We start from the raw sequence: 1,116,160 nt of genomic DNA, 5'->3' as shown, positions 1-1,116,160 counted from the left end.
AGGAGAGAAGCCGTGTGATGACAGAGTCAGAGATTGACATGCTGCAGCATCAAGCCAAGGAAGCCTGAGGATGGCCAGCAACCCCCAGAAGCTGGAAGAAGCCAGGAAGGCTTCTCCCCTACGGGTTTCAGAGGATGCATGGCCCTGAGGAGCCTTGATTTCAGACCTCCAGGCTCCAGAACTGTGAGACAGTACCTTTCACTGCTTAAGCCATCTGGTTTGTGGCACTTTGTTACAGCAGCCCTAGGAAACAATCCTGCCGTCCTTCTTCCATCCTTCCCTCCTCAACCAGGCGAGTCAGGGAGCCCGATGACACAAAGTCCCCCTCCCGTTTGACTGGTCACACACAGCCCTGCTACCCTCAGGAGGGGCAGCCATATGCGGAGGCAGCTATACCTGATTTGCAAAGCCCGGCACAAAAGGAACATGCAGTCTCTCTGGTCAAAAGTCTTTTCTTCTACGGTCTCTCTCTTGACCTATCATGTTAGCTCTGTTGGCTGTTTATGGCCCTCTGGCTCGGGCACAGGGATATTTGCGGGGTGACTGCAGACCTTCACAAGTGTCCTGTCCCACAGCTCAGCACACCTACCCTGGCTCCCCACCCCCGTGCCCTCCCGCACCCTGAGCAGGGGTGGGGGTGGGGAGAGGGTCAGGGAGGCAGCAGGGGGCGCACCCTCCATTGTCCAATCAGACCCCCATAAGAAACACAGATCTGAAGATAAAACAATGAAGGATTTCAAGATGGCGACTGCGGAGCATTTCACCCCAAGGGCAGGGCCCTCCGAGCTCAGGCCCTGTGACTGGCTGGTCACACATGCAGGAGACAAGCCCTGATCAGACCAAACCCGGGTCACTCAGAAGAGCAACATCTATGGAGTCTATGATGTGCTCAGGTTGCGCAATTGAAAACCCTTTATGTCCACCAGGCCCGGGAAAGCCACGTGGTGGGATTGTTCCTTTTCCCCAGATGAGAAAACTAAGGCTCCCAGGGCAGAGTAAGGTTTACTCCAGAAGGTTCTTTCTGGAGTCTGGCGTCATCATTCCCTAAGCATTCAGCCCCTCTGACAGTCGAGTCTCAGCCACCAGCTGGCCCACACCGCGGGTGGAGAAAGTGGCCTATTTCCAGACAACGTTTGGGGCAATTTACACTAAAAAAAGATGCAATAAATCCAAAAACCACTGAAAGAAGAATAAAAAGACCAGAAGAAAGGAATAAGGTGGGGGAGGCAAATGTTTTCCCCAGAAAACCTAAGCTGGGATAAACGACCTCCACTGCAGCACAAACTGCCACCAAGGGAGGACGTGGGACCCGCACGGCCCTGCTGCAGAAACGGTGTGCTGCCTGGGACCCGTGGGACAGACACAGAAGAGCGTGACGAATTCAAGAACTGGGGGGTGGCAGTTTTACAAAAAACATGCAGGTGCTCCAAATCTGGCCTGTTCATATAATTATGCTTCTTATGAAAACTGAGGGCATCATGTCAAGGTGACTGTGGGGTCAGGGAAGAGGCAACAAGTACAGAGGGTGGAGATCGCTTTCCTGCAGACCCAGCGTGGACACACTAATCCCTAAGGACCTGGTGGCCTCTGGGAGGACTAGTGGGGAGTCACCACTTTCCCGCTGGCCCCGGATGCTCCATGCTGTCGGCGGGGAGGAGATGCAGACGCACACGAGCAGCTGGTGTGTGCGTGTTGGATGGCAGGATCTGTGCCGAGAGCCCACAGCCTCGAGGATGCCCTGCTCCCTGCTCCTCCAAAACAGACACCTGTGCACACTACCCACACACACAAAATACCTATTTTTTTTAAATAAATTTATTTATTTATTTTTGGTTGCACTGGGTCTTTGTTGCTGTGCGCAGGCTTTCTCTAGTTGCGGCGAGCGGGGGCTACTCTTCGTTGCGGGGCGCGGGCGCCTCATTGCAGAGGCTTCTCTTGTTTCGGAGCACAGGCTTCAGTAGTTGTGGCTCACGGGCTCTAGAGCGCAGTCTCAGTCGTTGTGGCCCACGGGCTCCAGAGCGCAGGCTCAGTAGTTGTGGCACACGGGCTTAGTTGCTCCGCGGCATGTGGGGTCTTCCCGGACCAGGGCTCGAACCCGTGTCCCCTGCATTGGCAGGTGGATTCTTAACCACTGCGCCACCAGGGAAGTCCAAAAATGCCTATTTTAAGTAAAATAAGCAGTTAAAATAGTCAAAAGAACATTCTCTTCTTTAAAAGGATGGTGTTTTTGTCATAGTTGAGATAAAAGTCTGTTACTAACAGAATTGCTTTGGGGCCACATAAAACGTGCTCTTGGCGGGAAGATGCTCATTTGATGGCCTTGGCAAACACCGACCTTGGAGAGACTCCTAGAGAAGAAGCAAACCCAGCAGCTCATGCAATAGACCCAGCTCACCCAGTCAAGCATGGAGGAGAGGCCACCCAGCGTGTCTAGGGGCCCCGGCCGGAGCGCAGAGCTCAGGGCTGAACGACCGGCTCTAGCAGGCAGGGCCAAGGCAGCACCTGCGGGAGACCATCGTGCTCGCTCCCAGCCCAGCATGGACCAGGGGCGCGCCCACCTCCGGCAAGCCCAGTGCCCCCAACTGTAGACGGGAGGATGATGGTGAGAAGGGCTCAATGAACAAACACCAGCGGGTACCCAGCCCAGGGCTGGAAACACGTCCTCCGAGATATCACTTGCCTCCCACACCCCTGTGGGCCCCCCCGCACGGTGCACACGCAGTTCTGGTCCCTTGGGAGAAGGCAACGTGGCGATAAAAAGCCGTTCCAGGGAACAGCTCAGCCTGGAGTGCCCTGCTCTTTCACAGGAACCTGTGGTCCCTGGAGGGAGGAGCTGCTGCCCTCCTGCGTCTTTGTAGTCTGAACTCGAGCAAAGAATAATGAGGGGCCTTGACTGATTGGCAAACATGACAATGGGTCCTGCTGGTTTTCCTTAAGTCCCACTGTTCTGTGGGTGCTGGCAAAGGTGGCCCAGAGAGAACTCACACGCTGGAGCAGGAAAATGGGCACCAGTGAGCCAGGGTTGCTGGGTCTACTTCCCAACCAGGTGAGGAGGCCCAGTGCTCGGCCAGTGTGGACGAGCAGCCCTGGATCCAGCGTCCTGTGGCCTCCCCCTGCGGACTGCCACGCCAGGAAGCACGTGCCCTTCGGAGACACAGAACAGAGGGTCATCGGGCTAAACGGACAGCTTCCAGCTCTGCAACACGGCAGGAGGGAGAGCCTGGAATTGGGCCCAGCAGTTCCGTATCTCGTGGAGCAGCCCGAGTGATGAGGCCCTTGCCTTCCAACCCGGGTGCCGGGAGCGGAGAGCAGGGAGAAGGGCAAGGATCGGCCAGCAGCCTTCTTACATCACGCTGAATGGGGCCTGCCTGCGGGTCACGTAGGAGCCCCAGGGTAAGGACACAGGGCACAGGACTCAGGCCTCCCTAGAACTCCTGTGGGAACCCAGAATGTGGGCCCAACACTAACCCTCCCTTAGTGGGAAGTGGAGACACAGAGACCCAGCAACTAGGACTTTTTTCAAACTGTGTAACTGATCCGAGAGCCTGGGAGCCTCTGGGGAAGTCCCGGAAGTTTCCAGGACTCACGCAAAGCTGAACTCACCCCTTACAGGGAGGCAACTGCAGTGAGGTGGCAGGTGAGCAGTGCCCAAGCTTCCGTGGGTGAGACCCTTCATAGCAGAAACCCACAATTACCCCCAAACTATCTTTCTTAGGGATGTAAAAGAAGACTTGAGCTTGAGTCAATCATGTGTCACTTTCCACAGAGTAAACTGCTCGCCTCGTCTCTTCTGGGCGCCTCTTCTAGGTCCCTCAACACTCACGTCTTGAGACACAGCCGATGGAGAGGTGAGCGAGGTGTGACCTCTGCCCCTGGGATGTTGAGCTCTAGGACAGAAGGAGGACCATGAGGTCATCATGGTCAGACACACGGTTAAGGAGCAATGAGCTCCCACCCCATGGCTTCCAAGGCCAGACTCTACCATGCTCAACAGGCAACGGCCACGCTGTCACGTCCCCAGCTCCCACCCCACGTTTGACCCAATGGGAGAACCCCCCGCCAACCTCAGGCTTCCTTAGTGCTGGTCCCCTAACACCAAGGGGACCAATGAGCTGCCCCTTCGGGGTCAAGCCCAGCTGGTTGACAATGGCTCCTGCGATCACTGCACTGAAAGCATTTTGAGCCAGGCCCGTTGGCGGGGGCTGGCAGGGAAGAGAACCAGGATGGATAAGCCGTGCCCACCACTGACCTCAGGGCGCTCGCGCTGGCACACGTTCACTCCTGACCTGCAGGTATTTCTGTGCAACAGGTCGGTTTCCCCAGCTTGACCCAAGTGAGTGATCCAACTCCATCAGTGCTCCTGTGACTCGGTATCACATTGACTGTCACAGCTTCCCAGTGCTTCCCAGTGCATCCCAGTGCACCCCAGTGCTTCCCAGTGCATCCCAGTGCACCCCAGTGCTTCCCAGTGCATCCCAGTGCATCCCAGTGCTTCCCAGTGCATCCCAGTGCATCCCAGTGCTTCCCAGTGCTTCCCAGGCTCCATCCCTCCCAGCTCACTGCTGGCTCTGAGCCAGCAGCAGGACACCTGCCTGGCCCTGGGCACAGCTCGTGGGAGATTGTTAGCAAAATAAATTTGGACCTAATTTGTTCCCTCAAACCATCCACCGCCAAGGAGCAGGCTAGAAGTTTTGGGCTGATTAATCATTGTTACTGAAGCTGAAGGGAATTAGCTATATAATTCTGAGCAGTTGAACTGTAATTCCACTGAGCTTTCATCACGAGACTGAAGCGTTAGCAAGGATGCCTTTCACGGGGCTCAGAGGTGTGATTACGCTCTCACGTTCTCTCCACTTGCCTCTGAACCAAGTCCAGTGCCAAAGGCTCACTATCAACTTACACTGTTTTTGTTGTTGTTCTTGTTTTGTTTTGTTTGCGGTATGCGGGCCTCTCACTGTTGTGGCCTCTCCCGTTGGGGAGCACAGGCTCCGGACGCGCAGGCTCAGCGGCCATGGCTCACGGGCCCAGCCGCTCCAGGGCATGTGGGATCCTCCCGGACCAGGGCACGAACCCGCGTCCCCTGCATCGGCAGGCGGACTCTCAACCACTGCGCCACCAGGGAAGCCCAACTTACATTGTTTTAATAAAGCGTTTGTGGAGCCACAACACACGAGGATTTCTTTATTGAAAAGCCCGATGCCCAGCCCAGGACTGAGGCGCCTGCTCCTGGCTGGTACATTTTGCACTGGCTGCTTTCCCCGGCCCTCTTCCCAGTGAGGCGCTCTCGTGGCAGCTGTCCCTGTCACTCTCTGCCCAAAGCATGGCTTTCCTTGTTGTCTCCTTTCTGTCAAGACGCTCATACAAGGGGCTTTGCTCCATTCACTGCTGCATCGGCCTGTGGCCTTGGTCGTGGTGACCTGAAGAAAGCCCCTTGACCTCGTCTTCCTAAATCTGCCCCTTTGAGACCACAGGTTGTCGGCAGATTCTACTTGTGTACCCTTTTGGGTATGTTTTGTTTGCAAGGACGTGAAATCTGCCTCCTGACACTAATTTCTAATTTAAGTGTCTACAGCAGACAGATAACGCTCAAATTCCTGAACAGCCCTGGACCCCTGTCACTCTCTCCTTTTCTGAATTAAGCCACATGGGTGCTTGGGGTGCCATCGTGGTGTAGGAGCTGGCTTCCCATTCTTTTGTGATGTTGCACGTATTCGTATATAAAACACGTAGAAGGGTGCCTGACTCTGAACACGTGTTCTGTACATCTTGACCTCCATCAGCCAGTCACAAACCTTCACTTTCTAATTCACCCCAGCTCACATCAAAAAGAAAACCCAGCCCGCGTTCCCGTCGACAGGAGAAGGCCTTAGAGTGAAGCAGACCCAGGCACCAAGCGTAGCAACAGCACTCCAGGCCGATGGCTGAGCGATCACAAGGATGCAGTCTTGCAAGGTGGCCTTGAAAGTAAGAGAGACGCTGGCTGAGAAGCCCTGGTCACACCACGGGAACCCAAAGAGTTAGGGCTGTTGTCTTGGGGGACCCGCTGGCACAAAGGAGCAGTACCTTCTCCTGTTTATTAAAATTCTAGCTCCGTGGCCCGGGAACACTGGTCTCTCCCATCCGTATTCAGGGTTTGTCCCTTGTTAAGTGTTATCTCATTAAGGAGCTGTCATCTAAAAACTTGGTTTATTTTGAAAATCTAGCCCTACATAAACAAATGGGGAATAATGCTGATTGAGTTACTCATCGTTTAGTTATTCATAATCATTCAGCATTTAGTTACTCATTTATTTCCCCATTTTTTTCTACAACAAATCCCAAGGAGATTATAATATACATAATAACTCCATTTCTTTAAAAATACCAAGCAAAAGTATCTAATAAGTAAGATGAGCTAAGAAAGTGTCTGGGATGAGCTCCGAGTCTTGCATTTAAGGACAGCAGTTTGGGTTCATGGACTCCACTCCCCCTCACCTTAAACATTCTCACTGAATTCACCTTCAGAATAAGAGAGGAATCCTGTGACTGAGCTGGAAAATGATGCTGGTGTCACCATAGGTAATAAATAACCAGAACTTTCCGTAGGGACGTGGCTGCTGGGACCCCATCTGTATTGGAGGAGTGACAAAGTCACGCTGTGAAAGAACATGGGTCAGAATACGTTGCTGAAAATACCTTTGAAAAATACAAAATGCCATGGCACCATTGACTATTTCTCCATAGCCTGTGTTATTGTTTCAGTTAATGAACTAGTTCAACTAACTGATATGGAGATGTCATCATTTATCTTTCATCAAAATAAAATTAATAAGGAGTCATTGGGTGATTTTTCATGATGAAACATAAGCAGAAGGTAGCCTTCTTTTTTAAAATTTATTTATTTTTATTTTTGGCCGTGTTGGGTCTTCGTTTCTGCGCGAGGGCTTTCTGTAGTTGCAGAGAGCGGGGGCCACTCTTCATCGCGGTGCGTGGGCCTCTCACTGTCGCGGCCTCTCTTGTTGCGGAGCACAAGCTCCAGACACGCAGGCTCAGTAGTTGTGGTTCACGGGCCTCGTTGCTCCGCGGCACGTGGGACCTTCCCAGACCGGGGCTCAAACCCGTGTCCCCTGCATTAGCAGGCAGATTCTCAACCACTGCGCCACCAGGGAAGCCCCAGAAGGTAGCCTTCTTGATCAGCGAACATTAAAAAGCATAAGCGTAGTTGCTGACAGCTCTGGGTCTTAGACACAAGTGGAATCAATGACTTTTGCACCGTGTTCCATAGCAGGGCCGGATTCTCTCGTAGAGGGGAGGAGGAGGGAAGCCTCGACTTCCTGATTTCCCCCTTAACCAGAGCAGCTTGGATTTTTCTGTATTTGTTTGTGTTTTATTTTACCTGAAAAAGTTACACATCTGAAAACTGTTACAGCATCCTTGAGCTAATGCGATCGCCTTGTTTACAGATGAGGAAACCGAGCCTGGCCCAGGACCCAGACTCTCACCCTTACCTGGGACCTTTGCTAAATCAACAGGCAGCAGCCACAAGTCTGAACTTGCCTGCGTTTCTGTATCACTATCAGTCGGAGCCTCCTGGGTTCATCCTGATCATACCTCTGGGTGATTGGGTGGTTTTATTATAACCACATATAAAATTATGTATAACAGGGCAGAATCACACAGTGCAGGCAGACCTGACATTTTTCTCATAGGACTTGATGAAAAATGGAGTTATGACATGGTTTGAGATTATTCCAGAATGCAAAATGCAAAACAAACTAGCCTGAGGATACAGCATAGCCCTCGGGGTATGTTAGATCCTCAGAGGCCTTTTGTTCTGCTAGAAGGTTTGCTAAATAATGTCAAGAACTGAAAATGTCAGTGACATCTATTACTGAAGACTACAGGTTTTTTTAAATGGTTAAACCCTGGGTTTTTGCCTCCTGTTCAGCTTGGAGAAATGTCAGGACACATACCACGTGAGGCTAGCAAGCCCGAGGACCGTCTGGGACAGGCTCACAGACCCAGTATTTCAGATCTCTCATCTGGAATTCATTAGGTGGTAATATTATTAAGCTTCTAGTCAAATAGAAAAAAAACAACAACACCGTATTCAGTGGAAATGGAAGGCATTTGAATGTCAGCAACCAGGCCCTACAGCCAGGGACAAGGATTTCTTGAAGGAAATGGAGCAGCAACCAGTCTGTTTTCCGGGCGATTCCACCCTGTTTGCACATGGTTGGAATATGCAGCAATTCTTCGCTGGGCAGCGCACTTGACCTCCCCATAAGCCCCGTCTCCTTTGTCAGTACCTCAGCCCTTTGGGGGTAAATAGGACTCCTTTTGGCTGGTCGGAGGAGTTGTGAACTTGGCTGAGGTCACCCAGCCAAGAAGTGGCAAAGGCGCATCCGGAATGCCACCCAGGGGCTCCTGGCCCAGTGCCCCATCCTGGGAACCCCCTCCACATCCCTGAGCCACCGAAAGTCTCTGCGGTGGACTGAATTGTGCACCCCCAAATTTATATGTTGAAGCCCTAACCCCCCACGGGACCATATTTGGAGAAAAGGTCTCTAGGGAGGTAATTAAAGTTAAATGAGGTCATAAGGGTGGCGCCCTAATTGAGACTGTGGCCTTACCAGAAGAGGAAGAGACCCCAGAGATGCTCTCTTTCTCTCTCCCTTCTCCCCCCCCCCCCCCCACACAAAAGAAAGGCCAAGTGAGGACACTGAGGGAAGCGGTCTACAGGCCAGGAAGCGGGCCCTTGCCAGAAACCAAGTTCACCAGCACCTTGACCTTGGACGTCTGGACTTGGACTGTGAGAGAATAGACATGTGTTGTTTAACCCCCTCATGTGCGGACTTTGTCGTGGCAGCCTGAGCAGGCTAAAACAGCCGCTCTCACCCAAAGCTATGGGCTGTGAGTAGAAGATCTTAGAGAGGCCAAGGGAAAAGATCCCGGAAGTCAGAGCATGGGAGCCCCTTTCTAAGAGAAAGAGCAAACGAGGGGTCCAGGCTGAGGGCCCAGCAGGGCCGGTCTGTGTGCTCAGGACTCAGGGGGGGTAACTGCTATGGGGCCTCCGATCTGGGGCTGAATCCACTGAACGGAGGCCCAGCCATGGCGGGAAGCCATGGGCCCCACGCCTGCAGGCTTGGGGTTACACGGGGACTCCGGACTTACCCTGGCCAGCCTGCCAGGTCAGAGGCAATCCCAGAAGGGACCCAGAGTCAACGGCAGAGGTGGGGCCCTGAAGGCCTCCCTGGACTGGAAGGTCAGGCCCAGAAAGGCTGCCCTCCTCTCTCCCTTCCAGCCAGTGCCAGGAGGGAGCCAGGAGGGGTATCCCCAGGGGTCACGAGGAAGCTGAGGACCAGAGGACATGGATGAGCCTGGGTGGTCCTGTCTGTCCTGGCAAAGCAGGTTCATGTATTCATGAAACGTCTGCTGAGCCCTGACTACAGGCAAGGACTACAGCGCCCACTGGAGACCCGACGGGGATGGGCTCAAGCACGGGGTGGCGTCTCCTAGGGAACCAGGGCTTCCGGGGAGCTGCCGGCCAACCGTGTAACCGAGACGTGATTCGCAACTGCTGAGGCAGTTGCTAAATGAGGAGTTTGAACTTGTTAAGCGAAGAGGCATCCCTGGGGATTTTTCAGGCGGGTGTGACATGCCTAAACCTGCATTTCAGAAAGGTCACTCAGGTGACATTTTGGAGAAGGGAAAGGCTGGAGGGGATGAGGCTGGTGGGAAGGTGGTACAATAGTCCAGACAGGGAGCTCCTGGACCAAGGTGGAGATGGCAGAGACAGAGAAGGAGCTGGTGGTGGACCAGACGTGCACATCAGGGGATGGGGGTGTGCTTCCAGGCCCCCCGGTTTCTGGTTTGAACAACTGGCATGATCGGCCATTAATAAGGTGGGAGCACAGGAGGCCAAGTGGGGACGGTGGAGGCAAGGAGACTAGCTTGCTTGAGTTCCTGAGACATCACCACAAAGGTGTCCAGGGGTGGATGGGACACAGATCTGGGTCTCAGAGGAGAGGTCTAGACTGGATGCATGGAGCCAAGAATCCCTTGACCCATAGATGGCATTTCGGTAAGATCACCTGTTATAGGTGAATGGTGCCCTCATCCAAATTCATGTGTCAAAGGCCTAAGCCCTAGTTCCTCAGAACGTAACCACATTTGGAGAGAGGGCATTTAAAGAGGTGCATAAGTTAAGATGAGGCCGTTAGAGCGGGCCCTCCTCTAATCTGACTGGTGTCCTTATAAGCAGAACTGTGGACACACGGGGGACCCCAGGGATGCACACGCACAGGTGAAAGACGGTGTGTGGATGCAGCGAAAAGAGGGCCTTCTTCAAGTCGAAGAGAAAAGTCTCTGCGGAAACCAGCCCTGCCGACACCTTGATCTTGGACTTCCAGCCTCCAGACTGCGAGGAAACACATTTCTGTTGTTCAAGCCCAGCCTGTGGCACTTGGCTGTGGCAGCCCAAGCAGAGGACAACCAAGGAATCCTGCAGGAAATCAGGATACTAGCGAGTTGGAGAGGAAAGGAAGTGCAAGTCAAGATGATGGGGGATGGGGCTTCCCTGGCGGCGCAGTGGTTGAGAGTCCGCCTGCCGATGCAGGGGACACGGGTTCGTGCCCTGGTCCGGGGGGTTCCCACGTGCCCCGGAGCGGCTGGGCCCGTGAGCCACGGCCGCTGAGCCTGCGCGTCCGGAGCCTGTGCTCCGCAACGGGAGAGGCCACAACAGTGAGACGCCTGCGTACTGCAAAAAAAAAAAAAAAAAAAAAAAAAAAAAAGATGGCGGATGGAACAGTGAGAAGCAGAGGAGCATCACGCCAAGTGGACACTTCCTGGTGAGGCCACACACCAGGGAAAAGCAAGAGCTGTTTCTGTGGAGCAGTGGGGACCAGGCCAGACTGGACGGCTGGACGGAGCCAGCGGGAGGGCAGACCATGGACGTAGCAGGAATAAACAGCCCTTCAAGAGGCTTCGGGTAAAGGGCAGAAACGGTGGGGACAGCGGCCTGATGGGGACCAAGTGCCCAGGGAAGATTTTAAAATTCCGTTTTCTTTTGTTCTTGGTGAAGAGCACGTGTATTACGCGAGAAACTCAAGACTGCTTTTGTGGACGAGGGGGAGTAGCATGTGGCTGGCATAGGATGCATTCTGCAAGATCCAACCCAAGGCGTACGGAACGCTCAGCTGGGACCGTGCGGAGAACGTATCGAGGGAACTGTGGGCAGCATTATAGAAAGGAAAGGGCATGCTAAGACACCCAAGGGGAGTCATTAAACAGCCAGCACTGAACAGAAGAGAGAAAGAAACAGTGGTGCCCGCACCGGGCTTGTCTAGCAGGACCGCGGAGGGGCAGGCGTCCAACACAGTCATGCATCAGAACACCTGGCACTTTCGGAACAGCAGCATCGTCCCAGGAGGGCCAGAAAGCAGGGCTGGACGCCTCTTTCCCCTCGCATCTGCTCCCGGAGGCTCCTAGAGACGAACCCAACCAAGGACCTAGGCGAGAATGCCAAGCGAAGAGGCCAGAGCGGCCATGCCCCCCAGGTACAGGGCCGAGCTGATCATGGATGAGGAGTTGTTCTGGGTGACTTTTGTCTGCCCAGAAAAAGATACACTGAGGCCCTAACCCCGAGGACCTCAAAATGTGACCTGATTTAGAAGCAAGGCCGATGCAGATATAATGAGTTAAGATGAGCTCACGCTGGGGTAGGGTGGGCCCGACTCCAGCATGACGGGTGCTCATATAAAAAGACAGCTGGGTGAAGCCGGACACACAGGGAGAGCACCGCGTAAAGAGGGGGGATTAGATTGAGGGTCGAAAGGCCCAGAAACGCCAAGGATGGCAGCCAAGGACTGGAGTGAAGAGAAAGGAAGGGGATAGATCCTCCCCTAGGGCCTCTGGGGGAACAAGGCCCTGCTGGTACTTTGGTTTCAACTTCCAGCCTCCAGAACGTTGAAACAATACTTTCCTATGGTTTTAAAGTACCAGTCTGTGGTACTTTGTGAGGGCAGCCCTGGGAAACTAACACACGGGGATAAAGAGGCTAACAAGCAGATTTAGAGAACAATGACGAACAAAGTTCCTGGCTGGGCTGGAGGGTCAGGAACAAAAGGCGAGAAGTAAGGCTTCCTGGGAAGAACGAGGAGGGGGCGGTGTGGGTGCAGAGAAGGAAATGGAGGGCATGCCCTTCCTTCCCCTGCTTTCTCCAGGGTGTAACAGGCAAGGTCCTCAGCCATGAGTTAGGTGTAGTGGCTGCGGTAGGAGCGGGGGAGCCAGGCAACAGCCAGGCCCACGTGGCAGGGAAGGGACAGGAAGGTTTCTGAAGAAGGACGTAGTGGCCAAGTGCCCGGGTGACCCGCCTAGATTCAACTCCATCCCCTTGTCTGGCACCTGTCTTCACAGTCTTGTGGTTTTTCTTCTGCGGCTACTAGCCTGGTATGGGGCGAGGTCAGTCTGTTGGTCTCAGTCCATCGTGGGGACTTGCGGTGTGGACACTGCCAAGTGGTGCTGCCTGATAGGACCTTCTGCCGTGAAGGAAATATTGTCTAAATCTTCACTGTCCAGAGAGAAGGCCACGAGCCATGCCCGGCTACTGAACACATTGCGTTGCTGGTGCAGCTGACAAATGGAATTTCTTTTACTTTCATTAATTCAAATTTAAACCACGGGTGGCACTTGGCTGCCATACTGGGTCTGGCATGGGTGAGCCATGGTGGGTGAAGAAAAGGCCAGTTTCAGCCAAGGAGCTGGACCCACAAAGCCCGAGGCCAGGTTGGAGACTCATCCAGACATAGGAACAGCCCGAAATCATTAGATTCTCTCTTTACTAAATTAACTCCTCACGGGGAAATTGGCCACTGGCCTAGAAGTTGGTGGGTAAATTTTAGGAGTGAGAGTTGTGTTGAGGTGTGAACCCTGGAAAGTAAAGTCTCTAACATCTCTAAAGTTCTCTAACATCTTTTCTTAGTTGGCCAAGGTCACCGTGCCCTGCAAGTGCCTTGTGCTTGTATTATGTGTGAGCAGCTTTCTGAAATGTTTTAAAACTTCCCAGATGTGCTGAAGAGCTTTGTCCTGGAGAAGTTACAGATCTGGTATTTTCATGGTGCTTTTTCGTATCCTTGGATCCTTCTCCCAACATTTTAAAGAAAGCTCTTGAGGAGGATAAGACGCCTGTTGATTAATTAAACTAAGTACAAGCCATTTGCCCTCTCCTGGGGCTTATTAAGCCACAAAGATTCCATAAAGGAGCCCCCGAAGGAACTGCAGTGTCTGGAGAAAAATATTTAATCACCTTTCCATTATCCACTAAATTCCTCACTGGTTTTCTTGATGACAAAATGCATTTTTTGAAACTTGGCAGTTTCCTCCCATGACCTTGTTCATCCCACAATAAACTCTTGAGATCCTTCCATGGAGGACAGTGCTCCCCTGTGTATTACAGGAAAGCAAGCTGGAATGCGGTCTTCAGGCAGAGAGGGGTGCAACCCAGACCTCCAAACTCTTGAGACTGTCCTCTTCCACACGTAATGTCACCTCCTGAGCACCACTGACCCAGACCAAAGCAAAAATAGTTTAAATTCACCCCTCTTCTCAAAGTTCCGTCAAATTTCCACCAGGGTGTATGCTCAGATGCAAGAAAAATAAAAGAATTGTAAACAGTCACACAAAAGAATTCTAAGGATACAAGAAAAATAAATGTTGGGAAGTCTGTGCCGTGCCAGCAATGGAAAAATACACACACTGATACCTGCTAGAATCACTGATAAGTGGTCCTCTTATGAGAGTCGGAAACACAGCCACAGGGCCTGGGCACCATGGCTCATAAACGCATGCAGGACACTCAGCTTCCCAGATGCTGACGATTGGGCTTCATAAATCTCCGAGTGTAAAGAGGCCAGGGGTCTGCCATGTGTTTCCAAACGATGAAATTCAAAGGATTAATGACAACTGCACTTCCTAGATTGATTTTAAAATTTTTAAAAAAGCATGCTAACCCTTTGTTTAAGCTGGATGTGGTCTCTGCCCTGCCCGCCCCGGGACCACGTGGTCCTGTGCCCTCTCCACCCCAGCCCAGGCAGCTGTGGCATGGGGCAAAGTGTCCCTTTGTGGTCTGTGAATTTTTCATACATAGACTCTTAGTGCTCTGGGTTTTTTCCCCCCATTTCTTCAAACCTAATTGGCAAAAAAGTCATTCCCAGAACCCTTATTAAATACTGTCATTTCAGAAGTGAGAGTGTAATGATTAAGATGTCTTTGGGGGATTTGGAAAAACAACATTTTTTTCAAAATCTATGAAGTTAGCCTGCCCCCTTGAAGTTTGGGTGTTATCTCAGTAAAATGAGCACCCCCGGGCAATATTTTTGGAAGGGAAAGGGCTGGTCAACCCGCACACAGGTGACTAAAACAGCAATATTTCTCTCTCACCAAATAGTCCACGAGGTTTCTCTTACTAAAGCAACATCCAAAGCTCGCCTTTGGCTCCTGCTGGTAAAAATCAATTCCAGCAACAGACCGGGCAGCAGGGTTTCGTGATGAATGTACTCATTCTATGTAGAGTGTTTGGTAGCAGAGCTAAAGTCTCTCAGAAGCTGCGGAGCCAAAGGTAAGTAACTCTGGCTTGTGAGTTTTGCTCTCAGTAGGAAAAAGAAACCATTTAAAATACTATTTCATGGTTAGCTCTTCTGAACGTTACATGCCAGGTGCTGGGGTGGAGGTGGAATTGGGGAGACCAGCCCGAGGTTGCTTTGGAGGCTGCCGCCTCGTCCGTCTGGAGCAATGTCTCCATCACAGGATGCTCATGGAGAAGGCAGGGCATTGACAACTGGGGTTTTGTTACGATGACTGCTATTGTTTACGTATCTGTCCAATAGTCAGCCCTCACTGCCAGCCGCCGCTCCCCGCAGAAGTAATGCAGGTAATTAGAGACAAGCCTGCCTTCCCGGGGCCGTAGCTGGTAAGTCCTGGCGCGATTTATGTTGTTTTGTTTTCACTCAGGAACCCGCAGATAGCTGCTTTCAAAAACCCAGCCTGCCCTGAGAATAGATGTGGTAAGTCTTGGCCAAATTTATGAGAGTTTCATGAAAGCACATAAATCAATCAGCTGGATCTGCATAACTGAAGTCCCTTTGTTCCCTCAAAGGGCACGAGTCTCATTCATTCATTCTTTAATTCAGCAAGTATGGATGGGTCCTCCTGTGTTCCAGACACTGGAAGGACCCAAAGACACCAAGATGAGCGGACAGCCTCCTGTTGAACCATCCCACTGCCCTCCTCCCAACTCCTTTTAGGTGAAAAAATACAGTAGAAGTTGGAGAACACACAAGTGAAACAAACCCAGACCTATTCTCTTATATGCCGTGGTGCCCACAGGTGGGCATGGCTCTCAATGTTCACATCCCTTCTCTGTCACCCCTGAGATTGAAGAACAAGCAATGGAGCATCAGGAGGGCCAGGTGCTCAGGGACAGATACGGGGGATGGCTGCCCTGATGGGGCGTGTGGAGTCGATTCTAATTAAGGCCCCTCGGGGAATTCCACCTCCTCCAGGCAGCCCTCAGGAGTCTGTAAGGCAAGCTGGAGCCCTGTCCCTTGGCCCCAGCGTTGTTCCAACAAACTGAGTTAGTTGACTTTGGAGAATGGCACCCGATCATGACTTACTCAGGCGCTGGCTAAGACAGAAGGTTACATGAATTGAGTCATCATAGCTGGGGCCAAGAATGTATTTTTATTTTCCCACTGTTACCAATTTTCAAATATATGGATTCCTCAAATATTATGCTCATAACCACAGGGCACGGTTCTAGAAACTAATAGCAGAGGGCTGTTAAAATGGAAAATAACTTTGCATTTGAAATGTAAGAACAAACAACTTCCGGTAAAACTGTTTAAAAAGAAGGATGTGAGAGAGTAGCAGGGACATGTACACACTACCAAATGTAAATTAGATAGCTAGTGGGAAGCAGCCGCATAGCACAGGGAGATCACCTCTGTGCTTTGTGACCACCTAGAGGGGTGGGATAGGGAGGGTGGGAGGGAGGGTGACACAAGAGGGAAGAGCTATGGGAACATATGTATATGTACAACTGATTCACTTTGTTGTAAAGGAGAAAGTAACACACTATTGTAAAACAGTTATACTCAAATAGAGATGTTAAAAAAAATAAAAATTTAAAATTTTTTAAAAATAAATTAAAAAAAATAAAAAGAAAGATGATGTGGAAAGAATTCTTCTTGAGAGGACCAAGAAGGCTACAATGCTATCAGCTGCTTCTGGATCAAGTTAGAATCTGCCAAGTTTGCCGGCAGTGAAATTGAACTAATGGATTGATGCATGTGGTAACAGTCCTCTGAGATGAGTAAGGGGCACTCCCGGCACTGTCCAAGCCCATGTATCACAAGTGCGCTCACCCATCCTCAGCTGTCCTTTCACGATAATGGCAAGCGTTGGAGGAAAGTAGCAAGAGAAGGCTGTCAGGCAAGGGGAAAGGGGAGCCATCCCTGAAGGGACAAGTGTGCTAGGCTGTGTGTTACCAAATGCAAGTTCGTGTGCCTGACACACGGTCAGGTGAAACAAACCAAAACGGCAGAGTTTGGAGCAGAAAAAGATTGATTGCGGGGCCCTGCACGGAGACGGGTGAGTCGCAGGGAAAAAGCCGAAACGCCCTGAAAGGTTTCAGCAAAGCACTTTTTTTTTTTTACTATGAACTTTTAAAGGCAAGGTGAGGAAGGGGCATGGTTTGCTGTTTCAAACTTCTTGGTGTCGGCATCCTTTGTTCTTGCAGCAGGTCCAGGAGGTCAGCTCAGGATGTTCCTGTAAACTTCCAACAAGACAACTGTTATTCTCTGTTCTGCAACTTTGTATATCTATATGAATGTAAAAGCGTTATACCCTTAAAGGTCAGATCCTTGAGAATCGCCTATCCTGTATATTTCAGGCTCCAGGCAACATTCTTTTACAAAAGGTACAGAGCCAGCCTGACTCAGCACAGGCAACAGAGCACAAGGGTTAAAGTAAAAGAAATAGATCCAACGTGAGTCAGATTTGTTCTTCCCCGTTATTGTGTAGTAAGGGTCATTATAGAACTGTCTTCGTTGACTCTCACCACACACTTCGAGATGGATGTTAGGATGGAATCCATATTCTAGAGGAGAGAATGAAGGCTCGGAAAGGCTAAGTCACTTGTCCAGAGCAAGAGTTTGAATTTAGGTACGTCTCATGTTGTCATCTTTGAACTAGAAAGAAAGCAGCAGATGTTTGGCTGGAGGAAGCCAGCCTTGTGGCATGGGCAGTACTTGCTTCCAGAGCTGGGCTGGGAGCTTGGTGGTCCTTCCCAGGGAAATCCGGAATAAAAGTCTGGCTGGCTGAGATCCTGGCTCCCAGATCTGAGTTGGCGGGACCCCGGAAGACTAGTCTGTTGGCGGCATTTGGCCTATCCTGAAGTCAGGGATATTCAGAGAAACACAGCCCAAGGTGGGGTGAAGCACACTTCATCTGGCCCAAAGCCAAGCCTGAGCCCATCTCCTCAGCCTCGGCCAGCTTCTTGGAGCTGGATTAAAACCCAAATGGGTCTCTGCTCTGACCGCATGTTCCCTCATTGAGGCGAGTGTTGCCAAAAGAGCAGTCATCTCCTGTATTCACGCAATCACTTATTAAGTCAATGAGCATCTCTAAGGCCTGCTGTGTTGCCAGCCTTGGCATGAGACCCTGGAGGTGCAAAGGAGCAGGAGGGGCCTCCCCAGCCGCCCTTCCCTTGGAATATGATTGAGTGAGAAGCACAGCAAACACACACTCCGATGAGCCTTCAAATCTATGGGCGTTTTGTAGATCAAGCAACCGAAAGTAGGCCCTGCACAGAAGCCAATAACTCCCCATGGAAACGCCATCTGTTGAAGGAAGTTCTGATTCGTGATTGGAAAGCAGGAGATAGTTGGCTGCCTCTCGATACAAAACCTTCACAAAGTCTCAGGGCCTCTGATTGGCCTCCTCTAAGACAGCCTCCCACTTCAGACATTTCAGGACTTTTCACCCAAAACAAGCCATGTGATTAGGGGGTCCAGCCTTCAGAGCCCACCCTCCCTACATGGCAGGGGTCTGGCTTCTAAGTTTGAGCTTTCTAGCCACATGAGGTCGATATTATTTTTATGAACTTCCAGGAAAAAGAATGGTCAGTTTAATAACCTTCCAGTGATCTTAGAAGACCCGAGCCAGCTCTCAGAAAGGAAAGACAGAGAAAACAAAGCACAAAGTAAAAATCAGTGAACTTTCCTTTGCTTAGTTTTAAACCCACCTCTTTTTTTTTTTTTTTTTTTTTTCTTTTGCGGTACGCGGGCCTCTCACTGCTGTGGTCTCTCCAGTCGCTAAGCACAGGCTCCGGACGCGCAGGCTCAGCGGCCGTGGCTCACAGGCCCAGCCGCTCCTCGGCATGTGGGATCCTCCCGGACCGGGGCACGAACCCGCGTCCCCTGCATCGGCAGGCGGACTCTCAACCACTGCGCCACCAGGGAAGCCCTAAACCCACCTCTTCATCCTTCCTTCCCTTTGAGTGGAACCCCAAAGTCCCGATTTTCTATTTTCAGGTAGTCCTCCTGGGCTGCAAGTCTGTTTGGCCTGCAGATAACTTCTGACTTTGGGAAATTCTGTAAAATAAATCTATAGATCATCAGGTATATCTGCTCTTGAAACCAAAGACTCAAGGACTTATGCCTAACCCCATAGCTCAGCAAAGAGGAAAGAGGAAACAGAATTCTTTTGCAAATTGGGTTTGGCTTTCTGGCAGCGCTGGGCTTTGCTCTAAGCAGCTGGGCTGGCCATCTCAGAAAGCCCCCCCGGGGTCACTGTACTAGTCTGCCTGGACTGATTCCTTTTCCTGGCAGCAGCTGGAGGCAGTGGCCTCAAAACCAGCCAGTCCTAAGTTCCAAGTCAGGCTTCCTCCCCTTATACGCCTTGTGTGGGTTCCTTTATCCATGAAGCAGCGATGATAATCACACTCGATCAGGATTCCATGAGACGCTGACACCTGGGATGGGCTCAGCCCAGAGTTTAGCATCTAGATGGGAGCTTCCTCCCTCTCGTTCCCCCTCAAACCTCAGACTGCACAGGGCTCTCCTTGGGACCCGGTCACCACCTGATCCACCGTCTTCAGTGAGCTGCTCCCGTGGCACCATTGCTGGAGCTGCCAAAGCACCCAAAGCTTGAACGAAACTGCCAGGAGCTCCTGGTTTTGTGCGCCAAGAACACAGGAGGTTTTTCTATTTTTTCTTTTTTTTTTTTTAAATTAAAGTATAGTTGATTTACAATGTTGGGTTAGTTTCTGCTGTACAGTAAAGTGATTCAGTTATACATCTATATACATTCTTTTTTATACTCTTTCCCATTATAAACCATGTTTCTGTTAATCGTGTGGGCCTTTGTAAGTTGAAGCACATGGAGGTATTTCACCAGGGGCTTCCTTGGTGGCACAGTGGTTGGGAATCTGCCTGCCGATGCAGCAGACATGGGTTTGGGCCCTAGTCCGGGAGGATCCCACATGCCACGGAGCAGCTGAGCCCATGCGCCACAACTGCTGAGCCTGCGTGCCACAGCTACTGAGGCCCACATGCCTAGAGCCTGTGCTCCGCAACGGGAGAGGCCACCGCAGTGAGAAACCCACGCATCACGATGAAGAGTAGCCCCCGCTCACCGCAACTGGGGAAAGCCCGCACGCAGCAGCCAAGACCCAACACAGCCAAAACTAAATAAATAAAAAATTTAACACACACAAAAAAAAAAAAGGAAAGAAAGCAGCCAAGACCCAACACAGCCAAAACTAAATAAATAAAAAATTTAACACACACACACAAAAAAAAGAAAAGAAAATCCATAGACTGTTTAGAATCTTAGTTTTCAGGTCTCTGAGTGGGAAACCACTGGATACTGTAGAAACAGGGGTCCCCAACCCCCGGGCCTCGGACTGATACTGGTCTGAGGCCTGTTAGGAGCCAGGCCGCACAGCAGGAGGTGAGCGTCGGGTGAGCGAGCAAAGCTTCACCTGCCGCGCCCCATCGCTCGCATTACCCCCTCGACCATCCCCCGCCCCGTCCATGGAAAAACTGTCTTCCATGAAACTGGTCCGTCCCTGGTGCCGAAAAGGTTGAGGACCGCTGCTGTAGAAGACCACTTCCAGGGATGCCTGCTAAGGCGGGGCGTCGTAGCCTCCAGGCCCCCTTGATTATCATTTCTGAATGTATCTAGAGGCCATGGCACAGGACACCATTGTTTAATGGGTTTAAACCAATCATGTTCCTGCTTTCACTGTTTGCTGTCATGGCATCTCTCTAAAGGCAGCAGACTGTAGCGTGAAGAGCTTAGCGCTTAGCGGTAAAAGCTCGGACTCTCCTTCTTCTGTTCATTCGCCTGTTCATTCAACAGCTCTGCATTGAGCAACTAGCAAAGAGCCAAGCTCGGTGCTGGGCGGCGGGTGTGCAGAGACCATCTGGTTCCTGGTTCAGGGCTCTCACGTCTAGCTGGGGACACGGGACACCAAGGAAGGCAGGTCTAAGTGATGCAGGAGCCCAGAGGGACCATTACTTCTGTGACCACACCAACCCTGTCTTGAGTGTATACATTTATCAGACATTATACCGTACAGTGAATACACTTTCTCTGAATTAATCCTCAGAACAAGCCCGTGAAAAAGATACCACCTGCATCCCCATGTTACAATCACCAGAACCAAAGCTCTGAGATGTGTAACTTTCCCAGAGTCACACAGAGACTAATGGAGAGTAAAACCCAGACCTGCTAGACCCCAAAGCTCCAGCATCTGGCAATCCCTTCCCACGTTGTTTGTTTCCCCTTGTACCTGAGTTGCCGCCCACACCCCTTTCTGGGTCGTCTGCCATTTAAAACCCCCAAAGCACCTTGATGGTAGGGGCAGGGAGGTAAAATAATTCATGATGCAAATTATCATTAATAAATTCCCGAGTTTTCTACACAGGGAAGTACTTGGTGAGCTAAGCAAGATTTTGATGCATTTTAAACAGCCCTGAACTTAATTTGAGGCTGAGATATGGTCACTTATTAAACATGATTGTTCAACTGATTTTCAGATTCTTCTGTGCAGCCAGGCTTAACCACGTGAGGTTCATAAGAGCCGTAGAGGCCCGTCTGGCCCGGCTCTCACTCACCGCAGGGCCACCCAGCCCAGGGTGCTGTTACTTCTGGATCTATTGTATCACAACTCAGCGGGACCCGATTCCACGAGAGTCGGACAGCCCCGTTTTTTGCGGGTCCCTCTGTCCTACACGATGGTTTCAGCACAAGATTCGAGGCAGCCAGGCCCACCTGCCCCACGCACAGCCCCTGGCCACCCACGCTCACCTTAGGGGATGTGGAAACAGGTCTAATTGCCTCCCCATTTACTAGAAGTGCACGAGGATCAGTTTTGATCCACAAGTTCAGGCTCTTCCTCAAGTGATGGGTCCATGCACTTCTCAGATGTCTCTTCAGACTTGATTTTTCCAGCGGATGTGTAACACACTTCCCAGGATGGGTGGAAATGCATTAGAAGACTTGCCTGGATATTGTGCAAACCAGGGGTGAATAAACTTGCCTGGATATTGTGCAAACCAAGGGTGAATAAACATTCACAGAGGAGGCCATCTCCTCGCCTGGCTTCCCAAAAGGAAAGCTACTAATTTAGCAGTTTGGCCTCAGCACAATCTCACAATTTTAGTGCAATCTTAGTGCAATCTCACAATTTCACTGCAAGCCACTAACGTAAAGTTACTTTTCCATCTGTAAAGTTACAGCCATCTTTTCCAGCCCTTGAAAGGCATGATTGCTCTATTGGGGTCTCTCCTGAGACAGTGTTTTCCAAGATACTCAACTCAAAGCCATGGGCTCCTTGTTCCTGGCCGGACTCTGAATCAATGAATCCTGTCCTTGAACTTGACAAAGTCTCCTGCCCTTGGCAGGGAGAAAGTGGGGACATTCTTGATTCCCACCCATCACGTCCACTCCCTTGCAGTTGCTATTTTTCTTTTCTGTTTTCTTTTCAGTACATTCTTTTTAGCATCTTTCCAAGATGTTCCTTTCTCAAGAAGAACCGGGACTCCGGTTGGGCTGGGCACCTCTGGAGAAACGCTGCCAGGACACAGAGTGCTGGGCGTCCATCCATCCCTCACCTCCACAGCTGTATCTCTGCCCTCCAGCCAGGCAGTGCTGCCTGGAGCATAACTCACCTGAAACCCACTGTCCCAGGGACAGTCCCCCAACCTCAGCCAAGACATGGCCCTCATTGTGTCTGTTTCTTCTCTATAAAGCAAGTGCTGGCCTGAACCCCAGAGTCTGGCATCCGAGAAGCAGAGTTTGTAACTTGTGATCAAAGAGCCTGGGGCTTTGGGGTTTGGTCACAAATGAGGGTGATGACAAGGCTGGTCTCCTCATGATTTGTTTCACCCAACGGGGACTCAACCCAGGAAGATAAATGTGCAAGGCCCCCCCGCAGTAAGCTGAGCCTGGGCGGTCCAGAAATGATGAGTTGATTAAGTCAGCCTCCAGGCAGGCTACCAGTGACCACACCTAATGACTCCCTGACCACTCGTGGCCTGACCGTTGGAATTCCACACCTGTGACTCACTCACCCTCCTCAGCTGCTGGGCTGTGTATCCTTCTCCAGCCCACTTGTTATGGCCACCCTGCAGAGCTGGTCCTTCCACCAGCACCAGGGCCTTTGGTCACCATCAGGCAGGAGGTTAAGCCCTGAGTGCTAGAGAGGAGATATTCTGGGTTTCAGGATTCTACATGGGCAGTAGTAGAAATAAGGTGGAGTTTTACCCATGCTAGTGTTGAGTACTGGAATTTACTAAAAAGAAAACAGAAGAGAAAAATATCAACTGCAAGGGAGTGGTGTGATGGGTGGGAGTCAAGAATGTCCCCACCTTCTCCCTGCCAAGGGCAGGAGACTTTGTCAAGTTCAAGGACAGGATTCGTTGATTCAGAGTCCGGCCAGGAACAAGGAGCCCATGGCTTTGAGTCGAGTAGAGAGAAGGTAGCATAGAGACCTTGGTAAACGGTGTGTGACCGTGTTGACCGTGCTGAAGAGCCATTCAAAGACCATGTGGCCACCTGGAGATCAGCTTCGGGCAGGGAACGGAGCGGAGGTGGTACCCGAGCAGAGGCCAAGGCCACCCAGCAGGAGAGGCTCTGTGGCCAGGCACCACAGGTGGGAATTAGGATCACAGAGACGATGTAACCACTGCCAGAGACACTGACCAAAGCAGAGACAGGGAGGAAGGGACAGCCTGGCTCCTCCCATGTGTCCACCCTCCTGCTGGGCCCATCCCGTGGCTCAGGGTGGCCAAAAGCCGGGGACCAGGAGTCCCCCGAAGTGTAGTTTGTAGGAGTCACCCCTTCCGTGTAGACCATTTGCAAGGATGACTACGTCATTTGTGTGAAGGGTGAGTTGGAGGGACAGAGATAAACCAACAAATGAAACTCGAAAGGGCTTAAACTGAGGTGACAGCCCTGGTGGGAGAATGACAGGGTGGCTGCAGACCGTGAGGGAAGACAAACCCCTGAGATAGCTAGCTTGCTTGAACTTGAACTTCCCGTGTGACACAGCAGGTCGACGGCACTGACTCAGCCGGCACCACCCCATCTCAGTCAGTGCCCAAGCAGGAGAAGAAATTTGAACAGGGAAGGTTTAATGTAAAGAATTATAAACTGTCACAAGGAATAACTGGCACACCTTCCCAAAACCTCACTACAAGGGCAACAGAGAAAATAAAAAGAAATATAAATACACATATACACGTGTGTGTATATGGATATACACATATATATCAATATATAAACGTATTCACCTTGACTACTCCCTCACCTTTTACTTTCCGTCTTCTAAAACGGCAACAAAATCAGAAGGCTTGCAGAGGGAGAAACCAGTAAGAAACAAACCTATTTATGCCACAAATTCCAAAACGCCTTCGAAATCTGAGCTACCAGGTGCCAGCGAGAGGGTGATGTGGCCCAGTGGTGTGGGGTGCAACATACAGTTTGCAAGAACCAATTGCTACATTTCCAAGAGGTCTGTGAGTCAGCTTTTAAACACGGCCATTATCAAAACTTAAATTATATAAACTTAGAATTTAAAGTATTTTATTAAAAACAAAGATCAAACTCTCAGGATGCATCACTTCCTAATTCTTCTATCACGTTTTGCTACCGTCTGCTCTTGAGGGGACCCCGGTCACTCATGTGTTTGTGAAGAACGTGCTACAAGCCTCTCTTCCCAAATCTGCCTTCGGTGATGTCACATGGTATAGCTTGATATGCACCATGATGGGAATATTTACGCCACAGGAATCAAGAGACAATAGAAATCAGGGCCGTTTTTTCCTTCCAGAAGGTAATTGTTGAACAGTTACCAAGACGCCACTGGATGAAACTGAAGACATATGATCTTAGACCCTCCCGTATCCCGTCCCTACTTCACACTCAGGAGACCACCCGTACCAATCCAGACGGAAGAGTGTGTCCTGCGGGGAAACGGAATCGGAGTCTGGCCTTTGGGAACTCAGGCACAGCAGACGGCGGGTGCAAGAGGAAGGACTAAAAATAGGGCAGTTTAAGCAAAACTGTCCCCCACAGATGGTGAGACTCGCTAACCCCCTTCCCTTGTTTCCTTTCCAGGATGCCACGAATCAGGGTTACACTTCCCACACTGAAGGAGAAAGATCTGGAAAAAGAGACCAGCCTGAGAAGAAAGCCCCACAGCCACTCACCCTCAGGGCGCCGAGGTGAAGCATCTCGGCCCCATCAGCTAGTTCTTCCCCAGGGTTCGCTGGCCGCGAGGGCCCCTCAACACACAGTCAGACTTTCAGCGTCTCATTGTGAACGGTGACTAGATCACCAAAGATCAGTAACCTTTTGAGAAAAATCCTAATGTGAAAGACAGAAACCAAAAGCAGCAGGCCGGCAAACGGGGGGAGAAGGGCTTGGCTGGAGCCCAGTCCGTGCCAGGTCCCATGTGTGCAGGGCTGGGCTGGGAACCAGGACACGGGCTGATGATGTCCCCATCCCATTCACATGCAGGGGCATCCCCGCAGTGGGTTGGCTGGTGTCCCCGCAAAAGACATTGCCGACAGGGGCCTGGGAATGGGGCCTTATTGGGAAAGGGTCTTTGCCTAGGAGTGTAACTTGCACCTGGAGTCCTCCGTGCCTGAAGCCCCTATACTCCCACACGCCCAGGCAGTGGCCACGTGCCCTCCGGGGCAGCCCCAGCCATCTTACAGACCAGGAACCCCAGAGACCAAGGGAAACAGCATGAGGTTCCACTTAGCTTACAGATCCTGTGTACGGTGGGGAGAGAATGTGACGGAAACCCTGGGAAAGGCTGTCTAGGTGAGACCCTGAGAGCCCAGCTTTAAAAGTGGCCTCCGTGCCCTCCTCCATGAACCAGCAGAGACCCTCCAGCTGCAGTCAGCCTGCAGCAGGGCCGCCGAGCAGGACGGGAGTCCAGGCTCTCTGACTACCTACCGCCCATTCCTTCTAGAAACACGGGTCTAGTGGTCCATCCTGCAGCCGTAAGAGCTGAACACCCATTCCCCGAAGCCTCTGTCCGCTGCCCACGTCCTTGTCCTGAAGCCTCATCTTCTGTTCTCTGGGTGTGGGTGGCGCTGAGGACCTTGGCTTCTCACCTAGAAATAGGCTCCTATCACACAGCGATTAATGACATCAGTGTTGACTGACTTCTGGACACCTCAGATGCCTTCACTTTTCCTGAAAGCATTTACTTTTAACAGTGACGGCATTCCAGAAACCGTCCTGGGGACTGGCGGCCCACGTCCGTCCCCTGGGCCTGCCCCCTGGGGTCCTGGCCACCGTCAGGCTGGGAAGGGAGGACCCCTCTTTGTAAATGTTCCCTGATTCTTCCTGGGAAGGATCACTTCCCCCTCTGGGCTCTGAGCATCTCCAGAAGAGGCCACTGGGAATCTTCTCAGCATCCTGCCCAGAACAGTTCTCTGCATCTCATTGTCCATGACCCCTTCCAGGCTGGGAGCATAGAAAAAAAAAAAAAAAACTGGGACTTCCGTGGCGGTCCAGCGGTTAAGACTCCACGCTTTCAATGCAGGGGCCGTGAGTTTGATCCCTGGTCAGGGAACTAAGATCCCACATGCCACGTGGCACGGCCAAAAAAAATTTTTTTGAATTTAAAAAAATTAAAAACAAAAAAAGAAAAAGCAAAGCCACAGCTGTCTCTGACATGTTAAACACAAGCACGGTGCCTGGCACACAGTGGGCGCTCAATAAGGCTCATCAGATCCATGACTGAATGAACACACGCACGGATGAATGAATAAATTAATGGGAGCCAGGGTGGAATAAATCACAGGGAAAGATATTCACGGGCTGCACAGCTGGGCGACGGGCGATTTTTCATTGACACTCCAGCCCCGCACGAAATTCGAATTCTCATTAGCACACAGCCTAAAACACAATCCTCACTTTTAACCACGACCCTGAGAAAGGCGACGGTGGGGGAACATTTAATGCGTTCTTCCTATTGACCACAGCCTCGCGAAAAGGAATGAAAAGCTTAGCTTCAAACACTTTGCCGTGAAAGGCTAAAAGGAAGCAAATTCAGCGTGGTATCGTGAGGCCCGGGTCCCTTTCAGACACACGGCGGCCACCGACTCGCAGAGTTTGTGACTCGCCCCGTGACATGCCGCCGCGCCAACACACATTCCGAGTCACCCAAGCAGATGTAATGCCCTCGCCACAATGACTCTCTCGGCCTTTTCTTCTAAACACGGTTAAAGGGAAGATTCCGACCTACCTAGGAAAGGATTTTAATCAGTTTAGTTCCGGAAATAACTATGGAAATTCAGATTTTTTCCATTCTGCTGCTCCTGCACATTATATTCTAACAAACGGCTGACGAAGCCACCCCCAGCCCCGTTTTCTTTTTCCCCAGCCCATCGGGAGAAATGACTTGATTGGCAGCCCTTCTGAATCCCACATGGAAAGGTCTGAGTGAATAAGCATATGAAAAGGCAACAGAAATGAAGCTTTGGAAAATAAGAAAAACACCAAAATCACCCATCACTCTTCACACACCCTGCAGATAACCAGGCCCTCCCATGAAGCGCCTCCCTTGGGAGGTACGACCCTGAGACATCTAGACAAGGGCGTGTGTACAGTGACCAACTGTACAATGTACGGGTGAGACCGTAAACTCATCTGTAGACTTAAAACAAGCCCGGAAGGTACAGGGTGCCCCCGAGGTATGATATTGAGGACACACCAGGCTGCATCGTAGTTAAGCACTGGGGCAGCATGAAATGAATCATGCAAAAAGCTTGGGAAATGTTTGGGGATTCTTTGGGTGGCTTCTCAGCATTTTGCAGCATTCACCCCTTTATCCCGTCACTCAACAGTATTTATTTACTGGCATACCTGCTCCTTTGACCTTTGCAAGAACCCTTTAATGGAGGTGGAGAAGTCTTTTTTTTTTTTTTTTTGGCCTCGCCACGCAGCTTGCAGGATCTTAGTTCCCCGACCAGGGATCGAACCCTCTCCCCCTGTACTGGAGCACAGAGTGTTAACCACTGGACTGCCAGGGAAGTCCTGGAGAAGTCATTTAAGGGTGAGATAACTGAAGTTCGTGGAAGAACTGTTGCCAGCAACACAGAGCTATCGAGAGGCAGAATTGAATCTGTCACCCATGTCTCCTCAAGCAGCCCTGTCACTAACCGTGTTCTTTCTGGGGCCTTTAAAACTAAATAGTTGATATGGGAACATATGTATATGTATAACGGATTCACTTTGTTGTAAAGCAGAAACTAACACACCATTGTAAAACAGTTATACTCCAATAAAGATGTTAAAAAATAAAAAATAAAATTTTTTAAATAAAAAAAAAAAACTAAATGGTGTAAATATTAAATTGAAAGGTAAAACCTCCCAAGGGCACTTCAAATGTTGACTAAAGTTTAATTTGTGTGTGCCTTTTTCACAAGCATGTCTTTAGCTCTTAACCAGATTTTGTGGAAGTAAAATCTCTTCAGGCGCCGTGAGACTCTTGGTCTGAACCCTGCACAAGGATTGAAGGTATGTCTTGCCCTTGCCTGTCAGCTCGCCACCTTCTGCAGAGTTGAGGGGCAAGGAAAGGGAAGCTGAGGGCTCTGAGGGCCCCCTAGGATATACCCCCAGCCCCGGGATTGTCAAAGGGCCCTGCTCCGAGCGGATCGTAGGAAGTCAGCGCATAGCAGCCAGAATTCCTGTGTCTAGCGCTTGGCTAACCCGAGACCAGGGTCCCTCAGTCTCAGCTCTACCGACGTCTGGGGCCAGGAATTCTCTGCTGGGGGCCGTCAGTCCATTGTAGGATGCTCTGCAGCTTCCCTGGCCTCCACCCACCAATGCCGGCAGCATCCGCACCCCCAGGGGACACAACCAAAACCGTCTCCAGACACTGCCCCGTGTCCCCCAGGGATGTAATGGCCCGGGTGTGGCCGATGTTCCTCACTCCTTCAGTCACTGCCCACAGGTGGATATTCTCTCCCAGCATTTCTCTGGAGTGCATTGTGTCTTGCAAAGAACATGCAGACTGTGCCCCGAGGCTGTGGGCAGAGCAGCTCTGGAGCTGAGCAGTGCTCTGCGTGCCCCGGGCTGCTGGCGAGCACCTTGCAGAGGCTGGGGAACCGGATCATCACGGGAACCTTGTGAAGCAGCTACTATTATCATCCGACTTTATGAATGAGGAAGCTGAGGATTCCCAAAGATTCCCCAGGACGTTAGTATTGAGGGCTCTTTGGACCTCAGGCTCAGCTGTCCCCACTCTAGCAGAGGTCCTCACTTCCAGAAGGCAGCCCTCAGTGCTGTGGCCCAGACACCGGCTAGACCACCCTAGACGTGACCTTTGAAGCCGTGTCCGTGACGCGTGTGTTAGTGACCCCGTATGGTAACGAACCCACGTGTGTGCGAGTGCACGAGAGGCGACTCTAGGGAAGAAAACTCTTAGTATTTTACAGAAATGTCAGGCCGCCATCAGTCACTCAGAAAGCAAAAAAAAAAAAAAAAATTGCTGCAAATGCAAACTGCCTACAGTAAGTAATTTAATTTCCTATGAGCTCTTACCTAAACTAGCATCATTCCATATTAAATGTCTCTGGATATGTTAGGATCCTGGCAGGCACTGTGTGTACGTGCACCATCAAGGGTATAAAGGAGCTTTCCTTGGAGGGTCCAAGACCACAAGCAAAGAGGAGTGAAGTGTTTTTTAATGCTGAGTGGACCTTTTCAAACATTAGCTCACCGAAAACCATTGCTCCGGAGAGATGAAATCTCAGGGGCGTGTATCCACACAGAGGAACCCTGGAGCTTGAGACTGAAGCCTGGTCCTTCCAGAAAGGAGCTCTGGGGACGTTACTGCACTAATCAGCCATCCCACTCGCTACATTCAGGGCAGATTCACGTGTGTCCCCAAATTCTGCCATACTGGGCTTACCTTGGACGGAATGTCTCCTGGACCCCTGGTTGGGGGGTCAGCGCCCTCACAGGAGGAGCCCAGCAAAGGCAGAATTTCCACATTCCTAAAAAGTTGGGTCACATCCCTGAGCTGTTGTCTCCTGGGGAGACCCTGAGAAAAGGCCAGCTGCGAGTGACTTAAAATTCCTCGCTGCGCCGTCGGAGATCTGAACACAAACATGCATGAGGTCTCATCCCAGTTTGCTGCCAGGCTCCTGCGAGGACTAAAGTCCGTCGGCCAGCAAAGAGTTTTATGCCCAAAGGATTTTTCCATCTGGTGTTTTCAGTGGCATTATTTTTCTTCTTCACATTCTGGGAACCCAGTAAATTGCTCATACGTTGAACCAAATGGAAAGCATTTATTCCTGACTGACAACAGACTGCCATCAGGGTGGCCTGCGGTGGTCCCGCTGGCCGCTGCCGTTTGGAGCAGAGTGCCAGGCGGGGGGGAGGGGAGCGGAAAAGCTTCCCCATCTCGGGCTCCAGGCAGGGCCCTCGTGGAGCTGACGGCTGCTTTCCTCCCCAGACCAGACCCCACCCTACGCTGGAGCTCCCGACATCCACATGGGGTCCAAATGCCATCCCTTGATAAATGACTAACAGTGTTATTACTATCTCACGAGGCTGGCATTTTCAAAGATCTTTCCATCACAAAGGATGCCAAAAGAATGGGCCTCAGATGGCAGAATTCAGACTCTGGCCTCTGTGTTTGAGGAGGGCCAAGGTCTTCTGCCCAGCCCTTCTACCCCACCAACTCCCACCTCGTACCCCAAGCCTGGCACATGACCTCTGCCCACTCCACGTCCACATCCGCGAGGTGGACAGAAATTGTTTAAAATATTAACTGATGATACCCCCATGGATATTCCGTACCCTTGACCTGGGCCTCTATCATCACATCTGCAGTGACGTCATCCAGTACCGCTGCTCCCCAGAAGGACGTTATAGCCAGAGATCAAAGGGAAGGCTTTTGAGTCTGGATAAGCACATCTTCAAGCCCCAGGCAGGGCAAAGAAGGGGATTTCTGGAAGGACCAGAGAGACCTTAGTCACTGGAGCATCCCACAGATGGAGCCTACATCCTGGAGACCCGTAGGGGTCTGCGACACTGTGTGCTGACCCCGGCGGGGAGACGAAAAATCTGCATGATGCATCTAGATTCAGTTCAGCCTCTGCACCTCAGTGCAGGAGGAAGCAGCTGGTGATTCTCCTGGGCTTCAGAGAAGGCAGAAATGCAGAAAAGAGCCAGGGGCAGCCCCCCGCGTACCCGAGTACGCCATGGTCCAGAGAGGTATGGAACGGCAGGAAGAGACCCTTGAACAGGGCTGACAGAAGAGCCCTGCATGGGGACCAGGCAGGCAAGAGGACATCTCAGCAGATGCCGGCAGGGGTGGGCGAGGTGGGCATCTCTGAACTGACCCAAGATGGCGCCTCAGAACAGAAATTCAGTTGAATGACTTCTGAGACGCCTATTGTAGAGCTGAGCTTGGGGTGCAATCAGTGCCCCACTTCACACTGACCACGTGCTAAGTATGGTTCTGTCTGAATTTAGGCCACTAGAAAGCACAGAGCAAACTTGCAATCCTTTTCTATTCTCAGGAACCTGTATTTGGGTCATAATTTTCTCTGATTTCACTTTGCCATTCTGCTCTTAGTTCTCCTTGATCTTGGTGTCTCGCCTATGGTTATGCCGTTATCCCACTATCCACATTATTATTATCTGACCTGAATCCTATTTGGAACAAGGCAAGGCACATGTGGACCTGAGAACATATGTGTGTATCAAGTAGATATTTAAAGTAATTTATAACCCAGGTTTCAAAACTCTCAGGCATAAAGCCCTCTGAGAAGGGGGACCCTTCCTGCAGGAGGTTGGATCTAAGGCCTGGGGACTGCAGGGGGCTATCTGCTGCGGGCCAGCAGGGGAGCCAAAATGCACGAGGTGCTTTCCTATAGGATAGCAGCCCCCAAACTCACAGGTGAGATTTGGATCCTGGTCCGGGTCGACCTTTATATTGGCAAATAGCTCTCTATGCTCATCGGTCCCATCAGAGGTGGAGCTGGTCAGGGCAGCGCTGGGGCACCACCAGGTCCTTCTCTGAGCTCCTTCCCAGGCCCAGCTGCTGAAGCCCCCACCGCTCTTGTGGCCCAGGTAGAGCTGGTGAGGGCACAGCAGAAGCGGCCCTTCTGAGGGCGCTCTTTCAAACTACTAGTGAAGTGGGTTTACTTGGTGATACACAGGCCAGGCATTTACTCACTGCAAGGCTGGAAGAAGAGGGTCACGGATGGGTTAACTGTTAAATGAAGAGTCTGTCTTGAGCAGAGAAAGAGAAAGAACTTAAACCACAGAACCTCGGTAGGGAAGGTTCAAGGCCCATGTCGTGTGGCCTGGGGGAACACAGGGCATATATGGGGATCGGTTCTGGGACCCAAACCCTTTGGGCAGACAGCAGGTGGGGACATTTCTGCACCAACTCTGTGTTGACAGGGGCACCTACCAACCATCTCCCCTCCCTCAAACACAGGGCATGAATTTAAAAAACAAAACAAACCAAAACACTCACACTCAAATTTTTCTCCTTTTATATCATTTCATCCAAGTTAATCTCTTGGGCTTTGCCTTTATGGCAGTACTCTTTTCTTTAAACACATTTATTAGGTTGATCATCTATGCTGTAAATATTTGCTTTATTGTCAAACATGCCACCTAATGCCAAACATGCTTTTAAAACTTAGACCCGAACGCCTCTTTAGGAAAAAACAAAATCTTTATTAAAAAATAATAACTTACAAATGGAAAGAACTCTCTGAAATACAAGGTTTGTTTTGTGTGTCGTGTTACAGACCGGAATAGTGTTGCTTTTCTTTATTTTCAATGTAACTCTACAATAATATTAATGTCGCAAACTGCATTACAGAGCAGTTTTCGTTCCATATCCCAGCCCGGGCCAAAATACCACACAGATATAAAACTATCGTAAATAAAACCTTTCAGCCAAAACTGGCATATATTTATATATATATATATTTATATGTATGTGTGTGTATATATATATATACACTTTCAAAACAGCTAACAATTAATGTCATCCTTAGTCAAAACGGAAGTCAAACTAATCTCGAAACTACAGCACTGAATATATGTCAGCATTATACCTCCCATACAATATTTAAAATATATTTAAACTTTCAAATACATTTAGAAGGTACATCAAGAGTGAGAAAAATAAAGTCTTAAGATTTAAATACAAACCACCGTATAAAACCTTCAGGGAGCACAGAACAGTCCTATTTTACAGAAGTGCAGGCAAGCCTGTGCCGCAGCTGGTGTGACAGCGGTGGGGACCGCTCGGCACAGCCCCGCACGGTGGGTGCTACTCCGTCGGGACGCACGGCCACGCGACAGACAGCCACGCTGGCACGAGAGAGAGAGAGAAGAAAGGAGCCACAGGGACACACGCTCCCCTTTTCACACAACTGCGGCATCAAGCGTGAAGCCACTTCGCTTTACCGTGGAAAGTGACGCAGCCCGGTGCCCTGCTGGGAGCAAAGCACACACGTCCCGGAGGCCACGCAGGGCGCGTCACTTGGTGCTCTGCTCCAAAGCCGAGTACTCGGTCTCCGACACTCGGGAGGCATCGATGAGCTTGGTGAGACCCGTTTTGGCCGAGTACTTGAAGATGAAGGCTTTCATCAGCTCGTACCTGTAGTTGCGGTTGATGAAGCTGTAGAGCACGGGGTTGACGCAGCAATGCACCAGGGACAGGCACTGCGTGACGTGCAGAGCCGTGAAGAGGAAGTTCTCCAGCTGGCAGGTGAAGGGGATGTAGTGGAGGATGGAGAAGATGTCCAGGAGCACCACGACGTGGTAGGGGAGCCAGCACACGAGGAAGACCACCACGTAGGAGAAGATGATCTTCCGGCTGCTGTGCTTTTCCTGGTCGCTGGAGGAGGAGATGGCTCGGGCGAGCAGGAAGTAGAAGACGGCGATGATGGAGAAAGGCAGGGCAAAGCCCAGGACCACGGAGATCAGCTCCATGCTGATGAGCCACTCCTTGACGCTGTGCTCGGGGTAAAAGGACCGGCAGTAGGTCTCATTGTTCGAAGCGGACGTGACCGTCTTCAGGTAGTAGGTGTCGGGCAGGGACACACAGAAGGCCAGGAGCCACGCCAGGACACACACGGCGCGGCGCACGGTCTTCTTCTTGCAGCTGGAGGTGTTGGTGAAGTAGGCGACAGAGAGGTAGCGGTCCACGCTCATGCACGTAAGGAAGAAGATGCTGCCGAAGAGGTTGATGGAGAAGATGAGGTGAGTGACCTTGCACGTGAGCTCGCCCATGGGCCACTGGTTATGCTGCACGAGGCTGACCACCCACACCGGGATGGTGAGCACCACCCACAGGTCGGCGATGGCCAGGTTCAAGATGTAGCAGTGCGTGTCGTAGCCCGTGGTCTTGGCCTGGATGTTCACCCAGACCACCACGGAGTTGGCGATCATGCCGATCACGAAGATGAAGATGTAAATGAAGGAGAGCGTGTAGAGCAGGACGTTCTTGCTGGACATGTTGGCGCACTGCACGGTGTCCACGACGATGCAGTCGCTGCTGTTGCACGGCCAGCTGATGTCGGAGAAGTTCCCCGGTTCCGAGTAGTCGAAGACGTGCAGATCCATGGCGTCACGGACAGCGATCAAACGGCCTACGTGCGAAAGCAAAAGAAAGGATGGAAGACCAGAGCGGCTCCATTAGCAAACGCTCCAGATCTCTGAAACGCTTTCCCAGTGACCCTGTGTGCTCGGCGCTTTCCCCGTAGCTCCCTAGTATCGTTGCAAAGAAAGGAGAAAAGGAACCAAACATAACAGAATCTGCAAAAGAAAACACACCCAGAGTCTAAATCCCTGTGAATCTAAATCCATCTCTCTCAAGGAGAGAAACAATGTTTGCTTTCTCCGTCTTTGCAGGGCTGTGTTCTCAAGACATCGCCAGCCTGGCTGTGCCCGGCGTGTGAAACCAGCACAGTCCAGAGGCCAGAGGAACATCAGGCACTGAGCCTCGGGCCCAGTAGTGCTGAGAGCCGGCTCACTCTCTGCTGGGGACGGCAGAGCCATCTCACCTATGTCCCCAAGAGCGGCAGGGTGGATCTGTTCCTGGCACTGTTGTATTACAAGTGTCCTGCTCGCCTGTCTCAGGTCCACTGCGGTTTGCAGTCAGGAGGCCCCTGGAGATGCGGGCAGCGTGTGGCACGTCCTGCACCCCAAACCTGCAGCCTCGGACTTTGCCTTGTGGTTCACGACTCAGGGCAACCAGCCAGCTGTCTCAAAGTGTGGGCCACTGCCTAGGTTTCCATCTTCTATTTGTCCAACCGCTTCAAGAGTAACTGGTGCCAAGACCCAAAGCACAAAAACCAGCACCTGCTGCATCTCTGGAGGGGCTGACTTTTCTCATCTTCCCTGCTGACCCGGCCTGAGGTCAACACTCTCAACTGTCACCATTTTAACACCCATGGAGAACCCAGGCCCGAGGCTCCACTATGCCTGGAAATGATTCCCCCACAAACACCAGCTTCGAGAGCTGCCCAGGGCTGTTTTCTGCTGACTGGTCCACCCAAGGGGCCCTGAAATCCCTCCACCACCCGCCGTGGGACGGCAGCCTCACTGCATGACTAGGGGAAGGAAGATGTAAAATGAAACTATTCAACCTGAGGCTGCCCTGATGGGAGTTACCACCTAGAGTAAGGAGTTGGCTCTTCCTTTTCACCTGTTGCGGGTAATGACTGACCACGAGTCAAGCTTATTTGCCAAGTTCATTTAGAGTGGACTCCAGGGCTTCCCTGGTGGCGCAGTGGTGAAGAATCCACCTGCCGATGCAGGGGACACGGGTTCGAGCCCTGGTCCGGGAAGATCCCACACGCCGCGGAGCAACTAAGCCCGTGCGCCACAACTACTGAAGCCCACGAGCCTAGAGCCCGTGCTCCGCAACAAGAGAAGCCGCCACAATGAGAAGCCCGCGCACCACAACGAAGAGTAGACCCCGCTCGCCGCAACTAGAGAAAGCCCGTGCGCAGCAACGAAGACCCAACAGAGCCACAAATAAATAAATTAATTAATTTTAAAAAATAATAAAATAAAGTGGACTCCAGGCCACATGTAAGAGCTCCCAGAGGATGAGGGCTATGGTCCCTGGGCCAGTGCCCAGGTGACCGGGCTAAGGGTATGCAGAGACCCAGCTGGGAAAGCACCCATCTGGCGATCAGACCTTCCAGGATTGGGATTCAGCTTCCTCACTCATTAGTGTTTAATTTGAGGCTAGCTAACCTGTCGTTTGCCGCTGCTTTCTCAGGACGCCAGCACCCATCTCACGGAGCTACCTGAGAATTCACGGGCCTAAGACAGAACCTTACACAAGCAGAAGCTCAAAACTTCATCCCCGCCCCTCCCCCCCCTTTACCTACTAGAAAGCACAGGCTCACTTCGCTTTTGCTCCACGTTCAAAACTGACTCTTCCCAGCTGATGGGAGACGTCGTGCCCTGGAGGGAGACGCGGGAGCCACGCAGAGCGCGCGGTTTGATGCTCTCACCTCCAGGCTTCATGAACAGAATCCCAAGAAGTGAGACCATCTGCTGCGTCCAAACTCACGGCACAGGACCTGCTCTTGCATCCCACTTAGGGAGACAGCCCTCAGGCTCCTGTTCCTTCTCCTCTGTGGGTTGTAAGTGGCCTCTGGTTCCCCTCCAGGTGACCTGACCACGCCTCCGTGTCCCCTGCCGCTGACGGAGACGGCCGGACCTCCCAGGAGGCGGTTGGAACTGCAGGCTCTGCAACCGGGAAGCCTGGTGGTCTTCAGAGTCACCCCACCAGGAGGACCCTCGGGCCTTCGGAGCACCAACCTGTCACAAGACCTGACCCGTAGCGCGCCCACGCACAGTCAGCCAGGTCAAGTTAGGACAAATAAACTCCCCGCGTTAAGAGACTTTGGAATGCCCTGTCCTAAGATGCAGCTCCAGGACCCCCAGAGGACGCACACAGAGGACGCCTCTGAGAAGCCAGGCCCCCGACCCGCTGGACGGGCCTCAGGGTGGGCGGTCGCCCCCAGACCAAGCCTTCAAGGTACTACCGCCCCTCCCGCTGCCTGGGCTGCTCACCTGCCTGGAGCTGACCGTGCCCGCTGCACCCTTGACCCCAGAAGAGGGCAACAGAGGATCTGCGCTTTCCTCTCCTGCCTGGCTCTAGCGTGGTGACACTTTCCCCCCATTTCCTTAACATGAAACACATGTGCAGCATGGCTTAGTTTTATAAAGCGCTTTCACCCCGTGACCTCATCTGACCCGAGTCCCTGCAGGGCAGAGAAGCTCAGCTGGAGGACGGGCCACAGCCCCGCAAAGGTGGGCAAAGGTGGGCCGGCCCCTAGCCGGGGCTCCTTCGCCCGCCCGCACGGGCACAGCCCTAGCAGGCCTCGGCGGACACAGCCAGAAACCCTGGAGTCTGGGTCATTCACAGGCGCTGGAGGAAAAGGAAGGGCCCCCAGCCTTGGTTGGCCCGACTTGGATGCCGTGTCCTCACCTCTGTCTTCAACCCGAGGAGCCATTCCGCTCGCCGGGCCACTCTTGTGCCCTGCAGTGTCCAGGGGGCGGGGCACTGCTCGCTGTGGATAGAGGGACGCGTGCACGCAGGGGACCTTGGGGAAATGCCAGGCGTCTGTGTCCCTCTAGGACCCCACTTCTCCCACACAACAGACCGTCCGCAGTCACACCACCGGGGCTGGGTCAGCCCTCGGTGCTCCCTGAGCCAGAGCCGAGGTGGGAAAGGGCTCAGGGGCCCTGAATCGGTCCTTTGGTTTCTGCCCTCTGGGTGATGAAACCCTGATTTAGTGATCACTGGTCCTCTGAGCCCAAAATGTTACTTGAGAACCGGGCACATCACTCCCTGTAGCCGTCCTTTCCCCTCGCTCCTGGACAGCATGAGGGAATCTTCCAGAAAGGGCTGAGGGGAGAGCAGAGGCTGGGGGGCTCCCCGCTGGAGCTTGGAAGCCAATTGGCCCCACTGATCAATCATCAATCACCGATCATCCATCACTGATCACCCACCAGCCCAGGAGATGAAGCCAGAGGCCCACGCCTTGACCACCAGCCTCCTGCTGGGGAACCCACCCCGCCGCCCCGACCCCAGGGCAGAGGTTCCGGTGGTCCAGAGAAGGAAGAGAAGCACCAAGAGAGGAGGTTATACAAGCAGTGCAGTAATCCAATCCTTCCCAGATTTAAATGGGAAGCTACAGAGGAAAAATGAAAGAAAGAACGCCAGACAATAGCGAAGCTTCGGTCATTTGTTATTTTACCCGCATTCTGTGTTGGAAACAAACAAGGGCTCTCTCCAGAAAAGAGGATATTACGATAGAAAGACAATCTGCCATGTTACGTCAAATGTGGTCCGTGGCCGTCTGAGCGCGTGTCCCGGAGATCTGGGGCTAACGGTGTGCGCCCCTCACGGCCCCACTGAAGACAAAAGTCTTGCTAAGTCACCGGCTTAGGTTTTAACAAGTGATGCTCTCAGAGCTCCTGACCCGAACAAAGACGTGACACAGCAACTACGAAATATCGACCCAGGCCTCTGGTTCCCCAAGGCCTGGCCAAACCTGAGGGAGGAGGGGGTGAGGGAGGCTTCCCACTGACCCCCTGGGGCCACTCAAACCCCCTGAGATCCTGCCCAAGAGTCTCCTCTCCAGGAAAAGCAGGAGTGGGGATCACCCCATCCACTACGGAGGGCCCACTGCCTGTGCCAACCGGGAAGGACCTGCGGGCCAGACACGCCTCGCACGCACAGTGACACCTCCCAGCCGTGTTGCGGGGCTGCGGACCCCAGGGCCTGGAGCAGATGCCCTTATCCACTGGGACCTGAATCCCTCTGCTGGAATAAACCAGCAGCTCCGTTCCCGTCAGCTTGGGCCAGAGCTGAGGAAGGACTTCTGGGCATTAGTCCCACCTGCCCACTGCCTGCCTCCCTGTGGGCCAGGCCCCCCACCGGGGTGGACAGGACAATGAGAGACCACTTCTGACACAGGTCATAACATCTGCATAAAGATTCCTGATGGGAGGAAAAAAACGGGGCTCGGAATAAAAGATTCTTACCGTTCTTTAATTTTACAAGTTCACACGCTCTCCCCTCAAAATATATATTCCCAGGTCCCCAAATGTACATGCAAAAATGTTTACTGAAGCACTATTGATAAGCCAGCAAAAAACTAGGCGCAACATAAATGTCCACCCATGGAGGACAGCAAACCACTGTCTGGAATATAATACAGCTGTACAAACAGGAAACCTACTTTTACGAACGTAGAAAGTTACATTTATACGTATACCGTAATCTCATGTATGTTAAAAAAAACACCCCAAATTATGTGTATTTTTATAGATAAATATATGGGTATAAAGGAATGGGAAAAAGATCTGTAGTAAGTATAACTTTGGGCTGGGAGTGTGGGATGAGGGGACAAAGAGGGAACTGTAGTTTCTACTCTCTACACTTCTGTATGATTTGAAACTTGCCATCAAGAATTCTGAAATGTGAATAGAGGGAGGAAGTTTCCTCAGAACAATAAAGATTCATTGTCCATTTTTCTCTAGAAAAATGGATCTCAGGGAGATCCCACTGAGAACAAAGCAGTAATCATCACTTTTCATTCCCCTTTCCCCAACATGTACTGCTCTATCTCACCGAACCCCCTCCAGGGATCACTTCCCATAGATTCCATGCCCAACACCTGCTCCTGGAGAGCACCGCACTTCCACCAGGACAGGAAGTGGACTCTCCTACAGCCAGAGGATGGAGGACCAGCGTCCGTCCATCCCGCCTCCCCCGCCGGCCTGGGGTCTGTAAGGGAACTCATCTGCCACTGGCATATCCCAAAGTGGTGGAAGGGAGATGCACCACTCATTTCTCAGGCTTATTATTCATCAATCAAGTATCCTTGGCAACCACTTCAAGTGGCCTGACACATTCAGCTGCCTCCAAATGGTTGCCCTGTGCTCACCGGGCCAGCTGGGGGCAAAGCCAGAATGAGAATCTCCAAGTTCAGGGTCCCCATGGGGTGGCAGTTTGGCCTGCAAGGAATGTGTCCTTTCACTGGCCAAAAGTCACTCCCTCCAGGACACAGACTGCCACGTGTTCAGGTGTCTGGCCGGTGTTTCCCAAAACTGCCTTCAGTATGGTTGCAATTTCCGATCACAATCCCGGAAGACCCTTCCCGACCAACCCGAGCCCCTCCCGCCCCAAATAGATTCCATCCCAAATATCCCCTCTGTTTCTCCCGCCTTCTCCCAGCCCGGCCGCACACCTCCATTCTGTGTCACTGGGCTATTGGCGTGTCTCCCCTCCTCCTCAAGCTCCCACCCCATGACGTCTTACTCTCTGTGTACAGAGCAGCCAGCAATGGCACCTGGACAAAGTAGGTGTTCAATGAATTCATAGTCAATGAATCGACAGTGAGTGAAGCTCCCCCAAGACCAGAAATCTGAGGTTATCAATGGAAATGGAGGCCCAGAAGAGACTTTTCTGAAATCCTCACAGAGCTAAGCTAAACATCACTGGTTTCTATGTCCCCAGATGTTTGTGGAGCCCCTTCTGTGAGGGGCACTGGCTTGGGGCATAACAAACTGGAATCAACACACCCGCCTGCCCCCAGGGACTCGCCAAGTAACCCAGAGGGTCAGGAAGGCAGGAGGGAGGTGCTGGACAGCCCTTGAGCACAATGGTGAGGGATGTCCACCCCAGTGGCTGATGGGGACCCCCAAGGAGAAAGGGGGGGGGGTGGGCGGCTCGGTGATTCGCCACGAGGAGGGTCACCGAATCGGGCTGAAACAGTCAGGCGGGGCCTGTCCACGCAGGAGCCACCAAGGCCTTGAGCAAGGGACTGGCTTTGGAGCAGAGAAGGAGGAAAGAGGTGACACAAACCACGGAGAAGGCGTGCGCTGGAGGCTGGGTGCAGGTCGGACTGGAGGCAACGCCAGGATGCCGCGCAGAGAGGCAAAAACAGGCCAGGCCGCCCGGGGCACCAGCTCGGACGCCAAGGGGCCCTCTGGGCCCTCCAGGACCTCTGCCTGCAGGTGGCCTTCTTTACTGATCTTCTGCAATTGGGACTTGTGTCCTCCCGGGGTGGCATTTCACGGAGCAACTCGGTGTTGTCCCAACCAGATCACCCAACTCGGCTAATCTCGCTGCTGGGCACCTGGAAACTGAGGTCACACGGGCAGCAGGACAGCAATCTCAGGGGTGTAGCTCTTACCAGCTCTCTTCACTCTCCGCAAGGCCCAGGAACTCTCCAGTAGCGCTCAGCCTCTGGTCTCCTGCGGAAGCCCTGCCCTTTCTACTACTCAGCCGAGGGCAATTTGCATCAAGAGGGCCCACATCATCTCTAAAGGCCATTAGGAAACCGCACCGTCATTGGGGTTCGTTTCACTTCTTACCAATCCCGCATTAAATCTATGGGAATGTCCAGGAAAGCTTCAGCCCCAGCTTGGGAGGCCACCTGCTGGGGCTGAGAGCAGAACGGAGGCGGTCTGTCCCCACCCCGTGTCGCGCAGACAGAACAATGCTGTCCTGACTGCTTATTTTACACAAGTAAAGAATTGCTCTGAATCACTTGAGAACGTATAAAAATAATAGAGAGAGAGAGAGAGAGAGAGAGAAAGAACACGCCAAACCCTAACTCAGATACGGGCCACCTATTTCCAGAGTCCTCAGACACACTACACATTGACACACAGGGCAGCCTTGTCCACTGTAAGTATTGGGGGAGATAAAACGAACCCCACATACAGAAACCTGATCCGTTCTATTGTGCTTAGCAGCCCAACAGGGAAGCAGTGCTGGACCCAGAAGGGCAGATCCAGAGATTCCCACGGCACAAAGGCTGCCATCTGGGTTGATGGGTGTAACCCGAGCCCTAATTCCCACTCAGCTTAGGATCAGGATGAGGCAATGGGAGGTCAGCCAGCCCAGGACAGCCACTCACCTCCGGCTACACACAATGGGGTTCCCAGGAGAACAGGACGCAATCTTAGACAAAATTAAGGGAAGACCCGACAAAGGTTTCTGTTACAATAAGAGAACTGGGAGATGCTATAGCCACCTGGCTGGCAGAGTCCTCACCATGCAGTCCCCATGCGGCCCCCCTGCACCTTTCTCTGCCCCTTGACCAAGAGCGGTCCAAGGCCACCTGACATGGTCTCAGCCCCTCCACCTTTAAATGCTTGGAACAAAAAAAAGGGGGGTCAGCTTCCAAACCTACTTGGGACTCAGCAAAATTTTCACTATAAAAATGTGTAATTCTGGGCTTCCCTGGTGGCGCAGTGGTTGAGAGTCCGCCTGCTGATGCAGGGGACACGGGTTCGTGCCCCGGTCCGGGAGGATCCCACATGCCGCGGAGTGGCTGGGCCCGTGAGCCATGGCCGCTGAGCCTGTGCGTCCGGGGCCTGTGCCCCGCAACGGGAGAGGCCACGGCAGTGAGAGGCCCGCGTACCGCAAAAAAAAAAAAAAAGTGTAATTCTCTCATCACTTTAAGAACCAAGCAACGTTTGTGTTTTTCCAATTCTAAGCTAGTAGATTCTTATGTAACCAAAGTATCAAAGACTCCCTGCAGAAAACCATTAAGTATTCAAAATCAGAGGACTCCCCCTTTTTTCCTTTCTTTCTTTTTTTTTCTGCTTGCTTGCTTTCACTTTAATAAAACATATGTGTCCCAGAGCTACAATTTCCTGGACTTTAAAAACACTTGACATGACACACACATTTCCACCTCCACACATGCAATTCGATTGGAAGCCCTTCTAATACTGTTTTTGCTCCTGAGTAAAACCAAGCTCCTTGGTTGCCTGTATGAAAAGTACAAATACTTTCTAGCCCCAAATTCCATTCGTGTTCTGCAAAATCACTGAGAACCATCTCAAGTCCTGAGTTACTCTTGGGGCTCACAGAATGATTCTCTTTCAGTCTCAGGTTTGAGTGACCAACTTCCCTCGTGTCTCCTGGAAAACGGGAGCCTCTCTGCCTGGGGTGAGCACACAAAAAGCCACTGTTCCTGATTAAGTAGGTTTTTTTGTTTGGGTTTTTTTTTTTTTTTTTTTCATCCAGAAAGCCTATACTTTGCCTGTTCTGGACCTGATTAGAAACCATAATACCTTCTCCAGTCTCTCAAGACTTGCTGTTAATATGGGATAACCTCACCTCCGAAGTCCTGACTCAGTTAAGCACTGTCATGCTGCCTGGGCTGTACTTTCTGGGACTTTTTTAAAACTACGATTGCAATGCACACCCCTTTAAAAAAATCAGATAGGCGGCAAAATACAGGCATTTCTCAATTTTCTTTTGCTTTTCCACTCTAATCCCGTGCAGCCCTCCTCCCCCACCCCGGTTTCCAGGAGGTTGTGGCATCAGGCTCCACAGTTGTATGCACACTGGAGTGTTTATGGCAGAGACTGGGGAAAAAAGAGCAAATTGTTTCCAAGCTAAAGCTCCCATGCACAACTCCGCTTCAGAAAAAGGCTCTACATCTGGGGAAGCTCAAGGGCTGATGAAAGAAGGGCAAGCAGTTTATCCATTTAAAATCTATGGGAAGTTAAGCACAGACACCAGCAGCCTCCACTTTCCTTTCTAGGCAAGCTTATTTGATCTCTGCATTTTCCTGGAATAAATAAAGGGACACAAAGGCAGCATCTGGACATTTAAAAAGAAAAGAAAAAGTTACCACGTTGAGATTTTGCAGAATGAAGTTTCAGGGGATGTCAGGGCATCAAATACCTTCAAAGGGCTGTAAACCATTTCAGGGAGACCTCTTCTACATCTGGAAAACGTAATTATCTTGGTGTGAGCAAATGAATTGAGAGAAAAGAAGGAAGGAAAGAAGAAAGAAGGACAGACGGAAGGAAGGAAGGAAGAGAGAGAAAGAAAGGAAGGAAGGAAAGAAGGAAGGAAGAAAGGAAAGGAAGGAAGGAAAGAAATGAAAGAAGAAAGAAGAAAGAAAGAAAGGAAGAAAAGGAAGAAAGAAAGAAAGAAAAAGAAAGAAAGGAAGGAAGGAAGGAAGAAAGGAAGAAAGAAAAAAGGAGACAGCCAGTCTGACTTTTACAACTTCTCATTCTCCCTGGAACTTACAAGTCTTGGCTAACCACCCAACCCTGACCTCACTGCAAAGTTTTTACTTTCCATCACCCCTCAAACCTTTATGCAGGCTAACAAAATCGAACAAAATTCATGTTTTACTTCAAGAGTATAATTAAATTGTAAAATCCCAGACTTGTGTGTGTGCCTTTTTTTTCCAACTGAAGTTGGATTTAACACCTTCTGAGTGAACAATAGATACTCAAATTAGATCAGGAGGGATGCAGTCAAGAGACAAGACCACCGAGCTGTTTTTAACATTCACCCTTATAGCTTCCGGACTTACAGGCTCTGGTAATCCTCCAAAGCAGTGAATTCAAACCCACTCTGGACCCAAAGAGATTCTCAGCCCAGTTTTCTTCTTCACTCAAGGATGCCTCTTCATAAATGGTACATCTTTCTGGAATTACACATTCACTGCCAATTCTATTTCCCAGTGGATATACCAGAAGCAAAACAGGTAGGCAGCGGTGCCAAGCTGATCCTAATGCCAACTTCGAGCAAGCTGAATGGACAGTCTGCCTTCTTGTGAAGTTCTCTGCTTGCAAATAAACCCCAGATTCTTCAATCCAACCAACACACACACACACACACACACAGAGTGCCTTCCACTTCAGAAAACTGCCCTTTTTTACTTTCTGCAGCCAAGGTGAAGCCCCAAGTTAACAACCGCACTCTGCAATGCAGCCCTGCAACACGCGCAGCCTGTGCTTTCAGAAACCAGACCTGCAGACTCTCAAACACCCATCACAGCTTATAAAAAAGAAGACCTCTGAAAAAGACCATTAGCTTAAGAGCAGAGCCCCTGCCCGCCATCCTCCCTTCCTTTCTAAGCAAGGCTGCTGACCCAGCACAGTTTCCTTACCTCCCGGCTGGGCTCCGCTCCGGCTTAGGGCTCAGGGCTCGCCTTCCCAGCTCCTGCGCTCAGTGCCTTAGGGCTGAGCACTTTGCAGGAAGTGTGAGCTCTAGGGCTGCAGACTCGCGTTATATACACTGCAGGGAGGCGACCTCTAGATGGCAGCTTTGTAACCCGCATCTATCTCCTCCCTCCCTGCCTCCCCCAGCCACCCCCCCTTCTCTGCGCGCGAGCGCGCACGCACACGCACACGCACACACACACACACACACATGCTTGCATGCACGCACACACTTGCACCCGCGCACACACACCCCTCTTGTAAACCCCGATCTGTCATTTCCGGCCAAGCTCTCCCACACAAGCACACTCTTGGGAAACCCCAGCCTGCCTTCATTTGCAAAATTTAATGAAGCTACAAGGTCCAGACCCCGGGGGGGAGATGTGTCAGCAGAAGAAAAAAGAAAAAAAAAAAAAAAAAAAAACGGCAAAGAAACCCTAGTGCTTTGCAAAATCATCAAATATTTATCTGGTCTCAGGTATATCTTTAATAATCCCATTAACACCAAGAATTCCTTTGAATGCCTCTTAGCTCTAGGGAAGGCTTTGTTCCCAAGACAAATTGCTCTGAACTTCTGAACTTTGGTGTTGGTTTATTAAGCCTGGGTTGTCTTTGTTAATTCCTCCAAAACAGAAGTAACAATTTTGGTACGGGAGCAATGACTCCGTACCACAGCATATGAACCCAGAGTGAGGGAAAGAGCCTTGTCATAGATTTTATTTAAATACCTTTATTTGTAAAGGACTTTAGGTCCCCAAACCTTGAAAATCTAATGAAAATGATGTTCTGAAGCACACCCAGTGCCAGGCACATACTAGAGGCAGCATACATGTCTTTTGATAATGTCCTTTACAGAGGTGACTTTAGCAAATATCTCTTTGTTTTTATTATTGAAATCTACGTTCTTATCTAGAAGTGGGTAGCTGGAGATCCGTCCATGGGGAAATTGGACCTAAAAATGTGTTCCATATAATAATCACCTCTACTGCCCTATTTACATAAATCAGGCATAAGACAATGACTTAAACTTTCACTTTTAAAACCGTGCTGAGCTTTTCCCCCCAGTAACACGCAGGGTTGTGGCTTTTGTTTTGCTTTTCTGCTTCTCATGGCGTTAGTTCTGCGGCTCAGCCCCCTGTGTGCTGGCACCCGGCACTCCCATTCTCACCCCAGCTGAAACTTTTTGAGGTTCTTTTTATACTTCTACTAAAAATACCAGCAGACAGCCAAATGCTCAGTCTGGAGGATTGGGAGGTCAAACTCTCACGCAGCCAGAAGGCCTGGGTATGCAGAAAGCCCTTAACAAAAGAAATATTTTGTTTAGATGAAACTTCACAGAGCAGAGTGGAAGTCACTCCAAAATGGAAACTAAGAGCACACCTGCTCCGAGGGCTCTCACAGGGGTCTGCCCACCCTGTCCCTGCCCATCTGGTCGCTGTCCTTAAGAAGGGGCACGGATCTTCTTCCTGTCCTGTTGCCTGGGCGCCCAAAGCCCCGTCTCCGAGCTCCCACAGTGAAAGCTGCTGTAAAGCAAAACCGCGGGCAGCTGGGGCTGCATGCACGCGGGACTTGGGGAGACTGTAGGAAAACCCTCGTGACTTTCTCGGTCCTGTTTTCTACCAGCAGGTGACCCTGTGTCTGAGCCTGATGGAAATGTACCTGTGGCGGCCAGAGCAGAGATCTCCTCCGTGACACTGACAGCCAGGCTGACTTTCTAGTTCTATGAACGTGATCGGTCCCTTAACGCGAGTCTCCTTGGGCAGGTTTCGGGGCAAGACGGAGACGCAGGATGGGTTTGAATCTCCTCCCAATTAAGTGTGTCACGTTGAAAAGAAAGCAAGCCTTGCCGAGAAAACCCGCGACAGGATGCAGTTGCTCAAGTGGAGGAAGGAAAACGCAAAGTAGGTGTAAGAAAAAGGACACGCTTCAGTTCAGACGCTGTACGGCCCGCGCTCCCCGGTGGCTGAGCTGGGACGCCCATCGCAGCGGCAGGAGGACGGCGAGGGCACCGGCTGGGTGCAGAGCTGTGCGCACGGGTGCCCCCTGGGACGAGGCCCGCAGCCCTCCCGCGTCTGAGTTCTGCCTGGGTCTCCCCACCCCTGACGGAGAACCCAGTCCTGGGGGAATTGAGAGGGTAAGTAGGCCAATGTTCTGTAAGGGAGCAAGGTTCCATCACCCCAGGACCTAAAATGTCTCTTGGAACGTTTGGAAGTCTGCCCCAGCTGGTGGAAGGATTGCATTTGGAAGGGAGGGTTAGTCTCAGAGGAATGAGTTTGGTTCCCCCCCCCGCAAAATGGGAAACTGAGAAGGCAGGAATGGGTCGCTGTCCCTAGAGCTGTCCCAGATGACCCAGAATTCATAACTCCTGGACCTGTTTTGCTTGCCCTGACTATGTAGTGCAGCGGGGGCGGTGAAGGGGTTTTCAGCCAAGCCCCCCACCCCCATCCTTCCCTGTCTATAATCTGCACCTGGGACTTTAGACTCCGCAGAGCAGGCTGTCGCCTCTGGGCTCCGATTTGCCTGCAGATGTAGCACCATCATCCTCCTGCCTTGGAACCCCACCTCACTTTCAGAGGGATCCTAGAGGGCCAGAGTTGCGGCTGGCGGGGTGAGGGCTCCAGGGCAGCACAGTCAGGCTGGAGAGAGCGTGGCCTCTGACAACTGCAAATGTGGTCCCAGCTCACCTGCATCATCGGCCCAAGGGCTGAATGCTGACTCTGCCCAAGGATGGGTGTTCTGTGCATTCTCAGAGCATCACACACGGTGTTACGGATTCCTAGAGCCAGCCAGTAGACGTCTTGGCCTGGCAGGAGTCATCTCAGCCAGGACTGGACATCGCCTCCGAGTAACAGATACCGACGCCTTCTGTGGGGGAAGGACCTGGAAGGAAAGACAGAGCCCTGCCCACAAGGCTATGGGGGTCCCAGCCTGGGCTCCATCCAAACACGCCTGATTTGGAACCTGACTTATTCATCGTATCTCCTTAGGCAACCAACCTCTTTGGAATCTTAGGTTCAGGTCTTTAAAATAATTATGATAGAACGTTCTGTTCTCGGCAGGTGCCTCTCAGGATTAAATGAAAAGGTTAGAGGCACCTCGCGGGTGCCAGAAAGTCTAGTTCTCTCCCTCCTCCTCCTCCCCTGGCCCCGGCCAAATTCGGGTGACACAGAGCATTTCTGAAGATATACAACTCAAGTCTTGCCACATTTTATGAGCTCTTTCATAACGTTTGGAAAGTTTGCACAATAATAGCTCTGAGTGTGGAACTTATGCCGGGCTCTGTGCTAAGTGCTGCGTTCTTTCAGTTAATCTTCACAGCAGCCGTTAACCTAAAATGTCTCTAGTTTTGTCCCGCTTTTCTAACTGAGGACACTGAGGCCCAGCGAGAGTGGGCAAACTGCTCTGGATTACTGTCCGTGAGTAGAAGTGAGATTCAAACGTGGGTTTGCCCAGCTTCATAGCACATGCTATTACCTGGTACTGCAGAAAGACATACTCTTAAAACAGAAAAACCATTGTGAAACATATATCAGGGTGTGTTAAGTTGGTTCCCTAAAAACAGACTCTCGGATAAGAATTCAGGGCAACTGTTGTATTAAAGATGTGCTCCCAGAAGAACCTGGCAAGGATGGGGGAAAAGGCAACCAGAGGTACAATTTCTAGCTAAGTCTCAGCTGCAGCCTGACCCCTCATGTCTCTCTGAAGCCTAAATTACACCCTAATTTTTCCCAACTCCAGGCAAGGGAGCTGGCTTTTGTGCTCCTGTATCCTTCAACCAGTGGATTAGGGCTGCTGGGTGATGGGTGGGGTAACGTAACCCCCAGATACTCCCCGTTCTCAACCCGTGTGGGCAAAGCTACTCCAGTAACCCAAGGTCAGTCTCTCAGAGACTCAGCCAGTCTCAAGCCTGGGCAGTAAACCCACATCGAGGGTCGGGGAGGAGTGCACAGAACTAGAAAGGCGTCAAGGGGAACTGAGAGCAGCGCCACCAGTGTCCACCGCACTGGGCATCTGTGGCGTCTATTGTATCAAGTTTGACCCAAATAAGAGAGTACTCTCTAGTCAAGACGCGGACCAACTTGTTTCCACGCCAGGCCCTTCGCACCTGACATTTTCTTCTTGGAATGCTCTTTCCAATAATGGTTACATGGCTGCCTGCTTCTCACTGTCCTGTTTCAGGCTTGAATAAAATTGCTATAGAGGGCTTCCCTGGTGGCGCAGTGGTTGAGAGTCCGCCTGCCGATACAGGAGACACAGGTTCGTGCCCCGGTCCGGGAAGATCCCACGTGCCGCGGAGCGGCTGGGCCCGTGAGCCATGGCCGCTGAGCCTGCGCGCCCGGAGCCTGTGCTCCGCAACGGGAGAGGCCACAACAGTGAGAGGCCCGCATACCGCAAAAAAAAAAAAAAATTGCTATAGAGAAACTTTCACCACTCTAGCCAAAGAATCCTCCCATCCCAGTTACTCTGTCATTATCGTGTTTTCTTCATAACAGTTAATGACCATCCAAAGTCATCAGTTTCTTGTTTGTCTTCTCCCCACTAGAGTGTAAACTGCCACAGGGCAAGAATGTGGCTGTTTTGTTTCAATGCAGTATTCCTGTGGTCACACTCAGTGCTTGGCCCATGGTAGGTGCTCATAAATATTACCTGAATAAACTCGGAAAAATCTCACTTTTAAATCGGGTTTTCACCCGTCCCATATTTTGCTCACCTTCTGCCTCGTAGAAATGGGGGGGCGGGGTTGGGGGGTGGGGGCGAGGGTGGTATTTAGGAAAGAGCCCAGGTTAAGAGCTTTGGGGAAACTTAAAACGTAAACCTTGAATTAGGAGGTCGAGATTAACATATACACACTACTATATATAAAATGATAAGCAGCATGGACCACTGTATAGGCCAGGGAACTCTACTCAAGATCTTCTCATAACCTATAAGGGAAGAGAATCTGAAAAAGAGTATATATGTGTGTATCTATCTATCTATAGACACATATACTTACGAATTGCTGTGCTGTACACCTGAAACTAACTCGATATTGTAAATCAACTATACGTCAATTTAAAAAAACCATAAACCTTGAAAGTGGGCAGAAGACTTGAGTAGGCACTTCACACAAAAGGATCTACAGATGACCAATACACATATGAAAAGTGTACGACCTCCTTAGTCATTGGAAAAATACAAATTAAAATCACAGGGCCAGACAACTGGACACCCACGGGAAAGAATAAAATGAAAATGACTGAATGTTAGCAAAGGTGTGGAAGCACCAGAAGTCTCACACACCAATGCTACTTAAACTGTATGTGGAGAAGGACCAGCATTCTTTCTTCTTTTTCAATTTCCAGTGCATTTCAGACCAAAAATATTGTGCCACTGAGAAGGACTAGTATGGAGCTCCTGCTACCTGGGCCTCATCATGCAACTGTGACATCTGCAGTGTCGGTCTTCACTGTCACACAAGGCTGCTGCCTGTGGATTTGTATGCCACAGCAATGGCACATTTCTATAAAAGTGTCTAAATGCTCACTCTCGATTTCTGGACCTACCTCTTTGCAGACTAGTAGCAAATAGCTCACAGCCCACACTTCCAGTGACACACTGTGCCCTGATGGTGGAGGTGCAAATTGCCACAACCAGTTAGGCAGGATTTACTAAAATTAAACATACACATACCCTCTGACTCAGTGAGTACATTGTAAGGTATACACCCAACTTAAAGGTGCAATATTGCAGCAAAAAGTATGCCAGAATGCTTATAACAGGACTATTTTTAAGAACCCCAAATTAGAAATAACCTGACATTAGCAGAAAAGGATATTACAGACCAATATCCCTCATGAACATAGACATGAAATCCTTTAAAAAGCAAATCAAATACAGCAATAAAGTTATCATGACTAAGTGGGGTTTATCCTTGAAATGCAAGGCTGGTTTAACATTTGAAAATCAATATAATTTCATTTACTAAATTAATAAAATAAAGCATTTGAAAACATTCAAAATCAATTTGTGATAACAACTTTCAGCAATCGGAAAACAAAATGATTTTGATTTGATTTAATTCTTCAGTTTGATATAGGACATGTATAAACTTGATATAGGGCATGTGTGAATACTTAAGAGTTAACATCACACTTAATGGTGAAAAATTGAACACTTTACATCTAAAATTGAGAACAAGGCAAAGGTATCTACTTTTACCATCTCCTTTCAGCATCGTACTGATGGTCCCAGCTAGTGCCAATAAGGAAAAAAAAAAAGAAATAAAGGCAATGGATTGGAAAACAAGATGTAAAACTTCTTTTATTGGCAGTTGACGTGATTATTTACATAGAAAATGCTGATTAAGCTACAAAACAAATTCAAGAACTAATCAGTGAATTTACAAAGGCCACAGAATACAAAGTATAGAAAAGTCAATCGTATTTCTATACATCAGCAGCAAACAATTAGAAAATAAAATTGAAAATTTTCTTTACAGTAGCATCAAAAAACATTTACTACATAGGAACACATTTAACAAAAGATTTGTGAGACCTCTACACTGAAAACAACAAAAGCAGCAGTGAGAGAAATTAAATGAGAGGTATACCATGCTCATGGATTGGGAGACTCAATACGGTTAATACATGAATTCTTCCGAAATTGGTGTGTAGATTCAATGTAGTCCTAACCAAAATCCCAGATGATTCTTTGGTAGAAATTGGCAGGTTGATTATTACATTTTAATGGAAATTGAAAAGACCTAACCGTATCTAAAACTATCTTGAAATGAAAGAATGTTGGAGAACTCATATTTTGTGATTTCAGGACTTAATATAAAGCTATGGTGATCAGTCTACTGTGGTATTGGCATGATAGACAAATAGACCAAGGAAACTAAGCAGTCCAAAAATAGACACACATGTACAATCAACTGATATTCAGCAAAGTTCCCATAGCAATTAGCAAAGTTTAAGAACAATGATATTTACTATATCATGGTAGAAATCAAATAGTTGTTGTCTGTTGGGGTGGGGATTGACTGGAAGGGAATTTTCAGGGGTGAATGGCCATGTTCTATATCTTGATTGGGCTAGTGGTTACATGAGTGTATATATTTATCAAATCTCATCAAACTGTATGCTTAAGATCTGTGATTTTCATTAAATTTTACCTCAATAAAAAATGAAAACTGTGGAATGTATATAAAGTGATATTATGTATATAAAATTTTAAAGCACTCAAAGAAAACTATATCTTGTTTGGGGAACTATAGTAAAAGCCTGCTTAGATGGAAGAAAGGATATACACCAACCTGAAGACAATGGTTATCTCTGAGGAGAGAAAGAGAAATAGGACAGAGTGGGAAGCAGGAGCACATACACTGTCTCTATAATGTTTTTATTTCTTTAGGCAAAATACTCTCATTTGTTAGATCTTATTATTGGTGGGCACATTGGAATACTTTATATTACTTGTTGTTCTCCATATTTGAAATTTTTCATTCTTAGCTTTTAAAGTTTAAGAAAAGAAAAAAATAATAACTTGAATAGAAAATTCTGGGTGAAGCCTTGCTTTCTCTACTTTTACTTCACTGTAAAGTTTGACACAGAAAAGAATGTTTTCTTATCTGTGAGTGAGACCAGGAAGCTTCTGCCAGGAGAGTATATCAAAGCATGAAAGGCCTAATGAGATACCAAGCACATCAGGTCAAACCTGCGTGTCGTTTTTCTGAAACTTTGGCAACATTCTAAAGTATTGTGATTTCACATTCCACAAACTTCAATATAAAGATGTTAGCTTCAAAGCCTAAAAATGATTTCAGCTCAAAAATATCTAAACCTGAAGACAATCGAAGAAGAAATATCTGAGTATATCTAATAAAATTATTTCAGCTGATATGAATTTTAAGATTACAAATTTTATATATGCTAATAGGGTTATATATTTTCATTTCCACGTATGTTTGAAAATGCCTCTACAGATCTTAAAACACCATATGAGGTCAAATTAGAATGGGAGACCCTTCCTTCCTTTCTCCCTCCTTCTTTCCTTCTTCCCTTCCTCTTTCCTTTTTATTTTTAAATAATTATAAACTTACAGAAAAATTTCAAGTAGAGAACAAAGACTCTTCTTTCTCTGAACGATTTGAGACTGAGCTGCTGACATGATGCCCTATCACCTCCTAAATACCTAATGTGCATTTCTCACAAACAGGGATACTCTCCTTCTTTAACCCAGGGCAGCCACCAAATTCAGAAAAGTAACATCAAGACAGTCCTGCCTCTAAGTCTCCAGAGCCCATTCGAGTTTTGCCAATTTTCCCAATAGCGTCTTGGGTAGAGAAAGGAGCCTCTGAATCGTGTGTTATGCTAAGTCATTATATCTCTTTCCTTGTCAGCCTTGTAGACTGTCCTTACATTTGAGTTTGTCTGATGGTTCCTTGTGATTACATTCAGGTTATGTATTTTTGGCAGGACTCGTACAGAAATGAGGGTGTGTTCTCACTGCAGCCCATCAGGTGGTGAGCAATGTTCATTGGTTCCATTACAGTACTGAGTGTTCACTTTGATCCCTTGATTCAGGAAATGTCTGTCAGACATGTCCACTATCTTACTCTTTTCTCCTACATAATTTTGAGGGGACAGACTTTGAATCTATGCAGATATCTCATTCTTCCTCAAACTTGTGGTTTATTCATTGTTATTTATATCTATAGGAATTTGTGGTTTCCTCTCTGTGGGTTATAGTCCATTGCTTTCAGTATTTATTTTGCAGCTAATTGTCCCTGATTTAACCAGTGGGAGCTGGCTTCTGTGTTCTTTTTATATATCCCTATCACTCTTTGAACACTTCTTGTTTTCAGGCACAAAAAGATGGTCCAGGCTCATCTTGGACTTTCTCTAACCCAGCCTGGAATTGGCTTTCCAAGAAGCCTTAGTGGAAAATGGTCTTTAGAAACCAAAATCTAGGTGCAAAATGTGCTTATCATGGTATTGCAACTCCCCGGCTCAATCAGTTGTCAGTCAAGACATACTTATGTATGCACACACACACACACACACACACACACACACACACACACACACACACACACACACACACCCCTATACAGACATACATACACATCAAAATATTTATATATATATATATATAAATATATAAAATAATTGGTTCTAACACCAACATTTCTAATTCCAATCCAATAGACAGGTTTTATTCAAGTACTCTCCCTTTCCATATTCAGAACTCCTATCTCCATAGCAGCGATATTATCCTTCTTATAGTTATTTAGTTATCATTCCCTTTATACTAGTCTTTTATTGCTGCTGTAACCATTTACTTAGTGCTTAAAAAACTTAGTGCTTAAAAAAACCAAACATTATTTTTTTTACAATTCTGGACATTGTAAGTCTACAATCAACGTGCCCTGGGGGCTTCTTCCCTTCTGGGAGCTTCAGGAGTGACATGCTCCAGAGGGTTCCTGCACGCCTTGGCTCAGGCCCCTTCCTCACATCACTCCAACCTCTGCTTCCATCCCCCCATCTCCTACTCCTGACTCCAACCTCCTGCCTCCTTCTTACAAGGATCTTGTGGTGACACTGGGCCCACTGGGGAATCCAGGATCACCTCCCCGTCACAAGATCCTTAATTAATCACATCTACACAGTCCCTGGTGCACAGGTAACATTCACAGGTGTGGGGGATGTGGACATCTTTGGGGGCCTTGTCGCGCCTTCTTCCTCTGGGGTTGGATGTCCTCTTCACCATGTCTGGGCCCCGAGACCTCCTGCAGGGCTGCCCTGTGAGAATATCTTCCTCCCCATAGTCTGAGCCTCCATGGCTTCCGTGTGGGCCCCACCTAATCAATTTAGGACTGTATTGTTCAAGAAGGAAAAGGAAGAAAAGGGGCAGAGCCAGAGCCTACTTTCTAATACACTTTCCTTACAGAGCATTAACAACTAACTTCTAGAGTTTCTATTTAAAGTTATGTTCACTTCTACGGAAACCTTATCAAAGAAGTGAACCAATGGTCCTCCTACCTCTTTTTTTCTTTAAAAGTCAGGAGGACTGCAGTTGTTATTCTTTGTTGGTAATTGCCAGGAACCCAACTTGAACTAGTCTAAGTAAAAAAGAGAAATTTATTGGCTCATGTAACCAAACCAAGGCAAAGAGGGTCCAGAACTGGGCTCAGAGATGGCAGGAACCAGAGGCTCCAATGGCATCAGTACACTTTCCGTTTCCCATCTCTGCTTCTCTCTCATCTTGGATGCTTTCTCCCAGGCTGGAATCAGGGTGGAAGGCTGCTTTTCCAGTTTAATAACTTCTTAGCTCCATCATCAGTTGTGAAGAGAGACTTCTCCTTTCTAACACCAGCTTGAAAATTCCCACAATTCTGAAGTAGATCAGGAATTACCCCTTAGGTCAAACACTTTGGCCAAGGAGACAGGGTCATTTATGAATGAAATGGTCCTGCTCCTTCTTGCACGAGCTGAACACATTTGGAACAGACATTTGTGTGGAGAAATTACCCAGTCTCATACCTGGTAGACTGAAAAGATTGTGAATGGCAGGGAGGTCATAGGATGTGTCGTTTACAAGAGGCAGGAGACTTGGAGAAGGAGCAAAGCAGAAAGATCAGGTTCATGTATTTGAAGAGCTGTCAGGTGGAAGACGGAAGATAATTATCTCCAGAACCAGAACCAGCGACGGATGCTGGCTCAGTATGTGGAGGGACTGTCTGACCATCTCAGATGTAGGTAAGCTGCCTTGCCATGGATGACTCATAAGCTTGGCCACGCCACGCTGGGGATGTGAGCATTTGGATTCAATAGGGCTTTTAAAGTCCCTTCCAAACATGACACTCAGTGAGACCCTATTGTAACGCTCATTTATTTATTGCCTCCCAGCTATCGATTCAGCCTTTTTGCTTGTCCTGTAAAAATGGATATGACCCGTTTTAATATTTTTTCTTTGCCAGTTAGCCTGATGTTCAGCGTTGTGGGCAGAAGGGGCATGAGGGAGCCCGAAGGAGGCAGGAGGAAGTGTTTTGCTTCCTAGTTTGGGTGCAGCCAGCAGCTTCCCCCAGCACCCCAGGGTGGTTTTTAGCAGAAACCTGGTAGTTTTTTGGTACAAAACCTGGGTAACCTCTGATGAGACATTTCCTCATGAACAGCTTTCTCTGGAACACTAGCGCACAGGATTCTGGTAAGTCCTGATAGGGCATCTCCATAGCAACATCTCTGCCACCACGGAGCCCCGGCTGTGCCCTCTTCAGTGAGTTCTGGGTGCCAGCCTTGGGGGTCATGGCTGCTCTTTATATCTGCCAATCGTATCTTCTTTAGAGTTCTCTTTACTTCTTACTATTCATCTCTCCTTACTCGATTCTCTGTTATAGTTAATAATTCTTTACCTTAGACCTCCCCTGTTCAAGTTGCCTGTGGCTTCTCTCTCCCATCTGGACCCTGATCAATACACCCACCTTGTTCCCCATGATGACTTCCCTGATCCCTCCCTTAAGAATTCATCATTCCCTCAAGGATCCAGAGACCTTTTACCTCGATCTGGGGGCACAGGCCTCAACCATACTTCACTTTATATAGATAAAATGCACAAAAGGTTAATAACCCCTCGAGGGTAAAGGAATATGTCTTAATCACCTATTTTCCCAGAATGGAGGAAGGGAAAGGGAGCAGGTCTCACAACCACCTGGGAGCTTTTTCAAACCACACTTTCCTCCTTGAGATTAAGTCCCAGTGAAGCTTAAATCCACCATGGACTCCCAGCCATGACTCAGCACTGCTCCTCCGGACACTGTGTCCTGCCCCCAGAAACAAACGCACTCCGTGAGTCTCTGTCCTGGGCCCTATCTAACAATGGTACAGAGACTAGATGTGAAATAATTTTCTAAGCAAAGGCCCACACTAATGGAATAACAATGCAGGAAAAACTCCCCAAAATGGCTAGAACAAATTGAGATGAAATAACTAAGATATCACCAAAGAAAACACTTTTTTCTTCTGAAGTCTGTATTTTTTGAGACACTTCCTCCTCCCTTCACTGTATCAGATGACCACAAACCAAACTGCCTCTCTCCACAAGCCTAGCATCTGAACACAAGCCAGGGCGGGGGGGGGGAGGCATGGGGGGGCTCCCATTCCCCACCTGCAGAGCCAGTGCTGCAGGTCTCTGACCAGCCATATTTCATGGACTGGGCCATCTAAATACTCTCAAACACGACCAAGAATGAGGGGTTTCCTCTCCACCTCAGATTTTAACCAGGTGCTTTACTATCTGTGCCTTAATTTATTAAACTTGGGGTTCTTCTCTGAGCAGCAGCGTCATTTTCCAGCTTCTCCTTGACTGAGACCCTCAGGAATCTGTTTTTTCACTGTTCTGACTCTTTGTCATTGGCTTCTCCATGTCTTGGTCTTTCTACCTCAGGCAGAGCTCTCTTTATTTATTTATTTATTTATTTGTGGGGGGGGGGTACACGGGCCTCTCACTGTTGTGGCACAGGCTCCGGACATGCAGGCTCAGCGGCCATGAATCACGGGCCCAGCCGCTCCGCAGCATGTGAGATCCTCCCAGACCAGGGCACGAACCCGTGTCCCCTGCATCAGCTGGCGGACCCCCAAGCACTGCGCCACCAGGGAAGCCTAGAGCTCTCTTTAAAAGAGAATTATGATAAACACACCTGTGCCACTCCAGACCCCCAAGCACCAGGAAAGTGCCAAAGGGACACTTGAAATCAGAATGGGAAGAGACATGCATTACCTGCTGGTGGTTAAAATGTGTTCCTTCTACAAATGTCCCAAACACTTTGATACCATGAGCCTCCCCAGGGGCCCGGGAAGGGAGGATCCTGTGCAAGTGGCCAGCATGAAGTCCTGTGGACATTGCCATGGCCCCTCTGCTTCCAGCTCCGGGACCCTTAGTGCTGCGGCCCTGTTACCCCACCCCTTCCGGTCACCGCACCCACATCTCGGTACATAGACCCTTTCTAGACAAACACACCTCATGGTGTCATCACAGTTTATCTTTTCTAATTTTTCAACAGTAGCAGACATTTACATTTTTTCCAAATAATAATCCTCTCCAAAGGAGAGGTTGTTCTGGGGTCCCCACAGCCCATGGCGGTCAGCACGACGCACAGAATAAAAGAGGGGAGGAAAATACTGGAAGGCAATACCCCAAAACTCTACAGGGGCTTTTCTTTGGGTGCTGGGGCCCATGTTGATATGTCCCCTTAGTTCTGATTTTACTAATTTTCTCAGTTGTTCACCACGTAAAGTAGAAATTAGTTAAATGAACTGTAGATCAAGGACAGGCAGGTGGAAACGGTCCTTTCTCTCTCCCAGGCCTTTGTCCCCTCCTGCTGCCCTCCCACACGCCCACGTGGACACGAGTCTTCAGCCAGAGGCTCCTCTGCTTCACATCGCACTCAGGGTTTCAGGAAGCCCGTTTAAAGCAGAAACTAACACATCATTGTAAAGCAATTATACTCCAATAAAGATGTTAAAAAAAAATTGCACAGAATAGAGAGGACAAAAAAAAAAAAAAAGAAGCAGCGTCATACAGACTACTTTTGAATAACTCATTGATCAAAAGAGAAATAATAGAGATTGTTTTTAAAAATATTCAGAACTAACAAATAATAAAATGCTGTATATTAAAAAAAATGAAAAAAAAATAATGATCATCCGCAGTTTGCTTGGAGAAACCTTGAGTCTTCCCCACAAAAATGTAAATACTCTGAATCCAGGTACTGGACGGGAAACCCTGCAGAAAGTTCCACAGGGGGAGGAGGCCATGTTTCAGTTACTAAAGTGGGGAAGAAGGGAAGTCTGAGGATAAGGAGCAAAGCCAGAGTCCAAACACGGGGACCTGAGTCCCACTGCAGGATGAGACCAGCCTCCAGACCAGACGCTGGGCCTCTGAGCCACGGCCGTGGTCTCCCTGATCCCCTGGACAGGGCCGGCCGGCTCAGAGGCGAGATGGGGCCCAGCCTCCCTCAAGGTTCCAGCTGCAGAAATCAGAGAACCAGGGCCCCAGGCATCCAAGCAGACGGAGGTCTTGAGGTCTGGGCTAAAATATAAATCTATGCTGGCTGAGACTAAAACTGAGGAGTACTGTACATTACTTCAAACGGCCTAAAATATATTTCGTTGTTTGGAAATATTCCATTCTGCCTTTCAGAAGCCATCATTCTGTGGATTAAGGTGGCAGGGGCAGGGAACAGGAGGATCGTCCCCATACAACCCGTTTTGACTTTGGGGTCTGTTAGTGTATGAAAGGGGGTGCCTGATCCCATCCTTCTCCCAGAGACGGTGCACCTGGGGAGGGAGCTGGCAGCACGGCCCCCTCCTGTCAGGGCACGACAGCACATCCGGGTCTGAGGCCTCAGAATTCCATGGGCAAAAGCTTCCTGAGTTCCCCGTGGAAAGCCAGAAGCACATTTTCCTTCCTGCAGCCACACGGCTGGCCTTGCGGGCAGCCACCTGCAGCTCAAAGTCACGGTGGGGTTCCTAGACACCTGGTCAAGGGGCTTCCCCTGGCCGGGGGCAGGGGCACGAGGGCTCTGGGGCATGAAAAGTCAGCCTCCTGCCGGGGCCCGGGTGAGGAGCCCTGATGCTCTGAGGATGAAGGAGAAGTGGGGTGCCAGTCAGGCAGTCCCTCATCATGTTACCCAGGCCTCTGTGAGATCAGCCCTCAGGTGGGATGTGAGATGCAGAGGCAGACGATGCCTTGTGAAAGAAGGCACCGAGGGCAGGTGCATCTCCAGTGCTGAGGGACCAGGGAAACCAAGGTGGGAACCCCTATGGGGAAGAAGGCTCTGCCTCCAAAATGGGTAGAGGCTTAGTAATAAGAGGCCAGGAGCACCAGATATGGATGGACATGACGTGGAATGGCTTTATTTTAACAATAGATGTGTGATGGCAAGAATAAGTAAATCTTTAATGAGCATCAACTCTCTGACACAGACTTTTTATTTACCTCTGAACCCCGGTAACAGCCCCACAAAAATATTAATATACCCATTTTACAGATGGGTATATTAATACTCACAGAGGTACTGTGAGTATTTGCCAAAGCCTTGCCCAGCTATTCAGTCTCTGGCCTGGGTTAGGGAGACTGACCCTCTTGCTCTCAGAGAACCCTGCCTTGCCTGGAGCTGGCGTAGGGCTGCGTCTCGCCCTTCGAGTGTGGCACCGGCCTGAAACAAAACTAAGTAGTCCGCCAGGCATGGATTTCCTCCAAAGGTAATGCCATCCGTCAATGTGTATTTTACGGCCAGATGACACGAAGAATGTTGACTCACCAGTTGCAGCTGCACCACTGGAAACTGAGACGTCGTCTCTCACCAGGCTCAGCAGGTCAGCGCACTGGGCTGGCAGACGTGTGCGCCCCAGGATGCCCAGCCACCCCCAAATCTCCCACTGGGACCTCGTCTGGCAAAGCAGTGCTCCTGCTCCAGCGCTCCGGCCCATTGCACCCCAGCTATGGACAGGAGGAAGGATGTTATCGCTGAACAGCCTACCTGAGGAAAGCCAGGCCCTCTGGTGACCATGGGGAAAGGACAGGGTACGAAGCAAGAATCCCCACTGCCGTGGCTCGGCTGCCTGCCGCAGAGCTGGAGCCCGTGATTATCCGCTTTCAGGGTGCGCTTGTCAAAGCCTAAGGAGCATCCCCGGTAGACAGTGCTCTGTCTGTCCTCGCCGTCTCAGTCACAGCACCCAAGATTAAATCAGGGACGCGAGTCAGGTGGAAACGTCCTCAGTCACATTAGAGAAACGGATGATTTTCAAACACTATTTACCCATCGGTCCTCTGGACCTCTGGAAATAAGTGGATTGATTCATGGTTCACATCCAATTGCCTTCTACTGAACACAAGACATAATGTCCACATTCAAAATGCACTCTCCGGGGATGCACTGGGCACGCATCACGATAACATGTGCCTGCCACAGCTCTTCAGGCACTCAGGTGTTGGCTCGCTGCCCCGCAGCTGCGGCATAGGCTGGGCGCGCACCGTGCACCAATCTCCCGGCACCAGCCGTGACCTTGCTCCTGTTGAACTGCAGCCAAGGGAGGAGCATGCTGCCTTGATGAGTTTCTTCACTCCACTGTGATTTAGTTAAAAACTAAATCACTTGGAAACCTACTGGCAACATGCCTCTCATGGGATCCAGACCCCATAGTTGGTAGAGACACCTCACGGAGAAGAGCCCTTGGGCGGGACAGACGCTCCAGTGTGCCGTGCGTGGGGACCCTGAGGATGGGAGCCTTCTGCCTAAGGAGGGACACAGGGTACCTGAAGTCACCCTCCAGGCAAGAGCGAGGGACGGATGGCACGCCGAGAAGGGGTGAGTGACAGGGACCCAAAACGGATGATGGACAGGTTTATAGACACCAGCCAGGGATTGTGAAGCATATGGGGGCCAGCAAAGGTGGGAGCACCCCCTTTCTGCAGCCCTTCAGGCCTGAAGGGTGGGGTCAGGGGCAAGCACGAAGCCTGGAGCAGGCAGAGCTAGAACAGGAGGAGAGAGTTGCTCCACGGAAGTCATGGGCTCAGACCAACCTCCCGCAGACAGAGAGAGCCGGGGCAGAAACACCTCAGCCTTTCAAGAGCATCTCAACTCAGTCTTATTGCAAAAGAGAAGAACTTATCATTTCAGATAAACAGAGTTTATCAAAATTTGTCGGGTTCTTAGTAACTCACTAAAGCTGTCTCATATTTCCTTCCAAAGTTGAACTAATATAATTAAGGTTCTCTATTGAATTAAATGACTCTAATTGATGACCAAAAGCTGGTCAAGTTAGAGTTTTAAGAATAGCCTATGTGTGCCCTTGCTGTCTGCCTTGAGGCCGTATACTCCAAAACGGTAATATGGCCTCTTTAGATACCTGTAAATGTGCTAATTGACAAGAAACTCATCCAGTGAATATAAATCACAATTAAATAAATACTGAACTGTGCCGATGTGAACTTTTATTGGCTGTTATGGCGGAAAAAAGCCAACATCTGCAAGTTTCCTCACATAATACTCTCCAGCCTCTCCGTGCATGTGTCACATGGAGCTCCTTTCCCAAGTGGAACGATGGCTCCATCCAGAGGTATGCTGTGTCCTCTCTGCTTCCTCTAGCTGGATTTGTTTGCTCAAAAACATGGGACAGTAGCCAAGGGGTCAGGTCAGGGACCTCCACACACAGCACCACACCCTCCGTGGGGAGGTCAGTTAGGGAGATGATGAAGAATCTTATCCTCTTGGTCTTGGTCCTGCTTGGAGGGAGAGAAAATACTCCCTGGGATTCATAATAACAGGCCAGACTTATGTGAGTTTGGGGGCTGACTTCATCCCACTTTTGTGGTCCAAAAACACCTTGGCTGAGAAGTTAGGTTGAAGTAGAACTTCACGCAGGAGCCATACTGAAGTAAACACAAATCTCTCTGGAAGACAGTGCTCTCAAGCTGGGCCTCAAAGAGTTCCCTGAGATGAAGACCACTGATCATGAGCTCACAACCAAAAGAAACTCAGAAAAATCACAGAATACATGAGCAGACAAGGGACCAGGAATGCTGAATGAGCAGAAAAAACAAACAGCAAATCCAAACCTGCAGACACAGGTATTAAAATTTAGGGGGAGAGACAAGAAAATAAGAATGTAGAAAAATGAAGACGTGGAAATGGGAATGAGAAATGAAAAGATATGAAGGGCTAACAGGAATGTCTAAGATGTCTTACGGAAATTCCAGAAGGAGAGACAGAAGAGAATGAGGATGACACAATAATCAGGAAAAATAGTTCCGAATTTTCCAGAAATTATGAAAGACAGAAATCTTCAGATTCAGGAAACACAACAATTCTCAAGCAGAATATGCAGAAAGAGCTCAACACCCAGACATATTATTTTAAAATTTCAGAGCACTAAACACGAAAGAGCTCTCAGAAGCAACCCTCAAAGAAAGACAGAGTACCACAAAAGAAGGGCAATGAGACTGAAATCTGACTTCTCAGCGATAATAATGGAAGTTAGAAGTCAGTGGGATAATTTCTTTCCCATGATCAATCTAGAACTCTCGATTTAGAATTGTCAGCCCAGGATAATTATCTGTTAAGAATGAGTGCAAAATAAAAAAAACCTTTTGTAGCCACACACTATAAAGTTCAACTGTTTAAGTGCTTTCTAGTATATTTATAGTTGTACAACCACCACCAAACTCCAACTTCAGAACATTTTCATCACCCCAAGAGATACACTTAATTTTAAATTTAGTCTCTACTCAGCCATAAAAAGAATGAAATTTTGCCATTTACAGCAACATGGATGGACTTGGAGGGCATTATGCTAAGTGAAACAAGTCAGACAGAGAAAGACAAATACTGTATGGTATCACTTATAGGTGGCATCTAAAAAATACAACAAACTAGTGAATATAACAAAAAAGAAGCAGACTCGCAGATACAGAGGACAAACTAGCTGTTACCAGTGGGGTGATAAAAGGAGGGAGGGGCAATATAGGGCTAAGGGATTAAAAAAGGATTACTATGGGATTATATGAAATCATATGTGGGAAAGTTTTGAAAATTGTAAACCACTATAGATTTAAAATTTTTTATTTTAAAAAATAGAGGGCTTCCCTGGTGGCGCAGTGGTTGAGAATCCGCCTGCCGATGCAGGGGACACGGGTTCGTGCCCCGGTCCGGGAGGATCCCACATGCCACAGAGCGGCTGGGCCCGTGAGCCATGGCCGCTGAGCCTGCGCATCCGGAGCCTGTGCTCCGCAACGGGAGAGGCCACAACAGTGAGAGGCCCGCGTACCACACACACACACACACAAAATAATAATAATAAAAAATAAAAAATAGAAATTAGTTTCAAGTATTCATTTCCCAAAAAGCATTTGACAATAAAATATCAACCATATATATATATATATATATATATATATATATATATATATATACTGTCAAAAATTAACCTTTTGTACTTGAGTTTTTCACTAACAAACCTTCTTTAAAGGTTCTACTTCTTGAATATATAAAATGATCTCAGGCAAAAAAAGATCTGATACTCAAGAAGAAAGGATGAGCAAAAATAATATAAATAAACTTATTTAAAAAATAGAAACAGACTTAGAGAACGAACTTATGGTTACCAGAGGGGAAGGGTTGGGAGGAGGGATAGTTAGAGGCTTTGGGACTGACACATACACAGGGCTATATTTAAAATGGATAACCAATAAGAAGGACCTACTGTATAGCACAGGGAACTCTGCTCAGTATTCTGTAATGATGTAATTGGGAAAAGAATTTGAAAAAGAATAGATACATGTATATGTATAACTGAATCACTTTGCTGTACACCTGACACTAACATAGCATTGTTAAGCAACTAGACTCCAATATAAAATAAAAAGTTTTTTTAAAAAAGAAAAAAAGAGCAAAGAAAATAATAAACTTGTGGGTAAATCTAAAAAAATTCTGATGGTATATTTTTGGAGCTTATTCTTTCTAGACCAGGAAGATGTATGCTTTTGCAGATAAGCCTAGGGACAAATTGCTTCAGAGCATCTCTTAATTGGGACCTGAACTTCAGTGATTGTGCTTAGACCTTTATGGTATATGATTTGAAATAAGTTGAAAACAAAAAACAAAAAAGAAGGATAATATTTGTGAATACTCATTATCTGTGCTGGGAGGCTCTGGGTGATTTTTATTTCCTTCTTTATACTCTAATGTGTTTTTCCACATTTTCTAAAATCATCCTTGCAGAGATGGCAGGGGCGTGGCCAAGCTGGCGGCCGGAGTGCCCGCTCCAGTGTGAATGGACATCCACCCATCTTTATATTTTATAAAAATACATAAACCTCGCAGGACACTTTTACCACCTTAAATCTAATTTCTCACCACAACCACCAAGAACTGAGCACACGCTGTATTAAATTTGTAGTGGAAAAGTAGCTGTGTATTAAAATAACCAGATGGAGTAGGCCCTGCCATGGTGCAGGGGGAAACTGATGGAGAGAGACAGCGCAGAGTCTCCACTGGCCCCTGAAGCCAAGAGTCCTCTGTGGGTCAGTGCTGAGAAGACATCCTTCCAGAACGAGCCCTGAAGGAGGCTGGGCCCCCTCAAGAGCATATGCCAGTCCTGCGACTGAGAAACAATCTTCATATCACAAATTCAACACATTTAGCCAGTTATCTAGTTTCTCACAGGACCATGGAGAGTCAGAAAGAAAATTCCGTCGTTTGCTGCTTTGCAATTCACAAAGCACTGCTGTGTATTTTCTGCAGTCACACATGTGATGAATCTCTGAAAAGGAAGCAAAACCCTTGTGGTCGTAAGATGGCTCCCGCCTCTGCAGTCAGGCTGAAAAATGAGGCAGAGAACAGCTGCTCCATAACTTCACTTCCTCTCCCACACGCTGTAGACTTGGGGCTTTTCAGTTCTCACCATACTGTGTGCTTGAGGCATGTGAACTGCAACCACAACAGGCTAAATCACGCAAATAATTTCACAAATAATCATGACTTCTCTTTCTAGTAATGCAAAAGTATTTATTGAAAACACAATACACTCTCCCCATAACGGCTATAAAATAAACTCCCAGAGGTTTTATTTTACATCCCCAGAGAGAAGCGATCCCATCTTACATACCATGAAATCTTCCTGTTTTATAACCAAGATGCAAAGAGCATTAAACAGTTGCTGTACTGAGACTAAATCCATATGGTACCCCTCATTCCCTGCTCACTGTTGAAGACAAAAGTGTCTGTGAAGGAAGGAGAAGTAGAATATCAGGCCCAGCTGAACGTCCTGACCTTTTACTGGTTTGAACTACACTCAAGAAAGAAATCGATTGTGTCCACTTGCTTGCCTGCCCTAAGTCCTCTCTGGAATCCTAATATTGTGCGTGTCTTTACTACCATGTCTTGAACATCGTCATGGAAATATGCCTGTGGCTCCCTGGGTCTGTTATCATGGGGGGTAAAACATTTTCATTAGCCTCCTCTCTTTTTAAATACAGCACTTACAGAGGGTTCCAAGGGCCTACAGACGTGTGCACAAACGCGAAAGAAATACCCAAGTAGAAGCACTGAGAATTGCTATGGCTTTGAGATAGTGAATAAAGAGGGAAGCATGAACGTTGTATTCTTAGGCAGGGTGACGAAAGGAGGGGCTTTGGACACTCAGCAGAGGGGCACTTCAGAGCTGGGAATGATGCCATGGGCACAAATTCCCAAATGTGTTTGAGTGACAGAGCCCCTGAAGGTCAAGGTGTCTGTCTCACATCCTTCAGTTGCTAGAAACAGAAGCCCTCTCAACCTCACTCAAGCTTCCATCAAGGAAGGATGTATAGAATGGGTGCAGGACGATCCAGAGAACCCAGAGGAAGCAAGAGGGGCATCCTGAGGGATTTCAGTAAACAGGAAACACCAGCCCCCTGAGATGCAAGGCTGCTGGGGTCACATGTCTCTTCCACCTCTGCTCTGGTTGCCCGCCACCATCTGCAGACCAGATTTCTCTCCTTTGGAGTGAAAAAGATGTAAAGATGTCCAAGTGTCTTCAGTTAAAAATAAAATAAAACCCATATTGTGTCTTCTAGATTTCTGCCATGCTTTCTAGGTTTCTTAAAATAATAATAAAATAAAGCTACACTTTGTACCTCTACTTTCTTCCAAATCTAGCCCAGATCTCTTTTCCAAGCATCAAATCAGTATCGACTGCTTCCTTGATGCACCTCAAATTCCTGGATTGAGCCAATCATCGTGCCCCTAAAAACCGTTCCTCCTTGTATTCCCCTGGCTCAGTCATAAGACCAGGACCCGTCAAGCTGGTCAACCCGGAACTCTGGCGGGGGGGGGGGGTCATCCTTCCTCCTCTGTACAGCCTCTATCACCACTGATCCAGTCTCTGGATCGCTCTGGAATCTGCTGGCAGCTCTATGGTCCCAGATACAAGCCCTGTGCTCCTGCAGTGGCCCCCTCACTCGCCTCCCTGCCTCCAGACTCGGGGCCATCCCATCCGACGGGCCACCCTGCCAACAAAGGCAGCCATGGAGATGACAAAGCTGCTCCTGTCATGACCCACCACACAACGGCCTCCCACTGTCTGCAGCAGCAGTTAGAACCTCTCTGAATCCTAGGCCTCTTGGAGTCCCTATAAAGCTATGACCCTTTTCAGGGAAAAAAAAAAATTAGAGAGGTCTGTAATCACTATGTTGAAGAGGCGTCATTCATGGATACAATAATCTGTTCATGTTACTTGGAGTTCCACTGTGCCTTCAAATTACTCTGGTAGGCTGATTCTTCCCCTGCCCTGAGATGGAATTTGGGTCATCTCCCATCACTGTTCTGGTCACTTTCAACCAGTAAAAGTGCCCATATACCAGTCAGGAATGACATTGTCCCGTGTAGTGACGTAATCAAAATATGTGATTTCATTTAAGAGTTCTTCTCCTGGCCAGCACGTGCCTACTACAGGTCAGGCAGCTGCTTGGGAGGGTGGGGCCTTCATCTCTCCTTCCCCCAAAATGCATATTTGCCCGTCACCCCTTGGGGATGGGATTGGGACACACAACACATCAACAACCCCCCAAAATCTTCCCTTCGCCTCTAGGCTGGCTTTTCTGTAATCTCGGTGTGTACGAAGAATTAAAAGTAATAAAACAGCTTTTGTCTTTATTGTGTGTGTGATTTCAAATCATTTATTTTCAACAAAATTGAGGGAGGACTTGATTTAGCTGTCAGATGATAGAAAATTAAAAATAATACTTGATAATGGAAACATAGACAAGAAATTATTTAGGTGCATAGCTATTATAACCATTCTCTCCCTTCTCATCTACTTGTTATAGGAACCAAGTGGTTTCAGCACTTACATCTGTATTAGTCCTCAAAACGTGGTCCAGAAACAGCTGGGTCCCCGAGGCTCTTTCAGGTGGCCATCAAATCCTTCCTCCAGGTACACGTTTGTCTGCAGCCAGATTTTTCCTCATATGTTTCGATCAAAACAACATATTACAAAAGATTAAATGTATAAGCAAGTATGAGAATCCAGTTGCCTTTTAAGGAAGGCATTAAAGAGATTTGCGAAAATGGAAAATAATGCCAATATTCTCAGTATTTTTTTGAAAATATAGTCTTCATTAAAAATATGTCCTCGGGCTTCCCCAGTGGCGCAGTGGTTGAGAGTCCGCCTGCCGAGGCAGGGGACGCGGGTTCGTGCCCCGGTCCGGGAAGATTCCACGTGCCGCGGGGCAGCTGGGCCCGTGAGCCGTGGCCGCTGAGCCTGCGCGTCAGGAGCCTGTGCTCCGCAACGGGAGGGGCCACACAGTGAGAGGCCCGCGTACCGAAAGAAAATAAATAAATAAATAAATAAATTAATTAAAAATAAAAATATGTCCTTTATGGTTATATGTAATGGATTTGTTACTTTTATTTTTCATTTTTTTAATTGAAGTATAGTTGATTAAAAATGTGTTAGTTTCAGATATACAGCAAAGTGATTCCGTTTTACATATATATGTATATTCTTTTCAGATTCTTTTCCATTATAGGTTATAGGTTATTACAAGGTATTGAATATAGTTCAATATACAGTAGGACCTTGTTGTTTATCTAAAAACAGCTTTTGTCTTCACCGCCTCCGGCACGGGGCCTCAGACACCGCTTCAGAACATGGCGTCCATTTCTTGGAGCCTCAGCTGAAACAGAAACAAAGTGGTTCCATTTCAACACCCTGCTGCACACAATTTCTGAGGCTGACAACACATGAACCCCATCCTTGGTGCCCGCCACTGCACCATGCTCTGGGCCCCAAAGCTCGAGGCTCCTCCTGTGTACTTTCTCTTCCATCTGCCGGAAGCAACCTCCCTCTCCTATTCTCTAGGATGGGTCCTGCTCCTCATTTTATACCCCGAATAGCACCTCGTCCAAAAGGACTCCCCGATCTCCCTTTAGGTTCAGGAAAGCATCTGTCACACTACCCTGTAATCATTTTACTTCTTGGTCTCCCATGATAGATTTGTACTCTTGGAAGGCAGGAACCATACTCTTTGCAACCATACTCTTTGCAAACTGTTTAGCACAGGACCTGTGTGTAGTAGGTCTTAGACAAATAGTTTTCCATAGATAACTTAACTGAAAGACCCACCAGAGAGAACACAAACTATGACAAAGTACTAAAGCATCATGGTGCGCTCTGAGTTTTTTACAAGACACTCTCAAAACGCAGGGGAAGAAATTCCAGGTTGGATTCTCCTACGTGAGCGGCGTCCCAGATCACTACTGCTTTCCCTGAAGGTTTACACTGTGTGTAAGAAGTGTCATATACTTTTTCACTTGTATGTAAACTTAATTCAAACTGAAATGCAACTTCTCTTGAAATACCACAATGCTGCTCAGAACGAAATCTGTACCACTGCTTCCTAACCCAAAACACATGTAAGGAGGATTATAAGCTTCTTGCTGCCAATTTACTCTGATGGCATGAAAGACCCAAGAGATAGTCCAAACGCTGTAGGATAATGAGAGAACTACAGCTGGGTGGGAAAGATTCCAATGCTTTTTGAGGACGTGCACCTCTGAGTAAGTAGGTGTGGCACTTTTCAAAATGGAACCCTTATCTTTTGCAATTGCTGGAGTGAATGAGAGGCTGGAAGGCAGGCGTGGACGGGGATGCGTGGCCCCGGAGCATCTCCCACTGGTCTCACCCACCAGTTAGATGCCATCTGCGGAGGAGCCCTTTCTGGAGATTAGCTCTAAGGTTGTTCTGGGGCCAGATTCCATCACAATGCTTGGCATGATCCTTTACATTAACCGTGTACTTGAATAAATCTGGCCAAAGCAGTGAGATGTCTGTCCTCAGTGTCCTGACATCATGAGCTCTTCCTCACTGCACATAACAGCACACGTGAAATCTCCACTGCTGCCCTATCTCCCCGCCAGCAGCAAAGTTGCCCCGTGATGTACTGGTAAACGTTTAACAACCTGTTCCTTGGGGGAAAAAGTCCTAATTTGTAGCTCTTGCCAATTTCCATAGTGTAAATGCTCCCGTCGTGGCTGATGGCAAGCTGCCAACACGGCATCCGTCACTGAATGTGGAGTTGGGAAGAGAAGCACAAGCTGATTGGACCCTACATTTTCACCCCTGGGAGGGACCCAGGATTAGCCAACTGCTTATTTGTGCATCTACCCTACAAGCATTAAGCCCTCGCAGGGCCACGGCGCTGTGCTGAGCTGCGCAAAAGGCAAAGCAGCGGGATCTGCACTGGGTGCTGGGACACAAGCAGACTTTCTCACAAGAAAGTACTGGCTTTACAAGTATTGACCATTGAATAATAAATAGAGATTTTCCCCTATGCTAAGGTGACTCAATCATCTTCCTTTAGTTGCACATTTCTGAGCAGGAGACAACGGGGTGGAATCGCAGCGACGGCACAGTTGTTACCGATCAGGCTTCTTGGCCTTCCTTAATCAATAGAAATTGATAAGAGGCCAGACGAGAAATTCAGGCAAGCCTTTCATGGGACTTATGCTCCAGCACAAGGGAGCGATAACAGGTCACAGGTGCCCTTGGTGGCTTTCTGAGGGGGCAGGGAGCTGGTCCCTTAAATGGGGTGAGAGTAGCAGGGAGGGGGGTTCTGGCTGGAGGGGTGACTTGGATGATCTGCCCACCCCCTTGGTGGTGCTGGGTGCAGGAATCATGTTCAGGACCCTGCTTTTGCTCTCGACACCTCAGAAATGACAGTTGGGTTTTTTTTATCTTTTTGCATCTTCTTGTCCATAATTTACTCCAACTGCGCATACATGCAGTTATTTTTAGTCCCTCATAATCTCTTTGTATTTTGTGCTTGAGGAGAGGAGACGTTTGTCCAGGCGCAAGCACTGCAGCAAAGGGTCCCAGGTCCCAGCCGGTCTCAGTATTGCTATAAAGACAGATGTAATGGTCAAAGAAGCAGAATGCGCCCGGAAATAGGTGCACATAGGCGTACTCAATTAATTGTCAACAAAGACACCAACGTAATTCCACGGGAAAGCAGAGTCTTTTCAGTTAACGGTACTGGAAAAACTGGACAATTATGTGGGCGGGAAACGAAGCTCCACCCTTACTTTCTACCATGCTTCCCAGCCTCCAGAACGGCAAGTAATGAATTTCTGTTGTGTATCAGCTACCCAGCCTGTGATAGCTTGTTATAGCCCCTTGAAGGGCCTAAGGCAGCTAGTAAGAGTGTACAACGGGACAACCATTTTGGAAGACTGTTTGGCAGGTTCCGGTAAAGCTAAACTTTACCATTAGCAACTTAACTCTTAGGGTTTCACCCAAGAGAAATGAAAATGTATGTCCACAAAATAAGTTGTGCATTGAAACACAAAGCAGCTTTATTCATAGCAGTTGAGAACTGAAGATAACCCGAAGGTCCATCAAGCAGTAAATAGATAAACAAACTGTGGTACTTTCATTCGATAGAAAACGACTCGGTAATAACAAAAAACCAGCCAACTACTGACAGAGGCAGCAACGGGGAAGAATCTCAAAATCATACCGAGTGAGAGAAGTTCAGACACAAACAAGAACACTGCATGCTTTGATCTCTGTGAAGCTCTAGAAGCTGAGAGCCCGATAAGATTCCTACAGACCTGTTAAGAAAGGCTCACCAGCACAGCCTGTTGGGACCTCCTTTGCCCTGAGCTGGGGTTGCCAGGTATTTCAGGACACTCAGTTAAGTTTCAGCTTCAGATAAGCCACAAAGAATTTTTTTTAGTGTAAGTATGTCCCATGCAATTATTTGGGACATGGGTGGCATGTACATACATGGGACATACTTTACTAAAAAATGATTCATTTTTTCATCTGAAATTCAAATGTAACTAGGCATCCTGTGTTTTATCTGGCATCTCTGCACTCTGGTTTCCTGTGGCCTCTCTAAAGGCAAGCCATCTACTGACCGAGAGGCGCCCCCAGGCTGGGTCCTCTCCCTCAGGCCCTCCTCAGAGAAGAGAGAAACAAGCCTGCCCTGGCCCTCCCAGCTCGCAGGCCCCAACCACGCTCAGTGCCAGTTCTGCATTTGTTTCCTCAAAGGGTGGAGGGGTGCACGGCTTGTCCTCCCTCCAAGGGTCGGGGGGTTGCGGGGGGAACCCCACCCACCCAGGGAAGGCACGTGGCTTCCCCTGTGATCACAAACGGAGCCCAGCCTCTGGCTTGAGTGGTTCCTTCTGAGCACATTTTCATGATTTCACGTTGTGAAAAGGCACTGTTACCATGTTTCTGTTTCATTTTGCTCAGTCTTGCCTACCCTGTCTTTCTTTTCAGGGGACATCTAAAGCTCCTGCAACTTTGCAGGACACCCTCAATCACAGTTCATCAAGTTGGCGATTACAGTGCACGAGATTTTTAGCCTGTTTCCGAGAACTCAGACACCAGGTGTGATGTGACCGGATATTAACTGCACCACACAAGGAAAGGGGGAGGGGTCTGATCTATTCATGTTGCTTTTCATCGTAGGGACAAAAGAGGCCTTTGAGTCAAAATCTGTTAAGAGTGGTTCAGGGAATTATATTTAAAAGAACCATTTTTTAAAAGACTACCTACTTGGAACATAAACACTTTCTTAACAGGTTATTTTTGTTTTCCTAGCCTGGCAACTAAAAGAGGTATAATTTGCAAGAGTTGACTCCCTAAAAGAACCACATTCACTTGCTTGAAAGAGCATGAATACGTGTCAGTGAAAGAAAGAAACTAAATTTGTTGAGGAAATTATACGTTTTGGGGAAAGTGCAAAAAATAACAATAAAGTTGTAGACAGGAACACTTTGATCATAAAATTATTATGCATTTTTCCCTCTGTAGAATATCACTAACCTTGGCTCATAAATAATAGCAGTAAAAAGATGAAAATGTGAAATTAAAAGCAGGCCACTTCAAAAAAGTGAAGCTCAGGGAATCTAAAGCCATTCCAAAGGACGGGTTGTAATGCCCTCATCGTGTCCAGAGGTGTTCCAGGGGGCCTGCAACTTTTGTATTTATGTCAGGGAGACCCGACTAAAGTGGCTTTCAAACTTGGGGTCATGGATCATTAAGACTCTAATAAAAATTATGAACCCGCTTCCTGGAAAAGTGCACATACACCCACGTGCACACAGCTTTACAGACCATTTCAAGAGGTTCAGACGCTGCCCCTGAATTTATTCACGGAGCCCTGACCAAGAGTCCCTGTGCTGAGCAAAACCCACGTGTTTACCGTTCCCTGCTTCCTCGTGGCTGATGCCCACGCGGCCTCTCGCGCTCAGAGCCGAGGCAGGCTGCCCGCGGGGCTGGGCGCTGCCCCCTCCGCCTCCCTTTCAGCAGCTGGCAGTTTCAGTTTCCCAGCACCAGCGTTCCTAGAATGCGATCACAAGTCCCAGGATGCTGGCCTCGGTGTTACACGGCCAGGGGACGCCCACCGTGCTTTTTCCAAGACACAGAGAGAACAGAGGCGGTGGAAGAAGTCCCCCTGTGCCGCGGGGCCCGGGGCCGGTCCCGTGTCTCTTCGAGTTTCCGTTTCCCTATCTATAGATGGGGGCGATGACGGTGACCACCTGAGGGCCTGCAGTGAGGATGACATGACATTACGCATATAAAAGTCCCTGACATGCAGCAGGCGCTCCACAAAGGTCAAGAGGCCATCTGTTCCAGCGGTCACATAGTTTAGATATTGATGTCTGCCTTTAACTGTCAGCGTTGCTTCACCCTTCGACAGAGATTTACAAATGGCAAAGCATCTCCATTGGAAATTCATTACTGATAATACTCACGACCCCCACGGGATAGGAAAACTCGAGATTAATGCTCCCATTTTACAGGTGAGAAAGTTAAGTCTCAGGTGAAGTGAGTTGGTTCCTCCAGAACCAGACCACCGGGTGGAAACCCGACGTTCCCTCCTCCAGATAAAAAGACACAGGTTACCCACAAGCTACCAGTGAAGTTCGTGACAACCCAGGGGCTACTCCGTCCTGACGCCCGGACCCACCAAAGGTCCCTGGGGCTGCATTCCAGTCCCTCCTTGAGCCTCACCCCACATCCTCTCCTCCCACTTTCCCCTGCAGCCGAGTTCCTGCCAGTGCTACCTGTCGGCACCTCCATCTGCGGCCCCGGGGCTGCCCTGTGTCCGTGACGCCTGCCTGGTACACACATAGCCTAGAAGTACCAGGGAGGGACGCCCTGTAGCGAGGTTCCCGACGCGGGGCGCGGGAGCCCCGGGGAACTCCTCCCTCTCCCTCCTCAGGTAGGGCATTCTGGGAGGCGGACTCCACGTGGCTCTCAGAGGGTCCTAGGGGATGGCACCCGACAGCCCTCCGTGGTGGCCAGTGTCAGGAAGCACCTAGTAGGGCCCTGCCCTCCCAAGCTTCCCTCTCTCCAGGGCCCACAGCTGCCCCCTGAGATGACCTCCCCAAATAAACTCCATCCAGCTCTGCTTTCTGGAGGGGAATCCAGGCGGAGACAGGAGCCCACTCTCGGTCTCCATCTCCCCACAACGCCCCCCCTCCTTCCGTGCCCACCTCCCTCAGCTGTCCCTGCTGATGGAGCCCACAGGCCAGTAGGAAAACCTACCTTCGAAAAAGCCACTGCAACTCAGGACTTAGAAGATCGCCATCCAAAAGTACTGGGTTCCAATGTCAAGATTCCACCCCTGACCGCCTGAGATGGCGCTGTCAGCTCTCCCCTTGCCTAAGGAGGCCCCAGCTGAGGCCTGGGCTTTCCTTGGTCATGGCCAACCAACTCTGGGGGGGCAAAAGCACTGTTCCTAAGCCCCCAACCCAGGGCTTTGGGTCTTTCCACCACAGAGGAGATGCCGGCGAAGGCAGTGGCCTGTGTGAGCTTCCGCCAAGCCCGCCTTTCCCTGCTTTGACCACCGGTGGGCTGCCTGATGCGTTAGCCAGGACCCTGGTCCCCACCTGGACTGGAATCAGGTCGGGATGGCTGAGTCCTCGGAGACAGAGCCTTCTTCTGGGAGACCCTCGGCCCTCGGTGGGTTCCACACACAGCCCCACATAATCTCCCACACCGAGGCCTGCTCATCCTGGCTGGCTGCTCCAGTGCCGGGCCCATATCTGCCCTGTATACTTCACACACACCGCCCAGCTCTGCACATGAAATGTTAGCAGCGTGATGAAGCAAAACCATGGTTTTCCCTGGCACAGCTTCAAAAATCCTGCATCACTCCCAATCCCCCTGTTCTAGACACCAACCCGACTCCCTGCTGAGGTTTTGGACTCTCTTTCCATCGCCTTCAAAAAGACCTCTAATCGTGGGGGAGGACATGCCAGGAAGCACAGCAGCCAGGGCAAAGGTGGGCCCTGCCTTCAGGCTGGTATGTTCCTTGTCTCTGCTCCGCCCACGGTTGGGATGGGTCTCAGCTCAACCCTCCAAGTGCTGTGGGTGAGTTCGCTACTGTTTATGCGAACTGGTGTTCAATTCATTCTGAAACGCAACAAGCTGCCCACTAAGCTCTGTCTTCTCTCACAGAGAATTCCATACCCTTCACACTTCTCCGTGGATTTTCTTACAGTTGTGCCTCTGTTCAAAATCAACTTCCCTCTAGCCTTTCTCACCTGATATGCCCACATCAATGTTGAATTCAGAACCTGCGCCGAGGACTGAAGGAAGACTGGCCATATTTCATGTGGGCTGTCCTCACCTTTACGTGGAAAGTTTGAGGGTGATATGATATCTAAGAACCTGTTCAGCTCTGAGCTCCTGATTGCTTTTTGTACTTCGCTTGAAATTCTGATTTAAGTCTTTTCATTTTGTCAATAATCTTCAACAGTAATTGTATAATTGTTATATTGGGGCTGAATCTCAGATTTTTGTCTGTTTTCTTTTTTTTAATTTTTATTGGAATATAGTTGATTTACAATGTTGTGTTAGTTTCAGGTGCACAGCAAAGTGAATCAGTTATACATATACATATATCCACTCTTTTTTTAGATTCTTTTCCCATATAGGTCATTACAGAGTATTGAGTAGAGTTCCCTGTGCTACACAGTAGGTCCTTATTAGTTATCTATTTTATAGACAGTAGTTGATACTGCAATTTATTTGGCCGTTTTCCTAATATTGAATGTTGCTTTTTTACTGAAAATAAACTTGTACTGAGGGTTCCTCCTCTCTTAGGAGAGATTCCCAGGAGTGAGTAAACAGATTATAATATTCAAAATCACTTCCCTTGGGGGCTGGGGGATGTAATTTTGTCCTTTGGTTACTCATGAGAGGGAACATGTTTCCATCATCTTATTTACTAATTGTATTTATTCTTGTGAATAATACTCATAATCCTGTGCATTTGTTCACCAACCACTTGAAGCAACTCCTATCAATTTGTGTGGATGTCAATGTAATATGGATATTTACTGTTATTTTTCATGCAATCCTTTCCCTCGTGTAAGTTATGATTGTAGACCCGCCTTGACTTTCCAGTTGGGGAGCTCTTTCTGGATCCATCTCTGTGGTGAGCGTTGCATAAGAGCATCCCGTGAAGGCCTGAAGCAAGTCAAGTTCATCATTTCCTGACTGAGTTCAGATGTTCTTATCCATACAACGGAGAAAGCTGGGGGACGGAGTCCCCTGGTACTCATGCCTGTTCCACCATCTTCTCAGATGCCCATCGTGAAACTTTCTAAACAACACCATTACTGTTTTATAGCCTCCTTTTCATTTACTAATTATGTTTTCTCTTATATAAAAAAAACCCCGTGATCTACCCATTTTTAATGTGTGGGTTAAATTTCATATTCAGTGTTGAGGGTCAGTAATAATTCTCTGTACTAAAAACCCCATATTGGGGCTTTCCTGGTGGCACAGTGGTTGAGAGTCTGCCTGCCGATGCAGGGGACGCGGGTTCGTGCCCCGGTCCGGGAGGATCCCACATGCCGCGGAGCGGCTGGGCCCGTGAGCCGTGGCCGCTGAGCCTGCGCGTCTGGAGCCTGTGCTCCGCAACGGGAGAGGCCACGACAGTGAGAGGCCCGCGTACCACAAAAAAAATAAAAAATAAAAATAAAAACCCCATATTGAGAAGATTCTATTAGAAAAATGAACGAGCCCAAAATGTTTAATACAGATGGCAACGTATATATGAAATTAATCTGACGCACTTTGTGAAGAACAATTTCACCTTGTTTAAAATGATTTGCCATTTAAACTTAATATATAATATTGGCCTTTCTGATAGCCTTTCTTGTTCTCGAGTAAAGAATCTATTAGAATGTCTACCATGTTTTATCAAACCTGTGCTTCCTACTTGTGAAAAGCGATGGACTGGGAGGCTCAGAGTTTACAATCTGAAATCTGACAAAAGAGAAGAGAGGGAAGCACAGAACAAGTGAGCAGAGAGAAGCAGCTCCACGGGGAAGGAGCAGGTGGGGAGGGCAGCCGAACTTACTCTGGCAGGTTTTCTGGAACTCTGGCCCTCGTCAGGTCCAACTAATCTTGGATTCTGGTTACGTCCTTGAATCTTTTTTTTTTTTTCCAGGAGAAATTGTTTATTCTTGTCTCTCCCTAACTCCCAGCACTCATAGTCCTTAAAACTGTGATCATATTCAGCAAACTATCAAATACAAATCCAAACCAACATGAAGGGCCCAGTCTCTGCCAGACACGGTGTCACACAAATAGAAAAATGTTTAAGGGAAAAAAAGCCAAGTCTCTTATTTTAAATCCTCGATGGACAGTCCGAAATAACTTGTGGTGGCATGTACATAGGTAACTTTTTAAAAATTAATTCATTTATTTATTTCTGGCTGTGTTGGGTCTTCGCTTCTGTGCGAGGGCTTTCTCCAGTTGCGGCGAGCGGGGGCCGCTCTTCATCGCCGTGCGCGGGCCTCTCGCTATCGCGGCCTCTCTTGTTGCGGAGCACGGGCTCCAGACGCGCAGGCTCAGTAGTTGTGGCTCACGGGCCTAGTTGCTCCGCTGCATGTGGGATGTTCCCAGACCAGGGCTTGAACCCGTGTCCCCTGCATTGGAAGGCAGATTCTCAACCACTGCGCCACCAGAGAAGCACCATAGGTAACTTTAGGCTGTAATTTTTATTGCACTGTTAGTTCATGATCAGTCTTCTTCAAATGGGCCACCGTTGAACCTTTTTAACAAACCTCTCTTTTTGCGTAAGTTAGTTTGTGCGGGATTCTTTTCCTTTTACCATGTGGTTCCAATAGGGATGTACTTTCCAAGGCTTTGTCAAATGCCATTTCTTATCGTGGGAGGCTCTGGAGTATGAAAGTCTTAGGGTAACTCCACTCCTCGCTAGCTGTGTGACCTTGAGAAAGTCATATGACCTTCATTTCCATATTTATACAATAATAATAATAAGCTTGCCTCACTGGTATGAAGACTGAGATATATATGAAGAGTGCTCATAAGCTATAAAATGCTACATAACCCTTTGATGTTATTTTGTCCTCCAAACAATCCTGAGTGTTTTGTAAGGAAAACACCACCACAGCTGTTTTCTGGATGATGTGAAGCAGGACACCCAGCTTGGTCCACAAAAGCTTGGGCACAGAATCAGGGCCGAACCCCAGGCTGGGCCCTGGTCCAGGCTATTTCTACAGGTCCACAGTGGTGAGGACCCGGGGAGGTAAGGCAGAAAGTGAGTATGTCTGAAGTGATTTGGAGCTTTTCTTTCTGGAGAAAATACAAATATAAACAATAGGTTTTAGACATGGCAACAGACTCCCTCATCAGACCCTTCTAGGCAGAGAGCCAAGGCATTTCCAGGAATCCCTCGCTGAGTCCCCAGCCAGGGTATTTAGACTATTGGCATTCAGTGCAATTATTGACATCGTTGGGTTGAGTCTGCCATCTTGCTCTTTATTTACTTTTTCTTCCTTTTTCCTCTCATCTTGGAGAGGTCCAAAGGCCAAAAGCAGAACGGGCTCCATGATGGATTTGCCCCAGGAAAGAGGCCCCGTCTCAAGAACGGCGGATGGGAAGGGCTGACACACCCTCAGATTTTTTAGGCTCCAAGAACACACAGAACACCCACCATCCTGTCCTTTGCCACTCAAACCAAGTTTATTTGATAAAGTTAAAGACATATTTTTGACTTGAGTAAAAAATGATGGTTTTAGTTATTCGAATTGCAGCTATCAGTTCTATTTTTCTCGTGGCACGAAAAAACATTATTTTGGCAAATGCTTTGAATTCATTTCTTCAAACAATATTTATAAACATTTAGCAAAACGGATTATTTCCTTCTTGTAACCTGGAAAAAGACAGGCAATCCTCACCACAGATCAGAGGCTGCACTGCGAATAGTATATGAAAATATCGCACGTCTTAGGTTTTGAATGACACTGACACGAAAGACTTTAAAATTCAAGCGCAGATTTTGTGTCTTTTAGACGTTGCAGTCTTTCTCCAGTCTGTTGCTGTGCAGTCATCGTGCTAATGTTTGTGAAGAACACCAGGCACGTGTGAATAGGTGACGCTGCTTCAGGGCTGCTTCAGGATGATTCCGAGGTAAGAAGCAGGAAACATATTCTTGTGCTAATAAGTCAATTCAGTAAAGATTAGCCCCTCCTCAAAGAAATGCAACAACAACTTTAAAGTAAAACATTTTCAGTTGCCATAAGTCGTAAAAGAAACAAGTTCTCATTGTCTATCAATTAATATTACTTTCTATCATTAACAACATAAATCATTACTGCACTTCCCAGGGCCCAGAAAAACAGAAAAGATACTCCAATAGTCAGACCTTCTAATCACACGTGGGGGGAGATCTGTTCATTCATATACAAACAAAAAGAAAGAAATGAAGAAGTGATCCAGAGGGAAATATTACGGGCCCCATAACTCTTTAAATTAATGGATGGGGGTAGAACATGGCTGACTTGGGATCAGCTAGAGAAGTGATCCATCCCAGGCCACCAGGCAGGGACTAAGAATTCAGTGGGAGATGATGAGATGCTAGTGTTTGCAAAAAGGAAAGCAAACCCCAATTTCAGCTTCGTGTGAAGGCTGCGTTAACCCCAAGGCTTTTCAGGTTTGCAGCCAATAAACAGTGCTTGTAGCTAAGCCCACTGGAGTTGGTTTCTCTGCCATTTACAACCTAAAAAAATAAACAACAGCCTCGCCAGAGTGTAGATGAAGGAGAGCTTGCTGTGGCCGGGCTGGTAGAAAAGGCTTGTGGCAAGTGCTGGTGGGATTCCTCTGGTCTTTGAAGGTCACGGAAGAACGAGGTTAAGTGAAGAAAGGGGAGGGTGAGATCATTTGTGACGGGGGCCAGGAAGGCAGCGTCATTCAGTAAAAGGTCTCAACTTGGTGGAGAAGAAAGAGAATTAAAATTTTGTTCTTCAGAAGGCTTCAATATTAAGAAAACAAACAGGGATGTTCTGGTGGACGGTTTGGTGAATCTTCCCCCGAGGAGATGAGAAGCAGCCCTCGTCTGATAAACAGCTTGAGATTCCAAATACTTAACATTGTGAGAATTCATGAGATAAGCTTAGTCTGAAGCACAGCATAAAAAACCCACCCATTGCAGCTACTCTGTATAGCGACTGAGCATTCTCTCTTAAGTCGAAGAGAGATATATCCTTCAATTCCACTCCGCTCCACTAGGATATATTCATTCAATCAGAAAAAAAATTCTTGTACACGTACACAAAGGATCATGGGCCACAATGTTGGTAGCAGCATTGCCTGTATTAGAAAAACTTGGAAACGATCCAAATGTCCCACAAAGAAAGAATGGGCAGATATATTTTTACAGTAACTATATAGCAATAAACATGAATGAACCAGAGCTATGAATATTGGATGAAGCTCACAATATAATGCTGAGTGATAAAGGGATGTCACAGAAGAATACTTACATTATGATATCATATCAAAAAAATCCAAAATCATGAGAAACGAAAGTTTGTCGATACGGTAAAGAAAAGGAAAAGAATAGAAAGAATAGGTTCATAGTTACCTTGGGGGAAAGAAAGGAAAAGATGATGATTGGGGAGGATACATTGGGGTCTTCAACCGAATTAGCAAAGATAGTTTAAACCTCTGGAGTGGGAATCTATGTGCTCAGTATGTAATTCTTTACACCTTTTTAGTTGTATAAGATATGTTATAATAAAATATCCAAAAAAAGCCCCAAACCCTACCCAAGTGGGAAATTCTCGTCTAAGCTGAGATGTGGTCGATGATTGTTATGGAAAGCACGCCTTGTGTGCCTATATTTAAGAGAAAGGTAACTCTCTCTGAGCCTGGAAAGGGAGAAAGCCTTTCAATAACGCCTCCTAACTTGCTACAAGCTCAAACCAGGTCAACATGTCACTCGTAATTCCTTCACTCCGCAGATTCCGTGGCTCCACCACCGGTATTCATTTTATGCCACGAGCAATAGCCTGGTTGCCAACCCTTAGCGAGCTGATTTCAGCAGCCGTGAGGATGCTGATGGTACTGTGCCTTACAGCACGTGACTGTCAAAAGCCCACCACGCCGCCAGATTTCCCTGTAAACCAGAGTTACCTCCACCTGGGAGGTTGGCAGCTCCAGGCTGGTGCAGTTCACCCTACAGGCCACTGGTTACTACTGTGAACTTTTAGAGTATGTCTGTGCTCAGTTTCTGTTTTTTCTTACAGTAAGGCAAAAGTAGTTCACAATGGTATTTCGTGCCCTGATGAGAGCCTCACTTTCCTCCTGCTCAGGGTATATTGTTTTGTTTTGTTTTAACGCGGAAGCGTCTCTAAGAAGGCAGAGACCCTGAAGAGTCCCTGCCTTTGGTGACATTTTTCCTGCTGGCTGCGGGCGCTCAGTAAATGCTCCGTAAAGGAAGCCAGTGAAGTCGGCTGAGGAGGACGACGCCTGCACTCAGCCTCACAAGGTGCTGCTTTCACAGTGGACTATTGTCCCTTTATTTTTTGGTGGCACTAAAGTGGATGCAAAAATGACTAAGGTGCAAACTCTACGGTGGGAAAGGTTTCAAATTGGTAAGGAACAGATATAAAGTACAAAAGAAATGACAAGAGAAGGTGGCACGTGTTAACTTCCGATACGAAGCTGAAAAGGTGATGGGTGGACTTCTGCATGGGGACAAGGAGGCAGGTGACGTAGACGGTCTCACTGCAGGCGCATGCGCGAAGGCACACACGAGTCCCAAGTCTCTTCTGCTTGTGGAAGCTTTGCACGTGCAGGAGTCCAGTCAGTCTTGCAACAGCCGCACGTAGGACCAAGGTTTGGAGTAGCATCTGCATTTTACAGAGGCTGCAATTAAAAGATCTAACTCCTAATAATGTCTACTAATTCTTTTGTTTATTAGCCAAAGTGGTGGGTTGTTTTTTTGTAATTGAAGTAGAGTTGATTTACAATGTTGTATTAGTTTCAGGTGTACAGCAAGTGATTCAGATATATATACATACATATATATATATGTATGTACACATATATGTGCATATCTGTCTATCCCTTTTCAGATTCTTTTCCATTATAGGTTATTATAAGATATTGAATATAGTTCCCCGTGCTATATAGTAGGTCCTTGTTGTCAGAATGGTTGTTTTTTTTTTTTTTTTTTTTTTTTTTTTGCGGTATGCGGGCCTCTCACTGTTGTGGCCTCTCCCGTTGCGGAGCACAGGCTCCGGACGCGCAGGCCTAGCGGCCATGGCTCACGGACCCAGCCGCTCCGCGGCATGTGGGATCCTCCCGGACCAGGGCACGAACCCGTGTCTCCTGCATTGGCAGGCGGATTCTCAACCACTGCGCCACCAGGGAAGCCCCACAATGGTTTTTTAAAAATCACCTGATTTCATAGCCTGTGGCAGGTAGAATTCTAAGGACTTCAATAGTCACGCCCCCTTATAAGCCCCTCCCTGAGAGGGGGCAGGCCGGTGCCTGGGACGGGAGAGCCGCCCCCTTGATCAGGTTAGAAGCTGTAAGACTCCTTGCGGCTCCCACAAGAGAGAACGTCTCTGGCTGGCTTTGCAGAAGTGAGCTGTCTGTGCCGTAAGAGGGCCCTGGGGCTGGGACCTGAAGGTGCCTTCCACGAGCTGAGTCCTGGGGCCTCAGTCCACACGGCAGGGAAGTGAATTTTGTAACAAGGTGAATGAGCTTTTGCAGGGGGACCCAGAGCTCCGGCAGGGAACGCAGCCCAGCCAGCACTCACCTTCAGCCTTGCATGACCCTGAGCACAGACCCCAGCTAAGCCGTGCGGGGCCTCTGACCGATAGAAACGGTGAGATACAAAAGGGATGCTGCCCAAAGCCACCCAGTGTGTGCTCATCATTACACAACAATAGAAAGTGCATGGAGAGCACGTCCTCTGTGGTTTGTATCCACTTCTTCTTTTTCTTTTTGCCTTTTCTTCCCATCTGGTCATTTCTTTTCTCCATTGGCTTCTCCCTGAATTCTACACCCATTGTATTGTTTAAGAGTAATACAGTCTCCACATCACACACAAAAAGGAAAGGTGACCCTAGTCCAGCTCCTTTTCTAATTCATCCAGGCCTTGAAACAAGCAGAAGTTAAGACAATCCCTCGATGACTTCTGGTTGTGTAGAAAACAGAATTTTATGCTCACCAGAGATCTCTGCATCTCTCTGCAGATGAACTTAAGCGATTGTCGAGACGCAGGCACTGTCCGGTGCAGGAGGACGGGGGCAAGGCCTCTGTGCTCAGCCCTGACTCTGAGAAAACCAGAAACTCTTTCAGAGTCTGGAGACCTTCAACGTCCCACCACCAGCCAGGGAGATACGGGTCTGTCGAAACACGAAAATAATAACAACAGACCTGGCCTCACCCAGGCCACCTCACCCTTTTATCCTTTGAGCCATAAATTCAGGCCTTTGGGGCACTTTGATTTTTTTCTTGTTCAGCCTAATGCCTTTTTAGAGGAATATGGATGATGGCTCCAAACTCAAGAGGCTTGGGAAAGGAAGCCCTTTCTGGAAGGAGCCAAAGGTTGAAAGTCTGGCTGTTCTAAGGCCAAACCCTTCTGCACAAGGAAACGAGAGATGGACCCACATTTCAAATAACTTCTGCATTTGAAACGCAAGATTGGAAGGAGTATTTGTGAACAGTGGCAACAATACGTGGATGAAACATTTTTAAAGTTCAAGGACATAACTGAAAATAATTTTGACTGCATATCATTCATTTGAATTCCAGATTATGATGATTTCAGAGTGTAATACCATGTGATCCACCACTTTTCTGAAATGATTTTAATTTCAACCAATTACTGTCCTAGGAAGGTTACCAGCACTGCAAACGGAGGTGCTGCCGTTTCTTACCAACTTCCTGTTATAGTTGCTGTCTGTGCCATTAAATCTAGATGTAGCTAAAGCATAAAAAGAACAGATGTTAAGAAAACAGTTCTGAAGCAGAAACTCTAAAGGAAAAATATTTGGCAAAGCAGTCTCTCAGTTCGCTGGAACAGGAAGCTAAACACAATTACTTGTTAAAATAAACATAACAATTCTGTCCACAGCCCTGTTGAATTCATTGGTACTGGACCAGCCTTCGTGCCATAAACAACCATACAACTGGATAAAAGTTGGGGGTGAACTGTTCTTCAGACACTATAGGTAGTGAAGAATCTGAGAGAAGAGAAAAGCAGGAGTGGTGAGAATCACCTCCAAGATTAGGTTAAAGAAAGTCTTACCCTCTCTGGCTCACTCGTTCCGATGGAGTCCAGTCCCCTTCTGTGAGCCGCCCTATGGAGAGGCCCGTATGGAAAACCCAAGAGCCAACACGCAACTGAATCCCTCCGTCCAAAAGCCCGAGAGGAACTTGATCCTTCCTTCTGGCAACCATGCGACTAAGCTAAGCCAACTCTGCCCCAGCCAAGCCCTCGGATTTGTATTTCGATTAATTTTCAATAAACATATCCAATAAATACATTATTTATTTTCAATAAATATATTCAACATAGACTTGTCAGAATACATCAACATCATTTACAAATTAATAAGAAAAAGACAGAAAATTCAATAAAAATCGGTCAAAGGGCTTCCCTGGTGGCGCAGTGGTTGAGAGTCCGCCTGCCGATGCGGGAGACACGGGTTCGTACCCTGGTCCGGGAAGATCCCACACGCCGCGGAGCAACTAAGCCCGTGAGCCATGGCCGCTGGGCCTGTGCGTCCGGAGCCTGTGCTCCGCAGCGGGAGAGGCCACAGCGGTGAGAGGCCCGCATACCGCAAAAAAAAAAAAAAAAAAAAAAAAAAAAAAGAGAAAAAAAAAAAAAAAAAAATCGGTCAAAGATTTCCAAAGGCAAATGCCCAAATGGCCAAAGAGGCTTATGAAAGCGTTCTCGGGACCTTTATTTATCAGGGAAATGCAAATTAAAAGCACAATAAAATAATACTACCACAATGTCAAAGAAAAAGAAAAAGAAAATACCAAGTATTGGTAAACGTGTAAAGTGATCAAAATTCTTATTGGTAAAATTGAAGAAAATGCTACAACGACTTTGGAAAACCTTTTGGCAGTATCTGCTGAGGTTAGACCTACGTATACTCTATGATCCAGCACAGGATGTGCACCAAGAGATACGTAGGAAATTGATCACAGCAGCATTGTTCATAATAACCTCAGCCTGGGAGCATCCCAACTGTCCCTGACGGTAGAATGGATAAGCAAACTGCAGTCTGTTCGCACGAGGGAAGACTGCACAGCAGTGGAAACAAATTGCATCTCCGTGCAACAGTGTGGATGCACCTCACACTCATAAGTCGGTCAAAGCTACGTTCAAAATCATGCACGTCGTCGTATCATTCCGTCTTATAAAATGTAAAATCTTCCTTTTTAAGGGAAAAATTAATCTTCAGTGTTTGGCAGTGTTTGCCTTTGGGAAGCAGAACCAGGATGAGATTAGGAAGGGCTCAGGGAAGCTCTGGAATTTGGCTTTTCTTCTGTGTCTCGATCTATACAAGTGTTTGCAAGCTGAGAAGATTCATCGAGCTGGATGCTTAAGAGTATCTCAGTTTTCAGCACTTATTATACTTTAAAGTATTTTTAGATTGTAACGATTATTTTTTATCTGCATTTCACCTGTCAAGACAAAACAAAGGTATGAAATATTTTTCTTAGCATTAAGAAGCATACAGAAACAACTCCCTGGGAATATCTCAGGCAGGCACATGCCCAAGATGACATTAATATTTAAGCCTTAAGCTCATCTAAGGCTGCACTGGTTATCTGGACCAGCAAGATGCCTCAAGGAAGAGGACGCCATCCTGAATGCTGTAGGGCCTCGCGTGTCCCAGCCCTGGTACAGGGCAAGCCCACATCTCAGGAGGACAGCACTTCTAGGGAGAAAGGATAAACAGAGAACGGCAAGCAGAGAGACAACTGGAAAACAGATGAAGAAATGCATATAAAAATTCTTACTAGCCTTCTGCCTCATTTTTTAATTGAAGTACAGCTACTATTCAATATTATATAAGTTACAGGTGTACAATATAGAGAGTCACAATTTTTAAAAGCTATACTCCATTTATAGTTGTTATAAAATATTGGTCTATGTTCCCTGTGTTGTACAATATATCCTTGTAGCTTATTTGATACATAATAGTTTGCACCTCTTACTCCCCTCCCTGCTTCCCTCTCCCCACTGGTAACCACTAGTTTGTTCTCTACATCTGTGAGTCTGGAAGACGGATGGTGGAAGAAATGTGCGTATAAAAATTCTTACTAGCCTCCTGCTTCATTATTTAAAAACAAGATTATATTTCTATTAAGCCTGGCAGTGTAAATTAATTGATTAAGTAGGTGTTTTCTCTGCTGTTAAACTTCATCTTACTGCTGTAGTCAGGGCCATTGGCAATGCAAGTCCCTAAATAAGCCTCATTAATGTACCACTTTTGTTTTATGAACAATGCAGCTGCTATTTGTAATTGGCTCTCTACCCTGGGTGCCCAAGAACTATTGTTTCATTATAAGCATTGTGAGAATAAAATAGCAAAAGAGGAGGGAACACGTATGAGAGTCAAATGGAAACAAAACAAAACAAAACAAAACAAAACAGAAATTGGACAGACACATGCTGGTTATTCAGAAGTAGTATCAAAATATAGGAGACTGTCGTTTTTGAGGAAGGTTTAAGGCTGAATTTATCAATGGCCTGTGGAAATTGTATTCATTTTAAAAGACAGCAGGTGTTAAAACAATGAGAAGTGACCTCCTTTGCACCTGGGTTACAAAAGCTGCCCCAACGTGTGTGAAAAAACAGGATAATAATAATTTGAAAAACATCCTGCCTCTGGCTAGTTCCTTTTTATTTTTTTCTCACACTGGACAGTTTTATTTATAGATAATAAAGGCAGCTTATAAGAATCACACACACACACACACACACACACACACACACACACACACACACACACTCTTACACTCATTTCCCAGTGGAAGTGATGTTTATGTGACGTAAAACAGCTTTGGTGTTTGTAGACTCTGTTATCTTTAGAATCCCATCCAGAATGTAATGTGCAGATTGCTCATATCCCTTTTAAATCAGTTTACTAGCATATTCTCAACAAACTCTACCAAATAAGACTTATTTCCAGTCCAAAACATCCTTTGATACGTGATTATAATGGACGAGAGAAAAGCCAAGATTCACAATCAAAACTTCTTGCTGTTTGGGAATGTCGATTTCATCTGCTGGAGGAGTTTTGCAACTATCGGTGGTGAAGGTGTGGTGAACCTCACCTATGCAGCAGGTCTTTGACACCCAAGATTTCTGTGAACCCCCAGATTAGGAATACTGCTAGCTGAGTTGGGGATTTTGAGCAGACACCTAGGCTCTCCCAGGAGCTTAAGGAACAAGCTGCCACACAACAGCTTGTGGTTCTAATTTGTGCCACGTGCTTTACCTACATCATTCACCTAGTCCTCTTCATAATCCTTGGAGGTAAGCGGAACTGTCCCTCTTACAAATTATAACATTCATGGACATTGGGGGCTGGTCAGGAAGAGTCAAGACAGGAAATATTTCAACACCAGAAGTCTACCAACGCTTACTTTAATAATTATGAATTAATGAAATACATTCTTGATTCATTTCCAGTTGCATACGCAAACCTAACAAGTTAGCATTTTACCGATTTGCTTTGGTACAGACATAACATCAGACACAAAAGCTGGCGTGTTACAGCAGAGAGTTTAATATCTGACATTTTAAGATACGCCTCTTCTGTAGAATGACATTTTATACTTAGAAGCATAGAAAATGCTTCTCACAGCTAAGCTGAGAGGAGAAGTCCTTCAAATTCGATTTGAACTTGAGACTTTTTCACGTTTACCCATCCTGCTTCCTCCGCCTGCAGCCCTGCAGGCCCACCTGAGGAACACATTGGAACTGAACCAAGGTCCACTCTGCTTCCTTCTCAAGGTGCCTTCAAGGCTCATCAGGCGAGGGAGGGACCACAGCCATCACTCCCCAAACTCTGTGGACACCTGCATGCCAGCCTCCTCCCAGGCTAAGGGAACTCGCCTCTGGACGACGATTCCTGCCCCCGGCGTTCAGGGAGGGACGTGGGGAAAACTGCCAACAGCGCCCAAGCGTCGAGTTTTCAGAAAAACACTGTGAACTGAACCTCCAGCATCCTAAGTACACAGAGTCGTAACATCCAGTATTCCAGCCCAGGGCAATTCAAAGACCACTGGAGGAGGCTCACCACGGGCTTCGAGTGACGCGGGCTTTGTTCTCACTGAGGCTCAGAAATGGTGCGCAAGCTGCTTCAAGTCACCCTGTTAGAAAATGGAAGGATTGGGACGAGGTGTCTGACCGTTCTGATTGTCTGCTATTCCATTCACAGTAATAAAGCCCCCAGTTTGGATTTTCAAATGAACTATGGGCTTGCACTTGGCCTGATTTTACCCTGTAACCTAGTTTTGAGCATCAGGGGAGCAATTAAAGAATTAAAGGAGAATAAGCGACATCCTGTGCCCTACAGACTCGTAAGCATGATCCTCTGAAACACTGGTGGTGACTCAGGAAATCTGTAACTGGGCAAAGGATGGAAGAGACGCCGCGTGACCCCGGGCAGGTCCCCGCTGAGAGGAACACGCGTGTGCTGGTCCCTAGAGATGGAGGTGCTGTTTTCTGGGCACATCTGGGGTGCTGGGGGTTACGGAAAAGCCGCAGAGACTTACCCAAACTGCACCGTGCTGCTGACTCCACTCACCCTTCAAAGGCCAAATTCCATTGGATATACGGCACAAAATTTGCCGTGTAACCAATTTTAAGTATACAATTCGGTGGCGTTAACACACTGACAGTGTTTCCACAAACACCAGCACTATTTCCAAAGCTGTTTCTCACCCCAGACAGAAATTCTGTAACCGTTAAGCAGTAGCTCTCCACTCCCTCCTCCCCTGCCCCAGCCCCTGGGAACCGCTCATCTATTTTCTGTCTCTATACTTAGCCTATTCGAGATATTTCATATTAAACGAAATCATACGATGTCTGTCCTTTTGTATCTGGCTTATGTCAAGGCTCATCCATAGTGGGCACGTATCGGAACGTTATTCTTTTTATGGCTGAATGCTCTCCCACTGGATTTACGCCCCATTGCGTTTATCCACTCATCTGTACTTCTTGACTTTTAATTGGTCTCCCTGCCCCACGATCATGTGAACCCTCTGCTCAAGTGGACCTCCACGGTCTATAGAGTTCAGTCCAACTCCTCTGGCCCTCCTTGAGCACACGCACACCATCTGGCCGAGGGCTGGGATGCCAGACCTATTCCCAGATCAGATCGAAACGTCCACCATCAGATGACTAGCCCCCCACACTTCTGCTTTGAAGCCTGTGCCCGTGTTGTTACCCCTGCCTGGAATGTTCTCTTTCTGTTTCCTCAGGTCAACGCCAGTTCAAACCCCACCTGCTGCATAACCCCTTCTACTTTCCTCAGGGCACGGTGACCCCTCTCGCTCTTCTAAACTCGCAGGGGGCTTGGCACCGTGGCGTTTAATCCCCTTGGACCTATCTCTCTTCTCCTCTCCTCTTTGAAGGCAGAATTCACCCGGGTCATCTTTTTTTTACTGCTCAGTGTTGAGTTCTGGGCTCTGTAGAGAAGGGGCATATCCATCAACATCTGCCCAGCTGCGATCAGACACATCAAGAGGACGACGAGTTTTCCCGGAGAGCTGGCAGTTGGGTTATGAGGCTGTGTAAAAGGATATGAACAGTGACGAGGTGAGAGGGTGGCAGGGACACACACGCACTACCAAACGTAAAACAGATCGCTAGTGGGAAGCAGCCGCATAGCACAGGGAGTTCACCTCTGTGCTTTGTGACCACCTAGAGGGGTGGGATAGGGAGGGTGGGAGGGAGGGTGACGCAAGAGGGAGGAGATATGGGAACATGTGTATATGTATAACTGATTCACTTTGTTGTAAAGGAAAAACTAACACACTATTGTAAAACAGTTATACTCAAATAAAGATGTTAAAAAAAATTTCAGAAAGTTCCAAAAAAGCAAAAAATATATATAAATAAATAAATTATGTAATATTTAAAATTAAAATTGTTACACATATCTGTTAAAAATGCTTAAATAGAAGAATAGCCAATTTTTTTTTAAAAAAAGATATGAACATTTTCAATGAAACAAAACACCAATTATTAGGACAAAGCATAGTCACTGTGGAAACGATACTGCTCAGTTTAGAGGAAATTACAGAAAGGTGAGTCAGAATAATGATTTGGGCCTCAGATGTCCGGGGAAGCATAGAGTATGGCCACTAAACAAAATGAACCTGGCATTTTCCTGCCAGAAGAGAGAGAATCCAACACACCTGGGCATGGCAGGAAGGGACTCTGGGATAGACTTGGCAGGACAGAGAGGGGTCAGGGATGGTGGAGCAGAGCACGGGTCTCCCAGGAAGCCCAGGACTGCCCTGGGTCCTTCAGGGCACTAACCCCCAGGGCCACGTGGCTGCGCCTGGTCAGTCCCCCAGCAGCACTGCCCGGCTGAGAGTTGGAGCCTTTCCTGGACAGGGTGCTTGGTCCAGCTGTAGGGTCTGATCATAGGGTAGATAGAGTGCCTTCCTGCCTTATGTCCTCGTCTTGCTGTTAGTGGGAAGAGCAGAAGGGGGTTTGCTGGCAAAGGAGGAGGGCAAGGGGGCTGGGTCCTTGAGGGAGAAGGCGGCCCTTGGAAGCCGGAAGCAGCGCCCCATTCTGATTGGTTAGTGGCTTGCGCCCCACCTGGTGGTATGAGAAGGCCCTGCTCCTGGTGGCAGCTGGACTTGTCCTGGACTGAGGTTTGGACAGATGAGCTGCTCTGGGGTGTTTTCACTCTGGTGCAGGCCTTTCCGGAGACTCAGGTGTGAGTGAGGACCCAGGTCCCTGGGGCTGGCTGAATTACCATGCTTCACGGGAAAGCAGGGTCCGGGGGAGAGGTTCTCAGTGACTGGTGACTCGGGGAAGAAAAGAAGGTCAGGTTCTGGTCTAGTGAACTTCATGCGGATGCAGAACGGATCATTAAAACGATGTGTGGGTTCTTAGAAAAGGAAGCAGAGACAAGTGGGTTCTCTAAAACGAGGCACACCAGATGACCCTAAGCTTCAATTTCCATAGTGACTGGCCTAGTAGAAAAGGACAACGCTGCAGATGTAAGAGGGCTGTATATCAGCGACAAACTCGACAGTATCCTTACCTCGTGGACTTGTTGAGGACAAAGAGGAGACGGTGTCTGGGGAGGTTGATAACCTGTCCACCGATGCTAACTTGGACGCATCTCTAGTGCTGTTCTGGCAGCCTACTCAGCTTCCTCACAGACAATGTTTTCGTCGATGGCCTGGACCAGATTTGAGGGGTGACGTGGAATTGCATGGAAAGGTGAGCACACGGAATGACAGAGGGCTCAGCAGGTTGACTGTGGTTGACTGTGGCCGCCCAGCAGCAGATGGAAGGGGTGGGAAGCAAGGTATGGCCCCTGATGGAGTGCCTACCAGCCCCCACCTGGAAGGTTCTGCTTCATCGGTCTGTGTTGAAAGGACACTGACAGTGAGCAGAGATACAGAGGGAGTGATGGCAGGGGAACTTGAAATCTGGTATTGAAGAACGTGGTCGTGCTCACTCTGTAATTAAGGAGACCGGCAGGGAGAGGATACACGGGTTGAAAGGTTTAAAAGTCTGCTCCCGTAGAAGAGCGTTGTTCTGTTTCGCCCTGGAGCTTTGATGGAAAAGCCAACACTAATAGTGAGAGATGTCCAAAACCAGACGGACTCCGTAAAGGGGCCAGGTGGTCCCCCGCACTGCCGGAGAGTGGGCAAGAAGAGATGCTCAGGAAACGGGAATGTCCTGGGGGCTTGAAGCACCTGAGACAGAAGTAAATCAGACAACCTCTGATGGCTCTCCCAGGCCTGCCATTCCTCCAGGAACGGGGTAATGAAGCCTGAGGTCATCCTTCTCCTGGATGCTTACCTCCTCTACTCCTGGAAGGCAAGATCCGTTCATGCCAGACTCATCTTTTCCTCTTGCCCAGTGGGAACCATTGCGCTTTGCATATAACAGGCATCATTTACTATTTGCCCAAATGACTTCACATATATCCAGAGGACCGAGAAGATGAATTTGCCCAGAGACCTGGTAGCCTGATTAGTAAGCTGCATAAATTATTAAATACTGAGGACAAAGTCACCTTTTCTACTGTATCTACCTAATTAAGTAGCAATGTTTTTTTCGTAAAGGAAAAGTAGTTTGGGGAATACTCTTCTTAGTAACATTTGTCTCACAGGAAACCAAATGTTTAAACAAATATCGGTTAAGGTGGGTGTTGCTACCAACACAAAGATAATGATTAGGGGCATGGTCTTTAAAGGGAGACTAGCAGGTGGTCCGAATACCAACTCTACCATCAACTGGAGGGTGGCCTTGGATACACAGTTACTTAACCTCTCTGAGTCTCAGTTTCCACGTGTGTAAAATGAGCATGAAAATATTACTCAACTCAGAAAGTTAGTGGGACGATTTAATGAATGAGTATATATCAGGTCCTAAACTGTCCCTGGCATAGAAAAAGTGGTCCATAAGTGTAGCAACTGGCAGAGCTCATGGGATATAATCAGAGAACAACTACATTTGTTCTCCTCGTATGCAGAGTTGGGAGACCTTGTTTCACTGTCTTATACTGAGTACCTGCTCCTCCTTTTCACATGACTTGTATCTTTCGATCACTGGATTTCATCATCAGGTGTCTTATTTTCCAGAAGAGCTCATGGGATTTGGCTCATATGGAATGTGGCCTACCCAACAGTCCATACTACCTGATGTGGTTCTTTTATCTACCTCTCTCTCTCTCTTAAGGCAGGTAAATGCTGATTACGACAATAATGGCGGTCACATTTCTCAGCTGGTCCTTTTTCTATCTTGAGATGTTACAGAGTGAGGCTGTAACATCTAGAGCCACTGTAGAGGGAAGCCATCTGATATCCCAGGGATGACAGCTCCAAAAGATAGAAAGACCATCAAAGATTGATTATGTCACTGAGCCACTGAAATAATTGGCTCCAAAATAGCCTCACCTCTTTTCTTGTTAAGGGAGATTATAAATCCTCTTCTTGTTTAAGCCATGGGATACTGGGTTTTCTATTACTTGCACTTGAAAACATGCCAATTTACATGAGTGCTGTATTTCCTGAGAGCGTTCATATTTTGGAATACTAACTGCAATGAGTAGAAATATCCTGGTTCACATTTTCCCCCAAGAACTTTGTAAATACCTCTAGCTTTTCATCTGACGTTGAAAGCTACTGTGGAGAAATTCGAGGCCAGCCAGATTCTCTGTACCAGTTCTCCTTGAAGTTCAATAACATATCCAGGATATCTTAGGTGTTGGTTGCCCTATGTCAGTTTTTCCTGGAACTCGATGAGAACTTTTGATCTGTAAGTTTCATTCTTTTATTTCAGAACTGTTTCTTTAGATCTTTGAAAGAATTAATTGGAGGGCTTCCCTGGTGGCGCAGTGGTTGAGAATCTGCCTGCTAAGGCAGGGGACACAGGTTCGAGCCCTGGTCTGGGAAGATCCCACATGCCGTGGAGCAACTAGGTCCGTGAGCCACAACTATTGAGCCTGCGCGTCTGGGGCCTGTGCTCCGCAACAAGAGAGGCTGCGACAGTGAGAGGCCCGCGCACGGCGATGAAGAGTAGCCCCCGTTTGCCACAACTAGAGAAAGCCCTCGCACAGAAACGAAGACCCAACACAGCAAAAATAAATAAATAAAATTAACGTTCCCTGGCAACAGCTCTAAAAAAAAAAAAAAAAAAAAAAAAAGAATTAATTGGAGGTTTCTTTTTCAGGAATATCAAGTAAACCTTTCTAATTGCTTAAACATCTGTCTTTTCCTTTTACCTTCACTGCAGTTGATTTAAGCTTTTCCCCTAAGTCAGTAATGCAGATGAATTGTGCCCTGTCCATTCCTTGGTTTTTCTAATTTAGTTCCTATATTGGACTATTTCTGATTTTCATTTGTTGCGTTAGCTATACAACCTTCTTTTCCTTCTAATTATGTTGTTTTATATTCTCTCCCAGCACTTATTCTATTAAACTTCTATTCTTATGAACTTATTCTATAGTATAAAACACATGTAAAGAATTTTCTTCTGTTTGGTTACCTTTTTTCCGGACTAGGTTCTTCACCTGTTCTCACCCATGCTGTAATCCTTTTTTTCCTTCCCCTTTTATTGAAGTCTTGGATTTGGATAGTGGATATGCTGCTTCTTATTCATATTTAATATGGATTGCTCTTTGTATATCTTGCAGTTCCTCAAATATAATGTGAGCAAATTCTCCTTGACTGCTTTCTCACTGTATCTGACTGAGTTTGAGAGCTGGAAAATTGTATTTTTATCCACCTTTCTATAGCCTGGATACACAGTAAGGATAAGGACTGATCCACTAAATCTTTGCAAGGTCTGGGCTCTGCTTTCTCTTCTGAGATTTTGGTAAACTCTTTTACCACCATCCCTCACACTTCTTGGGAGTATATCCTATTCCTGTGACAAAATGTCCTCTGACTTTGAATCTTTGCCTCAATTCAGTGTAAAGTTCTAAAAAGTGGCAAGCCCTAGTGATTTTTTTCTAGTTCCAGAAGGGCCCTGTGGGTGGTAGTGATTGTTTCGACTAGTGATAGTTTTATCTCACCTGGATTTCCCCAGGTGGCTCACTTACCCTACTCACCTTTCATCTCAATTCTCAGATTCCTGTCTTCCTTGTATTGAAAAGTATTAGTGAGAATTCTTGGTACTTTGCCTACTTGGTACTTTCTCTCCCTAGTAGGGATTTTGGGGGGGAGTGGGGATGGGATTAGACGCCATTCTCCACTGCAGGTTTCTATTTCATTGAGGAGCTTTTGAAGTTTATGGCATGAAGTTGTACTCAATTTTTTGTTTGGCTCTCCTTTTCTTTTCCTTTTTTTTTTTTTTTACACTATTCTTTTGTTCATTTCATTAGTAATTATGGGAGAAGGGTTGTGTGATCCAGATTTATTCTGTCCTTTTTACGTGTTTGCCCTCTATATACTCTTTCAAGAGCATTTGTTCTGAAAATGTTCCTCTAGAAATTGCAGATTATAAAATTTGCAAATAAACCTCAACAGTTACCAAAGATGATGCAAGAAGAACAATGCACACAAACACAGTGACTTGCTAATAACTAACAACCACACGGCATCTTACATTGACAACGCACTGTCGCCGTATTTCATTTTCATTTAGCCCCAGAAGGGCAGCATCTGCATCTGCCCTGCAACCCCAGAACCTAAGTCTGCGCTAGCCCAGAGTAGATACCCAGTAAGGTTTCGAAGGAACGAATGACTGTTACCCCACTTTACAGATGGCAAGACTGGGGCTACCATCATTCAGGACCTCGCCCAAGGCTACATATCTGAAGGTGGATGAAAATGGTCAAACGGGAAAGCGGAACAACGGCGTGTAGGACGACGAGCGGGCGGACAGGACCTGGGGCCGATCCGGGGAACGGTGGGCGGGCCCTCCGGAAGGCGGGTACTACGCATGGTTCCTGCGAGGAGCCTTGGCCTTCAGCATTCGGCGCGGTTGCCAGGGAAACAGCAGGAGGCGGCGCAGGCGCCTGGCGCGAAAGGGGCGGGAGCGCGCCGGCGGCGCGGTGCCGCACCGCTCAGGCGTAGCGTCCGTAGCTAGGTTCCGCCTCGCGCCTTCTCACTGCCCGGCCGCAGTAAGGTTACGGAGCCTGGGGGTCTAGACGAGAAGGCTCAAATGCCCCTCTCGGCGGCTGCGCGCATCCCTGCCTATCGCCTTTCCCTTCCTGAAGTGAAAAGATAGCCCCAATCCCAGTCCCTCCCTCCAGAAGGAACTTACCCCAAAGCCCTCTGGCGGTGTCCCGACCCCTGCAGCCCTCCGCCCTTCAGAGGACGACAGAAGAGCTTCCCAGCGGGCGAGGGAAAGAGGGAAAGTAGCCAGCATGTCCAACGCGTAAGTGATGGGCTGCCCGGCCATAGCCATGGGGTGGGCTTCTCCAGACAAAAAGATAGCCTGCTGTGCTTCTTTTCCGTTGCTTTTCTCCCCCACCTCTTCTTTTTGCAGTTTTAGCAAGTAAAGATACACCTCAGCAGAGAGCATCAGCTTCTGTGGACAGGGAATGCCATACGCTTAAACCTGCCAACTGCCCTGGTGCTATCCCTGCCCCACATAGGGATGAGCTCCTCCAGGCCCAGGGCTTATGCCCTCTAAGCCCTTGTGGATGTATTTTTGAGGAAGCAGTGTCTATGCTCAGTTCATTGCCTGCTTTTTTTGTTAATCTAACCCAGTAATATACAGTGCTTTGTGAAAACACCCAGGCCCTGATATTTAAGTTAAGAAAGATCTTGAGGAAGCTTTATTGTACCACTTTGCTTTTCACCAAGAAACGCCAGTCAGGTGGCAGTGGTACCAAAGAGTATTCACCCAGCGCTGTGCCATTCACACAGCACCAGCCTAGCAGTTATTTCATAATGGTCACCTCAAACATCTATTACAGTGCTGACTCTGCAGGCACTGTTCTGAGTGCTTGAATATAATAACTCAGGACTCCCCTGTAATGTAAGAGCTGTTAATATTATTTCCATTTTACAGATGAGGACTTAGGCACAAAGAAGCTAAATAGTTCATATACAGCAAGGACACGGTGTCAACCAGGCACTGCAGCTCCAACCTGCATTCCAGCTCTCAGTAACCCTGTTCTCCAGGCCAGGAAATAAGAGCAGAGAGGCTAAGGGCTTGCCAGGTTTTGCGGGTGGGGGAGATCAGGAGTTCAGTTTTGGACGGGTTGAGTTTGAAGTGCCCATTGGACGTCAAGTGGACATAAGTAGACAACTGACTTGAATTCAGATGAGAGGGCTGTGTGTGAAATATAAATTTGACAGCTGTTGGCATAGACGGTCTTTATGAGACATGGGATGAGTGTAGACAGAGGAGAGAAGAGGTCCAAGGACTAAGACTTGGTCATCCAATGGCAAGAGATGGAGGAGGAGAGACCAGCAAAGGAATCAAAGGTGTGATCATTGAGAAGGAAACAAGATTATGGTGCCTTGGAAGCCAGGAGGAAAAGTAGAGTTTCTTGGAGGAGGGAGTAACAGACTCTTGTCAAATGCTATAAGACAAGCCAGAGGAGAGCTGAGAATTGACCATGGATTTAGCAGTATGGAGTCCAGCGGAGACCTTGACCTTCAGGGGGATGATGGAAAGATGGACTAGAATGAATGTAGGAGAGAGGAAGAGGAGAGAAATCATAGACAGCGCAGCACTGGCTTTTTTTTTTTTTTTTTTTTTTTTTTCGCGGTACACGGGCCTCTCACCGTTGTGGCCTCTCCCTTTGCGGAGCACAGGCTCCGGACGCGCAGGCTCAGCGGCCACGGCTCACGGGCCCAGCCGCTCCGCGGCATGTGGGATCTTCCCGGACCGGGGCACGAACCCGCGTCCCCTGCATCAGCAGGCGGACTCTCAACAACTGCGCCACCAGGGAAGCCCAGCACTGGCTTTTAAAAGGCATTTCGCTGTAGCTGGTGGCAAGGGAAATGGGGTCCAGAGACATATTTTTTTAAGATAGGAAACAGTAGCCTATTTGTTTGCTGAAGGGAATGGCCATTCTAAAGGAAGCGGGGTGACATGGGAGGAGGAAGGAGAAGTGGGGTGACATCCTTGCTAGCGGGGGCATGGGCCCCAGCAGACAGAGAGGGGGGCTCAGGTGGTTTATGGCGGGAAGATGAGGCAGGGTAGAGGCTGTTTGATAAAGATGCTGTTCGGTGGGTAGATGTACTGGTGGGGCCTGGAAAGATGGTGTAGATAGTAGATGGTGGTGACACTGAGGGGCCGAGGGCGATACCCTCTGATGAAATGAGGTTCCAAACTAGGGGGTGTCGGGGTGGGAGGGAGAATGGTCTGGAGGTGGAGTAAGGAGCCAGGATCTGGCCTCACTCCGTGCTGTGGTCAGAGGGCTCTGGGACGGAGGGAGGGCTGCAGGAGAGGCTGCAGGGGAGAGCCAGGCCTCCCTTAGAGCAAGAATGCCAAGGAATATTCCAGAAACAGTACAAACACCTAGATAGTAATGGAAGAATTTGAAGGTTTATCGTATATAAAATAACTTGAGGACAATTCCCATTTTGCAAGATTTTGTATCGAAGTTCCTGTTTACGTCTGAATATTTAAGTCTTTTTTTCCCCCTCCGCCCACCTATGCCTCATGCCTCCATCCCCCAGTTACAGGAAAACTGCCAAGCTGTAGAAATAACAATCTGGTCTTTTTCAGCTGTCATATTCAGTCTTCTGCACCCACAATCCTCCTAACTTCAGTATCTGTAACATTTCTAGGTCATATGTTGAAGCCTGAAACCAATCATGTACTTAAAAAAAATTCTAAGTGGTCTCATGGATAAAATACTACCTTCTCTTTACAAGGCACACTTAAAATTTCAAGAACACTTCCACATCTGTTATCCCATTCCTCAGTAATCCTGTGGGGTGTCCAGGGTAGGTGTCATTATCCAGATTTGCCACTTGAGGAAGTGAAGGCACAAGGTTAAGTGACCCTCCTGAGACCGACTACCTCAAGAGACGGGTTCTGATTTTAAGCTTGGAGCACTTACAGCTTTGCAAACCACCTCGCCGTACCCCAGAGAAATAAAAACATAGGTCCACGCAAAAACGTGTATTGGAATGCTCATAGCAGCATCATTTACAAGAGCCAAAAGGCAGAAACACCCCATGTGTCCATTCACTGATGAGCAGATAAACGAAATGTGGTATATACATGCAATGGAACATTGTTAGGCAACAGCAAGAAATGAGATGGTGATACACAGCACAACACAGTGGGCTTTGGAAAAGTTATACTGAGTGAAAGGATCCAGTCACAAAGGGCCACCTGTTATATGATTCCACTTATGTGAAATGTCCAGAATAGGCAAATAAATAGAGACAAATGAGATGAGTGGTTGCCAGGGGCTGGGAGGAAGGCGGATAAGGGCAAATAGGGAGTGACTGCTAGCGGGTGTAGGGTTTCTCTTTAGAGTGATGAAAACGTACTGAAATCAGAGAAAGGTGACGGTTGCACAACTCGGTGAATACGCTAAAAGAAATACCCCCACTGAACTGTGCACCTTAAGAGGGTGAGTTTATGGTATGTGAGTTACATCTCCATAATGGTCCTATCAAAACACCATCTTGCCACCTTCCGTGTCTCAGATCATCTTCGTGGGCACTGGCTCAGGGGAAGGATGCTGCGACCTTGGCTTTGAGGCAGGGTGGGGCTCAGGAAGGATGCTGAGACCCTGGCTTAGAGGCAGGGTGGGGCTCAGGCTGGACTGAGGTTTCGGGGGACGTGGAGGCTGCACTGGCTGGGGGTCCAGGGAGTGATAGGGTTGTAACCAGTAGACACACGTGGAGGGGCAGCAAGGCAGCGGGGAAACTGGAAAGCTGAAGCCAGTCTCCCGGGGAAAGGGTAGCAAATGCAGGGTTGCATGCTCACACAGCTACTCAGTATCTCCCCATCAGCCAACAGCCTTGCCTGGTCACCCTGAAAGACAGCAGGTGAGGAAGAAAAGAGGCTGCAGCCCAAATGTCAGGACTTGGAAGGACCAAGCCACCAGGAAGGTCTTTGGCCAAAAGTTCCAGTTAGGAGTCAGCTCTGCCCTGGCTCTGGAGGGATTCCTGCCTCTTTGACCCTGGGTAGAAGCCCGGGAGTGCACTGAACTAGGGCAACAAGGCTTCCCCAGGCTGGATCTGCCCCAAAGCAAAGTCTTAAATCCTAGGTGTGTCCCATCCATTAATTTGGCTTTTGTTTCCCCTGGTGGAAGCCTCCTTTACCCAAGATCCCTTGCTGATGATTGGTGTGGGTCTTTATGGGATTCAAGTCACCCCCCTGCAGCCTATGGAAGCAGCCTCCATGGGTGGCATATCCCACCTTAATGCTTGCTGGTGCGTTAAATGCTTTGAAGTCTGATAAATACCCTTTATCTTGTATGATCAACTCCACCCCTACATGTAGAAATTATGACTAGATTTATTTACAGAGTCTCCTGGATATTATTACCAAATTCTTGGTAATATTAAATCAGCCTGTCAGTCTCAAGAATCTGCTTTCTTTTTAACTGGTCTCTCCAGGCAGGAACAGAGACTGCCTTCTGCCTGTTCCAGCCCTCTGCAGCTAGCATTCCAGAAGTTTCTTCAGCTACGTCTTGGTCTTGTGTGGCTCTAGCCATATTTATTCTTGAATGTTTCATGTTCTTGATCAGCACTGTGAGTGGGGGTTTTGTTTTTCATATTTTTTGTCTGCATTTAGTTTTTGGGGCTTTTATCTATGTCTTGCAACTTTGCTGTATTAATTGACTTCTTACATTTTGTTACTGATTTCCTTGGATTTTGCAGTGGTGTCATTTACAAGCAGGTTTTGTAATCTTTTGTATTGATCCCTTTTCCATCTGTTTCATCCTTTTTGTACTTGTATTTTTTAGCTTTCTGGCGTGTCTCTACTGAAAATATTTATGGTCTCTGGTTTTCAGCATTTTGAAGAGGTTGTCATCATCAGCCTCTTTGGGGTGTGTGGACAGTATTCTTAACCAGGCATATGCCATAAATTAAATTTATTGAGCATCTTGGCATCTGTGAAAATAATCCACAGTTTTTACTGTCCTGTGCGGTATTTCGTTCAGCTTTCCTTAATGTTGAACTCTTGTGAATTTCCGGGGTGACCACCCCCCTATCCCCCACCCCCCATCCCCCACCCCCCACCCCCCCATCCCCCACCCCCCACCCCCCCACACTCCCCGCCCTTGGTCAGAGGGAACAATGCTTTTGATCTGGCGCTGTGTTTTGTTTGCTGAGTGGAATTTCAGATCCGAGTTCCAAACAAAATTAGCCTGTAATTTTCTTCTGTAACGTTGTCCTGCCAGGTCTAGGCCCTGAGCCCTATTTATTCTACAAAAGGAGTGGATTTTCTGTTTTATGGGAACATGTGTTGAGCCTGGTGGCACGTGGGGCCTGCGTCACCTGTCAGGTCAGTGAACACCTTGGGTCCCTGACCCCCTCTCAGATGCTGGAAGTCCGGACTTTGGTAAACTAAGAACCTGCTCGGCTTCTTTGTACCCATTTATCATGCAACGAGTGAGCTGTCCTGGGCTAAGTGGAGTTCTAACTTTTGATGGTAACTTTTCTCTGTTATAATGAAGTTGTCTATCAGAGTGCTCTTTCACTAGCAGTATTTTTAAAATATTGCCAAGTTTGGAGAAATCTGGTACTTGAACCCAAGGGATGGAGTGCCGGGGGCAATATTTAGCATCCAGCCTCAGTGCCATGCTGGGAGGGAGGAAGAGTTTCTTTTTCTTTTTTTTTTTTTTTTTTTTTTTTAATTTTATTTATTTATGGCTGTGTTGGGTCTTCGTTTCTGTGCGAGGGCTCTCCCTAGTTGTGGCAAGCGGGGGCCACTCTTCATCGCAGTGTGCGGGCCTCTCACTATTGCGGCCTCTCTTGTTACGGAGCACAGACTCCAGACGCGCAGGCTCAGTAATTGTGGCTCACGGGCCCAGCCGCTCCGCGGCATGTGGGATCTTCCCAGACCGGGGCTCGAACCCGTATCCCTTGCATTAGCAGGCAGATTCTCAACCACTGCGCCACCAGGGAAGCCTGGAAGAGTTTCATTTTTAGCTATAAATCTTTGTTTCCTTGTGGTGTCCAGCACTCCTCTGCCCGGGGGTTTGTCCTGACAAACTGGAGGCAATAAAGTTTCAGAGCCTGTACTCTGGAGCCTGGCTGCCTGGGTGCAAATCCTGTGCTCAAATCACACAACTTCGGGCAGTAACTTCTCTGTGCCTTGGTTTCCTCATCTGTAAACTGGAGTAATAATAATACCCACCTCATAGGGTTTTGAGAATTACATGAGTTAATATATGTAAAGTACTTAGAACAGAGACTGATATGATGTAAATATGAGCTGTTACCCGTCAGCATCACCAAAACCGTGAAGACTTCACATCAAGAGAAGCTTTTCACTTTTGGCCGGGAAGATAAAAATCTCCCCTCTCTGCTCTAAGCACATAAAAATGATGGAAACAGCAGAAATGAATACAACGTTGTATACCAACTATACTTGAATAAAATAATTTTTTAAGTATAGAAATTAGTATAGAAACAGTAACAGATTTAAGTTCTTTTCCTGTTTTATGAGCACTAACATGTCAGTAGGTTTAGAAATTAAACTGAAGTCCAGCGAACTGAGGTTTTGTTCATATTATGATTTCCATATTTATCTTTCTCTAAAATTAAGGATGTTGCTTTGTTCTTAAATTATTCCAAGTACTCAGAATTAACAAAGGAAATGTTTCTTTTGAATTCAAGGTGATTTATTTAGAGATCAGAGGTAGCTCAGTAGAGTCTAGCGCAAAAAATGAAGTGACAACACAGTACTTGATTTTGAAAAATGTTCAGAGTATAGCTAGGTGGCTTTCCATATTTAAATAACCTAGTGTATGACATCTACTTAGTAAATGTTAATTATTTTATTTTTAATTTGGAATCTCGATCAATAAAACAACAATCAAATTATAAAAAAAGATCGAAAAATATTTTAAGTATTTTTTTATCGAAAAATTTTTTTATCGAAAACTTTTATTTTTTAATACTTTTATTTATATTTTAAATTTATATTTATAATATACTAATATTAGTATATTAGTTTATATTTTATTTATATATTTTTATTATATATATTTAATATATTTTTTTATATATTTATATATATGAGTATATATTTAATAGTATAATATTAAATTATAAAATAAAACGAAAATATTTAAAATTGAAAATAAAACACTTTATTTATTTTTAATCCAAGTTGAAAATCTCTGCACCAAGAGCAGAGTGGAAATCCAGGGCAGTGAGCAGGCCAAACCAGGAGGCCTAGTCGGTCCTGGCACAGGGGCGGACAGTGCACCCTGGGATCGCAGCTCCTGAAAGGCCTGGGATCAGACCCTCCAAGAGGGCTGGAGCTGGACTCCCAGGGAATCCGGGGCAGGACCGCCCTTCCCAGCTGGGTCAGAGGCAGAGAGGGAAGGGCCACAGCCCATTCTGGGTCATAGTGGGAACCAGCTTTTCAGCCAGAAGGCAAGCTGTGGAACACATAAACTCAGAATACATAAAGAAGCCCCACAATTTAGTAGAAAAACAATCCCCCGTAAAAACAGGTAAAACAAATGGCTGAACAATCGAAGGAAGAGAAATTGCGGAGGACCAGTTGCACGTGGAAAGACACTGTCTCGGTAGCAACCGGGAAAATGGACACAGAAGTCCTGTTTCTTACCGGTCATCGCGGCACACGTTCTGGTTGTGTGTCTCAGGGCGGTGGCAGGGGCTCTTTTATCCTGGGGAGAGGTGGAGCTGGCAGTGTGGTTTGAATCGTGGTTTCAGCCCAGAATCGCGTAGACGCGCCTCTGAGGGGTATCTTCTCCCTCCCACCCCAGTGGAGCGGTGAGAGCCTTCCCCGGGGACGCTTCGAGGATGACACGCAGCATGGAGCGTGGCAGGCGGTCAGTTTCAGCGCGAGATGGTCACACCCACGGGAAGGTGGGGAGCATGCTTGAGGAAGGGCAGATCGTGGAGCAGAGGGCCAGAGGGGACGCCTGGGAATGACCTCGGGCAGGAGGGGAGGGATCCCCAGTGAAACGAGGTGGATTGACCGGCATATTTATCTCCCAATGGCCTCCGAAATGGCAGTAAGGGATTTAAAAGGCTGTAAACACACGAGGGCCAAGAGAACGTTTGAGCATTTGACAAGAGACATCAGGAAAATGTAGGAGGAGGGAAAGCAGACTTGGACGAGAGGGGAGAGGTGGGGTAGAGAGCGTGGCCGGCAGGCCAGCAGAACGCTGGGAAGGTCTTTCAGAGGCTGGGGGGACGGGTCAGAGATCAGTAGAGGGGGCAACCCTGGAGAGCAGGTGCCAAGCTGCTCCCATCCTGGTGGAAGAGGCCGGCGCAGCAGCCTGGACCCGGGATGCAGGACACAGGTGGGCTTGGGAACGGGGGGCCCGGCTGACAGCAGAAAGACAGTGAGAGCTCGCAGCCCCCGGGACCCGCTTGCTTCTCAGGCTGGAGGTTGGAGCCTCCCTCGCCAGTGCATCCTGGGAAGACCCTACAGACAGAGACGGGCATTGGCGGGTTTCGCCCTCATCCCAGGGAGATGGCCAGGATCCTACCCACCCCATCACCCCCGGTTAAGCCCACTGGTTAAGAAGCCCCTTCCCAGACACAATGAACTTCCGGTTAGCTTTTCAGAACTGGGTCTTGGATATAAAATAGGAGCCAAAAATCAGCCACATTTTGAAAGGAAATAAAAGTCTCTGCCATGAGTGCATCGGTCAGAGTCCCAGCAGGAAAAAGAGGGCACACTCAGCAGGGTGGCTAATAGAGGGACCGGTGACAAAGGTGTGAGCTGAATCTCGGGAAACCAGCAAGGGATGGGGTGGTGTCCTGGGCGTGGCCAGGCTGTCACCACCCCAAGGCTTTGCTAGAAGGAGGATGTCTGTTGACTCCCTGGGGGGCCGCGAGAGAGGACACAGCCGCATCTCACTCTCCCAGTCCCCGGGCTCCGGCTACACCCTCCACTGAGCGGCTCAAACAAGCGCGGGGAGCAGCCTCCCCAGCCAGTCTGCACCTCACTTCCTACGCGCACTGTTAACGGTTCCGAGGTTCGTAGGTGCTGCTTAGAGCTGTAAGTCGTTCATTTCTCACTGCTGTGTATTAGTCTGTTGGTGACTATGCTACAGTTTATTTATCCATTCTCTTGTGGATGCACATTTGGGATATCTCCAGGTCTTTGCTTTTATCAAGAAATGCTACTGTGATCGTCCTTAATGCAGATTTACAAGAGTCTCCCCAGGGTATAACTGTTCATTTGTAATTATGCCCATGTTCAAGTTTACAAGGTATTTTCCAAAGTATTTGTTCCAATTCGTACTCCACCAGCTGTGCGTATGGACAAATCAGGTAACTATTCTGGTTATCAACTTCCTCATCTTTTAAATGGGTATAATAACACTGGCTTTACCGGTATAGTGAGGAATCACTTCATACCATTTAGGCAAGAGGCTTTTCAAACTATTTATTTGATGATAATAGCTGTGGTCATATCCAAAAATCACATGCATAACAAAACAGGACGTAAGTGGTCTAAAGAGCCTTGCAACTATACGCAGTGTTCTTAACTCACATTTATGGTGTGTTACATTTTGTTATACCAGATGCCCAATATGTATGCCTTGCAAAGTAATTTTTTCTTCTTGTATTGTTGACCCTGTCGTCCCTCAGAATGTATAATAAGATGTGGCATCAGACCCAAGAAGCCCTCAATTCTTTGCTTGATAAAGAATCTCAGAAGATGATGAAACCACAAAGAAATCAAGTTTTCATCTTCCAGATGTTAGCCACCTTCTACATAAAATATGTGCAGATCTTTAGAAACCTGGAGAACGTCTATGACCAGATAGTCCATCCACAGAAACGCCTACTGATCCGAAAAATCCTGGATGGGGTGATGGGTCGCATGCTGGAGCTGAAGAATGAGATGGTCGAATTGGAATTAACGGAGTTTCATTATTTTGATGATCTCTTACAGGATCTAAAGTTGGTTCCTGTAAGTACTCAGGGTTTTTTTCATATTAGTTTCTTCTTCTTATAAATAAGATATATAGGCCTGTAACCAACACTCTGCAGACTTTCTAGTCGTATTTATTAGCTGCATGTTGTATTGAAAGTCGAAGCATGGCCCTTCGATGAAACTATGCTGCCGTGAACAAGGATTGGGTTTGCTCAGTTTGGGGTGCAGACAGATCTTTGCACGGTCCTGGGGTCTGCTGGACACGGTTGCTGTGGTCTTACCTGTCACCGTGGTGTCTGCCCAGGTAGGTTGGAATGGGGTAGGATGAGCCTTTCACAACTATCCTCCCAATTTCCAATAGCCACGCCCCTACTTCTGTTTCCAAAGGGAATCTCTCTCTGGCCTTCGTTTCCCATCATCTTCTCCATGAGCAGCCTCTTGGTTGCCGGGTCCTAATTCCCAGGAGGGTGCATCTCCTCCTTCGCTTTGGGTCAATGGTGACTCAGGAGATGTATGGCAATGGGCCTTCGAGCCTCCGACACCAAAGAAGGGCTCCCTCCCCTTCTCTCTGATGCCCTGAGCGGTCCCTGCCGGCACCTGTCACCACAGTGCCTTCCTGTGAGCAATTCTGTCTCGCAGCTGCCCTTGGGACCACTGCCCGATGCCCGAGATCTCTTCTGCCTGGGTCTGCAGGGGCTGGTGGACACCCCGCTTCAGTGTCAGGAGTCGTATGAGTTCAGTCTTCATTTTGAAAAGATCGTTTCCCTAAAATAAAATGAGGAAGAGAAAGTGTTGACTTTTCTACACGGGGTTTAATATTTCTTCCTTTTGAAAATATTCAGGCTTCTATATATAAAAGGATGTCCCTCTCTGGGATAAACTTTCCTAGCACTATTACTGCATTTAATCAGAATGGACTAAAGAGCATACCTGGAGTGAGTGAAGATGCTGAAGATCGTCTCAAAATGTTCACGTTTCTTGCATTCACGTATAAGAGCGTGGGTTAAAACACTAGATTTTTTAGGTCAGGAGTACTTTACCCACCCCCAGCGTGAAAATATCAAGAACAACTCAGGGCAAACATGAAATAAATAGTCATTAAGTCATAATAATAAATTTAATTAATAAGGTAATATTCAATTTATTAATTTAATTCCAAGAATATTACGTAATACTCCTAAATTTAAGGAATAAGCAGTTTGTGAAATTTATATGGTGGGATCCTTCAGTTTTTTTCCCTGCTTTTCATCCTGCCTCAGCACCTCTGCACTGGCTGGTTCACCTTCTTGAAGGCCATGACCTTTGAGAAGGATGACGACTAAGTGACATAAGCCAGGCAGCCTGCCTGATAGGAGACTATGAACTACGTGTTCTGCCAGCCCTGGAAGGTGTTGATGGAGCCGTACAAGGACACTGAGCTCCAGGTGGTTGGGGGTGCTTCACGCAGCCTCAGCACGGGCTCCGGGAACAGTGCCCTTGCCAGGGAGACACACACGGACCAGCCTCTGGGGATACCTGTGTGGCCCAATTCTGCATTTCAGGGTGAAAGCTTGACCAACCAGCATCCTCTGTGGCTGGGCCTCTGTGGCTATCACCCACAGCTCCTCTGTGTTTTGTTGGGCCAGCACGCAGAGATTCGTACAACATGACCACCCCTGACCATAGCTTATTGGCTCAGGAATGGAGACCTTGGTGGCTGCACCAGCCAGTCCTTCCTTGAGAGGTTCTGAAACTGGGACAGAGAGAGACTACTTTCTGTCTCCAGTTCTGAGCTGTAGTCTCCCAAACTTGTAAGTAGTTGGAGCCTTTGTTCACCAGATGCTCCAAAGAGAGAAGCTTCACAGAGAAAGAGCGAGAGAAATAGAGAGAGAGGAGAACAAAGCAGGATCACCAAGAGGAGTGGAAGGAAATGCCAGATTCCCGAAGGCATCGTTTCCCCTGGACACATCCCTGTTGCTGACAGACACCCAGCTGTGTTCCTGCCCTTGTTCCAAGAGGTCCCAGATCCTTCCATCAATGTCCCCTTTGGCCAAACTAGCCAGAAGACTGTTTCTGTAGGTCCCCATAACATAGAGAAACACGTAGAGGAGAGAGAGAGATTCTCTGTTCCAACAAATTTACTTTGATTCCAGCCCATGGAGAATGGAGACCCCAAGGTATCTGTGATGGGCATAAAATATATCACAGATGGGACGCAGCAGCAAGCCTGAAGCAAGGGAGATCGACATTTCCCTCTCTTGCATTCTCAAGTGCTCTGTTCCCTCACCTTCAAAATCCTAACTGTAACTTATTGGTCCTACGTGGACCAGACAGAGCCGCGTCAATAAAGTTTCGTCTTAAAATTTAGAAAAGCACAACACTTGAACATGCTTATTAATAAACCAAAATCACAACATTAGATAAAAGTGTCATCATCCTCCACTGACTGTCCACACTCACCCACTGGACCCTAGAAGCTCAGTCTTAGTTCACCCCAAACACTCCATTAGCCTAGGAAAGTTTTGGTTTTCAAAAACTGCTGCCACTTCCTGGAAGTCCTGGGTATGCTCTTCCACCAAGTCCTAAAGAGACATTCCTGTATGCTAAAATGCTTTTTCAAGGGAAGGCCTATTCAGAATTCTCTGGATTGGGGAGATGTGGGGAGTCACACCAGAATGGGAACAGGCAGAGCTGATCCTGAGGACCAGAACTTAGCTTCTTCCAGTCAACTGGTCTACCAGAAAGGCAGCCATGCGTGTTCTCATAGAGTATCTAGGACAGTGTTTCTAGATACTAGGGCCAAAGGCCCACCCATATTCTTGAATAACACTTCTACAATCTTGATTATTGACCTTGGAATGGTAAACATTCATTTGACCTCCACTAATTTGAAATATCTGTACACAAATGAAGAACAGAAGTTTATATCAGTGTATAAAAACAAGTTTCCTAATAAAGCAAATTAATTTTGTAAATGATTTTTGTAATGGGGTAATTTAGGTCAAACTAAAACCAAATTATTTTTTTAAATTGTGACTGTTCACGTACATATGGTCAGTGGTGCTAGTGATAAATTATTAGGTTTAATTCAAAGATCTCTATAGCTCAATTCTGTGCTATCCTAATTTGCATTATTATTTTAGGCAAGCTCAGATAATATTATATTTCTTTAAAGAAAATTTGTTAAGCTATCACTGGTTAATTGAGGCCTAATCGATATGAATTACTGGAATTTTACAGTAATGATCAAAATGGGATATGGTTACACTTTCTCCTTTTGACTTCACTTATGTCTCCTTAGCGGGAAGGAACTGTCTTCACACCACTGGCTTCATCACCTCTTAAGTGAGGATGGGAAGTAAAGCGAGTCTCTGATGCCTTTGTCCTAACTGTATATTTCAAATGGATTTGAGTCCTGGAATCATGACCAAAATGCTCTTTTGCTTCTTCTTTCTCTTCTCTAGCAACAGTTAGATATCCCCATACCAAAGTATTTTCTGAAGGAGAAGTTGGAAGTAATAAAAGGAAGAGAGAAAATCCTTGCTCAACTATTAGCCGACAGTGGATTAGGCATAACTGAAAAGGTTTGTATATCTTTTTTTTTTTTTTTTGGCGGTACGCGGGCCTCTCTGACTGTTGTGGCCTCTCCCGTTGTAGAGCACAGGCTCCGGACGCGCAGGCTCAGCGGCCACGGCTCACGGGCCCAGCCGCTCCGCGGCACGTGGGATCTTCCCGGACCGGGGCACGAACCCGCGTCCCCTGCATCGGCAGGCAGACTCTCAACCACTGCGCCACCAGGGAAGCCCTGTATATCGTTTTAACAAACATTATTCTATAATCTGTAAAACCTCCTTTTCTGGGGCTCCTAATTGTGCGAGAAACAAGAAGGCTGTTTTCAGTGCGAGGAGCATGGCACCCTTTCTCCCGTGTTATTCAGTCACTAAGAAGTTGCATAACCTTTGGGTGTGTTTTTGACCAGTTGTAACCATTCTTTTCTAAGATCAAAACATAGTACTTCGTTGGCTAAATCAGCATCTCTAAGATTGAGTAGATTATTGACTCAGTTTACTGGTTCATGTCAAAGTCACCCAGCCTACAGTCAGAAGCAGAATGTTGTTGATGTAATTAAGTGCTGAGATAACCAGGAGCTAAAAGCTTACGACACTCTCTGAAAATGCCGATTGACCTCTTGTAACTTCAAGCCAAGTGGCGCTCAGATCACCTCGAATGGAGTCTCTCTGGGGAAAGCGGGGGAAACCTTTGGAGACTCCCCTGGAAAGTCAAGGGCAGAACCCAGTGGGTGCTCTGGCCCCATCCCTCCTTTATCCCCAGTATGTGCGCGGCTGCACCCTTCCCTGTTTCCGCAGCTGTCTTCGCTCTGACCCTTTCACTGCCTTCTCGTGGGTTCTGGGGTCCTCTCCGTTCAGCCTTCTGGTGGGTAGCCCTGTCCGCAGGGCACTGCCAGATCAACCTGATGAACCCCTCGCTGCCTGCGAAACAGTGCCTCCCGCCTCTGGCTGGTCTTCGTGGCCCAAGCATTAAGGTGGCAGAGGAGCATCCACACAGGGACAGTTCAGAGTGACAGGGGCACTGCTAGCAGCTATGCTGAGACGGTGCATGCAGCCTGGGTGCACAGGGCAAACCTGTGGTCTTCGGGCAGGTAGGCCCCGTGGGGTGCTGCCAGCCTGGGCCATGGTGTGAAGGCAGATTCCAGGTGCACCCAGGATGGCAGGGGGGAGGGAGAAGCGTGTGCCCTGGCTGCCTGCCGAGGGACACACCTGAAGCGCATATGCACCGGATCAGCACACACACACCCCGCCCCGTGCTGTCGGTCCTTTTGCACAGGCAGCGTCTGGCTGCAGAGAGGGTTTCGTCTCCTTGCTGTATCCCTGTCAATGTGGTGCTAATTCTGCAGAGCCCAGTGTGGCACAGCATCCCTGGAGGAACCTTTCTTGACCCGCCTCACTCACGACCGCCCCTCCTTCCCGTGCCCCTTCTCCAAACGACCGGCCTCCCTTCTACATTCTACATTCCCTGAAGTGGATTCCTGGGAATCTGGCCTGGGGGTTGTCCAGCCGTTCCTTCACCACAGGCTCCTGGGTCTGTGCCTTCTGTCACCGCATCATCACCAGAACAGAGCCCTCCCTCCCCAGGAATCCACCCCAAAGAGGCCCTGGCCCAAAGCGTTGACAAGCAGTGCAGAATCCGCGGAAGGTCTCCTAGGGAAGACAGAGAATGCAGGTACCGTGGCACAAGCTGCAGTCAAACCCAAAGACGTCCTCTCTGCCGGTTCTCCTCCCCACCGCCCGTCTCGGTTTGTGCGGGGGTCAGCAGCAGGGAGGTTTCTCTCCTCCCTCGCTCCGCATCCAGCCCTGGTGCCTCCTTTCTCCTTGTTAGGTCGAGCCGTTCATGTCCGCTCCAGGCCCTGTTTCAGGGGTGCCTGATGCCCCACAGAACACGGGGCTTCTGAGCAACACCCAGGCATCTGTGTGACTTTCCCATGCCCTCCAGTGTCTCCCTGGACCACCGCTCTCACCTTCAGCTGCTTATTTCTTGCAGATATATGCAACGTGTATACCCCAAGAAGAATTTTTTTTTTTTTTTTTTTTTTTGCGGTATGCGGGCCTCTCACTGTTGTGGCCTCTCCCGTTGCGGAGCACAGGCTCCGGACGCGCAGGCTCAGCGGCCATGGCTCACGGGCCCAGCCGCTCCGCGGCACGTGGGATCTTCCCGGACCGGGGCACGAACCCGTGTCCCCTGCATCGGCAGGCGGATTCTCAACCACTGTGCCACCAGGGAAGCCCCCCAAGAAGAATTTTGATGAGGGAACATTACTGCGCACTCCTATAGTGGTCATGCTGAATATTTCACTGATGTTCAAAAAAATCTTTGTCGGACGGAGTAGGTGACACAAAATCCCTCACAAAGATCCCATAAAAGCTGAAATTATTTTTAGAATGACAGTATGGAACCTAAAGGAAATAGACAATAATAACTAATGTTTGCCGGGCATCTGCCCTGGGCTTAAGGGTTTTTACATGCATCAGCTGCTTTAATGCCAGCATAATATTCATTTTACCCTCACGTGCAAAACGCATTATTGAAAAGCAGTGCTCACTGCAAACTCGAAGCAGCAAGATCCCCGTGAAAACCAAACCCTGAGCAATTGTCGTGTGAAAGAGCTTTTCCTCCCGTAAGACTCCAGGTGTCCGCATGTGGAGGGGCACTGGGTATTTTCGTGGAAAGAGCGTGGTGCGTCTCGGTTCCAGTGGGCTCCACCCCTGACTAACCGTGGGAACTTGGGTAAATTATTTGACTCTTTGCCCCCTCGGTCTTCTTAAGTGGTCACGGTAATACCTGTCTTGGCAGTTGCTCTGTGAACTGGATGAGAACGCATGTGAAAAGCATCTGGCATCTGTAGGTCCTCAGTAGATGTCCCATTTCTCGCCTACTTGCCCCTTTCTCTGCACCGCCCCCTGTTGCACAGAGAAATGTCTGTCCCGGGAAACTTTGGTCCAGGGGATGAATTGGAGCACCCCTACCTGGTGACTTCATCTATATTTCACGTTTCAGATTCTCATAGTAGAATGTTGTGAATTTGTGCATTTCTACTATTAAGTTAATGAAACAGTGACAGCAATTTCAAGTTTATTTCAATCCATTTTATTGGCATCCCTCGTATAATTTGCTGCCAGCCTAAAACCTTGTGGAGCTAGTTAGTATTTTGTTCAAAACGGTAGAGGAGAGCTTAAGGGGTCCTTAAGTACGGGCCCATGGCGTGAATGTGGCATAGTATCAAAATATACGTATTCACGGGAAAAAATTATTCATATCTAATGGCTATCGTACTCTCTATCAGCAGTTTGGAGACTCTCAGCAGGGTGGTGTTAGAAGTTAGCATGTGATGCTTCTGGAATCAGCTGACGTCATGAACATGTTTAAACGTTGATTTATCTTAAATGTTTTTGCAGAAATACCCTGTAATGCCTATCCCCCTAGAAGAGGCTGTTAAACTAATCCAGGTCGCCGAGAGGGCACGGCAAGGGCGCCTAAGAGCCATGTTCATGAAGCAAATCTATCTTCAAGGATACAGAGCAAAGCAAGCCAGGTTACCGGACGAGAGAGTAGCAGACGTGGGGACTGCTGCACTGTGTATCCAGAAGGTGTGAATGGGGCGCTTTTGGACTTGGGGGCAAGGTGTCTTGACACAGCTGGAGATGCAGACCAGGGATGGGGGTGAGCTCTGAAACTCAAAATTCCCACGTCCTACCTTTAGTAGGACTGGCCTAAATTCCAGAAGGACTGATTATCTTACCCTGGGGAAACTGTTAAGCAAGCTTTGTTAAATTTTTTAAAATTTTGTTATAAATAGGTATGAAACTCAGTCATTTTATTGAAATATTTTTAAAGATCACCAATAACTGTTGGAAAGAATGTTGCTATATAAGTCCTCAGTGAATTTTTAAAAATACATTTACACGCAGACAATGTAATTATAGAAAGGGAGCAGGTCAACACCTGGGAGCTTGCAGAAGCGTGTGCCGTTTGCAGAAGCTCCAGTGACCACCAGTAAGAACCAGAACACAGATGGTCCTTTCAGAAGGGGCCCTTGAAGTTTCCTTCCCTTTGTCAGATGACCACCCTCGAGTTATACCCCATCTTTTTTCAAATTGTGACAAAGGTTGCTCGTGGGAAAATGCAGAAGATGGCAACGTGACACAAGTTAGAATTAGGTTAGGGAGAAAGTAAGTATAAGGACATAAAACAGAGCCAGAAGATCAGGAATCTTGTCCCTAATTGTGTTTGAATGGGAGTGGTGGGGAAGCTAGGGAGAGACGGACAGATTATTTTCTTTCAAGTTTCTGTGGGGATATAAGGTTTGTTAATATTTATTTTATTGAAGTATAGTTGATTTACAATGTGTGAATTTCTGCTGTACAGCAAAGTGATTCAGTTATACATATATATATTCTTTTTCATATTCTTTTCCATTATGGTTTATCTCAGGATATTGAATATAGTTTCCTGTGCTCTACAGTAGGACCTTGCTGTGTATCCATCCTATACATAATAGTTTGCATCTGCTAATCCCCAAACCATCCCTCCCCACCCCAACCCTTGGCAACCACAAGTCTGTTCTCTGTGGGATATAAAGTTTTAAATGAGCATCTGACTTCAAAGCTTTAGTTGTACAATTCTTGGGTGTTACTGTGTTATATTTCTCCATGTTACCGTGGAAATTTTTCTGTTAAAACTCTGAAGTGCCACCCTTAGATTTAGCCCCACACTCTTGCAATCTAGAAGTTTCTCTTGAAGAAATACAGGTAGAGGAACCTCACTACCAAAAACTATAGGCTATTTCTTTTTGCTCCCCGGCTTATTGAGATATATTTGACATATAACGTTGTGTAACTTTTAAGAGCACGACATCGTGATTTGATAGATGTGTGTATTTCAAAATGATTGCCACAGTAAGGTTACTTAACACATCCATCACCTCACATAATTGCCATTTCTTCTTGTAGTGAGAGCATTTGAGGTCAGCTCCCTTAGCAATTTGCAAGTATAAAATACAGTATTGTTAACTACAGTCACCATGCTGTACATTGTACCCCCAGAATTTATTCATTTTATAACTGGACGTTTGTATCCTTTGACCACCTTCACCCATTTCCCTCATCCACCCAGCCCCTGGCAGCCACCGAAGCTACTCTCTATTTCTATACATTTGGTATTTTTAGATTCCATATGTACGTGAAAGCATAAAGTATTTGTCTTTCTCTCTGTGACTTATTTCTCTTAGCATAATGCCCACAAAATTCATACACATTGTCGCAAATGGCAGGATTTCCTTCTTTTCGTAGCTGAATAATACTTCACTGTATGTGTGCATCACATTTTCTTTATACATTCATCCATCAACAGACACTTAAGTTGTTTCCATATCTTGGCTATTGTGAATAATACTGCAGTGAACGTGAGAGTACACATATCTTTTCAAATTAGTGTTCTCCTTTTCTTCAGATAAACACCCAGGAGTGGAATTTATGGATCATATGGTAGTTCTATTTTTAATTTTTTGAGGAACCTGCATACTGTTTTCCATAGTGGATGCACCCAGTTACATTCCCACCAACAGTACGGGAAGGTTCCCTTTTCTTCACATCCTTGCTGACACTTGTTATCTCTTGCCTTTTTGATAACAGCCATCCTAACAGGTGTGAGGCTGTTTCTGGGTCAGCAGTGGACCCTCCAGTTACTCCCAGGGACAAGGGTGGGTCCTGTCTTGTTCCTGGGTGAACAAAACTGCCTCTAGTACCCCTTGTTCAATAGGGAGGCCCTGGACAAAGGTCCTCATCAGGGTCCACAGTTGCGTCCTGGGAGAGTGGACAATGGTATAGGCCACTTCAGTGATTCATACTTTCTTTAAAAATTTTGCCTGTGATCACAAAAGAAAAAAATACTCCATCACACACAGGTGCACAGCCTTGACCTTGTAATGCATAAGCATTACATCATTTGGGATGTGCAGGTTACATGGGAGAGACAATATGACCATGTTTTCTTTATTTTTTATGTATTAAACAAGTAACCATTTATTTATTTTTAGGTTTGGCGAGGTTTCCATCAGTGCAAGAGAACTGAGAGAGAGAGAGAAGAGGAGATGATATTCCTGGGTATGGTAAGTTTTCTTATAGACAAATAAGCCTCTGGTTTTCTTAAAGACAGTAGAATCTGTAAGACTTGTGTCTTCCTTAGAGAGTTTTTGAGAGAAGAAAGGAAAGCAAAATACAAGACCGGTGACTTAAGAGAATGGAATCACCTGTATTATCTAGAAGCCTGCCCCAGGTGATCCAGAGACAGCAGGGTCTTGTCTGTTTACACATCTGCTGGAATACATGGGCTGCTCCAAAGGTGGGACAAGCTGTGAGCTGCCCACCAATATCAGCCGTGCCCTACACTTTCTTAATATATGTTAGTATTTGTGGTCCTGAGAATGGGTTTTCCCTGGTACAGCTGCCTTCTTTTGGGAGATCTCCATGGTGATTACTGAATCCGAGTTGAAAGAGTATATTACTTAGTTACTGCCACAAACTTAGCAGCTGCAACAACACAGATTTGTTACCTCGGTTTCTGTGGGTCAGGAGTCTGGGCTTGACTGAGTCTTCTGCCCAGAGCCTCACAGGCTGCAGTCAAGGTGTCAGCTGAGGATGGGGTCTCATCCTGAGGCTCAACTGGGGAAGGATCTGCTTCCACAGTTGTGTGGTTGTGGGCCGGATTCAGTTCCTGATGGGCTGCTAGACTGAACGCCTCAGTTTTTTTGCCAGTTGTTTGCTGGAGGTAGCCCCCAGCCCCTTGCCAAGTGGGCTTTCCACGTGGCAACTTGCTTCATCAGAGCTGGGGGGCGGGGAGCTGCTTACAATCCCACACAAATGATTATGGAAGTGGTATGCATCACCTTTGTCCTATTCTGATGGTTATTAGCAAGTCATAGGGTCCACCCCATGTTTTTTAAGACAAAAGTGATGAAAGTTATAGAGCAATACCCTGAATGTGAGGCCAAATGCTATTTTTTCTATTTACAGTAATATCACTGATAAGATCTTCTAATTTACTTTAATTCCTAAGACCTCAGAAAAGAAAATTTAAATAGTCATGTTTTTGGTTGATCCCAGAACTCACTCTTTGCTCTTGCATCACTTTTATAATGGCCTGGCCTAACTGACAGACGACGTGGTTTTAGAATAGCATATATTCTCCTCCACCCCCGCATCCTGACTGTTCCATGTGCACTTCGGCCTCTGTGCATCACCTCTGTTATCAGCACAGAGTGGAAAACAGGAATTCTTTTGTTTGAGGAAGGGATTCACCTCCGTGCTACAGACACCTGGAAGAGCATCTTTCCCTGGTGAAGGGGCGTACGCTCACTGCACCTGTGTGTGCAACCTCAAATGTGACGTCCAGGCTTTATTATCTTAAAAAACATGGTGACTCATATCAGAGTGGCATATATGATTCAAGAAATACCCTGATTTCACCACCTACATTCTTGATTTCTTTTTGATCTTTGAGTTTCAAAAATAAGTCAACCTTAATTTTTGGAATTGAAAACCCCTAGGATCCCAGCCCATCTTTTATTTCTTGGTTGTTGAGGTACCATGAGAATCAAATGGGTGAGTCCCTGTCAGTTGTTATGGATCTTTATGATTTCAAAACTGTGCTGGGTGCAATATTATTCAGCCATAAAAAGAGGGAAATCTTGACACGTGCTACAGCATGGATGAACTTTGAGGACATTATGCTAAGTGAGACAGGCCAGTCACAAAAAGACACATGCTGTATGACTCCATCTTTATGAGGCATCTAAAGTTGTCAAACTCATAGAGACAGGAAGTAGAAGGTTGCCAGGAGCTCGGGGAGGGGCAATGAAGAGTAGTTCAATGGGTATAAAGTTTCAGTTTGGAAAAAAAAAAAAAAGTTCTCCAGATCTGTTGTACAACAATGTGAATATACTCAACATTACTGAATGGTATACTTACAAATGGCTAAGATGATAAATTTTATGTTATGTGGTTTTCACCACAATTTAAAAATTGTTTTTAGTTCACTGAACATGGAAATGTATATTGAGATGGTTCTATAGGAATCATCACTATTCACTAATGGACAAAAAATACAAGTTAAAAATTAAATGAGGTACTGTATTTCATTGAATCTAAGATGTTATTCATTATAAGATACATCACGATTGAAAAATGAAAGAAAATGTTTGGGCCAATAAACCAAAACACATCCCTGATTGTAATATACAGCCATCTCTGTATATTTAACAATTCAGATATGTTAAATCGTGAAAAATATGTATGTTAGAACTGACGATAGAAGGCAAGTTGTACCTGCCTATCTTATTGGGGGGAAAAGTTTTTTCAAGTTATATTGGAAAAATCAATATCGTTAACATAACCACACTACCCAAGGCAATCTATAGATTCAGTGCAATCCCTATCAAATTACCAATGGCATTTTTCACAGAACTAGAACAAAAATTTTTTGAATTTATATGGAAATGGAAAAGACCTCGAAGAGCCAAAGCAGTCTTGAGAAAGAAAAACCGAGCTGGAGGAATCAGACCCCCTGACTTCGGACTATACTACAAAGCTTCAGCAATCAAAACAATATGGTCCTCACACAAAAACAGACACATAGATCAATGGAACAGTATAGAAAGCCCAGAAATAAACCCATGCACCTTGGTTCAATTAATCTATGACAAAGGAGGCAAGAATATACAATGGAGAAAAGACAGTCTCTTCAATAAGTGGTGCTGGGAAAACTGGACAGCTAAATGAAAAAGCATGAAATTAGAACACTCCCTAACACCATACACAAACATAAACTCAAAATGGATTAAAGACCTAAATGTAAGATCAAGTTATAATTATTGACAAGAGTGTGATGAGATGCTTATTCTCATACACGGTGAGTTAAATAAATTGATTCAGCTTTTCTGAAAGAGGCAACACAATCATTAAAATATATCACCAAGGAGCCCATATGCCACAACTGAGGAGCCCGCGAGCCGCAACTAAGACCCGGCAGGACCAAATAAATAAATAAACATTTGGGCTTCCCTGGTGGCGCAGTGGTTGAGAGTCCACCTGCCAATGCAGTGGATGCAGGTTCGTGCCCCGGTCTGGGAAGATCCCACATGCCACGGAGCGGCTAGGCCTATGAGCCACGGCCACTGAGCCTGCGCATCCAGAGCCTGTGCTTTGCAACAGGAGAGGCCACAACAGTGAGAGGCCCGCGTACCACATAAAAAAAAACAACATATATATATATATCCTTCCTCCCAAGTTCTAGTTCTAGCTTAAAGAAATAATCAGAAATAAAGGTTTATGTGCATAGACGTTTTCTACAGTGTTGTTTTTAATAATGAAAATTGGAAATACACAATCCTAGTGTTATAGAGTAGAGATGGAGTTAAGTGATTAGTAGTGATACCTAAATCATTTAGGTATCACTACTACCTTAAAGTAGTGATAGACCACCATTGAAAAAATATGTTTATGACTCATTTTTGATGTGAAAATGCTCAGAGTGAAAATACAGGATTTAGAATTGTACATATAATAGGATTTCAACTAAATATATACACACATACATGCACATACAAAGGAAAGAAAGTTTATATCGTGTTCCTTTTTTCATGTCGGAACTTTGGAACTTTTTTGTTTTAATTGTATTCTACAAAATGTTTAAAGTTTACTGCATTAACTGGAAAAAAAGGCACACATTTAAAAATAAAACAAACAGCCACAGGATATTATCAGTTTTTTCTGTTCATATCTCCAAATTGTTTGGTGTATGTACATAGGTGGATGGGTTATGATACAAAATTGTTTCTCTGTTCTACCCATTAGAGACACAGAAATATGAGATGTAATGATAAAAACAATGGTTATCTCCAATTTTCTACTTTAAAAATTAACCTAGCGGTCAGAAGATTCAATCTAAGATAATCTAAGTTTAACATGAAATTTTATGTAAGCAGCGGGTTGACTCAAGCACTTCCATTTAATTTAATTCAGCCGACATTTACTGAATATGATGCGTAACAGACCAGAAACTTAGGGAATGGCCAAATGCTATTTTTTTAACCTAAAGTTTTAATGGCTTACATTGATACCACATAAAGATAGAGTAACATGTTTTTTACTGTAATTTTTCTGTTTTACTTTGTCGTTTGTATATGCTCAGCTCAAATAAAGGAAGTCTGTTTTAATTTTTCAGCAGTACAGAGTTTGGATAGTAAAAAGAGGACAGCTTGTCTGTTTTGTGTTAAATGCGACTTTCTCCAGTTTGCTTTTTTCCCAAGCATGTCTTCTCTTAGTATTACGTGTTCTATGAAATTTTACCCCATTGAGAAATATATGGATTCAGGTTTCTTGGTTTTTTTTTTTTTTTTTTTTTTTTGCGGTACGCAGGCCCCCCACTGCCGTGGCCTCTCCCATTGCGGAGCACAGGCTCCAGATGCGCAGGCCCAGCGACCACAGCCCACGGGCCCAGCCGTCCCGCGGCACGTGGGATCCTCCCAGACCGGGGCACGAACCCGTGCCCCCTGCATCGGCAGGCAGACCCCCAACCACTGCGCCACCAGGGAAGCCTTGGATTCAGTTTTTAAAAGAATGGTATCTTCTGTTTGCTGGCTGATAACCAGAAAAATCCATTACCCCAAATCCTGGGAATGTTTTCAATTAAATACATTTTCCACTATATCACTAATTAAGATAGTGTCTACTCATTTTAAAATTTCATTTTTCCATTATTTTACTTTGTTACATCATATCAGTGTATAAACCATTGACTTCTCTGATCAAAACAGTATTTGTATCTTTGTGGGAAGCTTGGCCTATTTCCAGGGGTGACTATTTAGTAACTGAAACGAGAATTAGAGCAAATGACATCATTATGTCCTCAGTTCCTGACTAAATGTTGCCTTTACCATTGTCATATAGATTATTTTTTGATATTGCCATTTTAAATATTTATATTCTAAAATCTACAAAGGAAAATAAATAGCACTCTAAAAATTCATGTGCAGTTATTTTAATTGGCAGAGCCAATGGAGTGGATGAAGGAGGACACTTAATGAATGTCATACATTTCGTTCTGTGGGTCCCTTTGAAGTAATGTGTCCTACAGCCATGACCATGGTGCATTTTATGTTACCCTGAAGCTATCAATGTTTGCATTATAATAAAGAACACTAGGGGACACTTATTAAACATGAAGAACTGTCACTTTGAAATGCATCAGCTAAATCCTCAAAACACCATAACACCCTGCTCACTTTCAAATTCTAACATGAAACAAGCTACATTATAGATTATTTTTCGGTCAATAAATTAAACTCATTTCTTATTAACAAATAACTCCAGGTAGGAGCTTGGGCACCTAATGAATGCTTCCGAAAGGCGGCTCCCTCCTGAGTCTCCCCTTGGTCCGGGGCCCCCAGGGGCTCGTCTTTGGGAACTGCTGTCAAAGCCAAAATGAGCGAAGGATCGAAATGAAACGGTCTTTACGATCACACTTTGATTTCAACCCCAAACCATGGCGTCCAGCTTGATCCTGTACATTACTCATTATATTTGGCTCCAAATGACCTTTGGTTGTTTCTAGAAATAAATGTATTAAAAAACAGATTTGCCATGATTTATGGGGTTTTGTTTTGCTTTGTTTTCGTTTTCTTTTACTTTTTAAATGCAAAAAAAAAAAAAAAAAGCTGTTTCCCTAAGTGTCTGGGGACAGCAGCATCTTAGAAACGAGTGCGCGTCTCCCCTTGGCCTTTGAAGGGTTGACCTGCCAGGTGGATGGAGAGGCAGGTGCCTGGGGCGGCCCCTCTACCACGTGGGTCGGCGGGAGGCACTTTGAGCCACTCGCTCACCCTTCCTCTGAGCCTCAGTTTTCTCCTTCTGTAAGAGCAGGATAGTGCTACGTATTTCACAGAGCTGTTAGAAGGGCTTCCGGACGCAGCCTAGAGCTTAGACGGGTTGCCTTCAAGGAATGGTGGCTGATGTTCATCGTCTTGGAAAATTACATTACGTTGTCCCGATAACGGAATGATTTTGTACAAAGGAAAACGATCACGATACATCATAACCTTTCTATGTAACAAAACAAAATATTTCAAAATAAGTTGTTGCCTCACACATGCATGCCTCGGATTTCAAACTATAAACGAACTTGGCCCTTGTTATTTGCTGCTCGTGTCACCGGCCAGGATTCTTAGCCTCCTTAATCAATAGAAATTGATAAGAGGCCCAAAGAAATTCAGGCTAGGCGTTACTGGGGCGCCTGCTGCAGCTGGAGGGGGCGAAAACAAGTAACGGTGCCCTTCCTCACTTCCTGAGTGCAGGCGAGCTGGTTCCTTGTAGGAGGTGAGGGTGGGGGTGTGTCCAGGGGTCGGGCTGGAGGCGTGGCTTAGGTGTTTTGCCCGCCCCTTTGGTGGTGGTGTGCTGGGGGCATGCACAGTACACTGCTTTTGCTCCCGACTCCTTAGAAGTGGCGGTTGGGTTTTTGGTCTTTATGTACCTGGTTGTTCATTATTCGCCCCAACTGTGCATATGCACGCAGTTATTTTTAGTCCCTTATAGTTTCTTGGCTTTCTGTTGCTGGAGGAGACGTTTGTCCAGGTGCAAGCACTGCAGCAAAGGGTCCCAGGCCCCAGCCTGTCTCACTCAGATTTATGAACTTGAAATTAGTCTATTTAAAGTACGATCTGGAAAAGCAGTGCCATTGGAACAGCCCAGCAGAGTCTGAGTCTCACCCAGCTGCGGAGGGAGAATTTGGAGATCCCTAGGGCCGCGGGTACTGCCCGCCACGTACACTGTGTGTGTTGCACCAGGAAAATGTTTGCAAACCAGGAAAAGCAGTGATCCTGATACAGGCATGCATGAAAGGCTCTTAGGTTGAGCAGAGGAATCAGAGCCCGAGGAGAACACCCTGAATAATTGTTGTGATTCAAAAGTCCACCTCAAGATGCTTTGGGAAAAAAAGAAAACTCACCATTTTCTTTTCTGTTAAATGAGATCTTACAGTCTAGTTAACTGGGAACCTTTAGTTTGATTTTAAGTATTTTTTATTGACGTATAATTGTCATGCAGGATCATATTAGTTTCAGGTATACATCATAGTGATTTGACGTTTATGTACATTTTGAAATGGTCACCCCACAAAGTTATTACAACATTATTGACTATATTCCCTATGCTGTGTGTTTCACTCCTGTGACTTATTTATTTTATAACTGGAAGTTTGTTTCTCTTAATCCCTTTTACCTACTTCTCCTGGCATCACCCCTGCCCCCCCACCCAGTCCCCCTCTGGCCTCTGGCAACCACTTTGTTCTCTGTAACAAGGAGTCTGTTTCGGTTTTGGTTTGATGTCCATGTGTATTGATTTTTAGAATCCACGTATAAGTGAAATCATATGGTATTTGTGTTTCTCTGTCTGACTTATTTCACTTAGCATAATACCCTCCAGGTTCATCCATGTTGCCACAAATGGCAAGATTTCATTCTTTTTTATGGCTGAATAATATTCCATTGTGTGTGTGTATTATATATATATTCATTTATTCATCTTCTTTATTCATTCATCTATGGATGGACACTTAGGTTGCTTCCATATGTCAGCTATCATAAATAATGCTTCAGTGAACATGTATCTTCTTGAGTGTTTTTGTTTTCTTCAGATAAATACCCAGAAGTGGGGTTGCTGGATTATATGGTAGTTCTATTTTTAATTTTTTGAGGAATCTACACACTGTTTTCCATAGTGGCTGCACCAATTTACATTCCAACAGTGTAAAAGGGTTCCCTTTTCTCCATATCCTCACCAACACTTGTTATTTTTTTTTTGGCTTTTTGATAATCGCCAATCTGACAAGTGTGAGGTGATATCTCATTGTGGTTTTGATTTTCATTTCCCTGACGATTAGTGATGTTGAGCATCTTTTCATGTGTCTCTGTTGGCTGTCTGTATGTCTTCTTTGGAAAAAGGCCTGTTTATGTCATCTGCTCATTTTTTAATTGGGCTGTTTGTTTATGGACATTAAATTGTGTAAGTTCTTTATATATTTTGAATATTAACCCTTTATCAGATACATAATTTGCAAGTATTTTCTCCCATTGAGTAGGTGGCCTTTTAGTTCTGTTGATAGTTTGCTTTGCTGTGCAAAAGCATGTAGTCCCATTTGTTTATTTTTGCTTTTGTTGCCCTTGCCTGCAGAGAGAAGTCCAAAATAATATTCAGATTGATGTCAAAGAGTTTACTGCCTTATGTTTTCTTCTAGGAGTTTTATGGTTTCAGGCCTAACATTAAAGTCTTTAATACATTTTTAATTTGTTCTTTTTTTTAAGCTGTTTATTTTTTTAAATTTTTTTTATCTTTTTGGCTGTGTTGGTTCTTTGTTGCTGCACGTGGGCGTTCTGTAGTTGCGGCCAATGGGGGCTACTCTTCATTGCAGCGCACGGGCTTCTCACTGTGGTGGCTTCTCACTGTGGTGGCTTCTCTTGTTGCAGAGCACAGGCTCTAGGTGCGCAGGCTTCAGTAGTTGCGGCGCACGGGCTTAGTTGCTCTGTGGCATGTGGGATCTTCCTGGGCCAGGGATGGAACCCATGTCCCCTGCATTGGCAGGCAGGTTCTTAACCACTGTGCCACCAGGGAAGTCCCTAATTTATTCTTGTATATGGTGTGAGATAGGGGTCCAGTTTCACTTTTTTGCACGTAGCTGTCCCGTTTTCCCACCACCATTTGTTGAAGAGACTGTCTTTTCTCCATTGTATGTTTGTGCCTCCTTTGTCGTAGATTAACTGACCATGTTTGCGTGAGTTTATTTCTGGGAAGTATTTATTGTTATTCTTATTCTGCTTTATTCTTGCCCTGGGTCCCCAGGTCGTCAGAAACTCAATGAGCAAAACAATTCTCTTCCTTTAGTCACCTGATCCCAGGATTCTTTTATCCCTACTCTAGGGCAGGACATTTGCCCTTATTTATCTCAGATTAGGGCCCATTACAAAGTCCTTTACTGCAGCATAGTCGAATGGTTAAGGCTGGGAACTCTGGAGCCAGCCTGCCTGGGTTCAGATTCTGGTTCCACCATTTACTCGCTGGGTGAACTGGGGTGGTGTCTTGGCTTCTTGGTGCCTCGATTTCCACATATGCAAAATGGAGATAGTGCTAACACCCAGGCAAAGATGTGTGTTAAGTATTAAAGAAATTGGTATCTGTAAAGCATTTTAAATAGTGTCTGACACACTGCACCCTGTGAGCACTAGGTAAGTGTTCACTGTTATTTTTTGAAATGGCTTATAATCGTGGGTTTAAATGCTCACGTCACTCATGATTTTAAAATGCTTATTAAATTGTCATTTTTTATCTATTTAAGTTGGCCAAGATCAAAATGGTTAAGGTCACAATGTTGGCAAGGTGTGGGAAAAAAGGCTCTGTCGTACACTGTTGGGGGGAAGAGGGGGAAGATTGCTTTAGCAATCCTGCAATCTCTTTGCAAGGCAGCTCAGCAATATCCATTAAAATTACAAATGTATATTTTTGAAAAGTGATCTATAGTACCCATAAAAAGCCATTTTCAGACAAACTATTTTAAGCCAGAAGAAACCTATCAGTGAAGAGATACAAGAAAGCATACAGGGTAAGAGCAGAGATTCTGGAGGTACATATGCTTCGGGTCAAAGCCCCAGTCTGCTGCTTCCTGGCTTTGTGACCCTGGACAGGTTCTTTGACCTCTCTGTGCCTCAGTTTCTGCATATATAAAATGAAGATAGTAATGGCACTCATACATAAGGCTACTTATTATGAGGAATAAATTAGTTAATATTTGTAAACCAGTTAAAATAGTGTCTCGCAAACTTTAAGTGCCGTGGAAGTGTTTATTTTAAAACATTTTTAGGGGCTTCCCTGGTGGCGCAGTGGTTTGGAGTCCGCCTGCCGATGCAGGGGACACGGGTTCGTGCCCCGGTCTGGGAAGATCCCACGTGCCGCGGAGCAGCTGGGCCCGTAAGCCATGGCCGCTGAGCCTGCGCGTCCGGAGCCTGTGCTCCACGACAGCAGAGACCACAACAGTGAGAGGCCCACGTACCACAAAAAAAAAAGAAAAAAAAAACATTTTAAAGGAATATAGGACACAAAATTAGCAAATTTAACTCCCACCACTAATCAATTACAGGCTCAACTATACAGTTCTATTCCAGCTCTTAATTAAGCAAATCTTAAAACTACTACAAGTTTCCAGAAAGTAGATTTAACGGACTAGAAATTGCTCTATTTTTAATTGTTTTGCACCCACTTGAAGTTGTGGCATCCTAAAATAAAGATTTACCGTAACTGTAGTATGAGCAGAGGGCAAAAGAAAACCATCAGCGGGCTTCCCTGGTGGTACAGTGGTTAAGAATCCTCTTGCCAATGCAGGGGACACGGGTTTGATCCCTGGTCCAGGAAGATCCCACATGCCATGGAGCAACTAAGCCCATGCACCACAACTACTGAGCCTGCACTCTAGAGCCAGCAAGCCACAACTGCTGAGCCCACATGCTGCAACTGCTGAAGCCCACGTGCCTAGAGCCTGTGCTCCACAACAAGAGAAGCCATCGCAATGAGAAGCCCACACACCGCAACAAAGAATAGCCGCCATTTGCCGCAATTAGAGGAAGCCCGCCTGCAGCAATGAAGACCCAATGCAGCCAAAAATAAAATAAATAAATAAATAAATAAATTTTAAAAAATTTAAAAAGAAAACCATCAGCTCTGACTCTCCCCACAACTTTTTCCCCACCACTTCTTGCTGGGTTCTTTTTTCTGAGTAGATGTGTTTCTATAAACACATATACAAGTAGAGATATATTACTGTGAAATGAAATGGTGAAACAAAAGAGCTTATTTTTATAAACTTGGGAACGTCCACGCACACGCACACGCACGCACACGATCTTAAAACGGACCAACCGAAGAGCAGTTTACTCCACAGCGTGAGGCATTCCACGTGTAAAATTAGCGCAGGAAGCGCGCGGCGCGAGCCCATGGACTGATGGGGCGGCTCTGAGTGCCCACTAATGATGACCGACCGGGGGCCGCGTGGAGCTGATTAATCTCTGCACTGACCACGGCGGTCATTTGCTGGAATAGACCCTCTCCCTTCCCCTCACTGCTCCATCCTCGCCTTAAGTGACTGCAATACCCCCAAGGCCATGAGCTCCTCCAGGAAGTTGACAGCATTAAATCACTTATTTGCAAGGGGATTTGTGACTGATAAATTGAACAGATTGTCATTTGGACAAATGTCCATTTTATCTTACTAATCTGACCAAGGATTTTTAAAGGCAAAGCCCATCAAACATTAGCTAAGCATTTTAAGTTAATGGACCATAGAGTCCTATTTCTCCACAAACCCAGGACTCATCATCTTATGTCCTATTTTTACAGCAACATCAATTATTAATATGTATATTTTTGCTGACGGAGGACCTTGCTATAAACTTAGGTTTCGTTAACCAGTTCTGGGTCATTAACTGTGGAAAGCTTGTAAATATAATGGTTTATTCACATGGGGAGCCTTCATTAAGATGCATTATTCTACAGCTGATGTATTTCCATATATAGTATATTATTGTGTTCTCTATTTCCCTTTAATATTCGTAATTTATTTTTCAATGAGTCGCTGTTTATGCGGTGAGTTAACAAATTTGAATGCCATATGACCAAAGTTGCTAAACAGGAAAAAGATGTTTTAGCCCAAAGGAAAAACTACTCATTAACATAGGAATCTAAATATATTATAACCTTTAAATTCAAAAGCAACTAGCGAAAGAAGCTACAAATGACCCCAAATGTATTTTTGTCAGAGAAAGTCTATCTCAAGCATCATGCATGAATACACACATATTAACAGCCCAGTGTGGTGTAATAGGAGAGAAACAGACCTGGAGGAATCCAGAAACCTTATTGCCAACTTCTTCATTCACATAGGATGGCTTGGGAGAGTCATTAGGTGATGGACCTCAGTCCCCATCTCCTCAATGGAATAATCAGGTTCTTACTCTGTCTCAAAAGATGGATGTAACATCAGTAAAGAAATGTAGAGAAAGAAGGTGTGGGACAGAGCGCCATGCCAATTACAGAAAATCAGATGAGCACTGGGAGACTTCTGTTTCACTTGTAGATCATAGATGTCTTCTGAAGTTGGCTGAACACTTTGTGTAGAGCTTTGCCAGGACACCAGTCAGAGTTGCCTACTCATTAATTCACTTTTAGGGATTCAAAGGGGAAAAGGCCCAGCTAAAATATAGTTTATATGTGTGAATCTATGAAAAAAATATGCTGTGATTTACCATAAGAACAATGTAGTGGGGGGGATTTCATATGATTCACTGATTAAAAAATCATAACATTAAAGCAAGACTTCAAGACAATTTTACACGTTCATCAGAGACAAAGAAATTTGGGTCATTTGTAGCAGAGATGCATTTGAACATCTTCATGAAAACAATGGGCTTTAGGGTAGTCGTTGGAGAGATCAGATAAAAATCTCTGTGTGAATTATAAACTTCTATTTCATAACGCTAGGAGTGTAAGACATCACCTGAAAAATATGAGAATTGGATACTTCTTTAAATGATTAAATAAAGGGAATTCTTATCTCTTTATTTTGACACAAAGTAGATAATATAAAGTCATGGCTTTGAGCACTTACATCTTGAGTCAATTTAGATCACTGGCTTTTAACATTGTTCTTTAAAATGATTCTGTAGGGCTTCCCTGGTGGCGCAGTGGTTGAGAGTCCGCCTGCCGATGCAGGGGACACGGGTTCATGCCCCAGTCCAGGAAGATCCCACATGCCATGGAGCAGCTAGACCCGTGAGCCATGGCCGCTGAGCCTGCGCGTCAGGAGCCTGTGCTCCGCAACGGGAGAGGCCACAACAGTGAGAGGCCTGCATACTGCAAAAAAAAAAAAAAAAAAAAAAGAAAAGATTCTGTCATTCTCATTCTAGATCCACTTTCAAAGTCATTTTAGGGGTTTTTCCCTGTCAAGAGTTGTACATTCTCACATCTCACATTCTCATTATACTAAACTTAGACAATTTGCTTAGTTACACATTCTAATACATATTTTTATCAAGTATTATATGTGTGATTTTCTTTTCATTATTTTTTCACCTGGCTTTATGTCATTAAGTGGATGCTATATTCTGACAGCATCTCAATCGTGGATTCAAGTAGAGAAGTTACAAACCAAAACAATGGTCACATTCCCACCAGCAGTGCAAGAGGGTTCCCTTTTCTCCACACCCTCTCCAGCATTTGTTGTTTTTAGATTTTCTGATGGTGCCCATTCTAACCGGTGTGAGGTGTTACCTCATTGCAGTTTTGATTTGCATTTATCTAATAATTAGTGATGTTGAGCAGCTTTTCATGTGCCTGTGGGCCATCTGTATGTCTTTTTTGGAGAAATGTCTATTTAGGTCTTCTGCCCATTTTTTGATTGGGTGGATTGTTTGGTTTTTTAATATTGAGCTGCTTGAGCTGTTTATATATTTTGGAGATTAATCCTTTGTCCACTGATTCATTTGCAAATATTTTCTCCCATTCTGAGAGTTGTCTTTTAGTCTTGTTTATAGTTTCCTTTGCTGTACAAAAGCTTTTAAGTTTCATTAGGTCCCATTTGTATATTTTTGGTTTTAATTCCATTACTTTAGGAGGTGGGTCAAAAAAGATCTTGCTGTGATTCATGTCAAAGAGTGATCTTCCTATGTTTTCCTCTAAGAGTTTTATAGTGTCTCATCTTACATTTAAGTCTTTAATCCATTTTGAGTTTATTTTTGTGTATGGTGTTAGGGAGTGTTGTAATTTCATTCTTTTACATGCAGCTGTCCAGTTTTCCCAGCACCACTTATTGAAGAGACTGTTTTCTCCATTGTATATCCTTGCCTTCTTTGTCATAGATTAGTTGACCATAGGTCATAAATCAAGCCGTAGGAAATTGAAATCTTATCTAGCATCTTTTCCAACACAACACTATGAGATTAGAAATAAATTACAGGGGAAAAAATGCAAAAAACAGAAACACATGGAGGCTAAACAATACGTTACTAAATAACCAAGAGATCACTGAAGAAATCAAAGAGGAAATCAAAACTACCTAGAGACAAATGACAACAAAAACACGACAATACAAAACCTATGGGATGCAGCAAAAGCAGTTCTAAGAGGGAAGTTTATAGCAATACAATCCTACTTCAAGAAACAAGAAAAAACTCGAATAAACAATCTAACCTTACACCTAAAGGAACTAGAGAAAGAAGAACAAACAAAACCCAAAGTTAGTAGAAGAAAAGAAATCATAAAGATCAGAGCAGAAATAAATAGAAACAAAGAAAACAATAGCAAAGATCAATAAAACTAAAAGCTGGTTCTTTGAGAAGATAAACAAAATTGATAAACCATTAGCCAGATTCATCAAGACAAAAAGGGAGAAGACTCAAATCAGTAGAATTAGAAATGAAAAAGGAGAACACCTGACACTGCAGAAATACAAAGGATCATGAGAGATTACTACAGGCAACTATATGCCAATAAAATGGACAACCTGGAAGAAATGGACAAATTCTTAGAAAAGCATAACCTTCCGAGACTGAACCAGGAAGAAACAGAAAATACAAACAGACCAATCACAAGCACTGAACTTGAAACTGTGATTAAAAATCTTCCAACAAACAAAAGTCCAGGACCAGATGGCTTCATAGGTGAATTCTATCAAAGATTTAGAGAAGAGCTAACACCCATCCTTCTCAAAGTCTTCCAAAAAATTACAGAGGAAGGAACAGTGCCAAACTCATTCTACAAGGCCACCATCACCCTGATACCAAAACCAGACAAAGGTACTACAAAAAAAGAAAATTACAGACCAGTATCACTGATGCATATAGATGCAAAAATCCTCAACAAAATACTAGCAAACAGAATCCAACAACACATTAAAAGGATCATACACCATGATCCAGTGGGATTTATCCCAGAGATGCAAGGATTCTTCAATATACGCAAATCAGTCAATGTGATACACCATATTAACAAATTGAAGAATAAAAGCCATATGATCATCTCAACAGATGCAGGAAAAGCTTTTGACAAAATTCAACACCCGTTTATGATAAAAACTCTCCAGAAAGCAGGCATAGAGGGAACCTACGTCAACATAATAAAGGCCATATATGACAAACTCACAGCAAACATCATTCTGAATGGTGAAAAACTGAAAGCATTTCCTCTAAGGTCAGGAAGAAGACAAGGATGTCCACTCTCACCACTATTATTTAACATAGTTTTGGAAGTCCTAGCCACAGCAATCAGAGAAGAAGAAGAAATAAAAGGAATAAAAGGAATACTTGGAAAAGAAGAAGTAAAACTGTCACTGGTTGTAGATGACATGATACTACACATAGATAATCCTAAAGATGCCACCAGGAAACTACTAGAGCTGATCAATGAATCTGGTAAAGTTGCAGGATACAAAATTAATGCATAGAAATCTCTTGCATTCCTATACACTAACAATGAAAGATCAGAAAGCGAAATTAAGGAAACAGTCCCTCTTCTTTTTCTTTATCATCATCATTTTAGGCTTTGCAGGCCATATGGTCCCTGTCCCAACTATTCAGTGTGGCCGTTGTAGTGTGAAAGCCACCATAGACAGCATGTAAATGAATGGGCATGGCTGCATTCCAATAAAACTTTATTTACAAAACTAAGCAGTGGGCCAGGTTTGACTCGTGTGCTGCAGACTTCCAAACCTTTTTCTAGAGCAGTTAGTTTTTCCTCAAACCTGGATATTATCAGAATCACTTGAAGACTTTCCCAAACTACTAGTTTCTTGCATCTTCCTCACCTCCAGGATGGAACTGGGAATCCATAATTTTTTTTACTGCTTTTCAGAATTTTGAGGAAAAACGTGAACTTGGAAAAAATAACTCACTGGTATATTTGAAGATGTGTTGCATCTAAAATAATTTCCCTGAGCAAAGTGACTACTAAAAACAAGTAAGGAGCAAATATAAAATAAGAAGGAATTTGGGGAATATAAGAGCATGCTCAAAAAAGCAAAACAATAATAACCCCTCTAAAATTCTAAATAAATCCAAATAATAAATGGACATAACTGAAAGCCAAATTAATTGTGAAAGGTAAAGATAGAGAAATCTTCTGTAACATAGTGCAAGCAAGTAAAGGAGAGATGGAAAATACAAGAGAAAAGGTCAGATCAATCTGGTGCTCTGCCATTTATGTAATATTTGTTGCAGGGAGAAAAATGGAGAAAAAGAAATAATAGAAGGAAAATTTACAGAGGAGAAGACATAATTCTTTATATTGAAAGGACCCACCAAATGGAGAATGTGATGAATGAAGAAATGCTCACACCTAGATTCATTTTGATAAACTTTGAAAAGACTAAGTATAAAGCATCATAAGAGCAGAATAGCTTATCTACAAAGGAACAATCATCAAATTTCCAACAAGCTAGTCGCTGACAGCTCTGCCCATTAGAAGAAGTATCCTCCAGGGTAGCTACTAAACTGCCATTCAAGTGGGAAGGGCCAAATGAGGACATTTTAGAAATGCAAGTACTTAGAATATTTATGGCTGACCATATCCAGTCTGAAAGTTACACTCAAGGACACGCTTCACAACCTAAATGCCCATTGACAGATGAATGGTTAAAGAAGATGTGCCACATATATACAATGGAATATTACTCAGCCAGAAAAAGGAACGAAATTGTGTCATTTGCAGAGATGTGGATGGACCTAGAAACTGTCATACAGATTGAAGTAAGTCAGAAAGATGAAAAACAAATACCATATGCTAACACATATATATGGAATCTAAAAAAAAAAATGGTTCTGAAGAACCTAGAGGCAGGACAGGAATAAAGACGCAGATGTAGAGAATGGACTGAGGACATGGGGAGGGGGAAGGGGAAGCTGGAACGAAGTGAGAGAGTGGCGTGGACATATATATGCTACCAAATGTAAAATAGACAGCTAGTGGGAAACAGCCGCATAGCACAGGGAGATCAGCTCGGTGCTTTGTGACCACCTAGAGGGGTGGGATAGGGAGCGTGGGAGGGAGGGAGACGCAAGAGGGAAGAGATATGGGGACATATGTATACATATAGCTGATTCACTTTGTTGTACAGCAGCAACTAACACAACTATGTAAAGCAATTATACCCCAATAAAGAGGTAAAAAAAAAAAAAAAAAAAGGACATGCTTCAGCAAAATGAAAACTGACTAGGAGAAAGAAGACTAAAAAGTGAAACCAAAACAATGGTTAAATTTAAATAGTTACTGGTTTAAAAATTAATCACAATCTGTTATTACACAATAAAAGTTTGGGGGAAAATACTAATGAATTCTAGACGTAAATAGAAATATAGGTGGTAATTATGTTAAAAATTTCAGAATAACTGGCAGAAGATTATAAATAAGATGTATGGTTTCTTAACCACTGCATAGCAAGAATGAACAAAGTTAACTGCATAGACCCAGCAAAAAGTAGGAAAGGAAAAACAAGAAATTGTGTTAGAAAACATAAGATGGCAGAATTAGCTCTGAATATTTTATTTATAGAAATGAATAAAATTCCTCTTTTCTATAATTTTCAGGTTGAGGTGGGTTTTTTTGTTTGTTTTTTTTTTTGAGGTACGTGGGCCCCTCACTGCTGTGGCCTCTCCTGTTGCGGAGCACAGGCTCCGGACGCACAGGCTCAGCGGCCAGGGCTCACGGGCCCAGCCGCTCCGCAGCATGTGGGATCCTCCTGGACCGAAGCACGAACCCACGTCCCCTGCATCGGCAGGCGGATTCTCAACCAGTGCGCCACCAGGGAAGCCGCCAGGTTGAGGTTTTAATGTACAGTTAGTTATATGCTGTTGAAAGGGAGAAACTTGTTGAAAAGTTCAAAGCAAAGGGACATAAGAGCTGTGTCAGTGAGTTTGGTTTAACTCGGTAGAATAAGCGCTTGTGTTTATCTTGTTCTTTTCTGCCAGTGGCAAGCGAGGTAAGATCCTGTTCTGAAAGGAAGGATTAAGAGAACAATAAGACCAATAGCTCCCTCCCTCTGCTTGGCTCTTGCAGCCACACTTACAGAGCAGATGGGAGGAATTCTGTCTGCAGAAACTCACCAGCTCAAAAGAAAGACATTTGGATACTGATACTCAGATACCTCCAATAAAGCAGCTCTGACCTCACCAGTCAGCAACTCCCCTACACAGGTTCCAAACAGCTGTGGGAGCCTCCCTCCTAAATAAGCGTGAACCACAAAGGGTTACCAGTCACTTAGGAAAGACAGAGACCCAACAGAAAAGAAATCGGAAGAAAAAAAGAGGGGAAAAATAAAACATAAAGAACAAAATTCTAAAAGTAATAACCTTATGGAAATAAAAGAGGATTATCAAATCCAGAAATTAGAACAAAATGCCCCCCAAAAGGAGAATCAAAGAACAGTTGAAGTGCTGTTGAAGAGTTAAAATATAATAATAGGGCTTCCCTGGTGGCGCAGTGGTTGAGAGTCCGCCTGCCGATGCAGGGGACACAGGTTCGTGCCCCGGTCCGGGAAGATCCCACGTGCCGCGGAGCGGCTGGGCCCGTGAGCCATGGCCGCTGCGCCTGCACGTCCGGAGCCTGTGCTCCGCAACGGGAGAGACCGCAACAGTGAGATAGATGCCCGCGTACCGCAAAAAAAAAAAAAAAAAAAAAAAAAAAATATATATATATATATATATATATATATATTTATATATAATAACAGTAACTTCAAAAAATAAAGTTGAAAGAAAATTTTTAGAAAATAGCAAAGTGACAAAGGGATGGATGAGGGATACGTGTAAAGAAAATTGCAGGAGTTCTGAGAAGAAAAGAACTGAGAAAACAGAGGAAGGAAATTGTAAAGGAACAGTAACCCCCCAAAATCCTTGTAACAAAAGGATATGGATTTTCAAATTTAAAATGGTCCCTGGCTTTAGTTAGGTTGTATCCATACCTTGGCTATTGTGAACAATGCTGCGGTGAACAGGGGGGTGCAGATATCTTTTTAAGATCTTGATTTCATTTCCTCTGGATATCTACCCAGAAGTGGGATTGCTGGATCATAGGGTAGTTCTATTTTTAATTTTCTGAGGAGCCTCCATAGTGTTTTCTGTAGTGCCTGCACCAGTTTACATTCCCACCGACAGTGTACAAGGGTTTCCATTTCTCCACATCCGTGCCCAAACACTTGTCATCTTCTCTCTACTTGACACTAGCCATCCTTTGCTGAATCAGATTATAGTTTTTGGATTCTCGAAGAACATTTCCTCAGTTTTGTGTGCTATTCACTATGTAAGTGACACAACACACTTTTATGTTTATCTGCATATTATTATTTTCTCTACCACTTTCTTAAGTCTGTACCATCACATCACAATAGTAAATCAAGCCATGGTTTGTAGCATTTGCTAATTTCGATGGTGTAAGTATTCCTATAGCCAACTGCAAGCTGCTAACCTGAATGAACACAGGAAGACACGCACAGAAGTGACAGCATTATTACAGTATTTTCACCTTAGAGATACAACAGACATAATGACATCAAGAGCATAGATGACAATAAAATCCAGTAAAAATAATTATGAAGCGATGAGTTTTTGGTATCGGTAACTTGTGTTGTTAACATAATTTAATCCTACATTTATATAATTTAGCATTTAAAAATAACTGTGCCTATCAGCAAGCTTGCAAAATTTCTGAAAACCTATCAACTGGATCTCATGAGTCATTACAAGCTGGCTCCAGCACACCACTGAATTTGTCCTTAATTTGCTAACTTGCCTGGGCTGAATCTCTGAACTCCTTAGAGCTCAGGATCTTTAGCTCATACCTATGATTCCCATGTGTGTTCTTCTCCAAGTCGCTTCTAGTTCTTTCCATCCAAGCCCACAAGGTAGCACTTTTATAGATTATTTGGCATGGTTCCCTACTGTGACGGACATTACTCTTATCCCTCCAACCTCATTTCTTTAGCGGTTCTAAAGAACAGGAATTATGTCTCAAAGTGACTTTGTATTTTCGGTTACCGCCACCCTCCACACGTTGCTGGACCAGTGCTGAGCATTCGGTTGGCGTCCTATAGCCAGACGTTGTTGCCTTTCTGATCAGCAGATGTGGAGAGAGAACATTCTCACAATAAGATGTAATAGCGTGAATGTCTGGAATCAGCTGAGGATTTCCTGCTCTGGAGGTCTTTAACAATAGAGGGGATGTTTTCAGAGTTGATTTTTGGTGTCATTTTTTCTTGAAATCAGAACACCCAAACTCTTTTCATCAATTCTTGCTTCATTTACTTTCTAATGCTATATTCTTTTCTCTCCCACTAACCAAGAAGATTTGGAAAACTTTACCTTCTGTAACTTGAATGATTTTTTGAATGATTTACCGAATAAGCATTTTTTAAGCTAATTACCAGTTTCTGGGAAATAGTACAGAGTGATCCCATACTTCCTCCCCCTGGTTGTGAATTACTCCTTCAAGTTCTCCTGCAAGATCTGATTCTTTTGTCCTGTTTGTGTTTCTTATGGGTCTTTGGTAGGACACCACTGAAGATACTGACATATTTCATTAGTGTCTAATATTTTTCACCGCTCTGTAAACTTTACGATCTCAAACCTTTTGGCTTATATTTTCAGAACCCACCTCCTTTGTTTAATGAAGTCAGTGATGCATTAATCCAGGCTGACAGGGTGACCCACCTGCGGGATAAGGTGCAGGTAAAGCATGAGGAGGAATACAGAGATGCCTTGGTTACAATCAAGGATGACTTGAAACTCATAGAAGGTCCCAACATCAAGGAGAACCTCCAAGATCAGATCCGGCGTTGGTTCATCGAATGCAGGTGAGTGTAAGACATCTATCCTGACAGTCTCTTCTGTGGTGGTTGATATTCTTGTGTGTTTTTAAGCACAGAAACATGTTGATATAGATTCATGTGGTTTTCTGGCTTCGTTTTAGAAAAGTAGAATGTGAGGGCTAAGAATTTAGGAACTAATTCTTTCTTTAATGAAATCGCTGTTGTTCCTGTTTTTTTTTTTTTTTTTAATACAGTCTATATAATACCTCTATAGCCACATGAAATTGAACGTCATGGGTGGATGACACAGCCCCAAGATGGTAGGCTGTCACAGGCCAGGTCTGTCTGAAACCTGAGGGCTCCGGCCACAGGCAATTCATGCTGCCCTTCCTTCTGGCATTTGACCCTAATCGTATGAGGCTCCACAGTCTCAGTCATACTCCTTCTCTGTCATAATCCCTTGAAGCAGCTGCTGACTCAGGGACCTGATGCCTGGCCCCCAGGCCGCCCGTGAAATGATGGGAAGGTAGCAGTTCTGGGGACAAGGCATTATGTATATTAAGGCCTTTCTGTATTAAGGGTCTGCCTATATTAAGGGTCTTCTTTAATGCTCTTAAGTGAAATGTTAAGCAATTTAAAGCTTGTTTTCAAAAGCTGGTTTTTGTTTACAAAAGATGTGCTCCTTTATTAGAGAAGTACAGGAGAACAAACACTTACAGAACACAGTACAAGTTTCCACACAGTGGAACAAACGCTTTGTAGGCAAGCCGGTTGGAGCAGCTTTAAAATCTATTTCAAGAGGGGAAGGAAAGAGAGCAGATTGCTGTGATCATCCCAGGGCCATGGAAGCAGGCTCGCTACCTGTTTTCTTTGATGGGTATTGTGCTGTACCACATTAGGTTCAGAGACACTCAGATTCCAACTTTGATGAGCTCGTCAGGACCAGGGAATTTAACTTGTTGGCAATAGAAAGCCAAACTCCTTCTCAAAACATTACATTGAAAGATGTTTATATCTGTGGTAGGCAGCCTCCCAGATTGCCTCTGCTGACCCCACCTCTTCCTCTGGTAATGTCCTCCCTTTGAGTGTGATGTAGACCTGGAACTTCACTTCTAAAGAAAAATATATGGGGAACTTCCCTGGTGGACCCGTGGTTAAGACTCCATGCTTCCGCTGCAGGGGGCACGGGTTCAATCCCTGGTTGGGGAACTAAGATCCCACATGCTGCGCAGCGCAACCCAAAAGAAAAGAATAAAAAGAAGATGGCAGGGGACTTCCCTGGTAGTCCAGTGGTAAAGAATCCACCTTACAATGCAGGGGACGCGAGTTCAATCCCTGGGCGGGGAACTAAGATCCCACATGCCACGGGGCAACTAAGCCCATGTGCCGCAACTAATGAGCTCACATGCCTCAACTACAGAGCCCACGCACCCTGGAGCCCTCACGCCACAACCAGAGAAGAGGAAACCCGCACACCACAACTAGAGAGAAGCCCAAGCACTGCGATGAAAGATCCCTCGAGCTTCAATGAAGATGTTGCGTGCCGCAACTAAGACCCGACAGAGCCAAAAATAAATTAAATAAACAATTAATTAATTAAAAATAAATAAATCTTAAGAAAACAAATACGGCAAAAGCGATGGGGTGGCACTGCCATCTTGCTTGCCTCTCGCCCCCTCACTTGCTTTCACCCCTGGCTCTGAGAGGGGTCAGCTGCTGCCCAGCAGAGGGGCCCAGTGGAGGGAATGGAGGGAGGTTCCTGGTGACAGCCAACAAGGAACTTGGGCTTCCTTCCAGCCTGAGAAGGGCTGAATCTTGTCCACAGCCACATGCGTGAACTGGAAGGGCATTCTCCCCCAGGTGAGCCTTCAGATGAGGCTGCAGCCCCAGCCGACACTGTTTGCAGCCTCATGGGAGACCCCAAGGCAGAGATACCCACCTGAAGCCACATCTCGTTCCCTACCCACATAAACAGTGACACAATAAACGTGTTGTTTTGGTCACTAAGTGTTGGGGTGATTTAGCATGCAGCAACAGATGTCTAACATACATCAGTTATTGTACAGTGATTCAGAAGAACTTGAACAATCGTAAGCTTCTCTTGTGTTAATTCTGTGTGGGATCCTAACGTGCTATCTCCTCGATAATACTTAAATTTTATAACAAAGTTTCTTCAGGAATGTTTGATATAACGGTTACATGATTTTGATTGGGGAGTTCTGTCCTTTATTATATAAATAGGGCTTTTAAATGCTTATGATTTTTTAAAATTCAAAATGGATTAATTTTGTGAGCTTTTCTCTTTGTGTCATATTTATCAGGGATATTTTATTGCCAGATGGGATATTTTAAATGAAAGGAATATTTTAATGACATTGTATTAATTCTATACAGATAACTGATAATAATAAAGAGACAGAGAAAAGATGCTAAAAGGGAGGGAGATATTTATATATGCATATATCCCCTCTTCCCTTTATCAGCTTCCTCTTTACTTTTAATTCTGGTGATGGCTTCATGGAGACATAAGATATACATATACATGTGTATATGTACATATTATATATATATATATATATATATAGAGAGAGAGAGAGAGAGAGAGGCAGATAGATAGATATCTCAAACTTATCAAATTGTGCGCTTGAATATGAACAGTTTATTATATATTACACATCCATAAAGCTGTTAGAAATAGATCAAAGATATTATATCAGCAAAGATGTTAGTGTTTGAGTTTTTTAAAATAGCATGTTTTTTTGTCATTCAAACACCAAAACCCAGTATTCCAATCACTAGCCTTGCACTCAGACTACCCCGCTACCCCCCTGCCAAAGTCCCACTCACAGTGTAAGAAAAACTTAATCGGTAACAAGCTCTTCCGGCTTAAATAGTCTCTTTAAGGTTGACTGTCTATTTTGAGTGAATTTGCAGTCACTTCAGATGCCTCCCTATCGTGAATGTCCCTGTTTTTCTTCCCTTTGTGGCATCTGACTGCAAAGGGAAGTTACCAACCTTCACAGCATCGGCTGGGGGCCGGCAGAGAGAACAGCATCTGGGCTCGGGCTGTGTCAGTGCGCTGGCTGGTTTCCGCAGGCAGGTGGTGGAGCCATCTGGTCCACGAGGAGAGGCCAGGCCACCTGGTCTTTGGGGACCTCCTCCTGTGGCCTGTGGTCTCTGCCACGTGCCCTCACTCACTGGGCAGCTGCAGTTCAGGCCTCTCACTTCCTGAACAGGCCTCATCCCGCTGGGGTGCTGGTTCCTTCGGGACCCACACTCCCCAGGAGTGTGTACAGCGTGCCCTTCTCAGGCCTTGGGGGACGGGCGGGATCTCTCAGACCCTCCACCGTCAGGTACCCTCCTCCTGGCTCCGTCCCGTCCCACCCCATCACATGCTGCACACCCAGGAACACAGGCAGCGCTGCCCAGATGGTCCCTGATGCTCTTCAGCCACTCCACGGTCTCTGCTGGGATCTCAACACTCATCCCCTCCTTGGCTGAGACCCCTGGAGGATGGGGCCCAAGACGCAGAGGGTATCCCCACTTGCCCACCTTCTCCTCCCTTCCCCCACCACTCTGCCTCACCAACTTCTTGTTCAAATCCATCCTCCTTATGAAACCCTCCCTGAGTGCTTCCCTGCAGTTCCTCTCCATCTCCTCCTTGAGCTCTGCCCGCATCTTCTCCTTCCCCTTCCCCCTCCAGGCGATCTGCATAATCACAGAAACTGGAGCCCTGCTTCCTGAGAAATAGCTGTGCAGCCTTGGGCAAGTCGCTTAACCTCTCTGTGCTATCAGTCTCCTCATCTGTGATACGAGAACAAGACTCAAACCTATTTTGCGGGGTTGTTAAGATATGGGAGACCTCGACCCCAGTATGCAGACCATTATTATTCCTACCGTATTGGACACATCTGCTCATTCATATGCCCCTCCCCCAGATAAATGGCAGTCCCCGCGAGGACAGTGCCTGGTGCTGAGGAGAGAGTGCTGGCTACGTTCCCCATCCAAGCAGTGGGTAGTGCAAGCCAGCAGTATCGCCGTTTTCCTTTCTTATCTAATTACATGATTGTGTCTGGAGGAAATATACTCAGGACGATTTTGTGCAGTCATGGAAATTTAAGTAGAAAGGCATTGTTTCAGAAGAACTGTCTTCTGATTAAACCACCTTGGTTTATAATTGAAACCTTCATTTTCATAGTTAATGAAGATGATATGCCCTGTGTTCATGAACTGTCCTTATCAGCAACTTTCCTCCCTTTTCTCAGGACATCAGAGAACAGGTGTCCACAACCATGTTTTCTACAAATGAAATAATTCTTTACTTTTAGATAGACTTTTATAATCCAATTTATTGTTAGGTGATATAACCAAGTTGAAAACGCTATGTACAATTATAACTCCAGATAAGCTAAAATATATAAAATATACGTATACACACATATACATATATACAAAGATATATTCACCCATGTGTTTAATTTATTAAATATATGTTTGCATATGGATGGAAAATTTCTGGAAGGATACACTAGAAACTTTGTTAGCATGGCCACCTCTGGGGACAAGAGTAGTGATGTTAACTTTTATCTCCTATTCTCCTGTACGCCTAGAAGTCTTTCTTTCGATAAGTATTATTTTTATAATGAAAAAGCCTGGTTTAAAATGTATTAGAAGAAAAAGAAAGGCAAGAAGTTAATTTGGGATAATCCAAAATAAACATTTGAAATGTTAAAACACCCTAATTTTTTTAAAAAGTATATTGATGCAATACCTGCAGAACACTCCTGGAAATTCTCGTGATGAAAGAATAGGGCGCCTTGAGGCTGGCGGAAACTGTGAGTTGCTCCCCCCGCCCCCTTCGTCTGAGGTGCTGGGAGGGTCATGGGAGACTCCTGATGGCCTCCTGGGAGCAGCCCCTCCCATTGTCTCTGGGCTTTCTTTGAAGACCCAGCCCTCCCGGCCAGCCCCCTTGAGAACATTCCATCCTGCTGTTACTGACCTGACAGTTTGGAGGCTGAGTTAGAGCAGCTCCCATGGGTATGCTGTGTGTAATTCACAGAGACGTAAAGATCCCTCCTTTTGAAGTAATGTGAGGTTGAGGGCGGATTTATTTTCATAATTGGATCACATTTATCTGATTGACTTTGATAAAATCCCTTTCCTTGCTTTTTTAAATCAAAGACAAATAAAAAGCAAATATTGTCTTTTGAAACATGAAACACGATCAGTCTTCAGGATAAATTCCAACACGACATACAGTGACAACTAAAAAATGACTAGAAGTTACAAATATAAACTCCCACAATTTTGAATACTAATTCTTAGCTGATTTAATCAATACTTGTAGTTGCCAAGAGTTGCCCAGTATTTTATCAAATACTAGGATTTGTGGTTCAAGTTGATTTTTAAATTATTTTAAAGGAAGTCTTTTTTTTCCAATGTTAAAACTAATACATGCTCATTGTAGAAAATTTACAAGACAGAGTTTAAAGAAGAAAATTTAAATTGTCTATAATTTTAGTAGACAGAGATAACTACTATAAAAATTTTTGGTAAATTGCTTTCCGGTAGTTTTCTCTCGTGTATATATTTTAATTACAGTTTCATGACTCCTTTATCTAATTTTAAAAAATTTAACACTGGGTTTCCCTATGTCCTTAAAATATTTTGCAAAAAGATGTCTTTCACGATTGCTTAACGTTCTGTCGGATGGATGGACTAGCTAATGAATCAATGATTATCTTTTTAATATTTTGTCAAATTGATAAGAGAACAGTGCTGTCCCTTAATTTGCATTGATTTTATTATTTGGAGGTGTTCAAAAATCTTTTGGACTTTTTGTCAATAGCATTTCTTCTGTGAACTGCGCTGTCATTTATATGCTTCCCTTTGTGATGTCTTTTTTCTTAAGTGACCTCTAAAATGTAGTATATATATATATATATATATATATATATATATATATATAAAGTAGTTTAACCCTTGCATTAATTTGTGATTACTGCTGTCATGCGTGACCACAACCTTGGTGACTTAAGCCGAAAGAAATGCATTTTCTTCCAGTTCTGGAAGAGTCAGGAGTCTGAAATCACGGGCTCAGCAGGGCCGCGCTCCCTCTGAAAGCTCTCGGGGAGAGTCGGTTCTCCGCATCTTCCGCTTCTGGAGGCTGCCGACCCTCCATGGCTCGTGGCTGCGTCACTCCAATCTCTGCCTGTGGCCACGTGCCTCCTTCTCTTCTGTGTGTCTAGTCTCTCTCTGTTCTTCTCTTATAAGACGCTTAGCATTTCATTTGGGACCCACCAGGATCATCTTATCCCAAGATTCCTAATCACACGTCAAATGTAGATATCTTTTTTTTCTTATAAATAACATTCAGAGACTCCAGGGATTAGGACCCAGTATCTCTGGTGGCTGTTATTCAGCCTACCGCAACCTTCAACGGCCCCATGAGATAAGTACCCTTCTTTCTTTCGTTCGTTGGCAGCGTTCCTAATGAAGGACAAAACGAGAAGTTTGTAGTACTCTCCATCAGCACTGTCCAGTGGGACTTTCTGCAGTGGTGGAAGCCGTCTGATGTGTGTACTGTCCCCTCCAGTAGCCACCAGCCACATACAGCTGTTGAGCCCTTGAAAGACGGTAGGGTGACTGAGGAGCTGAATTTTTAATTTAATTTAATTTTAATTCATTCAAACTTAAGTTTAGATAACCATGGGTCATCAGGGGCTACCATATTGGACGGCACAGTCGCGGGGGTACTTGTTACCGGAAAATCTCTTGCTATAATGAGTATTTCTTTTGGCTTGGGACCTGTCATAAACCGTCATCTCAGTGTTACGATGCACGGATGAGCTTCATTTTAAAGTATCCTAAAGTAACCTCATCCAACCCCTTAGGGTGATAAAGGAGAACCTTGGAGTCCGTGGGGCTGTGGGCTCTTGACCCTGAAGGTGCAACTGCCTCTTCCCCCATTTCCCTCATGAGCATCAGAGCCACCTGAGTAGCTGTCAGCTCTGAAAACCCGGCCAAATCCAGGCCTTTGTTGTCTTTGCAATTGGTCCTGTGTGGACCATTTCTCCCCACCTGCATTTTTTAACTTAGTTTGTTGAAACTATGCCCGGCATCCAGCTCACCTTCAATCTAGAGAGAAGTAAGACCCGCAAATGGGGTGACAGCTCTAAGATTGGCCCTGTGGTAGTTCTCCTGGGATTTTAGCAGATTCCTTTGAATCCATGTAATCTTGAGGAATCTGGAAGTGACAGTAAATTACATAGCCTTGTTCCATTTTTTAAGCCAACACAGTCAGTCAGAAGCGATGGCTGAGGGGAAGAGCTCTGGGGGCTTGGGGTGATCTTCGTTCTCAGCAGGGTGAGCCTGCCCGCGAAATAAAACGCCAGTGCCTTTTAATCTTATGATGTGATGGCATCTATCATGCTCTCTATAGTAAACAAATACATTACAAATCACACACACAGGGCTTCCCTGGTGGCGCAGTGGTTGGGAGTCCGCCTGCCGATGCAGGGGACGCGGGCTCGTGCCCCGGTCCGGGAAGATCCCACATGCCACGGAGCGGCTGGGCCCGCGAGCCGTGGCCGCTGAGCCTGCGCGTCCGGAGCCTGTGCTCCGCAACGGGAGAGGCCACAACGGTGAGAGGCCCACGTACCGCAAAAAAATAAAAATAAAAAAAAATTTTTTTAAAAATCACACACACACACAGGAGGAGTGGTCTGAGAGCCAGGCTGCCTGGGTTCAAGTCCCAGCTCTAGCACTTACAGACTGTGTGTCCTTGAACCAGTTGCTTAACCTCTCTGTGCCTCCATTTCCTCAACTTAAAATGAGGATATTAACAGTATCGACCTTATAGATAGGATAAACAGAATAATACATATAAAGCCCTAGAGCAATGTGTGGCATAGGATACAGCCTCAATAATTATTTTAAACATCTAGGAAGGCCGGCACATTCTCAGACACACAGTTTGCGGTTTGGAAGAGTTGCCATAGCCATAGTGCCCTGTGTTTTCACTCCTGGGTCTGGAGCCTTTATATTCACAGCCGTAAAGCATCTTTTCAAGTGCTGCATCCTGATCTGCAGGAGAGACTGGCTGGGGATGGAGGCGGGGGAGGAAGGGCTGCCAGGGCTGGGGGTGGGGATAAAACTGACGGATAATAACAGGGTAGGCAGGCAAAAATTAGGGTGGAATGTGCTTTTAGTCCCCAGGGCGGGGGAGCCAGGACGTGACATGTCTATAGATCACCAGCAGACGTACATCCTCCCTGGAAGAGGCCTTGGAATGCTTTGTTAATTTTTTTGATTAAAAAAATTAAGATATAATTTAAATGCGGTAAAGTTCACCCTTTTGCGTACAGTTCTTCAGGTTAAGCTTGTCATTTTAAGGTATGTGGACCTGGAGAGACCTGCAGGTTTGTCTCTCACCCGCACAGTTTATGCCAATTTAGGGCTCCAGGAGTTTACACTGGAGGGGGCTCAAGGATTATCTCCAAGTGGAGAGAATGGTGCACTCACCACCCAGGAGAGCGCCCAGACACATGCAGAAATTTGCTGAGGATGGGGATGTGTTTGGAGCGAGGTGGGACGACAGAGTTTCCTATCAGCCTGGAAAAGTGTACGTCTCTTTTGGAAAAGACTTCCGGATCTCTGCAATGCAGCCTCCAGTGCTGTCCCCCTGCCAGGACCTCCCGGGCCTGCACCAGCTTCCATCACTGTCCACTCCTTCTGAACTTGCGTACCTGTCTAGTGCCCCTTCAAGAGGGACCTCGCCAGGTGTTCCCCATGGATGCTCTCCTGGGATCCCGAGGCTTAGAAAGACCGAGTGCCTTACTTGGGGTTCAGGGCTCATGAGCGGCCATTCATACGCGAGTCTCTTGATTACCAAAGCCGTGATGCTCCCACAACAGCAAATGTGTCTCCTCGTCTGAGCATTCCAGCAACAGAAGGCTTGTCCCGTGTGTCTTGGACTCCGTGGTCATTTCATAGGAAAAGAGGGCAGTTGCCCAAGGCCGAGTTGCTCACTAGGTACCACCTGGAAACCAGGAGCTTTCCTTGTTCCTGACTCCTTCTCTGTCCCTGCTTCAAAGCCTCTTCCCGAAAAGTGAGATGATGGTCTGTGTAGGTAGAAGGGAGGAAGATGAAGAGGAATCGTGGGATTTGAGGAAACTGGCTATGACCCCAGTTATTTTATAGGTGACCAAAGGGACTCATAGGACTCAGGTAACTTGGCTAAAGACTTGGGTCGCTACGGGCAGAACTAAAACCAGGGTGAGCAGAGGCTTTCTGAAGCCTGATCACTGTGTAAAATGAGATTGGTTCTCAGGGAAAGGTTCAGAATTGTTCGTAGGACTTTTAAGGACATCGGGAAGAAACCACTAGAATGTTCACGATAGATATTGTCCCGGGACTGGGACCACAGCTCTGTTTGTTCTTTTCCTTCGTATTCCAAATTTTCTACATTGAGCATGAGTTACTTCCAGAAAGAAAAAAGAAATTTCAGGAGGACAGTGGGATAGGGATGGTGGCCAGGGGAGGTGATGAGGGGTCGTTATTTTGAATTCCTTGCGTAATTATATTTTCAGTGAATTCTCAAAAGCAGCTGTGGTCTGTGGAGGAGATGTGAACACATGTGGATTACTCCTATGAGAAGGTGAATAGCTTTTTTTTTTTTTTCTGCCATTCGCTTTGGTGGAAAATATATTAGGTTGAATGGAGGACATAAGAAGAGGTGGGTGAGAAATCAAGGTTATTCACAGAGGCCTTGGGGACAGGTGCACACCTGCGTGAAATCACATACTTTGCTGTCAGTGGTCACAGTAAATCAAACTAAGAACACCCAGCAGCTACAGGCTCTCTGGGCTTATCCAGGCACCAAGTCATGACGAAAGACAGGCCCTGAGGCTCTTCTGCAAATGCAGTGGCCAGACTCTCTCTCTATGGTCCATGGTCATATCCCTGGCTTCCAAGGTCCCCCCCCCCGCCCCCACTGAGCCTCTGTCTTTCCCTCTAGATTGCAAGCCTTTGCGGGGGCAGGGCAGCGATGTCTTCTTTGGTTTTCTTCAAACCCAGCAGAGTGCCTGAGATTCAGCAGACGTAATGCGTGTGCTGAGCTGAGCTGAGGTCACAGGCAGAGAAGAGCTGGAGGTCCAGCAAGGGCCAGATTGCAGTGCCTCTCACGCTGGTGCATGCTTCAAATGCAGCTGGAAAGCCTGTCAAAACGGCTCTGACCCCCCACCGACCCCCGAAGTTCTGATTTAGTAGGCCTTGGGTGGGAACTAAGAGTCTGCATTTCTCTTTTTGTATAATTACTTCCCATTCTTTTTTTTTTTTTTTTTTTTTTGCGGTACGCGGGCCTCTCACCGTTGTGGCTTCTCCCGTTGCGGAGCGCAGGCTCCGGACGCGCAGGCTCAGCGGCCACGGCTCACGGGCCCAGCCGCTCCGCGGCACGTGGGATCCTCCCAGACCGGGGCACGAATCCGCATCCCCTGCATCGGCAGGCGGACTCTCAACCACTGCGCCACCAGGGAAGCCCTGCTTCCCATTCTTTTACTGATTTATTATTGTGCGTGTGATAAGAACACTTAACAAAAGATCTACCCTCTTAGCAAACGTTTAAGTGTGCAGTGCAGTATTGTTAACTATAGGCTCAACGCTATACAGTAGATCTCTACGACTTACCCATCTTGTATAACAGAAAGGTTGCACCATTTGACTAATACCTTCCTGGTTCCCCCTCCCCCCTGCCCGTGGCAGCCACTGTTCTACTCTCTGATTCTCTGAATTGGACTATTGTAGATTTCTCATATAAGCGACGTCATGTAGTCTTTGTCCTTCTGTGTGTGACCCACTTCACTTAGCACAGTGTCCTCAAGAGTCATCCATGTTGCCACCTATGGCAGGATCTCCTTCTTTTTATGGCTGGATAATACTCCATCGCGTGTATGTACCCCATTTTCCTTATCCGTATATGTGCCGATGGACTTTTGGGTTGTCTCCATATCTTGGCTCTCGTGAATAATGCTGCAGTGGACAAGGATGTGTGTAAAGAGAAAAACGTTTCCTCCTGTGTGTGTCTCCTTCACTCACCCGCTACACCCACACTGTCTTCTCACACCACGTGTGTGGGGCTTGTCCACACATCAAGCAACTCTCTGCAACACCAGCTGGGTGTCCTACAGTTCCGTGGAGTTCTGACGCTCCCTGGAGAGAGCCTCAGACCCCTCAAGTTAAGGGCTCAGTCCCACAAAACTGCTTCCCCCAACATCAGATGTCAATGTCAAATCCCAGGTTGTCACCTGTGCTGCTGACCAATTGGCTATAAATCGGGGTTCCCATGACTCCCCACCTTGGGTTCCATAATTTGCTAAAATAGCTTATAAAACTCAGGGAAACACTTACCTACATTTACTTACTGATTATAAAAGGAAATGGTAAAGGATACAGATGCACAGGGCAAGGTGTTGGGGGAAGGGGCACGGAGCTTCCATGCTCCAGGCACCACCCTCCCAGCTCCGCCACGTGTTCACCAACCCAGAAGGTCTCTGAACCCCATACTTCGGGAAATTTTATGGAGGCTTCCTCACGTAGGCGTGATCGATCATAAACTCAATTTTCATTCCTCCTCCTTTCCTGGACAGTAGAGGGTGGGGCTAAATGTCTCAGCTTCTAATCGTGGCCTGTCCCCGCCCCAGGAGCCCACCCAGCATCACCTCATTAGAACAGAACCCTCTCCTGTCACGGAAATCCCAAGGGATTTAGGAGCTCTGTGCCAGCAGCCAGAGGCAGAGACCAGTGGATTCCTCTTCTGCTATTTCACAGCGGACGTGTAACTCTTTGAGATCCCAATTTCATTTCCTTTGGATATATACCCAGAAGTGGGATTGCTGGATCACATGGTAACTCTATTTTTAATTTTTTAAGGAACCTCTCATACTGTTTTCCATAATGACTGAACCAATTTACATTCTCACCAACAGTGTTCAAGGGCTCCCTTTTCTCCACATTCTCCTCAACACTTCTCTTTCCCCTTATGATAACAGCCATCCTAACAGATGTGAGGTGACATTTCATTGTTATTTCAATGTACATTTCCCTGAGGATTAGCGATGTTGAACATCTTTTCATGTACCTGTTGGCCATTTGTTTGTCTTCTTTGAGAAATATTTACTCACTTCCTTTGCCCTTTTTTTTTTTTTTTTTGTGGTACGCGGGCCTCTCACTGTTGTGGCCTCTCCCTTTGCGGAGCACAGGCTCCGGACGCGCAGGCTCAGTGGCCACGGCTCACGGGCCCAGTGGGATCTTCCCAGACCGGGGCACAAACGCGCATCCCCTGCATCGGCAGGCGGATTCTCAACCCTGTGTCACCAGGGAAGCCCCCTTTGCCCATTTTTAAGCCAGGTTATTTGGGGATCTTCTGCTGTCGAGTTGTAGGAGATCTTTATATATTTTGGATGTTAGTCCCTTATCACATGTATGCTTTGTGAATCCTTTCTCCCATTCTGTAGGCTGCCTTTTCATTTTGCTGATGGTTTCCTTTGCTGTACCCAAGTTTTTAGTTTGCTGTGCTTCCACCTGTCTATTTTTGCTTTGGTTGCCGGTGTTTTTGGTGTCGAATTTCTAACACTCTCCCGGGAGATGCTAAGAGTCCTGGTCCTGGGATTATACTTTGAGTAGCCTTGGGCTAGAGGCACTGCCACCCCCTGCACACCTTCCAGGGAGGTGAGAAAGTGTAGGAAATCGCCTTAAGGAGTGTCAGAAAACCACTGAAAACATTAAAACCAGTATTATCCTGGGACTGTGAAAGCCCCCAAATCTACTGACTCTCTGCTGAAGTCACTGGAAGTCGCCTCCGTCATAGGTACTTAATACATTGCAAGGCAGGACAAACTGTTCTTTGGATATGGAGCCTTTGGGTTTGTTTCAGCAGGCTCTTAATTTTTGTGTCGTATGGTGACATGTGTCAACACACGTGTTGCTTCAGACAGAAATTATCATGCCTTTATGTTTCATAAATAGGTGCTTGTCACTTGATAGAATTAAGGGTAGAGGATCTTCAGAATTAACCCTTATACTCTAAAGCTTCTCTTTTCTGTAATTCACTCTGTTGCTGTTTATGAAAGATTAATTTTGAAAGTAATGCATAGGAAATGAGTTTAAAATGTAAACATCTGTGAAGTTTCATTTCCTAAGCTTTCTGGACTCTTGAGTTAGGAAGGGCAGTGACTCACTCCTTCAAATGAGGAAGAGTCTATGGATGAATGATGTCTGGGGTTTAGAACTATAGGCGCATGAACAGAAATGGACGGCCGTCTGTTTAAACGGAAAATTCTCTCCATTCCTTCCTAAAGTGATTTGTTCTTGCTCGGGTATGAATTTTTCTATACAGATAAATATTTCAGACAAAAGGTGAAAATAAACCATATGTATCATTTTCTCAACAAAAGAGTAACCAAAGTCTAAATAATCAATTACGTCGGGCTTCCCTGTGGCGCAGTGGTTGAGAGTCCGCCCGCCGATGCAGGGGACACGGGTTCGTGCCCCGGTCCGGGAGGATCCCACGTGCCGCGGAGCGGCTGGGCCCGTGAGCCGTGGCCGCTGAGCCTGCGCGTCCGGAGCCTGCGCTCCGCAACGGGAGAGGCCACAACGGTGAGAGTCCCGCGTGCCGCGAAAAGAGATTAAAAAATCAATTACGTCATCTGTAGTATATTGTTCCTTTTAATTTAAAAAAAGTGAGCGCAGGGCAGGGAGGTTCCTGTAGGATTCAAGCATGAGCAATGATAATACTTTGGAATCAAGAAGGAAGCTTCCTTCTGGAGTAGTAACTGCTAATCATAGCACACTAATAAGTAGAACCACCAATGAATAAATCAGATTTTGTAATGTGCCACTGAGAAATCGCCTTGCTTTGCACACGACTTTTTCCACCTCTCCTTTGAGAGATGGCAGAGACCCCTCAGTTTCCCAACGAGGGCCAAGGTAGTTAAGTCCATGTGTAGCCAATTGCCTTTATTGAGTGTAAGTGAATTTATAGGCAGCAAGTGACACTTTTGGAGGCTTCTGTGCGGTGGCACAAGCTGCTTTCTTTAGAACGCAGGAGAAATTTATGAGCCTGCTGACATTAAGGGAGGTAGTTGGATGACTTGGGGGACACCGGCCGGAAACCCCTCCATCCATATATTTTTCATACTTGGTGAAACACAGATAAATCTCTGCCCTGGGCGTCTGAAACGGTGGGACCATTGAAGCTCAGTGTCAGAGCTCAGGGGAAAAATTTATCATCTTAGTAGTTCTGCTTTCTAAATCACTGCAGACTCTAGAGCTGGTCCTTTTCACGTCTGTGAAAGAATTTTTGACAATATGCATAAATTTTTAATCAGCCCTACCTTTACCAAATGTTCTGTGCCTCACGTTTGCTAACTGAAACATAGAAGGTATGGGTGTTTTTCTCTTCAGGCTCCCTTAAATAAAAGAATATAAAAGCAGGTAGGTCTGTTGAAGGTGATTTTTATAAGAAAGTAACATTAATCATTGAATATTCTGTAAGAAATTTAACATTGCCCTTCCCCCATTAACATTGTCTTATATGAATTATAGCTTCTAGAGCTGAAAGGAGCTTTAGAAATTGTCTGATAGACACACATTTCTTACTTTTTAATAACAAATGAATAAACCTAGTTCAACAACATCATTTGGAGGAGAGGGAAACCTACCAGCCTCCCACAGCGATGGAGCGATTTGCTCAAATCACACCTCTGATTAGTGGGAGCAGCCCGCTTTACTTTTATTTTTTTCATGCGGACCATTTTTTAAGGCTTTATTGAATTTGTTACAATATTGCTTCTGTTTCATGTTTTTGGGGGTTTTTTTGTGGTTTTTTTTTTTGGCCGCGAGGCATGTGGGATCCTAGCTCCCGAGCAGGGATCAAAGCCACACCCCCTGCACTGGAAGGCAAAGACTTAACCACTGGACCACCAGGAAAGTTCCTACAGCTTTATTATTGGAACCTAAACCGCCCGTGTGCTTTCCTTGGCCGTCAGCTCAGCTCTGCCTGTGTAAAGTGCCAGGCAGGGGAGCGGAGCCTGAAGGTTCTCGAGTCGCTCCAAGCTTGGTTCTGCTGGGACAGCCGGTGAAACTTGCTACGCTTCAGTTTTCTCATCTGAAAAATGTTGACGGCAAAAATAGCACCCACCTCACAGGGCTCTTGGGGGGATTAAAGGAGACCATGATGTCAAGTTCTGAGCACATGGCGCTTAAAAAGGAATATATTACCGTGGAAGATTCTTTGCAAATCATTTCCATGCGGTCACGAGATCAGGTTATCCAGAAATAACATTGCATTTTAACTAAAGATCCAAGGTCATCTCATTTAAGCCATTCAGTTTATAGGAGAGAACCAGCAGCCAATATAGAACGGGATCCGCCCGCTGGGGTCCTAGGACCTCGCCCTTTCTAGCTGGACAGGCCATTTGACTTGAAGGGGCCGCTGCTGCTTGTGAAATCCTCGGCTTTGCCCAACAGATCCCCTGTCTTGAGGCTGATTTTGGTTACGTGATATAAATGACAGTCCAGTCATCTGAAAAGAGAGGAGAAAAATCCTCGGACACAAAATATACCCCGATGCGTTCCCGGTCCCTCCTCTTAACGGCCAGAGGCCCAGGGCCTCGACCTTGCCTCCCTCTGCTCTCTGCCCTTCCTGGTGTCCATGGTAAACCTCATCCAGGCTCACGGTGTTCCATTCCGTCCCTGTCTGGTTGACTCCCAAATGCGGGTGCCCAGCCCGGAGCGCTTGCTGCCCCAAACTCCAGACGGGAGGATCCGTCCTACTGCCTGCTCAGTATCCCCACAGAGATGCACGTGGGGGGCGGCGGCGCAGGCTCCACGCATCCAGGAGGGCGCTGGCACCTTGTCCTCCCAAACCTGCCCCACACCGCCTCCCGCCCCAGCAGCTGTGAAACCACCCATCCAGTCTCTTACCGTCACCCCGACTCTTCATCTTCTCTCAGCCCAGCCCGCAGTCGGCCAGAAAAATCCCACTGGCTCTACCTTCCAAATATGCCCCAGGCCCACCGACCTCTCAGGCCTCGGACTTCGCCGCCACCTGAGGTCTGAGCTGCATCAGCCCCGGCCCGATGAACCCACCTCCCCGCAACCACCCGGGCTCCCCAAAATCTGTTTTCAGGATGAGGACAGTGTATTCACCACCTATTGCTGCGTACGTAACAGTTATCACTCAGACTTACAAACTTAGTGACTTAAAAACCACACCCGCTGCAGCTCCCACGGTGTCTGTGGGTCAGGAGTCTGGGCTGAGCTGCATCCTCTGCTCAGGGTCTCACAAGGCTGCGGTCAAGGTCTCATCTGCTTCCACACTCTTCTGGCTGTGGGCATGGTTCGGCCCCTGAGGGCCTCTGTTCTTTGCTGTTGGAGGGAGGCCGCCCCGGCTCCTTGCCAGGTGGGCCTCTTACCATGGCAGCTTGCTTCACCGAAGCCAGCAAGAGAGAGAGTCTGGGAGAGAGGTGGGAATTAAGGCCGTGGAGAGCCATCGGGGAAGTGACATCCTGTCCTCATGCTTCCTGTGTTCTATTGGCTACAAGCCAGTCCTGGGTCCCAGCCCTACTCAAAAGGAAGGAGAGACACAAAGATGTGGACACCAAGACACAGAGAACTCGGGCTGCCTCAGAGTCCGTGGACACGGAGAGGAAGAATCATCCTTCAACAACCTAAGGCAGCTCTTGACCCTGCCTTAAAAAGTGACTCCCTTTCCTCTCCAGAAAGGCAAGTTCGGGCTCGGTGTCCTGCGACCACTGACAGTCCTGGCTTTTCTTGGGGCAGCCCAGGGGCACCTCCTTCCTGGAGCATTGCCGTGACCAGGCCCCAGGAGCCTCCTCCACAGGGATTCTAGTGCCTGGGAGATACGCTTCCGTAGTTTCTGCTCCGAAAACTGTCCCCAGTGCATGTTTTGTTGTTTCTTCTAATGAAATCTGGGAGAAGGGAAATTAGAGGCTTCCACTTATGTTACTGAACCCTCATCTGCAGGATAGAAAATTACGTGTCATGATTATTTTTCTTGATTCATTTCCAACTTGTTTGTGTTTTGATTTTTCTGACTCACTTGTTCTTTCAGATAGGACTTCTAGGTTTCCAAGTCATTCAAAATTAGACACAAGTGTTTACTCCCAGGAATATAAATAGTTCAGTGGTAGGAGAATGCAATATTATATACATCAGGAAAAACAATATCATCATTTCAGGTCATGCAAAAAATTTATTTTGATGAAATGGAACGCCCACTTCTTATTGTAAAAATTTAAAAACAAAGACAAGTGTTGGGCTTCCCTGGTGGCGCAGTGGTGGAGAGTCCGCCTGCCGATGCAGGGGACGTGGGTTCGTGCCCCGGTCCGGGAAGATCCCACGTGCCGCGGAGCGGCTGGGCCCGTGAGCCGTGGCCGCTGAGCCTGCGCGTCCGGAGCCTGTGCTCCTCAATGGGAGAGGCCACAACAGTGAGAGGCCTGTGTATCACAAAAAAAAAAAAAAAAAAAAAAAGACAAGGGTTAATTCTTAGCATAATAAAATCTAAACTGAATAAAAACAAGGATTTTTTGAATCTTCTGTTTACTGCTTTTTCCCTGTGCCTAGTACGGTGTCTGGCACATAGTTCTAAATGAGTGAATGAATGAATGAAACATCAAGTATTCTTTAAAACAAAAGAGAGCTATACACTTAATGAGGAAACACTATAGGTCGTCCCACAAAAGGAAAGGAAAATATAGATGACTTTATCCCCTAATAATTAGTGCCATAATATAAATTATTATCAATATAATGACATCAAAAGGAAACAATATTTTTTAAATGTAGCAAAAGGTATTTTTAAAAAATCAACCACAGACTAAGTATGAAAGAGAAGTATATGAAAGTTTAAGAAGTCTATAAATGTTAAAATGAAGAAATTTTAAAAGACTTGAATAAAGGGTGAGACGTGCCATGTTTCTGGTTAAACAGAAAAATGACATGATTGCTCTGGGTAATTTATAGAGAGGACACAATTTCAATTAAAGTCCCCACAGGGTTATTTATTGAACTTGAAAACATAATTATTAAAGTCATTAGGATTACAATAAGGAAATAAGAACCATAAGGAAGAACAAATGACACTTTATTTTCAAGAATATTATAAAGAAAAATAAGGTATTGATATAAATCCATTACACTAATATAAAAGCACGAGCATAAATCAGTGAAACAAAGTAGAGAGCCCAGGCACTGACAAAGATAAATGAAAATAAATAGCATTTGATAAATTAAGTTTAAAAAGTAATAAGAATGGAAAAAATACACTTGCAATAACTAGATTGGCTGAATTGCTAAAGCCAACAAGCAGTTAAAAGCTGACTGGAGAACTTAACTTCCCTAGAGAAAGGTCACAATTTTCTAACTATGGAAACAAAAATGTTTTCTGCTGGCTGTAAAAACTACAAGGTCTTTATAATAATCAAACCCTAAAATAAGACAAAAAAGGGAGTCAGCCAAAAATAAAATTTATTTTTTATCGTACATTATTTTACCTTACCATTTTATTTAATTACAACCATGATTTCTATTTGTCATAGCGAGGAAAGCAATACTGAAATATGTACAGAAAAAAATGAATGGTCTCCTCCCTCCAGGCCTTCTCTCTGAGCTAAATCCAGGTGGACAGTGCGTGCGTTCCTCCTGCACCTGCAAACGTAAACACAGGCGTACAAGGCTCTCCTGTCCCCTTTACTTTTGATAACCCAGGTCGCTGCCCAGCCCAGTCTTTCCCCTTAATATTCTATCTTTAACATCCCCTCTGTCCACATAGAGCAGACTAGTCTTTATGAGAATTGAATTTATTCATCCACCTAAGTATTTATTAAGTGCTGGTGGTAAAAAGGGAAAGAGGAACAGGTAAAGTCTAGTCTCAATGCTGGATTTCCACAGTGGTGCTTTACCGTAATTACATAAGCATTCCCCATTGGGTGATTATTTGCTGTTTCTTATTACAGTTTTTATTTTTGACAGCTTTTGCTAGTACAAATTGTGCGTCACAAAATATCTCTGCTTTTACTTCAGTAAGGATTCCCAATAGTGGAATTGTTGGGTTAAAAGTTGTGTACATGTGAAAGGTATATAACACAAACTTGACAGCTAAAGAGTTAAGGAATCCATTGTCTAAGGGTTCATGCAAAGCCAGTAAGTGACTGTGATTAGTAGAGACATCCGGGGCTTCTAGGCAGAATCCCAAGGTTAGAATTGAGGCACTTCTGTAAGGAACCATTTGCCTTTGGAAAAGTCACTTAAACTCTCCGATTTTCCAACTTCCTCCTTTGCAAAATGGACAAAAGTGCTTATCTCACAGAATTTCTGTAAGGATGAAATGAGAAACAATTTGTGAAAGGCGTGTGTGAAAAGACTTTGTAAAGCTGCATGCAACAAACACACAGTCGATGATCATTTCTGCTAAATAAGTGGGTCCAAGAGGTAAGGAGACAGTCACACAAAGGCACATAGCACGTAGCAAAGTGCCAACCTCAGTAGCAGCTAAAGAAAGGCAAATTCAAATCGGGCTTCCATTTTACACCCAAAACCCATAAAGGCATCCGAGGAAGAGGAAAGCTAATGCCTTGCTGTGATCGGTGAAACGGACTGCAGGGGGCACTCAGAACTGCCTGGCGGGTTTGTGTTTGAATTCTGTCCTTTCCAGGAAGCGACCAGGGCTTTTCTCTGTGTACTTCCATCCTGGGCACCCCCTCCGCACCCCCAGCCCCAGAATAGTTGGCTGGGACAGGGGGTTGTAGTTATACCGAATTTTAATTCTTCCCATTTAAAACAATGAGCCATCCGCATCCTGCCCGCAGCATCCTGACTTTCAAGAACAGGCTGCTGCGCTCTATTTACGATAGCCAGGACATGGAAGCAACCTAAGTGTCCATCAACAGATGAATGGATAAGGAAGATGTGGCACATATATACAATGGAATATTACTCAGCCATAAAAAGAAACGAAACTGAGTTATTTGTAATGAGGTGGATAGACCTGGAATCTGTCATACAGAGTGAAGTAAGTCAGAAGGACAAAAACAAATACCGTATGCTAACACATATATATGGAATCTAAAAAAAAAAAAAAATGTCATGAAGAGATTAGTGGTAGGATGGGAATAAAACACAGGCCTACTAGAGCATGGACTTGAGGATATGGGGAGGGGGAAGGGTAAGCTGTGACGATGTGAGAGAGTGGCAGGGACATATACACACTACCAAATGTAAATTAGATAGCTCGTGGGAAGCTACAGCATAGCACAGGGAGTTCACCTCTGTACTTAGTGACCACCTAGAGGGGTGGGATAGGGAGGGTGGGAGGGAGGGTGACGCAAGAGGGAAGAGTTATGGGAACATATGTATATGTATAACTGATTCACTTTGTTGTAAAAGAGAAACTAACACACTATTGTAAAACAGTTATACTCCAATAAAGATGTTAAAAAAAAAAAAAGAACAGGCTGCTGCTGTCAGGAGATGCCCGTGGGGTGTGAACTAAGGTCACCTGAAGTGATGTGAGTTTTGATGCCTGGACGGGCCAGGCTGGCACCTCCGTGTGTGAGTGCTTTGCCGCGGAGCCCAGGCGCCTGCCTCCAGACCGTGGAGCCATTTTTCAGGCACAGAAAGGAAATGGCAACAGCATTGCCTGAGTCACGCAGGTGCCGGACAAACACTCCTCGTACAAGACAAAACGTGGGCTACTTCCCACCGCCCTGTGTGAGATTAGGGAGGGGGCAGGTCCGTTTGCCCCTGGCCTCAGACGGAGTGGAGACAGGCTTCCACAGCGCCTCAGGCAGGAGTTCTTCACTTAGGCTGCAAGATGTGCAGGACGCCTATCACATCTGCAGGGCCAAAGACAGAGTGAAAGCCCAGTCATGGACCAAGGGTTTGGCTGGAGGTTTGGACCAAGGGTTTGGATGGGGGGTTGGGGAGGAAATTAAGTGGGGACAGTTTGGGATCAGACGATGGGATGGCTCGGGATTCAGAGTCCTTGCTTTACACACATGAACCCTGCCTGGAAGCTCCTTTAGGGGAGAGATGGTGCAGGTCCCACTTAGGAGCCGAGGACTCGGAGGCCGTGATCCTCGATAACTTTGATCATAAAATGCGGATGGGATGCCTTCTGAGTCAGTAACTAAATTGGTATCAAGAGAAGAAGCTGGAAGAAATGTCAGATTACTAGAGCTTTCCAACCCTGGAGCAACTGCCACATGCCAGCACTTAGAGGGCTAATGCTCTTGTGGGGAGGGGGGCTTGGTGGCTTCTCAGCTCCTTTCTTTTGTAAGTTTCCAGGGGAGATCCAAATTTAGTGGTAGGGAGGTGTCACTTGTTTTTGAAAAACATTCAACAGTCTCTAGTTAGTTGATAAATCTAAAGTTTGATAAATAGTAGATTTCATATTCACCATTACTATTCAAATTTTCCTAAATACTTTTTCTTTTACTTTTTTATTTTACTGTGTTTTATTTTATTTTTTAACTGACAAAGCAAAAGACTTTGATGGGAAGGGGTGCCCGGGTGGAGAGCAGTCGGGTAAGGGAACCCAGGAGGACTGCTCCTTCCCAAATACTTTTTAGGGAATGGATTTAATGAATACCTGGAAGTTTATCTTTTGGAAATTATACTTAATACTAATTAAATATTGTTCCAAAAGTTGAATTCTTGCTTTTAGAAAAAAATGTAATGCCCATGAGACGTGCCAGCATTTGCTTGGTGGTGACTGAATGGGGACTAGGAGTGCAGAAATATCTGGTAAATCCTGTCTTGTCAAGTTCCAGGACCCCTTTCTCAAACTTTGTGTTCTCGGGTGGTTTTCACCTTTCTCGTTTCTCCTGTCCTGTAGATGCGGGTGAAATGCGTATAGTTGAGGTGATGTTTCATGCAGCCATGTGATGAGATCCATTTTCCGCATCACTTGGTCCATCCGATGGTTTGGATGCCCATTTGAAGAACCTGCTTTGGCCTTGCCTAGTGCAGCAATTTGAGGGCAAATGGAAATTATTGGTGGGGGGAGCGGAGGGAGGGAGTGGTACAGAGCGGAGGATACTAGCCCATGCCTGCACGTGAACTTTGAAAATCAGCTGGACCATGAAAGTTCAAAGGTAATCAAATGTCTGTGGAATTAAGATTCCAGCTGTAATTGAGGGAAAGCTGTGACTTAAATAATCACTATGTACCACGTCAGGATCTTTACCGTGTAATGATTTTGCAGAGGATTTTGTGTTAGCATTTCCTTTAAGTAGTAAAGAATTCCCGCGTCTATGAAAGTACTTTCCAAACTACGGAGAGAAACTGGGGTGATCATCCAGAAACAACTTAACATTCCCTCTCTTCTCCATCCCAGATGCAAGTCCCTCGACAAGACCTTTGGTTGTGAGATAAGAGGGAACCTATTTTATTTGGTCAAACATGTACTTTATGCCAGGTACTCAGGGAAGGCCTCTGTGATACGATGACATCTGAACCAAACCTTAAAGCGAGTGGGTGTGTGTTTTTTCTCTCTGAACGTGAACATCTCTCTGAGGAGGGAGCATCGGGGTAGATTCAGGAGCAGCTGGGGTGATGAGAAGGCGGAGGAGGGCAGGCAGGCAGCGGGGCGGTACCAGGGAAGCCTTAGTAAGTGGAGGAACCAGGTAAATCGCCATGCAAACCAGGAGGCTTGTAAGAACGGAAGGGGGTGCTGTCGTTAATTACACATAACTGGGCCTGTCCCCAGGAAAGCGGGGCCATAGGTTAACCTAATTATGTGGGCGTTGGTTTCATCTGGAGGGAGAGTTTTGGCAAACTTGGAGCAGAGAAACAGCGCGACGTGACTTGTGTTTTAAAAGCATCACTCTGGCTGCTATGTGGAGGGGAGCAGGGGTGCGGAGGGCAGCAGGGAGACTGGTTAGTCCCAGTAACACAAGTACAGGATAAGGATGGCTAGGATCAGTGCAGGTAAGAAAAGTGGTTGGATTCTAGGCATAGCACTGGAAGGTAGAACCAGCAGGGTTTGCTGATGGACTGAACTTAGGTGTGAACGAGGGAGACGAGCCCAGGGTTCTAGGGTTTTGCCCTTGCGGCACCTGGGAGATGAGTTTCCACGTTCTGAAATGGGGGAAATACAAGAGGAGGAGGAGGTTTGGGAGAGGAGGTGAGCACAAGGGTGGGGGTGGGGGCATTTAAGTCTGAGCGACTCACTGCACTTCTGAAGGGAGACACTGGGCAGGCAGGTGAGTGTATGAGCGTGTGGTCCAGGGGAGGGACGAAGGCAGGAGACATGGCGATGGGTCAGTGAAGCCTGCAGGGGGTGTTCAAAGCCAAGGAGCTACATGAGATCCTAAGGGGTGAGCATGGAAGAGAAGAACCCAAGGGCCGAGCCCGAGGTCCGCCAGCATTTACAGGTGGGAAGGCAAGGTTCTGGCAGAGAAGGCCGAGCAGGTGGTCTGTGTGGGGGGGAGGACTCAGAGGGAAGCCGGTCACGAATCATTTCAGGAGGAAGGGAGGGCCCAGGACTCACGCTGCTTCCAGGCCAAGTCCCGTGAGCCCCTTCTCCGTAAGGCAGAGAAGGGGGTGCCAAATAGACAGAAGAGGGGGAGGTGAGAGATGGAAGGAAGCCAGGAGGATCCCAAGCTGGAAGCCGAGAACCTTCCAGAAAAAAGGACTTTGTCATCTGATGGATCAAGAGAGAGTGACGTGGTAAAACACCCTGGGAAGCCAGCACATCAGACTCACTGGTAAACTTGTTGACTTAGTTTGTGGGGGAGATGGAAGCCCAAGATCACGGGGTCAGCAGGGTCGGTTCCTTCCGAGGATGAAGGGAGAAGCTGCAGGTGCCCCCTTCTCCCTGAGTCCCTTCACATCATCTGACCTCTTGGTGTGTGTCTGTGCCCTAATCGCCCTTGTTTATTAGGACACCAGTCCTATTGGATTAGGGAATCACCTCATCTTAAATAATTCCATCTGCAAGGACCCTGTTTCCACAGGCGGTCACATTCTGAGGTCCCGGGGGCTGGGACTTGAACCTGTGGATTTGGAGAGGGACACGGTTTGGTCCGTAACACCTTGTGGGAACTATTTTAATGGAGCCAGTGAATGTGAAGGACTTGAAAAGCTGGGGTGTGGAGGTGAGCAGGGAGATGCATGAGAAGCTGGGGGATGAGTGTTCACAGACGCAGACCACAAACTGGTGGTTACCAGTAGGCGGGGATAGAGGGGCAGGGAGTGGGAGGTACAAGCTACTGGGTGTAAGATGGGCTCAAGGGCGTATTTTACAACACGGGGTATAGAGCCAGTATTTTGTAATAACTATAAATGGAGTGTAACGTTTAAAAGTTGATTTGAAAAGTTTTAATAAAACAAAAAGGAGGATGATAGTTTTCTAAATGAGAGAGGCCTGAGCTTGTTTCAGATTCACAGGGAAGCATCCAGTCAAGAGAGAGAAAGGGCCCGGGGGGAATGGGGGGAGTGAGACGGTAGGGGGCCTTGAGACGCACCTCCAGGCTGGCCTGGGTCGTGGGAGCAGCGCCCCTTCCGCTAAGGGGGGTGGGAGAGCCGGAGGCTCTGGGCTGGACCATCGTTCCTGTCTGATGGCAGCTTCCCTCTCCTCCACCCCGCTGCATCTGGGCAGAGCCCTGGTTGGGGGGCGCGGCGGGAAGGGGAAGGATCCCCTCTGGGCCGAGACCCCATCACTCTGCAATTCCAGTTGTTTGAATAACCTCCATGTTCGCACAGTGTGTCTGCCCTGAGCTCCGTGGTGGGTTTGATGGGCCTGAACAGACACCCCGGGTGTCCCAGCAAATATAAACCAGACACTGTTTCCACTCTGAGTCTTTCCTGACACCATGTCATTAGGGGTCTTCGGCTGCTCCCCTAGATGTCCCCACACGGGCTGTCACCTGCGGTCGATGTGGTCAGCCGCCCGGCTGTTTGCTCCTGAAACACCGTGGGAGCCAAAATAGTATTTCTGGTCACTCGTCTCCAAGTGTAAGTCATCTGTGCCCCGGAGCTCTCCACCTTCACGCTGTGCTGAGCTCCAAGTGCTGACACGCCCGTCACCTTGCAGCTTCCACTGAGCAAGAGAGGGGTTGACTGTGTCTGGGTTCCGAGCATCGTTTTTCGGGAGAGGGAAGGCCGTGTCCCGTCTCTGCCCCAGAACACAACTGAGAACGTGGTGGTGAAAAGCCTGCAGCCAAGGAAACGTGAAACAGAATTCGAAAACTGTTTTCTCGCAGCGTGCTCTAAGTGACGGAGTCTCAGTGCAAAAACCCCGGGCAGCCTTGGACATTGCAAAGCAGGGGGGCAGCGGCTGTGGGAACAGAGGTCCCCTTGCCACAGAGGGAGGGCGTGGGGTGTCGTGGGAACAGAGAAAGAGTGTGTGTGAGATAAAAGAGCTATCACGTTAGGCTGTCATTTTCTACATACAAATTTTAAAAGATATCTTTTAAATGTGTGCCCGACAACAGTTCTTACATTCTTTAAGGATAAGACATTCAATTTTAAATTATGATTAAATATTTAAACTGTCACTAAAAAACTAAACATGTTCATTTATCTATTAGAAATCAATATATTTGATAGTATATTTACAAAAAGTACTATGAAGAATATAAGGGGCTTCCCTGGTGGCGCAGTGGTTGAGAATCCGCCTGCCGATGCAGGGGACACGGGTTCGTGCCCCGGTCCGGGAAGATCCCACATGCCACGGAGCGGCTGGGCCCGTGAGCCATGGCCGCTGAGCCTGCGTGTCCGGAGCCTGTGCTCCGCAACGGGAGAGGCCACAACAGTGAGAGACCCGCGTACCACAAAAAAAAAAAAAAAAAAAAAAAAAAAAAAAAGAATATAAAATTATCAAATCTTACTCTGACGATTGATGCGTAACATAACTAAGAGTTCCATTTTAGTAATGGCACATGTAAATCCTTTTTGGTTTTAATTTATATAAGTTTCTAGGTTTGTTTTGAGTCCTCAAAAACACTCAAGCTTTACAATGAAACAATAACACTTTACAATGGAATTGCTTGTGAAGTTGTTCGTCAAAGGAATAAGGTGAGTGGGTGTGAAGAAGGGAAAGTGCTCTAACTTTTAATTTACTTGTATTCCTGGTTTTTATCCAAGATCGTGTAGGCTGAATGATGCACAGATAAGACAGAACGCGGTCAGGCAAGTTAACAAGGTTTGAGATATGAGTCTCCTAGACAAGCAGGATCTGGGGCCAAATCTGTGCCTCAGCCCTGTGGTTGTGGAGTGTGAGCTGCATGAGGACGAGGTCTGACATCTTTTAACCTTCAGATCACTGTCTTCCATTGCAACATCCAGAATCTAGTTGGCACTAAATAGATGTTTGTTGATTGACTATGTGCATGAATGGATGGATGCCTAGAAGGATCGATGGATGGGTGGGTGGGTGGATGGATGGGTGGGTGGATGAATGGATGGATGGATGGATGGATGGATGGATGGATGGATGGATGGATGGGTGGGTGGGTGGATGGATGGGTGGACGGATGGGTGGATGGATGGATGGATGGGTGGATGGGTAGGTGGATGGATGGATGGGTGGATGGATGGGTAGGTGGATGGATGGATGAATGGATGTATGGATGGATGGATAGATGGATGGATGGGTAGGTGGATGGATGGATGGATGGGTGGATGGATGGATAGATGGATAGATGGATGGATGGACGGATGGCTGGCTGGATGGATGGATGAGTGCATGAGGCTGCTAAAGTAGCTGCAGTCATGGTAGCTCCATTGACAGAATGGCACACATAGTGCGTGACCACCCGACGTCCCCACTGCTGGTGCATATGTCCAAAGAACCCACCCCCCCCCACCCCAGGCAGTGCACTGTGTTCAGTTCCTTTCAAAGCAATGCTGAGGAGCTGAGTCACGTGCCTGCTGAATGAGCCCATAGGAAAGTCTCAAGAGACCTGAGAGATTTTTGTCCAGACCGTGATGTAACTGTCTAAGATGTTTGAGAAGCAAGCTATGAAAGGGATGGGGCCAAAACCCTGCGGTGAGGATGGTTAGGGAGGTGCTGGCTGCCGACCTCTACCCAAGGCAGTGGCCCCAATTCAGACCCATCGCAGTCCTCATGTCATGCACCTGCCTTTTTAAAAAGTTCCTTTGACACTATCCTTGAGGACACCGTAAACAATAATTGTAAGACTCAACCCTTAAATACATAGCTTTTCGAAATTGTACGTGAGGAACCTGGAGGTGAGGTGGCTGCCTTCTGCTACACCCCAAAGTATGAGGGCCGCTCAAGATGGGCACCTGCCACCTGTTCAGCTTCAGACTGAACCAGACACTTTTTCTGGAGCCTCATTTTTCCTTGAGAGAACGACTGATGTTCTGGCTATTCAGACTCAGGTTTGGGGCAACATTTTCTCAAAAATGAGCCAAGTGAGCCTGAAGGAAAACAACCGAGGGCATTTGTTACTCATAATAAAATGCAAGCTTTCTAGCGAAAATTACAGTTTTGGAAATCTTGTAGTCACCTCTGTGAGTCTGAGAGCTTCTCGTTACTTGGCTTTGGGGTATGAGATTGGTGGTGTTATTAATGAACGTGATTTTTGGTACGGTGAAATGTGTAAGCATTGGGAAGATCCACATAAGTCAATGAATCATTAGTTTTGAAATGACCAAGATGTTACAAAGTCATGTTACAAAGTCATGCTGGGGTGAAAGGTCAACGCACAAGGCGCATGGATTTTGATGTGACAGGGAAGGGAAAGTTCTTGATATGCTTTCAGATTCCACATCACCACCAGCCTTTGGGAAACTACCACTTGTCGAGTTGTGGTGTAGAATCAAAGCAGAATATTCACAGCTATCTAAAAGGCTATTAAAACTCTCCTCTCTTTTCCAATTACACACATCCGTGTGAGGCCAGATTTTCTTTCTATACTTCAACCAAAACAACATATTGTAACAGGTTGAATACAGAAGCAGATATAAGCATCCTGCTAACTTCCATTAAGCCAGAACAGTGACACTGTTCTCACTAATTTTTTTTTGTTCTGGGAAATACATTCTCCATTAAAAATGTTGTTTATGTGAACACATAACGGGCTTATTATTGTTATTTTTTAATGAAAAATGCGTATTTTAGAAATGTGTCAGGTTTAATGTCTAATACAGTAAATATCAATAGCTAGAACTCACATAAACACAAGCTTTTGGGGATCATCAAAAATTATCAAGGGTGTCAAGAGCAACTAAGGCCAGAAGTTTGAGAACCGCTGTTATAGAGTCATCTGGAGCATGGGCATCTCCTCTAACCCTCAGATTCTGTTCTTCCGTGGATTAATGGAACTAACTTGGTCGTTTTTTCTTTCTATATATGGAATAAATGTAACACTCGTATCCAAGTCAGTTTCTCTTGGAAAAATTAACTTCATTTCCCTTCTGAAATTCCTCAACATTAAATTTCAAAGTCCGCATTTTAAAACATAGACACTATATGGTTGCAGAAAAAAAAAGTTACTCTTCGGAACTCTTAACATACGGAGCCTTAGACTCGCTAAAATCTAAAGCATGCGTGCGTATTTCATGCAATAGTCCTAAATCTGTCATTCGAACAATGCCATGCTTCTGTTTTATTTCAAAATCCTGTGTGTATACTAAATTTCAAACAGGAAGAAGTAATTTGTGCTTCTGTCTTCATTTTTAATGCAAGCACAGAGTATCTCAGTAATTAAAAAAAAAAAAAAAAAAAAGGCAGAAAATTACCATCTCCTTCCAAGAGAGGCGTGTCTGCCTCACAGTCACAAGTGCCTTGAGGAAGGAGGCCTGCTCCTGAGTGTCACCAGGTCGTTCTGCTTCTTAGAGACGGATGTCCACTAGCAACTGGCAGGGAACCCCTTTCCTAACAGCTACCGCTCATTTCAGTGAGCTTGACCAGAGCCAGCTAGTGGGGAATGCAGCAGAGAGGGCTGTGCTCATGGATGTTTATTCTGCCTTTTTTCCTCCCCAGGAACTTAACGGGCACATTTCCCGACTACCCTAAAGAAGAAGAAGGAGGTTCAGCTATTATTTTTTCCCAGAAGACGCGACAACAGGTACAAGTATGCGTGAGAAATAAAATGTAAATATATCATCATCGCATTTCTTTAAACTTTAGAGATAATGACTTTTGCAGTGTTATTAGGTCTTGGTGATTTCCCTACAGATGTTTACCTGGAAATACTTTTGTTGTTTATCAGTTAATGCACTTCCAAAATTTTTTAGATGAATTCATGCTTTCTCCTGTCTTTGAAAGCTATGTGACAACACTTGAGTCTCATCTTCTTAGTCAGTGATGAGCAGCTCGATTTCAGGACCCCTTTATGTTCTGGTCCCTGCTTGGCTCCCAGTATCATTTCCTGTCCTCCTCACCCCATCTTCACACCATCAACTCCTGCGGTCCACTTGCCCGTCCTCCTCACCGCTCATGCTGCTGCACCTTTAGTGCCTTCGGGCATCTCGTGCTCTCCCCTCAGTCCAGGAGGCCTTCTGCCCTTCTTCCTCTGCTTAGCTCCTGCTTGCCTGTCAAGACTCAGCTCTTTGCCATATTAATGTTCTTCAAGAGAAACACCCTTGGACCATCTCTGTAGATGCTCTAGTGGCATTTGAGGATTGACATCCAAAGCTGCTTTTAGAAATGCCTTAATAAACTAGAAATAGGAAAACTCTTCTTAACCTCAGAGTATTTATCATAGAAACCAAGAGAAGATTTGCATTACTCAACAGTGAAACGTTTAGAAGCATGACCATTAAAAGTGAAACTCAAGAAAAGAATAATTGCTATCAGCGCTATTAGTTAATACTCTCTGGAAATTCTAACAAATGCAATAACATAAGAAAAAGAAAATAAGTTACAGATATTTTAAAAGTGATGATTTTATTATTGTTTTCAGATTATGTGATTATATTCCTAGAAAACACAAACTTATCACAAAATTATATTGACATATTATGCAGAATTGTACAGAATCATACAGACAAAATTCACTGAAGAAAATGAAAGAAGACATGAATAAATAGACTGATGGTTTGTTTCTCTGGATAGAAAGATTCAATAAAATACAAATACACATTATCTTTCCATTGTTTATTCAGTTAGTGTAACTCCAATAAAATCAAAATGATTTTTTATTGACAAAATTATTCTCAAGTTTATAGAGAAGAATGAATGCATGACAATATCCAAAAAGTTTATGAAAAAGAACTGTAATCTAGGGAACTTGCCCTACTTGGTATGAATCAAATTATAAAGTAATTGAGCCATCATGGTACTGGAAAGGAATAGACATATAATGACAATAACAAAAATAGTATGTCATGTGCAGCATTTATTGGACAAATATTCTGTGCCGGGTCCTATGCAAAGAACATTATGTAAATTAACTCATTCAATCCTCCCAACCCACGAAGATCAAGCCATTTGGCCAGATTCACAGTTAATAAGTTGGGGAGCTGAGATTCAAACCCAAATAATCTGACTTCAGGATAGTGTGCTCAGAAATTGATTCAGGTACTAGTTGGAATTCAGAAATATAATCATGACCTAAATGGAGAAGGATGAACTATGCAATAAATAATATTGGGACAACTGGCTCTCCATTTGAGAAAATTAGTTGATCTTTACCTCCCTTAATATACAAAATAAATTTCAGATGCATTAAGTATTTACATGTAAAATATTAAACCACAAATTACCAGTAGAAATTGTTTGATATTTAATAATAATGGGGAGTAATTTTATAAGTATATCACCATAGGCAGAAATCATAAAGAGAATAAGCTGATATCTCTGACTAAATGAAACTTAAATAGCAAAAAATATCATAAATGAAATTAAAATCATATGATAAAATGGAGAAAATATTAGCAACGTAGCTGACGTTAGGTATCTTTCATATGTAGAGTTCTTAGAAAGTAATAAGAAAAATCTGAACACCTCAGTAGAAAAGGCAAAAAATATTAAAGTAATTAAAAAAATTTTAAGTCACTAGGAAAGAAATTTAAATATAATGTTACTGTATCTCTTTTCATCTATAGGATTGCTAAAATTTTTAACTTGTGATAATAATTGGAGTTGGTGAGTGTGTGGAAAAAAGTCACTCTCGCACATGTGGCTGCATACATAAATTAGCATGACATTTTTTGAGGGCTGTGGGCCAAGTAAATATCAAAATATTTACTGTGTATACCCTTTAACCCATAAATGCTCTTCAAGGAATTTATACTAAGGAAAAAGTTAAAACAAGTTGCCATAGATGGGCAACAACAAACTTTTTCCATTAACAGCAAAATAGTAAATATTTGTGGAACATACAGTCTCTGCTGCAACTACTCAACTCTGCTATTATAAGATGAAAGCACAGATGATATATAAATGAATGGGCATGGCTGTGTTCCAATAAAGCTTTATTTACAAACATGGGCGGCAGGCCAGATTTGGCCCATGTGATGTGGTTTGCTGATACTTGCCATAGGTGACTGAAACAGCTGTTCTTGTCTGCACTGTTCACAGCATTGACAGAGAAGAAACAGGCTAACGTTCATTACTAGGGAATTAGTTAAGTAACGTGAAACACTAACTAAGCAGCAGTAAAAACCATGCTGTAGATGGGGTTTTGTCAGCACTACTGACCCCACAGTCAGCATCCCTGGCTTCCTCTGCTTCCCCGCCTGAACCCTCAGGATCAAGGGCAAGAGCTCTTCTCCCAGCTCCCTGTCAAAAGCCAACTTCAGCTCCCAAAGCCTTCTCTCCACCCTCCTGTCCTTCTCCCCTGAACTGTGTGACCACTTAATAACCACCCTCTTGTTGGCAGTTTGAGCCCTCCCTTGAGTGACTGTCATTTTGATGTGATGTTATTTCACTTTTTTACATGTTTAGGTCTTGTCCCTCCAGCTAAATCATCCGGCACAAGTTGTGTCTTGAAAGCCCATGACAAGCAGCCAGACATGTTTCATGTTAGTTTTTAAAGGTAACAATTATAGAATTAAGAATGTTGGTGGAATGTCTAAATTGTCCATCAGAAGCTCTCAAAAGTAGAGGTGATGTCCAGTCAAACTAAAAGCAAAAGAAAACTGAAGACGTCTGGTTAATACGTACACTAAAATCAAACAAAGGGAGCCACAAAGCAGCATGACTTTAAAAGGCAGATGACTGAAGAGTCAGGACAGCATTGTGGTGAAGAATCTGAGTTCCACTAGGTCTGCAGCCTTAGGCAAGCGACTTCCCCTCTGCGTCTCGGTTTTCATGTCTGCAGATGGAGTTGCTAAAAACACCTGCCTCCCTGGGCCGATGCAATAATTAGATGAGATGATACCTGTAATGTACTCAGAACAGAGCTTGGCACCCTGAAATCATTCAGAAAGTCTTAGCAATTGTTACTAATGGGAGGAGAGGGAGGAGGAGAGAGAGGAAGAAAGGAAGAGGAGAAGGAGGAAGGAGAGGGGGAGGAGGCAGAAGAGATAGACCAAACATAATCATTATAACATACACATATACAGTCAAATTTATATTTGTAAAAATAAAACAGTGCAAATACTTTTTCTGAAGTGAACATAATCACATTGATGCCAAGCCCCCCAAAAGGTGGAATACAAATAGAACCTCAGATCAGTCTTCCTTATGAGTATAATTACAAAAATTCAAAGTGAAATATTAGCGAAACACTACAATCAAGTGGTGTTTATTCCTGAACACAAGCATTGTTGTGTTTTGGATGTTCTGTGAATACATTGCATCATATAAAGAGATCCAAAAGGGAAAACCATAAGCTCATCACTGTGGATGCTGAAAGGGCATTTTACAAATTCAACTCCGTTTCTTGATATTAAAAAATAAAACAAAAAAATGGAATATATGGATACTTCTTCAACATGACAAAATATTTCTTAGTTCAAAAGTTAATATCATGCTTAATGAAATTCACAAGAAACATTTCCACTGATGTCATGAAAAACACAGGGATGGCCATTATCACCATTGACCCACAGGATCTATTGAACGCTATTATGCAAGAGAAAGAATGTAGAGATAGAGAATTGGAATGGAAGAGGGGAAATAGTCACTTTTTGCAGATATGTTGTGTACTTAGAAAAGCAAAGAGAATAAACTGAAAAACACCTTAAACAATATGAGAAGTAAGATGGGGAGTTACAAAATTAATATGCAGAAAGAGAAAGCTTTTCTATGTTCAAACAGCAGCTACATAGAAAATATAATAAAAGAATCCATTTACAATGGCAACAATGACACGAAGGTAAAATATCCAGGAATAAATTTAATAATAAATGTGTGTTCTATGGGAAGAAAAGCTTAAAACATTCTGAAGAGTGAAAATGAGCAGGTGGAAAAGCATATTGTGTTCTTAGGTAGGAATACTCAAGGTTATAAATACTTCACACTCCCAAACATCATCTATACATGTAGTACGATCCAGATAAAAATACCAATAGCGTTTTGTTGGAGTAGGGAGTCAGGGCATGCAGAGGGTGACTAATTTGATTCTAAACTTTAGGTAGAAAGTAAATAACCAGCAATAACTAGTAAAATTCTGAGAACGAAGGGTAATGAGGAGGAACCAGCCCTGCCGGGTATTAAAACATGTTTTAAAGAGCCCATTGATACAGGCAAATGACTAAATGAAAAAGAATAGAAAATCAAGAAATATATCCAAATACACATGGAAATTTAGTGTATAATAAAGAAGCAGCTCATCTTTCTTGTAGAAGGAAAAGAAAAGACCATTTAATGAATGGTATTATAATAACCAGGTTGTCAACTGGAAGAGAAGAAAATTAATCTCTATCTCTTGATACTTTACCCCAGAATGATTCCAAATGGATCAGAGATTTAAATGTCAAACAAAACAAAAACACAAAAGAACTAGAAGCAGCCAACAAAGAAATACGTCATAACCTCAGAGTGGGAAAGACCTTTTTACCTCTGTAGCACAACCCAGGAGTCATAGAAGAAAAAAAAACATAAACTACATTAAAAAAATTTTTAACCTGCATGGCAAAACCAACCCCAAGTAAAGTCAAATGACACATGACACACTGCAAGAATTTTTGTAATGAGTATCACAGATAAGAGATCATCTTTCTAATATATAAAGAGCTCCTACAGCTCTATAAGAAAAAACTCAATAACCCAATATTTTTAAAACCAAAGGATATGAACAGTTCTCAGAAATGAAAATCTAAATGGATTTGAAACATAATAAAAGATGTTCAACATATGAAAAGACAATCAAACTCCCACGTTTAAGAGAAATGCAAATTAAAGCTACACTGACACACAAAATTGATAGATTAAACCTCATCAAAATTCAGAACTTTGGGGCTTCAAAAGATGCCATTAAGAAAATGCAAATACAAGAACAGACTGGAAGAAGATATTTGAAAACTTATAGTTGATAAAGGATTTGTATCCAGAATATACAAAGAACTCTTACATCCCAATAATAAGACAATCCAATCAAAAAATGAGCAAAAGACTCGAATAGACAATTCACAAAGGAATATATATGAATAGCTAATAGGCATATGGAAGGATGTTCAACACCGTTAGTCATTAGGAAGATGAAAATTAAAACTATAATAAGGTACCATTTCACAACCACTAGGATGGCTGTAATTTAAAAAAAAAAAAAAAAGACAGTAACAAAAGTTGAGGCTATAGAGAAGAGGCAATCCCCTACATTGCTGGTGGGGATGTAAAATGATGCAGCCACTTTGGAAAACCAGTTTGTCTATTTTTTAAAAGTTAAATATAAATTTACCAAATGATTCAGCATTTCCACTCTTAGGACTTTATCCAAGAGAAATGAAAATATATGTCCATGCCAAAAAAAATTGTAGGAGCAGTACTCATAATAGCCAAAATTTTGAAACAACCTAAATATCCGTCAGTTGGTGAATGGGTAGGTGAAATGTGGTATATCCATGCAATGGAATATTATTCAGCAATAAAAAAGGAACAAACACTTTATACATGGTATAACTTGGGTGAACCTCAAAAGCATGGTGCACAGTGAAAGAAGCCAGACATGAGAGACCACATAGTATACAATTCTGTTCATACGAAATGTCCAAAAAGAGTAAATCTATGGAAGCAGAAAGTTGATTAGAGCCTGGGGAGAAGGGCAGGAGAGGGAAGACAGATTAACAGTTAATGGACATGAGGGGATCTTAGTGGTTTATGGTGATGGTTGCACAACTTGATACATTTACTAAAAAATGATTGAGTTGTACACTTGAAATGGGTAAATGTAAAAAATGTAAAATATGCCTCAATAAAGTTATACATGTATTTTCCAAAAGAAAAATAAAACAGGTTAGCAGGCCAGATTTGACCTTCAGTCCCCTTAGTTTACCAAAAACGTGATGGCTGACTTAATAAGCACAAAAGTGCACCTCTAATTTGGGGAGGTTTTGCTATAGTTGAAGAGCACAAGCAAAATAAATTTCATATTGACACCTAAAAAAAGAACCCCGGGGCTTCCCTGGTGGCGCAGTGGTTGAGAATCCGCCTGCCAATGCAGGGGACACGGGTTCGTGCCCTGGTCCGGGAGGCTCCCACGTGCCGCGGAGCGGCTGGGCCCGTGAGCCGTGGCCGCTGAGCCTGCGCGTCCGGAGCCTGTGCTCCGCAACGGGAGAGGCCACGACAGTGAAGGCCCGCATACCACAAAAAAAAAAAAAAAAAAACTGAAACAAAGACAGCAACATGCCATTTTTCACCCATTCAGCTGGCAAACAAACATAAGCGCCGTGTTGGTGAGCACGTGGGGAAACGCGTAGTTGCCCACATCGCTGGCAGAAGCGCAAATCGGCAGAACCCGGCGGAGGCCGTTTGATGGTGTTATACACGTTTGTGCACGTGGTCCAGCGCTGCTCCTGTGGGAATTATCCTGCAGGTGTGCTCGCACACTTGCAAAATGACATCTGCATGCGTTGATGGCAGCTTTGTGGGTAATAGCCAAATATTGGAAATAACCTTCATTTCCACTGGTAGGAGAATGGTCAAATAAGGAAACATTTCACTACGTGCTCTTTTGTAACTTCTGAAGTGTGGGTGGTGTAAATGTTTTATCTATTCAAAATAGTAAATAAACTGGGTAAAGATCTAGAGGAAATAAACAATGCTGTTGATGCAATCGATACACTGAATTTTATGCTTCACAAATAAGGATTTTATCCTCTTTTCAGATGCATATGTGTGTGTATATATATATATATATATTCAAGTTTCTGAAAGTTTCCAAACTTCCGAGAACCAAAACATGTCCATTTTCCATAAGTGCACCAGAGCATGAAAGTCCTGACAGCCACACACAGTTTGCTTCTATGAGGGGAGGTGAGCCTGATCCCCAAGGAAAACATTGCTATTCTGATAACAAGGGATTTTAATCCTATCTAAAGACACCCTTTTTATTACCAAATAATGTACACAACATATACGTCACCTCACCTCCCCAGTGCCCCCTCGCTCCGCGCCCCCCACCCCTGCAAAATCTTCATTAGAGCCTAGGGGATGGCTGAGCCTCAGGCTGCTGTGGAGTTAGACACATGAGTATAGTTTATTTTTTTTTAAGTCCAGATGGTGCCTAAATAGTCTGCTTTGTTCATGATAAAGCTGTTTTGAACACTTTTAAAGGTATGAAGTAAGCTCCTAAAAACAACATAGCTATAAATTCAAAAATACAATACTAGAAAATAAGCTTCAGCATTTTAGTAAATCACAGTAAGGCATAATCAAAGTAGACTTGATCCCAGGAGGATGGTTTAGTACAACACACTAGGGGTGAAATGATATTAGCCCTTTTTTTAAGCGCATACCTTGCTCTCCAGAAATAACCACTGTACTGAATCTGGTGTTTATCATTCCCTTACATTTCTTACACTCTGACTATGTATGAATGTATCCTGAAACTGTAACCGTCAAGTATCATCTTTTCTTGTTTCACTAGATGCATTTCACACTGAAGGATAAATTTAGAGATATCATTCGGCATCTTGCCTCTTTACTTTCTACGTTATGCAGGTCATCCTGGTTAGCACCTGTTTGAATCCCAGCTTAAGCCCCTTACTAGCTGTGTGTGTTGACCCTGTGACTGAACGCTTGGTGCCCCATTTCCCTCATCGATAAAACGGGTCGATAGCAGCTTCCACCCGTGGGCTGTGCTCGGCAGTAAATGAGCTCGTCTTTGTGAAGCTCTTAGAGCCATGCCTGGCGATCGTTAGCGCCGTGGATGGACGTGTTGACGTCATTCTAAAGCGGAGGAAACTGAGGCTCAGAGAGGTTACGCTGCTCGTCTCAGTCACGTGACCCCTGATGAGCAGAGCCCAAGGGTCAGACAGGGGTATGTGTCCCATCACGGTCGCCATCCGACCTCCCAGAATTCACAGTGGGAGAGAGCTCAGTAAATACCTGCTGTATTGAAGGGAATTATATAGCTTTTTACAAACTTCCACCAATTCTCCAGTGACGCTAATCCTACGTGAACCAGGTATTTTTTAACCAATATTTTAAATTTTAGGAGAACAAATGGATTTTCATAGGAAATACAAGTTAAATCACAGGTGAAAGACACCAACTCTGAGGAGAGCTGCATGATCATATATGGAGTCCAAGCAGGACACGGCAACAGTTCTTGGCTGGGATTTGGGGAAGAGGTGTACTTGGGCTGCAGCTGAGATGCTGACGGAGCTGAGACCTCTCCTGGTGTTCGTGGAACCCCTGGGAGCCAGAGCAGCTCTGAACCCGCGGGGAATGGTTCAGAGATGTCCCCCCTCTCTCTCTATCTGCCCCCCAACGTCCCACTGCTGCCTGCACTGATGAATGCAGCCAAAGGCAGGTGGCAGCAGGGAGCCCAGTGACGCTAGGAGGGCTCCGTCTGTGGGCCCAGAGCAGGGCGGAGGAGGGGCACTGGCGCAAATACTCCCTTCCAGACAGGAAAGATAGTCCTCATCTCGATCCAACTCTACGAAAATGCCACAATGATTTGTTTTTTACCAGGTTATTGAGGATATTATTGCAAGCCAAGAAGAGGAGGAAAAAAACAAAAAGAAGAAAAAGGAAGAGAAACCCAAAAAAGGCAAAAAAGCAAAGGAAAAGAAAGAAACAAAGGAAAAAAATAAGGTAAGGTATTTGGAATTTTAGAAATTGGGGATTTTTTTGCTTTTTTGCTTTGAATCTGTGGAATAATCTCAAATTTGTTGAGACTATAGTCACTCGTTTCCTTGGGAACCATGCTATCTACCAGCTGTTTTTTTTTTCTTCTTTTTTTTTTAATGAAAGCTGACACCTTTTTTTCTTATTTGTTATTTATTTTATACATATTCGTGTATATGTCAATCCCAGTCTCCCGATTCATCCCACACCACCCCCCCCGCCACTTTCCCCCCTTGATGTCCATACGTTTGTTCTCTGCATCTGTGTCTCTATTTCTGTCAGGCAAACCAGTTCATCAGTACCATTTTTCTAGTACCATATTTCCATATATGTGCGTTAATATACGATACTTGTTTTTCTCTTTCTGACTTATTCACTCTGTATGACAGCCTCTAGGTCCATCCACGTCTCTAAAAATGACCCAATTTCGTTCCTTTTTATGGCTGAGTAATATGCCATTGTATATATGTGCCACATCTTCATTTTTTTTTCATGTTGGTCAACAGTTGCCATCTTTTCTATGACTCATACATACCTATTAGGATAAGGAGTGGTTTCAACAACTCAGATACTTTACATTATTCACAAATGTGATAGCTTTGAATTTTCATTCTTCAAGATAAATGATTCCACTCATCTTTTCTCAAGGGTAGAGATAAGGAACAGTTCTTGGCAAACTAAGTGACCACTACAAAGTCAAAATAATTGTGTCTGCTTTCACCAAAGTGTGTTTGTTTCAATTTATCACTTTACGTCGACATCTTGGACCTGTTTTAACAGGACTTGATTCCTACTACCCAAAGGAAAGCAGAGTTCAGAGTTACTGCGGGCTAGACATGTCCTGTGCAATGGGGTTGCTGGGTGGTGGGCGGGCAGGGGGTTTGCTGCTGTCCTGGGTGCGATCGGAGGGGTTTTCACCCTCAAACATCTGGAGACACCACTGCCAGGGTGGTGGTTCTCTCCGCATAAACTCCTTCTTTGGGAAATGGAATTCAGGCTGAAAGCTAGCGTCATCCAAAAACCTGAATATGTTCACTGTAGCGGCTGGCCCAGACAGATATTGCTTCCCAGGTGGCCGAAACCCTGATCTGAATCAGAGTGGGTCCTGAAAGGCTGTGTCGCTCCGTGACTGTCCCAGAGCCGAGGCCCAGCTCCAGCTCGGGTAGCCGTGGCCATGCTCCTCGTGTTCTGAGGGTTCCCACGGACGCTCAGACTCGCGAATTTCTCTGTGGGAGAAGCAACTCGCTGGGGTCTGGTAGATGCATCTGGGACTTTTGGATGCATCGCAGTGAGAGAGAAATTGGACGGGCTACGGAGTCCAGGAGTGATTGGACCAAGGAGGCAGAAGTTGTGAACAAGGGAGAGGGGGTGATGGTGAATATAAAATGTCAGTACCCGAAGTCCACGAAAATGCAAGTGATAAAAGCCAGCCTCTTGTTTAAAATCCTTTGGCCTGACTGAGGCCGACACTGCAGGCGGGGGTCCCTTTCCAGTGGTCACACCTGCACGGCGACGTGTGGAAATCAAGCACCTGCCCCCGCTGTCCTGCCCATTCTAACTGTGTTCCATTGTTCTGCTGTGCGGACACAAGAAGAGAGACCCCTCCCCGCTCATTCTGAGCACAGCCCACTCCACTGTAGTGGATGCTGAATGGGGCCCCTCTGATGTCCCCTCGGGGCCAAGGGGCTCAGTCCCCAGCTACCCAGGATGCGGTGCTGACCCCTCACACTTAGTCCCTCCCCAGGAACTGTTCAGGGTCCAGGGGGTTCTTCAAGTGAAGTGAGCCGCCGCCACGGGGCACGGGCCTTCAAGGACAGTCATGTTAGGGAGCTCCCTGGCGGTCCAGTGGTTAAGAGTATGCGCTTCTACTGCATGGGGCACGGGTTCAATCCCTGGTCGGGGAACTGAGATCCCACAGGCCTGCACGTTGCAGCCAAAAATAAAAGAACAAACAAATAAATAAATAAATGAAATGAAATGAAGAAATAGCATGATCTTAGACAAAAGAAAACGATAGTCACGTCAGGGTACAAAGACCCAGACCCTCACCTCCCAGGACAACTCTGAAGGGTTCTCCTAGCTCCTGGGCTCCCTGTGGGATCGGCTACCACTCTCTTGCAATTGCATCCCAGTTCAGCTCCCCCTCTGTCCAGTTCAGCTCCCACTCTGCCCAGTTCAGCTCCCCCTCTGTCCAGTTCAGCTCCCCCTCCACCCAGTTCAGCTCCCCTTCTGTCCAGTTCAGCTCCCCCTCCACCCAGTTCAGCTCCCCCTCCACCCAGTACAGCTCCCCTTCTGTCCAATTCAGCTCCCGCTCTGTCCAGTTCAGCTCCCCCTCTGTCCAGTTCAGCTCCCCTTCTGTCCAGTTCAGCTCCCGCTCTGCCCAGTTCAGCTGCCGCTCTGTCCAGTTCAGCTCCCGCTCTGTCCAGTTCAGCTCCCCTTCTGTCCAGTTCAGCTCCCCTTCTGCCCAGTTCAGCTCCCGCTCTGTCCAGTTCAGCTCCCACTCTACCCAGTTCAGCTCCCCTTCTGTCCAGTTCAGCTCCCGCTCTGTCCAGTTCAGCTCCCGCTCTGTCCAGTTCAGCTCCCCTTCTACCCAGTTCAGCTCCCCTTCTACCCAGTTCAGCTCCCGCTCTGTCCAGTTCAGCTCCCGCTCTGCCCAGTTCAGCTCCCCCTCTGCCCAGTTCAGCTCCCGCTCTGTCCAGTTCAGCTCCCGCTCTGTCCAGTTCAGCTCCCCTTCTGTCCAGTTCAGCTCCCCTTCTACCCAGTTCAGCTCCCGCTCTGTCCAGTTCAGCTCCCCCTCTACCCAGTTCAGCTCCCCTTCTGCCCAGTTCAGCTCCCGCTCTGTCCAGTTCAGCTCCCACTCTACCCAGTTCAGCTCCCCTTCTGTCCAGTTCAGCTCCCCTTCTGTCCAGTTCAGCTCCCCCTCTGCCCAGTTCAGCTCCCGCTCTGTCCAGTTCAGCTCCCGCTCTGCCCAGTTCAGCTCCCCCTCTGTCCAGTTCAGCTCCCCCTCTGTCCAGTTCAGCTCCCCCTCTGTCCAGTGCCGCTTCTCTCCCTCCCTCCCTTACGGGTGATGTTCCCAAGCACATGCACGTTCTCCATCTCACTGTTTCCAGGGAACCCCTCCCAAGGGACCAGCTATTGCTCTGTCTCATGGACTTACAAAGCTTTCGACCTTGTTACCTTTGTGATATTTTTAAAAGGGTCTATTTTCCCTTTATGGAGATTAGTTGAAATATTCAGATGTTTTTATATGAGGTCTTTCCCAAGTTTTCTGACTATATATATGGGGCTGGCAATTGAGAGATGACCAAGTGTTATAAAAATACTCAAAGAATAACCATAAAGCTCTGCTGTCGTGGTTAGGGGTTAGAGTTAGGGGTGAGTCAGTATCTGCAAGTTAAACAAAACTCGTTTCCTCTGTTTCCTGCCTTACCCTCTAACCAAGATGAATAATAGATGTCTTTTTCTACAGGTCAAAATACTAATTTCCACACAAGGATTTGAATAGCTAGTCTCAGGAATGCTTCCTGATTCTTTAGGAATGATTTTAGAATAAGACTTTAAAAGTCAATGGAAAAGGTAATCTGATCTATAAGAAACATACCAACATCATTTAATTGTATCAAGTTTTCGTAGAGATTAACATTTCACATTTTAATAATCACATTTTCACTGTATAGACCTGTACTTTCCTTATAAATTCATTTCTAAGTAACTCTGAAGGATTTTCCCCATCATTCACAACTACTTCATAAATGCTGATGTACTCAAACTTTGCTTTTTTGTCCAAAACCATTCATCATTAAGTGACTATTTAATAGCTAGTTAATAAAACACTATCACTCAACAAAGACCAGATTGTGTAGCAGATAGTTTCAGATTTTTATGGAACAAGCTTCACTAACAGTGAATTTTAATTTGCAAGTGTCAAACTCACTCATGCATATTTAGAGGAAGAGATGCTTAGAATAAAATTGAAATTCTTCCAGTTGTCCCTTTTCTTAGGCACTGCTTCAAAATTATCTTGCCAGGTGGAGGAGGATTTTAAAATCAAGTATCGAGTGAGCTGTCGTTCTGGTTTTGGTTTTATTTTCTGGAACAGGTTCGAATTTTAGGGGTGCAGATAGATCAGTAGGGCAATAGGTGGTCTATGGGTTCCCTGGAAACACTGAGATGGAGAACATGCAGGTGGTTTTGGGGGAACATCACCTGCAAGGGAGGGAGGGAGAGAAACAGCACTGGGCAGAGGGGGAGCTGAACTGGGCAGAGCGGGAGCTGAACTGAGTAGAAGGGGAGCTGAACTGGGCAGGGGTGGAGCTGAACTGGGACGCGTTTGCAAAGGAGCATAAGTATCCAGGGAGTAGCTGTTGGCAGGGGCCTGGAGGTTGAGTGGATTAGAAGGCTGGGCAGAGGCAGTGTTCCAGGCAATCTCCAAGCCACAGAAGCAGAGGACAACTTCAGAGCATGGATGACAGGAGGCCAGGATAGGGTATGCAGTGTGTCGAACCCGGAAAGGCTGCAGCAGGCAATGAGTGATCCCTTGGGGGGCCTGGCAGAGACTTCTGCAGAGAGAAGATGGACAGAGAAGACCCTGTGAAGAGGCTGAAAAGACAAGCTATAGACTAGGAGAAAATATTTTCAAATTATATATCTGACAAATAATTTGTATCTAGAATATATAAAGAATTCTTAAAATTCAACAGTAAGAAAAAAAATGTCTTTCTTTTAAATCTTTGGTTTTAAATCCATCTCTAAAAGTACGGAGGATTGCAGAGAAGGAGACCCCCTTAAACGAGGGCTTTGATAGAGGAGATGCTGGTGCCAGAAGGACATTTTCTGCAGACCAACAGCAATCTCTGCAAATATGCTTTCAACAGCAACGTAATTTTATTTGCCTCACTCTGGACCTCATGTTGGCTTTAGAAACAAAAATACAGAAAAAGAGCACTCTGTAATCCATCCCTACAATTCTTTTCTCTTTCTTGTTTTTCAATGTTCCGTATGTTCCACCATTTGGAACTACTTTCAGTGGTTGTGTCCTGCCCATAACACATGACCTCGCGAATACTAAGGAGACTTCTGTAAGTTTCCTCCAGCCATAAAATGACTTGACTTGGTGCTCAGTTCTTCTGGAAAGATCCTTGGACCTACCCATATGCAGCACGATTAGCTTGAAAAGCTCTTGTTTGTCTGCAGTGCCACCCAGCCGCTCTGACCCCAGTGCCCCTTGACCCAAGGACGCGCTCCACGTTGAACCGTGGAGCCAACCACGCTTTTATATAATTTTAGAGTATTTCAAACCCAATTTTGCACTACTTCACACAGATGGAAAAGTGAGTGTCATGGGTTTCCAGAGGCTGCTATCAGGAATAAGGATTTCATTATGGAAATACACATACTGAGCATCTTCTGTGTCCACTGAAGTGCAGTAAGAGAGGGGATATAAGGAAGTGAGAGGCTTCTGGGCTGTAGAGGCAGGGGCTCTTAACCCAGGGAACACGGACCCTATGGATACACACCCTGAAATTGTACGGAATTATGCGAGATGCATTTCTCCTGGGAAGAAGGTGTATGGGTTCTCTTTGTGTTTTCAAAGGATTCTTCCCTCTAAAAAGCTCAAAAACCACTGCATACAGAAAGGACCAATTGGGTTGTATAAGGGAAGGGCCAAGAGAAGCACTGCAGACTCAGAAGAGAGTGAGGCTCCATAAGCATTGGAAAAGGTGGAGGCTTCCCAGAGGGGGTGGCATCTCAGGAGAGCCACAGGAGTCTACGCACATCTCCTCATCTCAGGGGAACAAAATCTCCTGGCCGATGCCCCACCTCCCGTCCTGCACGTGCAACCTCTTCTTCCCGCAGCAGCCAGAGTGACAGGACTCCAGTGCAATTCTGATCAGCACTCCTAACAGTGCTTGAAACTCAGGAGCTGGGCAGTATTTATTTCTGAAGGAATGAGGAAGTACTCAGGTGAGGACCCTAGGGTGGAAGTGGTGGATGGAAAAACATGGAAAAGATGCAGGAGATACGGCACAGGATGACCAGCCCGGTGGACTGGGTGTTCGAGGAGGAGGAGGAGACCAGGAGTTGAGGTGGCTTCCAAGCGTCTTGAGCAACAGAAACTGGCTTCAGAACCTTGATGGTGGGACATCCAGGTAGATGTCTGACAATCAGCTGGAGGTTCAGCACGAACTCAGGTGGGGTGAAGACATGGTACAGATGCGGGAGTTGCCCCTGTGCAGGAAACCCTAGTGAAGGCGGGAGGATGGGTGGGTTTTAGGAAAATCAGTGTGGGTATACGTTGGAGTATCTGGATTACATCCATCTATCTGGGCAGGGGGAGGAGGTGAAACCACCCAGGGAGATGGAAACAGCCTGGCGGCAGGGAGAAATTCAACACAATGACGATCCTATTTAATTTTCCACCTGGGTAAATTTCTAGGAGGAAGGGAACGTTTTCCTTCTGTTCTCCTCAGTCCATTCACCATGAGAAGTGAAAACTAAGAATACGATGGAGGCAGAGTCAGGAAATTCTTTAAAGAGAAGGGACCACTGGTGTCAAATGCCGCAGAAAAGTCAAGGAGGAAGCTTGAGAAAGAAAGCGTGGTGATGAGACATCCCTGGGACTCTTTCAGGAAAGCGGAGCCAGGGTTGCAGAAGGCGGATGACAGGCAGGCAGGAGGCGCTGCTGAGACATGTGGGCAGCTGGTGGACATATACCTCCTTCAAGAAGCTGCAAAACGATGACTTAAGTCGAGAGAGGACTTTAAGGTGGGGAAGAACTGTAAACGTACCGGGACAAAGGGAAAAGTGCCCGCGGCCTGGGAGAGCTTAAAATTGTCCGGAGGTGATGCCAAATAGAGTAAGACAAGGTTTGTCTGCAGCAAAGAGCGGCAGAGGAGAAGCCAGGAGAAGCACAGGCATTTGAAGAAATGAGAAGAGTGTGGAGAAGGGGAGACCATCGTATTCAAATGGCCTCTGTTTTCTCAGTATAACAGGAAGCAAGTTTGAAATTGGTGTGACACTGCTCAGCTAAGAAGCACACGGCGAGGTACATGCAAAGGCAACAGGCGGGTGGGGAGCCCACTTCCACTGGGACCGTCTCGGGCTTCAGTTGCTACAACCGTCCCACCCCCGCCAGCTGGGTGTAGCCTGGACCAGAACCAGACTGATCCAGGTGGACTGTGTTCTCTGGACCCTGATTTCCCAAACTGCGACTTTCTGGAAAGGTCATAGAGATTTCCTTCCAGGAGAAGTAGGCACTAAAGACGGGAGGATCCCAGGATTCCTTTGCTGGCCTGGCCCTACCCTGCAGAGGCTCATCTAATGAGCATATCAAGCAATACATAACGTCACTCAAGCAGTACGTGTTCAATGGAGCGGGGAGAAAAAAATCACTGATTAGCAGAAAGAGAAAAATAAATAAAAGTTGCCCTTGCACCCATGACCCAAAGTTAATGGTCGTTAACATGTCGGTGTATATATCCTTCCAGAAATTTCTTTATGTGTGAGTGGGCTGGGGAAAGAGATGAGCTGGCGGTCTGGATGGCCCGAGGGAGAAAGTAGTATATTCCACAATAATAGCCAGGAAGCTCCTTCTGACAAAAATTAAACCTAGATATCCGCAGAGAAAATTGGGACAGATGTATTGAGGACATGGCTATACGTTTTTAGATTTCAAATTGTAGGTTTTGTCAGATCTGCCATACGTCTTTCATGTGGGAAGGCCAAAAAGGTTGAGTAACTGATTCTCCAGTCTCAATGGAATGTGAGAGCAGAAAAGGCAAATGACATTCTAAATGCAAGCTTGAAAACAGCTATGAGATGATGAAGTATTTTTACAAGTCAAATTTCATGAGATATCACATTACTTTCATGCACTTTTATTTTAAAAGGCAGTTTTTAATGATGATAGCTTCTGGGCTGATTTTTCCACTTCTGGATCTAAAAGCGGATTATAATTTCACTCTCAGCTCAGTGGGAAGTAATCAGCTTCTTCACAGTCACAGCAACCTCACTCCTACCCCCAGGACAGAGAGCCTAAGGGAACCATCAGATCATCTGAAAGCCACAAATGATCAGCCTGACATTTGGACTTGTATGCTAATAGGTATATGCTGAAACACATACCCCCATTTAAAGAACAGAACAGGGACTTTCCAAGAGGTCCAGTGTTTAAGACAGCGCTTCCACTGCAGGGAGCACGGGTTCGAGCCCTGGTCGGGGAACTAAGATCCCACATGCCACATGGTGTAGCCGAAAAAATTAAAAAAAAAAAAAAAAAAAAAAGGAACAGATGTGACCCTACTTGAAATTTGACACTTACCCACTAATGTGAAGTGCCGTCCGTCCCTCCACCCACAGACCACTTCAGATGCACACGTTGGCTAATAGAAAATTTCAACGGGGCTTCTGTTCATCTGAGTCCCTCTTTAAGCCAGGCTAGAAATGATCCTAATGGTTAACATTTGGGGAGGGGCGTGGGCAGGCACACCGTTTACCTCTGTCCGCTCTCCTAACTTCACCAAGACAAATACCTAGGATACGACATTTGACAGTGAAAAATCTTTTGGAATCCTTTGCATTTTTCTCTGTATCGCTATCTCATTGATGATGATTAAGGAAAATATTTGTGTTGTATAAGGACCAGTGTCACACAACAGATGGTAACTTACTAAAAATTGTCAGTTTCAGTACACTGACGTTATAAATATGTTCTAAAAATCAAATCGAGGGATGTCCACCAGTTTATTCTTACTAAGAAACTGCTTTGTCCTTAATGATTTATGATGGATTGGATCATGACAAAGTGGGGAGCTGATCTGAGAATAGCCAGCTGCCCGAAAAGAATCTGCGTGTGGCTGAGCTTCCTAGTGGGACCGAGAGCCCAGGCAGGCACATCTCACTGCTGCTAGATGTGCTGTTTGAGGCATCCTGGAGAAAGAGCGGCCCAGAGGCCGGAGCTGTGGCAATGGCTTAATTTGCAAAAAGAGAAGAAAGCCAGATGCCACAGACCACAGATCATGGCACCAGGTGCGACCATGCAGAGGACAGATAGCCCGTGACTCCACGCTCTGAGTGAGGCTGGGAGGTGAGAACACGACTCTCTTGTCTATTTGGTGGATCAGCAAGTGTGGAAGGCAATGGAGACATAAAATGAATGAGACGGGGCTTCCCTGGTGGCTCAGTGGTTGAGGGTCCGCCTGCCGATGCAGGGGACGCGGGTTCGTGCCCCGGTCCGGGAGGATCCCACATGCCGCGGAGCGGCTGGGCCCGTGAGCCGTGGCCGCTGGGGCTGCGCGTCCGGAGCCTGTGCTCCGCAACGGGAGAGACCACAGCAGTGAGAGGCCCGCGTACCACAAAAAAAAAAAAAAAAAGAAGGAGACTAATAGACACTGCCCTCCGGGAACATAACGTCAGTTAAGAGACCAAAGGTAAGAAATTGACATTTATTAGCAATAAAAATACAAAACCATCAGTACAATCTCAAGGTAGGAGAAACCCATCTACATGGGACATACATGGAAAAGTCAGGAGGACTTGTCAGCTGTCTGACTCGTGGTGTGATGGAAACGTCCAGAAGGCCGGCCACCTTCACGTTCAGGCCAAGAAGGAAGCTGACCATGGCTCTGCCTATAACCATTAGACCAGCACCAATCCTTAACTGGGAGCCTGGCTGACTAGAACATATCCGTCCATAGGAGAGAACCGGGAGGTGGAACTATCTGGAAGCCTCTTTCTGAGATGTAGGTAAAGGAGCCAAGAAGATTTCACCGTGAGCTGACTTTGGGCTTGACGAGGGTTTGGATTCTCTGACACCCCCGGAGGACTAACCGGGCCTCAGCTGATGGAAAGAGGGCTTCTGTTAACCAGTGATCCTTGCTCTAGCGGTTGATTAGAATCGCACAGGATGGGCTGGTTCTAAGAAAATGTCCATGCCCCATTCGAGGAGATTCTCTTTTCCTTGGTCTGGGGTAGAACTGGGGTACTGGAGGTCTTTTCTTTTATGCTCTCCTCTGGGTTAAGTAGAAAGAAAGTGTTTTCTAACAGTGGAGTTGGGCTGCCTCTGGAAGAAGTGAGTGTCGGAATGTGGGCCAGGGCTATCCAAGGTCTTGCTTGCCTGAGCAGACAGGCCAGAGGGCAAGGGGCTGGGCTGCACTGGAGGAGGGGGATGGGAAGGCGACCCCCAGTTTCCATGGGGGAAAATATGTATCTGACATGCACAGTCACGGGGAAGCTCAGGACCCAGGAGTCACCCGGTAAGAGGTGACACCGGCAGATATCAGGAAGAGAGATGGTGGTGTGACATCAAGGGGTGTCCCAAGGCACCGTCAGTGAGAGTCTGCGAATCCCAGTGCAGGAGATCCCAGAGGCAGGCCCCAAAGGTAGAGCCTGAAGGATGCACCCTTGTAACCCCAGCACCCAGAAATTTCCACATGCGGTAAGTGCTCAGGAAATATTTACAAGTAAACAAGATAAGGTCATAAAGCTGGTAAACTAGCCCCCCCCCCACGCACACACACAAAAAAACCTCAAGACAAAATAAAGTTCAGTGGCACCAAAAGAAGGCATATGAATTAAAAGTTAATACTATGTTTCAGCTACTCAGCTGGCAAAACTTTTTTATCATTATAGTTATGCTGTAACCGACAGACATCACCTATGCATATAAATAAAGAAAAAGAAAAACGAAAGGTTCATTGGACAAACGTGACGGTGATGCAGCGGATTACTTCCTCGGATTTTTAAAATCTTTATCGCATTGTTGCAATGGTGTCTTTTCTACAGTTAATAAGCATTTTTGCAAAATGTGCAACATGGCTGTGGCATTAGCTCGCAGGAGGAGCTGGGGGGAGCCAGCCCCCCTCTCTGGACATCCCTGGCCGGCAGCTGCACAGAGCAGCTCCTCAGTGATATTTATAACATTTCTGAACGATCGGAAAGGCTGGACGTATCTAAGACCTGTCTCTTATTGGGACTCACTGGGCCTACTGGGTGGCAACACCAGCTCACTCAGGTCAGCAGACAGTGAGGAGACGGAGCCAGGGCGCGTGGAGGGCTCAGGACCTGGCAGGCGTGGGCTGGAGCTGGGAGTTGCAGGACCCAGGTCCACCGGGACCAGCTCCTCTGTCCACCCCCTTCTCTAAAGAAGGCCGTATGGTGGCTGGGACCCACGTTCTCACCTTGCTGCCAGCTGGCCGGTCCCCCCGTGTGTCCCCACGCCAGTGCAGAGACAGCCAATGTGGCTGGCCAGTCCAGCTCCTTGGGGTCAGGCTGCTCCAGGAGAGGCACGTCTCTCTGGTTAGAACGCCCTCCAGCCACTTGGCTGAGCTGGAGGTTGTGCCCAAGAAGCTTCCATCAGAAAGGGATGTTGGTCAAGGCGGGCACCATTGACAGGTGCAACTGTACTTGTATGACCGCTTCACAGTGAAAGACTCAGAAAAAAAAAAAAGTGACTTTGGAATTGAGAGGGTAAAACCTCCTGGTGGAATTTCTCTCTCCCAATAATTGTCAAAATGAGCAAGATATGAAGTGTTTAAAACAGCAACCAAAGGAAAGGATATGTCCAATAAACTACTGACCAAAGGAAGAAGTATCTCTAAAAAGGAAAGCAGACGTGTTCCATCGTGCTTTCTCTCTGGTTAAAAGGTGTCTCCTGTGACGGCCAGTTATGTCATTATCACGTGGAAAGTCGTGGGAACTGCTAACGTCTGCTGTCATTCTGTGAAATCGGGATCAGATGTTTCCAAAACTGGTCTTACAGTGTTTTACTCCACTTGAGAACTTGATATTTATTATAGACATAAAGCTGTACAAATAGACCTATAAATCTTATTTTTACTTACATGCGTTAAACGCCTAGAGAACAGGCCTGATGCTGGTTCCATAGAGGGTACAAAACATCAGCAAGATGGAATCCTCCTCCATGGGGGCCCACAGCCCAAGAGAGCAGCTAAGACAGGCACACAAATAGCCAATAATATGCACAGAGAAACAGGCTCCAGGAAGGATAAGCAGATCCTGCTGAGCAAGGGGAGAGTCTTTTGAACCTGGGAGAATCCAGGAAGGCTTCACAGAGGAGGGGATATTTGCCTCCGACCTAAGAAGAAGAAGATGGGAAAATGAATTGTGGTCAGAGATGGGTGGGCGCGCTGACACACACCCCCCAGTCTGTGCCCGTACTCCAGCCAGAGTCATGACCTGACAAGCAGATCCATTCATGCCAGGCTCTGCGGGGACCCCCAGGTGGCTGCCCTGCTCTCAGACCAAGTTCACACTCTCTGAGGAACTCGGCTCCTGGGCCTTCCAAAGTCCGTCCCCTCTCTGTGTCTCTGTCTCTGTCTCTCTGTCTGTCTGCTCAGCCCGGTTCCATACGCCCCTGCCCTGCTAACTTCCAGTTACCAAAAGCAACACAGCCTTCCAGCTCAGACTCACATGGACTCACATGGACTGGTCCCTCTGCTGAAAGCGCTTCTACGGTGCTCCCTCCCCGGGGCAACACTCCTCCCCCTCCCTTTCCCCTCCCCCTCCTCCTCCACCTCTACCCATATGCAGGCGCACACTCACCACCTACAGGGGCTCCCAGAGGCCAAGTACAGGAAGATCTGAGTATCCAAAACCAAAAGAGCCACCAGCACGTCCGTCAGCAACGCACTGAGTACAAAATACAAAAGATCTGTGAATGCTTAGTGATACCTGGAGAGAGAGAGGCGGGTAGAGAGATGAGGAATATCTCTGAGAGTATTAATGAGCTATTTTAGGTGCCCCTTGCTGTCCGCGAATCATCTGTGTCATCCAAGGACACGCCTTTTTCCGCCACTGGCCTTCTCCGAGCTTCCCGGGCTGATTCTTCTCGAATGACTGGGTGTCCTGGGCTTTGTGAGTGAGTGGCGCTCCTTCCCCCGTGAGCTCTGATTTCCTGTGGGTCCTGGAAGGTGGGTCAGTTGCTCCATAGGCGTGGAGCCCCCAGGATTTCTGGGTCCAGGTTCTCCCCCCGGCTCTGCAAGGCGGGGGGCCCCGCGAGGAGGCTGTGTTGGCCCCCCGCGTGTTTCGTGAGCTGTGGTCCCCGCAGGTCTCCCATGTCACCCCACCCCCGCGGGAGTCAGAGTCCTTCCGCCACCCTGACTTCCTCCTGGGAGCTCCCATGGCTCTCGTGAGCTCATTTCACGTGTCTTCCCGACTGCCACGTGGAGCAGGGGGTGAGAGGTAGGCGGGGATCTGGTACACGGGCGCTGCCGAAGCACGGCGCGTGGCGCGTGGGGTCTCAGAAACGAGGGCACGTCCTGTGCCCAGCGTCACCAGAGGCGCGCACCGCCTTATTGCCGCCGCTCCTTCAAGCCATGCAGAGAGCACTGTGATTGCTTTGGGAAACTCCTCACGGACATCGTGCAGACCAGCATCCTTCCTTTTGCCCTTTGTGGGGTGACAATATAACCAGGGTTTTGGTCATCAGGCACCTGACTCTTAATACAGTACAAACATTATTGCCCAGAAACCTCAGATGGGGCTTTGCGAGAGGTAAGGCTCTTCACGACGCGGAGCAGCCCTAGTGGGGTAGGGCAAAGGGGACTTCTGCTGGGGGTCGGGGCAGGCCCTCCGGCTGCAGTGGCCGGTGTCCCTGCGGCTCCGATCTGGCTGCACAGAGGCAGCTGGGACCAAGGGAGACATGGCCAGGCTCTCTGTGCAGCGGGGGCCCAGGGCAGGGAGGCTGGCAGGACCTCCAGCTCAGGCTGGGGCTCAGGACTGGCTTCCTGGCCCAGGGAGGGGACAGGCAAGCCAAGAAAGGAGCAGCCCGGCTGCTCCTACAAACCACCAGCTGACAAGTGGTGGAGCAGAACACAGACGGAGAGTAGCAGCACATCTGGGTCACGGGAACGTGGCGAAGGAGGCGGCAGGACTTGGGTGGGCATCAGCTTTCAGAGCAAGGAAGGAGCAGAGCATCAGAGGACAGGACCCCTCGGGGTGGGGTACCCCAGGGAGCCTGAAGGCAGAGCTAAGTCTCCAGACCTCCCCGCCCTGGTCGGTGGACACAGCACCCCCTGCTCAGACTGGTCAGCAGAGAAACTGCCCAGGTGGGCAGACGAGGGGCCGGACCTTCGCCCCACAAACCAGAAAAGAGTCTACGTGCTTTTCTATAGTCACAGCAACCACGAGGTACGTGCCTTTTACTGTCCGATCGCGACAGATAAACTCTGCCTGTAATTAACAAGTGTATAATGCTGCTTTCACAGGAAGAAGGTGAGGGCTGGAAAATGTCACCGAGTGTTTTCCTTCATATGATGGAAGAAGGAAATAACGTATACAAAGGTCAGTTTAGCAGAATAGGTGTGCTGACCGAGGTGTCCCTGTCCACCCAGTGTGGCCTCAGCCTCTGTTGGGCAGAATTCGGTGCCCAATCATGAGAGGCTGCAAACATGCAATTCACAGCCAAGACCTTCTGTCCGTCTCTCTTTTAAAATTCCCTTGGGTGGCTTCAAGGCATATAACTGGTAAAAGAGCAAGATGGGAACATAATCTAAACTCTGTTCTGTTTTGAGCCCTTAAGACTTCGGCTGAATACTCTCTTGCTAGGAATGAAAGGGAAGAGGATTTTCCCTGGATTGTTTAAATTCAGAAAATCAATGCCGTATGTACAGTAAGATGTTTTAATCCTATTAGACTAAGACTCGTGCCTGAACGCTGACACCTAAATCTTTTCTCCCATGTTCAGCACTTAGCAGAGTATAATCTGGCTCATCCGGCAAGTGTATGAATTGGTCTTTGAGACACTCTCATTATACTTTACTGGAACGATTATCCGATTCCTGTGGTTCCGCTCCACCCTCACAAATCCCAACACAGAAGGACCTGCCAAGGTGACCCTGGCCATCAGTGTTGTTTGGAAATTCCTGAAAAATGCAGTGAGGGCGTGAAGTAGAATATTTCCAAACTCCAGTCACATGCGTTACTCCTTCCTAATTCTGGTCTTAGGTGGACAGCACCGCTACTATTAATTACTTAATATCTATTTTTAATTGATGCACAGTTTTTACCCCAACTAATTGAGCCTCATCCTCAGCAACTATATCAAAAGTCGTTGCAGGTTTGATATGCTGGTTCTATAAAATAAGAATGTCCATGGACTTCCCCCCCACCTCCCGCAGTCCAATGGTTAAGACTCCACACTTCCACTGCAAGGGGCAAGGGGAGCGGGCTCAGTCCCTTTCATTTACCACCAGTGGCAAGGGTCCCACTCTACCTGAGATGCTGAACGAAGGCAGAAGCACAGGGACAGGATGACCCCAGCAGGATTCAGTGACTGCTTTCATTGGGGAGGAAGGAGGTCACAGGGTAAATTAACATTGATTAGGTGCCCAAGACGCACAAGGCTTTGTGTTTTCGTTCCCACCTTACTTACGTTTATAACAAGCAGGAGCGGTAAACTTCACTTACCCACCATCAGCAGGTCTGATCTTCTATCAGGTCTACTGATAGAAGACCTGCCATCATTCACGTTGGAGAACATCAACTCTTTTTCTTTTCCATTATGGTTTATTACAGGATGTTGAATATAGTTCCCTGTGCTATACACACAGTAGGACCTTGTTGTGTATCCATTCTATATAGTTTGCATCTGCTAACCCCAAACTCCCACTCCAACCCTCCCCCATCCCCGCCACCTCCTTGGCAGCCACAAGTCTGTTCTGTATGTCTGTGAGTCTGTTTCTCTTTGGAAGATTAGTTCATTTGTGTCATATTTTAGATTCCATAAGTGATATCATATGGTATTTGTCTTTCTCTTTCTGACTTACTTCACTCAGTATGGTAATCTCTAGGTTCATCCATGTAGCTGCAAACGGCATCATTGCATCCCTTTTTTATGGCTGAGTAGTATTCCATTGTATAAATGTACCACATCTTCTTTATCCGTTGCTCTGTCGATGGATATTTAATTTGTTTCCATGTCTTGGCTATTGTAAATAGTGCTGCAATGAACACTGGGGTGCAAGTATCTTTTCAAATTACAGTTTTGTGCAGCTATATGTCCAGGAGTGGGATTGCAGGATCATATGGCAACTCTGTTTTTTAGTTTTTTGTTTTTGTTTTTGTTTTTTTTTTTGCGGTACACGGGCCTCTCACCGTTGTGGCCTCTCCCATTGCAGAGCACGGGCTCCGGATGTGCAAGCTCAGTGGCCATGGCTCACGGGCCCAGCTGCTCTGCGGCATGTGGGATCTTCCTGGACCGGGGCATGAACCTGCATCCCCTGCATCGGCAGGCGGACTCCCAACCACTGCGCCACCAAGGAAGCCCTGTTTTCAGTTTTTTGAGGAACCTCCATACTGTTCTTCATAGTGGCTGCACCAACTTACATTCCCACCAAGATAATACCAACTCTTTAACAAACAACGGTGCCAAGCAATCACTATCGAAGCATCCATTCACTTACATATTCACTCAACAAGCATTGATTGACTCCAATGTGCAGGTGCAATGCTAGCCTGGAGCTACAGAGCTGGCACATGCCATCAGCAGGCTCACAACACACTAGGTGCTGTGGCAGTAGGTGGGTGGGGACAGTGGCACAAGTTGGATGGCTTGTTAGGCTGGCCTCAACCTTCTCCGATGGAGCCAGCTAGGAATCGCAGTAAGTCACAGGCCTGGTTGTGGTGCCCCCGGAACTCAGGGCTGGGTCCCAGACAATAGCTGCCATTTGTTAAGACACCACTTCACGTGACTTCATGTATTGGTTTGTACACACTGTCTTTTGTTTCGTATTCTGCATGTCTATCACCAACCTTCGAGATAATTTTCCAGGCCTTCGAACGCATTAGGTAATTGACCAGCTCCTCTCCTTCTGAATACCTCCCTTCTGGAGCCCTGCCAGCTGTCCTCCTGGGGCTTCCTTTGCCTTCCCTGACTGTCACCCCTTCATTGTCCTGTTACTCCGTCATTTTGGTGGAGCCTGTCCTACTGGGCGTCCCGAGAGGGGCTGCCGGTGGGGAGTTTTAGGTGCCAGGTACATCTCAATACACTCACACGCGGGATTTGGAAGGCCTGGCTCCCTTGGCCTCTGATGTAACTACATGGAGAAAGACAGAAAAGTGGAGAAGAGCAAAATTCTCACCTACCTTAACAAGGAGTCAGGAGCCCATGTCTAAAGTTGATGAATCAAGAAGCAGTAGTGGGCTTCCCTGGTGGCGCAGTGGTTGAGAGTCCGCCTGCCGATGCAAGGGACACGGGTTCGTGCCCCAGTCCGGGAAGATCCCACATGCCGCGGAGCGGCTGGGCCCGTGAGCCATGGCCACTGCGCCTGCGCGTCCGGAGCCTGTGCTCCGCAATGGGAGAGGCCACAACAGTGAGAGGCCCGCGTACCACCAAAAAAAAAAAAAAAAAAAGAAGCAGTAGTATAAGCGTATTATCTAGACATTGGGAGAGGAACAGAGAAACAACCAAAAGAGCCCACGTGAAGCTAGATCACTTCATACCCTCCTCCTGTGGGTCCTGTGCTCTTCCTCCCACAGGCTGCTCACACTCCCACCTCAGGGCTGTCGTACTTTCTGTTCCCCTTGCCTGGAATGCTTTTCCCTTCAGGCCTTCTCCTGCCTCACCTGTGCCCGCCCCTGACCCCACTTTACTCACCTCCCTCTGACTTCCGTGTGTGCGTTTGCTGTCTTCCCGCAGGGGGCTGGGAGGGCGGGGTGCCAGATCCACGAGGGCAGGGCATGAATTTCATAATTTACAAAGAGATCAGATTTATGAATAAATCTGAATCTAGTCAATGCCTTTTTGAATGAATGAATGTGGGAATTAATGCCACTGGACAGTGTAACTAGAAGGCAGAGGTTTTTTATTATAATCTTTTCAATACTCTGACTTTAAAATAAGGTGCATGCATTATTTTGATAAAAACAGTAATTAATTTGGGGGACATCTAATGTTCCCATGGGAAGCCTGCAGACCCACCCAGCAAAGCTCTTGAAACAACCCACACCTAGTGTGTAATATGTTTCCATCAAGACTTCTGAAAACGCAAAGCCACTCGGGAGCAGAAAACATGAAGCGTGATTTTCCTAGTTGGCTGTTGGGGCATTTGATGAGTTATCTGTCAGGTCTTCGGTAACGTACAGAAATTAAATGTTTTCATCTGAGAATTCTTTTCATAAGAATAAAAGGTTTTCCTTCTCAGACGAAACATTAGCATTTTAATCACTGAGATTAAGCCCCCTTCTCGGTCACCCCTCGACGCGCAAAAACTGCAGCAGCTCCCGCTTTCCCAATTCTGGGATAAAAGCTCATTCTCTGCTGTAGGAAAGAGCCGGCAGTTGTTTTCCTTTGAGAGCCGTGAACAGCTTCCTGCATTTCGAAATGTCCATGAAATTCTTGAAGGGATTGAGAAGTGCCCTGTGCAAAAGTGTCATGAGAAGAACAAAGCTGCAGTGGAAAACTAGGTCCATTTACATGAACTAGAGGTGAAGCCGGGAAAGGCTGCTACGAACTGCTTTATCTGTAAAATATAGTTACAGCTCCAGAAGTGGGGAATGTCACAAGGTGCCACTGCTTTTACATAAATAATCATATCTTGCTTTCTTTTCTGTTGAGTATTCTGTGTTCCTTTCATTATGAAACGCATTGCTTCCCAGTCTTAGTAAATCTATCCCGTGAAAAAGCAGTGTCGCTTCCTTTAAATAACAAAGCAGTTTTGCTCTAAAAGATCTTAATGAAACAGGTGGGTTTTGCTGTGGGAGATTTAGTCATCATACAAGGGGGAAATCTGCTAGAAAAGAGTTGTTATTAGTGAATAGCACGCTTTAACACAGTTATGGTATTTTCAAAGGGGAAAGCTTACAATTTTAAACCCATAAAAAAGAAGCATTATATTATTCCTGCATTTCAAAGTTTTCCACAGTCTAAGCTTATGTAAATTTCAGAAAAATGTACAGAGACAGAGCAGTTGCCTTCAAGCCGTGAGAGCCAGCCTCGCCTTTGTGTACTCACACCTTACAAGCTCACTGCAAAATCCCCCTTCTCGGGGCGGGGACAGGCCTTCAGGCCAGAGCAGAAACTGAGGCCACCCTCAGACAGGCATACAGGAAGCACAGCCCCAAACCTCTCCTGCCGTATCATCCCGTCCCATCGTCTGAGCCCTAGCGGCTGGGCCATCTCTCACGTGGCCACCCCGCTTGGGAAGGACATGTGGGTGAATTAATTCTATTGAAATGTTACCCCCTCTGTGATGTGTTTCTTGTCTATTTCTTATAAATCCACACTGGCCACCCTAGAAAAGGTTTGGGAACTTTCATCATCCTCATTTTCAAAAATCTGCCCCTGAAACTTTGCATCACCCGTAGGTTTCTCCTTGCTATCTTCCTGGCACAGACTCTGACCAGCCAAGGATTGGCCCCACCTAGGCCGCACTGCCCTTGGTTTGCTGGTGGGAGGCCGGTGAGCCTAAGAGCCCTCGCCGGGCCTGGAATCCAGACAGGCCGACCCTTCTGCCCAGCTAACTGTCCAGGAAGTGAGCCAGGCCTGACCTGTGTGTGGCCATCACCCTGTGATACCCCTTCTCGCTTCCAGAAATCTCCATGCCAGCCTCTGGGAGCAGCGTCAGGGTCTCCAGCCTGTGGCCCGTGGACCCGACCCACACTTCCGGAAACCTGGAGCTGCACACCCACATCCCGTCTTGCTCCCCTTGCGTCCTGTGTGGTCCCGACTCGGACCCCTCTAAGAGGACACGCCCAGTGGTCCTCAGCGCCCTCACTTCCGCCTGCTGTCTGGGCACAAGTGCTTTTAGAGTAGCCGCTGTCCTGCCTGGTTCCTCGCCCCTCGAGAGGTGGAGATGGTTGACAAGGAAAGGGGAGACTGTGAGACCAGCAGCTGGAAAGTGGCCGCCTGGGGGATCCACCTGACGGGGCTTCCACCTGCCGGAGCCCTCCGGACGATGCCCTTGCCCGGTCGCCCTTTCTTGTGTCTCTGCGTCTCGGCGCCCTTTTGCTCCATCTCCCCAGGACCTGCAGCCATTCCTGGCTCACGCCGCGCCCCATCCCTTCTCCTTCCCTTTCTCGTTGTTTCTGCTCCTCCCCGGCCTCCATGACTTCACATGGAGATGCCACCCTCCTCTCTCATCTGTTTGCCCACTTGACTCTCCGAGAATCTTCTCTTCTCTGCTGTCCGCCTTCACAGCTGACACCTCTTGCTCCCGGTGCGCCCAGACGTATGTTTCTGCCTGTGACCTTGACTGTCCTCTAATGCCACCCTTCTTGGTCAGCTGTGTTGCAGGACACGGTCCTGGCTAGTCTCAGGATCCCGTGCGGTGCTTGTAGGAGAGGCCGTGCTTGAGAAACTTCCATGCCGTTGTTCACCGCCTGCCATCGAGGCCCCCGCACGACCCCCTTTCTTCCCAAGCCATAGCTGTTGTCAGACAGAGGTGGGGAAACCCCTGCCTGGGGCCCCGAGGCCCTGGGTTGCCTTCCAGACTTGAAAGGCATCAGTGCTCCAGTTATGCGTACCCGGCAAAGTGGCCCAGCTCAGTGGTGGTTGCAGGTTTGGTTCCAGAAATTCTCCATCACATTCTGAACACAAATTCAAGGAAGAGATCTCATTTCCCAAACCGGCAAGTCTTTTTCCCCTGGGAGATCCCCCAAGCCCACAGCCAGGATCCGGTAATCTGCACCTCTGTGCAATTTGGAACTCCCCTTCTGAGAAAACAGGTTTATTTGCATTTATTCCAGTGATACAGAATTACCCTTATTTCCTCTAGGATCACATTTCTCTAACCATCCTCCTAACTGCCAGGCAAAAGAGAAATGTAAAATGTGTATGATTTCAAAAACATCCAAAAAGTGATACAAAAATAGAACCGTTGAATTAGGGGCAAATAGTGGGTACTTGTGCGTTCAGTGTTGGCTTTTACTAGGAGCCAGGGTAAATTACTGGTGGGCTGAACTAGCAACAAAATCTCTCCTATTTCAGCGAATCATCTGAATAATAAAAATAATGTAAAACATATCACAGAAACAGTCACCTATAACTGTATAATCGCACAGTTAACATATTATTTTTTACATGTTTTTAATCGTATGGAAGAATACTGTTTGTTTCATACTTTTTTATTGGATCTTTTCACATCAGCAGTTTCCTTCTTTATTTTTTAGATATTATACAGGCACAATCCTTCTGTCTGGGAAGTGGAGAAGGGTGTAGGGCAGAAAACTGAGTTTGTGTTATTTATCACAAAACTGCATTCCTTACTATCAACCACAAAGGAATGGGCACTTGCCATCTACCTTGACAAGGATTAAATCATGAGCCACTGCGGCTGCTGACCTTCGACACCCCCTGAAAGGAGTTCAAGGTGGAGAGCAGAGACGAGGCCCTCTGTGCTCTGGGAAAAACTGGCCGAGCAGGTCTTCAGAATAGTTAGATATTTTCAGGAGCCAATTTTGCGAGCCCAATTCTTGCATCTCCTTGTGTCTAGAAAAATCACTAAAATCCTTCATGGTGACGATTGCTCCTCGTGACTAGCGGAAAACCTGCTGCAAAAAAATATGTGCTCAATTGCATGTACTCCCCCTTCACCAAAATCACATATAGGCTAACCTTACCCCCTGCCTCTTTAGAGCAGTTTCTCAGAGCTCTCTGAGACGCTGTCTCCCAGGCTATAGTTCTCATTTTGCCCCAAATAAAACGTGACTCACAATTCTCATGTTGTACCTTTTTTTTTTAAGTCGACATTAGTCTTCACGCTGAAAAAATTTCATTTTCTTTTTCTTTATCCTTCTGGAGTACAGACCTGTGGAAGAATAAAGATGAATCGTGGAATGTCCCCCAGGGCTACGATCCCGAACTGATCAAAGAGGACAAACGGAAAGAATTGGAGTCGGAGATCAGGCTGCAGGTAAGACTGCTTTTATGCTGTAGTCCCAGTAAGTCATTCACTGCAGTGCTTTGTTACAATTTCCTGTTAATAACCTACCCAGAATTTAAGCTATTTTTAACTTCACAAAGAAAACACAAGTCATGCGAAGTCACCTAAACCTAGGGTCTTTTGTATTCACCTAGGTTGACGAGCTGATGAGACAGGAACTAAAAAACTTAAAACTAGCTGTGAACAGAGAGAAGGAATTATCGGGCAAAACAGGAAGGAAGAAAGGAAGTCAAAAGGTGAGTGGTTCTTATGCACGGGAAGCAGAGGGCAGATGCAAACCGTGACCAGGAGCCCGGCCCCTGTGGGCGGTGACCCGTCCAGGCGTGCTGCCCGCGGACCCTGGCTGTCCCAGGCTGATTCTCCGGGAAACGTGCCTACCTTTGGTGAATTTACCTTGGTCCACCGGGTAGCCCTCGGGGTTGTGGGCTCATAAATGAGATAAATCCAACAGACTGGGAGTAACTTTCCCAGTCCCCCATCACTGCAGATCCGTGGTACCCAAGCCCCACAAGTGGGATGAGACCTATCGGGGGAGCTGGGGCATGTGTCTCAAATGCCCACTCTCTCTCCCTGTAGAAGCTCTGTAGGGGAAGCCAGTGGCCATGAGCTGGTTCTTTGTGAGTCGGGGAATCCGATGAATTGAATTTTCAGTTGCTACCCATCCGTCTCATAGTGGTTTAGAGTAGCCAGTTGGATTCCAATATTCCATGTTCACATACTAGGGTCCTGAGAGATAATAGAAAATATACATATTGGTGTCTGCCCCTGGTTCTTGGCAGGGAGCTCCTGGAACCCTTGTAAATTCCTAAGTGAGAAGCACACTGGAAGCGTCTTTTGTTACCGCGAGGCAATGCTGGGTGGGTTCCTAGATGGCTCCCAGGTGGGGGATGGTTACAGGGAAGACCAAGCCATGATTAGAAGCCTGGAGTTCTCAGCTCCACCCACCGCCATTCTCTAGAGAGGGGACAGGAGATGGAAATGGGGTTAATAATTGATCAAGCCCACATGAGGAAGCTTCCATGAACCCCCAATAATAATGGGATTTGGAGAGTTTCCAGGTGGGTTAACACATCCACATACTGGGAGGGTAACACACTGCAGTTTCACAGGGGCAGAAGCTCCTGCACTCAGGACCCTCCCAGACCTTACCCTACATACCTCGTCATCTGGTTGTTCTTCTGTATCCTTTATCTTATCCTTTAATGAACTGGTAGATGGAAGTAAGTGTTTCCCTGAGTTCTGTGAGCCACTCTCACAAATTAATGAAGCCTGAGGAGGGGTTTATAGCCGGTTGGTCAGAAACATAGGTGACAACATGGACTTGGCAGTTGGCATCTGAGATGGGGTGGGGAGCAGTTTGGTGGGACATCACCCTTAACCTGTGGGATCTGACTCTATCTCCAGGTAGTCAGTGTCAGAATTGAGTCAGATTGCAGGACCCCCAGCTGGTGTTGCAGAAAACTGCTTGGCGGGGGAGAACGCCGCACATCTGGCATCAGAAGTGTTGTGAACATGGTCCACGTTGATCCAGAGCCAGCCCCACCTCTGGGGCCAGGATACTCCAGGCAGAGGAGCTGGCAGGATTGTGGGCAGCCTTTGCCCTTTGAAGGCTTTCTCAAGTTCAATGGTCCGTCAGCTCTTCCTGGGACTCACACACTCCCTCAGAGTTTATCACACTCCCAGCTACATTAGTGACTAGTTTCACCAGCCCAGGGGCTGTATGGTGTCTTTACAGTGGCTCTATCCTAATGCTTTTTGTGTTGACTTTACAGTTTACAGTTTAGCTCTGACTCTGAATGTCCTTCATGGGCCTCTACTGAGGCTCCATCTCTGTAGCCCACTGAGGGCTCTCTATAGGCTATTCCCTCATCAACAGGAAATCAATATGCCTCCCATTGACCCTATGAATGAATTTCACGTCTTCAGAAAGTGATACTTTCATGAATGAACATGGACATCAAGCCAAACAAAACAGGAAATGAAGCCAGGAGGTGACTGTACGCCTCCAGCTGAGAATAGGCTTCCTCCTCTTACCCAACAACTGAGGGCACCCTCTGTACTGCTGCCCCCTCTCACTCCTTGCAGCCTGGTGTCTGCCCTCACCACGTCCTAACTCATGACATGTCACAGGGTGAGAAATTGCTATGAATTTCTCTCTTGGAATTAAACTGGTTGAACACACAATAAATAGATGCACTCAGGGTACCCCAATAGATTGATGGTAATTGTGTAACTGTAGAGTTTTCAGTTCTCAAAATTCCAATCCAAATGACCTTGGGAGACATAAATATGATTTCATTTCATAAGCTGAAACTTAATTAATTGTACTAAATCCCCTCCTTAAGAAGACCATTAGCAGAAGGGGAATGGGCAACCTTGAACATAGAAAAGGAGAAAGAGGACTCAGAGGGATAGAATTTGGCAGTATTATTTCAGCATTATCCAGAAACAGTGACTGGATCAGAGATTATACAGCAACCTGAGTGCTCCTTTCGAAATATAAATATGACCTTAGCACTCCATGCTGAAACCCTTCAGTGACACCCCAGTTCCCCCAAGGATAAAGACGACAGGCTTACAAGGCCATGACCAACGTTGCCAGTGTCCTCTTCTTCAGGCTCATCACCCAGTTCTCCTCCCTGGCTGCACTCCAGCACCCTGACCTTCCTCTTTGGGCCTCAAACACCCTGTGCTCCCTCCCACCACAGGGCCTTTGCACATGCTGTTCCCTCTCAAGAACTGTCTTTACCCCCACACCCTCAGTCCCTAGTGTAGTTAACCCCTACTCATCTCTGGGGTCTCAGTCCAAGCCCTTCTTCCTCAGGAAAGCCTTTTGGGACCTCCAAAGTAAGTCTGGTTGCTACACATACACTTGACGCTGAGTACCATGTCTTCCTGGTGCTTTATCACAGTTTTAATGTTACATTTACTGGTGAGATCATTTTGTTTCTTTCTGCCTTCCCAAATCTACTGAAGGGCCATGAGTCCACCGACTATGTGACTGTCTTTTCTGCTCACCTTTGTAACCTTTTCTGGCACATAGCAAGTCCTCAGCACATAATATTGAATGAATGAATTAATCAAATCTAGATCCTATGCAGATTGACCCCTATAGGCTAAATAAGTGCCTCAAGATGTCACAGTATGGCATAGGTAGCAATTCAGAGCATCCAGCGACCTCCTTTGCTTATTCCATACTCAACAAGCAACCTTCTGATGAGTTATTGTAGTTTCATGTTCATTTTCTTACAAGAAGGAAGGCTACAGAGTCTGTTTCCCTTGGCAATTATATTTCACATTATAATTTAATCTACTTACATTGCAGTCTATTCCCCCTTCTCTTGTGATTTAGAGATCCAAAATCAGATCTTGGGGGACGTATCATCTTTACTGATGGTTTCATTTAATAGTATTTATTGAGCACTACATGCCAGGTACAGTTCAAGGCACTTGAGATACAGAAGATAATAAGATAGACAAAGAGTCTGTACTTGCAAAAGAAGTTTGCAGATATGCAGGACTGTGAATCAACCCTGGATTTGCTGTCACCCCCATTATGACATCACTGAGTGAGGTCCTGACTCTCAGAGGCCATCTCTCTCTCTCTCTCGAGCTCCTCTCTTGTTCTAATCACAAAAACTTTAAGCACATAGGAGTTCCTGAAGTGGCCATGAAGCTCCTTGAGGATAGGATTCTTGACTGGCTCTATTTTTTGCATTCCTGAGTGCTAGCATATATAAATGGAAAAAAATGCCATATTTAAATAGAAATTTAGAATCTAAGTTTAAAAGAAACAAATAAACATTCTATAGTTGAAAAATATGGTATCCAAAAATAAGAAGTCTTCTAACTGGTTTAACAACAGCATAGACATAGCAAAAGGCAGGTTGACCTCAAAAACAAGTCAACAGGAAATCCAAACTGAAGTACAGAAAAAACAAATACTATAAAAAACGGAACAGAGAAGAAGAGAGATTTGAGACATGGTCAAAAGTTGTAACATGTGTAATTAGAATTTGCCCCAAAAGAGGAGAATGGAACAGAAGCAATACATGAAAATGTAATGTTTGTGAATTTTCCAAATCAGATGAAATACACACAGCCACAAATTCAAGAACCTTACTGAGGTCCAAGAAGGATGATTACAAAGAAAACCACATCTAGACACATCACAGTCAAAATACTGAAAGTCAAAGATAAAAGGCAAACTCTTACTAGATTTTTTTAAAGGCACATTTCCTTCAGGATAACAAAAAATAAGAAAGACTACTAAATCTCTCAACAGAAACCATGGAAGCCAGAAGGAAGTGTGAATAGCATCTTTAGAGACTGGAAAGAAATAACTGCTAACCTAGAATTCTATACCCAGTGAAAATATCCTTCAAAAATGAAAATAAAATAGAGACAAACAAAATCAGATTTGACTTAGCAGCAGCAGACCCATACTATGAAATTACTAAAACGATATTCTTCAGGCTGAAGGAAAATAATCCCAGATGAGAAAACAGAAGTGTAGGAAGGAATAATCAGCTCTTCAAAATGTAAAATTTGGGCAAGTATAAAAAGCTAACTATTCTTAAAATATTCTGGTTTTTAAAGCAAGAATAAGGGTCTGTACCATACATACAAAGAAAATATATAACAGCAGCAACAGAAAAGTTGGGTAGGAGTAAATGGACTTGTGAGATTGCTGCATTGTTCAGGGAGCCAAAAAGAGCTAATTTAAGGTAAATTGTAATAAATTAATTATGTATCTTACAATTTTTTAAATCATACTAAAATGTATAGCAAAAAAGTAATAGTGAAGATAAGCAGAAAAATTTTAAATAATTAATCAAAAAGAATACAGGAAAGGAAAAGTAGTAAAAAAAAGAAACGAAAATTAATAAATAATAAAAAGAAAGCAAATATGAATTTGATAGAATTAAATCCAATTAATTTAATCCATAATTACCTAAAATATAAGTGGACTAAATGTTCCATTTTAAAAGACAATGATTGCCAGACTGGAAAAAAACAAAACTCAACTATATGCTATTTATAAGAAACACACTTTAAACATAACAAATAGATATGTTGAAAATAAACTATAAACTATAGATGGTAAACTATAAACCATCAAAGTACTAGCCAAAAGTTAGCTAGTGTAACTCAGTATCAGACAAAACAGGCTTTAGCTAATAACCACCCTGCACCATCCAAACACCACAGAAAAAATGTGGCCCCACTCCAGTGCACACCAGCAAAGGCTGCATGGGGAGCCTAGACTTCTTCCCTCATGAAGACATAGGAGACAACCCAACACCCTCACTGGAGTGGTGTCAGACAAGATCAAATAAGGAACAAAGACTTTCATTCCTGCCCATTGGCTGTGAAGCCTTCCCATCCACTATGTCAGTGGAGATCACATGGGGAATCTTATCTGGACTCCACCCCCAACCAGTGATAACAAGGCACCCCTCCTTCCCTGCTGCGATGGATCAGAGGAGACCTAGTGGAGAGTCAGGACTTCACCACTTCCCAATGGTAAGTAACAAGGCCACCTTCACCTCAGTGTGAGTGGAGACCACATGGAGAGCCAGAACTCCCACCCCCACCCAGAAATATAAGGAGCCCCTCCCACAATGGATTGGGTAACCTAGACTTCTGCCTTCCTGGCAGTAACAGCACACCACACACACACGCACACACACACACACTGTTCCCCTGCCAGAGCAGTGTCAGAGAGAGTTAAAACAAGAGATTTAAATTAAGTTCAGAGTCTCATAACATAATACAAAAATGTTTAGGTTTTATTGAAAGTCACTCATCATAGAAGAACCTGGAAGATCTCAGACTGAAGGAAAACAGACAACAGATGCCAAGTCTGAAGTGTCAGAGATGTTAGAATTACCTGACAAACATGTTAAGGTAGCCATGATTTAAATGCTTCAATGAGTAATTATAAAGCTGCTAGATACAAATGAAAAAAAAAACAAAACAAAACAGAAAGCCCCAGCAGAAAAGTAGAAGATATAAAGAAGAAACAAATGGAAATTTTAGAACTTAAAAGTACAATATGCAAAATGCTGGATGAGCTCAGCAGCAGAACAGAGGAGACAGAGGAAAGAATCAGTGAATTGGAAGATAGAACAATAGAAATTATCCAATCTGAACAACAGAGAAAATAAACTGGAAAAAAAAAAAGCTAAACAGAGAATTAGGAACTGTGGGACTATTAAAAAAAATCTTATATTCATGGCATCAGAATCTCAGAAGGAGAAGAGAAAGAAGATGAGGCTGAAAGAGCACTTCAAGAAAGAATGGTTGAAATCTTCCCAAATTTGACAGGAGATATAAACCTGCAGATTCAAGAAGCTAAATGAATACCCAAGAGGGTAAATCTAAATACATCTGATCTGAGACACATCATAACTAATCTTCTAACTACAGAAGACAAAGAAAAAATCTGGAAAGCAGCCAGAGAAAAAAATGACCCTTTACCTATAGGAGAAAAACACCTTAAATGACTGTGGGTTGCACACCAGAAACTGAGACGGAAAGAAAGAGCACAATACTTTTTCAAGTGCTGAAATATAATAACTGCCAACCAGAATCTATACCCAGCAAAAATATTCCTCAACTGTGAAAAAGAAATCAAGATATTTTCAGATGAAGGAGAACTAAGAGAATTTTTCACCAGCAGATTCACCCTGAGAGAATTTCTAACGGAACTTCTTTAAATGGAAAGAAAATGGTTCAAAAAAAAAAAAAAAAAAAACCCTGGAGCATCAGAAAGGAAGAAATAACTTGTTGACCAAAAATATAGGTAATCTGGGTATCAGTGAAATCACAAAACACTCCATGTCATGGACCTCCTGGGTACTTCAGAAATACTAGAGGTAGCAGGTGCTCAGTGATGTAACCAAGGATCATCTACCTCGGGAGTCTCAAACTCAAATGCCTTCAGTGTCAGTCAAGTTCCATAAATGAGAGATGCAGGCAGAGGACTGTGATGAACTAAACAGCACACATGGCTCAGCTCTGGCCAGCGATTGCCAGGCGGGATGGCATACCCTGTCCTGCCAGATCTTCCAACTTCTCAAGAAAAGCCAGAAATCCTAACACAACATTGTAAGTCAACTATACTCCAATAAAAATTTATATATATATATATATTTATATATATATATGTAAATAGAATAGGCTTTTCTTCCCTTTCTAAATTATGTTATTTGATTGAAGCAAAAATTATGAAACTGTTGGACTTGGTTCTCAGTGATGCAGAGGAAATATTTAAGACAATATTACAAATGACAGGGGATGGGTAAAGGCATGTAAAGGGAATTAAGATTTTTCTACTTCACTCAAAATGTGACATGAGTAGACTCTGATTCACTATGCATATATAATGTAACACCCAGAGCAACCACTGGAAAAGTATACAAAGAGATACACTCAAAGAACACTATCAAATGAAATTCTAAAAATGGTCAAGTCACCTACAGGATGACAGGAAAAAGCAAATAAAGAGATAAAAAGTATAACAAAAAAATAATAAAATGGTAGACAAGTTCTAATATATCAACAATTACATTAAATGTAAATAGTGTAAACACACCAATTAAAAGACAGAGAGTACCAAAGTAGATTTAAAAACATGACCCAACTATATGCTGTCTGCAGGAACCTCATTTGATATATAATGATATAAGCAGGTTGTAAGTAAAAGGATGGAAAAAAAATATCATGCAAACAATCAAAAGAAAGCAGGAATGGCTATTCTAGTATCACATAAAGTAGATTTCAGAGCCAAGAAAATTATCAAAGTCAGGGAAGAACTTACATATGATAAAAGAGCCAATCCATCGAAGACATATTAATCCTAAATGTGCATACACCAAACAACAGAACTATAAAATATAGGAAGCAAAAACCAATAGAACTGAAAAGAAAAACAGACAAATCCACATTCATTCTCAAGAACTTATAGAATACTAGACAGAAAATCATCAGCAAGGATACTGAAGAACTCAACAACACCATCAACAGAGTCTAATTGAAATTTATACAACACTCCACCCAACAAACAGAATGCATATTCTTTGCAAGTGCCCACAGAATGCATTCCAAGACGGACCTTATCTGGTGCCATTAAACAAATCTCGACATATTGAAAAGAAATGAAATCATGGAGAGTGCATTCCCCTACCACAATGGAATCAAACTAGAAATCAATAACAGAAAGATAATATGAAAATCTCCAAACACATGGAAACTAAACAGCACACTTCTAATTCATAGGACAAAGAAGAAACAAGAGAACTCAAAACACATAATGAAAATACAAGATATCAAAAATATTTGGGACACAAATAAAGTAGTCCTGAGAGGGAACTTTATACCACTAAACACATACACTAGAAAAAGAGGAAAAAGTTCAAATCCATCATCTAAGCTCCCACCTTCAGAACTTCAGAACCTAGAAAAAGAAGAGCAAAAGAAAAAAAAATCCATAAAATGAGCAAAAAGAAGAAAAAGATAAGAGCAGAAATTAGTGAAATTGAAAACAGAAAAACAATAGGGAAGTCAGTGAAACAGAGCTGCCTCTATGAAAATTATCAACAAAATTGACAAACCTCTAGTAAGACTGACAAAAAAAAAGAAGTCACATATTACCAACATTAGGAATGAAACAAGAGGTATCACTACGACTGCAGATATCAAAAGAATAATAAAGGGATACTACAAACAACTACACACAAAATTTGACAACTTACACGAAATGAACACACTATTCCTAAAAATACAAACTACTACAACTCATTTAATATGAAATAGATAAATTGACTAGCCCTACATCTATTAAGGAAGTTACATTGTAATTAAAACAATTCCCCAGGTAATATCTCCAGGGCCAGATGGTTTCACTGGAGAATTCTACCAAATATTCAAAGGTAAATTACCACCAATTCTACACAGTCATTTCCAGACTAGAAGAAACACTTCCCAACACATTTTATAACAAGCTAGTGTTACCCTTAAGTGAAAACCAGACAAAAGCAGTACAAAAAAAAAAGAAACATACAGGCCAATATCCCTCATGAATATAGATACAAAAATTCTTAAAATATTTTCAAATAGAATGCAAAAATAAAGAGAACTATAAACCATGACCAAGTGGGGTTTATTCTAGGAATGCAAGCCTAGTTCAATATTTGAAAATCAACAATGGAATCAACTATGTTAACAGACTAAAGGAGAAAAAAATCACATGATCATATCAATTGATGCAGAAAAAGCATTTGACACAATTTAATGCTCACCCATGATAAATCTCTCAGAAAAATTAGAGAACTTCCATGACTTGATAAAGAGAATCTACAAAAACACCTACAGCTAACCTTCTACTTAACAGTGAAAGACTAAATGCTTTTCTCCTAAGACTGGGAGTAAGGCGAGTGTGTCCACTCACTGCACTTTTATTGAACATAGTGCTAGATGTTTTAGCCAGTGTGGTAGGACAAGCAAAGGAAATTTTAAAAATAAACAGTCCCTATTTGCAGACGACATGATTGTCTATTTAGAAAATCTCAAGGAATCTACAAAGAAACTCCTAGAAATAAAAAAGTGCATTCAGCAAGGTTGTAGGGTACAAGAGGAACATATAAAAATCATATTTCTGTTCACTAGCAATGAACAGATGGACAACAAGGTTAAAAATATAATATCTCTTAAAATCACTCAAAAATGAAATACTTAGGTGTAAAGCTAACGAAACGTGTGTAGGACTTGTATGCTAAAACTACACCATGCTGATGAAAGAAATCAAAGAAGATCTAAATAGATAAACATACTATGCACATGGATTGGAAAACAAAATGTAAAAATGTCAATTCTTTCCACATCAATATACAAGATTAATCCAATTCTTATCAAAATCCCAGAAAGATAGTTTATAAACATAGACAAGATTATCCTAAAATTTATATGGAAAGACAATGAATCTAGAATTGCTAAATCGATTTTTTAAAAGAGGAATAAAGTAAAAATCCATCTACCTAATTTCAAGGTTTATTATACAGCTACAGTAATCAAGACTGTTTGCTATTGGTAGAGGGTTAAACTGTAGATCAGTGAAACAAAACAGACAACTGAGACATAGGCTCACACAAATAGGCCTGACTGATTTTTGACAAAGATGCAAATGCAGTTCAAGAGAGGAAGGATAACCTTTTCAATAAATGGTGCTGGAGCAACTGGACATCCACAGACCAAAAAAAGAACCTTGAGCTAAGTCTCACATATTGTACAAAAAATAACTCAAAACAGATCATGTACTTAGATGTAAAATGTAAAACTGTAAGTTGTAGAAAAAATATATAGGAGAAAATCTTTGGGATGTAAGGCTAACAAAGAGTTCTTAAAATTAACACTGCAAGCACAAATCCATTAGAGGAAAATTTGAACTTCATCAGAATTAAAACTGTTTGCTCTGTGAAAGACCCTGTTAAGAGGGTGAAAAGACAAGCTACAGACTGGGACAAAACATTTGTAAAGCACATATCTGACAAAGACCTAGTATGTAGAACATACAAGGAACTCTCAAAACTCGACAGTCAGAAAATAAAACAATCCGATTATAAAATGGACAAGAGACATGGAGACATGAGACATTTCACCCAAGTGGATGTACAGAGGGAAAAAGAGCACAGAAAAGGTGTCCAACATCGTTAGCCATTAGAGAAATGCAAATTAAAACCACAGAGAAATCACTTCATACCCATGGGAATGGCTAAAATAAAAGCAATGGCAACACCAATTGCCTAAGATAATGGGGAACAAACTAGAGCACTTTTACATGATTTGTAGGAGTGTAAAAAATGGTATGACCACTCTGCACAAAATTTGGCGTTTCTTTAAAAAAACAAACATACAACTACCATAGAACCCAGCAATTGCACCCATGAGCATTTATCCCAGAGAAATGAAAACTTCCACACACACACAGACATTTGTTGCACCTTAATCAACTCATGATAGCCCAAAACTAGAAACAGCAATAAAAAAAAAAATAACAACCTATTCATGCATACAATGACCTGGACAAATTTCCTGAGAATTATGATGAATAAAAAGCAACAAAGTTGGGCTTCCCTGGTGGCGCACTGGTTGAGAGTCCGCCTGCCGATGCGGGGGATGCAGGTTCGTGCCCTGGTCCGGGAAGATCCCACATGCTGCAGAGCAGCTGGGCCTGTGAGCCGTGGCCACTGAGCCCGCGCGTCCAGAGCCTGTGCTCCGCAACAGGAGAGGCCACAGTAGTGAGAGTCCCGCGTACTGTAAAAAAAAAAAAAAAAAAAAAAAGCAAGAAAGTAACATACTCTATGATTCTGCTGACAGAACATTCCTGAAAGGACAAAACTGTAGCAACAGAACAGATTAGAGGTTTCTAGTAAAGCTGGATTGGCTGTGGGAGGGAAGCAAGGGTTACTCTGAAAGAGCAACTGGAAGGACCCTTGGGGTGATCAGAACATCCTGGATCTCAGCTGTATCAGTATCAAGTCAAGATCATGGTTGTGACCTTGTGAGAAGGTTCTGCCAGACGTTACCCTTAGGAGAAGCCCACTAAAGGTTACATCTCTCCGTAGCAATTCTTACAGCTGCATGTGAATCCACCATTATCTCAAAATAAGAACTTTAAATTTTAAAATACTGAAAAACATGAAGTATAGCTATGTGCAACCGCATATGTGAATCTTGGAATTGTAATGCTGATTGGAGGAAGCCAGGCCTAAAAGAGTTTGTGGGGTGTGGAGTCAAGATGGCAGACTAGGAGGACACGGACTTCACATCTCCTCACAACTAGGGCACCTACCAGGCACTGGTGGGGGACCACGGACACCTAAGGGGACGGGAGGAATCTCCAGCGACTGGGTAGGACATGGGGCAGGTGGAGTGAAGGGAGAGGAGAAGTGAAGGCTGGATGGGACTGGCGCCCCTGAAGGGCGGCTGGGGGAGGGGAGGGGATCCCACGCCCGAAGGGGGAAATTGGGGGACCATTAGGAGGGCAGAGGATCAAAAGGGAGCATGGCCAGTTTTCCCATGCCCACTTGGGACCCCAGTGGGGCCTGCTGAGATCCCGGGCCTGAACCTCTGCCCACCGAGGACCCCTCCAGCCACGCAGGTCCTGAGGGAGTGGGAGGGAGGGAAGGGAGAACAAAAGTAAAGGCCGGACCTCTGGGACCAACACCCCTGAGGCGTGGCTAGGGGAGGGGAGGAGTTCCTACACCCAGCGGGACACACCCACAGTTAGGGGAGGAGGGGCATGAAGGAACGGAAGGGGACGGGGCCAGTGATTTCCCTGTCCACTCAGGTAGCAGGGAGCCTGTTGGGCTCCTGGGCCTGATCCTCTGCCCTCCGAGCCTCCCTCCTTCCACACAGAGCCCAAGCCCCGCCCCTACTCCCCCACCCAAGGCCCCACCTCTACACTCGGAAACCCACCCTAACAAGCTGGGCCTAAACCCCCCACACACACCCTCACTCAGGGCCCTACCTCCAAACTCTGGAACTCCACATTCCAGAGACCCTCCTTCTGATATGCTGCCTCCCCCCTTCTGCACAGGTCCTAAGCAGAGGCCCCGCCCCATGCTTGAACGTCACCCCCCACCTGCCTAGGCCCTGCCCCACCCAAAACCCCACACCTGCCTAAGTTCCACCCCCTACCTAAACTCCACCCCCATAGCCAAGGATTTTGGTTTTTTCCTCTTTTCGATTGGAGTTCTGTTTAACCTTGTTGATTCATTGTTGTTGATTCTTTTATATTTTTATTTTTCCTAAGAAATCTTTTATTTTTCTAATTTTGTTTCATTCTTTATACTTTGTTATTGTTCTCTCCTTTTGGCTTGTTTCCCACCCACACTTTTTTTTTCTCTAGTGGTTTTGTTTTATCTTGTTGCAGTTGTTTCAACTGTAGTTTTATTTTTCCTAATATATTTTTTATCTTTCTAATTTCATTTTGTTTTTTATTCTTTGATATTGTACTGCTCCTTTTTTTCTTTTCTTTCTTCCTTTCTTTTTTTTTTTTTTAACCACGCCACAAAGGTTGCAGGCTCAAGGTCAGGCTCGAGCTCCTGTGATGGGAGCTCCAAGTTCAAATCACTGGACTAACAGAGAACTTCAGACCCCAAGGAACATCAGTCAGAGTGAGGCCTCCCGGAGGTCCTCATCCCAGCACCAAGACCCAGCTCTATCCAACTGCCTGCAAACTCCAGAGATGGACGTCTCAGGCCGAACAACCAGTAAGACAGGAATACAGCACCACCCATCAAAAATAAAATGAACCAACAGAAAAATATGTTACAGACGAAGGAGCAAGGTAAAAACCTACAAGACGAAATAAATGAAGACGAAATAGGCAACCTGCCTGAAAAAGAATTCAGAGTAATGATAGTAAAGATTATCCAAAATATCGGAAACAGAATTGAGAAAATATAAGAAACATGCAACAAGGATCTAGAAGAACTAAAGAGAAAACAAACAGTGATGAACAATACAATTACTGAAATTAAAAATACTCTAGAAGGAATCAATAACAGAATAACTGAGGAAGAAGAACAGATAAGTGAGCTGGAAGATAAAATGGTGGAAATAACTGCCAGGGCACAGAATAAAGAAAAAACAATGAAAAGAATTGAGGACAATCTCAGAGACCTCTGGGACATTAAATGCACCACCTTTCGGATTATAGGGGTCCCAGAAGAAGAGAAAAAGAAAGGGTCTGAGAAAATATTTGAAGAGACTATAGTCTAAAACTTCCCTAACCTGGGAAAGGAAATAGTCAATCAAGTCCAGGAAGCACAGAGAGTACCATACAGGATAAACCCAAAGAGAAGCATGCTGAGACACATATTAATCAAACTATCAAAAAATAAATACAAAGAAAAAATATTAAAAGAGGCAAGGGAAAAGCAACAAATAATATATAAGGGAATCCTCATAAGGTTAACAGCTGATCTTTCAGCAGAAACTCTGCAAGCCAGAAGGGAGTGGCAGGACATATTTAAAGTGATGAAAGGGAAAAACCTGCAACCAAGATTACTCTACCCAGCGAGGATCTCATTCAGATTTGATGGAGAAATTAAAACCTTTACAGATAAGCAAAAGTTAAGAGAATTTAGCACCACCAAACCAGCTCTACAACAAATGCTAAAGGAACTTCTCTAGGTAGGAAACACAAGAGAAGGGAAAGACCTACAATAACAAACCCAAAACAATTAAGAAAATGGTAATAGGAACATACATATTGATAATTACCTTAAATGTAAATGGATTAAAAGCTCCAACCAAAAGACATCGACTGGCTGAATGGATACAAAAACAAGACCCATACATATGCTGTCTACAAGAGACTCACTTCAGACCTAGGAACACATACAGATTGAAAGTGAGGGGATGGAAAAAGATATTCCATGCAAATGGAAATCCAAAGAAAGCTGGAGTAGCAATTCTCATATCAGACAAAATAGACTTTAAAATAAAGACTGTTACGAGAGACAAAGAAGGGCACTACATAATGATCAAGGGATCAATCCAAGAAGAAGATATAACAATTGTAAGTCCTTATGCATCCAACATAGGAGCACCTCAATACATAAGGCACATGCTAACAGCCATAAAAGGGGAAATTGACAGTAACACAATCATAGTAGGGGACTTTAACACCCCACTTTCATCAATGGACAGATAACCCAAGATGAAAATAATTAAGGAAACACAAGCTTTAAATGACACATTAAACAAGAAGTATTTAATTGATATTTATAGGACATTCCATCCCAAAACAACAGAATACACTTTCTTCTCAAGTGCTCACAGAATATTCTCCAGGACAGACCATAGCTTGGGTCACAAATCAAGCCTTGGTAAATTTAAGAAAATTGAAAGTGTATCAAGTATCTTTTCTGATCACAATGCTATGAAACTAGATATTAATTACAGGAAAAAAAACTGTAAAAAAATACAAACACATGGAGGCTAGACAATACACTGCTAAATAACCAAGAGATCACTGAAGAAATCAAACCACCTAGAGGGGTGGGATAAGGAAGGTGGGAGGGAGATGCAAGAAGGAGGGGATGTAGGGATGTACATATGCATATAGCTGCTTCACTTTGTTATACAGCAGAAACTAACACAACACTTTAAAGCAGTTATACGCCAATAAAGATGTTAAATTTTTTTAAAAAAGAGTTTATATTGTAAGATTCCATGTTCAAGAACAGGCATTGCAAATCCCCAGAGAAGTCAGAGTGGTGGTTACCTACAGACCGGAAAGCAGTGTAAGAGAGAATTCAGGAATGGTGAAAATATGTTCTGTATTTTTAACTGGGTGGTAGTTATATGGTTATATGTAAAAATTAAATGTAAAATGTTAATCAACCTGATGCGGGTATACTTTACTCTATGTACATTATGCTGCAATAAAAACAATAAATGAAAGCATGAATGAAATGACAGGGAGCAAGAGTCACCTGAGAAGGCCTGAGGTAGAAGATGAGACAACAAAGAAAGATAGGGGCCAGGCTGTGGAATTTTAACTTTATCCTGTGGGCCATGGGGAGCTACTGGTGGGTATTTTAGACAGAATAGTGCAGCGGTAAGCACTGCTTTAACGGACCACATTCCGAGCACTGCCCTCCAGGCGGCACAAGGATCTGAGTGCAAAGCCCTTTGGGAACCAAAGCTCTATGGTTGCCTCACTCTGGGCTCCAGGTTTGGGTCCTGATGCTAACAGAGAGGTAATCAGATACCAAAGAAAGGCACACTTTGGGGCTTCCCTGGTGGCGCAGTGGTTGAGAATCCGCCTGCCGATGCAGGAGACACGGGTTCGTGCCCTGGTCCGGGAGGATCCCACATGCCGCGGAGCGACTGAGCCCGTGAGCCACGGCCGCTAGGCCTGCGCGTCCGGAGCCTGTGCTCCGCAACGGGAGAGGCCACAGCAGTGAGAGGCCCGCATACCGAAAAAAAAAAAAAAAAAAAAAAAAAAGAAAGGCACACTTGACTGCCTGTGCACTCGGCACTCTCATCCTTTGTAGCAGGCGTCCCAGGGCCCAGAAGAAGAACCAGAATGCTCGGGGCCTGTTGGGCCTCCCAGTCCTTGGAGGTTTCCGGGTGGCCACCTCACTTGACAGTCCCTATGTTCATGAAGTAAGTGTTGCAGCTCCATGTACTGCGATTGACTTCCCACCTCCCATTCCCCTACGCCACCACCCCAAATCAGCTTCCTTAGCTAATTTCTAGAGTTCATTTTTCTTGTTTGCACAAAGCTTGTTTTTACTAAATGGGTTTTTTTTTTCCATTTTCTTCCAGAAAAATAAAAAGGAGAAAGACAAAAAACGGAAAGTGGGGAAGAAGGATAAAGACCCAACGGCTGACAGGTGAGGGGTGCATACTGGGGTGGGAGGCACCCCAGAAAAGAGCATAGGACATGGCCTGAGTCCTCGGCCTGGTCTGGGAAAGGCAACCCCTCCACTGCTCTGTACACCACACCCCTTCATCCTGGAAGAGTATGGTGGGGGAAAGCACGGAGACCTCTCTGCAGTCCTGCATGCAGGCCGGCATCCTCGACTGGGGAGGCGCAGTGGAGAGGGGGGGCCTGGAACGCAGACTCAGGCCCCATCACTTCTAAGGCCGTGTGACTTTTTTTAAGTTTTAAAATTCATGGGGTTCTCAAGAAATTTTTTTGAGAAATAGCATCCTGCTACAGCTTTTGAGGGAACACTGAGACTGCAGTCCTTGAGGGCAAAGACAGTTCATATTATATGCCTGACCCTGGGCCCGGCCCACTGAGGCCCTTCATAAATGCTCCTTGAAGAAAAGGATGAGGATTTGTCTCCTTGTAAAAGGATACTTCCATTTCCTTGAGCTTCATCAGCTGAACTTTGATATTAACAAATAATTATAAATGCTCATTTTTAAGCTGAAATGGCCTTCAGTGCTTTAATATTGGAAATAAATAGGGCCCAGGTTTTCAAACATTTTCAAGGAATTTAATTAAAATCCCTAGGAAGTGAATGTCGGAAATCATTTTGAACGTATACCTTTTTTCCCATGGGTTTGTTAATGGGTAACAGGTGTTGCTCCCTGTTTGGGGTGTTCCCTTGTTCCCCTTTTGGTGCACTGATACAGTCCCAAACTCTGCTTGAAAGAAGACCCACGAGGGCTCCCCTGGTGGCGCAGTCGTTGAGAATCCGCCTGCCGATGCAGGGGACACGGGTTCGGGCCCCGGTCTGGGAAGATCCCACATGCCGCGGAGCAACCGGGCCCGTGAGCCACAACTACTGAGAACTGCGTGTCTGGAGCCTGTGCCCCGCAACAAGAGAGGCCGCGACAGTGAGAGGCCCGCGCACCGCGATGAAGAGTGGCCCCCGCTTGCCACAACTAGAGAAAGCACGCGCGTAGCAACGAAGACCCAACACGGCCAAAAATTAATTAATTAATTAATTTTTTAAAAAAATTTAAAACAAAGGTGAAATGAAGAGTTTAAAAAAAAAAAAAAAAAAAAAGACCCACGAGAGAGGAAGCCAGCTTGGAACCATCCACAGGAGTAGTGGGGACCAGAGCACCCCAGAGCTGGTGCACCCGCCCAGGGCCCTGGCAGGCAGCCTCTGGAGAGACACCCAGCCTTGGTGTGGGGTTTGGCTCTGGGGAGAAAAGGCTCCCACAGGATATCGCTAGCCGGAGGAGCTGCAGGCTTCCTCACATGCCGTTCCATCGTTTCGGGAAAAGTTCAGCTGAACGCGGCCTGGTCAGCATTCTGAGGCTCAGGCGCCCAGTTCCCAGCGAGGAACCCATCTACTGACGCCTCCTCGGGGGCTGTTGTAGTCCCTTCCCTGGAGGAAGGTCCAGCCCCTGCCTCCCCACAGGGCCACTGCTGTCTTTCAGTGACTTTCACATGCCACTTTTCTCCTTTGTCCTTACCTCGGTCTTTCGGGAGAAGAAGATCCTGCTGAGTGTCTTATTGAATATGACCACCCAGAGCTAAACTCAAATCTGCCAAGATGAGCTGACCACTAAGTTAAAATTATCTGTTCACCTTCTCTGCATTTAAAGAGTCGCTTAACTGAATACACTTCTGCTTTAACGACACAGAGCACACACGTGTGGCTCACGGACCGTGTCTGTTAGCCAATGAACGTGTTCTTTGCATGCGTTTCTTTACAGTTGAACTATTATTAATAAGCTACAGCAATTCTCTAGTGAAATGAAAAAACACCAGTAGTGTTTTATTCACTTTTATACCCAAAAGTACAGAAATACCTGATCATCCTATTCCTGGAAGACTTTTCATTTTAATTTTAAAGACCCTGTGTTATTCATTAAGTGGGATTCAGTAAATGGGCTAGTTCTCTGCCAAGACACTGTAAGACAACTTTTGTTTCTCTCCTCCAGTTAGGATAAACCTTAAATCAGTATTTTTATCATAGTTCCTAAGGTGGTTTTATTTTTTTATTTTTTTTCCCATCACATAACTACTCGACGGTGTGCTGACAGTCAAGGTATCCAAGGGACAGTTCATGCTCCCTGCCATTCACAGGGATTGTTATTGTTGAGTACGGTACTGGCCTCCTGAAAAGTCAATTTAAACAGATTTATCGCTCTTAGCTCCCTCATCTCTTCCTGGTCCCTGTACGTGGCCGTGCTCAGAACGGGACCATCTCTTCTCAGCCACTTCCTGGTTAATGATTAGGATGATCTATTATTAGTTTACAGTTAGGATTCCTCCCTGACCATTCCTGGGCGTGATGCTTTTCTGTCCACTCAAGGCAGCCCCAGGCTGGTAGGTTGGCTGCCCAGACAAAAGGGGGCCTGGGGCTTTCAAACTGGCTCAGCCATATAAGGTCGTTTTAGAGTTGAAATTTTTTATTCTGTCGCAAGAGTTTTTTTCACTGGAAAGATCCAGATATAGATTTGTGTCCCCGGAGTCTGAAGATATTTGGTTTGGATTATTTTAGAGACTCTTATTCAATTTTATGTTAATATTTTACACATATGTTTATGTGAAATGAATATACAAGTCAAAACACTACAGTTGGGCTTCCCTGGTGGCGCAGTGGTGGAGAGTCCGCCTGCCGATGCAGGGGACGCGGGTTCGTGCCCCGGTCCGGGGGGATCCCACATGCCCCGGAGCGCCTGGGCCCGTGAGCCGTGGCCGCTGAGCCTGCGCGTCCGGAGCCTGTGCTCTGCAACGGGAGAGGCCACAACAGTGAGAGGCCCGCGTATCGCAGGAAAAAAAAAAAAAAAAAAAAACACTACAGTTGATACTGCCTTGGTATAGGTCAGATACTGTCATCCCAAATTCCATTACAATTAAAACTTTCTTAATTCTCAGCTGAAGGCACACTATTTTAAATATATTTGATAGAATAAAATTTCAGTCAACCAAAGACTGGAGTCATTGAATTAACATCGATCCCAATGGTATTTGGCTTGAATCTCACTGATGTTCTTGAGTCTCTTTTAATCACACTAACTTGGATCATTGAACAATCAACGAACAGTTTAAAAATAGTTATATTTACAATTATTCAGCCTAAAGAAAGACTGGGTTGAACTAAAGCATCAGGCCCCTAAAAATGAAAAGGGAAAGGACAAAACATCTCGAAGGACTCTGCTGAACCGTATTTGAGCATATGATCTATCTGAATTCCAGCAAGCCAAGCCCCAGTTAATTTCATTGGGAGTTTCATTCATTAAGTGGGATACTATCTCCACTATCTCCATTTTTTCCTCAAATAGTATAAATTACGACTATGCTGGCTACATGCCCAGGGCCCCCTTAGAGAAGAGGTTTTGTCATCTGTAAACACTATGGAAGAGTATAACATCTTCCTAAAAAATTATAATATTTTGTCTTTCACATTAAAATGATTTCCATTATAAGCCTATGTTTTTTATAGATATTTCTTTTAAACTATTATGCTATGGAGTTAAAAGGAAACGTCAGTTTCGCGAAGGACTGATGATTTACCACAGCTTGCAGATGCTAACTGAATATATAATTATGGCCCCATTACATTACTATTATTGGGTCATTTCTAATTCATATTTGTGCCATCATGAAGGCTGATGAAAGGGCAGACTGCAGGAGTTATAGCTGGTCTCAGATGCCCAAAGATATAATTCTTAGTAATGGGAAACATCAGGTATACCCATGGACGAGTGCAAGTATTATTTTTAAAAAGCCTAATTTATCCCCAAATTGTAGTAACGCTTCAAAAATCAATTTATTTGCATACATACAAATGTACTTTGAATGAGATCTGGTTAAAGTTCTCTTGAGTATGTGATGATTAACATCAGTACTGTTGATTTGATGTGTTTGCTCACAGAATAGATGGTCTGCTTTATCCCCAGGACCATCGAATCTCTGTATAAGGAACTAGTGGAAGAAGGCTTACTGATCCAGGCTCTGAAAGTCAACCTCTCTGATTACATTGGTAAAGTACACAAAGCATAATGCATGTGTGTGTCACAGACGTATGTCACCCCTTGGGTTTTGAGGACCCAACAGCCAGAAGTATGTTTCATCTGTGCTTTTGTCCAACCTAAAATCTGGCCCTTAGTGGCTTGCAGTAAATGTTTGTTGGATTGAATTGATTTGAGTTCATTCTGTGCTGTGATCTAATGGGTCCAGCTCTCTCCCCTAATGTGGTAGAAGCAGGTTTCCAAGCCTACTAGCCAGGTTCCTGGAGGCATTCTTTGTGGCGTAAGCTGAATTGAGGAAATGAGGAATTGTTCCTGCTCTCTGGTTATCAAGATGCCCTAGGGGGCAGCCCCTGGTACTTCCAACACAGAGTCCTCACGGGAGAAATTCCTTCCAGAATTCCATCTAGGGGCCACCACACAAGTAGTCGGGAGGAAAAAGAGGGGACATTTGCTATCACCGTCTTCAGCTAATGTTTTTCTCTTCATTTTTAAAAAATACCATGAGGATCTGAAAACATATTTAAAGCTTAAAATTCTTCATACTCCTACCACCCTAATGCAGATATCATTTTCACTTTCATACATCTACAATCAACTGAGGACATTCGCCTACATAACCACGAAAAGATAATCACACTCAGAAAATTTAACATTAATGTCGTACTGTTACCACTGGGTAATATCTAGTTAATAATCGATTTTCCCGATAGTCCTAATAAATAAAGTCCTTTGTAACTGTTTGTCTTTCTCAATCCCAAATGCAGTCAGGGATCATGGATGTGATGGTCATATCTTCTTCGTCCCCTTTCATTCCTTTAATCAGCACCAATTTACAGGCTCTTCCAGTCCTTCACAACATTGACATTTTTAAAGAGTCTGAGCTGTTTTACAGACTCTCCTTCAACTGAATTGGTTTGATGGTTTGATGGTTTCCTCCTGACTTGATTCACGTTGAACATTTTTTACAGGAAAACTACAAGTAATATTGTGTCCTTCTCAGCCTTTCACATTGAGGGCACAACAATGACCAGCTTTGTCCCATCGCTGGTGATGTTAAGTTTAATCACTGGTGAAGGTGCTGTTCCACAGATTTCTCCATTGTAAAGCTCCATTTTCCACTTTGTAATCAGTGAATAATCTGTGGGGGATAGTTTGAGGCTCTGGAGATTCTGTTCCCAACCATCTTAAAGGTTTAGGCATCCGCCGATGACTTCTGCCTGCATCAGTTTTTGCTATGGTGGTTGTAAAGTGGGAATATTCTATTTCTGTCTCCTCTTCTGGCAGGTACCATTCTTCTGGAGAGATTTCCCTCCCACCCTCCTTTTAAAATCGTTTTGGTGTTAGAGTAGACAGATGGATTCTCTCTTTTTAAAATTGTATTATAACCCATTTCCGAGTTATTCATTGCAGTGTTTACACTGACCCACTTTTGGCCTGCAGGAGCCAAAAGGCTGACATTTCCCTTGGATGAAAAAAAAGATCACTTTAATCCCTTTGAAATAAAGCCACATTTCCTTCTCAGGGGCTTGGAGGAGGCTTCGTATTTCCTAATGGTGTAAGATTTTACCGGAATGTGTAATGGAATATCTGTTGGGTTTCTATTTATTTTATGTGTTTCTTATTCAAGTACTGCAGGGTTTTTCTCCTGGATTGCCTTGATTATGTTCTGTTAATTCTGTTCATATGAAAAAATAACACTTTCAGCAGAACCCTACCTCTTTACTTACGATTGGGATCTCTGAGCGCTCTCTCTCTCCTTGTCTGGTTTCTTTCTTCATATCATGTCTTTTTTGCTTATCACTGAGTTCCTAGTTTTTAGTACAGTGCCTAGCACATGGTAGAGTCTCAGAGAATTAATGGACATATTTCTCATCTTCTTACTAATTTCTTCTCCATCTTGGACTTCCTCACTGATCTCTTTGTCAGTTTCCAGGCAGCATCTTGAAGATGCTTAAGGTCAAAGCACATGAAATCAACCTCTTAAGAGTGACCTCAAATGTAAATGACCCAGTCTAGCAAAATCCGTCAAATCGCCACAGGGATTGGCTCGCTTTGGTCTTTTCCACGTTTGTCTTCTTTTTCCCGGTTAAGATCCTTAGCTTGAAAAGATGGCAGTGGATCTTCCCAGATCCCCACGTAAAAATAGACAAAGCAACTCGATGGCAAAAGCAAAAGCCTGTAGACAACATTAACACAAAAACGAAATAACCAAGTTGCCCCTCAAAGCCCGAAGTGCAAGCCACTGGGGACAAAAAAACAAAAGAACCCCAGAGTAGCCAGCAAGCACTCACTGGAAAGCGCAGCAGACCAGGATAGTAACTGCAGCTGGAGCTGGGAGGGGTTTGCCCACTTCAACAGCTGATGCGTGAAAATGGATAGAATCAGAAAGTACGAACGGGCGAGAACCGTCCAACCTCTGGATGCTCCTGAAATTGACCCTTCCAAGACACAACCCTATACTGAGAAGAAACTCTTGGGAGTAGAATCACAATTGAATAGGAACAACAGAGATGAGGGAGAGAAAAGGTCCAGAATAAATTGGGGGAGGGGAACAGAACAAGGACATCTCAAAAAGCAACCCACCATGCTAATAACAGATATGAAAACCACAGAAGAGGGGACTCTATGAAATTTTAAAAGCTACCCTGACCCAAACTGTCTTCTAAACATATAGGAATATTAACTCATATAAATTGAAGCAATGGAAAATTTCAAGGTCAAAGCCCACGCCAGATGTCTATTAAAAAAGAAAGAATAAGGAGCAAAGTATCATCACAAAAAGACATGCCCACAAAGCAGACATAACTGGAACCTACTCTTTCAAACCAAGCTAATATACATTAAGAAAATTATAGAAGATATGTAAGAATACATAAAATGGAATTAGAAAAGTGCAGAAATGAGTTACACATAATTCCAGGAATATTTTAAATAAAGGAGAAAAATTGTTGTAGGACAAAACTAAATTACAGTGAATACAAGAATTAATAAGGTCCACAAACCATGCTTTAAGAGAAATGAAATGTGAAAGACATAAATTTTTTTAAAATAAAACTGGAAATGAAGAACAAGAGGTTTCAAAAGAAAGTAACAAGTACTAAAGGTAGGCAAAGAAAATTCACATAGACAGGCAAAGATCATACACATCCCTGAAGAAGAAAACCAAAGCCAAGGAACAGAACAAATACTAAGAATTTTTATTCATGAAAAATTTCCTAAAACAGAAATGCAAACCGCATAATGAATGATCACACTTTGTATGTGAGAATATCGACTCCAATTGACCAACACCAAGATGTATTCTAATAAAAGTACCAGAATTTAAAGTGAAGGGGAAAAAGAAACCTTGGGGCCTTACCCCTTCTCCTTTTGCAGCCGGCCCAAAGCTGGACAAGCAGGGCAGGGTGGGTGCTGGCTGTGCCCCAGCAACTCCCCGTGCAGGCGCGGACGGAGCACAAACCGTCAGACTCGGAACGTGGCCGCAAGGTTTGGACGTTCTCCACGGCCCAGGAACCCTGGGTTCACAGCCAGCCCGGCTCAGCACAGCCGGGACATGAGTTGTTTGCGGGGCTTCCACTCTTTTCTAAACACCACTCAAATCCAAATACGCACTAGAATCACAGCGGTTAGGGCTGAAAGAGACTCGGAAGGCAGGAAACTCAAGTTCGTAATGTCTGGTTCCCCCAAGGCCCAGCCCCCAACTCCCCCCACCCCCAGTTCCTTGCTCTGTCCCCGCGCACCTGCCCAGCTCGGAGCGCTGCCCCTGTGCCCAGGAACCAGCTCCCACCACAAGCTTTTGGGTGTGCAAGAAATAGCACATTTCCTTATTCTTTAAGTCACCGTAACTTAGCAGCACGAGGGCTAACCTGCCAAGGTTATTCAAATTCAATCCTTCTTACAAGCCTCCACCCCTGCCCCCAGGTACCATCAAGGTCCCCGATTCCCAAATGGGGCCTGGATGCTGGGGAGAGATTCTGGGCACTGGCGTCCTCCAAGACCCCTTGGTGCCTGCAGGGGCCACTCATGCCTGCCTGAGGCCCTCTCTCAGCGAGGGGCTTTCTCCCCTGCTCTCCCATCCTCCGTGCCACCAGGGCTGATGCCCACTGACCAGAGACCCACGGACCAGCTGTCCCGCCCAGGCTGGGAATGTCTTCTCCCTCCTGCCTCTGAAGCTCCCACCCTCTGGGCTGCTGGTCCTTTCTGTAATCTTTCTGTGCCTCCGTTTCTACAAGTCTGAGGATAATACCGCCAACTGCCTCACTAAATTGCTGTGACAGTTTAATGAGTGAGGAAACGGAGCACTCGAGGGCGTGCGGGCACAGAGCTAGCTCGCTGTCTCCCTGTGTTGCTGCGGCGGTGACCTCACCCATCCTTCCGCAGGCTCAGGGTTTGCCCGCAAGAGGGCTTGTGACTTCCTGTGCCTCCACGCCCCTCCCTCCCTGTGCACATCGCAGAAGCACGAGGCACCTAGGTCAGCCACTGCTCCAGAGGAAAACACAGAGGGAACAAACACAGCCAATACTCCCCTAAGTTACCTGGCTCCGCCTGTGATTCTGGAGCTGCCGCGTTCGGTGGGAACACTGACACCCAGGCCAGGGCTGGGTGCTTGTCACTTTCCCCTTGGCATCCAGGGCCTGTCCTAAGAACAAGAAGATGCAACGGGTTCCCCAAAATCCCACCTTAGAAGACTTGACGTAGACCTTACATGTGAAAAACATCTGAAGCTTCGGAATACCTGGGCCCCAGGGTGCATAATCTTGGCAGAGCTATTGCAGCAAAAAGGTAACCTGAGAAGTCTCTCTGTCGACCTCATTCTGGAAGCTGGTAGCCTGCATCCAACATGAATTTTCATTGTATAAACAATTCGGGAACCTGGATGGTAATCACGTAGCATGTGTCACCGTGCTTATCCACGTCAGGAGATGCTCTGTGCAGCCCTGGCAGTGGCCAGGGCAGAGCTGGCATGTCCTGGTGCAGGTGGGAGGCCCCAAGTCCTACGAGCATTGTCTGCTGACTTGAGGCCTCCTGTGTTCTCTCACTTCTTTTCTTTGAGTAACTTTTTTAAGAGGCTATTATTTTTTATCAATTGTCTGTTCTTTATTTTCTTTTCAGTGCTCTGTGGGGTAGAATGGAAACGTTAGAAACTGATTTCACCTTGATTTCTCAGATATTGTTTATTTCTCCTTATTTTTTAAGTGTGCTCGTATGTTCCTATTCTCTACAATTAGTTCCTCCTTCTGTGTTCATTTGCTAGGGCTGCTCTAACAAGTACCACAGTAGGGCAGCTTAAACGGCAGAAAATTACTCTCTCCCAGTTCTGGAGGCCAGAAGTCCAACACCACGGTGTCAGCAGTGCTGGTTCCTTCTGGAGGCTCTGAGAAGAAATCTGTTGGCTGTAGCCTAAGAGCCCCTTCAAGCCCCCACCTCTGTCCTGCTCCCTGGACTCGTCAGTCCTCCCCTGCCAGGATGCTGAGCCGCCCTGGGGCTCACTTGGCCTAAACTGACCTCTTCCTCTCATCCCTCGTCTTGTCCGCTGGTGGTTTGCTGGCAGTCGTTGGTGATCCTTGGCTTCTGCTGTATCACCCCATCTCTGCCTTCATCCCTCACATGACCTCCTCCCTGTGTGTGTGTGTCTGTGTCCAAACTTCCCCTTTTTATAAAGGACACCAGTCATATTGGATTAGGACCCACCCGAATAACCTTAGCTTAATTAACTACATCTGCCACGATCCTATATCCAAATAAGGTCACATTCTGAGATATTGGAAGTTAGACTTTGACATACGGATTTTTAAGGGGACGCAATCCTACCCATAACACAGTCCTGTTTCTTTTCCCGCTGTTGTCCTAGGTTTCCTTGCGCTTTTTCATGCTTTCTCTCTCCAACACCTCTTCGTCTGCTGTTTCCTTCCTCCCTTGCTCGTGGAAGACCTGGTGTCTGTGCAGGGAATCCTGAAGAGTCTCTAAATTCTGATTGAGTCCGTGGGAAGTGCGTATGGCTTCCATGCTGGGCAATAGCAAAACGTAGTAACCCACTTTCAAAATGAGTCTCCTCACTTGGCAAAGGGTCGTTCCTTCTGTCAGAACCAACACCCCCCCAGTTCAACTTCCTTTGTCTAAGTAGGGTCTAGAAAATATGGCGCATCTGGGTATTAACTTGGATTTACTTAAGCAGAAAAATGGGGTCACTTTTATGCCCCCCCTAATGTCATGTTTACAGCAATAAGTGCTGGATTTAACGATGGCTGCAGGATCCCTTCCTTCTCTAGTGAAGGCGAAATGAACCGCTCTTCTATTTATTACCTGCTCATTAAAAAGCGTGCAGATCGGAAGCCATAATAGACGCTTTCATTATCACTCATTTCCCTCACCAAGACCATTGCCCTTGCCAAGGACTTTTTTTCATGCGGAGGCTTTGAAAGGCTCTGGCCCACAACAAAACAGCAATCATTATCTGGATTTTAACTCTCATTTTCTTAGCATTTGAAAATGCTTAAAGCCCTTGATATTTTCAGGATTTCATAGACACCTACATGTATTTCTTCAGTGTTTTCATACACACATAAAGGCATTTGTTGTACATATATAACATTGAAAGCTCTGCAAGATCCATACATGTTATGAAAAGAAAAAGTCAGGAAAAACAACATGAAGAGATTGTGATTCGTTTATCGAATATATTTCCTTCAGATTCAGGTACAAATCAAGAGAGAATCATATGAGCATGTAAACGTCCATCCTCGTGACAAATGAAGGCAGCACAACTAATTTTCGTGGTGACCTTATCTAAATTAGTTAGAAAATAACACTTCAGATTTATGACTAGTTACAATTAAGCTCTTTGATGCCTTCTAATTAAACCTGTAAAGATTTATTTCGATATTATTCCTTTGGTAATCCTTTAAAAACGATAAAAATGTTAATGAATATCACCCTCAAAAGGAGATGTTTCTATTTATCCTAAATTAGACTCAGATCCTACCTTTCAAATGATTGCATTTCAGGTTCAGATTTACACGGCTTCAATACAAATTTCACATCCACCTTAAGTAAGTTATTTTTAAAGTTTGTGCAAATGTTAGACATAATCTCTCGGAATAGAAATTAAACCAAACCTTCCGTATTTTAGTTTACTTTGTATGTTCTTCATTTTAGAACTGTGCTCTTCACATAATTCAACATTCAAAGGTTATTTTTGAAAATACTGGCAGGTTAGTATCATACTCAACATAATTCCCAGTTATTGTCGTGAGTATAGAAATGTTTTTGCGGCTGGACAGTTTTTCTTCAAGCCTTTATCTGAGAAGTTCTTTATGACGACTCTCCATAATATGATTAGATTTGCTCAGAAATGTTAAATTTGTGTCCTGTGTTAATTTTGCAAGAGTCCGAATTATGCAGCTCAGAGGAGCGTAGTTTCCCATTCATGTGTCCTCTATGTTTTTTCTCCCCAGGTGACTACAGCTACCTGGGTACTACTCTTCGCCAGCTGTCCATAGAACCCATGCCTTCCCTCCTGGATGTCCGACAGCTCATCACCCTGTACGGGATCCTGCCACTAGGTAAGGACTCCACTTGCCGTGTTGTGCCCTCGCTAGAAGCAGGCGTGTCTGCTCGTGTGTTCCTGGTCGTCATCAGTGTGCACTGCAGCTCACCTCTTCTACTGAGAATTGTGAGTGAGGGCCGTTCTGCTGGGCTGGAGCATCCTGGAGCAGAAGGGTACCGCCGCCCGGGAAGCGTATCTGTAGCACCTTTGAATGTCTGGTTAGCATTCTGAAGGCCCCGGAAGCTGTCATCTGAAGAGATGGTAACCGAGGCAAGCACCCGCGATTCAAAGTGACCAAATTAGACAAAGGCTGAGGTTAGGCTTACCTGTTACACGCAGGCTCTCTCACTGGGTCCTTAACAGAGCCGGCCCTTCGGGAGTCAGCGGAAGTGTATTTCTTGGATCTAAAGAATCAAGGCTCTGCCACTTTCCACGGAGATTCAATCATGGTTGTTCAGACAGATGGACCAGAGTCTGCAGGAAAGTCGGGGCTCTCCGTAACAGATACCTGCTCCTCTCGTTCACTTTTATTTATGTTTTCATGACTGCGTCACCTGGGGCAGGGGCAGGAACTCCAGCCAGGCCGTGCTCTGATGACCATTCTGAACTAGAAATCGCATTTTGTTTGTTTAATTTGCTTTAAAGTGAGATGGGAATCGTTTGGACACTTCTCATCTTACTCCACTTTGACTTAAATAAGAACTTAAACCTATTGGCAAGAAATAGTTCATTCTTCTTTCAACTTCATGTCAGAAGCAGTCAATAGAATAGGGGTCAACATAAATAAAATACATATATAACACAAATATATAATACTTGGGGATCAACATAATTTGGGGTCAACAAAATCAATATACAATATTTAATGGGGTCCGTGTAAATAAAATAAACAGATTAGGGCTTCCCTGGTGGCGCAGTGGTTGAGAATCCACCTGCCGATGCAGGGGACGCGGGTTTGTGCCCCGGTCCGGGAAGATCCCACGTGCCACGGAGCGGCTGGGCCCGTGAGCCGTGGCCGCTGAGCCTGCGCGTCCGGAGCCTGTGCTCCGCAACGGGAGAGGCCACAACAGTGAGAGGTCCGCGTACCACAAAAAAAAAAAAAAAAAAAAAAATTGTTTCTAATGATTAGATAAATTCCCTAAGTCTTGTCAATCACACAAGAAAAAAGAAAGAGAAGCACAATAATAATTAGAATGTTGATATGTTTACAGCTGATCCAGAAGAGCCCAACTGTTGACCACAAGCAAACTAGTGTGATGGCCGATGTTCTAATCACAGCCTTCACCGGATTTCATTCTGTCCACTCTCTCATTACTTAGTGCTGACATCTGCTCTGCTCGTGTTCAGGATGATGGGAGAAATCAAGCCCGAGTTCCACTCTGGGCTCGAAGGAGATGGGCCATGAGGTTGAGAGCACGGGGCAGGGACCTCTGCGTGACCTAATGGTTCACGTCCTTTATTATCAAGGGTCAGGTTGACTCTGCCCCTACCGACAGTCTAGAAGCCAGGACAGACGAAACCAACAGGGACCTACTGCATAGCACAGGGAACTCTGCTCAGTATTCTATCATAACATGTACGAGAAAAGAACTTGGAAAAGAATAGGTGCATGTATGTGTGTAACTGAATCGCTTTGTTGTATACCTGAAACCAACACAACATATGGTGAATCAACTCGACTCCAGTATAAAATAAAAATTTTTTTAAAAGCCAGGCTGCTGCTGCCTGGATCTTGTTTCTTCCCCCTCTTCCCCTGCATCTCCCGTCCATCATACATTCGTCCTCCCGAGCCTTCAAAGGGTGTAGTGCCGCTGAGAAGCAGAGAGACTGCCGGCCCTTTTTCCCCAAAATGCCAGAGGTTAGTTACTGCAGGAATGTTCTCTAAAATTATGAGTGTGGGGGGATGCTGGCCTGAGGGGTGGGAGAGAAGCAATGTACGGAACACCCAAGGAGCCCTGACAGCCCCACCTTGACATACAAATCCAAGGTGTCACGGAGCTGGCTGAGACAGGAGGCGTGCCCCGGTGAGAAAAGCCTTCCACACATCCATCACTGTTGCCGAGACTATTGTCATGCCATGGAGTCATGGCCTTGAGCAGCCCCCATCTAAGAACCACTTATTTTCTTGGCGGGATCTTAGAGCCTCTGCCTCTGCATTTTTTAGGTTCTGAAGCAGTGCATGAGAAAGCTCCTTTGGTGAAATCCCTGCTCTTGGCTGGTCCATCTGGGGTGGGGAAGAAGTTGCTGGTCCACGCCATCTGTACCGAAACGGGAGCCAACCTCTTCAACTTGTCCGCAGCTAACATTGCCGGGAAATACCCGGGCAAAAATGGCCTCCAGATGATGCTGCATGTCGTCCTCAAGGTATTTATCACATTTCTTGACCTCCAGTTCTCCTCCTCCTTTCAAATTGCATTTTCAAATGCTGCAGTTAATGTCCTTAAGCCAACTAGCACAGACCCTCACAGATCGTTTCCTTAGGCAGACATGCACCTCCCTCTTAAACTTCCCCATTGCATCCTCCTGTAAATTACTTTATTATTGCATCTGGCTGAGCGTCCAACAACCAGACACAGCTTCTTTGCGTAAACACCCTCCTGTGCCGTTCAGGTCAGCCTCCTTCTGCTACGGGAACCTTTCCTGCAGTGCTCACAGGTCTTGTTAAAAATTAAATCCTTCTTCAGCCCACCTCCCTCCAATAATGGCATCAGATAGTTGCATTTGGGGGTATTTTTTCTCACGTGGCATAAATTGAAGTCAGCTTCTCACACCGGAAATAAAGGAGGAACCCATAGGAAGCTAAGCCGACCGCAGCAGAGTAGATATTCAATTACAGCCCAGTGCCAGAGGATGCCATGTCCTCGAAGGTGCATACACAACCCAGCACTGTGATCTTAGATAAGCTCTTCACCTCCCTGGGTCTCCGTTTTATCATCACTGAAATGAAGGCGTCAAACCAAATGATACTGTCAGCCCTAAAAGCAATGATTCTCTGAAATAGTTTAGATATAGATGATGATGGTGATGGATGATGATGAAGATACATTGATGGATGGATGGATGGATGATAGATAACAGGTAGATGGATAGATAGAGACACAATATACATATGTACACTTGAGGATTACCCAGTTTTACAGCATTCTGATACTCGATATTTATATTTGATATTAAAACTTCACAGGATTTCATTTTCATTTGTTTGAGTCCCTCAAGGTCGTCCTGAGGCTGTTCAGTTCACTTTTAGTTGCTAGCGTGCCCGATAAGCCAGCTTTTACTAGATCAAAATGTACACAGAGCAAGGACTGTCCGGTACTTGGGGCTAGATGTTAGCTCTGCATCTGCTTTCAGGGGAGATGGTTACACACGAACAGCTGCTCATTCCGTCGCCTCCTAACAGCCCCAGCGAGGAAGTGATGGCAGCCGCACGGACCTCTCCCAGCCACGTGGACCCCACGCTGCGCAAGCTAGGACATCCCCCGCTACTTTCCCTTGCTTGTCCTGAAGGAATTCATGGAGAGAGAAGTTTGAGGAGCTGGGAGGCAAGAGGAAGGAGGAGGGTGGGGAGAAAAGAGCCAGCATTAAGCTATTTACTAGAGCGCCTCCTACACGCTAAGTGCTCCATGCCTTGTGTCATTGTGTTTAATCTTCACAGCAGCCCAGTGAAGAGTTCTTTCTCATCCCCATTTTACAGATAAAGCAACTGGGGCTCTGAGAGGTTAAGTAACTTGCCCAAGGCCACCGAGATCAAGTGGCTGAGCAGGGTTCAAACCGAGACCCTTCTCTTCCTGACCCTCCTGCACTATTTTTATTGAGGTAACATTTATATACAGTGACGTGCACAGGTCTGAAATATGCATTTTAAGTGTGAGCTTTGAAGAAATGGATACAACTGTGTCACCACCATTTTCATGTGCTTTTTTGGTCCTTGAATAACTTCTTTTTTGAAATGTCTGTTCAAGTCATTTGCCTGCTTTTCACTGGACTGCTGGTCTTGAGATTTGGAAGAGTTCTTTATGTATTCTGGATACAAGTTCTTTGTGGGACACATATATTGCAAATGTTTCCTCTTATTCTCTGACTTGCTTTTTCGTTTTCTAATTTTTTTGTTGTTTACTTTGTCCTATCAATTACTGAGAGGGGGTATTAAAACCTCCAACTATGATTGTGGAATTCTTTATTTCTCCTTTTAGTTCTGTTGGGTTTTGCCCACATATGCTGAAGCTCTGGTATGCATGAGATGTATCCACACTTAGGATGTTATGTCTTCCCGATGGGTTATTTTATCATTATGAAATGTCCCTTTTTGTCTCTAATAATACTCCTTATCTTGAAGTCTACCCAGTCTGATATTAATGGTGCCACACCAGCTTTCTTTATACTCTTTTATTTTCAATGTCTTTATAGTTAAAATGCCTTTTTGGGGATAGCACATACTTGAGTCTTGCCTTCTTATCCAATCTGACAATATCTACCATTGAATTGGAGCGTTTGCTCCCTTTACAATTATTCACATGGTTGAGTTAGGTCTCCCATTTTGCTGTGTGTTCTCCATTTGTCCCATTTCTTTTTTATTCTTCCGTTTCTCCTTCTTTTGGGTAAACTCAGTACTTTTTATTATTGTATTTGAATTCCTCTATTGTCTTTTTAGCAATGACTCTTATTTTTCAGTGATTGCTCTACAAATTACAATAGTCATTTTTAACTTAACACAGTCTACATAGCATTAATATTGTACTACTTTCCTTAAAATGTGAGAAGTGTGAGAATCTTACAACATAATCCATTTATTATCCCTTGTCCTTTATGATTTTCTCATACATTTTACATCTAGAAATGTTGTCAACAATACAATAGAGTGTTATTATTTTTGCATTGAATAGTCATTTGTCTTTTAAAGAAATTCAGCAGAAAAATTTAGTATTTTATACTTACCCACACATTGACCATTTTCAGTGCTCTCGGCCAATCCAGGTTTCCATTTGGTGTCATTTCCCTTTCAGCTGCAGAACTTCCTTTACGTTTCTTTTAGTGCAGGTCTGCTGGCAACAAATTTTCTCAGCTTTCATTTTATTTTTCAATGTTTTTACACTGCCTCCAATTTTGAAGGATATTTTTGATGGATATAGAATTCTGGGTTGACACATTTTTCTTTCAGCACTTTAAAAATGTTATTACATTGTCTCTGTAACTCCATTGTTTCTGATGAAAAGTTGTCAAAATTTTGAATTATTGATCTCTTGTGTGTAATGTGTCAATATTCTCTGAATGGTTATAAGATTTTTCTCTCTATCTTTGTTTCCATTCATTTGGCTATAATGTGTCTAGATATTTTTGTTTGTTCTTTGTACTTTAACTGCTTGTGGCTCACTGTGCTCATTGAAACTGTAAATATATGTTTTAAGCCAAATTTGGGAAATTTGAGCCATTATTTCCTCAAATATTTTTTCTGCCCCACTTTCTCTCCTCTCCTTCTGAGACATCTATATATATATATTTCACTACTTCATATTGTTCCACAAGTCACTGAGGTTCTGTCTCTCTAGTTTCCCCATTGGATAACTTCTATTAATCTACATTCAAGTTTACCTACCCTTTCTTCTACTATCTCTAATCTGCTATTAAACCTGTCTTGTGGATTCTTTTTTTGTGTTTCTGATATTTTGCTTTGCAGTTCTAGGATTTAAATTTGCTTATTCTTATAGGTCTCTATTTCTCTCTTGTAATTCTCCATCTGTTCATTCAATGTAGCTATCTTTTACGTCCTTGAACTCAGTCAGTAATTGCCTTATAGTCCTTATCTGCTAATTCCAACACCGTGTCATCTTGCGGTTTGTTTCTATTTGTTTTTTCTTGACTATGTGTCACGTGTTTCTGTTTCTTCATATGATTAATAATTTTTTATTGTACATTAGACATTGTGGATGATACATTGTTGACGCTCTGAAGCATGCTAGGCTTGGTTCTATCAGGCAGTTAAGTTGCTGGCTGATCAGCTTGAACTTGCAGAGGTTTTGTTTTCTGTTTTGTTAGTGCGGGTCTGTTTTGAGTTCGCCCTTAGTCCTGGAACCTTGGCTTTACTTTGAGGTCTAAAAGGACAGCTTGAGGTGTTTACCAAGCTCTTTTAACTTGGCAGAAGCTAAGGTATGTGCTCAATTATTTTAGTTTTCCAGCTGTTGCTTTTCCACTGAGCTTCTTGGAATCTTCCCCCATGCATATGCACACTTGCAAGATTACCCAAGAATTTGAAGATGAGCTGGAATTTGAAGCCCAGCAACCTGACTTGTGGCCTCTGTGTACTTAACCACCAAGCTCAAAGCACTAAGTTCTTCAGAGGAAAAGTAAGAGAAACCCATCCTCTTGCCCAAAAGAACACCTAAATGCACTCATTATAAATGCTGAATTTGGTTGACACTGTCAGGTAACAAACAGAAGCACATGAGTCTAAAAATATTGGCATTTTGTGAGCATCTATACATCACAGATCTTACACTTCTCTCTGTTTTAACTCATTCACTCCTCACAACAACCTTTTGAGGTGGGCAATACTGTTATTCCCATTTTGCTGATAAGAAAACTGAGGTACAGAGCACTTAAGTGATTTTCCTGGGTTGCAACGCTGTGATGTGAGCCCGGTCAGTCTAGACGCAGAGGCTCCAGGTCTAACAGCTGCATTATTCAGCCTCTGAATTAAGCCGCTCTTCTCCAGCCACCAAATGGCTCAATTGCTCAGACTCCAGGACAGAGCCAAGGACATGATCATGATGTTCTCACTCTCAAGAAGTTATTTGCTCCTGCCACTGAGAGGTTTGTCCTGATATCAGACAAGCTATCTTTGCATTAATTAGAATCATTGCAGACTGACATCACGTGGACCATAAAATGCTGGATGTCAGATTATCAAAGTGTGGAACAGTACATGCATCCACCTAGGCCACTCCACGTCGGAGGGCCTGACACACACCTCATTAAGCTTCACCTTTACTGTGTATATAGCTGATTAATGAAAGACCAAGAGGTCTCTGGAGTGAAAGTCATTCAATTAAAGATCACGTACAGTGAGCCTCTGTGTCCTGGCAGGACTGACGGAGCAGCTATCTGCATTGCAAAGAGGTATTTGCCTTTAATTAACCAAAGGAAAGTGGGATTTTATGGCTGTGCCGGTGATCAGTGGCAGGGAGCTGCAGTGCGGTCCTGTTATGTGGGCCGGGGCTGCAGCAGCTTGAGGGCAGCAAAATATGGATCTGAGCCATTTGCTGGAGAAGGTGAAATAACAGAAGGGCCCGATCACTCATCACGTCTTCTTATAAAGAATTCCTCTGACTGAATTAATCTCGGCAGAGCAAAGAATGCAACGCCTGGGAAGCGTCATAATTTCACTTCTGGCTGGAGGCGTCTGCTTCGCCCACAACACCCTGTGCCCGTGAAAACACGCTGGCGAAACGAGTTTCTGATCTGTTTCCCAAGCACAAGTTCAAATCTGTTTTGTTCTCATTATTTTGGGAGGGTTCCTTTATTTTACACACGATAACTCTAATGCATTCCTTTAAGAAATGCCTTTAGCGTACCAGTTAACAAATGTTATTTAAAATTCTCTCTTCTAGTAAAGCTATATGTGGAAAGGAATATACATCTGTTTAGCTAGGAAAGATTAGAAATCTAGCAATTAAGAAATACGGGATAAATGATTAATATGTAATAGGTGTTTTGCAGACAAAAGAAGTTATCAAGGCAGGGTACCCGCCTCCTCGGGTGTTTATGATGGTCAAGCAGTGGATGGAGAAGCAGGGAAGACTCGTTGTCTGGCCAGAAGTTTTATACACACTTTCCCTTTTAATTGCCCCAAACCCTGATGAGGCAGGAATTAATGTCTCCATTTTACAGACCAGAAAACTGAGGCTCAGGGTGCTTAATTCAACCAAAAATACAAGAGAACTAAGGGGCTGGCATCTGGATTTAAGCCTAGATCTGACTCCAGAGCCATCACCTGGCCCCCAGCTGGCCTCTGGGAGAGTGAAGGCTGTGTCGTGGCTGGCCCTGTGAAAGCTGTGCCCTCGTGGTGGCCCGAGCGCAAGGCCATTCCTGGGCCAGAGTGTCAGCTTACCCTTTTCAGCGTGAGACATTTCAGTGTGAGAAGGTGAAGAAACTGGAGGCTGTAGCATCCCGTTGCCAGCTCCTGCGGCACCCCATGCCCTCCTGATTTCCCCCTTCCCTGGCCCTCCAGACCGCCCCTGAGAAGGCGGTGGGGAGGCCAGCAGCACCCCGGAGAGCAGGACAGAGCAGAGCATCCGAATCCTGAGCTCTGAGTCCTGGGGGAGATGGTCCCTCCCTCCTTGGGGTCCTGGCTTCCTCCCTTTCCTCCTTTGTCAGAGGTCTGGCCGCTGAGGGCTGGACTCAGAGGGAGACCTAAGAGAGCAGGGCTAACGAGGCCGCCCAGCCGGCGTCTGGGCCACGTGGCCCGTAGTGGCCTGCGAATCCGGACAAAAGGGGGCCGAGATGCTGCTCGTGCCTCAGCACCACCCAGCAGGGCTCCGTGCTGGGCTCACAGCCAACGGCCTATGGCAGCTGGCCAAGGGATTTTGCCCAGATGTGCTGGTGTAAACAGCTGGCCCAGGAATCAGCAGATGGGGAGCCCAGCCAGTTACATCTCTGTCGCTCGTGGAGACTTATACTCCTGGTTAATAACCCAGACAAAGACATCGTGGCTATTCGTGGAGGATCTTTAAAAAAGAACACACACACAGATGTACAATAAATGTAGTAAATATGTTAGTCCCGCCTTTTCAAGGTGAAATTCAGTAAGGGTGAAGCAAAGACCTACACCTGGCCCCCCAAAACAGAGCTGCTCAAATGAGAGAAGGGGGTAAGAGAGGAGGGGGAGAGGAGAGGGAAACAGAGACACAGAACGTAGCCGCTTTCGTGCAGAATCAGGTGTGGCGATAAAGGAACTGGGACCTGCTGCCCAGGAGCCCTGAGGGGGCTGCTCTCAGAAAGCTGCGTCCCCTCCCGCTGGGGCGTGGAGACAGTTTCAGGTTGAAGAAGGGAACGCACGTAGGCAGCAACACCTTTATTTTTACGACAGACTTTCCATTTTAGAGCGGGTTGACGTTCACAGCAAAACTGAGAGCATCCACACGCCCCCACAGAGCGCGGGCGGCTGGGCTGGGGGGAAGGGCGGGTCCCAGCCCCGGATGCCCCGGGCGCCATCTGCAGTGAGGTGTGTGGAAACGCGCTGTGGGCTGTAAGGCACATCAGCGTGGCCGCATCTGCTCTTGTTCCGTGGTGGGTAATGGGGACGGGGTCAACGTCACAGGCATTAAAGAATTTTTAACCAGTTTGGGAACGCTTAGAGCGGGGAGTGCCCTAAACGTGGCTACAAGGTGCATGGGGAAGGTGAGCATGGCCTTGCACCCAGGCGTTAACCCCTGTGCTTCCCAGAGCTGGCACAGAGTCAGGGCAGGTGGGCGTGAACCCACTAGTTCTAATGGATTGGCTGGGAAGACGGGGTCCCAGGGGATAGTCTGGATGATCTGTAAGCCCGACACCTGTCGCCATCCAGACACCAGCCCCTCGAATTCCACCCGATAATCAGCAATGGTATCAGTGGGTTCCTGGCGCCAGTGCTGACCTGGTTCCCCCATGTCGCCTGTCCCAGTCGGTCAGCTGTGCCTCCCTCCTGGTCCTCTCCTCTGCCTCAGTTTACCTTCCTTTCCATACAGGGTCAGCCCAGCCGGGCTCCTGACTCTTTAATCCACCTCTGCTCTTCCTGTGACTGTCATTCACGGTTTATCCCAACTCACACCCAGCCAGGACTTGAAGTAACTCCTGCAATCACATAAAAGATAATGCAAGGAAATATTGAAAATATCGTTGGTAAATAATGGAAATAGAGAACAAAATGTCTTCACATATTAAATGGAAACAGAATCTGAGTGACCATAGTTCAGAAAGCTAAGCCCCCCACCCCCGCCAATAACCACCCCCCAGCTCCTCCCCAGCATGGCAGCACCTCGCTGACTGCCCGGCAGCTCCCATTCAGACACAGGAGGCCACACACTCTGCAGGCAGGGACCATGTCTCCCAGACATCCCTGCCTGTCACCACAGATGCTCAGCAAAATCTGTGTGGGTTGGGTGGATGGAAGGGCGGACGGATGGATGGATAGGCGGATGGATGGTCCTTTTCAGTTTGGTAAACTAAGACACAACCACTGAGAAACGGAGCTGGGTTTTCCTGGGGTTCTCTATGGCAAACAAAATAGGACCCTTTCAGAAAGAATTTCCAAAGCTTCCATGGGTCATTTGGGCAGATCTAATTAGTAATTCAAGCGTGCCAAACGCAAACTGGTTTTCATTGTTGAGCCATTATATCCCAACCAAGAGAATCTAATTCCGATGGCGGATGTTTGACAGCATTTCTTTGGAGAACACAAAAGATCAAATCCATAAAACTCACATGGTTGGAGAAGTAACTGTTGGCTAGACCTTTTCCCAGAATTTGAAAAAGCACATTTTGGGTGAAACGCATCTTTATTCCGGAACTGATATTCAACAGGACTGCAGAGCCCTCTACTGGCAGCTGCAGTAAACTAGCCCCTGTAACTTCTGGAAAGTTCCATTACGAATTAATTACATTTAATTGCCCATGACCTCAAACTATCTGTGGGTAATTTAAATAAAGCCTTTTCATTGCTAAGTGAAAATTAAAATAGCAAAGGATACCATTTTTCATTAACAAATTGGCAAAGAGTTTTTTATGGTTAATACTTGTTGAGGAGGAGAGTAGAAAAACAGATCCACCTATTTGTGGCTGGAGAGAGTGTGAACAGGTGGACCACACGGGTGAGAAAGTGAGGACCTGGCAGGCCCTCCGACCGACTAGGTTCATGGACCCAAAAGCGCCCATCTAAGCGCTGTTTGGTTTAGCAAGAAGGTGGAAAGCCATCCAAATGTTAAAAGAACAGGGTTTAGATCAATAAATGATGAGACCCCTTGCTAAAATGACGTTGGAGAAGTAAATTTCGTACGAAGTGAACAAGAATATAAAGCAGGGGCTTCCCTGGTGGCGCAGTGGTTGAGAATCCGCCTGCCGATGCAGGAAACACGGGTTCGTGCCCTGGTCCGGGAAGATCCCACATGCCGCGGAGCAACTAAGCCCGTGAGCCATGGCCGCTAGGCCTGCGCGTCCGGAGCCTGTGCTCCGCAACGGGAGAGGCCACAACAGTGAGAGGCCCGCATACCGCAAAAAAAAAAAAAAAAAAAAAAAAAAGAATATAAAGCAGTGTGTGAAGAACAGTCTCGTGCTTGCAAGTTTAGATTATTGAGAAAGGTCTGCAAAGACAGGAAAGGTCTGATGAGCCGTCCGCAGTGGAGCGGCCAGAGGGTGTTTATGCCTGTCTGAATATGTATTCTGAAATTTTTACTAAGCAATGCTGCTTCTGTATGACAATAAGGAAGGACTGAATTTCCGGGGCACATGTTTTTAAAGCTCAGCCTTGCCTGCCGGATACCTCTGTGGACGTGCCTTGACTCTCCAGCACCTGCCTGGCCCACAGGCATCCTTGCCCTCCCCGTGGCTGTGAGGCAGAGAAGGCGTCTCCCCTGAAGGTCATTCCCTCCCGCCTTTCCTCCCCACCCGATGCCATCTCTAAACTCTGCCAGTGTTTCCTGTCTCTGTCCCATGCACTCCTCAGCTCCCTGTCACCTGGCTTCTGTCCCCTCCACACCCTGCCAAGGCCACCAGGTTGCCAGATCCTTGGGCCAGCACTGGCCGCCGTCACCCACCCCGCACTGCCCTCCACCTTCCCTGGGCTGCAGGACGGCTCCCTCTCCTGTGCCCCCTTGTCCTCTCTGGGGCTCTTCTTCCTTCTCTCCTCCATCAACATCTTCACCCTTGGTCCCCACTCCGCAGCCCTGGTCTGGCTTCCTCTCCTCTCCCCCTTTCCTTGGGGATCCCCTCCATCCATTCCCATGGCTCTGCTGCCATCCTCAGAGCCCTTTCCAGCCCCCCACCTCCCTCCTGCCCCCCAGACCCATCGGTCCTCCCACCTGGATGTCCAGCTGCCCTCGGGCTCCCCTGGCCTCACCTGACCTCATCCTTTCATCCCTCATCTAGTCCCCTTTTTGGATTCCTGGGCCATCGTCCTCCTATTCTCCAGGCCTCCCAGCGTTGGAGACCCCCTACTTCCTCATCCCCCAACCAACCATCACCAGGTCTGGCAGATCCTACATGCCTCTCACATCCATTTCCTGCCCTCCCGCCACTCCTCTCCTCCAGATCTCTCCTCCTCTTCCTCCAAAAGCCTCCAAACCCTCTCCCTGCCTCCAGCCTCACCTCTCACCATGCCATCTGCACACACCCCCCCATCTCCTTCCCAGTCTCCGGGGAACAGTCATGCTTCACACCCCACTAGAGGGCTTCTTCTCTAACACAACCAGCATCGAAGGTGGCGAGTCAAGACCCTTACAGACTCTCCACAGCTTCCAGGGTAGAAGCAAACTCTGTAGCACGGCCAAGGCCTTTGTGACACCTTCCAGAATGACCCCGAGCAGCCCCATTCGGGCACACCTAGCCCTGCACCTTGGCTCCTGTCCTGAGCATGGCAGATGCGTCCCCTTCTCCAGGCTCTGGGACCTTCTGGAAACCGTTGGAAGGTCTGTCTCCTTTAACCCTCGTCTGCAGTCTCCGTTTCTACTTACCCTTCTCATCTACTTCTGCCTCTTTCTGTCATCGGTGGTCCTTGCTGACACCCCATTTTCCTTGTGACCCCTCCCAGCTACACATCTGCCCTCCCCTTCTATCGGTGGGCTCCTTGAACTCAGGGAACCCAGCGCCTACCCCAGTGCCCGGCACATCAAAGCTCCTCTATCAGTGTTGTGAATGAAAAACGAGAGAATGGCTTTCATTCTACACGCTGGACCCAAAATAATAAAACCAGACTTTCTTCCACATGACAGCCTTGCAACTATTTGAAATCAGCTCACTTGCCCGCAACCTTGAGTCTTCTTTTCCCCAAGGAAAAGAGCCTCAGCTCCTTCCATTCTTCCTGGTGGGAGAGGTGTTCGGCCTGGGAGGGCCCAGCTTTCTGTACCCCTTTTCTCTGCCCAGAACTGACCAAGGTCACCAGACGTCCCCTGACCAGGCACGCCACCGAGGAAGGTCAGGGAAATAGAGATTCATGCTCTGGAGGACAAGACAGTGATGGTCTTAGAGCCCTTCTTCCTATTAGAGTGAAAGGTGGTAGAGGAGGACACGGGCCAAGGGTAAGGAGATGCTTTGGACTAGGCATCTCCCCTCCATGGCAACGTGGGAGCCTGCCGCCGGGAAGATAGTGCTGGCCTGGGGGTGTCGAGCCGACCCAGGGCTTACTCTGGGCTCCACATTTCTCTGTGCCGGGGGAGGAGGGGATTTTACTGGCTTCTTTCTCCGCCTCGGCACCTTATGTGTAAAGGGGAGTCAGGTGGGGCCCGGTTGCCTCCGCATGGGGTTCGTGGAAAGGGAGTAGCAGTGGTGTCCTAGATCTCAAGGCAATTTGCAAATGACCATTCTTTGTATTGTTATCGTCAAAGAACTCCCTTGGGAAATGTTTTCTGCTCATTGGATAATCACTGAGCCCTTCCAACCCATGTGGCCACCCAGGCCCTCTGCACAGCCCCGGGAACCCCAGAGCAGGTGACCGTCCTGAGAAAGGAATTCCTTCACAGGTGCATGTCAGAAACACAGGAAGTGCGGAATTCCCCCACCGCTCAGAGAGAGCGCTCAAGTTCGGGGAACAGTCCATAGCGTTCCCATACAATGGAATGGTGTGGCCAGGTTTTCAGAACAACTTTAAATAAGGTGGGAGAAATAAGACTGCTGCTTTCAAAGTTATCCCAGACTAATAAGATGCCTGTGTTTCTAGTCCATCTATGTAGCTTACCTCGTTAAAAGCGGAAAGAGAAAAGGAATGCTGGAATACTTGGTACTCACATCTGCAATTTCCATTAAGAGCAGCTGGATCTAGAGAAAAGAGGCACACAAATAAGAGACATGGAAGATCCGGTGTTTGCCAGGTGGACACAGGAGAGGCCGCTCCGCTGCCTCGGTGAGCGCAGGAGTTAGCCTGAGACAGGAGACAGCTGTTTCTGTGAAAACTGTGTTTCCATTGGTTTCTGTTCTAAAGCTAAGATTTTCAAGAGGGATTGAAAAGAATAAGACTTTTGCCTTTGTTATAACGTATCTTTGTTCAGAGAAGCTGAAAACCTTTTATGTAAAGTATCTCATTTTCTTATTTTCTTTGGGGGCTGGAAGTAGGGAAGCTTTTGACTTAAACCCAGAACAGCTTTTAGTGGCACAATGGTTCCTTGGAGCCTGCCCCTCTGACCCTTGAGTGGGTCCCTCTGACTGCAGTGGGCAAGACGGCTGGAAAGAAGTTGGGGGTTAAAGTCAGGAGCTGAGAGAATGGATGCACTGATGTGGTTGAAAGAGATCAGGAGGGGGCATGGATAGACTTGAGGGTGGTTAGACGTGGGAGGTGGGGCAAGGGAGGCTGCTCAGGCATCTGGCTGAAGGACGTGAGAGGACCCGAGGACATGGCCATGCCTCCAGCACAGACCCGGCAGCCATCAATCAGCCTGGCCTCGCATCCAGCTCCTGCCACTTTCTAGCCGTGTGACCTTGGACAGGTCATGTAGTGTCTTTGAGCCTCGGTTTCTCCATCTGTAAACGGGGATGATAATAATGCTACCTGCTACATAGGGCTGTAGGGAGCTCAAATGAGTTATCACAGGTGACATCCTCCAAGCAGAGGAAGTGCTGGTCTGTGCTGGCCGTAAGCTTGCGTCTGATGCCCGGTACAACGCGTGTGGCCTGGGCCTGTCTCGCTCACTATTTTGATCGCTCCGCGCCAAGCTGCCTCAGGTACTGGGATCGAAACTTGTGATTCTGAATTCTAAACTCTGTGGCCCAGGGCCTAAGGAATAACACTGACCAAAGAGTGGTTGTCTGGTACCGTTTCCTCTCTGAACGTCCTGGCGTCCTGGCGTGTGTGGAACTGGAATACAGCCAGCCCGGGGGTCGGACTGGCGCGAGGTTCAAGCTGAATCCACTTTTGTGTTTGAACGTGCGTGATCCGCTTCCCTTGGTACGTAGTGCTGCGGAAACAGACTCAGCCAGGGTTCCCGGTGACTTTTCCATCATTTATTAAATGTCTGCCTTGGTTTAAGAATCATACCTGCTGCCTTAATGATGTTTAAAGAAATATAAAAATAGGAGTACGTAACACTGTATTCGCTGTGGCTGCAGACGGCTTTTATCTGTCACCCTTTTGCACAGAGCACAAGTTGTTGCAAAAGTACCCGAACTCTGCTCTCATGGGGGCGCTTTGAAGAGATTGTTCGGTGTGTGGCAATAACTCATGGGCCCACGGTAAGTCCCGGCGCTGCCACGAAGCCCCGCTCGCCCTGGAGGGGCTCAGAGCCACCTTCCAGACGAAACCACGGCCGCAAAGGCGCAGCCACACGGAGACGAACAAATGGCATCGCGGGGGCCCTGGTGCGAAAGCAGCTTTTCTCGAAATGAGCAAACTTGAATCACCCTGGGAGCGGGGTGCAGGCTGTAATGAAAACTCCTGGCCCAATTCCCTTCGTTTGCAGCAGAAAACTATTGGCTTATTTCAAGGCAAACTGAGTCGAGGCTCGGGCCCCTGGAGCAGAACGCACAGACCCCCAGCGCATCCTGACCACAGGTGGGAGAGGGCCGGGCAGCGCCCCCATCCCGCGGGGAAGGAGGCTACAGGCCGCATGCGCAGTGCAGCCAGCACAGCGGGCCTCCGAGTCCTGCTGTTGCGGGGGTCAAGTGTGCACTCCAGAAGGAAATGCATTTACAACCCACCATTTCTCCTTGCAGGTGGCCCGCCAGCTCCCGCCCTCCGTGGTGTGGATTGGAGACGCCGAGAAAACCTTCTACAGAAAAGTCCCCAACGCCGAAAGGAAGGTGAGGGCTTCTCATTTCTCAAGGTGGCCCTTTCCCTCCTCCAAAGGGGCCCCCGTACCAGGGACTACCTCGATTTTTCAAGACGGTCTTGCTTTTTCAAGGGAGGAAGGAAACGGAGGGGCGGCCGTCTCCCTGCCCTAAGCACTTGTCTGCATTTGAAAGGATCCAGTGTCTGATTTTACGAGGCATAATTTAGATGAAATGAAAAAAAGTATGGAAAGGGGGGAGGGGAGCGTTAAACCCAAACCTACCGATTCAGGGGTAAGAAACAATTGAGAGAACTCTGCTCAGTTATGGCAAATGGCACACATAGGAGTTATTATTAGGATTTCCTATTGTTCATCATAATAAATAGCCAAAGGCCTGCAATTTATGAACAAAGACCGTCCATAGAACTGCCAAGCGCCCCACGTTGGGTGCCCCCGGGGAGTCTTCTGTCAATTGCTTCCTTCCTCCTTTTCTCTCCTTTCAATGGCTCCCCTCCCCCGCACTTCCCCCCCCGCAAATCACCAGCAAATTTCCCACAAGTTAAAAAAAATTTGCAGATACACATAATTGTTATTCCACATCAATTTGCACCAAAGCAAATAGTGGTTAACTGTGAATTTCTGATTAAATTCATAAGGATTTTAATCACTTTTGCTCCTATGTATTATACATCATTTTTAGCAGGTAGAGATGATTTGGATAAAGAATGAAAGCTGAATCTTTTCTTCCCCAAATGAGCCTTGATTGCCCTGTCATTTTAGCAGCTCTTAAGAGGACTCATTTATTATTTAACCTGGGAATCTGGTAGGTAGCCCCCTCTGCTGGCGAAGTTGCGATGTTACAAAACGGTCCACACACAGTAAAGCCACTATACTCCAATGAAAAGTAATTTTAAAAAAATAAAATAAATCTTTTAAAAGGCCACATGCATGCGAACTTGAAGGCCGCAGTTACTACGATAAATCCAAAGAGAGATGCAAGGCAGTGTTTAATCCAAGGTGTCACACACTTTGCGCCACCAGAAGCTTTGTCTCGTTAACGGGCGAGGGCTCTCTCCCACTGGACATCAGCCTGGAGAACGAGAACTCAGGAGATGTATGTTCCAGGCCTGCGTTGCCCTTCACCTTAGTTGGCTGTGTGTCCCTGAGCAAGTAATTTAACCTCTCTGAGCTGCCACTTCCTTAAGTATCTGATTAAAAGGCTCCAGAGAGAACAGCCTCTGAGTTCGTGAAGCCCCTCTCGAATTCTCTCCCGTGACCCCCTCCAGCTGTCGGTTTGTCGCCAACAATTACGTCTGCTCATCTGGACCCCTCAGTGGGTCCAGAGTGAGAGGGATGGACACACGCATTTGAGAGAGCCGGAGGGGCCCTGGGGGAAGGGCTGGCGGGCTTTGAGGGAGCGTCAGGGAGGGAACGAAATGTGAGTTCAGTAGACTCCCCGCCTGAGGGGAGTCGCTGTGAAAGAGCAGGGAGCCGGCAAAGGAGAGTCTCCAGAACCCTCCCCTGGATAAGCCCTTCCTTGCTGGCCCCGAGGTGTTCTCTCCAGCACAATCTCTGATTCCCACAAATATAGTCACTGACTAGTCTTATTCCTGCAGAAAAGGAAGGCCTTTGGTGGCACAGTCTTTGTTGTGGACAAATCGGACATTTATTCTGTCCACCTCTGCGTTAGAACAGTCTGTCGTCCGTCCGGGGAATTAACTGCACTGGGGACTGAGTCACAGCCTGGGGAAATCCCAGGGTGCCCGACGAATACAAGCAGGAGGGTCCCTGGGCTCCCAGATGGCCAGAGGCCGGCTGGGGGCCCGAGCCAGCCCAGGCACAGACAGAGCTGCGAGGGCACGCAACCCCTGCAGCAGTGCGGGTGCCCCAGCTCCAGTGCCCCGGCCGCAGGGGAGAGCACGGTGGGCGGAGAACCACTGCCTGTGCATCCTCCAGCCCGACGTCCTGGGCCTGCCCCTCGGAGAGCAGGGCTGCAGGGTTCCTGCTGCCTTCCTGCCTCTGGGGCCAGCGCTGGGCCAGCTCTCCTCTCCTTCCCACCCCACCTCCAGCCTCTGACTCCTGTCCTTACCCAAGTCCCTCAGCCTCCGGGGCCTGGGGCAGTCATGAGCATCGGACGTCCATGCTCTGGAGGTGACCACCAAATCCCAAGGGCAGCAGCTGCATCCGCCAACAGGAGGCACCAGGAGGTAGCACGACCCGCTCCACATCGCATCACCTGGCCGGCCAGGAACCCGGCGTCCTTACTGACACCCAGCCCAGCCTCCGTCCCAAAGGCGCCCCCGATTCCCAAGGTGCTGGAACCTAGAGAAGATTGTCCACCTGCAGAGAAGCCACCACCTGCAGCCACAACGCAGAGCACTCCCGGTGTCCGCCCAGGGCATTGGAGGGATTCCGGGAACGCTCTTCATAAACAACTCTCACCCACGATGACTAGCTCCACCCTCAAGGCCTCCACCTCTGGGCTCAGGCCCTGTAGGAGGTACAGTGCGGAGGCTCGTGCAGTCATAAGGAGGGAGGCAACGGAGAAGGCCAGGTGGCAGCGATGGCTCCTGGGTGCAGAGCCGGGCGCAGGGACGCCTAGGGCTGCTGCAACAGGCAGAGGACGCCCAGGGGGCACAACGCGTAGGTCAGGAAGCTCCTAGCACCCTGGGAGGGAGGCGGCCTTCTCCTGTTTTGCAGGAGAGGACAAAGGCCCGAGAGGGCGCACAGCGGGTCAAGTGCAGTGCTGGGGCTCAGAGGCAGGACCCCTCTCCCTGCCTGGATGCAGCTCCAGCGTCAGCACTGGCTTCCCGGCTGACCCTCCACGCTTCTACTACACCTGCATCCTCCGTCTTCTCCTCTTCAACCCCCAGGCTACTTTAAACCACATCCTGAAGACTGCCCGTGGGGCCCTCAGGTCTTGGAGGCAAATGTGTCAGGCTCCGGAGTCCCCTGGCCCCTCACCCCCCTGCCCCCCACGTTGTCCTCAACACCCGGCCCCCAGGGACCTGGCAGGTGCCTGGACAGCGCCCTCTCCCTCCCCTTCCCGGAGGAGGGCCCTCCTCTCCACCCCGTCTGAGGCTGGAGCCTTGGTCAGCTGTTGGTGTATGAGGCGAGCGCAGTAAGGAATGAAGCAAGATGGGCTGCTGCTGCATTTTCTCCTCCGTTACCCTCATGACTCCATCTAGCAGTAGCCCTACCCACATGACAGTAGGGCCTCCACGAGGGAAGCGCTGGCTGGCTTGGAGCTGGCTGCTGCCGTGGTTGAGTGCAGCTGGCTGCAGACAGGCAAATGGACACCGCTGCATGGGTGTTAGACACTAATTTGAAATTGCCCACAATAATAAGGTGGTGAGGGGCTGGCAGGTCCAGCGGTCGGGGAGGCTGAGAAGGTTGCCAGGTGATGGCGGGGATGCTGGCTGACGTGATGGATGAGCACGCCAGTCTCATGCATAATGGACGCAGCTCTGAACCGGAACAGGGGTGGCCCAGGTGCAGAAGAGTGTTGGCTGAATGTACTCACCTTTCATTTCCATCCGCTCATGAGGGGACTGGCCGTCAGTGAAGATGTCACTCTGGACGGAGCCCAGGATCAACATTTGTTACCCAAACAGGCTAATTAAATTCGGTCATCCCTGCCATTGTCAGGAGACACAGACAGCAATGTCATCTCCTGCCTCAGAACAGGCAAGACTGCACCACTGTCACCATGGCAACCAGGCTGCCGGGGATGGGCTCAGACCTTGCAAGCATGTGTCTGCCCCCACAGAGCAGTAGTCTCCAGTCTCACTGGGTTAACTGGGTGAGGTAGGGGTCGGTCCTTCTTCCACTGGTCTTTGGGCAGCTCCATGTGCACCCCACACACGCCCCAGTCGCCCCTACCACCTTGCATGATTCTCCATCAAGCTTCTTCAAAGACTCTTCTCGCCATCCCCACTCACTCTTCAACCCACCACCGTCCACTCGATGCTCTGCGGCTCCATGGAAAATGCTCTCACAAATTTCTTTGAAATCCATTTCTCCAGTGGGCCCCAGCTTGTAAAACTCTGCCCTCCCTTAGCCCCCATAGCCTTCTCCTGGTCTCCTCACGCCCCGCCAACACTTTCTTCTGTGTCTCCTCCACGCACTTCTACCCACACCCCTTAAATACACTGATGCCCACTGACATTCCATCCCAGGCCCACAGACCTTTTTGCTCTCCTCCCTCTCCTTGGACCAGCTTAACAAATCACCCCTAAGCCTACAAGTGCCCCCACTCCATCCCCAGCCTGCGGCTCTCCCCTGAGGCCCGGGTGTAATCACCCGGCATTGCCCAGAATCACCCATGGGGTACCTCCCCCACGATGCTGCCAACTCAGGCTGGGCCTGTCCAAACTCCTTCTCCGTCACCGCCTACCACATGACCCTGCCCCTCCTCCTGCCTTTTCAAAGGGTTACGTTTTTAGTATAACAACTTTTCATAAGAGAGCTTTGGATCCACCCTGGTAAAATGAATTCTGAATATCTCCAAACTCTCCAAGCCTTGTCTAAATGCAGTGGATTTTTTCCTGGCACAGGTGTAGATATTCCTTTAAGGAGTATTCTTCCAGAATCTCAGCAGAGGTCTTTCCTCGGTGGCATGAGGGCCTAGGAGGCAGCTCCTCAGAGATGAGCAATTGACCTCTTATCATCCAGTGCAGTGGAAACTGTGGGAGATTTTTACACTGTCATTCAGCTCCGTTGACAATATTGCTAGTTTCCTTCAAATCATAAAGCCCCCAGTTTTTCTGACTCTCCCCTCTAGAAACCTTTCTCTTGAATAGAGAAGACCTAGCATTGATTTCCTACCAGCACTTATATTTCAAGCACTTGTCAGACGGACACATTACGCCATATACTCCTCATGGCATCCCTCCAGGTTAGGACCTATGATTATTCCCATTTCTCAGATGCAGGGACTAAAGCTCAGAGAAGTTGAGTAACCTGCCCAAGGTCACACATCTGTTAAGAGCAGAGCCAAGACTGGGATCAGGTCTGTCTGACCCAAAGCCTGTGCACTGAACCATTTGCTATGTCATCTGCCTGTTATTATGGAGTTGTTTTCCTTGAGCTTTTCATTTTTGCACAGAGCCCGACCCCTGAGGGAAGTTCAGTAGCAAAGCCAAGGCCCACCAAACATGCCTCCCTATGCTAGGCAGCCCAGAGGCATGGGTCTGAGCAAAGGCAGGTTTCTGCAAAGACCTGGGGTAGGAGTTGGGGAGCTGCCCCTTCGAGAGCAGGTTTCCATCCTTATGCCCATTTCCGGGATTTCAGGGAGTCTCATTCTGGGTCATCCCTCTCCTGTGCTTTGCCCTCTTTTAAGCTCCTCTGTTGTCCCCAACCCCCATTCACGCTTCCTGGGTGGAGTCCTGCAGGGCCATTGTTCCCTCCTGATGGAGCCAAGCAGCCTCTGGACTTCTGTGAGGGCAGAAGGAAATGGTCGGAAGCTGCCTGGTGATCTGGCTTCAGGCCTAGCCTGTGAGATTTATTTTACTGTAAAAATCCCATCTCTTTCTCTGCTGTGAGTTACATTACAAAACGTCCCTTTAAACTGAATCCAACAACACAGAAAAAGGATTATACACCATGACCAAGTGGGATTTATCCCAGGCTTAGCATCCAAAAGTCAATTAATGTAATAAACTATATCATTAAAGATAAAGGACAGAAACCACACCATCCTCTCAACAGATGCAGAAAAAGCATTTGACAAAATACAACACCCCTTCATGATTAAAAAAATAGAAAGAAAAGGAAACTTCCTCAGCCTAATAAAGAGCAACTACAAAAAACTCCACAACTGACATCATCCTAATGGTAAAACACTGGATGTTTTCCCCTTAAGAGCCCCTCTTCTATCCAACATTATATTGGAGGTTCTCACCAGGGCAATCAGGGAAGAAAATTAAGTAAGGCATCCATATTGAAAAAGAAGAAATAAAACTATATTTGCAGATGACATGATCTTGTATACAGAAAATCCTAAGGAATTCACTAAAGCAGTATTAGAACTAATAAACTAGTTCAGCAAGGTTGCAGGATAGGATACAAGATCGATATACAAAAAGCAACATTTCTATACACTGGCAATGAAAAAATTAGAATTAAGAAAACACTTCCATTTATAATAACATCCAAAAAAATCGGAACAAACTTAACAAAAGAAGTGCAAGACTTCTACTCTGAAGACTACAAAAACATTGTTGAAAAAAGTTAATGAAGACCTCAATAAATAGAAAGATACATCATATTCATGGATTGAAAAACTTATTGTTAAGATGGCAAGAATCCCAAATTGATCTACAGATTCAACACAATCCCCATCAAAATTCCAGCGACCTTAGTTGCAGAAATTGACAAGCTGATCCTAAAATCCATATGGAAATTCAAAGGACCCAGAATAGCCAAAACGATCTTGAAAAAGAACGGAGTTGGAGAACTCACACTTCCCAGTTTCAAAACTTACCATAAAGCTGCAGCAGTCAGGACAGTGTGGTACTGGCCTAAGGAGAGACATATGGGCCAATGGAATAGAACTGGCCCAGAAATAAACCCTCACATTTACAAAAAATTGACTTTTTTGACAGAAGTGCCACGACAATTCAATGGAGAAAGAATAGTCTTTTCAACAAATGCTTCTAGGACAATTGGATTGCCACCTGCCAAAGAATGAAGTTGGACCCCTACCTCACACAGTTAACCAACAGTGCACCACAGACCTAAAAGCAAGAGCTAAAACTATAAAATCCTGAGAAGAAAATAGAGATGTAAATCTCTGTGACCTTGGATTAAGCAGTGGTGTCTTGGATACAATATCAGGAACATAAGCAACGGAAGGAAACTTGAACTGAACTCATCAAAACTGAAAACTTTTTGCTGTAAAAGACATCAACAAGAAAGTGAAAAGACAACTCAGAATGGGAGAAAAATATTTGCAAGTCATTAATCTGACAAGGGACCTGTATCTAGAACATATAAATGACTCTTACAACTCAATATTAAAAAGACAAGTAACCCAATTTAAAAAAACGGGCAAAGGATCTGAATACACGTCTTTCCAAAGAAGGTATACAAATGGCCATTAAGCACGTGAAAAGATGCTAACATCTTTAGCCTCCAGGGAAGTAAAAGTCAAAACCACAATCCGATACCACTTCACACCCACTAGGTTGGCTAAATAAAAGGAAAAAAATAAGAAAAACAGACAATAACAAGTGTTGGTAAGGATCCAGAGAAACTTAAATCTTCTGCTGTCTGCTAGAATTGTAAAATGGTGCAGACACTTGAGAAAGCAGTCTGGCATTTCTTTAAAAGGTTTAACATAGAGTAACCGTAAGACCTAACAATTCATTTCCTCTGTGCATACCCAAGAGATATGAAAACATTAGTCCATACAAATCTTATACACAAATGTTCATAGCAGCGTTATTCACAACAGCCAAAAAGCGTAAGAAAAACAAATGTCCATCGACTGATGAGTAGATAAATAAAATGTGGCATATCCATACAAAGGATACCATTCAGCAATTAAAATGAAGTGCTAGAACACGCCACAACATGGGTGAACCTCGAAAATGTTACCCTAAATGAAAGAAGCCACACACACACACAGACACATATTGAATGATTCTATTTATGAACTATCCAGAAGATACAAATCTGTAGAGATAGAAAGTAGATTAGTGAATGCCTTGGATTGCAGAAGGAGGTTGGGGGAAAATGGGCAGTGACTGCTAATGGGTGGGGTCTTTTGGGGGCAACGGACATGAAAACGTTCTAAAATTAATTGTGATGGTTGCACAACTCTGTGAATATACTAAAAACCACTGAATCATACATTTTACTTTTTTAATATTTTAATTTTATTGGTGAATCCTACGTTTTAAATAGGTGAATTATATGGTATGTGAATTATATCTCAATAAAGCTGATCTATACCATAATAATGATATAAACATAATATAATAATAATAGATATTTTAAGTCTCCTTTGCAGCCCTCAATCGCTATAGGCCCCTAAACAGGAAGGGAATTGGGGGTGGGGCAAGCAAGGCCCCCCGCACATCCCCTCTGAAAGGCAGGGTCCCCAGAACAGAGGGAGGAGTAAGGTCCTGGAGTCACCAGCTCCATGCTGGCAGCTGGGGACTGGCTCATGCACTCTGGGTCTCGGACGTCACTTGGCCTCCTTGTGCCTCAGGCCAGCATCTCCGGAGTGAGGGTGAGAACGGGTCCCTCTCCTGGGGTGGCTGCGAGGATATGGTGAGAAGGTTCGTGTCAGGCACCGAGCGAGACCCCTGGAACACAGGAAACATGCAGCAGATGGTACCAGTACTATGGAAGCAGCCTGGGCGTAAGAGGTAATGAGCAAGGCAGACGGGCCGGGAAGTTAACAAGCTGCCCTGTCCTGGAAGGTCAAGGCAAGCCCCCAACCTCTTGCCTCATCGGAGCCAAAAGTTTCCGCAACTTCCCACCGGGCTTTCGGCCCGGCGCCTTGCTCTTCCTCATCCAGTATTTTCCCCGTGCCCCGTCAATCCAGACACGGAACTGGGCCTTTCTGTTGGTCAAACAGAAGGAAGGAGGAAGGGGCGCAACACTGGTCCGCCCCCCCTTGCATGGCCGCAGCCCGTTCCCTCCCCCTCCCTCCCCGGCATCAGCATCACCCACCCGGCTCACACCCGCCCTGCGGACCACACTCCTAACACCACCCTCCCTCCTCCTGCCCAGCAGGCTCTGCCGTCCCAGGTCTGACTCCCAGTCCCATGGGGCGGCCACAGGGCCTCCCAGGGAACAGATTCCCCGGCACACGAGTGTCCTTGTCCCAGAGGCCCTGCGGCCGCGCACAGCTCTGGCACCCCCGTGCCTCCAGTTTCCTGCCATTCGCTTTTATTCCCGAGCGTGGAGTTTATCCCACTCCCACTCCCTTCCCGATAGATGCTACCAGCCCCTTCCTGCAGGCAGGCGTGCGGGGCTGTCTTCCGGCCAGGTGTGCAGGACACACAGGGCCAAGCAACAGGCGGCCTCATCTCTATAGAGTAGCTCACATGTGCTGGGGTGGTTCCAGGAAAGCCCCAGGATAGCTGGGATCTTTTAACTCTCTGGCTCAATTGCCCCTGAGCCAAATGGGAGCAAAAAAGGCCCAGATTGTTGTTGGGTGTCTCTGTGGAGGCCCCCCCCCATCACCCCTAGCCGCTTCCTCTTGCTGCACTAGTTGCGGTTGATTTAAAGCCCATGCGTTGCCATGGCAACGCGGCCAAATCTGCCATGGCCCCCCCCCCACCCCGCCCAGAGGCCAGAAGTTATCCTCCCTCAGGTACCTCAAGTCTTGCCCCCGTCCCTCATTAGTGCTGAGATTATCCTGAAATAATACAGGTTCAAACTACATCCAAACTGCTTCAGAGAGAAGCTTCACACTCTTATGTAACCAGCTGTTTTCAGATCTGAGATCCAAGACCCTGGTCCTCATTGTCACAGACGCCAGCAAAGGAAATCCTGAGCTCACCTTCAAAACAGCTCAGAGGAGCACACCGGAAACCAATTCTCAATCCCAGCCAGCTTCCTTCCTCTTGGAAATCCGCCCTGTTTCCCATTCTTAGCGTTAAGATGCTAGAACGTTCGGTCAGGTGCTTCCTTCCTTCCCCCTTTCCAAATCTGAACACCAGACTTAAGGAAAGGAAGGGCCAGCAATTCAGACCGTGCAAACCAGGAACCACATCCCGAGACCCGACCCAGAACAACCTCTAAGAAAGTGTGTCGGGGCGCCACTTTTTAACAAACGTACGCCACAGTGCGTCCAAGGCTATATTTTCTTTTGTTCTTAATTCTTCTTTTCTAGGTGCGGGCTCATTTTTTTCCCTCTCTCTTCCTCCCAGATGGAACCTAAGCGCCTGAAAAAACAGCTTCCCAAAATCCTGAAGCTCCTGAAACCAGGTGACAGGATTCTGATCGTGGGGACAACACAGCGACCTTTTGACGCTGAACTTCAACCTTTTTGCAAAGTTTATCAAAAAATTATTTTGGTTCCCAGACCAGACTATGCTTCCAGATACGGCAAGTACCCCTCACCCCTTCCAGTGTGCGGTAACCGAGGCTGGGCCGTCCGGGGTGGGCTCGCAGGCATGTGCGCTTGAGCCAGGGGCCTGGCCTCCGCCACCCAGTGACCGTCAGAAGGTGACGTAAGTCCCGGTGCCTCAGGACGGACGTCAGCCGAACTCCAAGCCATAAACATCAACACCGGGTCCCAAGAGCAACAGATCTCTGTTCTGTTGTTAACATAATTCTTTTTACCCAAGACAAAAGGAAACTGCACAGGGATTATTATTGTGAGCCCTGAAGGAGACAAAAGCCCCTGTGGGTGAGAATTTTTCTTTTGACAGGTAGATTAGGGTCGCTCAGCTGGTCCCCGTGGCGGTGACGCCTTTCCCATGCAACGGCATTTCTTTTCACCTGGTCGATTTTTTTTTTCCAGGCTCAAAATACTAGTCCAAGAGAATGTTGATTTACTTAAGCACTAAATACAACAAGAGCTTACTTTTTTCCCCATTTTTTCCCTTGGATAGACAGATTCAAAATCACTTCTTTTGAAACCTATTTTTAAATGGGAACAATACAAAAAAGTGACCCTGGGAGGCAGCGCAATGAAATTGGGAAGAGCCGTGGCACGTGGGCTCTGACGAGACCTGGTTTTGATCCTGGCTCTCCCGCCGAATAGCTGATGACCTTGAGAGGCAGGCTGACATTCTGAGCCTCCATTTTCTCCACTCTGAAGTAGGAGAGCTGTTCAGTTCACAGGGCTGTGGTGACCCTCATATGAGATGGCTAGAATGCCCGGCGCCATCTCAGCTCCCGAGAGCACGGGTGGAGGGGGAGGAGGCGGTGATGGTGGGCGGGGAGGAGGAATGTTTAAATGGCAGGTTGGTAAATGGCCCAGGGAGCCGGCAGTGGTGCTGGTGGTGGTTTCCATTATCTATTGCTGTGTGACAGACCTCCCCAGTGGCTTGAAACCACAAAGTACGCCTCTCGTGATTCTGAGGGGCCACTGGGCTCAGCGGGGGGGTTCTCCCCGAGGTGTTTCATGATGGTGCAGTCAATGGCGGCTGGGACTCCAGTCATCTGAAGACTGGACAGGGCTGGACATCCAGGACCGTTCCCTCCATGACTGTTGTTGCAGGCTGTCAGCTGGGAGCTCAGTGGGGGCTGGTGATCAGACCTCCTATACCTGTCCCCTCCCCGTGGCCTTCCACAGCCCGGCAGCTAGGTCCCCAGGGGGAACATCCTAAGGGGAAACGTTTCAAGAGGTTCAGGCAAAAGCTGGAAGGATCCTTGTGACCCAGCTGCAGAAGTCACACAGAGTCACCTTCACCACACTCTACTACTGGTCAAGAGAAAGTCACAGGGCCAGCCTAAGTTCAAGGACAGTGGACTACACAGCGTGTGAATACCAAAGGTGCGACACATTGAGGGGTCGTCTTGGCCGCCCATGGTAGTGGTGGTGGTGGTAGATTTGGTTTAGAGATGATGATGGTGCTGCTGGAAATGGCGGTGATGGTGACCGCAGCCTGGAAGTGATGGAGATGATGGTGGTCGTGACCGCAGCCTGGGGGTGATGGAGATGATGGTGGTCATGGTAGAGGAGATGGCAGTAGCGATGATGTGGTAGCCATGGTGCATTGCTGATAATAATAAAAACTATTAGGTCAGACTTGGTTTCTATTAATCCTTCATTAGTCACAATAGCACCACCAAAACAGGGAGGATATATGGTCCTTTCTGGTTGACCTTAAGTTCCTGGTCAGTGTGATTTGCTAGAAGAACAACCCTTTACTCCCCATACATTATAAACTCTTAGCTTATTAGCTACTCCGTTTGCAATATGCATTAGCTTCTGTCTTGATAAAGTGTGATCATAATCACAATGTTATGTGCAAAGCACAGGAGGACTTGGAGCCCAGTTATTTCTCCAGCCATCTAGGGACTTCTCCATCTTCTGGGGCCTACAGGCCCTCCACTGGATCCTTTGCAGCCAGCCAGCATCAAAGGAAAAGAAAGAAAGATAGTATCAATGATCTCTCGGGAGATTTAGGGACCAGACTGAGGAGTGCCCAACGGGTCCTCTAGCCACATTGGCCAGAATGACGTACGAGGCCCCACCAAGTTTCAAGGGGGCAGGGATGTGTAGTTTAGCCAAGGAAGGAGTCAACACAGAGATGGGTGAGCGCCAGCGTTCTCTGCCCGCTACAGAGGATTCCACGCTCCTGGCTCCATCAGAGCTCTCCCGCTCTCGTACCCCTTGCTTAGATTCTCTGTGTCTCTCTGTCCCTCTCTCTCTCTGTATTGTATATATATTTTAAGTTATCTTAATGGAATAAGGTAGAGTATTGTTAATTTTCAGGGGCTAGAACGTTATTCTTTACTTTGAACAGTTTCGACTGTTTGACAAAACCATAGGCCCTTTTCAAAATGAAGCTATTGATGTATAACAAGGACAGTTGTGTTCTTTTGATAAAGTGCCAGGCCTCTCTAGGGACTCAGATCACAAGACAGATTCCAACTTGAATCGCCTCACGGCAGCATCGTGGGAGAGGAAGGAGGAAGGATCCCTTCACCTGTGGGCAGATGATAAACCTGCAGCAGTGGTCATCTTGGGCCCAGGGCTCTGTCCACTCAACCACACGGGTCTCACATATTTCTTTCTCGGTGGGTGATTTGTTCAGGCTGCCATTCTCGCCAACATCATAAATGCTGCCCAGCGTTTCCTCCAGTGACCTTGAAGTTACCATAGCCACAGTGGCTGGGACATCTATCTTAAAGAAAGACTATTCCTGTCTTTGCAATGATCACAAACGGTCTCTTGCAGCCTGTAAAAGCCTGGGCTGCAAATCCGTAAGTTGGGCTCTTGCTTGTCCATCTATCTGCTGGCAGCAGAGGGCCAAAGGTGCACGGAACACACTCACAGTCCACCTTCTCGGATTCTCCAGGCGGTGCGAGGGAGTGACAGGGCCGAGGAGAGAAGGGTGGATCAGCCAGAGGAAACACGGTCCTTAAGGTTTACCAGATATAATTCAATATCTACCTCCTTTCCCCAAATCAGGCGGTTTCCTTCAAAATGTCTCTGCAAAGAAAATCCACCCCCGGGTTGATTAATGCCATGTCTAGTCCCCAGAAATCCCTTTGGGCTTCCTTCTCTCCACGTTCCTGATGCCTCCTCCTGACTCTCTTCCCCGGGGTCTGTTCTGCTAATAACCCGATTCATCACAGGCCCCCCACCTTAGACCCTGTGTCTGCTTGGAGGGGTCCAGCCCATGTCTTTGTTTGTTTGGGGTTTTTTAAACATCTTTATTGGGGTATAACTGCTTTACAATGCCGTGGTAGCTTCTGCTTTATAACAAAGTAAATCAGCTATACATATACATACATTCCCATATCTCCTCCCTCTTGCATCTCCCTCCCACCCTCCCTGTCCCACCCCTCTAGGTGGTCACAAAGCACCGAGCTGATCTCCCTGTGCTGTGCGGCTGCTTCCCACTAGCTATCTGTTTTACATTTGGTCGTGTATAAATGTCCATGCCACTCTCTCACTTCATCCCAGCTTACCCTTCCCCCTCCCCGTGTCCTCAAGTCCATTCTCTACGTCTGCGTCTTTATTCCTGTCCTGCCCCTAGGTTCTTCAGAACCATTTTTTTTTTTTAGATTCCATATATATGTGTTACCATACAGTATTTGTTTTTCTCTTTCTGACTTACTTCACTCCGTATGACAGTCTCCAGGTCTATCCACCTCACTACAAATAACTCAATTTCGTTTCTTGTTATCAACCCACGTCTTTTGATTTTTCTGGAATTCTAGACTGCGGAGGCCAGAAGCTCATCCAAATCACATTATTCACCCTCTTGTGCTTTTGCAAAATTCCAAATAAAAATGACTTTTAAGAGACTGTGTCATCTCAAGCACTAGCCAGGATAGAATCAATTGGGAATGCCAAACGCAGAGAAGGGGTCCCAAAGACCCCAAAGTTTCCTTTCAGCCTAAAGCAGGGCTTCGAAGGGGATGTAGATTAGTCTGAAGAACTGAGGGGCCCTCTATCTACATCCGAGAAAGGAAGGTAAAACACGGCAGGAGGTCCAGAGAGCCCCTCAGCCGCCTTGAACCGTTTTGTAGCCCTGGCCTGTGGTCGTCACGGCCACGCCCATTGCCAGTGCCCAAGCCTGCTGTGCTTTTGTGCCCACCACCACCCCTCCCCCGCTGGACCAAAGGCTTGGCAGCGGGCTTCCCTGGTGGCGCAGTGGTCGAGAGTCCGCCTGCCGATGCAGGGGACGCGGGTTCGTGCCCCCGTCCGGGAGGATCCCACGTGCCGCGGAGCGGCTGGGCCCGTGAGCCATGGCCGCTGGGCCTGCGCGTCCGGAGCCTGTGCTCCGCAACGGGAGGGGCCGCAACAGTGAGAGGCCCGCGTACCGCAAAAAAAAAAAAAAAAAAAAAACAGCTTGGTAGCCTGCTCGTGGCTGCAGTACTGGCTATGGGCCTCCCACTGCAATGAGCCACCAGGCTTGCGCTCCCTCCACGCCTGAATCCCCTCTTTTGCCCCAGAGCGGCTATTTAGGGGCCAAGAACCCATGATCCGGTGGCTTTGTAAAAGCAGTAGAAGTGGTTCTTTTTTTATTATTATTTTATTTGTAAACAGTGCAGCTTTCTTTTTTGTTTGTTTTGGGGGTTTTTTTGTTATTTTAAAGAAGATGTTGGGGGTAGGCGTTTATTAATTTATTTATTTTTATTTTTGGCTGTGTTGGGTCTTCGTTGCTGCGCGAGGGCTTTCTCTAGTTCTGGCAAGCACGGGCCACTCTTCATCGCGGTGCGCGGGCCTCTCACTGTCGCGGCCTCTCTTGCTGCGGAGCACAGGCTCCAGACGCGCAGGCTCAGTAGTTGTGTCTCACGGGCTTAGTTGCTCCGCGGCACGTGGGATCTTCCCAGACCAGGGCTCGAACCCGTGTCCCCTGCATCGGCGGGCAGATTCTCAACCACTGCGCCACCTGGGAAGCCAGAAGCTGTTTTTTTAAAAAGGCTAGTAAGTCTAGTTCATCAAACGTGAGAAGGACGTCAAGCCTGATTCTCACTGCCCTCCTCTGGACCTGGAGATGGCTGGGGGCAAGTGGGCAGGTCCCACCGCAGCTGTAACTGCACCACCATTAACAAGTGATGAGCTTCGGGAAGTCATCAACGTTTTAGGTATTTTGACGAAGCTTGACCAAGACTTTACACGAATATATCATGTTCAGTGTCAACAGGGTGTTTACGTGTCCACACTAGACCAGAGTAATTGTCGTTTTTTGCATCACTGTTTTTTACTGGAGTATAGTTGATCTACGATATCATGTTAGTTTCAGGTATACAGCACAGTGATTCAGTTGTATGTATATACGTATATTCTTTACCAGATTCTTTTCCCTTATATATTATTATAAAATATTGAGTAGAGGTCCCTGTGCTGTACAGTAAGTCCTTGTTGGTTGTCTGCTTTATATATAGTTGTGTGTGTCTGTTGATCCTGACGTCTGCATCACTGTTACTGAACCTTTCCTTGCAGGGATTTTTGTGTTAAAATACAGGGAGGCTGTGACTTTCATAGCTTAACAGGGAGGCACGGGAGAGCTGATATCTGTCGCCGGGAAGCCCTCGGCCCTCACTGTTTGTCCCATCCGCGCTGCGGGTAGGAATTTCACCCACGGGTGTCCGAGTCTGCAGCTGCTCTGGGTTCCCAGCCTGGGGTATCTACCAGGTCCTCGGGTTTCGGGGTTCTCACCAGTGACTGTCCCATAAAACGTGTTCCCTTCTCAGCTCCCAGAGTCACCACTCAGACCTATTTGCACGGCTTCCAGATGTTATGAATGAGGACAGGAGACAGACGAGATCCCAAGGGATGGTGTCATCTGGTTGTTGTTGTGGCTGTGTGTTTTTACCACGGGTTGTGTCTCCTGATGTCTAACTCTACAACAGTTGTATTTAGATAAGGGTAATCCTCCCCTGCTCCAATCTGTCTCTTACACGGACATGCTTAGAAATACTCTGTAGTTTATTTTGTGTTAGCTTTTAAAATTGATGTTTTACTGAGCATTAGGAAATTTTGGTACAAAGTGGAATGACTTGATAGTAATAAAATTACAGAAATAAGAGTAATAAAGCTACAGAAGAGAAAGTGTCCACCATATGCCAGAATAGTTTCTTCCAAGTGATTTGTACACGTTCGTGTCCTTATTTCTCATAGCGGTTTGAGAAGTAAATCTTTATACTCCCACTTTTACCTTAGATGGGTTCAGGTTCAGATAAACCCACCAAGGAAGTAGCAGTGTAGACTCAGGAGGAAGATGCTGCTTTAGGCAAATTTGGGGGCCCCTGTGGCTCTTTTGCTGGTCTCACTGCAGCTTTCATCCCTTGATGGCTAACCTTCCACCGTTGGAAGACACCACAGGCCCCATGATAACATGCACCCCTTCCCAGCAACTCAGCTCACCTTGGGGCCAAGGATCCCCCGCCAAGGAGGACAGTGGAGACGCATTGTTGGAATAACTCTTGGCCCCAAAAGCCAGACTCTGACATGGGTCCTAGTTACGTTCCAAGTCATTCTATCCCTTGAGAGTCATTGGACCTTTTCATTTCAGCAGGTATTTTTGGATCAATGTATTTGGATGATGCGGTCATGTCACACACCTGACAGTGCTCAGATCATGCAGTAATCTTCAATTTTTTCAAAACTATTTCAAATATTCCTCAAAGAAGGTCAAAATGCTCTAGAGACATCTGGCCAAATCTTCTCAGTACTGCAGCTGGTTCTGATACGGAAGGCCTTACCCCTGCCTGCATCCTTCCTCACTGTCTGGATAGAACTAAACACACCACAGCAAGTCTCATTTATCTCCCTGGTAGTCCTCAAAGTGTAATCTCGTCTCAGATGTTGTATGGGAGACCATCCTATCTCTAAGTTTAAGTACACATCAGGGATAATTTCATAATTCATCTTCACAGCATCCCTGTGTTCTAAGTGAAACCTCCCAGTTACCCCAGGTCCCACACAACAACAGGACACCCATCTGGTAGATCTGTTAATCTGTGCATGTTTTCCCATTGTTGGGGGCAGAGAATAAAGGGTCCAGTTGCTCTGTCTAATAGGACGTGTGGGACAGTGTCTTACACCCAACGGGAACTGAGCCCTGCCTTGGCTGATAGAAATTGGACTCTGCATTCCAATTCCACACATAAAAATCATGTAAGAAATGAACTTTATAGCTCAAACAAGTCAGACTCCTGCTTAGCCAAATGCCATAGACACCCACGTAAATTTCCAATTTTGGAAGATTTTGCACATCTTTGAAGGTACCACCCTAAAACCATATTGACCCTAGTTTAATTTTTCCTTGTCAATTCAAGGGTTTCATAGTCTGTAGACCTCAGGGCCATCGGTGTGCATCCTTTATGGTTGAAAATCACTCGGGGCAGAGCATTTGGTTATGTGGCTTCCCGCTCATTTGAATTACAAATTGGAGCAGACGTCCTGTGCTCCCCTTTCTTGGTGAGCCACAGCTTTGTCCTGGGAACTGGGTTAATGCTGCTTTCTCTGTGGTGACTCCTGTTCTCTGTCTTTTCCATCATTTTGGATACAACAGTTTTGTGGAAAGAGATCATTCAGCGCAACGGCGGAGTCATCACTGGTGCCTTGAGTGTCAGTTGCCTGGCAAACATCACCGACGGCTTCACCCAGGGACACATCGTCCAAGTGGTGAAGGAGGTGCTGACGGAGCGGAGAATCCGGCAGCAATCTCACAAGCCGCTCACCGCCCTCGAGTTCATCGCGTCTCTCACCAGCATGAGTCCCGTCTACCAAGAGGAAGAAGAGAGCTTTAAGGTAAACACAACGCCTGTCTGGCCAGGTCCTAGCAGCAAACACTTGTCACGTCACCTCCTCCCTCCGATCTCCTGGGTGTCATGCATTTGGACTCTACCATACCCAGTAAAATTTAGAAACTCAAAATTTGGGGGCCACAATATTTTTCTGGCCTTAGCAGTAAAGCACATGTCTTCCAAATTTTAGAAACATTGTGATCCATGGCCTTATAAATGAACAGCCAAATTGCAGAATTGAGTAGCAGCTTCAAAACCATTGGATTTGCGCGCGCGCGCGCGCACACACACACACACACACACACACACACACACACACCCCTCTCTTGGTTCTCACTTGTTTTTACTTCGTAATTCACATAATGGCACAAGTTTGCATAGAGAAAACATTCCCTAAACAGTGGAATTCCAGCCAGTGCTTCTTTTGCTCCATATTTGCCCTGGTACACTTCATCTTCCAGTACACTTGAGATAGGAAATCACAAGAAAATTCGCCAACATTTAGTTTTCCTATTTTTGAACACGCTCTGATATGTTCACAGAACTTTTTAGATCTGGAGGAAACTTTGAGAATTAACTCTTCCATATCCCTCGATATGGGAGGAAAAGAACTAGCCAAGAGTGATGTGCCTTTTCCAGGCACAATCAGTTTTAGAGCCTTCGTCCCCAAGGCCCAGGCCAGCAGGCAACCCCTCCAAATCCTTTTAATAAGAATGAGTACAGTTGTGTTCTCTTTCTGAACCTAAAGGTAGTTTTCTTGGCCAACTGGAAAGAAAAGGGAGGAAAACCGTATCCACGCAATTATATCCACCACCATCTTGGCCATGCAGTCACTGGAAAGAGAGCTGGAATTCCTGTTGAAGCCTCTTGTCTCTGAAAGCCTGCTTGGGATTAGGAAAATTCCCTCTACAACGTGTCACTTTTCCACCAACTCTAGAAACTGTTTCCCCTCTGCTTTGCTGCTGATGCTTCAATGAAGGTTGAAAATAGTCTCAATACTGATCCCCAAAATAATGATCTGCATAAGGGTTAACAAACTTTTTCCAAAAAGGTCCAGATCACAAATATTTTAGGCTTTGAGAGCTACACAGTCTCTGTCACAACTATTAAACTCTGCCTCATGGTGCAAAAGCATCCAGAGAACATAAATGACTCAGTATTACTGAGTTCCAATAAAACTTTATTTGCAAAAACAAGCAGCAGACCAGATTTGTCCCATCAGCCATAGTTTCCTGACCCCTGCTCTAGAAAAACTCAAAAGAAATATTTCCAACTCCAAGCTGGAGCTATTGCCAAGTGTCTGAATCAGTATGCTTGTTAACTATTTAAACTTTGTTAGTATTAATTGCAAATATTCATCCTCTTCAAGCGATATATCCTTTTCAGAACTCCCTAGGTTATTTCTCCTTTCTAAAATAATGTTTCTCCTTATTTTGAGGAAGTAAGCTTAGGTGTTCAAATCTATGCTTTCTCTTAGCTGGGTTTTTAACTTTCCGAAATGATTTCTAGAAGTTTTTCTATCTGTTACAGGTGCTTGAGGTCCAATAACTGGAACCAATCATACTAATCAAAAGAAGGAAATGCTACCATTTTATAACCTGGGATGAGAAAGCATATGCTTCTCACATCCATTCTTGGCACATTTGATCACATTTTTCATTTTTCAGGGAAACGAAATCATTTTACCACCATCACCACTAACCCCATCCCCCACATCCAGATCTTTTTATTTAACATCTTTATTCGAGCATAACTGCTTTATAATGGTATGTTAGTTTCTGCTTTATAGCAAAGTGAATCAGCTATACATATAAATATATCCCCATATCTCCTCCCTCTTGCATCTCCCTCCCACCCTCCCTGTCCCACCCCTCTATGTGGTCACAAAGCACTGAGCTGACCTCCCTGTGCTATGTGGCTATTTCCCACTAGCTATCTATTTTACATTTGTTAGTGTATATATGTCCATGCCACTCTCTCACTTCGTCCCAGCTTACCCTCCCCCCTCCCCGTGTCCTCAAGTCCATTCTCTACGTCTGCATCTTTATTCCTGTCCTGCCCCTAGGTTCTTCAGAACCTATTTTGTTTTGTAGATCCCATATACATGTGTTAACTTACAGTATTTGTTTTTCTCTTTCTGACTTACTTCACTCTGTATGACAGACTCCAGGTCCATCCACCTCACTACAAATAACTCAAATTTGTTTCTTTTTATGGCTGAGTAATATTCTATTGTATATATGTGCTGCATCTTCTTTATCCATTCATCTGTTGATGGACACTTAGGTTGCTTCCACGTCCTGGCTATTGTAAATAGAGCTGCAATGAACATTGTGGTACATGACTCTTTTTGAATTATGGTTTTCTCAGGGTATATGCCCAGTAGTCGGATTGCTGGGTCCTTTAGTACTTCTATTTTTAGTTTTTTAAGGGACCTCCATACAGTTCTCCATAGTGGCTGTATCAATTTACAATCCCACCAACGGTGCAAGAGGGTTCCCTTTTCTCCATACCCTCTCCAGCATTTACTGTTTGTAGATTTTTTGATGATGGCCATTCTGACTGGTGTGAGGTGATACCTCATTGTAGTTTTGATTTACATTTCTCCAGTAATTAGTGATGCTGAGCATCCTTTCATGTGTTTGTTGGCAATCTGTATATCTTCTTTGGAGAAATGTCTATTCAGGTCTTCTGCCCATTTTTGGATTGGGTTGTTTGTTTTTTTGATATTGGGATGCATGAGCTGCTTGTAAATTTTGGAGATTAATCCTTTGTCAGTTGCTTCATTTGCAAATATTTTCTCCCATTCTGAGGGTTGTCTTTTCGTCTTGCTTTTGGTTTCCTTTGCTATGCAACAGCTTTTAAGTTTCATTAGGTCCCATTTGTTTATTTTTGTTTTTATTTCCATTTCTCTAGGAGGTGGGTCAAAAAGGATCTTGCTGTGATTTATGTCATAGTGTGTTCTATGTTTTCCTCTAAGGGTTTTATAGTGTCTGGCCTTACATTTAGGTCTTTAATCCACTTTGAGTTTACTTTTGTGTATGGTGTTATTAGGGAGTGTTCTAATTTCATTCTTTTACATGTAGCTGTCCATTTTTCCCAGAACCACTTATTGAGGAGGGTGTCTTTTCTCCATTGTATATTCTTGCCTCCTTTATCAAAAATAAGGTGACCATACATGCATGGGTTTATCTCTGGGCTTTCTATCCTGTTCCATTGATCTATATTTCTGTTTTTGTGCCAGTACCATACTGTCGTGATTACTGTAGCTTTGTAGTATAGTCTGAAGTCAGGGAGCCTGATTCCTCCAGCTCCGTTTTTCTTTCTCAAGGTTGCTTTGGCTATTCGGGGTCTTTTGTGTTTCCATACAAATTGAGAAAATTTTTGTTCTAGTTCTGTGAAAAATGCCATTGGTACTTTGGTAGGGATTGCATTGAATCTGTAGATTCCTTTGGGTAGTATAGTCATTTTCACAATGTTGATTCTTTCAATCCAAGAACAAGTTATATCTCTCCATGTGTTTGTATCATCTTTAATTTCTTTCATCAGTGTCTTATAGTTTTCTGCATTCAGGTCTTTTGTCTCCTTAGGTAGATTTATTCCTAGGTATTTTATTCTTTATCTTGCAGTGGTAAATGGGAGTGTTTCCTTAATTTCCCTTTCAGAGTTTTCATCATTAGTGTAGAGGAATGCATATATCCTGCTACTCTAACAAATTCATTGATTAGCTCTAGCAGTTTTCTGGTAGCATCTTTAGGATTCTCTATGTATAGTATCATGTCATCTGCAAACTGTGACAGCTTTACTTCTTCCTTTCTGATTTGGATTCCTTTTATTTACTTTTCTTCTCTGATTGCTGTGTCTGAAAACTTCCAAAACTATGTTGAATAAGAGTGGTGAGAGTGGACAACCTTGTCTTGTTCCTGATCTTCGAGGAAATGGTTTCAATTTTTCACCATTGAGAACGATGTTGGCTGTGGGTTTGTCATATATGGACTTTATTATGTTGAGGTAAGTTCCCTCTATGCCTACTTTCTGGAGGGTTTTTATTATAAATGGGTGTTGAATTTTGTCGAAAGTTTTTTGTGCATCTATTGAGATGATCATATGGTTTTTATCTTTCAGCTTGTTAATGTGGTTTATCACAGTGATTTGCATATATTGAAGAATCCTTGTATTCCTGGGATAAACCCCACTTGATCATGGTGTATGATCCTTTTAATGTGCTGTTGGATTCAGTTTGCTAATATTTTGTTGAGGATTTTTGCATCTATGTTCATCAGTGATATTGGCCTGTAGTTTTCTTTCTTTGTGACATCTTTGTCTGGTTTTGGTATCACGGTGATGGTGGCCTCATAGAATGAGTTTGGGAGTGTTCCTCCTTCTGCTGTTTTTTGGATGAGTTTGAGACGAATAGGTGTTAGCTCTTCTCTAAATGTTTGATAGAATTCGCCTGTGAAACCATCTGGTCCTGGGCTTTTGTTTGTTGGAAGATTTTAAATCACAGTTTCAATTTCAGTGCTTGTGATTGGTCTGTTTATATTTTCTATTTCTTTCTGGTTCAGTCTCAGAAGGTTGTGCTTTTCTAAGAATTTGTCCATTTCTTCCAGGTTGTCCATTTTATTGGCATATAGTTGCTTGCAGTAATCTCTCATGATCCTTTGTATTTCTGCAGTGTCAGTTGTTACCTGTCCTTTTTCATTTCTAATTCTATTGATTTGAGTATTCTTCCTTTTTTTCTTGATGAGTCTTGACTAATGGTTTATCAATTTTGTTTATCTTCTCAAAGAACCAGCTTTTAGTTTTATTGATCTTTGCTGTTGTTTCCTTAATTTCTTTTTCATTTATTTCTGATCTGGTCTTTATGATTTCTTTCCTTCTGCTAACTTCACAGGGTTTTAGTTCTTCTTTCTCTAATTGCTTTAGGTGTAAGGTTGGGTTGTTTATTTGAGATGTTTCTTGTTTCTTGAGGTAGGATTGTATTGCTATAAACTTCCCTCTTAGAACTGCTATTGCTGCATCCCATAGGTTTTGGGTCATCGTGTTTTCATTGTCATTTGTCTCAGGTATTTTTTTATTTCCTCTCTGATTTCTTCAGTGATCTCTTGCTTATTTAGTAGCGTATTGTTTAGCCTCCATGTGTTTGTATTTTTTACAGATTTTTTTCCTGTAATTGATGTCTAGCCTCATAGCTTTGTGGTCGGAAAAGATACTTGATACGATTTCAATTTTCTTAAATTTACCAAGGCTTGATTTGTGACCTGTCCTGGAGAATGTTCCATGAGCACTTGCGAAGAAAGTGTATCCTGTTGTTTTCAGATGGAATGTCCTATAAATATCAATTAAGTCCATCTTGTTTAATGAATCATTTAAAGCTTGTGTTTCCTTATTTATTTTCATTTTGGATGATCTGTCAATTGGTGAAAGTGGGGTGTTAAAGTCCCCTACTATGATTGTGTTACTGTTGATTTCCCCTTTTATGTTTGTTAGCATTTGCCTTACGTATTAAGGTGCTCCTATGTTGGGTGCATAAATATTTACAATTGTTATATCTTCTTCTTGATAGATCCCTTGATCATTACGTAGTGTCCTTCTTTGTCTCTTGTAATAGTCTTTATTTTAAAGTCTATTTTGTCTTATATGAGAATTGCCACTCCAGCTTTCTTTTGATTTCCATTTGCATGGAGTATCATTTTCCATCCCCTCACTTTCAGTCTGTATGTGTCCCTAGGTCTGAAGTGGGTCTCTTGTTGACAGCATATGTATGGGTCTTGTTTTTGTATCCATTCAGCCAGTCTTTGTCTTTTGGTGGGAGCATTTAATCCATTTATATTTAAGGTAGTTATCAATATGTATATTCTTATTACTATTTTATTAATTGTTTTGCATTTGTTATTGTAGGTCTTCTTCTCCTGTGTTTCCTGCCAAGAGAAGTTCCTTTAGCATTTGTTGTACAGCTGAATTTGGTGGTGCTGAATTCTCTTAGCTTTTGCTTGTCTGTAAAGGTTTTAATTTCTCCATTGAATCTGAGACTCAATGAGATCCTTGCTGGGTAGAGTAATCTTGGTTGTAGGATTTTCCCTTTCATCACTTTAAATATGTCCTGCCACTCCCTTCTGGCTTGCAGAGTTTCTGCTGACCCCACATCCATTTCTGCTTCCTGTCATATCTCCAGGACTTGGCACAGAGCCTGTCCCACTTAGATGTTCAGTTAACTTGTTTAGCAGCAAATGGATTGAGCAGATGGATAGAAGGAATGAAACTGTCACTCTGCCGAATAATGTGATTCCATGGCTGTAGTTGCTGGTAATCAGGTCTATCATTTTCACCCTGAGAAATTTCATCCAGCTGTGCTTCTGACAATGTGTCAGACTAGGGTCTTTCAGATTCTCCAAACACATGTACCTGCACAATGCACATGATGGAGAAACTATTGAATGATAATGATGTAATAGTTATAATAGTGTTAGCTAATACTTATAACTACTTATGTGCCAGGCACCCTATTAACTCAGTTAGACCACACCATTTACCCTATTTTGCAGATGGGGAAACTGAGTTATAGTGAAGTGTAGTAGGCAGAATATTGGCTCCCCAAAGAGATCTACATCTGGGTCCCTGGAACCTGGGCCTATATTAGGTTAGATGGCAAAGGGGAATTAAGGTTTCAGATGGAATAAGTTTGCTAATCAGCTGACCTTAAGACAGATTACCCTGAATTATCCGTTTGAGTCCAGTGTAATCATAAAAGTTAGAAGAGGGCACAAGAAGAGAAACCAGAGAGATGGTAGTGTGAGGAATCATTGAGGCTCCAGGTAGCACAACACTGCTAGCTCGAAGCTAGAGATGGGGCCACAAGCCAGGATAGCCGGTGGCCTCTGGAAACTCCAAAAGACAAGAGGACAGATTCTCCCCTGGAGCTCCAGAAAGGAGCACAGCCTGCAGACACCTTGATTTTAGTCCCATGAGACCATTTTGGACTTCTGATCTACAGAACTATAAGATAATAAGTGTTTTTTTAAGCCATGTGGTAATTTGCTGCAGCAGCCAAAACAAAACAGACAAACAAAAACCACAAGAGGCAAAATGACTTTTTCCAGGTCACACAGCTTAAAAGGAGTAGAGCTAAAATTCAAATCTCACTCCAAAGCCAATTTTATTGACCATATTCCATACTGTGCCTCAGTAAATTAGGAGTCCAGCACCTTAAGTACTTGGCCACCTCACCTTACGCTGAGAGGTGAGTCAATGCGAAAAGAAGAGTGAGAAAATCCCCAAGTGCCAGAAACAAAGATAAATCTCAAACACAGGGACAACCAGATGCCTGGCATGTAGCATAGAGAGAAATAAATGATAGAAAACAAAGATTAGGAGTTGTAGCAGATAAAATGACAAATCTGCTGCTTCTATGGCTGGATCTTTGATATCCCAATATCACCAAGGAGCATTAGTTTCTAAACACCCTATAAGTCCTGGTTCTGGATGTGGGTTTAGAGAACCACGTGGAAGCAAGTGCAGTACTGCTAGGGAGGTAGGTATAATGAGAGACAGAGACCAAAACAAATCTGAAAATCAAAATTCCAAAACATTTTAGGAAATCTAGTATTATATACACTCTTCAAACAAAAATGATTAAAAGGCAATAGTTTAAACAAAAACATTTAGATTAATATGATTAAGATGTTCAAGAAAATAAATGAAGGCATAACTTCCATTAGAGATGCACACAAAGTTTTGAAACAAAGGCAGGCAGAAATGGAATAAAAACAGATAATTATGAAAAAAATCACAAAAAGAAAGCTTTGAAATGAAAAATAAGGTAACTAACATAAAAAGCCAAAAATTAAAAGAGGTGTGAACTCTTTTCACAACTCTTTCACAGCTCCCCCCAGAAGGTAGCATAGAAAAATAAAAACATAAAACCTATAAACTGCAAGTAAGAACCTTTGAAGACACTGACACCCAACTAATAGCAGTTCTAGAAGAAGAGAAGAAATGTCAGAGCAACAATTATTTGAAGAAATACATGCTGAGAATTTTCCTTAATTAAAGACGTGACTTCTTAGGTTAACAACAAACTCCACATGACCAGCAGAACACATGAAACAGATCTACACCTACATGCATTATTGTGAACCTAAGAAAAAGGCAACAAGCCAGTCTTAAGATACCAGATTACTGCAAAGAAGCAATTGGGAGATCAGACGTCTCCTTGGCAAAAATAGACACCAGAAGAAAGTGAGAGTATATCTGCAAAGTGCTGAGGAAAAATAACTGTCTATCTAAAATTTGTATCCAGCTAAACTAACATCCAAGAGATCGGAAAAAATAAAGATACTTTAAGACACACAAAGACTGAGGTGGTGTCCTACTCACACACTTCAGAGTGCAGTTTGGAAATATCAGATAAAATTGAAGATGCTTATGACCTACAACCAGGAATTCTATTTCTGTGTATATGCCCCAGAGAAGTTTTCTCATTTGTGTATAAGGAGATATAAAAATTGTGAATTTCAACACGGTTCATAATAACAAAATATTGGAAATGACCTATATGTCCGTTAATGGGAGAATTGATAAATAAGTTGGTAGCATAGTCATTTAATGAAATAATATAACCACAGAGCTTGTAAACCAAAGTGTTTCTCAGATTTCAAATAAATGTGAAAGTTGAGAAAAATGTCATCATAGGGCCAGTTGCAATCATTAAGTGTTTTGAGGTATTTTGGCTCCAGTATTTCTGCCATGTTTTTAACAGTATCCCTCAGTCCAGCTGCTGGTAGCCTTGTCTGAGCCATGGGGAGCCATTCACATTACCAAGAAAACCCACACCTTCGGGATAGAGCAAGCTTCCCAGGAAGTCAGGTGACTTAGCTGGGAAGGGTCGTTGGTTAGATCAGGCCAGTGATCCTCCTTAACTGTCAACTCCTTGAGATAGAAGTTTCAAATTGTATAGAAACACAGGTTGGTAAACCCACGTAGAAAGAATTCGTATTGAACATACATTAAATGCCCAACGTTTAATGGCTGCTTGCCCCCTCTGTTCAGTGAGCTTTTCTTTATTTTTAAGGGCATACTAGTGAATTCACATCATTTTGATATTTTCCTGAATGTCTGTTCGATTTCAGGACTGGTATGCCAAGACCCCTATGGGTAAAAAGCGAGCCTTGGCATTAACAGGAGATAACAAAGAAAATGAAAAGGACAAAGGAAAAGAGAAGGAGAAGAAAGGGATAAAGGATAAAAAGAAAAAGTAATGCCTCTCTGAAGAGCCAGGGATGGAGGTGGGCCCGACTCTCTAGGGAGGAGATTGACCATTGCCTGTCTGAAGACCCACACTGATGCCCTACGTTCACCAGCCCTGCCCTCGCTCAGTTAGATTTTTGTAGGCTGACCACCAAGTTAATTGTGCATAACAAGTGTTTCTAGAGCTTGTAATTATTTCTTAACCTATATAAAGTTTGTATATAAGCAAAACTCACTCTTCACACACTCCACAATCTATCCCAGTTGGACACTTCATCTCATCCATACCAGTTGCTAAATTTAAATTTTGATAGTTAGAAAATACTCTAATCTGACAACTAGTAAATTCAGTCAGTCATCGGTACTACTAGCTTTTATCAATAATCTGTATATTATCTTGCACATATTTCAATAAATTAATTCTTCACTCTATTCATATATTCTATACAATGGAATAAAAACTTTTTCTTGGACTGACTCAGTAATTTGGTTGCTGGAGCTAAAAAAGATCTTTTAAATTAACACTTTCAATCTTCTGACTTCGAAGATGGGGAAACTAAGGCCCAGGGTCACACAGCTAATATTTGGAACATTGGGACTAAGTCATTGCCTCTTAATTCCTGGGTTGCTGCTCTTGAGAAGCCCTGGAGCACCGGCAGGCCAATGGCTAGATGAAAACTACGACCCAAAAATGGGGTAAAAATAGGAGAAGAGAAACTCTGAATAAAGAAGTAAGAAATTCTGAGAAAGAAAAAGATTAAAGAATAGAAAGGTGAGGGTCAAAAGATAAATTTCAATTTTGTAGGAATATGAAAGGTTATTTGGTGGCGTATTGTAAGTAACCCGCTTCTAAATTGTGGTGAGAACACATCAAAGGAAGGAGACAAATTGAGGTGAGATAAATTTACTGGAATTTAATTCAAATTAACTATTGAACAGTGTTTGGTTACACCACAGAAAGTTCTACAATCTCCTACTCCATAGATGAAGCTAGATCTCCAGGCTTTCCTGGGATTTTCAGTGGGTTAGCTCCTTAATGCCCAAAACTACTAGTGGTTCCCAGCTGTCTTCTGGCCACCAGGACCTACCCCTCAGCGTGTGTCTCTACAGGACATGAACACAAATTAGGACAGAAGGAGACAGCCCCAGACCCCCATGCTCTGCATGTGCTCTGTACAAACTGGAGAGCCATCCCTCAGAGTCTGTCCTCTTGAACAAACTCCACCTTCCTGGTGCCCCACCGTAGATTTGCCTTCTCATACCAAAGGAACCCCAATTTCTGCAGACTGTCTACCTGCCCTCCCCTTACCCAGCCCAGACTGTGTCTGGCCAAGGCTCAAAGTGGCCTGAGAGGTGGGCGGACTCCCCATCCTAAGCTCAGAGAGCAGTGAAATGTTCGTCTCTCCAGGGTGGTCCGCGGAGACCCTTTCTTTCACATATCACGGGAGCAGACTCTTGGTTTTGACCCAAGATGAGAGCTCCAAGGCTCTAGGGTTTGGTGTTCATTGCAAAATAATAGGATCTGGATTGTAAAGCGATGAAAATCATGATTGTAAAGGAATTAGCGTTATGAAAATGTTAATGGTGGACAACGCCTTTTAACTTGGTCTGACTGTGATATCAAGCACACTTTTCAGAACTCATACAAACCTGTGTAGGTAAAGCTGACTAAACAATTACTAATTAATTTATAAAAAATGAAACAGACCCACAAACATAGGAAACAAACTTATGGTTACCAAAGGGGGAGGTGAGAGGATGTTAGGAGTTTGGGATTAACAGATATATGCTACTATATAAAAAACAGATAATCAGCAAGGACCTATTGTGTAGCACTGTATTCAATATCTTGTAATAACCCATAATGGAAAAGAATATGAAAAAGAATATATATATATATATATACATATGAATCACCTCACTGTTCACCTGAAACTAACACAACATTGTAAATCAAGTATACTTCAATAGAAAATAAAACAATAAAAAAATTTAAATGGCCACATGTGGCTAGAGTGCCTGGCATATAGAACAGTGCAGTTTGGAGTAACTTTGAGTCTTAGAAATTGGTAAAGATCGTCTAAATATCGTCCCTATGGGCTCACCCTCTCATGGCACATTCACACGTGAATGTGATCTCCACTGACCCCTCTGTTTTCTCCCAAACTGTGACTCCCTGCCCTTCCCAGTGCTAGATTTTCACTCTGTTCCGCGTGGCTCCCATCAGCCGGCCCCACCTGGTTACCAAGAACCACTATGTCCTCCCAACCCAGCCAGCTTTGCCCAGCTCACAGGTGCCCTCAGCTCTGCACAGAGTGGGCCCCCTTGTAGGTCGCTGCACACTGCACAAGAGCCTGACAAGCTATGGCCCAGCACTTTACGGTATTTGTACCACGGCCTCCTGCTCTGTGTGTGTGCCAGGGGATAGGGATATTCCTGCACATATAGTCACAAAAATATATTTCACTTTTTTTATACAAATGGTAACATAGCATATATATTGTTCCACCCCCTTGCTCTTTTCACTTAATAATATACCTTGGGTATTGTTTCATATCAGCACACACAGATTGACCTCGTTTTATATTAGCTACGTAACACCCACTTGGTGGATATAGCATAATTCATCTGACCAGTCCACTCTTGGTCAGACATTAAGATTGTGTCCACCCTTTGCTATTCCGTCAGTGCTACAATGAATACCTTTATACAGTCTTCTGTGTGGACATGTACAGGAGAAAGATCTGTAGGATAAATCCCTAAAAAAGAAGCTATGGCAACGGAATGCTATGCATGCAGCCATTAAAAAGGATGAAATAGGGCTTCCCTGGTGGTGCAGTGGTTGGGAGTCCGCCTGCCGATGCAGGGGACACGGGTTCGTGCCCCGGTCTGGGGGGATCCCGCGTGCCGCGGAGCGGCTGGGCCCGTGAGCCGTGGCCGCTGAGCCTGCGCGTCCGGAGCCTGTGCTCCGCAACGGGAGAGGCCACAACAGTGAGAAGCCCGCGTACCGCAAAAAAAAAAAAAAAAAAAAAAAAAAAAAAAGGATGAAATAATGCCATTTACAGCACCATGGATTATTAACTACAGATTATCATACTAAGTGAAGTAAGTCAGAAAGACAAATGTCATAGGATATCACTTATATGTGGAATCTAAAATATGACACAAATGAACTTATCTATGAAACAGAAACAGACTCACAGACATAGAGAAGATGTCCCCACAGGTGCTACTGGGCTCAGAGCTGTGTGTTTAGTGTCTACCCTGAGCGAGTGTTTCGTGAAAACATCCGCTGCCTGATCCTCGAGGGAGGGAGTCGCGGAGACCCCAGGCGCGCAGGAAAGGCTGACACGGACCCCCACGGCTCCCAGCTGCACGCCGAGCAGGAAGGGCAGGAGGGCAGCCCAGGAGAGGCTGCAAGTGCATCCGCGGCAAACCGAGACCAGACTCCCTGCTTTCCAGGTGGGGCCAGAAAGGTTAACAGCCTTCCCAGGGTCACAGAGAGCTGCTCCCCGGCACCAGCCGACCACACACTCGATCGGAGGGGTGGCAGGGAAGCTGAACGCAGGGTGATGTGGGGCCCGTCCTGGGGGCCCCCAGGGAGCCATGTTTGTTTCCTCGTCTGTAAAAGACCTGGGGTGAACCCCATAAGGATCTTTCCAGCTCTGAGTTCCTACTGCCCGTAGGACAGAAGCGTTCCAGAGACGAGGGATCTGTAAGCCTGAATCCGCGACAGTCATCGGGGTCATTTGCGACGAGGACCATGACCAGGTTCGCCCCGCCTCCTAAACAGGTGGGATCCAGCCACATTCTTGAGAAAGCACCCAAAACATCACCGGGCAAAATCCTCTACCTGCAGCTGAATGTTCACCATCACACAGCAAGTGGAGCAAAGCGCCGAGGGTTTTATCCCGAGAGAAGCAGACCCCATGCTGATGAAGAAAGTAAACAGCTGGGGGTCAGAGCTGGCGTGCAGTCACTCCGCACGTGATTCTCTGAGCATCCTGGCTTATTTTATGTCCCAGAGCTACAGCTTTAGGGCTGGAGCCCTATCTGGTCAGAGGTGGCCCTCATCCTGGAGAGCAGGGGCAACTTTCATCTTTGACCATTGGCGTCTGACGACGTCTTACTCAGGCTGCATCAGCACCGCTCAGGTGGCCCCGTGGGGAGTTCAGCTGCTTCTGCATCCTCCAGGCGCCGGCCGGCTCTTGGCACCAGCCGAGCACCTTGCTGGCCCCGCTTCGGGGTCAACTCCATCTCCAACAGCAGCGCCCACCCTGCCCCTCTGTCCTCCTGTCTTGCTTTATGTTGTATTAACCACGCTTTATTTACCACCACCTGACATGGTGGACATCCGTCTGTTTTCCATCCTCCCCCAAGCTGCACTAGAACATACAGTCCACCAGAGGAGCAAAGTGAGAGCCTGGGTGAATCCAGCGAGAAGTCCTCCCTCACCTTTAAGTGGACTCCGAACGCCCAAGAAGCTTCTATTGTGCGAAGCCCCTGAGAGCTTATCGGGGTGGAGGAGAGCAGAGAGGACCAGTGGAAAGGTTTCAGGGGCCAGGCCTGCAACAGTGTACACATCAGGTCTATTACCTTGGTCACTATGCAATCACACGGCCACACTCAAGAGCAGGAGAGGGGGAGAAATATAGGAAAGCTGTATGCCCAGCCTCTACCACAAATGGAAACATGAAAAATTACCTCCAGTTTTTAAATTGTGGACTCAGGTGTATGCATTCAAGAACGTTTGCTACTTCCAAGCAAAAACGCTAAAGATAAATGAATATTCCCTTCTGGACAATCCCATTAATATTTGCTCTCTGACTACCTGAAATTGCCTTTAGAGAGTCGTTCTTCTGAAAGAAAACTTTCCAATAACCTTTGATCAAAATGTGAATATCCATAAGAGAGGATGTGCATTTGTGTTTTTATTGAGTTATGACACAAGTAGAACAAAGGCACAGTCCAGGATACGAAGGGGAGGTGTTGTCAGCCCCTTAGAAACCCACTTGCATAGATGTACATTGACAGATGAATGGATAAAGATGTGGTATTATATACAGTGGAATATTACTGTTATAAAAAGAAGGAAATAATGCCATTTGCAGCAACATGGATGGACCTAGAGATTGTCATACTAATTGAAGTAAGCCAGACAGAGAAAGACAAATATCATATGATACCGCTTACATGTGGAATCTTAAAAAAAAAAAAAAAGACACAAATGAACTTATTTACAAAACAGAAAGAGACTCAGACATAGAAAATAAACTGATGGTTACCAAAGGGGAAAGGGGTGGAGAGGGATAAATTAAGAGTTTGGGATTAACATATACACACAACTATATATAAAAGAGATAAACAACAAGGACCTGCTGTATAGCACAGGGAATTCTACTCGATATTTTGTAATAACCTATAAGGGAAAAGAATCTGAAACAGAATATATATAAAAATAACTGAACTATATATATATGTATATAAATAACTGAATCACTGTACTGTACAGCTGAAACTAACATGATACTGCAGATCAACTATACTTCAATAAAAAATAAATAAAGAAATATTTTTTTAAAAAGAAGCCCACTTGCAGCGCTTCTGCACTGGGTGTGGTGCACACGGGCCACTTCCAATGCCATCCACCCTGTGAGATGTGGTGCTTTTCCCACCAGCCAGACTCCCGTGTTTATGGGGCTCAGCAGTGGGGAGGTCTCATTGGGTGGTACCCTAGCGGGGCTGGGCCTGAACAGAAGCTGAGGCCACCCAGAAACCTCAGTCTCCCCCGGGCACACGCGGGGCTGCCGTGCTCGGAGCCCAGACTTACACCCAGTCCTGGGGGCACCCACAGCTCACTGAACACAGCGTGTCACACCCAGGTGACCATCGTGCTTGACTCAAACAGCCAGAGCAAGGATGACATCCTCCCTCCTGAAAGACGATTTTACTCCAAGTGGAAACATTGATTCTGCCTCAGCAACTTTCCCAATTTGCGAGAATTCTACAACTGACAGATGAGCTGATGGGGAACGTTACCTTTATATAAAAGAGTGAGCCAGAGACTTCAGAGCGTTCTCAAAGGTAAATTTAATTACATCTTCCCCAACAAGACATCCAAAATACCCTCGCTTAGCTTTTGTGTGTGTACTTACACCAAGCACAATGCCCACGTCCTGTGACATTAGTATTTCTCTTTACATCATTGAAAATAGGAGTCCTTTGGAACTGGTTGGAGCAAATTATAATGCCCCTAGCCAGGGCCTTTTGTTACTCAGCTTTTCAAAGGGGGTGCCTGCCTGGCCCTCTGAAAGCTGTCGGACCACTGGAGTTCATTTGAGAACCCTCTACCCCAAGTTGGTCTTGCAAATTATTTCTGCCCTATGCAGAGAGTCTTTTTACTTTCCTCATGGCACCAAGTGACTTTGAATCTTGCATAATACATACTCACACATACACAGGGAAGAGATTATTGTGTTGCCAGGATTAAATAATGCTTATGATAATGAGCTGACACGATCTGGAATGACAGAGGTTTTGTGTTTGTCCCTGGAGCACGGTGGTGCTGTGTCCAGTGAGGGAAGAGCTACAGGGCTGGCTGCACCTACAGACCGGCCTGTGCCAACCTTCAAATGCTCCAAATATGGATTGGGGCTACCTTTGACCTTGGTGAAACCCATTCCTGCCTTCTCTCCTGGTCCTGGGAAGGGGAAGAATGATAGGTCAGCTAACACTAAGATGACAACCAGACCACACCAGATTCTACTGTTACCTCGTGAGCTTGGTTTCCAAGGCTGGGCAGCAAGGGGCACTCCACCCAAGATCCTCGGCTCTGTGAGGAAGGTGAACCCAGCTTCCCTCCAATATGGAATCAAACTGGGACAGTCACCCATGCATGGATGGCAGCAGGGAACTCACTGCCCCTGCAGAGACTGGCATCGCTTCTCCAGTGGCCAAGGACACCCAGTGCTCTCTGTGCAAATCCAGCACAGACTAAGCAGTCACTTGGCTCAAGGCCTTTGTCCTTGACGAGAATGGAAACTTCTCCTGTTCCTCAAGGAGCACATTGAGAGTTTGATGAAGAGCTGGACCAGCCAGGCACTTGCCCAGGGTTCCAGCTGAAAGGGACACCAGAACAACACTGGGACCACAGTGCCCTCAAGTGGAGATGTGTAAGCACCGCTCTTGGTCGGTTCCAGGTTGGGAACAAGCTCTGTTACAACCAGGGCACATCGGGAATCTTATTCTAAATGTAAAGTTGGCGGCAAGTCATTTTATGAATAAGTATCTTTGTTTACTAATAGAATATAAGCTATTCTACCATCTCCAGTAAGTAAATGTACAGCTATTTAAAGAATGCCCATTTTTTGTCTGCTTGGGGGGGTCTCCACACCTCTGCTTGTCCCTGACATCTCATCCATTCTGCATACGCTCGCAGGGAATGTCCATCACAGGGCTGTCCCTTCCTTGGGACCATGCAACAGTTGGGGGATGGACAAGTACATGTCGAAAGGGAGGAAAGAGTGACCATGAGTGAGAAGAGACACTTAGTGAAACGGCAATTCCTTTAGTCCTATTTTGTGCAAGGCACAGGCATCTACCAACCTCGCGATGAAGGTGGTTCTCAAGTGTGAGCTGACTGAGCGCTGCATGGACTTGGACTTGAGGTGGATCCTGGCCGCCGGGGGAAACTTGGAGCACAGAGTTGCTGTGGCCTCAGCTGACTGTGCCTGGTCCTGTGGTCCCAGCCAAGCCCTCGCCTGTCTGATAGGAAACAGTACAGGTAAGATTCTGGAGTCCTCCTTGTGTGTTTCACCTGGTCATCAGTCACTAGCTTCTTCTATTGGATCATTCTCACTGACCAGGGTCTGCCGGGGAAGACCATGCCTTTGCCTTAAAAGATGGATCCTGAAGACTGCTGCCTGCCGCCCACCCTGCAGCTGAAGGACATGTTCTTTATCTCAGCAGTATTAGCATCAGCTGACCACAGCTGACCATCTGGGCCATAACAGTCATGCCACAACAAATGTCATCTCACACAGAACTTTGTTCAGTGCCTCATCTATTTCTGCTTGATAGATTCTCAAAAGTGGCCCAGCTGGGTCAAAGTTTCATCTACACAAAAAGCAGAAAGTAGAGGGGGGTGAAAATCCTAGACTACAGGGCCGTGGCCTCCTGCCAGCCCTCCAGGGGTGAGGTCCCAGCCTGGGCCATGGACACCCCCAGCAGAGGACCCCTGTCAACCATTTCTGTCACCATAGAAACTGGCCAAAGGCGGATGTGAGCACGGTTGGGAGAGCCAGCCCTCGTTGGAGACATCCCCTGAATCATTCGCGTCTGTAGATGCCTTCAGAGGGGACCCAGCGCCGCCATGGTTCCATCCTCTCTGGGCTCACTTGCCAACGGGAAAGCAGGCGGGCCGTGACACCTGTGCTGCCGTGTGTTGAAAAGATCCAGCGCCTCCTGCCACACCAGACACAAAGGGAAAGAGAAAGGGGCAAGGAAGCCATTGTCAGGAAAGGGTTGAAATAAACTCCAAATACCTTGAGAGCAAGAGCAGGGAAAGTGCTTCCATCAGATTCCCATTCTCTGCACTCACTGGCGGATGGACATCTCCGGAAAGCGGCTCCCTAGAAGATTGCCGCCAGGAGCTGGGCGTGTGTGCACACCTTAACCCTGCTTGTGATGGTCGCAGAGGATAGCGCTGCTGCCCGTGCTAAGGGGGAGTGCTGGCAAACATCTGAACTTGCATCAGAATGAGGCAATGGGTGGGGGTGGGGGGAAATGGGGAGCTGCTAATCAATGGATGTAAATGTCAGTGAAGCAACATGGATAAGCTCTAGAGATGTGGTGCACAGCCTTGTAACTATGGTCAACAAGACTATATTGTGTGCTTTAAAAAGGCAGGTCTCATATTAAGTGTTCTTTCAAAAATGAAACAAACTGTTTTCAAAAATGAAGTGATGGGGAGAGGAGCTTCAGACTACAAGGGAGAGGAAGTCACCATCTTGACACTGCACTTAAAAATATGCTCTAAAAGAGCATTTTAGCAGGAGTCCCTCAAAAAGAAATGGAGCATGCGGTACAGGGCAGCTGGCTCAAGGGGCAGAGACGTGCATTAACCAGCATCTACCTGCACCCCCTCCTACCTCCTGGGAGGTGCTTTACCCTGCCACGTGCTCTTATGACTGGTGACCTCAGGATGCAGAGGAGATGCTTGAGACGAGTGCTCTACAGGGGCTATGCCCACACTAGACACAGAAGAAACAAATCTTTAGCATAGAGAATCCAGAAATGGATGAATCCATCTAAATGTCTCCCCTTGAGTCCAAACACACTAAGGGACTGTCCTGCTTCAAGTGGGCAGCCCTGCATGCACAAGGTGGGGAGAGGACAAGACCCACCTTTGAGGACAAACAGCTCTGATGGTCAAGTGCAGACTCCACTGCAAGCTCACTCCCCCATCCCCCTTAAAGATGCCCCCACTTTGTCACAGGGGTATGAGTTGTAATGGTGGAGAAAATGGAGTGCAGGATGGGAAGGGTTATGCAGTGAGGAAGGGGATGTAACTTGTTTTCACTTCTCTGATAATTTACACACAGAGTAATAGTAGTGAGTTAAAGCTGCGAAGAAGTGTGATATTAACCAGACAGGCTTAATAGTCAAATGGATTTGGACGAAATGCAAGAGTAGAAAACTTGGCATCTGCTCTTTCTTCTCTCCTTATCAGAATTGCGGATTCGACAAGCCGTGCCCAAAACTAAATAAATCTGTTTGCCCAGTATTTTCTGTTTGCCTTGGCCAATTACATTAGAATACGACTACAAAACACCATCGCTGCCATATCCAGATGCACATACACACACACACACACACACACACACACACACACACACATCTCAGCTGACGTATATAATTGGGAAATGTTAGCTCCTAATGACTTCCATTGACGGTGGAGGGAAGAGCTAAGGTCCTTTGAACAGAATGCATTTTTCAAAGCCTTCCTCCCTGTTGCCTTGGTGAATCCCAGTGGAATGGAGATTGTTTTGGTGATAAGAGGAAGCCAAACCAGGAGAATGGAGGAGATGGTGTATTGGGGCCAATAAAACTTCCTTGAAAGTTGGTTTCTTGGAGACAAGTTGGGGACACCACGGTGGTTTCACCCAGCTGTCCCACTGGCATTATTAGGTCAATAAACTCTCCTAAGTTTCTATGAGCCAAATGGCCTCTCTCTCTGCACATTACCCCCTAGCCCAGGCCCCGACTTCCATGAAGGGGAGGGAAGCTGCTGTCACGTGGCCACCTCTAGGATGCCTTAGGGCATCTGCAGGTCAATAAAATGTCCTCAGACCCTGCCTGCCAGACCCCATCTGTGCCTGAGTCCCTGGGATTGTAGTGAGAATACAGCTTGTAAGATGGGGAGAAGGTCCACTGTACAAAACAGATGCCTTTTAACTAGGAAGACCCCCCGGGGTGGAAGGTAAGAAGGAGGGGACCAGTGGTGGGTCATCAAGTGGGCCTGAAAGGAAAATGCATGAAAGATCCAGGGTGATCTCCAAGAACCTGCCTGGGTACCAGGCAGGCTCCTGGCAGAATCTCAGGGCAGGTGCTGTCTGTGGATTTTCACCAGCAGCTCAGGGTTCCTTCCGTGGCTGCACTGCTGCATCCCTGAGCAGCCCCTCTTCATGTTGGATGTACACTTGAATCTCCCAAGGAGCTTGTTAACATGCAGCAAGCTCCTTATCCGTGGGTCAGGATTGGGGTCCAAGAGTCTGCATTTCTGACAAGCTCTCGGATGACACCGATGCAGCTGGTGCCTGAAAACTTCATTAGGAATAGAGCATCTTGGGCTCCACCCCAGACCTAGGGAATCAGAATCTGCAGTTTGTCACATCCCCAGGTGACTCAAATGCACATGAATTTTCAGCAGTTTTGTTCTAGATGCTACTTACACACTGGAAGTCAGGACGAAGGCAAGTCAGAGAAAACTGTGCGTGAGCACTCATGTTTGGTACACTTGAAATGAGCCAACCAAGGGACCGTATGCAGCCACCACCCTTGAGTCTCTGCCGTCAGGGAGCAAATCCATCACACGTGCAGATGCCACCAGACTGAACACTCCAGACAAGCATGGGCAGTTCATTAGGCGGGACTCGTGTTGTACACTTTGTCCCCAGGGGCCCCTAAAGTCACCCATTCGTGTGGCCATTTGGCCATTTGTCTCATGTCAATAATGCCCACAATTCTCTCTGATTTTCAAAAGGTAAGAAACCAATGGTTTTTGTTAAAATGCAGATGTGCCAAAACGTGTTAACACAAAGTTCCAGGAATTATAGTCCTTACAGGTCCAAGTCATGTGTGCTTATGTGAAAATTCAATGAAGTCACTAAAACACAAGTGGAAAATACTTTGGGAGCCTTTGACTTTAGGCCTGGCAGGAAGCAAAGCATTGTTTGCATAAAGGAATAGACATAGAAAAGCATTTCAAAAGTCTTCCCTCTGATAGAAAAACCCTAAGTATTATCAGCAAAAGGAACTTCCTTAAATTAGTAAGAAATGAAAGTCCATCTATGCTTTATCCAAAGGAACCAAAAAAAAAAAAAGTGAGAATAAAGAACACAGAACAGGGAAGAAGACGCCGGTACAAGCTCAGTTTTGTCATCAATGGGTGTGTACAGACCTTTGGCAAAACTCGATCTGCCCAAACCTCAGTTTCTTTGTCCCTAAAACTGGTCATCTGACTAGTCCACAGCTTATTCTCAGGTCTAAGAATCTAAATTTTCAGAAGTTATGACTTTACATTTTGCTGCTTTTCTGTGGCTCTCAACGTAGACATACAAATGCATTTAAAATATCTTTCTAAAAATAGGGAACTGAAAAGACAGCCCACAGAATGTAAGAAAATATTTGTATTTGGGTTTTTTCAGTTGGGGTTTATTATCCAAAAAAGCTGCTATGAATATTTGTGTACAGGTTTTTGTGTGAACACAAGTTTTCATTTCTCTGGAATAAATTCCCAGGAGTGAAATTTCTGGGTCTCTGAAAATCACGCGTTTGGTTTTATAAGAAATTGTCCAACTGTTTTCCAGAGTGGCAGCACCATGTTACATTCTCAGCAGCAATGGATGAGGGATCCAGTTTCTCTGCATCCTGGTCAGCATTTGGTGTTGTCACTCTTTTTTATTTCAGCCATTCTGATAGGTGTGTAGAGATATCTGACTGTCTTTTTTTTTTTTTAACTTGCATTTCCCTGACGGCTACTCAGGCCGAACATTTTTTGTGTGTGCTTATTTGCCATCTGGATCTCCTCTTCAATATCTCTTCATGTCTTTTGCCCACTTTCCCTCCTTTTAACTAAATTTGATTAACTACAAAACTCAGTGCTGCTCTTAGAGGAATAGGAAGCATACATCCCTGACCAAAAAATGTGGGGAGATGAGCATCCTCAAATATTCACGGGAAGACCTGCAGAACAGCCATAAAAATCAGGTGAATTTATTAAACAATCATTGTTGGGAAGAGCATCCAAGGGCAAGTTCTTCTTTTGTGGGAGGTTGACTGATTCACTTTCCCTGTTTATGTGTGAATCCCCAGGTGGAAACGTGATTACCCGGTACCATCTTTTGCAACTCATTCTAGGGGTGATTTAGCAGCCTTGGTGGGTGGGTGTGCTCATTGGCCAGGTAGCAAAGGACCCCAAAGGTTGCAATGAACTGGATCGAGGACGACCCCTCAGCCCGGGGCTCGCGGCTCTCCACTCCCAGGCAGCATCTCCTCCCCGCACAATTCCCCGAGGCAGCTTTCCTGTCGGTCAAACACGTCTCCCTGCTTCCCTCCTTGTCTTCTTATCCCAGATGCCCAGTCCTTGACTTCTCTTTCCTGCCATCATTCGCTCCCTGGATAATATCCCAGCGAAAGGTCCCAAGTATCCTCCAAATGCCGATGACTCCCAAGTTCCTATCTCTTGCCTGGCTCTGTTTCTCAGACCAAAGATGGCGGATGTATCTCCAACTGCCCACTCAACGCCCTCCTTGGGTATATAATGGACAACTGAAACTTAGGTCCAAAATCGAACTCTGGCTTCCCCCCAAAACCTGTTTCTCCCCAAGTCTCCCCCAGCTCAATGCCTGGACACGCCATTCTCTAATTGCTCAGCCTGCAAAACTCTCTATTCATCCTCGACTCCGGTTCCTCCCACTGGCCCATCTGTTCCATCAGGAAATCCTGACTCTTCCATCTTCAAAATGTACCCAGAGTCCAACTTCCCCTCATCTCGTCCATGGCTACCGCCCTGGTCCAAGCCATCCGTGCTCACCTGAATTGTTGTGATAACCTTCTAGGTGTCTCCCCGGCCCTACCCTTGTCCCCTGCAGCCCTCCCTGAGCACAGCAACTAAGGAAGGTGAGTCATCCTCGGCTTCAATAACTTTCCATTTCCCCGAGCAGAGATTCAGCATCCTTACAATGACCGTTAAGTCCTTCCGTGACTTAGCCCCCCATCGCGCTCGGTCTCACTCCAGCCCGGTGACAACCTGGCTGTTCCCAGACACACCTTGCCTGTTCCTTGCTCGGGGACTTTGCACCTGCTGTTCTGTTGGCCTGGAAAGCTCTCTGCTCCGATATCTGCATGACTCTCTCCCTCCCTTCCCGCAGTGTTCTCTCACCCTTGCCTTTGACACAGTGCACTAAAAATATTTCTAGATTTGTAACTAGTTGTGTAGTTGTCTTGTCAACCATCGTATGAAGCCTAGAGAGGAGGGATTATGTGGTTTTCCTGTCTCGACTTTCCAACGTCTTACAGTGTCAGGGAACAGAGAAGGCGTTGAGCGCAGACTTGTTAAATGTGATGACTCTCGTCTTCCCAGGCACACATTCCTTGCCCCCAGTGATAGTGTCGGCTGGCTGCTAGGACAGGCGAGGTGATGCGATTATCAGTGCATGATGGATTAGCCCCATGGCCCATCGGTCTGAGGGGACATGACATCTCTGCAGAACCACACCTTCTCAAACACCCAGGCTGCTCTTACATGTCTGTTTGTAAACAGCATCCCCTCCTTTCTGTGTTCCTTCTTTTGATTCCTCCCAGCTTTCCCCCTGGGACAGTGTGAACCACCCACAGAGGTTCCATGGTGGTACTCATTTCCCTGCACAGCTGGAAGTGGACACCCACCTCCTTGAGTGTCCTAGATGACCTTGGGTGGTGCCTGGAAATTCTTCTTGGTGACATTGGACTTCTCATTTACGCTATACATGGAGACCCCTGAACCCTTCCAGACTCTGCTCCAGCGGGACCCTGCAGGCTAAAGACCTGGGGAGGGCTGAGGCAGCCAGACTAAGAACCAATCACTGCCTGAGAACGCAGTCCACATCCAGGAACGGCAAGCTCCCAGAGAAGGCCCAAATCGGCCAGGATGGCAAATGGCGAGCACCCTTTGAAGATAGGATATGGGGGAATGGCCGCAGGCCCTCGGAACTGTTGAGTAGAAACTACAGATCGTTCTGATTGTTGACTTGTGGTTACTTCCCCTCCCCTCTCCTCCCCTCTCACCACCAACGGAGAGGGAGCTTCAAGCCAGAATACATTTGAATGGCAAAATAATTTATGCTTAATTAGGGTGCTGGATTTAAAATTAGAAGTTTCGATGCAGAATCACATGGATTGTTTAATCGCATTGGTTTGTCACTCATTAGCCACTCTTCTTAGATGTCTGTGACCCTGGAGCCTTCTCCCTATTCCTAGGCACCCCCTTTCTTCTCTATAAACTATAGCGAATTAATCTTCCTAAAATGCCACCCTGGTCATTTCATAAGCTGCCTCCAAAAAAGTCAAAGAGTTGGGCATCCATGGCATTTGAGACCTTGCATGCGGACCGTGTCCCCTCCCCATGGCATCACCTCCACTCCTGCTGGCCGGGTCTACACAGCTGGCGGTCCCTCCGTGTACCTTTGCTCACTTTCTTCTCTACATCTGGGAGGGAACCTTTTTACCTAACAAAATTCTGCCCATTCCTTAAGACTCAATTCAAAAACCACCTGCCCATGGCTTCTCTGGTGACTACAGCAAGAAGCCTTCCCCCCACCACCGCCGCGGTGGCGGGATAAGGAACTTGATCTCCCCCTGCAAAAAGCTTTGTGGGCTTATTCCGTTGCTTTGTGCCACCTTGTTATATAAAGAAAACTGCCATCAATTAGGTAATGTGGCTTTCCTACAGTAAACATATGAGAGCTGTTCCTCTATCCTTGAAATACCAAAATGTCATCAGAATATGTTCAGGTATGTTTCTATCTTTGCAAAGAATCTCTTGAAGGATACTTTAAAGACAATTTTTAAGGGTGCTTAAAGGGAGTTTTGATTTGGAGAGAAGACATTCTTCAGCTCAGGAAACTTATCATAGCCCATTTTTGTCATGGGCTACCATAATAAAATAGCATAGACAAGGTGGCTTTAAAAAATTTTATTTCTCACAGTTTTGGAGGCTGGGAAGTCCAAGATCAAGGTGCTGACAAAGTAGGTTTCATTCTGAGGCTTCTGCTCTTGGCTTATGGGAGGCCACCACCTCACCATGGGCTCACATGGCCTTCCCTCTGTGTGCCCAGAGAGAGGGGTGTCTGGTGGTTCTTCTATAAGGACACCAGCTTCATCAGATCAGCCTCCCTCCCCACTTATGACCTCATTTAACCTAAGCCACCTGCTTAAAGGCTCCATGCCCACCAGAGTCACATAGAGGGTGAGGGCTTCAACATATAAATTTAGTGGGGGACACAATTCATTCCACAGAAGAACTTACCTTTATTATTTCCTTGTTTACATGTTATATTCTCTCTGCTCCTATTTCTCCTAAGATATAAAGAATTTCCTGAATCTGTCCTCAGTGTTACTTTTCTTTATGCGCATCTTTTTGTCCCTTTTAAACTCTGAGTATGAGAAATTTTCTCTGTCTGGTCTTGAATCTCTGATTTGATTTTCTGCAATCTCCAATCACCGTGTCAATTGTATTTTAAAACTTGAAGTAATGGTTTTCATCTCAGAGCAATCTTCCTTGATCTCCTGTCGTTTCTTCTCCGTGGACATAATGTTCACCTAGATTCTCAGTGGCAACATAAATCAGAGATTTTCTCAAATTTTCTCTTGTTTCTTGCAGCAACTCTGGTTCATAAAGAGACATTTGCTCTGATGACTCAAAATAAGCCATCCTTCTGTGGTTCTGAATCAGAGTTCATATCGGTTTATCCTCGAGTGAGGAAGGAGAGAACGAGAAAGGAAAGAATGAGGTCCATGGCTTTCTTAAAAAGGTAGTTCAGGTGGTGGATTAATTATGTATTACTTCATAACAAATTACCCCCAAAACCTAATGGCTTAAAGCAACAAGCACTTACAATTGTTCAGTTTCTGTGGATCAGGAAAGCAGGCATGGCTCAGGCGGGTGGTGTTAACTCAAAGCCTCTCATGAGGTTGCAGTCAGGTCACAGTAATCAAGACAGTATGGTACTGGCACAAAAACAGAAATATAGATCAATGGAACAGGATAGAAAGCCCAGAGATAATCCCACACACATATGGTCACCTTATCTTTGATAAAGGAGGGAAGGATATACAGTGGAGAAAAGACAGCCTCTTCAATAAGTGGTGCTGGGAAAACTGGACAGCTGCCTGTAAAAGTATGAAATTACAACACTCCCTAACACCACACACAAAAATAAACTCAAAATGGGTTAAAGACCTAAATGTAAGGCCAGACACTATCAAACTCTTAGAGGAAAACATAGACAGAACACTCTATGACATAAATCACAGCAAGATCCTTTTTGACCTATCTCCTAGAGAAATGGAAATAAAAACAAAAATAAACAAATGGGATCTAACGAAACTTAAAAGCTTTTGCACAGCAAAGGATACCATAAACAAGATGAAAAGACAACCCTCAGAATGGGAGAAAATATTTGCAAATGAAGCAACTGACAAAGGATTAATATCCAAAATTTATAAGCAACTCAGGCAGCTCAATAACAAAAAAACAAACAACCCAATCCAAAAATGGGCAGAATAATTAAATAGACATTTCTCCAAAGAAGACATACAGATTGCCAACAAACACATGAAAGAATGCTCAACATCATTAATCATTAGAGAAATGCAAATCAAAACTACAATGAGATATCATCTCACACCGGTCAGATTGGCCATCATCAAAAACTCTAGAAATAATAAATGCTGGGGAGGGTGTGGAGAAAAGGGAACACTCTTGCACTGCTGGTGGGAATGTAAAATGATACAGCCACTATGGAGAACAGTATGGAGGTTCCTTAAAAAACTACAAATAGAACTACCATACGACCCAGCAATCCCACTACTGGGCATATACCCTGAGAAAACCATAATTCAAAAAGAGTCATGTACCAAAATGTTCATTGCAGCTCTATTTACGATAGCCAGGACATGGAAGCAACCTAAGTGTCCATCAACAGATGAATGGATAAAGAAGATGTGGCACATATATACAATGGAATATTATTCAGCCATAAAAAGAAATGAAACTGAGTTATTTGTAATGCGGTGGATAGACCTGGAGTCTGTCATACAGAGTGAAGTAAGTCAGAAGGAGAAAAACAAATACCGTATGCTAACACATATATATGGACTCTAAGAGAAAAAAATATCATGAAGAGATTAGTGGTAGGACGGGAATAAAACACAGACCTACTAGAGCATGGACTTGAGGATATGGGGAGGGAGAAGGGTAAGCTGTGAGGAAGTGAGAGAGTGGCAGGGACATATACACACTACCAAATGTAAAATAGATAGCTAGTGGGAAGCAGCCGCATAGCACAGGGAGATCAGCTCGGTGCTTTGTGACCACCTAGAGGGGTGGCATAGGAAGGGTGGGAGGGAGGGTGACACAAGAGGGAAGAGATATGGGAACGTATGTATATGTATAACTGATTCACTTTGTTGTAAAGGAGAAACTAACACACTATTGTAAAACAGTTATACTCCAATAAAGATATTAAAAATAAATAAATTTTTTTTAAAAAAAAGACTCAGCTAGGCTGGCAGTCCCACGGCCAGGCCCCTTCACTGACTGATGGCAGCCTCAGAATATCCACGTTCAAGTTCACTCACCTGGGGCGCCCCACGGTGCCTCCTCCTTGCATGGAAGCCGGCTTCCCCCAGGATGGGCAATTCAAAAGGGAGAGAAAGAGCGCATTCAGAACAGAAGCTGCAGTCTTTGTACAACCTAATCTCCAAAGTGACATTGCATCCCTTTTGCTGTATCATATCCACTAGAAGCAAGTCACCAGGTCCACACTCAAGGCGAGGGGATGACACAGGCTGTGAAGATCAGGGCCAGGTCAGCAGGCCCATCTCTGCGGCTGCCCACCACAGTTGGGTAAATCATAGATTGTGTGTGTCTGAGGTCAAGCATTTTCAGACCCGGACTAAGAGAAGAGACACAGTTTAACCTTACAGACATGGTACTTTTCTATAACAGGTTCGTGTAGATTTGGAGAGAATTAGCCACAGACACGTCCAAGAGCTTCACCGCTGGGCAGAGTGTTTCTTTCCAGGTTTTTGTTTGTCTTGTCGTCTTTTAATATGTAAGCCTCTGGAATGGCTGGCGGGACGCTCCTTTCTGAAACATGCATGACTGAAACTAGAGGCCATTGGGAGCAGGGTGTGACCTGAGATGCTAATGTTCTGGGAGAACCGCGGGGCTCAGGGCTCTTCCCCAAACCGCTGAAGAGGCAAGATCCACTCCACCCCCACCGCAGGGCTCCTCTCCTACTTACACCCATGGTGAACCCGAGGTGCGCTGCTCAGCCCTTCCTCAGTGTTGCCTGCCCTACTTCTCCCAGGAATTCCCCAACACGTCTGTCATGGTGCACTCTGTCCTTAAGTTCAACCAGACACACAGCTCTTCATTTTTCTCCCTTTCCTATATTTCCCAGGTTATCTAAGATGGGAGGAGTTAAAACTTGAAAGCAGATTACAGACTGTGCTTCTGCATCCTTGACGTTGCCAAGGTCAGACAAGGGGAATACAGTCTGCTTGGCTCTATCAGGTTGATTTTAACTTTTAACTCTCAGAAGGCAAACTTTCCACCTTACAATATTTTGCCTGATGGGGGCTGTACTGTCTCCCCCAGTCAATGGCAGTGACATCCATAATTAGCTGGATTACTCTTAAAAAGCCATGACCATGGTGGTCTGGGCTCAGCACGGTGTCTTGATTACGGGAACACCCTCCAGCAACCCCAGATGATTTCAAAGCAGATGTCTTTCTTTTTTATCCAATCCCCCCATACGTCATAGCTGCTCTCAGACCTTTTCTCCCAAAGTCCTCCAAATATTCCTGGTCCCTGCCTTAGCCCTTGTACCTCTTTTCTTCTTTCCCGTGCCTTCCCCATCTTTTTTCACAAGACTGCATCTGGAAAAGAGAGCAAAATAGAAAAGAAGGAAGAGGAAGAAACGGATGAAGAGAGTGAAGAATTGGACCCAGTGGGGGTTTGAACGAGAAGCATGGCCACACAGTTCTAATGAGCACAGTTAAACTGCTCGCATTTGCATCTGAGCAGCTGTGTGAGTGCCGGGAGATTTTGCTTCACTAGCCCGTTTCCCCATCTGCCAAAGAGTAATAACGATATAGCCCCTGCCTCACAGCATTGTTGAGAGAAAGAGAGTTTGCATGTACAATATCTTTAAAAGAGGACCTATGTAATAAGTACCCAATGTATAGTATATAGTATATATAGTATACAGTATGTAGTATACTATATTCTCAGTACATCCAGAGTACCTGGCATATCTGAGGGCTCAAAAAGTGTTTATTGGGGGGGAGGAATAAATTAAGAATTTGGGATCAGCAGATACATTCCACTATATATAAAACAAACAACAGGGACCTACTGTACAGCACAGGGAACTATATTCAGTATCTTGTAATAACCTATAATGGAGAAGAATCTGAAAAAGAATAGATATGGATACAGGTGCAGATATAGATATGTATAACTGAATCACTTTGCTGTATACCTGAAACATTGTAAATCAACTATACTTCAATAAAAAAGTAATAAAAATTAATAATTAAATTAAATTCTGCTTCAAAAATGTGTTTGTTGAGTGAAACTCATTTGTTTATTTTGTCTTTGATGGTTATACTAATGGACAATGTCCACATCTCCAGCTGTATAACTTCATCCCTGTGTCATCATAAATCATGCCCCTAACAGGAAGAAAGAAAAAACAGTCAAGAGTTGTAAAGGGTTTTTATCACATCCAGCTAGTGCCCACATGCCATCAGGTTGTTTCAAGCCTTCAAGGACACAAAGGAAATGAAAGTGGCCCCTGTTTTCTGGGTGCATGAATTGCTGCCCATAAAGACCATGTAACAACGCCCTTCACAAGGCAGCTCCCCACAGCCCAGCGGGTTGATGGGTGAGCCCTTCCCGCCACACGTATGTCTTGGTTGAAATTGTCAAGCCTGAAAAGCTATGAGGAACCCCTTAAAAAGGAATTTAGAAAAATCTTCCACCGAGTTGAAGAGCTTCTGACCCCAGGGAGACACATCTGTGTTGCTGAAGCTGGGAACGGGAGAGAGGAGAGAACAGCCAGAGGTGGATGAAAACACCACGGCCAGGAAGGGAGCCCCGGGCCAGCCCCGAGCTGATAGGGTCCACAGCTGGATTGGACGGTGAGGTTTGAGCCAAGAGCACTTGGGGGCTGACCTACAGGGAACCCGTGTGTTGAAGGAGCAGCTCTCCAGGACCTCAGGATCTAACAGGGGCCTTTCAGGCTCAAAGAAGCAGCCAGTCTCAGAAGTGGACCCACTTCACAGCGGAATTATGCCACAGTCACTTTGAGTTAACCTGGATACGCCCGGTGTTTGTCCCTGACCTGAGGTCACAATGGGGTCTGCGTATCTGGGACTGACCATTTCTCCCAGACCATGACCCTCCATTGGCAACGGACTCACCGATTTTCATCCTAACACGAGGCTGAGACCAAATTAGACCCACACTGTGTTCATTTATTCATCGGGCATTGTTATCTTGTTGCAAAATAGTTCGAGACCAAGAGTATTGACAGAGAAAAGGTTCCAAGGCTGGTGGTCTCTGAAGGCGTGCTACTGGGCTCTGCACAGCTATACCAAGCTCACTGCATGCAAACTGCATGATGCAAAAGAATTCTAGCTAATGTTTATGCTTTTCTATGAGGATCTGTTACCAGTCCTCATCTAAACACATTTGTAAACATAACTTGATGTAAATCACATACAATATATCGCTGAAAATCTGTGAATTATGGTACCCTCTGATGAGCATTTAAACATCCAAGCAGAACAATGAAGCGACCTTTATCTGATTCAGAGAAAGCCAGGATCCGTCCGCTATTGATTGCTTAAATATATTCTGCACCTTCAAGGACAGTCAGTGAAGGAGAAAGTCAAATACACGATTTCCAAGAAGTTAAGGGGGAAATATTGATACTGCGTCCCTTCCTCTTCAAATGATTGTTCAGCCAGTGGGGGACTGAGGCAGGGTGGACAGTAGGGGCTCCCATGAACTAATCAAAATAGGAAAGACAAAGAAATAGAGATCAGAAGATTTCACATTGAAATAAAGAAATTCATGTTGCCTTAAATATAATTTGTGTTAGTTACATTTCAATTCCTAATTTATACATAGCAGGGTTGATAAAGAATTACATTATAACAAAATTAGCCAGAATAATTAGCATAGTGTATGTGCTACTGATTAAACACCCAGCAGATAGCTTGGTAATTAAGATCAGTGAGTGCCATGTTTTGAGGCTTTGTCATCTTATTATCTGCCTAACAAGTGCTTCATCTTTAGCTCCCTTCTGATTTGAAGTTTGATAGCAATCTCCAGTAATTCTCAGTTTATTTCTTTAAATTACCTTACCCAAATTCTGATCATTTTCCTGTGGTCACTACCCTCCCTCTCTTTGTATTGACACAAACGTGCTGGTGTCACATTTCTTTCTAAATGTAAGGAATCTGCTGCTACAAAGCATTTGTGCTTTTGGAAATTCAGGTTCAAAATCTCTTGCAAAACCCATCATTCTTCGGCTGAAAGAAAGAACCAGAGGCCAACCACAGGCTCTGCAAGTCAGTCAAACGTCTGAATACAGATCTACAGAGTTCATACCTCCTTTCTAGGCAGAGCCCCATTGCCAGCAATTCCAAGAATGTCTCCATCAGGGTCCAGATGACCCTAGGCCGTCATGCCACCGCTCCATATTCGGGGAGGCTGGGGTCAGCTGCTGTCCTTGCAACACACAGTGAGATTTTTGTCATGGAAGGCAAGAGTTCAACTACCAAAGCACAGAAAGCTTGGGGGCTGACTCACATTCTTTTCACAGGCTGAGCTGTGTCTGCTGCATCTCTTTAGGCTGAAACCAGAATGTGTCCATGATTTTAAAGGCAGAGTGAACACACCTACATCAACCAGGAATACTTTTAGCTGCAAGTCACAGAAAACGCGTGAATAGTACTTAAGGAATAAAGACAAGAAATCTGGCAGCTGGCGGCCTGGAGCTGGGGCAAAGGTTCAGAAATGTCATCAAGGAACCATGCGTCTCGTCCCCTCTTTCTGTCCCACTCGCCTGAGTATGTTGAGCCTTCATTTCATGTCCGTCACCTCATGGCTCTAAGCTGGCTGCTACAGCTGCACACATTATGTCCCTGTTCAAGGAAAGAAGAAAGCGAAAGGAAAAAAGTGCCAGCCACTACTTCCCCTTTCAATCAGGAGAGCAAAGAACTTTCCAGATGAGCCAGAGCAGACCACGCCTGCCCTCACTGGCCAGAACTGGGTTGCAAGGGAGGCTAATTCGTAGAGTGGCTAGCAAGGAGACTAGGGCGGAAGTTAACTGACTTAGATAAACATGATTCATCACCAGGGGCCAGGCACATTGTCACAACAAAGAAAACCCAGGGTCTCTTAGGTAGGAGGAAGGAGAACAAATATTAGGTAGTAACTTCAGGGCTGGCTCCTCAAATGCAGATGCAGACATGTGGGGAAAAGCATCCGTGTATGGAACAGAAGCTGCAAAATCATGCAGAGGAGCTGAGAGGACAGGGGTGTATTATTCAGGGTTCTCCAGAGAAACAGAACCAAGAGGATGTGTGTGCATATATATATATATTCTTAAAATAAAGGTGTATATGATTTATTTTAAGAAATCAACTCACGCGGTGGTCGCAACCTGCAAGTCCAAAACCTGCAGTGTAGGCCAGCAGGCTGGAGACACAGGAAGAATTGCAGTTCTAGTTCAAAGGCCATCTGCTGGCAGTATTCCATCTTGCTTGGGGGACATCAGTCTTTGTTCTATGAAGGCCTTCAACTGATTGGATGAGGCCCACCCACATTATGGAGGGTCATTGGCTTTCCTCAAAGTCCCCCAAATTAAACATCATCATCTCATTGAAAAAAAAACCAAACTTCACAGGAGCATCCTGAATATGTTTGACCAGGTATCTGGGCAGAGTGTGGCCCAGCCAGATTCACACATAAAATTAACCATCACACAGGGAGACAAGACAAAGTAAGAAAGGGAAGAGGTAGCAAGACTGGGACACAAGGTGAAGAGGGCTCTACAAAAGCTATGTGATCTATATACATATATATGTATAACTGAATCACTTTGCTGTACACCAGAATATAACACAACACTATAAATCAACTATACTTCCATTTAAAATTTATTTTTGATTTTTCAAATTTTAAACTGAAAAATAATAAAGCTATGTGAGGAAAGAAGAGAGATGTCATTGAAGGGCACAAACTTGCAACCAGCAGGTAAATAAGTCCTGGAGATCTAATGCATAGTATGGTGTCTATAGACAACAATATTGTATTATGAACATCAAACTTTCTAAGACACGAAGAAAACTTAATTATCCCCACCACGAAAAAAGAAGTCACAATTCTGCAACATGATAGAGGTGTTAGCTAACAGTACAATGGCAAAATCATGTTACAATATATAAATGCCTCAAATCAACATGACGTACACCTCGAACTTACACCGTGTTATATGTTGAATGTATTTCAATTTTAATATATCCCAAAATTAATTTTTAAGCTAAATGGCATAGCCTGGGCCCCTCAGGTCATTACAGCACACAGGCGCAGCTGGAGCAGCTGTGTTTCGTGCCCAGGTTCAGGTGGGGAGATACAGGACCACTAGAGACAGAGGTTATGGAAGAAAAGTCCACTAGCCCGCAGGACTGCACGGGAACCAACATCAGTGCTTTGCACTTCCGCGGGGCATGGAATTGGGTGCTTTAAGCCGAAGTTAGCAGCCTTAAGAAGTACAGAGGCTGCTGCTAATACTTGGGTTACTTTTTGGGCTCACTTATGTGATGCTTTTGTCTTCTCGAGACCAGCCAGTCCCTCCTGAATTTGGAATCCAAAGATTTCCCTGCATTCTCAATTTCAAGGCATGTCAATTTATAGTCAACCAGACTCTCTTGTTAGATGAAGTGAAGGCATACGTGGTGTAGAACGTTACACTGTGCTCCTTTCAACAGAACAGAGGTTGAGAGCCCAGGCTCGGGAAAAGGATTTTAAAGTTTCAGGACAGAGTCTCACTTTGATAAAAGAAGAAGTTGATCAGCAGTACCGACAAGAGCTGTTTTTAAAAAACCCTCCCCTCTGCTTCTCCCACTCACAAACAGGTCTACTGCCCCCCCATCTCTAGAATGAACCTTAAGGGAGGCCTTGGGGAGATTAATTCCCATCTCCCTGTGAGGTAGGGGGTGGGGAGGACGGCTGGCGGGTGGCCGTTCCCAGGGCTGTAACTGGAGCCACGTTTCTTCTATTTATAGCCACGCCCGCAGCCCTCTCCGCCCAGCTGCTGACTTTGGACTCCGTTGGGAAGCGCAGTTTGGTCAACACACAGACGACATCACAATGTCCATCTCCGATTGCCTTCCCGATTACCCGGTCACCTCGGATTTCGTAAATAGATTGCAGCCAGCCCTGGAAGCCAGGGATGAGGCGAGAGTGAGGGACCTGATCTGCACTGAAGCTCGGCACGTGACCGGCCAACGACGACGGGATGAAGGACCCCTCGGCCCAGCTGCGCACCGGGGTGCTCCTAGGTAACTGCGATGAATCCGCTGCCTCCCCGTCGCGTGCACGGGGTCGGGGTGGGGAACATGCGGGGGTGGAAGGGCAAATGGTGGAAAAAAGGCGAATGATACGTGCCCAGCTGTATGATTCTTATTTATATACATACGCACATGCTGCATATACTGTATATATACATGTACCTAGTATATATCTGTATATATATATACATAGTATATGTCATAGTATATATATAGCATAGCATATACATATACACATATTTACTGTATTTACTATACAGTACATAGTAAATATATATATACTATGTAAATATATACACAGTAAATATGTATACTATGATATATAGATCTATACTATGAAATATACTATGTGTCTATATATATACACACATATATATACACACAGTATGTCACATAGGCAACAATTAAAGTACAATACAAAAAATTTAGAAAAGAGAAAAATTAAACCGTGGCACCACCATCCCAACGCAGCAGCTCTTTTCATTTCTCCACTTTTCTCCAAGCTAGTCTCTTTGCATGTGTAAATTTCCTCTACTTATAACCGTGTGGTAGATAATAAGTTTGTGTTCTGTTCTGTTGAGTTAATACACCTAAAGTACTTTCCATATTGCTACATGTCTTCTTAATTTCAATCACCTATTGAGGTGATTAATCACAAAATACTTAAACCAAATGCCTACAAGAGGGGGCTATGTGTTTACATTTTTACTACTATCAATAATGCCACACTTAGTGTCTTTATTAGCATTCATATGCTTTTTTCTTATTCAGCGTTCTGTCCTTAGGATACATTCTCGGGAGCTGTGTTACTGGGACAAGGATAACAAATTTTCCAAATTGTTTTCTGAAAGGATTTCTGTTCCTCTTGACAGTGAGTGCGTCTCACATCACACCCTGAACACTATGGGTGGTTAATATTCATATTGAAATCTCCAATTTAGTAAGTGCACCCTGGTCGTTCTCCACTGCCTGCTGGCCCATCCTTTTACGTTTGTTTTTTACATCTTTATTGGAGTATAATTGCTTTACAATGGTGTGTTAGTTTCTGCTGTATAACAAAGTGAATCAGCTCTACATATACATGTGTTCCCATATCCCCTCCCTCTTGCGTCTCCCTCCCACCCTCCCTATCCCACCCCTCTAGGTGGTCACAAAGCACCGAGCTGATCTCCCTGTGCTGTGCGGCTGCTTCCCACTAGCTATCTGTTTTATATTTGGTAGTGTACGTATGTCCATGCCACTCTCTCACTTCATCTCAGCTTACCTTTCCCCCATCCTTTCTTTACTGCTCAGAACCAAGCCTTATCTGTAGCATTTGGGTTTTCTTTGTAGACCTTTTTTTTTTTTTTTTTTTTTTTTCGTGGTACGCAGGCCCTCTCACTGCTGTGGCCTCTCTCGTTGCGGAGCACAGGCTCCGGACGCGCAGGCTCAGCGGCCACGGCTCACGCATGTGGGATCTTCCCGGACCGGGGCACGAACCCGCATCCCCTGCATCGGCAGGCGGACTCTCAACCACTGCGCCACCAGGGAAGCCCTCTTTGTAGACCGTTTTACATGTGGGTCCTTGTCTAGTCAGGTATTTGGGCAATATCTCCTCATTTCTTTATACCTTTTTGGTCATTTTGTAGGTCTCCTTCACATAACATGTATATAATCCCGTTGCCATAGTTGCTGAAAATGATTTCCCTGACCAGAGCTTAGCTTTTCATTGCATCGTGCTAATTCTAGCCTGTCAGATGTGCCCTCCGCGATGTTAGTCTTGACTCCTAAGGAATGTTCACGGCTCCCCTCCCCCCACTAGACAGACCCCTTCCCAACACACGTGAGTGCGTGCACGCACGCGTACCATTGCACACACAAGGCACAGACACACACGTGCACAAACACACGCTCACACATCCAGGAAGGACACCAAAAGGGAACTGCCTGGGGCGTTGGTGCTGGCGAGTGTGGAGCTTTAATGTGATGAAGGGACAGATCAGAGACGGGAGCTTCTGGGGGTGAGCATCCCTCTATTCCCCTGTGATTTGGGTGCAATCTCGGTGCTGCTTCTCACCGGCGGTGTAAACAAGCTGCAGAGGCTTTAGGGAGAAACCGGGCCCTGCTTCTTCTTTTCCAGGGCTTTCCTAATATCTGGGGCCCCGATCAGGGTGAGGGCCCAGGAGGCGTGAGCCCAGAGAACACACCACCTCTGTTCAGACCTTAGCTCTGCCTGGATGGGCAGGGGTCCTCACCCAGACAGCACCTGGTACACGCAACGATCCAGGAGCCTGCCCTGGGGTGCGGAGGGGACTTCGAAATCCTGAACTGCGCTTTGGCCGGGAGTGTTGAGCTCTACATTTTGCATGTGCGCTCCAGACGCCCCCTGCCCCTTGCCCCCTGCCCAGTGCCTGCCAATGAGGTGCAGGGTGCTGTGAGGAGCGGGGAGGGGAGGGTATGTGCTCTGGGGACGCCTCTCTGCCAGATCATCGCTGTGATTTGGCTTCACCATTGGGCTGAAGGCTCAGCTCCTGGGTGGCACCTCCTACCTCCCTCCTTGCCCCTTCAGACACAGGGAGGGGGGCTCCCACGGTGGCCCTGGGGACCCCAGCTGGATTCCCTAGCCCTGCCCGCCTTGGTTAAGCCCTGGCGTTCCGCCGTCTGCTTTCTGCTGGGATTCTGACTGGAGCCAGTGCCCGCTCAGCACAGCCCCTTTTACAAACCCATCCCAGCAGGTAGGGGGTTTGTGTATTTGGAGTCCCTGAGTTACAATATCATTTCTGGTCCTTCAACAACAGCCCTAATCTGTTCTTTAGATTCACTTATTAAATAGCGTTAAGTGTTTTCACAGTAGAGCACGTCATCAGTGCTACACATTAATATAAATCACAGGTAACATCTTACTATTTTAAATGAACTACGTGAAAAGCTAATGATGGGATAATATTGTTCTTTCAGTATTCATGACATATTTTTTATTAATCCAAGATAAAAATCTAGTCTTTCCAACAGAAACTAAAATAAAATATCGTTTCTTCTCACATTACTAACGCCCTGCACCATCTTGACTGTCCCCACCACTTTACTAAACACTTGAAACCCATGAAATCTGTGTGAAGAGTGTCCCGTCCCCTCCTACGAAGAACCTGTATGTGCTAAATCATACCCGTATCTACTTCTCCCCGCCCAACGGTGCAATTCAGAAGGGCAAGAGCAGGTCAATGCTGCTGACATCTTGTAAGGACTCGGGCTTGTTCTGGGTTGTTTTTGTTTCAGGATGATGGTAACTGAATGATTAAGCCCGTGACCTTAGGGCACATATTGTTACCAGTGATTGTGTTGTGGGGGGAAGCAGGCTGGGCTTGAAAAGGGGGTAGAGGTGCGGCGCGCTCACTCCTGCACCGGTGGGCCGCCTCTCTGGCTAACGTGTGAGAGTAGGATTTGAAGGAAACAAGAAAGGTTAGGAAGCAAGATCTAGTTAGGAGGTGATGGAAGGCAGTCACCCAGGTGAGCGATGACAGGGTCTAAACCAAGAGGGTGGGGTAGACACAGAGATAAAGGCGAGAAGTGACAGAGCTGAGAAATGCTGGGCAGGGGTTGGGGGTGAGCAGAGGATCGCGCCGCCAATCCAGACAGAAATCAGGGGGGGCTCTGTGATTGTGACAATGTTTGAGCCTTTGCTGTGAGCCTGGCAGTAATGAGGGGAGAATAGAAACAGGGATAACGCACAGGACGGCCTCCCAGGAGTTCACAGAGTCCAGCCTGTGTCATCACAGGTAGGCTATCAGGTGCCTCAAGTAGGCTTGGAGTGAGACGTTCCAGAGGGAAGCTTGGACTCTGCCACCAATGAGCTGTGTGACCTCAGGGAAGTCACTTTCCCCTCTCTGAGCCAGTGCCTTTACTTATTAAGTAGTTCATGAGATTCGATTAGCGATTCGCAAGCAGAGGTCCCTGAGCAAAGCTCACCGGGGGAGGTCCCTGGAGAACCATGCTGTCAGAGAATACGCAAGGTCAGCTTAAAGGCTCTCTGTGGCTTCGCCACCACCACGGGGACTGGTGGTCTGCAGACGCGCCGTGGGCAACGCTGGCTCAGATCACTGTGGAGGCGCCTTCTATCTTCAGGCTCCTCTGAGGCCGTGATCCCAAAGTCTCACTGTCTCAGCCTAAAATGGAGCGAGGCCTCCTTTTCCCTGAGTGTGGGAGTAAATGGGCTCTTTCTCGGGGGATACTTGTGAGTCATGGGGGAACAGGCCCGAGAGAAGCAAGAGCTGTTTGCATTCAGACATACACTTGGGGGCTTTAGAATGTGTGAAGCGGGGTCAGAACTTGTAGCAGCACCTTGAAGCGCAGCCCACACTGGGAATGGATACTGGAATTGCAGTCCTCCTGCGGAGGAAGGTGGAGGTGATGAGCAAGAAGATCCGGCCGGGCCCGGCGAGGGGCAGGGGCTGCAGGCGCCCACCCCGGCCAGGAGACGCAGGGCCGAAGGTCAGGCTGAAAAGGCTTTGCGGGGAAAGGGCAGGAAAAGTTGTCCATCCCAAGGACAACCCTTGTGCAAAGAACTCTGAGTATTGTTCACAAGATGACAATTTGCAAAAAAAAAAAAAATAGAAAAAGAAAAGTAACAATTCTTTCCGTTTGTCAACATAAATATACAAGGACCTTGCTTCTCTCAGTGAGATCCCCACGCCTGTGTGCGACCTGATTCCTCCCACGGAATAGAGCAGAAGAAATGATTATTATTTATTTCTGTGCAGCCATATGCCACATCACAATAAAAGCATAGGGAAAGGAGGTACCGGCCAAGAAAACGGCAGGAATGACTTGTTCAGGAGAACCCCTCAGGTATACATGGGTCCCCTTAAGGAGGGCAGAGGACAAAGGAACTTAAAACTTCAGCCCCAGCAGATAATGGGTCCAAGTGCAGAATGTACCCTCCCTGCCTGGCCACGAGGCAGAAGAGCGGTCCCCAATCAGGATTCCCCTAAAGACGCAGCTCACTTGTGCCCTTGGGAAGCCACCTGCTCTCCTGCAGAGATGTACTTCGGATGGCCCGTGGGATGCTGGGAAGGGCATGGAGGTCTCTCACAGACGCTCAGCCCGCTCCCCGCCACTCAGACTGAGACTGGCCCGCTGTGAGGAACCAGGGAAGGAGGCCTGGGACAGGGACACAGCAATCTCTCTCATTCTCTCCGTGTGGGGGGGGAGGGGTGCGTGCAATGAGGCGAACAGAGCTGAGGCCCCAGCTCACCCACCACCTGCTCCCCCATCTTTTGCACCGACCCCCTCCCAAGAAGAACCTTCCTGCCAGGACGACATCCAAATCCCAGGGCTAGTCAGGACCTCACCTGCCTCCTCGGTTCACCTAGGCCATGCCCTCCTTCCAGACCCCACACAAGAGGGCCCCCCTGCACACCCGACCCACAGCCCCACCACTTCCCTCCACAAGAGCACAAAGCCCTCAGTCTCCATCAGTTTCCGAAACACACAGCCTCGCTGGGCTAATTTTTATACCCGCTGAAGGTTTCATTCTCAAATATGGCCTCGTCGAGGTCAAGACCCTTGCCTGGTGTCCGCAGCCCGGCTCAGGGTCTTAGCCCTGATAAGGGCTCAAATTCTGGGTGCCCTGGCTGCACGGGTTGGCCAAACTCTTTTGCTAACATTCACCCGGGTGGACACAGACTGCGTTTCCACAGACATGACTGGGATATGAGTCTTTCTGCAAAGAAAGATTCGATTCTACTTTCTGCTAAAGGCAAGTCTCCACCGTTGAATATTAGCAACAACGGAACTTTCGTCCTCGCCTCTTTGCAAAGCCTACCAGCTCACTAACCAGCGAGCACACAGCAAGGGAGAAAGGATGCGGGGGAGGGGTGGCGAGACCCCGCTTGCCCCCCAAATGCATCAACTGTACAATTTGGTAACTAGCGTAATCACACTACTTAAGAAACAACTGATTACTAATTGCTATTATTAAGGATGTCAGCATTCCATGATTTTGCTGCTGATATCTTATATACAAGTCAAGATGCTACTTGAATTCTTGATTGAAATAGACAACTAGAGGCATTATGGTGTGTTTGGGGTAATGGTATTTAAGCATCTGGAGGCAAGTTAAAGAAATACTAATTGGGTTTTTATTAAGAGAGCTCACCCAGCAGCAAGTATAGGTGGGGAACGAGTGCGGGTGAACGTGGGATGGACATAGACCCAGTGGGTCCGTTGGCAGAATTTAACTGTTCATTCAACCAGCTTGACGCTGAGCGCGCAGTGCCATCCAGGTTACATCTACTCCCTTTGTCCCTGTGTGTGGAGGGGAACGTCGCCCACAGAAAACCCAACGGCTGAATGTCAGTTAAGTAAGCACAAGCCCTGCCTCGGAGGACTCACATTTGAACCAACGACAAGTGTGTGTACATTGCTGGTGTAATGGATACAGCAAGAGATTAACGGTGAGGTGACCCTGGCTCTCCCACGGACTGAGTGGTCTTGAACCTTGAACCTGTGTGGTCAGTCCATCTCTCTGAACCCCAATTTCCTCATTTAAAAATATGGGATCAGGCTTCCCTGGTGGCGCAGCGGTTGAGAGTCCGCCTGCCGATGCAGGGGACGCGGGTTCGTGCCCGGGTCTGGGAGGATCCCACGTGCTGCGGAGCGGCCGGGCCCGTGAGCCATGGCCGCTGAGCCTGTGTGTCTGGAGCCTGTGCTCCGCAATGGGAGAGGCCACGGCAGTGAGAGGCCCGCGTACCGCAAAAAAAAAAAAAAAATATATATATATATATATATATATATATATAGGATCAGTGTGGTCATCTCTCAGGGTGTTTCCAAAAGGGACGAACTAGGGTTCTAAGAACAACGACTTATTTTTATGGAGATTAACAAAACCCTGTTGCCTTCACAACACCTTCAGGTGTCGTGCACCCTGGCAGAGTCCTGTGTAGACTGGACCCCAGCTTCAAAGGAACGGCTGGCTCCAGGCCAGATGCGCCGAGAAGGTGTTGCCGGGCGGTAGGTTGGTTTACGAGCTCGAATCACCAAAGACCAGCCCCCTCGCACAGGGCCAGCCTTGTTCTGATCGTTAGGGGAGTCAGTCCACAGACCAGAGCTTGTTAGCACGGGAGCCGACCGCAAGTGGGGGCAAAGATGGAGGAATCACATGCAGTGAGCACTTCTCTTAGCTATGCGTTTCCCAAGGGCTATTGTCTTTCCCACTTTTCCCGCTGAGGAAAATTAGGCTCAGAGAGGGTGAGTTCCACATCTCAGATGCCACCGCCGGAGGAGGTGGAAATCCAGAGCTCTTCCTGGCACTCCTTAATGCCTATAATTGTCCTATGGCTGCATTTTACAGATGGGAACGCCAAGGCTCACATGTGTGTTCCCTTACTGGGCAACAGCCAGTTAGGAGCAGCACACAAACTGGGTATGTTTTCTGACTTGTAGTCAAGGGTTCTTGACACATACCCACCCAGAGACGTGTGGCAGGAAGATCCATGAAAATGTCCCCATTGAGGCTGTGACAACCGTTCAACTTTACATCAGACACACACACACACACACACACACACACACACACACACACACGCACACACATCAATAGCAAGGAGTCCATCGCTTCAAATCATTCAAATAAGAGTATTAAGGAAAAACATGGATGAATGAACAGGGCACTCAGCTGCAGAATAAAAACAAAAATGGAGAGCAGGAGGTCAGTGATGACAGGGAAGGATGGAGAGGCAAGAGCTCTGCCGTCTCGGCTGCAGCCCTGATCAGAGCATGTGGGGGGCAGGGAGACCCTGCTCGAAGCAAAATGAAATTAAACCTTTCTAAGTACTTATAAATCAGCACCTAATGACACCATCCCACCACCAGCCGGAGCATTGCTCTTATTACTTTGATTCACAAGCCAGGAAAAGATCCGGAATTATGCACAAATTATTGTCCCATCTTCTTAATTAACGCTGATTGCAAAATTCTTGCTAAAGTCCTTGCTAACAGACTCAATTATGCGCTGCCTGAATTGATTCACCCAGATCAAGTGGAGTTTATTAGAAATACACTTTCCTACAATAACATCAGATTATCTTTGAATATAGTTAAATTATTTAGGAATAAAATGGCTCCAGCAGCAGCCCTTGTTTTAGCTTCAGAAAAATATCTCCCACCACCTAGAATGAAGATATTTCTTTGCTTTCTGCCAGACACACACGCTAGGCTCTTTTTTTCCCAGGAGCAGGTTGAATTGCTGTGGTGAGATGAGATATATGCCTTCGAGCTAATGGTCCAGCTTCAAAGCATATGGGCAGGAAGAAAAATCCGACAGGGTCAAGTCTCAGCTCCCCCCAGTATGAACCGTCACTGCCTGTGGAACACAGTGAAATTGCAATTAGGCTAAATCAGGATATTTTCAGAATCAAAATTGAGAAACAGGCTAATAAAGACATAATGTATGCTGATGACATACTTCTATTAGCATCACTCCCCAGCACACTGGAGAGTTTTGAAAGAACAAAAAGAAACGAGGATAAGAGGGAAGAGGCTTTTCTACCTTTCCAGGATGATGGTGGTTCCTGCAATGGTGCACTCTGCTGAGGATAAACATTCCAAAGAAACGAATTGGAAATGGCAAATGCACTACCTATAGCCTGGTACCAAGTACCAAATTCAACAGCCAGATATTGAACAGGGTCTGGGCTTGTCCTAATCACCACATCCTGGCACATAGTAAGTGTGTAATAAATATTAACAGACCAAATAACATATGGAGGACACAAAATCTCCTGGGTTGGCCCTTGAAAGACGAACATGTTCTTGACAGCCTGGGATGGAAAGGAAGTTATTCCAAACTGAGGGAGCAAAGGAATCAGATGTGGAGCACACAGTCTGCACGCAGGGAAGTAGGAGCTGGCTGGAAATAGGGTGTGTTAGTCAGAGGAGAGGGAGGAATATCTGGCCAAGCACTTCGGGACTGCATTGTATTGTGTGAGACCACAAATCCTAGACATAGGCATTTACATTTATATGCAAAGGCAGTGAGGAGCCACTCAACAATGGAATGAGATTATCTAATTTAGAAAAAAAATGAAAAACTCCTACATATGTAGGAAGGATAGAGGTGGAGACACTGGTGCCGGGAGTCATGGCTAGCTGCACACACCCACTCCCCCTCCTCCTTTACCAATAAAGTCCCTATGACAACACCATGTGCCCAGCTGGAGAAAAAACAACATTTCCCCACCTCCCCTGAAGCCAGGGCTGGCCTTGTTCAAGTCAATAATGGACTGAATAGCAGATCAAAGATGACGGGAGAAAGAGTCAGTGAATTTGAAAACAGATCAATAGAGAGTATCCAGTCTGAAGAACAGAAAGTAAAACGATTGAAAATAAAATGAACAGGGACTGTGGGACAATATAGAAGGTCTGACACATTCAACCAAAGTCCAAGAAAGAGGATGGAGCAGAAAAAATATTTAAAGAAATAATTACCAAACATTTCCCAAATTGGATGAAAGATATAAACTTACAGATTCAAGAAGTTTAGCAAACCCAAAGCAGGATAGGCATCACAGGAGACAAATGTGTGCCTGGTATCTGGATGCTCAGTTGGCCGCTGTTCAGTCAAACTTGCCTTGAAAATAAAGAGCACGTTTCATTGCAGTGAAGGGAGGGAAAAAGGTACGCAGAGAAAAAGACGCAATAACAGTTTCTTATTTGTGGGTGCGTGTAACTCTCCTTTCCACAAGCCTGCAATTGTTCCCTACTGCCTACAGCAAAGGTCGGCAAACTATGACCCTAGGGCCGGCTACCTGTTTTTATAAACAAAGTTTTACTGGAACACGGCCCTGCTCATTCATTTACACAGCGTCCATAGCTGCTGTCATGCTACAATGGCAGAGCTGAGTAGTTGCCACAAAGACCATATAAAGTACAAAACCTAAAATATCTATCTGGCACTTTACAAAAAGGCTTGGCAACCCCTGTCCAACAATGTCTAGTTCCAATTTTATAGCAGGTGTCCAAGAGTCCAAAAGATGTGCTGTGAACTAACCCACCCCACCATCTCTCCCACATCCTTCACCCACCCTGTACTCCTGGGACTCTGATCAATAAAGACACTACTCATAGCTCAGTGGGGAGTAGGGGTTGCTCTGCAAAGTGTTTGCCATGAAAATTGACAGTAAACATTTAGAAACGTTGACAGGGGCTTCCCTGGTGGCGCAGTGGTTGAGAATCCGCCTGCCGATGCAGGAGACACGGGTTCGTGCCCTGGTCCGGGAAGATCCCACGTGCCGCGGAGCCCGTGAGCCATGGCCGCTAGGCCTGCGCGTCCGGAGCCTGTGCTCCGCAACGGGAGAGGCCACAACAGTGAGAGGCCCGCATACCGCAAAAAAAATAAATAAATAAAAAAAAATAAAAAAAAATAGAAACGTTGACAGCAATTTGACAATTAATATAACACCCATGTGTGTGATTACTGGACTTGTAATTATGCCTTTTTTCCATTTTATTCTTTCTTGTAATTAATTTTAATTGTATTTTGAAAGAGAATCACTCTGTGACAAATTGGGACCAAAAAAAATCCTTGGTCCTTCACCTGATGTGGTTGAGAAACCCTGGTCCGAACCAGGCCTCAGTGACACTCCCAGGCCCTCTCTGCCCTCTTGGCCTTGGGGCACGCCATATCTGATCTCCTGTCTTCACGTGCTCTGACAACATGCCCACCCGTCCTTCCAGGTGGCCCAGGAGCCTCGGGGTTCACAGTTGGGTGCCGTTTGCCTTGCAGGGTATTTGCTGGGGATCCACACCTTTGAGGGGGAGGAGAGAAAGAGGGATTGGCCGGTGACCCAGGCCCCGCCATGCCTCAGCCAGCCCCAAGGGGAGCTTTGGAGCTGATCCACGTATCACGGTTTTCCCACATGGGGTCACGGTGGCAGGACCTGTCTACCGGTACCCATCAGTCACTGGATCTGCCACTTGGAGAAGCATATTCTGGAGTGAGATGCCTCTCTACCCAGAAGGAGCTGACAGCCGGGGTAACAAGTGCTCCCTAACAGTGGGGTCTGGGCAGCACACCTCTGTGTCCACCAAAGGTCTCGGCCCTGCCGTGCACCTCGGCTCTGATCCCTCAGACCTGCTCTCTGCGGCTTGCATCCTCCCCAGATCCCCAGCTCTGCCTGCCTGATCGCTGCCTGGTCTCCCGAGCACCCACCTTCCAGACTGCACCCTGGGCCCCACCAACACAGCCCTGAAGCCAGGGACACCTGCCTGCCTCTTGCTCAGCCCAGAGTAATGGGACACTCATCACTCACCACAGGCCAAGAGGAGGAGACAGACACCCTCAGGGGTCATGAGCCATCTTTTCCTTCAGTTCCCTCTGTACTTAGCTCAGATGCCACCTTCGGAGAAAGCCTGTCCTACCTCTACTTCCTGTCCCTCTGATACCTTACCTGATGCGTTCTCATCTTCACACTTGTACCCCTATCGATCAGTGATCTCATTCCACTTGCCAGCTAACAGCTGCCTTGTCTGTCTCTCCCACAAAGTGTAACCCTCCTTAAAGGTGAGGATTTCTACTCTGAATCTCCATAGGCCTCCAGTGCCTGAAAAATGCCCCTTATGTGTACACTCAATACAGAAGAATTCCAAATGGTATAGAAATTTACCCTTCCACCTGCAAACTCTGAAAATATCAGTTTCACTAAACACTTCCAAAACTTGATTTTTTAAAAACCTTTCACAATTGGATAGGCAAAAAAGATGTCTTCTTTTAACTTGCATTTCTAATTAGTAAAAATGGACATTGTGTATATGTTTAGTGGTCATTTCTATTTCTTATCATGCCCTTTTCCTATTTTTCTGTTGGAAATTCAAAGTTCTCATTCTTTGCAAACCGAAACATAAGGACAATGAAATTTAAATCCATCAGACATCACCGGGCTCTCTTTGCTCTGTGCAGACTTGCAAAGTAACCAAAGGACTCCACCAGAAGCAACCCCCCTCCTCAACTACAGGACCAGTAAACTTCTCATGTCTAGAAGGGAAGTAAAGGATGATAGGGCATAGCCATCGGACGAAACCAACTTCAGGAGAGAAGTATTTTTCTCCCTGTGTGAGATTCATAAAAGACAATCAGTCTGAACAGGCAATTTGTCTCAAGAGGCAGGAGCTGCAATTTTATCATGTAATTAAATCCCCATGACAGTTGTAAAGAAACTTCGTCACCTTTATTAGGGAGAACTTCAATGAGATGCTTTCCAGCTCCATCACCAGAGTCTGTAAGTGTCCTTCCAGGGCTGTTTACTCGTGGCTGTGCCTGCCGAGGTCCGGGCTGCCCCATCTCCCGCTCAGCCACAGAGGATGGCAGTGCTCAAGGACACCTTTGCTTCTGAGCTTCCGGAAAAGCTCGCCTGGGCCCTGATGAAAGCAGCACTTGACCTTTGGATGAGATGGCATTCGTAATGAGAAGTGACCATGTTGCTTTGCAGGATCTGCACCAGGCTGGGTAGCACCGTCAGGAAAATAAGTTAGCGAGGTGTTTTCCCCCAGTATTGTACCCGCCTTCTACATGACGGGAATGAAATTTCTCAATAATGTGAAATGAGTACAGACAATTTAATTCATTATTAATAGATACACTTGATCTGAGGAAGTAAAATGTTTTAATGTTTTGTTAAATGAGGTGTGCTGTGCTAACATTGTTATTTGGAGAGAAGGTTAGGATATGTTAATATTTTGGGATGCTAATGTCTGTGTGACTAACTCTGGTGAATGGGTGGGTGGGTGTGTCCTGGGCTCTTAAAAGCAGAGCCTCACATGCCGACTCAGCTTATTATTTTTTTAAAATGTTTTAATATTTTTGTGTGAATTGCTTCTTTCACTTACATAGTATTTTCTTTTTTTTATTGAAGTATAGTTGATTTACAATGTAGTGTTAGTTTCAGGTGTATAGCACAGTGATTCAGTTATACATGTATATATATATATATTCTTTTTCCGATTCTTTTCCCATATAGGTTATTACAAAATATTGAGTATACATAGTTCCCTGTGCTATACAGTAGGTCCTTATTGTTTATCAATTTTATATATAGTAGTGTGTATATGTTAAGGTTAAATTCCTAATTTATACCTCACCCCACCTTTCCCCTTTGGTAACTGTAAGTTTGAAAAAATGTTGTAATTTTAAAAAGCTATAGGGAATAGGGATGAAGGAGGAGTGGGATTTAGAAATTAAATAAGGAAAGTGAGGATCAAAAAAGGTGTGAAAGTAAATCCACAGTAAGACCTGGGGCTAGTGCCAGGCGGTAGGAACTTTGAATTTAGTCCATCGGATTTAGTCCATGGCCATTTACAGAAATAATTCGGGTAGGAAGCAGAATATTGATCGGGATAACAGGATGCATTAGTTTGTTTGAGAAAGTAATCAGGATCTCATTATGTCCCCAAGGGGAATGACTTCCTGCCCTAGTGTGCCCATTTACTTGGACGCTTGACCCCAGAAGGAAGCTAGACATTTGCCCAATGGCCTAGGAAAGAAGCCACACAGTTGCCCTTTCCCAAGAGCACAAGGAGACTGTACCTCGTGGCCCGAACACGTGGGCAGTCATGGCCCTGCATAACCAGCCTGACCCTGTAACAAACACACCAGCCCCACATTTCAGGCTCCGCTGGGTTGTTCCACAGAACATCACCAGAACTCATCCTCAGACTCTTCTGAGGAAAAAGAAATCATTCATCAATTCAATGGCAAGATGCAAAAATCCTGATATCGCGTGAAAATAGTAATTACCATTTGAACACTACCATTTGTATATCTCATTATCATTTTAAGGTGGATTTTTTTTTTTTTGTCTCATTTGATAGAGAAGCAAAAATTCCCTCTTGTTAGCTACCAACGCTACAAGACTTGGTATGGAGAACCAGTTTTTGTGTCTCTCGTGGGCAAAACATGACGCTTATAAGTCCCCAAAATATTCTTTACAAAAGTATATTCAGGACTTGAGGACACGGGAAGGGGGAAGGGTAAGCTGGGACGAAGTGAGAGAGTGGCGTGGACATATATGCACTACCAAATGTAAAATAGATAGCTAGTGGGAAGCAGCCGCGTAGCACAGGGCGATCAGCTCGGTGCTGTGTGACCACCTAGAGGGGTGAGATAGGGAGGGTGGGAGGGAGATGCAAGAGGGAGGGGATATGGGGATATATGTATACATATAGCTGATTCATTTTGTTATACAGCAGAAACTAACACACCATTGCAAAGCAATTATACTCCAATAAAGATGTTAAAAAAAAAAAAAAGTATATTCACATCCAGTGGACTACCTGGCAAGCTAGGTAGAGAGATTTAGTCTGTTCACTGAATCATTCAGCTAAAAGTTGGGTATCCTCTTCTGCTTGCATTTTTGTCTTCTCCTAAGTTCACTCCACACTCTGCAATAAAAGGCCTCAGCAATTAAATTTCTTTACAAATGAGGTTCCTCCATCAAATAGGTACCATCTGAAACTTCATCTGAAACACTAAAAGTATTAAACATATTGATGTGGAGAAAATTGTATTCATCAGAACCCCTGTCTTTCAAGAAGGGCACTGTATTTGTTCAGAAGAATTTCCTTGACCAGCTCCCTGAAGCTGAAACTGAAACTAGCAAGGCCTGAGATGTGTGGAACCACGTTGAAAGGGAGAACAGGGAGGAAGATTTCAGGGTTTGCACCAGAGGGAGATGGAGGAGATTCGTGGGACGGACCTGTACGAACTGTGATAGACCCTTCACATCTTCAGTATAGTTACCAAACTCGCTAAGTAATATTGTTGGTTGGCTAACTTGAAAGCAAACAAACCAACCAGAAAAAAAATTAAATGAGCGAACTTTGTGCCACAGGCGGGACAGAACACACACATTCGAGCAGACAGAAGTGGGGAAGCAGGAGGCGGCAAAGCACAGGGGTGTTCAGGGTTCCAGGGAGGACTCTGGCTTACACAAAACCAAGCATCCCAGTGAGTAAGGGAACTCAAACTGACACAAGTTACTCTATACTGGCATGCTTTGAGGGTTTTAAAATAAAGTCAAATAATTTGCTGCACTGAGGCCACCTAAAGCTAGGTATAAACATCACCACATCCATAGCACGGCTACCTCTGAGCTTAAAAACAAGAAAGAGAAAACTCGGGGCTTCCCTGGTGGCGCAGTGGTTGGGAGTCCGCCTGCCGATGCAGGGGACATAGATTCTATCCCTGGTCCGGGAAGATGCCACGTGCCTCAGAGCAACGATGCCCGTGCACCACAACTACTGAGCCTGCGCTCTAGAGCTCTCGAGCCACAACTACTGAGCCCACGCGCCTAGAGCCCGTGCTCCACAACAAGAGAAGCCACCACAATGAGAAGCCCACACACCACAACGAAAAGTAGACCCCTCTCGCCGCAACTAAAGAAAGGCCCGCACGCAGCAACGAAGACTCAGCGCTGCCACAAATAAATAAATAAATAAATAAAAATAAATAAAATTTTTTTAAAAAGAAAGAGAAACTTCTAGTGCCAGAAACGAGGGGACCCCCAGCAGTTAGTGGCAATTTCAAACAAGTGATTCACGAGGACAACAGGATCCTATGGACCTGGGACATTGGTTTCACCCACCAATTTGATACCCACTCATCCACATGTTCACTCAAATCATCAGTAAGCATATTATACAGTATCAGGCTGGAAACAGATTCTGGTCTTCCCTTGTGAGCAATGTTTCTCAACCTTGGCTGCGTGTTAGAAGCATCTGGAAAGTTTCTAACCATCCTGATGCCCACGCTGCACCCTCCAGCCCATTACATCAGAATCTCTCAGGCTGGGATCCAGACATCAATGTTTTTAAAGCTCCTCAGCGATTCCACTCTACAACCACTGCTTTATAGGCACCATGTATATTATTTCTCCAGTTCAAGTTTTTTAGCAATGTTTTCCTAAACAAAGACCCATATTTTCCCATCTTCTCTAAAAGGTTTTCAACCTTAGATCACAGGTTGAAATATTCATACCTATGCCTACATCTCCTTGCATATTAATGAGATAACCATGACACAAAAGAAAATTCTTTGAGTCCACCCTCACTTCTTCCTAGTGACCCACAGAGCTCCAGGTGCCCCCACTTCTTTTTCTAAATACTCCCAACCAATCCTTTTCATGATCCATTTAGGGATCTTGCCCAGAACTGACGTCAATTCAGACTTGAAGAATCAAGTTCTTTTCCTGTTTGAAAACTAAAACTCTAGTCTTCTGGTCCTTCTTCTGTTTTATCTGAGTTTCTCAAAGATTCTGACAATTGCAGAGCAACTTTGTACACAAATTCACCTTTGGAAGAAACTGAGTTTTCATATGGACTGAAGTAGGCAGAGAAGATAAGACTTGAGTTACATCTTGAAGGCTATGCATTGCCTTTTAAACAAGACGAGGATGATAAAAATGAGATTCAAATGGCTTGATCCAAGCAAGGTTTTGATGGGGAGAATTGGTGTGCAGCAGGAAAGGAGGAGCCCAACCAAGAGAGCTGGGTGAGGAAACAGTGTTACTCACGTAACTAAAGGACATCGTTCAGCTGGTGGGAAGGAAGATAAAGAACTCCTGTATGTTGGGATCCTATGGTCACTGCTTTTTTCCATGTGATCTTTTTTAATTGAGTTATGATTAACACAAAATATTACATTAATTTCAGGTGTATAACATAGTGATTCAGTATCTTTATACATTATGAAATGTTCACCACAATAAGACCAGTTACCATGTGTCACCATAAAAAGTTGTTACAATATTCTTGACTATATCCCCTGTGTATATTATTACATTCCCTTGACTTATTTATCTTATAGCTGGAAGTTTGTGCCTCTTAGTCTCCCTTAGCTATTTTACCTGTCCCCTCAATCCCTCCCCCCTTTGGCAACTACCAGCTTATTCTCTGTATCTATGAGTCTGTTTCTGTTTTGTTTTGTTTTGTTTTTGGATTCCACATGTAAGTGAGATATTACAATATGTGTCTTTCTCTGTCTGACTTATTTCACTTAGCATAATAGCCTCCAGGCCATCCAAGTTGCCACAAATAGCAAGATATCATTCTTTTTATGGCTGACTAATATTCCATTTTATATACATACCACATCTTCTTTATCCATTCATCTCTGGATGAACACTTAAGTTCCTTCCACATCTTGACTGTTGTAAATAGTGCAGCAATGAACATAGAGGTACATATATCTTTTCTAATTAATGTGGGTTTTTTTCCCTTCAGATAAATACCTAGAAGTGGAATTGCTAGGTCATATGGTAGTTCTATTTTTAGCTCCGTACAGTTTTCCATAGTGGCTGCACCAGTTTACATTCCCACCAACAGCGCACGAGGGTTCCCTTTCCCCCATGTGCTCATTAACATTTGTTATTTGTGATCTTTTTTGGTGATAGCCATTCTGACAAGTGTGAGGTGGTATCTCATGGTGGTTTTGATTTGAATTTCCCTGATGACTAATGATGTTGAGCACCCTTTCTTGTGTCTGTTGGCCATCAGTATGTCTTCTTTGGGAAAATGCCTGTTCAGGTCCCCTGCCCATATTTTAATTGGATTGTTTGTTTTCTTGATATTGAGTTGTATGCATTTTTAATATATTTTGGATGTTAACTTCTTGCCAGACATATCATTGGCAAATATCTTCTTCCATGTAGTAGGTTGCCTTTTTGTTTTGTTGATGGTTTTTTTGCACTGTGCAAAAGTTTTGTAGTTTGAATTGGTCACATTTGTTTGTTTTTGCTTTTGTTACCCTTGCCTTAGGAGACATATCCAAGAAAAATATTGCTAAGATTGATGTCATAGAGGTTACTGCCTATGTTTTCTTGTAGAAGTTTTATGGCTTCAAGTCATATTTAATTCTTTAATCAATTTTGAGTTTATTTTTGTGTATGGTGTAAGAGAGTGGTCCAGTTTCATTCTTCTCCATGTAGCTGTCCAGTTTTCCCAACATCACTTATTGAAGAGACGTTTCTCCATCATATATTCTTGCATCCCTTGTTGTAGATTCATTGACCATATGTGTTTATTTCTGGAGTCTCTATTCTGTTCCACTGATCTAGGTGTCTATTTTTGTGCCAGTACCATACTGTTTTAATTACTATAGTTTTGTAGTATAGTTTCAAGTCTGAGAGTGTGATATCTCCAGCTTTGCTCTTCTCCCTCAAGATTGCTTTGGCTGTTTGAGGTCTTTTGTGGTTCCATACAAATTTTAAGATTATTTTTTCTAGTTCTGTGGAAAATGCCATTGGTATTTTCATGTGGTTTGCATTGGATCTATAGATTGCTTTGGGTAGTAGAACATTTCAATGATATTGATTCTTCTAATCCATGAACACCAAATGTCTCTCCATTTGTTTGTGTAACCTTCAATTTCTTTCTTCAATGCCTTACAGTTTTCTGAGTACAGGTCTTTTACCTCCTGAGGTAAGTTTATTCTTTCTGATGCAAATGTGAATGGGATTGTTTTCTTCATTTCTCTTTCTGATAGTTCATTATTAGTGAATAGAGATGCAACAGATTTCTATATATTAATTTTGTATCCTGCAACTTTAGTGAATTCTTTTATTAGTTCTAGTATTTTTTTGGAAGAGTCTTTGGGCTTTCCTGTATATAGTATGTCATTTGCAAATAGTGACAGTTTTACTTCTTCCTTTCCAATTTGAATGCCTTTTATTTCTTTTTCCTGCCTAACTGCTGTGGCCAGGACTCTATGTATTCCCTGAAAGTAAATGTGTTATATTTTTTGTCTCTGAATCCCCCAAACCTAATAGCACACCCTAGAACATAATATTACACAAATGATTATGGAATAAATAGGTGAATGAATGGGTTGATTTTCAGCCATCTGTGGGGGTTTTTTTGGTTTTATTTTTATTTTGCTTGGCTGTTTTTTAATGTAAGAGTCACACATACAGCTCTTCTTGTTCTTTAAAACAACAACTCTGCCATGCTGCCATGTAGGACTAATCTCCACGTCCTACTTGTGAAGCCAATTCTGTCTACCATAAGCTATTTTTAAAGCTCTCACAAAGAACCAAGTCTGTTTCTGGACTACTACCCCCTACCCACTGAAATCAAGCTTGAGTATTCAGGGTGCTGTTGATAAATATAACACTTGGAAAGCTAAATTTAGCATAGAACATGGTGGAATGGCTCTTATCCCTGGACTCACCTCCAGGGTCCCACCCCTTTTAAAATTAGCCCATGACAACATGTATCAGGTACAAAAGAATGCTCCAGTTTAAAGTACAGGCTCCAGTTGGATCCTGGATTATAGTTGCATATGAAAAGTCTTTCAGAAATGTATCTAATTACAAGCTATCAGTCTGAGAAAATAACAGGGCAGAAAGGCTATATTTAAAGAAATGAAATACCCAAAGAATTAATATTGCTACTGAAATGAAAAGAGCAATGACATAATATGGAAATGAAGAGGGAAGAGTAGATGACTTTATTTTAGTGGACATTCCAGAAAGGAAATGGTCTCCGTAGTGTTGCTGTTTGTCATTCTCCGTATGCTCTTGTCTCTTGTGTCTGATAAAGGCTGCATGCTCCTTGCACACATGGTCTGCATAATCTTTACCACTGCATTTTCCATAGCACTCAGCAGTGTTCTGGGACACCCCCAGCCCCTACACTGTCTTCACCAACGTGAGCCCTTCAGCCTCTGAGGCACTGTCAACACCACTTATCCTCCTGCACAAAGCATCACAGATGAGCAGAGGCTACACCTCTCCCATCCCAGCACCCTGCGGTCCCCTTCTGTAGAGAAGATGTGGGTTTTACCATTTGGGGGAAGCTCCAGGCCTTGGGTCAGCCCGTGAAATACAGTTATGCCTGCAAATCAGGTCTATGATGAGGGTAAAACATCTTTATTAAATCATAAGTGCATCCAATCTCCCCTCCACTCTTTACTGCAAGCCTTGCTAAGAAAGGTCGAGGGTATTCTGCTGGGTCCCCCTTTTGTGGAAAATCTCAATGAAAGGGGCACCCCAGGAGCCAGGTTACTCTGAGATGCTGCTCAGGCTTTAGAGGGACTTAGAGAGAGGCAGGGGGTGGTCAGGGGGCAGCTTTGGGGAGTGAATGAGAGTGAGAGAGAGGGACACGGGAAAAGAGGGTGCTTACGAAGTCCAGCTCTGACTAAAGAGGTGCTGCCTCGTGAGCCCTAACCCTTGACATCAGGTCTTTTCTCCTGTTGTCTCTAGGCTGTTTGACTGCAACATCACATAGCATCGGATCCCACGATCTCTGGGCTACCGCTGGCACTGAGAGGATGGTGGCTACTGATATTCACACCTCCCTCTCCCGGAGCCTCTGTGCCTAACTCTCCTGGACACACGCTCCACCCCCTATGCTGGTCCAGGCAGTGCCCTCCCGACGCTCCTTCCTCCCTCTAGCCTCTGGTCACATTTTTTACTATAAGTCACATAGACGTGGCACAGGATCCTGTCGGCCAACTGCATTGGCCCATCCCAGCTTCCTAGCAGGGGAAAAACAAGAATTGGAAAAAATATATGAGAATTGTGTTTTATCTATGTTTTAAGAAAAAAGTGACCTTATTAATTTTTTTAAAAACTTTCCATTGAAGTATAGTTGATTTACAATGATTCAGGTGTACAGCAAATTGACCCGGTTTTATATATATATATATGAATATATATATTATTTTTCAGATTCTTTTCCATTATAGGCTATTATAAGATATTGAACATAGTTCCCTGTACTATAGTAGGTCCTTGTTGTTTATCTATTTTATATATAGTAGTGTGTATCTATTAATCCCAAATTCGCAATTTATCCCTCCCTCCCCAGCTTTCCCTTTTGGTAACCACAAGTTTATCTTCTATGTGTGTGAGTTTATTTCTGTTTTGTAAGTAAGTTCATCTTTATCATTTTTTTAGATTCTACATATAAGTGATATCATATTTGTCTTTCTCTGTCTGACTTACTTCACTTAGTATGATAATCTCTAGGTCCATCTTTGTTGCTGCAAATGGCATTATTTCATTCTTTTTTATGGCTGAGTGATAGTCCATGATAGATAGGTAGTTAGATAGGTAGATAGATAGAGAGATAGATAGATAGATCACATCTTCTTTATCCATTCATCTGTCGATGGACGTTTGGGTTGTTTCCATGTCTTGGCTATCGTAAATAGTGCTGCTATGAACATAGGGGTGCATGTATCTTTTCGAATTAGAGTTTTCATCTTTTCTGGAATATATGCCCAGGAGTGGGATTGCTGGATCATATGGTAACTCTATTTTTAGACTTTATTAATTTTTAGACAATAAAATAAAGCCCTGAACCACAGTGTAGCAAGTAACTAGTAAGTTACTAATAAAGAACTGTTACCATCCATTAAAAAAAAAAAATTTGTGATCTCTCATCTTCAGCAAGGGATGTGCATTTTGGGGTCAGTTCTCAACAACTGGAAGAAACTCACAGGCCACCTGGGGCCCCAGATGATGCCTTTGGGAATCCCTGGTGTGACCTATTACGGAGCCTCCCACCCGGGGACACCTGTGCAGAGCCTGGTCGTTTGCAGTGTCCAGCTGGGCCTCCCTCACACAGCCTCAGGGCTGACACAGCCCTCAGAACACACATCCATTCACCACTGGCCACAGCAGCTAAGGAAGAGGATGGGATAAAAGCAAGAAGACACACTACAGAGCAAGAAAGAGAAGAACTGCCTATTTTAGGCTGCCTGCCCTTGTCGTGCGGAAAGCTGTTTGGAAGATATACAGATGTGCCTGTCTCTAGAGTTTACATCTATATAATCACAAGGGGGTGGCTGAGCTCTTTGGCATATTAGTGGTCACATGAGGCTGGCCATATCAAGTAACCATTATCACATCAGGGCCCACAGGAGTTAAAAATACACCACCACCCGAGCCCCAACTGGATGACAATTGAGTAATAACAATAGAAATAGCTCACACTCCGTAAGACCATCTTTCCCCTTCCTGGAGAACTCTTCTGAGATCATCGGCATTGCAATGAAGAGACAGCCAGAGCCAGTTAGAGGGAAACTTCAGATCTTTCAGAAGATGGGGAAAGAGTCTCAAGCAAGAGCTGGGTGGCCGGTGCTCGAGTACCATGCTGCCTTGGTCACAGGAGACCTGGACCGTCTTAAGCTCCTCATGGACCAGTTCTTCCAGGATGCCAACGTGGTGTTTGAGATCAAGACGGATGAGATGGAGTGGCAAGTGAAATCCCCGGCCACGTTTGGAACGTCAGGTAACTTTGCTCCTTTAAAGCCCGGTTATTTATTGTTTTTAAGGAGCTACTAACACACCTCTGAACATATAGCTCCAGTGTGTAGACTGCTCACACGGGTGCTGCACTTAACATACTCGAGCCAAAGACATCTAGAAGCCAAACTTTGCGTGCATGATTTTCTTTTAACATCTTTATTGGAGTATAACTGTTTTACAGTGGTGTGTTAGTTTCTGCTTTATAACAAAGTGAGTCAGTTATACATATACACGCTCCCATATCTCTTCCCTCTTGCGTCTCCCTCCCTCCCACCCTCCGTAGCCCACCCCTCTAGGTGGTCACAGAGCACCGAGCTGATCTCCCTGTGCCATGAGGCTGCTTCCCACTAGCTATCTATTTTACGTTTGGTAGTGTATATATGTCCCTGCCACTCTCTCCCTTCGTCCCAGCTTACCCTTCCCCCTCCCCATATCCTCAAGTCCATTGCGTGCATGATTTTTAAGATGTAGTTTTTAGGTGAGAGATGAGAGAGATCAAATTGGAAAGGCCAAGCTGTTGGTGAGAAGTGCCCTTCTCGTGCTGGAGGTGCCTCTTGTCTTTAAAAAGAGCTTTGGTTTGAATGCTGATCTGCCAGAGCCTGGATCTGGCAGCCAGGGAGGCAGGAGATAAAGTACGCCTCTCCTTTGAGCGCGCCCGGAGCGGGCCCCTGGCGAGCAGCGCTGGGCAAGCTTCCTCTGTGAATCCACGAACACCATGGCTGCAGCGGGGAAGCTGGGACACAGCCAGCATCGCGGAGGGAGAGCTCTCGGGAGACCCTCCTCCTGGAACGCAGGGGAGCCTGGGAAGGGGGAGGAGGGGGAGAAACCAGAGGTCCTTAAGTTGTATATGTCTGCATGCTTGTCGCCTGGACACTGTCGCTCTGTGCCGGGCAGGCAAACATGCCCGCAGGTAGAGAGAAGCCCCCTCACCCCATCTGGGATGAACAGACTTTCTGACCATCGGGCTGCAGTGTGGCCCCCTTGGCTGGCACGCTGCATTGGGCACCCTTCCTCCCGTGCATCCCGATGTCACACGTTTACCAAGAGGGTTCACGTGTTGGGATCTGTGAGGAGTTCAGACTCTGTGGACAGTGTGGGCCAATGGCCAGTGCCCCGAGCCCCTGACCCATGATCTCTGGCAAGCCAAGAATGAGGAAGGGCGGTTGCCAAAGCACTGACACAGTCTGCGTACCCCTCACACAGGGAGAAGGGAATCAACCCAAACCCTGCCAAAGGGCTAAGCAGCTCAGAGCCACCAGCGAGGCGGCAGAGGCTGCAGGAAAGGCACACGCAGCTCCAGCCTGGACCAAAACCCCTCCCAGCCAAAGGCATCTCAGAGCCTTTTGGGGTCTCCTCTCCCTCACGTGTCCCAGATGGGGCCCACATCTTCCTCCAGAGGCCCGTGTGACCATTCAACCAAGAATGCCAACTGCCTGAATGTTCGATTAATGTTTTTTTTAATCACTTACCTCGCAGCCCTGGACACACACACACTCAAATGTTGCATTGATAGATATTAATGTCAGTTCATGGTCTGAACCAAAGCCTCCTTCCTGTTTTCCCCCTCAATCTTTCCAGCCCTAAGTTTGCTGTTTTTCTATGGCACATCTGTACGACAGGAGATGAGAGCAGTGTGGCAGTGAAGGCACCTGAGATATTACCGAGCAAAAGGGCAGCCCTGGGAGTTGGTGCTGGCCTGAGGCCTCGGTGCAGGCTGGGAAGAGAGGATGGACACTTCTGGACTCCGTGCGCTTTCAGCTCAGCCACCTGAACTCTCCCAGCTGGTCCAGTAGCAGAAATGACCAAACCCGGGCTGAGAACAGTGGGCCCCGACACTGCCCTCGCTCATACGAGGACTGCCTGGTGGCCAATTCAGCTCCTCCTGAAGGGAGCCATGGGGAAGGGGATACGCAGGTTCACAGTGGCTGGCTCCTGGGCACCACATCCACGATGGAATGCTGGCCCCACCAAGCCTGCAGTGCCAGGAAAGCATTAGCATGGAGGAGTGGATGTTTCGAGGGAGATATCACGTGGGGAGAAGCCTGCTTCTGCGTTCCTCCTGGTGGCGGAACCTGGACCAGGGTGGGATTTATAGGAAGCTGATGATGATTCAGGTTTACTGAACGAGAGAGCTGCCTTCAAACGGGATTCTCTGGAAGGCCTGAGAGAAGCTCATCACCATCTCCAGGGACCTGGAGAAGGGGGCTGGCCCTCAGCTATGGCTGAGCTAAATGCCCAGCCAAGGCCCCTTCCCATCAGTCCAGGGGAAGACTTGGGAATCTTGGGTGGGTGAACAGAGCTGCTGATGGTGGGAAGTTAGCATGCCCTAGAAGATGGAGTACCCCCTTCCTTGACCCTCAGTAAGTAAACTTCCTATCTCAGGAAAATGAGGAGAATCAACAAACAGGAGCTGGCCCCTATAAGAATGTAGGTCACTGCTACGGTCAAGGACCATATCCATCTTCTCCCTCAAATCAGACCCCGTCTTCACTGGGCAAGGCAGCTCAAACCCACGCAGGTCCACGTCCGCAGGGCCTCCAGCCGCCATCACCCACCACTGGGACGACAGGCCCCCTCTTCCCCCACCGAGCGTGTGCACAGCCTCCAGGCTGGGCCTTGGGGACGCGGGGCGGGCTGGAACCGTGCACTGCATGCAGGTACGTAATTATGAGTGGTCTTTCAAACTGCTCAGCATGGGTCCCGGGAAGGAGGTGCCCTGTGAAAAGGTCTCCTCCACAGCTCATTACAGCCGCAGTATCGATTCTTCCATCATTATCAGAAGGCATCCCTGCCATGTGAAATCCTGTCCCTTGAAGTGTATTCACCAGGGACAGCTTCCCCCATTTCCAGGAGTGTGCTCATGGCTGCTAACAACCTTCCACAGGCCTTTTGAAAGGCCAAAGTTTTCAGAGAAGTGACATGTATAGCTCCTGCTCCATTCTTCCCTCAAGAAAGAGCAACCCTACACACACACGCACGCACACACACACACGCGCGCGCGCGCACACACACACACACACACACACACAAAACCCTAAAGAGCGCAAAGGAACAAACCAGAATTGTGCTCAATACAGACCACCACATCAAAGGGTGCTTCTGAAACCCGGCCACTTCCAAGACAACTAAACTTTCCGAGTCCTTTTCTCGAGCAACCTTGGTGATGTGGGTCGGTTTGTTTTGTCTGTTGTCTTCTCCTCTTAATGATAAAGGGGTAAATGTGGGGCTCGAAAAGAGAGGGCTTGGATTCCAGAACAATCCACAGCTCACTTTCCTCCCTCAAGCTGCCCCTAATTCAGAGTCTGGAAAAGGTGAATTCCTCACGTAAATTCTCCCACTGTTCACTCTGCTTGTTCAGCTTTCAACTCTGCAAATCTTGCCCAAGTTACCCTCAGATTTGGCAAAAGCCCCTTGCTTCTCAATAACCACCCACCCCAATCTCTCCTTTGTATTTCTTCTCTCCCTGTTTCTCTATCTCTCCAGTGTGTCTTTGCTCTATGTGCTGTTACTGTCTTTCTCCCCTCTTCCTACACTTTTTCCCCTTGCTGTCTCTCTGTCCCTCTCTGTCAGGGTCCTTTCACCTCTATCCCCAGCCCGCCCTACATCCCTCATCCGTGATCCAGCTGGACCTCACTGGGTTCCTCTGTCCCGAACCCTGAGCATCTATGTGGATCTCCCTACGTGCCAACCTGGTACCTACTTCTAAGAGATGGCTTGCCTCTATTTCAGTCTTAATGGACACCGCTCCCCACCAGAGTCCCCCGACTCACCTGACCTCTCCCCACCTCCCCTCCACCCCCAGGCCTCTGGACCTTGGAGTACAAGCGCGAGCTCACCACGCCCCTGTGCATCGCCGCGGCCCGGGGCCACACGGCCTGCGTGCGCCACCTGCTCGGCCGCGGCGCGGACCCCGACGCCAGCCCCGGCGGCCGCGGCGCCCTGCACGAGGCCTGCCTGGGGGACCACACGGCCTGCGCCCAGCTGCTGCTGCAGCACCGCGCCGACCCCGACCTGCTCAGCGCCGACGGCCTGGCACCCCTGCACCTCTGCCGCACGGCCGCCTCGCTGGGGTAAGGACCCGGGGACCCGGCCGCCCGCCCGACCCTCGACCCCCGACCCGTGACCCTGCCCCCGGACTCCCTCAGCGCCCCGACCCCACTCGGACCCCGGACCAGGCCTGCGTCACCGCTCCGGGCCCCGCCCCCAAGCCCCCCCGCAGGCCCCGCCCCCAGACCCTCGGCCTCGGCCCCGCCCGCCGCCTGGCCCCGCCCGGACCCGGACGCAGACCCGGGAGCTCTCGGGCACGGCCGCCAGAGCCCCTCGGAGGCCACCGGGCCCCCCGCCTCGGCCTCGGCCCCAGCCCGGGCCCCGCGCCGGTTTAATTAGCGCTTGATTGCGAGCGCGGGGGGGGCAGGCGCCACACGGAGGTAATGAGCCGGTGATCACCGGCCCGCAGACGCCGGCGGTGGAGAATGCTAAAAGGCCACTGGCGGGGTTGGAGGCTGAAAAATTAGGGTTTTTAATGATAATTTTATGCAGAATAATTGTCACAGTGTGACATAAATGGTTAGCTCCTCGGGCGGGGCTTCGGCGTCCCACAAGCCAGTCGAGCTGCGCCCGCATTTTCGGGGCCCACCCCCTCCCAGGTGCCGGGGTTCTGGAAGTTCTGCCGGTGCCGGGTCCAGCCTCGCGGCTGTCCTTGCGGAGGGTCTGTCCCCTCGGGGTCCAGTAGGTCCTGGGAGAGACGGCGGGGGCCCGCCGCGTCATTGCATAGGATTTCTGTTCCGGGGGCCCAGCTTGCCTTGTGTCATCTTGACATTTCTTTTAGTCCCTGTTCTTGGGATTAAAATTTCTTGGCCTTCTGTCTCTATGATGACGATTAAATAAAATCACCATGTCACGCTCAGGCAGGCAGGGCTACTGGGTTCTCAGGGACCAAGGCGGAGGGGCACCGCCTACCAATGTCACGTGGACCAGGGACTCAGAAAGGCACGTGTACCACCAGGAGTCTTGAAGGAAAGTGACTGAAAACCATGTATTTTTCAAAAGCAGCTTTACTGCGTTGTAATTGCATATAGTAAACTGTGCATGCTTAAAGTATACAATCTGATAAATTTGGACACAGGCATGCACTCATGAAACCATCCCTATAATCAAGATAATGAACCCAGCCATCACCAGCAAAAGGTTCCCTTGCCCCATTGTAATCTCTCCCTCCCCCTCCTCCAATGTCCCACTGATCTGCTTTTGGTCACTATAGTTTAGTCTGAATTTACTAGAATTTTATGTGAATGGAATGCAGTCTCTTTTGTCTGGCTTCTTTCATGCAGCACTATTACTTTAAGATTTGGTTTGAAGCATATATTTTTTATTTTCATTTTATATTGGAGCATAGTCGATTAACTGTGTTGTGTTAGTTTCAGGTGTACAGCAAAGTGATTCAGTTCAACATACACATGTATCTATTCCTTTTTCAAATTATTTTCCCATTTAGGTCATTACAGAATATTGAGCAGAGTTCCCTGTGCTCTACAGTAGGTCCTGGCTAGTTATCTATTTTAAATATAACAGTGTGTACATGTCAATCCCAATATTTTGAGAATTGTCATACTGTTGTGTGTATCCATAATTCACTCCTCTTCATTGCTGAGTGGTATTCCACGGTAGAGGATAACACAATGTATCTATCCACTCATATGTTGAAAGACGCTTGATTGTTTCAGGCTTGGGGCTGTTACAGATAAAGTTGCTATGAACATTTGTGTACCAGCTTTTTCTGGGTATATGCTTTCATTTCTCCTGGATAAATAGCTAGGCAGAGCTGTGTCACATGATATGATTAAAAGATAATCTTTTAGGAAATGACCTTCCAAATTGGATCTACCATTTTACATTCCCACCAGCAATATATGAATGTTCTAGATGCTTCCCATCCTCACCAATACTTGGTATGGTCACTCTTTAGCTGTAGCCATTCTTTAGGTACTTAGGAATACTCCACTGTAGTTTTGATGTGCGTCTCCCTGATGACAAGTGATGTTGGACATCTTCTCATGTACTTATCTGCCATCCATTTATCTTCTTAGGTGATGTGCCTGTGCAAATCTTGTGCCCTTTTAAAATATTGGGTTGTTTGTTTTCTTCTTAAATTTTGAGATTTCTTTATATATTCTGGATACAAGTTCCTTGTCAGGCATGCAATTTATAAATATTATCTCCCAGTTTCTGGGTTATATTTTCTTTCCTTAAAAGTATCTTCTGGAGAACAGAAGTTCTTACTTTTGGTGGCATCCAGCTGATCATTTTTTTCTTTTAGGGATTGTGTTGGGTTATTTTATCTTAAAAAAAAAAAAATCTTTGCACAACCATGGCCACAACCATTTCCTCCTATGTTTTCCTCTAAAATTTTTAAAATAATTTTATATGTTACATTTAAGTCTGTGACCCATTTTGAGTTAATATCTGAATATGGTGTGAGGTATGGATTGAAGCTATTTTTTTCTCTGCATGTGGATATCCAGTTGTTCCAGCACCATTTGTCAAAAAGCCTTTCCTTTCTCCATGGATTTGCCTTTGCACTTTTGTTGAAAGTCAACTGACTACATATGTATGGGTTTATTTCTGGCTCTCTTGTCAAGTACACACAAGACAGGGCAAGGCCTGACCGATTCAACTGGTAAAGATCCACGGAGCCACTCCTAGATTCAGACTTCTAACGCTTACATAAACAGTGAAAAGAAGAATAGCCAGAAGTACCAGTTCTGCACGGTCCTTGTCCCACACATCACAAAGGACAACACCCAAACAAAAGAGGCCAGATGATGGCAATGTGAGTTGCAGGATACCCTGTTACAGAACACCTGAATCTAGACTTCAGGTGAGCGGTTTTACAGTCTGCAGCTCTATTCTGAGGGGGGCAAGGCAGGAAGTCCCAAAGCTCATCAGAACCCAGGAGGTGATGAGAAACGTCTCAGAACGGCCTCCCAGGGGCCATAGGGAGGTGAGTGGACAATGGTCTTTAGCAACTCCTTACAAGACTTTTATTCCTGGAGGATCACAAGGTGCTCTGCCAAGACTTAGGTCAGCAGTGGTTCAAACTTTTGTTTGCATGTCCTGTGTGGATACATGCAAGTCGCTGGGGCTCCATGGCAGAGCCGTGGTTCTGTGTCTCTACTCCATTACATTGCTCTATTGGTCTTTTTTGACACCGGTACCACATTGTATTGAATATTGTAAATCTGTAAGAAATCTTCAAGTCAGGTAGTATAAGTTCTCCAGCATCATTCTTCATTTTCAAAGTTGATTTGGCTGTTCTAGCCTCTTTGCATTTCCACTTAAATTTTAAAATCAGTTTGTCAATTTCTACAAAAAGAGCTGCTGGCTTTTGACTGAGGTTAATGTGAATCTATAGATCAGTTTGGGGAGACTTGACTTAAAAATATTGAATCTTGGGCTTCCCTGGTGGCACAGTGCTTGAGAATCCGCCTGCCGATGCAGGGGACACGGGTTCGTGCCCCGGTCCGGGAAGATCCCACATGCCACGGAGCGGCTGGGCCCGTGAGCCATGGCCGCTGAGGCTGCGTGTCCAGAGCCTGTGCTCCGCAACCGGAGAGGCCACAACAGTGAGAGGTCCGCATACCACAAAAAAAAAAAAAAAAAAAAAAAAATTTGAATCTTTCAACCCATGAACCCGATAAATCTCTCCATTTATTTAGATCTTTAGTTTCTTTCAGCTTTGTTTTATAGCTTTTAGTGTGTGGGGCTTGCACATATTTTGTCAGATATATCCCTAAGTATTTCATATTTTTGATGCTTTTGAAAGTGATATTTTTATTTAAATCTGTTGTGGTAGTTACTCTATAAATTGATAAGAATTTATTTTTGTATATTAATTTGAAACCTGCAACCTTGCTAAGCTTACTAACTGTTCTAGTAGCGTATCATAAATTCCATAAGATTTCTATGTAGACAATCATGTCATCTGCAAATAAACAGAGTTTTACTTCTTTTCCAATCTGGATGCCTTGTAGTACTTTTTTTTGCTTTATTGCACTAGATAGAACCTCCAGTGCAATGTTGAACAGAAGTAATGAGAGCAGACAACCTTCCTTATTTGTAATCTTAGAGGAATTAAATCTTTAACCATTAAGTATGATATTAGATGTAGATGACATTTTTCAGATTGAAAGAGTGCCTTTATATCCCTACTCTGATGAGAGTTTCTACTATGAATGGATATTGAATTTTCTAAATGCTTTTTCTGCATATACTGAGTTGATCATATGGTGTATTTTGTAGTCTGTTAATACAATTATTTACACTGATTTTCAAATGTTAAACCAACCTTGCATTCTTCAGACCACAGTTTATAAATTGCTAGGTTTGATTTGCTGAAATTTTTTCAATCTGCATCTATGTTCAGGAAAGGTATTGATCTGTAGTTTTTTCTTGTAGTGTTTTTGTCTGGTTTTGATATGTGAGTAATGCTTGCCTCAAAAATGAGTTGAGAAGTGTCCCCTTCTTTTCTATTTTCTGGAAGAGCTTGTGTAAAATTATTATTTCTTCCTCAAATGTTTGGTAGAATTCATCCGTGAAGATATCTTGGCCTGGAGTTTTCTTTATGAGAAGGTTTTTGGCCATGAATTCAATTTATTTAATGGCTATAGTGCTATTCAGGATATTTCTCTCTTTTTGAGTGAACTTTGATAGCTTGTATCTTTTAAGAAATTTATCTCTTTCATTTAAGTTGTTAAATTTATTGTCATAAAGTTGTTCCCTATTATCCATTTATTAGCTGCAGAATCTGTAGAATCACCACTCCCATTCATGATACTGGAATTTGTGACTTTTATTCTTTTTTGCCTGTTCAGTCTTGTTTTGAGTTTTATTGATTTTCTTTTTTGTTTTACTGTTTTATTTTTCATTGATTCCTGATAGGATCTTTATTGTTCTCCTTTCTTTACTTACATTGAGTTGTATTTGTTCCTGTTCTATTTCTTAAGATGGAAGCTGATGTCTTTGATGATTTTTATTTTCTAATATAGGCTTTCAGTGTTATACACGTACCCTCTATGTACTACTTTAGCTGAATCCCACAAGTTTTAATATGTTAAAATTTCACTTTCAATCAGTTTTAAATATTTTCTAATTTCCCTTTAAATTTTTTTCCTTTTGATTTATTTTCTTTGAAACATAGGTTGTATAAAAACATGTTATTTCGTTTCCAAATATTTGGGTATTTTCCAGATATCTTTCTATTATTTATTTCTAATTTAATTTCATTATAGTGAGAGAACTTACTTTGTATCACTTTACGCCTTTGAAATTTATTGAGTCTAGTTTTATGATCCAAAATATATTCTATCTTGGTAAAATTTCCACATGCACCAGAAAAGAATGCACCTTCTGCAGTTGTTGGGTGGTGTGTTCTATAAATGTCAATTAAGTCAAGCTGCTTAATAATGTTGTGTAAAACTCCTATATCCTCACTGATTTTCTGCCTCCTTGTTTTACAGGTTATTGAAAGAGGAGTGTTGAAATCTTTGACTATAATCATGGATTTGTCTATTTCTCTTTGCAGTTCTATCAGTTTTGTTTCAAGTATTTTGAAGCTCTATTATTAGATACATAGATGTTTAGCATTGTTATTGCCTCTTGAAGAACTGACATCATTATTAAAAGATATTCTTTATCTCTGGTAATATTCTTTGCTCTAAAGTCTCCTTTGTCTGATATTAAAATATCCAGTCCGACATTAATATAGATTTCCTTTGATTAGTGTTAGCATAGTGTACCCTTTTCCATCTGCATTAGTTATCTGTTGCTGTGTAACAAATTACCACAAACTTAGAGACTTACTACAACACCCATTTACTGTCTCATGGTTTCTGTGGGTAGAGTTTGGGTGTGGCTTCACTGGGTCTTCTATTGCAGAGTCTCTCATATGACTGCAATCAAGGTGTCAACAAGGGCTAGGGTCTCAACTGAAGGGTCAACTGGGGAAGAATCTGCTATAAAATTCATATAGTTATAGGCAGAATTCAGTTATCTGGGACTGTTGGACTGAAGGTCTCAGTTCCTTGCTGACTATTGATTGAAGGCCATGCTCCATTTGTGTCTTTATTTTTAAAGTGGATTTCTTGCAGGCAGGTTATAATGGAGTCTTTTTTAATCCAATCTGGTAGTCTTTGCCTTTTAGATGGGTTTTTAGATCATTTACATTTAATGAGATTTTGATATGATTATGTTCAAATCCAAAATCCTGTTATTTTTTTTCTATTCATCTCATCCATTCTTTGTTCCCTCTTCTTCTTTTTCTACCTTCTTCTATACTGAGTATTTTTCATAATTCCACTTTATCTCCTTTTTTGACTTATTATATATAACTTTTGTTTCTGTTATTTTAGTAGTTGCTTTAGGGTTTATAGTATACATCTTTACCACAGTCTGCCCTCAAGTTGTATTATACTACTTCATGTATAATATAAAAACCATATGACACTATACTTCCATTTCTCTCCTCCTGACTTTTGCACTATCGGTATCATAGATTTTACTCCTGTATATAAGTCCCACAGTGCATTATTATTTTTGTTCAAAGTCAATTATCTTTTAAATATATTGAAATAATAAGAAAAAAAAGTTTTTATGTTTACCCATGTAGTTCCTATTTCCAGTTCCCTGCATCCCTTTGTATAGACTGAAGATTCCATCTGGGATCATCTTCCTTCTGCTTGGAGGACTTTCTTTAATATTTCTTATAGTGAAGGTCTGCAGGGAATGAATCCTTTTGGAGTTTGTATATTTGAAAAAGTCTTTATTTCATCTGAGTGTTTGAAAGGTACTTTTGTTGGGTAGAGAATTCTTGGTTGACAGGTTACTTTTTTCTTTCAGTGTTTTACATTCATGGCTCCACTGTCATCTAACTTGAATTTTTTTTTGGGGGGGGGTAGGAGTTTTATTAATTTTATTTATTTATTTTTGCTGTGTTGGGTCTTTGTTTCTGTGCAAGGACTTTCTCTAGTTGTGGCAAGCGGGAACCACTCTTCATTGCGGTGCGCAGGCCTCTCACTATCGCGGCCTCTCTTGTTGCGGAGCACAGGCTCCAGACACGCAGGCTCAGTAGTTATGGCTCACGGGCCTAATTGCTCCGTGGCATGTGGGATCTTCCCAGACCAGGGCTCAAACCCATGTCCCCTGCATTAGCAGGCAGATTCTCAACCACTGTGCCACCAGGGAAGCCCTAACTTGAATTTTTAATCTTTAAATCTTCTGTCTATCTGATCTTTGTTCTTTTGTATACAGTGTCCTTTTTTTCTGGCTTTAATATTTTCTCTGTATCACTGGTTTTAAGCAATTTGATCATGATGTGCTTTGATGTAGTTTTCTTCATGTTTCTTGTCCTTGAGACTTACTGATTTCTTGGATCTGTGGGTTTACACTTTTCATAAAATTTGGAAAATTGTTGGCAATTATCCCTTCACATATTTTCTATATGATCCCCTCCTCTGCCTCAGGGACTCCAATTGCATATATATTACACCACTTGAAGTTGTTCCACAGTTCATTAATGCTCTGTTATTTTTTTTTGCAGTTTTTTCTTATGTAATTGATTTAGCTTTTGTTCTGAAATCCCTGATCTGCCGTTAATCCCACCCAGTGTATTTTTCATCTCAGACATTATAATTTTCAACTTTAGAAGCCCAATCTTAGGTCTTTTTAAAATATCTTTCATGTCTTTACTTAACATGTTCAATCTTTCCTCTAGCTTCTCAGATATATGGAATACAGTTCTAATAACTATTTTAATGTTTCTATCAATTCTATAATCTGGGTATGAATGACATTTTCTTTATTTTAACTTTGTTCATTTTGTAAATTTCAGATTCACATAAGGCATAGTTGTGAGAGATAGGTAGATATAAGATTCAAAGTAGAAATGCTTATGAATACATTTTGCAATGATTTTTTTAAAGCTGTAAGTAGATAGCTATTCTGCATGGATACTAAATAAAGATTAATTTCTGGGGCTTCCCTGGTGGCGCAGGGGTTGAGAGTCCACCTGCCAATGCAGGGGACATGGGTTCGCGTGCCGGTCCAGGAAGATCCCACATGCCACAAAGCGGCTGGGCCTGTGAGCCATGGCCGCTAAGCCTGCGCATCTGGAGCCTGCGCTCCGCAGTGGGAGAGGCCACAACAGTGAGAGGCCCGTGTACCGCAGAAAAAAAAAAAAAAAAAAAAAAAGATTAACTTCTACCTCATTTTAACTTACAATTTCTATCCTTAAGTCATTTGGTAGATGATTTGCTGGTGTACAAAGTGCCATCTGGTGACAAAATTATAGAAACCCCATCTATTTTTGAAAAGCACAGCTCTAAGCTCATCCAATAATGATTCCTTCCCCACAAGCATTCAATCGCAAGTTGTTGAACTTTACAAGGTGTTGGGGCTGTGCTGTGTTATACACAGTCTATTCCCACAAGATGTTTTTGGTTTCAAAGGAGAGGAAGGTAATTTACAGCAGTGTGCTAGACACTGAGCCAAGAATATGTAGAATCCACTATGTGCAGGGAAGTTGAGAGTGTGCGCTGGTAAATTTCTACTGGAAATTTTCTAGGAGAGAAAGAGGCACCAGCTCTATTAAAGGACATAAGCCAATCAAATCAAAGCAAATGTCTTTCTATATACTAAGAAAATGGGCAAAATTATTAGGCAGTTTTACATTGATTGCACTCAGTTTTCATCATATTTTTATACCCTACAATTTTATATGTTACAAGTACATACTTTGCTACATCTGAGGTCTGGGTTGAACCCCAATTCCAACACTTACTAGCTGTGCAAGCTTGGGTAAGTTATTTCATTTTTCTGTGTCTCACTGTAATATTTGAGCCTACTATGTAGGGTGGTTATTATGAGAATTAAATTAGCTACTGTAGGAAAAATGTTTAGAAGAGCACCTTGCATATAGTTAAGAATTATGTAGGTGCTGACTGCAATTCCTGAGGCCTCTTGTATAATCATTGTGTCTATCTTACGAGAAATGAAAAAACATTTCACTATTTTTAATTAATATGGGGTTTGTGGTTTCTTTATCTCCGTATTTGTTGGTCATCTATCATTTATTCCCAGTAATATCTCTAGTCAAGAACATACTCCCAATTATAACATATTCCTATGGAAAATAAAACCCATTTGATGATATTGCATGTCTAGGAACACACTATGCTTCCCACCCCACCCCCCAAGAAGGCATGTCTATATTTACTTTTCTCTTGCTCAAAATTAAGTTCTCTAAATGCAACATGGTATCCTGGATTGGATCCTGGAACAGAACGTGAACATTAGTGGGAAAAGTGGTGAAAGTCAAACAAAGTCATTTAATAGTTTTGGACTGATGTTAATTTCTTAATGTGGGCAAAGGTACCATAATCATATAAGATGTGAACTTTAGAGGGAGCTGGATGAAGAGCATTTGGGAACTCTCTGCACTATCTTTGCAACTCTTCTGTAAATCTAAAATAATTTTAAAATAGAAGGAGTTTTAAAAACCAAGTTTTCTTCCTACCTTGGGCTCCAATCTTCCACCTTACAGTATTAGAAAAATATTGTTCTTTACTAAGAAATGAGAACGTATCACTTACCAAGAACACAAAATATTGTGAATCCTGACAACAGCCCTTAAGACAAACCAACAAGCTTACATTTGGAGCTGAGGCATATGCAGACCATTCAAGCTACTCGGCTTATACACTGTGTGATAGAAACTAATTTCCTGGTTTCAGTTGGTTTTTCAGAAATCATTCAGATCTAGCACATTGTTTAATAAAGACTTTTAAAATGCCTTTGTATTAAGATGGGGCTTTTAAAATCTCTTTTCTTTTGTCTTTCTCTTTCTCTTTGTTCTTTTTCTTCTCATTTTCTCTTGTGTCTCCTTATGTCTCTCTACATGACTCTTTCTCCCTGGTGATTTCATTTGACAGTCTTGACTTATTAAATCCAGGTTATTGGGGAAAAGTTTAAGATAAGTGATGAACACACCAGAAGTTCAGGCAGAACTATGCAACAGCTGACTTAGAATATCAATGATTTGATGGAAGATGCTGGCGGGTCCCCTTGAACACCTCTACAATAACGTAGCCAACTACCTTGAAGGATAAAAGTTAACAGATGTCAGAGAGGGCCTGAGGTTTAGACTACGGCTTTTCAGCTCTGAAGAGTCCCCCTAAAGTTAGACTCCGAGGAGGTCTGGCTTCAAGTAGTATAAACATTATCACTTTGACAGGAAAGAGCTACTTTCTCCAGAATCTTTTTATACATAGTAGATTTTAGGTCATCCTTAATTTTTTTACCTTACAGTAGAGAGGGGGTCGTTGACCTACATACAGAGCCACTTCATTTTCTTACTCTTGATGACAATGGTCTCCACACCTAAGGACCCAGTTCTGCTCCATCCCCTTTTAGTCAGCAATTCTCCATGGGTGCAGGACTTTAAAACCTTTGAGTCTCTGAGTTCCTGGGATTTAAAAAAAAAAATTATCTGTGCTTCCTTCCAACCAGCAAGCTTCAGAATTCAGAATTCAACACACAAAAAGGGATATCGGAGCTTTAATCTAGGAGCCTTTTGAAGAGATTTTCCCAAAAAGAAAAGTTCCAGTAAAGTTACTCTCTTCACGTTAGTAGCCTGCATGCCAGCCTCGCCCTATTTATTATCAGATTCCTCTCCTTGACCTTTTTAAAATTCTGAGATAATTAAAATGAGAAAAGAATTAATAGAGTCCTGATTCTTTTTCTCATCTAAAGCTGTCTTGATTTAAAAGTGAGGAGGATTTGCTTCCTTCACAAACATATTAGTTTAAAAGGATGCAAGTTTACTTCTTGGTCCCAGTTGTCTCAATTCAACTAAATAAAAATTCATTCGTAAGCCAGAATTGGACTTGTGGAAGCAGCTAATTATCTTGGGAGGAAAAAATTATTGAAGAATATCATTGGACAATTCTTTTCTAACTCAGACCTGGTAGGTTGAAATCTGGGCAGAGAGAAATGAAGTATGACTCTTCCTGAGGAAAGAAAGGCACTCTCTGGTCAGGATTTGAACAAGGACAACTATTCTGAGTCCTCGCCCCAACCCCAAAAGCCTTTGCCTAATAACAGGAGGTTTGCTTGCATGAGGTTCCAGCTCATGAGCATCGATGTATATTCCAGTAAACGGTCCACTCTCCACATCCCAGATGAGTGACTGATCGTTGTTCAAGTGGAGGGGAGAAAACATGGTCTGGTTCAACAGGACTTTGAGGCATCTCAAGGAATATTAAAGAACAAGGTGTCAGTTAGGGGCTACTCCCATTGGATGATTTGATATTTGTAGAAGAAATGCACTTTTTTATTTTTCCTTTTCTGCCATGCGGCACGTGGGATCTTAGTTCCCTGACCAGGGATCGAACTCGCATCCCTGCAGCGGAAGCACGGAGTCTTAACCACTGGACCACCGGGGAAGTCCAGAACTTCACATTCTGAGCACTTGCAAGTGTCTTACATGCTATGATCCTCCCCGCCGGCCTGCAAGGCATGCTTATCCCCAGTTTACAGGTTAGAAACCTGAGGCTCACCAAGAGCCCATGTTTTGCTGTTAAAGTGGCACACAGTGTAAACTGTCAGAGCCAGCTTTGAAAGCCAAGTGCCGTAAGAGAGACGGATGTTGAAAGATAGCTTCTCCCTTGTTAACCTAATTTTTTCAAAACCTGCCAATAGACAGTAGCTCTGCACATCTCTAATGACGACCTTTCAGACATGTTCCAACGTAGCTTTATCCTCCTTCCTTGCCACTTCTGGCATCTCAGGCAGATTCCTCAGTTTTCTGGTCACTTGCCAAGTTCTGTTTGAATACAGACAACTCGCTGTCAGGAGTTAAAAGAGGTAATCCAGGCCAAATCAAACCTTCACCCTCTGGGCAAAATCCTTGATCAGACACCTCAGGAAAGATATACAAATGGCCAATAAGCAAATGGAAAGGCGCTCAACATCATTAGTCATCAGGGAAATGCAAATTAAAACCATGAGGAAATACGCTTTACGTTACACCCGTTAGGGTGGCTCAAGTCAAAAAGACTGACAACACCAAACACTGGCAGGAATGTGGGGCAACTGAAACGTCACACACTGTTGTTAGGGGCGCATAATGATGTAATCACCTTGGAAAACTGCTTGGCAGTTTCTTTTAAAGTTGAATATACACCTACCAGCAATTCCACTTCTAGATATTTATCCAAAAGAAATGAGAACATATGTCCACAAGAAGACTTACATTAAAATGTTCATAGCAGCTTTATTCATAATAGCCAAAAAATGGAAATACCCAAACGCCCATCAGTATCAAAAGGAGAATGAATTTGTTCATTGTGGCAAGTCCATACAATTAAATATGACTCAGAAATAAAACAGAATGAGTTACCCATGCATATGCAACAATGTGGATGAGCGTCAAAGACATTCTGTTGAGCTAAAGAAGCCAGACACAAAAAAGTAGAAAATTCTAGAAAAGACCAAACAGGGTGAGAGAACTCAGAACCATGGTTGCCTGTGTGGGGGTGATGACGGGCCAGCAGCAAACACAAAGGAAATTCTTGGAGAGGTGAAAATATGCTACGTCTTGCCTGGGATGTTGGTTACAAACATGTATTCCTTTGCCGATTTCTGCAGCTATACCTCTCAGACATGTGCATTTCTCTGTATGCAAATTTACCTGACTTAAAAAATACATAAATACATGCATATAAAACTGTTCTCTCATGCAAGTCCCAGCTCCGCCCTCCACACCCTCATCCCTGCCTAAAAAGAGAGAGTAGAGCCTTTTATTTCACTTTTCCTCCCCCTTCTCTTCCCCCCACTGTGATGCCTCTGGGTCTCCCTCTTCATCCAGGGCGCGGGGGCCAGGGGAGGAGAGAAAGGTTGCCCGTTTCTTGTTGAGGAAGGGACGCTAGTGAAGCTTCCAGAAAGTCAGATACTCCTTCAAGGGCAAGTGAAGCAAACAGTGGAGCTAACTTCTCTAAGTTTGCTCCCAAATCAGTCCTCAGTCCACCAAAAGGCAGGATTTCGCTTGCTGTCCGGGGAGAATTTGCCGAAAATAGCAGCAGCAGCCACAACCATTCAACACTTCCGAAGCAAATTAAATGGCAGCTGTTGCTCCAAGGGAAAGCGTAAGGATGGAAATGGCCAGCGAGTTTCTCTCTCTCCATCTCCCCACGACCCTTAAGGATTTGTCCATTCACATCAGCCGTTTCAACTGTAAACATTTATGCTTGATCGTCTCACAGCTTAGCATCCCGGGAGAAAGGGAAGGAGAAGGAAATACAGAGCAGAAAGGGGCGGGTGGCAGGTCCCCAAAGGAGAGGTTCAGCAGAAGGTCCAGGGAAACCAAGTGGAGCTGCTCCTCCGTCCAAGTCAGGGCAGCGGCTGCCCCACCTTCGTTTGGAGCCGGCTGGCGAGTCAGTCCACAGAGGGAGCCTCCTTCCATGAGAAAGCACGGCTGTGTTTTCCTCCCAGGTCTCTCCCCTCCGTCCCCTGCCTCCCCCCATTCCTGCCTGCCCCCACCGGCGGACCCAGGCTTCGGGCTCCAGCCCCCCTGCCCCGGGGACACGTCTCCAGCCCACGTGCCTCTGCGTCAACTTCGAGGAGGCAGAGCGGCATATAATGATGACTCAACGAGACTGGCCGGTGACACCCATTCCTCTCGCCGAGCACACTGCCCAGCGTGAAGCCCCCCCCCGTCTGGCAGAAGGGGTTCGGGCAGCAACCGTGGGAAGAGCAAAAGCTGAAGGACAGCCGGGATTGTCCGAGGACCCTGGCGACTTCCAGCCACTGAAACCGTTGCTCCCGAGACAGATGCTCAACACACCTGACAAGGGGCTTGGAAGCAATGTCTGTTTGCCCTCGAAAAAATTTAGGAAATCTTTGTGAATTTCGCCTTGTGTTGAACGGTTCTTTGTCATCGCTGTCTTTCGGTGCCATCGTTAGGTCACTGACTCGTTCTCTTAGCCAGCGGTAGCTGGGGTTCGCATCCCCAACAGCACCTTCTGGCTGTGGCGTCACCGTCACGTCCCAGGTCCCCACCCTTGAGATCGCTGCCGAACCCTCAAACGCCACACCTTCGCTGAAAACCAGGGACAACGAACTCTCTGGAGCCGAGCTGCCCACAGGACTGGACGAGCAGCAGGTTCCTGTTGTTTGTTGACGTATAGCCCGAGGTCCACGGGCCAGGCGACCTCCTTGGCCTTCTGCTGCCTTCAGAGTTCTATCGGTGAGTCTGTCCAGGAAGCCTGTGGAGTGCTCAGAGAAGAGACCCTCCCCCTCGCCTGGACAAGCTGCTGGTGTACAGAGCATGGAGGAAATTCTCTACTTATTGAATGAGCCGATCAGTGAAAAGCTTAGAGAGAACTTACGGGAAATGCCTAGTACCATGCCTGGCTCACAGAAGGCGCTTAACAAATAGCACCAACGGCAAGAGCAGCCGGGCGGGTAGGGCGACTGAGAGCTAAGCCGGACACAGCAGCCAGGGTCTCTGCTCTGCCGCCTCTGGGCTGGATGGCCCTATGCAAATCACCGGTCTTCTTCTAAGCCTCAATTTCCCCACCTGCAAACTCCACCTACAACACAGATTCGTTGCAAGGACTAATGATAACATTCTTCTAAAAATAAACTAAAAGACCATGTGCTGGGGAATGCACTGACCTCCCAGCTCAGAACCAGAGGCTGTGAGATCCCACTTTGGAGGGCTTTGTGCAACTCCAGGGATGGTGAGCGGGGAAGCCGGAGAAGGAGAGCCTGGAGCTGGCTCTGTCTCGTGGGGTGCAGGGCGGCTTGGCAGGTGGTATGAAAGGGTAAGGAAGAGATGAGCAGCGAGGAAGCCCGGGCTGAGGCACTCGGCACCTTTCCCCACCTGCGAGGTGAGTGGGCAAGCCAGCGCTTCGGGAAGATGCTGGAGGTGGCTGGAGAGGGGGGTGCGGGACGTAGGCGCCAAGTCCGACTTCCCTCTTTAGAAATAAGTTAAAATGACATTCATTCAACAGCCCTTGATGGGTTCATCTCTATTAACTCCTGCCTTTTGGCTCAAGCCACTTTTTCTGTGTGCTGTCAACCTTGGGCCCCATAACAGCTTGTCACCTCGATGATTATCAAAGACAGAGATGAGGCACGGTGGTAAGGTGAGGAGTGTTTTTGCCCAAGTTGCTTCACATCTGAGGTCGTTCAGACAACACAGCGTCTCCTTAATCTCGCAAGACAGAGCCAAGTCATTTTGACAGCGTCAGATGGGAACTTACCCTTAGTTCCCGACAACGAATGTCCTACACACACTGGCGCCAGGCCTTTCTTCTTGTGTCTATCAGGATAGCAGGAAACCTGCTCGCACCATCTCCCCTGGGAGGAAAGGGCTTGGCCAAAGCGGGGTTTCCCACACAGTCCTGCAAAGGCTTGGGTGGTACTTTCCCCGCTGGGCCATCTCTTCCTTGACTGGAGACACTGACCCATACAAGGTCAGGTCTTGCAGGTCCCCAAGACTGTTAGCACTGCTCTGCTTAGCACTGGGGACCTTCCACCCACCCCCGCCCGCTCCTCCCGACTCACCTTCTCGGAGGCACTGCCATACCGTGCTTTCCCAGATCGTTGCTTACGCCTGGACAGATCATTGGAAAATCTGAGAGCATTCTGGAAACCTGGAAGGCTGAGCTGACATTCTTAGAATCCAAGAGCTGCTGCTGTGGCAGTGGGGGATGGTTTGGTTATTAAGAAGTAACCTCTGTTGTTGTCCCTCCGTCAAACTGCAACTCTGATTCATTTTGGAAAATGAATTTGAAAATACAGGCAGGCAAAAAGGAAATAAAAGCACCATCACCCCATCATCCAGAGGTAAACACGCTGGCTTGTGTATTTCTCGGCTTTCTTCCTATGCATATACATACCTGCTCTTTTTTTTTTTTTTTTTTTTTTTAAATTTCTCAATTTTTTTATTGATTCTATACTGAAATTACAACATTTTGGATATATGGGTGTTACGGAAACTACATAGTTAAAAATAATTTCATCCATTTCTTTTTACTTTTTGTGTGGCTACCAGAAAACTTAAAACGACGTACGTGGCTTACATCTGTTTCTGTTGGACAGCCCTGGTCTAGAATATTTTCCTGCTCTTTTTTTTTAAACGGGAGTGTCCGGTGCTGTTTTGTAACCCGATCTTTTCACATGACCACTGCAAATAGCTTTCCCTGTCATTAAACAGGTTCCCACAACTTCATTTTTAATGACTGCCCAGTGTGTGCCAGCAGCCATGTGCCCCGGTCAATTTGTTGTGTTGTTTTTTTCTCATGCCTGTGGCCTGCAACTTATATCATTATCTGCTCTAAGGAAGTACCAAGGTTTAGCCAATTAGAAGCTCTCCATTAAAAATGAAAAGGGCATCTGCAGCCCTCCAGAGGGGGAGCCAGTGTCCTCATTCTTCTGAAAGGTATCTTTGTTGCAAAGAGCAACCTGGCCATCAGCCTGTTAGGCTGCCGACGTGGAAAAGAGACCCACTTGTATTTCCCGGTGGGCTTCTTCAGAGAGGTTGGGCTGCTTTAAAAAAAAAAGAGCAGAAGAAAATGTTTTGCAATTGTTTGTGAGTGCACACAGGCTCAGTGGCAAAATGAGACGGAACCCTTGATTTCTCACCTCCTGCTGCACTGTTCAAACTTCCTCCCAGAGAGGCAAGGAGGAAGCAGATCTGCCTATTGTCCCAAAGGACATTTCACGTCAAATTGTCCTTGTTTGTAAAGATCTTTCACCCAAGACAGACCACTTCCCAAGACACTGCTGATATGGAGGCTAGAGAAATACAGAGAGAGGATTTAAAATATTGAGAGTCCCTGGGTAGAAATGTAAACAGAGTTCAGGGCAGCAGCTTCCGGCCTGGAAACCCCCAAAGGATCCCGTTCAGAGCCCCAGTCAGGTAAAGAACAGGACAAACCGCGGCCACACGAAGGAAAACTGGAGGATGTTCATTAACGAAAGGCATTTGTTCAGCATATGCTCTTAGGGAACACCAACCGCGGGCTGGCCCTGCCCTCGGCGCCGAGAAGCAGAGATGAATAAACCCCCATCTCTACACCAAAGGAGCCAACCGTCTAAGAGAGGAATCGGACGTGCCCGCGAACATCTGAAACGCAGTGTGATAAAGGCAGAGCCCAGACACTTAGGCGCGAGGAACGTGACAACACAGAGGTGTGACCCAGAGGAAGAGGAAGGAAAGCTAGGACGCGTCCTAGGAACCACAGCTGGTCAGGTAGGATCGAAGCACGGGATGGAGCATCAGGCAATGAAACTGGTGAGGCCCACAGAAGCTGGATCACGCGGTGTCCTGGGTCCCGGGGAAAGGAGCCTGGGCTTTCTTCAGCCGCCAGGAGGAGCCTTTGGGTTTTCAGCGGGCACAGGTCTTACGATTCCCGCTCGAAAGGCTCTTTCTGGGTAGTGTATGGAGCTTGTCAGACCGGCACAGGTAACAAATTAAGAGACTGTCATTAGCTTCAGGCAGAAACATGATTTGGGGCCTCAACAAAGGACAGTGACAACGGGGATGGATGGAGGAAGCAGTTCAAGTGATGATTCAAGAGACGGAATCGACAGGGCTGAGTGGCCCACTGAGGCGGGGGTGGGGGACAGGGTGAAAGCGAAGAGCAAGGAATGCACAGAGCAGGACCCCCAAGGAAGCAGAAGAGGACTACACCTGGGACAAGAGGATCAAGAGGGATTCCTTTCCTCAGACCTATGGAAGTAGGAGGGGAAAATCACGTAGATGCAGATTCTAATAGGTACGGGGGCCGACTCAGTGGCACAAGGCGGGAAGGATGGCAGTTCCTGGGAGAACGTGCACTGAGTGAAGTAGGGGTAGACTGCTGAGAAGGAGGAGAGTAGAAATAGGATGTCTTGGGGACAGCGGTCAACATTTGGAACAGCCAGGAAAGGGCAAGGAAGGAGGAGCCGGCGCTCAGCCCTGGGAAGTATGAGCCAAAGGGCCCTGAGGACCAGCTGAGCCCAGAGGCCCATCTCCATGCACGGCGTTCCCTCCAGCAGCACTCTGCAGCCAAGGGGGGAAGAGCGGGGGCGTGATGATTGGGTTCCCGGCTGGAAATGTGGCCAGCTGACGCAGGGGATGGCCACGCCCCCTCAACGCAAGGAAACTGAGGGTGTCGAGAAGAGAGAGTGGAGGGCTGCCCAGGGAAGGAAGTGAAGCCAGGAAGGGCTGAGAAAGCCAGGGCCCGATGGCCCAAGTCTCAACAGAGCAGAGATGAGGAGAATACCAACCGGAGGGCTAGCTAGACGGACCAGAGCCTTACGCTGTGAAGTGAGCATGCTGGCGCGTCAGACTCCAAAAGCGGAGTAAGCACACCGATGGCAACGTCCAGGACGTGACCCGGGGGTGGGGGGTTGAAGTGGGGCTGGTGTTCTGCCAGTGCCCGTGAAGGACGAGGGCCAGCAGAATGGAGGAGGGCGGTGGGAGGGTCTACGAGACTCTCCTACTTTCAGGCTGGTCCAGGCTGAGTTCCCCACCAGTGTCTGAGGCCCCACGTCCAGCATGGGCCTGCCCAGTCGGCAACCGCCACCTGGGCTTGGATTGAGGGACCTGGAGTTCTCCCAGGTGGGGAAGAGGCTCTGAGGAAGCTGCTCTCCTGGGAGAGGACAGTCTTGGGGTCCACCTGATGGACCTGGAAGCAGCAGGAGACACCCACCTCTGGGGGAGACCAGTGTCCCACGGGAGCCTACAAACCCCAGGGCACCGCTGTGGGATTTAGCAACAGCCAAAATCCACAGCCTGTTCAAGGAGAGCTTGGATGAAACCAAGATAGTCCCACAGTTAGGCATGGTTGCGGGGTTTCGCCCATGCATCCAGTCCTGTCTGAGGACACCCCAGTGCCATTTGGTGTCCGTGTCTTGAGGGATGGATAGATTCCCTCTCAGGGAGTAAGGCAAGCCTTGCCTCACACCGTTGCCAAAGCGCAGGTACCTGCTGGCTGATAAAGAGCCCGACGGCCTAAGGGCCCCTCCTTAGAACCCTGACTCCCAGACCCTTCAACTGCCGCCTGTGACAACGAGCCCAGGTAAGTCGTGTTTCCAGCACCGTCACCTGAACCACATTACCTTCCAGGGTAGCACCAAGTAGTTATAAATTACAAGGTCAATGTTAACACTGCGCAGGGGTTCTTAGGAAAAGTTCCTAGCTGTTGCCACTATTTAGTAACCTGTACCCCCAGGTTGGCCTTAACTTTTTTTTTTTTTTTTTTTTTTTTTTTTCCAGCTCAGTTTGACCTCCTATAGCCTGGGCACGGGAGACCTGGATTCCTGTCCTGGCTGTTTTAGGAGCCAACACCCCCGGTGGGGAGGGAGGGCGTCCAAAGCCCCGGAACCCGCAGGCAGGGCGTGCCGGACTGGGGGAGACAGGGCGCCGGTGCCGGGACGTCCGCCGGGCCCAGTCCAGGTGACTGACCTTGGCCTCCCCGCAGGTGCGCGCAGGCGCTGCTGGAGCACGGCGCCTCGGTGCAGCTTGCGGGCGGCGCGGGCCTGGACACGCCCCTGCACGTGGCGGCTCAGCGCGGCCTGGACGAGCACGCGCGCCTCTACCTGGGCCGCGGGGCGCGAGTGGACGCGAGGAACGCCCGCGGCGAGACGGCCCTGAGCGCGGCGTGCGGCGCGACTCGGCGGCCCGACGAGCACGCGCCCTGCCTGCGCCTGTGCGCGCTGCTGCTGCGGTGCGGCGCGGCGGCGGACGCGCGCGACGAGGACGAGCGCAGCCCGCTGCACAAGGCCTGCGGCCACGCGCGCCACGGCCTGGCGCGCCTCCTGCTGCAGCACGGCGCCGACGCGGGCGCGCTCGACTACGGGGGGGCGTCGCCGCTGGCCCGAGTGCTGCACACGGCCGCCTGCGTCCCCGAGGCCGCGCCGCAGCGCACGCTGCAGGCGCTGCTCAACCACGGCTCCCCCACCGTGTGGCCCGACGCCTTCCCCAAGGTAAGAGGGGGTCGGGGACAGGCCACGAGGGCTTTGCAGCGCAGGGACCCGGCCTGCCGCCGGGGGGCATGCAGCGCTTCTCAGGCTCTCAGGGGCCCGGAATCCCCCTGGAGACTGGTCCAGATGCAGATTCTGATCCCGCAGGAGGGGGTGGCCGAGTCTGCATTTCTAGCAAGACTGGAGATGAGGGTGAGGTCCTGGGACCACACTTTGAGGAGCCAGGGCTGGGCAGCCCTTTCTAGAGTCACTAGAAAATGAAAAGGTTGCGGGGTCAACAAGCATACTCGAGTGAGACCTTGCGGAGTTGTCACCTGGGGACACCAGGCACTTGTTTCTATGATGCCGTCATGGCTCAGAGTATCTTGGCAGGTAATCTTTTGGTGTGATTGGTGAACAATGAAATCAGTCTCTTGTAGCACCTGGTATTTGGCTTGAAATGAAACACCCGATGTAATCATCCACCTTATTAATAGGATTAATGATAGCACTTCACAGACGTCTCTCATTCAGTCCTCACCGCACGCCTGTGAAATACACCAGGCTCCTGACATTCCCTTGCGTGGATTTCAATCAGGTGAAGTGCCCTGTTCAGGGTCAAGGTTGCGTTGGGACCTCTGCAGACTTGACTCTGAGCAGCTTGTCGCCTTTCCGCGTGTTAGATCTACACTGAAACGATAAAGATGAAGCATAAATATTTCTTATCAGAGCAAATAAAGACAGAAAATGTTTCCAAAAGGAAAGTTCCCAAAATAGTGGTTAAAATAAGCGATTGTCCTCCCCCAAAAGACTTCACTGAAGGGAGGACATTCCGTTCGATGTACAATTGGCTGTGCTTAATTTAAAAATTATCCCAGGGCCTCCCTGGTGGCGCAGTGGTTGAGAGTCCGCCTGCCAATGCAGGGGACCCGGGTTCGTGCCCCGGTCCGGGAGGATCCCGCGTGCCACGGAGCGGCTTGGGCCCGTGGGCCGTGGCCGCCGGGCCTGCGCGTCCGGAATCTGTGCTTCGCGACGGGAGGGGCCAGAACAGTGAGAGGCCCGCGTACCGCCAAAAAAAAAAAAAAAAAACCAAAAAAATAAAATAAAATAAAATAAAAATTATCCCAGACTCACCAGTCATATGCCAGAGACGTGTTTGGCCTTATAAGCTTTACACAAATCGCCTAAAAGCTGTTACCCTAAAAGGACAACAGCTAGATGGTCTGAAATAGTGAGATTCACACATTTCTTTCAAATGCTAACTTTGCATCCCATCCCGGATGCATACAGAGTAAAACTCTTGTCTCTCAAAACACAGGTGAGAAGGAAAATTCACCCAGACAATTCCCTGGGGGTTTCCTTACTTGACAAACTTTATGACAAGTTTCTTATGCCAAGTCTTGCACCATCTTCGAGTCATCCTCTCGAGGCATTCTACTAAGGCAGCGATTTCCTCTTGAAAGGGAAGAAACGCCAGCCTTTTTGTATTCTATAACACTTCCCTTTTATATTCACGATTCACATTTAGACGGTTCCCAATACTAGCAGGCTTAGTTCATCTACCGATGAAATGGAAACCTACCACCCGTCCAGTTCACACTGTGTGTGCCTTAAACCAAGATGCACCCTTCAACCCTTATGGTGTGAAACTGCATAAAGAATGAACAAGAAACAACAAAGAAAGAAACAAGACTTTACATGATGGCCAACAGTGAAAAACACCTGTTGGGACAAATTCTTTTAAAGAAAAAAAAAACAGTCAGTATATTTCAGTGGTGACGGTAATAATCCTCTGTGAGCCTCAAAGGCATTCGATTTTTAGAGACCTCTGTCTAGGTTTCAATGTCCGAGGTGCAGCCCCACAGGCATCATGTGGGGGGCAGGACTTCTAGCACCTGAACTCTGTCTCCAAGGCTGTGGGAGTCACCCCACCTTGACCTAGAGATGCAGGGCAAAACCCAGTGCCTCCCCTTTGGGCCTCCAGGGGCCCCGTCCTGGGATCCCCTCACGACATCCTTTGTCAGCCACACAGGAATGGAGCAGGTCGGTGGGGTGTGGGGTGACTGTGGGTTTGGGTCTGGGGACAGTTGGTTACAACGGGGACCCAGAGGCCACGAGAGGTGCTTGGCTCCTGGACATGATGAATCTCCCAGCAGTTCCACACCGTTGCGGAAAGAACCGGAGTTTCTTTGAGAAATCTTAATACTTTGAGGCTTTCACAGAGCACAGTGCAGGGGACCTTCAGTCAAAGTTTGTTGAATGAGAGAAGGTGATTCCGGGCCTCCTACGTCTTTGCGCTGAGGCCCGCCCACACCTGGGGGGGGGGGCGGTGCTGAGGAGATCCGCAGCCCCCAGCACCCACCCACCCCCCCCGACGCCCCCGGCTAGGAACAGGTTGCAGGCAAGAGCGCGTTTACTACCAACCTGGACATCCTCCAAGCCAACGTACAAGTGCCTGTGAGGCTCTGGCCTCTCCCCAGGACAACCGGGGCGAACGCTCTGGAAATGTGGCGTCAGCATCCAGGCCCCCTGCATGTGCTCCACCGGGAAAGGGGTCTAATCAGCACGCGGGACATCAAAAGGCAGACCCGACTCGCTCAGCAGCCCCGTGGAGCGCGCAGCAAACACGCTGAAACGAGCCGCAAAGATTCTCTGCAGGCAAGACTCAGCGCCATGGCGAGGCGTACACAGAGGCGCCGGGGAATGTCACAGAGCACGCCGGCCGTGGGCAGCAGCCGTGCTTTAAATAGATGTGAAGAGACACCCACGGAGCTCCGAATTACTGAGGCAAAAGGTTTCGCAGCGAGCTTATGACATAAATCACAGCTCCCCCGTGCCCAGACAAAGGCACCAGCGCCGCAGCAGGCGGACTCGAAGCATCAGTCGGAGCCGCGCGCACTGTGGTGCCGCGAACATCAAAGCGGTGTCACGGCTGGGAAAGCGAGCATGTGGACAATGCCAGGCCTTTCTGCCCGGCTGACCGCCACTTAACACCAGCGTCAGGTGGGGACGCGAGGGCAGGTGCAGGTGCCGTGTCAGGATGCAGCTGGGTTTGAATTCTGGAAGTTGCCGGGACGCAGGGGGCCCGGCCTGGAGGAGAGCGGGCCGGAGGGCAGAGACACGCACACGAGGGTGGATCCAGACTAGCTGCGCGTTGGATGCTTGGTCTGGGATAAAGGCCTTTGCTCATGTTCCTCTCTTCCTCTGCCCCTCACCTGGCCAGTCATAAATAATCCACGCTTAGATTTGCCCAGGAGCTGGGGAAGTGCCAGGCCGACACTGGTGATGGAAGCTCTCCCCTACAGGCATCCCTTAGGCACTTATTCATGCAACAGACATTTCTAGGGAGCGGCTGTGCTCCCGTGCTGGTGGTACAGCGTTGAACTGGAGCATTATGGGTATTTCCTGCCCTCATGGAGCGGCCCGTCAGGTGGGCGAGACGGCCTTGACTCAGACAACCACACACACCACTGTGAAATTGCTGTGATGTGAAACACTGCAAAGCCAAGGCCCTCCAGACCTTGACGGTACCAAACGAGGGGCCGGACCTGGCTGAGCAGGGAGTCCGAGGCTCCCTCGAGGGCTTATAGAGTGATTCCGGATCTGAAGGCTGGAGACTTATCTGTGTGAAGAGGCGGGGGGGTGGGGGGGATCATTCCAGGCAGAAGGAACAGCAGGTACAAAGGTCTTGGGCCAGAAGGAACTCTGCAGTATGTGCGGGGGTGACCCAGTAGCTGGAGGGGAAACAGCAAGTGCCGGGACCCTAGGCAGGGCCCTCGTTAAGGGTTTGCGCCTTTGTCTTAAGAACAATAGGAATCTATTACGTCATCTTAAGCAGGAGAGGTGACATAGTCCAGTGAGAATTGGAGGGTGATTTCTCTGCTCAGGGATAGAGAACATGGTCTCTTGGGGGCGGTCCAGGTGAGGGATGCAGGTAGCTGGAGCAAGGGGAAATGGGAGGTGGAGGGTGAGAATGACAGATTCTAGAAACATCTGCGAACCTCTGGTCTTGCCTCTCCTTCTGGGCATTGACCACGCTGCACATATGGACCTGAAGTTTTTGTTTTCTTTTTACCGAATTACGGAATTAGGTAACGTGACTTCACACGCCAATTTCCTGGGGTTTTCCGTGGGGGGAGCCTGGGGTAGTGGTAGTCAAAACCCGGGGCTCCCTTCCCTGCCTTTACACAGCAGTGCCTGCACGCTGCCCCCATGGGAGGGGGGAGGCGGGCTATCAGCAGTAGCGCGCCTCTGTTTTCCTTGCTCTGGTTTTATCTCTCCATCTACACAGAAGGCAGTGTGCCTGTGTGATTTTTCCCCTTAATTTTCTTTCTGCCGCGTCATTAGCTGAAGAGAGTGTGCGCGGACCCTAACGCCATCAGCGTGTCAGAGTAACGTGGCAGCCGCTTCTCCACAGACAGCAAGGAGGCAGCGGAGATTTTTAAACTGTGTTGGCGTAAAAATAATGAAGGCAGCCAGCTGCCTGGCAAACATGAGGGGGGCACAGCACGGAGGGCTTGGGAAGGGCCCGGGAGCCCCAGAGAGGTGGAACAGAGGAGAGACAGGAAATGAATTCCCAGAGACAGGCAATAAGACTTTGTCACAGTCCGTGACCCAGGGAGGAGGGGCCTGGAGGAGGGGGAACTCTTACTGAGGGAGGGCTGCTGTTCCTGGGGGATGGGGCTTGAGGGTAGGAATGGGGATGTCCAGGTAGCATGCAGTCTCTGGGAACCACTGAATATTTTGCAGAGAAGTGAGAGGGCCAATGGGAGGATAGCTGGAGGGTCCGGATTGGCCTGAGGAAAGTCTGAAGATGCAGGGATTGCCTAGGATGCCATGTAAAGACAGACAGACTAGATCTGGAGGGATCCAGTGTGAACTGCTCTTTTCAATGGCACGGTTTCCCCCCAACACAGAAAAGGGGCCGATGGAATTCACTGTGCTCCCGGAAATGGCATGTTCGTAGTGGCTCGTGTAAGCCAGAAATACCAACATGTCAAGAGCACACGGTGGGGCGCGAGGCTGGGCTGGGAAGATGCTCGCCTGCCTGGCTCTCCCCCTGCAGCTCAGCCTACCGTGTTCATTCTCTCCTTCTCTAAAGCCCACTTAAGCCAGAGCTTGTGACAGTAATGGATTAGGGAAAAAACAAAATTGGGGTAGGGAGGGGACCAGAGATGATAACAGTAATGTGATTACCAATTTAAATGGGCAGCTGCTCCTGTCTTCATGTTAAAATATCTGTGAAGATGTAGACAGGAGGAAGGAAGGGTGGAAGGAAGAGGGGGAGAGGGAGAAAGCAAATCCACAGCACCAACGGGAAGAGCTCACGTCTGAGTCAGGAAGGGCTGACGCGGCTCTGCTCCACGGCCCTAAGTTTTCAGGCAATCAGGCAGACATTACAGACAAATAGTTTATGTCCACCAGGCAGTAGGGGATGCTTGTGGAGGTGCAGTGCATCGTGGGAGATGCAGTAAAGTGCAGAGGTGGAAACTGAGGAACCTGAGTTCCATAGCAACCTGCTACTTTGCTGGGGGGAGGGGGGGAGGAAGAGGCCTCCTGGTGGAGCACAGGTCACCAGGCTGGGCATTGCCCTCGCCAGCCTTCCTCCACTTTGCCCCTCCACCATCTCACAGGTGAACAGAGAACGTGACCGTGGACTTCCCCTGCATGTTGACAGACCTCATGTCTGGATCTCACCTTAATCAGAGATGAATACAGAAAAAAATTAATGGATTCATTGTGGGGAAGGGCAGAAGAAGAAAAATGAGATAGCATCCTGAGAGTCGAGACAAAATCTGTACCTCTCATCAAAAGATCCAGAAGAAAATCTGAAAAATTGTGTGCCCTGTGGGCCATCCTTTCTGGAATGCAAGAAAATCTAGTCTTTAAATCCATAAAACCAGACAGGTTAAGATGAGGAGTCAATAGAATGGCATGAAAAGGAAGATGGAGATAAATTTATACCAAGAAAGCAAGAGCACAGTGGTAGGTCAGATTACACATTAAAGGAAGTAAAAGGCAGAACTGATTCATTTAAAAAAAAATCAAATCAATGAGGTAAGTAAGGGTGCTGTGCTGTTTGCATGTGTGCCCCCAGATCCAGTCCCTGCTGTCTCTGTGTTCCGCTCTGCATCCTGATAGGGTACAGAGCTCCTTCAAGCTAACACAGAGCCCCATATCAGCTGGCTGCTGACTGGGTTCAGCCAGGGGAGGCACCATGGGAGATTGGAAGCGGAGGAGGGAAAAGCCAAGGTATTTCTCCCCCTCTTCCTCCACCTCAGGTAGCTTCTACAGCAGCACGTGCATCTCCATGGCTCCAATACCCCCAGGGGGCTCCTTCTCATAGTCACAGCCCCACCAGGCAGCCCCTGCCTGACTTGGTTCCAGCCTCCCTTATATCTCTCATAACAAGAAGCACAGGCTTCAGGATTGGTGGTTTCTGAGTCTCAGTGACATCATCAAAGAACCAGATGCCTTTCAAGCTCAGTAAGTCAGCCTTGCCCTCAAAATGGTCCTTCTCTTGGTCCCTAAATGGCTTCCAGCAACTGGGCCAACCAGCCTCCTATTCAGATCCAGCTGTTTTCTCTAGAAGCCCTGAGGAAGTCTTTCTTTGTGTTTTATTGGCCCCAGTTGGCTTAAACCTGCCCTTCCCCAAACCGTTAAATGATGAGTGGAATAGAATTGTCATGATTGAATTAATCTAATCATTTGGAGTGTTGGGAAGTCAACCACAATGTTCACTACAAAGGACTAATATTAAAGGATCTTCTGGGGCTTCCCTGGTGGCACAGTGGTTAAGAATACGCCTGGCCAGTGCAGGAGACACAGGTTCAAGCCCTGGTCCGGGAAGATCCCACATGCCACAGAGCAAATAAGCCCTTGTGCCACAACTACTGAGCCTGTGCTCTAGAGCCCCCGAGCCACAACTGCTGAGCCTGTGTGCCACAGCTACTGAAGCCCGTGTGCCTAGAGCCCATGCTCCCAACAAGAGAAGCCACCACAATGAGAAGCCTGCACACTGCAATGAAGAGTAGCCCCCACTTGCGGCAACTAGAGAAAGCCCACGCACAGTAATGAATACCCAACACAGCCAAAAATAAAATAAAATAAATTTATTTTTTTTAAAAAAAAGAACTTCTGGGCTTCCCTGGTCGCGCAGTGGTTGAGAGTCCGCCTGCCGATGCAGGGGACACGGGTTCGTGCCCCGGTCCGGGAAGATCCCACATGCCGCGGAGTGGCTAGGCCCGTGAGCCATGGCCGCTGAGCCTGTGCGTCCGGAGCCTGTGCTCCACAATGGGAGAGGCCACAACAGTGAGAGGCCCGAGTACAGCAAAAAAATAAAAAATAAATAAAATAAATAAAAATAAAAAAAGAACTTCTTAGGGCCTTCCCTGGTGGTACAGTGGTTGAGAGTCCGCCTGCTGATGCAGGGGACGCGGGTTCGTGCCGCGGTCTGGGAAGATCCCACAAAAAAATAAAATAAAATAAAGAACTTCTTAAGTGCAAAAGAAAAAACAAAACTAAGAAACTAAAAAACAAAGTGATGGTCGTAAAGGACAAAGAGCAGAGAGCCAATTCACAGATAAGTGATATTATTGAAGAACATACAACAATGGATCAGAAATAATAATCAAAGACATAATAGAAGAAAACTTAGCTGCACTAAAAAATCTTAACATAGAGAAGTTGAATGGATATTCTCTGCAAATCAGTGATGGGAGACACATACCTATATACATTCTAAAAAAAATGTTCTAAAAAGGCATGGAAAAAGGCTTGCAAAGTATCCAAGCAGAAAACAGGTTATTCATAAGGGAATAAAAATCAGGCTGGACTCAGATTTCTCTGCTGCAGTGTTATTGTAAGACAATGAAATATCATCTACAGGTTTTTAAAGAAAAGGTTTCGATGCTAGAATTCTAGTTTCAGCCAAGATAGCTTTCATTTTGATGGCAAAAGAAAGACACTTTTAGATATCAAGGGCTCATAAGACATGCCTTCCTAATGCATTTTTTTAAAAGAAAAAACATATTTCTATTTACTCCATTATTTATTCAACAAATATTTATTGAGCACCAGCCACTTATCAACAACATACTAGATGCTTAGGATACCTAATGAGTGAATAACTCGGGAAAAAAGTATTGCTACCCTCATGGAGCTTACATTCCAATGGGGAAGACAGACATTAAACAATGAGCATAATAAATGGGCGAATAAAATGATAAGGGCTAGGGGAGAAGAAACAAGACGGGAGACAGTGCGTTTTAAAGAGGGTAGTTAGGATGGGTGTTTTTTTGAGTAGACTGGAGAGAGGCGAGGGAATCCGCTAAGCAGATGTCTAGGCAAAGAGCAGCCCAGCAGACAAGCCAAGAGTCTGTGGCCCCAAGGCTGGAGTGAGCCTGATCCACATGGGGTACAACAAAGGAAGCAGTGTGGCTGAAGGTGGAGAGAACCAGTGGGACAGTAGCAAGACATGAGATGGGAGAGGTGGGGGAGGGGCACAGACTGTGTGGGGTCTCGTAGGACATTGCAATGACTTTGGCCATTGGAGTGGTTTGAGCAGAGGAGGGGTGTGGCCTGACTAACATTTTATGAGGCTCCTTGTCTCCATGTTGAGAACATACTTTAAGAGGAGCAGAATAGAAGTGGGGAGATGACTTAGGAGGTTGTGACCATAGTCCACCTGAGGGATAACGGTGGCATGGACAAGGGAGGTGGTCTGATTCTGGATATGTTTTGAAGGTAGAGCGAACAGGATTTCTTGTCAGATTGGCTGTGGGATATGAGAGAAGAGGAGTCAAAGATGACTCCAAGGCTTTTAGCCTGAGAGACTGAAAGGTGAGATGTGCCATCGACTGATATGGGGAAGCTTATGGGGAAAGTGAGTCCAGGGCTGGGGGGAGATTTGGGGTTTATGTTTCCAATACGTTAAGTGTGAGATAGAGCCAGCCACAAGGAGCTATCAAGTAAGCAGTTGGATATTCAAGCCTGGAGTTTGGGAGGGAGGTTTGATTGACCTGGAGATACACTTTTGAGGGTCGGTGGCATATAGATGGTATTTAAAGCCAGGAAGCTGAATGACATCACCAGGGAGGGAGAGTAAATAGAGAAGAGGACTAAATCCCAGGCCATTCCAGCGGGGAGAAGATGCAGAGATGAGAAAGTAGCAGAGGAAACTGAGAAGGAACAGCAGTGAGGGAGGTGAAGGAATAGAAGTGTGGCCTCCTGGAAGCCAAGAGAAGAACGTATCAAGTGGAGGACGTGGTCAGCTGTGTCAGATGTGTTGATACACGGCACGAGGCGAGGCAGAGCCGTGAGCACCAGATGCAGCCTGCTCACGGGCACTCTTGGCAAGGGCGGATTGGGTGCAGTAGTGGAGGCAAAAGGCCAGATGGGATGGGAGTACCCAGCTGACCAAGAGGTGATGGGAAAGACTGTCTCAGGAATGGGAAACTCAATCTGCAGATCGTCTCAGGTCGACCTCTTAAATATCTCTCAAAATCTTTCTTCTCTTTCCATCCTGGCTGCCACCAGCTGAGTTGAGGCCACCACCACCTCTCCGCTAGATGGCAAAAATATCCTCGTAACTGGGCTGTCTGCCTCCAGTATGGCCCCATGAAACTCTTCTCAACACTGTAGCCATGGTGACATTTCTAAAATTAAAACCTGACCCCGTCACTCCTCCACTCATCGTCCTTCAAGGGCTCTTGGGTGCCCTCAAGATAAGTCTATCCTCCCTATCATGGCAGACAATGCTCTTCTAGATCTGACCCTGCTTTCCCCTCCAGTCCCAGTTCTCACGACTCCCCGTGTCAAACTCCATGCCACAGCCAATATTTTTTGCTCCTTTTCACCTCCCAAGTTTGGTAAATGTTTTCTCCACCTAGAACATTTTGGTCCTCAGAACTCTCCACACCTTTTGTAACTCCTACTCCATGTCTTAGCTTGAATGTCACTTCCTCCAGAAATCTTTCCTTGACCAACTCACCACCCCATTGCATATCTAGGTCTGAGTTAGGTGTCATTTCTAGCATCCGGTGATGCTCTCACCATAGTACTATGGCACCTATACATTTATTTTTATTACTACTACTACTACTACTTCTACTATTATTTGAGACTGTATCATTTGGAACCGTAAAATTCTGTGAAGCCAAGGCTTGCCTTTGTTATCACACAAACATAACACAATCTTTAACTTCTAGTAGGAAATTGATTAAATATCTGTGGAATGAATGACTTAAGCAATCTAGTCAAAATAGAGACAACTTAGGGCTTCCCTGGTGGCGCAGTGGTTGAGAGTCCACCTGCCGAGGCAGGGGACGTGGGTTCATGCCCCGGTCCAGGAGGATCCCACGTGCCACAGAGCGACTGGGCCCATGGGCCATGGCCGCTGAGTCTGCGTGTCCGGAGCCTGTGCCCCGCAGCGGGAGAGGCCACAGCAGTGAGAGGCCCGTGTACCGCAAAAAAAAAAGAGAGACAACTTAAATAATTGTAAGGCAGGTGGTAAAACTAAATGCAACTACCAAAAATTATTTCCAAAGGAGATATATAGCATAAAATAAGATCTTGTACTAATTATAATCTGGAACACAAACTTCAGATGTTACTGGGGAAGGAGAAGAATTGGTTAAGAGAGGTGAGAGAAGGGATAATGGTACATCTAGAGCACAAAAGATACTATTTTGATGTTTAGAGAAATATAGGTTAATATTTTTTTATTCTGAAGGTAACCACTAGTAAAATTTTAAATAAGATATAGACTTCCAAAATATAAAAGATAGGGACTTTCCTGGTGGCACAGTGGTTCAGAATCCGCCTGCCAGTGCAGGGGACATGGGTTCGATCCCTGGTCTGGGAAGATCCCACATGCTGTGGAACAACTAAGTCCGTGCACCACAACTACTGAGCCTGTGCTCTAGAGCTCACGAGCCACAACTACTGAAGCCCGAGCGCCTAGAGCCTGTGCTCTGCAACAAGAGAAGCCAGCACAATGAGAAGCCCACGCAAGGCAACAAAGACCCGATGCAGCCAAAAAAAAAATTGTTTTTAATATATAAAAGATAAATACAAAGAAAATACAGACCTGTGTAACAGAAATCAGACAACAAAGGGAACAAGAAGCATAAAAAATCATAAAGAATAAAATGATAGAAGTAAAACCAGATAGATTATCTATAACAATAAATACAAATTTCTTAAGTTACCCTATTACCAGTAGAGAATCTCAAACACTTTAAAACAACGTGAAACAAAAGGTTAGAATTAAAGAGTGGGCAGAGGTAATTCTAGCAAAAACAAACTGAAAATAAAATGATGTATTGATATCAATATGCAATGGAGAAGAATCCCAGGGAAATACACAAAATGAGAAGAAAAGATTCACTCGACATTGATAAAGGATACAGTCCATAGTGAAGAGATAACCGTTAAGAACCTTACATGCCCAAAAAAGATTATGTTAAAATGGAGAAAGTACTGAAAAATAATAATTCTAGATGATTTTTAATTCATATCTCAGTCTGTCCCATAGATAAAGTAGGGAAAAAAATTTTAGAAGCTTCAAATCATAAATGTGACATATACCTGTTGAACTTTGAACCATCAAACAGAATACAACTTCTAGTACTTCAAAATCAGACATTATTGGGCTTCCCTGGTGGCGCAGTGGTTGAGAGTCCGCCTGCCGATGCAGGAGACACGGGTTCGTGCCCTGGTCCGGGAAGATCCCACATGCCGCGGAGCAACTAAGCCCGTGAGCCATGGCCGCTAGGCCTGCGCGTCCGGAGCCTGTGCTCCGCAATGGGAGAGGCCACAACAGTGAGAGGCCCGCATACCGCAAAAAAAAAAAAAAAAAATCAGACATTATTTAAAGCCGGAATACAATACCCCAGAAAATTAATAGCAAAAGTTAATTTTTAAAAATAATTTAGGGGGGCTTCCCTGGTGGCACAGTGGTTGGGAATCTGCCTGCCAATGCAGGGGACACGGGTTCAAGCCCTGGTCTGGGAAGATCCCACATGCCATGCAGCACCTAAGCCCGTGTGCCACAACTACTGAGCCTGTGCTCTAGAGCTCACGAGCCACAACTACTGAGCCCATGCACCTAGAGCCCATGTCTGCAACAAGAGAAGCCACCACAATGAGAAGCCCTTGCACCGCAATGAAGAGTAGCCCTCGCTTGCCACAGAGAAAAGCCTGTGCGCAGCAACGAAGACCCAATGCAACCAAAATAAATAAATAAATAAATAAATAAATAAAAATAAATTAATTAATATAATAATTAGGGAGTTCCTTGGTGGCCTAGTGGTTAGGATTCTGGGCTTTCACTGCCATGACCCGAGTTCAATCCTTGGTTGGGAAACTGAGATCCCGCAAGCTGCAAGGTACAGTATGGACAAAAAATTTTTTAAATTAACTTTTTGAAAATTTCATCGCACACTCCCAAATGAATACTGTGTCAATAGTTATTTGATCACAGACTGAATAAGAAAGAAAGACAGTGACAACATTGTGCCTCAAAACTTATGGCTCTGACCACACCTCTGTTCAAAGGAAGATCCATAGCACTTTAAAAATTGCTTGATTGTGATTCAAGGGAAAACATATTGTCAAGTTAACTGAGCAGTCAGTCCAAGGAGCTGGAAAGAGAAATGGAGAAAGGGATTAATAATGATAAAGGCAAAAAGTAATGGATTGGAATATTTTTAAAGAGAACTGATCAATGTAATCCGACAACTGGTTTCCTGAGAAAAATAAATAAAATAGACAAAATTCCAGCAAGACTAAACATGAAAAAAAATTGCAAATACAATCATAGTGAATCTCAAATGAGACAGGGTGCTTATTTCTATATACAGTGGAGATACGCCCCCGTCCAAATTTGTTCTCCACCTGCATGGACACATCTGCAAGGCTCCTGGCCCTTGCTTCCTGGGTTTCACCAGTGCAGTGTCCCAGAAGTGGGAGAGGAAGGAGAGTGAGGTCAGAGGATGTATCCACTTGGAACCCTCTCAGCTTCAGGCTGGTTGTGTGTCCCCAGCCAAGGATCACCCACCCCACTCTCACCCTGCAGACCCAGGAGTGGAAATAGCTCTGCTGCCAGCTCTATGTCAGTGCACTGTTCCCTGTGGTTCCCCTGGCTAAATAAGCCCTGTATCAATAAACCCTCCTGGAATAATCCTATATCGCGTATGCCATCTATTTTCTGTTAGAACCCTGACGGATACATATGCAATGCTAAATTTCTTTTCTTTTTCCAGGAAAATATAGGTGAACAAAATTAAGCCAAGAAGAAATCAAAACAAAATATGCCAGTAACCATGAAAGAAATTGAAATATTAAATTATCACCTACAACTAAAGGCTAGACTTAAAAGCTTCAGATGAAAGGTCTGTCATGCTTTCTTATTTCCAATAATTATCTACTTTTCAGAATCTCCCAGAGTATTAAAAAGATAGTTTTCTCAGATGGTTTTACTAAGTTAACATAAAGTGATATTAAAACCTGACAATAATAGCTCAAAAAGCTAAAAATGTAAACCAGATTTAGTTATCAAGAGAGCTGCAAAAATCTTAGCAAATTGAATCTGCCATTCTATTTGGAAGAATAGCCAAATAGAGTCTGTTTTATGAAGGCAAAAATGCATTAATATTGGAAAACCTTTTTGTATCAGCTTAGTTAGAAAAAGGCAAAAAATAAATTAATTAAATCCTAAAATTTGTAGTAACCTAGGAATAGAAAGATATTTCCTTAACTTAGAGTATTTATGTGAAACTGATACCCAAGATTATGGTGAAATGTTAGAGACAATCCTATTAAAATTAGGACTAAGATGATGATGCCTGCTATCAATGTTGCTATTTAACATTGAATTTTAACACTCTGGCCAACATAATAGGACAAGAAAAATAAGAAATATTAATACTGAGGAGGAGAAAATACCATTATTTGCAAAAATGATTCTCTACCTGAAAAATAACCTTAATAAATAAAGTGTGCTTATAAATCAATGGAAAAAGTGAACACACTGTAGAAAAAGCAAAAGACATAATTTAGCAATTCACAAAAGAAGAAAGACAAATGGTCAGCCAAAAGTAAACATTCCATATTGTACCTATCAGATTTAAATAATTAATGAGATGGTCTGGGTAGGAAGAAAGAGGCACTCTCATACTCAGTTCTTTAAAAAGTGTAACAACTTACTTATAATTTGACAGTATGTTTTAAAAGCCTTAAAACATACATACCCTTCGACCTCGAAGTTCTCCTTCCAGCAATACAGTAGAAGCAATCTAAATAACAATGGCTGGGGGCAGAAGGAGATAGAATTGTGTTCACAGATGTTCATTCTTTATAATATCAAAAAATGCCGAGGCAACTTACAGTAGTTAATTCATTGAATTCATTATGATATGTTCATACAATATTTTATGGCCACTAAAAATGATGTTTAAATGCTCATTTATAATTTTTGAATTGTTCACAATCTATTTTGATAAATCAATTTTCAAAATAATGTGCAAAGCACTAGCTCATTTTTGTTATATATATTAATTTCTTGTCTAAATGCATATAACCTTAGTATATACAAAATGTTGACAGTGGTTATCTCTGAACAAAGAAATGTGAAATTTTTAAATTTTGCTTTCCTGTGTCTTAAAGGGGTGTTAGATCTGAAAGAAGCTAGGTAAGCTGTAAAGGGAGCAACCATATTGGGTGTGTTCAGGGAGCACTGGTGAGCATGATGGAGGCCAGGCTTTCCATCGGCTCTGACTGTTGTCTACTGTAGATATTTGGTGCCTGACCTTAGAAAAATTGCTTAACCTCAGTTTTCTCAACCAAAAAATAAAAAGAACAATTCTACAACACTTGGTAAATCCTAAACCTCACAAACAGAGAATAATGAAGTTGCCCTGCCCCTCCCCAAAATCAAATCTGAATTTGATCAAGCTTCTGAAACCAACTGCTAATTTACAGAAAGCAGAGAAAGAGCAGCATCCCACAGGGATACAATCAGCAAAATCCCAACAGTGAGAAACTCTACAGAACAAATACCCTAGTTTCTTCAACAAATATATCAACATGAAACAAAAAAGAGAGACCTGAAAATACATCATATCAACCAATGTAAAGGTGTTGGTCTTATTTGAATTCTTATTCAGACAAACAAATGACTGTTTTTGATATAATGGCATTGAAGGGAAATTTGTGAATTTAAACATTGACTATATATTAGATGATACTAAGAAGCTATTGTTAATTTCTCAGCTGTTACAGTGATGCTGTGTTTGCATTTCTTCTAAACTTCCTTTAAGAGACACACAAATATTTACGGATGAAATGATGATACACTGAATTTGCTTTAAAATAACATTAGGGAGGGGGACTGGAGGTATGAATAGGGCAGGATTGGCCACGAACTGATATGGGTACCTGAGGGCTTACCCTGCTATTCAGTCTACTTTGTGTACTTTCAACCTTCTTCATAACAACAACAACAAAGTTTATTTTTTAAAAAGCAAGTACCGTTTCCATCTTTATGTTGAAGCTGATGGACTTGAACTGTAGACTTTGCAAATTAGAAAATAAACATTCTTTGCCAGTGGGGACTCTGAAAATAAAACAGAAAGGCCAAGTGGAGAAGAAATGCAACAGCAAAGCAATTCTTCTCCCCCGATTTCCCAGCACATTAGAAAATCGAAGTAAGAAACTGGGAACACCGTCCTTGGGTCAAATTCCCTCCCGGCAGAGCTTATTTCCTTTTCTCTGAGCAGCTCTCCAGAGCCAAAGGAGCCTGCCCGGCCATCAGCGTATTCCTCCTGGGAACTTGAATGCACGTCGCTTGGCCCAGACTTTTCGTGATGATAAAACAGCCGCTTACAGAGCTCTGCCCTGTGCTTACCTGTGCACTGACTCCTGGGGCCCTACAACGACCCTATTGTACTGTTTGTTGTTCTCTGGGAGGACAGTGAGGTCACACAGCCAGGAAGTGGCAGGAGTGGGAACCAAGCACACCCTCCTGTCTCCCCACCCTTTCCCACCTGGACCCCAAACCCAGCCCACCCAAACTCTGCCTCCCACCGTTTCCAACCAGGTGCTGAAGACCTGCGCGCCAGCCCCCGCTGTCCTCGAGGTTCTTTTCAACTCCTACCCTCAGCTCCGCGTGTCAGAGTCCTGGAAGGAGGTGATCCCTGAAGAAGTGTTTCGGGTGAGGAAGCTGCCCCTTCTTCCCCCGTTAGTACAAGACTGTTGTCTGTTTCTGTTCACCCACGTGTGGAGTTTTGTGCTAATACCCAGGTACGTAGAAAACGTCTGGAGAAGGGAAGAGAAAGGCAAATTAGGGGCATATCTGAGTGTGTCTCTGTTTCTTCTGGAGGCTCAGTGATCACACAGCCTGTGGTTCTGATTGGGGTCCTGTGGGCTGCAAGGAGCAGAAAGCCGACCCACACTGGCTTAAGAAGCTCAGGGCTCCAGTAACCACTGTCCAGAGGAGGGTGCGCCGTGGAGGTCCTGGCTCCTGTGTGTCAGTTTCTTTCTCTGACAGCTTAAGATATGACCGAGGCAGCTGCTGGCACTGCATCCACACACAACAAAGTCCACAGGTGGCTGTCAATGAAGAAAGAGAGAGCTTTTTTTTCTAGAAGCCTCTAGAAAATGTCCCCTCATGTTTCATTGACTCGAGTCCTGTGCAGATTACTGACCCACAAAGTGTGCTGTACAAAGGGGTAGGCAGAGGGGAATTCTAGGAGGTTACCCATAGTATCTGAAATCACCCAAAGCAGACTTCCCTCTGACTGGGCAGGAGCTGCACTTTAGAAAAGTATCCGGACCCTCTCGAGGAGGGCTGTCCAGCGTCAGTAGCCATGAAAGGATCACCTGTGCCGTCAGGGCCCTTCTGTCTGGGAGAGAGACGTGAGTCGGTTCCATGTGCTCAGACTGACATTCCCCTGCCTTCCTTTCAGATGCACCAGCCTTTCTACGAGTCCCTCTTTGCCTTGGCCTACACCCCACGCCGTCTGCAGCATCTCTGCCGCTGTGCCATTCGGAAACTCTTTGGCAGAAAGTGCTTTTGCCTCGTGCCCCGGTTGCCCTTGCCAAAGTCCCTGCAAAATTACCTTCTTCTGGAGCCGGAGGGGGTTTTGCACTGAAACCCAGAGATTTGGACCAAGACACCCGTGCTCTTCTGTGGAGGCTCCAGGGTTAGGAGGGGCCCTGGATGGGACTTGGCACCCACCCTGTGCACAGACCCCACCCAGCTTCAGGTTCACCTGGACATGGACTTGGCAATAAAGGCCCTTCTGCCTCTCAGCATTGCTTGTGAGGACTGAAACTGTGGCTATCATGGTACTTGTATCAGAAAGTACCTTTCAACAGAGGTTGGGCTAAAAGGCATACATATTTTTCCAAGGTCTGTCTCCTGCCCACAGTGCGTTAGCAGCATTGGAGCTGCCCCCGCCCCCCCAGCCTTCAGACCCTCTGCCTCAAGGGCAACAGCCCGCCCCTCCCGGTGCTCAGCCCCTTGGAAAGACTCTGTCCCGCAAACATGACCGACGTACACACTGAGAGAGGACACTTGCCTCCGTGACGAGAGCCCCTGCCCGGGAGCCACTGCTGCTCCCCCCCGCGTCACAGCCCAGAGCCCCGAGGAGGACGTCAGAGGGGTGGTGAGCCAGACACTCTGATCCGAGGTGAGTCTCCCGTGCGACAGCCGTACCAAACGCCAGCGCACCCAGCTGCGGGAAAACAGTCCAGGAAGCCAGATGCCAGGGACAGGCACAGGTTCACGGAGGTTGCCGTCAGCTCAGCCCGAGCATCCGGAATAGGAGAGCGTTCTTAAAGGTCTAGGGCTGTATTAACTGTGTCTTTTATTTTCTGTATTCTGGTGCTTCAACATCTGGGGCCTTTCGGACCCTGGAGGGACTGCCCCTCCCAGGGTTATAGCCAAGTCCTAGAGATTGTAAACAATGTGCCCCCAGGCATCCTTTTCAAATACAACTCGACCCACCCAGCGTTCACTCCCTACCACCTCCCTGGAGCTCCAGCCGCTACCCCTCCAGAGCCAGTGCCAGACAACCAAGGCCAGCCCCTCTGCCCTGGAGCCCACTGCAGTCGTTCAGACTAGCCGGTCCTACGCCTGTGTATCCTGCCTCGCCTATCCTTTCCATGGAAACCACAATAAAGGCTCTTGCCCATGTCCCCTCCCCCCACTTCCTGATCAACCCTGGTGCTTCCCTGCCTGGTGGGACCCTTCTCTTGGGAATGGTGGCTAATACACTATCTCTTCATTGATAACTGTCTCCCAATCTGCTGGCCTTACTAGACCTCACATTTTCTATCAAAAACCAACTTTTTAAACAAGGACTCGGGGCTTCCCTGGTGGCGCAGTGGTCGAGAGTCCGCCTGCCGATGCAGGGGACGCGGGTTCGTGCCCCGGTCCGGGAAGATCCCACATGCCGCGGAGCAACCAAGCCCGTGAGCCACAACTACTGAGCCTGCGCATCTGGAGCCTGTGCTCCGCAACAAGAGAGGCCTCGATAGTGAGAGGCCCGCGCACCGCGATGAAGACTGGCCCCCGCTTGCCGCAACTACAGAAAGCCCTCGCACAGAAACGAAGACCCAACACAGCCACAAATAAATAAATTAATAAATTAATTTTTAAAAAAAATAAAACAAGGACTCTTGGGCTTCCCTGGTGGCGCAGTGGTTGAGAGTCCGCCTGCCGATGCAGGGGACACGGGTTCGTGCCCCGGTCCGGGAGGATCCCACGTGCCGCGGAGCGGCTGGGCCCGTGAGCCGTGGCCGCTGAGCCTACGCGTCCGGAGCCTGTGCTCCGCAACGGGAGAGGCCACAACAGTGAGAAGCCCGCGTACCGCTTAAAAAAAAAAAAAAAAAAAAAAACAAAAAAAAAAAAACAAGGACTCTTTATTTTCATCCTCTGGAGATAAGCAGTGGCTCCACTTTCTCCAGTTTGAGCCAGTGCAAGGTGCAGCTGGGACGAACCTCAGGAGGGCGCATGCCATCCCACTGTTTGCATTGTGGAAGAGGGGTTCCACACCCCAGTAGATAACTGCAGTCTAAGGTGGGATATTGTGTCTGTGAGTGAAGGTGTGGAGGTGAGAAGAACGAGAGTGAGTGTCACGAAAGGAGTCGACTGGCTGAGCCTTGGTGGATGGTCAGATTTCAACACAGCGGTCAGGCCAAGGGAGGAATAGAACAGCACCCCCCTTCAGCTGACCCACCCCCATCCTGCCCTTTGCAACCGACATCTCACCCAAGCTATGTAAACAAGGTTCAAGATCCTACACACCCTCTCGCCCCAGGCAGATGGCTCTCCACTAGGCATTCAGGAGCTGCCCCTGGATCCAAAGGAAAACTTGAACAAAGGCAGGGGTGCAGGAAAGTGCACGCACCACGGAGGAACAGTGATTCGTCCGCCTGGAGGGGAGGGTCCCTATGCTTTGGCCACTGGAAGGAGGCCAGTCGGGAGGGTCTTGGCTTCCAGATCAAGGATTCTGAGCTTCATGGCACGGGCTATGAGGAGCCACAGAGCAGGTGAGCAGATGCGATCCCAGTGAGACTCTAGGAAGTTAACCTCGTCCTGGAAAGGGATGCAGCGCGCCAGAGGGCGGGTAGGAGCCCATGGTGACACCCCAGAGGTGGGGCTGCAGATCCAGGCTGCTCCACTGAGCAAGGAGAACAGTTAACAGTTATCTAACCTGTCGGCTGCAGTTTGCTCAGCTGGGAAGTGAAAGCGCGCGTACCTCTCTCGCTGGGCTGGGACTCAGATGATTCGTGAGGGCAGCAGGCTTCTCCAGTCTGAGGGGGTCTTGTTGAAATGCAGATTCTGACACTGGCGTCTGGGGGTGGGTCGGCCAACTTTAACGTTGCTGAGGAGCTTGGGTGACACCCCCGCCCCTGGTTGGTCCTCCTGAGAGCAGAGTGCAAAGCCCTAGGCCCAGAGGCGGCCCAGAGAAGGAAAGCAATAAATGGTTCCTTCTCTTATTATGATTGTTTGATTATTAGGGGAAGAAAATAGCCTAATATGGGGATAAAGACTGCAAAAATGGAAAAGCAAAGCAACGTTATTTATGAGAAAAATGAGAAAGGCGGAAACGGTAAGAAATACAGCCCCAGCAGCTACTAAGGAGCCCTGTCCTCACGGGATTTGGCAAATGAGAATCTGAGTGAGCCTGCTGCCCGACACAGCCTGTTCTTCAGCCTCCCCTCTCCAACCCCCTCCTCCTTAGAAAACAGGTTGCATTTCTGAATGCACTGAATTTTAAATATGTTTTGGAGTCCCAGAACAAAGTAGAACTCTTTTAAAACACATTGACTTTAAATTTCTAAAAATCTGATGAATAATGACCAATTATTACATTTTCAAAAACATGTTTTTCCCCGAATTACAGCTTAAAAACAACCACATGATTCCCAGAGTGAGCCCCAGACATCTCCCCATAGCTGCCGAAATTCCACCGCTGTGGAATTCTTATTCATTATTTCACACACACACACCCCCAAGAATTTTCTTTTAAAAATCAGATGCTCCCAGGGAGAGCTAATCCGTGAAGTTCCTTGGGGATAAACCATTCACTCATCCTTTCAGTCATTTGTTCATCCCTTTAACCAACCCTGCCTGAGCCTGCTGGACGTGGAGCCCAGCGCTTAGGGCTCAGGACCCACCACCAACAAGACAGGCGCCTAGCGGAGCTCACAGCCAAGCCAAGAAGGCCAACTTGTTAGCAAGGCTGTTGGAGAGACTTGGGCACATCAGGGGAGGTGTAGAGAGAAAGGGCCACTTTCTCCACTTGCTCTCTGGATTCACCTCTGCATCGAATGAGGGCCCCTGTTCCCAAGGCAAGTGGCATTGTGGGCACTTTGCAGCTTCTCTCACCAACACACTCATCAGGCAGTCACGTGACATCCCCCGAAGAGCACCCACTCCGCCCTCCCCCGCCGGCCAATACCATACGCGGTGGGTCCAGTACCTCCAGTCTAGTAGCGCTCTTGGTCATCACTGACCCATGGCAACAGAAACAGAGCAAAGAACAAGGCCTCTAAAGATGTCAGGAAGTCCTTTCCCCTGCCCCCAATTCAGGTACGTGACTGCTGCACAGAAAAATAGGAAATAAACTGGCTCTAGAAATTAGTTCTGAATCACCCGGGTTCTAGTGGCTCCAGATGTGCTGAAAACGATTCCTGATGTATGGTCATGAGTGCATGGGACAAAAATGGCAAGTGTGGTGGTTTGGGGGTTATCTTAACCATCACATGGGATGGAATTCATTCCTAGTTTTTCAGAATTTAATTACTGCTAGCAATTTGCTTTGTTAAGCAAAAAATAAAATAACTGAAAAAATTTGTAGTACTGATGACTGTCTAGCTCTGCCCTATGGGCCATGTGGTAGGAAGTTCTAAAATGAAGGGGACTTGCATAATTCCACATAGACAAGAAAGAGGAGGAGGAGAGGAAGGAGGGAGAAAAGGTAGGAAGGAGGGAGAGAAGTAAGTTAGCTGACAAAAACATCCAAAACCACATTCTGGGGCTTCCCTGGTGGCGCAGTGGTTGAGAATCCGCCTGCCGATGCAGGGGACACGGGTTCGTGCCCCGGTCTGGGAAGATCCCACATGTTGTGGAGCGGCTGGGCCCGTGAGCCATGGCCACTGAGCCTGTGCATCCGGAGCCTGCGCTCCGCAAAGGGAGAGGCCACAACAGTGAGAGGCCCGTGTACCACAAAAAAAACACAAAAAAACAAAAAAACAAACAAAACCACATTCTGCTTTGCAGCTAGAATTATCTTGTCTGTCTTCTTTTCCAGTGAACAAAACATACCCTGGTGTTTCTTTTATTAAAGGGTAAAAGTGTTTTCCATTCTTAAACCGTTCATATTAAACATCATTATTTTTCTCTCTGAGTATATTACATAAACTCAATTCCATAAGAGCTAAACTTTTTAAATTTTAAATTTAGTGTTTAATGATGCATTCACATGGTTCAAAATTCAGAAGGTAATAGTGGGCTTCCCTGGTGGCGCAGCGGTTGAGAGTCCGCCTGCCGATGCAGGGGATACGGGTTCGTGCCCCGGTCCGGGAAGATCCCACGTGCCGCGGAGCGGCTGGGCCCGTGAGCCATGGCCGCTGAGCCTGCGCGTCCGGAGCCTGTGCTCCGCAACGGGAGAGGCCACGGCCGTGAGAGGCCCGCGTACCGCAAAAAAAAAAAAAAAAAGAAGGTAATAGAGTAGATGATGTTTCTACTAAAAAGCAAAAAGATAGCAGAGGAATATTTGCCCTCAAACTTTGAGTGTCTTTGACTATACAACTGTCATCTGACCAAGAATACACACAGGAGGCTCTCTGCCAACACTGGTCCTGAGAAGTTTCACCCCTTTCCATCCCGACCATACCCTGGACAGGATGAGATGTCCACAGCACAGCTAGATGGCCAGACACAACCCACAGCCCACAGGCAGGCAGGACATGGACGTGGCTCGGTGTGATGTGTCATGTTTAAAATTCCGAAGGCGGCATTGGGCTTCTCTTATTAGTGTACTTAAAATCCATTTAATTTTAAGTTACATGACAATCATCCACTCCGCATGTTTCAAAGAAAATCAAAACCACTGACTCTTTAGGAAGCATTTGCTAATCCCAGTTAACTGTATATAATCACCACAGTTTCAGTCTCCGAAATAACCCTTACGTTTTCATGTTGATGGGGCAGGCGGTTGAACTTTTGCAAAGAACACTTAACCCTCTACAAAAACGGTATAAAATACAGGCTTGGAGAATGAGCGGGTCTGCTCCAGTGACGGGTCCTGACGCGGACATCTGAGAGAGAGCTTAATCACTGCAATTGCGGATATTATTAGCTTGCCAAGTGCTTTTCATCTTTTAAGGGCTGCCCAAGGACCAAGTGATAAGCCAGGGATATTGCATCTTTTATTCCATTGTTTCAAGAATAAATTATTCCTTAGTCAAATTCTCTATGTGCACTTGGGATATTCAGGAGTCCCAAAGTTTCAACTAAGATCAAGGTCGCGTCTTTTTTTTTGGCTTTCAGTCGGCTTTTCAAACTCCAGGGTTTGTCTTGAAATGGTCAGTATCGTTCTGATTTAAAACAAAAATTGATCTCATTAAATTGCTAAAAAATAATCCTGAGTGAGGTCAATTCCTAGAGCCCAGCGGGAGGATTCCAGCGTTGAAACTTATTTTCCTGGAGTCCTGCAGGTGGCGCCATAAGCAAACGGTCTTACCCGGCCCACCGACCGGCTCTCCCCAGAATCAGAAGACAAGATTTTAGCTCACATGCTAAAGAGGAGGAGAGTATAGGAAAACTATAGAATCGTGACATATCATATAGAATTATGTTGCGATAATTTTAAAAATCCGTAATTAAAATATTGATTATGGGTTTGCCTACTTCCTTTGTATTAAGTATGCGCGTTTTATAGGCAATGTGTTTATAAATAAATATATTTTAAGTTGACTTTTTTACGATGCCACAGTGACAGCCCAATCCTCATTTATGTGTTCAGCGTGTTCTGTAACAAAATGATACCTTCACCACTGCAATGTAACTAGCTGGGTTTTCAGCCCTCATCTAATCTTCCGGATGGTATTTCTGCAGTCCTAACACTCTGCTTAATCACTCCAATAAAAAGAGTAGATTTCTTTGTAATGCAATTTGTAAGCAATAAACATGATTGAGAATGCAGTGTTTGCTGTCGACTATGTTTAATGCAGGGTTTTAATTCGGTGTGTAATTATTCATTTGGTAGGCACTTTTCCCATTCACATATCTTTTCCCTGCTCTGAAAAAAGTTGGTAAGTTGGGAAAACATTGGGGAAACAGGATTTTCTAGTACTTTGTGCAAGCCGGAGTTTGATGCAGATGTTATGGGGAAAGAACATTTTTTTAATCTGCTAAAAACAGGAGGTCACATTAACTCCTGGTACAGACACATAAAAATGTGATCATGGGTTCTAAACAGAACGCAGTGGGCTCCTAGTTAACACAATGAGATTTCTAGGAAGTGATGCATAAATTCTTCAAAAATGACACATTTCTCACGTTTCATTCCAATTAAATGACTGAGGCAGCTAACAGCGAGGAGCGCAAAGTACGGGGGTAAAATGAGGGTTTTCTTCTCGTAACTGTATCTCTGTGAAAGTATATTTTTATGAGAAGCAGTTAATATTACGCTATGATTTTTCAACTGCGCTGGAAGGGATATCTTGAGCCTTTCTTGGCGAGAGCTCTCCCCGGAAGAGTCTGTTCCTTTGTCTCCTGGGTTTACTAATAAGAAGGGAGAATTGCTCCGCAGGCTACTAGCGGCCCCCAACCCGGGTCTCTGGAGTGAAAGGGCCCAGCCTGAGAGGGGTTCCGGGTGTGAGTCCTCAGGCTCCCAGGGTCTGGCCCAGTAGCTGCCCACAGGCCTACGGCCGCGTGACTCAAATACGCCCGGAGCTCCACTTACCACCTGCGGCGCGGGGCCGTGGGTAAGGGATTGGGGTCCACACCCACCCGCGATCCGCTAACACGCGGGGCGGGTCCTCCAGCGCCCGGCCCAGGTCTCCGGATCCTGAGTGCCCCGCGACCGCACGGGGGGAGGTTCTCCGGGTGGGCCGGGAGGGGGATCTAATGTGGGGGGGAGACCTGCTAGGCCAGCCCGCCGTACCCCCCCCCTCCGGGCGAGCCTGGGGGCGTGAGGGTCCAGCCCCGCTCCCAGGGCGGCGGGGCTCAGGGCTGCTCCCCCGCAAAGGAGGCCAGAGGAGCGCAAGGCCGCCCGGGGGGAGGCGGGAGGGGGCGTCGGAAGACAAAAGGATGTGAAGCTTTAAATTCAAAAAGATGTTTCTGAAAGCCTCGTCCTGGGGTTTGAAAGGCGCACCGAGGACAGCGGCAGAGCGATCCCAATCAGAAATGCGATTTGAAGTCCTAATGAACTTGATTGCGTGAACATTTATAATCCCCCATGGCCCTAAATGAAATCAGATATAATCAGAAGATACAGGGAAGGGAGTGTTTACAGCCGACGCCGGGCGGCTGCGGGACGGGGAGATGCGGCCCCGGTATTGATGTCGAAAATGATGGATAACGCGGGAATGGCAAATATACTATTTGTCTAATGGCTCGGCAATTAAATTCCCCTGTAAATGACCCACGCCTCATTTCATCCTAATCTATGGAATTTTGATTGAATTCGTCAGCTCTAATTGAAAAATACTGCACTTTAATGTCTGCATTGCAGTTTCGGGACGAGAGTGGTTTTAATGAGACAGTGCCCCTCTGACCCGGGAATATTTGAGACTTTTACTCGGAATTTAAAGCCAGAAGATTGCTCAACCGAGCGCCGCGATATCCGCCCCTGCATCCACGTTCATCTATCTCCAGACGCGGTTGAATAAACGCACTTGGGGATAAACGCGCCCCCGACCCCCGCGCCCACGTGACAACCAAGGGGCGCCCCCTCCCGGAGGTGAGAGCGGAGGGGGCTCGGGGCGGGGCGGCGGCGGACCAGGGGCGGGGGCCTGTCCCCTTCCCCGCCCCGCCGGCTCCAGGCCCTGTCGCTGACCGCTGCCTGCGACTTCCCGGGCCAAACTCAGGCATCCCCCGCCCCCGAGGAGGCGGCCCAGCGGCCCGCGACCCGTGCACGGGGAGATGGGGCCGACTTCCGACGCGCGTTATATGCAAACGACGAGGCGAAGGCATCCCTAAGAAATTAGCTACCTGCCGAAGCATATTTACTAGACTGAAGTGAATTAAAGAGAGACATTTTAAGTCGTGCCAACGAGATAATTGGGCCACATTAAAACTGGACATGTTTGCCCCCTTCCATAAAAAAAGCAAGCCGGGGGTGCGGTAGAAATGGCCCCCCCACACCTGAAACGAGATCAGGCCCGGCTGCTCAGAGAACGGAAGTCTGGGAGTGCGAGAGAATAGGCCCGACTGGGACCTTGACGCGGCGGCGACCCTCCCTCCCGGCTCCGCGGCTCCCCGGCTCCGCGGGGCCGATCCCGACAGAGGCCCGCAGGGGGCGCCGTCGAGCCAGGGTCCTGCAGCGATAGCCGAGTGCTGCCGAGCGGAGAGGCCGGGTCCGCCCTTGGTCCTTGGCTGGCAGCTCGCGTCCCGCCTGCAAGCTTCGTCCACCCGCAGCGTCCCCACGGGGTTTGAGACTCCAGCGGCGCGATCGGGACGGGGGCCCCGGGGAGAGGGAGTCTGGGGGGAAGCAAGACGCCGAAGTGTTCAGGTTGCCCACCCCCTCCCCAAAGAGGAATGTATTTGAGCTTTGTTCGTTTAGCACAGGAACACAGTTTACAGATATTTTATTTAAAGGGAAATAATCTGAAATGACAGAGAAGTCATCTCCCTGGGCTGGCAGTGCCTAGCGCCCTTCTAATGCTAAACTTGGCGCTGAGGGCCGACTGCAGAGGGCCGCTCCGGGGCCTGGGCCTCCGTTTGTGCAAAGAGGACGAAGCTGTGCCGACGCAGGGGTGGCGCTTCGGGGCCTCTCTCCTCCCGGGGGAGGCCTCGTGTGTCGTTAAATACTGTACCGCATCCTGATCCGTTGGTGGCCTGTGCTTTGTTTCCAGTGCTCAAGAGTCTTGAGATCAGAGGCTGCCTTAGATTAATCCCCTCGCTCTTGAGCGCACAGGCTCGCCGCCCTGGCTGCCCCGCGACCACCCAGCACCTGCAGCGCTCCAGGGCTGGCGGGCTTGCTTGCAATTTAGAGACCCTCCCGAGCCTTCGCTCCTGGCCAGGCGCCCTGCCACCGCGTGCTACGCGATCTAGTTCAGACCACCCGTGACATAAGCAGTCTGTTAATTATCTGCGTTTTAGGGATGCAGTCAGGCCGCTGGTGAGACAGAGCCGGCATTCCCGCCCATTGCGCGGATGGAAAAACTGAGGCTGGGGTGAACTCAGCGGTGCACCCAGGCCCCTCAGGCCCAGGTGTCAGAGGGTTTCTTATCCTTTTCCGCTTCTAGGCCCTGCTCAGGAGGAATCAAAGAACTAGGAGAACTTTACATGGATTTTAAAGAGAGACAATGTGGGTTTCCTATGATCGCGTCCAAAATCCGATCGTATATCCTAAGGCCTTGCGCAATCATGCAAGTCTGATTTTTACCCCCTCATTGTGACAAAGCCTTCTTCTCTTGTAGCCTAGACGTTTAAAATGAAAAGAAATTGGGGCTTTTTCTTGTGCAGTTGTAGACCTGAAAAAGGTAGACTCCCCGGCCCTTCTAATTCCGCAGAAGGGGAGCCCGTTTCCGTCCCCTTGGAACGGCAGAGCCGAAACAGGCCCTACAGCCCATGCCATTATCCACGTGACACATAGGCGGCACTCTAGATCGCCGAGCGCTCCACATACCCAAGGAGCTTTCCACACAAATATTTTGGAAATTTCAAAGTCTTAAATAAAACTGTTTCCTGCCATTCTCTCCTTAATGTATTAATATATAACACTTTTTGACTTCTGTTTACAGATATTAAATAACCGTGTTAGATTATTAAAATGCCGATGTGAAATTTGCTTCCACAATAAATTATCCATTTCTTTACATTTTTAAAGTATAAGTTTCCAAATAACTTACGATATACTGAACGAACTGAATTTGAAGGGTTTCGGGGTAAGAATGAAGTTGGACTTTAAGAAGTCTCTCATCTCTTAAGTCTTCTGGGGTTTTCTTGTTTCGTTTTGTCTGCAGTTTAAGTGGGTCTGGGAGAAACTTGAGGACAGAGGGAAAATTATAACAACCAAGAGATGAGGTAGCCTCACATGCTCAGGAGGAGAGCTGAGGGGCAGCCGGCTTGAAGGAGTCCACTCACTGAGCCTTCGCCTCTGCCCTGCTACGGGGTCTGTGACTGTCCTCAATGGCTGCTCTGCTGTGGCCTGGTCAGAGCAGGCAAGGGACACCCAAGGGAGCCTTCAGAAGCAGCCTTGGAGCCCCTCTGCTGGTGTCAGTGGCAATGTCCCCTGCAGGTGGAAATCACCTCAGTACGGTTCACCTCAGTACATGGGTGTGAAGGAGCTACGAGAATAACCTCCCCTCCCAGGGGTGTCATCGTGCAGAATAAATACTACATAGCGAGATATGAGCAGCCTTTCTTTAATGCTCTGCTCATCGTTCAGAAACAAAACACTCTTTCAATAAACACAAGAGGCAACACGGCCCGTGCAAAATATTTTCATTTCCTACAAAACCCAGAAATGTCCCCTAGGGAGGTGTGTGGACAGCATTCTAAAGTTTTCTGGGTTTTTCCCACTGTGTCTCAAAGAACTGCACTCCCCATTCCCTCATTTTCCTGCCTGGTTGCATACGCTCAAGCAGGTTGGTCCCTAAATGAAAGCACATGGGGAGGGGTGGTATTAAGGTCTGCTCTCTATCCTGATTCTTGGGTCCTTCTTTCTCTAAAGTTTGGGGACTTCAGGCTGCACCCACAAGGGAGATACAATTGTTGGCAGCAAACTTATGCAAATTGAGCCTTCTGTATATTTTCAGATGATAAATGGAGGCAATTCAAAGAAATTCTTTTGCTTGGGAGGCCTAGGAGATCAGCATTTCCAATTATTTCTGCAGTCACCACCAAGGAGGGGTTGTATATTGGGGGACATGAGGCGGCAGGTTTTAGAGGTTTGTTTAGAGACCTGAAAACCAGGATTCCCTCCTCCTGGCACGATTCCAACCTTCTCAGGCAGTGACGGGGGGCAATGAGGACAGTGGGTGTGTATGATCAAACCAGGGAACGGTGTGGATCGTCCCAGCTTGGCACACACAGATGCCCAGAAAGCTGGCTCACCCGCCTGTGGCCCGTGACTTACACCCACCCCTCAGGTCAGTGAGCAAAGGAGCCTGGGCAGGGGAGGGCTCAAAGAGTCTGAGTGTCGAGGAACGGGGAGTTGAGTCCTGTGGCCACAGCCTCTACCGACTGTCCTTTTCATGGGCTCTGGTTCTTGGTGGCTTTCAAGCCCCTCAAACAAGAGGCAAAGATCTACACTGGAATTTTCCTCCAGTGTGGAATGGGTCCAGCCCAGTGGTTTGGGGGTAAGCACTCTTCTCTTCCACGCTCTAAGTGATGTGTTCCTCGTTGCCTTTTCAAGTGGCTTCCACATCTACCGTGAGTTCCATGTAATGGTTGATTATAATAGAATGGCTCTCTCCCCACCTCCATCAGCCCGCACCGTCTCCTGTCCTCCCGTGGGAAACATCTGTCATTTAAGTCAATCCTCCCCTGAGAGTCAGAGCTTGTCCTCTGGGACAGCTGGGTTGGTCAGTTACAGACATACCTACCCTTGAGGGTCCCAGATGAGCTTATTGATAAGCGAACTTTTCACAATGACCTTCCCCCCAGAAATCCACGGGAGGGATTCGTTAGGAGGAACAAGAGGCCATCCCAATTCCCCCTCCACATTTAGCCAACATCTCTCCCCTCTGTTTACACCCAGTGCCCTGCCCTGTCCGGTGACATCCTTTCTGGGTCACAGTTTCTTCACCGGAGGGGGCAGTAACCGGAGGAAATCCAGGCTCTGCTTTGCAAGCCTCTCTGGAGAAAGGAGGAACGCGGTTCCGCCTGGGAGCATCTCTGCTTTTTCTTCGGTCCCCGTAGAAGTGGAAGTCGGAGCAGCGCCCTTGATTGTGGTGGCAGTTGATCCACCCTCTTGCTCCCTCCAGTGTGGTTTCCAAAGGGTTAAATGGATGAGCTCTAGGTCAACCTCGTCCTCTTTAACAGACAGCACCCCTGCAGGGGCTCGAGGCCATCGAGGGCTGGCTGCCCGGCCGTGGTTTTCGAGGGCCCAGGAGTCCCCAGAGGCTCCAGTCCGAGTCCCTTGGCGGGCTCTCCCGGGCCACGCGGTCTCCTCCCGCGAGCTGGAGGCTGGGAGGGAGGGCGCGCTGCTGAGCCCCGGCCATCGCTCGCTTCCTCCTTCCGCACCCACTGGACGCCGCCGGCTGTGTCCGGCCCAGGACCGTCAGTCACCGTGTGTCCGGCGGCCTCCGGATCAGGCGGGCGGGATGGGACGGGAGGGGGACGGTAGCTGAGCCGGGCGTGCCGGGAGGGTCGCCAGTACGGCGCTTCCCAAGGCCCCCGGCTCGGGCCGGCGCACCCCTCACCCCTCGATGCCCTCTGCCTGCCTCCCGGGCCGCCGTTTACGCGGCCCCGGGATTAGCATCTCTGTGAAGCCCCGCAAACAATGCCCTCTGTGCGGGGACATGAAAGTCGGGCGCCGGGTGGCGGGGCGCGTTTGAAGTCCCCGAAAGGTGGGGCCGCGGGAATCCGAGGGGGGCAGATGCGTAGAGATAAAGGCGGGTGAGAAGGGCCGCGCGGCCTGCGCCTCGCTCGCCGGCGCTCCCGGGCCCGAGGCAGCCCCGCGGGAAGCGTGCGGGCGCTGCTCCCACGGCGGCCAGGCCCTCGGCCCAGGCCTCGGCCCCGCAACCGCAGCCCTCGGGCCGGCGCCCGGCCGGGCCTCCGTCCGACGCTTCTTGCTCCCCGCTTGGGAGCTCCGGGGGTGGACGGGCTCGGTCCCCGCCGAGGATCCGCTTTGCCGGGGCGGGGTGCTCCCGGGGACATGCGTGGCGAGCGCGGGCGCGCGGGCGCGGGGCTTCCGGGACGAAGGTGTCAGGCGATCCAATACCCCCCGTGGTCCAAGCTCCGGGGCTATTCGGAAAAGGAACTAGGACCCCTGCCTGCGCCCTTGGACGCCTGGACCCCGGCTCTGGAGCCGAGGCCCGCGTGGGGTGCGGGGGACCCTCGAGCTCCACGCGCTCGCAGCTGGCGTCTGGGTGCGCCGTCGGCGCGGTAGTCTCGCGGCTCCCGGGAGGTGCAGGACGTCCCCGCCCTGGTCCCCAGATCCCACCGGGGCTCGGCTCGCGGGCCACGCGGCCGTGGCTCCGCCCGTTCCTCCGCGCTGGGGTGGGGAGGGCAGCGCAGGTGTGAGGGTCACGTTTCCCCGACTGCAGTCCTGCGGGGAACAATTTCCAACTCCTCCAAGGAAATGCAGACAAGAGAAATCTCTTCACGTTTCTGGTTTGCCGTTTTGTTTCTGCTATTTTGAGGGTGGGGGACAAAAAGCAAAACTTTCTACAGAAGAATGTCGCAGCATACACGGTGCTGCAAAGTGTTTCTTCTTCAGGGCGCTTTAGAAACACCCCCCCCCCGGTCCTGCTTTCTGCACGGCTAAGGAGGAGAATAATGAAACCAAAGACTTTTATTTTATAAACCACTTGATCTTTGCTTGGGAAACTCTATTAATTGAATGGGTTTGCCTTTTTTGCCAATCCCCTTTATCATTATTTATGGGCTTTAAATTGTTTAAAGTTCCCTTGACGTTCAATTTACAAGTTTGGGGACTTTTTTTGTTCTGCCTTTTGTCCTGGAGAAAGACATCGTGTTGGAAGTGCTTTGAAAAGCCAAACATGAGAGGTTGGCAATGAAAGGGAAGCGGGCGAGATCCCTTTTAATTCCGTTCTGTTGGTGAATGGCTCTTTTACATAATTGCAGGAGCTATTTCAAAGCCAGCCAAGGGCTGACTTCACTTAGAACCACATGGAGTCTATTTTGGGCTTTCAGATTTAAAAAAAAAAAAAAAATGGCTGAATAAAATAGTTTAAAAAGATGAGGCTTCAATGCTTTCTGCTACTTGCAAATTGGTGTGTCTGATGGGGAATTTTACACAAGCACCCCTTTGTGAGTGCGTCTTGGGCTGGGGAGGGACTGTTCTGGGTTAGCTGGGTGTGAATCCCAATTGCCCTTCCATAAATAAAACCCATCCCAAGCTATTTCCCAACTATTGCCAGAAGCAAAAGCTGCGGCAATGACCTAATGATCAGGCCACTCAGAGTCCCTATAAATAAAAACAACATGGTTGCCCGAGAAACCGGCCTGTAGCCTGGGACTGGGGGGCGGGCCGGAACACCCGGCCCGCTAAGCCCGCGGGCGTCTCCGCACCCACGGAGACCTGGGGCTCCCACGCTGCCTTCTCTCCACGACCACCCGGGACCTCGACCCTGGCGGCATCGTGGAAGCGCGCGGTTCGCGGTGCTTCCTTCTCCGGGCTGGACTCGACGGGCCAACACAAGTTTGCTGCATGAATATTCATTTACTTGTGCATTGAACGTTTTACACTCAGCCTCCATACACCTGCGTGCAAAGGCTGACTGGCACGGCCCCGAAGCGAGGCGACAACTTAATTACCATCACATTTACTGACGTCTGATGTTGTAAGTGGCCTAATACGGTCTTGACACCAGCTTGGCACCGGCCGAGGAAAGTGTCCAGAGGCTGGGCCAACTTCATCCCGGCTGGAGGTTCCCCGGAAAAAAAAAAAAAAAGTTCGCAGAAGTTAACTGGAGTTGGAGGACGCAAGATCTCCCTTCGGGTGCATCCTTCGCTCTTCCTCCTCAGAGGGAGGGGACAGGGGACACCTAAGGCAAATTCGCAAAGGTCTGTGCCGGCTGGTTTTCCCGCGCAGCTGGGCCGAGCTGAATCACCGAGAGCTCTACAGTTGGAGGGAGTTCCGAGCTAGGCAGGTCGGAATCCAAAGGACGGATAAGCGGTGTACCTGTCCCTCGCTGCCCAGAAATCTCTCCTAGGAGCAGTGGGAAAACTCTAAAGGCTTTTATTATCCACTGTCCCCTCGCTCTGAACCCTTTGTAGGTAGCTCAGGTGCCCCGAATGAATCTTGTTAACCACGGCGAAACACAAGGATCCTTTTATGACGCGAACAGTCGTTTTCTAAGCAGTTAAGCATTAGATGAGAAAATATGACTGCACTGCCTGCATTCGAGGAAAAGCACACTAGTAAATAAAATTCATATTGATGAAAATTCTCTCAACTCACTAATAAAAGGAGATTAGTACTCTAACCCCTGTAGTCAATACTTTCCACGGCAGTTTGTGGGTGCAAATAATACGCCATCAAATTATTCCAAGTGTACCTAGAATTCAGTGGACCTCAATCTCCTTGCTGAACTTTAAATGTGGAATTATCACCGAAATAATCAAAGGAACCTCTGTCCCTTGGAGGGTAATCAGGGGACGGAAGTCCCTAGAACAACATTTTTACGCCCAAATAGCAAAGTGGATGGTAAATCTGCTTAGGTAAAATGAGTAACAGCTTTTACACAGACATGCCAGTGTAAGGCAGCGAAGGGACCCGGCTGTATCAACGTAAATCAAGCAGTCGAGCGTTTTTTTTTTTTCTTTAGTATTCAAAAAAACAAGGTAACCCTGCCCGAGACGGTGTGACTGTAACTCTCTCATAATGAGAGGGAGTATTTATTATGTTCATAAAGAAACCAGACTTTTGCCCTGGGCTTCGATTTTTTTTTTCTTTCCCTTTTTTTCTTGTGCTTCTTTTGCAGGAGTGGAGAAAGAGGGATAGCGCTTACAGAGCCTACAGACGTCTCCTTCCCCGTGGATCCCAACGGGAATTCATTTCCCCTCACGCCGCCTAAGCCACCTCGGGGTCTGGGCGTGAAGGGAGTCGAGGCAATACAGACAGCGTCCTAATGAATTCCTTTCAAACCGCCTGCGGCCGGAGCCATCTATTACTGCGGCCTGGAGTGGGGAAACGCGCTGCAGACGTCTTTGTCCTGGTGGGGGGGCGGGGGGAGGAGGCGAGGAGAGGGAGGGCGGCTGGCGGCGGGGACAGCGAGTTTTCTCAGCCCTCCGGGGCGCCGAGGATGAACCCTCCCCTCGTTCCTCCAGGGCCCGTTGGGTGGGCAGTGGGTCCCCGGCCAGACTCCCGGCTGAGGAGGTGGTCCAGGATTAAGACGTCCCCCAGGGGGCCTTCGGGTTAAAGCCAGAGAAAGAAGAAGAGCGAGAAAGAAGAGCTTCAAAGAATCAGGTCGATAAATTCATAAAGATCGATTTATCTTTATCTCCCAATTAAATGCGCTTGTAAGTGATACATAGCACACGTCCAACACAGGCCAACTCCCCAACCACTAGCTCCTTGGCGTGAGCTGATTTTTAATGACCAGCCTAACAGTGCTCTTTTCTCCTCTCCTCCCGAGTCCGGTGCTTGTCGGCCGTTCCGGGCGAACGCCTAGACCCGGGAAGTTGGAGCCGAGGCCCTGGAGGCGCGTGGAAGCCCCGCGCGCGCTGGCGCGCTTTGCACGGTCTGCCCTTGCCACGAAAGGATTCCATTTTAAAAGGGAATACAAGAGCTGAAAGTTTTGTTTTTATCACGGTGAAGGGGATAAGAACATTCCTAACACTCACCCCATCCCCGCCAATTCCCTTACTCCCAAATTCTGGGTTTTTACCATTGTCGAGACAGGGGAAACATCTTGAGGGAATCGGCTCCATCCTGCAGGAGGCAAAGGGGAACCGCGCACCCTCGAGTCCTCGCGCTGGAAACCTGGCGGCGGCGCCGGGGTGCGCGCTCCCTCCGTTCTCAACGTGCTTAATTAGCGCCTATTTACAAAACGCAGCTTTTATTTGCGCAAACATCATAAAGCTTTCATCAGGATAATCTCACGTTATACAAACTGGAGGCACAGCAACTCCCCCCTTCCTCCCCGAGGATGGAGCAGATAAAGAACTCGCTTTATTATCATAATTATCGTGGCTGTTATTTTGGTGCGCGCAGGCAAAGTGTGTAAATAGGTGCGATGATTAAGAATGTCATGAAAAATGAGAAGGGATCGCTCACTGGAGGGCCCAGCTCGGGATGGGGGCATCAGCAGCCTCCCCGCGGCGCCGGGAACGCGGGGGCGCCTCCAGCAACCCGGCGGGTTCCCTGCGGCGGGCAGGGGCTGCTAGCTCCCTGCCGGCGCCCTAGGGGCGGGCCTGGAGGGGCGGGACCTTGCCCCCAACTCCGGGAACCTCCCCCGGAGCCCGGTAGCAGCAGCAGCACCCAGCTGGTTTGTTCCAAAGCTTATACCAAAGAAACAAAACGCCCGCCGTTTAGAAGCGGCCGTCGCTAGCCCCGAAAGCGGCCCTTGGAGGCGGCCTCGTTGAGGCTGCCGAGCCCCGAGTTTCGAGCCTAGGAGGTGCCAATGGCCCCTTTCAAGTTTGTGCGGCGCGGGCCAGGCGCACAAGCTCCGGCTCTCCGGCCCGCGCGCTGCGCTCGTGGCGTCCACAGCCTGCTCTCGGCCAGCCCTGGTGGAAGGGGCGGAGCCCCACTTTCGCCCCCGCCCACTCCTGGCGCAGCCAATAGGCGGCGGCTCCCGGCCCCACGTGAGGGGAGACCGGCCCGGCAGCAGGCAAAATGTGAATGAGAAAGAGGAGCGCGATTTAAAGGTGCTGGCGGCGCCCGCCGAAGACAAGTGCGCCAGCTTCGCGCGCTCCCCTGCGGCCCGCAGGAGGCGATCGACAGACAGACGGACGCGCAGACGGCTGCGAGCCCGGGCCGAGGGCCGCGGAAGCGACGCGCGCGGACTCCGACGGGCAAACGGCGGGCGGCAGCTCCAGAGAGCCCGCGGGGCCCGGGCGCCCGCCCCACTCCGGGGCGCACGGCCTCACCCGCGCACCGCCCGCACCCGCTCCCGCCAGGCATGCAGCGGGCCCAGGACTGAGGAGTATCTGCTCTCCGGGTCCCCCTCGGCCCCTGCCCGGTGCACCAAGCTGTGCTCCCGGCGCCTGGCGGGCTTCCCGGTGGCGGCGCGGCGCGGGGACTTTTCGCCTCTCGCGGGCCTCTCCCGAGCGCGTCTATGAGCGCAGCGTTCCCGCCGTCGCTGATGATGATGCAGCGCCCGCTGGGGAGTAGTACCGCCTTCAGCATAGACTCGCTGATCGGCAGCCCGCCGCAGCCCAGCCCCGGCCATTTCGTCTACACTGGCTACCCTATGTTCATGCCTTACCGGCCGGTGGTGCTCCCGCCGCCGCCGCCGCCGCCGCCCGCGCTGCCCCAGGCCGCGCTGCAGCCGGCGCTGCCGCCCGCGCACCCTCACCACCAGATCCCCAGCCTGCCCACCGGCTTCTGCTCCAGCTTGGCGCAGGGCATGGCGCTCACCTCCACGCTCATGGCCACGCTGCCCGGCGGCTTCTCCGCGTCTCCCCAGCACCAGGAGGCGGCGGCTGCCCGGAAGTTCGCGCCGCAGCCGCTGCCTGGCGGTGGCAACTTCGACAAGGCGGAGGCGCTGCAAGCCGACGCGGAGGATGGCAAAGGCTTCTTGGCCAAGGAGGGCTCCCTGCTTGCCTTCTCCGCGGCCGAGGCTGTGCAGGCGTCGCTCGGTGAGTCGGCGGCGCGCGCGACCCGGGCGGGAGGGCGCGGGGGCGCGCCAGCTCCGTGTTCCCGCGGGGACCGAGGGGATGAGGCCGAGCCCCCGCCCGCCCCCCGGCCCCGGATCCCCCGGCCTGAGGAGCCGGAGGATGCGGCGGAGCTGCGCGGCGGGGCCTCCGGAGGGCATTGAGAGCCACGCAACAAGCGCGGGGGCGGGGTGCGCATTCAGAGCCCCGGGCCAGCTGCGGCTCTGAGCGGCAAATTTATCTGCTGGAGAGTTTGGCCGAGTCTTGCACTCCCCCATCTCCAGCGCTGTGACCTGGGATCCCGGGTAGGTTTCAGCCTTTAGGGGAGGGGGGTTGGGCTGCGCGTCTTTGCAAGGAGGGTGCCGAAGGGCGTCCAGACCTATTAAGCCCCTTTACCGGGCTTGCTGCTTGCCTGGGAGAATCGGATTCCTAGGAGGCTTTGCGTCCGCATGTGTGTGCTGGGGTGTCCGGTGGGAACTTCTTCTAAGGCTACAAAACTTCCCTTTGACCAACATCATCTGTCTCAAAAACCGACATGGTCTGGGATCTGCACCTCTCTGTGCACTCACTCTGGCTGCGATGAAATTGAAGTTCACAGAATTTTGGCGGCGGCGGCGGCGGCGGCGGCGGCGGTGGCGGCGGCGGGGAGGGAGGTGGGCCGGGCAGGATGAATCGTGAACTCCCCCTCAGTCCTCACCCAGCCCCCACCTCGGGGACAAAGAGGACGCTCTCTTGGGCCTCACGCCTCCTGTTACTTCTGCCTTAAGCTGCGGGAGGCTGGGAGGGTGCAGAGGAGGCCTGGTGGCCCCTTGAGTGATGGTTCTGGGCAAAGGGCCGTCGCCTGTACTGTCTCCTTCTCTCCCTTGAGCTTTCTCACGCCCCCCCCCTTCTCTACCCCTCAAAGGCCAGGAAATCACAATGTGTTAATGTCCCAGAAAGACAATCCGCTAAGGGGGGGGGGGGGGGGAATGCCCGAGTGACGGTGGGAAAGGGAAAGGAAGGCCAGTGTGCGAAATGTAATAAAACGCCGTTTGGTTTTGCTTTCAGTCGGGGCTGTCAGAGGGCAAGGGAAAGACGAGGCAAAGGCGGAAGAGGACCCGAAGGGCAAGGAGGAGAGTCTCTCGCTGGAGAGCGATCTGGACTACAGCTCGGATGACAATCTGAGCGGCCAGGCGGCTCACAAGGAGGAAGACCCCGGCCGCGCGCTGGAGGGGACCCCGCCGAGCGGCGGCGGCGCGGGCGGCACCGCGTCTACGGGCAAGAACCGGCGGCGGCGGACGGCCTTCACCAGCGAGCAGCTCCTCGAGCTAGAGAAGGAGTTCCACTGCAAAAAGTACCTCTCGCTGACAGAGCGCTCACAGATCGCTCACGCCCTCAAACTCAGCGAGGTGCAGGTGAAAATCTGGTTCCAGAACCGCCGGGCCAAGTGGAAACGAGTGAAAGCCGGCAATGCCAATTCCAAGACCGGGGAGCCCTCCAGGAACCCCAAGATCGTTGTCCCCATCCCCGTCCACGTCAGCAGGTTCGCCATTAGAAGTCAGCATCAGCAGCTGGAGCAGGCCCGACCCTGAGGGCCCAGGGAGGGCCTGGACCACCGCGGAGGAGCACACAGTGCCCGAGGGAGCCCATGGTGGACTCCACCGTGTTGGAAGCAAAACTCAAAGTCACCCCCCAACTTTGGACATCCCAAGCAAATTGAGAGTATATTCGTTAAACCGGCTTGAAAGGCTGCTTCTGAAGGGGCTACAGCTACACCTGAAGACACACTAAATATTTATTATACTACCCTACTTTGTACATTAGATGTCTATACAGACTGGATCTCCGCTGCTGTATTTTGCAAGTCATAGGAGCCAACTACCCAGTAATGTCCTCCAGCCACATTCCAGAAGAGAACAAAACCTCTGCTGTAACCTGCCACGCATAGCAGCCACTTTTCCATACTTTTCCAAAGGTAAACATCACAAGCAGCAACAGACACTGGGGTCTCCATTTATTTTTGTTTCTATTCTGGCTTTTTTAGTTGACTGAAAAGCAGACGTTTTGGGGCAGCCTGGAAATTCGCTTTGCTTTGGTTTTGCCTGGCTTTCTTTCCTGGGGTTGCATATTCTATGAGCCATGTCTGAAGCACGTCTCCGTTGTGTTTAATTTATTTCAATGTAGCTTATTTTCGTATAAGTTATGACATTAAAACAATCTCAGTCTTGTGAACAATAAAAAGGAGAGAGAGAGGGAAAAGACCAATTCTTGGGTCTCATAAGTTTGTCCAGATTTGACTGTTTAGAGGGAACCGCCTGCCGGCGTGTGGCCAGGCAGCTGGTCTGAGACCAGTACTGGATGAACACCCCGTGTCCAGGGCCTCCTCAAGCCGGCCGGACATGAGCCGCACAGCACCTCACCAGGTTTGAAATAGGCCAGCAAGAGCTCCAACTGGGTTATCAATTTGAGCAAACCTAATTTTCACCTTAGAAATCTAACATCTTCCCCTCTGCTCAGCCTAACCAGTACCTAGGAGGCTGGCCAACTTTGGCCAGAGGAGGTGGGCGCCGGAGGAGGGAAAGTGAGTGAGGGTATGGGTGGCTTTGCACAGACTCCTGATTCTTTAAATCGACGCCAGCAGGGGAGGGAACGCGGTTCCTTACAAACATCCCGGACCCGAAGAGAAGCGGTGGCTCGCTCGCGGGTCTGGGCCGAGCACTCATACATCAGCCTTCGGGCGTGATCCTCCGACGCGAGCAGAAACCCAGCGAGCCAAGCGGCGCTCAGCTCGTTGGCGGAGGCGGGCTGCGAACGCCCGCGGGCCGGGCACCTCCCTCTCCGGGCGGGGTCGGAGCGGGGCGGGACCCGACCACCGCCCCACCCCGAGGAACGCCGGCCAGGTGGGGGGCCGGTCCGCGGGGCTGGGGGTGAGAGCCGGGCACCTCCCCCTCCTCGGGGTGGGGGGCGCGGCCAGCAGGGCGCGGGAGGGGCGTGTCCGGATTCCCAATCCCGCTCCCCGACCGCCGCGCACCGCGCCCCCCCGAGCCCGGCCAGTGCCGCGCGCTGCTCCTTCCCCGACCCGAAGCGCCCGGCCGGACGCGAGCGGCCGGGCCTTCCGGAGATCGCCGCGCACAGGCCGCGGTGACCCAGGGGCGCGGTGCCGGAGCCCTCGCGGCCACCCAACCAGCAGCCCGAAGAGCGAAGAGGAGCCGGCGCTTCGCCAGCCTCAGCCTTCAGAACGGAGGCCGGGGAACGGATTGCGGAGCAGCCGCGCGCCTCACTCACCGCGGTTCTCGGTGCAGGAAGGCGAGATCCATCGCCGTAGGTCAATACTAATATTGACTTGATTTATACGGCTTACGACCCGTCACGTCTGCGCGGAGGAGGGGCATTGGGGGCCGAGGTTTGAGCCCGAACTTCAGGCGCGAAGTGAGGGCCGGGCGCGACCGAGACACCGATTGCCGCCGCGTTCCCAGGATTTCCAGGGACAGAAGATGTCCCGGGCTTGGGTTTTGAGCACAGCGATACTGAGTGGCCGTTCCTCCGAGGGCCTCAGTCCGCTCTGCGGGGAGCGGAGAGCTGTGGAGGCCCCTTGCTGCCCCCCGCCCGGCGCCCTGGGCCTGAGGTGGGAGGTGCGCCCGGGCCGCTCCCTGCCCCACGCACGGTCCCCAAGGCCCCGCCGATCCCGCCGGTGGCCCGCCAGTGATCGCGCCCGGGTCGCCTGTGGGCGTCATCTGCTCGCGGCAGGTCCGCACTGGCCACTTGCCGCCGCCGCAGCAATGGAGGCCCGTGGAGACGCCGTCCCCGCCCCCCACACCCGGGCCCGTCCATCCCCAGGCCGGATACGTGCCCCTGGCAGAACCGCGGCTGGTGGCGCAGAGTCCGGGCCTGAGGATCTGGGGGGCTGCGGCCTCCGCGGCGGGGACGCCCCCACCTGGCGCTCCGGGTCCGGGGAAGGAACCCTGGGTGTTGAGAGCAGGGCGCTCCCCGCAGATCCTGGCGTGCCCCGCATCCCATGTACCCTTGCAACCATAACAGGTGTAACCCCTACCCACACCTTCTCCAAAAGCCCATGGTAGGGATGGGAGGCACAGAGAGGAGGGGCCCAAAGCCTTGGCTTCAGAAACCTTGGGGGGAAAGTGAAGGTCCCTAGCAAGGAGGGGGGTGCCTTCAGGGAGCCTCGTGGTGGGGCTCAAGCTCCCAGGCCCACCCCAGCTGCGCTGGTCCTTGGCCTTTGGAAGCAGGAGGAGCAGAGGGCCTGGGGCTACCCTAGCCTGGTGGACACCGCGGCACCGGCCACCGCTGGGCCCCCCCTGCCGTCTCTGGGCTCCGTCTCCCTCCTCCCCAACCCCTGAACACCGGGCGCCCCGGAGAGCCCAGCGCGGAGGCCCAGGCCCGGGAGACAGGCCGAGGGGAGGAAGATAAACAAGCGGCGCTTGATGGCCGCTGTCATCATGGCCGCTGTCATCATGGCTTTCATTTGGCTGCTTAATGAGTCACATCACAGGCAGAGAGAAAAATTGTCAATCGCCCGGGCCCTAATGAATTTTTTTGCAAATTGTAATCAAGCCAGGCCGTCTCAGCTGGCTGATTAATGAGACCCACGAGGCTCGGCCAGCACCTCAGCTTTTTATTCCATCCCGTCCTCTCTGCACTAAATTAACAGCAACTTGTCTGAGCTTCAAATTAACTCCCAATGATTAATTCTGATGGGGGGGCCTGAAGAATAGCTTCTTCTAATAGGCTCTGGCCTGAGCTGCTGCTGGAAATTAATACACTTCCCCTTTGGCTGCCGGCTTTAATCCAAGGTTGGGTTTTGACATCACTATATTTGTTGTTACAATAAATCCCACTTACATCTGCAGATCAAATAATTACGCTTGGGAGCGCTGCGGACCTGCACCCACCCCCCTCCCTGCGCTAGGGCTCTTAGAGCCTGTCTGCACCCTGCATCCACCAACCAGGGTGGGATCCTGGGGGCGGGGGGTGGGGGGCGTGGAGGAATATTCGCCCAGCCCCAGCCCTAGGCCCTAGCCTCGGGGAGCTGGGTGCCCCTGGCCTCTGCAGAACTGAGGGTACTTTGAAAACCTGCAGCCACGGCTCCACGTTCTGGGGGCAGGGCCCTCGTAGATGGGCCTTGGGCCTTAAACAACCTCCTGCCCCTGCTCCCCGCTGGGGCTGGGGGAACCCCTCGGAGAACCAGGGCTTGGACTTGCCCACCCCAGCCCCGTGCTGGGATTTTTGAGACTCAGCACATGCTTCTACGCCGGGTTTTTGCCGCCCAGTCCTCAGCCCCAGGGTGGTATTTCGCTGGGACTTTTCAGCTAAAGGGGGTGGGATGAGGGGGAGGTGGGGAGGTGGGGTGGCCTTCTAGGCCTCTCAAGACCAGGTTTGCCTGGCGGAACCATCCCGATTCTACGGCTGTCTGCGTGCCGGCCACTCCGCACTGGGCGTGTAGCTGGCCGGAGCACCTGCATTCCACCCTTTCTCTCAGGGTCAGTGCCCGCTCAGTCTTGCGTCTGTTTGTTCGAGCTTAATTGGCTTAATCATTTCAGCTGTGTCTGGCAAGCCTCGAACGAGGCCTCCAGGCCGCTCCCTCCGGCCCCGGGCCTGTCCCAAGCAGAGCCGTGCTCTGTCCCCCTCGGCAGGGGGTTCTGCTGGGTGCACAGGAAGCTGGGAGGGGCACTCTGGCGGCCTCAGGATCTGACCACCGCCTGATCCTCGCCTCGGGGCCTTCTCAGCTCCCTGTGGCCGTCCGGAGCCGGGGTCTCTCTAGTGGTTGGAGCGCCTCGCGTTCCGCGGCCTTGGCCGCACAGTCCGTTGCCTTCTCTTGTCACCTGCAGGAGGCCTGGGCGACCACACGGCCGAGTGGCGTGCCCGCGCTCAGCCTCCCTGGCGAGGATGCTTCTGTGTACGTGCCCCTATTTCTGTCCCGGGAGACCTCAGGCCTCTGCCCAGGCACGCACAGCAGGAACAGGTGGTCCGCTTGGCCCCTCGGATGTGCCAGGGCTGCCCACACAGCCAGGGCACAGCGGGGCCTCTTTCTGCCAAAGCTGGATGCCGGGCTCTGAGGTCTAGAGGGGAGCCGAGGTCTGGGGTCTACCGGAAAGGAGTTGCCGTGCAAAGGGAGGTGGCATTCATCTTCATTTCGGCCCCTTACGGTGTAAACAGGAGAAATATGATCCTGGTAACCGAACACGAATGCACATCACACCGGCAGAGTCATAAAGCACCTGAAACCCCGCCACGCAAAAGCAACACCGTATGTATGAAGACAGCCTGCATAAATTATAAATTACATCATCAAAATTGATTTCCGATTTGAACAGTTCAGAAGTGAGGGGCCTAAGCTGACTTGCACCCTCTCTGGCTTTGGGGAAAAGGTCTGGGAGCGCATTCCCTTCGACGGGCATCGGACCAGGGTAACTGGGCCCAGGGTCTCCTGCCAGCACTCTGGACCGATCTGCTTGCATCGGAGGTGGGGCGCGCGCCGCCGGCCCTGCCCGGGGAGGAGAGGAGAGGCCCGAAATCTCTGGAAGCCCTACGAAGTTCCGTGAAGGTGGGGAGAGAGGCTCCACGGGCACGGGGGCTGCTGCGCATTAAGGCCGGGTCTGGATTCCAAACACCGCCCCACCAGACCAGGGAATGCCGCCCCTCGACCCCGACCCTTCCAGCCGGCGCTCCGAGGTCTAGCTCTGGGCCCAAGTCCCCTGCGAGGGCGGCCCTCCGCGCGGGGTCGGCTGTGTGACGAGCAAGGGTGTGAGTGTGGGTGGGTGTGTGAGCGCGCGGAGAGTGCCAGCACGTGTGTAGGCGTGCGAGTCCCCTCTCGCGTCTAACCCCGCTTGGCCGAGTTTCCCGGAACTCCGGGATCGCGGAGAGCCAAGAGTCCGACCCCGCTGGAGGAGCCGTTCGGGGGCGCGCCCCGCACCTTCCCCCGCGGGAAGTCGGGCCTGCGCCTCGGAGCTTTACCTCCACTCCCGTCCCACCGCGTGGAGGCCCCCGGGTCTGGTCTCTGGCCTCCGCCTCCCACCCTCTAGCGCACTCCGTCCCCTTTGACCTCTGAGCTCTCGGCACACACCCCTGACCTTTCTGATCTCCGGGATGACGTCCCCACCCCACCCCCACCCCACCCCACCCCACCCCACCCCGGCCTTGGAGCTCTCGCGGCTCTGGACTCCGGGCTGCTCCCCTCCCCGCCCCCGAGCCCCACCCCGCCTCCTCCTCTAGCAGCTCCCCCAACACACACAGCTGGGGGGCCGGGTCTACCGCCTCCCGCCCAGCAGACCCGGCCCAGAGCCGGGCCACGCACCGGACCGGGGAGAGGAAATTGAGGCCGGCGCAGCTCCGGCCAAAGCGCGGGGAGACGCTAGTTCTGCCCGAACCGTCGGCGTCCCGTAGGCCTCGAGGGGGAGAGGAAGGAGGTCGCGATCGGACCCCGCGGTTCCGAGGAGGCCGGGAGGCCGTCGGCCCGCGTGCAGCCCCCGGCCCCGCGCGACCTTGCCGGGGACAGGCTCCCGGGCCCCTAATCCCCAGCTGGGGGCCCATCAAAGGCGCGCCCGCGGCCCGAGAGCTGCCTAGGGCCCGGGAAGAAGCCGGGGGCAGAGCCCGGCCTGGGGGGCGGACGTCACGCTGGGCGCCCCACCCCCAGCCTTCATCTCTTTATTTCCCGCCACTGCATCGCGCGCCTTTGTCATGCCCGCTCTGCTGTGGCCGCGCGTCCTCTTAAAGGGCTCGGCCCCCCAGCTCGGGCTCCTCGGCCGCCCGAATGACAAAAGCTGAAATGAGATTACACCGACCAGATCCCATTAAGGCGGCCCCCCGGCCCGCGCTCGGGCCGACTCGGGTCCTTCAGCTCTCCCGTGCCCCCTCTCCGCGCCCCCAGCCCGACTTCCGCAGACGCACCTGGCTCGGCGGCGGGGACCCTGCGGCAAGCTGAGCGCCTCGGGGGTTTGCAAGTGGCCGCCTGACCCCAGGGAGGGAGCGCGGCCCGGGCTCTGAATGACAAAAGCCCAGCCCGGCCACAGCGCGGAAGGAAACCGAGAGGGGCTGCCCCCGGCCCAGCCTGGACTGGGCCTCCCTGCAGGCAGAGGCGGGGTGCAGCCCAGGATGTCAGAACCCAGGCCAGGTTGTTCTGTATGGAAGTTCCTAGGGCACCTCGCCCATAGGGCCAGCCAGGTAGCTGGGGCCTCAGGTGCACGTAGGAACAGGAAAGACACCACCACCCTGTACCCAGTGCTTTACCTGCCCACTCATCTCACAGTTACTGGGAACACAGGGAGAGGCTCCCTGTCTGCAGATGTAGCAGCCAGGCTGAGGGAAGTGGCTCCGGTCAGGGTGTCGCTTGCAGTGGGTCCTGGATCACTCCAAAATCGGATCGCTCCATCCAAAAGCTTTGGGTGCTGAGGTCAAGGCCATTGGCACACACAGCAGCCCCCTGAGTCGGGGGCCAGGGCTCAGGTATTGGCCTTGTGGGGCAAGGCTGGTGGTGGGGAAGGGCTGGTGAGTCAGGCTTTGAGCACCCTTGTTGCTGCATATGGGATGGTAGGATGGGGCTGGAGATGCCTGGCCCTGTTTCAAGATTCCCTTTTTCTTCACATCAAGGGTCCGTCATCTTGAGGTGAAATTGGGTAGATCTTCCAGAGACAGGGCACAGAGCAGTGCAAAGAACACTGGAGCAAAGTCACATCCTAATCGGAGCTCCCCAAGGTCTGGTGCCCTGACCTTGAGCAAACCACTTCCCCCATCTAAAACGTTGTTCCTTCACACGATGACCTGGCACAAGGTTCCAAACTCCAAGACGTCTTGGTTTCTGGGGAGGTTTATGATGAAACACAGATGAAGTGCACGGTACCGTCAGGGCCACGGCAGCAGCCCGTTTAGGGCCTCGGTGCACAGTTTTGAATGCAGACCACCTGGGTTCCCACGCTTGGGGGTTTAACTCTCCAACCAAAGCTGATGTGGGCCAAAGGCACTGGGCAGAGCTGGGGCACACAGTGAGCCAATATTAGCCACTGTTTCCATTTGTATCCGAACAGAGGCCGGTGCCCCAGCTGAAGGCTGGACAGAACCAAGGGCTGCATGGACACTTCTGCCTCTGCAGCCCCACCTCTGGCTTGGGGTCTGCTGTGTGACCTCAAGCTCCTTGGTGACAGCCCTTCCACCTGCCCAACCCAGGTCTGTCCTGCTGCAGCTGAGGCCCTTGTTCAACCCTGTCCTTTGTGGAGATGGCCTGGAGTCCGCAGCACCCTCTTCGCTCACTTGGTAAACGGGCTTCAAGTCCTGCACCGGCACCTTCTGTCCTCAAGGGGCCCGAAGTCTGTGGGGAGGAGACAGCTGAACGGGCTGGGGACCGCTGCAGCAGGAGACACCTCTTCAACCCGTGAAGACTATCGCAACTCGATTTTTCTCCATGACACCAAATGACTTCAGTGATCCACATGTGCTATCTGACCGGATCTGCTGTGACATCTTAGCCCTGGAGGCGGGGGTCCCTGAGGCTGGCCTGGGGTGGAGGCAGGACTCCAGCTCTAACTCGTTCTTCTGCACAAAACACGACAGAGGAGGTCTCAACGAATGTGTAAAGCAAGAGGGAGGAGATATGGGAACATATGTATACGTATAACTGATTCACTTTGTTGTAAAGGAGAAACTAACACACCGTTGTAAAACAGTTATACTCCAATAAAGATGTTTAAAAAAAATGAATGTGTAAATTACGGATAACGACGTGAGGTCTCTTTTCAGAAGGGCCTGAATCATTCCTCATATCTGCACAGCTCCTCCTTGGTACCGACACCCACCTCCCTCCAGAGGAGCCTGCTGGGATTATTTAGAAAGCTGGCAAGAGGCCGGGCACTGTGAAAACTAAGATAAGCATCGTAAACGCATTGCTCTCGCCGTCCTTAGGCAAAGAATCTTGAGTTGGGTGAAATCTCGCCAGACTCGTCATTTGGTTTTCCAGTAGGTTGGGGCACGGTGCCACCCACACGCAGAATGACCACAGACCTTCATGCGATCATTCAGAACATTTGTGTTACCAAAGCAATGGTTTAACGTCCACGGATGTGATGATTACTTTGGGGCTTTAAACTACTGATCATTGAAAAACGTCTATCAATGGTTTTGAAGTGCATTTCCATTTTCCATGACTACGGCTGGAATTTTTCCCCACGATAATTTTCCTATTTCAGGATTTTGAAAGCTATAAATTGCCAGAAAAGAATGATAATTGCCCATCTTTAAATGAGAAATTGTTGGTTTGGGATTTACAAAGGACTCTCCTTCATGAATAATAAGTGAAGACCAATTTGTCTTCCTGACTCATCTCTGGAGGCTGCCGTCTCCTTACAGCGCCACCTATAGGCAGGGCGTCTCTACTTGGTGTTTTTGGCATCGCTGGTAGGACAGTTCTTTGGTGCAGGACTGTCCCGTGAATGTCAGACACATGACCCAGTTAAACGACAGCCAAAAGTGCCCTCAAGGAGAATGCAGCTGTCCCCAGCTGAGAACATTTCTGCGAGGCATGGGGACCCGATGGGCACCTGGGTGCGATGCACACCTCTGGGCTCTCAGTGCCAAAGGGGAAGACAGCTCGTTCCGGTGTGGGGAGACCAGTGCGCCCTGAAGCTCATGGCAAGACCCTCGTCCCCAGCCAGTTTGGGCAAGAAAGGCGCACAGGGTAGAGGCTCCTGCGGGGAGGTTACCGGATGAACAGGCATTTACCAGGGCCTCTCCCCGCACCCCAGTGACCACAGTGGGGCTGCTCCGGGCGCCCAGGGCCACCAGTCAACGCAGCAGTGTTTGCATGACCAACTGCCTACAGCTCAGCGCCCGAGGGCTCACCTGGCTCCTCCGTTCAGACGCTCCCCGGGCTCTAGGGTTCCTGCTCCGCGCTAAGCCTCGTTCTGCTTCTGAAGCTGTGGGAGCAGTCCTGCCCATTCGAGCTCAGTAGTCACAGACAACCACAGCTGGCGCAGCTGCACGGGATCGCAGCACTCCGGGCACCCTGGCTGAGAGCTGACCATGACCATGGGCAGTTCCACCCAGTGGGAGTTCTCCCTTCCCAGGGCACTTCCCTTCTGCAGAGGTTGCCCGGCACTTACGTGGTTCAGCATCGCATCCCTTGGTCTCAGGACCGAAATGGCCTCCAGTGTGTCTCAGGGGCACGAAGGCCTTCACGGGGGTCCACACTGGCAGCCTGGAGCTCTTGACGGGGCTCTGCTGACCTCACTCTCCACCTGGGCCTTTCGAATGCTTTCTCAAAATGAATGAATGATAACAATAGATAATAATAATAATAATAATAGTTCTTCCCCCCCTTACTACCCAGCCCCAGCCACTGGACTGCCAAAGAAATCGAGGGGTTTATAGACGAATTTGGAGATATTTAGCCAAGTCCCTGATGAGACCGGAGACCACAACTTTCAGGTAATTCAGTCCATTAAGCCTATAGCCTGCCAACATTCCAGAGCTTCCGTTGCTGCAGCTGGAGGAATTCGATGGTACTTTCAGGAAATGTTCTCAGTGACAGTACTTCTTGGCAAGTCCACCTTGGTCTTGAAATAATGGTTTAGCAATATGAGCTCATGTCCCCTCCAGCCCTTGGGTCAGTCCCTCCAGCCCAGACAAGGAGAGCTCCTGCCCCTCCCTTTCTCTCCTCTTCTCCCTTTAACTCTGCTCAGACATGTCAGAGGGGACTGGAGTCCATGGGAGACCAGCGCGTGGCAGGGCGGGAGGACCAGGATAGAGAGGATGTCCATGCTCTCCCCGGATTAACTGCTAACATCGAGGCAATCTCAACCGGAATCCCAGAAGAATCGTCTGAAATTTGACCAGATGATTCTAGAGTACATCTGGAAGATGGAGGGACAGATGAATGTGGAATTTTCTCTTGGTAATTTTATTCATTTATTTATTGAAGTATAACGGATTTACAATATTGTGTTCATTTCAGATGTACAGCAAAGTGATTTAGTTATATATCCATATATCTTTTTTCAGATCCTATTCCTTTCTAGGTTATTACCAGATATTGAATATAGTTCCCTGTCCTCTACTGTAGGTCCTTGTTGTTTATTTGTTTTTATATAGAGGAAAGTGTATCTGTTAATCCCATACTCCTAATTTATACCCCCTTTCCTCTTTGGTAACCATAAGTTTGTTTTCTATGCCTGTGAGTCTGTTTCTGTTTTGTAAATAAATTCATTTGTGTTATTTTTTAGGTTCCACATCTAAATGATATCATATGGTATTTGTCTTTCTCTGTCTGACTTACTTCACTCAGTATGATAATCTCTAGGTCCATCCATGTTACTGCAAATGGCATAATTTCATTCCTTTTCTATGGCTGAGTAATATTCCATTACACACACACACACACACACACACACACACACACACACACACACCACATCTTCTTTATCCATTTATCTGTCGATGGACATTTAGGTTGCTTTCATGTCTTAGCTATTGTAAATAGTGCTGAATTGAACACTGGGGTGCATGTATCTTTTCAAATTAGAGTTTTCATCTTTTCCAGATATATGCCCAGGAGTGGGATTGCTGGATCACATGGTAACTCTACTTTTAGTTTTATAAGGAACATCCATACTGGTAGCCATTCTGACCAGAGTGAGGTGATACCTCATTGTAGTCTTTTTTTTTTTTTTTTTTTTTTTTAAGAGTTTCCACTTTATTTATTTATTTTCGGCTGCACTGGGTCTTCATTGCTGCATGCGGGCTTTCTCTAGTTGCGGCGAGAGGGGTCTACTCTTGTTGCCATGCGTGGGCTTCTCATTGTGGTGGCTTCTCTTGCTGCGGAGCACAGGCTCTAGGTGTGCGGGATTCAGTAGTTGTGGCACACGGGCTTAGTTGCTCCGCGGCATGTGGGATCTTCCCGGACCAGGGCTCGAACCTGTGTCCCCTGCATTGGCAGGTGGATTCTCAACCACTGCGCCCCCAGGGAAATCCCCTCATGTAGACTTCATTTGCATTTCTCTCATAACTGGCGATGTTGAGCATCTTTTCCTGTGCCTCTTGGCACACGTGTGTCATCTTTGGAGAAATGTCTATTTAGGTCTTCTGTAGCTGGGGAATTTTTAAAGAGAATCATAATGATGAGGGGGCACTTCTTTGATAAGAACGCACATCTAATGTCCGTGGGTGACGGGCCCTCTTCTGAGCCCTATAGTCATTAATTAGTTGAATCGTCACAGCAACCCTAAGAGCTAAGTATTGCATTTTACCATACGAAACTGTTGGTACTTGCTAGCATTTTTTTACCTACAAAGTGGCAATTTTGTATTATTGCCATCCACATTTTGCAGATGAGAAAACCAGGGCACAGAGAGGTTAAGTACTGTCCCAAGGTCACACAGCTAGCAACTGGTAGATCCAGGATTTATACTCAGACAGGCTGGCTGCAGGGATAGTGCTCCTAAAATGATATGATGTGACTGACAGATTACTCAGAATTAGACTCTGGAATATATGAAAATATAATCTATGATAATGAAAGCTCCACAAATTTGTGGAAAAGGAAGAAGAGTTGCATACATGGTATTTGGACAAACTGGCTAATTAGGGGAAGAGACAACAGATCTTCACCTCCCACCTTTACCGCAGATCAATTACAGATGGATTAAAGAGTTCAATGCATAAAAGGAAACCTCCAAAACCTAGAAAAGAGGATTAGCTGAATAATTATCTGCCGAGTGGAGAGGACACAAGGAAAGAATAGAAAAGCTGTCTACATAAAAAAACTGGAGCTCTTGTTCATTAAAAAGATCATAAAACGATTAAAAATACAAGGAACAACTGGGAAAAACACTTGTCAGAAACATGACAAGATGGATTAATACATTTCCATATAAAGAACTAGAATAAAAGGGAAAGGAAACTGAGAAAGAGCATAGATGGACAATTCATGGAAAGTGAAAAGCAAACTCATTGATTCCACAAACATTTATGGGGCACTTATTACTTGCCAGACACTCTTCTGGTCTTGAGCTTGCCTTCTATGGGGTGAGACTGGCATGAAACAAACCAATAATGCCAGGTGTTATGAAGACAGGTAAGTGATAGGAAGGAGAAAAAGCAGAGTAAGGAGATGGGGAGTGGGGGGTGCTGTTTTAGATGGAGGGTTGGGGACAACCTTGCCAATAAGGTGAGAGCTGGGTAGCTCCCTGAAAGAAGTAAGGGGGGGAGAAATGCACAGGTCTGGGGGCAGAGCATCCCAGGCAGAGGGACAGCAGTGAGACTGATGTTACTGGAGCAAACTGGCAAGAGGGAGAGTGATGGGATGATGGGGCCACAGCGGTAGCCAGGCACTTGACCATGGAAAGCTCTGGAGGCTCTGGGAAGAACTTGGATTTTATTTCAACTGATACAGGAAGCCATTGAAGGTGTCAGAGTACAGGAGTGCATACTTTTTTCTTTAATTGCTAATAAACATATAAAACTGTTCAAAGAGATACAAATGAAAACCAAAATGAAGTACCAAGGTAATTCTTCAAATTAGCAAAGTTTATAATATAAGAATTTATAATATTAAAAAATTTGTAAAACCGGACAGTAATATGGTTCAGGGAGGTGGACACTCATCCATGGCTTGAGGAAGAACATCCATTCAATAAATAGTGATTGGAAAGGCACCATGATTCCAAAATGAAAAGACAACCTACAGAATGGGAGAAAATATTTGCAAACAATGTAACCAACAAGGGGTTAATTTCCAAAAACAGCTCATATAGCTGAATATTTAAAAAAAAAAACCCAACAACTGAATCCCAAAAAAAATGCAGATCTAAACAGACACGTCTGCAAAGAAGACGTACAGACAGCCAACAGGCACATGAAAAGCTGCTCAACGTCACTAATTATTGGAGAAATGCAAATGAAAACTACAATGAGGTATCACCTCACTCCGGTCAGAATGGCCATCATCAAAAAGTCTACAAATAATAAATGCTAGAGAGGGTGTGGAGAAAATGGTACCCTCCTACACTTTTGGTAGGAATGTTAATTGGTGGAGCCACTATGGAAAACAGTATGGAAGTTTCTTAAAAAACTAAAAATAGAGTTGCCATATGATCCAGGCATCCCACTCCTTGGCATATATCTGGAGAAAACTAATTCAAAAAGATACATACGGGGACTTCCCTGGTGGTCCAGTGGGTAAGCCTCCGCACTCCCAATGCAGGGGCCCTGGGTTTGATTCCTGATCGGGGAACTAGATGCCACATGCATGCCTCAACTAAGAGTTTGAATGCCGCAACTAAGAGCCAGCGCAGGCAAAATAAATAAATAATAAATAAATAAGTAAATATTTTTTTAAAAAAAGATACATGCACCCCAGTGTTCATAGCAGCACTATTTACAATAGCTAAGACATGGAAACAACCTAAATGTCCATCAACAGATGAATGGTAAAGAAGATGTTTTATGTATACACACACACACACACACACACACACACACACACACACACACACACACACTGGAATACTACTCAGCCATTAAAAAGAATGAAATAATGCCATTTGCAGCAACATGGATGGACCTAGAGGTTATCATATTAAGTGAAGTAAGCCAGACAAAGACAAATATCATATGATATCACTTACATGTGGAATCTAAAATATGATACAAATGAACTTATCTATGAATCAGAAATAGACCCACAGACATAGAAAACAAACTTATGGTTACCAAAGGGGGAAGCAGGGGGAGGGATAAATTAGGAGTTTGGGATTAGCAGATACACACGACTATATATAAAATAGATAAACATCAAGGACCTACTGTATGGCACAGGGAACTATACTCAATATTTTGTAATAACCTATAATGGAAAAGAGTGGGGAAAAGAATAGATATATATGTATATGTATAACTGAATCACTTTGCTGTACACCTGAAACTAATACAACATTGTAAAACAACTGTACTTCAATTAATAACAAAGGAAAAGAAAACCATGAGCCAGATAGTTTTTAAGGGACTGCAGAGGCAAAGCCAGATAGTCTTTGAGGGGCTGCAGAGGGGTAGCAAACAAGAGAAACAAGGGATCCATGCTCAGGAAGTAGGGCATAAAAAACAAATAGGAAAACCATTATCACTACTTTTATTCAGCATTGTAACTAGTGGTCCTAACCAAAGCAGTGAAATGAGAAAAACAAATAAAAGCCATAAGGATGAGAGGGGGAAACTAAAATCAAATTTATGAGAGACACGTTTTTTTTTTTTTTTTTTTTTTTTTTTTTTGCGGTATGCGGGCCTCCCACTGTTGTGGCCTCTCCCATTGCGGAGCACAGGCTCCGGACGCGCAGGCCTAGCGGCCATGGCTCACGGGCTTAGTTGCTCCACGGCATGTGGGATCTTCCCGGACCAGGGCACGAACCCGTGTCTCCTGCATCGGCAGGCGGATTCTCAACCGCTGCGCCACCAGGGAAGCCCCAGAGAGACACGTTTTAAAAAAACAAAATATAAGGTACTCAGGAAAAATTATAACATTTTCTTGAGAGACATTAAAGAACATCAGAATAAACAGAGAGAGAAACCACGGCTATGGATGAAAAGATTCAATGTCATAAATATGTCAGTTATTCCCAAATTGGGTTAGAAGATTCAGTGTATATAGAAAACAAACTTATGGTTATCAAAGGGGAAAGGGAGTAGGGGAGGGATAGATTAGGAGTTTGGAATTAGCAGATACAAGCTACTATATATAAAGTAGATAACCAACAAGGTCCTACAGTATAGCACAAGGGATTATATTCAATATCTTGTTGTAAACCATAATGGAAAAGAATATGAAAAATAGATACACATAAAGAATATATATATATATTTGAATCACTTTGCTGTAAACCATAAACTAACATAACATTGTAAATCAACTGTACTTCAATTAAAAAAAAAAGAAGTTTCAATGTCATTCTATTAAAAAACCAGGAGGGCTTTTGAAGAGCTTGAGTTAAGAATAATGATGACATACATGAAGAAGGAGATATGGTGAGAAGACATATCCTGCAAGATATCAAGCCTTTTAAGGTTCTGGTTATTAGGGAAGTATAGTGTTGCCATGGGAATAGATAAATTGAACAGTGAAACAGAATTGAAAGCCTAGTACATATACCCCATGCATATATGGAAACTTGATTTATCACAGAGCTTTCAGTAAATAGTGCTGAAGCAATTAATGATCTCCAGAAAAAAAAGAAACTGGATGCTTCTCTCACATTACACATACACACACACAAGTTAATTATAAATAGATTAAAGATGTTGATGTAAAAGACAAAATTTTTAAATTCTTAGAAGCAAATATTCGAGTATTCTTTCTAAGGGAAAGGATTTCTTCAACAAGTTGCAAAATGCACTGTTCATCAAATGAGAGCATTTTTAAAAAGCCACAAACTAGAAGAAAATCTTTGCAAGGAATTTGTATAAAGAACAATTTAAAAAAACCTGTTATGAGTGACAAAGAAACAGATTAATCAGTAAAAAAATAATGGGAAAAAATATGAACAGGCATTTTGTAAATGAGCAACATGATTAACAAGTAAATTTAGGAGTAGATGCTCAGTCTCACTGGTCATCAGAGAAATTTAATTAAGGCCTAAATGAAATACTATTCTACATCCATCAAATTGGCAAAAACTTAAAAATCTGACAATACCAAGTGGTAGCAAAGTTGTAGAGTACCTAGAACTCTCATACATAGTTGGGGGGAATGTAAATTTGTACAACTACGTTGGAAAACAATTTGCCTGTTACACTGTGAAGTCAAACACATGCATAGCCACATGGCAATGTTACTTCTAGGTATTGAAAAAGTGAACGACTAATGATCATCTAATAAACCTTTTGCAAGTCAGGTAGTTTCCAATTCATTGTTTCCGATGACATGGAACAGAAACCAATCCAGTTACCAGCTGGTACATTGTTAAAATTTATGTTTAACAATTAAAGAAATAAGGTCATGGGAAGTTAAAATAAATTTTGAAAATTCATGTTATATACATATTTGCATTGCAGAGAAGTATAACAGGGTGATCAATAAATGACCTTTAAGGATACAAGTCAGGATAAAGTTTTCAGGAAGGAAAAGAATGAAAGCACAATTTCAAGAAAAAAAAAGGAAAAATGTAAGATTTCTGAGTGTTGAACAGCTTGTTCATGTAGCTTTAAATAGGATGATGATGGATAATAAATTGCCGTGGTGTTTGGATTCCAGTGGACACATTTTTTAAAAGAGTGCTGAAGAGCTAGCAATAACAGCTAGCTAGCTATAAGAGCAAACTGTGAAGTGAGGCAAATAGTAATCTATTTATTGGCCATTAACTGTCAGAGTAGGCTTCTTCCTGCTTTATATCTTTGACAAAATTCCTTATTTCTTCCATGTTTCTTATATAATAGGAATGATGTTAAGTATAGTGCATTTGGAATACAATGAAGTAAAATTGTGTTTAAAAAAATTAAAAGATACTTTATTTTTAAGTGTTAATATTTATAATGTGCCCAAATTATACCATTTTCAAAAACTTATGAAATTGAGTTTTCGGGCTTCCCTGGTGGCGCAGTGGTTGAGAGTCCGCCTGCCGATGCAGGGAACGAGGGTTCGTGCCCCGGTCCAGGAAGATCCCACATGCCACGGAGCGGCTGGGCCCGTGAGCCATGGCCGCTGAGCCTGCGTGTCCGGAGCCTGTGCTCTGCAACAGGAGAGGCCGCAACAGTGAGAGGCCCGTGTACCGAAAAAAAAAAAAAAAAAAAAAAAATTGAGTTTTCAACTTTAAAAGATGCAAGAGGATGCACAGTTTTTCAAATTCTGTTAGAGAGTGCATGAGGGGAAAGTTGGAAGTTCAGAGAAACTCTTGAACACATGTTCTGGAAAACTGTACAAAACTATTCTTGGCAGCCTGGTTGGTGATGGTGAAAACTGGAAACTCAAATCAAGAGGTGAATGAATAAATACATTGTGGCCTATTCACATTCTGGAGCAGTACAAATGCAAGAACTTTGGTGACATACAACCTGGAAAAATCTCCAGTTTTATAAAGCTCAGAAACAAAACTAATGTGGTATGTAACTAAACTATTTTTTGAAAAGCAAGGGGAAAATTGGCACAAAATTCAACATAATGGTTACCTCTGGGGGTAGAAACATCCAGGGGGAAGAATTACACAGGGGGCATTGGTGACTTTCTAGTTCTTAAAATGGGATAGTGAGTTGCTTTATTATTCACTTTTATAGCTTACATATATGCCATTCTACTGTCACATCTTAACCAATTAACCAATTAAAAATTTTCAACTTTTATTTTGAAAAATTTCAAACATATGGAAAACAGCATCCAATATCCAGTTCATATTTGGATTTCTCAACTGTTCATATTTGGTAGCTTTTTAAAAGACCAGCATCCAGTCAAGATTCATAAATTGCATTTGATTATTACTAATTTTAGTCTCTCTTATTCTAGAATAATTCACTCTCTTTTTATGACTTTGACTTTTTGAAGGCTTCAGGTGAACACTCTTATAGACTGTCCTCCTGTCTAGTTTTGTCAGAGGATTTTTTCCTATCCTTTTAATTCCTCTTGGTGATTAACCTGCTGGGGGTTGGGGAGTACTTCTAAGAAAAGAAAAACAATGCATTTTATTATATAATGGTGTTACATTTTTATGTAGTCAAATCTGTCCATTTTTTTAAACTTTGGGTTTTTTATCTTAATGAGGCAACATTTTTCTAGCCCAAGATTATAAAACTATTCCATATTTTTCTAGTAGTTTTGCTTTTACATTTTGCTTAATTTAATTTAATTTAATTTGGCTGTGTTGTGTCTTAGTTGCGGCATGCAGGCTCTTGGTTGAAGCATGGGCTTCTCTCTACTTGTGGCTGCACGTGGGCTTCTCTCTAGTTGTGGCATGAGTGTTTTTCTCTCTCTCATTGTGGTGCGTGGGCTCAGTAGTTGTGGCACAGAGGCTTAGTTGCCCTGCGGCATGTGGGATCTTAGTTCCCCAACCAGGGATTGAACCGTGTCCCCTGCATTGGAAGGTGGATTCTTTACAACTGGACCACCAAGGAAGTCCCTACATTTTGATTTAATCTATTTGGAATTTATTTTTGCATATGATGGGGTAAGAGTCAAAATATACTTGCCCTCAAATATATGGCCTGTTGTCTCCCCTGTTTTTTTTTTTTTTTTTTTTTTTTTTTTTTTTTTTTGCGGTATATGGGCCTCTCACTCTTGTGGCCTCTCCCATTGCGGAGCACAGGCTCCAGACGCGCAGGCTCAGCGGCCATGGCTCATGGGCCCAGCCACTCCACAGCATGTGGGATCTTCCTGGACTGGGGCATGAACCCGTATCCCCTGCATCAGCAGGTGGACTCTCAACCACTGCACCACCAGGGAAGCCCTCCCTTGTTTATTAACAAGGACGACTTTTTCCATTGATGTGAAGTGCCACTTTTATCATATTCTAAATTCCCATATATCTATGATCCATTTTCTAGAACTTAGCTATAACTCTGATCTATTTGTTACTTTCTGCTCCAACACTGTATCACTTTAATTTCTGTAGCTATTTTGATATCTTTTATGGTAAGTTCTTCCTCATTGTGCTTCATTTTCAATTTTTTCTTAGCCAATGTGTCACATTTTCTTTGCCAAAAGAATTTCAGAATCATCTCTCCAAGTTATTTTGAAAAATTCATTTGGAATTTAGATGGCAAATGCACTAAATTTATAGGATAAAGGGGTAACATCTTTACAATATTGAGTCTTATCATGTAGGATCATGACCTGCTTCTCTTGTTATTCAGATCTCTGCCGTCCTTTCATAAAGATTTAGAATTTTCTTCATATAGGCTTCATGTATACCTTACATAGGTTTATTCTTAGCTATTTAAAAATATTAGTTGCTGTGATAAATGGGAACCTCTTTATCTTTTTACATGAAAAATTGCTAGTTTGTTAATGGTGATGGTATTAGAATGCAATTGACTTTTTATGTGGGCTTTGCCTCTCCTTTTCAATACTTATACACCCTTTTTTTCATGTCTTATTGCACTGGCTCCACCCTCCACTCCAATATAATAATGAATAGTAATGGCGATGATGTGCATATTCCATTTCTCCCTGATTTTAATGGAAATGCTTCCCTTTGTTTTTTTCTCTATCTCTGTGTCAGTTTCCAATTTAGCATGTGTGCCTGTGCACACCCCCAAAAGCAGAGCTTAGATTACTCACTTTGGGCTGCAGTCGATCACATTTCAAGGGTGCTCAGGCCTTGGGTCAAACTCCAGCTTTGCCTTTCCACGCAGTTGTATGGCCTCTGGCAGGTTCCCGACCTCTCTGGGACGCATTCTGCTCTTCTGTAAGAGGGAGACACTGATGCCTCTCTCTAGGAGGACAATTACAAAGCTCCCAGCGAAGGGAACGCTTATCCCATGCCAGCACCCACTCTCCTTCATGGTTGCGCTCGCCTTGGGCAAGCACTGCCCTTGAGATCATGGCCTTAGAAGGGGCAGCGAGCTCCTTGGGCCCTGTGGAGGGAGGCCTACTTGGAAAAGAAACACTTACAAAAAATAATCATAATGGGGGTTTCAATGCTGTCAGACAGGCCAGGTTTTTCTGGCTCCACTTTTCCTTGATGACCAGCTCCTCTTTCTCGCCTCTCAGATTCAGAAGTGTCCTGGGCAAACACATTGGCAGCTGAATCCACCATCATTGTTCATGATAAAAAATGTGACTAAATATATCATTAAAGTTGGTAACTCAAGGAGGTATGTTTCCCCTGGTGTGTCCCTGAGAATAGCAGTAACAAAGGGTGCATCACATGAAACTTAATTTGTTAAATTCAGTCTCCTTACTCAACCTCTTCTGGAAGCCTTCACTCTGTCCATGGGAGGCCTAGGCTCCAGAGTGGTGCAGGGTCCCTTATTCAGCATTTTCCACGCGTATGTGACCACAGAGCAGGTGCTTTCTTTCGGGTGTGCGGTAAATGCTTAACAGTCAGGGGAAACAAACCTCTGCTGTATAGTGTTTGCCAATTTCCTTGGTGTAAACACTCCAACCACAGCCAGTTTCAAGTTACCTATGGGAAGTCACTGAGCACGGAGCTGGGAAGGGAGGTTCACAGTCTGCTCTCCGGAGCTGGGAAAAGCTGCTTCCAGCTCGTCACTGCTCAGGGAGTGGAAATCCAACGGGCTCTCTGATCCTTAAGGGGGGGAATATGGTGATGCACTTCCCTATGCCCAGCAGGCGTCCCAGTTTTTTGTGTTCCCTTCCAGAAATTGTTTATATGTGTGCATCCGTATATATAAACGGATAAACAGTATGGAATCATATGTAGAATCACATTATTCTGAACCTTGTATTTTTTCACTGAATGTATTGTGGCCAGTTTTCCACAATCAGAACATATGGAAGGGTCTGGATATTGTGGTCAGCTGCTCCACAGTCTCTTTAACCAGCTCCCCACTGCTGGACATTCCAGGGGTTTGCAGGCCTCTCCTGGAACAATGTTGTTCTCTGCAAGCACACATTTCCTAAGCCTCCCTCAAAGGACCTTGGGCAGCCTGGTCCAGCCCTGCCTGCTCTTCCACTGCAGACACCTGATGAGTGGTTAAGAACTAACCCTCTTTTGGTATTAATGCCTCATAATAAACCAATCAGTGCCCTTCCCTGAGCACTGGGTACCTTCCCTCTTGCCCAGAGCTACAGACTTGCAAACGCATTCAGCAAAGACACCCACCTGGTGCAATTGAGATGGAGGAAGACGTGGATGCTCTTGGCATCTTGGAGCAGGAGGGATCTCAGGGGCTGCCAACAGCTTTGTGGAAAGATCCCCCATCTCTGGATTCCGTGTCCTTGGTGGAGCAGCCCGTCCTGACTCAGAGTGAACGGCACGACTATTTGCCAGACTCGTGAGTCCATCAGAACCGGTTCCAGACTGGCCTCTACTGAGGCCTTTGACCAGGAGACCAGGCACAGGAGGGCGGGCATCCCCAGTGCCCCCTCTGTAGGGGCAGACAGTGCCTCTCGGTGCTTTTGGTTTGGACTGAGCTGAAAGGGTGTCTGGAGTGGGGGGAGAGGCCCCAACCTCAGGGCTGAACTGGTATGCCTCTGTCACCGGGGTTCCCAGGCCTGACATCTGCATTTCTGCATGGCTGTCCCTGTCAACTCTGGAAGACCAGGGCAGACATGTGGTCTAGACAGGCCCAGGTCTTCTGAGGGTGCCAAGGCCAAGGCCACACGCCAGGGGCCAGCTCCACGGTGCTCAGCGGGGAATAAATCTGAAAGCCACGGAGATCCCCCCCCAGTCCCCCTAGGATGCCAAGGACCGATGCCCGGGGCTGCTGGGCAGAGTGGGAGATTAGGGGAGAGGGCACGGTGGCTGCTTTCAGCAGCGCTGGGGGTTCAATGAGGAGGACTTCACGTGCATGCATAGCTGTGATGCAGGGGAGGAAAGTCGGGGGGACGGGTGATGGGGTGGGGTAGGTGGGAGCAAGGAAAGGTCTAGCGTTTTCCTTCTTGGCATGCCATGACGCCTCTGTGTTTCACTGAATGAATGAGGGACAGATGGGCCATGTTCTGCTCCAGACCTGGGCTCTGGGATGTGGCTCGCTCAGAGCCCGGTGGTGCCAGATAAGCCGCCCGAGTCCGGGGGCAGGACATCTCTGTGAAGGAGACTGGAACTGCCCCCTAGTGTCTGCCCTTCAAGAACATGTGTTCTGCCGGGACAACGCCCTCCAGAGTGGAGACTACACACCCGGCCTCCCTTGCGGTTGGACGCGGACACGTGATGGGCTTCTGGCTGGAGAATGAAATGGAAACCTTCCGGGCCAGTGGCCTTTATTCCCTCTGCCTCTCTTCTCCAGTCTGCAGGCAGATGCCGCCTGGGGCCATAAGAAGGAGGGTCTCACCGAGGGGCGGTCAAGTGCTGGGCTCAGAGGAGCTTGGCTCCCCAAAGCCTCGACCCTCCACAGCAGGACTCCCACATTTTATATGATCCATAACGGAACTTGAGTCTAAACTTCTGTCTCGTGGGAACCACCACTGCCATTTTGTGGTTTCCCTTTCTGGCACCGTCTGAAATCTACCCAACACGGTACGCCCACGAGGGCTACCGGACCCCAGCCTGGCTCTCGCTGACACACTGTATTAGCTGTGAACCGTGGGTGGTGCCTGGGACCCACTGCCAGCCATGAAATTGGAAACTTTGGGGACGAGGTCCGCATTGCAGTCTTTGCAAAGCTCCCAGTGAATCCAGGGGGAGCTGTAGGTGGGAACGAGTGACTGACATAAATAAAGGAAAATGGAATGCATTTGTCTCTCCCCCAGCCGTGCTGAAGTCAGGCACTGGGGTCTATCTAGCTGTTCATCCGGGCAACTCAGTGTCGTGAGCTCCAGGCTGGGTGGGGTAGACTAGTTAACAGTTCATGAATTTCCTGAGCAATGCGGAGAGGTCCAATGCATTTATTCGATACATTTATAAGCACTTACTGTATGCGAGGCATTGTTTTGGGTGCTGGGAACAGTGGTCGATAGGACATGCATAGGGCCTGCCCCCCCCCGGGGACTCGTGTTCTCGTGGGCGGTGCACACTTTGGCAGGTAACCATGAAGATGGGGTGTGATTTCAATCGGGGTACGTGCCATGGAAACCAGTAAAGTAGGATAAGTGGGGAGAGAGTGGTGGGGCTGTGTCAGGTGGGGTGGTCAGAGGACCTGAGCTTCGAGCAGAGAGCTCAGGAAGGAGCGAGAGGGGGCACGTGAAAGGCAGGGTGAGGAACAGAGTGTGGGTGAGGGAACGGCGAGTGCAAACACGGGAACGGACCTGTCAGCAAGCTCAGGAACGAGCAACGCCAGTGTACTTGTGCGACGGGGAGCTCGTGGAGGAGCCGTCAGGGGAGGGGTGGGCAAGATCTCATGGGACCTTTGCCAGACAAGGTGAAGCATCTTGAATTTATTCTAGGGATGCTGGGAAGCCATCAGTGTGGAGAGCACAGGTGTTTCAGGAGCTGGCTTACATTTTAAAAGGGTCACTCTGGCTTCCAGGTGGACGTTAAATGAATGGGGCAGCAGAAGAAGCAAGGAAACAGCCTGTTACTGGAGGCATCCGGCGCCTGGAGCTGGGTGGCTGTGCTGGAGGGAGGGACACGTGGTCAGCTCCGGCAGGTATCTTTGGAGATGATGGGTGATCGGAAGGGAGAGAAGTCCTGGATGACTCCTGCGCATCTGGGCAAGCACTTGACAAGGGTGAGCTGATATTTACGAAGACGGGGCTTCTTTGGGAGGGTTGTATTGGGAGGGAAACATTAATTTGTTTTGGAAACGATGCACTTGAGATGACTGTTAGCTATCAGAGGAACTATTGATTGGCTACCCCAACACCTATTCCCAGCCTCCTTTTTTTTCTTTTCCACCCACAGGACAGAGGCTGGAAAGGATAGATACTTGCTTCATATGATCAAGCTCTGGCCAATGAGTTAGTCACAAAGGGAAAAATTGCTGGAAAATTGTGGAAAATCTGGGAATACCTTTGCTTTCTTGATAAAAAAGATAGATGTGGTCAGTGCCATCCCTTTATCCCATGGACATGAATGCCATGTCTGGGGCTATGGCAGCCATCTTTTGACTGTGAGGTGGCTTGCTAACGAAGTGGAGCAGCATGAAAGAACCTGAGTTACAAAAATTAACACTGCTGAGCCACAGTACCAGACCTGGACTGTCTGCCTCTAAATAGTTTGTTATGTGATACAATTAAGCATCTTTAATGCTTAAGCCTCTGTTACCTGAGTATTCCATTCTCTATAACCAAAATAATTTGTAGCTATACAACATCCAAATACCTACTCAGCAGTGGATATAGGAGTCTAGAACTCAGGGCAGAGACAAGGCTAGAGATCTAAATTTGGAAGTCAAGGGCAAATATTGAAAGCTCTGGGTCTTGATGGGATCGTTTAGGAAGGTCTTGTGATAAAGAATAGTCTAAAGACTAAGTCCTGGGACATCTAGCATTTGGGAGTCAAAAAAGGAGGAGCAGCCAGCAGAGGAGACCAAGAGGGACAACAGAGTATCCTGTGTGTGTGTGTGTGTGTGTGTGTGTGTGTGTGTATGTGTGTGTACATACACACACATACACACATGGGACCTTTGGTCTGGGGGTCACATGCTATGTGTCTATGCACTGATCTGTAACTTGATTTTTTATTAACAGTATATCATGGACACCTTCTCCCATCAGTACATACAGGTCTACTCTAATCTTTTTAATGGCTACTATTATTCTATTATATGGATATTCCATAATTTATGCGTCATATGTTAAAAAGGACTTCCATCCTATTGTTTAATACATGGAATTGGTATGACTAGCTAGCCATTTGGAAGAAATAAAATGTTCACAAATGGAAGATGGATGAAAGGTTTAAATAAAGTACCGTAAAATAATAGAAGTGTACTAGAAGAGAAATTGAGTTTTGTGTAATTTGGGTGAGGAAGGACTTTCTAAGCATCACACAATGGGCAAGAATCATAAAAGTAAAGACTGTTTGAGGACATAAATCTTAAAGTTCTGTACATTAAAATAATCATAAAATTGGAAAGGAAATGAAACAATGAGAAAAAATTTTATAAATGTGCTATATAAAGGGTTAATACCCTCTAAGTTTACACATCATTAAGAAAAACGTAAATGCTCAGAAAGAAAAGTGAGCAAAGTATATGCAAGGGTAACAGCAACAAAATACAAATTGTTATTAAGCAAAAAATTTCAACCCCAATAGTGTTAAAATGCAGATAGACTGAAGAGATCCTATTTTTTTGCCTTTGGCATCGGAAAAGAAAATGTTAGCACCATATCGGTAAAGTGCAGGGGACCACACACATTCCTGAGTGAGTGTTTCAATCATATGAGCTATTTTTTTGTGTTTTTTTTTGACATGAAAAGTTGTTCACGCTCATTTAAGTTTAAAGAAGTAAGTTATCATGACAATTAAGGGCGCCGAGTGATTATTGATTGGATCTTGAATGAGAGGAGAATCAGCTATAGACATTATTGGGACAATTGAGGAGATTTGAATATGGGCTGCATATTATATCATATCAATGGTAACTATCTTGGGAGTGATAATGGTCTTGTAGTTACGACGGAGGAAGTCCTTGTGCTTATTTATTTAAGGGTGAAAAATCACGATGTTGGTAATTTACTTTCAAATGTTTCAGCATCGTGTGTGTGTACATTATCATCTTTCTATCACCTGTCTATTTATTTATCATCTATCATGTATCATCTTTCTAATCTCTATATCTATCTTATATCTATTATCTACCTATCTATCTAATCTATCATCTATCTATCATCTATATAGAAATCACCAATGTGTTAAAATGTTAACAATTGGTGAATACAAATGAGGTATCTCTGATGTTCAATGAAATATTTCTTCAACTTTTCTGTAGGCTTGAAAAATTTCAAAACAAACATCTGCAGGGAAGAGCGGCTGCAAAACAGTTTGAAGAGTGTTATTTTAGTTTTTAAAAGAAAAGCACATCTGTATTTTTTAGAAGAGTGCAAGGACACGCATTCAGAAGCTAAGAGTGCCCATCTCTGAGGTGTTGTTTATTTCACTTTCTTTCCTTATTTTAAAAACAGTTATAGTAGTAATAAATGTTCAGATGAATCAGAAAATTCAAATAAGCAGAGGACAAGTGAAAATCATGAATAATCTGAGAGAGAACTGTTAAAATCTGCTGCATCACCTTTTGGAGCGTTTCTATACATATATATATATATATATATATATATATATATATATATATATATATATGTAATTCTACGTATTTTTTCCCAGCCAAAATAGAACTCATGGTATACACACTGATAACTTGCTTTTGGCAAACGCTCACTCTGCATTATAAACATCTTCTCATCTCCTGCAAACTGTTTATTGCTTGCATATGGATTAGAGGGGATTTTAATATGTGTATGGTGTTGCTTAATTTGATGTTCCAAATTTTCTTTTATATTAATGATGGTGATGATTTTTAATACTTATTGTGCACTCATTAAGCACTGTTCTAAGAAATGTATTAACTTATTTAGCCTTCACAACCCTCCAATGTATTACCATTACACCCATTATACAGATGAGCAGTCAGACTGTAATAGGGAAGAAGTTTTGTATTCTTTTACAAGGTTGTTTTTTTTTTTTTTTTTTCGGCCACGCCGCACAGCTAGCAGGATCTTAGCTCCCCAATCAGAGATCGAACCTGGGCCCCGGCAGTGAAAGTCCCAAGTCCTAACCACTGGACCACCAGGGAATTCCCGCTATTACAAGTTCATCACTACCGCGATGTTGCCTAGAAGCTTGAATGATACATAATGGCCCATCTCTGGGAACCCTGCCTCCCAGGTAATGAGCATTAAGCTAAAATGCCTTTGTTTAGCTCACAGGAAACATCCTGACCAGGCCCACCTGTGAATGACTGCCGGGAGGATGAAACGAACACATCCCCTCCGGAGGCTGATGGGAACCAGTAAGCGTTTGACTTTACTCCCTCCCCTTCTAGTATAAAAGGAGCCTGAATGCTAACTCAGGCAAGACGGTTCTTTGGGACACGAGTCCACCGCCTTCTCGGTCCGCCGGCTTTCTGAATAAAGTCGCTCTTCCTCGCCCCAGCAACTCATCTCTCGATTTATTGGCCTGTCATGTGGCGAGCAGTAAGAGCTTGGACTTGGTAACAAGAGGATCTAGGAAGCCCAGGCTGTCTGGGTGTACAGCCCACGTCTTAATCCAATACACCCCTTTGGCGATGAGCATGACAGTTTGTTGCTAAAAGGCAGTATTTCATTTTCATACCCAACAGCTCAGGCACTGGGAGAAGCTGCAGCCAAGCTCTCTGAGAACTCGGCATCCAGGCCAACACCTTCTGTTCGAGGAAGTCATTTCCCTGAGTGTGGTTTGGCGAAGCCACGATGAATGGGATGGAGCGACAGTGACCGAACTGCCGTGTGTTTCGAAAGTCCACACGACCAGGGCGCAGGTCCCGGGCTACTCTGTCCTCCCAGCCCCTCCGCAGCCTGCCTGGTGCAGAGTCACCTGGACAGACGGCACAGGAGTGGGCAGCCGCGGGGGTGCCTGGTCGGTTGAGCATTTAATTTAGCAAGAGAGGACCCTGCACACAAATGATCACTGGCTCCTCAGCCAGGAGCAGTGCAGCGCCAAGTTCTCATCATTCCTGCTCACGTGGTGCGTGTGTGCGTGCGTGCGTGCGCTGTGTGTGCTGCATGTGTCGTATGTGTGTTGATTGTGTGTTGCGTGTCATGTATATGTGTGGTGTATAGTGTGTGGTGTGTGTGTGTGTGTGCACTGTGTGTGGTGCATGTGTATGTGTATTGTGATTGTGTGTGTCATGTATACGTGTGATCGTATGTTGTGTGTCATGTGTGATGTGTGTGCATGTGTGGTATGTGTGGTGTGTTATGTATATGTGTGTGTTGTGTGTCATGCATATGTGTGTGGTGTGTGTATGTGTGGGTCGTGTACCCTCCACAGTGCAGTAAACCAGGTTCTTTCTCTCCAGCCTGGGGAACAGACAGACCTTGAGGCCGGAGCAGAGCTTGGTCAATACCACATGCAAATAAATAAGTGCTAATTGCCTGCAGTGTCTCTGGGTGTCAGGTGCGGTTATCGGACTGCGTTTATGGGCCAATTAGGCTCCTTACGGGACTCGATGGTGATAAATCGTGGCTTAGCGGCTCCGGGAATGTGCTAGGGCCGGCGGGGCGGTGACACTCCATGCGGGCTTCTGGCTGTCCCTGCACGAGCGTGCTGGGACCCGCGGGGGGGCCCACAAAGCCCCGCACATCAATGACCGACCCTGGCCCGGGGCCACGGGCCAGGCTGAGGCTCCACCGAAGTGCCTGGGGACCTGTGGGGGGACCCGACCGCCTGGCGGAAGGGGCGAGGTGCTGAGCGCCCCGCTGCGCGCCTCCCTCCGGACCCTTCCCCCTTCAGCCCGCTCACAGTGACAACGAGGCCTGGTTTCCCGAAACGCAGAACCCCCCAAAGAAAATGGTGCAGGGGAGAGGGCTGAACTGGGAGTGTGGGATTAACAGAACGCACACTACCATGTATAAAATAGACAAGCAACACGGTCCCACGGTACAGCACGGGGTACAGTATTCATATCTTGTAATAAACTATAATGGAGAAGAATTATCAAAAAGAATATACGTATACTTGGCTGCTCACCTAAAACTAACACAATATTGTAAATCAACTATACTTCAATAAAAATTAAATAAATAGGGCTTCCCTGGTGGCGCAGTGGTTGAGAGTCCGCCTGCCGATGCAGGGGACACGGGTTCGTGCCCCGGTCTGGGAGGATCTCACATGCCGAGGAGCGGCTGGGCCCGTGAGCCGTGGCCACTGGGCCTGCGCGTCTGGAGCCTGTGCTCCGCAACGGGAGAGGCCACGACAGTGAGAGGCCCGCGTACCGCAAAAAATAAAAAAACAAACAAAAATACCCCAACCACTTTCTTCCAAGTCAATGGCAAACTGTGAGCTTTAAAATGTACCTCAAAATAACTTAAAAGAAACACACGTACTTATGCAGAAGAGGTGGACAGTAAAGTATAAAGAAGGAAAAAGAAACCACCCAGAACTCCTCATAGAGAGATGCCATTGCTAACATTTTGGATGTTTTTTCTGGATATAAAAATATCTTTATTTAATAGAGATCAGTCTTAAACACACTCTGTATCCTAATTTTAAAATTTATATTTATTCTCACATGATAAACACAATTTGAAATGACTCATCTTCTCTTATATATATATATATATATATAAAACTGAATCGCCTTGTTGTGTGCCTGAAACTAACACAATATTATAAATCAACTATACTTCAATAAAAACCCTTAGACTTTGTGTTTGTTCCCCATATTTTGTTATTATAAAAACTGTAGCCATGAACATCTTTTACACAAATGTCGAAGTGCTTACATTACTCCTTGGCCAGATTGCTAGACATTGAATTTATTCACGTAATTAACACATTTATGGAGCCCCCCACTGTGATGAAGGCTTGTCTAGACCCTGGATTCCCGGGCCAGAGGGAAGATTTTCAGTGTCTTTGAACACATTTCCGTAACGCCGTGCAGAAATGCTGTTTTACTTCGTTTCCACCAACAGCGTGTTAGGGACAGTCCCACTGTAGCCGGGCCAGCACTGCATACGATCACTTACTTAAAAGGTCTTGGCTGTAAAATCGAGGCACTCAGTCTCACTTTAGTTACCTCACTGAGGCCGCAGAACTTTCCTTGGCCTGGAAAGGTGAGTGACTCGGTTCCCCACCCTGGAGGCGGAGAAGCTGTGATCTCCCCAGGAGGGAGATGGATGTTCTGAGGCTGACTCAGGAGCACTGGAGGGAAGGTGGGAGCCGTCAGGAGGGGGTAGACCAGGACTGGCCAGGAGCCGCTGAGTAGCAGTGAGGCCGGGCCAGCCCGCCTACCGGGCAGCTCTCTGGGGAGTCTGGGTGTTGACAGAAGGGTGTGTTTGGATGTTGGGGAAACTTAAGGGTGGAGGGGCAGAGATCGAGGGCTGCCCACTCAACACCTGCTCCGCGCTCTTCCTTACCACCAGACCCCGCCCCACTGAGCCCCCGTTGCAGCCCTGAAGGGCGCCGCCTGGTCTGGCCAGCTATGTGGCAGTGTCACGAGCGGGGCTTCGAGGACGCCAAATAAAAGGGCCGTCTCGGCTGCGCCTTCCCTTCTCCCCACCTGGAAGGCAGATGCCGGATGTGGAACAGCCCTGTGTGGGGGCCGGGAGGTGATGGTTGACCAGGTGGCCGGGAGGGGGCTGGGCCCAGATGGCCTTCTGGAACTGTCCATGCAGCCCTGGCCTGCCTACCTCTAGGTGTCATCCCTTACTTAAAAGAACTGTTTTGTAAATCTCTTACCAAATAGATAACCAGTATGCGTGTGAATGCAACCGATTCCTCCAAAAAGCAATTTTCTTGGTCCTTTTTTGGCTTATTTACCAGAAGACAGGTCACCTTTGTCATGGTTTGAATTTGGCCTGCTGGGGGTCATGTGACCGCACGGCTGGGTGGCACGCTCCCTTCTGTGTCGCGCAATTCAGCAGACACTGTGGCGCTGTAGGCTCCCCACGCCACGGGGAAATCGCATCAGAAACTGTAAATACTAGCGTGTCCTGTGATCACGCGGCTCTATCTTTACTGACATGGAAGACTGGGGGGTTGGAAAGCCATCCATCTGTCTGTAGAGAGAAGAGTCTGGAAGGTGCTCCAATCAAAAACTGTGGTGACGTCCAGGTGGTGGCATTTTGGGTGAGTCTTACCTTCTTTATACTTTTCTGAATTGGGGGATAAAGATAGAATGTTATTTCGCATGAGAACAGTTTAATATTAGTAATCACATCGTCCTGGAATGGGTTTATTTTCTAGCCACCGCTGAGTCCTTATCACATATCTAGGGCACTGTGGGTCCAGTGCAAAGATACATCCGAAGCATCTGATGTATCAGAACTTCCGGGCCCAGGTGATCCCTGCCTGGAGGAACCAGGGCCTCTTGGAATTTCTTGTAAATAAGTCCGAAGAGCTGCTCCTTGTTTTTTCCCTCTTGCCATGACTGTAGCACCTCAGGCCAGTGTGCTCATGCGTGAGGCTGCTTGGGCCTAGCAGAGTCCCTTCCGTAAGCACTGACCTGGGAATAGAAACCCAATTAATCATGACAAAAGATGCCCCCCCACTCCCCCCCCCAAAAAAAAAAACCCCAAGAAAAACCTCCACGGAAGCGGTGTAGACATATTTCCATTTCTTTATTAGAAAGAGGCCTCTACACTATAGCCACCTCTCTCCATTACTTTACACATTTTTCTTTTTCTTTTTTTTTTTTGTCCCCTTAGAATACTGTACAGCTGACACAAAAAAAAATCCCAAGGCAGGAAAATACAAACTGGCATATTTAATCAAAACAAGATCATATGAAATAACAAGCCAAGTGAAATGTCTGTCAGTGGTTTTAATTACAGTACAAACAATATAAATAAAGCATCATTGAGTCATTGTGAAACAAACTTGCTGAATGAGGTAATATAAAAACAACCAAAAAGAAAAAAACCACAAACCCCATCTCTGGATAAACACCAGGCCACTCTTCCATCTTCTATACATGGCTATTTACAGAACAGAGAAATGTGCTAAAATGTGCGGAGGCGCAGCCTTCCCTCCGCCCTCCTAAAACCGCCTCTCAGCCATCATCACCTTTGACCTGCCCAGGCTTCCCTTTCAGAAACACACCCAACGGCGAAGGTGAGAACCCAGTTCCAAGTCAGGGACAGGAGAGTGGGGCTCATCCGGGGCAGGAAGCCACACCCTCGGACCCACGTGGCAATGCTTGTGGCTGATGCGGCCAAACTCCAGCCCTTCCCTGGGCCGCCAGCCCGGTCCTTCCGGGGCTCTGCAGAGCACCTCCGATCAAGTGCGCACGGCATCCCTGGCACACGGGCACTCAAGCCAGGGCAGGGGCAGCAGCCCCATGAATTTGATATATTTTAGACACAAAAACTTAGTCGGAGGAGAGAAGCCGTGCTGCTTTTGAAGGTTTGGAGAAGGCGTTACTTCTAAGACCAAGATGCGCGAACAGCCACAGAGCAGTTTCTAAGGGTGCCTCTACCCACTTGCCCACCCACCACAGAACGGCTTGGACCCTCACTCAAGTCCACCAGTGCGCTCGTAAGAGTCCTGGTGAGAAAGCTGCCGGGACCCAGTGGGTGGGACTGGGGGGCCTGAGAGGGGCGTGACGGGCTCCCATGAGCAGTAACAGCTAACTCCCTGGCTTGTCCCCAGCTCACGGCACCCTGGGTCCAGACTCTGTCCACTCCCAAGCGGGATGTACCTTCTCCCCAGGGCGACTCAGTGGACCGTCAGGTGCAGAGCTGAGTGCAGTGTCCCCAGCTGGGCTGCTCGCCAAGGTCTTTGCACGAAGCCAGGCACCTGGGTTTCTAACGCGGGCGTCGTTACAGGGGTGGGGAGAGCCGGGACGTCCCCCACCCAGCCCGACACGCCTTTAATTCCCAGGAGCCAGTTCTGAGTACGAGCTTCTCGGGGATGGCCAGAGTCTCCTTAGTACAAGAGTATTTGAACCAGCTCAGACATCAGCTTCCGGGCCGCCGTGGATGCCGTCCGGCACGAGCGAGACGGGGGTATAATCTGATTTAGGGGCGACTGTTGCCGAAAGCGGGTGTGTTAAGGGGGTCTGCTCCATTCCAAAACCTCTCCAGCCCTCTCACATCTTGTTCAGTTCCTTTCTTTCATCTGCCTCTCAAAAGCTGAAGGTCATGGAACGCTCACCGACACTGAAATCTGGATGAGTCTTAATTGCACTCAGACAGGCGAGGATCTCCCTTACGCATTGATCACGACCCCCGGGGGTCCTTCTCTACAGATGCCACAGCCAGGCCCAACACAAGACAAGCCTCCAGCCCACCTCTCACTCACGCAGCCACCTTGCCTCTCCTTGCGCACAGCCGGCGCCTGCTGGGAGCCGGATGTCCCGCAGTGGCTGGAAGCCAGCGATCCTGCCCTTTTAGTGGGGCAGGCTCACGCTCGTACACCTGCAGCCTTTAGAGCCACCTTGGGTCCCTGTCGGGCACGTCTGCCCCAACCCTGCCCTCTCCCCGGCACCGCAGGCCTTTTTCTGGATGGCTTGAGGGCCTCAGATAAGGACACTTTTACCGAAAAGGCGCAAACCCCCAAACCAAATGCTGTCAACGAAAACAACACCTCGTAAGTGAAATGCCTTAAGGAGAGGTTTTCAAGTTCACGGTCACTGCACCCTTGCTTTGGGGAGGGTGCTTGCTACACTGGTGAAACAGAATTACTTCTAAAATCTGGGCTTAAAAAAAAAAAAAATCACAGATTAAAAACAGACTTTTTCGTTTTACAGAATCCGCTGCTGATGAAATGTCCTCTAATTTCCACTCAGACCCAAACTGAAAAAGCCAACTGGAAAAAAGTGTCAATCTATGTTTCAAAAGCAGCAGACCTCCAAAATGAGACAGGGAATTTATTCATATTTTTTAAAAAAAATCTATTTTAGGACAGCATTTCTTTTCTAAGGGGGAGAAAATCTGTGCTTTGGGGATGATCACGTCTTAGGTGGTTGAACGTCCAACGTGGAGGTGCTGACTTGTGTGGCAACATCTGTCTCTCAGACGTCACGGCACCTGGGGTTCCGGTGACTACTTCCTGGCAGCGATGCAACTTCAAGTCTGAGCAGTGCTTCATCTACCCCAAGTGAGTAGCCCGCCAGGCTTCTCTCGTCTGCATATAACTAGAAGGAATCTGGTATCTTGACTGAAAGGCAAGCTGATTTAGAGACTCGAATGAAAAAGGACCTGTCAGCACAGGGCACACAGCAGAGCAGGAGACCCTGCCTCAGTGGGCCAGCTGTGTATCCGGGCCCCCTGCCCACACCTGGGGGCCCTGGCCCGGCCAGGGTGGAGCCCACACCAAAGACCCACTGACCACAGGGCTTCCTGAGCACAGCCGCTTGGGGAATCCAAAAAAGAAACATGTCTAAACCACGGCTAAAAGAGAAAAACGCAAGTGTCGATGCCAAAGGCCCTTCTTCAGCTTTTTGGTGAAGGATGGGGGTGAAAATCACTCCGAGACACGACTTCACAGCGTGTGAAACCCACGTGTAAAGAGGCAGTTAGAAAGAAGCTATATTTCCCGGGAAAGAAAGATGTGTATCTTCAGCACGTTTCTCTCTGAGTTCCTTCCTGACGGCTCTTCAGTTTGTTTGCTTGAAGGACGTAAATACAGTCCAGGGGAGCTCCGGAAAAGTCGCGATGACCTCGCGGGGCCCCTGACAGAGAGGGTGTGATGGAGCCGAAGCAGCCCGTCCAGAGGTGACGGATTTACCTTCCAGTCATCTGTGCCTTTTGAGCACTTTCTGAGGCCTGATCCTACTTTACTCACTGAGGACCTACATTGTGGCAAGGCTTCCGAGCCCCCCCAGGTGGGAGTGCGGATTGCCCACCCCCTTGCTTCCAGAACATTCTAAGTGCAAAGAGAAAGGACCGGTGGGGTTGGAGCCACCGGGGCCCACGTCACCCGTGAGCACAGCTCAGGCCGGGGTTTGGGCACGAGCCAACGGCCGCTCCCAGGGGGAAAGGTGGTACCGCCAAGGGCAGGCCCAGGACGAGGCCGCTGACCAGCCACAGCAGCCCAATGAGGGACAGAGAGAGAGAGAGAGAGAGAGAGAGAGAGAGAGAGAGAGAGAGAGAGAGAGAGAGAGAGAGAGGAGGCCCTGGAGCCTCAAGCCACACCCTGCCAGCCCAGGGTGCCTGCAAGACTCAGCTCCGGTTTTAAAGAGGAAGCAGGATAAGGACACTGAACGGGCCCCAACCACGAGTGTGCCCAGCGGCCTCTCAGCGGCAGAGGAGGCGTCTGAAGCACAGAGGCCCTGAGATGGCAACACAGCAGGGGGTGTGGGAGAGAGAAGGGTGGTCTCGGCCAGAAGCAGCGGGAGTGAAGGGCCTGAGGGGGACGCTCACCCTTCCGTCCTCTAGAAAATCAAACTCAGACTCAGGCTGCAAGGCGCATGGCGGTGAGTGACGGGGAGGGGCCAGTGCGGCCCACCCCCGGGGGAGGGGCTGCCCGGGAGCAGGGGTCCTCGAAGAGCCTCGCTCCCACCGATGACGTCGGGCTCAGCAGAGACAGAGGAGGGTCAGAGCCTCGACGGGAGGGGCGGGCAACCCGGCCGCAGGTCTCCTGGCTGGTGCTCTTGGCCCTGTCCTATCCACGTTCTGCTCTCCTGAGCATCCCGCCCCTGGCTGGGCATCGGGCTGGCATTTTTCCCACTGGTCCAAACGTCACCACACCCTGCAAGGCCACGGGGTTTCACAGCCGAGGAAGGACCCTGGGCAGCCGGATGGGACGGCAAGGCCGGGTGAACCCAGGTCTGCTCGGCCGCAGCGCTGCCTCTCCTGTTGGACTGTTGTTCCCTGATGAAGTAGTGACAGCTCCTTTGCAAATGTGGGGAATGAGCCTGCATGTGTTCAGGTGGCACCAAACTGGGAGGCCCGGGGCTGATGCTGGAGGCCGAGGCTGGATCCAAGCGGACCGCGTCAGGCGGCACCAAACCTCAGAGGAGGGGGCAGAAGTGCACGGCCCTGCACCGGTGCTACAAGGGCCACAGCCCGGGCTCGTGGCCCTGCGGGAAAGGTGCTGCTTTAAGGATTCCAGGCCAGAGTAATTCAGCAAGAGCTGCTCTCTCCTGCACCCGACAGCCCAGCAGTCGGCAAGCACCTGCTGCCCTCACCTGCCTTCTGGGATGATTCCACATAGGGTGGGCTTCCTGGGGGACAGGAAACTGTACCTGCTTCTGGGACCAAAGACTCATGGAAGTAACGTCACTCGCTCATCCTCGACTGCTCATCTCCTGGGAAGACCGGAGACGGAAGGAACCTGGGACCCTGGCTCGGTAAAAGCCATCTGTCTGTCCGCACCAGTACTCGAGGTCCACCCATGCACCGTCAGAATCAAGGCTCCTTTCTCCGCAGGGTTCTCTTGGCCACAAGAGAAGTCCAGAGGGGTCTGCGATGCACCCAGCTCACCTGTGCAGGTGCCCTCACGAGTGGCCGCCTTATCACATGCCTTCCCCAGCCAGTGGGTTTCTCGTCAAGGAAAAATTTGAATTCCGAATAGAAAAGGTTACGTGGATTCTGCAGTGGTGGCTTCCTGTGTCACTGTCACGTCCCTGAACTTAACACGGAAATAAACTATGAAAAGCGGACCCCCTTCCTCAACTGGTTATTTCCAACACTGGCCCTGGGTCCTTGCTTCTCTGGCCTTGGTGTTAGTAAGGCTTTAAGTTGGGAATGAGAGCGTTGTCAGCAAAGAAAGGACTTCTAGTTTGACACTGACATACAAACAGACGAGCCGCCGGTCACCTTTATTTTAGAAGAAAACCCTTGAAACCCACTACCGCCTTTTCTCTGTTGCCAAAACTCGGGCTCGAGAAAGCAGGCTGCCCCCTGCAGCAGATCAATATCGCTAAAAATAGCAGGAGAGGGGTCGAGTTTTCTAAGGAGGAATCAATGAAGTCCCAGCGCTGGAGGGAGGGAAGGGAAGAAACCAGTCTAGCATTTAGGTCGTGAAAGGCTAAGTGAAAAAAGAAGTCATCTGGGAAAATATTATATTATAAACACGTATAATAATCTGTACACACTCATATACATCCCAAAGAGAAGCCTTACAAGGAATTCTGTTTCTTTCCAAAAGTAGGCTTCACTGTGATAAAGCATTCCTACAGTGGGAATTAACTACAATGAAATAATTTAAGAATTTCGTTTATACTCTATCTGCGTTCACTACATAACGTCTATGCTAACAGGGAGGCCAATGCGCGTGGCTGGATTAGAACAGTAATGCGTTCTTCAAAACCAGGAAGGACTTCCTTTTTTCCTCTATTCACATTTAAAATAACCACACAGCGATGAAACAGAATTAAAAATCGGGTGGAGGGATTATGGACCTGTTGTCAAGGTTCCCAGGCTGGAGGCTTCCGCACCTGTTACCCCGGGAAACCGCCGAGTTCCACTGAGCTGCATCAAGGTTAGAAATGCCCATGAAACACGGACCCAGGTAGAAACTGTGTAAAGCTTTATTTTTTCCCCACCGACTTCAATTTTTTTTTTTAAAAAGTGAAAGAAGAGGAAAAACTCTTACAAAATAGAAGGCTTACTATATGAGAGCAAGGAACTTCCCCGGAGGCGGCAGGGTGAACGCGGCCCCGTGTTTCTGTGCTACATCTGTCCCATGCCGTCCTTCAAGGTGACGCCCTCTCCCCCGTCATGCTGCCAAAGGGCTCAAGGCACGGTTGCTCCCTTTTCTTTTTCACCTAAGGTGTCACGATCTGGTTTACTATGTTTGGCCACCGAGTTGAAGGTGGCCGAAGTCTGAAGCGGCCAGAAACCATGACGACGGCAAATCGGGTGATGTGTTAAAATGACGGGCCTGGCCACCAGGCGCAAAAAAAAAAAAAAAAAAAAAAGTCTCAGGGCGTTTCACGAGTCAGTCTGTGCGCTCCCAAATGGGCAGCGGCGGTCAGGACGGACTTCTGCAAAGCGCCCGGGTCTGGGATTTGGAAAGTCACCCCCCTGAGCTGCCATAGCCTGTTCCTCTGTGGGTGGGCAAAAGGAGGGTCGGATCTAAATGGTGCTTTCCAGTAACAAGGAATCACATGCCTCTTTCCCCCTCTAATATGCTTTTATCCCCCCCTTTCTTGATTTTAATAAGCAAATTGTACCACCATCTTATTCTGATATGCTCCTTTTTAGGAGCTGTATATCACATTAATGGAAGTGTTTACTGCTGGGAATATTTCCCGTGTACAATGATCTGTAACCCTCTTATCTCAACTAGTTGCATATTATTAGTTCACATCCAGTTCAATTTATAAATTAACAGAGGTGCCATTTGTCTGTACAGAAATCAATGCATATTTATGAACTTCTTTTATTCAAATAGATTTTCAACACATCTCATCTAAAGACAGAATACAGAAAAGCCTGTGTGACTTGGGCAATGTGGCCCCAGAGTGACTGAGACCCAAGACACCCACCTCGGCAAAAGGACACAGACTATCTCTCGGGTTTGGGCCAAAAGAGCCTTTTACACATTTACGTAGTTCACTAAGTGTGCTCAAAATGCTGCTGTTAGCTGAGTTCGTGATTTCCTTTTGAACTTGCAAGTCACTCTTATTTATTTTTTCCATTTTGTTTTTGCGCCAAGGAGACTGCAGTCAAGTAATACTCGGCAACTGATTTCCTCTCTTTGGACTGAAAGATTAAACAGATACTAAATTATGACAGTGAATTTAGAAAGGAGGGCTCCAAGGGCTTGAAAGAACATGTCTGGGATAATATGATGCTTCTAAGAGTACTGCAATCACATCGTGGCAATCATCAGAGCGTGCTGTGTAACTACCTCCTTGGCTAATGTGCTTTCTTCTCGGTGATGACTCATCATGTTCTATTAAACAGCGGTAACGCTGGAAGAACTCAACTATACGAGTGTAATGAAGCCAGTATTCTCCCTGGACAGATTAGCTACAACTGATTTGACACATACCATCATAGGGGCTTCAAACCTGACAAACTCTGCTTGCTTCCGATTTATGCCGTCAAGCTCCTCGGAGAAGAGATGAAACCCAAGTGTTCCGTCCGGTAGAGGTGAAATGTACTGATGTGCTGAACCGCCAGCTGAGGAGAGTTGCCCCTTCTCCTGGCTGCGCGCCTCCCCTCCCCCACGTCCCGTCCCTTGTGCCACGCTCTGTCTCCCGGCCGCCGGAGGGACCAGGGTCCGGCGCCGTGTGCTACCATCAACGAACCCAGGCCCGCCGCCGGCCGCTCCTGTGCGTTGATCAGGGGAGTTTATGCAAAGGAATCGACGCTGCAGCCTCCGGGCCTCCTCTTCGCCCCTTGAGGACCATCCGGGCTTTGTGATTTCGCTTGGCGTGGGGTGGGGGGGTGGGGGCGGGGGGGTTGGCCGGGGACCACCAGGTGGAGTGAGGGGACGCGACGGGACTCACGTGGCGTGATCCCTGAGGGCGCGCGGGAGGCTGCGGGCACCGCTGGTCCTCAGATGATGGTGGGCACCCTCCCGCCGCTGTTGTTCCGGTTATCGTTCTTCCTGGACAGGTTGGGGGTGGCCATGAGCACGAAGCGCTCGTCGGGGCAGCCGTACTGCAGCAGCACGTCGGTGCACTCCTGGCTGGAGGCCTGCCGCGCGTAGGCCAGCGCCGTGTTCCCGTGCGCGTCGCGGGCCATCACGTCCACCCCGTACTGCGGAGGCAACAGAACCGCGTTAGGGTCACGGGAGGGAGGGGACAGGGCGCCTTGTTCAACCCCGCAGGCAGCTGGGGCAGATGCGGACCCCAGGGCGCGCTACCAGGAACCCGCGGGGGAGGCCGGCGTCCGGTGTCCCTGCCCCCGTCCCCCCCACCCCCCGCCGGGTGTGTTCTTGTCTGAAAAGAATGTGGTTTGTGCATCGAAAAGCCCCTCCCCTCTGCAACAGAAACGGACCAAGGATAACTCTAGTTTTGCTATTTCTACTTTGACTTTCCAATTATAAACACACAAAACGATCACTCTTTTGATCTCAGAGGCGATTCATTTTCATTGTAGGAAATACATAACAGCACGAGAAGATAAAAATCACGTATAATCTCACTATTCAGAGATAATCTTGGTTAATCTTTCAGCGGATTTCCTTCTAATGGTTTTTCTTTGAATCTAAACGCATATATGAATAACTGAGATAAAACTTGCACAAATAATTTGTATCTTTTTTTTTTTTTAACTGAACTTGGTACTCTGATCATTTTTCTCAGATCATTAAAATTTATTCAGGGCTTCCCTGGTGGCGCAGTGGCTGAGAATCCGCCTGCCGCTGCGGGGGACGCGGGTTCGTGCCCCGGTCCGGGAAGATCCCACGTGCCGCGGAGCGGCTGGACCCGTGAGCCGTGGCCGCTGAGCCTGCGCGTCCGGAGCCTGTGCTCCGCAACGGGAGAGGCCGTAACAGCGAGAGGCCCGCGTACCGCAAAAAAAAAATTTATTCAAAAGCATGACATATAACAGCCATATAATATTCCTCCGTATGAACATAACTCAGTTACTCTGTCCTCGGTAGCTACACGTTGTGTTTTATGTTATTATTTTTTTAAATGTATTTGTTTATCTATTGGGGCTGTGCTGGGTCTTCGTTGTGGCAGGATCTGTTTTTCGGCTGTGGCATGAACGTGGGGATCTAGTTCCCCGACCCGGGATTGAACCCAGGGCCCCTGCATCGGGAGTGCGGAGTCTCACCCACTGGACCACCAGGAAGTCCCTACACATAGTGCTTTAAAGTTGTCATTGGTCTAAACAGTGCTGTGATGTACATCCTCCTATTGAATCTTTCTCAGGATCTCTGATTGTCAGAGCGATGACGAGAAGGGGTCATACGAGGTTAAGTTGCACAAATATCTTTAAGCTTCTGGATCTTGAGAAAGGGTGGACTGATGGCCACTTCGTCCACCACCATGGACGGGAGTCTCATCTCTCATCTTCAGGAAGCATTAGCATTAAAGGAACTCTTGGCCAGTTCGAGGGGGAAAGATGGCATGCAATTTGTTAATGGAACTAGCTGTGTTCCCCCAAACTTCATATGTTGAAGTCTCAACATAGGAACTGTATTTGGAGATAGGGCCTTTAAAGAGGTAATTAAGGTTAACTGAGGTCATATGGGTGGGGCCCTAATCGAATATGACCTGTGTCCTTATAAGAAGAGAAAAAGACAGCAGGGATGCATGTGCACACAGAGGAAAGGCCCTGTGAGGACACAGAGAGAAGTCTGCAAGCCAAGGAGAGAGGCCTCAGGGAAAAAAGACCCTGCCCTCACCTTGACCTTGGACTTGGACTTCTGGCCTCCAGAACTGTGAGAAAATAAAAGTTCTATTGTTTAACCCCCCCAAGTCTGTAGTGTTTTGTCAGGGCAGCCCCAGCGGACTCATATGCAACTGCTAACAGGAAGCTGGACACTGAGTGATTCTGACATCTGTGTATCTAATTCGCCTATCACACCCATCCCAAGAGTCAGGTAAAAATATGTAGAAACTGGCATCGTTCTCAGCCGTGCTGGACAGACCAATCGCCTGCCCCTGGGGTTGGGAACAGAAGAGCCCCCAGCAGGTGACCCACCTCTGGACAGTGTTCCACTACTGGTGAGCACCCCTCCCTACCCAGGACCCTCTCAACGGGCAGCTTTCTGCCATCCTTTGAATGGGGACCTGCTGTGGCCGAGGACCCCAAAGGCATGCAGGCAGCGGCCAGGCAGGGGGTGTGGGCTTCTCAGAAGCAGCTCCGGGCTGGCACAGTCATTTTCTCCCTTTCTTCTCCCCATTCAAGCTGCATGGCAAATGCTTCAGTAGAGATTAAAAAGATAACTTTGCCCAGTGGAAATTAATCGGAAGAGTCCAGAAGAAGCCCTTTCACAAATTCCGGCCATATCAAAGCTCAGAGTCAAGGGTCCAGCATTTTTGTCTTATGTGAACGAAAAATCCAAAGGTGTGGCAACGGGAAAACCACATAAACCGTTCAGTTTCTATCCTCTCTCTCCACCCCTTCCCCACAAAACGACGATGGGAGTCTTTTGTAAAAGCAACAAGAGGGACGTCACCAACTATGCCTGACCGAAGGCGGGGGTCATCCCAAAGACGAACTCGGCAGGAACGCTAGCAAATGTTGTGCAAGGTGGACCGCTGTGCCCGCGTAAGGAGACTTCATTCCTCCCTTCTAAACTGGTGCCGTGTGTGTGCCCTCACACAGGTGGGCTGAAAGGGAGTCCCCCAGCCGCAACCCTAAATTCCCTATTACTAACGCTTCCCACCTCCAGGCGGCCAACGATAGCCTTCTCCCAGAATGATGTCCGCGGAGCAGCGCCAAGTGCCCGCCGCGGCTCGGCTCCCGGCCGAGGGCACGCGGGCGACCTACCCAGATGAGGAGCTGGGCCAGAACCACGTTGCCCTTCCGGCAGGCCAGGTGCAGTGCCGTGCGGCCGTCCCCCTCCCCGCAGGTCTCGTTCACTTCGTCCCGGGAGCCATGCGCCAGCAGTAAGATGACCATCCGCAGGTCCTCGTCGGCGGTGGCCCGCAGCAGGTGCTGGCCCAGGGACAGCTCCGTGCACGTCAGCGGGGCCAGGAAGAGCTTCTGCTCGTATTTGGCCCGGATCCACCTCTCCTTCTCTTCCCTGCAAGAGTCACCAGACAGGCGAGGTCACGATCGCGAGGGAGAACCGAGGCTGCACCCCTGTGTCCAGCCACCGCCGTGTGGTGTGTGGTCCGGAGGCGTCCAGGGGAGGGTGACAAATGTCTTCGCCCGGCACCAGGAAGCCCCCCTCCGGGGAGAGGCTTCCCTACAGTGTACAAAGTGGGTCCCCACCAGGAGCACCACCTGGGCACCTGTTAGAGATGCAGTTTCTCAGGCCCCGTCCCAGCCCCCAGAATCAGAACCCCTGGGATGTGTCTGAACCAGCCCTGCAGGGGATTCTGACGCCCTAAGGTGTGAGAACCAGGGATCGGCCTTGAGCTCTCATGTGATATCTTTTGCTTTTTGTGGCCCCAGAAGAATCACCCTGCTGCCTGGGGTCCCGCCCAACGCAGGATGGATGCCACAGGCCCGGAGGCCCAATCCACTTTAAGCAGCCACGGTCAGAGCCGGGATTACAGAGCACTTGGCTGAAGCCCAGGGCGCAGGGTGGCCGGCGGGCTATCCCACCTGGTGTGACCCCGAGGGCTTAGCTCTCAACCTCATCGGCTGGGGAGGGGGTGTGTGTGAGCTCAGGGGTCTTATACACACTCGCGCAGGAGAAGATGTTGCTACAGACCACATATGAAAAGGCAGCGAATCCACTGGGGAAAAGAGATGGCCCTGCTCCACTTCGTTAGCTCTCGGGATACCCGGGGGAGCCTCGGTGAGGGCGCCAACAGCTCCTTCAAGACGAAGAGCAGCCGGGTGGGTTTCCGAGGGAACGTGGGCTGGGGCCCAGCCCAGGAGGCCAGGCAGGTGGCCCCCTGAGGCCAGAGCTGAGTTAGGGTGCAGAGGGCAGCAGGACATGGGGAGGGAAGGAGTGAGGCGCGATGAGCATGGCAGCTGGCGCCCCTCCCCCAAGAGCATGAGCCCAGCGGGGTGCGAGTGATAACAGGGCCCCAAGAGGACGGGATGTTGCTTGCCTGAGACGTTTGGAAGGAGGGCTGGGGAAGGGAGGAGGGGGCAGGATGGGAAGAGGAGCTGAAGAAAGAGAGAAGAAACCAACAGCAAGGGGTGTTTATATTGACCGGAAGGAGGAGACCCCGGGCCGTCTGTTCGTGCACTTGGGCCGCTGATGGTGGATTTGGGTGTTGCCTCTTCTAATAAAGGTGAAAACCACTGAAAACAGCTCAGTAATCCTCAAGACTGCAGCAGTGCTAGGGGGAAGAAAAGTGGGGGGGAAATGCAAAAGACAGAAGTGAGATTTCACAAGGAGCTCTTGAAATGAGAGAGTCTGGGAAGAGAATGAGGCCGGGGCAGGGAGGGGGTGGGGGAGTGGGGTGGGGGACCTTAGGCTGGGCAGATGCTTTTTTTTTGATGTGGACAATTTTTTTAAAGTCTTTACTGAATTCCTTACAATATTGCTTCTGTTTTATGGCCACGAGGCATGTGAGATCCTAGCTCCTTGACCAGGGATTGAACCTGCACCCCCTGCAGTGGAAGGCAAAGTCTTAACCACTGGACCGCCAGGGAAGTCCCCGGACGGATGCTCTTTGATGAGGCTGATGAAAGAAGAAACAGAAGCCCTAGAGATAAGAAGTGACCGTCATTACCCACAGAGACATACGTATACACTGATCCACAACTGCCCTCTCCTAAAACTCAGCATTTTCTCCGGGGGAGTCAGGAGGGTACATAGCTACAAACCACACAGAGGAATCACCTGGGGCCTCCGCTAGACCGGAGAAAGAAAACTCGTTACCCGTGACATTTTTCCTTTCCAAGTACAGAATAAAGGCCCTGTTGACACCTTTTACCCGTGTTTACATTGCTCCTAGTGATCTAGTGTCGGGTGAGCCCTAATCTGTTTCTAAATACTTAGGCAAACATTTTCTTCCAGGAGTAAATCTGGATTAGTTTTGCTTCACTTCCTGGTCCATACGAGGGACCCCCCGAGCGACCCCCCCGACCCTTTTCATTAGGCGATTTCCAGGACGAGCACGTGGCTGCAGCTGAGAACTCACGCCACCACCCGCAGCTCGGAGGCCGGCTGCACACCGTCTCCCTCACTTGGGCCAAAATACAAGCACAAAAGCGCCCGCAACACCTTGGAAATATACCGGAAGAGGTGAAAGACAAAAAAAAAAAAAAACACCCCAGGCCGGGCCGTGCTTTTCATGTTATTTAAAAACCTTATTTAAAATGTATTAAACATATGTTGATGCCTTTCATAAATCGCCGAAGAGCAAAACGTGAATTAAATGAAAAGGGACAGTAGTGGGGGAGATACAGCCAGATTTTCAAGTTCCAATCTGCTAATTCTCATTTTTTGGTAGGCATTAAAATCAGACCTGTTTTACTCTGCTCCAGTTGATTTTAATACTCATTGCCAAGTCGTTCAGGGATAAACCAGAGGATGGAACATGGTAGCTATAGTCCTAACTGCAATCATTCCATTTTCTTTTTAATATTCGAAGACCCCAGCCAAAGAACAAGGTCAGACCCCCCCACCCCCCCAGCTTCTAGCTCCTCTGCCGTGGTCAATGTGGTCTCTTGGGGAACGCCCCACCCCAAGCTCACCTGAAGTCACTGAACTCGACACGTGTCTGCAATGATGAGTGCATTTAAGCTGTTCTTTGCTTTTAAAAATCAGTGCCGTTCGCAATACGTAATAAAGGCGGCGGGTGCAGGTTTCGTGGGGCTGAAAACACATCCCATTTGGGGAGCCTTCTTTAAGAGGAAGACTCTGAGGTTATGTATGTGAAATGAGGAACGGGGAGGAGGGCCTGGGGCTTGGGCTTCCTCAGCCTGGAGCGGGGGTGATGATTATTTGTAAGGGTTTCAGAACCTCCAACAACTCAAACACAGAAAACAGGCTTGGTACTGGGACCCGTCCCCAGGCGATGCTGCAAGGAGACAAAAGCAGTGAAAGCCTCTAGGCAGCCTTCTCGCTGGGGCCCACCTTTCCCAGTCCCACGTCCACATGGCCCCTCACCTCCACCAAGGGCGCCCCCAGAGCTGTTCAATGCATGGTTTTTATTATCGGACAGGACCACGGCTCTTCACCAAAACTTCTTGTGTCATTTAAAAATAAGCATTCGATGCCGGCTTCTGGGTCCTGCAGGACGGTGATGTTTCAGTGTTTTTTTCTTCAGACACCAGGAGGCCGGAGAGCACAGGAAGGGCAGACCACTGGGCCCTGAGTCTGTGTCAGGCGTGCTGCTTCTCCACAGCTGAAATCCAACCGGAAGGAACAGGGGATTCAGGAACGCTTCCGTTTTGTGGGAGCGAATGCAGCAACCCCCCGTGCGTGCATCAGCGCTTAATATTAGTTACAGCCTATGTCCTGTGGTCACCGTCCACGCTAACAAACTAGGAGGAGAGCTTAATTCTGCATGCTTCCTGCAGCGGCCAGAGGGAGGGAAAAGAGAATCCACGCTGAGCTGAAAGGCTGCGGTTTTCGGCCTTGGGAGAGGCTGGCGTTTACGTGCTTGCTTTGTTCTTCTTTGTGGTGCAGACTTTTGCAACTTCAGTCACTTCCTGGGCCCTCATTTCCTCACCTGTAAAACGGGCAGTGACGTCTACAGCAGGCAAGGTGGTTCTGGAATTTGAAGTCACGTGTTCGGATGCTGTGCCGGCCGTACACAGTGGCCACCAGACAAATGGCAGCCGTGGGGTCGTGACGCTTGAAGAGAATAACATCTCTCAAGATTCGCGCTGCTGTTGTGCACCCTCCCCGTGAGGGTGTCGCGGGTGATGAGGTGGTGCCGGGGGCAGGGGGGGTGGGGTCTGACACTCCCGCTGGGTGGGACAGGGGAGCCTGGCCAGAGGCCTTGACAAACCCATGGGTGTCCTGTGGGGCTCCCCGTCCAGGTGCAGAAGGACCTGGGACACCGGGGTGAAGAGCGCTCAGCAAATTCCAACGACCCCATAGCTGTCAGGGCCTCTGGGGCCGGGTCTGGTTGGCCTCTGCCCGTGGCCTTGAGGCATCTAAAGCCTCCCTGGATGTTATGGACTGAACTGTGTCCCCCCCCAGATTCATGTGCTGAAGCCCTACCCCACCCAATGTGACTGTATTTGAAGACAGAGCGTTCAGGAAATAATCGGGGTTGACTGAGGTCACGGTCCTGGTCCGTATAAGAAGGGGAAGAGACAGCTGGGAGCTCCTTCTCCCCGTGCACAGAGGAGAGGACACAGCCGGTGGGTAGGTCTGCAGGCCAGGAAGAGGCCTCAACAGAAACCAACCCTGCCGACACCCTGACCTTGGACTTTCAGCCTCCGGAGCTGTGAGAAAATAAACTTCTATTATTTAACCCCTCCACCTCCTCTACCCCTCTGCCCCCGTCTGCAGTACTTTGTTATGGCAGCTGCTCTGACTAATACACTGGACAGCCATACGGTCCATTGTTTCCACTTGGCTTCTGTGCCAACAGTTACCATGGGAAAGATGTATGCTCTGACAACGAGAACACTCTGTCTAAAACCACTCGCCCCAAGAAACCATGAAGCCAAAGCACAGGTACCCTAATGGCGACTCTGACGTCCCAATCTTGCTTCGGGGATCCCCGGCTTGTCTCGGCCCAGCCTTTCTTTTTCCCCAAGGAAGGCCAGTTCAAGAGCAGGGTAGCTGGCGGTAGATCACCTCACCTCATTTCAGTCCCCTGGAGGCCCGCTGCTACAGCCTCCGTTAGCTAATGAGCTAAAAAATGAATTATTGGCACGGCCGGCCATCAGCAGAAAGGAGGAGGCCCCGCTCCTCATTTGAGCCCTGTGCTGACACACCTTTAAATAAATCAGCTGCACGGGACCAGGGAAAATGAGAGAACGGGCCACTAATCAGAAGAAAGACACCAACCCAATTCCCCCCCGAAGAGAAAGACAAGATACAATCGAAGGCACAACAGTAAATATTTTGTCTCCTCCTTGATTAAGATGAAACCCTTTCTAGGTAGCCTTCCATGCCCTCTGGGCCCAGGAAACCGCACGATGGGTGAGCCTGGGGCCCAGGTCTCGGAAGTCGTGAGTCCAGGGTCCTGTGGCGTCTGCCGGGCTCAGCTGGTCTGCTAGGCCTGCAGCCTGACAGACGAGGCTTTGACACACTTGACCTTGAGGGGTGTTGACTCGGCCAAGGCTCCACCAAAGGCGATCCCTGGGGCACAGCTCACCTGCAGCCCACAGGTTTAGTGCCTGCCAAATGGAATCAACTGCCAGCACCGGTAAATACTGCGAGGCCCCAGTGAGGAGGTGCCGTCTCCAAGCCGCAGGGGCGCTTACTGTGATGGTGCTGCTGGTGACGGTGCTGATTCCTGACCCCGCAACACCCGCCACGTTCTTACGAGTGACCTACATGTCGAACGCTGAACATCATGCATGTGTGACAGCAGAACTGTGGCCATATTTTGGGAAATCAGGACATAAAGGAAAGGCTTCAGGAAAAGAGATGGGTCATTTTTGTGACAAGCTCCAGAAGATGGGGCAAAGGGTGGAGTCCGGAATTGACGGACCCGGCTTTTCCTTTTTTGAATTAGGACGGCCGGAGGCCAAGACCTGAGGAATCCCACACCATCCAGGCTGACAGGGCTGTGGACGGACGCAGCCCCAGCTGGGGACCTGGGATCAGGCTCCCAGACGGCGGTGGGCTTCAAGATGGGCCTGTGGACTGGCTACAGCTCCTCTCTGGAGAAGGATGGATGTTGAGCTCTCCCAGCCCGTGGGGACCGGACAGAGAGGGCAGGAGGGCTTTCCAGTCCACACGTGCCTGAATGTGAGTGAGGCTGACTCTGGTCCCCTCCCGTCCACTGGGGTGCCAGCAACTGCCGGGGCCTGTTAATATAAACCAGGTGATGCTCAGACGTCAAGGACGTCTAACTCAGACCATGACAGAGCAAGGTTAGTGTCGAGAAGAGAAGATGAGGGGTCAGAAATGAGCATTTACGGAGGCTTCCCTGGTGGCGCAGTGGTTAAGAATCCGCCTGCCGATGCAGGGGACGCGGGTTCGAGCCCTGGTCTGGGAAGATCCCACGCGCCGCAGAGCAACTAAGCCCGTGTGCCACAACTACTGAGCCTGTGCTCTAGAGCCCGTGCTCCGCAACAAGAGAAGCCACCGCAATGAGAAGCCCGCGCACCGCAACGAAGAGTAGCCCCCGCTCGCCACAACTAGAGAGAGCCCGCGCGCAGCATCGAAGACCCAATGCAGCCAAAAATAATAAATAAATAAATTAAAAAAAAAAAAAAAAAAAGAAACGAGCATTTACGTTTGCAGAAGAAAACGTGTGAGTTCAGGATTGTGGGGAAGTAGAGCTTTATTCTAATCTCTGTGGCCACAGCCCACATGTGGGCTGGACTGGGTTCCATCGTGAGTCCCAGGGGCCCGTCCTGGGGAGAGGGCCGCCGTGCCAGGCGCTGGAAGACCGCTGTGGCGCTCAGCTCTGGGGAAACACGTGGGTCACTGGCGAGCCAGGTGAGGTCTGCAGGCATCCAGGAGCCAAGGATGCCACTGGGACAAGACCAGCCACGTGACAGCACTGTGCCGGATTATAGTGGGGACAAAGACAGCAACCCACTGTGAGGGTTCATCTGCCCTCAAGTGACTGGAGGGTGTCACGGGAGGGGTTGGGTGTCCCTAGCACTTCAGCCTGCCTGATTACGGGGACCAGTGCCTTTCAGCCGGGTGAGCAGAAAAGCCGCAGCGGGATGCCTTGGCCGTGTGAATTGACTAGGGTGCTGTCCTCAACGATGTTTGCTGTTTTTCTGCGGGGTGTTCTTAGGTTTTTCTTTTTTTTTTTTTAATTTTTATTGGAGTATAGTTGATTTACAATGTTGTGTTAGTTTCAGGTGTACAGCACAGTGACTCCATTATGCATATACCCATATCCACTCTTTATTCGATTCTTATCCCATTTAGGTCATTATGGAGCACTGAGTAGAGCTCCCTGTGCTACACAGTAGGTCCTTATTAGTTATCTGTGTTATATATAGTAGTGTGTATATGTCAGTCTTTGTTTGCAGTTTTATAGTAAACTTTAAGCCTTTCTCATCCTTCCTGGACCTTTATTTACCATTCAGCATGAGCCGAGCAATGGGCATATGCAGTGATCAACCATGGACAGGTCACTGTTAAAATAGCTGGACTCTGTTACACACACCAGGAAAATCCCCAGCAGCGCCGGAGCTAACGTTTATTAAGTACTTCTGACGTGTCAGCCGCTGGGCTGAGTGATTATCTGGTTTCATTCTGACAGCACCTGGCGGGGTAGGTCCTGCCACCATTCCCCCACATTTTATTTTTTGTTTTGTTTGTTTTCTGTACGCGGGCCTCTCACTGTCGTGGCCTCTCCCGTTGCGGAGCACAGGCTCCGGACGCGCAGGCTCAGCGGCCATGGCTCACGGGCCCAGCCGCTCCGCGGCACGTGGGATCCTCCCGGACCGGGGCTCGAACCCGCGTCCCCTGCATCGGCAGGTGGACTCTCAACCACTGCGCCACCAGGGAAGCCCTCCCCCACATTTTAGAAGGCGAAGACGGCCTTGCTGGGTCCCCGACCTGTGACGGCCAAGCGGCTGTCCCCGGTGGTCACTGCCTGAGCTCCTCCTCCGGGCCCTGCCACCTCCCACATGAGGCAACTCGATCCCACCTGGAAGGGCATCGCCTGGGTTCTGGGATTCCAGCCGAGGCCCCAGCTTTCCGCCCGTCCGTCCTCTTCAGTCACCTCACCTCGTGGTGATGGGTCAAGCGTGAGCCGCTTTGGAGAATCTAGCACCACCCCGGGGGCAGCACGAGCCAAGCACAGGTGTTCACATTAAGCCACAGATAAAACAAGTCCCGCTCCTCCAGACGTGTCACCCAGCTAGAGCTGTCAGCGGCGCCGGGGCTGGCGGCTGCTGCCTCGGGCAGAGCGCGGGTGATCTAGAGCGTCTCTGTGACGGGATCCAGAACTCCTCCATCCCTGCAGAGGACAGTGCTGGTCTAGACAACCTGTGTCTAGACCAGCCCTAGGGAGGGTTTTTCTCTCCCATCGTTTTTCTTACCAGAATTATTGGGGAATAACCATAAATGCCGAGCAAAGAGAAAGGAAATCACCAATGTGTCTGGGGGAGACTGAGGGGAACGGAAGCTGATGCAGACGCCAGCACTCAGGACGGCAGCCTCTCGAGGCCGCTGGGTCCCGGGGGGCACCTGTCAGCGTTGGTGGCCACGGCGTCACTGGGGCACCGCAAACGCGTGCCGTCAGTGACGAGCGAAGGGCAGGGCGGGTCTCAAAGACCCTTCGGGAAAGCTGAGGCCGAGTTAGAGCCGCACGAGACCCGGGCCACCACCCCTAGAGAAACGGCGTCCTGATGTGGTCGGTGGCCCCTCCTCTGTCCACCGCGGGGCTACAAGGACGCAGCCGCACTCAGCTGTCCCCAGCTGTGTTTGGGGTCTGGCAGGGAGGGCCCAGCAGGCGGCCAAGGGTAACAAGGTTAACGCGCTGGATTCCCAGCAAAGACCGTTTTAGCAAATAACCACGAAGCTTCTGATTGGCTTTCAGAACTGTTTTGGGGTCTCCAGGAGCAGACACGGGAGCCGTGACCAGACGTTCCCGGGGTCCTCAAGGCGCCCACCGTGGAGGCGGGCTGGACGCTATTTTGGGGGGATGTGAGGAGTGACCACCGTTCCCACCGCCACAAACGAGGCTTTTCTCTGGCTAAGACCCTGGGCAGGAATGGCCTTTCCCAAAAGCCCCCTCAGTGTCAAGTCGAATGTGTTCTTTTTTCATTGTTTTGCGGTACGCGGGCCTCTCACGGCTGTGGCCTCTCCCGTTGCGGAGCACAGGCTCCGGACGCGCAGGCTCAGCGGCCACGGCTCACGGGCCCAGCCGCTCCGCGGCACGTGGGATCCTCCCGGACCGGGGCACGAACCCGCGTCCCCTGCATCGGCAGGCGGACTCTCCACCACTGCGCCACCAGGGAAGCTCGAATGTGTTCGTTTTGATGGGAGACCCTCCTCCCAAATGTTAGAGGCCAAGAACTTTGTGGGTGCTTATCACACGGCTCCTTCCAGAAACATCTTTTTTCTTTCCCCCTCACGGGGTGGGAAAGGATTTTTCAATAGTGACTTTATTTATTTATTTGGCCACCCCGTGCGGCATGTGGGATCTTAGTTCCCTGACCAGGGATCGAACCCGCGCCCCCTGCATTGGAAGCGTGGAGCCTTAACCACTGGACCTCTAGGGAAGTCTCTCAACAGTGATTTCAAAGGAGATTTTGTAGCAGAGTATACCGGAGCGGAGGAATGTCCTTAGGGGTGAGGAGGAGAAACTGGAGGAGACCTGCGTGGCTTTCAGTGGTGACCCAAGAGGCCAGAAAGAGGAAAGAAAGCGCTAGCTAGCAGCAAGGAATTTCCCAAGTGTCTTTCGGCCTCAAGCAAAACAGGAACTGGGAGGGGAGGCATGGTAGAGGGGGCTGGAACAATATGTTAGGAAAACAGAGGGGCTTCCTCTCTCTGCAGGGGAAGACCCCGGCCCACTGCGAGCCCCGGCACGCATGCTTTCTCCCCCGGCCGCGTTGCCAAGGGGGCCGGCCTCGGGATGGGGGAGGGCGGCCAACAAAGACTGATGGCTATTTATTCCTTAATTACCAAAAGCTTTTAAGAAACTGGCCACTGTAAATCCCACATGCAGAAGGCAATGGACAAGGATTTATGCTCGCGGGGCAAAGACAAAATAAATATCCTGCCTGACTTCGGATCAATATTATGAGTGCTTTTGCCAACCTGCAGGGTGCTTTATGAGCTCGGAGGAACAGAACAGGATCATTATTAATTAAATAAAGTCAACTGCATTAGGCTTATTACTTCGGCGAGTCACAGTTAAGTGTGCCAGACAGCAGGGGTTGGGGGCGGGTGGGCAGATTCCGGCCCCGGCAGCCCAGCAGTGAGAGTCTGTGCCCAGGTGTAGGCCCCGTGCGAGCAGGCTCAGCCCTGCGCCGTCCCAGAAGGTGAGGGTAAGGGCACTAGTCTCCCCTGACACCTTAGTCCGAGGTCCAGGTGGAGGCCTGGGGCCCTCGTGGCTTTGTTGTCATGAGCACCGGGCATCTCCCGGCGCCTGCCTGTTTGGAACCTGACCGGGCTGAGCGGGAATATATCCCAGGATACAAGCAGTGACGCAAACGCAACGTCATCCCTCTAAAGATTTGAGGCAACCTAGGAGGATTTTGCTTCGGAACCTCAAAGCAGGAATAAAGGAGATGTCAGGCTGGGTCACCGGCTCGCGCTGGCCTGGAAGCGAGGAAGCATTAGATGAATGAATGCACAAAACCCGGCTCAGTTCCACAACCTGTTACGTGTCTGCGATGTGCTGGTGCTTGCAGGGAAAAAGAGACCCGGGCCTTTCGGGGAGCATGGCTGCACTCATCCTCTCCGCGACCTCGGTTTCCCCTCTGGAGAGGCTGGTTCTGAAGTTCAAGGTCCCCAGGAGTATCCTCTTGGGAGGTAAATGATGGCTGGAAGGTGCTCGCTGCCCCCCTGGGACTGGCTGAGCCCCGCACGGTCCGGCCAGACATCCCCCCGCTTACCGGGTCTGTGCAACGGAATGCCTCCGCTGAGCTTTCCGCTTGGACAAATAAATCCGTACGTCGCGCAGCACCCAGGGCAGCCACCCACTCATAGCTCTCAGCCACCTTGTCTGGGACCAGCTCAACCTCGGGCCACTCCCACACGAGGCAGAGACGCAGCCGAGGGGCCTCTCCAGTGGATGCTGTCCTGCTGCCACCGGCACCGTGACCCACAGAGGTGGAATCACTGCCCCGGCAAGCGGCCCAGAGAGTCTCCCTCACCCACTGGCCTCCTGCGAGCGGCCTGCACTGCTTTCTCAGGCTCCGCTCGTGGGAAATTCATTCCAGAATGAAAGAACGTGCTGCATTTATTTGCTGGCCCCTGCAGTCACAGCCCCCAGAGCCCACCCGTGTCTACCCTGTAACTGTCCGCTCAGGAGGCCACCAGGTTAGGAGAGGTGGGTATGGGTCAAGGAAAGGCAGGGCACGGGTGGAGGGCTGTCTTCCAGGTGCAATGGACAGAGCTGGGGGCAGTGGACAGGGAGCCCAGAGGCCGGTGAGGGCGGCAGGTGGAGTGGGGAGGAAGCAGAGTGGGGGCGCTGAGAGCAATTTAGAGAAAGTCTAACTCTTAAGGGACTCATTTTCAGAAGCAGGTTATGCCAGGAGAAAAAGGCAGAACGTCAGATTGTTCCAGAAGCAGCTGAAATATTTTCAACATTTTTTTTCAAAATTGTCAATGTTTTTTATTTTCAATATTTTTTTATTTTTAAGTTTTCACTATTTCCCCCTCTTTTCTAATCTATCGTAAAATACGACAACAAGACATAGGAAGTTAAGGGGAAACATGGCCATAGCAAGGCTCCTTCCACTCAGACTCTCTTCTTGTCTCTGTGCTTTTCCTCCCTGTCATTTCCACTCACAGACACAGCTCATCTCGTTGGAATTTTAGCAGACGCCTTTACTGCTATGTGCAAAGCTAGTCTGATAAATTAAGTTTGTGAATTAGTTTGCGGATTGAGTGTGTGTTTTTACAGAGTAACCCTAGCTAAGCTGCAGAAGCCACACACACACTGGATGTTTCTGTAGTTCAACATTAGAAAAAAGGCGGACAACTGTTTTAAAGCATCAATCCCGATAAATCTGTGCCAAGTGAGAGGGTGCCTGAGCCAGTCGAGTGAGGCGGTCCTAGATTCTGCGTAATGTGGCATGAAACGGACGCACCTCGGCGGCACTCGCGACAGCCCTGTGGTAGGACCCCCATCACAGCGAATTAAGTCCACCATAACAGGGGCTGATGGGATCGGCTTTGGAACATATCACATCATAAACAGATAAGGGAAGAGAAATGGCCCTTTTCCTCCACTCAGAACACTGTAAAATGGATATAAGCCTTTGCTGGGTGTGCACCAGTGCCCTTTAAACACCAGGGAGCAAAAACTCCACAGCTCTGCTTAAAAGAAAAATCGAGCGGCAGGATGGAGTGGGGCAGAGGGCCAAGCATGACCCGGTGGCTGCTGGCTAAGTGGTCATTAAACACAGAGAGATAGAGAGAGAGAGAGAGAGACAGACAGACAGACAGAGACAGAGACAGAGACAGAGAGAGACGCTGTAGGTTATGGAGTGGTGACACATTTGGAAAGCAGTGGAGACTTTTGAGTAGGTTTCTAGTAAAAACTGCCAAGTGGCTTTAAGAACTACAGTCTTTGGTAATGTGCTTTAAGACACAAGATGATTGATTTTAAACAATAAAGAATCATCTTTATTTTTTAATTTTTTTTTTGCGGTACGCGGGCCTCTCACCATTGTGGCCTCTCCTGTAGCGGAGCACAGGCTCCGGACGCGCAGGCGCAGCGGCCACGGCTCACGGGCCCAGCCGCCCCGCGGCACGTGGGATCCTCCCGGACCGGGGCACGAACCCGCGTCCCCTGCATCGGCAGGCGGACTCTCCACCACTGCGCCACCAGGGAAGCCCCAACAAAACAGATTTTAAAAGAGGAAAAGCATTGCAGAAGGTCTGCAAATGGATAAGGGCATTTAAAACAAATTTGCATGTTATCTTGTTTCAAAATATGAAAACACAGAAACACGCTGAAAGACGCGAATGTGCTTAGGGCTCAGCTGGACTGACACATTGCTTACAGTGGGGATGACTTGCCAGCAGCCAGTCCCACAGGCCAAGAGGAATCCCGTTCCAATGTAATGACAACTGAAATTTTATTAGAGACCCTCTTAGAGAAAACCCAACAAATGAAGAATGTTAGTTTTTCATTCCCGACTAATCTGAAACGTTAAAAATATTAGACCCAAATCTACACATCCAGTGGGTAGTATTTTTTTCTAAATTTGGTTGTGAAGGGGTGGGGCTGATCACAAGAATGCTTCATCAGGAGTGTATACGTGAATTCTCTGGAGTAAGGAAAGCATTTACTATGAAAGAAGCTAAAGCTAAATTTTTTCCTTAAAAATCACCAAACTTCTATCTAATGGGATCAGAAGGCAGAAACTGGTCAGATGTTTTTTTTCCACAGTTGACACAGAGTTTAACTTGCCCAATGGCATTGACTTTGATATCAAGACATTAAGGGCTTCCCTGGTGGCGCAGCGGTTGAGAGTCCGCCTGCCGATGCAGGGGATGAGGGTTCGTGCCCCGGTCCGGGAGGATCCCACGTGCCGCGGAGCCGGCTGGGCCCGTGAGCCGTGGCCGCTGCGCCTGCGCGTCCGGAGCCTGTGCTCCGCAACGGGAGAGGCTACGGCAGTGAGAGGCCCTCGGAATGCAAAAAAAAAAAGACATTAAAACATTAATGGCGACACTTGAGTGTATCTGCTCAGCTTTTCCTGGAGAGGGAATCTTAGCACAGTGGTATGAAGAAGACCTCCGGGGTTCACCAGCCCGATGCCGGCTTCATCTGGGTGCAAGCTCTGCAGCTGGACCCGGAGCTCAGAAGGGGCCTGTGCTTGGTGTAATGGCCTAAGGGTGCTGTCTTGAAATTCCGGATAATTACTGGACAAGGGCTGCACAGTGTCATTCTCTACTGAGCCCCATAAATTCTCTAGCTGGCCCACGACAGGCCAGTTGCTTTCAAGTATCAGTTGGTGGCAAAGCTGTCGCCAATCCACTGTAGTGAGGTTTCCATAAAGCTAGATTTTTAAATTTTTAAGGCAGGCCTTTTTCTGATGCTGCATTCTTTCTTCCTTCTGGTTGCTAACATGTCCTTTCACGAAATCATGGTGATAGTAAACGATTTATTTAATTTCCTAACTTGGCAAAGTTAAGAACCAGCTACTACCGCATCTACCCCCTAAATATATTTTACAACCTGACATAGTTTGGGAAGTCCCATCAGCCCAGTCCCTTTCTGTGGATGGTTTTGTCCAAGGCAGGACCGCTTGCTGGGGCAGCCAGGAGACCAGGGCAAGTCTCTGCTCTCAGGCCCATGCTCTGGGGCTTTCCAATCTGTCCTTGTACATGAGGATGTTCGAGAGATTTTAAAAAGGCTTTTAGAAAAGAAGCATTTCATCGAGACAGCCAACACTCCATTTTAAATGCGTCAAAAATCCAGACCCTGGGAAAATAGTTATGGTGGTGCCTCAAAAAACTAAACAGAATTACTGCAGGATCCAGCAATTCCAATTCTGGGTTTATAGCCAGAAGAACTGAAAGGGCTATTTGTACACCTGTGTTCATGGCATTACTCACAATAGCCAAGAGATGCAACTCCAAGGTCCATCGACAGATGAACAAAATGTAGTCTATCTATGCAGTGGAATATTATTCAGCCTTAAAAATGAAGGGAACTCTGATATTGGAAGCAACATTTATGAACCTTGAGGACATGATGCTTCGTGAAATAAGTCAGCTGCACGCAAAAAATATTGTAGGATTCCTCTTACATGAGGTCCCAAGAGTCGTCAAATTCATAGCGGCAGAAGGTTAGAAGGGTGGCTTTCAAGGACTCGGGGAGAGGGGATGGGAGTTACTGTTTAATTGGGACAGAGTTTCAGTTTGGGAAGATGAAAAAGTTCTGGAGAGAAGAAGGGTGGTGATGGCTGCATGACAACGTGAATGTACTTACTGCCACTGGACTGTACACTTAACATTGCCTAAAACGGTAAATTTGACGTTACATGTATTTTACCACAATTAAAGATAAAATCCAGAATCTGAATGCTCTCTTGTTCCCTCACACAGATACCACTGTGTGAGTCTCCGACATTTCATGCCTGCCTTTTGATGGCTCATACTATTATGCTCCAGGACCTCAAAAATAATATAACATTATTAGTGCTAATATGTGGTCTATGTTCGGTTTTCCCCAAATGATCCCAAAATGTCCTCTAGAGTTGAAGTTTTCTTCCAATTCAGAAGTCAGTCAGTGAGGATGTGATGCACTTGGTCACCCCGTTTCTTTCAGCTCCTCTAATCTAACAAACAGTTCCCTCCCCTTTTTGGTCTTTCATGATATTGATTGTTTCAAGGACTCCAAGCTATTTCTAGGGTAGAAGGTCCCCCACCCTGTTTTGTCTGATTTGATTCAGGTCCCATGTTTCTGTTGCGAATACTACGCAGGTGGCACGTTCTCCTCTGTCACATCAGGAGGTACAGACTGGGGGGTGGTCCCAAGGCCAAGTCTGAGCACAGGGTTAAAGCAGGGGCCCTGGCCCTGTCCTCTCTCTGGAACCTTCTTCCTCTTAAAACTAACAAGTGATCTGGGGGCGGAAACCTCGAGCTGGTGAATCCCGTGTTCCTCTAAGACCTTTCCCCCACCAAGTGCTGTGGCATCACTCGATGATCGCTGATCAACTATTACATTCCCAGTTACAAGACAGAGCTTTTCCGATTCTCTCATTCTTTGTTTACTAAGTTGGCATCTTCTATAAAGAAGAGGTTCCCCCCTGCCCCTTTCTGGAGTATCACTGTAGATTCTTAGACTTTAAAAAACTAAGTGTGGCATATAAACGGTTATCAACATTATGCTTTTGATTCTTAAAGTGTTCCAGTTTGGCTAGTGAGAGCCCTTGTGCGCTGCCTGCTGTTCTATCTGACATGTCACCCTTACTCCCTGTCGGTCTCTTGCTTCCTGGCACAGCAGGATGTCCTAGGTCCATCCTACTTTCTCAGACCTGGAATAAGCTGTTTCCCTAAGGAGTCCTGATTCTCTTTTACGGAAGCCACCATTGATTTTTGCTTTGTTTTCATAACTTAAAATTTGAGATAACTGTAGATTCACATGCAGTTAAAAGAAATACCGAGAGATCCCATGCACCCCTTACCTAGCGTTCCCCAATGGTAGCACATTGAAAAACGACAGCACAATGTAACAGTCAAGATATCTTGCAATCGATACAATCCAGCCATCGTGTGTAGATTTCCCGTGTTACTTGCAGTTTGTATTCGTGCGTATGGATTTAGTGCTATGCAATCTCATTAAAGATAAGTTTCCATATCTACCTCCACAATCAAGGTAAGGAGCATCTCCCTTACAAGGGTCCCTCTGGTTGCCCTTTTAGAACCATACCCACCTCCCTCCTGCCCATTCTCTGCATCCTTAAGCCCCCCGCAACCACTCGTCTGTTCCGTTTCTATAATTTTGCCATCTCGAGAATGTTTTGTAAATGGAATCACGTGGCCTGTAGTCTTTGGGGATGGGCTTTATTCACTCAGTGTAATTCTCTGATGACCCATCCGAGCTGCTGTGTGTATCACCGCTCACTCCTTTGCACCGCTGAGTAGTACTATTCCACGGCACGGATGTGTCCCAGCTTCTGCTTAACCGGATCACCCACTGAAGGACATCTCCTATTCTGGGCTGTTACAAATAAAACCACGTGAACCTTCCTTAAAAGGTCTTTGTGTGAACGTAAGCCTTCTTTCTCTGGGATGAATGCCACGGGGTACAGCTGCTGCCGGGTCAGGTGGGACTTGTGCGTTTCGTTCTAGAAGAAATTGCCCACCTGTTTTCCAGAGTAGAAGAAATCAATGTTTCAAAACAAGAATTGATAAAGAGCAATTCCATTATGAAAAAGGCACCGAGAGGGTCCTTATGATTTAGAGGGATGTGATATCCCTGCGTCAGAACACGGTACCCGGGGGGCCCGGGGCCACTGCAGCCTTTGTCTCCGTCCCCTCCGACACTCCTGGCCGACTGAGGGGCACAGATTAGCTTCAGGAAGTTGAAGGGACAGAAGAATGAGCAGAGACACGCCAGTGTGTGTGTGAGGGGGTGTGTGGGTAGAAAGCACGGCTGAAGCGGTGGCACGCGGGGATCAAAAAGGGGGTTCACACGTACCTCGACAAGCGCGGGCTGAGTTTACACGGCGGTCAGTGAGAAGATGTGCAGCCCCGTGTCTGCTAGTTTCCAGTAGAAAAAAAGGGATGAAAATAACACAAGTCTGAACCACCGAGAGCACGCTGCAGGCGCGCCTCCTGCACACCGCCGTCCCCAGTTCTTGGCTCCAACGGGGGCCTCTGGCTCGCCTGGAAAAGCCGTGCCTACCTTTCCACACCTCTCTCCCGCCCCTTCCCAGTCTCTCCGGGCCACATTTGGAAATTATTTTAAAAGATAAAATGCCTCTAATCTGTTACCCGTTAGAAGAAACACGTGAATATTATTTTCTAATTTGTGACTCTTGAGTGTGTGTCTCAAACACCAGAGAGAAGTAATTGAAATAATTATGTCTGATCCTTGCATATTTCTATCATGCTCCCGAAATGAGAGGGTGGATGCGTCCTCTCTGCGTGCTATGCCCGGGGGTTGAAAGTATCCCTGAGAACATCAAAGTGCTGGACAAGAACGGCCACAAAACTGTAATTTCTACCCAGCCCGGCGGTGGCCTGAGCGGCTGGGGGCCTGGGGCGGGCAACGGCTGAGTGGAGAAGTGGGGGGCACTGGGGCTTCCTGGTAAATACGGGCTCTTCCCTGCAACCCACTTGCCCCAAACTCCCCTACCCAAGTGACTAATTTGCTGCTGAAGACCTGCAGTATGAGGCATAAGCCTGATTTATCACATGAGCGGTGTGGATTTTTTTTTTTTTTTTTTTAAACCCAGTTATAGTGCGACTTGAGTGACTAACTCCTGAAAATTGGTAATTTCTTGGCGGTTAACAGTAGAAGGTCCACCAATGAGAGGCGAGGCCTGCTAATAAATTTATAGGGCGTTCTATGCCAATTAGACCTCGTCAGCCATTCAAAAGGCAGGGACGCCAATCGGGTTATCATTCTACAAATGGACCCTTTATCACCGACACTCTTGCAATTCAATCCCCCTTTATGTGTTTGAAAAGCAGCATATTAATGCTGACTGTACAGGAATCTGTAATTTTCAGACGGCTTTTCTGGCTAAACCACCTCCCTTGTCTTCCATGCAAACTCCTCTTTGTTCTCCAGTGGGAAACAAGGACTTGACATGAGTATGAAATCCACATGGAACAAGATTCATTCCAGACTATGGGTTTCCCCACCAGACAGGGGCTCTCAGGGGAACCTCGGGGTTTACTGGTATCACTATGTTATTCCTGAGTCAGGCACCACCTAGTCACAGGCTAGCACCCAAGGCCTAGTGGGCATTCATCTCCACCTCGTGGTCACTGGACAGCACATCTGCTGGAACGCAGTCCTGGCAACTGGGGAAGCAGGAGGCACAGAGGTAAATACGCTCTGTTCGGAACAGTTGAGGAAACATGTAGACCTGCCCAGGGAAACGGCATGGAAGTCTGCTCTCTGCGTTAAAGCAGTTGACTGGACTGACTTTAATTCTGTATGTTTTCTTGGAAGGAAAAAAAAAACTCACAGAAGTGCACGCTCTCTGAGAAAAAGGCAGCTGTGTAGTAATGTACAAAGTGGACCTGTGGCTGCTGCTGTGCCCACATCAGTGGTCTGGCTTTGCCCCCTCTCCTCCTGGACATTTCCCGCTCCGCACAGCACCCGAAGTACGGTCTCCACCCCTTCTTTTCGCATTCCCGCAGGTGATGAATGTCAGCTCCCTTCCACCTCTGTACTACTTTGAAACATAGAATCCTTCCTCCCCTTGCTTGAAGTGAGTTCTTTGAATCTGATTTGATTACCACCAACATCTAAGGTCCTATTAAGCATTCATTCTTTCAAGCAATGTCAATCGAGCACTCACGAGTGAGGTACCACACTGTGTCGGGTTCCGGGCTCCAGGTGAATAGAGGCAGACAGATAAATAAATCCATCACAGTGGGAAAAGAACTACCTTTGTGGTACGGGCTGTGGTAACGTGATTCACAGGAGCCAACACACTGCATAAGAGGGAGAGAGAGAGAATCACTGTGCTCTTCGTTCTCAACTACATGGACAGCCCTGGATTTAAGTTTCCTAAATTTAAAGCGTAGCTAAACCCAGGTGAAAAAGGAACCCTATTTCCTGCAGCTTAAGGACACAAAATGCATCAGTAAATATTAGAGCATCTACAACTGGTGGGCAGCCCGTGAATCACTCAAACAAATACTTAAGTTCACAGAGGCACCAACCTCACGATACACCTACCATCCACCAACCCAAGAGTACAGCCAGCCTCTTGGGGCACGCCGGCCCACTAACATGTGTACCAGAAGCGGCTGATGTTTCAAGCTGGTGTCACAGACAGTGGCAACACCGGGCTCGGACTCCACACGTGCCCTTGCTTAACGGGCCTTTTGGTTTTCCAGCAGAGCTGCAGTCAGAGACTCCTGCACAGCACTGTCCAAACAGACCTAATTCCCTGCATAGGAGATCAAAGTATGCCACTCAGGCAGAAGGATTATTTTGAACTGAAGATATTTGAGCGTCAACATATGCAGGAAAAGGCTTTCTCTGAGCTACCTGTATCTGCCTACAAACAGATCCTCCATAAAAAAGAGCTCAATGGCTGTAAATCCCCTCCCTGGGAGTTTCATCGAGCGATGAGAAGTTGGCACCACACCCATACAAACTTTGTCGCAAGCTATCATGGCTCTCATCTAGTCTCCTAAGGGCCCAGTGATCTTTCCTAAAAGTTGTTTGTTTTCCCATAAACGGCCTTTCTCCCCTTCCCTTTCTGTTATGAAGACGGTGAGTATATAAGCCCTCAAATCTCACCATCCTTTTGGTATTCACTTCTTTCTTGGATGCCCCCATGCATGTAAAATTAAAAATTAATAAACTTGTATGCCTTTTCTCTTGTCATTCTGTTTGTTGTCGATTTAATTCACAGGCCCCCAGGGACTGAACCTAAGAGGGTAGAGGAAATGTGTTATCTCCCCGGACAACACCCCCCGCACCCCCGCACCGCCCCCAACTGCTTGTGGAGGGGATAACTCTCTGAGACCTGGCGAGGCTGGGACCCAGGAGAGGGTGACCAGCATGGGGGAAGTCCAAAATGAAAGGGCACTGGAGTAGCTCCCCACCTTTCTGGAAATGACAGTTATGGAGGCTGAGGGTCTCTCTTGCTCCAGCAGGGAATCCTGACCAATCAGCACATCAACAAACTGGACAACCAGGCCTTTCTGACCCGTCCCAGGCCAGGGGACATGGAGCGTGTCTCACATGCCTTCCCTAACCCTGGCCGGGGCCGGGTGCTGATGTTTTATCTGACTCGCCATGTACAGTCACTTGCCCTCCGTGAAGGCTGAGCAGCCCTCAAGATCTCTGCACACCTTCAAGCTTCTAGAAGGGGGATCTCAACCACACAAATACCCCCTCCCCACAGAGATGGCTGACCTCCCACCTCCAGCCAGAGCCATTCCGGAGTCCTGGATAATGATTAATCAGTCTGGGTCCACTGAAGCCCACCTCCTCCCCTGATTTGGTCCTTCCTGGACAAAGAGGACGGCTATGCCTCTGTTGTCACCTAACAGAAGATGCCTCATCACTGCCTAACGGACTCCCCGCTGCACCACAGGTTCACAGAAGAAAGCCTTTACAGATGCCAGGTGAGCATGCTATCACGCCTGGGAGGATCCCCGTCCAGAACCTCAAACTGGTCCTGTCCCTACTTCCCACCCCCGACCCCCATTTCAGCAGGAACCGTGGGGGGCCAGGGCAGGCTCTGGGGAAGAAGTGGGGTGGATTCCCGAGCGACGCCAAGGAGGATGTGTCATCAGGTGAAAAGGCAATGCTCCTGAAGGGTGCCCTTTGCTCTCCGGGTGGTCTTCCTCGGAGGGGGTGTCGGGGTGCAGGCTGACACTCCCACCTGGGCTCCCTCACACTCCCACTTCGCCCCCAAACAGCAACTAACGCCCCGTCCCCTGATGGGCTCCATAATGAGAAGCGCTGTCAATCACAGCTCCATTAGCCGGGACAGACTTTCACTTCCTGAAACAATTTATTGGATTCCCAGAAGCAAACGGGCCTTCTTCCTTTTCAGCTCTGTTTTTAGGGAGCTATTCAGAGGGAGTGTGTGTCCCTTCGGTTCCCGCTGAGCCGCCTTTGTTTCCTTCATTTACTCATGAAGACAGTTTCCTGAGTTTACCTACCTCCTCTGTCCTGGGTTTCCCGAGTATTTGCCAAAACTTTTCCCCCCACTGGTTCAGTGGCTACACAAAACCCACCAGCTGTTTCCAGCTACTGAACCAGGGAGGGAGCCATGAATTTTATTTGCAGATTTTTGGAGGGGGCAGGGCAGGGGGTGGGGGAGGGGAGAGGGGAGGCACATACTTGAAGAAATTAAACTCGGGCAAAGAAATAAAGAAACGAGGCTAAAGAATGGAAGGCGGATGGTGGGGTCTCGGCCCTCCCTCACTCCCTCGTTTCCGACGAAGAATTCTATAAAGAATAAAGATGCCTGAGCTGAAATTGTACCTTAAGAAGATTTACAATTTTTGGACCATGTTCACCCTTACGAGATCTATGTTATGAGTGACAAAGTCTTACTGTGATAGAATTTCCAACTGTTTAAAAAACCTACATGTCCTACAAGAAAAGTGCTGCCCAAAGGGTTTCAAAGGTCAGCGTCTCTCCCAGTTATGAGCAGAAAGAGAGGATTCAAAATTACATAAAATAATATTTTTCTTCTACTGCTCTTCTTAAAGAATAATATACACCTTGCAACTGCACTTGAGCCAGGAGGCCCTATCCTGGAGGCATAAGTCAGTTTAACTTTTAACCTGGGAAAATGGGCTGGAGGAAGCCGTTATGTTTTGCCTCTGAAAACTGCACGTCAATAGTAAACCGGGGGGCACGTGAGTACCACTGAGACCCGATCAGGGTAGAATTATGCAGCCACGTGAGAAATAATATCTATTAGGCTAATGCAATCACTGAATATTTTACAGATGGATTAGAATTTAGAATCCAATTATTTCCAACATTTGGACTGTCAAGAGTCTGTTTCTAAGCAGGAGGAAGAAAAAAAGGGGGCGGGTAGGGGGGAGATGAGGGCAGGTTGTAAAGAGGCAGTGACTGGGATGGACCCTCGCCTGCTCCAAGGCTGCCAGAGAACAGAGACAGGACGACTGTGATCAGGGTTTTGGCCATCACCCCGCCCCACCGGGCCCAGTGAACCCAGGGCCAGGATTCTGGATTTGTTACCCCTGACAGACAGCCATTGTCCCCGCCGGGAGCCCTCTTCCCAGGCTGGCACGCTTTCACAAAGGAAGCTGGCCGGGCCACATCCTGGGGTGGCCCAGGGAGCAGGACCGCTCTCCAGGCCCGGAAAACCACAGGGTGCCCCGGGGGCCACTGCAGGGGCCTGGCCACGCCCAGGCCTGCCTACCCCTCTTCCAGCAGCATCCCCGCCCCACCCCCGGCTCTCTTTAGAGCTGGGTTTCTTTTTATAGATGGTCAGGGAATGAGGCAGAGAGAAATGAGGAAAAGGAAGCAGCTCCAGGGAGCTCTGGGATCCACGTGAGCTGGTGCCACCACCTGGGACAGGGTCTGTGGTTCCAGGTGTGGGGAAACGGGGGATGGGTGGAAACGGAGGCTCGGCTGTGAGGTCAGCACTAGAGCAGCAGCAATGGAAATGAGTGAACAAAATTCTTACAATTGATAGTGGAGTGATGAATAGATCTGTCTCAGAGTTCAGAGTTTTGTTTTTTTTTTTTTGAATTCAGAGTTTTTAATTACTTAGATCCAAACAGAGGTTTCTCTAGAGGAAAATGACTGAAAAATAAATCTTTTTTTTTTTGCCTGCTACTTTTTTTTTTTTTTTTTGTTTGTTTGTTATATGCGGGCCTCTCACTGTTGTGGCCTCTCCCGTTGCAGAGCACAGGCTCCCGACGCGCAGGCTCAGCGGCCATGGCTCACGGGCCCAGCCGCTCCGCGGCACGTGGGATCCTCCCGGACCGGGGCACGAACCCGCGTCCCCCGCATCGGCAGGCGGACTCTCAACCACTGCGCCACCAGGGAAGCCCTGCCTGCTACTTTTTTTGTTTAGGACAGAAATATGAAGGAGCCCTTTGCATCATGGTTGTTTTGCAATGCTCAAGAATCTCCCATAGTCTCATAACAGAGTGGGAATGTTAGGGAAAAAACCCTCCACTTAGAATTCATTCCAGAATGATCCTTACAGTGTGAAATGAACGAACGGGCCGTGCATTTAAATTTTAATATGCCAGCGGGTCACGGGGCTGGCCGTCCAGACTGAATACGCTTGTTTAGGTTTATGGCAGCTGGGCAGACACCTCCTCTTCAGGAAGACACAGCTAAAGCGAGTTACAGCCATTACCTGCTGGGACCTCCCAGTCCCACACCCCCGACGGGAGGGAAGTTTGGTGTTTACAGTCCACGGGCTTTTATGACGGGGGTGCTTCCTGCCTGGCTCAACAGACAGACGGGTCCAACCTACAGACTTTGTGAGTCTTGCACGCTTTCTTCCACCTGGCATACGATGTGTCCTTATTATCCCTTGAATTACTGAGCTGGACTGTCCTGCTCCCTCTCAACCAGAACCTTTGTGTGTGTGCGTGTGTGCGTGCGCGCACACGCACACACACACGTACCCACATTTATCTCTTTGATTCATTTAATTGAGGGCAGGGCATTGCATAGGAGCTCAGGCCTCAGAAGAGGCCTTCCTTGTTCTAGGATGATTTATTACAGCTCTTGAAGACACCTGTTCATCAGTTTATCCTTTTGTACAAGATCAGACTTAATATCCAGTTTCTTTAAAGTACTTATAAAAATCTTCCCATGTAATACATTAAGTTAAAAAAAAACCCCACAAAATGATAAGAAAAGAAACTCTATTTCTCTGTTTAAGAGTAATCGTAAGAAAGCCTCCCAAATTGGGGTGATTATATCTCTACGTATGTATGCACACACACATACACACAATTATATGGAATTCTGGTGATTTCTTAGTAATGGGTATTCTCTGCTCAGCAAAGGTAAGCTGGTAATTGCTGAAAACAGTTTCTTCAAGGCAAAGCGTGTGTGTCTTCTTCTCTTCCAAGGAGAATCACTCGAAGCACTCATGCATCCTTTGATGGGTGCAGACCAAAAAAGTCACTTCCTTATGACCAAACGAAAACAATCCTTCAACCTTTCCCTTAGGACACAAGTCAGCCTGCAACGTCACATTATCAATGTGATAGGCCTGCACGGGAAACAACACTTACACGTGACAAACTCAGCTCCGCACACGTTATGGGGAACACACAGGCTGACTGAAAACCCAAAAGACGGAAGGCTCCCTGTCAATCACCGCTTCCCATAAATTCACCGAGTTGGCCAGTCTAGAAGCTCACGTGAGGCCTCTTTGCTCCTTTATTTACTTATTTAAAAATTTTTTATTTTATATGGGAGTATGGTTGATTAACAATGCTGTGTTAGTGTCAGGTGTACAGCAAAGTGATGCAGTTATACGTATACGTGTGTCTATTCTTTTTCAAGTTCTTTTCCCGTTTAGGTTACTACAGAATATTGAGCAGAGTTCCCTGTGCTATACAGTAGGTCCTTGTTCGTTATCTATTTTAAATACAGCCGTGTGTACATGTCAATCCCAAACTCTCAATCTATCCCTCCCCCCACCACCTGAACTTTACCATAAGTTCGTTCTCTGTGAGGCTGTTTCTGTTTTGTAAATAAGTTCGTTGGTATCACTTATTTTAGATTCCCCAAGCGATGTCATAGGATATTTGTCTTTCTCTGTCTGACTTACTTCACTTAGTACGATAACTTCTGGGTCCACCCAGTCTTGCTTCTTTCAACTTGGTAAGTCTCCTAATCCAATCACCACTGCAGGTAAGTTGTTTGCCTCTGGTGGACCTGGTGGGAATCATCTTCCTTTCTGGAGGGGATGGAGCAATGCTCCCCCAGCCCTCATCCGCCTGGGTGCTTGGGAAAAGCTCTCCCTCCCTGAGAGATCACACGGGCAGCAGCCTGGAAGCAGGACCTGGTCTGTGAGCTACTGCAGCCGCATGCCTAATTAATGACCCTGCTGGTCGCAGCTGGAAGAGCTGAGCTGGGGGTGATTAATTAAATTAGCTGGCAGAGGAAATTACAGTGGAAAAGCCAAAGTTTGATTGCTCCATAATTAACCGCAGTGCAAATAATATCTGCATCTATAACTTCCAGCGATGAGATCAGAAGCCAATTGAATTTGGCACTGATTGAGGCTGGAAATATCCTGTGGTGAAAAATGATAGGTTTGTTCTAGAGGGAAAACTTACAGAAATGGACATCTAGCAAATGTGATCGGGGAAAAGGGCACCAGGGGAAACTGCAGGAAGGAAGCCTTACCTTTCAAGCTGCCTTTTTCCAACATTAAAACAACTCTTCTTTTTTCATATTTCTTTTGGATTAGTGACTAGGCGTGATAGCCTATATACCCTGTCTCTACATTTCAGATTTGACTTCCCATGCCTGGAACCTACGTTAGGGTTCCATCTCCCTTCCTCGTTCCAGGGATTAAAACGCAATTCTCAAATAATTTCATAGGATGATAGGAGGGGATCACTTTCATCTCCCCTAGAGAAGGAATACTCTATTTAGACCATCAAATGTGTGAGCTATTGCTGCTTTTCTGGATAATGACATTTTTTTCTTCTTTGTAGCAATTTCATGTTCAAAATATGGTTTCATTAGCGATAGGATTCTACTTAAAAGAAAAAAAAAGTATTTTATACAGATAATTGCCCTGCAAAAAACTGCAGAACTTTAAGCAGACGGAAACATTACATCTTCCACCATCCACATATTTTCACCAGCAAGTCGTTTCAAAGCAGAAGTCATGCATTTCTACAGGAAAAGCTCTCGCTAATGACTTGGTGGCTTTGGACTAGGAGGTGTGGCATCTGCCTGGCAAGTGGTCAATGTTTTACCCCAATCTTGACACACAGAGAAGCTCTCAGTCAAATGGAGGGGACACTAGAGCTATAAAAATGTGACATACAGCGAGTTTGGGATTAGCGGATGCCAACTATTATATATAGGATGGATAAGTAACAAGGTTGCTACTGTATAGCACAGGGAAATATATTCAATATCCTGTAATAAACCATAATGGAAAGAGTATGGAAAAGAATATATATGTGTGTATATCTATATCTACATATATATCTGAATCATTTTGCTGTACACCTGAAACTAACACAACATTGTAAATCAACTGGACTCCGATACAATAAATTTCTCAAATGTGGCAGAGTGGCAAACCCCTTAAACGTTGTATATGGTTCAGAAACGTCATCTCTAGGAATTTCTCATTTGAGCTGCACAACAATCTAGTGGGTAGACAGGGCAGGTACTGTTATCCTCAGTTTTTTAGTTAAGCGACAAAGCTGAGGCTCTGGTGGTCAACGTTATGGCAGAGGTTGACCCAGTCTTCCTGCACACAGCCCTCATTCCAGCCTAGGACCCCCGACTCCGCCTCCTGACTAGACGTGGTCTTCCCGCCAAGAGATGGCTCCATCCTCACCCCAGGTCGGATGTGCCCACAAGCATCACACCTGGATGGAGAAAAACATGTAGGCAGGGCCACGATTCGGGCGGGGGTGGTCGATGACGGGGCCACAATCTCTAAGGAGAAAAGGATAAGGAGGAAGACAGATAAAAGCCCCCCAAACTGTCCATGTTCTAATACCTGGAACTGGTGACTCTGGGACCCCACCGTGGCCGTATCACTGGGGGGCCGGAGCCAGAGAAGATGTGAGGGCAGATGCAGAGGTCAGAGTGATGCAGAGCCACGAGCCAGGGTAAGAGGGCAGCTTCCGGAAGCTGGAAAAGGCAAAAGCAGATGGGCTCCCGTGGAGCCTCTAGAAGGAATGCAGGCGTCTCCACCCCGTTTGGACTTCTGACCCCCAGAACTGTAAGATAAGGAATTTGTATGACTTTAAGTCACTGAATTTGTGGTCGTTTGTTACAGAAGTGGTAGAAATCTACCATCCACACTGTCAGGAAGAGGACTGGGTGAAAGATGCACGGGGGGCTGCCCGTTGGGGTCCCGGCTGAGCTGGCGGGGGGCCTGGCAGACAGAGGGCCCATCACGCTGGACGCCGGGCAACCCCAGCCCCTCGTGGCCACAGGGTGTCCAGGAAATCTTCTCTGCCTTCACACGCTGCTCTCCTATTTCCTCCCCAGCTGCCCCTCTGAGCCTGAGTCAGGAAGGTTCTGGCCTCTCCAGGATCGAAGCTGGAGACTTGAGGGAAGGGGCCGTCTGTCCTGTCTTCCTTCCTCTTGCTGGGAAACGATTCTTCACTGGTCTCTTGCACCTGCACGGCTTTCCGGCAGAGGCCCGACTGCCTTTGCGTTCGATGACCTTTCCAGGAGTGCCTGCAGGGCGAGCAGCCTTGGACCAGAGAGGCGGCCGAGACGACAAAGTGTTTTCTGGCCACCCCTGAAGTTTCGGGTTCCCCGAGCGCGGGGCTCCTCTACTGTCACGTAGCGGCGTGTGCGGATGTCACCCGGCCCCAACTGCGTCACCCTGGAAACTGAGGGCACTGCGACGGCTGCAGGTGAGAGCTTTTCTTTGTTTCTGACCCAGGAATCACATCACGAAACAGCTCCGGGGGACGGTGGCGGGCTAAGTTGCCCATTAGGGAACATTTCAGAGCCGTCAGTTTCTCACTCCCTGCTAATTCCAGCCTCGAATGCTGGTCTTCAGCAGCAGTGAAACACACGGCAGCATGTCGTGGTGGGTCCCTCTTCTGTAGCTCTGCACAGGCTGCCCCTGTCTCCACGGCATCCGTCTCCCTGGCCCAGCAACTCCTCTCCTTGACGAAGCCTCCCTTGGTTTGCTCTGTTCCCCTCTTCTCGCTGCCGATCGGCATGGCACGTATGCCATTATCCAGCAGTGAGACTCCGGAGGGCAGGCATGGTGTCCACAGGCCAGGGTATGGGTTGGTGCTCTGTCTGGTGTCATCCCTCATGAGGACAGGACTGGAACCTCCCCGCTCAAGCCCTGGGGTCACCGTATCTGGCCAGACCTTCTGCTGGGACGGAGGCACGGCGGGGGGCAAGGAAAGCACATGGGATGAGGGCCGCTCCGGGCGGAGAGAAAGGCATAAGCGAGGTCAATGACATGGTACAGGGCAGGAGCCTTTGTGGAGTGATCCGTCTGTGGCTCAAGTATAGGATTCCTATAGGGAGAAAGGGGTTGGAGGGCGGACTGGGTCGGGGTGTGAAAGTACCAAGTCACAGGAGGCAGGCAGGGGACGGAAAACGTGAGGCCCACGCGATGTCAGGAAATACTGAAGTCGTCCAGCATGTCATTGGGTAGTAATGCTTATCCAGGGAGCCTATCCCTTCAAAGGCAAAGGGACCCAATAAAATGCAGCCTCCTCCCCACCCCCCGCCCCCACCTGCAAGGACAGACGGCTGGTGGCTTCCGCTGGGATGAATTCTCCTGGCAATCGGAGCCAAGGCAGGTATGATGGCCAATATCACGTGTCCACTTGTCCAGGCTGTGAAGCCCAGTGGTTTAATCAAGCACGTGTCTAGGTGCTGCTGTGAACGGTTAACATCATCTACCATCCGTTGCTTTTAAGTGACGACTGCACTCAACAATGGGGGTGGACCCCACACCCAATCAGCTGAATGTCTTAGGAGGAGAAACCCGAGGTTTCCTGGAGGCATTCTGCCTCCAGACTGCGGTGCTGGCTTCCATCTGAGTCTCCGGCCTCCGGCCTGCCCTACAGATTTGAGTTTCCAGCCCTCACTATCACATGAGCCAGTTCCTTACAATAAATCTTTCTCCCTGTACGTGTGTCTGTGCGCGCGCGCGCACACACACACACACACACACACACACACACACGAGGTGGTTCTGTTTCTCAGGAGAAACCTGGTTGATAGAGCAGGTTTCTGAGGAGAAAAGTGACCTGATCAAAGCGGTGCCATAGAATCATGAGGCTGGACTCAAGGACTGGCTTTAGGCGAGTGAGGAGGACGCGGTGAAGGATGGAGAGAAAGGCAGGATGCTTGGGGGGGAGGGGCGGGCAGAAAGCACCACTCTTCCGGAGAGCATTGAATTGACACGAATTAAATTCCTCACAAAGTCTATAACGTTTGATCTAGTTAGGCTCCTTCTGGGGACCCAGCCTTAGAAAAGCATGAGTCATAAGTCCCTCAAAGATGTACACACAAAGATGCTCACTCCAGCCTTCTTTCACTATTTCATTACGGATGTTCCCAAAGTCCAAAGGTGAAGGACCAAATGATGGCTCAACTGTCGGATGAATTACTGTGACTCTGTTAAGAATAATGCTCCAAAAGAAATATGTAACGATGGATAGAGGATCATGATATACCGCTAGTACGGCGGTTCCTTAAAAAACTAAAAATAAAACTACTGTATGAACTAGCAAATCCCACTCCTGGGTGTATATCCGGAGAAGACCATAATTTGAAAAGATACATGCACCCCTGTGTTCACTGCAACACTATTTACAATAGCCAGGACATGGAAGCAACCTAAATTTCCATCAACAGAGGAATGGATAAAGAAATGATATATATTTGGATATATACCAAGGTACATACGGTACACATATACAATGGAATATTACTCAGCCATAAAAAGGATGCAATAATGCCATTTGCAGCCACGTGGATGGACCTTGAGATTATCATACTAAGTGAAGTAAGTCAGACACAGAAAGACAATTATCATATGATATTGTTTATATGCGGAATCTAAAAAGATGATACAAATGAACTTATTTACAAAACAGAAACGGACTCACAGACTTGGAAAAGAAACTGATGGCTACCAAAGGGGAAAAGTGGGGGGTAGGGATACATTAGGAGTTTGGGATTAACATATACACACCACTATATATAAAATAGATAACCAATAAGGAACTACTGTATAGCACAGGGAAGTCTACTCAATATTCCATAATAACCTATATGGGAAAAGAATCTGAAAAAGAATGGATATATGTGTATGTATAACTGAACCATTTTGCTGTACACCTGAAACTAACACAACATTGTAAATCAGCTATACCCCAATATAAAATAAAAATTAAAATAAATAAATAAATAAGCTAAAAAGAGAATAAAATATGTAACAACAGAAAGGGGAGCATGATATGCTAGTGCTAGCCTAAAAAAGCCTTTAAAATTGTTTTTTAAAGCATTGTTTCTTTTCAAAAATTTTGTATGGGAACACTATATGTAATACATCAAACACTAACTGGGGGTGAAATCAGAGATGTGTACACGTAGATGCATGTATAGTGTATGTATACATATATGCATATGTATATATTTTCAGTTCTCCGTGGGAGGGCTTCCCAAAATGTGGCCCTTGACCTTCAGAAGGTATTTCTTTGGGAAGGTTCTGTTAAGTAAGCCTGGGAAGCACTGCCCTTGCTCGGATGCCCACGGCACAGAGTCTGCACCCCTTACTGGAAGAAGCCACTGTTTGTTTACTTTGGTTCTCAAACACACCTGTTTCCAGAAACACCTGTCACCACTTGCTGGAATTAAAATTCACAGGAGTACGCTCTGGCTTTGACACAGCATCCTGGTTCCTACGCTGAGAAGGTCTGGCTGGCTTATAGCCCATGTTTAAGACATTCAGGAAAGAGATGTTCTCAAGACTTAAAAAAAAACCACGTAACAGTCTCCGGTTGCTGAAAACAACCTTCTGTTCATCTCCAGACCTTATTGAGAAGTACGTGTGAAGGAGCCCGTGACGGGGTGGGAGGGTCCCAGGGGAGATCCGAGTCGCCCCACAGCTCCCGGAGGTCCGTGTGCGATGTCCCGGCACCGCCTGGGACCAAACCGCTCCTACTAGGTCTCCTTGGCCCCATGGCGGCTGCCGACCTGTTCTCACTGAGGCTTCCTCTCAATGGGTTTCTTCTCCAAATACATTCCGGATTCTGAGCCGCTTGCCCGGACACAGGGTATCAAATCTAAAACCACTGGCGGCATCTTCACGACACGCCGGGCCGTTGGCACGGCTGTCCTCACTGTCAGAGGCCCCTCTCGGAACCTGGGACATGTTGGACCGTCCTGGAGTCTCGGGAGGAGTGATGAGGTTCCTCCGGGGCCCACAGGGGGACCTCAGGCCACTTCTGGTACCTGGAAGCCCCAGCACGTTCCCTATTTGCCGGAAAGCCTTTGGAAACCAAGGACTAGAGACGGCCCAGATTCCCCGGCCCTCATCCCAGGCTGGAATACCGTTTCCTCTGACAACTGGGTCAGGAGACCCTTGGTGGCTTTGTGGGCCCCACTGAGGTCGCCACTTTTTGTCCTATGTTTTCTTTAGCTTTCTTAATAAACTGGGAGCCCCCTGGGGTGCGGGAGGGCAGTACTAAGTCTTTTTTATCCCCTGACAGCTTTACTGCCGTATAATTTACATACCATACAATTCACCTATTTAAGCATACCTTTCAACAGTTTTTTAGTAAATCTACAGAGCTTTGCAGCCATCACCACAATTCGGTTTTAGAACATTTTTATCACCCACCAAAGCTCCCTCAAATCCATTTACAATGAATCCCCAATTCCACATCCAGGCCACCACGAATCTCCTTTCTTTCTCTACAGATCTGCCTTTTCTGTCTGGCTCTTTTCACTGAGGACTCCAGTCCTTATGTCCATTCCAGAGACGACTGTTAAGTACACGAAAACAGGTATTGCAAATAAAAGACACATCTGAGAGAGGGCTTTGTGTTGAAGAAGTGTCTGGTCACGGTTCAACTAATTCAATGCACGCTTCATACCGTTTCTACACGTCTGTTTTGGTTTGGAAAAACCTACTGTATTTAGGTGCTGGGTTTTATGTAGACTATTAGTAAGTACAAACAGACTCTTCCGATGTTTAAGATGAAATTACTGAGTTTAAACCCTGAAAAGGGAGAACAGCCTACGCCATGCCAGATAAAAACTGATCATGAACTTCCCAGAGCCCACGATGTGAATTCGCCCTCAGTGTCTTTATACATTAACCCAATGATGAAGTTGCCCGTTCTGAAGAGACCGTTAGGGTGATTAAATGGAGGATGGGAGAAGTCTCTTCATGAGACGTCTTTATCTACACTCAGTCTAACTCATACCAAAGAAATGTCGAAACCTTGTGTGTGGATCATAAATGCGGAGGGAGAGGAGAGTCGCAGGAGGGGCTCCTTGGCGGACCTCCGCTCAACACCTCTTTGCAGAGGACGCTGATGTCAGGATAAGTGACCTGCCCTGACGTGTGGCTCGAATGGGTCAAGAACCTGCAGTTTCTACTACGCTGAGCTGCTCACCCTCCCAGTTGGCTGGTGCGCAAACACCAGTTTGGAAAGGACTAACGTGTTACCAAGGATGTCGGGACAGACGTCTAATGAAAACTGTCATTGGACCTTTAATGAGAAAGAGGGTCGGCTACTCTGAAGGACTGTCTGAGGTCAAAAGTCAGGGGCTGGGGCTTCCCTGGTGGCGCAGTGGTCGAGAGTCCGCCTGCCGATGCGGGGGACGCGGGTTCGTGCCCCGGTCCGGGAGGATCCCACGTGCCGCGGAGCGGCTGGGCCCGTGAGCCACGGCCGCCGAGCCTACGCGTCCGGAGCCTGTGCTCCGCGACGGGAGAGGCCGCAACAGTGAGAGGCCCGCGTACCGCAAAAAAAAAAAAAGGTCAGGGGCTGTCTGCTCCTGGAGAAGGTACAGCCTTCCTCACAGCCTCCTGCCCTCACTGAGTACAGCCCCGAGTTAGTTCTGGAAGCTGGCAGCTCGGATTCATCTGGAAATGAGTCTGTGGATACGTGCACCCCCTGGCCAGTCCTGGGGCTGCAGGTCAGCGTCTGAGGACAGGACTGGGGCGTGAAGCTGATGGTGGTTGGGGGCAACCCAGCCGAGGGAGGAAAGCTCTGCCGGGCAGGAGAGCTGAAGCCACACAACTTCAAGTCCAGGCAGGTGGCCTTGACGTACAAGGTCTCATTTTAGCCTGAGACACAGACTACACTCACAAGGCTTGGGGATGGGCAGTTCCCTTCTGAAGATCCCGCTGGAGGGTCCAGGGAACCAGTCCAGGTCCAGGGGGTGAGAGAGGACCCTAGGCCTTGGGCAGACGCTCAAGGTGTAAGGCATTTTGCCAAAACAAGGATGAGGGAGAAATCCAGGGGGATTTGGGCACAGCAAGACGAGATGATGCTGCATACCATTTACCGGCCGGGCTGGGGAGGCTGTCACTGGAGGGGCTTCACACACTCCTGGAGCTCAGGTCAGACACACGAAGCACACATTCTCGCCTCCAGGGTACGGGCAAGGACACCAAGGTTCCGAGAGGCTGAAGCACTTGCCCAAAGTTGCACAGCTGGCGAGTGGGGGGTAGCCGGGCAGATTTCTTAGTAACACGGCACTGGACCGCTGCGACCGACAAAGGCAAGAGGCACAGCCCGGGAGGACCCGACGGGCACAAGCAGAGAAACCAGAGCCAGAGTCTCTAAGCTCTGCTCTCTCGTCTCTACCCGCTTGGCCTGCTCGCCAAGGCGGCCCCGAGAGGCCCATCTCCACGGGGTTCCAGGCACTTGCTCGCGGTTTCTTGGCCAGGTGTGGCCTCGCGGGTCACCTGCACAGCTTCCTTCCGGACGCGGACTCTTCGCTGCCCCTCCTCACACCCTGAACCGGTGGGTGTCAGCCAGAGCTTCTGCACCTCGCGCCGTGTTCCCGTCACCCGGGGCGCTTCTGAAATGCCTCTAAGCTCAACCGCACCTGCATCCAGGAGTGAGCCCCGGGGGCAGGCTGGCGCCGGCGGCTTTAGGTGGCTCTCAGGAGCGGCGGATGCCGAGACGGTCCCAGAGCAGCAGCGCCGGCCTCACCTGGGAGCTTTGCAGGAATTCCCCTGCCCTATCGCAGGTCCCTCGAGTCAGGAACCCGGGGGCTGGGGCCCAGCCACCTGGGCTCTCACAAGCGCTGCAGGTGACTCTGACGCCTGCCCAGACTGAGAACCACCGCTTTCGGGAGAGTTTCTTCACTTTGGCACAAGGCCGTCTCGGCCTGGACACTTCTGTGCCGGGAGGGCTGTCCCTGCATCATAGGCTGCGAAGCGGCGCCCCTGGCCTCTACCCGCTGGGTGCCAGGAACAACCCCCACCCCAGGTTAAGACAACCTCAAATGTCTCCAGACGTTCCTAAATGTCCCCCGAGACTGGAGGACACGGGGAGGGGGAAGGGTGAACTGGGACCAAGTGAGAGAGTGGCATGGACATATATCCACTACCAAACGTAAAACAGGTAGCTAGTGGGAAGCAGCCGCACAGCACAGGGAGATCAGCTCGGTGCTCTGTGACCACCTAGAGGGGTGGGATAGGGAGGGTGGGAGGGAGACGCAAGAGGGAAGAGATATGGGGACATGTGTATATGTATAGCTGATTCACTTTGTTATAAAGCAGAAACGGACACACCATTGTAAAGCAATTATACTCCAATTAAAGATGTTAATAGCCTCGCTCTAGGTAAGGCCCCAGCACACAGAGCAGGGGTTCCTGACCTGCGACACACCGTGTAACGCCTGGGAGGAGGGGGTGGGGCTTTATAAAATGCCAGTGTCCAGGCTCGATTGGCAGAGTCTGGTTCCAGGGGCCTGGAGAGGGGCCGCAGACCCCCAGCGGATCTCACGTGTAGTCGGGGCCATGAAAAGGCCCACAGGTGATTGTGAGGGAAAAGCCACATTTGTGGCCCAGATAAAAAAGCATGATCTGGGCTTCCCTGGTGGCGCAGTGGTTGAGAGTCCGCCTGCCGATGCAGGAGACACGGGTTCGTGCCCTGGTCCAGGAAGATCCCACGTGCCGCGGAGCAACTAAGCCCGTGAGCCATGGCCGCTAGGCCTGCGCGTCCGGAGCCTGTGCTCCGCAACGGGAGAGGCCACAACAGTGAGAGGCCCGCATACCGCAAAAAAAAAAAAAAAAAAAAAAAAAAAAGCATGATCTGCTCCACCTACTGATGAAGAAAGACAAGTTCCAAAAGACTGAGTGCCTTCCTTGCTGTGACGGACCCTGAAATTGAGACTGGGTTACTTAATAACCATTCCCAGGTTATTTTGTACGTAAGACATTTATATGTGAGTATCCCTGTAAGGTCTTTGCAGGAGGCTAACTTATAAAACCAAGAGCGCCATAATCTGACATCCTACCCCATCGCTGTTTTACAAGTCGGGAGGGCAAACACCACCTCTGTTCTGATGAGCCGTCTAGACCCACAAGTTTGAAAATGGTGGCCACTGGCCACATAGGACCACAGGACGCCTGAATTGGGCAAGTCTGAATGAAGGTGGGCTGTGTGAAACGAGAGACCTGGTTTCAAAGTCTTAGTATCAAAGAAGAATGTATCTATCTCATTAATACTTTTAGAAATTGATTACTACGTTGAAATAACAATTTAGAGATAATGGGTGAATTTATCATATCTTTAAAATTACTTCCCAGGTTCTTTTGACTCTTTAAGATGCGGCTAATAGAACGTGGTTTTTTTTTTTTTTTTTTTTTTTTTTTTGCGGTACGCGGGCCTCTCACTGTTGTGTGGCTCACGGGCCCAGCCACTCCAGGGCATGTGGGATCTTCCCGGACAGGGGCACGAACCCGCGTCCCCTGCATCGGCAGGCGGACTCTCAACCACTGCGCCACCAGGGAAGCCCGAACGTGGTGTTTTTTGAAACACCTTGGGAACTTTTAAATTATTTTGGTTTTTTTTTTTGGCTGCGGTGCACAGCTTGTGCGATCTCAGTTCCCCCACCAGGGATGGAACCCGTGCCCTTGGCAGTGAAAGCATGGAATCCTAACCACTGGATCGCCAGGGAATTCCCTAGAAAGTTTAAAATGATATACGTGGACCACATTATACTTCGGGACGGTGCTGGTGTAGACAGCGGTGAGGATGGGTGGGAAATTTGAGGAGAAAATGTAAGACTGTTCTCAAAGAGAAGAAACTGTTTGCTGAGCAATGCAAAAGAAAAGGCCAGGTTAGCTGAGGTTCCTCTCTCCTGCGGGTCTGTGTTCAATTCTGTCCTGGAGGTGGGCAGGGACAGCCGTCTGAAGGAGAATCACCGTGACCACGCACACTGGCACTGGTGGACAATTCTCAACCACTGGATGATTCCAAAAGCCGGCGTGGCTTTTAAAGCTGCGAGAAACTCCCCCTCGGTGTGGCAGCCGTACACAGCTGGAGCGTCCCAGCCTGCTCGGCCGAGGAGGCCGCCGAGGGTTTTGAGAGGGCTCTGGAAAAGGAGGGGCCGCATAGAGACTCCAAGGCAAAGTTAGGCAGCGACCCCCCCTCCTGCATTCCTTGTCACCTTTTTCTTCTTTTATTAAAACCCTCACCTTTAATTAATCTCTTCCAGAGAAATAAGCCCAATCGGCCTCACTAAGCTGTTAAAAGTCAATGAGCTTAGCATGGCACAGGGAGATCAGCTCGGTGCTCTGCGACCACCCAGAGGGGTGGGATAGGGAGGGTGGGAGGGAGACGCAAGAGGGAGGGGATATGGGGATATACGTATGCATACAGTTGATTCACTTTGTTATACAGCAGAAACTAGCACAACACCTAAAGCAATTATACTCCAATATAGGATATGCGGGTCCTAACTACCAGCCCCACGCCCTCCCCTGGAGATCCAGCCTCAGGGAAGAAAAAGAGAACCACCGGGTCCTCTTACAAAAGAGGAAACTGAGGCCTGGGGAGGGCTTGTTTTAAGGCTGTGCGGCTCAAGTCCGAGTACCATGCCTCCTGCAACTTCAGTGCTTTTAGCACAGGGCCACAGCCAGCGGGTACCAGGGCGCAGACAAGGGTGCCCTTTGGGTGGCACCATCCGCCAGTCTCACTCTGTGTGAAAAGCACGGTCACATGCATATGCCATTCACACCAAGAACACACCCTGCTCCTTCAAAGGTTTCAATCTCATAGACATTGTATAAAAAAATCTAACCACAATTTTAAAATGGTAGAAAATTGGAAAGTAAAGATAAACAATAAATAAGTCAAAACCCTACCCCCTAGAAAATAAAAAATAACAATTTGGGGTACATTCTAATTTATAAGATGCTTTTAACTTAATATACTGTGACCCCCCTCTCTGGGTTACTACGTTTTCAGCCGCATCATTTTTAGAGGCTTCAAAATATTTCACTGTATATACTATATACTGTAATCACCTACACATTTAATATTTTGTAAATAGATACATTATTTATATACTAAAGAAAATGCGATTTATTTGATTATCTATTTTGGATTGATGCTTTATATAAAAAATTTTGACTATTATGAACAACAGTTCAGTGAGTACTTTTGCAATGAAATCTTTTCACACTGCCTTCATTTTTTTAAGGATAAATGTTAGGAGAAGAACTGCTGGGTCAAAAAGCATGTCCTCTCAGCTTCACATGTGAATTCTACCAAACATTCAAAGATTTAATGTCTATTCTTTTCAAACTCTCCCAAAATATTGAAGAGAATGCTTCCTAACTCATTTTAGGAGGCCAATATTACCTGATACCAAAACCAGACAAAAACAATACACAAAAAGAAAACTACAGGCCAATACCTCTGATAAGCATAGGTGCAAAATCCTCAACAATCAGTGCGATGCACCGCATTAACAAAATGAAGGATAAAAATCATACGATCCTCTCAATAGATGCAGAAAAAGCATGTGACAAAACTCAACACCGTTTTATGATAAAATAAGTATAGAACGAATGTACCGCAACATAAGAAAGGCCATATATGACAAACCCACAGCTAACATCATACTCAATGGTGAAAAATTCAAAGCTATCCCTCTAAGATCAGGAACAAGACAAGGATGTCCATTCTCACCATTCTTATTCAAGATAGTATTGGAAGTCCTAGCCAGAGCAATTAGGCAAGAAAAAGAAATAAAAGGCATTCAAAACAGAACGGAAGAAATAAAACTGTCACTATTCGGGGATGACATGATTTTATATATAGAAAGCCCTTAAGACTCCACAAAAAAATCTATGAGAAATAATAAATGAATACAGTAAGTTGCAGGGTACAAAATCAATATAAAAAATCTGCATTTCTATACATTAACAATGAACTAGCAGAAAGAAAAATTTAGAAAGCAATCCTATTTACAATTGCAACAAAAATAATAAAATACTTAGGAATAAATTTAACCAAGGAGGTGAAAATGTGTACGCTGAAAGTAAGACACTGTTGAAAGAAACTGAAGAAAACACAAAGAAATGGAAAGATATTCCATGCTCATGGATTGGAAGGATTAATATTGTTAAAGTGTCCATATTACTTAAAGCAACCTAAAGACAATGCAATCTCTTATCAAAATCCCAATGACATTTTTCACAGAATTAGAACAAAGAATCCTAAAACTTACATGGAACCACAAAAGACCCCAAATAGCCAAAGCAATACTGAGAAAAGAGAACAAAACTGGAGGTATCACACTCCCTGATTTCAAATTATACTACACAGCCATAGTAATCAATAGCATGGTATTGGCAGAAAACAGACACATAGATCAATGGAAGAGAACTGAGAGCCCAGAAATAAACCTACACTTATATGGACAATTAATTTACGAAAAGGAGCAAAGAACGTACAGTGGAGGAAGGATATTCTCTTCAATAAATGGTGATGAGAAAACTGGACAGCCAGATGCAAAAGAATGAAACTGGACCACTATCTCACACCATATACAAAAATCAATGAAAAATGGATTGAACCCTTGAAACCATAAAATTCCTGGAAGAATACATGGGTAGTATATTCTTTGACATCAGTCTTAGCGATATCTTTCTGGATATGTCTCCCCAGGCAAGGGAAACAAAAGCAAAAATAAACAAACGGGACCACATCAAACTAAAAACCTGCTCAGCAAAGGAAACCATCAACAAAACAAGAAGACAACTTACCAAATGGGAGAAGATATTTGCAAATCATATAGCTGGTAAGGGGTTAATACCCCCAATATATAAAGAAATCATACAACTCAACAACAACAACAAAACCAAACAACCTGATTTTAAAAAGGGCACAGGAGCTGAACAGACATTTTTCCAAAGAAGACACACAGTTGGCCAACAGGCATATGAAAAAAATGTTCAACATCACTGATTACTAGGGAAATGCAAATCAAAACCATAGTAAGCTATCACCTCACACCTGTTAGAATGGCTATCATGAAACAGGCAAGAAATAACAAGTGTTGGCAGGGATGTGGAGAAAAGGGAGCCCTCATACACAGTTGGTGGGAATGTCAACTGGTATAGCCACTCTGGAAAACAGTATGGAGATTCCTCAAAAAAGTAAGAATAGAACGACCATATGATTGAGCTGTTCTACTGAATACTTCTGGGTATTTACACAAAGAATACAAAAACACTAATTCGAAAAGATATATGTACCCCTATGTTCACTGCAGCATTATTTACCATAGCCAAGGTATGGAAGCAAGCTAAGTGGCCATTGACGAATAAATGGATAAAGAAGATGTTATAAACACACACACACAGAGACACACACACACACACACACACAATGGACTACGACTTCGCCATAAAAAAAGATGAAATCTTGCCACCTGCAACAACTTGAATGGACCTTGAGGGTACTATGCTAAGTGAAATAAATCAGATCGAGAAAGACAAATACTATATGATTTCACTCACATGTGGAATATATAAAGGAAAAGAAGAAACCAAACCAACCAAACCAAGCCAAACATGCAGATACAGAGAACAGAGTAATGGTTACCAGAGGGGAAGCAGGGGGAGGAGGTGAAACAGGTAAAGTGATTCAACTGTACGGTGATGGATGGAAATTTTCAGTGTCAAACATGCTGTAGTGTACACAGAATCCAAAATATAATGTCAGATAAATTAGGAGTTTGGGATTAACAGATACATATTACTATACATAAAATAAACAAATGAACTACTGTATAGCACAGGGAACTATATTCAATATTGTGTAATAACCTACAATGGAAAAGAATCTGAAAAAGAATATATACATAAAAAAACGGAATCACTCTGCTGTACACCTGAAACTAGCACAACATTGTAAATTAACTACATTTCTATAAAAAATGGTTAAGAAAAATGAAATACAATGTGGTGTACATGAAACTTATACAATGTTATAAGCCAGTGGTACCTCAATTAAAAAAAAAAAAAAGCTGTCCTTTTAAAGATGTCCTTTTTCATGGCATGTTCTTTCCAGGAAGGTTTTCCCAATTTTTACTCTTACCAGCAGTGCTGCAGGGGGGAGGGAGGGGCTGAGGGCACATTTCCACGAAACCCTGGCCAACACGAAGCATCACTATTTTCGGAAACTTAACTATCTTTTTTACCCATCAGATGTTGCACGCTGATTGGCAGCTAATTATTTGACGCCAGTAAGAGTCACTCCATTTTATAGGAACGTACACGACATGCCCTTCTCTTTGCCAGACCAGCTAGCAGAAGACCGATGGCTGCTGACCTTGAAAGTCCAGTGGCTGTGATTCGGAACACGGTGTAAAATACCCCAGGGATGGTCGCTGCTCTTTGGCTTCTGTGATCACACACGAAGATCACTTGGGCTTCCTGAGTCTCGCCTTACATGTACAAAACATGAAGGTTGTAAAGGATGCAAAAGACGTCTAAGAGATAAGCCTGCTTGCCCAGAATCAAAGGAGAAATACCACTTCCTTCTCTTCTTCCGATATGTGTCACTCACAATCTCGGCCACAGAATTTAGCCCATAGTAACATATATTAGTTTACACTACATCGTAAGAAAATAACTGAATTGTCTTTCCAGAAACATCCTTCCTGTTTGTCCCAAAGGGGTTGGCACAGTACAAGTACTACTACAGATACTGATGACATTCTCTGATCACTCATTTGATTTAGGACCTTGCGGCCAATATGACGTGTGTACACTGTAGTTTTTACAGGAGCTTGTTGAACTTGACCCTAAAGTACGTGAACTTGTAGAACTTTTTCCCCTTTAAATGCTCAGTGATTTTTCCTTGGAAAAACTATAGATGACATTTATCTAGAACTCAGACCTTTATTTAGAAGATTAGGTGTTCAGCACGGCACTACACATACTGCTCATTCAATTCTCAAAGTCATGCTACGAGGCAGGTACCACAATTATCCCTACTTCGCAGATGGGGCAACTGAGGTCAAACACAGATGTCAAACAGCCCAGGATACACAGCAAGTCAGTGGCAAACTAAGATTTGACCCTGGTCACTTGAACCTGAGCCTGAACCTGAACCTCAGCTTCGGAACCAGACCCACCTGGACACGTACGAAGCTTGGTACATGCCTCTGACGTGTACTGAGCTCTTAGGTCTTAGTGATTAAGAAATTAAAAAAAAATTAAAAACCACCATTGATGAGAAACTATATTTCAGATATGCCTTTGAAAGAATAAAGCGTGCAAAAAAAAAAAATACCACTGATAGAACCCCAATCCTTTTCAATACATTTTTTGAGGGATAGATGTCAGCCACAAAAACAGTACATACCCCATAATGCTATTTATATAAATTTCTAGAAAAGGCAAAACTAATCTTGTCCCGATAGAGAGCAAATCCATGACCATTGCTTAACAGAGAGGTTAACTGGAAGGGGTACGAGGCCGCTTCGTGGGGTAAGAGAAATCTACCAAAAGGGGTGCGGGTCACACGCGTGTGTGTGGTTGTCGAAACTGCTGGAACTCTTGGCTCCCTCGGGTGTGCCAGGGACTGTGTGCGGAATACACCTTGATATAAACATTAAAAGTGACCCTCCCGCCTCACTAGATCATCCAATAAGTGTGCGATTTCATGCTTTTTCTCAACAACCTCAAAAGGACACTGTGAATGAGTCTCTTGTCCATATACTTGGACTGAGAATAAGATATTCGAGTGACTGGTATGGGCCTTGCACACTCAGGGCGTCCTGCAAGCCAAAGCATCCTGCAGCCTGTGCTTTAGTAAACGGATCTGCAAAGTGAGTGTGGCCTTTCCTGAGTGTGGGAAGGGTGGCCTTGTGGTGACAGGGAAAGACAGTGTGGACCAGGAGTCAGGCCGGGGGTGCGGGGTTCTGCAGGGTGCACGGGCAAGCCGCGCCGGGAGGCACAGTCAGCGAGCTCACGAGCAGTGGCGCTGACGTCGCCGGACACACGCTGGCGTGGGGTCATCCTGACCATGAGACCACTACTCCATCCAGTGCCAGCAGAAGCACCACGGGGAAAAGCCACGGTGACCGGCAAGTGTGTCTTCAGGGACCACAGGGGTGTCCCAGCAGACGAGGAGTTTGGCGGACAGCGCTAGGGCTGGGGAAGGCCACACTAAAGCCAGTGCTAGAACGTTGGTCCTCGGTCCCTCATGAAACGACCGGCCGGCTGGCCATCACAGGACTCTGGGACTCAGCATGTGGCAACTGTCAAAGGATCCCCCTTTTTTTCTAACTTTTTTTTTTTGCGGTACACGGGCCTCTCACTGTTGTGGCCTCTCCTGTTGCGGAGCACAGGCTCCGGACGCGCAGGCTCAGCGGCCATGGCTCACGGGCCCAGCCGCTCCGCGGCACGTGGGATCCTCCCGGACCGGGGCGCGAACTCGCGTCCCCTACATCGGCAGGCAGACTCTCAACCGCTGCGCCGCCAGGGAAGCCCAAGATCCCCCTTTTTAAAAGGACCAGGGGGATGGGCTGTTCCGGCAACAACTGGACCCCGCTCCCTCGCCCTGGGAAACAGGATTTCTCTGTAAATATGCACATTAAAAGTGTGGTTCCTGTTTCTACCTGCTCTGGCCCCCGTGGGGCTCCTTTCGATAATCACCCAAGTGTCGGCGGGCTGGCCAAGCACCATCCCTGCTCTGCAGAGAGCCTGACAGAGTGTTAGCGACATGTCAGCAAAGCTTTCCAGGCTGCCTGTGGACAGATCGCTTAGGGGAGCGTCCTTTGATGACTGCTTCACAGTCATCAGATGAAACCCAGCGGCAGGGGGGAGTGTGTTTCAGAAATAAGGCGCGACCGGTGGGTGCAGGGGACCGAGCGGGCGCGACAATGGGTGAGCGACACGCGGGGAACCGCAGGCTCCTAGCTCAAAGCCAGCGGCCGTGTTCCTTGCCCTTGAATAAGTCATTCAGCCTCCCCCTGCACCACAATTTCCAAACCACGTGTGCAAACGTCAGGGACAGAGTCCTTTTCAAACTTGTGTTGAAACCAGGGAGATTTTAGGAAGCCATGATAAAGTCGGATGTTCACGTCCGTCTCACCGGAGTGCATCCACCTCCAGGACACGAACCGCCTGATTTCTGTCTGTAGAAAATCAGACTTGAGAGGTGCTGCTGGGCCACCGGAGGGGCCCACCTTCCCCAGGTCCCACCTCCAATGCCTCCGCCCTGCCCGGGGTGTGGGGAGACAGGGTCCAAGAGTGCTCCGGATAATGAGGAGGACTAGACTCACACCCGGGGGACAGCAGGACACACACCTTCCACCTTTCAAGTGACCAGGTCAGAGGCTGGAGTCAGGAGCACGGCACGCTGAGAAGCGGGGCTGCAAGGACGGAGGAAGGCGCCTGGTCGGCCCTCATCTCGGCCTCGGCCCCTGCTGCAGCAGGAAGATGAGTGAGCGCCCCGGTGGGTTTCCCTTTTGCTTCTTCTCATCTGATCGCACCTGAGAGCATCTCAGGAAGCAGGCACTGCTGCTCCCAGTTTACAGATGACAAGACTGAGGCCTGGCCGTGGTCTGCTAACTTGCTGCTGGGGGCAGAGCAAGGACCAGAACCCAGCTTGGACCGTTTCCGTAGCTACTGCCTTTGTCCTCTCCCGAGAGCTTCCACCACAGACGGACCGACGAGAAAAGCCATTATGCTTATCTCGGTTTATCTTTAAAATAAACTTCCGGGGCTTCCCTGGTGGCGCAGTGGTGGAGAGTCCGCCTGCCGATGAGGGGAACACGGGTTCGTGCCCCGGTCCGGGAGGATCCCACGTGCCGCAGAGCGGCTGGGCCCGTGAGCCGTGGCCGCTGCGCCTGCGCGTCCGGAGCCTGTGCCCCGCAACGGGAGAGGCCACGACAGTGAGAGGCCCACGTACCGCAAAAAATAAAATAAAATAAAATAAAATAAAATACAATAAAATACAATAAAATAAAATACAATAGAATAAAATAAAATAAAATAAAATAAAATAAAATAATAAAATAAAATAAAATAAAATAAAATAAAATAAAATAAACTTCCGAAAGCACCTTTCCTGACCTCCAGATACTTTAGGAGACTAACCTGATTAGGAATGGGTGTTCCTTAAGTGACAGCTTGGGGCCTGGGAGTTTGCTCATCACCTCCCAGGAGCCTCTCCAGGATCCTGAACCGCCTCCGGGCTTTCTCTCTGCCTGTCTCCCTGCCTTTGTCCAGCAGGCTCACTCCCAACTTCACCTGCTCACCAGGAGATTTTTCTCCAGGTAAGGAGGCTGCTGTCGGGAAGAAAACCTTCTGCGCCTGGGTTACCAGTCTAAGTGAGATCAGTATTTCCAGTAAAAGCACCACAAAATGCCTCCCTTTCCTGCTCTTTCCTCACACAGCGTGCTCAAACTACTCTCCTCTCCCAAAACAGACACGGGGTCCGAGGCACAGGCAGGCTGCACAGCTGACAACGCCGACTGGTGATTCTTCACCTCGAGGAGGAAGGTGGGTATATGGCCAACACGCGTCTGGGGAAATGAGAACTCAGTGTATGAAGGCGGAGGTTAAGGAGACTGACTGATCAGTGACCCCCCGGTGTTTGCGGAGCCTGAGCAATAAGCTAAAAATGTTGGCTGTCGTGTTTCTGGCCACCAGAATTCTCCACCATGTTCAGAGGGCATCACGGTCCCCAAGCAGCTGAAAGAGGACAACATGCCACATGGCAGGGGGTGGGCGTGGCAGAGGGTGAGGCCCCGCCCCAAGCTGATATGGGTGGGAGGCGGGGGGTGGGGGGACAGGCACAGACACGCTGCCACCTGGTCATCCTGCGTCCCGCTGAGCCAGATGGCAGCTGTACTGTGTGTCTCACTGTTTTCCAGCGTCACGTGCAGTTAGGTCCCTTTGGTCACCGACCCCACAACAGCCCAGCAGCAAAGCACCGAGGCTCAGAGTGTGGGCTTTGGGGACAAAGCCCCTGTCACCAAGTACCTGCTGTGTGACCTCCGTGTCCTCAGCTATAACATGGGGACAACAACGGCAGCTTTCCAAGGGGTTCCTGGAGACTTGAGGATCCGGATGCCGTGCAAGAACTTAGCGGCTGTGCTCGGGGCTGTTAGGATGCCAGGGGCTGCTGTAACTCATGTTGTAACTCACCCCCACCCGGTGCTGCCAGAAGCGGACGGGCAGTGCGTGAGCTGGCACATTCGGTCTCTGCAGCACCGATGGGCCACGTCCATCCTGGAGGCTGTGCTTCGCAGGGAGCATGGAGAACACCAGCCTTTTCCATCTGCTAGGGATGCGCTCCTGCCGCCCCGGGCCTTGGGGGCTCAGCTTGTCTCTGGCCTTGATGGCTTTAAGTGTGACGGGTGCGAGAGGCCAAGGTCACCTTGCTTTGGGCCATAAGATCAACAGCTGGAAAGGCCTCTCATAAGCCCCATGACCACGTAAGAGGCAGCGGCCTGCGTGGATCACCACACATTCGTGGTCATCACCGAAGATGGGGGCCCAACTGGGGGCGTTTTAACTCTTCTGACCACAGGACCTCACAGGTGTCACAGAGCGTCCCGGGAGCTCCGTGCATCGGACGTGTCTCTCCTCTTGCTTCTTGGTGCTTTGCCTTCTGGGAAATAGGTTCCGCAACATAACGAGGATTGCATTCGAATCCCTCACGACTACCTCCCCACCACAGAGACTCTTCTCCCCGCGACACTGACTTCACGCGGAAAGGGCACTCCGCTTTGTGACATCAGAGTCCAGGGATAAATGTGTCCTCTCCTGATGGGGTGGGGGTGTCCTCTGTCAGGACCGCTGATGAAATTACGTCCAGGTGCCCCCCCCCCCCCCACCGTCACGGACACTGGTTCTTGTTCCACTGTGGAGAACGGGGTTGATCCCAGGGGATTAAAAAAATCTCACACATGCTTTGTCAAGAAGAAACCTGGTCATTAGAAAGCAAAACTGTCCACAGACACAACTGTAACAGAAGGACTGAGAATTTTAACATCACAGATAATTTTCTGCTGTTCCCGCTGGAGGAGAGCAGCCTCGATGGGATCGGAATCCTACTTTTACCTCCTCCGTCCCAGGGACACTGCTTCTGTAAACAGTGCTACGATGCCCTATGCCGTGCGGTTCTCCAGACCGTCTTCCGACTGGTAAGTGAGTCTGGGTTGCACGCAGCCGTACGGAGCTGTGCGTCCTACTCCATCTTTTAACTGTGATGTCACGTCATAATCTCTAAGCGTTGACGTCAGCCCTGTTTTGTGTGGAGTGGGCCACTGGCTGGACACGCCACGGAACCTCTGGCTGGCCACTTCCTTTCACTGCCCTTTTATCTGTCAAGCGGCACAGCCCCAGCATTAGTTCCGGGAAACAAATCATTAAAAATACAAGCTCTCAAGTATTTATTGAGCCTCTATTATGGTTCCTCTGAAACTCTGTGGAATAGGTCATTATTCTTATTTTCACTTAACGCATCTGGAAAGGTAGAGTCTGACATTCTAGAATGAGAACGTATTCGTCTTCCTTGATTTATCCATTCCACACCCCCGGGAGAAAACTCCGGGGAAAGTGACTGGATTCTTAGAGGCCTTCGCACGAGTTCTTTAAAAGATGCTAATGGTGTCAGGAGGTGAGGGCTGTTTTGGGCCGTCTCTTCCTTGCTCTGTAGCAGGGGTGCTTCTGGCATTCTGGGCAAAGCAATTCTCCCTTTCGTAGGACCGTCTGGGGCTTCAGGATCTCAGGCCCCTAGGACTAAATGACAGTCATACCCCACCCCCACCCCCCGCCCCATGGTCATTTCCAAATGCTTCCTGGGCTGAAAACCACCCGAGGGTTGAGAGGGGCTGGTACAGGGACCGAGGTCATTTGCAGACAGAATTCCACGCTCACAAGCCATGCAGTCGGCTTCTCTTCGGTGCCTCCAGGTGACCAGTCTGAGCTAAATTCAGTCCGCTCCCGGGCACGGTGTCAGATTACAGGAGTCACCTGCCCTGTCTGGGGTCCTCTTCTCTGACCTGCAACACAGACATCTCCTAATTTCACTAACATCTTGAGGATGGGTGTGGAAGCACACGGGGCAGCACGTGGAGGTCCTTGAGGAGAAAGTCACGGCTAAGTCGCCATGGTTACGTGTTCGTCCTCAAGGGTCATTTGTATAAGACCACGCACACTAGAGATGCTTTTCGTGTGAGTCCCCCTAAGACTGAGTGACGTGTACTCCAGGTAACGTTTATCTTCCGGACCCCAGGTCGGTGACGTTTTGTATCAGTTACAAATGACATTTAATTATCTGAAGCTTTAGTGCGGCTGCCACTGCTGTCCCCGGTCTCCAGGGCCTTGAGCAATTTCTTGGAGAAATCGGGACTCTGAAGCTGGGAGAAGCTTGCTTTGTCCCGCTGGCTTGGGATGGTGCGCGCTGCAGCCCAGAGACCCTGCTCCAAAGCCACGACTGGAGAGGTAGGGCTGGGCCTCGGCCATGCTTGACTACCTCCTCCTCAAAACCACGGGGCATAAACGGGTGCAATGTCCACCTTTATTAACAGGAAGTCAAACTGCCAGGATTTTACGGCTGAGATTACCTTTTATTTGTTCTGTGTCTGTCATTTAAAGGCCTCGCCATCCACCCAGTGGCCCAAGAAAGAAAACTGAGTATCACCTTGGAGGCTTGTCCTTCCCCAGGCCCCCAGCTGGGGTGAGCCCTGCTGATGTTATGTCCCTGAGATCCCTTTGGTCCAAACGCCTCCTGAGGAAGGGCTGTGCAGCCGGCAGGGCCTGGGTTGGATTCTGGTTCCTGCATTCACAGGCTGAGCTTCTCAGGCCAGTTTCCTTGTCTATTAAAGGGGGAAAGACATCGGTTTGTCCTGTGGATCCCAGGAGCCAATGGCTGTGACATGCCTGGCCTCTCAAGGCTCTGGAAGGCCCCCATATCACTGATGATCCCTGATTCCAACTCACCAATTCACCTGGACATGAGGCACCTCTTTCTACCTGGCCGCACCCTCCTCTGGCCTGCCCCGCCCCCCCCGCCCCCAAGCGCAGGGGGTTTTGGCAGCAGCGCAAATCCTGCTCAGAGCTCTATGTTGGACGACCCCCTCCCGCAGCTCCCCCAGCCCGACGAGGAGCAGACATGCTGGCCAGGCCGACCTTCCCCCACCATCCGGGCTTCAGCCACCCTCGTGTGTTTCTGCCTCTTTGCCCAGAATGTTCCCTCTTTGTGGAATGCCCCGCCCCATCTGCTCTCCTTGGAAATTTCTTCTTTTTTTAAAAAAAATGGACACCATTCATATACTTTTTCACATTTCCTACCATTCATGCTGTAAACGTGTACGCTTTGGCGGGCTTTTAGTTTATTTACAAGATTGTAGAGCCATCGCCATGATGGAAATGCAGACAGCTTTCATTATCTCCCCCCCGCAAAAAACGTGTACCCTTTAAGCAGTCGCTCTCCTTGGACACCACTGCCTCTCACCCCCCAGCCCCTGGCATCACTAATCTACCTCCCACCTCTGCGGATCTGCCTACTCTGGCCACTCTATATAAGTGGAACATACACTACGTGGTCTTCTGTGTCTGGCTCCTTTCACTTAGTATAATGTGTGCAACGTTCATCCAAGTGGCAGCACGTACGGTACTTTATTGTTTTTTTTTGTGTCTGAATAACATTCCATTGTATGGATGTACCATCCTTTGTTTATCCATTCATCATTAAAATTTTTTATTTTATTTTATTGAAGCATAGTTGGTGTATATCCATCATTTGATGGACATCTGGTTTGTTTTCACTTTTTGGCTATTATGACGAATGCTGCTATCAACACTCATGTACAGGTTTTTGCATGGACGTGTGTTTTCACTTCTCTTAGGTATATACGTAGAGGAGGCACTGCTCGGTCATGCGGTAAGTCCATGTTTAACTTTTGGAGGAACTGCCAGACTGTTTTCCAAAGGGGCTGTGTCACTTAACATTCCCACCAGCAGTACACGAGGGTTCGTATTTCTGTACGTTCCCACCAACATCTGCCACTGACCTTCTTTTTTATTACGGCCATCTTAGTGAGTGTGCAGTAGTATCTCAGTGTGGACTGACTTGCATTTCCCTAATCAGTAATGATGTCTGGCATCTTTTCATGTGCTTATTGGGTATCTGTATATCTTCTTTAGAGAAAGGTCTATTCCAATTCTTTGCACGTTTTAAAACTGAGTTACTTGTCTTCTGTTGCTGAACTGTACACATTCTTTTTTTTTTTTTTTTTTTGTGATATGCGGGCCTCTCACTGTTGTGGCCTCTCCCGTTGCGGGGCACAGGCTCCGGACGCGCAGGCTCAGCGGCCGTGGCTCACGGGCCCAGCCGCTCCGCAGCATGTGGGATCTTCCCGGATCGGGGCACGAACCCGTGTCCCCTGCATCGGCAGGCGGACCCTCAACCACTGCGCCACCAGGGAAGCCCCTGTACACATTCTTTATACATTCTGCATATTAGACTCTTATTCGATATATGGTTTTCAAATATTTTCACATTCTGTTTTCAATTTCTTGATATTGTCCTTTGAAGCGCTAAAATTTTTAATTTTGATGAAGTCCAATTTGTCTATTTCACCTCTATTTTCTTCTAAAAGTTTTATAGTTTCAGTTTGTACACTTAGGTCTTTGACTCATTTGGAGTTAGTTTTTGTATACGGCAGGAGATGGGTTCTAAGCTTCATTCTTTTGTATGTGGATATCTAGTTGTCTCAGCGCCACCTGTTGAAAGACTATTCTTTCCCCAATGAATTGTTGAAAATCAATTAACCATAGAGGGACGAGCTTATTTCAAGACTTTCAATTCTATACCATCAATCTGTAGGTCTATTCTTATGCCAATATCACAGTCTTGGATTATTGTAGTTTTATAGTAAGTTCTGAAATCAGGATCTACGAGTGCTCCAATTTTGCTATTCCTTTTCTTTTTTTTTTTTTTTGCGATATGCGGGCCTCTCACTGTTGTGGCCTCTCCCATTGCGAAGCACAGGCTCCGGACGCGCAGGCTCAGCGGCCATGGCTCACGGGCCTATCTGCTCCGCGGCATGTGGGATCTTCCCGGACCGGGGCACAAACCAGTGTCCCCTGCATCAGCAGGTGGATTCTCAACCACTGCACCACCAGGGAAGCCCTGCTATTCCTTTTCAAGATTGTTTTGCCTATCTGAAGGTCTTGTGAATTTCCATATAAACTGTAGGATCAGCTTGTCCATTTATGCAAAAAGAAAAAGCATCTGTAATTCTGAAAGGGATTGTGTTGAATCTATACATCATTTGGGGAGTGCTATCTTAGCAATATTAAGTCTTCTAATCTAAGAACATGGACGTCCTGCCAATTATTTAGGTCTCCTTTAATTGCTCTCAAAGATGCTTTGCAGTTTTCAGTATATAGGTTAACTTTATTCTTGAGTATATTAATATTGTAAATGGAATTGTCCATTTCTCACGTATAGAAGTACAACTGAATTTTGTATATTCCTGAGGCCCTTTATTAGCTCTAATAGTTTATTTTGAATTCCTTTAGATTTTCTATATAGAAGATCACATCATCTGCAAATATAATTTCACCTTCTTCCTTTCTAATCTTAATGCCTTTGGTTTCTTTCTCTTGCCTAATTCTCTGGCTCGAACTTCAATGATGAAGAAAAGTGGTGACAGTGGATGTCCTTGTCTTGTTCCTGATCTTAAGTGGGGAGCTTTCAGTACTTTACCATTAAGTTTGATGTTAGCTGTGGGTTTTTCATAGACACCCTTTATTAGGTTGAGGAAGTTTCTTTTTTTTTTTTTTTTTTTTTTTTTTTTTGGTGGTACGCGGGCCTCTCACTGCTGTGGCCTCTCCCTTTGCGGAGCACAGGCTCCGGACGCACAGGCTTAGCAGCCATGGCTCACGGGCCCAGCCGCTCCACGGCATGTGGGATCTTCCCGGACCGGGGCACGAACCCGTATCCCCTGCATCCGCAGGCGGATTCTCAACCACTGCGCCACCAGGGAAGCCCGGAAGTTTCTTTTTATTCCTACTTTGCTGTGTGTTTGTATCAGGAAGGGGTATTGAATTCTGTCAAATGTATTTTCTGCATCTCTTGAAATGAGTGTGTAGCATTTGTCCTCTATTCTATTAATGTGGTATATTACTTTGACAGATTTTTGTGTGTTGAACCAACCTTGTATTCCTGGGGAAAATGACATTTGATCACAGCATATAATCTTCTTAGGCAGACACAGAGATGTTCTCTGTGGGTTGTAGCACCTTTGAGATGGCATACTAGATATAGAGTACGGTAAAGAAAGAGGACAGATACCTGGGTCTTAAGAAATGAGGAATAAAGTCCAGGGACTTGGGCTAAGACAGGGAGAGGGACTCCAGGTGGGTTGTGGGCATTTGTGTATACTGCCTGGTGTAGACCAGTGCTTCTCAAACTTTAATATGCATAAGAATCACCTAGAGAGTTAAAACACATGGTTGGGCCCCACCACAGGGATACACTTGGAATGGAGTCCAAGAACGTGCCTTGCGGATGCTGCAATAAACCACTCTACAAAGCAAAAATAAACCCGGACCACATATGCCACATCAGCAGACCCTCCCGAGCACCCGAGAGCACACGGGCACTTGCCTCTCTCACCGCCAGCGTGCAGGACCCAGGCACAAAGCTGATTCAGCTTTCCAGATAAAGAGCCCAGGAAACTTCATGAATAGTATTTTCTTTTAGCATTAAATCTACATGATTAAGAGGGCGGACTAATGACTAGTTTCATCTTACAAATGAGAAAATGCTCTGGTTTTTAAAAATCAAAATCACAGAAGATGCTGGCTATGAAACCAGGACTAGAAATCCTCTGGCCTGGCTCCATATTTCATCATGCAGATAATAAGTAAGATTGTGAAGCTTTTGGAAATACAAGCTCAAAGTTTTCAACAGACAGTGTTGGGTCAGGGACGTGAACAGAGGGAGGTTCAGGCAGGAGAAGGATGTGGTTACGTGAAAAGCTGGGGCTCGAACCGTGTGACTACGTTGGCTGATACTGTTTTCCAGAGAAGCTCTAAGGATTAGCACTGACTGCAGAAAATTAAGGCTTTGGGATCGTGACTGAGTGACTTGATCAGGTTTGCTGTATGAATGCAAACCCAAATGAATGATGCTTTATTATCTTTAAGCTACCATGAAAGGGGCTACTAGATTTTATAAGTGGGAGGACATTGTAGCTATGCTATTGTACATCATACACTTACACTCCTCATACATAAACACCGACACACGAATGGCTGGTAGGAGTATGAGCTGGGGCCCAGGGGAGGAGAGGGAATGTACACTGGTAAACACAGTGGTACCTCCAGCCGCCACAACTGACCATGGGACGTGGCCATAGGATGCTGAGCGAAAAAAGGACGGGAACAGCAGAAAGGCCAGCGATGAGCGTCGGGACTCAGGTCCTGGGTTCAAGTGATCTGTCCCTTCGTCCCGGGTGAACCTAGACAAATGCCTCCAGGACCCTGGCCTCGCAGTCTTCTCACACGGGAAACGGGGGTCATCCCAGGCTGTAGGAGGGCTCTGTCCTAAGAAAAGGCACCCAGTACACTGTGAACTCTGACCCCAGGTTTGTTTGCTTCTGCCTCTTCTTCATCGTTAGGAAGAAGACAGCAGGACCCTCCTCAGAAGAGAGAAGGTTCCTGGTGCAAAATGATCAAAACACCACTGAGAGAAAGGACCTTCTGGAAAATGCTCTACTTTTGGAGGAATCAAAACAGAGGCAGTTGTTTTGGAGTATTTATAGGCCCCTGTTTAGAAGGGCTCCCGTCATCTAGAATTCAAGTCTAACAGTTCGCCTCCACATTACGTTGCTTCCTCTATGGACGCGGGCTCAGAAGTGGTCGGGGGCACCTACAAGAAACTGATGCTGGCAGATGACTCGCATTTTCAGCTACCAATGTTAATAAAAATTTTTAAAAATAAAGAATTCCTTGATTGTCTCCATGGCTACATTTCAGAGGGTAAATGAGAGGGGTTTTCAACCCAGGAAAGCTCTCCGGTCGCAAAGCTGGCTCCCACATTTGGTTTCGTGCAGGATCAAATAAAAGACAGGTTTGTGTGTGGCAGGGGGACGTAATAAACCAACAGCACTATTTCATCCACATCTTCTTCAAAGGCAACTGGAAGGAACGGTTATGCTGCAAAACGCGGATCGCATTTTACTTAACCTTATGGAGAATCTTGTTAGATCCGCCTTTCTTATAATTAGGGCCAGTCTATCCTGAGAGCTTAATCGGAGAGCAGTGCTGGTGCACAGATTCCCTCCACGCTCCCTGCCTGCAGTTTACCGGGGGACCTGCTCTGTCTGTTGTCAGCCGTGATCTACAGGTATTATTTCTGAGGCAGTGTTAACGCACGTCTCCTTTGTACATTTCCCCAACCGACTTAATATGGATAGCGGAATATTTCTGATCTGGGCGCAGAGCTCGGGTAAAAACCCCGGCATATTTAGCGTCGTGGTAATGAGGACCATCCGGTCAAGGAGGGTGTGGCTGAGTTACGGCTCTCGGGCTCTGATTCCAAGTCGGCCTACTCCGAGAAGTCCCCCAAATATCTTAAGTCTAATCCGAGGTCCCCGAGCAGCTGCTGGGTTTGCGGAGCCGCGGACGTGTGAACGTTATTGGCGGTAAATGGCGCTCCTGCACGCGGATGGCGCGCCTGCGAACCCGGGGCTCCTCGGCGCCCACCACTGTCGCCGCTCAGCCAGGACACTGTCCCCGCCTGGACCCGAGGCCGGGAGGGTGGGCCCCGCTCCGGCGGCTGGGGCCACAGGGCGTGCCCGCTGACAGGCGCGCCACGATGACAGAAATGCACTCTGAGTTGCAATTAGTGGCACTGTCATTTTCGGGGGCTCCTGCCAATTAATTAAGCCTGTCAAACAGAAAAACCACAGCGCTCACATGATAATTTATATTGGAAGAGACGAGCCTCACGGAGCACAGCGGCTCCCCCTCTGCAAACAGAATTCTCCCTCCGAGCATGGAAGTACATAAGAGAAAATAAACAAAATACAACAACAACACCACAAAAGGGTGGACGGAGGGGAGGTGGGGATGGGGTCCTGCGCGGGGAAGAAGAAAGTGAGGCTGTCCTTGTTAGAACTGTTAACTCGGATCGCCAGAGTCGAAGACAGGCTGATTAAAACTCCAAACGAGCCCCCAGCTCCCTGAACCCTCTGCGTCCGTCCGGGATGACAGAACCAGGAGTTTATTCATACCATTAAGCCCCGGAGAACTTAATTGAAAGACGAGCACAGCCTGGACCTTGACAAGCGGGAGGTCACAGCAATTGCTGCCGGACGTATTTAACATTAAGATAATCAGGCCATTAATTACCCTTTGGATCATTAAATCAGCCAGTTGCAAAATGAAATTTCTGCCTCTATTACTCACTTGAGAGACCACAGGGGTGGCCTTTAATTTATCAGTGAGCTTGAGATACAAAGGCTGGGGCTGGGGGAGGGCAGGCGGGGAGGGGGCCGAGCGGTGACGGCGGCAGCGGCGGCGGGGCATCAATCGGCCATGCTCGGCGATCCTGGCAAATTAACTAGGTAAGATAACCTCCGCTTCCAAACGCAGAAGCTGGGGCTATGTAAATAGATGAGGGCAGACGGGGAGATCAGAGTCTGCACACCACTTAGCAGGATAATAAAGGAAATCATCCTTGATTATCAGTGCTAATTTGGACACTGCCGGTAGCTTGTTATGCGTTGTTCTGAGTAGCATTTAATTAATTCAATTGCTTGTTAATGAGGGAAGTGACATGTGAGGAGCAGATGGGTTCTGGTCACCACTGCAAAGTCCTCCCCCCCCCCCCGCCCCATTTCTCCCCCTGCCCCTTTTTCTCTTTTTTAAGGAAAGAAAATAGGAAAAGGTGTCAAGCATAGAGGAACACTCAAAAGAGACAAAACACTGACCTCAGCAGGGCCAAGAACTGTTGAAAAATAATAAGATGAGACAATCCTGGGGCCGCGTGGGTCCTCCTGTTCCCCGAGGCCACATTTGGATCAGTGCATCTTTATGCCAGAAATTTGAGCCTGAGATTACTATATTGTGATCTTATGATCAAACCTAACGAGACAGAGACGTGGCCAAGTGGTGCTGCTTTTAATATCTCAGAGTTAGCGGTGGGGATCCAATTATTTTCAGTTTGGATACATTTCCCCTTTATCAATATCTCCATGTGCATAAATAAGATGAAAGTGGCGGTCGGAAATCAAAAGGACACGGAACTTGGATCACCGGGAGGACTGGCTCGGCCTGGAAGGGAGCGGCCCGTCTCTCCCACGCAGATTTCTGACGTCCGGCCCCAAATCTTCCTCCTGAAGTGACATCTTTTTAGAGGTTAAACACAAGAGGGAAGTTTCGGGGCGCAGGTGAACTGACAAATAACGAAGCCCAGAGAAAGGATGCTAAGAGAGGGAAGGGAACATATGCCACATCAGCACACTCGGTCCCCTTCCGTGTGGGATCAAAGAGGTGACGGGTGATTTCAGCTGGGCCTAGAGCTTCTCCCAAGGGCTCTTTCATGGAATTGAGAACACAGCTCTCTACTTCCAGGTTCCTTTGATTTCCTAGGCCAAATCGGCAGGCCCCAAACCACCTCGTAAACAGGATACCTGCCCTGAAATGCAAATAGCAACTGGTCCCTGGTCCCTCCCGGGCCAAAGCCCCCGACTCGGAGACACAAAGGTGGAAGATGAAGAGAGAGAGCCGCGCAGCCCAGCCGAGTTCGGCTTCTGCCCGGAGGGACGTGGCTCCAGAGAGCTCCGAGCGGTCCTGGTGGGAAATTATTTTCCCTGCAGTCGATCGAGAAAGCTTCTAAGTGAAAGGGGGATGAGAATCAAGAAGAAGGACCTGCCTTAAGTGACGCAGACCGGCCCCGAAAACACCAGTGCATGGCCGAGCGTGAGAGGGTACACAGAGAGGTCTGTTTGAGATGGCTTCACCGTGTGCTGGGAACTTCACTCACAGACACACGAGGAGTTCTGAGGCCCCGAGGATGCAACACCCTCCCCCACACCCCGACACGTGTATTCCAAACTGACCAGTTTCCCCTTTCTCTCATTCACCCATTCGTTCACGCACTCCGGAAATATGCACGTGACTTTTAACATCTCCACCTCCGAGCTGTGTCCTGACACTGGAACCAGAGCCCTGCCTGCTGGCTCCAGGCCCCACGTCCAAATCCACAGGACAACGTACCCTAAGACGCAACACACCAACTCACATGCTGACCGTCCTGCCGACAGCAAACTGCCCCTCTTTAAGCCCCTAACACCTCGTTCATTCTGTTACCACTTCTCCCCTATGTCAGCAGCCCCATTTACAATCAATATTTTAAGTGTGTGCTTAAATGGTATCAATAGCAATTAGAGGGGAATTCTGATTCCACCCCAGAGGTAGTTAATTGTTATAGCATCGATCTTCTCTACCTGCTCCTTTCTCCAAATTAAACCTCCATTACAGAGGGGGATGACGGACATCCTGTCTCCTCCTGAGACAATAAATTTAATATCGAATGCACTGGAAAAAAAATGGCAGTTGTTGCAGAATCCATCCAAAAAGATTTTTTTTTTTTCTTCCTGGGAGTAATTAAAAGATGCTTTTCTTGACTAATGATTCCCCGGTTTAGGAATGGGAAGTCAATACTGCTTTGCCGCCGTCAGCTTCGATTGATCTCAAAGCTGTTCAAGTTTGAACGGCAGTTCTCAGGGCAGCTGAGAATCGCTGGAACCAATTACGTGCCGTCCAAAGCTGCCCTAATCAGGGGCTGAAGGCCCAGCAAGCAGTAGGGCAGACGGCTGGTCAGAGGAGCCTGTCTTGGCTGACACCAACGCGAGGTGGCTTCAGTTGTTTCTTTGGAGAAGGATCTGTCGTGTTCTACTTCTCCATGGCCCTGAGTCTGTGTGTGTGTGTGTGTCTGTGTGTGTGTGTGTGTGTGTGTGTCTGTGTGTCTCTGTGTGTGTCTGTGTGCTGGGGGAGGTATGGCACATTTCTAATTATATTCCACTGTCAGAATGAATCTTCTGAACAAGACAGAACGGATGGAGCTTCTCGGGAAAATAGCTGGGCCCTTTTTCAAAGAATTAGACTGGATATATTGCACTTGGCTTTTCCTCAGATAGACATAAAATTTTATTAAAATATTTCTTTTTAGTATTACCTGAGGGCCACATTAGAGAACCGTCCGGCTCTCTGTGCTGGTGACCACAGGTCCTGCGGAGAGAGCAAGGCAGGGTGGGTGGGAGGGCGTGTCTTTCCTGGTCTTGGAGAGGCAGGAACCAGACTAGATATCCATTCTCACACCACAGACTGAATTCCATGTGGACATTCCAGCCCAAACTTTGGGATTTTCATTCTGTTTGAGGAAACTGCAGGAGGCAGTGAAGCAGGTGGGGATCTGGACTGTTGTTTTACAATTACACTGAGTGGTCTCTGAGTGTAGCTGAGGCTTTGCCCGTGTTCCACCAGGACCACAGCCTTCCAGCTGAGCTCCTTGCCTGTCTCCGCCCTTTCCTAGGATGCTGCTGGCTGCCCCTAGTCCCCCTGGGAACAGGTGGAACATACACGAACACAGAAAGCGATGCAACAACCCACCCTCTGCCCAACCCCGAGAGTCGCTGTTAAAACACCAGCCCGGGGCTTCCCTGGTGGCGCAGTGGTTGAGAATCAGCCTGTCAATGCAGGGGACACGGGTTCGAGCCCTGGTCCGGGAAGATCCCACATGCCGCGGAGCAACTGGGCCCGTGAGCCACAACTACTGAGCCTGCGCGTCCGGAGCCCGTGCTCCGCAACAAGAGAGGCTGCGACAGTGAGAGGCCCACGCACCGCGATGAAGAGTGGCCCCCGCTCGCCGCAACTAGAGAAAGCCCGTGCGCAGCGACGAAGACCCAACACAGCCATAAATAAATAAATAAACTTTATAAAACAAAACAAAACAAAACAAAACAAAAAAAAAACCACCAGCCCGGCTCACCAGGCTTTTGCCCTGCTGTGGCCTTGACCTTCCCCACTTCTTACTGGGCTCGGGGGTCCAGCTCCCCATGGGCCCTGAGGCGTCCACGTTCCTGTTTGTGTGTACGTCCCTCCCATCCTCCAGCACACACACTCGCCACGCCCCTAGGCCTGGAGATCGCAGCACAGTTTAAAGTCAGCTTAGATGACATTTCTCCTGGACCTCCCGGAGCACCGCATATCCCTCCGGTCTGTGAACGCCACCGAGTCCCAGCATCCTCAGCTGGCCCTGCGAACATTCACCAGTCACTGCAGACTCACGGTCATCACCTAGCAATCACTTCTTTTCTAGGAGGAAGCACTCGATGAATATTTGCTGAATTTAATTACAAATAAAACTCCCCGGGAGAATAACTAAAGCACAAAGGTACATTCAATTCTCAAACATGTTCAGCTTCTTAGCGATGGAACAGAACTTCGCAACCCCAAAGTTACCGTTGGAAATACGACGTAACCACATCACCTCACTGTAGTGATTTCACAGCAGTGACTCCACTTGTGAGAAAGAAAGACTCAAATGTCTCTAAAATGTAAAGATACGACGTGTATAATACCGCACAGAAGAGGAAGTTACATACTCAAGAGCTTAATTCAAGTGTACAAGTTAGAAGGATAAAGTACCCTTACGTACACCATCTTCACTTACGAAGATGAAGTTATTATATAATATTTCCCAGTTAAAAAATGAACCTACGTCTTTGTTTGTAATCTTTCTAAATGGTTTCTAATTGCGATAGATGGAAAAACAACCGAACTTTTCTAATTCATGTATTAAAAATAGTACATATGCTCCTTTTACACACAACCAGTAAAATGTATACAGTTAATTTTTTCCCAACTTATTTTAATGTTTTCTGCATTCACACATTAAACTCAATCCGATTTCCAATCATTTTTCTTTTTCAAATCTAAATACCCTCCAAGGAAACTATATGTATGAAAAAATAGACATTAAAACGTGAATTAATCTTTTACGAATGCTCCTAGTGGATGACGCTGCGGATTGCTGTATTAGTGTTAAATCAAAATTCAAAGACTGTAGAAGTGTATCATTTCTTCAGTCTGTAAGACAGTTGCCCGCGTGTCTATTACACAGCATAACTTATATATAAAGAGCTCACAGCACCAACCTGCTCGATTTTAAACAGATGTACTTTGTGCACGTTCCTTGCCCACCCCCCGTCCCCTCCCCACAGAGCACCTGAAAGGAAGGGCAGCTTCCTTCTCTCAAGTGAACCGAAGGGGGCACCACAAATTCATTTTTTAGTGTTGATGAAATGAAGCCCACCGATTTTCCGTGTTATTGGCGGTAGAAGCCAATTTCTTACCCCTCGCATGTGGCCCGACCACAGACGGACATGTGGGTTTCCTTGTTGTCTGATCACCAGCAAAACAGATCCGTGCCGATGCTGGGAGACCTCTTCTCCCCCTTCACCTCTGCACACACCTGAGAAGTGAAGGCTGAGCCCACCCCGTGCCCCTGCTTCAGATGCTGGGATGCCCCCCAGCTCCCCGAACAGCCGTGGAGACAGGACGGTTCATCCTGCCTCTGTGAAAGAGGCTTTCTCAGAAAACGTGCCATTTTACCACCTCTTAGGTACATTAAATATGCATGCGTACTAAAAAATGGCTTATAATTGCTGTAAATGAAAAATGAGAAACGGAATGGACTCAAAATAAATGCGTTTTTTACGCTGGGTAACAATGAACATCAATGAGGAGCCACCAGAAGTTCCGCCACACTTGGTTGATTAAATGTGTTAGAAAATATACTTCAGGTAATACAATGCATTCGGTTACTATCAACTCACTTAGTGGGGGTCGGGGGGAGAGGGAAACCAACGGAGTAGATGCTTATCAAAGACGTAAGAATAACAAAATTAAAGAATCCAAAATTCGTAATTAGTGTTAACAGCCTAGCTTATGCCTATTAGAAGTGTATTAATTAAAGTGATATATTCATAAGGTTAGAAGCTTAATACATTTCTAAGAGAGGGAGAGGAATCCCCAAAGTGTAAAAGCAAGCGTAAAAAATTAAGGAGTTTGAATTATCCATGTCCGCGGAAGAGCAATTTCTAATACAGATGTTCCTGTCCGGGGTAACCCCCTTCCCACTGGTTGCTGGGGCAGCTCCAGTGGCGGCTGTGCCATTAAGGTCATTTCTGGTTGTTGAACTGCCTGCAGAACGCCCCGTAACCGCACGCCTTCCCGCGTCCCTACCTTGTGGAGTCCAGCGAGGGCTTCGTCCGCCCCTGGGTGCTCTCCTCCCAGATGCTGTTGGCCAGCCCGTTCCCAATGGACGACATCACCTTGATAAGCTCAATGGGCCAGTCATCAAGGTCCAGAGATCGGACTCGAGAAAGGTGGGTGCCAAGATTCCGGTGGATCCCTGAGCACTCAATGCACATGAGGGCTCCCAAGTTCAAACTGGCCCAGTTGGGATCTGTGGGAAGAGGCAAAGGGCGCCATATGCAATCAGACCGTCATCACTCATCCCAGCTGTCCTTAGGTCTCAGGAACAAAACGGCTAATCAGGCTTCCCATGCAACAGTCCCTCCCTGGAATCACATGGCTTGGAAATGCTCCCTGGCCGGTACTTGGAACCGTCTGAGGCATCTCAAAAGATCTGACGTGTTGGAGGCAGCTTTCAAACAACTGGCTTTAAGCAAAGCCTTGGAAACAACTGAAAGCATTGGTTGGGATAGAAAGATGCACTTTTGGATACTTCCACAGCGGCACTCCCCTTGGGCAGGCAGACACCCATGCAAACAAAATCAGGCATGACTTGGAGCCTACTGTGGATGGCAGCTGATGGTGGGAAAGAGAAGGTGTACTGAGGGACAGCTGGGTCATTCCCAAAGCTACCAGGTCCCACGTGGCCACCTCTGCAACCCAGGCACATCAGAGTTTTTAGTGACATGATGCGCACTCTTGCAAATTGTAAAGATGAAAGAAAGGCACACTACAGTGAAAAAGTGTGATTTTCAGTGATCTCATTTAAGGGCAACCACCAAAGCAACTCCCGTCTCTCCATCCTTCACTGCTGGCAAGATGGCGGACACGGTCCTCTGGTTAGGTTACTACCCAGGACGATCGACCCTGATTCTCGGAATAAATGGTAATGGGCTTTGGGCTGTGACACTGCGCCAAGGGCACTGAATGAGTCCAGAGAAGTGCACTGGGACCCCTGAGTGGGATCACTCCCTGTGTGAAACTGGCTGACATAGTCAGAAGACTGAGGATTCGGACCCACGGCTGGCTTCATGCTGGCATCACCAGCTGATTTGTAAAGACAGGGCTGACCTTGACAGTCAATGGCTTTCACCACCGACAGAAGCAGACAAGGCTTACGTCATCCAAGAATAATCAATATTTACTCCAGGTACACTTGAAGAGTCAACAAAAAACCGGTAGCTGACATCATATTTATTTGGAATCACTCTGGAAATGGCAAATGACCAGGAACGGCCTTATGCTCATTCAGCAGAAATCAGCCAGTCACTTACTTAATATCTAATACAAAGGCAGGAAGGTGGAGATAGAGACCATGGGGGGGGCACACAAGAAGAGGGGTCTGTGACCTCAGAGACCGTCTGGTTGGGAAGAGGAAACAGATGCCAATAATAATAATAATACATCAAAAACAAAACACCTTTGCCAATGTGTCACCTCTCATGTCCTTGACCTCAGCCCCTCGACCTTCCCCTTGTCCTCTGAGAAAATACAGCAGGGCAGCCAAAGGCTTAGTTTGAATCCTGCTACACAACTGGCTCTTATGATGACCTGGGATATATAACCTGACCATTCAGACTCTGCATGTCACCCTATAAGTGGGACACACACTGTAGCAACAACTATTACAGTCACAAGGGTGGAAAGAGACGGTGCATATGGTGGGACTGGGCACAGACCTGACAGATACTGTGCTTAAGGAATGGGAGTTTAAGACCTCTTTTCTCTCCAGATTTGTCACACTTTGTCCTGGATTCCTACTCAGGTGGCCTCACTCGAAACAAACTGGCCCCAGAGCCTCCCCCAACCTCCCTCTTCCACCTGTCCTCCCCACCTGGGCACTTGCCCAGCCGACCCGGCTCTCAGAATGTTCTCTCGACCTCCAATTGGCCACACACCACGAAGCTCAGGAGCCATGGAATCTTCCCGTTAAGACAATCTTGTAGATGATGGTGGAAACCTTTGCAGACGTTTCTCCTAATGGAGGTTCCAATACGTCTCCGATTTTGTGCTTTTAAAGATCTGACTTTAAAACTTCCTGATAAAAACACACTTCAAATAACGACTTCTCTCTTCTAACTTCATGTCATGACACATATTGAAAGTAACATTTAAAAATTCAAACAAAAGAAGACGCTTTAAAGAAGTCCCTCAAGGGCTTCCCTGGTGGCGTAATGGACCACCTGCCAATGCAGGGGACACAGGTTCCACCCCTGGTCTGGGAAGATCCCACATGCCACGGAGCAACTAAGCCCGTGCGCCACAACTACTGAGCCTGCGCTCAGAGCCCGCAAGCCACAACTACTGAGCCCACGTGCCACAACTACTGAAGCCCACGCGCCTAGAGCCCGTGCTCCGCAACAAGAGAAGCCAACGCGATGAGACGTCCGTGCACCACAACGAAGAGTAGCTCCCGCTTGCTGCAACCAGAGAAAGCCCGTGCGCGATGAAGACCCAACACAACCAACAATAAATAAATAAATTTTTAAAAAACTAAAGAAAAAAAAAAAAAAAGTCCCTCAAGATACCCGAAGAGGAGACCCCTTCATTCACCCGGAGGCCGCAGACGTGGTCTTGCTGTCCTGCCCTTACCTCACCTGCCAACCTGTGGTCTCTCCCAGGTGAGCGGCTCCCCCCTTTTCCTGTGACAATCCTGAGTGCCTCCTGTTAGGTCACACAAATCCTACCTGGCCAGCTTCCTACCTGAGCAGCAGCTGCTCTTTTCCCGAACAAACCAGAGCCATTCAGCTGTGCGCCCCGCTGCTTCCCTGACTCACAATGACTCCCTCCCCACCTGCTCCAGTCCTGCCCATTTCCTGCACAAGGTCTGCTCCGAGTTGCCGTGTGCCCCTAACAGCCTTTCTCCACGGCCCCGGGCCTTGTGGCCACTGGGTCCAGGCCTCGCCCACCGGGCTTCAGGCTCGGGACGCCAGGGCCACCTTACACCCTAGCCTGGTGCCGGCACCTTTTGTTTTGTTTCAACTGGACTCTTAATGACAGCAAAAAAATATGATTGGAAAAACTTTACTGAATGGGCCCAGCACTGTGCCAGGGCTGGAAGGTGAAGAATGAGAAGTAAGTCCTTAACTTCAAGGATATGCGCTACAAAAGGGCTTTCTCAAAGGGACCGTGGCATTATTCCCCGGACAACGGAAAGCGTGGAGGAAAACTGGGTTGCTCCAAGGCACAAAGCGTAATTATGAAGTCTGTCAGTTCAATCAAATGCTTTTAGTGTGCAGTGAATTCAAGATAAAATAAAAAGATACCATTTGATAGCAAAATCTAGAACATATGAGTTTGAAATAAAGAAAACAAACCCCAGAAATCTCTGGGCAGGATTTAACCAACTGTACTCTATTTTTACGGAAAAAGCAAACAAACATATGATCGTTGATTAAGCCAAAGGTTGATTTCTGGATGTGGCACAGACTCTGGGCAGGTGGCCTAATCCCTAGCATCTGTGGTGTGACTGTGGCTCATGGGGATGCCTGAGGCCTCAGCAAGACTTGTGATGAACCAGAATGGAAAAGAATACGAAGAAGAATATACACAGGTCTATAGCTGAATCACTTTCCTGTACAGCAGAAATTAACACAACATTGTAAATCCACTAACTACACTTTAATAAAATTTAAAAAAATCAAACAAACAAACAAAAAAGGATTACAGTGCCATCAGAGAGGCATTTGTGTGAAGGGCACTGTGTCAAAATAAAGTCCAAACAAAAATATTTCAATTCCTTAAAAGCCATTAAATCATGTTATAAACCGTACGTGCCAGATGACAGATGTGGGTTTGCTGCAATGCATGCTGTGTCAGACCACCCCACCTCCCTCTCTCGAGGGCCAAGCCCTCCTGCAACCCCCGTCCCGGCTCACACTTACTTTGGGTCTCGCAATCCACACAGTGGGAGTTCCCTCGGATGTTCCGTATCGACTGCAAGGCCATGGCCTCACTCTGGCTTGTCAGTCGGGACTGGGCATACAGGGAGACATACAAATGCAAGATATGAGAGCTCTGAGAAAAAGGTATATACCTGCTAATAAAGCCTGGGAAACACCAAACAGATCGTGAGTGAATATAACACGAGGGCAATTTCAACAAGGGACTCCTCTTTAGACGTCTTCAGGATGGAGCCTAGCGGATGGGGAACGGATCGGCACCACCTGTTAAGATGCGTCAGATGAGAGACTCATGTTCTAAGACACATCTCGTGATTCCTTGTCAGGAGACCACATGTGTGTGTGGCTGGGGGTGTTTATGCTTCAATGTACACTTAACTTGTCTTCTCTAAGCAAGTTATAAAAACACAAAGGGGGGAAAAGAGGAACATAAAAATCATAAACCATCATGGTTGAGTTTTATTAACATTGTGATATCTATCGTTCTAGCCTTTTTTTAAAAAGCACATGCATACAGATAGATGTGCTTTAAAAAAAAGAAGCCAGCATGGTATACGTTGCTTTGGAATCTGCCTTTTTAGCCTAATGACATGGTGTCATCTCTCAATGCCCTCACGTAGTCCCTGGCGTTATTTTATTTAATTTCATTTATTTCTGATGTGATAGATATTCAGAAGTTTTGTTTTTCAATATGTTTAAGTTTGATTTTGGAAGGTAGCTATTACCTACGTTACTGATTTTCAGTCTTTCAGCACCAAGACTCCTTAGGAAAAGGGTCAGAGCGACTCTGGCATCATTTTAAATGGCTGCGTAATATTCCACTTATGATGACTTAGTTACAAAGTTTTCTTTGATGGACATTTAGACTGTTTCTAATTTCTGTCTGCTATCAACAGTGCTGTGAACGTGCTTATTGCTAACTCTTTGCACAAATTCGTGATTTCTGACTAAGGATGAATTCTTCAAAACGGGAGTGCCAGGTAAAAGGATGTACATGGTTTTAAGGCTTATGATGCACACACTTAATATAAGGGCTAAAGCCAAATAAACCCCAGGGGGCACTTAGAATAAGCTTGATTTTTGTGTAAAAATTATTCACAAATGGAACCATCTTATGTCAAATTGTTTGCTGTGAAACAATTGCTTACTACTTAATCATAAACTGTAATTTATTAATTGTTACTGTCTGATTCGCATAATGCATCATTGGGGTTTTATTCCCTTTGGTTAGGTGCCCAAGTACTCAAAGTGTGTTTAACAATTTCTATTGGCATCTGGAGTGTGTGTGTGCACGTACGGAGATGTGTCTGTCTGCCTCTGTCTACCTCTATCATCTCTAGGGCACATGTATGTACATGTATGTCTATTATTGCTCCCAGTTCTTCTCCACGGGCAGCTAGAACACCTTACAGCCCATTCTCAACTGAGGCTGCATTTTCCCCTCCGGCTATTCCTTGTGGATCTTACTTCCGTGCTGTACCCCCCGTCACACCTGTTCACCAAGCACCCAGGGTGTGCTCAGTGAGTCCTCCTCTCGCGGAGAACTCTGGCCTTTGATGGCACGCATCTATCGAGAGAAAAGGGGCAGCATTTTAAGGCTGGGGTTTGCATCAGGCCGAGGTGACGCTGTCTGTTTTCACAGAGTAGAGAGCAGGGAGGCATGTGGCAAGGGTGTGAAACAGAAAAGGCCAGTGCTGTCCCCCTACCCTCCTGAATCCGATGACCTGGCATACATTCAGGGTCTCACTTGACATAGTGTGATTTTACGCAAAATTTGGAGACGCGTTTGTCTGCTCAGACACACATGCCCTCCCAACGCCTGTTCGGAAACCGAGTTCCTGAGCTTTGTGGGTGACAGGTGTCCTGAGTCCCCATGGACAGATGCAGAAGCATCCTGAGTTTGCTTCAGAAGCCACATCTGCAGCCGTGACTCAGTAAAGCCAAGGCTCAGAAATGAAAGGCCCTGATTCTCCCCACTGTGGGTATAAAACATCTTTAAAAAAGAGAGGCAAATTACATTATAATAATAATGACTGTGGTCTGGTTTACCCTGGTTAAAGAGGGTAATAAAATAAGACACTCCATCTTTTTGAAAGACAGACTCCCTTCTTAATGACAAAGCTGAACATAAATCTTTGGCAGAAATTTCTTTAAATGGTTACAGATGAAATTGCAGGTTGGAAGGCAATGTCCTTTCTCCTGGTTTCTAGTTGTTCACAGTTTGAAAAATCAAAATGCTCTCCAAGACTTTACAGTGTCCCAAAGAAGGGGTTAAAAATATCTAAGCATCAAAATAATGATTTTTGAAGGAATCTCTGATGGGAAAAGGGAAATGAGAAAAATGACCTTTGTATAAGGAATATCATGGGGCAGTAATTCAGAAAATGGAGGTTAAAGTCTGCTTTTCCTGGCTAAACAAATACAAAAGAATTAACTCTAATTGAATAAACCCCATACCAGGCTTCATCAGCAGAATTTAGAAAATGGACATTTTATCTTCCCTAAACTCTTTGCAGGCTCATATATGTGCACATGCACTTTTCATCCAAGCCTGTACGAAGGGTCAGTTTTCTAACTTGGCGTGGATTTGAATTTGAGACATTTAGGAGAACGGAACAGTGCCTCCTCTTAAGTCTGCATTTCTTTTCCTGAGTGTATTCAGCCTAAAGCAAAAAACAGTGTGGACACAGAAGCCACAAGGGTCCAAAAGACTCTATGATCTCCAATAAAAGGTCAATACTTTACATCTGGGATGAGTTGAGAGAGCAAAGATTTAAAATGGGATATTCTGCCATCCGAACGTGGTTAAGCTAGGCTACTCATCTATGATACAGGACACATATCGACACAATGTGTTTTTTTTTTTTAATCTTTGCAATTATTTTGCTTTTTGCTCAGAAACATTTAAGAGTCTTACCAACTGCACGTCTCACACGATGCTCTCCCCTCCCCCACCCATTTCCGTTTCAGGACCAGCCGCTCCTGATTTTGGTGGTGGGGCCTTGAGGGGGTGGGGGGGGGGCGGCACCGGGGGCGAGGTAGGCTGCTCCGGGTCTTACCTTATTCTTGCTGCTCTCGCACGACTGTAAGCTGGCGAGGATCTGGCTCTCGATGGCCTGGACCCACGCGTCTCGCTCCTCGTAGGTGGTGGCTTCAAAGTGCCACGTCTGGCCAGTGAGGGACACAATGATAAACTCAAAGTTTTCTTCTTGTTCTGAAACACAGAGTGGTGGGGTGAAGAGTTGAGCTTTCATGAGATCACGGCCCCTCTGCCAGCCCTCGGTCATGAAAGTGCCTTTGGGTTCAATCGCGCCTGCATGGGGCCGAGCACACACAGGACCGGCCGCCCCGCAGCGGAGATCTGAATCCGCAGACCTCCAAACACTCCAGATTTGGTTCCTAAAGCCAGCGTGCCTTAGCTAGGTTTCAATCAATGCTCAGGGGATGAGGAAAAATGAAAATCAGCGTGTGATGTCGGTGTCTCTGTGCTGGGCACAGATGAAGCAACTTAGGGAACGTAAGATTGTAACTGGTGGCCGGCTGCTGAAATTGACAGTGGGATGAAAATCAAGTGAACGCTGCTCATCAATTTAATTTCCTTATAAGCACCTGTGCGCCAATCCACAGATACACCGCGGCAAAGAGGGAGGAGGCCTGAGGACGTCTGTCCTTTTAGGGCAGAAGACCAGCTACAGTGGGAAGGTTTTCGTCTGGAAGAGCGAGTGGAATTCCAGGCGATTTGAAGGGGCCACTGTGTACCAGGAAGAGGGGTCCTTACGTTCAAATCCTGCTCCGCCACTTGGCACGTTGGAGCCTGGACAAGTTCTCAACCCGTGCCGGGTTCATTTCCTCACCCTTAAAATGGGAGGGGAAAGCTGCCTTCTTCACTGCATTTTCCACTGGCTAAACGACGTGCACTAGCTCAGGGCCACGCCGGGCGTGGGCCACGGAACACCCTCCGTGAGCGCTGGTGTGTGTCCTCTGTTCTGATCTACCCTCCTGCCTCTGCCACGGAATGAAAGGCAGAGGCGGGGCCACATGCAGACAGCGTAACCAGCCACAGGGAACCATGAAGACATCTGGAGCTGGACATTTAGGCACCACCATGTCTCACGTGATCGGTAGTTTCCCATCACTCGTTGCCGAGCCAGCTGCATCGCAATCCCCTGGCGAGCAATTGTTACTAATAATGAGAATAACCTACTGCCCACCCAGCTGACCTCTGCGTTAGTCAATTACCTCTGTCACCCACACTCGGTTTGCTCGCATCTGCACAAACGTGCACCTTCCACACTCTTGGCTTCTCTAGCCTGTGTCCCCAGCACTCCTCATGGCCCCTGACCTCTGGCCCCTGACCTCTGCAAGGCTCCTTGCTGCCGGGTTGACCCCGCCCCTTCTCAAGGCCCTGCCTCGGCCTCCGGGACAAGGATGCTCCCTCAGTCTCCGAAGCAACTGCAATCACCTCCAGATGCCCTCTCCTCCTCCCCTTTCGTCTCAGGAGAGAAGCAGCTCCCACTACTGTGGCTGAGAGACCCTCCCGCGTGACCCCACTGATCTGGGCAGGTGGGGACAGGACGCCTGTGCCTTTGTCAAGCACACCCAGGTCTGGGGAGCTGCTCCAACACCGAATGCCACAGCAACAGGCCCATGCCACCTTTTCGTGAAATCTTTAGGCACCCTGATAACAACAGTGTCGTGTTCTAGGTGACATCAGCATCGCTGCTCTTTTAGAATTCAACCTGCCGGCGGGCTGGGCCTCGATCTGTGGGACGTGTTCTGAACAGCACGTGAAGGGAGGGCAGGGACTCTCCTATCAGCGCGCCCAGCCTCACGGGGGGTAACGTTTCTCCAACAGGAGGGTCCACACGGCCCCCATCAGCTTCGCCAAGCTCTGTGACTCTCCCTGCAGCTGCTAAAAGCTCCCGGGACGGGGGTGCATCGTGAGGCTGTGGAAAAGCGGGCGTGGCGCGCGGGTCCATCCCCAGAAAGGGGCCAAGCAGGGCATCACCTGGAGCGGAGCCGGGACGGCTCAGGGAAGGGGCTGAACGAGATGGTCCCGCTCCCCGAAGGGGGAGAGGAGAAGGGCAGCTGTGACGCGACCGACACACGGAGACAGGAAATCTCTCTTTCAAGAACGGGAGTGGAATAAAGATATTTTCATATAAAAAACTGAAAGAATCAAGAGCCCTTCCCTAAAGGAACCGGTAAGAGACACACTTCAGAAGATTCTACAAAGAAGGTTTGAACCAGATGGGTTAGGGAGCAAATGGGTAAATATGTAAATGCACCTAAGTAAAAATTATATCAAATACTACTTTTCTTATCACGTCTAATTTGGGGAAGGTGCAAAATACTAGAGAAATGAAAGTGGACATGGGGACCCTGGAGTTAAGATGCCCTAGGACTTTGCATTGTTCCACAGGGGAGTTAAGAACTAACTTTAGACTTTGGTAAACTAGGTACACATGAGAAAACACCAGGGTTAACCTCTATGAGAAAAGAAGCAGAATGTATAACTCCCTGACAAAGAAGAAGGAAAATTTAATTAAAAATATGATTAAAATCTTTTATCAAACTAGGAATAGAAGGGAATCCTCTTTCTGTGGACAAAGAGTGCGTATCCGAACCCACAGAACCATTATTCTTAAGGATGAAATGTTAGAAGCAATCATTTCACACCAGTTCAAGGGCTCTCAAGGCCAAAATGTTCATGGTACCAGCCCTTGTTCAGCCCTGCTGGCCGGTGCAGTGAAACAAAACAGGGAAGTGACAGATCCCGAGATTGGAGAGATAAAAGACACCAAACTGTCATTCACAGATTACAAGATTGCTTACATAGGAAACCCCAAGGAATCTACAAATGTCGGGAAATAATAGTAGCAGTTAGTAACTGGGTAAGATTTAAGACCAACATAATGAAACGTTAATTGCATTTCTGTACATGAGGATCTAACAGAAATCACATTTAAAATATATGTTTATACATTCATTTCTCTCCATCTGTGAGGTAGGGAAAGAGAGATACAAAGAAATGTGAATAAGCCAAATAATTCCCTAAAAGTAACAACACAGAGGATGACCCGGAACCTGCAGTCTCTGGTAACAGGTGGAGAAGAGAAGACTCCACGCTGCATTTGAGGTGATGGATTAACCCAAGCACGTGAGTGGCCAGAGAGGTTTCATGCTTGTCTCTGGAAGATGAAACCCTGGCTGGTCCACTAACAATAATGAAACGCCAGTAAGGCTCAAAAGATCAAAAAGATGCAGGACATCCCGTGCCCCCGGCCTGGTGCAGAGCAGCTCATGAGAAAAGGCTGGGATTGGAAAGGTGAGCCCCGTGAACACAACTGGATGACCCTGGAGAGCACAGCCACGTTTCACATCCTACCTAAGAACCAACTGCGCAAGGCCTCCAAACTTGCTTCATCTGAGACAGTTTCCTTGTGAGAGGGGGAGGCCAGTGGGGTGACTCAATCCGGAAAGGCACACAGTTGTACAAATAAGGAAGAGGGGAATCGGAAGCTACAGTCCCAATACTTCGGTGACCAAGTCAGCTGCATCAGTAGGCGGTGACGGCCGGGACCATCTGTGTACGAGCTGTCTGCTTCTACGGGCTTTGAAGCGGGCACACGTACTCAGGTACGTGTCAGGACTTGTGGTCAAGGCTCTTCACGCTACGGTAGCTCACTATGCAGTGAAACACTGCCCAAGCGTTCTTTTGCAAAATATGTGTTTTAACCGAAGGGCTTGGCCTAGCCCTGGAGAGGCAGGAGATGCTCCTCTCCAGTCTTGTCCACGCAGGGTCCGGCAACAGCTTCCAAACAGAAAGGCCTCTGACGGTGCCTTTGTTCCTGGGCTGGCCTCTCCCAGGTGCGCCACCCTGAGGGGCTCCTTGCTGAACTGTGGATGTGAACATCAGGGCTACCTGGAGGACAGGGGCCCAGCTCACCATGGAGGAGGCAGGGAGGAGGAGGGGATGGAACCACCCCCTAACACCATTTCAGTACAGAGGCAGCCCGACAGGGGTGCTACTCCAAGCCTTCTTTTGGATTTCAGGCCCTGGTGAAGATGTCTTTATAAGAAGCCGGTTCGCTAGGATTCCCCATTTCCTGAGTAAGGGATTAAAATCTGGGCATGGAGTTGAGTTGCAATCACTCTATACCACCAGCATCAATGGAATCCAGCTGATGCTTAAGTTTTCGTGTGTTTCCCACTGTCTGTATGTGGCTTTTTTTTTTTTCTTTTTGAGGGAGGGTAATGTGTTAACACTTACAGATAGAGTTTCAGAACTAAATTATACCTGCCTTATGACTTTCCTCTGTCTCCTAAGATCAAGAAAAAAAAAAAAGAACAAGGATTATAGAGAAGTTGCATTTTTTTTTTTTTCCGGTACACGGGCCTCTCACTGTTGTGGCCTCTCCCGTTGCAGAGCAGAGCCTCAGCGGCCATGGCTCACGGGCCCAGACGCTCCGCGGCACGTGGGATCTTCCCGGACCGGGGCACGAACCCATGTCCCCTGCGTCGGCAGGCAGACTCTCAACCACTGCGCCACCAGGGAAGCCCAGAAGTTGCATTTTTAATCATGTTATGTATGACTCCCAAGAAGGACTACTTGTTTCTCTGTAATGATCTACTGCATGGAAAAATAAATATAAAACAGAATACTACTGGGCTCCAAGTTCATGTCAGAAAAAATGCTAAGGACTTCATAGGCATCATCTCATTTAGTTTGATTATTTTCCTCTCTTAAGGTGGCCAGCAGTGCTTTCTTTGTTTCTCAAAAATAAAACAGTAAAAAAAAAATTTCTCCTAGGGCGTCCAGCAGGAGATGGATGGTTCTCCCCACTTCCCAGTGACTTTTTCTGTTATTTTCCCTCCCTCCTGATGTCAGAAGAGCAAGGTGGCAGGGTCTTTTAAAGGTAATTTCCCCAGAAATCCCTAACCAGCTTGCCGCTAATGTCATATTTCTTTTTAACTGGTCACGTCTGGAGAATGCTAGGGGACATGATGCCACGGCTGTGGCAGTTTAAGCTGGGGACGTTCCAGCTTCCATGTTCCCGAGTGTCTGGCTCTGTGGCCGGTGATTGGTCTGCACGGGAAGGAGGAACGGTCCCAGCTACACCAGGACAACCAGAGCATGGGAGGCTCTTGGACACTGATCTGTCCTAGTGGGGGGCACATCATCCACAGGTCCTACTCCAGGTTTTCTTATCTGAGCTGGGGTTGCAGAGCCCCTTCCCTCTTATCCTGGACTGAACAAGACACAGCTCCCAAGTTATCCACGGGAAGGAAAACCTCTGCTTTCGAGGCCACTATCCGTGGACAGCTGAGAACACCGCTGACCGGTGGAGAGAAGCAGGAATGGGATGGATCTGATGCCTGCCAGGTTCCTGGGTTCCTGGGTCCCTGCAGCCAGGCCAGCGGCCTGTCCTACAGTTGGACTGGATACAGTAAATCCATTCTCCCTCCTTTTTTTTTTTTTTTTTTAACCTAAATCCCTTTACATTTCTATCACTTCCAAATCCAGTTCTAACTAATCCAGTGGAGAAAAGATCTATCCCTGATGGGAGCCTCCAAGCTACTGCCTGGTCATCTCCTTGAATCAACACCTGGTAAATAAATCTCTAGATTTAATCCTGGCTTCTATTTCTGTATCACGGCACTGACAACGAACACTCATGAAGTAAACAGTACATCCGGGGACCTAAATATTACCCCTTCTTCTGTGGACAGAACATTCACAAGCTCCTCCTCGTGTTCAAACAAGAAATTCTATCAGATGATACAGCCCTATTCAAACCACCAGTGGACCAGAAGGATCCCATCACATTCTGAAGTAACACTGTGATGCTATTTTAGTATCAGCAACCAGATAAAAAAAAATGATAAAAATAATAATTGGCAGTGGGGGGCCAATCAGTCAGCAAGACAGACGGAGCGTTACTCTCCAATGTTACCCTCACTTAAAATGTGAAGAATGAGAGCTCAGAAGGTGAGGACGGACAGTGGCTGCGTTTCAAGCGCTCTCGGTTCACTGACACAAACCGACTCTTTGTGACAATTACAGCAGCTTATATTTAATTCATTCTGTAAAAACAGAATTCAGGCTGTAGAAATTCCTGACGACATCTACGTTACAGGAGGTTTCTTAGTTTTAGATACACAGGTGATCATCAAAATTCAATCCCCCAGATTCCCCCCATCATAAAAAAATCAAAGCCCGCCACACCCAGAGCCCGGAAAGAAAGAAGCGTGTTGTTTCCCAGTGCGACATTCCAGGGCTTAGCGGTTTAATAAAGTTCTGTGATTGGGCTCATCGGGATTTAAACAGTTTTCCGTGTTTAACGGTTAGCTGTGGAAAGGTCCACTATAATAGTATTTTAGCACCATGAACCTGTCGAAATCAACCTGCCCAATTATTCCAAACGACATTAATAACACCGGATATTACACTAATTGCGTCCAGTTTCTATGCAGACGAGGCCCCGTGGGGCTAATTTCACGTCCTTAGGGGCAAGCAACTCAGCCATCAGACTGATTTCACAAGGAATCCCTCCTCATTACACAAGTCCGGGCTGTCAAACTTTTTTTTTTTTTTAAAGGTTAATGGGCCAATCAGTCATCAATTATTTTTGCGGAATCCTAGCAGGCAAAGGGTTAAAGGGCTAAACACAGCTGCAACTGATTTACATTTGGAGGTTGTTTTCAACAGGGGACATCTGACAAGGATGCCTTTTGGGGGAGCGGGTGGAAGGGGAGAAAGACGGACAGATGCGTACCCCCGTCTTGAGGGGCAGGAGATTTGGGACCAGAACCATTGCCCCGTGCTTCTGCAAAGGCCGAGGATCCGGACCCTTGTGCCCACTGGATGCACAACGGCTCAAAAATGCCTGCGAGATGCAGGTGTACTGTGTACGGTGATGCTGAGATTTGTTTCTCTTCTGAATTTATAAGAACCCAAAGCGTCTGCAGAGGTCACTCACTCCACTTTCTTCCTTGGCTGGATGAGGAATCTGGGTCCGCGTTCCCGGGCTCCCCTGCAAACCGGGAACCCAGACCCTGACGCCTATTTCTGTCCACGAGGCTAAGTGTCCTTCCCGACACATTTATTGACAAACACATGATGAAAACCTGTTATTTAAATGGTGCAGAGATGACAGTGTCCAGCACGGAGGGGCCACGTGCCCACTGGCAGAGGTGGCCAAAGGGTCCACCAAGCCCAGAGGCTTCTAGATGGTCACCATTTAAAAATGATCTGACCATCAAACAGCCAAGGCTCGTAGGGAAATCGCTGTCCTCTCCACCTGTGACTTCTGTTGTCGCAGAATTGGGACTTTTGTTTTAGGGTACAGCACAGCACCCTGATAATGATGTTACGAGCAACTCAAACCACTGGTCAAGGGGCTTTTCCTCATTAACGAGCATTTGCAATGGGTTTCTCCCTGTTTCCGCCTGAATCTCCACATTCGCTTTTGTGTCCTTGGGGTCTTGGGCTCCCATTTTTGGGCTCCTCACTCCCGCTTTGGGGGCCCTTCCCACTCTGCCATCTACTAGCTGGGGCTGAGCTGCCCATTTCATCCTGCTGGTCTCAGCTCTGTGGTCCAAGGAGGCGCCAGCATGGATGACAAAGGCATGCTGTCCTCCCTTTCTTTTGCCAGGGAAGACCTTCATCACTGACCCCAGAGAGCCTGAAGGAGCCTCAGAATCCTTCCTAGCCCAGTTCTCCAGGTAGCCACTATCAATTCACCGAAGTTGGAAACCGAGATGGAATGTGTTTGCTATTCTGCCCCCTCCCCAGGTCCCCCACTATCTACACCCTTCGAGATTACGCCAGACTTGGTCCAACACAGCCCCAGGCTTTTATGCTAATTCTGAAGAGTCCTACAATGTGTAAAATACTTCAATATTTCTGCTTTCAAAGCATATATTAAGTAAGCATGTGGTTTAGATATTTTGCCCAATTATGATGAAAACGACACACGTTTAAGATTTCAGCCCCAAACCCACCACAATATTGAAAGTCAGTTTTTATTCATTTTCGATTTTTCCTCCCATTTTTGTAAGAAAAGATAAATGTGAAGGATTTGCTCCAGGACCGTGCAGAAAGAACCAAGACCTATGGCAAAAAAAATAATAAGTTTAAAAACAAATGCCCTCTTCCACTTGAGTTGTTCATTTTTTAACAAAAAGAAAAAGAAATCATTATTTTTTGGTCTTTATAAACACACACAGGTCATGGTTCTCGGGTAAATATCTTTGCAAGCTCTCAACTTGGTAAATATCTTTGTTTAGCCCAGAGTCCAACGGAGGTGTTGTACTGTGGTTTCATGTAGAACAAGAGTAGAATTAATTTTGTGAAGAAGCAAAGACCCCCAGAGGGAGGTCACAGAGTCAGGACTGTTTACTGCTAAATGTTATCCCAGGAAGATCCTCATGAAACACAAAGGAAGTCTTGATTTTCCAAACACACTAGACAGAGGTGGGAGGGCGGCCCGAGAACCAGGCAGCACGAAAGCTGCTGCTTCCAGAACCATGGGGCGCCACGTGCTCCCTTAAATTAAGGAGACTGGGCTTCCCTGGTGGCGCAGTGGTTGAGAATCCGCCTGCCGATGCAGGGGTCACGGGTTCGTGCCCCGGTCCGGGAAGATCCCACATGCCGCGGAGCAACTAAGCCCGTGAGCCGTGGCCACTGCGCCTGCGCGTCCGGAGCCTGTGCTCCGCAACGGGAGAGGCCACAGCAGTGAGAGGCCCGCGTACCGCAAAAAAAAAAAAAAAAAAAAAAAAAAAAAAAAAAAAATTAAGGAGACTGTCTAAAGTAAAACTCCTGAAAAAAAAAATCAATGATTGGATCCCAGACTGAAAGCCTCTCCGGAGGCAGAAGACGGATGTGTTAACATATCTTCTGGCACCTGGTCAGGCCCAGGCACCCCGGGAAAGCTCGAGGCCCAAGCTTTTGGTTTAGAAAGAGAAAAACTAGAGGCCTCTGTTGTAATCGACCTGGTTGCTCTATATGCTCTACCACTGGTTACTCATTCTAACCGACACACATCCCTTGTCAGAGGTCCCCTGCTGTCCTAATCACAGGGGCATGGGGACCAAGGCCCCCTCCTCTGCTCAGAGCCTGGCGTGGGAATGAGGAGACTGGCGGGCTCCAGAACCTTCCACGCTGCCTCCACCGCCAGCTCTTCTCTCTCGGCTGCGGCTCAGCGCGTGGATGACTGTCAATACCATCGTTCTTTTAAAGGCCGAGGGCTGGAAATGGCAGCAATCTCGCATCTCTCCCCAGAAAGTCACTCCTGGAGCTAGTGTGCTCAAAGGGTTTCCTGAATCTGAATGTATCTGCGCGCGATCTCAACCTGCGCCGTTCGTGGTTGACGCGTGCTGGCTTGGGCCGATCCCGCCCTGCCTGCACGGACACATCTCACGGGCCTAAAACCCGTGTGCTCCGTGCACTGTGTTCTTGGAGACGGTTTTCCATGACGTAAGCATTTGTGACAGTTTCACAGCAACCACCGCGGTCCCCCTCGCCGTGTGCCCAGCTCCCTGGTAACGGCTCCGTCTGCCTCTCTCAATTTCTTCTTCAATTGTCATTCGAGGTAGGTTTTACGGGGCTCCAGTTTCGGAGAAAGAAAACTAAGCAGGGGAGGAGAGACCCAGCAGCCCCAGTAATTCACACACAGCTCGGAAGTGGCGGGGCTGGGACCGGATACAGGCAAACTGGACTCAAAAACCCAGTTTCTACATCTGACGGTCCTTTGGAGGACGAGAGTAAATGCAGCTGGGGAGGGTAGCGAAAGAAGCCTGGGAAAGAAGAAGTTTGATCTTGAAATCCCGCCTTACGTTTTCAGGGGCGCCGTTTCCTGCCGAATCTCTGCTCCCCGCTACGTAAATGATGCTCAAGCGTCTGAAGCTTCTTGGCCATAGAGACGCTCTGGCACTCCCGACACTAGGAGCAGTGGTAGTGGTGACTGTGGACGCCGTGTTACCTGCCTCTGGATAGATGACCTCACTGACTGTCCCCAGCTTACAGATGGGGAAACTGAGGCAGGGAGCAGGCACAGGAATGACCCCAAGGTTAGCGCTAAGAAGTGGGGGCGTGAGAAGCAGGCCAGGACCATCTGCTCAAGAGTCTGGGCTGGAAACCACCGTGCACACCGCCGCTCGAGGTTGCACGGCTTCTGATGAGGAACCGGGGTTTGACTGCAAGTATGTGAATGACTTAGGGTGAAGGAGAGCCCCGCCCGGGCGTGGAAGGCGGCCTCAGACGGCGGCCCCGCACGGGCTCGCAGGCACACGGGGCTTGGGGAAAGCTGCTGGGGTCTGGGGTGGGCCCTGCATTCGGACACTGCGGAGTGTCCTCCAGAAGGACAGCGTGACTCGTCACAGCAGCTCAGGCCTTCTTCCTCCACTGCGGTGACAGCCGTCTGCTGGGCGTCATGGCCCCGACGGGGAGGTGTGCTCCACGTTCACTGCCGAGCCCTCGTCCGGGCTTCAGCTGCAGCTCTGACCCGAATGCCTGGCCCACGTGCCGCGGTCTCCACGTGCCAGGGTCCCTTCCCGGGGCTCCCGACTGCCCCCTCTGTGCCTTGGTTTCTCCTTTCGTAAAAGATCAAGGACACGGCCTCCCTCGGGGGTTACTGGGAAGCCGCACGACAGGACGCCAGGAAGCCTGGGTACCAGCCCTGCAGCCCCCGCCATGACTCCGCGACCCCTGCATCCATCTCGCCCTCCGCTGAACCCGCAGGGCGCCCAGGGCCCCGCCGGGACTCCTCCCTCACTCTGCATCAGGATCTCTGCCTGACCCCCCTGGGCTGTCAGCCCGGCCTCTCCATCTGCCCGGGGCCCAGCACTGGACACCCACACTGTGGCAGGAACCCGAGACCAGGGCAGGCTGGTCGGCGCCTCAGGAGGGAGGCTGTGAGCACCGCACGTAATTTAACTGGACTGAGGTGGCCGTCTCAGATCTGTGACCGAGGACACCAGGGGCTGGAGACAGCACCGCGGAGCTGGGCCGGCCGTGGGAAAGGCCTGCCCTCATCTGCTCACACAGAAGGGATGGTCTCGGCCATCTGGTGGAGGAAGGGGGTGCCAGCCCTGACCTGGGCCCGAGGGACGAACCGTGCCCACCACGTGTGATCTCCAAAAGGAGACTCTTGTTTCTCCACAGTGCGGCCTATTTGGAAACACTGTGTCCGGCACCTCTGAGTTCATCAATCTGGGCCACCGTGCTGTGGCAGGGGACCCCAAACAGGCTTCACAGGCCTGTCTCTGGGGCAAGTTCCAGATCCAGGGACATGGACTCTACGAGCAGGGCTGAGTCGGGACTCTGGGCTATACTGAACCCGGCTGGTACTTGGGTGACGCGGCCTGCTGGACGCATACAACGTGGGTGGGCCTGACACCCCAGGAAACGCCCCTCGTTCCCCAATACATCTCTTCTTTACCCATGTACGCCTCATCACGTGCTTTCTTCTGCAGGAGCAAGGAGAGCTGAAACACCCTGGAAGAGTCCGCTGCTGGCCCACCTCCCAGTGGGCGATGGACGGTCCGCCCTGTCCCCAGCGGTGCAGGGAAGGAGAGGCCTGAGGAAACCACCTGCACAGAGTCTGCGTGATCCCTCCTGGGCGACGCTGCTCACGGGCCACCGGCCAGCCGCCCTGCCATGCGTCCTTCTACACAACGGCCACTTCTGCTCCGGTCTTAGAACATTCCCAAGTCCAGCCTCATCCGCCCGATTGGATATACATTTTCCTCGTGGCTTAGGAGGCAGCTATGAATTGGAGAATCACAGCATAAATAAACTTTCCATCGCAGTCTGCAGGCTTCCGAGATGGAAAAGTTAAAGTTGCATTCTTGTGGAAGGAACTTAAATTTCACCAACCCTGGGAAAGAGCTGAATTGTTATAAAGTAACAAAGATTTTAAAATTAGGGCAATACAATACATACAAATGAGGTTTCCAGCTTGGTTTCGGAGATAATTAGCCCTAGTGGGCAAAAAAAAGTGGAAGAGAACATATTTTTGTTTGTTTTCTAATCCTGTCTATGTGCTTCCCTAATTAGTTCTGTTTAATTTGTTTTTATCCACTCCTGACATCCATCTTTGACCATTTCCATAAGCGCCCAGGAGTAGGTCCTGGAGTTCAGAGATCTGGGCGTATGTCCTGTCTCCAGAAGATGCCAGCTCCTCGTCCTGCAGAATATCACACTTGACTTGTTGAAACTCCAACTTCTCATCTGTAACGAAGTACCCACCTGGCAGTGAAGACTCGATGAGATAATGTAGCGCAGGGGCCAGAACACTGAACATAAGAATAAAAGGGCTTTGGAGCAAAAGACCATCAGGTTTGTTTCTTGGTCCTACCTTGTCTTTCACCAGCCTGACTCCTCGGGTGAGTCCCGTAACGTCTGGGCTGTTCTCTCTAGATCTGGACTGAGGGGCGTGGACACGCTCCCCGGACAGGGCCCGGCACACAGCGGGCACCCTCCCCTCTCCTCCTCATGTTCTAACTTCCTCTGTGAGAAACTCTGGTGTCAACAATATTTTGTGGGTACCTCTAAACAGATTACTCAAGTGGACCGGTTTAAAAACTAGTCCATCTGGGGATGGGTATAGTTAGTGGAACGGTCTCAGGTTACGACAAAAGTTAGAATGTTCAGGATATGAATTTTCATAAAGGGTGATTTTATAGACAGAGAGGATGTGATGACATCATATAGCAAAAGACCGGAAATCAGAAAGGCATTCTGCTAATTTACTTTATATAGTCATATGAATTCAGTACTATGCTATTGAAAGCTGTATGAAATGAGACTGGATGCAGACAGACATGAATCTTGAAAGAAACCTGAAGTAAATGAAGAATGGTCATATCGCTTAACTGAAGATTCATAAACGTAATCGAATGCTGAACAGAAATGAAAGAAAATGTGAAGGAGACCAGTCATTATTTACTCCAGTATCTTCAGGACTGCCTTGTGTAGCTGTTGGCCACTGACTAGGGACCCTGAGAGGGTAGTGTTACCGCATTTACAGATTTCAGAGAGTAGAGAGCATCATGGTCTCTCCCCACCCAGAAGCGCTGGGCAGGGCAGTGCTGCAGGTTACCTGGCTGGTCAAGGCTGAGAAGTTCCCACTTCTGCAAACTGCCACACCTGTCGTGAGACACCTCCCCGCCAGCGTCTCCAGGAACACCCCCATCAGCAAGTCTGGGGGGGGGGGCTGTCTGCCTGCCTCCTCCTGCCCCCGCCAGCTTTGTATATAACCACAGGTAAAACCAGACCTCACAAACATTTTTTTAAAGGCCGAAAGTCAATAAACACCTTTGTTGTGATAAATGCACACACATACAAAAGAAAAACATATCTGATAAGGACACAGGGAAGAGAAATGATTATGCACTCTAAGTTGAAACACTAACATTAAAAAATAGTGAATGAGGATATTTAATACCCTTTAAAAGACAACAAGACATAATACTGCACGTGACTGTTTCTAAAATTCTGTTCTTTTTCTCTCTCATTTTGTCTCTCTTGAACGAATGCTTTGAAAGAAGATACCAGGGGGTCAAGTTCCACTGGTACCTTAACAGACGACAGTTTCCCCTTGAGGAATGAAAAACAAAATTATGATTAAAAACAGGTCTTTAACAAGCCATCGTGAAAATGTAGTTTTGTTTTCCGGATTCATGTTTTTTTTTCTTCTGGCTGAGAGCAGGGCTTTCGGTGGCGAGACAGGAGTAATTGTGAAAGGAAGGAAAAAAGGATGGTGATATAAATCAGCCAAGGTTAATGATTGGGATGTGAAGAGGGGGATTTGTTTACAGAAATAGTGTGCAATTTAAAATTTACAAGAGATTTAATGCCACTGCTTGGCAGTTGCTAAAACCAACAGCCCAGAAAACAGTGACATTAAGAAAAATATTACAGTTATAATCATCCCCAAATAAGTCAATTAGTGTTAGGGCACGAGCTTGCGATTACTTGACCCATTTGGCTTGCACTTAAGTGAAAAAAAATGTCCCCCTATTATCCCGAGATCACTGGATCGTGACCTATTTTGCATCACATGTATTGTACGCCAGCCTCCCTTACAAGGGCTTGGGCTGATGGGGGTGGTTTTCCTTTGCTTGGCATCAAAATAATTCTGACCCTTGACATTTGTAATCATAAAAAAAAAGGGCAATTTATAATTGTGTTGTTTCAAATGAAGGCGGGTTGGGGGGGGGGGAATTCAATCTGCTATTATACAAAAGCAATGACGGCTGTCTTCGGTGAAAAAAGCAACGCAAGTCAATTTGTGAACTTTGGCACCAGACGACCTTTAGAAACAACAATATACTGAATTTACAAGCAATAGCAGGCCATGCAAATGACCCGGGCCTGGCTGCCTCTGTATGAGAGCCGCAGAGAGCATTATGGAGAATGTTTCCACAAAACAAATTAAGACTGTTACTTAAATGTCACGGCACACTATTGTATTTGGCTACAGATCATTACACCTGATACTAACACTTTTAAAAACTGTAATAACTTGAGAAATATTACATTGAGTGCCCACATGTATAAAGGAAAAGAAAAAAGAGGAGAAAATAGGTTTGTGAAGTAATTTAAACATCACTACGCTACGGCTGCAAGGGAAAGGTCAAAATTTAAGTAAGCTGAAAGGAACATGAATGGGAAAAGAAAACACACAAACAAAAAGAGGGAAAGACCAGGGGAATGACTGTGCAAACACGACCAGGGTGCATGCGGCTTCGGGCGAATCGCATTTCCAGTTCTGCGCTGGAGAGGCAGGGAGGCAGGGAGGCTGGGAGGACCCGGCGTGGAGGGGGAAGGGGCCGAGGGGCGGCGTTACCTTCGGTGTTGGTGCTGCTGTTGTGGATATTTCGCAGGCTACCAACACGGTTTAGTTTCCATGCTTTGCGTTTGGCTGCATCCCGAGAGCAGAGAGGGGAGAGGGGGAACAAGAGAGAAAACAAAAAGGAAAAGAAACAGATGAAAAGGGGAGAAAAGAAATGTCCAAGTAGCACGTGACGTCACCTCCGGCCTCCCGGCCAGGCCTCACCACCCCAAAGCGCAGAGAAACTCCGGAAGGGCAGAGGAAGGCCAAAAAAGCATCCTTAGCTTTGCACAGAATCCAGCAAACGCCCAGGCAAGGAAGCCCATGCACCCCCTTTCGCCCTGCTGGGTTCCACACGTGGCTGCTCAAGACAGTGCAAAGCTGGTCTTTTCCCTGGGGGCTGGTAGCATCTTTTGAAGGAGCTACGAGGCCGGTCGCCATAAGCCCTCTGAGTTGGCAAAACACTGGGAGCATGCTACAGATGGTAGGTGTGCAACGCCCAGAGCTGTACAAACGTGAAGTATTTTCTCCCCAGACATATTTTGATCCGGACAGGAACCTACACTAGAAAACCTCGACTACCATCTTGCTGTGGTTGAAGGGTGGTCCATTCTCCTTCCTACGGGGAGGAGGTTGGAGGCTCTGAATGGAGGAGCCCAAAGAGCACGTGCCTCCTTAAGCTCTCAGCTCACTGAAGAAAGCATCCGAGAGAAAAAGACAAATTCCAAGTTACCCACAGAGCAGCCCTGGGTTCAGAAGTGAAGCGCGGGACGAGTGTAACACGGGCATGACACGCCCACGGCTCACGCCGCGTGCTGTGACTAACAGAGGTGAGATGCCCCCTTCCCACCTCCGCGGACCCCCTTCTTCACAGACACATCCTCACCTCCTCACTGCCTCTGCCCTCCCAACCCCCGACTCAGGAATGCAGACACCTGTGGCCGAGAGGCCGACTCCCGCCAGCCCTTCAGAGGAGACATATTGTAAAAAGCAAAGAGTTACACAGGGTTTTGAGGAGCAAGTCTTCAGGCTCATGTGGCTGAAGATCCAGCCACAGATCCAAGGGCTGGACGGACAGCATGGTCGGTGACGGCCACAGTCTCCCACGTTCCTGAGGAAGGGACATAATTGGACCATCTGTCTCTTCTGACTTCCACAGCCGGGAAGAGAAACTCGTCAAACCTTGCACGCGGCTTCCATTGGATAATCACTTGTTGAATGCAGGTAAGAAGCGCTCACCTGGCGAGGCAGGTGTGTGTGCATTTCCGCAGGTGTGTCTGAAGCTCGCCGCAGAAAGCTAGGCCGACCCACTCGGTCACAGGCTGACCAAAAAACGAGGCATGCGCTGGCCAGTGGCCAGCTCTCTCACCCCAAAGCGTTCCTGGCTTAGGACAGATTGGCTGTTCTTGCCTTTGGTAGCATTAAGGCCAAAAGACTCAACCTCAACTAGTACGGTGGAGGCTCTGGGGTGACAATATAAGATACACGCGAGAAACGGGAACGCTGAAGGGAACCAACGCAATTCCGAAACGGTATATACTGTAAAGTCAGGAGGCAAATTTTATGTTAATGAGAGTACCAACTAGCTGTGAGTTAGCTGTCATCTGATTCGAAGTGAGAAGAAGTGAAGCCGTAACTAAACAACTAACAATGACCTTGTGGCTTGAAAACCCAAATAATTTAATAAAAAACGTCTTGGGAATTTGGGGTCAGCAGATGCAAACTATTATATATATAGCATAGATAAACAACAAGGTCCTACTGTAGAGCACAGGGAACTATATTCAATAACCTGGGATAAACCATAATGGAAAAGAATATGAAAAAGAATGTCTATATATGTGTAACTGAATCACTTTGCTGTACAGCAGAAAGTAACACAACATTGTAAGTCAACTATATTTCAATAAAATAAATTAAAAAAAAACAAACAAAAAAAGAAATGTCATCTCTAACCTAGTAAGGTTGGTGACTGAGACCCTTCTACAGTATATGCGTCTCAATTTAGTTTTCCATCAGTGGAGGTTTCCCTTATCTCTACATCCTTAAGGTATCTGATCTATAAGGTATCGTCCCACGTGGCAACGGGAGTTTCTGGTACACCCACTATTACAAATGTCATTTGAGACAAAGGAAACCGGTCACGGTTTTCGACTGTTTACTTTGGAAATGTTCAGTGGATATTTACCGGGTTCCTCGCATAACTGAGACATTCACAGAATTAAGTGTGTGCTTAATTATTTCAATAGCCCGAGCTCTAGCGTCTTGGCCCATGTTTCACAAGTTCCACAAAGTCGTAGCCACAGAGGCTGCACTCCTCAGTGGAAAAACTTACCTCTTTCTAAAGCATTTACATATAAATAGGCAGAATCTGGGCTGGGCACCTCTGTGCGAGGGAGGGGAGCTCTGGTGCAGAAAACCTCTTTCCTGCCTGCTTTCCGCCTTGCATTTTTCATACCCCAGTCTCCCATTACCATATGGATATATAAGCAGGAAGTGAACTTGCAGCCTGGTTTTCTATTAACCTATTGATGAAATAATCAATTTGAATGTGCAAAATGTCATGCCTTTTTCTTCCTCTTAAACAAATGGACTTTTTCTGGCTGATACCAAGGTCCTGAGACGTGCATTTGTCTCCTGGGGCATTGATTGCTCTACGTCCACTTGTTTAGAAGCTTCTCAACGGGAAAATACGATCATATTATCATCAATAAAATCTCTGGTTATGTGCAATGCTGCTGCCCGGATCCACCACTAAAGGAAACGAAGATATCGCACCAAACGGACCCAGGAATTATCCAACCTGCTGCCGCGGGCTGGATGCCTAGCTCCACTGACCAGCACACACCACGGCCATCATGCTGGCAGCACCCCCTGACCGCAGGCCTTTGGAATAGACGGTGATTCTTTTTTTAAAAATAAACTTTATTTTCTAGAGAAGTTTTAGGTTCACAGACAAATTGGATGACAAATCCCGAGAGCTGCCGCGTACCTGCTGTGTCCACGCCTACGCCCCCCCCCCAACCTCCGCCAATAGCAACAACCCACACCAGACTGGTACATGTCTTAGAATAAATGAACCTACACGGACGCATCATTATTTCCCAAAGTCCATGAGGGTTCGCTGTCGGTGTTATACTTTCTCTGGATTTGAACAAATGTATAGTGACGTGTATCCACCATTATAGTATCATACAGAAGAGTCCCACTGCCCTAAAACTCTTCTGTGGTCTGGCAACCACTGATCTTTTCATTAGTTTTGCCTTTTCCAGACGTCATATGGTTGGAATCACACAGTATGCAGCGTTTTCAGATTGACTTCTTCCGCTTAGTCATATGCATTTAACTTTCCTCCGTGTCGTTTTTTTTTTTTTTTTTTTTTTGCGGTACGCGGGCCTCTCACTGTCGTGGCCTCTCCCGTTGTAGAGCGCAGGCTCCGGACGTGCAGGCTCAGCGGCCATGGCTCACGGGCCCAGCCGCTCCGCGGCACGTGGGATCCTCCCGGACCGGGGCACGGACCCGCGTCCCCCGCATCGGCGGGCGGACTCTCAACCACTGCGCCACCAGGGAAGCCCCCTCTGTGTCTTTTTCATGGCTCGATAGCTCATTTCTTTCAGGCGCTGTATAATACTGCCCAAACTTGGAGGCAACCAAGACGTCCTTCAGTAGCTGAATGGATAAATCAACTGTGGTAGTCTAGACGGCGATTCTTGAGGACTTCGTGTGGACTAGCTCAAATGACTAAATTTTCTGGAGAATTTTTATTTCAATTAAAAAATTTAGTTTTAAAATTTACTTCAGGAATACAGTTTCTTTCTTTTAAAAAAAGATTAACTTACTTTGCTTTTCTCACTCATGTTATTTCTCGTGAAACTATTACTTTAATACAAGAATCTCGCCTGGTTTGGGACAAAAAGGCAGCCGACTGTGGACACGCCATCAGTGTTTTCATTCTGCTGTTCTGCTGCCTGGATAAACCACAGTGTCTTCTGTGAGCAAGCTGCCACGAGGCCTTATGCCACTATTTAAATGGCATCATGTCTCAGCATCTTGTCCGGTGCTTGGGAGCATGCAGACCCCTCCCAATGGACACAGAACCCCACAGCACGAGATCCCGGATCCAGCGCACATTAACTGTCGGCCCCAATGCGGACGGTGAGAGACGGGCCACTCCTCCCTGCAGCCTCTGCAAATTAAATGGAACCTTCTGAACCCCGGTCTGGGTTGGCAGAAACGTCAGCAGACCCAAGAAAGGGAGCCTTTAGCAGGACAGCGTACCATTCTCCCCATAATGGCGCCAAAACATGAACCGTGAACTTGGGTTAGACACCAGACTACTACATGAATATCACAGCAAGAGGCGGTACACGGGACACACAGCTGATGGTTGAGAATTAAAAACAGAGGAGGAGGTGAAACTCGTCATTAGGTTGGTCGGAAGATATTTTCTTCGGATTAAAATTTCGCAAAAGGCACGTGAAGACGGTACAGAGACTCATGCCCCACATGATAAGAAAACACAAAGTTTGCCGCCCTATAACAGTGGTATTGTCTCTTCCCCTTAAACTTAATAAAGAGCCCTCTTGCGTGTGAACACTGAAGGTGTTACTAAAACCGAATTTTACAGGTGATCTTTGAATTACAAAGGGAGGAAAAAGAGAGGTGACTTTGGTACTAACGGTGACCAGTGTAGAAGCGTGTGCCCTGGGGGATGTCACGTGACACCGTCCCCTCCTGAGCGCAGCCCCGAGGTCCACATTCTGCACGGATTAATGTTCTGGGGGTAGCAGGCTACCAGATTGGCAGGGGGGTGGCTGTGACCCAGCTCACGCAGGTCCTAGCCGCTGCCCGTCCTGAGTAGTACATCTAAAGAAGAAAAGCTGATATAGAGTTGAATTCACAGAACATTTCTCTAAGGCGTCTGGGAGTTATAAATGATGACCGTATGAGGTATGGCACCATACACTCAACTCCTCGAAATTACTAACAGACAGTCACCGTCTTTTCAAAGGAAACAGAGAGAAGGGGAAAATGTGCAAATTATGGCTTTCTCCTAAGAGTAGCTGGAATCATTTAGAGTTAACGACTCCCAATTATTACACACCTCTTTATTTCTGGAAGCTACAGCTTTTCGGACAAGTTCCTGTGATGATCATAAGGCATCTAAAATTTTATGTTAAGGGAAAATTCATTTTGTTTCTCTAAACAGCAACAACAAAATTTTAACTACAGCAAATGAATGTCTGAGAACTAGTCACACAGCAGAATTCCAACATGAGAATCCTTTGACTAGATCTTTATAAGTGGAATAAAAATATTCTGCAGTCTGTTGGCATGCTCAAACGAGCAGGGTTTTCTCCTTAACTCTTCCTCTATCATAGCACCAGGAGACCACAGACTTGTATTAATGTCCCCTCTGGTCTCCTTCTGACAGCGCTCTTTGTTGATTAGATAAATATTCCTCAGATAGCTGATTAAAAAACGATGCAGACAGGAGCTGTGTGTCCGAGCCTTGCCAGCCATGTTGGATGCTCAAGTGTGCATGAATTACATCCCTGGTGTGAACTGAGCAGGGCTGGCAAAATGCATGCTGCAGCCCTCAGAATCAATTACGAGAACTAATAGAATCTTTTCACCTAGGCAGAAGAAGGGGCTGGGTTGACGAGGGTGTGCCCCTCAGCTCTAAGACTGTCTTGTCTCAGCAAGAAACAGATAACCCTCTCCATTCCTACCAGGGAGTGTAAACTTGGACCTCTTGGAGGAGCCACTTGATAACCTCGTTTGATAGCACTGTTCCCTGTCCACATCGGATGTGTATGTACTTATTTACTTGTAGAGATGCCATCAGTATAAATGCCACTTGCGCAGGGGGGACCGCGTGGGCTCCTTGGAGCATTGCAGCCGGACCGTGGCACCAGGATGCTGGATAAAGACAGTCCCCCAGGATCCTCTGCAGGCAGGGTCGGATTCTGCTGTGGTTTTGTGTCCCTTCCACTTTAGTGCGCCCGGTGTCCCGTGATCTTTTGTCGGTGCAATTTCATTGTGAGGTTAGAGATTGGAGATTTCTTTTGTGCAGGCCATCTGAACATTCATGTGCTCAACAAGACTGGGTAAATGTTCTGTTCTTTTATAAAAAGGCAGTGGGTTTTTTTCTTTTTTTTCCCATAAGATGCAACCCCGAAGATTCTTCCACTATGTGAACTCACTACTTTAGCTGTGAAGGGGCTTGACATAATGGTCGTTTCCTAGAGGCTGCCACACAGAGAGGTAGTCATGTTGAAACGTCCATTCAAAGGGCCTTTGAGAGGATTAAACAAAACCTGAGGCCAAGCAAAATAGGACAAATGTGCAGGAAGCAAAATAACTTCATCCTTCCCCGTTTCCAGCAAGACGAGTGTTCTTGTCGTAATTTGAAGTCATAGGACACAAGGCAAAACACCAAACCAAACAGAACTCCGAAATAAGGAACTGACCCTTAATTAGACAATTTTAATTCCATTTCCAATAACTCATAACTGCTTTCTTAACAGCCAATACAATTTCTGTATCGGGGGCTTCTTTACAGCTCGTATGATTTGAAAACTGCCGAGGGCTTCCACACAGAGGGCTAATGTAGACGCGCGCAGAAAACACCATTAACCCTGGAAAACATGGAAAATAAAAACGAAACAAAAACTCCAGGATACGCCATAAAACCAGAAGTTCCAATTAGGTGCAGCGTTAGTTTCCCTTTCGGCCTAGAAACACACTGAGTTGCAGAGCAAGGGTTCAAGTGTACCCAAAACTAATTGGGTATTTCAGTTTGACACCGCGAGATATAACTTTCAATAGGGACTGAAATAAAAAAGTGACTTCAAGTAGAATATCCCCATTTTAGCTTTGGCACATTCTCCGATGGAGACGAGAAATACATCAGTACATGATGGACACTTCTTTCCGTGTCTTCGGGGAGTAGCTACTCATTTTGAGAAGGGGAGGCTTCTGCGGGGCGGGGGGTGGCTTGTTAGGATGTTGCAATCGGGGCTCCCTGGCCTCTCGGCGTCACTCTCTTTTGGGATGTGATGAGGGTGTGAGAACAGAGCCCACTCGTGACTGCTGGGTCCCCAGCATCAAGAGGAACACTGCTGTTTTCTTTAGGCCTGGTTTCTTAGGGAACAGGGTAACGTATACCCTAATCCTTCCGTAGTATAGCACTGGACACGTGGCATTCAGAAGAGAAACAGAAAGTACATCAAATTCTCAGGTAAGCAAAAAAAGTGAGGTTTAAGTCAGTTGGTTCAAGCCGGCGGATGTGTGTGAAGATCATCTTTTGTGAGATCTGTGAGCAACGTGGCTCACCCAGGCAAGCAGGGGCGGCAGCGTCTGGGAGAGGCGGACGGCCTCCCGACCTGTCCCCTTCTCGTGCCTCCTCTCCGCGGGCCGGCTGCTCTGAGAAGCGGTGGGCAGGCCCCAGGCTGGCGGTGCTGGGAGGGGAAGGCCAGCACGCGGGCACCACCTTAGGCTTTCTGAGACTGAAAGGAGTGGTAATGCGAAACATTCGTCTTTCCTTTCTTCCTCTTTCCTTCCTTTTTCTTTCTCTTCTTCTCAATCTCCTCCAATAGAATACACGGCAAGGCCTTTTTTCGATTTTTTTTTTTTTTTTTTAAACACAACATCTTTCTCAGCAATTCTAGAAAAAAGTTTTTTAATAAAACTTCAAATTGTGCTATCACATTTCAAAGGCAATGACCGGTTAGAGCAACTAATCAAAGGCATAATGATTTAATGACTGCTGCCCCGCTCCCTGCAAGGGCTGTAATTGAGGGGCTGTGATCACTGGACCACCAGCTTCAACAATGGCAGACGTTGCATTTGATCTGCCATCTTTGTAGTTGACTTCCTACAACCACCAAGTGAAACGATACCCTTTGGGGTTACTCAGACCATCATGTCCCCCCTGTGGCCATCTGAATCTGAGAAGACTGGTGAAAATATCTTCTAGAAAACATTTCTAACATTCTGCACTTAAAGAAGGACTTCACTGGAAATTCTCAATAGCATTCTGATTTGTGGCTTGAGAAATTCTGGAAGCCGTAAGATCCTTGGTACTTACTGAGTCAATCAAGTACAAAGCTCAGAGTAGGAAAACAAAAGAAGAATTCAAAACTTTTGATTCCTCTTGCTATTATGGAAATACATTCCTTTAAACACTAACAGATTTCTTCCCCCTAAAACTGCTTGGCTATAACTTCACAACTTCTTAGCATGCTCCTTGGTTATTGTGAATGATTAAACAATGTCGCTGTTATCCAAGGAGGGCCTGGAAAAGTACTGCCGTGCTGACACAACAAAATAACAAATGTCTCATTTCTTTCATTTAAAAATAATTTAAATACATTAACTTTATTCAACTTCCAGCAAGAACACGTTAGATTACTTGAATATTATTGCAGAAGCAAAATTAATTTCATAGTAGTATAATATTAAGAATAAACCATGACTCATCTAACTACCCCTTCCATTTTTCCTTTTAAAGTTCTTATCCATATACATACGTAATTATCACACTTATAAGTATAGCTCTAACAGACCTGTACTACTTTTGTATATAAGGTGTTACAGCTACCAGTTTTCAAAACTATCCCTTTTAATAGTTCCATTGTGGAGTTAAAATATGTCCTAGTTGTAGCCATTCCTTTACTGTTAAACATTTAGTGATTTCCAACTTTATGCTATTAAAGATACTATAATCTGTTTCATTTAATATAGGTACAGATAATTACATATAGAAATATTTATATATATGTGTATATACATGTTAGAATACACACATGTATTTCTTCTCTTTGCTAAGTCTGCTGAGAAGACCAAGAAGAAATGACATCCCAGTAGCAACAAGCACACCTAGACCCCAGATCTTGGTTTCATATACCATTCTCCAATAAACAGAACCAGGGGTCCTTTGGAGAAGTGGCTAATTCTAGGACTGAGACAGGAAAAATGCAAGATGAACCTGAAGCATCTTGTAGTTCTAGAAAGTAAAGAAGTGCTGAGACAAACAGGTAAACAAAACCCACCTTGATGGGGGTTTTGGGGGCAAGGACAAAAGGGCACAGGAACTAGGTGAAAGAGCTCCCGATGGCTGAAGCTGGAACAATTCGGGCATGAAGAAAAACAAAGTAGTACTGGATTATAACCTCAAGTATAAAATAAATACCCAAGAGTCCATGCTGATATACATGCATGACTGAATAAATTAATAAATGGGGAGAAGAGGCAAAGCTTCCACGCAGAGGGAATTTCAAAGAGTTTACATAGGTGTCCCGACCTAAAGGAGGTGACGCTTAACTCTCCACTGCTTAACTGAGGGCTGTGCAGAGAGACCTCCCCGCACAGCGGAGGGGCTGGACGTGGGGATGGGGAAGGGGGAAACCCACAGCGGAGGAAACTGACAAACACAGCCTCAAGCTAGGTGATCAAGGTCAACGCTGAGAGTCACAAGTCACGTTGATAGTGTGGACCCTCAATATGATGTGATGAAAAGGGCACGTTATCGCTGTGGCCTTCCTTCACCAAACCTGTAACTCCAGACTGATCCTGAGAAAAACATCAGACAGATCCCAACAGAGAGGCATGCTACCATACGCCTGACCAGTACCCCTCAAAACTGTCCAAGTCATCAAAGAGCAGGGAAGCCTGAGAGAACGTCCCAGCCAAGGGCAGCCTAAGGAGATGTGAGGATTACATGTCATGAGGCATCCAGGATGGGACAGAGAGAGGCATTAGGTAAAAACTAAGCAAATCTGAATGAAGCACAGACTTTAGTTAACATTTATATATCAATATTGGTTCATTAATTATAAGAAATATACCATACTAATTAAAGATGTAAACAGGGAAAATTGTACGCGTGTGTGTGGCATATCTGTACTATCTCCTCAAATTTTCTGTATCTCTTACATTTTTCTAGAAAATAAAGTCTATTAAAAATACTATAATCAGCATCTTTGGGCAGGAATATGTTTTTGCCTCCCAGTTATTTTAATTGTTTCCTTAGAAAAAAATTTCAGGAGTAATATTACCAAATGAAGGGAATATTTTGTAACTTGGAATATATACAGAGAGAACTATCTCATCACAATATATCATTTATTCTACTCACTAAATCCACTTTTACAAGCTAAAGACAATTTGAAATCTTCGTGTGGCATCAATATTACATGTCACATGTGCCACTGAAGTTCTTAACAACTTGAACGCCTATCCCAACTGGCAGTTGTGTGAAAAGATGTGCAATTTGATTTATGATTGTGAAGGTAGGTTTCAGAGTATGTTTGCTAACTAATATTCTTTAGAAGCAATAATGTACCAATGCTGGTTCTTTGGGTTACTGTGCTATCTCCCTGTATGTCATTTAGAATTGCTGACCTTTAAATTTTTGTTCCCCTTTAGTGGATTACAACGTATATTTAATAAAAATGTACTATGTTTGAACAAGTTTCCAGCTAACTTCCAGGATTAGCTTTTAACAATTAAAAAATGAGCTTTGATCCACTGAGAAAAGTTTGTGCTCATGTTGAATTTAGATCTCAGCTTCTAAGCAGCACATAAAATCGTCTTTTAAATAAATGTGATAGTGTTGAATAAAGTTAAAGAGGAGACTCATGCTAAGCTGGCTTCCTGAGATTCATCTGTGGTGACTTAACTATTCCGGAAAGGTCTGAACTTAAGAACGGCCTTAAGACTTTTGTCAGGAGACAACATTTGCATCTTTTTTTTTTTTTTTTTTTTAGGTGGTACGTGGGCCTCTCACTGTTGTGGCCTCTCCCGCTGCGGAGCGCAGGCTCCGGATGTGCAGGCTCAGCGGCCATGGCTCACGGGCCCAGCCGCTCCGCGGCACGTGGGATCTTCCCGGACCGGGGCACGAACCCGCGTCCCCTGCATCGGCAGGCGGGCTCTCAACCACTGTGCCACCAGGGAGGCCCAAAATTAGCATCTTTTAAACGGGGATGAACAGTGATACTTATATACGAAAAACAAGTTGCTAATCACTAGTGCATCCAGAAAATATGGTCCCAAATACATGTGTTTTACTAGGATACACAATATGAGGTGCTATTCTCACCAATGCCCATTTCGTATATAAAATCCCCAAATAAATTGCAAGAAAAAGAAATACTAAACTGACTATGTCACAGAAGTACTGAGTTCAAGGCCTGATGGTTTTAAGGTTTTCAACCATCACTTTCATGAATGGATAGGGAACATATAAATCTGTACCATATATGCATTACTTAGGTTAAAAAAACCATATTATTTAAACTTCTCTAATTGTCTGGGGGAGACAGTGATGTTTTACAGAGAGGGCAGGACATGTAAACTGCCAAGGAAAAAGCATCAGGAGAGCAATGCACCGCTCCCTTCAGGGAGGAGAACTGGCTGCAGGGTGTGTGTCTGGTCTCAGTGGGTTAATGACTGAATTTGATCAGCGTGGCGTCTACACTGCCTTCCCCCCAGAAGCGCCAGGCATGAGGTCCGATGAAGAACAGGTGGGGAGTGGGGTAGGAAAAGCTGGCGCTCAGGACTCTCGCCGCCCTAGCCGGCAGCAGCGCAGGGCGGCCGTGGGGTGGCTGGGGCTCTGTGACAGGTCCCCTTGGCATCAGCTCCATCTCAGAGCTGCCACGAGGAGTAAAGCAGACAACACACCAAGAAGGGCAGACAGTCTGTGGGCTCAAGACCACTCTACGTACACAGATGCATGGAACGAAAGTCTCAAACAGCACGAAGGACACGAGTGAAGGCAACTCCGGTTGACCCTGTAATTTGAATGATTTTCTGATGAACTTGTGCATTAGTTCTGTGGACCCCCAACTCTCCTTTTTTTCCCAGTGAGCAAAGTAAAAGAAGTGCCGGAGACACAGACAGAGCAGGTGTCTTGAGGGTGTGCTTCAAATCCAGCCACTTTCCCCGTCCTACTCATACAGATTTCCTTCTTAGGAAGCGCAGCCATTAAAAAAACAATCTGAGGACATGCTGAAGTCAAGGCAAGAAATACTATAAATGGAATGAAATGTGTTAATGAAATAGCTTTCGGAACTTTTGGTAAAGTTCAATAATTTGATGAAGTCCAGCCGCTCAGCACGGCTCCTATGGCATCATCCATCTCCCTCTTTTTAATGTTTAAATGCCCCATCCAAGAGGTACAGAAGGATGCAATGAGTTCCAGCCTCAAAGGCCAAGAACGTCTAACCAAGAGAAACAGATGAAAGGCTTTCTTACCAAAAAAACTCTGTAAGAACAGCTGATGACCCTGCCATAGGGGGTGGTGGGGACACTATTTGTGAGCATATTCTTTTCACGTCTCTTTTGTCATAAAACTAGAATTTGAAGCAGTTTATGAAACATACAGTAGCTCTCTCTCACACACAGGAGGGTTGGAGAGAGGAATTTCAACAGAAGACACTACTAGAATTAAAAGAACAGAACCTTTCATTTGAATGGACTTAGAATTTTTCAGGTATCAAGAAGACAGGTTTATTTATTACGTATCCTGGAGATTGCACTGGAGCAGCTTAGAAGGTCTCAAAACGACATCTTCTTAAACAATAAACCAAACATTTTAACAGGGATCAATATATAATCAACCACTAACCATACCGTATCCTGTGTGCAGTATCTGGACACAGGTGCTATGGGAATTGAAGGTGCAAGACATAGACACAGCTCTCAAAAAAATGTACGACAGAGAAGAAAAAATACAGATGATTAATCTTAAGATAGTACGGAGATATTTCTGAAAGTTGTAGAAATACAGTTCAGAATGATTTCTGGAATTATAATATTTTATAAGTCCTCCATTAAAGGCACTATGCATGTTGCTATGTACACACACACGCACACAAGCACACACTTCTCCACTGCTGGCCACCGTAACACTCTACTACAATCATCAGATAAGGCCCCAGTGATATATAAATTCGGTGATGTTTCTCTTCTACTTTTAACTAGTGGTAGAACTATATTTTCTGATAAACTCAACTTGGGTGAAAAGGTAACAACAAATTGGCAGAGATCAATCTCTCCCAGTGGTTCCCAATTTTTTAAAAATATGCACTCCCTTTTGGATGACGATGATTCAGCAACATTCTAAAATGACTTTGCTTCCCGTCAATCACAATGTCAGTACACATACACTTCTGTCTATACAGAGGACACCTGGGCTCAAGACCCCTGGCATCTCCAGGGGTCCTTTATCTGCAGGCTGGCAGTCATGGCTCCATGCTCTTTCCTCCCTCTAGATAAACTGGGTTTGGTGACCAACAGAAAGTCCCAAAGGGGCAGCCTGAGAGTCCGCAGGGCTTGGCTCTCCAGCTCATGCTTCCATCCCTGACTTAGGGGCACTGAGGAGCAACGTCACCTCTCTAATCAAGACGGTTGTCATTTAAAGGGCAAAAAAATTTAAATAAAAGGCGGGGTGGGAGGTCAAAGAAAAAGGCCCACCCAATGACTAGAAACCGTGTCAAAGCATAACTTTAAAAATCAGAGGACATAACACCAGACACTTTACTCCTCTCCCTTCGTCAAGCTGCCATGACTGGAGAGTCTGGCAACCTTCCCGGGGAGAGCCGGGCATCAAACGTGTCCTCACCTCCTGTGCAGATGCCGGGTGCCCGCTCAGCCAGCAGAAGCTCTGAGTGGTTAAATACGGATGAGTGAATGACAATGGCTGCCACTAATCGTTTATTGAATAATGAAACTGACACAACTGATAAAAGGTTTCAATCTTGAGAAAAATGATTTATCGTTTTTCAGTTTACTGGCACTGCCATTTGTGTGACAAACGGTTGGAAAGCCCCCAGTGAATCTCTGCGCACCTCCAGCCTGAAGAGGCAGCTCCAGCCTGCACATCCAGGTAATCAGGAACAGCTAATACCACGGCTGCGCTGAGGCAGTGAGGGCTAAATACTGGTGTTTTATCAAGGCTCATCTCCGAATCAATTTGCACAATGGATTTTTCTTTCTTTCTTTTTTTTTTTTTTTTTTGGTGATGGGTGAGGGAGAGAAGAGGCAGAGAAAAGAAAGAGGTACAACAAGAAAGAAAGATAAGGCACAGCTAGAGAGAGCACGGTCCTAACACGGAGAAATGGAATTGTCAGTAGGATCAAAGCATAAATGACTTTGGACCGTCTCTGGATGGCAGATAGATTTTCTCCATGGCAAAGTCTGATCTGCGGCATCAAAGCGCCCTATCAAGGTTGTTTGTCACCTTCGAGTGCAGGGCTGCTGTGTGCAGAATGTTCCTTCCACCCATGAGGAACAGAGGATGTTTATTCTTTTTTTTTTTTTTTTTTTTTTTTTTTGCGGTATGCGGGCCTCTCACTGCCGTGGCCTCTCCCGTTGTGGAGCACAGGCTCCGGACGCACAGGCTCAGCGGCCATGGCTCACGGGCCCAGTCGCTCCGCGGCACGTGGGATCTTCCCGGACCGGGGCACGAACCCGCGTCCCCTGCATCGGCAGGCGGATTCTCAACCACTGCGCCACCAGGGAAGCCCTGGATGTTTATTCTTTAGGTGTATTTTTTTCTGTTTTCCTATGGGTGGGTGGCAGATGTGGGGCAGTGTGGCTTTAAGGACATTAAAGATTTTATTTATATACAACACTCAAAACAATACACTTATGTCTATGGTATTACATGTTGTGTCTTATTCTAATTTTGGTAAAAATCAAATCAATTCAACAGGCTCTCCCTCCCCCGAGAAACGGACGTAACATGAAAACCAGAACAGCTTGGCGTTTTGAGCTCTCTGCTGCTGATTGGTCCTGTGTCATCAGATTGGGGGGAAAGTAATTAAATAAGATAATGCACAGTGTCATTAGTATAGAGTTGGCAGAGAATAAACAGTAAATATTAGCTATGATGGTGATGTGGATGAGAACACTTTCAAAGAGAAAAGGAACGCACCTCTACTTATACTACTGTCTCATCAGTCGGTAGATTTAAGATGTACGTAAGTGCAAGCGCGACAAGATTTCAGTTACAGGAACGGAAATGAATTTGAGGTCCATCTTATAACTGACATCATCTCTACCGGCTATTCTACAGCATGAAAAAGTTGGAAAAGACTTCTAAATGTAACCAGGAATTTCAGGAATGCATAAAAACACAGGCAGGAAGAAAAGGCTAAATGCAGTGGATTTCAAAGGTAGGCGTTCTCTAAGATGACCGTGTTTGCTGAGATGAGAAAATGAAACTACACGGTTATTAACTAGGACATATATGGAAAGTGTGTTCTATAACTCCAGGTGAAAGATAAAGGGTATTTTAACCCAAGCACCGAGTCCCGGAGGAAACAGAGGCTGTGGATCGACGTCTAGATGGAGACACTGGGGAAGGTGTCTGTACTAGAAGCACCGCCTTGAGGGCCATCATAACCTTCCTAATAAGGAGGCGGGGGGGGGGGGGGCGTTCTTTTCCTTTTTTTAAATGGAGGGCTTCTCGGAGCCTTCAAGTTGCTAAAGTGCATCTAAAACTCCAAGACGGAGCTCGACGAAACAACACTCTGCAGACTTTTGTCTCTCAGAGCATCTTGCTGGATTCATGTTCAGCAACACAAACTTTTGGAAAACACTGGTTTATATCACATAAAACCATCCGCACCCAAAAGAGATACTCCGGAAGCCAATTAGTACCTCCAAGTGGGCCCTTCGAGGTGCTCTTCTTTTTCTGCCTGGCGGACGAGCATCCGTGAGGGAGACACCACGGGCGTGCAAGGTGCTGGGCTTTTTGGGGACACGAGCACAGAGGAGGTGTGTCTCCTGCCTTCTCGGGCTTTCCGTCTAGTGGAAGGGGCAAGACTAGCGCATGTGAAATGTTTCAAACCAAACACGTCAAGGACACAATACGAGGCTGCCCCGCGGCAGAAAGTAACTGTCAACCTAACTGTGTAGAGCAACATGAGTTGAGGAAAAGATCCCTGTGCCCCCTGCCCTCTCCCCCTCCCCCCCACCCCCCACCAAGGGTCAGCCTTTTTAGCTGTACAACCGTGAACTGCGGGCATTTTACACATCTTGCGGTCGGTGCCGAGGGAAAAAAACTCCACGTAGGAACTAGAGTGTCTAAGATGCAGAGTCTTTGGTAAAATCTCATTTTCAGGCCATGCACATGAAAATCCATGTCTTAAAATTAGGAAGCTTTTCTTCACCTTTAACGGTAACTTTTGCCGCTATTGTCATGATGGTGGTCAGGACAGTGCAGACATTTCTAAGTTCGCCTCTGTGGCCAGACAGGCTCCCCAGCCCTGGACGAACTGGAGGCAGACAGAGCCTGGCTCACCCTGGAGATCCACCAGAAGGGGCCGGAAGAGGCCAACGAGCGGGACCCACTTCTGCGTGGCAACAGCTCTTACCCACCCCAAAGTGCACTGGGAGTGTGCACTCTCCCTGGTGCCCACCTGTGCTCACGGACCCACAGGTGGGTAGGACATTAGCGGGCGGGGTACTCTGGGTGAGTAGAAGAATCAGCTTAAAAGTTTCATCCATGCTACTTAATGGAATAACCTCTAGTGGTTACTGTCTACAACCTTTGAAAGAGAGACAAATATCATATGCTATCACCTATATGTGGAATCTAAAAAAAAATGGCACAGATGAACCTATTTACAAAACAGAAATAGAGTCACAGATGTAGAAAACAAACTTATGGTACCAAGGGGGAAAGGGGAGGGGAGGATAAATTGGGAGACTGGGATTAACATATACACACTCCTGTATATAAGATAGACCATCCACAAGGACCTACTGTAGAGCGCAGGGAACTCTACTCAGTGCTCTGTAATGACCTATATGGGAAGAGGATCTAAAAAAGAGCGGATATATGCATATGTATAACTGATTCACTTTGCTGTACAGCAGAAACTAACACAACATTGTAAATCAACTAGACTCTAATAAAAATTAATTAAAAAAAAAAAACAGTCACTGTGCTGTACACCTGAAACTAACACACTGTAAATTAACTATACTCCAATAAAATTTAAACAATAGAAAATAAGAAAATGAAACTTTGATTCATATGCTTAAAAACAAACAAACAAAAAAAGAAGAAAAGCACAATTTAACAAGTGATCCCTTAAGTCAGAACCCAGTGTCCCTGGGCCTTTGTTAGGTGAGCCAGTATAATCTCCAAATTTACTGCGAGTAACTGGGTTCCCAAGAGTAATATTTCGATATATATGAACTGAATCCCAAGACAGGAATTCGGGGCAGGCTCTGTCCTACACACGCGCTCACGGAGCCCTGACAACAGCCCTAGGTGGTTTACTCTCCCAGCTTACGGCTGAGAGCTCGGGGGCAGGAAAGCACGAGGAACCGGCCCAAGCCATCGCCCCAGTAAGAGGTGGAGCTGGAATTCAACCCAAGATGGCCTGAGTTCTGGACCATCCCCCCAGCTGCCTGGGATCCTTACCTTCACCATCACAACCCCTTTTGGTGCTTGGCCGCCTGCCTGCCTGGATTGGCCATATAGTGTGGGAAGAAACACCCAGGAGAGCAGAGTCTCCCTGATAATTGAGGAAGAATAGGGCATCTGGGCACCTGCAATGCTGGCTGTTTCGCTTTCATGGACAGCGAGATTCTAAGCATTTTTTAAAAGTTTGAATCCGTAGAGAATCTTTATACTTTCTTTTCCCCGTGACTCACAATTCAAGAAGATATTAGAGGAGACCATCAGAGGTAAAAGGAACATTTTCCAAAGTCGGAGCAATGAGTAGAAATAAAACCCTTGCAAGAAATATTTCAGCAAAAGAGAAAGTGCTTTTTCTTCATTAGAGTAAGGAATTGCATAGTGAAATGCCTTAATTACCCGTGAAGCAAGATAGCCTTATAATCGTGATTGCCTTCGCTTTGAAAGCACTAGAAAGAATACCCATATTAGATGCTTGTGTCTTTTTCCAACTGTTGGAAAAATCCCAATGCCATTTGCCAACCTCTGAAAGTAATCTTATGCAGAATAAACTATTTAAAAACTTTAAAATATTCAGTCTACTTTATCTTAAACTGTTATAGTGACGTAAGTAAAAGGGATCGATTTTTCTTGAGCATATCCCTCTGAATTTGGTGGTTCTCCTGACCACTTTTAAAAACAGTATGATTTTCTGATTCATAGTGCTGCTTGGAAAGGATAAATCCTGTAAATATGGGAATAGAATTGTATGTGGGGAACAAGCTAGAAGATATTGAAATTAAAGACTGGAGAAAAAAGGAACGTATAACAATTCTTTTTTTTGGGGGGGGGCATGCTGTGTGGCTTGTGGGATCTTAATTCCCCTCCGAGGGACTGAACCGGGGCAGTTGAAAGAGCCGAGTCCCAACCACTGGACCGCCAGGGAATTCCCAACAATTCTTAAAAAAAAAATAAAATATTTCCCCAGTTATTTTACCAGCAATTCCAACGTTGAGATCGAAGTAAAAGTCGGCTTGTTTAAAATGATACGGTAGCACGTAAACATGTATAGAGATCACTATATTGACTAGAGCCAAGTGGTGAGTTTAATGAGGCCCCCGTCACTAGAGCGAGATCATGATTCCTTCGCCGGGAACACGCGGACCCCAGAAGGCCACCTGCCGCCAGCCTCGCCTCTGCGGGTTCTCTGCTCCGAGTCTCCTCGGGAGCCTTCTGGGCCCCTGTCCCCGAGTAAATAACCTGGTGGACCTGAGTCTTCTTCCTCTGTCTCATCTCATTCCACCGCTTGATCACAACCGGATGTATCATATATTTATTCACCATCCGGGACACACCGTCCACAGCAGCAACAGCAGTATGGGGGTTCACAGGCTTTGCTCGAATCTTGCCACATTCCGGCAGGAGCATGCCTGGAACCAGGACTCCGCGATTCCTCGAGATGGACAGCGTGCGTCCTCCGAGGCGAGGACACAGGAGGAAACGTGGCTCCCGCGATGCTGGCCCACGGTGCTGGGAGGAGGCCTGGCCACGTGTAGGTGTCTCGGCCGACGGCCAGGGTCCCAAGAGGCAGCACCAACGGGCAGACACGTGGCGACCGGCACTGCAGACGTTTCCAGCCCCTGGATTTAGAGTCTTCTCGGTGAGGTCCCAGACACCGCAGAGCAGAGACAAGCCTTCCCGGCTGTTGCTGTCCTAATTCCTGAGCCACAGACGGCAGGGAAGCTTCTTAGGGGGTGCCCTGCTCCAGAAGGTGGACATTCCATCCGTTCGTCTATGTGGCCGGCTACGGCAGTAGGTCACGTAGAGAGGGAGGGAGAGGTGCTTTCCAAGGGGCAGGACTTGCCTTGAAAACAGCAGCTCAGATGCTAATTCTGGTGTCTTGTTTAAGAAAACAGATAACGATATTTGGGCTTGTATAGGTTTGAAATTTGGTTTAAACCAATAAAATTAGGAAAAATATAAAACCAGTATAACAGACGAGGGATTCTCATGGTAGAGCACCTGGGGGCAGGATGATGACCTCAAGTCGTAAGGACGTCTTCTGGGGGCTGCCAGGTCCTGGCGTGTGACCCGCACTCCGCTGGGCCTGAACCTCACTGACGTTCATCCGTGACCCAGTCCTAGTTGACCTTCACCTGGACCTCCGGTTCTCACTCCTGGCTCAGTTGGAATCCCCTGGCGCCCAGGCTCCCCGCGGGCCAGCTGAACCCAAATCTCGGTTTCCCATCAGCGATTTAAACGTTGCCCAGGGAGCTGGCTGGCCGGCCGGCCCCTCCTCGCGCTCTCCTCCTCCCCTGGACCACAGCCACCCCGTGGCTCCGCCACCCCTGCTGTTGCCTCCTGAGCCTTCCACTCCTGCAGGCCTTTCCTCCAGGGGCTACCTGGCCTGCCAGCATCTTCATCCCTTCTCCCCCAGACAGGGTCCTCCAGTGCCCCCATCCTCTTGGTCTCCTGCACCCCCTCCTTTCTCCAGCGGCGACCCTCAGGCAGCCACACCCCTAACTGTCCTGCTCCTCCTTCAGTTCCTGACCCCCACGGCCTGCGGCTTCTGCCACAGTCCACGCGGGGCCTCCTCGTCCACGCACCGCCGCGCACAGGACGCTTTCCCAGGCCTTCTTCCCTGAACAGTGTTCCCCTAGCCGAGCACACCCTCCCCCGATGGCCCACCTCTCCGTTAAGTGTGTCACCACCGAGCTACCGGCGACCCTCCTGCTGTCATCACCCCCTCTTCTTGTCTTCCCCCTCCCGCCACAGCAGCTGGGATGTCGTTTCAGAAATCGGGGCCTTAGAAAGTCCCCGGGGGGCCAAGGAGCTGGGGAAGGTGGCCTCGGGGAGGACCGCATACACATCATTCCCCCTCCTTCTGGACCACAAGCTCTCAGTCGGCAGGGCTGCCCCTAGCTGGTCTCTGGGTCTCAGAAGCAGCACGTACCAGTGTCCTCTGGGTAGCAAATGGCCAGTAAGTGTCTGTTATTAATCTGAATTAAAGATACTTAAATTCCAAGATCAAAGGAGGGTACCAGAGGTAACACGTTATGAAGATCAGGTATTGCCTAAGTCTTGAGGCCAATTTTTACTACTAAATATAATGATGATAATCCCACAACTTTATCTGAAGGATAAAGGAGAGGAGGCCTGAGGGGATTAAATTCTGAAGGACAGAAAAACCAAAAAACTCTACAACTGTAGAGGGAAACTCGAAAACACGGCATTTGAAGTGATCTGATGCTTTCCTTAACAGAGCGAAACCAGAGTTTGTAACAACATGAAATCAAAGAGGCACAAGAACTAGAGAATCGTCACCACTCAGCCCGAAGTGGTCTTAGAAAAACTGAGATTAGTACCAGGTATCTGAAATCGTCTGTTGGAAAAGCCCCTGAATGGTGAGTATCACAGTGGTGACAGTAACACCCGATCTAGGAAATAAATATGCAGTGACCACAGAGAAATGACGGGCGACCAAAGGGGAGTGAATGCTAAGTCACTAATTCTGCAGCGAAACAGAGAAGCCGATCATGGCCCAAGGGAGGCTGGCAGAAAAAGAAAGAATAGTCTCTGGTCTTTAAGATTCCATGTGCCCACTGGGCCGCTCATTACTGGGAAGTTATAGGAAAAAAATGCAAGTGTCCCAGAGATGATGGAAAAGCTGACCTCTGCAGGCAAACTGAAACAGGAGAGATGCCCGTGTGCCGGGACTACATAAGAGAAGCCAGGCTGTCCAGAGAACACAGACCCTCGAGATTAGAGACCAGCTCCCAGTGGGGAGGAGCACGGGATGATGGGAAATTCCAGAGTACCTTAGGGAGTCTGCGGCTGATCCATGGGGGCAGGGAAGTGGACCAACCGTCACTCACGTGCCAATGAAAGGAAGTCTTAACTCAAGGGACTTAGGATTTTTCAAAAAGAAAAACAGGAATGATTTATAAACACATTAAAGTCATAGATTTCTGTAATTAAGAGGGAGCCAAAAAGTCGATTCACTCAATTGTAGGAGATTCTTCCATTTCCTATTTTAGATGAGGGAAAAAGGGAAGTCAGACAGCAGCGTAAGAAAAGAGGAAACTTGGCATTTCTTCAAAACGCTACACATACTCCTAGGTATAGGTAGAAAAAAAACCTGAAAGGAGACTCAAACAGATATTTGCACGCCAGTGTTCACTGCAGCATCACACGACGGCCGACAGGTGTCCATCAGTACCTGAAGGGATACACAAAATGCGGTCTCTCCACACACTGGAGTATTATTTGGCAACACAAAGGACTGACGGGCTGGCACAGGCTACGACGTGGATGAACCTTGAAAACATGCCGCTAAGTGAAAGAAGCCAGATGCAAAAGGACAAATATCATATGATTCCATTTCTATGAAATGTCCAGAATAGGCAAGTGCACAGAGACAGAAAGTGGATTAGTGGTCATCAGGGGCTGCGGGAGGAGACGGGGAGTTGTTGCTTCGTGGTTGTGGGGTTTCTGTTTGGGGTGATGATAACACTTTGGAAATAGCTAGTGGCAATGGTTGCAGAGTACTGTGAATGTAATCAACGTCAATGACTTGTATGCTCAAAAATGGCAAGTTTTATGTCGTATATTTCCCCCCCCACACAAAAGTTCCAAAATAAACAAAAAGTAAGGAAAGAGAATCAGAAAGTAAGGGAGGAAAAAGACGATTATGGTGTGGATGGGAAAAGAGGAAATAAGAGAAGGGAGAAAAAAGCGAGAAAACTCTTGGATGAAGGAAGGAGAAAGAAAGAGAAAGAGTGAAATGAGGAAAAGAGAAGCAAGAATGAGGGAAATGAGAGGGGAGGGCAGCCCTGGAGGAAGAGCTGGAAGCAGAGGACGGGCCCCAGGGAAAGGTCCAGGAGCAGCCCTGCCCGACCACCTCTCCTCATACCAGTCCAGGGTCCCCTGCAGTAGCCCCGGTCCTTCCTGGACCCCTGAGCCTCTGCTCATCTCCCACCTGCCTGTCCCCTGGGGTCACACCCGGCCCCGGCGTCCCAGGAGACCCGAGCCTCTCCCGGGGCGGCCTTCCCTTCCCAGCTTCCTCCGTGCAGACCACCTGCAATGGGCCCGCAGAGGCCAGCGCCTCAACACGGACGCCAGCACTACGGGACGTGCCCTCACATGACACGGTGGGCTTGTCCACCTTTATCGTGTGGAGGAGTAATTCGAAAGACTTTAGGGGTTAGGAAAAAAAAGTGACACCAAGAACTAGACCTGCCCCATAAATTAATGGCTTTCAGATCCTGCCTTAGAATTCTGCAAGCAAAGAAACTGGGAAAAACATAGCTCTTCTGGGTGAACTAAGCTGATCTGTTGTGATCAGAAATAGAAGGGAGCAAGTTATTGCTGATAACACCATATTCATCTCCAATGAAAACCAATGACCCTCCATGGACATTCTAGAACCACTCCTGGCTTGAAGGACACGGTGGCCCAGGGGTGGCTCTGTTCTCCTCCAGGAGGGCCCGTGATGAGGCTGTTTCTATGCCGTTCGAAGACAAACGGGGCCAAACCACGTCTGCATCCCTTCCCAGCAAGTAGAACAGGAGGGAGGCTGCGAACACCCATCTCCGTGCTCATGGAGAGACGACGACGATACAGGCTTCATTCACTGTTTACAAGCTGTTCAAGAAAAGGTCCCAGGCCACCCGCCACAATGGTGGCTCTCAACGCAGGCGCAGCAATAGGTGACCACGGGCAGGTGAGTTCCCTCCCCGCTTCTCACTCCCGCTGTAGGAGTCTGATCCCACAGCGAGGCAAAAACTAACGTTTGGGGAAGCGGTGGAGGGATTCAAGAAAGTAGTTGACTTAGATTGTGTACATTCTTTAATTAATCGGCCTTTTCAGGGTAATTACATGGTAACGACAGCACGTATTCTGCACTCGGTGATGAAACTGTATGTTCGAGTTACTGACTCTCTCTCTTGAAATGTGAGCATTGGCCTCATGTGCTCAGGTAGAAACACCTGGCTGTGAACAGGTCATCACAGTGGATGCAGCTTTCTAAAATTCCCACCTTAAAACTTGAACCATTTGCTAATTGTGAATTTGATATTTTCCAACTGCCATAAATGCATTCTGTCAATCTATTGCAACGTTGCCAGGGGTAAAATGACAAAAATTTTTAATGGCTTGAATATTAACTTATTATAATTAAGAAATATCCTTTTTGACAGCCTGTTGTACAATTCTTTGTCTTATATAAATTTGATCCTTAGGGAAAGTCCTAGATAAGCCAAGACTTGGAGTGAGGGAGACCATTGAAAAGATACGCATGAACTTTCAAAGGGACGGGTGGTCGCTGTGGATACTCAAGCAGGAGGTTCCTGTGAGGGTCACGAGAGGACACACAGGGAGCGTTTGATCGCAGAGCTGATGTGTAGCAATGGGTCAATAATTGGGCACAATGACTGTTGCTAATAGATGATCAACCGTGGTTTTCTGTTTTGTGATTTTCTCTTTTAAAGAAACATCGCTAAATCTAAATTTTGATAGAAGATATTTTATTTTGATGACGTCGAGAACAAAGAAATCCTCTGTGTGCGTGTGCGTGTGTGTGTACACGTGCAGAACATGAAGTTAAGGATTCTGGTAGGTTCTCCTAGGGCCGTTTAGTAACCATGCCTACAGTACACCTCGATTTTGCAGAAAGTCAACTGAAGTGGAAAATCTTTCCCTCCTGCAGAAAGCAAGACCAATCCAAATGAAAACCGAGCCAAAGAACAAAGCTACCTACTTATTCAATCAAGAAGAGTCAAATCAGGTTCTCGAGGTGCCCAGGGTGCAATGCGAGGGTTCCATCCTCTACGTCCCCCCAGTGACTGAGGCCACGGGGAGCACCAAACCCTTGGCGGATTCATGACAGATTTTCTGAAAACATCCCACACCGATCGCTTGCTTGGGCGCGGCCGATTCCTCACCTCGTACACAAAACGTAGAAAGAACGTTCACATTTTCCCAGCTGATGACTCTGAGGCAATCTACACGCCAAGAATCTGAATTAAGAGTATGACATATGAGGAAGAAAAATCTTGGTTTACAACAGTTTTCTGCATATCATCACGTGCCTGAGTTAGCTTCATCATGGGCAACGTCAGCGATCATGCTGGCAGGAGAAAATCGCCCCCTTTCAAATATCACTAGTCTTCGAGACCAGTAAGGGGAGGTACACACCCGGGGAAACGATGTGGTGACAATCCTTTGGGCACAGACAGCAGAGTTCACAAAACCCAGCCACGTCGACGTGCACTCCCTACAATTACTGAAGACGAGCCAGTCGCCTGCGGGAAGAATTCATTACCTCCTTTAAGGCTTTTTGCGGATGATGGAAGCTAACCGACAGGGATCTTATCTCCCCGATGCCCGAAGCCTCCCTAGATGAATCCGGGAACCTGAACACAGTGTTCTCGTACCTGAATCTGTCCTCCACGCTCAACACGTGTGCTCGGCGGCCAATGCCATGAAATACCTTCAATATTCTCAAACGTGCTATCATTAAACAGAAATTAGACGGACACAAGGGAAGCCTAAAAATTGACTAGGAGTTCGGACGCTCTAAATGGCTAATACGTCCGATTTTCGCCTGAAACCCTCTCCAAATGCGGTTTGGCTATTAGGCAAAACCCGAAGAAAGGTAATCAATTCCAACTAAAAAGCATTTATCCTGGGAGGATGGTGCGCACAGCACTTCAAATCCCTGGCTGCCTGCCAAAATCCAGACAACAGCCGTCCATGTTTCTGACTAGGCGAGGAGCACAGGGCCATGCATAATTGACTAGAAGATGGGCTAGAACTGCGGCCAATCAGTGTGTGATCAAAAACGCGTGGAATATTCAGCACCACTTGATTACATGGAGCCTCGTCCTCTCACTCTCCTCATGAAATCTCTTCAAGGTCCAGAGTACTGTAATAAGATCATTACTGTCAAGCGGTACGAATCGCAGGCAATGAGTCTTGGGATAGGAAGTCATACTTCACAAGCTCCCCTGGTCTCTCTCTCTCTTTTTTTTTGTATTTTACTGCATGCAGAGGCAGCGAGGCAACGAGGTGGCAGATAATGATCACATCACTGTGTGGCAACTAGAAAGGCACTTTTAAGAAAAAGCAAAGAGACATCAGCTTAAGAGAAACTAAAACATTTTCCCTTTGCTTTTCTTCCCCCTTAAAAAAATTAAATAGAATTAAACTGTGTGCGGTAGTCGCTTTCATGAACTCGGAGATAATGTCATTGAATTTAACCATTTGAGAGATTTTCATATGGCAGCAAAGCCCATTACCCCACAGACAAATGGCCAATTTTCTCCATGTCCCAAGTATAAAAGAAGCCTTGTTAGGGTGTGTGTGTATCTCAGTGGCGATGCCTGAAGTTTGCACCGTACCTGCTTCCTGCGTTGGTGATGACACCCTGGGTTTAAGACCTGGGGCCTGTTATACGTCTGAGATGAGAAAGGGGTGGAGTTGAAAGGTAGAGGGCGCATTAGCAAAGATTCCTAAATAAACGCACCAAGTTTATCTCGAGCCACACCCACCGTAGAGTGTGGATCATACATCGCAATAAAAGGAGAGCGCACGGCGATCACACCTGGCGACAAGGTGCGGCAGACATCTGATCGTACTTAAATCAGCAAAGCAGGATTCCAAGTGAATGATGGAGAGCTTAATCAAGAGCTCCCCTTCTCCCTCCAACTGTCCTGAAAAATGCTCACTCCCCTTGTCCAAAAACCCACAAAGGATATCATCCTCACAACGAACTTAAAAGCTGGGCTCACTGCATCTGAGTTAAACATCCCTAAGTTCAAAAAAGTTAAGTGATGTTCCCTGCCTGTTCTCTAATCCTGTATGTTCTAATTGTCTGCAGAGTAGCTGAAGCAGTGATCCTCAGCCTTTGTGGAGTGTACAACACACACACACACACACACACACACACACACACAGACATATACGAGAAAAGCAATATTGTTTGTAAAGAAGCCATGTCACAACAAGGGTCCTGAGAAAAGAGGCTGAGATCAAAGCTAGTAAAGGGATCACTGCTTCCAAGTTCTTAAGGGCAATGCTGGGGGGTGATGGGCACACAGCCCCCCACCAGCTGTGACGGAGAGAAGCAGTGCCAGGAGCCCCAGGGCTGAACCCGGACCTGCAGAAGGGCTCCTCTTCACAGCCAAGCCGCTGAAGGCCTTTCCAGGCGGACAGCACAGGTACAAGGCAAGCCACGCAGACTTCCAAGTCCTAGAGGCCTGATGTAGACCCCCAATTCACACTCCCCTGCCCCTCTGAACCTTTGTCCTCATTTGTGAAAACAGAGATACCACCACCTCCCTGCTGGACACTATGGGTTGTATGAAGGATGCAATGAGGTAACACCTGTCTAAGAGCAGGTGCTGAACCCTGGTCCTGGCTTCCTTCTTTGATGCTTAAAGACCTATTCCAACAAGGGAGGCAAGACCCCGGGGAGGGAGGGGGCAGTGAACAGAACAGGCGTGATCCGCAGGGACCACGTCCACGAAGCCCACAGACAGGAACAGAAAGTTACAAGGCTCTGTGGACCGAATGTTTGTGTCCTCCCAAAATTCATCTGTTGAAGCCCTAACCCCCATGTGATGACACCTGGAGATGAGGACTTTGGGAGATAATTAGGGTTGGATGAAGTCGTGAGGATGGGGCCCATAGGTTATGGTTAGTGGCCTTACAAGACAGAGAGAGAGAGAGAGAGCGAGATAGCTCTCTGTGCACCGAGGCCCCTCCTGGACCTTGGTCTGAGCAGATCACATCACACCCTGGGTCTCAGTTTCATAGCTGAATATGAAGTGACATCCAAAGACTCTGACAGCTCCACCACTTTGAGAACATCAAGAAAATGACTTTGAGAGATTATCTTGGGATCCCCTAAAAGTCGGTTGACTTGGGGGGGTCTCACCCCCCAGGCAGAATTCCAACCCCAGGATGCCTGGGGGGAAATGCCTGTCCTGAGTCCTCCTGATGGACACTGGAGGCTGTGGGTGGTTCCTGCAGAAAAATCAGCTCTAAGTTGAAGGTCAATAAAAGGAACTGGGGTCAGCTGCAGATCTGTACTTGTAGACAGCAAGGTTGAGAGCAGTTTGCATCTTTCAAAGGCGAGTCCACTCTTACGTACAGCAGGAGGCTGAGTATGTCTTGTTGCATCAGGAGTGTCCGCAGGGCCCTGGAGCTTCAAGGCACCTTATACCAAGATTGATCATGTGTTCACTTCTCATATGTTTTCCCTTTTCTGGAATAGCAGATATTTCATCCTGGAGCCTCCAACACCCAGGGTGCCGGGTCGAGGTCCCTTGGGCTCCCTGTACAGGTTGCTCAGGTGGCCACGGCTTATTTAGAGATCTGCTTTCTCCACCAGACAGTGGGCATATGCTGAAGCCAGGGGCCACCTCAGTCACTTTTCCATCCAGTCCCAGGCATAGCTCTGGGCCTGCAGGAGGTGATTAACGCACTTTCATGGAACTGAATCTAACTCTTTAGTTTGCGTGTACTTAAAAAAAAAAAAAAGGACCAAAAAATCCTTCTCTTGTTGTCAGCTCATCATGATGGGAATCCTCTGTTCTGGCTTCTCCTACCGTGATCAACTCATCTTTGTTTATTTCCGACCCACAGACTTCCACAAAGGATCTGTGAGCACTGACAGCTTGTGTGTGTTTGCGTCAGAAGGACTGTACCCTGTAGGATGGCTTTTGAGTCAACTGTGCCCCGTCTAGGATGTCAATGTCTAGAGTAAACCCAGATCTACTCAATTTTAGCAAGTTCATTCTTGTGGAAGCTGGAGCTACAACCTGAGAACTCTTTTTGGAAAAATGATCTGGTTTGTGGCGAGTAGGCAAGTCCATCAGAATATCCAGTGTCTCCTATCACTTCCGCCTCAAGGGCGAAGAAACTCAGCCAACCTGGCTCCCTCATCAAAGCTGCTGCATTTTAGGAATATCATCCAGGAAGATGTTCCAGTTCTTGGTTTTTCCCATTTGCTCTAATTAACTGCTCAGCTGATTGATTTAGAGGTACGTACCAACTCGTTTACTAAGAAGGAAGTTCAATTAAGAAGTCCTTACTGTTAGAAGCAATTACTGTTGATTATGGAATTTTGATGGAATGGATGATGGAGACTTCTGATTTTCCTTCCTTTCACTGGAGGTAGCTGCCAAAATTGTAACAAGGGGTAGATAAGGAGTGCTGCTGAAATGTTCACAAATAGGAGATCCAGGAGTGACCCACAAGAGTCTCACCTGACAGCTTTCATAATCTCCCCTAGCTTTCCCCTCTAGACACCTCCAAATAATACAAAATCACACCAATCACACGGGAAAGCCCCTGTGGGCACGAAGCAAAAGCCATGGTGGTAGCTGCTTGGCCGTCATGGGTTTCCTGCCAGTCATGTGTGCACCATGGCATCTAACATGGAGTAACGAGCATGTTAACTGTGCCCAAGGAGAGAGGAAAGGTGAGAACATCCTGGTGATCGGACACTTAAATAACAAAACTGCCCTCCCAATCATGCTGTGCAAAAACCCCAAATTACCACTGATGCCCCCAACTGCCCAACCCTCAACATGACCCAATGGTCACAGACGAACCCGAGCTTTGACACACCTGTGGACTGCTTTCTTGTAAAAATGAGTGCGCAGGGGGCTTCCCTGGTGGTGCAGTGGTTGGGAATCCGCCTGCCAATGCAGGGGACACGGGTTCGAGCCCTGGTCCGGGAAGATCCCACATGCCGCGGAGCAACTAAGCCCCGTGCGCCACAACTACTGAGCCTGTGCTCCAGAGCCCATGAGCCACAACTACGGAGCCCGCATGCTGCAACTACTGAAGCCCGTGTGCCCAGAGTCCGTGCTCTGCAACAAGGGAAGCCACCACAATGAGAAGCTCGCGAATCACAAGGAAGAGTAGCCCCCGCTTGCCGCGACCAGAGAAAGCCCGTGTGCAGCAACGAAGACCCAATGCAGCCAAAAATAAATAAATAAACTTATTTTTTTAAAAAAAATGAGTATGCAGGGAAGACGTTGTACAATGCTCCTGCGTAATAGTTCTTCATTTCCTCTCCAAAGTCTTCCAAAATATTAACTAATTAAGAAAATTTTTTTCAGAAGATAAAAGGTAACTGATCAATTACAGCAACATCTGTTTTCTTAGCATCTAAGTGAAAACAAAACTTTGTTTTGTGACTAATTCAATCACTACCACTGGTGTTTCAGATTGTTGTAAATAAAAGACATTTAATGAAAGAGTGATGCTTTTTGTGGCGTTTCATTAAGTAAGATAACCATTATGTATTAAATCTGCAGAATCTACAATTAAGTTCTACAACATGTTAGCTTCCCCTAACTTTTACAACTCAATGCTGTGTTGTCTTTCTTCTGGACCACCCACGCCTCTCTTAACTATTCTGCCTGAAATCCTAGGTACAGTCTCTGGTGCAAGTGTTACTCCCATATTAAGGCTATGAATGCCTTTGGGTGAGAGAGAAACTGAGTTTTATTTCTCTTGTCTCCCATGGAGCCAAACACACAGTGCTTCCTCTCTGCTTGTTGCTTAATATTTGATGAAAGAATAAAATGATTCACAATGTCAGGTTCTTCTCTGCAAGAACGAAGGAAAACTAAGTCCTGTCTGACCTCTGCAACTTGAAGTTAATGAAATTTGTAAACATGCTGTGGAGACCTCACCTCTGATGGCTTAGTGGGTACAGCTGTGATGGGCAATTTTTCTACCGTCATATGGACAGAGGCCAGTTGTGACTTTTTCTCTACAGGATAGTATTTCAATATCTATCCAGGATCAACCATACAATGAGTCTATAAAGACCCAGAATGAACAACCAGGGCGTGGAGATGAGAAGGATAAAATAAATGTCCTTCTGAGACCTTTAGTAAAAAGCACCATGAACAAGAAAAAGAAAAAACCCAAAAACCCTCACAAAAAGCAAACAAAAAAACCCCAACAACAACAACAACAACAGGATTTCTGCATACCCTCTTGTGTAATCAGACTGGGTAAATCCAGACTGGCCCTGCATTTTTAAAGAAAGATCTTTGCTACACAACTTCTAGATGTGCTGCTCCATATAAAAGTCAGTGTCTTTACATGGAATCTGAGAAATATCAAGGAAGCCACTCTGCCTGCCCCACTCCTAGATTCAAAAGCCGCTCCACACACCTCAAAGACTTGCTTTTTGCCTGGTGGAAAGAGTTTGAGGCAGAGAATCAAGAGACAGTTCTGTCACCTACCAGCAACCTGACCCTGGACAAGAAAGCCACTTAACCTCTCTCTACTGCCACCTTTTCACTGGGGAAACAGGAAAATTAACACTTGATGCAAACTTGCATGAATGTGTAAAACTAACGAAAGTCACCAGGTTGGGGAACCACAGAACTGGGACCGCAGAGACCACTGGTACATTTCAGCTACAATAATCTCACTCCTGAACCCTGGATAAGAAGATACCCAGAAAGGAGGGTGATTCAAAGGCAATGCCAAAAGACAGCAAGGCATTAAAGATCTGCAAAATCCCCACTACCCAAGAGCTTTCCAGGCACACACCCTTCAACTTGGCTCTGGCCATGAACCCAGGGCCCCTGGGGCTAGCATCCTTCTAGAACCCAGATTCCGCTACAGTGGCCCAACCAGTGCTGGACTTGCTACAGGGGACCAGGAACCTTGCCTCTCAGGACAGCCCCAGCTCTTACAAAGTTTTCCTTTTAGTATCTGAACCAAAATCCACCTCCTTGAAACTTCCACCCATTGGTCCCAATGAAACCCATCAGGGCCACCCAGGAGGATTCGGGACTCTCTTTCCATGGTTTGAACACAGTTAGGACGCCCCCATGCCTCTTGTGCAGTGTCACCATCTTCCTTACCGACACGTGGACTGACTTCTGTTGATCTACAATCATCACAGAGATCAGCGCCCAGATCTGAACATACCCATTTTCTTAAATATAACTAATAACTCCGAGCAAATCAAATCCAATTTAAAATCAAGACCGTCACTGATATTTTAATATCCGTTGTTCCCAATGGTCTATTAAATGAGAATACAAGTAGTATTCGGGATACAGAAGTTTTGTTAAAAAAGGTTCATACCGCCTTCACATTTTTAACGGTAAGGCCGGAGGATGCTGGTTTCTAAGAAGCTTACCCTCAGAGTTAAACTCAACGGTGAAGTGCCCTATTTCTGACGTTCTTAATGAACAGTTGTTTCCCCAGATAAAAACATCACAAAGGTGCGTATCATTACAAACAGGGCCACAGAATTTGAAAAACTCTCACATATTTTGAGAGACTGTATGTACGTAAAGAACAGATCTAAACCTGGGGGAGCCTCCAGGGAGGTAGATGGGGGGCCAGATGCCCAGTGATGCAGAATGTGCTGGGGAAGTACATAGGATCCTCCAGCACTTAGCATGGCAGCCCTTCACCTGCCCAAAGATACACCTCAGGTCTCCGCCCTGGGAACACCTAGGCACACACCCACCTGTCTGAGGCACTTCTGCTTTCAATGACATACGTCACCCACACTAGCTTGTACCTCTCCATTCTTCCACACTTACCTAAGGAGGGGGCTGGAATACTTGCCAATACTGACACTTTAAATGATAGTAATAATTATGTATGAGGCCAGTGACCATGTTGGAACTAAAATACTCATAAAGGAATTCTTCGCTCAGAGTTTCTACTCCTATAATTCACTAGACTCATTCTATTCATTTTATTTTTAAAATTTTAAAATTTAATTTTATTTATCTTTTTATACAGCAGGTTCTTATGAGTCATCCATTTTATACCCATCAGTGTATACATGTCAATCTCAATCTCCCAATTCATCCCCCCCGCCAACCCGTGGCTTTCCCCCGTTGGTGTCCATACGTTTGTTCTCTACATCTGTGTCTCAGTTTCTGCCCTGCCAACTGGTTCATCTGTACCATTTTTCTAGGTTTCACATATATACGTTAATATATGATATTTGTTTTTCTCTTTCTGACTTACTTCATTCGGTATGACAGTCTCTAGATCCAGCCACGACTCAGCAAATGACCCAATTTCGTTCCTTTTTATGGCTGAGTAATATTCCATCGTATATATGTACCACTTCTTTTTTATCCATTCGTCTGTCGATGGGCATTTAGGTTGCTTTCATGACCTGGCTATTGTAAATAGTGCTGCAACGAACATTGGGGTGCATGTGTCTGTTTGAATTATGGTTTTCTCAGGGTATATGCCCAGTAGTGGGATTGCTGGGTCATATAGTAATTCTATTTTTAGATTTTTAAGGAACCTCCATACTGTTCTCCATAGTGGCTGTATCAATTTACATTCCCACCAACAGTGCAAGAGGGTTCCCTTTACTCCACACCCTCGCCAGCATTTGTTGTTTGTAGATTTTCTGATGATGCCCATTCTAACTGGTGTGAGGTGATACCTCATTGTAGTTTTGACTTGCATTTCTCTAATAATTAGTGATGTTGAGCAGCTTTTCATGTGCTTCTTGGCCATCTGTACATATGTCTTCTTTGGAGAAATGTCGATTCAGGTCTTCTGCCCGATTTTTGATTGGGTTATTTGTTTTTTAAATATTGAGCTGCATGAGCTGCTTGTAAATTTTGGAGATTAATCCTTTGTCTGTTGATTCATTTGCAAATAGTTTCTCCCATTCTGAAGGGTTGTCTTTTCGTCTTGTTTATGGTTTCCTTTGCTGTGCAAGAGCTCTGAAGTTTCATTGGGTCCCATTTGTTTATTTTTATTTCCATTACTCTAGGAGGTAGATCAAAAAAGATCTTGCTGTGATTTATGCAAAGAGTGTTCTTCCTGTGTTTTCCTCTAAGAGTTTTGTAGTGTCCAGTCTTACATTTAGGTCTCTAATTCATTTTGAGTTTATTTTTGTGTATGGTGTTAGGGAGTGTTCTAATTTCATCCTTTTACATGTAGCTGTCCAGTTTTCCCAGCACCACTTATTGAAGAGACTGTCTTTCCTCCATTGTATATCCTTGCCTCCTTTGTCATAGATTAGTTGACCATAGGTGTGTGGGTTTATCTCCCGGCTTTCTATCTTGTTCCATTGATCTATGTTTCTGTTTTTGTGCCAGTACCATATTGTCTTGATTACTGTAGCTTTGTAGTATAGTCTGAAGTCAGGGAGTCTGATTCCTCCAGCTCCGTTTTTTTCCCTCCAGACTTCTTTGGCTATTCGGGGTCTTTTGTGTCTCCATACAAATTTTAAGATTTTTTGTTCTAGTTCCATAAAAAATGCCATTGGTAATTTGATAGGGATTGCATTGAATCTGTAGACTGCTTTGGGTAGTATGGTCATTTTCACAATATTGATTCTTCCAATTCAAGAACATGGTATATCTCTCCATGTGTTTGTATCATCTTTAATTTCTTTCATCAGTGTCATAGTTTTCTGCATACAGGTCTTTTGTCCATTCATTTTAAATTGTAAGTATAAGAAAATGATTGTTCTTAATTTAGGTGACAGCATTTTCTTTTTCTTAAAATTTATTTTATTTATTTATTTTTGGCTGCGTTGCATCTTCGTTGCTGCATGCGGGCTTTCTCTAGTTGTGGAGGCTACTCTTTGTTGTGGTGCACGGGCTTCTCATTGTGGCAGCTTCTCTTGTTGCAGAGCACGGGCTCTAGGCGCACGGGCTTCAGTAGTTGTGGCTCGCGGGCTCTAGAGCGCAGGCTCAGTAGTTGTGGCGCACGGGCTTAGTTGCTCCGCCGCATGTGGGATCTTCCCGGACCAGGGATTGAACCTGTGTCCCCTGAATTGGCAGGCGGATTCTTAACCTCTGCGCCACCAGGGAACTCCCAAGGTGACAGCTTTTTCTACCATTCTGTGTAGAACTACTGTTCTTCTGCAGAAAAGAACTACTAAAATCGAGTCTGATGAGAGCCAGGGCAGCGAGAAATTCATGGAAGGAAGATCCTTATTTCCATCGGGAGCACCAAGGATCCCCAGGTGGACAGAGAGTTCCTGGCTTTTCAGGCAGCATAAATACTGATGATACACTTTAGCCTTTACTTTCTGAACAAAGATGCCACAAAGGTAAGGAATATCCAGGGCTAGAACCTCTGCGCTCAGCTGAGAGCCTGGGAAGGGCGTGGGGGCTCCCTTTCGGACTTGGCTGGGGGACGGCTCAGAAGTGCATCTGGGGAGCTCTGACCCCTCCCCCTTGGCGGGGCTCAGGCCAGGCCCTCAGGGGCCACGGTGGACAGAGGCTTCTGGTCTACCACGCTGATGAAAGATCAGTGGACAGACGTGCCCAGGGGCTTGTAAGATGCACCGTGAAAGGTGTGGGCAGCACACGGCTTCCGCTGGCTCACCTCCACCTGTCCTCCAACGCCCTCAGAGGCAGGCCTGGGTGGCGGCAGCAGTAGCTCTCACACCCTTTGGCTTCTGGTTGGGTCTGGTCAAGGAGGTGGCGGCATGAGACCAGAGGCAGGGAGGAGAGTGAGGTTAGATGCTTCCCCTGTGCTCCCTCACCCTCTTGGTCACTGGGGTGGCACATGTCCCTCTGTTGAAGGACAGAGCTCCTGATGGAGACCTCCCCCAGACACCGCCCTCTCTGGGTCCGCATAACCAGCACCTCCTTTCCCCGTCACCCCTCTGGGAGTCTGCACCACCCCTAGAGCTCTTCCCACACCCTGCCCACACCTCTGTAGATAGTCCCTGTGGAAAATTCCCATCAACGACCCAGTTGAGGGTGCCATGTTTTTCCCAGGACCCTGACTGAAATAGCTGAATTTTATTTTTCTTATACTCTAAAGAGATTTGAGTCTAGTCATCTGTTCCAATGGGGTATGTCAAAAACTACACAATTCACCTACTTTATGGACATCGTCTAGAGAACTTTTTGCATCTGCAATTGCGACTTTCCAGCATGAGGTTAAGCAAAAGAGAATACACTGGTAATGACAAGTCATAGTGCTTTGCAGGAAAGAGAAATATTTTTTTTACAATTAAAATTAAACAACCCTCTAAAAATATACAACTAGCTTTCATTTCAAGAACAGAAGGCTTAGTTTTGATGGTGCCCACAATACACTTTGATGAATAAGAGTTGCTAAGAGTACTAAAAAATACTGTATATCATTGAATCGAAAATGATCTCAACTGAACGATGCATTCTGACTTCAGAGATGCGAAAATGTGAAGAAAAAAAAATAGTGTGCCTTGGATACAATGTAATACAGTCTGTCTCCAAAAAATGACTCATTTATAGGTCGGTAGGTAACTTTTCCTCGGGAAAAATCATACGTTTTCTTTTTACAGAGTACTTGTCTCATTTTCTGTTGGAAAGACGTCACACTGTGGCATCACAGAGACAGTCCTCTTAACTACAAAGCGAGGCCCAGCTTCCTCTCTAATCACTAGTGTTGAACTTCTGAACACACACAACCATCACTCATCGTTCATGCCTGAGATGCTGTTGTGGTTTCTAATTTGGGTGCTTCTTTGGTGGCCGGGAGTCTGTCTTTCGGTCTGCATCACTGCCTCGGCAGTAAGGCCCTTTAATAAAAGGGTCTGTGGTCGGTTTGGGGTTGAGGATCTGCCTCAGCCTCGTCGTAGGCTGTTGCTTGGAGCACACAGTACAACCTCAGTAACTCAGGCGGTGGAAGATGGAAACATCTCAGGCGTCCAACAAGCTTACAGTCACTCGACAAATTGTCTGCAAACTCACTGGATGACCGGGACGCTGATTTGAACCCGCAGCCCGATTAAACAGGCAACCACTACTAATTGACTTTCAGGCTGTACCTTATTCACTCAGCTTTCACTATGTCGGTAGGTGGCTGGGATGATGAGAATGTGTAAAATGTGTGTCACGCAGTGACTGGTGGACTTGATCACCAGTTTCTACCAAGTGGCAGACGCTTCTGAAAAAAGTCATTGGTTGGAAACACATGACAGACACGGTAAGATATTTATCCGTGAAATGGGCATTTTCCGTACAGCAAATCTCACTCTCCCCTGGGTACGTGGGGCACCGGTTCCCCACCCTGCTGAGAGGCCATGCATCTTCCTGGCTCTACCTCAGTCCTTTTGTTGGTGGGGTGTGGCCATCTGTGCATGGCTGGGGGCTTTTTGCTGAAGTTGTTGGAAGGTGTCTCATCAATGCTCAGCATCTGTGGCCGATTTCTTTTCCAAAGGGGAAGGTCAGCGGTGTCCGGGTGGGTGCTTTGATCCATAATCATTATTTTTCACCACTGCTGATATAATAGAATCATCCTCATTTATCATAACAGGAGAGAATTGGTTTTTATTGGCTAAACCTGTTAGCAGGAAGCTATGGGAAGCAAAATGGTAAGAAATGTGGCCAAGAAGAAGGGCTTTCAGACTCCTCCCTGCCACCGTGAGAGCCCCAGCAAGCTCCCTGACACTCTGAACCCCAGCCTCCTCATTATAACCGAAAACACCACCAACCAACCTCACGGGATTACGGTAAATGACACAGAGCGTGTACTGTAAACTCTGCTCCTTCCCTGCTAACACATGCGTTGTGGGTTTACAGGCTCATCTTTGGATATTAAGAGGGAACAGGCACTTCCTTTAACACTGAAGCTTACAGTGTGAACAAAAGAGTATTCAGAAAAAGTATGGCAGAAATAGAGAAAAAGGGTATCGGTTATAAGGGTATTTCCAGTGTATATGGAATCCTTGTTGAAACCAGATTCTCCTGCCACTATTGGTCTCACCAATAATTATTCCTGTCACACAACCATGTTTTGGAATTTTAATTTCCCTTTGAAGTATCTGTTTAACTTGCTTATTGAAACTACATTAATTTCACCTCCCATAATGTGTGTGTACGTGTGCACGCGTGTGTATCTCCACTTGCATCCATGGAATAAAAAAACATAAGTCCATCAGAAGGAGCCGCTTCTGAAAGATCACATCGGGCCATCGCTGAGAATAAAACCTGACTTCACCAAGTCAAAGGAGAAGCAAGACAAACTGTGCCAGCGGGAATACTAATGCAGCTCACAAAACAAAAAGACTGACGGACACTAATAGAAGGGGCGTTTATCATCACACGTCGCTGAAAGTCAGAATCGGAGTGGCTGTCGTACTAGAGTTAAGCCTACCGGTGTCAGGGAAGATTCCTAAATTAGGAGGCGCCGATCTTTCTTGGAGGAAGACAACATGGCAGAGCTCGGTTGGAGCAGACACCCTGACCCCAGGTTGCCGGGGTCGGGGAAGACCAAACAACTTGACCAGACGTTATGGAGGGGACACCAGCGGTACCATCGACCGGGCAGCCACTGCCAGCAGGTAAGACAGCTGCTGTGGTTGAACAGTCTCGAGAATCAGTGAGTGAAGAGAGGGTCCCCTAGCACCACCTTGTTAACAGAAAGCACACGCACTGGCCCGCGTTATTGTGCATCTGTGGTTCTGAGGACAAATGATTCCACGAATGAGAACAAATAAAAATTAATTTTCAGAAACGCGGACTCTGGCCCCGAAGTCCCGGGAGGCCTTACCGTCAGCAGTGCCTGAGAGGCCATCGGCTTTGAAGTTGCTGGTGCTTTTCTTCCTCCGGTGCTTCTTTCTGTTGGCGTGAGGGGAGGGGGGCGGGTCGAGCTTGGGGCTGGTGGTGCTGGAGATGCTTGGGCTGGAGCACACCGAGTCACCGAGCCCCGTGTCTGCCACCGGAAAAGGCAAAAGAACGCAGAGGTCAACACTTAAACAGGAGACTTCGCAAAAGCACTATAGCAACGTTCCTCCAGCGCCATATCGAGCTCCGCAAATAACACCCGGACCAGAGGCCCAGAGCACCCCGTGTTAAAAGGGCATAGCGCCCCTGCAATTCGAAAGCAGGCTCTCCTCTTGGCATCATCCTTATGCTCTGGAGAATTTAAAGTTCTCTCTCTCTCTCTCTCTTTTTTTTTTTTTTTAGGCCAGTGCTTCTCCAACTTTTTTTTTTTTTTTAATTTTTATTGGTGTCTAGTCGATTTAAGATGTTGTTAGTTTCTGCTGTACAGCAAAGTGAATCAGTTATACATACACATATATCCGCTCTTTTTTAGATTCGTTTCTCATACAGGTCATTACAGAGCACTGAGAAGAGGTCCCTGTGCTGTACAGTAGGTCCTTATTAGTTATCTATTTTATGTATAGGAGTGTGTATATGTCAGTCCCAGTCTCCCAATTTCTCCCTCCCCCCTTCCCCTCCCCCCCGGATAACCAGTTTGTTTTCTACATCTGTGACCCTATTTCTGTTTTGTAAATAAGCTCATTGATACCATTTTTTTGATTCCACAGATAAGCAGTATAATATGATACTTCTTTCTCTGTCTTACTTCTAAAATTCTCTATTTTGCATAATTGGAAAAGGAAAGCAGGAGGTGGGAAGCTTTTTTTACTTATTTTTCTCTTCCCGTAATTACTGTGATATATTAGGAATGAAGTAAAGACTTTTGGGGATCCATATGAAAGTGTCATCTTAAATGGGGCTGATTCCGTGTGTGTGCACACAAGATAAAGGTATTCCTGATTCTCTGTCCTCTACCCCCAACATTATGGATGGCCGTACGGTAGTTTATTAGTGGTGAAAATCAGCACGCCACCTCCCTCTCTCACTGACGTCCAGCAATAGGGTTGCAAGTCCATAGTAGACCAGCCAATTTTTGATTCACAGACGCTACTTACAAAATTTTAAAACCAGTGCACAAAATGGGATCATTCACTGGAAGTGAAACTCTCAATTTGTTATGTCTGTTTGCACTTCATCAGAGAGAAGAACAGAATGCCATGAAAACACCTGAAATGAACATGGAATTCAACAGAACGGGAAAATACCCATTGAAAGTGACGGGGGAACACGATCCAAACACCTCCAAAGCTCTAAGAATTCTGTATTTCATGACTCAGCATCTTTGTAACTCCAAAGACAGAACGTTCTGTGCGATATGTTTCATTCATTCAACAAGTATTTTCTGAGCACCTACTGTGGGCCAGCCACTTTTCCAGATGTTCGGGACCCACCACTGAGAAAAACAGATAAAGGTTCCCGTCTGAGTAGCAATGACACAGTAGTGGGGCCACAACCCAGAGCTCATTACGAGGTGGTGAGAGCTGGAGAGGGAAAAGGGGGGCACGAAGGGTGGACGATGGGGAGGCAGCAGCGCGGTGAGGGGGAGTTGCCACTTTAAATGACACGGTGGGTCTCACTGAGAAGGCGGCACGTGAGGCAATAGTTGAAGGTGGTAAAGGCGTGAGAAGGTGAACGTGCACCCGGGGCAGGAGGAAGTTGCCAGAACCTGGCCCGAAGACCAGGTGTGCGCGCCTGGTGTGTTCCAGAAGCAGAGGGGGGCGCGAGTGGCCAGGGCCAGTGAGGGGAGACTCACAGCAAATGGCACTGGAGAGAGGAAGGGGCTTGGCCACTGTCTAGAACCCAGGCTTTTACTCTGGGGGAAATGGGGAGCCTGGCAGGATTTTGAACAGAAGGATGACATGATTTCAAACATAAAGATACTCGAAATCAAAATGAATTTAAAATCTTTTCATTTTCTGACGTTCTAGGACGTTTTATCACGTACTGAGAACCGTTAAAGGACACCGTATTTTTTAGCTACAAATATGGTTCCAGGAAAGCCCTAGGATGCAACTTCCTGATACCCTAAGACCAGCAACCCCTTGCCCATCCGCACGGTCGGAAGGGTCAAGCTTCTTTCCATATCCCCGTCACCTGTGGAGCAAAGGCCTCTGGGAGCCTGTCCTGGGAGGGGTGTGAAGAGTCAACCCACGGCTCCTGCAGGAGAACCTGCCTCAAGGAGTCTGGGGCTCCAGGTTGCATCTTTAGCCACAAAGTGGCCGTTTCTTCTGCATTCTCTTTCCAACTTCCCACCTGCTCTCCACCGAAGCCACACTCATCCTGGGTCCGATCCTTACCCCCGAGGCCTGGACGGTACAGCTAACTGCAGGAGGGCTCTCTCCTGCCGGCTTGCCACCTTTTAAGTTGTCCCGGTCTTCCGCCATACGAATCTTCTAAAAGTGGCAATTCTTACATACGTTTTTTTTTTGTTTTTAAATACTAGATCCTACTGAATATCAGATGAAAGCTGTAGGCATCCCAGAAAAAGAAAAAAAAAAAAAAAGGCTAGTCTAGTTAATACTTGTGTGCAATTTCAGAGGGTTCAGAAGCTGCCTGATGTTGCTAAGGGGTCCGGGGACCCCAAGATCACTGGCTGATCCTAAAGCAACCCTTTCACGTGTTAGTCAATGCTCAAACCTTACAATGAATATTTTTGTACATTTCAAGTATTTGCTGCCCGGGTTTCAGAAGTCTTCACCCTCTGACTGCATCCTCTCTGACTCTAAAGTGTTAAGAACCCATCCTGTGCCGGGCGTGGTGACAGGTCACGGGGAAACAATGGTCCCAATGACCCTCCAGTCGCGGAGGCAGATGAGGGGCGCAGGCAGAGACAGCTGCCCTCTCTGCTGCAGCAGGGGTGGCGTTTCATTACTTCACTCTGTCCCTCAGGTGTCCCCTCAATTCAATGCACAATGTTCATTCCCAACTACGCCTCTTAATCCTTATGTCACAGTCTCTCCCAAACTAACATTTCTCATCTCTGAACCCCTACTGATCCTAAAGCTGGCGCTTCCTGCCCTTGGCCGTCTGTCCGTTATCTGGATGTAGCTGGCATGGTTGTTTCCCAGGGCAGCTGAAGGTGCTCTCCCCCACCCTGAGCCGCCCGATGCTGGGCACGCGATGGACGCGGCGTTATCATAGGGACACCTGGGTCCCTTCCATTATCCAGCAGTTCTTTAAGGTGGGTACCAGTACCTCTTTTTAAGATGCTCAGAATATATACGTAAGCTGTACGGTCATATAACAGGCTTCCATATGTGTGAGGTGGCTCTATTTCTGGGTTCTCTATGCTTCTCCAGTAATCTTTTCACCTATCTGTGTTCTATCAGCACATGGTCCTGAACGCTATGGCGCTTTAGTCACCCTGGCACCTCATAAGGTACGGCAAGTCCCCACACTGGGTTATCTTCACAATTGTCTTAGCTCTTGTTGGCTGTTCTGAGCACACAACTTTGTGTATTCATCCAAATCAATGGAAAAGATATTCAACAAGGTAAGGTCAAGACAGAGCCTGGAATCTCCACTCACCAATCCACAACCAGAAGCTTTGTTGAGTGATCACCGAATAAGACCTGGAAACATCATACTGTCTGTGCATCCAGCTCAGACACCTTTGAACTTGCCTATAAAGAAACTATGGAACAGCCTCTTGTCAAACACTTTGTTGAAAGCTAGATGGGTACCCAACTTACAGATATGTCTGCCAATTTAAAAACAAGACAGGGAAATCCACTTAATACGTCTTCTCCTTAAGGAACTCTCTCTGCTCAATTAAATCACTGTTTCCTTTTCTATACGCACACAAAGCACAGACAGAAGTATTACCACTCTAATTCAGAATCCTACCTGGGCTGGATTTTAAACTCACTGGTTCAGGGCTCAGAATTCAGCATTTTGGAGGCCAAAATGACAGGCGCCTGTTTCTAGGCATCTCCCCTCACCCCTTCCAGCTGCAGGAAACGTTCCGCAAAGTAACTGACAGGGACACGGCAGTCTCATTTCCAAGGTTTCTGAGTATCTTAGAATATGTGTAATTGAGGGGGAGATTCCCGACTCGCTTGAAGAAAGTAGCCAAGCGCCAATCTCGAGAAGGAACTACTTGCGAGCGATGCCACCCACCTTCCCCTAAGGGACCATCAGAGCCAAGCTCATCAGCACCCTTTACGGCCTTCCTCAACTCCAGCGGGTCTATCCCCACGTGGCTCCGTGTCTCCAGGAACCCGCTGGCTCACCACGGGGAGCCCTCACCCAGCGACATCTGGCAACGTCTGGACTCATTCTTGGTCATCAGACTGAGCAGGGTCGGGGTGCCACGGGCATCGAGTGGGCGGAAGCCCGAGATGCTGAAAATCACCCTACAACACACAGGACAGCCCTGCCGCAGAAAACCGTCCTGCCGCAGAAAACCGCCCTGCCCGAAACGTCAGTGGTGAGGAACCTGTGGACTCGGAAGGGCTCTTCTATTCTTCTACCTCTCAGACTCCTCCTCCGGAATCCTCTTCTGTGAGGGCTGGGGGCAATGTCCCTCACACCAGCGACCCTCCCCGAGGCTCCCTTTCCCTGGAGCTACCCTGGCTCTCCCCCGGGGGGACACGTCTCCTCCTGCACCACAAAGCACGCAGGTGGGCAGGGCGTCCTCCCAGCACCCCCTGCTGCTTGCACACCACTCTTCCTCTCCCCGAGTCCTGGCCCCTCTGAAGCCTGTGCCCTGGGATCCCGCTCGCTGCCCAAGACCCCAGGTCCCGCCCCTTCACTGACTGCTTCGGGAGCAGCTCACCCCGCCCCCCGGACCTGTGATCACGTCTGGCGCCTCCCCGGCACTCCCTCCAGCATCCTGATCTCTGGGCCCCTCCCACGTGACCGCGTGAAGCGCTTTCCTCCCCTCTGCCGCCGCACCCGCTGCTCTCCTGGCCCGGCCCCGGCCCGCCCGCTGCAGGAACCTCCCGGCCCTCTGGGTTCTATTCCCCGCCCCCCACCCCCACTCCCAGTCTGTCCAGCTCACTTACACCGGGGCCTCAGGTCCCAGCTACCGGCCCCATCTATCCTCACCGACTAACACCCGCCCCCCGTTCCATCTCTCTCCCTACCCCGCGGGAGGACATCGCAGGCACTGCTCCTGCAGATTTCAGCCTCGACGCCCCCCGCCTCCACCTCCACCAGAGCCCCCAGCATGATCGACGATTTCCACCCCTACCTGTGCCGCCCCAGGACTCGGGCCCGGGATGGAAGAGAACAGCACCATGCCAACTGCTTCCTCTACTGTGTGGCCCCTTTACAGTGGTGGGGTGGGACAGGGGCCCAACCTCTGGCCTGTGCTTCAATCCAGTGCATTCTGGGAGTAAAGCCCTCCCTCCCCCTCCAAGAGGCTCTATCATCCCTTCTCCGCTCCCCTGACACCCTGCCCTCCACACCACCCCCCTCGTTCATTTCACTGCAGACAAAACCACGAGACGATAAAAGCAGCAACCGGAAGAGGGCACCCCCCTTCCTGTTCCCGGTCCCCACGGACCCGGGGGGCCTCCCTCGCCCCACCCTGCTGCCAAGGCCGCCCCTCCCCGGTGCGCTGGCTTCCACCTGGCGACTCGCACCCTCTCCTGCCTGCTTTGAACGGGCCGCATCGCCGCGCCATCTCCGGGCCCTCACCCAGCCACCACCCGGCTTCCGCTCCGTCTTAAGGCAAAGCCCCCAGGGCTGCCCTCCTCCTGGCTGCCCGACACGCCCCCGCTGAGGCCCGGGCATCCCCACAGCCTCGCCCGTCTCGGCAGCGCCCCACGTGCTTCCTGGCTCCCTCCCTGGCTGGGAAGCCGCAGCCAGGCCTCACACTAGTTGGCTGGGAGGGAAACTAGGAAGCTGTGGGTCCTGGGATCCAAAGGAGGACGGCCGGGAGAGGCCCCGTTCCGGCCATCGCCCGCGGTCGCCTCCCGTCCAGCCCTCCGCGCCTCCTCGGCGAGGTGGCCCTCACCACACGGCACACCCCGCCACCCGTGCCTTTGTCTCTTCGCTGACTGGACACCTTCCGAAGGCAGGAATGTCCTTCAACCTCTTCACCAAGACACAGCCTGAAACGCCCTGGGGATGAATGATGGGGGTTCCAGGCATGTCTGTGGGACTGAGTTTTAGAAAGACTTGATTCTCTCTTGCAGAGGCTTTAACACAGGTGGACGGCACTGCTTTGGGTGTGTAACAGAGAATCACCTTTGCGAGTTAGTTTTAAAAGTAACCACAAGCATATGCCTCTGTGTCAAACCGCAGTCAGCCGGTCGGGTAAGTTTCCAGCACTCTGGAACCTATTTTTAGGTGAGTAGCTGAGACGGTGACCAAAGTCTACTTACGTCGCCAAAGCATCTCCCTTAATAGACCCCTCCACTGACCACGCCCACCTCGTGGGCCCTCTGTGCTCCGGGGGCCAGCTCTGCCTAGGCACCCGGGTCACGTCGGAGACTAGAGGGTGAAAATCCCTGTCCCCGAGTTGATTCCAGTGACCGAGAGGATGCCTATCTGATCAGAGGATGGAAAGGGGGAATCAGATCTACGGCGAGTGCACCAACTGCACAGATTTAAACATATGTGTAAACGGAAGTGCCACCTACACGCAGAGAGAAGGTGAGGAACCATCCTCATGTCTGCTGTCACCAAGGTGAGCAAAGGCAAGCGGGCCCCATGGCCTCCCTTGAGAAATAGGAATATGACTCTGGGACCGCTGCTCGGGCCACTAGGACCCAGCGTGAGTGACAGAGAGCCAAGGTCGGGGGAAGCCCCCAGCGGGGCGGGGGGGGGGGGGAGGAGGAGAACAGAAGAACATAGGTCCTGCCCTGGCCCCTGGAGGAAGGGAGGGAGAAGGGAGGTGACCTTTCAGGATGACACGGGTTGTCATCTAGTAATAACAGCAACAGTGATGATGATGAAACCAGGAAGCAGGACCAGCACCGGTAAGCCCCACGAATTCTCTCCCAGACAAGTAAGAGCACGAATAAAGTAAGGGATATGCACCAGTCCCTCGGAGGCCAAGAAGCGTTTCCCGTCCACGGCCTGGTTTGCTGCTCACAGGGTCAAGGTACCGCCAAGAAAACCATCACTGCCCCAGTGTAGAGACTTTCCAGGTCCTCCTGCAGGTGAGGCTGGAGCCCTGAGCTCCTCCCGTGCCTCCTCCCCGCCTGTGTCAGCGCTCCACCACTGCGGTCCGGGCCCTGGACATGTGCTCCTAATGTTTTGGCTGGAGGAGGGAAAGCAGCCACTGTGAGGTCAGGCGTCCAGGTGGCTGGGCTAAGGGGGTGGGCACAGAAGTCCCTGGGAAAGCCAGATGCTCTGGGGTGGGGCGAGCAGGAGCAGGCACAGTTCAGGGCTGGACAGCGGGGCGAGGCAAGGCAGCCGCCCACGAACCCGGAGCGCCCACTACGCGAGGGGACCTGCACCACGGCCCAGAGGAGGAGGTCGGAGTGTGAGTCGTGACAGAGGCCAAAGAGGGGCAGGGCCACGCGTGGTCCGGGAGGCCTGGAGGAGAGAGGGGCCCTGGCGGCCCTGGCCGTTCTCGAGGACGGGGGTCACGTCGAGGAAGCTCCCGTTTCTAGCTAACTGGGTCCCGAGTCCTGGTGCCGGTACGTGAATGCCCGGCTTCTAGACTGGGAGAACTCCCTTCCAAGAGGAGTCATTTAAAATTCCCCTGGTTTAAAATATAAGCAATCAAAACGCACTAGGCGTCTATGCTGTGCTTTCCCATTTCCAACAGACTCCTCTTGCCTGACAAGGTATCCTTCAAACTGAAGAGGCCCCGAAAGCCCGGCCCCAGACACTGAAAATGAGCCCACAGAACGCAGTACAAATAATGCATCTTCTTCTGCATCAATTACTGGGCATCGGGACAGACGGTGCCGTCGACAGCCTTAACTACGGGAGGGCGCACGCGGAGAGCAGAGGAGGGGGGGCCGCGGAAAGAAGAAAGCCAGGCCAAATTAAAAACGGCAAAAGCGCCTCGTTACGCCACCTCTAAACCGGCTTTGATGGAGGGACCGGAGCCCCCGAGACGAGGCGCTGAGCCGGGATAGGCCGGTCCACCGCCGTCCCGAGCGCTCAAGGCCGGCCATTAGTTCCTCCCAATCGGGCATCAATGTTCGACGCACACCCCCCAAAAATATATAATACAAGCAATAATGGTAACAATCTGCAGTCTCTCCGAGCTTCAGTACGTGAAGTATGAGTCAAAGAAGCAGTTTCACTTTTCACTCGGAGAGCTGACAAGCATGACCAGAGGGAGAATAAAATAACATTCCGTTCGCATAAATATCAAGCAGCCTGCTTGAGACTGATGCGCCCGGAATGTATTCTTAGCCATCATTCCGGCAGACAGGCCCAAGGACACTCATAACTTATTTTACAATCATTTAGTTTCAGCTCAAGTGGAAAACGTGACAACTTATCTCGGCTGACAAGATGCCATATCAAACCTTACAATTAACTCTCGTCCGATTATCTGCCCAGCCGATCATTAGCTGGGCCATTTTTGATGAACTGTTGCAGGGAGCATGCCTCGGCGACGGCCGCCAGTGCCAGGTGTGTGGCTAGGTTTTCTGCTATCCCGGCTGATATTCAAATAGACCGGGCTCCATGCCTGTGATACCCACAGCCCTGCTTCTCCCAAGGGTCTCCAAATGTGTATGGCGGGGGAGGCGTTCTTCTGCACCTCGCTGGGAAGGAGCGGGGGGGGGGGAGGGGAGCATCCCTGCGAGCGTTATAACCACGACAACCACCGCCATTGCACGTCCAACGCGCCTCCCCGCTCCCCGCTCTGGAGTTCATTTCAGGGAGCTGTGGACCCTCTGGAGGGATGTGTCGCCCTCCACTCTTCCGTACTGGGCTTGATTTGGAGAGCGGACACCGGGAATTTGCTGCAGGGAGCCCGCCGCGCTATCTGGAGGAGCTGCCAGGGGTTCTGAGGGCAGGCTGACTGTTATTTCCTGTGCGCTGATGAGAGATAGGAACTGCTTTAAAATGCATGTTCACAAGAAGCCTGAATCTCTATTAAAAAAAAAAAAAAAAAAAGGAAAAAAGAAAAGGACCGACCGTGAATGCATATTAGCTCTCCTCTCTCTCACTTTCACATAGTCCCCAACTTACTCATCTGGCAGGATCAGGGACAATATATTACTAAAAACCTTTGTTTTTTGGTATTAAAAGAATTCAAAATGATCAAAGACAGGCCTATTTGTCGGCGCCGGGCTGGGGTGGAGGGGAATCAGTTGAGGGTTAAAACCTTCCAAAAACTCAAGATGAAGTCACTGTAGGAGCTAGTTAATTAAAACCTATTCCCTTCAAGACAAAGCCGACAATATAAAGCTAATTTGGATCTTCACTAAGGGCTCTGTTCTTTCTGAAGCTCAGAGAGATGTGCGGGCTGGTAAATAAAGAACAGGCCACCTCTGCCATCCAAGGAAATCACAACATCCTGGCTGCTGTTAAAAGGTGAGTGTGAAGTGAAGTTCAAAACCTCACCCCTTCTCACAGTCCTTTTGACGGGAGCTTTCAACAGGAGGAGGTTTACTTGAATCCCAATCTCTGAAGATGTTTCAGAGCCCGGCATATTGTCCGGTTCCCTTTGCAGCTAGCGGCGCTCACACAGAGGTACACGGTGTCAGAAGAAGGGGCAGCAGGGACACTGCGGGGGGCCCAGGAAGATGACAGGTGTTGGGGAAAAGGGAGAGACAACACAGTGTTAGACTGAGTTACAAAAGTGGGAGGAAAGGAATACAATAGGAGGGGCTAGAATGGAGAGAAAACATAGGGAGAAGTATTTCCTACCCGGGCTGTGTCCAGTTACACCCAGAGGTCTCTGTCAACGAAGCTGAATACGTTGGAATTGGTCTTCATTTACATGAAGCCCTTACTTTCTGAAACATGTTTCTACGACAGCCTTGAAAAAAAAAAACAACCCACAAATTCTGATCGCTAATTAGGGTGCGGGGTTTCATTTTGAGGCAATGAAAAATGTTCTATGATCGACTGTGGGGATGGCTGCACATTTCTGTGAATATAGTAAAAGTACTGAATTGTAGACTTTACACGGATGAAGTTTATGGGCTGTGAGTTTTAGCTCAGTAACGCTATTTTAAAACAAAAGAAAAGGGCGGGGGTCCATTGTGTTAAATGCTACAACGCAACCAAACAGGGAAGACAGAAGAAGGTAACAGGAGGGAAAAGCAAAATGCAGGTTCGGTGTCAGAGCAGGGGGTCCGAGGGGGCCTGAGGACACTCAGAAACTTAAGCTAAGGCCGTTCACAAGACTCAGGTCACCAAGTTGGGTGTGGGGACTGGATGTGGCTGCCCGGGCCTCCAGACAGCCACCAGGACCTGGGTTCCAGGTCTCAGATAAAAGGTGGACCCTGGGATGTTCTGTCCTTCTCTGAGGGAGCCGTCCCGGCCTCCCCCTTGTCCTGTGCAGCGAGCAGATGCCCAAGGGCGGAGCAGCCTCACTCTCCTCTCAAGTTTCCTCACACCCTCCCCCTCCCCGAGCTATATCCGCCTCCCCTCTGGCCGTTTCCTTGCATCCAGAATCACCTGTCACCTGTCCCTTCTTGCCCACTACGGCAGGCTCTGTAAGCGTAGCCTTGAGTCCCTTTTACTTTTGCCTCATGCCGGATGGTCAGCCTGTACTCATACCATCGCCCGATCTGGGGAATGCAGGTCAGGATTTTATATTTCAGGGTCAAAAATTAAATTGTCCTCTAGTTGATTTTTGGCTGAATCAAGCGCACAAAGTTTAAATTAATCCAGCGTACTCCGAAAAAATGTAAAGGCACTCATCTCTTTTTACATAATCAGCCATAACCATTTCTCTGGTTGGGCGCTTACGGCTGCTAAATGACAAAGAGATTCTCTCTCACGTGGGAGGCTCCACTGGCTGAGCAGGCTGGGGAACGGCTGAGATGTCTAGAAAAAAACTCAATTAGGTAGAGAAGTTAATTAAATGCATGATCCCTCTTCGATAACGTAAATTCCCCATCTTCAGAAACTTAGCTGTTTCTATTAAAAGTCACTTGGAATCAAATTCCCAACCCCCTCCCACGAAATGGTCCTGTCTGAGGCAGGGAAGGCCAGCTTCGGGGCTGCAAGTCCCCAGCGGGCTCTGTCCAGGGTCCTGAATATGTTCACTCGGTTCCTTCTTCTCAAGGTACAGAAATACATCAAAACAAGGCTGTTTCTTCATGACCCGTACCCGCTCTTAATCTACTGATATCACGCGGTTTGAAAAAGCAGAGCGATGGTGTCCCCAGCTTTAAGAAAACCTGATATACAGAAGCCCAGACTAAAACAGGAGGTCACCTGGTTGGGATATACCATCCCATTGCTCCAGGGTCAAATGTCGAAAAGGTAAATAATCTAACGAGTAGAGTGTGCTTGAGTGTGCAAAAATTCTTGACCATAAATCAATACTTTTCATATATTTTCCATATTCGGAATTATTGCATCAGGGCAGTTTTCAAGGGATGGGCCCAAGAAAATGAGTATTTGTGGGGCTCTGGATACCTGATGCTAAACCGCTCCCAGAAGCTTTGTGCCCCCCGCCCCCACCACGGCAGTGTGCGAAGGCATCCAAACCATCAGGTCCCTGAAGCCCGGGGGCTGATTCACATCTCAGCTCCTACCCTGACCATTTCCTGATGAAGAAGTCCACGGTCCTCAAAATGGACGGCATCAAGCGGCCCAAGAGGGATGCAGACGGGGGAAAGGAAGAGAAGAAGCACAGGGCGAGTTCCAGAAGAAGGAACTAGCACAGCTGTGGAATCAGAAAAGCAGTTCAAAGTCCCACCTGGCTACGTGGCTGGGTAGTTCATCTCTTCTGGCCTCAATATCTGCACATGTAAAAGGGGCAAAACAGCACTGCTGAACACCTGCCCTTGGCCTGCCACACCCCGACCTGCTCCTTCTCCAAGATCCTGGCCGACACCAACTCCACCCTCCAGGTGTGCAGGCCAACAGCCCTGGTCCACCCTGACTCTCCTCTTCCTCTCACGTCCCACACCAATCCAAGAGGACACACCACCACCAGGGCTTGGACCCTGTGCTCAGTGTGGTACTGACCAACTGCCAGACAAATGGATGGACAGAAAGTCCCACTCGCCCCGTCAGCCTCTCTTCCAGAGCTGTAACAACGGAAGCAAATAAAACAAATCTCCTGTGCTAGAGAGCTGATGTCCTGGTGAGGGGATATTATCAATAAACACGCACTGGACACAGACTCACACAGACTCACACAGGAGACGGACGATGATAGATGCTGAGTGGACGGGTAATCTAGGTGGGCGTGGAGGGTCACTGACATGCTCTTAGCCTCCTTTAATCCTGACAACCACGTAAACATGGCCACAAAGGGCAATCAAGTTTTTTAAAACAATAGTCATCCACAAATAACAACTGCTGGTGAGGACGTGGAGAAAAGGGAACCCCTCTACACTGTCGGTGGGCATGTACATCGGTGCAGCCGCTATGGAGAACAGTACGGAGGTTTCTCAAAAAACTAAAAATAGAACTACCATAGGAGCCAGCAATTCTAATCCTGGGTAGAATTTATTAAAAAAAATAAACAAACAAAAACCACTAATTCAAAAAGATAGATGCACCCCAATGTTTACAGCAGCATTATTTACAATTGCCAAGATACGGAAGCAACCTAAGTGTCCATCAACAGATGAATGGATAAAGAGGGTGTGAGATACCTATCTACCTCTATCTATACATTTATATACCCACACAATGGAATATTACTCAGCCGTAAAAAAGAATGAAAATTTGCCATCTGCAACAGCATGGATGGACTTGGAGGATATTAGTGAAATAAGTCAGACAGAGAAAAACAAATACTGGTATCACTTATATGTGGAGTCTAAAAAAGCTAACTAGTGAAGATAGTAAAAAAGAAACAGACTCACAGATATAGAGAATAAACTAGTGGTTACCAGTGGGGAGAGGCAAGGGGGGAGGGGCAAGACAGGGCTAGGGGATTAAGAGGTACAAACTACTATGTATAAAATAAACTACAAGGGTATATCGTACAGCACAGGGAACACTGCCAATAGTTTGTAATAATTATAAATGAAATATAACCATTAAAAATTGTGAATCACTATGTTGTATACCTGAATCTTAGCTAATATTGGACCTCAACTATGCCTCAATTAAAAAAAAAAAAGAAAAAAGAATAATCATCCAATAAGTTGAAACTAAGGAATCTGAACACAGAACTGCAACACAAAAAACATACATTACTGATACCAAAAGAAGATTATAAATTTAGGGGCAAAAGTTCTGATAACTATTAGAGAGGATCTGGGACGTTCACTCTTAGACATCCCGAGATTGAAGCTGGATGACGTGCAGTGCCAACAGCAGACAGCTCACAGATTCCTGCCAGGGTGGGAGCCCAGGGCCAGACGACCCTCATTGTGAAGTCCTCCTGGCCCCTCTTCCCAGCTCCCACACAACACTGCACCCCTTTCTTTGCCTTCTGAGTGCTGTGACTTGGTTCTGGGGGATGCTTCCCTTATTTGGTGGTGTCCCTCTGAGTTTTAACTTCTTTATGTATGCTTAGCAGCCAGTAGGCACCAAACAACAAAAATGGATGCTCAGTAAAAAATCTTTCAAAAAAAAGAACTGCCAAAACACAAACTGCAGCACACACACACACACACACACAAAAAAAAAAAAAACCACCAAAAAAAATCCACAACAAACAAACAAAAAACCCATACATTTAAGGAAAGTCTTTGAATGGTGGAAGAAACAAAAATCCATATATCTATCACTGTATATCTATGACCTAGAGGTTTTAGATATTATCTAAATGCCAGCTGAAAAATCTGTGTTAAATATCCTCACAGTTTTGAGCCCTTTGTAGAATGAATGATCACCCTATGAAGATGATAAATTGTATCTTCTTTTTAAAAAGATCTAGATTTCCCTTGGGCATCATCACACGTAACATTATGTTATGTTTCAACTCAACAGATGGCTTTTTTTTTTTTTTTTGGATGAACTCAAATGGTAATCTGCAAAGTCATAGAAATAATATCTTCTCAACATTTAAAATGATACTTGAAAAACTTCTTGTTCTATGTCATCTCACTACTGTCTCCTAAACCGTGGGACAGGAGGTTTGATTGTGGTTCCCAAGCCTTTGTTGATTCTGGGTGGCACGCCACTGAGAGATGGTATCAGGTGCCTCAAACGCCGGGCCGCTTGAAAGAGGGGCCCCACAAGCCTCAGAAACTCTATTCCTTTCCGTCACACCTGGGCCCTAACAATCGCCCCAGTCAGTGGATCGGAGGCTACTGGGCGGGACTCCCTCCCACCTTGAGCCACTAAGCCCACGGCGGCGGAACTTTGAAGGGTTGGGTTCCATTGGTAATCCCCCCTCAGCGGTCTCGCACAGAAAGCCTGGAGCTGGAGCAGGGCAATTGGCAACCAGTGGGGACCAAAGGTGACACAGCTCCCCACTTGGACGAGCATGACCTTGACTACATATTCGGAGAGCGCCTGCACGTGTGCACACAGAGGCCAGTCCACAAATACCTACCCAGCACCCGCTTTGTGGGAAGCACTGTTTTAGGTCCTGGGAAAAGAGCAGGAAGATACTACGTGTTTAAAAAAACAGATACAATTAACAGCGCAAAAACCAAACAAATCCAATTGTAATCCTATACTGGATGTGTGGATGCAAGAGATACTCCGAATACATTTACCTAGATTTGCATCGTGAGCTGCCTTGGTCACCCGTTTCATACCTATAGACCCTTTTAACAGAATAAACATTTTTCATAAAAATGTGGGACAAGAACTCCATAGTTAAATGTGCGGATTTGTCCTATGAACATTTTTTTCTGGAAAAGCGTGAGATAATTTCTTTAACTGCCACCGTATTTCTGTCCTGCCGTTTTAGCATTTTGCTAACCTGCTGCTGATGACTAATGACTGTGCTACATATTTTATGCAGATCCCAAGGCTGGGGCTAACCTCTAACTTCCTCTGCCTGGACGCTAGATGTATTCAACTCACTCACGTCTCCAACTAGCGGCGGTCGAGGGCTGGGGCTGAATTCATTTGAATAAAGAACTTGAGACATTCAGGTCGTCTGTACTTTGAATTCTGGAATCAGTCTGGTGTGGTATGAAGAAGATGAGGCCAATGACCTTTCACTTCTGATTACACTATTAAAACAACTGTATTTAAAATACTGACCAGGTCACAAATACACATTAGGTAGGATGATAAAAGGTTCCCCAAAGCCAGAGGGCAACGGAGTAGATCGGGGTGGGCTGTTTCGTTTCCACGCCAAACCTGCAGTTAAGGTTTCTCCTTCTTTCGAAGGAGCCTGAGTTAGAGCCTCCTACATTTGGCAAAAGCTCTACATTCTTTTTTTTTTTTTTTGCAGTACGCGGGCCTCTCACTGTTGTGGCCTCTCCCATTGCGGAGCACAGGCTCCGGACGCGCAGGCGCAGCGGCCACGGCTCACGGGCCCAGCCGCTCCGCGGCACGTGGGATCTTCCCGGACCGGGGCACGAACCCGCGTCCCCTGCATCGGCAGGCGGGCTCTCAACCACTGCGCTACCAGGAAAGCCCACACAGGTAACTTTTTTTTTTTTTTTTTTTTTTGCGGTACGCGGGCCTCTCACTGTCGCGGCCTCTCCCGTTGCGGGGCACAGGCTCCGGATGCGCAGGCGCAGCGGCCACGGCTCACGGGCCCAGCCGCTCCGCGGCACGTGGGATCCTCCCGGACCGGGGCACGAACCCGCGTCCCCCGCATCGGCAGGCGGACTCTCAACCCCTGCGCCACCAGGGAAGCCCCCGAAAAGCTCTACATTCTGATGGTGCCCAAACTGCCCAGTCCGTGCAGGGGCTGGCAGGCTGGCATGGTGCCATATGCACCCGAAGCCAAGATCCCGATCACCTAGGTTACAAGGATACTGCTGATTTCGTACTGGAATAAAGTGAGTAACTCTCACGGACAGCACCCGTGAGGAACAAAGGCTGCACACAGTGGTCCTCAGATGAGCCACCTTGACTCGGGTGACAGTCACCTGCTGTGCCTGGTCCAACCCCAGGTTAGGCCTGTTTCCCAGCCTAATGAGTAATGCAGGGTCACCACAACCTTAATCCCACTCTGCCATCATTTCTGAAAATGACAAAAAGAACAGAGTTCAAAGGAAATCTAATAATTATGGTTATTAAGCTTTGGGCAAGTAAGGTTTCCTCAAAGTCAAAAAGCCCCTCTAAAAACCTACCCTAGGGGCTTCCCTGGTGGCGCAGTGGTTGAGAGTCCGCCTGCCGATGCAGGGGACGCGGGTTCGTGCCCCGGTCCGGGAGGATCCCACGTGCTGCGGAGCGGCTGGGCCCGTGAGCCGTGGCCGCTGTGCCTGCGCGTCCGGAGCCTGTGCCCCGCAGCGGGAGAGGCCACAACAGTGAGAGGCCCACGTACCACCAAAAAAAATAAAAAAAATAAAAATAAAATAAAATAAAATAAAATAAAATAAAACCTACCCTAAATTTTTGTGTTCTATGCTATTCAATCTCATGATCGTTTCATGTCAATCTCAAGTCAAAAAAACAAAAACAAACCAAAAACACGCCTGGGACTTGTAAATGCTGGAGAAAGTTTGTTATGTGACAGATAATCATCTTTAACTTGCCAGAAAATCTGTCGAATATTATACTTGGGATAGTTGTCCTTACCAATAACCCCATGGATGAAGATACCATGAATAATATCTCCATTCAGAACCACAGACCAAAAATCATTTCATTTCTGAAGTGGTGTTTAAAGTACAGCCTTTTTTCAGCAGTTTAATAATACTGGCCCTTTTTCAATGGTTTAATAATATTGGCCAAATGAGTGACTCTTATTTTGTCTTTTCCACAAAAAATGAGAAATCGGAGTGTAACCTCTAAAATTAATGACGGTGTTTAAAAACTAAGATTAAATTACTCCTGACAAAAAGCGATGAATAATTTAGCCTTCACTCCAGAACATTCTTTTTAAAAAAGAACTGACTTCATTTGTACTACTCTAATTTTATCATTTTAACTTCTCGCACTGTCTTGGAATTGGGGCTTTGTCCTGGCAAAAGTAGAATGAAACGCAATAAAATACAATAAAAAAGAAAGTGTTTGGAGATCCTGAGTTGGATCTGCTTTGAGTTCAAAGCATTTCCCTTGTCGTGGCTAAAAATTTTGTCAACATAGTTCAATCAGATACTAGGGTGGATCTTTGGGGAAATTTCCGTGAAATAAAATGAGAGATAAGATTGTGTTCCCAAACACAATAACTGACATTTTCCTCTTCTTCCCTAAGCAGAAGCCCAGCCCCCACCCCCCCACCCCGTGGCCGGCACCAGGGTCGGTGAAGGGTGCGGCGCCCCAGCAGAGGAGTGGAATCGGCCGCCTGCTATCCGTCCAAGGACGGCTCCTTCCCATTCTTCCCACTGCTGCCTATTATCCCCTGGGGTGAGGCTAGAAGCAGTGACGCCCCACCAGCCTCCCCAGCCGGGATGAGGCCTCCGTGTGCTGCCTCCACCGTGCCCCTGCCCCCCATTCCTCAGGAATATGTGCCTTTGCCTCTTCTCCCCTCCGCCCTTGCAGAAGGTTTCCGAACATCCATAATCTTCTCTCGAACACACTCTCGCCAACTGTCCCTGCCCGCACAGCCGGTGACGTGTGCCGCAGCACAGCCGAGGCTGGGACTGGGCGGCTTCTCCGGTTCATCGCTGGGATTCTGTCACTTGCGAGGGTGGAGGAAACTCCGGGAATCCGAGGAGGGAGGGATTTTAGGGTCCCCTGAGCACGAGACTGGAAAGGCCTTACTCCACGTTCATCTAGGTCCACTGGGGCTATAACCCCACGGCCACCCGTTTCCCGCAGCCTCAGCCTGCAGCGCACATGTGTCCCGACCCTGAGCGCCTTTAACTAGCCATCACCTCACCCTCCATATCCCAGCAGCGAAGGGCTCTTGGGAGCGGTTTCGTTGCTGGTTTTAGCGTCTTCTCTGATTTCCTGGCTCTGGCTCCGAGAAGGAAAAAAATAGGCGTTACATATTTTCTTCCATGAAATTCAAGTTCGTTTTCTAATTCTGGATCCCAGGACACTTTTTCACAGGTGAAAAAGTGTCTTCTGTCTTTTCCAGAGGAACCAAGTCTGACCTTTAGAACTACAGTTGTCTGAGTTCCCAGAACATCCCGCAGGCCGCAGGGTGTGGCTAGGGGGTGGGGTGCAGCGTGGCCGGCCGGGCTCGCTCGGTTCTGCCAGGGTGCTGAGGTAGCTAGGACAGCTCAACGTGTTTTGGCCCTTATTTCGTGAGGGTGAGTGGAAAATGGAGAAAAGAAGATGTTGATATTCGTGAAAAGAGCCTGGCGCTTATAAGCTTTATATGCAAAACGGGCAAAAGAATGGGATTCAGGAGGCGCTCTCCAAGTGGCAAATCTGTAGAGCCTTGGATGCTCAGGGGGGTTGAGCAGATCTGTTCTACTGTGAAGAAAGAGAACAAAACGATGACATGGAGACACAGCGCAGAAAACTAGGCTGAGGTGCGGCATAATTAGGAACTGCACAGTATCTTCTAGCTCTTTCGAAAAGCACAGCCCTGCCTCCAGTCTCTTTTGAAGTGTTATAGCCATTGTTCTTACAAATTCAACTTTTTTTTTTTGGCCGTGCCGTGCAGCTTGCAGAATCTTAGTTCCCTGACCGGGGATCGAACCCATGCCCCCTGCAACGGAAGTACGGAGTCCTAACCACTGGACTACCAGGGAATTTGTGGGAATTCCCACAAATTCAACTTGAATACACGAAAGAAAATCAATAACAAAATTATATACTTAAGTATCTGGCTATATCTGACTTCACATCTGGAAAGTCTCAGGAAGAAGCCAATTTGTTCAACCCGTGCTTGTGTGGGCAGGAGAAGGGGCCGCGCAGGACCGGGATTCAGAGCCTTGCTCTAGGTCCACACAGAGGAGAACATTCACTGACTATTAAACAGTGCAATTTGCTCAATGCAACGAAATGAAATGCAATGAAACTGTGATTCATGCTACCACGGACGCTTCATGCATGTGAATAATTCCACTTACTGCCGGTACAACGTCTGCTTTCCGGGAGACAGGACGGGCTCTGCAGAGCTTCCCCATGACTCTACCCAGTTGCTCTGCATTGAACTGGGTCTCCCGGTATCTCTGTAACTGTCTCCCCTGCGTGGCAAGTGGCAAAATGGGGCCAGGGACCCAGGCCTCCTGACTTCGGTCTCTGTGGCCCCCCCGCCCCAGCTCCCCTTCTGCTCCCCGCCCCCAAAGCCTCAAATGCCAGAAAATGCCCCCCCCCCCCGCCTGCCCTGCTCTTCTTGGCTTTGCCAATGCCAGTCAAGGACCACGCTTTTCTGATCGATTAAAGTTGCAAACTGAAGTATATCTGCTACTAACAAAGTGCAAGTGGAAATTCTCAAATGTTCAGGGCTTCATTTGTGTTTTTTCTAACTACAGAATTCATATTTGAAATAACTTAAAAAAATTTTTACATAAATAATAGGTATTTTTTTCTGAAAGCTGAAAAGAGAACAAGGCAAAACAGTTAAGATCTCATATAACTCCCTCACCCCACACGCTTTCCACACACCCTTCCCAGCCCATCTACGCATAAAACACGTGATCCTGCCAGCTGCGTGACCTGGGGCCAGTTCTTCAGACGCTCTAAGACTCCGTTGTCTCATGTAAAAGGAGGAAAAGGAGCACTGCCACACAGAACTGTAATAGATTGAACGAGCAATGTGTCTAAAGCTCTAATCCAGGGCTACCGCAGGGCGAATAACAAGGGTACATTATATAAGCCTGAGGGAGAGCTCATTGGACACCCCGTTCTCAGCCCTGGGAACAAAGAGGTCAACTGGATGGAGTCCTCGCCCTTAAGAAGCGTACATTCTAGTGGGGAAGATGACAGATGATGAAATCAACGCGTGAATTACAAAGGTCGGAAGGTGAGAGTGGGATGGAGGCAGTGAAGCAGGGAAGAGATCTGTGGGCAGTTTTAAGTTGGGAGACACAGAGGCCTCACGGACAAGGTGGTATCTGATGGGACATGAGGGCAGGGGGGCCATGTGTGCACGGGGAGAGGTTCCCCAGCTGGGCACGGGACCAGGCCCCAGAGTGGGTGGGACCACACGAGAGTGATGCTGAAGCCGGTTCACAGCACAGCGACACCTACTGTTTCCATGAACATCTTTCCAAGTGATGACACGGAAGGCAACACGGTCAGGGCCCTGTGGCATCCCTTTGTGGGGCTTTTTACTGTAATTCACTTAACGAGTCCCCTGCTCGTCACGGAGATGGCTTCCTATGCCTGAACTATTCTTAGATAGAGAAACTTAACACATCTACAATTAAAGCCAGTTACGATGTAATCCAACCTTTGGAAATAAGTAAGAACACAGACACATGCACTGGAAGGGGACACATCCCCCAAACTAAAAGCTTAGGGTAGGAGTTTTTTTGTTTGAACAGCAAAAAGCTTCTCTGCATTTTTAAGTTTTCTAAAATGTAACGTTTTATAATTAGGGAAAATGCAAAGTTATTATTGCAGAAAATGAAAGGAGGGATAAGGTAGTTATAACCCACTTGCTAGGAGGAGGAAGAAAGGCTTCCTAGAGTAGGTTGAAGTATATGCATAACTGACACCAGTGCGATACTCTGCGCTTTAGCCCCATGACGGACGGATGTCACATCCATTGATTGGTGGCACTTTTTACACGAGTACATCTATCATCCAGGCTTCTAGAAACCAAAGAATTTTAAAAGTGAAAAACAGAGCATAATGAACACAGTGCTAAGGGGAAACAATGAATATTGTTTGAAAGGACAAATAGTTTCTTTTAAAAAAATTAACTGTCCAGGAACTCGTATTCACGTGATTTGATGGCTAACACTTTGGTTTATAGCTTTGCCAGCGTCCTGGGAAGACAGACGTGAATAAAAACCAGGTGCTGGTTCAGGCAATAAGCCGAACCTTGACTGCTTTAGATGGTATCATAGGATGATAATTTTTCCAGAATGGGTGGCCCGGATGGATGCTGCTGGCTTACAAATCTCATCTGGGGGCCTGAACTGCATGTCTTGCTGGCGCTACCACTGCCTTCTGATTGACTGATGGGCCCCCAGACTTCAATTTCCCTCTGCACCCACCCTCACCATAAAGGCGTCTTCGAAGGGAGACGGTGAGGTGGTGCTTCGGGACATTTTGACATCGAAGGTAAACAGCCCTCAGACAGAGGATTTCTGAGGGCTGTTTTGGGGAGTGGAGATGCTTATTTCACTTTCTGCATCAGTGCAAAGCTTGATATGAAATGAACCAAGAGCCAACAGCTGGCTGCAAGGTGAGTTTTCCAATCTTGTAAAATTAAGCTTAAAATTTTGAAGTACATTTTTCTGTCTTCTAATTACATGATACATAGAAAACATTTCCGAAGTAGCTATGCTTTATAATTTCAGAGTCCAGCTAGGGACTATATGCTTATAAACACTCTGAAATATAGGAACGCCCACGTGAAAAGGTAACTGGTATGGTTGCGATCTTGGCTAAATGCTGCAGAGAGCAACTCTCACGTCAGAGCTGAGATCCTGAACTGCAACCAGATAGAGAGATCAGGTGTGGGAATTGTATAACGTATTTATCAATAATATCAAGCTCCCCAATACTGTATTTTAAATGTAATTATAATCATTTCCTTGTAAATCAGTACACATTTTAAGAGATTCTGACATAGACAAACATTTCCCTGCAAATGTAGTAAGATTTAAAAAATCCCACTGCAGAAATAATGTAGCAATTAAAATAGCATTTATAACAAAATATGCTTAAAATGTTTCTTCCTATAAAAGAGTAAAATTTTAAGTCATTTAAAATAACCATCCGTTTCCTCATGACATAAAATTTTTAGTATCATGTAATTAATATTAATATCACTTTCTGTTAATAACCTTATCTGTCAGATAATAAAGCAAAGATGTAAGGAAAGATATATTCATTGAAAGAAGTTTAAGAATGCAAAACCAAAGTAATGTACAAGGACTAAAGGAGTAAATACACAGAGGGTTTGATGGTGACCCTGATCTGTACAAAGCTACCTGTCAGCTGTATCTATCAATCATCTCTCACCTTACGTACCTACCTACCTACCTACCTATCGTATCCAGCCAGCCAGCCAGCCAGCCACCCACCCGGATCTATCTCCCTATTTTTATCCCTATCTATCTATCTATCTATCTATCTATCTATCTATCTATCTATCTATCATCTTATCTGTCCATTGGTTCATCCATCCATCCATCCACCCACAATCTCTCTCCATCCCTATCTATCTTTATCTAACTATCTATCTATCTATCTATCTATCTATCTATCTATCTATCTATCTATCGTCTATCCACCAACCTATCTCCTTCTAACCATATTACAACCAACTGTATTTTTATAACCACTCCTCTGCTACCTTTACTCCCACTCCTTTCTTTCTTATCGGTATCTAAAAAAAATTTAAGCCCTTTACGTCCTTCCCTCTTTGTATGCGTTCGTAAATAACAGGAAGCAAGGGAAGGGTGGAAAAAGATCTGACCAAATTTTATTCTAATAACTGAAAAAGTCACCAGGGAGACAGTATCACTGAAGTTTCTTAAGCGGGTTGATTCCTAGGTTGAGGACTTGAGCAAAGCAGAGGAATAAGAAATGAATATTTTCCTGGCCCCAAAGTGGTATAAAATCATGAGAGAAAGTCCTATATTGCTTAAAAATATACAATGTTATAAAATCAGAGGGTTTCACGGTGCAAATACAAAAGCTCGGTGAAAGTTTTCTTTCCAGCTGGAGAGATGGCGTTATATACATTTGACGGCTCTTTTTATGCTACTCCACCTGTAAGTCATGGGATGCAGGGCAGTAAATGATGCTTTTCTGTCTGTTACAAAAATTACCCTAAACCTGAAAGTTTGCAACTAAAACTGCTGGGACCAAAAAACAACCAAACAAAAAAACTAAGGAACTGTAAAATGTTAGACGTCTGTATTTCAGGAAGCTTTAACAATTTACATTAATAATAACACGTTGTTGCACTGAGACCAATGAGAAATGATGTTGCTAAAAATACCAGTGGGATATGGGAAATGCAAGTTTCAGCTTCAACTCTACTGGAGACTTCTAGACTTCCAGGAGAGTCGGGGGTTGCTGGGCTCGGACTACCTCCCTCTCTCCTAACCCACCTCTGCCTCGTCTTTTCTCCGCCAGATGCTGACTCAGGGGTTGGCTTGTACAAGTCACAATCACTGCTCCCTGAAAACCACGAGGCGGGCGCGTGACTGGCCAGACTCAAGTCCAGACCTTTTGTGGATCCTTTTCCCAATCACCCTTCCTGCCTTCAGGCCTCGTCTCCAGCTAAATCCCTTCATTACCCACCCCCCAAAGCTCCCCAGACACATATGCCCTTCCCAGCCTTCACACACACTCTACCCTTCTCTGTCGTCAGAGACGCCAAGAGGAGAGAGAGTTTCCAGCACGACGGGGCGGCCACTGGGCTCCCCATCTCTGAGAAGCAGACGGCGAAGGGAACCCCGCTGTACCCGGGGTGGACAGGGTGGGCGGCCGGGCGCTGGATGAGAGCAGTGTCCGGGCAGGGCGGGGAGGGAGGACGGGTCGGGACAGACCAAAGAGAAGGCACCTGGTGAGTAGCTGGAGACACTGAGTGTAGACAGGAGTCCCAGGAGGGTGTATGGAGAAGGAGGCTGAGAAGGGGCTGGAAGGTCAGAGGGCCCCGGAGCCAGGATGGGAGATGCCGGAGCAGGCCTGTCTGCTGAACGGAGGGACCCAACCCCCGGGAGAATCTGATGGCACAGGAAGCAGACAGGGTAACTGCAGAGGCAGAGTCCTTCGGAAGTGAGAGGTGATGGGTCCAGAGGTGGAAGGAGCGACACGTCACAAGGGCAGGGACCCCCCCCATCCCCCGGCCAGCAGGAAGCAGAGCAGAGGCTGCAGCTCCAAGTGCAGCTGGGGTGTGGGGTTGGAAAGCTGAGTACGTGCCTTCCCCTGCTTCACTGGTGAGACTTAAAGAGGGTCATCAGGTGAGGGAGAAAGTGGAAGAGTCAAGAGGAAAATTCTTGAAAGAGTCATTTTGAAAAATTATGCTGTTATCCTATTACTTTACGCTACTTTGTGTCAAAATTGTCCCAATTCCTGTGCTATACGGTAGGTCCTTATTAGTTATTCATTTTATATATAGTAGTGTGTATAGGTCTACCCAATACTCTGTAATGACCTGTATGGGAAAACAATCTAAAAAAGAGTGGATACGAGTATACGTAGAACTGATTCACCTTGCTGTACAGCAGAAAGTAACACAACATTGTACATCAACTACACTTCAATAAAGATTAAAAAAAACTGTCACAATTCTTTCCCGTAACTTTGACCCACTGTTCCGAGTTCAGTTCTCTGGACGTACACAGGGTAAGGCTCCTATTTGTTACCTTGACCGCAATTCGCACGCAGTGTTCAACCCCGACCCCAGCTGCAGAAGAGTGGATCTCAATCCCAGCTGCACCTAACAAGCCCCTGGGAACACCTGGTGCGAAGGCTCCACCCCAGGGCCAAAGAAACCCATCTCCAGCCCTTGGCCCCAGGAGCTAGTACTTTTGAAAAGCACCCTCCAGAGCAAGACCAGAGACGCCCCTGCCCCAGAGGCCCCTCCCACCTCCCAATGCCTCCATCCCTATCTCTGACGTGGGTTCCAGAGCCTTCTCTACATCCCCATCCACTGCCGTGAACAATCCCCATTTGCCAGCGTCCTTCTGGAAATGTGGTCCCACAAAAGAGACCTCTCCTCCTCTTAGGGCAGAGTAAGTCTCGACGGCGTTTCGGCAGATGAGCCACACCCAGGTCAGCCTCGTAGCGGTAGGGTTCCCCATTCTACGTGTGCAAAACTGGTCTGCTGAATCTAAATGCAGGGTCTTTATCTCAGTTTCACTTTGTTAGCCGGACCCATTTTGTGGTCTCTGAATAGGGAGGGTGCTGAGATTGCGCCCGCCAATGTGTGTCCTCGGCGTGTCCTCAACACAGGCCGACGGTCAAGGCCACCCCGGGTCTCCCTCAGGCAGAGTTCTTGGGGCAGCTGAGCGTGGTGGTTCAAAGTACAGCACAGTGGAGGCTGAGACACAGCCTGAGATGGAATCCAGCCTTGGCCACTGGCCTGCTGCTACCTCTGTTTCCTCATCTGAAACGGGGATGGCACTAGCCTTCCTCTTCCAGGTCCTCGTGCCTGACAGGCAGGGAGTCCTGGATGGATGTCATGTGACAGCATCACTGGTAGTAGCAGCAGAACTGCCATGGAGCTGGTACAACCCCCGCCTTCTCCCTTGGGTGACTGTCTGGGAAGCTGAGTTGAAAGTCTCGTTGCGGACAAGGCACTGCTTGGGTTGGCTGTAGTCATTCTCTCAAGAAAGGAAACAGCCTCCCTTTTCTTTGGGAAGGATTATCATTTAATTCACGGCGGAACACAGCGACGGTGGCTGCTAGGGTCCATGAAACCCAAGTCTTCATTGTCCAGACCAGGGTTTTGGGACCTCTGCGCTACCGACTTTGGACCAGATGGTCCTCTGTCGTGCGGAGCTGCCCTGTGCGCTGCAGGGGGTTCGCAAGCTTCTCTGGCTTCACCCGCTCGATTCCAGTAGCAAACCCTCCGATCCCGTCAGCTGTGACAACCTAAACTGTCTCCAGACACTACCAAATGTCCCCAGGGGAGGGACACACAAAATCACCCCTGGTTGAGAACCACTGGTCTAGATGAAGATACTGAGGGCCAGAGAGGCCAAAAGATCTGGTCCAGGTACCATAGCAACCGGCAACAGTATCCTGCTCCAACACCTGTTTAAAATGATTTCTAGACATTTGCCAGGCAACGGGAGAAGTGCTGGCCTGCAGGTATGCAATCTCCTGCTCCCGGTCTGATACTGGGACAGCGTTTCCCCTAGTCAGCACCTGCTGCTAGAAATAGCTGTTAGGAAGGAACTGAGGAGGCAGAGTACAAAGTAACAACGTTCTGATTGGGAGGGAAAAAAAATGCACCTTTTACCCCCTGCGGCCAGATACCCTAGGAAGCTTCTGCTTTCTCCTCGGTCCCATGCAGAGAAAGGGAAGCAGGTTCTGCCTGCAGAAGGGAACTGGGGTCATCCCTTTAATTAGGCCGACGAGCCTGGTGGGGGAAACAGACCTCGTCGGCGGCCAGGACCGGGCGTGCCCAGCTTTGAGATGAGAGCCCACGGGTCCTTTAATACTGAGCTTAGCTGAAGGTTGATGACAACCCCCAGGGAATGGTTTCTGAACGCCAGCCAGGATTTGGGAGAAACAGACGAGAAAGGCAAAGTTCAGCAGAAGTGAGAGAAGGGAAAATGTCTACCTTCCCTTAAAAAGCAAGCTCTATGAGAAGATAAACAATTTTTATGATATGTCGTTTTAATACTAAGAATTCATTTCTCCTTTAAAAAAATATAGCAGACGGGAAAACTATTAGCTTTGGAATCAGAAAGACCTGGGTTTGAATTCTGGCTATTCAGGGTGTGGTCTTAAGATTCTCGACCTTTTGGAACCTCACTTATGAAACAGGGATAATGATTCTGAGGAAATGGGCATTAGATGTCAAGCTCGTGACACAGAGAGGCAGCTGTACTAATTCAGACTCTAGGTAAGATGGCCAAACAGGCACATGAAAAGATGCTCAACATCGCTAATTATTAGAGAAATGCAAATCAAAACTACAATGAGGTATTAACCCACACCGGTCAGAATGCCCATCATCGAAAAATCTACAAACAATAAATGCTGGAGAGGGTGTGGAGAAAAGGGAACCCTCCTCCACTGTCGGTGGGAATGTAAATTGGTGCAGCCACTATGGGGAACAGCATGGAGATTCCTTAAAAAACTAAAAATACAGCTACCGTATGATCCTGCAATCCCACTCCTGGGCATATATCCAGAGAAAACTCTAATTTGAAAAGATAAACGCACCCCCAATGTTCATAGCAGCACTATTTACAATAGCCAAGACATGGAAGCCACCTAAATGTCCATTGACAGATGAATGGATAAAGATGTGGTATACATACAAATGGAATATTACTCAGTTATAAAAAGAATGAAATAATACCATTTGCAAAAACATGGATGGACCTAGAAAATATCATACTAAGTGAAGTAAGTCAGATAAAGACAAGTATCGTATGATATAACTTACAGGTGGAATCTGAAAAAATGATACGACTGAATTTATTTAGAAAACAGACAGACTCACAGACGTAGGAAACAAACTTATGGTTACCAAAGGGGAAACAGGGGGTATAAATTAGGAATTTGGGATTAATAGATACATACTACTGTACATAAAATAGGTAACCAACAAGGATCTACTGTATAGCACAGGAAATGACATTCAGTATCTTGTAATAACCTATAATGGAAAACAATCCAAAAAAGAATAGATCTATATGTATAACTGAATCACTCTGCTGTACACCTGAAACTAACACAACATTGTAAATCAACTATACTTCAATTAAAAAGGGGGGAAAAAAAAAAAAGCGAGAGCTGTAGTGTCACACTACCGCCACCTGCTGGTCACATGATAAAATTGTTAGCATAGAATCCAAGAAGAGGAAAAAAGTGCTCAAGCTGTAAAAATTAAAATTAATGAACTGACAGTAAACCTTCCCAGAACCCAGAGTTATGGCATGCTCTCTGTAATCTCAAATGCATGGCTGCCTGCCCCTCCTGGGGCTGGCTCTATGAGAAAGGAGAAACCAAAGGAAGTGCAGGACACAACGACCAGAGCTGAAACCTGTGTTTCTAACTTCTACCATTAAAACAAACCTTGTAAAAAATGGCCATGATGAGAAAAAATATTTAAAAGTTAGCAAAAACGCAAGCGCTTCTGATTCAAGAGTGGTTGTCTACTAACCACAGATTCTGGTGGGAAGATGTGTGGTTAAATGGTTAGAAGGAAATGGGCACACACACAACCTTCCATGTGGAAGAGTGAAAGACGGGTATGGTTTTTCTACTTGAGGCTGACAAGGCTGGACGGTGGCCTGGTGGAGGCAGGTGCAAGTGAAATGTTCAAGAGTCATCTGAAGCAGTGCAGCACTGCCGGCGATGGACAGCAGAAGATGAACTCTTGGAATGAAGCCATCAGAGATGGCGTGGAGCCATCAGAACAACCTGACAGTCAAGAGGAGCGGGGAGTTTGGCTGCCACGGCAATGGCCACCGCTGAGACCCTCAGCCCACAGCTGGCGGTGGCAGGAGATGGTGCGGCAGGCTGCCAGGCTTGCCGAGACACGTGGGACCATCCGCAGACAGGTGCACGGGGTTCATGGCATTGGCTCGGGCCCTCAGCACAGGTGGGATGCACCTGAAAATGCATTTCGCCTCGGAGCAAGGTATGACAACTAAGTATACTACAGATGACCGCCCCCCCGGGGGGGGGTCCCCTGCCACCCACAGTCCTACTAACTCTTGGCTATAGCACTTCTAGAGAAAATTACCTATAGAGAAATGATTAATCAAAACAAAAAAAAAAATCACAGGCTCCCAATGAGATTGTAGAGAATTCTCAGCCAACAGTTGTTGCGGAGATAATTGTTCTGAATCTATCAATAAAGCTGAGCTGCCCCTTCATTGACTGCAAACACCAATTTCTTTCACCCAGGATTATAAGCTGGTGTTCACAGGCTCACTCCTGCCATTACCGTGACAAACAGTTTAAACCACAACAGGGCCTGACATGTAGATCAATTCTGGGTCCATAAAGAATCTACACAAGAGGTTCCAGGACAGGAATTTACAGCCACCAGTTTTTATTCCCTCTTGCTGCAAAAATTACTTCTGTCAAACACTTAGGAGAGTGAGGAAAAATGTAAAAAAATTAATTTTTCATGCACTACTGGAACAGCCTTTTTCAACGCAGAAGCTCAAGATGAATATGTTTCTGCACTTAAAAAATTACGCTGAGCAGCATGTGGTGCTTAGTTGGAGTGGGACCCAATCCTCTGTGCTGCAAGCCGGCAGACAGCAATCTGAAACCCTGAGCTGAGCTGTCTGCATTTCCTCTAAGGGCAGATGCGGGTCTCACGTTAGCAACGCCAAATTATATTAGACATTTAATTTTAAACCTCAGGTACTTAAATGTAAAACCTTACAGCAGTAATAGTCATAAAGCAGTGGGGCATTGCATTTCACAGAATGGATTCTTCTCTTTTCCCCCCTTAATTTAACCAGAACCTCCTGTTTTGTAGTTTCACACACCACAAAGTCATCTATCTAATTAGGAGTTGCTCAGGGCTGCTTAAAAGACAGAAACCCTCAGGGTACCTGTGCGTCTAAAGGGGAAGACTTTACAGAGTTCTCTGGAGCCAAAGTCTTAATTTAGTGTGGACAAGGGGGCAGAGAAAAATGGAACCCCAATGTTATGTATTATCATGTACAATAAAAATGTGGGACAATGGGAAGGCATATTCACCAACACATGGGCATTTGGATTCAAAAGCTGCTTACTTCTCCCTGTCCCTGCTGCTAGCACAGTGTAAGCTTTTTTATGACTCTGAAATCCAAACCAGAGACTGGGGTGAGGGAGAGAAAATGATTAAAAAAAAAAAAAAAGAGGGTGGAGTTTGTATTTCACTGCGACGTAAAGAGAAAAAGCACGACAGAGAGCTCTTAATCACTGTTTGTTTCTTTTGTGATTATTTTCCAAGCATGGCAGGGAACGTGGGTGCCCAAGTTGAGGTCTTGAAATCCATTCATAAATGTGTTTTCTTGAAGTCAGCCGTCAGATCCTGTGCCCTGATTTTATTAACAACTGCTCGGCGCCTGGCAGGATGGTACCAACGGGAGGGAAGCCAGGACATTACTCTGGCCGCAGGCACACAGGGCTACTCCACGTCCAGGTGGACCCGAATGGCCCAGGATTCTTGACGGCGTGCACTCCGATCCAGGAAGTCTTGCTGGAGCCTGGGACTATGCATTTCTAGGCAACTCCCAGGGGCTCTCAGATAGCAGTTAGTCTGTGGGCCACGCTGAGAAGCAAGGATTTCGAGCAATGGTTCTCAAACTTCAGCATGCAGCATCATCCCATGGAGGGTTTGCTGGCACAAAGGTTGCCGCGTCCCACCCCTGAGTTTCAGATTCAGTGGGTCTGGGATGGGACGTACGAATCTGCATTTCCAAACAGTTCCCAGGGGATGCTGCCGCCACAGGTCTGGGAAGCGTATCTTGAGAAGTGCTGATGTAGACTCTAAGGCCTAGAATCAGGCCACCTGGGTTCACATCCCAGCCTTACCAGGACGTGACTCTGGACAAGCAATATTGAACCCTTCTGTACCAGAGTCTCCCCATGTGGAAAATGGAGCTAAAAGCAGTATCCACTCCACGGGGATCAAACGTGATGGTCCATATGAAGCCCTCAATAAATATTAGCTCTTATTATCATTACTACTGTTTCTCTTTTCAATCATATCTCGGGTGTGACATACCATCCATCCTTAGAAAATATAGGCGTGAAGGAAGATCCCTGAGAAACTATAGGAATCTTCCCTCTGTACAGCATTCTGTTGTCTCTCTGGATCTTTGCTATTTAAAATGTCAGCTGTAAGCCTTAAAATAAGATGCTAATTAATTTTGCTATTCTGACCCCTTAATACTCATCTCTCTTCTTCCTCTCTGTCCTCATTTTCCTGCATTCCAACTAATACCTTGCACTTCCTTGTGGCCCCCTCGGCCGTTCCACGTTGCCCTTTCCTCCTCTTCAAGTCTCTGTCCAAACTGCCTTCATGTTTAGAACAACTTCCTCCTGTGGTTTTGCAAACACACACGATCCATCTGGTTCTTGAAACGTTGCTCAAGTTTCAGTCTCTTTGGGAAGTCTTCCTTGATTAACTCTCTCCATCCTTAAACTACCTGCACAATTTCACCCTGGGCTTTCTCCAACCACATCCCGCAGTAGGCTCGTACCTGGGCACAGACTGGTTTCTCATCTCCTGTGTTCATGGTTCAAGCCCTGGGGCATCAGGAAGCCTAGCTAGTCTTTCACAAACACACAATGTGATAGAACGATGGACGCCCGGGGCGTTGGCATGTGAGAAATCGATTTGTAAATTTAAAAACAGCGTTCACCCATAGGCAACCTCAGCCGTACAGGTACTTTATAAACACGCCCGAACGGACCCATACGATCACCTTCCGTGGAAAGAGGCTTCTCACCAAATCAAGGGTCTGGCACTCACGGAGACTCTGATGGGACGGTGTGGAGATGCCTTGGCATACACGCACGACCAGACGCAAAGAGCTCTTGGGTAGAGGGAAAGTTAGCTAGGGAGTCTTTATCAAAGAGATAATTATGCAAATGGAATATCTGTAGAGGGTGGATTTTAGGTTACTAGGCTGCTTCCAATGCTTTTTCTGGAGAATATTCTGAGTGTGGGAAGGCAAAGACGTGGGGTGAGGCTCTTGCTTAGGACCTTGTTCTTCGAACCCCCTCCCCAAATATAACTCCTATGGCACATAAGGAACAGAAGCTAGACACGGCCGCCCTCATCGGGCTGTGGTGGTGACCCAACAGTTCTCACTCACAGGAGGCAGGCTTTAGAAAGGGTGCTGCTGGGCAAGGCAGCGTGTGCACCAGGCCGGGAAGAGCCAGCTGATGACACGTGCCCCCCTCAAACGTGGGAGTGCACCTTCTCAGAGGCACGAACCCACTCAGACAGCAAGGGCAATGCTTGTCGAAAAACGGCTGCATTTCCAAGTATTTGATAATGCAATTAAGCACGTGAACTGCGTGCCCCCCTAAAAGAAGTAACCATGGCAACCACAGCAGATGCTCAGTGACGGAAGACACAGATGGACACCACCCTACATACCTACTGACCACGCAAGGGAGAGAAGAACACACCCATTTAAGATCAGAACTCAGAGGCTTGCAGAGGTAAGGCCTCCTGCCAAGGCCACCTGCTCGGCAGGTCGGGGACCTCCGCCTGGAGCACACGACGTGTCTGCCGAGAAGGCCCGCGCCAGGCCTGCCGGGGCACCCGACGGCTACGAGAGCACAGCTGTCGCGTTACAAGGGAATAAACTGTACGCGGTTAATTTATAATGACTTCAGCCTCTTCATTGAGCGTCTTAAGGCGCTGTCATGATTTCAGACGCAAGAGGTAGACGTTCGTTCTCTCTCTACCGAAGCATCCTGTTTTGTCTGAGGAAGGAGCCGGGAACGTGCCGGGCACAGGGCAATGCCGTCCGTACCCCCCACGCCCGCACCGCTATGGCACCCGCTGGAGCTGCCCTTCGGGACCTCACTCCTCCTCCTTGGTTTGGAGATGCCTTTTCTTTAAGGCCTCTGCTCGGCGGCATCTGATGGAGGAGCATGGATGGAGTAACTAGAAATAAGGATGATGTTTCTCCAGAGCACACGTCCTGCTGCAGCAGCTGCTGGGTCTATAGGGAAGACCTGATGCTGAATCTTTTAATTAGGACAAATTATGCTAATATTACTCTAAAACCCTGTCTGAGAGATGACACACTACAGTGGGAATTCCTTTAAATACCGGTGAACAGGCCATAGACAAAATGCCACAGGCAAAGCATGTTGTGGTAAAGTGCAGCCTCAACGCTGCATAATTCACGCGCTCACACATATGTCAAGATAGTTTCCAGTGTGCACATTTGTTTCCCTAGAAGCTGCCCACATTTAAAAAAAAAAAAAAAGGCAAGAGGGAAGACTCTCCAAAGCTCAGATGATATACCAGGAATCTTGGAAAACCGGTAAGGAGAAGGAATGATGTGTTTTCCTTTGATGCAAAAACACCGCAAAGCCTACAACCACATAAAATGCACACCGATGATGGAAAGTGCAGGCCACCATCGCGTAGGGAAGTGTGATCAGGGGTGTATACCACCTGCAGTCGGGTCTCAGCCCGGCCTGCAGTCTCAGTTTCCAAATCTGTCAAGTGGGAATGAACATCTGCTGCTCCCTGCACCAAAGAAGGACACGCGATGCCCCGGGTGAGACAGCCGATCAAGGGTAAAGCGCTCCGCGGGTGGAAGGCTGGCCGGGCATCGGCGACAGGGTGGCCGCCCTCAGAGCGCGGCTCGGAGAGCTCGGGGCGTCACGTCCGGCCCCTGGTTTACAACCGAGGACCGCGAGGTGGCCGCAGGTCCGTGGGGCCGTGCCCTCTCTTACCACTGCTGATGGCCGAGTTTGCAATGACCGTAGCCTCGCTCCACTGGTCGGCACTGGAGACAGAGTAGGACCGTTGCTGCATGCCGTCCGGTCGGCTGTTGAAGGAGCCCAGGCTGACGCCGCTTGCCATCTGAGACCCAGGCGCACTAGTGAGATTCCCTAGGAATAAACAAGTCAGGTGAACACCAGGGCGCACTGCACACCCGAAGCCGGCACGAGCTAGTCTAGGGGCTTACGCGCCTGCACACCGTGGACCTGACACCGAGAGCGGCGGGCATCCCGATACAGGGCACGTGGAAGCATCACACGAAACAATGTTCCAGAGGGAAATAGGGTGAAGCAGGTCTTACGGTGCTTGACAAAGGAACCCGATGCTTCAGGTGGCTACACCCACCACAATCCGAGACAAAGATGCACGACACCACCAACCACCGCCATCTCTAGACGGAGCAGCGGTGAAGACGAAAGACCCACTTCTGGGAAAAGCGGTATTCCTGGCAGGCCAGCAAGCTGGGCGCTGAAGGAGCCCTGCTGCATCCACACATCCATGGAAATGGCATATGATCACCAGTCGGGGGTCAACTGTCTGACGCCAGAGGATTACTTCCGCGGGGAAGCTATACTTATGATCAACACAAATCAGAGTTGCCGGATGCGACATCGGTGGAAACACAGACTCTTTTTTTTTTTTTTTTTTTTTTTTTTTCTTTTTTGCGGCACGCGGGCCTCTCCCTGTTGCGGCCCCTCCCGTTGCGGAGCACAGGCTCCGGACGCGCAGGCTCAGCGGCCACGGCTCACGGGCCCAGCCGCTCCGCGGCACGTGGGATCTTCCCGGACCGGGGCACGAACCCGCGTCCCCCGCATCGGCAGGCGGACTCTCAAACGCCGCGCCACCAGGGAAGGGAAGCCCGGAAACGCAGACTCTTAAACCAGGTAAGTTTACTCTTAACCTTGAGAAGACTATGCAGAGGAAAAATAACCTTCGCGACTTCACAGCACACACATAGACTGCGATGAAAAATGGTTCCACTGTACACTTAACGACTGGAATCAGTTGCTCAACATCAAAATGAATTACGATCTGGTCACACCAATTTTAGACTCAAAAACATAATTAAGTGCCTTTCTCGAAAGCTCAGCCAATCATACCTTGCGGCCAGTGAGTTCGTTTGTTAGATCTGTAGGCAGATCTTCAAAGGTATTAGGTTTCCTTATTTAAACGTTCCTCCCATTGTTTTAGTTTGGAACCAATTAAGTTCAAAATTGTTTTCATGGAAGGTTTTCATAGCACAAGATTGTAAATACACAGACCGTATTAGCAGTTACCAAATCTGGCCAATTACCAGAATTACCCACGGAGCTTTTTAAAAATAGAGGCTTCAGGAAATTCAAATTCCGATTCAGGAGGTCTGGGGATAGAGCTGGAGGGGATACGCATTTTCAGAAGGACTTCGGCGATTGTGGTGAGCAGCCGGAGGTGGGAACCAGGGCTCCACCACAAACAGGGCCCTCACCGTCATCGCACAAGAGCATCCGGAAGTGACGAAATCATCAATGAAACACAAACGTGAGCAAATAGGACAAACAAGCGGTTAACGAAGAGGAAGGATTTTGCTTTGAAAAAGATCTTTTTCTACCTTAAACAATGATGCCGATTTTATGCTGCTGTGGTAACTGGGTACATTTTGAATGTTGTAAAAGTAAGTATTCCTAGGCAGGTTTACTGGATTCCAGGGAAAAAAGCCAAAAGTACCACCTAAGAAAGGAAGAATGGGAGCCCATATATCTTCCTAAGTGCGGGCCTCGTAGCAGAAGCAGCTGCACTGCCTGGGAGCATCTTCGAAATGCAGGCTCCCTGGCCTCACCCTCGCCCCTGCTTTCTAGTAAGAGCCCCAGGTGACATGTGCACACGTGAAAACATGAGTGGGCCTGCAGGAGAGCTCCGATTGATTTAAAAACCGAACACTTAAACCAGAAAATAACCATGAACACGAAACAAAAACTACAACGAAAGCTCTTCCCCGCCGCGGACCACTGAGATCAAAGATGCTCCCGGGAAGTGCACCCGCCCCGGTTCCTCGGCTGAGCTGCAGAGGGCCTTGAGCCAGTTTCCCATCTCCCTCCCAACTCTGATGTTCTGATTTTAGGACCTGTCCGAGCCCTAAAAACACGGAAACTCGTGCATCCTGAATGGCAGCGTCAGCCAGAGCTGGCGCCCGCTCCAGCACCTGTCCTCAGCAGCCTGGCTAGCAGGGCCAGGTCCATCGCATCTCACAGGTACAGAGTAGCCAAGGCTCAGAGAGGCAGCACTGAGGGACACAACACACGCTCCTCTGGGTTTTCTCCACGTGTCATCCATCATTTAGGGCGCCTGGAGCTGTGTTCTGGGTGCGCTTCTCCTCGGCCAGATCCCTGTACGATAGGGCATTGTGACAGCCGGACAGCATGCCCAGCAGCTGACCAGGCATACCTGTCGGGCAGCATGGCAGGGTCTCCTCCTGACCCTGTGCTGACACCCGCGTCTGCCACCACCTTCTCCCCACACCTTCTATGCCCTGCTCTCTTCTGAGGAGGGCACCTGTGGGGTTCCCTCTGGCTCCCAGCTGGGCTGAACGAGGGGGAAGCACAGGAGTGTGAAGTGGGGATGTGCATCCCTGGCCACCCTCCCTGAGCGGGCGCCCTGGGCTGGCGGTCCCTTCGCTGGAGGCTCGCCTGGGCCACCCCCGCCCTCCTTTCCCTTCGGGTCCGTGGGGGTCCTGGTGCCACCCCACCAGCCCTGGTGCCTGTACTACCTCCCGGCTTCTCTCTGCCCACACCTCTGTCCCTCTGCGAAGAAACCCTTCTGAGCAGGAGGGTGTGGGCCTCTGCCTTCCCTTCCCTGTGGGGACCCTGGTCCCGCACGCCCACCATTTAAGAGGGGTTCACAGCTCCTCCTGAGGCTCTGAGGCCCCTTCTATTTTCACCACGTGAATTCATCAAAACGCTAACGTTAAGGGACTTCCCTGGTGGCGCAGGGGTTAAGAATCCGCCTGCCAGTGCAGGGCACACAGGTTCAAGCCCTGGTCCAGGAAGATCCCACATGCCGCAGAGAAACTAAGCCTGTGTGCCACAACTACTGAGCCTGTGCGCCTAGAGCCCGTGAGCCACAACTACTGAGCCCGCGTGCCATAACTACTGAGCCTGCGCACCTAGAGCCCGTGCTCTGCAACAAGAGAGGCCACTGCAATGAGAAGCGTATGTACCGCAACGAAGAGTAGCCCCTGCTCGCCGCAACTAGAGAGAGCCCGCGCGCAGCAACAGAGACCCAACGCAGCCAAAAATAAGTAAATAAATAGATAAAAACTAATTGCATTAAAAAAGCTTTCTTTAAAAAAAAAAAGCTAACATTTTTATGGTGGGTGGAAGGAAAAGGAAGTGATGGAAAGAGAACAGGAGAAAAAGCGCACATGAGAAGCTGCATGTGGGCTGCGACCCCACTCTGAGCCGGGCCCTCTGAGCCTGTGCTGCCCACGGGGACACCTACTGTTTGGTGAGAGTGTCAGGGGCTGGGTTCCGTCCTCCCTTCAGAGCTCATCCATACCCCTGACAAGTTATCAAGTGTGGGATTTGTCCACAAAACCTCATTTCATACCACCTGTAGGCACACAAGGCCCGAACACCTGAAAAAGCAAAAATAAATTCACCACCCATCCATCTTTGGGCAGAGGAGTCCAGCAGTGCCCCCTCCTTTCCTTGTTCGTTCTGTCTGGGGTGTGGCTCCGAGGACTACCAGCCACAGAGCCTCCTGACATACGCCAGTCAAAGGTAGAGAGAATGATCTTAGTGCGTCTAGCACTGACTACTTGGTACCAAAGTCCAGGAGTAAAGTAGCCACAGGCACTCAGGACAACCAAGTCCCTCTGAACTCTGGGTCAGGGACGCAGGAAACATTCAAACGGAGACACTGGATGAAGAGGTAGTCTTAGGATGGCAAGGTCTTCATCTTAAGGCCAAACGTCTACCAGGGAAAGAGTAGATTCCTTAAAATGGACAAGCTAATGAAAAACTCCGTGATGATGCTGGTCATATACACCCGGTTTTCAAACTTTTCCACCGTTTGTCGAATGGAATCTGCAGCACGTTAAGCTGCTGGTGGATCCACTCTGGGGTTTAGCTCCTGAGGGGCCTCCAAGGAACCCAAATGGGATCTCTGGGGTGAAGAAACTCCTGTCAAGGCTGTGTGGTCCTGGTGTCTGATTTGCAGAATCCGTACGAGACCCAGAACAGCTGCATGGAATCATTCAGAAAGCCCACCCTGAGGGCCCTCCAGCTGGCGAGGGCCTTCTTATTCCAACCACACCCAATTCCCAATTGCCAGACTAAACAGAGACACCATGACTGAATTTTGGCCAAATGGATGTGTGTACATGGACACATGGTGATAGAAGTAAAGTTTTAAAACAGATCCATAATCTTGGGGCCTGGCGTCTGGGTTGAGCTCACAGACGTGCTTTTGCTCAGAGGGCAATGATTTCTTTTTTAAGTAGAATTCATTTGGGAGTGTGCATCTAAAAATCTGTGGTTTCTGGCATTGCTTGAAAAATAAGAATATGCGGCAGCCGTGGGCCTATGTTCGTGCTCAGAGACAGTTAGCTGACTCTGTCCCTTGAATCTGTCTGGGTTGTCTGAATCTACACCGCAAGAAGCCAGGGCCCACACCAGCCCTCCTGCCCCCCCCCCCCCCAACGTCACGCAATTACCTGCCTGCCTAGTTCCTGATCTTTGGTGACCACGAGTTACAAAATCTTCCAAAAATATACGATTCTCATTTCAGAAGGAAAACATTTCTCATTTTCTCTCAAGAGAGTAAACCTGGTTTTTATACATGTCCATTCACTTTAATTTCAGTTAAAATGTTTCTGAGAAATCAAATAATAAAAGATCAACTAATTGTGACATAAGGAAACAAACAAAAAAAAAGTGAAGGGTAAGAAATATTGTTTCTGCCCTAAATATATAATATACTTTGGAGTTCCAAAACCAGGTGCTTGCCTGTAAATGTAAACGCATAAAGACACATGTTCCGGGCTTCCCTGGTGGCGCAGTGGTTGAGAGTCCGCCTGCCGATGCGGGGGACACGGGTTCGTGCCCCGGTCCGGGAGGATCCCACGTGCCGCGGAGCAACTAAGCCCGTGAGCCATGGCCGCTGAGCCTGTGCATCCGGAGACTGTGCTCCACAACGGGAGAGGCCACAACAGTGAGAGGCCCGCGTACCGCAAAAAAAAAAAAAAAAATGTTTCTGAAAAATCAAATAATAAAAGATCAACTAATTGTGACATAAGGAAACAAAAAAAAAAAAGTGAAGGGTAAGAAATATTGTTTCTGCCCTAAATATATAATATACTTTGGAGTTCCAAAACCAGGTGCTTGCCTGTAAATGTAAATGCATAAAGACACATGTTCCAACTCTGAAGCAAACCAGAGATCCACAGACTTGGTCATGACACTGTGAAAGTAGCCTTGCTGGCTTAACGGGGCTCATGACACATCTTGTCTCAAGCATGATCAGTCTTGGGCCAGTGGTCATATTTTGAGGCATTTCTACTTTGAGTAAATCCTTCAGTCAAAGCAACCAACTACCCTCCAACTGTTTCATGAATATCTTTAGTAACTATACAAGTGTTAAAATTGAATGACAGTATTTTATGTCATAATTTCTGATGCTTATTTTCAAGTGCGCACACACACACACACACACACACACACACACACACCCAACAGAGGCTAGTGCATAAGTTCCTTTCTGTTCCTGAATGAACCTAACTAACTGGTCAAGTTATACCGACCTGTCCCTGCTTCTGCCCTACGTGTTAGCACTCAGGGAGTGTTCACAACTTTTGAAAACCCCTCTAAGCATGTAAGGAGATGCTAAGTTTCAAATCACTTTCTCTCCTCTCAAAGTACGCAAGGGTGACCTCTCTCATCGAATGGCCATTCATTTCACATTAGTAAGTTATTAATTAAGGCTGTGGATCTGGAGTTCTCACTTGTGACTTAATCTGATTCCCTGAGAGCGAAGGGTCTTCGAAGCAAGACCACCTGCGCTCAAGTGATGCCTAAACACTGTTCTAAGGGCGGTCAGGGTCGGCCTGAAGTGAGGCAGAGGCCTCGGCTCCCGGCGATCGACAGGAATAGCTGGGGATGTAAAGCCCGAATGGCCCACAACAATCCACAGACACAGCTCGCTCGGGGCGGGGCAGCTGCCGTGGTGATTAGCTCATCACCGCAGGGGCACACAGGCTGAGAGGAGCCCTGCCCGACCAGGGCCCTGCTGGTGCCCAGGGGAGAAAGACTGCTTCCTCTCCCAGCCAGCTGACCACCTAAACCGTATCTGTTTGCTACGGAATTTCAAGAAAACAAGACAAGAGGCTGGGGTCTCTCCAACAGGGGGGCACTCACAACAGGGCTGGAACTTGCTGTCTTTCAGGCACGTCTGTGTTTCTCTAGAGAGAAGAGATTCCACAAGACAGACTGGGACGTCCCCTCCCCTGGAGCACAGGGGGCAGGTCTAACAACTGGTTCTAGCAAACTGAGCTCCGAGCAGACACAAGGCCTTAAAAGGAGGCGGGTGGATGCTCGCCTCCCCGAGATGAGCCACCAGGGCTGTGCCTGCCTGTGGGTGGGAAGGGCACTTTTCATCTTTCCTTCCCTTCTCTCCCCTCATCCCCGTCGTCCACCCTCCCCGGGCCTGAGCTCTCCCAGGATACCCCCCTCCTGTTGGGAGACAGGTCCACGGGTCCTTCACGGCACGGCACGGCACAGGAGGGTGGCACCTTTTTGTTCTGATGACCTCTTCAGGAATGTCTGTGCTTGGAACAGACTTGGATGATGGAGAGAACGTCTTCCTCCAGAGGAGGGCGGATTTGTGTGTTGTCGGGATGATAATGTCAGGTTCCAGGGCAAAGGCTGGGCAGGAGTGCCTGTACCCTATTATACGAGACTGGGGTTTCCTAAGCTCGGGGTTCCTCTCCTGCAATGTGATGCACTGTGTATGCCGGTGTCACCTGGCCCCGAGGGAACTGGTGCACGACACTGCTGAGACTCTGGCCACTGCTACTGCTGTGAGGGACACGCTGTCATTTGTCCCGAGCCAGGGCTCTCACCATCCAGGAAACAGGCAGGCTGGCTGAACTTGCAGGGAGGGTAAAATCGGACCCTGCACGGTCCTGGCCACCAGTTCTAACACCGACCTACTACATTTCCTTGTCTCACTGCATGGAACCCCTGCTGTGCTGGGCACGGCGAAGAAGACAGTCCCTGGACCAGCCACCGTGTGGTCCAGGAGAAGGCCTCAGACAAGCCCACGAGCGGCCAAAATGCAGGGCAAGGAACACAAGAGCCGTGAGAAGGTCAAAGAGGCAGGATATCACGCCTGCTGGGAGCTTCAGCAGAAACTTCATGGAACACTGTAGATTTATTTTAGACTTTGGAATTGGCCCATCTCTGTAAATAATAATATGGAAAGAGGGCACACTACCTAACACTATCCCCAGACAACCCAAACCTGATGTAAAGCTGTCACAGAACAGCCCAATTCGTTTTTTGTCTCTTAAAAGATTCTTCTTTTTTCTTTCACATCCCTCTGGATTAAAATCACACCAACATAAACAGATGAATGGATAAAGAAGATGTGATACACACACACACACACACACACACACACACACACACACACACACACACACACACACACACTGGAATATTACGCAGCCATACAAAAGAATCACATTTTGCCACTTGCAGCAACATGGATGGACTTGGAGGTCACTATGCTAAGTGAAATAAGTCAGACAGAGAAAGACAAATGCTATATGATATCACTTACTGTGGAATCTAAAAAATACAACAAATTAGTGAATACAACAAAAAAAGAAGCAGACACACAGATATAGAGAACAAAGTAGCTGTTACCAGTGGGGAGAGGGGAGTAAGTGGTACAAACTAGTAGGTATAAAATAAGCTACAAGAATATACCGTACAACACAGGGAACATAGCCAATATTTTATAGTAACTCTAAATGGAGTAGAACCTTTAAGAATTGTGACTCACTATATTATACACCTGTAACTCATATAATATTGTACAGCAACTATACTGTAATAAAAAAAATTAAAAAGTGAAAAAAGGACAAAAAAATCATACAGACATGCAGAAACAATCCACCAGAACACATGTACAAGAATGTTCATGGCAGAATTATTGAGAATGGCTGAAACGTCCATCCATCCACCAATGGGTCCCTCATGGTAGATCCACACCAATAAGAATGAATGGCCTCTGACATGGGTCACAACAGGACAGACACCACAGACAGGATGTGGATCCAAAGAAGACAAACACGAGGGCTCCGCCTGTCCTGGTCCCAGACGACCATTCAATGGGTCAAACCCAACAGGCAAAGCCCATCGACGGCGTGGGAAATGAGACGATGCTCAGCCTCGTGTGTGTGTAGGGGAGACGTGGACAGTGATGGGGTGGGGCCCGGGGGCTCCCTGGGCTGCCGGCCGCCTGCTGCTATTTGACTTATGTGCCGGTCACCCATACACTTAGCTAGAACTGAGGATTTTGCACTTTGTTAAGTGTGTGTTAATCAATAAAAGTTACCCCCCGACCCCCCAAAAACTCATTTGAATGGTTTGTGAATGCAGAGGTCGGATCAGGAGGTATGAGAAGTCACCAAGGAGCAAGGAGACAGTTTCACTGGTGTTATATCCCAAAGAGCGGCCCAGCCCTACGGACTATGGGACGCTGGCATCCAGAGGAAGTGAGGCGCAAAAGGACCCATTTGGTATATTGTCTCAGTATTTTTTTTTCCCAAACAGTATCTGCGTTCTGAGGACATACGTGGCTGACTTCCTGGCCATTCTGAACACAGGAGAGTGTGTCCTCCAAGACCCCCTCTGCTGATCAGCTGGCTGCCGGCCTTGCTGAGCTGGGGCGGCCGCATTAGGATGCTAATCCACGGAGCCCCACACCAGTGCCTTGATATGGAGATGCGTGTGCCCACTGGGCCGGCTGATTAGTGCAAGCGTCCATGTGTCAAAAGCGCCGGATTCTTCCCAAAGAATAATTTCAGCTTTGCTTACATCCCTAAAGTGTAAGAGTTGATTTGAAAAGGTACTTACCTCCACCATATGCTATTTTTCTTTAAATAATTTGCATTTCAAAGTGAATACGGCATTTATAGCTGAATGAATATCAGGATGTCGCTGCCTGATCTCACACGAGCATGAAAAAGATGCTGGTTTTTCCATTGAACAAGAATGTTTTCATCCACCAAATGACATCAAAGGGAGAATTCCTCTTTTAAGTTATAGGCTTATTACATTAAAAATAGCCTGTTCTGATTTTTTATAATATACCCTGAAATAAGGCTTTTCATAGCATTTAAATAGAGATTCATCAACAATCCTTTTTTTTTTTTTTTTTTTCTTAATACAGGATTCTGCTCACTGCACATCCTGATTTTGGTCTACCTTCAATCATGAGACTTGACCCTTACCAAGGCTGCAACTAGGGAAGCAATACTTAGCATTTGACTTATCGGTGAAACAGCCTGGAAAAGGGCAGAAACACTTGGTGATGGTGACAAGGAAGTTTTTCGTACACTGAGAGTGGAGGAGAAAAACCCAAAGAAGATTCTATGAGCACGTGAGTGTGAAAGAGACATTTATGTCCATTGTGGGACTTTGTAATTTTTTTAAAAAAATCATAATTTACAGAAATAGGGTTGATAGGCACTCACTCTTCTCCTCGAAGGCCTCACCCTCTGAAACAGCGATTGCTCTTATAGACCCTTTTTCATTCCTATGTGGCTTCAAATGTTACAAAAACTGAGAGTTCAAGGCTACTGTGCAAACCTACAGCTACACCATGCCCCATTCTGAATGCGGGTAGGAAAACCAGGTCTGCTGGAATCAGGACTGGACGACCGAGGCTCTTCTAATGGCCACATCACTTCAAACTAGGCCTTCACCATCTGTTCCGTCCTCTAATTATAAACCTAAAAATAATATAATTCACAACACTACCATAAAAAGTGAGATACAAATGATTTAAGTGCCTGTGAGGAGGGCCCATTCGCCTCACTATTTGCATTGGAAATCTGCCCTCCTTTTGGCAACCAGGATTTCAGGCTAAGAGGATTTTTTTTTCCAAGGACACCTTCAGTAGCTTTTCTTAAAAATGCAGGCATTCAGGACTCCACATTATGTGATACTTGTTTTGTAAAAGCGTGCAATTCAACACATCTACTATTGAGATAGGAATCTAGTGTTTCTCAGAATGCTATGCATTTTTTTGTTTTTGGTTATATGTTTTCTGCAGTATGCTTACCAGAGAAAAAAGAATGTACAGAGTCCAGACCCAGTGGTAATGACAAATGTAATTACACTAAATGCAACACTGTGGCCATGCCCAGAATTGAAAATCCTGGAACTAGATAGTTCATGGTTATTTCCTAAAATGTAGAAATAGCTCATTTTATTCTGATTTCTCCCTGTTCTAATGATGATGTCATGGGGAAAATATGGGAGTATGTTTTGTTCTATAAATTACTGAAACTTATTTTGCAAGGTTATGCAGATATACAAATAATGTAAAAGAGAAGCCTACCAAAATCCCATCTAATAGGTCAACTCATTATTGAACATGTACATATATTTTCCTTAATTATGACAAGAGAAAAGATGTAATATTCTAGAACACTTCTGTACTATGACTTCCCAGCCATTTCCCCATGTTGTTCCAAAACCTTCAAATAATTTCAGACATATAACATCTTACAGATTTAATGTAGATAACCTACACTGCCATTCTCCTACATCTGGATAGTTTTGAATGCTTGCAATTTCTCATCATTATAAACAATACTGCAAAGGACATCTTCTACTTTTAGACTTTTCCTTAGGCTGACATCCCAGAAGAGTTATTATTGGGTTAAACAGCATTAACATCTTTCTGACTCGTGATATATGTTATTAATTAATTTTCTTAATGACCCGTGGGCTAAAGGAAGATGGAACCTGGGCATCCTGAAAACAAGTCAGTTCAGAATTTGTAAAATGTATAGAACAGTAACAATGATGATAAAATGGAGATAATAATGATGATGATCATAATATGCCCCCTGTGGTTAATACAAGGACGAAATTACATAAAACACTTCGTATACTGCAAAGCCTCTGAAGATAGCAGTTGTTATTAATTTTGCCAACAGTGAGTTGTCCTTTTCTCTACAGTTTAATTTTTTAGCAAAAATGGTGATACTGCTAATTTTGTTTGACTTTAAAATCTAAGAAGTCTGGATATTTTACTCCTGTTTCTCTCGTGGCAGTGTCTCTTCATGTGTAAACTGCTCAGACTGTTTGCCTCGTATCTGTGTTTTGGTGTCCTAGTCATTCATCACCTCACATGGGCCCAAACACTCATTCACCGATGGTGTTTCTTGAACACCTACTCCTGTATATGGACCAGTACAGCATTTAGCATTGGGACAACTCGGCGACACTCTTCTCACTCTTAGTCTCCCCAAATTCCAAAGGTAATGCCAAAGTCATCAGAAGTAGAGTTTATAAAAGGAAAGACAGAAAGGAAAGAAATCATGTGCTTCGGACATAACGCAAGCAATGGATGAATGAGATTACCTGACGGGCAAGGACAGGTGAGCTACAGTATCCGTGGTCCTGCTTACATCCCAGCCCTGGGATGCTGCTCCACCTCGGGGATGGAGAGAATTTTTTTTTTTTTTTTTTTTTTTTTTTGTGGTACGCGGGCCTCTCACTATTGCGGCCTCTCCCGTTGTGGAGCACAGGCTCCGGACGCGCAGGCTCATTGGCCATGGCTCACGGGCCCAGCCGCTCCGCGGCATGTGGGATCTTCCCGGACCGGGGCATGAACCCGCGTCCCCTGCATCGGCAGGCGGACTCTCAACCACTGCGCCACCAGGGAAGCCCGGGATGGAGAGAATTTGGTGTTTGGTATAAATTAAGAAGAAAATATTAAGCACAATCAGAAGGTAAGTTCTGATATTTGGAAAGAGTTTAAATATTTATTGCAATGACAAAATCTGCTTTTTCCAGTTGGATGGCCCAGCATTCATCACTGCAAAACGACACCTGCACCTCTCATCCTGCCCATTTATATCTATATCTGCCTGAGGAACACTTGCTACTACGGGTTCTGAAGGTGTCTATGGAGAGTGTCACCATGATGCTTACTTACGCTTATGCACATGATGCTTACACAATGCTTACCTACCTACAAGCCATTTCTTGGTACGGGTTACATGAACAAGTTTATATGCAATACAGTTATAATGAGGTATGGTGACATTACACAAAAGGAGGCTAAAACTAAGGATTTTTTTAAGCAATAAAATATGACTATAGGACTCAAGTAATAATGTTTTCTAAAACAGAAAGTCCAAGATGCTCTTATCATCTTCTCTCCTAGTTTCTTATTTGGTTCTCTGCCCCCAACAACTTAATTCAATAGTTCAGTTTCCTCCTTTGCCATGAGTAATAGTCCTGTCTTTAAAATATTCTTTCTCCTCCATCTGATATCTACAATAGGTGTGTTTCGCACAAAATTCAGTGTGACTTGACAGCACTGCTTTGAGGGAAGTCCTCCCTGGCTCTCACTGAATTTTATAAGCCCTTTCAGGGAGGTGGCCACATAGCCCCATCCCCAGAAGTGCTCACCTGGACTTCTTCCTCTCCCATCCAGGCTCCATAGAACCATCTCTTAGGACTGAACAGAGAGAGCCTGTAGGGGGTGAGGGCACTGAGGAACTCCATGTTTGCAACTCTGATGATGTGAAGGGGGGCTGCTTGTTTGTGGGCCAGGATGTTTTGGGGTTTAGCCACTCACTAGGAATATTCCAGAGAGAGACGCGCGGTCTCTGTGCGCGTGGTTTCTCAAAATGCCAGGCCACAAGGTTTGGAGCTGGTAAAACATCATGGCTACTTGGAAAAGTTCTCCTCTGCCAGTGTGGGAATGATTATGGAGCAGGTGGACCAACCACAGACTTGACTCTAGCACAGAAAGGCTCTAACCCAAGGCCCTGGTCCCAGCCGAGGCCCCGGCCAGCTACCTCGCTGAAGGCCGTTAGGTCAGTGAAAGCCGCCCTCTTTCCTGGAGCTCTCTCAATGCCGACCATTTTCCCAATCTTGAAAGCATCATGGCAACAGCTGAAACACTATTCTTCACTGAACACGCACATTTTTGAGATGGGGGAAAAGTTTCTAAAGCAACTTTTATTTACTTATCGGGATATCTGCTCCCATAGAGATGTATGGCTCAGTATCTCCATCATCCTTCTATGTTTTTAACGGAAATCATCAAGGATTAACTTGCTTTTGTCAGTTCTTACAGAAAAGGACACTCCATTTAGAGTTCAAATGATGGAAGACAGTTTCCTTAAACTGGAAGGTATGGCTTTGATTTATATGTGAACTGTACCCCAATGATCTTGATCACGGAATGTTGCAATGGAGGAACCGTTATCTGAAAGCAAACAATACTTACTCTCAATATTTATCACTTACGTCTCACATGATGGGCGATACTCAGGAATATTGACTTAATGCAAAAATAATTGCTAGGTCAGGAAGCTAGGAGAGGATAGCAAAGGAAGAGAAATAATGGTCTACGCCTCAAAGAGTTTACAATTTAATGACGGAAACAATGTAGCACACATTTGCCTAAATCTCAGTGGGAGAAACGTCTAAACATAAAAACAACCAACAGTAAGAAGGCATTTCTCCTGAAAGCAGATGCCAAAACTCTTACAAAGAATCAAACAATAACTTTAGAGCCGCTTCATTTCAGATGTCACCAACTTCTTCAAATTTTAGTCTTAGAGAAACCCCACAAAACGTTTTCAACCTAAAAATAATGAATTATTAATTAGCCATCAAAACCTACTCCAATAAAACCTGGTTTATGGAAGCAGGCATCATCACGTGATACTGATTTTGCGGAGTATGCTCCAGCAAATTAATTCTCAACCAAGAAGGCGATCATCTGCAAGTGGTCCACCAAAGCTGCTAGAAGGGTGTTTGGCCAAAGCATCCGATTTATGTATCGGCAGATTCATGCTGTAAACAGAATCCGAAGTGTGGGAAATAATCGGGTGACCAAGGGCTCTGACGTCCTAACGAGCCTGCGACTCGACCCGCCGGCAGAAGACCGCTCATCCGGTGCAGAGCACAGATTCCACAGACCCCGGAGTTATGAAAATGTCCTCTAGACCGTTTGAAACTAAACAAAGAAAAACTTTGTTTCTACAAGACAACCAGGGATCGAGTTTTGATGTTGCATGTTGCGTTATTATTATTATTTTTTTTAAATAGCTATTACCACTGTAGCAGCAGCTTAGCGACTCAGCGTCTGCAGTGTGAGCAGTTTTGATAAACAGCCTCTGCGGGCCACACAACGGGGATAATGTATCCTTAAGTACCGCCAATGAGCTGCCATTCTGCACAGCCAATTACTTCTGTGCGTCTGTCACTCAAAGGAAAAATGACTGAGCCCATTAGATCAAACCTTTGTCACTGTTCCTAATGCACTCTTAGGCCTCATTAATCTCCGGGAGCAGCCACAGAGCTGCCGGGGTCTCATTGCCTCCCCCGACCAGGCCCACGTGAAGCCTCTCATCTCTCCCCCAAGTGTTCCGCGTTAATCAAGCTCTCCTTATTACCCCAGTCCCTGTCACGGCGGAGAGCGCGCTCCCTCTTAAATGCTCTCATTATGACCCATCTTTAGAGCCGGCTAAGTGGAAAAAAAAAAAAAAGAGAGAGAGGGAGAGAGGGAGAAAGAGGATGGGAGAGAAAGAGGAGAGGAAAAAGCAAGTCCGATCACATTAATATTCATGACACTAATTAGTATTCTAGGTCACTGAATATTCATGCTATTAGTTGGGTTTTTTATGGGTTTGCTGGATGCCCTGATTACTGAAGTGTGGAGGGACACAGCATGGTTGAGACTTTCGATGTCCACAGCGGTTCAAAACTCAAAACACATTGAGATCCCTGCCCCCACCCCTGGAAAATCAGCCTCAACCCTCCAGACGGCTTTCATATTTTGAAACCGCTGGGGGCCTGAGTGGGGGGAGGTGGAGGACAAGCAGGAAAGGTCTCCCCGGCACGAAGGTCTCAGCATCAATCTGGTTAGGATAAAAACACACCCACGGTTGCAAATACCCGACAAAGACACACTTTAGGGATGAGAAGATAGCTGTCATCTAGGAAGCAAATGTCGCAACCAGGAGTTATGGCGAACACAGGAATAGAGAGAGGATGGACACACAGAACTGGAGCAGAGCCCCCCATGGAGATCCAGGGAAGTCCTGAAGGGCATTTCTCGGGCTTCCCAGCTCACGGCCATCATGGGGGGAGCTGTGGGTTGCGGGGCATGGGTTTAGTTGATTCTGACACACTACGTCTACTCAAAGGCTAAATAAACACTTCACGGCATTTACCAAAATTAATTCAAAAGCATAATTTCTCAACCCTCTTCCTTCCTTTTCTTCACTAGTGATAGCACAACTATTATGATGGATGCCTGATACAGTTCTGAAGAGTCACCCCGGGTCGGGCTTTGGAAAGGCGTGCAGTGTGCTATCCTTACAAGGATGGGGGTAGGCACTGTTTTCCCATTTTCAAGATGAGGAAGCTGGGATTTAGGTCCGAAGATGGGGAAGATGGGATTCAGTTTAGTGTTTCTGACTCCAAAGCCCCCACTGTTGGCCATTATGTTTTCCTGCTTTCTACTGAAATGTCAAAATACCTGTCAGAGCTGAAACAATCCTATATTCTGTCATGTATGAACATTATTCTACCAACCCAGCCAAAAACTCGTGTCAGAAAATATTTTTGGACGTTCGACCCCCTTCTCTGGAAGCATCCCTGAAATGACAGTCGGGCAGACTCTAAAATGTGGTTTCCGATGGGTTCCCATTAAAATGGCAATGCAGGTTCCATGCTGAAGGAATGGAAATGGCAGATACTGCCCTGGGCTTCCTCACTTGGAGGAAGGGGAAGATGTGATGGGGAAGGTGGAACTTAACCACGACTGAATCAAGAAATATATTCTGGATTCTTCTCCTCCTTCTCCTTCTTCTTCTTCCTGAAGTAGATGCTTAAGTAATTTTTTCAGAAATCCATTGAGAGGGAAATGTTCTATATCCCTGAATGTGATCTAAAAATGTCTTCACACTTGACTGATAATAGTTTGGCTCTACATAAGCTTCTAGATTCAAAATTATTTGTTCTTGTAACAAATACAAGGTGTTACTCTTGAGAAGGTCAAGGACTATCAGAGTTTTCTTCCTTGACAGGTAACCTCAGTCTTCCCTTATCTTGGATGCTTTCGGGGATTTGTCCATGTTTACAGAGCTTCCTCTCCCATCCAGTTTGATACTTGACTCTTCAGATGGGAAGTCACTGGCATTTCCTTTGTCACCTCTAGCATATTTTCTTCTGTTATATTGCCAACAGTATCTTTAAGCGAACTTCTTTATAGTATGTAATCCATCTACTGAAATTTTTATTTTTGCAAACTTTCTCCTTAATTTCTAAGAACTCTTTCTCCACAGGTTTTTCATGTCATCTTTTGTTTGTTTCATTTTGGAATACAAAAAGCAACCTCTTAAATCTTTCTGATGATACTAGTTGTAATTTCCTCTTAAGTTCTCTTTCCCCAAATTATCACTCTCTTTCTTCCAAGATCAGTTGTCCTTTTGCTTATGTTGGTCTTTCATATTTTGACTGTTGGTTTCCACAAACGTCTTGGTTATCCACTCATGTTTATGAATAAGAGCAGGGCTGAACAGACTCTGTAGCCCTGGGGCATGTGTGTGGCACGTGCTGACTGGTGGGTTCGTCTCTGACCAACAATACAAGTTCATGGGCGGGCTGGCACACCTCCATTACGTCCCTCATGGTCAGAGCTGCCCTTCCTTGCCATTCATTTATGTTTCAGAGGTCTGAGTTTTCCAACCTGCTTCCTTCTCTTGCAAGCATGAGCATCCACATCAGGGTATCCTCCCCAGGCACGCTGCTGACCTTCCCAGTGGGGTTGGTGGTGGGGATGCCACTGGTCAACTCTTCCTGAATGTGTCCCTCAGCCTGCAGTGCCTGCATCCCACAGGTGCCCAGTGGAGCCGGCAGCCACCCCATCTTCACTGCAGCTCTTCTGTTCTGGTTAACTCGCGAGCCCCCAGATGAGACCCAGGCTGGGTTATCAGTATGCAGGTATGCAGTATCAGGTATGACAATGTGTTTTTCCTCCTCTTCCCCAAGTCCCTGGCGAAACTCGGTAGTAAGATCATCACACTTCTAGCATTTTAATGTTTGAAAGGTAGTCAGCATTCCCATACTGGCAAACCACTCCCCGATACTAGGAATAACATGAGACCACCAACTCCTGCAAGTAATTTTCTATCCAATTGCCCCTTTTAGACCCTTTAGCAATTACCACCAGCTTCAGTGGTCTTGCTTGTGTGTTTATCTTCTGATTCTTCCACCCCCCCCCGTTGGAGTGTAAGCCCTTGGAGGGAGGGCCCCCTGAATCTCCAGAGCCCCCCTCAGGGCTGGGCATGCGGCAGACTCAGTAATGATGGTAAGTGAATGGTACAGGAAGCAAAGCAATAAGGTATCCAAATCATTAAATTGGTTGGGAGAAACTAAAGGTCAACATTGACATACAGTTAGGCATCATAATGTTTGAAACATGGAATGCATTATGACTGCACACTAGAAAGCTAAGGGAAACATCTGGATAATTATTCCAACTAAGGAAGAGTTCAGTAAGATGGCTGGATATAAAAAATACAAAAATTAGGATCTTTCTTATTTCTTACCACTTAGATGATAGAATAGACAAACCCTCGCCCCACCAAGTATCAGCTTCACATTTCACCAAAAATTATAATGTAATAGAATGGATTAACAGGACACATACAGGATCTAAATGGAAAAAAGTGTTAAAACTTTACTGAGGGGTATATATAATAAGTTTGAATAAACTGGGAAAGAATTGTGTTCTATGATAAACTCAATAGAGTTAACATGTCAGTTCCTCCACAATTAATTCATAGATTAACAGCAATGACAGTTAGAGTAACAATGAGATTATTTTTAGGAGGAAAGAGAAAGGTTTCAAGTTATTCCGAAGTTTACTGGAAAAAATAAATGGTGGCAATAACCAAGAAACACTAAAAAATAAAAAAGTAATATGAAACCATGTTATATGTTACATGACCAGATAGAAATTGAGCCATGAATCTAAGACAATGTGGTAAATCCACACAACGTGGAGAAAGTAGGTCAATGGAATAAAATTTCAAGCCCAGAAACATAGCTAACTTGATTAAATGAGTTAGTTGTGCAAGAAAGGTGACAAATAGAATCAACAGGAAAAGGAAGTAACAAAGAGAGAAAAAACAATTATATATTTGAATAAAAAGTTTAACTAGATTTCCTATTATATATAATAGACCCAAACAAATTAAAGGTGGATTAGAGGTTAATTATAAAAAAGGGGAAAAGGAACAACAATAAAATTATAAAACTCTGAAATACATATATATGAATTATGATCTTATTTCAGGATTATTAAAGGCTTTCTAAATATCTAAAGTAGAAACTACAGAAGTACAAGTCTTATGATTTGATTACATACTAAAGAGGGGGAAACTCTGTATGTAAATAAGACTATAAAATTCAAAAAGCAAATAGTAAGCTGGGGAAATAGCTGTAAAATATATTACAACGTGTTGTTATCCTTAATATACAAAGAGTTCTTACATGTCAATAGGCAAAAGACAAGCACCTAGTGCAACAATGGACAAAGGATACATCTACACAATTACAACACAAGAAACTCACAAAACCCATAAATATATGAGCTGTTCAACCTCACTACTAACTGAAGAAATCCAAGTAAACAAAACACGAAATATTTTTATTGCTTATAATATTAGCATAGATTCTAAAAATGTGTAGAGGTGAAATGAGCACTCACTTTATGGACGGAAGGGTATTTTATATAAAACCTTTGAGAAATGAATTTGGAAAAATGTACGGAGAATCTTGTAAGTGTTTATATCCATTGGCTGAGTCACTTCGCCTATGGGCTTTTATGCTAAGACATTAATAAGTTACACACAAAGATTTCAGTACAAGTGTGTATCAGGTCTATGTGAATGAAAAAATGACTAGAAGGGAAGGCACATAACATTGATCTAATTCATAACATGGAGATAGAAAGCAAATAAAAAAGAAAAAAGCTAAAAAGAAACAAAAACGCCCAGTTAATCCAGAGGTCTAAAACAAAATGGCAGAATTCAAATGAGTTGAGAATGAAAGATGAGGTTAAGTAGTGTGTTAAGTTCTTCGGCAAGTTAGCTCTAAAATAACTAATACCTATCTTTAACTAAAAGTCCATCACTTAAAAGTAGCATCCATTTACTTCAAATTAAACTTGCTGGGTTGGAATTCTTCATGTGAGAGTGTGTTATGAACAATAGGGTAGAGCTCTGGGTGATACGAGCCAAGGACGTCACCCACAGGCTTAACTGAGGGCACCATATCCCTGAGCACTGCTGTGACCATGAGGGACTTTCTTCCCCCAAAGTGGTGCTGTGCTCCTGCAGACCTCATAGTCCCACTTCCAAGTCCCTACTTGTGATCCAAAGAAGATGAAACATCTACCAGGCGCCTTGAATGGGGATTTACCCAGCTTAGGGTTGAAAGGACGTGCTGTAATAAACTGACTATGGGTGTGACCATGGACAAGGGATTTCAGTCGTGACCCAAATCTTCCCATTCACCCAACAGCAAGAATCTTAAAGAGAAAGCAACTGGGCATTGAAAACTCAATCCCTAGCCAAGGCCCATGACGTAACCTCCTCTGGGGATACGATAAAGTTCATATGGCATTTTGTATATTCTGTTTGTTATCAAACATTACATTTTCCTTAGGACAGTAAGTGGCAGTTAGGCCCCAAAGAACACAAATCTCAAGATGACATTTCAGACTCCAAATCTTACACAGTCGACACTTCTTCAAGTCATTAGGACTCTTCCCTCATCCTATGTGCCTGGCAAGTTCCCATCCTTTCTTCACACCCCACACAGGCATCCCTCAAGCCCTGAAGCCTTGCCCCACCTCCTGGGGTGAAGCCGAGCACATCACCCCTGGGCCTTCACACCTCCTATGAACTGCTGCATTGCACTGGCTCACCTGCTCATCTTTCCCACCTCCCAGAGGGTGAGATTCCAGAGGGTAGGTATTATGCCTCATTTTTCTGAACCCCCAGAGCTCAGGACAGTGACCGGCACACATTAGAAACTTCATACATGCTTGTTGACCTCAACAAATAAATGGATAGATGTGTCACAATGGTTAGAAGGGGAAGTGGAAAGTTGGTTATAGGGTGACTGCCTCGCATAGAAGTTCTGGAGGTCAGAGATTCTGGATCCACAGAATGCACAATTCCTGGCACAGAAAAGGTGCTCAGCAAGTACTTTTTGAACAAATAAATAAATTAATAAAGACATTAGCTTTTTATTCAGTACAGAAAATTTTTCTTTCTTGGGCACTTTTCTCTCTTCCCATCCCATGGAGTTAGCACACCATCTAGAAAAGGAAAACTCATGTATCACTTGGGAAGGAAGGTCAGCAGGTCATGAGACCACATAAAGTAACCATATCAACTTTCTAGAATGAACTAATGTCTCTGTTATCAGAAAGGCCAGTTTTATTTGGATTAGTCACAACAGCTGATGTTTGTATTGTGCTTTTATGAGTTTCCGCAGCACCTGCCGTCACACCTCTGTGATGGGGGCAGGGCCAGGCAAGATCAGCCTAACGTAAAACATGGTTCAGTTACCTGCTCAACACCATGCAGCACCGGGCAGTCGAACCCAGGCTGCTGGACCCCAAATTCTGTCCCCTTTTTCTTACCCTCCTTTTGCCAAACAATGTCATTCACGCCACGGAACTGTGGAGTCAGCATCATTCCTCTTTAAAAACATTTAACATTTCAGAAAGGAAAAAAGGCAGCATCTTTAAGAAGCAGAGACATGTGCTAGGAATGACTGCAGAACAGAAATCTATTTTGAGAAGATCAGATGTAGGTTGGAGACAGGAAGGGAAACAACTGAAATCTGTGAAGGGATTCCACATGTTGGAGGAGTTTGAGTTTGTTGGTGGAAGACTTAAAGCGGTTCTTACCACCTCTTCTCTGATAAGCGATCATGGGAAGGTAAAAGCCACAGCACAGTTTGCCAAGACTCTTGGCAAACTTAAACTTAAACAAAAACTTAACTTAAACTTAAACAAAAACAAACCATGACACTCTGAACGGTTTGCATTGCACACCGAAGCCAGGAATTTCTCAACAAATGTACTCTGAGAAAACACTAACTTTCTCTGATCCTGAACAAAAAGCAAGTTCTCCCTTAAAAGAGAATAAAGAAAACCAAAATTGTGTGAAAGAATCACATAACAGTTACAAGAGAAAACTGAGAGAATCTGAACTTTATACAGGTCCAGGGGTTTCCTTTAAATCTTGCTCCAAACGGCTTTTCCATTTTTCTAAACGGTCACTACAAATTAGTTAATACTAATCCTTGACACCTTAACAACGAATTCATGTTTTTTAAAAGAACCTTAAACCTCCATCATGTGTAAAACGTGACTTTCAACCACCCAGCCCTGGGAAAGCCTAGTGGTTTGTGCAGCTGTGACTCAAAGTGCCACAGTTTGCTTGTTGGCAGTCCAGGAACCCAAGAGTGTAGCGGAAACAGTCATCCACAGAAGAGATGAGACTTGTAAACCTTATTCTACAACGTTAATGGTCAAAATCTCCACTTAATCCAAAAACCTCAGTACTGTCCTCCAGCCAGGACCACCCATTGCTGCCATTGTGCTGGATTTCTTCAGCATGTCGGCTGTGAGCTTACCTGAATTTGGTGAGATGTGCAAGCTGCTCATGTCCTTGGACAGGCCGTTGGTTTTCGGGCTGGAGATGGGTGCGCAGGCCGATGTGGCTCGGGGGGGCCTCTTCCCTGGGACTTTCACAGTGGTTCTCAGAAGATCAATCTCTTTGCCATGAACATTCTGCATGTAATCCTGTATAAAAACGTTAAACATCCAAGAGAGATTAAAAGAAAGGCCGTTTACAATCTAGGACAAGAGGTTCTATCAGACATCCTGAGTCGTAATCCCATGACCCTTCCACGGTGGCAAGCGCTTAAAAATAAGGTTTTGATCTGTCTTGTATTGGTGGCATCATCATTACACTGAAATCAGCTCTGCCTCTGTGTCCTGAACTAACCCAGGCCCTGGAAATACAGGAGACACGGTCGATGCTTCTATCCAGGAGCATGAGACACCAGTACGGACACGAAATCCTATTTTGTGAGCTGCTGCATATTAGATGGTACATTAGGAACCGGGGCTCTTCCTGTAAGTTTTGGGTAAAATTCCATGGAGTAGGAACTATTTTGTGATAACCTTTTTGTCTCCGAGGGCAATACCATTAGACATCTAGGTAAGACTGAAGTTGTCTGGTGGGAACTCAGGTGAAAACTCTAAGTAAGAGGTCAAGCATTTTGTTCAGGAAGATGTCTGAGGGGGTCAGTGGTACGGTGCTGAAGAAACATGGAGGTCACAAGAGCTGGATGTTAAAAAAGAAAGCACATTATTTGTACTCAAGCATTATGTTTCTCCAAGTGACTCACTGCACTCAGAAAAAGTATCTTGCTTTTGTCTACACTTTGGAGGTGAATGGCTAGCAGTTATCACGGAACTAAAGGGAAGTCTAGGTACACAGGGAATTCTTTGTGCCATCACCTAATTCAATATGGAGGAAAACAATACTTAAGAGTCGGCTGTTGGGTGGGGAAAGAGAAGACAACTGAGAACCAGAGTGAGGGGCCTCTTGACAAATTAGAGGAGTTATTGGCCCTTTCGTAAATTTTTGGGGGGCAATGAACCCCCCTGTCTCCGCAGAAGACATATCATTAAACCAACATCACACATGAAGAAAGGATATAGTCTATCTAAATCACTCTTGGGTAAATAATATTTCAAGTGTTTTAAGACTAACCAGGAAATGAAATAAACAGATTCCTTCCTTGGCAGAATCTTAGTGGATTCCTTTTGGGATATAAAGGGAAAAAACCCAATAAATTTGTATGGATTATAAACAATAAAGTTCATGTCAATCTAATTTTAGAAGAACTGCCAAACAATCCGGTGTGCGACTGCAAGGGACCCAGGGCGTTTGGAGAAGTGAGCTGTTTCCTTATCATTGCCAATCAACAGAGTCAAGAGATACAGAGAGAGAACCAGATGAAGGTCTAGCAGCGAAGTGCACGGGTCCGAGGCCTCAGCCTGCAGGACGAGGAAGGTCAGTCCAGGTGTACGGCAGAAGCTTCCGAGGGCACAGAAGGTGCCAGGGAAGCCAAGAGAAGGACTCCAGTGGCTTCTTTTAATTGCAAGACAGTGTCCATATTCCGTAAGGCGAAGGGGTTGAGAAGCAGTCACTGGTTTATCCACAAGTAGGAAGTTTGCTGATAGAAGTTATGGCACAAAGAGGAACTCAAAAGTACTAGATTCCAACACAGGGGGAAAGAATCCACATATGGGTCGCTGGGACCGCATGGGACAGAGAGAACTGTCCTCTCTCCAGCATCTGTAGGAGGGAGGACAGCTCTGAGTGTCAGACCTCACCTGAGACCCAAGCAGTTGGACTTGTGGCCGCATGGGAGCCACCCCAGACTCAGGAAAGGGAGTGGGAGAATTCTCAACAGAGGAGGAAGGGCTGGAAGAGAAGCTCCATAACGTGAAGGGGGGCCTTGTGATGGAGCTTACAGAACCCTGGAAGGTTCACCAAGCACCAGCCCAGGAGATGATGATGCAGTGTCCGGGGTGACTTCCTAAGGACAGACCTCAAATGGCCAATTCTTAGTGCAGAGCTAAAGCTCAAAAAGCTGAGGCTAGAATCAGGAGGAACGTGGGACTGCAGACAAACCAAGGATCAGAAGCTGCACCAAGTAGGGGCCAATTCAGACCCGCTCCTCCAGGGAGGGGCGAGGCTGGGCCTTCCTCAGCAATGATTAACCATCCAGATAGAAGCACCTGCACCGGCACGTATGCTGTCAGCCGGGGAAGCCAGGAGCAGAGGTGCTGATGCACCCTGGGCTGCCCAGCTGTGCATTTAATCTCCCAGGGCAGCTCAGGGAGGGACATCTGCCAGGGTCGGCCACGGGCATCGAGGAGGAGGGTCATCACAGGTTTGGAGAAGGGGTGGGCTGTGTCCAGCTGGGAACAGACTAAAGACTCCACTTGAAAGGCAAGATGCTTCGACTACTCCCCGCCCCCTGCCGCAAATATAATCTACTATGAAAAAAGTTGTGGTTTTGAAAGGATGAGGACAAAGGATGGAAAGAAAGTTATTATCAATAAATTAGGCTAAAGGATAAAGCGGACGGAAAGAAATGTAGAAGTCTCACGACCAAGCTCGCCACGAGGATGGCCAACAAGAAGCAGACAGAAGAAGGAAGTGGCTTTTGGCTAGTACAGGACCAAGGGTCAAGGTTATTAAAAAAAAAAAAAAAAAAAAAAAAAAAGGGTTGTTCCTAAGCATCTTTCATTTACTTCCATTAACATTTACTCCAAATAGGCAAAACCCAAGTTTCAAACCCAAAGTTAATGCTTGTAAATAATGAATTCCTTTTTGCATAGTTACTCCTTTAAAAATATCAACTTGCTACAACTTTCTTCTTTAATGCCGATTCTTAACAAATTAAAATACAATAACAGGAGTGTAATTGAGCATTTATGGCTTATGGGCTCTAAAATGAGGCTAATCAGAGAGTGACTAAGCCTCAGCGCGGTCTCTTTTTTAATAGGCATGTTTTAACATACAATAACCAGGATATTTTGTTTAAAATTATTATAGAAATGTACCAAGTGTTGGCTCTCTGCATTTGAACGCGGCGACGGAACCCATTTATCTTTGGCTCAGCGTGGGCTGGGGAATCTGTTTTCCTGCCTGAGTTATAGGCATTGAAAGTGCAGAAGAACTAGTTCTTAAGAAAATCAGAATATAAGTCTGGCAATTCTTAAACTTCAAACCACTAAAATTTATAAGAATGTTACAAGATCCATTTCCTAAAGTCTTTCAGAAACAGGTGGATACGTGAGTCTGAGAAACAACACTGAGTTTCCCGCTTTTGAAAGAAGTACGCTTTTCATCTCCCCCCAGCTTGGTACTTGAGGAATTAAAGCTACAACCACTAAACAATGGCGCCTCCTCAGAAGTGGGGCGCGAGGCCTGATGGTCCGAGGTAGGGACCGTGCAGGGGGAAATAAAGCCACAGCGAGCTTGATTTTGATATGCAAACGTTACAGATACAACCCCTCTCCGTGTTCCTTGCAGAAAATGCTGATCGAGGATAAAAGGGGAAAAAACCCTTTAACAAGGCATGAGGGTAATTCAAAGCCAAGTACTTTTAAACAGCACTTAACAAGTCCCCGGGGCCCACTCAAGAGCCAGGCCCCCCAGAGGTGCTATCTCCTGCCCCTCAACAGCTTGAAAAAGTAGTACTTGCAAACCTATTTGCATTTTTCTTCTCGAGCCGTCCGTGCTCATCTCGCGGATTATTGTTTGCAAGCAGGCACCGGAGCAGAGGGCCGTCCCCGACCGCGTGCAGGAAGCTCCATAACCGAGCACAGTGTCCCCCTGCCACCCCGCTCCTGCACCTTTGCCATCCCTTGTTTTTTACATTTTCCTCCTAATTATGTTGCATCTATTGCCGTACACTTAATTAGCTGCATTAATGTGATTTCTTTTCACATAGTCAAGCAATTAAGAGCTATGATTGAGTTTCATTCAATTAGCCTCAACAAACATGCTAATTGATGTCCCAGATGCAAATGAGGTGCAGTGAGAGGAACCTGCTAGCAATTGAGAGCCCTGTCAGGGACCCACAGCTTTCAGCTTGCTGACAGAAGCACAGCTCAACGTGGCTCCCACCTTCGGCGGGGCTGCCTTGGGAGAGGGCGTGGAGTCCTGAGTGCCCCGGTGGGTGTACCTGATCCCTCCGGATTCGAGAATTAATGGACTGGCTGCTGGAATGGTGTTGTCCTAACGTCTCACAGTGACCCGTTACCAGGACCGGGAGGTCATCACTGGATGACACTCGGCTCCGGCAATTAGAGTGGTACCAAGTCCTCATCAAAGTACCGCACGAGGCTCCTAAAAACACCCCACCGGAGTTCTCCCCAGACGGCCAAGGGAACGATGTGTGGGTCTCGTCTTGCCTATCCCAGAGCCCTCTGTGTGCGTGACGGCCTACGGTTCTCAGTAAATGGTGAGTTCATCTTAGTCAGCTCTGGGGCATGTGGCACTTGAAGTTGAGCTCAAATACAGCAATCCATCAACAGTCCCTAAAAATACTCTTACTATATTGATTCTCACTGCCTCCCATCCCTCTGTTACCTTTGGCTGTCTGGTGAAAGACGGTTTGCTTCGTGTACTCATAGGGTACCAAAAAGCAGTTATAACAAGATCTTAAAGCTAAACCCCAATGCATCAATGATGTGACTGGAATCTCAAAATCAGATCATCAGGATAAAACACACAGCTTTGAAATGCAATCAACACTGCTCCAGTTTTAACATATACTTTTTAAAGGTACTAAGACTCTTCATTCCCATAAGTAAATGATGGAAAAGTTATAGAAATCTTTGTTCCAATTAGGTTTCCTCAATAAGCTCTGGTTTCTAACTGTACATAAATGTTGAGAAATTTATTATTTTCTATTACTACCTAATATTTTGTCTAAGTGAGGTAACTGTTAGGACATACTGATGCTTGCTTTGGTCTTTTTGCCACGGCTAATCTAGTCACGTGTTTTCTCTTTGCATAATCTAAGTTCAGCAGTCCTCAAAGTGTGGTCCTCACGCCCTATCAGGGGCTTCATGAGTTCGACACTATTTTCAAAACAATCCCAAGACACAGTTCGCTTTTCCTCTGTGTTGAAATTTGCTTCGATGGTGCGAAAGTGATGTGGGTAATAAATACTGCTGACTCCTGGCACGGATCAAGGCAACGGTAACCACGTTGTACTTTGTACACTGTCATTATTTTACTGATCCTCACGCTCTCTAAATACAAACAAAAAAACCAAAAACGTTTCACCCAAGGATGTTTTCTTTTTTCTTTTGTATCTCCTTTGATTGTATTGGTCTGAACTCATTTTACATTAACACTTCCACATTTTAATTTCCCGTTAACTGTAAAGAAGAAAATAGAGGAACTTAAGAGAAAACTGAACCAGGGTTGGTGTTATAAGAGCACTCACGTATCTTGCTAACAGAAGTATATTCACTGTTAAATCAAGAGCCTGAAAAAATGGCCACATTTTTTCCCCCCAGGAAATACGACAAAATTTAGTTCAAGAATTTTCACTGGGCTTCCCTGGTGGCGCAGTGGTTGAGAGACCGCCTGCCGATGCAGGGGACGCGGGTTCGTGTCCCGGTCCGGGAAGATCCCACGTGCCGCGGAGCGGCTGGGCCCGTGAGCCGTGGCCGCTGAGCCTGCGCGTCCGGAGCCTGTGCTCCACGACGGAGAGGCCACCACAGTTAGAGGCCCGCGTACCGCAAAAAAAAAAAAAAAAAAAAAGTATTTTCACTGAAGTTATATAATGGTAAGAATAAGCAAGCGCCTAAATGCCCATTACAAATATTTTGAATTATGTGATAATTTACAGTCATTCAAAATCGTATTTTGAAGAATACTGACTAACTTTAGATAACAAAGTATGTTCGTAATAAACCAAGAAAAAAACCCCACAAAAAACCTACTGATTTAAAAAATTCTAACCTTTGAGCTTTAAAATTTCCCAGGTGATGCCACGGCAAGTACACGTAAGCGTTTCTGCTGCGCCGTGAGGGCTGGGCATCCCGCACAGGAAAGCCCTTCCCTGAGTGTCTCACTCACAAGCTGAATTCGCCACTTGTTTGCTGGGACAACACTTCTACTTGAAAGAATGACTATGTCAGACATTAACTATGGTTACTCGGTGTTGGGTATGTGGCAGATATTTTCCTGAAAAAGAACAAGTACTTTGCTTGTATTTGTACCGTAAGGAAAGCTGCTGATAGTATTTGTGGCCAGTGACAGAACCTGAGCTTTCCGGCAACAATGAGAATTTTGAAAACTTGTGTCTCTCACCATGACACCTTCCAAATACCTGGAGACTTTTCTGACAAGACTGGTGGCGATATTAATGAATGTGATTTGGGGGTATTACTTGATGAAAAGTATCACCATTTGGAAATCTGCATACCTCAGTTAAACAAGCTTTTTGAAATGACTGACACATGGCGTGTCACATGCATGGATACAAGATCATTCAAAGTGCAAGACAGGTCATTGGATTTAATGCAGCAGAGAAGGAAAATTTCACTGAATTCCTAAGCTTTAATAAACTGTCACATGTGAAGTTTTAGTGTAGTATCCAAGAAGAACATGTACAATGATCTGAAATGGCTATTAAAATACTCCTCAACCCTCCTCCACTGTTGGTGGAAATGTAAACTGGTGTCACCACTATGGTAAACAGTTTGGAGGTTCCTCCAAAAACTAAAATAGAGTTGCCATATGATCCAGCAATCCCACTCCTACGCATATATCCAGAAAAGACAAAAACTCTAATTCAAAAAGATAAATGCACCCCAATGTTCACTGCAGCATTATTTACAAGAGCCAAGACGTAGAAGCAACCTAAATGTCCATCAACAGATGAATGGATAAAGAAGATGTGGTACATATATACAATGGGATACTACTCAGCCATAAAAAAGAATGAAATAATGCCATTTACAGCCACACGGATGGACCGAGAGATTATCATACTTAGTGAAGTAAGTCAGACAGAGAAAGACAAATACCATAGGATATCACTTGTATGTGGGATCTAAAGTATGACACAAATGAACTTATCTACAAAACAGAAACAGACTCACAGACATAGAGAACAGACTTGTGGCTGCCAAGGGGGCGGGCTGGATTGGGAGTTTGGGGTTAGCAGATGCAAACCGTTATATATAGGACAGATAAAACAAGGTCATACCGTACAGCAAAGGGAACTGTATTCAATATCCTATAATAAACCATAAGCGAAAAGAATGTGAAAAAGAATGTATATGTATGTATAACTGAATCACTTTGCTGTACAGCAGAAAGTAACATAACATTGCAAATCAGCTATACTGCAATAAAATAAATTTTCAGAAAAGCACACTTAAAAATAAAAAATACTCCTTCCTCTTCCAACTATGTTATCTCTGTGAGAGCTTCTTCACATACTTTAACCAAAACGACACGTCTCAACAGACTGAAGGCAGAAGTAGAAATGATGCTCTAACTTTCTGAACTGAAATCTAAGAGCTTTGAAAAAATGGAGAACAATGTTACCCTGCTTATGATTTCCTTTTGTTTTGGAAAGTATCTTTTTCATTAAAAAATGTTATTTATGGAATCATATGTAACGGGTAGGTTATTGTTATTTTATATGAATTATATGAATATTAAACGGCCTCTCAGTCATTTCTCAGTCATTTCTCCCATGACACACATCAGTAGATATAATCTACAGAAACAAAAGCTCTTTCAGATTCTTCAGTTTTTAGGAAGGTAAAAGGGCCCTAAGGCCAAAAGGTTGGACACCCACTAGTCTAGCTTGATGTTCACAAAACAGCCAAGGGCCCTGTGTGTGTGATTTTATGCACACAGCTGGGGGAGAAGCATCACAGCCTGACCTGTGCAGATATTAGAAATGGTCTGCAGATATGTTTGTCCTCTCCTGGAGGAGAGGAAGAACCTCAGTCTTCCCTATTTTCACTACACTTCATGAATGTATCCAGGTTCAAGAGGAACGGTAGTTTATATAAATTCTATGTTTAAAAACCCTTACTTCTGGGCTCAAAAAAAGGATGTAAGAGAAGCCATTGTCGGAGGCACTGCTATTCCCAAACTCCACTTAATACTATTTTCAAAGGAAACTCATCTATGAAGACATACATAATACCATCCCTTCAAAGAGACCAAGCAAACGCTTAAGTCCAACACGTATGAATAATAAACAATCGCCTCATATATAGTCACAGGCACAGAGGAAAGTAATACCCTAAAAATACTAGGAAAATAGTATCGTAAAACTATGAGAACTCTCCCGGCCACATCCTTTCGGATCACATCCCTCAAAGAAGACAATTTCTCCTTCTCTCCGAAGGATCACAGTTACAATAGCAAAGGTAGCAGGCAGCTTCAAAGAGAAAAACCTTCTGAGAATCAATTTGGTTTCCCAAAGACAGCCAACAGAATTCCACTGCTGCGCTTCTGGAGCTGCTTCGGAAAGACCACTGGACCAGCGGATGTCAACGTGACCTGTGGCCACCGCAGGAAGAAGATACCTGGCAAATTGGATGTCAAATGGCGTCTGAGGCAAAGGCAACGCTTAGGACACCTGATTCTGAAGCAAGGCTTTATTGGGCCTGGGTAATTACCTAAGAGGTGGTAACGGAAAAGGCTGGTGAAGCATCGTGAGGGACCAGTGGTGACACCCCTCGCTTCCACAGGGAGCTCAACACCGCTGAAGCAGGGCAAACCTCTCCGGCGCGTGTGCGCAACGCGCTGGCATCCAACACATGTGGGCTCACGTCCAACGTTAGCCCAGGGGGAACAGGTTAATATAATATAAATCAAAATAGCAGAAACTTCTACATTGAATTATGAATATACCTTTTGCTTCCTGATTGTATCTGTCTTGACTGACCTAGTATATTGAGCTTTACACTGCAAGAAAGATTTTTCTCATTTTAGGTTAAATTGAATATTACCCCGTTGTAACCCATGTGTGCTCAGACCTAGCCTATACCAAATGAATGTGCTGGATATGCATGCAGGCCTCTCCCAGAGGCAAGCAAGAGTGAGAGCTCACAGCAATGAACGACAAGGGGCCCCATTCCTTGGCTCCACGACTCTTTTAATAATTAAATATGGCGTGAAACAAGTGGACCAGTAGTCAGATCTTGGACATTCTGAGTTATGTAGGAATGGTCACCACAATGATAATTCGCTCTATCTGAACCTCTTTAAAACTTCAGATTTCTTGGGATGAATTTGCTAGAACATGAAGCACTTAAAGAAAAAGATTTTTAAAAAATGTTTATTTATATATTTATTTAGTATCTGTGAGCTCTGTGAGGGCAGGGACAGTATCCCCAGCACCAAGCAAGTGTCTGACACAAGATAGACACACAGTGACTTTTTACTGAAGAAATGAAGAAGTAGGATTTATACACTCAGGAAAGCAACTCAGATACTGCAAAGGAATGGGAAGGAGTAAAAGCAAAGGGACACCAGTTAAAGGAATGTCAGAGGGAAGGGACGGCGCCAAGAGATGTTTCTAGAGGGAAGAAACAGATTTTTAAGACAGAAGAGCACACATGTCTGTGTTCAGAGGACACGAAGGACCACTAAGCCTCTTCTTCTACCATTTGACCCAACATAGGACAGAAAAATTCCCACTTCAGCTTTTGCCCATCACAAAATTTAACTACTTCTTCTAATTTCAAAAATTTCTCTAGGCTTGCTGGAAGTCTCATTGTTTACTTTTTTTTTCCTGATGCATTGCTTTTTTAGGAGAGATTCTGTTTTCCTAATGCTACGTACTGCCCGCCGAGGTGGTTTGCAGTAGTATGATCACATTCATTTCAGATGAATAGTAGTCAGTTCACTGATTAACATAGTTCTCTGGTTTCCTAAACCAAGGATGCATGTCCACAGAAAACAAAGTTAGCTTCCTCCGGGCCAGAGGGTGGCCTCAGAGTGAGAGTGCCTGAAAGCCTCTGCCTGTTAGGAGTTGTGGGCTTGGGCCATGCTATTTAACCAGCCTGGGTCCCGATTTCCACATCTTGGAAAATGAGGGTGTTAATAGTTCTTGCCTCATGAGATTGTTGTCCTGATTAACTGAGACAATAAACAAAGAGCTTGAAAGAATGCCAAAGTCCTTAAGAACTGTTGGCTCTTACTGCTCTTGTCCAATAAAAATACTGAAATACTCGCCCTCTGATTTTATGTGGGCATTTCCCGAAGTGTAGGCAGCATCCCCACTGGACGTGGCCATTCCGACAGGATAAGCCACGGGGGTGACCTGCAAAGCTAGTTTTCACTTCACAGCACAGGAAAAAAAAAAAAAATGTCCTCGGCAAACGCGTGACATTTTCCACTTTTTCTTTTTCTCCCTCCTCCTCCTTTTTCTTTTCTTTTTTTTTGGGGGTGGGGGTGGGGGAGGCACGGACAGGGTAGGCAGACATTTTTATTGCAAAATGCCGTCTGGAAAAGATGCAAAACAAAATTGCTAAAATGCAAGGGAGGAAAACAAAAGGCCCCCTTCCCTTTGCTTACTGAGTTCAAAGACAGAACAGGCAGCACCCTGCAGCAAATGGGAAGCCGCACTAATTTTAAAGCCATAAAACGCTATCAAGTTCCCTGCGGGGCAGGAGTACACGAAGCTCGAGGCACCTAAATAAGATACGGTTCATTTACTTCGCAGCTTAGCCTAATATAATCATCAGCGGATGTTTAGCCTAGAGTTGTAACAGGCAAACAGCCGCGGTGGCAGAGGCGGTCCTCCCAGCCATCGGCGGGGCCGCGGCTACATGGCTGTTGATTAGAAAATTTTTCAGTTTTGACAAGCACTTAATGAACATCAATCGCACCTTGATTGGTTTCCATCTGCGGCCACAGGCGCACCTGAGAAGAAGCAGGTCTCTCCATCGCCACCTCTCCTTCCTTCCCGACACTGTAGCAACCAGCCGGCAACCAGGTTAGAACCGGAGAAGCACATACTTACAAAGTCGAAGAATAATGAAATTTCATTTCTTGGCAGCAGGGAAAAAGCACATTCCCGCACTGTCCCCCACGTCCAATCTCTCCCACTGAGAGTTCTCCGGAGCGACTTGCCGTCAGTGAAGAAAATGGACGGGTTTGATTTATTTACCTTTCGCAAGAATTTCCGACCACAATTAGTAACCCCCAAAAGGCCCGAAATGGAAAACCAAGTGATACAGATTGGGTACAAGGATGAAGCATAATGCTGCGTACTGATAAGACAATATTCCAAGGACTCCTCTGGAAGCTTTACTCAGATCCACAAGCTACATGGTTAAATCTGTACAGTTATAAAAACATATATATACTACTTTTTTTTTTTTTTTTGAAAAGCAAGAAGGCAGAAGAATTTTTCAACGTAGAAAAAAATTTAAGTTAGGTAGGGTCCAAGCTACCTGGTGCTTTAATCTATACCGATGTGAAGACTTTATTTGTCTGATCTCACCCTACCTATGGTCACTCCGTTCTCAACATCAAGACGTGTACTACGGTGAGCCTGCATTGTGGCCTCTTCAACCATCAATCTGAACACTTTCAAAGCCCAAGGGCTATCTAAAATAAACAAGGAATTCCTCAGGGCAGAAATAAGACTTTGATAAAGAATCTAACATTTTTGTGTACGTGTAATAGGTATGAGTTTTTCAGTAGTCATTTTTTTTTCTAACAAAACTTGTAGCTATTCCATGAAAATATTTACACTACTGTGGCAGTATCATTCCATGGGTTTGAAATCACTGATATACGGGAGAAATAATTTATCATACTATCTAAAACTCGTTGGATGAATGCCAAAAATATTTCCCAGGTCACCTTAAGAGCAGAGAGGGACAGCCTCCCTCACCTTTGGAGGGCACTTGGCAAACACAGAGAGAGCCCATGGCCCATGTGGGCAGGGCTGGGTGGGTGTTTGCATGCCACATGGGTTTCAGACCATCATTCAGGTTATTAAATCTCCAGAACCCACCATGTTCATGACTGGGCCTAGCGAATTTCTCTGTGGTATTTCTCATCCAGGGCCCTCGTTAATGCTAGGCATCTTTATTTTCTATTTATTTTTATTCTTATTTTTTTAACATCTTTATTGGAGTATAATTTCTTTACAATGGTGTGTTAGTTTCTGCTTTATAACAAAGTGAATCAGTTATACATATACACATGTTCCCATATTTCTTCCCTCTTGTGTCTCCCACCCTCTCTATCCCACCGCTCTAGGTGGTCACAAAGCACAGAGCTGATCTCCCTGTGCCACGTGGCTGCTTCCCACTAGCTATCTATTCTACGTTTGGTAGTGTATATATGTCCATGCCACTCTCTCACTTTGTCACAGCCTACCCTTCCCCTTCCCCACATCCTCAAGACCATTCTCTAGTAGGTCTGCATCTCCACTCCCGTCTTACCCGTGGGTTCATCATGACCTTTTTTTTTTTTTTTCTTTCTTTTTCTTAGATTCCATATATGTGTTAGCATACGGTATTTGTTTTTCTCTTTCTAACTTACTTCACTCTGTATGACAGACTCTAGGTCCATCCACCTCACTACAAATAACTCAATTTCGTTTCTTTTTATAGCTGAGTAATATTCCATTGTATATATGTGCCATATATTCTTTATCCATTCATCCGATGATGGACACTTAGGTTGCTTCCATGTCCTGGCTATTGTAAATAGAGCTGCAATGAACATTTTGGTGCATGACTCTTTTTGAATTATGGTTTTCTCAGGGTATATGCCCAGTAGTCTGATTCCTGGGTCCTTTAGTACTTCTATTTTTACTTTTTTAAGGAACTTCCATACTGTTCTCCATAGTGGCTGTATCAATTTACATTCCCACCAGCAGTGCAAGAGGGTTCCTTCTCCTCCACACCCTCTCCAGCATTTACTGTTTCTAGATTTTTTGATGATGCCCATTCTGACCAGTGTGAGATGATATCTCATTGTAGTTTTGATTTGCATTTCTCTAATGATTAATGATGTTGAGCATTCTTTCATGTGTTTGTTGGCAATCTGTGTATATCTTCTTTGGAGAAATGTCTATTTAGGTCTTCTGCCCATTTTTGGATTGGGTTGTTTGTTTTTTTGATATTGAGCTGCATGAGCTGCTTGTAAATTTTGGAGATTAATCTTTTGTCAGTTGCTTCATTTGCAAATATTTTCTTCCATTCTGAGGGTTGTCTTTTGGTCTTGTTTATGGTTTCCCTTGCTGTGCAAAAGCTTTTAAGTTTCATTAGGTCCCACTTGTTTATTTTTGTTTTTATTTCCATTTCCCTAGGAGGTGGGTCAAAAAGGATCTTGCTGTGATTTATGTCATAGTGTTCTGCCTATGTTTTCCTCTAAGAGGAAAACATAGTTTTGATAGTTTCTGGCCTTACATTTAGGTCTTTAATCCATTTTGAGCTTATTTTTGTGTATGGTGTTAGGGAGTGTTCTAATCTCATACTTTTACATGTACCTGTCTGGTTTTCCCAGCACCACTTATTGAAGAGGCTGTCTTTTCTTCACTGTATATTCTTGCCTCCTTTATCAAAGATAAGGTGACCATATGTGCGTGGGTTTATCTCTGGGCTTTCTATCCTGTTCCATTGATCTATATTTCTGTTTTTGTGCCAGTACCATACTATCTTGATTACTGTAGCTTTGTAGTATAGTCTGAAGTAAGGGAGCCTGATTCCTCCAGCTCCATTTTTCATTCTCAAGATTGCTTTGGCTATTTGGAGTCTTTTGTGTTTCCATACAGACTGTGAAATTTTTTGTTCTAGTTCTCTGAAAAATGCCAGTGGTAGTTTGATAGGGGTTGCATTGAATCTGTAAATTGCTTTGGGTAGTAGAGTCATTTTCACAATGTTGATTCTTTCAATCCAAGAACATGGTATATCTCTCCATCTATTTGTATCATCTTTAATTTCTTTCATCAGTGTCTTATAATTTTCTGCATACAGGTCTTTTGTCTCCTTAGGTAGGTTTATTCCTAGATATTTTATTCTTTTTGTGGCAATAGTAAATGGGAGTGCTTTCTTAATTTCCCTTTCAAATTTTTCATCATTAGTGTATGGGAATGCCAGAGATTTCTGTGCATTAGTTTTGTATCCTGCTACTTTACCAAATCATTGATTAGTTCTAGTAGTTTTCTGGTAGCATCTTTAGGATTCTCCATGTATAGTATCATGTCATCTGCAAACAGTGACAGCTTTAATTCTTCTTTTCCGATTTGGATTCATTTCTTTTTCTTCTCTCATTGCTGTGGCTAAAACTTCCAAAACTATGTTGAATAAGAGTGGTGAGAGTGGGCAACCTTGTCTTGTACCTGATATTAGTGGAAATGGTTTCAGTTTTTCACCATTAAGGACGATGTTGGCTGTGGGTTTGTCATATACGGCCTTTATTATGTTGAGGAAAGTTCCCTCTATGCCTACCTTCTGCAGGATTTTTATCATAAATGGGTGTTGAATTTTGTCGAAAGCTTTCTCTGCATCTATTGAGATGATCATATGGTTTTTCTCCTTCAATTTGTTAATATAGTGTATCACATTGATTGATTTGCATATATTGAAGAACCCTTGCATTCCTGGGATAAACCCCACTTGATAATGGTGTATGATCCTTTTAATGTGCTGTTGGATTCTGTTTGCTAGTATTTTTGCATCTAGGTTCATCAGTGATATTGGCCTGTAGTTTTCTTTCTTTGTGACATCTTTGTCTGGTTTTGGTATCAGAGTGATGGTGGCCTCATAGAATGAGTTTGGGAGTGTTCCTCCCTCTGCTATATCTTGGAAGAGTTTGAGAGGGATAGGTGTTAGCTCTTCTCTCAATGTTTGATAGAATTCACCTGTGAAGCCATCTGGTCCTGGGCTTTTGTTTGTTGGAAGATTTTTAATCACAGTTTCAATTTCAGTGCTTGTGATTGGTCTGTTTATATTTTCTATTTCTTCTTGATTCAGTCTTGGCAGGTTGTGCATTTCTAAGAATTTGTCCATTTCTTCCAAGTTTTCCATTTTATTGGCATAGAGTTGCTTGTAGTAGTCTCTCATGATATTTTGTATTTCTGCAGTGTCAGTTGTTACTTCTTTTTCATTTCTAATTCTATTCATTTGAGTCTTCTCCCATTTTTTCTTGATGAGTCTAGCTAATCGTTTATCAATTTTGTTTATCTTCTCAAAGAACCAGCTTTTAGTTTTATTGATCTTCGCTATCATTTCTTTCATTTCTTTTTCATTTATTTCTCATCTAATCTTTATGATTTCTTTCCTTCTGCTAACTTTGGGGTTTTTTTGTTCTTCTTTCTCTAACTGCTTTAGGTGCAAGGTTAGGTTGTTTATTAGAGATGTTTCCTGTTTCTTAAGGTAGGATTGTATTGCTATAAACTTCCCTCTTAGAACTGCTTTTGCTGCACCTCATAGGTTTTGGGTCATCGTGTCTGCATTGTCATTTGTTTCTAGGTATTTTTTTATTTCCTCTTTGATTTCTTCAGTGATTACTTTGTTATTAAGTAGTGTATTGTTTAGCCTCCATGTGTCTGTATTTTTTACACTCTTTTCCTGTAATTGATGTCTAGTCTTATAGCATTGTGGTCAGAAAAGATACTTGATACACTTTCAGTTTTCTTAAATTTACCAAGGCTTGATTTGTGACCCAAGATATGATCTATCCTGGAGAATGTTCTGTGAGCACTTGAGAAAAATGTGTATTCTGTTGTTTTTGGATGGAACGTCCTATAAATATCAATTAACTCCATCTTGTTTAATGTATCATTTAAAGCTTGTTTCCTTATTTATTTTCATTTTGGATGATTCTGTCCATTGGTGAAAGTGGGGTGTTAAAGTCCCCAACTATGTTACTGTCGATTTCTCCTTTTATGGCTGTTAGTATTTGCCTTATGTATTGAGGTACTCCTGTGTTGGGTGCATAAGTACTTACAATTGTTATATCTTCTTCTTGGATCGACCCCTTGATCATTTTGTAGTGTCCTTCTTTGTCTCTTGTAATAGTCTTTATTTTAAAGTCTATTTTGTCTGTTATGAGAATTGCTACTCCAGCTTTCTTCTGATTTCCATTTGCATGGAATATCTTTTTCTAGCCCCTCAATTTCAGTCTGTATGTGTCTCTAGGTCTGAAGTGGGTCTCTTGTAGACAGCATATATATGGGTCTTGTTTTTGTATCCATTCAGCCAGACTGTACCTTTTGGTGGGAGCATTTAATCCATTTACATTTAAGGTAATTATCGATATGTATGTTCTTATTACCATTTTCTTAATTGTTTTGGGTTTGTTATTGTAGGTCTTTCCTTCTCTTGTGTTTCTTGCCTAGAGAAGTTCCTTTAGCATTTGTTGTAGAGCTGGTTTGGTGGTGCTGAACTCTCTCAGCTTTTGCTTGTCTGTAAAGGTTTTAATTTCTCCATCAAATCTGAATGAGATCCTTGCTGGGTAGAGTAATCTTGGTTGTAGGTTTTTCTCCTTCATCACTTTACATATGTCCTGCCACTCCCTTCTGGCTTGCAGAGTTTCTGCTGAAAGATCAGCTGTTAACCTTATGGGGATTCCCTTGTGTGTTATTTGTTGTTTTCCCCTTGCTGCTTTTAATATGTTTTCTTTGTATTTAATGTTTGACAGTTTGATTAATATGTGTCTTGGCATGTTTCTCCTTGGATTTATCCTGTATGGGACTCTCTGTGCTTCCTGGACTTGATTAACTGTTTCCTTTCCCATATTAGGGAAGTGTTCAACTATAATCTCTTCAAATATTTTTCTCAGTCCATTTCTTTTTCTCTTCTTCTTCTGAGACCCCTATAATTCAAATGTTGGTGCATTTAATGTTGTCCTAGAGGTCTCTGAGACTGTCCTCAGTTCTTTTCATTCTTTTTTCTTTATTCTGCTCTGGAGTAGTTATTTCCACTATTTTATCTTCCAGGTCACTTATCCGTTCTTCTGCCTCAGTTATTCTGCTATTGATCCCATCTAGAGTATTTTAATTTCATTTATTGTGTTGTTCATCATTGCTTGTTTCCTCTTTAATTCTTCTAGGTCCTTGTTAAATGTTTCTTGCATTTTCTCTATTCTATTTCCAAGATTTTGGATTATCTTTACTATCATTATTCTGAATTCTTTTTCAGGTAGACTGCCTATTTCTTCTTCATTTGTTCGGTCAGGTGGGTTTTTATCTTGCTCCTTCATCTGCTGTGTGTTTTTCTGTCTTCTCATTTTGCTTATCTTACTGTGTTTGGGGTCTCCTTTTTGCAGGCTGCAGGTTTGTAGTTCCCGTTGTTTTTGGTGTCTGTCCCCAGTGCTAAAGTTGGTTCAGTGGGTTGTGTAGGCTTCCTGGTGGAGGGGACTAGCGCCTGTGTTCTTGTGGATGAGGCTGGATCTTGTCTTTCTGGTGGGCAGGTCCATGTCTGGTGGTGTGTTTTGGGGTGTCTGTGGCCTTATTATGTTTTTAGGCAGCCTCTCTGCTAATGGGTGGGGTTGCGTTCCTGTCTTGCTAGTTGTTTGGCATAGGGTGTGCAGCACTGTAGCTTACTGGTCGCTGAGTGAAGCTGGGTGTTGGTGTTGAGATGGAGATCTCTGGGAGATTTTCGCCGTTTGATATTACGTGGAGCTGGGAGGTCTTTTGTGGACCAGTGTCCTGAAGTTGGCCCTCCCACGTCAGAGGCACAGCACTGACTGCTGGCTGCAGCACTAAGAGCCTTTCATCCACACGGCTCAGAATAAAAGCGAGGAAAAGTAGAAAGAAGAAAGAGGATAAAATAAAATAAAGTAAGATAAAATAAAATAAAGTTATTAAAATAAAAAAATAATTATTAAGAAAAAAAATTTTTAAGTTAAAAAAAAAAAGCGGATGGACAGAACCCTAGGACAAATGGTGGAAGCAAAGCTATACAGACGAAATCTCACACAGCAGCACACACATACACACTCACAAAAAGAGGAAAAGGGGAAAAAATAATAAATCTTGCTCTAAGTCCACCTCCTCAATTTGGGATGATTCGCTGTCTATTCAGGTTTTCCACAGATGCAGGTACATCAAGTTGATTGTGGAGATTTAATCCACTGCTCCTGAGGCTGCTGGGAGAGATTTCCCTTTCTCTTCTTTGTTCGCACAGCTCTGGGGGCTCAGCTTTGGACTTGGCTCCGCCTCTGCGTGTAGGTCGCCCGAGGGCATCTGCTCTTCTCTCAGACAGGACGGGGTTAAAGGAGCAGCTGATTCGGGGGCTCTGGCTCACTCAGGCCAGAGGAAGGGAGGGGTACAGATGCAGGGTGAGTCTGCAGCCGCAGAGGCTGGTGTGAAGTTGCACCGGCCCGAGGCGCACCGCGCGTTCTCCCGGGGAAGTTGTTCCTGGATCCCGGGACCCCGGCGGTGGCGGGCAGCACAGGCTCCCGGGAGGGGTGGTGTGGAGAGTGACCTGCGCTCGCACACAGGCTTCTTGGTGGCGGCAGCAGCGGCCTTAGCGTCTCATGCCCGTCTCTGGGGTCCGCGCTGATAGCTGCGGCTCGCGCCCATCTCTGGAGCTCATTTAAGCGGCGCTCTGAATCCCCTCTCCTAGCGCACCAGGAAACAAAGAGGGAAGAAAAAGTCTCTTGTCTCTTCGGCAGCTCCAGACTTCAACCGGACTCCCTCCCGGCCAGCCGTGGCGCACTAGCCCCTTCAGGCCGTGTTCACGCCGCCAACCCCAGCCCTCTCCCGGCTTCCGACCGAAGCCCGAGCCTCAGCTCCCGGTCCCGCCCGCTCCGGCGGGGGAGGAGACGAGCCTCTCGGTCTGGTGAGTGCTGGTCAGCACCGATCCTCTGCGGGAATCTCTCTGCTTCGCCCTCCGCACCCTGTGGCTGCGCTCTCCTCCGCGGCTCCGGAGCTTCCCCCTCCGCCACCCGCAGTCTCCGCCCGCGGAGGGGCTTCTAGTGTGTGGGAGTCTTTCCTCCTTCACGGCTCCCTCCCACTGGTGCAGGTCCCGTCCCTATTCTTTGTCTCTGTTTATTCTTTTTTCTTTTGCCCTCCCCAGGTACGTGGGGAGTTTCTTGCCTTTTGGGAGGTCTGAGGTCTTCTGCCAGCGTTCGGTGGGTGTTCTATAGGAGAAGTTCCACGTGTAGATGTATTTCTGATGTCTCTGTGAGGAGGAAGGAGATCTCCGCGTCCTACTCTTCCACCATCTTCCCAGCTCTCTGCTGGGCTTCTTTAAATTCAACCATTCTCAGTAGTTCTCCCACACTGTAGTTTTACATTAAAACCTCAAGCTCCAAAGAGGTATTTGTACACCTATATTCACAGCAGCATCATTCACAATAGTTAAGAGGAGGAAACAGCCCAAATGCCTATCCAACAAATGGATACACAGAATGTGGTGTGTATACCTGGAACTGGTACCAGGACACCCACGGACACCAAAATCCACAGATGCTCAAATCCCTTATATAAGATGGCACAGTATTTGCATATAACCTACACAAATCCTCCTGTATACTTTGAATCAGCTCTAGATTGCTTATAATGCCCAATACGATGTAAATGCTATATAAACAGCTGCTGGCATGTGATAAATTCAAATTTTGCTTTTTGGAACTCTCTGGAATTTTTTCCCGAATATTTTTGATCTGCAGTTGGTTGAATCCCTGGACTGTATATATCCCATGGTATTGTATGTATATACAATGGAATATTATTCAGCCTTAAAAAGGAAGGAAATGCTACAACACAGACGAAGCTTCAAGACAGGATGCTAAGTGAAATAAGCCAGTCACAGAAAGAGAGATACCACATGATTCCATTCCTATGAGGTACTCAGAATAGTCAAATTCATAGAAACAGAAGGTAGAAGGGTGGCTTCCAGGGGCTGGAGGAGGGGAATTCAGAGTTAGTGTTTAATGGGGACAGAGTTTCAGTTTTGCAAAATGAAAAAGTTCCGGAGACGGATGGGGTGATGGTTGCACAACACTGTGAATGGCCTTATCACCCCTGAACTATCTGCTTAAAAATGGTGAAGATGGCAAATTTTATGTGATGTATATTTTACTACAAATAAAACAAAACCAAAAAAAAAATCTCTCAAACTCCTGTCCAACCTCGGTGACCTTTTCTTCATTCTGCAGAAATGGAGCCTGGAAGTGACCGTGACACTTTTCTGTGGCTTAAAAACGTCGCATGGCGCCTTCCTTTCCTACAGTTTCAGAACTGCAGGCCTACAGATGTGAGGACAGGCCACGCATACGGCTAAGCGTGCCATCGATCTTTCATTCCTTCGACAAAACAGTACTGGCTCAATGTGAAGGAAACACTGGCAACAGGACCCAAAATGTCTCTGGCTCCGAGCAGCTCCCAGTTTTGGGGGAGAGTCGGGGCCATGAAATAAGGCAAGAGAACAGGGAAATGAGCCAGAGGGTAAGGTGCGGGCACACAGCAGCGGTGCCCACACAGGCCTAGCAGGGGAGGAGGCTTCCGGGAGGAAGTGACATATAAGACACCACCAGGGGGGGGGGGCAGGAAAGAACACTGCTGGTGGCAGCGACTGCATCTGTTAGGACCTGGAGCCCCCAGAACACGGCCAGTGCCAGGAACTAAAAGAAAACCAGAGCTGTGGAGGAGGGATGGCGGGATACTGAGGGAGCAGGTGAGGCCTGGAGGGGCCTGCTAGGGAGCAAGGACTAGAGAACAGAAGTGCCCATTTGTTGCCATAAAGCTCCAGACCTTTGCTCCCTGATACCTACATGTTTTCCTAACCTACCTTTACATGGATTGTTCTGGGTTCCAATACCGTTCTAAGCTTTTACGGCATCCGTATAATGCCATTTGTGTGTGTGTTCTCTTCCGACCCCGACGTAAGCTGATCTGTTCTTAGGGAGGTCTAGTTGTGTAATGTGGGTGGCCTTCTCCGTCCCGGTCTCACCAGAATTTTAAAAGCCGAGCCAGGATCACCAAGGACAGGTTTGGAGCCTGGGGCGCCTAGGAGCAAAGACTTGACGTGAAGTTCTGGAGCAGCCATGCTCCTGCCACGTGGCCCCCTAGGTACGGGCCTGTGTGCTGAGCCCAGGCTAGCCCTGGGCAGACGGGGCACGGGGCACAGTCCTTGCCCTCGGTGAGGCTACTAGACGAAGCGGTACAGACGCGAGAGGCGCCAGGACAGGTGGGCAGCCTGGGAAGCAGGTGTACCTCCCGTGGACAAAGGGCATGAAGGTCCACCGGCATATGACGAGCATGAGAGCAGAAACGCAAGAAGCCAGGCTGGAGAGGAGCGCACAGACCGCGGGCGGCTTCCGGCACTGCGGCTGTAAGCGTCCACCCCAGAAGGAAGCAGCTTGCCTGCCGCAGTGTGACACAGCCAGGACACGCCAGACAGCATCTTCTCAGAAAGGAAGGGAGGCCTGACTTCTCTCTCAGGGTTTGTCAGTCGTTCCCTGACTCAAAGCTTCTACATCTGGAAATCTGGGCTTGGAATCTTGTCTGTCTAGCCCCGTAGCCCGGCTTCTGCAATGTTCTGGGGAAAACAAGGGAGAGGTTTTCCCAATGTAACTCAATTCACCACCTCAAGAGATGGGGGTGGTGGTCTCCCTTCACGGGTGTGCAGCGGGCTGAAGGGACTGATTCTTAGTGAATCCTCAATCCTCATGTAAAAAGTCCCCGTTTTAAGTGAGGATTGTGTTGTTTTATTTTTTACTTTTGGCCGCACCTTGCAGCTTGTGGGATCATAGTTCCCTGACCAGGGACTGAACCCGGGCCCTCGGCAGTGAAAGCGGAAGAGTCCTAACAACTGGACCGCCAGGGAACTCCCAGGATTGTTATTTTAAATGACAGTTACCAGCAGTGGGTACAGGCAAGAGTTGTTCCTACAACAAATGTTATCCTCCTTTTTACCTTTAACTATTTCTTTTGAGAAGCATACCTACTTAGGAAAGCGTCTCACATCTTTTTGTTACTTTGGCATCAGTATCCGTAAAGGGGTGGATTTTTCTGCCTGATTTTGAAACTAGAAACATACTGAAATCAGCATTCTGATGACAATTCAGGGTTCAAGTCCATGGGGAAAAAATAAGGAAATGTCAGCAACCTGCAGAATCCATGGCTTTGTGGAGCTGGAGAGTCTAAGGCACTTGATTAGGAATGAATGTCCCGTAAGAAGGAAAAGCCTAGTTCTGCAGGGCAGGGAGAAATGACAGCACCCCAGGTGCTGCTGCTATAACTCAGGCAACATACAGAATGGGAAAGAAATCCAGGAGGGAGGACTTCAAAAGTGTGAGCAACGCAAGCACATGTCAGCCAGGTGGGCCGTCCACACCTGCCACATGTGCTAAGGAGGAAGCTGGGAGAGCCCTCCTGGTCCGGGCACCATGAAGTCCTTGGCTTGACCTGCAGCCAAGAGAGAACTCTTACAGGTCCACTTAGGAATCCCCCGCCGCCCCGCCCCACACCTCTGCCGGCAGGAATTTCAGCTGTGCCCTCGACGGCAGCTCCTTCAACACGGAAGATGAATGGGTGACGATGCTGAACTGTGCGGCCCCGAGGTCCAAGTTCTTTCCCATCATCCTCTCCATTTTTCTCTCACGGTGCTCCCCAAGGCTCACATTCAAGTCCACAGAAAGGGAATCCAAGGCTACAGGACAGGCTGCCCTTCACCCATCCAGACGAGGACCCAGCAAAGTGTCACAAAACCTTGGGACACTAAGATGTGCCTCCCCCCAAAAAGTTAAGCAGGTAAGGCTTTTTAAAGGTCTTATAGTTGCACAATTCTTCTCCGAGGATCCAAAAAATATAGACCAATGGAGTTGCAGCAGCAGAAGTCAACAGCTTGCTTTTTATTTATTTATTTAAAAATGTGTTTATTTTTATTTATCTATTTTGGGCTGCACTGCGTCTTCGTTGCTGCACGCAGGCTTTTCTCTAGGTGCGGCGAGCGGGGACTACTCTTCGTTGCGATGCGTGGGTTTCTCATTGAGGTGGCTTCTCTTGCTGTGGAGCACAGGCTCTGGGTGCACGGGCTCTAGGTGCACAGGCTTCAGTAGTTGTGGCACGTGGGCTTCAGTCGTTGTTGCTCACAGGCTCAGCAGTTGTGGCTCGAGGGCTCTAGAGCACAGGTTCAGTAGTTGTGGCACGTGGGCTCAGTAGTTGTAGCTCGCGGGCTCTAGAGCGCAGGCTCAGTAGTTGTGGCTCACGGGCTCTAGAGCGCAGGCTCAGTAGTTGTGGCGCACGGGCTTAGTTGCTCCACGGCATGTGGGATCTTCCAGGACCAGGGCTCGAACCCGTGTCCCCTGCATTGGCAGGTGGATTCTCAACCACTGCACCACCAGGGAAACCAACAGCTTGCTTTTTACTATTTCAGTCTTATTTATATACTTAGGGCTGTCTTTGCAAAATGCCACGTGGAGATGAAAGAGCAGTTAAGCTGGTCAGTCCTGAAGCATGGGTGACCAACTTCTCCCAGTTGCCTGGGACTTCCCAGGTTTTAGCACTGGACGTCCTGCATCCTAGGAAAACCAGGGCAGTTGTATACTCTACAAAGCCAAAGCAGCTTCGTTATCTTGGTTGAGTTTTCCATGTGTTATCTAAATTGCGTTCTAGGTTTTATTTAATTTAATAACAGCATCTTGAGAAAGAAAGACGAATCAAATCAACTGGCTTTTTTTCTGAGCCCGGGTCTTTGTCTTATCATGAAACTGATCCCACCCAGCAACTCCAAACTTGGAATGGGGGGTGTCCTTGGAAGTCCAACTGACTCTGTGAGCCTCCATTTGCTAGGGGTTCCTGGTGACAATTTCAGACGCACACGCTCTTAAGAGTCTGAAGTGATCCGGAGAAGACAATAATACCAATCATCCCCTTGCAGCTAAAGGATTCTTTCTCTGGATTTCCAGAGCAGACGCGGTGCCGGCCAGTTTCTCGATGTCTACCTAAAAATGCACACTGAGAAGAAATGAAGCCTGACAGTACGCAGAAGGGTAGGACGTGTGAGCTGAAGCTTCACAGGCAAGTTCCGCCTTCTGAGAAGGCAGCGGCCCAGGTCCACCACAGACCAGGCGCTGATACACTCAGCTACAGAGACAATGCCGTGGACCTGTGGGTTCCTGCGGTCCCCCCCCACCGGCTGCTCTGCTCAGCTATTCTGCCCCTGCCACCAGACCCCATGGCTCTCCTTCCCCAGCGCGGGAACCACCGATCTTTAGGAACACCTAGGTTGAAATCCACCATCACTTCTTCCCCCTGTGCCTGCATCTCCTCCTCTCTACCTACAATGCAGGAGGAAGGGAGATCCCATGAGCCCCAGCCAGCCACTGCCGACGGCCCCTGAGCCTCTGGGGAAGAGCAGAAGCAGGCCAGGAGGGGTGGCAGTGGCGAAGGGTGGGGCTGAGACTTCACGGTCCACAGAGTGAGTAAATCTGGGGTCCAGAGGCATTGCTGATATCAACTTGTAGGGAACTTTCTCCGTCTGGGTGGGATCAATGTTTGGCCCACTTTCCCTCTGATTTCCAGATGATCACTTCCTACGATCTGGCCACACACAAGCGATTCTCTTCCACTGCCCGGAGAGGGTCTCTCCTCCCTAAGAGAACTGTTTAAGGTTTGCAACAACAGGAAACATGCCTGGGGTGAAAAAGCTTCCTTCAATGATGTCTATCCGCGGTACAGAGAAGGCTTAGGGACATCTGTGCTACAGAAATGGCAGAATGAGGCCAAGCTGTGTGTCGGAGGGACCAAGGATTTTGGGATCCTAAATAATCTGTGTAGGAGCTGAGATGAGGCTTGGGGTGAAAAACAGAAAGACACATCCGGGATGATGCCATCAAACTGAGCCGACTTCGAGGGCTTGGGAAGCAGATGCGGCTGTGAAAGGATGTGCCAGAAGGAAAGGGAAATCTGAAGCTATGGTGACCAGCGGGAAGTGATGTCCTGGGGACATCACCCGAGGTCCCTTTCTATTAATCTTGTGCATGTGAGCCCTGAGGGGGGCAGGCCATGCAGGAGGACCAGCGCCAGATTCCCTGGCAGCTGACCCATTCCAAGCACTCAGTGAACTTGGTCTCACACCAACCCCACTGCCGGCTGCAAAGCTGAGGACCCCAGTTTCAGGACTGCCGGCCTGTTTCTGAAGCCACAGTTTCTGACAAGCCAGAGCATGTCATCCTGCTAGGATTCCACAAGCTGGGCACACAGCTGGGGCCACACACTGACTGTTTATTTTGTCCAAAGGCTGGGTCTGTTTTCCACCCCACCAATGCGTGCGAGACATCTGCTCGCATTGAAACTTGTGGTTCGGGTCCGAAGGATGATCTTTTCATAAACACTTCCACAGACACCTGTGTAATAAGGAAACCGTATCTGTTTCCCTCAAGGATAGAACTGACCTCTTCTGGGAGATCTTTTTTTTTAAAGGGCATCCAACGAAGACAAAAAAATTACAAGAGTCGGGTGGGTATTTTTTTTTTTTTTTTAAAGGAAACGGTCAGTCTCCTGCTTCCACAGCACCCAAAGTAAGTTAAAGGTAGAGCCCAGTGCTGCTGGAGCATCCTGTCCAAGAAAACATCTGAGAAAACCAGCATCGCTGGCAGCCCAGGGGAGCTGAGGGGGTGATACGGCAAGGCTGGGGAAGGAGGGGCTTGTGGGGCAGCTCTGTCCAGCAGCAAACTCTGTACCTTCTCATGACCTCTTGGCCTTGCCTGCCTGTCGGTCCAGGAGCAGTGGTCAGGGGGGTCATCTGGGATTTTAAATTGGACAGCTAACAAAGGAGCTGTCTAGATCAGCCCCTGCAAAGGGGGTCCAGCCTTACAGACCACGCTCTCTGATGCAGGCATCACTCTGAAGGTGACGCACTCTGATTGCAACAGAACAATTCAGGGCCCTCACCATGCTGGCTTATTTCCACACGAGCTTGATTCAATCGTTTACTCTTGCTCCAGTCTTCCTTGTGTGCAAGACCCCGCCGAGACACTTGGGTTCAACAGGACACCACGTCGAAGGTGACTCGCGATAGAGTCAGGGTCCAGCCTGATGGAGTCCGTGTGCAGTGCATGTGTGCACAGGAAATAAATTCCTATCCCACCAAGGAGAGAGCCACACGGCAACAGGTAAATGCTGGTTTTGAAGGGGCCGCTGGGGCTGCTACAGGCCCCACCTAACATCTGTTTGAATGATACACGTTTGATGCATCTCAAGCCTATCGCTCTCAGACGCCCCCACCCCATCACAGGCGCATTACCTTATTGGAATCCCACCCTCAAAAAAGCACGCCAGTTTCCTTTTTGGTAAATAAATTACCTCATCATCAAAAGTTACGAGGATACACAGGAGCTGGCACAGTTATTCCACCAAGGACAAACACAATCTTTGTAGAAAACTATCTGAAAATGTCAGAGTGTTTCGCCAAGTTCTTTTCCTTGGCTCCCTGGAGAGGAACAGGCTGTAGGCTCTGCTACTTGAGATCAATGCAGGTCCCCTGCTCCATGGCCAGTACGAGGGTGATGACCGACAGTACTGAAACACAAAGCCGCCAACCTGGGCAAGATTTGCCCAACATTTAACCACTTAGGTCCTCGGCACAAGTGGCCGATGAGCTTAGCAGGCCTTTCTGCCATAATACATCTTGGAGATAACCCAGGGAGTGAGTGATACAGCGCGATCAGTGTTTGAGACCATTTGGTTCTATCACCTTTTGAAATTTTCCAGACTCAAAGAATGGGGCCGTTCTCCAGGATGCAGAACTTTGGGACTTGAATTAGCAACACATCTGCATGCTCCCGAGTTTCTTCTTAAGGAAAAGTCAGGATTCTGCCCTTGGACATCCCGTTGAACACCCTCCTCCCATCTGGAACCGAAGAACGCCAGTCTAGCTCAGCTGCTGGGGATCTGTAGCTCCCAACAACTTAGACTGGAACAGATCCATTCCGGGTACCTGCCAGAGAATACGCCTGAAACTCACTGCCCTCTAAACCTTCACCCAAAGCTTAGCTGTATAGACAAAACCAGTGAAGGATTACAACGAAGGCCATGCCATCCCTTCATGCTCTAGTAATTCAAATCCACTTCTAGATTAAGCCACTCCCTTGGGGAACTGTGTACCTGCATCAATAACTCTAGTTCCCAAGAGACTGGCATTAACTGAAATGCACTTTAAAATGACACTGGCTCTTGCTGGCCCTACAATTACATAACAAAGCCCCACCGTGCTCCTTTTCTGGATTCCAATAATATCCATGCATACACAGGAAAGAAAAAAAAAAAAAACATGGCACTGAGGACGATCACAAGAAGCAGACTGTGTGTGAGAATTTTTGAAGAACCGATGGTGATTATATCACCAAGAGGTTGAGATGAAAAGTAAGTGGGCATCAGCCCTCCTACAGGAATGTTCCAGTACCGTCTTTTGTTGTTATCATCTTTCCCCCTTGGCAAGAAGGAGCAAATGCCCCTCTGATGGCACCTGAGCTTAGCAGGTGAGCGTAAGGCGACTTAAGATGCATCGTCAATCAGATCTCACTTTCTTTACTTCCCAGCAAGAAGATGGTGACTGCACGTCTCCCTCTAAGTAACATAAAGCAAACGGGTCAATACTGAGGCTTTGCTCTCTGACGGGGTCTTTGGAAGAACTACACCAGGGAAAGGGCAGCCTCCTTGTTGATGGAGCAGCTTTGCGGAGAGAACCCCAAAGACCTGGAGGGGGAAAGGACTGTCACAGGCAGGTCTCGTGGGATGGTATTAAGTCTCTGGTTTGGAGGTCACTGGAGAAGCAGCCTGACTCTACTCCCCAAGTAACCCCACATAAATCAAGCACAAAGGAATTTCCTCTGTAAAAGAAGAAGTATGTATCTCAAAAGTCTACTTAACGGTGAAGCAAGGGAAGCATTCTATCAACAGGAGAAACACACCAGAGACACCTAAAGAAACACATGCTTTTTCACACGGTTCAGAAAGGTGAGGCCACTGCCATAAGACAAGAGGGAAAAGGGCAAAATTCACCCCAGCAAGCAAACTACACAGCGAGGGTACCGTCCGTTACCCATCCTATTGGAAAGGTTTTTTAAAAAGGGAAATGTTCCTGAGAGTGCAGGGGAAAAAGCCAGAGGAGACGAGCTGATAACCGTCTTTCCAGGAATCTGACACTACATACCCAAAGCCCATAAAAGCGTACACTGTTCAACTCAGGAAGGCTAGGGCTAGGAAACTGCGGGGAACGGATGAGGGCACAGAAGTGTCAAAAGAGGACACTGACTAGAGTTACTGACAGCAGCAGAAGTCATTCAAAATGTCCATTTACTTTGCCAAATGTCTGTTCTGGAGACACTGTTAAGTCAGCTAGGGCACAGGTGCAGAATTAATGTTATATAACTGTTTAACATGGTGGCACACATCTGCTGACACGGGAAGGTGCCTACAATCTTGCATCGTCTAGGAGAGCAGGCCACATGCCATGTGCACAGGGGGACTGCCTGCTTGTGGAAGGAAAGAGCACAGAGTGTAGAAATGGCTGGGAATATACACCCCAAAATGTGAGCAGTCACGTTTTCCAGTGGGTATTTGGGGGTTTTCATCTTCTTCAGTATGTTTATTTCTAACTTCTTGCCAATCACTGTGCAATTTTTTGTAAAGTATTTAAAATGAAAAGCTTGACACGGCGACATAATCGAACAACCAGCTAATGATATATATTCTAATCTACGCATGTGTCTACATCAAGGCAGATAAACGTCACGCAGGATTCGTGGACCGTGTTGCTCTGGAATAGTCATTACACCCCGTCTTCAGGTTTTACCAGAGCTTTCTAAAAGAGCTCCCCGTGGCTGGAATGTCTACTCTTCCCCCAATGATGAAATTGATTGTCTTATAATCTCTCTTATAAAAATCACCAGCAGAAGAGATTTTATTACACAGAGAAAACGAACGTGCCTCACAAAGTGGTATGTGTTCTTATCGGACACTAAAAACGGACTCATGAATTGCATTTCATTCTTGCTTTTGTCCTCAGCTGCTCAAGCTGACCCTGGGTTCCCTAGTCTAGATTTTCCGACAGATCTCTTTATTTCCTCCTTTCTCTTTTACGACTTGTTCCTGTCTTTTTACTCTCACTTAAGATGTTGACTCTCATTTAAATACTACTTTAGCCTCCAACAGAGCTGACAGGCTTCACTGTGCTGGGACGTCTCCGCCCCTCACAGCCCAACACCTGCGAATTTCTCCGAACGAGCAATACTCACATGTAAACTTGGATGATAGGTCAGCACACCATTGTCACACAGGGTGACGTATTTCTTTTTCCATTCTTTGTTCAGTGATTTGCCACTTCGCTTCAGCAGCATGCCCTGTACGGAAAAAGGAGGCAGGCAGAAATTAATAAATATACATTATAAAGTCCCGTGTCCATTTTTTTAAAAAAGAGTAGAGGCACACAGGTAATTTTCAAATTGTTAAAACTTTCATTTTCTCTACGCCATCTTAAAATGGAAATGACACATTTTTAGCTTGGTAATTCGATTTTCTCCTTTCTTGTTCATACAATATATTTACAGTCAACCGATTTCCTTTTGTGTATGTGTGTGTAGAACTTAACTTTGTGACATTAGTGAGTGCTTAGATATGCCATTGGTTCAACAAATATAATACAAACCAACCTGATGTGCTACATCATACCTTTTCTTATAACTAAGTTATAAGCACATGGAGCCCCTAAAGGTATCAAAAAGGAACCTACCTTTCCTTTTCTAAAAATAAGACAGTAACCATATTCTTACCTTATCATATTTACAAATAACATTTTTTTTATAGTTTTTCATTTCAGATCTTAATTTATTAAAAATGAAATTCCATTTACAAACTTAGCAACAGCATTTAATAGATGAACTGTGTATAATCTACTTTAACCGCCCCCCCCCTTTTTTTTTTGTGGTACGCGGGCCTCTCACTGTTGTGGCCTCTCCCGTTGCGGAGCACAGGCTCCGGACGCGCAGGCTCAGCGGCCGCGGCTCACGGGCCCAGCCGCGGCGGCACGTGGGATCCTCCCGGACCGGGGCACGAACCCGCGTCCCCTGCATCGGCAGGCGGACTCTCAACCACTGCGCCACCAGGGAAGCCCCGAACCCATTTTTAATGAAATCTCATTAGGGCTTCTTGAAAACCATTCAAAACTTGAAACCAACACACTTCTGAAGTATATTTAATCCAGTCTTCCTTAGATGACTGATGAGAATTTATTCTTGTTTTAACTACCAATTCCCAGCAAACCTTCTGCCTTGTTGGTAGGTTTTCCTGAGTTAAGAAAACAGAAGGCAGCCCTGAGCTCTGCCAGGCCCAACACCTTGACTTTGCACTTTCTCTTTCCCTTTTGGGACTTCGCGCCTTCCTTACTCAGTCAATTTCAACTTGAGCTTTCATATCTGGATTTGTCTAACTCATGTTCACAGAAAAGAAGGAAAACAGAAAACCTCGTTCCTTGCTCTTCCTCTTGCTGCCCATTTATAAACCTACATGACGATAATTATGACTGAGAAAGCATAAGACTAACGCTAGTGAATTCATCCAGATCGAGGCAGAAAGGAAGTTGTGAGTTTGAAATAGAATCGGACACCTTAAAGAAGCAGAGCCATCCTCAGTCCCCTGGGAATTTTTACCAGCCCCCATCCGCCTCCTGATTCTACTGATCAGGAACCAAAATACAAGAAAAAACTCAAGTAAGCATTTTTTATGCGATAGAAGTAAGTTCCAACTAATTACCAATATTGTGACATTATTTTTACACCAAATTTTACAAATATAATGGATTATGAACCAACTCGGGACTCTGACCACAAATGTTCATTGTCGCTGAAAGAAAATATTTCAAAGTTTGAGGCAACCCGCAAGTAAACCTTTGGAAGAGCATTTCTTTCCAAGTTCTTACTTAAAGAAAGCACGTGACACAAAGCTTCAGACCTTGATTTCTTGGAATCTCAACCAATATAAACCAAACGTGGCGCTGAGACCAACAAAGGGAACCAGGCCCAGAGGAAAATTTTACTTACAAACCAAGGCGACACAAGTTCCAGGACACAGTAAGAACCCGTGGGAGAGGGGTGGTCGCCATTGGTGACAATGAATTAGCGAAAACGAAAAAGCAACACTTAAAATCATGAAATGTCCCTCCCTGGTGGGATTTCTAAGATATTAAAACTTAGCATAACAAAACGTGACACAAGTTCTCCTGCAGGCTCACATTTTCCCCGCCATCATCCATTTTAGCTGGAATTCCAACAATACCAGGGGCTGGGGTTACTGTGTGTCATTGGTGGCTGAGAGCTGCCCTGGGCCTCAGAAAGCTTCTCCTCCAGCCTCAAACGAAATGCAGGCCGCAGGTCACACCCCGGGGCTCCGTGCAGATGGACATACAGAAGTCTTTCAGCTAGCACGTGGGCACTTTCAAGAGCAAATCCTACACTCCCCGGTGCCAGGTATAAAGACTTATTTCTTAAGGGAATAAAGGGAAAATTTATCGGGAGGCCACGCGAAGAGAGGACGTCACAGTTTTCTGGGAAATTAAATTAGGCCAATGTGTTTGGTCCTAGGAAAACTTAATGTCTTGTTGAAAAAAAAAAATCCAGATCTTGACGATCTTAAATAAATTCCGTGGTTCGCCTCGGAGGATTATCTCTGATTTTACATGTACTATTCAAATGCTGCAACATTCAGCAGACCTGGACACCCTGGTGGCCTAGGAACCATATCTCTGCCCTTCAGCCTTGGCCCCAGCTGGGTTTATTAGCCCCCCCCTCAGAGCCCCCCCCCCCCCCACCAAGACTGTAGCAGAGACTGAACCGATTGGCCGCCTGGCTCCCCACGTCACGCTGCACGCAAGATGGGGTCGCCCAGCTGCGGGTCTGGGCAGAGCTGGACCAGGGAAGGTGCCCTTTTCTTTCAGAGGCTCGAGCGCCATCAGGTGCTGATGCGTTTCTAAGCGTCGTCATTTCTCTCTCTCTCACTCGCTCCCCGTAAGAAGCAGGCCAGGGGTTAGCAGAGTTACGACGGCGCCCCCGTTACAGACATGTACTCTGACCACAGAGGTAAGGGAGCTCGTTAGTGACGGGGCGTGACAGCACCGGCCACCGCGCCCTCTTCATTCCTGACATGGTACCGGGCTGCTACGTCCTGGCCTGTGGGCAGTGACCACAAGGGTGAAACCGACCAGCGTCCCCACGGCTGCCTGGCCTTCAGCCTTCAGTCTCGAAGCACCAGCTCCTCCTCCCAGGGCACAAATCCCAAACCTGAGAGCGGCGGGTCACCCGGGATCCTGGAAGGCACCTCCAGTCCGGTTCCTCTCTTGAGGGGGCACTGAGAATCCAGGATCGCAAGGGAATATAAAATACCAGTAGCATTCGGTCTGGTCATTTACATTCACGCAGTGAATGAACAGATAAGTACCATTCTAACACGAACAAATTCAAGTCTGTTCCTTAAAATACACTGTATATGGATCCAGAGGAAGGGGTTTCTGTTTGCTGAATCTTAAGAGGACCCTGCAAACGCCCTAAACTCTGAGTGTCCCGGAGAGAGGGGAGACCGGGACGAGGATTTATGGAAGCAAATCTCCAGCTTACTGAAAGATTCCAGGGAGCGGGTGGCCAGGCTGTTGCAAGTGGAGAAGGCCAGACCTCTTGATGGGGTGGAGAAGGTCAGCGAGGCACAGGGGAGCCAACGGTCCAGGCACGGCGCCCCGGACTGAGCAGGGAACGCAGGGTCCGCGGCTGCGTTTCCAGATTTCCTGATGACCCAAGAGAAGAAGAAGAAACACTGGAGCTTTATGCGACGGCTCCTTACTTTAGAATGTCAGCAACGGATTAAACACCATCTGCGTGTAATTCAGGCCAAACCCAACACGTCGGCAGAGGCCAGACGCGGGCACCTCTGTGCCTGCGACCTCCGGCCAAGAGTTAGCAGAAGGCGGTAGCGGGGTCTGGACCAACGTGCTGGACCTCCCGTGGCTGGGCCGCGGGGGACCTCCATCCTATGACCCAGACAACAGCCATCCACAGGCTTGCACCTCCTGGAAGGGGAGTCCCAGGAAAGCCCAGGGCTGTGGGTTAATGCCCACAGCTCTGGACGTCAGGGTCCACTTCTGCACTTACACGTGTGAACCTTCAGAAAAGGTCAGCCAAAACACTAGGAGACACCAGCAAACTGTGTGGTCTCTCCGTAAATAATAAAAAGAGCCCCATCCTGAAAAACATGATGAGACACGAGGGCTTTGATGAGTCGAGGGCACGGGAGGCAGCAAAAGCAGGATGAACTTTTGTAATCAGAGGTTCAACTGAACTTCAGGTGAGGAGACTCAGGAAACTTCTGTGGATTAAAGATGTGTTTCCTTTGGCTTTCTTTCTATTTTTTTTTTCTTAAATTAATTCTGAACCCTGATTTGTACAGAGTATTTGTATCAAGTGGGAATCACAGAATTTCAGAGTCACAGGAGACTCTGGAAGTCAAACCATTCCATCCGGAATCTGCTAGACCAATATCTGTACTTGGATCCCTGCCCAGTGTCACCTTGCTCAAGAATCGCTGGGGACAGTGAACCCATGGGCCTGGACCCCTAGAGCTGCCTGAGCAGGGCTCCGCTGCCCTCCGGGGGGCGGGCCCGGTCTGTAACTCTGGAGTGCCGCCTGCCCCCAGCACGCCCTTCTTTTGAGGGACCAAGGACAGTTGCCACAGAGGCCCAATGAGATGGCACATAGCTACACAGCCAAGCCCCTTCTTAGCCCCAGACTCCTGCCAGAGCAAAAGGTTCCAGCGCTCTGACACGGTGGGACTCTCCTCTTGAGCACAGGCAGCATCCCCCAAAGTGCTGAAGGGGGAGAACGCGTCACCTCCCTTTAGGACAAACTTCTACCGATGAAGCAGGATGCTCTAATATGCTAGCAGCCCCTCACTGCAGGCTGAGCCCCTAGACTGGATCTCCCACGCTCCTGCCCTCCCGGACTTCCACAATCTCTACTCTAACTACCAGGAAAATGGAAAACCCTAAAAATAGTTCATTTTAAACTCTTGAAGGACACGAGGCCCTGATCCCACAAGCTAGAAGATGACAGAGGCCGGAAGGCGCTCTGCCAGAGACACACGGGCGGGCAGCTCCCATCAGCGAGTGTAAATGGCCCTTCTGATTCTAAGTCTCTTTGATTCTGTGTGACCCAGGGCAAAACCGCACGGCAGAATGTCAAAACGTATACTTGGTCTATCTTTCAGATGCCACTTTTGTACATGTAAAAACGATTGCCTGCTTCAGATCGTTTCTTCTGGACCAGCTATCCCAGTGTAGACGTCAATTGCAGTTAATGCTTTATTTGAATTTCGTGTGGCTTATGCATCTGTTTTTAAAATTTTTTATTTCAAAACAATATTGGGCTCATGGTGAGCCAGATGCTGCTCTAAGAGCCTTACAAGGAAGTATTAACTCACTGAACGCTTATGACGACCTGACGGTAATTACTATGACTGTCCCCATTTTACAGATGAGGCCACTGAGGCACAGAGAGGCTATGTAACTTGCCCAACTCACACAGCCAGCTTGGTAGCTGATTTCAAGACAGCTTCCAATGCACCCGGCTTCGTGGTATTCGTGTCCCTGTGTAAATCATCCCACACTGACTCAGCGGTGCCTGAGACTCACTTTAACCAACAGTAGCAGTTGCAGTGATGCTACCTACGCTGGGTTTAAACCTTAAGAAATCCTGGCAGCTTCCGCTTTGGGGAGCTCTGACCAGGAAGCCATGCTGTGCTCTGTCCGTAGTCCTGAACCACAGAATTATGAGAAATAATAATAGTTTTTTCAAATCATTAGGGTTTGGGGTAGAGTATTAGGCAAAAATAGACTAGAAAAACAGAACTAGCATCCTGCATTGCTGTAACAAAAATCAAAAACACATGTCACTGGCTTGGAACCAGGCAGCTGGCTGAGGCTGGCAGGGACTGAACGGCTGGAAGGACGGTGAGGAAAATGCTCCCTGAGGTTGGAGAAAGGGATCCGACTTGTGTGCTGGCAGGACGGACAGTCAGCGGACCTGCTCCCCGTGGGAACACGCAGCACAGCCAGGACGCACAGTGAACCCCTGGAAGGACGTGGATAAGACTTCCTAGCAGGACGTCAATCACGCTAACTGCTCTGAGGAGTCTGGGAGGAGGGAGAGGAGATCAAGGTAGTTTTCAAGCAGAATTAGAAAAAATATTTCTGATTTAAAAACCTTACTGGACCAGACCACGAGAAAAACTGCTTCTCAATCCCAGCTTCTCCTGCAGTAGAAGACTCTGAGAGTAAGAACTGGCCTCAGAACAAAGATCGAATCCAGGCTTCCCTGGTGGCGCAGTGGTTGAGAGTCCGCCTGCTGATGCAGGGGACGCGGGTTCGTGCCCCGGTCCGGGAGGATCCCACGTGCCGCGGAGCGGCTGGGCCCGTGAGCCGTGGCTGCTGAGCCTGCGCGTCCGGAGCCTGCGCTCCGCAACGGGAGAGGCCACAGCAGTGAGAGGCCCGCGTACCGCAAAAAAAAAAAAAAAAAAAAAAAAGATCGAATCCAAGGAATGGCAGGAGGTGTGATCTCAGAATAAAGACCCCACCAAGGGTGTGGCAGTCAGACCCCCTTCTTGAGAACTCAGAAAGATTTAAGGCACACCCTTCCCATTACCAGAAGACCCGTGGATTAGAGACAGGAACCTGTGGATTGGCTTTTGCCTAATGGACAAAATTTGTAATTTGATACAAAGGACACCCACAAGGTAGTTAAAGGAATTACACCACTTTGGACTAAAAAACACAGAGGGGGCTTCCCTTGTGGCGCAGTGGTTAAGAATCCTCCCGCCAGTGCAGGGGACTCGGGTTCAAACCCTGGTCCGGGAAGATCCCACATGCCGCGGAGCAACTAAGCCCGCACTCCACGACTACTGAGCCTGCGCTCTAGAGCCCGTGCGCCACAACTACTGAGCCCGCGCACCTAGAGCCTGTGCTCCGCAACAAAGAGAAGCCACGGCAATGGCAAACCCGAGCACCGCAACGAAGGGTAGCCCCCCCGCTCACGGCAACTAGCGAAAGCCCAGGCACAGCAACGAAGACCCAACGCGGCCAAAAATAAATAAATAAGTTCATTTAAAAAGTAAAACAAAAAGCAGAGAGAAGGTTCAAAATGAAAAGAGGCCCTGGGCTGTCAACCCAAGGACAGGCTGAGAAAGCTACATAGCTGTGAACACAGGCCATTTCTTGTGGAGAAGGAAGGTTGACTCAGAGAGCAGAGCCCAGGGCCAAGGAGGACGCCCCTGGGAGCAGAACACACCCTGTGCCGTGGACCAGTAATATCTACAGGTGTTCTGTCCCTCTCCTCCTTTTTGGAATAAGGTACCTGCTGTGGTTCTCCTGGGCCGGTGTCAGCACCGTGAGGGTGTGCGTGCGTGCGTGCGTGCGTGCGTGTTTATGTGTATGATAACCTGTCCCTCGAGTACCTGGTCTTCAGACGGAAAGGTCATATCCCAGGAGCCTCATCTACATGTGCAACCTGATGTAGATGACAATCTTGGATTCAAGCCTGAGTCAGATGCCATGATGGAATGAGACTTTGTGAATCTGGGGACAGGGTGAGTGTATTTTGCACGTGGGAGGGCAGATTGAAGTAGCTAGTCTCCAAAGATGACCCTCAGAAACTCAGCTCACTCTGTCATCCCAGGCCCTCAGACTCAATTTAACTAGTAGAATGTGGTGGGAATGATGCTGTAGTTCTGGCCGAAGCTTTAAGAAGGCCTGGAAGCTCCTGTTTTTGTGCCCTTGGGAGCCCCAGCATCCTTGTAAGAAATTGGACCCCTTTTCTAGGGAGACAGGGAGAAGGGAGAGACCCTGAGGCTGCATGGAGGAGAACGGGGGTCTTGGATACACGATGGCCATTGAGCTGCTGGCGTCAACCCCCGGCCGTAGGAGCCACGTCTGCTGAGGCAGCAGATGTGACTGAAGAAATCATCTTGCATGCCCCAGCCCGAGAAGGCATTTTGTGGAGCAGAAACGAGCTGTCCCCAACATCCCTGCTCCAAATTCCTGACCCACAGGGTCATGAGCAATAATAAAACGGTTACTGTTTTAGACCACTGTGATGTGGGTTCATTGCCAGCAACAGATAACCGATGCAGTGGAAAGAGCCGAGAGCAGTGGTCTCTACTGGAAGCTACACCGCCTCCCTGTGAATCATTTCACCCTCCAGACCAACGTCAAAGCTTTAACATCTTTTACTAGTTTGCATAGTAAGAAATTTAAGGGCTTTGTGAACATCTCAAATATTCCTCTTCTCTTACTTAGAAATGGCAAACGTTGATCTAATTGCTACCACCTCATTCATTTACTGATGCATCAGAAAGACTGATTTTTAATGATCTACAACCAAAACATCAGATTCTAGGCAGGCATTTCTTGTTTTGGCTCAGGGAACTTTTTCTATGGTGGAGCACAGAGTAGAATTGTCTTCTGGATGCAATCTCTTTATTAGTCATGTGTATTCTCTGCGTAATCCCAAGCGGTCATTGAAAGCCAAAAGCAATGTTAAGCGTACAAGCTTTAAATAACTTACAAAGTTAATGTAATGAATGTAAGTGCTATCTGAAATCCATCACTCAGTGCCCGCTGCAGCCCCAAGCTGTGATAAAACACCACTCATAAATTTATATTAAAACTCTGTTCGATAGCAATTATTTACCAACAAAGATCTACTGATTGCATTAGAGACTGGGGGTCTAAAGCAGGCAAGTCAGTCTTTGTTTTGAGTTGCAGGGACCAGTGGCGTTGGCGTCTGTGACCACAGAGATCATCACGACGCCGGGGGAACATTTAACAGCCAGGGTCCTACGAGGCAACGGAGGACCAGCCCGCTGCAGGCTGCGCCACGGAAAGATCACACCATCGACAGACACGTCCAGGAAGCACTGATCTTTGCTCTGAGGCAGCATTTCTCATCTGCTTTAACAGCCACTGGAGGCCATGCATGCATCTGACTGAAAGCAAAGGAGAGGCCATGTGTGATTCAGCAGTGATATAAATTGAATTATCCTGCTGCACTTGAGGGGGTGCCAATAGCTTCCTAATTACCAAGTTTAAAAAGACGATAGTTTTTCCAGGGTTTGAAACCATCCACACAAGTTCAGAAATGTTTAGTATTTCTGCTTCTGAGAAAGAAGTGCAGTTTGAGTCCTTCTTTGGTTCCACAATGAACACTTGTTAAGGGTGCCTCGGTGACTTTATGATTCGCATTCTTAGTACTTTTGAGTAGATTCTCATGATAGCAGTTAAAGGTTTTCTAAAATGTCGCAGAGAAAAGCTGGCATCTTTACCTGAGATCCAAAGAGTAAGATCACCAACCATTCAATCTTCACATTTGCATCTAGTACTTTTATTCCCATCAAGATCTTTCCTGTAACATGTATTCTACTTGTGGTTTACTTATGCTTTGTTGACTTAAAGAAGAAGAAAAAAAAACTAGGAAAGGGCATTTGGGTGAGGGGTACAATTCATCCTTAGAAATTGGGGAAGCACAGGAGTCGAACGACCATACAAGGGACGGGGACATTCTTCTCCCCTGTCAGGGGCTCCTGCAGAAGCCCCTCCAGCTGGGCACCCCTCCCCGCTGTGTCTCCCCCACAGCCCACTCTTCCAGAATGAAACTTCTCTCTCCATCCTGTTTGTTCCTGCTCTCTCATTATCCTAAGCTGTCCCTTGCAGATGACAAATATACACTTTACCAAGAGCATGCCTGGACAAAAAGGAGTGGAAATTCACGCCCAGAAGTGTCTGCTGCAGGCGGTGAAGTCTGTGCCCGCCTCCCCTCACATCCTTCCATCACCTACACGTGGGACCGAGACGACATGAGCAAACTCCCTGTTAGGAGCGTTGGGTGTATGATCCTGCGCGACGGGCTCATCCCCATTTTAACAGGAACCTCAACGCCAGCGCACCCTACAGACACTGTCAGCGCTGGCAAGCCTGCAGCACTGGGACTGGCAAAGTCTGGCCCGTGGGCCACATCTAATCTTCTGCCTCTTTTTGTAAACGAAGTCTCATCGGAACGCACCCACGTCCATTCTTACATAGGGCTGCTTTCACCCAGCACAGCTCAGGAGTTGCAGGCGAGACCGTGTGACTTGCAAAGCCTAAAATACTAGCTATCTGGCCCTTAACAGAAGAAGGTTGCTGAGCCCTGCTGTAGGATATGGAACCATGAAGAAGCAATCGGCAGCCACTGACTTAATTTGCTTTATTTTTTAAAAATAAATTTATTTATTCTATTTATTTATTTTTGGCTGCGTTGGGTCTTCACTGCCGTGCGCGGGGGCTTTTTCTAGTTGCGGCGAGCGGGGGCTACTCTGCATCGCGGTTCACGGGCTTCTCATTGCCGTGGCTTCTCTTGTTGCGGAGCACGGGCTCTAGGCAAGCGGGCTCAGTAGCTGTGGCTCGCGGGCTCCAGAGCGCAGGCTCAGTAGTTGCGGCGCGCGCTCTTAGCTGCTCCGCGGCATGTGGGATCTTCCCGGACCAGGGCTCAAACCTGTGTCCCCTGCTCTGGCAGGCGGATTCTTAACCACTGCGCCACCAGGGAAGCCCCAGCTGACTTAATTTAAAGTTGGCAAATTCTGTTCTTTTCCCCCAAGTTCCCCTCTTGCACCCTCCCCTCACTCCTGCTGAAGACCCCCTTACACTCTAGCACTCTATGGAAGCTGGGTCAACTCTGCTGAAACAAGCGTCGCCTGGACCCTTAGAATAATGGTTGTTCTGGGCTGAATTCTATCCCCCCTAAATTTTTATTGTGAAGTCCTAACCCCCAGGACCTCAGAATGTGACTGCATTTGGAGATACGGGGCCTTTAAAGAACCTGTGGCTGGCGAGGCCTTTAGGACACGGGCCCTAACCCAGAACGACTGATGTCCTTATAGGAAGAGACTCAGACACAGACACACACGGGGGGAAGGTGACGTGAAGACACAGGGAGAAGATGGCCAACCTCAAAGCAGGGCAAGAGGCCTCCAGGGAAGGACATCGCCTTGATCTCAGACTTCCAGGCTTCAGGACTGGGAGAAAAGAAATGCCTGTTTTTAAGGCTCCCAGTCTGTGGAACTGTAAGCGAGCAGGACCCTATGGGGCCTTCCTGGGACAGGTGCCCTCCCGCCCCACATGTCCTCCACCTGCCCCTTGTCTGTAGAAAAACTTTAATAAAAGTTTTGAATGAATTTAATCAGAGAAGTGAGAAAATGCAGGAAGAGAACAGTCAAGCAAGACAAAATAAGAGTTTAGCCATTAAACAAAGTCAAGGACCTTTAGTTCCTCCTCAAGGGTTACAGATAATATTCTAAGTCTTCTCCTTTGAGCTGTTCTGCAGATACTGAAACCCACACCAGGTGGGAGGAGTTAACTGCATGCTGCCCACCAGCAGGTAGACCCCAGACGGGCTGGAACCAGAAGGTTGAAGATGCTGACTCCTCCCGATGACCTCACCACCAGCCAATCAGAAGAAGGTCCACGAGCTGACCACACACCCTCCAAGCCCCCTCCCTCACCCAGCCTTTAAAAACCTGTCCCTGAAAGCCATCGGGGGATTCAGGCCGTTTGCGCACTATAGCTGCCTGGACTCCGTGCTTGGTGCCTGCAATACAACGGTGTGCAAACAGGTTGTAAGCTGCTGTAGGACAGAGAAATGGTCTCATCCACCAGCACCCGGCACAGCAGGTGGTACAGCCCGGACCTCACCACAAATGCCCTGCAGGTCCCCACGTCACACAGCATCTTCAGCTCTCAACTCCCTGCTCGCTCAAGTCTCGCTTTTCCTCCCCAGTAGGACGTGTTCCCTGAGTATCCATCAGGCACCTCCAATACAGCACACCCCAACAGACTGGGAATTCTGGGGCGCCAGGTCTGCCGGAGCTGGCATACGGTGAGTCCTAAATAATCACCCCAATTTATAGATGTGCCTAGTTCTAAACTATCTCCCCAAATCCGGAATGTCTGCAGATAGCAGAGCAATCCATCGAACACCTAAAACCAAAAATAAAAAAAGCAGGGAACGTGTAACAACCCGCCACTCACTTAAAATGCCATTGAATCACATGGGGATGAGGGACTCACCCATCACAGGTTTATCAGGGAAAAGCAAGTGGGACAAAAAAATGACAAGACTATACACCGTGGATCCAAACAGCCTGTGGTTCTAGACGTAGAAAACTACTCTTAAGTAAAAGAGGAAAATCAGTAACAACCGTTTATTATATGCAAGAAGATAATTCCTATTAAATGGTTTCCCCAGATGCTCCTCAAACAGAAACATTCTAGCAAATTCATACACGTGAGGCTTGGATGTCAGTGTTGGTAAAAGGAGGCGGACCAAGTCGACCAGGACCTGCAAGCTCCGCCACGACTCCACCATTTTAACTTTCCACCTAGTTTAGAGTGTTTCCATGGAAACAGCAGGAAGCCCCTCTAGGCTGAGCTCTTTTTTTGGAATAGTAATATCTGCACCCATAGCCCTCCATCCGGAGGATCTATTATACCACAAATGGAAGCTCTGCTCCAGCCTGTGGAGGGAGCTGGGGGACGAGGCCAAGGGAACCAGCGAGGGTTCTGGATCTCTAAGCAGCTCCCTGGCGGTGCCCTCCCCTTTCTGGTTAGTAATATTTCTGTCATTCTGCCAGGTTGTAGGGTACAAAGGGTTCCACTTTAATTGAGCTGTCAGCATCTCCGGCAATCCTATAAAGCCTCGATTATGCACGGCGGGGTTAGTGACACACTTGTTATTGTGGATGCCCTATTTGCGAAACCCAAGCCTGCACCACGCGCGGGTCAGCTCACCCGCGCGACCTTCCTGTCATTAGCCGCGTCGATTTCTACCTCACCGCTGAGAAAATCACACGGCGCGGCTTCAAAGCGCCGGCCGGGACTGGATTCGACCAGGAGCTAATCACCCACAAATCCAGCTCAAATGGCAATAATTGGCTAAACTGCTCCCCTCTCCAGAGCTCAGCAGTAATTTGGGATAATAAAGAAAAGAATTATTCAGCCAACTGCCCCGGAATGGATGCTTTGTGACCGACACACTTCACATTTTAATAATGTTGGACACAGAAGCCAATTTAATTCCGTGTCAACTGAATAACGAGACGGAGAACAATGATGGGGAAGGAAAAAAGTTTGTTGGTTGTTTCCCCCCCTTTTAGAGAAGCGCGTTAGCCCCGAGGAACGCTGAAGACACGTGCGCGCTTCACGTCCGGCCTGGCTGAGTGATGAGGTCCCCACAAGAACCAAACGAATGCTAAACAGGGGCGGGAAAAAAAACAAAACAACGAGGCCGCTATGTATTGCGAAAATTTAAAACAACCACCAAAAGCACCCCCCTCCCTCATCGAACGAAAAGAAAGGAAACGAAGAAGACACCATTCCCACCAGGATGGACAGATCCTTCTGGAATTTTCTAGTTCCTAGCATCTCTCGATCAGATCACTCCGTTTGTCTTCCCTCGTACCCTGCCTCCTTCTGCCGCCAGGGCCGCGGTCACCCCTCAACGCTGACGGCCGTCGGGGGCCCAGCGGGCGCGCGGTGGAGCAGGGCTGCGCCATCGTCACCCGGTCCTGACCTGTCCTCCCGCCCAGACCAGCCCTGGAGGCGAGACCCACAAACCCGACTGCGGGCGCCGGTGAGACTTCTTTTACCAAAGAAAGTCAAACTGAACTCCGTCCCCCGCCTCGGAAGCCAGGACAGCCCGGCGTCCAGCCGGGGGACAGCGTGAGGCCAAGGATGGGGGGGCCCCTGTGTGCGATGGGGGGCCCTGCCCCAGGTACAAACTGTGGGGCGACACACGCGAACGTGTGCGTGCGGACACGGCGGAGAGGAATTCCTGCACAAGCAACAATAAAAAAACCCGCGGCTGCCTCTCTATTCAAGCAAATGACCCCTGAGCCCAGCCATCAGCCCCCACGGGACACCCGCCAGGGCGACTGTTCGCGTGCGTGTGGGCCCGCTGTGTGGGGGACGTGGAAGCTACCCGGTGTGAGACATCAGGTGAGCTCTGAGAGTAGGTTTCACAACTCCATCAGCTAAGTATGAGTCCTCTGCGGGGGAGACTTGTCTCTTCTCCCCTAACCATCACCTTTACACGTGCTCTCCCTGGGGTACGCTCTGTCCTCGCTTCCTTCTCGTCTCTCTCCTACCCGTGTCTGCCAGCTGCTTGCCCACCTGCCTCAGACGCCGCCGCCGCTGAGGCCTGGATTCCTTCCAGGTTACACGCTGCCCCTAGAAAGTCGCCCGCAGCCGTGGACAGCTCTCCCGGGCCCCCCCGTCACGCCCGGACCGGGCAGAGCTGCCGAACTGGTGAGCGTCGTCACCACCCGGGGCGCCCCTCCCCCGCCTCCCCCGCCTCCTCAGCTGGCATCTCCTAGTCAGCTGAAGGCCCCCAGCCCTGGGCCTGCTCTGCCCAGCTAGAGTCACCACGAGCCCCAGGTGACAAGTGAGGCCTCCAGCCGTCCTCGGCTCTGAGGCTTGCCGTAGGCGTAAACCAAAACCACACACCGGAGTTTGAAGGCTTGGCGGGAAAAAAGGGCAACTTTTTACATTGGTTACATGCTGACATGATTTACTTTGGGACAGACTCAGTTAAACAAAACATTATTAAATGTCATTTCGCTTGTGCTTATTTACTCTTTCTAATACGAATAGCGAAAGAGGGGTGCGACTGCATCTGTGGTTCGCATTCTGTTTCTATCTGACTGTGCCGCCTACTCAGATCACACCTGACCCTCCCTGTCCGGCTCCTGGGCTTCCGTAGCAGCAGCTTCACCAGGGGAGAGAGCACTCTCGTCTTGCTCGTTTTGTTTCCTGTAACCTGGCACACAACAAGCGCTCGAAAAAATGCCGTTGGACAAATGAACACATAACTGTATGATACGACCATCGCCGTGAACGGTAAAAGGTTTCCTGGAGATTAAATAATTGTGCAAGGTAATATGGCCAGTGAGGAGTAAACCCCAAATCTGCATCCACGCTGTCTGTAGGGCTCCAGTCTTATCATGGCAACCACATGGCTTGCACCACACGGCCAAGGTGACTAGAAATAGCACACGCTCATGAGGAGATCTCATCAGACACCAAATCAGCACAAGTCGTCCTCCTGTACGCGTGGTAAGCGTAAACTGCTGCTCTGGGTACAGGGAGGCATAAAGAAGAACGCCACGCGGGGCCTGCCCCTCTGGATTCTTCTATTTGGGAAATTAAGAGGCAGGCACAGGCAGAGGAAGGCAAGTGAAACCTGGATTAGAGTTTCTACTGGAGAAACCAAAGCGGGGGGGGGGGGAGGATTACTCACTTTGCTCCTGGTTAAGAAAAGAAGAAGGTTTGTGCCAACAGCCATGTTTCGCTTTTAAGCCAAGACTTAAGCCAGGGGTGGCACCCACTTGGCGGGCAGGCTCCCACTTCGCCACCCTCCAGGGCACTTGCAAGGGCGAGCCTCGAGCTTTCTCAGCACAGCCCTCCAGGCAGGCTCTACGGTGGATGAGAGCCGGCACAGAAGGGGAAGCCACCTCCGTCCCGCCCCTGATACTGTTAAAGCCCTGCTCTCCAGAAACATCCCACATGCGATCTGTGTACGGGCAGCACAAGTGTTTCCTTCCAGACTATCTTCTGTCCCAACGATTACTATGGCCACTATTACTACTACTTAATTTCTTGGAAACTGAATACTGTTGTGAACTGATCAGAAAATAAAAGAGACAGAGACAGACAGAGAGACAGAGACAGACAGAGAGACTGTGTTTCTGGAAAACCAAAGTGAATCTAGTCAGTGCCATGCCCTGGGGCTGTGTGTAGACTCAGAGTTACCACGAGACGCCCAGGACGGCAGGGTCTCTATAAGCTAGTGGGTTAGTTTTCATTTCAGACCATTACCTGCCAGGTGCCCAGCTACTAGGTAGTCTGGTCGAAGGGGGCACCCCCGCTCTCAGTCTTTGCCTAAAGGAGTGAGTTCAAACAAAGATACGCAAGACACCCAGAACAGGGTGCAAAACGCTTCTCTTCCTCCCAAATGGTCTTGTTGTCTGACATCTAAGATGTCAGGTGGAACTTTTCTACAGATTCCGGTGTCTTCCCCAACAGTTTCATTTGAGGAAATGTCAGATTGCTGAAAATCGTCATCAAACGGATATATGCGCTTACAAGTGTAAATACGCGTAAGGAAGGTAAAGGGCCATCCCTAGAACTACTCCCTTGGTGAGCAGGAACTAGCACACCCACCCGTTCACCAGCTGCCCGCCAGGGTCCCCAGTGGGTCCCTTCACAGACAGCAGTCAGCTCATCTGTCTGAACGTACCTGGAACCAAGGAGAGGGAAGATAGCCGTCAGCGTGCAGAGCCCCGAATTGCAGGCAGGGGCTACCCTGCTGGATACACACAGTGCGTGTGGGTGACAGAGGTGATGGTGATTGTGGGGCAGCTCGGATGTGCTTCTTTTCTACCAAACATCCTCTACCAGCGTCTTGTGTGCTCCAGCTTAGAGGCCGTTGCCATCAACGAGAAGAAATGCGCTCCCTAGCTATGGAGTAAAATCAAGTGGCGTCCAGCACACCTTACGAATATAAAAATTCTGGATAAAATTCTCAGCGGTCATCAAAAATGTGCTTAAGGAAATGTCCACATAAAAAAGACTATACCTTATTTCACGCCAAAGTCCTCAAATACCAAAATTAAAAACATAAAAGAGGATGAAGTCATGTTCAACCAATCCTCTGATGCATCACATTAGAAAAAAACTGACTCCGATGGTCTCACTCTAGAAGTTGATTGTTAATCAGGGCAATTTAATGATGAAACACTGCAAGTATGGTGTCAGCAAGTTAAAAATGGCCTTGTTTCAATACAAGAATCACTCGGTATATACTATATATAAAGTATTGTATTTCATGCCCCATTTACTGTAACACATTAGTGGGTTCAATCATCAAGTAACAACTGTTTCCTTGCCGGGTTCAGATATTGCAGAGGGGAGTCTCTGCAGTGGCAGAAGAGCCCTTGTAGGCTCCGAGGGTCGTAGGCACGTACAGAGATTTGGGCCCGTTCATTTTAAGGGCCCCCTTCCACACTATTAAATAATCGCGCATCTAGATTTTAGCAAATAATATAGTCTTAGTGAATGCTTATTTTTTAAATGCCAACTAACTGAGACACTATTTGACATGTTGTTCTTCACTGAATTATTTAAGATTACTCAGAAAGAAGACCAGATAGCAGAGCCTTCCTGCAATGATGTGATTGATTCACTTCACTATTAAAATGTCAGAAAGACAAGACAGCCTGCAACAACTCTCTGCAAAGCAAAAAGCCGTACAATCTTTAAATATGAACTGTTTGCAAACTCCAGTCACTTCTTATGTTAAAAAAAAATCCAAAATTGAGACTAAGACAGGATATTTCACAAATTGGATTCTCTTTGGTTTAACACTATCCTAGATACTATTGCTATTTATCTATGATGTGAGAGGAGAAGGTATGGGGAAACAGTGGTGATTGGAAACCTATGTGAATAGAAAAGCTCACTCATATATTGAACCCATAAACTATCTCCTTGGGGAGGGGAAAAAAAAAGAACAGCAACCATGGTTTCAGGTTGCTTAAGAGGTTTACAGGAAATGCCGGGCGCTCACATAATGACTCTCAACAGAGCACAGATCTGTATTTTCCTTTTTACCTCGACTGCCAGGATGCTCAGAGATGTTACATTTTTCTGAGTAGGTTTTCTGGTACGTGTCTTTTCCTTTGGTGCCTGGCACTTAACTTTTTATAGTTTTCACAAGGGTCTGCGTTTCTTTTAGTGTAAGATAAAGTTGAAAGAAGGAGAAGAAGAAAAACACTAGAGAGGAAGGTTAGCCCCCAAACTCAGGCCATAAGAAAGCAGTTAAGAGACTGGTCTGGGAGGGAAAGGGAGCCCGTGTGGCTGGTGATCGCAGCCTAATTCCCCTTCAAGAGGCACCCAGTGGCAGTCACACAATCTCTGCTCGGTGGTGTACGCCTGGGCTCCCAGGCAGGACCCGAGCTGCCCTCGAACCTCAGCTGTTTGTTACTTCTTGCTGCCGAAAAGAGGCTCGGAGCCAGGGCTGAGGCATTTCGGTCTTTGAACTGCTTTCAGTGCTGTGAGGGGCAGGCAACAGCTCTCCAGACAATAGTTCAGAACTTGTTCAGCAAAGCTTGATTTTTTTTGCCTTCAAAGGTTGAAATTTGTTCTACAGATAAAAGAAATGCCTTCAGGGAAAATAACTCTAAGGCATTCCTGACAAATTCAAGTCCCTCAGAGCATCAAGCTACTATTGTGCTAAGGTACAGTCAGCTATGAAATACAGTTAGAAAAGGAAAGCCAGAACTTAAAAAAAAAAAAAAAAAAAAAAAATGCCCAGGAAAAACAAGAAAGTAGAAGGCCTGATGCTACTTGGTTGTTTCTTTCTGAAAGCTGGCAGACCCAAGAACATACACATTTATAGAGGTAACGTGCTCCCATGTTGAAAGGGGAGGGAACAAAAAAAAAGAGAGATGTTTGTAGATTTTAGGATGCGGGCTCTAATAGGACAAGTTAGAGCTATTCTTCCTCAAGGACAGAGGATGGTTCTCTAGCCTTGGCAAGTATTTCCTCCCATTTAACTTCTTTTAAAACTTCTCATGGGTGGAGAGGGAGTTAATAAAAGAAACAATATGTATAAGAAAAATGCAAGGTGCCCAGAGTACGGCTAATAGAATCTGATGCTGGCTTTAATTTTAATGAAGAAAGTTGCCAGTAGCAACAAAACTGTCAGCAGCCGCCGAGGACCATTAATAAAGACAGAGACGACATCAGTGCCCCGCATCAGTACAAAAGGTTCCCCTCGCTCCGTGCTGGGCTAAATTGGCTGCCCAATTTTTCTTAAGTGTCCATTCTAGTTAGAAGACAATTTATTAATTTTTGCCATTTATTGTCAGTTGACAGGCCATCATTTTGTAGCCCGAATTTTAGATGAAAACTAATTGAAAAGACTGGCGGTATTTATGAGGGGTATTATTTGTCAATTACAGCGGCAAATACTCCTTTTTTTTTTTTTTTTTTTTTTTTTTTTTTTTTTTTTTTTTTGCGGTACGCGGGCCTCTCACTGTTGTGGCCTCTCCCGTTGCCGAGCACAGGCTCCGGACGCGCAGGCTCAGCGGCCATGGCTCACGGGCTTAGTTGCTCCGCGGCACGTGGGATCTTCCCGGACCAGGGCACGAACCCGTGTCTCCTGCATCGGCAGGCGGGCTCTCAACCACTGCGCCACCAGGGAAGCCCGCAAATACTCCTTTTTGCTACCACCGATTTTGATGCCCCAGCTCCTTGGGTGCGAGGACTGGTTTGGCTGGCATTAAAATACGAGTGAGTCTCTCCCAGCTCATCAGCTCATCAATTTCACAGGCACGGAGGGAAACCACCTTCATGTTATAGGGACCTTTCATGGTAGATGGATACGTTATGACTTTTGACAAAGGGGAAGTACACAGCAGGTAATGAGAACAGATAATTGTGCACACAAAACGTAATTCACTGCGAAACAATTCATATTCATTACTTTTGATCACCTCTGGATATGAGGCATCATAACTCCTTAAACAGCCTGCTCTCTTAATTTTATACATTTTAAAATAATTTCCCCTAAGTTACTGTATTTCAAATACATCCAAGTAGATGTATATGTTCTGCCTGTAGATTTTCCAACTTGAAGGCTCAAATGTCTTTTTTTTTTCAAAAAACATTAAGCCTTATCCTTTATAAGGAAAACTGCTTTTCCTCAATCAAACCCCACCCCCAGAACCTTGCCGCTAAAATGTTTGATAAATATATATCTCTGAAGATGTTATGTTCATATGCTACAGTATTACCTTTTCATGGCTTTTTTTTTTTTTTTTTTTTTGGTTTTTGTGGTACGCGGGCCTCTCACTGCTGTGGCCTCTCCCGTTGCGGGGCACAGGCTCCGGACGCGCAGGCTCAGCGGCCATGGCTCACGGGCCCAGCCGCTCCGCGGCACGTGGGATCCTCCCGGACCGGGGCACGAACCCGTGTCCCCTGCATCGGCAGGCGTACTCTCAACCACTGCGCCACCGGGGAAGCCCCCCTTTTCATGTTTTAACTAATGCTTCCAAACCCTTGGATACAATGCGTTGAAGCAGTGAACAGTAATTTGCTTACCTACTAAAGAAAAGTTAAATGAGTTATAATTTTATGTGCCCAACTTAAGTTTCCTTTCTGTAGTACTGTTGATGGTGGAATTTGTTAGATTGCTAGATTGCCTGAATTATGTTCCATTTGAATTTATACAAAGTTAAAGGTTTTTAGCAATTAAGATAAGCATTTTCCCCAGACGGCAATACTAAATTCAATGACGTACACGGAGTCTTGCCAATTACCCAGTCCTCTGCCACAAAGACAAAAATTCCCCGGGATCGCCCAGGCAGCCGCACAGAGGGTAGCTATGCTCACGTGAAACATTTAAACGCTTAAACAAAAAACATGGCACAGATCAAAAGAGGTATTTCAGGATGAACTGCAGTAAACTTCTGGGTCCTTCAGTGCTTCTAACTGGAAAACCTTTCTTTGTACCCAAGTGACTTCTGTGCTGAATTCTTGGAAATCAGTTACAGGCACACATAGAAAATGCTTGTATCGGTCTTTCCTTATCACTAACTGACTGTGTATTTGCTGCCATCCCAAAGCTGACCGGCGGGCAGAGGGGAGCTCGTCTGTCACTCGGGTATGGTGCACACATGCAAAGAGGGACGACACGTGTGTGACACGCAAGCGGTGTTTTCGTGCGCATCCACTCTTGCAGTTTCTGGTTTTAAAGTAATGGCTGTGGGGCTTCCCTGGTGGCGCAGGGGTTGAGAATCCACCTGCCAGTGCAGGAGACGTGGGTTCCAGCCCTGGTCCGTGAGGATCCCATGTGCCACAGGTACTGAGCCTGAACGTCTAGAGCCCATGAGGCGCAACTACTGAAGCCCACGCACGTAGAGCCTGTGCTCCGCGACAAGAGAAGCCACCGCGACGAGAAGCCCGCGCACCGCAATGAAAGAGTAGCCCCCGCTCGCCACAGCTAGAGAAAGCCCGCGCGCAGCAGCAAAGATCCAACATAGCCATAAATAAGTAAGTAAGTAAGTATATATATGAAAAAAGTAATGTCTGCGACCAGGGTGATGTGCTCCTCAAAGGACGTGCTATGAGCAACCCAGGAGGGTCGGGGACAGGAGAGGGGAGGGGCCACGTCCCAGGTCCCCCTGTAATGCTCAGGGAAGGCTCCAAAGAGCAGCATCCCAGGGATGTGGAGCCTCTGCACTGAGCTGTTGACTGCTGATGCAGCATCCGGGTGGGCTTCAAGGAGGGCGCTCCCCGGAGGGCTGGTTCCCATGCAAGCAACTCTGGGCCCGTTACGTGGGGTGTGATTTGAGTCTGTGTGTCTCTCTGCGTGTCTACAGCAGTGCCCTCGAACACCGATGACGGCCAAGCGGGCCACACCGTCGGGACCAAGCGGCTTCCCAGATACCACGGGGCATGAGCCGACCCTTACTCAGGAGACGTCTTTGGGGTTTAGCCTCAAACAGGCAGCGCTGTCTCAAGTAGTTTTTCTTCTGGTTTCATCGAGAAATAACTGACATACATCACTGTGTGAGTTTAAGGCATACAGCACTGTGGGTTTAATGTATATATATTGTGAAACGATTCCCACAAGAGGTTCGGCTAACACCCATCTTCTCATATACACACAGTGAAAAGAAAAGCAGGACAAAAAGAAGGAAGGCGGGGGAGAAAGCTTTTCTCTGTGATGAGGACTCTTACGGTTACTCTCTTCACCTCCCTACACACCCCAGAGCCGTGGTAACGGCGGCCACCAGGCTGTTCCTTACACCCCTGGTACTTGTTTATCCTGTTCGCTTAGTAACTGGAAGTTTGTACCTTCTGACCACCTCCCTGCAGCCCCCCGAGCCCCTACTGTCCCCCTCTGGTAACCACAAATCTGATACCCTTTTGTATGAGTCTGGTTTTCTGTTTTGTTTTGTGTCCTTTAGATTCCATATATAAGAGAAGTGTTGGAATTTAATGGCAACCCTGGCAGGGACACTCATTGGTGACCCTCCTGCACTCGCCCCTATTCTCAATCCGGCCGGTGTACGCGGGGTGCCCTTGGGTCAAGGTCACTGCCTTGCCGGTACACACTGTGTCCCTGACTCACGGGGGCCGGGTCAGAACTGGACTGGAATTTGGTCCACGCGAGCAGCACTTGGGAGGGGTCTTCTGTTTGAGGCTACTGCTGGCTTAGACGTGGTCATCATAGGAGGGCCCGGGATTCAGCACACGGGGCGCACGAGAACACACAGGGCCTGGGCCCAAAGAGGTCAGAGCCGGGAGATGCTCCCTGGTGCCATAGATTGGGGGTGCCCCTCTGCATCCTGGCTGGCACCAGGTGAGGTGACTTTTCTCACACACACCCCCCAAATCATTGTGGGTGAGCCACCAAGGATGGGGACAAACCTAAGGGAAAGAGCCACAGCCTCAGCAATGCTAGAATAAGATGCAAATTTTAAATATCTTCTGTACTTCTGAGACAAGACCGGCCTTCTGGGAGTGCAGCAGCCTCTGTGCCCCCCGAGACCCCCAGAAGGTCCCTCCTCCCTACCCAGATGCCTGGCCCTCCACGTACAACAGGCCTCCCAGTTTCCAGCATCGTGGAGGCAAGAGAAGGAGGTCTGGGTTGATGTGTCCAGACAATATAAAATCCCAAAAGTTCAGGGAATGAGTCTAAAGGACAGGAAGACAGATACTCTCTTGCTGTTTAAACCTGGAATCACTCCATTTTGAATTTAGTATAAGTCAACTTTTAAAACTTCAAAAATATATCCAAGATAAAATAAGCTTAGAGTTAGGTTTTGATAAAGCTGAACAATGATAAACCTGTGATTGACTTAATAACTAGATCTAGAAATTTTGATGAGGTTTAAATAAAGGAGAGCAAAGAGAACTTAAGATTCCAAGTGGCATTTCCTTTTGAATAAACATACTAGTGATTCTGAAATGCCTGCCACACTACCACAAACCCCCTGATCCAGCTGCATCACCATTTTCCGTAGACTTTTGCTGAGAGTCAGCCCTCTGGCCAGACTTTCCTTTCCATTCCAGGCCTGACGCACAGCAGCTCACACGTCAGCAAGGCCAGGCTCTACGTGATACACCTGAGAATATGGTTTGTTGAACATCACGATGGAAGGACTTCATCTTTTCTTCCTTTCGACGTTTTCTGCTTTTCTTTTCTTTCACAAAACTAGGTAAGGATCCATTAGTCATCCTAGTTTAAAATAAATGATGTTGAAATTTCAGAACAGAGAGAGAAGAACTCAAAGCTTTCCCTCTGAAGCATCCCCTCGGGATGAACAGGTCACACCATGAGAGCTGACCAGTGTCCTGAGCTCTGGCCGCGGAAGTGAGCTAAACTTAAAGGGATCGAAACTTTCCAGGACACCGGCTCCCAAACCAAGGAAGACTAAAGAACGGTTTCTCGTAATGTGCTCTATTAACTTCTAATGCAAAAAAATAATAATAAAGTAAAGCGGGGGAGAGGGGGATTAGCCATTTTTTTTTTTTTTTTTTTTGCGGGACGCGGGCCTCTCACTGTTGTGGCCTCTCCCGTTGCGGAGCACAGGCTCCAGACGCGCAGGCTCAGCGGCCACGGCTCACGGGCCCAGCCGCTCCGCGGCATGTGGGATCTTCCCGGACCGGGGCACGAACCCACGTCCCCTGCATCGGCAGGCGGACTCTCAACCACTGCACCACCAGGGAAGCCCGGATTAGCCATTTTTGAAACCCTACGTCGAGACTACTTGCCATTCACCCACTCAGGGGGACAACCCACAGCTTAACAGATGACGCAAGTAAAAGCTTAGGCAGGTTAAGAAACTTCCTCAAACCATGGCTAACAGGTGGAAGTGTAGGCGCTATAGGTGCTGGGCTGGCCTGGACTCAAAGCCCTTTTGTGCCCTCCGGCTCTCTAGGCCCTGAGCTAACTTCCTCCCCCGGGGAGTCTGTCTGTGGCTACGACGACCGCATCTCAGTCAGCCCTTGGAGAGTCCGCTGATGCTTTGCAGCTACAGTAGCAGTTCAGGGGGGGCTGAGGAAACGGTTGGCTCTGCCTCTCTGAAGAAGGGCAGGATAAGGGGATGGGAGAAAATGGGGAGGACGCACCCGCCCTCCTCTCTGCCTCTGGCCACGTGGTTTGCCGGCGGGGCCGTGACGCACGATTCAGCTGGAAGCAGAGAAGGAACGTGGTCTCCTCCACGCACTGTTTTCTATCTGCTGACCTGGATCAAGAACTGGGCCTGAACTGTCTCAGCGGTGACAGAGGTGACAGAAGGCTTGATCATAGGATCATACGGATTTTTGGGGGTTTCATACTCGGTTTGCTGGACGTCACCCCAGGAATTCTGGAAGGTAAGGGGAGGCTGGTTGGGTGGAGCGTCTGCTCCACAGGGCAGTTCCACTTTCTCCAGCTGAGTCATCTGGATTCCACATCTGGGTCTCAATCATCCTATGAACCTATGCGTGTGATTCCTTTTCTCTTCCCCCAAAGAAAGCCCAGAACTGGCATATTTACCACATGTACTTGCTTCATGAAAGAAACTGGAGTCATGAGGTACGGCTCAATTACAGCATCTAATATTTCTATACTGGAAGGTGAGGAAGATAATCGGCGTTTACTAGGAATTTTTGTTAATGACGTCATTTCCCAAATTAATTCTGAGAGCAGTCGATGTATATTTCTAACCGAACCCCAAACAAACAACCACTGTCTCCCCCATCACAATACCAGACTGTGGGTTTCTCATTTTACTCCCCCCAAAAGTGAACTCGTTTGTTCTATAAATTTCAGCACTTGTAAATGCACTTATCATACTTTACTCCCTAAATGAGGTTGAATAATATATTTGGTCTGATTAAATTTTCATTAACATTCAAAATCGTTATTCAGTCATATTGTCTGGTAAAACATTCTGGCTTTTGAGCCCCCAAATAATTACCAGAGGGTCTTGGAAAGTGATACCTAGTCTTGCCAACAAAGGAAAACAAAATCGTCTCCTAGACTACCTAAAATAGATAGCAACTGCAGATGGAAGGAAAGATCACATCCTCTTATTCACCATATCCCTGGGGTACTGAGAGATTTATCTGTACCTGCCTGGGGCTTAATTAGAAAAAAAAAACAACTAACATCACAAAGAAGTTGACATTACAAGCCCAGGATTTTTCTAATTCGGTATCGGAAGCAGTAAGAAAGGCAAAACCTTGTTCCTTAGAGAACTCCTCCCTTAACCTGCGTGGATCACAAGATTTCTAATCTTTAAACGGAGAAGGGGGGAGGCTCCCCCACCCCATACAGTCTGTAAAATGCAGTAAAGACAGATTCCTTGACACAATCTTTGATTTTAATGCCTCACATTTGCACTGTTTATTGCTTGTCCTCCGAACATGTAAAGCTCCAATAAATGGAGGGAGAAATGAAGAAGCAGCAAAGGTGCTCAAGGAAAGAGTGGAAACGCTCATGGATTTCCCTCCTTTGTGGAGCGAATCGCATTGTGTAAGTTGCCCAACTTTCTGGAGGAGCAAGCCATCTCCCCACCTCTACCTTCTGTAACCTCTTGGTCGGAAGACGTCAAAGGTCTATCAGAGATGCGCTGAAGTCGGGACCCACGGAAGCAGCCTGGGAGCTATCAGGCCGATCTGGAGTCCACCTCTGTGTTCACTCCCACCGCTAATTCATCATGGCCAGGACAGCTGGGCTGATTGCCGGCCTCCCAGCACAAAGCAGGGCCGGCTGACCACCCCTGGGCCCTGGCCGGGCAGGGGGAGGGCTGCCAGCACGGGCTCCAGCGGCCCTAGATAAGTGCTGGCTGTCAGTGCAAGGACAGAGAAGGGCAGGCCCTGGGGAGAGAAAGGAGATAAAAAAAATTCCTCACAACTGCTTTATCTGATGAGGGTTATGGCTAATTAATTATAAACTCAATTACCTAACCCTTACTTCAGCAGTCTCTATTCATTAAGAGATAAAACTTGACTGACGGCTAACTTCCCCTCGCACACACGTACCCACATGGCAGGCTGGCTCTCATTTATATGCGCTAACACCCCATTTCCTAGAAAGATCTCGGAAGGCAGCCATACCCGTCAGGTGCCTGTCACAAGCCGGCCGGTTCGGGTCCCCACTTTCCAGCCCTGGCCCCCCCCGCCCCCCTCCTCTCTCCTCTCCCATGCTGGGCCCCGCGCTGGGCGGAAACACCCAGACCCCAGACAACAGACATGATGGGCACGCGCCCCTGTCTCTGCTGCATTTTACGGGATCTTCTAATTTGGGTGTAAAACTGGGGGATCAGCTGCAGGGCAGGTTTTCCTCTTTCCGAGTAAACCTCCCCAACCAGGAAAAGGGGGGCGAGGGCCAGGCAGGCGCTTCATATTTTTACATGTCAATTTCCACTCCCCCCCCCCCCCACGAAATTCTGGACAGGCCTGACCTTCTTTTCAGCAGCTCACACCTCATTTCAGAGCCCGCAGCGGCTCACAGGCCCGCTTCATCAATAGGCTCTATTCAGCGAAGGTGGTTAATCTCTTTCACCCTCTCCGCTTTGCCCACTTTAATGTATTTTCATGTCTATAAGTTCTTTTAATAAGCTGGGAGGGTCTGGGAGAGAAATACTTCAGGTTTCCTTACTGCTTGTCGCCAAAATTGCCGCTGGTGTTCCGCAGACGAGACAAGTGGGTCGCGCACCCGAACACCAGGCTCTCTCTCTCTCTCTCCTTCACAGGAGGCGACCGGAAGCCCCAGCTTTTGGACCGGCGAGCGGTCAGGACGCGCCTCCCGTCCCCCTCTTCCTCGTTCCCGTGCTCCTGCGCCGGGACCTCCCGGCGGCCTCCTGGGCGCTCACGGTGACCACGGGGGACACGTGGCTGCAGAGCCCCACGCCCTGCCCTGGGCAGCCCGGCCTCAGCTGCAAGTGCTCCGAGGCGGGGAGACCGAGGGATGCTGCCGGCAGGGCAACGCCACGTGCGGACGGCACACCCCGCCTGCGAAGCCCCCCCCAGCCGGCGTGGCCCCCTCACCCCCCCCCCCCCCACGGCCCCTCCTGCTGCACGGGGCGAGGGTAAAGTTTACGGGAAGGCGTGGAGCTTCCTCCGCCTGCCCCCCGAGCAGGCCCTGCCTCGGGTGTTCACCTCCGCGTGTCCTCCAAGCCCAAACCGCACGTTCACGGAGCCTCTGCTCCTCTCGCCGTGGAGGCTCCCACACGGTCAGGACCGGCGGGCTGATGGGCGCCGGGCGCCGGCGGCGCCAGCATTCCAGGATGGGCCGCAGCCCAGAGATCCCAGGGAGGCCGGCTGGTGGGCCCGAGGCTGACCAGCCGGGAGGACACGTAGAGGCCGGGTCTCCCGGACGTGGCAGGGTCCCGCGGAGGCCGACGCAGCGCACACTCCGCCTGGGAGCCCCCCGTCGGGTGTGGTGGGGAGGGGGTACCGTGCACGGTGACGGAGGCTGTACCGAGGGGGGAGACCCGGAGCCAGGGACGTGCCCACAGCAGGCAATGGTCCCCGCAGACCGACACAGACCCGCAAGCTCACAGACGCCCCGGGACGGACTTGGCGGGAGCGAGCTGTGGGGCAGCCGCGGAGCTCCCCGAGCTCTCGCTGTACCGCTGTCACCTCCCCAAGTCCACGGTGGTACAACACCCACGGCGCAGAGCCGGCGAGAACACAGAGGGAGACCGTGAGCACGAGTACCCCCTGCAAAGCAGCTATTATTATTTTCGGGAAAACACACAGCAGCTAGTCCACGTCGCCCCAAAAGGTTTCTCGTCAAAGGCCTCCCTGCCAGCAGCCTCGGGTCTAGGAACGCCTCACCATCACCTTCCGACGTGGGCTGTGCACGAAAGCTGCTAGAGTAACGTCACTGCGGCGGGTCAGTGCTGGTCTGTGGCCTCGAGGTCACAGGTGCCGGCGCCCAAGGAAGCCGGGTGGTTATTTTTAGAGCTTGAGAAACGTCATCAATTTTTTTTTTTTTTTTTTTTTTTTTTGCGGTACGCGGGCCTCTCACTATTGTGGCCTCTCCCGTTGCGGAGCACAGGCTCTGGATGCACAGGCTCAGCGGCCATGGCTCACGGGCCCAGCCGCTCCGCGGCATGTGGGATCTTCCCGGACCGGGGCACGAACCCGTGTCCCCTGCATCGGCAGGCGGACTCTCAACCACTGAACCACCAGGGAAGCCCACGTCATCAATTTTCAAAGTAAGATTAGTTAGAGGGACAGCAGTTAATAACTGTGGCTACTGACAGTTCCATCATATTTACATACAGCAGAACTTCCCACGGCTGTGTTTGAGTTCTGTCTCTAGAGCGCAGAACGTGTGGTTCTTTCTCCACGAGTCTCTCCTCCTTTGGCTCCTGTGCAGCCTCTGTGTCTTCTTCCGGGTCACACTATTCACCCGCCCAGGCTTGCTGCCATCTCTGCATTGTAAAGAGCTGCTGCTGGCGGCAGTGGCCCAGGGGCCAGGATGGGGAGGTGGGCAGGAGTGGAGGCAGGTGCACGGGCCCTGCGGGCGAGGCTGGGACGCGGGGAAGCCTGGGTCTTCTCAGAGCATCCGCACGTCTCACTTCCTTTCCAGTCCGCATCCTCGGGGATCCTTCCCTTCCGTTAGCATCCTCCCTGCATGCTAACGGGGAAGAGCAGCAAAGGAGACCGAGGTGGAGAAGCCGAGGGGGCGGGGCAAGACAGGTGAGCCGGGAGAGGTAGAGGTTGCATCTCAAGGAGAGAGACGGCCTGTGTGCCACGTGCAAGAGGAATGCGGGCACGTGGGGTGCCAAGAACACATCTTCCCACCCAGGAGCAGAGGGTGTGGGGCGTGGACCAAGAAGTATGGAAAAACCCTGTGTCCTGGGGAAGGGTGAGGCGAGGGGCCGGGGGGGGGGGCCGGAAACGCCAAGCCCGACAGGTAACAACCTGCACGGGGCGGTTCCCCCACCCCGGCATCCTCAGAGCAGGAGGACGTCATCAGGATGCACTCGGGAAACCTCTCCCAGCCACACGCTGTGAACCTGCTACCCCCCCGGGACGTGATGCAAACCCACACCATGAACCAGCACGAGAGGAAAGACCACCGATGGAAAACTCAGCGTCTGCGTGTTTACGTCACCACCACCACGCCAACAGAGGAATCATTTTGAAATGTGATTGGAAGTGATGAATACTTGGAGAGACGTTCAGAAAAACCAGGTAATTATAGTCATATGTGTAGCCATAATTGGGCCTTGTTGGCCAATAGAAGGAAGACATTTGCAACTTTTCCCAGGAAATTATATTCTAAATCCTTCACGAGGTGGACCTCGTGCTTTTTTTCTGAGAAAACTTGATGGCGGTCTTTAGTATTCACTGGCATAATTAGGGCTGCAGTTAATTTCATTAAATTCTCTTGCTGCTAAATGAAGCAGATTATGAGACATCTTTTATTGCAAGGCGTGAAATTACAGCCTGTCAGCTGCCAATGGTGGGGTGAAACTAATGAATTACAGGGTAAATAACACCAGAATTAACCAGCCAATTTAACATAGCGCCACGGAGCAAAGTCATTTTACTCAGAGCTTTAAGAAGTAACATGGCCAGGACACCTCTGAAGCACACATGTGAACAGGGAGCCTGCCCATTCGGACCCCAAACACTGAGAGGGCAGTGAGGGGCAAAGAGAACGTAGCCATGGATGTGACTCTCAAACAGTGGAAAAGCATTAAGAGCCCAAATGAGAGAAACTCTCCCAAATATTCACAAGCTGGGGAAAAAGTTAAAGAAAAAAATTATCAAGGTGCAATTATGTGTTTCTCACTCACTCTATTTGTTAAAAGGATCAGGAGAACTTCATCTGGGTGCTGTGTTGAATGGTTACATTTGGATACACCAAATAGGAGACACCTAAGAACTTTGAAACTATCAATAGTACCTGACACATGAATTACATGATCAGTATTAGTCTCATGAGTACTGATCTCATCGTGAACATCACAATTAATGGATTATTATTTTCAACATGAATTATTTCCCCTTTTTGCTAGGTCCAAAATTTTTTTGAGATAATAATTTTCTTTTTTCTTTTTTTTTTTTTTTAAAAAAAAACCAACATCTGATATGGCAAAGGCAGTATAACAGCTCCCAGTATTAGAAGGAAGCTGTCTGCCTAAGAGTATGACTGTATCCACAATTCGTGTACCAAGTGCAGACTCTGTCTCAGGTGCTGTTCTGAGCGGAGGGGTCGGGGGGTGGCAAGCAATATGGTGACAGGGCTGTTCCCTGAAGAGCTCCATGCCGCTGGGCAATTCTGATAGGGGAGCAGACACATGCAGGTCTTAGAGGAAGGACCAGAAATTGATGTTAAAGGTTTTGAAAGCCCCCACCCTGATGTACCGACCAGGCTATGAAACTATAGGACCTTATAATCCTCGAGTGGAAAGTAACTTTAGAGGCCACATGGTGAATTCCAATTTCTCATTCTGATGATGTAAAATGTATGCTGGGAACGAGATAGCTTCATGGGGATTCTGCCCTCTTCGGGAGAAGAAACAGAAAGTAGAGCCCTGGGTAGGCACGGCTCAGGCTGCAGCTTCAGACGAGACACAGAGGTCAGGTGCAGCGGTGTGTGAGGGTCCCTGTCTCGGCGAACGAACCCAGAAAGGCACGTGTCAGGATCTAGGAACATCCCTGGAAGGGTACGGATCATCTCTTTAGGGATGCTGCACACACAGCTTCAGTTATGACTACTCAAAAACAGTGCAAGTGTTTGTCTGATGAAAGGACAGATTAAATGAGTTCGGTTAGAACAGTTTGACTCATTTCAACCCTGTTCTACCTTTTCAAAGATGTAAGTTTCTATGCAGAATGAACTTCAAGCTAAATAATCTATGAAGAGGTTCACTTTACTTATGAATTTTTTTCTTTCTTTCTTTCTTTTTTTTTTTTTTTTTTTTGCGGTATGCGGGCCTCTCACTGTTGTGGCCTCTCCCGTTTTGGAGCACAGGCTCCAGACGCACAGGCTCAGTGGCCACGGCTCACGGGCCCAGCCGCTCCGCGTTACGTGGGATCTTCCCAGACCGGGGCACAAACCCGTGTCCCCTGCATCGGCAGGCGGACTCCCAACCACTGTGCCACCAGGGAAGCCCTTTACCTATGAATTTAATCCAGAGTATGTATATTGTGCAACAACATCATTTTCACTGGGAATCGTTTTTCTTTTGGCCAAAATCAAAAGCAAGAGTGATGTGAATGGAAATAGGACTCTGAATCTCAGGAGGGTGTAAAAGGCCAGAGTGGCCACACTCCAGAGGGAAACAAGATGATCCAGGGTTTTTCAGTGCCGGTTTCCTTTCTAAAGCGATGCTTTTTTAAAAAGTGGAACTATCTTTTCTTCCTCAGCTTCCGATGCTGTTAACGAACCACCGTCCTTAGAGGCTCCTATTCTCAAAACCTGAAGTCTCATGAGACGCTCCCTTCCACGCTAGACTGGAGACCCCACTGGGCCCTGGGTGCTGGTCAGCCTGTGTGCCCCACCCCCCCAGCACCACCTGCCTTTGCATCAGCCTCCAACCTTCTTGTTCAACGTGTTCAACCTGGGACGTGTCAACCCCTCTGCAGTTTTTAACTTCGTGGGATGAGGAGAGGGGTAGGCCACAGCCCTTCGGAGAACCGCGGCACCTCTTCTGAGAAGGCGCTCTTACAAACTCTTCCATCCCACTCGGTTTCCAGGGGTTTATGTATTTACCAACGGCTTTCTTCAAAATCTCTTTCTCCTCTGAGTCCCAGTAGATCTAAATTCCCAACTCTCTCCAGTACACCGTCTAACAGGATGCCTCTTAAACTCAACAACTTCTGCAAAGAAACACACCTAAACACATAATCTCAATAAAACAGGGCGATGGAAAGTATCTTTGAGCAAATAGTGAAATGAAAATTTCTAGAAAAGAGGAGGTGGAATTTAGCTTGACAGACTCAGTGTGCCAGGGGTCCCCCCAAGCCACCTCCTGGCTTATGACTCATACAGCAAAAGGACACAAATCACAATCAGCAGAGGGAAAAGGCCCCTGTGGTGAAGTCCAGGGGAGACCAGGCCTGCACGGGGCCCCTCCCAGCGGAGCCACACAGGACACAATCCGTTCCTGCCCCCGTGAGTTATGACAACACGTGTGACGTGCTGTCCACCGGGGACGCTCATCAGAGACTCGGCACTCAGGGCTGGCCCTGCAGGCACCCTCTGCCTGGCACGGACCCCAGTTCCAAACTCCCTGGAGAGGAGCACAAACAGTGCAGGTGCAGTGAGCTGCTCTAATCAGTCCAGGGAATGCAGGCACCCGCCCCCCGACATCCAAGTTCCCAGACCAGCCAAGGGCCGCCCCGTCAGCAGTCAGGCCTGTGTGGGATCTCTCTCCTGCACAGCCGGCCGGGAGAAGGGCGGGTGGGCAGGCGAGGGCATTCTGGTGGCGGGAGGCCTGGGTACAGGAGCACCGGGGCCGAGCCAAGGCCACGGGGCAGAGGCTCCTGGGGGGCACAGACCGGACGTCTGACAAGACCAGTCAGAGTCCCCGGTTGCTGACTCGGGGGACCCTGCAAACGTCACCGAGATAGACATGCACACACAGGTGCTCAGGAAAGGAAGAAAGAGAGGGAGATCCCTTGTAGATTAGCAGGGCCGGAGGCAGCCAGCAGGGGCCTGACAAGGGTCCCGAGGAAGCCCAGGCCCAGGGCTGCCCAGCCCCTGAGCTGGCCCCACGCGCCGTTCTTCTCTTAAGGAGTGTCGGGTACGGCAGGCGTTTCTGCATCCTCGTCTGTGACCACCTGCATTCACGGAGGCGGCACAGTGTCTGACTTGGCCCTGGTGCCCCTGAAGTCATCATAACGGTGGTCTGGCTCAGGAGGCGGCTGGGGGTCTGGGGGTCACCCTGCACTCCCGTGACCCCTTCCGAGATGCTGGGGCATCCCAGCTGTCGGTCACCCCTGAGGCTCTTGGGACTGAGCTTTGGTCCAGGGCACGTTTCTGTTCCCGTCCAGGTGGCCTGCCAGGCCTAACGCAGGGCCCGTGGTCTGGAAGCTGCCTTTTCAGCTATTCGAAAACAGAGTCCAGTGGGCAGGCTGCGTCCTGCTAGGTCCTGGGGACCCCTCTGACAGTAAGTTGTAACTGCTGAACCACTCTCTGGGGGGGGGAGGGTGGAAAAGGTATAATCCATTATCAGCACCCAGTGTGACAAGCACCAGCGTGTTCCTGTGCGGAGGCCGTGGGAAGAAAGCCGGGAGGGCTTCTGAGGGGTGGCAGTGCTGACACCAGACTTGGGCCAGCAGGACGAGCCGGGTGGAGGCGCGATGGTCGATAAACGCTGTGTGCAAAGGCACAGCAGTCAGGTGGCACCTATGCCTGGGGACACGGGCGGTGGGCACGGCTGAGACGGACAGGAGCTGGAACGGGAGGACAGAGACGGGCCGAGCCGGACCTGTAACACTGCCGAGATGGCCGAGCTCCTGGGGAAGCCTGGGAGGGGGACTGAGGCAGAGACCCACCCTGGCGGCTTGGTGGGGCGTTCCCAGCCTACGGATACCTTCACATCAGCCCCTATGAGTGCTTAATGTTTTCTGAAATCAGTTGCCAGCATTTAAAAATGACAAGATTTGATACGCAAACCCAGATTCCTGGCTTCCTTTAAAAACTAGGACCATCTGGGGACATGGGGGCCACAGAGTAAGAGGGACGTGGACGTGCGTGCCGGCTGCCCCGTGGTGGAGCTGCCGTCGTGTGAATCAAACTCTTAACCAACTCCACATCCCCGGACACGCTCATCACATGTGCCTGCCTGGCCGCTGTGATGCACTGGTGTTTGTAATTCCTGCACTAAGCATTTTTGTTCATTTGGCCACAGGCAACACAAGTCCACACCAACCACTGACATGCTGGGGTCAGGCGGAAAGGTCCCACCAGGAGCTGGATTTATGAGACCGAAAAGATCCCAAGGAGTACGGATCCTGGGAGAGGGGGTAGATCGCTACAAATAGAGATCTCTGATTCAGCGCAGAGTGCGCCAAGAGCTGGAAGCCCAAGATGATGCTATTTACGGGGTAAGACAAAGCGGGAGGAGATGCCGCAGAGACAGGATGCCCAGGGGTTCCGAGAGGAGAGTGGAAGCGAGGCGTGGGAACCCCAGAGAAGGGAGTGTCACGTGGGACGGAGCTCTGACAGCATCACTCCCTGGAGAGAAGTCAGGGCTTTGCTCCTGTGGAAATGGGAATATCACTCACTGGCCCCGGGAAATACAGTCCCACTAGGAGAGGGGCCCGATCCAGAAGCACCGAGCAGGTAAGCAGAGGAGGCTGAAGCGCTGGCGGGGCATAGGAGCAACCCTAAAATGTCCTTTAGGAGAGGAAGGGAGAGCGTCCAGTGGGGGTTGGGAAGCGTGGCTCCAGGACTGACCCCAACAAGGAGACGGGAGCTGACCGGTGCGGGAGCCCGGGGGGTGGGGGGAGCCCGGGGCATCACCAGACGCCAGGCAGGTTCACGCGGCCTTGAAGGGATAGCAGGACAACAAGCCTTTTCACTCCGTTTTGAAGACCCGTGTCCGTAATTTCATACAAAATTTTACACGAGATAAAAACACATTCCATTTACAGAATTGACTGGGCAGGAAAACGTGAATCCCCAGGGAGGCTTGCTGGGGGTGGGTCCCTCTGGGCATTTCCTGGAGGATCCGTTCTAAGAAAAATGTCCTTCAGTTCATAGGAATACAAAAGATTGCAGAACACAAAATATTTTGATCACTGCCAACTAAATTGAAAGGCAGTGATCAAAATATTTTTAAAACGTCTATATGGTAGATAAAGTAAACAACGTGACTCTTCGTTAACACTTGAAGATCTAGCAGGAGAGCTGGTACCCACCATACTTCCAGAGCGGAAGTGTAAAAAGCCACTCATCAAATTACCTGTGACAACTGCCACGTGAGGTGTAACAGCCACGATGTCTGTGGGTGACAGAGTCCGGGCTCCGCTATCGCTACTGTGGGTTGGCATCTAGATTCACGTTTCCGGGAAATGCCGAATCTCGGTGGATGTTAGTAGAAATAAAGATGAATTTCCCCCACCCACGTTCTTGGATCCTCGAATTCTATCTGCAGAGCCCGTTAAGAACTCTTGCTGGAGAGCGTCTCCTCTGGGCTCGGGAACTAAGCTGTCACTCTGGACCAAGCCACTTGCCAGCTGCAGTGGCTCGTGCGTTGGGAAGACCTCCTTCATCTGGAACGTGTGGTCCTCGTTCTTGGTCTGAGACATGGAGGAGGGGAGGGAGGCCCACACCAGGAGAACATGGAGGGGGGCACCTCGGGGGGAGCGCACGCCACACGGCAGCACCTCGTACAAGGCGGGGTGGGGAGCAGGACTGTCATCGTGGAGTGGCGACCACAGATTTCTTTTCGATATGGGGACGTCTGCTAGGTCAGTGCCTGAAGTTCTTTAACTCTCCGATGAGCATAGGTGAAGACTCCACAAGCAATAATGGAAGTGGCACACGGAGTTTTTGAGGGAGAGAGCGGTGGCCATATGGGTGAGGAAACAGGAAATCGTGGGAAGATGGCACCAGGATGAGGCTGTGAGGAGGGATGCATGCTCGAAATACTGTCTTCTTTCAGCAGAAGCAGAAGGGAACCGAATCTCAGAACCACCTGGAAGGAGCCGGCCAACAGGAAAGTCGATGCATTCACAACGCAAAGCCAAATCACCATGCCTGGCATGCGGCAAGTGCTGGATAAACACCGGGAATTGTTTATAAGTCGCGAAACGATAAGCAAGTAACTACTTTTGAAATAAATGTCCGTCTAGTCCAAAGTTTCCTAAGGAGTGAGGCTGCCGGTAACTTCTGGGCAGGAGCTCACAGCAGTACGTTATTGCATCCTTTACTATTACACACTGATCAGTAACTTAGACCTAGTTTCCTCCTTTACCGTCACCGTCAGGCTTGCTGAAGTGCTGTCTACACTCGCTGTCCCCTCCTGCTCCTTACTCACCATCGCCTGTGATCTACCTTCCTCCCCGTCCCTTTGCTGCTATCATCCGTGACCTCGCTGTCCCCCGATCCAAAGGATCCTCTCTAGTCCGTTTCCTATTTGATCTCCTCCTTCCCCTACGGTGGCGCAGTCTCCTAGTTCCTCTGGTCCCTGTTTCTCAGTTTCCTCCACGGGCTTGTCTTCACGCGCCCGCTCTTGTAACATTCATGGTTCCCCAGATGCCACCCCAGCCCCTCGGTCCCATTCTGTGCAATTCACTGATCTCATGCACTCTTATGCCTTCAATTACCATTTCTGTATTAATGATCCCCAAATATACATCTGCAGCCCAGGTTTCCCTGATCTAGGAAAACATCCACCAGTTGGCTTGCTCTGGATAGCCCACAGGCTCCTCGAGCCCAGGGCACCTAAAACTACGCTCAACTGTCTTCTGTGGGCCATTCTCCTGTTCTGCTTCTCACCTTGTGACTGGACCAACTTGTATGAAGTTGACCAAGCCAGAAATCTCAGCATCATGCCTTCTTCCTGTGTCTCTCTCATCCGCTACCTCTAACCAACCAATCAGTACTGTCCATTCTACTCCCATAATATCTCCCAGACACATCCTTTTCTCCCCACTCCTGTAGCCACAACCTGCCTGAGCCCACCCGGCTCTCGCCTGGATCACTGCTCTACCTACCTTCTGTCAGAGCTCCTGGCCTCTCTGTCAGCCTCCATTTCTGCAGCTAGAACGACAGTGCCGTCACCCAACAGCTCTGGGAGAGGGTTGTCCTATCGATCCTATTCTACAGGTGAGGTACCTGAGGTTCGGAGAGAGGGTTGGGCGTTTGCTTGAGGTGCACAGCTGCTAAGTAGGGTTTCATTCCAAAGCTGGGATCTTTGCACCTTCCAGAAGGTCCTGTCCCTGTACTACAGTACATACTTGAATACCACTAGTAAAACCTGGACCAATGGATGTGGAGTTTTAACCCATCACATGGCAAAGCTCCCAAAGGGGGTAGTTAGAAAGGAAGACGGAGAAAGAGGCCTGAAGACAGGATGGTCCCAACTCCTTCTGGGCACAGGTGGAAACACGGCAGGGAACGCAGTGCTTTCTCTCTCTACACACGTCACTGTGCTATGTCTCGAAGCCACTGCTTTCCTTAAATAGCATCACCATGGTTGAAGCCATCAGAATCGGTGCCGCTGGACAGTGGCTGATGGCCCTGAAAGACTGACCGTCAACAGGTGTGTGTCCTCTGAGGAATCCGCCCGGGGCTTACCCCATGGTAGGTCCAGGAGCAGAAAAAGCTACAGCCTTGGGCTGCAAGGAGATGGTGAGTCCCCCAAAGACCGCCGTATGATCTGATTAGGAACATTGCTCTCAAAACGTTTCGAGTAAACAGCTAATATACTCTTAGCTGGAAAATTATTTTGCTCATAAATTATTTCAGATTTTAATTTTCCCCTTTTCTGGTTATGGTGCCTCCCTTCATTGACTTTCTCATTTTAAAAAGAAGTTCATAATTCTTTCTAAGTTTCTCTCATCCTGTGCTGGTGACATCTATTTCTGAGTGCAAAGCAAGCTACGAAAATGTCTTTCAAATGACGAGCATCTGCAAATAAGGAACCATTTCGTTCCTTTCCTAGGACTCCGGGAGAGGAGGCGGCAGCAGCCCCCTTCATCTTTGCCTTGGGTTTCCCTAGAGGAGTAGTTCTTCATGGGGCGGAAGTGAAATCGCTGGGAAAACCGGTTTGAAACAAACCTCCCCTCCCCGGGAGCGCATTCACAAGGCCTAGGGTGTGGCTCCTCCGACACCGTTTGGCTGGGTTTGTGTAAAAGCCTTCCAGGTGACTCTGATGAACAATCTTTGAGAATCACCTAGAGAATATCACCAGACTCAACCCAGCCCAGACCAAATGAATCTGGATCTCCGTGGAAGGAGTGTACGTGAGCTTCTATATGTGTGCAGAGACGTGAACAGATGTACCTCCGAGACTGAAAACCACTGGTGCAGAGGCTTTGTTGGAGTCCCTTGTGCAATATGTAAGTGGAAAAGAACTGCCTTGTGTTCTCAGACACTTTATTTCAAACCCCTCCTTTTGTTTGTAAGCTTTTTCCACAAAAGACTGCTTCATACTAAATGCAGGCAAGTCCCTGGAGAGAGAAAAACCATGTTCCTGTCTTCTGATGTCTAGACCTTGGTCACATTAAACACCCAACATGGTTAATTTGCTAAATACGGAAACATCAACGATGTGTCTCAAATAAATCCCTTGTTCATCGAGGGTAGCTTAAAGAATGGCTTTATATCTTAAACTTAAATTCCTGATTGGCAAAATTTCACCGAAAGTCTTAGAAATTTTCACCTTAAGTCCAAAACAATTGTGTTCACTTCTAATTCGTGATTTAAAAAAAAAAAAGTCTTCAATCAGTTAGATTCCAAAAGAAAAGCCTTCCTGTTCACTAAATATCATCTATGGGAAACACTCACAAGATGAGGATGCAGTAGATAAAATGTTCCCTTCTGGTCCCCTGGCCTTTTGTGCCGCAGCATCCAGTAGAGTCTGGTACATCCGGGACCTCCTGAGATAATCCTGGCTTTCCTGCTGGGGGTAAGTCCCCAGAGTATAGACCGTCTCTCCTTCAAATCACTTTCCTTTTTATAACTAATGATGGTGGCCAACACGTACATGGGTCAGCAAAGGCCACCTGAGATCATCTGTAGTCAATCTGATCATTTCCTAATATTCTGGAGCAAACTATCTTGAATTCATTATGTTTTCTAAACACTTATCCATGGGCAAAATTGCAAGAAAGAATACTTCAGAAAGCACAGTTCCTATTCTTCCTCCCACTATACGAAGGGTTAGAGCAAAGAACGTCGGTTTTTTTTTGTTTGGTTTTTTTTTTTTTTGCGGTACGCGGGCCTCTCACTGCCGTGGCCCCTCCCGTCGCGGAGCACAGGCTCTGGACGCGCAGGCGCAGCGGCCACGGCTCACGGGCCCAGCCGCTCCGCGGCACGTGGGATCCTCCCGGACCGGGGCACGAACCCGCGTCCCCTGCACTGGCAGGCGGACTCTCAACCGCCGCGCCACCAGGGAAGCCCAAGAACGTCATTTTTTAATGCAAATAACATGTTTCATTTTTAATAAAATTATTTTGAAGGGCCAATGTTCACCAATGGCAGGCTGCTCACGATCGACAGTGCCGTTCAACGACATTTGTCGGATGGCTCAGCTGTCGATTAAACGTGCCAAACAAACATTACAGGTTTGTGAGATAACTGTCACTCCATCCTAACACTTATGCTTGGACCCTCCACCTACCACGTTTATGTTCGTTTAAACTTTTTCCCTTTATCGGAAATTAAGAGCAATCAACTTATTGATGAGAAAGGAGAATCTCCTCCCATATGTCATTACCATGATCTAATAAAGCTGAAGAGATGGTGTCTCCATATATATTTACTTTTATGTGAATGCAGGCATGGTGATGGCAGTCACTGTACTTCCGGAGCTGTTGATCAGGTGCTGCCTGCTTTACAGAGGCCATCCAGTATCCTCTTAACCCACCCAACAGCTCTGGAAGAGGGCGGTTCTATCGATGCTATTCTACAGGTGTGTGAACATCTGTGTCAAAGCTCGTGCCGACGCTGTGCATCGTGATACTTGATATTAAATGTTCCATCTCAGTAAACACTTACTAGTACTTTTTAATTTTAATGTTAAGGCTGTTATCACATTTAGCCTGAGCTATTCTCAAAACCCTTGAACACAGTACCCCTCTGCCTGCCCAATCCACGACCTCCAGTTTATACCAGCATCTGAGATCTGGGCAGAGGAAACCATGAAAACCAGCGTTGGCTGGTGCAACACTTCTCTTCCCTTCTTTCCGTGTTCATGCTGCTCTCGGCTTGGTTCCATTTCTCTGCCCCTTAGCTCGAACCACGGTGGCCACGTTAGAGAAAACCCCAAGGGAGCTGTTAGGATGCAAACAGGACCCTCTTATCAGCGAGGCAGGGGGCTGCCTTCATCATCTCCCTGCAAAGTCAATGAGCCCTGAGCTTCTGGAACCCCCCATCTTAACCCGTTAATTTTAAATGCGTGCTCCTAAAAACAGGATGCACGTCACCACGGTTTGAAATCTGAGACTCCCAGGGGAGAAACAGTGTGATGGACAACAGGTTTCACCTCTCTGGCCAAGGCCTTGCTGCACGCTGGCTGGAAATGAAGCATTACCTAAGGGCCCGAGTTTTGCGGCAGCCCCGGTATTCCCACAGGGACTGGACGTGGTTCCCCACAGGACCACTTCTTTGGCCCTTCTCCCCAGTCAGGTCCCTAACCACTTCCTCGGGTCACCGTCACAGCACTCTGGGCCGCCTGCTGCAGGGCTCTAATTTGACTACTACTCTTTGGACATGGCTTTTGATCACTGTACCTTTACTAAAGAATTAAGGTAACAGGAAATTTACGACAATATTTATAGCATCAAAAGTTTGCTTCATTCAGAAACCAGCTGAAGGGCTTTAGCTGCTTGCTGTTCAGTTTACCCTTTTGATTGCTTTGCTACTATGTAAATCAATTTGTTAATGTTCCTTACAAAATGCATGAGCCAGTTATACTGACAAACACACAAAGCTCATTCGTAATTAGCAGTTAATTAGTAAGAAGGAACAGATGCTGTTAGAGTTTCAGCAGGCGAACAGGTTCTGTAAACAATGCTTATAAATCTAAATGAATTTATTAACCACAATACAACTGTCAACATTTTGTTGGCAACCATACAAAATATGGCGGAATCCCCAAAATGTCTTTGCAACGTATTAATAATCACGGTGACAGCCAGGGCCTTTCCAGCCACCGGCTGGCTGTTCTCAGCCACCTCCTTTGTCTTCCCGAGATGCGGTGGCTTAGTCATTCCTTCTTACCTTAATCTTCCATACACACTGATTAGTAACAACGTTTAATGTGATGCAAACTTTCTACAACTGTGGCCTGGTTTGGACGCTCCAGCAGGGCTAGAAGTCAGGGGACTCAGAATCCTCTGGGAGCTCAACGGCCATCGGGAGAGCCAGATATGCACTACTCCCCTCTCCCACAAGAAGAAGCTGCTAGAATGTGCCAGGCAACTTAATAAAGGGCCGTGGGGGTGGGGGCAGAGGTGGGGCTGGGGTAAATATGGAAGGTTTCAAAAGAGAGGGGCTGCATGGGCAGCATCTTAAGGCTGAAAGTTTAAAAAACAGACAAAGTTTTGGTGAAGGAGCAAACAGGCTCCAGGCTGAGGAACCTCCCTGTGGAACGCGGGGAGACGCCAGACACGCTGTATTTGGAAACCCGCAAGAGTTTATGGGGCGGTGGGAGCTCCGGGGAGGCTGTAGGAAACCAGATCGGCGCCGGGTGGTGGAGGAGGGCTCCTGCCCTGCCACGGGCTTTGGCCATCTTGGTTACAGGCAGTGGGGAGACGCGGAAGATTCTAAGCTAAGTGGTGACAGAATCTAATTGGCATTTTCTGAACGCAACCTTTGGCCTCAGTGTAGGTCAGGGAGGGACGGGGAACAGGCTGGGGTGGGCGCTGCCCCGCAACCCAGGAGAGCAGGGGAGGGCGGGGCAAGAGGTGGCGTGGGCGTGAGAGGCAGGCAGGGGTGACGCCAGCTTTTACGTTAGTCTCTTCCCCAACTAGTTTCTGCAGGTCATTACCATTCGCCGTAATTAACGAATCAAATGTTCCCGCGATATTACACACAGGACCCTGGAAGGGCCGCGACTCTGCCCCGCTTGCCTGGAGCCATCCCGACGGGCTCCCGCACGGGGGTCCCTGCAGCCAACCCTCCGCATCCGGCCCAGGCCCCCGGGATGGAGCCTCCCCTCCCACCAGCCTTCTCGCCAGCTGCCCATCTGCTTTAGAGCTGTTCCTTCTCGGGTGACCTTTTATTTAAATGGCATTTTCCCGTCCTCTCGTGGGGACCTCCTTCATAATAGTCTGCTAAATGAATAACTGGCGAGAGCACAAATGAGAACTCCAGCAGACAGGGCCCCCCCCCCGCCCCCCGCTTGACATTCCAGATAAAACATTTTCTCAAGGCAGACACAGAATGTGTGAAGTAAGAGCTGGAACGACAGGCTCGGCCTCGGAGACGTGCGGGAACCCTGCCCTCCTGATGCTCGGGTCACCCCCCTCCCCGGCTCGTCTGCAGCTCTTCCAACGGGGCCGGGGGAGAAGTCAGGGCGGGACCGGCCTTGACATGCAAATACCTCCCTGGACTGGCCGGGGCCCTTCACACTGACAGGCCAACACTGGCCAAGGGGCCAATGCTACCAGGATGGTGTCTTGAAAAAACGTGTCACGCCAAGCAGCAGGTCAGGAAATCACTGTAATGGGTCGTAACCGCACTTGTCAAAAACATAGGACAGAAGGGAGTAGGCTGGAGTGCAATGCACTTAGTAGGTATTACTTCACAGAACTCAGATTTCAGCGAGGCACATACACACACATACACACACACACTGCATCCCCGCGTGAGATACATTTCCTACCCTGTGAATTCTGAAACATGTCGCAGCAGCCGCTAAAAGGTCTGTGGTGACTTCTGCAGCAATCACAACATATAAATGTGGCCGAAGTGAGCTTACGTAGTCAACTGCTCTAAGTATATTCTGGAGAGTTAAATGCACGTGAATGTGTAACACGAGGAGTAAGTGTCACTGAGGCCTCGGACAGGAACTCACTTGCAAAAGCAAAGGGACGAGTTTAAAAACCAGCCCCTCCGAAGCCTTAACCTGCAGGCAGCAGCAGGGTCTTGCTCCCCTGGGCGCCCTGGGCTGGGCCTTCACGGGACCTGCAGGGCACGGGCTGCTGCCTTCCTAGATAAGGCCGCTCTCTCCTCTGCCTGGACACCCCTGAGAGCTCAGCCCCCAGCCTCTGGAGACCAGGTTTTCAGGGCCTCTACCCAAACACGATCATTTCAGCTGAGCTTTAGAGACCCCAGAAGGCCACAGTCATAGAGGCTGGGTCCCGGCCATGACCCAGAGTGACCAGTGAGTGACCAGAAGACCCTGTGGTCAGATCATGCCCCAGCTTCACACAGCCCTGTCCTCCTGGCCACTCCCACAGTGTGAGCTGGCAGGGACGGCCCCTGGGCACCCTTGGGGCAAGTGACATCACCTCTGTGCAGACCCCCCGAGTTTCTCCCCAACTCAGGACTCTGCAAGGACCACACAACAATCTAAGTAAATTGGCAACAGCGCCCAGCCCATAGCAAGCTCTCCACAACCATCGGCTATTAAAGCTAAGGGTGTCTTACATTCTCCACGGAACGTTCTCCTAAGTTCACCCCATGGAAAACCAACAGCCTTCCCTGATAGCTGGCGCCTCCCACCCATTCCTTAGGGACAGAAGGAAGGATGGGGGCAGCACAAGCTTTACTCCCCAGAGCCACGTGCAAACCATTCCTCTCCACCATCTATAAGAGCCCCTCCTTCTGAAGGAGCTCTCCTGCCTGATCTTAAAGCTTAGTTCTAAACCTGCAGAAAGGGACTTGATGGCGTGCAGCACGGACAGATCCCGTCCTGAGACACTGGAGTTTGCCTGATTTGGTAACGGTGGCATCCGGATCGGTAGAGAACAGATAAGCTCAACTGACGAAGGAGCTTAACTACCTGGAAGAATCAAATAGCAAAACAGTGAAAGGATGAAGCTGTAGGAGGGCTTGGGGAGGAGAGAAGACCTTTAGAGCATAATTAACAAAGGAGGCAACACAAGATGAATAAGACTCTATACCAGAATTTTTAGAAATCTTCTCAAGGTCAAAAATTACTGCAAATAAAGCTGAAGTCAAAAGATACATAAGGAACACACGTATATAACATGACGTATATAAAAGCAAAGGGCTAACATGCTTAATAAATAGTGAGGATTAACAGGCCAATGCTGAAGATACCAACAGAAAAACGAGCCAACACTTAAACAGGTCCTTCACACGAAACAACACAAGTAGCCAATAAATGTGTTTTTAAAAACTGGTAATAAATAAATACAGTTTGTTTTTAAAACAGTAGGGTGCAATTCTAACACAAAAAACTCGTTAAGATTAAGAAACACATACGTATATGTATGTGTACACACACACACACACACACACACAAATACCCAAATGCAGATGAAAGTATGTAGAAATATCACTTGTAAAAGAGTGAATTGACGTATATTTTCTACAGAAAAATTTGGAAATATCTATCTAAAGCCTTAAAATTCCTATGCCCTTTGACTAAACAAATCTACTGTTAGAAACATACACTAGGGAAATCAGGAAGAACCAGCATAAAAAAGATCTGGCTCCCTGGCTGTCACTGCAACCCTTCTGTCCTCCAATAATAGGAACCAGGGATTCAAATGGATCTACTCAGACCACCTCAAAGATGCCTCGGAGGCTCAAAGGCTGGAACCCAGACCAGGTTCCAATGCCTTCCCTCTACAGTGTGATGTATACTCCAAGACACATTGTTACTGTTTCATTCATTCATTCAAGAAACATTTATTGAGCACCTATTATGATATTAACTGTAACCAAGAGTCAAGATTTCTTCTGTCGTGGAACTCAAAGCAGGTGAGGCCAACCAGGTGACATAAGTGCTCCGGGGGGACCAGGGTGACAGGGATGGAAGCAAGGGGGACCTCAGGGAGGGGGGTGGGCAGGTTAGAAGGGGGTTCCACACACAGTGAACCTGAACAGGAGTCTGAAAAAACGTGGGTAACCACTGGGAGCTCAGAGTCACGGCACCCCGGGTGACTTTTCTTCTTGTCCTCGTTTATTTCCTAATTTTACTACAATGAGCAGGTGTTACTTTACTTTTGTTCTGTAGTTTACAAAACAATTCCATCCAGGCCCCATCCTGCCCCCACCCCTTTCTGGCCACCTGTGGCTCCTCCCCGTCCCCAGGCATCCTGGGCTTCCTTTCAGCTGCAGCTCTGCCAGGCAACCACCCATGTCCCAGCGCCTCCCTCCTGGCTTCCCCCTACCCTTCAAGCCTCACGCTCTACTCCTGCCCACCCCCTGGCCTGGGCTGCAAGCTGAGGGTCCTCCTGCAGCACTGCCCCAATCCACGATCCCCCCACCCAACGGCCTGCTTGCTGACCTCCCTTGGGCCCTGCAGCAAGCCTTCTACCTCCCTCCGAGGACACCTGCTGTCTGGCTTCCTTGTTCCCTTCTGCTGCATCCCCCACAGCCCAGCAGCCCTTCCAGCCTCACTTCCCTGTGAGTCTGCGCCTCAGGAGTCAGATGTGACGTGGTCTCAGAGCAAAGGAAACCCTGCCTCGTGGGGAGGAGGAGGTTCCCGTCCCAGGCTCACAAAGGAGGTGGGAGAGCCAGCTTCCTCCTGGCAACTGATCAACACCACGAGCTGGCTGCCCGCCTACCCCTTTATCCAGGGGGTAGATATCCTCCCTCAAGGCTCAGTGGGTCTACACCCGGTTACCCCAGGCAGTAAACACAGAAGCCAAGAGGCAATTGATTACTCCCCCAGCTGTTAATTACAGATGTTGACACTGACACAGGACAGGGAGAATTATTACACTGTCCTGAGTGCTTATTATTCTTATTAATTGGAATTAAGTTTAGAATGTCTACACTATATAACTTAAAAACTGTTTCACCCATTCTAAATTTAATATGGTGTATAAAGTACTTGGAAAAATTATATATGCTCCTGAGCAATTATGTAATCAAGAGTTGATGATTTTGAGGATGCATTACATTCAGTGTATAATGGTTGAAAAGTAAGCAGTAATTCTACTAAACTGCAAAGAAAATGCTAATCAAACACTGCAGGCAAACCAAACAAGCCCAAGATCGAAATGAAAGGGCACATCAGTAATGATGGCAGGGAAAATCAAAGGATAATTATTAAAAGTGGAAGGAGGAATGATCAAGAGAATGAGAAGGCAAGCCACAGACTGGGAGAATTTAATTTCGAAAGACATATCTGATAAGGGAATATTATCCAAAACGTACAAAGAACTCTTAAAAATCAACAATGATAAACAAACGACCCAACTGAAACATGAGAAGATCTGAACAGACACTTCACCAAAGAAGATCTACAAATGGCCAATAAGCACATGAAAAGATGCTCGGCACCACAGGTCATTGAGGAATAGCAAATTAAGACGACGACATGCCACTAACACGCCTACTAGAACAGCCAAAATCGGGAACACTGACATCATCAAAAGCTGGCAAGGATGTGAAGCAACGGGAACTCACATTCACTGCTGGTGGTGATGCAAAATGATACACCTGCTTTGGAAGACAGTCTGTCATTTTCTCATGAAACTAAAAATAGTCTTACCATACAATCTAGCAATCCCACTCCTTGGCATTTACACAAGTGAGTAGAAAACTCGTGTCCATACCAAAATCTGCACACAAAATGTTTACAGCAGCTTTATTCAAAATGCCAAAACTTGAAAGTAACCAAGACGTCCTTCAATTGATGAAAGGACAAACTGTGTTACATCCAGACAATGCAATATTTATTATTCAGTACTAAAAGGAAATGAGCTATAACAGACAACAAAAAGACACGGAGAAACCTTAGATGCATATTACTAAGTGCAAGTAGCAAATCTAAAAAGACCAGATACTGCATGATTCCAACTATACGACGTTCTGGAAAAGGTAGAAGTATAGAGACAATAAAAAATTCAACGGCTGCCGGTGGTGGGGGGAAGGAGGGATGAACAGGCAGAGCACAGAGGATGTTTAGGGCAGTGAACCTACATGCCGGGATACTGCAATAACGGATACACGTCAGTGAATATCTGCCCAACCCCAGGGCATGTGCAACACCCAGAGTGAAGGGTAATGTAAACCGTGGACTCTGGGTGGTAATGGTGTGCCGGTGCAGGTGTACTGGTTACAGCCAATGCACCGCTGTGGTTCGGGCTGTCGTGAAGGAGGCTGTCCATGTGTGGGTAGAGGTTATGGTGGAACTTTCTGCTTAATTTTGCTGGGAACCCAAAACTGCCCTAAAAAATTAAATCTACTAATGAAGAAGAAGAGGAAGAGGAGGAGGAGGTGAAGGAAGAGGAGAGGAAGAGTGAAACGCTCATGACCAATCAAATCAAGGTCCCGGGTGTGAATCACCGACAGCTCGAACCCCCAGGGAGAGCACCCAGGAGGTGCCAGCACAGCCCAGAGCCCCACAGGCCACGCCCCTTCCGTGGGGCATCCTGTCAATGCATGAAACGCCAGCCTCCCAGAACTGCTCCACAACTCACCCATGGGGATGCAACTCCCATGGGGGCACCCCGTCAAGGTCCCCGTGCCTATTTAGTTGTGGACAACTGGCAACTGAGCTTTGACGGGTTAACCGCTGGACTCACCGAAGGGGGTACCTGAGACGGCTGTGACTGAATAGCATCCGGCATAAGGGAAATGATTTTTAAGAAACGTGTTGTAAACACCTTTTCCAACCTGCCGCCAGGTAAGTCGTCTGGGAGCGGCTTGTTAACGCTGCGGCTTCGCACGCTTGGGGCCGGCAGACCTTCCCGGGCTGGCCTGGGCACCCCTGCCCCCTTACAGCACAGCCTCTCCCCAGAATGAACCCCGAGTCCCTCTGACTCCCGAGGTATCTGACAAAGAACGTCCAGCATGCAATGGCTACCCTGAGGGAATTACGTTCTTCTTCTTTTTTTTTTTTTTTTTTTTTAAATTTTTATTTATTTTTTGGCCGCACCTCATGGCTTGTGGGATCTTAGTTCCCCGACCAGGGATTGAACCCGGGCCCGTGGCAGCGAAAGTGCCGAGTCTTTACCACTGGGCCAGCCGGGAATTCCCTTTTTAAAAGTTGAAGTATAGTTGCTTTACAATGCTGTGTTAGTTTCAGTTGTACAGCAAAGCGACTCAGTTATACATATATATTCTTTTTCAGCTTCCTTTCCCTTATATATTATTACAAGATAGTAAATAGAGTTCCCCGTGCTATACAGCAGGTCCTTGTTGTTATCTATTTGATACTTAGTAGCGTGTATATGTTCACCTTTACCAGAGGCTTTCTGAATTCTCGAATGTTCATCGAAATGAACACCTTGAGGGAGAAACATTGGGTAGATCTGACCATTTCGATGCCCTAACAATTGCAACACTCCCTGGGCCTCCCTGCACTGGAGGGACGGCAACTGCAATACTCACTGGTGACGAGCAGCACTGCTTTCCGCACAGAAATTTCCAAAGCGCGAAGAAAAATGCAATCTACTGAATAATTACGTAGCCTTGTTAAACACAGCTAAGCACACCGATCCTCCCCAGCCACCAAGACGGCCGACTGCAGCCCCATCTCCTCGTGTCACGGAGAAATTCCCCGGAGCCCCGTCCCTCCTCGTCCACACCCTCCTTCCGTGGGCCTCCTGCTCTGTCCTCACCCTCTTTCCTGGGTCGCATCACAGCGGCCTTGCACTGGGAACTACTCCTCAGGCCCCCTGCCGCTCTGTCTGTCAAGATGGAAAGCAGCACAGCCGCCATCGGGCTCTGCTGTCCGTGGTCCTGACCCCAAGCTTCTTCCTACTGTTTCCAGAGAAAGTATCCAGGTACCTGTCACCATAGACTGCTTGTGGTTTCCGGAATCCCCCTCCTCCTCCCCACCCCACCCCACCCCAACCATTCTCCGTGCTCACGCTACCCTCGCCGGTCCCTGCAGAGGGATGTGTCACCTCGCTCATGCTGGGAGAGTGTGTCTGGCTCTGTCAGCACTGTCACACACTCAAGCTTTCTGCCCACCACCCTGCAAACTCCTCAGGGCCCCAAGGGAGCCTCCCGTCCACCTGCACAGCCCAGTGCGGAGTGTACCCACCAACTCCAGGCCGGATGTCGCCATCACGACAGAGGCAGACCAAACCCTCGTGCAGCTGGAAGGATTTCCCGCAACGAAAAAGGTGCAGAAATAGAGAAAAGCATGAAAAATGAAAAAGCGTTTATCATCAACATTAAGAAAAAAATTGCGTGGCCCAGCATGTCCTCAAATGGTCACCCAGTGATAGCCAGTGACCTCCAAGGAACGCATGGACAGTCTTGGAACACACTCTGGGAAACGGTAGGCAAGGCGAGCTCCCAGAATTCTCTCCTTGACCTTCCACTCTTGGAGAACAGGCTCTCAAAGTGAACATGTGCCCGAATTCTACCCCAGACTGTCCTCTAGACTTCCGACCCCAAAGGCTTATATTCTAAGGCTATACACACTCCACCCCATGGGGCAATTCCTCACTGGCTCTCCCAGGTTCTTCCGGAGCAAACGTGACCCTAGGGAGGCCCCACAGAAAGCTTACGTCTCAGCGTCCACCATTCCCAAGCTGGGTGACACGGAACACGGGCCTTAACTTCTCTGAGCATTTATTCTGTCTAAAATGGGGATTAGCCTGTTATCCCCACAATGAGGCTGCAAGAATTGAACTTTTTCAATCAATAAATATTTATTGAGAGATTACTTGCTCTAGGGGCTTGGGACAGACGAGTGGCCAAAGAGATTTTTTTTTAAAAAAAATGTCCTAACCTCAAGGCATTTCCTTCTATGGGCTGACACCCGGGCAGCGGAGTGCACCCAGCCTGGGCTATAACTCCTGTTTCATTGAACTCAAAATATTTCCTCTTCTGGCAAATCTTGTGCCAAGAAGGTCCCTGACCACTATGTCCCAGAAACTTGACAACAAACGAGAAAACACTTGTTCCCAGAAATGTAAAATTTGCTATCCATACTCACCTTTCTTTGGGATACTTATCCTAAATCTGTCAAAACACACCATCTTCCTGTGTAAATACGGCCTTGGGTGACCAGTACCCAAGGTGGCCTGGGTAAGCCTCGGGCGCTGGGAGGGTCTCCTGCACGGAGCAGCAAGCCCGCCAAGTCTACTTGCTCCAAACCTCTGGCATTTTCTTTCTTCCTTTCTTTCTTTTTTAAACACATCTTTATTGGAGTATAATTGCTTTACAATGGTGTGCTACTTTCTGCTTTACAACAAAGCGAATCAGTTATACATATACACATGTTCCCATATACCCCCACCTCTTGCGTCTCCCTCCCACCCTCCCTGTCCCACACCTCTAGGCAGTCACAAAGCACCCAGCTGACCTCTCTGTGCTATGCGGCTGCTTCCCACTAGCTATCCACCCTACGTTTGGTAGTGTATATATGCCCATGCCACTCTCTCACTTTGTCCCAGCTTACCCTTCCCTCTCCCCATATCCTCAAGTCCATGCTCTAGTAGGTCTGTGTCTTTATTCCTGTCTCGCCCCTAGGTTCTTCATGACCCCTTTTTTCCCCCTTAGATTCCATATATATGTGTTAGCATATGGTATTTGTTTTTCTCTTTCTGACATACTTCACTCTGTATGACAGACTCTAGGTCCATCCACCTCACTACAAATAACTCAATTTCATTTCTTTTTATGGCTGAGTAATATTCCGTTGTATATACATGCCACATCTTCTTTATCCATTCATCTGTCAATAGACACTTAGGTTGCTTCCACGTCCTGGCTATTGTAAATAGAGCTGCAATGAACATTTTGGTACATGACTCTTTTTGAATGATGGTTTTCTCAGGGTATATGCCCAGTAGTGGGATTGCTGAGTCGTATGGTAGTTCTATTTGTAGTTTTTTAAGGAACCTCCATACTGTTCTCCATAGTGGCTGTATCAATTTACATTCCCACCAACAGTGCAAGAGGGTTCCCTTTTCTCCACACCCTCTCCAGCATTTATTGTTTGTAGATTTTTTGATGATGGCCATTCTGACCCCTGTGAGATGATGTCTCATTGTAGGTTTGATTTGCATTTCTCTAATGGTTAATGATGCTGAGCATCCTTTCATGTGTAATCTCCAAAATTTACAAGCAGCTCATGCAGCTCAATATCAAAAAAAACAAACAACCCAATCCAAAAATGGGCAGAAGACCTAAACAGACATTTCTCCAAAGAAGATATACAGACTGCCTCTGGCATTTTCAATTCCTGGAAGCTTCTATGGGGGGCCTCAACCCCCGTAGATACTAGCAACCCCCCCAGCTGGTCCTCTCCATTTGGCGTGGGATACAGCCCCCGTGCCATCTGCGAAGCTTACGCTTCTCAAATACCCTGACAGATCTTTGAATGCAAACAAACAATTTTTAAGGGAAATCCTCCATGGAAAACGTTGGAAGTGCAATGCAACCCCTCTGACGTGATTTAGTGATGAATCTTGTTCTCAGAGCCGGCAGCCGGCACCCACTTCACAGCTCACAGGCAGCGGAAGGGGTCAGGGAGGGGCTCAGCACCCCAGCCACACCACTCTCCCCTTTCCTTCGGGGGCCACTGCAAAGTATCCTGGCAGACCAAAGAACTTTTAAAAGTCATTGATAAGGCTCATTAATGTATCAAAATGTCACCTACTCAATGTGAACCATTAAAAATTATGAACACCAAGTATTAGGAGAAATAGTCATGAAAGTGCAGAAACATCATGGAGAAATATTCGTCACCCTGGAGCTTCAGTGCCAGCATTGACTTCCTGCTCCAGAACCCTGAGCCTGGTATGGCAGGGGATGCATCCTATGGTCTCAACCCAAGACCCTCGGATCAGAGCCCTGGTAAACCCCTGGGTTTGCAAAGTCCTGACGTACATTTGAAACCACGGCATGGGGAAGGTCAGCCCTTGGTGGAAAACCAATTTCATTCAAACACTTGGAGACACAAAATCAACAACTTAACTGATAAATAATAGAAAACATTCAAACACAAGGTATGTTTACGGAGCAGAAGATAAAAGTCACATACATTTTTCAAATAAAATGTCTACAGCTGTGTCTTTCTAATCCCTCAGGGGGGCAGTGTTTTCTCTTCTCCGCATTGTGGGGAGAAACACAAGCCAAGACTGCAGACCTGCCCAGGGCTGTAAACTTCCCCTCCTCCCCAGACCGCCTCAGGGTCGGTGATGGGATTTGGTTCTAAATTCTCCAGCAAGGAAACCACCGTGCAGGTCATCTGAAAACTGAAGGCAGACTGATCTAACTCAATCAACGTTAGTAGTAATGATGGAGGGGACTATAAAACCATTGCTTCTGGGGTTGTTAAGCTAAATGTTGGTGTTTTTGAATCAATCCACAGAGAAAAGTGATGGGTCCCCTCCAAAAGAACTTTTGTGAAGTACCTTTCAGGAGAGCTAGTTCTGCAAGAAAACACTTAAGGTATGAGGCGTGGAGAAACAGAGATGGACTCAGAAATGATACAACCCAAGTGCATGACGATGAGGCTTGAACCCAAGCTTTCCTGTATCCTTGGTCAGATTCCACAACTGCCCAAGCAGCATCTCTGAGCAGGCCAGAGGCTGGGTCTTAACGGATCCCTGCTAAAACATATTAATGAGGAAAATGCCAGCAATCCCATCTGGGGGTAGCTAGAAGCAATCTATCAGCATGAAGAGCACACAGAGTGTCCCTTCTCTGCAAAACGCAGTCAAAACGAGCCAAGAAGCTGTTTCACCCAGGGACTGGGTACCATGTGAGCCTAAGTTAGCTCGCAGGCCTCTCCCGTTCCTCGTGCACTCAAAGTCGGGATGGCTTCGAAAAGCCCGATTAAACGTTACTTTTTACTGTATATACTGACCAACATGCAAACATAGTTAGCTTGGTAAGTGAGTAATTGTGCCAAACTTGTAAAGAATTTGTTCTAGCCAGAACTTTATACTTTTTAATAGATGCAATGTGAAATGCAAACATCTTCTGCTTTTTCTAACTGAAAATATTATCATATAGTACCATATATGTTTAAGAGTAGGCATTGAAATAAACACCAACTGCCCTAAACTGAGCAAAGCATAATGACATTTATATGTGTAGGTGATCATAGGGGAGGGCAAAAGAAGAAAATAACAGACTGACCTAAAATTAATGTAATGATATATATTTTTTAAAAAGTCTTTCGCGTTACTTTTCAGGCCATAAGCACAGCCAACAAGATGTAAAAATCGTATTCTTGGGCTTCCCCGGTGGCGCAGTGGTTGAGAATCCGCCTGCCAATGCAGGGGACACGGGTTCGAGCCCCGGTCCGGGAAGATCCCACACGCCGCGGAGCAACTAAGCCCGTGCGCCACAACTACTGAGCCTGCGCTCTAGAGCCCACGAGCCACAACTACTAAGCCCACGTGCCACAACTACTGAAGCCCATGCACCTAGAGCCTGTGCTCCGCAACAAGAGAAGCCACCGCAATGAGAAGCCGGCGCACCGCGACGGAGAGTAGCCCCCACTCGCCACAACTAGAGAAAGCCTGTGCGCAGCAACAAAGACCCAACGCAGCCAAAAATAAATAAAAAATAAATAAATAAATAAATAAAAAGTATTCTTTGCAGTGAAGCTGAGGCCTCCGTGCTGGAAGCTGTCCAAAGGGCAGTCAGTGCTTCTTTCAAAAATCCAAAAGGACAGCAGTTCTTGCCCCCTTCACAGAAGCAGCACAAATATATGCATCAATCCCAATGGCGTTCCCAGTCTGTCAGCAAGCAGGCAGGGAGGCGGCGGCCACAGCAAGGGAAGCCAGACCCCAGAGAGGCTCTCTCTGCCAACCCAGGGTTCACGGGTGCGCTTCTCAGATCCACGCTCAATTTCAACGCAGAGAAACAGGTCTCATTTTCTTCCAATTTCATTTCTAGGAGCAATTTGCACTTGTCTACACATGGTGTTTTGTACGGTTATTCTTGCTGAATTGCAAACAATAAGGAAAGACTTTCATAAATCAAGTCTGCTGACTCTCTTCCTCTCTTGATAACAAAAAGAGGGTTTCCATTAGGAGAAAAAAAAAAAAAAAAAAAAAAAGCAGGGAAGCCTCCCTCCAACACGGGACACAAAAACATGCTTCCCTTTTGCTGAGATGATCCAGTCCCATGAACGCCCGGGTTACCGTGATGGGTACACATCAAACAACAATATGCCTGGTGTGTTGAAGGCAGTTTCTTTCTCTTTTTTTTTTTTTGTTCTGCAAATATGAATGTGGGCAGTCTGATGTAAGGACATATCTGATCTAAGTGAGAAAAATATTTTTATTGCTCTGAGAATAGTCACTACTAACTGAGAACAACAACAAAAAGAGCATGCAGACCCGAGGGAATTACCAAATCAATTAACAAGTAATTCAGGAACTAATTTCTATATCGCCTCTTAGCACAGAATTGTATCTTTAATTTCTCCTGCAATAAGCATCTCTACGATGATCCTATAACATACACACTGCCGCTGTAAATGAGTTTACAAGGATCTCTTTTTGATTGGCTCTACATTATGTCTTCACAGTTCAATGCTACTGTAGCCAAGTGCTCTGAAATATTTAATTATACTGGTAGCTACCAGTTACCAATTTGCAAGACCCACAGTGAGTACGGTACATTTTAAAGAACTAGTAATCAACTAATTAAAACCACAGTGAATTCCAGATACTCCAATTACAAACAACTGCTGTGGAATACACTTAGAGGATGAAGGGGAAGGAGATCTTGCAGGTCTGGCTGTACCGTGGAGCGCGGATGCCACCCACCGAAGACCCCGCAGCACTGGCGCTACTAGGAAAACACATCTGCACTAGTCCCTGGGTGTTGTCCCGGGCCTGGATTTTTAGTATCACGTGGGAAGCCCAGTGGCAGATGAGGGCATTCAGCGTGAAGACCACAGGTTTCGGAAAGAGGCAGATTTGGGTTTGAACCTCGTCTCTGCCTCTTCCTGGCTTTATGAACCCATGTACGCTGAGCCTCGGCTTTCTCATCTGTAAAATGTAAAGAGTAACGGCACACAGCCTCCCAGGGCTGCTGGGAGATCAGGGAGCCTGCTGAATAAATGCATTAAAAAAAAAATGGTTCAGGGCTTCCCTGGTGGCGCAGTGGTTGAGAGTCCGCCTGCCCATGGGGACACGGGTTCGTGCCCCGGTCCGGGAGGATCCCACGTGCCGCGGAGCGGCTGGGCCCGTGGGGCCGTGGCCGCTGCGCCTGTGCGTCTGGAGCCTGTGCTCCGCAACCGGAGAGGCCACAACAGTGAGAGGCCCGCGTACCGCAAAAAAAAAAAAAAAAAAAAAAATGGTTCATATTGGGAATCAGATCCTTTCCAATACAGTTATTTCTATTTCTTCTCTTCCTCCTTTTTAAAATAGATCCAACAGTACGAAGCTGAAGGACCCAACTTTGGAAAAAAATGGCCAGTCACAAGAAAATCAAAATATCTGCCAACATCATTTGTTATTTCTGTTCTTTTAAAAAAAGGTCCAAGGACGAAGAAGAGGCCCAAGATGTTTGGTGTTAATAGTGGAAAGGGCATTGGAGTGAGAGCATATGAATGACGGATCCCGGATCCTGCACGTACTAAAGTGTAACCTTGGGTAAGTCATTTAACCTTCTTGGGACTCAGTTTCCCTAACTGTAAAATGAAAATCCTTTCCAGCTTTAAAAAACCAGTATGTTTGTTGTCCTAAGACACTGTAATTTCAGGATGGACTCAAGGAGAGCATTTGGTTATTTGGGCAAAAATGGCAGGACCACAGGGAAAAATAACTCATATGGTTAATATTTAAAATTAATATGTTAATATATTATAAAAATATATACATATCAATATATACAAACACACACACACATATATATTCTTCATTCTCTGAGATAAATTACTTAAGAGAAATATGTACAATTTTGAGTAGATTTTCAAGCAAAAAATGATTGGGGACCAAACTGAAACACATCTCGGTTTGGAGAAGTACCTTGGGAAAGCTTCCCACTTTTCACCAACCTGGTACAACCCCTGACCCCAGCGGCACTCAAAGCATAGCTGCTGCTTGATAAACAAGACTGACCAGTTTTTAAATGAAAGAAGTTGGCAGCTGTTGGTCATTCCTTAGGATTTGCTGAGAATGCACCATGGGCCCACATTCCAAGGCCCACAGCCTCTGGTCAGCCTTGCGTTTGGGAGCTGCCCCTCCGTCCTCAGATCTGTCTCACCAGGTCCACTCACCCTCCCAACCTGGGTGGCCCTTCCTCTCCTGGACCCCCCCTCACCCCAGCTCCTCCTCAAAGGCCCGGCAAGTTTCTCAAGTGTCCCCCTTTGCCCCTTCCCCCAACAAAGGAGGGGGCTAGACAAGCACTTAATTGGTTCTCAGATGGTAAATCAATGGAAGACTAAAAAGAGAAGAAGAAAAAAAACTACACCGGGAAGATATTAGTTGTCCTTTCCTTTCAGACTATGAAATATTTCTGAGTTACAGATATTACCATGTTGAAAGGCTGACAAGTACCTTAAAACACTAGTTTATGTATAACAACTACTCTTGAAATTCCTTTGATCAAGAGAGTCATCTCATGGAATTCAGACTTCTACTTCACCTGTTACAAAAGAGGGGGAATAAGCTTTGTTCCACTTCTGTACTCATGGCACCCGGGGCATTCTGCTCAAGACTACGTACATTTATGAGAAGGAAACTCTTTTGTTTTTTAAAAACCTACTTATGACTGAATGCAATTGATATCATTAAACATGTTTTTACAGAATGTCAGCACAGTGTCAAAGTATCCCCCTAAGATACTCATCAGTAACTTCCTCAAAGGGAAGGATGGTAACTGCCAACCGAGAAACCCGCAGACCCCACCTTGACCAAGTGACCAAGGTTGACGCTACCGGGAATTAGATATTTGGAAAGCACGTGCTCCCTGCTGAGGGCACTGGGGGGGGGGGGGCACAAGGCTTCTTGAGCTCCTGCCGTAAATGCATAACCTCAATCTACTGCAGAAAAAACATCCCAGCGCAGATCGAGAGGCATTCTACAATACAGCTGATGAGTATTCCTAGATGGTGTCAAGGTCCCGGAAGGTAAGAGAGACTGAGGAATTGTCTCAGTGTGGAGGTGAGGAAGTCGACACAGCAACCAAATGCAAGGAGGGAGCCTGGCCTGCATCCCGGGACGGAATATCCGAGATGAGTGTGCAGACAGAGCAGAGTGCTATCCCAGTCGTCTCCTGCTTTGATACCTGTTTAAGGTCATGTCAACTGTTCACATCAGGGAAGCCAGGTGCAAGGTGTATGGGAACTCACTGTACAATTTTTACAACTTTTGTGCAAGTCTAAAATTGTTTCCCAATAAAAAGTTAAACTTTTTAAAGTGCCCCTTTAATCCCACACCAATTTACTTGTGTTCCTATTCACCCACTTTTAAACCGAATGAATGTACATATATTTTCATGTGCTTATTATAAATACACTTTCATGCTTTCACTTAGTATTTTCTAACACTTCTCACAGCTCTAAAGAGCCTTCAAACTGACCATTTTAGAGGCTTTATATCCAACTACTGGTTAGTTGACAGTCACTAATTTCACTTCTTGCTTGTTGGACATTATTATAAATAAACTTGCTATGAACATTTCTGTACACTTAAGATAATGTCCCTTTCTCCGAGTAAATTATCCCCTTGGGATGAATTTCTAGGAGAAAGGGAGAAAGATGACGGGGACAAAGTGAATACACTTTTTTATGTCCTTTATATACTGCTAGATTATCCTCCAAGAGGGCCGGGCCAATTCTCAGTAACACAGCAATGCATTTCTAAAACTCTGTTTTCCCCTAATTTTTGCTAAGAGTAGGGTTTTATCATGTTTTGTTATTAATAATTATAAACCTAAGTATAAAATTATTTCTCATTGTTTTAAATGTCTAATAGTTTAGGTATGAGCAAAGAAAACCCAAACGTCCATCCATGTTTATTTCCTTCTTGTGTTTCTTCATCTCCAAAGCATCCCTTGTATGTTACTCATATCCCCAGTAGTTTGTTAGCGTAGCTGGCCTATTTATGTATTGCCATAAAATTCTTTTAATGCATATTAAAAACAATATAAATCATTTTTCTGCAGAAGAACTTCTGATGATAAACATATTCTTCTTCGGGGGACAAATTACAATCACAAAGGCTATGGTTGATGTAGGCTGAATCATGGGGTAAAAACCTGGCAATTATGAAAACAGTCAAGTGTTACTAAAATTTGCTGGTTTGACATGAAACAATTTTTAAAAACAAAATTACATAATGAAGACATCTATTTAGGGACTTCCCTGGTGGCGCAGTGGTTAAGAATCCACCTGCCAATGCAGGGGACACGGGTTCGAGCCCCCGTCTGGGAAGATCCCACGTGCCGCAGAGCAACTAAGCCCGTGCGCCACCACTACTGAGCCTGCGCTCTAGAGCCCGGGAGCCACAACTACAGAGCCCACGTGTCACAACTACTGAAGCTCGCGTGCCTAGAGCCCGTGCTCCGCAACAAGAGAAGCCACCGCAATGAGAAGCCCGCGCACCGCAACCAAGAGCAGCCCCCGCTCGCCGCAACTAGAGAAAGCCCGCGCGTGGCAACGAAGACCCAACACAGCCCAAAATAAATAAAATAAAATAAATTAATTTTTTAAAAAGACATCTATTTAGACGCAATTTCTTCTGTAGTAAAGAAGTTTTAGAAGAAACTACTTTTCTAAAATCATTTTGGTCATTGACAAAGGTTTTACTCTTTGAGGATTAAAAGATGTACCTCTCGTGTTTCACCTAAATAGAGTATTCTACGTACATGAATCAGAGAATGTTGGATTAAAAATTATTCTGTATCTTAAAATATAACAATGTAGAGTATGACTTCTCCAACGTAACATGTTCTTTAAAAGAAACATAATATTGTTTCGGGGGAAAGAAAAACATTTCACACTATTGACCTATTCCATCTACCATATATACTTGCCTACCTACCGCCCTGCCCTGTGGACACTCCGGAGAGAAACACTGTCAAAGGAGGCAACGCCCCTCCCCTCCCCGCCTCCCCCCAAAGCACGTGGGAGCGGAGGGCATGAAGGATGCACGTGTCCATGCATCTGGGAAGACGGAGGCAAGATCCCAAGGCCTGACGAGGTGACAGGGGAGGGTGGAGAGAAGACACCACATCTCCTTGGGGACAAGGTATGTTTTCCTGGAACAGAAGGCCTGTAACATGGGCCCTGAGGACAGGCAGACTGTGACAAACACAGACTACAGGGACCAGCCGAAGCCGGGAGCCCTATGTGTGCGAGGGGGGAAGGGAAGGAACCCTGAGGCAGGGCTCCCTAACCCCCGGGCCACGGACGGGTACCAGCCCACAGCCTGTTAGGAACTGGGCCGCAAAGCAGGAGGTGCGCGGCGGGCGGGCAGGTGAAGCTTCGTCTCCTGCCCGACATCACTCCCGTCACCGCCCGTACCACCTCCCTCATTCCCGTCCGTGGGGAAACTGTCTTCCACGAAACCGGCCCCTGGTGCCAAAAAGGTTGGGGACGGCTGTCCCAGAGGACTCCTGGGTGTGAACTCCAGCGCTGCCACTTACAGCTCTGTGACCCGGGCTGTGTGACCGAACCTTCCTAAGCCTTGGGCTCCGTATCCGTCGTTGGCAGTAAGTTGCGTCTGAGGCTGGTGGAGAGTTAAGTGAGGTCATGTGACTAAAGCGTCTAATATAGTAACTGATGAACCGTAAGCACCCAGGGGGGCTGCCAGCATTCTTATAACAAACTGAACACAGCAGCAATCTGGCCAATTGTGATGACTTTCTAAGTAGATGGAAACGTCACGAGCAGATATAGTGGGGTGTGCGTCGGATGAACTTGGGAAGGTTGTTAATAGTATTAATTAATAGTATTAATAGTATTTTTAAAAATTGAAGTATAGCTGCTTCACAATGTTGTGTTAGTTTCAGGAGTCCAGCAGTGATTCAGTTATATATGTACACACACACACACACACACACACACATAGAATATATAATATATATAGATATTCTTGTTCAGATTCTTTTCCCTTACAGGGTTATTGCAGAATACTGAGTATAATTCCCTGTGCTATAAGTAGGTCCTTGCTGGTTATCTCTTCTATATATACTCGTGTGTATATGTTAATACCAATCTCCTAATTTATCCCTCCCCCTGCTTTCCCCTTTTGTAACCAAAAGTTTGTTTTCTATGTCTGGGGGTTTACTTCTGTTCTGTGAATAAGTTCATTTGTATCTTTTTTTGTTTTTTGGGGGGGGTCAGATTCCATATATAAGTGATATTTTTAAATGTTTCTATTTCACCAGTCTATAAACGTAACTATAATCTTAAGTGCTTTACAGGAAATGTTTAACTGTGAACAGATTTCTCAAAGCTACAAATCCTTCCACGCCTGTTTTATAATAGCTCAGCAAATTTCTACATATTTCATTACGGCCGTCAGCATTGGTACCAAGGGTCTGAAAACGTGGCAATCGGTACCTCCGTTAAAAAATAAATTCCCTGAGTGAGATGCAGGAAGTCAAGTATGTTTTTGCTGCCCACATCTGTCAGATAAAATGTCGCTGTCTGATGACCTTCCCGAGAAGGGGACGGTGAGGACGTCTGAGGATGTATCCTTCTACACAGTTTCTGGGGCCAGAGACTCTGGAGTGAGCGACCGGTGGAGCAAAGTCATGAGAAGGGAGCCTGAGTGAGAAGCCAGGGCCCCGTGCTGAGCTGAGCTGGGCCCCCTCCTCCAGTTTTTGGAAAAGTGTCCAGTCAAGCAGCCAAATGTCTCAGAGGGTTCCACTGTTGCTGTTTTTATGCAAAACATGACATTTTTATTTTTTTATTTATTTATTTTTTGTGGTATGCGGGCCTCTCACTGTTGTGGCCTCTCCCGTTGCGGAGCACAGGCTCCGGACGCACAGGCTCAGCGGCCATGGCTCACGGGCTTAGTTGCTCCGCGGCATGTGGGATCTTCCCGGACCAGGGCACGAACCCGTGTCTCCTGCATCGGCAGGCGGATTCTCAACCACTGCGCCACCAGGGAAGCCCAAAACATGACATTTTTAAAAACTGAGGTATAGCTGATTTACAGTGTTTCGGGTATATCGCAAAGTGATTCAGTTATATATATATATATATATATTTTTTTCGTTTTCACGTTCTTTTACATTATTACAAGATATTGAATATACTTCCCTGTGCTATACAGTAGGTCCTTGTTGGTTATCTGTTTTATATATAGTAGTGTGTATATGTTAATCCCAGACTCCTAATTTATCCCTTCCCCTTCTTTCCCCTTTGGTAACCATAAGTTTGTTTTCTATGTCTGTGGGTCTATTTCTGTTTTGTAAGTAAGTTCATTTGTATCATTTTTTTTTTAGATTCCACATATAAGTGATATCATGATGTCTGTCTCTCTCTGTCTGACTTACTTCGCTTAGCATGATAATCTGTAGGTCCATCCATGGTTGCTGCAAATGGCATTATTTCATTCTTTTTTTAAGGCTGAATAAGTATTCTAGTGTATATACATACCACATCTTCTTTATCCATTCATCAGCTGATGGACGCAAAACATGACGCTCTGACAGCCCGTATGATTCTTCCTGACAGAAAGTGAGGTGCTCGCTTCTTTCAAACTTCATATTCACAAAGAACGAAATCCAAGCTAGCCTTAACAGTCATAAAATGCCCTGCCTAGAGAGGGAGCTACAGGCTTCGTAGAAGGAAGTATTCCTACAACAGTCTTACTTCAAATGATAAGTTTACTGCAAATTAGGAGAATTTAAGTTCAAATACTTAAATCAGAATATTTCAAATACCACGTGTTTTCTAACTAGTACACGGAGCCTCCTAAAAAAGGTTCTTCCGATTCTCAAACATACGGACAGGAATAAAGTGGCCTCACCTTGTAATCCTAGGAAGGCCTAAGGCAGAAGAACGTGTAGATGGAGAGATCGTTTCAGATGGCTCGTAGGGTCACAGAGACTGGAGCTCCCGTCCCAGCACTGCCACTAACTAGCCGTGTGCTACGGGCTGAACTGTGTCCCCCCAAAATTCACAGCGTGAAGCTATAAACCCCAATGTGACCTTATTTAAAGATAGGGACTTTAAAGAGGTTATTAAGGTTAACTGCGGTCATAAGGGTGGGCCCCAAATCCAACACGACTGGTGCCCTTATCAGAAGAGGAAGACTCAGCAGGCCAGGAAGAGTCCCCAGCAGAAATCAACCCTGCTGGCACCTGGATCTCGGACTTCTAGTCTCCAGAGCTGCGAGAAATAAGCTTCTGTTGTTTAAGCCTCCCAGGCTGTGGGACTTTGTGACGGCAGCCCCAGCGGACGGGCACCTTCATATTTACTACTTCATGGTTCAAAGGCATGACACTGTGAAGCTCTAGCACAGCTCCTGGCACTCAGGAAACAGCCAGTAAACGTCGTTCACCACTAGAACTGACAGACTATAATCGTCCAGTGTCAGAAACACTACGGGGATAAAGGAGCAAAAGGGGGAGGAAGCCCTCCGACCAGGAAGAACAGCAGTGCCAGGCCCTCTGAGGAGTAGAGGCTGCTCTGGCCAGGCCTCGGGGACACAGCCTGCAGGCGCTCTGTCCCGGGGGGGCCTGGAGCCCCGAGCTCCACGCACCCAGAAGTCTCCCACCCTCAAGCTGTCGCTCAGTGAGGACGAGTCGTGACTCCCCACAGCCGAGGCAGAGAAACGGACGCCAACACCCCTCCGCAGGGCCGTCCGAGCCCTCGGCAACGGGGCGCCCCGGCCGTCCCAGCCGCCCCTCCTCACGCGCCCCTCCCTCTCTGCGCTCATCCTGCCCCCTCCGCCTCTGACGACTGCCTGCTTATACCTCCAAGTCCAAGGGATTGACCCCCTGGTCCTCACCCCCACCTTCCCAGCCAAGGGGGATCCACCGTTCCTCCAGGGGTACAGGGCCCTTTCAACACACCTCCACTGCGGCGCCCACCCACCAGTACTGGAGGGCAGGGGTAGGGGCCTCCCTGCAAGTCTGAGGCCAGCCTGGGTGGCAGGCATCTATCTTCTGTCTCCCCAAGCCCCTGACAGAGTCCCCGGGGCGTGTCCACACAGGATGAGTGTATGATAGTTACAGGCCAATTGAGTCTGGTAAGAAATAATGCCCAAACCGAGTATCTTATCGATTCATCCACAAGCTTGGAGAAACTTAGCTTTGAGCAACTTCCCTCTCTTTGTATGTGAGTTCATCTTTCTGAGCCCACAGGGAATTGGGTTTTCATCAGCACGGTTGAACTTTTAAAGAAAATAAACAACCTTTAGGTGAAATGAATCACCACATCAGGTATCATCACCCCAGCTCCTGGATTATGGATACACAGAGGACACCCTCTGTCATAAAACGAACTTCCAGTCTTGGAAATAACATTATATCTGCAGGCTAGTTTACAGTGTGTAAAGTGCTTCATTGTATATTACTTTGTATCACCCTCCTGCAGCCCTCCTGACCAAGGGAAGGATTAGGTTAAATTGCTCTGCAGATTTATATCTAAATTGTGGATTTCAGTCGTCATGTCATTTATTTCAGCAGTTTGAGCATTTTGTACAGACCATATACTGCCATCCACTTACATTGGCCAAAGAGTCAGGGGCTCTGCCCTACTTATCTAAGGTGGATGACGGGAAATTCCAACGCAGGCATCCAGATGTTCCAAAGTGTGCCGAGGCTGCCAATGACACGGTGATATCTGAGGGGTCAAACGAAAAGCGTGCATGACCCCCCCCCCCCCACCTATTACATTAATAATCGTAATTGGCTGAGTCTGTCGTGAACCAGGTCGGATGCAACCCTCGCAGGGCCCTGCGCACCCAAGTGAGGTAAGTTAGCTTTCAGAGCACCGGGTCTGTGTCAGTAAATTCCCAGCTTCTGGGGGGCTGGCGGGGCCCCCGTGGGCGCCCCACAGACTGTCCCGCCACGTGGCTGAGCAGGGTCTCAGGATGCTGGCGCTCACGGCCCCTCTGTGGTCACGGAGTAAACAGGACCCCTTGGGGACGCGGCGCCACGGGGTGAGTTCTCCCCGCATCCTGGGACGAGGGCACGGCCGTCCCTCTCTCTCCCTGCCAGTCTCTCTAAAGTTGCGGCCCCGTCACCCATCTTGTTTCCTCCAGGAAAGCAGACGACGGCTGGGCGGCCAACCACCCGGCTGTGGACGGTGTCGAACTTTCCGGAGATGCTGCGAGTGAGCGGCGTCGGGTGCCTTTTCTCCTGCGGATGCCACACCATCCACCCACCTCCCCGCTCCCGGGGCGACCCCAGGTACCAGGCCACGCAGGTCAGCGCCTGCAACAGGCTGGCTGAGGGGACTCACTCCAGAGGATGCTTTCGCTTAACTGACAATTGCTACTTTCTACTCAACTGAGAATCAAACACATGTATGGCTTCAAAACGGCTCACAGGTGATGGCAGAGCGCTGAGGACAGTGCTACCCAGGCTGCTCTGCCTCTGATGCCCTGGGAAGGGCTTTCCCGTGGCTTCAGTGGCTGCAGAAAAGGCCCTGCTGTCACTGGCTGGCTGTCTGCCCCAGAGGTGGCCAAAGTCCATCAGGGTTCAAGGTCAAAATTAAGACCTTAAAAAAAGTCACATGGGGGCTTCCCTGGTGGCTCAGTGGTTGAGAGTCCGCCTGCCGATGCAGGGGACGCGGGTTCGTGCCCCGGTCCGGGAGGATCCCACATGCCGCGGAGCTGCTGGGCCCGTGAGCCACGGCCGCCAGGCCTGCGCGTCCGGAGCCCGTGCTCCGCAACATGAGAGGCCACAGCAGTGAGAGACCCGCGTTACCGCAAAAAAAAAAAAAAAAAAAAAGTCACATGAAACCAACAAGGCCCTGCTGTACAGCACAGGGAATTCGACTCAATATTCTGTGATGACCTACAGGAGAAAAGAATCTAAAAAAGAATGAATATATGTATATGTATAACTGAACCACTTTGCGGTACACCTGACACTAACACAACATTGTAAATCAACTACACTCCAATAAAATCTAAAAAATAAAATAAATAAAACAAAATGCTTCCAACTACTCAGGTGAAAAAACAAAAAAGTCACACGAAGACACTTGGCGTTTGGTGTTTCCCTGGAGCATCCCAGAATTCAACAGCTGAGCCGGGTCTCCAGCAGCACCTCAGGCCCAAGTTCCGAGAAGGTGTGCCTGGTGGGCTGGACCAGGCAGAGGAAGAGCCAAACGGAACGGGTGGCCCCTGAGTGCCTGTCACAGCTCGGGTCCCCGCACACACCTCTCTGCCTGCCTTTCTTCAAGGTCAACGGAGACTTGTTTCTCTCAAAATAGCAACCAGTGGACGAAATACACAGAAGACTTCCGAAAGCAGGAAGCAAGCGGATGCAGTGCTTTGCCCATGAATCTCTAAAAGCTGGCTGTGAGTCCTGCCGGCACTTAAATCTTTAAGAAGCAAGCCACCAGGCAAGCGGCGCCCCAGCCGTGCCTGACAGGCCCGTGCGGGCCCTGCTGAGGGGGTCCACAGGGACAGCGAGGGCTCTTCGTTGCGGCCGGATTTACAGGCAGGCGCCGTGCTCTTCTGGCATCTCCCCTGCTGCCTAACCGGGAATGCCCGCCCCTTAGGGCCCGGCTGTGAACGTGGGGTGGGTGTTAACAGCCGGACAAACACCATCAGTCAGTCTGTCTGAAGGGGGGAAGGACGGACCCCCAGACAGAAGCGTAATAAAGCAGACCGTACTTTTCACTCTTTCTCTTTCTTGGAAATCCCATGAGACAACATTGAGGGAGGCGTTTGCTTGTTTCTTGTTTGGCTTCACAAATAAAATACACGTACAGGTATTTTCAATTGTGTAAGCAAGACAAGAGAAACTGACCAAGATTTAAAAAATTCAAACGTTCACACTCTAGTGTCAGTTACGAGGTGCGAGGCGACGAGGCCCTGAGGTCTGGGCGGCGAGAACACGGGGGCAGGACGAGGCCCGGGAAGGGAGAGGCCAGGCTGAGGCTGGGTATCTGGACCATAATATAGAGATGAGAAAATGCGGAAGGGAAAGAAAGAAGAAAGAGCACACAGCTGCCGTCCCCCAAACAGACCTCCCATCTGCCACCCACGATTTGCATGTCACCTTCTCCGGGCTCATTTGTACTTCATTAACTGCCAGTGACTTAACAAGATTTATGCAAATGACACCACAGGAGCTTCCCCAACTCCCGCCACCATCAAGCGATTATGCATGTGCGGCCCTCCACAGCGGTGAAAAATTAATGCGTGACAAGCCCACTCGCTGCCGAGCCAGGCCTCTGGCCTTTTCTTTTTCTTGCTTTGCTTTTTAATTTTTATCCGGATAGACCTTTTGGAGGAGGAGGAGGAGGAGGAGGAGGAAGGAGACGGAGAAGCAGAACTCTTTGAACCAAATCCCCACTAAGACCTCAGAAAGGACAAAAAAGGTAAGGGGGGGCCCAGGTCCACCTCAAGAAATGAAGTTACTTTGCAGAAAATAAGTCATATCCTTGACGAGAAAGCTTTCACTGGGGAAGGAGGGAAGAGATGACCACTGCCTGCCGTGCACGGGCAGCTCCCACGCTGGGGGAAGAAGCCTCCGTCTCACAACGAACGGGCGAGCTGTAAAGCGTGAGCCAAACAAGGTTAAAATTACCCACCGGAACGTGTTTGATCCGTAAAAACACGAGTCAGGCTGCAGAGCGTGTTGCAGATGGCCTCACCCGTGCCCTAAACCGCCCCGGACAAGACTCCTGTGTGGAGGGGAAGACAGACCCTGGGGTGATCACGAATCCTGGCCCGTCCCCAAGCCCAGCCCCTCCGGCAGGTCCCTGAGGCTCAGGACAACTTCTCTGTCGTTAGGCAAAAGGGCCCATGAGCTGGGGTTCAGGCCCCCAACATACAGACCAAGCCCTGAACGCGGGCTGAGTGTGGAGACAAGTGCTCGGCCGCTGGTGGGAAGGGCAGGCCATCGGGACAGGGCGAAGGGACCCCGTGCAGCCCCGGACAGATGCGCGAGGACCCGTGTCCCTGGAGAAGCACGCTGCCGCCGGCGCATCTCAGAAGGTTCCTCTCGGCAAGCAGGAGGTGTCTCCGCCTGAGGTCAGGGGTCACATGTTTAATTCAAAACACGTGACTTCGCTTCCTCAGCTTTCTGAAGGCTTTTCGCCAACAGGCAGCGTACGGCACACGGGCGTGGGGATACGGGGGCCGGGGGCCGAATCCTGGCCCCTCGGCTTCTGAAGACGCCTGGTCTGGAAAGCCTACCCGACGCAGGTTTAATTTAAAAATAAGGATAACACAGCTACCTGAACCGCGCAGTGTTGAGGGTTCAGTGATATGCTCGATGAAAACAGCGTAACGAATACTAAGCGGTCAGTTAGTTGTTCCGGGTCTGTGGTGTCTGGAACATTCCGGCAGGTGCTGCCCCACTGGGCTCCGTCCTCTGTAATCCTCTTGCTTCATCTCTACCGGTTGAAGTCACCGCTGGGAGGGTTAGGAATTTAGACTACCTCTAACGGTCTCGGTTCCTTTATAAAAATACAGATAAATCTGTACGGCAGTGTGTGCAAACCCACGTCGGTCCGTGTGACCCACGGCCAAGGCTCCGACGACAGTGTCCTGAGCAAGCGTGATCCGAAAATCCGGTTTTGTTGGAAAATCTAAAAATTCTCTCTGGCATCTCCACATCCCAGCGTCCCAAGGGACCTGCTATCGTCCAGAGCCCATTTCACAGATGAGGAGTCTGAGGCCGGGCATAGAGTCCAGGGGACGCGGACAGGCCAGGTGAGGTCTCCGGGGGGCGTCTGGTCTGTGGCCACACGTGGGGGGCAGCTATGAGGGACACGAGCTACGTGCACTGCCTGTGTCACGATTCTCCAGAAAACCAGACCGTGATTTAGGGTTCGACTGGATTATCTGGAACCTACACAACTGAAGGCTTCCAAGGAGTGGATAATACAGACTTCACGACGCACGGTCAAGCCCCATCGGCACCCATACTGAAAGCCTGGCCTTGTAAGGCGAGCGCCTCCACAGAGGAGCCCGGGGGTCTGCCTGGCTGGCGTGGAGGCCAACGCTCCCACCCGAACCCACAGGACATGTGACTTAAGGCAACAGTCTAGTATTGAGTTCTAATATTCCCAAAAGAAAATGTCGCGGGACGAATATTTTAAGTGAGAGGAAAAGAGCTGAATGCTTTTTCTAATTCTACTTGAAACAGCATCAACGGAATGAAAATTATACATTAAAGTTACCTTATGTGGAGAGTTAGGTTTATAAATAAACGCACAAAGAATAAGCAACCGTGTGCTTGCATCTCTACAGCAAAGAAGTTGTTTAAGAGCCTTCAGAAACAGACTCACAGACACAGAGAACAGACTTGTGGTTGCCAAGGGGGGCGGGGATGGGGGAGGGATGGACTGGGAGTTTGGGGTCAGCAGAGGCAAACTATTGTATACAGGATGGATAAAAAACAACAACAACAGGTCCTACTGTATAGCCCAGGGAACAATATTCAAACTCCTGCGATAAACCGTAATGGAAAAGAATACGAAAGAGAATATATATATGTATAACTGAATCACTTTGCTGTACAGCAGAAATTAAACACAGCATTGTAAGTCAACTATACTTCAATAAATTTTTTTCTAAATACAAAAGTCAAAAAAAAAAAAAAAAGGGGGGGGACGACGGCAAAGAGGAGGGAAAAGGACTTTTCTTTGTGGCTCTCCGCGCCAGCCCACATTGGCTGCTCAGCGTCTGAACACGTCTCAAGAAAACCTCGTGGACTTCCCGCTCTGGTCTCACCGGTGACACGGGGACCCGATCCACCCTGTCCCTCCCCCACACCTCCGTGCAGAAACTGCCCGGCCCCCCAGCGAAAGCTGTATTCCTACTGTGTCAAATGGATTAAACTGAAGTGTGGAAAGGCTCCAGCCCTTTTCAAGGGTGGCCAGTGACAACGCGAGTTCCCACAGGACTGGTGACACTGTCTCAGTACCCGGAAAAGAGGCAAAGCTGTTATCCTGCCCCCCGATTCCTCTTCCTCTGAAGCAGAAGGCACTCTACATCAACTGGCCTTCTTTCACAAACTGAAAGATGGCATGTCCAGAAGTCATGGTGCCGGGCTGAACACTTATTTCTATTTTCCTGGGAACTACCACAGCCAAATAGGTCCGATGAATTCCCGTTCTACTTGAGACGTAAAGTAATTTGGTCCCCGGCTTCTGGGCTAATGAAAAACGATTCCAGGTTAGCAACATAGGCCAAAACAAACGCCTGCATTCGAGTCCTGTTGTGTAATGAGGAAGTTTAATTAAGGCCCCGCATTACAGCTGTAAATGTTCCCTTATATAATAAGGTCTAAATGAAACTGAACCTAATCAAAGTTACAATTCCTTCATTAGCAAATTACAAACAAGAGCGCACAGCTGACACACCGGCTATGATGATCACAACTAATTGCCTCGTTGTTACAAACCAGCCTGAAACAGTGTTCAGATGTCCGCCTGCGAGAGCAAATTAGGGCCACGTCGGGGTACTCCTGTGATCACAAGGGGCTCTTGTATGGTGATCTGATTTACCCCTGTCGACTGGCGGCCAGCGGCCCAATCAAAGCCGAGCTACAAAGGCAGCCTTTGAAGCCACTGCAGCCTCCAAACACACTCCATATGCAGGCGGGCACACTGCACTTCATTAGATCTGTTGCCACATTTCCCTCTTCTTATTCTAATGATCCTATTTTAATACACACAGGAACCTCTTCTAATCGATGTCAAGTGAGTGACTTCTACATTCATCAACAGAGCACATCAAGCAAACCTTGGCGCACGAGCCAGCATCACAGCGAGCAGAGACCCGGGGTGTGTCTCCAGCTACAGGGACAGGGACGGGGAAGCAGCGGAAGCAGCGTACCTGTTTGATTGGGATGGCTCGACCGCTCCCGATGCTGTCTGCCCGGCTCTCCAGGCCTTTTTTCTCTTTGTCTGGGTCACTCCCTTTCCGAGACTGCAAAGCAAAAATAAAGTTAGCATTTGGGGAAGGGCCGCGGTTCACAGATCGCGGAGGAGGTGAGCCTCCATCTGCACGGTTTCTGCAAAACACACGCCCAGAAGCCCTGCATGAGCTATGTGTGTACCCACGTGCGCACACACAACCCAGGAGCAGACTGCTGGAGCGTCCACCTCCACCGAGCCGTGACGCTACAGGGAGTTCTCTCAACTTTTCTTCCGACTTTTCCACTGCAAAATTATCTTTTAATTCTTTTGTAGAGTTCAAAATTCAATTACTAGAAACCAATGGACCATACAGGAAAGTAACGCCCAACGGGAAAACACATCCTAAAGCTGCAGTTAATCCAGCCGAGGAGGAGAGGATTCCTCGCTGCTTGTTTGGGAAACCTACGCCATAAATGTATATATTTAATTAACATCTGAAGGATTTAAAAAATTCTATTAACGTTTCAGCTGTGCAATTCAAAGGGACACCCTTAATTTGTATCCAGGTGCCATTAATGTTCCTTTTGATTGCTCCTGGATAGCCAGAAAAGAGCAAACCCGAAGTTAAAACTAGTTTAAGGTACCACAAAAAAGAACAAAGGGAAAAAAGTTGAAAAATACCTTTCGGGGCAGAACATCAGTACTCTGGGGGAAAATGAGTGGCTTTGTTTGCCAGGTTCCTGAACAGTTTCCCTGCCCAGGAGCCGGCAATCGGCGGGGAGGGCGGCGGTGGTCACCCCAGTTCGGAAGCCACAACTCCAGCACACGGAGACTTGGGGACACGGAAGGAGCACCACAGCTAAGTCTCCCTCTCTTGGTGGCATGAGCAAGTGTGAACACCATGATTTTCTGACAGATTTATTTTATTATGAGAGAAAGATCTGAGATTCGTCCTCCTTAATAACTGTGCTGACAAGTGACAACTCCACTCCATTACTTTTCAATGGGAACGTTACTCATGCAATATTGAAAATGGAGAAACATTTTCATGTGCTTTTCAAATCTGGGATGATATATGACATGCACAGACTTTGTGGCGTCCGGGGTGGCAGTGAGAAGCTAATGAAATCCAGTTTTAAAGGGTGTGAGATGGAGCCGCTGAATTTTTTTTTTTTTTTAATATTAAAGGGGGCGATGTCGTAGGGCATAAGGGAGAAAAGTGCCCGTGACGTAAACCCAGATCTGGGACTGCAAAGGGGCACACGGGCTCCTTAGAAGACAGGCTTCTTCGATGATGCTAAGAAGCCGACATTTATTTACTGAACATCTACTAAGTGCCAGGCCCCGTGTGCTTTTTTTCTTTAGGATGCTAGAAGCCTGGAATGAATTACCAGGAAACGAAACAAGCAACTGGTAGAAAGTGGCGGAAGAACATAAAACATGACGTTTAACCTTTGGGCTAGGAAAGAAATAGAGATTTATCAATTCCTTGTCATGAATTTTAGTTAAGAGTTGCGGGCTCACTTTTCTCTTTAATTAACTTTTTTTTTTTTTTTTTTTTTTTTTTTGCGGTACGCGGGCCTCTCACTGTTGTGGCCTCTCCCGTTGCGGAGCACAGGCTCCGGACACGCAGGCTCAGCGGCCATGGCTCACGGGCTTAGTTGCTCCGCGGCATGTGGGATCCTCCCGGACCAGGGCACGAACCCGTGTCTCCTGCATCGGCAGGCGGATTCTCAACCACTGCGCCACCAGGGAAGCCCTAATTAACTCTTTAATTAATAATCTGTGGTAAGAGCTACGTAACAGCCTTAAATTCTCTTTTCCCTACATCTCAGTTCATAAGAAAGCTGGAATTTGAGGTTACTATTTGTAAAATGAGATTCAGAGCTCATGGCGATGACTTCCTAAATTGTTTTAAAGCAACAGACACCATTAAATGGTACTTTCAGAATTCTATGAGTTCTAAATTTCTAAATCTGGAAATCCATCTTCATTATTCTCTATTAACCAGAATAATTAACAAAACAAACATTAAAAAAATTAACATCTTCCTCAAGGCAGCACATCTGTCCTCACAGCCACTCTGTCATCAGAGCAGAATTTCCAGATTCCACACGAGGCAGGATTATGAACTAAAGCTCCATGTTTGATCACACTCCCTGAGATGAAGGAGGTCGAAACTGAGATAAGACTTCACTGCCAAAATGCAACAGAAATTCCCTACGGCTCCAACACGTTGGTGGAGAGTCATAAAACTAAAATTTCAAGACAGGCCAGTGGTTATTTGTTAGGCAAAAGGGTTTGCTGTATCGCTGTCTTTCAGTGACTTTTGGTACGACGGTCTGTGATATACATCATAAAACTGAAATCCAACAACGAAACTAAAACAAACCCGTTGGACATAAGACACCGCAGCATGTACAAATTCCCAGTAAGGTCTCCTGATGTTTCTGCCAACTCTGAGACTGCATCACCCGCGTCCTTACGTTCCAGCTGAAATGGCTCCGTGAAATCATCAGATCCGCAGTCTCTCTGGGTACCGCTGCCTGGGTCAGCAGTGAGTGTGCAAGGCATCCAGCCTGACACACAAGCAGAAACCTAATGGGAGCTTATCACACCCATCACAGAAGGTCGGGGGGAGCCGGAAGACTGACCGTGTAGCCTCCGCAAGCAGCGAACACAGAGGAAAGAAAGGCTAGGGTAAGTCTCATGACCATCTCCTTCTTTAGAGGAGTGTTTAACTTTCCCCCAGGTGATAGAAGAAGCCGTGAAGGGGCACCCTATCGGCTGCCTGCTTACAAGGACAGGCAGCATCGCTGACAGGAGCCCTCACTATTAAACAGAAACCTGCTTTCCCCTTTTTCACTGATGAGTAAGTCGAAGGCTCTGCTGGAACACACATAATAGGGTCCACGCTCCCCTCCTCTACAGAAGACAAAATACCATTCAAACACGTCTACTTAGACTATCAATTTTGCTGCCTTATTTTTACAGGGCGTCTCTATGAGCTGGGCTATGCCTTTTTCACAAACTTAGGTTACTGGGTATGCTTGGCTCTGTTTCGGGGTGTCGGCATCATATGGTAAGCTTTAAAAAATACCATGTAAGTGACACCAGGATTATAAAGCTTGAAGACAGGCAAAGCGACGTACAATTGTGGACACATACTAGAATGAGTTTAAGACACGGATACAGATAATAGACACCAAATCCAAGTGAATGCCGATCCTGGACCAGGGGTCAGGGGGATGTATTCTGGAGGGGCACAGTTTAATTGTGATTGGGTTATTTCTAGAAGAAGTAACCGCTTCAGTGGCCAAAAAATGCTTGTGTTTGCTGAGTTGCACGGTGAGTACGTGCATATGTTTTTTAAAATTCCTATATGTTTGAAAATATTTCCTAACAAAACGTTTGAACCACCTGTAAATTAGGGCTACTACACTAATCCTAAGTGCCAATATTACAGAACCAGGAAGTGAATGGAGATAGCCTTTGAATATTTCTTTTCTCAAAACAATGATTTTTTTCTCAAAGAAATAAGCAAGATAGGATATAATTTAGCTTTTTTTTTTAATCGGTGAAGTACCGTTCCTACCGCCAATATAACACATAATTTGCTACTACAGGAGAGGCTTTTTAAAGTCTGTACTATTTTGTAAAAGGTGCGTGTGATTTATTTTTCCTTAAGATTTTTGCTTATTTCTGCACATCTGTATATGCCAACAGAAACATCTGGGACTGAAGAATGTGAGCCCAGAGTGGTACATTTACAGGTCATCAGATCCGAAGTTTATACAATTCATAAGCACGTTATTTGAAAAACGGTGTGTGTACTACTTAATTAACTCTGACCTCTTTACGAGGGTCTAATAAATAAGGGGGACAATGCTCCCTCCTCTGGGCATTACTGTCCCAGCCTGCGTGGATTTTTATTCACTAGGATTGTTTGGCATATGGCACTTCTGTCCTCCTAATACACGCTTTTCAATAAATACGCTTTTGCCAATTTAAGCCAGTAAAACTACCAATAATCGCCAGGGATGAAGAGTCTATGAAATTTTACATATTTAAGAACAGATGCAAACTGGTAACAAGGAGAATTTAGTTTCCTAAGTGGCTACAATTTCAAAATTAATTTGCTTCTTGTCATTCCTTGGATGACACTGACATCTAGTGGAGTTGACACTTCTAAGATCTTCAACCTACAACACCCACACCCGGCACCACCACCATCACCATCATCGTCTTGTTCAATGTCAAACCCAGTAATGACAAAGATACGGGATCTCAGCCATCTTCTCCTTAAATGCCATGATGCAAACCCGCCGTGAAGTCAGCTTCCTCCATGACCTGATTCCTGTTCCCGCTAATGACAGCCGAGCAGCCAGATTCGATTTCTAAAAGGGTGTATTGACTCTCAGACCATTTCCTAGCACTTAAAGGGATCAAGCACTGATCCCGCACAGGGTCCCAGGCAGGCCCCCGCATCACTAGCTGCGTTAATTATGACATAATAAATGAGGATTTTCAGCCACCACAAGGATGAGTTCTTATTGGCTCTGGCACTGCCCCACCCGGCCTGGACAGCTGCGCCCCTGGCCTCTGCCCGGGTGCCTGGACGCGGCGGCGGCGGCGCGTACGTGTGCACCGCTCCAGCAGAGGGGAGAGTGCCCCCTCGCCCCGGTCTCCGCTCTCCTCCGGGCAGGCAGAGCCCCCCGGTCTCTAATCTGCTTGCTCTGGAACGTGGGTTAGCTCCCATAGCGCTATAGCCCTGATAGAAAACAGAACCCAGCTGCGCAGACAGCAGAGGGGAAGGGAACGTTTATTACCCGCGTTACCGTTCCTTTGCTTCTTCCTGCCTTGAACTTGTCTCCTTTGTCAGTTACCCAGTGGGCCCGGGGCCGGGACACTATTTTCCGGCACATTCCAACCCCAGGGCTGCCCTTCTAAAGGGTGGGGATGGGCACGTGCCAGAGCAGCCCCATTTTTTTTTTTTTTTTTTTTTTTTTTTTGCGGTATTCGGGCCTCTCACTGCTGTGGCCTCTCCCGTTGCGGAGCACAGGCTCCAGATGCGCAGGCGCAGCGGCCATGGCTCACGGGCCCAGCCGCTCCGCGGCATGTGGGATCTTCCCGGACCGGGGCACGAACCCGTGTCTCCTGCATCGGCAGGCGGATTCTCAACCACTGCGCCACCAGGGAAGCCCGAGCAGCCCCATTTTGAAGAGACTTCCTGGTTCTCACCTCTCACCGTGAACACAAACCAAAGCCAGTGACTAGGAAAGGTGACCCTTAGAAGGTGTCGTGAGCCTGGGTGTTCTCTCTTCCCGCCACAGCCTAGAAGGAGCGGCAAAGATACAGAAGATACTCTGGTCCAGGGTCGAGAGCCCCCGCCCCTCCCCGCTACGCTGCTGTCCTGCTCACGACCCAGTCTCTCTGCATCTTCGGCAATGGGCTTCTCAGGTCCACTGAGCCGTGAGTCAGTGCACAGCCTGTTCTGGGAGGTGACACCTTCTCAACTGGAAGACCCCACCTGGGCGTACAGAAGTGTTACAGGTGTTGGATAAGCCAGAAATGCTGCTTCGGTGACTGCTGTTATTCTCCATATGTCTGAAGAAATGCCATAGTAAAGCATCTTATTCACGTACTGATTTACGCATATCAGATATTCATTCACCTGTATTTTGCAGACACCTAATTACCCCTCTCACAATCTATTACACAGCCCTACAACTACTTTCTTTTTCTTTTTTTTTTTTTTTTTTTTTTAAATTTATTTATTTTTGGCTGCATTGGGTCTTTGTTGCCACGCGCGGGCTTTCTCTAGTTACGGCGAGCGGGGGCTACTCTTCATTGAGGTGCGGGAGCTTCTCATTGCGGTGGCTTCTCTTGTTGCAGAGCACGGGCTCTAGGTGTGCGGGCCTCAGCCAGTTGTGGCACACGGGCTCTAGAGCGCAGGCTCAGTAGCTGTGGCGCACAGGCTTAGTTGCTCCGCGGCATGTGGGATCTTCCTGGACCGGGGCTCGAACCCGTGTCCCCTGCACTGGCAGGTGGGTTCTTAACCACTGAGCCACCAGGGAAGCCCTCTACAACTACTTTTGCTTATGCATTAAGAGAAATCATTCCATAACATTAGTGGCGGTGAGATAAAAATGAAAGCAAGGCCACAAAGACTCTTCCCCCTGCAGGGAATCTTCTTAGCAGCCTCACCTCAGCTACCGCTGTTTCCGGCTCAGAGACATTAAGTAAGCTGCCCAAGGTCAAACAGCAGCTGGCAGTGCAGGACAGGGTCTGAGCCCGTCTGTTCCTCAGTCTGGCTCTCCAATAGCAGCGTCTACCAGAGCTCACACGGCACAGGGCAAAGAGCAGAGGGGAGGGGAGAGTTGTGAGGAGGGGGTGTTTGCTCTTGGCAACGACCTTGGCACTGAAGACTTATCTGATGGGAAAACTGTTATGAACGTGGTAGGAAAGGGACGGGGGATCTATCGTACTTGGTAGCCTCGTTCACCCTCCAGAACGCCATCTTCAGGGAATTCCCTGGCAGTCCAGTGGTTAGGACTCCATGCTTTTCACGGCCGAGGGCCCGGGTTCAATCCCTGGTGGGGGAACCAAGATCCCACAAGCCTCGCAGTGCCGCCAAAGGAAAAAAAAAAAAAAAAAAAGAAAGAAAGAAAGAACGCCATCTCCAAGTAAGGGTGGTGGGTCAGAAAAGAGACTTGCGGCTACCCCTGCAGAATCTTCCTTCAGTTTAAGCCAGGAAATACTGAACTTCTTTGCATCTAAGTCAGCAATAATCAACCAAGAGGAGAAGTCAAATGGTTTACAACAGGGCACCCTGACACTGGCGGCTGGACACCTCTTTGCTGTGGGGCTGGCCTGTGCATCGCAGGATGTTTAGCAGCTCCATGGTTGCTACGCAGACGAGATGTCTGCAGGACCACACCCACTCCCACTCCTGAGCTGAGACAATTCAAACTTTCTCCAGAAATGGCCAAATTTCTGGGAGTGCAAAACCACCTGGTTGAGAACCCCTGCTTTGAAAGCATACACTTGTAATGCACAGACCTAGTCCCAAGAGGGAAAGTGCTCTTCTCAAATCAAATGACTCCAGTCACATGGCAGTAGCAGCCCTGCCTGGAGTTCTGTGGCCCAGAGTTCTGGGCTCCACTGCAAAGCGTTCCATGATTGATTGGTAATGTCTGCTGTGTGTAAGGGAAGGGCCAGGGCAGCAGCACTTTTGTGTCCTCTGCAGTTCAGGGGTTCTCTGCATCCCAAGTGCCCAGGGAACTTTTAAAAACTACACACGGGGCTTCCCTGGTGGCGCAGTGGTTGAGAATCCGCCTGCCGATGCAGGGGATACGGGTTCGTGCCCCGGTCCGGGAAGATCCCACATGCCGCGGAGCGGCTGGGCCCGTGAGCCATGGCCGCTGAGCCTGCGCGTCCGGAGCCTGTGCCCCGCAATGGGAAAGGCCACAACAGTGAGAGGCCCGCGTACCACAAAAAAAAAAAAAAAAACACTACACACGCCTGGGCCCCATGCACAGATTCTGAGTTCATAAACCTGAGCCCTGAGAGCTGATGTAGAGTTTTAAAATGTGCCGCAGATGGTTCTGAAGAAAAGTCCAAGTGGACTGGCTTCCGTCTGCGAGCTGCTAAAGACCCTGAGCTAAGTCCTCAGTGCTCCAGCCTGAGGAGAAGGGGGTCTGTGCATTGATACGGCTTTATACATCTCATCTGAAAGGCTTGATGCACACGTTTGGGGAATTCTGGCAGAGTCTTATCACCTCCCTGTATCTAATGTGACAACAAGTCTTTAAGCTAGAGACCAAGAAAGTCACAGGATAACAGAGACCTTTATACAAACCCCCCGCTCTTCATTTCTGACACATGTCAGGACTCCCTGCAACTGAGAAAGTCCCACTTTGCTCAACATCTGCATCTTGGCGCATCCTATAATTTTCTGAGAATTCCACAGAACTCAACATTCTTCTCGTTAGTTTGCTTTGGATGCTACACCTGTCCTTGAGCCACCTGGCGACCAGAGGACCGCTAGGTGAGCAGGAACCACGCTCCGATTCCCCACCCCCCCCCGCCCCCCGGCAGGACACTCACGGTGAAGAGGTTGGACCGGCGCTTGGACTGCTTGCGGACGGGCGTGGGCGTGTTGGCTGCGGGCGGTACGTCAATACGCAGCTCCTTTTGGCTGGTGCTCGGCGTGGACGGGACAGAGGAGGAATAGTCGCTCAGACTCCCGCCTCCGTTACTTGTCTGTAATGATTGAGAGCCAAGGTTGTGTTAGGACACGCTCCAGGAGCCTAACCCGCCACCTGCGTGGGGTCATAACCCACAAGCCGGCAAGTTGCACGGAGGCGCGGCCCGGCCGGTGGGGTCAGCATCAAGCAGGCACAGTTTCCTCCCAGGACAGACCGATCGGCCCAGCATCGTTTTGTCTAAGAAAAGCGACTTAAGACAGAGAAGTCTCTTTCGTTTGATCTTGTACACTACTGAGTGTAAAACAGATATAGCTAGTGGGAAGCAGCCGCATGGCACAGGGAGATCAGCTGGGTGCTTTGTGACCACCTAGAGGGGTGGGATAGGGAGGGTTGGAGGGAGACGCAAGAGGGAGGGGATAGGGGGATTTATGTATATGTATAACTGATTCACTTTGTTAAACAGCAGAAACTAACACACCATTGTAAAGCAATTATACTCCAGTAAAGATGTTAAAAAAACCGAGAGTTAAAATGTCATTACTTCCTATTTCCTCTGAAAAGGAAAGGGGATGGTTGAACTAAGTGGTTTCTACAGTCCCTTCACTGCTCCAGATTAGAAGGAGAAAGAGTGCGATTTTGCCCAGTAGAACCCAAACTCATGCTTTGAAAATGACCTCCTGAAGGGATAAATTGGGAGATTGGGACTGACATATACACGACACTATATATAAAAATAGATAACTAATAAGGACCTACTGTGTAGCACAGGGACCTCTTCTCAGTACTCGTCATGGCCTATATGGGACAAGAATCTAAAAAACAGTGGATATATGTATATGTAGTACTGATTGACTTTACTGGACACCTGAAACTAACACAACATTGTAAATCAACTCGACTCCAATAAAAATTCATTTTAAAAAAAAAAGAACAAGAAAATGACCTCTTGGAAATGTGAAAGCTTCTGGAAGATACTTCAAGATTCAGAGAGAATTACAGATGCCTAGAGTGGGATTTAACATCCTTGAGCGTGCCTTCACAGGACCCCACTGTAAACGCACTTCCTGACTCTTGAAGCTACCAAAAGCACGATACCAAACCTTCTTGCTACATCTCTCTCTTTTTTTTTTTTCGGTACGTGGGCCTCTCACGGCTGTGGCCTCTCCCAACGCGGAGCCCAGGCTCCGGACGCGCAGGCTCAGCGGTCATGGCTCACGGGCCCAGCCGCTCCGCGGCACGTGGGATCTTCCCGGACCGGGGCGCAAACCCGTGTCCCCTGCATCGGCAGGCGGACTCTCAACCACTGCGCCACCAGGGAAGCCCTCGCTACATCTCTTTGAAGAGTGCCAATATGACACCCGCCTGAGAAATGTTAACCGAAGACACGCGGGCAGGCAAAACTAAGCCAACAGCTCCTTACTGGGTTTTTGGTTAGGTTCTTCAAAGTGACAATTACATTGTTTGTTCCCAAGTAAACAGCAAAATGCTGCAATGCAAAGATACTAGTTTCCATAGGGCCTAAGGGAGACGGGAATTGGAACTGAGGGCTGCTACCGTATTGAAGCGTATTGTAGGATTAGCCACTGAGATTCACCCACAACTGCCCAACCTACAAGCAGACGAGGGTGAGGGCCCACGTGGGGTCATTTACGTCAACAGCAGAGACGGCAGTGCGCACCCCGCACCTCCGCTCCAGCCAGCATATGCCTCGTAGCGCAGGGAGCACGAAGACGGGGAATGTTAAAGAATGATTTTCCCGTAACAACCACTTGGCCACAGCAGTTTCTGAAGGAGATGTTCAGTCAAGTGCCAACGTGCTGTTATTTATAAAGTTGAAAAGAAAAAAAAAGAAAATCACCTTGGAGCTGGCTGACAACGCCAGTTAGCAGGTGTGTCCTCCTGGGTTCCGACCTGCTTTTCAGTCCGACCTCTCACGGGCCCAACGTACCTGGCTGATGTGCACGGCCGACACCTGCGCAGAGCAGACAGATGAGTGGCTCGGAGAGCTGGGCAGGGACTTGCAGGGCCCGATGGACAGCTGCTGCTTCTTCCTCGTGGCCACAATCTTCTGGGCAACTAGTGGACGGGAAGACAGAAGAAGTCTACGTGAGGCTGGTTTCCAAACAGAGGGAACGGGGCAGAGGCTGAGGGCTGTCTCCGTCATCCACCCGCGGTAACAGAATTCCTGAGTTTTGGTTGGGCACGGGACTACCAGGATAGACATGGCATTCCCTGGAGCTTCCTCCGGTCCATCCCCTGGCACCCCAGCTAAACGTGACCGCTCAAGGAAGCTCTGGCCAATGGGATGGCAGCAGGAGGGTCACATGGCAGCATCCGGGAAACATCCTTGAGAGAGCTGCCCCGGGCCCGTTTCTTCCTTATGTCTTTTTCCTTCTTGCTGTGTAAAAAGCACATATGTTGGCTGTAGCTCTGGAAGCGATCTTGCAGAAGGAAGCCACACCCGGTGGGACACAAGCCCCTTCTAGGGGCTACGCCTCTGGCTCGGCGGCCCTGTGCAAACCTCAGACGCTCTATATGTAAAACACGAAAGTACACACCTATCTTGTTTAGATTATTCTAATAATAGGACTTTTCCCCCAGTTGCTTGCAGCAAAAATAATCCTAAATAAGACAGGGTAATTTAAACCAAACTCGTTGGAAAATCAAAAATCTATTTTTTTGCACAGCCTAAAGAATTACTCTTAACTCTACAGGCTACCGCATAGAATTATAGTCAAGGACATGTAATTATGTCAAAAACTTTTTATTTTAAATATATGGCTATACACATTGGGAGTTTATCTTAATACAACTCTGAATTCAACCAGCCATAACTTCTCTTGGCAAATAGGCTGGCTGATAAAGCATATTGGATTTAACTGGGAAGGAAGTCAACGATTAGAAAACTCTTCCTACACCAATAGGTGTCACTACAGGAGAATAACTACAGCTTTTATTTGAACAGATGTGTGTCTTTGGGGAATAGCTGTAATTAAGTTCAATGATATTCAATCCTTATCTTTGTCCAGATAGGTTGCTGATTTTAAAAATACCCAGGCAAAAAAAAAAAAAAAAAATTACCCACGCAAAGGAACCACACCACTGTCCCCAGCAATAGCTTATGTTATAGAAGGAGCACACACAGTGTCCGCAAATCATTTCTTTTCCAAATGAACATAGTTTTAATAAGGAACTGGTTTGTCCACAGCTTATGGCTTTCATGTAAATGAATGACAGTATAAATATGATTAAGTGAAAATGCAATATATAAAAAATGGCTCACAGAGATGCAGAAGCAGCTTCATTAGTTACATCCTACCTCCGATAGGCCTCTGATCATCCTGAAAGGATGATATCAATTAATTTATCTTCCCATAGTGTATTGATCATAACCTTCATCAGCTAATCACGTTTAAATTACAGAGGAATATCGCAACACTCCGTCATTTCGAGACCATTGGCGTATCGATCTGGGGTCTTTGAAGACGCACGTTAGAATATTTTAAAAATCATTATGGGAACTCAAAACCAAAACCTAAGATCAGATTCCAACAGCCGCAAAACGTGTGTCTTATAGGTGAACTGAAATCCCCAAACCAAAAGTAGATTAACGTAAAATCATGATTGTTTGGGTGACCGCCAATTTACCTCTATTTTTTTCTTTTTTTTTTTTCTGAAGAAGAGCAAAAGGGGTTTTTTTGATGTGCAACTACACCTGGCCTCAGAGTCACGATTCAGTTGGATGATGGTACTGACTTTCACCTTAAATCTCATAGAAGAAACACAAATGTCAGAATTTAACAGGGCGGAGCTGTTGGGAGAACTTCATAGACATTTTCTATAAGTGCTTTCCACTCTAAGGGGAGATTTGAGAAACTTTCGAAGACAAGTCAAATATGTTATTAAAATCCCCATTTTATGGAACTCCAAATGCAAATGAATGTTCCCTCCTTCCCACGTGGAGGCCAGAAAAAGCAAGTTCACGGGCAGAGAGAACCTTTTCCCATTAAACCCTCTCACAGAACAGGGCTGTGCCAAGTGTGAACCACACGTTAGGTACTACAGTTCTTCTGTCCACTGAAGTATTGCTTGGCCACATTTATCACACACAAAAAATGAAGTCACACCTGCTAATAACTGGTAGCATTCTTTTAAACTTAACTAGAACCTTCAACCCTATTTGTTGTATGCCCCCATAATTTTTATGTCTACACACACATGGAAGAAAGGAAAAAATGAGTTACAAATATTTTGTTCTAAAATACATAGACTGCTTTAGGAGTTACAGGATCACCCGTAAAAATGGAAGACACTTAATAAAGAACAACGGAAGTATCTGACTTCAGAAGGAAAAGGAGACAAAGGGACTATTTTGTAAGGCTGGGCCACCTTCTCCTCCACAGGGAAAAGCCCCCGGCCCACGGCGGGCCACAGGGCTGGGCTGGGCTGTGTGAGTGGAAGGGCCCCCCGCCCCAGTAACAACTCAAGGGATACGGGATGCCAGGGGCAGGGAGGTACTGTCGTTCTCTTGTAACTATCATCATCAACTTTTCCTGATATTTGGAACATTTAAATGTCAGGAGACTTGGAACATGAATATTACTTACACCCCAGATTACACTGGCTGGGAAATTTTTATAATCACTGAGTCTTTGTGTGCGTTGGATCATTCCACAAATACATGCAATGCACTAATGACAAAACAGAAACACAATCACTTGAGATTACTTAAAAGAATCTGGACTCTTTAACATCGAGCTGTGCCGTTTTTCCTATTTTGGTGACTTGCTTTCCTATAAAGTTGCCCGAGGCACTAAGCCTAAGTCTGAAATGCTGTCGTTGGCAGATACGGAAAATGTCTGCTCTTTTACCAGACACCCCACCAATTTTATTAACCTGATATGGCAATACTAGTACTTGGTGTCGTTTAAAAAGTCACTTCCTAGGGATGTAATGTGCATGATAAATGCACAATAGTTAACACAGCTGTAGGTTATACATGGAAGCTGTTAGGGCCATATAAACCCTAGGAGTTCTCATCAAAGGTAAAAAACTTCTATTTCTTTAATTTGGTATCTATTTTACATAGATATTTTATTATATCTCAATAAAACTGGAAGGCAAAAAATGTTCAAATACCTTCAAGTATAAATGAATGAATGAATGAATAATGTGTATCACTCCCTCCACAATTTTGAAATTTTATTGGGGTAGCAGATGAAACGTACCCTTTAACGAGCCCCTTTAACCGTATCTATAATTACACTGTAGAAACTTCAAAACCAAGCAGGCAAATTGCTGGTGCCTGGGAGAAGCATGAGGGGCTCCTGGGGGCTGGCAGTGGCCCCTTCCCGACCTGGGTGATGGCTCTGAGATCATTCTTTTTTAGCCGCACCCTCAAGTATACTTTCCTAAACGTATTTCCATTCCGCAACTAGAAAGAAGTTTATTTACAAACTTAAGCAACAAGGAAAGCGAGTTATACATTTACTTTCCCCACGAATTTTGAATTCTCTCTTGGATAGATGATAAATGACACCTTTTAATTAGTGTGTAAAAATAAGACTCTCAGATAGCTCGCAAATAAGACCTCATTAAATCCTGGCCTAATACCCGATTTCTGCTTCTGCGTTGTTTCTCAAATCATTTGTACTCGAGGAGGAGGAGAAAGAACGAGTCTGGTCCCACCAAGGGAATCAGGCCCACCTCTCACCAGGTAACTAGGGGGCATCCTCCTCCCCTCCCTCTCCTCCCTCTCCTTTGCCCCTTCCTTACACCTGAACGAGGGGCCAGCGGTCTGCACTTCCCGCCTACTGAGTCATTTAATCCTCGCAATTTAGGAAAACAAGGCGGGGGGGGGGGGGCGGCAGCGGAACAGGGGTTCAGACACTACGTCGGCCCCTGTGACGGCGGCAAACACCGCCGCCTGGCAAGGAAGCACCGGCTCCCAGGACGGGGAATGTGTACCCTTTGGCCCCGTCCCCTCACAGACTCTCCCTTGCTCTGCTGACCACTGCAACCCGGCTTCTGCCTCCAACCCCTTGGCTGGACCTGCCATGGCCAAGGTCGCTGGTGACCCACTGGAGGCCAGGCCGCATCCTTCTTGGCCTCTGGGCGGCCCTAGGCACCGCTAATGGTTCCTCCTCCCATGACGCTGACTTTCTTGGGTTTCCTCCCCTGGCGGGAACCTCTCTCTCGGCCTCCTTCGCCGGTTCTTTGAACGCGGGTGCTTGTCGGCTTCCTTCTTTGGCCCTTTTCTCTCCATGCCTATGGCTTCTCCCAAGCCTCAGCTTTGTGCCCTTCCTGCTTCTAGAACCGTGTACCCAACAACCGACACCACGCCTGCCCTCGGTTGCACCTCAGTGTCCCCGTGGCCCACGCTGGGCCTCACCTCCAGCTCTGTACCACCCGAGCGACCCCGGCGCAGGGACAGAGGAGCCAGAACAGATCGATTCTGCCACCAGAATTTCTCTTCCGTTCACCCTCACTGCCAACGCCTTGACCCAAACCTCACCTGCCCGCAGCTGGTTTCTGAGGCAGCTTCCAAAGCTGTCCTCCCCTCACCGCCACCCAAGGGACACACTGCAGGGCGACCTCCGTAGAGGCGACTCTCGTGGGCCCTGTCCCTTTCCGCAGTTTGCCAAACGCTCCCGTCACCAGACAGACGTCAGAGCCGAAACTTCTCAGCAAAATGCGGCTCTTTCACGCTTGGGAGGGGTGGGTTCTCCCCGCCTGTTATTACTTGCCATGGATCCCGGCCCCCAGGACCCAGACACCCCTGGCCTCTTCCCAAGCCCTCCAGCGAAGGCCCGACCCACTGGCAAGTGACTTAGGTGACGGCTGGCTTGGGACAGGCTGTCCTTTCTCCATCCCTTCGGTCTGGGGCTCCCACGCTGCCTGGAACCATACGGCACGTCTGTCTGATTCTGGTTCCCACAGAAGGAAGCCCAGATAAGCTTCATTTCCCAGGACAGCTTTACCAACAAAAAGTACTCATCCTGGACTTCCCTGATGGCGCAGTGGTTGAGAGCCCGCCTGCCGATGCGGGGGACGCGGGTTCGTGCCCCGGTCCGGGAAGATCCCACGTGCTGCGGAGCGGCTGGGCCCGTGAGCCGTGGCCGCTGAGCCCGCACGTCCGGAGCCTGTGCTCCGCAAAGGGAGAGGCCGCGACGGCGAGAGGCCCGCATACCGCAAAAAAAAAAAAACGTAGTCATCCGATCTTCCAGGGTCTTATTCCTTAACTGGTTCCGAACCCCAGGGAGGACAAGGATCCCTGCCCAACCGGACACGGCCCCCCTGCAGACTCGCTGCCGGCCCCGGGCTCACTGCCCACTTCCGAGCCGGACAGAACCCACTGCAGATGCCACAACGTGCGTTCTCTGAATCCTGTTACACAAGTTGCCACCACGGCCCAGACATGCTTTCCCTTCTCTTCATGGCCAATTCCTTCTCAGAATCTGTATCTCGAGCATCACTTCTCCTAGGCAAGCCTTCCTCTCTAACCATCAGGTTCCTCTGTGGAGACCCTGCATCCCAAATACCAAAGGTGCTAACACAACCAGCTCCGTATTTCACCCAGGCCTTGACTGAGATCCACTGCACATTTAGGCACACACGCACACGTACATGCACAGTCAGGGCCACGCTGAAGAGCTGCAATTCTACTTTTCAGCCCTGAATCCCCAGTGCCTGGCGCATAGGCGTTGTGTGATAAGCGATTACGTAACAATCCCAAACCGGACACGTCATCATTCGCATCAGGTCCTGGCCTCCTGGTCTCTACTTACAGGGTGAGGCCCCAGGACGGGGGTGTCTTTGACACTCCTCTTGCGTGGTACCACCTGGCATCGGTAACGTCCACAATTAAGCACTTAAATTAAGCTTTTAAAAATTTCATTAACGATTATGACATTCTTGGTAAAGTCCAATGAGTGTTAGTAGTTTAACCAGCAAGATATCTCCTCTGGTTTAAATGATTTACTTGAATTAAGTCAATTAACGGAAATGTCTGAAGAGCCACCTATGGGCCCAGAGAAGGAAGGGGAGGCAGGGGAAGAGGCATGTGACCTGGTCTCTAGCCTCATGCAGCCCCCAAGCCAGGAGCAAGGCCCTCTGCATCCCACATCAATAGCTCCAAGGTTTCACCAGAGACAGGACCGCTGAGAACTGCTCAAGTGCTCCGCTGGGTGGCCCCTGTTGCCCCCTCCTTTCTTCACTCCTTATTTACTCGGCTCCTACGACCCAACCTTCTCCCTGTGCAGGTCCTGAAGGAGCAGAGGCTTCTCCAATCAGGCAACAAACTGGCTGCCCTTTCACGTCCCTCTGGCCCCAGTTCACTGAGGCAGAGGAGACTTAACTCATCAACCAGCTTTGTAAGGATCTGCTTTTGAACGTTCCCCATCACGACGCCCCATACAACATCAGCTTCCGCTACGCGAGCCCTGCTGTATGAGCAGCACGGCCCCTTCTGGAACGAGCAGAGCCGAGCGCCACGTCCTGGGGCTGCGCTGGGGAGCGGGTGACTCTGGGGCCTGGGGAGCAGTGGGGTCCGCGGCTCAGGGTGGCGCCGTGGCAGCGCGTGCACTTGACTGATGACCTAGAGTCCCAGTCAGATGCCCAACAGAAACCTGGTGTGAATCAAGCCAAATCCGAGGAAGAGGATGATCCTTCAGCTACTAGGAAAAGCTGAACGGGGCCCACTGGGGCCAACACGGTGTGGCAGCTCTGCGTAAACAATGTTAGATAGGAATTTAAGTATGAATGATAGTAATATTTTAAATGTTTATAATAGACACACTTAATGAAAATCAACGAGCATGAGACTCTAATTTTGCTCCACAAAAATATTTTAAAAGCACAATCTGAGGTTGGAGGTTCATGCCATTGTTCTAGTTCTATTTTTGGTGCCACCACCCAAATGTAACATTAACTGCCTTTGCACTGAAAGGCTCTTCCATTGGAACCTTGGAGGGCTTACCAGGCAGATCCCCATAAAAAATGAAAACCACCAGGGATTGTAAATTTTCCAGTAACAAATAAAAGGTCCCCTAATGTCTCAACTCAGTTTTAAATTACAGTTGAGTGATTAAACTATCTTGTTAATTAAGTAGAAATTAATTACCAAATTATCGATGTAGTTCTGAATTTGTGACTTAGGAATGCAAAATAGTTCGAAGTGGAATATTTCTCAAAGTTAATGAACGTGAAAGGGGGTGTAGTCTGTGTTGCTGGTAATCCTATACCCATCTCCTAGATTTGTTTTCATATGACGTTTTGGGAGTAGAGGAAGCTATGCCAGAAATAAAAAACCATTAAAATGAAAAAGAGAGAGGGAGGAGGGGAGTGGGGAGAGGGGTCTTCTCGAAGGCCTCTTGGGTTGTGTGATGCTTAGTGACAATCAGTGACCCACAGGGTCCCACAGCCCTGCCTGGCCCACACACCTGTGGAGATCCTGCCCACCTGAGCCGCCAACTGGAAGATACAGTCAGCTCACGTTCCGAGACGACGGGCCAATTCCACGGAGCTCCACGAGACTCTGGAGACGCTAGACAGGATGCCTCATTTACCTTCGTAGGGTCAACATGTACTTGACATTCAACCAGCACTCACCAACTGGGTCCGTGAATGGACAGATGGAATCGACAATGGGGACGGGGTGAGGACACGAGGAGAAGCAGGGGCGGAGAAGCAGCTGGAAACACATGTTTAAGGATCCCGTATGCAAAGTGTGGATCGTATCCTTAAGGCAACAGGGAGCCGTCAAAGCTACTCACGGGCCAGTGACAAGATCCAGGCGTTGGAAGGACACCTGGTCTGTGTGGTTTGCAAGATGCAGGTGATCCCTGCCTGGACAGTGGAGAAAGCAAGCATGGGGGGTGGAGGGGTGGGCGCAGGGTGGGGGCGATTTGGGGGACCGTGACCGAGCGGCCGTGGGCTATACGCAGGACCCCGGCTCTCTGATATTCTGTTTTGAGACTCTCATGTCTCAGACTGCTGTTACTCTACCCTTACACATGATTAATATTTTCAAGGGGTATAGAATTCTAGGCTGATTACACGTCATTTGATGATTCAAAGCTACCAAAAGGAGTTATTCTAAGGTTATATGAGCTCACCGATGTAGTGTTAGCTAAACCCCCAGAGTTTAAAAACTTTCAAAGCAGATTTGGACATCTAACTTACTCGAAGTTACAGTTCCTAAATCTGAGTGTGCCGATCTTCCTTAGAAAGACAGGCTGCTCCCGTTCTTTAACGTGTGTTAGATCTTCCCGTCGGCACGGCAACCCGCAAGGAGAAGCTCATTATCTTTGTTCTAGCAAAGCTTTCTTCTTTTTTGCCACTACCTTTAAAATCACCCAACTGCTCTCTCTGAAGCTGGCTTGTCCCCTTCCAAACCATCCTTCCCGTGTGGACACGTTTCTCATTCTAAAAACAGGCCTGGCCTGACCGCTTCCACGTTTCATCAAGACAAACTATAAACCATCAGAAGAGTTTCCTAATTATAACAAATATTATTAAGGAAGGAAACATACCCTGGAACTGAACGGTCATAAGATGAACTTAGGGGTGCATGAAAAGGAAACACTCTCCCATGCGTTTGTTTTTTGGTTCCTTGTCGGTGAAAACCTAATGAGAAGCTCTGCCAAAAACCCCTGTGCCCTTACCTTGTGTACCCGAGCACAAAATATGACCTTTCTATTATATTTTTTAAAAAACCCTCTAGGCCAAGACAGGCCATGGTTAAAAAGCCAAATTCTCTTTAACTTCTTCTAGCGAAGCTTTCAAGTTTTCTGTGAAGTAATGAAATCCGAACTCTTAACCTGAGATTCCGTTCTTGTCTGTATTTTTATCTCATTGTATTAAAACAAATTTATCTTCATTTATGTCGCAATTACCTATGACGGTTGTTAATTTGCTGGAAATGAAGCTATTGTTTAATTGCTCCTATTAATCGGGGGATTTAAATGCCGACTGTAATGAACAGTTACCTTCAGGATGGAGCAAAGTCACGGCTGCCGACATTAATGTCACAATTTCAGAACGAGGGGACATTTCTCCAGGCAGCTGGATTTCCCTTTTCCTCCCAGAGAAAGTGCAAGAGTTTTTAAACATAAAATGTTTGAAAACTCAAGCTGAAATAAACAAACATGGTCTAGTCGACGTGTTTTATACGTGTACCTAATTCTGATGTAAAGTTATCCTTTGTGGCAGGGGAACATCAAATCATCCTGCCAGAAACCCACATCCCTTTTTCACGCGTTTCCTCACGGCACAATTTTCTCTTAAAACCAAGTCCCAAAGTGGAGCTGCCAACGGGAGGCTCTGGGTCCCAGCGGCCCCAGATGTTGGGCTGGCGGGCGGCAGGCACCAGGACACTGACCACCCGCTGGGGTTCTAGGCTCCAAAGGACACAGGGTTCCTGCGTCCACACGCAGAGGACTTTGAACATTCACTGCTCTCGAGAAAAGTAAGTTTCAACATATCCCAACGCCACGTTGTCAAATGTCCTTCAGCTGGTTTTGCCCGCGGCCGGTGTGGACGCGGCACTTCTAGGGCCGGACTCTGCTTCAGTCCGCATCTCTCCGCTAGAAGGAAGGAAGGCATTCCAATCAGCACCGCATGCGGTCCCCTCAGGGATGGCATCGCGGGCTCCAGCGGCCCTGTGCACCGTCAGGACGCCCAGCAGACCTCCTGATGCTGTATCTGCAGACACTGAGGGATACTCCAGTCCCCTCTGTCCGCCCCCCCCCCCCTCGTGCTGCCTGGCCTCCCTCAGCACCGCCCACATTGCTGGGCCTTCTCCAGCCCGCTGAGCCCACCGGCACTCTCATCTAAGACCTTCACCACATCATCTCTCCATCACTGTGCAGACTCCAGGTTCTCCTCTCCGAATGTAGAGGAAAAACCACGATACTACCCAGCATCTGGCACAAATCCGATGCCTGCTGGACGCCTGGAGAGTCAGGGCCCCACTCAGGGATGGGCTCACGCTCCGGACAGGTCCGAGGCACCCAGCGCACACTCCTGCCAGTGCTGCTTGGATCCAGGGGGCCCTCCAGGGTCCCCAAACGGAAATGAGCACCACAGGCCTGAGCGGTGACCCTCAGGAGGGCTAATGGGGGGGGTCGGAGACATCTGGGCTCCGCCCCTCCTTCCCCTGCCTCCCGCTGGGCACAGGTGAGACCAGGATGACACCTGCCGGGCGTGCACGAGCCAGAGGCTGCAGCATCGATGCCAGTGACCCAGGCTGGTTCCAGGACACTCTCGGTCCTGCCACGAGTCTGCCCTCGTAAGTGTAATACGTGGAGTCGGCTCTTCCCTTCCATGGGTCAGGGGCGGCGTCTGTCCTCTGCCCTCTGGCATCCCTCACTCACGATCCATCCCTTCATCACACCTTGGAGCAGCTAGTATGTGCCAGGCAACCTGTCAGACGCGGGAGACGGTGGGGTCCGCACCGGCCTGCCGGCCACACCTCTGAGGAACCAGGGACCAGGAGGCCTTGCACGCTTGCGGAGAGAGCGCCCTTACTAATGTCTCAAGAAGCAGCACTCGGCAGTCTTAGCGGAGAACCTGCAAACCTCTCACTCCGTGCCAGTGTTTCAGGCTCAGCACCCGCCTCCTTCCTCAACGAGTGTGTCAGGTACAGGACAGGCTGTGGGCCTTTAACAGCGCCCTGAAGAGAGGTGTGTATGTGTGACATCAAAGTGGGGATAATTTTCAAGAGGGAAATATTGATGAATTGTGAATATACTACATAGACGCTGAGGAATCATTAAAAGCAAGAAAAATTGGGGGAAAGGGGGATCGGGGAGGGATAAATTAGGGGTTTGGGATTCATAGATACACACTCCTCTATAATAGATAACCAACAAGGACCTACTATATACACAGCACAGGGAACTCTACTTGATATTTTGTAATAACATATAAGGACAGAGCCTGAAGAAGGATAGATATGCATAACTGAATTGCTGTGCTGCACGCCTGAAACCAACACAATATTGTAAATCAACTATATTTCAGTTTTTTTTTTTTTAATGTTAAGAAAGCAGGGAGGGCTTCCCTGGTGGCGCAGTGGTTGAGAATCCGCCTGCCGATGCAGGAGACACGGGTTCGTGCCCTGGTCCGGGAAGATCCCACGTGCCGCGGAGCAACTAAGCCCGTGAGCCATGGCCGCTGCGCCTGCGCGTCCGGAGCCTGTGCTCCGCAACGGGAGAGGCCACAGCAGTGAGAGGCCCGCATACCGCAAAAAAAAAAAAAAAAAAAAGAAAGCAGGGAAAATTTGGAAGCATGGCCAGGAGCACAAAGCGCATCAAAGCGTCCCCTGCCTGAGGAGCCGCCAACGACCAGCCCTGGGGGAGGCCGGGGGCCCCGACGCAACAGAGAACCGTGCTGTTTGTGTGTGGCCGCAGAAGCAGCAGCAAAGGGTGCATGGGTGCCCGCTGGCTCAGTCCTGAGCCAGGAGAAGATGAGGAGTCGGAGAACGTACGAGCCGGGAGCAGTGAGGGGGCTGCTGCTGGCCGTGGGCTCTGAGCATCGCCAGAGGGAGATTCCAGGAGGCGGGAGCCGGTACCTCTGACAGGTGCGGAGACCTGGACAGGGGCTGGGACGCCACTGGTCACCCTGACCCTCGAGCTGCACCCGGATGTGCTGCATGAGATTACAAGGCCGAGTGCCACCTACTCAACGCTCACGGAGCATTCATGACTATGACTCCGCTTAATGAATAGTCAACTAACACAAGCCAGCAGGGTTTAAAAGCAGGAGACGGAGCTTAGGTTAATCTCCAATGTAGCAAGATGTGCCAAAAGCATAAATTAAAGATCTTTCAAAGAGCAAAGCTTTCCGGACTGGGGCACTGTGATATTCTCACCAAGACCCAGGTGAACACGGAGCTGCACCTAGACTCAGACTAGAAAACATTCCAAATGCTACAAGTAAACCCAGTGCAAATCTGTTCGAGAGGCCAAGAGATGATTAACTTTCTCTCTCCCTTATTCTCAAGTTGGATGCAAATCAGTGTCTTTCAAGACAAGGCAAGTGAAGATCCCAATAAATTGGCAATACAATTTAGATGGCAGACAAGGATCTAAAAGATAAATGGCTTAAACAAAGAGGGGGAAAAATGAACCTGTCACTTCTTCTCAACTCATCAAGCTGTCTCGTGGAGAAAGTTGATGATTCCGGAGCAGAGATGTTTCTGACACCCACTGAAGGTGACGGCGCACCCTGGATGCTTTCACATGAAGCTCCTCACCATGTTTTCTGCATCAGGAAGGCTACAGGACTCACCTTTTAGATCCCCTATTTTTTTTTTTTTTCCCCTGCGGTACGCGGGCCTCTCACTGCTGTGGCCCCTCCCGTTGCGGAGCACAGGCTCCGGACGCGCAGGCCCAGCAGCCACGGCTCACGGGCCCAGCCGCTCCACGGCATGTGGGATCTTCCCGGACCCGGGCACGAACCCGTGTCCCCTGCATCGGCAGGCGGACTCTCAACCACTGCGCCACCAGGGAAGCCCCCCCCTAATTTTTTTAAAAGGCCAAATTACTGGTCACAAAATAGACTAACACAGTTATGAGTCGAGTGAAAGAAACACCCAGGATAAATGCAAATAAAAGTAGTGACACCAGAAGAACACAACCCATGACAAAGACAGAAGTGACACAGGAAAAAGGTGACTGAGATAAGGATTTTAAAACATGATAAAAGAGAAGATACCAGAAGAAATGATAAAATCACAAAAATGATTATTCAAGCTAAAGAAATTGCATGAAAATTTAAGGTGAGGAGATGAAGATAAATGAGGAACAGGAGACCAAAGGGGACCAAAATGAGAAAATATATGAGACAGAAAGGTCGTAAGTAGATTTTTAAATCGGGAACCTTGAGACAAATACAGTTAAGTACAATCATTGGTTTTCTCCTTAATAAATTAATATAGTTTGGTTAATATTGCCTTAACCAAATTTGGAAGGTCTACTTTGCTTCCTATGGTAAGAGACACATGCTCACAGAAAATAAAGGGAGTTTTAGAAACTTCTTTAATCTCCCCATTTGTCACAAACACATTCTCCTACAGATATCTTTTAACTTTCAAGAAAAATGGACTTATCTATCACAACTGAAGCTGTTTTCCTATTTCCGGGAATAATTATCCTCACAACAATCTCCATTAAAAAAGACATTTTCTTCTTAAAGTGGGGGAGAAGATGTCTTGGTTGGAACCTGAGAAAATTATTCCTCTCTCCCCGGCTCTGTTAATAACAAGCAAGCCACCGCGCTCCTTGCGTGAAATGCCTTGGAAGAAGTGACACTGACACACAGCTTGAATTATACGATGTATTGTGATGCAATTAGGAAGAAGGATGAGACGACAAAACGGATTTCCGCTTGGTCTTCGACAGGGCTGTGTGCACCGAGTCACTGTGAGGCTCTGCCCGCCAACCATCAATTATTATCGTTTACCCAGCACCACCCAGAACCCTACCCTCTCCAATGCACACAATTCCTGTGGGTAAGTCTGGCCTTTTGTGATACTTCAGCAGTATTAGGCATTTAAGTTATATGAAATCGAGGGCCCAAGTAAAGAAATGATATATGATTCCATAGAATTAATATAGCACCCTAAATAGATTAATTAATAAGGCCCTAGTGTACAGCACAGGGAACTCTACTCAATACTCTGTAACGGCCTTTATGGGAAAAGAATCTAAAAAAGAGTGGAGATGTGTGTATGTAGAACTGATTCACTTTGCTGTACACCTGAAACTAACACAACGTTGTAAATCAACTAGACTCCAATAAAATTTTTTTTTTTAAATTTAAGAAATTAAAAAAACAGCATCCTAGATCATTCTTTTCCATAGATCATGGTTACTGAAGAGTTAAGTACACAGTGTAGAGAAAGTTTTTCCAAGTTTTTTTTCTTCAACAAAAAATTAAGTGTATCCATTGTCACTGTAATTACTCACAGCACCACAGGTAATTAAAAGGGCTCTCAATCTAATTTTATTTACATTTAGAAGACCCGAGGTCATCGCCATCAAGACTTCACTTTTGTGACTAATCATGTTTAAGTATTAATTAGAGTTCGGCAGAGGATATTGATTGAGTTCTGACTTTGTAATCTGCTGTGATTCAGAAACTGAGGAAGCCAAACTATCCGCACCCGTTACTGCCAGTTTCTACGAATTATTGAAATTCTTGCAAGAATCATGCAGGCATTTTAATTCTGGAAAAAGCCTCATTTCAAACAATAAATAAATAAATAAATAAATAAAGAGCTCACAGTAATACTGCACCCTCTCCCTGTGAGAAAGCACTTCACATTAAATTCAGTGCATCTGGACCCATCTTACCGCAAAATACCGACAACAGTATTTGAAATGGAATAACAATTGTTTCTCTTTCCCCCTACATTTTATAATGCAAGCTTATAACCGCGGACAAAAAAATGGAAAGAAATGTAGCATGCACGCCCATGTCCATACCACCTAGATTCCATAATTGCAGATGTTGTTCTACTTGGCTTATTACGTACCCACCATCCATCCATCTTACTTTTTGATGCATTTCAAATATGGGGCAGACATCAGTGCTCTTCACCTCTACACTCTTCAGCATGTGCATAATTAACTGTCATGCATTAACCGTTTAAGGTTCCTTTTTTTGAGATTGAAGGTACACACTGTGAAATGCAAACATCTTAGTTGTACCATTCCAGGAACTGACAAATGTCACGTAACTCAAATCGCTGTGAAGCTTCAGAAGGTTTGTGCCCCTTCCCCAAACGCACTCCCACCAGCCCCTCTCACTCTCAAAACCACTCTTCTGATATTTTTAACCGCAGGATTAGTTTTGCCTGTTGGAGACCTTCATATAAATGAAATCATTCATTTATGACGAATGCCGCTGTTCACTCGGCATCGTGTTTTGTGGGTACGTCCACAATAACAAGTTTTCAAACTAACGTCATCACTGCCACACTGAACGCCAGAATGCTCATTACAAGGTCTTCATCTCTTCCCGGTGAAACACAACAGGTCCCTACGAGGAGATGGCGATCTCCTACCGTAAAGAAAGTGACGCCTAATTACCATGAACTTCTCTGGTCCTGCCAAGAGTGAAAAAGGAACAAACTGTCCACATTTTTTGAACCTATTTCTAAATTTATCTGACCTGGGGTATATGTGTCAGCTGTAGATAAGAGGTCATAATGACTCTTTAGACCATAAGTTCAAAACCCTTTCTACACATGGGCGTCTTCCTTTAATCCACCCTAAGAAAATACCCCTCATTAACAAAAACTGAGGAATGTTATCCTTGGTGACATCACGGTTCAAAGTCACTGAGAAAAGTGGCATTTAAAAAAAAAAAAGTCCACAGTGGACACTTTGAAAACAAGTCACAGAATCTCAGACTAGATTCTCACACCTCCACCTACACACAGCAGCAGGTCACAAAAAGTTATCATCTGTATTCCAACAGTTTAAAAGGTTAAAAACTCAACAGTGACATAAAAACATCAATTCACAGCACTTGCAGCTGAAGACAGCGGCCTCCTACCCGATGCCTAGTCCATTGCTGCAGGATATGCCCAGCCACTCTTAAGAACATGGGCAAAAGTCACAGTGCAACTCCAACACGTTATCTTAATGTCGAAAACTGTAAGAATTAAACACACAATCCCACTACTTCAGCACCCTTCCAGGGTGCTACTTACAAAGAAAGAAGGAACTGATTGTGAGTTTTATGAAGTTATTCAAAGAAAGAAGATTATTCTTCCTCTGATACTGCTACAGGTGACATTTTATCTACTAACGATATGTATGTTTACATATCAATATAAGCTTTTCTAATAAAGCTTTTGGGAATTCATTCGGAGAAAAAACAACCCAACATGAATAGATGAAAAGGACTCAGATGTGTGCTAGTTAATAACCCAAATCATTATCTATCACAAGAATTGGAGAAAGTAATTTGAAAGGAATGCTTTCTCTTCACTGCTGACACCCCAAATCCATCTGTGGCTGACACAGGAGTAAAAGGCAAATGACAGCCCAGGAAATTTAACACACTAACTAAGCACACTGTCAAAGAAAGTTCAGAAAACACAAGGGGGCTTCCCTGGTTGCGCCGTGGTTAAGAATCCGCCTGCCAATGCAAGGGACACGGGTTCGAGCCCCGACCCGGGAAGATCCCACGTGCCGCGGAGCAACTAAGCCCGTGCGCCACAACTACTGAGTCGGAGCTCTAGAGCCCGCGAGCCACAGCTACTGAGCTCACGCGCCACAACTACTAAAGCCTGCGCGCCCAGAGCCCGTGCTCCGCAACAAGAGAAGCCACGACAATGAGAAGCCCACTCACCGCAATGAAGAGTAGCCCCCGCTCGTCGCAACTAGAGAAAGCCCCCGTGTAGCAACGGAGACCCAATGCAACCATAAATACATACATACATACATACATACATACATACATACATTTATTTTAAAAAATCCAGGGATTTATTTTCTTCCTCCAAACAAAAATGCCAAAAGATGATAAAGCTATCTGTCTTTAAAACAGATTTCTCTTTTGACGGGCAAATCTACAAACATGAGGGAGACAGAATGCATTGGAGCTAAAGCTCTCCTTCAAACGTATTACCAATCCACTCAACAATGGCTGGGACTCCAAGCCCATGAAGGAGGAGACGATGCCTTCCCTGCTCTACACCTTGAACTGCAGCCTCTGCTCCGGGTGGGGTGGGCACCCTGCCCATCTCCACCCTTTGCTTCTCCCTGGCTGAGGCGGCCCCTCGGTGAAGAGCTAGTCCTACCGTCCGGTCAGAGGCCTTAAACCAAATCCACGAACACCAGCGGGCAAACAGTGGACAGTCAGAGGAACCCCACTGTGTCACTGGGTCTACAAGGTAAGAAGAGGGTCACAGCTGCCACGAGACACGGCTTCAAGGCTCTGGATCCCACAAAAGGAATTCAGGAACTCCTTACAAACTAGAGGCGTTCCACCAGAGAAAAGGACATCTGATGAGAAGACCCATTTACATCCCCCAGAGCCAACTGGTAATGGGAAGACCACCGCGTGTATTTTCCCAAACAGCGTCAGCTGGCTGTGCAGTGGCTCAAAGGCGTGCTGGGTCCGACCTGGCTGTGACAGCTTCCTGGCACCTGAAGACTGCGAGCCAGACAGGAATTCACAAGTGTCCCCTGAAAAGACGTCTGCACTCGGAAAGCCTGATTTAGTCTCCAATGAAGACTCGACTTTCCGGCCTTTATAAGCATTTAACTGTCATAACGTCTACAGTTCAGCATAGAAAAGGCAACATAGGGCGTTTATTATAAATCTTGCAAAAACATATAAGGCCCCTTTGCACTTTAATCATTTGCTAACGGTTAAAATAAGATTGTATTAAAAATTTAAACTGCCCTACTTAAGCCATTTACCTTCAAACGTCCATTTCCAGGGAATGAATCCAAGGGATATGAATGTGGAACCCTAGCTCAGATTTATTGCACCAAAGACTATTTCTACTGATACAGCTCTGATGAGTGAAGTCTAATGATGGTAGTTTTATTACTTTTTAAGCACTTAATGGGAAAATTTAGACATTTTCACAAGACAGAGCTTCAACAAGAATGGTACATTTAAAAAGTGACAGGCTGGCGAAGGTCTATGAGATTACTTCAGACACAGCCAGAGGAAACACAATCGGTGGGAATTTTAGGGCAGCATCTAATGTCACAGGCTTGCCTCTGACATTATTGGTTTGGTTCCCCCCATGAACATCTTAAATAGTCCAGGGAATATTTAGCCAAGAGTAACCATAGAGAATTTTAGTATTCTACACATAAACTTCCAAAGCCATTTAAAAAACTTCACAGTATTTAATATTTTTCCCCACACTTACAACCACTTACCATAGGGAGGTTACAGAACAAATACCGTAATTAACTCCGTGTAATTACCCAAGCCCCAGAAAGGAGCAACTGTTTCTATCACCAACCAGACTGTCAGCGGGAAAATTATCTTTAAAATGTTCAGAAGCAAATCAGAAAGTTTCCCTTTACTTGAAGTAATTCCCCCCCCCCATTTAAACCCACAGCTGTGATCCCTCAGCTTTCAATTAATGCCAAGGCAGTAATCCTATCAATCACCGAGGACTATAAATTTCTTATCTTTCTCATTAGCTACACCATGGCACCGCTTAAATATAAACACACCTTGCCACCAGACTGTAAATCACTCGGCACCAGCGACTCTACCCACGGTCGGAAGGGGCAGGGATGATTTCAGCAAATCCGTCGTGCGCCGGCTACACTGAAGCTGATTTACGCCTCTCCAAAAAAAACAGAAAACTACCGAGATTCACACTGACACCACCTCTCTTTGAGTTTGCTTATTTGGCTTAAAACTGGTAATGACCTGTCTTTATTAGTATTACTAAGTTTTATGTGCAAAATCCAATTTTCTGTGGAAATATATTTTTTGCTGCATCTGCCAATAATATCTTGTGTGGCTACCTGCAGCTATTAATTTTTCCAGACCTAAATTCTTCAACTTATTTTTAAAGCTGTAAAAAAAGAAGAAATCAACCATCTTCTTGAAATAAAAGTGGGCACAACTATATCAAGAGGGGTGGCAGGCCCGGGGTGGGGCAGCCCCTCCAGAGGACTCGCCACCTTCTTTTTCAGGTAACGTTTGGGGTTGACATGTTGATACCAATATTCTGAGCCTCATGTGAATAGTTTTATCCGATGTTCTCTAGTGAAACTATGCGGTCCAGTCCCTTAACAAAAATTTAGGCTACCTAAGTATTTTTCCACCAGGTGCAAACTTTATAAACTGTCCACTCGGTGGAGCTGGTGGCGATTTCGCCCACTGGTGTCACAAAGCAGCGCAAGGGGCTCGGAACCTTGGGCTGCGCTGTTTTCAGGAGCTGACCGTGCTTCGGCCGTGAGCTTCCAGTTTCCCATCACATCCACTTTATGCCTAATTTAATTAATTGTATCTTTCAAATTAAAATGGATGGGGCACATTAACACCACCTTCAGTCTGCAAAGCGCAGAGGTTGATTATCTCCCCTGAAGGGAACCACAGACAGGCGGCTCTGGCCGTGGCAGTACTGCCATCTAGCGGCCCCTGCTGTCATTGACCCGACCTTCCAGAGCGGCTTGGGCTCTGGGGCTGAAAATATTTCTGAGCATGTCAGGAACTGCTGGATTCTGACATATTCTAGGGCACCCAAATACGCTATTTAAAGAGCTTCCGGAGAATAAACTGTGATGAGAAATACTTACTTCACAGGGTACGGGAAGTAGACGCCATTAGTCACAAATTGCTTTCAGATTACAAACATCTAAGACTTGAGGCAAAAGGCCCAAACTTCAAAATCAAAAATAAACAGGTAACTGACGGTTTTGAAATGTATCTCAGTAAAGCTGTTATTTAAAAGAAGAAACAACTCATCAATGCTTCTATTAGGATTTCCTTTTTCAAGTCCTCTAATGAGGATTTCTCAAGTTCCTAAGATGACTCCATTGAGATTTTTGGTAACTTTTTTTTTTTTTTTTTGCGATACGTGGGCCTCTCGCTGCTGTGGCCTCTCGCGTTGCGGAGCACAGGCTCCGGACGCGCAGGCCCAGCAGCCACGGCTCACGGGCCCAGCCGCTCCGCGGCACGTGGGATCCTCCCGGACCGGGGCACGAACCCGCGTCCCCTGCATTGGCAGGTGGACTCTCAGCCACTGCGCCACCAGGGAAGCCCTTGGGTAAATATTTAATGATCAAATTACAAAGGCAGTACGTGCAACAGGGAGGAGCATATAGGTGATGGAGCTAGACTGCCTGGGTTCCCACCTCAGCTCTGCAACTGATGACCCAGACGACCAGCAGGTGACCTGGCCATTCTGTGCCTGCTTCCGTCTCTGTATGCGCCTCGTGGGAGGGGGCTCTGAGGAATAAGTCATTTGATGAACAGGAAGCACAGGAAACGTGCCAGCCTCGTGCAGAGGGACCACAGGGTGCGGGTGAGGTTTAAGAGGAGCTGGGACACTGACTGGTCTGGACGCCGCCTCTGCTCTCTTGGGAGTTTACAGTCCAGGTCAGGAGCACGGCCGCCAGACAGACCACCACCACTACGCCTGCGGAGCCCTTATTCTTCGTCAGGGCCTGATCTGATCACTGTTCCGCGACTGACTCACAGCAGACTACCGTCACCTGTTACCTGAGGGACCTGGCACCTGGTGCCCCAGGTACGGGGGCGGCAGAGGGGCGGCCGCCTGACTTCAGGGTTCCGACCTGAAGGCTGAGCCGGGGAGGAGAGAGGGACTTTGAGGACAAAGAAGCAAGGAGGGCATCTGGTGGAAGAGAGAGGAGCATGGGGCAGGTAGGAGGAGGGTGTGGATGCTGAGAGGTGTAGGGGGTGAGGGGGACACAGGAGTCAGGCGGGTCTCAGGACTCACAGACTGGGGGGGCGTCCACCCCAAGCACAGCGGGGAGTCTCGGCTTAAAGGCATTAGGAGGTGCTGTCTGATAATGCCCTGAATTTAAAAAGCGCTGACAGGGCTTCCCTGGTGGCGCAGTGGTTGAGAGTCCACCTGCTGTTGCAGGGGACGCGGGTTCGTGCCCCGGTCCGGGAGGATCCCACGTGCCGCGGAGCAGCTGGGCCCGTGAGCCGTGGCCGCTGCGCCTGCGCGTCCGGAGCCTGTGCTCCGCAATGGGAGGGGCCACAGCAGTGAGAGGCCCGTGTACCCCACCCCCAAAAAAAATTTTTTAAAAAGCGCTGACAGAAGGACTGGAGGGGGAAGGGGGGACGCCTACACAGTGGAAAGTGCAGAGAGGAGCCCAGTGGGAAGGGCAGTGGCTTTGGGGCCAGGGCACTGCTGGTGGGGGCCACACAAGGTAAGTGACCAGAGAACCAGCCAGTTAAACCAACAGAAGCCGGTGAAGCGCACCTAGCAAGGAATGCAGAGACGGGGACCAGGATGTGGCCCCAGCTGCCCAGTCCCAGTAAGAGGATAGATGTACTGGGAGTCCGGGATCAAAGGGGCAGGTGCGGAGCCTGCGTGCCTCCCGGTACCCAAGAGGAGCTGTCCCGCAGACAGCGGACGGGGACAGCTCTCGGAGAAGCGCCCTCCACTGGCAGAGAGCTGAACTCTGCTTAAGCAAGCAGATAGCTGAAGTCAGAGGGGACAGGGCGAGGAGGAAAGGCAAGGCCAGGACAGAGCCAGGAGGGTCACAGAATGAGCCCCCAACCCACAGCAAAAAATATATATATTTTAAAAATCCATTTTATTAAGAACATATTCATGCGGAAGCATACTGAAAAGTACAATAAACACCTTGTAAACCCACTGCCTACACGCAACAAATGCAAACATTTTACTCTATTTGTCTTATTTCTGTGTTTATTAGCTGAACCAACTAAGGAGCAGATTATCATTTCCCTTCAGCCCTAAATACTTAGAACACGTTCCTTCTTGAAGCAAGGACATTTTCCCACACAGCCAGGACACCATCGGAGACCCACGGGAGAGCGTGAGTCTGTGCCGTGTGCAGGGGGCTTGGGGGCGCTCAGATGACTTCGCTGAAGAACGTGGGTCCCCAAGATCAGGGGGATAAGACGCGCCTGGAGGTGGGAGCAGGTGGGGGCGCGGGGCCATCAACCTTTGCACTAACACAGGGCAAAGAGCTCAACCAACCAGGGCACCGGGGAGGCCGCAGGTGGACACAGAGGGAGCTCCAATTTGTCTCCAAGACAAACAGAGAAACAGACAACGGGACAGAAGGACAGAACTCTTCAGCACCGTAGTTTTCTCACGTTTGTCCCACTTTCTCATTTCATCCCTCCAGCTCGGAAGAGCCCAGTGAATCACTTCTGTCTTGACTTCCTCGTTTCTCTGCAAGCTCCAGCCCGTCCTCTCCAGCGAGCACACACCCATAGGATATGTGACACCCACAGGTTCACACAGGTGAGCTCAGAGCTCACCTAGCGCTGGGGACCGGGCTCGGCAGATGGGCGCAGAGACGAGCAGAGCCACATCTTTTCCTACTCTGACACTGTTCCCCGCTCAGGGGAGGAGGCGGGGGGGGGGCGAGGAGAGAGGCTGCGAGCTGGGTGTCTACGTCTGAGGGACCAGAGGACTCTGCTCAGTGGAGGGCATCCCAGGCCGGGGCAAGGGCGTGGCAGCTCAGCGCATCTGGGCCACAGGTGCGCAAAGGGAGGGATGGGACAGGAGGCAGGTGTCTGTCAGCCCCGAGGGAGGGTCCTCTGGGGGGGGGCACACGGGGTCCCTTCATAACCCACAAGGAGCTGCTGCCTGAGTGAATGCAGGTCAGCGGCAGGAGGTGCTGCGCCAGCAGTCAGGGATCTGGGCCGCCCTCCCTGCCATCCACCCGGCCTGCTGGTCTTCAAGTTGGGAAACGCCTCCCGAGAGGGGCTCACAGCCACAGCCAAGTTCGGAAACCTCCATGGTGGCTGCCAGGGAGCCATCAAAGGCTTCTGAGCAGAAAAGAATCATGTCAGAGCTCCATTCTAGGCAAGGGCATGGAAGAGAGTGCAACACAGAGGTTGAGAGCAGTCTCATTGTCTGGATTCAGAAAGGAGGATGCTGCCCAGCTGTGTGGGTGACGGCGGGACCTCCGAGAGGGCAGGCGGGGCGAGGCCGGAGGGCTGGACGCAAGGCCATGCCCACCTGGCGTTCACAACCAGCCCCCTTAGTCATTCAAGCACAGTTACGGGAAGTTACCGTACGCTGGACACCGTGACCACCGTGTTGACTCAGATCCACTTCCTGCCCTCGTAGAACTTAAGGTAAAATCATTTCTCAAGAGGGTCTCACATCTAGTATGTATTCAGAACAAAACAAAGCACAGTCTCCTCAGCTGTATGATGCCCTGTGTCTACGCTTCCCTATGAAACAGAAAACACTGTAGGAGAACCATTCACGGATAGAAGTCAGCAGATGCACGGGGTGGACCCAGGCGCGGGGAAACGTACAAGCGTCAAGGAGCCAGCAGGCTGCCTTCACGTTACATGGTTCCTTGAAAAACTCGTCACAAATTCCTAAAACTCGTTTCCAACATTTTTCTGTCTTTGAAACACTTCCAGGAGAAGAACTGCTTGATTAATTCCATGGACGCAGAACTTAAGACAAAGTAAAGGCTCTCCCCCCGCCCCCCCAAGACCCCAGAGCAAACTCAGAACAGCAAAGTACGGGCAGCCAGTTAGAGCCTGAGGAGCACGGTGGGTGAACCCGTGTCTCGGGGGAAGGACTGTGGCACTTCTCGGCCTCACAGATCCGTAAGCACTGACCTCCCGGCCGATGGAGAACCCAGGCTGCCAACGGAGGAAAACACAGGTCTATCCAGCTTCCACGGAGACTCGCCCCTGAAGATGCTGCTCTCCTTGTTTCGATGGGAAGAATGCCGTCACATCCAAGACTGCGCAGAACAGCTTTGATTTTTCTCCTGGTAAAATCTTATCTCTGCTGGCTGACAATGCTCTCGAGGCATTTGAGATGCGTCTCGATGAGACGCATCTCAATGCATCTCAGCCATCGGGGCTCAAATGGAGACATCAATGCAAATCTCCTCCCACTGAGGGCCAAACCCTCCCCACTACTTGGCGCCCCACGGTGGCCGATGACAGTCTGGGAGCTGGTCCATCTCTGGCATCACCGGTCCGTGCGCGGACACCGGGCATGGCCTGGGGCTCCCACACCGCACTCTGAACCTCTTCCTTTGCCCCACGAGGCTGCTGGCTGACTACACAGCCTCCAACGCCCTGTCCAGCACTGCATTCTACCCGCTGTCTTGTTTTTATCACAACTACTTGAACTTCCCCTCGACTGTTCCCAGAATGGACAGGAAGGGAATCCTTTCCAGGAAAAAGCAAATCCAAAATCTCAGAAGGAAGTGCTAAATCTTCCCTACTGACGTGTACATTTGAACTGTGCCCTTATCAAGGTGCAGGTGGCCTTGTTTTTGTGGCCCAGGGACAAGCCCGGGGACCTGAGCAACGGAGGAATGAACGCACCAGCCCCGCGATTCAGAGCATCTCATTAGTGTTTCCCTCCTGCTGCCCACGCATCTCTCTCATCTTCTCTTTCACAAGATGAAAAACGGTAATTACTTTAGAACCATCTGTTTTCTGAGACTTCACCGAAAATACCAAAATAAGTTCATTTGAAAGCTCTGATTGGAACCCAAGCACCGCCATAAAGATAAAGGCAGCTTGCTGGAGCAAAGGTAATTGGAAGCCACCTGACAACTATTTTAATTACTGCACTTAAACGGGGCTCCACTTCCAGCCCTGGCGTTATTTCCATTTTAAATGCTACACTTCTCAATCGCTGCCGGCTTTACCATCAGCAATTTTTTAGGCTGTACACACGAAGGTTGTGATTTTTTATGCGCATTTTCCCATCGCCTACTTGCCGTGCCCAAATCCACGCTGATGTGGGAGAGTCTTCAGGCGATGTTTTGAGGGGAGCACGAGGTCCTGCAGACACTGTCCTTTCTGAAAACAGGAGAGACTTGCGTCCACGTCTCAGCCGTACCATTTACACTTTAGTTACAGGCCCTCAGTCCGCAGACGCCTGTCTCCAAAGGAGGCAACAGTACTAAGGATCCTTAACAACAGTTGTGGATGTGGCGTTGTTTTCTGGATTTTTCCAGCCATGGGTTCTTTTTTTTTTTTTTTTTTTTTTTTTGTGGTACGTGGGCCTCTCACTGCTGCGGCCTCTCCCATTGCGGAGCACAGGCTCTGGACGCGCAGGACCAGCGGCCATGGCTCACGGGCCCAGTCGCTCCGCGGCATGTGGGATCCTCCCAGACCGGGGCACGAACCCGTGTCCCCTGCATCGGCAGGTGGATTCTCAACCACTGCGCCACCAGGGAAACCCCCAGCCATGGGTTCTTAATTAGACATATGCCACATTCAGGGGCGGTGGATGTCTGTAACATCTTGACAAAAGGTATCTATTATTTGAATTTTCTTTTCAAAACTTAATACAAATAAGCTCAAAGGTCTGGATGTTTAATTGCAGAATATATCAGAATGGGCAAGACGAAGAAATTTAGCTTTTGTTCAAGTAGTAACTAGTGACTACATACTATCTCTTGACGCTATTTTTGCTAAGGATCCCAGGGAAAAAAAGAGATGGGTGGAAATGATCAGCAGGTGGGATAAAGGGGTAGTCATCTTAAGCAGAAAGAAAAACCTCTTCAGCGAATTCTGGTAATATTCTCAAGAAGGAATTCATTTTTTTAGGTGTGAGGACAAGAAAGGCAAACAGGGGGACTCAGTTAATTAGTAGATACACTGTGGTTACCCAGAGAGACGCCCCTCCCCCTGCCACCGCACCTCTTTGACAGGGGAGAATGTGAGTAACCGAGCAATCCACTTAACAGGTCCTCAAGAACCGTGTTTTAATGAATGAGTCGGTGTTATTCAAAAGAACTAAAATTTATGGTGAGTTATCCGCATCCAGAACACAGAGGGGGAGAGGTTGTTACGGGAGACTCAGTGCATTTTGGCCTACGTCCAGATGGAACTGGACAGAGCCCTCTCAACACCTTTCCTGGACGGGTGAGGCACGAGCGCCAACCCCAGAAGGGCTCTGAGACCCTCCCCGAGGGCAGAGCAGGACCAGCTCGCATCTCTGGGAGGCCTTCTGCTACTTCTACGTTAGGTAGATATTCTTTTTCAAAACCCTCCGAGCTAGCCACAGATACATTTCAGCTATTTTGGTCACCGCCGACAGGGAAGCGATAATGGGAATAATGTCCCCACTCCACAGGTGGGTAAGCTGAGGAAGTGAGACGCTGAATTGTCATGTACGGCGAGCGGGAAGATGAAGATGGAGCCCAGTGTTCTGTGGTCCAACCGAGCATCCATCCCCGGGCCACCCAGGGTCTACGGTTTCTTGGTAATTGACTCAGGAACATCTGAGATTATGATTCATTATCTGTTGAATTCCCAAGCCTATCGGCGGGTAGCGATTCAGTAACAGCTGTCTTTACGGGATTAAGCAGGAAGTTGGTCGAGAGAAATCGGGAGTTTCTCGGTGTCTCACGTCATTAGTGATGGCTCAGCCTGTCTCATCGTTAGCAAAGTTATAAGAAACATCTGGGCTTTGAGATGTTCCCTTTACCTCAACCACCTTCTAAAGAGAATAGTTCAATAATTCCACCGGAGTTCTGTGGTTTGTTTTCTAAACCCTGGATGAATCGCTTTAATTCCCAAGACACTTATTTTGAAACAGGTAGAAGGGCTGAACAACAAAATACAAAATGTAATAAAGCTAAAAAAGGAAAATATTCTGAACCCTGGACTCATACTCAAATACTTTCCTAATCGTCTGCAAACTCCCAAATCAGCTGCAGTTTTAAGCGTGCCTTTTCCTGTTCTGAAAAGGCTAGTTGGGACACACCAACTGCAAGGCACCGCTAAGGCTGAACGTGTAGCTTCTGGCTAGGACCCACTGTGGCTGGTGTCACGTGGACCTGGGGTTACTGTGGCACCTCCAGGCGACAGGCAAGAATCCAGGGTCACGCAGTGAGCGTGCTGATGTACACACACTGCACTCGATAAACGCTGATGGAGGTCGACGGGGGCCAACGCCAACAGTGGGTCTCGGCACCATTTCTCACAGCTGCCTGGGAGAAGTACCAATGCAGCTCCTTGTGCATCAACCGTATCAGTCGAATCAATGGAATGGATTGGGGCTGTGGACCGAAGAGAAGATGCAGGGCTGAGGGCGGGGTCTCAGTACAGGCCGTGGACGAAAGAGGCTGCGGAGAGGTGGAGGAAGGGTCGCTGCTCCAGGAGGGGTGGCAGGGGTCCCAGAAGGAAAGGTCGACAGGTGAGGGAGAGATAAGCACTGAAAGGGGCCACTGGGTTTAGGCAAGAAGGTCACTGGCGAGTCGGGGAGAGACGGAGGGGTGGAGTGGGAAGCAAGAACTAAGGTGAGTAGCCCTGATTTCGGGGACCAGAACGGCTGGAAAACGCCAGCCGTCTGACCACCCGGGCCCGGCCTGAGCCTGCTCGGGCCCCTGCAGGCTGGGATCGCGCCCCTGGGAAGACCAGACAGCAGACCAGAGCTCTCCGCGGCCTCTGGCCACCGGCGAGCACGCGGTCACCCGCTCCAGCCATCAGAGTCCTGCCTTCTCGCCCTCAACCCCGCTTAAAGCCACTCCTGTCCTTGTCACGCCCCTCACGAGCCCCGCGTCCGCCCGGCCGTAGAAAGTCGTGTCGCGCGCACAGGCTCCTGGCGGCGCCTCTGCTTCTGCTGGGGCGCACGTGCCCGGCGGGCGGCTGAGCTCCGGGCAGCTCCCACAGGCCCCTCTCCCAGGCTCCTGCATCACCGCGGCAGGCACGGCGGACACACGGGGTTTCCTCCTGCCTTCTCGAGTCACCCGGCCCCCTCCTGTCTGCAGGAGCTTCCCAGGGCCGGCTGCCCTAGCAAATCTCCGCAGAACAGACAGGCGGCTTGGAATCAGCAGAAACCCGTTTTCTCACAGTTCCGGAGGCCGAGAGTCCAACATCTCTGTGTTGCCTGGCTGAAATCAAGGTGCCGGCAGGGCTGTGCTCTCTCCAGAGGCTCCAGGGAGAACCTGTCCCTTGCTTCCCCAGCTTCTGGTGGCCGCGGGCGTTCCTTGGCTTGGGGCTCCATCACTCCGCCTTCAACTCCCTCCGCTCCGTCCTCACGTGTCACCTCCCCTGCGCATGCGCTCAAATCCGTGCCTCCCCCTTACAAGGATAAATGCAACTGCTTCCAGGGCCCAACCAGAACATCCACGAGCCCCACCTGGAGACACTTAACCACACCTGTGAAACCCTTTGTGCCTCTTAAGGTATATCCACGGGTTCCAGGGATCAGGACGTGCAGATCTTCGGGGAGATCATTCTTCCGCCAACCACACCATCTCGGGCTGTGGCTCAGAGATTCCTCAGCTTTGGAACCTGTCACTGCAAAAGCGCCATTTTCCTAACACTGACGAGGGAAGTCCACCAAAGGCACGCTCTCCCCCCATATCCACCAGCTTTTCTAATTAGTTTTAATGAAATTCTGAAATGACCACTTGTCCTTCAATTTAAGCTTTTAATTTTTTTTAGGATTTGTATTTGGAAAAATGAATACATGAGATTTAGGAATGGATCTTTATAAAATGTGGCTTAGTTTTTGGTCATTTGCCAGAAAGAAAGGGGTCCATAAAATGAGCCTATCTGGTCCTTTATGACTTTTGTCCAATGTGTTTAATGGTATCGATTCCAGGAATCTACACACCAAAGAGACAGACTCTCTTCTTCCAGTCTACCTACCTGGAGGCCCATTTGTAACCACCCATCTCTGGTGATCAGATGCGGGAGAGAGGACCCGACAGGCTAATGTCTCGTGCACACAGGCAGCGGACATGCAGCTGCCCACCCGGACCTCCCCCCCGCCACCCCGCCCCTCCGCAAGCACCTCTCCCAGGCAGGGCTGGGAATGTCACAGCTGATGGCGCCTGATTTAAATGGTCAGAGCCTAAGATGCTGTGAGCAGGAGGGGGGCACTTGAGATATTTAGGGAAAGGATCTAGAGAAGGTGAGTCTCCAGACCAGCCTTCTGTCTCCAGGGTTGGTGAATCCAGGCTGGCAGATGCCAGCATAGAAAGGAATGCTGTGAAGTCATAAAGACACAGTGCAAATTAAACAATGTAGAAACTATTCCCAGGTCTTGTAAAAGCAGGCTATTCACAAGGATATAGAATAAAATGCCAATTTTGTTTTAAAACTATTGAATGACTAGACTGACTAGATGGACATACAATAAAATGTTTATCACGAGGCGGTGGGATCACAGGTGATTTTAATTGGCTACGTTAACAGTTTTCTGTATTTTTACAAACAAGTGTTATCCTAATCAGGAACAACATGAACGTTTAAATATACAGAAACACATAACACATGAAATACACATGTGTATTTTCGAGGAAATGGATGTGAAGCAGGACTCTGAAAAGCAGAACTTCATGGAAAGGGTGCAGCCGAGGGACACATGCCCGCCCCCGGTGGAAGCCTGGGCTTCCTGCACCCCATCAGCAAAACTACAGAATGAGCTCCGCTTCCCCACTGCTACCTGGCCAGGTGGGCAGGGGCAGGTGCACCTGAGTCCTACTCATGGGATTGGCTCTTTTCCACTCTCCCTCCTTATTTCAGCCATCATATTTATACCAAGTAAGTTAATGATGACATATCACGCTCAATGATTTCCTCTATCATCTCATTTCTTCAACGGCCTCCTAACTGTCCCTGTAGCACACAATAGTGTGAGCTGCCCAACTAACTGCATTTCTCTAGGAACCATTTAGGGAGAAAGGGCAGGAGACAAAGGAGGGAGACGCCCGGGAAAGCAAGGTGTCCAGGGAAAGAGCCCCTGCTCACAGTTTCGGATCTGATTTTATGGGCATTTTCACCCTCATTTATCTTGAATTACTTGATCCATCAGAATATTCGTTGAGGATATTCCATCATCAGGGATGTATTTATGAGATCACTGCTCTTCAAACTGTCCTCTAGCAGCAGCTTTTCTTCTTGCAGAAGAACTTCATCAGGCAACGCCAAGGAGGAAAGATGCAGCCGGCTGCTCTGGCTGAGCTGGAGCCTGGCCCCCTGGAGCCGCCGCTCAGAATACGAGGGTTCCCAGGACACCTTCAACCACCCGCCAACCCACGAGCGTGTGTGCATCCCCAGCTCGCTAGGGAGCCGAGCCGTCCTCACTTTCTGCAGGGCCTGTGGACCCACCCTGGTGCCTTGTGAGTGGTTTAATGCAGAAAGTGTGTATTAAATGCGGTGGAAATACCTGCAACTTGGGTCACTGCCCCACCTCCACACGCCCTCCCTCTAATGCTCTCATTTGCAGGGGCTGGTAAAACAGTCTCTGGCTCTAAAAGAAAGTCTGTGAAAGCTGCCCTCCCAGAGGGGCTCTTATGGCTGGCTCATTTGGATGCATTTACCCCACTTCTACCTAACTTCTCTTCTTGCTCAAAATATTCTGCCCTGTCCCCACTATTCCAAGGACTGAAAACTGTAGAACTCTCCAAATTATATTTTCTTATACATTCTAAACACTCCATTTGTAAATAACCTATTAAAAAAATCTGTATAGAAGAGGCTGTGACTTGATATACTTCTCACTGGAAGTACCAAACGTGTAATTAGTCCCATTTTCCAAATAAAGAAATTGAAAATTTTCTGAGCTGAGATGCTGCAGTGTCTAATGGAAATTATGCAGTGGGAGAAAATAAAAGGTGAAAGCAAAATACAAAGAAATGGAAAGTAACGGGGAGAAGCTATGCACCTTAGGGGGAAAAGAACAGAACAGAACAAGACAAAAGAAAACAAAACCCCACCATCTCAAGAAACGAAAAGATTCGCCCAAGGCAAATGCAGTCTCGGGCACAGACTCTTTTCTCTCCGGCGTGCCCCCAGCCCACTGCTGGTTGGTCCACAGGCAGAGGCAACAACGGCCAGTTCTCCGGAAGGGTCCTCAACACTTCAGGTGCCTATAAACCAACCATTCTCAGTAACGGTGCTCACCTGCACAGAAGAGAACATCTGTGTTTCCCCAAACTGACCCACTCTGTCCCTCCCGCCCGGGAATGTGAGTCTGACTGGCGCCTGTCTCATCGCTGGCTACCAGGCAGCACGAAGAGCCCACAGTCTCCCCCAAACAGGGAGAGGAAACAGCTGGGCAGGGGAGCTGATGGCCAGGGCTTCGCCCCGGACACCTGCCTGGCCCGGGCGCTGGTGAGAGAGAGGCCTGTGTTCCACCTGCCTTCCGATCAAGGGTGCAGACCCAACAGCGGGGAGCCTGGGCTGTCACTCAGGCCGACGGAACTCTTGGTGGCTTCTGCTGAAAGGGAACGGCAGGCTCAATCAATCCATCTACTGTCCTGTATTAAAAACTAAGCCTATCGTTTGCCAAACTTTCGTTGGTTCTTCTCTAAAGTTACACGAGAGGCAAAATTAGGAAAAGGGGATCTGGGTCCCTTTAACCACAGACTACGTCATTTCATCTTTTTTTATTTTATTCTCCTCCCCATTCCAATGAGTGAATGAAACTTTACTTCTGCCTTCGTGCACCGCTGATCCAGTAACTTCACGCACTTTATGGGGTGTATCTTATTACAGGTCTAAATGGCCTCTTAAACCACTGTGTTAGTTTTACTACGTCTGTATTCCACACAGTGACAGCAAAAGTTAAAAGTAGGTGAGACTCATCCTTACGAGCTCTTCCGATGCCCCCTAGTGGCATCTCACTAAATTACAAAACAGCAATTTTCCTTTTGCTGTATTTTCACTGAATCTCAGAGATCCTGTCACAGATCTCGTTCTATTACCCACATATTCTATCACATAAAGAAAACAGCCTGTGTGAATGTGTTTTTATTAGACAGTTCATCCGAAAGACTATAATTGATCATTATAGCACTGCATCTAAGCCAAGATCCCTCACTGGTGAAATGGCCTGAACTGTATTAAAAATAATGATCGCTTAAAGGAGCATTTTCGTTCACTACCAGGTTTAAAATGTAATCAGAGGCTTTTGAGTATAACACTTTCAGCACAAAGGTAGAACCGTGCAGGCAAGAGACGCAGATCAAATCTCCAGCTTCTGCTTTGCTACTAAGCTCCCTCCCTGGCGGAACCCGGCCCAGGGGCCCTGCCCCTCGCTCGACGTACAGCCAGCAGTTGAGCGGGGACACAGCGTCTCCGGTCCTTGCGGACGTGAAATTCTACAAGCCCGCAGGTCAGGCAAGGAATGAATTTAAATGCAGAAGACACCGGGGTGTATCTCATTTAATACTGAAATCCTGGTGCATGGACGGGAGCACTCCCTAACATCTAGGCGACTGCACTGGCGCTCAGTATTTTTTCATTTGGTTTTTACACACTAGTTAAATATGAGGGAGTTGCCCAAACGTGCCAAAGTTCACAGACAAAACATTCCTCCTTGAACTATGGCTGCACGTGGAGCAGAGCCGGCCAGGGTCGGGTCGCGGCGCCCCCTGCAGGCGGAGACACGCACAAGGGAAAGAACCGCGCAGCCCTCTTAAGGGGGCGGCACCTGGGGCCAGACGACTGCCGACGATGAACACGCCTTAGGCTCTCTTTTCTTCGGGGGCTGAGCTGACTGCTGCTTATTAATCACATATTTAAGTACAGGCTTGCAGGTCCCACGTGCGCCCACTGAAGGGCGTGTGACCGAACACGGCAGCGCCTGGGCGACCCGCAGAGACAGAAAATCAGGCAGCAGCAGCCGTGCTCTCGGCGGCTGACACAGGTGCCCAGGACACGGCGTGGAAAGAGCACATGCTTACGCTTTCTTTCTGCCGTGTCCATGGCGGTGACTCGCGTGGGTTCGCAAAGTTTGGCATTTCAGACACTCGATGATGAGATATAGGAGTTTTACGTTCCCCCAAAGGGAGGATGTGCTTCGAGCATCTGGGAAACACGGGTCGAGAAGAAGTTCCACGCCCAGCCCAGGAGGAGGACCCAGAATGGCAGCCCGGGGACCTGCCCCGCGGCCGCCCTGCTCTGCAGCCTCGTCCCCGCAAGGAAATGAGGGGCAGGTCCAAACCCAAGGGCCTGGGTGTTCTCTCTGCTTCCCTCAGAAGTCACTTCACACCAGGGGTCCGTCTCCGCAGTGACACAGGCGGCGCCGGTGAGAGAGTCCGAGGGAACGCACTGCACTTCCGACATCCAGCTGCTGAAGTCACAGCTCTGCACGGGTCTGGGGACCGGGCTCTGGGGCCCGCCTGCCCTCTGGGGCCCGCCTGCCCTCTGGGGAGCTGGGCGCTCAGAGAACCCACCTGGTATACCCGAGAGGGCATGTCTGTGGGAGCAGCAAGGACGCCCCGCTCCCCACGTAGCATCCCAGCCACGAAACCGGCTGCGACCTCCTAACAAACGAGCTTTTTTTTTTTTTTAAATTAAGGGACAGACCTACTGAAAGTAATATTTGGAAAAAACTAGAAGTTATGATGATTTGCTGTCTATAAACAATAAGCGCTTTTAAAAATGAAAATACCCACAGCGGCCAGAGTGCAGGAAAAGGACACCTGCCGGAGGAAACCTGAGCTGATACAGACTCCCCAGAAGGTTAAGGCTATCAAACCACAAGGACCAAAAGCTCTAAAGCTATGCAAGTCGCTGACCGGCAGGCTCACGTCTGGAGGTGTGTCCTAAAGAAATGATAAAGGACGGAGATGCAGCTCTAGGCAAAGAGCCAACCACTGAAGCATTCATTCTGAAACAATAAATAAATGGAGGGAGGGGGTCACAAAATGTCTAATAGAGGACTGGGTCAAAAAGTGGTCACAGTCACTCAACGAATGCAGTGCAAAAATTAGAAACTATTCTGTAGAAAAAGTATTTTTGTGAACAAGGTTGTAAAACATCAGAACGCCCGAGAATCCATTTTTTTCAAACGCGTGGGCATCCATGTACACTCCCCTTCCCAGGCCTTACTGATAATAGCCAGTGCGTGGTGCTCTTCCGGGCGGTATTTATTTCCATATTTCATAACCTTTAAAAATCATCTCTCTCTTTTCTCTGGCAAGCCTCACAAAACCCAACTTCCTCACCAAAGTTTTTACACCTGTGTCTCTTGTAGACAAATTTACAATCCACTTTTCACAGTTTACTTTTCCCCAAATCGGGGATGATCACTGACAGAGGCGTTAACGCATGCTTCTCCTCTTCACAAAATTTCCAATGGCTCTGCACTAAATACACAAACTAGCCCCAGACCCCAGAGCCCGGTCTTTGGGGGGCCCACCATCTGCTCCGAGCCTGGCTTCCCCACTCACTCTTGGAGCCAGTGTCTGGCCAGGTTCACCTGACAAGCAGCATGTAAAAAACACCCAAGTCCACGGAGAGAAGCTATGCTTTCTCGCATCAAAGCATCTCACAACTAACTAAAAGTCAACCTCCTTTGAGGATTACTTTTGTCTTTCACGAACTGAACCAATTTGGGGCTGCTATAACCTAGTGGGTAGTGGGCAGTTCCTCAATGAGTATAGGTTATGCAAAATCTGGCCGTCTCAGAAAACAGACTTGTGGTTGCCAAGGGGGAGGGCGGTGGGGGGAGAGATGGAGTGGGAGGCTGGGATTAGCAGATGTGAGCTATTATATACAGAATCGGCAAACAAGGTCCTTCTGTAGAGCACACGGAACTATATTCAATATCCTATGATAAACCATAATGGAGAAGAATATAAAGAAAAGTGTGTGTGTGTATACATATACATATAACTGAATATATATATATATATATAACTGAATACATATATAACTGAATATATATATATATATATATAAAAATAACTGAATCACTTTGCAGAAATTAAACAACATTGTAAATCAGCTACACTTCAATTAAAAAGAAATCTGGCTACGTCCATGTTCTATAAGGGAAAGAAAATGTTATAAAATAAACAGAAGACTTCAAAATAACTTGGAAACATCATCTACAGATGGTAACAACTTCTGACGGTCCCAGTTAAGTAACATCTTAACATATTCTTTTGATCAGAGACTCTGTGGAGGGTTAAACAGGTCAAAAAATACATCATCGTTTAATCATCTTAAAAACATTAGAAAGAGCAGAACGCCGTGGCATTATGAACAGATTATGAACAAAAATAAAAGCCATTTGTAAGCATTAATGGTACATCAAGCTAATTCAAGCTGGCTAAAGTCATTAAGAGGAATCCTAGGGCAAAACACAGCTCTGATGCCACGGCGCGGCAAAGTATTAAAAGAACCATTTTCTATGGCATTGATAAAATTAATCCTCTGAGCAAAAGATAGGCTCTTAACGTGAAAATCAAAACACAGCACATTTACTAATAGTGTGTTTAATGGCCTCGTGTCGGGAGTGTGAGAGAGTTAACTCAGGCATTTCTGCGCACTTCCACGGACACTGGGGCCCAGTCAACATGCTCCCAAGGGAAGCACAGCATGACAGGTCCAGACTCAGGGTAAGAAACTGCCGGAAAAGATCCAAGCCTCTATCAACACAACATTCCACGACACCATGAGATAAAAGACGGCTTATTGTCTCTCACTGTTTATGATATCATCAATCTTGATAAAGACTTTCAGATGACTTCTATGTTACTTTTTGAAAGAATTAAAATGCCTCTCCTTGTAATGGTTCCTTCTACTCGTATCAGAAACTAGTTTAAGAATTATCACTTCACACCTGATCCCGTATATATCGTTAAGGCCAGTAGCTGCCGTCTGTGGAGTATGAACCACACTGATAATTTAGAAATTCCCCCCACCTAAAAATCGTCATTTTGGATAAGTGATTTTAAGCAAATCAGTCAATATTCCAAGGAGATAATTCCGCTTTAAAAGGAATTATCAGTGGACCTCTGGGTCCACTGAACATGATGGGAGATACATTCTTAAAAAGGGCAACTTCTAGGCAAAGAGACTCCAAATAAGGAACGAGCTGATTTCATACTGGTGACAATAATCATGTTTTAAAACACTTGAGTTATTCAAGGTTCATCACCTCTTAGGCCCGGATTGCTCGGTGAAGCCCAGCCACTGGTCCCACCTTGATACATTCCCTACCTGTTCACCGTATTTGGAAGATCTGGTCACAGATCACGTGCCAGGCGCACCGGGCTCATCTGGAACACATGTGTTGACAACTTCCCACCCCTAAGAACTTTTGAGCTCAAAGATTTTTTTTCTAAAAACAGTCAAGTAACTCAAAAGTTCTTCTGTTTTTCTTTTGTTTTTGTTACCTCTGAGAATACAGTTTACTACACCAAGTGTTGCTATTTTACTTCTGGCATTCATTCACTACTTTGATTTGTGATTCGACCCTGTTACAGAGAAAGCTTCCCTGGTTAAGAAATTCACTGCATTTGAAAATGCACATATGAGCGGTATTGACAATGTCATGTTTCATAAAAATAGTTAGTATAAATCATTTAAACACTTTCTCACCCAAACACACACGAGGGTTACGGCACAAGGTGGACCGCCTCCGCAAGCCTACACTTCCCTAATCACTCCACGCCCCCTCCACTCACAGGCTCCATCAAAAGTCTACTTAGTGCTCGCGATATTCTCAGTTTGGTGAGAGATGATCCGCGATGGGCCAGGTACGGCTCTTTTGGAAACACCTTGCAGTTCCTAATTTCCAGGGAATGAGAGCATGTTAAAAGCTACCAGGCAGTGACAGCCAAAGACACCTGTGGTTAATGATGACATCAGGGCAGCTGCAAAACCAGGGTCAAGACCACTTTGTAAGACTTAACCAGTTAACTTGAGAGGAGCCTGATGACTGTTTTCCTTTTCTTTTGTCCCCCACCTCAGCATCACCGCGTGAGTGCTACGTAAGACTTAGGTAGGTAACTTTTTTCACATCATCCCGGTTCTTGGGAAGTTTGAAACTAGTAAACCCCTTTAGAAAGTGTAATTTAAGCAGCTGAACCTTTTTTTTTGCCCCATCCTAATACACACTAACCAATCATCTGTCCCAGGAAGCCCTGCACATACAACTTCCCACTGCAAAGAGGGCCGTGACAGAGGGCGGGGTGGGTGTGGGCACAGAGGTGCAGTGAACACAGAAAACGGACACGCGGGCCTGTCACCAGCCATACGACGTGACTTCAGGAAGCCAACCCCTCAGAGAACGTGGCTGCCAGCTACAAATCAGGCCTCGTAAGATCTACTACCTGACATCGTAAGCCCTCAAACTGCGATATAAACATTAGTCCTTATTACAAATGATTTAAAAAGTACGTATTAACAGATACTTAATGACACTTAACAACTTAATTAGTTCACCTTTTCAATATATATTAAAGTCAAATGGAGACATACGGCTTGCCTTTGAACATGAAAAATCTTATCTTTGAAAGTACTCTTTTGCAAAAGGAAACATATATATATATATATACGTACATATATATAAAACAACAAGTTGGCTCCAATCTAATCTCTAACATAATAAAAAAAGGAGAAGAACAACAGCAACACTACAAAGAACAAAAGAGGCCACCCCCGCCGGAGAAAATGAAGCTGGTTCCAGGAGAGAACGGCACAGGCCTGACACGTCCCTCCACAGGAGGAACAGAAGACCGTGAACAAGACAGAACACGGTGCCCGGTGATGCCACACTGGGGAGGAAAGCCCACAAGACTGCTTACACTTAATGACGCCCTAACACATGCAGTTAGGCTGCACCAACTGGGCTCATTAATACAGCTGCCCCTGTACTGGACACCCCTGCAATTAGGGCCAAGCAGCTGCAGACGTTTCATGTGAAAGGGGATTCTCTGTACATCAGGGTTTCTTTCAGTCTTTGGAAGCAAAGGCTGGAAAGCAGACTGGGGCTGTGTGCGGTACCGCAGGACACTGGGCGGGTCTGCGATCTCTCGGGGCTCAGGCCTCGGCATGAGGGAGCCAACCCCCGGCAGGCGTGAAACCCAAGAGCAGAACAACAGTTCCTACGAAAGCGCTTTCCAGAACGCTGACTGCAGCACAAATCGGAAGAGCTGGGGTGGGGTGAATTGGGAGATTGGGATTGACATAGACACACTACCATGTGTAAAACAGATATAGCTAAGGGGAACCTCCTGTATAGCGCAGGGACCTCAGCTCGGTGCTCTGTGGTGACCCAGATGGGGGGGGATGGGGAGGGGGGGTCCAAGAGGGAGGGGACATGGGGATGTATGTATACATAGAGCTGATTCACTTCGCTGTACAGCAGGAACTAACGTAACACTGTAAAGCAACTATACCCGCCCCCACCAAAAAAGAAATAAAGAGCTGGGCAATGGTGTCAAAAGACTGACATGAGTCTTCCCGCTATAGATAAACGTCCACCCCCAGGACAACTGGAGGAGAAGCCTCAGTAAGCAGAAGGTCTAGCAATAGGCAGACAGAGACCTTCAAATGCTATTGCCCAGCTTTTCTAACCACATGTACCTAAAACTAAATTGTTTCTTTTAATAAAGCAGATCCACCCCAGAACAAAAGGTCTCCCACATGAGATCACTAAACTATCCCTGACAAACAACCCAGTGACAAAATCCAGCAGCCTTGGGGAGAATTAAGCAGGATGGCAATCTGCAATTTATCTACATCTTGGTCCATATGGATCTTCAGCTGGTCCACCGATGATTGTCAGAGCAAAATTTTGCAGGTAGCTTTCCTACTGTTCAATGAACACCAGCTTAAGAAGTTAAACCTTTAGTGGGGAGTATGCCTTAATGTGCATAACAGGATGCTCTGAATTAGGATTTGACAAATGACTACAACTTTAGAATGTATGTGCAAGAATATTAAATTCTGCGTACAAGCGATGGTGGGAGGGATAACAGAACATCCTATATATAAAACAATACTGGTTACGATTCATATAAATCGACATCAACTCATTCTGGGGGCGGGGGAGGGAGCGAGGGGGGAGGGAGCGAGGGGGGAGGGGAAAGGCTCAAAGCAGCTTAGACAAGGGAAAGAACAGGGCGTCTGTACCACCAGCAGGCTCTACTTCGCGTTCTGTATGAAGGGAAGCCACTCTTCTTCAGGTATCGGGGATCTTTAAAATATGCAAGCCAGCTGCCATAATTTAAAAATTATAAAATATACCGCCAAAACCTTAGGGGTCCATCAGCTCTCTTCCACAAAACGCCAAAACAAACGAAAAAACGGATCCTCCGTCACCCCTGGGCTAAGATAACCGTTCTGTGACACAAATCACTACGCTCATCACATGCCCATTACACGCCACTGTCACCCTCGGCAAGGCAAGCTGCAAACACGGACGCCCGACATAAGGTGACATGTTTAGAAGTGTTCGAAGAGTGACTAAAATCCACAGTTTCCAAAACCCAACCCCAGGCAACTAAAATCACGGCTGCTCTATCGTGAAGACTTTCTTGCTCCCAAGATGGCGCACGTAACCCTCCCAGGGGCACTTTCACTACCCACACCAATGACTCTTCACCACCGTGAAGCCCTGCTTGGTCTGCTGAGGGAAGAATTTACTTTTGTCGTTCAGTGGTGTTTAGTTTAGGTTATCACTGAATGCCGCCTCGCTTGAAAACTCCCACCAGCAACACCACCTTCCTTCACCTGCCCTGAGGCTGAACTAGAACGCCAGGAGAGACGTGCTCACCTCAAGGGCCCTGGCCACTCAGACCTGGCTCCTTTGTAGAAGGTGACAACACCAGAGAAACGATACCTGCCGAGAACGAACTCTGTTTGCCGCAATCCTGTTTCTGCCCGTATCCAGGCCCTAATCTGGACAAACGACCAGGGACTTTCAAAAAACCTGAACGCCAAACACAGAAGTCACTGTAATATTAAAAATACAACAGCCTGCAGTTCCTCTCCCAGACACAGCCAGGGGCAAACAAAGCAGCACAGAATGGGACTGAGAGACATGGGGTGGGGGCCCTGGGCAGCCCACAGGGGCCCCAGAATGCCCCGTAGGGCCCTTCTGGGAACCCAGACAAACAGACGGGTGACCAGGCCCCAAGCCAGATTCAGCTGCCCAGGTTAAGTAAAAAACAGTGAGTGTATTAATTCTCAAAAGGTGAATCTGACTTACAGGAACCCCCCCTGTGCAGGCCAGACCATTCTGCTCCACAAGCGACACAAACTAAGAAGCAGAGGGTGAGCCCGGGCTGTCGAGCAGGGGCGACGGAAAGCACCCTAGTCCGGCACCACCTCTTCTCCGCCCCCCAGGCAAGATGCCGCCTGCATTTCTGGGTGACTGTTCTAAGTTTATCTTCCCTGCTGGACTTTCACTTCACCAAGACAGGGGCCCTGACTGTGCTTCCAGGCATGAGCAAGGCTGGTGCTCAACTAAGGGAATGAATGAACGAACGCAACAACCAGCCTGCTTCGCTTCCTCCTGATATCGAGAAGCTAACAGAGAACCTCCCTCCCGAATCACCTTCCAGGAGATCTGTGACAGCGACACCAGCAAAACCGTCCCGCTTCTCCATTATTTTCACGTTCTGTCTTCTGTTTTAGGACAGTTAAAGAAGCAAAGACTAAGGTCCCTGGTCTCTTACAAAGTAAGCTGGGCCGCCAGCTGATCGGGAGCTGGGCCTGCAGGAGCAGGTGGAGGTCAGAGCTGGGGTAACACACCTGGTCTGGATGCTTCTTCCATCGATAACCTAATGGTTACACAGAAGTCACATGCTTTAAAAAAGATCTTTCTACCATGCAAAGATACTCAAAGTACACAAATGAAAGTAAGCCCTAGGGCACAGAGAAAGCCCTGAAGTCAAAAAAGAAATCCAGATAAACCGAGTCTGTGAGTGGGCAGTGAACCTGTGCAGTGAAAGTGTACCCTGGCCCCAGCCTGCCCCGGGTATGTGGGCAGGACCCAGATGCTCTGTTTTAATGACAAAATGGTTAAGGCTCTAGGCTCCGGGCTCCTGAGACTGGGGTCCAATCCACGCGAGTACCTTTGCTCAAGTTACGTGACTTTTCTGAGCCCTGAGTTCTTTAGCTATAAACCTTCCAAGTTTCTTTTTTTGTTGTTGTTGTTGTTTCTTCCCTTGAAGATTAAAATGGATGGTTATTGCTAATAACTTCCAAGTACTGAGTATACTCCCCGTTCGGTTAACCACTACTTTTACCACTAACAATTCGAGAGTTTACGATTAACGACAACAACAAATGTTTACCGTCTAATTACCACATAAAATATGCAGAGTAACCCCCATTTTATTTTAGAAACTTAACCTTCATGTAAATAAAAATATTTTAAGAATAAAATCACAACAGCCACAGAAGCTGCAGTATCATGGATGTTATTTCCTTTGCAGGCTTTGTACAATCCAAGTACTCAACGGCAGTGTATCGTTTCTAAAATAATAACAAGATGTTCTGGAAACCTCGCAAGCCTGTGAAAACTCACACCTCGAGTTTAGTATGGTTCCCCGGTGGAATCACTGAGGAGCTGCCGAAGCAAAGGGAACACTGGCGTTTTAACCAATGGCTTTTGGAAAGGTCCTTCCTCGTGCTCCCCTTGCCAGCTGCCAGCCTGAGGATGACCGAGAAGAGCCCCCAGCCCACTGGCGCCCGCCCACTGCCTCGGATACTCTGGATGCTGGCCAGGGAAGCGCCATACCTTGTCAGCCCTGAGTACTGGTTACGTTACTATGTGTAAGAGGAGTTCATTTATTCACGGGAAGTTCACACTTGCAAACCTCCATGGACGTACAAGGAAAGGAATCACCATATGGAGAAGAAACTCATCCACGCAACTCAATGCTGATCCTGTACGCCAGGCAAGGGCAGACTTTCTGTAAAAGGCCACAGAGTATCTCAGGCTTTCTTGGCCAAAAGGTCCCGCTGCAACTACTCAACTCTGAGGCAACACCCAAGGGCAGCCCAGCCCACCCCTCCCGCAGCCGGTAAACAGAGAAGTCTGTTTATAGAAACGGGCTGTTGGCCAGATCTGGCCCCTGGGCCCTAGTCTGGAGACCTTTCATCTGTTAATACCCCACTTTAACCATCACCCGGGCTTCCACTATCCGGGGCAAAGGGCAGCCTTGCTCCCTGGAGCCCACCCCTCGGGACAACCCCACAGGCTTCCTTACGTCATTCTTCACGGTGTCACTAAAGTTCAAGGAGCTGCAGAAACTGGCCCCGAACGGCTTTCAAGTGGGGTCTGCTCGCCAGCGCGGTGGGCAGGGCCCGAGGAGGCCCATGGGAATGTGCGGTGAGGGACAAAGGGGACGGGGACGCAGAGCCCTGGGGGCTGGGGGCTGTTCTCAGGGGACTCCTGAGCTGGGAGAGGTGGTACGGAATGTGGCCTGGAGGGACTAACTAAGAAAAATGTGCCGAGAAATAGAAAAGGCTGATAATTATTGGGGAGGCGGACAAGAGGAAAGAGATGGCAAGCTGAGAAAAGGAACTGGCTGCTAAGGAAAGTGGAAGAAAATGCAAACTTAAAAAACGGACACAATCTCTGAAATTTAATAAAATGGCGAGACTGTGGAATTCCTATAATTTCCTCTGAAAGCTCGTTTGGACATTTTTTTTTTTAAAGCGTAACCTGCCCGGTTTGGGGAAGTGCTAGGAGCGCCCCATCATTACTACTCTCCCTGGCATTAACAGTCTCCCCAGGGCAAGGCCTCCACGACCCCGGGAGCAGGGGCAGCCTCCAAGGAGACCAAGCCTGGCTGCCCTGCTCAGCCCCCAACAAGCCCGGGCACAGAGCTGGCTGGGGGTGCAGAGGTAGGTCTAAACCAGATTAAGCCAGAAGAGGAGGGGGCCTCTGCCGGGAGCATCCTTCTCCTGGGTCTTTGATGCTAACCTACCCCGGACCCTCCCCGGCCCCACGAGACCAGAGACCACCTTCCCTGCCACAGACCGGCCCCCACCTCCCGCTCACATCCCCATCTGCTCTCTCCCCCGCCCTCCGGGCCTGACGTCTGCCATCACAGTTGTGTACGGGGGAACCTCGGCTCCGCCAGGAGAATTTCCCGCCTGAGGGGTGCCTGCCCTGGAGGTGAGGGATCAGGAAGGAGGCCAAGACAAGACACAATTCCCCAATGCTGGCGCTCGCTCCCAGCCGCTGGTCCGAAGGCGCAGTGACTCGTGGCCAAACTTGACTCTCTCTCCTTTCTGCTTACTCTCCTCCAAACCTAACATGAAATACGTAAACCTTTTTTTCTTAATGGGGCTGAATAAAGAATGAGCATCTACAGTGATGCATGTGTATGTCTGACACGTCCCGTGCGTAAGTAGCCATTTGAGAAATGCCTCATCCTGTGCACAGAGGTCACCAATGGTACACACAGGACCGTTTCAGGGTGGATGCCCAGCGCATGCCCTGAACGTGACCCGGGGCTGAGGGTCCCCTCCTCGTAGGGGGTGCTCGGGGTCACGTCATCCACGTGGACCGGTGACCGGTGTGAGGCGAAGGGATGCCGCATGCACAGCGGGAGTATTTACCGTCCTGGAAGACCCTCTCCACGTTCAGCCCGTACGTGGCGCACGTCTCGTAGTACGTGCACCTCTTGAGGTCACCGGAGAGCTTCCGCGCCCTGGCGTCGTCGATGACCCGCGGGTTGGTGGAGCTGATGGCATCTGCAACAGACCGACAAGAAGCGGCGACATAGTGACCACGAGCGGCCCGGGCACGTCCCGCCACTCACGGCCCCCAGGAGCCCAACACCTGCCCCTCGCTCGGCACTGCTGCGATTCTTTTCAGGACCGGGAGTTCTCAAAACATCGCTTATCCCCCCAGAATCATCATCCCAGACATCACAGTGATCAGGTGTTTCAGAGGATCCTGCTTCTGAATGTGAAATAAAAGAATGTCCCCAAAGACCAGAAGGAAAGGGTAAGAGTTAAATGTGGCTCCGGAGGAAAATGCTGTAACAAGGAAAACTACACGGTCACCACGTGCGGTGGTGACCTTCTCGGCACACGGCACCCGGGAAACGCACGCCCCCCATCTGCCCGCTGGACACACGCTCACGGAGCCCTGTCGGGTGCCTGGCCCAGTTCTAGGCACAGGGATGCCCCCCAGGGAACAAGAGGGACACAAATCCGTACCCTCACAGAGGGGACATTAGGTCAGCTGGGGAGGGAGGCAGAAAATAAGTAAGACAAAAACGAGGAAGGACGATGGGTGTAGGATGGGATGTAGGGTAGGCGCTGGGTCACAGGGCAGGGACCAGAGAAGACACACCTGCAGCAGGTGGCGGGTGGGGGAGGGTGTCTGGGGCGGGGGCGGCAGAGCGCCTAGTGTTTTAAGGGGGCCCCAAGGGTGAGGCAGGAGTGGGAGGGGGCCTGAGGCACTGGAGGGGGTGTCGCAGACTAGTGTGCGAACCACGTTGGCTCTTAACAGGTGGCTCGGGCTGGGGACTTCCCTGGCGGTCCAGTGGTTAAGACTTCGCCTTCCAAGGCACAGGGTGCGGGTTCGATCCCTGGTCGGGGAGCTGAGATCCCACATGCCCCGGGGACAAAAAAAAACCCAGAACATAAAACAGAAGCAATATTGTAACAAATTCAACAAAGACCTTAAAAGTGGTCCACATCAAAAAAAAAAAAAAAAAAAAAAATAGATGGCTCAGCTGGGATACACCCCTCACCTCCTTCAGGACCTGTGTACACATGGGGGCATCTGAGCCGTGAAACACATGTCAGGCACCAGCCACTAGTCTCCTAATAAAAAGAAATGCAGCCCCTTTCTTTGTTTTCAGCTCGGCATCCACGAGGCCCCCTCCCCCTCCCCATTTTCTGTTACTACTGAGTAACTGGGGGGCAGCCACACGCCCCGCAGACAGGACCAGAGGACAGGCTGAGACTTTCCCGCTGCAACAACACACACTTTACAGGGGCTGCTCCTGACGTGGACTTTTCCCCGAGGGCACGAAAGCTCCCGAGTTACAGGAAACACTCAACATCTCTTTAGCCAAAAACCCACCAACCGGATTTTCTGTACTAGTCCAGGGAAAGCAGTAGAAGTCACACAAGACAGTGCCAACCTTTTTAATGTTTGCTGTTGCACAGGAAGTGCCTGAGGCACTCCAATTTCTGGAAGTAGTAAAGAAAAGGGACATCTTGAGGGAATAATTTATTGATTTTTCCCCCCTCTTTCTCTTTTCCTTACTCCCTATTTTTTTCTTTGTTTCCTAGTCCCATGGAATAGGTTTAACCGATAGTTCTGAATTACTTCTAGGGAAACTAACTATGATTCAGGACCCTTCCCCTGACAATGACCGGAGCCACCTCAAATGGATGTTCCAGAACGCTCCCTGGCAGGGCCTGTTAGAGGGAGTTCTTCAAACAGTATCTCGTCCTGTCTTCTTATCTTACAGAATAAGAAATGTGACTTGGATTTCATAACACTTAAGGAAAAGAAGGGGTTTTTTTTTGGTTTTTTTGCAGTACGCGGGCCTCTCACTGTTGTGGCCTCTCCCGTTGCAGAGCGCAGGCTCCGGACGCGCAGGACCAGCAGCCACGGCTCACGGGCCCAGCCGCTCCGCGGCACGTGGGATCTTCCCGGACCGGGGCACGAACCCGCGTCCCCTGCATCGGCAGGCGGACTCTCAACCACTGCACCACCAGGGAAGCCCAAGAAGGTTTTTTTTCAAAGGTGTAAACATCTTTTAAGAAAACAGTAGGAAAAAAGTTAGAAGCCCAGAATTTTCCAGTGCTTTGGTATAAACTAGAAAACACATGCCACAGAGCATGAATCCAGCTTAAGATCTATGCTGACCCCGTAATCCCCCAGGCCCTCCTTCCCTGGTGGGTGCCCACTCATTTCTGTCCCATCTCAGCTTCCTTCCAAGATACGTTGTCACGTGTCAGAAACAGACCCTACACTTGAATGCTCTTCTAGTCTTATTTTTCATTCCTCTCGTGACTCTGCATCTTTTTACAGCTCCGGCTTCGCCCCCAAATCAACGTGATCTTCAAGTCTTTAAAACAGACGTTTAAGAGACATCACACCATCACCTCGTCCTCTTAGGAACATCCTCCAGCTCCCCGACCGTACCCGGGAGAGAACACGTCCTCCCACCTCTGGGTAAGGCCCCACACCCCACGTATCCCTCAGGAATTATCTTAATTCTTCTTCATATTCTCCATCCCATAATCTCCTACCTTCAGGCCACCAGCCCCAACCAGCTGGGAGGGAAATCTGAGATCCCCTCACCCGTTGTCTCCGGCACCCCACGCAGCCCGTACAGGAGCAGGAAAAGCGTGGCTTCACAGAAAGCGAAACGAGCTAATGGTACCTAAGGGTGGAACCTTCCAGAAGCCCACACTCACCACTCACTCCACCCTCCTGCCACGGGGGCTTCTAGGGTGCTCTGGGAATTAGAGGTCTGGCTGACGACCAAGAGGAGCCCTCAGGTGAGGACTATCCCTAATTGGTAACATTCCTGCCCTGCTCCTCTGGGACATGGCTTTGCTGAAGTCCAAACAGGTCTCACAAATGAATATGAGGGGACAGTGAACAAGCCCTCCATCGGTGCTCCCAGGTGCTCGCTGGATGCAAAGCTCCCAGGCGTACCTTGCAGGTACATGGCCCTCAATCGACAGACGCTTATAAAACTAGAGGGGATAAAAGGGGGTCGGTTCCTCCACATCAGGGCTTCCCCAGAGCCTCTGTGGAGCCATCCCCAGGCCTCCCTGAGACACAGACCATCCACCATCCTGGTGGGAGGTGAAGATGCGCCTTCCTTCAGCTGGGGAGGGAGACACAGAGGCTGCACTTATCTCCAAGGTCAGGAGCAGGGAGAGGTATGCATCTGCAATCCCAGCAGGACCTCAGGAAAGCTGGCCCCATGTGGAAACATCGGGAACAAAAGCAAACCACGCACTCGACACTGGTGTGCCCACAGGCGCTCCCCACTGCCTTACGGGATTTCCTCCCTTCAAGGCCTGGTAGCGTCAAGGTCGACGGCAGCCTGGAGGGGGTGATGCAGGGTCTGCACGGCCCCGCGCAGGGACCCCAGACTCGCCACCCCTACTACCCAAAACACTGCTGTGTAGGAAAGACAACAAACTGATCAAATTACCTTTCTGGCCTGGACTGAAAACCTACCTGCCCTTTATCCTGGTAAGTCCACCGCAGAAAGGCATTCTGCATCCTGAACACAGATCCCCTGAACCCAGGCAGCTGGTAAGGAGCCGCCCATACAGACCCTGCTTTGGCTCAGAAACGCCCTCGGTAGGCCTGCAGGAAGAGGCGCTTACGGGAAACTAACTGCCTCGATGTCGATTTCAAGGCAGCTTGAAGCAAGGTCTGCTTTAGATGAGCTGCCCACTAAAAAATATAACGTATTAAGAATTTTCAGGAGGCCAACTCAAATATGCCAATTCTGTATGCACGAACAAGAACCAAGGGCTTTTTACTGGCATGCCTTGTCTCCCAGTGACCACTAGAGGACGCTTTGGGCATAAAAAACCTCTCATGTCCCATGTTGGTCTAAATCCACCTCTGCTCTGAAGGTTTCAGGTGTGAGACCGACCACTGGCCACGACATACATGCTATTAAAAAAGTGGGGGGGGGGGAACCTTCCCTGGTGGCGCAGTAGTTAAGAATCCGCCTGCCAATGCAAGGAACATGGGTTCGAGCCCTGGGCCGGGAAGATCCCACATGCCGCGGAGCAACTAAGCCCGTGTGCCACAACTACTGAGCCTGCGCTCTAGAGCCTACGAGCCACAACTACTGAGCCCGTGTGCCTAGAGCCTGTGCTCCACAACAAGAGAAGCCACTGCACCGCAACGAAGAGTAGCCCCAGCTCACTGCAACTGGAGAAAGCCCACACACAGCAACAAAGACCCGATGCAGCCAAAAAAAAAAGGGGGGGCGGGGGGATTGGCAATGAAGTTCTCTCCATGAAAACCCAACCCTCACGTTGTACATCTAGCACCCTGAGCAGATGACTTTAGTTTATTCCACACTTTTTTCTCCCAACACACATACCCACTCCACGATTCATGCTTATCCTGCCAAGGCAGCGGATTACCCCGCCGGAGCTCTCAGTTATATTAGATCTGGTGCCACGCACACAGCTAATTGTTCTTGCTTGTTTGACACAGCTGGTTTCTTATTTGGAAAAGTCTTACATCAGGGCACGCAAGGGCAGAGCAGATGTGCTCATTCTAAAGGCATTAACAAAAACAGAACCTGCACCCCAAAATGAAAGGAAAATCCAGTGTTTCTTGACATGATTATATTTTTTAAGTTCCCCATTTTTCTGACAAAGCAGTCTTAAAGTTAACCTTCATCTGACTTTTAAAAACATTCCGCACGACCCCTTAGTTAAGTCCCCAATGGCAGGTACCAGCACATCAATGAATCTATATGATCAAGGGCATAGCAAGTGATGTCACTTTACTAAAAGACCAAGTTTTAAGTGACCTAGAAGAAAACACAAAACCTACCCACGTGGTAAGGTTCTATGCTTTCTAAGGGATCTGCTAAAAATGAGATACAGATCATAAGGCATTAAGAAATAGAGCAGAATAAAACATAACTCTGCATTATATCAGAAATCAATATTAAAGCTGCAAAGGTTAACATAAATAACCTTTTAGGGCGCTTATATATTATTTTGTAACAGAGAGAATTAAGGTATCCTAATACAGAAATTAAAGCACTTGGGGGTGTGTGGGGGGGGTGTTTTGTTTTGAAGTTGCCGAGTGACTTCTCCACTGAATCAAATCAGGAAATGTGACAGTTTCAGTTTCATGGATGCTCACTGTAGAAAGGGAGCCTTCAGTAGGAAATTACTGCTCCTTTAAACCATTTCCAAACCCCTCCACTCTGCAAATACAGGCCAGGAATCACTTACTGCTCAACGGCTGGAGCCATAGAAGGACAAGCTGCCCTCGGGCACCACTCACCCTGGGTTCCCACCAGGACCAGCGGAATCTCACTCGTGTTCCGGTAGTTGGCCATCCGGCTGTAGTAGTGGTAGACCGTCTGGAAACTTATCTCATCCTCCAGGCTGAAGACAAATATAACAGCGTCCACCCACATGGCAAACTGGGGAGGAAAGAAGCGCAGGTGAGCAGGAGGAACTGAGCGAGGAGCTCACAGAGAGAAAGGGAAGGAGCACATCGGGTCACCTTCAGGGACACAGGACGAAAGGCGGCACACACCCCCTTGCAGCCAGGCCACGCCCGACGTCCCCTGTGCAGCGCCGGGGCTTCACGAACCCCTTCTCCTCCTCGCACAACACAACACGCCAGTGATGGCCCTCAGCCCCTTCCCACCCAGGCCACGCTGTCTCCAAAGTAAAACCAGACATTCTTCCCCCAGGGAGGGTCCACCCTCTGGCCCGACTCGGCCAATGGAAGGCAAACCCCGCGCACAGCAGAGCCGACCTGGAGACAGGCACAGAGGGGGCGACCTCGCAGCTCCCTGTGTCACCCTAAACTCCCCACAGAGGCCGCCCAGGAAGCCGTGCTGGACCCCTGACATGGGGCTCTTCCTCTGGGTGCCCACGGCTCGGAAATCCTCCACTTCCAGGGCCAACTACTCCGTCAACGCGAGAGGCTTTCGTATTGTAAAGATCAGCCGCCACTGATTAATTCCAGCAACCTTCAAGGAAATTATGACTCACTGCCGGAGAAATTAACAAAACCAATGAAGAAAATGAGCAAAACTTAGGGGAAAAAAATGAAAACCCCACAACGGCCTGACTCTTGTCATTTTATTCCCACTTTACTTGCATCCAGCTGAACTCACGTCAGGTCCTCTCTCTGGCAAATAACCACACCCTCAAGGACACGTTATCTGTTATCTCCTGGCACACCCATAAGCATCTTGTAAAGCTGAAGCCAAGAGAGGAGAGGGTCCTGGAAACCCAGGAGCTTCCCAGGGCTCCCAGGGTCACAGAGGTGGCGCTGAGGAAGAGACTAGCGCCAGAGACACTTCTCTTTGATGAAAGACCCAAGTGAAAATGGAAAAAAAAGAAAAAATGTCCCACATGCTTTCTCTAAAAGAACCTGCAGTTCCCACATGAGTTCTGATGGTCAAGGCATCAGCTCTCATATGTTCGGTGAAATTTTTAGTGGGTTACAGTCTGACTTCCACATATAAATGAAAAGTGTATCCAGTTACAAATGGAGATTTTACGCAACAAAACATAAATAAACCTGAAGTTCAAATGATAAATATGAAATTAAATGAGAAAGAGAACTTGGGGCCAGTAGCCTTGGGACTGGCTGATGCCTCCTTAGGGCCCAGGACTAAGGCCGACACGGCGTCTCCTTCTCCCCTTCTCTACCTTGAGAGGTGTTTTCCTTTCTCTTCCCAAGAATCGGGGAGGAGTCAGCTTCCCCACGCCCACGAACACCTCACGAACGCCCGTGGCCCCCGGGACCAGCCCGCACCTGGCCCTCCGTGCAGAGGACATGCAAACCAGGCCGCATCCTCTCAAGGGTGCATCCTGAGAGCCCCGGGGCCTCGTAAGCAGTGGGTACTCCGCAGATGTCCCCCATCCACCCCCGCGGCTTCTCCACCAACTGCAAAAACAAACCCACAAACAGACCCCAAAACCAGTTAACTGGCAGAGTTCTCACACCACCTAATAGGACACTAGTAGCTACAAAATCCGGCAACTTCACTCATGAAGCCGTCGTTACCTTCGTAGACTCTACGACATGATCCGCGATAGTGGAAACAAACATCACGCTCACACGTGCCTAGGAGTGGTGACTTGAAAACAGTTCTTTTCCTTGAACGTCCGAGGACACTCGGCCTAGTCTTGAAAGGCTCCATCTGACACGCCCTCAAAGCAGAAATCTGCACTGTAACCAGGGTAAGCTTCTAGACTAATGATGCCTCTGCAGGAAGAAGGTGCTAGAATAAGGGACTGGTCCTCAGGGAAACTCACGGCCAGAGGCCAAGACAGAGGCCTCCTGGGGGCCCTCGTTCTACCCCCGGCGGGGCGGGGGTGTGGGCCGGCCACCTCGGCCCGTGCCCTGACGTCGTGAGATCTCAGGGCGTCGGCGTCCTTGGTGACGGGAACGCTCAGAGCATCGCCCCCCCGCCCCCCAGGGTCGTCTCGAGGACTAAGTGAGCTGCACCACTCAGGGCAGGTCGGGGGTGCAGGGGGCTCACCCAGTGTAACCGACTCACAATACGCGTGGCTTTTCAGACACGAGAAGAAACTCACAAGAAGGGTTCACTATTGCTCACAGGCCCTAAGTTTTTTTTCTTTTATTCTTAAGAGCAATTCCTTCATTAAACAGGGACTAAAACGAAGGAAAATGTTACTGCATCGAATGACATCACATGTCCTGAGCGTCGGAGGCTACGGAAAAGACGTGTATTCCATAGCAATACGTGCTTCCTAGAGGAAAGATGCTTTTTAGGCGGTACACATACCACTGGAGAGAAAAACCCCTGGGATTTTTAACGTCACCGTCTGGGGATGTGGGGAACACCGGGCCTGAGCTTCGTAATAAGAGAACCACGCCCCCACCAAAAGACTTTCATTAAAAGGGCAAAACCCCAACAGCAATCATGGCTGGTGAAACCTTCAGGGCGGGGCAGTGCTCCGAGCCCCTAAGTCCTCGGGCTGGAGTTCCCTCTCCAGTGTGGGCCTGGGGCTCCTTGGGAGACTGGTCTCACTGCGGTTAAACTCTGGCCCAGGGCAGCCTGCTCACTGTTCCACGAACGGCGTCAGGGGAAGCGCCGTGTCTCCGCAGCCCCGTGCCCCCCAGCATCCAGCCCCGGCAGCATCCCGGGACAGCAGCGCCTCTGAAGCCACTACACCAGCTCCAACATGCGCTTCTGTACTTCTCTCAACTTTCTTCTTAGATTCTTTAGGTCAGAGCCAAGGTGTGCTCTCTAAGTGTGAGGTTGCCCCCGGTCCCTCCAAAACATTTATGAGCTAGAAAAGCGGAAAAATCACCCCTGGCGACACCCACACTTTACCTACTTCATTCTCCTATTTCCAGCTGCCTCGGAGGGAACCCCTGTGAAAGCAGGACAGACGTCCCACGGGCAAAGGGCAGCACAGAAAAAGTGACTTAGCTTTTAGCACCATATGAACCTTCTGGGACAGCGTCAGACAGCACACCCTGTCCCGCTTAAGTATAAAGTAACGGACGTGCGCTGAACCCGAGCTCTCACAGCTTCGTAACCTACTTTTTATCATGTTTAACATGTCTTCAGTGTTTCCTCTTATCACTGACTATGCTGTTTCAGCAAAGCTAAAAAAAAATCTTTTCCACACTTTAAAGTCTTTGCTATGAGAACATACCTTATGGACTGCTTTGTTTCACAGTCTGACAGCATTTTTCTTTTAAGTACTGGTATAGCTTATAATCAGTGGCATTTTAGACTCACTGAAACATGGTAAATCCATGCCATTTTTCTGCAGAGCTGCATACACCTCAGTGTATGGAGTTCTAGAACTTTAAAAACCGCCATATTCAACATCGTTCACTTAAATCACCAATAATCCTGTGTCGCACTTTCACCGAAGGGTAAAAAAGGGTAAGAAAGGGTAAGAAAGAACGCCAGAGAAAATTTTTAATATTAAGTTTGCATTAATGGGTCTTGACTATTACTAGCTCTTGGTTCCTTCAAAGTGTTCAGCTGGTAAGTTATATAAGTACAGTAATAAACTGGAGGGTAAGTAAACCAAAGAAAAAGGTTTTCCACACTCATGCTGCTTTTTGTCCTCCACAACACCCATTTTTCAAGGAACTTTCAAAGAAATCACACCATGCTGCATCCTGGTTTGCGGCGGAGAATGATCGGGCTGAGAAGCCTGGAGGGCAGCCTGGAGGTGGTGCTCAGATTTCCAAATCCCATCCAACTTCCTAAATGACTGTACTGCCCTAGAGATCAAACACTTACAGGATAAAAGGAGAAAAAAAGGGCTATAGACACTTCCAGATGTCAATTCAGCTGAGTTGACAAATCAGTGCAGATTCTGTTCTTCCTTCCTTCTTAAAAAACGCAAAGTGAAAATCAGCCACACAGCCCATACTTCCCTCTAGGTTTCTGTCTGAAGGAACAACAGAATTAGTCTCTTGGGGATGAGAAAAACCTCAGTCATGGAAAGCATTTTCATGGGGCCTCTCTCTCACCTTTTCTCGTATATGCACCTGACCGACTCAGAAGCACCTGTGGAGTCAGACCCTTACCAAGGAGGCACAGGTGAACGCTTGTCACCAGTGTGCGTGCAGTACTCACCTGTGCCTCTGGAGGGCCCCCTTCATCTCTGATCAGCAGCAGATAGCTCTGTCCGTCAACAACAATCTCTTTCTTGAATCTGCCACCTGCCATGCACACACAAAAAATCTTGTTACGCGGGAAAGACAGAGCGAGGGGAGGGCAAACAGACGTGGGCTTCGCTTGTGGAAAAATACACCCTAGGCTGTGGCCCTGGGGGCAGCCCTGAGTGTTTAGTAGGAGTGGACTGCGGCTCTGCCTCCAGGGACCCCTGGACTTTAAAAGAACTACTGAACTCAGATTCAAACGTCCATCCTTAAGAACCCGTGTTCCTTTCTAGTTAGAATACACAGCCTCCATGCAATGCCAGGATCACTCGTGGCTCAGAAGCGTGGGATTTTAATGCAGGCTTTGTGTGTAAATTCAGGAATTCTCTCTCCCTGGGAACACGCTGATACCGAGTCCAGAAACAGAGAGCGCGTAAATTGTTCTCTTGTTGGGTTCACAAAACCGAAACGAATTGTATCTGCTGAACAGGGGCCTGGTTTCCAGCACGGTGACAAATTCAAGGGCTGAGAATCTGTATTCTCCTCAAGAGAAACCCAGTTCTTGGAAGGAAAACATAGAACAGCATGGGGATGGTGTTTCCGTGTTCACAGTTCACAGGTAAGGGAAGGGTGCTCAACTACTACACACGGGTTAGACACAAACTATTGGATGGCAGCTCCGCACAGGTGGAGACACAGCAGTGCAGCTGGCGGACGGAGAGCGTTAGAGACCACGCTGGGTTAGCGAGAGACCACCAGGGGCCCCGCCGGAACGCTGGGGGAACGGGGGTGGCCACGTGAAGGCGTCAGGGGCTGACCCCTCCCACGCGCAGGTGCCTCAAGCATCTCCCCTCAGCGCCCCGGATGCGGATGCGACCGCCAGGCCTCCGCCGGGCAGCGGGAAACACTTCCACTTCTGGGTCCTGCGGCCACGCCCTCTGCCACCTCCAGAGGCGAACGACCTTCCCACGCTCTGGGCTCTGAGCCTGCCCCAGTCACCCCTCACTGGGCTTCGGAACTCGTGGTCTCGAGAGGAGCACCCCAGCACCGGCGCTCATTTCATCTCCTCGGCACAGAGGCCTTCCAGGATCACCAGCTGACCCCGCATAACCGGAAGCCCGCGAACCTCGCTGATGGAGCTTCCCCACCGGGCCCAGAGGCTGGGTGTTGGCCCCCTGCCCCCCGGAGTCACACCCGGCTCTCCGCCACAGGGGCCCCTCGACGACGCGGCCCTTCCCTCCGAGAGGCCGGGGTTTGGGCCATCCCAGCGCCCGAGAAGCAGAAACTAGACTCGCCGTCCCAAACCACCCCACCTCACCGCACCCCTAAGAAGTGTCTGCAGGTGGGCTTCTGCCACGTGAGGCTGGGGCGGCGGCGGGGAGTTCGCCGCGCCAAGCGAGCACGCATGCGCACACGGCCGCTCCCGCCCCGCACTCCCCCCCCCCCCGCCCCGGGCACCCCGTGACAGGCCAGATGCACGTGCTTAAAGAGCAAACTTCAAGCCCCGAAGAAAACTTTCCAACTTTAAAACGGATGGACTCTCATTTTGATCCCCCTCACCACCAACACCGAAAAAGGAGGGCGGAGTCCGTGGAGAACGGATGGAAGGAAACACATCTGAAGGCGGGGGGGGGGGGGGGGGGGGGGGGGGGGGGGCGCCGGACAGAGCGCACGCGCGCTGGAGCAGACGGGCTGAGGCCTGCTCTGCACCTGCGCATCTGGCTGTAGGAAGATCCGCAGTGATTCACGGTCCCTCTGCTCCGCAGCTCCCCAGACGAGCCCTGACCCCCAGCATCTGAGCGCACGGAGGCCAGCCCTGGTCTGATGAACTCGGGTTCGACCTCCACGAGCCTTCACAGCTGCCGCCCTGGGAACGCTGGTCTCACAAGGCCAATTCCTCACTAGTCCGCGTGGTCTCCAGAGCAGGAGGGGAGCTCCCGCAGTACCAGCACCCCTCCGCTGCCAGCCGCCTCCCCCCCACCCCCGTCTCCCTGGGGAGCAGGCACCCGGTGGGCGTCCCCACCCAGACGCCCGCTGATGGCCCTGCTCCTCCCCTGGGTCTCTATGCCCTCGTGTGTCTCACAGGGTAAGCGCTTGTTGAATGAATTTCACATCTATTCGTTCATTCACTTTCTTTCACATATTTTTGTAGAGTCACGATCCCAAGTTATGTGTCCAGATAGCTGACTCACAATACTAAAGTTCAGAAAGGTTTGCACAGAGTTCTTTCTGCTCCTCTGCTTTGTAACCTCAAGCAGAGGCCCCTGGATCTAATTTTCATCAGCTCTAAAAGGAGGGGTGGGTGATTCTCTCCTCCATCCTTAAGGCCCCTTCCAATTCTAAAATCACTTTTCATTTCCCCCCTAAGATATGTAATTAGTACGCCTCTTCAATATTTTACAATTGCAAATATTAGACCCTAGCAATGGACCTCTGTGTTTTCTCTGCTGTTATACACACATCAGGAAACACAAATGAAGCACTCAAATGCATTTGCCATGAACCCAAAGGTTGGATTAGATAAAATTCAGCCAGGTGTTTAAGCACCCAGATTGTAAAAAAGACTATGATTAATAAAGTTACATATAAAAAATAAACTGCTGATAGATTGTCACAGCAGGCTCAACGGGAACATAGACCACTGGGTACTGGAGAAACACAGCCCAGCAGGTAAGTAAAATTAGACTTTAAAATCCGTTTTCTACAGTTCACTTTAGAGACACAAAGGGAAAAAAGCCTTGGGATGAAGGTAGGGGTGGTACCAAGCTGGTCTACACTCCCCAGGGGCCACCTGTCATTATCTGAAATTCAAGCCCGCCACCCATCCCAGCCATTAGATCTTTTCCGACCGAAATATTACAGTGCTCTACCAAACTCTACATCCAACTTCATTTCTAATGCAGATTTTTAAATGCCTATTTGATCATCCTATTTCCAATTACAGGCATCCCTCAGACTCCACAGGAGACTAGTTCCAAAATCCCTTATATAAAATGGTGCAGTATTTTCATATAACCTACAAACATCCTCCTGTATACTTTAAATCATCTCCAGATTACTTATAATATCTCGTACGGTGTAAATACCACGTAAATTGCTCTAAGTTCAACATAAATGTTACGTAAATAGCTGCCAGCATGAGACAAATTCAAGTTTTGCTTTTTGAAACTTCCTGTATTTTTTTTCTTTTTTTGAGTGTTTCAGATCCATGGCTGAACAAATCTGTGGATACACAGGGCAAGCAGGTCTGTTTTACCGAGCTTTGTATTCCTAGCATTTGATGCACAGCCTGGCCTGTGGCCCATGCTATAAACTTGTTACACGAATGAGCGTCAACCGTCTCTGACTGCCAAATACTGTTACATAACATTAAATTACCCGAGGGGCAGTTTTACTTTTAGAAGTGTACCCACATCTGACCCCTGTACTGGGAACTATCAACATGCTGCCCTTGGCTCTGCCCACCTGTGCATGTGTGTGCGGTGTCCCCACACAGCTGCCTGCCCACCAAGTACACAGGGGTACGAGGGCTCTGTACCTGTGTTGACATCTCCATGAGAAGGGAAAACGGAGGTCCCTCCTGCACTTAAGTCTGTTCCTTCCAAAGATGCCGGGAGATCAGCAGAGGTAGAGGGCACCACACTAAGTACGCAGCAAACGGGTAGAGGTAAGTGAGCAGAGCCAAGTTCATCTCCGGGCTTTGATGTTCTTAACTGAGTTTCACTGGACGGTGTAAGAAGTGTTTGCATCTCGTTTGAGCACAAGGAGGGGACATTCTCCTTGTCTGAACTCAACCTCACGTGCAATTTATTAAATTTCTGGTTCACCCAAAGTCCAGTTTTCAGAGTTTCCAGAAAACTGCCCTGGGAAACTTTGTTTGCCCTTGAGCTTGCCTTCTTAAGCGAGTCAAGGTCTTAATTTCTTCCAAAAATGAGTAAAAGGTGGACCTGAATATACCTACCAAGAACAGGGATGCTGGATGTGTTGTGAATCACAGCAAAGCACACCAGAAGAAAAGGTCAGTTGTTCTGTTTCTTTAATATCTTGAGAAAAGACTCAAGGGAGCCCCTTATAATCCACTGGTAACCAATCACTATCAAGGTTTCAAGGTTACTCCCTCATGCTGGGGGAACCAGTTTTGAATTTGGGATGCTGGCGTAGGTAAAAACAACCGGGTTCCCTCTACTCTTTAAACTCAAGGGGCTTCCCTGGTGGCGCAGTGGTTGAGAGTCCACCTGCCAATGCAGGGGACACGGGTTCGTGCCCCGGTCCGGGAAGATCCCACATGCCGCAGGGCGGCTGGGCCCATGAGCCATGGCCACTGAGCCTGCGCATCCGGAGGCTGTGCTCCGCAACGGGAGAGGCCACAGCAGGGAGAGGCCACAGCAGCGAGAGGCCCGCATACCGCAAAAAAAAATAAAAATAATAAAAATAAATAAACTTGAGCTAGGTAGGATGGACCTACAATGGAACCCTATTAAATATAAGGGCTGTCTACACTGAAAGAGGTATAACCATCTCACCTGGGTTGGCGTTTCTGCTTTAAGGGGGGAAAAAAAGAAAATCAAATTTTCCTATTCTCCAAAAAAACCCCAAAATCTTGTTGGGAGTAAACACTGCAACACATGTTTGACACTTCTGTCTTTTTGGCTAATTGGACTAAAAGATATTAACATATCATTAACAGCTCTCCAGGCAACAGCAAGCCTTATAATACTTTACAAAGCACTTCTCTTCCCACATCATGTCCATTATTCCTCACAGCGGCCTGTGATGCAAATATCATTATCAACATCCACATCTAACTGGGATGGAAAAGAAGTTCAGACACTGAGCAACGCCCCCCCAGCCGGCAGGCAGGAGACCCAAACCCAGAAGTGCTGACTGACTCTCACCTCTGCCCTCTTCCCTGTGGATTTCTGCTGAGACAGTTCATGGCACACAGTGTCCACAAACGAGCTTGGAATCTTTCCTGTAATTTACTAGCACCCACAGGGCAACAACGAGAATGCAGGGCGGAGGGGCTGAGGATGTCTTTTCCTCGCTCTACTCACAGCTCTGGAAGGGAACTGTCTTCAGCTCCAAATGATAATCACCCCTGTGCTTTAGGAAACTAAAAAGAAATAGACATCCCTATCACTCTGTGTAACAGGGAAGAACCTTTTGTATTCTATTACAAGTTAAATCATTAAAGGGATGTTGCCTATAAGCTTAAATGATACATAATGGCCCATCTCTGGGAACCCTGCCTCCCAGGTAATGAGCATTAAGCTAAAATGCCTTTGTTTAGCTCACAGGAAACATCCTGACCAGGCCCACCTGTGAATGACTGCCGGGAGGATGAAACGAACACATCCCCTCCGGAGGCTGATGGGAACCAGTAAGCCTTTGACTTTTACTCCCTCCCCTTCTAGTATAAAAGGAGCCTGAATGCTAACTCAGGCAAGACGGTTCTTTGGGACACGAGTCCACCATCTTCTCGGTTTATTGGCTTTCCGAATAAAGTCGCTCTTCCTCGCCCCAGCAACTCATCTCCCGATTATTGGCCTGTCGTGTGGTGAGCAGTAAGAGCTTGGACTTGGTAACATGTTTCATTTTTGTTTCCTACTGATTGCCATCTTTACTTTTCCACGCATAAGCAAAGGATGAATATCATTCTTGAGTTTAAAGCTGCATTTGTGGAGCATGCTATTTCCCTTTTCCGTAAGAAAGAGGAGGGGCATTATTCCAGCATCTGATCAAAGTCAAGATGCTAAGGCCCTCTCCAGTAGCTGCAAGCTGGCCTCACATCCTGTCACCCTCATGAGGCCGCCGTTCAGCACCACCTGATTTTCTGGGAGGAATGGTTGAGAGATTCTTGTCATTTGTAACATTTGCCTAAAATTTTATTCTTACTTAGCCCCAGAACAAATATCTGTAAATGTTGTTGTTCCCTATATTTAGGACTGGCGGGATGAGAGGAAAACACTGGAGACAACGATGAATATTTTCATTTCTCCCTGGGAGACTGTGAAAAATTTGATCATGCACATGTGCCAGAAAGGCTTTAAGATTAGTTTTTCTCTTTTAACTTTGATCAAAATACTTAAGTCAGGTACCCATTACTGAGGTTTTGGAGACGTTTCATATCATGACATTTAAAAGGGATTTTGGATCCCATATTATTTTTACACTGGGGAAGAAAAGTCTTACTGGTTACATATCTGTTTACAAAATTTAACCAAAGCAGACTTCATTTCCCCTGCCCTTACACTGTTTAAAAAAGGGGAGGGCAAGGACTACTATAAAAAATGTACTAACACTAAGGATCTAATTAATGCGTGGTGATTGGTAAGTTCACGGGTGAAATGCTCACTTGTTACTTGAGGTGAAATGGGATTTAACACACAGGCCATGGTCTTTAACAACTTCATTTCACCTGAGTAAAATAAAGAAGGAAGACTGAGATAGAAGTCAAAGTTCCACGGTAAGATGAAAGATTTGAACTTTGCTATAACCAAATTTCCTTTCTTCCATATCTAATAAAATGAGGGGGGGGGCAGTAAAAGCCAGATAAAAAGTTCACCATCCACCAAGAAAAGAAGCAAAGCTTTACATAACCAACCACGAAAACACTGGCCTTAAGAATAAAAAGGAGGACTCCAGAGCTGGGTGGAGAGCGGCTCCTAATCCCCAAGGGAGAAGGGATGCTCAGGAAGGGGCAGTGTGGCCTTTGTGCCCTGTCCCCTGACGGTCAGGAGGTTCCCACATGAGCAGCCGCCAGGGCTCCCTGCAGGCAAAGTGCCTGCGATATCCAGACTGCAAGGAGGGGCCCCCGCAGGGAGTGATGGGATAACACAACCCCCTCCCAGCCCCCTCGGAGGCAGGGGACCTGGCGCAGGGCATCCAGCAAATTCCTTCGGAGTGCAGCGCCCTGTGTGTCAGGGCAGCTCACCTTTGTCTGGAGGACATGCCCTCAGAGGACAAAGGGACTCGTCTTACACTGCGTTCTCAGGGAAAGTAACGTCCAGCCTCAGACTTCTGTGCCCAGCGCTTCCCTGCAGGGGACCGGGGGTGTGACAGAAGCCTGGGAAATGGGAACTCGGGAAGACTGGGCCATCCCTCTGGGCCAGGGACATCTCCTCTAGCCTGTGTCCTGCCAGAGGAAACCAGATGGCAGGGGGCTCCCCACACCCCATACCTGACCCAGGACGAGTGGCCAGCCTATGTGAACGGCTTAAGCAGTGCATGTATCCCTGCACTTGACTACAGTCAAGACAGCGCCAAACTCAGCAAAGGGGAGGAAATAGCTAAAGAAATGGTAAGACTATCAAGCAAAGATAGGGCAAAGGGGGAAAAAAACAGGGAAGGATTGCGGGAGCTCCCTGGTGGCCTCGTGGTTAGGACTCCGGGCTTTCACTGCCACAGCCCGGGGTTCAACCCCTGGTCGGAGAAATGAAATCCCGAAAGCCGTCCAGGGCAGCCAAAATGAAAGGGGGGGTGGGTTGCAAGGGAGCCTGCAAAACCCAAAGAGCCAATGGAGGAGGAAACAAAACTCAAAAAGCAGAAGGAAGTCCCTTGTGATCACTTCCCTCCCTAATGCCACTTATAAACAGACATTTAACAAGACAAGAACTCCAGGGAGAAGAAACCAAAACAATGAGGGAAGAAATGGAAACCTCTGGAACTGAGGACCAAAGCAACATTTTGGAACGAACAAATACAATGTGAAAAAGTAAGGGAGAGGAGAAACACCGCTCAAAGCTGAAATTCTGACATGGAGGAATGGCTTGAAATAAACTCCCTCAAGATGAAAAAGACTGAAGTTAATTGACAGGAAGACAAATGAAAATAACAAAAGGATTAAACGGCACCTCTAACAACAAATCCCCAACAAAAGAGCTCAAAGACTATTCAGAGGGGCTGCCCTGGTGGCCAGTGGTGGAGAGTCCGCCTGCCGATGCAGGGGACGCGGGTTCGTGCCCGGGTCCGGGAGGATCCCACGTGCCGCGGAGCGGCTGGGCCCGTGAGCCGTGGCCGCTGGGCCTGCGCGTCCGGAGCCTGTGCTCCGCGACGGGAGAGGCCACAGCAGTGAGAGGCCCGCGTACCACAAGAAGAAAAAAAAAAAAAAAAAAGACTATTCAGAGACAAAATACAGAGGAATTTTCTTGAAATGCAAGAAGATACGAACCTGCAGATCAAAACAGCACATGATCTTCCAAGAGAAAAAGACAGACTCTCAACGTCACTTTAAGGACGGGGCAACCAAGGCCCTGGTGAACAGCTGCCATGGCAGCCGAGATGCGGGCTCTTATCCCGCAGCAGGGTTCAAGGTGCACCCCCAGGAGCACTTGCCAGAGCCACTTCAGGGGGTTGGAAAATGGCCGGTGTAATAGGCATTTTTTACATGTGTACAGTGGTTTTGAGACAGTTGTCACAGCGACAGCCAACCTGCACTGGCAAGTATGTTACACACTAACCGAGAGACCAAGACGGTGGCTCTGGCTGCATCAGGTAACCTGGGCAAAGGGAGAACCCACCTGCTGGGATGCTGGGAAAGTCGCAGCCCCGCCCCGGCCTTTTACAAATCTCATCCTGCGTTTGTCTGCACCCGAAAATCATGAAGACAAGCAAGCAGCCTTGGGACATGTCCCACCTTCCTTGGGGGACAAGCCGGGCACACATGCGGTGACAGTTGTTTGCGTGATCCAAGTAATTTAAGCAACAGGCAGATAGTTAACCAGCTGGCTCTTGGCGATGTCACAGTGCTGACCACGGTCCGGGGGGCTCCTTCCTGAACACGTATATGGAATGAGAGTCACTGCTTTTATTGATCCAACCTGGAATTTCAAGAGTCCTACTATTCCTACTACGTCAACGCTTCTGGATGTATTTAATGGAAGAGTACCCTGAAATGGCAAGTAAGGTGAATATGTATATATACATTTATATATATATATGTGTGTCACTTGTGTAGCTCAGGTTTTCTTGACATCAAGCGAATAAAAAAAAATTAATTGGATGAAAAGGCAGATATAAAACTGAAACAGGAGCCCCTTAAGCCCTATTCTGTGTTCATAAAATAGCTTTATTGCTGTCTCTGATAAGCAATGAGTCAGAAATTTATAAACTAGAACTTGTACAGGTTTTATAAACAGAACACCATGACGTATCAGAGATCTACTTAAAACATTTTGTAAAAATGGTATCGCTGCTCAAAACAGAAACTGGAAAATTACCGTTTGGGGAAGTGGTTTGTTGCCCAACAGTTAAATTCAATTTCCTTACATCTTAACTTCCAAGAACTCTGAGAAAAAGGTAAATTAGCGGCTTAACACATGAAACCCATTAAGAGTTCTCTCTTCCAAGTGCTATCTTCTCACGACTAAAGTAAACACAGAAACCCTGGGAAGGTGTTGGCCGGTTGACCTGGACCAATCTCCAATCATCAAGGTCCAGGGACAGAGGCCCAATTTCACTTCCAGAAAGTTTTATTAGCTTTTCCCCTGCAAAAAAAAAAAAAAAAAACCCCACTATAATGGCTGTAAAATAGGATTAACCCAACAAAATGTTCTCTGTAATCACAGTGGCAGAACCTCAGATACTGCAAAGAATAAAACATGCCCCGTGATATCAGCAACCCCAGAAGGCAGGCAGCTTCTGGAGCCCAAAGCATCCTTTTCCTTGCGAAGATGTCCACGGGCTCTGTGGCGGACAGGGGATGCTCTCTGGAAAGGGAAGCCTGGACTTCGCCGTCCTCAGCTCACACTCTAGGTGTGACGCAGCTCACGGTCCAGGTATGATGCTGGCGCCTGGGCCCGTAGCCTGTTCCCGCGGGCTCAGAGCCCCAGGCCCATTCAGGCTGCCCTGGCTCCACACACTCAGACTTTCCTGCAAAGCTGTCTTTGGAAGTTAGGACCCACTCTGCCCCCAACCCCCAAAGTTCACATACTGTCCTCCACCGAACTCGGTACTTTCCCCAATAACTCAGCAGCTGTTCCAAGGGACAGGCAGCTTGCAGGGGCCTGCAGGAGACCTGGTGACCTGAGGTCCTGCTGAGCCGTCAGGCGGGCTGTGGCCCTTCCAGGACAGCAGAGTGTGTGTATCCAGGCAGGGGGAGTGCAGTGCAGAGGAACGGGCTCGAAGCCACCTGCCAAGGGTCTGCCCCTGAGCTGGGCGACCCTGTGCGGCTTCAGTAGCGGCTGGTGCCTCAGCTGCCTTTGCGTGAAAACTCAGCGGACACCACCGCCTGCCTCTGTGGCCACAGCGAAGGGGAACAGGAGCTGATCTGGGTCAGCCGTCAGGCTCCCGAAACACTACCTGTGCCTCCTGAACACCAACTAAGCTCTGTTAGGTTACAGTGATGACTTTGTCCGGGGACCTGCACATTGAGGGAGAGTCTCAAAGTGAAATTCAAGGACGAGGAAGAACCAAGACCCCAGCAAGCAGAGAATGAAAGAAAGATGTGCGTCTCACGCGCAAATTCCCATATGAAACCCAGGATTCTCCTTAACACTCTGTCACGGTTCCAGGTACTGAGGAAGACCCAGGGTCACAATTATTTTTCCCAAGTCAAGAGAGCTCACGAGATGGCGGGTTCTGGATGGCGCTACTAATACTGCCCCAGGGAGAAGGTTCTGTGAGTTCCAGTAACCGTCTCAATATCTATCCACGTGTACGGTGTGTTTCTAATCGCCGACGGGGACTTCCACGCCAGCAAGCGGTAGAGGAACACGGCAATATATCCGATTTACGCTCCACCTGTGACACAGTTTGGCTCTTATTAGAGTTTGGCGAGGGCTCTCCCGCTGTGTCCGCTGTTCCCCATTTCTCCGTTAGCTCCCTACACGGGGGCAATAAAACCTTGGTCTTCAGAACCACCACTCAGCAAGCATTTAGCAAAGCCCGTTATGGGCCAATAATAATAAGCACAGTGCTGGTGCCGGGAACAGAGTGAACAAGACAGAATCTCTGACTGTCAGAGGCAGCGGGAGGAAACGGGAACTGACCAGGAGAGCCAGCTGGGTGGGGGTATGGCAGGGGACCGGGCACCAGGAACAGACACGGCCTGTGCCCCCCAGAACCCACTGGGAACCCACCGGGCGGACGGGGCGGGGGGTGGGGGGCGTGGTTTTCAGTCAGCCCCCTGAAGGAGGAAACAGCCACATAATGATGGGCCCCCTCCCTGTAAAATCTAATACACGGGCACACCTCGGAGCTACTGTGGGTTCGGTTCCAGAGCACCGCAATAAAGCGGGTATCACAATAAAACGAGTCACGGGAATGTTGGGGGTTCCCAGTGCATATGTAAGTTATGTTTATACTATACTGTAGTAGTCTATTGAGCAGCATTATGTCTAAAAAACAGCATACATACCTTAATTTCAAAATACTGCTAAAAAATGCTGACCATCATCTGAGCCTTCATCAAGTCATAACCTTTCTGCTGGTAGAGAGTTTGAAATATTTCAAGGATTATCCAAATGTAACACAGAGACGTGAAGAGAGCAAGTGCTGATGGGAAAAATGGCGCCGACAGACTCACTCGACACGGGGTTGCCACAAACCTTCCATTTGTTTAAAAAAAAAAAACCTGCAATATCTGGGAAGTGCCAATAAAATGAGGTATGCCTGTGTGACCAAAGAAGTAAGCTGTTTGTTGGAAATGTTCCAGTACCCACGATGGTGGCTGTAGTGAACATTCCAGCACCTACTGCTGTCTCTGAAATGGTCTGGTGGTAAATGGAATATCAGTCGTGCACGTACTTGTTTCCCTGGGCGGAAGTGTACTTAAGGTTATTTGTTTTATTTTTAGTATTCTGCACATTTATTTTAAGCTTTTTAAAAAAGGGATGAATTACAAAAAGTACTGCAGATTCAGGAGAAAGAGCCTAGCTGCTCACCTGGTGTCTTTAAATGAGGCCAAATCCCACCAGCCATGGCCTGGGATGAGTCCAGGGGCAGCAGCATCGGAAAAGTGGGTGTGGAGGTGAGCTGGCCAGCGCCCAACAGCACCCCGGGGGGCTGCTCAGCTACCAGCACGCGGGCAGATGGTCTCTTAGTCCCTCAGATTTTACGGCCCTCAACTAGTGTTTCCCATGTGAAAATAACTTGTTATTAAAAAAAAACTGTCGTGTCAACTTTGTTTTTGAATATGCAATTCTAGAATTGGACATGTAAAAGTACTGGCTTTAGAGCTGTCTGTTCACACACAATTCTCTCAATATAAATCAAGTGCTTGTTTCAAGAAACTAAAACAGGATGGTGGTTGTGAGATTCGACCCTATGGAGAAATCCAGAAATCCTCTGCGTTTTAGTACCTGATGTGTTGACACTGCAGAGCAGGGTCACAAACCATCACCGCGAAGGGCCCCCAGATAGCGGCCTTGCGGGCAGTAGCCTTGTTTCGGGGTCAGGGGGGAGGGGTTGTTTTTGTTTATTTATTTTTACAGATCTTTAAAAATGCAACGATCCTTCTCAGCTCACCAGCAGCAACAGAACAGGACGGGGGTGATGGCTGTGGGAGAGCCATCTCCCCTTTGATATTTCTTCTGGGGACACGTCACTTTTTTTTTTTTTAATTTATTTTATTTTTATTTTTGGCTGCGTTGGGTCTTCGTTGCTGCACGCGGGCCTCCTCTAGTTGCGGCGAGCGGGGGCTCCTCTTTGTTGCGGTGCGCAGGCTTCTCATGGCGGTGGCTTCTCTTGTTGCGGAACATGGGCTCTAGGCACGCGGGCTTCGGTAGTTGTGGCTCGTGGGCTCAGTAGTTGTGGCTCACGGGCTCTGAGCGCGGGCTCAGTAGCTGTGGCTCACGGGCTTAGTTGCTCTGCGGCATGTGGGATCCTCCCGGACCAGGGCTCGAACCTGTGTCCCCTGCATTGGCAGGCGGATTCTTAACCACTGCGCCCCCAGGGAAGTTGGGGACACATCACTTATTGTTTGGACTGTCCTCTTCCATTTCTGGGGGTGGGGGAGAGGCAGAGGATCACTCTCTGAAACTGTCTCATTCCCATGGAAACCGTGTCAGGACTTTAACAGCAGGATTCCAGGGGGCTCTGTCTCCAGGTCACTGTGCCTATGCTAGAGGGTGATCTGGTCTCTGAGAAGGCCAGCACCCTGTGCGCTGGACATCACCAAGAGCTGGAGCAAAGCCCACCATCCAGGGCTGACAGACGTGTGTGTATGTGTGTGGTGTGTGTGGGTGTGTGTGTGGGGGGGGGGGGGGGTGTCCCTCTCAGGCAGATTCGGAACCTGCCCAGCCCAGGAAGCCCCTGCATCTGCATCTTGGAACACACTTAGCTTTGCACCATGCCAGGCTCCTGCCCGAGTCGGAAGGCGGGCCAGGGCACATCCTACAGCCAGTACTTCGTGGGGCGGATAAGCTGCCAACCCCTCCTGATGGGGCAGCAGAGGGTCCAGTGGTAAGTGGTCCCCGCGGCTCATTCCCACCGTTATGTGTTAGCTCCAAGGTCCAGAGGTTGTCTGAGGGCTCCTCCCATCTGCCCTGCTGTGTCCCTCTCCAAAGCCAGCGCCTGCGTAATGGCTGCCGGGAGCCCAGGGGTCCAGCCCCCAACTCCCTTCAGAATCCTTCTGCGCACGAGGGCGATGGGAGAGGCCCACGCTGGCAGCCTGGTCCACCTGGAGGTCACGCGGTCACACCCCGTGTAACCGACAGTCCCTGCACACAACCTCCCTCTTGGTCCAGCCGCACCCGCTCCCCTCCGCTGCGTGGAAGTGGAAGGAGTTGGGGACACACTGCCAGCTGGTTTCTGTCACCAAGCCCCACCCCCTCCACACACACCCTTCGCGCTTTCAACATGCCTGTCCCACCCAAGTGGCCCTCAGAGAGCAATGCTGCTCCCTTCTTTTGTTTGTGGTGTTGACGTTTTGTAAAAGAAGCAACGCGGTAAGAAATGGGGCTCAGAAAAGGACGGCATGATGGCCACACGTGCTGCCCCTTTTGGGCCACGTGGACGGAACCGAGCAGCTTCCCGACGCAGGACAGGGGTGACCATCTGCTACTCAGAATGCTCCCTGAACCAAGGTCCTGCCTCACAAGCCTTCCCAACAGGGGACACCCAGGCAGCCACCTACGACGGGCAAAAGACTACACTGTGAGTTGCATGTGGTTTCCACCCCTGGCCTGGGTCCATCATCAAAGAACTGATTCAGTCAAACCATTTCAGTCTTGTCAAACTATCGCCTTCCGTAGATAATCAGCAGCTGTACGTGGCGTACACGCAGGTGCGCACACGCACGCACGCACGCCCACGGGGGCCTGTCCCGGCCCCTCAGGTCTTGTGCCCACGATGCCCCAGCTCTCAGGCTAGGGCTCCCCGAGTCCTGCATGAGGAGGTGACGTGGAGGGGAGAGTCTGCGGGCACCTTCATCACACTACACTCCCCCCCCGTGTAATTCTCTTTTGGGGGGCACTTGGCCTATTTTGCTACTGGTATTTTACCTTCTGCTGCCTTATCTTCACGTCCTGGCCCTGGGAGTTGACCGTGGCCCCAGTGAAAGTCTGCCCTTAGACTTCGAACATCCAGCAAGCGTGATCTCACGGCATCATCCTACAGGAGGTTCGTCTTCTTTACACGGCGATCCCGCCTCGCACCAGCCGTGACTGGGAGGTGGGAACCACGCTGTCACATCCGTACCCGTCCCCCCGACCCACTGCCCCCGCATCTGACGGTGCTGCCTGCCCCCCTTTTCTTTCTCCTCTGCCCGCCCCGAGGCTGGCCTCAGCCGGCATTTCTTCCTTTCGGTTCAAACTTCCACAGAGAACCTCTCAACCTGTGGTCAGCCCTCTCGGTCAAGGGCTGGTTATGAGTCTCTGATCTCGCCCTTCCCTGGGACCAATAAAATGGGGTGGGAGGTGGGAGAGAAGCGAGCTTGTAAAAGGCAGAGACTTGCGAAAGGAAGCACAGAGGTGAGAGCACACAGGACCCGGCCCTTCTGGCCTCCGGGTCGCCCTGTTCCCACAGGGTAAACCAAGTGGAACGGGTCTGTTCATCAGGGAAGAGAGGTGCGTTACAAAGCCTCCCACTGGTTAAAGCTTAAGAGTCTGCAACTCAAGGGATGCCATTCAGAGGTGTCTCTAAGCCTTCCCTTGGAGCTACCGAGAAAAACGTCCAACTCTTCCTCCCCGTGAGACGTCAGTTTTGAAGACCATGCAGTCATGAGGCCACCAGAACTGCCTGCTGCCAAGCGGGGAGACCCAAGCAATGGGAAAGGCAGGTTCCTCACTAGCTCACGTGGATCGGGTGATTAGGTGCTTTCTCAAGCTATCCACCCATCCCCGGAGCTGCTCCGGGTACGTAAGTTAATGAATTCCCCTGCTCTCCTGGAGCTCAGCGAAGCTGGTCATCTCTCCCTGGCAACCAAGGGATTCGACACTACGACAATGAACGTGAACCAGATCAGAGAAGGCAGCTGCCTGGGTGAATGACGGGCTGGTCGGCGGCCACTCGGTTCCCTGGATCCAGAGCCGCTGCCAGCAAGACGACAAAGTCGGGGCCCAAGGTCATGGGCAGATGTAGCAACGGACCAGGGAGAAAACACCTCGTGGCAATTCAGCTTTGACAGATCCAAGGACTATTTTCTAATTTGCAATCAAGTCATGCACTTAAAGATCTAAAAAACCATCTTGGGACTTACAATTTCTCTAGAAAAAATAATTTCTAATTCCAAAGGTGAAACTTTCTAGACCCCAGTCTCCTTTTTCCTATTGAAGAAATGGTTTCGTCCTGAGGTGTCTTAGGAGAGACACGGCTGTGTTCCCAGCATGCACGCCGCTCTCTGGGGGCCTCTGTCGTTCAAATGCCAGGAAGAGCATGTGTGGGCTACCCTGGGAGCCCAGGGACGCTTCCCGGCAGAGGCCAGCATGCAAAGCTGCTCAGCCGGCCAGGTGCAAATCCCCACCGTGAATTACAGCTGCCCATCCAGAAGCTGCTTCTACCCCCTGGAACACACACACTGACCACAGGTGCCATGCCCAGCTCTCAGCAGGCCCTCAGTTTCCTGGTGAATTAATTATAACTATACAGGACAATGTGTTCTGAGTCCCAAACAACCAATTCAAAAATACATTTTGTCCTGCCAATTCTGTCAATGCCAAAAACGTAATCTCCTTATTCTACTTTTACAGCCCTCTTTCTCTCGTTTAAAACGAAGTAGAACATCCTTCTCTTTAATTACTCCTTTGAAGTTCTAGGGATAACTTTAGTATCCTTCGCCTGTTTTAAAGGCACTATCACCTGGCCCTCAATATGGCTTCCATGTGAGGGGACGGAGTTAGCAGACGGTTACACAGATCAGAACAATGACAAGAATCCATGATCTTTCTATAGTTAGAGACTGAGTTAGCATCTGAAATAATTAAAGAAGATGGCTGAACTGATTTCTGCTTTATCTATTAAGCCAACCTACCAGTGGGCTCTTAATTTTAAGGTTTCAGATAATCCTCATTAAAAACTTTTCATGTACTTATAATCACTTGGTTGCAAGTACCATGGTAAAGTTACGTTGAAACATTTAACTGGCCAGATTTCAAAACGACTCCAACTTTATTAGTGTTTACATACTTTGTTCATTGGAACACTAACAGCACCCAAGAATGTGTTCAGAAATAAGCCTAACATCTGCTGAGTAGTGGTAGCTCACAAAAATGTTTTTTAAGTTTATTTGATTTGGAAAGGGTTTGTGGAGCTGACAGTTTAAATGCATTTCACATGTCCCAGAAAATAAGGCTGGTATTTACCACATGGCTTGTTTCTAAGAAACTAAGTAAACATTCATTTTTTAAAAATGACTTCAGATACCCATGGTTCCTGAGAAGGCTTTCACTGCCCTGACGATAGACACATCTGTTGGGCAACGATTCCAGGCGGAGTCCTCAAGGGAACCGGCAAGGTTAACAGAGGGACGTCCAGCTCACAGTGACCTGATGGCCAGCAGCCCCTGCTCTCGCAGGAAGTGACCACTAGAACTGCAGCCGGTGTGTGACGTCCCGGCTGGGAACGGGCAAGGCACAGTGGTAACCCCAGGGCCAGTCACCCTCGGGGGGCACCCTCGGATTAGAAACACCGGAGAGAAGGTTAAGATGGGGCTCTCCCGTCCATCACAGCGGCCACCGTACACTGAGGCCACGTCCAACCAGAGAAGCTCGTGCCCCTGCACCGCAGCCCAGACGGAGTCCCCACCGCCCGGGTGCAAGAAAGACCTCACAGAACTCAGCCCCATCCTAGAAGCCCTGTGGGGACGGTGGGCCAATTAAAATTCCATCCTTCTCTCTAGTTTCCAAATGGCTCGATTAGGTCCCAGGGATCTCGTACGGCGCTCTACTGTCATGACCTGAGCCGTGCTTAAAGCTGTTAGAATAACCGCACTGGTGAGGAGAGACAGTCCCCCAGGCATCTTCGAGCCAGGCCTGAGCTGGTCAAGGAACAGGACGCCGGGGATCCCGACCTCGCGCCTGGTGGACACGAAGTCCTGAAGCCACGCCTGTGAGAACGGCCCAGGAGGCAGGGCTGCCCAGCTGAAGCAGAAGATGCAGGAGCAAAGGGGCAGGACCCATGTTTACAAGGCACGTGTCCCTGAGCCCTCTCTCCGTGCCAGGTGCCAACGCAGTCTTCTGCACACTTACACTGGTGTTCAGTCCCTACGATGACTGGGGCGCAGGGCGGGGTGAGCTGAAATTCAGGAGGATGGGTAACTCACCCAAGGCCACAACGGAAGTAAGTGGCTATGACAGGCTGGGAAGCCGGGTTTCAACCCCAGGCAAGTGCGGGCCTGACATGCGGGGGAGAGGCGGTGCCGTCGCAGCCCTCACGCTGGCACGTCCCCCAGTACCAGGCTCGTGGCCGGAACCTGCTGGCCGCCGGCCTAGATTCGGGGCTGCCGTGGCCTCGGAGCTTTTTTACCCAAAAATGCGAACTGGTGAAGAGCCTGCAGGAAGCTGAAGACTCACTCACTGAAGGAACGCGCCTCTGATGGAGTCAGCTCCTGAGGACCTGAGAACGACAGGGGCGGTCGCCCCCAAGTCACACCAGGCCGAGGCCCCGCTCCGCGGCACGTGGCGGACCCACCTATGTCACACCCGGATGAGGGCTTACTCCGGATTCCAACGAAGGGAAGCTCTCAGACAGCGTGACATCATCCTGGCACCTTCCACCCATTTGGTGGCCCTAAGTCCTTGAAACATTGGCCAAGAGCAGTTAACTTTATCATCCCAGGCAGGTCGGTCTCTGGACGTTCTTTTTTTTTTTTTTTTTTTTTTGCGGTACGCGGGCCTCTCACCGCTGCGGCCTCTCCCGTTGCGGAGCACAGGCTCCGGACGCGCAGGCTCAGCGGCCACGGCTCACGGGCCCAGCCGCTCCGCGGCACGTGGGATCTTCCCGGACCGGGGCACGAACCCGCATCCCCTGCATCGGCAGGCGGACTCTCGACCACTGCGCCACCAGGGAAGCCCTCTGGACGTTCTTAAAGTTGTTTCCACCAACCGTAACACCGGCCACTCGGTCTGCTGGACGCTTTAGTGCGTCTTAGAGCTAGAGGCTCCTTCCCCTCCTCCACCGCTGAGAGCAGCTGCTGGCAGCAGCCTTTCTGGGCCGCGGCTCCCCTGCGTGGCCCGCAGTGGGAGGCCCAGAGGGAGACGTAGCGGGGCAGGGGCTCAGCTCTGAAGCTCAGCGCTCTGCAAGGGAACGGGTCTCAGGTGGCCCACGTTTCCATCAAATTCCCGCGTAATACTGGGCAGCCGTGGTTTCCTTTCCTTTTCTTTCTTGTTTTGAAGGAAGAGCGTGAAAAGCTGCGGCAGGCCCGTGGCGTGTGCGGCGGGGAAGGCCGGGCGCACAAACGCATGAGATGGAGACTCAAGTCCCACGCCCGGATCCTCATTCACTGCCCTAATCAGCAGCCACTGGTCGGGCACCGAACAGCAGAGGAAGAATTCTCTCCCGACCGTTTCCGTCAGAAGTGAGTGACAGGGCTTCCCTGGTGGCGCAGCGGTTGAGAGTCCGCCTGCCGATGCAGGGGACGCGGGTTCGTGCCCCGGTCCGGGAGGATCCCACGTGCCGCGGAGCGGCTGGGCCCGTGAGCCATGGCCGCTGAGCCTGCGCATCCGGAGCCTGTGCTCCGCAACGGGAGAGGCCACGGCAGTGAGAGGCCCGCGTACCGCAAAAAAAAAAAAAAAAAGAAGTGAGTGACAGCTGTGAAATCCCATCAGAGTGTGAAGGTCACATGTAAAGGAACCTAATCTTTGTGACGCCCTAGCAGACCAGCCACGGGCATGGCCAGGGAGGTCTGGGGCAGCAAATCGCCCTTCTTGTCACCGAGAGGTAACGGAGCAACTTCAACAGGTCTGAGTGCAGCTTCTGTTTCAACACCGCGGGTGTAATATACACGTACTGTTACGGGTTAAATTCCGGCCCCTGAAAATGTGTTCCAGTCTGAACCCCCAGTACCTGTGGGCCTGAACCCAGAGACGAGCGTCTTCATGAGATGAGGGAAACGTGGACACAGACGCAGGGAGAAGGCCCCGTGACGACACGGCAGAGCCTGGAATGGTGCGTCTACAAGCCCGGGAACAACGGCGGGCTGCCAGTCACCAGGGACGCGGATTCTCCCGCACTCCCTCCGCAAGGAGCCAACCTGTCAGCTACTTGATCTCAGACTCCTGGCCTCCGGGGCCGTGAGAATACATCTCCACTGCTCCAGGCCACCCAGTTCGTGGTAATATGTCATGCAGCAGCCCTAGGACTCGGACACACACATGTATCTCTCGCACACGCACGATTAAAAGGGTATTTGCCTGCACAAAAGTTTTACTCTTTGGGTTATTTTCATGGACTTACAGGCTCCCTACTGGGTTACCCACGTTTGCGTTGTTAATCCACTAATTAAAATGCACACCTAATATTTAAATCCATTCCCTCATTTCAGTTGTATCTTTAAAATAATCTAAATTGTCTGAGTCAGCTGCCTTTGCCACAAGGATAAAGTATCAACCCAAAGGTATCACACAGCGAAAGCACAACAGGCGTCACCCTCTGAGAGGTGATGAAACCTGCACTCTGGCGAAGGCTGGGGATATGAAAACAGAAAGCCCTGACCACCTTCACCCCCCCAGCAATCTAAGGATCCCCACCACGGGTGGGAGTAACACTAAAGGATATTTACACATTAATTAAAGCAAAAGAAGAGCCTGTGCAGACGGGAGAAGGGCAGGGAAGCTCCAATGAGCTGGGTGCACAGGCAGAGCCCCCAGGAACACGCCTCCCACGTAAAGCCACTGCCCTGTATGGGGAAGGCAGTGGATCACCCCAGCCACTGGAAGAGGAAAGGGGGATAAAGCTGCAGGTAATAATAACAGCAAGAAAAAGGAGAGGTCTCACAGCTCACCCAGAGTCCAAACCTCTCAGCCTGGTGACCATGACATACACCTTCAGCTGTGTCCTAACCTGACCCTTGGCTACGAAAGTAGCTGCGGGTGGTGCTGAGCTGTAAGCGGCTTCATCAACCTCCCACACACCCCAGAGAGGATTCCCTTTGCTCTGATGTTCTCCATAAACCTGGGTGATGACACAGAACACTGCAGCTCCAGAACATTCTCTGTGGAAAGCTTCTCAATGAAGCAAGCAAGGGTAATCGATGGATGTTAATGCATCTGGCAAGGACTGAAATCACTTTGCAGCTACAGGCTCTGTGACGAGGGGGCAGGGACTTCTGTGTGCCAAGACGATGAGAAAGCAAGGCTTGTCTCATTCATTTCCTTTTGGAAACAACAAATTATGGTTCCCTCCTGCTGCCACGTGGGACTCGCCCCGGTACGTGGACAGAACACGGGAAACACAGACATGCCCACCTGCCTGGTTCCAGGGTGGCTGGCCTCTGGGAAACAGGGAGTCATGGGGACTAAAGGCTTCCAGGCCCCAGGCAGCACCTGCTCACAATTCTTCCAGCTCCCGGAGGACCTGACGCACGTCCCCTGGGGGGACCTCTCTACGCTCCCGGCAACGTCAAGGAACAATCCCCTGACCTCTCCAACGGTGAGAGGACAGGTGGCCGGGCCAGCTCCTGAAGGGCGTGAGCGAAGATCTCAGACAATCTTTCCCCTGACCCAGGAGCCCTTGGGCACAGACCCCACTGAGGGGTGAGATGTTTCCACTTTGCAGATGAAAGAAGGGATGTCCCGTTAGCAAACTCGAGAATGCATCCACCCTGTAAAATAATGTATTCTGAAAATCGTATGATACCATGAAATTCCCGGAGGTAAAATGTGTTACCTGGAAAGTCGAAGAAGTAGGGCTGCTACAGATCACATTTAGGTCTCCCCACTGGGTACAGTTTTTACTTTTGATGTGCAAACGTTCAAGAGAAAGGCTTTTGTGTTCATCAAAATATAAGGGCCCGCTACAAAGAAATCATAGTCAGGGCCAAATGCGATGGCACAGACTGAATGCCCTAAGGGAAATGGCGAAAGCCACAATAAGGACAAAACAGCACCACGCGGGACGGGGAAGGTGGCCCCAGGCAGGAGAACCGGGGACCCGCACCAACCACACCAGACGTCGAACGGAGCACAGGAGAATCCAGCTCATGGCAGCAAAACCAGGGCCCAGACCACGTAACCTCCAGGGACCCCCGACCAAGGGGTCCCCTCAACTGAAACCTTGAGCAGTCCGGGGGCACACAGGCAGATTTACTTGAGGAGTGATCCTCCCGCTTGCAGCCCAGCTAATTAGTCCATCAGCAGCTGGTGTCGTCAATCTACGCAATTGCTAGACCCGAGGAATAAGTCGAACCCCCAAGAAAAAAAAAACTCTCGGGTATAATCAAAACGACTATGGCTAAAACCCACAGTCAGACACAAAGGCACAAATACACAAGTACAACCCAGGTACGGATTCCAGGAAAGAAGACGGCCAACTCTCTCACCTCTCTAAAGCACGCAATTTTCTAGCATCTGTATCCATTTTTCAGCGTCTGGCTATGCTTTTCCTCATTGATTCCCACATCCGGGCCTTCACTTCTAATCTCCCTTAAACCATCATTTCAATGCAGGTAACGAAAAAAGTAGGCCTTTCCCTCATGTAACCGCCGCGAGGCTTTTACGGTGGGATCGCAAAATTCTGCAAAGTCACGGCAGAGCCCCAAGCAAAGCTTGCCACAGAATTCCATCTCCCACACTTTTCTGAACGGTTACACAGTATCCAGGACAAGAGTTAAATGCCAGAACAGGTGTTACGGGAAACACGTGAAGCTACTCAGGACTACTGCTAAAAAGACGTCTAAGGGACAAAACAGGGTGAAATGTTTAACTTAAAGCAAAAGAAAAGGCAAAAATGAAACAAAATAGGATGATACACAGAACGAGGAGGGAAGGGAAGACTACAGTACAGAGTTGTGTCTCTCCTCGCTCTTCAAACAACACAAGCGCTGCCATGAAGAAAATGTATAGTTACCTGCATCCATATCTGCAAAGAATGGAACAGCCAGTAAGAAAAAGAAGGAACCAGAAATTCAGTGTCTCAGAGTCGGACTTTAAAAGGTTACACGGAGAGAAAATATAATTTAGAAAACTGTGTGTGTACACTCTACCGGGATTTGGGGACACGGGAGCTAAGTGGTTTTTCCTAGCATTACTACCATCATTTTATTTAAAGCAAAAAACAAAACATGGGTATGTTAACTGAAGAAGTAAAAGCCTCATGGCAAAAGAAATAGCTTATTCTCATGCAAAGTGATACTTAAATGTTTAGAATACAATATAAGGGAGGAAACATACTCAGAACATATGGTGGCGGTTCATCTGAGAGGCCCGGATCTATGACTAAGGAACAGTACACACACAAATTATGTATAAACTCAAGATCCAGATCAGAGAAACGTCCAAGCAGTAATAGTTAAAGGAGTGACGCTGGATTCACATTTGAAGGGACAGAACTATTCGGTACGAAATACATTCAACAGCATTCATGGTTTGACTCTATTTGCTCCAAATGCCGAGATGGTTAGCAAAAAATACTACAGAAGAAGCAACATGCCTACGGATTTTTACTGCTTGGTATGTTATTACTTTTCTTGACATGGGACACATCACAGCAATGATTGAGAATACGCTAACAAAAAATTTAGAAAACTAAACTCTCTTGAGGTGGAGACTGTGTGACACGCAACATACCTTCTGGAGACTCCTCCTGGACGTACGTGCCGGTCAGATAGCGATGCACCAGGGCCGACTTGCCACTGGCCAAATTACCCACAATGCCCTGAAACACAGAAACGGACAGTCACTGAGGAGCAGTCAGTATATCATGCTATTCAGCAACCTGCAAAGAGAGAGGTTAAAATGGACGGCAATCCTAAACACCGTCACGACCAGGCATCAGCGGGACGGCCGAAAATGGGCTAGTTAAATTCTTCTGCTGGAGAAAAAGGGATTCCAACACCTTCAATTAACATCTCACGTTTTATCAGCCTCTAGAGCCTGAAGAATCAACACGGTTAGAACACACGCTGCATCCCATGAGTGCTGGTGACCTCGGGAAGGTGTACAGTGAGTCAGCCCCCCAACATGTATCGTGGACCCTCAAAACACTCAACAAGGTACGAGGTTAAATGGGACGCAGTGGCGGTACAGAGTCATTAAGGGGATTAGGAGGACATTCTGGTGCATTCCGTCACAACTCTGGGGTAGGATTTGGAGCCGGGTGAGACTCGCTGAAAAAGAGCCACACCAGAAAAGCACAGTGTTGGGGAGGGCCCGGGGGGGAGAAAACTGGACCAAGGCGGGGAGGAGGAGGAGAGCCGGCCTGCATCTCTGGACACGGGGTCCACACTGCAGGACAGAGCAGGGACCCACGGTCAAGGAGGCAAAGGTGTTCGTGCTGGATGAAAAACAAGTCAGCATGATGTGAGGGCCACTGTACCAGCAAGTAAGAACTCAGTCGCCGGCGGGCAAGGCTGGCTTCACCCTGCCTTCTTCAGAGAAAGCCCCCGTGTTAGCACAGCTGACACACCTGGCTGGACCCGGTGGCTGTCCCTGGGGAAGCCCTCCCTCTGCTTGGGGTCTCACCCCCCCTCTACCTTCTGTGCAAAGACTCTCCTGCATTTTAACCTTTTCTTCCCCGGCTGGCTAGAACTTTCCCCTCTGCATTGAAGCATCATCCAATCAATTGTCTCTTGAGGAAAAGCAGGAAGAGAGACCTGCCCTGGACACAGGTCCCCGCCTACGAAGAGCCTGCCTCCCTCTCGCCCACTCTCTGACCCCACCCACCCCCAGCCTGCTGTTCTGACCCTATGGCTACAAGGCCGATGCTCGTGGTCACCGAGGACTTCTGCTTCTAAATCCCCTGGCCCTCCCCTTGCTGCATCACCAGAGGCTGTAGAGGAGATTCTCTTTCTCCAAACTTCCCGCTCAGGGCTTCCTCTTCAAAATACCCCCAGCCCACGCTGGCTCCTTCCCTAGACCACCTAGACTCCCTAGATCCTGGATTCTAAGTAACCCCCCTCCAACCAAGGGAGCCAGGCTACACCCCACCTGCTCCCGGTAAGCTATGGATACCCACTCTCATTCTCCAGACCCAGCCCCTCTCCAGGTGAAAACCCAGACACACCGACACTGGTACTGAAACCTCAGCATGTCCAGACCTTACTGTTCTCTCCCCCGAATCTGCTCATCATCCTGTGATCACATCGCCACCCAGACCCCCAAGCCAGACCCCCGGACGCCGTCTCCAACTCCCAGCCCGCCCAGATGTGCTTTTGAGGGTCTCCACACACCCCCACACACCCCCACGGGGCAGGCTGTGCGGTCCGTCCACTGGATCCGGGGAGAGCCTTTAGCTTAGCTCCCTGCCCGGGAGCTCCCCCTCTTCTCCCAGAGAATACCAGAGACTCTTGAAAACGGACACTGCAAAGATGCGACTCCCTCATTTCACAACCCTTGGGAAGCTGCCCTCAGGCCAGAGTCCAAGTATTTCATGAACAGACAACCAAGGGTCTCCCTCCAAACCCTTACGATCAATCCGGCTGTAGGCACCCAGGTCCGGCCGGAACCACACGAACCTATCACTCACCTGGGCACCCCTCCCTTCACCCGAAGAGAGTTTTGGGTGGTTTCCCTGCTTCTCTACACGCCCAGAACACTTTACACCGTGGCTGCTGATGCTCTTGACGCCACCCCCAGTGCGCTCAGGTCCCCGAAGGCCAAGAACATGTCTGTGACGCCGGCAAGGACACCTCTCCGAATTCCTACACTCAGCACCGTCTCCGGCCCCAGTAAAGTGCCGGTAAAAATGGGATGGGTGGAAGGATGGATGGAATGGGGGGTGGGGGGGGTGCTTGGTCGGCTGGGTCAATGGGTGACGGTGCCACTAACGAGAAGAACAAACATAAAAGCGAAGAAATTTGCCACGAGATTGTGGAAAGTAAGTTAGAACCTGATCTGAAGCCCTGAACCATCCTGTCCCTCCACCATCACGGTCCTTTCGTCCTCAATATGCCAGTGACCAAACACCGTCCTAACAGGTCCTGCAGGTTCCAGACGCCTAGATCGTTCCACATCAATCGCTGCCCGAAATAATAGTCTTACTCATGGGTCAGCAATCAGTTCCGATGTCACCTCCTCTGAGAAGCCTTCCTAATGCCACAGCCTCAACCAGTGCCTCTCCCCAAAGCTCCCTCAGTGCCTCCTCCTAACGCTACCTTGTCACTCACCTCTTTGTCTCCCCAGCATCAGTGTGTGGGCCTGACTCTCTCCAGTGCTGACAAGGGACCGGGTCTCGTTTGTGTCTGCTTCTCTACCCCCCAGCATTGCCCACGGCGGACTCCTAGCAACGCTGGCTGAATAAATGAATGAATGACACTAACGCCAGTGAGTAGGAACGAGACGCTTTATTCCTACAGCTCCAAGCCCCAGACTATGTGGACGGATCCTAAATAAAGTTGTTTCCCTTCCTGATTTGACTTCCGTCTTCCCTTTGCTTTGGGCCTCTGTAATCTGAGAATTTCTACCTATTAATTATTCTTTTGCTCAAGGGCACCTGCTGTTTGTCAGCCTCACGCTGAGAAAATCCGAGACAGCATGCCGCAGAATTGAATTTTTAATTAAGATTAGGCTTCTTCTTTCCCGAGGAGGAAAATGTTCAAAATCACTGTTCAGTCTGTGCTTTCTGTGTGTGGCAAATGTTCCCTCCTTCTTACATGTCAATGATTTGCTAAGAATGAACTCACCCACCCCTTATAAGGATCAAATCACTCATTCCCGGGGGTGGGAGGGGAAGAAGGTGTTTTGTTTGAATTGAATGGGCATCTCATACACCTTCTTATGTTTGCACACCGTGGGCATTATTTTAATTTGAAACACTGGCAGAAACTAACAGCCAGCTGTGAGGAGGAAATAAAGGAAGGGATAAAAATGCTCTGCAAGCTGTAAAGCTGCACTGGGACCCATGAACTGCTACTGGATACAAACTAGAGAGAATATGGAATCAGGCCAGTCTGGGTCTACAGGCTCCGGGAGAAGCAAGGTAGCACGGAAAAGGTGTCCCGAAAACTACACATCTATGTATTTTGGTGGCGACACGTCATCGCACGGGCCCGGCATCCCCTGGGCAGGGTTGTGATCGGTCACGTCACACGTGGTGTCTTTCTAAACCGGGTTCTCTACTGTCCCGCACTTCGCCACTTACCAGCTATACACGTGGTTTGCTGAAAATAAAATCGAGGCTTTTGGTAAGAATCCCAGTTGAGAATTCAATGAAAACGCACAAATAGGATATGACAGGTTGCTGACAGACGCCCACCTCTACAGGCCAGAGATCTATGGAGTGGTTTCCTTTCCGCCCAGAGGTAAGCGGTCAGCACGTGCTGCCTGGCACACGTCTGCAGGGACCTGAGTGTGGACCCAAAGCGACTGGCCCCCATCTTACAACCTCAGGAAGCATGTAGCATGGCACTGCCACTCTCGAAAAGAATTCAAACATTGGGGAATTCCCTGCAGGTCGAGTGGTTAGGACTCTTCCGCTTTCACTGCCGAGGGGCCGGGTTCAATCCTTGGTCGGGGAACTAAGATCCCACAAGCCATGTGGTGCCCCCCCCCCAAAAAAAAAAAAAAAAAAATGCAAACATTGGACATTTTTTCTCTGACAGATTCCAGATGGTTTATGGCCCAACATTACATAAAGAGTCCATTTGAGGCTTGCTATTATGTCACTGATTTGCTGCGAGTCCAGGGTTCCGAGGGGGCTGAGCTCAGGGACCACCTGTCCCGGGTGCTGTACCCAGGCAGGACACCCAGAGGCTGCCCAGAACAAAGGAGCATTTCTGTAGACGCTGGGAACGCCTTAGCACAGAAGGGATCTGCTGAGGAGGCCAAGCTGCCCGCTGCACCCCCCAGCAGGAGGACGCCTGGCCCAGAGCAGAGCTGGCCATCCTGCTGGGGTCTGGGCCGTCCCCACACGGGTCGGGGGCAGGGCGCCTCCCCCGGAAGAACTGCAGAATCCTCCCCATTTACTTATCCGTGAGGGGTGGAGTCCACCCCTTCTGTGAATTCAAGCCAACTTTATGAGAGTTCTGTTTTAGGATCATAAATCTGCACCACCGGTGCAAGCACCCCTACACCTCCAAGCACTGATTCCAGAAAATCCCATGCTTTTGAAATACCAGCAGAGAACAGGTTTGGGTAGGAGGCGTCCTCAGTCACAGGCTGCTATGCGGGCTCTGGTAGAACCCTCACCACCTTTAACTCCCCAGACTGGGTCTAAACCATGGGCCTTGACAGCCTTGAACTTTACACTTCAGCTCCTCCCCTGCACTGGCCACACTTCAGACGCTCTGCAGCCACACGGGGCCCACGGGTGCCACCTTGAAGACAGAGAACATTTCCACGTCGCAGAAAGTTCTGCCGGCAGAGCCGATGCGGAAACACAAGCTCCAGGTTCAGACGCCGGCTCCTCCTCTCACTAACCAGGGCTCCTCGGGCACATCCTTCACATCTGAGGCTCAGCCCCCGACGCCTGCGGAGTGGGGACAACAGCACGACCGGCTCAGGACTAAAGGTGGCGACTCCACCCAGGAGGTACCCCACGCCCCGCACAGAACACCGCTCCCCTTGCTTTACTCCGACGGCAGGACCCCAACCGTTGGCTGGCTCAAGAGGCCGCCTCTGAAACGGGGAAACCTCCCTGGAAACCTCCAAGCGGCATCCCTGGCCGCGATCGCTGACGTTGCTGCCTGACCGTGTCCCGCGGGATCCGCTCTGTGCCGGGGACGGCGTCACAGAGCACAGGCGACAGAGCAGCACTGTCCCAGGGCTGGGCTTGCGTTCCCCGCGCTTCTGGAACGGCCCCGGAACCGTGGGCCCCTCTGCCTCCCCGCAAGGAAGGAGCACCGAGAAAGGTCAGACCTGGCCGGACCAAGGAGGGGGGACGGGCGGGCAGGGGGCCTGGCCTGGACACCTGGCAATGGCAATGGGGACACACATCAGACGCCCTCGGGCCGGGGGGGATGTCAGAGGGCCTGCCCACGAGCCCTCCCTGCCCACGCGCCCTCCCTTCAGGCCTTAAGTTTCAAAACCTGCTCGTCCCGGTGACACTGGAAGTCACAGACACTCTCGTCCTCATTCCATCTCCTTGTCTCGGAGGGAGAGGCCAGAAGGGGCCTGTCCTCCCCCCCCACCCCGCCCGGGTCCACCCGCGAAGCACCGCAGGTGGCTGGGGCCCCGGGAAGGGCATCCGAGGGCCTCTAGGGTCACTGGGCAGACAGGCTGGAACTGCTAACAAACGCTGGGACCTCAGAGAAGGGGCACATGGGGGGACAACATGCCGATGCTAAGGGGCCAGGTGGGCCGAGAAGAGCAGGCCCAGGGCCTGGACAGGATGAGCTGACCTGCTGTCACCAGGGTCAGGGTCTGTCACGTGAGAAGTTTAAGATACACACACACACACACACACACACACACACACACACACACACACACACACACGTCCTCCAGACGCCGCGTATTTCATAACAATGTGATTGGTGAACAGTTCTAGCTGTCCTTTCTTCCATCCCCAAGTGCGGGGGGCGGGTGAAGTGGGGAGAGGCTCAGAGGTGTGGCTGTAACGGATCTAAGTCATTTTTTATTTAAGTCAATTTAAATAGTGTCACTGAAAGAGCACTTAAAGCTCATAATAAAAACAAAACTTTAAACTGTACGCTACTCCTCTGTAACACAGTACACAGTCACATTTTCTCAGTGATGAATTATAATTACATCTTGATGACGCGCTACAGAGACTTGCCATGACATCCTGCAAAGGACTGATAAGCTGTGTGTGTGTGTGTCCATGTGTGTGTGTGTGCGTGTGAGACAGTCTCTCACACGCCCAGATACGGGAGACAGTGGCGGGTGGACCCAGCCCTGCACACAAAGCCACCTTCCTGGCCATCTGTCATGACCGTCACGGGCGCCCTCAGGACTCCAGCCCTAACCTCAGCCTCACCCGGCCCCTCCCCAGGACACAGCAGAACACGGCCCACCCCTGGGCCCCAGGGAATGAGACCCCGCATGTCCACCAGGACACGGGCTTGGGGCGCTCACAGGTCACACCTCGCCTCTTCCTGAGCCCCCCTCCAAGCCCCCCTCCTGCAGGTGAAGAATGACCACGCCCAGGCCAGAGCAAACACTTACCACTTTGAGCTCCGGGACGGATCGACTTAATGTCCATTCCTGGCTGTTCACAAAGGCGTCTGTAAAACAGGAGGGGTAAAAGGAAGTGAGATGCTGCGACTTACCCAAGTGCACGGTCAAGATGGCCCCAAGGTGCCAGCTTTCAAACGGGAAGGACACCGAAGACGGTCCAGCCCACCCCTAGCATCACTTCCACCCAGAGAAGCTGAGATGTGCCTGGCTCACACGGCTGTTCCGATCCCAATCGGTGTCCTGCCTCCTAAAACGTAACACACACTCCAACAACTCCAAAGTCCCGCCCCAGCCCTGTAGGCCCCACCCTGCTCAGGGGCGTGAAGACCCTTCCGGTCCGAATGTCCGCAAGTGTGAGGAGAAGGAAGCTCCTGTAGCCAGTGAACTTTGGGCCTTTTGATTTTTCACTAAAATACTCACTTGCCTGAAATCCCCCCAATAAAGTTATGGTAGGTGATGGTTGGAAAATCCAAGTGTTTACAATACAATACTTTATGGTTTAGAAGAAGACTTTCGAGCTGGAGTTTTGATCCTCAGAAACATATTAGACACTGAAGATGCAGTCAGAACACCTTGGGATGTGTCAGAAAGTCAAGGGGGAGGGCTTCCCTGGTGGCGCAGTGGTTAAGAATCCGCCTGCCAATGCAACAAGGGACACGTGTTCGAGCCCTGGTCCGGGAAGATCCCACATGCTGCGGAGCAACTAAGCCCGTGTGCCACAAGCCTGCACTCTAGAGCCCGCGAGCCACAACTACTGAGCCTGAACGTCTAGAGCCCGCGAGCTACAACTACTGAAGCCCACGCACGTAGAGCCCGTGCTCCGCAACAAGAGAAGCCACCACAACGAGATGCCCGCTCACCACAACAAAGAGTAGCCCCCGCTCGCCGCAACTAGAGAAAGCCTGCGCGCAGCAACGAAGACCCAACACAGCCAATCAATCAATCAATCAATCAATCAATAAAGTTTTTTTTTTTTTTTAAAGAGCGCTGTTGCTGTGCTTGTAACAACCCAAGGCTGGTTACGTACATTTGGACACATCCATGTAATGAAGGCTAAGTCACCAACAAAATGCTTAAAGCCCCAACGTATCAAAGTGCAGCCATCCCAAAGCCCTAGGGTTGTGTATGTGTGTGTCTGTGTGTCTGTGTAAAATACACACACAAGCTTGTCCATGTGTGTCTCTCTGTGTGTGTGTCTGTGTGTCTGTGTAAAATAACACACAAGCTTGTCCATGCTGAGAACACTTCTGGCAGGATAAAAAACTTCACAGCTGCTGATCTAGGGTTAGGGAACCAGGAGGCCTGGGGACAAGGTAATGAAGAGATTTTCTTTTCATTGTCACCTTTTGGTACCTTCCACATTTTCTACCATATGGCATGAAAAAAAAATTCAATAATATAGTTTTTAATAACCTTAATAGGAAAACAAAGAGAGTAAAGTGAGAATTAAAATGAGCTCCGGGTTTCCCTGGTGGTGCAGTGGTCGAGAGTCCGCCTGCCGATGCAGGGGACACGGGTCCGGGCCCCGGTCCGGGAAGATCCCACATGCCACGGAGCGGCTGAGCCTGCGCGTCCGGAGCCTGTGCTCTGCAACGGGAGAGGCTGCAACAGAGAGAGGCCCGCGTACCACACACAGACACACACACAAAAAGAGCTCCATTCACTAATGCATAGCTGATATTTAAGCACATACCACCAAAGATTATGTTCATCACAAGTATTACATATTCATATTCATTATAAATTAAGCAGGGCTCCATTAAAGAAAGATGTGTAACTATATAAACACTGCAACAATGTGTGTGGTGCCTTTTTACTTGCAAACATATCTTCCCTCGAATGGAATATATTTGTTTGTGTCAACTAGCTTAATAAAATTAATGCCTGACTTACCTGACCAGATTAATAAAATTAATGCTTGACTTAACTGACCAGAAAAACACATCTTCAATTTTAAAAGATTTACTTTAAAAACGCTCATCGCCTCCATCACTGCCCAGTCAGGACTGAATGCTGCCTCCCAAGAGGCTAAACGAAAAATAACAGAAGATGCGGCAGAAGACGTACACACCAGATACTCCTTCACGCCGCTCCTCTATGGACCGGGACCTTTTTGTGGGCTGGACTCCCTCCGTGGGAGTTACAGGGAGGACAGTGCAGCCCCTCTGGAAGAGTTCATCACGGGGGAGCGGGGTGGGGACCACGGTGACCAGACCAGCCGGCTGCCCTATTTAAGTCCCGCGGTGCAGCAATCCTTAAAGGATGAACACACATGCGTCGGGGGGCACACACCCAGCAGCCTGTGCGCGTGTGCGTGTATGGGAACGCGTGTGCGTGTATGGGAACGCGTGTGCACGTGCACATGTGTTCTCAGAGCAGCTAGAACCACAAGTCACGGAAGACGTGTCTCACTTCAGAAGAGGCCATTCTGCGCTCCCCTCAATTCCCTCACTTGGAGTAGAATAATCTTAAGAAAACACATTCCCATGCGCTTTTGAAATGCTACTGGACTTGAATTTAGAATGAAACACACCCGGTGACCGCTGAGTCACTGCTTTGAGCCTATCGGGGACACTGAAGACCCCTTTAGCTGTGTCACTGGGTGGCAGCATGCCGGGCGTCCTCTGTAATGACCCAATAGAGTTTAGGGCAAGAAGCCGGTTAATCATTTCTTATCATTAACATGGCTCCACTTCAGAGGACATTTTATCTTTTCAATTTAAATCATAATAGTGAAAAGAAATTCTCAAAGAACACCAAGATTAGGGAAACTGAAGTAACAGGGAACTTTTATCAGGAGTGAAAAACCCAAACTATTAGCTTCTTCAGGATAGAAATCTGAAGGCAGCTGGAGAAAGACAGTGACCTCCCACACCCCCCAGAGAGCAGACTCGGGGACGGGGCCTAAGGACACAAGGGGAGGTTATCACGAAGGAGCGGGAAACCAAAACTGATCAGCACTGGGGGGCGGGGGGGATTTTAAGCAGAAATTCTCAGCCTAGTTATTCTGAGTTGACGACCAAAACGTGAAATTAAAGGAAAAGACACCAACCCCCCGCTGTCTCACTGGTGTGCCCACAGGTCACACGCATGGCATATTATTTTAGGACTTAAGGGTATTCTAAACAGTTAAATGTGGAGGCCAGTAGAATTCCTTCCTAGCTTAGCCCTATATTAAGGTAAAGTCCAGAGAAGCTCAGAACGTGAAAATGCACCGTATCCACACAATGCACACTTTTCTTTTCTTTTTTATAAATCTATTTATTTTATTTATTTTTATTTTTGGCTGCATTGGGTCTTTGTTGCTGTGCCGTCTTTCTCTAGTTGTGGCACCCAGGCTTCTCGTTGCAGTGGCTTCTCTTGCTGTGGAGCACAGGCTCTAGGCGCACAGGCTTCAGTGGCTGCAGCGCGCGGGCTCAGTAGTTGTGGCTCGTGGGCTCTAGAGCGCAGGCTCAGTAATTGTGGCTCACGGGCTTAGTTGCTCCGCGGCATGTGGGATCTTCCCGGAGCAGGGCTCGAACCCGTGACCCCTGCATCGGCAGGCGGATTCTTAACCACTGCGCCACCAGGGAAGCCCACAATGCACTCTTATGACGCTGAGCAAAGAGGAAGCTGCCAGACCTACACTTTCAAAGGCAAAGGTGCTTGGGGTTTGGACAATTAGTGCTGAGCCCCAAGAAAAAGGAACTTCAAACCATCTGGGTCATCCATTTATGGTGTCCTCAGCAGTTTCTTTGTTTTTACGATTATGGGGCAGGCTGTGCACATGGTGGGGGGAGGGGCATAAGGGGACTCTCTGTACCTCCCTCTCAATTTTGTTATAAACCTAAACTATTCTCGGGGCTTCCCTGGTGGGGCAGCGGTTGAGAGTCCACCTGCCGATGCAGGGGACGCGGGTTTGTGCCCCGGTCTGGGAAGATCCCACGTGCCGCGGAGCGGCTGGGCCCGTGAGCCACGGCCGCTGAGCCTGCGCGTCTGGAGCCTGTGCTCCGCAACGGGAGAGGCCACAACAGTAAGAGGCCCGCGTGCTGAACCAAAAAAAAAAAAAAAAAAAAGAAAAGAAAAGAAAAAAACCCTAAACTATTCTGAAAAAATAAGGTCTCAAAAATGTAAACAAATATATATGTATATATATACAAATACACGCATATATAATATACACACAGACACACAATGAAATAAAGTGCCGAGCCCGGACCCCACCCTGCCGAGGACGGCTGAGACAGAGTGCTTCTACAGCACCACACTGCATCTATTCCTGTCTTGGTCCTAACACTGCTGACCACGCGCGTCACTGAGTGATAAACGTGTTTACACACACAGCACCGCTGGGGGAGCCAGCCCCTGCTGCTGCCCGGCCCAGGGGGAGCCCCGAGAGCGGCGGGCTCTGCAGACTCCAACCAGCCTCCACCCAGCGGCTGTCTTGACAAAAGGAACCACACACCGTGTGCACCTGGACCACCCGGGTGTGGTCCGCTCTCCTTCGCATCCCGGACACCCCGCTCTGACTCCAAGCGGAGCGGGTGACTCGGGGCTTTCTTAGGAAATCTGAAAGCGTGATGCAGGGGGAAAGCAGCGATTATACAAGCACCAGGAGAGACCCTTCTCTGGGCCAGTTCCGCCTCCTCCAAGGAGACCTCCTTCCTCGTCCCCACTGGCTGCCGTTTGTTCCCCACGCCCACGGGCACCCCTGCACCCGCATCAATCTGGTTCCGTCCTACTGAGGAGCAGGGCTGGCCCAGCTGGGCCTGCTGACCTGCAGGGCGAGGGCAAGCACACAGCCTTCCACAGAGGGGCTCAGACAACCTGCAGCTGGAAATAAAAGCCACACGGCAGAGGAAGGAGCCTGGACCCTGCAGCCGCCCCCGATCCTGGCCGGCCGAGGGTCCCCTCACCGCACCCCATACACCCCAACACACTGGCACGCACCCTGCTGTCCCTGAAACAGCCTGAACCCTCTTCCAGAGGACACACGCAGATCAACCCTTGACGGGGCTCAGGAAAGCATCAAAGTGCTTGCCTCCAGAATCCCAAAGTCCCTTCCCAGTTCTTTTGAAGGAGACACCGTTACAAAGGACGCGGGCTTATTTCAGAGAACAGCCTCTCTCCCCAGCAGAAAAGCTGCTTTTCTGAGCCACCGGAGAAAAACAAAGATGCAGCGAGGCCTTCGTTGCAGAACCTCCCTTTCCAGGACCACCTTCAGCCCCACCCTGGCTGCTCTCGGTGACAGGAACAAGACCCTGGACCCCAAAGAATGCAAACAGCTCCTGACACCGACAGATAGGAGAACAGGCCTAAGACCATCCAGGGCAGGAGGTGCAGAAACAAACAAAAAACAAATCCAATAACAAAGCTACTGGGTTGTTTATTTTTATTTTCACTCCCAGGAGAACAGTGTCCTTTCCCTTGCCGGGACTTTCTTAAAATGCATCCAGACTACAAACTCCCTTCAATCTCCGCTTGCTCAGAACACGGAGGAACTCAGCACTGGTCTGTTTTCAAAATTATTGATATGCAGAACCGCACATTTAACCAGGAAATGTAAGGCCCACATTTTACTACACACACAATAGGCGCTCTGACTTGAAAGCCCGTGAAAGCCTTAATCGCTCCCTTTTTTAACCCCCTCAGACCAAAGAGAGAACAAATGGGGTGGGGGTGGGGGGAGGGCAGGGCCCTGATTCCCAGCTGCTTAATTAGCAACTTGCTGCCCACGGGGGATCACGGACAAATCACCTAATTCCTAAATGCTAGGAACACAGGTGAAGAAATGGTCCAGCGAATAGACAAAATAAATCATAGTGATTTTACACTGGGTAGAAAGCCCCCCGTTTTCCCCTTGGTGCTACTGTATTATTTTGTATTATTACAGCACCAACTCTTCCACTCTCTTGACTTGATGTATCAAAAGCCAAAAATTCAAGTCTTAAAACTGATAGGATTTTGCCAAGTAGCCAAAAAAAAAAAAAAAAAAGTACTTCTTGTCCTTCAGCATTTTCCTCCAATACCTCAGAGTTTATTTAATCGCAGTGCATGAAGATGGCTACAGACTACATTAACCTTTGGGTCCCAGCAATAACCAGGAACCCTGGGTTAAGATCTACCAGGGAGATTACCCCTTGGTTACGTCCATTTCCGCTGAGCCTGGACCAAGCAGGTACACTCTGACGTTCAGAAAAGCATCCAAGCTGTGGTTGGACTCCCTTCTTGCGCACTTCATGTCAAAAATGAGCAACATGTGAGAATAAAGCCAGCAATCTGCTGGCGTAATAGTACACCTCGATGAAAATGATCGATTATGAAGGACAATCTTAGCAGCCTATCTGGTAGGGGGACTAAAATCATAATAAAAAGGGATGTTTTATTTTCTCCTTGTCTTCCTGCCCTGAACAAGAGAGTGAAAGACTTTTTTCAGGCGCATAGAAATCAGAATGCATAAAAAGCGTAAGTCTTCTTTACAAAATCACATCAAATCTCTTCTGCAATACAGGCAAACGATGCCATTTTTCCATCACAATTAATTTGGTTTGGAGACAAACCAAAGTTCAGTAATTACAAACAAACAAACACCTTAGAAGGAAAACTGCCCTCAGTACCCATGACTTTACCACCGTCTATGCAATGAGGATCAACCCTGCCCAGGCCCAGATGAATGAAGCGCAGAGAGAAAACAGAGGAGAGTCTCAGCGACATTTCCGACTGAGCTGGTGATACTGATGACCAGCCCGAGCACTGCTCCCTTGATGCCACAGCAGCGTGGGGACAGGCTCTCACTGCTCCGGCGACGCTGGCGAGGGGCGGTCCCTCGTGAAAGGGCACGCCAGCAATTCCCTCCCTCTTCACCGGCTGTGTTCCCCCCTTGCGCTCCTTGCCCCACCTTGCCCCAGACTCACCTGGGACACCTGGCAAAGCTGGCAACAGAGGAACGTCAGCCGGGACCCATCCTATCCGAACGTCAGAGTCTGCACCGCTGGCCGGCTCTCTCTGGATTTCTTTACTCCCTCCTCTTTCCAAACTTTGCTAAGCAGATGTGGCCAGTGTCAAATTCCCACGTCAGGGATTCACAGCGTGGACTGTGGGAGCCCTGCTTCTCCCACCTGGCCCCAGCTGTCTTCATGTCCAGGACCCCAGAGTGGAGGGAGACCCAGAGGAACACAGGGAACTCGGCGCGGGGAGCCAGAAGCCACGGGCTGGCGGTGGCCTCCACCCTCTTGCGTGACTCTCCGAGTCTTTCTGACACTGCTGTTTCCTCACCGGGAGAGTGGAAGTCCCTCCCCTCCACTCGAAGAGATGATGTAACCCCCTCTGCTAGCAAAGAGCCCGGTCCCCACAGTGGAAGCCCTCCTACGGCCTTTGGGAGTGTGATCAAGGAGTAAGGCTGCTGGTACCCCATTGCTGGGTCCTGCAGCCTCTGGGGTGGACACAGGCCACCTGAGTGCACCGCCTGCGCTGGGACCACAGGTGAGCCTGAAATAGCACGGGGCCCGAAAAGGCCTCATCAAGCCATCACGCCACAAGTGATTAGCTCTGGGCATTCAAAGCAAGCCATTAACTCTAAAGCCAGTAAAACCCGCTAAAAGGGTTACTGCCGGTTAGTTTCGATCCCAGGCCAATTTATATTACATTGAACCTCCTGGAATTGTCATTTTGTCGGTCAAAAGTGGCTGAGTAGCAATTTCATGTGGTTCACGCTACAGCACGTGAGAATGCAAGAGGAAAAAAATGTATCCATGTGGCATATGATGACTCACATATAGCAGAAACTCTGCAGGGCTCTAAAAGAATCCTGAATTCACTGTCTCTCAGCAAAAAACAAAAGAATCAAAGGAACACAACAAGGGCGCTATGGTAAACCAAGAGATCTCTCAATGGACTTGAACTGAGACCATAAAGCCCCACGTCCTGGGCGCCCATCTTGGCAGCAGGAGAACCTGGCTAAGGACCAGGGAAGGGCCAGCAGCGTCGCTCCTGCTGAGGCCCCCGTCTCCACAGCTGTGTCCTTCCCCGGGGTCTTCTGAGCGCTCCTCGCTAGACCAGGGCGCTCGTCTTCAAGTACACTAACCCAGCACCCCTCTGGCTCCTGGGCTCACTCCCCAGCAGAGCTACGGGCTCATTTCTTCCTCCAAATTCTCATGCAGAAGCACAGCACGTGGCCACGATCAGACTGTTACGGTCTCTCCTTCCCCCGCAATCCCGTTTGGATCCAGTGGCCACGAATACAGGTTTCAAACAAATCTCCCGAAATTATATTTAAGGGTTAAAAAAAGGACACTGGAATCGCAGGTGACTTTTTACAAACTACATATTATCTCCGGGATTGAGATGTTTGTTTGAAACCTAAAATTTCACAAGAAGGGTTTTTTTAATATTTAGCCACAGAAAAGTGAAATAGCATTTATTTTTAGTTTAAAGCATTCAGAAACCCAAAATATAAAGGGAAACAACAATGGAAAAAAGGAAGCACAGCCACCGAGAACAGAAGCACTGGAGGAGACCAGCGCTCCCATTCGGCCTCGTTTCCGTGCGGCGACAGGAAACGCACGTCCATAACGAAATAAGAAATCCATTGCAATGCGGCAGCAAAGAGCCACGCTGCAAACTGGTTAATACATTAATACACTGATGACTCTCAAATGGAGAGTTTAACAGAAGCTCACTGGCACAGTTTTCCATGGGATGATTTAATTTCTTACTCGAAAATCCCTGAGTCTCTCTAAGAAATGGAATAAACCATAAACCCTTGGCATACAAGATTCGTTCCAGGCTTCCCTGGAAGTTCAGATTGCTTTCCAGTGACCTCAAAGACCCAGAAACCAGTCTCCCACCCACACGTTCCCTGACAGCATCCAACCCCTACTCCTAAGGTCCTCCCAGGGCAGGGTGACGCACACCAGGCCGCCAAGACGCCCCTAATCCCGCCGCCGCAGACACGACCAAGGGCTAGCGATCCCAAGCATCTTCCTTCCCCTGAGCCCTGACGTGACTCAGAAACCTTCTCCAGACCAGCCTCTAAGGGGGTCCTCTCTCTTCTGCCTAAGGAACGCCCAAGGCAAACGATGCCTGCCCAGATGAGGCCCAGGGGAGGTGCGAGCTTCTAACTTCTCAGAGGATGGCTGATTCCCTTCCCCGCATTTCCCCCAGTGGCGCTCCTCCATGCTTCATAAAGCACCCTGTTCCAGAGCTCTCTGAGAACACCACTGCTGTGCTGGGTGTGTGAAAAACGGCTTGAAAGATTCGCGTCTGAGGCTAAGGAGAGTAGAGGGTGTGAGGACGTGAGAATGGAGAGGAAGAAAACGTTCCTTTCCTCCTTCAAATATGAAAACTGATGCCTCTGTACAGCCCAGGCGGGGAGTAGGAAAACCACCTATAAAGGACCCTCTGTGCAGGCCTGACAGCTGTGTTTCGTATTTCCTTCAGAAGGACGCTGACACCGCTCCTGAGTATTTTATTCACAAACAACACAACAATCCAAAAAGCTGTGCAACCTGATTCCATCTGATTTCTGTTCCACTGTCACAAATCCAAGGCCATGGTGGGTTTTGCTGCAGATGTCTTTCTAGAACAGGCTTTGGATCTCCAAGCAGGATAACCCTATGGACCTCGCTCTGGTTAACCCAAGAGACATCATGTAAGCATCTCCATGCAGACAGACAACAGGCCGGTCTCCAAGCTCAAGTTAGGGGCCTTCTATCCACACCAAAGTCCCTAAAAGAACCACTATCGGGGGAATGTAAATTGGTGCAGCCACTATGGAGAACAGTACGGAGGTTCCTCAAAAAAACTAAAAATAGCATTACCATATGATCCAGCAATCCCACTCCTGGGCATATACCCAGACAAAACTACAATTCGAAAAGATACCTGCACTCCATGATCATAGCAGCACTAATATTTACAACAGCCAAGACAGGAAAACAATCTAAATGTCCATCAACAGATGAATGGATAAAGAAGATGGTGTGTGTGTGTGTGTGTCTGTACACACACACACACACACACACACACACACACACACTGGAATATTACTCAGCCACCAAAAAGAATGAAATAATGTCATTTGCAGCACTGTGGATGGGCCCAGAGATTATCATACTAAGCGAAGTACCAGTAAGTCAGAAAGAGAAAGACAAATACCGTATGGTATCATTTATAAGTGGAATCTAAAATATGACACAAATGAACATATCTATGAAACAGAAACAGACTCACAGCCATAGAGAACAGACTTGTGGTTGCTGGGCGGGGGGTATGGTTGCAGGCGGAAGGAATGGGAGTTTGGGATTAGCAGATGCAAACTACTATACATGTATGGAGGATGGATAAACAACAAAGGGAACTCACTCTATTCAATATGCTGTGACAAACCATAATGGAAAAAAATATGAAAAAGAATATATATATCACATAGGAGATGTTCAACCTGGACTTTATGAGGACTTACAGCTGAGCCCCGGGTAAGAGCTTCTGTAAGTGGGAAGATAACAAGGAGTTTTAAGTGACGGCTGGTGTGATTAATAATTGTGAAGCAATAACACTGGCCGCCACACTAGGGTCCTGAGACAAGGACCCTCAGAACATAAGGAGCCCCACCACTAAAATGCCACCTCATGGCCAAGGACACACAGGCTCCTGGCACATCTAAGCAGCGGCCAATGTCATCTCAGACCAAAGTCAGAATCCTACATTTTCAGGAGATTTTAAATTGTAAACAGGCTTTAAGGGGTCTTTAAAACATTTTAACACCTACAATGAAACCTGCCGAGTCCTCGAAAACGAAAACGTTTAAATAAGGACGTTTTATGAAAAGGTATGAGTCAGAAATTGCCAGAAAATAATAAAATCAGCAGGTTAAATTCACAGTCATTTTTCTGAGATAGGTTACAGCTGTTTTTCTTATTGAAGTTTGAGTCAACATACGAATTAAAAGGTAAGTTTTTTTTTAATATTTATTTTGGTCGCACTGCGTCTTAGTTGCAAGCATGCGGCATCTAGCTCCCTGACCAGGGATCGAACCCGGGGCCGCTGCATTGGGAGCGCGCAGCCTTACCCACTGGGCCGCCAGGGACGCCCCAAAAGGTCATCACTGCTATGCAGCTTCGATGCTGCTGGTGGGCGACAACCACTTTATTTGTGAAAGTTAAGAGAAAGCTGAAGCAAGAAAACTTTCCTGGTTAAAGTAAATCCTGGAAAAAACAGACATGGCTTAGATATTTACAATTCATAAGCAGCACTTCCGTCAGTCCTGTGCTGGATATAATTGAGCCCGACAGTTTTAATTTCATAAAGAATTGCAAACAGTCAGTAATATTTTTTACTTCTTGGTGCATCAATGTTTATAATGAGGGATGGCTTGGGAACAGATGACAATGAATCCGGAAGATGACCACAGAACGAGCAGGCAGAATTAACTCTTTCCCTACTGGCCCCGAATTTTGTCTAAAAAAACTGTAACGTTGGGGGAGGAGTGGAGGCCGCACGGCCAGCAGGGCCCAGGACCACACGAGCCCAGCAGCAGGGGCGAAAGGCACAGAGCCCGCTCTGCGCCGGTTACCGCGGCCTGCCCATCGCCGGCAGAGAATCAGCATTCCATGCGGGACCGCGGGCGTCGCAGGCGTGTGTGGCCCGGATGCGCTCAGCCGCTTCTGAGCTGCTTCACAAGGACTAACCGCGTGAGACGGGAGACAGTGACCAGCACTTCTCCAGCTGGAGGTGGGAACTCCTGCTTCCAGGAAGCAGGTCAGTTAGCCTCTCGGGGCCCCCGTCCCTTCCCCTGTAAGACACGAGGGCTGCCTCTGGTCCCTTTGGCCCTCACGCCCTAGAATCTTCTCTTCCAGGAACTCCTTCCACGCAGACCCACAGCGGGCTGGTGCTCAGGGCAGGCCCGGCCTCTCTCAATTTGCTGGGCCTGCGCCGACCAAAAGGGAGGTTTCCGAGAAATTAAATTGGTTTCTCGACACGGTCTCGTAATGGCCTTTCTTGACACGGTTTCTCGACACGGCCTCATAATGGCCTTCGGCTAATACAACCCTGACTTAATGTCGATAAAAGCAAATCAAAACAAAAAGAGCTGGAATATTTCTCTTTATAAGGTGGAAACAGGGCTCATCTTGAGTTAGCATGAATGGTTTTTCCCACAAACAGGCCTGCAGCCCTCGCACAGGAAATGGGTGGTGATTTCACGGTGCCACTACCAAGTCTGCGGCTGCGTTACAAGATTAAAATAAATACTGCCCATTAGGCTGTAACGTCCAGCAAATCTAATCACGATCTTGCTAGAAGGTCCGTTGAGTCAGCTGACAAACACGGATGGGTGCCTCCTCCCCGTGGGCCCCGTGCAGGGCCTCCTGTCGGAGAGGCGAGGAGGCAGACTGCCGGGTGCAGAGATGAAGGCCCGCCTCCATCGCCACACCTGCGTGTCCGCCGTGCACTTCAGGACCTGCACGGCTTCTGGGCCCCTCTGTCACTGACACTCAGGGTCAGTACTGGCCAGGAGCGGTGGATGAAAAACTGGAAAACAGAGCAAAGCGTGCCAGCTCCCTCTGCACGGGTCAGGGCGGTGCCTGTCCGGCCCACACACACACCCCCTCTCGGCCCTCCTCTGTTCTCAGCACAGAAGAATTTCCAGTGGTTACACAGAAAGGGATCAAAACCTGAAGCCCACAACAGAGGGGCTGGTGAGGGTCACTGACACGTGTCATCTGCACCCGGCCTGACAGTGCTGCCCAGCATCTGTGCAAGATCCACCTCGGTCCCCTGCTTGAGAAGCTCCTTGGGAAGACAGCCCACCACCCTGCTCCTCTCCTCTGTGCCCCGGGCTGGGTGCCCGGCGGTCCTGTCACACACGTGCACCTGCGGGCCTCGCCACCCACCCTTACCTCTTCGCCCAGCAAGGCGCCCCGGTGCACCTCACCCCGTGCCCTGATCAGCTCCAATTCACACAGCAGGCACGGCCGTAATGGTATGTAGGCTCGGGTGCAGACGGCACAAAATACAAAACCTGCCTTTGCGTGGAGAAGCCCCAGGGCAGCTGACGTGCGATACGCTGAGCACAGAGACGGGGTCACAGGACGTGTCACCTCAGCCCACAGTTGGGCACCAGGTAATTAATGAGTGAGCTCGACAGCACGTAAACAACCGCCAGGAAGGTTGTCTGGAATGACAGAGCCGCTGCTGTGAGCTTAGTTGGCTTATCTCTAGGAGGAAGAGGCAGGGGGCTCTTTTCTCTTTTACTGATTTCGGTGGGTCGTTTTAATTCTTCACTGTGGGCAAGTATTATCTTTGTAATGAGAAAAGGTAATAGAGATACTTTCCTCGTAAAGGACTGGTTCCTTTTTACGCTTCTAACAACCAGAGGAGCAGAAGGTGAGTCACCCACGTGGTCGTCAAGCTATCACAGGAGGAAGCCTTTAAAGGTCAGCCTCACTATCTAAGCATCGAATTGAGGAAACACAAGGAGATGGTCCCGTCCCCATTATTTCCAGACGTCTCAGTCCTCAGACCGTGACTGTCAGAGATTCTTAGGTGATTCTGAAGTTACGCGGTCCCTTCAGTAGTAAAAGAATGGACGTGAGATTTTATGTGTATGTATGTCTATTCGTTCCCCAACTCTGGGGGGGCTGGCGGCCCGTCATCCCCGCCCATCACACCGTGCAAAGCCCCGGTGGAAACTCAGCCTGCACGGGGAGGCCTGTGTCAGCGGCACACAGGTTAAACGGGGAGGAGGGAATCTGAGTCCCCACGCATCCTCGCCGTTCACCCTCTACATCTGAGCTGTGTTTGCTTTCTAATTACACACGGCCTCTCGGGAGGGAAGGAGCCCCATGCAGACACAACCGAGGCGGGCGTGCGGTGACAGCAGGACACCTCGCCAGAGGGCCGGAGAAGACGCTGAGCAAGGTGAAGAGGACGCAACGCCCCTGTGAAGCCAGAAGGTGCCCAGAAAGGAGCTTCCAGATACTTCTATTCCTCATTCTTTACGTCACTAAACTTAAAGCTAAGCAGATGGTCGCCTCCTAGAATCAGACATGATTTCTGTTACTTTCTATGAAACATTCATGATACGTTCTGCAAAATTAGTAGGCATCCAAACTGTCTTGTTTTCCAAATAGAAAAGCCATTACTTCCCAACTGCTGGGGAGCAACTCACAGGATCTACTACTACTTCATAGGAATCTAGATTATTCCTGGCAGAGACAGAATTTCCTGCGTGTGAAGAAAAGCTAAGTAAGATCAGTTCTCCATTAACCCTTCTATTTAATTTCTACATCCTCCCATAAGACAGCAAGTACAACTGCTTCTGATGTCTATGTTTTTTAAATTTTTGGCTGCATTGGGTCTTTGTTGCTGTGTGCGGGCTTTCTCTAGTTGCAGCGAGCGGGGGCTACTCTTTGTCGCGGCGCGCGGGCTTCTCATTGCGGTGGCTTCTCTTGCGGAGCACGGGCTCTAGGTGCGCGGGCTTCAGTAGTTGTGGCTCGCGGGCTCTAGGGTGCAGGCTCAGCAGTTGTGGTGCACGGGCTCAGTAGTTGTGGCTCGAGGGCTCTAGAGCACAGACTCACTAGCTGTGGTGCACGGGCTTAGTTGCTCTGCGGCATGTGGGATCTTCCCAGGCCAGGGCTCGAACCCGTGTCCCCTGCATCGGCAGGCGGATTCTTAACCACTGCGCCACCAGGGAAGCCCTCTGATGCCCTTTTAACAAACGTTTCTGACAAAACCTTCACGTGACCATGGAGGGCGGTCTGGCCGTGGGGAGTGTTGGTGGCTGACTGCCTCCCGATCCTGATCCAGTGGCCGAAGAGAGCAGCGTTCAGCCCCTGGACGGCTGACCACGGACGGGTACCAGGCATAAAGGCCTGGCCCGCTCAGCGGACCCGGACGACTCTGGGAACTGTCCCAGCCCCGCCCACCTCCTCAGGGGGCCCGAACCCCGTGGGGGGACTGCTCTGCAGCCGGGCAGCCTGACCTCCCCCACGGTGGGCGCCCAGGGCACGCAGGCCTCAGGGGATGCTGGCGCTGCCCACCTTCTAGAGGCTGCTTCCCTGAGGGGCTGGCCTCCAGCAAGGGCCTTACACAACAGCGACGGCTGCAGAGCGTGACGGAGTGCCCCCCAGCAAGGCCCCCAGATCACGGGCCCAGACCTGGGGAGCCTGACGCTCCGCCGAGCGTGCTGGGTCACAGGGGCCTCTCTGCTCGTGGCGCCCCACGAGTCCCGACCCGGCTGCCCCGCTCCGGGGCACACCGCGCACTCACCTCGGGAGCCGGGCAGCGCCAGGGACCGGGCAGCGCCCACGACCAACTCCAACCTGACCCCGCCCTCAGGAAGCCTCTGTCAAGGGCAGAGGACCAATGAGCCCACAGACAGGTCTGGAAGGGCAGCCCGTGATGCCAGCAGGATGTACAGGGACCCAGGAAAGGGACGGGGGGCAGGCAGGAAGGGGGCTTGCAGGTGCTGGCATTTAAGCCTGGGGCCTGGAGGACAGGGAGAAGCCAGGAGAAGAGCAGGCGGGCAGGGGGGCAACTGGGGAAGCGGGGGCGGGGGGAGGGCGGAAGCGGGATGGAGTGCGGCTCGATCCTGGGGTGGAGGACACAGTGCGGGTCTTCTCCTCCTGAGAGTGAAGGTGCCTGGCCTCTACGGGTGAGGAGATGACACAGGAGTCATACTTTCCGGCTGGTGTATGACCAGGTGGTGGAGGTATGGGGGGAGGAAAGCAGGAGGAGCGGGGAGAGGAGGGGGAAGGGGAGGAAGAGGTAGCACTCCCAGGACCGCTGAGGGACCGGACGCGGGAGCGGAAGGCCAGGTGCCCGGCTGGAGAGACAGAGGGAAGGTGGGGGCCACGTGCTGATATGGGAGAGGGGCCAGAGGCCCAGCTGGGGCTGGGGCAAGGGGCACCTCCGCGGAGACGCCCACACCTGCCGCGCACGAGGGGCCCATCCCGGGTGGGTGCCTGCCAGGAAGCCCCCCTCCTGTGTTTGGCTCCGGGTACATAAAACATCTTCTACACGTCCTCAAGATGCAACTCACTGTGCATGTCTGGGGTCTGAACTGACTCTGTTCGAGTTACATCCTCTCAAGACAGCTGTATAATTTTTGCAAAGCGATCTGTCTTGCGACTAGCTAACCAACTAGCTATCGTGATGGTGCTTGTTTCTCTGGAAGGTTTCACGATGCACCGCGTAGTTTGCTCCTAGGAGATTTACTTTTGCCCCCCTGCCTTGCCTTCCAGAGCCTTGGACGTCATCAGCCACTATTCCCAAGCTTGGCCCGTGTTGCATCCCAGCGGTGGAGGGGCCCACGTGATGGAGGCCACACTGAGGCCGGATGAGGAGGAAGGCAGAGGCAGGTCCCCAGAGCGTGAAGCCCCCCCCCACCAGCTCTCTGCCCCTGGGGTGGGGCCCCTGCAGGTGGGAACCCACAGTAAGGGGTCAATTCCAATGAGCGTTCTCCTGGCATCCGCTTTGTGCAGCACTTGCCAACACGTGACCTTACTGTGGTCTCATCCACAAGTAACGGCGGTTAGCTGGTCATTTTCGACCCAGCGCTGCTCTGTGGTGAGGAAAGGCACAGAAGGAGGTGAATCAGAGCCAGTCGCAGACTCCCTAGAGCCCCACCTGGATGCTGGCAACATCTCAAATCATTACCTCGAGGCCATGAGCAGACTCCGAAGATGTGTCAAATTTACTTTTGCTTATTGCAGTGGGAACGTGTACAGTCTCCCACCTCTGGGAGGATGTCACTGGAAAGCACAGGCTTTCAAAAGACCCAACCTCTCCCCTCCCTAGATGAGCAGTGGCCACCCGCAGAGACACTGGCCTTGCCCACAGAAGAGAGGACATCCAGCACCTAGCACCCAGAGCCCAGGCCCCTCAGAAGGGGGGCAGACTCCCCTGGGCCCTGCCTGACCTCGGGAACAGAATCTGGAGGGAGGGGTAGAACCTTCCAGTAAACAGCTCCCACCCCAGTGCTCTGGCACTCTCACCAGAGAGCTCTGAGATTCCCGGCTCACCGCTTAATCAGAGAAAACCCGGCAGTGGGCAGCTTCCAAGAAGGCTCCTGGCATATTTTAAATAGCCGCAAATCCATGCTAAACCCTAGGCCCAGACTCCGGGTGTTTACACGGCTGGATTTAGAACTCTGAAAATAAAACCATGGGCTTGGACTTCTCAAAACCAACCCTCACACTGGACTGGAGGGGGAAAAAAAATCATGAGCAAAGAAAGAACACAATGACTTCATCCAAAGATACAGCAAGAACAAGCAAAATCCAAGACCAACGCACCCACCCAAGCTGACTTGGGTCCACCTCATAGGGAGGCCGTGTCTCTGCCAGAGGAGCCCCAGCGTCTGGCCGCCACCAAGCATGGCCCCTGGGGCGGCAGGGCCGTGTCGGTCTCAGAATCTGCCTGCAAAGGCTGCGGCGTTCACCCCGCCCGTCCTCCTAGTCAAGGGGCTAAGAATAAACTGTGCCTGAGGACTCACTTCCCCGGCGCTCCAGCGGTTCGGGCTCCGCGCTTCCACTGCAGGGGGCGTGGGTTCCATCCCTGGTCGAGGAGCTAAGACCCCACAGCTGCGCGGCACGGCCAAAAAAATTAAAAATAAGGAAAGTAAGAACAAACCGCGTCCCTTCCTGGTTATCACTTTTCCTCTAAACTAAAACCTGTGCCGAAAAGTTTCAAATGCCAAACATCAAATGCTCCAGTTGGAGCTCTGCCTCTCCGCAGCTAGATGTAACCTACGGCGCCAGGCCTCTGGGCAGAGGGGGAGGGAGGCTGGGGTGCCTGAAGCCTCAGGAGCGCCCCTGGGCCTGTCCTTACAACGGCCAGGGCTTTCACCTTTACAAGGGTGGGGTGGAGCTGGGGTCAGAGTCCCTGCAGCTCTCACCTTCCAGGGTCCTTTGTTTCAGAAAAATGCGTACTGAAGTCCTCTGAGCGGTAAACGGGAAGCCACTGCACTGGCCCCAAGCAAGGGGCAGGAAGTAAGTCTCCCTCCTGGTCCAAGGAAGAGATAAGAGGCGCACCTTTGGACCCATCGGTGACTGGAAAGAAGGGACACCACTGCGTGAAAACCATCGAGGAGTGAGACCCCGGGGCTTTAACTACAGTCTCACTTCATCAGACATATGTATGCAGCTGTTAGATAGATACCTCTACCATCAGATCAAATCGGTCCAGGGAAAACAGCAAATAGAGGAAATATTGTTTAAAACGCTGTCAGCACCACTAAACATCCTCAAGGGCTTAATGCAGCCCGGAAAGCAGACTCTCCAGCCTGAGTGCGCTCCCAGCCTGGGGTGCAAGCCACGGGCTCACTGCCCACCTGCTTGGACACAGTCAGCCTCAGCCCAGCCAGCCAAGACTTCACAGGTGTGAACACACACGTACACACACACACTTGCACGCGAACCTACCACCCCCCCAGCTCTGAAAGGCAGGAACCGCAGGGGGGAAATCCAGGCAAACGTTCCCGATCCTTCACGACTTGGGCTGCGATGCAGGAGGCAAAGGTAGGGAAGATCCCCGTTCCAGGCCTGCCAGACGGAGGCCCGTCAGGAGGCACGTCTTGGAAATAAATGACGATGAAAGTGGGGAGGCCAGGAGGACAACAGCCCTGAGACCACGGGACCCTGCAGAGGCCAAGCCCGCAGCCCCACGCCGTCCCTGCCCCGCGGCTGACAGACCTGCACACGTGCTCTGCCTGCCGCTCTCTGCGTGGTCCCCAAATGTACACTCTGGGTCTGCACGGAGACCCGCTGGAGTCGCTAAATCCCGCCCGTTAACGAAGCCGCCGGGTACTGCGTCGGCGTCTCCAAGAGCCTAAGAATGCAATGCGACCAGCTCCGGCCCTGCCACCCACAGGGCGCGCGCGGTGACAGCGAGGACAGGGCAGCCTCACTTTCCCCACCACCCCCACGGCCCGCAGGCCACATCTCCGGGCGACAGGGACGTTAGACGTGAGAGCAGGTCGTAAGTGGACCAACCAGCAGCTGGAGCCCGGGAGCCCCCGACTGGCGGGGGGGGTCTCGGGTCCCTCCTCCATCCATCTCTGTGGGCAGCTCCGCACAGCTCTCCCCACAGATATTACATCCGCCCTACCGATGTGCAGTGAGCGCTCCCAATAGGGCCCAGACTGGAAAACATTACATAGGGGTGGCTGTCCCTCTTCATTGCCTTATTGTGACACGACAACAAAACAGTCTAAAAATAAGCATAATCGGTCTGCTCCTCAAAGGGCGCAGTCTGGTAGCAGGAGCTCCAGACTGCGGGGCGGGGAGGGGATCCAGGATGGACCCGCTGTCCCCCCCTCGCTTCTCCCGGGACCCCAAAGCTCGGCCCCTCCACTGCCAGATGCCAGGCACCACTGGACAGCCCCGCCTCTTGAAATAAATCACGGTTTCTGTTTCAGCCGCAGCGACCCCTGTCCTGGCCATAAGACGGGCACGGGCCGTCACACACAGGCAGGACAGAAACCTCGACGTAAGGAGACACTCCAATTCACCCGAGACCAGAAGCGACACAACAGACCCTCGCAGGGCCCGGGGCGTGAGGCGGTGCGAGCTGATCCTTCTGAGAGCAGCCTCCGCCTCTGCAGGGCACGCCGAGGGCCCTGGGCGCGGAAGAAAAGTCCAGACGTGTGTTTGAAGCAGAGGGGCCAGCGATGTGAAAGGCAACTGAGCCGCTGGGCCCTCGCTGACCCCTAGAGCTGGAGAATGAAGGGACGCCTCTGGCACCGGCAAAGCGGTGCCCCCCGCACACCCAGGACCTCACACAGCAACAGGCACTCTGCGACCCGACACCTGAAACCTCCTACAGACACCGCGGCCGGCCACAGACCCGGAGGACAGGACACAGCCCACACCTGACTGTCCCAGGTCAGAGGAGAAATCCAGGGGACAGCCTTCTACCACAGAGAGCCTAAACTCCTGGGCACGTGAGCTTCCCCTCAAGAGATGCTGAATGCTGAAACCCTCCTGCCCTCCCTCAAACCTGTTAATAGATCCCAGATGAATCTCTGGCCGTGCCCTGTGAAGGAAGGGGACATTCCTGTTTATTTTGGAAACAGAAGAACTGAAGACCTGACAGGTCATCTAAACAAACAATTTGAGTTTCAAAGGCTGGTTGCCACGTGTATAAAGGGATTTTATCTGCAAGTTTTATCAAATTGTAAGGGACGTGGACCAAGTACATCTAACTTTGGAAACTCACCTGAAATGGAGTGTCAGCTGGTATCTAAGGTGAAGGACCCTTCTAGGATGTGCTTGGCATTAGACACACAAATCATATTATCACCCCAAAGGCACGTCTGCTACAAATAAACGTCAGGCTTCGGAGGCCACCGGGGAGGAAATGCCTGGGCATAGAAGATGCTGGTTAACACCTGCCACCCAGGAAGCCCAGACGGAAAGGGCGACCTGGCCTGATGGAACCTGAGGCCTTAATCTCCTTCCCAGGGATGGCTATCCCTCTAAAGACTTTAAAGGAAAGGAAAAATGCCACAAAAATCCCCTGCCGTGTGGAAAACTAACTGCCTCAGAAATGCACACTCGTTTGCTAGCAAATACCTGGATTCTTCTGCTGAGAACAGTGTGCGCTTTCAGAGCTGGGGTTCATCCCCTCCCTGCTTCCCTGCACAGAGGCTGTTACAGCCCCCATCTACCTGACCTTTAACCTGCACGTCTCCGGGACGACCCCATAAATAATAATGTCGTGGGATTCATCAGCATGGACTGGACGGGGAGCTGCGGGAGGAGGTTACTTGGAAAGCTTTCCTCTGAGCCGGAATTTGGAAGGGGCATTTGAATCTGTCGGTCAGGGGCTGTGTCCACACCTCCTGTAGGTGTTGTACGTATGCAGGCATCCTCCGCAAAGGGGTATAAGTGGGGTGCAGGCCTCAGCGTGGGCATCTCTCAATCCCAGCTCCTTGGCCTACCTAATAAGTTACTTCTTAATTTCAAACTTTTTAAACTAATTTAAATATTAAATACTAAATTTATTATTTTGTAATTTATAAAACATATATTTGTATAATGTATGACTATTAAACAAAGTAAATATGAAATTTTAACCAACATTTTAAAAATATGTATTTCGGAGAGATGAAAGAGGCAAGTACGTTTCAAACAAAACAAAACGAAACAAACAAAAAAATCAATGGAACCCCAAATCGTATCCTCTTTCCAAGGGGTCATTATTTTTTTACCCATACCACCTTAAACAGAAAAAATTACTTTTCATTTTAAAGGAGAGTTAAGATTTCTCACATACACAGCACCCAGCTCTCCCTGCTGGCCAGGGTGGCAGCACCTCCTTCCGGAACAGTTCCTGTCATTGGCGGGGCGGGGCACCACCAAGCCGGCAGCAGCTGCCAAGGGGGGGGGGACACACGTGGTGCCCCTGCTGCCCTGAGCCCACATGGTGGCACACACTCACCCTCGCCCCTCACCACCAGCCCAGGTCCAGTGCTGTTATCAATCCCTATTTTCCAGACGAGGAAACCGAGGTACAGAGAGCTTAGAGAACACGCTCAAGGACACACAGCCAGAAAACGGCAAAACCGGGCATCTGGCTCCAGACGCCTCGTTCTCAGCCAACAAGACGCACGTGCCCCGTGACCAGCTTGAAAGGGCTTCACAACACACCTATTACTATCCCGGTATGAAAACACGAGCAAACAAAAAATAGCCGAGTAGCATCACGGTATAAAATATGCACACTCTCAGACCCTCTGCCAGACGCGACGTGATGTATACGTCGGTGGAAAACAATACGTTTCCCCAGTACTCTAATTCTGAACCGATTCCTCTGTTAATGGTCTACTCCTTAAAGTCAATAACCCACCAGAGCTGTAGGGCGTGGTGTTCTTTAGGCACTGGTCGATGTTAACGGCAGATGTAAAAAATTACGATAACTGTAAATTACATTTCTAGGTGCTATAGAGAATTCAACATGTACTCCTGTCTCATAAACCTGAGATCTCAGTTTAAGGATGGGCGGGGGGAAAGCTAAAAGCTCTGTCCGTAGACAAGCTCCCTCCCAAGTGGCTCTGCGTGTGTCTGGCTGTCTTGGGAAAAGTGGATGCACAAGGCGGTTAACTCAAGTGGGGCGGAACCGAGCTGAGGACAAAAGCACCAGGCGTGAAATACCTCCCTTCCGCTGCCTGCCACGCACGCATTCTACTCCGGGGGAGGAACACAGGAGAGTCGTGGTGGGCGAAAAAGGGGCGAAAATTCTCAAAGCGGTGAGCGTCTTGACCAGGTAAAACGGGATGGGACAGCAGCCCCCGGGCACGGGTCCTCTCATCTGGTGCCCGCGGCCCGGCGTCAGCCCAGGCGCACAGATGGGAAGGCCCGCCCGGGGGTGGTCCAGCAGGTGCCGGGGGGTAATTCCGAGCAGAGCCTCCGGGGGCCCAGTCACTCTTCCCACCAGGCCATGAGCTCTTCCCGATGCAGCCCGAACAGGACAATCTGCAGAAGAACTGTCAGAGCAAACATTCCGGACAGGGCGAAGCTCCGGCCACGGGGACGCGGACTGGGATGCTACCTGAGGACGCGCCGCACGCGTCGGAACCAGGCCAAATGGATGTCACCTGCTCCCGGGCAGAGACAAGGCCCCGGGAAAGGCCAGGCTCCCCACCTCAGGAGGCCACCTGGCCCCCCTTTCGCTGGCACGCAGAGAGCCAGAGGACAGGCCTGGGGGCGTCACGCATAAAGGGCCCCATGGACATCCCCCGCAGGGTGCATCTCAGGTCGCAGCTTCCAGAAAGGCCTACCAGGCCCTTGACCCTCGAGACACCCGTACACGTGCAGACCCCCTCACTCCATCCCACCCTCACTGGGTTCAGGCCCCAAACGCCTCCCCACTGCTGGATCAGAGCCTCACAGCCTGCCCAAAGCTGCCCAGTTTCTTCACATCTGAGCCTCTTTCCATCCACAAAGCAGATTTTCTTCATCTTCCATGAGCATACACTGAATTAGCACTCTTCAGTCTTGGGGCGGGGGGTGGGGGTGGGGTCCCAAGAGGAAGCCCCATCGTGGGCCCAGCTCCCTGCACGCTGACCTCTCCCATGTGAACCCCAAGTGCCTCTCACCAGGGTTCCCTGCTGGCGCGAATGAGGAACAGGTTTTATGACATGATCTTATACTGTCGAGCCACCGTGCTTTCATCCAAAGCAGTAGTAGTACTTGATGTACAAAGGAGTGGAAATGTCAGCTTGACAGCAACAGAGGTCCAAAGACGCCATCTGTATCCCGGTGTTAGAAAATGCGAGTCTTTGAAGATAAGATGGAATGCTACAAATGATCCTGATTACACTCCAGCCCGCTGAACAAACAGTACGTTGTGTCAGCGCCTATTACTCTGAGGCTGTAAGTCACCGCCAAGAGGAGGATCGATCACTGTTCAATAAAATAGGACGACGGCTTCTTCCAGGGATGCAGCCAGCTCCGTGGTTTTCAGGCAACACACTCTCCAGGAGGAGGGCACAGGCACGGATCACGGAAGGCAGGTTGAGGACGCAGCACTCGGAATGGCTCTCGGAAATAAACACGCATTTGGCTCGCATCAGGAATGAAATGAATCCACATGCTACTAATGGAGTTAACTCTTCTGGTTACAGGAACCAAGAGGGGAAAAAAGATTAAGCCCAAGGGGTGGGGGGAGGGGAAAGGACCACTCTGCTCTCCCACTTATAAGCTGAAGGTACAGTGGTCAACAATTTTAGAAGAAGTAGTTAACCGGGAGATCACTAGAAAATACAGGGTGAAGTAGTGAAAACAAAATACAAGGTTAATTCCTACTTGTGGCTTTGGAAATGCATTTGCCCCACCTGGGCCAGCTTACATGTGAGAGCAACCGTAAATCCAAGCACAGCCACGTATTTCACACGTTCTAGCTTTGGGTCTTTTGTAAAACATACTATAGGCAATCATTCGAAAGCAAAGCTATTCATTGTGGCCTTCCTGAGAATCAGCCACCGGGACTCTGAACACCTACTTACATAATGAGGCAGATGGGGCTCAGGGCAGTGAAATGACCTTCTCTGGGCATCTTGAGCCCAAGTTTGCGGCCAAAAGACCAAACCTATTCCACTGACTATGGACGCCACGCCTTCTCCACGTGGCAACTTAAAAAAGTCTCCCACGATAAACAGAACATTCCTTCCTGCCACCGTCATCGACTTACTCACATACCTGAAATCAGTTTTCAAGGCAAGAACGCTAAGAGAAAGCAAAAAAGGAAGCACAGGCTGCGAGAGAATCAGATCAAGGTCACGCCGGGACATCACCCACCACCTTGAAGGCAGAAGGACAAACGGCTTCAGTACCATGAGGGGCTCGATGGCCCAACATGAGCCCAGGAAGCACAAGCTGTGGCGGCAGCTGCGGAGTGGCCACGGGGCAGGGGGGACGGGACAGATCATTTCCCCTAAGTCTCAGGTCAGCCAGCTGCATAAAGCAGCAGTCACAGGTACAGCCTGGTTTGGGGGTGCCGGGGGGGGGGAGCCAGGGAGAGCCGGGGAGCAGCTAGGAGATCAGTACAAGGAAATTACAGACAAATATACCTCTCTTTCTGTAAGTTTGGAAGAAAGCTGCTTCCTGAGAGACCAGGTACAAAAATCATCAAAATCCTAGATCCTGAAAGGACTCCTGACCTTAGAAACTAATATGGGACTTGAAGACCACCAATCCTAAGCCCCAGACAACGAACACGGCACCCCTTCCCACATTCCCTGACTAGCCTGTGCTTGGAAGCCTCCTGTGACCGAGAACACTTCACACCGGGAAGGAGCCCACCCCTCAGGTGAGAGAGAGCTGGCTTGTGAGAAGTGCCTGCCTAGTTCTGAGTCAACCTGGTCCTAACGCACTGCACTCGTCAGTGCTGACTACTTCGTCCTTCTTACAGCTGCTTCTCAAAAACCGGGAGGCAAGTCTCCACGCTCCCAGGTTTCCCTTGCTGACTACTTCGTCCTTCTTACAGCTGCTTCTCAAAAACCGGGAGGCAAGTCTCCACGCTCCCAGGTTTCCCTTGCAAATTAAAAGTCCCCAAGTGTCTTCAAATGAACTTGGCTTCCAGAGTCTTCCGGGAGCCAGATCAGGCAAGTTGATTAGGCGTCTTCTGTTAAATGCAAGAGAGGTCAGGTTCTCAGAAGGCTGGCATTCTAGTCTGGCGAGTAAAATAACCAGAAAAATAAGATATTCAGCTTCTGGGAGCTATGGATGAGCGGTGGGCACCACGGAGACAGCCTGCCTTGATGGGTCCACGCCTCCACCAGTGACCGGGCCAGGGTCTAAGGGAGCAGGACTTAAGGTGCAGGAAAGCAAGTTACAGGTGTGCATCCCTAAGTCCCAAATCTTGTTACACATAGTTCACAGACCAACCGGTTTTTCCACTGTTTTAGAGCCCTTGCTAATTGGAGCAAGAAGGTACAAGATGGATCAAGACGCGCTGCCCCCTCCCCACCCCCATCAACTGAAGCAGTGACATCTGAGTAATTCTGGTCTGCGTGAGAATGAGGGAGGGCAGGAGCTGCATCAGAGAGCCTGGTGGCACTGTTTACCGGGTCAATTCTCAAGTGTCTGACAGTCAGCAGCACAGCTGGAAGAAGTCCGTGCAATGACAGGCACGGGGGCCGGGGGGAACACAGCTGCCCTTTGACAAGCATCTCAAACAGATGAATATCCACGCACACATGCATCTGTATTCCACCGGTACCCAAAGGCGGCCCTCGAAATAAAGGGGGTGGTCCTGAGTGTCAACCAAATGAAGGACATGCTGAGTCAGGCAAAACCTCGCACCTGATGATCACACCTGAAACAGACCCAGGCTTCGTAACTATTCTCGACGAAGGACAATATAAGAAAGTAACCCTCCTTTTCCCTTTCACCCCCACCAAGTGAAGTGCGCCTCTTCAAATTATCTTCATTTGTTAGATAAGGAGAAGCCAAATGATCCTTTCCCAAGCCTCTGGCTGGTACTCTCTGGTACTGAAGGAGGGAACAGAGATTCCCATGCTCCAACCTATGAGGCTGTAAGCTTTCTGAATCTTTAGATCCATGAGTGATGTTCGAATTGAAAACCAACGTGAACATGAAATTAACAAGAGATTATGAAAAAACAAAGGGTCAAGATGCATCTTTGAATTAAAACCAGCCAAATAAATAGATGTGTGCTAAGATTTTTTAAATTACGGGAGCATCTACAGGTTTGTTTTAAGTAAATGAACAGGAGAAAAGAAAGTGAACAAATGTGAACGCCTACATCAGTGGAAATGTATGAGAAACAGAAAGCCTGAGGCTGTAACCTACAAACAAGTAAATATCATCACCACACCACACTGGACTCCAATCTGAGCTGAACAAACCTAGACCAAAACGGTGGTAGGCAGATGGTACTTTCTCTCAAAATGATGCAAAGACAATAATCGCCCTTCTTTTTGCTAATCTGTTGACCTTAATACCAATTCCGTTCATCACCTGGGGATATAACTGCAGCTTGCAGCTGTACATACTTTATCTCAATCGTTGCCCTAATAAAAACCTTTTCTTTTGCGTTATTTTTACTCATTGTCAGCATTTGAAATAAATGTAATTTTTCAAATAATTACAGAAAATAACACTAGCCTAAAGGCAATTTCCCATCATAAACACCTCATGCCAAAAAAAGAAAAAGAAAAAACAAAAAAACCTCCTGAAAACCATAACATCCTTTTTAATGGCTGACAGTGGCATCAGTCATATAGATTTGGTGAACGTGAACATGAATAATTTTTTTTTTTTTTTTTTTAGGAGTTAACCACAGAAATCCCAACCAACTTGCTGGTGGAGAATCTCCTCTTTTCTACCTGGTAAACTCCTCCTGATCCTGCAAGACCCAAATCATTTTATCTCTCTGTGAGGCCTTCATTCACTCCTTCCCCTCCTCAAGGACATTTGCTCCCCTTTTTGTGTCCCCCCCCCCACCCCGGCATCTCACTTCCTCCCACAAACACCTATTACAGGTCTACGTGCCAAGCACGGTGCTCTTAATTCTGCAAAAGGAAGAGGAATAGGGCGCCCAGGAGGGACTCACTGACTATCAGAACTGTGGCAGACATGCAAACAAGGTTCCTGTTGCACATCAGGGTTAGCGCTCCCATGGAGAAACAGTCACACCTTCCCCTAAGGATCCCATGAAGTTGTGACTCACGGGAACCTCTCCATCTCCCCCGAACAGGCTACTGACCTTGGAAGTCAGGAACTGTGCCCTAGCAAGCCCTAGCTCTCAGCTCCACTGCAGATTCCACCACAGAAACTCAAATGTTTGTTAATGCAACAGAACAACAAAAAGCCTGAAAAGAACAACAAAAAGCCTACGTTAAAACTGGCGGATATCTTTAGCAGATGTACTTTTGAACATCCCTTTGGGGGCAGGATATTCCAAGCCCAGCCAAGCCCAGATCTCGAAAGATGCTAATAGGTGACTATGCTGTAATGTGGGCTCCAACTCAAGAAAATAAATGTGGCAAGACACAGCCTAAGCCTCCAGTGCCTGCTTCAAGGGTCTCTGGCTGACCAGTGCAGCTCTGTCTGTACCCCAAGTGGGCTGCTCCGTCTCCAGGAAAACCAATTCAACCTTAAGACTAAAACGATGTGGATTTTCCTAAATTGCTACCTAGAGTCATTTATTAAAAAACAAAAACAAAACAAAACAAAACAACAACACACACAAGTGAATTTCAAAACACTGAGTATGTAATTGGTTCACAATGTCTCAAATGAAAAACTTTCAGTTACATCCTTTCTTTAAAACCCTGAATGTCTTTCTCAGCAACAAATCAAGTTCAAAAATAAAAATGCCTCAAGTTATTTCAGTCATTTCATTTCACTGTTGCCGTCCCCTCTTACTGAAAGTTTTTTTTTAAAAAAAACTATAAAACAGTCTATCACCCTACACAAATTGAGTGATACAAATCAACAGAATCAAAAATTGAAGAACAAAGCCACTCATCAAAATGTGCTGTCAAAAATCAGCTGTAAATTAGTAATTTAAAGAGCTAACCTCAGTCTGGGCTATCAATGAATGTATTGCTGTAATCAATCCTCCCAGACAGCAACAGAACACCCTGAAAACACGTGCGGCCCTAGACTGGCACTGCCTGCAGCTGGTTCCAAGGATGCCGGCAGCTGGTTCCATCCATCAGCAGGCTGGCCAGGATGCGGAGGGCCCTCGCCAGAGAGTAACACCCTACAATGTAATAAATCATTTACTATGCGGTCTTTCGCTGTATTACACGATAGTTGTCTCCACAGACTCTGCCCTAATACACGCATATCAGATAACGGGAAACTGCCCTTGATCTGACATAAGGCCTCCCTGACATGTTCTAGGGCTCCCTGATACTGACAGTTACAAAGCTGACAGACAGCAGCCACTCTGGAACCTGGGAGGCCACCGTCACACATCACGGTGTGGGGAGAAAGAGGAAGAGCCTCAACAGACCAGCTGGGATTAAAAAGTATGAGAGAATCATCCAACAACAATAGGAGCTTTTAATTCTTTCACGCTAATGCCTTGAATTAAGATTGTAAGAAAACCAGAGCTATGTGATGTGTGAGCCTGTGTGCGTTCTTAAAACAAGACTCTAACCATCTTGCAAAGGTACCTTGCCTAAGCAAATTAACTCTGAGAGGCCAAGTAAATTGTAATAATTAATTCGGTAGTCTTTTAAAGTTATTTTCCTATAGTCAATTCAAACTTTTAACAGCTAAAAGAGTGCAACAGAAGGAAAATTTGCCTGATGACAAATCTCCTCTAAGGTCCTTTCTACTTGAAAGGATGTCAAATTTTGATACAAAGTGGCTGAGATTTAAAACTCGTGACTGCTCCTAACACATGACAGGTCCGCAACGGCTTACCTGTAACTCTGAAATCCAAACAGGTCTGCAAATGGAAGCCTTGTTCACAAATGTTTAGCAGCCTCTTGGTGGTAAAGCATATTTATCATAGCGAGTTCAAGTTATCTCCAGCTTCGCTACATTTTGCTAGTGTCTGATTACAGGGTGTTGCCCGACCTCAGGGCCAGCGTTCTGTCACACACACCACTTTTCCTTCCTAAAATCCAAATTTTCTAAGTCCTGCAAATCCACCTGGCCGCATGGTTGAAGGCTCTGGGGACCTTTGCTCTATGGACATTCACAGGGAGATTGAGCCTGGGTTCCCCATTGCATCTGAGAGAATTTTACCCTAAATCCAAAACTTCATGTAAATAGCACCTAAAAATTTGTATAATCTGTGTCATACGAAGCAAATATATAAAAAGTAGAAAAGTATGATAAAAATGAGAAGACCCAAAAGCTGTGGGGTGCACCTTTTACTCGTAATAGATACAGGCCTTACAAAAATCCTGAGAACGCTGACATTTCAGGTATTTTATCCAAAGGCGGGTGAAGGAGGTCGTTTTGTGAGTACCTAGAACTTTGAAGTAAGGCCCTAGAGTTCCAGCTGTGTGTGCTGTAACCTAGTTCGCTAACATTTGGTTTTTCTACACAACCCACAAAGCTGTTACTCTCAGATGAAAGTAATTCTACCCTGAAAAGGAATGGCCACAGGGACAAAGCAACCAAGCATTACTTTAATTATTACCCTCCTTATTATCTTGCACTGCCCTAAAGGGACAAATTCCCATACACTACACACCTTTACTACTCCAAGTCTACTATCAATCCATTTGACAGGAAAGGAAACACCCAAACCCCAAAGCTTTTAACTTGTATCAATAGCCACCACAATGAAACACATTCTAAGTGCCGTCTGGGCCGGGCCGGCTGCCTCCCCCTCCCGCTGAGGTGTGTACCTGCCTGGAACCCAGGCAGCTAATGCCTGTTTTCTACAAAGCCCCTGAGAACGAAGATGCAAGCCTGCCGTTAGAGGAAGAACGGGCTGCCTGCATATCTGAACTTCCACCGAACACACGTGATGGATGGCAGTGGTAGCTCCATACAAACCAAGTGTCCCAACAAAATAACTCACATCATTTTTCAATACTTTAAGGGCACGTGGGAAGGGGTTGAGATAACGGTTGGAGCCAAACACGGTGCTTTCTACAGTATTCCAAGGCAGGTTAAAACAAAAGATGTGTGCAGCAAGTTAAATTAATGCAAAAGCGGGAGAACAGGTAACTTGATGCTGTACACCCTCCCGAATCAGGAAATTCAGATTTTAACACCACGTGCACATCTGACTCTGCTTGGTTTCAAGTATCTTCTATCATATCCAGAGGCTCAGAGGGAGCGTATTAGAACATGACATCATCTGTCCTCAGTTTACCTTAAAAGTAACTTCAGTGAGGGCAGCGGTTTCTTTGTATTGGCTGGTTTTAACATACGCCCTCGGCAGTCAGCTAACCTGTGAAGCCCACTAAGGAGGAATACGCTCTCTCCGGGGCTGGTGGGTTAGCAGTTGAAAAGCTCTGATGGAAAGCCCACTTTGCAGTGCTTCAACTATCTCCATCTCTATCAGAAGCAGGGTTCTGGTAATTAGCAGAAGGGACGTTACTAATGGTTTTTCTGTGGTAAAATGCCCGGGGGACAATATCCTGAGGCAACCCCCTCACACCCCTCCCCAAGAGAAAGACACAACAACCTAGCCTAACCCCCTGCCCCCAGCCTCTTTAGGGCGGTGCCCAGGCAGCACGTAGAGAGTTTTGCTGTTTCTGGAGGATTCTGACCCCCAATCAACTACCAGAAGGTCCGCTGATACTTGCAAGAGAATATGACCCCATCTGCCTCCAGAGCCTTCCCTGTTGGAGGTCCAGAGGACTGAGCAGAGAGTAGAGAACGGAGGTTTCAGGATCAGCTGCGGGGCTGTGGTTTTCCCTGCCCCTGTGCTGTAAGTACATTCCTAGGAAACAAGAGTCCCGGCCCAGACGAGCTCTCACCATACGATGCCTCTTGGCAGGGAGGCTGTGGGCAGAGACCCATCGCTGACCACTGGAGTGAACCCTCTCTACCAAAGGGTGAGAGCTGCCAAAGCAGCGAGGCCACATCGCAGCACTCACAGATGGTAGTGCCTACAGGGAGACCAGGCTTGGGGGCGGAGGGAGAAATTAACCAAGATGAACCCCGCCTCTCCTGGCCACGCAGCACCACCTGCGTGGCCGCTTCCGGGACCAAGCCCCAGCTCCCTGCTGCAGCCCACAGGTACCCCAGGCGGCAAGCGCGCGGTGCAGCACGAGCTCACGGGCCCGCTTATGGAGAACTGGCTGCGCCAGCATCTGCGGGAGAAAGGCACCGCTTGGCAAGGTGATGTCTCCCTAGAAGGGCTCACAGTGGCTAGAGTGACAGACCCTGAAAGGCACCAGCACACGCAGCTGGGGGCAGGGGCAGTCAAGCACGTCCAGAGCTGCAGTATGACTGGGGAACCCGCAGTAGCGGAGTTCACTTCCAGCACGGCCGCTCGCCGGCTGCTGACCTGGGGGGTCAGGTGCCCCAGCAGTTCCCAAGTCCCGGCGTGTTCTGCCAGGCAGGCCGCTGCGGGGCCCCGGCCGGTCCTCACCACTGCCCTCCCCTGCCCGGCCGCGCTGCCCACCTCTGCGCGGGGACCCGTCGATGCTCTCGGCGCTGGACGAGTGCGCGTCGGCCGGGGCCCGCCGCAGGCTGCTGAAGTAGCCGCGCGGCCGCGAGGCGCCGCTCCGCGGGGAGGGACCGCCGCCGGTCGCGCCGTCCCTGCGCGCGAAGATGCCGCTGAAGAAGCGCAGCAGCCGGTGCTCCAACGCCGCGCCGGAGCCCGCGGCCGCCGCCCGCGCGCGCTCCAGCCGCTGCAGGTCGCTGTTGTCCAGCGTGCGGTTCTTGCTCTTGCTGCGCTCCCAGCGCTCCAGGTCCGAGAGCGCGTCGTTCTTGCTGAGCACCTCGCCCACGTCCAGGGTGTTGCGCTTCTCCGAGGCGGGCTGCCCGGAGGCCGCGGGCTCCAGGGCGACGGCCCCGGGGTCGGCCACGGCCTCGCCGCCCGGAGCCCAGGCCAGGCTCCCGGAGCTGCTGTGGCGCCTCCCGCGGCCCAGGGCCCGGCCCCGCGGCGCCTCAGGCCCGCTCCAGTGCCTGAAGCTGAGGCTGCGCCGCAAGGGCGCGGCTCGAGCTCCCTCCGCGTCGGGACTGCCGGGGGCGGGCGAGCCGGTCCCCTCCTCCACTGCCGGGGGGCTGCCGGCCAGGTCCGCGGGCTCCGGGCCGCGTGCGCACGGCCGGAGCCGCCCGAGCTCCAGCTGCCCGGTGCTGCGGGTGCGGAACGTGCGGAAGTCCCAGGCGCGAGGCCGGCGGCCCTCGGGGTCCTCAGCGCACGCCGCCTCCTCCACTAGCCGCCCGGGCGCGTCCGGGGAGCGCGCGGGCCGGGGTCTCCGAGGCGGGCGCGGGTCGGGGCCGCCGGGGCCCGGCGCGCCCAGCAGCTCCTTCCTGACCATGGTCACGGAGATGCGGTAGACGGTCTTCCTGGGGGGCGTCCCGCGCGGCATCGCGTCCGCGGGCGGAGACGCGGGTTCGCCGCTGTCGTCCAGCAGGTACATGTCTCCCGGGACCGCGGCCGCCACGCCGCCCGCCGGGGCTCCGCCGCATCCAGCGCGCCGCGGGCCGGGCCGCACGGTCGGGGCGGTCGCCGGGCGCGGCGGCGGGGAGGGAGGGCGCGCCCGGACAGGGTCCACGCCCCCCGCTCGCCGCGAGGGCCGCGCTCAAGCTGCGGGAACGGCGCCCCTGGCGCCCGCCGGCCCGTGCGCTGCGCGGCCCGAGTGCGGGGGTCCGGGCCCGGGGCGCCGAGCCATGGGCCGGCGGGGCCGGCCGGGCGGGCGGTCAGGCGTGGGGACTGTCTCGCCGGCAGGTGCGGTCGCGGCGCGCAAGGCCCGGGGCGGGCGGCGGCGCCCGCGGCTTCATTGTCTACGGCGCGGGGCCCGCTCTCATCCTCGGGCCTTTTCTGCACAGTTCGGCGGCTCCGCAGCCTCCGCCACTCCGTGGGTTCGGGACGCGCGGGCAGCTGCGGCGGCCGCGGGCGGGGGGCTGGCGGGCGGCGGTTTAAAATGGAAATGCGCGCCGGAGCGGGGCGGGGCGGGCAGGGGCAGACGGGCAGGGACAGCGGGCCGCGCGCCCAGCCCGGTTGCCGAGTCCCGGGAGCGCGGCGGCGGCGGCGGGCGCGCGGCTCGGCGGCCAGCCCTAAGCGCCGGGATGGATCGCCACCGCCGCGCGGACCGGAGCCTCCGGGGGATTGGTGGGGCGGCGGAGAGGATTGCGGGGAAGGGGAGGAGCGGGGGTGGGGTGGGTCTTGTGCCCTCCTGAACCGACACTCCGGGGCTTGGCTTGCAAAAGCAAACGGAATATGGAGAATCTCTCACCTGCTGAGGGTTTATAAGAAGAACCTCTCTCCTAATCAAGGAACTTTGAAGGAGCGACTCAAAAGACTTGTTTTCAAAAGCAAGGTATCTTAGGTACTCGTTGCCCTAACTACAGGGGAGCAAGTGCACCCCCAGGAAGGAGAGAACAAAGAAGGGCCCAGGAAGGCAGCATCCGGCGATGGGGGTGCGGTTCACACCAGTGCCCTCCAAGTGAACGACCGCGCAGTTTCACTCTTAGAATAATATTTTGGAGTATTTTTCCAACGGGTGGGGAAAAACTCCTGACAGGCAGGCATTTGCTGTCTCGGATAACAGGCCAGAGAATACAGTGGCTAAGAGCAGAAGAAAGAAGGCTGCCTGTCCCAGCCCTGCTTGTCCATTTCCTTCCTAGAGGGCTCAGTTCTTACACCTGTCAAGTGGGGGTGGAAAAGAAATACAAAAACAAAAACCCAGTACCTAAACTCTGAGCATTCTTGTGAGGACTGAATTAGCTGAGACCATGTGCAGACATTCTGTGTAAGCGCTAACTATTTACCATTAGTATTTTTTTTTTAATCAACAGGTTGTTTTAAAATATTTATTTATTTACTTTGGCTGCACTGGGTCTTAGTTGCAGCACGCAGGATCTTTTAGATGCGGCATGTGGGATCTAGTTCCCTGACCAGGGATCGAAGCCGGGCCCCCTGCATTGGGAGCGCAGAGTCTTGGCTGCTGGACCACCCGGGAAGTCCCTTTACCACTAATATTTAGTGTTGATTTTTCTCCCATCATTTTCCCACCAGCTACCTCTTGGCTCTGTAGATACTGGTTCTTCATATTATCTGATGCAGCACTATATTCACACGTACTTGATCAACACATTAGTTCTTCATGATGTCCTGAACATAGATCTCTCTGTTCAAAAGCTTCAGAAGGAAAATGTGGGAAAGACAACGTCCACTCATCAAACCGGATGCTTTTACACAGTCTTCTCTAGGCCTGGAAATGCCAAAGACTGAGAGGCTGTTTCTAAGAAAAGTGCTCGAGGCCAGGCCAGGTGTGACTCTGGGATTAGACAGCTGTTCGCAAGTGCTGATTTCCCTTCTTTAATCTCTTAACAAGTAATTATGGGGCAACTATTGTGTTTATGGCACTGAAAAGGATACGAAGATGAATTGTGAGGTCTCTTACAAAGGAGGTTATAACCTAGGAAATCTGGATTTTACCTCAGAGTGACATGAAATATTTGGATTTGATGAAATAAACCAAAAGTTGGTTGAGTTTATTTTTAAAAAGATACTTTGTGGCATAGAGGATGTTCAGGGCAGTGAAAATGCCCTGTATGATATAATAATGATGGATACGTGTCATTACACATTTGTCCAAACCTATAGAATGTGCAGCACTAAAAGCGAACCCTAATGCAAACAATGGACTTCGGGTGAGGATGACGGGTCAGTGTAGGTTCATCAGTTGTAACAAATGTACCACTCTGGCGGGGTATGTTGATGGTCCGGGATGCTCTGCATGTACTGGGGGGTGGGGCGGGGGGGAGGATGTGGGAATTCTCTGTACCTTCTTTTCAATATTGCTATGAACCAAAAACTGCTCTAAAAAACAAGGATTATTTTTTCTAAAGTACTTTAAAACACATTTGACCACCCTCAGTGGCTCTACCTGGACGCAAAATTGCCACTGTCATAGGCTCACAAGCTCCATCCACCTGATCTTGGCACTAAAGGATTCAGGAATGTGTCTCTCACATGTCCTCACTGCAAAGACGGGGACCCCAGGACAGATCAGTCTTACCTTTTGAGCTTCAATAAAAAGCCCCCTTTGATAAGACACAGATCACCAACTTCTAGAGCTAGAGCCAGGCAGTAATCATCTATCAGAATGAGGTTTCTGGAACCCATAGGTTAGGGGAACGTGAAGGCTCAGAGAGGGTGTGTGCTTTCCCCAAGGCTACACAGCTCATGGCTGAGAGCTAAACCTGGGGTCACACTGCCTGTGCCCATTTCCATGCTTCAGCGTCATTTCTTTTGTCATCGTTCTACTCTGTGGACATCAGAGAGAGAAACAAACGTGGGACTATTACTGCATTTGACACTAATTGAACACAAATGATATCTCAACATCTCAGCAAGTTTTCACTTATTCATTTTTCCACTTGTTCATTTATTCATCAAATATATATACTGAGCATCTACTGTGGTACTCTGCAGTGAGAAGGCAGAGCCTCTCTGTTCTCCGAGAACTCGCAAACCTGTGAAAGATGTGCAGTTCTCAAGGCCGAGTGACGTTAACATAGGAAGACAGGTCTGGATGGACGGGCACCCAAAGAGACAGCAAAAGCCTCCAATTTTACAGCTGTCGAGACTTAAAGGTCCACCAGGTCTATAAGCAGAGAAACTGAAATTCAGCAATGCGGAGAGGCCAGGATCTCTGTTAGGACCAGAATATCCAAGGCCCTAACTTAGCCTGGCATCCATTCTCACTAGTATTTGAGGCCATGGCAACTTCCAAACATTGAGATGAATCTTAATATGAAATCAGCGGCCCCATAAGATATAAAATATATCTTGTTATTGTGGGCATTCACAGAGCCCAAGGCGGGGAAACAGCATTTCTTTAGAACTCAAATATTGAACTGTTAGGGTCCTTCCAGTCACTCCGCGGCTGTCTGATCCAGCCCGGGTTTTGCACTTTGCCGCCTGAGGACGCAGGCTGCAGAGTAGAAGATTCCATTCTATCCACCTTAGATAACTTGGAATCTTAGATGACACTGAACGAGGAGACCCCTTTCTGCTATAGCCGGTGTTGTTCGCTATCTTTCGGTGCCTTCTGCCTCACAAGTAGCACCCATTTTCCATACCAATCGTAACGATTCCGTGTGAGGCCTGGTCATCTGCACTGAAAAACCTGGGAGAATGGCCTCTCCCTACTGCCCTGGATACATGGGCTCTTCCGACGCAAAGAAGACAGAGAGAGGCTCAGACAGAACCTGCCCCTCCAAAAGCGAAATCCTTTCTCACAGCCAGACCTGCCTTTGAAAAATAAAAATAATCATACTGTATGTGTTCAGGTGGGTATGACCGCTTTATCTTCCTGTTGCTTTTTAAAGCAGCCCTGCTAGACCATTACTTCTTGAATTTTTCCATGCCATGGAGTGTATCTGCATCACCATTGTGGCTTTAAAAAAAAAAAAAAGGGGATGTAAGACTGTAGTCGATCTCACTGCCACATCAAAACGCAGCAGCCGGCAGGCAAGCAGGCAAAGCCTTGGCACTGCAAGATGCCAGCGTCAGAAAGGGAAGGACCCCATGGGGGACCCAGGAGAGGGGGCAGCCCTACCTACACCCCCATTCATCACCTCGGCAGCTGGCTTCCCTCCCCCAGTCCCAAGTTTATGAGATCCTCTGGCCACCCTCCCACGACTTCCCTGTCCCGGGCCATTTCTAGCTGCCCATAAATTAAACATCCTGCATGAAAATACTACTTTGCAAGCTTTCCTAGAGCTCATCAGCCTGGGTTAAAGGAAACCCCTGGTAGTCAGCAGAGCCATCTGTTCCGCAAGCTGACTTTCCAACCAACAGAACTTGCCAGCCAGTCATCTCACATTTACAGGATCCTGGCAGAACCACATCTGTGGGCACAGAAACCTGTAACCCGCTGACCGTGCCCTGGCCTCTGCACGCCCACCCCTGGAGCCATCAGAGCATTCCTCCCCCTGTCATGGGACACGTGACAGCCTCTTTTCTGGCAGCAGGTTGACCGACAGATACAAATAGGAAGCAAAGAAAGACAGGTATGTTTTCCTAACAATTTCACGTTTTACCTTTGGGCCGAAGACTCGAGTCAGATCCTTGCAGGAGGAAGGGTTTCTGATCTAAGATCTACTGTGATGCTCAGTTTCTGCTATCACCCTGCCTGGGCTGAACTCATTAGGGGCCCCTTTTTCCCTCACTTTGTAAACTGCAGGTTCGAGTTGAGCTCAAGTGAGAGGCCCTTGAGTCACAGAAGGACAAGGAGCGCGTGCTCAGTCCCTGGGGCAAGGGCGTTCAGCAGAAGGAAGATCACAGGGGGCCTCAGCACCTGCGTCGTACTGGCATTCTTCCTCAAGGGCCCACAGCAATGCAGTCACTGCCAGCCTAACGACGGGGCCCTGTGACGTGTACGGATGCACAGACGTCACAAGGCAGCGCCTGTGCTCCACACGCTTCAATTTTAACAGGGAGGCCCAAGGTGCAGTCTCAATGGGCAAGGCAGCCACACTCCAGGCTTGAGAGTGAGGAAACCAGGTCAGCTACCACCGATCACAACCGAACTTGGTGTGATCTTAGAAGAAAGGGTCTTCTCAATCCATTGCCCATACGAAGGCATCCTCAGATCTGAGAATCAGGCAGTTTTGTCCGCAGGGAAGCCAGACAGCTGGGTGCCCCTACGGGTGGGCCAGGGCAGAGGAGGGGCCGGAGACCCACGCAAGCACCCACCCTCAGCGGTAGCTCAAGTCCAGCTCAGTATCCTGCCAGCAAAGGTTTCTCTGGGGGGCCCTCCCGCGGATTCCAGGTGACAGGTGATCGCTACAAGATGCTGGCGGTCAGCACCCCACCTACGCAGGGCAGCAGCGTGGGCGCTCACACTTGACTTGCCCACGATTTCATGTCGAAGGTGAATCAGGAACAAACACCCTGACAGTTGGTGGCCCTCTGACAGCGGGAGTTGACAAGTGTCACAAATAACCACCAACCAGAAGAAAGTGTTACATGTGATTAGAGAAGAGGAAGGCAGAAGATTATTATTTCTACCTGAAACACTCAAAAAAAAAGGTTTCCGAAAGGGAAGCGGTATCTGGCCTTCATCCAGAGCAGGGCGTGTCCGCCGTGGCGCGCTGGGCCTTCTGGGCCGGGCACCGTCCGTGCATCGTAGGGGGTTCGGTTAGCAGCATCGCCGGCCTCTGCCCACTAGATACCAGGAGCACCCCTCCCCACCCCCCATACTGGCAAATGTCTCCTGAAGGCAGAATGCCTCGGGCAGGTCCAAAGGCACAGGCGAGACACACCCACGTGAAAAGGGGACTAGGGTTGCCGTCTTCTCAGCTTTTCATTTTACCATTTCATTAATCCAGCCAGTGCTGCCTGCCTCTGTTTGTAGCAAGGAAAAGCCCCAGACAAGTCTCTCTCTATAAAGAGAAGCAATGATTTCCTGTCATCCTTCCCAGACTACGAAGAAGAGCAGGAGTTACAGAGGAGGCCACGGCTGGGCCTCATTCTGTGACGACACATCATCAGTTACAATTAGTTTAAATGAATAAGTATCACGGATGTGATTAAAACGCTGGAAAGGAAAAAACTGAAGTTTTGCCTACCTTAATTATTTAAAATCCAAAGCAATGTTGTATTATTTTTATGTTATTTTTTAAAGAAGATGTTGGGGGTAGGAGTTTATTTATTTATTCATTTTGGCCGTGTTGGGTCTTTGTTTCTGCGCGAGGGCTTTCTCTAGTTGTGGCGAGCGGGGGCCACTCCTCATCGCGGTGTGCGGGCCTCTCACTGCCGCGGCCTCTCCTGTTGCGGAGCACAGGCTCCGGACGCGCAGGCGCAGTAGCTGTGGCTCACGGGCCTGGTTGCTCCGCGGCACGTGGGATCCTCCCGGACCGGGGCACGAACCCGTGTCCCCTGCATCGGCAGGCGGACTCTCAACCACTGTGCCACCAGGGAAGCCCTGTATTATTTTTAATCAGAAAATGTCCTAAGCAAGGTGCTTGGAGGCTTGGACGCAGGAGTGTCTTCCAGCACTGCCCAGGTGTGGACAGAGCACCTGAGGGCACGTGGGATCTCAGTTCCCGCCATGAGCCCCTGCAGGGACTTGTGCGCAGGCCTGACGAGCCAAAGACCAAGGGCTGGAGGTACTTTGTCACACGGTCCGCTCCTGTACTAGCTCAGGGTGACATCACTCCATCCTTTGCAAATGGGAACCGCTGTTTAAATTACAGCAAGCTAGAGCTGGAAGAGAGTTTAATTTGACCCATTTCACAGATGCGGCAGCTGACTCCACGGGGAAGCCACCTGCCTGAGGCCAAAGGGGAGGAGCACAGGGGAGGGCCCTGCACACAGCTGAACAGGAAGGAGCCCCTAGGAAACCTCAGAGCCACTTAAGCAGCCCAGAGAGGAGCAGCCTTGATTTCAAAAGTATGCCCCCTGTCAGTTAACGAATAGATTCTCACTCCCCAATACAGAGGTGTGTCAGAAACATCTTCGTGGTCTTCCTTGCTAAGTGTCAGGCAAAAAGTGACTTAAGATGCTGACAGAACGAAAGCCAAGTCTACTCCCTGTCACTTCATGGAGACAGATGCCAGCACCCCATGGAGTGACAACCGCGGGTCACCCTTGCGATGCAGGACGCTGGGCCGCAGCCGGGGCTCCCCGCAAGGATGCTCCCCTTTTCCGGCCTCCAGCTCTCTGTGGCAGTTCAGCTGATGAGTCAGAAGGATTCAATCAAGGGCAACACACAGCTCTGCACCTGTCCCCTGAACAGCTGCAAAGAAGCTCTGGAATTTGTGTGGAGAAAACCCGAGAAACTCCTACAGATTACCTAATCCTCCCAGCTTTCGAGTGCGTGAGGGGCCGAGGGGCCGGGCTGATCTGGTAACATTTTCCTGTGCAGGATCCACCACAAGGGATTCCCCTAACAATAACATCTGCCCGATCGTCGACAATCAAAACCCAGGGAAGAGTCTTTCAGCCGGAACTGCCATCGGAACCGCCATCTTCCAGTAATTCGCCACAATGACCAAGACAGAGGGCAAGAGGAGGGGCACCCGCTACACGTTCTGGACGCGCCTTTTAGAAAACACGCAGTTGTTCCTTTGGCCGCATGCACGCGAAGCTACAAGAAAGGTGACATGGTAGATACCAAGGGAATGGGCGCTGTTCAAAAAGGAATGCTCCACAAATGTTACCGCCGCAAAACTGGGAGAGTCTACAATGTTCCCAACATGCTGTTGGCCTCACTGTAAACAAACAAGTTAAGGGCAAGATTCTCGCCAAGAGAATTAATGAGCGTATCGAGCCTATGAAGCACTGTAAGAGCCGAGATAGCTTCCTGAAACGGGTGAAGGAAAATCATCAGAGAAAGAAGGAAGCCAAAGAGAAAGGTGCTTGGGTTCAACTGAAGCTCCAGCCTGCTCCGCCCAGAGAAGCACACTTCATGAGAACCAATGGAAAGGAGCCTGAACTGTTGGAGCCCAGTCCCTATGAATTCCTGGCATGATGGGTGTAAAGAAAATAAAAGACCTGGACTGTAAAAAAGACAAAATAAAACACAGGGAGGAGTCTGATACGGACCCTCCTAACAGCCTCTGGAGTAAAAACAAAATACCAGGAGCTGTCAAAGAGCAGCCACCTAAGCGTGTGTGACAACAGCTGGACAAACTTTACCAGGCTGGTCTTTAGATCCACGACCCCAAAGATTCGTAAAATCCAGAACTTCTGTGGAACTAAGAATTGAGGACACAAATAATGCCGTGGGAATTATTACCCTCACCGTTAACAGAGCTCACCATCCAGAAAAGCCGATTTGAACAAGAGTAATCACTACTGCATCCTGTGTGGGATCTGGCTGCAGAGATATCTGGAGATCTTTCATCTGTGCCCAGGGGACTTGAAGGTTTGATATATTTTTCTCTAAGTGCTGAAAACGGCATGTGACGATGCCTGTCGGAAGCCCCGATCCCCCCCCTCGGCCCCAAACCCGCAGTGGGAGACATGTGACCAGCCTCCCGCCTTCGTTATAGCCAGTGTGTCACCAGCTCCGTGGCCCCCAGGCTCGGAGGACACTCGCTCCACGGCGGCCGACGGCAGCAGCCAGCCCCTTGGTAGTTACAGTTTGCATTAGAGCTCGGGGGACAGAAGACGAGCGGGTCGCCGGCATGAGTTCTGACACAATAAGACGCAATAGAACCTCCACGTCTCCTCCTCATCTGCTTGCCCCACACTGGCCACCAGCGCCCAGTGCACAAGGAGCAGGGGCGAGGGGGGAGGGGTTCCTGGAGCAGGAAGGTGGGAGGGGGGCAGGGGGGCGCCGGGGAAAGGCAAGGCTGGGTCTCTAGCCCAGACAACTAGGGCAGCTCCGAGCTTCTTTACCTAGTTATGAGGTTGTCCTACGCTCGCCTGCTTTCAAAAATCACCACCAACCCCAGGACCTTCCGTGAAACAAGATGGACCGAGGGAGGAACGATAAATCAATCAGCCACGGCCGAACAATCCACAGGACTCGAAATCTTTACTGACTCCCCCCTCCAACGTCACTGCTGTCCCCGCAGGAGCGCTGCTAACACTTCTGTGATCTGCCTGGCAATGAACCAGCACAAGACTTTCCAAATTTGGAAAAGGAGGTTTATGATGCGTAACCTCCCAGCTCTGGGCATCACTGTGGGTGGATCTAGGGCAGCCTGAGAAGCCTCCAAACTACAAAGTCCTATAACCACCTGAGACGCGACTAGTTGGCTCCGCAACAAGTGATGTGCAGAGCTGGGGTTCAGGTGCCATCCCTGGGTCCCTCCTCTCCTGTTACTCTGTCACAGCCGCTCCACCCCAAGGGGGGCGGCCGGTTGAACAAGGTCACACACACCTGCCTCCTCAGCCCCAGTGGCCTCGTCCTTCACCGGCTTCCAGAGGCTCCTCCCACAGCCACACCCAGAACTAGCGCTGTCCTACCATCCTGGTCTCCAACAGCCCTTCTCTGCCCACAGCCCTCCATGCCGGCGAGCCTCTCCTTCCAGAACTGCACCAAAGCGGTTATTTTAACGAATCCTCTCCTTCCCAATCCTTCAGATCCTTCCGTATCCTATCCGGCAAAGGCCGAGAGACATCTCATTGTCTACACCAGCCACGGCCCTCCCAGCCCCTCGGAGACCCCTGCTCCTGCGCTCCCCACAAAGCTGGGTCCGTCCAAACCCCACCCCACTGGACCGACGCTCCTCACAAAGTGTCCACGGCCCCGCAGCACACGGCGCCCACCCGACCCTCTGCATCTCCAGGAGGCTCTCGTGCAAGCTCAAGCGTGGAGGCAGCGGGCCCACTGCAGACGCTCGCACAGCAGGAAGGGCTAGGTGCCAGCATCCTGCAGCCCTGGGCTCCCTCCCACCCTCCCCATTCCAACTTTCCGGGCTGACCGCCTTCCCTGAGAACGCCAGGGCACCAGGCCCTCTTAGTAAGACTTCAGGCCCGCGTTCAGAGCGGCCTCACTCTCGAGCCTCACAACCACACCCACGTCCCCCGCTCAGAGTTGGCAAACGGACCCTGTACCATCCATCACAATCGTGTCCTCTCCTTCGGCCAGGCCAGCCCATGAAAATGCTAATTATCTCCCATTTAATAAGGAACAGAAACAAGAGCCTCTCCTCCGTCTGCGTGCCCTTGGCCTCTGCCAACGGCCTCCCAACTCTCCGTCCTCCCTGCATTTCCCCATCCTCTTCATCCTCCACCGGATTCCCAGAGCAGGCGGGCCTGGCCGCCCTGCGCCCCGGCTTAGCCCACTCTCGGGCAACCATCCTTTCTGCTGTGATTGGACTATTAGGGCACAATTCCGCTCAGACCCCCAGAGACTCGTGTCACCTGCAGAGGAAGATGCCTACTCCTACACTGGTGCCCCAGGCCCCAGAGAGCCCCCACTCACCCCTGCAGTATACAGCCACCGGGGTGCCAGATTCCAAGGCCAGAATGACGCAAACCCCGTGTGACTTTGGGAAAGTGACCTGGAGTCTCTGCACCCAGTCTCACCTATGCAGTAAAGTGATAACCACAGGGCAGAATGTGACGACCAAACGTGACGGTGTCTGTATTGTCTGTGAAGCGCCGGCCCCGGTGCTTAGAGCAAACGTGTGTCCTCCGCATCCAAGAGTCCTCCCTGTAACCCATCAAACTGCTTCCCAGTCCCGACTCACCCCCCCTCCCCCACACCCGGTCTCACCACTGCCTCCTGCTGGGGCTGCAGGGTCAGCTAACTCCTCTCATCACCGGGGCTCGGGCTCAGGTGTCTGTGTGTGGCCTCCCCGCCACACACACCTGTGCACACCCCTTCTGGGTATCGACCACCCTGCTCTGACCTGACATTTGCCATTTACATAACCGCCTCCCCCAGAAGAGCAGGGTTCTTGACGTGGGGCCACCAACTTTATCTCCAAACCCCAGCCCTTATCAGCGTTCTGCTTAAGAAATGCTGCCTGACGGTTCACTTGATCAACCCAGGTGGCTGATCCGCGCTGAGTCCCCGAGGGGAGCACTAGTGCCTTGGTTGGTCATGTTACAGATGACGGCAGAGGTCAGCTGACTTGCCGGCCCCGCCCCCCTCTGGGATACCCCAGTTTATACCGCTACACCGCATGGCCACCCAACCCCCTCTGAGTTTATCTACAAAGTCTCCAGCGCTTAGGGAAAGACACGGTGAAGACGGTGATTCATTTCTTCTCCCGGCCACAGAAAGCCTCAGCTGCAGCTGATCTTGGGTGGCTGCCCCCTGAGAAAAGGTGCCCCTCCCCTGGTGGAAACCAGGCAAACATGATGGGCGGGCGGCGAGTTCCCAGAGCCTGACTGCCTGTGGGGAGGTCCCCCCCCCAGCAGAAGCTTCATTTTAGGGAGGGGCGTTCTGGTCAGAGGGCAGACAGTCTGGAGCCTGGAGAAGGCCTTCCTTGGAGGGATCCCCCGGTAGGGCTGCCCCTTCCCCGCCCACCCCTCGGGCCTGGGCCACACCCACTATGCAAAAGGAGGCGGGTGGGGATCGCCCAGGGGTCCCCAGGCATCCCCGGATGGGGGTGGTCAGCGGGGATTCAGCATACAGGGGCTGCGTGCCAAGCACCGGGCCCTTCCTGAGACAGGAGGAAAGGCAGGCTCTCGAGCCAGGTGCTCAGAACACCCTCTGAAACGTACAATACCCGAAATAACTTAGAACTCTTTAAAGGGAGGCGACTAGCCGGACCTCCCCCGGAGTTAATGCAAGGATCCAAAGGCTCTGAGCACCTGGCACTTCAGAAGCTCTCACAATAATGGTTTTCCTCACTTCTCAGGTGGCACATGTGTCAGGAGCTGTGGAGGACCCACGGGGACGGTCACTCCGCGAACCCCACGTGGCTGCACCGAAACCGTCCGAGAACCCCGAGAAGCGACAGCCGTCACTGGAAACCTCGGGGCGCAAACAACGGTGACCTGGGTGGCAGAACGTCCGTGCGAAAGGCCTTTTCCCAGAGAGGCTGCCCGATGGAATTGTAAGTTCACACCCAGGGACGTTCAATGCTTGAGATGGCCATCCGCGAGAACCACGGGCACACACCACTCCCCTGGAGCTTTTGCCAGCGTCCACAGGCTGTCATCAAGCAAAGGGGTGAGCCCGGCCCTGCGGCTGCTCACGCCGCCTCCCCAGGCTGTCGTGCAGGGGCCTGGCCCACTTCCTGCGGCCAGGCCAGGGGCGGGTCTCACCCGTGGCCAAGAATGAAGGGCCGCGGGGCGGCCATGCTTTGTAAGCCACGCATGCAACACACTTTCAGTTCATCCGCCCCAGTGCCAAAGCCCAGTGTGGGCGGCTCCGTCCTCCCAGAGGTTTAACCTTTGAGGCTTCGAAGATACCAGGCCACCAGCAGGACAGGCAGGGCCGCCAGGCCCACCCCCAAGCCAGCCCTCCTAGCCCTTCCGCCCAGACCCCCAAGGGGCCCGCTCCCCATCACCCTCTTGCAGCCCAGGCCTCCCCTCAGGGGGCCTGCAGGCTCAGCCAGAGCAGCCCCAGGCTCGTCTTGCCGATGTGACCAAGGCCGAGGCTGGAGGAGGGCAGGCCACGACCAGGCTCAGCCGGAGGCCCTTCACAGACGGTTTGACACAGTTCATCCATTTTATTCCCCCAATGCCCCGATGAGGTAGGCACTGTTAGCATCCCTAATTTTACAGACTTGGAAAGTAACTCGCAGAGAGGTTGAAAAGGTGCCCTGGATCTCATTCCAGGTGTGCCCTGCCCCGACACCCTCCCCAAAGCACCAGCTGCACCCAAGGGGTGAGGCCGAGCCCACAGAGGGAGGCCGGACTGGAAGTCAGGGTGGGGAGACGGGGTGAGAGCTCTTTGGGCAAGAGAGTCAGGGAACTTCATTTTGCAGCTGCGGGTGGTGCTGGGGAAAGAGGTAACAGACTTCGGGAGCGGGTAGGCAGAGGAAGTGACACACACAGACACACACACACACACACACACACACACACACAGACATGCCCCTCACCCAGCTCCATGCGATGGGAAACTGAGAGTTCAAGGCATATCCTGGGGTAAAACAGGCTCCCATTTCACTTGAATCTCTAGGGACAAGGTACCAGTCCAGGGGTCAAGATTATCCCCAAATCCCTCCTTCAGAGCTGAGCAAAGCCCTAGGCTCCCTCCCCTTCCCCGTACAGGCTTTGAGAGGGCTTCAGCCTCCAGCCAGATTCCAGGGCAACCCTCCCAGGAAACCCTAATGGCCCCAAATCACCAACCCACTGCCCAGTCTACCTGCTGAGCCCGCCTCCTCCTGGAGAGCCCCCTCTGGCCCCCCTGAAACCTGCCCCCTGCCCCCCACCCTGTGTGCCCCCAGGGCCCTGTCACCCCTCATCCCGGAAGGCAGCAAGGAAGTCTGTCAATTGCAGTCCTCCCTTCCCTAAAGAGGAAGTGCTCACTTACGAAGCCATGAATTCTTATTAGCATCAGACATACTCCGGATACAGTTAGATCAGGACCACGGCGTGGGCATCAGAAAACTGCCCATCCCCCAGGGGATCCAGACCTTCCGTGGTTTCGTCAACTCAGCTCCTCCAAGGGTTATATTAGCAGCGTTATTTCTAAAGCAAAATCTCCTCATTTCTAGTAACAGAAGAGATTTATTTTGCTAATAGAAAACGGTGTGCACAGAGAAGCAGAAATGCTTTCCAAAAGGGTTAAAAGTGTAAAGGAAAATGTCCATAAATGATTAATTGGCTACCAAGGTTTTGATGACCTTGATGACCAAGACCAACAGTTTAACGTTCATAATGGCATTTGAAACGTCACCGCACTTGTCTGCTTGGGCTGCTGTCACAAAGTATCACAGACTCAGGGGTTTAAACCGCAGAAATCGTGTTTTCTCGCAGCTCTGGAGGTTGAAAGTCTAAAGTCAAGGTGTCGGCAGGGTTGACTTCCCCCTCCATGGCTCATAGGTGGTGTTTTCTCCCTGTGTCTCCACATCGGCTTCCCTCTGTGCCTGTGTCCTAATCTCCTCTTGTCATATAGGACACCAGTCTTACTAGATGAGGGTCCCTCTTAGTGCCCTTATTGTAACTTAACAACTTCTTTAAAGGCCCTGTCTCCAAATACACTCATCTTTTGAGGTACTGGGGGTTAGGGCTTCACAGCTCATGGCATCATCCAGATGGCATCATGGTTTAACCAATAACAACAACAATTCTTAAAGGAAGGGGTGCATTCAATATCTAATAGTCCCATTTGGATTTTAAAAAGGCTCTTTTTTTTTTTTTTTTTTTTTTTTTTTTTTTGCGCTACGCGGGCCTCTCACTGTTGTGGCCTCTCCCGTTGCGGAGCGCAGGCTCTGGACGCACAGGCTCAGCGGCCATGGCTCACGGGCCCAGCCGCTCCGCGGCACGTGGGATCTTCCCGGACCGGGGCACGAACCCGCGTCCCCTGCATCGGCAGGCGGTCTCTCAACCACTGCGCCACCAGGGAAGCCCTAAAAAGGCATTTTTTTGCAGTAAAAACTCAAAGCAAGCCCGACATCAACAAGGTGCTGCCATGCTCAGCTCAGCTCCCAGGCTCCCCAAGCCCCAACGGGAGTGACAGTCACTAGTTGGTGAAGCTCAGGACAGAGGGAAACTCAGCTTTTTCTGGAGGAAGCCGAGTCTCACCCCCCCCCAATCCCAGGCTCACTGCCATCCTCTCGGGGAAACTAGGAAAATTCACAGCACGCGTGTGGGCTGGGATCAGTCTTGACTCTCATCTCTACCTTGTCATGGACGTTACTGGATTCATTTAAAACCAGGCGTGTCTTGCTCAAATATTAAACCAAAACCCATGTGTATGGTCAGCAGTTTCAACTAAAGACCCCTGGCACAGAGCAGAATGCAATGCTTCTCCTTTTCCTTTGTAGCTCTTATATTCAGACTGCGTTGTTCACTAGGCATCAAGCAAGATTTTAGGCTTAAAAGTCAGTTCTTTCCTTTTTTCAAGTAGCCCTAAGAACAAGTGCGTGAGGGCCGTCCGACCAAAAAGGTGCGTCGCGTTCAAACCCGAGCCTGCGCACTGGTAGTAAAAGGCGCCGGGACAAATGAAAGCGATACTCTCTCCCGCCTGGTGTCCCCATCAGCCGTGGGCAGCAGGCATGACCTACCCCCAGGCCAGTGGGAATGGGCTGTGGTCTGGCGGTAAAGGACGACTCCTGTGTCCTCACAGGGAAGGGGACACGCAGTGGACAGCCTTCCCAGACTAGGCGCTTTCTTCCCTTGTCTGACTGAGCCTGTGCAGCCCTGCTAGTTACTTACTGTAAGGCTCAAAGCCCCAACTGCCTCGCCTTTCTCTGCACTGCCCCCTCTGATCCAACAGAAGACGTTTGCCCACAGCACGCAGGACAGAGTCTCACTGGGGGGATAAAAAGGAGGCTGGAAATCTCCACTGAACAAATTCAAACGTGAATAAATCATACTTTCTGGGGAAAAAAAAAAAATATATATATATATGGTTAAGTTAGATTGCTTCCCACAAAGTAAGGAATTCTGCTCCAAGGCGACCCTTAGAGCAACAGGGGAGCCACCTGCTTCTCTCCAAGGTAACTGCTCCCTCCACTCCGGGTGCGGCTCACACACAGCCTGGCTTGAGACACACTTTGTTACCAGTTGATCAGATAAAAGCGCTCAGCAGGGTCTGCTCTCTCCATCCGCTTTCACTTTGGAAGTTGCCGCTAGGGAGTGTAACACTGGTGAAATAGAGGGATGGGGATCAAAAGTAAAGTGAGGTGAGCCTGGGGTGCTTCTGGACACCTAATTAATTCCATGTTCTCAATTCCAGCATGAATTAATTTTCAAAGCATACGTATGTCTGCTTTTAAATCTATGCTGACCTTGGGTGGAATGCACAAATGTTTCTGTTATCACACAGCCCAAAAAACAAACACACACACACAACCTGGCGACTCTGGGTACAGTAATTAATGTTCTTTATTCATGAAAGAGCTTTGCTTGAAAATATATGATTCAATCAGAAAGTCATTTTCTTTCCAAATTTGCTGGGTTTTCTATATGAATGCAAATCATAGCGACAAAGACACAACATAAAGACTGAAAACTGCACTGCTTACTCCTTATAATGTTTAAATTTGGTCCAGATAGAGCCAGGAGAAGCAACTCAGAGAATCAGATAGGATACGTTGGATATTCTTATTCTCATTTTCTTGAGACTTATTTGCCTTCATGAAAAATAAAGCAGAGACCCATCCTGGAGCCTTTTCAGATGAAATTATCGTCAAGCGCTGTCACGTGGGACGAGAAGAGACAGTCTTTTAAAAAGTCCTGCAGGTTAGGGCTGGAGCACGTCAACTTTGGGACTGGCCAAGGGGGGCCACTGACTGCCAAGATCTAGTTCCTGTCACTTGAAATGCGTCACTGTCCTGGGAGCGCTTCATCTCCACTCAACGCGTACGCGGCCGTCTGTGGATGGCCCTGGATGGGGTGAACCACTCTTTACTCTGGTCTCTACCTTCGGACAGTGATGCTGTGCCCATTAGATCTCCTCGGGTCACCATTCAATCAGCAGTATCCGTGATGCAGAATACTGTGCCCTTTTCCGATCTGCCATATATCAAAATACTCAGTTGGAAAGTCTGTTTCCTTCATCTCGCTATTGTTGTTACATAGTTAAGCAGCCCCAGCTGTCCAGGAAATACCACCGCAATGAAGACATCACTGGGCAAAGAAGAATGAATGGACGTTCCCGACAACCATTCCCCCGGCTACAAAGAGGCCAAGGAGAGAAAGAGCCCACGTCACATGAAATACACGGTGATGAGTAAAATCCCTCCGCGGCGTTTATCACCTCATCACAGGCCAGACTGAAATAAGCAGCTGCAGAACACTGACTATCATCTCCTCTCAGTACCGGTAAGATGTCTCTTCTGGTTCTTTATCTGTATTTTCTAAACTTGACATGCATTGCTTTTAGTAAGAAAGGCTATTTTTCATGTTTAAACTTGGACTGAGGCTGGCTTTCAATAATTTTGTTTATGCTCTGAGCAAGATAATGACTTTAAAACCTACCTTTACATCTCTCTCCTCAAGCCGACCACCTTTAAATCCTGAACGTTTCCCCTTTACTACTTAATCCATCCGATAATAAACAAAGTTGGGACAAATCAGGCAGAAGAGAGCAGTGAACCTACACCACTATTCTGTACGTAGCAAAGCAAGGGCCCCCCCCCCGCCCCGCCCCGCACAATGGCTGGGTACCACATCCTCCCTCCCTTCAAGAGGAGGCAACAGGCTTTGGGAGGTCAAGGACTTGCCCCAGGCCAGACAGCTAAGGAGGGATGTGGGTTAAGGGATTCCAGGCGAGGTCAGCTGACTACAAAGCCAGGCCCTTTTCCTTCCCGGTGCTGTGCTGCCTCCCCACCCTTGCTGATCACTGGAAGAACAGGTATTGCTATCTCTTACACTTCTGTTTATCTCCAGAGCTGAGCCCTCTTCCCCAAGGTTTCAGCAATGTCTGTGCAATAAAGTTTGGCCATCTCCTGTGTTCACATGCATAGCCCTCCTCCAGCTGTCCCCATAAGGTGTAATCAATGTCATCCGTCACCCCACAGACATGTGACCAGGGAATCTGCTTAGGGCAGTTCCTCAAGGGTGAGTGAACCAACAGGGAGAGGGTAGGAGAAGAGTCTCAAGACGTAGGCCCCCAGCAGGTGGGTGGGCAGAACCTCAGCGGGTGATGGACAGAGGCTGGAGCGCGACCAGGCGGCCTCGGTGGGGCCCCGATACACCTGGAAGCCAGGCCCAGCCACCAGGGGTCGGGTCGCCTGCCTCAGAGGGACACATGTGCAGCATCCCTCCCTACGCTTTCGCAAAGGCTGTCAGCTAGTCTCCTGCCCGGTCCACGTGGGTCTTCAAATGAAGGCAGGCCGACCCCTCTGGTATGATCTACGGTTGGCGTCATCCTGTACTTCTCCCTCAGTTAAATAACCATTACAAAACTGAGTTCAAAAACCAAAAAGGTGCCCCAAGCCCTAAGCCACTTCCCTACAAGAAGACACTGTGTGTAATGTAAGGCTAATTTGCATCAAGAGAAGACATTTTCATCGATGGTACTTGACTTACCTCCTTCCATCCCTGTAGGCTACTTTATATCCCTTCTGGATCACGACAGGGTAGAAATACATATCACTCCCATCCACTGTTGTGAAAATCTCTTAACTTCTTTAGCTTAGATTCCTAGAAGCATAATTCCTGAGTCAAAGTGTACAAACCACTTATCCGTTCACATTTCCAAACCTCTTTCTAGAAAAGGTAAATTATTCCGACAGCCCCATCATTATCTGGGGGCCTCAGTGCTGCCCTCCCCCTACCCACCCGACAGGCTTCTTCGGGCCACCGTCCAGCCCGTCCCCACAACACAGCCACAGGAACGGATACCTCTGTGTCACTGTCACCACTGCTTTTAATCTTCACTTGTTCGCTCAAACGACGGCATCTCAGATTAACTGGGTTCCGTTCATTTACCTACGGGAATCTTCCTGTTCATTTGTAAGAGCTCTTTAAACATCAGCAACAGCCACTTGTCTGTAACGTTTAGTGCAAGTATGTTTTCCGTAACGTGTCAAAATGGAGATCAGAGTACATCAAAAAAGATTTTCAAAAAGACTGCTATGCAGACATCAGAGTGTGGTTTTCTCGATGGTACCAGACCTCCCTTCCGGTTGGCACCGCCCACAGAGCGGCAGCCCGTCTTATCTCTGTACTGGCTGGTCTTAAGGCTACCAACAGTCCTGGAGGCTGGGGTTCTTCTGAGAAGCATGCTAGCTCTTCCCACAAAACATTCCTTGATAAGTCTTTCTAGACTTTGAGCCGCAGTTGAAGCTAAACTCACAGGTCTGTGATTTGCAGAAACCACATTTTTGTTTTCTACTCTGAAAACGGGTACTTTTTTCACCTTGAATTCTCTGTGCCCTATTTGCCAGGTATTCTTCAGAACAGCAGGGTGGTAGGGGGAGGGTAATCTCATTTACAAGAATCCCCCGGACCTCAGAAGTTATGCAAGCCGTAGCACAAGTGTCCAGTTTTACGTCCTCTCTTCTCTGCTGTGTCCCCAGTGCCTAGAACTGCCATGGAGAACAACTAACACAGAACGGATGGAGGGGGTGGGGGAGGGGAGTGAATGAATGAACCCACAAACGCACCCAGCTCCCAGAGCAGCAAGGGGCTCCCTCACATTCTCTTCACTCCTCCTAGGTCTGATCAATGTCTACTTTCATCTTTTCCATCCAAAGCTCACTCTCCAATCAAAAACACATTTTTCTGACTGTCCACCAACATGGTCATCGAGTTTGATTTACTCAATTCTATTGCCTCGGCAACTCCATATATTAACTCGAGCTAGAAATTAAAAAGCCACTACTACTTTGATGTAAAAGGCACTCCAGCGTAAATGATAAGAGAAGCCAGCTCCTGATCTAAATGAAGAGCAGAAGTGCTTCTAATTGATTTCGTCTCCATCAACCTCATGACACCTAGGCACAGCCCAGATCCTTAAATCAGTGACACCTGATACACTGCATATTCATTCGCGCCCTTTAAAATCCAGTGCTCCTTGCTTGGCGTGTGGTCCCCGGACCAGCAGCAGCAACAGAGAATGTGGCACAAGTGTTAGAAATGCAGACTCTCAGGCCTCGCCCCAGACCTTCTAAATCAGAATCTCTGGGAAGACTGCTTCTTAAGCATCTCTATTCAAGTGTGCAAAGCGCTGCTCCAGGACACAGAGGACTGATGTCCCTTCTGACATCTCTGATGTAACAGCCCATTTTAGATAAACACTTTAGCAAATGTCTTAAAACGACTGATTTAGTAAAACGCCAGATGTTCTACTTCCCCACCCTTTCTTATTTCCCCTGAATTCTGGAAGAATGGTACGGCACTGAAGGATCATTAAAGTAACACATTTTTAAAAGACATATAACAAGTGTGAAAGGCTTTTAAAGCATGACAAAGTCAACGATGGAATAATGGAAAAATTAAAAATCTCCTGGACGTAGAGGCAGAACTGCACCCAAAATGTCTCTAGGACTTATTCTGTAATAGGAAAATAAATATCTCCTGCAGCCTCACTCCCTACTTTACAGGAAACTGCCCTTCCCCTCCGCACCACAAGGTCCTCTGGGTCCTGGGGCTCTCTGCCCAGTGACCGCACCCACCTCCCTCCAGGGAGCCCCCTACCCGTCCCCAAACGGCAACACAACTAAATTCGGGGGCATGCCAACGGTTTTTAAGTAAGCTTTCTGGAAACGTCTAACCACCCTCCTTTGGGACCTGCACGAAGTCACACCGTTCTGAGTCCTCCAAGATCCAATGGGAGGAGCCACTGTACTGACAGCGTCAGCAGGGTGACCACAGTCGGACCAACGATAATCCTGATGAAAGTTAACGTGCAGGTGCTGAAAGCACCAAGGGCACCTGGGCATGCGCAGGTTAGATCTGATCACTGCCCCCGTCAACTTCCGGAGGTGGGTACCATTATCCCTCTCCTTTCTCTATTCTAAATCGAGGGCTAGAGACTTGGAGGGGAATCACTCGGTCACACGGCAGGCAGTGTGCAGGAAGGGAAGGCGCAGACATCTGAACCCAGTTCAGCCTGATTCCAAAACGCTTGCTCCTGATTTAAGAGATGGAGAAACAGCAGGAGGGGCGGAGGGTGTTCTGCGGGGAGCTGCCTGGACCAACCCATCCTTCCCCACCATGGCTCTAGCACGGGGCGCGGGAGGGGTGCCCCGCTTCTCACATTCCCCCGAGCCCCACAGCTGCAGTTCTGCGGTGGCCTCTGCTCCTGTCTTCGTATGGCTTCAACCTTATGGCAACAGCAACTACAAGATGGCATCACCCTGAAGAGGAGGAACGGTTTTTCAGGCTGTGGGCTGGACTCACCATGGACATGGAAAACCCTCTCTCCAGGGAGAGAACCACTCAGGCCAAGTACCCTTGCTGCTGACCTTCTGGAACCTCCGACTTCAGGCACTTTAACCGCGGCAAGTCTGACACTGTCGCCTTCAGACTCCTCACAGGTTCTCATTACACGGTTCTCCATATGAAGTGGGATGGAGCTGGCCCGTCCGTGGCCCATCAGAGGCCCAGATGCAGGGCCAATGCGTCGTCACGATTTCACGACCCACCCTCAACCTAGGGGCTGAAGGTCAAAAAAGAAACCAAAGCTCACTGCCCTGGGGCGCACAGGAGGCAGAGGGGCAGGAGGCTGGGGGCAACGAGGCGGTTGCGGGGAGACCGAACGAAGAGATGGAAGTGGCACTGTGCCCACCGGGTGGGCACGCCCGTGGCCAAAGCTTCTCAACACTGGCCCACAACTGTGCAGGGCTTTCTAAGCATAAAGGGGCTTGGGGTTCAAGAGAAGAAGGCACTTGTGCGAATCTCAGTCACCCCAGTACTCTTGACCTTCTTGTGTGATTGTGTTTGCGGGTGGGGATGAGGAGGCTGAATTAACCAAAGGATTTAATTTTTCTGAATGGCGACCATCTGCTCTAATCCAGACTGAGGGGGAAGCGCTGGCCGCGTGGTCCACGATGCAGACAAGGAGGGGGAACCCCCAGGTCCCTCCTGGGCCCCCCTGAACTGGTCGGCCATGAGCCTGGACCATAAAGTGAGGATGAGACTGAAACTTTCACGGAAGTTCATTCCAGACCTCAAAGTCTACCATTTTTTAAAAAAACTTTATTAAAGTAGAGTTGATTTACAGTGTTGTGTTAATTTCTGCTGTACAGTGAAGTGATTCAGTTATACATATATACACATTCCTTTTTCATATTCTTTTCCATTATGGTTTATCACAGGATATTGAATATAGTTGCCTGTGCTGTACAGTAGGACCTTGTTTTTACCTATCCTATATATAATAGTTTGCACCTGCTAATCCCAAACCCCCAATCTTTCCCTCCCCCAAATTCTACCACGTTAACATCAGGATTCCTTTCGTAGGCCACCAAAAGTGATTCCTCAACTGAAAACCTCGCTCAAGTTCACAGGCCTCTGTCTGATCTGAAATATTCGGGTTACTCAGGTGCCCTCAGGTAAACGTTTTTCTCCCTCCTGCTCAGCAAATCACTGAAATACGCTAAGGGTAGACCCGTGATCAACTGTCAAGATGATAAACTCATCTGCAGGCAGTCGTGACCAAACACTTACCTAGCATCTTAAAGAGCAAACAGAAAGCCACCCTCTGTGTCACCGGGCACTCTTCACTGCCAGGACACAGACCCCCGAGTCAACTCTCCAGCACGAGGACGATCTTGCCCCCCTGACCTCCTTCACGCTGCCTACGTCTATCTTCCTGAGCAACTCCAGCCCACCTTTTCCTTTAGGTACAGTTAATCATTTTTCTGCTTTCATGCTACTTTCTTGTCCTAGGGCAGTACACAGGTCTAAGACCAGGAGCCCCCTGTCTGGATGGTGTGGCCCCCTTTTCACTTAAATGTGTTCTACAAAAGCCATTCTTAAAAGAGAGCAAAGCGGATGCACTACCAGAACTATCTCTGTGCGCAAGTCAGCACATCAAGCGCTGGGCTCTCCGTCGGGAGCTCACGGCGCACCAGCGGACAGGACTCCAGCCAGCGGGCCTCACGGCCACGGTCCACTGTGCTGTATTTCGGGCACGTCTCAAATCCCAGAGCCTCTTTAGCCAACTTCTCAGAGATTGTCTCCTGGCCTGAGTGCCTGACTCCGCTTTGCCTCGTGCTTATTCGATGTGGACGTTTGAATGATTCGCTCCACAGCGAGAGGCTACCGTTGATCTCCCGCCCAGGGGATGAGGAGCCTGGAAGTGAACTGTTTATCCCAGGGCAGAGAATGAGGATGAGCTACTCTCAGATAAACGGGGCCTCGGACTTCCCTGGTGGCACAGCAGTCGAGAATCCGCCCGCCAAGGCAGGGGACACAGGTTCGATCCCTGGTCCGGGAAGATCCCACATGCTGCGGAGCAACTAAGCCCGTGCGCCACAACTACTGAGCCTGTGCTCTACAGCCCACGAGCCACAACTACTGAGCCCACGAGCCACAAGTACTGAAGCCCGCGCACCTACAGCCCACGCTCCTCAACAAGAGAAGCCACCGCAATGAGGAGCCCGCGCACCGCAATGAAGAGCGGCTCCCGCTCGCCGCAACTAGAGAAAGCCCGCGCGCAGCAATGAAGACCCAACGCAGCCAAAATAAATAAAAGGGGGGGCCTCCCCTGTGGTTTCACGGGGTCGACTCCCTGGAAACGCCTGTGTGAGCACCAGCGAGTACAAGAGAGAAACATCAACAAGAACGCTCCCAGGAAGTCCCCACGCACACAGGCACGCACGCACGCACGCACGCACGCCGGTGAACACGCCATGTGACAGCGACAGGACAGAGAGAGGAGGTGCCGCCATCGGGCTCTGCTCCCCCTCCGGCTCCTCCTCCAGATTATCTAATGGGGAAGAAATCTGACTGCTCTTCCAGACTTTCTTCTCCCAGCCTCCCCTCCTGCTTCCAAGGAGTCCATCCAGGGCTTCTCGACCACCTGCAGCGGAAACAGCACAGAGAGTCCCAAGACGTCTGCAAGGCTGACTTTCCATGGTCAGAAAGCTGCCCGTCTCTAGAATGGGAAGGCTGCCCTGAAATCTAGCACCCCGCTTTGTGGCTCGAGGAGCCCCCTTCCCGCTGGTCCCAGGCCTCCTCCACCACGGGGTCACCAGACAAAGGCAACACACACCACGGGGCTCTGTCCTCTAATTCCTTTGATTAGATCATCTTTTTCTCTCCGAGGAACATCCCAGGACGTGGAAGACCCAAATGCACGTGCTGGCTCAGATACTGGGGACCCCATAAAGAGACAGCATGATTGGGGGGGACGGACAAGTCGTTCGTGACAAAGTCTATTTCTGAGTTATGTTTCAACAGTGAACTTGTCAATTGCTAGCTTCCTATCCAAAGAAAAGGAAGTAGAATTGTGCTCAGACCAATACGCAAGATAATCTGATCCCCAGGGCCCCGCAGATGGATAAGGGAAATTGCTAGGGGCTCCCCAGAGGAGATGCTGTGGGTCTTACTGGGCAACGCTGAACAAGGAGACATCCATCCGTGTCACACAGAGAGGGTTTCCAGTTCCTTCCATTCCCCCATCACTCCCCCCGACAAACACGTTACAGGTCATGAAAGGGGAAAGCCTTTCCAAGAAAGCGCATATTCACCGGCCTCCCCCTCCCCAGCAGGGCGGTGGCGGAGGAGGAAGGCCGTTGCTGCTATGGGCCTGGTCCATCTCTGTGTCTTTCCCAATCCTCCTGAGGCAATCTGCTGCGAAAACTGATCCCAAATCACTTTTTCTCCATCGAAAAGCAAGAATGAGTCCGCACTTCCTCATTAACAGGGCCTTCTGCCGCCACGTGACTTCCTGAGCCCAAAGGAGCCTGTGGCCGGAGGAGGCCCGCTTCACCTCCCGGCGTACCGCCTTCGCGGGTGGGTCTGTCTTTGGACAGCCGGGCCCTGTGGACTTCTCTGCCCACAGCTGTTAGGACACAGGGAGGGAGCGAGGAGAGGGCCCAGGAAGGCTGGGGGGTGGCGAAGTGTGCAGAAGGCTCCGGCCTCACGTTTCTTCGGAAATGCTCCCCACTAAACGCCCCAGACCTCAGTGACGGAAGAAATGCACACCTGAGCATCAATCCCATTGTGCATGCAATGTGCCAGTGGGACTTAGGAGATGAACCCTGGGTAGGAGGAAGGCTGAGCTGAGCGGGTGAGGGACACACAAACTGAGGATGGGGACACTTTGGGACGACCCCCTGGGAATTATCGGAAAACCACAGGACCATGTGTCACCTCAGCCCCAGGAACCCACGTGGGGACTTCAGGCTGAGCAGAGACTCAAGGTGCAAGGAGATGACGGAAGAAATGGCTGATCAATAGCGAACAACCTAATGCTCACCGAAAAGGGATCAAGACAAACAGATACATAGACAGACAGATGAAGGCATGTTTGGTTTTGGGGGGTTTTTTTTCCCAGTACGCGGGCCTCTCACTGTTGTGGGCTCTTCCGTTGCGGAGCACAGGCTCCAGACGCGCAGGCTCAGCGGCCACGGCTCACGGGCCCAGCGGCTCCGCGGCACGTGGGATCCTCCCGGACCGGGGCACGAACCCGCGTCCCCTGCATCGGCAGGCGGACTCTCAACCACTGCGCCACCAGGGAAGCCCTGAAGGCAAGTTTGAGAGAATCTTGTGCCACTGTCGAAAGGTTAACGGTAAAGGCCAAGCAGCACTGTAGAAAAGCTCTTGACCATTTCTACGCAGCGCTATCCTAAGGTCATCTCTGCACACAGAAGAACAAGGCTGGAGGAGGACATGGGAAAATGAACACAGGTCATCTGTCGGGTTGGCGAAATCAGACTGGGGCAATTATTCTTTAATGATTATCTCCTATAGTGCAGTAGCATCACAGAGCAGTAACATCGCTTGCGTATTCTTTACATTTAGAGGACTACGTCAGGGGGAGAGAAGCAACGCTCTGAACGGAGCCAGAGTAGCAGGTTTTGAGCAAGACCAGACGGCAGCCACGTGGGCAAGAAAGGAACCCACGGCGCCCAGAGGAACAGGGTGCGACCAGTTCCGCAGCTCCAACTCCTTGACATTTACCGAAGTGCTGCTTGAATCGCAGCCTTGGAATGCACACAACACAAAAGGCATTTCTTTTCTAATTACAAGTTTCCCTAAAACACAACCAAGACCTATTTAAAAAAGAGAATTCCACATTCTGGGGACATTCACACATTTCTGTAGAGTTGTATTTGCCTCAACTGTATCTGTAAGATTAAAGAGTATTTTTTTTTAAGTTCAAAACTCCCATTATACATTGTTTCTGGGATTGTGTAGGTCTGCACATGTGTAACTGGCTGGTGAGCAAGGACGCGATTTGCGTGATTGATGGGAAATGCCCTCCAATCATAACCTGATTTTTTTCTGGGGGAACCCATTGTCAGCTCAGGCGTCAGGCTGGTCATTACAAAAAGGCCGAGCTGGAGACATCGTTCTGGGGCAAGAAAACACTCAGAAGTACAGCCCATTCCTAACCCACCTCAATCCAGCTCAACAGATCAGGACTCTTCTCTCCCATCTTTTCCAGTCCACCAAACATCTGACAGCTCTCCTTCAAGGGGAAAGAACAAACATGCCTCCCTGCCCTGTCAGGCAGGCTTCCCAAGGTGCCGTTCAAAGGGTTTGCCCGCCACTGTTCTTTAGAATTTGCCCCCAAGACATTCTTAAAAGATGACAGGGGAGTAAAAATGGTGGCAGGTAAGAGAACATACAAATGAGTTAAAGATGCTGCTGGCCTGTCCCATTCATGGCTTCTACTGCATGCATTCCCAATCAGACAGTTTAATTACAGACCTTAGCTGTTTATGGACCAGAAGTGTCAGGAAACAACCGGGAAATGCAACTCTGTACTGGTCTCTCATTAAGCTGAGCCTGTCCGTCTACCAGCGGGGGAAATGGTTCTTTGGAGTTTTAGGATTTTTTTGCTTCTGAGTTCTGAGATGGGAACACGTGATTTGGGAGGTAATGCACAGTTCATTCCTCTTCTGGAAGATAATGCTTCTGCCCTGTGTCAGGCTGGCCTCTCTCTCTTTTTTTTTTTTTTTTTTTTTTTTTTTTTTGCTGTACACGGGCCTCTCACCGCTGTGGCCTCTCCCGTCGCGGAGCACAGGCTCCGGACGCGCAGGCCCAGCGGCCACGGCTCACGGGCCCAGCCGCTCCGCGGCATGTGGGATCCTCCCGGGCCAGGGCACGAACCCGCATCCCCTGCATCGGCAGGCGGATTCTCAACCACTGCGCCACCAGGGAAGCCCCAGCTGGCCTCTCTTGACCCTTGATCTCTTGAGGGGAGGGGCAGCGCCTTCCCTCTTGGCCTGGGGCCAAAATGGCCACTAGGGATCATTTTTAACTGCACGGTAAACCAGCCAGGATCTGCGGAGATGGGCCAGCTTCAATCTTAAGCAGAGGCAGGAAACGTTACAGCGTCTTAGGCTCTCAGAGCACTATGTCTCTGTCCACCTGGGAATCCAGTCCCTGACTGACAAGGCTCTCCACAGCCAACCAGCTCCGGGTCGGGGGGTGGTCTCTGCAGTGAGTGACGCTGTGAGTGTCCCTCAGGAGGCACGCGGCTGAGAGCCTGTGACTTAGGCTGCCCTGGGCGCTGACAACCACCTCCCGAGGGGACACCAAAAACCCAGTGGAGATCCTCACGTCAAGGAAAACTGGAAGCCTTTTTGAGCAGCTGTGGATCTCTGAACCCTGTGACGGACAAATCGCAACTAGAAAGATGCCGATTTCCCCAAAGGGAAACTCTCTACTCCTGACGACACTATCAACTCCTGGGTCCCTTAAGACCTCAAAAATAATCCTCAAAGGATGTTCCAGAAGTTTCACTGGCCCTTCCAGTGTTTTTTCACAGCTCTGAGAAGCAGGACTGGATAGCACAGACACACGGGGTGAAACATGCTGCTTTTGATTTGACAGACGAAGGGGCAGCAAGCCACACAGCTCCCTGTGATCCTGCCGCAAACAAAACGCACCTCTTGTGCGCCCAGAAACACAGCAGACGGCCCCACCAATAAAGGCCGGGGGGGTATGGAGAGGATGCCGGGGAAGCCCCGCCCCCCCCGAGGTCACTCCCCCCTCACCCCCCAGCAGCTGCTGAGCAACAGCTCCGGCTGGAGAAATAAACTCGCCTCTCCGCCTCCTCCTCTTCTGCCCACCCTGGAAACCCTGGGATTCCCCAGGCTTCTCTCCCAGGCCACACGGTCACCCTGGATGAGTTCATCCACCCCCGTGGCCTGCTCTCCATCTCCAGATGACCTTCAGACGGACGTCCCCCGGCTCAGATCAGAGTTTGAGGGCCGTTGGCCCTACAGCCTTTCCTACCAGCACACTCACGTGTCCCACAGAAGCTTCACACGCGACCACGGCGCGGCCACCACGGAACTCATCCTGGTCCCTCCCCCTCCCCCAAACCGAGAGCCACCGCGATCCACCCAAAGCCCCCAAGCCCCACGCCCACCCCCAGCCTGGCCGCTGCCAAATCCAGTCAAGCATCAAGTCCTGGTCAGGCTCCTCTGGGATCTCTCCCGAATCTCCCCTTCCCTCTGTCCCCATCGCCATCTCCGGGCCAGCGGTTCTCGGCGGGACAGCCTGCTCCACAAGGAGCAACTGCTTAGGATTGTCTGGAGACGGTTCTGGTTGTCACAGCTGGAAAGGGGGGCCACGGGCCTCTAATGGGTGGAGAGCCCGGGGACGCCGCTGACCGTCCCTCAAGGCACAGGACAGCGCCCGCTCAAGGCGTCAGTGCGGCCCAAGGTGGAAGTCCCTGTCGCAGGTCCACACCACCCCTCGCCTGGATTCTACCAGCTTCCCCACTGGACTCCCCTCTTCCAGTGCCTGCTTTCCCAGCCCGTGCGCAACAGGGAAGCCAGAGCAATCTCTCTCTCCAGGACACACACGGTCACAGCCTTATTCTCCCCCAGTCCTGGAAAGCAAAGCCAATGACTTGGAATCTCCCCACTCACAGACAGCTGCCATTAACACCATGGCGTTTTTCTTTCTGGTCACTTATCTGGGCATACTAGATTTTTTTTAATCAAAAAAATATATATATATTTTTTGTTTTACAAAACTGAGATAGTATTCAACCTACTATTTTGTAACAGTTTTTATCTTAATAACATTTCCCCACGTCATTTTGATGTTTACCTTTAATTTGACCATTCACACCTTTGTCGTGGAGCGCACTCCAGCTTTCTTCGCTCTTTGAGTCAAATGTTACGGGACACCTCGCGGGCAGTGCAAGGGGTAAGACGAAGACATGGGGCCTTGAGGGGTTCCCACTCCCAGAGCTGCAGCCGTGACAGCGCCACGCTCGCCCTTCACGGTCGTAACATCTTGAGGCCAAACATCAGCATCGGGTCTATAACTTCCTGTTTTACAGCCAAGGACGCTGTAGCCCATGAGGCTGGCGGGTCGGCAGCCAGGCCATGGGGCTGCTCTGTGACGCACCAACCAGCGTCCTGGCCGCCCACCCACGGCACTTCCTCTTCCTCCTGGAAAGGGCTGGAACACACCGCTGCTCTCGGGCCTGGAGCGTCCATGCCACCTTCCTCCCAAAGATAACTACAGTTTGAGATGCCATGAGATGCTGGGAAACTTACGAGCCTACAAGGCAGGTCTTATCTTCACTTCACAGATAAAGAAACGGAGATCATGAGCAAATGCCCCACACCACGTGCTGAACCACACAGTGAGTTGGCGGTATTTTTAGTTTCCTAGGGCTGCTGTGTTGAAGCTATTAGGCTGGGTGCCTTAAGCAACTGAAAGGTATGGTCGCACAGTCCTGGGGGCTAGAAGTCCAAGAAAGTGTCTGCAGGGAAGGTTTCTTCTGAGGCCGTGAGGGAGACCCTGACCCAGGCCAGGCCTCTCCCCTGTCTCTGGGGGTTTGCTGGCCATCGCCGGTGCTCCTTGGCCTGTGGACCTCTGCCTTCATCTTCCCAGGGTATGAATGATACACATTTATCTCCCAACTCCCCGTTTTTTATAAGGACCCTAGGCATATTGGATTAGGACCCACCCTATCCCGCTAGGACCTCATCGTAACCAATTACATTTGCAGTGATCTCATTTCCAAATAAGACCATATTCTGAGGCACTGGGGGGTTGGGACTTCAACACATGGATTCTGGAGGGGACACAATTCAACCCCTAACAAGTAGTGATACAAGGATTCAGTCAGGCTGACGCACCTCCAAGCCAGTGGAGTCCTGGGAAAGCTGGCGTGGAGGGTCCCAGAGGATGGGCCATCTAGGGCTGGGCACTCCAGACTCTGGAAGGGGAAGGCTTGGTTCTGGACAAGGCCTCTTCCACCGCCAGCACTGACCCAGAGGGCTGGACACCTGCACCCCTTCGCAAAGTCACGACTATTCCCCAAATTGGAGAGCTTTACCCTCACGTTCCTTCTCTGAGTCCAGCAACCACAGAAACTCAGCAGGGATGTGTTTATTCTTTAGAACAGTCACCCCCAAAAAGCACAGTGCACAGGATGCCCCGCTCTCTCTCTGCACATGGCCAAAGCCCTGGAAAGGCACCCCAAGGTAAAAAGACCCAAAGAAATTGCTTGAAGAAAAGGACAACTGAGCTGGATGAAAATTCAGGGCCCACCGCATTCTCCAGAACCCTTTTCTCGATAAGATGGGATTTCAAAGCACTGAAAGGAAAACACCAGTCCTGCACAGGACGATGCTGTTGGCCCCGCACCTCCTGGGATGCTACTGCTCCCTGGGGGCGTGGCTTTGGTGATGCGAGTGGGAAAGCTCTGGAAAAGGCCTCACGGATAACTCTGACACTGACTCTAGAAAAGTCGCTCATCGAACTGGTTCTTCCTAAAATGAAAGCAAAGTGCACCCCTGCTCTGTGTTCTCATTTCTCAGAGACTGAACCCACGGTTGCCAAACCATTTAAAATAATCTCAGCAACTGGAAGTTTCTGAATGATGGGTGAAAGAATTAATCCATTTTCCACTCCTAGAGACTCTAGCGAGCTTTCAGAGTAAGCCAAATACCAGGAAGGTGAAGGGCAAAACCTATCGACAGAGAAAAGGGGAAACGGAAGAAACACCTGCATCTCGGGGAGCTTGGCGGTGAGCACAGCGCGGTAACGGAGCTCAGCTCCTTCCCCATATGACCTTGGGTGGGTTTCTCATTCCCACTTCCAGAGGGGGCAGCGGAGGCTCGGAAAGGTTGGAGGCCTTACCCACCTCCATGCAGCCAGGCTATAGGGTTAGGATTCAAACTCAGGACACCTGCTGCTTATACCACAGGTGCTTCCTGACCACAGGTCCCGGGGCAAGAAGGCTGTGCAAGATTCCTCATCGGGGAAGAAACATTCATGCTGTCTGAGGGGTAGCTGGTCCTGGACTCGAGGTCCCAGGAAATCCATGCAGACCTGACAACATACAGCCGGCCACCATGTCGACACTTCAGAGGGATTCAGGGGAGGGGGTGGGGCAGACAGGGGACCACTTCTCCATCCACTGATTCATCCCACGAAAGGTACAGCGCCCCCAACCACGAGCCAAAAGAGAGCCTCCCTCTCTGAAAATTCAATGCTCTTTTCAACACTCTGAAAAGATTTTATTCTGACCAAGATAAAAACCAGGGTTCTCAGGTTCAACGGCACAGTTAAAGTGAGAACGGGGAGAAATGTGATGAAGAAACAGCCACAAAAACGCAGGATCAAGCCTCGCTCATACTGGGATGCTCACAACCGCAAATGCAGCAGAGAAGGTTCCCCGAAGCCCCCGGAAGGCTCAGCCTTTCCTTGACCATCCTCTGTGTCTTGGACACACAGCTGGCCCACAGCACAAGTGGTGGAACTGATTAGAGACGGGTTTAATTCACGGCTTGAGTGACTTCGGTTTTGACACAAGAAATAACTTTCTGATGGACAGTTTCTCCGCTCCAGTTCCCATGAGAAGCTGTAAACAAGCGCCTTCTGGTGGGATGAGTCCTGTCTGACAGGTGCCCGAGGGGACCTTCCAAAGCCAGGGCTCTCCACCGTCTCACACAGTGCCACACGCAGGGGCTGTAACTGTTACAATGACACTGCTGCTGCATGCGTGGAAGACTCCTAAGGATGTGTAGATGAAATGTAAACATGCATCAGCGCTACCTCGTTTACACACAGAGCTCTCAAAAGCACAACTTTCATCTCGCGATGTGCCAGTGCGAACTCATATGTAAGCGACTCCCAGGACCCCACGGTGAAATTCAAGAGAGAGACACAATTGGGGGAAAATCAAGTGAAAAGCCCCAGCATTTGTCTTAAAGCCGCAGCTGTTTTTTACAGCCCCGGTACTGTTCAGCCCCTGTGCACGGGTGCGCCCCATCCAAGGCCTGCAGGAAATCAGGGCACCCAGCTGCAGCTTTTGTGGGAGGGGCTCAAGCAAAGCAGAACTCAGAAGCCCACCAAACCCACGGAGAGGGAGGGGTAAGGCTGCCCACTGGGCTTCTGACTTTTAAGGAAACAGAGATACCCTTCTACACATGAGTTAGGGCCAGGCAGCTCTGCCAACGCAGCTATCTGTGTTTTCTAGCAACTAAACTCCTGCACCTTACTCTAAAACAATGATGCCTGTCCAAACAGGAAGATCAAAGCGACAGCACATGTTATAAGCCTCCGGTGACGTGCCATCAGGCACCCCAAAAGGAAGGCCGAGCAGAAGAACAGGCAACAGCTGGCTATCGTGCCTCGTGATTAAAGCGGCGGGTGCTGTTTTGCAGCAGACACGTGACCACCTAAACAGCAGGAGAGAAGACAGAGCCTCGATCGCTCCCCCAGACAAGCCAGGTGGAACCAGAAAAACAGAAGCATCCGGAGGCTCCCGTTCGCAGCCGTGACCTGCACAGGCCTGCTGATTTCAGCTCAGAAAACCAGCCGTGTAGAACTCAGCCATCAACAGATGGTCACCGGACAGCCCCAGGTGTATCTTGGATCTGCCAGCTCACCAAAGCCTGTACCGCGGCTGCAGTCGTCGTGGAAGTGGCGAAGCAAAGGGTCCCTGGAGGAGAGCACAGGGCAGTTCGCCCAGCCATGCAGCGGCCTGTGGGGACTGGGCCACAGCCACAGGCAGTCTCCTGGGACCTCTACTCAGGAGGGGAGCGCTGAAGTCAGGAAGACCGCTTGTTAATTCACCGTGAGACACTGAACTGCTGGAGCAGGTAACCTCTCGGGTCTCGCAGACAACACGTTCTCACCTTGTGTATTAATTAGGATCACGTGGCCACACACGACTGAAAACCCCAATGACAGCGGCTTCAAGCAGACAGAAGGGCAGTCCCCTCGCGTATTACTGAGGTGTCCAGGTGGGCTGTCCCAGGTGAGGCTGGGGGCCCCATAAACCTGGACCCCTTCCAGTTCCAACGTGGCCGTCATCCCTCCTCCTCGGGATATCAGAGAGGAAGGGGCGACGGGACCCACCCTTGTAAGGAGGGCATCCATAAGCTGCCACATAACACCCCCAGCTGCACCTCACGGGGGCAGCCACCCCCAACAGCTAGAGGGGCTGCGTGGGTCTTCACTCTGGGCAGCCAGATGAGGACCAGTACCAACGACCAGCTGCACTGAGTTAGCATTTCCCACCTGCCACAGCTCTTTCTAAGCATTTTTCCACGCATCCCTCACTGAATTTTCACCGGCAACCATGCTGCACAGATATCACTACCCCCCGTTTTCAAGACACACGGGGGCCCTAACCTCTTACACGGAAGTCCAGCCCGTGGAAGCTGACTATGGAAGGCTCACGGTGCACCCTGGGAAGAAGCAGAACGGGCAAGGAAAGTCCCGTAGGTGGGGTGGTCCGTGAGCCCAGGGAACTCTGGCAGGAAGGCAGGCCAGTCGCAGCAGGTACGACATGGTCTGGTCCTTGGGCACAAGGCCCCTCTCGATCAACGGTGCCCGGCCAGCCAGGGCAGCCTGCCCCACCCCCCTTAGCCGGCACCTCCCTGGCGACTGCCAGAGCCTGGCCGGTCACAGGTGGCCAACCCATCGCGCTTGCCTGCGCCGACCCCGCGCTCCATGCGTGGTGTTTTTCAGTTCAACCCTCCTAAAGACCCCTTCCAAGTGTCCAGGGACACCCTTTCACTGCCCTCCGGGATCTGACAGCATCAGAATCAAGTTGGCCAGGACTTCCCTGGTGGCGCAGTGGTTAAGAATCCGCCCGCCAATGCAGAAGACACGGGTTCGAGCCCTGGTCCGGGAAGACCCCACATGCCACGGAGCAACTAAGCCCGTGAGCCACAACTACGGAGCCCACGTGCCACAACTACTGAACCCACGTGCCTGGAGCCCGTGCTCCGCAACAAGAGAAGCCACCGCAATGAGAAGCCCGTGCACCGCAACGAAGAGTAGCCCCCGCTCGCCGCAGCTAGAGAAAGCCCGCGCGCAGCAACGAAGACCCAACGCAGCCAAAAATAAATAAACAAATAAATTTATTTTTTAAAGAAAGAATCAAGTTGGCTATTTACACATTAGAACAAAAACAGAGCCTTCTCAGCGAGGAACCCCGACGACATCGACAGCGCCCCCTCTGCGGATTCCGCCTTGGGAGTCGCCCTGGGATCGGGCATTGCCAACACATTTGCATAAGAAGGAGCTAGACGGTGGGCCCTGTCAAAATATTTCGTGACGGGCCAGAGACGAGTTTGATGACACGATGCGCAGTTACCAGGGAATGTGTTCACAACATGTCTCCACAATCTGCTGGCTCTCAGAGGCGGGGCTCTTTGTTTTGATCCGGCTTCGCGCGCGCACGGGCTGTCACTCAGGGTCATACATTATGCACGCCCGGCAGCAAGCTGGGGGCAGCACGCAGGCCTGGGTTCAAATAATTAGGAGGAGGACCGAGCGTGGAGGAGGCAGGGCTGAGGGTTGCCATGGCGACGGCAGGGCCCGCAGCCACGTTCTGATGAAGCACAGATGCCTCCACCGGAGCTGCTGGGTTGCCAACCAGCGTCCATGCAGTGAAGAAGCAGAGGCACGTTACACTGAAGACTGAAGCCTGATGCAGCCCACCGCTCCCCCCAAACCTGCACCTGATTCTCTGACAGGTACCGTGTACACAGAACACGGATGTGCCGTGCTATGACACGACAGGGGAGGTGCTTAGGCTGTAAGGCTCCAAAATCCCTCCTCAAACATCTCATGGAAAAGAACGTACGGAAAAATGTTTAGCAGAAATTCCACCAAGATGTTAACAATGATGTATAACAGGCTTTCAAAACAGTAACTTTCCTTTCACTATGTGTTTTGTTTGGCATAAAATCTTCCTACATTGCTCCACTTTGAAGTTTTGTATTCACGTATTACTATTCTAATAGAAAACAATGCAAGGCAATATTCCATGTACAGTGATGAAATGGTTAATATGTGCTTCAGAAGTACTTCTGACTAATAAGGCTTCATAAAAATCCCGAGTCATAGTCACTTCCTGCCTTCAATGAAGTCTATTCACATCAGGTTACCAGCGGTGGTCCCTACGCTGGATGTTTGGTCCCCTTCCTGGAGATGCTCCTCCCGTGTGTCTGTCCTGTTCTCCTTCTCCTGGTCTCGAGAGTCCGGCTACGGCCACAGCATCCTAACCGGCCCGCCTCCATCCCGCTCCCGGGGGCTGGTGAGGCCGCATCTCACTGAAGAAGGCCTCCAGGGCTGCCCACCTTCCCTGCACACCTCATCTCCACCTGCCCCGCTCTTCCAGGCCTCTGGGCGCATGTACCCGGCTCACCCGCCCCTCTACCCAGACCACACCTCCAGGCTGCCCTTCTGCCAAGCCCGTCCCCAGAGACCCAGCGAAGAGCTCCTCCTTTCCAGCCCCGCCTCGTCTCCGGGGGCTTCCTGCCCGGTGTCCCTGAGCAGTCCCCGGGCTCCTCCACGGGGACACCAGGCCCAAGGTCACAGCCACGGTCTGTCTTCACGTCCTCCGCTCCAAAAGCAACCCCACTACAGTGGAAGACTCAGAAGTGACACCTCGGCAATGCCCAGTGGGCGCTTTCCTCCATCCGCGCCGAATGGCCTCCCCAGGGCCCCTGACTCACCGGGGGCCTTGCACTCGCCTCTCCTCCACCAGACTTGCTCTGGAGGACACTCGCCCAGCAGGTGGCTGGGACCCCGGCCGTCCTCCCCTGTGGGTCAAGGACGCGGTGCCAACTCGGGTCATCCCTCCCTTCTTTTCCAGCAAACGTGTCCTTCCTTTCCAAAGTTCACCTGTCCTCCCCCCAGTCGGGGACATTCCAGGACGTATTTTCTAGTTCTGACCCCATCCTCATCACCCTTTGACCAGAACTCAAAAATAACATTCAAACCACTGAGAAACATCGCCCCCTCTCAGACAATCAGACCCACCGCTCCCCCCACCGGTAACGCACCTTTCTCCCGAACACAGAGCCGGCCCTGACCCCAGCCACGCAGGCCCCTGTGATCCCTGCCTGCCCGCTGCCCCAGCGGGCTCTCCAGTGCCCGAGGCCTGCCGTGCGTCACACCCTGTCCAAGGAGCCATGGCACAATGCACCCCACACCCTTTGCCGCTACAGAGGCGTCACCTCAGAGCCCAAGGCGTGATTCTCCACGCGGCATCCTGAAGCACTTCAGGTCTGGGAAGAGTTGACTGCGATGGATGCAGATGTCAAGGTTACGGAGCAGCAGAGAGCCGCACCCCGAGTCCCAACCCAGCACCTGCAGCAAGTCTGGAGAGCCCTCCCGTGAGACACTCACCCCCACCACGACCTGAGAGGCTGTGGCCAAATTCCCCTGGCAGGATCTGAATCCCCCTCAGCCTTGCACGCACGCACGCACGCGCACACGCACGCACACACGCGCAACTCACTTTTCAGCTCACACACGGAAAAACAGTTTTAGTATTTAAAAATGTTTAATAGTTTAAAGAAATATGCAAATATTTAACTATGAAACAGTAAGTTCTAACTGGAATATTCTACAGCAGGTAAAATGAAAGAACCAGAACAACATGTATTAACACACTTTTTTTTCATTCACACTGCAGAAGGATACCTTCAGCGGGTGTTATTACCCTTGTGGGTTCTTACACACACGGCACGCCACTTACTAAGGACACGTGCTCAAGTCACAGTCTAAAGAGATGTAAATGGGAATTCCCTGGCGGTCCAGTGGTTAGGACTCCGTGCTTTCACTGCCGAGGGCCTGGGTTCAATCCCTGGTCGTGGAACTAAGATCCCACAAGCCGAGTAGCGCGGCCAAAAAATATTTTAAAAATTAAATGAAGAGATGTGGATGGAAAGACACAAACCATATCAACAACACAGTCGAGGAGGTGGTGCTGGTGCTATGGGCCTCCCAACTATATTTTGTTTCACACACACACAAGTAAACACACAACCACACCACACATAGAAAAAGCAAATGTTAAATTTTTAAATCAAGGAGGTACATAATCGCATGCACCACGGGCTTCCCTGTGGATTTCAGAATTTCAACCGTTTAATACTTTCAATGATTAGGATACAAGGTTCTCTCAAGTGTTATGAAGTTTCTTTTCAGCAAAGAGTCACTTGGGACAGCGGCTGCAGAGCTGATATCTGGCCACCAGCTCCAGAGCAGCTGGCCACGGTTCCGTGTTCTCCTGTAATTAGCAATGACAGATTCCCCTCGAGGCCCCGCTTCTGGACACATTGGTGTGATTTAACTCATCCATGAGGCAAGCTCACACTGGAATTATCTTTAAAACGGAAATATTCCTCTTGGGTACGATACCTTATTAAATTTGACCTTTTTTCATATTACAGATACTAAGTGCTTCATAAAAACTGAAAACACTACAATACCCGAGAAAAATCTGAGCTAGAGAGTAATAACGTGGGGTGGCAGAGAGGAGAAGCGTGTCATTCATTCAGAGAAAAATGGCTAAAGTGAGGGGGAGGGGTGAAGAGCCGAAAGTCAAGAAATACACCCCAAATGTGTCCCTGGGAAGCTTCCAGAAGTGCCTGTTTGGCACGGGCCTCCAGCACCCTAACCTCCCACTAACGCCCAGCCTTGCTGGAAGGACCACAGAACCTGCAGCTGGCCTGCAGCACAGCGCTGGGGACGCATCAGCACAGGGGAGGGAACAGGAAAGATACTGAGACTGGGTCCTGACCCAGGACGGCTCGGCTCACCATGAAACCCTGAAACGGCAACTCGCAGAGCCACCGTGTGCAGAACCAGTGAAGTCTGATAACCCGCTATTTCCAAATGAACTAATTTTCTGTTCCCAAAACATGTTTTGCGAGTGTTTCCCCGAGTTGGCATGAAACAACGCAAATCTGGCTGTGGAGGCTGCCGCCCATGGATTTCTGTGTTGTGCACTGCATTCCGCATCAACAAGCAGGGGTCAAACTACAGAACACAGATACATCCCCAAAACAGTCAATCAACACGGAGGCACTGTTTCTGCAGCTGCATTTAAGGTTCCAAAGGAAGGGAAAGGCCCATTCATGTACAAATGTCATAGCTGTGGCAGCCTGGGGGACATCAGGCAATCTACAGGAAAACGAGCCCAGCCCTGGAACAGACTTGGATGCAAACCGAGGAGCACTGCGGCTGACCCCCTAGTCTATTCCCCTCCCCACTCCCTCCGGGGCGCAGGTGGGTCCAAGGGCGCGAGATGCCCTGAAAGCCAGGGGGAGGTTTTGGCCAGAGAGGGTCACATCTGACTTGGGTTTGAGGGCTCCCCCAGGCTGCTATGAGAAAGAACATTCCAGCGCTATCTAGAAGGCCACAGCAGTGACCCACCGAGTGATGCTGCTGCCCAGGAGGGACCAGGGTGCCAGCAGCTGACGCCCAGGAGGTGAGGAATCAGCACGGGGCACGGGCGGGCTTCAGGAGTGCCCAGGAAGGTCTCCAGGGAGGCAAGCGCAGGTGCTGCAGAGGCCCGCCGGGGGATAAGCCACTGCAGCGAGAACAACACGGTTCTCCTCCAGACACGCAGCCAAAGGCAACCAGCCCAGCGGATGCCGAGGCTCAGGAAAACCCGAGTCCCGCACAGACGCAGGCCGCACATCCCGGACAAACCGCGCAGCAAGGCGGACCGGGGCCCTCCACACGATGCAGCAGGAAGCAGCCGCGTGTCGGAGCGCTGAAAGCAGTGGACATGTGAGCCAAGGGCACAGTGAGCCAAGTCCCCGTAGTAATAAGCCCCTACACTCAGTGTCTTGTTTCTTATTGCCGCTGTAACGAACTCACCACAGCTTCGTGGCTTCAAACAACACCTACTCCGTATCTCACAGCCAAAATCAAAGTCAAGGTGTCGGCAGAGCTGGGCTCTTTCTGGAGGCCCTCTGCCCTTTCCCACTTCTAGAGACGGCCCTTATTTTTCAGATCACGTCTCCATGGGTCCAACTCCCGTATGTGTCTTCACCTCTTCTTCTGTGACTCTGACCCCCCTGCTCCCTCTTGCAAAAACCACTGTAATTACATTGGGTCCCCCTGGATAATCCAAGATAATCTCCCATCGACTGGACCTTAATTTAATCACTCCTGCAAAAGCCCTTTTACCATTGGAGGGTCACGTATCCACAGGATTCAGGGATTAGGAGGTAAACAACTTTGGGGGCCATTATTCCGTCTCCCAGATTTTCTGTTGTTTTTTGTTTTTGTTTCTCGGGCGAGGATTACATGAGATTACGTATGCTAGTTAACTGAAGCTTGATAAAAAATTTAAATATTACTATCAAAAGCTTATTAATAATAGTGATTAACACTTTATTAAAATTAAATTTAAGCTTTTATTGTACATTGTCTAAATCCAAGCTTAATCATGGATCTTATTAATGAAAAAAAGATAAGATAAGGCCTTGTTAGTCTGTAAATCCCTACCTCGAAGCTTGTTAATTTGTGCTTGAATTGTGTCTCAAAACTTCTGTATTAATGTAAAATGGGTCTGTGGAAAAGGAGAAGCTAGAAAAGAAAAAAACTGCAGGAAGCCAATTAAACCAGACAGGTCAGAGCTGAAATTGCAAGAAGAGAAACCAGGTGCCCAATTACAGATTGCACTGGCTGGGCAGGGTAAGTGTGGAGCCCACAAAAGCCAAATGCTCCCGAAAATCACCCACAAAAACCTACTGGCATTTTTCAGCCCCTGTGGTTCAGTAATGATGAGGGAGAAATTATTAGCATCTCGTGAACTTGGAGCTCTGGGTCCCAAACAGAATACAGTCAAAAGTCACAGTTATGGAGGTGCCTTCAAGATGTCGGAGGAGTGAGACGTGGAGATCACCCTCCTCCCCACAAATACATCAGAAATACATCTACATGTGAAACAACCCCTACAGAACACCCACTGAACTCTGGAAGAAGACCTCATACCTCCCAAAAGGCAAGAAACTCCCCACGTACCTGGAGAGGGCAAAAGAAAAAAGAAAAAACAGAGACAAAAGAATAGGGACGGAACCTGCACCAGGGGGAGGGTGCCGTGAAGGAGGAAAGGATTCCACATACTAGGAAGCCCCTTCGCGGGCGGAGACGGCGGGTGGCGGAGGGGGGAAGCTTCAGAGCCGCGGAGGAGAGAGCAGTAACAGGGTGCAGAGGGCAAAGCGGAGAGATTCCCGCACAGAGGATCAGTGCCGACCAGCAATCACCGGCCCAAGAGGCTTGTCTGCTCACCCACCAGGACGGGCGGGGGTGGGGAGCTCAGGCTCAGGCTTCAGTCGGATCCCAGGGAGAGGACTGGGGTTGGCGGCGTGAACACAGCCTGAAGGGGCTAGTGCACCACGGCTGGCCGGGAGGGAGTCCGGAAGAAGACTGGAGCTGCCGAAGAGGCAAGACACCATTTCTTCCCTCTTTGCTTCCTGGGGCGCGAGGAGAGGGGATTAAGACCGCTGCTTAAAGGAGCTCCAGAGACGGGCGCGAGCCATGGCTATCAGCGCGGACCCCAGAGGCGGGCATGGGACGCTAGGGCTGCTGCTGCCACCACCAAGAAGCCTGTGTGCGAGCACAGGTCACTATCCACACCGGCCCTCCCGGGGGCCTGTGCAGCCCGCCACTGCCAGGGTCCCATGATCCGGGGACAACTTCCCCAGGAGAACGCACGGCACGCCTCAGGCTGGAGCAACATCATGCTGCCCTCTGCCGCTGCAGGCTCTCGCCCCGCATTCCGTGCCCCTCCCTCCCCGGGGCCTGAGTGAGGCAGAGCCCCAGAATCAGCTGCCACTTTAACCCCATCCTGTCTGGGCCAGAACAGATGCCCTCAGGCGACCTACATGCAGAGGTGGGGCCAAATCCAAAGCTGAACCCCGGGAGCTGTGCGAACAAAGAAGAGAAAGTGAAACCTGTCCCAGCAGCCTCAGGAGCAGCGGATTAAAGCTCCACAATCACCTTGATGTACCCTTCATCTGTGGAAAACCTGAATAGACAATGAATCAGCCCAAAATTGAGGCAGTGGACTTTGGGAGCAACTGTAGACTTGGGGTTTGCTTTCTACAACTAATTTGTTTCTGATTTTATGTATATCTTAGTTTAGTATTTAGAGATTATCATTGGTAGACTTGTTCATTGATTTGGTTGCTCTCTTCCTTTTTTTTTAATCTATATGTACATATTTTTTTTCCTTTTTCTCTTTTTGTGAGTGTGTATGTGTATGCTTCTTCGTGTGATTTTGTCTGTATAGCTTTGCTTTTGCCATTTGTCCTAGGGTTCAGTCTGTCTGTTTTTTCTTTGTTTGTTTGTTTAGTATAGTTTTTAGCACCTGTTATTGGTGGATTTGTTTTTTGGTTTGGTTGCTTTCTTCTTTCTCTCTTTTTTTATTACTTTTTTATTTTTAATAATTTTATTTTAATAACTTTATTTCCTTACTTACTTATTTTTCTTTCTTCATTCTATCTTTTTTTCCTCCCTTTTCTTCTGAGCTGTGAGGCTGACAGGGTCTTGGTGCTCAGGCCAGGTGTCAGGCATTGAGCCTCTGACGTGGGAGACCCAAGTTCAGGACATTGGCCCACAAGAGACCTCCCAGCCCCACACAGTATCAAACGGAGAAAGCGCTCCCAGAGAGCTCCATCTCAACGCTAAGACTCAGCTCCACTTGACGACTAGCAAGCTGCAGTGCTGGACACGCCTTGCCAAACAACTAGCAAGACAGGAACACAACCCCACCCATTAGCAGAGAGGCTGCCTAAAATCATAATAAGGTCATAGACACCCCAAACACACCACCAGATGCGGTCCTCCCCACCAGAAAGACAAGATCCAGCCTCATCCACCAGAACACAGGCACCAGTTCCATCCACCAGGAAGGCTACACAACCCAGTGAACCAACTCTAGCCACTGGGAGCAGACACCAAAAACAACGGGAATTATGAACCTGCAGCCTGCGAAAAGGAGGCCCCCAAACACAGTAACTTAAGGAAAATGAGAAGACAGAGAAATATGCAGCAGATGAAGGAGCAAAGTAAAAACCCACCAGACCAAACAAATGAAGAGGAAATAGGCAGTCTACGTGAAAAAGAATTCAGAGTAATGACAGAAAAGATGATCCACAGTCTTGGAAATAGAATGGAGAAAATACAAGAAATGTTTAACAAGGACCTAGAAGAACTAAAGAGCAAACAAACAATGATGAACAACACAAGAAATGATATTAAAAATTCTCTATAGGGAATCAATAACAGAATAACTGAGGGAGAAGAACTGATAAGTGACCTGGAAGATAAAATAGTGGAAATAACTACCACTACCACAGAGCAGAATAAAGAAAAAGAATGGAGGACAGTCTCAGAGGCCTCTGGGACAGCATTAAATGGACCAACATTAAAGTTATAAGGGTTCCAGAAGAAGAAGAGAAAAAGAAAGGGACTGAGAAAATATGTGGAGAGATTATAGTTGAAACCTTCCCTAATATGGGAAAGGAAATAGTCAATCAAGTGCAGGAAGAGCAGAGTGTCCAATACAGGATAAATCCAAGGAGAAACATGCCAAGACTCATATTAATCAAGCTATCAAAAATTAAACACAAAGAAAAAATACCGAAAGCAGCAAGGGAAAAGCAACAAATAACATACAAGGGAATCCCCATAAGGTTAATAGCTGATCTTTCAGCAGAAATTCTGCAAGCCAGAAAGGAGTGGCAGGACATATTTAAAGTGATGAAAGGGAAAAAGCAACAACCAAGATTACTCTACCTAGCAAGGATCTCATTTAGATATGACAGAGAAATTCAAACCTCTACAGACAAGCAAAAGCTAAGAGAATTCAGTACCGCCAAACCAGCTTTACAACAAATGCTAAAGGAACTTCTCTAGGCAGGAAACACAAGAGAAGAAAAGACCTACAATAACAAACCCAAAACAATTAAGAAAATGGTAATAGGAACATATATATAGATAATTACATTAAATGTAAATGGATTAAATGCTCCAACCAAAAGACACAGACTGGATGAAAGGATACAAAAACAAGGCCCCACAAGTGGGTCTCTTGTAGACAGTATATATGCTGTCTACAAGAGACCCACTTCAGACCTAGGGACACATACAGACTGAAAGTGAGGGGATGGAAAAAGATATTCCATGCAAATGGAAATCAAAAGAAAGCTGGAGTAGCAATTCCCATATCAGACAAAATAGACTTTAAAATACAGACTATTACAAGAGACAAAGAAGGACTACATAATGATCATGGGATCAATCCAAGAAGAAGACAGAACAATTGTAAATATTTATGTACCCAACACAGGAGCACCTCAATATATAAGGCAAATGGTAACAGCCATAAAAGGGGAAATCGACAGTAACACAGTAATAGTAGGGGAGTTTAACACCCATCTTTCACCAATGGACAGATCATACAAAATGAAAATAAATAAGGAGACACAAGCTTTAAATGATACATTAAATAAGATGGACTTAATTGATATTTATAGGACGTTCCATCCAAAAACAACAGAATACACTTTCTTCTCAAGTGCTCATGGAACGTTCTCCAGGATAGATCATATCTTGGGTCACAAATCAAGCCTTGGTAAATTTAAGAAAATTGAAATCGTATCAAGTATCTTTTCCAACCACAATGCTATGAGACTAGATATCAATTACAGGAAAAAAATCCGTAGAAAATACAAACACATGTAGGATGAACAATACACTACTAAATAACCAAGAGATCACTGAATACAAAGGGGAAATCAAAAAATACCTAGAAACTAATGACAATGAAAACACAAAGACCCAAATTCTATGGGATGCAGCAATAGCAGTTCTAAGAGGGAAGTTTATAGCAATACAATCCTACCTCAAGAAACAAAAAACATCTCAAATAAACAACTCAACCTTACACCTAAAGCAATTAGAGAAAGAAGAACTAAAACCCTGCAAAGTTAGCAGAAGGAAAGAAATCATAAAGATCAGATCAGAAATAAATGAAAAAGAAAGGAAGGAAACGACAGCAAAGATCAATAAAACTAAAAGCTGGTTCTCTGAGAAGATAAACAAAACTGATAAACCATTAGCCAGACTCATCAAGAAAAAAAGGGAGAAGACTCAAATCAACAGAATTAGAAATGAAAAAGGAGAGGTAACAACTGACACTGCAGAAATACAAAGGATCATGATTACTGCAAGCAACTATATGCCAATAAAATGGACAACCTGGAAGAAATGGACAAATTCTTAGAAAAGCACAACCTTCTGAGACTGAACCAGGAAGAAATAGAAAATATAAACAGACCAATCACAAGCAATGAAATTGAAACTGTGATTAAAAATCTTCCAACAAACAAAAGACCAGGACCAGATGGTTTCACAGGCGAATTCTATCAAACATTTAGAGAAGAGCTAACACCTAGCCTTCTCAAACTCTTCCAAAAAATAGCAGGAGGAACACTCCCAAACTCATTCTATGAGGTCACCATCACCGTGATACCAAAACCAGACAAAGATGTCGCAAAGAAAGAAAACTACAGGCCAACATCACTGATGAACATAGATGCAAAAATCCTCAACAAAATATAAGCAAACAGAATCCAACAGCACATTAAAAGGATCATACACCATGATCAAGTGGGGTTTATTCCAGGAATACAAGGATTCTTCAATATACACAAATCAATGTGATAAACCACATTAACAAGGTGAAGGATAAAAACCATATGATCATTTCAGTAGATGCAGAACAAGTTTTTGACAAAATTCAACACCCATTTATGATAAAAACACTCCAGAAAGTAGGCACAGAGGGAACTTACCTCAACATAATAAAGGCCATATATGACAAACCCACAGCCAACATTGTTCTCAATGGTGAAAAACTGAAACCATTTCCACTAAGATCAGGAACAAGATAAAGTTGCCCACTCTCACTACTATTATTCAACATAGTTTTGGAAGTTTTAGCCACAGCAATCAGAGAAGAAAAAGAAATAAAAGGAATCCAAATGGGAAAAGAAGGGGGGCTTCCCTGGTGGCGCAGTGGTTGAGAGTCCGCCTGCCGATGCAGGGGACATGGGTTCGTGCCCTGGTCTGGGAAGATCCCACACGCCGCAGAGCGGCTGGGCCCGTGAGCCATGGCCGCTGAGCCTGCGTGTCCGGAGCCTGTGCTCCGCAACGGGAGAGGCCACAACAAGGAGAGGCCCGCGTACCGCAAAAAAAAAAAAAAAAAAAAAAAAAAAAAAAAAAAAAAAAAAAAGGAAAAGAAAAAGTAAGGCTGTCACTGTTTGCAGATGACATGACACTATACATAGAGAATCCGAAAGATGCCCAGAAAACTACTAGAGCTAATCAATGAATCTGGTAAAGTAGCAGGATACAAAATTAATGCACAGATATCTCTTGCATTCCTACACACTAATGATGAAAAATATGAAAGAGAAATTAAGGAATCACTCCCATTTACCACTGCAACAAAGAGAATAAAATACCTAGGAATAAGCCTACCTAAGGAGACAAAAGACCTGTATGCAGAAAACTATTAAGACACTGATGAAATAAAGATGATACGAACAGATGGAGAGATATACCATGATCTTGGATTGGAAGAATCAACATTGTAAAAATGACTATACTACCCAAAGCAATCTACAGATTCAGTTCAATCCTTATCAAACTACCAATGGCATTTTTCACAGAACTAGAACAAAACATTTCACAATTTGTATGGAAACTCAAAAGACCCCGAAGAGCCAAAGCAATCCTGAGAAAGAATAACGGAACTGGAGGAATCAGGCACCCGGACTTCAGACTATACTACAAAGCTACAGTAATCAAGACAGTATGGTACTGGCACAAAAGCAGAAATATAGATGAATGGAACAGGATAGAAAGCCCAGAGATAAACCCACGCACATATGGTCACCTTATCTTTGATAAAGAAGACAAGACTATACAATGGAGGAAAGACAGCCTCTTCAATAAGTGGTGCTGGGAAAACTGGACAGCTACATGGAAAAGAATGAAATTAGAACACTTCCTAACACCATACACAAAAATAAACTCAAAATGGATTAAAGACCTAAATGTAAGGCCAGACACTATAAAATTCTTAGAGGAAAACATAGGCAGAACACTCCATGACATAAATCACAGCAAGATCCTTTTTGACCCACCTCCTAGAGAAATGGAAGTAAAAACAAAAAGAAACAAATGGGACCTAATGAAACTTAAAAGCTTTTGCACAGCAAAGGAAACCATAAAGAAAGACGAAAAGACAACCCTCAGAATGGGAGAAAAATTTTGCAAATGAAGCAACTGACAAAGGATCAATCTCTAGAATATACAAGCAGCTCAATATCAAAAAAACAAACAACCCAATCCAAAACTGGGCAGAAGACCTAAATAGACATTTCTGCAAAGAAGATATACAGATTGCCAACAAACACATGAAGGATGCTCAACATCACTAATCATTAGAGAAATAAATGCAAATCAAAACTACAATGAGGTATCACCTCACACTGGTCAGAATGGCCTTCATCAAAAAATCTACAAACAATAAATGCTGGAGAGGGTGTGGAGAAAAGGGAACCCTCTTGCACTGTTGGTGGGAATGTAAATTGATACAGCCACTATGGAGAGCAGTATGGAGGTTCCTTAAAAAACTAAAAATAGAACTACCATACGATCCAGCAATCCAACTACTGGGCATATAACCTGAGAAAACCGTAATTCAAAAGCAGTCATGTACCACAATGTTCACTGCAGCTCTATTTACAATAGCCAGGACGAGGAAGCAACCTAAGTGTCCGTCGACAGATGAATGGGTAAAGAAGATGTGGCACACATATACAATGGAATATTACTCAGCCATAAAAAGAAATGAAATTGAGTTATTTGTAGTGAGGTGGGTGGGCCTAGAGTCTGTCATACAGAGTGAAGTAAGTCAGAAAGAGAAAAAAAAAAAAAAAAATATATATATATATATGGTTCTGAAAAACCTAAAGGCAGGACAGGAATAAAGACACAGACATAGAGAATGGACTTGAGGACACGGGGAGGCGGAAGGGTAAGCTGGGACAAAGTGAGAGAGTGGCATGGACATACGTACACTACCAAATGTAAAATAGATGGCTAGTGGGAAGCAGCCGCATGGCACAGGAAGATCAGCTGGGTGCTTTGTTTCCACCTAGAGGGGTGGGATAGGGAGGGTGGGAGGGAGACGCAAGAGGGAGGGGATATGGAGATATATGTATAGCTGATTTACTTTGTTATACAGCGGAAACTAATACACCATTGTAAAGCAATTATACTCCAATTAAGGTGTTAAAAATCAAAGAAAGAAAAGTCACAGTTACTAATGGACATAACGGGTTACAAATCACAACCACGGTAATGGTAAAAAGGGAGTAAAAATTTCGTGTATCAAAAACTGGATTTTGCAACCCTACAAAAGGTGTACATGTGCTTAGAGACGTGAATCTTCCCAATGCTGATTTTCTCAAAATTAGACAAGTCACATGCACTCAGGTGAGTCTTCATGAAATGTTGGTTACTTAACTCATTTAAATCTCTCCCTGCTCCCAACCCACATCACCACAAGGACTCTGGTTCCCAAATCACTGTCTTAGTGTTTAAATTTAAAAGTGAGTTTATGCATAGCCTGAAATTAGTCACTGTATTCACTTACTTAGTAAAAGAAATCTGATTTCAGAGAGTTAAAAAAAAAAAAAAGGCAGCTCGAAGGTAAAATACGTTTCTACCCCATCCTTTACCCAGGTCCCAGATTAGACATTATAACTCAAAGGCAAACGTTCTTCACAACATCAAAAGCAGTAGCAGCAGAAGCCACACTCCTGATTTGGGGCTTAATTATTTTAACCACTATCCTACCTTCCTCTTAAACTCCAGCCTTTCAAAAATGTTTGCACATAAAGAGTAACTTTCTGTGTTTTGGAGAGAGCAAAGTCTAATTCTCTGGACACTTTAACCTAGTTTTTTAAAATTATTATGTTGATATCTCTTCCTCATCTCTTTACATATATTTGGTCTGTGTTTCAAGAATGTCTTTTTCCTATATTACAATTAATCCTTAAAATTATAAAGTTACAGTCCCCTGGTAAGGCCACTGCAGCATGCCCAAAATGAAAGCAAATGTTCTCCTTCTTTACTGCAAATTCAAAAATTTGAGCCCTGCCCAATCCCTGGTGAACTGGTATGACTGACTTTTTAACTCAAGTTAAAAAAAAAAAAAAAAAAAAAAAAAATTAAAGATTCACATTCGTTCATTTTACAAGCATCTCTAGGGAAGTTAATAATGGCATTTAAAAATTACACAATATGTCCCCCTCACTTCAAAGATGCAACAAAAAATGCATCTTTCCCAAGCTTTTATTAAGCTGAAAAGTGTTTTTTATAATTACTATGTTCAGAAATTTTTTTTTTTACTATTCATTTTTGTAAAATTTTTCAGGGCAAAAACATGTATTAAAGGTCCGCTCCATGCAAGGCACCCAGTGACGTCAAGTTGACCACAGCTGGGCAGGGTGAGACCCCCAAGTGCAGCCAGAAGCCATAAAAACCTGTGAGGTTTTCCATACAGTCACATGAGTGCTTCATTTATTGGGACAAACTGGCAGAAGGGTTAAGGGTTGTTAGGCAGAGTGGAATTGCTAGGTCAAAGGCCACATACCTTTTTAAGGCTTTTATTACATTTTGTCAATTTTTTTTTCCCAAAGGGCTATCCCAATTTACATTCCTTCCTCTCATGTCGAATGGAAATACTACGGTCTGAAGTCCCCCTCAAAATTCATAGGTTGAAGTCTACCCCCAACCAAGGTGATGGTATCAGGAGGTGGGGCCTTTGGGAGGTGATTGGTCTTGAGGGTGAAGCCCTCATGAATGGGATTAGTGCCCTTATAAGAGAGATCCCAGAGAGCTACCCTGTCCCCTCCAGCCACATGAGGATATAGTGAGAATTCAGGGACCCGGCAGAAGGCCTTCACCTGACCATGCCAGCACCCTGATCTCAGACTTCCACCCTCCAGAAATATGAGCTATAAATTTCTCTTGTTTATAAGCCACCCAGTGTGGGGTAGTTTGTTACAGCAGCTGGAACGGGAACTGATTTCCATACACCTTTGCCAATATGGGGTCTTTGTTTTCAATACTCTACTTAACTAGGTGAAAAAGTCACCTCATCATTTTGACTGTTCTTTAATTAACAAAGCTAATTGTATTTACATATTATTTGCCCCTTCATTTCTTTTTATGAACCCGTGTCTGCTTCTTTTGTTGGGGAATTTCCTGTTCTTTTTGTTTTATAATATTCTTTACATATGGAAGATTATCCTTTGCCATACATTGTGAATATTTTCCCAGTTTTTTATTTGCCTTCATATTTGCTTGAAGTACTTGTGATGTTCAGAAGTTGTTCACTTGTTGTTCAGACGTTGTCAAGGCAAACCTTTTTTAAAATTTTCTGCCTTTGATGACCATCCCAAGAATATACGACTTTCAAGATTTGTTTTGGAGGAAAGGATTCTGTCTTTGGAATGGCTATAGGCAAAAAGAGAAAAACAGTAATTTGACCTAGTTTCATAATAACCCAGCTTCCCCAAGAGGGACCGAATGCATAGTTATACTGTGAAGTCAGGAGACCAGAAGAGAGCTGACCCCACTGCCTTAAAATACTTGCTCTTGGCATAAAAAGTAGGCTACAATGGAGAGGAGAGTAATGCCAAACATACATCTGACCCACGCTTACAGATACATTCAGGCAAAATGTAATAAATTCTCTGCCTAGAAACACTAGAGAGATAATGCTTTGAAAAAATATCTCGGGCTGTGAGTAAAGAATGGGATCGTTCCAATTTTAGGTCATTTTAGATCATTCCAATTTTAACAATAACTGGCGAACTCCTCAGTGGGGCCAGTCAGGAGAGTATGAGGCACAGTGGAAAGATGGATACTGTGCCCAGATGTCCTGTGAAGTCTGGTTCTCTGGCTCCCAGTCGCTTGACTCCGGGTGACGAAGCAAAGCCAGGGACACGGCTCTCCACGGCCGGACCCTGGAGGTGACAACGCCCACCTCTGACCATGTGAGGAAGCAGAGGGCGTCACCCTCTCGCACTCTTCACCTAAGAGCCACCCTCACTTGCATTTTATGAGCAGAAAAACAATCCAACAGAGAAAGCACTCGGCTGGCATAGAACCTTCTGTGGGCACACGACCCACAGGCAGAGGTTTGTTGGCTGCGGCTGTCTGGAAGAACTGAAAGCCTTGTCAGAACACCACATATGGCACGTGCTCCAAGCAGAGAGCACGTCTGAGCTAAACAATTAACAGTATTCCCAAGAGGCAAAGGAAATGGGAAAAGACGGCACCCAACGTCTGGTTCTATTTCACACCAAGTCCTCACGGTACATACGCACCGCAGGAGCTGCTCCAGCCTCTTCCTAAACCACGTGGCCGCCGGTGTCTGGCCCTGTGCCTGGCACATCCCGCACCCCACACCAGGTTGCACGGGGGTGGAGGGTGGGGTCTGGGGAGGACATTGCTAGGGACCCTCGGTGCTCCCAACGTAAGTGAAACTGCCAAAGATTTTACACCAGAAACCTCTGCCGACTTCACAGGCTTTATAAAGAACAACCCCCAGCCCTGCCCCACGCATCCTGCATTCCCTCACCGCTAAGCTGCAAGAGACTTCTTCCACGTATTCCTCAAATACGTCCCTCCCGCACAGGGCCTTTGCACACGCTGTCCCCCTCCCTCCTGAAAGAAGTGCACTCCCGGCCCCACTGAGACTGAAGAGGAGCAGCAGCCCGTTAAGCTGGGTCGCCGCCCTCATCAGAGGCCCCCCTCTGACCCCGCCGCCAGCCTGTGCGCCCCAGCACCACCCCCTCTCCAAGCAGCACTGACCTCGCTGAACTGTATGGTTATGGCGGTGACCCTGGCCAACCTTGCCTTCCCTTCTCGACTACAAGTGCCAGAGGCCAGAGACCTTGCTTGCCTTGGCTCACCGGCACCAACAGGAGGCCAAGCACACTCACACATGCTCAATAAACGTCTGACGAATGAATAAAATAAACAGACAAGAATGCAGAAAACTTAGGGGCTTTCATGATCATTGAGCAGGACATACACGTGTGTCCGTGTATGTGTGCGTATATATTAAACATATATACATATATTTTTAATTGTAAGAAGAAAAGCATACCAAGGATTCTGACACATCCCTACATTCTGAAATGACAGAGAAGTCTTCCAGGCCACTGCTGGCCAGGTGTCACCCCAGTTCCCTACACAGCAGATGGGTGAGGACGCCCGTGGCCCAAGCTGTCTTGCAATATGCTAATGTGCTGTTAATTACAGCCTCTGCTAGGAACTGTACGTGGAGCAGCAGGTTCTACCGGGAGGGCTGCACCAGTTAGGCGCACTCACAAAGGAATATTTTAAAATAATTACCAGTTTATTTTAAAGGCTTCCTTTAATTTATCAGATCACCTGGAGCAAAAAGCAATAAAGCAGTTCTATTTACCTGTGATATAGTTTCCTCTTTTTTCCTTTTCCTTACAATTTCTAGCAGCTCTTTTCCCCTGCCAAAGGAAACACCCATGGGCGAGAACAGTGTTGAGCGATCAATTCTTTCCCTAGCCTTTCTCTTTTTCAAGGGAATAGAGTGTTCTGTTAGTTCCTGAATCCAAGGTTCCTACTCAAATAGATGTAATACTTGTCACTAACAGAAGCTGAAAGGTTTGGGGGACAGGGCTTCTGACATATGCATTACATGTAAACCAGTTTAGATGACCAGACAGAAGCCATTTTATTGTAAAATAAGTTGCCAAGTTCAGGTACTTATATTCCTAAGGCCATCTGCCTCAAAACCTCATATGACGAGTATTAAATGTAAAACTATTTCAGTACAACTTATATTTATTTGCCCCCCTTTGGGCAACAGAGAGTCCATGTACCTGCCCGTCAGTAAGAACGCCTCCAGCCACGAGGAGAGAGCAGGACACCTGAGAGACCAAAGGGCACCAAGACGACCCAAGCTAAGAGTGAGTCTCGCACGGAGGCAGAAGCTAGGATCTGGAGCGGCTGGCATCCACGCCCACAAGAGCACAGCGCAGGCCGGCAGGACAGGCGGCCACAGGCGTACCTGGGGGAGAATCACCCAGCCTGGCTCTCTGGCCATCGCACAGAGAACGGCCACCACACCCCCAATAACCCTGGAGGCACTGCTGAGACGCCTGAACTCTGCCCCACCTGAACAGGACCCTTCTTACACTAACTTCGTGGATTCGTACATTCTCGAGGGTCAGAGTGAAACCCACACGAGGCCTTGCTCCTTTCCCTCGGCACCTGGGTGCGACCGGCTATTAAGTGTGTATTTGTCAGCCTGAATGAGCACAACGGCAAAGACGAATCCATAAATCATCTGGAGGGGTCTGGGCACTCACGGCATTGCCCCTGAGATCTCATTACTGGGGGCAGGAGCCCCGGCTGGCTTGAATTATTTACTGCAGCCCTGGCCCTTTGACTATGCCCGTGAGTTATATGCGGCGAAGGTGCATCTGGGCCCCACTTTAAACAGGCTCTGTCCAGAGGCACCAGCTCGAGGCGAGTGAAGGGTGCAATCAATTAACAAGCGCTCTGAAGCCTCACCAGATGAGAGGAAAGAAATGCCAGGATTAAATCTGTACAGCCCTCCCTGCCAGCAACAAATCCGCCCCACAGGCACTCAAGCAGCAGACTACGGGCTTCACTGAGAAAAGGAAAAGTCTCAAACAATAAGCAACCGGGAAAACAAAATCCTGAAACAGCGCTCGAATTAGGATTACAATTAGAAAATAAAGCATGTCTGATTGTTCTCCAGTGAGACCGCAGGCTGCAAACCAGAATAATTTTACACAATTATCAACATCACCATTGACAGAGGACTTTCCAGAAGGGAGTCACGCTCTGCCTGGGTCCCTGACCAGTGGTCTCAGGTGTGGTTTCAGTCCCGGAACGACGTCCCCAGTGACCACGTGGTCGGAAACTGGGACAGAAAGTGGAAGCGCTTCTTTGTCTGAAATGTAAATATACTTATGTGGAAAATCCTACAAAGGTATGAAATTCAAATCATATTTAAAATTGACGAATACTCTTTAAAGAAATGAGGACCTTTACGGCAAACCTAAGTTTTAGCGGAAACCCAAGACCGTACTTTTTACTCTACCTGTAATGGACACATACATCTGGTCTTTACAACTGGTTCAATCTCCTGCTTATCAACGGAGAGACCCAACCCAACAGACTCGGACTCCTGTTCAAAGACGCACAAGAGAGGGACTCTCTGATTACACCGGAGTCCGTATTTGAGGGCTGAGCGTCCCAGTTATCTACACAGTGTTATCACGCAGGTGAGCAGCTCCCGGCGGACAAAAAGGAAGGCGCTCTCAGCACGCGGGCAAAGCATGCCCACGGCTGGTTTTCATAATCCGGAAGAATATCCTGTCAGAGGGAGGCACGCCTCCCGACTCTCAAGCAGCGTCAGGTAACAGTGGGGTGTGATGCTGCCAGCTGGCTTCAAGCTGAAACCCTTCCTCTGCTGAGGTCAGCACTGCGACAAAGCCGAAGAGCTGGCGGTCCACGTCACCACGAGAGTCCACAGGCACAGAAGGCCCTAGATTCACGGCTCAGAAGCACTCACCCTCCTGTTAACGGTGCTCACGCTGGTCCCCAGGAAGGAGATGCGCACTTATCCTAACTAAGGTGGTCAGCCGGGCACCTCCTGTTCCAGTCCAATGACTGGACCTCGAGCAACTAGCCGGCGGGTCTCCACTTACCCACCTTTGAGGCAAGAAGCCTGCAGCCGCACCTCCAATCCTGCTGCAGCGAACGCTTCCGCCCCTCCCAATGCACTTCCCGGCCCCCTTGCGGTCGTGGGACCACCTACCAATCCTGGCCAGTGAGCTGGGAGCAAAAGTGACCTGTGCAACTTCTGAGCATCTAACTGCAAACGCGAGACCCTCCGCCAGAGCTCTCTTCCCCGGCACAGAACCAGGAATGTTCCAAACGTGAACCGCTCCATCAGCCTGGGACCCCGAGGGACCAGATGCACAGAAGCCCCTCTGGCTGGCCTCCGCAGATCCGGGGTGAGAGCAGGAAGCAGCCCTGGGCTGCCTGAAGCTCAGCTGAGGCTGCGTGGTACCACCGCACAGCCCAGCCCCACCCGACCGACACCCCTACCACGCGCTTTCCCTCCACTGCCCTTGCCAGCCCCTAGCCTCTATTTATTCTTATTTCCCTAAATCTCAAATAATGTTATCCCAGCCAGCCCCCTAGGGCTTCGGGCTCCCTCCCCAGCGCTCCCTCCCCCGCTGTCTTCATTCCCCCGCCCCCACCACCTCTAGGTTCCCTTCTCCCACGGGGGACACAACTCCACTGCTTTCTCCCAAACACCACTGGTCACTGCAACTCCACCTTTTCTTTTTCTCTCCTATGTTCCCACAGTTTGTCCTATTAAAATCAGGGCTCAAGAAAAAGTGCTCAGAGAGCTGCGTCATAGCACCTGGCCGCAAACTCTCCCCACACAGCAAGACAGAAAACCACCAAAAATAAGACCAAAAACAGGAGGAAAGGAAACCACAAAGCCCTTGGTAATAAGCATCCTTCAAAATGACAAAGCTCTGTGCAAAACTACTTCTACGCAGAACTTAACCACTGCTTCCCTCTTCTATGGTCTCTTAAGTTTGCTCTTTGATTTCTATTATTCCATCTTTATTACTATTATTATTACCACCTGCTGCCTCCAGGGGGCCCAGAGCCTGTCCCCCCCACCACACTTTGAGCATCCCCAGTGCCCCGGCCTGAGACGGCTCCACCTTCCAAGGACCACACCCCACAGGATCCTTGCCAAGGCCTCTCAGCTGGGAACTCTGACCAGCAGGGCTCTTTCCAGAGCCAGATTACAAGGGGGAAAAAAACACACGCCTTGGAATTTTACAGAAGACAGCCAGCCAGCTCTGATTCCAGCAGTCTGCAGTGTTGCGGGCCAGAGCTCCTTCTCTGTGAGAATAAGAAGGGACCACGACAGGGACCAGGCAGAGGAGTGACCCAGAGACTCAATGAGGGGCCGTGCCAGGGAAGTCAGCTGTGAAGCCAAAAATCCCAAGCAAGCAAAACTAAGAGCTCCACCATCTTCACTCAGGAGACTAACCCCCCACTCCCGCCCCGCGCACCCTCTAAACGGGGCATCCCGCAAAGTACGGGACCCACGAGTCATCGGCTGCCCTGAGGCTGGGACACAGCGGGTGTTCGCGGATGTGTTCCCAAGTCGGGCTCAGCAGATCTGGCTGCATTTTTTTTTTTGTCTAACATATTTTCAAAAGAACAATATTTGTTTTGGTGGAACCCAACATTTAGATATTATCTCTCCTTTAAAAATTCTAAAACACTAACAAAACCTCGAAGAATGTTCCCACCACAGTGTCGGGGCTGGGAATCCAAGCCTGCAGCAGCCAGCAGCCTCCTCTCTGCCACCCCGTCGCCAGGAAGATGACCAGAGCTAGAGCTCCACAGACCTCCAGGGAGACTCCAGTCCGTCCCCCGCCGTGGGGAGGGGGCCTCACAGGTTCAGGGTCCAGCCCCTTCAGGTGACGGGCAAAGCAAAGGCTAAGAGAGGGGCCCCGAGTCACACTCGATCCACCCGATAGGGAAGAGCCAGGCTTGCGGGCTGTCAGCCAGTGCCCCCAAGGCCCAGAATGCCTTCCTCCTGCCCTGGGCTCCGTGTGTCCTCTTATTCCTGCAGAGAGCACTGAGGGGAGACCAATACAATTCCATTTAACAGTAACTAAATTTCCAAATTAGCCGGATTTCCTTAGCAGAAACCATGCTTTGGTCCTTCTATAAAACCTCCCATTTCCCACCTAGGAGCCTCCCCTGCATGGTTTGGGGACAGCCTGGGGAGAGATGGCTCTGGCCTTAGAGACATGGGAGCTCACTGTGGTCCCAACTCTGTTACTTGGGAACCTGGGAAAAGTCCCTTATCCACCTAACCTTGTTTTCCCATCCAGAGGATGTAAACAAGAACTAAATACCCTAACGTTTCCACCTCCCTGCCTCACTGGGCAAAAGAGACACTGTGTGTGAAATGGGTTTATAAACAGTGATAATTTATAAGAAATGCTGCTGCTTGCTTTGAAACTCCACGGCATCAGTAAGTGCTTCTGCCTTTATTCTCCTAGGATTGGTTTGTGATTCCTTCAGCCATATGCAAGATTCGCCGTGATGCCCAATTATCTTTTCCAGGAAAAGCCTCATTCTGGGAGTGATACTGGACACTCAGAACACAGGCCCTGCTGACGGTTTCACGGAAGCAGGACTTGGTCTCTGAAGTGCGGAGAGCCATCTTCCCATCAGGCATATGCTGTCTCACCACCCCTCCCCAAAGCCACTAGAGGATGGATGGCCCAAGGGTGAATTACGTTCATCTTGTGCAAACCAGTTTTGCTTTCATTAAAAACTGACACATCGGGGACTTCCCTGGTGGTCCAATGGTTAAGACTCGGCACTCCTATTGCAGGGGGCAGGGGTTCGATCCCTGTTTGGGGAATTAAGGTCCCGCATACTGAGTGGGGTGCGGTCAAAAAATTTTTTTTTTTTTTTTTTTTTTTTTTTTGCGGTATGCGGGCCTCTCACTGTTGTGGCCTCTCCCGTTGCGGAGCACAGGCTCCGGACGCACAGGCTCAGTGGCCATGGCTCACGGGCTTAGTTGCTCCACGGCATGTGGGATCTTCCCGGACCAGGGCACGAATCCGTGTCTCCTGCATCGGCAGGCGGATTCTCAACCACTGCGCCACCAGGGAAGCCCCCCAAAATTTTTTTTTTTTTAATAAATAAATAAACGGACACATCAGTTCTCAGCAATCTAGCTCGGACTGTGACAGAGAACACAGCTCTCTCTCCCCTGCCCCCTGCAGTAGATTCACCAAGAGGTTGAAAGAGGCCATTCGTGGGGCAGCTGCACACACATCTGGACAGTAATGCCAAGCGTGACAGACGCCGAGGAAGTAACTGGCACTTCACACCTACGAGAGGCCTGGAAAACAGCCGATCTTGGTAATCAATGATCAATATTTACTGGTGTCCAAAGACGACTTCTCTGCAGACATACAAACATAGCTGCTTTACTGTTTTCATTATAAAATGCATGCTTATCAGAGGAAGTCTAGAAAAATCCTTAAAAGTGGGAAGAAAAAACATTGGAGTTCCAGCAGGCAAGTACCTCTTCGTGCCTGCAGTGTTTTGGTGGAGCTCCATAAACCACCAGACTGAAGCTTCAGGAGGTCGGGGAGGCGGCCGTTTCCCTAGTAACACAAGGCCGTGGACGGTGGGCGTGGCTTCCTGTGCACTCCTCAGGTCTGTGGCTGCAAATGTTACACAACAAAACTGTGCTGACTGGGCACAGCCAGCAATTTTTAGAAAGCAGCATCTTCCGAGGCTCCCAATTTCTGATGCAGGGTAAGTCTAAAAACTTTAAATTTTTGTAAATGTGCTTACATTTCTTAAATGCCGCCTTTCTTACGTCTTCTCTTAGGGTGTCTTCATTTCTAGTATTTCACCTGTTACACATCCACACTGCACTTGGCAACACAGCAAAGAGAAAATAACTAACAGTGATAAAAACAATTATGATGCCAAAGATGTAGTGCTAAGTGATAAGCATAAAAAGGTTCCAACCAGACGCTAGGATTAGATCGCAAGTGGCAAATACCATCAGGTATTAGCTGTACAGCCCTGGGACTCTGCCCGTCTGTAAAATGAGAACAATAGTAATGATATTAATGAAGATGATGGACATGAAATGCACAGCACAGAACACAGAAAGCACTCAATGTCAGGCTCACTTATTCACTTTTATTATGACTATTATTAAATATGATTGGCCAGAAAAGAAATACGCATGTGCAAGCTGCAACCAAAACAAAAATGGCATAAAGCGTAAAGTGACAAGCAATATTCCTTTCATGTGTGCCCGTTGGAGAAGGAATGATAAATGTGAACTAAAAACATGTTTTAATTCTATTCCTGATGCCAAGTTATAGCTGAAGTTTGCCTCAATTCTGAGGGCAATGATCGTATTTATCTTAAAAGAAAAACAAAATGAACAAATGAATTGCATGGCCAGAGAGCTCTTAACAAGATCCCCCTGTTATGCAACAGTTTTCTTCTAAATTGCTTTCCAAAAGCAACAGAAAATTCAACATGGGGAACGAGCACTGACACAACAGGGCCTTCACCTCCTGAGTGCCAGGACACCGGAGGGCCAGAGCAGACGTGTGTGCAGACGTGTGTGGGGCTACACAAAGCCACCTCTGGCCTACAGTGGGAAACCCGCTCCGTGTGCCCCTTTCTCATGCCGTGGGATAAAAGTAAACTAATTCACTAACTATTGAGATTTCTAGTGAAACACTTCCCCACGAAATATTTCACCGCCAAAACATTTACAAGCAGGGCTTTGCAGATAGGGGAAAATACTTCACACACGTGGTAAGACAGATATTTTTTACTTCTTCTTTAAAAAAAAAAAAGAAATCGCTGAAAGTTTCACACTCACAGAACCTAACGTGTTATTTTATACACAAGAGAAGAGGTATCTAACAAAAACTTACATACCTCCCCCGGGGCACCTAAATTGCAAATATTTATTCTACATCAAGACTTTCAACCAATGTGGACCGAACACCACAAGGACTCGTTTCTGATCTCAGTGTTTGGGCCCACAGAGACGAAGACCCCCGTCGTCGGGAACTCGAGTCCAGTGGCGGTGGGACACACGAGAAACAAGCATAATGAGGGCGCCGGACAGTGACGGTGCAGGAAAACGGAAGAGGAGGCGCTGCGGGCGGGCGGGAAGCCCAGCGCTGAACCGCTGGGAGGCTGAGGTCTGAGCAAGGGCTTGAAGGAAGCGAAAAACCCACGAGGAAGGGCCCTCCCGGCAGAATCACGGCCACAGCCCTGACGTCAGCCCGTGGGAGGAAGAGGGTGGCCTGGCTGGAGCCGAGGGAGCCAGGAGGTCGGGGAGGAGCGGAGGCCAGAGCAGAGCCGGCAAACCTCTCCTGCCGGGCACCGGAGAGTAAACAGTTTAGGTTTCTCGGGCCAGGAGACTATCGAGGGTGTCACAAAGGTCTGTGTCTGTCTCAAGGACCCAACTTTGCCGACATCTGAAGGCAGCCGCGGAAGGTATAAGCAAACTGGCGTGGCTGTGACTGAGACGCGGAAACGTGAATTTCATAGGACTTTCACAGGTTGCCAAGTATTTACCTTTTGATTTCCCCCCCCCCCCAAGCACTTTATAACCATCAAAACCATTCTTAGCTTAAGAGCAGGCGCAGGACGGATTGGCTCCTGGGACTTGGTAAAGGGCCACTCACTGCAAGTGAGTGCAAAGCTCTGCGGTCACATGACCGACTTGGGTTTTAACAAATCACCTAGAAGCTCCGGGGAACGGCCCCCTGCAGGAGGGGTGAAAGCGAGGGGACCAGCGCATGGGCAGTGTGACAGCCCTGGAGTGAGGGCGTGGCAGGACTCCTCCTGTGCCCAGGGTGCAACCGGGGGCCCCAGCTTGACCGGAAATGGGGGACGGTGAGAAAAAGAGAGGCATTGTGGGTTATCCTGGGTTTGGGGCCTGAACAACTCGCTGGGAAAATGAAGTGACCGCCAGCTGAGATGGGCCAGGCTGCAGACGGGACACAGGACACGGGGCCAGGGAGGGGGAGCTTCAGAGCGAGGGAGAGGAAGCCAACGCACCTTCCCTGTTAGGAGCAGCCCATGGTCCAGTGCAGGGAGACGTCAGTATTCACAACCGGGGGTAAAGAGAGGCTGTGAGTCGCCTCCTGTTAGGTCACCAAGTCTGGCTTTGCTGCCAAATGAGTTACAGAGTGTTTCCATTCTCGTGGCTTTCTGATATGAGACAAAGGACTTGAACCTCTATTTGCTGAATAAATACCTAAATGACTACAAAGGTGGGTGAGGGGGGCTCCCTGAAGGCTATTTATATGCCTCTGAAGTTGGCAACCTGAGGTTTATCGTGGCTGCAATTTGTGCCTATTCGTCCTTAACGTCTGGAAGAATCTTCAAACCTCTGCTAGAAACAGGAACTGGCCTGAACCAGTTACACAGACTGAATTCCTTATGTCCATGCCCCACCATCGTGACCTCTGCTGCTTCCGTGTCCTGGATCCAGGCGCTGCCCGCGCCCCCCCCCCCCCGCCTGGAATATCCTAGAGAGCAGAGCAGACCATTCTCATCTGGGGGGAAAAGCCCCTCACCGGTCTGAGCCAAGCCTGCCTAGCCAGTGGGTGTCCAAGTGGAACAAGTGACATCCAAAACGGATCCCGTGCAAGTGATGCTTGCAAGTGGCCCTCTAGTTTCTCTCTTTTCCCCCCACCAGCTTTATTGAGATATAATTGACAGATAACATACATAAAAGTTTAGTGTTTACAGTAGGGTGATTTGATACACATAGGTATTGTAAAACCATTACCACGGGAGATGTTAACACCTCCCGTCACATAATTACCTTTTTTGTGCGGTGGGAACATTTCAGATCGACTCTCAACAACTTTCAAGCACATAATACAGTACTGTTAAGTCACCACACCACACGTTAGACCCCAGAACGTACTCAGCTAATCACTGGCGGTCTGTACGCTTTCACCGACATCTCCCCATCCCGCCCCTGGCAGCCACCAATCCGTTCTGTTTCCACGAGTTTGCCTTTTTTTGATTCCACATATAAGTGAGATCATATAGTATTTGTCTTTGATTTATTTCAATTAGCACAATGTCCTCAAGGTTCATCCATGTTTTCACAAAAGGCAGGATTTCCTTCTTTTTATGGCTAAATAATATATTCTATTGGGTATATACCACATCTTCTTTATCCATGCATCCATCCATGGACACTTAACGTTGTTTCCACGTCCAGGCTCTTGTGAATAATGCTGCAATGAGTGTCAGGGTGTAGCTATCTCTTCTAGACACTGTTTTCATTTCCTTTGGATATATGCCCAGAATGGGATTGTTAGATCACACGATGTTTCTATCTTTAATTTTTTGAGGAGTCTCTATATGGTTTTCCATAGTTACTGTACCAATTTTCACCCCCACCAACAGTGCAGCACGAGACTGCCCTTTTCTCCACATCCTCACCAACCTCATTCTGGTAAAAAGCCATTCGAACAGGTGGAGGTCACATCTCACTGTGGTTTCCCTGAGGATCAGGGACACTAAGCATCTTTTCACGAACCCCTTGGCCACCGGTATGTCTTCTTTGGAAAAAGTCTATTCAAGTCCTTCACCCATTTTTTAATCAGATTGCTTGGTTTTTTGCAAGTTTCTGTTTTAGGACTGGTGAAGGGGCTCTTAGAACCATTTCCAGAAGGTTCCGTGGGCACGGGAGCAGTGGCGGAAGCCTTGAAGTCATGTGCAGTTTTCCAAAGCTGAGTGACCACTTTGTGCAAATCCTGACTTGGTGGGGAATTTCTTTTTAAATTTATTTTTGTAGCCACGGAATAAAGTCTCACGTGACCTTGTCATTTCCCACACGTGGAGGAGGCGTCACGCCTGGCTGATTAATTACAGCACACACCCCCGAGGTCCTCTACAGTTCACTCGGCACTGCCCGTTTCCCTGCCCGCCCCCCCGCCCCCCGTACGGGGCACCAGGAAAAAGGCAGAGGCTCCCTCCCCAGCGTCCTCGCCCCCAGCCCCACCTTCTCTGTCATCTGATTCCTCCCGGGCAAAACTGGGGCAGGAAGAAGGAAAACACACAGCCCGCCACACACAGTGTGACTCACTGCAGCTCGCACTCCCCTGGGGGCTAAAAATACACACCTGCGCAGACTCTCTCGGTGCACAAGGAAGGGACCTGCTGCGGTAAACTGGAGTGCCCTCTGGGAGCAGCCACAAGTTCCCATTCTGGCTTCAAGTAAATCCTCCAGGAGTAAAAACAGGGGAAGCATGTCAAACTGACTGAGTAGAGCATCCAAAGGCCTCCGGGGAAACGCATTTCACCTGCTGTGAGGAAAACAAAGGGCTCACCCGCGCGTGCACCACCAGGCAAGGAAGATCGACCAAAGGAAACCGCCGCTCTCTGCGCCAACCAAATACTTAGAGCAGCTGAGCTCCTGCACAGCCCTGAGCACTTGCATCAGTGACTGAAGACTTCGTTTTTCACAGGCTTTTTAAATAAAGGTATTACTCCAGCTCCCACAGCAAGTTAAGAAGGAAATGGGGCCTCAGCTCACCTCTCGACCCACAAAGGAGAAATAACCAACCCGCCCCCCCCACCTCCCTGGGGACTTGAGGGTCCTCCGACGAGTCTCTCCCTGGACCACCAGACCTGCCTGCCTTAAGCATCCCACAATTCCACAGCTCTCTGCTCCCTGACGTGAGGCAGAGGGCTCCGATGTCACATGTGCCATGGCGACCCCCTCCCAAGGCCCCCACCATCCTGCCTGGGCTTCTGACGTCATTAGTCAGGGTTTCACCGGTGTCAGGTACTACGTGTTCACACGCAAGGCCTCTCTGACTGCCAAATCCACATTTCCTATAACTTTACTTTAAAACGCGATGCCCTCGTGATGCCTCGCTTGACCTTCACAGGTGATGCATAGAGAGTGGAGGCTGATTAATCAACACTGGGCAGCACCTGGACAGGGTTTCCCAAAAGGTCATCAGCAGGCTTGGTCCCGGAAACTTGCAGGGGTTATGCGTTTCGATTCACGTATTTTAAAATTATCTTAAAAAACTAAAGACTTTGCAGTGAGTCCAACAGAGGTAGCTGGGGAACCAGGATGTCCCCCAGCCTACGGAGGGCCATACAGCAAATGCACAGAAACTGTGCCGCCCCAGTGATCGCGAAAGTCACATCAGGGGGGCGACTGACTGACAGCAGAAGTACCCCACCTGTAACAGACTCACAGAGAGAGAACAAACTGCTGGTTACCAGTGGGGGGAGGGAGGGGGAGGGGCAGGATAGGAGTGGGCGATTAAGAGGTACAGACTACTAGGTAATAAAATAAATAAGCACGGGCTTCCCTGGTGGCGCAGTGATTGAGAGCCCGCCTGCCGATGCAGGGGACGCGGGTTCGGGCCCCGGTCCGGGAGGATCCCACGTGCCGCGGAGCCGGCTGGGCCCGTGAGCCATGGCCGCTGAGCCTGCGTGTCCGGAGCCTGTGCTCCGCAACGGGAGAGGAGGCCACGGCGGTGAGAGGCCCGCGTACCGCAAAAAAAAATTAATTAATTAATTAAATAAAATAAATAAGCTACAAGAAAATATTGTACAGCACAGGAAAATACAACCATTATAGTATAATAACTTTAAATGGAGTATAAGCTATCTGTTGATTCACTATGAAACTAAGTCAGCTATATCTCAATAAAAAAATATTAAGTATGTTCATACAAAAAAGCACCCCACCTGATTCATTAAGTGGTTCCTTCTCATGTCACTGCATTTGATTTAGTCATTTTGAACTTACAGTTGGATTATCCAGGAGTGATGAGCACAAGACGGTAAAAACTGTTATAGTTTTGCGTGTACATTGTTAAGTAACCATAGAGAAACAGCACGAGCCAGTCGTGGGCCGGGAAGCACGGGATATCTCCTTTGCCGTCGTGCATGACTCAGAGCTGACACGGCTCGCGGCCCTGGTCCCAGGAGACACAGTCACCATCCCACAAGGAGGAAAGGAAGAGGAAACAGCAGCACACCAACGGGTGCCGGCTGGGTGGTCCAGGTGTGCCCCTGGTGTCTCCCCTTAATAAGGAAACCAATCCCATCACCTCAAAGGCCAGCACAGTGGAGATCAGGGCTTCCACATGGGGGGCGGGGAGCACAATTCTGTCCCTGGCAGTGACCTTAGATAACATTAGTTTTCTGGTCTCGAGGGCTGGGGTGGATGAGGAGGAAGGGTTAGAGTTGACCTCCAAGGCTTCCTGCAGATCTGAACTTCTGCTGATTCTCAAAATTGATTTAACAATCAATATCCACTTACACAGTCCCATCAACTACAGCCCCACAAGACACAGCACCCCTGACAGCCAGGAACCTCAGAGTCTTCCCAGACTCACTTGCCTCCCCGAGACCAGCAGAGGTGCCGCCGAAATGAGAGGAAAGGCTGTGTTTCTGGGTAGTTTCCATGGAATCACAGCATCACTCTCCTGTCGAGAGCACTGCAGGCTAGCAGGGCAACCACCGCATTTACACAAGCGTATCCAAGAACACAACCTGCTGGGCATGAGAAACGCCTGGCACGCAGTGTGTGACGTATGCAAAGCAGCATGCCCTTGCTTCCTTCTGGAGAGAGAACACTTTGACCTTGTGGTTCTCTATAATGTTGCAATAACCCACCCTAGTTTATGTTGCTTTATTCTTCAATGGCTCTCAGAATTAATTAGTGCATACATTTTTCCCACTTTCCTACGACAGAGACGTTCTAAAACGGACTTCCCCACTTCATGCTGCTGTCAACAGCTAGTTCTTGTTCACTGCACGTAAACCATCCACTATAAATACCTCAGCTGTATCTGCAGGGGATTTATGAGTGAGCTCGGTTTAGCGATGGATTTACACCCACAGGAAGTGGGAAGACTGGGCACTCCCTCTGTTTACACGTCTCACTCCCTCCATCTACCGGTGGCTGCTGAAAATGAGTCCTAAAAAAGTCCAGGCTTAAGTGTCTCAATAATGGACACTAACAAATCTATGCAGCCTTGCTCCACCTGATTTATAAAGAACAGCATGATTTCAGGTGCTCTACTTACTTAACACAATTGAAACCGTATGAGCAGGCGAATCAGGCAAGGGTGAGCCAGTGTGTAATTAAGTAAGGTGAATTCCAGGCTTCAATGACAAGGACCTTATGAGACTATACCTCAGTGTTTAGGTTGCATTTGGGGGGTGCCTGGGGTTGCTATCACCGTTGCTGGCCGTCCAGAGGCCATGCTTCCCCGGGAAGCCTGCTTCTCTAAGGGTCAGCTCTAAGAAGCAGTGATGGGCCCCAGCAGCAGTTTTTAAGGCGTCCTAACCATGCTGGCTGGCTCCCCCAACAGATCCTTGGTTTTCCAGCCACTTCCCCTGGACGCTGGGCTTCACTTTTCACGCCTCGACTGGGGCACTTACGCGAGGCTGCCCCAATACTCTCTGAGACCCCCTTCCTGGGGAAATGTGAGAGAGTTCTTTAGGCGTGAAATAGACTCCTCTGGGCTCCACGCCCATCCCATCTGGCCCACCCCCATATCCCAGGATCTCAGGAAAAGAGACGGCCCTCTTCCTCCTCATCGATGCCAGTGGGGGGGTCCTGACTCCAGCCACCTCCTCTGGATAGGCTGAGATTAAATTTCCTTAAAACTTACTTCAATGTCTTTGTAACTGTGTTGATACCATTTTTTTAAAAAAAGTCTGGAAAACTACACATCCTATTCCCAGTCCTTTAAAATAACAAGACTGCTCATGGAATGCCGACCGTGATGCCCAGCACACAGACGTGCGCCACGTGAAGGAAGGACAGAAGAACAAAGTAAACGGGACAGGACCAGGTGATCATTTTACAAGCTGGAACAGCAGAGAGACCAGAAAGCTGTTCCCGTGCTTATGAAGGAGAAGGACAGGCGAGAGGGGACACTGCTGATTCCAGTTTTCTTTTTCAGGTTTAATAATAAAAATAATATTTAAACAGAAAACAAATCAAAATGCAATTTTGCTACGGAGAACAGACAGTATTAGAATGCGTTTAATCCCCAGAAGGGGGCAGTGTCTTCAAGACTACGTAAGTCCTCACCCTGCGTCAAGTGGGCTCAAACACTGAGAGCCCACGTGAGACTAAAAATACACCAGGCTTACGTTTAAATATCTCACTCTCCACTTCCTTCAGATCACTTAAAAAAAAATTATGACATGTGAACCTACAATTAAAATAAAATTTTAATTAACACAGTTATGATATATTATAAATTAATGCAGATATCGGTCCATCGTTCTCCTTTCGTAGCTGTGGCGCTCTCTTACATTACATGAATACACATTTTTTGAAAATCTCGAAGCCACAGGTTCTCGTGCACCCTGCAAACTGAGGGCGGCTGACACCAATAAGCAGTACAGAACGACGGGCCCACAACATGCACGCCATCGTTTCCCGCCATCTCACACATGGCCTTACAGGTAAAGAGGGCCTGGAGCAGGATGGCGTCACCTCAGGCCTGTTCCAGAAGCTCAGCCGGCCCTCGAGGCCGCCCGCCTGGCACAGTCCCAACACCCGGCATCTGATCCTCACTGACTGCAGCGCTCAGACACCCTCTCTTTACGTGGAGCCGAAACGTGTATTCCTGGGATCCCGACATTCGTGGGAGCCTTGCAAGGAGAAGTTACACCCACCCACCTTCTGTTTCCCAGTGCCTCCTCTCGTCTCCAGGAAAAGAGGAGCTTCAACCCTGAGAGGGCGGGGCTTTCCCACCATTACCACCCTGAACCACCTCAGCCAAATTCCACGTTCCACGCACGTGTGGCCCACAGTGGAAGCTCCGGCTTCCCTCTGTCTCAGCTCTGCTACGGTTATTGGTGCCAAGTCCCACCTGTGAACAAGGAGGCCTGCTTGGAATTACTGATCACACCTGCAGGGAGGAGGGCCTGAGACGTTCCCTGGAGCACGCACTGCCAGCCTGTGCCACCTGCCACAAATCCCCCCGTGGTCCTAGTTCCCAAACTGCCAGCCTGGAACCAGCCTCTTCTGGAGCCCAGCCCCCCAGAACACTGCAAGACGGGGTCTCGTCCAAAGGAAAGGTCCCCCAACTCCATCGTCACCGGGCTCCTTCTATATGCCCTGGTTTGTCTCCTGGTCCTCAAGACCATGGTGTGTCCAGAGCAAAGCCCACGTCCCAGCGGTCTGAGCTGTCGGGGACAAACACCTCCCCCACCTGGAGCAGGGGTGACAGGCACAGATCCCGCTGCCTCACCGACCCCACCGGACACAGCTCCCCGTCCAGCTGGGCCTGGACCTCTCAGAATCAGAGCTGCCTCAATTTACTCCCATCTCAGACCGGAGGGAAACACGCACACACAGCAAATGGGGCACACTAGCTCTCTGGGGACTACATCCCACCAAGAAAAAGAGCGACTGACTCTCTGAACCCAAACCCATCGGCCTTCAGGACACGTCCCACCAAGGGCTGCCGGGTTCCAGACCCAACACCAAGACGTCACGTCACTTCCTGCTCAATTCCATCACATCGAATCAGTTCATTCCTATTGCTGTGTATGGGATTTTTCAAAATGTCTCTGATCCCATCAGATTCGACGGGCAGGTTCTTTACCCTTGGATTCGATGGACCGGCTGTGGCCGAGGGTGCAGTCGGGGACTTTGCTGGGCGTGACCTTCAGGGAAGCCCACCTCTGCTGGATCACCGTCCCAGCATCGCCTCCCAGTGCGCCAGGAGGCCGTGTGGGGAGGGGAGCACTCTGCCAGGCTACCATCCACTGGCGGCCCCTTGCAGAGGGCCTGTCCCCTTACTTGCATCTCATTCACAAAATAACAGATAAGGTCCTTCTTCTAAAATCCTTCTGTGTTCTTGGCTGGGGTCAGCTTTTCTGACACTCCTCTCCCAGCTCATCATTTGTGCTCATCCACCACCAACCTCGTGCCCGTCTTCACACCCAACCTGGACGCCAGGTAGCTTGGCCTCCTGCCCCATCATCAGCACGTGCAAACACCCACACCCCTGGGAGATGCGGCATCTGACAAGAGCAGGAAGGATGTGTACCGCAGGGTTAATAATATTCATCTTTGTGGGGAGAAATTATGGTTGCTTTCTATTCATGTTTTTATAATAAGAGAAATTAGAACTACTTTTAAAAATCCAAACCTTAAAAAAGTTCTCACTGAGTAAAAATTGGGATAGATGGTAACAGTGACAGAAAAGGAAAGATACTTCCTAGTCCTTCCCAAACCTTTTCCTAAGGGATCTCGCCTCTTCCTCTCTCTGGACTCTCTGGAATTCCGTGTCCCTTTACCCGGACGGTCCCCACCTGTGCCCTCCTTCTCCCTCCTGGCAACTCGTGACGACACAAACCCTAAGATGACCATCACTTCCTCCGATCATCTTCACTCCAGAATAATTTAAAATATAAAGACAGTCATCCCAAAGAGAACATGACACCTGTAGCTGGCAGAGGCCCTCTTCCCCATTGAAGAACCAGGAGTTACATGTGAAAAGTTCAGGTGGAGGGAAAATTCAAAAATCAGACACTGAAAGAAAGATATCTCTCAAAGCATAAGGGTACCTGGCAACCTTTCTTGAGGGCTGGACCCAAGCAGGACCAGGGAAGGGCATTTCCAGAACTCCTGGAGAGAGGAATGCTTGGAAACTGTGGCAGAGCTATTACTGCAGAGTGAATGTCTGTGTCCTCCCAAAATTCACATGTTGAAACCTAACCCCCAAGGTGATAGTATTTGGAGGCAGGACCTTTGGGAGGCCATTAGGCCATGAGGGTGGAGCCCTCACGAAAGGGATTAGTGCCCTTATAAAAAGGGACCCCAGAGGCTCCCTGGCCCCTTCTGCCACATGAGGACACAGTGAGCACACAGCCATCTATGAACAAGGAAGCAGACCCTCACTGACACCAAACCGACACCAAATCTGCTGGTGCCTTGATCTTGGACTTTCAGCCTCCAGGAGTGTGAGAAATGGTTGTTTGCTGCTTAAGCCCCCCCCACCCCGGTGTATGGCCCTTTTGTTACAGCGGTCTTGACTGACTAATGCAGATATATTCCAAGTAAAGGAAACACAGGTGTATTTCAATATGGAAACAAATAAGTAAGCACAAGCTGAAAACCTTAGGGGCCAGTTAAAATTCTGAAGTAAGCTCAGAAAACAAGCCACTTGAGACCCTCCTGCTGCAAGAGTCTTTAAAGAGTTCCATCAGTAACAACAATCTCCAGTATATTCTATAAAGGGAGCCCACCTGTAGTCACAGAGCCTAGGGATAAATTTTAGTCATGACATTTATGGCATTCTCGATCTGTAATTTACACTAATAATCTCCAAGTAAAGAAGGATTTAAAAGGAACAGAAAAAGTAATCACTTGTGTCTCTCTGTGAACTTAAGGAAATCCAAAAATCTTCCCAAAACGGAACTCGGGAGTGTGAATGAATATTGTAAAACTTCTTAACAACCGGCTCTGGGAGACTGTTAATAGCTCTACTAAAAGCCAAGTATTACTTTAAATCAGGATTTTACTATGTGGAGGGGTTAAGTGTCGGAGGCCACACCTGACCAGGTGTGTCAGCAGTAGTGAGTCAGGGGTTCTAGAGAGGTTTACCCATCTCAGCACCGAGGACAAGCACCAGGGTGAGGGGTGGAACTGACTTTAAATATAGAATAGGGGGAGTGGGTGGGAGGTTGATTGTAGAGTCATGGAAGAAGGAGAAGGAACCATAGTTTTCTCTTCATTCTAAGGTACTTTATCCATAACGAATTCTGAGAACGACCCTTCCCCGTGACAACTTTCGTTTAGCAGTGGTTGAACAAAATCCTCCAAGTCAAGTGGAAGTCCCTAATACCCAGCAAATGCCTGAGCTTCAGTTCCTGGGAAGGTGTGGGAGAGCAGCGCGGCCTGCTTACCCCTGGCTCCCCACCTCCAGGCTGGCAGCTCCACTCACCACCACCCCTGCCTCAAGCATCCCTCCAGTAAAACAGATTCTTGGGCAACAAAGGAAACAATATCTTTCCAATCCTTCCAATTACATCTGGCTCCCAGTGAGCTCAGAAGTCAAGTCACACCTACGATTATTACAGGGAAGATGCAGAACTCAAAGAAAGGTGTCTTCTCCAATTTTCTTTTACTCTCCAGCTGTCTGTAGCTCCATCTGCTTTAAAAGACAAGACTCAGGGCTTCCCTGGTGGCGCAGTGGTTGAGAATCCGCCTGCCGATGCAGGGGACACGGGTTCGTGCCCCGGTCTTGGAAGATCCCACATAGCGCAGAGCGGCTGGGCCCGTGAGCCATGGCCGCTGAGCCTGCGCGTCCGGAGCCTGTGCTCCGCAACGAGAGACCACAACAGTGAGAGGCCCGCGTACCACAAAAAGGCAAGACTCAGTCCTCCTTTGATCAGAAACTCTTTTCTACTTTTCCACCTGCTGGTCTCTTAGTAGAAAGCTCTCCACATAATGAGGAGATAAGAGGTATTTGTGTAATTAACAAGTGAAATAAATACAAGTGATTCTATTATTGCAGCCATGTTTATATTTGGGTAAGACCTCCCCCCTATAAATGGTTCAAAAATTATTCAATTCAAGGCACTGACTCGTCCATTCAAGTAAGGATTTAGCGAGCAGTTCCTCATTAACCTGCAAAAGAATGAACTAACAGAGTTAGTGAAACTGTCTGTCTGCACGGGACTGAAAACCGCCACCCTGGTAATTTTTTGCATCTTGATAGGGTTGCCAGTTACACACGCGAGTTCTCCTGGTGGAAATTCTCAAGCTCAATTACACTCCAGCGAAACGTGCCCTAGATGTGTGCACCATCCCCTGACCCACTGTCCAGCACCCAGAGTCCAGCACCCAGCGCACCCTACTGCACCCAAAACACCCTTCCAAAGTGAGTCTGCAAGAGGTAAGCATGGGAGGTCCGCCAGTGTTGAGTGCAGTGGTCTCTGTCTCTCCCAAATTATATACCCCTGCAGGCAGCCTGAGGGCTCAGCCACCCCAACTCGTGTGTGTGTGTGTGTGTGTGTGTGTGTGTGTGTGTGTATGCACGCGCATACACGAGTGAACCCACACCGTAGTGTTGAGTCATACTGAGTCGACTAAAGTCCTTACACCTACTGTTTATCCAGAAAACGTTTCTTTTCAGCCACGCTTCCCCGACCTGTGCCTGACTAGCTGATCAGCCAAACTCCTGCGCCTCTTCCTTGCCCCGCCCACATCTAATCCACAGTCAGAACCTGTCTCAACACGCCCCTCGGTGCCAGCTGCAATCCGTAACCTTAAGTTTAAAGGATTCCTCCAGCTGCTTTTGGTTTGCACAAATCCGGGCTGCATGCGGCCGCAGCTCTTAGCCACTCCCCCTGCCGTCTCAAGACAGGCTCCAACTAAACAGAAATGACCAGACTGGCTTTATTTGGGGGTCTGTACAAAACGAGGAGCTGACCCCAGAGCAGAAATTAAGAGACGACGGTGGATGCCCATGGGTGAAAACCTGGTGTGCGACAGATCTGAATGTACCTGTTGCTTTTAACTTCTAGTTTTTAGGAAAGACAAAATATATTTAGTTAAAATGGACTCACACTTCTGTGGGATTCTTTTTTTTTTTTTTTTTTTTTTTTTTGGCTGCACTGTGAGGCATGTGGGATCTCTTAGTTCCCCGACGTGGGATGGAACCCGTGCCCCCAGCAGTGGAAGCACACAGTTTTAACCACTGGAAGTCCCTGTGGGATCTTTTTAAGTCTCTCCTCCAAACCTACCATTCACCCCGAGCCTCCACGGAATGGCTGGTGCCACCTCCCTCCTTCCACAGACTGGACGTCAGCATGACTCTGCTCTGCCCTTTTCCTGGAAGACAAGTACTGGCCTGAGATAAAGTCACAGGTCCAAAGACATTCCTTTGGCAAGACGGCCATGGCTGTGGTCTTCTAACAGTGATGCCCAGTCTGCGGTGGCCTGCCTGAACTTGTCCCCCTCAAAGCTGCCCCAGGACCTTGGCTTTGGCCTTTCACCTCTACGAATCAGGGAGAAATGAGGATTATTCTGGCAAATGCACATGTGGGTCTGGAGATGGCCAGTTAACTAGGGAATCATTTCAATCCTAAAACACAGGGGCACCCAGCAGGTTCAGAGCCAAATCCTACCAACAGTTTTAAATGAATGGGAAGCTCTTTTAAACATTCTCCCCCAATTCCAGAAACACATTTCATCAAACAAGTTCTGTAGGGCTTCCCTGGTGGCGCAGCGGTTGAGAGTCCGCCTGCCGATGCAGGGGACACGGGTTTGCGCCCCGGTCCGGGAGGATCCCACGTGCCGCGGAGCGGCTGGGCCCGTGAGCCGTGGCCTCTGCGCCTGCGCGCGCCTGCGCGTCCGGAGCCTGTGCTCCGCAACGGGAGAGGCCACAACAGTGAGAGGCCCGCGTACCTCAAAAAAAAAAAAGTTCTCAGAGCTGCTGCCCGGGGTCATTCGTGTTAGAAAGGAAAGTCAGGACCGGGCACAGTATGCTGTGATTCCCGGGAAGCTGGGAGCAAGGGCGCTGATCCCAAACTGGCGATGGCGAGACAGGCTGAGGCCCCAGGCTCCCAAGTTCGGGTGGATCCTGGGCTCCCTTGGGCCATCGCCCCGGCTGCAAAATCCTTGAAGCCCGCTCCATGCTTTTGTTATAAATCACAGTTGAGAAACATTTACACAGTCTTCTAAAAGCGTCCTGCTCTTCAAGGAGAGAAGCCCAAAGTTTGGCATCCGTTTGATCTCAAGGTTGCCACTGAAACCTGACCCCATAATTATGCGCACGACCCGGTGACCCAACAGCAGAGGGCTCTGTCAGCGCGATGAGGGCCCGCCACTTCTAAGGGGACACCGCGTGGTTCTCAATGGGTCGCCCCTGGCATTTTGGGGCAAGACAGTGCTACAGGGCAGGCCTGTCCCGCACATTGGGAGTGAGTAGCAGTCCTGGCCTTAGGGCACCAAAGGCCACGGTGTTATAACCAAAACTGCCACCACATGCTGTCACACTGCCGCTGGGAGCAGCACCGCCCAGCTGAGAGTGGAAAGGGCAGCATATTCATAGGTCTGCCAAGGTCAGGCCCAACCTGGGGCCAGAATGGGTTGAAACCACAAGCAGGAACCCCAGGGCCACATCTGGGGGCCAGATGTCTCTTCTCCTACAGGGCTGGCACCCCCATGGCATCCCCTCTTGACTCCGCAAGCCTCTCTCCAGCATCACTCCCATCGCAATCGTGTGCCGTCTGCTGCAGTGACACCTTCCCTGGATGGGACAAACAGCTCACATCCCTTAAAGGCTTCTGTAATCCGTCAGGTTCTTTCCTGAAGGGCTTAAAGATCTCCCTGGGTAAACAGGCAACAATAAAACCTTCCTGCTTGCTATTCAGATAACCACATTCCACAGTTTTCTTCTTACACGTTTCAAGCTTTGCCACCAACCACTGTCATTTTTCAGGATGTCCCTGTGTTTGTAGGATATCCATGATAACATCACTAAGTTTTCTTTTTTCCTTTTAAATAGCTTCCATTAATATTTCCATCAGTTTCACACTTACTCCATTAAAAACAGAACAGTATAGACAATCATCCTACTTTATGATCAAATTCTGTATAAATCAGGGGTCACAAAACAAGCTTTAAGACTCAGCATCTTGACACACAGTGTATAACTTCCAAGTGCCAATCTCTTTGAGCATCAGTTTCTTTTTTTGTTTGTTTTTCATTTGTCAATTATTTTATACCTACAGAAAAGCATGCCAAGTACATGTATAATCTCTTCAAAAGTTAATAATATGTGAAGGGAAAAAAGATAACCAAGGACTCTCATGATATATAACCACTCTCCTCCAAAATATATACATTGATTTAATGAAATGATGCCTGGAATATAGGCACAAAATAGACAATAAGTATGTACAGAATACCTTGAAGAAAATGTCACAACACTGTACATCAACTATCCTCCAATAAAAATTTTTTTAAAAAGAAATAAAAATAACCCTGCTCATGGTTAAGAATCCACCTGCCAATGCAGGGGACATGGGTTAGAGCCCTGGTCCGGGAAGATCCCACATGCCACGGAGCAACTAAGCCTGTGCGCCACAACTACTGAGCCTGCGCTCTAGAGCCCATGAGCCACAACTTGAGCCTGTCACAACATGAGCCTGCTTGCTGCAACTACTGAAGCCCGTGCGCCTAGAGCCCGTGCTCCGCAACTAGAGAAGCCACCGCAACGAGCAGCCCGCACACCACAACCAGAGAAAAGCCCGCGTGCAGCAACGAAGACCCAACGCAGCCAAAAATAAATAAATAAATAAATGTATTTTTAAAAAATAAAATAAATATAAACACACAAAAAACCCTGCTCACAAAACTAAAAGCAGAAAATTTAAAAAAATAAAGAACCATTAGGATGGAAGGTGAGAATTTCATTATAAGCATCAGTTTCTTGATAGGAAAACCTCACTCCATACCTCACGTGGTTATAATAAGGACCAGATAATGTAACAAGCTCTGCAGAAGTGCTGGGAAGTCGTCACGCAAGGGTAGCAGTTAGTACTTGTTATTCCCCATCATCACGGTGGGGCTGCATCATTACTGGATAAAATCTAGAGCATCTTATACCCACTACTCGGAAGCAGAGAAAGCACCTCTCACACAGAGCCTGATTCTAAGGTTCTCACTTGATGTTTTTTTTTTTTCTTCCACCCTGTAGCTGAGCTGTCATTGTTGGGTATTTATCAAAGTGCCACAGTTAAAATACAAGGGGCCAAAGAAGCGAAAACAAAGTAAACACAAAATGACATCAATTACTTAACTGACCCTAGATAACAACCGTCTGGACCGATTCCTGTACTTGAGGACGCCCTAAACTCAGGCACACGAGAACCTCTTCTTTAGAGCAAGTGTCATTTATTCCAGGAGTGAAGGCGCCCTTGGGATCATTTGGTGCCGCCTCGAGGGACTCCCAGAAAGCGGGAAAGTACACCTGCCAACCCCCGTCTCTGCGCCGCGCCTACAGAGAAGTCACTGCCACCTGGAGGGAGGTGAGAGAAAATAAGGAAGCACCCTAGGATGGTTGATTTTATGTGTCACCTTCTCTGAGCCGCAGCGCTCAGCTATTTGATCAGACATTATTCTGGATATTTCTGTGAAGGTGCTTTTTGGATGAGAAACATTTAAATTGGTAGACACTGAGTAGAACAGATTTTGCCCACTATAGTGGGGATGGGGCCTCATTCAATCCGTTGAAGGCCTTCAGAAAAAAAGACGGACACCCTCCAAATAAGAAGGAGTTCTGCCAACAGATGGCCTTTGGACTTGAGATGGAACATCAACTGTCCCCTTCCTATTTGGGGCTTATACCTCCATAATTATGGAAGTCAATTCCCTAACATAAAGCTCTATCTCTGTTAAAAAAAAAAAAAAAAAAAAAGGAAGGCAAGCGGCCAGCATTTCCACATTCTCAACAGTAATAAGAAAAACAATGGGGGAAAAGTTTAGTGGTTCCTCAAAAAGTTAAACACAGAATTACCATATGACCCAACAAGGCAGTTTCTAAGTACATCTCCCAAAGAAATGAAAACCAGTAACTCGAGTAAATACATATACACATATGTACTAGCGGCAGCGCCCGTCACGACAGCCAAAGGTGGAGACAGCCCACAACTGTTGAGTGGACAAACTGTGGTTAGAGTGCAACAAAGCAATACCCTTACCCAGCTTTTAAAACAACTGCTGACCCGGTACCTCAGGGATGGACCTCAAGAACATCTGAGCGCAAGAAGGCAAACGTGAAAGTCCGCAGTGCCCAATTCCATTTATGTGAAATGTCCAGGACAGGTAAATCCAACAGAGACAGAAGCCGACTGGTGGCTGCCAAGGACTTGGGGGTGGGGGGTGCAGGGGGGCGGATAGGGAGTGACTGCTAAGGGCACGGGGTTCCCTCCTGGGGCAACGCAACTGTTTTGGAACCAGACTGAGGTGGTGGTCGCATAACATCGAGAATGTACTGAATGCCCCTGAAGTGTTCGCGTTAAAATGGTTAGTTTTTCGTTACGGGTGTGTTACATCCCTCAATCACTAAAAGCAAGGACCACAAGAAGGGCAACAACAAAAGGGCCGGGCCGGTTCACCCGCCGGGAGCCTGACCCAAGGCTGTACTGAGTCCCAGGAAGACTCTTGTGCCCGAGGAAGACGCCTGTAAAAGGAAAAGGTCTGAGACCACAGAGCACAGGGAGATGAAGGTCATCTGACCAGGAGGCAAAGGCATCGCCTGGAAACCTTCAAGTACTGACCAGGGCTCCTTCAGGACAGCAGCCTGACGGCCCCAAAATGCTCCGTGTGTCTGACCTCACGGTGAGACCGTCAGGGGCTCCCAAGATGGCCTCCCACAAGGAGAAAGGGGGCCCGGCTCCCAGAAGCCGGCTGGTCATAGCAGAGGAAACCTTTCGCTTCTGATCTCCTAGCTGGCCAGACTCTGCCCCAGTGCACCCTTACCTAAAAGCTGTAATTTGGCCAATAAACCGTGAAAATGGGCACCCACTGTAACAAGAGTTGAGGAAACGGTCATTTGGTTTCCTGATTTTCTTTCTAAGATTACTCAACTGGGTACCTTTTAACTTTAGCCAGTGATAATGAAACCCTCAATTCTTCTAAGACTTAGCCTATCAAAGAAAAGGAAACAATGTTAAGATATATGTTTGTATATCTAGATAGATATAGATGCCTAATATACATGATTTATATGATAGACAGGTAGACAGGAACACACTACAGATGCATAATTTTGACACTGAAAACTGAAAGACTATCAAGCTTTAACACAAATATTTAAATAGTGCACTGTTTTGTTTTTTTTTTAATTCTGGTGAAAATATACACATAACATAAAATTCACCATCCTACCCATGTCTAACCACGGAATTCAGTGGCGTGAGAACATTCACTCTCACTTTGAAGGTCTCCACCACGTCACTGGCTTCTCACAAAGCCATCTGGGAGTCGTAAGGCAGGCGGGTCCCCGGGCCCCCGGGCCAGCTCCGGACTCCACTCCCGTCACACTCGGGCCCTCGGAGCCCAGTCCAGACGCAGGGTGACCTGTCACTCCCGCCAGGGGCAGTCCTGATGGAGTCGCCACCGCAGCCGGCCCCTGGCATGGTCCCTGTGAACACGGCCCTGCCTAGGCAACAGCCCTATTCACACCAGGCCCGGCTTGGGTTTTTTCAATCAGCACAAAAGGCAATCTATGAGGTCAGAGCCCACAGACATGAGGCTTTTGTGCAGCGCTGACAGAGGGTGACATTCCAGGAACGGCCAGCCTGCCCTCCCTCCCAGAGGAGGGGCAGATGAGCCCGTGTTGAAGGCACTTTTTGTTTCTGGCTCAATGAGCCGGGCCGTCACAGGGTGACGACACACTCCCTGCTCGGGCGACGCTCGGAGAGAATTGCCACGTAAATAACCAGGGCTGGGGCTGAGGCCACAAAGCCGTGCTCCGGGCCGCAGAAACTCTGGGCCACCACTGACCCCAGCAAGTGACACAAGAGCATCCGATGACTCCCAAACGCACAGAGGACTCAGTTCCAAGCAGGCACTCTGCAAGAGGCAGCGTCCATTCCAGCCAAGGCTCTGGACAGAGGGTCAAGACACCAGATTAAATCAAAACTGTCCAGGGGAGGCCACCAGACACACGCAGCTACCGAGCGCTTGAAATGAGGCTGGTCCGACTCAGATGCGCCATGAGTGAACAACGCACCGCAATCTAGAGGCTTACAACCAAAAAGGATGATGTCCAGCCCGCTAATAAATCTGATATATTGCAGATGGGAAGGATGGGACTTGGGATGTGCTGGATTAGTTAGACACAACGTACAATGTCTCAGGAAAATGAATTCCACCTGCTCCTTTTTACTTTTTTTTTATGTGGCTACTTGAGAATTTTTAAGGACTCGTGTGGCTCACATTCTATTTCTACTGGACAGAGCTGCTAAGGGACCTCAAGAAAGACCCAGATTTCATGACAGTATAAATTCTTCCCTTGGGGAAGATGCAGAGGTGGAGTTTGGCATGCAGGGTACGGGTGGGAGATGCAGATCTGTGGAAGGAGGGGAGCACCAGGGCCCGCGGGGAGCCCTGCAGCATGTGCAGCCTGTCGGTATCATCAGGATGGGCCCAAGCGGCCAGACCATCACGCCAGGCAGACCGCTGGAAGAGGGCCCAGAGGCGTGTGCCATTACGTGGGCATCTCCTTCTGCAGGGGCTACAGCCGGTGATGCGCCCTGCAGCCGGGCAGCAGTCCTCCCCAGGAGGGGCCCTCAGCACCCAACACCCATCTCCTCTGTCCTCCACCTGCCCGTCTGCAGTACTCACGCCGGCCGCCACCACAAAGCGCGACCGCCGGTGAACACGGCAAAGATACATACCACGAAGTTCTTCAAAGCAGATGCTGGGTCAGCTCATTAAAATTAGGCAATGCTTCCAGGTCACGCAGAGACCAAACGCTCACTGAGCACTCAGGGTACCACCTCTCAGCTCCCAAACAGCAGCTTAATAAAAAAAAGCCTGGAGAATGCAATGAGTATGGTGCTTGATGGACTGGACAGACTCACGGCACAGAGGTGAATGAACAAAGCCCAAACCCTACTTCTGCCCTCTGTCCCCGGGGAACCTGAGGCCCAATGTCACGCAATATACTGAGTGTCAGCAGCACCGTGACCCTGGCCTCTGGGTCCCCAGCCTGGTGCTCCGCCTGCAGGTCCCCGGATGTTTTGTTCTTGCCAAAAGCTCAGCCGCCTGATGCCAACTGCTATTCCCAAAGCAGCTTTCCAGCTCAAGTCCTGGGTGGCAAGCCTGTCACTTGGATGTCTCAAGTCTCTGTTCCTCCACGAGTGCCCCAGAGGCAAGATCATGCTGCGCCCCCCAATTCCAGGTCAGACTCTTGGGATGGAGCTGCTGCAGGAAGAACTCAGTATTTCCAGATAAGATGGGTCTTGGTCAGCTCTGGCTGCTGTAACAACACTCCACAGACTGGATGGCTTAAACAAGAGATGCTTATTTTCACAGTTCTTCTTTTTTTTTTTTTTTTATGTGGACCATTTTTAAAGTCTTTGTTGAATTTGTTACAATACTGCTTCTGTTTTATGTTTTGGTCTTTTGTCCACAAGGCATGTGGGATCTTAGCTCCCCGACCAGGGATTAAACCCACACCCCTTGCCTTGGAAGGTGAAGTCTTAACCACTGGACCGCCAGGGAAGTCCCCTATTTTCACAGTTCTTGAGGCTGGGAAGCCCTAGATCAAGGCACCAGGCAATTTGGTTTCTGATGAGAGCTGCTTCCTAGCTTGTGGAAGGATGCTTTCACGCTGTGTCCTCAAAAGATGCAGAGAGAGAGGTCTCTCTGGTACCTCTGCTTATAAGGGCACTAATCCCATCATGGGGGCCCCACCCTCATGACCCCATCTAAACCTAATTACCGCCCAAGACTCCACCTCCTAATATCATCACATTGGGTTTGGGGCTTCAACATGTGGATTTGGGGAGGACACAGTCCACAGCAGGGTACACCAAAACTTTGTCATTAGTTGACCTTCACGGCGACAGGAGAAACTTCTCTTCTGCTAAATCCTCAAATTTCCTCTACCTGGCTCAAAATCATGTTTGGTTCTTCTAGCCAGGATCTGTCAGTTGAAAGTGGCAGGTAAGTGTCAGGAAACTGGCCATGGACATTCACATCCATCTCTCTGCCTCCTCAAACTACAGCCTCACTGAGGGCCAAGTGGACCACCTCCACCACTCTGCACCTTCAGCCCCGCAGGTCCCTTTGCCTGCAGATTGCTGAGCGCAGCCATCCCCTGGTCCCATGCTGCAGCCTGGCCCGTCTGCGCCTGTTTCCCTGGGTGCTCGGTTGGAACTTCTACCTCTGGTGGACAATGGGCTTGGGATTAACAGATACACAGTCCTATATATAAAACAGATAACCAACAAGGCCCTACTGCATAGCACAGGGAATTACACTCAATATTCTGTAATAACCTAAAAGGGAGAAGAATCTAAACAAGAATATATAACTGAATCCACTCTGCTAAACGCCAGAAACTAACACAGCATTGTAAAGCAACTGCACTTCAATTTTAAAAAAAGAAAAAAAAAACCTATATAATCAGTGTGATCACAACAATGTACAAAAAAAAACCTGTGGGGGCTTCCCTGGTGGCGCAGTGGTTGAGAGTCCGCCTGCCGATGCAGGGGACGCGGGTTCGAGCCCTGGTCGGGGAAGATCCCACGTGCCGCGGAGCAACTGGGCCCTTGCTCCACAACTACTGAGCCTGTGCTCTAGAGCCTGTGCGCCACAACTACTGAGGCTGTGAGCCACAACTACTGAGCCCACGTGCCTAGAGCCTGTGCTCCACAACAAAGAAGCCACTGCAACGAGGAGCCCGCGCACCACAACAAAGAGTAGCCCCCGCTCGCCGCAACTAGAGAAATGCCACGCGCAGCAACGAAGACCCAACGCAGCCAAAAATAAATAAATAAAATTTATTTTTTTTTAAAAAAATCTGTGAACGAAGAAAAGAAAAATATTCTTTTCAGGGAACATTGTTTTACAAGACTGGAAATCAAGAAGGAAAATGATGTGGCTTCAGCTTTATGAGACGCTTTAGAGAACACCCCTCCTGTACCAATAGGAACAAAGTGGACAGTCACCTGAGATGCAGGGTTAAATGGCGTACCCAAATCCAGAAAGGAGGACAGAGCCACATATACTGTGTTCTCCCGGACTGGTCAAGGTGTCAAGGAATTTACAGGAAGGCATCCCTTAATTTATTGACGCTATTAAATAATAGATACACACATATGTAAAATGTACTTAAAACCTTCTAAAATTCAAACTGCCACATGAACACCACCTGCCCCTGTTGACCTTACTCACGTGCCCTGTTTCTTTCCTACGTTACGTGTGGGATGCCGGGAGATGAGTTTGCTGCCACCACTAAGACGGCATGTGAGCCAGCAGGGGCACTGGAGCTGGCTGGGAGCAGGGGCAGGCGGTGTGGCCTGGAGCAGTCATCCAGCTGCTACGGGTCAGCCTCTCTGCTGCCAAGCGTGGGGGTGAGCCTACCGAGGGTCCCGTGACTCTAACAGGAGGGTTTCACCGGACCCAGGGGTCAGCCGGAGGCACAAACCTGATGTGCTGATTCTGAGTCTGTGGCTCTTTCTGCTCTGGGACCTTTGCCATCACTAACTGAGACGTCTGCCATCCACACAACAGTTCTGACCCCAAACGCGCGGGGTTTTCTCCAATTCCTCGGACGGCAACTTGGTGTCCGAGATTCAAGTGAGTTCTGACGCCACCCAGAATTAGTGTCAGACCCCACAGGTTAAGGGGCGGTCCCACAAGACCGCCCCCGCCTCAGGTGCCGATGAGAAGCAATCAGATGCCTCCATCCTCTGAACGACCAGCTGCAAACTAGGGATTCCCACCTCCCCCCCTGAGGTTTGATCATTTGCTAAATGGCTCACAGAACTCTGGAACAGTTTACTTCCCAGCCAGACAGAAGACACGTGTAGACAAGTCATGGGGAAGGGTGCAGGGGCTTCCGTGCCCTCTCCAAGGGCGCCACCCTCCCAGTACCTGGAGGGGTTCACTGTTCAGGAGTTCTTACGGAGATCAACCTGCAGCTTCTCTTCCCTTCCCGGAGGTCGGGGGGCAGGGGGGAACGAGAGCTCCACCTCTGTTTACCTGGTCTGTCTGGTGACCATCCCATCCCCAGGCTATGCAGGGCCTCACACGGTGAGCAGAGCAACGGGGGAGGATATGCAGGGCGTCCAGAGGGCAGGGGAGCCCCAGCTGGGGCGGGGTGGCGCTGCCCAGGGGCGGGACCCCAACTGCCCGGAGAACCAGCCCGGCCTGCGGGAACCAGGGACTCAGGCCCTGGGGTCTGATCACACTTCCTCACAGCGGGTGCTGCCGACGGCGGCCGGACACGTGCAGGGGAGGCCTCGGGTCACGGTCCCCGTAGGAGCTCCAGGACAGCGGCCGTCGGGGGGCAGGCACTCAGTGCAATTGCAGTGAATGTCCTGGAATTGTGCGTGTGTAAGAAGCTGGGTCACACCACACACACTCAGGAGCGGGCGGCTGCCGGGCCAGCTGGCCCAGAGAAGATAAGGCAGAACCTGGAAGAGCTCTCCGCAATGCCAGGAGGCTGCTAATGCCCTTTCACTGCCGTTGTCACTTCAGACCCAAACAGAGGCTGAGCCCGGGCCAGTGCCAGAGCAGACAGCACACCATGGACTCGGGGGCTCCAGCATTGGGGGGGCGGGGGGCCACTTTCCCTGACTGAGCATCTACTCCACTGTCGGGCCCTGTTGGCCTCTCTCCTTAAGCCAGTCCATCCTTCTGTCTTCAAAACAAAGATTCACAATTTCCCTATCAAACAAATGGGTTTTCCAAGTAAAATACATATTGGAAAAGGGCCTGGGAAATGTGTTTCTGCACAAGGAGGCACAGACGGCCAACATTTTAACCATCACCACACAGGCAGCGGACCACAGTGATGGAGATGCCCCGCATCTGCGTATGGTCCAGCACGCGAGCCACCAGCGACACGCGGCCACTGGACACTAAACATGTGACTAATGCGACTGAGGAACTGAAAGTCTCATTTAAATGTGGTCACTTGTGGCTCACAGCTATCACGCTGGAGGGTACGGAGCTAGATAATACAGACGTTATATTTAAAGTATTTTACCATGAATAGGAAGACACCCGAGGTTCCCTGAGCAATGCTACTTCCCAGACACTGTCCTAACCACGCGTCATCATGTCCTACACGCATCATCACACTTAATCCTGATAGAAGTGTTATCAGAGGGTTGCCATCATCCCCACTTTACAGATGAAGAAACTGAGGCTCAATGAAGCTGGACTCTACAATAAATAATCTTTCGACTTAAAAAAATCATGGGACACCCAAACAAAATTAATTTTAAAAATAGTGTCTAACACATTGGACACATTGAACAACAGCACTTAATATTCAGTGGCCACAAAACCACCACCAAACTCACCTAGAAAGGAGTCAAAAGAATTTTCAATTAGTGACTCACTTCTTTCTCAAACTCTTTGCAAAGCAAGACAGGAATGAGAGGGTGTGCACACACATTATGTGCTTCCCATGTTAAAAGGGTCCCATCCCCTTTTTAAGAAGGGACTTTCTTTTTTCTCTTTTTTTTTTTTTTTTACGTGGGCCTCTCACTGTTGTGGCCTCTCCCATTGCGGAGCACAGGCTCCGGACGCGCAGGCTCAGCGGCCATGGCTCACGGGCCCAGCCGCTCTGCAGCATGTGGGATCTTCCCGGACCGGGGCACGAACCCGCGTCCCCTGCATCGGCAGGCGGACTCTCAACCACTGCGCCACCAGGGAAGCCCTTTTTTCTCTTTTTTTAAACATTTATTTATTTATTTTTGGCTGTGTTGGGTTTCCATTGCTGCACACAGGCTTTTCTCTAGTTGTGGCGAGTGGGGGCTACTCTTCATTGCAGGGCGCAGGCTTCTCTTGTTGCGGAGCACAGACTCTAGGCGCGTGGACTTCAGTAGTTGTGGCACGCGGTCTCAATAGTTGTGGCTCATGGGCTCTAGAGCGCAGGCTCAGTAGTTATGGCGCACAGGCCTAGTTGCTCTGTGGCATGTGGGATCTTCCTGGACCAGGGATCGAACCCATCTCCCCTGCATTGGCAGGCAGATTCTTAACCACTAAGCCCAAGGGAGGTCCCAAGAAGGGAGTTTCCTATACACTGTAAGATAAAGATCTGGCTTTGACATTCCTTTTGGCCAGCAGGAAGGAAACCAGCCTTAACGAAGCTGCTCTTGCCTCTGAAGGAAGGTCCTATCCCCTCCCAGGCCCCAGACACACAGGGCTTCCCAACGGGGCTGGTACGTGGTGACAGCTGCCCGCGGGGGGCTGGTGTCCTTCTCCACCAGGGCGAGCGGCCCCGGTCCTGCTCCAGGAACAATACACACATCACAATCCCTGCTCATCAGGCTCAGCCCGGCACGTAAAGCAAAGGCTGGTGGAAGGACAGCCTGGAGCTCATCCTGGACAAAGTGAAAAGTAGTTCCCTCCTTAAAAAGCAAAACGCTGAAAGAAACAGAGAGGAGGGAAAGGTGAAAAGTGCCAAGACAGGCAGGCGTAGACAGACAGGTTCTCTAATATTTTTCATCGTGGGCCACTCACCCCATTTCTTCCCTTAGATTTTCAATGCTGGCTGTAATGTTTAATTCCATAAAGTTTCTAAATTTATACCTTGTTTTTTATTAAGGAGGTAAATAGAGCACCAACCTGAGAAATGACAGCATCCACTCCCGGGTACCGATTAGCAATGGGAATTTCGGGCCCAGGTGGGGTGAGGGATAAATACTACACAGGGGTCAGTCTCTGAACCAACAGGCTCCAAGACAGGACCCCACTTCCCAGGTCCAGGGAGGCCGAGAAGGGCCGAGCCAAGGTGAGACCACAGACCCTCCCGCTACGTGCGCCCAAGCCCTCCGGTGCCCCCCCATTTCCTGAATTACCTGAATCTGAGCACCGGGTTTGCTCACAGACTGTTCTCCCCTGGGTGCGGCCAGAACCCTGGGCTCAGAAGCCTCGGGGTCTCTCTCCATTTTGCCCTTTACCGCATGGGGTCCCTCAACACTTGAGCCTGTTCCCCCGCCTGTCAAACTGAAAAACAATGCCCACTCTGTACGGTCGCTGTGAGGGCCGGATGAGGACACACGCAAAGGGCTGCCCGGCCCCAGACGGGCATCCACAAGTGGTCGTATCATCGCGCTAAGATCCCTTCTGACAACGTGCGGTGGACTCAGTCAACAGGCCCACAAGGACATCCACTTGCTGGTGCCCTGAATCTGTGGATACGTCAGCTCACAGGGCAGAGGGGACTTGGCAGCTGTGATGAAGAATCTTGAGCGTAGGACGGATCAGGCACTGGGCTCAGTGCCGTCACAGGGTCCCCATACGAGGGAAGCAAGAGAGTAGAGTCAGACAGAGCCGTGGGACGGTGGAGCAGAGGGGCAAAGGAAGGGCCTGGAAGAGGCCCGGCTGGCTCTGATGTCAGAGGGAGGGGCCAGGAGCCAAGGAAAGAGGGCCATCATCCACCCCACACAGACTTACCGGTGCCGCCACATCTCAGGGCTGGGAGCTTTAGGACGTGCCTTGACCTTCCCGATAAACCTCAGCTTCCGCCTCAGAATAAACAAGGCGAACTCTGTTCCAGTGGGTTATGTGTCTACTCAACAAGAGAACAAGCGTAAATGCTTAGCAGAGCCCGGGGCAGTGCAGACGGCAAGCCGCCGGCGGCTCTGGATTCATAAACGAGGAACTGTGCTTCTATCTGTAAGCACCCTGCTGCCCTCAGACTAGCTGGTAGGACTTCTCAAGACCCAGTCAGGGACGAGTTCCACATTGGCCTCAGTCTGACAGCTTCTGCCTGCGGGTAACCCCTTTCAGGAGGCCACGCAGGGGTCCTGACGGCACCAGAGCCATCACAAAGTCAACGGGCAATCCCCACAGAGGGCACCAGAGATGGAAGGGCGCTGGCAATGTCACCCACCCAACGCGCTCTGGGGCAAGCTCCCTGCGGGCATCCACCCAGCAAGTGCCTGGCTCCACGGCTACCTTCTGGAGATTTCTCAGCCGTGACCCACAGCTTCCTATCCCCACCCCTGATCTCTAGGTGAGCATTCAGACAGGTGGCAGCCCCACCAAATGGTACCAGCTGGGAAGCAGGTTGCTGACGCACCTCTGCAAACGTGGCGTTGAGAGCTCCCAGCTGTTGCCCGGCAGACCCCTGACCTGCAGACACACGGCTCAGGTACAGTGAGCACGGCCCCCGCCAGCGGAGAAGCCCAGGCGGAGAAGGGACACAGGAGGAGAACGCAGTCCCAGCAAAGGTGCAGACGTGGTGAGAGGATGAGACCCCTCGCAGGGTCAGGCGGCTGGAGGGAGGGCAGGAGGAGGACAGGGCTTGGAGATAAAGACGAAAAGGCCAACAGGCAGATGGTCAGCCTCAGCAGTGCCCAGTGCCAGCCTACGAGCCGGAGAGAGGGTCGCTGGGCTTGAGAAGGGATCACTGGGGAGGGAGGCCGTGGCTCGGGCTTCTCTTGGGACAGACAGGTTCTCTCCCAGAAAACAGAGTGTTTCCCTGCCTTTTCCCGCGATCTCCACTTCCAAACGTCCTTCCAGCTCAACTGTGACAAGAAAGAAGAGAGGCCGGGGGCCTCCCTGGCGGCCCAGTGGTTAAGACTCTGCGCTTCCAACGCAGGGGCTGCGAGTTCGTTCCCTGGTGCCCACATGCCTCCCTGCCAGAAAACCAAAACATATAAAAAAATAAAAAAAAAAATAGAAGCAATATTGTAACAAATTCAATAAAGACTTGAAAAAAAAAAAGAAAGAAAGAAGAGAGGCCAAGACGCCAGCCCACACATTCACGTTCTGCCTACAGCTGCCCGCTGGCCCGGGGTGGGAGTGGGCCCCTCGTTAGGGGGGTGGACCAGGTCAAGAGGCCCACGTGGCCCCTGAAGCCAGGCTCGGGCCTGTATCGGGCTGAAGAATGACCCTCCAATTCACATCCACCCGGAAGACACACACAGGGAAGTAGGTCATGTGATGACAGAGGCAGAGACCGGAGAGATGCAGTTACAAGCCAGGGGACGCTAAGGGCTGCCAGCGGACCCAGAAGCTGGAAGAGGCCGGAAGGACCCTCCCCCAGGGTCCCTGGAGGGAGCACGGTCCTCTGACACCTGATTTTAGACTCTGGCTCTCAGAATTCTGAGAACAGGTTTCTGTTGCTTTAAGCCACCCAGGTTGTGGTCCTGCACGCTGGCAGCCACAGGAAGCTAACACAGGGCCTGGCAGGCAGGCACTTCTAGGTCCGCACACGCTGGACCCGAAACGCTTCCTGCCTCATCTGCATCCGCTCATGCCTCCCTCCAACAGATTCTCCCGCGTGCCAGCTGGGTCCGGCTGGACCACACAAATATGAAGACACAGAGACAAAGCACCTTCTCTCACACTTAGAACCTGCCCTCCACTTCATACAGTGAAGAGGTCGTCCAAGGTCATCGAACGGCAGCCTCGTGAATGTGCATTTCCTCGTTTATAAATGTTCATCTCAAACGAAAAAACAACTGGAAACCAATCTCAAACTTGAGTTAATAACGGATGATATGCATGTGGCAGACTCAGAGGGACACGTACCCAAGTCTGCAACTGACTCTGAAATGCATCCGAAAAACGAAACAACGGAGGGATGGACACAGGTGACCCAGCAAGCACAGCGACACGCTCACTGCAGAATCCAAGTCGCGGGTATACAGCTACTCACTGCAAAAGCCTTTCCGTTCTTCTGTACGCTTGAAATGTTTCATAATAAAATATTGTAAAAAAGAGTACAGTGCCAAGACGTCCCTTGAAACTTTCTGGAAATCAGTAACGTGAGAAGCTTTGCGTAGATACGCTTCACAATGGCCTTTTAGGAACCTTTTCATCACAAATAACAAAGCAAAGTGCATCTTCCTAACAGCCCTGGAATACACGAACACCTGGTGGGTTCCTCCCAAGAATCCCCCCCCCACACATGTCACATGGTCAGTCAGGTAGCTGCTACACTGTGAAAGAGGGCACTAAAAAGATGAACCTTTTAGGGCTTCCCTGGTGGCGCAGTGATTGAGAGTCCGCCTGCCGATGCAGCGGACACGGGTTCGTGCTCCGGTCCGGGAGGATCCCGCGTGCCGCGGAGCGGCTGGGTCCGTGAGCCGTGGCCACTGAGCCTGTGCCCGGAGCCTGCGCTCTGCAGCGGGAGAGGCCACAACAGTGAGAGGCCCACATACCGCAAAAAAAAAAAAAAAAAAAAAAAAAGATGAAACTTTTAAAAGTCCCCCTTAAAACAGATACCGTAAAGCTAAGTGGGGCTCCTCCACCTTGGTTTACGACGCCGGCAAGGGGCCCAGAGCTCCACGGGGAGGGAGCTAGTGCCAGGATCCGGGCAATGAGGACCCAGACTGACACCTCGCCCCAGGTCTGGCTCACAGCCAGCAGGCCCTCGATGTGTTAAATGGATGAGTGACGCCAAAACCCAATGTTTAGAAGAAGCACCTGAAGGCATCCTCAGAAGCACCGATGCTTCCGCAGAACGTGCGGAAAGCTGGTCTCGGGTATTTGGCCTGAGAAACCGGGTTAAAATCGTTCCCCCATGTGAGGACACCGGGAGGTCTCCTTGGCCCCCTGCATGGCAGACAAGATCGATGTCTGTGGAAGGTCATGCTCAGCCACAGTAGCAGCACCCCCACGGCCCCACCCCCCCCAGAGTCTGCTCGAAAGCAAGGCTCAAGGCTGCGATTTACACCTGGTTCCCCAGTCCGAGGAAAGCATCCTATGACGTCACGTCTTGGTCATCAGTAGCTTCTTGACCACTTTAAGATTCGATGGATAGAGGCCAGGGTCATGATCATCAAAAGGTTTTAAAAGGTTATGTGGGGACTTCCCCGATGGCGCAGTGGTTGAGAATCCGCCTGTCAGTGCAGGGCACACGGGTTCGAGCCCTGGCGCAGGAAGATCCCACATGCCGCGGAGCAGCTAAGCCCGCGCGCCACGACTACTGAGCCCGCGCGCCACAACTACTGAAGCCCAAGCCCATGCGCCTAGAGCCCGTGCTCCGCAACAAGAGAAGCCACCGCAATGAGAAGCCCGCGCACCGCAATGAAGAGTGGCCCCCGCTCGCCGCAACTAGAGAAAAGCCCGCGTGCGGCAACGAAGACCCAACACAATCAAAAATAAATAAATAAAATAAAATTTTTAAAAAAAAGGTTACGTGGGCTGAGAAAATGTTCAGGATGAAAAGTAAGTGCCAAGAGGAGGCCCTTCTGACTTCTCCGGAGACTACTTCCCCCAGCGGAGATGCACAGACCAGCAGCAGCGCCACCACCTGTGTCCGTGGAGAGGGTCCTGGGGCCACACACAGCCTGGGTTTGGGGACCAGAGACCCATACGGACCATCTTCTCATCTACGGTCACGTGACCTGTAGCAAGCTTCCCCACCTGCCCAGCCTCAGTTTCCTTATCTGTAACAGACGGATGATACCACCCACTTCATAGGGATTTCGACAAGAATTAAATCAAATCACACTCTTGAGGAGCCGTCACAGAGCCTCTACCACCTCTGAGACACTCAAGAAATGCTAGTTTCCTGCTCTCTCTCTTGCAGGGGACCCTTTCCAAGCCCCAGCAACATTGATTAGGATCAAGAAAATATGGCAAGTTCCTAGAATTTACCCAGAAATCAAAGAAAATCACCCTACCAAGAAAAGGATGATAATTTATTATAACAATCCAAGTCCCCCAGGGTTGTAATCTATAAAGAGAGAGTTCTAAAACTACAACTTCCTGTCCGATTGTAAAAATAGAACAGTGTTTGTCAAAGATCCTGGATCCAATTAATGCATTCATTTTCTCCACAGAAGGAATCAAAGCCTCTCAGTCTGTGCCCACGTGGAGGAAACTGGGACCGACGAGGGGGCTCGGGGAGCTTCTCGGGGCCACTGCCATCGTCTGGGTAAGAGTGAAAGCTGGGTGACTGAAGCCACAGCCCCAAGGATGAGGGTCCCAAGGCAGAGTCCAGAGGATGGGTAGGGCAAGGCACCCCCAGAACCAGAAGAGAAGGGGCAGGACGGACAGAAAGACTCGCCATCCCTAGGGGCTGGGGACATGGAACAGGCCTAGAGCTTAGAAGTGTGATCAAGGCCAGGCGTGGTCTGGGGGCACAGCTGAGGGCTGGGAGGAGACCCTACAGCATATCCAGCCCCACACCAGGCACGGGGCACAGATGCCCTCTGTAACCCGCACGGCACCCCAGAAGGTAAAGACGTGCACCGCAGCCCCCCACTTTACAGATAAAGAAGCAGGGCAGCTGACTTGCCCAAGGTCACCCATTTCAAAGGGGCAGAGCCAGGACTGGAGCCAGGGCAGCCTGTTAGTTTTACGACAGAAGCTACAGGGCAGGAGGGTTTCCAGAAAAAGACCAAAAGAGAACCCCTGGGTCTGGCAATTAGAAGACCACTGGAAAGCTCCAGGCACAGGGAGAGAAGTCCACGGCCGGGGACTGAGGAGGGAACTGGGGACCTGGGGACTCAGGGGGTGGAGGGGTCATGGGGCCAATGCCACTCAAGAACACACACTCCAAAACGCACAGGAGAGGCCACGTCCCCGGCCGTCCCCGTGGTCGGGGCTCGGCACTGTCCTAAAAGACCTGCACCTCTTCCTCATTCCTCAACCCCACAGTGGCACATATGCACCCACACCCTATAATCACTTGATTACAGACATAATACGTTATGATCTGACTACACTGCCCGATTATTACAGTGTGAGAAAACACAGGAACTGTTTCATTCCGCCTGATGTAACAGATAAATAAAGGGATGGCTTTCAATCATGGTGAACGGCCTACAACGCTCATTTCCTTTAAGATTGTTTGAGATCGTCTCTGATGTGCAAAAACTTTAAAACTAACACAAACCAATCTCTAGGCTCACAGATTTTGTCACCATTTGCTGGGAGTTTTGTGTGTCTGCTCATCTCAACAATGTCACAGAATTAGCTAGTTTGTTTGGACAAAAACCTCAAGCTGGTCCATGGAAGAGCCATATGTGTGCAAATTTAAAGCCTTGGTGGCGCAGTGGTTAAGAATCTGCCTGCCAATGCAGGCGACACAGCTTCGATCCCTGGTCCAGAAAGATCCCACACGTCGCAGAGTAACTAAGCCCGTGCGCCACAACTACTGAGCCCGCGCGGCACAACTACTGAAGCCCACATGCCTAAAGCCTGTGCTCCACAACAAGAGAAGCCACTGCAACGAGAAGCCCGCGCGCAGCAAGGAAGAGGATCCCCCCGATCGCCACAGCTAGAGAAAGTCTGCGTGCAGCAACGAAGACCCAATGCAGCCAAAAATAAATTAAAAAAAAAAAAAGTTTAAAGCCTTGTGTTTTATGAAATAGGATAAAAGTCAAGCTCAGAGGACATAAAAGAAATTGCATTTCAGCCTGGACTAGCAGGCAGCCCCTTCCTCTGCAAACAGAAGCAGCTTAGGTTCAAACCTATCAACGTTTTTTAAATCAAAGGCCTTACTTTCTGCCCAATCACTAAGTCAATTACAGTTCTAATCTGAAAAAGGTATTTAATGGGCCTCTATTTGAGTTCACAGATATTTTCCCCAAATCCTGAATTAGCAATTTAATCCTCTTATATCCTCACCAGACAGGCAGATGGCAAGAGCCTCAGGAACACTGCACGGGGACCGGGACAAGGGTCAAGGTCGGCCTAGGAGGGAGCAGGCCCTCCGCTCGCACCCCCAGGTCAGCAGCCAGAGGAAACACCAGATAAGGGGGTACCCGGCTGCACACCTGGATCAACTGCGGGGAGTTGAGAACAACCCTAACACGTCAGGGAAACCCTCTAGCTACCCCCCCACCCCAAATCAGCAGAAGAGATCTGTAAGCCCTCCCATTCTTCGCCCTCATACCCCGGCAGCCTCCCAGCCTCCAGGGTTTCTCAAAGTCACTTGTTTGTCGATAGTTTCGAGTTCAAGATACAAAGAAGTAACACTGGAAATGGTGGCTAGGTCCCCAGCCAGCTTACGAGGCCTCTCTGGCTAGAAAGGAAGCTGAAATGCTGTGTCCACGCAAAGAAATCAGTCCGGAAAGCAGAGCCAGGGTAAGACGACGACCTGACGACACAAGGGCTCCCCCTGCGGACAGGCCGCCCTGCAGGGTCCAGTCCCGGGAAGCCCACCTTGGTCGCCTCTCCCCTCCAGGGGCTTCTCCACACAGTCCAGACGTCACACTGGGAGGAAGCACTCAAGTCCCCTTTGTGCTGAGTCTGATCAATATTTTTTATGACTTTTCCAACAAAACAGGAGGAACTCTGACGGGGCGTTGGGGGGGCGGGGGCACGCATCCAGCAGTGAGTGACCTGAGCTTCCTGGAACATCACTTGGTCCAGCAGAGCACGGGTCCCCAACCCCCAGGCCACGGACCAATACCAGTCTATGGTCTGTTAGGAAATGGCCCGCACAGCAAGAGGTGAGCGAGCAAAGCTTCATCTGTATTTACAGCCACTCCATCGCTTGCATTACCTCCTGAGCTCCGCCTCCTGTCAGCATTGGGAGTTGTATAATTATTTCATTTATCTCTTACAATGTAACAGTAACAGAAATAAAGTGCGCAATAAACGTGACGCGCCTGAATCACCCCAAAACCATCCCCCCTTCCCCGGGCCATGGAAAAACTGCCTGCCACGGAACGGGTCCCCGGTACCAGAGAGGCTGGGGACCACTGCAGTGGAGAATGTAACACCTAAAGTTTACAACCTCTGAAAAGGTGAGTTGATTCATTTCCTGTTGCTACTGCACGCAACTGTCACAAACATTAAAGGGCTTCCCTGGTGGTGCAGTGGTTGCAAGTCCGCCTGCCGATGCAGGGGACACGGGTTCGAGCCCTCGTCCGGGAAGATCCCACGTGCCGCGGAGCAACTAAGCCCGTGCGCCACAACTACTGAGCCTGCGCTCTAGAGCCCGTGAGCCACAACTACTGAGCCCGCGAGCCACAACTACTGAGCCTGCGAGCCACAATTACTGAAAACCACATGCCTAGAGCCCATGCTCTACAAGAGAAGCCACTGCAATGAGGAGCCCGCGCACCGCAACCAAGAGTAGCCCCCGCTCGCCACAACTAGGGAGAAGCCCACACTGTGCCGCAACGAAGACCCAACGCAGCCAAAAGTAAAAACATAAAAATAAAAATAAAATAAATAAATGGATTTAAAGCAACATTAATTGACTATCTTATCGTTCTGGAGGTCACAGTCTGACCTGGGTCTCACGCGGCTAAAATCAAGGCCCCGGGGAAGAATCCCCTCCTTGCCTTTTCCAGAAGCTTTCAGAATGCACCCACGTTCTTTGGCTCCTGGTCCCTTCTCCCGCATCGGAGCCAGAGACGGTGTGACCCTTCTGTCATGGTCACACCTCCCTCTATGCTGCCTCCCTCTTCTACTTTTTTTTTTTAGTTCTTCAGTGATTGGATCTTTTATTTATTTATTTTTTTAACATCTTTATTGGAGTATAATTGTTTTACAATAGTGTGTTAGTTTTCCCTCTACAACAAACTAAATCAGTTATACATACACACATGCTCCCACATCTCCTCCCTCTTGCATCACCCTCTCTCCCACCCTCCCTATCCCACCCCCCCAGTCCCTCTTCTACTTTTCAGTACCCTTGTTGATTATGTTAGGCCTACCTACCAGGCAATCCAGAATAATGCCCCCTCTCAAAGCCGTTCGTCACGCCTGCAAAGTCCCTTTTGCCATCCAAGGTAATATAATCACAGGTTCTGGGGGCTGTGGCACAGATACCTCTGGGGGTCATTTCTCTGCCTACCACCGTGGGGGGAGATGAAAGGAGAGAGCACATTAATCCTTATGCTTGACAAGCTTCTCAACACACGTTCCAGGGTGGTCTCTGGAGCACTGCTTGTAACTGGGGGCAGGAGGCAACACCCCGAGAAGCACCGAACGGGAGTCTAGTTAAATGAGGGACGGTGCAAAGCCATTCAACAGAACACAGAGCTCTAAACACGCTGATGTGGACAGATATCCAAATGTATCGTGAAGGGGAAAGAAAGCAAACTGCACAATAGTATTTAGGGGATTCCATTTTTCTTTGAAAAAAATAAAGAATTAGCACTATCTTACATGATACACAGAAATTAACTCGAAACAGATCAAAGACGTACATGTAAGAGGCAGAGCCACACAACTCCTGGAGGAAGACATACGAGTAAATATTCATGGCCCTCGGTTAGATTAGGCAGTTGTTTCTTAAATATGACACCAAAGCCCACCTGACCAAAGGAAAAAAACAGGTACACTGGACCTCATTAAAAACTCTTGTGTATCAAAAAAACACTGTCATGAAAAAGCAATACACAACATGGAAAATAGTTGCAAATCATGTATCTGACACGGGGCCAGTATTTAGAATACACAAAGAACACTTAGAACTCAACAATAAAAAGACAAATAATCCAATTAAAATATGGACAAAAGATGTGAATGGGCATTTCTCCTAAGAAGATATACAAATGGCCTATAAGCACATGAAAAAATGTCCGCACCACTAGTCATTAGGGACATACAAATTAAAACCACAGTGAGCTACGGCTTCACACCCACTAAGTCAAAAGGACAGATAACAGCAAGTACTGGCAAGGAGGTGCAGAAACCGGAACCCTCACACATTGCCAGTAGGAGCTTATTCACAATAACCAAAAGGTGGAAGCAACCCAAGCGTCCATCCATGGGTGAGTCTACAAACAAAACACAACACACACATACACAACAGAATTCAGTCTTTAAAAGGGAGGAATTTCTTTTTTTAATTTTATTTTTTTAATTAATTTTTTATTGGAGTACAGTTGATGTACAAGGTTGTGCTACTTTCAGGTGTACAGCAAAGTGACTCAGTTATACATACACATGTATCCACTCTTTTTTAGATTCTTTTCCCATACAGGTCATTATGGAGTATTGAGCAGAGCTCCCTGTGCTACACAGTAGCTCCTCATTAGTTACTGTGTTACACAGAGCAGTGTACACCTCACTAAGAAAGGAGGAAATTCTGATACATGCTGCAACATGGATGAAACTTGAAAGCACCAGGCTAAGTGAAAGAAGCCCATCAAAAAAGACCACAAATTCTATGATTCTTTTTTACATGAAATGTCCAGAATAAGCAAAATCCATAGAGACAGAAATTAAATTAGAGAGTATCTACTAATGGATACAGGGTTCTTTCGGAGCGACCAAAGTGTTCTGGAATCAGATAGTGGCGGATGGTTGCGTGACTCTGGGAATACACCAGAAACCACTGAAGTGTACACTTTAAAGGGGTCAATCTTATGTGAATTACATTTCAATAAACCTTTTTTTTTTAAAGTAAAAATTTATATACCGGACTTCATGGGCATAGAGCATTTCTGGAAGGATCTCCAAGAAAATAACAGTAGTTACCTGTGGGGGTTGGGATCAGGGGGGTCCTTTAACTTTCTATCTTCTGTGCTATGTATGTAGTTTTACCTCCAGTGAGCCCATGTCATAATGAAAAACTGACTAATCTTCGAGAACACTCCTTACAGTGACAGACACTTCCACTAACACCACCATCACCCTCGCTTGCCCAGCACGAGGCATGCTCTCTGCAACGCCTCACCACCTGCCAGAAGGATGGCCAACAAGATCCAAGACCATCAGCGCTCAGCTCCCTGGACAACTTCCAAACGGTCTCAGGACACTCAAATCACCCCCACCATCATATCCTCATAAATCCTAAGCTGGCAAATACTTTATTTTTTTTTAAAAAAAAAAAAGCCTTCTATGAAATGTGTAATGAACTCTTTTCCCCTCATTACAAACAGACCTGTCTGAGGCTCTGGTAATGCATTCACAGAGCTCAATTCTGTGTACGCTGTACTTCACCCCCCCAGTACCTTGGAGCTCCTCGTGAAATCAATCTGGAAAGTTATCTTTCTGGCTGAGAGTGTAATCATACTGTTATAAACTACAGCACTTGACAGTTGTTGCATCTTTCTAATCAAACCTTCCGAGGCTGCGTCCTTTGTGAGGAATGGGGCCCTGATCCCATCCTAACATTGCTCCTCTGGGAAACGCAGACAAGGCTTCCTGGAACTCAGGGTGAGGGAAAGTGGACTGGACTCTCTGGGGCCCTTCATCTTCTGACGGCTAGGACTGGCGGGTAGCTGGGATCAAGTAGAGAGAAAGGAAGTGGATGGAGATGGGAGAACATTCTGGAAGGGCTCTGAGTATTTTCTAGGACTTGAGAGGTCAGGTTTCAACACATCTGGTTTTCCTGGTCACACGCTATTCTTAGAATCAATCACATGCATCAGAGGTACCAGGAGACAGGGCCACCGTGATGCAGACACACAGGGAGGCCCCCAAGGGGCAAAAGCCAGTCAGACATGGACAACGGCAGACACAAGGAGGAGGTGCCAGAAAGGATTTTTAGGGGAGGGAAGTGGCTCAAAATACAGGGGAAACAGGTGGCTAATGTCATTTGAGGGAAATATGCAACGAGGACAACAGAGTTAAATAAGAAATCAATCACGAAATGGGGGAGACAAGGCAACCTGCATCCAAAAGAGCCAAACGCTCGGGGCTCCCCACCCAGAAGAGAAGAATGCGGGCAGTCCTACGGCATCAGTGCACACACACACACACAGAGGGAGACAGAGACACACAGAGACACACAGACAAGCATGCATGCACCCACACAACAGAGACAGACACACGGGCACACAGACACACACAACAGAGTCATGCATGCACACACAGGCTCACACACACACAAAGACACACAAAGAGACAGACACACAACACAGAGACACACATACTTAGACACAGGCGCACGCACACACACAACATACACGGACACACAGGCATGTGCGCACACACAGGCGTGCACTTGCACACAGACACACACAGACACGTGGGCTCACAGGCACACGGGCCCATGAGGATCTGAACAACCTCCATGAACGTGCGTGCTTACCTTGTCCCCCGCCCCGCCCCGAGTACCGAGCGATACCCTTTCTCATGCAGGGGGACCTCATCCCCCCACAAGGCAGTCCTGGTGAACGGTACTCCTCCCACTTTCAGACGGGGCCTGAGGCTCAGGTGCGCTGAATACCAGGGCCCGGGCACATCCTCCGCTACACCCCCTACAACAGCCCCTGCTCTCAGTGCAAACTTACCACTTTACAAACAGGTGAGCGAACCTGTCCAGAACCAAAACGTCACTCACATGAGGCAGGGCTGGAGGAAGCACCGACGCGGACCTCAAATGTCACTCAGTGCAATAGTTAAGTGCAAATCAAAAACGCCTCTGCAACAGAGCTAAGCGGCCACTTTCACACACGGGACCAGGCCCACAGGCGGGAGCTGTTCCAGGCTCAGGTGGTCCGGGTGGGCTCTGGTCCCACCAACTGCGCTGTGGCCCAGGACAAGTTCAGGAAACCTCTGTGCTTCCCCTTCTTGTCTGAACAGCAAAGCAAGTTCTAGTTACAGGATAGTGGAAGGATTAAGTGGGTTCCTTCGGCGTAAGCACTCAAGAGCTCCTGGCACAGAGAAAAAGCCAACGAAAGTTCACCCACGTCACTGCCACCATCATCATCAACTCTCGTTTTCCATGTCTCATTAATTCTCAAAAGCCAGGATCTTCGGGGCTTCCCTGGTGGCGCAGTGGTTAAGAATCCGCCTGCCAATGCAAGGGACACGGGTTCGAGCCCTGGGCCAGGGAGATCCCACATGCCACGGAGCAACTAAGCCCGTGCGCCACAACTACTGAGCCCGCGAGCCACAACTGAAACCCACGCACCTAGAGGCCGTGCTCCACAACAAGAGAAGCCAGTGCAATGAGAAGCCCGCACACTGCAACAAAGAGTAGCCCCCGCTCGCCACAACTAGAGAAAGCCCGCACACGGCAATGAAGACCCAACGCAGCCCAAATAAACAAAATTAAATAAATTATTTTATTATTATTATTATTATTTTTAAAGCCAGCTCTTTGGAATGAGTTCAGACTCCATTCCTTTCACCAAATCAAACTAACCCCAAGCCCCGCCCGGCGCTGCTGTCTTGCTGCGTTGTTTGCCAGCACCCATAGCACTGATCCTCCCGAGGGGAGGAACCAAGCAAGGCTTTCCAGCCCTAAAATAACATCAACACACTGCAAGGAACAGCTCTGAGGAGCAAAGACGTTTGTGAATCACAGGGAAGGAGTGAGGGCCCAGGAGGGTTTGGGCAAAAACCCGTGGCGGCCGGCTCAGTTGCCCACCCTTCCCTCGCATCCCCGGTCTCTGGGACCCACCGTGAAAGCCTGCAGGAAGCAGACCTGGTTGGCAAGGCAACAGACCCACAGTCTCCAGCATCCTTCCCAGACCACACCACAGAGCCCGGGTCCCAGCCGGCTGGGAAAGCTGGGACAGCCCTTTGGGCTTCCACCTCCAATCTCCAGAAAGCCCTGGGGCCACAACGGTAGCTGCTAAATACTTGGGTCCTCGGAAAACAATCAAGCCCGGCTCCAAAATAACAGTTCAAACCTGACTTCTACATTCCCCCCGCAAAAAAGCAAAAGATCGCCCGGGCTTGTGTCCAAAACAAACGCCCACACACACAGTCCCACGGGGTAAGGGCACACGGACACTGGTCTCCCTCTCACAACGAGGCCACCGCTCGATACACAACCAAAAGGATTTCTACGCTCCTGACCTCACACCTTGGTAGAGAAAAAGTTAAATGCAGCTTCCGGCACTTTCTAAGGCAGCCGGGTCGATGAACACACGTTGGTTTGGATGGAGGTACACGTTAGGTCATTCCCACGTGCGCACACAGAGAACACAGGCCGCACTGCAGTCTGCAGGAGGCTCCAGACGCCCTCCCTGCCCGGCGGCGGGTCACTCACGGGCCCTGACACCCGGGCCACTCTGAGCACTGTAAGGATGAAGGTTCAGCCATTCGTGGCATCTCCACTGACACCCTTCTTGGGGCTGTGCACCCCAGATTCCCACGTGGCTCACCTACGGGACGGGGAGGGCCAGGGGCTGCCCCCGGACATCGTTCCGTCCAGGAAGGCCTTGGCGCGGGCAGCTGGGAGAAGCCTGGCTCGGGCCGTGGGGCAGGGTCCTCCTATCTTGTCTGTGGCCACTGGAGCAGTGGCTGAGTCCTAGAAGGCAGGTGCAGGCCAAGGACAAAGGGACGTGGGGGTCACAGGTCTGTTCCTGAAATGGGGCCGGGGGCAGTAGAAGCCATGACACCAAGCTCACCAGGAGGCAGCTCCAAGAAACTGGGGGCCACCTCCGCTGCTGGTCGGGTGACAGGCACGGCCAGGCTGGCGCCCGCCATGTACACACCCCCTTCTGGCTCAGTGCCCCCGTCCCTCCTCCCTGAGCGAGGCTGCAGCCGTCCCCCGTTCTCCCCGGAGGCTCCTCCAAGGAGCAGCTCCCGCTCAGCCCGCAGAACAGCTCAAGGACAGCGGCAGACGGGCCTGGGAGGCCTGCTTTCCAGTCCGAGTGGCCCAGCCTGGCCGGACATGGCCCACAGGAGGTGGCCCCAAACCCCAAGCAACCTCCTGGCCAAACCTGCAGCGGCCACTGGCCGGCCTCAGACCATCGGCACGCCGCCCCCCACGTAGGTTTCAACCTCAGTGACTCGGATACGGGCGGCGACCCCCAGGCCTCCTCTCCTGAGCACCTCGGCCAAGCACGGCCTCCACTCAGGAGTGAATCACACCGCGAGGCCGCCTAGAGCAAAGCCGAAGTTCACACGTGTGCTCTGGGGCAACGTCCTCCTACGTTACCGAAAGCAACCTGACGGGAGGACACGAGGGCTGAACCGACGGTGAACACGGCTGCCTCCTCCTGCTGGACAGCTGGGTGGGCGTGAGGGGTTGCTCCCCGCACAGGCTTCCTCTGCTTGCAGCAGCGAGGTCCCGGCCCCCGCCAGCCCTGGATGCTGCCCTAACACGCGCGCACCCCCCCCCGACAGGTGCAGGACGTCTACAGGTGAGCATCTCCCTGTGCCCGCGGCCGGGCGTCGGACACTGGGGGACGGGCTTCACTCAGAGACTCTGCAAATGGAGAACACGGGACGGACACAAGCGAACGGGAGCCCCCTCCTTGGTTCGCCGCTGAGCAGACCCGCCGCGCTTGCAGGACGGCCCACGGAGCAGGACCCCAGGCTCTCCGCGTCACAGAGGGACGGGGACGGCTAGAGGGTGGCACTGCAGAGCAGGCAAACCTCCGGCACCTTTAAGAAGCAATGCTTTCCTCGCTAACCCAGATTCCTAAGAAAACGATCCATCTGGAGAGAAGACCCACAGAGCCGCGGCAGCTCTGCCTGGAGGCACCAGGACCCTGGGGCCCGCCATCCCATCCGACCTCGCCAGGGCTGCCCGGGATTGCGGGATGCTGAGAACACAACTGCTCAAACCCACCCCAGGGAACCACCGCCCCACCCCGCCCTACGATTCTACTGGCTGGATAGAAAGACTGTTTGACAGACTCAAAAAACGTTTCCAAATGGCATCAAGGCTCTCACAAGGCCCTCCAACTTACAGGCGTGTAAATGGAAGTCTCTTCCCTCCCTGACCGAGACTGGAGGCCGCCCTGGTGATGCCCCAAGCAGTCCGGGCGCAGGAGGCCCAGGGTCAGGCAGGGCCTCTGGGTTACAAGGCTACAGAAGGGCAGCTGGGTCCTGGTCTTCTTTTCTTACCAGGAAAGCTCCAAGTGCTCCCTGGGTCCCCTAGAGATGGTGGCCAGCTCCCAGCTAGGGCTGGAACCCAGAGCCCCAGTCCCAAGCAAACCTCCCGCATAAGAAACCCAAATAAATCATGAGGCGCAGCTAAGCAGGCCACGCGCTCTGCTACAGCACAGCCACCACCGGGCGGAGCCAGGCTAATTAAAACAAGATGCTCAAGATCAGGGCTCCCAATTACCTGCCAAATTAACACGCTGCCTTACAGCCTCCCTCCTCCTCGTCCCCAAAGCCTACCTTCAACAAACCTTTCTATTTCTGAAGACCACGCTCCCCGGAGCCCTTCCACACGTCTCCTGCAGAGGTCCAACTCCACCTTCGTTACAAATAAGCTTCCCTGCATTTCTGTGGGCATAGGTGACTTGGTGGAGAAAACTCTTTGTCCACCAGTAACAGGCCCTGGAGGTGTGACCGTGGCTCGGGGCCCCACCAGCTGGGGTGGGGAGTGGAGGAGACAGCAGCTCTCGGATCCCTAAGCTGAGGTTCTTTCACACGCCAATCAAAGCTCAGTTAAGCCACTTTCAAGGGGAACTACTACTTCCACTGCAGAGGACAGAGAGTGCCCCTCAGGAATGTCACACGTGCTCAGGGGCGCCCTGAGTGGCTCCCCACCCACACCTGCCAGAGGCCCTGCCCTTTCTTGGCTCAGTCCAAACCCAAGGCCCCGCGAGGTGGCTGCGCAAACGCCCTGCTGTGGCTCCAAATGGAAACTGTTAACTGGCGTCTTCGGGGACCAGGCACCATTTCACACACAGACTCACTGCCACCAAATGCCAACCAACAGGGCAGGGAGACGTGCTGAAACACCAAGACTCAACCTGCCCTCTTCATACAGACGATGATGACGGTGACAATGACCCCTTACTAAGTACTAACCACGTGCCGGTGTCATGGAATCTGTTTTTCTTAACTAATCCTAACAACACAACGCACGACGGGCATTAACGCCACCTGCGGAGAAAACAGAACCGAGGCGCAACTAGGAGATCATCACACTCACACCCAGATACACGCCGTGTGCGTGTGCACGTCTGTGTGCGCGCACACGCGTGCATCAGAGGTTGGGACCAAGGTAGGCGCGGCCTCCCTGCACTAGCTGGGCCCACGGCCAAGGGCCCCACTGCTCGGGTGAGAGGACACAGCCTATCACACTCACCCGCGGACACTAGAGTCTGCAGCTGGGTTCCTGAAACTCAACTCTCTGGACGGCAGGCACTGCTCTCACTTGGTTCTTCCACACCCCCATGAACCCTCCGTTCTCTGAGGTGGACCCTCTCTGCATCCACAGCAGCTCTGTATACTTCGGCCACACCTGTCTGCAGACCTCCGACAGGTGCGTGCACCTGCCCACCCACCCCCACCACCGCGCCCCCACTGGCCGGCGAGTGGGAGCTGCTCCTCTGACGTTTTCAGGGAGTGAAGGAGAGATGGAAGAATTCCACCCTTTCCGGAAAGTCCAGTCCCCGGGGTTCTGGACTTTCTCCAAACAGCCAATGGTTCTACTTGACCAAGCAACTCAGCTGGTCTTCCTGGCCTACACCAAGGCAGGAGTTAAACCTGCACTGAAATCCCACGTGCACTCTAAATACGCCAGGGAAGCGTTCCAAACCTGGTTTCCTTCACTACCTTCACTTATAAAATGTCCCTTGAGAGAATTTCCTGGCGCCAACTTCCCTCTCTTCCCAGCAGTAACCGTGTTTCTCGATGCCAGCAATGTGCAGAATTGAAAGCGCGTCTGAGGAGAGCCCTCCAGATGAACGTGGCAGAGGGGAGATAGAACAGCATCGAGACTACGCTTAAGCTCATCCGTTTAACGCTTCTCCCAAGTCCTGCTCAAGGGGCTGGCAGGGACGAGGCTGAAACCATCTGTACCTTAACTCCACACCAGAGGTCTTCAAGGGACTCTGCCAACTTCCTCTATCTTCTTTAGAGAGTCTGGAGAGGCGTGACAGAAGCCCCGCCCCCCGCCGCCGCCTCCGTCAGGCTCCTCCCCCCTCACTCAGAGCCGAAGGGCTGCAGCGGTCGGTATCGTGGGAAGCATGGCGGCACAGCACTCTGCTCTTCTGCACAGAGCATACCCGGCCTCACCTCCCAGACCTGCCGGTCCAGCGAAGGGCAGAAGTGAGCCCCTTTTCACATCCCAGACAAAACTTCCCGCTTGTGCCTCTTTCTTTAAAGGTGCCCCACTCACAAACCCTCAGCACACGCCGGCCAAGTACATGCCTGGGAAAGAAAACGATGCAACCGGTCTCATAAAGGGGCCTGAGAATCTGCCAGCTCCTCCCTCCCCACCTGCTCAGAATCAACTCGGAAGATCCAGAGGCCTGCAAATCCCATTCCCAGAAGACAGACAAGGCGGCAAAAGGGAATCGACCATAGCCTGCGAGTGAGACACAAAGACAGGGCTGGGGCTTCCCTGGTGGCGCAGTGGTTGGGGGTCCGCCCGCCGATGCAGGGGACGCGGGTTCGTGCCCCGGTCCGGGAGGATCCCGCGTGCCGCGGAGCGGCTGGGCCCGTGAGCCGTGGCCGCTGAGCCTGCGCGTCCGGAGCCTGTGCTCCACGACGGGAGAGGCCACGGCAGTGAGCAGCCCGCGAACCGAAAAAAAAAAAAAAAAAAAAGACAGGGCTGACCTTCCCCAGGTGGTCTCACCTGTGCGGAGGTGGGTCTCACGTGATGCTTCCTTGCTCCCTCCCTTCCCCACAGACCCAGCATCAGCTGCCGCATCCGGTCCTGCTGAGCCTCCCACCTCTCTCCTCGGCGGTCAATTCACTCTTGAGAAATGCTGTTTTATCAGCAGACCACGAGCTCACTCTTCAGCCGCAGGAAGGGCGGAGGCTCCCACCACCCCGGGCACGGCACCTGCAGGGCCGCTTCTTGGGTTGAGGATGTAGGAGGCTCGGACCCGAGTCCCCGCTGACCGTCAACACGGCCAAGGCAAACACCTGTCCGCGGCGGCCACACGGGAGCCCGTGGCACTTCCTGGGTCAGCAGGTCAGGGGCTCCGAGAACCGGCATTCCTGACAGCTGGGGTGGTGTCACTGCTGTCAAGGATCGGCATTTGGGGAGAAGAAGGAAAGGCTGGACCACGAACTGAGGAACCACCCTGCCCGCAGAGCTGACCTCTGTGGGAGGAATGGCCAGGAGAAGCCCCCCCGGCCCCCGGAGCAGCAAAGGGCTTCAATTTTATAAAGAGCTCCTAAGGCGAAGGGGAAAGGATCCCCAAGGAGAGTCCAGCTGCGGGGCTGGAACTGGGGACAGGCCCCGAGGTGCCCAGGGCCGCCACCTGCAGCACCGTGAGCAGTGAAACCTCGGGCCACCCGTGGGTTCCGAGCCTTCGGTCCCGAAGCGGGCCCGGCCCCACCCACCCCCGCCCAGCACTCTACCCCGGACGGGGACGTGCACCAGCCTCATAAGAACAAATACAAGGACGTTCATCATTTTAAACAGCGGCGACCACCAAAGAGCGAGCTGAGTCCACACAGCCGAGGACCAACCCTCGCGGAGGCCCAGACACCTGACCTGTGGCCACCAGAGGACCCAGGGCCTCTCCTTGCCCTCCCCCTGGGACGCACCTGTCCCCCACTCTCTCCAGCAGCTCCTCCTCTTTCCTCCGTGACAGCTGGGGGCTACCGAGTGGCCACGGGAACATCTCAGGCGAGCGCTGCCTGCATCGGGCGAGCCTGAAAGCCGGGTAACGAGAGGCAGGGGTGCCATCACCACCAGATCGGGGTGACCTTCTGGCAACCGGACCCATCACAGACCTGTAACGTCAGGTGTCTGGCAGGTCACTCTGCACAAAGGCTGCCGGAGTGGCTCCAGGACAAGCCCAGGAGGGACCCTGGGAGGGTGACCGTCCCTCTTGCTGGTGGCGGCTCCCAGCTGCCAGGAATCCCTGTGAGGAGGCCGCAGGCCGTGCAGGAGGAGCCACCGGCTCCCGGGCCCACAATGGCCTCCCTGGGGCGGTGCCTGCCGGTACAGGTGACACCACACCCGCGGGGTGACGGCGCCAATAACCGGGGGGCACAGAAGGGCTGCACTGCCCACCTTCCCGTCTCCTTCCACATCCACAAAACAGAAGGATGACCGATTCGCGGGGCTGACCAGAGCCTCCCAACCTGTAATGCGTCCCCGTCTCGTGGGGATCCAAACGCAAGTACGACCCGGGCACACGCCTGCACTGCTGACGTTGCTCCCGGGCGGCGCTGTCTTCCAATCACTCAGCGATGTGCCACCCATATTTCCTGCCTTGCGTCTCGAATTAACAATTCTTAGTGGTTTAGGTGGTTCTCCTCTAGAGACCGAAACCTCCATGGGCCACTCATAAAATACAAGGGTACTCAGAAATATCAATACCCTTCATGTTATTCACCAGGTGCTAAAATGCAAACAGTATGACCCTCATTTTAAAAAATCAGATTGTGGAAAAGGGCTTAAAAAAAAAAAACTAATCCAAGGGAACAAAAGCGGACTTAACGGGCAAGTACAACTTGAAAGAGGAAAGCTAGGACAGGTGGGCCGAGCTAAAAATAGCAGCTGGCTGCAGAGCGGTGCTCACTGCTGGTGAGGGTCCTGCATCTCCTCCAAACGCCCATGCAGCTCTCCAAACACAGGAGTCCTCCGAGAGCGGCAGGCTGGTGCAGTCTGCAAGCCTGGACTCTGTCCTTCCAGAGGGAGGCAATGCGATGTCAGCCCCTGGGACATCCCGGGGGCCGCACTCACTGCCTCTCCCTGCTCCTGCCGGCTCCATTACCTACAGGAGCCTCTTCGAGTCCGCATGCCTTACATTCGAAGGGTCTGGAGAAGCCCAATGATCTAGCGCACCTTCCTCCAAAACCGTGAGGGACACGATACCAGAGGAAAAGGAAGCCTGAAGCTATTGAGTCACCTGCGTGAGCTCCCAGGACTAGAGGCTGTTTCTCCAGAGCGAGCGGGTCACCATTCCTGCACAAGCCCCAGCGCCTGAACCCTGGACCACCACCCAAGCAGGACATTTCTCGCCAGGGCGGGGTGGAGGCATGTCTCTAAAAGGCCAGATGCAAAAGCAGCCAGAGGCAAGGCACAAACAGAAGACTGTTGGCTGTTCCAGTAAAACTTTATTAACAAAAACAGGGGCAGGTGGCCTGGATTTGGCCCGCGGGCTAGTTTTCTGACCCCTGTTCCAGGCCTCCCCCACCTTTGATCAAACACGTGGATAATTCCATAGTGAAGTGCAAGCACCGTCACGAGCACGGACACATACAAAACGAACACAAGCAGCGTCCCCGGTGAACGGCGCAGGCCTTGCTGCCAAGTAAGCATCGCAGGCCTAGGAGCTTCTGGATTTCCCAATTCCAGGTGAGGGGCTGTGGGCCTTTATGTGCCCCAGCGTTTCTGGAAGTCACTTGGGGGGAGGTGAGAGAGGATGAAACAAAAAGGAGGAAGTGGGCCCACGACGCATCTCAGCGCATCTCAGCACACGGATCCCACCACTGGCACATCCTCACGGATGTGGGGAAGCCTGCCCACCCCAGGGCCCCGGGCACTCCAGGTTAGCGTGTCACCTTCCCTCGCAGGCACACTGCAGTCCATCGGCTGAGCACTGAATTAATGCCTGAAGCGCTGGACTTCGCTCTGGAACTAACAGGAGCCTCATAGCAATCGCTCTGACTATCTTCTTGCTCTAAAACAGACATAAATATCTCTCGTGACACCTGGGCAGAACTGGCAGCCAGAGGCTAGCGTCCCAAGGCTTGGGTCACGAATATTAACCGCACCTGTTACTACTGCACACGCATTTTCACAAAACCACCGTCCGCCGGGATCTCCCTGGGCTCTTTTCTTTTCGACGCGCAGACACTGAGCAGCCGCCTGCTGTCTCCACTCCCAAGTTCACCGCCCCCCCCCCCAAGTCCAGCCTCTCACAGGGACAAGGTGAAATAAGGCCACCCCACAGTCTGAAGGACTCACACAAGCTAGGATGCGGTTGTCGGGGAGGTGGACATCACGGGGACTTGAGTGTTTCCTGCAGGCAACGTACTCCTTTCCGCATGGAGCACACGAGACGCACGGTCACCGTGACATCACTCCACGTGAGCCCCAGGCTGAATCTGGGAGGCTGGTGGGGAACGGGGCAGAGGCATGCGTCCCATGAAGGCGGGCCACAGGGGTGCCAGCAAACAGGAACACTGAAGGCCCCCTTCCCCTCCCGTCAGACGTGCTCTCCTAGGGCTCGCTAATCTCTGTGTTAATGGATTTCACGGCACCCACGGGTTTGGCCCGTGCCAGGCCGGAAGTGTGGCCTCCAACGCCTTGTGGTCTCATTCATCTCCGGGTAGTTTTCCTAGGGTGGCAGATGGAAAATGTTGCAAGAATGTGACTTGTGTCTCTTATTATGTGATAGATGTTCTGAGCAGTAAAGCAGTGTTCAGATACCCACGAGCAGGAGAGCGAGGGAGCTTGGGGCCCCTCTGTCAAGCTATGGGAGTTTGGAAAGCCACCCGGAGAATCAAGACGGCAACATGTAACACTACGGCCTGGAGCTTTGTTCAGGCGTTGGGAAGCAGAAGATACACAAGCTATGAGGGCAAAGGTTTGCTGAGAGACTTCGCAAAGCCTTCTGAATCACAAGAGAAGCACGTTAACTTTGGCAGCGGCGGTACCACATGGCCAAGCCACGTCCTCGGGGCCCCATCTCCAAATGCACCACGGCCATCACCGCTGCTCTCTGATGAGAAGTGGAGCATCTCTCCGAGGTGCATCTTACGCCACCATCCTCAAACCTGTGTCTTCTGCTACACGGTCAGAGGTGCCTTTTTGCTGACGCGGTTCACCTCTGCACAGCTCTCTGGGCAATGGAGCACGTCCGTATGGACCACGGGTGGAGTAACCACAGATGGCCTGCTTCCTCGCCCTGCTTCCACAAACGGCTTGCTTCTCGTTAACCTTCTTTCATCTGATTCAAGATTCACAGCAGCATATAAATAAAATCTTTTCACTCTGTCACAGAAGGAACTGAAGACCACAGAGGTAAAGCAGCCTTCATGGCACGGAGCAGCACGTGAGGTCTTGGAGCCGCAGTTCCTGTGCTGGTCCACACAAGGGCACCCACGTGTGCTGCACTGAAGGACTGGTGGTGAGATCAGACAAGCCATGGCCGGCACCCCCAAGGACCCCCCCCCGTCACCCCCAACACCCACCCCTAGGCTCCCACCCTATCTCTGGCATCATCACCATCAGCTGGGAAATAACCGGATGATTCTTGGCTGGGAACCAGAGTCATCTTGGAAGGACCCCCAGCCCTGTTTCTCAACAGAGATCCGGGACAGATGCGCTGATCCCAGGCATGGTTCTGGAACCAGAATTCCTTCTCTTGCCAGGTTGCCAGGAACCACCAGGAGTTCAACTTGGCTAATTTACAACCAGGCTCCTTCTAGAGTACAACCTCCACTTTTCCTGTCCCCTCTGCCCCTGAAAATCAAGACCCTGAAGAAGCAGGATGACCCCACTGCGGGGGGGGACGGGGGGGCCTGCTGGGCACTCAGCCGTGGGCTTCCCTGCAGCTCCACTGGCGGCTCAGATGAGCGACATTCACATACGACGAGGCAAAACACCACCTGAGCTCTAGGGGGACAGCCCGGACTGGTCTGGCCTGCTGTGGTGACAGCTGTTCCCATGTCCCTGAAATGCGGCCCTCTGACCCCGTCCATCACAGACAGACCATTACAGTCCAGTGTGGAAAGCCGCTCCCCATGTAAGGCAAAGCCTGGGCCAAATCTTGCAGAATGAGGAGGTCCCAGCCAAGGCCTTGGGGGTGGGGAGGTAGACAATCGGGCAGAGAGGACCCCGTGCACAAGGGCTGCAGGTGAGAATCTCACGTGGTCCAGAGAGAGCCTCTTAATTCGGTTTTCAGTATCACCTGTCCTAAAACACCTTTTTAGATTTTTTTTTCCCCTAATCGCTCTCCCCCATGGAACTTTAATAGCAGAGGTATACCATACACCTGTTCACATCCTATGGCCCACCAAAAGCACTGTCATATCCAGGATTTTTCTTTTCTCCTCTCAAGAACCAATTTTCACCACCACTGAGAAGGCACTGTATAAAGGGTTACAAGCAGCTTGGGCTGTTGAAGAAACAAGCACGGATGCTGCCCTGCCAGCGGGTGGATGCCTACCATCTGTGGCCCACCCTGTCCCCCAGGGTTGGGGCGTCCCCTTCTGGGCCCTGCCTGGCCCGCCTGCATTGGAGCCTCGAGCTCTCCCGTGCTCTGTATCCAACAAGTACTCAGTAAGCGCCAACCAGCACTTGGTGCTTCGGCCGATAACAGGGAGCGTGAAAGGTGGTTCTGGTCCCTGGCGCCGTGAGGACCCGTAGAGGCACACCGGGTCCGGTCTACCCGTCACAAAGCAACATCCAACGGGGCCAGAATAAAAGGGTGTCACTGCTGAAGACAGAAGAGCTGGAGCCACCAGGGGCAGCTCCCTAGAGGGGCACTGGAGCTGCTATGTGTTGGGTTCCACAAGCAGAATCTGCAGGAGACAACTCCAGCTAACCACAGTGACACGGCCTCCCCGGAGCCAATGAGCCCGATGTCTGCAGGAGGTAAATGGCTTCAGGAGGCAGTTACTGAGGTCGACTAAATCTGACCATGAGTGAGAAGCAGAAAATTCCATCTGCTATTTCCCCTGCTTCATCGGCAGCAGGTGCAGGACACCCAGGTAGGTTTCAGCTCAGTCTCAGATTTCCTCCAAGTAAACCTCGAACTAAGGTTTCCTTCACTGGCCCTCCAGAACTGTAGCTGGGACGGATGCATAGTTTCCTTGAAACGCACAGCCTCTGGACGATCATCGCTTGCTTTCAAAAGCACGATACTCACGCTCAGCTGTTGGGGTATATTACTGAGTTGTGTCTCCTCAACAGCATCCTGGAACACTTATACTACTTTCAACAGGACAAGGAAGTGAGAGTCAAACTGATTTTCACGAACAGCCCTATTATTAACAAGCCCTTTGAACCTAGGTGGGTCATTCGCATCAGCTTTGGGAGTGTCCACGTCTCTGAGAACACAGCGTCCCATTTTCCCGAGCAGAGGATGATCTAAACAACAAAATGGCGATAACCAGGGTAAGAGAGAGGAGACTGAGAAAATGGGGCGTAAAAGATACATCCATATGTTGAAATGACTGCTTATTCTCACCAGAATATTATTTTTTTAACTCAAGCCAAAATTTTAAAACTATCAAAAACCTCCACCCACAGACTACAGGACCACTGAGAAGACGGTAGTAATGTGACCCGGGCTTAGTCTTAACGAGGAGGAAACAAAGGAATTCTGAAACCTGACACAAAAGGTTCCCTAGAGTCAACATCCCAGCAGGAAGGCTTTTCCTGGTTAATCAACTAGAAATTCGAGTTTGACAGCTTATGGGGACGGGTGTCCAGCAAGCTTCTGCACTTCCAAGCGGCCACGCACACACTGTCCCACGCCGAGGGTGCCACGAAACAGACCCTCGCACATCTGGGTTACTTCGCTGTAACGAACAGGGGAAGAGGCTCAGGTGCTCGGCCCCCAGGCTTTGAGAGCCTGACTTGCGGTGGACGAAGCCTGTTTCCAGCCCCACTGACTGTGAGAAGGATCCTATTTCTACCTCAGAAAGGCTGGCCACGCCCCAGAGAGCATGCTTCTTTCTAAAACTTACATAACAGAAATGAAACACAGACCCATCTAGAGGGGAAAAGCCAATCCCTGCAAACTCGGGGACCTTGTAAGCAATTCCAGGGGGCACAAATCTCCCACTGTTCTTGCACAGCTTTCACAAAGGCAAACTGCAGCATCCTCTGCGTCTCTGTTGGCTTTGCTCTCTCCTGCCCCAACGCCCGACAGACCACTGCTTGGACCACTGGATGGGAAATCTCTCGCCCCTCACTTCCATCAAGTTCCTGAAACCAGTGAAGCTCACATCTGAGTGATCAGTCATCACTCATCAAGATGGCCATTCACATGTTTGTGAAGCATCTGTGCACCGTCAAGGTTAGCCTTATAAAACTGTCTTCCCCCTGGGTCACTCAGTACTCAAACATGCTTCCTTGAAGGGAGGGAGAGAGAGGTGACGGAACAGCCAGCACCCGAGGACCAGGGCATGGCCTGAGCCAGCCGAATTAGGCCACAGCAGTGCCAGGGTGCGGGCAGCACATGCAGCCGCCGCTGTAAAAAAAAAGGCCGCCAAGCCCCCGGCGGGATGTCGTCTTAGATGTGGCCTGTGACGTCCCCCGAGGCCATGCATTCAGAGGGCACATGCTGCCACTGGACGCCCCAAAGAACACCTGCTGGGCCAGGCAGGGCTCCGAGTGGCCAAGGCTCCCGCACACGGGTAAGGCCGAGCTCACCGCAGGGCTCTCGGCTGTGGTCACGGCCACGATTATTCTGTAGCTGCACGAGGGACTGGAGAGCCCAAGAGGCTCTTGTCATAGAATCACTCTCTGCTCTCAAGGGCAGAGCCATGATGCTTCCAGGAAGAGAGCTCCCGCTCTTCCCAGGAGCGTCTACCCTGCTGAAGAAGCTCAAGAAGCTGCTAGGAAGAGGTGCAGAAAATGGAATCACTACCTTCTGTTGCTCAATCCATTCAGAAACAGCATGTGGGCTCCCCTGGTGGCGCAGTGGTTGAGAGTCCGCCTGTCGATGCAGGGGACGCGGGTTCGCGCCCCGGTCCGGGAGGATCCCACGTGCCGCGGAGCGGCTGGGCCCATGAGCCGTGGCCGCTGAGCCGTCGCGTCCGGAGCCTGTGCTCCGCAGCGGGAGAGGCCCACGTACCACAAAAAAAAAAGAAACAGCATGTCAAATTTGCCATCTAACCCCACCAAGGAGAAAGCCGCACCCCTGAGGGAGCCAGGGTCCCTGCCGCAGAAGAAGGTGCTGGCACTCCGACCCCAACGCCCCGTCAGAGGCTGGCCCTGCCTTCCTTCAGGGTGACCGTGTCTGGGTTCTTCCCTGTCGCGACAGGGTCTGCACCCTCTGGAGTTGGTCACAGTTAACAGACATACTTTGTTTCTAGACCAGGGAAAGTGACCTTTCCAAGCACCCATGCTCCAGGCAAGGCAAAGCTGGGGGGCACCGCAGCCTCGAAGGATGAAGCGATCTTTGCGGGAGAGGTTAAACTTCAAAGGGAAAGCGACAGGGCGGCCCAGGGTCAGGCCAGCCCTGGAGAAGGCTTCCTGCTGCAGAGTATGGTTTCATCCCAGCCCCGCCCCCACCCCGCCTGCAGGCCGGACAGCCCCTGCCGTGGAGCTCAGTCCAGTGGCATCCTTCCTCCAACCGCTCACCTGGATGCTCTGGCAGTCTCCCAGTGAAGAGGCCAAGCTAGTCATTCTTATCATACGCCATGATGGAACATCTACCAAAACTCCAGACTCGAATTTAACCATCTCCCACTGAGCATACTCCACAGGACTGGAAACTTAATAGCAATGAAACGGATACCTTGTGTCCTGAAAAATGGCTACACCCTAACCGGAGGTACTTCTTCCTGAGGCTGCAGCACTTGCCCCTGCCCAGTCCCATCCGCAGCCAGAGCCTGCGCGTGACACTGAGCTCCTTGAGGTGGAGCCACAGCCAGCCCTCCTCCTCGGGGCCCAGCCTGTCCCTGAGAGCTGCCTGGGCAAGGGGACTGATCCAGCCCATTGCACTGGGTGGGAGCCACGCTGCCCAGGGAAGGACAGTGCCTCGACTTGCCCAACGGGTCGTGAAGAAAAGCCAGCGCGTGGGTGTACAGGGAGCACTCGATCAGAACATGCCCAAGTCCTGAAAATGAGTGACAAAATCCAGCTGCAATCTGGTCCTCCCAGGAGTTCAGTTCATGCAGGTAAAAGTAAAATGCAGACACTCTTCTTAAAAGCCCCTGGGAGATGAGCGGGCAAGTGAGCATGGTGAATGAGGCCAGCACAGGAGACTGGCACTGGGTTACTGGCCGATGGTCAGTGGACACTGAGGAGGTACAAGTGGCAGTATCTGATGCTGAAGTGTCAGGATGCCTGCAATGCGGTTGCGGGAAAACAGAAACAAAACACAAAACCAAACCAAAAAAAAAAAAAAAAAAACCCACAAAAATTTATGTATACATAAATAAAGCAAATGGGGCAATTTTTTTTAAAAGTCTCAGAGAGGGCTTCCCTGGTGGCTCAGTGGTTGAGAATCCGCCTGCCAATGCAGGGGACACAGGTTTGTGCCCCGGTCCGGGAAGATCCCACATGCCACAGAGCGGCTGGGCCCGTGAGCCGTGGCCGCTGAGGCTGCGTGTACGGAGCCTGTGCTCCGCAATGGGAGAGGCCACAACAGTGAGAGGCCCGCGTACCGCAAAAAAAAAAAAAAAAAAAAAAAAAGGCTTCCCTGGTGGCGCAGTGGTTGAGAATCCGCCTGCCAATGCAGCGGACGCGGGTTCATGCCCCGGTACGGGAAGATCCCACATGCTGTGCAGTGGCTGGGCCCGTGAGCCATGGCCACTGAGCCTGCGCTCCGCAACGGGAGAGGCCAGAACAGTGAGAGGCCCGCATACCGCAAAAAAAAAAAAAGTCTCAGAGAAATTCAACTTTCTTTTTAAGATCATCTACATGTAAAATATATAAGTTTCATAAGCACTTTTTAAAATCTGAGTGGACACATCAAACTCATGTATTAGTATCAGATGGGTGATGAGAATTTATGGATATTTTTCCTGGTAATGTTTTTTTTTTTTTTTAAACAGTGAACGGGTATTATCAGAAAGAAAATGAGATTTTATTTTTTGGTGATGGAGGCTGCGGGTTGATGCGCTCTTTTGATCTGATAGAGAAAGCGCTGCCTGAAACCACAGGAGGAAACAAACTCCACTGATTGCTTCCTTTTCATCTCAGGAGTCACTTCCACTCCCACGTGTGCAGACAAGGAAAGGCTCCCCGAGGCCAAGGTCGAGATCCCAACCCTGGCCCTGGCCCTTGTGCTCAGGATGGGTCCCTGCTCTTGGGCTTCTAACACCTGAACTCCGGCTTTTGGCAACCAGCCTACAGGAACCCACTCTGTGAACTGCACTTTGCTCCCTGGGTCCTTGCTCTAAAGATTTGTTGCAATAAATGCAAGTGAAAGATACACAAACAGTTCCAGCCTGCAGAGCAACACCCCTGCTTCCACAAAGAGTATCAACTTCACTCGTGGAACAGTGATCATTCACCATCTGGGCCCTTATATCCAGTTAAAAAAATGTCACATGGCATATTCAGTGTCAGCGGGGACAAAATGATGCAGCCATTAGAAAGAATACGACAGAACCACAATGGTGGCCACGCCTTGTAACTCTTCATAGGAACTCTATACAGCAGCGAAAATCAAAGCACCAGAGCTACGTGAGTTATCGTGACTCAGTAACCAAAATCAGGTGTAGCCAAGAAAAGCAAGTCAGAGAATCACATACAAGTAAATTACATTTACAAAAGGTTGACAAAAACAGGCAAAACCAAGCAGTACATATTTTAGGGAGAGATATATTAAATGACAAAACCATAAATGAAAGAAATGGAACAACAAAAAGACAATTTAGGGCAGTGGTTACCTGGGGGGAGGGGGAGGGGAACACGGGGGTCTGCAAAGGTTTTTGTAAAACGGTTCTTCAGCTGGATGGAGAATGCAGGCATTCATCTTATTGCTCCCGAATCTGTACCTATCACTTATGATCACTGTCGTTTGTGTGAGGCAAATCCACGCGACCTGCTGCAAGCCTGTGTCCAACAGTCATTTGTCAGATGAAGTAAATGTGTTTCACTGTTACAGAGCAAGAGATCGATGCTTACATAAGACGAGAAAATTTCTTGAATAGTGCAAAGAAATTAACCACAATTACTTTTGATATTTAGACTCCTTTTTCCCCCCACTGTGAGCAAGTATTACTTTATTTTTATTTATTTATTTATTTGTTTGTTTTTGTCTGTGTTGGGTCTTCGTTGCCGCACGCGGGCTTTCTCTAGTTGCGGTGGGCGGGGGCCACTCTTCGTTGCGGTGCGCGGGCTTCTCGTTGCAGTGGCTTCTTTTGTTGTAGAGCACAGGTTCTAGGCACACAGGCTTCAGCAGCTGTGACGCACAGGCCTCAGCAGTTGTGGTTCGCAGGCTCTAGAGCGCAGGCTCAGTAGTTGTGGTGTGAGGGCTTAGTTGCTCTCCGCATGTGGGATCTTCCCCAACCAGGGCTCGAACCTGTGTCCCCTGCATTGGCAGGGGGATTCTTAACCACTGTGCCACCAGGGAAGTCCCGCAAGTACTACTTTATTAAGAAATAAATTCTCTTCAAGACTAGACTTTGCTCAAGCAATTGAGCAACCACATAGAGAACCATGCTGGGTAGAAATTAGCTACAAACATCCCTCCAAATCCGCAACTTCTGTATTCTATGCCCCAAGTATCGGAAGCCCTTTTTCCCCATAATGCTGTGCACCGGCCCTGAGTGCCTCCTCCTGTCTTTTACTCTGTGAGGCACGAACCGGATAAACACGCAAGCTTTGCAGGTAACGCCATATCCTCCTGTGCTTTTTTCCCTTCATCATGGTCTCCTCTTCAAAGACCTGTTCACTCTCATTCTCAGACACTGTGAGGTTCTGCAGAGATTTTCTCCAGTCTCTTCCCTCCAAAGAAAGCACACCCAGAAGAGTAAGTAGAGGGTTTCCCCAGGCCTTAAAAGCATCGTTTCTTGTGCTTTTCTGATAACCAGGCTTTTTTATTTTTGATCTTACTCAATGAAAACGACATTCTCTCCTCAACAAGGATAGAGAAAAGTGTTGAAAAGGAGGCCAATGGGAAGTGTCCTCACCTCCGTCCATTTGTCCCATGCCTGCTCCTCTCTCCGGGGACCCTTGGGGAGGAAGCAGGATGCAGGTGGCTCTCTGGGCAGGACTGGTATCCACAGTGCCCTGGGCCTGACTCAAGACCAGGAGGACCAAAGTGGATCTCCGGTGCAGGCACAAGGTGCTTCCTCGGCCCAGACTGAAAGGCCTTAACTTCTTACGCCCCAAACCCTAGTGGGTCAGAAATCTACATTTTTCTGGCTGCCCCGCAATCTCCGTTCCTATGTGCTCCCATACACCCACCGTGGGCACCCAGCACTAACACGCTCCCCACGGGGACGCCGCTGCAATCACGCGCTGAAACACCTTTCATCAAAGCTTCTCTTCTCAGAGACAAACGACCAGGGGGAGGAGGACACGATATGAGACAGACCTCAGTGACCTTTGCCCCACAGTGTGGTACCTCCAGGGCCACCTCACACCTCCGTCTCCTCCCTCCCACCTGATGGGGAAAACGGGACAGAGGGTGGACAGGAAAATTACAAAAGTAGGTCCAACACAAAAAAATAACCACTCGGGCTTCCCTGGTGGCACAGTGGTTAAGAATCCACCTGCCGATGCAGGGGACACGGGTTCGACCCCTGGTCCAGGAAGATCCCACATGCCGTGGAGCAACTAAGCCAGTGCGCCACAACTACTGAGCCTGCGCTCTAGAGCCTGCGAGCCACAACTACTGAGCCTGTGTGCTGCAACTACTGAAGCCCACGCACCTAGAGCCTGTGCTCCGCAACAAGAGAAGCCACCGCAATGAGAAGCCCGCACACCGCAACGAAGAGTAGCCCATGCTCACTGCAACTAGCGAAAGCCCGCATGCAGAAACGAAGACCCAACACAGCCAAAAATAAATAAATGAAACAAATAAATTTAAAACAAATAGGCCACTCATCGTGAAGGACCAACCATGGCATCCTGAAAAGGACCGAGAGTCGGAGGCAGGAGACCAGCGTCCTTCAATTTAATTGAGCCAGAAACCCCTCCCCAGGTAGCCCAGGGGAAGGGACAAGATCCATCCTCATATCTCAAGAGTGTGGGGTTAATTTAGAAGAGTCCCTAAGAGATCAGCTACCTGGCACATTTTCAGATTCCAAAGCACTGTCTGTGCTCTGCGTTCTCCACGCTAGCCTCTTTAAGCAAAAACAACACAATACATCATAAAATTTCAGCCCCAGAAGAAACATCCCTAATACTTTCTCCAAGGAGAAGCTGTGCAAAGCCTAAGTTATCAAATGCAGTTGGAAGTTTGCACACCAACTTCTGCAATGCTGCACGGGGGCCTTCCAGACCAAGGGAGACCAGGACTTTCGATCAGGAAAAGGCAAGCGTACATGCCGGTTCACTGTGCTTTTTCATAATATCTGAAAGTTTGCACATAAGAAAGTAGCAGCTGCTTCTCTGTGAACAATAAATAAGTGATTTAAAACTCACACTTCGGGACTTCCCTGGTGGCGCAATGGTGAAGAATCCGCCTGCCAATGCAGGGGACACGGGTTCGAGCCCTGGTCGGGGAAGATCCCACATGTTGCGGAGCAACTAAGCCTGAGCGCCATGACTACTGAGCCCGTGCACCTAGGGCCCGTGCTCCGCAACAAGAGAAGCCGCTGCCATGAGAAGCCCGTGCACCGCAACAAAGAGTGGCCCCCGCTCGCCGCGACTAGAGAAAGCCCACACGCGGCAACGAAGACCCAGTGCAGCCAAAATATTTTTTTAATTAAATTTTTTTTTAAAAAAAAGGGTAAGGCTCTTTGAAAAAAATTTTTAAAAAATAAAACTCACACTTCAGAAAGTGGCTGATGAGACCCAACCAAGTTTTTCTTTCTGCCTCCACCAGGGGAAAAAAAACAAAAAAAGGTTTAAAACGCTATAATAAAATAATAGCAGGTTCAAAAATCAGTTTCCAGTGACTTTTTAAATGGCGTTAAAATGCTATAATAAAGTAATAGTAAGTTGAAAAACCCTCTTTCCTCTTATTTTTTCCTTATGGTAATCTGACTCTCCCCCACTGGTATTCCTTGCTCTGTTCTGGAATACTAAATCCTACCTTGGAAAACACACTTCAGAAGTGTCCTCCACAAGGCAAACTCATCCGAAGGAGGGAACGCTGATGAGAAGGTGGGAAAGGAAGCCCTACGCGGAGGGCTGATGGCCTGAGATGCTTCAGTCTGGACCAGGAGGCAGAGAGTAGCTCCCGCTGAAGGAGGGACCACCAGGTGGTAATCTGCTACAGGGACCCAGCAAGGGGCACAGAAACCTGTGCAGAGAGAACTTTCCAGGGAACGGGACCCCTGGGCTCAGGAGCAACGCCCCATCCTCTGTGCAGCGGTGAGCAAGTGTACATACGTACACGCACACACACACACACACTCACCGGCTGGGGCTTTTCCTCCAAAGCCTGGGAGCAAAGTCAGTCAGCACATGCCCGGACAGACAGTCTGCGTACAATCCAATGCATTCTGGGACTGAATAACGCTTATCACATAAAAATAGGATGATGCCCCATCACAGGCACAATGTGCGTCAGCCAGAAACCAACCTGGTCCCTGCGCTGGAGATTCAGATTTTACATTGTAAGTCAGGAACACCCAGTCTGCACAACCATAAACACTCAAAAGCTCCAAATAAGCCTATAACCCTATTTTCTTTTCAACAACGTCACAATATGGATTAGGCTTTATAGCTGTTCTCTGAATTTCTCCTGGGAGGCAGGGTATAAGCTGAGATTTAGCTTTTATCTCGAATGTGCAACAATTATGACTATCAGGCATATTAGCAGCTGCAGAAAATACGAATTAAGAGCTAACCCGAAGCCACTTAGTGTGGCTGGTGTAATATATTAGAAAAAGTCTTCAAGCCTGCTCTTCAGGGGAAAGCATGCTGTTTTTTTCCGATGACAGATGCACAAAAGTTTTAATGTGGCTGACTTAATGCCACGCAGGAAAAAAAGGAGGGCAAGAGAAAAACAACAAAAAAAAAAGTAAGTGATATCCAGCAGCAAGTCCCCGGATCACTCGGTGACTTTGGCCTTAAAACATCCATGACCCGCAGTTAATGGTATCTCAATTGCTGAGATAATTATTGGACTGGATTCAGAATTCAATAATATGGACTTGAAAGCTCCTACGGGTCAGCACTGTTAATACTAGAAGTGATAATTACACTCAAAGTGACAGTGTTCGCACGGAGAGCTGCGGGCTCCTCGGATCTCTCCTACTTTACCCCCGGCTGGCAACGGGGGGGCAGACACTCGAACCCAGGCTGTGCTGTCACTGTAGTGCTGCCCTCTCCCTGGGGCCCAACAGCCGCCGGAGTCCATTCTCCCCCTGCTACCACGCGGCCCACACAGGGCCCACTTCATCTGGTCCGCGTTGCTTCTCTGAGCTCGAGTCAGCCCTCTCCCTCCCCGGCCTCCTAAAGCCTCAGGGCCCCTCCCAGCTCAGGGCTCCACCCAGAAGCTCAGTCTGTCCCACCCAGACCTCGCCATCCACACATGCGCCCTCATCCAGGGCTGCGGGCGGCTGCCCCTCTCGGCCAGGCCTTCCACGAGGCCACTATACTTGCAACACCCCCCATCCCACATAAACACACTCACACCCCCGCTTCCCTGCTGTATGCTTTTCCTTGTCCTTCTTACTGGCTGTACATTTTACTAGCACTTTACTAAGCTTTGTTTGTTTGTATCCTCCATCCACCCCAAAACTATGACCCCCAGGAAGACGAGTTTGCACCTGTTTGTTCACTGTTGACCCCCCAATGCCTGCAACTGTTAACACTTCGGTGTGAGACTCCAGTGAGAGCCCTCCTCTCCGGGGGCCCCGGTTCCCACATACGGGGTGCTGGGCCCTGCACGCAACCAGCACCAAGGTACCCAGGGTGGGGACAGACAGGACTGGACACAGTGTCCTGTCTGGGGTACGTGCGCCCACACCCGTACACACTCCCATGGGCGCACATGTGCGTGCACATACACCGGGCTCCGTGTGTCTGTGCTGTAAGCAAACGAGAAGGGGCCACAAAGAAGGCAGACACCCCCCTCCCCATAGGGAAGAAAGGGAGATCGTTTTCATGGTAAACTGAACAGTTGATCTGTCCTTGATGTGTTATTAAGCTTTCCACTAATGGAAATAGAGATTATTCTTGATGGGAAAAAAAAGTCAAAGCCAGGGGAAATGCAAGGCGCTTTTAGCATTACAAGAGTTAAAATTAAAAGGTGGGGCTCGGGCTTCCCTGGTGGCGCAGTGGTTGAGGGCCCGCCTGCCGATGCGGGGGGCGCGGGTTCGTACCCCGGTCCGGGAGGATCCCACGTGCCGCGGAGCGGCTGGGCCCGTGAGCCGTGGCCGCTGAGCCTGCGCGTCCGTAGCCTGTGCTCCGCAACGGGAGAGGCCACAACAGTGAGAGGCCCGCGTACCACAAAAAAAAAAAAGGTGGGGCTCACTGGAAGACAAGTGAGTAACTGGGAGGACGCAAAGGTCTGAGTCCTACAGGACAAGCCAGGAAGGCCTCTGCGGCCAAACCCTGGAGAGCTCAAGGTAGCGCAGCCGGGGTCCTGGGCTCCCAACGCGTGCTCCCCCTGTGGGGGTGGCTCCAGAAAGCCGAGCTCTGGCTGGCAGGATGTGCAGAGCCAGGCACCGGCATGTCCTCCCGGCAAACCTGCCTCCGGATCCAATCCTCTGAGCTCATCAGGGGCACACCGGCTCACTTACACACTTTGGCGTGAACATGCAAGCTTGTTCAAGGCTGCCAAAAACCATTTCTTCTGGAATGAAAGTGACAGCCCGGAAGAGCCGGGCGCGTGAAAGGGCCGCAGCTCCGAGCCAGCGAGGACGCACAGCCCGGCCCGGGGCCTTTGAGGACACTTTCACCAGGACTTCCTACCCGCCGCGGAGAACACAGAGAAGGGAGGATAAAGAGAAGAGGCTGCGGGCGTTTCAAGCGTTCAAGGCGCTGTTTCCATCCAAGATGCTATTCTGAGATCCATTCATCCCGCAGGGGAGGGGCGGTCAAGTTCTCATTTCATTTGCAGTGAGGACCTAATGAGGGTCGACAGCGGCGACCTCCACACCCTCTTCAATGAACTTGCTCGGCACACACAGCCCTTCCTTTCAGAGGCTGGCACGCGCACGTGCACACGGCCCATCCGGACAGCCCTGGAAGCACCGAACCCTCCCCACACCCCTGCCAGAGCCGGTCCGGCTCTCCTGGAAAACCCTTGGCTGCAGAAAGCCGTTCATGTCAACAGCTGGTCTCTTGACATGCAAGCCCGAATTGCAGCACAGGAGAACCAGGAAATGGGCCGAAGGCATTGGCAGGGGGAAACCACCCCTGGGCTACAGCTGCAGGCTGGCGTTGGCTTCCTGCTATCACTTTCCTGGTCTTCGCTGCACGATTTTTGTAGAAAAGGTCAATACTACAACTGAGAACTCATCTAAGGAACCCCGGACAGGGCAGAATGAGGTTAAAACAAGATGCCTTGACAATTTGAGAGAGAAAGAGACAGAGACGGCAGCCTGCCACCATTCCTGAGCATTGATGTGTGCAGGGGGCTGCTGTGAACACGTCCACGAATTACGGTACTTGAATTTCCAGACGCTGCTCTAAGGAGGTACCACCGCTACCCCTGGTGTTTCGAAATGAGGAAACTGAGGCACGGGGCATCCCTGAGGTTTAAGGAAACAATCTGCAGAGGGCATGTGTTATGATTAAATGGAATAACAAAACTTACACATGAATGTGTGTATATCAATTAGCTTCTAGTCTGATTACGTTTCAAACGTTCATTTAAAAAGGTAAATAAATGGCCCTGGAGCTGACATGGGTTATGGAGACAAAAATAGTACAATCAAGAGCCATTAAAAAAAAAAAGAAAGAAAGAAAGAAAGAGCCAATGGGAGAGGGCAGCGGGGCAGATCAGTCCCCACACTAGAGAAAAATCCCAAAGCTGACTCTGCGCCATTCTCCAAGCACCCCTTTTCATTAAAGCAAAAGACAGAAGAACAAAGACCAAAAAAATATAATAAAGCCTGCCTGAGGACTTTAAAAACTGGAGTAGGATGCCTGCCATGTGTTTAATCTCAGCCAGAGCGTAATTTTGCTCAACATTCCAAGCAAAATCTCTGTTGTGATGCTTAGCACAAAATGCCACCGAGTTTCTAATTATCTGACATGCTTCTATACAATGGTAATAACAATGAGTAACGGATGGACACACTCCCCTAAGACCATTCTCCACTTGTCTGATCCAGAAAACTTAGTCGTTAAGATTTCTTACATAATTTCCTATTAAAACCCACTTGATTTTCTGCCTGCCACAAACATTTGGATCTTCATTAGTTCTAAAAGGAAGAAAGTCAAAACCTCTCTCATCAGAATGCAACTGACTGTGGTTTTTAATGAACTTGATCATTTCTGATATTTAATGGACTATTACTAGATTGAAAAATAATTCTTTCAAAGCAAAGACATCCAAAGTAGGGCTGTAACTCCCTGCTTCTGATGCTTATTAACTACTCATGGTGTGTTCTATCTCCCTTCACTCTCATTATACTGGCGCCTCACAAATAGTTTTTGTCTGATTTTGTTTTCTTTCTACCATCAGCAGCCATAGATGGCTCCCTTCTTTTTTAATTCCTTCCATCACCGCCATGACAAATCTGAAGCCCTGATGACACAAAATGCACCAAAGAAAGCAACACCTGTGTCTGCCAACTCACAGAAGCGGCTCTGAATGGAAGGGAGACCCCACCGTCCACAGTTCGTGCTGAGGACCACGGCCCCCCGTCCACTCACCAGGCCCAGGAGGGGGCAGGAGGGGGCAGGCCGGCACACATCCCGCCCCCTGCAGACAGGCAGGGGGTGGGGGTAAACTGTGGCAGGGGCTCTGGGTTTTCTTTTCATCTGTGTTAAAATATTAATTTTTGTCATTTTTTATCTGATATGCTCAAAAAGGTTTTTTTTTTTTTAATCTACTTTGGGATGAGTCGATTCCAATACATCCACATACTTAAAATATCATGCAGCCATGAAAAAGATCACTGAGGAAAAGGCGAGGACACGGGAAAATGCCACTGTAACAAAGACTCAGGAGGAAGACACTAGACACACACCATCGCTTAGGTGACACTTACCAACCCTCATAAAACACCAAGGCGGGGAAAAGAGAAAACCTCCCCAGAGTAACAGTAGTTGCCTCCAGATGGAAGGATCACAGGCAATTTTTCTTCTTCTTTACAGTTTCCACATTCTCTATATTGAGCATATAACCTGTTAATAATCAGAAAAAGGGTTGATTCATTCCCTGCAAATTCTCCTCTTTGTGATCAACTCTACCTTTTCTGTTTTCTCTTTTTCCTGTTGAAAAGTCTAAAACCTAGACAAGCATCCGCCGGGTGAACAATCTAATGAAGGTATCACTTCTCAGCGTCGGGGCTCCTGCTTACCTAGAGGTAAAGGTAAAGGTGGGCAGAGAACCAGGGCCTCCCGGTAGCCCTGTCCCACCACGAGGACCCATGCACGATTCATTATGCATCTCAAGGCAGAAAGCGGCAGGTGACGTGAAGAGGGTCAGTCACAGGCTACGGGACTTGAGAAGAGAAGACGGTCCAGGGGGTGAGGACACACAGCCCCTGGGCGGGGCTGCAAGGATAAGTGGTGTGCCCGCAGGAGTGGAGGAGGGGACCGGAGCAGGTCCAGCCACGAGGAAGCTGTGGAGAGGCGAGCAAGAAGGCCTCTTCACGCCGACGAGCAGGGGGCGAGGCCACCTGCAAGAGGAACACTGCCTCCCCAGCAAAAAGAGGAAACCCCAGTCGGTGCAGGACAGCCAGAGGCTTCAGTCTGGACAACGACGGTAAGCTGGGATTCCAAAATCAGCCTCTTCGTGCAGAGTCTAGGTCTGTGGCACACGTGCGTTCACAGGTCGCGATGGTTGCCCAGAATCGGTACTCGTTTGCTAACTGTACTTCCTAAACTGAAGTGGAAGTCAGCGGAGAGAGGCAGAAAGCCTCGCATTCCGCGGTGCCCTCCTGCCGCACCCCCCCACCCCCACCCCCGTGAACAGCGGAGCCCAGGGGTGACGGGTGTGGCCCGTCACGGCAGGAGAGGATTCACCTGCAGGAGCGTTGGCCCTGATGAGACACAGACCCAGGGGACGGCGGCCCCCACCCAAAGATGCCCACACCCTAACCCTCAAATCCTGAGACTATGTCACCTTACATGGCGAAAGGGACCCTGCAGATGCGATCACGTTAAGGGTCTTAAAATAGGGGAACTATTTCGGATTATCCAGATGAGCCCAACGCCATCACGAGGGTCCTGAGAATTCGAAGAGGGAAGCAGAAGAAAGAGAAAACATGATGTGAGGATGGACGGAGCGACCAGAGAGAGACGCGAAGATTTCACACGGCTGGCTTCAAGGATGGAGGAATGGGCCGCCGGGCAAAGAGTGCATGGAGGCTGCAGAAGCTGGAAAAGCCAGGGGATGAATTCTTCCCTAGAGCCTCCAGAAGGAGCACGGCCCTGCCAACACCTTAAGTTTAGGACTTCTGACCTCTGGAACTGTAAGAGAATAAATCTATGTTGACTTAAGACACTAAGTTTGGGGTGACTTGTTACAGCAGTGACAGAAAACTAATACCGGACCAAGGTCCCAAGGGACCCTGTGAAAGTCCTTGGAACTACTTGCTACAGGGAGTAAAGCACAATCTACGGCGATATGACATTTGTCTTACAGCAAACCAGTGGTGTGTGGGAGACCTCAGTAATGAAGCCTGAGACACCGACACTGAGAACTGGCCGCACTCACTCCGGACAGCTTAGTAACCTGGCAACAACTTGACCCCTAACTGCATCTTCTGGATGTAACTGCATCTTTTGGACCCCCTGGTAGCACGACGGTGGGGTATCACAGGTACTCTATAACTCACATCCTTTCTTTGACACAAACTTCAAGGCTTCCAGCTCCGTCCACTTCAGAGATAAACGATGAACGTCTTGACAAAGACAAGACGCGTGAGACGGCGGGCTGCCCGGCCTCCTCTTCTTGGTACTTGGGGGCTGATTCTCCCCTTCCCAGCCCTACTTGACTCCAACACCACACACCTTAGAGTAAGGATGCAACACACCTTACCCTAACCTTCTGAGTCCTAGAGAACAGGGATTCTTTTTTTTTTTGCGGTACACGGGCCTCTCACTGCTGCGGCCTCTCCCGTCGCGGAGCACAGGCTCCGGACGCGCAGGCTCAGCGGCCACGGCTCACGGGTCCAGCCGCTCCGCGGCACGTGGGATCCTCCCGGACCGGAGCACGAACCCGCGTCCCCTGCATCGGCAGGCGGACCCCCAACCACTGCGCCACCAGGGAGGCCCAGAACAGGGATTCCTGAAACCCGTCCCATTACCCAGTGAGGCGCACACGGCCTCCGCCCAGCCCGATCACTGCCCCGTCGCAGCTCCGGGCCCTCCGCCAGCTGCTCAGGTGGGTAGCCAGGGGCCCCGAGATCTGCCTGCCCAGCTTTCCTTCTCTCCCCCACTGCTCAAACTCTACTCCTGATACCGCCGACAGCCCTGACTCACAGGTCAGGCCGAGGGGACGAAACGCTTGACGGTCCCGAAGAAGATTCACGTGCCGACGTGTGTACCCCACACGGGGGCTCCCAGGAGGGGAGAGGTTAGCACGATAATGAGAGTAACCTGAACGGAGAGGTTCGTTGTTCCCTTCCAGCTCGCAGACGTGGGGAGCTGAACTCTTCCGGCCCGACAGCTCTCAAGCGTTTCGTACCGGCTCCCTGGAGCCGCCCAGTCTGATGCTGGCTGTGCGTGTCTGTCCCGTGTCCCACGGATACCACGTGCAGTGGGGTCAGGCACACCTGGACACCAAGCCTGATTTCTCCATTCACCACCTGCAGGACCTTACACGACATTCGTATTCTCTGAGTCTCTTAATCCCTACCTGCCACGGTAACAGGGGTTTTGTAGATTATTGTAACAGGGAGCCGACGTACATAAAATTCTTGACATGCAGTTGACGCCCACTAAATCGTAGGTATTACAACCACCGGCCCAGAGCAAGCTGCAGCACACGGTACAGAAATCCGAGTTCCCTGGAGAGGACTTACAACAACTGCTTGCCACAACATAAAAGGACCAGGGCTCTGACTATGACAAGGCAGCAGAGGGGCTTTCTCACAGTGCGGCAGAAATCTGACCAGGCAGCAGAGGGAGGGCCTGGAGCCACTCCCCACACAGAGCTAGAGTCCCAAGAGAGGGGACTGGGAAACGACGGGCACTGCAGACAAGGAAGGAATGAGAAAAATACACAGTAGAACAATCAAGGAACCGACAGCCAAACTGTGATCAAAACTATTCATCACACACGAGGATGCCTGCACACACCAAAGCTCACAACGGATGGAAACACGTGTTCTTCCAAAGTTCCTGCGAGAAGTAAGCTGGGCAAAGACACTTTGTGGAGAAGCCAATCTTTCACCGACGGCGTGACAATGACAGTCTCAGCCCTCCCCAGGCAACTCCCACACACTTTGCTTTCACTTCCCCCAGAGTTTTGGGAACTCCTCCATCCCACTCTCCAGTTCCACACCTGAAATGAAAAGTCCATAATCAATATCCTTATGAAGCCTAAGAAACTACAAACAGCGGCGGAAGGTGGGGATGATGCGTGTGTGCAGGTGGCAGTCTGTCCCCGGGGCCTGGCTGGATGAAAGGACAGACTTGGTCCAGCAGCTGGGCCAGTAAAGGCCACCCCATTCCACCCCTTTCCTCTGGAGTGCGATGCCCAAGTGTGGGGTGGGGAAGGGAGGGTCCATTCTCCTCACGGGAGGATAAATGGGTACAAACTTTCTGGAATCAGTGCAATAATACATTACTTTTATTTGGGAAAAAAAAAAACTTTGATAGAACAATCACCCATCGAGGACAACATCACAAAGAAATAATGCTCAGTGCTGTTATTATGAAAACACCCTTTTCTGCATTGTTCAGAACAGCAAACACTCAGAAGCACCTTAAATGCCCAACAGAGAGTGGCTAATTCTGAAACATCCATTCACTTGAAAGGATAATACACAGGCAATTTGGTAGAGATGCTCTAGTTATATCACCAGATATTAAAAACAGGGTGTGAGGGGCTTCCCTGGTGGCGCAGTGGTGGAGAGTCCACCTGCCGATGCAGGGGACGCGGGTTCGTGCCCCGGTCCGGGAAGATCCCACATGCCGCGGAGCGGCTGGGCCCGTGAGCCATGGCCGCTGAGCCTGCGCGTCCGGAGCCTGCGCTCCGCAACGGGAGAGGCCACAACAGTGAGAGGCCCACGTACCACAAAAAACAAAAAAAAAACAAAAAACAAAAACTGGGTGTGAGGATCTGAGCACATAAGAGCCTCTGCTCTAAGATGGGAGAGGAAGCAAGCAAAGACCAGCTGAAACTCATACGAAAAAACCTAAACACTACATCCTGAAGTGCTCGTTTAGGGGCTTTTTTCCCCCATCTCTACTTTGAATAATCCTACAATGAACACAAATTACAAATGTTTAAGCAGTCTGTTTAATAGTCTGTTTAAAAATAACTGGATGGGACTTGCCCTGGTGGCGTACTGGTTAAGAATCCTCCTGCCAATGCAGGGGACACGGGCTCGAGCCCTGGTCTGGGAAGATCCCACGTGCCGTGGAGCAACTAAGCCCGTACGCCACAACTACTGAGCCTGCACTCCAGAGCCCGTGAGCCACAACTACTGAGCCCGCCTGCCACAACTACTGAAGCCCACGCACCTAGAGCCCTGCTCTGCAACAAGAGAAGCCACTGCAATAAGAGAAGCCAGTGCAATGAGAAGCCCGCGCACCGGAACGAAGAGTAGCCCCCGCTCGCCGCAACTAGAGAAAGCCCGCGCGCAGCAACGAAGACCCAACGCAGCCAAAAATAAATAAATAAATAAATAAATAAATTTTTATAAATTATATTAAAAAAACTGGATGCCTGCTTTTCAGGCATTCTCCCCGCTTATTAATAATTTCTTGACTTGGGTCAGTTTAAATACATCCCAGGCCACACCTCCACACCGAGAATCACGTCTGACCGTGGCCTAACAACCTGGATTCTCCTCTTAAAATCACACACCACCCCCCATTTCCGGTTTCCTGGGGATTTTGCAATCTCCCATTCCATACGGATTCCTGCTGATCGCTGTTGCCATGAACAAAACGCTAAGTTGATAACAGAAGAATTACTACTTTACTTCCGCTGGATACAGTCTCAATGGAAGACTCGAAGCCTGACAGTATCTCCATTTCAGAAGAAAAACAAGACTAGACCACCACCATCCCAAAAGTACGGAGAGAAATGCTTCCCAAAACAATCCACTCTATCAGTTCCACGGTTTCATTCCATCAGTGGAAGTTTGCCTGTACAGTTTTGGGATAAATGCTACAGGAATTCACCCACATTCACTTACAGTTTGCAAGGAAACGTGTTCCATGAATTTGTAGGTTGATTACACATCATCACTGTTCTCCACCTAAAGAAGCAACAAGTGCCTCCAATTTCCAACCTCAGGGTGGTGGTGAACTTCCTCACACAGTCCCCCTAGTTCACGTCCTCATCTGCATCTCCTTTTGATGTTAATTTATGTACAACAATCTCGTCAAGCTCCTGCTGCTTCTAAGTGTATGTATGCTTTGTCGAGGTTTTTTTTTTCCTTCTCCAAATAATTCATTCCTTGTTACCATAACTTATTCACAAGAGGCTTTTTTTTTTAATGTAAATCGTTTTCTATCACAGGATTACAAGGGTGATATTCCACACTTTCAAATGATTTTCTTGCTGCAAAAAATAAAAACCTAACTCATGGTCTCCAAGTAAACGCAGATGAATCATAAGGCAACAGCCACGCCCAAGCCTTCCCCTGGGAGGAGACAGGCCAGGACATCCGTGCTACACCGAAGGTCTTCCCAGGGGGCTGCTCTGTGGACGCCCGTCACAGCTGGTCCCCAGGTTTGCATCGACCGGGACAACCCAGCTATGCCTCTGGATCCATGTGGCTAAGCGGCCTTGACTTTGAAACAAAGAGTCATGGGACAGAACTCCCACGCAGCTTGCCCACTTCATAAACCAGCCTTCTCTCTTGCAATGGAGACATTTGCCGAAGAACACGTCAGTAACTCCAGTTTCAAAGGAGAGCCTCACATAAAATAGAAATTTAACATTCAACAGTGACCACCCCAGAAAAGGGGGGTGAAGTCCATTAAAGTGATCCATCTCAATGTTCTCTGCTAAATTTCATACCTGCCTTATCTCATCACCTTAAGAAATTTGACCCTGAAATTTTAAAATGACATTCACATTGTGCACACTCAGGAGGAACACCTGATACATTTTCAAGCTTTCTTTTTTTTTTTTTTTAATGGAAACTCCTATTTTGCAATGGAGACATCTGACCTAGAATTTGTACACAGAATTAGTTTATCTAGAATTTAATACGCAGTTAGCGAGAAACATCCAAGCATCAGTCCAAAGAGATGCAGGATCCCTAGAGCTCCTCCCTCGGTCATCTTGGGGCCCAGATGTGCCCGGTGAGGTCGATAAGGTGGTATGTCGCCCACCATCTGCTTCTCTTGGATGTACATCCCCCACCACCACCAAACCCCCCAGTCAGTGAGCAAGGGCCTTGCTGGGCAGGCTCTCCAGTACAACCTTCTGTTTTCCCGCTTTGGGTGATAAGAACATTTCCTGGAAGGGAGGGGTGAGGGCTGTACAGCCAGCTCGTCCTTTGGGCGAAGGCCCCGGGCATAGGGCGGGAGGATGGGGTCACGCTGACTCGCGGGCAGGACCGCGGAGGCCCCGTCCTCTGACAAGCGATTGCGGGCAGCCGTCCACCTGCATCCTCTCCTCTCCAGAGCCTCAGCTCAAAGCCTCCAGACCTGCCTCCACCCCTTTCCACCACCCCTGGAGCCTGCATACAAAGTATACCGGGGGTTGCTAAGCCACCCTGTACCGTTAAGGTTACATCTTGGGCCTGAGCCGTCCCCTGCCTCACCCTGGCGCGACACGCTCACTCCCTCTGAGCAGGACTTCTAATCGGAACCACAACATCCGTGGGTGTCCTTGGGATCAGGGTCAGCCGCCCTAGCCACGGGGAGCCAAGTTCAGCCAGCTGTCACGTGACAGTGGTGCCCCTCCCACCCCCCCGTCCACTGTCATGACCATTTTACGGCCGTAACTAGGAACACAGATTAAGCAGCATCTACACCATCCCAGGCGCTGTGCTCAGCGCTGGCGTGAATCGCCCCGTTGGACGCTCAGCACAGAACCCAGAGGAAATGGGCGGCATCGTCCCCACTGGACGCCGGGGGCGTGGAGCTCAATGCCGCCAGCTGTCGAGGTCACAGGGAGGTCCAAGCGGCACTCAAACCAAGGCTGCCTGGCCACCGGCCACCCCCTCCCCGTCCACCCACATGGTTCCTCCCCCATGGGCATCCAGTCCGGCCAGCTCTGCCCCTGGGTTACACACTTGCTGTTTCATCGCTGGACACCATAAAACACTTCTCACAGCTTATCTTGGTGAAGGTGACCAGGGCTGGGGCAGGTGCTCGGCAGATGGCTCCCACCCTTTGGTGGAAACAGGGACCCCGCTCCCAGGAGCCAGCGCCCAGCGAGGGGCCATCCACACCAGCCTGGGTCTCGTCCTAGGTACTGACAAACCCGGCGTGGGGGAAACTGCTGCCTTCCCCTGAAATGTACCAGCAATCGCCATGCCCCAGAGGCAGGCAGAGATTAGACCTGCACCGGGAAAGAAACACTTCCTTCCCAAGAGCTCTCCAACAACCTGGAAAGAATGAATGACAAAATCGCAAGATCTCCATTTTGCAACCTCTTAGCATGAACAGACCCGGAACATGACGGTCAGGCACTGCTCACGTCAAAGAAAGACAACTCAAAGGTCCATCCCATGACGAAGCCCGGCCTCCACCCAGGAAGTCGTCTGGCCAAACAAAACCACAACTGGAGTCACCACAAGCCTCCACAACCACTAATTTACAGGAAAACACAGAGACGGCACGTTAAATAATTCTAAGCGGATGCGGTCCCAAAAAATCCAGACCAAGAAGTGCCACGGGGCGCACCCGTTCTGTTAACAAATCTACTCCGCAGGAAGAGAAGGGAGACGGCTGTGGAACCCACACGTTGGAAGGGACTCGGGGGAAGCATCAACCACCTGCACAGTTGTGGACATTGTTTGGATCCCGGTTCAAACAAACTGAAAAAAAAAAAAAAAAAAAAAAAAAATTATGATCCTCCTGAGACAATTGGAAATTTGGACACCAACTGTGTATGTGATGATATTAAGAAAGGTTTCATTTTTTAAGTGTGATCATGGTGATGTGGTCACATGCACTTTTTTTTTTTTTTTAAGAGTTCTCCTCTTTTGGAGATGGACACTGAAATATTTATGGATGAAATGACAGGATGTCTTGGACTTGCTTCCAAATAATATTCGTGGGTGGCAGGGTGTCTGAAGGAAGTAAGATTGGCCACAGGCTGGTAGTTATTGAAGCTGGCTGATGGGTATCTGGGAGGTGATTATGCTATTCTATATACATTTTACGTGTCTGAATTGCTCTGTAAGTTTTAGAAAGCAATACTTAACTCAAAAAGTTCAAGCCTAGACTTTTCTTCTACCTTCACTCACTATGCACACCCAACATATATATACACATAGAAACACACGCACGTACACACAACTCTCTATTTTCTATGCATACATTAGACCTTCTCCTTAGGGAGGGAAATGAACGATCATTCCACTCTGAGTCTCAAGTTTCCACATCTGTGAGTCGAGAATTACATCTACGTCTGAGAGTCACTTGAGGATTAAACCAACTAATAAATATAAGCTGATTAACATAATTCATGTTGCATAACCTGCAAATTGCTATTGCTAACAGTACCAGTTTCAAACGTGCCAAGCTGGTTTGCTCTGACAATTCCCCTGACGGGGGCCTTCTGTCGCTATGAATTCAAGGAGGATCAAGGGCAGAGGGGCAGGTGCGCTAAAGGAGCGATGTCAGAGTCACCGGCCTGGAAGTGAGGCGACCTGAGGATCACGTTACTGATGGCTATGCCCCCAGTCCCTCTGGTTTAAGAGGCAGAAAATCATATTACCTTGAGGATTTGCAAGTGAATAACCATTCTTTCCTCCCTCGTCTCTCTGGACTAGAGCAGGGGACACCAGCTGAAGCTCCACTCCGCGCCACTCCCAAAGGCTACTGCGCACAGCTGACAGGCACTGACCCGCAACTGCCAGCCTGGCTCCCGTGTCAGGACACCGGGGGATCAAAGTCAATTCCAGGAAGCCAACGGGGGGAGGGGCGTAACACAAAACATCTTGAAAGACACCATTTAGGGGGTATGGGGTTTGGGCTGACAGCCAATTTTATTTCCGTCACCTTTAAAATTCTTTACCAAAACACTTTTTTAAAAGCATTCAAAGAGGGCCTCCCTGGTGGCGCAGTGGTTGAGGGCCCGCCTGCCGATGCAGGGGACACGGGTTCGTGCCCCGGTCCGGGAGGATCCCGCATGCCGCGGAGCGGCTGGGCCCGTGAGCCGTGGCCGCTGAGCCTGCGCGTCCGGAGCCTGCGCTCCGCGACGGGAGGGGCCGCAGCAGTGAGAGGCCCGCATACCGCAAAAAAAAAAAAAAAAAAAAAAGCATTCAAAGACAATAGATGAAAGAATAACTGAAGTCATGAGACTGTCCAAAGCTGGGTTCGGAGATGCATGGTATGACTCGACGCTTCGTTGTTCTTGCTTGGACAGAGTGCCAGAGCTACAGACAGAACTGAACGTGGCGGGAGGGATGCGGCAGAACAGCGGTTCAGGCAAAGGGAAGAGAGTCGGCCCTTCCTTCTCTTCTGGAGAACGTTTCTGGGCCAAGCTCCCTGGACGGGCAGCTGAGTTCATTCCTGCTCTGCACTCCGGGGGGGGGGGGCCGGCCTGGCTGAGCTTGGATCCTCTCACCTGCCCCTGGGGCAATAACCCTAAGGGGGCGGGGGGGGGGGGGAGACCCGGGAGGCATCCCTGCACTGAAGTCTCACTGCGAACAATCACTTCTGCTTTTCATTACTCTTCTTTCTTTAAACAAATTTTTATTTTTTTATCATCTATTTTATATTTTTTAAAAACTTCTTGAATCTAAACATACTCTTCCATATTTTTTATAGAACAGTAACCTCATGGCTATTTTTTTCCCAGTACAAGTTAGTCTCTGCAACCTCAATTAAGATAAAATTATAATAAACATATAAAATACAGATATACTAAATATAATTAAATGTAATATAAATAAAAATATTAATAAAGAAGTAAAGATATTATACGTTATAATAAAGACAAAAATAGTTCATCTCAGGTTCCGAAAGTCACTGTTCCCTCGTTCCATTCACTTTGGAAGGTCAAGGGCGGACTGTCCCCCATACCTGCAGTAGTGGAGACGGCTGTGCAGTTGGAGCCCTCATCTGAGCGGGTGAGATGAAGAAATGCTCAGGCACCACACACAGGGGATATGGGGGAGGCCGGGGAAGGGAAGGACACTGTTACGGACTGAACCACGTCCCCCCACCCCCCCAAATTCCTATGTTGAGGCCCTAACCCCCAATGCGGCTGTAGACAGGGCCTTTAAGGAGGTAAATAAGGTCAAATGAGGTCCTAAGGGTGGGGCCCTAATCCAATAGGACTGGTGTCCTTATAAGAAGAGAGACCCCAGAGATGTGTACACACAAAAGGCCACACGAGGACACAGGGAAAAGGTGTCCATCCACAAGCCAAGGAGAGAGGCCGCAGGAGAAACCAACCCTGGCCACACCTTGATCTCGCACTCCAGCCTCACAACTGCGAGACAATAAATGTCTGTTTCTTGAGCTGCCCGGTCTGTGACAGTCTGTCACCCTGCAGACGGACACAGACACCAAGCCCTTCCAATACGCCACCACGTCCCCAGCCAGTCAGAGCTTACTTACCCTGCAGGACCAAGGATGCTTCTGCCGGCAACTGTCCATCAGCAGCATTCGCACGGCTGGCTTTCGGGCCAACCACATTAGGGAGGGTGGATCCCGCGGCGGAGACCCAGCTGGGGGAGGACCGCCCTCCACACGGTGTACCCTCACAAGCTGAGCATCCACCCCGCTGACCCTCAGGAGGGTCAGGGAGAAGATCTGAAGTCTCCTGAGAGGGGCGCATGAACGTACATCCACTCAACAGACGTCTGTCTGAGCAGAGGGCGGGGAGCACAGCCAAGGGTACCAGGTGCTGACGCTCACTTTCCTCCAAGTAAAGTGGGAGCAAACTGAGGGTCAGAATCCAAACGGCTTCCCCAAAAGCACACAGCTAGGAAGAGCGGGACCAGACCTCATTCAGACACTCTCCTTAGACACTACAGTATATGCCCCACAATCTATAGTTAATGTGACAGAGTAAAAGCAGAAAATGCCAGGAGGGAGGCTCAGATAAAATGTGCCCGGGTATGAGAGAAGGCAAGGGCACAGCATTTCTGTTTTACTCCCAGGCTCGGGGAGCAGAGTGGAACAGTCAGGAAAGGCGCTCGTCTCGCGAGCAGAGCGTTCTGGGGTGCTTACTGCTGCCAGGCATGTGTGCAGCTGGGGTGCCCGGGCCCCGAGGGATGAAGGCCGGGAGAGGAAGGAAGCCCAGGCCAGGCGAGCGTGTGCCTACGGGAACCACCTGGTCTGCGCAAGGAGCAGCAAAGGCCCGGGGCAAGGAGGGGGGGGAGCTGGAGCCCCAGCGCTGAGGCAGCCCAGCCATCCGTCACCATCCAAAGCCCACAGGCAGCCCAGCGACTTCTCCCTGCACCCAGCAGGCCCTCGAGCCGCATCACGCAGCTACCCCCACTCTGAAAACTATCTCACTTCTATGAACACTTAAAAGTCAGCGCTGTCCTCTGGCATCTTCCCAGCTCCCTGGATGTCTCATTCCCAGCCTTTACACGTGCAAGGAGGAATTTAGAAGGTCTGAAGCTACTTACCAGTTGACACAGGGTATTTGCACATCTTAAAGAAAAGTCACCAACGAACCCATCCCATTCTCTTTGAAATACTGCAAAATATCCAACCATAACCAGACTTCTTCATGAAGAACTATAAGGACGCAGTGGACTTGGGCAGATGCAGGAAATCATGCTCCAGACTCAGGATGAGCATCTCATACTGCTGACGGGACAGCCCGCGTGTCTTCTCCACTGTGATGCACTGGCGCTGTTCCTGCCAGCTGGGCATCCATGCCCCCGGCTTCTGGAGACAGCTCCTCCACTAGCCTTTGAGGACGTGCCCCTCTTCTTTTCTACCACCCTCCTGGCACCGTCAATCAAGGTGGCCAAGAAGTGGCGGATTCCCTCCGGCAACAGGAAGCCCAAGTGGTGGCCCAAGAAAGAAGTGCGGTAACCCAAAGACACAGGGGTCTTGGACGCCTCAGCGGCCCTGGTTCAGCCCATCACCAGGCCTGGTTCTCAGACTGGCCTCCCATGCTCAGGACTGCCCCCCACATCCTTCTGGTAAATTCATCCGCTGGAATTTGCTAGAATGGGATTCTGATGTTTTCAACCATGGACCCAAACAGACCAATTTATCATGCTCCCCAGCTTAAAATTTAGGTAAGCAAGTTCTGGCTATTCTAAAAGGCAAAGGCCACTTGCTGAGGGCAAAGTTTGCCTGAGTTGAGTAACTTTTTTTAGTGCCCTAAGTTCTGAAGGCCATTCCCAAAATGGTAGCCACAGTAACCTCGAAGGCCTGGTGGGTACCCGGCCTCACGGACCGGTTACTACAGCCTCGGGCCTCCTCTCTCGGTATTTCAGTCCTTGGGTCTGTGTTCCTCAGGTGTGTTCCCTGTTGCTACATACATACGGCCTCATTCCAGGGAAGATGCCTGCAGGAGCTTGGTCCGCCCCTCTCACGGCCAAGCTCCACGGAGCTCTCACCACGCCGTGGGTCCTGCGTGCGATCCTGGGGCCTGGCCCCACGACCACAGTCCCTGGGCGCCTGGAGCCTGCGCTGGGGAGAGACTGGGGGGCTGGGGGCACAGGCTGCCCGCCTGGCGTACGGCCTCCAGGGAGCAGTGACACTGGAGCTGAGTAGCGAGGACGTCAGCTGGGTTAAGAAAAGAGGGGCACGCCTGCCTGGGGGCAGGACCTGGACCACCAGAGGGCGTGCTGGAGCCCGAGATGACAGGTGGCCCCCAGGCAGCTGTCTGCAGAGGAGGTGCCTGCAGGGAGGGGCAGGACCACAGAGGCCCGTCACCAAGGGTCCTGGATGCTAGAGAAGCAATTCCATTCTCTTTTCTTTATTTGCCCCCATGACTTGTTCTAAAAAGCCTAAGGGGGCGAGGCCGGGAATTTCGACTTCTCTCTGAAAGCCCTGGTGAGCCATTAAAGGCTTTTAAGCAGGGCAAGGACTGGCCAGATTTGTTTTGGAATCTGTTTATGGGTTAGCTAAGCTGTCAAACACGAATTACCACATCAACGTCCTCGGACATCTGAGCGCAGAAGCAGAGGCGTGCCTGCACAAACCGAGCGAGGCTGGCAAGGATCGCCGGTGCCTGATCACGTAAATATAAACACGTGTTTATCACACGCTCAATCAAAGATGCGGGGACAGCACACAACCTGTGAAGCTGATCATAAAACACCTCAGCGGCATCCTACGGGTTATCACGCTGTGAAAACTTGAAAAGCTATAACATCTTTATTTATATGCAGAGCTCGGCAATTCTCAAGCAGGTCTGATGTGGGGGATTGCATGGTGCTGGGCCTTCTGGCTTTTGAACTAAGCAAGGCCTGTGAAAGGGGGCAAGCTCACGGGCATCCCGTGACGGCAAACCACACCACCGATGCTTCCTGAGCCCACTGGGGAGGACGCTGGGTCCTCCACCCACCACCGAGGCCCGTGCCCACAAGGCCTGTCCTCATTCCAGATTCAGGTCACTCACCGCCGCTCACATCGTGACACCAGGATTGGGAGACCCGGAGCAGTGGTCTCCAAAGTCCAGTGCCCCACCCAGCAGCAGGAGGGGCAGCCCCTGGGAACCTGTCAGGGAGGCGGCACCCAGGCCCCACCCCGGATCTCCTGGCTCAGAGCCTCTGGGTCGCAGCCGGTGCTCACACGCTGTCCGGGTGACTCTGAGAACCTCTGCTCTAAAGGCCACCAGCTCTACAGCCAGGCCCGCGGGTGGGCCCGCCAGCCTGGACACGTGTACGGGAAGGGAAGCCATGCCTTACAAACCCGCGGTGGCAACACAGCAGCTCTTGAACGGAGTGATGAGGACACAGGCAGAAGAAACAACACATGCTATGTCGTCCAATTTCGTGATCTCAACCCTTTAAGACAGTTTTGTATCAACGAGGAGCTAGGGAAGCCACGTTTGAACTAGAAAAGCATAAACAGGCCCCAGAAAACTGCAAAACAGACTTGAAGGGAAGTGACCTAACCTGACAGGGCCTGACCTGAGGAATGACCTTGAGGAATGACCCTGAGTGGACCGGGAGGGCCTGACTCCAAGCACCATTGTGGACAAGAACCCCAACTCTGCAGAGGGGACCGGACCAGCCAGGAACCCCTCGCTCTTATGAACACACAGTGTACTTTTTATAACATCCCAGGCACTTAATAGTTCAAGAAGAATATATTCGTGAATGTTAACGTCCTGGCAAGGGAGGCAAAGGGCAGGTTCTCTGACCGGTGCATAAGTTAGCTGGCCCTCGAGGGGACACCGGGGCTGCTGACCAGTGGCAGGACCCCAGAGAGGTCAGGGTCTACTTCCAGTTCAGAGGTCAAGGTCTGCTTCCAGTTCAGAGGTCAAGGTCTACTTCTAGTTCAGAGGTCAAGGTCTGCTTTCAGTTCAGGGGTCAGGGTCTACTTCCAGTTCAGAGGTCAGGGTCTACTTCCAGTTCAGAGGTCAAGGTCTGCTTTCAGTTCAGAGGTCAGGGTCTACTTCTAGTTCAGAGGTCTCCAACCAGCAGTGGGCACACGGCACATCCTTCCTAACAGAGAAAGTGAGGCAGGAACGGGGAAGGAAGTACAGGGGTTTTTTTTTATTCCTGTGTCAAACAAAACAGTGTTTCCCATCCTTGCTATTATCCCCCAAAAGCAAAAAAAAAAAAAAAGAATAAATAAGCGAATTCCCAAGTAGATCAAAGTCAGCTCTGCAGTACTCTGCTGATGCAGCAGGAAGTGATGGCTGATGTGAACAAGGGCTGTCATCTCCCCGACACACACTGAGCCCCACATGAACACGTCTGTGAAAAGCTTTGTAGGGGCTTCCCTGGTGGCGCAGTGGTTGAGAGTCCGCCTGCCGATGCAGGGGACGCGGGTTCGTGCCCCGGTCTGGGAAGATCCCACATTCCGTGGAGCAGCTGGGCCCGTGAGCCATGGCCGCTGGGCCTGCACGTCCAGAGCCTGTGCTCCGCAACGGGAGAGGCCACAGCAGTGAGAGGCCTGCGTACCGCAAAAAAAAAAAAAAAGAAAAAAGAAAAAAGCTTTGTAGGAGCAAAACCCATGATTTGAGGCAAATACACAAGAGTTTTCTCCCCACCCTATAAATAAAAGAACTACCAAGGGAATGCTCCAGAATGTGGAGTTGTCAAAAAGATTTAAGTATGAAAGTTTCCAGGAGGTTTACTCTTGGCCTGAGAACAAATGAGTAATTTCCCTGAGCCAAGCAAAGGTTAATAATCAAAGTTCGTTAAGACGGCGGCCCTGAGCTCACGCAGTTAGTTGTAAAGCGCTGGGTGGAATTTGCCGACTCAAGCAATTGGAGAAGGGACAGGAGAGAAAGTCACATCCTCACCCAGGAGCCAGCTTCCTAGAAGCCTTAGAGGAGAAGGTGCTGGCTGAGTCTCACACAGCCCCCGCTCACCTTGAGAGGCTGGGTCAGACCCAGGTGACAAGGCCAGCCTCCCTCACTGAGAAGTGCTTGATCCCTGTGAACACAGGTAATGCCACTGGTTCCCACCTGAAAAAGCAACGTGTGCCAGGCTGACCCTTGGTCAGCGCAGAGCCCTGCACCGCAGATCAGAGGCTGGCAGGGTCCACGGAAGTCCGGCCGGTGGTTTTCAGCCCAGCACTGTTGAGACTCTGGGCCGCCCTGTGCGACATCCCTGGTCCCCACCCACCAGATGCCACTAACACCTGCCTCCCCAAAGCTGGGACAACCGAAAATTTCTCCAGACACGGCCAAATGTCCTCTGGGGGCAAAATGTGCTCCCTATCTTCGTTAAGAGCCACAGATCTTAGCCAAACACTTGGACTGACAAGGAGCGAAACTGACGTCAGGGGGGGTCACCAAGTGCAAGACACCTGCCAACCCATGAGACAAGGATGGCAAATCCTCTCTCTCAAGGACAGGCGCTGTCCCCAAACAGCCTGCTGAACTTACACCCGGAGCAAAGACACTCAGACTCCTGGCGGGAGGGTAAAATCCAACAACCAGTCTGGAAAACAGTTCGGCAGTTTTTTTAAAAGTTGACTATACACCCAGCACGTCTCCCAGCCACTCCCTGCTAGATATTTACTCAAGAGAAACAAAAGCGCGTGCCCATAGGAAGAACAGTACGCGAGTGTTCACAGCAGATTGTTGGTAAAAGCCAAACCCTGGAAATGAGTCAGTCAATATCCAACAACAGGATAAGCTGTGCGGAGCACATACAATAGAATACGACCCAGCAGTCAAAAAGAGCAAGCGACTGATACACACAACGACTTGTATGAATCTCAAAATCCTGACACTGAGCAGATGAAGCCAGATGAAGAAAGGGTCCATTACTACGTGATTCCGCTTCTGTTACATTCTAGTAAATGCAAACTCAGCCACAGGGACCGGAGATCAGTGCGAGCGGATGGGGGTGAGGGGATGGGTCACAGGGGGCGACGCCTGAGGAGATGAACACGTCCCACAGCGTGACTGTGCTTTCGGGGTGGCCCATCAAAACGCATCAAATTGTAAACTCTCAATGTGTGCAGTTTCTCTTGCGGAAACTGTGAGTCTATAAAGTGGTAGAATAAAATAAAGTAAGTGCAGAAAGGGCACGGCAGCTGTAAAATTCACCGAGAATAACTGTTCCGTCCCATGGCAGGCGGGGGGGCGGGGGGGGCACACGACCTTACAGGTAAGTCCCGCCTAAGCAGGTGGGGACTGCTCAGGTGGGAACTCTCGGCCAGCAGCGCTACACCCCCCCCCCGACACTGCTACGATGCCAGGGGATGGGCACACAGCCACCACCTACACTTCCCACTCCTTCCCCATCACCCAGGGGCCCAGCGCCCCTCCCCGGCCTGGGGCAGGTACAGCGGTCTGCCCCCTGCACAGATGGGGACTAAGCCTGGTCCCTTGGAAGGAATGTTGTGGACAGAGCACTAGATGGAACTCAGAGAACTGCCAGCCTGACAAAGCCAACTACGGGACAAGCCTGGGTGAGCCTCCCCCCTCTCCGTCCCCAGAGCCACTCTCTGAAAGAGGGACGGTGCCGTCTGAGCCACCCAACCACACCTGCGGTGTAAAGCAAATCCTGCGCGGAGCCCCACGTGGAATTCAGGCTCTGCTCCCCCACGAAACCAGCATCAGAGCCGAGCACAGGACTTGGCCACTTCCGGCCCTGCCACCTGGCTCTGCATGACCTCAGGTCAATCACGCTGACTTTCAGGGCAGCAATTTCTCCATAATGTGCTAATTATAGCTCAGAGGAAAAGTAACTTCTATTTATACGTGTTTAAAATGAACTGCTTGCCAGCATCTTTATTATTAAGATGTCACATAATTCGGGTGCCTTAAATTTAATAGCTATAGTTTCAACCAGCCCGGAATAAAGGTGTCACAGATGTTCCGAACTCAGGTGAATTTTCAAAGCCACGCTGTCTGGAATCTCTCCCTCCTCCCAGACTGGGAACCTGCCACCGCAGGCCGCCAGCTTGTGCCGGGGTGTCCTCGCCACGCAGTCAAAACCTCCAGCCAGCAGCCCGACGCCACCAATCACAGCAACGGAGGAAAAGCAAGCTAGCAGCTGTGATGGCCCTGGTGACCAGGGTGAGTAAAAGACGCCTGCAGGAGGAGCACAGACCACAGAGAACTCCTCGGCCCCTCTGCAGACCTCGGGTGGATCTGAGAGGTCTCCTTTCTGCATCACTAAAACATGCAGAAAGGCAGGTGGGAGGGGGAGGAGGGGAGGTCAGTGTGTGAGTCCTGAGTTCGAATCCAGACTCAGCCACCTCCAGGTGTGGGGGCAGATTTGGGCAAAGCCCTCAATGCTAGGCCCGCAAAATGAGGGTTCTACCACCTCTGTCCTGGGGTGACCAGGTAAAATGACACAAAGCATGCTAAGCCCTTAACACAGGGCGGGGTCCCCCACGCAATGAACAGTTGGTGCTATTACGGGTTTTATTAAGGGAGGAAAAGGGAAGAAACCAGGAGTGTGCTCATGAAATGTTTAATAGAAATTTCTGGAATCTGGACCGGGAGCAGCTGTCAGGGATGCCTCCGAGCGACGGTGTCATTTACAAGGCAAACCCTCGCCCGGCAGCCGCTGAGGCAGAGCTGCGCCCCAGATCCACAGGCCGAGCCAGACTCCTCCGCCAGGGCACCCGGCCACTCACCCACTGCCTCGTGCTGGCCTCTCCCGACTGTCCTCGTGGTGCAGGGCGTTTTTAAGTAGCTACTCATGTCCTCTGTTCCCCAAAACTAATTCATAACTGAAGTCCGAAAGGGAACCACTGGGGGAGGGGGAGGCAGGGGCTGGGACTCCATAGCCAGCTGGCCTGGGAGCGAGCCCGGCCCACGGAACCAGCCGTCACCAGCCAGCAGCTCCCACGTGACCGATCCCGAACAGCTGCCTCACTCGGGGCTTCCCAGGTACAGAAGCTCGGCACAGAGAAAGGTCCACGCGTGATGGCAAAACAATCCCCCGATGAAAGAGCAGGAAGTTCTGAAGAAGGGCTCAGCTCCAAAGGGTCGGCCCAGAGCAAGTGTGGCCCGGCTGCCGGGGGGCTTTCGGGAGAAGAATCAGCAAGATGCTGCCCCAGCTCCAGCTCCCTTCAAGCTCATAAAAAAGACTGGAACCTCAATAGCAGAGATCGTAACGCACAGAGAAAAGAGCAAGAAAACAGACTGGGCGGGTGGCTGGGGTCTCTGTCCACTGTGCCCTGTCCACTCGGTCCCTTGTCCACCATCAGGCCCCATGTCTCCCCTCTCCGCAGTGTCGGTAGAGGACAGAAGGCAGCAGGGATCTGGGTGAAGGAAAACACGAGTAAGTGCTGGGCCTTCATTGGTGGCTTCAAGTCTCGGTGGTGCTGGTCATGTGGACACAGCTTCTCACAGCTCCTTACCAAGAATGGTCTCGGTGACATCACATTTTGAAACCAAGAGAGAAACTCTTGGTCAAGTAAACTCAAGTTTCTGATTAAAAATTTTGTTTTTGTGTCCAGAAAGCCCCAAAAAAGGCAATCTCAAAGTCATCACTCTTTAGGTCATGTTTTTTTTTCAATAATGGAACCCAGGCTTAACAAACCCCAGCCAGTAGCTGAATCTAACAGGAGTTATGTAACAACAGCCAAGGTAACAGGAGCCATGGAAAATGGATATTCCACACACAAGTTCTCACTGCAATTAGCTTTGCACGGTATCTTCCTACAGAATTCTCAGACAGGGGTTGTTTAAGAATCAAAATACGGTTGCAGCAGGATGGAGGGTCCTGTCCCCTATGGCTGCAAGACTCGAACCCCAAGCAAGATGGTCATGCATCTCTCCATCCCTCACCTGCTAACGAGCACTGCCAAGGCTGACAGGACAGCTCTAGGGATAAAACAGAACAAGACTAAGTGCTCCCGCCCTCTTGGGGAAAGACACCCTAACACATCCACACAAACATCCACACTCACAAATGTAATTATAAATCGCATTACGTTTCCATAAGAGAGACGGCGGGGGCTGGGTGGGGGACACCAACAGGGAGCCCGGCTACAGGGGTGACCGAGGTGACTTCCCTGGGTCCCTGGCATTTAAGATAACGCCCCAAGAACAAGTGGTTTTTTGATACTTAAAGAGAGTCAAGGGCTTCCCTGGTGGCTCAGTGGTTGAGAGTGTGCCTGCCGATACAGGGGACGCGGGTTCGTGCCCCGGTCCGGGAGGATCCCACGTGCCACGGAGCGGCTGGGCCCGTGAGCCATGGCCGTTGAGCCTGCGCGTCCGGAGCCTGTGCTCCACTACGGGAGAGGCCACGACAGTGAGAGGCCCGCGTACTGCCAAAAAAAAAGAGAGAGTCAAGGGGGAATTCCCTGGCCGTCCAATGGTTAGGACTCCAAGCTTCCACTTCAGGAGGCAGAGGTTCAATCCCTGCCTGGGGAATTAAGATCCCACATGCCTTGCGGCCATTTAAAAAAAAAAAAAGAGTCAAGCTTTAAGGAGAATTTTGGTTGCCTGTTGTTGAAATAGACAAGCAAGACATCTGAAATCCTTCCACCACGAAAACGCATGGAGGCTGGGGCATTCCTTTTTTTTTTTAATTTATTTTATTAAAGTATAGTTGATTAACAATGCTGTGTTAATTTTTACTACACAGCAAAGTGATTCAGTTATATATATATACATTCTTTTTCATATTCTTTTCCATTATGGTTTATCATAGGATATTGAGTATGATTCTTTGTGTTATACACTAGGGCCTTGTTGTTTATCCATCCTATATATATAACAGTTTGCATCTGCTGACCCCAAACTCCTAATCCATCCCTCCCCTGCCCCCGGCAGGCAGCCACAAGTCTGTTCCCTATGTCTGTGAATCTGTTTCGCAGATAAGTTCATTCCTGTAACTGATAGCATTATGGTATTTGTCTTTCTCTGTCTGACTTACTTCACTTAGTATGATAATCTCTAAGTCCATCCATGTTGCTGCAAATGGCATTATTTCATTCCTGTCTTATGGCTGAGTAATATTCCATTGTGTATATGTACCACATCTTCTTTATCCATTCACTTGTTGATGTACATTTGGGTTTGGTTCCCATGTCTTGGCTACTGTAAATAGTGCTGCTGTGAACATTGGGTATCTTTTCAAATTATAGTTCTGTCCAGATATATGCCCAGGAGTGGGACTGCTGGATCATATGGCAACTCTAGTTTTAGGTTGCTGAGGAAGCTCCATACTGTTCTCCATAGTGGCTGCACCAATTTACATTCCCACCAACAGTGGAGGAGGGTTCCCTTTTCCGGGAGCGTTCTTTTTTAACTAAACTGTTAGAACGAGAGAATCTCTGTCCCATCAGCAGGTGACATGTTCGAAAGTTAAGCTTTCCCCACTTTGTGGGGAGAGGTGGTCACTGTAAGCAAGTCAGAGGAGAGCAAGGGAGGAAGGGATGGACACTCAGAGACGCCCAGAAGCTCAATCCCTCTAGTCGAGTGACAAGAGGTGACAACTGAAATGTATTTTTGCCATAAGTGCCCCTCAGCTAAAAGCCAGCCTGGACTTCGAAGAGATAATCATGACGAAGTGCAAGTTAAAACCTAGGGCTCTGGCTGGATATTTTAGACCCACAGGCTCACCGAATGGAAATTCGGTTTGGAAGCAAAGGCAGGGCTGTGAGCTAAGCTGGCTTGAAGGCTCGAGTCCGGGGAGAAAAAAGTCTGACCTGCCAGCATGACCTGGGTGCAGCCCGGAGAGGCACCCCGTGACGTGCAGACAGCAGCACGGAGCCGTGGCGAAGACACTGAGAGGCTATACGGGGGAAGGAATCTGCTGATTCAGCCCCCCTGAAAGGCTGCATGGTCAAAGGCCAGCTCTGGGCAGGATGTGGAGGGAGCTGCAGGGGGTCGATTGAGGAGGAGGCCACGGACTAATAGCCCTTTGTGAAGTCCTCGCTGGCTCGAGGACAACCCAGAAGATGTGCCCCATATGGGCCCAGTCTGGGGAACAGGAATTTGGGCCTAATCAGGTTCTGTAATTAACGCTGCTGAGACAGGAATCACACTATAATTTGGCTCCCAGTTCAGCTCAGGATGCTCCCTAAACGCATAAACTGGAGAGGTGAATGCGAGCTGAACTAGACACCTAGCGTACAGGCCGTACACACACGTGGGCTCGATAACCACACCTGCAGCATCTACCGTGTGCTCACCGCAAGGACAATGATAGAGCACCACCAGGATTACAGAGAGTTCCACGTCTGCTTCTCCTATCTCTGGGTAAGTCTGGGGAACCAGGGTATAGTGGAGATGCTGGAGATTATTATCACGGACAGGGTTCCTTCTGCAGACCCCTGCACACTCTCGGATGTCATAACAAGGCCTTCAACGTGTGTGCACCTGTTACACGAGGCACACAAGGGCTAGATCATCCACGTACTACATGGATTACATACACACGTACAATATGTTTTCTTCCCTTTTTGGCTATTACTCTGCTGAGTGAAATTTCACTCTCGGGTTTGTTGAGGGAAAGAAGACTGGGTGGAACAACTGAACACAGTGCCCTGGGACCATCTGGCTTCCTCTGACCGAGTCTTCTCCTCCCCACCTCCCATCCCCTCCTCTACCTCCACCAGACCAGGTCAGTTCAGGGACTGAGGAGCAATGGATGGGACAGTGGCAGTCACTTTGGAGACTGGAGGAACCTTGAGCTCAATCAAAGTTCAACACCACGGATTCTAGACTCTGAAACTGAGTCTGAAAGGGACACATGTGTCTCCCAAGGGTTCCATAGCAAGTCACTGAGGCGGGAGCCTGTCTTGGCTCCCCCAGCTAGGGTTGCCTGTCCCCCTACAAGTCACACAGAGTCATCAGGGCTGGGATCCTCCGCGACATCATTCTGCTTCCAGGAAGTGATCATGGTGTAACATGATCCAACAAGGAAATGCCTGTGTTCCATATCAACACATGGACTATTCCTAAAACCAAAGTCCTGGACAAAGAGGATGGCATGCCACCCCATCAACCAAGACCACCAAGGCCCAAAGTGGGCCCTCCCAAACACACACATGCTCAGCCATAGAAGTCAAGTCAGAGCTCAATTCAAAGTGTCCCTTTGGGTTCAAGGCTGAAATGTATCGAGATTAACAACACACACTACTATATATAAAATAGATAATCAACAAGAATCTACTATATAGCACAGAGAACTCTACTCAATATTTTGTAATAACCTATGAGGAAAAAAAATTGGAAAAAGAATATATATATTCAGTTATATATAATACACATATATTCAGTTATATATATATATATATATAAAACTGAATCACTTTGCTGTTCACCTGAAACTAACACAACATTGTAAATCAACTATGCTTCAATAAAATAAAATACAAAAATAAATTTTTAATTTTTTTAAATTTTATTGAAGCATAGTTGATTTTTAAAATAAATTTTAAAAAAAAAAGATTAACAACAAAAACTGTCCTTCCGAGGCACGAGTTAAAGCAACTTCCCCTGCAGAAGGAGACACTCCACATTCAATCCAAGCTTAATAAGCACCTTGTCCCTGCTGTGCCTGCACAGCACCTGGAATCTGACACCATGACACCCAGATGGTACCGTTTCCAGAAATCCTTTGGATTCCATGCCAACATGGAGCCAGCCTAGGAAACCCCTGCATTCTATTAAAAATGCCTGCTGAGGGCTTCCCTGGTGGCGCAGTGGTTGACAGTCCGCCTGCCGATGCAGGGGACGCGGGTTCGTGCCCCGGTCCGGGAAGATCCCACGTGCCGCGGAGCGGCTGGGCCCGTGAGCCGTGGCCGCTGAGCCTGCGCGTCCGGAGCCTGTGCTCCGCAACGGGAGGGGCCACAACAGTGAGAGGCCCTCGTACCGCAAAAAAAAAAAAAAAAAAGCCTGCTGAATTATCATCCTCTGGATGGAGAGATATACGAAACATTAACTAGCAGAGAAGCAAAGCAATGGCTATGTAAGAGTTCACTCTGAACGTTCTTTCAACTCTTCCACGTTTGAACTTTTTCATCACATTATGTTGAGGAAAAGAGATCCTCCTCAACTTGTAAACAATGTTCATCTCTTTTCATTGCAAGATGTCTTGCTCACACAAATCCCAGACCCTAGGCTGTGGGACACAGGGACCCAGAAGGGGTGGCCTGCAGTCCACCCAGGGGCTGAGGGCTCCGCGGACTCAGGTGAGGGGGCTCCCTTGCCACACCCCGCGCTACACAAAGCGCCCAGGTGTCTATACCAAAGAGTGGAGCAGGGTCCCATCTTCCGGGATGAGGGAGTCTGCACCGCGCTGAGATTCTTTTATGTCCAAGCAGGTGACCTGGAAACTGAAAATCCCAGAAGTGCACCCCTTCAACCTGCATCCCCTCAGAAGCTGAAGCTGGGATTCTAGAAGAAACACAGGCTCTGGCGTCTGAGTCTGGAATGCTGAGCCACTTCAGAAAAAGCAGCACTGCCACCAAGTCCAGACCCAGCTCGCCATCCGGGCAGGGTCCCCACAACACACAGACAGAAGCGCACAAGCCAACTGCCCATGATCTGAGCGCCTACCACTCCCCCCAAGCCCACAATTCTCCTGCCAAGCAAGATGTTGAGGGAAAGAGTTTGGGGCTTCGGAGGTTGCGGGGGGTGGGGGGGACTCCAGATTTAGAGAGCAGGCAGGAAGAGATAGGTATATAATTTTTTTATGCCCCAGCATAAGATGACCAGAAGAGCAAGTCCAAATTGAGAAACCTGGGTAAAACTGAAATTATTCAAGTGAAAAAAACAAAAATAGAAACACACTTTTTTGTGTGAAGACAGTGCGATTTCCTTGGGCAGAGGCGAGAGTTTTCAAAGGCCTCCTTCGGAAGCGACACGCCAAGCTGCCCAGTCAACGACCCCCCGCCCCAAGTGGCATTAGCTTCCCATCTTCTGGGGCTCAAACAGCGCTTCCTGCAGGAGCTCCTGGGCTCCCCAGGGCACCCCCTCCAGCCCTCCCAGCCCACTGCACCCCTGGCCCGAAGCCTGTGCCTGCACTGACCTACACAGCAAGCAGCCTGTTCGCCTCTGCGCTCCCAGCACGTGGCTCTACAAGTCTACGGATTAAAGCAATAAAGTGAAAAAATAAATATACACCTAATAGACAGATACGGTATAGCTAGAGAGACAGAGACAGAGAGGGAGACACAGACACAAAAGGGATTTAGGCACCAGTCCAGCACCATGGAACACGTGCTCTGGGGCAGGCACAGGTGGCCAAGAGACGACCCGGCTGGATGAGCAGGACCGCAGAGCCACCAGAGCCCAGGCTCAATCACGCACGTCCCCCTGCGGACTGATTCAGCTCCTGGAGAGTAATGCACGCTAGCTGTACTCCAAAGAGGCTGCCGTGCCCCTCCGACACCCAGTTAAGTGTCTGCAGGGGAGGAAGTGGCTGCCGTACATCCCAGATGCCTGCCCCGCAGCCTGGATGACAGACGGGGGTGACTTGTGAATCTATACATCCGAGCCCACCCTGCAGGGGCAGGGTCCTTCCACCACAAATCCCAGGTAACCGGGTAACCGCCCTGCTGTGGCTGAGCACCCCTCCGGCCCAAACCTTAGGGCTTCCAGGGCATCCAGAGGTGGAATCCCCCAACACGCCCACTCCTGCGTTCCCTGGGTCAGACCTCGCTCCCTCCTCCTGCCCCCTCCACCCGAGACTCACGGCAACCTCAGGCCTGCACCTGCATCTTTGGGGGGCCCACCTGTTTCCCTGCTCCCTTGCCCAGGCCCCCACCTCCCCTTGCAACAGCTGTTGTGGGGTTTTTTAATTTTTTTTAATTTATCTATTTATGGCTGCGTTGGTCTTCGTTGCTGTACGCGGGCTTTCTCTAGTTGCAGCAAGCGGGGGCTACTCTTCGTCGTGGGGCGCGGGCTTCTCATTGCTTCTCATAGCTTCTCTTGTTGCAGAGCACTGGCTCTAGGCATGCGGGCTTCAGTAGTTGTGGTGCATGGGCTCAGTAGTTGTGGCTCGCGGGCTCTAGAGCACAGGCTCAGTAGTTGCGGCACACGGGCTCGGGAGTTGTGGCACACGGGCTCAGGAGTTGTGGCTCGCGGGCTCTAGAGCACAGGCTCAGTAGTTGTGGCACGCGAGCTCAGTAGTTGTGGCTCATGGGTTCTAGAGCGCAGGCTCAGTAGTTGTGGCTCGTGGGCTCTAGGCACGTGGGCTTCAGTAGTTGTGGCACATGGGCTCTAGAGCGCAGGCTCGGTAGTAGTGGCGCATGGGCTTCGCTGCTCCACAGCATGTGGCATCTTCCCGGACCAGGGCTCGAACCCGTGTCCCCTGCACTGGCAGGTGGATTCTTAACCACTGTGCCACCAGGGAAGCCCGACAGCCCAACTGTGGACCCTCCCTTCCACTCCCCCCCAGCACCAGTCGCCACCACCACTTCTATCCTGCCTGGTAACAGCCGAGCAACACGGCACAACCTTTTCCAAATGGAAATCCATAATCTGTCATTTCCATGGCCCAATAAATAAAAGCACTCCCAGCATGCTCCCTGGGGCTCACCGGGCTCCTCTCCATCCTCTGGCCTCTTCTACCCAGGTCCCCGCAGGCTGCAGAGAATATGGGTTCTGGATGTTCCACTCCTATTACCCACCCTCCCGGAAAGCCCCCACTGCCTGATTCCCACCCAGCTTCCAAGAGCGGTTAACGCCACTCCCCTCCCCTGCATCACACCACCTGCTTATCCCAGCCTGGCCAGTGTGGCCTCCTGAGCTAGGTCCGACTGCGCTGCGAGAGGGGCTCCAAGCCCACACGTCCACCTGTACCCCCAGATGCAAAGAGAGTGCTTTGCCCACTGTCCGCGCTCGATAAAATCTGGCCTACTGATTCTCATATTGGCCACTTCCCATACCAAACAAAGTGAGGGTCAACCCGGCCCTCCCAAACCCCATCCCTCGAAGTAAATATTTGCGTTTGTACAGCCACTGGACACGTTCACACAGGCACACACCCCCCTCTCTCTCTCAGGCCCTGGGGTCCTTACCAGCTTCCCGGGTTTGGCCTCGTGAGCGTGGCCTTTGTGGAGGGGGATGGGCGGCTCCCAGGACACAGCCGGAGGAACAAAGAAAATAACCCCTTGAGAGTAACAGAGAGTTGGCAACACTTCGCTGATCTTTTTCCCTTTTGTGCCTCCGCATAATTGCTACGAGCAACAGAGACTGAAGAGCGCTAATACGTAACCATTAAGACCACAGATCAGTTTGGACGGGGAGTACAGAAGGAGTTTCCCTTCCGATGCCAACAGAGATGCACACGTCACCTAAAACCCGGCGCCGAGGTATGAGATAGACTCGAGGCTGGTCCAGGCTCAGCCAGGAGGACCCCCACTGACCACTGATGTCGGGCAGGAGCCAGGGAGAGCCGAGGGGACCCCGTTCCAGTCCCTGGGGAATCGCGCCATCCGCAGTTTCAAGGAAAACACTTCCCGGTGAAGGATTTCACTCTCACAGCTCCACTTACAAAGCTATACTTATTCCACTAACAGGGAATGAAGAGCCTATAGGATATCCAAAGCTAAAAACCTAATGTCTAAGACAGTGCCGGAAACGTATTAAGCACCTGACTGTTTGTTTCTGGACAAACAGCTGGAAAGAAGGAGAAGCAAAGGATGGAGACAGCAGGCAGCCACCATCCCGAGTGTCTGCAGTGAACCTTGAACAGCCAGGAAAGGTCTCCAGACGGGGGCCACCAATGGAGCGGGTTCAGGAGCAGCTACGCTGACCTGAGAGAAGGGGTAACAGGACGCAGCGCTCAGCTCCCAGGCGTGCACCCCCCAACAGGAACGGGGACACGTGGGCACCAAAGGCACGGCAGCCCTATTCCCACCAGCCCCGAACAGGAAACCACCCAAATGCTCATCATCAGGAGAACAGGTAAGTAGATGGAGGCAACCACCTCCAACGACATGCAATACAGACGAGTCTCGCCCTGCGCCAAGCCAGCTCAGGTTTTTTGATCTGGATGCTGGATGTACCCACGTGGTCAGTTAGTGAAAACGCCCTCCCTTATGACCTGGGCATCCTTCTGGACCTATGTTTTATTACAAAAAAAAAAAAAAAAAAAGAGCTCAAAACAACTAGGTCGTTTGAAGTGGTCTCAATCCCTCCAATCCCAAACTCCTAATAGTAACATACGGAAAATCAGAGATCCAAGCTTGATCGTCAAAGTTAAAACTGAAACGATTGTTTGTCTGTCTGAAATCAGGTTCACCAGCCTGACCTGACAGGAGCGGTGTCAGGACAGGAGGAGACTGAGTCACTGCTCACAGCAGCACCCAGATCTTTGGAAACCACAGCAAAGGGTAGGCAGGCAGGCCCACGGAAGTCCCTTCCCTGGAAAATACGCCGGTTCGCCCCTCTCAGACAAGGACAACTGGAAACACAAACATCAGGCTTGCAGGGCAATCCGCTCTCTCCAAATCCACTTCTATTTCATTACAAAAGGGAGCCAGTAGCTACCACATCTGTAAGACCAAATCTTGCTGACGGCCACCATCTGCCTTCACACAGAGAATATGAAGGAATAAAAACTCTTTCCGGAAACTAAGGTGGGTCTTGTTTTGTTGTAGGTACTCACGAAAATTTTTTTCTCTGTCGTACGCTCAGTACTGCTGGTAGACTATGTCCATATCACCTAAAACTCCCTGAATGAAAACTAAATTCACTGCCTGAAGCTACGGTTCCCCCTTTAAGACTATCATCTGAGGATCCAGTAACAGTAGCTTTGTGTGCTAAGCTGAAAAGGGACATGGTTCTCTTTGCAAGAGTCTGCTGCGTGTTGACATTTCTAAGACCAAACATAAATCGTCTGTGAACATGGCTGGTAATTATTTGGAATTCTTCTCCCAGAACCATGAAAAGTGTTTCCCACCCTTCCAAAAAAAAAAAGAAAAAAAGAAAAAAGAAAAAAAAGCAGCTTCTAACCAGGATGCTAATGACAAGCAGACGGCATCGGCAGTTTCTGAAGATTACACAGTCGCTTGTGTAGAAACACTGCACAAATACTCCCAACACTGCAGCCCAAAAAAAGACAGTCCGCATCAAAGAGCGGGAGAAGTGTGAAATCTGCAAAGGAGCCCCTGGTTAAACAAAAACACCAGCCTGTTCACAGAGAGCTCAGGGTGGCCACCTGTTCAGGGCCGGTGGCGAGCTCTGATTAGCAGTGTGGGAGAAACTGTATCAGAGCTATGACAGCCCCCGCTCGGGCCCCGGGCCCCACCCTCCAGCCTATATTTAGTCTGCTGTTTGTGGAAATGTCCCAACCCAGCACACAGACAAGCTCTTTGGCTGGTTGCTCCAAGGGTCCAGTAACAAATCTCTTCTGCTGGGGCAGGTAACCTTCTCTCCTTCCCTCCCTGGCCGCCACACGCAACCAAGGCAGCCCCTCCCGGCCTGGGTCAGTCGTGAGCAGAGAGCACAGGGAGGCAGAGGGAGGGGGCCCACTGCGATGCCAGCCCTGCCCCCGGATGGGTCATCACCGCGACCCGGCGTGCAGGCTTCCCACACCACAAGAGGGGAGCCAACACCCCCCACTCAGCCTCAGAGGCCCGCGGCTCCCGGAAGGACGGGGCTCAGGGCGGCACACACGGGGCCTGGCGCTCAGAACCCGGGGAAAATCACAGATGCTGCAGAGATTAGAGCTGAACATCTGTAGAGTACGTGTTCCTTCTCAGAGAAAGGTACTTAACAGAGGGTAGGAATTATGTGGCTAAGCACCAGATCAGAACCCCCACCCCTGGGGTTTAAAAAGAACTAAGCCTGATCCGCTTTGCCAAACTCAATCACTTAGGCGAAGGCCTCAAAGAATCTGGAGTGTTGGGCAGGGAGTGGGGGGGAGGGGTGGGGGACCCGGGTTTGCTGGAACGTCAGAGAAACAAGAGACAGGACCAAATCGGTAGTTCAAACAAGCCAGAGCCAGACGCACCAACTGTGAGCACCCGAGGGTACACAGGGAAAAAGGACGCAAAATAAGAGATTTTAGTCGTAACAAAATAAAGTCAGTGTGAGACCAAAAAAAAAAAAAAAAAAAACCAACAACAACAACAACAGAGCTGGTAGTAACGGGGCTCCAGGTTCAGGTTCTGCTGTGAAGGTTCCTGCAGCTGCCAGGGCTGCTTCTCCCTTCTGAGTCACTGCCACCAGGCTCCCCACACAGCCTTCTTAAGCTGCTAATAACATACAGCTCTCCTGTTTAGAAATGCTCTTTTAGCTGCACAACGAAAACAAAACATATCACCTGCCAAATCACCGTAACAAGTGAATAAGGAAGAACCCCACTTAAACACGCAGGAGGCTACGCTAAAGATCAACGACCGCAGAGACGCAGGAAGGGAAGAGTCCACAGAACCCTGCACCGGGGTCTACGGTCTCCCTCCCTGAGGGATGCCCTTGGCGACGTCCACCACCCGCCAGCCACGCTCCTCGCAGGACACTCAGCATCAGCACCGGGGAAGCAGACTGAACCTGGACTTGAACCCATCGAACCTGGGCTTCAGGGCCTCCTCCACTGTGTTTAAGCTGTGTCTCCAGAAGCAACGCCCTGGGCTGTTGGCCCCCACCTGTCACCCACAGGGAAGGACAAGACGACGCCCCTCCGCTGACTGAAAGCCCTGAGCGGAGCCCTGGCCCGGAGAGGATGCCGAGTCTGCCGCCGGAGCTCCCCGCCCTCCCCGCCGTGCTCCTCAAAGCGCCGTGCCTGCACTGACCCCACCAGCATCCTCTGGAAACCTGTCAGAAGCACATTCTCAGGCCTGCTCCCAACCTACAGAACCAGAAACCCTGGGGGCAGGGCCAGCCAAACCCGCTTCCCCGAGCCCTCCATGCACGCTTAGCTTCGAGGACCGAGGCTCTCAACGTCCCACTGCAGAGGCGGCATTCCGTCAGCCGCCCAGCCTGTCACCCATCCACATCCCTATCAACGGTGTCGATGCTCCGTCTGCAGTTCACTTCCACCCAGGAGGAAGAAACACCACCCTTTTGCCGAGAGCCAGGCTGAAAAAGTTGCCAGGATTAAGCAAGCACATCTTCCTCTTCCCCTACATGCGCCAGAGGAAACTTCACTTCCACCCAACCACCACGGGGCATTTGGTTTCCACCCAGGCTAATCCACCAGACCCCAAAACACCCCGGCCCTGTAACACCTGTGCTCTTGGGACAACTATCAAAACACCGTCACTTCTGCCAGAGGCTCAACATCGTTCAGATCACCAGCAAGCAGCAAGAGGGCCCAAACACCAGACAAGACGTGCGCCCCTCTGACAAGCCACCTGCTCAGCAAACAGTTCCCGGGCATCCTCCCGGGCCAGCCACGACAGACTGCATCACTGAGGGGATCAAACACAAGCACGACCTGATCTTCCCCAAAGGGCTCCCAGTCCTTGCTGGGAGCTGGGGCCTGGGACACACAGGGAAGATGCTGACTTCAGCCAGGCTGAAGGGAAGAATCTGGAAGGGTCGGAGACCATCAAGGTATGAAATTTAACCTGGAAGTGACAGACCGCCACCCGAGAATTATTCCGAAGGAGGAGACTGTGACACTCACACCAATAACGAAAAGGCCCCATATTTACAATCTGTATTAAGCCTGAAAGATTACGAACATAGTCAAGGGTGTCCAGGAAGGGTTATGCTCACTCACGGCAGGAAGAAGGGATTTGTTCCTTAAACACACACACCGGCCCCAACCAGGTTAAATATAATTCTTATAGGCAAACAAACTCTTACGGAAGTTTTGCCGAGGTAAGCCACCACACAGAGAACCAAGACTTTCAGTTAGTGGCAGCATCCGCAACCCCTTCCTGTCTTGGGTAAAGGGGACACGTGCTTGGGATGGTTCGCACGTTCAGCCTGTGGAACTGTGAATAACTAGGAGCTTCACTCCTATAGCTCAGAAAGGGCTAGAGAGCCAGCGATGAGGTTCACCAGCCCAGCCCATCTCTTTCCAGCAAGTTTCCTACCCTTTCTGGGCCTCCAAGGTGGCGTCTGTGTCATGGGATCAGCATAGAATGGACTGAGATAACGCAGGTCAAGCACCTGGCGCTCTGCTGTTCACGGGTGCCCAACAGAGCTGCTGCACTGTGGGAGGAAAGGGGCTCCCTGCCCCATCTCCCCAGGTTGCCCAAGTGCTGGGGCTCAGCCCTTCAACGCCCCTGTGTAAGTGCCCTGACCAGGGGTGCCAGGCAGCGTTCTCTTGCCGAGGACTGGGCCACTGTGACCTCTCCAAGCCCTCCCAGGAAGCCACGCAAGCCACCGCGAGGCCGGTGGGGAACTCGGTTCCCCCCTCCCTGAGCAGCTAGCTGCTTGGTGAGTGCGGAGGCATGAATGCTGGTTAGGGGCTGCCCGTGGCCCGGCTGAGTGAGCTGGCCCGGCTTACCATTTGCATCACGGCTCGGCGGCAGGCAAAGCTGAATTACAAGGTGCGACGGCTAACAGAGCGGCTTTACCCGTAGGAGGAGAACAAGCTTTATTTAACAAGAAAGGCAGCTGACTCGTTCACCTCAACCCCATCAACCCTAGGTGGGCTTTTTAAAGGAGAACTGGAGGGGGGACCCTCCAAGCAAGATGCTTGCTCACCCAGGAGGCAGGCTGGTCCCCGTTCATTTCCAGGCACGGAGAACACCCAGGGTGCCGGCCACAGCCCTGGGGAGCAGCCCAGAAATCTGAGCAGGTCAATCTGAAAACAGCAGGCAAGGCTTCCTTAAACGCCAGAGTTTGGAGGAAATAAGTAAATCTCTCAAAGTCCGAAGTGAAGATTTGAAGAAACACTTTTCTTCTTTCTTTTCTTTTTCTTCTTTTTTTTTTTTTTTTTTTTGGCAAGGTGATGTTTTAAAACAGGACTGAGAACTAAATCACATTCCCCATGGCTTCAAACAGGGTCACAGACCCATTCAGATTTGGGGAACTTGGTGAGCTCTTTCGACTAAAATATATACAATTCAGCCCATCATTAAGAGATTTTCCAGTCCAGACCCTCTTAGAATCACTGAAATAAGCATTAGCCGAAACATCCTCCCCTTTGGGCTTTATTTATTGGGGCTTTGACAAGCCCACTCCTCACTCCAACAGCCAACAATTCTTGAAAGACTCCAGAAAACAGGGAAATTTTAAGTAAATTATGGCACATAATTTGAATCCTTTGGTTCAGTCAAATGCTGGCATATTACGCCGATCTGAAAAATCGTATCTTTGAAATCGTTTCATAACGTTGAAAAGTGCTCACTTTATGCTAATCAGGTAGTTTTGTAAGTATGACTCCAACTTTGCGTAGGTACACACAGAGGCAGGAAAAAAGCCTACCTGCATCTCCTCTAAAATGCAGGCAATTTTCCGTTTGTTGTGACAAGAGATGTTTAAACCACTTGTTATGACGTGCATATACTTTCCTGATTGGAAACGGTCTTATTTTAAAATTCAGAGAGGTTTATGTTTTGCTACCGTACCATCCTCACCTGCAAGGTTCACAGGCAGGGGCAGATCTACGCGCGTTTCTTAGAGGTACTGTGATCCTCTGGGCGCACACTCAGTTACAGCGTGGAGTTAAATGCTCTGCAGTCTCCACACCCCACGGCAATGCTCTCCTACTCCGTGTGAGTGAAGAACCCATATCCTACACAATTGCACAAAACTGATTCTGCATGCTTCTCTCCTCACAGGAAAAATGTCATCCTGCCACAATTGAGCAATCGTCTCAATTTCCAAAATATCAATGATGTAGATGTAAATCACAACCGTATCTTAAAATTGGTAGTGTGTGAGAACATTTCATTATAACAAATGAACTTATATTTCATTAGGAGGGGCAGGGGAAGGTGCTTTGGGGGGCTGCAGACCTAGGTTCAAAGGATCCTTTGGTTCAGACCCGACTTTGACCTCGGTCAAACGTTCAGGAGGTCATTATCCTTCCCTGAATGAAGTTGGCCCACATTCCCTCACAGCGTTGGTACAGCCCCACATCGAGCTTATGAATGCAAGAGCATGCTTGCTAAAGTTCTATACAAGTAAAAAGTGGTATCGTTGTTAATAAGAATGCAAAGAACAGAATCATAGTTGAATGGTTCTTAAGCCTCATTAAATTAACCACAGCTCTGACACAATATAAACATTCCTTTTTCTAACAAAAAAAATAACAGCACTGCCAAAGTCCCAAGCAGGATTCATCACTGATTCTGCATCTTATTATTGATAACAAGGTGTCCAGCCGAGAAGGGGCCTAAAGTCTGACATAGTACAGGTAGACAGCAAGCTACCAGAAACCACCATCTAGGAACCACACAATATTTTGGTTTTTTTAGAAAATAAGGAAAAGAAAAGAAAAATGAAACCAAATCCTCTTGCTAGAAAGTCAAAGTGCTTTGCGGGGGGTGCCCGAGACCCCAGAACTGGGCTTCGCGATGGGAAATGCAAACGAGGCAGCATGCATCACACTCAGCTAGAGGTCTCTGCACAGAGACTAGGTGCTCTCAGCCAGGGGCTTTCAGTGCTAGTCACCAGCTTTCAAAGTGTTTCATCAGACTCCTATGGATGCTGCCAGAGAGCTGCGGAGAGACAGCAGAAACAGGCACAGGAGCCCTTCACTTGGGTGGCCACGGAGCCAGAGCCCAGGCTCTGGAGGGACGTTTCTGCAAGCTCACCCAGCATCAGCAGCCGTGTGTGCTGGTCCTGCGGCCTGCCACGAGTCTTGTCAGAGCCACACTGCAGCCTCTGCCTCTCGAGGAATCTGGAAGCATCTTAAATTGCCAACAGGGCGGCCAGGTGCTCTGAGAGCCAGGCCCACATAAGGCTGGAGCACTGTTCAGATCCTCCCCGGAATTAGCAAGTCCCCTATGGATACAGGCGGCCAATCAGCAGCCTGGCTGGGAGGCTGTTCAAGTCCATAGGGCTGCCAAATGCCAAGAGAATCAGCACCACCACATCCACCTTCTCCACCTAACTCGTCAAGCGTCAAGCCGAGACACTCTGGGGTGAGCAGTTGAGGCAGCACGGCACCAAAGCAGCGCTCCCCCGAAGCCAGTGCCCCCTCACCTGCAGGTGGAGGGGAGCTGGGCGATGCCTGCGGCTGCACTCCCGACACACTCCTGCCAGGCCTCAGAACCTTCTCAGTGTTCCTCAACTGTGGCCAGAGTGGCTTCTGCTTAGGACAGTTCTATATTACGGACAACCCACCCTTCAGTTCTTTTACCATCACTGACCAATGGCAGTGAGAAGGGAAGCAAGGGAACAAACCGGAAGCCGAAGAGCAGAGAAATAAGAGCCACGGTAAACCCCAGAAAACACAGGCCCAGGAGAGGCAGAACTCGGCTCAGCGGCTCCTGAGGACCCCACTGCCTCGCCTGACTTGCAGGAAGGGTGGGTGGCCTCCCAGGGCCAGGTGCGTGAAAGTGAGACCCCCAGGGAGGGTTCCTCTGATGTGACCCAGGATTTTTGGTAAAAAAAAAAACACGCCATAGAGGAAGCCAGCTTCTGCACAGGGGCAGGTGGACCAGCACCGGGACACGATGCAGCCTGCTGCGGGGGCTGGCTCTCCGCTCCGGCTAAGGTCAGCTCTCTCCACTGTGCCCCCGAAATGGCCAAAGACACCAAAGGGGTTGGCCCTGCCCGCCTAAGCACGCCAGCCAGAGCCTCGCCCCCAGAAGCAACACTTCTCAAAACACGACCTCTTCAACGTCCAGCAAGACGCTCGGCCCCAGCCTGGTAACCTGTCGCGGTCCGGTGGCGCCAACCCCTCCGGCTGCCCCGGGGCCTGGGCTGGGCCGGGTCACTCGGGTGGCCCAGGACGCGGCCACACGGAGCCACTTTCTCACCGGAGACTCTACTGCCCATTAGCACATTATCGCCGGCGATCCATCTTCCCTGGCAGAGCTGGCGGCGCGTTCGCCCGGCCCTCGGCCTCCCCCTCCGCTCTCGCCTGGCCTTGCGGGGTGAGAAGCACCGCAGTGCCCACTCGGCGGGGCAGCCGCGTGCCACGGCCCGGCGCGTGTGTACACACGCACGCACACACGCGCGCGCCCGTTCCCCTGCGCCTTCCAGAAGCCCCGCGGCGGCCCGGCCCTCACCTTCGATGGCGATGACGTGCTCCCGGATCTGGTTCTGCAGCACCGGCTCCTCCACGCGCTCCAGCAGCTCGTAGATGGAGTAGATGTTGGGGTGGACCGACTCGAAGCGCTGGATCTCGGCCCGGATGGCAGCCGAGTTGGCCAGCTGCTGCTGGTAGTTCATGGTGCAGGCACCGCGCCCGGAGCCGCGCGCCCCCCCGCCGCCGCCGCCGCCCCGCGCCCCGGGGCCCGCGGGCCGCCGAGCCCGGGGCGCCGCAGCCCCCGGGGAGCCGGGCCCGCCGGCGGCGGGCGGAGGAGGCGCGAGAAGAAAGGAGCAGGCGGAGCAGGCGCGGGGCCGGCCCGCCGACTCAGTTCATGGCCGGGACGCGCAGCCGGCGGGCGGACGAGCGAGCGGGCCCCGGCGCCCCGGGTCAGCGGGCCCCCATGGAGCGCCGCGGCGGGCGCGGCCGGCCCCGGAGGAGGCTCGCTCGGGCGCCTTCCTGCGCCGCAGCCGCCTTCCACCCTTAGGCGCTGCCCCGCCGAGCAGCCATTAAAGCCCAGGCAGCCGCCGCGCTCTGAGCGCCGGGGCCGAGGGCCGGCCCCCGGGCAGCGGCCGCGCCGCTCGGGGCGCCCGGCCGCGGCGTGGGTCCGTGCGCTGCGTGCTGCGCCGCCCGGCGCGCCGGTACCCCCGCGCCGAGTCCGCCGTGCACCGCCCGCCGAGCCCGGACCGAGCCGCAGGCGCCTTGCAAGCCGCGGAGCCCGCGCCGAGCGCCACCCGCCGCCTGCCCGGCCGGCCCCCTCCCCGGCACGCAGGGCTCCGGCCCACGTCGGCCCCGCCTCCGCCCGCGCCCCGCCCGCCCGCGCGCTCGCCTCCCGCCGCCGCTGCGTCCTCCCCGGCGCTTCCCAGCGTGCCAGATCCCGGGGAATTGCGCCAGGCTCCGCCCCGCGCCGGCCCCTAGGCTTCCTGGGACTTGTAGTCCGCGCCGCGCCGCGTCGGCGCCCCGCCGGGACCGCGGGGAGGAGGCGCGCACGATGCCCGGGGCCCGCGTGCGGCCGGGGACCCGGGGGCGAGGGGCCGGGCTGACGGGCTCGCAGACCCTCGACGCGGTCGGGTCCCTGTCCCATCCTCTCCACGAGTCTCTGCGCTGCCCCGCGGCTGTCCCGCCGTCTCGGGACCCGGGAGGCGGTGCGCGACCCCGTCCGCGTTTTTGTTTGTTTCTGAGCGGCTGGCTAGAGGAGCCTCTGCGACTCGCCGTGTCCCCCGACCGACTTTGTTACCTCCCCTCCCCCCAGCCCCAGTTTTCACTTGCTGTCTTCTTTTGCGAAAGTGACACAAGTGCTTCCTCTAAATAAACTTAAATTTCTTCCCGAAGGCGAAGAGCCTCCTTAGCCGTGGCGGCGTGGGTATTCACACAACAGGAGTGAAGTTTAGACGGGGACACGAGGTGCTGTGAAATACCACGGAGGCTCCCTAGGCATCCTTTTCCTTTAAAATTAAAAAAAAAAAATTTTTTAAAAACACAAGCGAACTGAGATGTGGGTCCCCAGCCTGTTCACCCACCCCAATCCCCGCGTAAGCTCAGCGCCCGGGACCCCGCGGAGCCTGACCGCACTGCAGCAGTGGGCCCAGCGCGCGCAGAAGGCTAATCCCGCAGGTTCGACGCAAACCGGATGGTTGCAGATGTGCTGAGCACCGGCGCCAAGTTTGTGGCACCGGCCTGATCCCTGACCCCGCCCACCCAAGTGACCTTTTGGAAACGCGAGTCCGCTGCCCTGGCATCCCTGATCAAAGCCAGCTGAGCCTTCAGCTGGTTCGTGTGCAGCCTGCGTGTGGCTTACTCACCCTGGTATCCAGCCTCCTTGGGTTACACTCTGGGCTCACAGTTCCCCCAAACAAATGTGCCGACCACCTCCAGCACTCTCAGCCCTGACTCACGCCTTCCTCCCTGTCCCCAATCCCAGCAGGGTCCCTGATGCCTGAGGCAGAGTTCTAGGCTCCCTCTGTGATACGCCTCTGGCTTTGCTCTCATCCTACCTAACTTTAGTAACTGAGAAGCCGACAGTGTGCCCTCATCTTAACGTGTCAGCAGTCATTGGTCGCTCCCCTCCTTGAACCCTTCTCCTGGCTGCTGGGATAACATGATCACCAGGCTTTCCCACTACCTTCCCTGCTTCTCAGTCCGGTTTGTGATTCCCCTGTTACTCCTGTAACCTTTAAATATGGAGAGCCGCTGGGGCTCATCTCCGGGTCTCTTTTCTATAAGCGGGGAATCTCTGTCTTTTGGGTGTGAATATCATATACAGGTTAATGAACCTGAAATTCATATCTCTAGCCCAGACCTCAACCCTAAATCACAAATTCATATCCAACCGCTTCGTCAGCATCTCTTGGATGCCTGCTGACAACTGAAATCTAACATGTCTCAAACTGAACTCTTGTTATGCCCTCCTCCTGCTCCTCCTGAAATCTTCTCTGTTCCAGTTATGGGCAACTTCAGGCCTCCTTTTGCTCAGGTTAACAACCATCCTTGATGCCTCTCTCCCCCATACCCCAAATAGTGTCAGCTCTACCCCCGCAAGATCCAGAATCTCACAGCTTCTCACCACCCCACTGCCACCAACCTGCTCAAGTCGTGATCATTTAGCCTCTGGGTTATTGCTAGGAAATTGATCTAGCAACTGATCTCCTTGCTTCTTATCTTGTGCCCTTACAGTCTGTTCTCAAGAAGGCAGCCTTGGTGACCCTTATAAAACCCAAGTTAGGTCATGTTAAGCCTCTGCTCAAAACCCTCCCGTGACTCCTGTCCCATTCAGAGTAAAATTCAGCTCCTTACTGTGGCCTCCAAAGCCATACACACACTAGATAGAGCCTATCAAGAGCTGCGTGGGATGTGATGGTTCCCCCTACTTGTAAGCTAACAAGGTAGCCTGCCAAAGACACAAGACTCCTGGGTCAGAAACAAAGGACTTTATTACTCATAGCAATAGCAGTAGCTAGGGGAGCAGCATTTTCATGAGCTGGTAGTTAACGGAGCCCCAGTTCCCAGAGGGCCAAGAGGTCCAGATGCGCATACAGGATTGACCTATAGGAGAGGAGCCCTGAGCTTAGAGAACCCCAATCTTTGATACGGGCAGTAAGCATTCTGCCCTATAACTGTGACAGGAAACCCTATCTTCATCTCCCAAGGCTGTTTGCTCTACAAAAGTTCTTGAAAAGATAGTTCAGAAGAAAGGCGGTCAGAGCCACAACTACCGAGCCCGTGTGCCACAACTACTGAAGCCCGTGCACTCTAGGGCCTGCGTGCCGCAACTACTGAGCCTGCATACTGCAACTACTGAAGCCTGCATGCCTAGAGCCCATGCTCCGCTACAAGAGAAGCCACCACAATGAGAAGCCCATGCACTGCAACCAAGAGTAGCCTCTGCTCGCCGCAACTAGAGAAAAGCCCGCGTGCAGCAACGAAGACCCAACGCAGCCAAAAAAAGGTTTTAAAAAGAACAAAGGCAGTCCATGCCTCTTCACTCAGACATGCAGAAGTGCAAGAGACCTAGGGAGGATTATCTCCCCCAGCTCCTTGGTACACCTCCCACCACAGCATCTGTCCTTCTTCCCCATTCTCCCCTCTTTAGCCACGCTGCCTGGCCTCCTTGCTGTTCCTTAAGTATACCAGGCACACACCCGACTCATGTATTTGCACATGGTGTTTCCTCCGTCAGGAATGCTCTTCCCCCAGCAATTTCAGCAGCTCCATCATTTCCTTCACACGTTACTCCAAAGCCGCCTTCTCCGTGAGGCCTCTTCTGACATCGTGTCTAAAATGGCATCCCTCTTCACCAACACTTCACATCTTCCTTCCTTGCTGTGGCAGGAAAAATCATGGCCCCCAAACATGCCCACATCCTAATCCCTGAAACCTATCACTATGTTATCTTACATGGCAAAGGGGCTTTGCAGAGGCAATGAAGTCAAGGATGTTGAGATGAGATTATCCTGGACTCTCTGGGTAGGTCCAGTGTAATCACAAGGGGTCTTATAAGAGGCGAGGCATCAGGGTCAGAGTCAGAGAAGGAGAGGCAGAGAGAGAAGTTGGAAGATGCTACACTGCTGGCTTTGAAGATAGAAGGATGGGACCACGAGCCAAAGAAAATAGGGGGCCTTTAGGAGCTGGAAAAGGCAAGAACATAGGTTCTCTCCTAAAGGTTACGGAAGGAATCCAGTGCTATCAGCTCATTTCTGACTTGTGACCTCCAGAACTATAAGATAATAAATTTGTGTTGTTTACACCACTATGTTTGTGCTAATTTGTTACAACAACAATAGGAAGTTAATACACTTGCTTAAATGTTTTCTTAGCACTCATCCCCATCTGATACAGTACATACTTTACTTAGTTATCTTGGGTGTGTTCTGTGTCCCAACCAGAACAGAAACTCTATGAGGGCCAGGATTTCCGTCTGCTTTATTCCTTGTTCTAGCTCCAGCACCTATAAGTGCCTGACACATAGTAGGTGCCCAATAAATGCTTATCAAATTAATGGCTTCCCCCTTAAACTGTAATTTCCATGAAGACAAGGACTGTCTCTCTTCTGCACAGTCCTTGGTCACTGTAGGGGCAATGAATATTCAACAAGTTAACTGATGAAAAATAGTAAATATCTCTCTTAAGGTAAGGGCTCCCCTCCCATCATACCAGGCACATAGTAGGTGTTCAATAAATATTAGCTGAATTGAAATGAAAGTTAGTTTTTCTAGTGACATGAGACCCGGTGGCATTTACAAGGAGGTTACTGGAGATTCATCTTATGTGAATACAGCCAAGAATTCGGGCCAATTTTGATATGATAGTCCTTCCAGGGACTTTAATTTGTGAGTGAAAACTTTACTATGAGAGCAAGCTGGCTCTCAAAGTAGTGAATTTCTCCTGTCTCCAGAAATATCAAGGAAAAGCCTGATAACCATCCCATTCATTCATTTGTTCATTCTCTCATTTATTCATTCAACAGATCTTCTCTGATCACCTACTCTGTCCTAGACAGGGTGCTACATTCCAGAAATAGGAAGACCAAAAAAAAAAAATGATGCCTGCCCTTAGAGAGCCTCCATTCCAGGTGACTATCTGTAGAAGAGGCATTGCTTTTGTGGTTCAATTTCTGAATCCAACTCAGAGATTGTGAACAGAGAGTGAGAATAGTTATAAATGAAGGTGGCCGTAAACCACCCCCCCAACACACACACGCACATGAACACAGGGTTTACACACTCAAACATTCAGTGGCTGAGTTACAGCTGGATGAATAATTCTGGTCATGTCTAAGTAAAAGTGTAAATTTAGGGCATTTCTGCTAGTGCCTAGCCATATACCTTTACGTTCTCCTGAAATGAAGCGGAGTGAGTTGTGTCCTCCGGAGGAAAAACTTTATTGTCATAACTTTAAACATCAAAACGCTCCCCATCCCCCAAGCGTGCACAGGTTCCCTTACGCATAGCTACATACCTATTCCACCTAAATTATCTCTAAGAAGTGATTTAGAAAATTTATAAAACATTCTGTGTCTCTGGATTCTTATATGCTTTATCTGTTTACCTGAGCTTGCATTGATTTCATTAGATTACTTTGCACGCTTGGTTGGGCAGCTCTGAGATTTTTATCTGACATGTGTGTAGACTGTAATATGACAGAGGTTGCTCCATCTCATGGGGTCACCTGCAGAGAGCAGAGGGTCGTTGCGAGGAACTAGCATCTCACAAAGGCTTTGGGCTCCAGATGGAGGTGGGGAGGGGCCACATAGGGCAGGAGAGGAGAGCAGGGACCAGGAAGAGGGGGAATTCAGAAAGAGCCAAGATAAAATTTCCTTATCTTGCATTTTGTTCTCTGAGGAAATGACTCCGGGGTGAGGACCAGAACACACACACAGTGTGTTGGCACTTTTGCAGTTTGAGCTCTAGACTGATCTAGACTGGGCTCTGTGGGGCCATGCCTCTCTACTGCATGAAGCTCTCATTCTCCTCCTGGCACCGCAGGACTTCAGGAGGCATGTGCGTCGCTTAGTGATAGGGAAAGTTCAGGAGAACAAGCCCCGTTGGGCAAGCTCGTTTCAAACCTCTGCACCCTTCACATTTGCTGACATTCCCGTGGCCAAAGCAGGTCACAGGACTGTGCCCAGAATCAGGGGAGGGAAGAACACCCCACCCACCATGAGAGGACCCTGCGGAGTTATGTGGCAAAGGTGAGGCTGTATAATCCTACTGTTGCAAGGTAGTGCAGAGCTGGCTATTAGTCCAGTGGGGCACGCCGCCCTTGGCCATGTGATCGAGCCCTTTAGCTGAAACTGTGTTCTTCATTCAGTTGTTTGACCCAGGGGAGAAAGCAGTGACATCTCACAGGGCAGTTGTGAACATCTGAATAAAGTATGTGGGCAAATGCTTTGTCACCTGCAGGTATTATCCCAGCAATGGAACAGGAGTTCTCTAAGCCTCAGTTTACTTTTCTGTAAAAGATAGATTATAACACCTAAAACATTGGATTATTATTGCTATCAGAGCTATAGTCAACTTTCCCAAGTTCACAAGGCCATAGTAAGCAAATAATCCAGATCTGATTTATTCCACTTCTCTAAGGGAAGAAATAGAGGGGCAGCTTCCACCTTTTCTGTACGTGTAACTTTCCCAGCCATCGAGTGCAGCAGAAGCAGTGATGCAGGATTCCTGAGGATGGTTCATATAAAGCAATACACCTCCTACTGGTCTTATCTTTCTCACCCCTCCTCCACTCTTTTCACTGGCCCTTGGCCACCATGTTGTGGGGAAGCCCAAGCCACACGGAGAGGCTACAAGATCATGTGAATACAAGATCCTTCAGATGATTCCAGCTCCCAAGCTTCAAGTCTTCCAGCCGAGGCCCAGGTAAGGTAGCGTGAGACAACCTGTTCTCTCCGTGCCTTGTCTGAATTCTGGACTCATCGAAATTCTGAGCGATAATAAACGATTATCGTTGTTTTAAGCCTCTAAATTTGAGAGTGACTTGTTCTATAGGAATAGACACTAATGGAGTAGGGATCCTTGAACCTGTGAAAATGTATGAGAATCGTGACACGTATGTGAGAATATATGACATTTTTGTTTCTTGGTTCATCATTTGTTGACCTTTGCCCTGAATAAGGCCCCCCTTGAGAGAGAATCCAGTTCCCCCATCAGCTCTGCTTGTCCTCTCCAGGCAGCCCTTATCTGCTGCCCATGGCTCACTTTCTGAAACAGAGTCATTGGTTTTCTCCTGCTGCCACCAGCAACACAAATGTGTTATCCTGTAGTTCTATAGGTCAGAAGTCTGACACGGGTCTCATCAGGCTAAAATCAAGGCACCAGCATCACGGTCCTTTCTGTAAGCTCTGCATAGCATCTGCCTCCTTGTCTTTTCCAGCTTCCTGAGGCGGCCTGCACTCCCTGGCCTGTGGCCCCTCCTCCATCAATTTCACGGCCAGCAAAGGTGAATTGAGCTGTTCTCCCGTCACAGCACTCTGACCCCCTCCTTTGCCTCCTCCCACTTGTCAGAACCTTTGAGATTATATTGATCCCACCTGATAATCCAGGCTCATTTCCCCATTTCAATAGCACATGATTAATAACTTTAATTCCATCTGCAACCTTAATTCCCCTTTGCCACGTGAGGTAACATATCCACAGGTTCCGGGCATTAGGACCTAGACATCTTTGGGGTGTGGAGGGCGGACATTATTCTGCCTATAACACATTAACAGATGCTTCCAGTGTTCAGTATGCACTTGTTGTTTACTATTTGGGGTTGTCAAGTGTAATAGTAGCTGCATTTGAACCTACCTATGCGTAACCAGAAGGGTTTTCAAAAGAAATGTTGGGTTCCCAGAATCAGCCTTGGACACACCCACACCCATACCCCTCAGTACCAGGTAGCCTTTGAAACTCGTGAGATTTGTGTAACCTGATGAGTCACCTACTACTAACACTCTCAGAATCTCCCCATAGGCCCCCACAGCTCCTGAGGCAAAGGGATGGAAAGTAGAAACACAGATGAACACAGTCTTTAAAGGCTTCATTTCTTTTGCACTTACATGTTTAGGTGAGTCAGTGCTTATTTGCAGGGTTAAAAGAATATCTTCCTAATAGGCAGAGTAAACAAAATGAGCAGTAGTACTATTTAGCTCAAGGTCATTTAAAAAAGATTTTCACGGGGCTTCCCTGGTGGCACAGTGGTTAAGAATCCACCTGCCAATGCAGGGGACACGGGTTCGAGCCACGGTCCGGGAAGATCCGGAGCCGCGGAGCAACTAAGCCCCTGCACCACAACTACTGAGCCTGCGCTCTAGAGCCCAACAAGCCACAACTACTGAGCCCACGTGCCACAACTACTGAAGCCCGCGTGCCTAGAGCCCGTGCTCCGCAACAAGAGATGCCACCACAATGAGAAACCCGCGCACCGCAATGAAGAGTAGCTCCCACTCACCTCAACTAGAGAAAGCCCGCACACAGCAACGAAGACCCAACGTTGCCATAAATAAAGTAAATAAATAAATCTATTTTTTTAAAAAAGATTTCCATGTTTATGGGCTAGCCTTAAAGTTAATAATGGATGCTATATTATTTTATCAAGATTTTCAAAATCCCACTGAAAATGCAAGATGTTTCCTGTGTGAAATCCATGTTTTATTTCTCCAACTGTCACTAAAATGGGAGTGTGGCTCTTGAGGACTCTTAGAAAGATTGGAGCCACAGAAAGTGGGACAGTTTAAGTCAGAGTTCAGGGTAGATGGGAGCAAAGTGAAGCTGAACCCTGAATGTTACTTTTCTGGAACATGTCTTGGTTCTGCCATGTGGAGCACTCACTGCTGACCTTTCCCCTCGAAACCTCCTTTCTCTGGAGGCCAGTTGCTCCTCTCCTCGCAGCCCCAGTTATCCTGAATCACCAGGAAGGAATTTGCCCCAAACCACAGCACTTTAAGAGACTTACATTACTCCTGTGGATAAAGGTCTGGGGACACACACACACACACACACACACACACACGCACACAATCACCATATTTTCCTAAATTAAGGAGTAATTGTTATTCAGAGATGCATTTTATGCGTCATGATTCTTTAAGAGGTTGCGAAACCAATCTTATCAACAAATAGAATAGAATACAATAGAATAGAACAGAATATCAGTGCATCATAGGTAGTGGGGGTGAGTGCTTTTGTGAAGACAGCAAGGAAGTACTACTTCTCAAAGGACGAACAAATAAGCAAACCTCTCACACACACCCCACCCCCGCCTTCTCTCTGGGTGCCTTTTTTTTTTTTTTTTTTTTTTTTTTTTTGCGGGGGATACGCGGGCCTCTCACTGCCCACTGTCGTGGCCTCTCCCGTTGCGGAGCACAGGCTCCGGACGCGCAGGCTCAGCGGCCATGGCTCACAGGCCCAGCCGCTCCGCGGCATGTGGGATCTTCCCGGACCGGGGCACGAACCCGCGTCCCCCACATCGGCAGGCGGACTCTCAACCACTGCACCGCCAGGGAAGCCCTCTCTGGGTGTCTTTGCTAAGCGTAACTCTTCTGCAGTTTCCATGTTGTATCTGATTCCCATGGCTCCTGCAACAAATTACCACAAACTTACTGGCTGAAAACAGCACCTATTTATTATCTCAGTTCTGAAAGACAGACGCCTGAAATGGGTCTCATGCGGCTAAAATCAAGGTGTCCATAGGCCTGCATTCCTTTTGAAGGCTCCGGGGGAGAATCTGTTTGTGTGGCTTTTCTAGCATCTGGAGGCTGCCTGCGGTCCTTGGTGCGTGGCCACCTCTTCCATCTGCAAATTTCACTCCCACCCTCCTGCCTCCCTCTTTAAAGGACCTTGTGATTACTTTGAGTCCACTGATGATCCAGGACAACCTCCCCATCTCAAGATCTTTATTTTAATCACATCTGCAAAATCCCTTTTGCCATGTAAGGTAGCGTTTTCACAGATTCCAGCATCAGGACACAGACATCTTTGGGGGCCTTGACTCTGCCTTCCAGTGATGCTGACCGCACAATGGAAACAGACATGGGCTTTGCATATTTCAGTGAAATATATCATGGGCTGTCCCTCACATATAGCCACATCAACGCATGCTTAGTGACCAGCCTCCCCCAAAAAACAAAAACAAAAAACCCAGCTTCTCTGTGGAAAATTAAAGCACTGTGAGCTCTCCTCATTTTAATCTAAAATTTAATTTAATATTCTAAAAGTCATTCAGTAAAATACATAGGACTATGAAGGAAACCAGTTATAGTGAATTAGAATTATCAAGATATTTAACAGTTTATGATATGGGAATATATGTGCTTCTTTATTAACATATTAATTAACAAGATGTAGCAGCCACTCTACTAATAGAACTTTGAACGGCTGATAAGCGTAAACAATATCTTAAGGAATTTGTAACATTTGTGATAGGAAAGGATCTGATTTCTCTCAGTGACGCGAAGTCTCAGATACTGCTGATACTTCTGTGATTTATTATTTATATCTATAATGGAAGGAAATACCACATTTTAATGAAAGCTTTAGTGAAATTAAAGATGTAAATGCTTCCTCATCCAAGTTCACAGACCCCTCTGTTTAAGGCCAGGACAAAGTGGGCAAGACAAGGTCCCCGACCGAGGCGGAGGCTTGGGGTCTTCTAAGGCATGTCTTTTTTTTTTTTTTTTTTTCCATTGTGGTAAAATACACATAACATAAAATGCACCTTGGTACCAATTTTAAGTAGACAATTCAGTAGTGCTAAGTATATTCACGTTGTTATGTATTCACTCTCCAGAACTCTTTTCACATTGCTAAACTGAAACAATATATCCATTAAACACTTTCCCCTCCCCCCTTCCCTCCAGCCCCTGACAGCCACCATTCTACCCTTTGTCTCTGTGAATCTGACTATTCTAGGTGTCTCCTATAAGAGGGATAGTGCAGTTTTTTATCTTTTTGTGACTGGCTTATTTCACTTAGCATAATGTTTTCAAAGTTTATCCATGTTGCAACATGTGTCAGAATTTCCTTCCTTTTTAAGGCAAAATGATATGCATGTATGTGTGTATATATATGTGTATGTGTGTGTGTGTGTATATATATGAATGTATATCACATTTCCTTTATCCATTCATCCACTGACTGACATTTGGGTTGCTTCCATCTTTTGGTTATTGTGGATAGTGCTGTTACAAACACGGGTGTGCAAATATCTCTTGGAGACCCTGCTTTCCGTTCTTCGGGGTATATACCCAGACGTGGGATTGTTGGACAGGGCAAGTCCTTTTGATGGCTGTCAGAGGGAAACAACTCTACCAGGATCAGTCTGCTTCCAGACCAGGGTTCCAGCTCCGAAGATTTGTGCTGGAGAGAAGTAGTTAGAAATCTGGTCTCAGATCGTCACGGGATCAACACTACAGAAGAGACCTCAGGGTCCCTTTCCTGTGCCCATGAAAAAACTGAGGCCCCCGTGGGTGAAGTTACTTCCTGCACTACTTGTTAAAAATGAACTCGGGAGTGGAACTGACCCTGTGAAAGTTACCAATTCCTGAGCCCACACAGGGTGGGTATCAGCATGGCTAAGACTCAGGCAGCCATAGCAGAGGGAGGTGCCGGCTATGGTGCAGAAATTCCACTGCTTTAGTGGAAATGCCCTTCCCCTTGCCTGATAGGAATACAGCCACACAAGAGCTGTTTCCCTAGAATTTTCCCATGGAGCCAGCCACTGTTTCTCTTTCTCTTTTCCAAATGAGGACAAAAGGCAAAGATGCCTTATTCTCCTAGCAACCTGCTCAAGCCTTCTTCTGCGTGTGCCATGAAAACTCTGTTCCGAGTTCACGTCAGCTCCTGGGGGTGTGAAGATGCAGCACACCAACCTTGGATTTGCAGCAGTTTTTAAGGTGGACGTTTATAGAGACACAAGCTAACACAATTCTGTAAATCATTCCTCCTTGTATCAAGTGCAAAATGCGTAATAATTCTGAATGTGAGAATTCTTCTCTCATATAATGGAAGATTAATTTTCTTCTACACATTCTGTGAGCTGATTAAAAAGCTGGTTTTATACATATAGTTTTGGCTGATGAACAAATTATACATTGAGAAATCAGATGCAAATGAGTAGTTTACAGACACTTTTGAATTTATATAATCTTCTCCCAGATCATATGAAAACCAAGTAACTGATTTAGAAAGGATCTGTTGAGGCGTCTGAAAGGACGGTTTCTGTAATGTTTACCAACTATTTTTTTCTAATCACAATTGCCACATAGTTTTGCAAACATCCTTGCACTAGTGCTTTGTATCTGTTTGTTTTATAGATTATTTGTTACAAAACTTTCGGGGGGGGGGGGTTTGTTAAACTTTAGGGTTTAGTACCTTTGGTAAACTTCCGTTTGCTGCACCCTCTGAAGTACACAAAACAACAGCCCCCCAAAAGGACTGCTTTTCTGTTCTTCAATTTTCACTTTGTGTCCAAATATAGATTCAGTTTAAATATTTATCGAAAGGTCGCTAAGTCCTTGGCTGGGCACCTGTCGACATCATCTTATTTAACCTTCTAAGATATCACAGGGCAGCTAATTCTGTGCACCCAAGAGGTCTGACGGTCAGGGAGGAGGTGACGGGCCCAAGGCTACAGCCAGACTCGACACACCCAGAGGGTAAAGCCCAGTTTTCTGAGTGTGAGCACACCTGTTTCCCTTCTAACCACTGTGAATCTCTGATTTTAAAAACACAAGGGAGGAATTCCCTGGCGGTCCAGTGGTTAGGACTCCACGCTTCCACTGCCGAGGGCCTGTGTTCCGTCCCTGATCGGGGAACTAAGATCCCACAAGCCGTGTGATGTGGCCAAACTGAAAAACAAAAACAAACAAACAAAACCCACAAGGGAATGTGTGATCACAGAGACATTTTCTGTGATATGGAAGATGAGCCTATTACCAAACAGATCTCCATCAGTGTGCATGGTTTCTGTGGAACGGAAGAGCATTCTCCTGCCTGAACCTCAGTCTCTCCTGTTCTCACCAGGCTCTGTGTTTTGACTGTCATTCGATGCTTTGCTAAGCTGTGACCCACATGTCGCCTGACAATAATCCCTTCCTGTGTGTCACACTCTGCCCGGGGTAGAGGAGGCCCTGGCATGTGCCCGTCTGGGATCCAGGGCACGCTAGGCATACAGCATGCTGGCCAGCTTTCTGCGTGTATCCCAGGGATGTAAGACTGCCTTTGGAAAAGGAACAGCAGTGGTGTTAGGACTTGCCTCCTCTTCTTAGGACAGCGGTCATCCGATTGTGTTCCTCGGAGCCCCCTAAGGAAGCCGGCTCGCTGTGGGGTTGGGATGTGAGGGCATGGGGTTCTCTGTCACCCCCAACACTGGCTCCCTTTACATAAAAGCTTCACTTTTATCTTTTTTTTCTTTTTTTTTTTTTTTTTTGCAGTATGCGGGCCTCTCACTGTTGTGGCCTCTCCCGTTGCGGAGCACAGGCTCCGGACGCGCACGCTCAGCGGCCATGGCTCACGGGCTTAGTTGCTCCGCAGCATGTGGGATCTTCCCGGACCGGGGCACGAACCCGTGTCTCCTGCATCGGCAGGCGGACTCTCAACCACTGCGCCACCAGGGAAGCCCCTGCTTTTATCTTATTAACATGCAACGTTCCCCATTAGATTCACTTTGGGGCAGGGGTGTTATTTAAGAAGCAAGACACATCAGTACAAGATGTCAAAAAGCTTTCTAGGTACCTAAATACTTCCTGGACCCATGACATTTCTGCATGATCATCTGCAGGCCTTATCTACTTGGCGTGTTTTTGTTCTACAGGACGTGGAAGATGGAGCACAGGGATGATGTGGGCAGGGGGGAAGTTTGCTTTCCTTCCCAACACCTCCCTCCGGTTCTATTATATTTTCCTTCCCTCCTTCCCTCCACCAAGAGTGGAGAGCAGGTGACAGAATACCAGGTTAGGGGTTGACAAAAGAGAGCCAGCAGGCCAGATGGGCCTATGAGATAAGAATCCTTGTTGCATTTTATTTAAAAAGTCAAAAGAAGACTATTTTTGTTAACATTTGGAAGTAAATACAATTCAAATTTGGGTGTCTAAATAAAGTTTTATTAGAACACATGCACACCCATACGTTTGCACATTGTGACTGTCTGCTTTCACACCACAGAGTTGAGTAGTGAGGACAGAGACCTGAGGCCTGCAAAGCCTAAAACACTTACCGCTGGGCCCGTTGCAGAAAGAGTTTGCTGACCCCTGCGCAAGTTTTAGAGGGTCCGGCCTGGTTTTAGAGGGGCTTCTGAAAGGTGTTGCCTTAACAGCAGACATTTTTTTTTTCCTAATTGAAAAAACCTTTTAATCATCTTATCTCATTGACCTTTCTCATGCTTGAAGAAAATCTGAAAAAGATGTTGTTTGCACAACTACCTTCTAACCTACGCAAATGAGTCAACAGCAGACCTCTAGTGGTAACAGAGCAGGGGAAATCCTGGGGAAAAGTCAGAGAGTCCTTAATCTGGACTTCCTTGTAGCTACAGCTATTCTGTGGGCGACCTCCGAATACGTAATGAAGGAGTAGCGCAGTGAATACAGAGCCTTTATTTTGACGCCCATGGGACTGAGTGCATAGGAACTTTATGAATATGCAAACAGCACACACCAAACTTTGGAAACTCTTTCCTCAATTTCACTGGTTATGTTTTACCAACCCAGTCTCTGAAGCAGTTATGAAACCAAGACACACCTTACTGAGTATCACACAAAGCTGGACAGAGCTTGGTGGGTGGCCTGGAAGAATAATTTGGTGCCTATCAAACCAGGATTCACTGAGTATGTAACAGACATAGATGTGAAGCTAGGCTGTTCCAGGAATGTAAAGAGAAAGGTGTCTTGGGGTGGCTCAAGCCAGCCCTGGCCCCCGTTCTCCACGGCAGTTCAGCTCTGCCCCAAACCTGCATCACTCACTCACAGAACCAAAGTTCTGGAGGAAACCACCCTCCCTACAGTGCAGTGTGGTGATCATCTCTGGGCTTCTCATCTCAGTCCAGTTGGATTGCTTCAGAAGCAGACATTCTGAGAGGGTTCAAGGGCAAGGAGCTGATTTGGGAGGTGATCCAGGAATCCCCAGAAGGGGTGCTGGGAAGTAAGATAAGGAAAGGGAGGAAGCCAGCTTAGGGTGTGCTCCTGAGAAGGGTGTTGCTGTAGGGCAATGGGGGCTCCTTTTCCCAGGTCCTCTAGAAGATGGCATGGGGTCACCCCAAAGTGGTCCTTGTCCCCCACAGGTGAGGAAGCCAAGGTATTTACCCACCAATTCATTCACGAAGGGCTGTCTTCTGAGACATCAGTTCCCTGACATTTCAAACCTAGCACATTCTGTGGTCAAAGAGATCTCAGGTTCCCACAGGGAAAATCCACGTGTGGGTTTGGGAGGCGAGCCTCGGGCATAGGGAAAGGTACCAGCTGTGGTTCCCACATCCTTCTGCATACACTGTGCACTCCCTGGGAGGCGTGCATCCTCCAGCTCCTTTCTCTTGCAGGGGTGCTTTGTGTCCCTGGCTGTCTGCTGCTCTAAGGGGCCACACAGCTGGCCCATCCTCCATCCATCTCTGGGGCAAAGGGGATGGAGAAGAGAGTCTCATAACTGGGGAGCGGGGGGGTGGGGGCCGCTGGGGCAGGGGAAGGAGTAGGGACAAGCCTCCGCTGGGCATGGGGGCTGCAGGGCTTCCTTGTCACAGCCCCCCACCCTCCTGTCACCTGGGGTAAAAGACTTCCTCTCCTGGGCTTCCGCTTCCTTGCTTGAAAAATATCAGATGGACCAGAGGACCTGAAGGCCAGCACTTCTCAAACTTTAATATACACACAAATCACCTGAGGTCTTATTAAAACTGCAGGTCCTGATTCAGCAGCTCTTAGGTAAAGCCTGAGATTCTGCACTTACAAGTTCCAGGTGGAGCCGTTGGTCTCATCTGCCGTTCTCATAAGGTATAGTCAGGATGTAGTATACCTGGTCCATCAAAAATCTCTGGTTAACCAGGATGGTATGGGAATGGGGTCTTACAACTTCATAGCTGTTAATGGAAACGTTTTTGTGGTTGCTTTTCTGATCCTTGCTATTCAACTTCTCTCTAAAATATTTTAGATCACAGACCTGTTTAAGGAAGCTTAAACACTATTTGTAAAAACCAAGCAGTTTCTAGAAGTTTCTTAGAAATGAATGCAATCCCTTTGTATTTCCCTCAAAAAGCTAATTTCTCTGGGACTCCAAAGGACCTGCTTGTGCCGTTATCCCAATTATCACCTGCCAGGTTATTAGAAGCACAAAGTCACCACCAGGTTTATAGGATGAAATATCCTAAGTGGGGTGAGGTAGGTGTTCTATCCAATTCTTTCCCCCAGACCTGGAGTAGAATCTCACAGTCCTTGGCTTCTGGCAGCAATTCTGGCCCCAGGCAATTCACCCACCTGTGCCTCGCCAGCAGTCTGGACCACGTGCGGGCTCACTCTCTGTCAAACCACTCTTCCTGGAAGCGATGACCAGCCTGGTGCTTGTGATGTCACCATGCCAGAACCGTGCACAGCACCTCCAGATGGCTCTTCATTATGGATGAGAAAACAGAGGCTTAAAGCTAGTCTCAAGTCACCCAGAAAACAATGGCAGATGTAGCAGTAGGAGAAAATATCTGGTCCAGAGCCCTCTCTCAGAACCACTCAATCTAACCACAGATAGAACCCGCATACACCAGTCCACTTAATTCAAATTCCGGCTACTGTTAACTAAATGACTTAGGTGAATTCATTACCATCTTTGGGCCTTGGTTTTCTCATCTATAAGATGGAGCCACAGTATTATGATTATGTTTCTGGGAATCTTATTAGTAACACCGCAATCTTATTGGTAACATCAGTTACTAATTTAATTTACACACATGCAATTATAATGTTTAATGCCTTTTTACATTTCTCCTCAAACTCAAAGTATATCTAACTGAGTTAGGTTAAGTGTGCCCTCTAAAGTCTTATTTTATTTTTTAAAATATATGCATGCATAGGCTATATTGGGGTTAGCATAAAATGGGACCAGTCAACCAGCCAATAAATGTTTACAGAGCACCTATTCTGTGCAAGGCGGTCAGCGTAATGGAGATTTGGGACACGATGGTAAGTAAAGGAGACTCCCTTCCTTCTCAGAGCTGTCGGTGTAGATGGAGATAAGCAAATACTTTCTCATCACTAATTAACTCACTCCAAGTGTGTGCTGCGGCGGACTTGAGGTGAGTTGCTCTTTACATCAGCTTCATTGTCTTCTTCAGCCCAAGTGTCTAGGCCAGATTTCCATTTTCTTTTCCCTCAGGTTTATGTGTTGATTACCCTGTAGCACCTGAACTTCCCTTTGACCTTGACCTTCATGGGAAAGACGACCTGAAGGTCTAGTCTTGAGGAACAGAATCTGCTCAAGTTTTGGCAAATGACTGGGTTGTTTGACATATATACACTACCAAACGTAGGGTGGATAGCTAGTGGGAAGCAGCCGCGTGGCACAGGGAGATCAGCTCGGTGCTTTGTGACCACCTAGAGGGTTGGGATAGGGAGGGTGGGAGGGAGACGTAAGAGGGAGGGGATATGGGGATATATGTATATGTATAGCTGATTCACTTTGTTGTAAAGCAGAAACGAACACACCATTGTAAAGCAGTTATACTCCAATAAAGATGTTAAAAAAAATTGGTAATTTGGTCTAAAACCTAGAGAGAAACTTAACATGACTAATGCGGAAACTGCATTAAGTTTTACTAGATGACATGCATTTTTTCCCCTGTATGGCATTCTTTCCTTTCCATGGAAATCAGTAAATTCTGCATTACTTGCACATGTGTTGGATCCAGATGTGGATTTCTTCTTGGATGGGGGGGGTGTTGAGACTGGGTGGGGGAGCATATGCAGAATCACTCAGGGTTCTCCCACAGGTACAGGTGTGTGTGAGGGGGTAACAGCAAGGGTCCTCGTGTTGCACTGAAATTAGCTCACACAGCCTCATATGCAGCAGTTCTGGGTTGGTGGGACAGAAGAACCCCTATGGCCAAAATGTTGATCCCCAAGGGGTTGTCTAGGGCTGACTGGCCAGGAGGTATGGAGGGTCCCGCAGAGGACAATATGAGGCAAAGGGCACGCTTGCAGCACACTTTTCCATGTTGCCTGGAAAGGAACAGCCCAGCTTGTGTGATATGTTTTATCGTGGTGATGGAGGGGAGGGGATGGGGACTGAACTGGGAGGAGTCTGGAAAAGCTGATGCAACATGAACTAATCTTTGTGAAGCTGACTCCTTTGAGTTCAGCCTGAGCTCTTGTATCACCTGTCTCCAAGATGCTAGAGCTGTCTGAGGGCCAAAAATGCTTTTAGAGATCCTCTAACCAAACAAACCTGTCTTCATGATGCTATCCCAGGATCCCATGGAAGGTGGGAAGGTCCTGGTGGTGATATCAGATCAACCTAAAGTTCGAAAAGATTGGAGATGTGGGAGAACCTGAGAGCGGATTTCTGAGTGTCAGGTTCAGTCTGGAATGTAGAAACCTCATTCCCAGTTTGCTTCAGCTGAGCTCATATCCAATGCTCAACTATCACGAACAAAGCAGGTTGGAATCAGTTTCCAGGTTTCAGTATGGAAATCTAGCCTTCCCTATACCTCTGTTTTGTTGACTGTCCCCAAAACTCTGTTAAAGGTGCAGAGCTCTTGTTTTCTTCTCACACATTACACTCGGGATTTTCTCCAGAGAAAGGGTTGTTGTGTTCAGGTATCCTCGGATGGAGCTGGGCTCAAATGGCCCAGGAATTTCCCTAGTGGGCAAGGCTGATGCTACAGACTGAATTGTGTCACCCAAAATTCATGTGTTGAAGCCCTAACCCCCAGTGTGACTGTATTTGTAGATAGGCTTTTTAGGAGGCTTAAGGTTAAATGAAGTCATAAGGATGGGATCCTAATCCGATAGGATTGGTGGCCTTATAAGAAGAGGGAGGGAGCTCTGTATCTGTATCTCCACTATGTGAGGACAGAAAAAACGTGGCCATCAACAAGCCAAGAAAAGAGCTCTCACTGGAACTCAACTGTGCTGGCACTCTGATCTTGGACTTCCAGCCTCTAAAACTGTGAGAAATGAGTTACTATTTTTTAGGCCACCCAGTCTACGGTATTTTGTTATAGGAGCCCCAGCTGACTAAGACAGCTACTGTCTTCCTGGCTTTGTGGCTCCATCCCTGTCTAGCAACATACAGGCACTGAATACTATTATATCCCATGGAAAGCAATGTGGCAACACGTGGCAAAAATGTTATGTCTTTGGTCTTGTCATTTCAGTCCTGAGTATTTTTAGGAAGTAATTTAACAGGAGGAAAAAACTGTATACATTGAAGAGGTTCATTGGAGTAGTGTCTTTCAGGTTATCAAGTCAAAAATATCCCACAATATGGACTAGGCAACAATAGAACAGGGTGTCAACTTGGGCAACATAGAGATGTAGAAGATACATTTTCTATTATGTGGTTTAAAAAGGAAAAATGATACATTTTGTGTTGGTTTTAATTAGAAATGTGAAACATATGTGTCTATGTGAAGGAAGAGAGAAGGAGAATATGTCAACATCGAATGAGTTAATTTAGGGCACAGTGGGATGTTAGGGAATTTGAAAAATTTAGACCTTTTCCCTTATTGACGTTTCATTTTTTCTACAGAGAACAAAACAAGGCTTATACTTGTCAGCTTCCACCCGCGGCAGCACCTCCCCCCGGCTGCTTGTCCCCTCGAGGCTGAGTTTCCAGAACCACAGGAGGCCTTCCATGCCATCCCTGGGGCTCTGTTTTATAACAGAACACCCACGTGTCACAGGAACTGTGTCCTCCTCTCTGTGTAAACTGTGCACTGCAGTCCCCGAGAGCCTCCTTTGCACCTTGCCATTAACCTCACACCTGGGCTCACCTCTGGTTCATAGAAGAACCTCTTTGAAGCCAGAAGCCAAGACCAACTTCACTTTTCCACAGCTTTACAATGGCCGGCGGCCGTTTCTCTCACTGGGATGTCACATGATGTGCTCTCGATGACAAAATCCCCTGGAACCGGATCCTTCTCTGAGTCAGAGCTGGACCCTCTTGCTGAGTATCTGGTAGCCTGAGTCAGGTGATACCTAGCCTGGCGTTTTGACACTGAGCCCTCAGGACGGGGTGCTCCTGCTTTCAGAGTGCGCTGGGGCCGAGTTTCATCTCGCAGCCCCCAAACTCGCCCTAGTCCCTTTGTCTACATGACTTGGGTAAATACGGTCCTTTTGGAATTGAATTTAGGTAGGAAGTGATGAGTATTTTCCACTTACACAGCAGCTTTATCACTTTTTGAAACGATTTCCTTTCTAATGTAAACAAATGAATGCAAATGGTAAAACAAAACAAACAACCACAAAAAGGTCAAAAGAGGAAAATAGAAGGGCTTCCCTGGTGGCGCAGTGGTTGCGAGTCCGCCTGCCGATGCAGGGGACACGGGTTCGTGCCCCGGTCCGGGAGGATCCCACATGCCGCGGAGCGGCTGGGCCCGTGAGCCGTGGCCGCTGAGCCTGCGCGTCCGGAGCCTGTGCTCCCCAACGGGAGAGGCCACAACAGTGAGAGGCCCACGTACCACCAAAAAAAAAAAAAAAAAAAAAAACCAGAGAAAAATAGAACTATGCCCCATTCTCTAGTTCCACTCATTGGGAGTAATTATTAGCAGATTCCTGTGTACCCTTATGTCTATGCATATTTGCATATATGCAGCATCTATACGTATATTCTGCACATCTTAAAACAAAACAAAATCAGGATCGTACCATGCACTGTCCTAGTGTTACATTTTAGCTCAATTATATTGACATATCTTGGGATCTTTATCAGCACATTTAATAGGCCATTTGATAGATATTGAGGTTGTTTGTTTTGCTGTAATAAATAATGCTGCAAGTAACCATTTTGTGCACATAACTCTGTGCACATTTGCAAGTTTATTTGTAGGGTACATTCTTAATGATGGAAATACTGGGTCAGAGGTAATGTGCATTTTAAATTTAGATTTCTACTGACAAACTGCCTCCAAAGAGGTTGCTCTAGTTTATTCTTCTACCGACAATGTATGAACCCACTAGATTTTTCCACACTCTAGCTCATGATATGCATGCAAACTTTAAAATTTTTGCCAGTTAATAGTTGAAAAGTGGCCTCTTCCATTATTTAATGATGGTATCATCATTATTTAATTTGCATTTCCTTCATTATGAGTGAGGTTAAACATATTTTCATATATTTATTGACCATTTATATCTTCGGTTCTATAAGATGCCTGGCCCCTGGCATATTTTTCTGTTGGGTATTTGTTGTTCTCTTATTATTTTATTAAGCAAATTAGCTCTTTATCTGCTTATGGGTTATAAATCTTTCCCTAATTTTTCGCTAACATTGGTTATGAGATTATTTTTCATACAGAGAACATTTACAATTTTTTCTTAGTGATTGGAGTGACTTTTCTCTGGTCTCCAGGTTTTGGGGTTTTTTTAGATAATTCTTCTTCCTTTTTTTTTTTTTTTTTTTGGCTGCACTGTGCAGCATGTGAGTTCTTAGTTCCCCAACCAGGGATTGAACCCTTACCCCGTGCATTGGAAACGTGAAGACTTAACCACTGGACTGCCGGGGAATTTCCTGATTTGAAGATTATAAAACTTGTGTTTTCTTCTAGTGCTTTAATAGGTTTATATTTAAACACTTGAACCATTTAGAGCAGCCTTGTTCAACAGAACTTTCTAGGATGATTAATCTGGTCTGTATTGTCCAATGGTAGTCACTAACCACATAGGGTTCTTGAGCACTTGGAATGTGGATAATATGATCAAATAAACGAGTATTTACTCTTATTTAATTTTAATTAACTTATATTTAAATAGCCACACATGGCCAGTGGCTACTGTATTGTAGACCACATACCCGGAATTTATTTAGGTGTTAAGACTGTAGGAAGGATCACGTCCCCTCTCCTCCTGAATGCCTAACCAGGTGTCCCAATGTCATCTGCTGAACCTATCTTTTCCCCTTGATTTAAAATGTCACCATCATCATATGCTCAATTCCTGTGTGCACTTGCATCTATTTTTGGACACTCTGCTTGGCTCCATTGATTACACAGAACCTTTATATCTGTAAAGAGCTTTTAGAAAGCTTCTCTAGTTACAGTATCTCAGAGCATCAGGATTACTTCAAAGAAACATCTATTCGTTAGCCTTTGCATAGAAGATGGCAATTCATTCCCACATTTTTCTATCCCATTCTATTTTATTTATTTTATTTTTTTTGCGGTATGTGGGCCTCTCACTGTTGTGGCCTCTCCCATTGCAGAGCTCCGGACGCGTAGGCTCAGCGGCCATGGCTCACGGGCCCAGCCGCTCCGCGGCACGTGGGATCTTCCCGGACCGGGGCACGAACCCGCGTCCCCTGCGTTGGCAGGTGGGCTCTCAACCACTGTGCCATCAGGGAAGCCTGCCATTCTATTTTTGACTATAATACTTAACATTTAATGTCTAAACCAACAGTGATGGTGGAGAACAGGGGAAAAATAGTTAAAGGATTGACGTGTGAGATTTTAAGAACTAAAATGCACATGCACAGGAACACACACACACACACAGATTTTCCAAAGGTTTTTGGGGAGCCAGCTCAAGGCAAATGAGGATGTAGGTGAGGGTTGGCTTCAGCACCTTAAGCTATACATTTCTGGGCCCTCTCATCCCAAACAGCAGCTACTCCTTGTCCATCCTGAGCCTCTCACAAAGCTCTTGGTCATGACAGTTGCCCAAACGTGGGCTCTTTTGTCGCACTCGAGGTATCAGCTTCTTTGGAGGGGCTGTTCCCTGACTGCCTTATTGCAAGTTTCCTCAGCTCCTTCCCCAGGGGTCCACCCCACAGCCTCTTACAGTCAAGGTTCCCTTGGCCTTGAAGGTCACCCTCTTGGGTGGGTTCCCATAAAGTCAGTTCTATCAGGCTATCTTTTCAGCATCCCCTTGGCCCAGAGGAAACTCATGCATTTGTACCACATCCGTGTTGGGGTCTGTGCTATTGTATGACTGCCCTCTCTCCCAGAGGGTCCAGTCAGGTCCCCACCCTTGGAGCCTCCAGTGGGGAGTGGGCTCCCGTGTTCCCAAGCGCCCCCCTCCCTCTAAGCTTCAGCTCAGGCAGCAGGATGGCAGTGACTTTCTGCATCTCAGCTGCCATTCAGGTGGGAGAAAGACACGGGCACCAAGAGTCTCTAAGGAGGGGTCTCTTGGAGCCTTTGGGTTGGAGGGGAGTCATGGGAAACACCTTAGCCCCTCCCCCACCCCACAGGCTGGCTCTGCTCCGTTGCCACCCATGATCTCCGATAAGTTCTAGTTTGTGCTGAGATAGCCTGCCAGCAGGTCTGAGGATCGCGGAGCCCGCTTGGTCCACTCCGGATGAGTCTCGTGCGGATGTGTCTTGAGGCTCTGTATTAGAACCTGAAGTTGTCTACTGCCTACTGTCCTCAGGAACGGGACCTTCCCTGAAATTGTAAGACAGCACAGAAAGAAACATCATATGTATGGCGCGTAGCCCCTCTTGCCACTGCTTTGAACCTTCTCTAATTTCCTTTCCCCTCTCCCTCTCAACCTTTTAACACACCCTAGTTCTTTTCTCAGAGCTCCTAAGATTATTTTATTTTTAATTTAAAAAATGTTACTACAATTTTTAAAGGTTGCACTCCATTTTCAGTTATTACAAAATATTGGCTATATTCCCCATGTTGTACAATACATCCTTGAGCCCAGCTTACACCCAATGGTTTGTACCCCCCACTCCCCCATCCCTATATTCCCCCCACCCCAAATGGTAACCACTAGATTGTTCTCCATATGGGTGAGTCTGCTTCTTTTTTGTTGCATTCACTAGTTGGTTGTAGCTTTTAGATTCCACATATAAGTGATATCATACAGTATTTGTCTTAAGATTATTTTAGAACAAAGTACCAGGACAATGGTAAAATAAAAAGAGAAATTAAAAAGGGTTGGGGACTTTCCTGGTGACCCAGTGCTTAGGAATCTGCCTGCCAATGCAGGGGACATGGGTTTGAGCCCTGGTCTGGGAAGATCCCACATGCTGCAGAGCAAATAAGCCCGCGAGCCACAACTACTGAGCCCATGCACTACAACTACTGAAGCCTGTGTGCCTAGAGCCCGTGCTCCACAACAAGAGAAGCCACTGCAACGAGAAGCCCGCGCACCGCAAGGAAGAGTAGACCCCGCTCTCTGCAACTAGAGAAAGCCTGCGTGCAACAACAAAGACCCAATGCAGCCAGAAATAAATAAATACATACATACATACGTACACACATACATACATACATATTAAAAAAATAAAAAAAGTTGGCAGGCACTAATATCCATTATAAAGTCCTTTTGCTTAGTATGATAATCTCTAGCTGCATCCATGTTGCTGCAAATGGCATTATTTTGTTTTTTTTTTATGGCTGAGTAGTATTCCATTATGTATATGTACCACATCTTCTTTATCCACTCATCGGTTGATGGACATTTAGGTTGTTTCCACATCTTGGCTATTGTGAATAGTGCTGCTGTGAATATAGGGGTGCATGTATCTTTTTGAAGTAGAGTTTTGTGTGGATATATGCCCAGGAGTGGGATTGCTGGATCATATGGTAATTCTGTTTTTAGTTTTCTAAGGAACCTCCCATACTGTTCTCCATAATGGCTATACCAACTTACATTCCCACCAACGCTTTGCTGTACAGCAGAAATTAACGCAACATTGTAAATCAACTAGACTTCAATTAAAAAATAAATAAATAAAGTTCTTTCGTTTTTGGTGCAACTGGGGAGACTTTCTCCCTCTGGCAGAATTATCCTCCATTCCAGTTCCCCAGTGAGCACACGACAGCAGGCATCCTACCAGGCTGGAGCTGCAGCTGGGGGGTGGCCAACCCGGGGAATCAGGTACAGCAGAGAGGCCCGGCAGCACTTAGCACAGCTACAGGGGCTCCCCGTGGGAACAGGCAGAAATTATGCTGTGTTCAGATAAGAGGACGCTAATTAATAAGAAATTTAAAGAAGACCCATTTGTGCTCCACGGTGCACAAATTCCGCAGACCCGTGGCTATTTAGGGACCGCACAGCCATAATGGGCCTAATTGTCCTTTATTGAAGAACAGCAGAGCACAGTTAAGAGGCAGAAAAGGGGCTTTGGGAAATAGGTATCATCTGGCTCCACATTCATTTTCTTCAATTGCTTCTGAGCAGAGAGATTTTCCTCGCCAATGAAAAGCAAAGGTTTATTTTCCACTGTGCCAATACTGAACTTTGGAAATCAGGTTGGAGGGCTTTTGGTCTTGGGTTTAAGTACCAGTAATCTGTAGCCGAAGGCTGATGGCTTTGTCAATGCTGGAACACCATAGCCCGGCTGCATTTATATTCAATTCTCTAAATCCATGTGTTTCAGGATTTTCTCTCAGGTGGAGCAATTGTTTTGTATTGATAACAATCTCCCAAATGAGCAAAGGCAGGAGTAAGGAAGCAGGTCAGGAGATGTGGGCTCTAATCCCGGTTCTGGGTGCACCTCTGAACCCCTTCGTGTCAGTTTCCTGGGGCTGCTGACACACGGCGCCACACACTGGGTGGCTTGAGGCAACAGAAATTCATTCTCTCATAGTTCTGGCGGTAGAAGTCCCAAATCAAAGGTTTCTGCAGTGTTGGTCCCTTCTGGAGGCTCAGAGGTCAGCTCTGCGCCTCTCTTAGCTCTACCAGCATCCGTGGCATTTGCTTGTTTTGTGGAGGTGTCACTCCATCTCTGCCTCGGTCGACACATGGCCTTCTCCTTGTGTGTGTGTCTGTGTCTCTTGCCCGCTTCTGATGAGGACTCCTGTCATATCGGATTAAGGGTCTACTCTACTCTAGGATAACCTCAACTTAGCTTACACCTTAATTACATCTGCGAAGACCCTATTCCCAAATAAAGTCACATTCATGGGTACCTGGGGTTAGGACTTCAGCCTAGTTTTTGAGAGGACACAATTAAACCCACAACACCCTCTAACCCCGGCTTCCACTGTTTGAATATTTGCTTCCTGTGTCATGAGGCAGATCTCTGGTGCCAGGTGTGGCTCGGCCATCTTTCCTGGTCACAAACAGCTAGGCGGTGCCCACCTAAGTCTTCCCCCAGGGCTCCTGAAGAGCATTCCTGGGCCCCCCAGGGATTGTGAGCAGGGCTATTCATTTGGTTGCAAAAACCCCATGCTAATGCATACAAAACAAATGCAGAATGTCACAATTAGTCATTGAAACGAGTAAGATTTTTTTTTTTTTTTTTCCGCAGTACGCGGGCCTCTCACTGTCGTGGCCCCTCCCGTTGCGGAGCACAGGCTCCGGACGCGCAGGCTCAGCGGCCACGGCTCACGGGCCCAGCCACTCCGCGGCACGTGGGATCTTCCCAGACCGGGGCACGAACCCGCGTCCCCTGCATCGGCAGGCGGACTCTCAACCCCTGCGCCACCAGGGAAGCCCAGTACAATCTTTTGAAAAATCTCTTCTCCACGAATCCCGAATTCTTTCCCGCCGCTGCCCTCTGGTCCTGTGGAGTTATGGTACTTGTTCCCTCGACGTGTTTCTTTCCTTCTGAGATCTGCGATAAATTTCCCTGAAAGCACACACTTGCCAGGTTTCTTCTGCATTCTGGCCCCTTTAATTCTGGGGCTTTGTCACCAACACCTGCTGTTTCCTGTGCTAACAGGCCAACGGCTTTGCTCTTATCTTTGCTCCCCGGCAGCTTGTCTCTCTCTGGGCTGTGTCCCTAGATACGGTGTAATTTTCACCAGTGTTTATGGAACATTCCGTCTATCCTATCTCCTCTGTCTGGCTTTCATCGTGTTCAGTTGGGGAACTTCAGATTGGCCACTGTTTGTGGTCAGGGCGGCAGATGTGACCCAAGAGCCACACAAAAGGCCAGTAGCTTGTCCTCCAGGGTAACTCCTTCACTCCTTTTGCAAAACTGGATCCCACTCTCCTGACCTTGTCAATTTCCTCCGCTGGCTGGGCTGTGTATACAGTTGGGAATTCCTGACGTTGATATCCTCGTTGGCCTTTTCCAGAGGAGATGCTGCTGCCAGCATCCTGCCTGGAGTTGCTGGAAGAAAGGGGTCTCAGCATCCATGAGGCAAACACATGCTTGGCCTCCCTGTCTTTGGCGGAGGGCCCTGCGCTCGATGAAGCCTGGGCACCCTGTCCAGAGGCCATTGTCTTCCCTCTCTCCAGAGTGTCTACTGCCAGGCTTTGCGGGGGGGGGGGGGGGGGGGGGGGGAAGGGGCATTTCTTCTGCTGAGACGGGGGTGGGGGGTGGGGGGTGTGTGTGTGTGTTACCTGAACTCTCACTCAGCTCTGCCTGGTTTAGCTCTACGCCGCCCCTCCCTAACCCCAATTCCTAGACTCTTGGGGGACTCTGCTCCTTGGTTCTTAGCATATCCTCATTGTCTGCTTCAGGCTCTTAGCTGTCAGGTTATTTTTACTCATTGCTCTACTTCGCGAATTTCAGACCTTATTGCTATTGTTTACTCTTCCATTTTTCTTATTTGTATGTCTTTTTAAAAAGCCACTTACTGTTATATGACTCTATTGTAATATACTTAATTAGTCAACTATTGTTTTGGATATTCATATCGTTTCCATTTTCTGTTATTATAAAGAAGCTGCGTTGAACAGCCTTATGCATATCTGTTTATACAGCACTTATAATAAATTCTTATAAGAGAAATTGCTGGATACATACACATGTACACACGTTTACTATATATGGCACATATGTATCAAGACTTGTGAGTATATATACTCATCTACATCATACTCACATATATATACTCACACTCACATATACACTCATGAACTTATATGGGAATGTATGTTTGTATATACTCATGCATACTTAATGAGTTTATCATGTTCATATGTATTTTATATGTATAATATATTGTCAACGTGGTTTTGGTATTGTCCACATGTGCTTTTCATTTATATATATATGTATTTATTTTATTTTTTATTGAAGTATAGTTGATTCACAATGTGGTGTTAGTTTCAGGTATATAGCAAAGTGATTCTTTTCAGATTCTTTTCCACTACGGGTTATTATAAGATACTGAATACAGTTCCCCGTGCTATACAGTAAGTCCGTGTTGTTTATCTCTTTTATATGCAGTAATATGTAGCTGTTAATCTCATACTCCTATTTTATCCCCCCCTCCTCACCTTTCCCCTTTGGTAACAATAAGTCACATTGGCTTTTCTTTCATTGACTTCAGGGTTTTGGGGTCAAATTGCTTGGGCTCAAGTCTCATCTCTCCTGTTGCTGGTCAGCCTCTCTGTGCCTCTGTGCCTCTCTGTGCCTCTGTGCATGGAGATAGAACGTCTCCTCCCTGAGGCTGTAGTGAACACTCAGTACAACAATCTTGAACATTCCTGTAATGTCCTGGCGCAGAGCCCGGTGCCCAGCCAGCCCTCAGGAAGGGTCAGCAATGTTTGCTTTCAGGGTCAACAAGTGGCACTCCCCTCCCACCTAAGACAAAACAATCAGCAGATAGAGACTTCGATAGCACCTTTGTCACTGACAAGACCAGGTTCAGGAATGGCCTGCTGGCTCCCTGCCTGCAGGGAGCAAGTGTGCAGCCGACAGGCCTCGCCCTGGCCCGCCTCCAGCTGGGCTGGGTGGGGGATGGGAAGACAGACTCTCGGGGGCTTAGAAGACGTCAGGCAAGTTGTTTCAGGGTGGCTCCTGGCACTGAGGGCTGGTGCATCGCCGCAGGCCTTGGTCCCCTGCCGGATGTGCGGGGCTGTGGGAGGTCTGGAGGGTTCTGGGAAAGCCCCTCCTCTAGAGAGCCAGAGGGCTTCTCCCAGGTGACTGTGCTCTTTAGCTGCCCGGTTCACCTGTGGGGCCAATGGATGACCGACCGAGGCCAAGCCCCATCTCAGGGGAGGGGACCAGCAGTCGGTCAGGGCAGGTCAGCTCCCACCCTTGCAGGATGCTCCCCTTACACCAGGCACTGGTCTCTTATGGATTCCCCTAGGACCTTAGATGGCAGCACAGACTCCGCCCCTGAATAGCTCAGAAATCAGCTGAGTTAAGTCAACTCAAGGTCACTTTTCTCCCAAGGCCATATACACTCAGGTCCAGCCCTGTGTTCAGCATCGCCTATCAGAGGTTCTGCACCGGGACCAAATGACACCCTCAAGATACTCCCAAAGTTAACAGGTGGTAATGAGTTACACCCTATGTAAATATAGACCCTCTCTTCATTAAGAAGTTCCTGGGGATAAAATAAAGCCAGAAGATTAAATCCTCTTACAAGCTAAACTTCAAAGAAGTAGAAGTCCAATGGAATCAAAGTGGGAATTAAATATTTTGCCCTTGTGAGTTAAAAGACATTAAAGACCCAAAATCCAGCTCCCAGCTTCTAATTCCCCTCTTCTCAGCCAGGGACATTCTTGCGGGGGAGATGGGCCGACCCCGCCCCCCAGATGGGCAGCTGGGAGTATCTGCCGTTGGAAAGGCCGGTGTTGCCAGCCTGGCCACAGAGGACGGTCAACTGGTGCATTCATTTCCTGGGGCTGCTGTAACCAAGCGCCACAAACCGAGGGGCTGAAAACAGCAGGCCTTTATTCCCTCACTTTGGTGTCCGGAAGCTCGAAATCCAGGTGCTGTCAGGGTGGGTTCCTTCTGGAGGCTCCGAGGGAGGAACCATCCCTTGCTTTCTGCCGGCTTCTGGCGGCTGCTGGAGATCCTTGTCGTCGCACGGCTGTGGGCTCATCCCTCCAAACCTCTGCTTCTGTCTTCACAGCGACTTCTCTGCGCCCCTTTCTGTCTCTTATACAAAGACACTCTCATTGGATGTAACGCCCCCCCCCCCGACCCCATGCAATCCGCTGTGCTCCCATCTTGACTGCAAACTAATTACATCTGCAGAGACCCTAGTTCCAGAGGAGGCCACATGCTGAGGTTCTGGCTAGACCTGCAGAGTGTGTACAGCCCACAGCGCCCAGGCTGAATCCCACAGCTGTTAACTCAGGGTCTCTGGGGTGCGGCCAGGCGCCAGTCCGTTGTCAAGGCTCCCCGGGTGACTCTGATGTGCAGCGGGGGCTGAGAAACTCACTGAGGTCTAAAGAGGGGGAGGGAGTCTCTTTGAAAGAGGCCAAGTGTTAAGGGGCAGGAATAAGAGAGCACGCAGGTCACGCTCAGCACCGGAGCCAGGCAGGCCAGTGCTTAGCCTCGCAGGGACCTGGGGCACATGGACAAGGGGTGGGGGTGGGGAGAGCCCTGTTCCCACGGCACCCTTCACCCAGGCTGCCCGTCAGTCTGTGAGGGTGCGTTCAAGTCCTGGACCTCCGAGTTACACTCAACTGAGAGAAATCTGCCGTCCAGACATTATTTATTTATTATTTATTTGAAGTCTAGTTGATTTACAGTGTTGTGTTAGTTTCTGGCATACAGCAAAGTGACTCAGTTATACATATACATATTATCTGCAGACTTTTTATGATGGCCATTCTGACCATTGTGAGGTGATACCTCATTGTAGGTTTTTTTTTTTTAACATCTTTATTGGAGTATAATTGCTTTACGATGGTGTGTTAGTTTCTGCTTTACCACAAAGTGAATCAGTTACCCATATGCATATGTTCCCAAATCTCTTCCCTCTTGCGTCTCCCTCCCTCCCACCCTCCCTATCCCACCCCTGTAATGATTAGCGTTGCTGAGCGCCTTTCATGCACCCGTTAATCATCTGTACGCATCGAGACGTTGTGACGGTGTGTGTTCATCTCATCTGGGGACAACCCCCCGTATACGCGAGACAGGGCTGCCTTCCTGCAGAGCTTTGCCATTTACAGTTTAAGGCTCATTCCTGGGTCTTGTTTGCAGTCTCTTCCCCATATTCTGCACGAGGAAACCTCTGCTTCTGGTGCTTTGGTACTTCGAGCGCTGGCTCCGCTGCCCCACTGAGAATGCTCCCTTTGCGGGCTGGCCCCCCCGCCCCCGCCGTGGGTTTCCCTCTGTGGTCCTCTTCCTCCTGAGGCCCCCTTGAGTTTCCAGCAGCTGAAGCTACTTTCTGAACGGCTTCCTCTCCTGTCCCACACACCTTTGGTTAGAACCATATCCCAATGTGAGTGCCTTCTCTCCTGATTCCTCGTGGCTTTTGTTCTAAGATATTTCTCCACCCTTTGCCTTGTGAGACTACCGAGTGAGTCAAAGGAAATAAGAAGGTTCTAGGTCTGTGACAACTGTCCACTGTTCTTCAAAGAGTTCTCATCTCCTTACGACTCTGTTCCTGAGTGGGTCATTCCACCGGGAGGGCACCCCTCCCTGAGGACGAGTATTTCAGCCAGGCTGGACTTGGTCTAATTACTGTCCTCCTGGCTCAGGGCATCTTGGCTGTACCTTTTCATAGAACTCTTATTCCTGAGCTTGTTCTCACAGGGCAGCATGTACTGGTCCCACCTCGACTGTGTCACCTTGAAATGCATCTATGGAGGCTGCTTCGAGTGTTTCATGCTGGTCTGGGTGACCTTCTCTAGAATCGGTTCAGATTTTCTGTAACCACTTGGAATATCCATCCAACGTTAATGGTAGTTTGAAGCTGCTCTGACCGCAGACCCTGACGCTCTGGATGCCCTCTCCCCGCAGAAGGACGTTCTCCCAGCAGAAGTCCTGAGATGGCAGAGCTGTCAGATTTTATTGGACTCCACTGTCTCTGACCTGTTAACAACCAAGATCACATTAACAACATCCCCCTATTTCCCTGTTAGACCTGGGGGTGCATCTCCTTTCCTGTTTATAATGTCTTTCCTGGCCCTGAGATCTCAGTGATTCCTCCCGTACTGTTTTGGGTGTCGCTAAAAACCCATCCTTCCTCCTGTCTCTTAAAGAAATCTCTCTCTCCCCAGTTGAATCCTCCCAGTCTACCTTATTTTATTTTTACTTTTCCTGTTCTGACTATAAGCCTAAAACATTTTTGTTTGTTTAATGTCACTCTGATTTCACCTCGATCTTCTGAGCAAATGTGATTCTGAGATGCACGGGTCTTTCTAGCTTTGGGATTTGCAACAATTTCACTGAGTTGATTCTCTGCCTTCACCAAAAATGACAGCATTTGTTTCAGAAGAGATCCTTGTTTCTTCTTATTTACTACTGAAAAATCTACCACCTCCTGAAGGTGAGTCAGTTTGGTTCTCTGAAGTCAAAAGCCAGGGTCAGAACTTTCATAATGGATGTGTCTAGAGCCAGCTCGAGAGCCCATGGGGAAGCCTGTGATTAAAGCTTAGCTCCTCCAGCCCTTTCCTTGGCCGTGTGTGCGGAACGAAATCTGGCGGCCAATCCATCGCTGTCTGTCTCTCCAGGTTTAGCACCCACATTCTAGAGGTACAACTAACGCTCTGCAAGAAATGCAGAACTCAGCTGCCTTCCAGTTTAAAAGCAGACCATGTTCTGCCCACCAAGGCCAAGGTCAAGGTCAAGGAGGGTCTCCTCCAGCCTCAGCCTCACCTGGGGTACTGGTGTGCATATTTCAATGTCAGCTGTGTCTGCACAGGTCAACGTCAAGCCGTGGCAGCTGGCAGGCCACGGCCACCCACGCAGCTCGTGTTTGGCTAGAGCATCTGCTTGGCTCCCAGCAGCACACGCCTTCGCTAAGGCTTGGGCTCCGTGTCCTCCACTTACTGACCAGGATTGTTATGTCGCAGGCTGGGTGCGCCTGCTAAGGTGTGAGTAGCCTGGGCTGGGTCAAGGTCAAGGCTGCTGCCCTTCCTTTTTTTTTTTTTTTTTTTTTTTTTTTTTGCGGTACGCGGGCCTCTCGCTGTTGCGGCCTCTCCCGTTGTGGAGCACAGGCTCCGGACGTGCAGGCCCAGCGGCCACGGCTCACGGGCCCAGCCGCTCCGCGGCACGTGGGATCCTCCCGGACCGGGGCACGAACCCGCGTCCCCTGCATCGGCAGGCGGACTCTCAACCACTGCACCACCAGGGAAGCCCCTGCCCTTCCTTTTGAAAAACAAAACTGTCCAAGGCTGCCGTGGCTCACCGAGGTCAAATCTCACTTGAAACAGTCTTAAATCTGCTTGAAATTGTCAATGTCCAAAAAAGTCTTCGAGTCCTGTCTTCCCAAGAGCTTCGTCTACCCTGTGTCTTGGAAAACGTCTTCATGTGCGATTCCGGACTGGGAAAGCGTGGGGCTGGGGGGAGCAAACCGGACCGTCTGCTCTCTGACGGCGTGAGGAGTATGCGCTGGCAGGACACACCTGTTCTCTTTCCCCGACTTTCCATTCAGGTCACTGACTCCAGCTCCCTCGGGAAAAGTAAGCGGTAGGACAAGGAACCGGAGTGTTTATGGAAAATTCCTCTCGTGGAAACCAGCGTAAATGCTATTCTTATTCTATTATTAAGTAGGAGGAGCTCCCTACCTTTTGGAGTATTCGCACTATTTGGGTGTCATCACCAATAAGTCTTTGCTTAGCTTGCATAATATAGTAGGCATCACATCACATGACCATGTAAACCCTGGGGTTTCAGTCACTCTTACTGAAGTGTTTACTCAAATCATATGCTACTCTTCCACCTGAAATGCAATTAGTTGCTGTGGACTAGTACAGCTCGAAAGTCAGTAAGTGTAATTTCAGAAATAAAATTCAGCATAATACATGCATCTTAATTTATCTGAATCTTGGCCATTTGTAACATTTGGAGGATTGACAATTGTGATTTGATCACTTTAATTCTTGGCTCTATGATCAAAACACAGGACAAAGGTGATTTACTTATTCCCATTGGAGCCTGAGGCCCTACATCTATTTTAAGTTATGGCACTAGAGGAGAAGCTTAAATGATATGAACCCCTGAGGGGTGTCCATGAGACCCCAGGGCTACAGGATGGACCAGAGGTTTCTGGAGGATTGGTTTTGCTTTCATTTCCATGACACAGGTAGCCTTGTCCTTGTTTTCACCTAGAAAAGGCTACAATGAACACTGGGGTATTGAATTGGGATCAGAGGTATCAGTATAAACTCATGATTTTATAGAGACGAAGAAATACCAACGTGTGTATCAGATGGGTTACTAGACATATACATATACATACATGTCCTAGCTCTGTCTCTGAGAGAGCCTAGAAGCAATGATACCCCAGTAACAACGAGCACACCTGCTGCCCAGATCCTGGTCTCTAAACAGCATTCTCCAGAAATAGGAATCAGGGAAAACTGGTTGATCCAGTGCTGGGGCAGGAAAAATACAAGATGAAACTTGTGGTGACAAAATAAAAAATAAGGAAATGCTCAAGTAAAGATGGCAGCTTATCAAAGCAATACAAGAGTCAACATGAAGGAAGCCCACGTGGCCAAAGCTGAAACATTTGATCAACAAAATAGATGATGATAGTGTTGAATTTTAACATATAGCATAAAATTAAAAGCCATCATGAGTTCATACTGGTATAAGTAAATAACTGAATAAACAAGGAAGTAATGGGGAGAAGAGACAGCTCTTTCTCAAAATAGAATTTCAATTGCTAAGTAAACACAAAAAGAGGGAAATAGAGAATAATCATTAAGCAAACACCTCAGTAATAACTGTTGCAGACTAGATCCACCAATGCTAAAATTAGTGGGAGAAAGTTTGAGAAGTAGGGTTTGCATAGTATCTGTCCCAAGATTCTTATCCACTACTGAGAAAAGAAAGCGTGACTTTACAATGGAGAAACCCAGCAGACACCAACTTAACCAAATCACTGAGCTAAATGTCACAGTTAAAAACACGTCTTGGCATCATGAACCCCTCGATAAGATGCACTGAAAGGATATGATGTCATTTTTGCCATATTCTTGCTCCGATCCTGAGTAAACATTGGCCAAACCTTAACTGAGGAACATCCTACAAAACAACCCATCAGTACTCTCCCAAAGCGTCAAGGTCATGAAAGATGGGGAGAGACTAAAGATCTGTCACAGACTGGAAGAAACTAGTGAGACCCAACAATGAAGTGCAATGTGGGATCCTGGACAGGAGTTGGGAACAGAAAAAAGACATTCGAGGAAAAATCGCCAGATTCTGATAAGGTCTGCAGTTCAGTTAATAATATCATGGCAATGTTAATTTCCTATTCTTGATTAAACTGTGGTTGTGTCACCATGAGCTGGAAGCAGGGTATACTACTTCTACAATGTTTCTTTATGTCTAACGTTAATTCAAAATATCGAGTTTACAGAGAGACGTTTTCTTGCCCCATGGTTTTACGCAGGGACAGATCCAGATTTTGTGGATCTGAAGCTTGTACAATTTGTGCCTGAAGCTTGTACGATTTTGGAGGGCCTCATGAAGAAGAACACAAAATTATGAATATAAAATTAGGCACAAAATTAGTATTTATTTATAAAGAGTAAAGAAAGTGCAGTAGGTTTTTTGATTACACATAATTTGGTAATTGAGTTGCTCTCATGCTACAAATTAGAGAAAAATAATGTTTTTAAAGAGAACCTTGTTGGCTGAGGCCGTTTTACTGATACACGGCAGTTTTGCATGCTGTTTCATCTAGAACCATCAGACTTTGTAAGGACAAGAGGTGTCAGATATGGGAACACACAATCCAAAATTTGGGGTGGTTTTTATACGCAGAAATGCTTACCATTTTTATTACTGCTGCAGGTTATGACAACTTTCATAGAAATTCTAAGTTCTATTTACACAATTCCCGTGGATAAAGAGAAAAAATATGGTCCATTTATAGCTGTATGTGCAGATTATAGGTATATTCCTGTTGGGAGAGAACTTTTGCTTTAGCTGGGCATCGATAAGAACTGACTCCTCAGCTTATAATTTTCTCTATTTTTTTATAATTTATTTATTTATTTATTTATTTTTGCTGCAAGCAGGGACTACTCTTCATTGTGGTGCGCAGGCTTCTAACTGCGGTGGCTTCCCTTGTTGCGGAGCATGGGCTCTAAGTGCACAGGCTTCAGTAGTTCTGGTGCACAGGCTCAGTAGTTGTGGCTCGCGGGCTCTAGAGTGCAGACTCAGTAGTTGTGGCTCGCGGGCTCTAGAGTGCAGACTCAGTAGTTGTGGCGCACGGGCTTAGTTGCTCCGCGGCACGTGGGATCTTCCCGGACCAGGGCTCGAGCCCGTGTCCCCTGCATTGGCAGGTGGTTCTTAACCACTGCACCCCCAGGGAAGCCCGATATAATTTTATATATGTAATGATTGGAAGGATTTTCCACAGTCTAGATACTGGCTTCTTACTTTAAACTTATTTTTGCTCCTCTCTGCACATACTTGTGATGCTGGGAACAGAAGGATACCTTCATGTCACAGAGGGGCCAGCAACACATCAGAGAGTCCTGGAGCGGGTGATAGCGTTATCCCTGGCAGCCGTTCCTATGCTGAGTTGGCTGGAAATACCGTAAACTATGTACAGATAAATATATCCATTAAGGCCCCACTGAATGTTATCACCGAGGCAACTTCCTCAAACCGCCCAGCCCACTCCAGTGCCACGGATGTGAGAAGCTGACAGAGAGGAACAAGAGTGGAGAAAGAGAGAGAGATCATAACGAACTGCTGGTAAAACATCTTACTTTTGCAGTTTTCAAAAACATATATGACTGTGTCAACGCATCACGCGGCCCCTCCCAGCATCTTGGAAGGGCCCCTGCAAGCCAGTGGCCCCAAAGTGTAGAGCTCACTGGCTTCACACTGAGTCAGCCTCTGGCTACCCCTCTCAGGGGAAAGCTGAACCTTTCCTGAAGCTATGGCTTTCTCCCACTTTCCATCACTGATTTCCAAACTAGCCCCTTGCAGACGTTTGTCCAGCAAGGCTTTCCTGTCTCTGTTTCCCACGTTCCTCCTCTCTAGTCCCACATAATGGGGTCGCCTTTGACTTTTTCACTCCCTGTTCTTCTCTTTAAGACGCCACAAACGAGAATCCCTTCCTGGAGGAAGCTAGAGAGATGGGGAAGAAGAGCATGATCCTGAGCTATGATCACTTGTCTCTGTTTTGCACTGATAGTTGGCTTTCTATTATAACCGTCATTTATTAATGGCGGCTAGGTTGTATGCAGTGCCAGGTGATTCCTGTGCGTTATCTCACAAGACTCCATGACTCCAGGAGACGGGCAAGAGCCCACTGGAGTGGGCTGGGCAGTTTGAGGAGCTGACTGAGAGGAAGTTGCCTCGGTGATAAAATTCAGTGGGGGCTTAATGGATATATTTATCTGTACATAGTTTACGGTATTTCCAGCCAACTCAGCATAGGAACGGCTGCCAGGGATAACGCTATCACCCCCTCCAGGACTCTCTGATGTGTTGCTGGCCCCTCTGTGACATGAAGGTATCCTTCTGTTCCCAGCATCACAAGTATGTGCAGAGAGGATCAAGATGCTCCAATTATCCAGCTGTGGTAGGGCATGAACAATGATCATCAAAAGTGGACTTGGCCACAGTGATAAAGCAGGGTCCCAGAGGCATAAACCTTTTAGTTGAGGGGGAATTTGGGGAGAGTCCTGGGGGAGGGGTGGGAAGAGTTGACATGGAGAGGGTTCAGGCACAGAGGTGAGGACAGTGGCTATTCACCAGCTGGTACAGGACTCTGTCAGCATTTTATGGCCCCCCTGGTGCCAATAGCTGAATACCAGCCCTGGAGGTAGGAAATCATATCGTCCTTATTTTGTTGGGGAGAGAAAGAGGTTGAGAGAGGTCGGGTAACCTGCTCAGGCTCACACAGTGGTAGCTGGTGGAGGAAGGAGTCCATACCTGGTCTCTTAACCAATGGCTTCAGAGCCTCTAAATGAAGGGTCTCCATCCTCTGGTCACTGTCGTTTAGTCTATCGCTTCATGTTGCTGTATGTGGACCTATGTGCAGCCGGAATGGTAAGTCCACATCTTAAAGGAGCTGAAAGATATTGAGAGTCTCCCACTGGGAACCACCTGGGCCCAGGAGCCGGCTTGTGGCACCTGGGAGGGCCTTTCTCACCGGAGGGATACTACCCACACCCCCTCAACCTCTGGGTCACTGAAGCCCAAACTGGACTTTGCAAAATTGTTTTAAAAAAACCCACAAAAAACAAAACAACAAGAAACAGGGCTTCCCTGGTGGCGCAGTGGTTAAGAATCTGCCTGCCAATGCAGGGGACGCAGGTTCGAGCCCTGGTCCGGGAAGATCCCACATGCCACGGAGCAACTAAGTCAGTGCGCCACTACTACTGAGCCTGCACTCTAGAGCCTGCGAGCCACAACTACTGAGCCCGCATGCCGCAACTACTGAGCCTGCTCTCTAGAGCCCGCGAGACAACTACTGAGCCCGTGTGCCCCAACTACTGAGCCTGTGCCCTAGAGCCCACGCGCCACAACTACTGAGCCCACGTGCTGCAGCTACTGAAGCCCACCCGTGTAGAGCCTGTGCTCCGCAACAAGAGAAGCCACATCAATAAGAAGCCCACACACTGCAATGAAGTGTAGCCCCCGCTCGCCACAACTAGAGAAAGCCCGCATGCAGGAACACAGACCCAACACAGCCAGTAAGTAAATAAATAAATTTATAACAACAACAACAACAACAAAAAAAACCCCAAGAAACAAACAGTAGATATGTCAAGAACAGCCTGACAAAATTAGCAAGGGAGCCTCTTACACATGCTGTCACTTCGTATGAGAACGTCTTCCCCCAAAGCCTCATCAACACTGGTAACCTTCTAGCCACTCAGTCTCTGGCAATCAGGGCAGTAGGAGATGGAAGCGCACTGTCCTTTTTTCCTGCAATGTTTTTTTTTTTTTTTTTTTTTACGGTACGTGGGCCTCTCACTGTTGTGGCCTCTCCCGTTGCAGAGCACAGGCCCCGGACGCGCAGGCGCAGCGGCCACGGCTCACGGGCCCAGCCGCTCCGCGGCACGTGGGATCTTCCCGGACCGGGGCACGAACCCGCGTCCGCCGCATTGGCAGGCGGACTCTCAACCACTGCGCCACCAGGGAAGCCCTGCAATGTTGTTTTGAGTTGCATTTGTTTGTGAATGAGGCTGAACACTTTTAGAGTAAATGTTCAGGAAGACAATTTGTTTATCAAAACTCTAAATGTCTGTACTCTTTTACACATGAATTTTACTTACAGAAATGTATCGTTTATTCTTGCAAAGGTTTCGAATAATAATATTCCATCATTACTGAGTGTTTATCATATGCCAGGCACTGGTCGAACTGCTTGCCACGATTATCTCTTTTCATCCTTACAACAACGTCTTGGGAAGTAGAATTTTTATGCCCATTATACAAATGAAAAGATCGAGATAGAGTTGAATGATCCTGCCCACAAGACACAAGGTTAATTTATTTTCTGGGGGGGGTGAAGTCGAAAAGAGCAGCTTTATTGCTTTGCCGGGCAAAGGGAACCGCAGCGGACTAACGCCCTCAGAGCGGAATGGCCCAGCCAGCAGGGTGGGGCGGCCTGTGAGGAGTCCGGTGGTCCAGGGCTGAGTTGCTAAGGACCAGGGTGCCCTGCAGGGCCCGCATCCCTTCAGTCCAGAGGTCATCTGGCATCAGGTGATGACGGGCAAACCGTGACCTTCTCTGGAATGAAGAGGGCTTCACCGAGTAGTTAACGTCGTCCATTTGGTGGGGTTTTAGTTCTGGTTTCCGGACTTAATGAAGCTCAGGTTCTTGATGTCTTATCGCAGAGAGAATTCAGTGAGAGACAAAGTGATAGGTAAGAAGTGGATTTATTTAGAGAGAAACACACGCCAGCGAGTGTGGGCCATCTCAGAAGGTGAGAAAAGGCTCACAAAGCTAACTTATCACAACACTGTATGTAACTGTAAAGTCTAGAAATAACTTACACAGCTATCGATTTGGGAACCAGCTAAATAAATAGTAGAACAGCCATTCAATGGAATACTGAACAGCTGCTTGGAAGAATACCATAGATGCTTACGTGTTTACTTATAAGGGAAGATGTCTAAGATCTATGTCTATATCTACATCTATCTATATCTATACGGTAAAAAAATCAAGTGGCAAAATAGTATCAGCCCACTTAGATAGAAAAAAAAAATTTATTATAAATGTATTCATGTATGGGTCTGCTTCTCTATGTACAGACATTATCTGGAAGGATATGTAAGAAGCCTCTACAAGATAAATAACCTACTTATGGTTTCTTATGGAGGCTAAGTGTTGGGAGGGAGGATGGAAGCCTTATTTTTAACTTTATACATTCCTATAGAGCTTGATTTAAAAAAACAAAAACCATGGGCTTCCCTGGTGGTGCAGTGGTTGAGAGTCCGCCTGCCGATGCAGGGGACGCGGGTTCGTGCCCCGGTCCGGGAAGATCCCACGTGCCGCAGAGCAACCGGGCCCGTGAGACACAATTACTGAGCCTGCGCGTCCGGAGCCTGTGCTCCGCAACGAGAGAGGCCGCGACAGTGAGAGGCCCGCGCACCGCGATGAAGAGTGGCCCCCGCTCGCCACAACTAGAGAAAGCCCGTGCGCGGCAACGAAGACCCAACACAGCCAAAAATAAATAAGTAAATAAATAATCCTTCCCTCTACTTTAAAACAAAACCTCTTTATTCTTTCAAAAGAGGAATAAAGGTGGGGGGAGGTCCAGGTTCTGTTTATGATGTAGAAAGGTGGGAAGAGCCGTGCTCCCCCCAACTAGAAAGAAGAACATCCAGCCTGAAGTCTAGGGAAAGACACGGGGCTCCAGGAAGGCACAGGACCAGAGCCCCTGTTCTGGGCCTAGCAGGGAGAGGATGGGCCGACACACACAGCAGGTGGGAAGACGGCAGCCCAAAGTTTCACCTCATTGTCAAAGACTCACCATGGGCTCTTCTGAGCCTGGAACCCGGGAGCTGTGGACACAAGGGGAACCGCACCCGTCCATGGTCTTTCTGCATGGGCCTGGCTGATGGGAAAGGTGGGAGGGGGGCCTTCTCACACAGGAAGCCGGAGCCCAAGCTTTTTGGGGAAACAAACCCCGTTGCCCTGCAGGGCTCAGGTCAACACCTATTTTGTTGGAGGACGGGAACAGAAAAGAAACCATCCTGGACCCAGAACATAAGAGATCTTCTCCAGGGAGATATAGGGAGGGTCAGGACCCAGGGAGCCAGGCCTGCCCGAGCCTGAGGATGAACCAGGACACCCGAGGATAATGTCTCTCCCTCCCAGGCTCGAAAGCATGACGAACAAAGAACAGGGTCTCCACTGGCGGGTGGGCTTCTGGGGAATGGAAAGAGGAGAGATCTTTCCAGCTCGTTTTTAAAATACAGATCGGTGCTACATTTATATCTGCCCGTTTAAATTCTGTCCTCTTTCACTTCTAGAATTCTGGTGTGGTAAATCATGTTTTACTTTTAATTAAGCATTGGTAATGGTCATAGTAGGAAATCATTCTGTAGTTGAGCTTTGCACTCAGTGCATATGGATCAGTCCTCACCTGCAATGTGCTTCCTTTTCCAGATACCTTGATGCAGAACAAAGTGTTTCATCCTTAGGTGTAAAAATAAACAAACAAACAAAACCCCTCTCGGTTGGCAGGAAAAGCTCCATGTTGAGATTAGAACAGGAACCCAGAAAGACACTCTGGCGACCCAGGGTTTGGGGTCTAGGAGGAGGGGTGGAGGAAAGCAACCTGGGTCTTTGCTTATCTGGTGCTGCTGTGGTCCAGCCGGGGCTGCCATGTGCATCTCCTGCCGGCTCTCCCGGGCACAGGTGAGTGTTTGCCTGTAGCCCACTCGCTGCTCCGTTCTCAAGGCTTCCGCTTGCCTTCTTCCAGCCGCGATTCTGCCCTGGGCCACACGCTCACAGCCTCCTCTGTGGGACCTCCTCTCCAGACAGGCAGCCCTCTCCAGTGGGACCCTTGCTGCCAAGAGAGGATGAATAGAAATAATTTAACTGAACTTTTAAGTACTTTTAGAATATTACTTTATTCTTACAGAAATGTTTGTGCCTCCCAATTTTTCGTAAAACTGATTTGCTTTTCTCCCTAGATATGAAAGCAATCTGTGTACATTGTCAGAAATGTGGAAAGTCTGGAACGGAGAAGGGGAAATTTCAGACCCAAACTTCTTAGCCTAAGAGCTAATGTCTAGCGTTTTGGCTTCAGTGTGCACTTCCCACTTTCTGTCGCTGCCTCTGCAACCAGACAGGGGCTGCCTTCCGCGTCAAACACACCTCTGTGCCTGTGCCGATGCTAAGCCCTCCCTACCAAAGGGCTTTAAACGTGCCACCAAAATACAGCAAGCATTCCGGTTTACATTTTCTCCAAACTCTAACGTCTGTCTCTCTCTCTCCATATATATGCTTATGTAACTCGAATGTACTATTTTGACTAAAGCTTTTGATAGAAAAGCTCAGCCAAGCATCCCTTTCCCAACAGGAATAGAGGCGACAGGCTTTGATATTTCAAACCCCTCCGGGAAGAAACAGATGGCGGTGCCAGCATCAAACCGCATGCCGGAAGTGAAACAGCTTTCTGCAAACAGAATTTCTTTGTGGAAATTAGAACAGGGGTCCAATGACTGTAAACCTTAGTTTCTTTCTCCCTTCCTTCCTTCCTTCCTTCCAATATTTATTTATGTATTTATTTTGGCTGCACTGGGTCTTAGTAGTGGCACAAGAGATCTTCCTTGTGGCATGGGGGATCTTTTTTTAGTTACGGCATGGGGGATTTAGTTCCCTGACCAGGGATCGAACCTGGGACCCCTGCATTGGGAGCAAAGAATCCTACCCACTGCACCACCAGGGAAGTCCTTTTTTTTTTTTTTTTAAATGACAGGTTGGAAGGGAAAAGACCTTTGCTAGGCTTCTTTCCTCTTTTTTACCTTCTGCCATCATTATGTCACTCAGGGCTTGGCCACCTGTGCCAGGGGGGCCACACAGTATGAAAGGTGACTCTAGTAGGCTCTGGGGATGGGCACAGATGGCTCTGAAGCACAGCCCAGGCTACTGGGCACAAAGCTCGTTCTCCACCTTAGCGGCTGCATGAGCCCGAAAAAACGAGAGAGAACAAGATTTCCCAACAGGTCAGCCATGCTCTACCTTCAAAGGAGACAGGTTTCTTTCTCCCTCCTGCCTGTTTGTACCTGGGGGGGTCAGACTTTCTTTCCTCTCTTCATTTTCCCCTTACCTTGAAACCTACGGACTTTAAACATTTTACTGTTATTATTATTTAAATAACACTGGATCCTTCCTGACCACCTAACAGAGGTCGTGACTAGCTCTTATTGTTTGTTCTTTACTTCTACACGTCAGTTCTTTTCAAAAAGAAGAGTTAACACAGAGTTTTCCAGGTGATAGGGCTACAAGGAAATAGGTGTCAGTGCTAATTTCTAACCTATACATTGAAACATTTCCCAAATTCTGTTCTATGGAACACTGGTAGGTGTTCATGGCTATTCCATGGTCAGAGCATCCTGTAATTTAAAATATTTGTTAAAAGGATTTATGAACATCGGTGATTCACGTAGAATACATATTAGCATTTTAAAGGCTTCTTTAAGTTTTGCCATAAAGAAGTCTGTTTAAAATTGCTAAACCTAGAGTTTTTAAAGCTTATTTGACTCTGGAAAAATTTTCTTTAAGAATTCTCAATCAATTTGAAAAAATCTGAATTGTATTGAATAAATAAAAATAGTACTGGACTTCCCTAGTGGCGCATTGGTTAAGAATCTGCCTGCCAATGCAGGGGACACGGGTTCGAGCCCTGGTCCGGGAAGATCCCACATGCCGCGGAGCAACTAAGCCCGTGCGCCACAACTACTGAGCCTGCGCTCTAGAGCCTGCGAGCCACAACTACTGAAGCCCATGTGCCTAGAGCCCGTGCTCCTCAATAAGAGAAGCCACTGCAATGAGAAGCCCGTGCACCGCAATGAAGAGTAGCCCCCACTCGCTGCAACTGGAAAAAAGCACGTGTGCAACAACGAAGACCCAATGCAGCCAAAAATAAATAAAAATAATATTGTTTTTAACTGAGCCTCCTGCTTCAAAAGCAGTATAAACGTAAACTTGAGTTCTTGCTGTAAGAAGAAATTCCGAGCTTCTATTCAAAATCTTCCTAATGGCTTCCCTCTTCTAATGTGCCATTTGTTCTTTGGACCCTAGATAGCTTGTTTCTTTGTTCATCCATCCATTCGTTCATTCATCAATGTGTTTGTACTTAGGGAATCCAAAATGTTTTCCCTTAGAGTCTCTGCTTTTATGAACTTATAATCTAGAGATGAAGGACGTGACCAATGGCTCCACTGAAGGACAGAGTAATATGAATAATATTGATTAATCAATTAATTAACCTAATAATTAAATAGGTATTTACTGAGTGTCCAGGATGTACACTCAACACACAGATGGAGGCACTGGAGAAACATCTGTGAACAAATAAAATCCCTGCCTGGGGAACTAGTACTCTCTTCAGGGAGACACACAGTAAACAAACGCTGGCGTGTCAGATGGTGACAAGTGTTACAGAGAAAAGTAAGGTAGGCAAGGGACAGGGAGTCCCAGGTGGGGAGAGTGTGAGGCTTGGGGCGGTCAGAAAAGGCTTCACTGAGAGGTGACATTTTGATCAAAGATGCAAAAGGAGGTGAGGAAGGAGCTTTTTGCTTTCCTGAGGAAGAACACTGCAGGCAAAGGAAAGAGCTGGTGCAATGGTGGGGCAGGTGAAGCCCTGAGTAGGCAATTTCTTTTCATTGATTAGAATTCTGTCTTTAAGAACAGTCCTGCAAGTGGTTAAAGTGAGTTATTCTGTCCTTCCTGGTTCCTTACAAGTTCTCACAGTCATTTTCCATTCGAATGAGGCTTCACCCATCCCAGATTATACTTCCCTAAGAAACACTCCTGGTTTCTTTCAATGTCTCCTTTCAAACATCTTTCCTAGAACTGGGACGGATGTGGTCTGACCACCCCAAACACTGTTACCTGCCTTGATATGACACAGTACTCCAGTCTTTACAGCCCAAGATGATACTTGGATACAAGGCAGCTATGTCCTTGACTTTGTGGTCAACTTCTCCAACATGAGTTGCTAAATCACATTCATCCATCTTCTACCCATGAAGATGATTTCTTCATTCTTCATTTGAAGATGAGTTCTTCAAACTCACAGCTGGGGCTTCCCTGGTGGCACAGTGGTTGAGGGCCCGCCTGCTGATGCAGGGGACAGGCATTTGTGCCCTGGTCTGGGAAGATCCCACATGCCGTGGAGCAACTGGGCCCGTGAGCCATGGCCGCTGGGCCTATGTGTCCAGAGCCTGTGCTCCGCAACGGGAGAGGCCACAACGGTGAGAGGCCCGTGTACCACATAAAAACCCCCCAAAAAACCTCACAGTTGGACATAGCTGATGACACAGATCTGAGAAGGATAATTTGCTTGACTGATTAGAGACTCAACATTATCCCAATAAGCTAGAATAATGGGTGAAACTAACAGAGATAAATCTAAGAGATTAAAATCCCATGTTAAGGCCAAAGCAGATCTTCTGATTCCTGATTAAAACACTGTGTTTAAATGAGTCGATTTATTCGACTTGGGCGTCTTGAATCTTCTGTTCTAATTGCGTGTGCAGCCCGAAGAAAATGCCAGAGCACTAGGTCTTTGGTTAAGGATTGTTTCCCTTCCTACCATGACAAAAATAGTGACTGACAGTGGGCTTTGCACGTGTGTGTGTGTGTGTGTGTGTGTGTTTGTAGACTAAGGGGTCTTTTATCTGGGCTTTTCCATTCCTAATGTTCCAACGGATAGACTCAACAGAAGGACAGTAACTTCACCAGATTCCAGCTGTCAGTGCCTCATGTTGGCCAGGAGTGCATATTAGTTATCAATTGCTTCATAACAAATTATCACAAACTGAGTGGCTTAAAACAACCCACATTTATTAACTCACAGTTTCTGTGGGTCAGGAATTCTGGCATGTCTTGGGAAGGGGGTTCTCTGCTTAAGTTCTCACAGGCTGCAATCAACATTTCAGCTGGGCTATGTTTTCATCTGAAGGCTTGACTGGTGAAGAACCCACTTCCAAGCTCATCTGAGTTGCTAGCATAATTCATTTCTTGTGGTTGTAGGACTGAGGGCCCTGGGTTTTTGCTGTCAGCTTGAGGCTGAGCTCAACTCCTAGAGACCACATATAGTTCCCTACAATGTGGGTTTTCGCAGTGTGGCCAACCCCTAATCAGAGCTTCTAGCTCTGGTTTGCTTATGGAGCCTTATATAATGTAATATAATCACGGGGTAGCATCCCATCACCTTTACCTCATCCTGTTGGTTAGAAGTAGGTCACAGGTCCTACTCACAGTCAATCAGAAGAAGCTACATGAAGGTGCCCCACCAGGAAGCTGAGGTCATGGAGGTCATCTTAGGGTCAGTTCCACCACAGGGCATATCCCCTGGAGGCCAGCTCACATGGGATGTTGAGAAACTCATGTCTCTGAAACAGCCCACCCAAGTATATGGAGAATATCTCTCCTATAAACTTACTGAGAACAGGGACCCGTGCTCTATACACTTCTGTATCTCCAAGTTTCAGCTTAGCACCTGACATGTAGTTTGTACTCAATAAAATGTTTATGGAAGTGAATTATACAGAATAAAGTTGACTTGCATTGCAGAATATTGAAATAACTAGCAAAGGTGAACTGCTATGACAAACCCTGGCGGCGATGATGAAAATCAGGTGTGTGCCTGAGGACCCAAGAGGGTACAAAATAACATGTGAAATGGAAAGAGAAGCGATATATGATTATAGAAAATTTAGTGTGCTTCCTGAAAAATTCAAGATCATATTCAAGAGTTATTTGTGAGGCAGTCATTAGCAACCAGCAGGCATCCACTTCACAGGTCATGGTGTTCTCACAACAAGCCTTTTGCTGGTAGGGAGATTGGAGGAGCAGATGAGTAGGTCATGGAATCCAGCGTTGTCCCCGGGAGGTTCCTAAAGTCTTCATAATATCACTGGGGTGAGCAGCTCACGATGTGTTCTGGATTATGGTTCATACATATAGCTGTTGAAAAACTATACCCACAGAAAGTTGATGAATTGACCAATGTCAACATAAAGAATGGTTTCCTATAAGTGCTTCACCTCGTCCTGGTCAACAGTTAAAAAGCCCAAAGCCCCTTACTATCTGCAGCGATCTGCTCCTCTTTGGGGACTTTTGTCCTAGACGCAGTCCTTAGCTCGGATTAGCCATAGAACTGGCTTTGCATACTGTTCCCTTCTTGGCCATCATGAATGCCAAGGTGGCCTGTCTCCCAAGTTCCATCCTGTCCACAACACTCATGGGCTCTTCCTTGTTGCTCAGGCTGTTATTAGCCAGTTCTTCTTATAACCTTGGCAGCCTTCTTAGTAATGAACTTGTTATTAAAGCTAGTTAAGGTGTTTTCCAATCCCACTCTGGGCATATATCCAGACAAATCTATAATTCGAAAAGATACATGCACCCCTATGTTCATAGCAGCACTATTCACAATAGCCAAGACATGGAAAGAACCTAAATGTCCATCGACAGATTAATCAATAAAGAAGACACAATAAATATAAATATATATATATATATATGTATCTACATACACACACGTGTGTGTGCACACACAATGGAATATTACTCAGCCATAAAAAAGAATGAAATAATGCCATTTGCAGCAACATGGATGATCTAGAGATTAACATACTAAGTGAAGTAAGTCAGAAAGAGAAAGACAAATACCATATGATATCATTTACATGTAGAATCTAAAATATGACACAAATGAACTTATCTATGAAACAGAAACAGACTCACAGACATAGAGAACAGACTTGTGGTTGCCAAGGGGGAGGGGGGTGGGGGAGGGATGGATTGAGAGCTTGGGGTCAGCAGATGGAAATTATTATATATAGAAAGGATAAACAACAAGGTCCTACTGTATAGCACAGGAAACTATATTCAATATAGTGTGATAGACCATAATGGAAAAGAATATGAAAAAGAATGTATATATATGTATAACTGAATCACTTTGCTGTACAGCAGAAATTAACACAACTTTGTAAATCAACTATACTTCAATAAAATACATTTTAAAATAGCTAAGATGTTTTCAGACTCTGCTTTTAGCCATCCAGTGGACACCAAGGTCTTCCATATGTTTCACACCACAGTTTGCTTTCATAACAGATTCTTTGATGTGGCATGATTTAGGTGTAAGGTGGAATCACATACCTCCTCTGAAAGGCCACACTTCCTCTCACTTAGGATGGTCCCTGGGGTGTTTCTGCTGCCCGGGTCAGTCTCCTTCTCCTTCACCCCTTCCTTCCCCAGATTGTTTCCCCTCCTCTATAGGTACATCTAAGAGGTCCCAATTCTGCCTAATTTAGCCAACAGGGTTTAATGAAGGCTCAGCTCCCCTTGGGATGGAAAATGAGAATTCTTAATACAATCTTGAAATATCTAGGTCTGAACCTCAACCTTTTTTGACAATTCCAAAATTATTTCCCCTGTAACGTTTAAACCTGCAAAAAGGTCATGAATGTACAAGGAAGCATTTTAAAGTCACATTGGAGATTATGTTCTGAGCCATGATTTAGATTTTTTTAAAAAATAAATTTATTTATTTCTGGCTGCGTTGGGTCTTTGTTGCTGTGCGTGGGCTTTCTCTAGTTGCGGCGAGTGGGGGCTTCTCTTGTTGCGGAGCTCGGGATCTAGGCGTAGCGGGCTTCAGTAGTTGTGGCACACGGGCTCAGTAGTTGTGGCTCGCGGGCTCTAGAGCGCAGGCTCAGTAGCTGTGACACACGGGCTTAGTTGCTCCGCGGCATGTGGGATCTTCCCGGACCAGGGCTCGAACCCGTGTCCCCTGCATTGGTAGACGGATTCTTAACCACTGTACCCACCACCAGGGAAGTCCCCATGATTTGGATTTTAATTAGGAGTAGGATACACAGTTGAAGTAATGTCCCTTCTAACTTTGGAATTTATTTTTATATGTCTCAGGAAAGTCTTTGGGAGTGGTGGGCAAGTTGTACTTTTCTCAGTTGTGTTCTCCACCAGGGGAGAGAGCCTGACTCTTTGGGTCCAGCCCCATCCTGTGAAGTCGGAGTGTTTTTCTTGGCAAAGACCAGCTTCTGTGCCCCTAACCACCGTGGTCTTTCCCTTGGGCCCCTTCCAACAGGATGGAGTGGGCACACGGTGCCAAAAGACCCAGAAACAGGGGGTGAGCTGAGTGCAGAGTGGAAAACTACCTTACATCCTGACATCCACCAGACAGCTGCACTCCGCGCAGTGGGCCTGAGCAACGCACAGGAAGAAAACCTGCTCACGTTCCCATCACGGAACAGGGTGGGCTCATTCTCACACTTGCATCGTCTATATTTAGGCTTTTCCTTCACTGAGGGAAACACCTGCAGGTCACCCACACTCTATCTCAAGGTGCTGATCGTTTTTCCTCCAAAAATCAACATGTCTAGGGGTTGATATGCTACAATGACACAAAAATAGTCCAACGCTTGCAACCACGGAAATATGTTCAAGGACCCTGGAGGAGTCGTGCTGGGGAGTTGGCAGGTGAGCACATTATTTCCTACTGAATGAAAGCTTGTTTTGAAAATTTTGTATTTATCATATAAGTAATATATGTTCATTGCTGAGCTATCAGAAGATACAGATGCACCAGGAGAGAAAGTGAGAAAAATACTTGTAATCCCAGAGGTAACCACACTTAAGGATTTGCTGTGCACCCTTTCAGAATGTTCTCTACGTTTAGCATGAATCAATCATACATACTATTTTATAACTTGCTTTTTTACTTATTATACAACACGAATAACTTGAATTATACAACATGAATAACAGTTCTGGTTTCAGTTCCAATGAGTGGGTTTCCCCCCCTCCCCCCATACATCCAAGCAATTCTGGCATACGCGTTGGAGGGTCCTACAGTTTAACTCAATTCTGACTATTGACCTGGAGGTAACATCAGATCCCATAGGTTGAGGGCTCCATCCCACAAGCCTGCCCCCACTTCCCCTACTTCAGATGCCAATCATAAGTCCAGGTTGATAGTTACCTGTGCTTCTGATCTGCTGGCTATAGATCAGAGGTTCAATTAATTTGCAGGAGCAGCTCGCAGAATTCAGGGTAACATTCTACTGACTAGAAGACTGGTTTATTATAAAAGGATATAACTCAGGAACAGCCAGATGGAAGAGATGCATAGGACAAGGTGTGGGGAAAGGACACAGAGCTTCTGTGCTTTCTGAATAAGCCACTCTCCCCCAGAATCCATGTGTTTACCAACACGGAAGCTCTCTGAACCCTGTCTGTTGGTTTTTTGTGAGAGCTTCCATTACACAGGCATGGTGGATTAAATCATTGGCTCTTGGTGATTGAACTCAATCTCAAACCCCTCTCCCCCTGGCTTCGAGGTTAGGAAGTGGAGCTGAAAGTTCCAACCCTCTAATCACATGGTTGGCTCCCCTGGTAACCATGGCTCCCATCCTTAGGAGACTTAGGGGTTTTCTCAAAGTCATTCATTAACATAACACAAAAGGCACCTTTAATACTCTCCTTACAGGAAATTCCAAGGGTTTCAGGTGCTCTGTGCCAGGAACAGGACCCAAGTCCAAATATATATATTTCTTATTATAAATCACAATATCACACAGCAGTATAATTTTTAATGGTTGCATATTACTTTATCAAATGAATATACCATAATTTATTTGATTGGTCCCTTAATTCTTTAATAGCTAAGTAGCTTCTAGTCTCTCACAAGTATTCCTGTGACAAAAGTTGTGTACGTTCATCATTTTTAGTTTGTTTTGTATCTTGGTGCACAGAACTGGATTGTGCATTACCTCCAGCTCAGGACACTCTATCTTCATTCATCCACTGAGAATATCTCATATTATTCTAGTTTCTTCTTCACCCAAGTCTCACTCCATTTTTTTCCCTTATAGATTCTCTCTATATAGAATATATATATTCTTTTGAATATTTTATGTGTGTCCTTCTGATCAATTTTCTAGGCTTCGATTTATACATATATGTAATTTAGTGAAGCATTTATTGCTTTATGTGTTTTAAAGTTGGCACTTCTTAATTTCCATTCAGCATTACATATTGAGCTTTTCTTTCCTTGACGTATGTAGGTTCTGTTCCTCCCTTTTCCAGGTACAGAGTACTCAGTCATGGGCATCCACTGTTATGTATCTGTTCATCCCTGATGCTGGACTTTTAGGTTATTCCCAACTCTATGCCATTATAAACAACACTGCATGGAACATCCTTGTATGTGTCTTTCAGTGAAAGTTTCTCTCAAGCATATGTCCTGGAGTGGGACTTCTGGGGTGATATCACGTGCAGAGTAATTTTCACTAAATATTTTCAACTTATTCTGCCAAAGAGCTTTGCCAGTTTATACTTCTACTAATGGTATGTGAGGATTCTCATCTCCCCCAGAGATTATCTTCTTTTAAAATTTGGGCCAGTCTGGTAGATGCAAATGACAATTTTTATTGATTGAATTATGATTATTAACAAGGCTATTTCAGTCTATGTTTTTTAGCTATTTGATTTTTTTCCCCAATATGAGAAAACTATTCATAGCATTTTCCTATTTTCTATTTTTCCATATATATACATATATTTCCATATATATTTCCTTATATATAAAAACTTAGAGTTTTTTGGATTACATATGTTGAAGTATCACCTTCCAGTCAGTTATTTGCTGATTAACTTTATCTCTGAATTGAAATCTTTGCCTTTAAACCATTAATTTTCCCTTTTATGGCTTTATCTTTCAGAATCTCATGTAAGAAATCATTTTTTACCTCAATATAACAAAGAAATCATTTCTCACCCCTTCTTAATTAACTATTTCCTTAGGGTATATTATTTAGAAATGGTATTTTTGGAATAATGAATGTACATCGGAACTCTGGTTATAAGTGAAAGAAATTTAGCTCAAATCAGCACAATGCAAAAAAAAAAATTAAAGGAAATAAATTGGCTCATATAACTGAGAAGTCAAAGTTATGGGGGTGGTTTCAGGAACAGCTGGATCCAGGGGTTCAAATAATATAATCAGGGCACTGACTTTGGCTCTTTTTATTGTTGCCCTGCTTTGCCCTGTCTGGACTTGATTTTCAAGTGAGAGTTCCCAATGTGGTGTCAAAAAGGAATAGTGTCCACTCTTGGCTAATAATGTCCATAGAGGTTGCAATTGTGTCTTCCCTGATAGCCCTGGGAAAAGTCCTGAGGGAGGCTTTGCATTGTGGCTTGAGTCTCATACCATCCTTGGGAGTGAGGAGAACTGACTCTTTGATTTGCAGTCTCATGAAAGTCCCGCAGAAAAGAATAGCGGTTTCCCAGAAAAGGACCTGCTGGACAGCTAAACATGTGTTCGTATTTTCAATTTTTATATTTTGATAATACTGATTCCAGAATGGTTGCTACTTCCCCCAACAGATAAGCCGGCCCCACCGCAGAGTCCCCTCAGCCTCAGGCAACTGCACGTATCCTCCCGGCTCCCTCCGTTTGTCTGGGTCAGTCTTCCTGGGCAGCAGGGTCCATCAGGGAAGGTCCACCTCTCCTGTCTTTGCGGGAGATTCACGGTGGTGGCTGCTCTTTCTTGCACCGGCAGCTTCTCCCTTCCACACAACCTGCCCCTCTGCATCACACAGAGAAAGGGGGGCTGCTTTTGTGTCAGGTCGGCTCCCCCCAATCACCTAAGGTGGTGTCTAGGCAGCCGGACTCCCCAGACCACTGTGCTCTCCCCCGGTCCAGCCCTCTTTGCTCAGGAATCCCTTGGAACTAGCAGAAGTCCAGACATGGTGGAGGAGGCGACTCTCTCCAGGGTCCTGGGGGAGCTGGGCGGGACCGGTCAACACTCAGGTGTTCTGGGCTCAGCCCGGCTGATCTGTGCTGTGACTCAGGGTTGGTTTAGCTTCTGGGTCCTACGGCCAGTTCTGGGGGAGTAAGCTGAAGGTTCTGGGGGCAAAGATGGGGGGACAGACTGTAAACGCAGCTTGATGGATCACTCGTAAGGATTTAGGCCTGTGGTTTGGGGCCCTCCATTTCCTCACGTGCATCCACTCCTGGGTACAAGAAATGCCTGATTTTCCACCTCCTCCCTAATCCCCTGTCTCTGTCTGACTGGACAGACTTGGGGCACCAGTTCCAGCCTTCATTGTGATGTGTAGGTTATCATGTGCAAAGAGGGAAAACATGGGCAGGAGCCGGCCCTGTGGTTGTCTGAGGGCCCGGACTGTAACTTCCTGGTGGAGAAACAGGAGGGCAGAGCTGCCCGAGGGAGAGCACCCGCTGGAGACCCGGTCCATCCTCCTCCTTGGGGCAGAGAAGATGGCCTACAGGTGAGACAGAAAAAGGGCGCCCGCCGGGTTACCTAAGGTCAGGTCACGAGCTGGGTGATGGGTATCTGGAATGGACTTGAGATGCCTGAAGAGACCTCACAGAAAACCATTTGCTTGCTCTGCTGGGTGAGAGACAGGAGAGGCACAGGGAGAGATCAAGGTCTGCCACCATCGCGGAGACGGGCTAGACGCTAGTCCTCTGTGTGGTCCTGATGTGGAAGGAAGCGTGGGTACCACAGTGATTCTCAAAGGATGCTTTGTGGCCCCTGGCTGCTGAGGCCCCCGACTGGGCCTCACATGGATGCCCAGAGGCAGGTTACTTTTTCTGTCTTGCGGACTGAGACGCACAATAATCAAGGACTTGCGTGTTACTCATGACCCAGGGCTCTTACTAATAGTTATCAGCTTCTAAACTGGAGTATTTCATAAACCACAATTGATGTGTTACTAGCGTGTGCCAAGATTCATTTAGTTGGCTTCTGGGAAAACTGGCTGCTGTGTGGAGTTAGACGTCTCTACCAAGCCTGTGTACGTGTGCATCATCAAGCTTCTTATTTGGGGGCAGGTTGTTCCATTTTTTTTTTCTTTTTTATCAGTATGTTTCTCATGTTATCTTCAATTTAGTGTAGGGATTCATCTTAGCGATTAAAAATCGACTTTATTAAGGTGTAATTTATGTACAACAAAATGCATCCATTTCCGGTGTGCAAGTTGATGAACTTTGACCTGTGTTCCCCATATAGCCACCATCCCAACCAACATATAGAATATTTCCAGCACTCCAGAAAGTTCCATTGTACCCTTTGCAGTCATTACCCACCCTCACCCCTCCAGGTAACTGCTCATCTGATGTCCATCACCACTGATTAGTTTTAGCTGCTCTAGATTTCAGATAAATGGAACCATCCAGTATGTATTCTGATGTATCTGACTTTCTCTCAGCGTACCTGTGATATGATGTGTGTCGCTTATCAGAATTTTATCCTTTCTCATTGCAGTTATAGCTATTCTCACTTTCTCATTATACATTCCAGCTATTTGACCTTTCTCCTAATACATTTAGAAAGTTGTGGGCTGTTTGGCTGTTCGGTTATTCCTTCTGTGTAGTGGTTTATATTTCCTCAGGAATTCTTTTTCAGCTTGGGAGTGTTTCAGTAATTTTAAACAGGCATGCATTCTAAGACGTGTGAATTATCCCTACCCCCATTGCGAAGCTGGATGTGGTAATATACGGTGAGTATTCATGAATTTGTGATGTTTCAATACTTTGCAACTTACTCACAAGGTGTGTGTACTAAAATCTCTCGGTTGGTTTTAGTTCATAGACCACTATTTTATCATGGAAAGTCATGCGTAAAAGCACGTATTCTCCTCTTGTTTGTTAACAATAGGGACTCACTCTCCCCTTTCACTTTTCCGATACAGGTGGAAACCCTGGAGGAATAGCTGACACTCTCGGTTTGAGAACTGCACCCTTTCTGAGCCGTCAAGAGCCGACGCGTGGTGAGAGCTGAGTGTGGCCTGAGCCCCCATCACACCCACACCCCCCCAAACTTCCCCTCCCTCTGGCTTCTAATCATTTGTTCTCTTACCTCAGAAGCACCTGATACTCAGAGGTGTGGTTTTCATATTAAGGGAGGAGTCACGCGATCAATTTGAAGGGTTATAATCTGCATTCAAAACAATGAGATAGAATAAATTACATAGTGCATTGTACTAAGAGTAACATTTTATGAAACCCTTGTTTCACTTGTGTATGTTCGTGTGTGTGTTTGCACGTCCATAGGTGTGTAAGTGTGTGTGTGTGTGAATGTGTGTACATAATGGGTCACCATGGAAAATGTATTTTTTATTGTGGGTCATGGACAAAAATGATGTTTGAGAAGCACTCATCTGGAAGAGACCCCGACTCTCTGTCTTCCTCTTGAGCTGAGGTGACTCTGGCTGCAGAGGTGGGTGTCGATGTGTCTGCATGAGAGCCCCCTGAGGTCACCCCGCCCCTCCTTCGGGATGCTCTGGCTGGCCCTCCCTGCTCTTCAGGACAGCGGCAGGCAGGCCGGTTGCCACCTATCCTGCTCTGCTGGGTCCAGTCCGTTTTAAGCCTGCTGCACCCGCTTTGACCCAGACCCCATCACCACTGCCTTGCCCCCAAGGATACAGCCACAGCTCTTCTTCCAAGACTCTGGTCTCCACTCCTGGCTGGCGGCTGCCACACCTTCTCTCGTTCAGCTACAGCTGGCCACTCTGGGCTGCTGCTGATTCTGGTGAGCTCAATCCAGCTGAGCATTTTTAGAGGTTGGGGGCCCTGGGGCCTGGACCAGATTGGGTGAGCGCTACGCAGTGGTGGCCCAGGTGATACCCCTGCAGGGAACACTGCCTGAGGAGGGAAGGGACCAAGAGTGGGATTAGGCAGGGAGGGGGCGAGACACAGACGGGGGGAGTCACCAGGTTGACGTGGGGAGGATTACGTGTAAGTTTGGTGTGACAGCAAGTCAGCTCAGGACGGACAAAGATGGACTCTGTGAATGGGCGGGGGGTGTCGGGGGACAGCCCCAGGGACCAGGTAAGCTGGCCGCTGCCCCGAATCCTCCTCCACTCAAAGTCAGTCTGCTTGTTTCTCTAAGTGTCCTACCCAGGCCTTGCTGGGAGGTGCCAGTCTCCTGCTGGCTGTTCAGACTTGGAGTATTTTTTTTCTTTTCCATTATGGTTTATCATGGAACACTGCATGTATTTCCCTGTGCTATACAGTAGGACCTTGTTGTTTATCCAGACTGTATATAATGGCTTGCATCTGCTGACCCCAAACTCCCAGTCCATCCCTCCCCCACCCCCCTCCCCCTTGGCAACCACAAGTCTGTTCTCTACGTGTGTGAGTCTATTTCTGCTTTGTAGAGAGGTCCATTTGTGTCATATTTTAGGTTCCACTTATAAGTGATATCATATGGTATTTGTCTTTCTCTGTCTGACTTACTTCACCTAGTATAATAATCTCTCGGTTCATCTATGTTGCTGCAGATGGCATTATTTCATTCTTTTTTATGGCTGAGTAGTATTCCATTGTATATATGTACCACATCTTTATCCATTCCTCTGTCAATGGACCTTTGGGTTGTTTCCATGTCTTGGCTATTGTGAATATTGCTGCAATGAAAACAGGAATGCATGTATCTTTTTTTTTTCTTTCTTTCTTTCTCTTTCTTTCTTTCTTTTCTTCCTTCCATCCTTTTTTCCTCCCCCTTTCTTTCTTTCTTTTTTCTCCTTCCTTCCTTCCTTTCTTTTTCTTTCTTTCCTTCTTTTTTTAAAAAAATTTATTTATTTATTTATTTTGGCTGCGTTGGGTCTTAGTTGCTGTGCGCAGACTTTCTCTGGTTGTGGCGAGTGGGGGCTACTCTTTTTTGCAGTGTGTGGGCTTCTCATTGCGGTGGCTTCTCTTGTTGCAGAGCACGGGCTCTAGGAGCACAGGTTTCAGTAGTTGCAGCACGTGGGCTCAGTAGTTGTGGCACACGGGCTTAGTTGCTCCGTGGCATGTGGGATCTTCCTGGACTAGGGCTCGAACCCGTGTCGCCTGCATTGGCAGGCAGATTCTTAACCACTGCGCCACCAGGGAAGCCTCCTCTTTCTTTCTTTCTTTCATGATTAGTAGAGATGTCTCTTAAGTCCCTTTTAATCTATAGGATCCTCCTCCATATTTTTTTTTCTTTTTCTTTTTTATTGTGGTAAAATTCACATAACATCAAATTTACTATTTTAAACATTTTAAAGTGTACAAGTCAGAGAGGCCTTTAATACATTCAAAAAGTTGTGCAACCATCACCACTAAAAAGTTCCAGAACATTTCATCACCCCAAAAGGAAACCCTTACCCTTTAAGCAGTCACTCCTATCCCCCTACTCCCCAGGTCTTGGCAAACACTAATCTGTTTTTTGTCTTCCTGAAGTTGCCTTTTCTGGATTTTTCATATTAATGAAATCAAACAACATGTGGTCTTTTGTGTCTGGCTGTATCTTTTCGAATTATAATTTTGTCCAGATATATGCCCAGGAGTGGGATTGCTGGATCATATGGCAACTCTATATTTAGTTTCTGAGGAACCTCCATACTGTTTTCCAGATTGGCTGTACCAATTTACATTCCCACCAACAGCGTAGGAGGGTTCCCCTTTCAGACTTGGAGTATCTTAACCTAAATGCAGGTGTTAAGTCAAATTAATGCAGGTGTTAAATTAAATTTAACTGCAGCTCCAAATCCTTCTTGAAGACCCTCTGCATGCAGTTTAGGGCTCCCTATGCAAATGTGGCTTCAGGACATCCCAGAGCCCCCAAATCGGACCCCAAAGGAGAGCCCCAAGTTTTACCCAAGCCATGACCGAGCATTCAGTGGGAGGCCCTGCACACAGGCCAGCACTGGTGCACCTATTCTGTGTTCCAGGGGTTCAGGGTCCCATCCTGCTCCGCAGACCTGGAACTCCATCCTGCAGATGAAACATGGGCTCTGCCACAGGTCTGCAGGAGAAGCCTTCCTGCCTTCCATTTCCATTAATAAACGCACTTTATTTGGATGCATGCTTTCTTCCCCTTCAAAACCATACGCCCTTTTGAGGCTAGAGATAACATATCTTCACCTTTTATTGCTCATCACAGCCAGGGACTTGCACACAGTAGGTGCTGGTTGAGTACTTGTTCACTGGATCTGGGAAGCCCGAGTAAAATGTTCTCCCTTCCCACAAAGGACCATTCCTTTCTCCTTTAAATCTCCATCAGGCGCTACACCACACTCTTCCCCATGAAGCACGAGTCTGTGTCAGCTCTGCATCTTCTGATGCAGCAAAAGCATTCTCTCTCTCTCTCTTTTTAAAATAACTGCACCTCCTGTTCTGAAACTTGCCTTCTTAATGGGAAATAGCTCCCATGTGTACATGAATTCCTTGCTGGAGAGGTGGGTGTGGGTGTTGGGTGGAGCAGGGGGAGGGATGAGGTGTTAAAACACCATGGTCTAGAAAAATGGTACAGATGAACTGATTTGCAAGGCAGGAATAGAGACACAGATGTAGAGAACAAACGTATGGACACCAAGGGTCGGGGGAGGGCGGGGGTGGTCGTGGTGGGATAAATTGGGAGATTGGGATTGACATATACACACTAACATACATAAAATAGATAACTAACAAGAACCTGCTGTATAAAATAAATAAATAAAATAAAATTCAAAAAAATACAAAACACCATAGAAACAGGATATATTGAAATACTTGAAGGGCAAGGGTGGCAGCTGTGTCTTCCCATTTAATTAAGTGACTAGGACACTTCTTGGCTAAGCAGAGCCTCGTGCAGTGGATGCCCCAGCTGGGCCAGCTGCAGCCGAAAGTACGAGAAGCATGAGCGCCGGAACGCTGAGGGCGGCGTGGTTGTGCCTGACCACTGCCACTGTCCTGTGCCCTGTGATGCAGGGGACAGTGCAAGTGGCCAGGAGGCCACTGGGGGTGGGGGAAGGGCAGTAGCCTGGAATTCAGGACACCAGGTGGTACCCCTCACCCCAGCTCAGCCTCTAACTTGCTCAGTGACCTTGGCTGGTCACGTCACATCTTTGCAATTCAACATCCTCACCTATAAATGGGTTGAATGAGTGACCCCAGAGGTTCATTTCCTCGCTGACGTTTTGAGTCTGTGGTTTCCTTTGGTCTCTATCTTTCTCTGGTTGAGAGGGCAGAACAGCAAAGGAACAAGACAGACTCTGAAGTTAGGCACGGTTGGTGGAGGCTTGGGCGTGACTGAGGTCAGAGGGCATTAGTGACACTGTCTTGACACAGCATGTACATGCAAGTGCAGATCTGGCTGGTCCCCCAGGGCTCTAAAATTCTCAAGCCATTAGGGTGCTTAATTATATAATTTTTCGAGTTTTCCACTAACGTAGCTATTGAGGACATTTATGAAAATCTCCTCCTGGACAAGTAATTAGGCCAAAGACTTTTCTATTGAGGTTCAGTATTGCACATCTCACATACAAGCACATCTCCTAAAAGCAACTGTGCCTTGGAAAAGTCACATGTAAACTCTGTGTGGCCTGATGAAGTTGCTTCCTATCAAAGTGGAGCCAAACAATAATACGTTCAATGTAGGCAAATAATGTCATTCACACTCAAACAATATGTAGGGCCCGTAGGAAAAGATTTTGCATCTATAGCTTCAAAGAGGACACTTAGAGCCACCATCCTCTTTCCCACCTAATGTTCAAATTTTCTCTACAAGGAGTGGTCTAAGCTGGTGTTCAGCTCAACATTTCTCGGACTTGCTGGGCAGCAAACAGACTCACCAGGGAAACATTTCTTTAAGACACTCAAAAAGTTATACTGCTTGGAAAAATACAATTAGAAAATCAATATAATATTTTTAAAAATAAATTTATTTATTTATATTTGGCTGTGTTGTGTCTTTGTTGCTGCGTGCGGACTTTCTCTAGTTGCAGCGAGCGGGGGCTACTCTTCGTTGTGGTGCGCGGGCTTCTCACTGTGGTGGCTTCTCTCGTTGCGGAGCACGGGCTCTAGGCGTGCGGACTTCAGTAGTTGTGGCCCGTGGGCTCAGTAGTTGTGGCTTCTGGGCTCTAGAGCACAGGTCAGTAGTTGTTGGGCTTGGTTGCTCTGCGGCATGTGGGATCTTCCCGGACCGGGGCACGAACCCGTGTCCCCTGCATCGGCAGGCGGATTCTCAACCACTGCGCCACCAGGGAAGTCCCCCAAATCAATCTAATATTTCGGATGTTAGTTTGAAGTTGAAAAACAACCAAAGGAAAACTATTGAATGTTGCAGTATTCTTCCATGTAAATAAGGACAAGCACAGTGCTTCATGCAGAGTAAGAGCTTGAAAACGTGTTAGAAGGCATGTGTTTTCCCTAGAAAGTTAGAGGAACTGGGACGCTCCAGAAGCAAGGCGTTATCATGATAATGTGAAATTAATTCACTGAGTACTGCGGTTGCAGAAGTCTCTACCATGCGGTACATGGGTTTCTTCAAAAACAACTAATAAAAGCTGATAAGCTATTTATAAAGAGAAATAGATTTTTTTTTTTTTTTTTGCACAACTGCAATGACATTCTTCAAGAGTAATGCCAAGAAGCAAATATTTTGGGGTATATATTGTCTTAGCCTGGGCTGCCATCACAGAATACCATAGACTGAGTGGTTTTAAACAACAGAAATGTATTTTCTTACAGTTCTGGAGGCTGGAAGTCCAAGGTCAAGGTGCCAGCAAGGTAAGTTTCCAAATACCATCCCGTTGCAGGGAGGGGGTTAGGGCTTCAACATATGAATTTGGGAGGGTGAGCCAAGCATTCAGTTTATAACACTTATTATATATATGTACTCTTGTATACTTATTTACTCAAAAGATATACACCTCTTAGACTGTTGCCCTGAGGGCCAGTGGCCAGGAAAGTCAGGGATACCCAGCCAGCGCCGGGGCTGCCCAAGAGGAGGTGAGTAGCACCAAAGGGACACAGAGCCCAGTAGGCAGCCTGCCCTGGCTTGGGAGTAGATATTGGTGGGCACTGCCTCACAAGCAGCTCTGTGGGGACTCAGCCTTACCCCCCAGCCCTGCTCAGCACACCTGGGGCGGGAGGGGGGTGGTCGGTGGTATTGGTTAGAAAGTGCTCTTTCCGTGCGTCCATGAGTTGGCTTCAGATGAGAAAAGTCACACAAACCGTGAGAGGGTCGTGGGGAAGGAATATGCAGCCATCTAGGAGGTCTCTGACAATCATATTTAACCAAGCAAAGCCACAGATGGAGGAGTAGCAGGAATTCCGAGAGGCCGTTTCTCACCACTGGATATCCTGCTCCTTTCCATGTGGATTATGCTAAGTTCTACTCGCCTCCCAGCCCCCAGATACTTGGCAAGCTTAGGCCTGGCTCACGTGTCAATTTCTCTTTGGGGGAAAGTGATCCCCACCCCTCCTCCTTTAAACATCCGAATCTCCATCGTTGACTCAGGGACCAGCTTCTCCATGACCACACAGCACACAGTCTCTGTACCGTCTGAAACATCTCGCAGATACCTCGGGTATCAACACAGAGATTTGGAGGTCTCTAAGGTCAGGGGAAAATACAATCAGATCCTTCTTTGAACTTGCCCAGCTGCTGAGAACCAGGCTAGGAGGAGGCGCAGGAATGTTTGCTGATTGCATCAGGCCCTCTGACCTTAGCTCTTGCCAAAAAACAGAGCAAAGGCACTTGGAAAGTTCTTCCCTAGACCTGGGGGGCATTTTGTCATTGTTATGAAACATTATCAGTTATGAAATTCATGACGACGTGCAACTGCAAACCTGTCCCCAGTCAAGTATCAGGAGAAAGAGAAAGAAACCAAAATTTATTAAGTGACCACCGAGTGACAGCAGATTTTTTTTTTTTTTTTTTTTTCTGCATTGGGTCTCTACTGCTGTGCGCAGGCTTTCTCTAGTTGTGGCGAGCGGGGGCTACTCTGCATTGCGGTACGTGGGCCTCTCATTGCGGTGGCTTCTCTTGTTGCGGAGCATGGGCTCTAGGCCTGCGGGCTTCAGTAGCTGTGGCTGGTGGGCTCAGTAGTTGTGGCATACGGGCCCACTTGCTCCGTGGCATGTGGGACCTTCCCAGACAGGGACTGAACCTGTGTCCCCTGCATTGGCAGGTGGACGCTTATCCACTGCGCCACCAGGGAAGTCCCCGGTTCTTTTCATATTATTTAATTTAATTTTCACAATTAGGTATTTGTGTTCCAGTAGTACAGATGAGGAAGCTGAGCCTTGTGGAGATTATGTCATCTGCCCAAAGCCACACAATTAGCAAGTGATAGCATAGGGAATAAAATTTGGGTTTGTCTGATTTCTAAGTCTATGCTTTTTCCTATATCAAGGAACCTTCCAAAGCAATGTGCATATATAAGTATATTGATCATGGTAAATTTCAGATGAAAACATCCTCTTTAATATCAGGGATTAGGGACTTCCCTGGTGGTCCAGTGGTTAAGATTCCGAGCGTCCACTGCAGGGGTCATGGGTTCGATCCCTGGTCAGGGAACTAAGATCCCTGCATGCTGCACTGTGTAGCCAAAAAAAAAAAAAAAAAAATCAGGGCTTAAATACATTCATGGGTCCTCAGAGCTTCTCAGAGCTTCTCCCCTGTAGGGGGTCTTTGCCCAGCTCGACAGCTGTGACCCACACCTATGTCCTCTCTGGGTCTGGCTATATTACACCTGTTTACCTGAATCTGAAGTGATGTCCCTCACCTCCTTTATATGTCCCTTCTTAGGTCAAGAAGTCAGGCATTTATTGAGCTGTGAGGAGGAGTTTTTAAAAAGAAAGAAAGAGCACATGAAACGATGTTCACTGTCACAAATCATCAGGGAAGTAAAAAAACCCACAATGAGATAGCACTTCATACTCAAAGACAGAAAATAGTAATTGCTGGCAAATACATGGAGAAATTAGAACCATATATTCTACGGTTGGTGGGAATGTAAAATAGTGCATCCACTTTGGAAAGTAGTCAGGAAGTTTCTGAAAATGTTAAACAAGAGGAACTATATGACCCAGCAATTCATAGATATATACCCAAGAGAAATAAAAACATATGTCCACACCAACACTTGTATGTGAGTGTTCATAGAAGTATTATTCATAATAGCCCCAAAGTGAAAATAACCTAAATGTCCATCAATGGATGAATGGATAAACAAATGTGGTTTATTCCTACAGTGGAATATCATTTACCATAAAAATGAATGAAGTACAGCTTCAGGCTACAACATGGTTGAACTTGGAAAACATTTTGCTAAGCGAAACAAGCTAGTCGTAAGAAACCACATATTGTATAATATTATTTATATGAAAAGTCCAAAATAGGCAAACAGGCAGGCAGTAGGTTAGTGGTTTCCAGGGACTGGGGAGGAGAGGGAGAGACTGCTAGAGAATACAGAATTTCTTCTCGAGGCGACGGAATATTTAAAAATTACCTAATGGAGACGGTTGTCAACACGGTGAATGTACTAAAAACCGTTGAATTGTACACTTAAACGGGTGAATTATGTGGTATGTGGGTTATATTTCAATAGATCTGTTACTAAACAAGAAGGATGGAAGGAAGGAAGAAAGAAAGAAAAAGAAAGAAAGAGAGAAAGAAAGAGAGAGAGAGAAAGGTATTTACTTCCTGTCCTTCTAGGACACGGGGTGCGATTCCTTCAGGGACCCTGCCTCCTCCAAGTGTTTTGAGTCCTTCAAGGGCCTTCCGAACACCGCGCTTTTACTCCTCCTTCTCCCCTTCCTGGAATGCCCCTCCCTCTCCTGTCTGCCGGGCAGACCTACTATTCCACCATCAGGGCCCGCTTTCCCACACGCACTCTTCCCTGTGGTTTTCCCAGATCAACTGGCAGCTTGCCTCCCCCTTTTCTCTGTGTCCAAAGACGGTGCTCCTTTTGGGCGTGTCACATGGTATCGTGGTTCCTGGCTACCCGTCCATCTTCCTGGTGACCCTGATGACCCTCCTGGGAGGCCAGGGCACTGTCCTCTGTCTCTGTGAGTACCCAGCAGCTGGCACAGGGCCTGGCAGACAGCAGGGGTGAGGTAGATGCTTGCCGAGTGAAGGGCACATGCCCACACAAACACCTTCCAGAAACACACATCCCTGGGGAAAAGCCAAGGCAAAATTCACTGCATTTCTCTTCGGCCAATTTCCTCCTTCCTGTTGCATTTCAGGCAAGTGATCAGGTATTCGTGTTCTCACTGTGGTTAAAAAAGCAACAAGCCAGGTTTGAAATTTAGGAAACTTGCGAGGCTCGGCCACTTAGGGCTGAGAAAGACTGGCAGATTCTGCTAGAATTTCAGAGTGCCAAAAAGTCAAAGGCAATTACCTTAAAAATAGCAACTTACGTTGTGCTACCAACATATTTTGCCGTGTGTACAATAAACCAAATTGATTTAATTTAATAATTTGTTTGCCAATTCTGAGAAAGCTTGGTCAGAATAGTAAGTAATTTCAAGGAAGATAAATAATTGCTGCTTAGCTGCCAAACGAATCTGTTCAAAATTTAGATGGGGCTTCCCTGGTGGCGCAGCGGTTGAGAGTCCGCCTGCCGATGCGGGGGACGCGGGTTCGTGCCCCGGTCCGGGAAGATCCCACGTGCCGCGGAGCGGCTGGGCCCGTGAGCCGTGGCCGCTGCGCCTGCGCGTCCGGAGCCTGTGCTCCGCAACGGGAGAGGCCACAACAGTGAGAGGCCCGCGTACCGCAAAAAAAAAAAAAAAAAAAAATTTAGATGAATTCTTTATAGGTTCTTGACAATATTGATGGAAAGTTCTGATTCCTAACTGATCAATGCTGGTCTTTCTCAGTTACAGCTTGTATTACTTAGGAATCTTGGTTGCAGGGAGACCACTCCCACGGGCTCTGTTTTCTTTGTCCCTTGGTTTCTTTGAAGGGCCATCTCAGCATCCTATTCAACACAGGTCAAAATGACGCCCCCGATAGCTCCATGTTGCCCTTGGCTCCACTCAAGACAAGAGTCAGGCTGACCTGGAAAGTCTCACTTCCAGATTACATATACATGAGATGTAATCTCAGTAAATTTCAGATTAAAAGCATCCTCTTTAATGCCAGGAGTTCAGTACTAATGGGTTCTCAGAATCTTCTCCCCACACAAAGGTCTCTTTCTTGGCTCGGGTCAGCTTCCCAGCGTCACGATGTATGAACCGGGATGCTCCCGGGCGGCCGTGCAGATGTGGGCAAAGTCGGGGAAAGCTGGTCCCAGCGGAGGAAGGGGCTGCTGAGCAAACAGTAGGGTCCTCAGCACAACCCACAGCCACACCGGAATTTACCTACATTTTGCCCTTTTCCACTCAGTTCTGTTTCCTTAAAAATGCCATTTCGGGGCTTCCCTGGTGGCGCAGTGGTTGGGAGTCCGCCTGCCGATGCGGGGGGCGCGGGTTCGTGCCCTGGTCCGGGAGGATCCCACATGCCGCGGAGCGGCTGGGCCCGTGAGCCGTGGCCGCTGAGCCTGTGCGTCCGGAGCCTGTGCTCTGCAACGGGGGAGGCCACAGCAGTGAGAGGCCCGCATACCGCAAAAAAAAAAAAAAAAAAAAAAAAAAAAAAAAAAAAAAAAAAAAAAGCCATTTCGTTTCCCTAGCACGTTATAAATCTTTGCATTGCAATATGGATTATCTTATAGGCAACCCTTGGAAAAGTTGAGTTTCCATGAAGATACTTTGGAGGCACGGGGCTCTCCCTAGTGGTGCGAAACAGTGGGCGGGGCTCAGGGAATGAGGAAGGGGCGTCAGACCTCAGACCTCCTGACGACATCCAAACTTGGCCTGCATTCCCCGCGGCGGATTGATGTCGGAATCAGAAGTCTGGTGGGATAGCTTGTCAACAAGGCAGGAGGAGACGGAAGAGCTTTGACTGCTTCCGTGCATGTCTAGGGCTGCTTCCCTGCAACCTGGGGCTTGAGCGGTCTTGAGACACAGGCCACACCCGTGAGGGATCACGGACCCTGTTATCCTGCTGGGCCGAGCCTGAGGGAGGTAAGACTTTGCTACCTAGCGACTGAGGATGGAAGACTGATGGACCAGGGAGTCCAGGGCCCCCACCTTCAGCCGGTCCAGAAATGACAGTCATGGCGGGGCCGGGGGCTGGATGGGGGCGGTTGCAGAAGAGGAGCGGGCTGACAGATCTTGACAGCCTTTTAGGCCCCGAAGCCAATGGGATCCCGAGATAGGCCTGGGACTCAGCAGGGAACTTGCATCTGAATCAGGACAGCCGGGGGAGTTTCTGCTTAGTCACGGCTGAAGCGGGTGAGCACGGGGAGCCTGAGAGAGTAAAGAGCAACCCTGGTCCCTCCCCACTGGTAGAGCGGAGGCTCCTTTTTTCTGAGTTGTTTATCTTTATACAGAGATAAAGGAACAATGATTTACAACAAAAGGGAATACAATTGGGCTTCCCTGGTGGCGCAGCGGTTGAGAGTCCGCCTGCCGATGCAGGGGACGCGGGTTCGTGCCCCGGTCCGGGAGGATCCCACGTGCCGCGGAGCGGCTGGGCCCGTGAGCCATGGCCGCTGCGCCTGCGCATCCGGAGCCTGTGCTCCGCAACGGGAGAGGCCACAACAGTGAGAGGCCCGCGTACCGCAAAAAAAAAAAAAAAAAAAAAAAAAAGGGAATACAATTTATCAACACTTAGTCCCATTTAATAAAAGATATATAGAAAAATGGAAGGCTAAATTTTGCCTAGTGATACAGAACAGAGGGAAATAATATGAACCACAGCAAAAAAGGAAGAAACACAGACCACAGGGAGGTTGTTTTGTTAGCTTTTGAGAGGTTTAAATATCATGTGCCAGACGGTCATCCTTGCAAGCAGTGTAAGTTGATGCCCACAGAATAGAGGTTACCGGCTTCCCTGTGCTTTCACGGTCCCCACACCTTATTCTTATCACATTTCTCAAAGCAAATAAAATAATTTACGTCTATGTCCCCATGACACTCTCACCCCCGTTAGAGCAGGGGTCACCTCTGTTTCCCTCAACATGGTACCCACAGACCACCTGACACGTAAAAGACGACTCAATAAATATTTTGTTGACTGAGTGCTTGATTACTTGGTTGATTGATTGAGTGCAGGCATGCATGAATGAATACAAAAATTGCATTGATGCACCCTTCTTGGGAGCGTAAATTGGTGTTGCATTCTAGAAGCACAATTCAGCAAAATCTCTTCGCATTTCTAAAGCACATACCCTTTGACTCAGAAATTCTCCTTCCAGAAATTTATCCTGCAGAGAAACTCCCACAAATGTGCAAAAATGTAAACCTGGATGCATGATTTGCAACTGAAATATTCTGAAAACCATATCAATGTTCAAATAAATTACAGGATATTCACATGATGGAATATTATGCTGTCATTTATTAAAATAGAGCTTCATGTAAAGATGTTCAAAATCTACTTTCAAACTTAAAAGGCAAATTGTTGAAGAATATATGTAGGAGAATTCTGATTGTGATTGTTTTTAAGTGCTTATACTTAAAGAGAAGCCCTATGAGAAAAACTAGCTCAGGGATAGGACTGTATTAAAGAGGGGAAAGTAACTTCTACTTTTCAGGTGATGCCTGTCTGTGCGCTGAATTTCTTTTTTACTATAAGCAGGTATTAATTTTATAATATAAAGAGTAGTATAAAGCAACTCTCTAGCCTGGAACATTAAATTGTAGAAAACACACCCACTGAAAGTTAGGATGCTGCATAAATGTATGAGACACATTTACTCTGTAAGCAAGAAGCCACTTCAGCATTGTCTGAAGGCCAAGCTGACTGTACAATGAAAACTGACCCTTTGATATTGGCCATCAGCCCTTCAAGGTCATGTCAATGAAATGTTATATGAAGGGTTTAAAGTCTTCATTTTTTTGTAGATAATGTCTTATTTGGGGGGAAGGGGGCTGGGTGGGGTTAGCGGTTGATAGAACGTGAGGAGTTCCACAGTGCCTGAATTTGTTAGGATAGCCTCAGCTATGCTGCAAGAACAAAGAAGCCCTCAATCAAGGTTGATTTCTCACAGTGTAGATTGGGGAGCCCACTTACTTCTCTGGCTCCCAAGATCATTGTGGCAGGGGAAGAGAGGACTGGAGAATCTGGAAGGATATTCTTACAGTCAGGCTTGGAAGTGGCTCACACAACTTCCACCCACGTCCTGTGAGCTGGAACCCAGTCACAACCTAACTTCAAGGGGGACTGGGAATGGTAGAGAAGAGGAGTGTCGGATAGTCACAAACAGTCACAGCCTGGAGACCCAAATGCGTACCTGCTACTGTTCCAGTGAAGTAAAAGGGAAGATGTTGGCATCCCCTTTTATGAGACAAGGAGATGGATGGTTTGCTCAGCATCACAAAGAAGCCAAAGGGCAGGGCATCAGTGCTGATTAAGCTTGTACCACATGCCGAGTGCTAGGTGCCAGGGGCTTGAGGTATGTGATCGTATATAAATCTCACAGGTAGTTGCCATTTTTCCCACTTTAAAGGCGAGGAAGCATGCTCAGAGGTGGGTAACTCCTCCAGATCAGCGGCTGCCGAGGAAAGAGCTCTCGTGAGACCCCAGGTCTTCAGACCCTGGATCTGAGTGTTCCTGCCACTCCACGTGGGACCCCCTCCCCAGTCACCTTGACACTGCCTGCCCAGCCCCACCGCACACCCCCAGCTCTGAGCCAATCCTGGCAGGGAAAAAAGGAGCCTCAGCTCTACCAGTGGGAAGGGACCAGGGATCTTTGTATAAAGATAAACTGAGTTGTTTCTACCTTCTGGCTATTGTGAATAATGCTGTTGTGAACATGGGTGTACAAATATCACTCAGAGATCCTGCTTTCAGTTCTTTGGGGTGTATACCCAGAATTGGGTTGGCTGGATCATACAGTAAATTCTGTAAATTTTTGGAGGAAACACCATACTCTTCTCCACAGCGGCTGCACCCGTTTACATTCCCACCAGCAGAGCACAAGGGTTCCCATGTCACCACATCCTCACCAACATTTGCTCTTTTCTGTTTTTCTTTTTCTTTTTTTCGGTACGCGGGCCTCTCACTGTTGTGGCCTCTCCCGTTGCGGAGCACAGGCTCCGGACGCGCAGGCGCAGTGGCCACGGCTCACGGGCCCAGCCGCCCCGCGGCACGTGGGATCCTCCCGGACCGGGGCACGAACCCGCGTCCCCTGCATCGGCAGGCGGACTCTCAACCGCTGCGCCACCAGGGAAGCCCTCTGTTTTTCTTTGATAGTAGCCATCCTAATGGGTGTGAGCTGGTAGCTCAGTGTGGCTTTGATTTGCATTTCCCTACTGATTGGTGATGTTCAGCATCTTTTCATGTGTTTCTTGGCCATTAGTATATCTTCTTTGGAGAAAGGTCTATTCAAGACTTTTACCCATTTAAAAAATCGAGTTGTCTTTTGTTTTTCTTCCATTTTACGATAAGAACATGCAGAAGCGAGTAAGGTGACTTTTGAAAGATGCCTTTGAAGCTTTTATTCTGAAATGATAGTCTCAACTCCTGGCCCCGGGGCAACATTCTCAAACTAAGGAACAGTCATTTCTTCTCTTCAAAGTTCCAGGAGTTCAGCACCCACAGAGCTGTTTGCAGAGCACCAGCCTTAGGCCAGAGGGCATTTTGTTTCTCCAAGAACTATATGGATGGCACCTCCTGCACTGCCTCTTCCTGGTGGGGAGGGGACTCCTGACAAAATGCTCTCCAATCGTGGGTCTCAACAGGGCCCCTCACAACCCTGCCCCCAGGGTCACCTGGCGGCCTCTGATGGACCTTGACCTCTCCTGCTCCTCTCCACATTCCCTCTTCTGTTTTTCTTCCCCTCCCTCCACCTCTCCACAGCTGTGTTTTGTCCTCATGGGTCCTTGGAGGAGACTTCAGGTCCTTCAGATTCTATAGACTGAAATATTTCCAAGGCAAACAACCCTTCTTCATATAGATATTGGCCGACTGTCAGAGCATAACTTCAAGTCAGTGAGTTAGGCCAACAAGGTTTCTGCTCTTAAGAAAGTGGTCTTCGCAGTGTAAAAAGCCAAATCCAGCTGAGTAAATTTGAAGGTCTAATGGCCGTATTAGGCGATTCATGAATCAGCCAGCCTCCCATCTAGCAACTGTTGTAGAAGGGCACTCCCAGGGGTGGTGTAACATGCAAGGTTTTTATAGGAAGAAGGATGGGGCAAGGGAGCATTAGCAAAGAAAAGAAAGGACTAGTTTGGGGCCAGGATGTCTTCTTTTTTGGGGAAAGGGATGCAAGGGTTTTATTATGCAGATTGCCTCTTCTTCCTGGGGGTGAGGGCGGGGTTGGAGTGGGGTGTGGAGAGTAAAAGAGAAGGCCCAAGTGACAGGTGACTTCTCTGGTGCTGAGCAGAAAATTCCAGGCTGGTTGATTAAGATCCCATTTCGGATGATCTTCCAATTTACTTGGTTGGATTTTGAAAATTTTTAATCACTGGAATAGATTAGGTATTAAATCTATGTTTGATATCATGGGCTTTTAGCACAAGGGATGCCATTTTGGGCCTGTGCTTCTTCTCTTTAATACCAGGAAGGCGGGTTGGGAAGGAAGAAGGCATAGGGGCTCCCACATAAGATTTCATTTAAAGGAAGTGCTCCACTGGTTTAAAAAAGGAAGGAAGGAAGAGAAAGAACGGGAGCGAGAGAGAAAGAAAGGGAGGGAAGGACAGACACAATAAGAAGTGATGTTTGAAAACCATCACTCTAGGTCAGTATCAGGGGTCCAGCTAGGAGAGTGGTGACTCAGGACCACTTGTGGGGAGGCTAGTGTTTGCTGCATTTGGGGGCACTGCTTTTTCCTTCTGGAGACTGAGATAAATTATTTGTGCAAGGTTTCAAGTCTCTCACCTGGGCTCTTCCTTCTTGGGAGTGATGACCTCTGCGTGTTTAGGAGTCCAACACTGGTGTGCACACAGTTTCAGCAGAAACACACCGTTGTGTTTAGGGCCCAGGGAGGATGCACTAGCCGCCCCAGCTCTGCACCCCCAGAGAGTAATGAGTCACCGGCCCTTCCTGCTACTGGTCACATGAACCCTCCCACGTGCATCGAGGACCATGGCTCCGTCATACGCTGCCGTGACTTGCAGAAAAGGCAACAAAACCCAGAGAGTTTGTGCAAAGTTGTGTGTGATTTCATATCCACACTTCAGCCCTCTCGAATGTGAGGGCAGTTAGAAGAGGCCTTTTAGCAGGCCCCTCAGGTAAGGAATTCTGTATATTTAAAATTTTTAGAGTTGGTAATAAACATCTGGTTATTAAGAGTCATAAGATAATTTGGGGGTGGGTAAGAGGTGAGTGCTGGAAAAGATTTCTATTTTTGGTTAATATCTATCTGTATTCTTTACTACCTGAAATTTTTATAATAAGCATATACAGGGTATTTCATTTTTAATATGAAACCGTGTGTAAATAAAGTCTTAAACACGATACAGGTATTAGGAAGATTATTTTCATGTAGAGAAGGAAGCTACAATTTCCGTACTGTAATGCATGTTGGAAGCAGTGAAATTGAATGTCTTAAGTCATGAGCTGATAACCCGTTCTGGCTGTGCTGGGGGCAGGCTGCAGAGTAAATACTGTTTCCTCTCTGCTCTTCTCATAATAATACATTATATTTAAACTGTGCTTTCGAGACTCACCAGACTTAATACACTTCAGATGAACCCCGTGACTTCGGGAGGAAAAGATTTTTTTCCCCCTCATTTTATAGGTGAGGAAACTGAAGTCCAAAGAGATCGAGTGACTTGCGAGCCCCAAGATATAAAATGAATGTCAGAGTCAGGAGCTGAGATTTAAAAATGCTATTTATCCTCTTCCATACCAGGGATTGACAAAGTCTTCCACCTGCTTCAACAAGAGCAGGCCTGCTTTTATTAACTTTGTATATTAGAATCTGTACTTTGTCTAAACATTTTGTTTCTCAGGCCGCTTCTTTGCCTCTGCTCTTCCCTTGGGGCCCTTCATAGTATTGAACTCTGGGCAAATGGTACCCTAAGTGTGCAGTTTATTTTTATTTTAAAGGCAAAGTTTATTTTATTTTATTTTATTTTAGGCTGCATTGGGTCTTCATTGCTGCACACAGGCTTTCTCTAGTTGCGGTGAGCAGGGGCTACTCTTTGTTGCAGTGCGTGGGCTTCTCATTGCGGTGGCTTCTCTCTTTGTGGAGCACGGGCTCTAGGCATGTGGGCTTCAGTAGTTGTGGCACGCGGACTCAGTAGTTGTGGCGCACGGGCTTAGTTGCTCCGCGGCATGTGGGATCTTCCTGGACCAGGGCTCGAACCTGTGTCCCATGCACTGGTAGGTGGGTTGCTAGTGTGCAGTTTACAATCACAGGGCTGCCTCTCCCGCAGGGTATTTGCACTGAGGAGAGTTTCGATATAGTTAGCAATACACCTTATCGTATATTTAAAATTGTCTAAGGGGGTAGATCTTATGCTAAGTGTCTAATAATAACTAATAACACTAATAATAATAGTGTCCCCTCCCCCACAATTAATGTCCACTGGAACCTGTGAATGTGACCTTATTTGGAAGTAGGGTCTTGTAGATGTGATCAAGGTAAAATGAGGTTATCTTGAATTAGGGTGGACCCCAAATCCACTATGACTCTTATCCTCATAAGAAGAGGGAAATTTGGACACAGAGACAAACAGGAGAGAAAGCCACGTAAAGACAGAGATTGGAGTGACACAGCTACAGGCCAAGAAACCAGAAGAGCCAAGGAAGGATTCTCCCCAAGAGCCTTTGGACAGAGCCTGGCCCTGCTGACACCTTGATCTTGGACTTCCATCCTCCAGAGCTGCGAGTGAATAAATTTCTGTTGTTGTAAGTCACTTGGTTTGTGGTAATTTGTTACAGCAGGTGCAGGAAACTAATTTACAAACTCATTTTTTTTTAATGAAAAATTGCTAAGTGGGTAATTTGAAGGGAGACTTGTAGCTGTTCCTAATGACAAAATGCTCCTTGATGTTTTTGAGATTGGTACATTCTTTTAGTATATTTTATATTTATATATATACCCACCGCCCTTGCAAATGCTCTCAGGGACCACAGCATGCATTTCATTTTGTGTAATATTATTTGTTTACTTGTCCCTTCTTCTTAATCTTGGAATCTTCAAAGTCTAGCAAAGAGTCTGATCAAGAATTTATTCTTTTTTTTTTTTCTTTTAGCAAGATTCATGCTTTATGAACACATTACTCTCACATGTGTGGGTGACACGTTTGACACAAGAATTCATTCTTTTTTTTTTTTTAAAGAAGATGTTGGGGGTAGGAGTTTATTAATTTTATTTATTTAATTTTGGCTGTGTTGGGTCTTCGTTTCTGTGCGAGGGCTTTCTCTAGTTGTGGCAAGTGGGGACCATTCTTCATCGCGGTGCGCAGGCCTCTCACTATCGCGGCCTCTCTTGCTGCGGAGCACAGGCTCCAGACGCGCAGGCTCAGTAGCTGTGGCTCACGGGCCTAGTTGCTCTGTGGCATGTGGGATCTTCCCAGACCAGGGCTCGAACCCGTGTCCCCTGCATTAGCAGGCAGATTCTCAACCACTGCGCCACCAGGGAAGCCCAAGAATTCATCCTTAATAACATTTCTTGAATGAATGAATATAGGAAATGTAGTCTTTTTCTTTCTTGTGAGAAATCTCTGATAATATATGCATTATTTCAATCGTGTCTATATCCATATAGGATAAATAACCTCTAATATTGACTTATTTCAGATATGGAGAATGGCAGTTAAGACGCTTAGTTTTTCTAAAGATAGAGGCCAGACCCCAAAACATATACACTTTCCCAGTGCTAATTAATATGACATTCTGCCAGCTCAGACCTCTCCCAGTTAGAAAGAGAACAGCTCTGGAGTGTTTTAGGGTGTACATGGGGTCGATATAACTTATTTTTCTTTCCAACTTTAATTACATACGGTTAGACCCTCACTCAGGTTTGAAAAGTAGCTTTGCTGTGTTCAGGTATAGAAGATTCCAGCTCATCTTTTTTGTGAGATAGCTTCTGAGTAACCACATTATCTTTGTCCTTTACATTAATTCTTTTCAGCCTTTATACCTGAAACTACCACACAGTTTATTGGATCGGGCAAACTTCCTCAGATTCTTTCAACCTAGTCTATGCTTTCCTGAGTCTCATTCTGACCTATTCTCACTGAATAAAATTTCTAGTGGATAGAAAGTTGAAATTCAGGGGAAAAGGAATGTTTATTGCATAGGAAAGAAGGGAAAACAACTACAAGCCAACCTAGAATGCAGGCATTCTGGTAGTAAGTACCTTACTTAAAATTAAGGGAAGTCATTTTCTAGTTTTGACACCGAAAAATACTTTTGTTACTTATAGTCCATGAAAGTAACTTAAACTCTATTTAAAAACAGCAAGAACAACACAACAGACCAACCTTGTTTAATAATGTTTGTTGGGAGATTTTCCTTGGAGGGGGTGGGTTGGGCCCTGGGGAGTCCTGTCAGCTGGGAATTTTTATTTTCATATCTGTATATTGCTTGAGTTTTCTAACGCAAGTTTGTATTACTTTTGGGATCAGAAAAAGCAATAAAGAGAAATTATTTCCTTGAGGGTAGAAATGTTGGGAAGGAATGAGGCCTTTAAAAAACAATTTCTGGAAAGCCTTATACAATTTCAGGTAAGCTTCTGTTGCTAGGGAGTTGCTAAGGAACGTCAAGATTCTAATGGAAATCTACTAGCAGTGATCAATGGGAGAAAGGAAATACCATATTCCTCTGATGGGTAGGAGAACATTCTTTTCTGCTGATTAGAAGAGATCCAGGCTCAGTTCATTGTTACCGTACCAGGAGAGAATGTCTGCTTTGCCTTCTGGAGAGCCAGTGAGAGGGGTTAGTGCTGATGGAGATGGGAAGTAGACCAGGGGCCACATGGGAACGCCTGTGACACAGAACTTGGCCTGATACAGACACTCAGGTATTGTTAAGTCTCACCACCAAAATGGAAAAATTGTTGGGGATGACTTTCGATAAAAAATGGTAAAAGAAGGGCTTCCCTGGTGGTGCAGTGGTTGAGAGTCCGCCTGCCGATGCAGGAGACACGGGTTCGTGCCCCGGTCCGGGAGGATCCCACATGCCGCGGAGCGGCTGGGCCCGTGACCCATGGCCGCTGAGCCTGTGTGTCTGGAGCCTGTGCTCTGCAACTGGAGAGGCCACAACAGTGAGAAGCCCGCGTACTGCCAAAAAAAAAAAAAAAGAAAATGACAAAGGAAAATAGTTGCAGAAATGAACTGAAATTTTCATACTCCGCAAGAATTAGCATATTGTCATTAATCGGTTCTGATGTCACGAAGCCAGGTTTAGCCTTAGAGCATCAAATTCAAGAAAGGGTTAACTGTTGTAAACTACAGAGATAGATTTTTTTTTTTTTTTTTTTTTTTTGGTGGTATGCGGGCCTCTCACTGTTGTGGTCTCTCTCTTTGCGGAGCACAGGATCCGGACGCGCAGGCTCAGCAGCCACGGCTCACGGGCCCAGCTGCTTCGCGGCATGTGGGATCCTCCCGGACCGGGGCACGAACCCGCGACCCCTGCATCGGCAGGCGGATTCTTAACCACTGCGCCACCAGGGAAGCCCCCAGAGATAGATTTTGATCCATGTCTCTGAATGATAAAGTTGGAATTGGTTCACAGCAGTTTAGAAATACTGACGAACGGACCAAATTATAATCAGACATTTTTATAATTGTAATCGTTACTGGAGAAGGAGAAAAGGAGTGGATGGTTTGGAATCTGGGGAAAATTTTCTCCATTACTTCTGATGGCTCAGGAACTGAGGTAGCGGCTAGTACCTGGGTCAAAGCCCACTGGTGAATCCAAATGCCCATTTTAGGGGAAAGCTAGGCTTGCTTGACTGGGAGTACCCGTCAAGTGTCTGAGGACAGGGAATTGTATAGGGTAGGGGGAAGATTCTCACTTGAGGCAACTCTGGGGAAAGCCGAGATTCACATGATTGGGTGATCAAGGACTCAAACTCCAGGCATAAATGGCGAGGGGCAGCACTGAAATCAAGATAGTGACATCAAGAGTGTAGACTTCAGCATGAGATCAGGGTCATAAGAAAGTCAGGGTGAGTGCCACGATCATCTTAGTGTGCCCACAGCTTTTCTCTTTTGGCTGGTGCCTACTGCCTGTTGAGACGAGCAGGTGTAATGGGAAAATACAAGGAGGGCATGCTTGTATTTGTATATTGTATTAAGGACCACCGGTGGTCCTTAATCTGGACTCTTGGACTGGCTTCATGGAAAGACTCCGTTGGAACCTCCTAAAATTGTTTGCAATATTTTGTGTATGTATCCATTGTATTTTTTTCCTGTTCTCCTCTGGCCTCCTCCTCCTGGCTGCTACTCCCATGAGATCTCGTACATGCCGAGGCAGTAGCCTCCAAGTGCCTCAAAGCTAAGTTTCTTCGTGTGTCAAGAGTGGAACTGCGTTCAAGACAAAGGTGAGAAGAAGGGCCTTTCCCCCAGTTCAGTGCCACACTTTGTCACGTGGTCCCTCAATGCTCTGTTGTGTCCAGAGGCTCATGTGTTTCTTTTATAAAAGCAATTCCACTACTTCCCAGCCCAAGCTCTCTAAATATAGAGCCTCCAACCTAGTTCAAGGCACAGGGGTTGCAGAAGGGAACAGAAGCACTCTTATCCTTGCTTCTCTTTTATCTGCTCTGTTGACCCTTCTCCCCAAACCAAAGTCTTCCCAATTTCCACATAGTGATAACTCTGTGGATGAGTTTCCTATTGCTGCTGTAACAAATGATCACAAACTCAGTGGCTTAAAGCAACATACAGTTTTTTATCTTACAGTTCTAGAGGTCAGAGGTCCAAAATGGGTTTCACTGGGGGACTTCCCTCGTCGTCCATTGGTTAAGACTTTGCCTTCCAATGCAGGGGGTGTGGGTTCGATCCCTGGTCAGGGAGCTAAGATCCCACATGCCTTGTAGCTAAAAAACCAAAACACAAAACAGAAGCAATACTGTAACAAATTCAATAAGGACTTTAAAAATGGTCCACATCAAAGCAAAAACAAAACCAAAAAACTCTCAAAATGGGTCTCACGGGCTAAAATCAAAGTGTTGGTAGGACTGTGTTCCTTCTGAAGGTTCTAGGGGAAAATCTGTTTTCTTGCCTTTTCCAGCTCTTGGAGGCAACTGGCATCCCTTGCCTTGTGTCCTCTTCCATAGTCAAAGCCAGTGATGTCCAACTGCATACTTCTCACTTCACATCACTTCATATCACGTCACTCTGACCCTGACTCTCCGGCCTCCCTCTTTCACAGTTAAGGGTCCTGTGATTACATTGGACCTACTCAGATAATCCAGGATAATCTCCCTACTCGAAGGTCAGCTGAAGAACAATCTTAGCTCACCTTTGCCAGGTAGCATACAGTATTCCCAGATTCCTAGGGAGCTGTTATTGTGCACAAGTCTAGATGCAAGTAATTCAGGTGGAATGCCCTATTGTCTACAGTAGGAATTTGGTCTCCCCTTACTCAGCCAATGTTCCCTGTTATGGTCATAGCTGTTCCTGTTATTATTATATAACATGTGCACTTGTAGGGGACACCTATCATTTTGTCCGTCTACCTCTCTCCGGGTGACAGCACTTCCCTTCCAGCGTCGGGTGGGGTTCAGTCTCTAGAGCCAGAGGTCAGGGCCAAGAGCTAACAAGGACTGACTCGAAGCCTGAGTCTCGTATGAGAGCCTGATCCAAGCCAGGCCAGTCAGCATCCGTCCCTAGACTCTTCTCCCCACACCCAAGGAGATCTGTCTCTGATAGTGGGAGACCCAAGATGTCAAACCCGATAGGTGCTGGCCACCATCTTTCCAGCCACGTGGGGAAAGCAGCCTGGGGTGGAGGGCAGAGAGGGGCTGAGATGAGAGAAGAGTGGGAAAGACAGGCAGCATCTGAGTCCTGTTTCCGTGGTTTTAGCTGCACCCCGACTTTTCCAGGCTTGGGTTGACCAACCCCTCCTGCCATTACATGAGCTACCAGTCTTCCCGCATTTCTCCCTTTTGCCTAAGCTAGTAGGTTTTTGTAGCTAACAAGTAAAATAATCTTCAGTAATACCGTTTATATGTAGAAATAAAGACTAAGTGTGTAAAAAGAACTATAGTTGATAAATAAGATGTCTGTTAAAGGGAGGAGGAAAAAAACTGCAATGGAAAAGACATTTTGTGTGTGAAAAAACAAAAGAATAAGGAAGACATGAAGAATCCAAGCAGAGGCAGTGCTTGGATGGGTAAGTGAGTGCCTGCCTTTCCAGGTCTTCGAGCAGAGGCTCAGGGAGAGACCATTTGTACCTCTGGCAAAGTTGGACTATGTTTCAGGTCATTTGTGTATCTGAGATTCTGACAAAGATACTCCAATGACGTAGTTTTCTGTCTCTCTCTACTACGACTTTCACCCTCCAGCTTGCAATTTATGTAGATGGATTCCAAACCTAGATGAAAATCACAAAACAGAGGGGAAGAAAACTGTATTAGATAGCAATGATCTACTGGCTTGTCCTTAACGTGACTTCAGGAAATCCTTATTCTGGGACCTGTTCCCCAAATTGAGAAAGGTTTTGGAAGATGAAGCTGTCCCACGTGAGAGTTGATACCAAGAGTTTTGGTATCTCAATGGCAGTCTTCAGAATCGTACAGCTGGAGAGGAGAGAGTTAAAGTCCCCAGATGAGAGAAATCAAGTAATTCATTGAACAGCAGGGTAGGATGGGGGTTGGGTGTAGGCGAGCTTCGTGGAGGCTCAGAGTTTTTATTACCGGGCTGGGAGAGAGGAGCAGGAAGCTGGTGACCACAGGAAGGATGGACTCAGGTGTTTTACCCCAGCTTGAAGCAGGGCTGGTAGAGATGGGGCAGGAGGGAATCCCTTCCAGGTTTTGCATTCACATGGTCCTCTAGCTAGTGGAGTTTATTGGCCAAGACTTTGTGGAAGTCTTCAACACCTTATCAAGTGGCCTTCAGGTTCCCCTGCAGAGAATGGACTTTCCCTAATTACTGGTTAGTGTCTGACCTCACAAGTGTGCTTTGTGGTGGGAAGGGGTGTGAGTGGAGGTTGGGTTGGTGGGTGAGGCAGTGCTCTAGGTGACAGTGTGACAGGACAAAGTGGTGTGAAGATCTGGCTGAGGGACAGGGTAGCAAACCATATAGCTACAAACAACTTGCCTGAAAGCAGTCTGGCAGAGAACAAATCGGTCAACATGACCACTGGGTAGAGACAACAGTTTTGTCAAATGCAAGTCCACAATAGTTTGAGTGTTGGTAGTTTTGGGGCACCACAAAGATGGTTTTGCAGGTTTTTGGTCAATTTTCCCCCCAGATTTCTTTCATCATTCTATTGTCTTAACATTTCGAATTTATTTCCAGAAGATTTTTCTTAACCAGTTTAACTGGAGTTGAGGAACACAGGTGCCCTAGACCTTTTGCTCCATGGAGTGGTCGCTTCTGAAACCAGGGAGAGGATGTGGTCAAATTCCAGAGTTAGGACAGGAGCTGGAGTCTGAGAGCTAGAAAAGGAGGATGGAGTGGGGATGTTGGAACGGGAGTGGACACAGAGGGGCCATCAGAACTTGAAACTAATGACCAAGAGAAACCTCAGAGCAGAGGCCATCACAGACTTGGTCCAAAGGTTATAGGGTCATGGTGGAATATTTCCAAAACCATATTTCCTTCCCATGGGGGTGTCCCTGAGTAATAAGATGGTGGAGAGAGTGCCTGACAATATCCAAATCCCGAGCTGGTGCAGGCTCCCAGAGGTGGCATCTGCCCTCTTTCCACTTTTTGGAAGAAAGGCAGGGGCTGATGGGAGGCCTTGAAACCAAACGGAATCTACCAGCAGAAATGTCATGCAGATAGGAGGAGCTGGCAGTGACCACGCTGCCCGTAATGACATCCTCTCCTGCAAGAGAAGCATCCATCCTCCCGCTTAACTAACGGCTTGCAGGACCTTCCGCTCTGGAGATCAGCTGCTGCTATAGCCTAAGCCATCTGAGAGCCTGTCGGCACACTTGGAGATGGCCCTTCCTCGGATGTTTTATAGTCTTTTGATTTTATTTAATATGATTTTATGAATTCTAAGTAAACTCATTCATCACACCTTCCCTGGGTTTTGTGATGTGTGCAAACATATCACAGATCCTCTGCAAATACCTTCTCATTGAAACCTGAGTACCAGAGCTTGTAGAATAGTTGAATGTCTCACAAGAGTATTTTCTTCTTCTTTTTGGCTGTGTTGGGTCTTTGTTGCTGCATGCGGGCTTTCTCTAGTCGCGGCGAGCGGCGGCTACTCTTTTTTGTGGTGCATGGGTTTCTCATTGCGGTGGCTTCTCCTATTGTGGAGCATGGGCTCTAGGCACGTGAGCTTCAGTAGTTGTGGCACGTGGGCTCAATGGTTGTGGCGTGCAGGCTTAGTTGTTCCGTGGCACGTGGGATCTTCCCGGACCAGGGCTTGAACCCATGTCTCCTGCATTGGCAGGCGGATTCTTAACCACTGAGCCACCAGGGAAGCCCACAAGAGTGATTTTTAATTAAAAAAGTAATGCACACATATCACAAATATAGACAGCGGTAAAGGATAGATAACAAAGATAAAATTCTTCATCCTACCCCAGGAGTTCAATTTTCCTTCCCAGCAGGGCTCTTGTCATTTCCCAGGGCGATACACCATTGCATTCTAGAAATTTACATGCATGTACCCACTTTTTTTTTTTTTTTTTTTTTTTTTTTGCGGTACGCAGGCCTCTCACTGCTATGGCCTCTCCTGTTGCGGAGCACAGGCTCCAGATGTGCAGGCTCAGCGGCCATGATTCACGGGCCCAGCCGCTCCGCGGCATGTGGGATCCTCCCGGACCGGGGCACGAACCTGTGTCGCCTGCATCGGCAGGCGGACACTCAACCACTGCGCCACCAGGGAAGCCCCCCAACCTTTTTTTTTTTAAAAAAAAATCTTTATTGGAGTATAATTGCTTTGCAATGGTGTGTTAGTTTCTGCTTTATATCAAAGTGAATCAGCTATACATATACATATATCCCCATATCTCCTCCCTCTTGTGTCTCTCTCCCACCCTCCCTATCCCACCCCTCCAGGTGGTCACAAAGCACCGAGCTGATCTCCCTGTGCTATGCGGCTGCTTCCCACTAGCTATCTATTTTACGTTTGGTAGTGTATATAAGTCCATGCCACTCTCTCACTTGGTCCCAGCTTACCCTTCCCCCTCCCTGTGTCCTCAAGTCCATTCTCTACATCTGCATCTTTATTCCTGTCCTACCCCTAGGTTCTTCAGAAGTATTTTTTTTTTTAGATTCCATATATATTTGTTAGCATATGGTATTTGTTTTTCTCTTTCTGACTTACTTCACTCTGTATGACAGACTCTAGTTCCATCCACCTCGCTACAAAAACTCAATTTCGTTTCTTTTTATGGCTGAATAATATTCCATTGTATATATGTGCCATATCTTCTTTATCCATTCACCTGTTGATGGACAGGTTCAACGGCCAACATTTTTCAATCAGTTATTATTATTTTTCTCCAGTGACTCGACCTTGGAACCTGGCCGTGGCACCAGGTGGGGGTGAAGACCTCCCTGCTCAGTGACAAGGGAGGAAATGTCCCAGTGGCATGAGTCCAGAAGGTGACCACTAGCCAGGGCGGCAGCTCCAAGCCAAGGGTCCAGGGGGTCACAACTGAGAACGTCATCCAACAGTGGAAAGCTCACTTCGGTGACACTCTCCAAACACATCACTGTATTTGTCTTGGCTGCCGATGGCTGTCTCTTTCTGTTCCAAGGTATTATTAGATTATCCTCCAGACTGAAATAGTGTTATGCTGGGGACTGTCGGATTCCTCCACTGCCATCTCTGGGACACGACCAGGGCGGCTTCGTTTCATAACCTTTCCCCTGCGAGGCACGGGGGAAATGCTAACCCAGTCCTTATTCTTTGCAAACCTTCTCCTCGAGTGCACATCGGTAACTGTCTCATCAGTGAATTTATAGATTGTAAGGAGAGAAGGCTTTTGTGAGGGCACAGTTTACTTCCCGAAGCTTCGCTATTTTTATGACAGCTGTCCATGGAAAGATAAACATCCTGAGGACGTTTGAACAGTCGTGCCCCATCACCAACCCATCAAAGAAATCAAGCCAGACCAAATGCTACAATGTGCTCTGATCTGTTGATTTTCCTCTTAACTCTGTGGATATCCACTTGGAATTATGTGTACCAAGGGAAACCCAGTTGATATATTTATACTTAGGGGTGCCTAGAAAGCCTCATCTTCACAGTATTTCATATATTTACAGAAAACAAACATATGGCGTGGTGGTGTGTTGGATATAAATTTTATATGTATATATATATATTTCTATTTTTTATGTCTATATCTCAAACCATAGCTGATTAAAGTTGAAATAGATGATAGAGATCATCCTTTAACTCATAGATTTCAGTTCTATGGTTCATTTTAAGGTGAGAAAAACAAAGACATGGAGAAAGTAAATGTCTTGCTCAAAGAAGCAGAGCTATTTGGTGACAGAGCCAGGCCAGAAACAGGAAGGCTGGTTAGCCTAGGTTCCCTGCCCTGCCCCCACCCTAGCATGGTCCATGCTCTGCTTGTCTCTTCTCTCTTTGTCCCTGGAGACTAACCCCTGTAGCTGCATTTCCTGAGCTTCCTTCCCAGCTGGCTTCTGTTTGGAGTTGACCATTGGGCATCATTGGCATTAGATGAAGGGGCAGAAAGAGCGAGAAGCTGGGGTTTTCCTCCCACCCGCTCCTGGTTTTGACATCTTCTGGTTGTACCTCTGACCCATCACGATGACAGCTCCCTCCTGTACGGCTCCGGCTGTCACCTGTGTGCAGTCACCCCTTTGGCCCTAGGGGTGGCACTCTGTCCTCTGTGACAAGTCTCTGGCTTCCCCAGCATCTCTTGTGTGGTCCCCCAGCCCTGCCCACACCAGAGTCTTTCCATTTGAACTGTGTTTCCTGCCGGGTCCCTGATGGACACACCAGGTGTCCTGGACCCCCATCCAGCTTTTTCTTACTTCCCCATGTTGACTTGTGCGGGCATCTCTGCAATCAACCCCTATCACAGTGCTTGGCACCCTAGGGTTAGCAAACATTTGTGGGATGGCTGAACGAATGCACGCACACACTCTAATCAATGCCTGCAAAAAAATTAGAAATTCTGACAGATGGAATGTTGTCTAATATTTGAGCAAAATGTATTCATTTTGAAGTTTCCCTAAAGCTGGAAACTAAGGTTGATGAGCAAAAGCGTTGACATATGCGTGCGCCAAGAAAACACATAGTGTTTTTCCTTCATCCAAGGAAAAACACTATAACTTAAGAGAGACATAACCTGATTGGGGCACTAAGCTAGGGAAGTACGGCCGGCAGGTGACGTGTAGACGTGAGGCAAACCAGAAACTGCCGTCTGAGCAGGGCTTCCCATAAGCCACAGCGGGAGGTTGTCCACGAGGGTTTTAGAAATCTTCTCAGGCAGATCCCAGAACTGGAAAACGCAAGGAAGCGGATTCTTCCGTGAAGACTCCAGAAGGATCGCCGCCCTGCTGAGCCCTTGATTTTAGCCTCGGCCCTCCAGAACTGCGAGATAGTAAATGTGTGTTGACTAAAGCCACCGAGTTTGTAGTAACTTGTTACAGCCGTGCTGTGGACCAAATGGCGTCCCCACCCAAATGCACATCTTGAAGCCCTAACCCCCAGCGTGACAGTATTTGGAGACAGAATCTTTGGGAGGTAATTTAGGTTAAATGAGGTCACAAGGGTGGGGCCCTGGTCCAGTAGGATGTGCCATTATGAGAAAGGACACCAGATTGTGCACGCTTTCTCTCTCTCCTTGCACCCTCAGAGGGAAGGCTTTTTGAAGAACGTGGCCATGTGCAAATCGGGAAGAGGGCTCTCACCAGGATCCCAACCCTGCTGGACCTTAATCTGGGATTTCCAGTCTCTAGAACTACAAGAACTACATTTCTGTTTTTTAAGCCACCCAACCTGTTGTATTTTGTTACAGCAGCCTTAGCAAACTAATTCAGTTATACAGTGTAGGTCAGAAAAGCCGAGGTCTTTCCCAAGTTCTCTGGGTCACTCATGGGCTGCGGGATCATGGGTGATCACATATCACCTCTGCACCTCAGTTTGTTCACCTTTAGGTGTATGTGTGTGTGTGTGCCTGTGTGTGTTTTTAATTAAAAAAAATTTTTTGGGGGGCCATGCCGTGCGGCTCGCAGGATCTTAGCTCCCTGACCAGGGATTGAACCTGCACCCTCGGCAGTGAGAGCACAGAGTCCCAACCACTGGGCCACCAGGGAATTCCTTCTCCACCTTTAAAATGGAGCTAACAGTATGGAGACTTGAACACTTCATCAGAAAGTGCTAAGGTTCTAATGCAATCAGTAAACACCCTTTTAAAATTGTACAGTGTTAGACAGCTGTAGAGGACAATATTTTTATAAGCTAGAGGCTTGAGAGGTGGTGTGTTATACTGAACATGGGCACACCCAGGACCCCAGGTGGATGGAGGGCGTGGACGATGAAACCAGAGCTGCCGTCTCTAGACACCGATCCTTAAAGCCATGCTTTGCAGAAGTCCCTAAAAAATGACTTTGGAACCTGGCTATCTGAAGGGAGATTTGGCTTTTTCAGACAACTAGTGCAGTCAAAGGACGCTGATTAGCCGAGCATGAACCATAAATCACAGTCGTTTTGCCTCGGCTTATGGGGTAACTGGAAAGTTGAAGGGGGCACATTGGTCCAAGTCCTCCAGGAAACTCCAAAGCAAGTGATGCCAGAAGCACAGGTCAAGAAGAGAAGAAGCTTCCCAGGGATCAGAGGATTGTACCTTTAAGGCTGAGGGAGGCTTCTCTGAGGATGGGACCCGAGGACCTTCACAAGAGGCCTGGATGGTTAAAACAGTGTGGAATTGGTGCGAAAACAGACAAATAGACTAAAAGAACAGAATGGACTAAAGGAAAGAAATAAAGAGCTCAGAGACAGGTGTAGGTATACGTGCAAACCTAATATAGGATAAAGGTGGCATCATTCATCACTGGGGAAAGACGGGCTGCTTTGTGAATGATGTTGGGGAAACTGGCCGACTGAATGGAGAAAAACGAAACCAGATCACCACCCAGCATCACATACAAAGCTGGAAACCACTTGGACCTAAATGTGAAAGGAAAATTAAAATGTTAATAGAGTGGTGTGTGTGTGTGTGTGTGTGTGTGTGTGTGTCCATCCTTGTGACTCAGGGAGGGGAAGAACTGCTTAAACAAACTTCTTCAATATCACAGACCATACGGCAAAACAAAACAAAGCAAACCTGATGCGATTATATCAAACTAAGGATTTTATCTTTCATTGTTCAGAAAGTATATTGAACTCTTACCACTCAATAATAAAAGGATCATTAGCCTAATTGAAAAACGGACAAAGGATCCGAGTAGACATTTCTTCAGAGAAGAGATACAAGTGACTGACAGGCACGTGAAAAGATGCTCGACATCATTAGCCGTTAAGGAAACGCAAATCAAATCACAATGAGATACCACTCCATCCCCCTGAGGGGGGCTGTAACCAAAAGACGGTTGTAACAAGTGTGGGTGAGAATGTGTGGGAAAACTGCAATCATCGTGTGTTGCTGGTGGGAATGTAAAATGGTGCAGCCACTGTGGAAAACAGTTAAATGTTTTCCTGAAAATGTGAAACATAGAATTACCATATGACCCCACTCTTAGGTATATTCCCAAGAGAAATAAAAACACACATCCACACAAAGATTGGTATACATCAATGTTTGTAGTAGCCAATAAGTAAAAACAACCCAAATGTCCATCACCCAATGAATGGATAAACGAAATATGGTATATCCATACCACACAATGCTACTCTGCAGTAAAGGGTGAATCACTAATACATACTCTGCAACACAAATGAACCTTGAAAACGTTAGGCCAAGTGAAGGAAGCCAGTCCCTAAAGACCACATAGTATATGATTCCACTTACATGAAATGTCCAGAAGAGGAAGATCTACTCAGACAGAAGGAGATCAGTGGTTGCTTAGAGCTGGTGTGCTTGGAGGGGTAGGGAGTGAGGAGTGACTGCCTGCAGGTCGGTATGCGGCTTCTTTTGGGGACAACAGAAATGTTATTAAATTGACTGTGGTGGGACTTCCCTGGTGGCGCAGTGGTTGAGAATCCGCCTGCCGATGCAGGAGACACGGGTTCGTGCCCTGGTCCGGGAAGATCCCACATGCCGCGGAGCAACTAAGCCCGTGAGCCATGGCCGCTGAGCCTGTGCGTCCGGAGCCTGTGCTCCGCAACGGGAGAGGCCACAACAGTGAGAGGCCCGCATACCGCAAAAATAAAAATAAAAATAAAAATAAAAATAAGCCCGTGCGCCACAGCTACTGAGCCTGCGCTCTAGAGCCCACGAGCCACAACTACTGGGCCGAGCGCCACTGCTACTGAGGCCCGTGCGCCTAGAGCGTGTGCTCTGCAACAAGAGAAGCCACCGCGATGAGAAGCCTGCGTGCCACAATGAAGAGTAGCCCCGGCTCAACACAACTAGAGAAAAGCGCGTGCAGCAATGAAGACCCAACGCAGCCAAAAATAAAATAAATTAATTAAAAAAAAAATTGACTGTGGTGACGGTTGCTCGGCTGTGTGAATGCCCTGAGAACCAGTGAACTGTACACCTTAACTGGCGAATTGCGCCGTACGTGATTTATATCTCCATTAAGTTGTGTTAAAAGTATGTCATCAAGTTAATAAAAATATATAAACGTGAAAGAAGACACATCTGTAATAACTAAAACTGAATAGGAAATGATATTTAGAATAAATGAGGAAATACTGCAAATCAATAATAAGAAGATATGAGTGGGCAATTTACAGAAGAGGAAACTCAAAGAGCAACCATCGTACGAAGAGACACTCAGACTCTTTCGTAAAAAGAGAAATGCAAATTAAAACCACAGTGAGACCCTACTTTAAATCTATTAGACTGGCAAAAATCAGAATATTAGAAGCCGGCTGTTGCGAATGCTGGGAGGGATGTGGGATGTGGGAACCCTTGTGCGCCGGTGGAGGGAGCGGAGATGGGTACGTCCACTGGGGGAGCCATCTGGCAGAGTTCAACTGATGAACCCTGCGGCCTTCGTCAATCACTGCTTCTGGGTACCACTCCCCGCACCCCTTGGCTGTGCCCTTATGGACAAGCAGGAGATGGGTGGCGGTGCGTGGGGCGCAGATGAAGCCAACCTCAGTGCCCATCACTGGGGGTGGAGAGGGAGAATGTGGCACCCACACACGCCACGGAGGTCTGTGAAGGACTGAACAATGAGGGAGGAGACGCTCGCTCAGCAGCATGGGTGCATCTTAAGTACAGTGAAAAATTGAAGAAGCAGCTATGCAAGGCAACCTTATTTATAGAACTCAGAAAGACAGGCACACACCAAGAAATAGGCTCTTTTTTAGGGGCTTCCCTGGTGGCGCAGTGGTTGGGAGTCCGCCTGCCGATGCAGGGGATGCGGGTTCGTGCCCCGGTCCGGGAAGATCTCACGTGCCGCGGAGCGGCTGGGCCCATGAGCCATGGCCGCTGAGCCTGCGCGTCCGGAGCCTGTGCTCCGCAACGGGAGAGGCCACAGCAGTGAGAGGCCCGTGTACCACAAAAAAAAGAAAAAAATTTAAAAAAAAAAAAAAGAAATAGGCTCTTTTTTTAAAGGATTCATCTAAGTTAAACAATGTCTACACCTACCCATTGGCATGGGAGCCTTATGGGGGTGGCTGAAACAGGAGTGTAAAATGCGACAAAAATCAATAAATAAAATGAGAGGAGGGAGATAAGCTTAAAAATAACTGATGAGATTCTGTTCTCCCCACTTCCCAGAAAAAGCAACCTGCGAACTTGTTCCGACCCTGTGCAGACTCGAATTTTAATGGACTCAAGTGGCCCCTCTGGAACCCTGTTCCCAGTGCAGGTTCCTGGGCCAGAGCTTCGGGGCTTCCTTTTTGATTGCTTTGGGGGTGGGAACCAGGGTTCTGGATGAAGAGCCTCGCTCTGTGACTCTGGCAGAGGTGGCCTGTGGTCCGTTTGAGGGACCGAGCAGGATAGATCGCACCTTCCCTGGTTCAGATGATTCCTCCCCTTGCCAAGTGCTGTGGGGTTGGGCCTCCGTTTGGCCTGTGGATTCTCAGTCACCCCTGGCCCACTGGGATCTGCCATCTGCTCTGGGCTAATCCTATAGCTGGCCTGGCCCTCGCTCTGGCTTTGCCCAGTGGATGTGGCTCTGGCCCCCAACTGATTGCCTCCTGGGCTTTCACGATGGCTCTCACCCCAGCTTAGTAGCCACAGCTCCTGTGGCCCCATCGCCAGGAGCCAAGACAGGGTGACACCGCTGGTCTTCATTGCAGGTGAGGGCATGTCATCTGGGCCTGGCGTGAGAGCCACCGTGGGCCCAGACAGCTCCAGGAGCCCCTCTCTCCACAGCAGACACTGTGCGGTTTGCGTGGCCAGTGGGGGAAAGTACAGATGGGGGCTCTTCCGTCCGGGTGGCACGTACCATCCTGGCAGAAGAGCAACGGCCATCAAGTGGTCAGGCAGCCACAGAGCCATTAAGAGGGCAGAAGGGAAGTCACAGAGCAGAAATGAAATGTTCCTTCTCAGCGCTTCCAGGCCAGATGACGTGCCCTTAACAGTCACCACTTTCTTTTTGAGGATCAGAGCTGCATCATCAGGCCCCGGAGCCCAGCCCCACCACCCACAGAAACAGAGGCCTTTTCTTTCACAGGCTGGTGACTTCATTACACATTCCAGGGCCGCGGGGGGCACGGGAAGGCTCTCTTCCGCCCAGGCGTGGGACAAAGGCTGGGAAAGCGGGGCAAGGCGCGCGGGCTGGCTCCGGCCGAGATGAGACAAGAAGAGCGGGTGAGCCCACGTCCAGAGCCCTGGTTGCCACACAAAACCCCCTCTGTGTGTGGGTATCAGCAGAGCGGGGGCTGGTTTCCTCTCACGCCTCCCTGGGGAGGAGGTGGAGCCAGCAAAGGGCAGGTAGTGAGGGGTGAGAGCAAAGCAGAGGCCCCGGAGTCCGGAGTCCGCAGCGCTGGTTGCGCGGAGTGCACGCGGATGCGTTGCCGAAGCTCCCGGGGACTCTTCTGCTGTAACTGGAGACCGCGGTGTTCACCTCCTAGGACGGCTAGAGGATCCACTTATAAAGTAAAACTCAGGAGTCAGCAAACTCTTCCAGAACACTCTACCATGGGTCAGACAATTAGATCTTTTTTTAAAAAAAGTCACTGAAGTAGAGTTGATTTACAATGTTGTGTGAATTTCTGCTGCACAGCAACGTGATTCAGTTATGCATATACATTCTTTTTCATATTCTTCTCTATTATGGTTTATCACAGGATATTGAATATAGTTCCCTGTGCTGTACAGTAGGATTTTGTTGTTTATCCATCCTGTATACACTAGTTTGCATCTGCTAATCCCAAACTCCCAGCGCTTTCCTTCCCTGCCCGCTCCCCCTCCCCTGGCAACCACAGGTCTCTTCTCTGTCTCTGACAGACAATTAGATCCTAACATCGGTGAATACAGCGCCACAACAATTGACACGACAAGTGTTCGGATTTCATTCTGACCACCATGATGTGGTACTGTCAGCCCATTTTACAGATGAAGAAATCGAAACCCGCATAGTTCAGGTAACATGTTCACAAAGTCGCATTACTTGGCAGACCCTTTATCTCCAAATTTGACGATTCTTCCCCTGCGTCAACAATGACCCTTCTCTGTTCTATGTCCCAACTGTTTACCCAGCTGGAAATTCTGCCCCTTCCGGAGAACTCCATCTAGCCCGGGCCCCAACATGAAAGCGATTCCTTCTCAGATCACTGTCTGGTGACAGCCCAGCGCTCAGCCTGGCGTGGCCTCCTCCTCCCCACCCCCCCCAGGGCAGACAGTCACCTTTCTTCCCAGCTGTGGCTCCTCTTTGTGACCCGTCACTCCGCAGAGGGCCTGATTTGAAATGCTCTGAATGTCCTATGCTGCAGACCCAAGCGCCGGCCCGCCCATGTTCAGCAGGTGTCCAACCCTGGCTGTGGGAGTCAACCGGCAGCTGTGCCTTCGTGCAGCCTCAGAGGACAAATGCTAGCCTGTCCTCGCCCTGGGGGCGCCTCGGGGACTTTCCTTGGCACGTGGCAGGATGTGGGTTTCGGGACAGCCACCGTGGGCTGCTGGCCTTCTTTCTGACTTTAACAGGATGTGTCTTGCAGAGATCCACGTGGTAGAGTTCCAGCCCCTCATCAAGAGTTGGGGCCCTTCTCTTTATTAACTAAATGGCTGAGTGTATGTTGGCCACTGTGGGACAGGGGTTCAGCGACAGAAGGACACCACAGACACAGTCAATAGAAGAGGACACAGGAGCCAGGTATTGACATAAGTTGGGAGATAACCTGGTATGTGTTTTCCAGAGTCGCCTGCACGGGGCTGGGCACGGGGCTGGGCACGGGGCTGGGCACGGGGTTGGGCACGGGGCTGACCCCCCCCCCCCACGAGGAGCGAGGGTTCTGCCAGGCGTGAGAAGCCGCCAGCACCCGGAACACATCCGAGCAACTCCGTGTGTGGGGTAGCTTTTGCCATTAAAGAACTTTACACTCTCTCGCTGGGTCTGTTGGCACCTTTAGCCCATCACCTTCAGTCGTCCTCTTATATCAGTCATGGGCCGCAGCAAGGTAGATGAGGGGACGAAGGGGTGACTGCAGCATGGCTTGGCAACCAAGCACGGGGGTGGAGTCCATGATGTAGCAGAGGAGATCTGGTGAATCCTGGTCCTGTACATCCGGCGTGAACTTTGTCCAGTTCACTTTGTGTCTCTAGACAACAGGTCTCTTTTTGTGAATGAGTGTATTCACTTCCTATTGCTGCTTGTATCAGTCAGGGTCCTCCAGACCCACAGATCGAGAGGATGTACGTTGTGTATGTGTATGCGCGCGTGTGGGTGTGTATGCACGTCTGCACGCGTGTATTGTACGTATAAACATATGCAAAGAGATTTATCATACAAAGTCGGCTCACATGATTGTGGAGGCTGACAAGTCCCCAGATCTGCCATGGGCGGCTGGAGACCCAGAGCTGATAGTGTGGTTCTAGTCCCAAGCCTGACGTTCTTGAGACCCATGAAAAGTCAGTGTTTCAGTTTGAGTTCAAAGGCAGGAAAAAAACCCAGGGTCCCATCTCAGAGGCAGTCAGGCAGCAGGAATCTCCCCTTACTCATGGAGGGGTCAGACTTTTTGCTCTGTTCAGACCTTTAACTGCTTGCATGGGATTCACCCACATTAAAGGCGGCAATTGCTTTACTCAGTTTACTGATTCAAATGTTAATCTCATCCAGAAACACAGAGGTACTCAGAATGCTTGACCAAATGTCTGCGCCCTTTGGCACATCACAGTGACTTTACCTAAGAAACGCGCTTTATACTGCAATTACACTCACCAGCTTTCTAGCAAGTTATGATGAATATCACGCAAAAGCCAAAGACTGAAACACTAGGTTTGTTTTTGGTCCTAAGGTAACTCAGTACAGGTTTCTAGAACAGATGGATTTGAGAAAATATTTGACTCCAGAGTGCTTCTCCTGTGTAAACCACCCAAGACCTCATTCTGATGTGAAAGTTAAGGGTGGGATGGATACTGAAAACTCCAAATTTCTAATGTGGAGAGCAGGAGCCAAATGGGAGAAAATGGGCAGAAATTTGCCCATAGTTATGAGAAAACAAAACATTGTAGTCAACCAAAGAACGTACCAACCAACCAACCACCTACCAACCACTAACCAATCCACCAGCCACCTACCAGCCAACCAACTAGCCACCTATCAACCACCACCAATCAACCAACCACGGGCCAACCAACCAACCACTTACAAACCACTAACCGATCAACCAGCCACCTACCAGCCAACCAACTAACCACCTATCAACCACCACCAATCAACCAACCACTGGCCAACCAACCAACCAACTGCCAACCAACCAACCACTTACAAACCACTAACCAATCAACCAGCCACCTACCAACCAACCAACTAACCACCTATCAACCACCACCAATCAACCAACCACTGGCCAACCAACCAACCAACCAACTGCCAACCAATCAACCAACCAACAAACAAACCAGCATAACCAAAGCTGTTGCTTGATCCTCTAATCAGTAATCTTTTTTATTCTTTTTCAAATTTTCATTTCAAAAAAGGAAACCATTACAGATGTAGCTAATGTCCTTGAACCTGTCAGGTTGGTCCTCTTGCCACTTTAATTCCGTATCCTTCTCATTTTCCCCAAAGTCAACTCGTCTCATGAGCTTGGTACATATTCCTGTGTTCCATTTAAGAATAATATAAATACATATGTGTATATAAATAATGTAAATATATATGTGTATATATGTTTGTGTGTTTTAAAACACTTTACACATAAATGGCACATCTTATCATTCTGTATCTTGTCTTTTTCACTCGATTTTAAGTTTTTGAATCTATGCATATTGCCGTATATGAATTTAGTGCATCTCTCTTAACAGCTGGAACTTATAGGTCGACTTTTATTTCATTTGCCCATTCCCCTACTGGTGGATGCTGGCTTCCAGTTTCTTCTGTTGCAGATAATGCTACAGTGAACCCTTTGACGTGTCTCTTCGTGTACAGAGTTTCTCTAGGATACAGATATAAAAGTTAAACTGCTGCATTGTGGGGCATGCACATTTTCCGTTATAATAGATGTTACAAAATACTCTCCAAAAGGCGAAGCTCATTTATTTTTTCCCACCAGCAGTGTGTGAGATGTGGCCAACTGCCCTTCTCGCATTTTCACTAACGTTATGTATAAATTTACCTCATTTTAGCCAGTCTGATTGATAAAAACGATACCACGCTCTTTTAATTTTTAGGTTGCACTAATAATTATTGAGGCTGAGCATACCTTTTAGGTTTTTTTTTAAAAAAAATAAATTAATTTAATTTATTTATTTTTGGCTGTGTTGGGTCTTCATTGCTGCACAAGGGCTTTCTCCAGTTGCGGAGAGCAGGGGTTACTCCTCGCTGTGGTGTGCATGCTTCTCATGGTGGTGACTTCTCTTCTTGTGGAGCACAGGTCCCAGGTGTGCAGGCTTCAGTAGTTGTGGCACGCGGGCTCAGTAGTTGTGGCGCCCGGGCCTAGCTGCTCTGCGGCACGTGGGATCTTCCCGAACCAGGGCTCGAACCTGTGTCCCCTGCATCGGCAGGCGGAATCTCAACCACTGCGCCACCAGGGAAGTCCCTATCTTTTAGGGTTTTTTTGTTTTGTTTTGTTTTGTTTTGCAGTACGCGGGCCTCTCACTGCCGTGGCCTCTCCCGTTGCGGAGCACAGGCTCCGGACGCGCAGGCTCAGCAGCCATGGCTCACGGGCCCAGCCGCTCCACGGCATGTGGGATCTTCCCGGACCGGGGCATGAACCCGCGTCCCCTGCATCGGCAGGTGGACTCCCAACCACTGCACCACCAGGGAAGTCCTAGGTTTTTATAATACTTTTTGATGAGTAACTCAAAGCCCATGCCTATAGATTAGAGACAATTTATAAGATGAATAGTTTAGACTTGTTGAGAGAGTATTTCGGTAGAAAGTGATGGATTCTCACCAGTAAAAATATTAAAACTCTACAGATTGGGATGAAGTAAAAGCCTCCATGCTCTTCAACGCATTCCTATAGCTCATGGACCATGTGATTTATCATCTATAAAGGGACACTCAAGAGAGGGAAAGCATCACATCTCAGGATAAGTGCTAGGAGCCACTGCCCCGGGACAGCTGCTGGGAACAGAGTGTGGGATGTGTGCATTATCCCAGGCTTCTTCTGTGTCGAGTTCATAACTGTGTTCTGAAACTTAACAACATATTAAGGACATCTTTCCATGCCAGCATATAATGATTTACTTCATTTTTTTCTTCATTATTTTGTACTTTGAAAAATTTCAAGCTTACAGAAAAATGATAAAAATAAGGCAATGCATTTCTATATTCCCATTACACAGTTTGCCAGCATTTTGTTAACATTTTGCCATATTTGCTCTGTCTCTGTATCCCTCTCTATGTATGTAATGATTGGTATTATTGCAGAGACATTTGGGAGTGAGGAGGGGACATCATCATCTTTACCACTAAATTCTTCAGGTGTATCTCTGGAGAAGAAGGACATTCCCTTACCCATGTAACGTACACATCATTCTCAGGGAATTTAACATCCATATAATACCACTGTCTAATATACAGTCCGTATTCAAATTCCACCAGTTGCCCTCATCATGTCCTTAATTGCAATTTATTTTTTTCTGATTCAGGATCCTACAGAGGGTCACACATTTCGTTTGCTTGTCACGTCTCTAAATTTTTAAATCTGCGATTCTAGCTCATCCTTCTCTGTGTTTCATGACACTGAGATGAAACATATAGGCCGGTTGTTTTGTAGAAAGTCCCTCAATTTGTGTTTGTGTGATCGTTCCCTCATTATTACGGTCAGGTCATTCACTTTTGGAAGAAACCCTGGGAAAGTGAGGCTGTGTTCTACTCCGTGCATCCCACTAGGAATCTCCTGATGTTAGCTTCTTTCAGCCTCATTCCTTTTACCAACTGCATGATAATGACATTCCACCCTGTGGATGGAATGTAATTACTCCAACCCTGCCTCTGTGGATGAGCTTTTAGGTTGTTCTGGTGTTTGGCTAATGAAAGGAATGCTGCAATGAACTTGACAAGGAGTGTTTTAAATGTTAGAATAATTAGAGTGAATGTGATCAAGAAGGTAAGAGAGAGAAGAAAGAACAATGGAGGACAGTGTTTCAATTTGAGTAGATCTAGGTGTGAAGCTTGAAGCAAGGATGGTTGGGCTCATGTAGGGAGCGGGATGTGATGGTAAAAGAGAAGATCACTTTGGCTGCAGGAGAGAGAGGATGTGCTGGAGGGGCAGGGCGATAACTTCAGGGTCTGTTCAAATAGCCTGGTGAAGAGAGAAGAAGAGCCTGAAGTTGAGCAGTGTTGGTAAGTAGATGGAAAGGAAGAGAACAATTAATTTCAGATGTACTGACACACACTGCAACTAGGATGAACCTTGAAAACATTACCCTCAGTGAAAGAAGCCGGTCACTGAAGTCCCCAGGTTTGACCATACCACATAGCTTGTGGGATCTTAGTTCCCTGACCAGGGATGGAACCCCTGTCCCCTGCAATGGAAGCACGAGCCCTAACCACTGGGCCACCAAGGAATACCCTGCATGATCCGTTTTATATGATATCTCCAGAATAGGCAACTCCAAGGAGACGGAAAGCTGATTGGTGGTCACCAGGGCATGGGGGGAGGGGGAAATCAGTAGAGGGAGATTATCTGGTGTGACGAAAAAGCTTAGAAGCTAGAGAGAGGTGGTGGTCGCACAACGCTGTGGATGCTCTGAATTCCACTGAATTGCACGCCTCAAAATGGTTAACTGTATGCTATGTGGATTTCATCTCAATTAAAAAAAATAGGAGATTAAAAAAACTTCAGGGGCTTCCCTGGTGGCGCAGTGGTTGAGAATCTGCCTGCCTATGCAGAGGACATGGGTTCGAGCCCCGGTCTGGGAAGGTCCCACATGCCGTGGAGCAACTAGGCCCGTGAGCCGCAACTACTGAGCCTGCGCGTCTGGAGCCTGTGCTCCGCAACGTGAGAGGCCGCGACAGTGAGAGGCCCGCGCACCGCGATGAAGAGCGGCCCCCGCTCGCCGCAACTAGAGAGAGCCCTCGCGCAGCAACGAAGACCCAACACAGCCAAAAATAAATAAATAATAAATAATTTACAAAACAAAACAGAACAAAACTTCAGAACACAGGATTCAATGGACATTGTGAAGTGTCGGGGGAGAGGGAGAACTGGCTGTCTTTCAGATTTCTGGTTCAGGCACCTGGGTGGAAGGTGGTACCCTTAACTGAAATAAGATTTTCAAGAAAAGGAACAGCTCCGAATGGGAGAAATGATGTGTTCAGATTTTTAAAAAGCTATTTATACGGTAAAATATCAAATATATACAAAAGTCAGAGAGTAGGGTAATGAACCCCAATGTACCCATTACCCAACTACAGCAATGACCAGTTATGGCCAATATAGCATCCTCTGTAACCCCATCCACCTCCCACTCCCATATTATTTTGAAATAAATCCCAAACATCATATCCCATCATCCCTTAGTAGTTCAGGATGCCTCTCTATAAGATAAAGAATTTTAAAAATTCGACATACCGTTATGACAACAAAAAAATTAACAAGGATTTCTTAATATGATCAGACGGTCAGCCCGTGATCAAATTTTTAATCGTCTCCTAATTTTTCCTTCTTGTTTCTTAGAATCAGGATCCACGTAAGATCCAATTATTATGATTGAATACTGTGTCTCTCAGATCTGTTTTTATTTATATATTCTCTCTCTGTCCTTTCTAATTTGCATGTTGGAAAATTAGGTTTTGTCACATAGTCTCCTGTGGTCTGGATTGTGCTGACTGCTTCCTTATGGTATCTTTTACATGTTCTTCTATCCTCTGTATTTCCCATAAATTAATTGGTAGTTGGGTCAAGATTTGATCAAATCTGAGTTCAATTTTTGTGGCAAGAATACTTTATAGGTGATGGTGTGGTCTTCCATCAGGAGACATATAATGCTCAATTGCCTTTGTGTGTGTGTGTGTGTGTGTGTGTGTGTGTGTGTGTGTGTGTGTGTGATGTTAATAGCTGTTACTGATCAATGTCTAGTTAACCCAGACAACCTGCTCCCAAATTCCTGACCCTCTGAAACTATGTGAGAAAATACATGTTCGTTGTTATTCTAAGCCATTCAGTTTGGGGAGGATTTGTTATGCAGCGACAGATACAGATACAGATACAGAAATGTTGAATCAATATTAGGAGACCCATTAATAATATTCATCATACGAATAGAGATAAGGATAAAAACTTAAAAAGTCATCTCCAAAGATACAAAAAAACCAAAAAGAAAGCATTTGTCAAAAGGCAATACTCACTCAATAAAATAAGACTTGATGAATACTTTTTTATTATGCTAATATATATATACACACATATATACATACGTATATATTTTATGCCCCCAAACTAGCACTTTACTTAATCAGAAAGCACTTGAGGATTTCCCATTAAATGGAGCAAGTATGCCCACTATTTTCACTATGATTTAATGATGTGTTGGAATTATGAACCCCCACATTTGACAAGGGAACGCAATAAAAGGCGTTAGGACTGGAAGTAAAAACTAAAACTATCTTTATTTGTAAATGATATGCTCATGTATCTGGAAAACCCAAGTAAATGATGAAAAAGCTATTAAAAAATAGAACTTAGAGAAGTTTCCAGTTATGAAGTTAATGTATAAAATAAAGGGAAATAATAAAATAGCTAGAATAAACTCAAGAGATGCCTTACACCTGCCTAAAGAAAGCTATGAAACCCTCTTGAGAAACACAGAAGTAGAACTTAAATACATAGAAAGACGTATATGTGTTTGGATAGAAAACTCAACAACTTAAAGACGAAAATGTTACATATTAATTTATACATGTAATGTAATCCTAATAAAAATATCCACACATTTTCCCCCTGGAATTAGACTAGTTGATTACAGAGTTCATTGGGAAGAACAATCAAGCAAAAATAGTTAGGAAAACGCCGAGCAGGATTATTTTCATCTTAGTGATGTTTTCTTAAGTGTCTATGGACTTGAGAAGCCAGGTAGAAATGTGCAGCTGGGAGTCTGATATGCAAGGCTGAGCCCAGAAGTCCCCGATGACCTGTACGGGTAGGATAAAACCAGGAGGGCGCCTGGCCTTTCCCTGGAGAGAGTGGATGGGCTTTTCCAGGAAGGGCATGTGGAACGGGTTGAGGAGCCAGGAAAACTAGAACTTGAGGCGGCTGTAGGTGAGTGGGCCGGTGAGGAGGGCAAGGTCGGGGAGAGGGAGAGTGAAGCAAAGGAGGAAACACCAGGGATGAAGGAAGAGGACCAAGGAAGAAGATGCCGCAGAAATCAAGAGTGTTCAGAGTTCCCACAAGGAGGCAATGAGGCCAAGCAGCTGAGATTCTGGAAACGACCGAACATTCCATCTGGGTCTGACAGGTAGGAATCCATTCATGACCGGTATGCACCAAGTGGAGGTGTGACCCAGATCACCAGCGATCACGGCTTCCAGTTGATCTCAGAGAGACAGCAGTAAGCGGTCCTGAGGAGAGATCTTCGTTCCCTGCCTAGCAATTGAACCTGGGTAGCCTGGATGAAAACCAGGAATCCTAGCCCCTACACTACCGGGGGCTAGAGGCTAGAAAAAAGGGGCCCTGACTCTTTCCCCCTGTTTGAAAGCAAGAATGTTTCAAGGAGGCAAAAACAGGTACAAAATTTTTTATTAGAGATGCAGCACAACAAGAGGGAGAACTCACAGAGAAACAGTTTGTTTATTTAAGTCAGAAGCTAGGCAGAAAAACACCCGGAGAGGAGGGTGGGCGTCCTGAAGGAGCGCAGTAAAGAGGTGATTTAAATCCCTTCTATAGGACAGCTCTTCTGGGTCTTTGTTTACATTTGACCAATCATCCGGTTTCTTTTTTCACACCTGACCTATCCTAGGACCCTGCCCAACATGTGTGTACAAATTTTGCTAAGATGGATTCCACCGCAGAGGCCTGTGGGTATGTCCGCACTTATTATGGGGTGTAGCCCCCTCCTTTTTTGACCCCCAAGAAGCCTTCCTGCGCATGTGCAGACAGAGAAGTTTTCCTTGACCTCAGGAGGGGTCATCTTATCTCTTTCCTTCAGCAGAACTCAGCTCCTGCCACTAGCTTTGTCCTTGGAGCGTCTGGGTGAGAACAAAGTGTCAGTGTTATTCCACTTGACAAACACCAGCTGTCCGGCCCAGGGGCCCATCTATCTCCTACCTCACAATGTCCCGGTGACTTTCCTCCTGGATGTTGCTCTACGGCTGCGCCCACGTAGTGTCTAGGTACATAATTGCAAATAAAGGTCATTGTACTAAGCGTAGTGTTGTGTAATCTTTTTTCACTCAGCAGTGTATTGTGAAAGTCATCTTTCTAAGTTTGACAATAAAAACTTGGTGGAAGTGGACCGAATCCGACAGATTCATTCATTCATTTAAATATTTAATGAATGCCTCCCATATGTCAGGCATTAATCTGGATGCTTAGGACCTACGGTGAACAAAACATTCAAAGATCCCTCTCTTATGGAGCTTCCATTCTGGACAGACAATAAACCGTAAACGTAATGAATAGGTAAATATGTAGAAGGCGGTAAGTGCGCTATGGAATATAGAGTAGGCAGGGGAAGGGGAATTGGGAGAGAGGGGCTGGAAGGGTGGGTGGCAGGTTGCAGTTTTAGGAACAGTGATGGTCCGGACTCATGAAAAGGTGGGATGTGAGCAGAGCCCGGAAGGAAGTGGGGCGCCTGGGGGTGCAATTCACAGAGAAAGGTAATTCACATGTGCCATTTACATGGAGGCAGGTGGAGCAGGGGAAGGCTCCGGAATAAAATGATAGTATGTCGACATGTGGAGTCCAGGTGCCTGGTAGACCTCAGAAAAGGAGACGTCCTACAGGGAGTTTAGTGTGTGGGTCTAGAGCTCACAGGAGATGTTGGTCTTGAGGAAATGGTTGGGAAATTTTGATGAGAATGCGTAGAGCGATGGTTTCCAAACTTGAGCGGGCTTGGACTCCAACTCGAGAATTTCTGATCCAGTAGGTTTGGGGCGGGGCCTGAGGATGGTCAGGCTCCCAGTTGCTGCTGCCGGCCCAGGGAGCACACTGTGAGAACCACTGAGGTAGAACAAAGGAAGCTGAGCTTGGAATTCTTAGAAAAAAAGGGAAATGGGTGAAGAGGGCCTTCAAAGAGGAAGAGTAGGGGCAGGGGGTAAAGCGGCAAGAGCAGGTCCCCAAATCCAAGTGGGGAGATCTCAAGGAAATGGGAGGGGGCGGCAGAGATCAATACTCTGACGGATGGGGCGGAGACGTGTTGGCTAAATACGGTCATCGGAGACGTTCATGAAATCTCTTTCAGCGGTTTGGGATTTGCAAATGGAAAGAAACGAATTCTCATTTAAGAAGTGAAGGAGAGGCTGCTCCCATAACCAGGGGCGTGAGGTTAGATATGAAACGAGAACTCTTTCTATATTTCATGATATTTTCTTGGTTACTGCTTTGACCTGAACGGTGACTAAACTTTTGCAAGACATCATTACAGAAGGAAAAAAAGATGTCTGCTACACGCTGATTGACGTAAGCATGTGTTCTTTAATGGAAATTGTTGTAGCTGTTACAGGGGACATTTGATTTGAACCTATCCGTAAAGTAGGAGAAAGTTTCTCATATTTGTAGGATGATTCCTGTGAGCAACTATTGCTTCTTACATAGTGACAAAAAATTTATTGCACTAAAAATGGCTCTTTAAGAGTAGATTCAATCAGTATTTAATTACGATATATACTGATAGAACATAAAATATAGGACAACATAGCAGAAGCTGTTAAATACACATCAGTTTAAAATATAATTTAGTAATGAGATACTGTCATCCAAAGCAGACATCATAAAGCAAAATATTGGTAGCTTTTACTTTGCAAAAGAAGACGTTAGAACCCCCAAACACATCACACTGAAAAATAAAAGATGAACAATTAAAAGAATTTTAAATATATATTGCATGTATGTAATGAAAAGTCAGTATCTTTATAATATTAAAATTATTTGAAATCAGTTTCTTTTACAAACACTGCAATAGACAAATGATCAAAAGACAAGAAAAATTTTCAAATGAAGAATGAAATATTACCAATAAATATTTTAAAAAGCACCTCTTCGGTAATATTCTTAGGAATAGAAATTAAAGCAATAATCAGATTTTCACCTTTCAAAAGGACACATGTTAAGAAAAGGAAATGTTAAAACCCAGCATTCTCATTGGGTAGTTGTATGTTGTGGAATTTTCCTGAGCAGAATATTATTTTTAATTCTGCAAGATTGCAATATGTTTAGAATAGGAAAAAATCAGGAGCAACCGAAATGTGTAATAATAGGAGGTGGATTTTATAACTTACGGAGTAGACTGTAACCCTGAAAAATGATGGTATAGGAGAAAATCACTTGGCTTGGTAAGTGACCCCTCTCTTTATCTGTTGGTTTAGTTTGTCCGGGACGCAGCTCTGCAGGACGTGTGGCAGCCCCTTGGACTTCCAGGCAGGTAGCCCCTCCTTTGCTGAGCTCTGATGGAACTTTGATGATCATTTCAATGGAGACCTGTTCACTGTGCATGGCAATGATCTATGCATATTTCTGTCATTTGTAATCGACAGTGAGCTCTTCCATTGCAAGGACCGGGTCTTAGTAATTTCTCATTAATTCCCTCCCTCACCCCCACTGCACCGAGCACAGCACCCAGCCCACGGAAAGTACTCAGGACATACTGAAGGAATGAGGACAGAGGTGATACTGCAGTTTTCTAGCAAGGCCAGAGGGCACAGAGCAGGGAAGCCAGGATCCGTAGGCTGGCCAGTGTTCAGACCTGACTGAGGTCAGAATCAGCTGGGATGCTTCCAAAAGAAACGATTCCCCGGTTTCAAGCCGTGCAACGTATGAGTTTGGAAATCAGCGTTTTAAACTCCTTCGCAGGTGAGAATGCCGCTGCTGCACCAGTTCAGGGCCCAGAGCTGCCTCTGGGAAGCCCTGGGAAGAGAAGGGGCTGCGTGGAGGTGGCTGGGGATGGAGGAGGCCACAGGAAGAATGCGCAGGTGTGCTGCGTGCAGGAGGGGGTGCAGGGGAGCTGTTTGATCCCTGTGACTCTGGGAAGAGGGTTTCGAGAGAGGCAGGAGTGTGGAAGCCAGATTGGATTTCTGCTAGAGCCGAAAGGTTGAGGGGACATCCATCCATCCTGGTGGAGAAGTGTGGGTGAGACAGAGGAAACTACTTTGTCAACAAGTTTGGAAGCGACAGGACCCAGAGTCGGGGCCACAGACGGGGTGAGCAGGGCCAAGAGGACCTGCCTGGTGACACTGACATCACACCCACGTCTCAGACCTCCCGGAGACCAGCTGGCCCCTACCATGCCACGCCCTGGGACTGCTTTTTGCCTCTGGGTTTCACGTAAGTGCGAATTATAAGGATAGCAATTGCGTACTTAACTGCCGTTGCAACAGAATCTCTGAATAATTATTTTTACTTTACTTGATTGTGTTGATCCAGTACCACAGGTGCAGCGAATATAATCTAACAATTTGCCGTGTGGACGGCGAGTCACTTACGGCAGTATTGGTCCCCGTTCCAGGGGCGGTGCGGTCTTGCAGGACATCTGTGGCTGGGGCACCCGCTTTTGTGGAAGTGCAGTGACCGGGGAGGGTGAGGGCCCGTAGCTTTCACTGAGTCTGAGGGATTTGTTGAACTCTTGAAATATGGTGTGTCTACAGTCTTGGGAGGAGAGGGGCCATTTCTGTTCACTTTGGCTCACGTCAAAGAGACAGCCCTGTGCCTCTGAGCTGGGGTCAGGCTGAGCCCAGAGTGTGGCGAGGACACCCATGCCAGAAGGTGGGTTTTTCTGGCGGCCTGGGGTCTCCCTCTCTGGGGAGAACGGACCTGTGACGCTCAGACGGCAGTCTCCAGGACGACAAGGTCTTTTGACTCTGAATCCAGTTCAAGTTCTACAGTGCGCCATTAAGATTTTCTCTGCTCTGGTCCAAGCTTGCTCTAGACGCCCTCCTTTCTTCCTTGTTCTTCTCCTCGCCCTACGTGGGAGCCAGGCAGACAATGCTGCTCCCTGACCGTGCTCTTCCTCCCCTGACTCTATGCCTGCCCACCCAGCTCCTCGTGAGCCACTCCTTACTTCCGACACCCACAGGCCTTCACCGCCCAAGTCAGACGTCATCGTCTCCTTCAAGTCACCCTCCTGAATCCCGATCGCTGAGTGGAACCTCCCGTTCGCCTCCTCCAAGCCCCACTGCGTCCTGTCTGCTCCTCTTTCACACCCCACCCATGCTGCCAGGAGTACTGGGGCCGCCCTGCCTTCACTCCTGGTTCGGGGTGACCTCTCCTGCCATAGGGACGTTGCCTTCCTCTTTGGGGCCAGCACCTCTTCTACAGTGGCTGGTGCATACAGTAGGGGCCTGTGGATGTTTGCCCAAGACCTGATGGGAAAAGAAACTGCCACTGTAAGATGCCAGCACAGGGCAATGACGAGGAAGGAGAAGACGTGGCCTTGGGTGAGACTGTCTTCTCTAAAGGAAAGTTTGGAAAAGCTTCCTATTTTGACCAGGCTAATTACGAGCCCGCATGGACTCGGTTCCAGGTCTCCTGCCCTTGAGCGCTGCCTACTTGTGACAGGAGCTAGATTTTATCTCCCCTTTTTATTTAAACTTGAGAAAAGAGGCAAGTAGTTCATTTTAAACGATCCACGCTTATATCAGCCTGCCTCTGCTTCCTAATGGTGACGACTCTTGAAAATATGATAACTCGTTTTGCTTGGAGCCCACATTTTGAGCTCGGGGTGTGTTTAAACCGCGATTTGGGTGCCCTTCACGGTAACACTGTCTTCCTTGCTGGTGAAATGAGCAAGGACCTATGTTGGTGAAATTCGTCTTCTCTTGCTGCAATGCGCAAATTCCTACAGATTGAGTTTGCTCAAATCTTTTCTTGGCAAAAACTGAAGCCTGCAGCTGAGGATGAAGCCTTAAAAATAAACCTAGTACGGAGCTTCGAAAAGGGATACAGTATTTGCCGATTTCCCCGTGGCTACTGACAGATGCTCTTCCTTGTGGTGCTAGCTGGCTTTTTCCCCCCGAGGTGTTTTCTCTGACGTGTGATAAGCGTGATTTCCTCAGTTACTCTCCTTACTCCAAGTCGCTTCATAAACGGTAAATGCATAAGAATTCCAGCCCATTACCAACACAACAGCCCTCTTGGCCCACCTCACTGTCCGGCAGAGGTACAAAGAGAAGAGTGGTCCCCAGGGCACCCGCTTCTTTCCTCTCTGACCACATCCTTGCTGAGACACCTCGGGGGCTTTTATGACAACAGTCAGCACCCACGTGCCTCCACGCTTGTTGTGGCCCTGTGTCACCAGCACTTCAAGCTGAGACGCAGACGTCTTTAGGTCCCTCTGTAACCTCCTCCTCTGCCCGCTTTCCCCCCACGCTGTAGGAGGAGCAGGGCGTAGGCACGGGATGCTAAGCTCCAGCGTTTTCAGAGCTAACACAGGCCAAAGCCTTTTTAGGAGTGAGGAGACTCAAATGGGATGCTTTTGAGCATGAAAGTACACGATCTAGTTTAAGCTGAAAAGAGCCTGCAGGGGACAGAGCAGAGAGAGAGCACCGCTGGGCGTGTGCTGGTCTGGGGGAGGTAACGGAGCTTTGGGCTGGTACGCTGGCGGTAGAGATGAGGGTGGTTGTATTCTGGATATATTCTGAAGGTGGGGACAACACGATTTGCTGATGGATCGAATGAGAGGAGCGAGAGAAGAGAGGAGAGTCAAGAAGGAGGTCATTGCTTTGGCCTGGTCAGTACTGGATGGGTTGGCCCCTCACTGCGCGGGGCTGTGCTGATGGAGGGAGGAGTGGGCTCTGTGGGAACAGAGCCCAAAGAAAAGTGCTGCTTGCATGGTTCTGTGTGAGGTGCTTATGAGACATCCACGTAGAGATGAGGAGTAGGCCACCCAGGGATGAGACTGGGGCAGGACGAAGGCATTTAGGGGTCACTTGGCCATTGGCAATGGTAGGTCATTGGCGACCTTGTCGAGGTGGATTTGATGGAACGGAGTGAGGAGTGAATGGAGGATAAGGACCTGAAGGTACCTGTACGGACAAGTCTTTTCAAGAGCTTTGCTACCAAGAGCAATGAGGTAATTGGGCGTGTTTGGACAACTTTTGAGATCTTGGTATCTGCCCCTGCCTGGCCGGCTGCCCGTTTCCTCCGGTGACCCACATGGCACATGCCCACGGAAACCTGACCTAGGGCAGGTGTTAATGTGCATGCTTGGACTTAAATGAGTGCCTCGTTAAAGCTGACACAGAACGATGCCTCGTGTCACGCCTCGTGTCCCGGTTCAAAGCCCCTGGCTAAAAATAACAACACTGCGAGCCCTCACCCAGCACTTGGCCGTCTAATTAGCTCATCCGTGCCCCTTACTGGCTGATTTACGAATCTCCTCCCTCGGCGAGGCAAGATCCCCGGTGAGGGGACGCTGGGACGCTGGTAACGTGCACAGGCCGTGCAGAGCCCTGGGTCTGCCGAGCCAGGTCCAGCCCTCCGCCCCCTACCTGCTATCCCGGTTCTGTTCCTGGCTGGGTGGTCGGGAAGCGGTCCTTACAGGGGGAGCAAGAAGGTGCCCGGACAGGAGCGAGAGTGTAGCAGGAGCAGAGGAGGTGCGAGGGAAGCCGGGTTCGGCGCAGGGCAGGCGGGTGTCTGCGTGGAGCGTGCGTGGCTCCCCCAGCCCCGCCCCTGGTCCTTTCCCGCCCCAGCCATCCCTCTCCAGTGAGACCAACCGGTCTCCCACATCCGTGCCTTCAGGCTCTCTCCCATCCTGTTCCAAAGCAAGGTGTTCTGAAGGACGTTTCGGGCTGGGAAGGGGGCAGCTGTGAATGCTGGGCGCACCGGAGGGGAGGTGGTGGGGACCCCAAGTGCACAGGGTCAACCTCCGCTTGAGCAGCCTGGCCAATGCCCCGACCACCAAGGCCCACCCGACTTCATCCTCCCTGGTCGCTCGGCCCACGGGGCTGTGATTTAAGAGGGAAATGCTGCTGCTTGCGTTTAGCCAAGGCCCTACTGCTCTCACCGGGCAGGTCGATGGCTGATGGACAGCAAGAGAAGAGGACATTTGTGGAAGAAGGTGGCCGCGGCCCCACCCTTCTGCAGGAACCCTTCCCTGAGTCCGAGGGAACGTCACTATTATTATCTGCCTACGTACGTAATTAACACTCAATAATTATAGTCCTACTCGCCGTGCAGATAAAGTTGAGAAATCCTCCTGTTGCAAAGGAAAGAGGGGCCTCTGCCTCCCCTTGTGCTGTTCAAGAGTCTTGGGGCTCCTTTGCTGAGCCGCCAGCTCTGCTTTGAAAGCTTCCTGGGGAGGGAAGCGGGCGAATCTCAGCTCTGCGAGCCGACCCGGTTTTGGCCGCCAGCGCTGCTTCCTCCTGGCGTCACAGGCCCCTGCCCAGCGCGCTTTACCCGCCTGGGCTCCGACTCGGGCTGGGGTGGGGCATCTCCCGGCATCGCTCTCCCTACCAGGCAACCTTCCCTCCTGGACCCCTTCCCCACATGACACGCCCCCTCGCCAGCCCCTTGGATCCTTTTCCCGACCATGAGCCTCAGGTGGTCCTAACGGAGGCCCTTAGGAGAGCCCTGGAGTGTACGATTTCACCTTCCAGTGGGACAGATGAGCCTAACGGATCAGGAACACTGCTCTCGAGCAAGTAATGTCAAGCTTGCTGCGCTTCTTCTTCAGACTATGTGCTGTGGATCCTAACCGAGGTCAGATGAGTACATCCCAGAAATAGGTGCTTCAAGGAGGAAAATTTATTTAGACGTCCTGCTTTCCTCCCTCTCTGCCTCCCCTCCCCACCCCTGCCTTTCTTTTTTGCTTTTTATACGGATGTCTCCATGGACAGGTTATGAAGAAACTTGTCTTTTGCATCCCGAGGAGGGAAGAAGGAAGCGAGAACTGGACTTTTACTATGGTTTTGTGACTTCCGTTCCAGGATGTGGATAGAGAACTTCCGGACCTCCTCCGCCCGTGGGCTGGAAGGGACCCTCGTGACCCCCGCAGGCCTCACTGAGCGGTGACCCCTGCGGCTCTCTGGGACATCCTCTGCGTCTCAGGCCACTCCAGCGTTGAAGGTCTCCATCTTCAGGGAGAGGTCCGGGTGGTGTGGCAGCCTCTGGACAGAGCGTGAAGTTGCACTTGACAGGAGATGGCGGGCAGAGGAAATTCTTTACGTGGCTTCCGTCTGCGGTGCCCACAAGGTCTGTTTCACTGAGACCAGCACCGTCAATGTGATTGGGGCTCCAGAGAGGGGGCAGCTCCCGGTCGGGCAGACGCTGTGACAGGCGACTGTCCAACGTGTCAGGGAGAAAAGGCTCAGGTCTCGGGACCTTTCAAACCACCAGAGAGGGTCCTGCCGCCCCTTGCCCAAGGCCATGGCTAGTGAATGACATTATTTCCATGGTATAAGGGAGGCCACTCAAGTGATTCTTCCCAAGACAGTGAAGTCACTCCCGGGTGGCCCAGGTGGCTGCTGTCCCCAAGTCAGAGAAGCAGCTGGTGGTGCTAACGGCAGACCGCTTGCTGATCATTGTAAGATCCCCTCCCCCAACCAGCCCCCCAGCCCCCAAGAAAGAAAGACAGAGGAGAGCGGAATATTGCTAGATCCTACAGCTGGCTGACGATGTGGCAGAGACAGACCGTTCAAATGGCAGATCCTTGGCCTCTGAAGACAAACGGTCTTTTACTAAGTAGTGGAAATACAATTGCAAAAGCTCTGTGACCACATAGGCGGCTGTTTTCAGCATATAGTAGCATTTAATGCTTATTATGCGCTCTCGCTCCCAAGGTAATTTTCTTGCCTGTGAAAAACAGTCTGAGATTAAGATATGAAGGTGATTCAGTCGGTGACTGGTGAGATTGCTGCCCGTCCTGCTCTCGTCAACCCTTCCCCAGACATTAACTCCCATCTTAAGGGTTACTGGCCCGGAAAGGCAGGCGGCCTTCTCCTCGGCTGCTTCCCACGCCTTGGAAATTCTGCACGTGGCTTTCACGCTGCATCTTGGCTGCTAAGTGATTGTGTTCTCTGTATGTTGGCAAAGCACTTCTCAAAGTAGGTCTTGTGGAACACTGGTCCTGTAGGTGTTCATGAACAGAATGGAAAAATACTATTATTTGGGAAATGCTGGGTTAGACAGGTCTTCTCATCACATGACCAGCGTCCTCAACTATGTGTAAATGTGTGTCTTCGAAGGGGGGAGGATGCTTATTTGACTAAGGAACTCTTTTGGTGGAGAACACCCCCTGGGACTCGTATTCTTAGGAACATATTTGGGGAAATGGTGCCATAAAAGGAATTATTGACACTTAGCCATCCTCCAGACCAGTGTTGTCCAATAGCCTGTAATATGAGCCACGTCTGTTATTTTAATTTTCCAGTAGCCACATTAAAAACTAAAAGTAAACAGGCAGGGACTTCCCTTGTGGTACAGTAGTTAAGAATCCGCCTGCCAATGCAGGGGACACGGGTTCGAGCCCTGGTCCGGGAAGATCCCACATGCGGCGGAGCAACTAAGCCCGTGCGCCACAACTACTGAGCCCATGCGCCACAACTACTGAAGCCCACATACCTAGAGCCCGCGCTCCACGACAAGAGAAGCCACCGCAATGAGAAGCCCACGCACCTCAAAGAAGAGTAGCCCCCGCTCACCACAACTAGAGAAAGCCCGCGTGCAGCAACGAAGACCCAATGCAGACAAAATAAAATAAATAAATGTATATCTTTAAAAAAGTAAACAGGCGACATTCTGCTATTGATTCCTTCCAGTGTATTTTTCATTTTGGTTATTGTGTTGTTTATCTCTGTTTGTTTGCTCTTTAGTGTTTCTAGGTCTTTGTTAAACATTTCCTGTTATCTTCTCGATCTGTGCCTCCGTCTCTTTTCCTGAGATCTCGGGTCCTCTTTACTATCATTAATCTGAATTCTTTTTCAGGGAGATTAAACAGGGGAAATTAATTTTAATACTGTATTACATACAGTATATTAAGTAGTATATTCTATTAAGCATTATAAAATATATGTAATACACATACAATTCTATGTTACGTGTGTAACTTGTATCAAAAATATGATTATTTCAAAGGTGATCAATATAAGAGTATAAATATTTACATTCTTTTTTTCCTACCAAGTCATTGAAATCTGGTGTGTATCAGACTCTTGCAGCACACCTCAGAGTAGCCACACGCTGGGTTAGCGGCTGCCATATTGGACGGAGCATCTCTAGCCCAACCCTTGCCCTGTGCACCCCATTCCACAGCCTATCAAAGGCCATGCAGACTTGGTGAGACCCCTTCAGAGGTACAGGGGTGGGGATTCGTTGCCAGTAGGGGCTTATGTTATGTTCGTTTCCAGCACATTCCTCACCCGTCTGCCTAATGCCCCACTAGGATCTGGGAAATCTGCCATGAGGAAACATTTTTCTTTTTCTTTTTATAGAGCACGTTTCTGCTCAGAATCTGATCTCCTGTCCCAGCTGGGGAGGGCGATCAGATAAGCCAGAAGGAAACCGCAGTATAAGTGTCCCCTTGACATTGGGGTCTGGAGCCTGGAGCTTCCAACCCTTGGTGACATTCCCCCTTAGCCGCTCGTTCCCTGCACCTCCCTCCAGAGACAAGGCCCCCCAGAGTCTCAGCCCCTCCCTCCTCACCTGCTGAGTCCATCATGAGAGAAGGGTAAGGCTGTCATGGTCCATGTCCTTCAGCTACCAGGAGGCCTTATCCTGGCTCTGTGATCCTGGAAGTGTGTCTCCCTCTGACCTCACCTGAACCTTCCACTTCTGTGTCTGCTTTTGATGTTCTCAATGCCAGACAAGCCTCTCTGAGGAGGTTGGAACAGAACTTGGGGTCACAGTGCGTTACTTGTAGGACCCCTCCTCTACCTTTCGGTTCTTACTGAACCCAAGTTGCCTCTTGGTGGCTATCTTGCCTCTATTCGCCGTGTCTTAGGCGCCCGATAGCACGCTAAGTGCCCAACGGGAATTAATGTAATTTAGTCTACAGCAAAGCTTAGAGGTAAATGCTACCGCTCCTCTCGAGCTGCGGATAAAGTCACTAAGACTTAGAGAGAGGCCGAGGACGCGCGCCAGGCCGCCAGCCGGGCAGTCGGGGAAGGGTGCAGTCCTGTTGTCTGACTCTGGATGCCAGGCTGAATCCACTCTCCCCTCTAACTGCTCCCAGCATCTCTTTATCTTATCTCAGCCTCAGGGGCACATGGGCTGGGGCTCAGGCCTCTTGCAAAAGGCAAGCCTTTGAGTGTTTGAAACCCACCAACAGGCTTTTCCTCTCCTGTACAGTAGTTTTCACCTCTTTATTTGGAGAGAGGAAAATAACACGAAGAACACACTGTTGCCAACCGATTTCCCCTGCCCATACTTTCTTTAAAACTGACAACTATAAGCCACTGCGTCTAGAGCCGCGTTCTACACAGAAGCCCTTTCCTTTCCATGCTGCGGTGAGCACTTCTCTCGCTTCTGGCCCCAAGGCAGCCGCGGTGTCCCCCTGCATGGAAGTGTGTGTCTTGAGCAGGTGCCCAGGCAAGCGGCTGGCACTGTACACTGATTCTCTGATCGAGATGACTGAGGACTCTTTACTCTCAAGGGCACAAATGTCTCGACCCAAGATGCAGGGGAAGAGCCATCTTGTCTCCACGAAGAGTCTTGCACTGGACCTAGAGTCAAGAGTCATCCAAATCACTCCTAGGCTGGCCGAGAACAATTCCCAAAGGGCAACAGAAGGGGTTGCCTCTGTTCCCAGCCAGGGGGTCCTGGGTCAGGCAGTTGCATCAGCGGACCTGTCCTTCCGACCCCTTTGTCCAAGCAGCGGAGGCTTTGGGAGAACAGGAATCTCGTCTCACTTAAAATAATGGTAGCAAACGCACCTGGTCTTACATAATCATTTTTCCTCATCATGACCTTTGACATTTCGCTAAAGCAGCACTTCTGAATATGTCCCTGGACCGCACCATCAGCATCGCCTGGGAGCTGGATAGATATTCAGGTTCTCAGGCCCCACCCCGGACCCACCAAACCAGAGACTCTGGGGGTGGGACCAGTAACCGTGTCTGAACGAGCCTTCAACAGTGACCCTGCCCCATGTGGCAGCCTCTTGTGTCACAGCGTCCATCGAACACTTCAAATGTGGCTGGTAAGAAGCGCTTTGATTTTGCAACCTGATATGAAAAAAAAAGGGTGCCAGATACTGCATTAATTTTTTTATATTAGTGGCTTATTGAAATTATAATATTTTGGATATGAGTTAACTAAAATTCATTATGGAAATTAATCTCACCTGCTTCCTTTTTCTTTTTTTTAGTGTCACCTGAAAACATTTAAAATCACCTAAGTGGTTGGCTCTGACACACACTGAAGTAGGAGAATGGTCGTCCTTAAGCTTAGGGCTTAGAGGAACTTTAGAGATACCAGGCATTGTTCACAGCAGAGGACAGACACGTGCCACAGGCCAGGGAAATGAAATGGACTTGGTTACCTATTAGGAATAGCGGTAGATGGAATGGGAACTTGAACTTTTGACTTTATATCCTTTTTGGTATTTGCTTCTTGTTATTATACTCTTTAAACAAAACTAACCCAAACTAAACAAATACCCACCTCCTCAACACCAAATAGACAAACAAAGTGCCCCCAAAACCTAGTTAACAAAAAAACCCAAGAAGAACTGAGGCAAAGGATTGGAGATGTGGGGACGGGGATTTGCAGTATTTTATTGAAAGCGGGGAGGAGGGAAAGAAACATAGTCTTATCACGGCTGATGCAAAGGGCGGATGCTATAGATTCCACAGACACACGTACCTGCAGATGCAAATATCACGCTCCAGCCATGCCAATTGGTCCTATTTCTTAAAATAAACGTCTTTGGTCCCTACATGAAAACAAGGCACCTTTGGATGGTCTGGTCCTTCCTTTCAAGCACAGCAGCCCTGAGCATCTTCATTGCAGGATCTTATAAAACGGCTTCCCCAGGGAGCAGAAGTTAGGATGAGGAGGAGAGGAAGGGTCTGGTAGGTTTGCGGGCTGCAGACTCGTGGCATTTGGTTGTCAGTTCATCTGAGCTCATGCCAGGGGATGACCATTAACTGAAAAGCCGTGGCAGAGCTGAGCGGCCTGGTTGACTGTGTTGACGGCAGAGCACATGGTGAAGGTCTTGGGCTGCCCCTGCATCTCCAGGGTCCGGTGGTCGACAAAGCAGGTTCAGATCGTAGGAACGGGAGGGTCCCAGGAAGGAGCTCTCTGTTACAAAGCTTAAAGGAAGTTTTTATTGTTTTGTGCTTTTAAATTTTTTTGCAGTTTTGCTTGAAGTAAATGAGAAGGAGGGTTAACTGAGTGCATGCACCCTTCAGGGCAGAAAGTACTGTCAGGCACAATGTGGGAATAAGGAAATGGGTGGGATGCTGATGCAGAAGGAAGCAGTATGTAACTGAGGTGCTCTTTCCACCTCTAGATGATTTTCTCTTTCAGAGCCACAGATTGCAAGAGCAAGCCCTTCAAACTTCGGAAGGAAAAAATCCAGACTTTTCATATCCGTGAACGTGCTTGGTGTACACATCCACCCAAGTTCTAAATGGAGATGCTGAAGACCACCCAGCCCAGGGACAGCCTGTTTTTCTCTTGACTGCTGCCTTTTAGAATTCATTTTTAAAAAACCTATGCCAGGGGCTTCCCTTCCCTGGTGGCGCAGTGGTGGAGAGTCCGCCTGCCGATGCAGGGGACACGGGTTCGTGCCCCGGTCGGGGAAGATCCCACATGCTGTGGAGCGGCTGGGCCCGTGAGCCGTGGCCGCTGAGCCTGCGCGTCCGGAGCCTGTGCTCCGCAACGGGAGAGGCCACAACAGTGAGAGGCCACAACAGTGAGAGGCCCACGTACCGCAAAAAAAAAAAAAAACAACCCAAAAAAACCTACGGCAATATTATGTTTTCAAAGAAGAGCAACCAACACTAACACAGCATTGTAAAGCAATTATAATCCAATAAAGATGTTAAAAAAAAGAAAAGAAAAGCAGACAGGCTGAAACAGTAACAGTAAGTCAAATCCTTGTAGGTTTGAGGTTCTGTCTCTCTTAAGCCTGGTAGTGGGACAGCTAAGCTGAGTCTGTAATACTGAAGGGTCTTCGATATTTGTGTTGTCCCAAACCGTATGTATTAGTCAGGGTTTTCCAGAAAAGCAGAACCAATAGAATGTGTACATACAGAGAGAATTATTTTAAGGAATTGACTCATGGATTATGGAGGCTAAGTCCAAAATCTACAGGGCGGGCCATCAGGCTAAAGACCCAGAAGAGAGCTGATGTTGTAGTTCAAGTTCAGAGGTCGTCTGCTGCAGAATTCTCTCTTGCTCCAGAGAGATTGGTCTTTTTGTTCTATTCAGGCCTTCAACTGATTGGACGGGGCCCACCCACATGGGGACGGCAATCTGTGCTACTCCGAGTGCACCAGTTTAAATGTAAATATCATCCCCAAACCCCTTATAGAAACATCCACGTATCTGGGCACCCCACAGCCCAGCCAACTTGACACGTAGAATCAACCATCACATCGTATAACCTGGTCTGTCACAAGAGGGGCTTTTCACACAAGGTCTTATTTAATCCCTTTATGTTTGAGGAAAGGAAGTCTTGGAACATTTAAGTCATTTGCCCAAGTGCCCTCAGCCTGGACGCCCCAAGGCCAGTGCCCTCTCCACCTGGAGCGGTGGCCTCTAGTGCCTAGCCCAGTTCTTCTGGCAGATATGGCAAGTCTGTGGAGGAGGTTCCCAGCTTTGCTTCTGAGCAGGGCTGAGGGCTTGCACTACAGAAGGAAAGTCCTGGGAGCCTTCTCTCCCACTTTTCAGAAAGCATGACGTCAATGGATTGTGCTTTCCCAGCTGTAAGATTTTTTTTTTTTTTTTTTGCGGTACACGGGCCTGGCAGCGACCTCCCCCCAGGACTGCAGCCGGCCCACACCGCAGGGGCACATCAGCTGACTCCTGGCTGCTTCCCCGAGACCCCTTCTACCGCCATGACTTTTACTCCACGTCTAGGAAATGGGTGTGAGGTCTGCCGGTTATCCATCAGGGGTGGGGAAACAACAACAGGGTGGGCTCGCCACGAGCTCACTCAGATTTGGAAAAACTACACAAGGGGCACACTTTTCCCCCGTGGCTGCAGACAGCAGCCTCCTGCTCACTGGTTCTTAAGTTTCATATCAGCTCCCAGGTCTGGGGGACCATCCCCACAAGCCGGGTGGCTCAGAACGACAGAAACGTGTTCTCTCAAAGCTATGAAGTTCAAAATCAAGATATCAACAGGGCCACGGTCCCTCCACAGGCCCTAAGGGAGAACCCTTCCTGCTTCGTCCTAGGTTCTGGTAGTTGCTGGTGGGCCTTGACTTGTGGTTGCATCCCTCCAACCTCTGGCTCTGTCGTGAGATGGGCTTCTTCCCTGTGAGCGTGTCTCCCCTGTGTCTAAATCTCCTCCTCTTATAAGGACACCAGTCATTGCCTAGAGGGTCCACCCTGATCCAGTACAGATTCATCCTAACTTGATTATCTGTGCAAAGACCCTATTTCCAAGAAGACCACTTTCAAAGATGACCACACAGGGAGTTCGGATTTCCAAGTGGCTTTCTGGGGGACACATGTCAACCCACAGCTTTTGATCATAGAAATCAAGCAACGCCCTAGTTGGCTGTCCATGTCATTCTCCCCCGAGAAAACCGTCATCCATCTAGGCATCATCAACAGATCCCCGAGGCTTAGCGCCTCTTGCTGACCACAATAGCCATTACTGAGTTTGCCTTCACTCATCTCTGCTGGTTAAGTGCCCAGGACTCCATTTTAGAAGCCAGCTCTGAAGGATTCTCTCTGAGTCACCTCCACGCTCAGATCCTAGGTGGCAAATCCATCCTAATACCCTCACCTCCGGCAACTTTCTGCCCCATTCCTCAGCTCTAGGCCTTGGCCAGGTCGTGCCGGCCTGGGCGTCTCTCAGGTCCCGTGGGGCCTTGCACCGCAGTGGCAACAGGAGAGCCCAGGGCTGGGAGGCCAGCAGCTGGTGGCCTGGACACCAGGAGAGGAGTGTCAGGTCCTGCCCGTCTCAGCATGAGGAACCAGGATGAGTGGTCGCTGCGGGAGCTTCTCATCACCTGGCTGCCAACCATTAGCCAGTGCGGGCCCCCCGGGCCAGAGAGCAAGGCAGGCGTGTCCGTGGAGGGGACCCAGACCGAGCTGGGAACATGTAGAGGGAGGCACAGCCCCTTCCCGACAGCCCACTGAAGGGGGGATTTTTCAGGGTGAGGAGAATGAGGTACTTGCCCAGGAGGCAGTGGACGGGGTTTCCGTCCAGCTCCAGCAGAGGAGGCTTACTGGTCCCATCTGCTGCCACGGCGGGCTCACTTCTGTGGGATGGGCCACACAGCCCATTAGCGCCCACCCACGGAAAAGCAGAGGCAGGCACCAAGCTTTAACTAACCTAACGTATAAAAAGGCTTACAGCTGAGGCTCCCCTGGTGGCGCAGTGGTTGAGAGTCCGCCTGCCGATGCGGGGGACGCGGGTTCGTGCCCCGGTCCGGGAGGAGCCCACGTGCCGCGGAGCGGCTGGGCCCGTGAGCCGTGGCCGAGGGGCCCTGCTGTGGTGGCCGTTGAGGTCCCTCGTGCCACTGGCAGGTAACGCTCCACAGTGCTTGCTTTTTTCCTGCATCACTGGCCTCTTCCTCTCCCGTGTTGTGGCCATGTGAACAATGCCACAGGCCGCTCAACCCCACACGTGTGCAAAGGGATGTGCAGGGGAGGGGTTGCCCCGGGCAAATCCCTCCATGGGAGGTGGGGTCAGTAGAGACACTGTCCTCTCATCCCCAGCCTGGACAGGCCTTGTTTGGGGAAAGCCTCAAACCACATGGAATGAACTTGGGAAAGGCCTTTGGCCTGAGGCAGCCTGGGGTCAGCTCCCTTCCCCACCACATCCTTGCTTTGACTCTGTGCAGATTGCCTGACCCCTCTGAGTCTCATGACCGTAATTTCCTGACAGTGCCACCCCACAGGGTGGTAGGGGACCACCTGGGAGGCTTACAACGTCTGCACATAATGGGCACAAATGCGATTCTTTCTCTTTTCCCTCAGGAATTCCCCAGTCTACCAAACAGGAAATGTTGAGTCCCCTTGTCACTTCCCTTGCTGACCTATTATTACCCTTTAAGGCAATACCACAGAAAAATTTTACATTAAAATAAATTTGTCCCATGTATTTGGAATTAGGACTCTTATTAGCGAAGTTTCCGTCTTTTAAACACCCCTCTGTACCACCTGTGACCAGTGAGAGAGCCCTGGTCAATCTTTTTACCATCTTGATGTCCTGCTGTTTTCCTGGGTCTGCGTCAGACCTGCCTCATATAAGGTGAAGTGGAAAGGGGTCAATGACTCATTGAGTCAGAGATACAAGTCTGGATGAAGAAGCTTCTGGTAGCTGACTGCATGATCTCAGTGGGCTGGACCTCTCCAGCATATACTCTCCCACTTTGTATCTCGGGTGGTGTTGCAAAAACCGGAATGATGTTGAAGGGGACTACAGGTAGGACCTTGCTACAGCTTCTCTGTAAGAGAGATCCTAACTCTTGGAAAACAAATGTCATGGAAGATAAGTTTGTAATAGGGAGAGACAAATCTGACTCCAAATTAGATCTGCTTCTTTTACTTTAACCTTTGTATTCCTTGTTGCCTAGAGCTTGAAATATACAGGAGAGCCCATTCAGCAAGGCTCTGACCTTTAAGGGTATAACACTCTTCCATTCATAGAGAGATAAAAGTTGCAGAACAGAGAATAACATTTGTCTTGGAGGTTTACAGGAACAATGTGACCTGACCTACATGGATAACTGCAAGAACAAAGGACGCCCACACCAAGAAGTCTGCAACAACCAGCAATGCCCATCCTTCACCTGGAATTTAAAAACACTTTGCTGAAACCCTTTGCGGAGTTCCGGATTATTTTTTTAAAATTTTTTATTTTTTTTGTGGTACGCGGGCCTCTCACTGTTGTGGCCTCTCCCATTGCAGAGCACAGGCTCCGGACGCACAGCTTCAGCAGCCATGGCTCACGGGCCCAGCCGCTCTGCAGCATGTGGGATCCTCCCGGACCGGGGCACGAACCCGCGTCCCCCATCAGCAGGCGGACTCTCAACCGCTGCACCACCAGGGAAGCCCTAGTTCGGGATTTTTTGGGGCATGAGCCATGCTTTCTCCTTGCATGGCCCCGCAATAAACCTTTCTCTGCTCCAAACTCCAGCATTTCTGTTTGTTTGGCCTCACTGTGCGTCGGGCATACAAACTTGTATTTGGTAACAAATTCATTATATAAAGCTTACTGGAGACATGGCACTGCTACCAAAAACACCAAAAGAAATCATTTCTTCTTGTGTTTCTACTCATGTGATTTTCTATGCCTGGCAAAATCAAGAGACAAAAACCTAACACACACAACCCATAAACCTTTAAAAAAGTCCTCAAACCACCAGCCTGCAGTGTAACCCTTAGTGTCTGAACCATGAGCCTGAGCTGCTGAAATGGCAGCAAGAGGAACAGAGCAGAAATAATTTCCACAATCAAAGGCTCTCTTAATATTTTACTACATCATTCACAGCTTGGGAAGACAGGAGCCTCCACAAAGAGCTACCCTTTGACCATATAAGGCAGTTTTAATGTAAAAATCAACTCTGACTTTATATCTGTTTTAACTTAGATTTCTATTTATTAAGGAAGTAATAACACACTCCAAAAAATTAAGCTTGACATCTGATTAAAATGTCCAACCAATTTCTTTATCCATTAGTCTGTGTAAGATGTGAGTCTAAATTTTTAGGAATCCTTTAAAGAATTTCGTTGGCCAGCTTTCATTACCTTTTTCCTTTTAATACCCTCCAGGTACCAATCTTAGAAAGTGTTTGTGTTCTGGTAGCAGAATCATTTCTAGTTCCAACACTAGATGAGATGATGAGGAAGTTGATGAGGTAGAAGTTCTGTATAAAAATTTAGTGCAGTCATGAGGCTAGGTTAAAAAAAACCTGCCTAAGGTTGGCCAGCCTCTCATTTATTCCCTCACAGTAACCTCTGCTTTTCCAATGTCATGGCATCAGGATAGAAGGGAAGAAAATACATGTAAGTAATGCTGCTGACTACACCTTCTGCAAATATAGTATTTGTTTGAATTTTTCCCCAGGGATAGCAAAGGATTTGCCTTGATGTCTCCGTACATCCGGCTTCATCCCTTTGGACCAAAGTTTCTCACCTTCAGCACTATTGACATTTTGGGCTGAGTCCTTCTTTGCTGGGGGGGCTGTCCCAGGCATTGCAGGACGTTTAGTGACATCCCTGGCCTCTACCCACCCACTAGATGCACCCACTAGTAGCACTCCCTAGGCCCAGTGGAGATAATAGAAAATGTCTCCAGACGTTGCCACATGTGTCAGATGTTCTTAGCGGGGCCAGGGGAATTGAGACCTCATACTTTGTCTGTAAGGCTTGCAGTGCTCTTGAAGGACACCCTCCCTTACTTTTCCCTGAGAGTGAGTAGCTGTCGAGGTCAATTAGGCCAATCCCATAGTTCCCTTTTTGCAGGATTTACAACAGAGAAGTGGGGGGGAAGAAGGAAGAAGGACAAAAGGAGGGTGTGTGTAATTCCCCTTTCTCCTGCATTGGAAGGTGTGACATGGGATTGGTGGAACTCTTCTTGGAGAATCTGTCCTCAATCTTCCTGGGCTAAAAGGTCAGAGTGAAGCCAGGGGTGGAGAGGGAGTTGGGGGGAAGAAGAAAAAGGGGGCTGTGTTTTATCTCATGTCTGTAGCCCTCACACAGTACCTGGCACTCGGTGGGTAAGCGGGGATTGGTCCATGCACAGAACCTGGGCATAAATTCCATCCTGAGCTCTTCACACTCAGCAGCACTGGTGTCTGTCCTGACCACTCATTAGTGGTGTCCATCCTCATTCACAAGCAGAGAGACTCAAGAATTTCCAGTCCTGGGCAAAAACCACCCAGCGAGTATCATGTCTTTTTGTATAACTGGACAGGTATGTTCCCTTTTTACCACATTCCTTCGCACTTACTGACATTTTTGTAATTCTTTTTAATGTTAATCATTAACTGGCCGATAGATTTCTTCTGAAGTTGTCTTTTGTGGTGTCAATAATTGGCTGGCTGGCTAAAATTGTAAAAAGAAAGAACAAATCTGACTTCATATTGGATCTGCTTCTTTTACTTTAACCTTCGTATTCTATTGCTTTTTCTACAAATTAAGAATGTTGCTTAGAGACAGAAATATACAGAATAGTCCATTCTCAAGGCTCTGACCTTTAAGGGTATAATACTTTTCCATTCATATAGAGATAAAAAGCAGAACAGAGGATAACATTTGTCTTGTTGGAGGTTTATAGGAACATCATGACCTGACATATGTGGACAGCTGTAAGAACAAAGGATTCCGACACCAAGAAGTTTGCAATAACCAACCACACTCCCCCCCTTTTCGTATAAAAGAAGCCTGAATTCTAACTTGGGTGAGAGGTTCTTTGGGACAGTGGTCCACCATTGTCTCGGTTTGCTGGCTTTCCGAATAAAGTTTGCTATTTCTTTTGCCCCAGCAACTCGTCTCTCGATTTATTGATCTGTTGTGTGGTGAGCAGTAAGAGCTTGGATTCAGTAACAAAACAAAGAACTTGTTTGTCCGTCCCCAGGGCCTTATTGAGTACAGACTGGGCACTTTTCCTTGTGTTCCACAGCTCTGGATATCGATTGGACATGCAAATTTAGGTGAGTAGATTGTAGCGACCACTTCCGTAGTGAGGAGATGCTCTGAGCATTTAAAACACTTGACACAGTGCATAATTGGTTTTTGTACTTATGTGGCAAATACCCAATTCAAAGAGGATGAACTTCCCAGAGCACGACATGTTCGAATGTACTATGTTGTGATTAAATAGAATATATTCACATAAGGGCTCAGAATGCAGCTTCCTGATCTAGGGCAGCTGCGAGTGTGTTGAGGTTTATCCTGAAGCTGAGAGTCTTGAATTTACATCTTCAGTCCTGACCTCTCTCTGGAATTCCAGACTTCCAACCTGACTTTCCCACTTGGATGCCCAGCAGCGTTTCCAACCTATTATGTTTAAAACTGGCTTCCTGATGCATGCAGTCCCCTGACCTGCCTGCCAGCATCCTCCCGTCTCTGGTGATGGCAACTTCAGACTTCCAGTAACTCCTGCCAGAAAATTTGGAAACCTTCTTCATTTCTCTCTTTCTGTCTCTCCGCACATCAAAACCACAAAGAAGTCTTATTAACACTGGACTGGCTTTGGAATTTATCCAGAGGCTGATCACCTACCAGCACCCCTTTGCCACAGCCCTGTTTAGCATTACTGTTCTCTTTCTCCTGTTACTGAACTGGTCTCCCTGTTCCCATTCCTGTGCCCTGTCTCCTCTCTGACCGCAATCTTTTCTCAACACAGAGTGATCCTTTTAAAATTAAATTAAATCAGGTCACTCTTCTGCTCAAAAATAATCTCACAGGGGCTTCCCTGGTGGCGCAGTGGTTGAGAGTCCGCCTGCCGAGGCAGGGGACGCGGGTTCGTGCCCCGGTCCGGGAGGATCCCACATGCCGCGGAGCGGCTGGGCCCGTGAGCCGTGGTCGCTGAGCCTGCGCGTCCGGAGCCTGTGCTCTGCAACGGGAGAGGCCACAACAGTGAGAGGCCCGCGTACCGCAAAAAAACCCCCAAAAACCAAAAAAAAAACCAAAAAAAAAACCTCACAGAGATGTTTTCCCTTCTCCTTATAATAAAAGCCATAACTCTCACAATGGCCTCTAAGGCCAACATATGTGCCCCCCCCCGCTCCCCATTACCTCCCGGCCTCATCAGCCACCATTCTCCCCATCACTCAGACCACCTGGGGTGCCTTAGTATTCCTTGGCCATGCCAGGTCCTTTCATCCCAGGGCTCTGTGCTTGTTCCCTCTACCTGGGATGCTCACACCCAAATAACGCCATGCTAGGACCCTCCCTGCCATTCTTTGCTCAAATAGCATCTGGCCACCCTATTGACACCTGAACCTTCCCCCCGCATCCCGAGACCTCCAACCCCTTACCTGCCTCACTTTCCCCTTTTTCTGTAGCACTCACTCCCTGTCTCCTCCTCACCTGCCGTAGCCTCGATTCACGGTCTGCTGCTCCAGCTGGAATGTGATCTCCGTCTATTTTGCTCCCTGATGCGTATTACAGCGCCCAGCACAGGGTCTGGTACCCAACAGGCTCTCAAAGAGTACTGGTTACATGAATGTACAGGACGGAATTACTCTCTCATTTCTTCAGTGCCCATGTTATCTTTTTCTTGATAGTTACGGAAGCAGTCTCCCATCTGCTCTATGGGGCTACTGTTTGCTTTTTGCAATTTACCTTCTACTGTTTACTGTCACTGGTAAGTGGAAATCTTCTGACGGTGAAGGTCTCCTTTTGATTCGAGGTGGCTCATTTTTCAAGACAGCTTTGATTTTAAGGGTGTAAAGTCTTTTCAAATCACACTGAGAATACAGTAGAGTTTTAAAAAATTTGTTCTACTTGCAGCATGTCTTTTACTGGACTTAACTTTGATTGACTTGATTGTCCTTTTGGAACTGGCCAGAGTCTCTTAAAATGCTCAGTGATTGTTTGCTCTCTATTGACACTTGTTGGGGATTACTGGCTGAGATGGCTTCCGTCAGAAACCGTTCAAGTCACTGCTCTCATGTTTTAGTCACTGTCAAGAGGGAAAGGGAAACCTTTAGGCTGGTTGTATTTCACCTTGACTGTTTAAACAACCCATCATTTTCTCTAAGGAAAGGGCAGAGCTGCAGCAGAGCACGGCAGCCCTACTGCTGGGAGTCTGCCCTCCCAGCCGGCTGAGGCTTGCCTCCCCCAGCGGCGCTTGGTGGGGTCCCCTCTGCCGTGTCTCTGCTCTCTTCCGAGGGTCATCCCTGCCTCTTGCAGCCCGGGGAGCAGGCTCTCAGGCCAGCTATGGGGCTGAATCAATGGGTCCTCCGTTTGCCATCTTTTCACCTTCAACCGTCCATGCATCCTTATTCCTCCCTACTCAGGTCCAAATGATTTGTGTGGTTTTCTAGGATAACCGTGGGGGTGGGGGGGTGACACTTCCTGCAGACTCCCTCACCCCACGTTTTGCACAAAGGCAGGTGAGTACCCCCCCCCCCCCGCCCTTCCTCATTCACTCTCAGGTGTGCTGTGAGCTGCACAATCTTCTCGACCTTCCAGGAAAGCATTTGTGAGCCCTTCGTTTCCAGCAGTGTGCTGGTGTGTCTTCTGTTACGCCGGTGGGTGGGAGGCAATAAGCGAGCGGGTGATGACCTCTTGACCCTGCATCTCACGTCGCTCGCTAACCACCCTGCGTAAGTCGCGTGACACGCGCTGCACGGTGGCCAGGAGAGTAACACCGTCTCCACGCTCGGAAACCTCGATCTGGTTGGCGCAGAGGGTAGGTCTTGCTGACGTTGTCAGCCGTGTTCAGGTCCCATCCTCTCAGCTCCTTCCCCGGCACTTGACTGAGTTTCCCGGCCGCTCTTCTTGACGTTATCCCTCCCCGCTGCCCCTGTGACAGTGTGTAGCCTTGTCATCTCCAACTTCTCGGACTATCGCATGCTTCCTAAGCATTTGCGCCCCCATAGTCCCATCCTCAATCCCCGGTGCTCTCTCTTTATTCCCTTCCCTGGAACTTTCGTTCACCTTTGTGTTTCTACCGTCACTGGATTCCACATCCACCACTGGATTCCGTGTGTAGGGGAATGGTTTTTCTACCTTCTTATTCTGCAATTCCCTCTGCGTGGTGCCTTCCACCCCAAATCTTTAAAACCTAACGGGCTCAGCTCACCCCCCTTCTACCTGTCTTCCATTTCCCTTTAGTTCCGTGTCCTCTCGAATCCCTTTCCATTGGTACATCCTTCCCTCCTTTTTGATCTCCCTGCTGTGGCTGTGGTTTAGATGCTTGGGGCTTCTCTCCTGGGTGATTTGCGTCTTCTTTTAACCCACCTAACTGCCCCTGCTCTGGCCACCCTCCACTCTAACCTGCACACCAAGGCTTCCGTTTGAGCTCCCTAAATCAGAGCTCAGATCATGTCATTTTCTCTGCTTAAAAATTTCTTGCTGGGAAAATGAAATTCACATTTCCTAGCTCAGTAGGGATCCCCTGAGGCTTTGTCCTTCCATGCCCGCTCAGGGTGTCCTGCTCCACACACGTTGTCTCCTGACAAACTGGGAGTTAGAGGTTCATGGATGTGCTCTGCACATCTCTGCACGGCTCAGCAGCCCCTCCGTCTGGGATGCCTGATGCCCTAACTTTGCATGTCTCCATCCTGTCTCCCCATACCTGTACCCGAATCGCCCGGCTGCCGTGGGCTCTACCGCCTCTCAATTCGCCTAGAGCTTCTTTTTAAATATTTATGTATTTATTTTTGGCTGTGCTGGGTCTTCGTTTCTGTGCGTGGGTTTTCTCCAGTTGTGGCAAGCGGGGGCCACTCTTCATCGCGGTGCGCGGGCCTCTCACTATCACAGCCTCTCTTGTTGCGGAGCACAGGCCCCAGATGCGCAGGCTCAGTAGTTGTGGCTCACGGGCCCAGTTGCTCCGCGGCACGTGGGATCTTCCCAGACCAGGGCTCGAACCCGTGTCCCCTGCATTGGTAGGCAGATTCTCAACCACTGCGCCACCAGGGAAGCCCTCGCCTAGGGCTTCTTAACACTTACCCCACACTTCCTTTGTTCCAGGTATTTATATACACGCCTTTCTGCCCCAAAGCCTGCTTCTTCACTGGTTGTATTTATGTACAAGGTGCATTACACAGTGCAGGATGCAAAGAAATATTTATCCGATGAACAACGGTCAAACAACTGCTACGGGGTGCCCCCCGGGCCTTCGTGGGGATTGTGTCTTTTTTTTTTTTTTACCATCTGTATTGGAGTATAACTGTTTTACAATGGTGTGTTAGTTTCTGCTGTATAACAAAGTGAATCAGTTATGCATCAGATTGTGTCTTGAGACCTTCGAGTGGTTCAGAGCTGTAGTTAAGAGCACGGAGTTTACGGTGAGACGGGTTTGGGTTTAGGTACCAGCTGTGTCACTAGCTATGTGATCCTGCAAGACTTACTTAATCTCTCTGAGAGTCAGCTCCCTAAAAATAACAATCCACACAGACCTTTTGAGAGACGAGGTGTGCAGGCCCTCAGCCCAGCATCTGGCTTGTAACAAGTGCTCAATTAATGCTAACTGTCAATATTACTGTCTTTTGCTTCCATCAAAACACAAAACCAGTAAAAGGCAGGTGACCCTTCAGACCTGCATCCAGTGAAGGGCAAAGAAAGAGGTGGAGCTGAGAGGACAGTGCTGGGCAGGTGGTCAGGTTTCCACGCGTGCTTTTCAGGGTGTCCCTGTCCTCCCCTGTATGACCAATTATTCACAAGCCCTGCACATTTGGAGCCCCGCAGGAGTATCTGAAATTGGGTAGAAATTAGGTCCAGGCTGTGCATGAATGGAGGTGTCTCCCTGGGGAGCAAACCAACTCAGCACCCATTCTTCTTGTTTTTTTAAATTTTTATTGAAGTATAGTTGATTTACGATTTTGTGTTAATTTCTGCTTATAGCATAGTGACTCAGTTATATATATATATATATATTTTTTTTTTTTTTCCATTATGGTTTATCCCAGGATATTGGATATAGTTCCCTGTGCTGTACAGTAACACCTTGTTTATTCATTCTATATGTAATAGTTTGCATCTGCTAACCCCAGACTCCCACTCCATCCCTCCCCGCCTCCTTGGCAACCACAAGTCTGTTCTCTATGTCTGTGAGTCTGTTTCTGTTTTGTAGAAAGGTTCTTTTGTGTCCTATTTTAGACTCCACGTATAAGTGGTATCATATGGTATTTGTCTTTCTCTTTCTGACTTACTTCACTGAGTGTGATGATCTCTAGTTGCATCCATGTTCTCAGCACCCATTCTGATCTCCCTGAGAGCCCTGCCAGGCTGGAGCTGCTAACACACGCCACATGAACTCAAGCTCACGTCTAACTTGTTTGGTTTAGCGGTCTTCTGATGACCTACACTAGACCACTAGGGGCCGAGGCCAGCTCTGGAGACTTCTTTCTCTTCTGCATTTATCTACCATACAACAGTCTCTTTGTAGGTGTCACCCTTCTAAGAAAAAGGAGAAACATTGCTCTCCTAGGACGAGGCATTGTTTTATCAATCATATCACAATAAATCATGGTAGGCTTCAGTCATGGCACTAGTTTAGGCGCTAAAGCAAGAAACGTGTGTTCTTTTATCTTATTTTTAGATGCTCATAAATGCAGCTCCCTCCCTAATAAAAAGAGAGACATTTCCTTTAAATCAAGTTCATAATGACTGCTTAGAATCAGTAAAACACTATTAGCTGAAATGACCAATCTCTTTCTCAAACCCTAATGCATCTCCTTTCTTGTTCTTGGGCAAACCATGCAGAGTCCGTTGATGGATTGTTTTTTTTCTTATTTGTATTTCACACAGTGTTTTAGCTGGTCCTTTGGAAGCTGAATGACAGTCACTTTGGAGCTCCCTGGCTGGAGTCTCTGAGTCACAGAACCTGGTCAGGTACGAAGGAGTGGGGACTCGTTACCCTCAAACGTGTATCAGGTTTTTGAAAAATCAATGGAAAAGTGAGGATTTGTTGGAGAGAGACTGAAACTTGGCGACCAAGTCTAGGGTTAGGGAGACTGCTAGAAGGTTGGGGGCTGCCCTTAAGTTCCGAGGGGACATTTAGACGTTGGTCACTGTCCTGTAGGTTACTTGTGAAGAGCTCTGTGTGAGCGTGGAAGTGCCGTGGTTGTGGGAAGCTGCAGTGCAGATGCAGAAATATCACCGCTCCTGGTCCAGCCGGTGGCCCGTGGGCTCTGGGTGACAAACACCCTGGAGAGGGCTACCAGGAAAACCGTGTCCTTGATGGGGAGCCAGGAGGTGGGAGGAGTATTCTGAGAGGGCATGGAGATGTTGGGCTATAGGTTTTCAAAGGAGTGAAGGTTCCAGAAGGCAGAGCAGAAAGGTCCTGAAGGAGGAGGATGTCTGGGGGAGCAAGAGAAGAGAAGAAACGGAATGGGGACTCCGGGGCAGAGTTGGCTGGAGAGGCTGGGATGATAGCAGCCAATGTGAGGGGTGTTGTGTGACACGTTGCCTTGAGGATTCACAGGGCACAGACATGAATTGGTTCATCGAGCATGTTTTTCCTGAAGCTTGGATGAAATGAAACTTTAAAGGTAGGGAAATGAAAGAGGCGGTGTTGTATGACCTGGGTGTATCCATTGGTCCTGACAAGACAGAGATGTTGCACGCAGGTTGGGTCATTCGAGGAGACTTTGATGAGGGGCTATTTGCAAAGGTGGGAGAAAGATGTGGGGACAGTGCCAGGGGCAGCGCACCACCCTGAGGCTAGTTCCAGTCGGGTGTTCTCTCTCCCACGCCTGAGGGACAGAGGCCAGCAGTGGGCCTCGACTGCTTCTCTAAGCTCCACTCTTGGGTCATGGAAGGTAGGCAGCCGGCCGGTGGCGATTCCATCCAAGGGAGCACGGGGAAGGCCCTAACCTCACTCTGTCCCTCCTCCCCTCCTCCTGCCGGGGCTCCCCGTGGCCCAGCCCACCGGAGTCCAGAAGCCAGTGGCCCCAGTTGAGGGGGTCCACCCTGGCCAGCCTCCTGGGGCAGAGAGTGGCTCAAGGAAAGGTGGAGAATGGAGCGGGGGGAGCAAACTGGGACTGAGGTGGTCCAAGTAGAAGCTGGGCTATTTGGGGATGACCATCACGGACCAGCCCGGGCCACTTCCTTGCATATTTTGCTCAGGGACAGCTCTGCTTTTTCTTTCTTGGAGGAGAGCCCCAGATAAACAGGCGGCCTTCAAGCCCCTTACACTTGCGTCCCCTCCATTGCTCTGCCCGGCGGGGACGCTGGCATGACATGACACTCAAAGTGAAACGTGACGCCCCCCCACACCCCCGCCCCCCGTCCCATGGCACCGCCTTCCACCCTCTGCTGTCAGCAGAGTTAGCAAAGGGCCTGCTGACCCCAGGATATGGAGCGCCTCCATTTCTCCATTGCTGGACTTTCCTTCACAAAGGTATTCTGCACGTGGGCCTCAGGAGACACACCCAACAGGAAAACCAGAGCTTGTTTGGAAAAGAGAAATTCGGCACCTGCTCTTTGACCCACAGGAAGGTCCGTGGGAAGAGAACGTCTGATGTTCGCAGCTGCCTCGACGTGGCCCAGTTGGGAGATTCCTCCCCAGAAAGGAGAGGAACTTCTCACTGGGAAGGGAGCTCTTCTGACATTTCAAAACCTAGCGCATTTATAGAAATTGATGGGAAATTTTGAACTTTAATCTGCCCTTAACCGCATTCTCTGATGCTGCTCAGAAGTGTATTGATTGGATAATTTCTATTTCCAGAAAAGAAAAACTCACCTTTGAGTTAGGTCTGAGCTGTGAAAATGACATTCAGAGGAATACTAGAAAACAATGGGAAAACCTGGCCAATATGGTGTCAGGGAGAAATCTCCTTCTCAGCTGTAGCTCTGCTTCCCTGGATGTTGTCTTCGTGTGTAACACACACAACACGAACACACACACGCACACACACCGCCACTAGCGCTCCATGTACAACACACCCACAGTACACCACACACGTGCATACCATATACCTCACACACAACCCACAACGCATACAACCGTATCACACACACACATTGCACAGCACACAGCACAGCACCTACAACCACCACCTGCCCCCGCCTCCCTCTTCTCCCTGAAATCAGGCTGCCTGACAGGGAGTTAGATTTTCAACAGAGAGTCGAATGATTTTCTCTTCTGGAGAAAAGATGATGGCGGAGGAGGCCGTCTGAGCTCCACAGATCATAAACTCACAGTCACTTTGTGCCGCCCTACCGAGGCGCTCCGTTTTGACAGCTCACGTATGAATCAGTGCTGCGTATGCTGAAGTTCAGGGGTGCTTCTGACCTTCACGTCTTCCTCGGGTTCAGCAGCTGAGTGTGTGTCGGGGTGTGAGTGTGAGTTTGTGAGTGAAAGGGTGTGAATGTGTGGGCCCGCCTGCTTGTGTGGGTGTGTGTGTTTGTGTGAGTGTAAGAAACAGGAATCGCATGTGCGGGAACACAGCTGAGTACAGTCAGCCTCATGAATGATTTAGTTAAACTCTGGTTTCCAGGAATATGATTGAGTCAATTGCCGCAATCCACTTTCCCTTTGACGGTCTGGGTTTAAAAGCTCAGAAGCACTGTGATATCAAATTTCCAGATTTAGAATCTCCCTGCACCCTCCAGCCCAAACCAAGCTCTTTCCTGTGCAGACTCTTCGTTGCTGTATCCTGCGAGTGGGAGCCACAAAGCCCCAGCTATAAATCGTCTGGTAGAGATACGGGTATCTGGCAACTCTGGAAGCTTCCAGTCACTGAGGCTGGGAGCTTTCAGTGGGAAGAGCAGGGGGGTTACTGCCCACTCTCCCCCACGGCCCCCCAAGAGGCTCTTTCCGCCCCTGGTGTGATGGGCTTAAGAGAAGGCTCCTCCAGGCATCCTGGCTCATAGGAGCAGGGTGGTACCCAGGAGAAACATAGAGGCGGCATCTTATCGGTGATTCCCAAACTGGGTTCTAGCTTTAGCACCATCTGAGAGCTTATTCACAAAGCACATAGCCTGAGCCACTTCCAAGATGTGCTAACTCAGAATTTCCAGAAGTGGGCCCCAGCAAGGGTATTTCCGAACAGCTCCCCAAGGGAGAGCAAGACAAACACTAAACTCTCTTCAGTGTTCTCTGTGGTTTAACGCCGCTTACCAGGAGAGGAAAGCAGGGGTTTGGGAGCAGGAACTCCATCTTGAAAGATGGGCTTTGCCTGGCTTTGCCTTGTTACATCGTTTTTGGTGTGAGATGCTTCCTTCCACTCTTTGTCTAGTCACTCCTACCCATTCTGTAGGTCTCAGTTTTTACTTTGCCACCTTCTCTCATCCCACAACCTGGATCAGGTGTCCCTTCTGTTTGGTCCCATGGCAGTCTGACATTTTTTTTTTTTTAAATCATAGTTCCTAACCCTCTGAATTGTTATTTCTTGTTAAGTTATCCATGGCTGTCATCAGACAATAAGAGGGTAAGGATAATGTTTTGTTTGCATTATTTGCCTAGACCTGGCAGAGAGGTGCTCAATGAAGATTTTCCTGGGGGCTAAATCTCCAAGCACAGAGCACTAGAAAGGAGGTGGATGCATAGACACAAGGCAGGACAGGAAACATGCTTGACAACTGAAAGGCTTCCCTCATTTCCAGGCTTTGACCCACAATAGCATCATTGCAACCTGTATCAGTCAGCTATTTCCATAATAATGCTGTGTAATAAACCATCCAGAACCCACAGGCTTAGAGCAATAACCATTTACCCTCACTCTCAACGGTTCACTGCAATGCCGCTGGGCTTCTTTTCAAGCTGAACTCAGCTCATGGCTACCTGGGGCATGTTCTTCTCCTGGCAGAGATCAGAAGATTCCAGAGACCAAGCCAGACTATGGAAGGATGTTCACAACTTCTGCTTGCATCACATCCACTACAATTTCACTGGCCAAAGGAAATCACATGACCAAGCTCAATACCAATGAGGCAGGGCGGTATATTCTATCCACAGCATGAAGGGAAAGAATGAACATTTTCTGAACAACAATTCAAAGTATCAAATAACTTAATTCTACTATCTTCAGATTTTGATCATTTCTTGCTAAGGAGGGATAACAATAACAATATTTAACATTTGTTGAGTTCTTATTAAATGTCAGCCATAGTTCTGTAGACTCTGTAGACATTTTCTCATTTAATGCCCATAAAAATCCCAGGCAGTATGTACAATGTGTGTGTGACCTGCCTGAATTACACAGCTGGAAGAAACAGGGTATGAACTAGGCCCTCCTGGTGCCCAACTCATAACACTTCCTCCTCTTTCATTTTCAAGCCTGAGTATGGGTAAATGTTTAATTTGTTGCCAGTGCTTTAACCTTGGTGCAAATAATCTAAGTGAGATTATGGAGAGAAAGATGGAGAAAGAGGTTCTGAGGTGGAAGCTGGGGGAGTTGCAGAAGCACAGACAAAGCTCAAAGCCAAAGCCAAGCTCTCCCATTTCATTACCTGGTCTTGAGCTCACCCAGAATTAACATGCATATTTTCAAAACAACTGGTGGCCAATTACCGAGAATGTAGAATGTGACAGATGGCAGGTACCAGGATGTTTATTCCAACCTCCTCACTTTACAGATGAGGAATTGGAGCCTGAGTGAGGGGAAGAAACTTGCCCAGGACATATGGCTTGTAAATGACAGATCTAGATAAAAACTAGATTTGTAATTCCAGTGGAGTGCTCTGTTTTCCTGCTTGCTCTGTGGGAGTCATGAAGGTGGTGTTGGGTACCACTGGCCTGGGTGGGTTTTCTGATTAACTGATTCTGACAGAACACGCAATTGATTCTACAGAAGTAGTCAAAGCATTTGCATAGTGAAGTCCAACAAAGCAAGTAGACCCAAGTTTTCAATGTACAGCTACTTGCTTGGCATCCTGTAGGCACTGCCTGGACGAGTTTTACTCAACAGGAAGCCACCTGGCACTTGTACATATTCTCACAAATGATTGAGTGGCAGTGAAGTAAATATTAACTGTCAGTTGATGTGTTTTATTTTATTTAACAGTAAAGAAATGCAAAACCAATTGAATGATAGGTTTAGAGAGTCAAAATTACCTAGAAATTGGGTTTATTGTCAATATTTTTGCATATTTAATATTTGTTCTTCTCAACAGCCAACTCTCTAAGAGTGAGATTGTTGGGTTGGCTGTAGTTGTGGTTAATAATGGCAAAGGGGGATCAGGGCAAATAAAGGGAAGAAGTATGCAAAGTTTTACACACTGCTACCATTCACTTCCGTACCTCAGGAGTAGAGGGTTTTTATTTTTACCCTCTTCTAGCCCTCAGTGGTTCTTCTCTTGTTCTCTGTAGGAGATAGGGTTTACTGTCCTTCTCCTATAGGTTCAAGACTTTTGTTCCCAGTGGCATAGGGTCCAAGTGAGGCTACGCGTCTTTCCTGCATCTGTACCTGCTCCCTTCCTCCAGGCCTGTACCACTGAGGAAGCTATTTTCTGTCTCCTCCCCAATCCTTGACCATTCTGGTAAGCATTTTCAGAAATCTGTGGAAAAGATCCTGCAAGTGGGTGCAAACTTCCCTGGTGTCTGCTGAGGTTCTACGCTCTCGTGCAAGCCCATTTTTCACATTTTTGTAGTTCCTTAGAATTGTAGCTGAATTCTTCTTGCCTATTTATATGGTCTCAGCATCTCCTCCTCTCATGCTGTGCTACAGGTGAGCAGATGTCTGCACCTTGCCTTGGAGCTACCTTCATTTCTTTGGACTTCAGGATACTCTGTTGCCCTGCAACTTCAGATCGCTGATAGATCAAAATATGTTACGATTTTGTAGTTTATCCACTTTCTCTCATCATTTCGGTAGGAATAATGTTTTTTCCAGCTTTCTACATCCCAGATGAAAGCGGAACACCACATTTTCCCCCTTGTTCAACTTTAGTCTTCCTTTGGGATTTTCTTCTAAATGTTTCTGAAAAAATAAATCTTGATTTCTTCCCAAATTTGATGCTGGCATTTATGGAGCAGCCAGAAGCAGCTTCTGTTTTACAGGTCCTCTGAGTCTCTGTGCTGAAGAGAAGGCTTAGTAATTGGATTTAATTTTAATTTTTAAATTTATAGCACATTCAACCTTGTAATTAAAGGCTTTAGAATGATCCTAAATTTCTTTGAAGCCCATCGACTTGACCTATTTTATTGCCTCATTGTGATGAGGTCTGTTTAACAAGCATCTGAAATTGTCCTCCTCTGGGCCATTCCCCATATCATCCAAAACAGCCCTTCTTTCCTTTTCTAAATATGTTCCGGAAATACAGATATTCAGGGAAACCTAGACCAAAATGAACTGCCCAGAAATCGCCATGCAGTGAGGCCTCGTTGACCTAGCTGTTCCTGAATTCCAAAGCTATGGCTCATGTTCTATAAGAGGAAATTGCTTCTCCTTGCAATTTTCTCTGTGTGATGTTTTCTCTGTTGTTACAGCACAGGTTACTTCACTGCATCTTCAAGCTGTCTGTCAAGAGGGGAACAGTGCCCGGCTGCTCTTGTGTTCTCACGGCAGGCTCACATCCTCTGATCCTCTCATTAACAGAACCTTCTATGCGCCTCAATAAAGTCTCAATTGAATGGCCACAGGAGTCATTTCCAGAACTGACTCTTTAGGGTGGCAATTAATTTATGGTTAATTAACTTTGGTGTTAAGCTTAGTCTCGGCAACGATGCTTGAAGTTTAAAGAGGGAAAGAAAGGAAGAGAAGGAGGGCCAACCCGGGCAAATAACAATAACAGAGCTGGAGGACGCACAAAGGTAAATAAGAAGAATTTATGCAGGTGTATTTTGTATCACGACTTCTTCGTGAGGATGCTTCATTTAGATTAATGCCCACAGTTAGAATAAAGTGGCAAAACAAGCTTCTTTTGTTTGACTAAGGGTATTGGCTTTAATTAGCAGTTTTTTTAAGAGCCAAGCAGAGCTCTTCATCAGGGAGGCAGACTCATTAATAACGCCATTTATTATCCTAGGGTTTCCTCCCCGAGGGTGGCGTTGGGCTTTGCCGTATAAGAATTCTCATTGGAATGGCTGACTCGTGAAGAGCCCACAATGGCCTGGTAGTTCTAGACCTGGGATGCGGTCCAGGGCACAGAGGGGAATCTGCAGATCTCACCTCCAGCTCTAGCAGGGTTCAGAGGGAGAGAAGCCAGCCCGAAGAGTTGATAGATGGCAGCTAAGCCAATTAAGACTTGGAAGTCCCCAGACTTCAAGGTCCTTTCACTCCCTCATCTGACATCAGTGGTAAGTGAGGAGCTCACAGTATGAATGTCTTAGGTATAGGTTGCAAAACTATAGCCAGGGGCCAAATCTGGCCCACCACCAGATTTTATAAATAAAGTTTTATTGGAACACAGCTATGCCCATTTGCTTAGTGTTGTTTACGGCTACTTTCATGCTGCAGTGGCAGAGTTGAGTTATCATGACAGAGACTGTACAGCCTGCAAAGATAAAGTCTGCCACTTCCTGTCCTCCGTCACTGAAGTGCCAAAACATGGTGATGCTTTGAGGTGGAGATCCACCCAGAATGCACTGCATATGCTACCTTTGTCTTTAAGATGAGAATACAAGGACAATAATTTGACTTTGCAATAAAATGGCAGCCACTGGCCGTTCAGTGTAGGGAAGCATCTCACCCCACCTGGAGTCCAGATGATATCATTGTGTGCTGTTTCCAATGATAATCTTAAGCCCTCAAGAGAATGATTTTGTCTTTTTGGCCTTGTTTTAATATTTTTTTTTGCTTACTGTCAGCTATGAGCATTGATTCTCGTAGCTGTCATTTATACCTGCCTCTAAATGTCCTAACCTTTCTGTTAGGGGTTAAGTTGATGCTTCTGACCACAGACGTTGAGAAAGATAAAGAAGATGAGCCTATGGGAATCGTGTCCAAAGGAAGTGGGAAGTGGCTGCTTCTACTTTATTTATTCCGGGGTCCCTGGGGAGGGCTGATCTGTCAGTTCTCTCACTGGCCGGTATTGATGGAGGGAGACTCTGCTCTTGTCTCTGTTCTCACTGTCTAGTGGGGGAGCTGGTCACTTATCTGTCCCCCAGAAGGGTGTTTGCCTGCAGACTCCGGAGCAGGCTCTGACAGAGCGGAGCCCGGGTGCTACCCGAGCACGTGACTGGGCTGCCTGACGTCGCCGGGAAGGCTTCCGTGGGGAAGGAGGGAGTGCCCGGAGGAGGCTGGCGTAGACCTGGGGAGACACCTGCGAGGCCCCGAGGGGGAGAGAGCGTGGCGGCCGCATGGCTGGGGCTGCAGTGAGAGCCCCAGGAGGCGAGGGGGGGCCCTGTAGACCATGGAGGGGAGTTGGAAATCCTTGAATGGTCTTGGGGTGAGTCTCAACAGGGACAGTGGGCAGGGAGAATGATAGTGTTCAATTTGCCCTTCTCCAGGAAGGGCCAGAGGTAGGAAGGAGCCCAGATGGGACCCCGATGTTTCGGAGAGAGCACTTAGATTCTCGAAGGCCCTGAGACCAGGTCTGCGGCACGGGAGGCATCTCCCTGGTCACATGACCTTTCTCGCCAGCATCCAGAGGCCAGAGAAGCCGCTGGGAAAGTATTGAGCCTCCATTCTGGTCTCAAATGGGTAAAACAAAAAAGTACCAAATGTCTGAGACACACCCCTGCGCCCCACCCCTGTCCCCATCCCCAGAACTCCTTTGACTAGGAGACTCTCACGCTGGACCAGTTACGTGCAGCGCTAGGCAGGACTCAAGTAGGGGCCCAGATGTCCAGAAGGACCTAATTCCTCCCGGTCCATAGACACAGCCCCTCCCCGTCAGCTTCCTTCAGTCCCGAAGGAATCTTTAAATTGTTTCTGCTTTGAAAAGCAAACAGTCAACATCTCTAGATTGCATGAGTTTTGTTGCCTTTCCAAGAACATAGGCGATAAGATAGCAGAGTACTTGAGCATCGCCATCTGGGCACCTGGACGGCCCCATAAACGGCCCAATCTTGGCTCCTTCACTAACGTCCTGGGTCTGGCTTTCAATTTTGCATCGTCACAAACTCCATCTTGTCCGTGTCCCGAGGCTGAGGTTTCCCTTAGGCTGCAGATCTGCCTGTCTCCCCAAGGCTGGTGCCCGTGTCCACCTGAAGCTGTAGTCACTGGGCCCAGGTGCTTGTAGGTGTGCTTGCTGACGTGATGTACATGCATGCACACGCGTGGAACACGTCTGCCAGATTTCAGGGAAATGTGCCTGTGAAGTAAATGCTGGAGCCAGCCTGACCTCAAGAAAAGTCACGGAAAAGGTGGTTTCCTGGGAGCCCAGAGTCAGTACAAAGGAAGCTGTTTGATCTCAGGAAGGTGGCCTGAGTCACTGCCACTCAGAGGTGGCCTTGCAAGACGAGTCTTTATGGTCTGAACCAGTGCAAGCTTAGCCTCTGCAGTGATCGTGTTTTGCTCAGTCTGCTGTAAAAAAAAAGTACTACAGATCCGGGGGCTCACACAACCAACATTTATTTTGTCAGGATTCTGGAGGCTGGAAGTCCAAGATAAAGGTATCAGCAGGGTTGGTTTCTTCTGAGGTCTCTCTCCTTGGCTTGTAGATGGCTGTCTTCTCCCTGTGTTTTCACATGACCTTTCTTTTGTTCATGTCTGTGTCCTAATCTCCTATTCTTAGAAGGACGCCAGTCATCTTGGACTAGTACCCACCCTAATGACCTCATTTTAACTTAATTTCCTCCTTAAAGACCCCATCTCCATATACTCATTCTGAGATACTGGGGGTTAGGACTTCAACAAAGGAATTTTGAGGGGACAAAATTTAGCCCGTAACATGGTCAAATCTAGGACACCAACAAAGTTTGCTTCTAAGAGTCTCTATTTTTTAAAAAAATGTGGATTGGGCTTCCCTCGTGGTGCAGTGGTTGAGAATCCGCCTGCCGATGCAGGGGACACGGGTTGGTGCCCCGGTCCGGGAGGATCCCACGTGCCGCGGAGCGCCTGGGCCCGTGAGCCGTGGCCGCTGAGCCTGCGCGTGCGGAGCCTGTGCTCCCCAACGGGAGAGGCCACGGCAGTGAGAGGCCCGCGTATCGCAAAAACAAAACAAAACAAAACAAAACAAAAGTGGATTGCCATGCCTGACCCAGCGTTACAGACTATGATACACTTGCGCATATTTCTTCTCATGACATGCCAATTACAACGTCTCCCTGCCGTCCTGGGGTTTCTCTTGGGTGGTCTTTTGGATGTCCTCAGACTTTTCTGTCCCACATTAGCAACCTGTCAGTTGGTTCCTACAGATAGCTACTCACACCTATTAGGTGAGAGCTTTACTCCTTAAGCTGGGAGAGGGGCTCTAAGCGCAGGTTCTCCTGGGGTACCTTTCCGTCCCCTCCCATAGCCACCTGCCACACACTGCTAACAGGTGTGACTATATTACCAGTAAATAAGACAAAAAATGTAAAGAATGATTGGACTAGGGCCATGGAAAGCACAGGGAGAGAAGTCTGAACAAAGAAAACATCTCCTTCTGTGGATGACACAATGTTGGAAGAAATCCAAAAATATCTTGACAGCCTGGCGCAATGGACTGACTCTAATGAGATGAAGTCTCAGTTGGGATAATTGTGCCGTCTGGTACTTGCATTAAGACGATTCAGCTGTAACACAGAAGGTGGAGGAGAGGTGGCATCGCAGCAGGGACACGATGCAGAGACTTTGGTTGACAGTGACTTTGCTCTGTGCCTCAGCTCCCAGAGCCAGTGCGAGCTTAGCCCCTGTGACGATTGTGTTTTGTTTAAACGAGGGAGGAAATAGTCTCATTTTTCTTGGAAGGGGTCAGATTACTCCATGGGCAATTCTTTCAGATGTGGCCACCATGCTTTAAAGGGGTGACAGCAAAATGGAATAATGGTTCTTGAAACTGAGTCCTGGGGAAAGGGCGAGGAGACAGAGGGTGTTAAGGAGAGAGGACTTGGGACAGGGCGAGCACGCTGGACAGATCAGAGTATTTGCAATGCGGCCAGATCCAAGATAGGTGGGACTCACTCCGTGTGGATTCAACATGAAGACCACTGGGTAGAAATTCACAGTGAATTGTGTTGTTTACCAGTACAGTATCCAACAGATGCATCAGAGCTTGGAGATGTTTAAGCAGAAACTGGGCTTGGAGAGAAACTTGGAAGAGATGTGGTAGAAGAGATTCAATTATTGAGAATAAAAGCAAAAGTGTAGTTAAAAATCTAGAAAACTATGTGCACAAAATAAATCCAAAGTACGTCAATAATTACAAAAATATGAATGCATGAGTGCAACCATTAGAAGATATATAACCCCAATTGTATCTTGTTTACAAGAGCAAAACATAAGCTGACACAAAAAGTTTGAAATTAAAGAGGTAGAAAAAGATATACCAGATAAAATTAAGGGAAAGAAAGCTAGTTGCTTGCAGCTAGAAAGTAGCAATATTAATATAAACAAATATATACAGTTGAAGGTTACATTTATTTCTCTATTTAAATTCTCTTTATGGCCCTTATCATTACCGGATGTGTTCTCTTCCCCTCTACTCCATGCTAGACTGTACATTCCATGAGGACAGGGACCGTGTTTATTCTGTTCATTGCATCTTGAACATTTCTTGGACCACGGAAAATACTCAATACAGATTTGTCGAATGAAATAATGACTCCAAAGACTTTTCTTTTTCTCTTTCGAGTACTGACGTTCCAGGATGGAGGGCATGTGAACTGGCCTTTGTTCTGTCTGGTTAGCTATTGCTGCAACCAAACTACCTCAACACTTAGGGGCTTAAAACACCAACTTGTTATTACCTACCATGGTTCTGTGGATTGGCTGGGCTCACCTGAGCAGTTCTTGTATGGGCTCTTTCATGCAGCTGTGGTCTGCATGGCTGGGTATGGAATTATTTAAAGGCTCAACTTATACCAGACGTCCAAGATGGTGCACTCGCATGCCTGGCGGTTGATGCAGGTTATTGGCTGGGAGTTCAGCTGGGGCTGTTGACCAGAGCCTCCATGTACGGCCTCTTCATGTGGCTTGGGCTTCTCACAGCCAGGTGGCTGGAATCCATCAGCAAGTGCTGTAAGAGACGGGAAGTGGAGGATGCCAGTCTCTTAAGGCCTGAGCCCAGAGAATGACACAGTGCCACTTTGTCACAATCTATTGGGCAAACAGTCATGGAGCCCACTTAGATGTAAAGGTGGGGACATAGATCTCCTTTTCATTCCCCTTGTCAATGGGAGAAGTGTCCAAAAACTTGTGGTCATCTCTAATCTACCACAGACCGTCAAATGAGGGAAACTCTTCCATCTCTACAAATGACAGTACTTGACAGATATGATCTGCTGAGTCTGAGGCATCTCTTTTCCCAGGGAAGGAAAATTCCATCATGGAAAGAAAAGAGTCCTGTTCTGGAATCTCTGCAGCATGTGTGGGTTGGATGAGATATCCCCCAAGACCCTTTTCCAGTGCCAACATTCTTGGATGGAAACCTCAGTGACAGACCAGAGGGAAGTCATCGTGATTCAGTGAAACCTCAGAGTCTCACAGAGGGAAAGAAATTGAGGTCTGCCGCGAAGAATTACTCACTTCCTCCTTTCTCACTTCGCACCAGCTAAGCACTTTTGTCTAGAGCCGCCCTTCTGGAACTGGAGGCCAGGAACAGTGCTCTAAGCAACACACTACCTGTCTTGGGGACTGTAATACCTCAGAGAGGTGTGGGTGCGCTGTGTGAACACTGACACTGATTTGGTAAAAGATGTAACAATGGGCTTTCAATGCTTCTGTTTATGATTCACTTTTAGATATTGGACCCATTTTAGAAATTGCTGCTCGATTTCTCTTGCTTTCTTACTTCCCCTCAGAATTACTAGCAACGTGTCCTTAGGCAAGTTACTTGACATCTCTGTGCCTTATTCTCTCATCTGAAAAGAAAAGACAAATACTAGTGTATACTTCGTAGGGTCATCGTGGGGATTAAATGAGCTGATACAACATGCTGGGCTCTCCTTTAAGACTTTACAAGGCAGCGCTCAATAAATTCTAACTATTGTAATTTTTCGTTTATCACAAAATTTAATGACTGCATGATAATCTACTTTATGAATGTTGTATAAATTATTTTACCCGTCTATGAATTTCGTGTTTGTTTCTTTGCCACTGTAAAAACGACATTATGAATATCTTTATGGGTAAATCTTTGTACCTACCTCTTAGACAACATTCCTAGAAGTGGATTTTTGGAGCACGTTTTTTTTTTTTAACTGCATAATGCAGTTAAATAAAGTTCAAATAGTCAAGTGAGTGGGTGTTTGATTCTACAGGATTGGCATCTCAGTGTTCGCAGAACAACCTATTCATCACTACCAACAAAACAGAACCATATTATGATTCCCAGTGATTCCCAGATCCGCCCTGGACACCCACGGCCCCTCTAACTCTGCAGGGAATCATCAGACTTTCTTACTTCCTATTTTCCAAAATAAGTTTTTTTTTTTTTTTTTTTTCTGTATTCAGTTGCTGTTCCGAGCAGCTCTTTACTCCTCCATTCATCCACAACTTAGCCTGGAGCAGAAATAACACCAAATTAATTGATTGATCAACCAAACACAAAGTTAGTATTTTTAAATGGTCTTTATATGTAACAAATTTTTCATTCTGATGGGAAAGAAGAGCTGTATGTATCAGTTATAAAAGGGAGAAGAGTACATGTTTTTCACAGAATCAATCCCTACGATGTCTCACATAATCCATGTATGTAAGATTTCACATAGATCTCCTTGATTTCATATTTGTTGAACAGTTTCCATGATCTGGCCCCGGAAGTACTTTGGCCCCTTATGTGATCTCCTCCCACCTAAAGCAATAGTACTTGCCTCTTTATCCATCTATAAGGATTTCCTTTCTCTACCTGGAGATCTCTCCTCCTCATGGCCGTTTTTAAAGAATTAATTGTTTGCTTTACTTTTAATTTTTTGGCTGCGTAGGGTCTTTGTTGCTGTGTGTGGGCTCTCTCTAGTTGTGGCGAGCGGGGGCTACTCTTCATTGCAGCATGCGGCCTTCTCATCGTGGTGGCTTCTCTTGTTGTGGAGCACGGGCTCTAGGGTGCATGGGCTTCAGTAGTTGTGACACACGGGCCCAGTAGTTGTGGCGCATGGGCCCAGTTGTTCCATGACAGGTGGGATCTTCATGGACCAGGGCTCGAACCCGTGTCCCCTGCATTGGCAGGAGGATTCTTAACCACGGCGCCACCAGGGAAGTCCTCCTCATGACATTTTCATTCACTGTTTTCTCTGCCTGGAACGGGCTCTCTAGTTCTTCCATACCCAGCTCATTCTCATCTTTCTGGGTTCAGCCCAAATGTCACCTCCTCGGAGAGGCCCTCCCTGACTACCCCCTATAGCAGCCCCTCTACAACCCCTGTGGGGTCAC

The 1,116,160-nt window shown here is 48.4% G+C and overlaps 5 protein-coding genes and 1 pseudogene across 21 annotated transcripts; 4 read left to right on the top strand and 2 right to left on the bottom strand.

The window, feature by feature from the left end:
* Window positions 1–32,064: 32,064 nt before the first annotated feature.
* ACKR3 (atypical chemokine receptor 3) lies at window positions 32,065–44,641 on the bottom strand. 2 transcript variants are annotated; one of them, XM_059052442.2, is made up of 3 exons: window positions 44,511–44,605; window positions 43,236–43,331; window positions 32,065–34,196 (listed from the first exon to the last, which is right to left on the bottom strand). In XM_059052442.2, exon 3 carries the CDS (start codon window positions 34,168–34,170, stop codon window positions 33,082–33,084), a length of 1,089 nt encoding a protein of 362 aa, XP_058908425.1. In that variant the 5' UTR covers window positions 34,171–34,196; window positions 43,236–43,331; window positions 44,511–44,605; the 3' UTR covers window positions 32,065–33,081. The 2 variants fall into 2 exon arrangements, with proteins under 2 accessions (XP_058908425.1, XP_058908424.1); XM_059052441.2 differs by lacking the exon at window positions 43,236–43,331 and having other exon boundaries at window positions 44,511–44,641.
* A 50,993-nt stretch (window positions 44,642–95,634) lies between these two features.
* Window positions 95,635–267,563, top strand: IQCA1 (IQ motif containing with AAA domain 1). Of its 3 annotated transcripts, XM_067027215.1 has the most exons (20): window positions 95,635–95,979; window positions 105,336–105,660; window positions 109,068–109,187; window positions 112,575–112,766; window positions 115,214–115,285; window positions 135,896–136,101; window positions 165,089–165,173; window positions 174,131–174,253; window positions 188,512–188,587; window positions 196,049–196,155; window positions 196,320–196,421; window positions 212,533–212,600; window positions 216,580–216,662; window positions 224,106–224,213; window positions 226,362–226,561; window positions 240,083–240,169; window positions 250,026–250,203; window positions 257,805–258,043; window positions 261,932–262,050; window positions 263,941–266,529. In XM_067027215.1, the coding sequence occupies exons 1-20, from the start codon at window positions 95,969–95,971 to the stop codon at window positions 264,023–264,025; spliced, it is 2,586 nt and encodes an 861-aa protein (XP_066883316.1). In that variant the 5' UTR covers window positions 95,635–95,968; the 3' UTR covers window positions 264,026–266,529. The 3 variants fall into 3 exon arrangements, with proteins under 3 accessions (XP_066883316.1, XP_058909468.1, XP_066883318.1); XM_059053485.2 differs by lacking the exons at window positions 261,932–262,050; window positions 263,941–266,529 and adding an exon at window positions 267,168–267,563; XM_067027217.1 differs by lacking the exon at window positions 261,932–262,050.
* A 24,656-nt stretch (window positions 267,564–292,219) lies between these two features.
* Window positions 292,220–357,358, top strand: ASB18 (ankyrin repeat and SOCS box containing 18). Its single transcript, XM_059055301.2, is given in 7 exon segments — window positions 292,220–292,350; window positions 292,352–292,410; window positions 314,560–314,682; window positions 318,502–318,769; window positions 338,225–338,729; window positions 354,805–354,918; window positions 355,673–357,358. Coding segments are annotated over 7 exon segments (1,386 nt in total). The 3' UTR covers window positions 355,859–357,358.
* Window positions 357,359–374,360: 17,002 nt separating this feature from the next.
* On the top strand, window positions 374,361–376,469 carry GBX2 (gastrulation brain homeobox 2). The gene is made up of 2 exons (XM_059055302.1): window positions 374,361–374,883; window positions 375,946–376,469. Exons 1-2 carry the CDS (start codon window positions 374,361–374,363, stop codon window positions 376,467–376,469), a joined length of 1,047 nt encoding a protein of 348 aa, XP_058911285.1.
* A 31,243-nt stretch (window positions 376,470–407,712) lies between these two features.
* AGAP1 (ArfGAP with GTPase domain, ankyrin repeat and PH domain 1) lies at window positions 407,713–976,352 on the bottom strand. 14 transcript variants are annotated; one of them, XM_059055294.2, is made up of 20 exons: window positions 976,144–976,351; window positions 785,510–785,568; window positions 779,015–779,102; window positions 778,296–778,307; window positions 755,830–755,915; window positions 751,518–751,659; window positions 746,102–746,236; window positions 703,050–703,177; window positions 701,001–701,156; window positions 692,869–692,961; window positions 623,276–623,380; window positions 594,114–594,282; window positions 572,103–572,261; window positions 538,705–538,866; window positions 500,775–500,849; window positions 485,979–486,133; window positions 482,902–482,992; window positions 479,006–479,228; window positions 418,457–418,712; window positions 407,713–415,768 (listed from the first exon to the last, which is right to left on the bottom strand). In XM_059055294.2, exons 1-20 carry the CDS (start codon window positions 976,304–976,306, stop codon window positions 415,565–415,567), a joined length of 2,661 nt encoding a protein of 886 aa, XP_058911277.1. In that variant the 5' UTR covers window positions 976,307–976,351; the 3' UTR covers window positions 407,713–415,564. The 14 variants fall into 14 exon arrangements, with proteins under 14 accessions (XP_058911277.1, XP_058911269.1, XP_066883308.1 ...); XM_059055286.2 differs by lacking the exon at window positions 976,144–976,351 and adding an exon at window positions 817,076–818,076; XM_067027207.1 differs by lacking the exon at window positions 538,705–538,866.
* Window positions 825,623–826,106, top strand: LOC131751464 (large ribosomal subunit protein eL21-like; annotated as a pseudogene).
* Window positions 976,353–1,116,160: the final 139,808 nt, after the last annotated feature.

The sequence above is a fragment of the Kogia breviceps genome, chromosome 2 (genome assembly GCF_026419965.1).
Source record: "Kogia breviceps isolate mKogBre1 chromosome 2, mKogBre1 haplotype 1, whole genome shotgun sequence".
NCBI lineage: Eukaryota > Metazoa > Chordata > Mammalia > Artiodactyla > Physeteridae > Kogia > Kogia breviceps.
Note: the sequence above shows the minus strand (reverse complement) of the source record. Positions and strands in the feature narration are given on the sequence as shown.

Bases quoted from the DNA above. Each gene is read 5' to 3' on its own strand.
- ACKR3 (XM_059052441.2), bottom strand. From the start codon at position 34,170: ATGGATCTGCACGTCTTCGACTACTCGGAACCGGGGAACTTCTCCGAC.
- IQCA1 (XM_067027215.1), top strand. The intron at 136,102-165,088 runs GTGAGTGTAAGA...TTTCCTCCCCAG, and splicing joins CGTTGGTTCATCGAATGCAG to GAACTTAACGGGCACATTTC. The intron at 226,562-240,082 runs GTATTTATCACA...TTCTCCTTGCAG, and splicing joins TGCTGCATGTCGTCCTCAAG to GTGGCCCGCCAGCTCCCGCC.
- GBX2 (XM_059055302.1), top strand. From the start codon at position 374,361: ATGAGCGCAGCGTTCCCGCCGTCGCTGATGATGATGCAGCGCCCGCTG. The intron at 374,884-375,945 runs GTGAGTCGGCGG...TTTTGCTTTCAG, and splicing joins GGCTGTGCAGGCGTCGCTCG to TCGGGGCTGTCAGAGGGCAA.
- AGAP1 (XM_059055286.2), bottom strand. From the start codon at position 818,039: ATGTACCTGCTGGACGACAGCGGCGAACCCGCGTCTCCGCCCGCGGAC. The intron at 701,157-703,049 runs GTACGTTGGGCC...CAATCATTACAG, and splicing joins CGGCCGTGCACATCAGCCAG to ACAAGTAACGGAGGCGGGAG. The intron at 482,993-485,978 runs GTAAGACCCGGA...CTGTATGCCCAG, and splicing joins GCGAGAGCAGCAAGAATAAG to TCCCGACTGACAAGCCAGAG.